The sequence below is a fragment of the Chroicocephalus ridibundus genome, chromosome 1 (assembly GCF_963924245.1).
Source record: "Chroicocephalus ridibundus chromosome 1, bChrRid1.1, whole genome shotgun sequence".
NCBI classification, from domain to species: Eukaryota; Metazoa; Chordata; class Aves; order Charadriiformes; family Laridae; genus Chroicocephalus; species Chroicocephalus ridibundus.
The window spans coordinates 16,321,751-17,407,536 of NC_086284.1; the positions used below are offsets into that span (position 1 = coordinate 16,321,751).

General features: G+C 38.3%; 3 protein-coding genes across 9 annotated transcripts; 2 read left to right on the forward strand and 1 right to left on the reverse strand.

Moving 5' to 3' along the window:
• The first annotated feature begins 8,723 nt into the window (after window positions 1-8,723).
• CNTN5 (contactin 5) lies at window positions 8,724-672,846 on the forward strand. 6 transcript variants are annotated; one of them, XM_063329769.1, is made up of 26 exons: window positions 9,115-9,129; window positions 9,243-9,340; window positions 211,823-211,962; window positions 310,545-310,674; window positions 414,273-414,488; window positions 428,770-428,893; window positions 434,109-434,284; window positions 476,727-476,822; window positions 496,981-497,184; window positions 512,457-512,559; window positions 529,490-529,671; window positions 537,663-537,799; window positions 539,744-539,873; window positions 542,038-542,188; window positions 600,765-600,892; window positions 601,596-601,771; window positions 615,393-615,513; window positions 629,718-629,876; window positions 630,301-630,450; window positions 641,226-641,296; window positions 644,775-645,009; window positions 656,327-656,436; window positions 664,748-664,934; window positions 665,412-665,524; window positions 666,930-667,098; window positions 669,285-672,845. In XM_063329769.1, the coding sequence occupies exons 4-26, from the start codon at window positions 310,617-310,619 to the stop codon at window positions 669,386-669,388; spliced, it is 3,300 nt and encodes a 1,099-aa protein (XP_063185839.1). In that variant the 5' UTR covers window positions 9,115-9,129; window positions 9,243-9,340; window positions 211,823-211,962; window positions 310,545-310,616; the 3' UTR covers window positions 669,389-672,845. The 6 variants fall into 6 exon arrangements, with proteins under 6 accessions (XP_063185874.1, XP_063185882.1, XP_063185856.1 ...); XM_063329777.1 differs by lacking the exons at window positions 9,115-9,129; window positions 9,243-9,340 and adding an exon at window positions 9,353-9,506; XM_063329804.1 differs by lacking the exon at window positions 629,718-629,876 and having other exon boundaries at window positions 8,724-9,340; window positions 669,285-672,846.
• Window positions 672,847-773,440: 100,594 nt separating this feature from the next.
• Window positions 773,441-944,517, forward strand: ARHGAP42 (Rho GTPase activating protein 42). 2 transcript variants are annotated; one of them, XR_010070381.1, is made up of 24 exons: window positions 773,441-774,012; window positions 814,739-814,834; window positions 834,009-834,070; window positions 863,580-863,651; window positions 883,838-883,939; window positions 888,393-888,503; window positions 895,879-895,983; window positions 899,838-899,967; window positions 904,126-904,226; window positions 906,370-906,479; window positions 909,218-909,296; window positions 910,317-910,356; window positions 911,582-911,644; window positions 913,166-913,240; window positions 913,938-914,022; window positions 915,262-915,320; window positions 916,055-916,160; window positions 920,930-921,089; window positions 923,781-923,925; window positions 926,788-927,168; window positions 928,961-928,980; window positions 929,130-929,286; window positions 934,745-934,807; window positions 938,504-938,580. XR_010070381.1 is itself a non-coding variant. In XM_063329837.1 (24 exons), exons 1-24 carry the CDS (start codon window positions 773,859-773,861, stop codon window positions 938,900-938,902), a joined length of 2,625 nt encoding a protein of 874 aa, XP_063185907.1. In that variant the 5' UTR covers window positions 773,441-773,858; the 3' UTR covers window positions 938,903-944,517. The 2 variants fall into 2 exon arrangements, 1 of the variants encoding a protein (XP_063185907.1); XM_063329837.1 differs by lacking the exon at window positions 928,961-928,980 and adding an exon at window positions 938,814-944,517 and having other exon boundaries at window positions 938,504-938,583.
• A 14,808-nt stretch (window positions 944,518-959,325) lies between these two features.
• Window positions 959,326-1,001,563, reverse strand: PGR (progesterone receptor). Its single transcript, XM_063329851.1, has 8 exons — window positions 1,000,168-1,001,563; window positions 998,727-998,878; window positions 985,052-985,168; window positions 976,192-976,494; window positions 974,679-974,823; window positions 971,477-971,607; window positions 963,575-963,732; window positions 959,326-961,358 (listed from the first exon to the last, which is right to left on the reverse strand). The coding sequence occupies exons 1-8, from the start codon at window positions 1,001,307-1,001,309 to the stop codon at window positions 961,203-961,205; spliced, it is 2,304 nt and encodes a 767-aa protein (XP_063185921.1). The 5' UTR covers window positions 1,001,310-1,001,563; the 3' UTR covers window positions 959,326-961,202.
• Window positions 1,001,564-1,085,786: the final 84,223 nt, after the last annotated feature.

The window sequence follows — 1,085,786 nt, forward strand, 5'->3', positions numbered from 1 at the left end:
TTAACACTTTGAAAGGAAAACAGACAGATGTTTAATATTCACTTTCATTACTAATAACATAGCTGATAATTTAATACAAAAAGATTTTATTATAGATGGAGCTGGTAGTGTCTTTGGTGTTATTCTCGCTTGATACTTCTCATTAGAGGATTCTGATTGAAGCCACTTTTAACTTTGCCAAATTTTTACATTTGGATTGGTATTTTATCCACTGGACGTCTGTCAGACAGATGATTTATTTTAATTTTTTTACGAATGTTTCAACAAAAATTATTCTGACATTTCTGAACAAAAGCTAAAGAAAAAATACTCTTTCATTGATGTTAAGGTATAACAAATTCAGCCGTTACTTTAAGAACACCTTACAACAGGAGCTGGACCTTTTAGCAGAATTTGTTTTTAAGCCAGAGGTGTGTCTCATACCATCCCAGTGATAAAACTGCATTTTTCCATGCTGTAAACCGCTGAAAAAAGTCTCTCCATAGCAGGTTGGAAAATCCTAAAGGTTTGACACATACATTCCTCACAGTTTCTGCCTTCCAACTTGGAGCTTTGATTTGCCTGAGCAAGTTTGACACCTGGAGAGTGACTGAGCATGATCCAGACCACATTTACGAAGACCAAGGAAGACTCTTCCTGAATTTCCATTTCAGTTAATATGGCCCACAGGATGTGACCTTGTGAACTAACAGATTATCTTCCTAGAGCTTGAAAGTATTTCTTTGTTGGGGCTTAAGTAACATGGAAGTTTGGGATATATGAAAAAAAAGCATCAAGACACCTGAGGCAAGGACCAAAACTGGGTGGCAAGAGACAACTGTTGAGCGAAGGAGCAGACTGGGACAAGGAGTGCAGGAAGGCTGAAGATGGGGAAGACATGGTAATTAATAAGTGAGGAAGTTGAGTCTGGGAAGAGTAACATAAGGAACACAGGAATCAGAACTGTGAAAGTTACAGGAGTCATAAATTGAGCCCAAAAGACAAGAAGACTGTGGACGAACATAAATGAGGAAACAAGGCAGGAAAGGTAAAAATGAAAACTAGGACTTGTAGTGGAAATTCAGAAGAATTGCAGAGACAGAGAGGACCCAACTGTGTAACATCATAACTTAAACATTTGCAGTAAGAGTCAGATTGCAATGCCTACGACATTGCCTACAAAAACTCGAGGGAAGGGATTAAGTTCACACCCCAAAACAGGGCCTGGAGGAGAACCCACCACCGAAGACACAGTGGTGTATAAATTTAATGGAATCAGGCCTTGCTCGTGTATGGTTTTATGCCTCTTGTTATCTGTTACTGCTTTTGTGTTAGGAGAGTTTGTGAAGCAGATTTGAAAAACTAATACACTTGCTTGAATGCCTTTATGATTCTATATGATGTGATTTCTGGTTTTTTGTGCATGTGGTGGGTTTTTTTCTTTTTAAAGGTGGAAGCTACACTTTGAAACATGGGTTAAAATGACATAGTCGCAATGTCAAAACGTTAAAAAGTAATCATTGCCATAAAAGTCTCCTACCCTACTTCAGTCTCCTCACCCATTTTTTCTCTGAAGTTGAATTTTTCTGTAGGCACATGAGAAATCCATGTTTGGGCACATGAACATCAGAAAAGAGCCACCAGGAATTTCTGTTTCTGACTTTCTGGCAAGCACATTTGTGTTCAGGAAATTGTCTTGCGGCACGTAACCCTTGAAGTTCCCTTGAAATAGATCAATTGACTTTAGTAGCATGTGTAAGCATATTGTGGTAGCTGTGATCACAACACTAGTAAGGCATCATCCGCATTAAAACCCAATAGTTTTGATTGTTGCAGATGGTACCAAGACATTAACAAAGTAGAGTATGTTCCTTGGTATTGGTTATTGGTGCAGCTGTTAAGTTAATGAAGTCAGTATATATTCAGTTTTAATTGTAGACACATTTTATTTGAGCTTTCATAGAACAGCTGTGAAATAAGTTCTATAATTAATGTTCTGTGGGTTACACTGAAATCTATGTACATATCTTATAAATTATATGGTATAGCCTCAGTTCAATTTATTTAGTTTTTGGGTCTCGAGATGAAAGATCATCAGATAATTGTGCTTCCTTCAGAAAACATTTAAAGGTTTCAAAGTCATCTTCATTTGTGCTTTCACTTGCCAAGTCACCATCAATAAAATTTATTATTAGATTAAATCGATTTATTTTATTAAATTAATGCCATCTTTACATACCTAGATTTATCAAGTGCTCAGCATGTTAATACTAGAATCAAGGAGGCTGTTCCAGCTGTACTTGAAGAAAAAACCTCATTCTAGCTTTCTTTTGTATTATTTTTGTATAGGGTGCTTGAAATTTGCCATTCCTAGGAAACTGTCATATAAAGGATAAAACATCAAAGGGAGAAGTCAAATGTTGAATCTAATCCCCCTAGGCAGGCAGGCAGGTAAACTAGGGAATTTCGATTTGTGCTATTTTAATTGCAGCTACTACAAACTCCCTCAGTTTCAGACGCTCCCAGTCAAATGCTTTCTTCTATGGGGTGACATGATGGTCAGGAACTCAACAATTGTCAACGCTTCTGGGAGACTGAGATTAACGGAACGATCTAAGAATAAACAGACTTTTCTCAGACTCAAGGAAGTGATTTATAGATATAGTCTTTCTTCCTCCATTTTTCTTCCTCCCTTTCATAATGGTGTTTGGAAAAAGGGCTATTCGGTTTGCCTGCTTTTTGTTTTCAAATGAGAGTTCACTAATTCAATTATACACATGTCACCAAATAAAGACTTTCTAATAGTGTCACTTAGGTTTCTTGAGGATAACTTTACACAGCTTTATGTATGCATTACATTATTTATTGTATTGTCTTGTACATTGTCTTATGTTCCAGAATTACCCTTTTTCTTTGTGTAACCCTGAAATGCTCAAGTGACTATTCCAGAAGGCAAGGGTGTCCAAAAACTACAGGAACTTTGTCTTCCTAATACTTCCTTCACAAAGTCTTCTGGAAAAAAAGATAATGGCATATACTGTGGATTACATAAAATGCTTACGTCATAAATTCCCGACTGTTATTTTCCTCAACAGGAAAATCACCTAGGCTCATTATTTAGAAGTAATGAAAAGCTTAATTCACTGCTACTGTAGTTACAGGTGTATTATACTCTTAAGAAGAGTTTTAGTGACAAGAATGCTTCCCACACCAAGCCTCCAGTTTTAGTGTATTTCTGTTGAGGGTGAGGGGAGAAAAAAAAAAAAGAAAGCGTTTGTAACTACAGATTCAGGGCCATGGGAATGCTGCTCCTCATTTGCTTCGTTAATAGGTAGACACAGGGAAATATTTTTTTCTTTTGCAGCATCCTCCATCTTTGGGAGGCACAATGATATCTTCAAATATTTTACAAAGTAGACTGTAATGGTCTGGTGTGTAAGGGCAGAATTATGAGTACCATTGTTAGATACTTAAACAAAATAGCGTGTTTTTTTTTTCTTAAGTACCAAGAAAAATCAGAGGAATCTGGAATTGTTCAACATCTTTGAAAAAATGAGGCCAGTTATATTTAGGTATTGAAATATCAGTTAAGAACCTAAATTCAGTATCTACCTCTGTCTGCATTCAAATGTCATGGACTCTGACCATTCTGTAATTGAGCGGAGGACAGTCTTTTCATCCTTCCTGCTCTTGCCTTTTTTGATATGTGGATCAGGAAGATTCTGGGCTTTACCTTTGTTAGCACCCAGTTTTCTTTGCTGCCAGAACATTCAGGTATAATTAAAGGTTGTTTAAAGTTCTGTGGTGCTCACAGAACCTCTCATTTCCCTTTTTGTTTTTCTCTACTTTGAGGATTATGACTCACCACATCCCCAAACTAGTTCTCTATCTGAACAGCTCATGTTACCATGGGATGGCTGCAGTGGTAAACACATCTATCCTTTCTCCACTCTTTACCTGTTTGTGCGTTTTGCTCCCATGTGCAGCAGAAGCTTTGCTCCATGTTTTAAAATCAGTCTCCAGGGGCTGCTAGATCCTTCCTGTCCATACGGTGAAGATCAAGCTGGAAGAAATGAGGAAAATTATGGTTTTGCTTTTCCCAGCATACTAACTAGTACAGTTGTATCACAGCATCAAAAGCAATGCCTTGTATCTCATAACAGATGTTCCAGGAATGTCTCTCAGAAGGTTAGGAAAGCCAGGAGAGAATATGAATCTGCAAATCCCTTCTGATCTTTATTCTGCCTCTGAAACTACAAAACTATATTGCATTTGCACAAAACACACACAGAAAAGTAAGAGGAACCCTTTCTGATGGTCATTTTATCCTGCTTCTGTCAGTAGCCATGAGACTGATTTTTAAGAACCTGTTCCTCTGGCTTCCCCTGGACTAGTTCCTCACAAAGCCAGCAACACTCATTGGGGAATCAGTGTATAAATGGGTTTGGTATAAGACTAAGGTATTCACATCTGTAGCTTCCCTATGGCTCTCGCAGCGGCTGTGTTTATTCTGGAGAGACAAGGGAACTCCCAGCCTCTCCCCTTCTGTTAATAACGGAATGCTACAGCATTGCTAGTTGGCTCTTTGATGACCATTATTTTGGTAGTAACATACTGCCTATACCTGGATATATCAAAATGTGTAGTAGCCAGCCAATTTTCTCCTCAACCAGGCAGCAGTGGAAGTTTACGCTGGGGTTTTCCACCAAGGAACAGACTGGCCTCACCATCCTTAAGATGCCCGAACACCTGCAGTACAGCTCTGCCATCCTCTCTTACTTAGACCATGGCTCAGTGAAACAATACATTCAGTTTACAGGTTTCTCTTGCAGAATCAAAAAGACCATAGTGGCTTGATATAAGGTTGTGATACAGAACATGCTTCATTCTGCTGCTTCAAAACTTTTTCAAACAGCTTAACTTTCTCCCAGTCTTTATGTTGGACCAGCTGTCATCCGTCTGCACTTCTGAAAATGTAGGAGGCTCAAGTCCCCAGAGGTTGGTCTTTTTTTTGGTTCATTTTATGCAGCAACTTCTTCCCATTGCTAACATCTCCAGTTTGTTAATTATCTGCTATAACTGAAAGCTTGCATGGTAGGCTCTGAATCTTCTGCTGTTTGCCAAAGGCCTGAAGAATTATGTGTCACATTTACACATAATTCTGCTTATCACCCTACAAAATTTTCTTTTAACTCTAATTATGCAGCCACGAGGAACTGAATGAGTCTATCCAGATGTTCTAGGGAAGGACAAAATATAGCAGTTGCCACTAAAATGATACAGTTATGTACTAGAATGGGGCCAATGCATACCTTCCAAAAACTAGGATTTGTCAAATACTGTCCTCCAGTTCTTGAAGGAACGTCTCATTATAAATGGGGAGGGGAAGAGGGAGAGAAGCTCTCATACTACTCTAAAGCTACACCCCCAGTGCTGTTGCAAACACAGATGTGGGGGAGAAATTTGTGCAGCCCAGAAAGCCAACTGCATCCTGGGCTGCATCAAAAGAAGCGTGGCCAGCAGGTCAAGGGAGGTGATTCTGCCCCTCTGCTCTGCTCTGGTGAGACCCCACCTGGAGTACTGCGTCCAGCTCTGGAGTCCTCAGCACAAGAAGGACATGGACCTGTTGTAATGGGTCCGGCAGAGGGCCACGAAGATGACCAGAGTGCTGGAGCGCCTCTGCTATGAGGACAGGCTGAGAGAGTTGGGGTTGTTCATCCTGGAGAAGAGAAGGCTCCAGGGAGACCTTATAGCGGCTTTCCAGAACCTAAGGGGGACCTACAGGAAAGATGGGGAGGGACTCTTGATCAGGGATCATAATGATAGGGAGAGGGGTAACGGTTTCAAACTGAAAGAGGGGAGATTTAGATGAGATATTAGGAAGAAATTCTTTACTGTGAGGGTGGTGAGACACTGGAACAGGTTGCCCAGGGAAGTTGTAGATGCCCCGTCCCTGGAAGTGTTCAAGACCAGGCTGGATGGGGCGTTGAGCAGCCTGGTCTGGCGGGAGGTGTCCCTGCCCAGGGCAGGGGGGTAGGAACTAGATGATCTTTAAGGTCCCTTCCAACCCAAACCATTCTACGATTCTATGATAATTATTTTCTTCAAAATTTACTCCCTATCTTTTACTGATATTCTGCAACTGGTTAAGAAAGAACAGTGAAATATCCAAATAATAATGGTATTGCTCAGACAGCTCTCCATGTGGCAAAGAAAAAGAATACATTATGCTCTGCTTAAAAGAAGAAGAGGGACTGAATGAAAAGGGAAGATGTGCAAAACAAATAAGAGGAGAGCTCAGAAACAACTCAGACTCTGCAGATGTGCTGCATCTGTTTGCTTGCCCACTGGGGACACTGAGATAGAGAGATTAAGGCATTTATACGGAGATGGTTAGACAACTAGATCAGATAAGCAAAATGCAGCTAAGTTGACTTAAAGTCTATAGCAACGATAATACTGTAACAAAGGGGTGAATATAATTCACTGTCCATAAATTAAACATTGAACATAATGCCATAAACCAGCTCCTGATCTTATAGCGATGGAGTAAACCCAGAACTGACCTTGCAAAGGATACCCACAATCAAACGAAATTTTAACCTGTTTAAAAGCTGCATGCCACTTCTATTTCAAAGAAAGATAAAACTGGTACTCATACATATACAGCCCATTCCTAATTATATTAACAGAAAAGGTAAACATATGTCCTTGTAGAAATATTGCTGATGTGAAGCTAGAAAGAAGGCAGCAAACATAAAAAGTTGCAAATCAAAATAAATGCGTACCTTAACAGGAACTCTAAGTAAAAGTGAGCTAAAAGCAAAAATAATGTCGCCCAATGGGTATGGCATGTCTGCCTTGTAGTAGTCCTTAAAAATAATCCTGATCTGTAAACTTCACAAGGGAAGATGAAGGCCATAAAGGCCAGCCTCTATGACTTTAAAAAAAATCTCAATTTCTTTTAATTCCATCTCTACATGTAAAAACAAGTAACCAATGAAAGTCACCTCTTCACAAGTAATTCCTCAGTATTGTCATAAAAAATTATGTATGTATGTAAAAAAATACATTTATTAGCAAACATGCTTCTGGCTTTAACATTCACTTTGGAAATACTGAGAAATGGAGTCTCCTAAGTTATTCATAAGACCAGAATTAATGCAGTCACTATTCCTGGCTTCTGATTAAATGCTGTCTTGTAACCTAGTAACACTGGAAATAATGACCAGATGATAATTTTCTCAAATTGAGTCAATGAAGAGAAGGTCTGATATGTCACGTTGCACCATTACTTCCCCAACAGAAATACGCCTAGAGATCCTTCCATGGTTGTGGAGACCATCTTCTTCTGTGTTTGTATGGGACCCTGTACGCAGACAAAGTCCATTTCTAAGGATGGCTTCATTCTCCCTCTTTCACTGTGATAGTTAAGACAGTGATAGATGGTCATAAAGAAACAGTAATTTGCAATTTTAGAATAATGAAAAAAGGAATTGAGAGTGAGGGGGTTTTCTTCAACTCATCCTCACAGATATTAGTGGACAGAATTCATTCAACGTGATGTTAAGCTGTAAATCCTCTGACAGAATTCCATATAGTATACAAGACCACAAAAGTGTATAAAACTGTCTCACTCATCACTGATAACTTATCTTGCTAGAGGCTTCAATACAAAAGACAAGCAAAAGACACCAAGAAAAACCCCCATATTCTTATTGCCAAGATTTAAGACAAGAGTTGTGTAAGAACCCCCAGCAATTCCAAAATGAAACAATTCCTCTTCCCTGTGAATCTAAAACAAATAAAGGACCATTTCTAAAAATTAATCAGAAAATACCTGGGATAGGAAAATAAATAACTAAATAAAAAGCCAAATTAGTAAAGAAAAATGCACACACACACATATTTGTACACCACACAGGTTCAGAAAGCATAAACCATTGAAATGGAGTCACTTGAAGCAGAGAAAAATCTCGTGGAATAGACAGTAGACAACAGTTACTCAGTTAATGCGTAAGTTAAAAAAAAAAAAAAGACATAATTACTTGCGGAAGGAAAAAAAAAGGCAAAAAATAATAAAGAAAGGAAAGAAAAGTATAGAAGGACAGAGAAGCATTAAATGTTAAAGCAGAAAGTTGTCATTGCCACGAGAAAAAAAAAAGAAAAGAAGGATTAAAATCCGGCTGTCTCCCGCGGGTAGCCATTAGCGGCGCCGGGCGGGAGCGCGCACCGCGTCTCGGGATGCGCACGGAGGGGCCGAGGCACAGGGAAAAGGCGGACGGGAACGCGCGGCGCCGCCAGCTCCGGCCGCGCTCCGCACCCGCGCGGGGCCGGGCGCGCAGCGGCCGCGGGGGCGGTGCTGGGGGCGGGGGGCGGCTGCGCGGCCCGCGCGGTGCCGGCGCAGGGGCGGAACGGGGCGGGAAGCGGTGTCGTGTGTTGGAGCGGAGGGATGGCGGGGAAGGGACGAGGGAGGGATGGAGCTGCCGGCGCCGGGGGGGGTTGTTTTCCAGTCAACAGCCGCTGCGGTATAAAGGCGGAGGTTGCGCGGGTGCGGAGCAGGCAGCAGAGGCGGTTCTGCAGGGCGCGGAGGGATGGGAGGGTCGGTCATCACCGCTGGAGGCGAATAAAATGCATTTTAAGGAAAAAAAAAAAATCTAGCTGGAAGGAGGGTGGGAGGGAGAGGATGGGGGCAGAAAGTGGTTTGTGGGGGCAGCGGGTGGCTTGGGTTAGAGGGGAGCGGCACACGAGGGGAGAGCGCTCCTCAGGTCGCCCTTTTGCCTTCACGCTCCAGGGCAGAGGAGTGGGGAAGAGGAGAAAACCGGGGAGGAAGGCGGCGAGGAGGAGGAATGGGGAGGGGGATCCTTGTACGCTTAGGGGTAGGGGAGAGCCGCGGTGTGATGCGGCACACACATCAAAACACACACGCATCAGGCACGCACACCCCACCACATCCAGCCGGGGGCGGGCAGAGCCGCCACCGCCCCCCCGGGAGCGGCCGGGGGAGGTGCCTCGGTCCCCCCCGCCGGGGAGGGGGCACGGCGGGGCCGGGAGGGGCTGGCGGGAGCTGCCGGCGCGGATACCTTCACCTGGGGCTCTTCATCAGTGAGCCAGGCGAGGAGGAGGAGGAGGAGCAGGAGAGGCGGTCGGGTCTGGAGAACTACCGCTGGATGGTTTAAAAAATTAAAAAAAAAAAAAGGGGGAGGAAAAACAAAAAATAAAAAAAAAAAAGCCCCAACTCTGCAATCCTCTGCTCCCCACAGGCTCAGCACCATAAGGGACTGCTATATTTGAGGCTGTCAGGAGGATGGGAGAGAGAGCCTGAGAGTCGGGGCGGGCGAGAGGCGGTGGCACAGCAGCGGTAAGTGTCTTCGCCGTTCCCCCCGCCCAGGCACCGCTTCCCCGGGTCAGGCTGCGGAGTGTGTGCAGGTTATTTGTCGTTAATGTCCATCGCGGCATCTCCGTGAGCGGTCTGCTGTGAAGCCAGCGGTGGTGAGAGAGATCCCGTGTTCGGGCTCCTGCTCCAGGTTTATCTGTTTTGCCTTTTTTGTTGTTGTTGTTGTTGTTGTTTTGAATCCTAACGTTGAAATTGCTGTCATAATTGAGCGGAAAAGTTGAAGCAGAAATTACTGTGATCTGCTGTATATGCTTTCTGTCATTTAACTAGCTAGCAAACTACTGCAGTGAATGAGTTGTGAAGGGAGGTGTGGGGCTTTTAGAACAAATACGTACTCCAGAGAAAGAATGCCTATTTTAATAAGCCAATTTTTTATGCTTTGGGAGAGCTACCGTGCTAATGCTTGAGGGTGAAACAAAATAACCTAGCGTATTGAGTTTATAGTGATGCACTAAAAGTTGTGTTTGTTATGAAGTTCAGAATGGTACTTGGCTTTGGGATAAACAATTATCTCCTGAATTAGAAAAGTACGGTGCCTGGACTGTTCTCCTTTGCTGACAGGCAGAGGAGATGGAATTACATAAAGATGCACTGATTTTTCCTCTCTGATATGAGGACAGTGGATAAGACTATGTGGAATGTCTATGAGCTGGCAAGAAGATGAACTGAGAGTTATATCTGTAACACTGAGCATGAAACCGTGTTTTTAAGATTTTTATCTCAGAGGAAAAATCGGCATTCATTACTGTATCTGTACTTCTTCAGATGTTTAGTTTCATTCCTGTTGAGCACAGAAACTTCATAAAACAGAAGTTACACAAGATGGTGTGATGTGACTGCTCAGGATTAAAGTATTCTACGTGTTGCAATATTTCAGAAATTTAACATAACATTTTTGCAAAGTTTGTTCATTTTTTTAATTTAAAAATTTATACTTTCCTTGAATGACACATTTTCAGTGATGTTTTTTAATGAAGAACCTGATGCCAAATTTTTCTAAGGAGTTACAGCATTCCCCTAGTCTTCAGTGAGCTTTGGATCAGACCTTAAAGTTTGAAACTACAAATAAATTACATGCTCACTGTTAGCCAAAAACTAAGGGGGATTCCTGATAATTAAAATTTGGATGACATTTTCCAATTAATAAAAGCGCAATTAATTATTGCTGAGTTATATTAGAACTCCTTCAGCGGTACTTTATGGCAATCAATATTAACGCAAAATCAGTTCATCGTGATTAATATTATTACAGGGGATATCAAAAGAATTAGCAATAATTGGGCCATTACTTTAAAGTGCTATAAAAATATCTATTAGAATTTGTAAAAATAGATTTTCATAAATTGCCTTTAATTACTCTAGCATTTATCTGCAAAGTTTCAAATAAAAAAACTCCAACAAACAAAAACCCAAACCCTTTTTAAGTGTCTGTCTTGTTGGGAGGGAAGACACTTGTTTACTAGCATGAGGTGTACTAAAAGGAAGACAGAAAACTGGGATGTGAACTATAGTAAGTAACTGAGGAATATTTCATGTACAGTGGCCCTCTGTGGCAATATACTTTTAACTATGTGAATGATTAAGAGATGTGGTTAAGAAGACGAAGTCCTGGAAGACAAAAAATATATAAAAGAAGGAGGATGAAGTGTGACATGTTCTTGAAGGTGATCACAGCTAAATAGTTTTAAAAGTGGACTATTCAACATGCAGTTCTTCTGTTTCATACACTTAGAAAGCAAATGCCCATGGAAAAAGTCAGAACTAGCAGAGCGTGACATAGAAGTGTGAAGATAGCTACAGATGGTCTGGAGACTAAGAGTGCAGATTTTAGGTTTGTTGGTCAATATGAAGCTGAAGGTCATGCGTTGAATTCTAGGTTAAACTGTCAGGGGAAGGGATCTTAATTTCATTTTATAATGAGGGCAGATGTACCAAGAATGAAAACAGAAAATACAAAAACTCTGTGTGGCTGAATTAAAGCTGAGAACTTGGAAGAACGCAGCTTTGAAAACAGATCATGAGGAAAAATATCCTAGCAGCTAAGATAAAAGGTATGATTAAAAACTCTGCTGTTAGGAAATAATAAATGGCAACTTTAAGAAATGCGTAACTTAAAGGACTGTCAGCACAGATTCAATACAGGAAGGTCGTGACTGGCAAATTTGCTTGAGTCCCCTGAATAAGTTGCTGACATGGTAAACTATTGGGGAATCAGTGGTATGATTTATGGGGGTTTCAGAAAATGTCCGGTTCTGTGCTCCACAAAATATTGATTTGGAAAGTAAATTTTGGAAGGAGTGCTGGAATGAATTCAAACCTGACTTCGAGATAGGGACCAGAGGGTGTCAGTAAAGGTAAAGAGCTCTGGATGAAAGGAGGAGGTTAAAAGTATGATGCTTTACGCGACAGGCTGAGATCCAGTTTTCTTTCTTGCTTGTTATGAAGCTGACATGTTAAAAAAAATAACTCTGATTTCCTAGCAATGCAGAAAAAAAATCTGTTCCACTGAACAGATTCAGCACACTGAAAGTTTTCTGATTAGATTAATGATAGGAATATTTATTTTAAGTAATTAATGCAAGTCTTTACTAAAAGCATCGGATACCCCATGTTAAGGATACAAATGCCCAGGGGCTGGCATTGGGCCAGTTGAGGTGATTGGCTCAGTGGCATTGAAAAAAAATTGGTTCTTCTGAATGATTTTGTCTTTCTGCATGTAGCCTGCAACACAGATTTTTAGTTCCTCGGAATTCACTGCGTAGTTTGCCACTGTTGGTCTGCTCCCTCCATATGCTCCTGCGAATCGCTTCTGCGCTGCACTTTCTCTCCGTTGCAGAACCATCTCAATCATTTGAACACTTTCTCGAACTCTAAAATACTAAACTGAAACCCGCCGCAGTTTATACTGCATTCTTAATTCCCGAGAATCAGTGTCAAATGGATATTTGCCTGCTAATACTATATTGATAGGTGTTTCACAAAACTTATTTTCCTCCTTCTGTGCATAGCTTCTCTGATGCTTTTTTCAGGGTCTGTTACACCCTGTATTACTAACTTCTTAGCACTTTACAAGGGAAAAATACTCTCTCGTGAGGTGATGGAGTCCCTACAGAGTTTTATCATCTGAGCAATTCTGATCAATAAGACTACATTAGGGGCCGGTGCCTTTTAAAAGAATTAAGAAATTGTTAAAACTTGTTAAGATAAATACCTTGCGATCTTACTTAAATTTAGGATTTCAAAGCCTCATACTGTGTGTACATGTACATATAGCTGTGTTTATACACACGCATATACTATATATTAGAGTAATGATTCTGCGTCTTTACAAGCTGGAATGGAAGCAACAATAACATTTTCTGGTTAGTGGAAGGAAATGTAATCTGTTTGTTTTTATAATTAATTTCTTGGCTGATTTATGAAAATATCCCGAAGTGTATGAATCATAAGGAAATGTGGTCTTTGCTTATGTGCTGCTTTCTAGAAGGAAGTTCAGGGTGATTTCTCACTGTACTTCATAAAGACCACAAATCAAGCTTTAAGTGTTGCAAGTGGATGTATAACAAGGGAATATGATGTCAGATTCTGTATGCTGTGAATGCAACAAAACATTAGAATTACCATCCATGGTAACCAGCTGATGTTCTTGATCACACATGCCCATACTTACTCTGCGGAGGCATCCATTCAGACTAGCTCTTAAGCTTACAGAGCCATGAGGTTATGTCAGAATGACAGAGTAATTCGTGCTGTCATGTAGTAGTTACTAACACCATAGTTCACCTCTTTACATCTCCTTCGGGACCAAACTTACATGTCAGTCTTGGGAAAAATTGATAAATCTTCTCCGTTCCCATACCTAGAAATAGAAAATGCATCAAACTCTTTCCATCCATCAGAAACCTCTTTTGGGAGTTTCCTTTTTCAGTTTGCTCTTAAAAGTTTTATTGTAAATGGTGTTAAAATACGATGATATCTTTGGAGAACCTTCTGCTGCTGTAACTAAAAGCAGACAAACATTGAAGGTAGTTCATCGCAGTTACCGAGAGGGGTTAAGGATGACAGCTTTCCATTCAACATACAGGAGTGTGGCTTCAGTCTCCTTGAGAGTGAGAAATGCTCAGTTGTCAATAGCCAGAAGTTCAAGATTTACTATATATCCAATGGGACTTCTAGCCTGCAAATCATTTTGATCAAGACTAAATGTACGACTTTGTAATTGGTGTAGACATAGTATCACCTCAGTCTTTTTGGTGTCTTCCCTTACCAAATAGCATCGCTTTGCAAGAATTCACAAACCCCATTTTATTTTTATTGGTTTTATAGTCTTCATTAAGTATGTGAGGAACATTGCCCCGTGGCTGTAACATTCCTGCTATAGGTTGTAACGAACCTGCTGTACGTTGTAACGAACCTGCTGTAGCAGTGCATTCAACCAAGAGCAGTAGCTACACAGATGGGCAGGTAAATGAAAAAGACTTTGTGGTCATGGTATTATTTTGAGAAGACATTCAGGCACTAAACTTGGAAAGTTGTAGTTCTTGCTTAGCCATAAAAAGACATAGCCAGAAGATGTGTTTGTTGCAATAATCACCCGCAAAATGTGCTCTCAAAACTAAGTAGAAATTGGCAAGGAGCTAAACAGAAATTTACTTTTGGAAAAAATGATTAATTATTACCTGTTTAAGTACACAGGCGTTATCTTTTCTGAAAGATGACCAGTTACCCCCATTAGCTTACTCCACAGGCTTTCATATGCTGTCTACTCTCAGTTATTTGCGGGTCTCCACATAGACCTGGAGCGTAATGAACAAAACCGCATGAAAATGAGTAAACAAAGTCACAGTGTATATTTCACCTTTTCTTCTGAGATGGTTCTCACAGAGAACATCTTAGAAAAGTTAAGTATTATAGTCACTCAAATAAGTGATTCTGGACACCCTGGAACACTTTTGTGACGTTCAGCACCGTTGGTCTGGCAGAGTCGTATTACCGTGTTCGTATTGTTCGTAGTGTTCGTATTACTGTGATGTAACCAGGGTTATTCATTTATCTTTATATTTATTCTTGTGATGGCTTGGACAGGGGACAGGATGGACAGATTCTGAAAAGGATGGAATGGAAAATACTGAAAATTTCATGAGCTGCCTTGTTCCTGTATAGGAATTTCAGTATGCCTAGCATGCAAAAACGTGGTTGTATTCCAAACAAGCATCTGAAGTTCTGGACGTAGAGGCAAATTAAAATTCCATTCCATTTGTTTTTCTGTGCTTAGCAATTTCTTTTCCACAAGCATTCACTGCCTGGAATGTTATCGTTATACAGCCCACTTTCTGAACCAAATTAATGATCCTAAACTTAGTATCTAAAGTTGCACATATACACTTTCAAAGATGAAAAAAATATCAAATATAGTTCTGTACCTACTATTTAAGTTGCTTTGATGCACAGTTCACCAATTCTATATATAAATTGTAGATTTTTCTATTATGGCATAATATGTAGGTACACCTGGGAAGACCTTATTGCAGCCTTTCAGTATTTAAAGGGGGCTTATAAGAAAGATGGGGACAGATTTTTAGCAGGGCTTGTTGCGAGGGGTTATGGTTTGAGAGTAAGAGGGTAGATTTAGACTAGATATAAGGAAGAATTTTTTTATGCTGAGGGTGATGAAACACTGGAACAGGTTGCCCAGAGAGGTGGTAGATGCCCCATCCCTGGAAACATTCAAGGTCGGGTTGGACCTTGCTCATAGCCACCTGATCTAGTTGAAGATGTCCCTGCTCATTGCAGGGGGGTTGGACTAGGTGACCTTTAAAGGCCCCTTCCACCGCAAACTGTTCTATGATTCTATGATCTTTTTATATGTATTTGCAAAAATGCAGATGCCACTTTAAAATGAAGTTGCCCCAACTGTCTAATCCACATCACAAGTCCGTACTAAATAGTATTTAGATTAGAACTATGATTGTCATAGGAGATTTGTTTTTTTATTAGAAAGTCCTTTTGACTCCAGTATAAACCTTATCATTATTATCATCATCGTCGCAACTAGGCACTATAATCATAAATCAAGTTTCCATTGTACTAGGAGCTGTAAGCACAAAATGGTGCTTGAATCAAAGAACGTATGGCTTAACTCAAGAGCTCTTCCCTTTTTGCTGTTATTTGTGACCTTTGAAAAGCTTACATCTAAGGGAAGACATCTGTGTTTCACAGCCATGCTACCATGATCATGTACGGATTTCTTCAAGATCACCTCCCACACCAGAACAAAACCCAAGATATGATCTGCAATGCTATGACGTGTAATGAGCACACATACATGTTGTAAAATGTCTTGCAAATTTGTTTGAAGACTGTACCAGCAGTCCACAATTACTTCTGAAATGTGTACATTTTAGATCTCTTTTCTAAATTCGTTCTTCAGCTATCCAAAATCTCACGCAGGTCAAATCTTATTAAAAACAAGTATATGGACTTTCACATGAGATTCTACAAGAAGATAAGTTCTCCTTATAAAAACTTTGGTTTTGTCAATACAAAAATAATGAGTGAAAGAAACCAAATAATCTACTCATTCCTGTGCCATGGCCTTAGTCTTTGCATTTTGACTTCTGCAGATCTGAGGTGAAACAAGTTCTTGATTTCTCAGTCTCAGGCTATGGAAGATACTCAAAATGTTCTTACTCCACTGTAACATATGCAATGTCATGTATTATTGCTTACATAAAACTGAGCTCAGGGAATCTGGGAATAAAGCCATGACTTCTCTGATGCCATAGCATCTCTTTGATGTGTGTGTGCACAGCTTCTCAGCTCAAAACCAGTTTTGTAGTGTTTCCTCTGTCTGGACTTTGCGGATGCAGGCTGGACATTGAAATAGCTTTAGGCTGAGAAAGACTGACTGTTACATGGTTTTGAGAAGAGGCATAATTGAAAACATAGAACAGATCAGATAACGAGGGAGGATAATTTATTAAGAGGACCATCAGCACACAAAGAGATAATTTAGAAAACATGATATATAGCTGAAATGTCTGCAGTCTTGTTTTCCCCCTTGCATATCACAACTGACTGATTGCTAACACCTAAGTATTTATTTGCCTTATCAATCACTTTGTGCCTGAGTCATTCGCTGATGGGCATAATCCTGAGTTTGTGACTTCACAAGGCATCTCTGGAGGAAATTTGAATGTCATCAGCAACGAATTGAGACATTACTGAAGGCATCAGGTAGGAGGAGGATGTTTGCACAGGGGGCATATTAATCAACAACAGGAGAAAATATGCAGCATCAAAGTAGCATAATTCGGTTGAATTTGGATTAAATTCATGCATATTTTCTGAAAAGCAAAAGCAAGACAGACTGGTTGATCAAGCCCTGCAAAAAGCAAAGCCCTTTTCTAGAAAATAAATAAGAAAGATTGAGCAAGTTAAGAAGCATTAAATGTATGGGAGTACTAAAGATTATACCCTTAAAAGGTCATTTACCACCAGAAGTTACTTGTTCAAAATTTCTGTTATGTCTGTACGTTTTCAGTAAATATCCGTAAGTTACTATCAAGATTTCTTTTCTGTCAAGCTTTGCAAAATAGTTCTTTTGAAAGAGCATGACTTCAGTTGTAAAGGCAATTAATAAAGAAATGTAAAGGAATTTGCTGAGGATTTCTTTCAAAGCTTACAAAAATATCTTGACGCATTGAAACAATGTGTGCATGATTATATAGGATTATAGGATCTGTAAACAAGAATCAAGTATGAGAGAAAAAGAGACGTATCATAGTCTTTGGTTATTTTGCTTCAACAGAAAATGATGACACGACTTCATATGTGATGTTCCATATCAAATAAAAGCTGGCACGTAAGAGTATTATCAGTTGAACAATTTTAGTATTTACTGAAAATATTGTCTATTTCGGCAACTCTGTGCTAGTTTCATGTGTTATCTAAGATTTCAGAAAAGACGCAGGCTGCTTCGTGGAGACTGGTTTAAATTTCAAAGCATGTGGATTATGAGAAACCTCCCCAAAAAATGGAGGTTTGTAATGGACACGCTTGCCTTTTGCAACCTACAGGAGTGTAACTCGGCAGCTTAGGGGATCCCACGTATTTCTCTAAAAACTACCTGTAGGTGGTATAATAAGATCTGGAATACTTTGTCAGTGGAAGAAACAGACTGTAAACAGCTATATGCAAGGCAGTCATTTTGGACTTTTTGTTATTATTTCTGGTTTTAGTATAGTATTGTGATGAGGTAACAGAACAAAGCAAAAGCAAAGGTTTACCTTTTATTGGGCCTAATCTTGTTCTTTGAAGTGGCAGAGAAAAACTCCGTCTGTTAATTTGAAAATAAAAACTAAACCAAACAAAACTAACTTCCAGGACCAAGCACACTGGGTATAGAGTTATTTTACTTCTTTATGCCATACAACAGATTTTAAGACACCTCCAAGACATAGGAAGAAATCCTTTTTCCTTGTTTTAGAAAACAGCCCAACGGTTCAGTCAATAGAAACTTTTGCAGACTATGCACAGAAGGTCCTATCACAGGAAGTTTTTGTTGCTCTCTATTAATTTTTATTTTGAATTTATTAGTTACAAGTGTATAAACATAGGATTGGATTTTGTGACTTCAGTTATAATTTTTTTCTCTCTAATGCAGTCTATTTTATTGCCATTTTCCTTTGATTTCCTCATCACCTGAGATTTTCCCACATGTTGGCTGGCATGAAATTAGTTTTCTTAATTTGTATGCTTGATTTGCCTTTTCTGTAATTTGGATTTTATTGCCAATGTCAGACAAAGAAGAAGGAGATGAGGGAAGTATTGAGAACACAACCCTTCATCACTCCCATTGCCATGTATAAAGGCAGCAAATAAATGTATTTTGTTAATGCAGTAAAGTCAGAGTCCTTGTGGCTTGAGAGACATTAAAGAGACTCTCTAGCATTCCAAGGACTGCCAAATTAGGTGATGCTGAGGGAAAAGAAAGAAAAAAGAAATAAGAAAAAAGCACTTCCACATAAAATTCACACCGCATTTAACAACCTTAAGAGAAAAACACTTATCCAAAGCTGAAAGCACAGGTCACTACAGCTTGAGTTGAAGAGCCAGGCTTTCCACTGAGAGGCTGTAAACATGGGCTGGGTAGTACAGAACTGTGGGGACTGTGCAGGGATGAATCCCCCTTTCTCTGCTCCATACTAAGTGAGGGGAAGAAGGGGAGAGTCCACATAAATTATTCCTCTTCTGTGTCCCGGCCCTGCGCCTGCAAATGGGCAATCCCTCTTGGGAATACGGAGGGTCACACAACACGCGCACAGAGCACTGGTCTGGCTTATTGAGGTTTTTTGATATACTGGGTAGAGGCTGTCACCTGAGCACCACTGGGAATCAGAGGTGTCGTACCTACCATCCTGTCAAGTTAGATTTCTCCTAAAAATACCTTAGTGATCCTTATGACATGTTCTGGGTATAGAGTAGTTCTTTTACAGGCATATTTCTTCTTACCCAAAGCATGCATTTAAAGAGTATGTCCTTAAATATAAAGAAAGGGGGCACTTGGAAGTCCGTCGGCCACTAGCAACTGCTGTTTTCTTTAACAGTTTATTCATATCTTTTATGCTTCTTCCAGTTCTCTTTCCTCATCGCTGCGACATGGGCATACCCTCACATTTTCCCTTGTCGCAGTTGTGATCGGGCTTTTGTGGCTAATCCTTACTCAAAAGGACTCAAAACCACCCCGAGCCAAATTCCGTGCTGGCGTAAGCAAGTGCTGCAACATTAAATTCGGGGGAGTCCTGCCTGCTCGTGTTAGGGTGGCTCCCCCGCCTTGAATTTACCTGCAGCCCTCAGCCCGTGCTGCCCTGTGAACCATATTTTGCCACTGACAGTGATTGAGGAATTCTGGGCTGGATTTTAAATCTGCGACCAAATGTATTCTGGCTTTGCTCGCAGCAAGCAGAGCTGCACAAAAATTACCCATTTTTGTTCTGTAAGTGTCCATCTGCAGCAATGATGATTTTCTGCCTAAATATTTTATTCTTCTGTGAATGTGCAAAAATGTGGATTTTTATATATATTTTTTTTTCCCCCTGCCAGTTCTGCTGACAAGCACAACTTTTTCATACAGCTCTATAATTAGGCTCCAGAGTCCTGTGGAGACACACAGCAGAGTGGTAGGCTTTATATTCTGCAACACTCAAAAGTTGCAGTTCACAGGCATGTGCGCTTACATCTATCCCATCTCTTTGCAGGCTGTAACTCGTCTTTTCCATTCCCTTTGGATCTGTCCCCCTGTGTCTAACAAAAATGAGAATTTTGAGTGTTTCTGGTCCTAAACTGCAAATCAGCACTCAACCACTGCGTGAGACTTTTTGACAGAATGGAACAGACTTTCAGGTCATCATTGAAGATCCCAGCTCAGGACTCTTGCGTTGCTTCAGGTTGTGCAATGAAACTATCGAACTTTCTATCAAAATATGTAACTCTCAGGTTTTTTTGCTCCGTTCCTTTCAGCATGAATGTGAATTTTTGTTGTGATTTCCATCACTGTGCACTGTTCCTGATCACAAAGTCCATTGATGACTATTTATATAATATTCCTACAGCAAATATAAATCTAGTTGTAAAGAAATAGACCACTGGTAGAACTTGTATGTGGATTATGATATATTGCTATTGCATGACCTGTGGGGAAACCTTCCATTTTCCTTTAAAATAACCTCCAAACTAACCTGTTTTGAAGCTTGCTATTTTAGAGACCATGCGTCTTTTCTACTTGAGTCCACAGATAACCTCAAACAACAGTAAATTAGTAAGAATAGTTGTACCTCCTAAAGACGGTTAACATCTGAGGTTTCAGGACTAGTAAACGTCTGTCCAAACCATCTGGAAATATAGACTGATATGATTTGTTTAGCTTTGTATTAGCACAATTTGGGGAAAAAGGTTTTCATGTTATCGTACGGCTAATGAGAGTTACGGCTTATTCTTTGGCAGTTACCAGCAGAGAGGAACATTTCCTATCCTTAGCTCATTTTTAGAGGCTTAATTAATAATGTAGACAGTTGAGTCTGCCTGCTTGGACTAAAATAATTAGCAGAGAGTAAACAAACACTCCACATTTCACTTTATGAATGGTGTGGTGCCACTTTAAATATTTAATGTTTTGATTGGAGTGACCAATCAATTCTTGCAGGGTGCCAGGTTACAGCTACAGTCCGGGCAGTGAAGCTGAGTGGTGAGCAAAGGTGGGCTCCCATAACTGCTGCCCACCCCCAAGGGTGGCAGGAGATGGAAGAAGACCTAAAAATAATGTTAAAAAGGAGGGTAGGAAAATGTAGAAGCTGTCGGAAAAGAAAAGGTAAAAAAAAAACAGTCAGGAGAGGGAGCTGATAGAAAGCAGTTTAATGCAGCTCAATGACTAACTGATTAGTTAGATCTCCATACAAGGTCCTATAGGAGGCAAGCGTCTCATTCACATTTAAATCTCAGGTGCTGACTTGTTCTCATCCCTTTGTATATTCAGGGCAAGAAAAACTAAAAGACATCCCTCTTAGTCAAATGTACTGGCTTTTTCTCATAAATATTGATGGTCTGGGGAAGAGAAAACGCCCTGCCCACAGAGCAGACAAAGCTTATGTGTTGAGTGTGCTGAAAACCAGCAGTGACTGCAGTTTTGACTTCAGGAAATGTGTATGCAATGTTCTGAGAAATTCCATACACAATCTTAAACTGAACATACGCTTAAACAACCGTAACTGCAATTTAGTTAAACTTAGGTGAGGTCCTGGACAAGTACCTTTAAGAAGGGAATGATAACTACACCTGATCTTTACTTCATGGCATGGAATAGTACTTTTGGAATTACAGCCATTTTATATTTCTATCCAAAATATTCAAAAACCATACTCCTTAACCTTAAAAATCTCTTCACTTCTATAGTCTATGTCTTGTAAACCCAAATACTTCTTTTCTATCAGTTTTTTTCTTTCTTACTTTCAAAATCTCAAAAACATTGACTATCTGATAAATACACCATAAGCTAATTTTAAACAAGCTGTTTGATTTAGTCAAATGTAGTTCACATTCAACAGCATAAAATATTCAGAAAATCAAGTTCCTATTTATATTTTTTTTTGCTGGAGACTAGCTGAGAGCACAGCCAGTGCCGAGTGAAGCCGGTGAATAATATTATTTTCTGGGTGGTGCACCACTCCGAAAGACGTCCAGAAGGTTCACTCACTGTGCCCACTTCGGTGAATTGGCTCTATTACTGCAGCCCACGATGAGGCTCCTGAGCTGTAACTCAGGGTGGTTTTCCCCTCCAACTCTTCTATTAATCATGATTTTACTTAGGAGAGAGCCTTGCTTGATTTTCATATTTCATACTGAATTTGCAGGGTTGACAGAAAACCCACAAAAATATCTGCTAACCTGTTGTGCTTGGTACGAGAGCCACGGCGCAATGATTAATACAGAAGCCCACCATGCCATTTGTGTGTGGTTGTTTTTTAGGGAAAAGCTCAAGCTTCGGTTGTGTTTTTCAGTAGAGCCTGCTGCCTTCAGCATTTTAAAGACCGTGCTGCAAGTCTTTTGCCATTTGAGTTGGAGAAGTTTCCTGGAAGTGTGCTCTTCAGCAACCGGGGGCTTTGTCTGGGCAGGGATACAGACTCTGGCGTGTGGGAAACAGGCTCCATCTCGTCCTCGTGCTGGGGTGGGAGGCTTTTCACCTGTCAGTGACACACCAGTATGACAGCACTGAAACAGTAGAGGTGTGTGGCACTGTCACTATTTTTTTTTTCGTCTTTTGGAAACAATCAACCAAACACCACAATCATCTGGGAAAAATGGAGAGTTATTAGGAGCTTCCATATGAAGTGATTTGATTTATTTTCTTTTTTTATAATAATCTTTGATGAAATTATTTGGATGCTTATTTGTTAGTGAAAATCCAAAGACTGATGTGAAAAAAATAAACATTTTATTTTGTTCAAGTATTTTATTTCTTTCCCATTGTTTTTCTTCTCTAAATTAAAAATAATTCTGTTGTATACGTTGAAAATAATGTTCCATTCCCAACTGGGATTTTATTACTGATTGGCACAAAACTGAAAATCTATTTTTAATGCAGTTCATCTATTTCACTACCAGTGGTTCTGAGCAACCAGGCACCTCATTTTCACAGTATGTCCATTCTCCCCTCTGTGAAAACTAGTGCAAGCATAAGGGAAGGGGTCAGTTGCCTTTTCATCTGCTCTTCATGGCTTTTTCTGTGACACAGAAACCTCTAAAACTGGCAGCAAAAAGCAGTTTGAACAGATCACTTTGTTGCCAAGGTAATAAAATCCATGAGCTTTCAGAATAAGCAGATATCTTGTATGATATTTAATGTTCGTGGCTGACTAAGGAAAAAAGGTGACAGCTTTTCGTAACGGATAAGGTGCCCATCTTTTGGAATAGCAATTCGCAACATTTGGGCAATTTGCAGAGCCTCGACTAGATGAAGTGTGAACCAAGGAGGGGAGAAAATGATCTTTAAGTACCAAAGATGGCCAAACCCAATGCATTTGTATCCCAAACAGTAATTTCAAATGTATGTATGTATGAGTGCACAGGGAAAGCTGATCTGTTTTTGAGAATTGCGGGTAAAATTCAGAAGACTTTGGACTGTGGGTGTCACCTGGGATTCCTGAGAGGTGTCCTACTGTCCTCAGTACGGGAGGCTGCGCAGCGAGGAAGCAGTCAGTTTGCAAGCACTCAGTCTCAGTTGGGATTTTGTTTGTGTTTTTGTAACCTCTGCTACCAGTGTATAAAAATCTGACTTGAACTTTTGATTAATATGTTTTTTACTGCTCCATTAAGCTTGTCTGGTTTACTAGCAGCGTGGGGAAATTCACAAATATAACGGGTTTTTTTTCCACTCTCCAAATACAAATAAACTGGTTTGTGCGGGCATCCTCAAGGATCTGCGTCCTGAAATACATTTATGGAAGTTAACGTTCAGGGGATATTTCTGGGAAAATTGAAGTAAGTCATGTCAGGGCTTATATTGCCAAGGTGCTGACTTTGGGGGGAAAGAATTTATTTTAGTGGACACAAAATATCCCTCCAGGCAGAGGAAAAAGATAGCCCAGGGCTTTGGGCAGAGTCCACCTGCCTTGCTCATGAAACCTCCATGTTTGCAGCCTGTCCACTGTGGGGCTGTGAGTGAGTTTTCCCCTTGGAACCGAAGTTTTATGAGAGGAATTCACAGTACAACAAATAGTGATGATCTTTGTTAACTCTCATCTACCTCGTTTGTCAAGATGATGAATCTGTATACGTTCAAGGTTTTAAAAGATAATGTGGTTTGCTACTGGCTCTAATGGGGATTTTTTTTTTCTTTTTTTCTTTAATAACATGAAATTTTGCTGTTCAGCGTCATTTTATTTTCTTATGCTCATTTTTTGTGTAAACGATGTGTTGCCATTTGGTCACACACACGCTGTTTTGCTGCAGAAGCTGTTCATCAAAGTGGTGACATTTCATTTTAGGACATGTTTGGAAAACAGATCTTGTTGTTGTGGCGCTTTGACTTGGGAAATGCCGTATAGTGTCTGTGAAGGCTCTGTGCAGTCACAGGAGTGGCAGAAGTTTGCTTAAGCTCAAATTTCCAGACACTTTACAATGAAAATTAGCCACTTTCCCTCAACCTTCTCTCGCGCTGAAATGAGGCCTGTGTAATGCAGGCAAAGTTAAAACAAATTAAAGGGAGCACTTCCTCACACAGCGTGAAGCCAGCCTGAGGAGTACGCTCACATAGTTCATAGATTTGATTTTTAAAAGGGCTGGGTAATTTTATGACCAATAATAACATTTTTAGTTATGCATGCTAAGTTAGGTATAATTGGATTTCCTGCTTCACAGCATCAGCTGCGGGGCCACTGCATCACTGCCGGCGCCGGGGAGGGATGGATGTACACACGCACACACACACATGCACACACACACACACACGCACACACGTGTTCGCAGCCGCGCACACCCCTCCTGGACGCAGCAGCGAACTCTTGGCCATATGCGCTGGGGAATATTCTGAATCATTGTGCATAAGCCACTGGCTCTGAATAGTTAAGGCCAACATCTACATGTCAGCGAGAGCTGCGCAGGGTGACTGCGGTAGTTACGATGTGTGTGGAGCGTGTGAAAACTGCGGGCACTTCGTCCGTTTTGCAAATGTCAGCAAGCCTGGGCCCAGCTGCAGGAGGAAGAGAATGTGTCAAAGCATCAGCTCTCAATATTCAAAGGGCTCCAGGGAATAAGAAAAGCTCTGCAAGCCTCAGTCAGTACCAGGGTGCCGGTTGTTGGCCGCAGACGCAGTCACTAAGACGCGATTGCTAGTTTAGTCAACACATCTTTCACCCTCCCGTCATGGGCATTTCGGAAATCAACAGAAATAAAGAATAGGAGACCATAGCATGGTTGCTACTTTTTAAGTATTTCCTTTTACTGAAAGTATAGGTGAAAATTAAAAATTGATTTGAAAATTCAGAGGATAATTACTGCAGAGAAAGTCCAGGCTATGAGTATGATGAAGTAGTGTGCTGGGCCTCTTTTAATTTTACTATTTTTCCTAGCGTGCTGTATGTTATCAACACTGGAATGTGAATCTATGGAAGAATGGACTAATTAATAAGTTTATTAAAGGTACCATATATCACTATCAGCACTTTCAGCTACCAGAACGGGATCCAGAAACCTTTTCTAGCACTTAGATTCACTGTGCAGAGCAGGAGGAGAGCTGGGCATCAGCAAGAAGCCAATTAAAATCTGTATGTTCAGCGTGTAGATGCCTACAGCATGCCAAAGGCAAACAATGATGACAGGGACAAACCCGATATCCCACTGGGAGCACCAGAATTTGACCCGGTCATTCACAATGCGTATCGCTGAACCACTTCTTTAGAGACTTATGTTTTTAAAATAAAAGTATAACACTCATTCTGTTAAAATATATGTTTCATTACTGGAACATCTCTCTGATTAGAGCCATGCCCCAAGTCTGAGTCGTGGGTTCGGTTTCGTGAGGAGCTGGGGGGGATGAAAATGCGGAGGTACGTTGGCGTGGCATGGTTAGTGCTCCCTGATTGTGCAGAAGGGAATTAGATGCTCGCTGCTGGACGGAGACAGAGCACATGCCAGAGGATACTTCATTGCTGCTAATAATTGTATCACTGAGAAGGAGTCCTCAGTTCTGCTGCCAGGACCACATCTGCTAAACAGAAAATAATGAAACAGCCAGCAGTGGATCCGAGCACTCCATCCTGAACCTTAAGTCTCTACGGTCCCACCCTGTTTGCGTCAGTTTATCTGCAATTCCTGCTCCGTTCGCTTTAGGACTAATAAGGAAAGATGTGGGAAACGGCAGTTCTGTCCTCTAACAAATTAGCCTCTTGCAGATCACCTCGTCCCTTGCCAGCCTGCCTACGCTCTGTTGTAAACTGTGATTGTCATAACTGGAAAACTACAGCTAGGAGCATCCCCTTTTAGTGACAGTCTATCCCCCTTACACAGTGGGAATTTGTTCAGAATTCCACGATAAACGCAAACTACACCAGGAGGTTCAGATTGATAAAGTATACATTATCTTGCTTAAAAATATTAAAGCAAATAATGATTTGGATCATGCAGGTGATGTTTAAATAATCTGAAGAGTTGTAGACAAGAAGAAGGCAGAAGTATAATTATAGAAGAGCCAAAGAGAATTTTACGTTGATGAAAAGCAACACTGATAGACTTGACTTCAAGAATTATTTGACTATACATGATGAAACTATTAAAAGTATGTTAAATGGAAAGAAGTAGGTCAGCCTATTTTATAGCAAGAGAATACCAAGGGAATCCAGAGAGAAGAGGAAAAAGAAGAAAAAAAAAAAAAGAAAAAAGGATCTGTATCATTTTCTCTGGCCAAGTTTCTGACTAGTCACGTTGAGAGTATTGGGGGGTCACAGGAAAAGCTCTCCCATGTTCTGTGAATGAGTAAGGCAAAATTGGTCACTGTGTATTTTTCCTCAAAGAGTACAAATCACCTCAAAGAGCACGGGGAGAAGACAAATATAGCCAGAGCTCCCTGCTGCCTGAATACTAGCTTTTTAACCTGGCTGGCCAAGCTGGTGAGGTAATTTTGGCCCCCTTCATTGGGATGCAGCGATTTATCTGTTCCCAAGTTGCCACCTCTGGGTAGCTACGAAAAGACCAACAGGAAAAAAAAAACATTAGCAGAGGTGAAAGGGAAATCTTCCTCCATTTCTCCACAAATCTGAAATAGAAAAACTACATTCTTACCCTTGAGCATTCTTACCCTTTTATATATAAAAGGCTGCACTTTAAATAGTCACTGGTGATCTAAAACTAAAAATTCTTATGTCAAGACAGTCTGGTTTGGGTTTTAAGTAAATTTTTAACATAGAATTTTGAAGGAAACAAAAATTTAAAAATAAGCTTTAAAATTTTATCTTTTTAGGATATAAATCAAATTACAACTTTTTCTGAAAAAAAAATAATCCTTTTTTTATTCCCAACATTTGGTACCAACAACTATTTTTCAGTCACTATTCCTTATGATTTCTCATAGAAATAGTGAAGAACTGGGCAATGGGAGATGGCTGAAGAGGAAGGGGGTTTAACAAAGAAGCCCAGAGCTTTGTGTGGCCCTAAAAATGTAATCCTCTTTACTGTATGAAAAACAATGTCTGTAGGATAATCTGGAGAAAATGACATGAGTAGTGGGTCTTTTCCAACATTTATAGAAGATTTAATTTATACAGGGATGTTAAATGTGTTTGTTTTGTAGGATTCAGCATCTGAAAGCATGTTGAGGAGAAACATCACCATACTCAAAAGCCCAAACAGAGTGGAAAATATGATAGGAGAATCACTGTGAGAAGACAAAAAGATTAGAGGACTCTTTTTTTTTTTTACAACACAAGTACAGGGGAAGTGTATATGGTATTTCAGACTACACAGTGCTTAATTCTGTTGAATTCTGGTTTTCTGAGTAATCCAGGACTCTGTATTTGTTGTAGAAAATTTGGCTTCCAAATTCAGGGCTCAGTTTTCCCTAATTAACACTGAGTGCCAAAGATAAAGCAAAGCACCTGGAATCATACAGCAAACTGACGCAGATTCAAACAAGCCCATGAGCTTTCATTTTATTTTAATTTCTGGAAATAGATGATTTAAATAGGAAGGATAGGAGCGAAAAAAAGCATAACATGGAGAAGGCGACAGAGTAGTCTAATTACATTATGTTTCTTCAGTTCTAGATATATTCCAGTTCATTCCATCCAGTCTTCTCATCTGTGAACGATATCAACAGGGAAGTGGGTTGTATGTGTTTGTACTGGATGTCATCGTAGCAATACTGTTTTCTGTGTGCCTCTGGTCCAGAAGGTGATGGCCAATGTGTTATGGGAAGGTTCTGCAGCCCATCACAAGGGAAGGAGGAACTGTGTTGGTTTTGGAGGCTTTCCTGAATGTATGTTTTCCTCCCTTGCTTGCTTTGTTGCTGTAGCATTCTAAAGCAAAGGTCATTCCAAGTAAAAAATATAAGTTTGTTCTTTGTGTGTGGAAAGCACAATTAAATTACTGATGCTTTAAAAGATTGGGTTTAGATCCTGTTAAGCAGATTTTTATTTGTATTGATGAATTCATTTGACATCTGTTTACTACCTAAAATATTGCTGCTATCATCTAATGACCAGACATTCTGGCTCCATTCACCAGAAGTGTCATTCAATAGCTGCTCTTTAGCACTAAATGTTGCATTACACACAATGATGCAGTATTATGAATTTAATATATTTTAATTAATTTTCTAATGTCAAGATTGAGCACTGTGAAGCGGGTGTTCTAGTAGGAGTTAAACAGTGCATTATCTACAAAGCAATTGGACTAAAACAGTTAAAAATGTGGGTGTCTGAAAGCTTTAAAATTCATGTAGAGATATTATCCTCTGCCCAGCCATTTCTATTGAATATGAATGCATGCAGATCTTCATTTCCACACACACAAGAATGTTTCAGGAGAAGATGAGCCTTCCTTAGGTTTTTCCATTTAATTTGCAAACACTCTACTTTAGCACTCTCTCTGCCATTGCTGAATGCTGAAAAAATATACTGTAAGTCAATGGAAACACTGTCAGAAGTTAAACCAGCATAAAACCCATGTCTTGCTGGATGCTGCCTTATTTTTATGAGGTGCTGGGTACATTCACTGTGCACCGATTGCACAGTAACTGAATTGGGCTGTAAATAAAACTTCCAGTTTTGGATTAAGGAGAAAGATGATCAACAGGAGTAACAGCAATAAATGACTCCTTAAAGATGAGGTACGCTCACTGAGTAATACTAGTTGATGTGAACCTGCTCTGGCAGAGGGGTTGGACTAGATGATCTCCAGAGGTCCCTTCCAACCCCTGTCTTTCTGTGATTCTGTGTGATTTGGGTGCTCTAGTCTGTCTTTGCAGCAGTGTGAACGTTCCCCTTGGACTTTTGCTCAGAAATAACTGACACTATCTTTCATGGAAGAAGGAGAGAAAATTATCTGAGCCCTACTCTTGAATCAAGGTTGAAGGCCGCCTTCTATAATCTGCATGTGCGTAGTGAAATGTTGGGGTGGGGGGGAAGGAGGAACTTGGACAGGGAAGGAAAGTGGGTGGTGATACTCTTTAATAAAGATGCTGTCACAGAGCTGTGGGCAAAGGCAAGAGGCCTGAGGAGTGACAAAAGGCTTCTTTGCATACGCTCTTGTGTTAGGTAGGTGGTTTCTAAGCTGTAGATTCAGCATGGAGATCATCACCCAAGTCTCCAGGTAGTCCATGGGACATGGCACCGTTATTGTCATGAGGAAAGGAGGGCAAACAAGGTCGTAATATCCATTTGTTATAAATCATATGGTAACTTTAAGGTAAATTATATAAATTGTAGGAGGAATTGAGAGGCGTGTATTTTTTAATTGATTTGACTTGGTATTCCATTATGAAACAAAATGAAAATTCTGGAAGATGTAAGGATATTTGGTGAGAATGTGTTCCAAAAAACAAATTCAGATACCAAATATAGTGGGCTGGCTTTCAGAAAGGCTAAGCTCCCAGCGGCTCCCTTTGTCTTCTTTCAGTGGCAGATTGATGTCTTTCTGCTTTATGTTTAGGATTAGCTGATACAGCATAAAAGAATACATTTCTGAAAATCTTCCTTAAATTATTACGTCTTTAATACAGTATTCAGCTTAACCTACAGCATGAGAGGGGCTGCTGTGTCCCAGCATGTGTCCTTCATTTAAATTTTATTTCTAAAAGTACAGACAGAAAGATACTGAAGGAAAGCTAATGGTCAGTTAAGCTGGCAAGGATCTGGGAAATACTTAAACAAATGTAGGCAATTACTGTGTCAGTTTTGATATTTCACCACAAGACCTATAATAATTTGCAAAGGAATGCAGTCCATTCTAGATGTTTTATGCTCATCTACTTTTTTCCTGTTGGTGTTTCCCTTCAACACTTTATATACACATGGTAAACCACAGCATCTGTAGGTACTTCATAGCCATCTCCATCAGCCAACCTGCAGAAAGACCTCATACTTTGTGTTAATTATTAAACAATTAATAAAGAGTGGAATTTATACTTGGAGAGCAGATCTGTGGAAAGTGTTTGCACAGGTCTCTTCAGACTCTTTATCCTGATTTCTAAGGAGGTTTTGCTGACAAAAAAGAAAAAGACATGCTTTGCTCTAAAGTCACAATAATTAAACCCTTTTCAGTAATTCTGTGGCCATTCCTTTTATCCTCAAACAGAGGATTTTTTTTAATCGCAGATGAATTTGTTAATTTTCCAGTGTTACAGTGGAAATGTTGAGGCAGGGAAAGAAGGAACACGCTATGCAGGCCAAGGAGAGATGGAGTGTGGAGAGCCTGTGAGCCTTAGCCTCACTGCCTGTGAGACAGATAGGATAGTTATCCATCTTTAACATCCCCAGTGACTACAGCTGGAAGAAAGTCAGACTCATGTCTGCATTACTGAGCCCGAGCTGGTGATGTTCAAATGCAGGTAGAGTCGCATTGCGTGGTGCAAAGCCTAGTGAGAAGCTGGACACCAATGGGCTTGATCCACAGCTCACTGCACTCGGTGGAAACACTCCCAGTGAGTTCATTAGGCTTTAATTCAAGATATTAATGCTGAACGTTGGCTTGTGCTACATTGTGAACGTTGGCACTAACGCTGCTTTCTATTCATGAATTCATGTCAAGTGTTGCCTTGTTTGTCGAGGCAGTGCAGTGTTTTGTGTACAGATCTGTTTGCTCAAAAGCAGCACAGAAGTGTTTGATGAAAGAAGAGAATGCTCTTGTTAAAGGTGGTAAACCTTTTTCAATATGTTGTGTGCTATATTTGTTTGGAAATTTTATTACATGGACTTCTGTGTTGACTCTAAAGGGCTGAATTCACTATTTGAAAAATGACCCGTTCAAAAGAAAATATATGTCTTTTTCTTTTTTTTTTCTTTTCTGTCCTATCCTATTTGATTTTGTATTTTACATTTTCGAGTGAATACTTCAACACTGTAAATCTTCCTAACTGAAATTGCGTGTGTTCTGAGATGTTTGCAGAGAAGGTACCCCCATAAGCAAACAAAAAGCAAATTAAAGATTTCACATCTTATTAAATGAAGTGAAATATTTTTACTTTAAAAAGATTTTCTTTAGGCTTCATTAGTGACTAACCAGGGATTTGTTACTTAAATGTAAAAAAAAAACTTAAGGAAAAGAAAACGTCACCCTTAAGTCTTCAAATAACAGCTCTTGATCCCCAATTTACTTGTCATATACAATAGAAGTAAATCAGCATTGTATTAAAATTTTAGATTTAGATTTTTAAAAGGTGTATTTAGGAAGAAGTTCCATACAAATTTGAATAAGTGTGTGGATACATATATATGCACATAGTGTTTTAATATACATACAAAAACATTTTATTTTTATTTTTTCTTACAATGGCAGGCTCATGAATGAGGTAGGAATGAGGTGGCGTATCTTTAATTTAGAAGCATAATAAAATCATGCATGTAAAATAATTTTCAGAACAACTCTCTTCAAGTCTTTCATTTTGCACAAAGGGTTTTAGAGTCAATGACCAGCTCTTATGATGTCAAATTGTTTATACTGGTTCATAGACTGAATGGAAAATGACCTAAACTGCAGCAAGGACCAGATGCTGAGATGAGTTCTGCATATTTAACTTCTGTTGAAGTCAAATGTATTTAGCTAGACACACTGAATTTCAGAATCATGACTACGGGTCTGATATTTGGCCAAAACCCTAATTTAATATCTGAGACAACATCCTGATTAAGTCTTCCACTAATGTGATTCCTCGATTCAGAATTTCGTATTGATGTTTAATCTAGCATAGTGTTGGCCACTGGACTTTATTTGTGCAACTTTAGAACATCTCTTATTTCTTCAAAGGCTTCAATAAATCACAATTTCAATTGTATTTTCTCTGACTTTGAACTAAAAAATAAGTTCTTGTCGGTTGAAAACATTTTGCGTCACAGTAAGGATTTGAGCATTCTGTTATTATTTTGCTTTGTTAACTTTTAAAGCAGTAAGCATAGCATTTCTCAAACAGTAATGTTAAAGCTTTGAAGTCTTTTATTAGATCAACTTCTTTCGTAAAAGAGGGAGCATGAAGTTGCTCATGCTTGGAAACATCTTTTCCTTTGTTACATAATAATCTATTTTCAATACTTCCATAATGTACCAGTGGCTTTTTAGTTACTGAGAGCTTTAAGACTGCAGTATAATCTGCCTTTCAAAATGTGACTTTATATAGCACATTCATTATTTGCCTTTAAGAAGAGGAAAAGAGATGATCACATAACTTACACCAAAAATATAAAATGATCATAGTTAGAAATATTCAACAAAAATAATCTTAATAGATAAATATTTCTGGGAGTTCAGCAGTACGGAATGCTGGAAGAGAGAAATATATGTACTCTTAGGAATTAATTAATTCATTTCTTTTTCATGATAAAACACTGAGTTCTGAAGTCTAACCTAATTTAAATTGGGAATAGTAATTCAGAGAAGCAATTAAGGAAATCCATATGAAAATACGTATACACTCTGGAAAAAGCCTCCTAACAATATTAAAACCTTTCTTGTTCTTCCATTGCAAACTGCAGCAAAGCTCAACTCCGCTGACTTTGACTAAGGACCTGAATACTGTAAAGGTGAACACTACCAAGAATTTTGGGAAAGAATGACAGTTTTGCAATTCACAGCCCTTCACTTATGTTGCTCTTTCAGCATTGTAACCATACACACATGGATTAAATGCCCAGGATTGTACGATCATGTCTTGGTATATGAGGCACTAGGGCTGCGAGCAGCTAATGGGATGCACTTATCCCAGAGGGGGAAAAGGATTCTGGGGCCGGAGTTGGCAGGGCTTGTTGATAGGGCTTTAAACTAGATTTGAAGAGGGAAGAGGTCAATAATTTCATGCTTGCCTGTGACAAACAGTGGGGCAGCACATCAGGGGCAGAGGGATGGAGTCCTAGTAAGGGCTCTCAACTTGTTGCCCCAAGGCAAGCTGGAGATGAGGCACTGGGACACCCCAAGGGAATCAAGGGGGATTCGCGCAAGAGGGTGACACGGCCAGCCCAGCTGAAGTGCCTCTACGCGAATGCACGCAGCTTGGGCAATAAAAAGGATGAGTTAAGGGGCACTGTGCTGCTGGAAAGCCATGACATAGTGGCTATTACTGAAACTTGGTGGGATGATTCCCATGACTGGGATGTAGGAAGGACAGACAGGGTAGGAGGGGAGGAGTTGTTGCCCTCTACATCAGTGACCAGCTAGAATCAGTGGAGCTCCACATGGGGAAGGATGATGAGCTGGTTGAGAGTGCATGGGTTAAGATTAAAGGGAAGACAGGGGAAGGCGATGTTACAGTAGGGGTCTGCTACAGGCCACCTCACCAGCAGAGCCAAGCAGATGAGGCCCTCCATAGGCAGATAGAAGTGGCTTCGTGTTCACAGGCCCTGGTCTTCGTGGGGGATTTCAGCCACCCTGACATCTGCTGGAAGGACAACACAGCAAGGCACTAGCAATCCAGGATGTTCCTGGAATGCATTGATGAGAACTTCCTCCTCTAAATGGTAGAGGAACCAACAAGAAAAGGTGCTATGCTGGACCTCGTTCTCACCAACAGGGAAGGGCTGGTGACCAGCATGAGGCTCAGGGATAACCTTGGCTGCAGTGACCACGAAGTGATAGAATTTAAGATCCTCAGGGCAACTAGGAGGAGGTATTCCAAACTTACAACCCTGGACTTCAGGCACGCAGACTTTGATCTCTTCAGGGATCTGCTGGCCAAAGAGCTGTGGGACAAAGCTCTAGAGGGAAGGGGGTCCCAGGACAACTGGTCAGTATTCAAGGATCACCTTCTCCGTGTCCAGGGGCAAAGTATACCAACAAAGAGGAAGGCAGGAAAGAATGCTAGGAGACCTGCCTGGATGAACAAGAAGCTCCTGGACACACTGTCACACAAAAAGAAACTTTATAAGGAGTGGAAGAAAGGACAGCTGGAATGGGGGGCATATAAGGAAGCTGTCCGAGCAGCAAGAGACCTGGTGAGAAAAGCTAAAGCTCAGTTAGAATTAAATCTAGCCAAGGAGATCAAGGGAAACAGCAAAAATTTCTATAGGTATATTAATGGTAAGAAGAAGACTAGGGAGGGTGTGGACCGCCTCAGAAAGGAAACAGGAGAACTGGTGACAAGCGATATGGAGAAGGCCGAGATTCTCAACGACTTCTTTTCCTCAGTCTTCACTGGCAAGGGCTCCAGCCACACTCCCGAAGTCACAGAAGATAATGGCAGGGGTTGGAAAGAGCTGCCCATTGTGAGTGAAGATCAGGTTTGTGACCATCTGATGAACCTGAAAGTGAAAAAGTCCATGCGACCCGATGGGATACACCCACGGGTACTGAAGGAACTGGCGGATGAGATTGCTAAAGCGCACTCTATTATATTCCAAAAGTCAGGTCAGTGTGGTGAGGTCCCCTCTGACTGGAAAAGGGGAAACATAATCCCTATTTTCAAAAAGGCAAAGAAGGATGAACCAGGGAACTATAGGCCAGTCAGTCTCACCTCTGTGCCTGGTAAGATTATGGAGCAGATCCTCCCGGAGGCACCGCTGAGGCAGAAGAATAACGAAGAGGTGATTGGGTACAATCAACATGGCTTCACCAAGGGCAAATCATGCCTGACAAACCTGGTGGCCTTCTCTGAGAAGGTCACAACATCAATAGGCAAGGGGAGAGCAACTGATGTCATTTACCTGGACCTGAGCAAAGCCTTTGACACTGTCCCACATGACATCCTGGTCTCCAAGCTGATAAAATATGGCTTTGATGGACTGACAATTCAGTGGATAAAGAACTGGCTTGATGGCCACACCCAAAGAGTGGCTGTCAATGGGTCCATGTCCAAGTGAAGGCCAGTGACAAGTGGAGTCCCTCAAGGATCAGTACTGGGACCGGTCTTGTTTAACATCTTCGTCAGGGACATGGACAGTGGCGTAGAGTGCACCCTCAGCAAGTTTGCTGACAATACCAAGCTACGTGGGGCAGCTGACATGCTGGAGGGAAGGGATGCCATCCAGAGGGACCTTGACAGGCTGGAGGGGTGGGCCCATGCCAACCTCATGAAGTTCAACTAGTGCAAGTTCCTCCATCTGCGTCGGGGCAATCCCAAGCACCGATATAGGCTGGGCAGTGACTGGCTTGAGAGCAGCCCTGAAGAAAAGGGCTTGGGGGTGCTGGTGGATGAGAGGCTCAACATGAGCCGTCAGTGTGCACTAGCAGCCCAGAAAGCCAACCATGTCCTGGGCTGCATCATGAGAAGCATGGCCAGCAGGTCAAGGGAGGTGATTCTCCCCCTCCACTCCGCTCTGGTGAGACCCCACCTGGAGTACTGCGTCCAATTCTGGAGCCCCTACTACAAGAGAGATATGGATGTGCTGGAACATGTCCAGAGAAGGGCCACGAGGATGATCAGAGGGCTGGAGCACCTCTCCTAGGATGATAGGCTGAGAGAGTTGGGGTTGTTCAGCCTGGAGAAAAGAAGGCTCCGAGGAGACCTTCTAGTGGCCTACCAGTATCTTAAGGGGGACCTACAAGAAAGCTGGTGAGGGACGTTTTAGGATGTCGGGTAATGGTAGGACTAGAGGGAATGGATTAAAATTAGAGATGGGTCGATTCAGACTGGACTTTAGGAAGAAGTTTTTCACCATGAGGGTGGTGAGACATTGGAACAGGTTGCCCAGAGAGGTGGTGGAAGCCCCATCCCTGGAAGTTTTTAAGGCCAGGCTGGATGGGGCTCTGAGCAACCTGATCTAGTGGGAGGTGTCCCTGCCCATGGCAGGGGGGTTGGAACTAGAAGATCTTTAAGGTCCCTTCCAACCTAACAATTCTATGATTCTATGATTCTAAATGAATATTATTAGTTGTTCAGTGTTGTAGTTACCCTTTAAAAGCTCTAATACCTCATCCTATGTCCTAGCTGTAGTATTTACATATTTTTAATCATTGCAAATGATGATAAAACAACAAAGCAGATAACATTTTAGGGGAGTCTCTTCTTTGCCCATATTAATTTTTGTCCTTTAAAGTACTATCTGTGTATCTACTTGGCAACTATAGCCATCTTCAGCTGAGAATTCTATTTTAAATTCCTAGCTCAATGTCTCTAAACAGACCTTGTTATCCCTCTGCCCTTAAATCTGAGACAGCACAGACAGCGCTACAAGCGGGAAAAAACACCAGGTAGATGGTAGTTCCCTTTCCTCTGCTGGTAGGTTATTTGCATTGCCTGTTCGGCTTACAACTAACCTGGTAATACCAGATCATAACTTTTCTGAAGGATAAAGATACTCAAATTTTTAATATACTAAGAAGTAAAAATGATTAAACATATGTTCAAGGATAGTTATTGAGTGCTATTTTGGAGACCAGGCAACATCATTCTGATCTTCCCTTAAATGCTGAAGGCAGTGCTGAACAAATGGTGTAAATGAAACTACTATGGGCCATGAAGATGATCAGAGGGCTGGAGCACCTCTCCTATGGAGACAGGCTGAGAGAGTTGGGGTTGTTCAGCCTGGAGAAGAGAAGACTCCGGGGAGACCTTATAGCGGCCTTCCAGTGTCTGAAGGGGGCCTACAGGAAAGATGGGGAGGGACTCTTCATCAGGGAGTGTAGCGATAGGACCAGGGGTAACAGTTTTAAACTGAAAGAGGGGAGATTTAGATTAGATATTAGGAAGAAATTCTCTACTGTGAGGGTGGTGAGACACTGGCCCAGGTTGCCCAGAGAAGTTGTGGATGCCCCATCCCTGGAAGTGTTCAAGGCCAGGCTGGGTGAGGCTTTGAGCAGCCTGGTCTAGTGGGAGGTTCCCTGGCCATGGCAGTGGGGTAGGAACTAGATGGTCTTTAAAGTCCCTTTTAACCTGAACCATTCTACGATTCTGGTGAATGAAATCCACGTTATATTAAAAATTAGACTGTTGGTACTTAAAGCTCCTTCCCTCAGTTTCTCCTGATTTACTTTTTTTTCTAACCAGTTTCAGATGACAAATATATTCTTTAAAAGTCTTTTAAATGACATGGTGATAAGTGTCTTTCCTGGTTTAGGTACTCTCAACATTTCCTTATATCTTGAAGATACATGCTTTATTGTAATTGCTTACTTTGTGTCCTGTGCATGGAAAGACTGTGAATCTCAGAAATAAAGTACTATGTAATGAATTAGCTCCGGTGATAACTACCCTTTTTATTATACAGCAGAGTAAACCGTCATTAATTTAAAACATGTAAATTGGAAATCTGAGAACCGTATCACTAGCTGTAGTGGGATGTATTCCTACGGAGCGTGATTACTTCCATAATTCTTGAATATATAAGAATTGCTGCGAAGCAGAACAGTCAGACATTCCCAATAAGAGGCATCAACTGCCACCTCATTAAAGGAAGAAAGAGAATCTGTGGACATGGGAAGAATCTACAAGTCATCCCATTTCTAAATTAAAACCGAAAATAGTTTGAGGATAATGAGAATAAAGGTTTGGAAGCTTATTACTTCCTATGAAGAAATAGCACACTCGGCATACGTTTGAAATGGTTGAAATATTATGACAAACCCCTGTAAAGCTTGAAACCAGTTACAGTTGACCTCTGAAAATTGGACATGCTTTTAATTGAAGGTATTTTTTAAGAAAGGAAAAAAAAACTCACAAAAAATGAAACCTGATTCAGTATGTAATAGAACTATACATGCAGTGAAAGTAATTATGCATTTAAAGAGATATAATTCCATTTTGCAGTTTTTAGGTTTATTCCAGAGCTTATGCTTTGATTATCAGTAGCTGTCAGGGGGTGTTTATGACATTAGATGCTAATTGGCTGAACACAGAGACTTTCAAGGAGCACAACTCCAAAATCTCCTTTATTAAACTGAATCTTTAGAGCAGTTGACCACTGTCGGGGCTCTGAGCTGCCCGTTGGAGACCTCCAGGGTGCGGCTCTCACTCAACTGCCTTACATAGGAATTTTAGGATCCTGATTTATGAAGTCAGGATTGTGCAATGGGAAAGAAACATTTATTTTTTTGGATACCAGGATATCTTACTTAGTCAGTCTGGGTATGATTACTGTACGAGTAAGACAAAGCAAAGCAAATGGAATTATATAGCCGATGTACTGTGTAGAGAAAGTCACTTTTGTTAAGTTTTACTGCAGATTTTGCATATCCTGAAAAAAGAGAATGCCATTTGGTTAGACATATCCTGCGTTAGGCAAGCTCTTTGACCAGTCAGTTTTGCTAATGTAAAGTGATAGCTTGGATTTGCACACTGAAGGCTGTAGCATCATTCTTGGATGAGCTGTGTTGCCTCCCCTGGTTTTTCCCTTACTTCATTCTAATTCCAGACCCTTTAGTATGCAGTGCAGTACATTCATTTAAATTCAGTATTTGGTAATGGCTAGACTATAACAGAGGTTCAGTGAGGCTCATTATCAGAGGCTGTAGGATGCACACAGTCTCCCCTGCCAACTCCTTACCTTTCCAGTCCCAGGTCCTGAGCGGGGGCTGTCCTGAAGATCTGTCCATCCCTGCTCATTGTTAAGGCCTGAGCAATTCCTGCCCTAAAGCTCTCTCCTTTCAAATTTACTGCCAGGGTCTGAGTGTTTTTTTGCCCTAGGGCTCTATTCTTTCAGACTGATCATCAGGGTTTGAATGAATGTTGCCTCTGGGTTGTCTCTTTTCAGTTTCAATTTCAGAGTTGGAACTCTTGCTGCCCTCAGATTTTCACCTTTCAGGTTCAGTATTAGGGTTTAAAGACCCACTGGCTTTAAAAGACTTTCCATTTTGGTATTTTCTTGTGTCATGCATCAGTTAGACTGCATTGCTCTCATTGATGATGACTTTCTTTTTACATTTCTCAGTATTCACTGAGTTGGTTTGTTCAGGATTTTTTTATTGTTTCCACTTCTACTCTCATTCTGTGTTGCAAAGTGGCAAGAATCCTCACTAATTTTTTATTTATTAATTTCTTGAAATCATTTGCAAGCTGCTGTTGTATTTGAACGTGAGAACTGTAATGGATAGAGAGTATGCTTTCCCTTTTGTGAAGAAGTGCAAGTGCTTTCTTTAAACATTTTAGAATGCTACATCGAACTTCATAGGATTTGTCCATGTCTCTATGCAATGATACCTTCTAGTGCTTACTGGAGTCTTCAGTTCCAAGTGACAAGCCTTCATTACTGAACCTTCCATGACAGTATTACATTTAAAGGTGCCTCTGAATTGCCAAAGGTTGATAGCCTGCGTGCCAATGTTTGGGATGTCGCCTTTATAATTTACATACACTTCCATACAGCACTGCTCACTTCTCTCATATGTTGCTTTCAGTGTGCTTGACTGGGTTAACCCTAGAGATTTTCCAGAAAAACAGTTCATTTCAGCTCCTTGTCCTACAAAATTTCATGCATGCTGTACTTCTGTCGAGGACAAACTATATTCTGCTCCATTGGGGCAGGAAGAAGCTGAGGTAAGATTACATGTGACTGCTTCACACAGAATCACAGAGCAACTGAACAGGGAAGGCGTCTCTGGAGATCACCTGGTCCAGCTCCCTGCTCAGAGCAGGGTCACCTACAGCAGGTTGCCCAGGCCGCGTCCAGTCGGGTTTTGGATATCTCCAAGGATGAAGACTCCACATCCCCTCTGGGGAACCTGTTTCAGTGTTAGACCACCATCACAGTAAAAAAGGTGCTTTTTTAGGTTTAAATGGAATCTGTTGTATTGCACTTTGTGCCCATTGCTTCTCATCCTTTCACTGGGCTTTATAGTATATTTTTTGATGTTCAAAACACAGATACTTCAGTCCATTGCATCTACTGTGTTCCCTTGCAACATGCAGAGAAAGTACAAAGGATATACTGTGCTAAAGCCTTTCCTTGTTAGAGATGCACAAGCTCGATATTAAACCAGATCAAAACACTGTCTCAGAGATGGACTAGTGTAAAAGTGAATATGGACACATGCAATCTTTTCAGGAGGAGGATATTTTTGTTTTCTCCCAGAAGTAATTTATATGTCTGAATCCTTGAAGTTCAAAATGTAAAGATAGTTGTCTTTGTTCCCCTCAACAAAGAGACGCTATTTAGACCCTTGAATACAGGTACATCTCATCAGAGGTTATTTAGCTCAGGCCCTATATGTCAGAACTATCAACCATAGTTACAAGAAGCCCAGTGAACGAGCTACATGAGTTTCAGTGGGACAAAGGCCTCTATGGGGCAGATTTGCCAAGTTAGTGAGGATGTTAATAGGATCCTAAACTGATTTGTAGAAATATTCACTTATTACCTGCATAACTTTGTTTCTTCAGGCTGAGGTTCAGTAGCTGGAAAGACTGCACAGGGCCAGGACAGGAGAATCAGGATGCAGAGCACGGTCCAGAGCATGAGTCTTGATTATTATTCAATATGGGTACATCTGTATTGTGTGGGCCAAACACATATGGCCTTTTGGACTGTTTCTCCTAAGTTTTTTAAACTCCAGTGGTAGCTTCCTACAGGAAACAAACTCTAGTGTGTCCTTCATTTTTTTTTCCATCCCCCTCTACACCCGTTTGACAAAGCAAAAACCCAAACTCTTTAAACCTAATACTACATTGACATCTATCCTACAATAACAAAAAGGTTGTTTCTTATGGGTTTAACACCACTCGAAACAGCCCCTTGGTGCATTAAAGATTAATTGGAGTCTGTTGCTTTGATTTCCCTTTGTTGCAATCACTTTGTCATACTTCTGTTGAAGTAAGGAGGAGCCAGGCTTTTAACTTCCTTATCTGTTTAAAAAAAAATAAATAAATCTAGCCCTGCATTTACAAATTTTACAGTTGATACTTTAGAAGGGCCATGGGATGTGGGCATTTAGGAATGTGAGAGTTTTGACAAATCAGCAGTTACCAGACAGTAAGTAGTCATTATACATCGTGTGTTCCACGGTAGGTTTCCATGGAAATATGGTTGGTATTGCCCATCAAAAGCTCAGTCGCATTGCTCTTTTATTAAGGTAAGCTACGTCACATTACATCACATATTCTGTGGGATGCTGTAGGACAAGGAAAGGCACGCGAAAAGTAGCACTGAGTAGCTGAGATGTAGTTATTTGTTACCTTACAGTAATCTGTTAAAGTCTCTTTTCATTGTTGAAAATGGAATTTAGATTCCTAACCATGTGTGTGTGGAAGGAAATATATCCCAAGGTCTTGTTTATCCTCACTTTCAACAGAAGTGAATGGTGCAAGACCATGGAAAAAAAACCCAATGTTGAAGTATTCCTAAAATAAATAAATAAATAAGTTTGTTTACTGACATATAAAGCATGTAATGTGATGTGATTTTCCTGATTGAGTACACAGCAAAATGCAACAGTCATTTTTTCCCAAAATACGTTCTGTGAGAAATCTTGTGCAACAAGGTCACATGAATCACTTCCAAGTTAAAATAAGACTTCTCTTTTGAGCAATCCTTAATCCCTTTTAAAAGAACAGATAGTATGCCTTCAGCAGCATAATGGCAATGGTATATGAAAAGGTAAACGTGGAAAGATTTTGTTGATTTGTTTCATAGGTAAGCTAATTTTACAAAAGGTGTTTGAAAAAGGAGTACATCTGAAATGCTAATGGGTATTTGAAAGTTTTATTTTTCGTGTTCGGGATCTGGGATTTAAGAATTCAATGCACTCAACCTTTATTAATTTTTTTTCCATACCAGGATATTTTTTAGGCTTATGCATGTCAGACTAGGTTCTGTTTTTCCAGGCCACTCTTTAATTATATTCTTTGAAAGTATCTAAGTGACTGGTGCCTCCTGGCTTTGACTTTTCATCAAAACCTCAGACCGTTGTCTGCATTTGTGGTGTTTTCTGTTTCTCAGATAGTTCTGTCCTAATGATCTCTATTCTGTATTTTAGCCAACCTTTTGTATGCAAGCTCCTTTCAACTGACATATTTTATTTTTAGTCCACGCTAATAAAAAATACTACTTTGAAATCATGTCTTGGACTCATGGTAAATTTTAAGCATCTGATATGGATTATCGTTGAACCTCTGTTTGTCTATTACAGAAGAGATAACAATGGGCCGAGTTACTCTGATATAGAATACTGCTGTTTACACCCAAGATTAGATTTGATTTTACAGTGTTAGGACACCAGGTTGCTTTTAAAATTATTTTAAGTTTCTGGCTCAAGATAAATACTTCTTTGTTACAATGCAACTGTCTCATTCTATGGACAGGTCTTTATCTGATGAAAACCAACAAAGCTCTACTGAAGACAGTTAAAATAAATTTTGCTGAAAATTAGTCAACAAAATTATCCATGTCTGTATTTAATGAATAAGAAAGAGTAGCTAGGTAAAGGCACTACTGAAGAAATTTATAATTTAATACACAGAAAATTCAATTAATCGAATAAAAGAAAAACAAATTAAAAACTCACTCATGTTAAAGTCCCTTACTACTGCTAAATACACAGTTAAAATTCATGCATATGACTGCAGAGATATAAAATTACTTTGTGTGGAACTAACACACACAGATTTTCACCTGTCAGATTCATTTATGGTATGTAATTATTATTTATTTATTTTTATACTAGGAACTGCAACAGTAATACAATCTTTAATATTTTATTGCTGTTTAGATATGGCACACTTAAGAGTACCCTGTGATTGGGTTGGATTCAATGTTGTGGAGAAATAAGATGATAGTAGAACTTCAATTATGCTTTTAATGTACTGTTGCTGCAGTAGGAATTCTGCAAAATAATTGTTTTCTTGGTGGATAAACTTACAAAGGTGACAATCAAAGCCAGTCAATAGCAACAATGTACTCTTTTGTAATCTATTATTTACTGTTACTTTATACTTCTGAAAAATTATCCTTTTGATGCTTTTTATCATTTAGTTTCATTCCTACAATAAAGTTGAACAAACTTGAAAATGCTGCCTTTGTAGACTTCTTTGAATTATACCGGTAAGTTCATCCATTCGGTGATGAATTACAAAGTCTGAGAATCTTTGTCACACATCTCAGGGGGAAATATTTGTAAGTATTGTCTAGCACCAATCCAAGCTAAGAGTGAAATTCTGTGTTTGGCTGGTCAACACAAAACCAGTATAATTAATTGTTCCAGTGGGCATAAATAATGAGAGTAAAATTGAAATAAGAAGCTATAAGGCAGGTAATATGAAGATCATTAATTTGTAATAGGTGGAAAGATCTTGGAGGAGAGACACTAGTAGAGTTTCTAACAGAATCGCAAAAGACTGATATAATGAAATAATCATTTTACCTGTAGTTTTGTCTAATGTTTCAGAAATAATAGCCCCAGGAGCAACAATACGGATTGCATTTAGGACACAATAGAAAGGGACATCTTTTACCTTGATTAGTATTCTGTTGGTAATTCAGAATTTGAACCAGATAGCATAGATTCTTCTAAATGCAATGTCATGGTTATTTCAGAATCAATTAACTGATGCCATATATGAATCAACAATGATGGTTTAAACCACCATTACTGCATTTGAATGTATTCTAGTAACTCAAATTTTTCACTGATAGTTTTAATCTCTTAAAACACAATGGCTGATTCAGGCTTGAATAGGTAAGTAACAGAGTCCTAGAACTCTAAAGAGTAAGTTTAAAATCTCATATTAGCTCAGTCTAAAGCTCATCCACCCTGTCCACATTGTGGGGGCTCACACTGTGGCTTGAATGTCAAGTAAGGCAATAGGCATGGTTAGTGCAGAAAAGGTGGGGCAAGAGCCATCATCAGTGTGATGTTGAGTCAGGCAGTAAAAAAAGGAAAATAATCTTAAACCATCTCAGTACCATTTGTCTTATGCTACCCCAAGGCCTCAAGTTCTGAGAGGTGTAACAGTTTACTTTTGGATGTTGCCCCTTCTTTCGATTAATTAGAGAAGAAAACTAAGGAACATGCTTAGACTGGAAGCTTTTAGATGGGTACAACTATGAAAGATCATTCCAACCCCCCTAAAGCAGGGTGGTTGGAACTATATGATCTTTAAGGTCCCTTCCAACCCAAACCATTCTATGATTCTGTAAATCACACTCAAGCATTGACCCAGGACAGGCACATGACATCTGGCATCTTCAGGAAAACACCAGCAGCCTCAGGAGGAGTGGTGATGGTCCCTCAGGCCAATGTTATCATAGAGTAGTAGTCCTTTCTAGTTACACACTCCTTTTCTGCTTTGGAACTTCATGTTGAATATGAAGGTGTAGTTATGGCTACCTTTCTTTCCACTGGGGTCTGTTTGATGGAGAAAGTAAAGTCCATCCTCCCCTATACCAGAGTCAAGGAATTGTTTGGTCATCTGCTACTGGTGCATCTATATCACATCTTACAATCGCAGACCTTCATTAGACTCAAAAGCAACAGGAAACATCGTGTTTGGCCAGTTCAGAGTTCACACAGGGGCAGGAGACAGAGGGGGGACAATGGAGGAAATTATTCTGATAAGGTATGTGTTACAATTCTGTTGTGGTGAAGTAAGAATTTGTGTGTTACTACTAGGTAATTGGTGTTCATTGCTTTTGAAGCGAGGTATGATGCAACTGATAAAGGAAAGATGCTTATGCTTATGCTTATGCTTATAGCATGACTGTGACTGACCCAGACCACTTTAGTGACTTTGAGCCCAAACAGAGGCATGGCTAGCCAAAGCAGTACAGATATAGCTGGATATTCCATCTGTGCCTCAGAAAGATGAAATCTTTTCTTTTTTCTTTCTTTCTTTTCAGGAATGCCATATAATTTCACCTCATTTCATTCTTCTCAAACAGCTCAGGCTTTACACTATTGTAAATGATAATAGAACATGATCTATTGTAGTCAGAAACAGGATCATTGGTTTACTTCTGCACCACCTCTAGGCACAAAAAGCTATTTTATTTTTCACAGAAGCAATCTTTCTTAAGGAATAGGTACTGGAACAAAGCATAGACCCTCCTCTAGCAAAGGGAGCTGGAGCTAAAATGAGTAGATCTTGGTTACACCTGGCACAAACACTGAGATCTGGGAGTGAACACCTGCATAGGATTAAGCAATACAAGCAAAACCTAAATACATTATTTACTCAATACTGTATAAGTAAAACTAATGGTAAAGAAAACTGAGGGAAAGACAAGTCCTGAATTAAAAGGTCATTTAATTTTGTCCATTTATTGGAAAAGATCAAGGTATAAAGCTCAACTGATAAACACATGGACTCAAAACTGGTTGGTCTACTTTGTTTCAAAGTGACATTGATTTCTCCCCATAGCACTTCTGTTTTGTCTAACACTTCTAAGAAAGACATAAACTGTGTATTTTTGTCTTTTTACAAAGACCAAACACATTCCTTGCTATATGAATATCAAACATTTCTATTACATAGTACTATATCTAGAGAAAAAAAAAATCTAATGAAATAAGACGTACAATGTGGATGTCTTCATCTAATCTAGTCACCTTAAACCTCCCTTATATGTATTTCTAAAGCATCATCAGTCTTACCTTAAGTTAGATACTGAAACCAAATTAGATTAATTGTGTCCTAAAAGTGACTGGTTTTTTCTGTTCTCTATAAAGGGAGCCTAGGGTGACCTGCGTAGATATAGATGAATAAGCTTAGATGTATGCAGTTATGTGAGATGAATGTCCACGTTACTTGTGTGAAGTGCTTGTTAAAAGATTTTTAGATATAAATACTCATTGATGTAATTAGAATGACTCTATTGACCAGAATAAATCAAAGCTGTTGGTTATACAAATTGAGAAGGAAGGGACGCTAAGATTTTTCACCAAACAACCCAGAAATTTTCACAATCCTGAGATGACCACAGGCAAATAAACTCAAAGAAATGGGTAGCGTGACACATTTTTGCCATATAGTCGTCTTAAACAGAAATTGGAATGATTGGGAAGTGCAAGCATGGATATTAAGATTAGGAATGAACTTGCATTGAGCTAAACTCCTGACTAGACCATTCCCTTTAAGACCTCAGCAGGAGCCTTTGGTAGGGGAGGCAAGGATTTCCATTGTGTCCTTCCTAATCCACCACTAACTTGAGTTGATTCTCTCATTTGTGTGCTGAATGTACACAGCTGTCCTCAGAGGGCAGACTTGCAACACTGCATCTTAAATACCCCAGGCATCCTTCTCTCCTTCTTTTCCAAAAATGTCTAAAACTTCCTTGCCCTGTGATGCCTTCATCATCTGCAAAATAGACCATTCTTTTTGTCTTTTAAATCCTTCTACCATAGCAGTTTACATTATAATGCTTTTGGGAGAAGAGCTTTGCTGTAAATTAATCTCGCTCCACTGTAACTTATCCTTTGAGTTGATGGTCCCTATAAAATTAAAACCTGCATTGAACTAGGAAAAAATAATTCTTATCCTCTGAAAATGTTGAGGATTAAAGAGACCATTTGAGTCCCAACCTGAAATGATTAGTCATAACAAAAGACATGAAGAAAAATAAAACAGGAGTTAAATGATCAGAATTACAATATATTTCATTTTTTATTTTTATTCAACTTGAATAGCAAGTACTATAGCTTAATCTTTTAGAATGTGCTTTACTAAACATGACTTTTGAACCAAAAAAACATTCTGAAACAAGAAAACTCTTAATACTCAGTAAAATCACAACAGGCTTCTTAGACAGTTAGGTTTTTTAAAATTCATTTTTCAAGGCAATTTATTAACCCTCATCACAAAGGGGTTTTTTCATAATTAATAAGTATTTTTCAGGAAAAAAATAATGAAATTAAATTTTTGATTCCAAGGGTAATAAAATAGTTGACCATAGTAGGATCATCTGGGACTTGTATATTGCTGTATATTGGTATTAATGTTAGAATGGCATAATGACCTTTTGATATATCATCCTGCCTATCTAACTATGAAGTCTCAGCCAAAAATTCCTTTTCTATATCTTTCTTCATGCTCTTTTATCTGTGAAAGTGACAGAAGCGCTACTTTTCTTCTCTTACTCTAGTCAAACTTTTTCTTTATGAAAAACACTTCCATATTCTTCTACACCATCACAGGCCGCTTACCACTGAAAAATATGATTCTTGGTAATGTCATGCTGAAATGTGAACACCCCAAAAACTATCTGCTTTGACTAGATATCCCCTCAGGTATTTAAAGTTAACTTCTGACAGTTCTGGGTTATGAATTATTCACATTCTGAATAGCATCTCCAGTAACACATCAATAAACCGACGAGATTTGTTTTATGTTTCCCCTAAACTTTCTTGAAAATCCTTCCTTCTTTATGGCAATTGAGCCATCTCTGAAATACATATATGTATATAGCTGCATATTTTTGTTACTTACATTTATGCATATATATCTAAAATAAAAAAAAATAATAATTAAAGTTTTGGTTGTCTTTGCTGGCTGGTGCAGTCTTGGAGAAAGATATTTGTACAACATGCTTGAGTTAATGTGCATGTTTAAAAATATTAATATGCATTCTTTACAGACTAGGAAAAAAAAAAAAGATTTAACTACCCATCTCCCATGATACAAATTTTCAGTGAATGATCAGAACCTTTTCACTAACTGTTAATAAAACAGGAAGGAAAATATATACTAAATTATCATGTGGACTATTAAAGTCTTAATAAATCAGGCAGCACAACAACAACAACCAAAGATTAAGATCTGCCATGAGGAAAACGGATACTGCCAATTATTTTTCATTTGACACAACCAAGCTTGTTAATATTTTATATACCTGCTGTATATAGACCTAAAACATTTCTTCACGCCAAACCTGTGTGGTTTAGATACCACAAGAAATTGGGCAAATGCTCATCTCAATGTAACGGATGCACCTCATGGCTATTCCTAAAATCCCAGAGTTGTGGGAATTCAGCCAATTCAGTGCTCCGTCAATTGCTGATAGATATTCTGGCATCACTATGCCTTATCTCACCATGCTCAATTCTGTTGTTTGGCTCTGAGAAATATGTATTTCAGCAGTAACTGATTCGGCAAGCAGAGAGAAGTATAGAAAGATTTTTGTAAGATTTTTATATCCTCAGAGCCTAGCGTTACATATGCAGAAGAGCTGATGGTTTTTCTTCTGCTAGGATCTAAGCTTAACACACCTTTTCTATAAGCTGTGCAGCCCTTTCACTATTCCTGTGTATATGCTGAGAGACACGGAACATGGCCATAGCTTTAACTTCTTTGCAAATCATTGCTGAGCTTTCTCTGTGTGGATTGTATCTGACCCAGAGGTGGAAGATGAGGCTACAAAAGCATTTTCATTCAAATCAAGAGTGCACATTTGAACTGAATGTCCTTATCATCCTCTCTAACTCCGCTTTGTTTCACACCCCAGAGCAGGCTTGGAGAACGTGAACTGGGTTCCTCTTGGATGAACTAAATTTGTGCTCCAGGAGCACACCTAATGCAGTGTAACAGCTGGTAGGCATTCATGAATATGGATTTTCTCCCATATGTAACCTAATTTGTAGGCGGCTTTTAAAATTTCTCTCAAACAGTGACTGGGGATTTGTGATTTGTAATGCAGAGGGCAATGCAAAAGCGGTACCATGACTAGTAAGGTATGCTGCTGCTACCTACTAGTTCACCTTCGTTTTCTAAGCCAATGTATTTGTCTTCCCTAAGAAGGGAAAAAGCTCCAAGAATTGCTTAAAATAAGCATCCTCTTGGCCAGTTAATTTTAAGCGACTCATTTAAGCCACTCGTGTTTTCCTTGGGTCCTTATCCTTCCTCATATGCTTATGCTTTTCTCCCGTATGCCTGTAATCTCACTTATTAATATCTTAAGAGCACATCACTTTGTTCAAGAGCAACACAATGTGTCACTTTGTCAAATCCTTTACATTTTTTTTTACATTTGAAAGAATCACAGAAGTCTTGCTGTGAACTCAGTCATATAATGAGTTTTCTGGAAGCTGTACCAAGATTGGTGGTGGTTGGAATTTTAATTTCATGGGAAAATGTGACATTTTGATACGAGATAAAGTTCTTCATCAAAAATGAAAGGCAGATTTTTCCAAAATGTCTTTAAAATATGTAACTTAAGAATTTTTTGTGTTTCAGTAAAGTCAAGTATTCTGGTTTAGTATCAGAGCACATTCTGGTATTTATGTAATCTGTATAATATTGTATATATACAATCACCAAAAAAGTAATACATTGCTGTAGAGGTTGAAATGCAGCAAACCAATAAAAATGAAATTTAACTGTTAGCATACCACCGTTGTTCAGTATTTTAAGAATAAATCAATAAAGCTTAAATGTTTCTTTTTAACTTTTGCCCAGATTAAAAATTTATTGAAATCAACGTTATTCAATTTCATTTTTAACAAAAATTTGTCATTTGGAGACAAAGCTGTTGCACCAAGAATTTTTCAACCATCTGTGTTTGAAAGCAAAACTAACAACATTGAGGAAGTTTTTCTAATTTATGACATAAATTTGAATTAATTCATTTACCGCTGAATGGTTCTAACATTTATACCATAACCGTGGAAATCCTACAGGGTCTGTTACCTTAACTGTTTCTTGGTGCTATAGAATGCATCAGTAATAACTTTGTACATTATTATGAAATGACAACGACATATCCACTGAGTAGGTGAATACAAAAAAGACACAAAAGAGCAGAGTTTCCTCATCCCTGACAAAAAAGGACAAATTTAGCTGTAATATCATAATTACAGCTAGTTGATAGTAACACAAATACCTCACAAATGAAAACAAAGATCTGTTCCACGTACACAGATGCAGTGCAACCAGCTGTGCATTTTAGAAGCTCAGGAAGTCTTTTATCCTCTAACACAGTTCTTTACCCTTATAAACCTTTGTCTTTTGTGTATTTTGTAGTAGTATTTTCTCTGCGTTCTCAGGAGAAAGTAACCTCTTTTATGTATTTTCCTCTATTCCACAGATCCAATAAAACTTTTTTACAGATGTTGCAAGTAAGAATTGAGTGCTGCCTAGGCAGTTACAGAGCTCCTTCTAATTTACTTTTGTTTCACACTCAGGAGACCTGAGCATGAGTGTCAGTAGTTTTTATCATGTGAAACCTAGAGATAGGATTTTATTTGGCTTAGAGTATCTGTGCTGTGCCTAAAGGTATATATTAACATTTTTAGAGAGACCAAGATGGAGACTTCGCTCCAGCTTGCGTAGTTCGAAGCCACATATTTTAACTTAGCAAAGGGCATGGAATTATAATAGAAAGTTGCATGACATGATGTGTTGTGAACATGATCCATAGCCCATTGAAGCTAGCAGCAGCCTTGTAATTGATTTCATTGGAAACTGGAACTTGTCTTATCAGTGCAGGAGAATTGGGCAAGCATTTAGATAGCAATGCTGATACATTTGATGCCAAGGTGTTTTCATGTTAATGAAAATATGGTGTTGGTGCCATATCTGCAAGTATTTTTGTAAGTATCATTTTTGTAAGTATTTATAAAAAAGACTGTGATCCTGAAATGTCCAAACCTTCTATTTGTGTTGCCAGTCTGAAGAAATAAGTTTCAGTCACCTTGCATAAATTCCTGGATTTGATGGAATTTACGCAGTAGCCTTTTCTGAGCATCTTGACCTCTACAACAAGTGGATTTTCATTGCATAGACTACTTTCCCTTTTTTTGGTTTAAAGGAGAAAATCCATTTCTAATACACCTTACCTTTGGTATCAGATGGTATCAATGTTGGTAGATTCAGTAGCCATAGGACGAATATTCCCTACGTTAGACTAGTATTATGTGTACGTGCAATCACAACATATCAGATGTTCCAGAATACTGGAAGATCAGAAGTAGATTAGTACTAAACAGAGTTGTCTGACAGACAAAGAAGTAGAAGTTGCAGTGCCTACACCAAGAGGTCTCTGGAGTCAAACCCTGCCACTGAAGGCCAAGAAAATGAACTTCTCCTGAGCTGGAGCTCAGGAGAGCAGTCCTTGAGCTCGATGGAGAGGAGGAGGTGGTACAAAGCTTCACCCCACCTGGATTTATCATAGAATCATAGAATAGTTTGGGTTGGAAGAGGCCTTCACAGGTCATCTAGTCCAACAGCCTGCATAGAGCAGGGATATCCTTCAGCTAGAACAGGTTTCTCAGAGCCCCATCCAACCTGACCTTGAATGTTTCCAGGGATGGCGCATATGCCACCTCTATGGGCAACCTGGGCCAGTGTTTCACCACCCTCATTGTAAAAAAATTCTTCCTTAAGTCTTGTCTGAATCTACCCTTTTTTGGTTTAAAACCATTACCCCTTGTCCTGTCACAACAAAAAAGGGTTGTCCCCATCTTTCCTCTAGGCTCCCTTTAAATACTGAAAGGCCTCAATAAGGTCTCCTCAGAGCCTTCTCTTCTCCAGTCTGAACAATCCCAACTCTCTCAGCCTGTCCTCATAGGAGAGGTGTTCCAGCCCCCTGATCATTTTTGTGGCCCTCCTCTGGACCCCTTCCAACTGGTCCACATCTTTCCTGTGCCGAATGTTCCAGAGCTGGACACAGTACTCCAGGCGGGGTCTCATGAGAGCGGAGTAGAAGGGGAGAATCACCGCCCTCGACCTGCTGGCCACACTTCTTTTGATGCAGCCCAGGATACGGTTGGCCTTCTGGGCTGCCAGCGCACATTCCTGGTTCATGTCCAGCTTTTCATCCAGCAGTATCCCCAAGTCCTTCTTGGCAGGGCTGCCCTCAATCCCTTCATCCCCCAGCCTGTATTGATACCAGGACTTGCCCTGAACCAGGTCCAGGACCCTGCAGTGGGCCTTGTTGAACCTCAAGAGTTTCACATGGGCCCCCTTATTGAGCTTGTCCAGGTCCCTCTGGATGGCATGCTGTCCCTCAGGTGTGTCAACCCCTCCACTCAGCTTGGTGTCATCTGCAAAGTTCCTGAGGGTGCACTCGATCCCACTGTCTATGTCATTGATGAAGATATTAAACTGTACTGGTCCCAGTATGGATCCCTGAGGGATACCACTTGTCGTAAGTCTCCATCTGGACGTTGAGCCATGGACCACTACCCTCTGGATGTTACCATCCAACCAGTTCCTCATCCACCAAACACTCCACCCATGAAATCCATCTCTCTTCAATTTAGAAATTAGGATGTTTTGGGGGACAGTGTCAAAGGCTTTACAGAAGTCCAGATAGACAATATCCGTAGCTCTTCCCTTGTCCACTGATGCAGTCGCTCTACCATAGAAGGCCACAAGGTTGGTCAGGCAGGTCTTGCCCTTGATGAAGCCATGCTGGCTGTCTCGAATCACCTCCCTGTCCTCCATGCGCCTTAGCATAGCTTCAAGGAGGATCTGTTCCACGATCTGCCCAGGGCACAGAGGTGAGGCTGACAGGTTGGTAGTTCCCAGGGTCCTCCTTTCTACCCTTTCTCAAAATGGGTGCAATGTTTCCCTTTTTCTAGTCACTGGGCACTTCACCTGACTGCCATGGCTTATCAAATATCATGGAGAGTGACTTGGCAACTACATCAGCCAATTTCCTCATGATTCTGGGATGCATCTCATTAGGTTCCATAGGCTTCTGTATATTCAGGTTCCTCAAGTGGTCATGAACCTGACCTTCTCTTACAGTGGGAGGGGACTTTGCTCTCCCAGTCCCTGCCTTGTGGTCCCTCCACTTGAGAGGTGTGGGAAGAGAGGCTGCCAGTGAAGACTGAGGCAAATTTCATGATTTCATGGTTTTCATGATTTCATGATTTCATAGTATCTATCACTGCTGCATTAAGAATATTTTAAATAATTCAGAAACCGAACATGGTTTGGCTTTCCTCTCCATTACTTCCTCCTGATGGCCACAAAACCAGACTATATTGTATGCTTATGCTGGAGGAAAGTGCCGGGTCCTTCATTTTGGTCACAACAACCCCGGGCAACGCTACAGGCTTGGGGAAGAGTGGCTCGAAAGCTGCCCGGCAGAAAAGGACCTGGGGGTGCTGGTGGACGGCCAGCTTAACATGAGCCAGCAGTGTGCCCAGGTGGCCAAGAGGGCCAATGGCATCCTGGCTTGTATCAGGAATAGCGTGGCCAGCAGGAGCAGGGAGGTCATCGTGCCTCTGTACTCGGCACTGGTGAGGCCTCACCTCGAGTACTGTGTTCAGTTTTGGGCCCGTCACTACAGGAAAGGCATTGAAGTGCTGGAGCGTGTCCAGAGGAGAGCCACCAAGCTGGTGAGGGGTCTGGAGAACAAGTCCTATGAGGAGAGGCTGAGGGAGCTGGGCATGTTTAGTTTGGAGAAGAGGAGGCTGAGGGGAGACCTCATTGCCCTCTACAACTACCTGAAAGGAAACTGTAGAGAGGCAGGGGTTGGCCTCTTCTCCCAAGGGAATAACGACAGGACCAGAGGAAATGGTATGAAGCTGCGGCAAGGGAGATTTAGATTAGATATTAGGAAGAATTACTTTACTGAAAGAGTGGTCAGGCACTGGAACAGCCTGCCCAGGGAGGTGGTGGAGTCACCATCCCTGGAGGTATTTAAGAAACGTGTAGACATGGCTCTTCAGGGCATGCTCTAGTGCCCAAGATTGTTGTTTGTGGTGGGGTGTTGTGTGTGGAGTTGTGGGTGTGGAGTTTAGTAGGTGGGTGTTGGTGTGGTTTTTTTGTTTGTTTTGTTTTGTTTTTTGGGTTTTTTTTTTTTTTTTTTTTTTTTGTGGTTGAACTCGATGATCTCAGAGGTCCCTTCCAACCACTAAGATTCTGTGATTCTGTGATTCTGTGAAAAGAGGTGGGATAAGAGAAAAGTAAATAGACAGGAAACAGCACTGAATTCTTATGCCATTAACTATAAATAACCAATGACCAAATTACAAGTGGAAAAAATATGTTGCTACCTACATATATTATTTTTTTTATGCTTTCCTAATATTAATGAGTGGACTCATATATTTTTGCTATTCCTATTGAATGGAAAAAAACCCATGCTATCCTTTCAAAAAAGTAAATCCCTCCACTGTTAATAATGTTCTCCAGCCCTTCAGTGTTTTTTAGGAAGTGTAACACTTCAGAATTAACTGTGAAACAGCAAACATAGTAATGTAACTGAAGGGAATCCTAGTTCAATTAATGAAAACAGCAGAGACTGCTATAATAAAGAGGATTTCTCAAGTTCCATCTACTTGCTTCCCCTTACGTTTTCTGACAAAATCACTGCACAGACCTGAGGACATTCACCTAAATAAATGTTGCTTTTCTCCTTGATAAATAAGACAAAAATGTCATCAAGAAAAGGTGCTGGGTTTTGAAGGAGTTTTATTATTATTATGAGGTGGAAGGCATAGTCTTGTAAGGCAATGGGCATCTCTGGAAAGGAAGTAATTTAAAAAAGCATTCAGTGAAATCAGATGTTGGTGATGTGGCACAGTTTCTCTGTACATTCTCATATATTTTTTTTTTTAAGAAGTAATTATAGGATCATAGGATAATTAAGGCTGAAAGGGACCTCAGGGTGTATCTATTCCAACTTCCATGTAGGTACACATGTATCTTTCAGGTTCATCATTGTCACCACCGTCATCAGCAGTTCCCATGTATCTGTTGGCTCCCTCTGATACACCCTAAGAGCATATATAGCCAGCATCACTTGAATATATTTTGGCCTTGGAGTACAGTATCACTTGTGGTTTGATATGCTACACTGAGGAGGAAAGCATTTGAACATTTGGTTCATATCTGGAATTGGTGAAAAAACAGAACTTGACTGTGAATTGCAATAAGCTGGTCTGTTATTCTTCTAGTTTGTCAAAATAAAACCAACCTCAAAAAATAAAAACCATTTATGAGGGACTAAATAGTTTGACACAACTTGAATTAGCTATTAGAAATCTCTACTAATAAGAGCTTCTTCTCTTAGAGCTATAGGACAGGTAGGAAATGTATAAGATTAGGTAAAAATTCAAGATATATTCTAAAAAAACAGTGTGCTTTATATGAGACCATTTACAGATAGTCCAGTGATTATTATACTTCTCCTTGATCAGGGGTATCTATCACAAAGGAAAGGAGATGTTCTTAACCAAATGCAAGTACTTTTTGAATCCTTGCCCTTTAGCAAAAAATGTTACCAGTTAAAATTTGTCAGATGTTACAGTTCTCTCCATTTTCTCTCATTCCCCGGTGAACACAATTCCCTTCGCCATGTAAAATTATGTTGCTGTCATGGAGTATGTCAACTTTAACCTTTATTACACATTTTCAGTTATAAGTTTTCATGAATGGAATTGAAAACAAAAGAGGGAGAAATCTCTGAGCAAGTGCGGTAAAAGCCTAGTTATTAAATCGCTCCTTCTCATTCTCATGAAGTCTTTCTCTATTATATTTTTCTCTTTCCTTATTACACTCTATATCTATATTCTTCAATGGTATTTTCCAGCAGACAAGTTTTTATTTCTAAAATTTCAGCTTGCACTAAAGGAATTTTAAACATGATTTTTTTTCTTTTTTTTTTTTTCTTTTCTCATGCGTGTATCTTCATGGTCATGATCTGGAATATTAAAGCTGTGTAACTGCAGGCTCTAGCACTACTGGCATTTATTATGAATTTTCAGCAAGGAACTAGAGATGAAACTATTGTACAATGGCACTTCTTATGTGGCAGTCCTTTTGACATATGTCTTACAACCACAGGTAAGTGCCTGTAAAATGTAATTCAGACAGAACTACATGCATTTGGCACATTTATGACTATAAATCTTAGATCTGCCTACACTTCCCTGGATTAAAAACGCTTTTAGCAACTGCAATGAATGAAAATTCTTATTTTTTATAAATTTTATCACAGACAACTAATTATCACTTATGGCTGTTGACAGTATACCCAAGTCTGAATCTTCCTTGAACTGCAGTTGTTTATTAGAATAGTTTTATTGATAGAGAAATGCAGCTATTTCTGAAAGCAGACAAATTTTTACCTATATGAGCTTTAATGGTAAAAAAGCATTTTTAAAGGAACTCAATCTGTATTACATTTTTGTTTCCTTTTTCAGATTACTTAAACTTTGAACTATTTGGTCTTAAATTAGTTACCTCCCTGTTTTCCTGAAAATATAAAGTTGCTCTGTTTGTGGTTATGTTAAAGAACTGGAATGGGAGTAAGATGTCACAGTGAATCACCGAACTTTCTTGTAACTCCAGAAAATCTGCCCTCTATTTCTGCCCTTTGCCGTGTATGAAAATAATTCCAGGATTCTGTCTTGATCTCCAGTATATCAGGGAAGGCCATTGTGTAATATCAGTGAAATCATTCTGCAGCAGATGACAGCATCAATCTAATTTAGAAATAATTTTAAAGTGGGAATGACAATAAAAAGTGCACGGAAGAATGTGGGTATGCTAAGTAATGCACAATGGTGCTAGAAGGGAAGGAATTTCTACCTCGTTAAAAAAACAAAAAAACAAAAAAAAACACCAAAAAACACTCATAGAACCTAATAGCTGGAAAATGAAACTTAACCAATAGAAATAAGAAATAAGGCACACCTTGTTTGTGTACTGTGTTTTTTTTAAAGCTACTGCTGCTACTATAAAACAAATTGTGCTGATGACCCATTGTCTACACTATAGCCATTCTGGGGAGTTTTACTTTAGACTAGATGTAATGCAGTCCTGCGAACTGAGCACCAGCTAGTGGCTGCAGTGCCTCAGGTGCACCCCTAGAGTTTATCTCCTAATTTAGTTTCATTTAAAAAATCTAGTTCGTGTACTCTGAGGCCACTATGCAATGCAAACCGAATCTGGATAAATTAGAACGATCAAGAGATTTACTTCAAAATTGCATTCTGATCCATGCTAGGATGCTAAAGTAGGTGCAGTCCAAGTTTCACATAGTCTCCAAAGCATTTGACCAAATTTGCAAGTTTTGGGTGTTAGAGAAAAATGTGATAGATGGAGTAAAAGTAACCAAGTAGCATGGGTACCTATCATTCTAAGCCTCGTCACCCGTAGAGAAAGTATCTGCTTGATACAAATATCTTCGGGTAAAGTTCTGTGTAAAGCAAAAGGTCAGGTGATGCTATAATTGCTTTCTGGCTCTGAAACCTGAAAATATCACTCACATGAATAGTTCCTTTGAGAACAATCAGACTACTCAGATGGGGAAAGCTGCTGCCACGATGAAGTGTTTGCAGGATCAAGACATAGATAATAATTGAAAGAATAATGTCTTCACTGTAGCCATACATGTTTAAAACATTGTTCATCGTCACTGCCATTATAATATCTATACAGGGAATTGTCAGAACAACTTGTAAGCTTCATTTGAATTATCATTTGGTGAATTGTTTAATAAAAGCAGACTAATACGAAAATATTTTAAAAATCTGCAGAAATTAAGTAATTCTATAATCTCTTCCACTTTAATTGAGATATCCCTATAAGACTGATGTACACAAGTGTGGAATGTGTTTAAAATTCCACTTTGATATTTCTACTACTTTTTAGGAGTTCTGTTTTCATATAAAAAGTAGGTATGCAATGAGCTTCAGGAATGTAATTATATTGACAGCATACTATTGACACATAAAATGCAGAGGTGGAAGAGGAGGATACTAGAACAGGTTGGAAGGGTAGTTGTGACCAGCAGATAACTAACTGGTCAGAAATATGAATAAATTTTCATTTTCACAGTCTGAAGGAGGTAGCTAGAAGGTGTTGAATAGAATAGAATAGAAATAGAATAGAATAGAATAGAATAGAATAGAATAGAATAGAATAGAATAGAATAGAATAGAATAGAATAGAATAGAATAGAACAGAACAGAACAGAACAGAATAGGAGTAGTTCATTTGGAAGGGACCTACAACGATCAACTAGTCCAACTGTTTACAGGACCAAAACCAAGAGAACTATAAATGATAAGGACTAAGGACAGATAATTTTTGGACAGAAAAAAAAAATCCAAATCATAGAAATATTACAAGGCTTGGATGCAAAGTACACATCTGTATAATTTGAAATACTAGGAGGAAGTCGTACAATGGCAGTTCCTTGGTTTAGCTGTAGAGATGTTAGTAATAATCTTACAAAGGTGTGCAAAGGAGTAGAGATTGATTCGGTATTATCTTCCTGGTCTTCAGCTAAATGCAGTAGAACAAACTAAAGATTTAAAATGTCACTGGCAAAAATAATAGCAGGCTTCAGACCAGCTGTGACAGATGTAACTACGAAGAGGTTTTGCAGAGAGTGCAATGTGAGACTGGCTGGAGCACAAATGTCAAAAATCTGAAGATTAGGAGATATTGTTGGAGTTGAAATGGGATTTACAGAAAGTGAGAAGATGAGGTGGGCCTGCAGGGAGGGAGGACAGGAGCAGGATCCTGCTGTGCTGTTGTGCAAAGAGAAATGGTCAGGGGAACACATCAAACCGGATGAAGGAGGAGGTCAGGAAGAGGAAGGAAGAGCAGATGATCATATTAAAGCTGAGGAAAGACAAGCATATACTTGGCAATGTCAAAAGAAGCACAGAGATCAAAAAATTGTGTTGAACAATGAATTATCCATGTGTGGTCAAATGTTAGTCTGTATGTCAGTCAGAGAATCTGAGTAAAGGAGCTGAGTGAGGTGTGTATAAGCAATGCTTTTATTTATCTAAATCCTCCAGGCACTAAATACAGGCTTTTTTTTCCTAAATCTTCCTCGTCTCTTGCCCATAAAGCTCCTTATATAATTTTGGCTTGTTTAAAGCTTGCTTGTAGAAGACACTTCTATTCAGTGTTCTAGCTTTGCATCTGGAGCTGTGCAATATGGAAAGTGGGTGAGTTTCTTGCAGACTTAGCTAGGAGAGTGAGAGCAGAAAATCAAGCCAAAATTTCAGGGGCTGGAGCACTTGCCCTGTGAGGAGGGGCTGGGCGAGCTGGGTTTGTTCAGCCTGGAGCAGACGCCTCAGGAGAGACATAACAGCACCCGCCAGTGACTAAGCAGGTGTCATTGGTCATCACGGAGGTGAAGCTGAGCTTTTCTCAGCTCTGCAGAGCAGGAGGATGAGAGATAATGGACATAAATAGAAGTTTGAGATGCATACTGAACCTATAAGGAACCTATAAGGAGAACCTTTTCCCCACGGGGTCAGTTGGTCAGCGGCACAGGTTGCCTGGAGAGGTTGTGCAGTCTCTGTTCTTGCAGGTTTTTTCAAAACCCAACTGGACGAAGGCCAGAACAACCTGGTCAGATCTCATGGGAGGCCCTGCACTGACCAAGGGGTTGGACTGGAGATCTTCTGAAGAACCTTTGGACCTGAATGATCTTAGATGATTAGTCTGTGATTTAGGAAAAACACACTCATGTTACTCCCAGTAACCAAGCAGGTGCTTGAAAAAACCCTTTCTCTGCCTCAATGTGAGCTGAATCATGCTTATTACCTGCTTATTTTATTAGGCAATTTCAAGACACCTTGTAATTCTACAATGTACTAAATGATCCCTTCTTTGTTTGTTTCTTTTGCTTTTTTTTTTGCGTGAAATCATATAGTTGTTTCCAACCCAAACCTTGGGTGTATGTTTGTGAGCACTATAAATATGATGATAAAACTAGTAAATATGGAGTCATTAAAAATGACCTAATATCTTCTGAGAATAAGACATTAATGTAACTCTAAGATATATAAAGATTTGGCTTATTTTTTTTTAAATTTACATAATTTGCTAAAAGAAACTGCATAAATTTAAATTAACTTTCAGTGCTTTTACTGCAAATTAATTTGTTTCTACAGATAATACCTGCTAGGTTAGTTGAATGTATCAGACTGTGAAACGAAGAATGTGATAAAAAGCATCTTGATATAAATTAAAATGCATTGGTTTTGAAAAATAACTGTGTTTGGATAAAAGCTACTGGAATTAGCAAAAATGTGCTGCTTTGAATAAAAATCTATTCATTTCCATGCAAATATGTTGCTTATCATACAGATGGTCTGATTTCAGTGGCAGGGACATGTATTCAGTTAAGGTATATAAAGTGTCTATTTCAGGCAAAAATTATCCCAAAATATTTAAAAAAAATAATACTAAATATTTTTTTAGTAAAAAGTTAGGAAAAATGTTTAAATCTTCCAAATTCTATTACTGTAGTTGATTGAAATTCTACAATTAAATACTATTCTGTTGGAAAATACGGATTATGAGAAATGAAAACATTTTGTGCAAATCTATCACTTTAACTGAAAATTCAAAATGAAAAAATAATTTCACTCATTACAACATTCTTGTTCATTTTCATTTCTGGCTCATTTGTATGCACTTTTCATGTTGTGCTGGCATAAAAAAAAGAATTCAAAATATACTGAGTGTTTCTTTTAGTAGTTACAAAATACCTATAAAATAGCAATTGAATGAATGGAATAAATAGGAACAATGAAGTCAAAATAGAAGTTTCAGTTCCTTAAAATAGAATTGATTGATTTGACATATATTCTGAATTCTTGTCATATTAAATGAAGATTAACTTCTCTAAAGACTGTGTATTTGAACAAGTATAAATTGTTAGAGCATCGAACAAGATGGATTGATGGCGTTCCCAGAACAGATGATTCATGACAATTGGTGAACTCCAAATCCTATAGACCAGATAGCTTTATTTTTCTTCTCATTTTATGGTAATACAAAGAAGTTCTCTGGGGATATCTGATGTCTAACATCAGATGGGAAAAGACCAGATATACTCTACCTCCTAGGAGGCAATTCTCGGGGAATCTGGAGTATGGGAAGAAACAAAACCTATTTTGGATTATGGGGACGTGGTTACTGTTTAATGTAATACCCAGGTTGCTTTAAAATATTCTAAAAATAGTCCCATTCCACCTGCTGCTGCAAAATGAAAGGTAGAAATGTTTCCTCCTTATTAGATGTTCTTCATGGATTCTGAGGATGGATTAAGGCCGTGATATATAAAATGTACAGATAATTTCAAAAATTTCACTACTTATAAGGCACAGAATGAAAGAAGATTCAGAGCATTGCTTTGCAAAGTATTACTGGTGGTATAGAAAACATGTAAAAATGGAAACAAGAAGTAGCATTTTGATTGCTCCAAACTCACGGTATTGTATTCAGTGGCCAGCCCAGCCCAAACCATGACATAACCCAGCCAGTCTGTATTTCTCAAGCAGAAAATGGAAGCAGGATGTAATGCAGTTGTTGGAGTGGTGAGATGTATCCTGCAGCATCACTAAATTAGATTGGAACACTCAATTTTGAGGGTGATGGCATGTGATAAGTTGTAGAGGAAAAGTGGGCAATGCAGTATGGAAATATTAAGGCTGGTGCTTCCAGGGATGTTGACTCTACCACAGTCGGTTGAATCAAGCTCATAGGATACACCAGCCTTCCTGCAAATGATTCTGGATATTGATTTGTGACTGCATTTCTGAAATTTCAAATGTACTAATATCATAGAATCATTGAATAGAATCAAACAACACTTTAGAAGAGACTTTTGGAGATTATCTCATCCAAACCCAAATCAAAGCTCAGATGTCTCCACATTATGCTGTCAGAAAACTTGTTCCTCCTCACCTTTTATCAGGGCATTAAATCTACTCTGTAAAAGCAGAGTTGCAAAGAGAGGAAGGGTCTCTCCTCCTGTCACCAAACTTGCAAGCATCTGGTTTTCCCCTTCCTGGCATTCTGCATCCTCCACTTGTTCAGGTGCAGCTTCTGTCTGCCCCTCCTTCCACACGATGTGGGTTCAGGTTCTGACAAAGGACCTGTTGATCGCATGTCGATTCTTCATGGTGCGCAGTCTGCTCATCTCCTCCTACAGCTCCTTCAGCTGGTGACTCAGTGTTTCCACCAGAGCAGATCTCCCACGGGTGAGGCTGCTTTTTCCCCAGCCCCAGGGAGTTGCACCAGGCATTGGGGATTTGGAGGATGTGTGAGCAGCCATCATTCAAACTGGGTCTGCAAAGTTGCCCTTGGTGTGTCACTGCTAGTGTTGCACCAACTGTGACATTCACATGCAATCTCTGGGCATTTTACCTTCCCTTCTGCTCCAACAGTCGGTCCCACGTTGCCATCCCTGTTCCCTGCATTCTCTGGTTGCTGTTGCTCCATGTAATAGGGTGAACAGTCAAAGGTGAAAATACTGAAATGCAGTCAGAAAATATTGTTAGTCAGAAGAAAAGAATTTGTCCAAGGAACCATGGAGAAGCAACGCGTCAGTCCTACAAAAGTAGGAGCTGCTGCTGTTGCCATTCCAGTCAGTGACAGAGCTACAGCCACTGAGGGCACTGCCACCTAAACAACTTTAAATTAAAAGGTTTGAAAAGCTGACAAATCACTAGAGGCAATAATTAAGTCTGTAAGGAGATCTCCTAAGTAAACCCAGGCTAGTGCCAGAAATACCAAATTCCTATTTTCATTCATGTATGTCTGTATATATAGATATACGTCTATATTTATAACTGTAGGTTGCACCAGAGATCAAGTGATTCGACTAACACACACTTTCTTGAACTAATTTAACTACCTAAATCTCACATTGGGCATCTTTCCCTGAAGCTCTTTGGTAAAATGTGAGCATGGCTCCAAGCCCATAAGCATTTCCAAATATGGAAACATCCAAAATTACTACATGCAATAAATTATGAACTCCATGTAAACCTTGTAAACTCCTTGTAAAAAAAAAAAAAAAAATATGAAAGAGAGAGGGAGGACTTTCGTATTTTGACGGTTCCTGCAAACTGTGAATGTGAGCATTCAAGAATATCTAAACAGGTGTTAAGATCAGCATTTTTCTCATTTCTTTGATGCTGGGGTTCTTTTTTCCAGCTTCTGCTTTTAAAAAAAAATAAAAAAAATCTAACATAAGCTATTGGTTTGTGTTTGATTCGTAACTCATTTTGAAGTTTCCGGTCTCTCCTTAGGGTAATGTTTCTGCTTACTAAATTTAACGCTTGTTCTTCTCAAGAGACATGGTACTTCTACTTTTTTTTAACTCTCATCCTCAACACTAAACTCTGACATACAGAAGTTGACTTTTGTTTTTCCATATTTTTTTTTCAGGATTTGTGTCGTTGTTTGCACACAAACCAAATAATTATTTTGTTAATTAGATCTTCATCAGTAACAGTACATTCACAGACATTTTTCTTTTCTCGGATCTTACAGATGCGTATTTTTCCGTTGGACTTTTCCAGAAAGTAGTTGCAATGCTGTGTACTGTGCTCTGCTCTTACCTGCTGATGTTGGTGTCCCATTTTTTGTAGATCTAAGTGAAAGTAGGAAGAAAAAAAAAGGCAAGATATTTTTTTCTTTGCTGCTTTACATAAAGAAGGTTATCCACTAACCTCAAAGGTAAAAAATACCTTCTAATCACATACAATCAACATTGTTAAGTGGAGCATAGAATAATCTTAAGGAAATTTTTAATGGGAATTTGACAGTGGATTTTATTATCTACCCCTCAAAGAAGATCTGCACTGTTGTCTCTCTTACTACAATTTTAAGGAATACCTATCAGTTTTGAGTAAAGGAACAGAAAAATGCTTGGAGTGGTATCTTCAGATACAGAGCTATTACCTCTTCTAAATGACTAGATGTGAAGAAGTGGTCTACAGCACAAGACAGGAGTAGAAACCCTAGGAGGAAGCCTCTTCCCTTAAAATGCAAGACAAAAGACATGCATTTTTTAAAGGAACTCTTGAACCCCTGCAGTAATGGGAAAAAATGTAAAAAAGGAAATGCCAACTTTGGTTTAAATTAAAAGAATGTCACAGATGAGTTTGAATGTTTTTGAAAACAGGCTTAAAACAGAGTATTAACTGCAAATATCTGAACAGAATTGCAGTAAGATGTGGATAGAACAGGGTGTTTCTAATACTAGAGCGGGTAAAATGAAACTCCAAACAATGTGTCTAAGATTCAGCATGTTTCTTTAAATATCTTTACATTTACTGCTCTTTCCTCAGTCTCAGTATCACAACATTCTATTAGTCAAGTCACAGTGGGATCTTGCTTTTCCATTTTCTTTTTTCTTTTTTTTTTTTTTTTTTTTTTTTAATTTGAGATTTAACTTTCCTGGCCCCAGAAGCTTCTACCATGCTAAAAAGCATTGACAACAGAAGTACTGAATGTTTTCCTGATGAAGGGTTTCACTCAGAAGATTTGAGGGCTCTGACGCATGATTTCTAACAGGGACTGCACCACCTCGCTCTGGGTCCAGGTTTCTTTTGATTTCAAAAACATGATAACATCGCCACAATGTCTTCCAGATGAGAGAGAGCTCCCACTCCTTCAAACTTCAGGTTTTTGGGGCAGATTCCCTTCTTCAGATGATGAACTCTAGTGACATCCCTACTCCCCACACACTATTCCCACTCAGGATTTTGTGTAGCTGCTGTTATGTGATTTTGTCCATTGTTGTTTGGACAAATGATTGGATGGCAAACAACATTGCCAAATGCAAAAAAGCGCTTTTTTTAGCTTCATTACATCAATTCTGCTCAGGTTGTTTTTTCCTTCCTTCCTTCCTTCCTTCCTTCCTTCCTTCCTTCCTTCCTTCCTTCCTTCCTTCCTTCCTTCCTTCCTTCCTTCCTTCCTTCCTTCCTTCCTTCCTTCCTTCCTTCCTTCCTTCCTTCCTTCCTTCCTTCCTTCCTCCCTTCCTCCCTCCCTTCCTCCCTTCCTCCCTTCCTCCCTTCCTCCCTCCCTTCCTCCCTTCCTCCCTTCCTCCCTTCCTCCCTTCCTCCCTTCCTCCCTTCCTTCCTTCCTTCCTTCCTTCCTTCCTTCCTTCCTTCCTTCCTTCCTTCCTTCCTTCCTTCCTTCCTTCCTTCCTTCCTTCCTTCCTTCCTTCCTTCCTTCCTTTCCTTCCTTTCCTTCCTTCCTTCTCTTCTGGTCTTCTGCTTCCCAAGGTGGGAAGAAAAAACTACATGTCTGAAAGCTCTTTATGAGGAGCGAGCTTTTCTTCTGTTTTCACAGGGCCAAACATGGTTTGTAGCAATGCACAAGCTCCAGCAGAAGCTCTGAAATTCATATTTCCTCTCCCGGACTCCATCATTTTAGCTCCTATCTGGTTTACCTCCAGTACCATTCCCTCTCAGACAATGCGAGCTGCTGCTTCTCTTTTACTGTGCTGAAGGTGAGCTGTTGGTTTTGCTTTAAGTCTTTTAGGAGAACCATGTAACACTGAACAACTCCTTTGAAACCCTGGGTTACAAACATGGAAACACAGCAATCTATTAAATGGTCATTAGAAATAAAGCTTACTGAACTTTCAGCTTGACCCAGATCTTGGCAGAGAGCAGAAGAGCATCCCGTCGGTGAACTCAGTGGTGCTATGGCGATACAGGCCAGCTGAAGATGCTTACTGTGGCTTTCTGTGCTCATTACTCAGTGAGTGATCATTTTGAAGAGCCCAAACACTAAATCAGTCATGTTTTTAATAGGTCAGCTCAAAAACAGTTTTCTCTCAGAAAGAAAATTAGCTTGCTAATACACCAAATTTGCTACTTTTCTTTTTCTCTGTAAAGATCCCTTCCCATGAAATTTCCCTACAATTAAGTCACAACCACAATAAAAATGATGATAATTTGTAAATTAGAACTTTACTATCTTGTAAATGCTAAAACAGATGCTGATAGTCTTAAATGAAATTTCAGAAAAGCTAATCCAAACTCATAGATGCAGTCTTTCCCTGGACTCCTATAAACTGCTAACACCTTGCATCATGTCCCCCGATAGCACTGAGTAAATAATTTCAAATACTTCCCCAATAAAGTAGGATTTGAACTGCTTCTCTGTTGTTAAAATAAAAAAATAAACATATCCTTTTCATTCAAACACTGCGTCGGTGCTGCAGTCACTCTTTAAGAAGTCTGGCTTTGTTTGGGAAGATTCTGATATTGTCTCATTACTGTCTGATCCTTTATCATGGCACTGAACATTCCTAAAAGATTGTGAAGAGGGAGGGAGGGGAATGTTACCCTTTCTGATTCAGTTCCTTTCCACAGCTCTAGAAGATAGTCAGTGTTGGCCAAGTTTGCCTTTTAAGGCTTTCTCTGTAAAATAGTCCCACAAGGCAGGGACTGGGAGAGCAAAGTCCCCTCCCACTGTAAGAGAAGGTCAGGTTCATGACCACTTGAGGAACCTGAATATACAGAAGCCTATGGGACCTAATGAGATGCATCCCAGAATCATGAGGAAATTGGCTGATGTAGTTGCCAAGTCACTCTCCATGATATTTGATAAGCCATGGCAGTCAGGTGAAGTGCCCAGTGACTAGAAAAAGGGAAACATTGCACCCATTTTGAAAAAGGGTAGAAAGGAGGACCCTGGGAACTACCAACCTGTCAGCCTCACCTCTGTGCCCTGGGCAGATCGTGGAACAGATCCTCCTTGAAGCTATGCTAAGGCGCATGGAGGACAGGGAAGTGATTCGAGACAGCCAGCATGGCTTCACCAAGGGCAAGACCTTCCTGACGAACCTTGTGGCCTTCTATGATAGAGCGACTGCATCAGTGGACAAGGGAAGAGCTACGGATATTGTCTATCTGGACTTCTGTAAAGCCTTTGACACTGTCCCCCAAAACATCCTAATTTCTAAATTGAAGAGAGATGGATTTCATGGGTGGAGTGTTTGGTGGATGAGGAACTGGTTGGATGGTAACATCCAGAGGGTAGTGGTCCATGGCTCAACGTCCAGATGGAGACTTACGACAAGTGGTATCCCTCAGGGATCCATACTGGGACCAGTACAGTTTAATATCTTCATCAATGACACAGACAGTGGGATTGAGTGCACCCTCAGGAACTTTGCAGATGACACCAAGCTGAGTGGAGGGGTTGACACACCTGAGGGACAGCATGCCATCCAGAGGGACCTGGACAAGCTCAATAAGGGGGCCCATGTGAAACTCTTGAGGTTCAACAAGGCCCACTGCAGGGTCCTGGACCTGGTTCAGGGCAAGTCCTGGTATCAATACAGGCTGGGGGATGAAGGGATTGAGGGCAGCCCTGCCAAGAAGGACTTGGGGATACTGCTGGATGAAAAGCTGGACATGAACCAGGAATGTGCGCTGGCAGCCCAGAAGGCCAACCGTATCCTGGGCTGCATCAAAAGAAGTGTGGCCAGCAGGTCGAGGGCGGTGATTCTCCCCTTCTACTCCGCTCTCATGAGACCCCGCCTGGAGTACTGTGTCCAGCTCTGGAACATTCGGCACAGGAAAGATGTGGACCAGTTGGAAGGGGTCCAGAGGAGGGCCACAAAAATGATCAGGGGGCTGGAACACCTCTCCTATGAGGACAGGCTGAGAGAGTTGGGATTGTTCAGACTGGAGAAGAGAAGGCTCTGAGGAGACCTTATTGCGGCCTTTCAGTACTTAAAGAGCACTTATAAGAAAGAATAGGACAAAATTTAAGCAGGGCCTGTTGCAATAAGACAAGGGGTAATATTTTTAAACTAAAAGAGGGTAGATTCAGATGAGACATAAGGAAGAATTTTTTTACAATGAGGGTGGTGAAACACTGGCCCAGGTTGCCTGTAGAGGTGGTAGATGTGCCATCCCTGGAAACCCATCAAGGTCAGGTTGGATGGGGCTCTGAGAAACCTGATCTAGCTAAAGATGTCCCTGCTCGTTGCAGAGGGGTTGGACTAGATGACCTGTACAGGTCCTTTTCAACCCAAACTATTCTATGATTCTATGGTTTCAGTCTTGTATTTTAGGGGAAAAATGACCCTATTTGTGCTGCTGCATATCAGCTGGTTCTCATGGTCATCCTGCATAAGAAAAGTATTACGCAATTCCCAAACTGTAACAGAATCATAATAGCAGTCATATTTTTATGCTGAATTAAAAATCTTTAACTCACATTGCTGCAATCAAGCTTCAGTCAAACCACATACTGGGCATGATGCAGGTTCCCTTTTCCCTTGTCTGTGCTTGACTGCTAATTTGAAATTTCTAATTGCATTCTTGCTTCCTGTCAGACTGGCAGCTACATAACATGTAGGAGGAAAGCTATATGGGAAGGCTAATTATGAACTAAGACAGTCAGGAGGGAGAGAGAGAGCAGGATTATTTTATTTTTTAATCAATATTATATTTTCAGTTGCACCACCCCCAGTAGATTGTGTCTTAATGAGATTCAGTCCTAATCAATGCACATCTAGCCAAATTAAAGGTCAGATTCTGCCTGTCTAGGGCATGTAAATCATGGGAAAGTCTTTGAGATGCCTTCTCTTCCTTTCCTCCTTTTCCATAGAACAGCAAAGGCCAGAAAGAGCATAAATTCCTTTACCAGAAGAGAGGAGGTTTGCTTTTTTCTTAATTTCTTGCAATGCGTATCATTCAAAGGGGTAGAAAGAATGGCTCCGTGTTCCCTGTTCTGATTTTACTATGGTTTGCTGACTACCATTTTATTCTTTTCTAAGGAACTATTTCATATGTTTCTGCCCTTAGCCATGTTCCATGCATTGATCTTCCAACACGATTCAACACTACTCACACTGCCCTCATATTTTCGTATGTGTTTGCACAACCTCCAATTCTGCCCCAGGGCATAAAACATATATTTAGCATCATGCTATAGAAGCAGTGTTTTTTGTGGGTCACAACTCAGCCTTTACTGTTTCTCAGACACTATGAAAACATACACATACAAAAAACACTTACATCAACAGGCCCCAGGAATGCCGTATGTGGGAGCAGAGTTTCCCCAGGTCAAGTTCTATGCCTTGTAGATAGACCATCTGTTCTAGTGATATAATCCTTAAGAGAATAATACACATATTTTCCTTGCAAACTGGATTAATCAAAGAGAGAATCTAATGAAACCTTACTTTAAGATCTATATTAACCATGACATAGTAGTATTTTATGATTTTTTTTTTCCATTTTAAGATTTTAGGAATTTTGAGTTTAAAAGCATTGAAAAAATAAATTACTAGTATATAGTATATTTCTGGATTTGAAATCTCTTGCTTTGTCTGGTTACTTCTCCTGATTTGTCATTGTACACCATCACCTGGTTGTGTCAGGTTCATCATACTAGAAACCTGCACGATTGGTCCGGATGGTTATAATGAGGTTAGAACCAGAGGTGGAGACATGGATTTACAAGTCATGAGATGGAGGAGTTTAAGAGCTCTCCCAGGCTAAGAATTTGTGTAGAGAAAGTGATCAGCAGCAAGAGAGGTTTATAGCAAAAAATAAATGATAACAGGTACAAGAAGGCGAAAGCAGAACAGCAGGTGCCAGAAATCACAGCTAAGCAGGCAAGTGACAGAACAAAGGAACGAGCCACAATTGCACACAAAGTAGCCAAGAATAATCCATGCAAAGGACTCATATGTGCTGCTAAGGGACACTAATCAGTCTCTCTGATCAATATTACACAGTTTCTGTTGGCTCTCTCCGCATCTTAGTTTCTCAGGTCAGCAGGAGTTTGAATAAGAACAGGTGGTCCACTGCAGAGTCCCATAACTGAACCTGTGCCTAAAAAAAGGAGAATATTTTCATTACTGACATATGTTATATAAATTCAATAATCTTTCCCAGTTCCTTTTTGAGTCAGTAGTAATTGATATCAATAAGGGTATTTGGGATCCCAAGGCAACAAGCTAAACCTAAAACAATATAAATCAGTTTGCTGATCTTGGTCACTCAGAAAGAGGCTCCTTAAACACTTAATATCAGAACAGAATTAACCTAAATGAGCTGAAGAAAAAAAACAATATTTCCCCTCAGAATATTAAAAGATAAGTAGACAATGGAAAATAATTCTACTACTATCAGTAAAAAGTAAGAACAGCGTTGATGTGGATTTTCTTGAACTTTTACTAATGACACGGCTATTGGCTACTGCTGAAGAGAGCGTGTTGGACTTGCTTACTAAAATTTTGACTAAAGTTAAGACCAAGTTCACGTCTTGCTCAGGAAATCCTGGAAATGTCATAGCACATTAGCTGTGTGTAGTGCACATAGTTCCAAGCGCGGGCTTCTATTTTTGTCTCCTGCATTTAACACCTCCATTTGTTCACACTTTACTTAGCTTCATTGCCATCCTCTCATCTCCTGAGAACATTCAGCATCACAGTTTCAGTGGGACTACAGGGATCAAGCAAGCCACAGAAATGAAAGGATGCTACTCCCCAGCCCCGTTTGCTTGATTCTCAGTTGTCCCTGGTTTCACCAGCCGGATAGCCATCTGCCCAGACAGGAGTTAATTTACTGGGATCTAAAAGTAGAAAAGTAACCATCATTATTTCAGAGTTCTATTTAGAAACTGCAACTACAATGATAAGGGAGCGTTACTCCAAACTGGGCAGTGTTACAGATCTCTTCTTCCGAGCAGATGGGCTGCAAAACAGCAAACTTTGCATGGACCAGCTGCAGGCTTTCATAACGAATACAAGCTGCTGATAGCAGTCTAGACAGGCACAACAGCTAGAAAACACATTTCCATAACATAATAGCCTGTTGTAGAAATGAAGCTTGCTCCTTGGCATTCCTACTAAAATTTATGTTCTTATTAATAGAGCTACATTGTTATATACTTGCATATACTCCTCTGCCAGCCATTGCCAGTTAACACAAAATAGATGTAAAATGCTACCAAAGTAACTACCTAGGAATCAAATATCACAAAGGGATTACTTTTTTGATTGTTTGTTTACCAAAAGGAAGCTGCAGTTTTCTCAAAATCAAATTGTAATGAGGAAAAAAGTCTGAGAAAAATCCAAATGTCATCTGCTGATCAGTTAAACCCAAGAACATTTCGTGTTTTTTAACCGGTGCAAAGAATTTAGCTTTGGAACATCAAAAAATTTAAGACTGAATTTTCTTATCAGTGCTTATGAAAACTGTGAGTCACTTGCAGTTTTGGGGTGTTTTCAGAATATTTTTTTGTTGTTTTCTTTTATCCCATATGGCCAGCAGAAATTCTGTGTCTCTCAGCAGCATGCTGTAGATCTCTCTCAGATAGGAATGCAACTTCAATACAATTTCATGAGAAATACAACTCTGGATGTGTTAGAGAAGATGAAAAGTAAGGATACCAGAAACATCGGTAGAGACATTTCTCTTAACAGTGTGACACTCAAATGTAGCTTAATATTAGAGCTGATTTTAAATGAAACCTAGCAGAACAAATCATTTATTTATTTAGATTCAGAGACCTATGAAATGATTGAAAGTATCTTAGTGAAATGCTTTACTACGTCTGGAGAAAATTTATTCAGAATTATAATTTCTAGAAAAAACAATTAAAATTTTAGAATTTTGCAGGGAGTTGGGATGAAAACTAACCTTGAAGTTTTGTAGTCTCTGAATTTCACTGCATTATTGCTGTATCAACCAGACTTAGCAGGTCTTTTTTCACCCTCTGCAAATCTCTCATCATGTATAACTTATAACTAAAGGGAGAACTTACAAGGAGTTTGTAGCTCTCTTACAAGTGATTTTCTATTCAGAGGAAAAGTCAACAGAGATAACTCCTGTCCTGAATATTCTCCAGATCTTCCAGTGCAGAAAAGACATGTCATAGCTGAAAGAAATCCTGCTGTGGGTTAATTGCTGTGTAGGAACGTGGTTCCTATTTCTTCCACTTCTAGATCTATTCAGGTAGTATCTTAACTCCTGGTTTGTACTTTTTTTTGGTGACTTTTCAGTTGAGTTAATTATTTAAGAAATGCAGAATAACTGATTCATAAATTCCAAATACTCCATGTTTCTCACATGTAGAAACTTCTCTCGCAGCTGCTCATGCCTTTGACTTTATGCCGTGTGTTGGCTTTGACTTATGGCTCCAAGTCATGCAGAGATTTTGATGGGCATGGCATGAGGTCAGGCATTTTGGCCTGCACTCCGCAACACCTCGACCCATGTGCTCTGTGCCCTCTCATCTCTAAGAGAGTGACCAAAGTGATCTAGACCAAAATGAACTTGTATTCATAGAATCATAGAATCATAGAATCATTTAGGTTGGAAAAGACCCTTGGGATCATCAAGTCCAACCATCAACTCCACTCTACAAAGTTCTCCCTTACACCATATCCCCTAACACCACATCTAAACGAGTCTTAAACGCATCCAGGGATGGTGACTCCACCACCTCCCTGGGCAGCCTATTCCAGTGTTTAACCATTCTTTCTGTGAAGAATTTTTTCCTAATGTCCAGCCTAAACCTACCCTGTTGCAGCTTGAAGCCATTCCCTCTTGTTCTATCACTAATTACCTGTGAGAAGAGACCAGCACCAACCTCTTTACAATGTCCTTTCAAGCAGTTGTAGAGAGCGATGAGGTCTCCCCTCAGCCTCCTCTTCCTCAAACTAAACAGTCCCAGCTCCTTCAATCGCTCCTCATAAGATTTATTCTCCAGGCCCTTCACCAGCTCCGTTGCCCTCCTCTGCACTCGCTCCAGCACCTCGATATCTCTCTCATATTGAGGTGCCCAGAACTGGACACAATACTCAAGGTGCGGCCTCACCAGTGCTGAGTACAGGGGGACAATCACTTCCCTCCTTCTGCTGGTCACACTATTTCTAACACAAGCCAGGATGCCATTGGCTTTCTTGGCCACCTGGGCACACTGCTGGCTCATGGTCAGCTGCTTGTCAATTAGAATGCCCAGGTCCTTTTTGTATTGTCCAGCTTTGCTTTAATCTAACATGATATCTGTGAGTACTAAACATGGCACTCACCAATACAACTGACCTCTGGTCCAAAGGCTATGAAATGAATGAAAAGTCCAAGGCTTTGAATCAAAACGTTAGCACCTGGTTTTAAACTTCAGAGAATTAGCCATTAATTTTAAGAGATAAGAGTTGAAAAATGCCTGTATATATATTTAGTGATAATATATTTTTGTAATAATGAGCCAGTAGGTTTAGCTTTTTGTCACAGTTTTCAGTCAGGTTTCAGCCAGTTGTCTTAGGATATTCAGTATTAAAGAATACATAATATATTTTTGTCCATTAAATCAAAAACAGGAAATGATAAGCAAAAAACATTCCTGAAGTAGTAACGTCACTAGAGTCTAGATTTCCTCCAGGTCCTATGATACTGAGATTTAGGATATTTATAAAGTGGATTATACAAAAATATTCAAACTTTCTCTCCAGATATCTTTTCACACTAGAAGAGAGAAAAGTCTGATGAGAAAAATATAGTGCGAAAAACTTTTTTAATAATGACAGATGAGAAGATTATTGTTGGGCAATCAAAAAAACTTTGCAATTTTGTAAAAAAGAGGATAAAGAAATGTGACCAAAGCCTCCTCAAATGGCATTAAAAACAAACAAAAAGCCCCTATCACAAAGCAAAAACTCATAAGTAATTCAGTCCTTTGTTCTCCTTTGTTCAGGAAGTCATAGCTCCAAACAATTTTGCTTTTAACATTTTTTTTTCTTGAGTCTTCTTTTTATTTTTGTGCATATAATATTGAACAGATATGTAACTAAATCCATGGCTGACACAGGGAAAAGAAAAAAGAAAGTATCATGATTAATAGAAATAAGAAGAGAAAAGTTCTAGTCTCTTCGAAAGGAAATTAACTGCTACAAAGATCACACAGCTTTACGTGTATATAACATGATAGTGTCCTATTAATATAAATTGAGATTACTTGAGCTTTCTTCACTTTTTTCACTAATCTAAAAATGATTCACTGTATGAACTCCACATTATTTTTATTGAGATTTCCTGTAGCGCAGCAAGCATAGTCATTTGGTACTTCCTAGTTACGTAACCAGGGATGAAGAGTTAATTAGAATATAAGCACTTACCATCGTTCAGATTTGTATAAGCAAATCTAATAACTCATGTTGTTAAATATGCTTCTGCAATGTTCTTGAGCATCAGTCACAGAGAGAGAAAGGAGGGGAATATTACTCATTTAAATTTTTAAGAATGAATATAAATAATGCAATGGGAAGATTCCAGATGGGAACCATCACATGTTCTCTGCCTCTTCCCTCTCTCTTCTGTATGTTTTTTGCATACCTAAAATGAGGAAACTGTCACAAAGAGGAAGTTTCTTACTTGTTTGGAAGCTTGTTGAAGTCAATGGAGAGACTCCACTGGGCCCCAGTACTTACGTGCTATGAGACTGATTTCTGACTTGCAGGAGTTTGCATCAATGTACCTGTGAGGAAGGAAAAAAGATTATAAAAGAAAGGAGAATGAAAACCTGAACTGTGAATTTCCTACCCCCAACGTGGAACTTTCAAAGCATGAATTGAACTTTATCATTCTCTCAGTTGGATATCCTATGATACTGTAGTCCTTTTCCCATTTTAGATGAAACAACTTAGTGAAAGAAGACAGCAGCAGGATTCAGGGGAAATATGGCTTTTTCCTATTCTTGTTTGAGCTTCTGTGCTAAAAACACAGGAATAACCACAGCTGGCTCTCCAGGAAGGGCTTAAATGCCTTTGTTTCAAGGCATTCTGTATTTAAGTATCCCATAGTTGCCTTGCAATTATCAAAGCATGGAAAAATGCCCGGGAGTTATGTGACAAACACAGTTAACCTGCCTGAAGTGAATTATTCCTGAAACTCAGTGTAATAATAAATGCTTTTTCAGTTGCTTTGTTTCCTAACAGATGTTGTTGTTTGAATTGTGTGTTTGACTCTACTTACTTTAATTAGGCGTAACCCTCCATCTGAGTCCCCCAGGTCAGTGTTTTATATCGAACATTTTTTCTGTCATATTGTTGGTTTTCAGCCACTGATGTACCACAGTCAGTTTATTCACATGCAATGCTTATTTGCCATAAGCCAGCAATTCAGTTTCATTAACAGACCTTACCCCTGACAAACTAACAGCTGTGGCACTCCTAGTCCTCAAAGCACCTGTGACTGGGTTTCTACACGCCTGGAAATGATTGTACATGTTTTTCCTTTTTAGCACTATAAATACAGATCTGGCTGCCTGTGAGAGTAGTAGCACTGGCTCATGCATGAATTCACTTGTTTGAAGGACAAATGCACCGTTCTAGGAATGCTTTTTCTTGGAAATACGGTTAAGCTACTATACATAACCACATATCTTATCTTTCCACTCTGAAAGAGTGCCTGGAAAATTACACCTAAATCAGCTTTACTACCTTACAAACAAAAAAATACATTGATATGCACTGTTTCCCGATGGATTGCGTGTGAGATCATTACAGAAGTGTTTGTGACAGAGTGATAGTAGAGTAAATCAGAGGATATGAGTCAAGCTGTTATGAGAATAGAAAGAGGTGTCTCAACATCCTGGTCTTTTAGGGGTAGTCTAAAGACTAGGTGACTACTTGAAAAGCCAGTAAGTAGAATGGTGTGGAGCAGGGAGGGACATACCTGTGATTCAGGGAGTGAAGAATATTAGCACAAGAAAGACTATTGTCTGAGAAAATATGAAAGAAAGGAGAAATAAGAAAAGAGTTTCTGGAAGTTACCTAAGAAAGAAGGAATTTGGTATTTTTTGCTTGATTTGCATTTAACTGACAAATAAAGGTTTTAGATGAGACAATATAGGTGACTTAAAATGTGTCTTTTGATGTAGCAAATGACATTAGTGGGTTTACCGAAACAATAAAACCTAGTCTTGCACCCGGAGAGGATGTGGAGAGCTCAATAACTACTGGACTGAAGCTATTCCAGGGTCAGTGGATACTAGTCTGTGATATATCTTAGTTAATAACTTCGTAGTTCTGGTGCCTGTGTGATGTTTAGTACAGGAAAGAAAAGTCAATATCCTTCACCAGCAATGATGTGAGTCATACTCTTTATTGGAGGAGTCAGTGCTGTGTGGGAGTGGGACCTAAATGAATGTTTATATGTGGAAAAACAATTTTGTTCTTCAAACCTGAAATATGTGCTCTTTCAGAAACCAGTTATAGGTGGCATTTTAAAGTATTTTTGTTTTCTATACAAACCCTCTATGAAACAACATTTATGTGTCAGAGATCATCAAATGGTACCATTTCATTGCAAACTTTTTTTTTTCTTAACCATAAAAGCAAAGGCCTTTTAGATCAAAGCTTTTAAGAGACACTGTGACAGATAATAGAGAACAGTCTTTCTCCCTAATGTTCTATATTTAATGACACTTACTGTACAACTTCCTAGAAAACTGAGATTTCTGGAGAAAACTGATTAACTTTATCTTGATTAGATCAGCTTCTAAAGTTATAAAGTCAATGTTATAAAGTTCATGTAAAATATGTAAACAAAATGAAGTATGCTGACTAAATGATCACCCTCCTCATTACATATTTGTCCTCCACAAATATCCAAATCCTATATATCAAGCTGTCTGCCACACCTAAGCACAGCTAGAATAACTACTTTTGGAAACAATAAATTAAGGATCACTACATGTTACGTAAAACCTTGCTAATTTTACCTTTGTTTTACTATTCACACGAGGGGGGGTTGTTCTCTTTTACAAGAGAAAAGAAAACTTCCAAAATCTTTACCTAGGTAGTGGAAGAGTTGTAATTACTGTAGTTCGCAGCTTCTCAGGTTACTTTTGGCTAAGAAGAGAGCGTTGTTTGTTTAAAGCTTGAATGAAAAGCTAGTTCTTGAAGCAGATATACTGCTTGTATACAAAGTATGGATGACTAAAATAAGACTCTTGAAAAAAGGGATTGTTCTCTTCTGTTCTGTCTAGAACAGAAAAAAGATCTGTTTTAGAGCTGGTCCATATACGGAATGAATTATAGATGAAGCTTAGGAAGACTCTGCATAAAAAATTTCCCCTCCATTGAGAAGCCAACATTCAGCTTATGATGAAAAAATAAGAGAATAGGGTTTTTGTTCAGTTTAGAGAAGTCTAAGAAAAGGTGGTGAGATTACTGTCTTCAACCTCCTAATGGTGGCTTATAGAAATGACAGAAGCTCTTCTCATAGATACAGCAAAAGGGCAAGAGACAATAGGTGCACATTACAACAAAGAAATTCTGATTAGATGTAAAGAAAAATACTGTTCATAGTGTGGGTGGTTGAGAAATGCAACGTTTCTTAGAAAAGTTGCAGAATCTCTGTCATTGGAGACTCTCGGCACTCAAGTGGTTGTAACACTGAGAAACCTGCTCAAACTTTGAGGGTGGCCCTTCTCTGAGTGAAAGGGTTGTATTGGGTGATGTCTGGAGGTCCTTCTCAACCAAAATGATTGTATGAATCTAAATTATTAGGTCTGGAGTATCAGAGAGAACTTTCACCAGATTGTTAGTCCTCTCACTGCTAGAGAGGATTTACTGTTATTATCTGATTCAGCCAACAAGCCACACCTGATTCTTCACTCTTGCAACCCAGTGTGCAGGACTCCAGACTCTTAGTACCCAGGACAACCTGTGCTTAGGCTACCTTTTGTCCATGCAAGGAACCTGACTGTGAACCAGGAACTGAGGAAACTGCTATCATAGTCAAATCAGTGCTTCCAGCTACGATTATCTCCATGATCTTAAAGGTCTCTTCCAACCTAGAAGATTCCATGATTCTATGATTCTGGCATCTTTGACCACGGCTCCTGACATCTGCCCTTGGAGTGTTCTGCTGGCCATGTCTCATCTGCTGTGTGGCCACGGGCTGGGGCATTGGAGAGCCACTGGGCAGAAGCTTTATGTGCCACTGTTATTTACTGCACCAGTGCCATGCCATAACTCTGCCTCCGCCAGAGAGCACTGCCCATGTAAGCAGTGATTGTCCTGTTTCCAGAAGTCATCAAAGATCACTTCTCCCTCTTTTTTGCACAGACAATCCCTCTCCTTCACTTCTTCACTGAATTCATACTCACGCAGCCCCTCTCCTCTGCTAAGTTCTTCTGGTTATTTTCTAAAAAATATCTTTTTCTGCTTTGGTTAATAAACTGAAGCATAGTAACAGCCTAATATCATTAACCTTGCCTTACATACTGCATTTTCAATAAGGATTCTTTATCCAGCAAGCACCAAAATAAAATCCTTTCTTTCTTTTACTTTTCCGCATGGGTTTCTGTCAGATGTGATTGCTCAGGACTAGCAAAAGGTGGAAAACACACATGATGAGAATGGTAATTTTGTGAGATAACACTAACTTTTTTGGGTGTTGAATTCTCCAAGAGAAAAAAAATAAAACAACAACAACTTCTTGAAATGAGAACATGATATATAATATATACAATTTTTAGGCAGAAACTACTTTCTGACTTCCAGAGAGACTGCATCTAAAAAACGTGAAGGCATCCTGTATCCCGGAAAATTCCACAACAACTTGGCATTAGACACTGGAATTTGTTTTGCAGTATAGATATAACTGTATCTATCCAGCCCTGTTTGGCATTCTGCTACTGCACTTGTTAAGTAATAGACACGCACAAGAACTCTGTCTTGGCATTTTAGAGCTCACCATAGAGTTAGTCTTAATTGTTCATGAGATTTATTCTGTCCTTGCAAACCTAATTTTCCCTGGCACCTTCTGGAGTTAGCACAAAGAAAAGTGCCTATTCTGACATCCTCTGGAGGAGCTTCTCTCTCTGCTGATTACAGTAAGAGCTTGAGGAGATTATCCAGCCTTGGCTAAACTTAGCCTTTACAAACACTCGCCGCCATTTATATTCACAAATTAAATTATTCACAGACATCCCTTTAAAAAAATGCCAACACATTTTATAACCTCTTGTGACACTGAACTACACAGACTCTGCTAAGCATAAGGAGTTGGCCCATAGTGGTTAGCACAGAATTTGCTTATGCATGAACTTGAAGTTCTTTGCAAATAGTGGGCATGGTCTGGACTGGATTAAAGAAATGTTTAGTTAGAAGATGTCCAGCAAGTGGCATCAGGTCCTTGACTGGGACTGTGAAGGTCAAGTTCAATTCTCTGTCCCAGGCTTTCTGTGAAAGAGTGGTGAGACACCAAATATAAAGTTAGTTATATACTGTTCAAGTCTTGTAGTACTGAACTACGTAGGCCCCTAAGACTTATTTTCTTTGATGGCTCAGATACTTAGAAGCTTAGTTCTCATTAAATCTTTTTTTTTTTTTAATACAGTTTAGAGTGTTCTGTATAATTTTGGGGCTAAAGGTACTGCTTCTTAAATATCAAAACAGTAAAATTATCTGATAAAACCCTGAGAAGCTTATGCTAGTCCACTTAGTCATAGTTTGAGGAATTTCCTGTTTCTGCTGATTAACACTGACTTACAGTGCTAAGGATGGCAGCCTGAATTAGGACAAACACGCTAGGAAAAAAGAAAACTCTCCGAGTTTATTAGCAAGAAATATTTGTCTGTTCAGTTCTGTACACAAACATTCACAGCCTTGAAAACTTGTTATGGCTCCTGTGGGGAATGCTGTTTGCAGAGTTACGTTTGTCTCTGGCCCATTGAGATGGAACTGACCTTACTTGTGCGATTAATAAAACAAGAGAGAAAACAAATATAAGGAAAGGTAGGGAGGATCAGAGGCAATAAACAGGAAAAACAAGTAGAAAGCAATAGAAGAGCTGGGGAAGAAGAAATGCCCAAGTTTTGGGAGTGGGGTATCCTTCTCCATTTCCTAGGCCATCACATTTTCCTATAAAAACATTCGACCAACAGTGCACACCTAAATTTTTCATGAATTTGTAACTATTTTATGCTGAGAGCACACAGGGAGAAATTCAAACGCCGCATAATGGCAAATCAGATAAAAACAACCACCTTCCAGTGAGGTTTCTCCTTTACTGTTAGAACTGCTGTACACATGTAACTGCGGGCAATAAAATGTCAAGAATGAGAGAGAAACTTGAAAGATCCTTGATTCAATTGGGAAAAAAGGTTTTTTTTAAGAAAGACAATGTTTTGCACTGTTATAGATCCTAATTATGAACAAACCGGACTTTGACTGAAAGCCGAGACTTTCATCTCCTGTTTGCAGAAGGCATGAGACTACATTTGTTTTGAGAGATAATGAGTTTGACACAGAAAGCTCAGCCTGGCTACCTTTGAGCTTGGCAGCATATGGTCTAAAACTCCACTAATGATGTGAAAGCTTGAACTTCCCTCTTTGTGAAAGTCTGTGTTCCACCCTTGGAAGAGGCTTGCTCATCTAGCCATCCATGAACACCATTCAGTACTGTTGCATGTTTTATGTCATTAACAGAGAATCAGTAAATTGGATTTTGAATAAAAGACAGCTACTAGTTTATTGCTGGTGTAGGAGAGATGTAAGCGTTCAAGTATATATAGGCTTTTTGGCCTCACAAATCACTCTTTATTTGCTATTCTTCCTCACATATGAACTTCATATTCTTCCTTACATTCCTACTTAAATATCAAAGACAAATGTGGTGAATTATGGACTCCAAAAAAAATAAACAAGTTCTGAATCTTAATCATTTCAATGGAAGAAGGACTATTACAGTCAAGGATAAAAATCACAATTCTTTTCTTTTGTTATTTCAAGTTAGCACTGCAATAATTATTTTTTAACGTTGCAACAGCAATTCATGAGGAAAGCCATGGGCTTATTCTATGCCATGGCTAGGGTATTAAATAATCTTCTAGAGTAACACAACTGATTTGAATGGAAACATACCAGAAAAAAGAATTAAAAATTGGCATAGTTTATTTTATAGTCTCTTTCAGTCCTTTAGAGCCTGCACAGGGACTTTCTGTGAGCTAAACTCTAATCTCCATGAGAGTCTCCTGGGTTTCCAACATATGGTAGCAATGTGACTCTGTCAAGTCAGTTTAGCCAAATCAAAAAATTTAAGATTGCCTCATTATGTAGCTAGAAAGGATTTAATAGTGATTGATTTCTGTCATAGTGGAATAATTAACCTTACCACTTACCATATGTAGTTATTCATTAAGAGTATCTCACACCAATTGCCAGAAATTATTAAGCTAAACCTCATGATACTTGTAAAGAAAGAATAATTATCCCCACTTTGCAGGTGGAGAAGCTGATTACATACATACACAAATATCTACACATGCTCACAAATACATTATCTACATGACAGTATAGATGCAGTTGTACATAAAGACAGAAGCGTACATTTTCCTGATTGATTATCTAATATTTGATATTAGACCCATGCTTAAGTGTATAGCTTAATTTTCTGAGGTGGTGAAAATCTTTTATGTCACAATCCAATGAATATGGAGATAAAGCTTAAATACAAATCAGGAGCAAATTACATCAGAGCAACTTCAGAAATTCAAGTTTGCTTTTGAAAGCGTGCGGTGTGTAAAAAAAGCACAAGAAAGTTTAACAGAACTAACTCTGAATCAAATATTAGACCTCTTTATATGAATGTTGTAGTTGTGAGTGTTAGTTTCTATATGTTAGAGATGTAAAGTAAGGGACTTTTTGATTATACATAGATTGCAATGAGAGTTTGACACTGCTTACCTGAATTCTGTCACCTTTATATTGATTTTTATTTATTTTAATTCATTAAAATATGAAATATTTTAGTTCATTAAAGGAAACTCACTGGTAGCTAATTTAACATCTGTTAATTCATACAGGTATGCAGTGATGTATTACATTGCCAGTAGAAGGCAGAGAAGTGGTGGTGTTCATGGCGCGGCTGTGCTGCCCACTACCACTCTGTGCTCTCCGGGACCTGCTGGGGAGAGGGAGAACAACCACACACCAACCCAGAAAATCCATGCCTAGCTTAATAATAATGAGCATTCCTCATCCAGGTTGCTAAACCTTTAAAAAGCCTTTGTGTTTGAAACTTAGGTAAGCTTAACATGGCAGAGTTGCCACACACTCAGCCCTACTCTCCTAGTTTATATAGCTATAACCAGGAGACAGACAGTGAATGAAACTTAACCCGGTCTTCACTGGCTGTACATATTAATCAGCTTTTAACATGGCAATGTTATTTTGGATCTGAGCATTTGAGGGGATACTTTGGTAAACTGAAGCAACAGATAAACGAAGAATAACTGGGGAAGTGTGGCTCAGGGAAACCACGCAGATGAGACATCTTTCTAGCAACAAAGAAGAGCGTTGGATGATCTTTTCAATATTTTTCAATATTTTTCTTCTTTGCAATATTTTTCTTCTCCCAGTAAATCTGTTTATTCTCTCATCCGATTATTTAGATTGGACAGGTACAGTCTACAAAATGTGCCCCGTTGTGGCGAGGTACATGTTGCATCTCTTTATTTACTTTAAAAATGCTTCAATCATTAGGAGGGCTTGAAAGCCAAAGGCAAGGAACTTGTGGAGAAAAATATGTCTTGAGAATATACCCTTTAGGGGACGGTCTACCTGGTTTAACATTTTAATGATGTAGTGTATCAAATAGGCTAGAAACCTGACTCAGTCTCAGCGCTTAAGCATTTGTTCAGGTTCTGTTTGAAATAGTGCATTATAGTGTGAAAGCAAAATGCTATGAAGGTTGTAGACCATAAAACTAGTGATGTAAAGAAACGAAAACGGTCAAATATGGCCATTCTTGCTTTTGCTGAGTAAATAGGAGCTTACTTGTCCTGCTGGGATTATGTGCAGAGTGCAGTTTCTTTGTAAATAGGTGTGAGAAACAGCTGTATTGTGAGTGAAAAAATGCCCTGAATGTTTCTGTGGAAACTGAATTGTGCTTGTCCTGTCCAATCATTTCTTATAGGCTACAAAGCAAATGTTGAAAAGGACCCTTGTTTTATTTGTGGGCATTTTGGCACAAGCCACTGTAATATCTGATGAATAACACGTACATTACAATCACTGATTTCCTTCTCCATAAGGTAATTAACAGTACCATTAAGAAGCAAGCTGTCTGCTGTGTCTTCAAGGTACTGAAAGTCAGAGCAGTGCCACACGGTCTCCTCCGTGGTATCACACTCCCTTGTAAGACCTTGCTTCGTTTAGTGAGCCACTCCTACCTTAGCAAAGGGATGGTTGTGAGCAGGTGAGGACATGAACCTGTTCCACCGTCACAGCTGGGTCTGGATCTGCAGTGATGCTCCAAGTGTGCCAACCTGGGCTCTCCAGCAGTAAGCATTGGACTGTCAACGTTAGGTTCAGGAGATGGGCTTCAGCTCACCTGAGCCTGGAAAGGAGATCGAGTTCATGTTTGGATTCAGGCTTGACTCAGTACTTATTTTATCAATACCTGTTTGTTCCCATCCTAAAACATTAGCTCTTTCTCTGCTCTTGCGATAAAGTCAGTGTTACCCTGGTGATTTCAGAGAGAAAGAGCAAAGCCATCAGAGGAGAGAAATGGTTTCATTAATTGAGTCTGCTACCTCCTAGTCCTTGTGTCAATATGAATTCAGTGTTTTGCCAAGATTTTCTAAGGAGATTAATGGTTTTGGCTGCCTAATTTAAGAAGCCTTTAAAGCCTCTTGAACTTTAGGAAGTGGAAGTTATGTTCCATTAAAGTGCTGCAGGCTGGCTAGAAAAAAGCCAAAGCTCCGAGACGCATCCACCCAAATATGCACATATATTCTTGTACGTGCTCTTTTCTTTGCTATAGTTGTGCATTTGTCAGAGTATGAGCTTGATGCTTCCTTTCTTCCCTTTGCTAAAACTGACAGAATTGCTAGAGAAATGTATATCCATCACAGCTGTAGCTTTTTTCATTGAATGTAACTATCTTCATTTTTATCCTGTAACTAAAATATTCAGGAACCACTGCCCATGGTAAAACTGATGAATGAATAATCCAACTGCAGGATTTGATTTGGGAAACAAAAAATGCTGCAGTTCATACATAATTTCACAGCCCTGGAAATTTGTACATTTTTTTCAGAAGTTTTCCTCTATGAACGTGTTCCAAGCTGAGAAAAAAATGTACAATCCCGGAATTCAACTTTGAGGTTTTTACTTGTTCTGAGAGCTTTATCCTGACTATAAAGGTTTGTGACCATTTTTGTTGTTTTGGTTTTTTTTTCCCCAAAAAGATTTATGAAGAAATTAAGGTGTTTTAATTAAAAGCTGATATAAGAAATTTTGTATTCATAATTGCTTTCCAAAGGACTAAATACATTTTGTGCTAGATGTTTATATGTGTAAGTTTTCATGATGTATTCTGATAAGACTGAAAAATAAGTTCTGCACAATCATTTATCCTTATAATTAGAATTTTTATTAGCACTGTACTAGCTGCAAACAGATCAGTAAGTCTTCAAAATAATTCAAAATTAGAATTTAAGTTCTGTATTAAGTTGTTTGTAGAGAAAAGTCTACCACTATTTTGGGTCAAGTATTTTTAATGAAAATAATCTTAGTTTACAATATCTGCTATTTTATTCTCATAAATAAGTATAATAGGGAAATTATTGTATTTTGACTCTGTGAACACTTTACGTTTAATTCTAGGTTTGTGTTAAGTCAAATTTATTGTGACAGAACTATTTATGTGCTGTTATCTAAGCACATAAATAAGTGCTTGCAGTCAAAGGTCTCTGTAAATCAGTTAGATAAATATATTAATTAGTTAGAAGACAGTCCAAAAGAGAGCAAAATCAATGACATATGGAAGCTAACAAAGTATCAGCTTTCCGCTGTGTGACTGACTATGCAAGTTGAAGTATTTCTCATTCGCTACTTGAGGTTGGAGATGAGCACTGTCTTTCTGTTAACATGCGTGCGTAAAAACTTTAAATGCCTGCATAGCTATAGAACACAAAGTCTAAAGCATATGAATCCTGTAAAATCAAAATGCATTTTAAAATATACTCATATTTTTCCACATACTCTCTCAGTTCTTATTATCACTATCTGAATTTGGAGTTGCCATTGTGATAACATGCCAGTCACGGGGTTCAATAGACTGACATAAAATGGAAACATGACTACGTCTAGAAGTCAGTATTTAAGCTTAGTTCTGTGAATATTGTGAAGTTTAGGGCAGCTAGATGCAAGTTTATTCTAATAATATTATTCTTCTAAGCTTGATTAACTTCTGTGGAGCTAAAGTACCATGCTTTCTGCTTTGGTGTCTCCACTGGGGAAGAGAATGATGGTCCTTTGCCTCTGCCGAAGCAAGGATCCAGCTTTTGTCTCTCAGTGGCTTAGACATACCTTGGCTTCTGGTTCTAAGACTTTCCTATGGAGTCAGAGAAGTGGTGAGGTGGCCCCTGTGGATGGATGCTTGGGCAGTGTCTGTTTATGTTGTATTGCTTTAATGTGCTAAAATGGAAGTTTTTATTTTTTTATATATATATATATTTATGTATACGTGTATGTATGATTATGGACTAATAGACTTAGTGACTTCTGCTAAAAAGTGATTGATTGTAGGATCAATGTATATGTTTGCAGAGAAACGTATAAATTACAAAAATATGTTAGATTATTAGAATAATTTTGACTAAATACTTTCTTCAATGATACCACACTGGGACCTTGCCCTAAGTGACTCAGAAACCAAGAAAATTATTGTGCAAGAATTACCCATTAATTTGTAATTGCTTTTCATGCTTTCAGACAGTGCTTTGTAGTATAATTCTCATATGGGCCATTTCAGCATACTCTTAATTTTAAGCATGAGCTCAAATCCAGTTATCAGTGGACTGTTTTGCTGAAGACAGCTAGATTTAAAAATTAAACATGTGCCTGAGTACTTCATGGATGAATTCTGTAATCTCAGGAGACACAAACCTCCCAAGAATTCAATTAAATGTCAATTAAACTTTGCTGAAAACTCAAACCTGTGTAAGCACCTGAGGATCTGGACATACAAAGAGTTGAACAAGACCTACCCAATCTGTTTTCCTCAGTGTTCAGCATAGATTTGCTGTCAAAACTGTGAAAACAAGTCTTGCTATTTAGATCCCTGTTCAGTAAGATTTTTTTCTTATGCCTTGCACACCAAATCTAAAAGTTGCTTTTTTTTTTTTTTTAACCTCAAACTATTATTAAACAGGAACAACAGTATAAGTGCCCTGGATACAAAAGCTGAAAGTAAGATTCAAAATGTCTATTAACAGGGTGGGGATACATAAGGTGCACCTATTTTCCTCAAAGGCAAAAGGAAATGACCTGAATCCTGAGCTCGGTACGGATGCCACATGTAGCTGGGACAAAGGGAAAAAGGAATGATTCTGGTTTCAGGTGTGTGGGCTGAAGCAATATCTTCCACATTATGCTACTGCCTGTATCTAATCTGCATCTGTTGTGTCCTCCTCAGTCCACACCAATCACAATTGCTACAGCTTCGCAGGCAACCACAAAGCAGTCCAATAATTCCACGTGGATTACTGTTGAATATTTTATGTACTATCACATGCAAAGTGTCTTTGTTCAAGATCTTTCTGTTGCCAATTGAACTCTTCCGCTCCACACATCTGGCTGGGCTGTGTGAATGGATGCACGGCTCCATGAGGTACTTGTCACAAGCAGAGTTTGCTGTGAAAATGTTTTCTTAGGATGAAACTTTTGGTAAGAATGAGTAGGCTTCAGTGCAGCTTTTGAGAAGAAGATGGATGTCCACAACAGACATGAAAGGAAATAGCAGACCATGGGAGAACAGTGTCTTTAACTTGGTTCTTCCACACCATAAATATGTACTTAATTGTTACTTAACACGTTTAACTATTGTTAGTTAACTATTGTAGACAGCAAATTATCCATGAGCCAGCAGTGTGCCCTTGTCGCCAAGAAGGCAAATGGCATCCTGGGTTGCATAGGAAAGACTGTGGCCAGTAGGTTGAGGGAGGTCATTCTCCCCCTCTACTCTGCACTGGTGAGGCCACAACTGGAGTACTGTGTCCAGTTTTGGGCTCCCCAGTTCAAGAGGGACAGGGAACTACTGGAGCGAGTCCAGCGAAGGGCAACCAAGATGATTATGGGACTGGAGCACCTCCCTTATGAGGAAAGGCTGAAAGAGCTGGGACTCTTTAGCCTGGAGAAGAGAAGGTTGAGGGGGGACCTGATTAATGTTTACAAGTACCTAAAGGGTGGGTTTAAGGAGGATGGAGCCAGACTCTTTTCAATGGTTCCCAGCGACAGGACAAGGGGCAATGGGCACAAGCTAGAACATAGGAAGTTCCGTTCAAATACACGGAAAAACTTCTTTACAGTGAGGGTGACAGAGCACTGGAACAGGCTGCCCAGGGAGGTGGTGGAGTCCCCTACTCTGGAGATTTTCAAGACCCGTCTGGATGCAGCCCTGAGGGATGTGCTTTAGGCAATCCTGCTCTAGCAGGGGAGTTGGACTAGATGATCTCTAGAGGTCCCTTCCAACTCTGAAGATTCCGTGATTCCGTGATTCCGTGATTTCTTATTTGGAGGCTTAGAAGATGTGAGGGGTTAAACTTGGCCCCTCTGTATCTAAAGAGGAGTTAATCATGAAGCTTTGATTATTTCTAATTTTCTCTCCCTCTCTCTCACCCTCAAAATCTCTTCCCCACCCAACCGCTCAGATTAATTTTGAGAAAGTGCCAAAAAAATTTCAGTGAAGCAGTGAAAACATTTTGGACATTTCATAAAATAGGAAAAATATTTCCTATTCCTTCTTTGCAATTCTGCAAGATTGTTTCCTCTTGTGAGTCCTGCCAAGCTTCCTTGTCTCTGGCTCCCCTAGCATAAAGTAATGATCAAAAAAGTGTTTTTTTTTTTCATAGGGGAGATGTAATGATAGACAAGGTAACTTGAGATTGCATGGCTGTAGTATAAGTATAATAAGATTTAGGAAGCAAATATTTATTCAGAGCTCAGTGCATGGTTTGGGTGGCGTATGGTATGTGAGGTAAAGGTCACACAGTGAGTGATGAGCGTAAGAGGATATACAGAAAAAGTGAACAGCTGGTCATTCCCTACATCCTATCCACCCCATCTGTTGAATGAAGCAAGGTCTTGTGGAAAAAGGGGAAAAAAAAAACCAAACAACTACCCCAGCATGCTTTTGAACAGATGCAAAAATACACTTTGTTTGTTCTAAAAAATTTGCCTTTGCAACATAATAAACATGGCGTTTTCTGCGATGACTGTCTTAGTTGTAATATCGATGTTTTCTCTGCCTTTTGAACACTATTCATCCACCCCAATGGTCAAATCTCCTTCTAAGGAAGTTAATGCTTTGCCCACTGCAGTCAAAAGGAGAGGTCTATAATGAGTGGGTCCTACAGACAGAAGCTCCTTGGTCCCGGCACTCCCTCCTCTTGCTCTGCCCACATTGTCAGCTCCTGGCAGTCATAGCACAAAACTTTGGTCATAATATGAACTCGCTTTTCAACAGTCTCTGTGATTATCTGCTACTTTTGTCCCAGGTGCAAAATCTGGCTGAAAAGGTAGTGATGCACAAGAAAGGACAAAGTTTAAATAGTTCGCAACCCAGCTGGAGAGAAACGCATCAGCCAAGAGAACCCATTTCTGTAGCCTAAGGGCCAGATTTCAGGATTCACATATTAGGCATCTTGGAACTCAACAAAAAGATTGCACAGATCTCTTGTAGCTACAAAGGTTTTTTTCTTAGCACTCTCTGAAATTACTGTAGCTTTAGCCTCGATCCCCACAGCAATTAACACATTAGCTCATTTTGACCGTTTTTAGTTGGTTGTTTTTTTAGAGTCTTTGAAGCAGTCTCAGCAGACAAAACCCTGATTGACAGGTGGTTACACCTTTATGAGAATGTTATAATTTGGCTTTCTGTCTCTGCAGGTTTAGCCCCTTTGTCATTCTTAGCTCCGTGCACATCTGTTTTTTTCACTTTTCCAGCTTTCATGCTCTGCGGAGTTGGTGGCTCTGTCTAGATCATCCTTTTGATCATATGCCTCACAGAGCCAATAGACATACATTTCCACTGGTGATTCACTCTGTGCATGTCTGATTTCATGCATTTTATAGTTATTTTATTCAGAAGACTGCAGTGATGATTGCCATGTTAATGTTCTCATCCAGATAGTAATACAGCAGGTGACTACTGGTAATTAATCATCAAAACCTTTATTCTTTTTATAACACAGGAGCTTTTTAACACTGTGCAAGAGTCATAACCTGCAAAGCTCACAAGCGTTGGGAGAATCTGACAGAAATAACTAAGTTTTTACAGAAAATGGTGTCAAATGTTGAAACTGATCTTAAGAATTTATAGGATTCGAGTGTGTGTGCAGGTATGCTCATGCTAATTGCAGTAAAGCCATTTCTTCCTATCACAAGTTTTATAGATGTAATTGCCATTAAAATATATAGAAAATGTCATATAATATCCCCCAATGTAACAGTGGTGTGTTACTTTTGATAACCCTCACTCTCCCTTGCAGATAAATTACAGTCTTTAGCTGTATAAATACATATTTTCGACTGGAAGAACTGTGTACAAGCATCCATTTTTCTCATCTGTATCTTTAAAGGCCATTAATGCCCATTCGACCAACCTTACATAGCACTTAATAAGAATATTAATGACACACAACTGACAGTAATGTCAAGCAGTAAATGTTTGGACATTAGCTAATATTTTCCATTACACACTGTATGATTAACTTACTATGACTGCAGTTAGAAGTATGAGCAGAATAATGTCATATTTACAAATTTATTTTGAACTTTAAGTAGTACAAAACATAACTAAGATGGCATTGTTCTCTGAGTGAAATGATTATGACTGTATATTATAGTCAATAGAAACAGCTGGAACAGCCTTTTAGTGTGTCTTCCGATTATTGTATTGGTCGATTAACATTGGCAAAGGAGTCTGAAAGTCTACAGCATCTAAGGAGTTTCCAGAGAATCCAGTGTTAGAAAAGGTGCAGGGTAGCCACTTGACATATCTATTTGTTTGTGTACTAAAGAAAAAAATGTCTTTCTGGAATACTGCAGAAATATTTTCCTGGTTTTAGTGGTGTTGGATATTTTCCTGGTAAAACAACAAGAGGTTTCAGTCTTTGAAAACCAACCAACCAACCAAAAAGTATTGTAATTGCTAGAAGAACATGTTTGTGGCTGATTTTATAGCACTCGTATGCTGCTGTTCAAATAAGTATTGATATGTTCTTGCAAGCCATTTCTATCGTCATTTGAAACATATTATTTGGAATACATAATTTATTTCTTTTTTGACTGAAGTAGATGGGCTTTTTGTTTATTTGCATTTCTGTGCTATATTAGGAAAGATAAGTAAGTTACCATACGAAATACATAATATTGCCTTTGTCCCAGTTCTCACAGATTTTGCAGGACTGTTTTTGGTTACTCTTAGGATTGGAAAATTGTGGGCATAAAAAGTGTTCATGGGAAAATGTCTTGCTCCCTTGCTTAGGGAGCACATTTCTCAGTTTGCCTTGGAGAGGACTGTAATCAGAAAGAAACCCTCCATTTCTAGATTTTTGGACAAAGATTGATGGTATGAAGGTTTGATCCTAACAGGTGCTGAGCGTCTTGTGGTTTGGATAGGGTTGGCAGCCCAGCTTTTAAAACTATTACTTTGTCTTTGTGGGCGTGATGGTGGGGTTGTTTGTTTTGCTTTGCTTTGGTTTTAAGGATAAGCAGCTTCATTTGATCTTTCTGTGTGAATATTTCCGTGGGGAATTTCTACCGGGAAACCTGGTAGGAGTATGTAAGTACCAAAGATCACAGGTAGGCAGCTGGTGAGTTTTTTAAAACTGCCAAAGCATCTAAATATATTGGAAAGTCCCACTATGATGCCTGTCTACATTGTAAACCACTTACATACTCTTAAAGCTAATCTTTAGCCTCCACGTGTGAGATTAATCTCACCTAACTTGAAACATTCTTCCTTAATATGGATGTATTTGTCTGAGCTAGGCAGCATGGTGACTTTTTATAGTCAGGGAAGAAACACAGCCACTTGTTGGACATGATTCATCTCATCATGGCTTAGAAATCTAAAACAGCTCAGGTGAATTGAACCCTAAAAATGCCTATTTGTCTCCACTCTCTATAGAAGGATTCTAGGGTGATAGTCTGCGATATCCCCAGCTATATTACTGACCTATGAAGTCAGATAGCTAAATATCTGAACTAACTTTGTGTAAGAGTTTTGGATCAATTTCTTAGAGTCAAAATAGCATAAGCAAGTTATGTCCAAACCTACTGTCAAAATTCAGGTGTGAATGTCTCCCACCCTGTGCCTGGAGTTCTCTGGATGGAAAATGAGTTGACTCATTCCAGACTGCAATGAGAGCGTGGGGCAGGACATAGGGTAAAGGTACATATAGAGTCATGGGTTACAACGTGAATTCAAGGTAGTGTGGATCACTTTTGTGCTTCAGTCCTAATCAGTGAACTAGATACCATAACTTACTGCCTATTGTCAGGGGTAGTATGGAAATCAGGCGGTCTGATTCATGTGCTACAGAAAGAAGGACTTATACTTAAGGAGTCAGAGTAAGTCCCCAGGAGTCTGTTGGCATTATGTAGAATTGCACCCTGAACATAACTGTGTTTTTTATGATGTTTTCACTATATAGCTTGGAAAAGTAAGAATTCAGATTTCTAGTGGTCTTTTTTTCTGACCTCTATATCTGATAACCCTTTGCTGAAACAGTGAAAAGGTGGCTTTTAATGCATGAGATGCTGAATTCTTTCCCCTGCTCTGCTTTGTAAGGAATGATACTTTATTTGCCAATTACCTTAGGCATCAATCTGGGATTGTGATGAGTCTTTTCACATTCTTATTTTCTCAAAGACAGTTTTGTAAATAAAATTAGACAACATCAGTAGCTAACTGATAGAAAGATGATGATCTTCAATGCTTTGTGTAAAGTAGAACAGAAGATTTGTTTGAAAGAACAAAATGTGTTGTGTTTTTTTTTTCTTTTCCAGATAGCGTAGTTATTTTTGTATATTTTTATTGAGTGTTGTGAAATCATCTGCTGACCTCTTTGCCAAAAAGACTAGTGATGAGTTTGTCAGTCCCATTAGATATCCTGATCTTGGGCCATTTAGTACTAATGCAGTTGTCAGGAAGAATCTGTTACAAGCTCTGACGTTGTTCCAAAGTGCTCCTCTGGCTAAAGAAGCAAAAATAGAGATGGTTACCAAAAGAATGAGGGGGAGGAAGTAGAAAGCAGAAGAGGATAATGTGTATCCAAAAGCACAGAAAAATAAGTGAGATCTCAGAGCTGCAGAAATCTACTCTGTACCAATGCCTTAAGACATCACCTTAAGACAAATTCCAAGCACAAGCATTTGACTCTGCCTATTATTTCCCCTGAACACAGGCTGTGTGCTCTGTGTTTGAAAGCATTAAAGGCAAGATTCAAATTTGCAGAAAAGTGGCCTTGCAATTTAAGGGTGATTAATGGCATAAAAAGAAAAGCCTTGTTATTTCTCATCCCTTCAGCCCTTCCGAACTGCTGACATCTTTTTACAAAGCTTTCTGAAAGCTTTTACTTTCAGCTCACTACTTACCTACTGTCTACAGACCATGCCATTTCTTACACCCACAGCGCAAAGAACTATTGCTTGGGTTACTATCCTTGAAGATTGCACCTCAAATCTCCTTCATAATTAGCTCTGTTTAAAGCAGAGATTTTGCTGAGCCACCTATCTTCCAGTAGTGCTACCTGATCAGCAGCATGGTGGCAGGAGCAACACCAGTTCCTACTCTTTGCTAGGATGTCTTCTAGCATGAAGCGACCAGTTTACAGTATTAAAACAGTTAGAAGACCTCAGTCTATGACAACGCATGAACAAGCTGCATTATTGTCTTATTTCAAATATGCCTTCTTAGCTGTTTCCTCTATTTAAAGGAATCTTGCTCGGATCTACAGTGATCTGGAGATTCTGGCCAAATTTCTTATTTTCTACCTTATCTTTACTCCTTCTAGTCTTTCTGGGTCCATCAATACTTTTACCTCAACACCCTGATCTTTTATGACTTTCATGACATTGCCCTCCCTGGTTTTCCTTTTTTTCCTTCCGGAGAGGACATTTTTATGTCTCCCAGGTTATTGATCTTTCCTCTAAAATCTACTCTGCTATCTCTGTTTTCCACATAGAGTATTTTCATTCCTTTATTGCTACATTCTCAATTTTAGTTTTTTCCTTTGTTTCTTTCTGATCTCCTGTTGTCCAAACTGTGATAACATTCTGCTATTTCTTTTTCTCTTGATATCTTTCTATTCACAACTATTTTAGTTGTCTAAGCTCAAATCAGGTCAAGATTTGATTTCTGCAATCTCAATCTTGCAAACTCTCACAATTTCATGACAAGTCTTGTGCTATTTAATGTTTTACTTAAAGCTTCAGTTCCTGAAGGCAACTGAGAACAAGAAACTCTAAGCTTTTATCAAAATTCCTAAAAGCTTAGCCTTCAGGATTACACAAAAACCTGAAAACACAATGGAGCATATTAAGGACTCAGACACAAAAAGGCAAATAAAAACCCAGGCTGTCCCTCTTTTAACATTTTACCCCTATTTCCATTACCAAGCAAACTAGCCTCACCTTTGAAAAAATAGGAGAATTCCTTTCTCAGCAATATTTCTACATCAAAGTTAGAGATATACTTACCTGTGAAAAAAACCCAGAAAATAAAAAAAGTTTGCACTGATATGAGGAACCCTTTGCAACCAATATCACTATACAAATAAACCACGACAATAAAATGAAGTTTTTTTCATATGGATCAGAGAACATAGTGAATATGAAACAGCATAGTGTAAAATCAAAGTAAGATTATTCTTCTTAAATGAGGATGAGCATCTTCATCACACAGGGTAATTTTACTGAAGTGTGTGAAGCTGCTCAGCAAGACACCTCTAGCTCCATGTAGCAACTTGGGAAAAATAAGTCGACATTTCCAGGCAGGAGAGAAGTTAATGGCATTTCTGCAGATTTTTAAGAGCTTTGTGAACTGGAATCCGTTTGTGTCTTTAACTTTATTGATTCTACAAACTTGTGAACACTGATACATGTTTTCTTCTGCCAGTAGATGGTGATATTTATATTAACTATTTAAGTAAACTGGAAAATATATGCAATTATTTATTTTGACATACATTCCTTATATCTCAGATATATTTTAACAATGTGAGCTGATTTCAAGTACTTTGGGAGTTTATATTAAGTGTAATGTATTGTACAAACATATAATTACGTAACTGGCTTTGACATCATTGTGCCCCCTTTATTGCTCACATCATCATAGAATCACAGAACGGTTTAGGTTAGAAGGGACCTTAAAGATCATCTAGTTCCAACCCCCCTGCCATGGGCAGGGACACCTCCCACTAGACCAGGTCTCTCAAAGCCCCATCCAGCCTGGCCTTGAACACTTCCAGGGATGGGGCATCCACAGCTGCTCTGGGCAACCTGTTCCTGTGTTTTACCACCCGGACACTAAAGAATTTCTAATCCTAATATCTAATCTACATGTATCCTCTTCCAGTTTAAAACCATTACCTTCAGTTAGTGAGGCGTTTTGAGCCAGTAGCATTTAGCTAGTTTATATGTTTGGATTGGCTGAATATTCCTCAGGCCTATGTGTGAAACTGAAAGAAGAGAACAGAATTTTGAGAGATTACACAGAAAACCCTACCAGGGTTAGGGATACACAGTCAGTTGCAAATGGAAGCTAACCTCTCTTGTGTTCAGTAGAGTTAGTCAAATTTTCTTTCATGCAACTATGCCTGTCTGTTTACTGCTAATGAGGCTCTTTAAGCATTTTTAAAAGAATTGCAGTTGGAGTTCAAGGATGATTTATAGTATGTTACTGTATCTTTTAAATTAAATTGCCCTTTGTCAACCTTAGCAGTGTCCAAAGACGAACTATACATAGTTTTTGCTTCAATATTTGCAAGCCCATCATGGAGTATTTCAAAACTTATGACTGCAAATTTGTTTTCTCTATTAATTACACCAGGAAGATCGTATTGGAAGGTGGTATATTTGATAACGTGACAAACTTTTTAATATGCTAACACTCCCGTCCCCACCATGTATAAGCCCTCATTTAATAAGATATTTTAGCACATACCTAAATTTTAGCATGTATGTCTCACTGACTTCAGTGGAATTGCCCACATGATAACATTTTAGCACAGTTTGATACTATAAGTTACCAATGATCCATAACTCCTACCAGCTTCATATTAACTCAAGTTAACAGTTAGCTCAGTAACTCAGGAGACTCAGGAACTCTACAGCTGGAGCCATAAGAAAAAAAATAGGATAAGCCATGAAATATCAGGTGCTTGCAAGCAAATGCTTGCTTGGTTGAGTTTATTGTTAGAGGAAGCAGTAAACTGTCTGTAGAAAGGGTGAGGAAACAAAATACTGATGTGTCCAATTAGCCAGGAGGGGAACATTGATACGGAAAGGAGGTAAGATGGTCATGGGAAAAAGATTTGGAAGAAAAGCAGGGGCTTTTTTTTACATTTGTGCAGGGAAATTTGCTCAATATGCCTCACAGATTTTTGTAGTTTCTTTTTAAAAGAGCAATAAGAAGAACTTGTAAGATCTGTGAACAACCGGGAACTTTGGGTGATGTGCACGAGGGCAAAACTATCTTAGATTTTCCCTGCAGGCACATGAAGGAAATATACCTCAGGATAATCCAGACTCGAGTCATTAGCAAAGCTGGTGAGACAAAGGGGACCTCAAGATCCTGGGAAGTCCTAGCAGCTGTTTCAGTTGTTTTGAATCACAGTTTTAAATGCAGAAAGAAAAGTTCTGAGCAAAAGAGAGTGAGTTGATGGTCAACTGAAGAGGGTTTATTCGACTCAGTAAATCATCCCAAGAATTTAAACTCGAAAAACATACAATCATCCTAGCTTGGTTTGGAAGGAAGCTGGACAAATAAAACAATCTGAACTCAGCAGGTTAGTGAGTTAGTGAAATAAGGAGGCTGAAGATAAAGGTGAAATACACTAAGCAAAGATTTCAAATCCTAAGGCCTATTGTATGTTGTTTATTTTTAAAAGTTTTATTTTTAGTTATTCAATAATTCTAAATTTGAGGAAAAACTGTGAGATACTTTATAATGTTTATTAAAATCAAAGAGTTCTAATAAAATGAATCTTTACTGAGACCTATGAGGTGGCTCTGATTCTCTTACAGTGGTTGCTGGCTCATTGATTAGTGAGGTTTTGCTGAACACAATAATGGGCACAATAATACTGATTAAGAATTAAATGTGTGGTATATCATCTGCACTTAACAATTGTGGTTATTCATATTCAGCGATGAGATAGTGATTTTACATTAAAGGATAAATGAAGAGAGTAAGTGAAGTAAAACAGATTGAATCTCAGTAATTGAGGTGATAATTGATTTATTTGGAGACCAGTGATGACTAAGAAGGAAAGCTTCAAATAACTAGCTGAATCTTGATTTCTTATGTAGGCCCAGTGAAGGACTGCTGTTTAGATTCACCAATTTATTGACTAGGACAAGAATGAATTTCTTACAGTTAGAAAGGTTAAAAGGAAGAAGAAGGCAGAGAATTTCATAAAGAGAAGGATTTATTTCTTTGTATTTTGTAGGAAGCTTCTTGTAAGTTTTACATCATAAATACTCTTGGCTTTTTCAGTATCAGTAATATCGAGCGATAGGTCATAAAGAACCACTTTCTCTGTGAGGACAATTGGAGAAAAAGAAGTGTAGTCATCAGAAAACTCTTAGAGACTTTTCTTTTTAGCATAAGTTTGTAATAGATGCAAAGTATTAAAATGATATATCCCTTTTTTGTGTCTACAATGTTATGTATACTCACATAGCACTGAGATGTACTAATGGAGGTCAGGATCCTGTTCTATCAGAATATTCACAGTGAATTAATATTACTCCATGCCCTGGAGGACTTAAATTCCAATTAGGTAAGATAAATACTAATGAGAATGCAAAGTAATAAGGCATCTCTTTAAAGTCTCTGAGTAATTTTGCCCATGACTCGCTGGCATTTCTTTGGAGAGGCTCTAGCTCTCTAGCCTCCCACTTAGATTTGTTGCTTACTATGTGATCATGTAACTGTATTTTTCACAAACTGTTTTTATTTACAATTACATTACAATGTCATAATGCAGAACCTTTCACCATTGTGTTAAAAGCAGTACCTGGCTGTCATTGTTTAAAAATGAACCTGAGCAAAGTGGAAGATGTATCAATTCTATGTTTGAATTCCTTCCTCTGGCTTGGAAGTCTCTGCTTTATTTCTTCTTGCATTAAAGATGCCTGTATGAAAAGATGTAGAGATGTCTTCCTGGTTCACCCTTTTCCCGTTCCTAATGAGGATTTCTGACCACTGGCATTAGTAATAGTAATATTTATTTTTCATTCTAGATGAAATATTTATGAGACTTTGCATTATAGACACAGGAAAACTCTATGTAAGGTTATGTTAATTTTAGCTGTATAATTTATGCAAAATAAACGTATAAAATAATTTTACAGGTATAGCTTCCCAACTATCAATGTCAGTGTAAACAAAATTCTGAGCTTCATATTGATAAATATAATCTACATAATTTGTCTTTCTCAGTGTGAAAATGTCCAAGTAATACTTTATATGATAACCTATACCTTTTGAAAAACACACTTACATTTCAGAAAATACAGGCTGAAATAAATCATGAAAAAAATGGTATTTGAATTATTTTCAAATTTGTGTTTCTATGTTTTATTCTTATATAATATGGGACAGTGAGCAGGCCTGACTGCTTACGTGTTTTGCAGTAATTTCTGAGACCAATCAATGTTGGTATTACCTCGTGCGGGATGATGTGACCATACATGTCAAATGGTAGTTTTGATGGATAAATTGTCCAGGACAAAGAAAAGTGGGAGGGGAATATTACCATCCCATTTCACAGAAAAACAAAACGAAACAAAACAAAATCTTAAAATAGAATTAATCTCTTACCTCTTTATACCTATAATGTAGGTGCACATATCACAGTTGGCTCTGTTGGCTATTTTCATTCTTTATAGAAAGAAACCGACTGTAGGCATGATTCAGACCCCCATATTTAACATTCTACATTAGGATGAGATGCAATGCTTATCACAGAATCATAGAATCACAGGGTTGGAAGGGACCTCTGGAGATCCCGCCTCAGCCGTCTTTTTTCCAGACTGAAAAGACGCAAATCCCAAATTAAAAGCGTATATTCACCTCTATTAACTGTAGTCCAAGACTAAGGGAAGGGTTTCTACATCTGGTGAGATGAAATCCACCATTATCTTAGGTCATATCTTGTCTGAGGTCATATGCCAAAACCGGCAGATGGGAAAACTGAACACCGATGTCTTTTGATTTACATACATACAGCTCTAAGAGCTCACCGGCAGATCTTGTTGACTATAGCTGCCTTTTGTATCTCCTGGTCCTGCAGAGGGTAAAGGGTCCTGGAAGAGACTGGTTGCATCTTGTAGTAAAGGATGCCTTGAAGAGAAGTACAATAAGGTGAATGATTTACATACACAGTGTGTCAATTGCTAGGTCTAAGTACCCAGACAAAGGGTTCTCATAAATGGTTTCCTCAAAACACTGATTACAGTCTATTTTTCCTTATGTTATGTATAGGTTTCTCTGTGATGATAATCGCTATGTTGATTTTGACCACTACTGTATATTAAATGGTAACTTTATCATCATAAGCTTTTTATGATCCACATCTAAGTCACATAGATTATAAAAAGTAAAGCATATAAAAATATTTCTAAAAAACATTAAAACATTTTACAAATATCCAGACTTAACCCAGCATAATCACATTTTTCATCCAACAATGTAAATACATTCTGGCTTTCCAGGTCTGTTTCTGTGACTCAGTATTTCTCTTCCTGAAAAGGAATGTGTGTGTGAATATATATGTATCTACAGTCTTACATGTATAGTGAAAAAGTACAGTACTAAGATGGATACACAGATATTGATAAGAGATGGACCAATTAAAGGATCACCAGAGATCATTAAACAAGATAAAGACATTGGTATAATTTCAATTTATATTTTGAAATTCAGAATATTTATGGTAATAGTAAAAATGTTTTGAATGCTACTTAATTTCAGATTTCTTGCTGATTTCATATCTGAAAAGTCAAATAAAGTAAAAAGTGCTGTTCTGTCAGTGTTTCCTGACGAATAACCAGACAGAAGTATTTGATAAAACCTCACCTGCTTTCATTTTATGTTGATTTTTTTAAAAGAAAGCTGTACATGTGAAATCTGAGTAAGTCCTTTAAATTATTGACCATAGCAATTTGTCTGAATGTTCAGAGTTTACACTAATACATTTACCAGATAATGACAGGAGTGATATTTATCAGCTAAGCACAAAAATTATTATCTCAGATTAGTTCAGAAGGGCAGTACACTTAGTGATAGTGATATTTACTTAGCAAGCCTTAAAAAGATACTGCTTTATTCTTCACCATCTATGTTGCAGGACTTCTTGGCAGTGACATGTACAGTGCACATACTAGTACATTTCCTTTTGATATGATTATGTGCTAAAATTGCTTATCAAATTATTAAAATATTTCAATGATTATACAAAACCAGATATCGCTGAATCTACGTGTCCTTCAAATATGACTTAGATTCTAGTGCTAAAACTAATGCAACTAATTTCCTGTGCAATTTTTCATCACAGACCCATTAAAAATGAAGTGGTTTCATTACATAATGATGGAAAATGTCAGGAAATACAAATAGGATTCTGATGGATACGGCAAATGCAAGACGCATAGAAATGCGATGAAGTGAGTAGCACAAGATAAATATCGTTTTGAAATAAGTCTGAACTAGAAAAGTGTTTTCATCATAATAATTGGAACAACAGAATGACTGTGTCCTGGTTTCAGCTCGGAAAGGGTTAATTTTCTTTCTAGTGATTTTTGTGAAAGGAATTTCAATAATACCTATCGTTTTTTGTTGTTGCTAAGTGATGTTTACACTATTCAAGGACTTCTTTCAGCTTCCCACAGAAGCATAGATAGAACAATTGAATGGCGAATGAAATATTCCATGCCATAGACGTCATGCTCGCTGTATAAATGGGGGTTAGCTGGGGGGCAGGAATCCACAATCACTGCTCGGGATGGTGACAATTCACTGGGCAGAGAGACCCGTGTCACTATTTTTATTGTTATTATTATTGTTATTTTCCCTTTTCTGTTTTTGTTTCTATTAAACTGTCTCTGTCTCAACTCACGAGGGTTTCTTTCTCCCTTTCCACTCCTTTTTTTCCCCCTCTTATCCCCACCTTTCTTGGTGAGGGGGAAAGGTGGGGGTGAGCGAGGAGCTGCCTGGTTCTAGTTGTCAGCTGGGGTTAAACCATGACAGAGCATCAGTATGGACACCAGCACTCTGTATTCAATCACACTACCTCCTTTGCCGCAAGAAATTCTTTACTTAGTATGTTAAGCTCTACAGCTGTATAGTTTAGGTTTGAATACTGATGCTGTAGCCTGCAGAGGATGTGGCACTGTTCAGAGGCACCATGATTCTTCCCTCTCCACAGCACTTGCAAGCAAAGGTCTTGGAGTTTTCACCCTGTTGCTTCAGGCGTGGGAGAAGAGAACAAGAGGCAGTTTAAAATATTCTAATGGCAATACCCATAATATCTGTCGCCAACCTTTTTGATATCTGTAATACAGGAAAATATCACGAGCATGACAACAGCATGACCAAGTAACCAAGGTCAGACCTTGAAGGTGAAGCGTGTAATAGGGATGCGTACCCTTTGGGCTAGGGTCGCTGGAGGACACTATTAATAGTCACTAGAGGTCAGTGTGAGCACACAGAATTTTCCAGGTCCAACAATTTCTCCTGGAGATGGCTGTGGTACCCACAAAAGTCGCAGGCGTAGAAGCACTGCTCCTTCCGTACAGAGTTCCTGTAAAAACTCCCCACTGTGAAAGGGATGGGGGCATCAAATTTTTGATTTAGATCCTATGAGAAAACGAGAATCCACTAGAACTTTTTAGGGTTTTTTCTGCTCTTTGTACGGCTTCACTATGTACTTTCTTTCTTCATCCTCAGCATTTTATTCAGACCCCTTTCCTGATGCAGTTCTTTCCTTCAGCAATTTTTCTGTCTTTTCTCTGTCTTAGAGCAAGTAGAGAGGTCTCCTAATTACATTTCATCTCCTTCACTCCTTTTTTGTAAGTCTAGCTTCACAGCAGTTTCTTATTCGTAATTGAAGTTCACATAAATGTTTGTTATTATTTATTTATTAGTTCATTTCAAGTCCTGGGCTAAGATTCATACTTGTTTTACAAACTCCTTCATTTGTTCATTGTTATAGACTTAAGATGAATCAAGTCGAGGAGCAGAAAAACTGTCCTGAGATTTGTAGGAGTTTAGTGGGGGTATTGGTTGTTTTGTTTGGGGGGGAGGAGAGTTGTTGATGATGATGAGAGTTTTTGAGAGCTTTATTCAGTAGGAAGCTGTTTTCCAGTAGAAAATGGTGTACAGGGATGGCAACTATGAGCTGTAGAGTCCAATCCCAGGTTTGCTATCGACCAATTCTACTACCTCAGGCAGGCTTTTAACCTTTCTGATCTTCACCTCTTCTACCTTTAAGATGTCAATATCAATCCCTACCTTGGAGAAGTGCTACTGAGATCTCCAGAGAAAAATATCTAAAGTAGTATAGTAGTTTGAAAATATTCACTTAACAAAGCTATGTTCAACTAACCTTGCATACAGATTTTCATTTTTAGTTCAATAAGTGAAAGCAAAGATCAGGAGAGATTATTAAACATCATAGTTTACGCATACACACATGTATTTATACACAAATTTTGTAAGCATCATGTTACATTTTTGCTATATTTAGTCTTTCAGCCAGGGGATTATTGAATTATCCTACTCAATAGTTCCAGTGGTACTGACTTCCAGATGTCATACATTTTCCTGTCCCAATGTCAGTATTCATTATAGTTGTAGCATTTAAATACTGATTTGTGTGTATGTGTAAATATTCTTAATGAAAAAATAAGGAATAAGTATAGTTGAAATAGAAAGAATTCATATGATATTATTAATTTCGTAAAATGCTATCTCAAATGATATCCTGTCTCATTGCCATGAGATAAAGGCTCATAGCTAATATTCATTCAAATATTCAAAGTATTTTCTGGTATATTTCATAAATGAACGTAAGAGGAAAAAAAATCTATGAAATTTATGGAAGAAAACATAAAAATCCCTATAACACACCAGTAAAAAAAAAAGGCAGATGTCAACATTGTGTTTCAGTTATTGTGACTGCAGGTAATAAACCAGAAGTGAAAGAGCAACTTGAACACTGGGTATAAAGGCATTTAGGCAGCCCCTTTCCTTGATACTGGAGCATATTTTGAAGTATCTCAACAATGTCATGCATGTTTTGAAAATTAAGACGATTGTACCAGAAAAATGAACACTAACAAGGCAGGACAGTAGGACTAGAGTAAGACAGACTAGTCTTGTAGAAGAAGTCAGTTTGTGGGTGAGTGAGAGGCTACCCTGGAGAGAAACCAGAGAAAACGGCTGCACGATTGGAAGGTGTAAGGGTGCCAATAGCAACACTGATATAAATCCCCAGCATCAAGAACATGCAAAAGTAAGGAAGTAAGAACGGTCACATTCATTCATTTAAAAGCTGAAGCAAACACATTCGTGATATCATAGGATTATGAAAAGAGGTACTTAAAAATAAGTAAAAAATACCTCAAACATGGTTATTACCCACTGTTTTATAACTATAAAGGAAAAAAGAGAATGTTCATTCACTTAACATAGTCTGTCTATTCAAGGAAAATAAACAGGCATAAGGATTGTCATCTTCAGAATAATAGAAGCAGGACTGTAAAGGTTTTTTGGATATATATTAGGGCAGCATTCAGTTAGTTTTTCTGATTAAGCCACAAATGCAGAATCTTGTAGTATGCAGGTAGCATTGTCTACACTGAGCATGTGATGTGGTTTGGCGTAACTTCGGAGTCAAAATCCTGGACATTAGTACTGTTTGCTTTTTCCACTATTACAGACAAACCAGATAAAATATACTTCCATTTCTGAAACAGAGGAGCACTACTGATGAAAGAAATGTGCAAATCCAACTTCTGATATTGTTTTATATGGTGAAACTCTCTAAGGAATATTTACTTGTCTAGTAGTTTTATTATTTAATAGGCTTGTCATATTTAGTCTTCCCCAAGTGGCAATTTTTTGTATGGAAATATAAACTGGAATTGTAATACTCTCCTTTTTTCATAGACCTCTCAGCAAAAATCAATATTGCTATTTCCCCTTTTTATTCCTGACAACCAAGGCAGTATTAAAATTCCTACACTAACTTTTTATTGTACTCTGGATTACTCAGCTCATTTTGGTAGCGGAAGCGCTCTTCAGTGGTTTAATGTCTGTAGATTACCTAAATTCATTCTCAATACTGGTAATATTTAACATATTTCATACTTCAATTTCAGTCAAATAGGCAGTACTTATTTATCACTAGAAAGGTATATGCCATTGCACGGGAACAGAATTATAGAAAATTTGTAATAAAGAAAAAATATCAGACTGAAGCTAAACAAGGTGTTACTGATCTGATCTTTAGAGACGTCTTTTCACAGTAGACTTTCCTTACTGTCTTTTTTTTTCCTAAAGGCTGAGGGAGTGGTGTGGGATTGCTGGTTATTTGTTTGTTTGGGAGTGGTTCTTTAAGTGTTTATTGTTTCTTTGTATTTTGCTCATAAATAAACTTTTGTGCTGTTTTGTTAATTTGAGGTTAGGTCCTTGATGATCAAATCCAAATTTTCATGTGTCAGGACCCATCTGAGATATTTCAGATGTCATCTGAACAATTTCCGTAGGTCCGCAGTGCTGGTTTCTGTAACAGCTATGCAGGACTGGAATTTTGCTAGCAAAAAACAGCAGGTGTAATTTGCAAAGTCAGCTTTGGACTTTAGAATATCTACACAGCAGAAACTAAGGTCTTCTGCTCACACAGTGACAAATTTTTTTTTTTGATAAATCTCCATGAAGCTGTACATAAAGGCCTCAAGGTACTGAGGGAGTTATCTAGGAAGGCAGAGCTGTATTGTAGATTTTGAATATTTGACATTTTAGTTGAATTAAAGTATTTTCATTAAATTTACTTTTCTTATTTTGATGCAGTATTATAACTAGTTGTATCCATTATTTATCCTGCAGTGTGTTGCTTTAACCCTTGATTCATCAAAGTATTGAAGTATATGCATAAGTATGATTGACTATGATTTATTTCTCTAATTGGCTCCTTCAATTCACTGTGCCCGTATAGAACATTTTCTCCAAACTTTGCTGTTGCAAACGTTAATGAGAAATGGAGGGTCTATGACATTACTTACTGTATGAAAGAGTTTAGATTTTAGATAACTCAGTTTTCAGAATAGCATATTTTTCTCTTTGATCTGGCTGATGAGGATCAATACTTTTTACTAATCTTCACTGTCATCTATTTATTTTTTCCTTGTGCACACAGTTTATCAAGCAAATACTGAATACTGAGCATCCTCTAAATCATCCTTCCCAATAAAGCATCCGAGCTTGGTTTACTTTGTTAAACCCAGTAGCTCCTTTACATCATGCTAATAAAAAATTTTGGAACAATTGTTGAATGGCACAAGGTTTTGCTAAATAGCCATGTTCTATTCATACTGGGATTTATGGAAACTTTCTTTAAAGTCTGTACTTGACATGTGGTAGTAGGTTAGATTAAGCTTGGCTCTGTGTCGGTGTGGGAATTCTTATGTCTCTGTTTGAACCCCCCAAAACATCCAGGGCCAGGAATCTGAGAACTGGGACACCTGTGCAAGGTTGCTCAAGGCTAGAGTAATAAAACACAATTTAGAGCCAACTTTTTGCATTCAAAAAACTCTGCTGTTAGCTAGTCCCTGAGTTGTCCAAGACTGGCACTTCTGTCTGCCTGTCACCTCTATCAGTGAGGTCCCCAGGTTCCTCTATTGTGGCTCATGCCCACAGCCACAAAAACTCTGTCTCCATAAAGCTGGTAGCTTCTCTATATTAAATATTAGCCCTTCCCTATTCCTGATGAGACCTCACTTTGGAGATGTGAGTTTCTGAAGGAAAGGGGAATAGGTGTATTTTCCTCATTCCTTTAACCACGATTATATCCTCGCTAGAGTTCATTGAAATTCAAATCCCTACCCTCGTCTGAACCCCAAGCTCCCTGATTTGAATCCAGACTCCCATGATAGTCCTTTAGTTACTGTCAGGTATTCTGACAGTGCCTCAAAGCTGCTGAATTTGATCTATTTACGTAAAATGTTAAGTCAATGGTGGCATCGTCTTCTCGGAAATTTGGTTTCAGTACATGATCAGTGAATGTCATTCTCTCCTTAACCGTTCATGCTGACTTCCTTGATTTTTTTTGTGAATACCTCTCTCGGCTCCTAATTCTTATAAAATCCTCTACAAGGATGTTTGGCATGTAGGGCTGGAATATAACTTCTTCCAAATCAACAGGACATGAGTTTACTCTCACTTCAGTCTCACCATGTCTTAGTTCTACAACGGAATTAACACTATTCTTTCAGAGATATATTAGAGATTATGAGGTGCTCAGATACTACAGTGGTGAAGCCATGTAAGTTTCTGAATTAGATAGCAAGTCCTTTGTCCAATTTGCAATATATACAATTCAAGCAACTGCTTAAAATTAAGGCTGAATTGTACACACAGCTGTTAAACATCACACTGGTTCCACCATTTAGTTCTTGCTTTGGAAGAATGTTTAGTATGCACCTAAATTTAAGTCTTAATCATTTAGATTAAATCTCTTTGGTGTTTAGGCACATTCTTGACTTCTTTACTGAATAGAGACTTAAAATTGAACAACAAATAAGCTAAGTATACCCAGCAGAATCATCGGACTGTTGTTCCATAAGACTGGAAAGCTGACTTTGGCATGAAGACCTGTTTGCTTAATTAAATCTCTTAATAAGTAGACCTCCTTTATGACTTTTACATAACTAACAAGCTTAAGTGCTGCAGATTATTTTTCTTCTATATTATTGAGTAATTAACATTTAATTCTAATCAAATCCCATAATTTCCTGTTATGGTTAGCACAGAGACCCAGTTCCAGGATGCTCAGAGCAAGCTGTCTTGCTTTGCTAAACAGGTACCGCAGAGCAGTAATGCTGCCCCAGAGGACTTCTCTGTGTATTCAATTAAAACACAAAGTTGCTGCCTAATTTGCACAAGTAGATATGTTTCATATTGAATAAATGGGTTTTGGTTGGATTAGTACCTATTTCAACACTTGTATGTGTTGAAGGACTAATGCAGAAGGAAATGCAGAAGGACTAAATGGAGCTGGGGTTGTAATTCCTCTCTCTCCCCCTTCTCAATTTAAAGTGGAGACAAAATGTAATGTGTGTACATAGCAATAACTAAATCTGGCATAGAATATTACACACACACCCAAATAAGCAGAAGGTCTGTTTCTTTTTCATCTGGGGTCTTTCATGTTAAAAACACAGACAACTTTTTTAAAATCTAAATTTCTACAGCTATTGCTGTATAAAATATAACATAGACAGATACTTCCATTTTCACTGAAAGCAACACCTACTCTTCTGTTTAACTGATAAAGTGATTAACTGGACCCTAATTGATGTTTAAGAGTATTTATATTGACTCAGCAGGAATTGGACAGGATATTGTTCATCTTTCAGCTGTTGTGCAGAACTGATGGTACTATGATATCTCTGATATCCTGATAAGGATTTTGTAAGCTTGGATAAAAATAAACTAGTCAATCATTCAGTGACATGTAGATAGGGACGCTTGGAAAGGTCTAGGGCTGGGATGCCTGGAAGCTCTTGGTCTGCAGAACTGGAGGAAGTCCTCCCACCAAGTGTGAGACCAAAATATTGTAAGCCTCAACCTAGTCTTCATGACATATGAATATGTGTCTGTGCCAGTGGGAATGTCCCAGGGCTGCTGTGGTTGCACTTCCAGAGCAGCTGGCCCTAGAGCATATTGCATTTCTTGCCATGTAGAGGTAAACTTCAAAACTACCAGAAACAGAGGTTCAAAATAGATCTGAGTTCTTATTACCACAGCGGGAAACCCAGGTGCTCTGGTCTTGGACATTCCAGCTTCATAGGGAGAATTTCTGGCAGGAGCCACAGGGATTTGTGTCTGGGGACAGCCATCAGGGCAGGGCTGTTGGAAAGCCTTGCCCCAGTGATTTCGGAGCTGCAGTTAATGGTTAAAGAATCGACACTTCAGTCGATGGCATAGCACAGCTGTGCTCTCTGCAGGCCATATTTTCCTTTTGGAAACGTTATCCTCTGCTGTTTTTTGTTAGTGAGACTGGACACAAGAGAAAGGTTGAGATACATGCCCATCCGCCCCGTTAGCCACTCGTGCTGCCTGTCGCAGCAGCCTTACAGTGCAGCAGAGCTCCCAGCTTGGATACGGCTGCTTCCGCCCCAGCAACGTCTGTATACAACAGTGCTGATGATACTCTAGCAGAACTCGTTAGCAAATACTTAATTAGAGTCCTCTTCTTTGCCTAACCGTCCTATGTTTCTCTCTCTTTTTCTCTTTTTTTCCTGACATTACCTCATCTGTTTTCTGAACAGTTGTTCTTCATATCTTTTTTATTTCCATTGCAAATTCTTTGCGACGGGCATTAGTCATTCAGCATGTTTTGTAAAGTGATGTGTACACTTACACTTCTCTCCAAGCAAAAAGCAGTAAAAGCAACATCTTGAAAGATTTACTGAACAAGGCAATAACATAAGAACATTTTCTTCAAAGAGGATAAAATAGTTAACAGCAAAATTCTCATTTAATCTTCCTAGATCGTGGGATAATTCCCATAACTGTGAGATTATTGACACCACTGTGTATATTGTTGTTTTAATTGTTTGCTAATTAGCAGTTCATGGAGCAAACCAAATTGCTGCTTGTCATGCTGCACTGTGGCATGGCTTTGGCTCCCCCTGTCTCCTACACCCCATCTGTTCCCCCCCCCGCCATTAGCTGTGAGGAGGGGCTGTGCTTGCTCGAGGACTCAGATGAGAAAGCAGCTTTTCCCCAGAAGAAATCTGACCCAACCATTCTGGACATTTAAAGCATAATAGAAGAAGGTGGGTTTTTTTTGGTCTTCCCTAAAATAATATTGCACTAAAAAAAAAAAAAAATCAATGAAAAACCCTCTGCTCCCTATCTTCAAAGCTTCAGACCAGAGAAATGAGCAACAAAGTAACATGGGGGGGTGGGAGAAAAAAAAAGCAGATGAAAACATCTGAATAATAGGTTTCAAAGTAACAAACTAGTTTTCTTTGCTGTTTCTATTGCCATGAAGCCGTACGCACATGAGCAAAGGTAAAAATACCAAAATGCAAGCAGCAGCAACTTCTCTGAATAAACATGAAAGATCACTGACATGAAACAGGTCCCTGCTCCCATTTCATGTCATCTGACTCATTGTTTGAAACGCAAGCATTTTATTTTGAGCTCACAGGTCCAATTATTATCCTCCAAAATCATACAAAAATCTGGCATAAATGGTGTGCATTGTGTCTTACGCCTGACCTGAAGTCTCATTTTATTTCAAAGCTGTAAATAGCGCGGCCTGTCAGACCTGGAGGCATGAGTTGCAGTCTTCAAAATTGTTTTAAAAATTCTCCCCGTTACCTGCTCTGAAAGTAATGGGAATTTTGTGTCCTGTTCTTCACTGTGGTTTGGAAGTTCTAGACTTGAACTAATTCAACAAAGGGTATGTGTGGTGGCTTGACACTGGCTGACTCCAAGTGCCCATCAAGGTGCTCTGTCACACCACCCCCTGCCCCCCAAAGCAGGACAGGAGAGAGAAAATACAATGAAAGGCTGGTGGGTCGAGACAAGGTCAAGGAAAGATCGTTCACTTATTAGCGTCATGGGCAAAACAGACTTGTTTAATCAGTTTATTACCAACCAAATCATTGGTAAGATTATGAGAAATAAAACCAAATCTTAAAACACCTTCCCCCCTCCCCTCCCTTCTTCCCACATCCAACTTCACTCCCAATTTCTCTACCCCCTGAGCAGCACAGGGGACAGGGAATGGGGGTTGTGGTCAGTTCATCACGCACTGTCTCTGACACTCCTTCCTGCTCACACTCTTCCCCTGCTCCAGCATGGGGTCCCTCCCGTGGGAAACAGTTGTCCACAAACATCTCCAACGTGAGCCCTTCCGATGGGCTACAGTTCTTCATGAACTGCTCCAGCGTGGGTCCCTTCCACAAGGTGCAGGCCTTCAGGAACAGACTGCTCCAGTGTGGGTCCCCCGCACTTTCTTTTTCTTACATATTGCTTTACATCTTGGTTGTGCTTGGCAGAAGAAAAGGTAGTCAGTGTCTTTTAACTAATCGATGATTTTTTATTTTTTACTTTCCCCAAGTATCCATATTAAAAATAGTTGTTGTTGTTGTTTGTTGTTGTTGTTATTATTATTATTATAAAGGTTAATGCCACAGCATTTGTTAAAAGCAAAAAGAGCATGAAATCAGAAACACTGGTGTCTGATTCCTTTATAGATATGGCAGCAATTTGTGATGTTTGTCCCTCTGTAACTGTGCTGCTTTCTGCTCTTTGTAAGCCTTGGGATAACAAAAACTGAGCACATCTCCACTTAATCAGTTAAATAGAAACTGGGTATAGGAATGCTTTTTCCAGCACCTTGAATTCTGCAGACTTACCTAGCTAGCCACGACAAGTTGTGTTCCTCAAATGAATTGACTTTCAGAGTTATTTCAAGGAAACAGAACATAGCAACGTTAGCAATTCTCTTTTTACAACTGCATTATAATTCAGCACTGTGAGTTGCACATTTATTTCTGTCTGCTACCTATGTCAGGCAGAACTTTAGGCTTATGATCACACCTGCATACATGCAGATGTTAAACACCTTTAAAATGATACCTCGTACAGATGCACTTTTAAGATCATATTTCGTATTGCGGTAATTTTTCTAGATCCCGCTATGAGATTCAGTTATCAGACAAATACACAAATCACAATGTCCAACTACAGCTTCTGAAAATACTTCCTAGTTAATTTTTTCACACCTTTCAGTTTGATTCTTATATCTTTCAGGAGCAGCAATGTTCAGATTCTGGCCATACACTTGCACCCGTCGTGGCTACCGGCAGCACCGTAGCTGTTATTTCTCCTTAATATTGCAAAGCTGTTATCTTGTCATTTCTCGTGATGAAACTGTATAATATGTGTTATATAATAACTTCATAAAATGTGTTAAAAATACCTAATTCAAGTCAATGGCCTTTTCGTTAGCCTGACGTGAGTCTTCTGTTTTGTGAGGGGTCGTAGAGAAAGAGCTGCAGAGAGAGACAGGGTCACCTCTCGCCTGTGTACAGTGAGCACTCAAGGAGAGGCATTGCTCTTCTGAGCCACGGCAGCCTCCGGCGAGGCTCATCTCTACAAGGACAGGGAGCAAAATGTCTCAGGAAGGTAACGAAGGTAATTCCGTTCGTCTCTCTGGGCTCCTGGAGATGGAATAAAACAGGGTGAACTCTTCAAAAAGTCCACTAGATGTAGAATACAATTATTGCATTGTTATGCTGAAATATTAACAGAAACGTTGTTAAGCTGCTTAATAGTGAACGTTCACAGTCCTCCATTATCTCACTATTATTCCGTCAAGTTACACCACGGGATCAAAACAAACGCTTGGTGACAGGTATGAAACAGTGCAGCTGACACATATCAGAAGGAGGAGTTTAGCATTTTGTTGTGCTGTTAACGCTGGGGGATTCACATTTTGCATGAAATAAAATACACTTTAAGGTCCTCCAGAGACAGTCAAGTGGCTGTGACATGATCACTTCTAAATTCAAGCTGCTGACTGACAAATGCATAACTTGGGAATATTTGTTCTTTTTGTTAGGGGGCAGAGGTTTGTTTTGTTTTGGATTATTATTTTTTTCAGAATGCCTGCAGTTTACCAGGAAACTGAAAATAGATTAGCAGACACCGCACTTAAAAGATATTTTAGCATGCTCTGAGTGCCAGCACGGACGTTCAGCACTTACCGGAGCTGGTGCTTAGGTATTCTACTTTCATCTCCGGTCGTGCCTAACTAAATGTCTTGACAATAGTTGCTCCCTATCTCCCGCAGCATTTGCCTTACGCCGCTTTCCCATATTCAGAATCAGGTTTTATATTTCACTTTTGCTACAGAGAGAGCGCCGTTCTTCCCGAGACATTATCTCTTCCTAGCCAAAGACAGAGCAAAGGCATCCACATTGTTCCTCGTATATATATTCATTGTTTGTAACAATGTCTTCCACAGGATACCGCAATATTATCTCAACTATTCAGTAGGAATTGAAAGAATGGATAGCCCACGATTACACTCATTTCTCTCAGATAAATCTCAGTTGTGACAATACTGTCAATAATGAGAGGCATTTTTTTCCCTGCAGGTTCAAATGAGTAGATCTTTTCCTCTTCCCCGTTCAACATATGTGCTAAACCAGTCAGCAATATTATAAGATGCTACAGGCTTAAATGCTTGCCATATGCTGATGGTGCACAGCTGTATGTATTGTTGCATCAGGAAACAGAAAACACTGCCAACCAGATTCCCATTGCCTGTAAAAATAAAGCATCAGCCAAATATCAGTGACTTAAACTTCAGGAGGAGGTAGATAAGGATAAAACGAATAGGAAATTTCTGCAAAGTTTTCATGGTCTCATGGCCCTCAAAGGCATGCATACTTTGCATCAGGTAACAACTAGACATATATTAGTAGTTGGAGGAAAGATGACATTTGATCACTTCTACCTCATGGGAAACACTAAGTTTAGACATGATATATAAAGAAATACTTAGCACTGCTTCTCCACATTTTTGACCACTTAACTCTTTTGCTGAGGTAGGGAGGAAGTGGGAAGTAAGATAAAATGTTCCTTTGATTGGAGATTTTCTAGTCTCCTTCTAGTTTGACCCCTAACAGGGAAAAACGGCAATCAAACGCCTCCCTTTGGTGTTTTACTCCCACCAGAGTACTGATGCTTGACCACAGAAAGTGGTGCCCAAATTAGTATCAATAGAGATATAGGCTGGCCTGTGTAAAAATGAGCCACAACACTTTAAAAAATGAACAAAAATTTTAATCTTCTACTGATTTTATATCTATCAAAGATACTCAGATCCTCTACAGACAGAAGTAGCAAAAGACCTAAACTCTGCTTATGATAGGTTGGCAGAACTACACAAGCACTTTGCACTAAAAGCCTGTTTACAGTGCTGAGAACTGGGTATGGATTTATTTGAACAGAAATCCAACAAAGGTTCTACACCATTTCCCTCAGAGTACACAGATGTCTTACTCACATTAACCTTTTTATGTGAGTAGACAAACACGCTTCATGAAACTCAAATAAGACCTTTACATTTATGAGAGAATTTAATTCTAACCATTTACCACGGATTAAGGATCAGATTAAGAATGTATTACTAACAGTATCCAGCTGGAAGGATGTAAGTGCAAAACTGGGTCATATCAACAGCTTTGGCCAACGATTATGTAGATAAATGCAATAATCTAAACAGAATATCAGTGTGTAGATATTTCCCTAAATGCTACATTTGGAATGTTTTTAATATTGTTGCCTATTTAATCAACTGTTGTAGCCACTGTACTAACCGCCTGTCCCAAACACATGCTGGATATCTGGTGCTTGGATTACAGGATCTTTATAGGGTCCAGATTTTACTAGTCTGGAAATACAATGCCTAGATAAAGGCTTTATTAGCAGCTAAAAACTAGAATCTTGCTGAGTTTTCCTTGCTTTCCAAAGTTTGTGGTATGTAGGTCTTCGGAGGAGTGTATGTACTGCAAAATGAAATGACAGTTCTAGTTAGATTTGACTATGTTGTTGCTCATAGGAAAAAATAGTCTTGACAAAAGCAATGTCTTTGCCCCATATAATCTACTGTGTAACTAAAGTGTTTTGAATTAACTTGGAATTGAACATATTCCTCAAAGATATTTTTCCTTGTTGATGACAAGTTTCTGATTGAAGATCAGCTTCTTCTGAATACTAAGAGATATGGAATAGAAGTCAGTCTTATTTCAAAGCAAAGTTGGTGACTGAGTAGAAGACTTCTGTCCAGAATACAGAAATATATTATAGTTGTCTTTACCAGAGGCCTGAGCTCCAAGTAGTCAGGAAATGCAAAATAATATATTGATTTCATAAAATAAATTCAACTGACAAATATAATAAATTAGTCACACTATCAAATTAAAATGTCCAAGCAATATGTCAATCTGTTTAATCCATTGATAATGTCGCCGTTATCTGGAATTATTTTAAAATTGTAATAGCAATGATGATCTTCATCGAATCAGCAGAACATAGTAGAAGGAAAGATAATGGGCAATACCATAGGAAATGAAATATTGTTTAATACTGAATAGTTTCCTTTCACAACTCAGTTTTTAAGACCAGTCCTTAGAAATTTACTGTACATGCTAATAATGCAGTCATTCAGAGCATCATTTAAAATGGTCTTTTCCATGTTTGTCTTCCAGAATTCATTGTTAAGAGTGTATGTACACCTTAAACAGAATCTAAAGTGTTTACTGACTGCACAAAGGAAGATAATGAATCAAAATCAATTCTTGCATTTGAATTACAGTCAATTGTGAAGATTATTTAGGAAATAAAAAGTAAAAAGAAATGTCATAATGAGTTATTCAAGGATTTTAAATGCTCCATCAAGAGCTCTAGGTTTTTTACCATAAATCAGAAGATAAATTCCATTGCAAATGAAGAAAGAATCACTCATTTTTTTGAAAGAGCAAAAGTAGAGTGTGGCAGAATAAAGAATCCCTTCAGTGATGATTATATAGTCATTGAATCCAGTTTGCTCATTGAGCTCACCACTGCATCCTTTTCTTTAAGCTTTCCTGACCCTCTCCCAGTTCTACGCGGGAAGACTTCCTCACTTTTTTACAAAATGGCTAAGTGTTTGCGTTTTAGACTCCTTGACTTTTTTCTTCATAAAAGGTCCCAACTGCCTGGCTATGTTTTCAGTGCCGTATGGAACAGCCCCCAGCACATTTACAGCCCTCACCTGTGCTGGACGTGGGGACGTATGAGAACTGTTTCTGGGATGGCCCTGTATGATTAGCAGAGGGAATATAGTTATGATTAGCAGGTGGAATATAGAATGTTCCCAAAGATCAAATGTATTTTCTTTTTTGTGGTTTTGTCATTGCAGAGCAGGGAAAAGCAAAGTCCTACCTTGAAGGCATCTGAAGCTACTCATTGGCGTGTTAGGATACTGTGAGGCATAAGATCAAGTGGGTTTAGTAGCAAGAGTTCAGACTGGCTAGAAGACCAAATGTGGCCAGCTTGAGACTCAGGGCATCCCTAAATAGTGCCATTTTCAATGCAATGATATGAACAGTGTGGACATAACTTGTACATCTGGCTTCGATATGTAAGTGGACTTAAAATCAAATAAATTCTAGTTCTACCAAAAAGGAAATAAGACAGCCAGGAAGATTGTACAAAAACTCTGTAATTAACTATCTTGATAATTTCCTTTCTTTGGCAATGCACAACAGAATCTTAATCACTTTGATATTGTTGTCTTGTCTTCCTCTTCCCTTTTTAAGGGGAACTAAATTCTTCTGAAATCCATCCAGCTCATACAATTACTAGCATTTGGGGTCTCTGAGAATCTGGAAGGAGTAAGATTATCTGATTCTCTGACCAGACATAAACATATACATCAGATCTATTCACTGAAGGTTTAACATCTATGCCTAAGCTAATAATTGTTTGCTCCCCTGATGGTCACTTATAAGAAATAAGCATTTGTAGATCACAATTCGTTTTAGTCTAGAATAAGACAAATTATGTCCAAAAGTTATTTCACTCTCTCAACTATAAGGGAAGCCCGGGTGAGTAGCTATGGTGTAGACATCTAACCTGGGTATGACTAGAATAAGCTGATATAAATGTGTCCCAAAGCAATTGAAACAGACAATACCTCAGTACCTAATGTTTGTAGGAACTCTAACACCTTTCACAATTACATCTGCTGATTAAAAATGTGAATGGAAACCATGGGGAGGGAGAAATAGCTGAACAGGGAGAAAAATGTGGGGTTTTAGAAATGTCTGGGAGTCAGAAATGACTACCCTGAATAAATCAGGAGAGAAAGTGATAGAGGAAATTAGTTAGAGGTCACGCCGGAGAAGTGGTAACATTGTACCCCAGACAATTGACTAGTCATTTACAGCACTCATTCATCATTTCTATTTAATCACAGCACCTGAAGCATAAAAGTAAATGTCAAAGCAAACTTTAAAACTGACTTAAATGCAGATGGCTGCATGACCTGTCCCACCACGCAGACTGTGAGGCCAGTTAGCACAGACATAAGTTTAATAGATCAATTGATTTAAATGTCTCTATTTAACATAATTCATTGAAGATAACAAGGAAACACGAAAATTCCATATTTTTCATTTTACCTAACAAAATCCTTGCTATCACTGATTTCTATGCAGTGTAACATGAGATACATTCAGGTTAATGAGAGAAATATATTCCATAAAAGATAGGACAGAAGCTTTTCTGTATGCCATTGTTTATTTTTGATTGATGGGGTATTCAAGACAGTAGCCTTCATTTCACTTAGTTTCTGTGCAGCTGCTGACATTCATAGGTGGGTACTTACTGAAACAGTTCTGTTGTTCATCGTTATCACGTTTGTTATATTAAAAGTAATTGCAAATGCAAAGATAGGAATGGGAGGCAGAAGGGATAATTAAGCTCCAAACGCGGAAGCAGCCGTACCAGGGATTGGCATGCAGCAAGTGGAAAAGTTGTCTATATGATTCAGGGCAGTCTGCCAGACTTGTAGGTTATCCCTTAATCAACTCCAGACTTTTGAGGTTCACGAATTCATATTCAAAACTAAATAGGGTTTGGCAATGATATGTTGTTTGTTGAAATGTTGTGCCATGTTGGAATCGGCTCATGAAATAGCTTGTTAACCAGTATACTGGAGTAACAAATACGGAATTAAAAAATGTTCCATAGTCTACATCAATCATAGGGTAACATTTCTGAAAGAGCTGGCCTGCAAACAAATTTTAATAACTTTAGTCTAGAATACAGCCAGAAAGTCCAAACATGAAAAAAAATAGCTTTCCAGAGACCGAACATGAAGCAATCAGACAACGAAACTTAGGGTCATACTCATAACTCCTGGTATTAAGTGAAATCCGATGGCTTAAGTATTCAAGTCTGTCAAACTTATTAAAAAGAGAAAAATACATAAAAAGCCCTTCCAAATGACTGAATTATAAAATTATATTATATATATTGGAACAGGAAAGTAAGATATTCAAAGCCAGTCAAATTAGAAATGGAGAACGTAATTACCCACTGCATTACCCTTGGTGGGAAGTCTTAGGGGTTCCTGTTCGCTCACGATGGTTACGCTTACTCACCTTCTCCCAAGCAGCCATGTTGCCAACTAGAGATGTTTTGTATACATGAACCCTAAATGAATCCAGGATTCATAAACCCGCTCCCATCCTGCCCCCCAGAAAAGGTGGAGAACAGAAAGCGAATCAGGAGCAGGAATTTCTTTAGATGTTTCCAGTGCCCCAAAGCTTATAGTATAGCTACGTGTTCTGAGATTACTGAGTCAGTCCTAATGAACCCTCTAGCCATTCTGCTGGAAATGGCTTCCTTACCCAAAATCCCACCTTTTTAATGGCAACATGAGTCAAACAGTATGCTGTCATCAGATATGTGCTTATACTGAGGTCAAAGGTAGTTGTGGCCTACCTGCTGGCCGTGATCTCATCTTTGCTGGAAAAGTTCACACCTCAGACATGAGTGTAGTCTATCACATGACCAAAACTGTAGTAGCTATCGTGGTTATAAATCACCATTTATTTAGATTTGCATTCCAAAAATGTTTATGATTGCAATATTTATTTTGTCTGCAGTTCCTTGATTGCCCCAAATCAAGGGATGCCTTGTGCATCCCTTTTAATATTGCTTTCACTAAAACACTCTGTAACTGACATAACATGGTCCTTGTTTTCAAAATTATCTTTTTCAGAATGATATTTAGCACACAGGAGATACATAGTGTATTCACATATATTTTAAATAAATCTCCATTTAATCTTTTGATGTCATGAGTTCACTATCAAGTCCAAAAATATAGTGTCAGTCCAAATTTCTCATATCAGTGACATAAAGACTTTGACCACTAAGCTTGTTCATTAATAAATTATGGAGGCCCTTGCTGACACTTAAACTGTCCTTAAAGTAGTTCATTAATAATTCATGGCAGAAATTAATGTTTTAGCTATATGTATTACTTCTGTAATCTATCGCTAAGATCTTTTCAAATTAGGGAAAAGAAAGACTACAAGCTGAATGAATTAATTTACTCCAATTATTGGCAGCTCATAGTATAGTGAAGTGAATATAGTGAACAAATACCTAAACCCTGCATGTTAGTACTTTTCCTTTTTTAACCGAATTACATGTTTTTGAAGGAATTGTGATTCCCTTTAATTCTAAGATAACAGTGCTGGATGGCATTTTTTTTCAACAGGGCAATTCAACTCATGGTAGATCTTCTGCCACTTGGGAGAAGCTCTAAGGAGCTTCTATGTCTATAAGGAGATTCTTTTTTTAAAAGAGTAGTGTCTTTTAGCTAGTGTCTTTTAGCTTATCTCATAGAGGATATTAAAAGAAATAAAGAAAAAATGGCTTTTTCATACACTATATTAAAAAAATACAGTAAGTTTTTTTTTTTCTCTGCTTAATTCACAAGCATTTATAAAGGTTTTGTCACCATAATTTCCAATATTGTTACACATGCTTAACTCTCCCTGAGTTGTGGACAAAGTTGCCCCGAGTGAGATATGGTAACCAGGACAACACGAAAGCAGCCCTCAGTAGGGTTGGTAGTTTTTCTTATTGTTGAGAAAATGTCTTTAGCTAACATCTTTCTTTTTTCAGAGTGCTTTGCATTTAAATAATTATTTATATATGTCAAAAAGTGATAGCTGGTTCCTCTCCTCATAAATAAAAAGCAATCTAAAGGAAACTAAGCTATATTGCTTTCCTTTCAGCTAGTTACTTTCATCTACCCCAGAATAACTATGACATTTAGAATATGTGGAGACTCTAAAGAAGAATTTTGGGTGTTTATTTATTTAAGAAGAAAAGCTATAATGAATTTCACATTGCATTTGTTCAGTATGCTGGTTTGGATGCTCACAGCTTTGCCTTCTGGCCTTGAAATATGTGATCTTCTGAGTTTCCTCTTCATCCTCTGTCTCCAGGGGCTAGGGAGAGAACAGATTGCCTATAATGATATTATTGTGCTCTTTCAACTTTATTTTAATACAGCCAAACACATCCCTCACATCTTCAGGAAAGAGTTTTCTGAGTTTGTTTACTTATTTTTTTTTAAACAGATGCAAAATTCACTGTCTTCTATTTCTTATATCTTCTTCCTTCCAAAATAATGGAAAACATTCTCATCTACAGTTTAAGGATATAGCAAAGGATGAATGAGTATTTGGTAGTCACATTTGCTTGTTTGCTGTATTTTGTTAAAAATGCCCAGAGTATAGAATTTTGTCTTTGTCTGCACTGTTTAGTTTAAAAATCACCTACTAAGATCATCTGATTTATATCATCGAGTCATCTCACTATTTAAGACTTCTAAGGAGTTTTAATTTCCTTAGACGCCATAAAGATGTATTAGTGTGAAATGTAATGGCGTTGTAAACACTGGGTCAACTTAAATGATTCTCTGTGTTCTTAAAGTCTTGGTCATCCTCGCAATCTGATCTAGTTAAAGATGTCCCTGCTTACTGCAGGGGGGTTGGACTAGATGACCTTTAAAGGTCCCTTCCAACCCAACACATTCTATCATTTTATGATCAATTGTTCCTTTTGGAGGAGAAGGAGCAAAATTAAATGCATAGGTACTTGAAATGGTTTCTAGAAGACTTTATTAAAAAAAATCTGAGTTGCTGATAACAGAAAATAAAATATCTAACTGTTAAAGCTTTTGCAGAAGACTCAGTTTTGCAAAACAGAGAAAGTCCAGGAGTACTTGTTACTTTTTTTTTTTTTTTTTTAATATGTATGTGTGTGCACAGTGTTCATTATATCCTATTTTATATTCAGATCTATCAGTTTATATAGGCACCAGGAAGTTTATGGGCTTTAGATGTCTTCTTGTCTTCTTCACCAGACACCCATGGATCAGAGAAGCCAGTGGGTGAACTTTGCGGTGTTGAACATGTAGGATTGGTGCAGATCCGGAGGCCAGACCAGGCCTCTAAAAATCTCATCCCACGTCCCTGGCTCTGAAAGAATATGGGATATACACTTCCAGATCAAACTATGGGCAGCCATGCATCCATTCAGGAGGAGCATTTATGCTTCACAGCATGTGTTCTCTTTTTAGCCTAAGAAAAGATGATTGTATTTCCCTTGCTGTGAATATGATGGCAGTAAGAGTCGCACTGGCCAGCAGCATACCCTGTGTGTGTGTGTGTATTCAGGACTTAGTATATGGAGATCTTGGTCTACAGCTTCTAGGAAATATGAATCATTCTTAAGTATTTCTTGGTGTAATAACAATACTTTAGTTATTAGCTACATGTAACGAAGCCATTAGCAAATAGGAAAAAAACCAAAAATTCTCTTTTGTGTTTCAAATAATGAGAACAATTTTCCTATTATGATTTCCTGACCTGGCAAAAATGGTAGCAATGGATTCAGCATTAATGAGGATTGAAAAAAAAATGCATTTTTAATATAAGCCAATAAAAATAATCTATTTTAAAAGTTCTCTTTTTTTTTAAATAACATCTAGTGCTCTTTTACTAGAATAAGTCAGTGACAGAACTTTCAAGCACTGTTAGTGACTAACAAAATTCGGTAAGAATGTTGTCCCTGGTTGCAATATAGTTTTTGAAAGATGCATCATGTTTACATACAATTAATGTTTGCATGACTCTGCTGGAATATCAGTGTAAAAGCAATTTTGGGTCATTTCACAATAACCTGAGAAACCATATGGTCTAAATATTTTCTGGCTTTGTTTCTTTTCCCCACTTCAGTCTGTCTGGCTGTAGGTTGAAGAAGAAAGAAAGAAAGAAATCACTGGATATGTTACACTGATTTTTCTTTTAAGGAGTTCGATATTGTGGGGGTTTTTTAAATTTGTTCACTGAATTAAAAGTCAATTAAAATGAGATTATTAAAATGCAGTTATGTATGTGTGTAGTAAACATTCAGCTTAGTAGGATACAATTTTACTTTGCAAAAATTATTGAAGAAAACATCTGCTCTTAGCACTTGTTGTATTAGCACATATGGTATTAATACTTCGTATCAAGTAAGTTACTTTTAAAACCAATGTTAGTCACAGCATCGCACTTTATATCATGTATTCAAAAAATTCATGCTCTGGAAAGAAAATTCCCTTGATGCTACGAAATCTGAAAAGGGGCAGTTTTGCTTATTGGCTCTTCCATACACAGACATACACTGTAGAATTTAGTTAAAGGCAATATTACAGTGCATCTGTTTCAAGCAGATGTATGGTTTTTACCATCAGCACAAAAAAGCAAACACCAACATAAATGACCATATCCATATGCTCCTGACACTTATTTTTGTCACCCGTGTAACATAAATTATATTTAGCTAACTTAGCATATTTTAAAAACAAACGGGTTTCTGTTCATGTATCTTAGTGTTATTTTTTGTTTCATCTCCCACTAATGGGAGTTCATTGATCTCAAGTGGCCACAGAATTGGAAAAATATAGTAAGCTTTTAAAAATGGTGCATTCTTGCAGAAAGTTGCATTTCTGTGTTTATTTTAGAAGGCTTGGTTTGCAGGATACCAGATACTGTCTGATCTTGCATTCACAGCCCGGCCAGTCTGCCCGCTCACTATGAGTCCTGTCTGTAGTAATGAGTTTGATCAGACTGTAAATTAGATTTCTACAGTTTTATGCTGATTAAATTATTCCCTTGTGTGGGATTCATGATTTAGTAAAACAAGGATTGTGGAAAATATGACAATAATTTCTGCTATCAGTAACATTTCCAAAGTACCAATTGCATCAAAAAATAACAGCAGAAGTTGCTGTTAGCAATATTTCCCCCATTCTCTGTCTCTGTTTTGCTTCATTTGTTTTTTGGGTATTGTCATAGAGTCTATTTCTGTAGGGATTTGTACGTATGTTGGTTTAAGAGTATGAACACGAGAATAGCTTGCCTAACAAGGTCGCAGGATCCCCATTGCTGGAGGTTTTTAAGAACAATTTAGTTAAACTAATGATGGAAAGCATACAAATACAGTTTATTCTGCTGTGAAATAAACAATTTTTTCAGCTACCTGCCAGCCCTCTTTTTCTCTGGTCCTGTGATTCTATGATTTGTAGATTATTCGTGGAAACAAAGTTGTGGGCACATGGCAAATGCCTGCAGTCCTCATAAACTTCATCATCCAGGGCCTGACTCTTCCTCCCTTTGCTCAAGTGCAAAGGAGATTCCATGGCTTCCCTGGCTCACTGCTTTCAGCATTTAACTATGTGTATAATTATACATGTTTTCCTAATATCAAACCTAATCTTCTCTGTTAAGCTCATTTATTCCTGTCCTGTCCCCACAGAATAGGGAAAATAATTGCCCTCCGATGAAGGCCTCTTTATAGTAGCATAACACAAAATACTAAAATATAATGACTAACAGAGTCCACCTGATGCCCTTAGAGATCCTGCCAGTGAATCTTTGCTGGCAGCAAAAGTCAGGTAAGGTAGGAGTCTGAGAATTTCATGTATCTGGAGAAGTACTGCTGATATTATCAGAGGCTGATACTACTGTAGTGATTGCTTTGAATGGAATTAGTTATCTTTGAGGGTTTTGGGTTTTTTTTTCAATTTTTTTTTTCTCCCACTGAAGTCATACTGATAATTTCTAGGTATGTATCTTATCTATAGATATATCAGAAATATATGCAAAAAATAGGCAAAATATATTTAATATATTGTCCCATCCCTGGAGGTGTTCAAGGCCAGGCTGGATGGGGCTCTGAGCAGCCTGGTCTGGCGGGAGGTGTCCCTGCCCATGGCAGGGGGGTTGGAACTAGATGATCTTTAAGGTCCGTTCCAGCTCTAACCATTCTATGACTCTATAAATAATTTCCAGCTTCCTAAAATGTACCTGTTTATTGTTATCATGTCTTTATGTATATTGGTGGTCTTAATCAAATAGGAAAGGAATGCATATTTTCAACATATATTCACATCTTTAAAATCTCTAAAGTGATTTTGTAAGATGTATGTAAGAGTCCTATTCAAGTGTCACTGTAGAATTTTGTCCCATATACCATTTGTTAATCTTTGCTGAAAATTTTCTTACAACATTTGCTCACCCCAAGTAAAATGGAGAATTCTTTTCCATTATCCGTTTCTTGACAGTATTTTATAAGTTGGAAGACTGTCTTTATGTCTCCTTGAGCCTTTCCTCTAAAAAAATTAATCCGTTTCTTCAAGCTTTTCTGCTAGACACATTTTCTAAGTCTTGTTTTAACCTGCTTGTTTTTCTCTGTCCATCTTTCCATTTTTTACATATATATTAAAGTGTGGTGTCCCCACAATCTAAAGTAGTCCTAAATCTGGGGCCTCACAAGAGTCAACTAGAATTTGCATTATAATCTCTCTGCCTTATTATATAAGCAATTTCTGTTAAAACTCACCAAATTGAGTTGCTCTTTTTCTGTAACTGTGGGGCATTACTGACTCATATTCAATTTATGATCCATCACAACTCCCACATCCTTTTGTATATCACTGCTAACCAGTTATTCTTCACTTTGTGCATTTTTTCTCCTTTCCAGCAGCGGTACTTTGCATTTTTCTTTATTTAATTTTGTCTTCTTGTTTTTGAGCCATTTCTTCAATTTATCAAAATCATGTTGAAATTCTATCCAGTCCTATAGAGTGCTTATGAGCTGTTATAGCTCATATAATCTACAAATGCTTTTAGCGTACTTTAATCGTTGTAGTCAATATGTGGGTTTTTTTTTTTTTAAAGGTGCCTAGAACAGACAGCTAATATGCTTTTTCAATAAAACAGGGATAATAATTCTTTGAAAACAGCAGCCTTTGAAGGCAAGTAATTTTTATAAGTCTCAAAAAGGGACTGGCACTGAATAAAAGAATATCTGCTGTTTTCAAAACTCTCTTTAAAAGTTTCTGGAGGAATTTACAATGTCATATTTCCAGGATTCAGCTGATTTCTAGTTATATCAGCTCAGGATAAGAGCTATAATGTTATATCATCCAGTATCAAAGTCAGAAGTTTTTTCAGTTTGTAGAGCATTTAGTACTCCGTGCTGTTGAAGAAAGGGTATTAAGCTTGATGACTCTTCTGTCAGATCCTGTACTGCAAAATCTAAATTCCTATCCACAGTGAGAAAACGGAGCACCTCTGACTGAGGGCACAACCTGAAAAAGATGGCAATGTAGTGCTATAGGATTATAGAGACCTAGCCGTGTACAAATCCTGCTCGATATCAAGTAAGTTTTTAGAGAATGTTGTGGGTTTTTTTGAGAGAAGGGTTATTTTGCTTGTAAATGGAGCAGAGCTGATGAGCGTATCATCAAGGGACAAGGGTGGAATACTGAGATGCTTTTTGCTGGAGTCAGTTTTCAGAGAAGAACTGGTCCTCAAAGCTTTTAGAGATTTTGCTATTGCAGAATCTAGATGGTTTTGGAAGGCAAAAAATAAAACATGCCGACAGTACTTTAATGCATGTGCACATTGCAATAGTGTCAAGAGAAGTCATGTCGCGGAGGGAGAGAAAGTCTCAAAAATGCAGGCAACACAACCACTCAAATTAATTCCTGCAGGGCATTGATGTAACTGGGAATTCAAGAAGAAGCTCTTCCCTTTCTCTTCTCCAGCAAATTTTCAATTTTTCAATGGCTAGTTTGCTCCTTTTGACCTCATTTAAGCTGTTAGAGGTAAAAGCTGTCCCAACCTCCCTGGCCTCATGGAAGGCACATCAAACAGCAGAAAGAGAAATTTGTTTTCAAGCTGCAGAAACGTTCTGCTAAACTCTAATGAACAAATCACCTCTACCACTGTGTTTCATTTGCTTTTTTTTTTGGTTTTCATTTTTTTTGTGGAAGAAAGATGAGGGAAGGGTGGAAATTAATTCCTTTTCAGCCCTTTGCCCCTTGAATAGGAGCCCTGTTGGCAAAATTGGAACTGGTGTCCTCAATTCTGTAGATGGCAGAAACATTTGGTCTAGGAAGCATAGACTTTTCTAAGGAAGCTAAAATATGACTCCTCTGTAAATAAAAAGAAACAGTGCCGAAGAGATCTCTTTTTCTTTGTTGATTTACTTTAGTTTTGTTTGAGACCACCCAGTTTACGCATCAAGCTGCTGCCATATTTTCGTTAGGAACCAGAAATTACTAACAATATAGTCAGTTAAGGAAAAATGTGGATATAACTTCCCAATGTTTCAAACTAACAAAATGCTGTGTGATGATGCTAGTTAGGTCACCAGTCCTGAGTTAATAATTCCTGAGGATACTCGAGGTATATTATCTGGGACTTAGTGTTTCACAACATAGTCGTGCAATTTCTGTATTGGAGCTGGCTCATGGCCACCACGAGATGCAAGCAGAGCAAAGGTGCCTTAGTACAGACATACTGTAACTCATTCCAGGTTGGGCAGTGAAATAATCTTCTTTTCTTAAAATTTTCTCATCACTATAACCATCATGCTACTGAAGTTTTCTGCACTATTGTTTTGCATAAGATGAGGAATAGTGACGCGGCAGTACCTGAGATGAATGACACTCCATTGGCAAAAGTAACCTGTAAAAGTTATCTATAAATAGATAGTCACAAGCAGTCTGTGTAAAGTGATCTTGGAAGAAGTGACAAAATCAGTGTAACAGAAACTATCTGTACACATACTTCACAGTCATCCATGGCAATAACTGCATGCATTGTACATGCTCTCCAGCAAATTTGTCCAGAATGGGCATACATTGAAGATTAAGATGTGTATTGAAGATTAAGATGTATATTGAAGACTGAATGAGAGAAAAGTATTTTGTACACTTTTTCTTTGCTTCTCAATTAAGTAACACATTTAATTGTGTTAATTAAGTAACAAATTTTAAAATATTTGTCATGCGCATTTTTTTTTAAATCCCAGTAGGGATCAAGAACCTAAAAAAGCGCATCTATTTTTTCCCTCAAAGTTCCAATATTTCCCTCACATACTGTGCATTATGCATGTATGTCTGTGATTCTGTTGCCCTCAGGCTTGAAATCTGTAGTTAAATTATTATTATTTTTTCACTTAAAAGAAATTGCCTAAAACATTTTGGATCTTCAGAAGTGTTTGAGATTTTGCATATAGGTAAATTATGCTCAAATTCTTATAAATGTTTTTCATATTCTTTCCACTCTCCTTATTGCACATTCTTCCATCCTTGCTATTTTTAATCCACTCACTGTAGTAAGCTCATGCACATTTGGTGAGCCTGGCACTCTGATGGGAAGCATACTTAGACCTCCATTTAATCAGTTAAAGAACTGGCCACCCTGGTGTGTGCAATAATCTGTCCCAGGGCATGCATGTAGTTCAAATTGTCCTGAAAATCCTCGCTAAAATAGGCACGGTTCAGTTCTGGCCAGGTGATTTTTTTGTCAATATCAAGACATTGTAGTGTAGTACATTTCCCTTGTTACAGTATTAAAAAAGCCAAGTGATTGCAGTGAATGTGACAAGACACAACAGTAGTGGCCTCATTTATTACAAAAGGGTTGTCCTACATGAATCAGTCTACGTTCATTAGTGCATTGTAGTAAAGATAATGTGTACCAATTCTCAAAGGATGAGCCTTATATTAATTTCTTCCATGGATTTAAGACAAAAAAAACGTTGAAAACTTTTAGAGTGTGGTAAACATAGGACTGTTTTCCCATTGGAAATATTTATATTCTCTCCCAGTGTAAAAGAGTATTTATTATTATTGGAGTCATGTCAATAAATGGTTATAGTAATGATGTTGGCAAAATAAGTAACATTCCATTTCTTTTTTTTTTTCCCTTCCCTACAGTTCTATGCATACAATCATAAATCACTCAGTTGATATATTGTTGAATCTCATTGAAATAAGTGGCTACCACTGTAGAATGTTTCAAAATTGAAAATATATGAGAGTAAACTATTACAAGGAAGAAGGCATGGAAGAAGACAGCATGCTCTGAACGAAAACTAGGTCTTTGGAATTTAATCAATTCTACTCTGATTTTATCATTTCATCACGTCTCTTATTCTGTGTTGGACATGAGCACATGAGATCCCTCAAAATAGGCTGGCTCATTTTCTTTGTGCCTGCAAGCAAGGCTAATATTGAAGAATTTAATTTAAGGTAAGGAGGAGTTTACTCTTGGTAAAGCTGTAGTCAAAAAATCATCAAAGCCATTATTATGAATAAAGAATGGGATAGAGAGTAATGGAGGAATGGAGATAAAAATGAGGAAGAGCGGACTGTCTTTCACCAAAACCAGTTTGCCTTAGAAGAGAAGAGTGGACATGATATTAGTGTATTATGGACTGAAACAGAAAGATGAGAGTGTTTATTTTCCTGTCTCATTACATATGAACATGACAATACATTCATTTAAACTACAGTGTTCAGAGTCACTGAAGGTCACCTGGTAAATTGGTGGGCTTTTTAATCATTTGTGAAACATCATTGAGTATCACTGAGACCAAAATGTGAAGATGATTCAAAAAAGAAGTGAGTAATTTTATAAATATAAAAGTATCTAACAGAATTGTCGTAATTATTGCAACTTTGGAAGGTATATTAAGTTTTGTATTTCAAGGTTTAAGGCAATCTAACAGATCGAGAAGATACCCACTGAGGAACAGACTATTACAGTCTGATTATTTCTCTTACGCTCCTTCCTGCAGCTAATGTCACATATTAGATATGTGAATTTGCCAAATTGTGAATCTGGAGATTTGTTTTCCTGTGAAACTAATGATAAAATTTGCACTTTTCTGTTTGCTCATCTGAGAACCTCACAAAGCTTTGGAACATGGAGCATTCCTGAGTGTTACTGAATGCACTTAAGCTACAGAGTGAATCTGAACCTATCTATAATAAAATTATTACCTGTTAAGGCTTCAATTTGTGCACGTAAAAAGAGAAAATTAGAACCCAAGTATTGAGTGGATTAAAGTAAACTTTCTAAACCACAGTAATGAATGAATTGCCTTTCCCATTGCATCCATCTTGTCAGTCCCCTTAAGTAAAGCAAAAGGCCTGTGTCGTGTTCTGTAGACAAGTGATTGGTGGCATACGCAGATCTTGTGCATCTAGCACAATGGTGTTTGACTTAATTTGCTTCAGAATATAAAGCCTGCTTCAATTTTCAATGCATCACATTAGGATATTTGAAGAATGTTCAGCGGGTTTTGTTTAATTGGGTATTCCCTTATTTTAAACTAAGAATTTGAAAATTACTGATCCAACAGTTGTGTTTGCAGCTAGGTAGATGACTGACATACAGTTGTGTATTTAATTGTATTATTTAGTGTATTTTAAGATTCATTTCTTTGAATGGAATACTTTTTATTATCACTTTGCTTTTAAATTGTGCATCAGATTTTGCTTAAATTCGCCATGACCTAAGCATTATACATTCTGATTCAATCACAGCTTGAAGGTGCTGAGAAGTTTCTTTTTTCTTTCAAAGGACTTGAAGGGCAAATGCAGCAAAGTAATGTCGCTCAGGCATGAAAAAGTTTTTTCTGATTACTAAAGCTCCACCTCAGTGTCTTGTAAGAGAGAGCTCATGGCTGACCAGGCAGCCCCGTATTGTTTCTATCATGTAAGAGATCAGAATTTGGATTTGGCATTCATTTTCTTCAGTGAATATTGAGAGGGAATTATTTTTGATTCCTTAAGGTTGAAGTTGCTTTTTAGCGGCTTATTAAACCAGTGCTTGAAATTCCAGTAATATGAAATTCAGGGAGGAATACTAATCTTTCCAGAGGTACAGGTGGTGTATTGAAATGATACTCAAATGAAAGAGCCCAGAGGTGAAAGGAAAGCAGAAACCAGGAATTTATCTCATCTCATCTTAGACATGTGCAGTGTAGACATCAGTGTCTGAGACAAGCAGGTGTTGCTAATCAGATTCCCTTTATAGTCAAGGGAGAGAATCAGCTGCTTTTATAGATGGATGCATTTGATGGAATTTGGATGTCTTCTTTGGGATGATATAATTTCCACCTAAGAAGTGTCTTTTTCTCTTCCTTGACTACAAAGGGATACAAAAATGTCTAGCTTAGCTGCAGACATGAAGATGCCTATGTTTGGTTAAATAAATGACGCTTTGAAACACTGCAAACAATGGCAAGAACAAATCACTTTGCAGGTATATTCATGATTTTTTTTTTAAATAACAGCCCAATGCTGTTGGAAACACACAATGACAATGTTAAGTTACATCTGTAAATTGTAATTAAAAACAAAAATCAGGAGAGCTTATTTCTGTAAAGCACTGCTTTGCTTTTAAAGAAGAAAAATTCAAAAAAAGAAATTACTAGTTAACACTTATTAATTTGCTGCTATGCAGTCTTTTATGGACTGCTTTTAAAAATGCCCACAGATCAAAGGGGCTGCTTGCATTCGTCAGCACAACAACGTTCTGATGTGTAAAAGGAAGGAACAGCTCAGATGAGCCACAAAGAACAAATGAGCAGTGTTATCAAAAGCTTGTCAGCAGTGGGCAAACCTGAAGGAGCTAGTTTGCAGCCTGAAAAAAAAGCAGCACAAATCTTTCAAAGCAGTTAGAGAAGAAGCTGTGAAATTCCATCCAGGCTTATATATGTATAATCATAAAGTGACTTTCATGAACATTAATAACAGTAATAAGTAATTCAACCAATGTAATAATAATTATATTTATATACTTTTTTTTTAAAAAAATTACAATATTATTATCTGATCTGTATTACCTGTGTTATCACAGTTCTTATCATGATGGTCTTTCTTGTGCAAGAGCTCATTGCCTTCAGTCAGCCTCGTTGCGTTTCTCTGTATTCCTCTCTTTCTTCTGTAAGAAGAGGGTCTTAAGGCAGCTTCAGGTAGCGTAACCAAATGAGTCTGCAGCATTGATTCATATGGAGGGATTAGCATATGCTCCAGATTGCTCATTATCTCACTTATTTTCTAAACATCTTATTTAGGTATCTGTTATTATTAATAATTTTTATAATTTGCAAGGACATATGCCTTTTCTAAAATGATGCTCAGGTCAATTTCTTCAGTTTTATTTTGCCTACTTCCCAATTTTGTGGAGATGTGAAATCTTTACCAGTCTTCCCAAAATCTAAGTAATGCTGTCTCATTGCAAAATTTTGCTTCTTAGCTCTCTTTTAAGGTAATATACATAAGATTAATTAATATACTCTTCCTGAGACTTTAAGATGTGTACTGTTGACCTTTATTGTAGGGAAAAATGGTTGTTCAATCACAGACTTTGACGTTTTGCTCCTAGACAGCCTTTAATCCGTGACAATACTGCCCTATCTCCCAAGCTTAATTAGCTCATTTAGGACTCTCTCAGGAAAGATCTTGACAAAGACCTCTTGAAAGTGTTTCTTCTCTGTTCTTCACTTTCCCCTACACACAAAGAAATGTAGCACTGAAATAAGACACTGTAACAATGAAGGAAATAGAATAAATGTGTCAAATTCAAGGTTAACCACATAGTCAGAAGGTATCACCATTGCCTTGGAGTTTCCAGCTTTGGAGACTGAATTTCTTATGTTGATTGTTTTTACTCCTGATTGATAGTATTTTTTCCTTTTAAGGTTGCAACTACATCCAAGTAGATATCAATTGCTATGAAAAACTTTGGCACTAGAATATAAAACTGTGGTGAAATCAATGCACTTTATGTACCAAAGTGGGATTATTATTTTTTTTGTCAATTTTAGTTTCAAAAAATAATATCGGAGAATTCAGACTTGTTGAGATAGCCTGGTTTCAATATTTTTCAATAAAGTGGTTTACATTTTGTTTTTCTTCATAATACATGTTGATGAACATGTACCTATATCAGTATATATAAAACCAGAATTCTGTTTGATCAGAATAATGTTTTAGAACTTTCTTTCGGAAAGACATTTTGAAATAAGGAGGATTCTTTCTAGTTGAAATATAGCAAGGCTTTGAAATCATGAATTCTTCTCCAAAGAGGATTGCTGTATTTTGCAGTGCTCTAAAGCAGCATAAAGTTCTTTTTTGTTAGCTGACTGACTTGAAAATATCCTAAAATCTGTTTACTGGGAAAGATGCACAAGAAAACCTTACTGGTGGTGCCATATGGAATAATTACAGTGACAGCCCTCAAAGGGGTAAAGCACTAGGATCTGTTTTGTACAATCAGAGCAGTAAATTAATACCCCAAGGATTAACTCGCCAAAGTCTGAAGTAATCAGTAGCGCAATAATTGTATCGTAGACACTGAATTTTACCCAGCTAAGCTGTCACTGTCCTTCTGCCGTACTGGATTGCTAATGGGAACGCTATCTGCTAAGGAGGAGCTGGGACAGGTCTAGCACTTGACCGTATTCCAAGTGACCACGTTAACACAGGTAACTGATCATGATATCAGCATAGTGTCTCGTATTTATTTATGGTTTTGTACCAGTCTGGTGGATATGTTGATGAAAAGCCTCACAAGCCTGTGAGTGCTTAATAATAGGTAATGACAAAATGAGCCTCTTTGTCACATAATAGTTTTCCATATAAACACTGGCATTTTTTAGCTATTCGTTCAGTGTTTCATGGTGATTTCAGGCCATGTTTTCAGTGAGTCTGAGGAAAGTAACATGACTTTGATCACCCTGTATATGTTAACACTTTGAAATAAAGCATGGTGGCATATGGCTACGTAAATCCTCACTTTTGCAGTGAGCAACATGTGTTGAAACACATTTAAACAAGGACAATGTTCTGCGTTGCTAAATTCATGACTAAAAATAAGTTTGGTTTAGTGACTGTGGCTAGTTCTTTTACATTTTTATTTTTAATAGTGGGAACAATCTTTTTAAAGTTGTAGAATGATCTTAATTACAGTGGAGAATGTTTTTTGATAGCTTTTTGAAATTTAGTATGCTGTATAAAGATTTCTGCTTTAACACGATATTTGACTGCAATTTTTAAAAGACTGAGTATCAGAGGCTATTTTAGTATGAAACTGAACTTTCTGTATGCCAACAGAAATTCGCAGAATATATGGGATGTATAAAAAACTGGCAGAGCTGGAGAGCCAGTACTTTTCAAATGATTCAGATGATTCACTTCCTTCAAGTACTAAATGCACATTCTTGTGCTGTGTACTGAAGTGGTTACAATAAACACTGTATTTACTTTTGCATTAACTAAGCTTTGCTGTTTTGAAATAGAGCTATTTTTGCCTATAGAGACCTTAATTTTGGTAATATGTTAAGTGCAGTGAGATGAATACAGACACTCTATCTGCTTTGTGATAAAGCTAAATTAATACCCAAAGGATTAACCTTCAGCATGGAGTGTGCTGATTATTATTTTAGAAATTACTATTAAATACTGCCTAAAACATGGTTCCACCAAACAGGTTGCTGAGGGGGTGGGGGAGAAAAACACTTCCAGTCCAACATGAATAAAATACTGATTCAAACTCAGCATCTTTTTACCTCTGTCATATTTGCTTTAACAATTTCAATGAAGTCCTGGGGTATTTTTGGTTGCTTGTTTGTTATTTTTATCCTCATTTTCTGAAAGGACTTAGTTGCTATCCCATAACTTTTATATTCTTCTTCATCAGTGCTATGTTAACAAAAGCAGAACTCAAAATTTTGTGCCAACTGTACACCAACAAAGTGCCATTCTGAAAAAGCATTCTTCTACCATAAAGAATTATGGTGTTTCAAAATGATCCTTAGTTCACTTAAGTTCTTTCTTCTTTGTGAGTTGTTATAGGAGGTTTTGGCTTCTGCTGTGGTTAGCAGCCCACTGAAGTCAATGAGATGACATTGGGTCAGCTCCCCTGGTATGTTTAAGCAAGAAAGGACTGTTGGATTTGAGTAGTTTTCCCTGTGAACACACGACATGCTACCTGAAGATGGTTAATAAATCGCTAAGGCCTCATTATTTGTAAAAAGTTTTGAGCAAATCACGTAAGAACCACATGAACTGTGCTGCAGGTAGTTCTAGAAAGGTTTTTCTGATCCAACTTTGAGAAGCAGTGGTCTAAAATGCACACACAATGTGTTTTTAGTGACAGATGAGTAACTGAGTATATAAAAAATAGGAAAAAAAATCCAAACACCTCTAAACTTACAGAGAATATATGACAATCATATGCCTTCAATTGTACTGCTTATCTCGTAAAGCAAAAATAATTAAATGTTGCGTTCTCATTATTTAATAAAGGGAATATTGCTAGATATTTCATTCATTAGTGAAAAAGGTAAAGAGTACTTTATTTCAGCCAAGGACTATTTTTATGGAGGGCCTGTATGCCGATTTGGAACACCTGTTTGAAGTTCTGTTTTATATGTTCTAAACATATCAAATATTTCACTTCCAGGTGAATATATGATAAATTCAGGAAGTAATTAAACTGTATTTCCACAAAGAAGTTATTCAAAATACTTTGCCTATTAAACTGAATTATACTTCAGAACACTAAGAAACGCAATCTGGTAGTTATAAAACTTTGTCATACTAATGTATGTTTGCATTAGGCTTGTGGTCTCAAATAAGTCTGATGTCATTTCAGCCTCTTACTTTGGCTTAACACTTTTCCCATCATAAAAAAAAATCTAGCTGTATTTTAAACCTATTGTGTACTTTGACAATCAGCCTAAATTTAATATAGTATATCTTTTGGGTTGGTATGTACATTTTATTTATTTGTATGGAATTATATTTTTTATCTTATATAGCCAAATCCAGCACTCTCTTTGAGCTATAGTTCCTGTTCTTTGAACATTTTTGAACTCCAGAAGAAGCATATATCCACTTCTTGATTAAAATCTTCTACAATGAAAGGGTACTTTCACAATTTGGATATGTTTTCTGTATCTATTTCAGTATTTGACATGATAAAGGCCAGGCTGGACGGGGCTTTGAGCAACCTGGTCTAGTGGGAGGTGTCCCTGCCCATGGCAGGGTGGTTGGAACTAGATGATCTTTAAGGTCCCTTCTGACCTGAACCATTCTGTGATTCTATGATGCTATGATTCTATATTATTACCATTTTTCTCTCTCTTTTCAGAATATTTTAATTTTTACTAAGAGGTATTGTGGAATCGCTGTGGTCAGAGAAATTTGGTTTTAATGCTGTAAAACCCATAAATTCTACTTGCTCACATGGCAAACAAACATTATTTTTACTTAATATCTTAAAATCACGACTTTGACACTTCTGGCAGAGAACCTGGTGCCCGGCCCCTCCAGGGACTGACAGACTGTGTGTGGAGCTGCTGGTGGCACCGCTCTTTGCACTGTCTCTGGCTGTACAAAGTGACTACGCATGCACTAACGAGATAAGTTTGCACCAACTCTCTGTGGAAGTAATTTAAAAATGTATCTCAAAGACAGTATATGCAGAAGACTTTGCACATGTTCAAAGCAAAGTATGTGATTGCGTTCCTTACTGGCTCAATTCCAGAATGCCTTATGAAGTGCAGGCAAATTATGAGAATTAAAAATAGAAAGGAAATTACTTAATGAGGCTCACAATGCTTTACACATACGTAGTGGGTTTTTTTCAAAAGTGCAGAATTAAAGTAGGGATTATCTTTCTTTTTTCCCTTTTCTCCTGAGAACAATTTAAAAAGGGTAAAAAAATCCACATATTGTACTAGATCTTCAGAATTATTTTTTATATCTCGGTGATAGGATAAATATCATTTAACAGTACCTAAAAATTTGATAAAAACTTTATGTTACTTTTACTGTGCAGTAAATTTTCTACGTAACACATGTAAACTGTTTGCAAGCATGATCACAGTACCTTGGAGCTAAATTAATTTATACAATATGCATCCTCCTTTCTCATGTACACTAGCTTTATAGCCGAATGTCTTCTACTCCATTTTTCCAAGTGTACTGTGCCATGTAGGTGAAAACTGTCCAAATGCAAGTAGGGACACTTTAACGACAACGGAGCAAATCATGAAACCCCATATTTCTCCCCAACCCTTCAGCTAACCGGAAATGCCGTTAGCTCAGTGCGTTCTATACCATTTATATAAACATTCTCTAAAGTGGTCCAGGATTCTTGGTAATCACTGTCATAAGTGAGCATGTAGACCTTCCCACAGAAAAACGTAACCCACAAACACAGAGGATTTGCAGGGGTGGTGATGGAGAGACAGACAGGGAACTGATTTTCTGCTTTCACTACTGTAAATATAATTTCCTTTTCCGTTTGTTTTTAAAGTTACCTCAACTGATGCATATCCATATTTACATGACAAATTTTTTTTAACTGACACCCATCTCAGTTTGAGTTTATGAAAAAAAGTAACCTTCATTGAAAAGAAAAAAATACGAGAATAAGAAATATTATCACAGATATAGGCCACTTTTGAAACAGGATGAAAAGACAGGGATGAAAATACAGTGGAGGGTTAAAACCAATAAGATGTCTATCTTACATAGCCTTGCCTAGCTTTATAGTTGCACTGGTACACACAAAATCACTAAAAATCAGTAATATTCCAAAAGAAAGTAGGCAAGAAAACAATGACACATAATATTGTTTCAGTCTGCTGCATCTTACAAGTTTTTTCCTGTGTATTACCTTGAAACTACATTAAGGTTGAAAACTGCAGTGCTCAAGCATTAGGAAGTTGAGCACAAAGGATCCTATGTGCAAAAAATAACACTTTATCATGTAATTAATGACTACCATAATGCTTAGTAAAAAGGGATCCTATAAATCTCTTGCATAAAAATAGCATTCAAGAAATATTCTTCATACATTTCCTCTCTCTGTAATTAGGAACTTAAATCTCCCTATATATACACACACCTACTGCTGGCTGGCTGTTACAGTGCACTGAAAACCCCAGAACCTTACAGTTCAAATGAACAGAGGAGCTTGTAACGAAGAAAAATTGAAGACAGATAAAACACTAACGCTATATTTTCTCCTTAGACATGGAACAGGTGGAGTGGTCTCTGGAGAAGCTGGCTAATTATCAAGACCTGAACAAGAGAAGTTAGAGGTTGGAATTATGCCAAAGGAAAAAAAAAACAACAAACAACAACAACCAAAAAACCCAGAATTTCCTACTTGAAAGATTTTAGATTTAATTTCTTATGAGGTTAAAGGACAAACACACCATACTGAAATGATCTGTGGCACCTATTGAGAAGTTACACACTTCTACAAAGTGTAAATGAATTATAACCTATACATTTGGCTTTCAGCTGTAAGATGCTGAGAGCTTTTAAAGCAATTCTGAAAGTTTTTTGGAAGAATCATGTCATTTGAAGTAATTAGGGCGCCTAACAACTGTGGCTGAGGTAATATTTTTTTTGCCCTGCCAGTTATGAGGGAAGCATGGACAACGCAATGGATAAAAATAAAAGTACTTCAGCACTGCAGTCATAGGAATGGCTAGAGTATACTGTAGATACACTTGAGCTTGCTCTGAAGGGACCATTTCAGGTATGATGGCCACCCCCCAAGGCTGCAAGTACTGGAGCCTAAGCTATAAAACCTGCTTTGCTCTGTCACTTCAGCTCTGCCATACCCCAGTGCAACGCAAAAGGAGAGGCTGATGCCGAATCCGCACGCGCTCGGGAGGCTCACAGCCATCAACGTCCTCCTCTTAGCGCTCATTCCTCTCCTGGACCTGGCATCCCCATAGTGCTGAGCTTTGCTGAGCTGAATTCTGTGGGACACACACACTTTCCCAGAAATTAGAACACGGGAATTTTGAATGTTTTCTAGGTGTTTCCGTGCAGCTATTTCCAAATGATTGAGCAGGTCTGTCTGTACTTACTTGGTTTTCAAAAACTCAGCTAGATAGCTTCTCTTTAATATTGCCAGGACACAAATGATCTGATCATGATCTCTACAGTATTAAAATAGGCAAGTGATGTTTTTTGATTTTTATTTTTTCCTAATTTCCCATAAAACCACAATGCGGTTGGGTGGGGTTTTTTATGTTATATGGAAAGGAAAATATTTTACAGAGATCATTCTTAGTAAAATTTCTAGTTTGTCTAAAAGAAAATTCAAATCTTCTCAAATGATAGAAGTATATGGAAGACCTAAAGAGACTGAAAAACACTTTCGCATAAAAAAAGTCTAAAATGTGTGCAGTAGCATAATGACTACCTTCAGAGAAAATGGTCCTGGTGTCACTAATCACTGCTTTTGCTATTTTTCTGTGTGAGGTTGGACAACAGGGAAATATTCCAAAACTGCCTTCTATTCTTGCGATTATCTTTGTATTGCACACACTGTATCAGTATCTCAATAGCCAATCTATTATAGTTCTCGCAGCAAAAGAAAAATTTAAAATTTCTACAGCCAGTAAACAAAAGCAAAGAGGATGAGCTCACCAAAACCTCTTTTGAGGTTTCCGATAAAATATCCCCAGTGTAGCAGGATGCTTTACAATCAGCGTTTTTCAGGTTATCTGTATTTTGAAGCTACTGTAACAGAATACTCTACAGCTCTTGTGGAATATCTGAAATACCGTGTATAATGTTCCCCGCCTTTACAGCAGACTGTACATGCCTTTAAAAGCTAATGTCAGGGGCTATGCTTCAGAATGTCTATTATTATCTCACTTTGTCAATATAAGCTATTAATCTTAATAAAAAATGCTTTCTTAGAAAATAAACAGTACACGATACTTCTCTCGCTGGTGCAACTCCGCTTATTGCCACAATCTTTCCTGATTCGCACAAATGTAACTTAGAAAAGAATTACACCCTGTAGTAAATAAAGGGAAGGTGAAGGACAGCTCTGATCCCTGGAGCAGCACATTGAAGTTTGGGAATGTAAAGGTAGGAAAGAACTGCCGGAAGAACAGCAGCAGTTTTACCTTACAAATGAATGTATAATCTACATGAAATATGAAGCTGAAACTAATTTGCAGATGGCAGTCTGGTGCATAAAGCCTGAAAGCTGCAAACAAAATTTACTACCTGGCTAGCACTAGTAATAGTACAGGCTACACTAAAACTTTATGATATTCTTTTAAAGCTGAATAAAGTCATTTTACATTCTGCTTATTGACTAGCTATTTCTATCAGTACAATGGTGAGTAGTTTGAAGGAGAAAAGTGTAGGTGAATCAATAATTCATGGCTCTGAATGATAGAACTAATATAGCAACCTCCTGAAATGTCAGCATGCAATGTGAAGCCTATTAGTAAAAGGTCCTCTTCTTCACAGAGAAGTTAAATAATTATTACTGAGAACAACAGAGTACAAATCTAAACATTTAGAGACAGTCAAGAATTCTTGAAAGGCTTTTCTCTTGGTACATCTTAGATAAATTCATGTTTACAATGCAGTAAATGTTAATCTTTACTCCAGACAATGAGGGGGTGAGCTGTGAATTGTGATGTCCCAAAATGATGTCACTTACTGTGTTGTCATATGGAAACCAAGGACAGCTGCTGATATGGATTCCCGATTTCCACTTGCGTTGTTAACTAGGACTCAGCAGACTTGGCTTTGATCTCATACTTTCTACTTACCTGTGCCCAGGCATGACAAAGCAAAGTCAGTGCTCATGCCCATATGCTAGATGTAGTTTTAAAGAGCACATTTAATTGTGAGAGGATCATAAACCAGAATATTTATATACATAATGTATATATTTTCATTACAGCTAGAGAAACTATATAATAGAATTTAGATTTTTGCAGGTTAAAGATGAACGTAAACTAGCAATTGACTATAACTCTATGAAACAATAGTAATGGCCACATGCAGGGCCAATAGAAATAGACTTGCAAAGTGGACAACAGCAATCATGTAGCAGTGGAAGAAACGCCAAATAGGCGTCTCATCAAGGTCTCTCCATTCATATTCTCTCTGGAGTGTTCATGTTACCAGTCATGGGATAGGGACATATTTCTTCAGGAGAAAAATTAATCATCTACTTTATGCTGTACCCTTAAAGTGTTGAGGTGTAAGTGGACTATCTTGTTTCTTCTGTTTGGTTTGCATTTATATCGAGCAAACAAGGCATCAGGAGCCTTTGCTGTGTTGTTCCTGATATACATTTGTTGCAGCAGATCAACATAACGCCAATACCAATTCAAGTGAAGAAAAATGCAAATCACACTAAATGCTTAAATTTCTTACAAATAAGTTTAAATAGCAAACAGAATGTAATGTGCAACAGCTTCATATTCAAAAAGGTCAGATTCCCTGGTATGTTCAGGCTGATGAATCCATATGTGAGGTTTATGGCTGCTTCGAGTCACCAAAGCAGCACTTTGCAGCTCCAACACCTCCGTCTCCCTGCTCTGCTGCATGGGAAGTGCTGCTTATTGCACTCTTTTACTGCTTGCATCTAATCATAAGCATTTTTTTTCCCATGTAGCTTACAAATCCATTTTGATCACACCTGCTTTTAGCATATTGAATATCTTCAGATACACAATTATTCCAGGCTGAGTTTGACTGAATGTAGTTCCTAAGTTTCCTGAAAAAGTTTAATTATTTTTTTAAATCCTGATTTTCATAGCTTTTCAGCTTAGAATCTGTTTTCTTGGAGGGTTTTTTTTGGGTTTTTTTGCTTTTTTTTTTTTTTTTAAACAAATGCAGCTACACTACCTTTGTGAAATGGCCTTATCTTGTCTTCTAAATGCTATGGTAACCAATATAAAACATCTGGATCAGAAGCAATGGGGTGAAATTCTGCAGATACACAGCATAAGAGTGTCAGGAGCACTTCCTAATAGCTGCTTAAGTGGTAGGAACACAAAAATTATGTAGGCAGAGTAAGATACTTGATGTTACTTGAAGCGCAGCAATAGTTCTTTAAATTGCTATCCATTAACTCCCTGCAAAGTCTAAATCATAATTTAATTGATTTCTCATAAAGTACTAAAAATATTACTGTGTGCACCAAATGTCAGTTTTGTGAATTGGAGAACTCCAAGTAAATGGAAAATAAACAAGCATCAACTGAAAAAAAATGTTACATAATTTAAAATACAGTTATTGGTTAAGTTTTCAGAATAACTTTTTGCTCCTGAATTTTTGCTCAGAATAATTTTTTGCTCATGCAACACTCTGCAAATCCATCTGGATATATTCGGAGAATATGGATACTTGTCCGCTCCTGTTGAACATATACTGCAGCATCATGTATAATACATGGGCATTAAGTTGCTGAGTACTAGTTGTCATGGGCCAACAACATTGTCTCAGGAGGATGCTCAGTACCAATGCATGGGAACCAGGGCATGAGTATGTAGCCTCACACTAATGTTTCACTAACATAGATATATTCCTTGTGGCTACTTCCGTGCCACGCTGAGGAGTGAAAGTGTCACTGTAAATACAGCCACTAGCTGAAAGATGGACAGATAAGCAACACTCCCAGCTCTAATAATGTTTTTGCTAGGACTGGGAGTTTATGACTCTGTCTCACTCAGCCTGATGCTGTGGACTTGACCAAAGACCTCAAAGACCACTCTTAGAAAACTGAGTAAACAGGAAGGGAATATACAGAATGTGTAATATCTAAAGATTTCCAGGACTTTCGCTCATCTCAGCCCTGAATATCACCAAAAGTGTACTGGAGAGTAGACTCATCCTCCCAATGGCTTCCAAAGGCTGATGGGCTTTCTGAACTCTCTGTGAAGAGTCAGACTCAGGTTCAGAAAGCCATGAAAGGCCTACTTGTGAGTCTTCCAACTTGATTTTGACAGTGACAATGTTGTCTTACACAATTAAAGACAGAAATTACATTAACATTTTGAGAACTTGAATACATTTTTTGATAGGATTATGTAATATATAATATTATGTCATATAAACATCTCTAAACCTGCAAGATCTCAGATACTTGAGATGCATCATTAAGAATCATAGAATCATAGGTTAGTTAGAGTTGGAATAGACCTTAAAGGTTATCTAGTTCCAAACCCCCTGCCATGGCAAGGGACTCCTTCCACTAGACCAGGTTGCTCAAAGACCCGTCCAACCTGGCCTTGAAACCTCCAAGGATGGGGCATACGCAACTTCTCTGGGCAGCCTGTTCCAGTGTCTCATCACCCTCACACTAAAGAATTTCTTCCTAATACCTAATTGAAATCCCCCCTTTTTCAGTTTAAAACCATTACTCCTCATCCTATCACTACACTCACTGATAAAGAGTCCCTCTCCACCTTTTCTGTTAGGCCCCCTTTAAGTACTGGAAGGCCGCTATAAGGTCTCCCTGGAGCCCTCTCTTCTCCAGGCTGAACAACCCCAAATCTCTCAGCCTGTCTTCAGAGGAGAGGTGCTCCAGCTCCATCATCTTCATGGCCCTCCTCTGGACATGCTCCAACAGGTCCATGTCCTTCTTATGTTGGGGACCCCAGAGCTGGACGCAGTACTCCAGGTGGGGTCTCATGAGAGCAGAGAGGAGGGGCAGAATCGCCTCCCTTGACATGCTGGTCGCGCTTCTTTTGATGTAGCCCAGGATGCGGTTGACTTTCTGGGCTGCGAGCGCACGTTGTTGGCTCATGTTGAGTTTCTCATCAACAAACACCCCCAAGTCCTTGCCCTCAAGCCGTTCTCCGCCCAACCTCTATTTGTGCCTGGGATTGCCATGACCCAGGTGCAGGACCCTGCACTTGGCCTGGCTGAACTTCATGAGGTTCGCATGGGTCCACCTCTTGAGCCTGTCCAGGTCCCTCTGGATGATATCCTTTCCCTCCAGCGTGTCAACCGCGCCACACAGCTTGGTGTCGTTGGCAAACTTGCTGAGGGTGCACTCAATCCCACTGTCCGTGTCGCTGACAAAGATATTACACACCACCGGTCCCAACACTGACCCCTGAGGAACTCCACACATCACTGGTTGACACTTGGACATCGAGCCATTGACTGCACCCCTTGAGTGCAGTCTCAAGAGATTTATCTCACCTAATTTTAGACATTGAGAGTGTAGAAATATGAGTTCATCTTGACTTTTTTTTGGAGAGCTGAAGAAAATGAGTGAGAGTAGCAGTTCCAGGAGGCAAGTCACCTAACTTATTTTAGACTTAGAAATAAGGACAAAATGTATCACTAGAGGTATATAAACTAAAGAAATATAAATCCCAGCAATGATATCAAGCATTTTGATTGTACTTTACCTATATTGTGGTGATTATAAATATTCTCTTTCTGAAACAAAGAAATGAAGGGAAGGGAAGGGAAGGGAAGGGAAGGGAAGGGAAGGGAAGGGAATGGAAGGGAAGGGAAGGGAAGGGAAGGGAAGGGAAGGGAAGGGAAGGGAAGGGAAGGGAAGGGAAGGGAAGGGAAGGGAAGGGAAGGGAAGGGAAGGGAAGGGAAGGGAAGGGAAGGGAAGGGAAAGAGATTTTAAATTTTTTTTTTTTTTTATTGTACCACTTCTATGTTTATTCGAGTAGTTTTACTACTGACTTGACCAGTATTAATTCTGAAATTAATCTTGAGTTTCACTGAAAATCTCCAGAAGGTAGAAAATTTTATATTTTTCCAAAATTTCCTTAATGTGTTTAGAATTTTATCTGGTACAATAAAAATTATTCTAATTTCTGATCAGAAAATTTGAATATTGCATTTGGTTTACTTTGACATAAAATGAGGCCAAGTGTATATCTAAGTCGAAGACTTACACTTCACTGCATCATACAGTTCATGGAACTGAAGTTTTTAATACATGACAGGAGACAATAATTCTTAGTAAACTAACAGTTATGATGGCAATATTTTTATTATTTTTTTTCCTGCCCAAGGTTTGAGTCTTATCATATTTGGCTTCCTTATGATCTTTGAATTTGGCTGTTTTACTTGTATTTCTATTGTGTTATTAAGGCTTTTGTAGTCTTGGTTTTGGCAAAACTTGATTAAATCGATTGTAGATAAAGAATGAGTCAAACCCCAATCTAAGACTTCAAAGTTAAACAGTTGATGAGTGTTCCTCCAATGCAATGAATTATAAATTCTTCTGATTTCTAAACAGAATTTATTCTAATTCATAAACAGAAACTATAATTAACACTAGTATTGCCTTGGGTAAAGAACTCTGCAACAAACTAATGATCTTGTTTTTGCTGAACACTGGCCTAACTTCCAAAATGAAAATATCACCACAAGGAAACTTCCAGATTAATTTTTTTTTGTTGGAGTAGATTTTCCCAAAAGTGGTTGCAAATCAAAATGTTTTGTGGCATACAGAATTAAGTAATTTATGGTTTTACATGGGAATACCTCTTATACGCAGTTAGTTATTATCTGATTCACAAAAAAGGATAATCAATATGGTTCTAATGCTTTAGTGTATCTGTTATTATTCAGACTACAGTATGGGACCAACAGATATTTTGCTTATGAGGCAAAACCAGGGTTTTATTTTGTTTTAAGTAAGAGATAGCAATATCTATTATGTATTATTATCCACCAGTGCCACAAATCATTGTAAACAATGTAGCGCCAACAAGAAACCTGGGGAATTTAAGACAGTTGCAGCTGCAAATGTGTCTTTTTTGGTGTTATTTTTCCTTCACTGTTATTTATTTATGTATTTTAAGTTTACATTACAGAAAAGCAACAGAAGAACAAAGTTTGTTTTTCTCTTTGTCCTGGAGTATATGCATTCAAGTAACAATTGCATACACTAATACATTTACATTACCTTAACAACACAGGCAGTGCCCAATTATAAGAACAATTCATATTTCACACAAAACCAATGAAAACATGAGCCAGGATTAATTTGTCAGTAATTTTTTAAGACCTTGGTAGGTTACTGACAATAGGAGAGCATTTAAAACAGTAATATAGACTGTTCTTTCTGAAACTGTAACTACAGATATTCATTCTTTGAGCTGAAATAATATGGAAAAGAAATCTTTTTTTCTTTGACAAAACCAACAATAATTAAAATATTAGTCTTAAGAATTTTATCACTAACGGCAGTGTCCTGGTTTGAGGTAAAATAGAACCAACTTTCTGTTCAGTAATTTTATTTCTTATCTAGGCCTCTTCTAACTCTCTGAAATTAACAGCATGTTGTGTCTAAAACGGTTCGTTCAGAGTGATAAGACAGTTTGTGCCAAGGAATGGCATGCACAGAGGCTCTTGCGTATACTTATTGCTATAACAACCAAGGTCAGCTAATTTTGTTATTTGCCTGCTGGAGGATCAGAAGCGGATGGGCATAGAGGGGTCCCACCTGCGGGGAGGCGCGGACAGGACAGGTAACCAAAAATTGACCAACAGGGTATTCCATCCCATCTGCCCCATGCTCAGTGTAAAAGCTGAGGGATCAAAAGGTCAGCTCTCTCTTCCTTCAATGGCTGACATCCGAGGAGGACCCTCTCTGTTCATCTGCCTTTGATCCCAATCTGTGTGTGCCTGACTCCAACTCTGCAACCCGGTTCCCACCCATCACTGAGTCCAGCCTGGGACTTCCCCAGTGCCTGCCGGTGACATCATCCTGGGAGCTTAGTACGGTTTTGTATATACTGTATCTATGTCATTATTTTCCTTTTTATATTATTATTAATATTTCATTAAAGTAGTTTAGTTTCTTCTAAACTTGTAATTCTCTTTATCTCTCCTCCTGCTCCCTGTGCACAAGAGGCTGGGGGGCAGCATCTGCCACCGGCCATTGGCCGATTTGGCCAAAACCACGACAGGCAGCTATGAATATTTATTCATAGATATACACATTATATTTATATGGCACCTCTAAATTTAGTAGAAGCCTGCATTAAACACAATAAAGGTGCATATAGGGTCTTATCTTTTTATTGTTGTTGTTTTCACTGAGCAGATATTTCACAGAGCAACAGCAGACAGCAGTCTTCATAATAAGAAAACAGTCTGACTAAGATAGCAAGGAGAATTTTAGAATGACAGTATTTAATTACCTGAATTTAATCTTGCTCTAAAGATGTCACACAAGATTTTAAGACCTAGGAACTTTAAGCAATGGTGTGTTTTTGTTACCTGGATGTTTTAATAAGTCTTAAATAAGACTTTAATAAGTCTTGTTAAAGCAAGCTTTATCCACTGAGGAGTTACATAAAAGGAACTAGTGTCATGGCTCTGTATATTTTTAACAAAAGTAAAATCTATTTGTTTCACAGTATTACAGAAATGATATATCATAATAGGAAACTTACCTTCCTTTTGCTCTTTAGTGTCTTTTTCTCCATAAAGTCTTTACTAAAGTGAGCCTTTAAATTCTAAATTTGTCTCTATGAGATACAAGACGTGAGGTCCTCTCAATATGTTGAGTTGATATGGTCTAACATCGTTTGCCAAATTTGTACTGCAAAAAAGCCATTCTGTGGCTCCATACAGTGAGATCTGCCAGCTACAATGATCAAGGTTAAGTATAAAAGATGTGTTGCAGTCTAGATAACAGAACTGTACCTTAAGCTTACTTCAGAAAGTTAATTAGTTGTGACCAAAAGGTTGCATATAAATGCCTCAGATGCAGGATGGGTATTTGTTGTATTAATCCACACTAGTCACCCCTGGGAACTTGTCCTGAGAGGAATCACAGAGAACAGCTATTGCTTTTGTTTTTATAGCTATAGTTAGATCTGTAGTATGAACCCTGATTTAACCAGAATGAGACAACACTGATCTAAGCTAGTAGCGGGCTTTAGAAGTAATGAAAGTCATTTAAATATATTAGAAACTCTTTGATTCAAAATCATATCCCTGTTTGAAATTTGGCAACGTGACCTCTTTTCAGCAGTACCAGTAGTAATCAGGAGTAAGCAGTATCAGGAGCGCAACAGAGTCCAGAAAGTGAAGGTAACCTCACGTGCTCAGGCACTGTGAATTTTCCACACTGTACGCTGTGAACAGCACTCAGCTTTGGCGTTACCAAGTTCAGCTGATTTTGTTTTATACGTATACATAGTAACTTTTCCCACCAATTCAAATATTAGTAAAAAAAATAACAAAAAACTTCTAAATAATTGATATGTTTTAATTTAATAATTGGTGATGTGGCTGATAAAACTGTGAATTATGATCCTGTCTAATCTCAAAAAATACAGCATGTAATGCTTATTATCCAGTTAATAAATCTCATTTTAGTAACTATGATTATACTAAAATTATTAGGTCTTAAGTTTGCTTTCTCTATCTCTCCTTTTAGCTATTCCAAAAAGGGTGTGGGAGAGGCCTGTGTAAATCCAAACAGCACAACTGGCAAATCCGGTACGTAACATGTGCCACAGCCCAGTTTGTGACTTTAAGGTAGTGCTGAGTGAGAATCCAGTGAGTAAAGTTGTCTTTGAACTCACCCTGAGCCAGTCTTGCAGAGTACTGTTTTCATACTCAGTACTGGGGCAAACAGAGACCGGTTCTAAACTGCATCCATCACTGGTGTCCCCAGGTTACACAGAAGGATTGCAAGGAATCGAGCTTTAGTAAGAAATCCGCGTGACATTATCCACCCACTTTCTTTCAGAAGCGCCACCACCGTTAACAGCAAGGAGTATGTGTGATGTCACTGGAGCTTATGACATGCTTTGTGACATCAGAGAGATACACAGAAATAATCTCGCTTGTACTTCATACAGGCACTATCCACTAGTAAGGCATGACAAAATAAGTGTATTGTGTGGAGCACTAGACCATCTATTTTTCCTTGCATCAGAGCGGCACTGTCTTTTTCCTTAACAAGTACGTATTTCAGTGCCTTGTACAATATCTCAGTTAGAAATAGCAGGTAACTGAAAGATTCTCCTTTCATTTAAAGAAGCTGATGCTTTGGCTGATAGGCACAGTCAAAACTACGTTTTTTCTATCAGTCACTGAGTCATGCAAATATGAAGAAATAAAGACAGGACTTTCTTTCAAATGTTATTCTTGCCTCTAATAGGCAATATATAGTCTCTACTTACCCTGAAGTGCTATCGAATGGGGAAGAAATGCTTACCAGAGTGGAAATAGATCCACGACAGAGGTTTATCCAAACTCAACCTTTCCACCACTTACCTCTATCATCATTTCAAAATCATAGCATAGTTAATAACCTGCACAGTAAGTCTTTTTATTAATAACATAATGTAGGATTCATCTTAACAAATGGAGTCATCTACATTGCTGATGTCCAACAAAGAGAAGTAATGTGTTCATGTACTCAAGCAAGTCTGACCATATTATTTTAGATGTTATTCAAGGAGATAATAGAACAGTTTCCTTCCTTATATCTAGTTTGAGTCTAACCTCTCTTAGTTTAAAACCATCACCTAATGACTTTTACATTTTTAAGAGATACATTTTACTTGATTAGGGGTACTTTGCATTGTCTTCTTACTTCTGAAGGGTCAGCAGGCAGAAAATAGCTTATTGAATGGAAACAAATAAATACATTTTTCAGAAAAGGGGAATAGGTTTTTTTTTTCCAAAGAAAATTATGTAATCTTGTGCTTCTAGTATAACATTCCTATTACACGGGGAAACTAATGTAATAGCACTTTAAAAAAAAAAAATGAAAGAGGAGGGATTCTATTTAGAAAATAATATTTCTAAAAGAAGAAATTTTTGCTGACTGGACTGAAATTCTCCATACAAAGTAATACTGAATGATCCCCCATTTCCTATTTCAGTGCCTATAATCAGTTTTATTCTCTATCTGCAAAATGGTTCTTCAGGCAGACACTTCTATTTTTTTTAATGAACACCTCAATGCTTAAAAATATGTTGGTAACATTTGGTAACATTTTTCTAAGTGAAATTTTATAGGTTGGGTTTTAGTGTTATTTTTTTGTTTGTTTGTTTGGGTTTTGTGTGTTTGTTTTTTAATTTTCTGAACAGAAGAAAATGCTCGATTAACCACACTTTGAGGAAAGGTTCCAACCCTGGCAGTATGTAGAAGTAGACAGTCAGATGAGTCTAATCTTGTTTCAAATTCAGAATTTTAGGAAGCTACAAGGATACTTTATTCTTCAAACACAGGCTCAATCTCTCCTCCTCCCTTTTTTATTAGTTTTAATTGATTTTTTTCTGGACTACTGGGAAAACTCCAGTCTCTAGTAATTAAAAAGCTATTACAAACAAAAAAAACCCAAAAGCCTTGCTTAGCATTTTTTCCAGGCTCATAATTTTACTATGTAATAGCTACCAATGTTGCAAAATTAAAATGAAGGGAATTTGTTAATGATGCATTCAACAGCAGTACTTTAAGCACAAAATTTATTTGTCCTGTATCCTGGTTGTTCTGGAATTCAGAAGAGAAGAGTGAAAGTCCTTGAGTATAGAGGAGTAAGAGAAATAAGTATTTTTTTTTAAACTTACATTTTTTTAACACAACTTACGTGTTTTTTCAAATTTATTTCCTAAGTATACATGGCTTCCTAACCTCCACTGATGCACTGACTGTATCTAGAAGCCTGTGATTTTTAAAGGGGTCTTTGCTTTACCCACTATCAAAGGAACTGGGGCTATTTCCAGAAATATAAATGGCTGACAGACACTATTTGCTGAGGTTGCACAGGATTCTTCTTACTCAGAACACAGTAACTGAGGAATAACTGTCCCTGGAACTGTTTGAGCTTTGTAAAGTTAAGAATGTGAGAGGGATAGAAGGAACCCAGCCATACTTAGGCAGAGACAAGGATTTGTTGCACATTAAATTATTAAGTCTTTTATTGTGCTTGTTTGTCCATTCACAGAAATAATAAATTGTCCATGATGTTTGCTTAGACTGCAGCTGTAAACTGCTTCTTTTCTGTTTCTTAGAGGAACTGAAGGATATCTGTATGTCCTAAGTGAAAACTGAACTTATTTAACACTAGGCAAAATCACAAGTGTTTGTTCGATTATTGATTTTTTTTTACAATTTCAGAAAAGAATTTAAAAATAACTGTGTCAGTGATAATAAAAATATCAAGCAATGCAATTTAAGGAAAAAAAACCCCCACCTCTTCTCATTTGCGTGACATAATACATTGATTGTAGAATTTTACCCCTGTATAAACTGGGGGCATATATTTAAAGGCAGACACCACTTTGTGGATTTTTTTCCTTTCGGACTGTAGGACTTGAATTTTCTGGCTAATAGAGACAAAAATATTTTCTCATATGTGGAAGTACTGATACTGTAAAACTAGGAAAAGCAGTATTACTTGGAAATATTGGCATATATACTTGCTTATAAATTAATCAATGAACACTTTACCTAACACAATTCTAATACAATGGTTGTTTCCTGCTTCTTGGAAATCAGGCAATCAGAAGGAGAGTCACAAGGCATACCAAACATGAACTTGTCCGTTGCTCTTAACTTGATCTTGTACGTGCTGAAGGTGAAGGAAATCAAATTAAAGTTGATGTAGCACTTCAGCAGTGTTTTGCTGTAAACCATGGTGATCTCAGCACATACACAGAACAATGTTTGCAGAAGAAGGTAATATTTTTATTACATCAGCCAGTCTAGTTTGAAACAATTAAAGAGAACTTCCGGCACGGGTGGTCTTCCTCAGGTCTGAAATAAAAGCAGAAGTTTCCAAAACTAAACACTAGTTGGAAACGTTTTCCCATAGTTTAGCCAGATATTAAGCACCTTAATACACAGTGCCAGATATGCAGTGCTTAGATTTCTCTGATATGTTTAGTGTTAACCACTTGAGCAGAAAATTCACAGCCTTTCTCTCAGTATAGTTTATGGCTAGTCTAGCAGTTAAACTATGAACAAATAACCGACAATAACGAGTTTCGAGAGTATGGATTTACTGGGTGGAGTACAGAGAAAAGCCTGAGTTTTCATATTCCTTATTTCTTTCCTCCACATGAATACATCCAAAGACTTCTGCTTTTCAGCAGAGACTTAGCTGTGAGCACTGTCTGAATTTGTGCGAAATGTCTGGGTTTGGACTTTGGACTGAGATTCACCCTGCTCAGCTATCAGCTTTAAGCTATTGACAGAGATCCTTAAGTTAGACGTGCAGTTCCCTTGGATTCTATAACAGTTAATAGGAGAAATTTCCAGTTCTGCCTCCCTAACTAAATTGCCTCTAGAAGGATGCAACTGAAGTAAAAGAAATGATGCACATTTTTGAAAGATTATCTGAAGAAAATTCATGCACTACTTTCAGTGACAACAGCAGGTCTTTTCACTGGAGAAAGAATAGGTTATTTTAATTTAAATCAGAGCTGTACCAAGGACTGATTTTCACCATCAGGGGACTGACTGCAGGAACCAACAGAAAACATGTCAAAAGATGGAAAATGGACACTGATAGTGTATGGAATCAGATTTTTGTATCTACATTTTTAATAACAATTTCTAAATAATTAATTCACATAAATTAGAAGGATGTTGTCACATAAATATATAAATATTGGTAAGATGTTTGCCCTACCAGAATTTACTATTGCTACCACCTATATGGATTCGATAAAGCAAGGAAACAAAGAATGGTAATTGATTATGCTGATACTTAATTCATCAAGAACCTTTTAAGCTTTGAACTCAACAGAGAGAATAAAGGTTATATCACACTTAGGTGAAAAAAAAAAAAACACCACAATAAAAAAGTGACAGGAAGCTCTACCAAAAGAAATTATTGTTTATTCTGTTTATTGCCTTCAAATCCAGACATAGTAAGAGAAACTCAGTTGCATTCCCACATGCTAGGCAAGACAAAAGCACTTTAGGGTACACAAGAACTGGGTATGAGTCAATTATGAATATTAAGACAAACAGAAGAAGTAAAGAGAAATCTAAATTTAAATTTAAGGGGAAAAGCATATGAATGTCATAGCACCAGAAAGATGAGAAAGGTAAGCAGATAAAAATGTAAAGTACTTTCCTGGGGAGAGGAGATAAAGGGTACACACTTGAAATGGAGATGAGCTATATAACACAGCTAAATTTAGGATATATGAGCAGCTGTTTAAGGACAGGTAAGTTCTGCTGCAGGAATAATAAACTGCCTATATATAAACGTATGATATTCAGCAAAAACCCTATATAAATAAATGAGTCATTCACAGAAAGAAAAATGCAAAGATATGGGCTTAAATGAAAACTACTTTGACAACTAAATCTGGGATATTCACATTAAAGGGTAAGAAGGAAATGTATTTTTGAAGATGAACTACAAGAAAAAAGTATTTAACAGAAAAAAACCCCAACCTAACAGCAGGCTTAAATCTTGTCAGTCGTCATCAAAAATGTTTATAGACTCTAATTTTACGTGTCCTCTTGCATTTATGACACATCAGCAATTAGCTGCATATGTTTGCCTTGTATTGTAGCTGCACATGTAACATAAATTCACTGCAGGGAGCAGGAATTCAGCTGTACTTCTACTATTTATTATTCAATAAATACCGTTCCATCACCAGGAACAGAGCAGATGTTAATATCTGCCTATGGTTTAACAAATTATAGCTGCTTACAAAACCCAGATCTTATTCTTACCAAACTTTAATGGCATTTAGATTCAGCGTTGTATTTTAATACTCCCTGTGACAAGTGTCAGCGTCTCATACATGAATAAACATAGCCACAGATATGTGGATTCCAAACCTGCTAACACGTATCATTTGTTAAAAAACTATCAACCCTTAACATTCAAAGAAAAAGCACTCAGAGCTGCACGTGAGACAACTATCAAAATGTATTTGTGAAATTAAGAGTGAAGAGACATTATAGACTGAGGGTATAGCTCTGCAGGATAAATAGCTCTATGAACGTTATGTAGGAGGTCGTCTTGCCACAGATGGCAATTGGACTATGAAATGACGGAACTTTTAAAAAAACATTGAGATGTCCTGAGTGGTATTAATGGAAGTTTAACTATCCAAGCAAAGAGTGGAAAATATAAAGGAGAGGAAATAAGACTGAGGTTATGTTTGCGGATGCGGCACACAATTGATTTTTAACTGAATATGTGCATCAACTGAAAGGGAAGGAAATAATAATGGCTCTGGCATTAAGTAATACAGTCAAAGACGTACACTTAAATAACCTTCTACTGCAAATGGAGGAAGACAGAGTAATTCAGAGAGACCATTTTTTCCTGAATTTTGTAATTTGAAAGGTAAGAAAATTATCACAGTTTTAGAAAAAAAAGGAGAAAATTCATTATTTGTATGTGTAGGTGTCAAGGGTCAGCAGAGACAAAGGGGAGGGAGGGAGGGAGGAAAATTAGCGCCACTTAGCCCAAAATGTCTTTTTTGCAAAAAATCTGCAGAGTACAAAACTTTCTTAAAAGCAATGATCCTCTAGTGTGCTGGGGAAATTATGGATTTGTGGGGACAAGAATACTCTTTTTTAAAGACTAGAGATTAGCAGTTCAGCCTTTGAAGGTCTCCAAGTTTGTCATTGTCTTCCTAAGTTAGCAAGAAAGAGAGTTCCCTCCCTGCCAGCAACTTAGTTGCAGAGGGCATATTCTTGCTTTTTGAGTGGGGGGATGAACACCAGCCACTGCAGCAGTTTACAGTGAGTGATTTATTTGTTTGTTCGCTGTCTAGTACGTGCTATTTTGTTAGGAGAGGGTGGGCTCTGGAGAGGAAGGCAGCCTGCTATCAGGGTCAAATGAAACCCAGCTGAAGCAGGCAGGGATTGCTCCTTCCCTGAAGGCATTTAGAAATTCGTAAAGTCACTTGGGGGATTTCTCAAGTGCAGGAAGAAGAAAAGAGCACAGTGAAGGTGCAAAGCAAGCACAGAGAGACTGCATAGGCAGCCACAGGGTAACCCTGGAGAAGACCAGGGGACAGACGTGCACTGAGGTCTTAGTGAGGACAGAATAAAAAAAACTTGTCCTAGGGATCTAGATGAGTACAGTGGGGAGATTTGCTCACACACCTTTTTTTTATTGTTATGTCACCATGGAGATCTCATTTTTTCTATTCAGAAACTTTGTACTCCAGCTGTGTCACCACTGTTCAATGGTAACATGTGGGCAGATTCACCTCTACACTTTTTCCAACCGAAGTTCCCATTGCAAAGCTCAAAATGGCATTTTAGGATAAGATTCTAAGAAGTACGAACTAACATATGAACTGAACTACTGAGGTTGCCTTTATTTATATCCCACGTGTCTGACAAGGTATTTTACTTGTGTGCATACATCCAAATGCTTCAAAATATTATTTGTCTATAATATATAAACCAAAAGTCTGTAAGGAGAAGCTGACCATCAATGAGTCAGAAGCTCACAGTCCCATGTTGCTCTGCCCATAATTCCTGATTCTACAGGAAGTTCTGTTCCTGTTCCAAAACTCTGCTCTACCTGCACATGGCAGGTTGTCTTATTTGTTGAAGATGAACTCCCAGTTGCAATGGACTGCCCCAACAGTTGACCAAAACAGTTTTCTGAGCTTTCACCATATAAATAGCCTGGACTCACACCTCTTAATGTGAGACTGTAAATGGTTCTGAGAAGACTGCAGAACCATCTTGGTATTGGATCCAGAAAGGATTTATTTTTTTTACCTTCACAGAAAGATATTATCCGTCTTCTCTCTTATCCATTGGAACAATTGCACCATGTAGTTTATGTATTAAGTCACGGATAATCAAATCAGGTGTGACTAGGTCCAAATTATTTCTTAAAGTCTCGAGGACCAAAGTGCAGCTTAGATGGCCTGTGACATCTACACAGATATATGTTTTCCTATAGCACTAGAACACCTGACAGCAAAGACTGGATGAAAGAAGTCCGAACACAGTCATATAGCTAGGTATAAATTTAGTCCAGTCCAAACTAATTGAAAAGCTCACAAGGACTAAGTTTTCAATGCAGACATAGAGTTTAAGGCTGCGACTTCTGAAAAAATAAGAAGTGCAATGGGATATTTAAGATTTTGACAATTAAGTCTAAAACAAAAAATCCACAGGCTTGTGTAACTATTTGAGACACTGTATCTTATCCATTTCTGCTATAGCATTTGCTTAGTTACTTAAACTTCTGTAGATATTATACTGTAGATATCTAAGAATCTGTCAAGTTAACTATTCTGCATATATTTCTTTCAAAGCTCATTCACAAATATCTCAGGTCTTAAGTTCCTTGATGGATGCAGTATTTCTTACAAGGCGTTAATGTAAAGGTCTTTGGTAAGTGTTATATGTCTGTCTCCTACTGGCATAATTAAGTTCACTATCTGATACAGGACCACCATCATTTTTACTTAGAAGTAGCAGAAGAGGAGGGGGCATTGATACCGTTTACTTTTTGCTTAAAGTCCAAAGATAAAATCTCTAAACTACAAAGCAGGAGACCTGAGACTTCAGGCTTCTCTTAACCGAAATGGTAAAATAGCTTCTGGAAGCATACCACTCCTAGGCTTAGGCACCTGCTTCATCTTTTCTTCAATCTAAACCACTGTATGAGAGCTACCAGGAGGACAAAAGGAGGACAAACATCTGGAAACTTGACTCCCTAGCTAAGTGGTTAAGGCAGCCATCTAGCAGACAGCAGACCAGAACATTGGTCTCAACATCAACTCTATTTTTTACCCAGTAATCTAATATAAAATGCACAAACAGTCCATGGAAATGATGCCAGACCTCGGGCTGACTCCTATCAGATGCAAACTCTAATGGAGTCAAGAACCAAAAGCAGACAGAGAGCTCATATGGTTTTTGTTGTTCCATTCTCATGTGTTTCTCCGTCTTTTTAAAGAGACACACAAACGACAGAGAAAACCATGACAGAAGGCAACACTGACAATAGCTATGCAGTGTGTACTAGCAGCCCAGAAAGCCAATCATATCCTGGGCTGCATCAGGAGAAGCGTGGCCAGCAGGTCGAGGGAGGTGATTCTGCCCCTCTACTCCACTCTCATGAGACGCCACCTGGAGTACTGTGTCCAATTCTGGAGCCCCTACTACAAGAGAGATATGGATGTGCTGGAATACGTCCAGAGAAGGGCCATGAGGATGATCAGAGGGCTGGAGCACCTCTCCTATGAGGACAGACTGAGAGAGTTGGGGTTGTTCAGCCTTGAGAAAAGAAGGCTCCGAGGAGACCTTATAGTGGCCTATCAGTATAAGGGGGCCTACAAGAAAGCTGGTGAGGGACTTTTTAGGATGTCGGGTAATGGTAAGACTAGAGGGAATGGATTAAAACTAGTGATGGGTTGATTCAGACTGGACGTTAGGAAGAGGTTCTTCACCATGAGGGTGGTGAGACATTGGAACAGGTTGCCCAGAGAGGTGGTGGAAGCCCCATCCCTGGAAGTGTTCAAGGCCAGGCTGGATGGGGCTTTGAGCAGCCTGGTCTAGTGGGAGGTGTCCCTGCCCATGGCAGGGGGGTTGGAACTAGATGTTCTTTAAGGTTCCTTCCAACTCTAACAATTTTACGATTGTATGATTCTATGATATAATAAAAGGAGTCTGTACAGTCTGCACTGTTGTCATCAAAATTTCACAGAAAATGTGTAACTAATCATTTGTTTTGAATAAGACATTCTGCTCATTTGTGTTTACTGCCTACATAGTTAATATGTCTTTCTTAGAGCTAAGACTCATACGGCTGCAGTCTAAGGTCCCAGCTCGCTCATATCAGTTTAAAAAGGATTATTGTCAAGAGCAAGGCAAGAGTATTTTGGCCTTTGTACTGTAGACATGTTAACTGTATGCAAGTAACATGAAGAGATGTCTGTTGGTGAGGTCTTGAGAGGGGACCTGCCTGTACTGGCAAAATGGCTATTTTTCAAACTTCTTCCTTCAATTTGGAAAAGCCTTGTTTACAAGTAATGAAAGTTGTGGCATTGGTGGAAGATGACAATAAATAAATAAACTGTGTCATGCTATGGGTGTAAATTACAACTAAATTCCTCTTACTTAAGCAGCTCGTATTTAAAATGGAAAGAGAGTTTGACTATACTGTAAAACACAGCTGTCTATTGGCGTTGGCCAATTTTAGGATTTTTGAGGGATGATTTTTCCAAGATGGCTACTTAGGAGTAAAAAAAATACACTGGGGTATACTAGATAATCTGTGCTCCATTATTTGGGCAGAGGGAGGCTGAGATAGCCCTGTGAAAGGAAAAATGTTCATAATGGAATATGAGAAGATATTCAAACATGTCAGTATATCACTGCCATCAAGGATTAGCAAAACAAAAATCCAAATTCATTCCATGCAAACCCATGCTCTTTAGATTAATATTTGGCCTTGGAAAGCGGAGTGACTGTGTTCATCTGGCATCGCACATTATTCACATGTCAGGCAATAAACCCTGCAAGGATTGATATTGGATGTCCTCTTCATCAATGGTATAGCTAAACGGTAATCCAGATAAAGTCATGGTGGACGACTTGGAGTTACTGAACGTTATTGAGCAGAGGATGAGCTTTACGGCTCCATTCAATTCTTCTTCCTGTAACTATGTTAATTCTACCAACATTCCTTATCCCTTAATCCTATCCCTCTACTTCTGCACTCTTATGTTCTTTATGTTCACATTTCCTTTATTTATTTATATCCCTGGCCCCTTGTTCCAGGCTCCTATCTGACCTTATGCTCCCCCAACATCTCTACATAAAAAGTGAGCCCATTAATATATGCTTTCCACAATCTTGTCCCAGCCAGACCAATTCCCACGGTTTGGCCCTCGTTTTTATGGTAAAATCCTTAACATGCACTTAGATATATTTGACAGAAGGGTATTTATTACAGAATCTTCCCATAGGTATATTTCTGTTAGCTTCCTTATACCAGTAAGTATCTATACAATTGGGATTGGGGCAATTGTGCTGCTTTAAAGCAACACAACTTTCCATTTCGTGATGAACATAATGGTGATGAAGTCTAATGCTTTGCGATGCTATGAAAACTTTAGTATTGACCACAGTTACTTCAGTCCACGCATCTGTCTACAGGCTTTGTATGCCTTTATGCAATTGTTACTGCAATGTGTGCAAGAAGCAAATGGCTTTTAGCACCTTGCTCTAGGCCTTGATTAAGCAGATTGTCTATCTCAGCACTTTCTTTCTTTCTTTCCTTCTTCCCCTTCTACGCTACAATTTGTCCACCTGTTTTTAATCACACAGAGACAACGTCACTACAGTTCTTCAGTGGTCTGTGGAAAGACCCTTACTGCCACATGCCCTGTGACATGCCTACCACATCCTCTCTCTTCTCTTGCTTTCTTTTTCTTCTTCGGGAGCAATTTCAACAGGGTAGGAACTCTGACAGATCTCTACTTCCACTTCTAACCTGCAAGTTTTGCTGTTCTCATTCAGGGACGTAGGTTAACTCATCCCCTGGGCCAGATCTAGGCTGCTACTTGGCCAGCTCCGCTATGTAGTCAGGTTGCACGGGTAGAACTTGGCTGAATGAGCAGAACAAAATGATTAGGTTTGGCACCCCAGGAATTGTAATTTCAGCTTCTGCCTTTCACTGCAGCACTAAAGATTCAGCCCAGCTCCCATGATAGTCAAGCTAACATAAATTGCAGCTATTATGGAATTCAAGCTAGCATTTTGGGGTGTGTTCAGGAACCAGATTAAGGGCACTCTCGAGCAAAACTTTTAGCTGAAACTGCAGAGAAGACAGACTTTTAAAAAGAACAAGTAGATGGTAGACAGAAAAGAAGTTACAAGCAAATAAGGAGAAATGTTCACAGTTAACCACACCTTAATCATACAAAGATGCTGGGACATTTATTGAACTGTAAGTAATGACTGTGCCTTCAAAGTGACTTCTATGTGTCGTCATAAAATTAAATATCTGATTTTACATGGATATTTCAAATATCTTAGCTGAGATGTCTAAATCCAGTGTCCATAAGAGATATTGAAATAAATGAAGAGTGTTTAAATTTAAGCAGCCTTGAGGAATTTATTCCTGTCTTCTATACTGTGGCATGTAAGAATGTTGAGAGTTAATTAACTAAAAAACAGAGCAGTGCCTGACAGGTTTTGGAGTGTTAAACTAAGTCTGAATGGTGTTCAAGGTCATTAGCTGTAATGGGGTCATCAACCCAATACCCTTTGCAGAACTTGTTTTCTGTTTAGCAACTGTGCTTTACGTTGAGTCTGTGCTGATCACCAATGTATGAGTAATAACCAATTTATTTGTTTCACTAAATGTGCCTTTCATAACGGCAATAATAGAGTCCAGACAAGCCCTTTTCAAAGGATTAATTTTCTCTTTAACTCAGGTGTCTAAAATCTTTCTGCCATTTTCTTGATACTTCACGCTGCACGGCCCCAATACAAGGTTGTTGCTTGAAAATGCGCTACTTAATGTTTCGTTATGCTATTCAGAGGGCCAAGTAACCACAGTGGAACTTGGAATAAGCAGGATTACTATTATTGACTTAAGTTAAAGAGGTTTTTTTTCCACTCTGGCTAGAAAGGCTTTATTTTTCTCCTTCGGGTCTGGGGAGAGGAAACAATATGGAACTAGTAGAGCAGAAGTAACAGATGCCATTAATCGCACAGAAGGGTTTCTGTTCCTCAGGAAATAGCTGTCGCTGGTTCTTCCCAGAGTTCTTACTCCACTGGTATCTATTATTTTAAACCTATCCTGTGAAATAGTCTCCAACATTAAACTGCCTAATGTGAATATTTGTGGCTCTTTTCTGCCCTTGATTGTTTCTACACAATGCAAAGCACATTCTCAGCAGGAATCCCACTGGGGCATGGTGTATTGTACATATAATTGCTGAATATTGCAGCTGCCCTACAGCCATTGGTACCTTTTCTAAATACTCACTACTATCCAGTCAAGAATATTTGCCTCATAGACAGGTTTGTCTATGGGGAAAGAATTATCATCAAGTGAAATAAAGAAGAGCATAGGTGAAATGTCTATGTAAGCAGTAATGTATTGGCACAAAATAATTATTTATTCAAATGAAGCAAAACTTAATATTATTAATCCAGTAATTTTTATCCTCACAGGGACTGAGTTAGAGGAGTTTTTCTTCCAGCCAAAAAGCTATAGATTCATTTTTGTCTGATATTACTGAAAATTTCTGTTCATGTCAAAGAACGCATTTATGGAACATTCATGTTACAAGTTGAAATGTGTACACAATAACTCTTTTCTCATTGAGGCATGTAATTAAACCTGTTTATAGATCTATATCTACTGCATTTCCTACAGACTTTATTGTAGAAATTCCTTTCTTAAAGGACTGAAGGGGGAAAAAAAAAAGCCATGCAGTAGACTTGGAGTATCCTATGTCTTTAGAGATGAAGGGTAAAAAGACACATTCAATACAAGTTGTACAGGCACAGTCTAGATGTGCAAACCAGTATAATTTACAAGAAAATGCCAAATAAATTCAGAAAATTGTTATCTATTACAAGCTCTGAACCCATCATCCTAAATCACTATTTTCTAACTGCATTAACCCAATTTGAACTATCCCCCACAGCTTGCTTATAATTTCAATTAAATTCTAATTTGAAAAACTTTAGTGTAGTTTGAACCCTTTAGCCCAGGAGAGCCAAACCAACATCTGCAGCCCTGCAACTCACCATAGAAACCCAACTGCAGATCTTGCAGATTTCTCTATGAAATATAATCAGTCATTACTCAATTCAAAATTAACATTAGCATTTCATAAATATGAAGCTGGGGTTTTTTAAATTTAGGGACCTAGCACAACAGTTAAGCATGTAGATTAAAAAAACCATATTGTTTTCCCGTGGCTCAAGGCATCCCTCATTACCACTAACGCAAATACCCAGAAGTTCTGAATCTAGGCTGCTTTCACAAAGGCATTACACTTTGAACATTGAGGCTACAAAATGTTTCAGCCAGAAGTAAAATAAACAAATAAAATCAGATCAGTTTGCTAAATGATCAGATGTTAGCATACTAACTTGCCTGGGGCATATACGTAATCATCCAATTAAAAGAACATCATGATGCAATCTAGTAAGCTATCAAACTCAATGCTAATGATGGGGAAAATCATATGTCATACGGTATCTGAGAAAAAGGGGAAACTTAAGATTTGTTCTGTGTGAAATTAGTGCTTGAACAGGGAGAAATGGGGTGAGCAGATTATGTTCTAGCTGATGTTGGAGGAGAAAAAAATAGAGGTGGTTTGTGTTTTTTCATGTTAGATACTGTTATTTTAATTTGAATATGGTATGCTGCAATAGTCTTTTCCTAGTGAAGATCTGTAGGCAACCTTGCTAACCCCAGCAATGATAACCTATAAACTGATTTAAAAGACATGCTGATACAGATTCCTTCCCGTTATCAGTCACTTACGATACAAAATTCTACTGTTCATCAGGAAGCACTGACAAATACACCAAGTGTTTAATACAGAAAGCCAAAAAAACAGTCTTCAAGTCCTCAAAAAGTAACCTTAAAAAGGGTATAAGTGGTTCACCAGCTAAATGTCATGTAACACTTAAATCATGTACTTTTTCCAATGTCTAAAAGATTCAAGCCATCAACTGTGCTGTAGCAGCACTCTGTGGTCTTAATCTGAAAGTACTTGGGTTGATTCTACAGTCTCCCTTCTCAAAGAGAAAACTGATGTTTTCTTCAGTCCTGTTAAATATGCTTATTGTTCTAGAAGCTTTATAGATATCTATCAAAATTATTAAATCATGACAAAAGAATTGATAAACTTGAGAACAGAACTCAGAGATAGAAATGAGAGGTGACCTGCTCTAGACACTGCCATCATCAAGTCCAAATAGGCTTTTTTACTAAGAATGCTTCTTCGTTTCTAGGTCTACACTTCAAAAATATCTGCATGTGGCAAGGCTGTGCACCAATCTCTATTGGGCTGGCTTAGACAGAAAAAGCACATATCATAGAATCATAAAACAGTTTGGGCTGGAAGGGACCTTAAAGATCATCTTGTTACAACCCCCTGCCATGACCAGGGACGCCACCCACTAGACCAAGTTCTTCAAAGCCCCATCCAACCTGGCCTTGAACTCTTCCAGGGATGGGGCAACACAAATTCTCTCGGCAACTTGTTCCAGTGTCTCACCACTCTCAGAGTAAAAAAAACTATTCCTAATATCTAATCTAAATCTCCCTTCTTTCAGTTTAAAACCATTACCCCTCATCCTATCACTACACTCACTGATAAAGAGTCCCTCCTCACCTTTTCTGTAGGCCCCTTTTAGGTTCTAGAAGGCTGCAACAAAGTCTTGCTGGAGCCTTCTCTTCTCCAGGCTGAACAACCCCAACTCCCACAGCCTCGCTTCAGAGGAGAGGTGCTCCAGCCCTCTCATCATCTTCACGGCTCTCCTCTGGACCTGTTCCCACAAGTCCATGTCCTTCTTATGTTGTGGACCCCAGAGCTGGATGCATTACCCCACATGGGGTCTCATGAGAGAGGAGCAGAGGGGTAGAATCATCTCCCTTGACCTGCTGGCCACACTTCTTTTGATGCAGCCCAGGATGTGGTTGGCTTTCTGGGCTGTGAACACACATTGCCAGGTCATGTTGAGCTTCTCATCAACCAACACCCCCAAGCCCTTCTCAGCAGAGCTGCTCTCAATCCATTCTCCACCCAGCATGTATTTGTGTTTGGGATTGCCCTGACTCATGTGCAGGACCTTGCACTTGGCCCTGTTGAACATGAGAGTCAAACACGCCCACCTCTCAAGCCTGTCCAGGTCCTTCTGCAAGGCATCCCTTCCCTCCAGCATGTTGACTCCACCACACAGCTTGGTGTCGCTGGCAAACTTGCTGAGGGTGCACTCAATCCCACTGTCCATGTCACTGACAAAGATGTTAAACAGCACCAGTCCCAATACCAACCCCTGAGGAACTCCAGCAGGTTATATGCAGTATGTCATTTCTGCAAAGGCCTTTATTCCCTTGCATCACTGCCTGATAGTCCCAGGTTGCATGATAGGAAATCCAATCTTCAGAATTCCCCAGTTCTCTGTCATACGTGAGGAGAGAAATTCCTTGGCCCATATTACCCTTTTAAAGTTTGTTATATCATCCATGTCATAATATGACAGCATGTTTACCATCTCCCTTGCTAGCTCTGTCTATTATGGCTGACAACATAGTTAAATGTGAGCTATTGGCATGGAAGTAGCAGTCAAATAAAAGCATGAAATCTCAATCGTCTAATTAGTAAAATAAACTATGACTGCTCCAGAATAAGTGCAACATGATGTTAATTAAATGCAATGTCACAGAGCATTTGCTAGCCAAACAGGGCTTTTTGCTTGCAAAGTTCTTTGTAGAACAGGTGTTATTAAACAGATGCAAGAATAAAAAAAAAAAATTGTGCTCACCTCTACTGATGCTGTCCTTACAGCGTCCCTGACCCTTTTAAAGAATAACTACAATTGGTGGACTTGATTTTGTTGTTTGTTCTCCTCCTCCTTTTCAAAGGAAGAGTCTGGAAGGAAAAATACTCTGAAAACTAGAACCCAGAATTGCCCATACAACTGTGTTATGGCCCTTTAACATGAGCCTAAAACTGGATATTGCGGCTGTTACTGGAGAGGGAGGTAGCAAAAGATGAGGATTCTCTTACAAACTTTATATACTAGGAAACCAAAGAAATTTCCTTTTGTGTGATACTGATATCTTACTGATATCTTTGAGGGAAAAAGCAAACGTTTATTCAACTGTTACACAACATCATAAGACTTTCAAAATACTTGAAGTACAAATTACTGCAGGAAGGAAGACATTTTCTCTAATGTTAAAGGAATAGAAAAATGTTGGAAAAAAGGTTGTTAATTATGTGAAAATAGCTACAGTTCTGAAATATTTTGTCCTGAGATAACACTCAAAGACAACCTTTACCTTTCCTATAAAGCAAAAATATGAAAAGCGTATTTGGCGAGATGATCAAAACAGGAATTTTTTTTATAAAATTCAAATATTTACTTCTTCATTCAGTTTCAAATTCTTGAAAATTATATTTTCAAGACAATTTCCTTAAAAAGAAAAGTCAAAAAATGTGGAAAGCAGTTTCTTCAATATTTTTTGAGCACTTTATTGCAGTTTTGTTGGAATGGAGTTGTTTTTATACAACATTTGAGATTAAATAATTCAGGATTTCAGTTAAAAAAATATTATCTTCTCTAGCATGAGCTATATGCTACATGTTCATCAATGCTTTCTTTCGGTCTTTAGTCTTTGGTCCTTTCCTTATCTAGAAAATAGGCTAGAAAATGGAGAGACACAGGAGAAGACTCAGGCTGCTATTAGAACAGACATTGTGTTGTGTTTGTGCACTCGTGGGAAAATTAATAAAGGTACTAAAAAGCAGTTCAGTTCTCCATAAATCCGAAATGCCACATTTTACAAAACAGCTTATGATCTGTTTACAGCAAATCATTCATAAAATCCAAAAATCTTTCAAAAGGTGACAAAGAAGCTGCTACCTTGCTGTCAGCACAAAGGTACTGTAGACAGGAAAAAGTGCTTCATTGTGGCTATTATCCACTGCTTGGAGAAGCAACTGGCAAGTTATCAATTCAAAACTAGATCAGAGTTTGATCAGAATTTGACTAAATCTGCTTAGGGCATGACAGATCATTCCTTCTGGAAATTTATTACAAACTTCTTTATGTAATGACGTCTTCTGGGTTTAAAGCCCGTGCCATGGCCATTATGATTAGTTACAAAGTATTTAAGTCTTCATAAGAAAGTCGGTAGCTCAATGGGGTCTATGTAGGAGTTCATGAACATTTTGCAGAGTATGGCCCCTTATATCATTGTGATTTAGTAGCAGTTTAAACTTCTCCACCAATTAGAAGTAGGTAACATGAGCTTTACTCTTAAATCCCATGCAGACAGCTACAGAAAGGCATAGAGAAGCTTAGTATTTGCAAATTCAATGAAAACCTGTATCAAAACTGCTGAGGTACAAAAGAAACTTTTATTTTCATAGCCATAGCAAAAAATCAGGAGTGAACTACTTTTGAAAGGGAGTTTCGTAAATTTAGCATTACCATACAACATAAATACTGTACCCCATTCCATTGGTGTTACGATGCTATAACTTTGTGAACAGAGGTGAGGCAAGCATAAAGCCTATTTTTACAGGTTTGGTTGTTTTGTTCTGGTTTTGTTTGTTTGTTTGTTTGTTTTCTTCATATTTTTCCAGATCATAGAATCATAGAATCATAGAATCTTCATGGTTGGAAAGGACCTTTGAGATCATCGAGTCCAACCATACACACACAAAAAAAAAACCCCTACAATCTCTGCCACTAGAGCATGCCCTGAGGTGCCACATCTAGACATTTCTTAAACACCTCTAGGGATGGTGACTCAACCACCTCCCTAGGCAGGCTGTTCCAGTGCCTGACCACTCTGTCAGTAAAGTAATTCTTCCTAATATCCAATCTAAACCTCCCCTGCTACAACTTCAGACTATTTCCTCTGGTCCTGTCATTATTCACCTGGGAGAAGAGGCCAACACCCACCTCTCTCCAACCTCCTTTCAGGTAACTGTAGAGGGCAATGAGGTCTCCCCTCAGCATCCTCTTCTCCAAGCTAAACATGCCCAGCTCCCTCATGATTATTTGATGGTTTTTGTTTGATGACTATTTGTTGATTTTAAAGTACAGAAGGATTATACCTTGGCCATAAATACCAGCATAATTTGAACAACTACCCACAGCTGTTGCAGTCACTTAAAGATGTTTAAAAAATGTCATTTCTTTGCAGGAATTTTCAACATTTCAGAATTTGTAGATGCTGTAAAGCAGATTAAAAAGTGAAAGTTTCAACTCGCTAGAAAATAGAAATTAAAAATTATGTTTGTAACATTTTTGTTTCAGTTTAGATCATTTGCATATATGAAATAGTATATTGTATATAGTGACATATAAAATTTTAAATATAATATGCACATATATATATGGGGGTTTTATCCAACCAACAAATTAATGTCGTGATTTTGAAAAAATCCATTTAGAAGCAGAAAAAACTCTTAGGCTGGAAAACACTGAACTAGATCTTGAGGATTGTAATTTCCATCACACTTTGAGGAAAAAATAAAATATACTTTAAGTCAAAAAGGATCTTATTTTTTCCTAGTGTGCCCAGAATATTAAGAATAACCAGCTAATCTTTGAAAACTATTACTGTCAAAAGAAAACTTGCTACCAAGCCACAAGTTGGAGATACTTAATGACATAAGAGATGCTGTAGGTGAAGGACATGTGGACTGAACCACTGAGCAATTAAGAAGAATATTTAACCAGAGGAAACTGCTAATCACTTAGTATGCTATTTAGTTTGCACAAAAAGGGCATATTTTAGAACAAGGATGCTGAAGATGATTTTTACTAAATCATTTATTTTAATAGCTGTTTAGCAGGAAGGTATATAGATCTACCAATGTTAGCATTGTTTTAGCCACTAGCAACAAGATGATAATATTGAAAGTTAATTTGGGACTCTGGCTCTATTATTTGCTACTCTAATTACTTGCCTTAGTGAGCAAAGCAGCCTGAAGAAAATAAACTTGAATAGCACCACATCAGGAGACTGAAATGATAGAAGCTGCAGGCTAAGTGATCTGAGGTGTTGCCATTTGCAGAAAGACTTTGTATTCTAGGTCCTTTGCTTAAAGTGTATTTTCTCTTCTGAAGATTTTTTTATACCAAAGTGTTGTTTGATTTCATGACATCATTTTCAATAATTTCCTAGGAATTAATCTTCTTTTTTCATCCCCTTGGCCTCCCTTCTCACCCAGTGATTCAGATTTGAGGAGGTAATAAGAAAAAAGGAAAATTCCCTTTGAAAATATCACTTGAAATGCTTTAATAACTCCTTTGCCTCAGAGTGAATATTGAGTTGTGCTGCTGATAGGCAGGGGGAAGGGTTGCACCAATTAAATGGAACCCATTGTTATTCCACAGTGTCTCATTTTTGTGCAGTGATCTTCTAAAGAAATAGGCAAAGAGAGTCTGTTTAGTACTAATGATAGTTTCTGAGGAAATGGAAGGATGCCCTTTTACATACTGTGTCACTGTAATATAAAAGATCATGCAGAGCATTCAATTTTGTGCTAATTCAAAATAGAAATACATATTGTAATAGATGGGACCAGTATATATCTGGGGTTTTATTTTGATGGATAACATGATATAAAGTAAAATGTTAATGTATCTGCAGTTTAATTTATGATTTGCTCCTAAAACCAATATACACACCAAATAAAAAGTAGCCTTTACATTCTCCTTCTCTTCCTATGCCTAGCTTAAACTATAGAATGGAATTTAATTAAAGCCCCTACTTACTTCAATAAGAGAAGCCTTGTCAGTTTAATTGATTCTTGGTCAAAGTAATATTGATTGGATAAAAGCAAATCCATTTCTTTCCCAACAATTAAAACATTTAAATAGGTTCTGTCTCTCTTTTGATGAAAGGACATGAAACCGCTGGCAGCTGTCCCTATGGCTGATGTTGATCATTAGCAAATGAGTTAATGTACATTTATATTAGTACCCATCTTGTTTTATTATAATATTCTACTACATTAAGGTCTCTAATGTCCATCTATTAAAATGTAGAGAGTCATATAAAAAGTCCTTACTATATTCTGGTGTAAAAACTGTTTCAAATAAGTGGGTTTTATTTCTGGATCTGAGCCTGTACTGAGTGCTTTTAGTTCTCACAGTGCATATCAAAGTCTGTTAAGGGTGTTGAGCACTTCAGAGTTACTGCTTACTTAAACAGTTCAAAAATTATTTAAATATCATCTTTCAGAAATCAGATCTAATTCAATTGCAGATGACTGTTTTAGCAGTTCTTAAGGCCAAAAATCTTTTCCCCAAACCTTCCACACAGTGTATCCCAAAGAAACTTGGATGGAAATTTCTACCTTTACCTTATCACTTCTTTTTGAGGTCTAGTATGTCTTTCTAAGACTTCAGCAAACACTAAGACTTCTAAGAAGTCACTTTGCTTAGCAGAATAAGATCAGAAGTGAATACTGTTACACCTAGGGTCCATGTAAGTCTGTATGCTCCTTCCAACAGTAGACAATAAATGTTCAGAAGTGCAGTTTAAGAAACAGCATGATACTTCCCACTGCAGTATTTTCTCAGTGGTCTCTGATGTGGTCCTCCTTTGGCTGCAAGAGTACAAACTGCACTGGCTCCAGGGGAGTCTGTGCTGCGGTGCCTGAAGTGCCTCCTCCCCATCCTTCACCAAACTGGTGTCTTCAGGGTTTTTTCTCTCACATTTTCTCATTCCTCTCTCGCAGCTGCTGTGCAGGCTTTTTTACTCTTTCTTAAATATGTTATCACAGATGCACTACCAGCATTGTTGATGGGCTCAGCTTTAGCCAGTGGTGGGTCCATTGGAGAGAGCTAGAACCAGCTTCATCTGACATTAGTGCACCTCCTGGTGTCTTCTCACAGAGGCCATCCCTGAAGCCCTTCCTCTACCGAAACATTGCCATGTAAACCCAATACAGACAAATAAATAACTCCTTTAATTTTCTAAAATCTACATGTATTTGCAAAAACATTTCAAGGTAGCGGCACAGGGAGAGGAATGCCACTGAAGTACAACTAGTTCTAGCGCTGACTGCTTTTGGATGTGTAAACAAGTAGAAGGACTTCTAAAGAAGAACAAATCTGAGAGAAAGGGTACAGAAGCTCTGTAAATTTTGAGCCTTGCTGGCAGTAGGTTCAGCCCTGAGACTGGAAGCTCCGCCAGACTGGAGTTCTCTTTTTTGCTATCAGTTATGTATCCTTTAATTTGCTTCTAGGTCTGTCTGTAATGAAGTTAGTTTTTAAAACTATTACATGCAGATAATGGAATAAGAAAATATTGTAATAAGAAATAAAAAGGATTTATTATATCTTTGTAATTTCAATAAATGCATTCTTGTAGTTGAGAACTTGTGACATATTGTTTACCTGCTGAAATACACTGCAGTCTGTGTATTAGGGACTGCTGGAGAAAATGCGTCTTTTTCACGCAGATTCTATTACAGGAAAAACCATAACTGAACAGTTCTGTTTTCATGGCATTGCTTTCTTATGTCTATGTTTATCCTCCTTCAGGTATGGGCAATCTCAAAAATGTGACTGGGGATGGCCGTAGATGCGTGTAATGAAATTTTTAGAAACGATCATCACATTGGCAACCCCATAGAAACTTATTCTATTATTTAGTTTAGTTTAGTTTAGTTTTTTTAGTTTTTTATTTAATTTCATATTATTTTAGGATGCTGAGGAGCAACTAAAGTAGCTGATCTTATTTATAGTCATCTATCTATGATTCTATGATCTCTGATTGTTAGACTGTTGATATCTGATTGTGTAGTCATTTATTCTATGATTCTATGATAACTGATTGTTAGTACATAATAGCATAATCATAGAAACATAGAATCATAGAATCATAAAATCATAGAATAGATTGGATTGGAAGGGACCTTTAAAGGCCATCTAGTCCAACCCCCCTGCAGTGAGCAAGGACATCTTCAACTAGATCAGGTTGCCAAGAGCCTCGTCCAACCAGACCTTGAATGTTTCCAGGGATGGGGCATCTACCACCTCTGTGGGCAACCTGTGACAGTATTTCACCACCCTTATTGTAAAACATTTCTTCCTTATATCTCGTTTAAATCTACTCCCTTTTAGTTTGAAACCATTACCCCTTCTCCTATTGCAACAGGCCCTGCTAAAAATTTTGTCCTACTCTTTCTTAGAGGCCCCCTTTACAGGTTTTACATAAAATAATGCTGCAAGCTATGGGAGAAAGCATGGGCTTATATTTTAAGTTTACTGTGTATGGTCTAGTTACAATTGTCAGGAATATAAAATATGTATTATACTTTGATAAAAGGAATCAGCCACATTTTTCAACATTAACACTGGTGTGTTAAACTTCTAGGCTTTTAAAAATGGAAACCTCAGTTACTGTAGTAAATTATTTGTTCTCTCTATGCAGTTACCTCATCTCATTTGCCTGATTGGCATTGACCTCATATCCCTATTTGGAATTCTAGGAAAATGAAAGCTCAAGTGTGATGATTTTATTTGCTTTTTCTGATTTTCACAATATTCAAGATTATTATAGAAATTAAAAATAAAATTTTTAGCTCTAATTTTGTTCATGCTGTAAAAGTTCTTTTTAGTCCTTGTGTTGGTAAGAACTGCAGCATTTCAAATATTCCACAAAATACTGTACTGCAGTCAGTCAGCTGGGATCTTTCTCAATAGAAGAGATGAAGTTGCCAAAAGCTTGGATAAGAAGGACTTTCATTTTCCACGGTCCTACTGAGAAGTACACAAGAAGGTAGTTGTGTGAAACTATTTTTTCTTAGAATAATTTCATTAATCCCTCCTAAATATTCATGACTTTTCTATATTTTAGCTAGCATTTATGTAAATAAATGGAAGTTAAACAGGCCAAATAAATACTACATAGTAAGATTTCCTAAATATTCCTGATGTCTCCTAATTGAATCTTTGCCTCCTTTTTTTTTTTTTTGTTTCTCTCAGTATTATCAGTGTGTAGTTATTTTATTTTTACATGCAGGTATGCCCAGGTCCAGTAGAGAGCAATAAAAAGCCACTGTTCTCTGATAGGCGAGACGAGAACATGCTAATAAGCATGATGGGAGACAGCTTCATGATTCTTCCCTACAAATGAACCTGCTAATACTTCCCCATGTGCTTAGCAGTATCTCTGTCTGCTTTTTTTCTTCCAGGTGTGGGCTGGCAGGGCAGGAGTCCAGTCAGCAGGTTGCATTACTGTATATAGTCTTATAGTCTTATAATTGCCATTTAACTAAGGGTTTAATAAGGTTAGAATTTGTCTAACATACTCACTGAAATTTGTGGCACTATTTTTTTTAGAAGCACTCAACAGGGGAAAAAAAACGATAAAAAGCAGTAATTATCCGTGAGTTAGATCTCCCCTTGCTGCTTTGCCTGCAAATCATGCTTCTCTTCAAACCCCATAAAACCATTCTTCTCCATCCCAGGACTCCTGCCGTAGTCAGCAGTATGGCCTGACTTCAAGGGAGCTCCTTCAAACATAGCAAGCCTTTCCCAGCCTTTAACTATTTGAAGATCCTTTTATTTTTTTCGCTAGTACTGGATAGCTTCATACTGCCAGAACTTCTAGTCCCGATATATACCAAACGTTCTACAGAAACAATCATTTTGCCAATGAAAAGTATCTTTTTTGTCCTCCACACCAGGTCTTCTCTCCCCATCCCTAGGCCGGCAGTGAAGTCTCCACAGGAGAAACGTGCTTATCTCCTATGTCACCATGCAAATGGGGCAATTTTCATGAAGAGATACAGGCAGGATCATGCTGGCAGTATTATCAGTGGGAGCAGCAGAACTCTGCAGTTGTCCTAAGTAGGATTTTGTGGGCACAATGAAGACTTCAGTCCAAATAGCTGGACTGTTAACAGCACTGACAGTATCAATGGATATTTAAATCACGGGAAAGCAACCTTTTTTTCTTTCTTTCCATGTCACTGCTCTCCTGGGAGTTAATTTCTTATTTCCTGTGCAGTGTGAGGGGGCTGGTGTGTATGTCTGTCTCCTGGGAGCATCTGTCCACCCATCTGCGTGTGTCTGCGGCTGATACTGCTTTGTGGGAACTCCGGGCACACAGCAGCGCGTGGTGATGTGAGAGGAGGTGGCAGGCTGCATTTCCTCGGTTTTTGTTAGTGTCAGATTAAAGACAAGGATAAAAGGTTACAGCGTGTTCTTTCTTTTCTTACCTTTTAAAAGTGTATTAACCTTCTTATGGAGGAAATAAAAGCTTAGCTGTACCATTACAGTCTGACCTGCCCTTTTAAAATTAGACCTGCTGACACTTCCCAAAAAAATATCTAAAAGTGCTCTATCTACTCAGTTTGGGCTATATAGTATGTATCTGATTATAGACACCTTCCTCAAAGGAAGGACTAGTTGAAGATTTAATTTATCTGTCCTCTTTATTCTTTATTTTCTTTTTCTGTTGACATCAATTGGACCTCAGGCTTACCTGGCTTCTGATGTGCCCAGGTCCAGGACTGGGTTTGGTTAACAATCAAGATAGCTAAACTGTGACTCCCAACTGTGCGTTATGGGTTTACCCTGTGTTATAAATAATGCAAATCTAGAGCATGACTGACCATACAGATCTGTCTACCGTCAGTTGATACATCCAGGCTACTCAGATATCTGCTGCAGATATCTGTGGGGCTGGCAGATCTGATGCAGGGAATTGCACCTGAATGCCTGCTGGGAGAGGTGTCCAGAGGCCTGGTGGGTTTCACTAGAGGGTCTCAGATGAAAGCAGGTGCCTAAGTGTGAGCAGCAGAAACATTCCCGAGGCAACAAAGTCAGTGCTTTTCTGATGCCTAAGCACTTGCTTGAGCAGTGCTGGCACCTGTTTGCAGAGGAGCTAAATCACTCTCAAGGCTGTGCTGGCTGGTATTAGGCACGCAGACATCTACTGTATGTGCAGATACCTACTTATAGGCACCTAAAGCTAGGCCTGAATTCCACCACCGAAGATGCAGAAAGGAACATGTGTCAGCACAGTGGAGATGTTTCAGACGCTGTAAGAAATCTCAAATAGCTGCAGATAATTCTGATTACTGAATTTAAGCTGAAACGATCAAGGGTGGGAACACTGCATGTAGGTGCTGTCTCACAGCGGGATTCATCTAGGTAGTGGCAGCACAGTGCAATGACACCCCTCTTTCTCTGAGGGACAATCAACTGAGGGAGCCTCCTGATGGTTGTGTCTTCACTCCCACAGATGCTTATGGTCCACAGAACAACCAGGGTCCAATTCTGGTCTTGAGCTCCTTAGCAAAATTCAGTGATGCAAACCTTGGTCTAAAGATGCATCTTCAGAGTTTTACTGAGTGATTTATGTATGGCAATTCATAACAGATAAATCAAACAGGATTTTGACCTTAAATTGAACTGTAAATTGAAGCAGAAATAGCTGAACTGTCAAAACAAATTCCAGTATGAGCACACTTGTCTTCATATAGAGCAACTGATATAGTCTACCTGGAATTGTGCAAAGCATTTGACAATGTCTCGCATGAATTCCTTGTCTCTAAATTGGAGAGACATGGATTTAACAGATGGACAACTCAGTGGATAATGAATTGGCTGGATGGTCACACTCAAAGAGTTGTAGTCAATGGCTCAATGTCCAACTGGCAAGCAGCGATGAGTGGCACTCCTCAGAGGTTAGGACTGGGACTGGTATGTTTAACATCTTTGTCAGCGGCAGGGACAGTGGGTTTGAATGCACCTTCAGCAAGTTTGCCAACGACACCAAGCTGTATGGTATGGTCAACATGCTGGAGGGAAGGGATGCCATGCAGAAAGACCTGGACAGGCTTGAGAGGTGGGCCAGTGCAAACCTCATGAAATTCGAGAAGGCCAAGTGCAAAGTCCTAGACATGGGTCCCAGCAATCCCAAACACAAATACATGCTGGGTGGAGAATGGATTGAGAGCAGCTCTGCTGAGAAGGGCTTGGGGGTGTTGGTTGATGAGAAGCTCAACATGACCTGGCAATGTGTGTTCACAGCCCAGAACGCCAACCACATCCTGGGCTGCATCAAAAGAAGTGTGGCCAGCAGGTCAAGGGAGATGATTCTACCCCTCTGCTCCTCTCTCATGAGACCCCACGTGGGGCAATGCATCCAGCTCTGGGGTCCCCAACATAAGAAGGACATGGACCTGTTGGAGTGAGTCCAGAGGAGGGCCGTGAAGATGATGAGAGGGCTGGAGCACCTCTCCTATGAGGACAGGCTGAGAGAGTTGGGGTTGTTCAGCCTGGAGAAGAGAATGCTCCAGGGAGACCTTATAGCGGCCTTCCAGTAATTAAAGGGGGCCTAACAGAAAAGGTGAGGAGGGACTATTTATGAGGCAGTATAGCAATATGACAAAGCGGAACTTTTAAACTGAAAGACGGTAGATTTCAATTAGATATTAGGAAGAAATTCTTTACTGTGAAGGTGATAAGACACTGGAACAGGTTGCCCAGGGAAGTTGTGGATGCCCCATCCCTGGAGGTGTTCAAGGCCAGGCAGGATGGGGCTTTGAGCAACCTGGTCTAGTGGGAGGTGTCCCTGCCCATGGCAGTGGTGTTGGAACTAGATGATCTTTAAGGTCCCTTCCAGCCCAAACCATTCTATGATTCTGTGATACTAGATATGAAATTTGGAAGATATGGCCTGAGAAATGATGCAGTCATTGTTGATGCATCACATTACAGAACGTCATAAGTCAGTGAAGGATTATTTTCTAAATCTTTCTGTCACAGTGGTTTCAAGAATCCAGACCTTTGTCCTTTTAAAAGAGTATTTTTTAAAATTCTCAGTGGCTTTCAGTCATTTCTTGCTGCTCTAAATCTGACAGTCATTCCTAAATACACATTTCAATATAGCCAACCATAGCCAACCATTTCTCTCGCACACTCCTGATTACTCCTGTTTACATTTTCCCATGTTTCTGGCACCTTGTCTCACAGTGATTAGGGTGGCTGAAGCTGGCAGTAGTCATTTTTGCCATGGGCATCCCTGATTCCTGCCATCACCTAGCATCTGCTCAGTGGTATCTTGCTCCTCAATGTCTTAATCTCTAGCTCCATTTATCCTTGGGGTAAACATCTTCTCCAAGAAGGTGTCTTTGTCTGCTCTGTTCATATCAGACAAGTGAATGCTTTTAGTAACTATGATTTGATCTGACACATACAGCCACATCCAACTGTTGTTCTGTGCCGCAGGCAGCAGCGCATTTCTTATTCAAGTGTGCTAATTCACTGTGGTGGTCTATACGATTTCTTTATTGAAGACATTTTGATAATGTCATTATAAATTGTGTGTGTCTAATGAGTTGCATTTAGGGAAATTGCTATATTAAAATAATCATTTTTAACCGAAAATACTTGCTTGCTGTCTGCACTTTTTAAAGGGAAAACAGGTCAGTGATGCTTTGGCTGGACTCTACTGTGTTTTCTAATTTAGTGGGTATTGCTGAGGTTTCGTATCGGATATGAAATTATGCCAATCCAGTGAAGCGACTAGAGTTACACCAGTTCATTCTAACTGAGTATACAGACCTGGCTTCTGATTGCAGAATAAGTGTAACTGGGCCTTATGTTGTAAGGCAGTAATTTTTTTTAAAAAATGTATTTTGCCCTTACAAACTTGTAATAGGGAACAGACTAGACAGTAAAAGAGAAAACAAAAATCTTCAGCAGCACTGTGTTTCTTCTGCTTTCACAAAACTGAGATGAGAATTGACACTGAGGTTTGTTAGAACAAGAAATGTAGCTCATTAAAACAAAGCTGTGGTAGTTTCACAGCTATACCTTAATGATAATGATTGAGGCGATTGCAAGCACTTTTGGCTTTGGGGACCAGATTCAGATGATTACAATGATGTGCACGGTTTGAAATCCTAAATAGACTAGAATAAAATACTGATCTGAAAAATAAAATTAAAAAAACCCCTCCCAAACAAAGAAAATTTGAACACCAATTTTTGTAGCCTAAAGCGATTTTCTGCAGAAACCATTGAGACCCATACAGCCCTGAATCCTGACTGATGTAAGTAGAAATTATAGGTCAAAACTGACCTGTGCATCTAGAAGAGAACCTCTCACAAGGGCAATTTGTTTTATTCTTACATAGGCTTCAATTTCTGACAAGATTCTTCTTGAAACTGTGCAAATGCATTCTCTTGTGAAACTTGGCTATGATGCCTTGGGAATAAAAGCTTGGCCCCTGGATGATGTTTGGTATTAAAAAATAAAATAAATATATATATAAAAGGAAAACTTGCCAAGTGTAAGCCTTTATTTTGTAAAAAAAAAAAAAAAAAAGGAAAGAAAATAGTTTATAATTATTTTTTTCCTTTTCAAAACCTAATATCTACATACATCTCCTGCAGTCAGTCCGTGACAGTTCCTTCTCCTCACGCTTTTCCCCTGCTCCTCCATGGGCTGCAGTTCCCTCAGGGAATCCCCACTTGCTCTGGTGTGGGGCTCTCCACAGGCTGCAGTGAGGGCATCTGCTCCACCGCTGCAGGGCAACCTCCTCTCCTCCATCTTCACTGACCTGCCATCTGCAGGATTGTTTCACACACCCCTCCTGCCTTTGTGTCGGTTTTGCCCTTTTTTACTTATGCTTTCCCAGCTGCACCCCGGTTGTGGCTGAGGGGCTCAGCTGTGTCCTGTGGTGGGTCTTTTGGAGCCGGCTGAAACCAGCTTGAACCGGCTGTGTCCAGCACCCCCGCAGCCTCTCCTCACAGAGGAGCCCCCCCTGCGCTGCCAGCACCTTGGCACAAACGCACTTAAATCCAGTGAAAAAAAAGACAAAATTCAAATCAGTCTGGAGAGGGCAAGACGGAAGCGAGACAGAATAACGGACTTCAAGTACAGGTTAGAGGGACGTTTGTCTGGGAGGGTTCCGGTTTGGTTGCGTAGGCCCTGGGGCGGTGGGACAACCCTGTTCCCCGTGTGGGTTGTGGTGCTGCACCAGGTGTTGGTTTTGAACCTGAAATTCACAACTTATGAAAGCATGATGTATATTAGCCTAATTTCTACAAAGTTATGTGAGTTTTGTGGCTCTTCAGGTGAGTTGTGAAATACATATTTTATGGTAAGAAGTATAAACCCCAAGTCTGAACACATCTATTTTTTTAATTTATTATTTTAGTTTCGATGAATGTAATAAACTAGAAGGAAAATAACTTTGAAACAGTGCATTTTATACTGCCAACTGGTAATCGATTCACCTTAGCAAAGAATATTTTTTTCCTGATTTATTTAAGAGGCTAGTGACCTTATCCAATTGCCTGCCATTTTCTTTATGAGAGAGTTTTGAGATTATGCTTTAGACGTATTCTTTTTAACTTTTGTCAATGCAGTGACCATCTGCATGGTCATCTGGACATCATCACTGTATAAGGCAGTCAAAGGGTAAATTAAATATATTGGGTTTTTTATTTCATTCTGGGCAAGATCTCACAGAGCAGACTTCATGTTATTTATTCAGGAGTCTTATTTTGACAGGATTTGCTGTCAGAAGTACTGTCTCATGAGGCTTGTTGTAGAACTGAATGACAGAAATGTAACAGCATTATATCCTCCCATTGTTCTGACCTATATCACTTCTCTTTTTCCAAGAATGCTCCCAGGTTCAGTAGGAAATAGTGGATACACCATGTGATACAGCAAATTCAAACTGTGTCAAATTGAAACAGTTATAGGAGTTAATGTTTAGTTATAACATAAAAGCCACCTTTTCCCTTTCATTCAAGATATGATCTAACTCTGTCTAGAATTAAAAAGTATTTGAAATTGCTTTTTTTCTATCCATCTTTCCATCCCTATCTATCTATTTATGAGGTTTTAATGCATTTTCATTCAGTTTTCAGTTTTGTTTTTCCCTACTGTAACAAAATATATGGCAAGCCCTACCCAAAATCAGCATCCTATTGGTTATAGCTATCATGTGCATCCATAGCAATAATGATTACTTGCTCAAATATTAGCTAAGGAGACTAAACAAAGAAGAGAAATAAGGTATTTGTTTTCACTTTTCATCATTTTAATAAACAGGACTACTGAAAAATGGAGATGCTTACCCAATCTATCACTGTACTCTAAAGCAAAACCATAAACTTTCAATTCTGGGACACTATACAAAATCATGAACTTTTAGTAGCTAGTCAATATCTCACTCACAATCTGAATTTTTCTTTCTGATTTGCATCTCTTCACTAGATACCTAGTGGACACTAAAAGGACATGTGAGCATCCTTAAAATTCAGATCTAATCCAAGGCATTTTCCCTAAGTAAGCTAAACAACATACTTCCTTGTGGTTTTGTTTACTTACTTTATTGTTAATGTAACTGGTAAAACGGATTATTTTAATTTTGAATTTCTCAACCTATTTTGAGTGATAGCACAGACATTAAGTCTGCATATGATGCTTAACTTCTACATTAAAATCTATGCAATGAAGTACACTACTTGAAAATAGAACCAAACCCAGGAGAGACTTGTCAGCTTTCTCACCATGGTGGGAGGAGTTTTCTTTCTTGAATGAGACTATTTTTCTTGAATGGTGAAACTACTGATTTAACACTTTTTCTGTTTTTTTTCTCACTGTTGCTGTTGCTTGTAGAAATGGAAAAAGATCACAAAAGAAAATCCAGCCTTTCACTGTAGTATTCCAGTACACTAAAATAGTTTGAAAACCCACACATCTGCCTTAACTGTCTCTAAATAATGTTCTGCTTGATTTTGTCTGCTTTGCCTACTCCTACTGTGTGAGAAGAAGGCAAGATGCATTCTCTAGTGTTTATTTCCATAAATATCATGCAGGTGCCTGTGTTACAGCAGAGCAGATATTCTAAACCAGAAATAAATACTTACATACCATAATTCCCAGAGTTATAAACAAACCTTCATGTGTGGAACACAGATAATAGTCACCTATTGTGATATATTTTTTCTTAGACTTTTCTTAGGCTTCGGAAAAATAAATAATAACAGTGAGACACACACGGGCTTTCAATTCTTACCTTCATATATAAATATTTTTTGGTACAATTTTTTTCCCCTTTTGTTTGTAGGTAGGACCACTGGTTCTGTCTTTCCCTGGATACTTTCCCTGCCCTCACGTGTCAAAGTTTCAGAGACACAAAGCGTTTAGACTCACTATATTAATCTTATATAAAATATTAACTCTGGAATAATCAATACTTTGCACACAGTCTAGTTCAGCTCTTACTGTAACACCCTCAGGTTTATTTTTTCCATATAAACTCGTTCAGTATATCAGCCATCTCTCTCCCATAACCAGGGATGTTCTAATGATATGAGTCTAAACTGTGTTTACCATCTACATTTCAATTTCCTGAAAATTTTCCTTTTTTTAAAAAATCTTCAGAAACCCAATGCTCTCCAGCTTGAGAGAGCATCTTCTATAGCTGCTTCTATAACTCACTCAGGGAACTGAAGTCACCCGAAGTCCATCACTGTTTCATTTCCATAGTTTCCACGTTTGTTTCCTCTGGACCTCTACCTGATATCTCAGCAGTTGCGCCACAGAGATCTGGCTAGCTCTCCTGTTACAGTCTGTCACTACAGTCTGTCTTCTTTTTCTTATGTGTCTATTGGTGTTGAAACAACAATGAATAATCTGAGTCCAAAATTGCAAAAAAATGCAAGCTAACATTTACAGCAATCAATTTCTGTGATCAGTGGCAAAAAGTTGCATCACACATTCATACTCTTTGATTCATCAGTGCTGATAATCGAACAGTGTTCATAGTTTGACCTGTCTGGAGACCAAGCCCTGGGAGTTTCAAAAGGATTTCTAGTGAGGCGCCTTGGTTTTAGTTCCGTTTTCCCCAGAGCCTTCCCAAATTGCCAGGTTCTTTATATCTTCTGCAGATTAATAACATAGACTCATAATGTTCTGTGTTTAAAAAGGGCAATTATAAAAAGAGAATTCTTTGCATATGAAGTGGTGAAGGTCAGCTTTACAGTGCTTACTAATTTGTTAATTAAATCATAAGGTGTGTGTTTAGAATGTCTGATCTCTACAATAGAATAACTAAATACATATAGGTCATGCAGATAGGTAGCTAGATAGAGATCAGTGTATTTCAGGCTAGATAAGAAAATGGTTTGAGCTTAAAAATACTTAAAATTTCTGTTTCTGTCTGTGATTACTTTAGGATGAGGTTAGCAAGACATTGCCAAGCTTCACAGGCTAGATTCATCAGTTTGAAATTACATACCTTTTTTTTACAGCCTGTTATATAGCTACAGGCTAGAACACCTTTTAAATCATACATAGGCTTTTCAATTAATTGGGAAGAAAAAAAATGCAGTGCACTGAAGAGTTTTAGAGATACTTGAGGTAACATCTTATTTTATTCTATTCCCAGCTGAAGTTTAGAAAGAAGTCGCTATTTACAAATAGGACTGATTCAAAATCTGCAAAAACAACAGAGTATCGCTGCAAAGATGTTTATGTATTATTTTTACATGTGTCTATGCAGCAGAACTTTATATGAATATCTTCCTTCCCAGAGGAAAAAGAGAGACAAGATCACCTCCATGGTAGCTAGTAACACCCACCCTGGAGTCTGCAATACATAAACGATAGAAAAACAACACTGTGAAGACTAGGGACATTGTCGCCTACTGGTAAATGCTCTGGCAAAAATAATCTAAAAACACAGCTTGGGCCTACAGAATTATGTTGTTGATTCCTTATTCTTTCCTCTGCATCTCTGTTCCCCTTACTCCATAGGAACAACAGGTTCTGGAAAGCTTCTGTAGGCATAGAAAATTCTTGATTGTTCAGTTAACAGTGCCGTATTTGCAGACAGTAAGGGGTCAATCTCAATATTGAGGCACAGGCTAGTACAAGCTGTCATTGTATATAGCTCTGATAGCTACCTCATTGAAGAAATGTTTCTAGTGGTCAAAATTAGTCAAAGATTTTCCTTGGCAAGGAATTAGTAAGGAGAATGCTTCATCTTGAGGGGTTCAAGTGGATTGTGCACTAAGCCCTAAATGGTGATAGTCCATAATCTCTCCTTATGAGTAGGATCTAAGAGTAGGTCAAGAAGGAAGAAGTTCATCAGTGTTTGAGAAGAGCATTTTTACTATACCAAGGGTGTCTGATAACAGACAGGGTACCTGAATTACTAGTTGATATCATTTTTCAAATTATTTTTATTAAAATAGGCACTTGGAAACAGTGGGCAATGATCTGTAGCATCTCTTATGGAGAGAGATTTTCCTTCACTCAAAGAATCAATGTATGCACACTTTCTTCAGTCTTGTCCTCAGAAGTAAGAGACTGAATAGGCAGTCCCTTGAACCCCTGCAAGGAGTACTCTCTCATAATTGCTTTTCTGTCCTTTTCTTATTTTCATATTTGTATTATTCACTATTGTTAATGTTTTGTTGGTGCTTAACCAGCCTCTATTTCTTTTTCTTGATATAAGCAAATGAATGTTCAGTGAATGCACAGGAGTCATTATAGAAAAAAATTGATTTAAAAAGTCCACCCAAACCCTTCTACTTGATTTTAGACGCACTTTAAGAATTGGTATATATTCTGCAGTCATTCTCTAGGCATTGACCCTTGGATTATTATTTTCTTGAATTATTGAACTGAAAATGACTACATGCTGATGTCTTTGTTACATTTGTTTTTTTTAATTCTTTCTTTACCATAGGGATATTTCAAGTGCCTGTTACAGTATATGGCATACCTTCATTATTATCCTTTTTCTGAAAGAATTTATTTGGCATTCTACTCCACGGAGCACAGTTTCTTTTCTTGTATTAGTAGTATTTTTGTTGCTCCTCTGTTAATTTCCTTCTTAAATTTTGACATTAAGCATCTATTTGAAGAATATAAATTAGCCAGGTGTCGATTCATCAAGTCAGAAGACAAAAATAAGAATTTCCACAAGATGAATTGTAGAAGGTCCGGAGAAGGTACACTTTCTGGAGGTGGCTAACATGTTGATCATAGTATGACTAGATTTCAAGTTACATTGTGTATATACCATTCTTTTCTTATAAATACTCTATTAAGATATAAAAAAAAATAATCAAGCGTAATTTCTAATTTGTTAATAAAAGCATGGTGGTTGGAAACTGTACTTTTCTAATTGAAATCACAGATGAAGTATGACTGTTGATTTAAAAGTTTAATGCAGAGTCATGCAGAAGTGTGCAAGGCTGAAAAGCTGAAGTATCTTTTTAAGGACACAACTTGAAGACATGGTATAGAATCCAGTAAATGATTACTTTTCTTTCGTGATTTCAACATTTCAAAAGCTGGCAAATAACTGAAAACAGAACAGAAACTATAACAAATAATGGAATGTATTGATTAAATTACATGGGGCTGTCCAGTGTTCAGCCTGACATCTCTGAATCCTTCACAAATATTTTTATTTGAAAACCAATACTGCCATAATCCAGCTCATTTTAGTCAAAGAAAAGTCTTTAACACACTTCAGTCTGCAGTGATTAGGCTGCATATCTACTGATAAAGTCATGGTAGCTATCAGTTTTCTATGACAAGCAGTGAAAGGGGATATAAAAGAAGACTGCAATAGTGTAGATCAATTCAAAGGAAATGTTCGGTGTAGCAGAATCAGCCTGAACATGTTCTAAACAGAAGTTGACAAATTGGTCCTCAACTTCATACTCAAGTAGAGTCTGGTTTATTCTCCCACATTCTTATGCAGTCTTCCCAACCGTAGTATCTTACATCTTCCAGTGGTACGAAAATCCATATGACTGATTGCTCTTATCTCTACTTTAGTTCTTTCCTTCCATCCTTGGTGATATTATAGTGCTGAACTTCTTACATGTGTGAACGTCTGTGCTGTTATTGTCTGTTGTTATTACAGTCTAATAAAAGAGAAAGCAAAGTTGGTGTTCTTATGTGCTAATATACAAGGAAGCAAAGTTGGAAAAACGAGATATCTTTTATAAAGACAGACATGTCAACATAAGTAGTGACTTAGAACAAGAAATAAATGCATTGCTTTCAGAGAACAAGAGACTAAAAAGCAGATTTAGAACACTGCAGTGGGTAAATGCTTGGCATTTAAAGATGGAAGTAAGTGAAATAAAAATTATGGATAAGATAATACACTAGATGAACTTTAAGGTTTTGCCCAATCTTGTGTACCAGAAAACAGACAAGGTTCCGGAAGAAATCTCAGAAGTTCAGTTTTAACTATGTTCAGGTAAACTGGCCTGGGGCATGCTGAGAGGAGATATTCCTCCTCTCAAAACTTTCATTATGATGGCTCTATCTTCTACATATCTTCCCCATATACATAACAAACTTATTAAAAAATTAGTTTCCATTAAGTAACTGAAACTTTGGCTCTTTTTAACATCTCCTTCCCATTTAGCAGATAAAAGTAGAGTATGTAATAATTGTAGAAGATCTATGTTTGAAATATGTACTTTTTAACTAATAAATGGAGTAAATTTCTGAACCTTTAATTCTGGACTTACGGAAGTATATGTCAGTGCTTCAAAGTGCTGTGGTCATACCTGAGGTAACAGACTTAAGCATTTCTTTCATTTTTACATCTTCATGTTAAAATTACATCTTTGAAGATATAATTTTGTGAATGGCTAGCATGTAATAATGCCTCCTAATTGCAATTCTGGATGAAAATTAATAAATTTCTGAATCTTTATATGACTGTAATGTTAAGGAACTGTGCTAAAATAAAGAAATTGAACAAAGCTCGTCAATGTACATGCTACATGTGTAGAACCCTTGGCCGGGTCTTCAGATGGGTTAAATCAGAAAAACATTATTAAACTCATTGGTGGTCAGCTAACTAATGCCAGTTTATGGCATTCATTCACTTGAACTTGCCAAAAATGCTCAAAGATTTAATATTCATGATATATGGCTTCTGGTCTAATTTTGAAGTGCATCTCAGTCTCTCATCAGTCATTATCAATCACAATATGTCATTCTATTCCTGGTTAGAAGTCAAAACTTGAATTTCATGAAAAACGATGAGGTTTTGTCATTCCTTTTCTTCTGCATGAATACAAACCATTGGTTTTTGGTTTGTTTTTTTTTTTCCAAACTGAATAAAAAAATCACTTATTGCTGCCTGGACTTACAGTCAACACCATAAATGATGGCAATCCGCGTTCACCTAATTAGTTTAGTATCTTAACCTCAAATCTATTGACTCTTCTGAAGCAGGAATCTCTGTCTTTCATGAAAATACAACAATGTGCCACTATAAAGCACACACGCAGTAAGTTAAAATCTCAGTTAATATCAAAGCTAACCTTTAAACAAAATGATTTTATATATGTAGAAAACTTACTTTTATCAGCAATCTTTATTTTAAAGATATCAGGTCAAGATATCTGTTTTTACACTTTACTTTTTTTACACTTTATTCTTGTTACTTAAAATGGGCTTTTTGTCCGTGGCTGCCTAAGAGTTTCAAAGATGTAAACACGCAAAAAACTGAATAAAAATAGAGAGGAAAGGACTTGGCATATCTAGGAGGTTTCATAATTGTGTTCTGCCCTATTTCAATTCAGTTTAATTGAACTGAATTGAATTTAAATATGCTTAAGCACAAGTAGGGCTGTTTATTTCAGTGTAATTTTTCATACTGTTAAGTATATGGTTCTCTTGTATTTGCACACAGTTGAACAAAATCCCTTTTGTAGTTGTTGATGAATGGAAGTGCACACAAAAACTGTATCCTTATTTGGAAAATGATTATGACATACTTTGTCTATTTAGATGTTGTAGTTTACATTATTCGTTGTTCTTAGTGAAAAAAAAATATTCAGAACCAAGTAATATAGTAAATCAAGTAATAAAAATAACAACAAACTAATACCAAAAGGCATTCACAAATCAAGTGAAACATAGATTAACATTTTGTGTATGTGTATACGTAACATGCCTTGTATTATGTAACCCTAAGATCAAAAGCCACGAGAAGTCCAAAATTTTATGACTTCTGCAGCTGCTCTTCTGAGGTGTGGAAATGTCAGTCCCTTTTTAAGACGAAGAGAAACAAACTAATGAAAAGTCCTTTCAGAGGTATTCATCGAGCAATGTTGAACAGTTAATTGCTGCTGATATTTTACTAAGAGTTAGAAGCTTAATTTTGAAAAGTTTTATTCCTTAGTATAAACTTCCTGTTATAACTTATCATTCTTTCAGGGAACCCCCTCCAATTTCATTTTGAACTGACAATTTTTTTGCATTGGATAATACCCTATCCATATAACTCTTATTTATTTAAGTCATGGAGATGTGGGTTAATTAAAAAAAATTTGGCATAGGAATGACTTCATGAGTAATGGATGACAGCTTGGCTGGAAGATCAGAGCAGGCATAAGCTAGGTGGAAGTACTAGAGAGAAATGTAGGCAAACTGAGAAGCATAAGCCTTAATGCAAATAAATTCCTACCAGAAAAAGAATAACTGTGACTATTGCCTCCTTTTCAGTTATATATACTTCAATAAACTACATTTTTAATGAAATGGAGTGCAAAGATGCACTTTAATAGCTGCAGAAACAGGCAAAATAATTATGAAAAACTATGTAACATTGCACCGAGTTTGTGATTTGAAAAAGCAAGACAACAAACAACCAAAACATTACTCTCTCATCTATAAAAGTGTAAACCAGCATAGAAAAGGTAACCTGTAAGAGAAGACAAGAGGCTGGTATAGAGGAGAGCCCCTTTGGCAGTGTTTCTGAAGTGGGTTTCCATTACAGCAGGACTTCTATGATGGAGGGTTAAGTTAATTGTATTCCACTAATGAAATAATTACTTTTCATCTTTGGACTTTTTTTGTCACTCATAAATTTTATTAATATGTATGCTAATCTTCCAGTGTTTTGATCTATGTATTTTTGAATGTATGATGTCAGATACTTTCATGGCTCTGAGTATTTTCATGAAATCTAGGTAACACACTGTCCTGGTTTCAGTTGGGAAAGAGTTAATTTTTTTTCTGGTGATTGCTGTGAAAGGAATGTCAGTAATACCTGTTGTTGTTTGTTGTTGCTAAGTGACATTTACACTATTCAAGGACTTTTCTCAGATTCACATAGAAGACCAAACAGAGTGGTGGAATGGCCAATGGAATATTCCATGCCATAGGCGTCATGCTTGCTATATAAATGGGAGTTAGCTGGGAGGTGGGAAACCACGGTCACTGCTTGGGATGGTGCCAATTCACCAGGCAGTGAGAGTCACCGGTGTAATTATTTTTATTGATATTATTATTTTTTTCCTTTTCTGTTATTGTTTCTATTAAACTGTCTATCTCAACCCACAAGATTTTTTTTTTCCTCACTTTCCCCTCCTTTTTTTCCCCTCTTCCCCCCACCATTCTTTGCGGAGAAAAAGAGGGGGTGACTGAGTGGCTGCATGGTTCTAGTTGCCAGCTGGGGTTAAACCACAACACACACAGACTCTGGATATCCTCTGATAGGGTACTGGCTGGAAAAAAGGAAAAACCTCTTTTATCCCAGATTTCAAATGCAGAGGAGTATGTGGAATGTACTCACAGCAGTGTTTGAAAGGTTTTTCCTTTTAGTTATTTTGTTGATGTTGTTGCACAAATTTATCCCTAAGAAGATAGTAGACATTTATTGGTAGAAACAGGAATCTCCATTTTTCATTTCCAATGTAGGTAAAGGTAACGCTCTGAAAGGATTCATGAGTATAACACTGCCAAAAAAAAAAAAAAAAAAAAAAAAGGAAAAAAAAATAAACCCAACAAAAACCCCACAAAACCCACAGAAGTTCACAACTGCTTTTCTTCATACTTAGGAATATTGTTTTTCTATCCAGATCATTATAATCAGGAGATTTGTGGCTTCCTTTTACAGTCCTCCTACCAATACTAAAGCTACTTTCTCCTTTATCAGTCAGGACTGTTCTCTCCTCATAGACTTATTTGCTTTTTTTTCTTATTTATTCGTATTATATGAAATGCTTTCTTTGAATCTGTTCATCAAACCATGTATTTCATCATGTGTGAAATTCTTATCATGTGTGAACTTTCTACATCAGTTAGAGATGATAACAAAAAATCTACTGAAATTTATTTCATTTAACTTTTCCATCTCCTTTCTAGCTGTCTTTGACCACTTTCAACTACGTTGCTTACATTACTGTTGTGAATTGCGTCTATGATCCATCTTTATTTGGATTCAAAAGCTGGATAAGTTCTATGATTTTATATACAGAACAACAAAACTATTTGAAAGGGTTGAGCTCTATTATGGTTTTGCATGTATTTATGTTTATGTAGTGAAATGAAAAAAGCTTTTATGCAATCTTTTCACACATATGGAAAAAGAATATTAACATAACCATTCAAAATAGGAAAATTATATGGCTTTTTATGGGTAATGTATATAATATATAATCATATTCTACACATAACTTTAAAATGTAAAAATGAAAGGCAGGAGATGGACAGACGGGAAAGACAGGAATGGATATACAAAGAAATAATGACAGAATGTGGCTTAGCATAGTAGGTAATCCTTATATTCCTTTTTTGTGCTGTCGTATGGGTGGGAAATTGCACTCCAGTATTTACTTCAGTGAACAGTATGTTTCCATTTGAAAAGTAATGATTTAAAAAATAAAAAGTCAGTTGATTTTGGAGTGTGGTTCTTGGACTGCTTGAGAAACACAAATCTTGATTATTGGAAGTGCCAATGAAAGCCTTATAGTGAAACAAATGATAAAAACCACATTCCCACTAAAGATTATACAGCAAAGTAACAAAAGCCTGGGGGGAAAAAAAAAGGCAAGTGACACTGCTTCAGGTATTTTTTGCTGAACATCTTTTCCTGGCCCAAGGAGTGAGTTCAACAGCTGTTTGTTTCCATGATCTTGGTAGTAATTTTCTGACTAGTTGGATGAAAGTGCTTGAAGCAATTGGCTTCAATCAGCTGAACAAATCACTTCTGATAGCCACAGTCAGCTTGGAGTCTCTTAATCAAAGTCTACCATCAATTTTGCCTCATTATATGTAGCACACAGAAATGTGGTTGCTGATTTGGGCTAATTCTAAAATGCCTGGTTTGTAAACATGAAACCGTTCCAGAGAGTACTGTTTGGTTATGAATAATTCAGTACACCAAGGTTTAGCCTGCACATTATCTAGACAATAGAATTTTATAACTCCTAATAGTCAGTAGTCATTTGTAGAGATGAACAGCATTTTTTTTTTTTTCTGGAGAAACTTACTTGGGCTCAAATTCTCAAGCTGTTTAAATAAGATTATCAATTTCAATATGCACAGAGTCAGGTTAAAAGCCAGCAACAACAAACCAAAAAGCATTTAAGCAAACTGTAATGAAAGCATACTTATTCATCTATATTCTGTAATCAATAATTCTTTATTCTGCCATACAACAGTGCTTTATTATATTTTTCTCCAAGGTGAGTTTAATTCAAACTCTTGAAAGTGCAAAAGATATGAGATATAGCCCTTATGCCATATATGTCAGAGTGAATCAGGAACCAGAAGCCACATTTTTCCAAACAAGTCTGAACTAAAATACTGTGTTCCACAGTGTAACTGCTTGTATAAGCACTATGGATGATAAGACCAAAAGGAGTTTCCTAGCTCAACAGCTGTAGTCCCTAGACACTGCACACTGTGTAATAGTCTCTTTGCTATCTTAGTTTTTGCTGCCTTGAAATAAAAAGAAAGAAATGCTGAAAAGCTACCCTTAGTCTAGAATGTAGTGTCTAAACTGTGGAGTTCAACTAGTAAACTTGATGCTGGCATAACTAATGCTGTGTCCATATAACCAATCCCTAAGAATATCAACTCAGATCAGGAGTGAAATGGAATTCCAAAAAAAAAGTAGCTATTCTTTGAGCAGCAGAATTAATGAAGTCTATTTTCCCACAGATTTGAGTCCTGTAGAAACTTAGACACATCCATCAAGGCCCTAACTGAGGCCGACAACTCTTCTTGCTGCTGAAACATTTGTAACTTCGTTGCTCCCCTTGGATTATTTGAAGCCCAGTCAAGAAAAAGCTCGCACTCCACATTTCCTCCATAGGGTCTCTCATTAGGTTCACTGACAAAGCCTCTCTCCTCTTTTCATCTAAGGAATTCTGATTTTGACAAAATTTGTGAATTCTTAGTAACATCGAGATTTCTACTTACCTTTTTTATTTCCTAGATATTGATCATGGGATGGGGGGAGAGGTAACACGCATATGAATTTGAATTAAATAGAGCCACTCACAGAAACACATACACAGACTCATGAACTATGGTCATCTTTTAGTAACAAAACCGTGCTAAGAGACTCACCCCAGGACATGTGATGTTCACAGTTAAAGATAGTTTATGACTTTTTATAAGTCATCAGAAGAATAGTCTGTGGTCACCTGAAATTTACACTGAAAATCCTCTGCAGTATTTCCTTCTGTGTGAATCTGAGTATTTGAAATTAAATTCTGAATATTTTAGATGGTATTTAGGCTCAGATTGTTTCAGCTACTCATTTTATCAATTTTAAAGCATAGATACAGTCCTAGAGCTCATCTTCTGATGACAGCAAAAATGATGAAAATCAAAGATGTTTTGATGTAGATGCATATTTATTACACTGCTTTAATTTCACTTAGACCTGTGAACCCAAATTTCATTGTATTTTTTTCACCTGATTCCAGATTTTGCACTTTGTAAATCCTTGTTTTTTACATTCATAGAATTCCATCTCAAAATCTTCCACACAGGTAAAGGTGGATATTTGAATGATTAGAAGAAGCAGATTTAATCTTTTTGTCTTTTGATACTTCTGCTTAAAACACCAGTATGGCTATGTAAGTAAATGAGCCAAATGATTATGGGTAATTAACTGGTCGGATATCTACAAGTAATTGTTCAGTACTCATAAGCATTTTGTGCAAGATTATACTATCATTAAACCACGTTTATAGTGTATTAAAAGTCTTAGTGCAATTTAGCCAAGTACATTTTTCTACATTTCCTAGAGTCATGCTTTCATGGAGGCAAAATAATGAATACCAAAAGACTCTTTAATTTAGCTAAGAAAGGTGTAATGAGAGCTAGTATCTGGCATTTAAATCCAGAGTAATTCTAGTCAGAAATATGGTATAACACCTTAATAATTGATCAGATATTGGGAGTGATAGATTCTTCACCTCTTGAAGGAAAGTCTTGCTTCATAACAATTTATGCTATTGCATTCACTGCAAGAGTAACTGGGTTAAATTACAATGCCAGTGTTATAGAAGAGGTCAGACTTCATAATTTAATGGTCCTTACTGGTTTTAAGATGAAACCTTCTGTAACACTTGGATCATTTAAAAGGTTTTGAACTGCAAAGTAATACAATGGAAGAATGTCTGTGAATGTAATTAATAAGAACTACCCATTTAATGTATTAATATAAGAACTTTCCATTATTATCTGTGTTTTGCTTAGATATTTTCTTCATCAGTGATTGCTCTGCACAGGGGATACTTATCTTCTTTGTTATATATTTTTGGCTCCTACAAGTGTTTCAGTTTCATTTCAGTTAGAATCATAATACTGGGGGCTGTGGAAACACACTGCCTCAGTCTGTGATTAATGCAACATGCTAATTAGGATTTTTTTTTTCAGTTTGGGCTCTAGGACTGTCAAATCTCTCACTTTGATCTTCACTAAATTCACTTCAAAAGCCTTCTAAAAGTTACGTTAAAACATTTTTAACTTATCAGAAATTTTTTTTTTCAGTAATGGCATTAATCCTAGTCAAAATCTCTTTATGCAGTTTACAAATTTCAGAAATATGTCACTTGGAAAAAATGAAATAATGACCATTTCATTATAATCTAAGTTGTGAGGCCCCAGAATGGTTAACCCTCAATGGGTGCACTGAGTTTTTATAGAATATATTAACCAGCAAAACTCAAATGTTTCACCTCTGCATAAATTCACACAACATCAAATCTAAAAAAAAACCTGAAAGCAAGCTATGCAAATTTTTTATTCCTTTCTCTTCATGGCAAGGATTAAGGATACATGCCCAGGCTTTTTTACTCCTGGGCTCTTATAGTTTTGACTTACAAGTTGTCTCTTAGTATTGTAGAGAAGTGCATTATTGTGCAGTGTGCACATCAGTATAAAACAAGGTCAGTATGTACTGCTTCACTAACATGCTAGGATTTCTGGATGATATTCAGCTGGTGACTTGAATGGGGCACAGGAGGACTTAGATGTAAACAGAAAATTGATTCTAAATAAAAAATACATTCTCCAGGTTAGTTTCTTAACACAATCTGAGAGAAATGGCAATCATAAACAAAGGATGCAAAGGATAGAAATGAGATCTGACAGTTCAGAGATGTATTAGGGATAAAGCAAAGATTACTATTTCAATCTTTTTTGTTTGTTTGTTTATGCTATCCTTATACTTATTCACTTTTTATATCTACATTTTTTATATTGTATGGGTGGTTACAGTGTGAGTGATAATAAAAAAATTAGTGAAAATCTATATCATTATTACTTAGATCAATGGTGAAGCTACACCATTCATATTACTTATAGAAAGGATTGCAGAAAATACCTTAATTCACTCTTGACTTTGCTATGCTGACAGGAAGTTTTAACAATTGTGATATTACCAGTCTGAGTTGCAACTAAACACACCCAAAACCAATCATAGATCAGTAAGATCTTTGACTAATAGTCTCACCGCATTTCAATAATGTTTCATCTTCAAGATCTGTCTGCTTTATGATGAATCCTGTTCTCTTACCACAGGATATGAAATTGAATGTGTGTGGTTTGTGTGTGCATAGTCTTCAAAGAAGTGAACGTAATCAGAACAAGTAATCTGTAATTAACTAAAGATTGTAGTGAAAGAATCTAGTTTTATGGAATGAGTGAATAGTTCCCTTTTAGGTTAATTGTTTTAATAATATGATCAGCAGTTCTAACAGAATACATTCCCAAAACATAGAAGTGCTGTTTTGCTTTAGCAAATATACGGTGACTGAGTATGGTGGGCTTATGCTGAGAATGACAGTGCCTTTTATTGGTAAGCTTTTGCCATCTGTTCTAATGATTTATTCATACTAAGGAAAAGGCAGGTGAAGCTAACAGAATGGAGATAAATAGTGATGGATATGTGCTGAATTGGACTGTGATTGTGCAAATGGGTTCAATGTTAACGCTAATGTTCAGGCAATTGCTATCATTCAAATGACATCTTCACATGCTATTTTATGGTCTTGAGGTGCAAAATATTGAAGATATAATGCAGAAGATCTATTTTTAGGCAAGTAATGATTTCCACTCTGTCTTCAGATATTCATCTCTTATTATGGATAATATTATAAAAATATTTATGTATATTTTGGCCTTTCATACATGGCAAATTTTAGGGACAAATTCTGATGAAAGATCTCTGCATCAAAGATTCCTGAAGCTGCGAAGATTTCACAATAGGTTTGCCTCATTTCTAAGTCTGTATTATAGAGTCATTTTCCTATGGATTACTGGCTTAGATAGAGCTTTGGTCTCGCCCTGTATGGCTGTTCCTTTATGGAACTAAAAGTCCAAAAATCAAGAGCCTGAAATTTTTACATGAAATTCAGTGTAACCAACATCCTGAATTTTATTTGATTATGTACTGGCTTGATCTGGGATAGAGTTAATTTTCTTTATAGCAGCTCATACGGTGCTATGTTTCGGATTTGTGACCAAAACAATGTTGATAACACAGGGATGTTTTAGTTATTGCTGAGCAGTGCTTACACAGTGCAAAGGCCTTTTCTCCTTCTCCAACTGCCCTGCCAGCAAGTAGGCTGGGGGTGCACAAGGAGTTGGGAGGGGACACAGCCAGGACAGCTGACCCCAACTGACCAAAAGGATAGCCCATACCATATGATGTTGTGCTCAGCAATAAAAGCTGGAAGAAGATGAAGGAAGGAGGCAACATTCGGAGTTAGGGTGTTTGTCTTCTCAAGAAACCATTATGTGTGATAGAACCCTGCTTTCCTGGAAATATCTGAACATCTGCCTGCTGATGGGAAATAGTGAGCGAATTCCTTATTTTGCTTTGCTTGTGTGCACAGCTTTTACAGCTTTTATCTAGTAAACTGTCTTATCTCAGACCACAAGTTTTCTCACTTTTATCCTTCTGATTCTCTCCACCGTCTGACTGGGATAGGAGCAAGCGAGTGTCTGTGTGGGGCTTATCTGCCTACTGAGGTTAAACCATAACAGATTACAATTCTATGCTCCAGTAAAAGGAGAGACCACCATATCATTAATTAAAATACTGTGCTAGTCTTTTGTGTCCTTTTAAAGGAACAATGGTAAAATATTTATTGGATGCAAAGGAGCGTGTAAAGGATCATGACAGGTGGAAAAATGATGGAGATGAGTGTCATTGTATACATGTAACAAAGGTTACAAGATAAGAATAACAAAAACAGACATGCAAAAACCAGTAGTCCATCAGTAATCATACATATTGAGACTTAAAAACTTTCAGTACTGTTTTGTTATCTTCATTTATAACATGCAATTCTTCCTGGAGAAGAGAAGGCTGAGAAGGGGTCTTATCAATGCTCATAAATATCTAAAAGGCAGGTGTAAAGAGGATGGGGCTAGACTCTCCTCAGTCATGCCCGGTGACGGGACAATGGGCAACGGGCACAAACTGGAACACAGGAATTTCCATCTCAACATGACGAAAAACTCCTTTACTGTGAGGGTACCAGAGCCCTGGCACAGGCTGCCCAGAGAGGTTGTGGAATCTCTTTCTCTGGAGACATTCAAAACCCGCCTGGACGCGTTCCTGTGCAACATGCTCTGGGTGACCCTGTTCTGGCAGGGGGGCTGGAGTAGATGGTCTCTGAAGGTCCCTTCCAATCCCTACGATTCTGTGATGTAATAATTCATATGTATTTCTGAGGTAAGGAAGTCAAAACAGAGGTTTACATGTTACCTATACTTTTTCATAGGTGACAAGCTATTAAAATATGCAGGTTTGTTTAAAAGCTCTAGGAATCAGGCTATATTTTAAAATAGTTTTTGTAAGCTCATGCTTTTTGCTTAACACCTGTGGGAGCTTAAATTATGCGCTAACACAGATGACAAATGGTGTCCTTTTAAATTGTGTTAAGTCTTTGGTGGTCCCATGAGTTTTGGATTCAGAGTTCTTTATATAGGTGTGACATGAGGTAGAAATCAGCTCTATGCCTTCAGAAGAAAAATTATGTGTTTAGCAAATATGTTGCAATCAAAACCTTGATACAGGTGAAAATGGAACACTCCTTATATATGCAGATAAGAATTTATTGTTAATCTGTCTAAAATTTTAACAATCTAATACAGAAACAGGTATTATTATTTCTTCACTTGCAATGATAAACACTTGTAATTAATAGTATAGTTAAGGCTGATACACAGAAACTTCCCAGTACCTATCCTCTTTCTCTGGTACAATGTTCACTCTTCCAGTTTTCTCTGCATCCAAATTTTGACAGCTTCAGTCTTCCTCAAAAGGGAGCTTATAACAGCTCATCAGCATCTGGAGTTTCCATCTAAAGGAGCATGACACTGATAAGAAAAAAATTCCTACACAGTCTTGATTCCACTTCAATGTTTTTTTTATATGCTCTTGCAACATAGATTGCTTGGTGCGATCTCCCTTCATTTATTTCTATCTTAAGTTTGGCTGTTTTCAGCCATTACCTACTGAAGGCTTCCCCAGCACCGATTAACATCAACGAAATCATGTTTCCCTGGGCTAATGCTTGTTATTCATTCACTACATGAGTTTGTTATAGCTTTATGGTATGTGATCTTCACAATTAAAGAAATTGGACAATAGTAACCTGACTGCTGGAAAACTGTTGTCATAGCTAAAACAAGGTAAAATCACCTCAGCCAAAACCAAAGATAGACAGCTCCAGACTGCCAGCTCAATACAAAATCTGTGGGCTTTTATTGGTTGCAAAGAAATGGTATTTAATGGGATACAGATGGCTTTGCTAAAAAATAATCGACCATTTTGAAGACTAATTAGTACCCGTTACAAAAGTAATGGTGATTAAAACTATATTAGCTTTCTCTGGGATTTTCTGATGTTGATCCTCACCTATTAATATTAAACAGTGTTTCAGAATATGTTTATTAGCACATAATAGCTGATATATTTGTAAAATATCTTCTGGGTTTCTTCTTGGTGTCTGCAGCATTCAGAATGTCATGTTCAAATTCACTAAAATAAATAAGCATTGAATTTCTTAGGTTTTTTGATTGATTGACCTGCAGCTGTAGCATAGCTATCTATATTGTTTTACACCTCTTCCCAGGAAAATGTAAATTCCTCAAAGAAACAGCATCTTTAACTTCCCAGTAGGTACTGACTATTCCATATTGGAAAATATTTAATGCTTGGACAAACTTCTTCCCTAATATTTAATGTGCATTTTTCTTTTCTTAATTTCATCTCTTCCTCCTAGTTTTAGATTCTCCCATAACTTACTAACCAAATTACTCCTGAACTTTTACGACCCTTGAGGTTTTTTTGATTATTATTACTTCTGCCCTATACATTAGTTGTAATGTAGCCACAGTATTTAAATCACATGACTTCTCATTAACCTGCCACATTCTGTAAGTAATAAATGAGAGATGATATGCTATGAAAGAAAAATCAACATTCAAGCATTTCCAAATGTTTTCTCTCTAGACTTGTTCCTTGGTCTTTAATAATTTTTTATTCTTGTTAACTCCTGCTTTGTCTCTTCTTTCTTGATGCTGAAATGACATCTGCATTTCTGACTGAAAATCCATGTCTAACTTGTTCTTTGTTGTAACTAACAGAATGATGTAACGGCAGAGAGGTTAACTTGTTGGGTAAAGAGAGAACTGGGTTAGAGAAGAAAGGTGAGAGCTGATGGGAAAAGTCAGATGCACCTGACTCCCAAAGTTAGGTATCATCTGGAAAACAGACACCTGACTAACAGAGAAGAAATGGTGACTAGCATCCAAGCAGCAAGATTTTACCACTTACCTTGAAAATATGTGGGATGATGGGAATTAAAAAGAGGGAAGCTAGCTTTGGTATTAAACTGCAGACAGAAAAAAAGTCTGTCAAGCAAGATCAGAACATAATCTGCATGTTCCTATTCATGTTGTCTAACAGAAAACAGGTAAAAGAGGGTCAGAGTAGCATTTTGTCCCCTGCGGTTTTTTTCCTTGTCCCAGAATTCATACAGTTGGTGGCGAGAAGTAGCAGGAAGTCATTCCGTACTTGGTGGGAATATTGATAATGGGGTTTTTTTAGCCAGGGTTGATCTCCAGTTTGCAGAGTGTCTGCACTGTCAGTGTCCAAGTGATCAAAACAGAGCCTGGGATGAGAATCCAAGGGCTGCAGCAGGGGAGGGTGAAGGGGAGTGCAGTGCTGTTTAGGCCAGCACTGCTATTGAGTAAGTATTTCATCAAACAGCTTCCTTACTGGATTGGATAACGCTAAGTATAATGAAGGCCTGATTGCTGTTTCGCCCTCCAGGTACATGAGGCAATAAGAATACATCTTAAAAGAGTAATAGACATAGAAGGCAGAGAGAGGTAAATGAAGACCTTGAATTGACAGTTGCATGTAGCAAAGCAAGAAGTAAACTCCACTAGAAGATAATTGATTCATCAGGGACCTTTAAGTGTCAGATTCAGTAGCTGGCTGGAAAATGCTGCTTTTTTCAGGTGCAACTGAAAGGAGCACGGTAAAAAACATATTCTTATAATTTGTCCTTTCATTAGGCGAAAGCGTTTTTTTTCAATAAGATTAAGCTATGTTGAACCAGGTATCCCAGTGGTATCTCAATTCTATGTGGTTAAATTAAACACAAATTGCTGTTTATAACGCATAGGAGTCTGAGTTCCAGTAAATTAATATGGCTTATTAAACAAAGGAAATGCTAGAATAATCTAAGCAGTCATCAGCCATACAGCTGTATTCCCATACCTTGTCAGCATAATAAAAAAGTGGCATAATAAAAAATAGACAAGCCTAAACTAACTAACTAAAGCATGGCATTGAAAGTGTATTGAGGCTGCTTCTAAACATAAACTGTTGGCAAGAGCGTGAGCAATGCAAGAGTAAAGTCTCCCTGTGAGCGTGTTCCAGCATTGGTCCCAGTCCACACCCTAGTGACTAGAGCTTTGGAGGGCTTGCAGGAACTTTCTCCTGCTGATTGCAGTCTGCGTGTAGGGACTGACAGGACTATATGACAAGACTTCCTCTGCCTCTCTGGGCCTTAACTTCTGCTGCTCTCAGTACTTTGGTTTCTGCGTGAGATGAGGGGACATGCACGTCCTTAGAGGTTTGCTGCTTTTCTAAGGGGATGGAGAATAGATTCAGTAGGTGGGAACCAGCAACACTACATTTCCATCCACAAGGCCACTGATAGGAATATGTGGACAGGAATCTGTCTGTCAGTTTAAAACAAGAGAAAACTTGGTTGCACAAAATCTGTTTCTGAGATGGAAGGGTTTTGTCTCCTGGAAAAAAAATTTGGGAAAACTCTGGGCTTTTTCCTCTGCTCCTGTCCTCTCTCTTTTGGTGCAGAATGTGACACATTTTTCATGTGTCACAGCAGGCCTTCAGCAAATATAATTATTTTCCATTATTTTATAGCACAGTTTATGCTTCTATTTTCAATTATTACAATTGCTAAATTAAAGTATTATACTTATTAATCATTTAAAAATATTAGCAAAGTATTTCCAAGCTTTAAAAAAGTTCCATTTGTCGTAATATAAGGGAAATGAAACTGGAGCAAAACATCTGTGAAAATAACAGTGATACACTAAATTGCAGGTTTTTTCCTGTTTCCTTCAGTGAGCTAAAGAGGATCCTATTTAACTACTCACTGCTGATGTTAACTAATTCCTCTTAAATTATTATCATAAACACCCTAAAGAATAAATTACAAATAAAAATAGATCCTAAGAGGCCTTTATGTTTTCTTTGAAGTGCTCTCTGACCCCTGGGAAAATTTCTTTCCAAGCACTTTTCTAAGCACTAAGGGTAAATGAAGAGCTCAGACCTTCCCAGGCTCTGTAAAACCTTTCGTTATTTACAAAAGATTAAAAAATGACAGTTTAAATTTTCCAGTGAGTAGGAGTAAATGACAGGGGTTTATTTGTTTAAAACTACAGCATTGGAATGATACCTGACATTTTCAATTTGAGGAGGAGGCATTGCAAGAAACAGAACACCAAAAGGGTTACTGAGAAAATTACATTACATTGGGATAAAAATGTGGGAGAGAACCACCTTCACATCAAAAAGCCCTTCATGTAGTCTTAGAAAAACTAGTGGTTTTGCCCAGGTTGGCAAAATGAGGCATACTCTTTTAAGGGAATGTAAAAATCCTTCGCTTGAATCAGTTTCAGCAATTTGAATTCTTTCAAACATGAATCCAATTTAGTCTGCCTGAAGGTTCTTCCATGCAACCACCACACCTCCCAAATGCATGCTTTGGAAGCTCCGTAACAGATTTTAGTACACTATTGAGGGTAATCATGTTTTTGTGTTATTCTTCTGCCTTTACCAAAATCAATGTAAGAAGCTTCTGTTTGTTGGCCAACAGCTGTAACATCATTATTAAATTCTCTGCAGTACCCTATTTGAATCAATAAGGGGCCAAGAGGTCTTGACAAGCTGTATTTTTTCTAATATTGATCTTGATGACCAAGCTGGTGCCCTTGAGTCTAACCATTGATTCTAAGAGACAGAACTATCAAGTTGGAGGCCAACTTTGTGCTATTAAACACATCAGAGTTTGTAATTAAAGAAAATGTCACACTGTCATATTTTTCATTACAAGCAAAAGGAGTGTTTTCATATATATTAAAAATAAAATGAAGTGCACGGATATACTGGAGATATGTGCACTAAATTTAATTACTGTTTTTATAGACTGCATTCAAACTCAAATGAGGGTCACTAACATTCCATTGTATATGGAAGCTGATGTCCTTCTGTTTTTACCGAATTCAAAAATTTAAGAAAGTATTTTTATGAATTGATTTTTTTGGTTGCGTTCCCTGACCCCACTTGTGATTAATTTTGGAGAATCTCAATCACAATACATTTTTAAACAAACACAATTTCAGCTGGCCTGTGCTTGATCAGTCAAGGACCAGTAATTGTTGAGATACCCCTATTCAGTTCAGTATGATGTAACATGAATTAAAACATGCAAATGATGGTCAGAGCTGTTGACCAAAGCATGCATATCTGAAAGAGCCGAAGAATGAGTTACCTGAAACTTGAGAACGATTTTTCCTCACATATCTTGGAATGCTGCAGCACTTGTTCCCTAAACATTCCAATATGAATGGCTGGGTGCAAAGATGTCTACTGACTTTTAGGAAGCCCTTAGCTGCATGCAGTTTAAGGTATAATTTAAAATAGCATAATTTTTAAAAGAACTATATTAATATCTTGTAGAAATCTGATGTATAGTCAGGTTAAAGACAGAAACAGATTTCAAGTCATAGTGACATACCCTCCTGATTTTTTGATTGTGTATGTTATGGGATTAGGTTATGAATTACGATTTGTGTATTATATACTCTAAGAAAACCAGTAAAAGGCAGCTGTTGACTTAGCAAACTAGTTGCTCAAAGTAAGGGAGAAAACACTTACAAATAGGGAAAAGATCCACAGGGATGTTTAGCACAGAGTCATATGAAAAATTAGGTTTGAAGGGATATCACCTATGCCAATCCCCTGTTCAAACAAGGGCTAACTTCAGCCTCTCAAAGCCGTTTAGCTCCCATTTTGGAATTAACAGAAATCACCAGGTATTAATCTAATAGCTCTTGCAGTCTGAAGAGGCTAGATACAAGCATCAAATGCAAGTTTTGCACTTTCTATTTCAATACTCTAGCTAAAGATGGCAGGTCCATAGATGTCGGGCCTGTCTTGACTTGCCCAAGGTCACACAGGGACTCCTTGACAGAACAGGAAATTTAAGATGTAATTCATATCGCAAAAGCTTTGATTTCCACAACTCATCATTTGCATTTCAAATTTCAGCTTTACTTGGCTTAGCTTTCTTAGGAATTGCACTGAAATATCTTCATTTCAGAATTTAGTAGAAAGCTTTTGTTTAAAATATTTAAGTCCCATTTTCATTACACTGCTTTGCAATATCATTTTTCACTTTATAAAAATATCCTCAAGCTTTTCCTTAACAGCGTTTTTGTCTGAAAACACATATTGCAGTGGAATTCTATGTTATTTCTGAAAATATGAAAAGGAATTAAAATTCCTTAGGAATTAGTTGATTAGCTGACTTCACAGAAACTTCTACAGTATGTTCATTTTATTAGGCAATGAATATTGGTTCATAGTCTTACAAGACATACACAGAAAGAGGGGGAGAGGATAGGTGTATGAATAAATAGATAGATGTCTATATTAAACAGTTTGCAAGAAATACACCTGTTTTGCTGTAGAGAAATGCTGCTACGGAAGTGCACTGGGCCTATATTTTAGTTTTAAACACTGTTACTTTCTACTTTTACTTGCATTTTCTTTGTCTTTGCAAATTCCTTTGACCTAAAAACTGGTGCATTTACTGTCATAGGCAACGTTTTACAAAGTTTCAAAAAAATTAAAGAAAATAAGTATTATGAGTTATTAATATTTCACCTAATTGAAAAACTGAGCTTAGTTAATGTTACTACAATTTCTTGAAACTCAGAAGTTATTTTCTACTTAAGTTTTATGTTTTCCATGGACTTAAACCTCAAAATTTATATTGCAGATAACTGTCAGCATATATACATTGAGTCTGCTCTAATTAAGTGCATTTCCCTTTAGGGACTAAAACTGATCATACAACCAGTTTCCTCATTGGAGCTCAAAGGTGAAAACCTGTCAGGATATAATGCTGTCACTATCTTTCAATGTATATTTATTTCTAAAACCTCCCATAGAAATAATAAAGTCTGTTTTGACTAACTGGAAAATGAATTTTTGAAGACTTACCGTTTTTTTTGGAAGTGTTTTGAGACTGAGTTGGAAAACCATGAAGCACGTATTACAAACCACCCTTCAACTCAGTTAATGTCAGAAAAGAGGACTTCAGTGTTTGCCTTGTTTGGCTGTGATTGAAGGGTCAGGATTTGAGATATTTTAATTTCTTTTTCTTTCCTTATGACTTTCAAAAACAGCTGAAGAAATAAATGTATAAGAAGTACCAAAGTGAATGCAATGTTAAGATTACATATCTAAATCTAAAGATATTTTATTCAAAATGTATAGTCATATCAAATTTAATCTCACATTCTTAGTATTCTGCCATTAATTATGAAAACTATTACTTAAAAATCAAATAATCTCAGGACATTCTGAAAAAGAAGAAAAAAACAGATAATGGATATATGGTGCAAGAAAGAATTTTATGTCACTATATGTATGTTAACATCTCTCCCGACAATGAATCTAAGGAGCGAGAAGTGCTATGAATACAGAGAATTTCAAATGGTAATTGATGGAGTGAAAGATGATCAATACATGTGACAAGGCAAAACAAGCCTGCTTTCACATTACAACTGTCTTGGCCAAAACAACATACATGCTTCAAATCTGGTAGTTTTTCAGTTAGATCCACAGTACTTATTCAATGCTGAATATGGATGATACCCAAATTCCAGTTAGTTCTATTTATACAAGTACAGTAAGTAGAGAAAAAAGCAATTCTTCACACATTACAAAGGTCACCGTAATCTTATTATAGATTTATGGGGGTAATTTTGAGCAAATCATGTTTTCATGCAAGTTTTAGCGCTACTTTGTGTTATATTCCATCCAAAACCAGTCCTTACACTGCTTCAACTCCAGTCTAATGAAAAGATCTTAATTAAGGCAGGGTTAATAGAAGAGAGTAGTACAAAATTTATATTGCTTTTAAAGGATACCAAAATCAATTCTGCTTTAAGAATGTATTTGAAATTCTTAACTGCTTCCAATTGACTTAATATGTGTGTATTAAATTGTTGTTATTTGCTAAAATCCATATCAAAAATGTTTTCTTAAGACAAGGAAAAGGTCATCTCTGTGTGAACACAGGATCATTCATTGACTCAGACCACAGCTATTGCTAGCTACGTAGTAACCTTTGTGGTACTATGGCTTATGTGCTGGTTGTTGCAATAATGAAAGTTCATATAAAACTGTATTTTTTGTTTGTGATAATAAATAGCATGTTTATTTAAATAATAGTTATTTTAGAAAAATACTCATTAATACAAAAAGTCATGGTTAGATAGAAAAATTTGTTTAGATGAAATGTGTTCTCAAGAACAGGTTCATTTTTCTAGTGGTTAATGGTTATAGCTTTTTCCTTTTTTTTAATATTACTAATTTTAAGTTGAGAAAAAAATACAGGAGTATTTTTAGTTTTGTACCTGCATGAGCACACAACTAAACAAACTTCTATCTGCTCACTTTTTAACTGATATTTTGTGCTGTCAACATAAATTCAAATTCTTTTAATTTTTCACAACAAACTGCTTCTTCAGCTATATAGGAGAAAAAGACGTGTGTGCTCACCCTATGCAACAAGGGATCAATATCTTTAAAAAAGTTCAGGACAAGTATGCATATAAGGAACAGTAATTTGCTAAGGTGGCTTCTGACAATTTTGTCTAAGGGCAGGTGCATTCCAGTTTTCCATGCTGAAAGTAATAAGCTGCAGATATTTATATTACTTACATAAATGTATTAATTGTTGCATCCTGAAGAGTGCTTTCATACAATTATAAGTCTTTTCTTTCTATAGCATTTTCTTCAGTGTTCTCATGGTAAACTTAACAAGAAAACTCCCAAAGTCCAATAATCAAATACATTAAATATTAGATTCCCCATCCCACCCTTGAGCATATTCAAATCCAAATCTAACTTATTTCTCCAATATCCTTCCTTATCAAAGTCAAAATCAAAATTTGGAAAATTTTGCATTTGTGTGTCCAGAGTAAGAGGATGACATTTTAAAAAGCCAGTGAGTCTGTCATTCAAAAAGGAGAAACTGGTTAAAGAGGCAATTCCTTTCAAGAGGGATGCAGCTTGAATTTTAAGCAGATGACCTGCTGCTTCTGCTTCACAGTTCTTACAGTGAATCTATGTAGGTTTCATTTCTGTCTGCTAATGTGACTCAACTTGTTGTACATAAAAGTGTTATAAATATTGATGATAATTGTTAAGCATGATATAGTGTTACATGTTAGCAACTCAGCTACTCGGGAGATAATTCTCTTCCTTAGGAAATGTCAATCAATCATGAGAGGTCCTCTGTTGAGGAGAAAAGAGGGAAAGGGTAAAATGGGAGGGGAAACAGAAAAACAAAGGGAAGAGGATGAGATGGAAAAAGGAACACATCAGCATTTTGATTCAAAGCACTAGTGCAGTTTTGATATAAATACCCTGACCATCCTTCTTCTCTGTGTCTATATTTGGTTTACAGTGTGTTCTGATGTACACAAAACAGGTTTCTTTTTAAGGACATAAAATGGGAAATTCCACTCCAGGAGTGCAGCAAAGGCTCTCCAGCCCCTGATGGGACACGAGGACCAACAGACAGTCCTTTGGAGGGCTTCAAACCACATGCATGGGTAGGAATGTTCAGTACAGACTAGCTTACCCCATAGTAAACCTCATGTGCCGCATGTGGCTACTCGTATTCATGTAGGGAACTCAACTATCTCTTTGATACACTGATCTTGTACTGCTGTGCTGGACTGGTCCCTAATGTAAATTGCTCCTTACTTTGCCTTTTTTAACCGTAGGGAAGCCTAAAAAAACATATTGGGCTAACTGATTGTACTGGTTTTAGGTTGGGATAGAGTTAATTTTCCTCATACTAGCTGGTATAGTGCCATGTTTTGGATTTGTGATGAAAACACTGTTGATAACGCAGGGATGTTTTAGTTATTGCCAAACAGTGCTTACACTGTGTCAAGGCCTTTTCTCCTTCTCCGACTGCCCTGACAGTGAGTAGCCTGGGGTGCACAAGGAGTTGGGAGGCAACACAGCTGGGGCAGCTGACCTCAACTCACTAAAGGGATATCCCATACCACATGACATTGTGCTTAGCAGTAAAAGCTGGGGGAAGAATGAGAATGGGTGAGATATTCAGAGCTATGATGTTTGTCTTCCCAAGTAACCGTTGGTGACACGCTGCCTTCCTGGAAATTGCTGCACATCTCACTACCAATAGGAAGTAGCAAATGAATTCCTTATCTTGCTTTGCTTGCGTGCACAGCTTTTACTTTGCCTGTTAAACTGTCTTTATCTCAGCCCACGAGTTTCCTCACTTTTACGCTTCCAATTCTCTCTCCCATCCCACTGGGAAGGGAGTGAGGGAGCAGCTGGGTGGAGCCTCACTGCCTACTGGGGTTAAACCATGACACTGGTGTTCTTAAGGATAGGTGTATGGATAGCCTGTTATAGACTACAGTGCAAAACTCAACAGTTTAATCTCATTTTCTTTTTTTTGCCTTGTAACACAGGTATTGGTTCAGGTATTGGTACTGAAAGAAAGACTTTGCTATTAGTTTTGGTTTAGTGAATGTAGAGATTTGGAGAAAATAATGACGCGCGGACTAAATAATCACAGACTCACAGAATGGTTGATGTTGCAGGTACCTCTGGGGCACCTAGACCTTGTTGCACAGGACCCTGTACAAATGGCTTTTGAATACCTGCAAGGTGGAAGATTCCACATCCTCCTGGGGTAATTTGTTCCAGTGCTCAGTCATCTTTACAGTAAAATGTGTTTTGTGAAGTTCAGAGGGAACGCCCTGTGTTTCTCCATGCACTAGTAACATGATGACTTTTTCAATAATGTATCAAAGCAAGTCTGAATATTCAAGAGTGTTCCAGCTCTAATAAGAAGAGCACTATTGGCTTGTAAACCACTGAGAGATTTAAAAAAATTAAAAAGGATAAATCATGAAAAGCACACAGAGGTGCTGGCGTATGCTTAGCTGAGCCAGGCAGCTTCATCTGAATCTATAAAGAATTCTTTCCAGACGTAGCCGTATTCCCCCCGCCCCATTTTACTTTAGCCTCTATCAGAGGTGAACTTCCAAAGTTGATGGAGAGAAGCAAGAGAAGTGGGGCAGAAAGGAGGATACTCAGAACATCAGTTCAATGAGGAGAAAGAAAGATCTAATGGCCTCTCTGGGACAAATGGTTGTACTAGCTCCAACCTAACTGGGATTTGAAGCACAGGGCGATATGGGAAGGGGAGCAAAAGGACAACTGTGGCACTTAATGGTTTTAGGATGATGGAGCAGGCTTCAGTTGTTAGCCCAGTTAGCTGGGCTCCCATTAAGGAGACAATGAAAGGAATGTCTGGGTGCAGACATTCACATGTGTTGCAATAACGTTTTTAATACAAATGAATGTCTTTGGTACTGGTCCTTTGATAGTTCTAAACCTGGGATCTGGTCCAAACCTGCATACTTTGTCTATCACAATTTCAACATGGCTTTAACTAAACTGGTATTTTTAGAAAGGAATTTTACTATGTTAAAAGCATTCAAAGCACATATTTTCCCCCTGAAGAACCACTTCATAAGCAAAGAAATGTACTCTGCTGATCTTCCTTAAATTCTTATATGACTAGCCCTAACATGTATCTCTGACTTTTATCTTATTTACTCCACCTATATTTAATTTACACAGAGCCGTGATGTCTATGCGTCAGTTCTCAGTGTAACTTACTCTTACCATGGCTTGAGTAGAAAATGCTCTGAATAACATAGCAAACCACAGTGGCCAGTATTTAGCAGCTGAGCCCTCTTCACTCTGCAGTTGTCTTGATACTACTCCTCAGTACCTTTGCCTGGATTAGAGAGCAGTTAGTTACCTTTTGCCTTTACTGTTTTTTAGTTACAGGCACTGTGTATTGTCTGATCTTTACTCCTGCATTACCTATTCTCTTGTAGTGACTTATTAAGTAATGCTATTTTCCTTGCAGCTCTAATAGACCACTCTTCTGTAATTGAAGGAACTCCGCTATCTGAGAAGCAGCATGTTTCCAAAGTGAAGTACAGCGAGAGGCAGAAAACTTAATTTCTTTTACTGTTTAGACAGTGACTCACTGTTTGACTTTGTGCAAATCACTTAGGAGGTCCAAATTTACAAGCATCTGCACAAAATTTGGGTGTCTTCATTTTGTTACCTACCACAGAGTTTTGTTCCGAAAGGCGCTCCAACACAGGGAACAACAGTTAAAGGCAGCGAGAGCTGCAGGGGTTTGACGTATTCAAAAATCAGGATAGTATTAAAGTGTTTCAAAGTCAACATCTTAAAACCCCAGGTGATTTCAAGCATTTTTTTAATGTTGCCTTGAAAAATACTGTCCCTTGATTTCCCTATTTGCAAATAGAAAATGATAGCCTTCCCAATGTCTGTTCATTGGAAGTGTTTATAAAACTTTTTAGGATTCCTTGTGTCATAGAATGAGACGTTTACTCAGCCTTATTAGTATTATGAAGTTGCACATATTGGAAACATTATGAACAAGACGGGATGGAAATAACTCAGCTGAAACTTCGACTCAGTTTGCTAGACTGTGGCTATTCGCCAGGACTTCTGATAAACAAGATTCAGTCAGTCTTCACTGCACGCTGATCCACATTATTGGGTACCTTATGAGTCAAAACAAAAAATGAATTAGTCATAATCCTGTCTTTCCTCCTAGAAAGTGAGCATACATCTGTGAAAAATCATCTGTGGTTACAAAGGTGAAAGAAAGCACGCCGTTAATTAGACTCGAAAATAAGTACTTTGCCACAATTAAAAAGTATCCGAGCAAACAGATGTAACAGAAGTCGAACTCAGAATTCTGAGTTCATCATGAGATGATTACTTGTATTGGCAACCAGCAGTGACAGTGTGCTGGTTTCCAAAAGGTATTATTTTACTGACAGCGACAGCAGCAGCAGTGCCAGCAGAAACATCATCTCTGGTAGAAAGGTGCAGCAACATGTCCCTGTGTGTCAACACAAAGATCCAGCTGGAGTGGAGTTTGATCACAGCTTTGGCCAATGAACTTGCTCACAATTTCCTTCTCCCATCAATGTACCTATGTTTTACTGCATTGGAGCAAGCCCACTTGCATGACAGGGCACTTAGGGGAGATTACACTATGACAAGACAATATGCACGAAAAAAATATGAGACTAAACTCAGTAGCAAAGTGTTACAACATAAAGGGTTACCCAGCCTGTGAGTGTATAGAGATTGCTACTGTTGGTTTGTAGGATTCTGTTATATGCATGGAGATGGAGGCTTTTGTCCTCTAAATTTCTCTAATTTATTACATATAATCACAAATACCATACAAATCACCACTAGCAAGAATGCTACCAAAATAATCACAACTAGCAACCCCAAAAGTGGGCCCAAAGCAGGGCCCAACAAGGTAACAGAGTCTCACTTCAAAAATGATCCATGTCACAGAGTCTGGAGTCTGCTGGGCATCCCCAATGAAAGGCCAAATCTCATAGAAAGTTTGTGTGGAATTCAACTGGTTTAGGAAAGTAAAAGTATATACAGCATAGGACGTTCTCAGAGAGAGAGGCTCCATTTTGGATAAAAATTAAAGCCTTTTTATATCATAGATCCAAAAGAGGGCGTAGGATACCACCACTTTGACCAGCCAGTAGATGCTGTTAATGTCTATTCTTCACTTGCAACAGCCAGTAGGTTATTTCTGTTCTTTCAGCCCAACTTTGTTTTCACAGACTGTTTCCACTTTTTCAGACAGAAGGTTGCCATTACAGTTTCTTGGGTTTTGCGCTTACTGATGGTATCTCAGGATGTCACCTGTTTCTAGGTTCCCCACCTGTTCTTCAAAGAGGCCAGCTGCACTTTTCAGGGATGTTTCTGGTCCCCAAGGGCTAAATCCCAGGCTCACAGCTCCCAGACTGGCAGGCATTTTCTTTTGTTAGTAATTTCCCCCTTTCTAATCAGGCTACGTTTTTGGCTGCTCACATCACAAAGTTATAGTATTAGTTATGATTTAGAGTAAAATCCCAAACTAAAGCACACAGCACTGTATTACTCACCTTTTACAGGCTTCTCTGCTGATGTTAGAGAACCAGGAAACAGAAGCTAAATATTACACCTACAAACATTTGCCCACTGGGCAAATAATCATCTTTTGGAGCTGAGTGCGTGTCCTCAAAGTTTCATGTGTAAGACTAGGAATTATCTCCTGCTGTAGAATTTTGCTCTGTCAAAATCTACATCTAAGTAATTCTTCCATTACTGAACTCTACGGTTTAATGCTCATTATAACCTTCATCTTTAATAGCTTTGGCTCCTGGTGACCTTGCCAGTTCATTTCTCCATGTTTTCCTTTCTGGAAAATGGACATTTACTTCCATTATGAAAAAATCTTGATACACTGCAGACAACACAAGTGCTAGGTGTTACAGATATTACAGTCACCATTATTATTGTTATAATGCAGGGAGGGAAGAAGGACTATTCTGGGATCGTGCCTACTGTTTCTGAAGCTTGCGGAAGGAAGGTGAATGTAAATAGTCAGTACAGAAGTACTTGTGAATATCAAGACATACTTTAATTTTAAAGATGGACCTGTTGCTATATATTTAAAGACTTGAGTAACACTCTCCACCAGTCTCTGCCAGACTAAAATGTATTAAGAATTATTTTAAGTTATTGAGCTCCAGAGAGTATGCATATATTTGAAAGAAATTCTTATATTCACAGACTTTGTAAAAATTTTCCTGTAGGTCGAGTCTATTAACTACAGTCTGTTAAAAGGCTTGGGCTGAAATGTGACAACCTATGTAACGACTAGTACACGTGATAACGAGCTTGAGGAGCCATTTCTTACCTTTAAGATGTCCTGGTATACCTACCCTCTGCATCTCTTTTCATATTCTCTTTTCATCTGTGAAAACTGTACAGTATGAGAAATAGATTGAAGCAGGAAAGCAGAAGAAAAAGATGCTGAATGGAAAACATTGCATTAAGAATCCAAAAGCAGTTGTGAAACACACATAGTGGAAATACTCAGGTTTTTTATAGCGAGCATATTCTTCAGTGCAACCTACAGTACAAAGCCTCCCAGAGGACATTTAGGAAAACAATTGTCTTTGATTTTAATGGAAACTATGTTTACTGAGGATGGTGCTGTCTGCCTTGAAGTCACCAGGTAGCCTGGTTGCACAGCAGGAACCTCTTGCCTGTAGTATAGACACAGATAGCGAGACCCGCTTCAACTGTCTAAAGATGCCTGAGGTTTCCTCCAGTTCAATGCAGGAGGCATTACATTTCTGAGAAGCTTCTTTCTTCTATACAGCTGAGTTTGCCCCTACACGTTTTCGAATCAGCTAGGAACTGTGGGCCCATTTGACATAATAGGAAAGAGGCTAAACAAAGTGGGAGGAAGATCTGATTTACCCACTTCAAGAAGAAAAGTGGAATTACTGAATAGGCAGGTGAGCTAAAAGGTAACTATTTTTCTGAACCATGCTGCATCAGAAGCAGTAGATTTGTTTAATAAGTGCAGAAGGGCAAGTCAATTGCCAGGATATTTTAAGGAAACATGAAGGATATTGAGCTTCTACACAGAATGAAACTTTAAAAGGGCTAACTTCCCTGTGAGAGGTCAAAAGTGGGAGAAAGATCTATACATCTCTCAAGCTATTTTTTCTAAATACAGGAGGTCTCAATCAAAGATCTCCCCAAATATCTCTCCTCTCTATTTCCCTCTCCTATCTTGCCCTTCCACAATATTTAATAACTTTATCACTGCTTCCCCTTTCTAACATATAAAAATTCACTGATTCTTAAATGGTCATTAATGAGAATGTAATCTGTCTTGTCTGAAGTTCACTGGGAGACTGCACAGCCCTACAGCGTGAGCTATTCTTCACAGCCTTCCTGCATAGCCTTTCTGTGGATACTGATTTTACACCTCTCTCCTACTCTAATTTCCTGTTCACTCAATAGTATAGCATCTATTAGTCACAGAAAGTTGGAAAGTATAAGACTGCAGCTGGAGTACTCTGAGGCTTGCAAATAACCAGAGAAAGGTTTTAGACCTTTGGGTGTAATGGGCTGTAAAAGTAAAAGCTGTGATTTATTGTTTCTTCCAGTTACTGAAACCTAATGGCTAGCCCACCTTCTATGGAGTTCAGTCATCTGCAGATGTTTCTATCTAATAAAAAGGTTGAATAAATTGTGGTTCTTTTCCTTTTAATGCATCATACTTTCATGTTATTGTGCAACCTTTTTTGCACAATTATGTTTTTTGACATTCGGTTCAAAGCTGAAAATAATACGGATTTATTTTTATTTTAAAAACAAAACAAGTTTTAAAAAATGAAATCTATGACTATCAGTAGTAAAAAACCCAGATTAATTATTCCTGTTACTTCATTCAAATCAGTCTAAAAATAAAAAATATTAATAAATAGGCATATGGATATGTATGAACACACATGAATAGCTTATGTTAAACACATGCTCAAATAGATCATGGAGATATACCTCTGTAACTTAGTCAAGAGAAAGAAAATCAAGGAAACAGAAAAGTAAAGTGCAAATCATACCTAGGGTAAGTGATTGGGCATTATTTCAACAGAGAATTTCTCTCTTAGTTTCTAATTTCCACTACAAAAAAAACAACCCAACAATATACATATACATATATACATATATATACACACAAAACACCACAGAATGGCACAATTCTTAAGGGCAATGTCTTCCTTTCCCAGGTATGGCTGTACACTCTACAGGCAAATGATTGATCATCTTAATAACATCTAGGAATTAGTTTCAAAAGGTGATGTGAGGAAGTGGAATTTTTATGCTCAAGATATTTTTATGGCTGAAAAAGAAACACATCTTATATGTAAATTTAGTAATTTATTGTAAGTATAGTTTAAATCCTAACTGTCTACTTGAAGAATTCTTATTAGTTCAGCTCTTATTATTGTGGAAAAAAAAAGAAAGATATCAAAAATAAAGAAAATTATACTATTGTAGAAGAAGTTGAAATTTCCATACACACACTCCTGATATTTACCACTTTTATGATGTTACCGTTTGATTTTCCAACACCTTCTGGATCCAAAGGTTGGCTTCAGTCTGGGACGAGGGTACAACTAGTTGTCAGCACCCTGCGTCCTTCACTGGGACTCATGTAGATGATTTATTCCTCCTCATCTAACATTCACATTTTTATGTGTTTGCCAATATGCTCACAACTTGCTATTTTTTCGCTGGTTTTCAAGTGCATGCTTCATCTGGACTTACTATTTATGGCACACTTTACGTATGTTAGATACATGTTGTTTGTTCTCTCTGTTGCCTGCAAAACTGATTTTGCCAGGTCTGCACCTCCTTAGCTGGCCATTTGTGGGTTGTTTATAGCCATTGGGTCTCCATCCTCAGCCTGTGTCCTTTCTCTTGTCCTTGTGTGCCTGCCCCTCTCTACACTGCATCCTGCATCCCCACTTTCAACGTCTCTTTTGTCATACCATGGCTATATTCCCCTATGCTATGTTGTTATGTTACAGTCATAAATATTAGATCATACACAGAATAAATACTTGTTACCACTACCTATATGAAAATTGTACCATAGAAGGATAAGCATAAGCAAAATTAAAGGGACATAGTTAACTTGGTCATTTCGAAAATTGCTGTTACAGCTCTACCAGCTAAAACAAAGTTTAGCTAGGTAAAACAAGTTCAGGCAAAGTAAACCTGACAAGCCCTAGTCTACAGGCCTTGCAAAGTTAGTACAAAGATCATGGCCTGTTTATAGCAGTGGTAATATCTTATTCACTAGGCTACAGAATCCATTCCATTCAGAGAAGTATCTCGTGCCGTTTCTACCTTTTAGGTAAATGAGATGCTTCATGGCTGAGGTCTGCAATATCCGGGTGCTGACTGGAGAATGTAATATTTTAGTCAAAAGAAATAAATAGTGGTTGCGTGGAAGTGCTTCTGCTGGAGGTGGGAGCTGAAGTTTTTCCTCTCACAGATGGGTAATGGTTCACCCATTTGAGGATGTGTCTCTAAATGGTTGCTAACAAACAGGTGCTTAGAAGACGGGAGGAAGGGATGACATTCCTTACTAGAGGTGCCAAAGGTGTGCCATGAAATAGAATTTTGAAAGTTTATTAGATCATGAATTTTTACCACTCAGTGATTTGGGTAAACAACTAGACCAGAAGAAGAGTGTATTTGCAGGCTTACCGACATGGATATTTACTTACATCAATAATTATCATTAGTGATTATAAAAATACAAATATTGTAAAGGAAAGAGAAGTGAGATCTAATTCTCTCTCTTCCAATATGGTGGCTTCATTACTGGTTTTCTGTAATCTTTCTCTTCATAATCTTTATAAAATGTCATTTTTTTCTGCAAGGTGAGGCAGCTCTAACAGAAGGGTGACCAGTTTGCCTTCCTCTACCTCACAAATCTAAATGGTTACTGAACTGCAGATGCAGCTTTGAATCATTCAAGCAGTACAGGATGGAGCTGTAATATCACTTAGGTAAATTCTTATCCACTAGGCTGGTCTACAAAAAGTTAATGAGAACAACATCAGAATTTCTCCCTTGTACTGATTTTTTACGTTGTGTTGGAATACGCAATCTAAATCAAAACTACTGTCCAGTCCCTGAATTTGAGGCCTTTCTAAAGGCAAGGTCTAGGTAAATTTTTCAATTCAACCTTCAAGGCCAATACAGTGAGGCAAGACTGTTCATAATTCTCAAGTGCATTAGCCATGAAATTGGTAGTTAGTTCTACCACAGTGCCTTTGGTAGAACTTTGGACATCTAGTATATTTCCTGGCAATGACATAGACAGGTATGACTAGGACAGTTAATTGGCTTTTATTTATTTGTTTATTTTTTATTAGGCACTAAATTACTTAATAGATGTAGTTCCCAGGTGCTGACTGATTCCCAGGAAAATATCTTAAGTATAGAATAATTTGGAACAGTAAGACATTCTTGTGACTCCTTTAATCAAGATAAAGTATTGCCAAAGCCAAGGGAAGAAGCATCTGAGAACATAACTCATGTTGGGTACAGGAAAAACTGGGAAAAAGCAAAGCTTTAAGATGATGTAACTGTGTTTACTGTTCAGTTAATAAAGACTTCTGCAGAAAAAAGTCTGGTTTTCAGCCTTCATGTGAAAGTTAATTAATCCAAAAGCTCACATAGCATCACGTCAGTGGTGGTTTTTTGTTTGGTTGGGTTTTTTGTTTTTTGTTTTTCTAATTGAGGTGGCAAACAATTTTTACAAATTTACTGAAAGTGTTGTGGTTTCTTTGTTGTTGCCAATTTAACTTAATGATTGGATACCCCGGTAGAAGAGACTGATTCAAACAATGATTATTTTAAGGAAGTCTTATGCTGTATTTTTTAAGATGAAAAGCAAAATGGCAATGCATGCCTCTAGCATAATTTAAAATGAGCAATTTGAAAATGAAGTAATCAACGAAGTTGTAATTGCATGTTATCTGGAAAAGACCACTTTAAAAAAAATAATAATATGAGAAAGTATCTTTAGAGAAGCACTCATGAGGTGGTTTAAATTCAAACAACAGAAATTATTTTATATTCCTTCTGTTATAGATGAAGATACGTAAACATAATAGGCTAACAGTGTAAATTTGTAACTTTTCCATTCTTCTCAGTACTATCCTTTCTTTATAGGGTAGCTGATAAAAAAGAACTCTTCATTCCTGTTTCTTTTTTGTTGTTGTAAGAAATACCATTTTTTCCCCTAACAGCAGAAAACAAAGTACTTCTGAATCCTGCATCCATTCTGAAACAAGAAAGGTATCTTAGATTCAATTCATACAGCCAACCAACATTGCCATGTAGTGCAACATCCAAGAAATGAAACATGAGAGTCAAATGAACAGATCTCCGCAAACAAGGTTTGTGGGATCTAAGGCTTCAAATACAGCTCTACAAATACATATAACTTCTTTTTCTTTTTCTGTTCCACAGATTATCAAAAAGGAGTCCCAATACATTTTGATACAGTTCCACTCCTGAACATCATCAGTTTTCACTCGTCCAAGAACTATTCTGTGGACATCAGTTCTGTTTTGAAGGACAACTTCTGTACAGCCAATAGGAGAGTTGAGGTAGTGGATACTTAAACTAAACTGCTTTTGTTATGAGCTTTATTGCTTGCATTTATCAGTTTATAAAATTAAAATCAAACACAAAAGTGCTCACCAGCAGTTTAACCTGAATAAGCTTACAAATAGAACATAGATCAGAAAAAAGAAATCAGTTTTCCGGATAATATTATTATTTTTCTCACCATGGGTTTGTAGAAGGTTCTGCCTTGAAAGCGTTTACCACTCCTTGTAAATGTTTTTAAATAGTCACTGCAGTATACTCTTCACCTGGGTGCACTTTTTAAAAATAATTTTCGTCTCATATTTAATATCATCTGATTAGTTCTGGAAAACTCTGTAGACAAGTTTTAAAGACAAAGTCTGTATTGCACTTCTAGCCTCCCAGGTATTTCAATGTGTCTTGGCCTAGTTCAAGAATATGGTGGGTTCGTTACAGGAGTCTGAAATCACAGGCAAGTTCTCATGAAGGTAACCTAAAGGTCAAGGATAATGCACCCTTTTATGCAGCTAGAGTTTGTTCACAACTAATATCAAGTGGTTTGTGTAACTCAGTGCATGTTTATTAGAATATTCAAATAAATACAAATCTGTTTTAATAAAGCAGGTGAATGTCAAAAGTTCTATGCTCATTAAGAGCCTATTGTGATACAAACCAGTGTGATATAGCAGCTGTAGGTATGAGTCATTTCAATCTGATATTCATTATCCAGATGAACGATGGATATTCACTTTAAATTTATCATGAGTACAGCCACAGATGGAAATAAGATGGAGTAAATGTCTGTGGTTATCTGTTAACTGGTGTGCTTCATCATTTAATAGCTGAATGACTTATGATCATGTAGTTCATTTCAGAACACCTCTAATTAATTTTTGAGTTGAGTCTTTATTCTCAACCTCAAACTATGGTTTATTAATAGGTCAACATAAAGAGCTTGCTGAAGTGTAATGTGTGGCTGTGCAAACATATTTGGAAGCACATAGTTCATTGTTGGATGTCGGATGTTTTACCTGCCTACTCAACTAATTGAGAATCATATCAGAAAACTAGAAAGCCATTGTAATGAGTGAGACAGACAGTGACCTCCAAACAGACATAACTGAGTTAGAGCTGATGAACTTGATATCAGTAGATTCACAGTGTCGTTTTAAATATAACACAATTTAATTCATTTTCCTGCCCCTGACGATGTATTGCAACCACTAAAAGCATAGGAAAGATTGGCAGGTGAATTTTAACTTGTTTTCTCTGTGCAAGCATTATTAGAGTAGCAGATTTATTAAAGGATATTCTTTATATAAAAAAGTATTTTGGCTCTGAGCACATGCAAAGTGGGCATTCTGGCATCTAAGAAGCGTCTTTAATGTCCTTGAGGAGCAAGAGGAGGAGAGAATAGGGAAAAGTTTTTTCCCAAGCTATAAATGAAAAATCACTCTCTCTTCTCTTTCTTGCCAAAGAACAGCAAAGATACATTTAAGACTTAGTTTTGTTTGAAAATTTAACTTTCTACAGATTTCTGTTTCTCAAAATAATAACTATTTATAGGCTGAATAATTGTGTATACTGTGTCAGAATTCTGTTAGTCTGTAGGCTGGAGGCTTTTGATAGTCCAATTTTGACAAATATGCCATGATTATTTATGCAGATATTCTTTCTACATAAATCTATAATCTCAGGTGACAGAACTAACTTCTGGCCTGCCAGCCTTTGTGCACAATGTTAACTTCATCCTCTTGCAATAGATCAGAAATGAGTGTTGTTTCTGTTTCTTAAATCCATGTGGTTTGTTCCTAATAAATGTTAAAGTGTTCACTTACAGGAATTCCTATGTAAAAAAATAACATAAATTGCCAGTTATCACTGGTAAATAAAACACAAATCATGCTGTGTTTTATTCCACTTCTATAAAGAAGGAAGATGATTTGGCACAATTTTATACCTAAGCAGGAGCTTCTTATTTACTGAGGAAGAGTATGCCCTCAAAACAATATCTTTGGTACTCCATGCCCTCAACCTCTCAGTAAGTATACAGTGTGAAATAAAACAGATTTAGGGAAAACACTCAGCTCCCCTGACTATAGTCTCTTGAATTTTTTCTCAGCTCTGAGATCCAGGAATACGTCATCCCTCCTTTCCCAAAATGCAGATGATCTCCATTCTTTTGCCTAAGGTTTCGCTAATTCCCCTGTTTCTGTTCTTTCATTTCCGTGGACTTACCTTCTGTTGGATTTCCCAGGAATAAGGCTTATGTACACAACTGTTAAATCAGAATAGTTGGTGCATGTCATCTTCATTTTAAGTTAATCATTCAGATAAATGTAGAACAGCAGCGGCAAAGTTTACATAAACAAAAGAAATTTCTCTGATGCACATTTTTGAATACGTTATGTCAGTCTTTTTATACTACCTGTCTTTACCATGTGGACCTTGGCATAGTGATTACATTTAATAGATCTTTTTAGAACTGCTCTTTCTTTCAAATTTTGCTGGAAAAATTGCACCAGTTAGGAAAAACAGTTGCTAAAAAGGGCTATATAGGGGGTTTGTATATTGTTATTTTAGATGATCTGAAATTCTGACAGTTGTAACAGTGATGGACAGGAACAAAAGTAGCAGTGATTTTCAAAAATACAGCTCTACATTGTCTTCCAAATGTGAAGACTTCAATAGATTAACATACTGAGAGATTGGAAGGATCTGACACAAATTAGTCATTTTCTGTATCTGTGGAATTTAACAATCCTTAAATGGCTCATGCTGGATTAAAGAAAAACAGAAAAATGACCTTTATCTTTGTCACCACTGCAAATCATGTTGTTCCACTGTTCTAGTGATGCGTAGAGGTGGAAATAACGGAGATGAGTACAATAGACTTTTCCATACACTGAGTTTTCCAGGTCATTTAATTCTCTCTAGTGTCTTCAAAACCTTTCCAACAGAGCTAATGATAACAGATTGCCACATTATCCTGTTCGTGGTGACCTGTTTGGGTAGCTGCCAGAAATTCTACTCACTCAAAACTATGGGTGAAAAAAAGTGTTTACTGAATTATCTTCTAATGGTTATTATAATGTATTCAGGGCAAATACAATAATATATTGTACTATTGAGTACTTCATGTGGTAAGTAATGATTAGATTATTTTGAAAATTGATACTTTAGATCTGGGTTGCTGCTCTGCTGCAGCTGGTTTTGAATTTTCCTTGCAGACTCTGGCCTTCTGCCAGTTCACGTTTCATGGGGATAGCTCCCCCAATCTAACAAGGTTGTTTTTTCAGCATATAGCCAGCTAAAGCAATCCACACTAACTCTATTCTTGCTAAAAGAGAAATAGCTGTGACTCTGAAGGTGATGAATGTAGCCTTTTCCTGGGAATTGTGATTACTTTTGGGGTGCATGAGCTTAGAAAAGTGGAAAGTAGAAAGTCTCACCACCTGTATATATAGTGGCATTCAGTTTCAAACATTGATCGGTTTAGATTTTACCCTAATTTTTTGTATCTCTAGTTTTAACATAATTTTCTGAGAACCAGGAAGCTTGAAATCATATACATCGTGTGATTTTTGCCATGAAAATATGAGCCTGTGTTTAATTAATTAGTTTAAATAAATAAATGTATAGAAATCTGCCCATTGTCTACTTGAATATTCAGTGTTTCTCCATTCCAATCAGAACAAAATAATTTTGTAAAAGAGATTCTTCCTGGGAGTTTTGCTTTTGATATCCTTTGCTCTTGTGTGTTACTTCTATTTAATTTTGAAGAGCTAGAGGGATCTAAAATTTTAAATGTTTACTGGTTATTCAAACTGATATCTAATCTTGGGTGTTAGAAAAAGATTTGAACTGCAGTCTTTTTTTTTTCAAACTACATTTAAGTTCTAGAAATGCTAGATACAACATACTTGTTCCATATCATTGCAAATTTCAGGTAAGGGTATTACCAAAGGTTACTTACTACACCAGTGAATCAGTTAGGCTGTTCATGTATGTCTTTGTTTTCTAACTTAGGACTGATATTCAAGCTTGTGTTGAGCATGTAAGTCACCTACATAGTTCTCCCTTCATTATAGATTATAGAACTAGAAATACTCGAGGTGGAAAAAACCATCAAATCTATTTGAGGTATAAATGCTCTAATCAGAAAAGATTTTTTTTGGAGTCTGTCTCACGCATAAAGGGCTCAAATTTCAGCATTACATGAAGAGTTTTGCCTGCTGGATGTAAAGTGTGGCAGTTCAGCGGCTGCTTTCCTAGCTGTTGAACCATCTCACGTGACTAAAAACTTCCTTCTCAAGGTGGGGAGAACAACATAGGCTGGGGAATCATAAGAGTTATCACAGGTAGTAAGGTTAATTGCATCACACTAATTTTAAAACAAAGGTTTAAAAGGTTTTGGACTTGTATGCCTGATATCTTATTGCCAATAGGCATGCTTATATTCTGAGAAAATTTGTCTTTTCAAGGCCTGAAGTGGCTATAGTGATTCCCCTCTTTCCTACCTATGCGTTTGCAATAGAAATAACCAGAATATCAGAGAGTTTAGACTTTGAACCCATTTACTTTAAGACTTCAATTTTATGTTATACCAAATTGCTTAATTTTAATTTTGTGATGAACTCTTCTATTTTGCTGCTGCATAGGTTTGCAAAGGTTAAAATGCTATAAAATTAAGACTTGATGTTAATATAAAATTTTTTGAAAGTCTTCAGATTAATGTCTGAATTCCTATTAGACTATAGTCCTGAAGTATTCAAATATTAGTATCGTTTTTATTAATACTGAGTACATAACTTGATGGATTAAATTGTGATATATATGTTTACAGTTCACTACAGACTGATGAGAATCTAATGTGTAACATATTAATAGTGGTTCACTGCCTTCTGTTATAGCAGAATGAGGAAACAAGGAATACTACTTTAGGTAATTGCATGTATTCAGATTTCAGATCTGCTATAAATTTCTCTCCTTACGAGAAGCCATTTTGTATATATCTCAATGTGATCGAAAGAAGAAACAATTTTATCCTAACATAGGTTACTTAGGCTCAGTCTGACATTACAATGAAGCCTAATCAATGACAGATCACTGCAAAACCTGTGGTTCAGTTCTCTCCTTGCAACACTCCCTCCCTTGTAGCAGATCTACAGGTTGTATCGCCAATGCATAATTGTGGAAAAGTTTTGGTTTGGTTTGTTTTTATTTTGTTTTGTGCCTAAACCAGCGTAGTAGATGCAAGGGAAATTTCAAGGCAGAAAGAATTCCACTTTCTGTGGCAGCTTGCTATCAGATTGGCTTTGCTATCGCACTAAGCCACAAAGCATGCTTTAATTTTAGAAGCATGGAAGATCCCTGCACTGGTATAACATCAGAAATCCCAATGTGAACTGCATGCAGAGCCACTGCACTGCAGATGCCTCTTGCCACTGCTGAATGATCAGCTGCTTTTGCAGAACTAAGTGGGGTAGAGCCTCACCCCCCACTTCTTGTCTGATTTTGCAGAGGCACCGTGCTCTTCAGGAAAGCAGCAATGGGTCAAGCCTGTCAAGCCAGTAAGGTCCAAGCAGGCTCCAGTGTTTGTTAAAAACACTTCTAAAATTTTCATAAAGACCAAATATACCTACTTTCCATATAGCGAATATGAAAGCCCAGTCTCTTAACTTCTCTATGGCATGTCCAGCTGTGCCTGTTGTATCACTGTTTCTCAGCAGCCAGGCTGAGATTACCCACAAGGCAGCCACTCATTCATGATAGAGTTAGATGCAGGCAGATGGATGTCGGGGAAGACACTGCACAGCCATCCGTCCTTTCCTAAGTAATGAGCAGGACAAAGTTTTATACTGTTAGCTGTATGTATTTCGTGAGTAGTGAATGCAAATGTTCAAAGCGACAAGCATCTGAATCTTGAAGACAGACAACTGACCATGTCTTTTCAGGTATTGTGTAACTATTACCATTTTATATGGGATTCAGATATTTGGGAGATAGTCAGCTGTAGAAATCCCTGACCTAGCAGTAATTTTGGAAGATGCCCGTATTTTTCGTGATTTTTTTTTCAGCACAGAAAACTGAGGGGCTGCAATTGATAATAAAAAGCCATTGATAGACCTTAAGTCTCATGTAGGTTTTTCATTATACAGTTTATACAGTCACAACATTTCAGAATAACTCACTTTATATAAGCATGTGTGTATCTGTTTTTGTATTACATTGATATACATTTCAAGTTTTCAGAAGTACTTGTAAAACATATGTTTATAATTTTTGTGTTATTTTATCACCCTAGACTTGGAAATAAAAAAAAAGCTAAAATGCCATAAAGATGCTTATACCATGCTGCTTTTTACATAACTAGAAGGAGAGATAAAGAGGCTGTCAACACACTTTGATATTGTCTCAGGTTTTCAAACCTGAATCCATGTTCATACCTCAAGTCTTGCAAATATCCATATGACTTAAAATGTGTATTGTTTGCATAACATATGGGGTTTTTTAGAAGGGTTCTAGGCTACAAATAGCAAAATAAAACACTTCAAAAGATTACTTTTCTAGGCTGTGAAATAGAGAAGAGGCCTTGGCAAATGAGACGTATTTCTGAGTTTTGCAGTGCTTTTAAGGAAATAGTATAGAATCCATAGCCTCACAAAAACCATAAAAACATTACATAGTATAACAGAGACTCTCTGAAAATAAGCATTAAACATCCCTAATATGCAGCGCAACTCCTTTATCAGCAGTTTCGGGGAAACAATAATTATTTCTGCTTTGACAGGATGAGAAGAACCAAAGCTCAGTATTACTTGTTGTCATTATACTAATTATTGGTATTTATTTGTTACAGTAGGAGTATTTTTCCTATCTGAAGTCCTCAGAATGAAAGCTAGTTTCATCCTTTTAATAACATATGGAGTGTGGTTTCTAAAGAAGTTTTGTAATTAATTCTTTCAAATTCATGTGAACGTTGTTATTGTCTTAATCTAATATTTGTTACTGATAGAAATGAGCTGCAAAATATTTAATGATATTTTGCATGTACTCTCTTATCAAGTTTTTCATTGCCACCTGATATAAGCAATTTTAGAAGTCAACAGTCTTGTTAGTTAATGTTAATGAATCTGGCAGTCACACATAATTGGCTCTTACCTTGGTTTTCATTTCTTTTTATGGGATTGTTTTTTGAAAGTATAGGCTTCAGATTTATTGATTCTGCAACTGTAAAATCACTTTCTGTAACTGATGTTTGCCTGGATTTTCTATCACATGAAATAAACTAGATAACTGCCAAATCTGGTAAAATTAAGTAGCTCCGTATAAAAAGCAAAGTTCATAAAATCATAGTGTTCAGATGGAGAAAGAACCTTGGGCTGTCTCCAGTCTGGTTTCTTGTTCATGGCAGGTCAGCTTTGCGGTCAGACCAGGCTGCTTAGGTCTTCATCCAGTTGGGTCTTGAAATCATCCAAGGACAGAGACACCCTCTCCCAGGTTGTGCTACTGCCTGACTGTCCTTATGGTGACAAAGCTTCTTATATTCAGGCTGAAACTCTCTCATTTCAATTTACACCTCTTGACTCTCATCTTCCCAACTTGCACTGCTCTGAAGAGCCTGGCTCTGTCTCCTCAATCACCTCCCCATAGGCTCTGGGGGTTGCTGTTACGTTCCCCCAAATCCGTCTCTGCTCCAGGCTGAACAAGCCCAGATCCCTCAGCCTCACCTCATGGGGCACGTACTCCAGCTCCACCATCTTGGTGGCCTCCCGTGTACTCCCTCCACTTGGTCGATGTCTGTCTTGTACTGAGTGGCCCAAAACCAGATGTGTTATTCTAGATCTGGAAATTCTCAGCGAAGTGGGAAATAAGACATTCTTTATCCTTATAAGACAAGATTCAGAAACATGACCGATCTGGCACTTTTTCCTGATTTGAGACCAACTTTAATTTACAGTAGCATGAATCAGACTCTTGCTGATATACCAAAGCAGAATTTGGCCTTCAGACACATGGATCCAAAGGGATGCGAAATTTCTTTAAAAAGAGGATCTTATGTAACTCCTCTTAAAAATTCCTGAATTCAGAAACATCAGAAGGAGATAAGAGATAAGGTCAGAACCACAACGATCGAAATTGATTCTGTAGGGGAATTCTCTTGATGAGGACAATAATCCCTGTACAGGAACTGTGGAAATACAAAAGCTATTCTCTGTCATTCAGGGAGTCAGCAACATGTTTCCATAGGCTTCTGCAGGTTAAAGTCCTAGCTAGGATATGTGGTTATATGAAGATCAGCTTGCTATATCCCATAAGTAATATTGCTCACTGGAAATCCAGAGCTATATTTGAGGAGGAACTCAAGAGATTGTAAGTAATATAGTAAAGTAGCACTATGCTTTTCTCACTACAGTGTAGTTACAAGCCATGATCTTTCACTTTATCTCTTCTGTTTGATAATCAATTGACCTAACTATTGCAGTTCAATAATGTATCTGATAAAATGCTTAGGAAGAATCTTAAGGATTTTACAGGCTAACTATATGATTATTTGTATACACAGAACCTTTGATCCAAACTGTTGGAATAAAAGGAAAGGTAGAACAACAAGCAATATAGCTGAAAAATCTCAATTGCTAATTTTCATATTATGAAAGACCTTGAAAGTAGAAAATTTATAAAACAAACAACTAAAAACCTAGTTCAAATTTCACTGTAGTTAATGGCAAGGCTTCCAGTAGTGCTAAGGGTTGCATAAGTCCATAAAATTTATAGAAATTTGAAGAACAACATACAGTCTCTCTGAGAAGTAGAATCCTATAAAAATTCTATATATGTCTTCTTTTCAAATACAAAACATCTATTGATACTACAAGGAATTTGGAGTGATCATATTAACTTTCACTAAGAAAGCCCAGATTAGTTCAAACTTAGTAGTGTAGGAACTGAGTAGGGATAGGGATACATGGAAAGCCAGAAAATGTGAGGTAGCGTGGAACTAGAAGGTGCAGTATATCCCTTGTGTTTCTGTGTCAAATAGACTATATTAAAAAAGAAAACAACAAAGAAAAAAACAAAAAACAACCAACTAACCCAACGAAAACAAAAGAAAGAAACCAACAAACCAACCAACCAACCAAAAGTCATTAAAACTCTACAGTGTTGGTAGCTGTTAGGGAATTTTTATGGTATCCCTCAAGGTGAATTAAACACATGTTTATGCTTAAATATTTAAAAAAAAAAAAAAGTGAACAATGCACTGAGCAGAGTCCTACTACTATACACAGTTCTACATGGATTCTGCAAAGATGCGTCATAAGCAGATTCTTTATATACCCTTGTGCCAGCAGTAGTCCTGAGAGCAGTTGCATGGGGCACCTCAGGCCAGCCATGGGTCCATCCCCCAGCGCAGCTCTACTGCCAAAAGGAGGTTCTTGAGCTTGGGCACCTGAGCGCTCACATTCCAGGATGGCTACAAGGCAATGCTGAGGCCGTTTCCTATCTCATCACCAAGGGAAACTTCTCTCCCTAGCAAGGAGTCCTTCTGTCTCTGGCATTCCTGTTTCCAGCCAATTTAACCCATTCTTTTAGTTGGGCCTTCTTGCCCTCCATGCCAGATCATTCCTGAGTCACAAATTACCACTGCTGAGCAGTTACAATTAGAAATTCCCCTTCATAGCTAAAATACATTTTAGGATTTGGGAGTGGAGTAGGAAAGGGTGGCAGAAAACCCTCAGAAGAGGATCTGATTAAAGCAATATCAGTTGCTAAGTGAACATTTCATTCTCTGAAGACAAATCCAACAGAGCTTGTAGAATGACTGACAACATCATGTCAGTAGGGAAACAAATGACCCACTATAAACACTAAGCGAAGATAAAGTGAAAAAAGGTGGACAGCTGTGCCAGTCAAATAATCTCCCAAACCATTTAGCAAATAGAAGGCATGCCACACATTGCAACCTTTTAACTCAGTAGAATGGTGTGAGAACCAGAGCACAAAAATAAATAGGAACAGGACAATCAAAAATATTCATAAAATTGCATCAACTTAAAAAAAACCCCTAGTGAGACAGATGTAGCTGGAAAACTCCAAGGGGCCAACATTGTCTGCTCCTGTTTTTAACGGTCAAATAAAATCCATAGCTTAGATGGCGCTGATGTAACTATTGACTAAAAAACCATCTAGGTGATACAGGAAACATAAGGGATTGTGTGAGAATCAGATTGGAATATTAGGAACTAGGTTTGAATTTCCACTTCTACCTTTGCTTTTTCTATGGAATATATAATTGAGCATCAGAAGAATTAAGAGATTTTTAAACATTGGTTTTATTACTTATTCTTATTTTCCCTTTCATAGAAAAGAAAATTAACATATATCATTATCGTACTGAGTTTCTACCAAGTCATCAGCAGTATTAAAACTCAAATACGTAGATCATAATTTGTACAAGAGACTTGTTTGTGAACATACCAAAAGAGTAATAATTCAACTGGGGATGAAGAATGACTCAATTTTAAAGCCAAATGCTTTTCTATAATATTTTTATGCTTGTATGAAATCTATCAATATAATTTCTTTTTTTCTTTATGGATTTTCATGGTAAAAACAAATAAAATCTTAATAATTCTTAAGACCTCAGTATAAGTAACTATGAAATGGCTGTACTTGAAAATGTGGTAATTGTCATACATAAGTAATCAGTCATGTTGCTAAATTTAAAAATAATTTGGCTGATGAAGAAGAAATGTGTGTTTTTCTTGCATTGTGCATTCATTTTCCATAACGAATTAGTGCCCACATAAATTCAGTCTTCCAGACAAATGAATGTTCAGTTAAACGAGAATCTGGAACTTGCACATGAAAATAAATGCAACTGTACTGATCTTAGCAACTGAATGAACAGATGCATATGCAGTAGTGTCTACTTAGCCAGTAACATATACATTGTAAGTTGTATGTGGTTAAAATACGCTTCTTACAAATGTGCATTTTTCAACTCCAGTTGTACAAGGTTAGAAATGCATTAATGATTTAGAGAGCATGGTTTCTTTATTTTTCTTTAACTTTGCTTATACAAAACTTGTCATTTGTGAAACAGCCTGTCCCTGATCCTAGTTTTTAAAAAGATAAACTAAAAAAAGAAGTCACTCTTCTACCATGCGCTATAGTGCAGGCCTAAGGCACATTGGTTTTGAGCCTCATTGCTGTGTCGCTGTTTGTAATCAGTGGAAAGGAATAAAAGAACATAATTCTGTTCAACCAACATCTAAATCATCCTCAGGGTGTCTGTCAATAAAAGGAACCTGGGATGCCTAGTCAGGATAAATTGCCCAGTATTACATGTTGAACTTAATTTGGCAACACTCTGCAGTGTCATGTTAAAGAAGTCATCTTGTTAAGGTTTTGTGGAATGGGATATGCAGAGAATGTATAACAGGATTTTAAATCGAACTCTGTAAACCTTAATAAATATAACCTGTGTTTAGTGTGAAACAGTATTCTTCAGAGTATGTGCTGGTTTTATTGTGCATTCAACCTGTATCATATAACTTTTTTATTATGAAGTGCTGAGGAAATTACATCCTCATGGTTAGCAAAACAGAGCTTCACAGTTCTTATTATAAGAGCAGTTTCTTATCATTTGGCTTTTCTTCAAAAAGCAGTTACTCCCATCTGACGTACCTCAGTCAAGTGGCCTAATCTGAGTCTTGTTTATCTGTTAGAGCCTTCACCTACTTTAAGGGACTATACCTATATGGTCAAGACTAGTCACCTTCTGACCCGTCCATACTATATATATCTACTAATACATAATTATATTTGCCACTTCTGTTGCAATATCCTGATTTCAACACCCTTCATTCTCTTACCACAATTCAGTCCACTATTGAAAGCTTCCGCTTAACATTTGGGTATGAAGTGTGTTCCCCTCGTATGGCTCCTGCATATTCTTTCTCTATCATATGTTTAGAGCTTGTTTGAAGACATGTTCTTTGAGCATGAAGTCTATCTATAAAAATGTTGGACAAAAAAACTGCTCAACTCCTGATGGTTTAAATAAAATCTGGTTCCAAGTGGTTTATTGATTTATTAATGACACATAATTAATCAGCAATCAATGAACGGTATATTCAGGATCAATATCAATAATACTGAAGATAAACCACAATGCTAGAAATGTATAAAATTGTAATAAACCCCTTTGAATTTCTAAACAGCCTTTTATAACTAACCCCTAGAAGTGTGAATTGCACAGACCTGCACAGTTGCCTGCGTGCTCCGGCTTTGCCTGCACCCATATCAGCCCGCCCGCTGGTGAGACAGCCCACATGGGTGCACACCGGAGGTGTGAGTCCTCTGTTGCATCCTGCACCACCAGTGCCCTGACTGCACGCCCCCAGTGGTGAGGATGCTCTGCCAGCACCAGGCAGAGATCGCAATGATAGTGAGGCGACTCTGACATTCTCAAACTGACATGGTCTTCTTGTACTTCTTTTCAAGCTCACTTCCTTGTTTCCAAAATCTCTTGGTAATCCCCTGCTTACTGTTCAGTCTAGTGGTCAGTGGCATCTTCCACTCTAGGGTTGTCAGTGTTTGGGCAAACAGGCTCTTGGACTGTGCTGGGTGATCCACTCACATGGCATGCAGTCCCATTACCACTCTCCCAGCTTCTGTTACCTATGGCAAGGGGAGCATGTGGGCACCCCGCATGGGAGGAATCCCACTTGCCTGTTACTGTCTTCTGCTGCTTCTGTACCAGACTTCTGTTTCTACCCTGCAAGGGAGAGAAGAGCCTAGAAAGTCACGGGGCTGCAGAGTTCAGGCAGCTTTGTTGGAGGTCTCTGAATCTGCTGAAAACAAGCGTGCAGGAAATCCTAACACCATAGTCAAGAAATAAGCAAAAGTTCATATTGATTTGGGTGCTACAGGATCTCTTACAGCCACACAGCTTAAAAGTCTGTTCTGTAAGTGTTTTGACTTAAAGTCAGTGTTAAGCATCTATGTGTATATATGCGCTGGTTTAAGAGCAAAGTAGGCTGCTGGGGACGATGCTGCTTACATAAGATAGAGAATTCATTATAGTGTATTTACCATGTGATAACTAATTTGCATTTGTTTATTTTTCCTCTAATTTCCATGTTCTTTATGCAATTCAACTAGAGTGATTACCAATATTTGAATAAAAGGCAGATTTACTGCATCTTGTGAAACAAATCATTCCTTTAAGTCATTGTGCTAATCAAATATATTTACTCCGAAATGGAATTGGTATTTAATGTCATTTGTGCTTTGAGATGTGAGAAAGCATTTTATTTATTTTTTTATTTCTTTGCCTGCAATTTATTTTTCTGTCAAATACTGAAACATGCCATACATTGTAAAAGTAATTGGATGTGGCTCAAGAATAGAGTAATAAATATCTAGCCAATGTTTTCTTTTGAAGAACAAAAAAAATCCTGAACTTGATTTAGTACACTCTTTCTTTAGTAAGTGTGGATAGCGTGTTTGACAAGAGATTTGGACCCAACAAGAAATCAAATACAGTTGATTAAACAGCTACCTATGCACATTTTAAATTTAAATCCTTATTTTTTCAAAGGGGGATTTTACAGAATCACAGAATGGTAGGTTTGGAAGGGACCTCTGGAGATCATCTAGTTTTAAATTCATTTAAAAGAAAAAACACCATATAATAGGCAGATGGTCAAATCTAGTGGATTTACTAAATTGAAACAGAAAGTTTATACATTTACCCATCTTTCAGTTAGTGGAATTTATTTTTTTTCTTTTAAAAAAACAAAAGTTTTTTAGCAGTTACAGATTTACAGCACCTTTAAAACAGTGCAGCTGACTTTAGAATACCCCTGTGTGACTAGTGTCAAGCTTCTTATGTCTCAAATTGCCTTTTAAAAATGAATAAAACATTAATTAAGGTTCATCATAATTCTGTTTTGAACTATAAACTAAAATTGTAATAGGTTAATGTCACTAAGAGCAATGAAGAGCAAGTAATGTGTCCAGAGTTTTCTATATTATCAGAATTATGTGAAAGCTTTTAATTCCACAGCATTTGGAAAAGCAAATGTTTATAATCTTTATTTAGTTCTAACAGTGTTCTCTTTAGAAACTTCAGAGTCTACTTGGATATGTGCAAGGTATCTTCACTTCATCTCACTGTGGCCTAAATTCTGTTTTAGAGTAAACATCAGAGTAAAACAGTGGCAATTCTGTGGAAATGATTGCCAAGTAACCTTTGTAAAACAACATTAGATCTTTATTTGGTGTCACTTAAATTTCAGCAGGAAATGAAATTCTCATGAGGAAAAGAGAACTTGCATTCCATACTCCTAATTTCTCTTGGTTTCTGAAAGATTTTTTTGTATGATTTCTTACACTACCCCTTGATCTGTAAAGAAATTGTTCACAAGTTTGCTTTGAAGATTTCTTTGAAAAAAATTACACTTGCATTTTATTTAAAAAAATGATCCAATTCTTACTATAGAATGAATTCAAAAAGGCAATTTATTATTGTGTCCTTAGAAGCTATGAGGATTCCTTGTAATGCTAATCTCTTAGTGAAGTTTTACACTGAGCTTTGGAAAGATCTTGCCAAATGGAAATGATCATTGCCTTCAGAATTTTTATGGAATTAACTATGTCATATTTAACAGAGCAGAAGTTTTATGTATGAAGCCCGTAAAAGTTCAGGCACCTAAAGTATGTTTGGGCACAGTTGAGGAAAGAAGGCTCAGTTCACCTTCCCACTGAACTTCCACTTCATCGTGGCGCTAATTTCACTTAGGTTTCTTAGTTAATATTTCAGTTTTTTCTCTAGTATTCTAATGTTAGACGAACACACTACTGCTGCTTTGCCTCTCCACTTCTCTGTACCTCAAAACCCACTCATGACTTGGGTGTTTTAAATTCCAGAAGACAAATGTGGATCAATAACAAGATTTATGTCATGATGAAATGCAATGATGCCTCCTCCAGGACCCTAACGCTAGGGGTAAAATTTGACGTTTCCACAGGCTAGATGAAGAACAAAGTTCTCTTTACCATGATTGCATTAGCTAAAATAACTCTTAAAGATCCTTTCTTTTGGCCAGAGACTGACTGAGGTGTGGCTTTCTCCTCCTTATGTGACACATAAAAGGATGTGGCTTCAGAGCTTTGATGCTATGAAATGTCTGCATAAGAGTCATGTATTTAAGTTACACTGATTATTGTTTTAGATCAGAAAACAAAATACATGCCTGAGTTCACGAGAGAGGTTATTTGTCAGGAATAGTTCCTCCAGTCCCTTTACCTTCCCAGAGTAATCCATACCCTCTTTTCACTTCCTAGAATGTTCTGTACCTTGATTTATCATTCATTTTAGAGGAGTTTCAAAGGTAGAATTTACCAGGTATCAATTTATGAAGGTGGAAAAGGGAATTCACTGTCCTACATTAGTTCTAGTTGATAGGTTTCCATTTCCTGTAATACAATCAGTGCTGACCGGCTTTGTAACCCCTGCAACAAGACATTGTCTACGCTGGAATTCATGGCCATTATTTTGGATAAGAAGTAAAATTGATAGGTATTTCTTGGTATTTGTCTCCACAGATGAGGTAGAGAGGTAATATGCATCTCTTCTGGGAGTCTTCTTTTTAACAAAACTAATTAAAAAATCATTGTCCTTTTATTTAAGAAGTTCTAGTATTTAGTGCCTTATGGGCATTTGATAAAAGTTTAAAAATGAAAGAAGTCTATTTAATATAGCTTTTCAGTTGGTTAGCAGTGGTAGAATAGAAGTGCTTTGGAGAGCTTTAGATTTTAATTAAGGTGATAATTGTGTTTATTTTTAAAATGAGATATCGTGTAACTCAGTTAAGTTGCTTGTTTGGAAAGATTAGAAAAATCAATATGCTGCATTTACACTTACAAACCAGAATCGGTTTTTGCACTCTCATAGTATTTTCACTGCTATTTGCACCAAGAAAACACATTTGTGGTGCCTGAGGTGTCATTTGTTCATAACTGCTACAGTTTGTATGAGTTTCAGCAAACATTTCCCTTTATGCATCAGGTACGTGTGACATGGGTAGGCAGATCTGTGTTTGAGGGAACTTCCTTCTTCTTCCTACCTTCCTCATTTTTTGTTTTTATTATTCCTTTATTTATTATTTAAAATATGAAATTCAAGGTTATCTTCATACTGTACCATCCCCTCATTTCAAAGCCACAGAAGTTTCAGAGCATGTCCCCGAGGTACCTCCAGAGGGTGACACAAAGCAGCCTTTTATTTTCAATGACTATGTGAGGAATGAAATCTCATTTAGGTACTGCATGTGCCTTATGAATATTCCTGATTTTGCTTAGATCTGGAGATATCTTCATCTGGAGAAACGTTAGAGAGTGAAGTTCATAGAGCTTCCTGGTGGTGTGTATTGTCACTTTGTCACTGCTATAAATTATGAAAATCTTTGAGAAATAACATTCCTTGTAATTGTTTCTAGTTCATTTGGAACATCTGTCTTGAACTTTTTGAGTACTAGGTAGTTGTTTTTTTCTTGAAGATTAGAGGTGTTTTTTTCTGACAAACTGTTTTAAAAATCCAGCTAAGGCCAGACAGTAAACTTGCACAGGCTACTTGGAAAATTCCACTCTACAAAAATGCCTCTGATTCTTTACTGGACACTGGTTTTGTAGCATTTAACCTCTATAATAAGGATAAAACCTAAGATAACTACAGAAGCAAATATTCTGCTGCATATATTTTAATTGATAAATAGATGTCTACATTGGGTCCCCTGCAGCTATCAACAATACTTGCTTTACTGAAGCTGTCAACTGGACAGCTTCAAAGCACCAGAATACCAACAGTAGGCATGAGCGGCTGCAGTGAATTTCAAAAGAAGAGATTCACAGCAGGAGTCTATTGATAGCTGGTACCTCAACCCACTCCCTACTGCCCTAGAGGTGACTGTTCGACAAGGACACCCTTTTGCACTGCAGATTCACATGTGCACTGGGAGGGTGGATTCACCTTGAAACCTTGCCAAAGGAATCGTTTGTGAAACTAATGTAATAAAACTGCAGAATACTAATTTAAAAAAAAAAAAAAAGACCCTGGGATTGTATGCTTTTGTCCCCCACATACAAATTAGCAGTAGTAACCAATCTGTGGTTCCACGGTGACTGCATATTATATTATAAGCATCTTGTAGGCTGTGATATCTATCTTGTAAGTGAGGTATATATGATAAGCCAGACACCACAGAGTATTTTTTATATATACATATGCGTGTATATGTATGTGTGTTTATATATATATGTATATATATATAAATCCAGGTATTTCTTTTATATATCTATATATTAAAATGGAACTTGTTGAATGCCATACCCATAGAGATCATCATCCATGTAACACAATACATTGAGTGCATTTTAGTTTTATTTTCTTTTTGGAGCAGGAATATTTAGATGGAAAGTAGAATAGTAATTCATAGAGACTGTCTCTTAAAAATGTGATCCTTCAATAAGCATTTGATTTTGTCCCACTTTTATTTTTCTTTCAAGGTTATGCTTTCCTAACCTTTTGGGACAGGTTTTCCCAAGGGCAGTTTTCTATTAGAAGGAGCATACATAGCTAAAAAGAGACTAAGAATAGTCTTAGCTCAAGAAGAAGAAAAACCAATTCTTAGTTCAGAGCAAGGTATTAGAAGCAATATAGTATATCATGCTGTCCTTGAGAAAAGTTTCTTCCTTGAGGTTAAAGAAAGCAAAATATTATGGACCATAGGTAACTCAGTAATGTTTCATACCTGTGGTAAGTTCATTAATAACTTGGAGACCCTGTAATAATTTTATAACTGGACTTCTAAATCAAGACATTGAAATTACCAAAAACACCTATTGGACAATTAACTCAAGTGCTCTGAAGTTCTTGCTGTTGTCATTATCTTGACAGCTGTAAATAATTCCTAATAAGATGTAAAATAAACTTCTAGCTTATGCTCATACAATCTCAAGTATTTTCTGTTACTTGCAGGAAATTAATAAGAGACACTATGTTAACTAGAACTAATGAGGGGGATTTATTTATCTCTTCTCCTGATTTATGCTAATATGAGCGCGTCTGTGGTTTGAATTAGTCTGCCTAATGCTGTTTTGGCCAGGATTAGAATTTCTCAAAGGCTTTGCATTCTCACATGGTTACCACTTCCGTTCAGCTATTTCCCCGTTGGTAGTTTTAGCCTGGATGTTAACACTAATTGCAGAACACTAAATAGTTCGTTTTAATCTTTAATAAGTTTACATCTTTTCAAATTGATTCTTGGAGTGTGAAATCTCTGTTGTCATTGCAGTTTAACGTCTTAGCATCTCAGAATAGGAATATGAAATGAAGCTTTTCCATTGTTTTAGAAGATGATTCAGCAACTATTGATATCAGAAAGCATAATGCCCTTTTCTTGACTTTAAACACAATTAACGCTCATAATTATAAATTCCCTTTATTGGTGTCTATCAGTGCTGACACTGACTGATCTTGGCAAACACCAAGAGTAGACAAAGTCCAATGTTGTTTTGTAAATGTCAATGTATGACATCACCACGGGGAGTTGGCATCTTTCTGTACTGACAGAACGGAGGCTGTAATTAGAAATGAATGACAAGGTGCTTTTCATCTTTGATGAGACAAGATTTTTGTGTCAAAATATCTCACCGCAGGAACAATTTTTCTCTAAGCATTTCTTGTCCTGAACGCATTTTGCATAATAATGGGGGTGGGGGGCAAAATTATTGCACAGTGTTGCTAAGTGACAAAATAGCAGATGTTCTGCATTTGCAGATAACAAATGTTTGAATGCTATCATATTGTGATATTGACAGATACCATTCAGAGGAAGTCTTAATATATTCACTATTTGAAAAAAATATAAGGAAAATCAAGGTTGTTAAAATTTTTGAGGCCTTATGTAGGGAGCATTTTAAAATTACCTGACAAAAGTAAATCATCTAGTTCAGAAATGTGTTTTAAGGATTTAATCACATGATACAAAACCACTTCAGGAAGATAAATGACCTTTGTTACGTTTTCTTGATCTTTCGAAGAGCAGAACACCTACCTGGTCAGTCAGTGGAAGTGGTATCAAATGCCATATGAATTTAGAATATCTAATAATTGGTCTAGTGAATGAATTTACAGTGCTTATATTACAAATAGTATTTAAACAAATGGCTGCATTTGTGTTATTTTAAATTAAATATGATCTTTGAAGCATTATAGAAACACTGCAGAATAGCATAAGATGTTTTCAGAGAAGTACGTAACTTCCAGAATGGCATAATATGAAATTATTACATGTAGGAAAATAAACTTAACTTTGATAGACAATCAATGCCCTAATTTTTTATTAAGTCCCGTAGATTTTCAAGAGAACTTTGTCAGTTTGGCAAAGCTTAGAGAACACTTTTGCTTTTCACAGCAAATATATCTGTTGAGAATAGGCTTTCAGGTTTGTAGTGTGTTTCTTCTGCCATTTACTTAAAATTTGCAATTAGATGAATGCACAGACAGTAGGTTCCTTTTCTAGTCCTGTCCTCTCTACCTCAATTCTTCACAAATCCTAAAAATATGAAAACAAACGCCAGTTCAAGATACAATGTCTGTGCAATTACATTAAGCTTTCCTTGTACTGAGAAGTTTCCAAATTTCTCTCAAATTCACTCTTCAAAAAGTAAATATTGAAAAGGTATGCACAAAGCAACTCAAGGGGTGCTTGCAAATACTTAGGTCTGGTTACAATGCAAGACTGTGTATGTGTGCAAATAAACATATAATTTACTAGATCTATAGAAGTGGGAATAAATGGTTGGTTCCTCCTTCCCCCTTGACATTTCTTTAGTGTGGTACCAGTGGGATTTTTGGCATTGTCTTGAATGAAAAAGAGTGAAGCTGCAGTTTCTGGAACCCTTTTCTAGATGATTGTTACTTACTTGCTTTTTTTGGCTAGACTCTGAGCTTCATTCTCCTTTAATTTGAAAAGGCAAAAATTTCAGAGAAATCCATGGAAGTTATTGGAACTACATCGATATACAGATGATAAAAATGTAGTTTGAAATTAGGGTATCTATCTTCTGTGTAGATCTTTGCTGAAGAGACACAATTTAATTCTCATTTATTTGATAATTCTCTTTCACTTACGGAATTTGAATAAACACTCTTTAATATGTGTTTATAAAGCATAAATACATTAATGCAATGTTTAGAATTCTAATATGCTTTTCAAAATTTTTATTACCTTGATACACAAATGAAGTTATGATCTATAGTGTTAAAATCTGAATCAACATTAAAAAATCACATAAATTATTTTAAAAACTGCATGTTAAGTACTCATCTGAAATGAACAGCTAGCCAAATTAATTGTCATCGCTTGAAAAAATATTTGAACTTGTTTTGCCTGTGCAAGCAATATCTGCCTGGAAGCCACAGGGAAGTTGATGATCAGCCGTTATCACCATTCTACCCACTTTAACAGATGGTGCAAATGACCAAATTAAAGATAGAGAAGGGTGTGCAAAAAAAGAGAGAAAATCATGTGAAAATGAAGGGGAGGCCACTTCGTAGCATGGAGTCTCTCTGCCTCAGTTACCAGATGGAGAGAGAGGAAAGAAACTGGCTCTGTACGCTCCCCTTCCTTCTCCTTTATAATGCTTGCCAAAAACTTTACAAAGTTCATTGTCACTACCCCATCCTCCTTCCCTCTACTGTACTTTTAGGTGTTTTTAGAAGTGCTAAAAGTCTGACAGTTTGCTTTAGGCTCAAGAAGAATTATTTTTTTTCCTTGTTGGGCCAAAACTGGCAGAGGCCTGGAGGAATTAATTTTTAGAATTTTTTTCATCTTTCTCAGACCATCAAGTAGGCAAAATTAATTTGAGAAGGAGTCGAACAATGGATTCTAATGTTCAGGAGTTTACAGGAGTTTTTAACTTATTTGAAATTAGTGCTGGCCTTCCTATGTATAAGAAAAGATAAACAGACATATGTTATGTCTTATAGAATTGACACCTTGCAGCCCTTGCATTAGATGTACTGGGAAACAATTTAAAAACTGTGGTACACCTTTTCAAATCATCCTGATGTCTGTTTTATTGCCTATGTTAAAGGAAAACTGGAGAAGATTTCTCTGTATCTGTATTTGCATAGATCTCCTTGGCAAAAATGGTGCTGAAAAACAACCTAAGTTTCAGCTTCTCTAGAATTCTTGCTGGCTTCTTTGTAAACTTGCATGAATTATTTTGTATTTAGAGCATATATAAGTTGAAAACAACACTCATTTCCCCAGAAACAAAGCACAGACATTTGCATTTCATATTTGTATCAATGAATGACTTGTGCTTGTGCAAGATCATAAACAGAAGTTTTGTGTTTTAATGCTTCTATCTCTGAGCTACTACTTGGTCCTGACAGGGTAGTTTGGTACATTGATTTTTTTAATTTTTTTTTTTCCCCCAAAATTAGAACTTCAGGGTTTAGTCCCAAAGGCAAATAAAAAATGTCCATTGTAGATAATGCCAGACTGTTCCAAACAATACACACTCTGTAGGGCTGAATCGGCTCAGACTATAAGGTTGATAAGGCAGGAGAGCAGCATGGCTGAGAAAGAACGTTTTCGTCAAACTGAAACACAAGAGGAAAATGCATATGCAGCGGAAGCAGGGACATGCATCCTGAGAATAATATAGGGATACTGCCCAGGAGTGTAGGGATAGGACAGCTGGACCTAAATTGAGGGAAGTGAAGAATAGTAAGAAGGGCATCTAAAATTATGATAGTCAGGAAAGGAAGACAAAATAAATTGTACCCTCTGATAAATGAGACAGGGTATCTGGTGACAACTGATATGGAGAAGGCTGAGTACTTCACTGGTTTTTTTTCCGTCTCAGCAATTGCTCTTCCATCTCTGTCAAGTCCTTGAATCTTGAGGCAGGGTATGGGGTAATGAAGTCCCTCCCTCATAGGAGAAGATCAAGTTCTAGACCGTCTGAGGAATCTGAACATACACAAGTCCATGGGACCCAATGAGATGCACCCCAGGGTCCTGAAAGAACTGGCTGATACAGTTGCCAAGCCAATCTCTATCGTATTTGAAAAGTCCTGGCAGTCAGAGGAAGCCCCCAGCCACAGGAAAAAGGGAAACATCATGTCCATTTTTTAAAAGCATAAAAAGCAGGACCCTGGGAACTCCTGACCTGTCAGCCTCACCTCTGTGCCTGGGAAGGTCACAGAACAGATCCTCCAGGAAGACATGTTAACACATACGGGTGACAATGAGGTGATTAGAGACAGCCAACAAAGGCCTTCTACGATGGAGTGACTGCATTGGTGGATAAGAGAAGAGAAACTGATGCCATCTAGCTTGACTTCTGTAAGACCTTTGACGTGGTCCCCCACAACATCCTTGTAGCTACATTGGAGAGATGTGGGTTTGATATGGATAGGGAATTGGCTAGATGGCCGTGTCCACAGAGTTACAGTCAATGGCTCAATGTCCAAGTGGAGATCAGTGACAAATGATGTCCCTTAGGGATCCATATTGAGACTGATACTGTTTAATATCTTTATTAATGACATGGACTGTGGGATTAATTACACCCTCAGCAAGTTTGCAGATGACACCAAGTTGAGTGGTGCAGTCATTTCTGTGTAATTCTGAAACACAGGCATTTAGTGTATTTCTTAAAAAATCATTATTTATTTTCATTATTTATGGAGTCTTATCTATTCCTACCTATTCTGTACCAGTCCTATCTATTCCTGCCTGTTCTATACCAAGCAAATCTTTAACAAACTAGGAATTACTAGTTTTCATAAGGCCTTGACTCTGGAGTCCTCATTCAGAATATTTTCACTCTTCCAGGCTGCCCGTGAATTTATCCTTACAGTGGTTTTCTGAGGTGACGTTATATTATCCCCAGTTCACTGGGAAACTTGGTCACAAATGATAGGCAGCATCTGCAAAAGTGCTGACCTTACCCAAAAAGCTAAGAGACTGATTTTTTTTCCAGTTTTCTTAGCACTTTCACAGAACTTTAATTCAGAGTAGAGCTCCCACTGATTTCAGTTTCGACTGTCAACACTTAGGACCCCTGAAAATTGAACTGCAGGTGTCTGAAACATATAATCCTGTCTATTTCCAGTACATGGTACCTAAATTGAGGTAGGAATCCTGTGGGAAATACTACGTGATCATGTAACTAAAAACTGTATCAGAATGGCTACATATGCCAGGGTGATTTCAGGTTACATTTAGTCTGGCACGTTCTAACTTTTCATTTTTTTCTTTACAGCGTGCCATACGGGTGATGCATTCTTGTTTGATTGCGGGGGGAGTGAGGGTGACACAGGGCTGGGGAGGGCAGGAGGGTGTTGGTTTTAATTAGTTGGAGATTTTGGGTTTGGGTTTTTTTTTTGACAGTGGCTTCCTGTTATCTGTTAATTTCCTGTTAATCTTCATCTTCAGACTGGAATTTTCAATAGTACTTTACCAAGGGATGTGTGTAAGTGATAGAAACAGGAAAGCAGTCATTTGTTTTGTGCTTACCTCTAGGGAAGCTTTGTAGTTTGCTTTGGTTTTCAGGAAGTTTTGACAGGCCACGAGATGTTTTTTTTTCCTCTTTCTGCTGCTCGTGTTTGCCCCTTTACTTCATCCTCTGTTTTTTTCTCTTTTTCCCGTTCTTTCCATATTTCAGAAAGTTGTTGCTTCTTTTCGGTCTTATTGACTACAGAAAAATACAGTGGTCTTCCTTATTTATTTTATTGTAAGTACCATTATGGTGCTTAGCCCTAGGAGAAGCATTTGGAGAAAAGAATCTTGCTTTCTCCACAAAGTCAAGATTCAATATGAGTAGTTGATATAGACTGCATTAATTGAAACATGCTGAGTCTCCAGAGTGTTTAGTTGCTGAGACCTAACAGATCTGACCATGTGTGGACTGACATTGCAGAGATTTATAAAAGGAGAAGTTTATAGAAGTTTTCAGAAGAGCGAGCAAGGAGCACCTATGGCATCTGGACAAAACCCTTATAAAAATGAAGTCACAAATATATGAGATAGATGTGCTAGTATTTCTCATTTTTATGATTGTAACAGCTTGGGTTTTAGCACAAGGAGAACAGTCATTTATTTTAATTTCAGCAATAATGTGTCATAAATTACTTATGATAACTGTCAGAAAAACAACAAATAGACATAGCAACATCACAAACATGTAAAATTGTGGCCTGAATGGTCAAACACTCTGAGAAACTGCAATAAAGGAATGTTTATTCAAAGTAATCAGTCACTTTAATAGTAAGTGGCACATGAGCCACCTATACTGTAATTCCAGTTATTGTATGAGGAAATATTTTTTTCTGAAAATAATTTTATTTGTTATAAAAATAAGGGTGGATTTTTTTTTCCATGCAAAAATGACATTTAGGAAATCTGTGGTGCTTGCTTTTTGTCTTTCAATGACTCAGTCAATAAAGATGTCAAATTTAATTTACTTCATCCTTCATGTGCCATCTGGGGTTAGCAGAGTTCAGTCAACAAAAATGGGAGAGCTGGGAAAGGTGAAGGTTATTCCACGATATCAAATAAATAGAAAAGCAGTTACACTTCAAAGACATGATGTAAAACCCTTACAGCATTCTTTTTTTATTTTGATGAATTCCGAGAGAGAGAGAGGGATTGCGCTGATACTTCATTAGAATTGGCCTGAAGTAGTTGAGAAATTGATGGTCATCTCAGTTATAAAAGATAGCTCTGGCAGAGATATTTTGTGCACTTCGGAGGAGTACGTATTTGAGGTTTATATTGTGGGATGCAGAGCCAAAGAGCCCTACATTGATTGCCTTGGACTACCATTCTGCTATAAGACAACAGAAGTCAAATGTTTTGAATAAACTGAATTGGCATTGATATTAAACTTCATTTAAATTGTAATGCATTACAAAATAAGCAACATTGGTGCTAAGATGATGGTGGCTTGATGACTTGGAAGTGAAGGTATGGCTGGACATTATAGAGCCTTGAAGAGGTCTGGATATGCTGTCAAGGAAATATTGGGAAGAGAAGGAGTATTTGTTTTGCTATGTTCTCTGCCTGATCATTAATAGAGGTACTCAGTGTATTTCAGCAAGTACTGATTCACCATTGCATGCATGAATTCAAAGCCTGTTATTTTCTCCTGATTCAAAAAATACCAAGGGAACCATTTGCAGAGTTTGGCTGAATTGAGGGCCAGGAAAAATCATTAGATTCTCTAGACTTCATTTAAGTTTCACTTTGATACTCCTATATGGAAGCCAGTATCTAGTTGGGGTAAAATATTTTTGTCCATGTACGTGTTCCAGAGATGGAACAAAAGAAAGGTACAACATTACCCAACCATCATGCTGCTCCTTAATATCTGGCAACATTTAGCTTTAAAGAGAAAAAAAATAATTTATTTTGAAGGTAATATATTATTTTTTCACAGATAAAATAAAATAAATTAATACCTTTCTGATTTACGTCATGAATAACTCTGGTTTTAAGGGGGGAAAAAAAGCCATAAAAAATATTTTTTCCTGAATTAGAACCTCAGGATTTAATCCCAAAAGCAAACATGTAAAAAAGTAAAGATTTTAAATATTTTTGTAGTTAATTATGTGGAGTACAATAAATGTTAAAGTGCTTATAATTCTTAGCTTCAGTGTACCTCAGAATTTTCAAATGAGATATGAAACAACATTCTTTTTTTTTTCCCCCCAATCTAAAGTATCCACATCCATAATTCCAAAACAGTGATACTGGCCTTGAATTCTTCTCATCTAACATAAGGCCATGAAGTGCAATATTCCACCACATTTCATTGGCTTGTTGTTCCTTTTTTTTATGCGGAAATATGTGCATTCACGTCACTGGGCCAATGATCTCAATTGGCTAAGTGAAAATGTAATATAAATACAGGTAATTGCAAAGGAATTACTTTACAGCTTTATGAACAATTTTACCGATTTTGTGAAGAAGAAAATACAGCTTTCCAGATATCATCCTGCAGTGCAGATATGAATAGATAAAAAAATTATGATGAGTGTGACTCAGGGGATGGTATCAACAAAATACATTGGCCCTTAAAGGATTATGAAAGTAAAAATCAAGCCAACAAATTTCAGCCTACTGAGAAGGTTTCTGTAGCTTTCACTTAAGACATATTCAAAACTAGTCTTGAACTTTTCTATACAATTATGAAAATAATTTATTAGTCTAAGTGCCAATTTAATGTCTCCTTTAAGGAATGCAATATACAGTGTTAAAGTGAGACAGTATTCTTAAGTAACACCAGAGGAACTATTGCAATTACCTAGTCTGATCTCTCTAAATCAGGCAATAGACTTTGTAAAATCTCTGTAACTACAGCAAATATTGGAGGACAAAAAAATCAAGTTTTAAAACAAAACACATTTGTTGACAAAGATGCTGCAAATGCTTGTGGTAAAGTTGATCCAGTGCTTAATCTCTTAGAGTATTAAAAGTGTATTTATTTCAGCCTAGGAATTTCCAGCTTTAATTTTTTGACATCATGCTGTTAATATATAAAAGTCTATTGTCTATTCTGTATTCTAAAGGTAGTTCATTCCTGGACAGGCCACCTTTAACGTTTCCATTAGTATAAGGACTTGAATTTTTCACTAGAAGGCATAATTTCCACACTTTTAAATCAATAACAGTGCTTCTCTGAACTCCTTGACATTCTCTGTGAATTTTAAACAGTGTATTCGAGTAGGAGTTGTGTAAGAGAACGGGCATACATACACAATATTTATTCTTTTACCCACCAGAGCTTTTTTAAATTATCATTATTTCACATGTGATATTGGCTTTTAGTGATTTGATTTTGAAGTTATTGAGAGTCTTTCATTCTAGAAGTATGGCCCATGTTCTTGGTACTTAGCAACGCAATTTTGCCTTTAGTGACATTGAAAAGCAAACTCCAGGGAGTTGAGGGATGGGGGTGTTGCTTTTATTTCTGATTCATCAGGTAATCCAGGATTACTGGTCTGATTATTGTGTCATTTACAAATCTTATTTGTTAGGACTAGATGTTTTTTAGGGTCATTTTTAGATTATATGAAATAGTTATTAGGCACGACTAGGTATCTGGGACCCCAGTAGACAACCACCCTAGTAACAGACAATTCTTTTTACTCACATTATCAACTAATCAGTGTTTCATTGATTTCAGTGTTCAGGACACTTTGCATTTTGAATAAGAAATGAGAACAATTTAATTTGAATAGTGCTATCAAAAGAAATGCCTTTTTAAAATCTAAGCATACTATATCAGCACTATTGTTTTTATCAGCCAAATTTATAACCACATAAAAAAAGAAAGATCCTTCCAAGATACCTAAGATCTAAGCTAAGATCTACTTTCCATAAATCCATGCTGATTAGGATTAATTGCCTTCCTTTAATTATTAAGTACACTATCAGCCCTTTTGTATAATTCATGCCAGTTAACACGGCCTTGTCCTTCTTTATTAATTGAGTCCTACCTGTTATTTTTCAACAGAATAGTATGCAGTTGATGGATCGGTAATTACTTGGTTAATCCAGATGAAACTTTTTATTTTTATTGCCACAGCATGAACTTTCTTCCATGGCCCTGGTCTTTCTAGTGTTTCAAGGCTTGAAACAGGACATCATCAGACCTTGGCCAACTCTTTTATAACTGCACATCATGATTACTTTTGTTTATCAGTCTCCTTACTTTATAATTGCTATGGCAAATATTTCTTCATACTCTAAAAAAGGCGAATTTTTCATCTAGCTTCTGTGAACAAAATTCAATTATTTTAAATCTTTCAAATGTTTCTGAGCTCTCTGATATCACAATTACTTTATGAAATTTGTATGCCTGAACAAACTATACAGAGTCTCTCCATAGATAACTTCTGCTGTTTGAAATGTCTTTTAATGGCTCCCTCCTAGGATTTTCTCTTACTATTATGTCAGTTGTAACTGGGAATGTACTTTTGATTTTTCCTCTAGCCAAGAGTAACATTATTCTCTGGTATCTTGGTAACTAACATCATGTTTAACCTTGATTAAGATATAAATGTTGGAAAATTTATTGCAAAATGTACATGTAAAAATTTCCGTTTCATTAGATGGAAATATTTTAATTCCTGATTCCTGTCAGTTGATTTTTCACTTTTTTTTGCCAGCCTGGGTATGTCTACATATTGCCCTTACATCTTAATGTTATTCATACAAATAGTACCCTGTACTCAGGTTGCCAATTCAGAAATAATAATCCATTTATAAGATTCTGAAAGGAGCAGCAGTCAGCCTGGTGTCATCATACATGACTTCACAGGTGTAGATGACTGTTGAGTGTCACAGGAGAGTCTGCAGAAATCAAATTAATAATACACAAAGTAACGGCAATGCTCCCACTCTACTTCTTGCTGAGTGATACATAAACAAGACACTAGAAAGGTCCCACTCAAAAAATTGTAACATATTTACACCATCCTCCTGTGAAAATAGAATCTGAAAGGTAAAAATTTTACATGAAGCTTTTGGAGTGGGTGTATCCTTATTCTCTCACCAGTGCTATGACACTTTATGGAATATTTTTTTATGAAAAATCTTCTTTTAAAAATGTTTCAGACTCTGCTGTCAAAGGGGATAAATTTTAGTTTCTGGATCTGCTCTTCAACAAGACTGACAGGCAGTTTGGGAGGAGATGTGCCTCTCCCTCTACTTATTTCCTGAGTTCCTCTCAAACAGAAACATCTGCAGTAGCATCTTTTTGGCAGATCACTTCCAAAGCCAGCAGAAAGCATTCCATGGGATGTCTTCCAAAAGGGAAACAGTTCATATGGAAGCACACCTAAACTACTGCGCTTGCAGGTCACCAGTTCAGTCTAATAGGTTTAAAATGCACTGAGCATTTTTTGATTTCTTTTCTTAAGGTGTTTCTTAAAACATTTATTCAAGTGTTGCAATATAAAATCATTAAAGAGTACACATTCTTGAGACTATGATGTTTCTCGGCAGTATGAATTAATTAGATCATTAGTCCATTTTTAAAACTGATGGAATTGCACACCAAAACCTGTCAAATTTCATTTGAGTTAGATAGTGCAGTGTGTCATGGCTAATATGTTTAAGAAGTAACCTTTCCATCCTGTTATTGTCATGTCAGACTATCCGGCCTGGACTGGAATTGGTAACGGTGACCCTTTAAAAGAGCATGTAACACTACTAATGCCAAAGTGACAGTCCGTGCACCAATGGCAATGAAATAAATATAGGAAGTTATAGTTTCCCAAACTAGGTAATCACTGAATGGGGGGCTTTCTTAAAGAAAAAAAGAGTGCTTCAAGAGCACTGTGTTTAAAGTCGTACACTTGTGAAACAGTAATTTCTTCAAATATTAATTTTATTCTCTCTAACTGCTCAAATATTTAATTCAGGTTGTTTTAAAACACTAATTTTACTCAGGCAGGCTTCTTCAGAGGATTTCTTGGCAACAAGGATGTGTCTCCAGGAGTGATAGGTATGATTCTGGAGACCTGTGAGACCTGCATAAATACCACAGTTCCCGGTTGCTGTCCCTGATCCTTTATCATATATGTTAATTCCTTACATGAAAAAGTGAAACGTTTAAATTCATTCTTCAGGGAACAGTATTAAAAGAACAAGGGAGAACTTGGCTTTATCCTGCCAAGTTAACGGGATATTGCTAGATAATAGGATTTTCTAGTCATTCTTTCTATTCCCATGGCTGAAAAAAAAATCTACGTATATTAAACTGAGACAGTCTGTCCTCCTTCTTACTCTCAAAAAGGTGGAGGATATTTTTCTGACATCGTTAGATTTATTAAAATATCTGTTTCGGGAGAGGTACACCGTCTTTGAAGTGAATAGGTAATGATTAAATACAAATATCCTACTTATTTCTTGGAAAACTCCAAATGCACCTGGAGATATTACTACTTTGTAAACAATCCTACCAAAGTAAACTTCAGATGTAAAGCAAGTAAGAGTTGTGACGATGGCTTCATAGGTGATACCAAGCAAAATGTTCAGAATTTCTTGCAAAGCGTTGTTAAAATACAGGCCTACACATCAAACTCTGTTTTACAGTTAAGACAGGGTTACTTTTATAACTTGTATCCTTTAAGCTGACAAAATTAGGGTGGTCAGCATCTATGCTGTGGCTGAAGCCCTTTGCTGCACAGTGTGCTACATGGGTGATCTGCACCAGAGGGCTGAATTTGTTCTGTCTGAGTTTAGAGCCAGGATACAGTGAAACATGTCCTTCTGCCTCTCCATACCAACTTTAGTTTGAATTATAATATGCTCTGGAAGCTTATACTTTTGCAGCATTTTGTGGAGAGTTAGAGAGTAGCAAAGGGTTAATGATCTGACAGCTGTGCATCTCTCTCAGTAGGCAAGTATTTCAAGTGTGTTCAACTATTTTGGAAGGCTGATAATGAAAGAAAGAGGTTTACCGAGTGCGAGTAAGGAAGGCTGCATTAGTAGACTCTCACAGCACTGAGGATACCTCTTCAAATCTTTTCTTTGTTGAGACCACCTTGACCTAGATGTTCACGGGAAATCCAGGAAATGGAAGCTGAGTTTAGCTCCTCGAACATAGACAACACTTGGATTGCTAAACACCACAGCATCCCTGAAGTTAGGGGTGAGGTATTTAGGGACAAATCTGGCATTAAGGCATCCATTTATGTAGACATGAAAGGCTTATGAAGTGCTTTAGTGTCATAACCTTGTATTTAAGTGGAAAAAGAGAAAAAGTATCCCATAATAGTGTGGTTTTTGTTATGTTTTGGGTTGGTTTCTTTCCTGCGGAATATTGGATTATTCTATCATTTGGACATAAAATGGAATGATATTAGCTGAAGAGGTGGTAACGATTGCAAGACATGGCAATAAATGCTTGTGTGCTGCCTGTGTTTGGAGAATGGCTGGGAAACAGGAGGAAACTAAAGGCCATTTTGCTGATTTTCTAGCTTCAAACTTGTGATGAGCAAGACACAACCTTAAATACCATCACTAAATACTAATATTTAAACATGATTTTGTCAACAACATTCTCTTTACACTTCAGCATTATCTGTCACTTCCCTCTTTTTGTTCTGCTGGGTTTAGGCCAGCCTGCCTTAATTTACCTTTAAGTATGAGGATAGCATTTGCTTTTAAACAAGGAGGCTTAAATCACAGAAATGTAGGAGTGAAAAGGATAACACAAGATCACTTCAAATTCCAGTCAGCAGGCTGGAAGTTAAATTCAGAAGGCCTACAGAAAAATTAATGATCAATTTATTCATAAATAGTAATGGACCAAATACAATACAAAGAATATGGGAGATAAAGAGCACCTTCTATGCGTTAGCAGAAAATTCGTTAGGTATGTGTAGAGACTAAGTTAGGTATTGCCTCAGCAAAAGTGATGAGAGTGATCTCAACAAATCTGACCTAAGATGCTCATGGAAACATTTCACTTTAATTTTCGGTTTTGTTGCCTGAGTGGTGGAGTCGACATCAGCAGGAGTTTACCAGCTATGCATTGGTGAGAATGTCCAAGAAAATAAGCTGAGAAAAGTAGTGTTTCAAGATCTTGCCAGTCTCAAGTCTTAAGCTCTAATTATTAGTTTTTATCCTCATCAGTCTTTCTTAACTTGAAGTTTATGGCCATATAGTTTGCCTGTTGCCTGGTGTGATAATATTCCTCAACGATGATTAAAAAAAAATAGCTGTGCACATCCATGACTGCTTCTTTGGTTAAATTCTAGCTTCTCTTTCCTTTTATAGGAAGCAACCGTAACTGTTTCTGTGGAGCACTTGCAAATATCTACAGAAAAATGTCTCTGTGACAGTCATACAAGACATAATATAATCACTTGCTTGTGAAAAAGATCAATATGTTGTCAAAACGTTTGTGATCAATTATGTTTTTAAAGAAAAATACCCTTTCAGCTAAAAGAGATTATCAAAAAAAGGAAAAAAAAGCTCCTTTTGCTTGAACATTTTGCTAAGTGTTCTAGCATTTTGGCTAGCTCTATTGCTGATACAGATTAAATAATATTTCCAAAGACACACAGCAGGTCTTTGTATATTTTAAATAGTCAGATACCACTGGATAATCATCCTATAAGAAGCTAGGTAAATTTGGCATACCTACTCTGGAATTTCCTTAAACTTTAATACTTATTTTCTGCCTATAGTCATAAAAAATTGTTTAATTTTGTGTCCAATTCAGTAGCAACTTTCTCTAATCCTTTAAAAAAAAAAAGCTCATGAAATCTAAAGTACTTCAGAAGGATAAATTTAGTAATAATATTCATTAAACATGGACATCCTTCATTCAATTAAATTAATTTTTCCTGGGAAACATCTGAAATATTAGAAACAGGACATGCCTAAAAAGAAGTTTGTAGAAGTGCGGTGTTCCTCAATGATGTTAAAATGCAAGAAAATAAAATCACAAGCTACTTTTTGTTCCTAGGAGTTTAAACAGATCATGATTAGAAACTGAAAAAACTTTTTGCCACTCATGACACAGGGATTCATTTAAAAATTCCTTAATGATTTCTCAATTAATAAAATCACATTTATAAGAACAGTGCCGTTCCTTAATCTAGCCCAACAGACTGGTTACTTTTGAAATCAAACTACAGTTTAATTTCAGAAATAGTTGTTATAATGCTGCTTAACCCTAGTGAGTCAAATTCAATTGATTAATTTCAAAAGGGCTCTGAACAAAGCTGTCACTAGATAATGTAGCAGGTTAGGAAAAACCTGCAGGCAGTTATGGCAGTGAAATAGGAAAATTGTGAGAAAAGGCAAGTAGGATGTTTTTCACTTAGTTGCAATCATTTTTACAAAATAAGAATCCTTATAATTATAAATATTTCATAATAAAAAAATTATTACAATGCTGTATTTAATTTGTGTCGGGGTATATTTTGAACACTGCAGAAGTCTCAGAAAGGTGGATTTTATTTTGGTTCAGAGTTACATTTGGTTAAGTATTTGATGGTTAACCAAACTGTTTAAAACTGTAGAATTAGTGAATATTTTGCAACTAGTATCTTATGAGAGTTGTTTTGTTCCACTACCAGATACAGAGTTCACACAAAGAGACTGTGTTACATTGATTTTTTCACAGTATCTCAACATTCTCTGTGTTTGCAAACTATTGAAGGAGAAAAAAAAGAATAAAATACTCAGGGGCCTTAAAAAGCTAAGTTGGTTTTTCTCCTGCATGTCGTCTTTACTTGTAAGCACTGCTTTACAATGTGTAATGGAAATAGTATGTTTTCGATTAATAATTTCAATTGCATAATTATTTCTCTATGTAGCTTAATGTCTAAGTGGAAGATTCAGGAATATTTTTAGTCTGTTAGAAAGCACTGGTGTCAATGAATATCTAACAAAAAAAGCTGAAAAGCTGAAAATGTGTAAAATTATCTAAAACCTCATTTTCAATACTTTTAAGAGATTTTTTTTTTAAATTTCCAATTTTAACATCTCATTAATTAATTTTATTATTTTTTAATTACTTAATTTGGTTCTAATTTTTAGTTCTGTGAAAACTAAGTAAATAGTAAATGATACTTTGAGGTGACTTTGGTTTTGTTGTGAATTTCTATTTTACTTTATTTTATTTGGATTTCTTTAATTTGGATATATTTATCTGGACCTAGGAACAGAGGCGTTTTATTTGTTTGCTTGCTTGTTTGTTTGTTTTCCGCAAAAATCTCATGAATGCTTAAAGAAAATTATTTTTAAGTTGATTTAGTTGTTAGGCATCAGATTCCCTAGAATGAATGTCCCCCATCTATGAACACCCAAAGATCTCAATTATTTAAAGAAACTTAATGAAAGCTAGAAAGAAATAAAATCATCTTATTGTAGTTAAACAATGAGGTACATTTGACTGTGTAAATAATTGATAACTTTCCGTAGATTCCTTTCACTGAATTTGTAATCTAGTGCCACGGAATAAATAACAACCCCGAAACAACTTCAGAAAGTACATCCTGCAGATTAGAGCAACTTCTGGATAGGTTTCCTTCTCAGAATTATGTGCCTTGTAACAGCATCAAATAGGTTTCCTTGTCTATTATTCCTCCCATTTTTCCTCTTGATTTTGATTGCCTTTCCTCTTTTCCACCTCTACAATTGCTACTGAAACCTAAGATTTTCTCTCTGCATCAAATTCTATTTAAGAATACAGGCGATTTCTCTCTTGTTTCACTTACAGATGACGTCTCTAGTAAAATTCAGTACCATCAAAGTGTAGACTGGTGATGCCTCAGAGTGAAATAGTTCAGACATCACATTTATATAGGCATTTTAATTTCTGAAATATTCAAAGATGATAATGACCACAAACCTGCCCATAGTGCTCTGTGCCTTTGGGCTAAAATATTCCAACAAGGTCTCTTTAGAGCTGTCCTTGAAAACCCTCAAAGATTTTGTCTAGTGAGGAATGATGAGGCATAACTCCTCAAGGGCATGTCACTAAAAGAGCTGGAGACACCCATACTCCTCAGGCTTCGCTTGTTGTTCAGAATGACTCAACTTTAATGTTAGTAAAAGAAGTAAGGAGTTTGCCTTATAGAACTTGAAATCAAGTGTTCTGATTCTGTTGTTTGTTTTTTTTATTATATTATGAGCTTTTTGTACTGATGATGAAAAATTATCTTTGCATAGAAAATCAGAATTCTGTGTCATGTTGAAAACTGAGGCTTTTTTTTTTTTTTGCATCATCCTTAGGGATAACACTTTTTGCATTCTGCTCGAAAACATTGTAAAATCATTAAACTCTGAATCTATGTGCTTTACTGTGCAATACAAACAACATCAATAACAACATTGTGGCCTATGGAAACCCTGACATTTTTCTAAAATGTGACATATGGACCTGCCAGAAAAAGGAAAGTGACATTTTCATAATTGTTGGGTTCTATTATTTGCTTCGTAGTGGCCTTGTGGAGATTAACCCTCCTACATCAGATAGAGAAAGATAGGGTCTCTACTTTGAGAGGCCTTAATACAGGAAAATGGTACAATAAATTAGGGCAGTAGATAACTGGAGAGGCATCAGCAGCTAAAGGCCAGGCTGCAGAGGGAAGTTCAACTATTCTCTATAGGCATGTTCTTTAATACTTAGGTTTTTTTGTTATTTCTACTGGTGAGGCAGTAGCAGTAGCAGTCATGGACCAGGACTCCACTATACCATGTACCTTACAGCTGAAGGAAAAGGAGAAACTTACATTGTTTTTCTTCTTTATAGTTAGTAAACCAACACAATAAGAGAGGGGGGAAAGCAAGGAAAGATTGATAATATCCATTGGTGTGATGAACAAAGGACTCAATGTATCAGTAACAAAACATTTTCATGGACAAGAAAGCCTAAAACAGAGTGTATTTCTCTCATGTTTCAATATATACAGTGATTTTGAAGAGTAGCTCATTGAAATTGAAAATAATCCAGAAAGTAAGGTCACAATCCTGCACAGTCAGACTCTTGTTTTGAGGCTACTAAATGGCAGTTGTCATAATACTTTAATACCTTAATTAAGGTGTTTATCTCTTTGAAAAAAATATAAGGATATGTAGATGGTAAAAGTATGTGGACACCTGAAACGTAAGAACGTCTGGACTGCAATGATACCTGATTAATGGCAATTCAACTTAAAAAACAGGAATAAGAGTCAGAAGTAATAAGTTAAACATCTAGATACAGAAACTTAAATGATTAGGAGGTAATAGAAACAACACCAAAGTCCAAGAGCTTGCAGGACACTGAAAGAATCAGTGGAGCATAGCCGTGGAGAGATTCTGTCAGAGCTTCATAACTCTGGGAGGAAAGAAGATCATCGTGGGTCTCGTAAGTAAGAACAAACTTACTACGGGATATTTGAGAGGTTTCTAGGATTGTATAAATCGTGTTATGGGAAGTTTTAAGGGGATTGTGGGAATACATGAAACCTATACGATGTCTAAGGAAAGGGCTGAAGGTAGGAAAAGGGGGGATCAAAGTGAATGGGGAGGAACAGGTTTGGAAAACAGAGAGGAGGCAGGTAAAAGTGGCCAGTACACTGTAAGCACACTGCTGGTCCATCTGTCCGAGCCAGGAGAAATCCTTTGGGTCTTGAAGTCCTCCACATTTGGACTTAAATGCCACTTAAATGAAGAGAGTCCTTTCTTTTCTGTGTCATCCCAACGTGTTCCTATTTATGATAAGCAGGCTTAGTGCAGATAGAGGGTGTTTGTTTTCTTCTCTTTGTTTTCTCTCTGGTGGAAAGAAACCCAGTCTCATGTTTCTCTTCCCAAATGTGATTGAAGGGTAGGAACCACAAACAAACTTCATTATAGTGTGGAAATGTAGAATACATATGATAATATGTAGAAAGACAAAATTAATCTTGAGTCTTGACAGCATTCTTTAGAGAGTTTCAACAGGAGATAAGGTTTATGCATTTTGTCGTTTGTCTGTGAGGACATTCTTTCTCTTCCATCCTAGTAATAGCAGAACTCATTAGTCAACTCCAGAGAATTTTGAAAAAATATTCAATGTTGATGTTCATCAAAATCTCATGAAAAAACTAAGCAAAGAAAAAAAAAACACCGCCAAATTCTTTACTGGGAGAAATGTAGGTAGAATGGATTTTCCATATTCTGTTCAATATATCTGGTGAGCAAACCACTACTTACAGTGATAGACTGAGCACACAATATGCTTTCTCTCAACCTGCACTGATACTGTAGGGATGCTGCGAGAAGCTGATGATGCTATATTTGTGGGTGCATGGTTTTGAGGACAAAGATCTGCAGATAAATAGGCTTTATTCAATTTTCTTCCTGTAGAACAAATTTAATTTTTTAGAAATTTAATTTCCTGGTCGTTTTTTGTTTTTGTTTTTTTTTTTTTTTTTTTCCAGAATATTTAAATGTGCTTTTCATAAGTAGTCTTTTGGATAGTGCTATTTAATGATTTTTTCATAATTGCTTTCAATACAGAAAATGTTTATCCATTTTTTCTGTGTTGTTATGGTTACAGATGACATTCTTTAAATCACTTGGTATACATGAAATAGGTGTGAAATAGGTATTTTTTAAGTTTGCACACAATTCTGCAGTTACATAAGTCTTTTTAATGGTGTCTGGTGGAATAATTAATTCATTTACCACATCAAGTAAGCAAGTGTTTGGAGAGAGAAGCTATTATCTTTATTCTGAATACAGTTTCTGTGTATGCGGATTCAAATGTGATGTGGATTTTTTGTTCATTTTTAAATGTTTGTCAGTAGGAAAAAAAATGTCACTACAGTATTTGTAGAACTTTCCCTAAATAATGTTATCTGTACACAGAAATTAAGTAATGATTTAGGAGAAAGTCTACTTTAGGATGTTGAAATATACACAATGATGGATCAGAATTTTTGGTATGGCAGTTCTGTACTTACCCCTGATTTCTACTGACTTCTCCATGAAGAAATTCAAAATAAAAGGTGTTTATAAAAGCTTTATGATGGGAGATGACATTCATGCATGTGTCTTAGAGGCATTATATATATTTTTTCTTTATCTTATTGTAAAATATGAGAATTATCATGCCCTGATGCTGCGTTTTCTGAGGCTGAATGTCTCTCAGTGTGGGTCACCCTGTGCTCAGGGCATGCTGAGGTTTCTAATATAGTAACCCAGCTGTCTCTGCCGCTGACATCTAGCGTAGCCTATACCCATACTTTTGGTGACTGCCGTTGCTACACTAAGGTTATGTGGCGGGGATGAGTTTTGGGATCACTAAATATTTATGAATTCTCGTTGCTAGAGACAATATCCAACAGATGGATACTGGAAAGCACACTTGGGTGTTGTAAGGGGGAGTGGAAATGAGCTTGCCAGGCCACAGCCTGGGTGGGTCCATCGATGTGGGTCCATCGAGAGCTTTGCAGCTAACGCCAGGCTTCACTATTTTTCCTAGCTAGCTTCAGAGCAGAGGAAAACAGATTAGTGTAAACCATGATCGCTATAAACCAGTGAATTATGTCTGGTCGTCAAACTCTGACTCCCGCCTTCCATTTAGCACTCACTGTCTGTATTAGCCTCATCAGAGTTAAGCTGAGAGAAACTGAATTTGAAGATTAATCTCCTGCTACTGATGGTCTCCCTAGCAAGAAATTAGTATATTTCTAAGAAGTGTGCTTTTTGTACTGTACTCCTCCATAATTTGATAAAGGCCATCAATTTCTAATGCAGGAAATAAGGCTATAAAAATATGTTGGTTGGTCTTTTGTTGTTTTTTTGTTGTTGCTGTTTTTGTTTTGTTTGTTTTTTTTCAAAAAGCTGCCTGAAATCCCCTCTCTGGGTAACAATCAGCAAAGTTCTCATTACTGGGAACTTTAAAATGTGTGCTGATCTGCAAAACAGAGCATGAGTGATGTGGGCATTACTTATGTAATTGGTTTTGTGCATACTACAATCACATACTGGCTTTAAAATATACCCCCTTGGTGTGTTCATTATATCCATATCTCATCCACTTCTGCAACAGATATTTGCAGTCATTCATCACTGTTTATTATTAGGAAAGCAATGAATATGGAGCAGCATCATGTATTTTAACAATCTCGCATTACAGCCCCAAAAGAACATAGGTGTTAATATACAAAGCATGGTAGAAAGTTCACATTTCTTTTATTAACTTCTACACATTCAACAGAGCTGACCTGCTGTCATGTTTTCCTCTTTTTTTTTTTTTCCCTTTCCATTTATCTCTGCTTAGTTACTAGAGATTAGAAATGAAACCAGGACTCTTAAAAGGGCAATTTGGTCTTTGTCTGCTGATAGTGTGATTTATTATTAATTTTTGCTTCTTTTTATATTAATGTGTTCTCATTTTAAATTATTTATGAGCTTTTAGGATTTCTAAATGTATGTCTTTTAAAATATTCTACATTTTCTATAGTTCTTTAAAGAAATATTTAATTGTATAAACCTTTAAAGGTGCGGATAAATCTCTTGTAAGGCACATACAGTGTGAGTGGTAACTCCATAATTTAAAGCTGTATATCACAGCATGCCATAAAATTTTCTTATCAGCAGTTCTTGGCCATATAAAATTGATATGTTTGGTGCTACCAGGTAATGTACTCTTTCCTGTAAGTCACCTTATTCTGATTTACCCTTAAGTTGGTCTCTGGACTTATTAATAAACTTCTTGGTGAATCAAAAGCAGTTCATCCATAACCATAATTAGTAGAGGATGACCATGACTAATTCAGTTGTTTAGATTACCCAAGACACCTCGATTACTGTTCTGCAGCAACAAACTGAATATTCAACTTTGTGAGTCAATGCAGTACTGGATGCAGTAGCAGATATATCCAGAGGCCCAGGGCGCAATTTGTCTGTTTGCTACAAATTGATAACCTCTTACTGCACTATTTCTCAAAGGGGTTATTGCTGCAGCAGCTATTCTTATTACTCTTCTGATTGCAAACTAGCTTGCCTCAGTGCTTAAGCACGATAAGGAAAGAGGAGCTCCTCACTGGCAAACTGGAAGAGCTTAGTAGAGATTTGAATAAAAAGGCTATGGGTTATAACATCCTCCTAGAAGGGATGTTGGGGCTGGGGATTGATATTCCCAGGCGCATTGTCATGCCAAAAAAGCTAATTACACTCATGTCAGTGTCTTTGTAAAGAACCAGTAATGAATCTTATATCCCATTTAGGTATTTGTTTCCACTATATTCATCAATGTAGACATGCAAGAGTCCGTGGAGAAGGTACCTCACATGAGAGCATTTGTGCTGCAGGTGTAATCGCTGTGCATAGTCCAACTCATAGCAGGCTGCAGTCATGAAGCACCTTTTCACCTCCCTCGCAGACAGACACTGTTGTCTCCTTCCCATCAGATTTAATAATAATTTATTCACAGGTGAGTAAGTTCAACCAGCAGATTGTTTGGAAAAAACTTCTCTACCCAACCCAAAATAAAGGATTCTCTTCAGTTTACCTTAGGTTTCACTTAGATAGGATGTCAGGAAGGGAGAGGGAAGAAACAGTTATATTGCCCTATCAGCCAAAGGCCTGAGTTCTGCTGCATTATGTATACTGTAAAAAGTTACCCTGAATCACTCAAAGAGAAAGAGATAGGAGAAGGTTATACCATCTTTGAGTCAAGGAATGGGTAATTTGTCTGTCACATATAAGAACTGGACCAGATTGGTCCAAGAAGCAATTTGCATTTTTAAAGAAGTGAGAGAAAGTTTATTTTGATTCAGATGGATGGTCAGACTATTACTGCGATGAAAGAGAAGTAAACTCATTTTAGAAAATCAGATTAAATGTATCTAGACTCACTGGAGGGCTCCAAAATAGAAATTAATTCTAAAACCAAGTCTTTCTGACCAAGCCTAGGTTTTCTTTCAGGGATAATACCTGGGGTACAAGGCACGTAGGAAAATAAAATCCACAGATGCCAGAGAAGTCCACATCACACCTGCTACATAAAGGGATTTTTGTTTTAATCATAGTTCAAGTACATTAAATGGCACTTCCTTCCCTTTTTTTTGTCACTGTGTCAACTACTTTTTGATGTTTTTGAATAATTTCTTTTATTTGCATATTTCTTTAACCTAGCTTGAGATAAAAATGATCTTAATATAACCCAACAATAACATGTTTCTCACTGAAGAGCAAGGCAAATCCAGAAACCTGACCACTTGTCATCCTGAAGTGTCTGGTTCCCCCATGTTCTCTGAAATACCTAGGAGAGTATAGACTGGGGAATTTTCGGGCACAAAAATTGTATGACCCTGGTGAGGAGCTTTTGTTATATGTGTCAAGACCAAAGAGAAAAGCGTCTACCAGGAGGCCGTCTGGCATCTTAGTTAAGATACAGAAAAACATGCCTGAATTCTTAGGATCTTTATATAGTGTATCTCAATATCTAGAAGCAGTTGACTGTAATTAAATGAGAAACTGACAATCTTTTAAAACTTTATGGGATGAAAGTTATTTAGCAACTTGCAAAAGCTAGGTTTAGCCACAGTAATTATGAATCTAAAGATGACTTGTATAGAAGTCGTACAAGTATCAGCAGTTCTCCTGGAAGAAGAAAAGTTCTGTGTTTTATCCATATCTGATGCACACAAACTTAATAAAGCACTGGTCAATAGGGATCCCAAACTCTACAGTACATTTCTGCTATTCTCTTCATGGAAAAAGAAAAGTTATTTTATGTATGAACTGACATCGATCATTGAGAATTTCAAGATAGACAGCTCTAAGTAGTGATAAAAAAGAAGTCAAGCCAAACTAGGACTTGTATGTTTAGTCAGTGGTGAAATAGGCTTAGGGAAGTGAACTTTGATTGTACTTTAAACTTTCTGTAACATACAAAGAACGAAAAAAGAAAGCAGAAAAACATGTGTTGCAAGAGCAAAGCCAGTTGAACTGAACAGCTATTGTTTGGAGACTGGAAATTAAGCTGTGTCTTTTACTTTGGAAAGTAAAAAGAAGAATTTTTAAATAGGCAAGGCAAATACCTGCCCCGTTCCGTTGTCAGCTTTTTTATTTTCCTTCTTCACACTTAACTCCCTTCTCCTCTCCCTTCCCCTCTCATATTTCAGTGAACTACAGAGAGAAGATGGAGATGATGGTGAAAAGTTGACGATGCTGAGAAAAGTATTTACTTATTTAGGACTACACTTCAAAAGAGAGAGTGTTTTGTGATACACTTTTGAGATAATAAGAATGCAAATGGTTTTGGAGACTTTAGTGTCCCAGAAGAACTTTATAGAAAAAAAAAGGTAAATTTAAGGTTAGTAAGCCGATAGGACTAGATAGCATACTTCCAAGAATGAAGGGATGTAAGAATACAATAGAAAATTCCCTATTTCTAAATTAAATATGCCATGTATCTGCCTAATTAACACTACGCTGTATGACCTTACTGCTGACATTTATGACAATTTATTAGCATTAGAATGGTAAGTTTTACATATTTTGCCTGCATTAAAATGCAACATTTACAAGATGTAGCCTATGCAGAAAAATAACCTCTAATAAAATGTAACAACATGTTTGTTGGCTGGTTGTGCATTAGAATTCCTTATAGTTCATCAGTGAGTAAAAAGCATTCTTATTCAGCCTTCTATGCCTTACGCCTGGTCCCTTTTAATTCAGGGCAAACATCAGCGCTCAGGGGGACCAGTTTTACCTACTGCAATTCTGAAGCATCTGATCACTTCCAGACTACTTACAGAAGTATATACAAATCTACTGAAATTTGAACTTTTATGTTAGAAATCCTATTTCTCAATCATATAACTCTGCCTAAGGAAGGCAGAATTTTAGCACGTGGAGTGATTACAGGGATTAGAGTCCTTACCTTAGAATTTCCAGAAAAGGCTCAGCATTCAAAAAGTACCTTTTAAGTCTGAGGACTTACAAGTCCTCATCAATCTGAGAAGAAGTAGGTTGTCAGCCTCTTTTAAAAATAGGACGTTGTTGTAAATATTGAAGTACAAATTTTCCACAATAACTTTCTCCTCTAGAATTAAACATTTTCCCATCTACTGTTGAAGGTAAATAGGTTGAGTAAACTTATTTTTTTGCTGAGCCTTACCATTTTTTCTTTTACTAGTGTTTATTGTCCCTATACTTTTGTCCCTACAGCAGAGTTGTGGCAAGCTTGGGCTGAATTATCCATGCTTTTGGCTCTGTCTGTGAATTATATAAAATACATCTGTATAGAGCTTCAATCCCTTTTCCTGGTTTTATGTCATGTTCACTCCTGAGCAGATGGTTTCATGCTGAGAGTTGTCACATATGTGCTAAAGTAACTTACAATTGACTGTTGCTCCTGCCTTAGAATGCGTGTTGAGTGAAATGGGAAAAGTAGTTGTCCTGCAAACAAATCAACTTTTTATCATAAATTTGACATGCATCACAAATTAATGGAGGCAATTGCTATAGTAATAATGTAATCCCTGGAAGAACTGCAGCTGTCTATTCAGGTGCATTCAATCTCTCCTTGATGGGAATAATTACCTTCCATCCTCACTGGATAATTGCCTTTTGATTGAGGTCATCAGAGCAATCAAGTCTGTGAGAGGCAGAAATCATTGCTAGGGTGAAAAAAGAAGGGGGAGGAGGGTAGAGACCAGAACAGATCTTGCAGAAGGGAGAATTAATAAAGAGAATTTGTATGTATTTTACTGCTTCTTTGTTTGTAGTGATATTTCAAATGATGTGATTATGTGAAATTAGATGGCTGTTAAATATGCTAAAGCTCACGTCTATTATTTTTTCCCCCAAAAGAAGGGTGTTATTGTGTCAATCCTCAAACAGAGCATTTCTAATGGCATGCTTTGAAAATAGTTTCCCTTATGAATGTCTGCATCAGTTTGGAGCTCTGTTTCTTTTTTATTTATTTATTTTCTTTCTTTTCCTTCCCCTATGTCTATTAGTTGTTTAAACCAATGAATTTAGTAGCTTGGATTTTTGCCCTGGGTCTTTAGATCCTAGTGTTGGTCAGTATTGGAAATTGCTTTCACCTAGTTAATGATTGGACATTGGTACAACATAAAATGCCATTTATTAGTCTAGTATACATCTTTCTAGTTCTGTCAATCAGACGTTGTCTGAAAGGAAGGCAACAATTGTCTAGCCTGTTAGCATTGTATCCCTTGGTTGTACTGAAAAGGAATGTTTTGCTTTTGTTTTACAAACCATGAGGAAAGATCAGAAGATACTCATATGCAATATTTTTTCTTCCTTTTATAACAATATTGAAGCAGGCAGGGGAGCACCCTGTTGCTTTAAAATATTTTGAAATTTTTCATAATGGTTACAAATATTTATGATTTCTGTACATAACAAGAACTAAATTTTGTTAATGGAGAAAAGTCGGCAGGGTGATTCATGTTAATTGGTTATGGAGAAGAAACTGTTGCATTATGTGGTGTATGAAGTGTATGCGTTTTAAAGGATAACCTTTTTATTAGTTTTTCAGTAAATCATGAAACACAAACGAGAGACTCACATTCTGTGTAACATGATGTCTTTATTTCTGACTGCTGTAGAGGGAAACACAATTTCTGGCTGTGCTGTTATTTCCCTCATATATTTAACAGGAAGTGTGTCCTGCAGACAGTAAATGCCTTCCATTCTTTGGAAAGTAAGTCTCTGGATATTTCAGCCGTCATGCAGAATCAACTCAGATAATCCATGCTCAGGCTGGTAAACTTACTTTTGCTGTTCAGTGAAAGTTCAGAGGGTAAGGTTTTTTGTGCATAAGTAAGTGTGTTATATTATATTTTAAATTGTAAATAAAACTAAGTAATTAGTAATAAGGATGAACTTATAGTAAATATGGAAACAATTCAGGGAAGTGGAAAGTTTTTCTTATGTTGCTTCAGTATAACACTTCATGATAATTTTTCATGAGTCTGTTTTGGAGACATACTATGAAGCTTCAGATGACAAATACAGTGCTCTTGAACTGGCATTGAATTAACATAAGCAGGTAATTTACCATTTTCAGTGCCTTCTCAAAAATATTTGGCTATCAGAATCTGCTTTTGGGAGAGTCATGAAGAAAAACTTGTGCAGCAGTATTTCCTTTTGTTTTTAAAAATGCGCATATATAAAATGGATACCTTAAAACTGGAAGCACACAATACTTCAAATACTGTAATGAGTGCCTATTTATTTGATGTATTAAGCTGCTCTGTGATTTGTAGTAATTCTATGACACAACTTTTTCTCTTCTAATAGGAAAATTTATGACTGAGATATTTCTATTATTTTTCCTAAAGAGCTGATATAAAATTTATAGTCTAAATCTGCAATCTAACGTGTTAGAACGTGTGCATTTTGTTACAGAAGAGGTTAACAAAGGCTGTCTTAGTACTCATCTGAAAATAGAGCTAAAAGGAACATCACAGAAATGCATTGCTTTGTAGATAATCCTGCTGTATGAAACTAGAATACATATTTTCATTTGCTAATCCTATTTACAGGAGATAAAGCCCCATGCTTCAGAGCACTGCCAACCATGAACTGCTTGCTGTTTGGCACAATAATATACTGCTGCCCAGGCAAGTGAAGCATTGTGTCTTGCTCCTTTAAGTAACCCAGTTAAATTGGCTCTGCCTACCACACCTGGGATCGTGAGACGCTTCATACTTTTGGGGTAAACACAGAATAATGATGGTGAGCAATTTCCAAGGTACTGCCTAGACTACTCAGAAAGACAGATGTGAATGAGAGAAAGGCTGTGTAGAAGAAGCAAGGTCTGAGTTTGTTCTGAGATAGACAGAGCGAGACTGCTGGAGAAGCTATTGGATTCGACAGAAAAACACAGAAGAGATCATGGTGAGTGACAGTGGGAAGAAAAAATGTTTGGAAGTTAATGGTGTGGAAATGCGGTAGGTTCACCAAAGCTCTGCATGTAACTGAAAGGAAATTGTTGCTGGTAAACACTAACTGTGGCTGAATGCACAGGACGCACAGTTGGCTGCTGTAAGAGGTTTCTTCCTGCTCCTTCAAGGCAGTTAGTGTTAGTCACTTTTCATTCAAGTGGATGAACCACTATTGTAAGACCATTGCAGTGTGTACATGTCTCTGTCATTTACAAGTGGAAAACATAAAGGTTTTAGAAAAATAAAAGGAGAAATGGGTACTTGTAGGTGCTTCCATGAGACAGAAGCAAATTTTCTTTATTAGCCTCCTAAGGAAGAAATTACTCCATGCCTGACTCCTATTTTTTACTTTGTCTTCAATAGCTGCCTGAGCTTAATTTGTTTGTCTCTATTGGCATCTCTTGTTGCTGTTAAATTTTCTTCCTTTAAATTAAACAGTGATCTCTCTGGAACAGGGATGTGCGTGCCTGAATAGTGCCCACTGCAACCGAGGTCATGTTTCTGTGGGAGTTCTGCTGGAGTATTAATTATAGGCCGTACAGTTTTTGAGAAGACTTTGACTTAAGGGCCTTAGTATATTGGCAATATGTCTGTAAATTGTACTCCTATTTTTTCTTTTCGATTATTAAGAACTTAGGCTCGAAATGATATGTGTAGAGATGCATTTTTCTTAACCAGTAGAAGTGCAGCTTCAATCATGAGATGAAAATGGGTATGTGAAAACAGTGTTGTCAGCACTAATTCATGGAAAGAGATTGAAAACTTAAGACGTGAAACTGCCTTACCTCTTAATCCTTCACAGGCTGAGGTGAATTACTTGTAGTCAGAGTGGCAGAAAATGTTGCGGTCCTTTCTCTTGAGTGCAGATAGAAAGTGAATTAAATGACTGAGGACAGTGCCATGAGCAATTGAGCTGTACTGATGTTTTATTAGGTAAAAAGGTTAACGCTGGACATCTTATTCTCAGTCCTGACTGCTTGCTAATATAAGATGGTTGGCCATAGCTGACAGCAATAAAATCTCAGAAATATGGAAAGAAATGTAAATGACAGAGAATTCTTATTTTCAAAGTGCTGAGCTTTATGAACTTATAAATATTTAATAAATCTAGGTCAAATACAAATTTGCTTTTGTCTTTAGACTCTGTGTTCTAGAGGTCAGCCATCTAAAACAAAGAATGAGATAGGTAGATGCAAATTACTCTGGGTTTAGGACAGAATGCTGGATATGTTCAATGTACTTCTTTGTAAATCAGTGTTTCCTAGTTTTGTTTGAAATACTACATAATCGTGACACTTACTGTTATCTTGATAAAATCATTGAACTTTTGAATACTTTCCGCCTTTTTCTGTGCAAATATTTAACTTCAGTAAAAGCCTGAAATATGTTCTTTCTGTTCTCATTTGGAATATGTAGTAAAAATGGATATGAACAGCAGAGAACATAGGCGTGCTGAAAATAACTCAGTTAATGAGAAGCGTAAAAGGATTCATTATGTATTTGCATAAAATAGGATACATGCCAGAGTGCATACTGGAAAAACTTTGAAATATTCTTTTTAATTGAACATAAAAGGAATCAGGGAATGATATTTTTAAAAGACCAGTCTAGTTCTATTAAACAGAATGAATTATCCCATTCACTTTTTCTGTTAAGAATTATATTGGGACAGAACTGGTTAAGTTTTCTCATCAGTAACTTATTGCAAGGATAAGATGCTGAAAGAAGCCGGTGGCTTCTGTGCTTCTGCCTCTGAGACTGAAAAGATGGAGGTGGGGTGGGAAGGGCATTTGGAGCAAATGCTGCTCTGACAGAGGAATTCTACTGTTATCTCCTTGGAGTCCAGCGTGGCCAGAGAAGTTCTCCCGTGCACATAAATCTACACGTGGGAACAATTTTCTACTTTGCACGTGCCTGAACAGAGCCGTTGATTAACTACATGCTTATGTATAGTGCAGCTTATTAAGCCATATTCTGCCATATGGGCCAAAATTTGGAGACTCTACTGTTCATGATATATAATGGTGTTAGGAAGTATATTTCATTTCAGCATCAAATTCCACAGGTCAGGACTTTTCTCACCAAAAATAGTTGTCAATTAAAAAAAATTATGTTGTTGAACTTCTTCGTTAGAGTTCTCTTCTGTCTTTTACCAGGCACGTAGCAACAGAACCTGAGTGGTACAACTGGAGTGGTAAAAGCGTGAAAGAAAGAAATCTACGATACTTCCTAGGATAACATTTGGGAAAACAAAGTTGTACTAGCTCTCACCAATCCCAGTTGTATGTAAACCTTTGAACTCTGAAGGAGACAGTTTTTAATTCTTTAAAAGGATGTTGTTTAATATAGTTTGGTTTGGGAGGTATTTTTAGAAACTATGAACCCTCTAGGACTCTAATTCAGCTTCCCATTGAGATACAAATCTCCAAGTAGGTGATGTCTGTTAACCTTACACATAGCTGAAGCAGTGCTGACCCGGAGTCTGATGGGTGGACGCATGATCTGAGTTTGTACAAAACTAGGTATGGAGATGAAGTTCAACATCCAGCCGAAGCTTTTGGGGAGTACAAAATGATCAAGAGTCTGCTTCATTTTAATGCCTCCTGCACTAATGTAACTTCTGAATTCTCCTCAATACACTACAGTATTCCCGTGCAGTGATTTTCCTCCAGCATCGTAGACCATAATGCAATGGTCAGCATCAGATGAAAAAACACTTTTTTCCATGGTAAATCTGAAAAGGCAGTAGCAGTATTTAATCTACTTAGGGCCTGTAGTAGTGAACCCTTCTGTTAAGCTAACAAACTCCCTTAATTGAGACAGCTCTTGCAGAGCTTGTCTTATCCAAAACCTTAGACAATTCCCTCTGTCAATCTCTATTACCTCCCACTTTGTTTAGCTTGCAGAGATGCCAACTATCTTTCCTGAAAGTCTGAAGCCTTGCTAGAAATTTAGAAACCAGGGAAAAAACATTGTGTAACCATGCTGAAAAACAGGTGCACACTTAAAAAACAAACTTATTGTCTTGTTTGTTACTCCAGAAGGCTCTTTCCTCCAGTAGTATTTCATGAACACAGAGTATAGTAATATTCAAGATCTCCATGATGCAACAGTAACATGATTTCTTACTAACAGTAATCTTAGTCTTGGTCAGTTTTTTAACTTGTGTGACAGTGTTATGGCACATTATATTACTATGAGTAGTATCAAAGGCTGTTGGGGGATAAAAGCTAATTACTAGAACTTCAAGTTAGTTGGGTTTATTTTGTCTCAGACTTGCGTTTGCCTGTAATAGAAGTCTTTATTCTTTGAGTCAATAACTGTAAAGAACTTTTCTTCTTTAGTAACTTAAAAAAAAAAATTCCTAAATGCAGTATTTGGCAAAATCTAACAATCCAATAAATGATTTCACGTTCCTTCAAGGCCAAACACTTCCTTAGCTTCACTTTATAGCAGTGGTTCGGGATGTTCTTGGAGTGAGCAAAAGACCAAGGATGTTGGATCATGAAAATATTCCTCTCTACATTGACCAAAGTGCATGCCAAGGGTTGGGACAAAGCAGATGATAGATATTTTTCCCTAAATTCTTTAGCCACCGATCGCTTTTGGCTCAGAAACCACATTTATCTCATTGAATTCTTATGAATTCTTCTTTAGATTTTAACACGGTGTAAGTAAATCTTAATAGACAGATGAGAGAACTGAACAAGAAATACTGAATAGCTTTCTTGAGGATAAATTAAGTATTTCAATTTAAAACTGTGTGAGAAATTTTGAAATTTCCTGTCTCTTAATCCAAGTTTAGACAACTTAAAACCATTTGTTCTCTTAGATAGAAGACAAAGGAACAGAAATATGTACATAATATCCCTGATAATCTTGCAGCCTCACAGCTACAGCTACAAATCAGCTTAAATGTTGGGTAATTACTTCTTATGATTATTTAACTTATTAAACAGCAATTCAGATTGAGGCTGAAACAGTACATAATGTACCAGGAATGAAAATGAACCTACTTAAGATGAGAAATGATCTATGACAATCGATACAGAATGGCTGCAATAGGAATGGTCTTGGAATAGTGCAGAAAACCAGACTGCCTTAGGATCATGCCAGATCTAAGGGGTTTGTTCTATACGGAGACTTTTTGCAATATGGAACTGAATTAGCTAAACAGTGCCTCTGTTGAATTAACATGAAGTCTCCGTTCAACCATTTTAAGTGTCTTGATGAGTTTTCTGATGATGCGGAGAGCTTTAACTTGTCAACACAACTTTTCCTCTTTAGAATGATAGAAATTATAGGTGTGGCAGACAAATACATTGCTTATTCTTTCAGTCCTTGCTACTAGAGCAGAAATTTTCCCTGCTGTATGTTTTTTGGATAATTTGGAAGCTGCTTTAGTCATTTTAGCTTTAAATATCTCTATTCGATTACAAATTGACAAGTTGTTAATTCAGGGTGGTGTTCTTCATGACAAGGGACTCTTTTCCCCCATTGCATAGGCCTGGGATACCCCACCCAAAAATAAATTAACACCTGAGGAATACAACCTGAAGTTTTCCTAACTAAAACCACACGAAAAATATGTGGAAAGAGAACTAGATACTAATATTACAACTAAAACTGCAGACTAATCTTCTTAATACAAATAATTTAACTATCATTATTAGCCATAAAACTCAACTTGGAACATACTGTTTAATTTTCTTTTTTTCAATGTAGAAACTTTCTCCCAAACTGCAGGCAACCTGCATTAAATTAATGTATCAAGTGCTTGTGAAATCTGAGAATGCTGTATTCTGAAAATACAGTGGAATTATTCTTAAAACTTTTTGATGTTCTCATGGAAAATAGTGGAGCGTATTTTTTAATTGCTCTTCCTCAGAAGTGTATTAATTTCTGTGAGTTATCTTTCTAGCTGCCCTCTGAGATGCCCTGTAAAATGGCACTCCCTGAACTACAGTTTTTGCCTGGATTAGTAAGGAGTAGTCAATATATATTCTGCAGCTTATATTGAAAATTATGTTGAAATTGTGTGGTACTGCAGACTAACTCAGAATATTTGTTTTCTGGGCTTATAGGAGGAAAACTTGATTTTTCTGAAATATTAATATTGTTTATTAACCTGGTTGTCTTTGGTCATGCTTTTTTTGTTTTGTTTTTATTCATGTAACACCACAGCTTTCAGGTTATTATGCTTTCTAAAGAGATAAAAGTTACTGAAGTTTTATTTTATATGAAAAGCATGTATTTCTGCATCTAAATAATTGAAGTGTTTTGGTTTGGGTTTTTTAGGGCTTGATCCCTTATTTCACTAATGTAAATCTCGTGCTCAATGAATCATACATTACTGGCTTTATTTTTTTCCTGCACTTTCATAATTTTTAATCTTTAACCTGAACTTTAGAGTATCTGGATTTCAACAGACTCCTGAAGCAATTTCCTTTGCATGCTTTATATTAAAAATTGTGTTTTTACCTATACAGCACATTAATCTAAAGCTTTGGAGGATTTTTAATATTTTGGGACTTTTATGATTTTTAGACTGTATTTTTTAAAAAATAGATTGTTTATAGTAAGACTGACAGGCTCCTAAAAGTATTCCTAAGTGTTTCATTGTTAATGTTTTAGAACCATTTCCTTTGATTGCTGTTTTTAGTTTAAAGGTATATCATAATTAAAGTTACAAATATGGGGAAAAGTTCAAGATGTAATTATTTAATTTGGTTTGAAATGTATTGTTCAATTACCACTGAGAATTCTTATGTTTGTAGTTGCTAACTACAAACCATGTGTTATCCGGGATTTTATGTGGAACTGCTTTTTGCTTGTTTATGCTTATATCTTTATTTCAGTAATTGCAGCACTTTGAGCCAACGTACTGCTGCAAAATAATATTTCCATGATTTATACTTACAGTGAGGAATACTTTTACAACTTTCTAAGAAACTATATTGGTTTTGCTCTCTGCTGTCTGATCTCCCTATTTCTGGCAAAGTTTGACTTGCAACAGATGAGGAGGTACGTCACTTAGCATCCATATGTCTGTCTTATTTTAAAGTCAGAAGTGAGCATTCTGTACTAATCTGTTCATTGCAAATAGAAAAAATTACTGACTGTCTTCTGAGCCAGCCAATTCCTTGAGCACAATAAATCTAAAGAGTACACAACATAGTAAATGCAGTATTTAATGAGGACTCGACTAGCCTTATCTTATATTTTCATAGTGAGAAGATTCTTTAAAGAATTAATTTCAATAATAAGATTTATTTGTCTAATGTCTTGCTCCTGAGATGATCACAGAATCATTCACTGTGACCTTTAGTCTATTTAAAGTCTTTCATATAAATATCCTTTATTTTTATTAATATCTGTTCTGAAGCCTTAGTCCTCTGAAGCAAGTAGTTGGAAATTTGAGTTACATAACGCAAAATCTGAATATTGGATATTCATAGACTAAGTTGAGTCAGAGATGACTTTTTTTTTTTGTCTACGGAGTACAAAAGTTGAACTTGTTTCAATGCTCTGATTTTTGAAACAGGATCTCTGCTGGTTTAAAACCCACAAACTACTATAACTTGAAGTGAAAGGCAAAACCTTTGTATTAATGCTCGTAAAGTCAGATAGATCTGCAACACATTTTACACACAGTAGAAGCCCTCATGAACTGTTTATGCTCTAGCTTTTGTGACTGATCGTCAAAAGTCCAGTTGTGCTTTGAATATCAGTGACAATTTTGTTTGACTAAATCAGATAGACTTTGAAGTTCCTAATATTATCTAATTTCAGGAAAGAGAGAACACTCAAGGGAATTAGTAGAAAGAAGAGAATGGTCTTATAAATTTTGAACTCAGTTCTTGGAAATCTAAGAGGAAATTATCTGTTTTAGTTAGTAGTACAGTGAGTGCCTGTGGGCTACCTATTTGACATGGCTGAGAAAGAGATCAGTATGATTTTATGTATTAAGCAAAATATTTTCAGTAGCAATGGTGAAATGTTAATGCAGTGTTGTCACATACTGTTAAAACTTTGTGTGGAATACTAGGTAGGAGTGAGCGTTTATGTTCAGGAAAGGAATAGGTACAAAGAGCACTTACCAGAGGAAGAAATACTTAACAGGGACTCAAACAAAAAAATAACATTTAAAAAAAAAGGATACATGCTGTAAAATGGCACAAGAAATGCAGCAGTCCTTACCCATTAAGGAATGGCAAGTCTTTCCAATAAGAATAGTGTGAGCAAAAGATTGTATTTGAGAACTGGGTCTGTCAAGTGCAGGAAAGTGATACTACAATGTACTTCTCTGTAATATTGGGGGACTTGACTAGAATTCCTTTTCACTCTCATGCATCACGCTCTCTACTCCTAAGATATTATTAATTCAGTGAAAATGGAAATTAAATTGAAATGGCTTTCTTAAGAACTATTTAAGGAACAGCTAGGTAATAAGGCAGTTCTAACGAGAAGAAAAATCTTCTAAGAAAAGGTACCCGCTAAAAGCTTTAAACAAACTGATACAGACAAATTCAGAAAGCACAAATACACCTAACCTTATGACTTTTGAACTGTGGTATTTGTTGTATATATATGTTTAAAATAAAAAATGTTTGTATTTAATCTTAAATATCAATATTAAAAATGCATTTTAAATACTACAGTTCTCTTTGGGGATTAAGCCTAAAGAGAAAAGAAGATTATTATATTAACAAATTACTTCCTTAGGCATAGAATTGTTGGAATTTATTCTATCTGAAACCTTTTCTGTCATGTTTCTAAGCATGGGTTTCAAGAGACTTAGAATGACACATTTAATTTAACATTGTGATAAAGATCGTCTCTCAAAACTGCAGCCAGTTGCTATCCTTAAAACTGACCGTATCAACTCTGCTTGTAATCCTGCCCTTTTGTAAAAGGGTAGTTTCAAGATAATACCATATAATTATGGTGTTCTAGTATTATCAATAACTATTCTTCTAGTTGCAGTAATTTTGACATAATGTGTTAGTCTCGTTTCTTATCAAAGCAGAAACATTCAGTGAAGGGTTACTGTTTTGAAAAGGAAGATTTATAAGGTATTCGATTATCTGGTAACCTCAGATAAAAACATATGTGCAAAAAGTTAGGGACCAAATTTGGCTTTTGCATTTGACTTCAGTACAGCCAGGATTTCATCTGGGGCTTCCGTTCTAAGATTTCTTTGGCAAAATTGTGCAGCCTACATATTTCTCTGCAAAGATGATAAAAGAAGAAATGAATTATGCTTTTCATTTTATGAGGAAAAAAAATTCTAGAAATTATAACTAACTTGCACTATGACCAAGTTAATAGAAAAGAAACAAATGCTTATGGAATCCATGGAAATCGTTTTAGCCTCAGAATCACATCAATATTAGGGAAAATTACATGATGAACGCTTAAGTCGATGAATCATGGAAATGGTTATCAATCTTAAATTATTGAAAACATTGTGCATAAAGACATATACAGGGATCTGTTTTGCATTTCAGGAGTGGTGCCAGAATAGGCAGTACCTATATGCAGGCAATGTTTTCCATGGGAAATACCTTTTGTGAAAGTAACAGGTAATAATTTCCCAGCCTCCAAAGAGACTTTTGTTTTCTTTTCTCAGATGTACTAACACATTGGTCTGTATCTTGGTCATCCAGAAAACAGTGTACATTCTTTGCCATATTTTCTAAGTAGATTAAAAAATTATTTCTCTTTCTCCTCCTTATCAGTGCCGGACACCCCTTTAATACAGAATGCTTTGGGTTTTGATACACATCCTCTAGTGAATCTTGCTAGGCTGATGTGACACATCTATCTCCAGCTGTCCTGCTTTTTTCCTAGTAAAGTTTACTGCCCCTGTGGAGGAGATGATGAAAAGAAAACACGTTCTGGCATTTTCAGTTTGCTTTCTGATGCATTAATTTAAACTGCTGATGAAAAGATGGGGTTTGTGTGGTTTTGCTAGACCAGGACATGTAAGTTCTCTCTTACAGGGCTGAAAGTTTCTGGCATTAGGCAGGACATTCACATTGGGGCAGGAATATGCTAAACTGCCCTTAAAAGAGGACATTCGGCAGAGCTCTTTGATTTTGCCCTACATCCTTTCCTATACATTTGCGTAGGTTCTGTGTGTCAGCTAAGCGTGTCAGGCTCTGATGGTACTTCTACCATTGACATAGAACTTCATGGTCCAAGTAATACATTAGGCATAATCCTCATTCCTCCTAAGTCATTTTCCCCTCCTACTAAGCTATTTTAAGCTTTGGTCTATTTACTTATTAGATTTTCAATTTCAGAAGTGCCAAAAATGACATAATAATGAAAAAGCGATTGCATGAAATCATGAGAAATTACAAAATTTTTGTGCCCACTTCCAACTATGTGGAATCTGCACACTTATTTTATTGGATTCCACAGTTCATTTGAAGTGATGATGCATGTCATTGATAGTCCTCTAATTTCCCACAAGCCTCTAAGAAAACGCTAAGTCAGCAGCATTTTTGCTTAGAATATGCCTTTCAAATTCCAGCTATAAGGCTAAAGTATTCTGAGGAGCAGATGCCATTTCTATTTATTTTGTATGAATTATTTTGTTGCAGTTGCTGGCCATTTGCAGATTTTTTATAACACTATTTGAGTCGAGTACGGTGAGACTATCTTCATGTTGATCAAGGTGCTGAGATTGGAAAGTGATAACATTTCTAAGTGTCCTATCACTGCATCTCGCTATAAGAGAAAACCTTCCGTTGTCAGAAGTAATAGCTTTTTACTATGTCATCAATGTGAGGATACATAGTAATTCAGTATTTTATTTTTTTTCTGGTAGTCTGTTTTGATTTTTAAGTAAGAGATGTTCAAAGCTAGGAAAAAATACTATTAGCATAATATTTGGGAGTAAATCTCTTTCTTGGTGAACTCTACATGTTAGAAAGATAAAACAGGTCATATCCAAATAAGACTTTTACTTTTTATTGAGAATACCATTTGACAAATCATTAAGTACTAGTAATAGCACTTAATATAAACCCCCAAAATAAGGATAAATTTATAATAGTCATCAAACTAGTTTTACAAGTCTTAAACGAAGCCGTCTGTGAAATATTATGCTCACAATGCATTGATCTGTACTTTGTTTAAGTAGTGTAAGCTTAGAACAACTGAAGTTTGAAGGCTTGCCATGACTTTTAGTTAATACTAATACTAATATACCAATTTTCTCACGCACACACAATTATAGTTTTAATAGTTACAGTCTCTGGTTCATACATGGTGTTTGACCCGTCAGAAAGAACTGCTGCGTCTCTCTTTCATGCATTTAACTGTAGTATTGGCTAAAAACTTACAGAATAGAAGTTAAATGTAGAGAAGTAGGCCTCCAATTATAATAAGAATATAAAGTAAATTTTATCAAATCTTACATATGCCAAGAGAGAAGACATTTTAAGTTATTTGAAAGAATTTAAGAACAGACTTTGTTATCATGTCATACTTTTTATGATTTATGGACTGCTCTTGTCCAGAAAAAATAATGATATTAAAATTGTCTACTGCAATGTGAGAGTTTGCTTGCTGTTGTTTACAACTAAGATTAGTGTCCAAGAGTCAAGAGGCTTCACCTGCGTTCTCAGTTACCGGAGACGACTGATTCCTTAATATTGGCTTTTTTCTCAGGGAGTTTATGCAATGTGGTTGCACAGATTTTGTAGTGGAAAAACTCGGCCTTGAATGTTCTTGTGTACACTTATAAGAGAGGGTTGTTTGGTTTTGGTTGTTTTGGGTTTTTTTTAATGAAATGCAGATTTTTCGAATGGATTGAAAAAGTTGATTAAAAATTCCAAGAACTTTGTTAGTCTACCAATAGGATAAGGTGGACACTGGTAAAATTGTTACATGGAAATGGCATCCAAATTAGGCAAAGGCATGTCATAAAATATCACCATCAGTTATGGTTAGTAAATCATGACCATAGGCAGAACAGATGACTTGACAGTTCATTAGGAAAGACAGGAGTCAGAAGGCAAGATGCTGTAATAACCAAAATACTTGATGTTCTAGACAACTGGTCTTAATATACCAAGGAGGACAGAGGAAAAGCAGAGTTTACTGAAATTAATTTCTATCCATCACGCTTGTAAAAGTTACTACTACAAAAGAATCATTTATTACAAAGCTAGCTATTTGAAAACTTGGAGTTATTGGACTTATATTTTTGTGGAGGGGAATAGCAGTCTGTATTCATACTACTAGCACTCGGGAGTCCTAAAGACAACTAATAGTGTAAGAAGTCAGAAAAATAAGATAATTTCATTCTGAGGCGGAAAGTGGAGCGTAAAGCAAAACACATAGATTGGTGGAGGCAGACAGCCATTCCTAGGAGGAGGAATGGATAAGTCCTTTTGGCTCCATGGCAACGTAACTGTTCTCATGTTTTCAGTAGTAATCATTGTTTAAGAAGTTTCAGGACCATTCTGAAAAAAAAAAAAAAAAGACAGAATAGACGTCTATTTGTCAGGCATTTGTCCTAAGTATGAGCAACAACGTGAGATAAGGCAACAAACATTAGTGTCTGCTTGTTAAAATTGCAAGCAACAGATTGTACTGTGGATCAGGAGTGGATATTTTTTCAGTGGTGAGACATGATGCATGGAATGAATGACAGTTGTTTGTTTTCTGTAATAAACTAGAGGAAGACACATAAAGGAAAAAAAGAAATGTAACCTCAAGCTTGAAAAGGAAAAGGCAATTTAATTGCAATAATAATACCTATTCCTTTCCAAAAAATAATAGATAGCGTAGGGATAGTAATACCTAGTAATTTCCAGAAAATAAGCTTCAAGTACTTTTTGAGACACTTGCTGCACACAGAGCAGATGTTTTTCTTGATTTTGCCAAATGACATTCAGGTCTGTTTCTTTAATTTAGGAATTGACATTCCATATGAGTAAGTGACATATGCTTTAAAGCAGACATTATCTTGCAGTTTTAATCACTGAATCTCATCTGCTTTTGTCACCTCAAAATTAGATTATGGAAATAGGTTTTATCTAAAACTCTGTTTTAAATCAATACACAAACAGCAGCTGACATAGATATTCTGCTTATTATTAAGCATTCTAACCTTCTGGTAACACCAAACACAGAAAACCAAGTAGAGAACTTGTGATCTTTCTGTGGAACTTCAAGATGAATACTGTGAAGCCCATTATTTTTTGGGGAGGGCTTCTCGGTACATTGGGCCATGCCTTTCACATTTTTGTACTGGACGCTCTAAAGCTGTAACCTAGTCAGCATAAATCTGACTCATATTTTAAACGTGAGCTTGAGGGAATCATGACATTTAGGACAATTTCTGAATTTTTTTTAGGTAAATAATTCCTTCTGATTTGAGTGCATATTCTCTTGTTGTCACCTTGGGTTTCACTGAGAATAGCTAGTCTTGCATTCAGTGCATACTGCAAGCTTTATGTTAGTTAACAGAGTCATGCAAATGGAAGGATTAGGAAAAGAGTATCACCGGACATTGTAGTCAAGCTATTTTAATAGAAAGACTCTTCCAGTGATATCAGCTGAAGCCTCTATCATCCTTTGAAAGAAAAGGACTAGCTCCTGCTGTGTGCTGTCCTTAGACTGACCACAGGGTGCATCTTCACTTTAGTGGAAAATTTCCTTTTTTATTAATACTTGTTCTAGTTATTTTATAATTGCATCAAGGGCAAGATGTTTGATCTTTAAAGAAGGTTAATAAGATTTTTTTTTTTTTTTTTACAAAATATATGTGGATGACATTTTAATGTCCTTTAGTAGCATTCAGATCTCTGACCAAGCAGTTTCATTCATCAAGTTTTGATAGGTGTCTATCTTAGTAATGTTTCCCAAAACAGAAGAAATATTCTCAATCAACACTCTCATCTTTGTGGCTTTACTCTGATGCAGGGTCTCCCTGTTTTTTCCTGACAGCCTGAATAAAATACATGAAACTCCAAGAGTGACCTAGCAGTCCTTTTCTTCAGTCCTCCAGGACTGTCATTCCTGGTACTTGCCAGACCAGTCTGTGTGAAATTTAATGGAAAAATGAACACCTCCTGATTCTAACAAGACATAAACTGAAAACTCATTACTAGCACTGAGAAGAGATGCAAGGAATTGAAATTATTCAGGAACTATTTGTTTTAATATTACTAGCAGTGTTTATTACCAACAGATTTGATAACAAGCATTGTCTCCTGGGAGGTCTCCTCCCCTCATTGCCAGTCACTGTGATTCCCATTGACTGCTACTGCTCGCTGGGGGGGTTCCTAAAATTCTCAGCCTTCGTAATTAATCAAATCAAATTATCATCTTAGAAGAACTTGCTAATGAAATACTGTCAGTGACAATATTGGCTTTGGATATGCAAAAGTACATGATGAACCTTCTAGTGAAGCATCTACAAACAGTTTTGGCAGCTTCTTGATGAGTAAACAAATGACAGCGGATGCCTGTGTAAGTGGAATTTTCCATAAAGTATAACTCCGATACATCTAAGAAAGCAAACATTTTTGTGATAATGAACATGGTATATTTATTAGTGCCATTTGGAGACTGAAGTTGAAAAATAGTAAGGGAAATGTTTATAGGCTTGATATGTCTGGATATTAGCTGACTATAAACACAGCATAGCTGTGAAGAAGCCTTTTTAGGTAATAGGATAGGAGTTGGTATTTTAGTACAATAGATGGTATTGTACTAATTGTACTCTTGCCCTGAGGCAAGAGTTAGCGGAATATGGCTGCGAAAGACTAAAGGGTAGAGGAAAAAATGTAGAAAGAAAGGGGAACTGGAAATAACAGAGAAGGCTGAAGGAAAAACAGGCAGGGACTGGGAAAAGCAAGATATTGGTGCATGGGAGGGACTGCTCTGAACTGTAGCAATAAATTCTCTTATCTCACTGCGTTATGGCACCATGTAGCTGTCTAGCTTCTGCTCTCCTATGGCCAAGTTGAGCCTTCGTTCCTTCACCAGGATTTTTCGCACGCTTGCAGATGGAGTTGGAGTGATAAGGCTCTTGGCTGGATTTGGCTGTCATGCAGAGCACTCCTTCCTGTATCACTATGCAACTACAGCACTTGGCCGTTGCTACATCATCCAGTGCACAAATTTATTCTTCTCTTCAGGGATTAAATTTACCATGAGAAGGGATGCTTGTAAGGTAGCATTCCAGATTGGAGGGCAGGGAAGAGCCATAGGTTTTAAACAATGACTGTTGAAGGACAGATTTCCAGAGAAAAGAGGTTTATCACCTTTGTGAGCTAGCAAAAGCAGAGTAAAGCTCTGAGGACAGAAATAAGCATGTTAGCAAATACAAAATCCCACAGAAGGAGTAAGAATCCTTTTTATACACGAGGCTCAACTTTTCCTTCTGCTGACTTCTTAGTACGGGCCACACAGCCTTCTGTCTCTACAAAGGCAGAACATAGTGATTCAATTCAAGGAAGCCAGGGCAAAAGGGAAAACTAAGATCAGTAGGTCACGGGATAGATCCTTTGAGAATGACTGAGCCTTGTATGAGGCTGAAGCAGACAGGAAAAACAAGACTTGGGGGCAAAAAAATCAAAGCAGTAAATGAGACTGAGTAGCAAACTAGTACCAATCCTGCTAAAATGAAACTATCTCTGCTTTCCTAAGATAATGAATGAGCTAAAAATGTTATCACATCTAAAACTTGGTTTATTAGGGTATCATGAAACTTTTTCTGGTTTAAAGCCATTTAGTAGAGTTTATAGTATAGAGAAAAAGTAATTGCATTTCTTCACAAAAAAAAAAAAAAAAAAACAAAGCAAAGAAAAAAGCCCCCTCTCTCTGTCCAAAGATATTCCAATATCCAATTATTCAAAGCACAAAAATTTTGTCTGTTGGACTAAATTTGAATACAGACTCACATGATTTATTTTTTAGAAAAAGTAATACAACAAAATCTCACTGAATTTTCTCATATCACCTATAATTTTCTTTCCAAAAGGAAATTGCTAAATAAATTAAATTGGCCTTAAATAACTATTCAGAAACATACTTTTAAGAAAGCAGCACTGAAATAGTTTGCATTTTCGTGGTAGTACAATGTGAGATTCATGTCCTACCATATCAAATGTTAGATAGAATGCATATAACATAACTGTTTTCTGTAAGGAATGCTAGAAAAAAGAACTCTGTTTACATCTTTACATAACCTTTTGTGACAAGGTGTAAATATATAAAAAAGAATATTATAGAAATATCTGAAATTGATATTGGTAAATTCATAAAAACAAGTTTATCCTTAGAAAAGTCTATTTTAGCTGTATAATCTGGGAGAGGAGAGAAAAAGCAGAATGAGGGGTAGTGTAAGAACAGACTGCCTGCTGTAGTGCTGATGTGAGGCTTACAGGATTTAAACAACAATTTAGGTGCTTAAATTCAAGAGAAGCTCAGAAAGCTTACTTGAAATGAAAAGGCATCACATATTGGACTTTGCTGCTCCTTTAGCATTTACCTTTCAGTTTCTGTCTATAGAAAATGATCTAAGAAATAATTATTGTGGCCTAAAAAGTGGTAAAAAAACCTGGTTGCTATGTATGCATCAAATATTCCGAAGCTCATGACCACAGTCCAGTTCAAAACAGCCTTTGAGACCATAGTGACATCTGCTAAATATGTGGTCTTTTTTTGTTTGTTTTTAAGCAACTGCCTTTTAATTGTTTGGGTTGGTTTTTTTCTAAGCAACTTTCTTTTAACAGCTGTCTGTCATTGCAGATCAGAACTGGTCATTACTCTGATAGCATCTTGATATGCTCCCCTTCTGCCATTAAACACAGAGATAAACAGGGGCTTCTCTCTCCTGTTACATCTTTTGGCAGTGAGGAGACTTCATTCCCCGTTTTTGCACTGCAGATTGCTGGAATATTTTTGTCTTAAACATCTATTGAGTTCAACACAGAAGCAATTCATAGACCAAGAATTGGAATGCAGGCTTGCCAATGATGGAAGAGATCAAATTCTCTTATTTTCTCTTTCTGTCCAGTCTGATAATTCTATATTTCAAAACTGGCTTCAGCATGAGGAATGAGAAACGTGTGCTATTTTGTATTCTGGCATTTTAGGAACTGGCAACTGCAAAGCATGGCATTGAGTTTTCAAAGTTGAACTGAGGTAGGAAAGAATAACCCATATCCCCTGCTGGTGTTTTAACAATAAACGTAAAATCCGCATACCTCCGCACCTTGATGTTCCTAAACAAAGTGAATTTTTGGGCGGGGGGTGGAGGGGGTTCTACTTAGGATTCTTTCATCAGGAAAGTATTCAGCATCCTACATTTGCATGGACAGAGGCATAATTTTGAGTGACCGTGCTTAAATTTCAGAACAAAATGAGAATTCAGAGATACTTCTCTGATCGATAATTCCTTTTGGTTAGCTCTGGGTGACTGTGCTTTGAATGGTCCTGGTACTGTGCCGTCTACAGGATCCTGACCTTCTGTGAAACCTTGACATGCAGGAGTACCCTATCTCAACAGGATATCTGAAGAAGACATTTTGAATAGCAGCTGCTCTTTGCTGGACTAATCCAGATAGACAATGGAATAATTCTATCCCTTAAATATAAATTTATAAATTGATAGTAATGGAAAAATGGCATATGTCCTTCAAACTGAACTATTTATTTGCTGCTTGGATGCTCTTTAAATATGCCAAAGGGCAGCCCCTCTGGCTTCCTAAGTACTTTCCTAAAAGAATGACTTGATTCAGGGTTCTTAAAGATTATGTTGAAACCCATTTTACTCAAATCTTCCCTAAATTAGTTTGCCTCAGATAGTCATGAATATAAACATAAGAAGATAAATGTCTTATACGTAAATGCAGAAAGTTGTAATTTTCAAATATCTTTTTAAAAGCAGTGGAGTCAGATGACATTCTGAAATATCATTTTCATGATATTTAGCTTGCATATTATACTCCGTCAACAATAATAATAAACAGTCAGTTTATTAACTCAAGACTTTTGTCTACAACTTTTAAATTATTTGTTACTTAATATATTCCTCTTTAGTTGTCATTTACCTATTCCATAGGTATTTATTTCCTTTACTTTTGCCTCATTTATTTCAAGAGGTTGATGCTGCCTTGGAGTAGAATGATAATCAGACTGTATCGCTTTGTTGTTCCCTGAAGTAGGGATACATGGATATCATAAATAATGCAGTGACTGCAGCACTACAGTAGGAAACAATAAGAATACCAACAAAGTCATGGTGAAAGTAGGGACTGAATTTGACAATATTACGGAGGTGGCAGTAGGCATAATTTCCAAAAAAGGTAGAGATAGAAGAAAAATGAACTGTATTTGGAATTCTTGCTTTGGAAGAAAATAAATATGGTTGAGAAGCATAGTGGTAAGAGCAGAAAGAACAAATACATCCTGTTGTTTGGTTTTTTTTCCCCTAAAGGAAGATATTTGATCACATCTCAGTTTAGAGAACATATTTTTCCCAAGGAAAGAGAGCCACACTTTTTAAGGAAAAGGGAGGCAATGTTTAGTGATACAGTTAGGCATGGATATAGGCACAACCAGTGAGGGAACTAGCAGTTAATTGACAAATCTGCTATGAATGAATTGGATGATAACTTCAATAGATGAGATGTATAAAGCTTACAATGAGCTGACCTCAAGGATAGTTTTCTTTCTGTCATAAAAGGGCAGATGGAGAGATGTCATTACTCTGCTAATAGTTCTGCAGTTCCAGTGCCTTCAGTTGGGAAATTAAGATTGCAAATGGATGTGGGACTGAAGCTGACCATATTGTTAAGTCTATAGAAAACTCCTGTAACATTTGATATAATTTTATAACTTTTGAGCCTTTGAGATGTGAATGACAGAGCTCTGAAGAAAGACAGAGACAGTAAAAGAAACCAGTGAATGTGAATGGATCTTGAGGGTTGTTTTATACCTAATCAGGATAGAATTCAATGGAAAAAAAGTTATCTTAAGCATGATTTCCAACCTGACTGCATAATCCATTTGGGACATGCACACAAAATTGAAGTGCACGCTCATATAATAAAGATGTTAACTGTCAAGGAAGGGTTCTAAGAGCAGATGACAACTTTGTAGACTTGTAGACTTTTTGGTGCAATAGCTATACTTCAAGTAAATGCACAGACAGACAAAAGAAGTCAGGTCTGACTTCTGTGTGAAAATCAGGTCCTGGTAATCTAGAGCTAGAGTTGCTGAAAATTTTGCAGATAGTAAGCAGACGAAGCAGGTATTATGACAAAGTCATACCAGTGTATTTTGTTGGCATTTGGGATTGATTTATTGTAGTGAAGTAAATACTCATCATTCTCCTGAGGGTAAATTTGGCTCATTGTGGCCTCAAGCACATCACTTGAAGTAGGGAATGGATCACTTTAGAGTGACAGCTAACAAGTTTATTTTCTCCTCCACGTAGCCACTATGCTGTAACACTTTTTAAGCTTCACACATGCATTGTTATTTTAAAGTACATGCCTCCTACATGTAAAGACTATTTCAGCTACATTAACAAAGTGTGTTTGCAAGCTAAAGCTGACTGCAAAAAGTAAGCTAAAACTCTGTATCACTTTTGGGGGGGGATTAGCCTGAAAACATGAGCTGTCTCTAGATGCCTATTTCGAATATAGACACAAGATGTGGGGGAGTTTGGGTGTTTTGGTTGTTTTGGGGTTTTTTTTGATAAAATTAATTTTAGCCTGAAATGTCATGCCAGAAATACTGGTGATTCATGTTTGTGAACTAATGCTTTTTTTTTTCTCTCATGTTTTTTTTTTGGCACATCAGAAGACTAGCACAAATTTCTTTTGTTCTAGACAGCTACACTTCCTGCACACTAAAACAACTGGATTTTGTGGTAATGAAATCTTTATATTTTAAAATCGAAATATAGGAGTTGCCATTCATACTAGGGACGTCCACAGCATAGAATAACCATAGCTAGAAAAGTACATATAGAAAGGATCAGCTAATGCTACAGGAACATGCTCTTAAGAACACTTACTCCAGAGATCAGTAGAGGTAACTAATTAATTTTCTTTAATTTTGAATATCCTCCTACTTCTTCTCATGCATTTTGTTCTCAGTTCTGTTTTTCACCTGTGCCATGTTCAAGTTAAATGTATTTTAGAGATTCTTCTTAGTCATCTCATCTGGAGTTTAGAAACATTAGTACTGTTTGTTGTTTGCAAAAGACCATCATTACTTTGATTGTTCACACCAGGTTTTGGACCACTCTTTCCATACCCTGCTCTTAAGCCCTCCTTAAGCCTTCATTCTTCATCAATGCTTGGATGGATTGATTGATTGATTTATTAAAGCAATCATCATTTGTAGGGAAAGCACTGGTTTAACAGAGGAGCTTTTTTTTTTCTCCCCCCTCAGGATCCGTCCTTATTTTCGTATACACTTAATTTGCTGGTGTGGTGGGTTGGCCTTACCTGGCCACCCGGTGTCCATCAAGCCACTCTATCACTCCCCTTCCTCAACAATATGGGGGGGAGAAAATAAAATGAAAAGCTCATGGGTTGAGATAAGGACAGGGAGATCACTCACCAATTACCATCATGGGCAAGACAGGCTTTACTTGGGGGAAATTAATTTAATTTATTGCTAATTAATAAGAGAGTAGGAGAATGAGAAATAAGAATAAATATAAACCCACCTTCCTCCTATCCCTTCCTTCTTCTCGGGCTCAACTTTGCTCCCAATTCTTCTATCTCCTCCTCCCCCAAGTGGCACAGGGGCATGGGGAATGGGGGTTGTGGTCAGTTCATCACACATTGTCTCTGCTCCTCCTTCCTCCTCATGTTTTTTCCCTGCTGCAGCATGGAGTCCCACCCATGGGAGACTGTTCTCAATGAACTTCTCCAATGTGGGTCCTTCCCAAGGGCTGTAGCTCTTCACAAACTGTTCCAGCAGGGGTTCTTTCCATGGGGTGCAGTCATTCAGGAGCAGACTGCTCCAGTGTGGGTCCCCCATGGGGTCACAGGTTCCTTCCAGAAAACCTGCTCCAGCATGGGCTCCTTTCCGCAGGGCCACAGGTCCTGCCAGGAGCCTGCTCCAGTGCAGGCTCTCCATGGGGTCACAGCTTCCTTCAGAGGACAGCCACCTGCTCCAGTGTGGGGTCATCCATAGACTGCAGGTAGATATCTGGTCCACTGTGGACCTCCATGGGCTGCAGGGGGAAAACTTGTGTCCCTGTGGTCTTCACCATGGGCTGCCAGGGAACATCTGCTCCAAAACCTGGAGCACTTCCTCTTCGTCCTTCTTCGCTGACCTTGCTGTCTGCAGAATTGTTTCACATATTCTCACCACTCTCTCCCAGATGTTGTTGCACAGCATTTTTTACCCTTTCTTAAATATGTTATCACAGGGGCACCACCAGTGACACTGATGGGCTTGGCTTTGGCCAGAGGCGGGTCCATCTTGTGGAACCTGCTCTGTTCAACACAGAGACAGCATCTGGCATCTTCTTACAAAAGCCACCCCTGCAGCAGCCCCCACTACCAAAACCTTGCCATGTAAACCAAATACAGGTAACATTCTTAAATGTAGGTACCTGTCACTTTGAATATCGCTGCTTAGCCCACATTGCTACCGTTTTAAGAACTGCGGTATGTTGCGTGACTATTATTTTAAGCAGCAATCCACCAAGTTCACATCAGCTAAATTCAAAGACTTTTAGTCCCAATCCATAGCACAAGACTTTCTGTAGTCTCATGAGTACGAAGTCCCCATGCTTATGGAAGCGCATATGCCACAGTGGTTCATGTCAGCAAAGGATCAGAATGTCCCCCTTTTAACACACCCTTTGGTAAATCCTTGCTAGGATAAACACATTCCCCAAAGTTAGAGACTATTAATTACTTTCAGTTTATCTGCTGTAGTTATTTAATATTTATTTACTTTCATATTCCTTTTTTTTTTTCGTAATTGAAGAAGCAAGACTTGTGTACCCTCTGGGTTTTACAGTTAGATCTGGTTTCTGTAGCATGGCATGTAGCACACTAGAGGAATTGCAAAAACTTAATTTACAGTAAAAAACTGCTGAGGACTTGATAAATAAAATATAAACAGGAATAGGATGAACAATACTGTAGATCTAATTCATTTTATTGATTTTGTTTTGGTATTGATTTTGTCTTATGTTTCCTCCTCTTCTGAGACTCTGCCTCCACAAATAAACTTTTCTTTGTGACATGTGCTTATATTGATAGCATAATACGGTGTGCAGTATGAAAAAAGTTTGTGATGAAAGTGACAACCTTTAACATCTGGATACAGAGACAGTTATGTGGTACTGCCTATCTAAGGAGGGACTTCAGGGTTATTTCATGTAATATAGCATGTCTGTCAGATACACTAGAAGAGAAAATTATTCACAGTTTTCACATTTCCACTTCTGTGTTTAGGATCTGGAGGTAGTGACTCAGGGAACTAAGATGACAATTTCCAGAACTATTTTTCCTAGCTGTGATGTGTTTCATAAAGATATTGCAGAGTTTTGTACACGTTTCTCCCACAGCTCTAGTGAAGTAACAACTTTTGAAATGAAAACTTTGAATGCAATAAACTAGACCAATACAATACAATAAATACTATACCAGTACAATAACCTGCAGAGCTGTGAGCTCATTCATAAGTTTCCTACGTAATAATATAAACTCCCCAAGCAAGCCACACTGTTTTATGTGGCTAGCTATACTACCAGTAAAACAAATTCCTACACTGATATTAACTTGTGTGATCTGTAATCCCACTTGTAATATACCTATGGGTACATTTAGATAAACATAAACTCATGAATTGACTCTAGCATAGAAGCCATAAGTTCATGCTACTCTTTTGCTTGGCATGCATAGAGTGAATTCCTGTCCATCATCACCTGCCTGTGTAGTCATATTTCACGTAGAAGAAGCGATGCTCTGTTATTTAACAGGTCTCTACCCAAGACACGATTCCTTAGTTTATGCATCTAGCACAGATCTCAAGGAAGTTTTTAGACAATGGACACTTTTAGTTTAACATGGTAATAATATGTTAGATGTGTTAGGTTTAATAAAAATAATCACATTTTGAACTACATTGCGAAAAAAGTAATTTCACTACTAAGCACTACAAAGCATATCTTTGTTATCAAGTGCTATAATTTTATTTTCTTTTATTCTAATAATATTTATATTTGTATTTATCTGAAAGCAACGTAATGTGTTTTCCCATTCTTGCAGGAATTTAATATCTGAGAGGCATCTTAGATTATGTTTTAAAGAAAAGCCTGTGCTACCAGAAGATGACAATTTACCAACATTAGTAGCTCTAACCAGGTTTTCTTACCCTGCAACAAAAGGAAGATACATTTTTGACTTTTAGTTATAACTGTATTTTAAAATGTTTATTACAAAGTTCTCTTATCCGATTCTGTAAAATACATCTTTCTGAGGTATTCATGGTCTAACAGACAGAAATTACTCAAGTATTGCATTATATGTAATACTGAATAATGCTTTGTTCTATTCTTGTTTGAAGAATGCCTGCTAGGTAATTTGAAGATTTTGTTCATATGCATAGTATAAAACTTTTGTGTTCCGTGAACCAAACTTTCTCTTAGTATGCACTTCTACCCTGAAAATCCTGTAGTAACAGACCCAAATTTCTTAATTAACAGTTATTTGATTCTTAGTTCTAACATTCTTTCTTGGGTAACTAGTAGAACAGGGTATGTTATTGTGGTTGTAAAAGAATGTACATATTTCCTAATGTTCTCTCTTATAATGCTGATCTCCTATGTTTGTGGCTCAAAGAAATCCTGAATCTTCTTTAAGGAGAATGTATACCTTATTTCCTAAAGTTGTCGTTTCTTTTTAAGGAAAGATTTATTCTCTGCAGCAAGTGTTACACAACAGTAAGGCAATGGAATTAATTTTAAGTATTTAAATAACCACCTGGCAGGTAGGTGGGCAGTTCTTTTTTGACAGGTACTTGATTTCAGAAACTGTCAAGTTTGATGTCACCTTTGTAGTTCTAACAGTAATTTCCCATTCCCACAAAGCAAGAATACAAATCCTAAAGCAATGCATATAACATGCATTTTGTATTGTACTTTATTTCTTTCAGGCAGTTATTAAATAGATACAGCCTAATACTTCTTTCAGGTAACTGAAAATGTTAATCTTGATTTTCTTTCAGGTGCTTATTATGAAAATTGCTGTGGGTGATTGTTCTGTATTAGTAATCAAATGTTTTGATGAGGTTGACTATCAGCCGATCTTTTATGAAAGGAAATCACTTCAATTTTTGGGAAGGTTCTTTGTGAAAAAAAAAAAAAAAGTTCTTTCATTGAATTCTGTTCCTTCATCTCTAAATCCACATTGGGTTCCTTCCATAAACAATTTTTGATTAGTAGGAAAATTTTCAAAGCACTGTTAACTTCTTGGAAAACCTAAAGATATTTAAGGGCCAAAGACATGCTTAAAAAAGCAGTGATATGCATACATTAGTGTACTTTTAAATTTAGCACTGTCAACTTTCATTTCAGCTTGTAAGAAGAAAACTGAAGTCCGCAGGAGACGGATGTGAAAAATAAACAGTTCTTTTATCTTTAGAGATGAAGGCAATAGTAGCATAGTATTAACTCTTCTAAGGCTTGGTTAATTATTCTCTGTTCTTGGAAATGTTTCAATGGTTTACTCTTTAGCTCTACTATTACAAGGGCTTGATATATATGGCATCAGCTCATTTTCCATGGCAGTTAATTCCATGAGTTCAGTACCTACAACTGACTTATTGGAAGAGGCAGAAAACATATAGATTAACCCAAGCAAGTAAAGGAACTTCCTTCCTTTTTGGCATTTCTGTTGCACCAGATTGTAAAGCAACTGAAGATTAAATATTTTTAGCTCTTAAGCGTAGCCATTTGCATAAAACATCTAGTTATTATGGTGTATACTTTCAATTGTTTACCCTTGTGCTTAATGGAAAGAAGAAAATGCTTCAATATTAACTAACATTCTTCATAACTTGAGTCCTAGGATCTAATACCACGAAGTCACTTAGATAAACATTAGGTTGCAGAAGAGGCCGATGGTTTAGTGCTTGAAACAAAAGTTTATGGATGCGCAGAGGTTGCGGTGAGCTGTTTTACACAGTTGTATTGCTCAAAATTAGTATTGCTTTTGCTTGGTGACAAGTAAGAAAAACTTGAAAAAAGTTGTGTTTTTTGAAGGGGCTAATGTTTATGTACTTGTCCATGCTAAATTCAGGGATTTGGAGATCTGCAAGCCATAGAAAAATCCAGACTCAAGACTATAAAAAGTTGAGAATCAAACCTTTCATAGGTTTTGATGTGGAAGTCTAACATGTAAAATGACTCCTCAGACAAGACAACTTTTACTGTTTTCACTATATAGTAGCTTTTGAAAAGGATAATCTAGTTTTTCCGTCCACAATTTTGCATCTAACAGGCAGTCACACAAGTGCCTGATTGACAGAGCAATCTCAAATGTTACTCACTCATCCCTGTAAAGTGTTGATGCCAGACATGTATCTGACTCCTTAAGGCCGTTGCGAAAATTCCTACCCAACATTGATAAAGAAATGGAGCAGTCCAGCAATGAGTAACTGAAAATGGTTCAGTAAAACTACTTTAGTAACTATATAAACAACATATTAGGAGGTGAAAAGTTTGGGGGTTTTATGGTCTCTAGCTTAAAAGCATCAGCCAGCTGAGATGAATGTGTGTGTGCCTCTGTGTGTGCGTCTGTAAAAACTACATTTTCAGTTTTGACTGTAAAATGTTGGTTTTAGTGATTTCCTGCAGTAGCAAGTTTCACTTTGATAGATTATTCAATACTGACTTGGGAAGAAATATCAAGCATCATATATGATTATACCCTCAATTCCTCTTAAGAGACAAAAAAGGTTAGTGTTAAAATTGGCAGTGTAGTATAACTATCTAAGATTTTTTTCCATGTACAAGATAAAGAGACAAGATTTGGGAACTGGATATTGATAGAAGTTGGGGGGTTTCATTACATACATGCTTAAAAAGAGATTCACAGCTCCAGAAACAGGAGGGAAAGCACCTATGAGTTTCTGTAGGTGTTTTTTTACCAACTTTTACCCCAGTACCTTTCTCCCTCCCAAAATCATAAACTGCAAGATAGGTTTTGTGCATTGTACCTATCACAAGGTAAAGTTATTCTCTGGAAGCAATTAATGTTTGGACTGATGCCCGTCAGAAGGAATGTTGTTCTCCGTCCCCTGCCATGTAGAAGAAACACATTTGTGCTCCCACTTTGTAAGGCTGCCTATTACCCATGTGCAACTCAGAAAAACTTCTCAATACAGCAGTGCCAGTTTAATTTAGGCATTGTTCTTATCAATGCTTTTGCAGATGCTGTAGGCAATAAGCCATGTGAGTCACTTGCAGAATTTTCCAAATGACTTTCCATGTCTCAGTGAAGAGAGTGAAAGCATTCCTCATGGCACCTCCAAAGCCCTTTGCTGAGACAAGTACAGTTTGTTTTTAAAACAGACCTACAATGTTACTATTTATAAAACTCAAAAAAGTTCTGGAGGACTCAGAGTAATTTGCTTCCTACCACAGTCTGATGGGTGAATAGTAAAATCAGATCCAATCTTTACTGCTTAGATACGGAAATTTCCAATCTGTGACAACGGACAGTTTCAAGGAAAAGCAATGAACAGAACTGGATCTCTCTGCGTGTTGCTGTTTGGATTTTACTGTGTAAGAGCCTGAGGAAAGAACCATGAGGAAATCCTCACCATTTCCTGCTCACTGGAATTTCCTTGCATTAGCTATTTCCATGCCTTTTTGCTGTAACAGCTTTCAGTTACCTATGAGCAATCCTTCAGACAAGGAGGGTGTCACAACTTGATATTAGTGCTGGCCTCCGTTCTTCTGCCCTGTCTTACCTCCAGCCTTCTCTGAGCTACTGCAGAAGGGCAGCTGAGAACTGGTAACTCCATAAACTGTAGAGGGAACCGAAACCACGTGAAGAAGTCTGTCACGTCTGTTTTTTGACTTTTGATTGATCTAACCAATTCCATTGGGAGGTCTCATTTTGGACAGCAAATTACAAGTAAAGAATGCAATTTCATGCAGTTTGAGGAAAGTTAGTACAATGCTGGGTCTCATTTTAGATGTGGATCAATTTTGTGTGTCTGTGAAAGTCTTACACTCTAGACAGAAGGGGAGTATTCTGAACACCACATAAAGATCTGCGTACTTCTCTGATACATGCAGAAAAATTGAAAGGTAGAAAAAAGGAGACCATGCAGCAAAAAAAAAAGACTAGTGTAACCAAAGAGGAACAGTTTGAAGTAATTGTTTGAATCGTTAGAAATTATTATAGCAATTTAAAGGTATGTTTACAGCTAGACACTGTCATACAAGCCCTAAAATATTACTAAGGCAAAAAGAGTTATCAGCAGTACCACAGTGTTCGGACTGGATGGCTGCTTTGACCTAGGGGTATTTACTCAAGATCAAACCTCGTTATAAAGTTATTGCTGTAACATTACGCCACTACCAGCGTTTGAGTTTGCTAGTCTGTGTCACTGGATCACAGTGCAGATACAAAATCATTGGGAGGCTCTACAACCATCCGTGAGAGAAGTAATTCAAGGTTTAAAATAACAAGACTAAAGTAATAATTTCTTTGAATATAATTAGTTTATTCATTAATTTGTTGTGACTTTTTCCTACGTCATTTAGAAAGCACCATAGAAATCTTTCTTTATAGAAAGATAAGGTCTTAATTTGTAAGCAGCATTGCTTTAAGCTTTTAAAGTTGCATTAGACAAAAGATATGAAAATCAGACTCTGTGACATTTAGGTCTTTTATATTTTGACTTTTGACTTTCGACTTTCCAGTTTCTTTATTTTTCCATTATACCTTTGTCTGATCTTTCTGCATATATAAGAAATGTCAAGAACAACAGGTTTTTTCCTAGACTCTTCATGATTTGAAATCTCCTCTTCTTTTGAAACCCAAAATGGAAGATATTTATACCTAGAGATGTATTAGTTCAGGTTTTTTAATCCCTTAAAGTAGAACACATAGTTCTAGAACTGGGCAAATACCTTATTCTATTTAAAGTGAATGTACATTTTTCTTTTTCCAAATAGTTCAAGAGAGGAGAGGACCTGATGACTGTATAATGAAAGGCAAGACCTACCTGATTTTCAAGTTCAAGAATAGCATCTAGAGTTCTAGAAGATTAAAAGAGAATGAAAGAAGCATCAGCTATCTTTTTAGACAATATTACTAGCCACATATTAAACTGAGAATTCAGGAGATTATACTGGAACTCTGAGACCATGTATAGAACAAAATAAAGAAAAAAAAATGCCATTTATTTGCAGCCTGTCTGGTTGTTCAAAAGAGTTAAATAATGATCAAGGTGTCTCTTCAAATTAAATTCAGTACTCTAAAAGCAATACTAAACTTTCAGTGATATCTTTTAATATTTCCTCCCTTTATTCCTCTCAGAGTCAAAGCATGTTATAGTTTAATCTCAATGTCTGCACAAAGGGTTACTATGTGCAGCTCACCCATCAGTGAGTTTCCAATGGAAAAAGTAATCAATGTGTTGAAAAGCAGTAGTATAATTTTTTCACCCATAACTTCCAAGGATTCAAATACTTCTGTGTGATTGTATTTCCATTACTCTGCAGAGCTGTTTTTTCTGCTATCACAATCACTCTGTAGATGTCTTCTGAAAAATACAAGTGTAATGCTGCTACGTATCAGAATACATCTTCCACTTGAAAACCTGATACATCATTCTTGGCAAGAAAAAAGAAAAAGGAAAGCATGAAGATTGTAATTATATTTCATTTCAGCTTTCCCCCAACACATACAAAATGCTTCAGAAGATTTTTAAGGTCTGTATGGAGCAAAACACATGTAAAATCTCAGCCAGTATCACAGATCTTCCCCAAATACATTTGTGTCTCTCTTAAAAAAAAACCAAAATAAAACATATAAATAAATAAATCAATCAGTAAAAATCAGTATAAGGTGATATTTAGGAACTTACAAGTTCCAGAGACAATAGCTGATGACTTTTTTATTATAGAGACACTAAAGCCAATTATACAGATTCTTATTATTTACGGCTTCAAATAATGCTGATGACAATTCTGTGGAAGGCCAAGCATATAGTTAAACTACAGCTGGGACTGCTACCATGAGTGCCCAGCACTGGCGTTTAGAGACACAGCTACTCAGCATCAAGCTGTCACTGATTCATCCGGAGTCTTTCAAATTCCACTTTCAAAGGCTGAATTCACTCAGACTTTTCTAGGCTCAGAGTTTGACTCCACAGTTCTATTTATTCAGTGCAGTTACAGCAAGTGATGGATGGCACACAGTGGGATCTCACCTTGTAGCAATTTGAGTCTGTGGTCTCAGATTTTGTTTAATCTTTATACTCTTTGCATCCTATAATCCTTACAGGCATATGTCCTATGTTTTCTTATTAAGTGGCATCCCTTATTGTGCATTATAAATTAGGTGATCAAGTTACTCTTTTGCTAAATGCACATGCAAGCTCTAATCATGGACTGCAATCCATTTAGGGCATGTTGCAGTGCCATGTTTGAAAAATTGCTACTCTACATGCATATAATACAGGACTTCTGTAGTCATTGGTCAATCTTTTGATATAGTACCAGGATCTTCATTATTGTTCTAACATGAAGTTCTTGTTAATCGCATTCTACACCTTTCTGTGATTCCATTTGCTTGCATGGCTACAGCACTTAAATTTCATTTTTGCAGGGCTGTGGAGCATCGCCTGTGCCTATAGTTGAGATAATCTTGAATGACATAAAACTTATGATTCAGACAATTCATTTTATTGCTTGAAATGTGTTTGATACCAGTCTAGCTGAAATTTTAAATTCTCTCCTTTTTCAGGGAAGAATATGACTTTTGTGCAACATAAAAGCAGCGTGAAGGAACATAAATGAAATGTCTTCATATAATTAGCTTCATATCAAAAAGTTACTATAATTTTAGTAACCAATTAAAATAAAACCAAAATCTGATTAGATGGAGTTTACCTAACAGCAACAAAATATTTCATTTGACTCCAAACTCTTTTTTAAAATTAGTATTAGTTTGCAAATAAATTCAAAAGGCTAACTTTAGCTCTCTGTTCAACTGATCTTTTTAGCTGACAATCAATCCAAAAGGAAGTTCTGCACTGTCAAGCTGTCCTTTGGCAGCCCTCATTCTTAACATTTGCTGCTGACAATTGTTGGCAAGGAGTATTTATATGGGGAATATGAAATAAATATTTCTTTTTCTTGTCATTTAACTCTCAGCAACAACAAAATAACTATTTGGCACTCCGTCTGAGGATTTCCACATCTCAAATAATATTCATAATGAAACCCATAGCCCTTGCAAAGCATGCATAGGTCACATATATTGGAGAATTGAACACGTGTTGTTGACAAGAAAAAAGAATGAACTAATAAATGAGGAAAGTTTCATTATTACCAAACACATACCTTCATGCTTGTCAGAAACTCCAGTTCATAATCTGTTCTGCTGCTTCTACTATCTCATCTTGTTTTTCCAGGAAACATGTTATTCTAACATGATTCTGTTTTACAATATTTAGAAATGGGACAAAATAGACAATGGCATTTTGTTAGAAAAGATTTAATCTTGTCAATTGACATCCTAACAATACAGGTGACACAAATGCTGATTATTAAATGTTAGACATATAGATACTTTATTGTGAATGTAGTAAAATGTAATAATACATGAATCAACGGAAGATGAATAAAGCCCCATAGTTTTATAATAACAATTGTATTAGTGTCAATAACCTCCAACATTGACATTCTGAAATGTTTTAATTGTTTGAAGTGTTTTCAAACTTTCAGTAACTGATTTTCTTTCGAGAGAGAGAGAAAACTCTTTAGAGAACTAATTTTCTTCAAGGAAAAGTAATATGAAAAGACCATTGACCTAAATGTAAAACTATTTATCCCTTCTCCTGGTGACTATTAACTGTAGCAGACTATTCAATGTCCTTTGCTTTTGGGGTATGCAGTACAAGCTTTCACAAAAAACATCCAGCTTCTTGATTATTTTTTTTTTGTTTTATTTTTCAGTCCATTGTTTTGCTAGTTATCAGTAATATATCCATGTCAGCTGTATCCATAAAAAAGTGTTTTCACAAGTGTCTTTTTAAGTCCCTCATATTCTATCATAAAAAGGCAGTTCTGGCAATACATTTTCTGAGATTGGAGAAAACTGTACTGCTCCAAGTATTGCAGCTCTTCTTTTTCCATGATCATAATCTGGGTATTTCCTATTGCTGGTGGCAGTTCCATTGGTACGTTGCTTGACTCCTCACCAGCTCAAACATAACTCTACTAGAAAAATCCTATTTGCACTGTCATTAAAATAAACTCTCTATCTCTTTAATCATAGAATCATAGAATGGGTTGGGTTGGAAGCAACGTGAAAGATCATCTAGTTCCAACCCCCCTGCCATGGGCAAGGACACCTCCCGCTAGACCAGGCTGCTCAAAGCCCCATCCAACCTGGCTTTGAAAACTTCCAGGGATGGGGCATCCACAACTTCTCTGGGCAACCTGTTCCAGTGTCTCACCACCCTCACACTAAAGAATTTCTTCCTGATATCTCATCTAAATCTCCCTTCTTTCAGTTCAAAACCATTAGCCCTCATCTTACCATTACACTCACTGATAAAGAGTCCCTCCCCATCTCTCCTGTAGTCCCCCTTTAAGTACTGGAAGGCCGCTATAAGGTCTCCTCGGAGCCTTCTCTTCTCCAGGCTGAAAAACCCCAGCCCTCTCAGCCTCTCTTCAGAGGAGAGGTGCTCCAGCCCTCTCGCCATCTTCATGGCCCTCCTCTGGACCTGCTCCAACAGGTCCATGTCCTTCTTATGTTGGGAACCCCAGAGCTGGAACACAGCACCCAGGTGGAGTCTCATGAGAGTGGAGTAGAGGAGCAGAATCACTTCCCTCAACCTGCTGGCCATGATGCAGCCCAGGACACGGTTGGCTTTCTGGGCTGTGAGCGCACATTGCCAGGTCATGTTGAGCTTCTCATCCACCAACACCCTCAAGGCCTTCTCCTCAGGGCTGCTCTCAATCCATTCTCCACCCAGCCTGTATTTGTGCTTGGGATTGCTATGACCCATGTGCAAGACCTTGCACTTAGCCTTGTTGAACTTCATGAGGTTTGCACAGGCCCACCTCTCAAGCCTGTCAAGGTCCCTCTCGATGGCATCCCTTCCCTCCAGCGTGTTGAATGCACCACACAGCTTGGTGTCATTGGCAAACTTGCTGAGGGTGCACTCAATCCCACTGATTGAAGTCACTGATAAAGATATTAAACAGCACCAGTCCCAATACTGACCCCACCTGATCCAATAGGAATGCCACTCGTCACTGCTCTACACTTGGACGTTGAGCCATTGACCACAACTCATAGAGTGCAGCCATCCAGCCAATTCCTTATCCATTGAGTGGTCCACCTGTCAATTCCATGTCTCTCCAATTTAGAGACAAAGATTTCATGTGCGACAGTGTCAAATGCTTTGCCCAAGTCCAGGTAGATGACGTCAGTTGCTCTTCCCTTATCCACCAATGCTCTAATATTGTCATAGAAGGCCACCAGATTTGTCAGGCATGACTCTCCCTTGGTGAAGCCATGTTGGTTGTCTCCAATCACCTCCTTATTTTCCATCTGCCAGAGGTGAGATGGATTAGCCTGTAGTTCCCTGGGTCTTCCTTTTTTCCCTTTTTAAAAATGGGGGTAATGTTTCTGCTTGTCCAGTCAGTGGGAACTATACTGGATTGCCTTGACTTCTCAAATATGGTGGATAGTGTCTGTCTTAGCAACTTGATCTGCTAGTTCGGGACCAGCAGATGAATCTCATCAGGTGCCATGGATTTGTGCACCTTCATGTTCCTCAGATGGTTTTGAACCTGATCTCCTGCAGTGGGCAGTTCCTCATTCTACCAGTCTCTGCCTTTGCCTTCTGTGACTTGGGCACTGTGACTGGAGCACTTGCTGTCAAAAAAGTCATTGAGTACCTCAGCCTTCTTCAAATAACGGGTGACCAGTACTCACTTTTCCTTACAGAGAAGGCCCACATTTTCGCTAGTCTTCCTTTTATCAGCGACATACCTAGAGAAGCCTTTCTTGTTGCCCTTGACATCCCTGGCCAGATTTTATTCTATCAGGGCTTTAGCTTTCCTAATCTCATCCCTGGCTGCTCAGACAATTTCTCTGTATTCCTCCCATGCTACCTGTCCTTGCTTCCACCCTCTGTAGGCTTTCTTTTTGGTCTTTTTGAGTTTGTCCAGGAGCTCCTTGTTCATCCATGCAGGCCTCCTGGGTATTTTTGCTTGACTTCCTCTTTGTTGGGATGCATCGCTCCTGAGCTTGGAGGAGGTGATCCTTGACTATTAACCAGCTTTCTTGGGCCCCTCTTCCCTGTAGGGCTTTGTCCCATGGTACTCTACAAAGCAGATCCCTCAAGAGGCCAAAGTCTGCTCTCCCAAAGTCCGCGGTAGTGAGTTTGCTGTGCACCCTCCTTGCTGCCCTAAGGGTATTGAACTCCGCTATTTCGTGGTCACTGTAGCCAAGGCTGCCCTTGAGTTTCACGTTCCCCACCAGTCCCTCCTGGTTGGTGAGAACAATGTCCAGCATGGCACCTCTCCTCGTTCATTCCTCTGTCACTTGGAGAAGGAAGGTATTGTCAACTTTGCAGGGTGCACAGATTCTCCTGTCTGCAGAACATTGTCCTGTAAATTCATTTTTACTAAAGCTTTAGTACATGCACTTATTTCCTTAAAAATACTTTTTAAGCTTTTAATTTAATAAATTTTAATAAATTTACTCTCCATTTTAAGATACCAGAAGATTCATGTACTTGAATTCTACCATTCAAATCTGTATACAATTATGACAATATTAAGTGACTAAATCTTTCTTGATTGATCAAAAAAGTTCATTAAAATGCACTATGAACTTTTTACACCTTTTTTTGTTATGATCATTATTTTTGAATGACACTTTCATGCCTATAACTTTGCTTGTTTGGGATAGAATGTTCAAATTGATTATAAAAATGAAAGACTATCTCCTATAAAGCACCGATAAATTTTTTACATTTTCTTAGGGAGGGAAAAGAAATTTGTCTCAGTTCTCTTGCATCTCTCTGCAGATAAATGTTAGTACATGAAATGTTAATCCATCTGTTCCTACTTCCTTGAAGAGCTACTTCATTTTTGTAAAGTTATAAAGATGGCTGTTTAGTTCCTTCTCTTAATAATCAGCGGGATGAAGGCAATTAAATTCCTCCAGAAAGCCCTACTATAATGGCTTATTTTTCTCAATCTGAGATGTTGACTGATCTGGTTTCCCACCTCCTCTGTTGTTCATTCACAGATCAAATATCAGCTAATGGCAAGGGCCTAATACAAATTGGAGGTAGTCATAATTTGTCGTATATTTTATTCTTATTTATTTAATAGGCCTGTTGAATAGACCTTCAGTTAAGTAACACAATGAGTTTTGGAATGTCACATGCATTAACACAGTCATAACTGCAAAAATAAGGAATTTTGCTTTCCATTTGGAAAGTTTGCCATTTAAGACAACTTTGCCAGACACATTTCCCAATATATTGCTAATTATGCCAGTCAGGTCCATTTACGTAGGTGCTCAGGGTGTGTTCTCACAACTGGATTGTAAAATCCAGAATATTGATGCCATAGTGCAGTAAATTTGAGGTAAAGCCCCCCACACAGAGGATTTTCTCAAGTTAAAATCCAGTCCTCCTCTGGGATTGTGTGAACCAAAGAGAATCATCTGCGGTTCTGCTAAAGGTAGTTAATGTGGCAACATCAGAAGATTTCCCCGGGTACATGCACAACTCTTGCCGGCTGTGGGTGATGGAGCCCTGCAGTGGAAAGTGTGTAGGAGAAATATCTATTCAGAGACAATATTGTGTATGTACAGCAGTTATGAAAACTCGTGTTGTCTGTGACTCAATGGTGGTGGACAGAATAGCTCAAGGTTCAGCATGTTTGGTTTTGTTTCCTTCCAGAAGCTGTGTTTGCAATTGGTCTCCTCTTGCTTTTTAGTGACAAAAGGCCATATAAAACTTTAGGCAAAAATAACATTTAAAGGTGCTTTATTTTCTTTTAGTAGCCTTTTCAGATTCTCTTCATTTTTCTCATGCTTTTCTGATTTAATGTGATTCTCATATCTCTGTAGTTTTAATAATTTATTGCTGAAGGATTAGCAGAGTGGCGTGGATTACAAAATCTGTCTTTAACACTCCATGGCTGCTCTCAATTAGGAAAAAAAAAATGGTAATGTACTAATAAGAACAGAAGATAAGACAACATGATTTCATTTTAATGGCTCATTTATTTTTGTTTCTCTTTAGCTGTTCATGTTGAAGTACGTGGTTTATGAAATGATTTTCAAAGTAGGAGCTTGTGATGCTGTCATTAGTACCAGGTATCACTTTTTCTAAGAATTAAGAAAGAGCTTATTATAGGTAGTGTAGAAAAGGAAGTGCCCAGGTTAGACTTGCTTCTGGTTAAGAATGAGGAGATCTGGGCAGAGCAGCCAGAAAACCAGAAGGGCTTATTGCTTGTCTATAACACTCCCTGTTGGGAGCAAAAATAAAGCTGGAGTATTTGATAAAGTGGAGACAATCTCAAGGTTTGTAGGAAAGAAGTGGGAAAGTTAGAAACCCACCTAAGGAATAACATATTCTAGAAAATAATAATAATAATATTTTTTTTAAAAAAGGATGGAATGTTTTAAAGCAAGAGTTTGTTTTGGCAAATGCAAAGAAAACTTAATAGAAAAGATGTTGTTCAGACATGGTGGTGGGAGCAGGTAGTTAAAATAGTTAAGAAAAAATTAGTTTCTGTCTCTCACATACTTTTAAACATGTTCTAAGGGCAGTTTTACATCATTTTGTGTTAATGAAGGGAATCAATACAATATGTACTTCAAGATTATTATGACACTTAATTAATGAATAAGTAAATTATCTGATGTGCAACAAAAAAGCAGAAGGTTTTGGAGCTGGCACCCAGTAAAATATTTCATCTCTCCTGCCATTTGTTTTTTTTTGATTGCTTTTTTTTTTTTTCCTCTACCACACAGGAGTCTTTGTATGATTTTTACTGGAACTTACTTGGATTTTTTAGTGAAGTTATTTAGATTTTTTTTTTTTTAACCCTTCTTTATAACATGTCCAGTAATTTTGTTGTCACTCTTCAGAAGGATGAATATATAAAGCCTAAAGGCTAACAGAGAAATAAATAATTAGAAGTTCTAAGTAGTTACAGTCCCTTCATGTTTTATGATAGGAAGAGCAATCCCAGTTCAGCTTCTGGCAAGACTAAACACCATGAAACATTAAAGGTTAATTGTGTGAGTTTCAGTGCTAGCATTCAAAACTCCGATGATCATCGCACTGATCAGTAAACCCGACCATGATGTGGTCAAGTGGCCACATAGTCACCAATTACATTTAGACTATATATTTATTTGATTTCACTGATTATTAAAGCTGCTTTGTACATTTCACTGAGTTAATTGAATTGATTTTTAAAACCAGTTAGGTTGAACTAGTTTATACTGCTTAGTGGACATTATTAAATGGGCAACTTTAACTTGAATTATGTTAGAAGAATTTCTCTCAGCAAGATACCAAGCTAAACTAACATTTTATTTTAAGGGAAGAAATATATATTTGCACACAGAAGTTTGTACCAGCTGAAGAAGAAATCATTCTAAGACTTTTCCTTTGTTTGTGTAAGTTCAATTTCTCTATCTGCATGTCACTTAATTTGGTATTAAACAGATCTTTTTATAGTCCACCGATATTTTCAGTTACTCCAATAACAAGAAATTGTGGCCTCAGGAAAATCTGTGTTTTAATATCTATCTTTCTTGTTAAAATTGAAAAATAAGACCAGAAGCATCGACGTATTTCATAGAAAGATCTCTACCTTGCAAATGAGCTAGAAAATAATAGTGTTTGAATCTTAACAATAACAGGTTTACAGCTGTCATGGGGTATACCCAGAGAGTGATAAACTTGTCCAGTGACTTTCTGTGGACTGTCTTTTGTGATCAGAATTGCTCCTGAAGGAGAGAAACGAATGATATTGTCTCTTTCATTCATTCTGTCTCACTAATTTTTAAAAAGGCTAAACATGTAGACAGAGGAGTTTACTTAGCTGAAGGTTGTGACTGCCCAGATGAACCTCTATTAAAGGTACATAACATTCAAAGTCAAGTAATTGTGTTTTAAGCGCCTTCTTTTATAGTCACATATTTCTTGTTTTCTTGTTTCTTACGGTTGTGTTTTCATACTAAAGCCTTCCTGAATTACCTACTGTTTACTTTGTAATTCTGTATGCAAAGCACTGATGTACAGCTAAGTACTCAAATGCATCATTTATCTCTAAGCTTGTCTTAATCTTTCCAATATTTTAAGTTTACATACCAATGTGACAAGTTTGTCTGTAAAAACGTAAATGTATGAGTAGCTTGACACGTGGAAAAAGAAATATTTTTACTTGCCTTCTAATTTTGGAAAAAAAAAAAAAAAACCAAACCACAACAGTTTTGCTATTTTTACTTTTTAAGGTAAAAATGCTAAAAGTAAAAAACCAAAATTTTTAAAGATCATATTAGGTGGACATCTGGACATTAAACTGAATTGTTTAGGTTTGATAAAAGTCTTGCCAAGTTAAATTTGTCAGTGTATAAGAAAATAAGGTAAGGTTTAAATGAATGTATATGTGTACCTACGTAAGTGTACATACAATACATGTACATCCGTGTGTACATGTGTGTACAAATGTTCACTGCTGTAACTAACTTAGAGAGGCTCTGAAGCATTTTCTTTAATCTTACAACTTGCTCAGACCCAGCCAACAGGTGCTGTTGTGACTGGACATAGTGATGCACGTGGCAGCCAGAAACCTGGGCCCAATGGCCGTTGTGTTAGGAAAGCTGAAGGGATCAATGGTGGTGAAGGGTGGAAGAAGCATGGTGTTTTATCTTCAAGAGGAGAAGGGGCATGTGGGGCAATGTAATGAACATTGCAACGCCTATAGGAAAGAGAGCCTGGTGTTAAAAATAGTGGTCTGTGGATTTTCTTAATTTATTCTCACCTGATTTTAAACTACTATATAAACCAGCCTGTAAAAACTGGCGCATCAGGCACTTGTAATTACTGTGACACTATATTGTATATCCGAAATAATGTGTTTACATTTCCTGTTGCATTCCCGAAAGAACTACACCTTATGACTCTATGAACAATGAAATCATCTCCTTTTGTTTGGTGGACAAAGGTTAAAAAAGGGTGTTATTGTTTTATAAATCCTGTTCAAAATGAAAATTGATTTTGTCAGCTTGGAAGCTGTTGTTGCCAATGGCTGTTTGGAGTTGCTGTTCATGGGCAGTAGCCAAGGGAAACTGGCTGAAGCAACAGCAGGAAATGGTGCGCTGGAGAGAATTTTCAGTCCTGCCCTTGATCATCTGAGAGAGAGACTCTGATAAAAATACCCACAGAAAGGAGGTGTGACTGGTTTATTTTTATTTTTTCATTTCTTTCTGTCTTTTTAGGATTGTATTTCTTTCTAAAGACTCTTGAAGATGATGGGGAGTGATAAAAATCAAGTATTCACGAGGGAGAAAATGATTTTTCTAAATTTTATGGGTTTTTTTTGTGAAAGGAAAAAAAGCAGAGACACTAAACAGTGAGGCAACTCATACTCCATTAACTTCCTAGTATATTATATGCAAATAGGCAAGGGCAAAGACTGGCCTGTAGAGGCCAATGAGAAAGGACAGTTGGGGGTAAGACATGCTACAGCAGTGTATATAGGAATGGGAGACACAGCAGATTTATTTTTGGATTTGTAGCTATCTGGTAATATTTAATCTGCTTGTGCTATGAAAGCAGAAGTTATCTGGGGGCAGAATGCCATGATCTGTCTTTAATTGTTCGCCTCGGTCAGCGATGGTGACATACAATTTACATTGTAAAAGAACAGCTGAGGAAAATCAGTAAATCAAAATAAAAAAGAATGAAAGTAAACCAGCTAATTAAAATCTGAAGATTGCAAATAAGAAAAGGTAACATTGGTTCTCTTCTGGTTTTTAGATTACTTTTACTGCATAATCTCTCCCCTTCACTAAATTCATATCATAGAGCTGTTTTATTTTCGTTATTTCCTGCCTCTTCTGCAACACCAAAAATATTGGATGATTCTCCTTAAAACTGTGGCACATTTGCTACATTTAGTAAATCCTCAAACCATCAGGAGGAGGGTGAGATTCCTTGCCTCTGTCCCCAGTATGACAGAATAATCAGACTAAATTTTGTTAACACAAAGTGGATGGATGTGAAGGAATGTCCATCATCCGCCTTCTCAGGGAAGCTGAGAAACCAGGCTCTACATTTCTCATCAGCTACTGCCTCCTCTTACTCTATCAGCCATTACTCAGCTCCCCCCTTACCCCAATTTATTTGAGAACAAATAATATACTGAGGAAATTAATTATTTTATTAAATTATGTAATAGTATCCTAATTTAATTCCTCACAACGTCAGTGTTCTATGTCTTTTCTGAAGGTCATGACTTTTCTATGGTTCAGGAAACATTATCCACCCTGTGGCTTACGAGAATAAGCTCAAAACAAATGACAATATCCACTTTCAGCTGTAATATTTGTATTAACCAATTTTCTTTTTTTATGTCTGCATAACCATTATAAGCACTTTGAATGAGTGTAGCCTAATTTAGTTTCTTAATGTCTGCTTCCTTAGTGAATAAATTGTCAGAAGAGATCCGCACATGTAAGTGTGAACTTGAAACTGAAATTCTTTTCAATTGTACTTCCACGAGCTAAATTTTCTGAAATACTAACAAGATGTAAATGGACGTATGGTAAAACTGGTGGTAATATATTCAAATTAGAGGTTTTCTTTCCCCTGTATGCATTATGAAGTCATCTTTACTGAAAATTTTAAATAGTGATATAAATAAGGTGTTACCCACCCATTTGGTTTGAACTCTCACGTGTTTTTTCAGCTTTGGATCTTCCTTAGATGGGAGATTATCTGTTATTATATACTTTCAGTGCTGAAGTGAAGGATCTACAATTAGAAACTTTCTCTTTCAATTTACTGGAATTAGGCCAAGCTAACACGCCTGCTTTCCTGTATAATTAAACTATGAAGGATTATATTTCTAATGTCCCTTTGTCCTTGTTAAAGTCTGGTTCAATTTATAAAATCAGTTTAATTTAAAAACAGATTAATTTATTTAATTATCTTCTTTCATTATTTAATTTATTTATTACTTAAATTAATATAAAGGTTTGGCCCTTTAGTAGGTAACCTTTTGGGGCCAAGGAGTCCCATAAATACGAATAGAAAAACTGCAAGTAATGCACTACTCGCACATAAAAACAATGTTCAAAGCACAGACAATACCTGCCTCTCCATTTTCAGTAGTAATTTATATAATAATACTTAATGACATCCTCATTCTTTTAGTTTTCAGAATTTTTGAATATTCCAACATAACATGGAAAATAGAAAGAAAAGAAATTAATATGCCAGGGTTTCTTTTCTCTTTCCAGTTGCTGGATATTTTTATGGTGGGACCTGTTACAATACTAAATTGTGCAAATAGATCGTGTTAATTTTTATGGAAAAACTAATATAACTAGAATTTAAGGGAACACTCAGGATAAGAATAGAATGCGAATGCATAACATCACATTTAACAAAAGGCATTACCAGACTGTTTCTAAGAGCTTATTTTACATAACCCTGTGTCTTCTTGGCATCTTCTCTCCCTCTGCTGCTTTGCATGAAACCTCTAGCGAAGAGCAGGAAGGTGACAAGGCGTCCTGAGACAGCATTCATTTTCAGATAGAAGTGTCACTCTGTCTATTAGCCATCCTGGTATTCTTGTTTGGCAGCAGGGGTTAGAAATTGAATTGTAAAACACTTACGATTCCAACTAATTATCAGGAAGGGAAGAGAAGCACATTCAGTTCCTACCTCAATTCCACCTTGGTTCCCTTATAACCACTAATCGGGACTGTGCTGGGGGCTTTCTGTCTCTTGGAAGGGAATTGCTAAACTTTTAATAAAAGCAGGCATCATTACACATATCTTCCAGAAGCACAAAAAATCATCTTAAGTAGGTGCAGTGACGGGCCTGATACTTCTCTCCCTGTCAAACAAGTGACTGAAAACTCTGTCCTGATACAGCCTTCTCTGGGTAATTAATAGGATTTGCCAGCACCTGTCCAGCATGTACCAGAACATCCAGTAGCCCCAGGCTTGTATTTAACTGGCTGATTTTTGCCTGATGCACTAGCAGAATTTCAGTACACTAACAGCAAAAGGTACATAGTACCTTCACTGGGTTTCATTGCATTTTGCTGAATTGTTGTTCTTAGTTTGTATTTTATAGACAACATGAATTTGCCAAAGTGAAGGATCTTACACAGCAAAGAAAATGCTGAAAACTTTAAGCTGTGTATGGTTTGTGTTCTTGCTTCTAAATTCTAAATTCTCTGCCTTTGTGAATGGCAATAGAGGAAAGAAATTAAAAAGAAATTGTCCTCTGTCATTGAACACAACCTACAACCAGTTGGAACTCACAAGCTAAAGAAAAATGACAACTTGTTGCAAGAGAAGTTCTGATAGATATGAAAAGAACTGGGGGACATCAATGAAAATAAGCTCTGTCAACACAGTCAATGACATCGCTCTCTGGAAACCAGTAAGAAGGATTTTCTCTCCCCAGAAAACTTCTAAGAAACTATTCTAGTTTTTCAGAAACTATTATTTCAGAAACTATAAGAAATTATTTCAGAAACTATTTCAGAAATAAAAACCAATGAATGAGGAAAAAATCAGGAGATATCCTTCCAGTTCTCCTGGCAGAACTGTGACAAATTCTTGGTATAATTAGGAAAATGTGGGTACTCTGTAGGGAGTGCTAAAGCTGTTGATATTCATGACAGTAAACTCCATTTTAGGATGCCAACAATGCAAAAATGGTACTAAAACCACTTCAGCCACTTGACACAGAATGGTCAAAAAAGGTAGGGAAAAAAATGGGAAATAACTTAGTCTTTGCAGACTTTTGTGCAGGTCAGATAGCGCCAGTTTATGCAAAATTAACCTTATGCTGAATTAGGTGTGATAATAGCTGGATAATGGCTGGATAATTCCACAGAAATATGCTCCTATTTGGTCTTGATTGTATTTGTGTATGAATATTGAATAGTGCAGAGACCCATTGTTAGTTAACGTTGTACTCCACAGCTGGAATCTCTGGGCCCGATTCTGAGCTAGTGTACATTTCACAGCTTAATTCACGGCCGCTGTATTATGACAGGGACAAGGAATTGTCCTAACTTTTTTTTTTTTTTTTTTTTTTTTTTTACATGTAATGGGAACATTCAAGTTGATGCTTAAACCAGTATCCTGGCTAAATTCCACTTGCATGTGTACCAAAACAGCCTCTGCACTTTCAAGTTATGACATTCTTAATTTCTGACCCTAAATCTGTCTGTTCCGTCAGGTAAAGAGGAATTGTAGCTGCTTCTTGAAAATACTACATTCCAGTGCTTTACTCTGAAGTACCTTAAAGGAAGGGCTGCCAACTTACACAGAAATCTCTGCAAGAAATGAATCTTCAATCAATAGAAGTCTTTCAGCCACTATTAGGAAGCATTCTTGTGCAACATAAAATTAAATTATCTTTCAAAGAATAAACAAATGGGAAAGCGTCAGCATCGCCAGCTACTAAGAGTTACGCTATGTAGGATTGATCTAAACTCAGAAATGACAGGGTGTCTGGATAGCGTGTATGGATGAAATTTATAGTAGATCATTTATTTGAATCTATAAAGGAACCTGAAAAGTTCTTGTTGTGAGCTACTGTGATTCTAAACATTTACTGGAATTTTTCTTTAAACATCGTGAGAAAAATCTCCATAGAAAATAGTGAAGGCAGTGGTAATATGGAGAGGACTATTCAAAAGAGGCAGCCAGGATGTCTGCCCTCCTGCTTTATCACTAATGCTGCAGAAGGTTTTACATTATGGTATCCTGGGCTTCAAATTAAATGTCAAATTCAATTTGCCACTGAAAACATGAAGTGTGTGACTGCCCTTAGAGGGGTAACCTGACAGCACAATTTCGTAATTGGTGTCTGCCCTAATACTGAGTTAAAATACAGGAAGAGGTGTTATTTGACTGCAGTTATATCTTACTCTAAAAATAAACAAACCACCCCCAGCTAGGCTAAAGCACATTTAGTTGAAATTTTAGCCCTTAGTAAAGTTCACTGTCTTTATTTAAAATCTTTGGAAAAATAATGTTAAATACACTATGATAACAGATACAAACCTCCCTGATGGGATCATGCCACCGGTTATGTCTTTATGCCTCTGACATTTAGCTCATAATAAAATGAGATTTGTGAAAGAAAATGAAGAGGTACTTATTCCATTTACAGTACTTTTCTTTTTTTTCTTTCTATTCAGACAAGCTTGTGTTTTAATAATGAGATTTCTAATCCACTTTAATATCCTATCATTATATCTTAGCAAACTATCTGCCATATAAGTAACAATAATGAGGTATGTTTAAAGATAAAAATGCATCCTTAAGCATCTAGACATTTTTAGTACTGGTTGTAATTAGAAACTTAAGAAACGTGCAATTAAATATGCTCATAAAAAAAACCAGATACATCTCTGCAGCACCAGTCAATTTGTTGCATCCTTAATTTTCTTCAGTATGGCAGTTTCAAAATGTATTGCAGTGTTTCAAAATAGCTAAGAACAAAACCCCCCAAATTATTAGCATTTAAACCACCATAACTGTTTCAGAACGACTGAGTGTTTTAAGTATCTTCTCCAAATTAGTTTTGTTTTTACAGACGCATTTTCAAACTCTACATCTCTATCTACAGCTCTAACAGCTAAATTCCAAAGATAATGGGTTATTTTTAGTGTATATTGAATAAATTCTTTGCTATCCTGAGATGTGAAAACTATTAATTGTAATGAGATAGTCTAGTCCAACCATTTAAATAAATAATATTTTATTCCTTTTTTCTTATTCATCTCAATAGTTTGAGATTGAATTAGGTATATATTTTTAAAATACACTCAGTGTTAAGACTTGTTTCCAAAAGTGTCTAAAGTGACTTGTGACTCTTAAGCTTAGCAAACTTTTATTCTATCTTGAATTTAAGATACAATCCTTTTGACCTGTTTCATTTTTTTTTTGTGGAGAATCCTCTCATCTGAATATATAAGCAATTAAACCTTTGTGCTTATGCAAAATCCTTGTAAAATGGTGATGTACCCTTGTGATGGGGTCTGTGTACAAGGATCACCTCAACTTGGTGCTTTATTGTTTCTCAAATAATGGTATAAAAATTACAGAAAGACACCTGATATTTGAAAAGCAGAACAGTGTTTTGTTTAGAACAGGCTGCAGAGGGAAGTGGTTGAGTCACCGTCCCTGGAGGTATTTCAAAGGCGTGTAGATGTGGCGCTTAGGGACATTGTTTAGGGACCTCCCGAATGAGATGTCAAGACAAGTTTTCTATATGTACTGTCGTTTTTCTAATTTGTGGTTTGGCATTGAGGCGGACTTGGAGCATACACACACTGACGGATTGTTGCCAGAAACATCCTCCTCGTCTCACTACATGTAGCCTACATCCTTTCTGTATGAACATCCTTCTCGTGGGCTGACAGCATCATGTAGGGCTCATATGTTGAAGGTAAGCAGGGTACTGAGGATCTTTTCTTTAAAGCACTTTTGGGAGCCTGCCCTGCACCTGGTTTATAAAGTGAATAGGATCTCATGTCTTAGACACAGAAAATTTATTGATCCTTTTCATGTGTAATATTGAACATCCTGGTGGAGAATATACCCTGTTATCCCAGAGCTGATTTCTCTGGAAGTGAGCACAAGAATCAATTGAATTTACAGGTCCACAGAGAGACTGTGGCCACTACTTCAGAGCATGATATACACACAATCTGCAGGGTCTCATATCCTTGTAAAGAGCTGAGTGGCGATGCTGGTTTGTGTTATTAAAATGCGTAATATCCTTAGTCTGGCAGTTGAATTAACCGGAAGTCTTAAGCTATGCTTATGCATGCTGGCTGATATAATACCAGATGCAAGAGTCAGTCAAGGATATTTACGTAACTGCAGTCATCTTCCCTCTTGACACTAGTTGGCTGTTGCAGAAGAGAGGTCAAGATGAGCTGCTTGCTCCTCTTGTACATCAGAGGTAGATCTACCGAGTACAGCTGAGACACACAACAGCAGCAGTGTCGTGCTGGTCCTGTCGTCCTTAATCCCCCTGCTTGGCAGAGAAAAGACAATTTCCAGATGTGATTACTCTGGCACATCTTGCAGTCTCTCAGAGGAACTTGGAAATAAATAAATGGGCCTGAAAAGAGGAACATAAGAACCTTTTTTCCTGAAATATTTTGTTGCAAATAAATCAAGTCTCACACAAATAATGCAGGTTGAAGGCAAGTTATTAATACCACCCACAATTCTATAGCTGTTGCTCCCTGAACTTCTCAAGTTCTCTGAGGGCATCTGTAGGACTTAATAAAAGTGCTTGAATATATTTCCTGAATAATTAAAGCAAAATACTGAGCCGTGTCCATCATAGACGAGTGATTTTATTGCGAGACCACTGGGATAGAAGTTAAATGACCAGTTCAATTTTTCAGGTCTTGTGGAAACTTTCATACAGGCATGAACAAACAAGTAAAGATTGCTATCACTCGGTTTTATCCATCTGAAAGTTAATTGAATAATTTAGTGTAGCTGTCTAGGCTTCTGCTGCAATTAGGTTTCCACCACAGTTAGCAAAAAGAATAAGGTTGTTCATGTCACTCCAAAATAGCTGTCAAAAATGGTTTGAATTAATTTTCCTTCACGTTGTCTATTTCTCTTCACTTACTAACAAGAGAGCTTATATACCTAATTTCCAAAGTGTCAAATTATACATAATTTTCCTCTTTATATTTCCTACTACTTACATGTGATTAATATTGACACTACTACGAAAAAATTTGAGGAGAGTGTCATAAAAGCTTGTGGGACTTTAAGAAGTAAGGGTTCATAAAGTTCATACAAGAAATCAGAGAGCTTAACTGTCGTAGTTGTGAGCAAATCCATGTTACTTGCAGTACTGAGAAACTGAAAAATCAGGCTGATGAGGTCGTTCCACGTTGCAGAGTGCTCATTCACGTACCCAAGCAAGAGCAGCAAGGCTTTTTAAACTGCTTCATCACCAGCAGCTGCTTGTTCTCTGAAATGTGAGCTGAATTTTAGAAACTGTCAGTCTGTTTGACAAATGGATGTGGGGAAAAAAAACCCCTAGTTAATTCCACTGCTTTCCTTCTTAGAAGGCCTTATCCAAGAGGTATTTATTCACCAGAGAACATGTCCATGCCTTATTGTGGGAGCAGCATGTTGAAGCTGCCTCAGTGCCTGGGAGTAGCACAGGAGTCCATGGTTGCACCCCTCCAAAGTACCCTGCACCTAAAGGTATATCCTGAATCACTTGATTTGCCTGAGCAGTACTCTATTTTTTTCATGCTATATTCACGTGAATGTAGCCAAATAGCAGCACCTCACTATTGCTCGTTTAGAAAAGCTGAGAACTATTTCTGCCACCTTCTGCCATCCTTTGAGCAAGCTGATGACATTTTTTGTCTGATTTGCAGTAAGAATCCCAAAAAAGGATCTAGCTCCTCTAGCAACTAACATGAAATAATTCAGCACTAAACCTGCTGCCCTGGTCAAATGATTTTGTTAATCTCTGTTATACTTATTTATGATTGATTTGGTAAAAAAAGTAATATTAAACACAATGAAAATGCAGTCAATTGGATGAAATGTTATCATTTCCTCACTTTCATCACCAGCTTTATATGCCTGTGTTGGAAAAGGAGACATTCTGTCTCTCACATTTCAAAAACTCTTTTTAAAATATATATGTGTAAATATATTCAAATGCTATAAAATAATCAATGTTTAATACAGTATTAATTTCTTATTTTATGGGTACTGTACAGAGTTTTCAAAACAGGCTTAGTTCATCTCAATAATTTGGATCGTCTTGGACCCATAGATATGAGGGACAGAATGCACCCTCGGCAAGTTTGCTGATGACACAAAACTGGGAGGAGTGGATGACACACCAGAAGGCTGTGCTGCCGTTCGGTGAGCCCTGGACAGCCTGGAGAGTTGGCCGGAGAGGAACCTAATGAAGTTCAACAAAGGCAACCTCCTGCATCTAGGGAGGAATAACCCCATGCACCAGTACAGGTTAGGGGTTGACCTGCTGCAAAGCAGATCTGCAGAAAGCCAATGGTCTCCCGGGGTGCATTAAAAAGATCATGGCCAGCAGGCCGAGGGAGGTCATCCTCCCCCTCTACTCTGCCCTGGTGAGGCCACATCTGGAGTACTGTGTCAGTTCTGGACTGCCCGGTTCAAGAAAGACAGGGAACTACTGGAAAGAGTCCAACAGAGGCTTACAGAGATGATCCAAGGACTGGAGCACCTCTCTTATGAGGAAAGGCTGAGAGACCTGGGTGTGTTTAGCCTGGAGAAGAGAAGACTGGGAGGGATCTCATCAATGCTTATGAATATCTGAAGGGCGGGTGTCAAAAGGATGGGTCCAGACTCTTCTCAATTGTGCCCAGTGACAGGACAAGGGGCAACAGGCACAAACTGGAACACAGGAAATTCCATCTCAACGTGAGGAAGAACTCCTTTACTGTGAGGGTACCAGAGCACTGGAACAGGCTGCCCAGAGAGGTGGTGGAGTCTCCTTCTCTGGAGATACTCAAAACCTGCCTGGATGCATTCCTGTCCAATCTGTTGTAGGTGATCAAGCTTTGGCAGGGGGGTTGGACTCGATGATCTCAGAGGTCCCTTCCAACCACTAAGATTCTGTGATTCTGTGATTTGCAATCGGATGGTTTTTTTGTTTTTCAGAGCAGTAGTTCAGATGGTCATTCAACAATATAGAAATTGTGATTGATCAACATTTGAAAAATAGCCAGTTTGCTTCTTTTGTACAGTAGCATTCTATGCTTCTTCCTAGAACTTGACTGGTATCTTCGAAAGCTATATTAACATCATGAATAAAAAAACCTTATAAAATATTAATTTAGATATTGAAAGTCCTGGTTGCTTGCCAGGAGGAACCTGACAAGGAAAGGTTCCACTGCAGAATAAACTTTTAATATTGTTAGCGATAAATTAAGTGTTCATAAAACAACTCAGAAATTGTTTTATGAAACTGCTAAAACTTGTGCTTTATTAAATTTTCTTTACAATAGGTTGAACTATTATTAAACCTTGAAAAGAAATGATCTTCCCTTGAGGTGATAATCAATCCTACAAGACGCCTTGCTGTTTACATTGGCTTAATATCATTTCACTTTCATTTGTCCTATAACAAATTCCACTGACATTTCATTGTAAAAGTGTCTATGGTATGACTTTTATCAAATATTAACTTAATATGTTTTTATTAAATTTAAACCATTTTGTAAATAGTATTGTCAAAAAGATTTTGGACTGAGCAAATTAATTCTTTATTGAAAGCAAGCAGGAACATGAATTCAATAGAGGTTATTTATATTCTGTATAACCAGTGTCTGTCATAATCATGGTCTAGTAGTTAACTTTATATGTAAATATATCATCAGGGAACTCTCAACAGACAAGTTCTTTTTAAAATTTTCCAGCTAAGCTATCTCCTCTGTTCATGATGAACTTTGTAACATCTGAGCCTTTGCTTTTCCAAAGCCTCTAATTCTCCACGGACTGAGTGTTACCAGGCCTGATACTCATGGGAAGAAGGGAGATGGGCTGAACTGCTGACTGTGGCAATTCTTACAAGCCCTGATTGAAGTAAAGGTTATGTGGGGAGGGACAGAGACTTCGGTGTTGATTAGAAGGCTTTATTTCAGTGCTTTAAACCGTGGATCTTCACTTAGACCTCCATCCTTTTCCAAGATTATAACAGGCTTTTTATAGAAGGCCCAGTCAGTGATACTTAGCTTGTTGCGTTTATTGATTTCATAGGTTTGCCACCTTGAGGAATCTTACTAGCAGTCTACTTGCACCTTAGGCCAACATGCTCCACTTACTAAATGTGAAGAAAGATATTTCATAAAAATACTATATAAAACCAAGTGAGTATATCTGTTCTTTGTAGGATATGCTTTTCTTTCAGTTCAGACATGTGAGTGACAATAGCTTAATTTCTTACTCTCTTCAGTTCCTGCTCTTCCAAGTCCATGTAGAACATCAGAATTGCTTGTCACTGGTGTTATTTCTCCATTATCTGTGAGCGTCTTCCCTTTTCTTAAGGAAAGGGAAATGAAATAGTTGGACTTGCCAGTAACTTGAGCTTTCCTCTAATATATATTAAAATAGGAAGAAGAAATATTACACGGGAAACCTTTTTTTGCGACAAGTCACATCCTTTCCTCTGAGCAGTAAAGTCACTGTAGAGACAAAGACTTGTGTTACACTGCTTTGAGACAGGATGTGGATTTAAGTAATCATCCCTTTCATGTTGGTACAGATAAATATGCATATGATGGAAAGGGGAATTGAGGTAGTGATAATGGAAGAAAGCACTTTGATATCAGTATCACAGCATCTATGCTAAAAGCTTCACTTCTTAACTATTTGAATTAAAAAAAGAAGAAATCTTTGCAGTTGTATATAAATTTATCCTAAGTGCCAGAAAACAAACATTATTGACAGTAGGTGCTAGTATTACTAAAAAGACCACAGTTTGACTGAATCTAGTTCAAGCATTTTGCACATAAGTGTTGACAACATTGCATAAGTACTCGTGCTCCAAGTATTCACAAATTCTTTTGGGAATCAGAACCACGAGACCCTTTCATTATATCCACCCTTTCATTACTAGCCAAAACAATTCATTAAAACACACTGAATAGGGAATGTTTTAATAAATTGTCTACAATTAGCACACGGAATTAAAACAAATTGCAAAGCAATTTGGCAGAAATTCTGGGGAAAACAAAGAAGAATGGGTAGTACCATGCGGAAATTGAAAACTGCATCTGCTGATTCTTTGTGCAAAACAAGAAGTTCAATTTTTTTAGATAAATTACTTGCTGCACATTATATACATCAAATTTATTTTAGATCTCTGATTTTTACAAATTGCTGTCAGGGAAAATTCATATCCTCCATGTGAAAAAAAAAAGCTCACTGAATTTGCATATTTTTTGAAGAAATCAGAATGAAAACAGGACAAGAAAAAAAATCAACAAATGTAGACATTCCATCCTTACTTGGAAAAACTAGACTGTAGAGCTTTGTCAAATCATGCTATTATGTAAAAGAAATCTATAGAACGTAGTATATGCTGGACAACTTCATTTTCTTTTCTTGCACTGAATTACCAATGAATCCATCAAACTGTTCCAAACAAGCCAGTTGGATTTTTGTGAGGCACAAATTTATATTTGGTGGGGAAAAAAAAAAAAAAGATACTGCTCAGCTGACATCATTTTAAAGTCCTTTTAAGCAGCATCTTCAACTGTATTCTTTTGCAATAGTAAGTGGCTGTATATTCTGTTCTATAGTCTTAGGATTAAAATGTAAATGCTGTTTTAAAAGATTCCTCATTCTAGGATGAAGGTAGTCAGGACTTGAAAGCAAATTCAGAAAATTAGCAAGATTTTCAAACCATGGACAACTGAATACTGTTTGCGTATGTGCCCTTAAGCTACTTTAAGAATAAGCCACTTTTAAGAACGAAAACTTTCTTACAAGATTTAAGAGAATATTCATTAACTGTTTTTAAAGGAGTAACACTTTTTTTTTTTTTTTTTAAGAAAGAAGATGGTCTTCTTAATGGTTTTAGTTCAGCTTTGGCCTTTTTGTTATAAGCATGAAGAAATTCTTCAGTCACACAAGAGTCTCTATGAGTGAGAGCCTTGTCATCCAAAATATCAGATAGGAGCCATTGATAGTAAAGTCGGGAGTTCATCCCCTCATTAAAGCTAGATCAGAAATTAGACTATATGCCTATATTTTTTAACTATAGCATTTTCATGCTCTTGCCTATATTATTTCACAGAAAGTACCTTTGTGATTATCCCGCATGCCACCCACGTGGTAGCCCCATACATGCCGCGTCATTGTATTTGTCAGACTGTAAGAACTGTACTCCTCAATTCTTAGGTGTACGTGTATCTGCCATGTTGCTATGCATTCCATTTGTCCATATAGCCAGTAAGTGTTGCCAGGTACCCCTGAAGAAACAAATATAAAAAAAAGTAAAGATGTGAGATCATGTAATTGTGGTAATAATCAAGATTTCTAGGTATATTTTTAAAACAATATACAGTGACATATTTTCCCCTTGCTTGTTTTGCTAGCGATTCTCCTACTGAGATAAACCAACTTATCTATACAACAAATATCCTAATAGAAAGGTCAGTGTCCAGCATTCATGACTTAATTCAGAGCATCTCCCTGTCATTGCACTTTGCTTTTACATTTTAATATGCCTGTGTAACAGGACTGAGGTTTGTTTTACGCTGATAGGGTCAGGTTATGTAGGTCACAGTTAATAGTTGTCACTTTAAAGTTGTTACAGCTATTTAGCTATAGGCTCCTTATCTCGAAGAAGTTATCATAACTCTGTTGTCTTTAATGAAACTCTCATTAAAAATATATCCTTTTCACAGAGAGCTTAAAATCATTGTGTTTTAAGGATGCAAAGAGCAATAAGTTAATCTTTTATTACGGTGTTCCCGTTGCTTTTTTTCAGTCATTCCTCATTCTGTTTCTGGTCTACCAATCACAACATTTAATATTATTTTCTAATGGTCTGATCCAATAATCGGACACAATGATTTGCACAATAATACCTAATGATAATAATAACAACAACAACAATCTCACACTTTAATGCTGGAAACATTGGTACATTATTCCCTATTTATGCAACAGAGAAATCACCAAGTTAACTAATTTCTGCGTTGCACCATTATAAAAGCAGCTCAAGAGAAGTGAAAAAAGAAAGAAGAAAGAGGGATAAAGTTGAGGGAGGGGGGAAGCTGAGCTCTACCCTTTTTAATAGATATGGCCATAAGGGAAAAAATTAAATATTAATGAAAATACTTATTTCCCAAAGGCCTGGGCAGCAAAGAATGCTGAACGAGATAATTCACTAACCAAAGGAACACAGTGACTGAAAAGCAGATTATCACTGAAGTGAAAATCAAAGGCAGCTGACATTAATAATTAATTGAGGAGGTTTCCTGTGGAGGTTTAGATGAGTTACAGGCACTATGTGTAAAGTCACTTGACTACCAGATTGTTATGTTCTCTTTCAGAAACGCTTGTATTAAGGTGTACACCCGGTATTAAGTTTGCCTGGTCTGAGTTACTTGGAAAGAAATGCAGTCCTAATTGGAATTTTTATCCGTGCCGAAAGCTGGACGTGCTGTGCTGTAAAAATGAAAACTGAAAAGTTACACCTTTATATTGTTGCACGAATCTAAACCAGCACCTAAACAGATCCTGTCATCTTGTGCTCACTGTGTGTGTCTCTATATGTGCATATATATATGTCTGTCCCCATATATGAGGGAAAGACTGTCAAAGTAGTTTACAAATGGCGATGCTCAGAGAGCAGTTGAAATTGTATAATCCAGCAGGGACCACTATGAAATACTTTTTTTTGGCAAACGTGTAGAGTTTTGCCTCTGCTCGCTTATTGTGAATGTTGTAACATACAGGATAGGTCTCCCAAAACAGCAACTGTGGCATGTAAATAAGGTGATTATAATTTGAAGGAGTCATCTCGAAAGGGTTTTGATAGGGGAACAAAGCCAAATTCTCCTTTGTCTCATTGTTCTGCCGTGTGGGATTGCTTTTGTAGTTGTGGATCACAACCTATAGGGGTTAAAGTTTCCTTAGGCTCCAAGAAGAGGATCTCAATGGCTTCCCGAAGAGATATGACTAATTAAGTGTAGGAAATGAACTTTAGCTTTGCACCTTAATTTTTTTCCAGTCAAAGACCAGAAGTACACTCATGTCCATACATCACCACCTGAAACATCTCATATTTTGGACTGAGTTTTCAGTCATTTGAACACCAAATCTCTAAGTTTTGATGTGTTGATGTTATGGATATTATCAAAGCAATAGCTAAGGACAGAGAGATCAAAGATGTATTGCACCAAGGTGTATGTGGAAATCATGGGACAGATAGGAAACAAAAACCTGAGGAGTGGTAGAGGAAGGTAAGTATGAAAAATCTGTTCTGTATAAATGGTGGTTGTTTCAAACGTGTTGGTAGATTCATTGCACAATGAATAAATTGCAAGACATGGGAATCTATTTCAACTCAATTTGCAAGTAATAAAGATGCCTGCATTTCCTAGAGCAAATTATTATTTTTGGGGTGGCTTTTTAAAATGCTTTATACCAAGTATCAACACATTGCTTTCAGGAAAAGAAGACCACATGCCAAGCTGTATGCTTTGAACAGGTTTTCTGTGAAAGACCTGTCTAAGTTTGGCTTTTTGGGAATTCAAAGCTTCAGTACACACACAGCTTTGGGGTAATGTCCATATATCCAAAGCGCTGCCACAGACATTTCAGCTATTAACACAGGTAACTACTGGAACAAGATCCGTCTGAGTATCTGTCAGGCTACCTGCCCCTGTGCATACAGAGTTCTTTGGAACTAGACTTTTAATTGCATTAGGACCAGCTTTGTCTTTTGAATTGTCTGTCATATTATTGCAAGATATTTGTAATTTTCTTAACAGAGATTTGTCTTTGTCTCGCTAGGCTAAGCTTTAATGAAGAAACGTCAACGTTGCTAACAACTGCACAAAGAGGGACTGAAGACCTTTGCGACCAATGATGTGGTTGTCATGGAAACTGTTTCTGTTTCTGTCACTCACTGGCTGTCTTTCAGGTAAATCAAAACAAAACCGAGAAAACTGCTTATTGTTTCAAGGCTATGAACTACAAACAGAAATAGGAAGATGTAAAAGCATTCCAGAGAAGATCAACAGTATTATTAAAAATATTTGTCTAAGTGGTGAAATTGTAAAAAGTTATATTGAGAGATTTACAAGCGCTGTCCATCTGCCTTAAATTTGCACATAAATCTGAATAACGTTTAAAAGCAAGGACAGCTACATATCTTATTTGAAATGGCAATGACAACTTTATTATTAAAAAAAAATAAAAAATTGGAAAATTATTAATTAGCATAGTGCTTACCTAAAGACTAAATGCTGAAGAATGTTTCACTTTGGGATCATGTTCTGGTTTTGGAAACTAGTTATTAGGTTGTTTTGGTTTTTCTTCATTCTTTGTATGTTTTATTGATCATTACGATTTTTGTCTGTGTAGTAAGTGTATTTCTTTTGCAGGTTTTTCTCTTGGCATTAGCTTAGTTGTCTTTACCTTTGCAAGTAGTCAAATGAGTTAATCAATAATCATTTAGGCTTCTCACATGAGAATTTTTGTAATTTGATAGCTTATTGTCTCTACTTGATCTTTTTTGCCTGCCCCTTTTTCTTAATGCTGCCCCTTATACTACTTCTCAACTAAACTACTCTTTTCTCAGATTATTCCCAAACTTATTGGTTTTGTGTCATCACAAGATGAAATTTAGTAAAAATCAATGAAATGAGGGATTTTAATTTGTTATAATACTTTGATATTGGACATAGGAATTTAATAATGGAAAATGCCCGTGAATATCAGTGTATATGCTTTGGATGCGTACATGAAACACTAATTTAATCTGGTTTTCCTCATGTAGCTTCCTTATCATATATTACCTAAGTCCATCACTTTTGGACAGGGAATATCTTTCTCTTTTGTCTTGTATTGTCAGGCACATTATCAGTCTCGGTAACATTTGTATTTTGGTGATTCTAGTAGTAGTGTCTTACAACCACCATTAATGTAATTTTAATATTTTTAAGTTGAAAATTATACTTTTATTGTTACAATTTCCAAGAACGTTGATGCAAAATTTTGAAGCATTTCAGAAATTCAAATCTAGAATTTATTCATAAGAATTGTATCTTCAAGCTTGCAGATTTTAACAGTTAGAAGTCAACATCTGGCAGAAGGTATTACACAGTAAAATTAACGTACCTGAGCCTGCAGTTGGTTTCACATAGCTAAAATCTCCTTATCTGCAACTGCTGTTAAACAGAATACTTGTAAATAGTAGGGTTTGCTCCAAATAGAATTATTTAGCTCTGTACAACACGATAACGTGTTGCAAAATTTGTGAGAAACAGAATTGCCATATGCTGGCAATTCTATATACTGAAATTTCATATACAGGAATGAGATTCAGCTGTTTATCACAGCCATTGTTTAAGTACGTTTATTAAACCAACATCTTGCAAAGGCATTAGAGCATTAGCAGTCACTAATTCCAATATAGCCTTGAAATACATAACTACTTTGGAATTTAAACTGAAAGTCAGTATTTACACAAGTATTTTATTTAAATAACAGAATACCCTGAAAACTCTTCCCAGTCATTCCGCACCATGTTTAAAATTAAGTGACTATTCCTCTCATCTGTTGATGTATTACTTATATCTGATGGTTTCTAAAGCACTCCTCTTTTTACATTTCATTTTGATTTGGGATTCTTTAGGATTCTTAAAGATTTATTCCATATTACTGGAGCAGATTTAGACTCCTATAAGAAATAATTTTTAACCGCAGTAGTTGTTTTCACATGCTGTTGAATATAGTGTGATAACACATATATTTTTCCCATACACAAAGATAATTTTGTAATGATTTAATTAATAATAATCATTCATTAGAAAATGTGATGCTGTAAGAGCTGAAATTAAGCAAAGATAAAATTGGGTTCAAAGTTATTTTAATTAGATTGTCAGCATAACTGATAAATTACTGTCTCCATACATTTCACATTTGATTATATCATTCTGCATTTGCAGCTGCCTTTATATTTTCAGCATGCCTATATATTCCAGCACTCGCTAGAACATGTTTACAGCTGCAAATAGTTCCTACAGCTGATGCAATTCAAGGTGGCCTAGAAGTTAGATGCCTGAATGCGCTGTTCTTAACGATAGAGCAATAGATATTGATGCTCCTTCAGTAAGATAAAGTTCATTCAATTCCTGTTGTTTTGGGCTTTGTTAAAATTCAGTACTTATCCATTAAATCATCAGATGATGGGATCACTCTTAGCAGCAGCCAGTGTTTGGAAGAGAGTACCACATTGTTGTATTGATTTTGCAGTGGGGAGGGAAATCATCCAAGAAGAGAATAGATGACCTCTGTAGTGTGTGTCAACTCTATTTTTATATTATTTTTATCTCAAAGCTGACCCTGTTATTTTGGGGTTTGCTTATACGTGAATGTATGCAAGTGTGCTTAAGCTAAGCGGAAAATAATTTTTGGATGGAGAAAAGTATATTGTTTTCTGAATACAAGACTGAGGACTGAATTACGTCTTTTACTTAGATTTAAGTATTTCAGTGTAAGCAAAAAGTAGTCTGGGACTACAGCTTACAGTTACACACTTACATTCTCAGAAACTTTACATTTCTGACGTTATGAAAATTAGCAGATGCAAAGAAGGTCTCAAGACTGATAATATGTTGCTTCTTTTCTTATGGTGTATTATCGCCCTTCAAATCAAACTGGAGTTTAAGAAGAATTAAGCTGTCATTTTAGACCTAGAGTCTTCCTCACTTCTTAACTGGCAGTTGGAAAAAATACTTATTTTGGAGTTTTTTGGTTTTTTTTTCTTCTTCCTGTGAGGCTTTCCTGTAGGGAAAGACCTCAAGCTGTAAGGGAACAGGTTACCAAGAAGGAACAATTAATCTGATGTTCAGAGGAGCTTTTCACATTCGATTTGGTTACAATAATATCTGAAGTGAGTTCAGAGGTGGCCACCTTAAATTAAAATCAAGTTCATCAGAATTTAATCTGTTGATAATTTTTAACTTTCATGAGCTTATATATACAAATACAGTTACAAATTATAGGTCCAAGGCATTTTAACAGGTGTAATTGTGATTTTTCGACGAAAATACATAGAATGTTACAGTATATGGCATCAGCAATTTTGTCTTGTGGATGATTTGGTCACCTGTGTGTTCCTCGTACGTAATCATGACGTTATGATTTGGATGGCGCCATCCTATGTACAGTGGGACTGGGGGTATGTTCCTGGGGTTTTACTGTCCTGGTTCCCCATAATCACTTTGCAGTCTGCTTTTATGTGTATAGTAAAGGCTGTTTATTTTTGGTTCACACTAGTAAAGGTACAGAGAACCTTTTCTTTGTCTGGAGTTGCTAAGGTTTCCTTGCACTGATTTCTCAGAGAAGCTGGAACTGAATATTGCTGAAAGGCTTTGTTTTAAAACAGCACACCCTAACATTGAAAGAGACAAACAGGTATGTCTCTTTGTGTTTTGGACGAGGAGAAATATTTTTTAAACCGAACAAAACCACATCAGATTATTAGCTCATGGTTAATAGAAAAAGTAAGACTGTGGCTCCTATTTGCAAATGTAAGGCACTTGACAAAAGCCAGCTTGAGAGTAGGGCTCCTGTCATTCTTTTCGATAATTATTGCTTCCTGTGACAAGACTTTTAAAAGTTTAAATGTATGCTAAAGATTACATAATAGAGTGAATGACATTTATAGAGTTCTGGTTCTGTTTTAATCTAACCTATATCCCTTATGCCTTTTTGTTCCCCTGCCCATTTATCTACTTCTTCTGTGTTATTACCTGCTGCATGTTAATCGGGTCAAAGCAAGACTCATTTTCTCTGTAAGGCTTTATAATTCATGACATCGATAAAATTATGGGTATAATGAAAGTAGCAAGGCTTTGCAAGATGGGGGGAGTACATCTGAGACACAGTGGTCACTGCTCATAGTGCCAAGTGGATAAACTCTTGTCCTTAAACCTAATCTCTATGTACTGTTCATTTATTTTTCACATAAAACATTCTCACTACCAAGCAAAGACTCCCTAAATAGTGAATTTTTCTCTGTATCCCTCAGTATGGTGCTCAAAATTAAAACCAGCATGACTTTCTATGAACAGTTGCTTGCTAGAATATGATATGAATGGACACTTAGAAAAAATGCTCTGAAGTAAGAAAGCATATGTGGAACAAACACAGTGTCCTGTCCATTTTTGACCTACAGCTGGCAGCGATCTGAGGTGCTTCTTGTCTTTTATTATGTCCATCCCACTCCATCTGGCTACTTGGAGGCTTTTAGGAATTTTCTTTATCATCTGTGCTTATCAGCTTCCAAAATGCATCTCAAACCTGCTAAATATGTGACTTTCAGAATTCCATCAGCCACTGCCAGGATTAAAATTCATAGCCTAAGGTTCATAAACTCATTAACCAAACCGTATAAAATATGCATACCACTCTGACTGCCAGGACTATTTCTTGTTTTTATTTCTTCTCCTTTTAGACAATGTCCTTCCTATATCAGAGCAGGCAGTATGTGAAAGTTTGCAGCTGTGCCAAATGAATGATGAACACATGAATGACCGGTGTTCAGCATTGATAAGCCTATACAATTAACCACCTCTCCCCTACCCCCCAGCCCCTGCACTGACACTATAGCAAATACCATGTAACTTTGTCACCTTTGATAGCTGAGCGTAAAAGCTGGAGACAGAGCTCTAGATAAGGACTGGTGCCTGGGGACTTTCACCTTCTCAGTCTTCCAGGTGAAATGGAAAAGTCAGAACACGCTTAACCCTTCTACTGCCCATCCTGAAATACTGCGCTTGCAGGCAGCGCAACACAAGAGAAGAACAATTTGTCACACTGCTGAAATCCAAGGGAGACTGCTACCCACATTCTCATTCCTGGATTCAGTGCTTAATTGAGTTGGGGAGGAAAGCACTTACCTGCTGAATGTTGCACTTTGTATAATTCTCCATTCAAAAAGAGAATGGAAAGGTAAACATTATTTACTGCTGCCAGAATCCTGAAGTGTGTTTAATGTTAAGCAATCAATCAGGAGCGTTAAAAATGGGAAAAGTTGTGGTCATGAAAAGTGGCACTTTGAGTATGTACATAAGAAAATATTTTTATGAGAAACCCTCTGCTTGTTTGCATGTGTGGGGTTTTTTTCTGTGTTTACAAATTTCTGGAATAAATTATTTAGATTTTATACCTAATTGGGGCTATGTAATGATACGCTGACTTGCTGAGATGTGGTGATTCAACTTGCAGGATACCAAACGTTAGGCAACCATGAGGTGCCTTTCTTTTATCATGGAAGTAATTGATGTGCTAGGCCTTTTCAGGGCTAAGACCATAGTAAATGTGAGCAATAATTAGAATCAGAACAAAAACATTATAATGTATACAAGAGTTAAACTAATGATTGATATTTCATGACATAAGAGTAGTAACACATCTGGTAATATCACTGGCATACTAGAACATATTTTGATTACCTACCTAACTATACTTACTCAGTTTAATACGCTTCGGTTGTTCATTAAAAAGTTCCTACTTCCTAATAAGCTCTTATCAAAAAGTACCAGTAGCAAACTGGTACTCATATTAGTTCCAGTTTAGAATTGGGATGACAAACCTTCTTTCTCCAGAAAAAAATTATGATACCTGCTGAAAAATAGATTCCAGTCATTCTGTTGTCACCATCAATCTGGAGAACCCTTAACCTTCACATCTGTCCTCATTTTTGTGTTTCCCCTTCGTTGGTGGATAAGTCTTAATGTGACAGACTCTTTAGAGTGAGCCTATTGCAATCTGCTGCTTTTAAAACATTTTCTGTTACATTAGATATGATACTAAATCACATGGTTTTTGCTGATAGAATTTTACAAAAATACGAAGCAATGTTTTTGTGTTAAGATAGTGATTTTACCTTTCTGTCTGGCAATTTACTCAGAAATATGTATTGATTTCAAGATTACACAATAGGATAATGGCTCTACTACTTCGCTTCATATTTTTAAAATGATATTGGAGATGACATGCTGTAGGGATTCAGTCCTGACATTGTACTCCTGGTGTCTCATCTGGACCTGGAGTCAAAATGTCAATCAGTATTACCAGTTTATAATGGTTTAGATTAAACTTTGCTCATCTCTCTCCATCTTTGTGTTTAAAATAGTAAAGACTAAATCTCTTAACTTCAAAACTCCATCATTTGAAGCGAAGGATGCTCAATGTCTATAGCACTGTTATAACCTAGCATTTATATCAGAGTACAATAAGAGTGAGTCATTGTGTTTTGCTTGATGTTTTGCCTGATTTTTGATTTTTTTTTTTCTTAGAGATTTCAGACTGCCTGTTTACTTTTATGGGCTAATAGAAAGATAATGGGCTAGTAGGAAAATAATTGTAATAAAACCACAAAAGCATCTTTGTAAAGTCCTGCTAGTAGGGAGAACTCTGCTGCTAAGAAGCTGTCACAAAGAGCCAGGCAAAACAGCAACCATGCAGGCAGATTCATCTCATTTAACTTGAATGTTTGCGTTAGAGAATAATTGCCCTCCTTCCCTAAATAGTTAATGGACAGAGACAGCGCTTGTAAAAGGTAGCTAAGCCCATCTGAATCTGAATTACTTTCTGGAATTCCGCACTAAAGCAGACTAATTGCTAACATTAAGGCTATGAAATTAGACCTTTTTCAAATTTTTGCGTGATTAAAGAACATAGAGAGAAAGAATATTTCTGGACATATATTAAATACTCATAACAATGGTAGATATGGAAGAAAAACACAACTTTTGTCCTAAGGTAGCGTATGCAAAACTATCTCAACATAGCAGTGAAAGCTTTGAGGAAAAATGAACAGTTTTGAGTGTTGGGTCAGTGAGAAGTGTCCAGACTGTGGGTAGACTATGAATACTGCTTCATCAGGTTGTCTCCTTCTCCTGGCTGTGGGACGGCTCAGCATAGTCAGGCATGTGTTACGGAAAATGCTCCTGCCGTGGGGTGCCAGGAAGAGATAACTGACCCCCAAGCAGCTTCCTGACTTTGAATGTCTTAAGCAGTAACAGCAGGTGGTGAATTGCATTATTTGCTCCTGAGCATATTCAGGAACTTTGTCTTTACACCCAGCACCTCCAGTTAGGTACCATTTGCGGCAAGGCAATACATCTCTAACCTGTCACTAAAAGAGGCTCACACAGTTAATATTTAATAAAGCACTTTGGTTACTAGGACAGTCAATCTGTTCTATTTGATAAATGTTGCTTTTCTTTACCCCAAAGTAACATTAAAATTTGTAGCCACTGTAAACAAGGTCATAGAGTCTGCGTAGATACTAACTTAGCATAATCGCTAGAACGAACCACCAAGCACACCTCTCCGCTAGCATGGAAAATGTTTACCTTCAGCCAAAAGTTCAGCTGAAGAGGACCGTGGAGGACAGCCTTCCAGCTCTATGCAGCACAGTGGAAGATGGCATCTGCCAACTCAAGGCAGCACTCAGGATCCACTGGTTTAATTCATAAAGCCTGTTTCCTACTGCCAGCCAGCAAGATGTTCAAAGTAGCTCTGAGTACTTTCCCCAGATATTCCATCTCTTACTTTTCTAACAGGGTGGGTGACACTTCACCAGAAGTCCTCATCCCCAGGAACCTCTGCTGCTTTCATCCGTACTAACGGCAATCCAGCAGCTGTGCAACACTGCAACAGTGCTAAGGGGTTTTTGTAGGAATATTTGTAATAGGCTTGCTAGAAAAAGTAATTCATTCTATGAAGTGACTATCATTTTTCCAAAGTGTGTTTCTAGATGGCCACTTCTCATGATCAGAAATAATAAAAACAATAACACTGTGTCTCAACAAGAAACTGAGTCTGTTTTCCCATTCTTCTAGTGCCAGCCATGTACAAGGAACGGTTAGCTCATAATGCAGAATAATTTCCAGTTTCAGTGAAGCACTAACAGAATAACAAATACATAATAAAATAAGTCATTAACTTCATTTCAAAAAGTCATTAGAGGCTAGAACAATGTTTCTTAAGCATTGGCCTGGGCTTTTCTAATAGGAATGCAATAAAAAGGCAGTGAAATCTTTGAAATGATGACAAATTCAGCTTTGAAATTAGATACAGTTTGCTAGTAATGAGGTTAAAACAATATTGGAACAGCTCTACTAGGAAAGCTGGCGAATATGACAATGCTTCAAGTCAGAAAGCAAAATTAAATATCTTTAAAAATTAAATGTTTTATCAAGTTTCTAATAGAAATTCTATAAAGGATGTGAGTGAATGTGTGCGTGTGCCTGCATGTGCCTGTGTTGGAATAGCTTAATACTGGGTTGCCTTCTAAATAATTTTGGATTGCATTAATCCTTATGTTCTTCTCCCCCCACCTTCCCCAGCCTTTTTCCCTTGCAAGTTCATTGAGAGCACAGCAAGCTCTCTGTTGCTCTCTGACACTGCTCTGGTCAGAAGTTTCTCAATGTGATATCAAATTATCAGGCTAGACATATTCATCAGTCTTCCTGTCTTTACTGTCATACAACCAGATGAGCAAGGTGGAAGAACAACCAGATTGTTGGTTCACGAACAGCTCCTATTTCAAGCAATAGTACCTAGTGTTTTTAACCCTAAGAAATGCCAAGCTCAAACCTCATAGAATTTAATTTACAGGTTGCCTCCTACCTATAGAAATAGAATATAGGAGTATGAAAAACCTTCTTTCTTCTAATTGGTGAGAATTTGCCCTAAATGGCTGAGAAAATATTACACTGTACATCAAGACCATAGAAAAAACCAAACCAAACCAAAAACAACTGTAAGAGGGTTTTATGTATTTATTTCTCATTGCCCAATTCCAACATTAGGTAGCAAGCATATTATTGGAAGAATTCCCTGTGTCCTTGGGACTTCCAGACTTTACTTTTCTTTGATTAAACTTTCCAGGCAGGACTCTTCAGGTGGTATACTGAAAAACGTGTATGGGGATCTCTTCAGTTTTTACATGGTATGGTCAAATATATTTGGCAACAAGAAGAGATTGAACTGACAAACCACAGACCACATGTTTGGGTTAAATGAAAGCTCCCTGCTCATTCAAATGCAAAAGATTGTTTTAGCAAACGAAATCACAAAAACTATATGGGGGAAACCAAATGGCTACCATGGACTGAATAAATTTAAATAATAAAAGATGGAAGTATTTGTTTAACTTCTGGGGAAAAAAATCAGAATGATCCAAGGAACTAAACTTATTTCTGTACTGGAATGAAAAGTCACATACTTATTAAGGTTATAAACTTTCTGCAATGATACGAATTTTCTCCCACAGCTTAAGTCCATAGCTTCTCTACATGTGATAATTAACTGCATTAGGGGTAGTGATGAGATAACCTGCCTCCTTGCAAATATTCTCCTCTGCTCCCTAGGTGGTAACTATTTTTTTCTTGCAGATTTGCCCATCTGAGTAGTGGCAGTAGGTTAAACTCTGAGCGATCCTACCCAATATGAAGTTAATGTTAGTTGCCTACATGACACCTGAAGAAGTCTTCACATGCTAAAAAAACTACTGGGGTTTTCTTTCTCCGTTTATCAGTTGATCATGGCCTTACTACCATTTGCAAACACTCCTTTTTGGAGCCACCCCGAAAAAGTAGGCATGAACCCCTGTGTTGAGAACCTGGTTTGTATTTGCAAAAATTAATAAGTTACATAAGAACAAAATCTGCCACTTTCTCGACATTGGAGGCAAGCTGGCTGATGTGGAGAGGTCACATAGCTTATCAAATAATGAATAAATACACTTCATATGTATATGAACACCTGAACACAGGTAGCTATGAGTGAACTTCTTGCTGTTCCAAACTTAAAAGTGCACTTGTGAACTCTATAGCTGCCTTTGTTGAAATTGCTGCTAGCGGTTTGGTGAGAGCAATTTCTTAACTGCAGTGTAACTAAATCTCTACCCTAAACTGAATGAAAATAAAGTGTGAAAAATAAATATCTCATCTGTCAAAGGGTATGAAATGTGCATATATTGTTCAGTGCTAAGACTGTGGGAGGCAGAGTTTATTGAGCTCCGTGCAGCACCGTGACTGGTAACTGTTTTGCTCAGTGGACTGCTTTGATAGGTAGGTTTTTCCTTATTAAGTGCAGTAGTGTGAAAATGCTGATTATACTGAGGAACATATCCTGCGATTTTGGCTTTTATTCAGCATGGCTAGCTGTGCTATGTACTGAGGCCACTTTCTGTAGTGATTTTTGTTTACTTCATTGGATTTATTAACCTTAATGTTGGGTATTCAAGTAGAAAGGCTTTATCTAATAATTTGGTAAATACTCCACCAGAGTTGGCTTTGGTCAGGATTTTTGTGTGGTTGTGTGTGTTGGGGGAGTGAGGGGATTGCGTAGTTTTTAAAATTTTTTTGACTTAGCATCGCTACAACTGATGCCGCTCATGAGCTCAGTGGTTAAATAGTTCATGTACTGATGGTGTCCAGTGGGGCGTGAGCCCTGTGGCCTCTGCTTCTAGTGTTTGCCCTTAATACGGTGTGCAACTGTGAAAAGGAGTGTTTTAGTCAGGGCACTACAGGTAGTGTCAATTTAGCTCAGCACAAAGCTGTAGGTGGTTTTCTATGGCTCACCACAGAGCCATTAACACTATCATCTTTGCTCAGCACAGAACTGCAAGTGATAGTATTTAAACTCCCTATAACACTGTGAATGATAGCGTTCTCATCTTGTCCAGGAAGAAATGTGAAGACAGGCATTCTGACTAAGCCTGTGATTTAAGCGAGCCAGATAAGGAAAGAATATAGTCTCATCATCTGCAAGAGGATGCGGCATCACTGAAATTTAGCATTGATTTTTTAAAGTGATTAAAAAAGGACAATGAATCACAGAGTCAGCAGATTTCAGAAGAAAAAATACGAGTATATTCATAAATAACTCCTGACATGAGCACCAGTGTAACTTAGCAGTTCCGAATCCCTCTCTGGAGATGCTGCTTTTCTCTTAGTCCTGTGGAAACTGCTCTTAAATGAGGTGTTTGAGCTAGATGACTAAAGCAAGTGGTGTGAATATTGTTCTCTAACTCTCCAAATGGCGTTCACTTGCCATTGAAGCACTAACCTGCTCAAAAAGCTGAGAGTGGAAAACCTCTCACAAAGGATTTTAGAATACAAAATACACAATAAAAAGTAGAAAGAAAAATGCTGAAATATCTAATATCTAATATCTAAAACATGCTGAAATGTTATAAATCTGCTTACATCACAGATGGGCAGAAGGAGAGAAGGGAAGTGATTACATCTGCAGGTACATAAACCCAGCCCAATGGTGTGTACCTGTGCTCTGATTTGGTGACTTTACTCACCTGGGACTATAGGAAACATTACATTTGTGTAGAGTTTACATTTGTGCCCTTAGTTTGCTTTCTGTAATAAAGTAGAATAATTACATTTTATCTAATATAATTACTGTCCAAAGTAGTATATTTTGCTGTTTGTAGTATATTTATTCTTCACTGTATACTTGTTGTTTGGTGATCATTTTGGATAGCATCCGTGTTTTCCATTTGCTGGACAGTGCTTAATACTTCTTAGTCACTAATCTGCTGGTTTGGATTTATCACTCTAATACATTTAACACTCGTAATAGAGGTTAAAGAAATGATAGTTAAGTCCACGAGCGTGACAATTAAGCTAAACTGAAGATAGTAAAACCCATCATTTTAACAATGATTCATCAAATCCCCTCACTTCAGCAGAAGCTTGGAAAACTTAAAAAAAAAATCAATAAAACTGGTATTAAGAATGAAAAGGTATATAGAGAATAAAAAGCTAGTTTCTCGTAATTTTTCCTTTTGTATCTGTAGTAGGCTTGTATGGCATTTACAAATCAGTAATTCTGATTATTTTACGTAATCTGGAAGACACTTTTCAATTAGCAGTGCTGTTATTCAATAAAATATTTGAACGCTGCAGAATTTTAGAAAATATTGATTTCACTCTAATTTGTGACTTGCAGAAACACCACACAAACCACTGTGGATGTAGTATAATAATATCTCTATTTAGCATACCAAGAATTTAAAAACTCGACCAGTGAACTCAGTTGTAAATTGACAATCCAGTAAAGCTTCCCCAAAGAGAATGGTGAAAATGGTCTGCCTCATTCATGAAAAATGAATTTTATAGCATCTGAGTGCCTTAGAACTATAGAAAAAAAAACCCCAAACCCTTGACGTGCAGAAATACCAAAAGTTAACCAAATACTTTTACTTATCCTTTAGCTATTATTCATTTCATGTGAAATAAATGACCTAGAAGCAACTGTCTTGGCCATTAATGGTGCCAGTACATTTTTTCTTGATTAGTCCCTTTTGCTCTTTGTATTTCAAAACTTCACTGTGCTGTTTGAATTTCAAAATGTCACTTGTTTTTTAAACTCTGTGGGAAGATGTCAGTTACTGATAATCTGAAAGATAAAATAATTTCTGTTATGTGTGAAATCAGATATTTAGATATACAAGAACATTTTTCTAAATGTTATAGTATTCCCTCTTGGACATCCTAAATATATATGAGAATTAATTCTTCAATTGAGTTGCAATAATTTGTTAGAGAGTATGAGATACAGTCTGTGAATATGTAAACTTTATCAACAAGTAGCGATGGACTTAAATAATGACCAAATTAGGGAACTCATACAGGAATGCCCACAGTGAAATGAACAAGAAACTGCACCTGATTTTTCCTTAAGTTACTTTCATCATTTATTTGGGCATTGCTTAACTCATTGGGTGAAATCTAAAATCTGATTTAGTTTGTCTAACATTTGGTATAGTTTGTCTACGTCTAGTTTAGCTTGTCCAACAGAAAAGAGTGCAAGACAAACAAAAACATCTAAAAGCTGACCAGTTTGTACCTCTAGGATTCTATTGCATTCTTGAGTTTTAAGGTTGTGTCATCGTTAAATATTTAAGAACTGTTCAATTGTATCTTTAAGGATGTCGAAAGAAATGGCAAATACTTGATTTGGAAAATTATCCTACATGTGCTCCATTGCAGTTCAGAATTTCCTCTGTTAGAGTAGATTTAGGACTGTAAAAAAGGTACTTCTGTGAACAAATGAAAAAAAGAAAAGAAATTTCCTCTAAAACTCTCTCTCAGTCTTCTGTCTTCTGTTCGTCATAGTCTTAAATAATTGCTGTAACTTGTACTGTAGTCTCTGGTCATTAAGGCTATAAATTTGCATGTCTCCCAACTTGCACAGACGTTTACTGCGTACTGTAGTGCAATGTGACGGTATAGCGGACGTACCACACTATCTTTTGTTAGCAGCATTTTTAAGGTTTCCGGAGTTTTGTTGTACCTGTCACAACCTCAGTTCTCCAGACAGGGAAAAAAATCCACAGAGTTTAACACCGGATAAAATAATTGGAAGTAATGATAGCATTTTTGCCATAACTTCTATTGCTCCTCTCATTTATTACAACTGCTTGAATTTTTAAAATATCTCCTATACCAATAAGAGAGGATAAGTTCCTTTAAAATAATAATAAATAAAAAAAATCTAAGAAAAATTAAATAGGCAATCTAAAGCAAAAATTTAGCCTTCTACTTGTGTGTGATATATGAAAAAAAATATTTGTTCATTTCAATAGCCTTTCAAAGTAACCCACAAGGTCTTTTTTACTTTTAGGTTTCTTCTGGTCAGCTGTTCTTATATTTGATGATAAGGTTTTAAAATGCCTGGGATAAGAATTTTTATAACAAGCAAAATACTTTAACATGATTAAATGAAATATTTTCTGACTTAAGAAAGTTATGATTAAAAATATTTCTAATTCTTAGCAATACTTTGAAAAGGAAATTATTGAGTTCCAATAAAATAGTTTCCACCTTGATAAAGTATATTTTCTCATAGAGTTCTGTAATTAACTTTTCTTAATTATCCTGATTTTTACATTATTCATGTCAGTGAAAAAGTTCATTTTTAAATACCAATTAATCTTCCAACTAGAAAGAAGGCATATGCCTTCCTACAAAGGCTTCTGATTTTCGACCTGAGTCTTGCTGGAAAATTTTTATTATATCTGTTCTTGTGGACTGTTGAATAAATTTCTCCTTTCCTTCTTTTTCTTACACACATCCATCAGTTTTCCTTCTACAACAGCTGGTTTGGGAGAAGCCCCATATTATTTCATTCAGCAGTGTCGGCAGTGCTGCAGAATATTCTAAAAAGCTCTTAATTCCTACAATATTTGGAGGTATCAAATAGAGATATTATTCATCTGTGTAAAATATATAAAGATGTAAGTAATTTATCAGACTGACTCAAGGGAGGTAAGTCTTACTAAAGACAGAATTAATCATAGTGTTTGTGGTATTTTCTTGATGTTTAAGAAATGAGAAATTGTAAAATAAAAAAGCTAGTTCTAGTCCCAGCATGCTATTAATGAGGGGTTTGTGGCATGAAATAAAAGTAAAGGATTAAAAATAGATCTATGTCCTGTTCCTAAATCCACAAAGAATTTTAATGTATCTGCAGAGAAATTCATCAAAACTGCCTTCCAGGGCTCTGATCACAATATTCTCATAATTCATTTTGAAGTAAATTTGTCTAGCATTTGCTTAATTTATCTAAGAGTAACCAACACACAAAAAATTAGTGCCAAAAGTAGCAACTGATGAATTCATTTCCAGTTGGGAGCCTTGAAACTCGTCTTTGCTCTGGTTATGAAAGCATATCTGCAGCACGTTACGTTGCCTGCACAGGGTGCTACAACACTGTAAAAGGATTCTCATGTCTTTAAGAGTCTGTATTGTGGGAACTGGTTGGAAAAGTTCTTGCAGTTGAACCCAGAAAACGTGTTTTATTCCTGGCAGAGATGTTTTTGTTAGTGTGGAAGTTGTTTTGTTCTCGTGTCTGGTGAGACATGACCACAGCTAGCAGTGATACCAGTAGCAGTTTTCCTGCATGCCAAGTTTAAGTTGCAAATGGATAAATATCTACCTTTGCTTTTAAGCTTTTGTTAGGAATTCCAGGAATCAGACACTTAGACATGACTAATACTCAAGGCCATACGCTAGCTAAGATAAACAAGCCCCTATGTTCTTCATGTAATAATATAGCAAGATTGTAAGTCAAATTTTAGATTAACAACATATTATTACGCCAGCAGGCAAAGATTTCTGTTAATCAGTTCGCAATTAGTCCCTCTTATTTCTAATCTCAGAGTATTAGATATTGATGGAATTAATAGATTAGCAGCTTCACCTTAATGGTGTCAAACAGGCCAAAATGCAAATCGGGATTGCTTTTAATGGGATTTATTGATTTATGTGCATATGCTATTTAATCAGGTTTGTGCTTGACCTACACAATTGCTTTATATTTTGGCATATAAGAAAATGCAGGCATCCCCTTGTCATATTAGGAAATAATTTGTTGTTTAAGAAAATTTCTCCATCATGCCACTTTTAAGATTTGCCAGTAGAGCTGGTTTTGCATGTCCTTCACATGCTACACCCCATTCTCCCAGCAGCAAGTCTATATTCCTTTCATTCTTGCTTCAAACTGAAGTTAGAAAAAAAATTCAGGGACGGTGTTGAATTATTATGTACTGAGAAGAGTCAGAAAATGAGACATTGTGCTACTTAGAGATATCACAGAATCACAGAAACTTCAGAGTTGGAAGGGACCTCTAGAGATCATCTAGTCCATCTCCCCTGCTAGAGCAGGATTGCCCAGAGCACATCCCTCAGGGCTGCATCCAGGAGGGTCTTGAAAATCTCCAGAGAAGGGGACTCCACACCCTCCCTGGGCAGCCTGTTCCAGTGCTCTCTCACCCTCACCGTAAAGAAGTTTTTCCGTGTATTTGAACGGAACTTCCTATGTTCTAGCTTGCGCCCGTTGCCCCTCGTCCTGTCACTGGGAACCAATGAAAAGAGTCTGGCACCATCCTCCTTCAACCCACCCTTTAGACACTTGTATATGATGTTGGTATAACCTATTTAAGACATCTCCATGAGCTTCTTAGGAAATGTTAAAACATCACAATAATGTGAGATCAAAAATTCAGAAACGGGTTTATCTGGACTTTTAAAACAAGCTAGAGAATTTTGACCTGTGGCTCCTGCAAGTGCAAAACGTGTTAGTCACATCAACTATTCTAATCTCTCTATTCCCTCAACCAGGCCCAAAAGAGCATCCCTGTAATTCACAACCAGTGAATATTTTCCTCTTAGATGATGTAGAAACAAGAGCATCTTTGTACCGGTATGTACTACCAAGTATTCTCTGATCTTCATTTTGCAGGAATATGAATTTCAGGTATCCCTCTTGCCCCTTAAAAAGAAAGCAAAGGAAAAAAGAAAGGAAAAGCCAAACAATTGTTAAATAATACTGGTCCTTCAAGGGAGTCTGCATCAGACCTTGGTTGAGCTGAGTAGCCTGGTGAAAATGGCTCGCTCTCTTTCTCTTCGTGATGGAGTGAGTTGAGTCTCATAAGTCAGGCATGTCAGTTACAGTGTTCTTTTTTTGCAAGATTAAATCAAATCCATCTATCTTATACAAATGCATTAGTGCAGATTTCTGTAAGATCATTCATCCTCATGATAGATCTGTGCCCAATCACTGCTCAAATCTAATTTCTGTTGCCTTTTCCTGAGCTTTTTAAAACTCTGGCTATTTTACTTTTTTTCATCCCACAATGGCAAGTGAGATTTAGCAAGTAAGCCTGACAGCAGTACGTTCACAACGGCAGAAGGGTTTGGTTTTTTCTGTTAATTTTGTTGGATCATACATTCCTAACAGTTAAAACAAAATTTACAACACCCTGCTGTCTTAACACTAAACTCGCTTGCAATGAATTTGCTTTAACAAAATTAAAGCCATAGAGTATGACTGAAGAGTAAGTCCTTTGGTACTTGCCTGAATCCATAACAGATACAAGTGTAAAAATCCAAACACATCATGTGGAAATGTAGATTTTTCAAAACACTAAGGAAAGGTTTAGAATAGCTTCCATCTACAGTTAATCACCCATCTACAAAATTCTAATTATCTCATCTGTGGAAATATAGAGGTTTAATCTGTGGAAGTTGTTTTGCAGATACCTTGTAAAACTGTATCTCTTCTGTGTTTAACTGTAGACTACCAAACAAAATCGATCTATCTTCCAAACACAAGCCGTATTCAGAAATGATCCTGAGGTCTGTAGCATTTGTTTTCATTTGCTTTCTAATTAAGTTGAATAACAATTAGTTTTTTGAGTTTTTTAATTTTTAAAAGCATTATTTTATCTAAAAAAAGGATATAGTTCTGCTAAAATATTTGTTGACTTATAGAACTGGTACACATACATTTGCTTTGCATATCATCCTTCTATTTAAGAGCTTTGGGAATAAGTGGACATCTTTTTGCTACCTATACTAGGCATCCAATTCAAGCACATTAAATTAGGAGTTTATCCTCTGTGTATCATCAACAAAGGCAAAAATAACACTCCTGAGAGATTATTTTAGGATCCAGGCTAAAAGCCTAATTGGTGGCTATTTTGACTAATTGTTTCCAAGCTGTGTTACTAATCTACAAGGTAACCATAATTTGAGCTCACATTTAGGGTCTCTCAGTCTACATAAAATGAGACATTTGGAAACAGTTTTCAAAATCAGACAATTCTTAGTTATGAAATACGAACTTTCTCATGTGAGGGAGTTGTTAAAACCCTGAAAGCACTAAGTTTTCCCACCTATTCCTATAAGAGAATCTCATAATACTTATATAAGTATAACTTTTTGTACTGGGAAATGCCTAGCACTGCATATTTAGTGCACTGATACTTCTATTTCATTTCACTGTCAAGGCTTAGATAAATAGTATTCTCCTCAGCTGTCATTTATTTACCAGACAAAACAATGGGAATATTTCACTTGTTTCATTTGTAATTTCAGAAAAAAAGAAATCAGAATAGAATTAATTCAGCATATCTCTGTCAAACAGAATTTAGATAATGGTTAACAAAAGTATAAGTAGTAATAACATGTTGAATAGACAATTGTTTAAGATTATTTCTCCATTTCTTCTCTTGGTACTTTTTTTTTTTCCAGATAATGTAGCCATCTTGCCTTATTCAAGAGTAATGACAGCATTTACAGTGTTTCAGGAGATAAGGCAATAACATCATCACAATTTTCTGCATACAAAATTTTCATGGGACCGTTTGGATAGATCAAGCATGCAATTCACTATTCTTTGAGAAGTCATCAAATCAAATCATCTACCAGTGTATTATAAGGGACACTGCCACTTTCACTCTTACTTCACAGTTACTAAGAATATTTAGGGAAAGCGGAAGTACAGGATGTTAGTAGATGTACAGTTTCCAACTGGTGTTTCACCTTCTTTCCCAGGTTTATCTCTTCTTGTCGTTCAGTTAATTTTTGCATTCCTTTTCACATCATCTCTATAAGTGCGAACTCTCAGAGTAAGCAGCATAATTGTGTGACAATGACAGGCTAAGCAAAAGCTGTTAAATGGGTTATATTTATGGGAGTGGAGTCCTTCAACCAGATTTTAGGAATTTACTGAAGTGCTTAAAAGCAAGAGCACAGTCTTCCTTGACGCCCTATATTATCAAAAAAAGGAAAAGAAGGCACCTCAGGAAGGTTCTTCAACCAAGATTAAGATGATGAAATTATCCTGTGGCAATCCGTCTCTCTGTGCATACTGTTTAGTCATGTAAATAAGAAAAGTGAGTTAGAAAAATTAAGCGAGATGGGTTTATTCCAGGCATTAGCCTATAGGTCCAGTATTTCTAATGCAGAAGAGACTAACAGCAGGTGAAGAAGTACCGGAATCCAGATTGAGATTATTACTGATGGAATTTATTTTTTTATATAACTATAATTTTAGAAGTGTAATTCCTCAAACACAGAATTACTCAAAACCAGAAACTGAATGCCTTCGTCATCTCAGTTTTTACTAGTAAGACTGGCCTTCAGAAATTCGAGGACCCAGAGATAAGAGGGAAAGTCAGAAGCAAGGAAGCTGTACCTTTAGTGGAATGAGATCACGTTAGAGAATACTTAAGCAAACTGCTTAATTTAGGTGAGAGAATAACTGAGCAAACTGGACACACATAAGTCCATGGGAAGCAATAGAATGCACCCACAAGCACTAAGGGAGCTGGCTGCTGTCATTGTGAGGACACTTTTGATTATATTTGAATAATCAAGGTGACTGGGAGAGGTGACTGGGGTCTCGAGGAAAGGAAATGTCACTCCCATCTTCATAAAGGGCAAGAAGGACACAGGGGACTACAGGCCAGTCAGTATCACCTCGATCCCTGAGTAGGGGATAGAACAACTGATCCTGGAAACCATTTCCAGGTACATGAAGGACATAAAGGCGATCGGGAGTAGTCAGCATGGATTCACCAAAGGGAATTCATTCTTGAACAACCTGATAACCTCCAATGATGAATCTTATGAACCTTCTACTGGCTTGGTAGATGAGGGTAAAGCAGTGAGTATTGTTTACCTTGACTTCAGTGAGGCTTTCTACACTGTCCCCGTAAGATCCTCCTAGGCAAGCTGTGGATGTATGGGCTGGAGGAGCAGACAATGAGATGGATTGAAAACTGGATGAATGGACGTGCCCAGAGAGTGGTGATCAGCAACACAAGGTCTAGTTGGAGCCCAGTAACTAGCGGTGTGCCCCAGGAGTCAAGACTGGTTCCAGTCCTGTTTTACATCTTCACTAATGGTTTAGATGATGGGATAGAGTGTACCCTTAGCAAGTTTGCTGTTGTCACAAGACCACGAGGAGTGGCTGAGAGGGTCATGCTGCCATCTAGTCCTGAACAGGCTGGAGAAATGGGCTGACAGGACCCTCATGAAGTTCAACAAGGAGAAGTACAAAGTCTTGTACACGGGGAGGAACAACACTATGCACCAACATGTGCTGGGGGCCACCTACCTGGAAACCAGCTTGTCAGAAAAGGACCTCAGGGTACTGGTGGACACCAGGTTGCATATAAGCCAGTAAGGGGCCCTTGCTGCAAAGAATGACAATGGTCTCCCAGACTTCACTAAGAAAAGCATTGCCAGCACTGGTGAGACCACACCTGGAGTGCTGTGTCCAGTTCTGGACTCCTAAGTATAAGAGAGACATGGACATACTGAAGGGATTCCAATGAAGGGCCATGAAGTGGAGTATCTCTCCTATGATGAAAGGCTGAAAGAGCTAGGATCGTCCAGCATGGAGAGAGAAGGCTCAAGGTGATCTTATAAATGTCTATAAATACCTGAAGGGAGGGAGGGTGCAAAGAGGATGGACCGAGGCTCTTTTTAGTGGTGCCTAATGACAGGAGAATAGGCAAGGTGTAGAAATTAAAACACAACAGGTTCCTTCTAAACATCAGGAAACACTTTTTTACTTTAGGGGTGACTGAGCAGTGGCACAGGTTGCCCAGAGAGGCTGTGGAGTCTCCTTCCTTGGAGATATTCAAAAGCTGTCTGGACATGATCATGGGCAACTAGCTCTAGGTGGCCCTATGGTGTGGGGCTTGAACCAAATGACCTCTGGAAGTCCCTTCCAATGTCAACCATTCTGTGAATTAGTCAATCAGTACTGAAGCAGGTTAAGACAGTCAAAGGCTTCAAACAATCAATGTAGGCGCCAATGAGTTTGCCAAGTAGCAGCAATCATATGCCAAAGTTCTTTTCCTTAACAGAAGGATACGTGCAATATGGTTTAATGCAGGATAGAATTCTATGGTTTAATCTTCCTTATGCCTCTGTGGATCTTAATTTCTTTCTCTGGGCCTTTCTCTGCTCTTAGAGAAGTCAGCAGATGTTGGACATTAAGTTTTCTAAGTTATAGAGGCATTACTTCTGCCAACCAAAATGAGAAAACCTTTTTTCTTTTTGTTAGTTGACCTTTACATATGTGATAGATTAAGTGTAGCAACTTGTTACCATTTCCGTCTCTCTTTCTCACTTCTTCTCTCTTGTCTTCTTTTTTCATACGTTTTCTTACCAACTCATTATTAGACAAAACATACTTCCTGATACTGCTGTGTTACCCATTACACTAGTCTACCCATTTGACTTGCTGGCTTCAATACTTGTAAAATACCTTGTACTGGCATTAAAGTAGAATACTAAAAAGCTTAGTAATTTTACAGACTAAGGCTTTGTGGTTATGTATTTTCTAATGTATGCAGCGGTTATTTTTCCCTGTCTTGCTTTGGGGTCTCCAGGTGCTTAGCTTGAGAACGCAGAAAGAAACGTTGTATGAATTTAGAAGTACTATTATGCGGAGTGCATTAACACGTTTTCAACAGTTTGCTGTTGTGAAACAAAAATTCTTTGGAGATTTGTTGGCACTAAATACAACAGCAGAAATATCACCAGCAGCATGTTCTTTACATTCCCAGTGGAACCCAGAGGAACCCTGGCTGCTTTCCTTCCTCATTTACATTTATTTTCTACTTGCTCAGCAGAATTCAGAAAGAAGAAAAAAAATTCAAATTACACAGGTATCTACATTGTTCTTGGACTTTTTCTGAAGAGATGGTGAAAATGCGTGTTGATACTTAGGACCATTTTTAGCAAGAGGAACAGGAAGGGAAATAAATGCTGTATGTATAGATTAACAATATTACTCTAGAATACAAATATTTATAATTTGGCCATTTTTTCTGCAGACTATTAAAAATAGTACATTTCTGTTTCTTTTTCTTTTAGGTATACTTTTCATTAATCATTTTTAGCTAGAATTTCTACGTGTATATGTGTGTATTTGTGTGCACATGATTGTTTTCTTGGTAGTCTGGTGGTATATTTTGTGTCTACTTATTCTATGGATGTATTCTAATTTTAGGAAGTTTCAAACAAAAATATTTTATCTCCATGTTTCACAGACATTCAAGAATTTCACACACATGTAAATAAAAATGGAGCCGTCTCCCTTGTAATGGACCCATTGTACCTTCAGCAAGACAGCTTTGGCAGCACAAATGGTGTCACAGTTATCAGAAGTTACATAGACTTACATGGCTGATTTACTGTGATGTTTTATTTCACATCCTCTGTAATGCCATGATCATCCATCAAAAAGAGATAGAAGTATCAATATTATGACATTGTTATACAGTGCCATAACACCTTGATGTAATGATCTCTTACTGCAGAAGAAATACAGATGATTTGGCCTTTAATGAATACATTATTACTAACCGTAAGGACATCTTGGATTTTTAATTCAGCTCCTCTCTACTTGATAATTCCTGGTTGTCCTTTAAAAAAGACCCCACAACAGTACATTTAAAAGCTTTCTCTGACGGTGCTTATACAAAAATAATAATATATTCTGGACTGTAGTCAGGTGATGGACTGTAATGCCCTCAGTAGACTATAAAAGTTCTGCTAAAATGAATGTGGTTGATGGTGCAAATAATTTTTTTTCTCAGGAACCTAGATAAATAAATAATAAGTTTGCTTTGAGTTCCACTTCTGCTGTCAGCGTTCTTTTCTCTTACAGTATACTAAAAGCTACATAAAGCACTATCATAACTGCTATATCAGTGCTGTACTGATTGATAGTAAATATTCAAAGGTTTCCTGTATTTTGACACAATAGCAGAAGACCATGTGATGTTTCGTCTTACAGACCCTGGCGTTTTCTAGATCTATTGCTAAAGGAATTTCCTCAAGAAATTTCCCACTGTAAATCTTTGAGAAGTCTGGCTTCATCTTCTCAGATCAGGTAGTTGTAGGTAACGATAAGGTTTCCTTTTCAGCTTCTCTTCTCCAGGCTGAGCAGCCCCAGCGCGCTGAGCCTCTCCTCATCAGAGAGATGCTCCAGTCTCTTCATCATCTTCATCATCTTCATAGCCCTTCTCTGGACTTTCTTCTGTCTGTCCATGTCTCTCTTGTACTGGGGAGCCCAGCACAGGACACAACACTCCAGACGTGTCTCACCAGTGCTGAGCAAAGGAGCTGCCGGATCACCTCCCTGCTAGCAATGGTCTGCCTGATGCAGACCAGGAGGTTGTTGATGTTCTTTGTCATGAGGGCACACTGCTGACTCATCGTCAACTTGTCTACCACCAGGACTTGAAGGTCCTTTTCAGCCTAGTTGCTTTCCAACCAGTTGACCTCAGCCTGTCCTGGTGCCCGGGCTCATGCCAGATGCAAAACTATATGACATAAGTAACATAGAAGCCTCTGTGTGTCACATACAGATGTGCAAACACATAGATGTCATCTCCCTTGCACAAGTGTATTCAAATTTGTTTGCGGTCTGTAAATGATGTTGCTTTGTGAGTACTGTATAACATTTTAATTAGAAAGTCCTGCAACAGCAAAAGAGAATTAGAGGCTCAGAGGGGTATTCTTGCACTTGCTTGTAACTTCTTTTTTTCACTGAAAGTCATATGAGATTATCGACCTAAATTAGTTTGAAAATGTGATTTTTTTCAGGTCATTTCGATGTTTTTGGACTTATTTAGTAAAAATGAAGCTCCTGGTTTTCCTTCTTCAAGCAGTGTTCATAACAGACAATATTACTGCTTTCTCCTATTTTTATACTCGCCATTATTTTTCCTGTGCTTCAAACTATTTTCCTGTTCTGATGCTTTGGTTCCTATTTCAAAGTGGTCCTGCTACATGTTTCTGTCAAGTTCGTCAATTCCAATTTGCCAAAGGGGCATTGTTATGTTATTGATTTCTCTAACATAGCACCTTGCTATATTCCCCTAAAATCATAACACTTGTTCATCAAACTTCACCTTGAATTTGTGATAAGATTAGCCATATCTGGATCCATACTTGGATTTTATATGCCTCTTAACAGGGTCCTTTTCAGCTCTGAGTTTTGTATAGTGCTAAGCACACTGTCACCATCTGAAAAGAATTAGGACAACACACAAGTATGCTCATCTCTACCTCCTTAATGAGCCAAGGCCTGCTGAGGATAATAGTTTTTCACAATTTGTGACCAATGTTCAAGCATGGCCTAGCTTTAAATTAGTCACAGAGCCATACTTGTTCACACAAGAAGATCGCCATACTCTTTAGCATAAAGTGGACTTTAAGCAGCTGCTCAAGCCTTAAATATTAGTAGGGTCGCAATGTACCAGCAGACATAAATGTATGGCTACTTTTCAGCCCCTTTCTGCCTTGTGTAGGTGTCAGTTGTTGTGCTATCTCAAGATATAAGGTTAGTGTAATGTTTGTTAATTAATGCCTTTATTCATAATTTACATTAAGCTGTTTGTAGGTGCGAAGAGCTGTAACACGAGTGTAATGGTTGAGGAAAAACTAAAAAAAAAGGAACGGAACTTTGGCTGAAATGGGTTACAAAAGTATTGTATAAGATTATTTCAAGGTTCCATTTTGATATAGGCTAACCTAGTAGAACTGATTTTACTCTGTTATATTTATTTGATTTTTAGAATAACTCAAAATACTGTTTTGCATTTACAGGGTAGGGTGACTGACATTCTGAAAATCTGTTTCTGTTCTTGGCTAATGCACATTAGCTCATTTTTTATGACATGATTTTCATTGGTTTTGTGTTTATTATTAATTTCAAATCTAGCTAATCCCCAATGAAAATAAGTAGAGCTCATGGGAACAATATTGACATTTTATATAGAGGACTGGGTACTTGACTTTGCTGTTGCAGTTCGGAAGGAGATATTATTTGACCAATTTAGAGCAGCACAGATCTGGGGTTATTAAATGCAACGGTAGTTTTGGTGAACATCATTATAGTGCTTCGGGCATCAAAATCACTCTTGCTCGGGAGTTATGGTAGCTCAGTGAAATAAAAATATTTCAGTCTACTGTCTTTAAAATTTCATCAAATGAAAGGAAAATGTTGAGTATTTGTTAGACAGTGGCTGATAGAATATCTAATTATCGTACATAATTTTGTCTTTTATGACTTAATTGGTCAATTTCAGATGTTATTACCATATACATGACCTATTAATGTACTTCCTTTTTTAGACGATTACACTGTTTTTTTTTTTTAATTTTAATTTATCACTTGAACCATTAACATGTATAAGTCCCCATGATGCAGGGCATAAATTAGATCATGATGTAAAGTTCCTTTCCTTTGGGGCTTGCTGTTACTTAATATTTAATATTTAATGCTATTGTGTTGGACTTGGCACCTGAGTCATTTCCTGTGTTACTGTACATTTCCTTTTCTGCAGGAATACCCTTGAGGTGTTGTAATTTGCAGGCAGTGGGACTTTCTATCAAGGTTTGACCAGCCTCTTAATTATTTACCATGTCAAAGATTCTCTAATGTTTTTATTGCCCCCTCGTGGGCCATTTACTAAAAGGCAATTTGCTGTTTTTAAGATAAATTAGCATTATTTTGGCTTGTTCCAGTACACAGGAAAAGAACGGTAAATGGGCTTTTTTCAGGTCAACAGAGATCATGTTAAATTCTGCTGCCCTTATTTTTCACATTCTTAAAAGATCTATTTTTGGCCTTGTTAATAACAACAAACATCTTGACATTTTAATACTGCAGTTGCCTTTTTCTAAGCAACTAGGCATCAACAGGGCATTGCTTCCCTTTCCTGACCCCCCCTGAAAAATGTAGTACGAATCCTGTGAGTGTACCCATGGGGAGATTTTAATACGAAGGACAAATTTTGGTTGCCTTGGATTAGGCCTCAGCAAGTAATGCTGCTCTCTAGAGCGTTTTCTTCTTGCCCCTGACTTGAGAGAAAAACTCTAGTTTTTATATTTCTGAAGTGTGTCAAAAGGTTGAAGTCAGGTGGGTTGAATCTGGATGGTAGAATCAGACTTGAGAGCACAGCAAGGTTGATTCCAGAACGTCCATTTGGAAAATTGTCTTTGCATGAACAAATCAAAAAACTAGTGTCTCTGTTGGTTTTGCTTCCCTTTACTGCCCCCAAAATTAGCCACTTGAAAATCAACTGGATTCTTATAAAACAAGGCTAGGCTATTCCATAGTCTTGTGCTTCTTACCTCATATGAAAATAATAATGCATTTCATCTACAAATAGGGCTGGTAGATAGTTTACTTCTTCAGTCAGTTATTTCCACTATACTCATGTTTCATTGTTACTGTTTGCAGTATGTGCTAATACGTGTCTGTGTTTATGTATTCAGATTAACTTTTTTTCTTGGATGAAGCATATTATGTAAAATATTTCTCATAAACTACTTGTATGCAAGTAGCTTTGTCTGTCATACACAATGATTAATTCCTTACTCTACTTCACATGCCACTTTGCAGTTTATGGAATAACTTTGATAATGTCTAGATATTAGTATAAATTTACATTTATATAGTGCATTTCACGATGGAGGGTCCTAAATGTGCTTAGAGACTCAGCATGCCTGTCTCAAAAGTACCCAGAGGTAACTTAATTCACTGCTGAAATGTAGCAGCCCTTCATGTGTACATTGAATTTCAGTATCTATCTAAGTATTTCTAATGCTCCTATCATCAGATTACAGCATCTTCCACAAATAAGAAGAGTGGAATTCTACTTCCTATCATAGTCTTAGCTCATTTAACAAGCTAGTTTAACCTTACTCACTAATCTGTTTTGTGACAAAACATCGTAAAAAGAAAAGAGTATGGAATCAGATCCTGCCTGGTCAGGTTTCTCTTGTTCTCTAGGCAGCAATTTCCATAGATGTTAATAGATAACAGCCTCCTACCAGAAGGTAGACTAAAGTCCTATAGTCTATATGTAAATTCCAGTATGGACAAATAGCAATTGCAACAGTACAGCATTGATATTGCTACTTAAAACTGCTTTGGGGGGATTTAGCTAGAAAATAAATTCACACAAGCCATTTTATTTGTTTGTTTGTTTGTTTCAGGAAGCTAACCATATTATCTGTATTTGTATGAAAAGTGACAATTCTCTCCTTAGCTTCAGTCCTGAAAGTAATGTAAACAGAGAGAGGAATTCCATTGAATTAAAACTATTGGTAACATAGATATATATATGCAATACAGTATTTGAAAGGAAGTCTCTCTATATATCTTCGTCTCTTTAAGAATTTAAAACTCTCATGAGTTTCATCTTTTCAGTGCGTGCTGATGCGCAAACCAGCAAAATACATCCCTGCAACTGTCCTAGTCACTCTGGATGCCCATTTTCCCTTTTTAATGTATTTATATAATCAGTATTTTAATTCTTATCCATGTCATGATTACTGTGGCTTTTCACTTCCAAAAATCAAGAGTCATTGTATAACACAAAGAGACCTGAGAACTACATGGTTTTCAATTGAATATTTCACCGTTTTCTTTTCCTCAGTGTTTTGGGAACACTTTAATACAACAGATGTACATCCTTCTGTCTTGGTTCTGTCTCTGGATCTGTTGTTCCTTTCTTTTAGCTGTACAACCTTCATTTCGGTTGCATTCATTTCCAAACATCAAGCTATTATTAAAATGCTATCAGTTTGGAAGACATCGGCAGACGATCAGAATGTCTAGAAAGACTGGGTGGGAGAAAGCGAATATGACCAAGAAAGAGTAATGGGAAGCTTTAGATGCAGCTGCCATGCCTGAGCTGTAATTTGCAATGCTAGAGGTTAGCACACGAAGAGGTGGTATATTACATTACAGAAGTACCTTCCAGCCTAGGAGCAATACACTACAAAAAGAAATTATTAAGACAACTCTTAGGTATATACTGGGTACCACAGTCAGACCTCTGTGAGGGACTTGTACACACAGGGACTGCCAATTTCACACTCAGCTTCTAAACACTGAGAGGCAAAAAAAAACATGCCAGACTTTACAGAGCTTAAAATTGGTATGAGCAAGGAGACAATAAGGCACTAATTGTAAGGAAAAGCTAGTGAGGTTTTTTTCCTCAGTTGGGATTTTGAATATGTGGCAATGATGATAAGGGCATGATTATTCCTGATGGAGGTGTTGTTTAAAGGGTGTTTATAATTAGACAGAGATTTTTCCAGTATTTTGTGCTGTCCAATTTGTTCGTTTTGATGGAAGAATCAATAGTGCTAGCCACAATAATTGGGAAAATTAGTAGCAGCTAATATAATACAATATGCATGTCCTCCTTGATATAACTGTATTTAGGCATGGCCTTGGCAGAGTGGCAGCACATAAGCAGAGGCTGGAGACTCTGCAAACTGACAGCTGTTCAGATTTTGATCATTCTTCAGTTTCAAATGTATTCAGTGTTGCTGTGAAAACAGATGAGGAGGCAGGGAAGCTCTACAAATAACAATGTCCCTGATAAGGATAAGTATCTCCCTGCTAATTGAAGGAATACGTGCATAACTTCTGCGAGTGCCAGTTTTGCCGTTTCTCTCAAGCTGTTACTTAGGGGCTTGAAGATTTCACTTAACTGCAGTCATTTGTAATGAAGCTTTAGAAGTACAAAAGCTATAGATGGAAAAATATCTCAAATGAAAACCCAAAACAAGTTTTTTCTTTTTTGCGTGTTTTGTTTTGTTTTACAGAAAGAACTTTTGTTTTACTAGAGAATGTGAAAAGGGAGAAATATCCTTAAGAAAAGATGAAGAATTTCAATTAAAAATTATTTTTGTTTTCTTTTCTACTTGTTTCTACTTTTAGAAAATGAATAAATGTTGTGGTGATACTGAAGCAGGGAGGCATTTGTCTATGTTGGCAATCCCAGGTGTGGGAGAAAACAAACACACAAACACACCTAATCCATTAATCATCCCACAGCACAAAAGAAAGAGAGGAAGATCTATGAAGATCTTGCCATGTTATTCTTGTGATATAAATGAGCTTTTCTGGACCCCTATACCTCAACATTTATAAATTCACATTGTGACCACTGTTTTGTTCCCAGCCCATCTAATCAGCAAATGACTTTTTACTTCCCGATGGCCAATGTAAAATGAATAAATGTTTTGTCCTAAGTACAGCTTTTACTATGTTTCAAAAAATATTAAGGTCTTAGTTTTTGTTATAAAGCTGTATCAAAGAACAGGCAATTTACTGGTTTCACGTTCAGAGTTGTCCTGGCATTGTAAGAATGTAAGAATTAAAGACATATTCTTATAACTTTTGGCCTGTTCTCTCTTAAAGAAAAAGAAGATACCGACACAATATTTGGAATTAGATGGCATGTTTTCATGGTGTATTGCACTATGAAAGTTCATTACTGGAATCACTGCAAAGGTTATGTAGTTCAATAATGTTTATTTAAAAAGTCCTGGAAGCTGCAATCTGCACTGGGACTGGTCTAGAAAAGTCCTCAGAATCAAAGGCAAATTCCTGATGGGTAACCTCCCTCTCAGCTGTATTTCTAATCATTAACTGGGAATTAAATGGTGTGTGGAATCATAGAAATGATAACAGGTACATGACATGATTCTTCTGAGGACCAGGTTTTGGAAAAGAAATACATTATAGAATATAACGTTTGTATACTTATAAATATATCTTGAAGTAACAGAACACTTAATGCTACCTAGCTAATGGTATTATCAATTTACCACAATCTTTTAGCATCAAAACTAATACTTTTATATTTATCCTCAGTTGCCATTACTTCTATAACCATTTAGGTGACATATACCTCTACTCTTCACTTTTTGCAAAGGTCTAAGTTGTCCAGCGCATAAGGAATGAATGAAGGAAAAGCCTGTCCTTGGAAGCAGAGGGAATTCTCAGTTCCTTCTATCCATCAACACTGTTTAGACTTGCAAATAACGTTAAGAAAAATTACTGCCTAGATTTGTGGCCAGGCTGGCATATGTGTAAAAGTTAGGAAGGAAAATAAGTCAGCTGAGATGTCAGTCAGAAGCTGTTTAAGCTGTAATGATAAAGAGGATGAAAGAGTCTGTTCTTATTTTAATTAACGCTAAGGGGACAGAAGGCAAAATTCACATTAACAGTCTGAGTAATCCTGAACATTCATTGTTTTCTGGCAGTCTTAGTCAGCAGCCTATTTGAATCAGTCAGTCTTAGAAAATTGTATTATGATATATTGGTTTGATCACTTTCCTAAATCTGTTTGGAACACAGCCATCATTTAGTAAACTGCATAACAAAAACATCTAAAGTGCTTCATGAAAAAAAAAGAAGAATGAGTAGATAAAATACACCAAAATTGTAAATTACATATGTATATACCAGTAAGGAACATAAAGTCATGCTTGAGTGATCAAATGTGATTTTCCTTCGTTGATATTTAAAACAAGTCCCACAAGTGCCATATATTCTTTAATCCATCTTTGAATAGAAAGCAGTTTTTATCATAGTAAACAGAATGTACCTGGAAAACTTATGTTGAGACACCTTGACAGCCGTGCTAACAAATTGTGCTAAAACATCATAAACAAGCAAATCGTAAAACTGCACTTCTTCCCTTATGTAGCAGTCATCTGATATCTTAAAGGGTTAAAAATAACAGATGAAAAGTTTGCAGAGCAAGTCCAAGTCACTTGCACAGTTAATTTGTTTTTGCTGAGTCCATTTTTCAGTATTGATTTTTCGGCAATACATTGCAAGGAGCTGGAATTTTTGCAGCTAAAAGCAGTTGCTTTGTGTTTTTTTTTTATTATTCCAGTGTGGACACTGCATATATTCATACAATTGAAATTTGTGAGGTTTTTTTAAAACAGAGGAAGGAATGTGAAGTACTTCAGGATTCATTTCATAATGGTTTGTGGGTACGTAATATAAAAAAATAACCCTTGAAATCCCAGGTCCGTCTTTGGCTAAACTTCTGAATACTTAGACTCTGGGTGCATACACTTTCTGTTAGATGTTCCCCTAGTGCCTAAGTTTGTGCCAGGACATGTGCACTCAACGATCCATATTGTGAAACGGAGCAGCAAAATAACTCGCTCACATCACAGCCCCATAAGGACTCCCCCGTGGCGTATTCCCTTGCCTGGGGAGCCTGAGCTGGAACAGTTCAGGCCTCGGGTCCCAGATAGACACAGTGCCAGCCTGACATGAAGCAGGAAAATTAAAGCTGCAGTAATTAAAATTCTTATAAGATAGACTAGAACTGGACTTTTCCCTGGTCTTCTCCTTCCCTAGGGCGATCCCCAGTGACTACGCAAGGAAGTCTTTCCCTGTCCTTCCTGGGATAAAGGAATATCCCATGGCAGTTGGAGCATCTTCAGCAGCAGAGATTGAGATAGGTTCATCCTGAATGTTTTTGCCACACTGTTTAGAACAGCCCTGTCAGAGTGATAGGACTTCTTGTGCCCTCAAAGTACGAGAAGGAGTGTGAATCTTTCCTAATGAATAAAAGACAGGAATCTGTTCTTGCTCATTGTCCCATTTCACAAGGGAGGGCTGGTTCGGCACTGCTCTGCAGAGAGGGCAGTTTATGGCTCCATCCCGAGCCAGAGCCAGGTACCTATATCCAGATGCACCAGTGAATATCTTACCCTGAGAATAAGGGCCTATTCCTCTGTCTGGAATTCCTTATTTCTTATGTTAAAGGGTTTTGCACTCTGTCAGCTGGCTTTTATAGCTCCGTTTTTTAGACAAGTATCTCCCCGTTCTGTTCATGAAGTTCAGGGCATCAGCTTAAAAGCTAGTTTCCTTGTAGTTTGTACAGAAATTTCTGGAAAATCTTTAGTGCCATTTAATCTAAATAAAGGATTACAACTACATTTTATTATTCTATCACGCTTGACAGCACAAAAGCCTATTCCAAAGAGATTAAGGCTTCCTTCTTAGCAACCAGGTTTATTGGGAGAGGAAATGACAATTTCAGTTCATAAACAATTACAAGGTTTTGCGCTGAAAAATATAGCTCAGAATGAAAATTAAATTTAAAATGTGCAAGCCAGAGAATAACAAAATAGCAAGTGAAGCACTGTTAAAGAATTGAATGATCTGTGGAACACAAATATAGTACGTTTGATTTCAAGTTTCACAGAAGTTGGCAAGTAACCTACTCAGTAGTATTCATTCTGGAATATCTCCATCTCGTGCCCCATCATAATCAGGTTTAGCCTAAATATAAAACTTTAATCATGAGAAACTCTGGGATATCAACCCTAAGATATTTATCCTGTAGCCTAGCAGCTCTGACGCTTCTCTGAAGATGAGGTACTTTTGCTCACAATCTTTCTCTAAACAAAATGAATCAGAGAACTGACACCAGGTCTTCCCTGTCTACATACCCTGCGTGTAGCAAGGACCACGTCTCTTTCTGTTTCATCTCAGAGAAAAAAAAAAAAAAAAAAAAAGAAAAAAAAAAAGAAAAAAAAGTCTATTTGAAACTCCTTCCCAGGAGTATGTTTTTCAAAACTGCTACGTTGCTGTGCAACATTTTGGTTCTGTTTTGTTGATGAGTTTAGTCAACTGGTATAACAAAAGCCTAACCAATGAAAGTCACAACGGGTACCAATGACTATCAGTAGCAGGTGCACGGGGCCAACATAGAGCCTCTTACAGCTTCAAGCTTTTGAGTATATTAAGAATTCTTTGGGAATAAATGCTGCCCATCTGTTACAACAGTGAGGGCAACAGTGTGAGAGGTGCTGTGTCGCAGGCTTGACACAGTGTTTTCAGCACCATCCTGAGTGGGGTTTTCCCCCAGAAGAAAATTAACTGGAAACCTGTAAACTGTCTGTGTTAATTCTTAACATTAACTGTATTGATGATGATGGCAAATAACCGTAACATTCATCAGTTGAGACAGGCAAATTGCATTCAGCAGTGTTTTCAAAAGACATGCCTAAATTGTAAAGCATTAGTCAAACTGTCCAGCACTGATTCAAACAGCATCTGCTGCTGGCATTTAACATTATCAAGTTAAGAGAAACATCGTGGTGATGCAGAAGAAGAAAACACTAAAATTTGCCCACCTCTCAGACTTAATATCTTATCGCTTCGGAGCATCATTTCATACAAATGTTCTGCCAAAAAAAAAAAAATCAGATTTGGGCGGGGGGGGAAGCAACTAGAAAAGCATAGAATTAACTTTTGTCTTACAATTCTGAAAGGTAAACCAGAATTGTCAGGAGCTGATGACAATTATAAAGCAAGTGGGGAGAAAGGATGTACTAAGTTGCTTCCCATAGTTCAGCCTGGGCGTGCTTATCAAAATGCCACTCTTCAGGATGCCAGTAACATATCGTCTATCAGCAAAAAATGTGCAAACAAATATACTGCCATTTTTTTGAATGAAGCATTTCCAAACACAGGTGAGCACTACGTTATAGATATATCTTAAGTTGTTTCTCTGTGGATCCTTGTTCAGGTGGAATTTAATACTGTTTGTGTGCTGAGAACAAGGAAAAGATTATGCAGTAGATGGATGAGCATATTTCAAATTGCTACCCTCTTGTTTTCTCTCACCAGGATGAGATGCATGAATGAATATTTAGTAGAAAAGAAAAGCAAAATGATAGGAACACACTTTTTTTGCATAGGTCCGCAGTATTTCTGTCTATAATAGTCCCTTTGTTCTGTGCAGTGGGTTGAGACCATTCTTCCTGTGGTTACATAAGTAAAACAGCTAGATTCGATAAACACTGTTCTACTTTGAAAAATATAAACTCTGTATAGAAAATAGATTGCATAGTTCATTATTTTTCGTTCTGTCCTCAAAAAGATTTTTGATGTTAATATTTGGCAAGCTTTTTCCTAGCATCAGGTTTAAGATTTTCAACCCTTTAATATTCAAAGAACTATGTTACAGGAAGAAACAAAAAGATTTATATAATCTATATCTATGACTCACTGTAGGGTTTCTTGCTGAGAATGATCTAGTAAGACTGCAGGGATGAAGCACAACACATGTTATACTTTGGTTTCCACTGACTGATTAGAATACTGTTTTCACCCGCTGCACAAATGGCCATTTATTATTATTATAAAAACATGAACCATATTTATTTTTGAGGTAGAACATGTTGCAATACATGAATCTCTGTAGTGGACGTTCTCTACAAGTCAGAATTATTTTCCACATCCTATCTGTTGTGGTACTGTTACTGTGATTACATATAATGATTATAAATGTTCCCTTTGATATGTTGCTTCACTTGAGGGGACACCTTCTGAACATTCGGTACATGACTATAGGTAAATGTTAAATGGACTATAGAGAGGATTGAGCCCTTTTGGCCTCCTGCAGGCTCTGGAGGTTTCATGCATAAGCTCTATAAATGTCAGGAGCAAAGGAAACTCTCTTCAATACATCAGAAATGCTGAAATGCTTCACACCACCAGCATAAATTTGGCTTCTTTTGGCATTTACTGTATTAGCATCATTTAGATAGTCTTGCACTTGTCCTTGTTTTTTATGATTTTTTTTAGGACTGTTAAAGATTTAATAAAAATTCCAAGATATGTCTCGATTATGGTTTGGACTACCAAAAGAAGGCAAGAGGAGTACCTTGCTGTCATGGTTTCTTTTGTCAGGATACACTTTTGTAAGTCCATGGCACGCTTTCCCAAATCAGTAAGGCCCTAGATACAGACTCTTTATCTCATGGCCAGACTCCTCAGGATGCCCAGATCTTCCAATGAGCAATAGTAGTGCACGCCAGGGGTGCCAGGTTGCTCTGGCTGCTAGTCTGCAAGGCACGGCAAGTATAGGGAGACCAAATTCAAGCTGTTACAGAAAGTATGCCGTGGCCTATCTTTCACACAGGCAACTCCTCCGTGACTGTCATTTGCAGAGCTACTGCAGATACTGCTAGACTTGGATCCTCAAGGCATACATAGCGTTATTGTCAGTTTTCCTAGCTGAGGTATAAGGCCCTGGAAGGGACAGGGATACCCTGGATGCTAAGGCCTAGCCATGTTGGTGGTATTTACATACAGTGGCTTTCTACACCACAGGATGAAGTTCTATGAGCTTTCCAAGTGATAGCTGCCTCATGAAGAAGAATAAAACCAGATAGCCTTTCCATACTGACTTGCTGAGAACTTTAAATCAGGTCATGGCATTATTACCTTTTTAATCAATCTGCCAGAGGGTCTGTGAACCAAAGGTGAGAGGATTACTCATATCATAATGAAGGGAGGGAGAAGAAAGTGAGTAGTAAATCAAATTGATTAACATATGAATATTTATTAATGCAAGAAATGTAAACAGCAGCATCTTGTATTATGATGATGATCACATATACAATTAAGTTGGCATAACAGAAATTTTGTGAGGTCACACGACTGGAACAGCCACAGAAACAGTACTCCTTGCCTAGGAAGCATTGACTAGTGAAAAAGGAGGCATGGCACAGTTTATGAGCGATGTAAGCACTTTCTTTGAGTTACCTGAGAAATTGTGCCTGCTAAAGTCTGCGTGTGATAATAAAATGGGAGAAGAACATGGATACTGTGACTGAGGTTGCTGCTAAATGAGAATGATCACATGGATAAGGATATTTTTGTGAGCAATTAGTGGACTTCCCCAAAGCAGAGGTCTTAGATGCAGTGAAAGATTTAAACTACCTGGCCAAGCATGCAGAAGAACACACAGCAGAATCCAGATTGACACGCAAGTGTTGGAATATGTTGGTCATATTTTTGAAAAAAAAAAAAAGAGTTAAGGGGCAAAATAAATGGAGGGAAGGTATATCTAGTTTTGCCTATAACCTGATGTTTTTCTCTGACTAAGTGGATCTGTCTGAAAAAATGGAATTGTCATGGAACTTAGATAAACATAAAGAAAGAAAATTCACAGAGTTTAATAGAGGAGACAGAGACATCAGGTGAATAAACAGTTGAGAGAAGTCTATGTGTACCTTAATGCATCTACTTTAAAAAGTTTGGACTTTAAGATGAACTTTTCACAAGTGCCTTAATGCCTTTACTAATGTCACAAAGGGAGTCAGGCTGCTGTAATTTCTCTGAGCAAGTCTGACTCAGACAGTTGATGTGCTCTTCCTCCAAATAATGAAGAAAGGTGACATTGGCTGCTCAAAACCAGAGTCAGTCCATTTGCAAATGGCCAGCTGAGAGGCACCTTGTGTTAGGTTTAATGCCATCAGTTACAGCCTGTACAAGAAAACCCACAGCAAATTATTTTATTTAAATTACAAATTTTCTTAGCACAAATATTTTGTGGCTATTCCAAGTATTTTGAAAAGGATGATTATAGTTTCTATGGCTACAACTGTGAACAACTGCAAGAAACTGGGGAATGCGATCCTTAATAACACAAAATTTTCAGGCAAAACATATTTCTTAAACATTCAATATGAGCAGTTTTCTAGAAATGAAGTGAAAATTTATCACCATTTAAAAGTGGTGATATCCTAGCATCCTAACAGTTTTCAGATTGTGGAAGGGCAGGAAAAGGCCAAATCACAAACCTGGAACCCACGTCTGATTTTACCAAACTTGTGAGAAAAAGTATTGTTCATATTATGTAAGAGATTACTTTAATGATGGTTTTAGCTGCAGCACAGCCTGCAAAATGTGACTAATTATCTCCATAGCGCTAAGAAACTCATTTCCCAAAGGAATAGTGACAATAAAACTTTGTCCTTCTAGTACTTTGCATTTGTGAGTCTAGAAAAGATTTATAAAATTCACTAATTAAGCCTCACAAACCTCAAGAGAACAAGTAAAGCAATAGTTTACTAATTTTTATGGATGCCGCACACCCAACTAATGTGACTTGCCAAAGGTCACACAAAGTCAGAGGCAGAGCTAGAAAGAGATCAAAAGACATCCTTCTTTCCTAAAGGCCGATGGCATAGGAATGACCAGCAAACAACGCTTTTCTGCCACAGTTCAGATCGCTGCATGCCTGCATCCATTAAAATGTCATTGAACAGTCTCTTGCTGTAGTTTCCATCCTCATTTTTTGCTCTGATTTGTATATTAAAATGGAAACAGTAACTTTCTGTGTATCAGGTATAATGAATTATCCTTTTGTAGGGCAGTTAGAATGAGTTTGAAAGCCTTTTGTAAGGCAGTTAGAATGAGTTTGAAATTTTTCAAATATTTGTTTAGTGTGTATTTGTAGTGTTGTGAGAGAATGTGTAGCTTATTAACCATATGGAGGAAATAAAGAAAGGCTCTGAAAAGGGAAATTTGTGAACTTAAAATGCGTACTATACTAAGACTTTTTTAGTTAACAGACATGTATAATACTGTAGTAAATGCTTCACATCCCATTCCTACAATCAGAGAAATTTATGTTTTAATATAGCTGCTGGAACAATTTGGGGCATCTGTCTGTGTATCACTGAAGAATGCTGGTTAACTCCTAAAATCACTATATTACTGAATGCCTCAAGGAGTATTAAGTCTATCACAAACTGACAAATTCTCTAACAGAAATCAATCTGCTTGTCTAGATGAAGCGGCAGAACAAACAGCATCAGCTGTTAACCTGACAGATTGGACTGTGGCCAAACAACAGTTAAGCTAAGAAGGCAATATGAACTGGGAAAAACTTTTCGGGTGAAAAAAAGAGAGAGGTCTGGTGTGGAGAATCCCTCAGAAAAAAGCATGGTTTTCAAGTTGCTGGTTCTCAGTTATACCTGTATTATTTTATATATATATATATATATATATATAATTTCACCAGCATTCACTGAGATAGAGTGTCGTGGATGAAAAACATAGAATCATAGAATGTATTGGGTTGGAAGGGACCTCTGAAGGTCATCTAGTCCAACCCCCCTGCAGTAAGCAGGGACATCTTCAACTAGATCAGGTTGCTCAGAGCCTCATCCAGCCTGGCCTTGAACGTCTCCAGGGATGGGGCCTCCACCACCTCCCTGGGCAACCTGTTCCAGTGTTGCACCACCTCATTGTAAAGAACTTCTTCCTAAGTTCTTAGTAGTCTAACCTAAACCTACCCTGCTCTAGTTTAAAGCCATTACCCCTTGTCCTGTCGCTACATGCCCTTGCAAGCAGCCCCTCCCCAGACACGGTTATGATTTAGCAGCTATTCAAATTTTATTAATGACGTAAGGCAGGTGGAGAGGTTTAATTTTAGCAGCACTTAATCACTAACTGGTTTAGGGGTTTACAAAGTGAGTGAACAAAATAATTGAATGGCGACTTAGTTACAGATTCGAAGATGGCAAGGATCATACTAACTTACTAGAAGGTATCCCAAATCAATACGCATATATATGAGTAAAGGTACAACTCACAGATTAATACATATATATGTATATATCTAAGCAAAGCATGTAAGTGTGCGTGCACATGCACACATGCAGGTCTCCAACTGGGGATTTCTTAATAGCAGGCAATGCTAGCCAGCTGAAAGGTGTCGCTTTTGGGTCCTACAAATGCACGGATGGACAGAAGAGCATCCACATCCATAAAGCTAACGTGTATCTCACAATATGTAGGTGGAGAGGTGGATGAGAGGGAGAGACTAGCCTATAGTTAAAATTTCCCTTTCTCAGATTTAGGGTGAATATTCCGCATGCATCGGCATTCCTCAGTGGGTGATAGTTGAGGCTTGAGAAGGGTCTTCTCCTGCCCTGGCCTGGGAGGTATCTCAACTCAGGGGAGTTACTGGCCACAGCCCACTGCAAGCTAGAAGAGCTCAAAGGGTCTTTACTAGAATTGCTACTTACAGGATACGAGACAACTGATTTTTATCAGGTATTTTTCCACTCCGGCCCAACTTGGACAATAGCTGCACAACCCCAGAGTTTGCTAGATCTTGGGGTCCTGGTTTTCCCCACTCTGTGGCCACAATCCACCACAATATGGTGTCAGGAGTGATTGATTATAGTTATTATCTTCAAACGGTAGGAGCCGTAGGGACTAGGCACACTACTGTGTTCTGGTCTGTTGCCCTCTACCTTTTCTTTCATGTTAGACCATTATGTTATGTTCTGGTCCATTGTGTTGTTCTGTGGCCCAGGTTAGCAGGGAGATCATGCCAAGTATCAAGTGGCCTGAAGGAGGCAGGAGGTAGGGGTTGCACCACCACATACAGAAAAAGTAGCAAAGAAAAGCAATGGAAAGGTTCTGTTTGCTAAGGTGAGGTTCATCTTAACAGAATTGCCATTTAAGAAAAAAACAAACTTCATTGTAGGAGTGAGAGAAGTATACGTTGATTCGAAAGAAAAGGCACGTGCATCAGAATACCCTGAAATTCCAAGGAATGGTCTGACCTACACCCCCCAAATTCTGAAGACTGTAAGAAGTAGTTGAGGGAAAAATACAGATATATACAGACGGCTTTATTGTTTTTTCTGGATGCCCATCTTTTACTAAAGAAGGAATAAGTTATTTTCTGTATTCTATAAAGCTAAATGTCCGTTTTGCATGAATGAACTTAAAACTTGTGTACCCACCGCACTGAAACTGTGGGAACCTGGTATTTTTTTATCACAGAGATTAAAAAAAAATAAAATACCAGGTATTATCAGATTTTTTCTGCGATAACTGATGCAACCTACTCAGGCAAAGAAAAATGTGAGACATAATAGGCTGCAGATCCTATTCCAGGGAAGTGGTCTCAAAAATTATTTCTAAAATGTCAAATAAAAGTGTGTCAGAGGTCAAGTCCAGGCTGGGAGGACAAATGCCAGCAAAAGACCATTTAGCCAAAGTGAAAAATGTTTAGGTCTCGCTCTTCCACTGTCAGATTTGCTTAGAGAGAGTTGGGTTCCCCAAAAGAGAGGTAGGGTATGAAGTTAAAACTTACGCACCCTGACCGTTGAAAGTGTGGGTAGTTAAGCAGTTTGTATAATCTAGAATGATCAAACTCATTCTTTAATCCCTTTTTTTTGGGACTACTGATATACCCAAAACCAGCCACTTGAAAAGCACTCAGAGCGCTTCGTCAAACCTGTGGCAACTGCCCCAAGAGTTTTGCAGGAATTTGCAGCAAATAGATGTTAAGAAAAAAATAAAATAAAATAATAATAAAAAAAATCTGCACTGTGCATTTTTCAATGACTGCTTTTAAGAACGGGCCACACTTCTCAGCTTTTTCTCGCATTAAAAAAGCACTAAATCACAAGACCATCTCAGCTGAAGTCAAGAGTTACTCATCTCAAGCATTATAGAAACAGGATCCTAAATTAGATATTGACCTTTTAGCCTGATATTGAGAAGACAGATTATTTAGTGATAGGAGGAAAATGAAAGCAATTTCCTAGTCTCAGTCCCTCATTCCTCTTTATACGTGAATATGCTCTCATACAAAGAAAGGCAAACCAAAATTCTGTAAAGTAGCTGCAAAGTAATTAATCTTAGAGTGAAAGGATGAAAACATGAAGTACTATCAGTAAATTACTTTGATCTAAGTAGGTTAGACATTTCCAAATCTGAAATGTTAACTCAAAGAAAGAGAAGGCAAATAGTCAGCCACTGTCTGTTGACATCACCCCATTTCTGTGTTCCAGCAAGATTATTTTGACAATTGTGCATAAACCAGTCATAAATTATGAATATCTGGGACTGTTTATAAAGTTTAGTGTAGGGATTATTTTTTTTTTTGTAGTTAGATTTAAATCTTTGGTAAGATATCAAAATATAAGCGATGAACTATTGTGTTATATACAGCAAGCCTCTTGATTTCTGGAGTCAAGGAGGTTTTATAATAATTTATGTAGCCTGCTGTTCTAAGGCCTTCATTTGCCTTCTAAATCACAGATGCACATTACCATTATCTTGTAACATCAGCTCCTTCTTTGCATGTGTTAGTGATTTGCATGTCCTCTAGATGATAGAACAGATACACCTGCATGCTGAAGGCCTGAATTAAATAATTAGTCAAGGCTTATGTCAGGCTACCTTGGGCCCCAATGCAGCATTTGATTGTAAGCACCTTGTTCTTCAGTTGCTTCTGCGCTTCTGTTGCCTGAGTTATTCTGCCTCTTTCAGCAGAACACCTTCCCTGGAGGGAAGCAGTCATGTGCAGTTTGGTAGGTCACCATCAAGTTGGAGAGCAGTCATAAATACCTTTAGAGAAATGAGTATTTATTCAATAACAGAGGCTTCTTCAGGAAATGGACTTATCCTGGGGACTTAAATTCATTTACAAACTCTGATATTCCATTACATGCGGTTGTAGCCTAGTGCTTCATTTGTGTGGGATAATATGTGTTAAGTATACAAGGACACTGAATTCTGGTGAATCTTTGTAGTTAACCATCTACATTCCTAAAGGAGACTTCAGAGGAAATATTAAGAAGAAGTAGGATGCCTACACAAGGATGCATGCCTCTCTCTATTGCCTACAAAGGAAACCAAGAGTAATGAGAGAAGACATGTTAAATCTAGAATTACATCTGTGATAGGATTGTGAATAATGCCTGGGAACCCATCCAGATGTTTTGAGTCCAAGTCAAGTGCTGGTCCATAAAATCACCTTTATTAGCTTTGCCATACTAGTCCCACTCTTTGTAGAAAAGGAAGTGTTTATGTGTATTCCTAAATTTCCTGTCAAGAAAACGTTAATCCGCTAACTCTAATCTCTGCATACTTTTCTCTTGTTATTTATACTGATCATTCCTGCTTAAAAATGTGTAATTGATTATACAGCAGCTTATGTTTTCAGCTTTTGTTGAATAAAAAAAATGGCGACAGAAGAACTGACAGGGAAAGTTAAGTTGCTCTCTTTTTGTTGCTTTTTTTTTGGTTTTCTTTTTTAATTATTATTTGATCAGCTTCAGAAATGATGTTTTCTGCGATGCAAAAATGCTGTATTCATTTGAACTACAGTTACAGTTATCTTCTCCCATTGCCCTTTCCCACAGTTTTATTTTTCCAAGCAAAAGCTTGGCCATCGCACAGGATCATAGAATCACAGAACCATAGAATGATTTATGTTGGAAGGGACCTTAAAGATCATCTAGTTCCAACCACCCTGCCATTGGCAGGGACATCTCCCACTAGATCAGGTTGCTCAAAGCCCCATCCAAGCTGACCATGAATGGGGCATCCACAACTTCTCTGGCCAACCTGTGCCAGAGAACATGTGTGCATGAAATCTCACTCATTTTACAGCTCAGTGGTAGCTGAGGAGTACCCATCCTCTTTCCTTTCTTGCTCCTCCTCCAATCTTCTCAGTTGTGGTGTGGTGCTGGGAAGCACAGGGTGTCAGCTTACCGTTTTGAGACCTGGACCCTCTGCAGGGTCATTCCTATGGGTTCAGCAGTGACTCCACACTAGTTGTGCTATCGATCCTTCTGGATCCAGAGTACGTGTATGCCTAGCTAAGGTTGCATGCTGACATATACGCTAAAACCAGGAAATTGAAGTAATTCTAAAGCTGGAATTAACTTTTGAACATTAACTTAATTAGGGGGTGTGAATTCAGGACTGATGATTTGACTTGTGTGTAGCTGTTACTCGGGCAGATACAACAGTACCAACATACACAGCAAAATATCTGTATAATGCATAATATGAAAAGGCAGTAATACAGCAAGATCCCATGTAACGCTAGAAATTCCTGTTTAAAAGAAAGGTTACAACTTATTGAAAGAAAGAAATTCCTTGCAGAAGACGACAAATTCAAAACCAGTAAATCTTTAAGTTGTAGTTCTCCCAGAATATTATTTTTAAGGTGTAAACAAGAATAATTTGATTGAATGTTTATTACTTATGCAGAAAACGTACTGAACTAAATTGAAAAATTATCCCATTATGTTTTCAAATCCAATGGAATTAAGTAAATAAACAGAATAAAGGGTTTCATTAATCTTTCCTTAGTTACCAGAAAGAGGTTGATTAAATAGTGTGATTGCTGCGGTTCCACACGTTCCACGCAGTGTGCACATGTCTGTGATAGCGCATATATATGTGTACATAAACACAGAGAAAGCTGTATATATTAAACCAAGGGAAAGCCATTGGCCAGCAAATGATAAAGAATTATAAATGTTGCAATGCTTAGCTTTACCTTTATTACGAAGTAGAATACAGTTTAAGTCGTTTGGCGTGTTTGGAAGGTACAGTGCCCTTGACAAAAGGTTATTTAAAAAGCCACTTGCAAGATGCCTCACCCCTGAGTTAGCACAGCTGTGATGATGTCCCTACCATCATTGTATGCCATACAAAGAAGAGCCGATGACATGCAGTGCAAAGCTGTCTGCCCTGAAAGACGGTTCTTGGAAATTTACTCCATGCAGTTTGACATATCTCACCAAATTTAACATGGAATATGTATGTCTCTTTTATATGAGTCACGTGCAAGAGTTTCCGGCTGCTAACACGCAGTGTTCCATGCAAAATGCAAGGCAGAGAGACCTAAATTAACTGCTCACACATGAACTTTTAGTCAGAACTGAATGTAGTGATTTCCATAGGATTTCTGATTTCTGTTCGAGAATAGATGATGTGATATGTCCTTGTGTCTCTCCCTGGGTTTTATAGAGAAGTACATGTAGTATTGAACTGTTAATTCATGGTCCCATGGACATGAGGAATTCCTGATCCAGAAAAGCTTCATCCAGCTAACAGGAAAGAAGCTAGACTTCGATTTGCTTATGAGGAATACTTTTTGGAGCAGGTAGTAAGAGTATATTAAATGTATACATTTATCCTATGACAAAATATAATAATCATGAGTAAATATGAGACTTCTCACAGTTGCATGCTTGTTCTATCAATCACAGTTTATTGCAAGAAACATTAATGCAAAGGAACATCTGTTGGATGGCGGGCAGGCTGTCTGCGCTGTCATCTGCAGCACATCAAGCTGACGTGTCCCAGGATTTCTAGAGAGGTTTGCATATTTCGGTCCTGCACCAGCAGTTTAGAAAAAAGGGGTACAAACGAACATTTTCGGGATATTTTGATATAATGATAACCAAAATCTTTACATAATTGAGCTAATTTCAGACATTGAGGTTTTACACACACATAAAATAGCATGGTTCAAGAACTGTGCCTAAGGCAATCATTCCAGATGACAAATATCGTGTGAACACGTTGAGCTATAACAGGGCATTCTAAGACACGTTTCTTATTGGCCGCATAGAGAAAAAGGAAGCACTGAAAAATGTGAAAACTTGAAGACTTTAGATTTGGCTCTGTCTTGCAATGTATTTCAAACAGGTCAATGAAAGAGCCAAAACACTCTGAAATATTAAATAAGAGCTTTTGCTAACAGAATTCAACTTTGTTGTGGAAAACATATATCTTTCTTCACGAAGTGAAGAAGACGATATCTTACTTCTTCAGTGGCTCAGTATGCAACTGAGCTTCAGCTCTGGATAGCTGTTTTTACTTTGATGAATATGAAAAACTAATGCTATTTTTTCATTTAATGTATATTTGTACTTCCAAATATAGCACAAGTTGTTAAGCCATAAATAGTCATCCACTGCTCACCATATATTTCGCACGAGGAAGTGATAGTCTTTCTTGGGTACCTCTATTTGTTTTAACTTATTTTGATGTCTGTAGGATTTATAATCTGGATCTTGCAGCTGGGTAAGTATTTTTAATAGTCTAAAATTAGATCAAAGCAAGCTGATTTGTTTGTCGTACTAACACTTTATACGTAGGATTTCCATGAATTACCAAAGTGCATATTACAGCTACTTAAACTGCTCTCCAGGGTTTCAAGCATTGCTTTCAAGTGTGGGAGGGATTCCGAAAATATTTTATACATCAAAATTCCCCTGAAATACACTCAGCCATCCCCATTTCATTACTTTATCTTTATAGACGTGAATGACACAAACATATTGCATTTGCTCGTGTAGGCTCTCAACAAGCCCTCAAAGATATGGTTAATTTTTATTCGGTGTTGTTCCAAATAATAAGGAAAGAACTCCTGCTATGAATACAACGTAAATAAATAGTCCCAACCGTCGGACACGAGCAGCTCTCTCGTGTTTGCTGGTATAACCTCTGGATTCTTTTCTCCTTGCCATGCCTGAAAGAATGCTGTAGGGCCAGTTTTATATCCTCATTTCTGCTGAAATCCTGGTTCCTTATGGAACATATGCTGATGATAACACACAGACATGATGCTTTTACTAAACCTGTAGCCTTTCTGGATGCCTCGTCTGCAGGAGAATAGAAAAATGGTTTTCTAATAATTTTGTCTTATGACCGTCATAAAAAGAGCACGTAGCGTTGTGGTAATTTATGATAGTACATCTGCTGAGCTACAGGAGCTTGGAAAATCTATTCTGCTAATGGTGTCCTAAACTAAAATTATTATGCATTCATTAAGTTGCAATAAATAGAAGAAGAGCTAATGCATTAAAGTTAATAGGGCTGCTGGAGATATTTACAGTGAATAACGGTATGCACAGCACTCAGATAGATATGAATCTCACTGGGAAATCCATTTTAGTATAAAGATTGTAAAAAGTGGAGAGTAAGAATGCAATGGATTGGTGTTCATGGCAGGCCCCTGAAAAATGTGTCACTTGACAATGAACTCAGTCTGGGTGTATCCATTACTTCTTAGAGCTATTTCTAGATATATAATTACAGTATATAATTATGGTACATATTCCTCTTATTCTTCAGGTAGTGCTATTTCTATCACTTTTGAAAAATCTAGCTAAATACAGTGTGTCTAATGTCAAAAAAAATGTTTTTGTGACATGGACAAAATTAGACCTAAAATGAAAGTGGTTAAGGATGTCCATAGTTTTTTAACAAAGCTTTAGACTGTAATTCCTGTAAGTAATTAACTGAAAATGGTAATAAAAACAAACTCCCAAATGATGTGTCATTAGGACTATTACATGCTTTTTAGATTCTCTTTCATATGTAGTATTGAATGAGCATTTAACACTTAACTTTCTCATCAGTCTAAACTAGAATTAATTGACAGCAGCATTTTTTCAGTTGTTTTGCAGGAAGTGATCACTAAGGACATATAGCTCGTTAATTAATATTTGCATATATATCTTCTTTGTCTAGCCAGTTCTCTATATTAAGAAATCTCTGCTTATATATATATATATATATATATCAGCTTTGGTTTTGTAAGTCGTTCTTCCTCTATCTCTGTCTATTATTAACATTTCCATTATATTTTCAGTATAAAACAATTTTTCATTAATGAAGGATGCACCTTTTCTCCATCTTTTCCACTCTTAAGCTTGATGCCTCTGTAATTTACAGTACTATATGTTTTCCTGAACTTTGTCCAAAAGAACTCAAAGTTCGGGATTTAAGACAAGCATTCTCTTCTCATTTTCAAGGTTGAAGTAGGCCGGGTAATAAGTCTAAAGGCTGAGAATACTGCCTGTGCCGAAGAAAGTTGATATGCAAGGGAAATAAAATCGAAAATAACAGTAAGACAAAAAAACTTGAAGACACTAGGCAAGATTAGATACTAGATAAAACAGGTGAATTCGTACACATATGGAAAATTAATAGTATGGATGCAGTTACATTCTCCAGCTATATTCAGACTCTAGCGTTTGCCTAAGAAGAATCACACATCTTTGTGGCAGATCTTCCTTCTGTGCCTCCACAATCAGCGTACCTGTGATGTACAATTGCGTTACAAAAGACTCTATAAAATGTCATACAATGAGGACTTAGAGTTTGTGTTTCCTTTTGGTAGTAGTACATTGTTCCCTTTAAAATTATTATTATTACATGAAAGCAGAGATCATTTTAAACATATTGTACTACACCACCAAGAAAGAATTGCTCATAGCAGTGTGGGTTGTTCATGTTCACACTGCACAGAGATATTGCCCATCTGAGTAGCCACTGGAATTTCTTAAATACAAGTTATCATGAACAATGCATCTGTTACCAAAACAGAATTTTTTAGCCAGGACCCCCTGTCACGTGCTAATCACATTACTCGAAGCACCTTACTGATATCCCACTACAGCATTCCATCTATGAAAATCTAGTGTGGCACTCCAAATCTGGAAAGCAAAAGGAAACACAACTTGTATGTAAAATCAGGAATGTATTGTTAACGTAACTGAAATTTGAACAATCTAATAAAAAAAAAATAATATTAGTCCAGGTCTCTGGGTTATGCAAAAGAGAGAAACAAAAAGTGCAGTAAAGAATGTTGTTGTGCATAAGGTCTCCATAGCGACACAGTGGAATTGGTTACAGAACCGTTCCTACCCCATTTACCCCATTCTCTGCTGTTGCGCTCAGTCGTCCCCGGCCCCTCCGAGTCCTACAGTTCCTGATGTCAGTAGGAGTGGTGTGTTACAGCCAGTCACCCGTGTCTTGCCCAGGAGTTTGATGCAGATAGTCTTGTTTCTCCAGCTCTAAGGTTCGCTGGAGACTAATCTTTCTTTCGATGTTTTCTACCCTGCTTCTAGACCTTGCTCTTTGCTGATCTTCAGCTGCAGGTTACCTCGACATTTTTAAATATCTAGATCCGGTGGCTTAAATATATGCTCTAGAGCAGGTTGCTCAGAGCCCCGTCCAACCTGACCTGGAATGTTTCCAGGGATGAGGCATCCACAACTCCTCTGGGCAACCTGTGCCAGTGTCTCACCACACTCATTGTAAAAAATTTCTTCCGTGTACCTAGTCTGAATCTACCCCCTTTTAGTTTAAAACCATTAGCCCTTGTTCTACCTGGGCCACTCTGTCATATTGCTGATGTTTTGTTGCCCTGGACTTTCAGTACTTTTACCAGCTTTGCTCCTAAAAGTTGAAGGCCACTTTCCCCCCCACTTTCCCCCCGCAACTTCCCCCTTTGATTTAGGTGTCTCTGTATTTTGCAACTGAAGCAGTGTGCTTTAGCCCTTATGACTTTTATGTGTGTAATTTCTCATGTTATCACCTACATCTATAACAGATTCTTTGCAACACATAAATTTCCAATATCCTGATAAAATCCACAGATTCATTAAAACTGAGAATGAAGAAATGGTTGCATTACAGATAATAGCAGTGTACATTGCATGACGCTCAAAACATCAACAGAAAGTACTGCAGTAACTTATAAACCCTATTTATAATTACATCACAGGAGAATCACCATGCTTTGTCGATGAACGCACATACTTTTCAGAAACTCATTTATTCAGAGAATAATGAAAATTACTTTTTGGTTGAACCTTGTTCTTTCCCTTTTTTTTTCTCCTTACTAAAAAACCAAACCCAAAACCAAAACACAAAAAAAAAACACCTTTTTTTTGAGTGTTAAAATTATCCATAGAAAACAGACATATTTAATGAAAAGTACTACCATCATGAAGCCATTTAAACAGGTTGCTCTCAAGCAGCCCAGGCAAACAATTATCTCCCAAATTATCTCATTTATAATAAGTAGGATACCTCTTAACCGTGCGTTAGTCTTTCTTTAAATGGAGTTAACGTAGCCTATTTAACAAGCATATAAAGTAGACTTAATATTATAACACAGATCAATCACTTTAACACTTTAGTTCTCTATGAAGCTCCTCTCTTTGAGGAAGTAGAAACATATCCATAGAAATCCCCAAATCTGTTCCTTGAATGGAGGCTTGCAGTTTTCCTCTCTCGTATCACCTTGTGGCACCTCTAAAGTTCATCATTTGTGGAGTCCCGAAAATTTCCTTCTCTTGAGGGAAAGTTAGTTGTCTTTCTTTTCTTCTTAGGTCCCAGACAGATTTATGAATTTTTTTTGTGAAGCTGGACTGAGATCTGCTGACTGTAAAGGCACTCATGGCTCCCTGTTGTGCACATCCCTGAGAACATCGTTAGCCCAGCATGTGCAAAATCTCCCTGTCCTTTCTGTTGCACTATAGTCCATCGGGTCATTAATCCTAAATTTTAGATGGGCAATACCCAGCAGAATGAAATGGCTTCATCGCAGCAGTATACGCGTCTCCCTTCAGCAGGAGTCAGCACCAAGAGGGTACTGCTGTATTTAGCGGGCGTTGCTGGACCGGAGCCGCAGCTGACTGAGCTGATGGTTGCAGGACTGCAGCACACCTGGCACATCTGAACCAAAAGTTCCTCCCACCTTTTTTTTTTTCCCTCTATGTTCCATTGCTAATAATTAAATATATATGTTTTCATTAAAAATTGTGATGCTTCTGACAGAGTACAGTGACAGGTGCTTTGATTACTGAAATTATAACCTATATCAGTAACCAGCAGGAAATCAAACTCTGGTGAAGTGACCTGTATATTTTTCTTCCACTTTTAAATTTAATTTAGCTTCCTTATTAAAGTTGCATTAGCCAGAGACCAAGTATTGTATGTGCAATAACTTTGATTTTTGTCTTTTGTAGATTTGTTTCACAAATTTAACATAGGCACATGAGTTTAATCTATCTCATTTTTAAGTCTTGCCTGTTCCAGTTGTGTGCAGAACATCCTTGTTAATCTATTACTCTCTCTGTTTTTCATCCAAAGCTGCATTGAATCTACGTAGCATTTTTTATTAATCTTTAAATTTTCACTGGTATGGAAGACCACACTTCCTTTCCTCCCTTATTATTTTTTGCTATAAGAAGCACCTGAAGCAAGCATTACAAATTCATTGAATCCTCAGGAGCCAGGCGTATTTCAAATGAAATACCTGCAGTGTCATAATTTTCTATCGCTTGTTACTTTTAATTCATATCTTTTCCCCTCTTTTGACCTAATCCAGAAAGTTCCAAAATTTCCATGGTTTCGAGGAAATTTCAGCCCATGGACACACAGGTGTGACAAAGCAGCAGCAGTTTTGGAAGAAGCTGTGTGCGCATGTGCGCCTACGTGTGTGCATCTGCTGTAAATACGGAGAATAAACAGAAGCTGGGGGTCTTAAATGGTAAAGTTACAAGCTTAACTTGTAACTTTATTAGCATGACACAGACTTGTGATAATTCTTATGGCAGTAATATTGATACAGATTTATTTTTTTATTTTTTTAAGTGGAGACGTGAAGAGAGAAAAGAGAGGAAGCGTTGCCCCACATGTGCAGGGTGCATGTTGATGTACTCAGGTTTAAAAAGTGCACTGGAAAATATATCTGTTGAAAGAGTCTATTAATAATAAAATCGATGTAAGCAAATGTTTAGTCATATTGGAATTTTATTAGAGATACCTACCAGGAAGCTTAAAGAGGGGTTTTTATGACTAGTTAGTAGGGCTGTTAGAAGCAAGAGAATTAGTGGCAACGGGGAACATCTGATGGGAAACCTGTGTTATAGAAATTAAATTCATTTAAACCTGTGAAATCTTTACAGCAACTTCCTGAATGTTGTTGTGAAGAAAGCAGTCAGAGAGAAAGTGCTCCTAAGACTTTGTAATCATAGAGAGAAATTTGGGGAGAGCATGAGGGTAGAAGGCAGATTGGGTAAGGTGATCAGGAATTGGATAAGTTCATGATTATTATGGAAAAAAGGAGGAAGAACAACAAAGTAATGACACTGAATTTCACTATGGCGTCCTTCAATAAATCCAGATCTTATCATAAGAAAGTCTGAAGGTCTAAAGTAGTGAAGCAAATCCACAAAACCAGAATTATTCTTCTGAAGAGAAATAATAGAATGTGCAGGAAAAACCAACTTGCTAGTCCGTGAGCGTTTCTTCATTGATCTCAAACACAAAAAGAAAGTGTGCCAAATGTGGAATAGTACATTAGGATAAGTATAAAAATGAATATGTGTGCGGAATCAGTAAGAATATAGCATAAAATCAGAAACAACTAGCAAGGAATAGCAAATGTAACACAAAGTAATTCTGTAAGTATATAAGCATTAAAAGAAGGAACAATGAAAATTGTAGTCTACGATTCAGCAAACGGAAAAGGCCACAACAGATTGGTCAGTAAAAACTTAAATATTTAATATTTTTTAACATTCAAATGAAAAAAGAGAGCTTTCAGGACACAGCAAGTAACTAACACTAGTGACAAAAAGATAAAAATAACAGGGAATAAGTGAAAGAAATAAGGAAAAAAACAGGTTAGGAAGTACCTGAAAAGTAACAAGAAGATTGCAGTATGTCAAGAAAAAACATAATCAAATCAATTAAAGAAGTTCCGCAATCTGAAAATAATCTGAGGTTGGGAGTGGGAATAATCAGAGTGGGAAGCAACATGTACACTTGCCTCAAATTTACTCATCCCTAGGCACCCATTTATGGCCACTGTTGGAGGTACCGGGTTAAATGTCCTGTCCCCGTGTGGCCATTCCTGTAGTAAAGTAGATGCACCTGTAGGTGCAGGAGTCCTTCAGAGCAGACTAGAAGGATCAAAAGCCAAACAGAGTTAACTGCTGTCATACATGCGGACGCAGATAGACCCTACTCTGCTATGTGTGAACACTGACACCGTTGGCTAGGTGGGAACTAAACCTTTGCTTCCAAGGTAAGGGCTCAGCCCAGAGTATGACGACAAGCTCAGCCGAAAAGGGATCCGAAAACCACAATAGCAAAAACAAACAAGCAAGCAGGCATATAGAGAATGGTAGAAAGATTGCTTGTTTGGATTGCTTATTCTAAAGCAGATAAAACTTTAAGAAGGAAGGATATAGCAGTTGGGTTTGGCTGGCTTTTCTTTGTAAGTAAATAAAAGGTAATTGCAAAGAAGAAATCAAATAAAATGTCAACTGAGAACAACATAAGAAATAGGAGGAATAAATTGCAACAGAAGAGATTTAGGATAGACATTAAAGAAAATTTTTTAATTTGATATGGATACTTAAACATTGGAAAAATTGCTGTGGGACACTGTAGAATATATATTGTTGCAAAACACTGTCAGGAATAGTTAGATGCAGTTGATCTTGCTGCATGGGGGGGCACACCAGCCTCGATGGATCATAGAGGTCCCTTCTAGCCTTTTTTTTTTCTGATTTTCTAACTGTTTTCCTTTGATGTAACTCCGTACCTTGTTAACAATGTAAAGGGGGCTGTACAAAAATTGTTGCACCTGTATTGTATAAAGAAGTATGACATATGCATGCTGACAAGCCCTTACCGCAGAAATGATATACAGGTAGTATCAGTTCATTTTATGTAATTCTCTGACAAGAAAAGACACAAGCAACAAACTACTTAGATCAAATGAAGTTATGATACAATCTACTACTATTTCTATATGTGCCAGCACTCACAGAGATCTAACCCTGACAAATTGTGCATTTATTCTTTACATAGCTGTCTAAATAACATCTGAAGAGTGGTAACTATTTTATAGGTTCAGTTTACTTATTGCTAATAAAAGTTGCTAGAAACAGGGCTGTTCTCAAAAAATCTTTAAGAATGATTCCACTCCACATGTGGTATATTTTAATATTATTTGATATGGATTTATTGTTTTGCTAGAATATGTACAGAGACACAAAAAAGTGCTTTAAAAAGTGTTTAGTAGAAATGTTATTCTTCTGTTATTAATAATGCAGTTAGGGTTCTAACTTTTATGTCTTCTGAGGGGAAAAAACACTACTCTCTAATGACTTGCTGAAGAAGAAAACAGAATTATGTGATTTCTCAAACACTCTATGTAGTTAATTCTCAAGTCCAAAAATCAATCAAATCTAAAGGGATGGGTGAAATGGATGCGATTTTTCACCTTTGCTAAATGAAAGAGAAAGTAATTATGTTCTCCTTTAGTGGTATTTTTAAGCATACCATAAAAATCAAATGGTCTAGCAGAAGCAGAAAGCTTCTCCATACAAGATGAAGTCAAAACAAACACTTTCTAGCAATAAAACAAAAGAGAGTTAATAAAGAGCAAGTCTTACTTATTCTTCCCCTTTCATTATTAATAGAATAAATAACTTCTTCCTTTTCTGATTTCACAGTTTATTGTTCAGAAACAAGATGTACTATATTTAATGCATGTTGTAATTCATCTTCATCATGTAATTAAGCATTTGGCTCTATAAATTAAATTGTAATTACACATAAAAGAAGGCATAACTTAGGTGTAGTTGCATTATGAACTGTGTCTACCTTATTCATAGTTACTTTCGAAGTACGATAAAGAATGCCTAGGATATCAAAATAAAGATATCTCAAAACATTCAATAAATGACGCACTGTTTTCCCAAAGCGTATTAAAACATGAAATCTTAGAATCATATAATCATAGAATCATTTAGGTTGGAAAAGACCCTCGGGATCATCGAGTCCAACCATCAACTCCACTCTACAAAGTTCTCCCTTACACCATATCCCCTAACACCACATCTAAACGAGTCTTAAACACATTCAGGGATGGTGACTCCACCACCTCCCTGGGCAGCCTATTCCAGTGTCTGACCACTCTTCCTGTGAAGAGTTTTTTCCTAATGTCCAGCCTAAACCTACCCTGCTGCAGCTTGAAGCCATTCCCTCTTGTTCTATCGCTAATTACCTGTGAGAAGAGACCAGCACCAACCTCTCTACAATGTCCTTTCAAGCAGTTGTAGAGAGTGATGAGGTCTCCCCTCAGCCTCCTCTTCCTCAAACTAAGTCCCAGCTCCTTCAATCGTTCCTCATAAGATTTATTCTCCAGGCCCTTCACCAGCTTCGTTGCCCTCCTCTGCACTTGCTCCAGCACCTCGATATCTCTCTCATATTGAGGTGCCCAGAACTGGACACAATACTCAAGGTGTGGCCTCACCAGTGCTGAGTACAGGGGGACAATCACCTCCCTCCTTCTGCTGGTCACACTATTGCTAATACAAGCCAGGATGCCATTGGCCCTCTTGGCCACCTGGGCACACTGCTGGCTCATGTTCAGCCGCTTGTCAATGAGAACCCCCAGGTCCTTTTCTGCCAGGCAGCTCTCCAGCCACAGTGCCCCAAGCCTGTAGCACTGCATGGGGTTGTTGTGGCCCAAGTGCAGGACCCGGCACTTGGCCTTGTTGAAGGTCATACCATTAGCATTGGCCCATCGGTCCAATCTATCCAAGTCTCTCTGTAGAACCTCCCTATCCTCATGTAGATCAACACTCCCGCTTAGCTTTGTGTCATCTGCAAACTTGCTGATGATACACTCTATGTCCTTATCAAGGTCATCAATAAAGATATTAAACAGAAATGGTCCCAACACCGAGCCCTGAGGGACACCACTTGTGACCGGCCGCCAGCTGGATTTAACTCCATTGACCACCACTCTTTGGGACCGCCCATCCAGCCAGTGCTTGATTCAGCAGATCATAAATATCATCTTTATTTTAGTTACATGTATGTTCTTGTGAGCATATGCTTTTTTATAGGGTATAGTTGAAAGGGGTTTTTTTCCTGTCATTAAACATCACTTTTATCCTAAAGAAAAGAGAGACTCAAACTTGTATGCTTACACAACTTTAAAAGGAATGGATGGGAGAAAAAGTTTGATTTAGACATAAAAGGGAAACAAACTGGACACTTTGCTGCTGTTTCATCATTATTTTTACATTATTTTATGCAAAGTTCTCATGTCAGCAATATCAAAAGTCATAACTGGAAAGACACCCCTACCATACTCCCAAGGATGTTACTTCATGGGCAACACATCACCTTCATTATTCAAATCACATGGTGCTTGTATTTGCATAGGCTTATTTTTACTTTGTAAACCGGTTCTACATTCAGATAATTTCAAAGATAGTGGTTTTGTTATATACATCACTAAGAGCACAAGATTTAGATTTGAGATACATGGAAAAATACAAATAAGCAAAAAACTCATGGGAAAGCTGTCATACTTCAGAATATTTTTGAATTTCCTTTGAAAATTTGTGCAGATATCTGCATCTGTTTTATCTCCATGGAAAGAAGAAATCTCAAAAAACATTACTAAGGGAAAAAAGTATTTTATTATTAACTGTTAAGAAGTTCGTTCTTATGGAAGATGTCTGGCATCTTTTCTCACATAGTAAACACTGGAGACCCACCTAGGAACTTCTGGGGAATTTCTAATGTTTCTTTAGATCAATGTCTGTATTCATGGAAAATAAGATTCTAAACTAGGCTACCCAGAACATATTATTTATACACATTTCTATATATGTAAATTGATTTCTGGTTTGAGTCAGAGTATAAAACGCTGAGTATTATATAATGATGTTCTACAGACTTTCTAGAAATAATACAGGAAATATAAATGGAAGTGAAGGATAATTCATTTAGTCTTGCAAACCTAAAGCCTATGTTAACATTGGTCGGATATTTGAGTAATACTTTGAAGGGGTGAAATACAAATCAAATTATTTTTCTCTGTTTAAATGTAGTAATGTGCATAGAATGCTTGTGAACTGTAAAATCTGTTTCATTGACTGAAGTTTTATGGCACAGTAATATTACAGCCTACATTTTTCTTATTTCTCACATAAAATTTTCAAACTTGACTGATTTTTCAAAGCAGCCAGCAAAACTTCACTGAAAGTCAAAGGCATTTTACGTATCTGCATATGATTTGTTGAAGGGTGATCTATTTGGTTTTAATTTTAAATATCCAGCTTTAAAGAATTGTGGTGATCCATGAAAAGAAAAAAAAATATATTAATTATCTTAAGTTACTGAGCTGCTGCAGAGAATCCTGTCCTTTAATGTAAAGCAAAGATGTATTTGACAAAATTACTTTGTGTGGTCTTTTTAATAGAAGCCAAAAACAAACACTTGTATAGAATGTTGGAATCTACCTCATCAGTACAGCAGCTGTTACTTTAATTAAAGGATTCATACTCATGCTGTGACTTTCTTCAAGTAATAGTAAGACCTTCACAGAATCAGAGAAGAGTCAAGTTGTAAGGGACCTCTGGAGGTTGTCTGGTCCTACTCCCCTGCTACTGCAGGGCCATCTAGAGCTCATTGCCCAGACAGCTTTTGAATATCTCCAAGGATGGAGACTCCACAATGTCTCTGAGCAACCTGTGTCAGTGCTCAGTCACCCTCACAGAAAAAAGTGTTTCCTGATGTTCATAAGGAACCTCCTGTGTTTCAGTTTGCACCCATTGCTTCTGGTCCTGTCACTGGGCACCACTAAAATGAGTTTCACTCTGTCCTCTTTGCACCCTTCGTCCCTTCAGGTATTTATAGACATTGATGGGATCCCCCCTGAGTCTTCTCTTCTCCAGGCTGAACAGTCCCAGCTCTCTCTGCCTGTCATCACAGGAGATGCTCCAGATGCTTCATCATCATGTGGCATCTACAGGACAACGAAGCAATCAGGCCCAGTCAGCATGGGTTTATGAAAGGCAGGTCCTGCTTGACAAACCTGATCTTCTATGACAAGGTGACCCACTTAGTGGATGAGGGAAAGGCTGTGGATTTTGTCTACCTAGACTTTAGTAAAGCCTTTGACACCGTTTCCCACAGCATTCTCCTGGAGAAACTGGCCACCTGGATGGGTATACTCACTGCTGGGTTAAAAACTGGTTAGAGGGCCAGGCCCAAAGAGTTGTGGTGAATGGAATTAAATCCAGGACTAGGGAAGTGATCGTACCCCTGTAATCAGCACTGGTGAGGCCCCACCTCAAATATTGTGTTCAGTTTTGGGCTCCTCACTACAAGACATTGAGGTGTTTGAGTGCATCCAGAGAAGGGCAACGAAGCTGGTGAAGGGTCTAGAGCAGAAGTCTTATGAGGAGCACCGGAGGGAGCTGAGTTTGTTTAGCCTGCAGAAAAGGAGGCTCAGGGGGGACCTTATCGTTCTCTACAATTAACTGAAAGGAGGTTGTAGTGAGGTGGGTGTCAGTCTCTTTTCCCAAGTAACAAGTCGTAGGACAAAAGGAAATGGCCTCAAGTTTCACCATGGAAGGTTTAAATTGGATATTAGGAAAAATTTCTTCACAAAAATGGTTTTCAAGCATTGGAACAGGCTGCCCAGGGAAGTGGTTGAGTCATCGTCTCTGGAGGTACTTAAATGACATGTAGATGTGGTGGATAGGGATGTGGTTTAGTGGTGGACTTGGCAGTGCTAGGTTTACGGTTGGACTTGGTGATCTTAAAGGTGTTTTCCAACCTAAATGATTCTATGGTTCTGTTATCTTTGTGGCACTTTGAAGAACGCTCTGTGGTATGTTCATGTCTCTCTTACTGGAAAGCCCAGAACTGGACACCGCACTCCAGCTGTGGCCTCACCAGTGCTGAGGAGAGGGAAAGGATTACCTCCTTAGACCTGCCGGCAATAGTTTGCCTAATGCAGTCCAAGATACCACTGGCTTTCTCTGTGGTAAAGGCCCTTTGCTGGCATATGTTCAACCTGGTGTCCAGCAGGACCCCCAGGTCCTTTTCTTACAACCTGCTTTCCAGCTAGGTGGCCCCCAGCATATAGCTAATGGTACCTTAATTTAAAGTCTTCATTTCTCAGGTCTTCTGAGAATTCAGTAAGAACATGCAGATAGATATTAAAACTCAATCCTAGAGTAAACACATGTATACAGAATACTTGTCTGTCAAAGATGAAACACATCAATGTTTTCTGTAATGGGATTTAACATAGGGCAGAAAGAAGTTTTTCACTATGGTAGTAGTACTAAAGTTTGTACCCTGATTCTACTGTACACAGTTTTTTTCTCAATTGCATCAAAAAGCAAAGATAATATCAATTTATAATAGATTGTCAAGCTTCTTTTTGTCTGAACAGTGTAACTTCTTGTACATCACACAAATTAGTAAATGTTTTTTCTGGAAAATATATGGCAGTATCAGAATCCCTGAAGGACTTGGAGTTGGACTTGATGATCCCTATGAGTCCCTTCCAACTTGAGATGTTCTATGATTCTATGACTTAATATATTGTGAACATTAAAAACTTAGCAAAACTGGCATAGTCTCGTCCCGTTTGAATGGGATGCCCTTCTGCACTATGTGTTGGTGTACGACTGTCTCTGGGTATTTCAGGATTCTGCTTTTTCCTCCTGGTGGCCAGTCATAAGCTGGAAATCAAATGACAAGGTCTGAAATTTGATCATTCTCCTTCATCCTTTCCCCACTGTTATCTGTGGCTATCGCTTCTTCTGTTTTGCTTATATTAGTTTATTTAGTGTCCTAAAGCACTCAAGTGAGGAGAAAGTACCCTGAAGACCTTCAGGAGACATAGCTTGAGGAAGGCAAAAACAATAAAGAGGTACTGGAGCCTGTGCCGTAGCACTGAATATTAGACTGTCACACTGTAGAGGATTGCTAAATCCAAGGTTGATATGATGTGGTTGGTCAGCTGAAGTAAAAGTGAGTTCAGTGTCCGTTGACTTTGCATGTTACTGCTGTAGTGTTTCCTTGGGACATGTACATACATACACACATTCTTCTTATTCTGAAGAACCTTTAGTAGCAAAGTTATTAACTGATGTTCACATTACTAAAAGCTGAGTATTTTTACGTATAAGGTATGACATGTACGAGTAGGGGCAAAGTATTCCAATGGATAATTTAAGGTAAACCATACCTGTCAAAGTAAACGAACAAAGTATAATTCACAATGCCTTATTCTGGCATTTCTTATTGTGTGTGTTTACTTCATCTCTAATTCAGAAGAGTGACTAATCTGTACAAGGCTTGCTGAGATTTGAGAGCATGAGCAAAAAATTTGTTAGATGACTCCAAAAGTTACTAATTTTGCAGCTAGCAGCCCATGTACTGATTAGAAGAATTAAGGGCGCGGAAAGGAAATCTACATTTTTACTGAATGATTTGAAGTGTTTTGTTCAGGACTTTGGTCCTCTGAACTTATTGCCAAGTATAACAACGAATTTTCTCTGAAAGCACTCTCCATGTTTGGTACTCGTGTGGCTTTAAAAGTAAAATTGTAGTATCTGAATACCCTTCAGTATCTCTGTCAACTGCTAATGAGTTCACAGACAGGAAAAGTGAGGCAAGGAGTGAGTAGGTAAATTATCCAAATTACTGATAGCCTGTAGAAAAAGGCATTGAACACAGGCTGAACTGGTTTCTGCAAGTACCGCCCTGTACGTTTTGCATCTGTATTACAAATTGGTGTTTTCAGTAGCGCAATGGGTTAGAACATACATTCATTATGAAAAAATAATGTTACTGGATTAAAACTAGGGTTTTTTTTAAAGATTTTACTTAAAGTTTTCCTGATAGTGTCATTATGAAGTTATTTAATCCTTCAAGCTGGTATCTCGTGTAGTTCTGATGTCGATGCAATTTCAAAATACACTGTAAACTAAAAAGAAAATTAACATTTAAAACCAGTACTCTCCTGAACGAGTATCACCATGCTTAGACAAAAAGTAAATTTCATATCATCAATTTAAAATAATGATGATGGCAGACATTTTAAATCTCATTTCTTATGTCTTTTGCTCTGAACTACATGAGCTTTTTTTTGTTCTTGGTGGTCTATTTTTCCTGCTTACAAAATATCCAGGTATTTTACTTTGATGATCTGTTCACTGGGCTCACTGACTTAAGCAGTCTCCATTCTGACTCTCCTGTCACAGTAGAATTTGTGATTTATCTGTTTTTGTATCCATAAAGATACAGCCTTAACTAAGTGGTCTCTTGCATAATCAGACCGGCTTGGAGTTCACTAAATGTAATCTTCAGCTGTGTATCTCAATTAATCTTGCAGACTGTGGCTAATCACATCCCCACCAGGCAGGCTCACATATCTCACCAAGCTGGATTATTAAAATCCATATTTCACGTTAACAGCCATGTGTGTGAGATTAGTTTCTAAGTAGTAATGCATCTGCCATAAATACCTCATATCTGGTACCTTCTGAAATACTGCTGCTGTCAAAGATGAAAAAGCATGATGTGCATTCAAAACTAGTTTACATTTCTTTTTTATGGGCAAGTGATTTTTTCTTGGGTCCTTTTCTTTGTTCTGATATACCTGAAAATCTATAGAGCACAGAATGTAATGAAGACAGGACTTGGTAAATGATACATTCTGGAAGGATTGATAGAAGAATATGATTATATTAAATTTATTCATTTTTTTATCATTTCAAGTAAAAGCTTAAGTGAGAAAACCTGCATTAATTTAGGTTCATACCATTAGTCATACATTAAGGGCTAAATTCCATTTTACAGTGGAACTTTTCAATCTGGAGTAACTCCAGTAAGCTCAGTTGGCCTAGAAATTGCCTTAGCATTGTCATTTTACTAATTACATCCTAGGATAAAACACTTTCCATCCGATCAGTAGCTGATTAGCAGAAGATCCAGACACTGAATCTCGGAGTTTCAAGTCTCTCAAGTCTGTTAAAGCAACGGATGCTACACTTCATACCCCATACTTTTAAAAGGCAGAATTTCTGTTTAACTCCCTGAAGCCCTCAATACAATTGCTGCACTAATGCCTGGGATTTGCAATAAAGACCAAGCAGATTTTTCTCTCAGAACCTCACTTAAAAGACGTCTTTGGTTTAACGGGCCATCCGAAGAGTTAAAAGTGTACAGCTGCAAGAAAATAGGCTTTGCACAGAATTGCTAAATGTGATGGTGCTTTACCTAAAGGAAGTACAAGAAATTAGCATGTTTATTATTTTCCTAATGCGTTGCTCCTTAATCTAACTCCTCCTTCCCACGGGAGTGCGTCAAGGTCTATCTGCATTCAGACAAGCGGCGTTTGTCTCAGAGCCGTCTGGTGGAGGCAGCTCCGGCTGACGAGTGGGATTGATGGGCACAGTCCCTGCCCTTTCACAACTTTCCAGGCTTTCTGTCGGGTGAATGCCTGAAAAGCTCCTGTTTGGCGCTCACTGGTTCTTGACAGATAAAACTGCTGTTCTGCTGATTTACCGCCTGATTGCTCAATCCTTTCTAATGAGCAAAACCTGTGTTTTAGAGCAGCTACATTTCAGTGGCATCTTCGTTGACCTTTGAGTGTTGGCGTGTGCTTCTTGGAATTTCGATGCTTGAAGGTGGTGGGGAGGCAGTGGAGAAGGAGGGAGGTTAGATGCTCTGTGCGTAATCTGGAGTTTTGTTAAGGACCACGTGGCGAATTCATAACTTTACATAAAAAACGTAGGCTGTCTAAATAGACTCTTCAAACCATCATATTTATGCACAATTTTCCTTTAAAAATCTTTCTCTTATTCAAATGTGTATGTAGACTGACAGAAAATGTAGTCAGAATGCTTATGCTTTCAGAGCTTCCAATTGTCCTTCAGGTCTATCATTTACTCAATAATTATGTTAAAATAAATTTGTTTTAAGAGTTTCAAATTATAGGGATAAGAGTGAGATTATTGCAAGAGAGCAGAAAAATAAATGTGTGTTTAAAAATTTAGTACCAGTTGATGATTGTGCATATATTCAGCAGCGTAATTTCAAGGGTACAGTTTAAATATACAGAAATGATGGACATAAAGAAAAATCTGCTGGGAAATGACACTTGCTTATGCATTACATATGCCCTAGTCAAATAAAGCATCTGATTGTGCCATATATTGCCAATGTGACTGATACAATTTTCAAGTTGTATTTCGTAATGTGTGCTCCCTGGTACATTGAACTCTGTATAACAGTAGTGGTCCATTTTAAAATTTTCCTAAACACTATTTTATTTCTACATTACAAGTCCATCACAATCTGAGGCAGTTGTTCAGATTTATTGTTGCTTATCTTTTGCAAACCTTCACATGAAATATATCCCATTATCAGTCACAAATTGCTGCTAATGTTTCAAAGTATATCACAGAAAGAGGCGAAATGCATCAAGACAAATCAGGCACCATACAGCTGGGTAACTGCTGAACGCCCTCCAGAGACACACAAACGAGAATAAGAAATATGCTCCAAGTCCTGAGGTCAAATGCTTTACCTAAGAAGTACATTAATCCCCTAGAGAAGTGCTGCTTTGAGCCTTTAATTTCTCTCAGGCAATAGAAATAAGGAAGACAAAAAACAGCAAAAGCCATCCAACCCTATGCATTCACTGACATAAAATACAGGAGGGGGTAAAATATTGTGTTTGTTTGTCAATAATATAGCAGTGCCCAGGAGCCCGTTGTGCTGGGCATTTTAAAAATTCAGAACACATAACTCCTGCAAGGAATTTATCACCCAAAAATCCGTAGCCAGCAGAAGAGCAGACCAACTGCCTGATCTAATAGAGAATGATAACTACACAGGGTCTTCAGATCTGGTCATAGGTAAGTGAAACCACAACTTTGTAATTTTTATAGCAATTACTATGAAATACAGGTTTCATATCCCTCCCAGCCAGCTAGCCAGCCTTCCCCATTTATCCATACTATATCCATCAAATTATTATTCGATTACTTTTTTTGTATTTAAAAACTGGAATATTCCATGGTGATGTTAAGAGCTGTCAGGTCTCTGATCAGTGTTCGATTTCAGGCTTAATAGATCACAGCAAAGTAACTGACCACCTCCAACTAGTTAGGTGCATGTGGTCATATCTGCATAAAGAGCTAGACTGATATTGTGACTAAACACGTTCTTAATTTAACTGTCTTTAATGTCAGTGTTTAATTGCACATAAAGGTGATTTTGTTTTGTTGCTTAATATCTTTTGGCTGCTTGGTTACTGAGAGCTGACCATGGAAATCCTTCCTCTGGTTTGACATCACTCTACCTTGCAGAGCATGTTAAATGATGTTACTAATATCAAATCAGTGTTAAACACTGTTGGAAGCAGGGAAAGAAAAAACAAACCCTGTTTTAAAGTTTTAAATTTTGAAAGTTTTAATTATTAAAGGTCTTTTCATACATTGACTGCCTTAATTTGCATAAAAAATTTGAAGACTTCTAGCAATTGTTTCAATTTATTGCATCCGTTTTCTTCAAATCATATGTAAGGAAGCTTAACCAAACTAAGCAAACTGCAGAACAATTAGAATTCTAAATATATACTATTTAATTGTCAAGCAAGCGGAGTCACACATAAGAGGCGAAACTGTTGCCTGTGGAAAATCTTTGCAATGAAAGGCATCAATTCAAAGGCTATTTCTTCAGCAGCAAAATGTTTTTACCCACAGTATCTTCCTAATGCCTTATAAACCACTTTCAGGTAACAGTTTTACCTTGGACTTCCCACATACAGATCATCTGGCTTTAGCTGAAGACAGAGGAAAGAGGATTTGGTGTACTACTGGATCCTGAAGGTTCGCAACAAGCAAGCAGAAAGAACTGTAGGTTTAGACACCGAAACCACCTATAGCATGCTCAGAAACTACCGCTCAGATCGGTACGGAAAAATAGCCTGTAGACTGTCCATCATCAAGGAGCTTGCTGAGAGAATAAAGGAGTGCTAAATTTTGCTCTTAAACTGTTAATTTCTATGAAGAACATTATGTGAATGTAAGGAAACACAAATAATTTCAGAGTTCCTTGAATAAGTGAAAAACTGAGGTACACGACAAAATCTTTGTATTTAACCAGGTATTGGAAAGAATCTACACTCCTGCAATTCCATATTATTGCTGTTGCCATGAAGCTCTCTTGTATTGTCCCCCCTGCCTGAGGAATTCTCATTTAATTAGCTAGAGAAGATTTGATCAGAAAACCTGAGGGAACCAGTTCCGAGTACAATATGGCCCTCATGTTTAGACTGTGCTGCCAAATGGGAGGATCACTTCCCGGACTTGAATCCAAATCAGAAAGCTGGGGAATTTGAAACTATACATCATATTCACAGGTAGCTTTGGTTTCTCTTCAGCCCTAAAATACTGCCTGCCCGAAAGTTTTTATTAAAGCATGCCACTAGGTCTGTTTTGTTTCTTTATGTCACCACAAAATAAAAGGCAATGCAGTATTTTCTCTAACCATGTCATCTGTTGCCCTTTCCATGTCAGCCTGCTCACCACTAACGCAGTTCAAAAGCTGAGTCTACAAAACACACACCTGCATCATCCTTGCTGTTGATCTGCTGTGCCAGTTGTTCTCCTGTCCTGGGAATAAAATATCCAGTGCTCTGTTGTTTTAATAAAAGCTGAGGAGACAAAGCCTGCACCTGTATTTTTGTTCACTCCACCTGCTTGTCCTGGCACTCTGCTGTCTTTTCTCCCTGCAGTAGCAAAACCCACGTGGCCACCATTAGTGCAAGTGCTGTCTGCTACATATAACTTTAAATGCTACGCTTTGGTTGAGGAGAAAAAACTGAATAATCAAAGGCAGTGGATCCCAGACAGCTGCTTTTACAAGTTATTGTTGTATCATAAAAAATTTTGTACTTGATCCTACTCTTTCAGATCATGAAAGGATTAACTACTGATCTCATGAGGGTCAACTTTGGACATGCCAGCAGAAATAACAGACTATATTTAAAAAAAAAAAAAAGATTTGGAAAAAACCCCCCAAATTTAAAAATCCCTGTACAATGCAGAATAATTATTTTCTCCCACACCCTCAATCAATTTGATGATTTGAAAAAAAGGTTGGAATAACCGCTTAAGGAATGTCCCTGTGTAATTTCATCAGTGGCTGATGCTGCAAACAATAGAGAGTTAAATATCATCACAGAATCACAGAATCGTTCGGGCTGGGAGGGATCTCAGGGGGTCTCCAGTCCAACCTCCTGCCCACAGCAGGGTCAGCTGTATGGACAAACCAGGTTACTCAAGACATTTTATTCAGTCAGGTCTTGGCAACCCCCAAGGACAGAGACTGCACAGCGTTTTGGGGCAACCTTTGTCACTGCTGGACCTTCCTAGTTGGGAAAAAGTTTCTCTCTCTATCCGGTCTGAAATCCTGTCTTACCAGTTTATGTCCACTGTCTCTCGCCCCACCATCCCCCGTGCCCCGTCCCCCTCCCCAGCAGCACTGTGAAAAGCCCATCTCCATCTCCTCAAAGACCTCCCACAGGCACTGGGGGCTGCTGTTAAGTCCCCCCAAAGCTGACTCTGCTCCAGGCGGAACAAGCCCATCTCCCCCAGCCTCTCCTCACTGGGAAGTGCTCCAGCCCCCACCATCTCAGTGGCCTCCCCTTTTATCCCTCCAGTTGGTCACTGCCTTTCTTGTACTGGAGGGTCCAAAACTGGACACAGTATCTAGAGGAGTTCTTACAAGTGGCAAGCGGAGGGGGGAAAATCACTTCTCTGGGTCTCCTGGCTCTGCCCCTGTTCCTACAGCTCATGGTGCTTTTGGGCTCTTTACTGCCAGGGCACAGTGTGGGCTCCTGGTTACCCCAGGGCTGTTATTGCAGAGTTGCTCCCCAGTCAGTAGTTCTGCAGCACCAGCTTTTGTAACCAAAGTTAACACAAAACCTGACTATTTTTCATCTTCGCTTTGAAGAGGTAAAGGCAAACAAGTTCAAATAATAGATTAATAGGACAGTCCTAATTAAAAAAGGCAAAAAATGCAATCCATTTTTGTAACAACTGTGATAAAAGAAATATGTGATCTTGCTGTTTCTGAAGCAGCTCTAACCTCGGACCATTCTTCTAACGCTATTAAGCTTAAATGTTCGTCTTGCAATTATACACGCTAACAGAACAAGAGAGCCTGCAGACACAGAACTACGGGGCTGAATTTAATACGTGGTTGTTAAGGCACGTAAAAGTGTGTCTGCATTCAGCCCATGATGACCTAAATGTGTTGCACAGATGTGCAGGAATAACGAATTAAATTCAGCAAGTTTTATTAGAGCTGTATGCATGGAGATGTCATCCATTTCCATGCCACCCCATGCCATCCTTGCTGCACTCGAGCTTCACAGGCTTCTATCGTTCCTGCTAAGTGAAACAAATTCAGCATCTTTTCTGTCTCTGTTACCATTGCCACTCAGAGCAATATTGTTCTCTAAATTGGTCTTTGAATTTTGCACATTTGAAAAATAAGCCACTCTAGAAAGGTACGTCAGTAGGGTACAGGTGACCTGTGGTTCAGTGGAACCTCTCAGGACAATAAAACCTTCTCTGTGTCTAAGTGTACAACAGGTGTGTTGTCAAAGGCTATACTTAGGAGAGATTGCAGTCTTCACTTAACTAAAGGAGAGCTGCTGTCTTCACTGACAGCATTATATATTTTAGAAATAGATTCACTTGTTTTTCTGGCATATTGGGTTTTTTACGGTACTTTTTTTTTTTCCAGACAGATTGCTAAAAATCGTTGATCATGCAGTACTGTGATCCTCTTGTGTTAGGGGGTGTCACAAGTGGTCGTGGCAGCTCTGGCAGCTCTGTATCCCAGGGCGATTTCCCCTGCCTGGGGCTGGAGCGCGGGCTGGTGCACCCGGGGACCCGGGGGTCTCCGTCCCAGGCCAATGGACACGGCTGCTGCTTCCCCCTTTGCAGGTTCAACCAGTAGCAAGGCTGAACGTGTGTCACAGAGACACACACACAAAGACAGAGGACACACAGAGGATGCTGAGGCGACTGGTTACACAGGCTGCTGTGCAGAAGGCACCGCCTTGAACTGCAGCCTCGTGCGGCACCACCAGGACTCGCAGGAGATGTAAGCACAAGCAGCCAAGCACCCTTCCTCCTCTTCAGCTGGTCAGGATTGAAGTTCACTGGTGAAAGCACACGTTAGATTCACAAGCGCACACACTTTTGCAGATCCCCAAGTACTAACGTGGCCCTTCTGCCTGTCCAGTACCTCTGCCTGTACCCTGAGCCCTCTCACCTGCCACAATGGGAGGGTGGGTATGCTCCTCACCTGCTCGTCCAGCTTGGGGCTTGCTACTAAACAAGTCCTCATGTTCCCCTTGTTTACCCCTTCCTATCGGGTACAACCTCTAGGTGACCCCCTCCAAAGCTGGAGCTGGAGCTTCTTAGTGGCCCGTCAGTTATTGACTGGAGACTTTGGTCTTTGGCACCATCTCTGTCATCCTGCGTCTGTCAGGTTTCTGTCTCCAACTGCTCCTGTTCGTTGCTTCTCCCTTTACATATTATCCCCTTCTGTATTGCAAAGGTCCTTGATTGGATGAGCTTAAAGAAACAGATGTTCTCAACTTACATGTACCTTTACATTCTGTATTTTGCTACGAACATTAAATACCTTATTTGGCTTTATGTATATTACATATACATGTAGAGTAGTATGAAGTAACATAGCTTATGTATTTGGTACTGATGAAGAAATAAGATCTGCTGCATGCTTCAAGGAACTATGAAAGTGTTATACTATGGACATTTCTGAACCCCTGAAGACCATCTTTAAATATTTTTCTATTTAGATTTTTCTTGGTCTTTCAAGACCTGTCAAAATGATGTAGTAGTATATTAGTCTTGCTGTTCCATTAGCTTTAATGAAATTCACATTACACACTAAGCTCTCCTTTTGTTTTTAAAAAGAACACAAAGTTTACCAAGAGTATTTTAACAAGTTATCCCGACACTATTTTTAAATTTTTCTCTTGTTATATGCATTATGTCAGTTCTTACGGGTTTATGTTACCATCCTAATGCTATATTCTCTGGAAATATCAAAAAAGTGAGAACGTATTTTTCTCCATAATGGTATGGTCTCATGGATACTAACAAAGTATTTTTGAATCTGAGATATCATCTATGTCGGGCAGAGATATCCATGCAGACGTGCTCAGTCATGGTAGGCAAAAGGACTAAGAGGTGGGTCCATGGTTAGTGGTGGTTCTCCCTTATCAACAGTGCTGCCAGTCATGTCAGAAAATAATGTTTTGGAGGGGTTTCAGATCAGTGGAGGGGTTTCATATCAGTGGTAATTACAGAATAATTATGATTATTACCGTGGTAGTCTGAGGGTATGAGAAGAACAAAGATTTGGGGAGGAGAGGATATTTTTTAATTTTCTGTAAGATTTTTTACAATGCAGCTTTTGTGGATCAGTGACAATGATCATGGAGGTGGTGGCTGAGGTTCTGTAGTGGAAATTGTTTTGTTCTGGAATTGAAGCCCAAATGGCCCTCTAACAGTCTTAGGCTAGTGAATCTGGAGCATACAGTTTCTCTTCTTAAAAATGAAGATAGTTTAGTTTGGGGAGGGGGGGGAAGGCACTTTAAGAATAGAATTCATCCGCTTTGGTGGGAGATTAATTATGCTCTTCTCCTGGGATATGTTTATTTTTCTTCACTTACTATAAAACGTTTCTGAATGACTTGCATATTGTAGGCACCTGCATCTGCTTGTGTGAATCCCATCCTATTACTTTTTTACTATAGGAGTGATGTGATGTCAGTTCAAGTGTTTTTAATATTACAGGGGATGCACTGTTTATCATGAAATGTAGTTTTCTGAATTCCACACTTATCTATAATTCCCACATTGCAGGTAGCATTTACAGTTCCCTCAAAAGTAAACACAGATATGATGATGCATTTGAGGGTAGAATTTTGATCAAAGAAAATGGCAATGCGAAACAGTTTGTCACTTCCCCTTTTGGAGTTCTTTAATGGATTTAAAATTACAATAGCTAATTAGCTATTAGATTTTTCAGTTGATCAGCTAATTTTAGCTATCTGCTTTCTGACCATGACTGTAAAAAAGCCTTATGGCATAACCATGTTTCAGTGACTTTTTTTTCTTCCTCCTTGAAATTTTCTGAAATTTGAGAATTTTGTACATTTCTCTGGTATTTGTATAAGTTGGACAAGATTTACCAGTAGCAGATCTGCCATAATGTCATACGAAACCCCAAATCCGTCCACTGTGCATTGTATGATAGCACATTTCTGATCTGGAAAAATCATATTTCTGTTCAAACTGTGGTGTGACAGGAAGTTACACTGTCACAGTAACAGGGCCTGTAACAAAAGGCTAAGTCTGTATTTTGATTTCTGAGTGCTACTCCTATCATTTCATTTATACATATGTATGCAAAACTGTTAACAGATTTTACAAATAACAATACTTGAATTGGGTATTTCAGTTACCCATTCAGTTCATCATAGCTACTAGCGAAAGTAAATGAATTAAGCTGTAGGGTACTGGGGGTTTTCACCCCATTTGGTGTTTCTAAAAGCTTTCTGAACTGGTAATTGTCTAGAGTTTATTGTTATTTGAAGGTGATTAATTTGAAGGTGAAATCTGGGACACACTTACATAAATGGGAGGAAGGCTAAAATGAAAAGGAAGAGTATTTTCAGCCTACACTAGGAGAAAAAATTACTTTTAGAAAAGTGGCAATGTGCCAGCTTCACTGATAATGGTTGGTAATTAACTTCAACAGCAGGCTGCACACCTGCTTCAGGATGTCTAAGGGTGTAAATCATTATACGCTGAACTCCCAGGATTTTAATTTTAATTTTCCTATTTGGACCCCCAAACTCAGCACCACAGGGACAGATGGTTGAGCATGACTACAGTTTACCGGAGTGGAGTTCTACAGTTTCTTTGTGAGGGGAAGACATCCCGCTGTGGGACGAGGCCAGACTCCTCCCATAGGTCATAAGTTATTCTAATGCCTATAATAATTGTGCTGATCAGGTCTCAAAAGCTGATGCAATGGAAGTAAGCATACTTCCACAACAAACGCCACTGTAACTCTGATATCTACAGAATATGCACAGTGGGTCAAAAACAGCGTTAAAAAACCCCCACCTGTGATACAGATGGTACTCTTAACACCTCATTTAGTGCGGTCTGTCAGTTTACTGTAAAGATTTGTGAAGCTAAAAATGGAGAAATAGATATTTAAGAACTGCTGTATGTATGGTTGAAATCAAAAGATGGAATTTCACTCAGTGTTTAAACTGGTCTCAGCAGAGCCCAAACGAGACTAAGCCACATTGGTCTGTTTGTGGTATTTGGTACGACGATTAAGCATGCATTTACTCTCAATGTGGAAGACGCATTTTATTTGTTTTTCCTTGGAGACTAATGGAGGTTAACACATTTTCTTGTGAAAAATTTGAAGATTACCCCAGTATTACAAATGATGAAGCTGAAGCAGGGACTAATGTATTTTCCTGTCTCTAGAATTAGCCATAAAAATGAGTCATCATTTCAGTATTCAGTGCTGATCATAGAGAGCATTTAAACACTTTTTTACAGAAACTATTGGTGCTGAAAATTGGAAAAAAATGACAGGAAAATTTCTACAAGGCAAAGCTAGGACACCAAAGACAATGTTTTTATAGTAAGAGTGGGTAATTCTCAAAAAAAAGTGCAATACCACTCTGAAGCTTATTGCACTTTCTTCTTTTCAGTTTCTCCAGTGAGGTTACAGTTTTTATAATGTTTCTTTTCCATACTCAGATGGTTTAGTAATACTGAGATAGCATCTTTGCCCCCCCAAAAAGGAAAACTACAGAAGGAAGGCTTTAATGTAGTGTGACTAATCTTAGAAACCTTGAAACAAGTTTTGTTTCTTACTGGTAAATCTGTGTTATTTCATGCTTGGTTGTTGGATCGGTATTGGTTTTGCTCCTTTCTCAAGCCTTTCATTCAATAGCAACTAAAAGTATGGATATTTGGCACTAGCAGTGGCCTCTGGTCTCCTTGGGGTTCCTGGATATTCACATCATCGAATACATAATAGAGAAGTGCATGAATATTTCAAATACCATTTATGCTGCTTCATCTCTAAAATTAGGCTAGTAAGGTTTATCCATCTTCCCAAATGTCTGGAGTTTGAGGAAAAAAAGGTGCGGTATTTTTGGAGTTAAGCCTCTCCTTTTTTATCAAGCAGTCCAGGTTACTGTGTCTTTGTAAATCAGAAATGTTATTTCATGCATAAAGTTAAGAGACTGCAGCACATAGTGATGTTAATTTAATATGACATAGATACTTGAATTATTCAATAAAATACTTCATTATTCAATAAAAAATGATATTGAAAAATTGAAGGCCAGCTATAAGGGTAATTTCAAAGAATCAACACCTTCTATACGCATATACTTAAAATTGCTAACTTTAAATATAGACGGATATTTGTTGATTGGAAAAAAATTTAGATAGTAAGTTATTGATGCCCATACATACTGGTAATAGGCATATGAATAAATATTTAATCATAGTTGTAGTCATTGTAATATTTGAAATAATTAGGATGTGTAACATTTAAAATAATTAGGAAGACATTAGCCTGTTAAAAAATGCTTTCCCATGGCAAGTCTACTTTTGAAAAAATAAATGAATTTCAGACAAAAAACCTTGAAAAAAATTACATGCCTTTAAAGTGTAATTGCTGTTGTTACTTTCTCTAAAATAAAAAAGTTCCTGCTTTTGTTTTGTAATTGGCAGTAGTTGAAAAAAATGCATGAAGTAATAAAGTTGGGTCTTTTATACTGTATGAGCTTAGGTTTAATAGGTTTAATGACATTCTTATTTCCCTTGACCAGTTTCTTTGATTAGCACTAAAAATCCAGATAGCTTGGTTACTCGCAAAGAGATCTTCTGAAGCTCACGGGAGTTGGGGGTGATGCACTTTCTAAACTGCATTCCTCCAGAAATCACTACGCTATCCATCACTGAATCACACCTCAGAGCAGCAAACACTCTTATTCTACACAGTTAGAGATTTAATTAAATATTCTAGGCTTTTAGAGACAGTTTTTCCCTAATATTGCATAACTCATAAGTAAAAGTAAGCAGGGAGCTTCTTATAAAACACTGAATTCCTGAGAACGGTCATGGATCTCTAGGTTCCAATCATAGTAAAATAATAGGGAACAATAACTATTTTATAAATGCATCTGCACAGCCCCAGCGTACATAGTTTGCATAATATATAATACAAGAACACTCAAACTTTTCAGTGCAAATATAATGATAATGACTTCTGTCGTTACTTCAAAACACTCTTTTGTTTTTTAAAATGTGACAAGATTCAATACATAATACTTGAGCTTAGCAAAACCTTAACTTATTAGCTAAATGAAATACTGAAGTGTCATCCTGGATTCCTTGAACACTCTGCTCTAAGTAGTCTTGAAAAACTCATTCTTCTTACACTATTAGTTTCACCTGTCCTTCACACAGGGAAGATGTATTCAACTTGAAATTATTACTTCTCTACTGTATAAAATGTGCAGTGTAAACACTCACATAGACTTGAGGTCTGCATTTGAGCAACGAGGATGACAATGCCCTCCTCCTTTCCTCTACCCACCACAATCTAATACAGCCGTCACAGAAAGAAAGGAGATTCATGGCACCTTTCTTTCTGAAACTGAAGTCTATAAGAAATTTTCCCCACACGTCGGAGGTTCAGGGAACTTGTGAATACAAGCAGGGACGATTTGTGTGTTTTCACAGGTGCGACATCTGTGCTATTGATGTCTTCTTTCCCTTCGTTCTGAAGTTCTTTTGTCTTCTGCAGGGTGCCTTCATTCAGTTGTCCCATACAAGAGTCATTTACACCTTTTTAAGGGGAGATGTACTCCTTTTTACACATTTCCATGGAGGCTCGTGTTATATTAGAAGTTACCTTTACTCCTGCAGATGGATCAGTAATCCTCATTTTCTGAAGTCCAAGTGGTATAACATCACAAAAATCCTTTCTACTCCTCTGTTCTTTCCACAGATCATCCCATATTGAGGTATGAACCTTACATTGTATTAACAAGTTCCTTCCAAGACAAGGATCATGTTTTAACAAATATATTTGCAATTAGCTTTTTCCCAGAAAAACAAACAAACAAACAAACAAAAAACCAGAAAAAAAACCAAAACGACTGTCATATCAGTGTGATTAAGTGGATATCACTTTGTTAGACACATGGAGCAGCTCTTCTTCAGCAGGTTGATTAGAGAGGTCAACTCTGGAAATTTACATTGAAAATTTGCTGTATTTCTGGCATAATTTTACAGAATGGAGCTCTTGCTATATAAAGAGAGTGGAAAGGCAAGACAGACCTTGTGTTTGTATTGTTTTATTTAAATAGCTGTAAGGTTAAAGCTTTTACTTCCAATTGTTCATTTTACCTTAAAAAATATTGTACTGTAGCTCCTGTGTTATGTAAGTGGTAGGTAATACAAACATATCAAGCGTATGATTGGATGATAAGATCTCCTGAGACCTCTCTTTGATCTTTATTCTGTCTTGTTTCTGTAATTTATAGTAGGCAATTTAATAAAGATGCCTAAATTTCTATGCATTATTACTGAGCGTATGACCTTCACAAGAATGTATCATTTCTCATTTTATCTGCTTGCTGTCAATTTTGAAATTGTTCAATTTATGCAAATTGTTTCGTACTTGGATTATTCAGACTGCCTAATGCTAAGCTTTTCACTCGCCTCATAGATATCATGACAAAGTAATACAAAAACTTTCAGGGAGGTATGTAGCGGAAAGAATCTCTTTAAAGCAGATTTTAAAAAATAAAAAAAAAAACACAACAGCTTTAGCAAGTTCATAATCATAGTCTTTTTTCCTTCTTTTTTGAAAATATAGTTACATCTTCTAGAGTGAGGTGCTGTGAAAATCCAGTGTCCCCTGCTGGAAGTAAAATGGTGCGTGACTTTAAAGCATGGCACCCTAAGAAACAAAGCAAAGAAATCATTCGGTCATAATTTCTTATTAGTTGGTGATTCATCATTTTAACTCATTCCATAATAACACATTTGCCAATGGACTGATTTCTGCCAGGTTGGACAGAGAAAGAGAAGCCTCAAATACCTCCAAGCTCTGTGACATGAGATGTCCGGGCAGAACTTCAAGAAGGGCTGCAAACAAGTACCGACAGAGAGAAAGGTGTTGGGATCTGAGGTCACACTTACGAGAGAGTAAAAGACACACCTGCACAAACAGACACTCGGAGTTTATGTGACAGAACCAATCCAACATAAGATACAAATCTATAAGGAATGAGGATGAATTAGTTCTTCTCATAAAGCTACTTATTTTCTCTCTGTGCTTTTGTCGCATCTTTTGTCAGATAATACAATCAGTACATGAGAAGGAATCATATCAATTTCTGTTTGTCACAGAATCACAGAATCACAGAAACTTCAGAGTTGGAAGGGACCTCTAGAGATCATCTAGTCCAACTCCCCTGCCAAAGCAGGATTGCCCAGAGCACATTACTCAGGACTGCATCCAGGCGGGTCTTGAAAGTCTCCAGAGAAGGGGACTCCACAACCTCCCTGGGCAGCCTGTTCCAGTGCTCTGATAGTGCTCTGTCCATTAGGTTGTTATTAAATATGTTCTTAATGAGAAAAAGAACTTTGTGTGATGAAAACCTAACAGTGTAATTTCCAAAAGGTGGAGATTTACAAGCTGCAGTAACACTTTTGCTGTGCCCTTCTGGTGAATAGTTAAGTGTTTGACTGTCTCTAGCCTAGAAATTTGTCCCTAGGAAAATTCAAAATGTTACATGCTGAATAGTTCGGAAAGCAGAACTCTAGCTCCATGCAGCACTGTCAAACTTATAAAATCATCTGTTTCTGAATCTAGCCAGAGAAAAGAAACATGGACGCATGAATCATCTGATCAGTCCCAGCTGAAGTATCTCACTGAACTTTCCAGCCCCTAAGATCTAATGTAAACAATAGCCTTCTCTTAATTGTATCCATAAAAGACAAAACCTGAAAAATAAACATAAGGAAATCAATATTTGCTTGCAAAGGTTTTCGGACCCAAAAAGAGAAGTTGCATTGCTCAACTAAACTCTTCGCTGAGCACTAACTACAAATGGTGTACGGTTGTTGTGGTTTGGGCTGGGCTGGCCCCTAAACGAATGACAGATACAGTCCTTCCTTTAATAGTCAGGAATTTCTGACAGGTCTACTGTTTTCAGTGAAATCTGATTATAAAACACTTACTCGCAATGACCTCAGTGTATGTTTATATGAAAAAGATCTAAAAGTTTATAAAATCTGTTTTAAAACAATATATTCTAAATTAAGATAAAATAATAAAAAAAAATAGAAGCTTGAAAAAATGAAAACATAGTCTCATTCTAATTACTAGTCTGCTTTTAATACATATAATATGGCAGATTGTTAATGCCCTTTACAGCACATCAGAGTTCGGACAAAAAAAATCTCAACCTTTTTTTCTTTTAGCCCCATGCACTTTAGGACTTTATTTCTTCTGCTGGTGACATCCTATATTACTTATCTGATCTTCAAATGGCTTTTTTCTGATCTCACTAAATTGAGTTTTAGTAATTTGACTTTGCAGCTCTGTGGAAAGAGAACTGGGAGTGCTGGTGGACAACAGGATGACCATGAGCCACCAATGTGCCCTCGTGGCCAAAAGGGCCAATGGCACCCTGGGGTGCATCAAGAAGAGTGTGGCCAGCAGGTGGAGGGAGGTCATCCTCCCCCTCTACTCTGCCTTGGTGAGGCCACATCTGGAGTACTCTGTCCAGTTCTGGGCTCCCCAGTTCAAGAAAGACAGGGAACTGCTGGAGAGGGTGCAGCAGAGAGCTACCAAGATGATTAGGGGACTGGAACATTTCTCTTATGAGGAAAGGCTGAGGGACTTGGGTCTTTTTAGTCTGGAAAAAATACAGCTGAGGGGGGATCTTATCAACACTTATAAATATTTAAAGGATGGGTCTCAGGAGGATGGGGCCACACTCTTTTCAGTGGTGCCCAGGGACAGGACAAGAGGTAATGGGCACAAACTTGAACATAGGAAGTTGCATCTCAACATGAGGAGGAACTTCCTTGAGGGTGGCAGAGCACTGGAACAGGCTGCCCAGAGAGGTGGTGGATCCTCCTTCTCTGGAGACATTCCAAACCCACCTGGACATGATCCTGTGCAACCTGCTGTGGCAGGGGGTTTGGGCTAGATGATCTCCAGCGGTCCCTTCCAACCGCTGTCATTCTGTGATTCTGCAATTCTGTGACTTAGGATATATTTCTATACCTACCTATAATATTAGATGTTAAATATGACTTCAAGTGCAAACAGATTTCACGAAGACCAGTCCAACTTCCTCCATCTTGTAAACCCAGTGCAGCCATAGTGACCCATGAAGAACCCACAAATATATGTAATATTTCACATTTATGAAATATTTATTTTACAGATTCTAAGTCAAAAAGTACAGTAAGCTGAACACAAGCTAGTCACACATTAAGAAGTCATTACAGGAGTCATTGAAGAATAACACATCTTTCTTTGCAATACTTTATATTTTTGCACCTTTGTCTGCACAAAATATCAGAATTTTCCTTGGAAGAGAAACAGAGCTCTGCAGTGTTGAATATCTAGTCTGCTTGCGTACAATTTATCAAGAGTTTGTTAAACAGAAGTAGTATGGTGCGTGTTTATTGGCATCCAAAGTGTAGTTGCCAGTTGACCTTGGATATTAGTAAGATTTATTTATGTAATCCTCTGACTAAACCTCTTTTGATATCTTCAGCGTAAACACACAGGCAAAGATCCTAAAGAATCATTATTTTGTTTTGTAGATTGAGGCAGAAATACGTCGAGAGACTTACCCAGTGTCACAAAAAGACATCAGTGTTAGACTTGAGGGTGGGTTTCACATAGTCTCTATACCAAAATTTATCTGGTTTTGCATTTTTATTCACTGTAAAACGTATGAAAACTTTTTCACGTAAAACAGAACTGCAATCAAAATGCAGGTGCTCAAAATGTTTTCTCGGTAGATTCCTGGCAGATTTATTTTTCTTTTTAAAACAACCACTGACCAGTTTTAAACTGGCAGTTAACAAACTGGCTATCACCTGATGAACAGCTGTAATAATTTTATAATCATCGTATTTTAAACTTCCATATCTCTCTACTTGCCTGTCTAGCCCAAATATTCTTTTTGGCATAATCAAGTGCTCTGAAAGTAGTTATAAGAAATTATTTTTTTATGGAAAATTTCTTCTCTGAAATGCCAGCCTTTTGTAAATTTACATGAGGAATTTTCCTTTGGGGATGAAAAGCCAGTCTCTGGGAGGTTGCCCACTTCTGTGCAATGTTTCCAATACAGAAGACTATGCGTAGGCAAAGAACCAATACATCTTCTTCTTCCTGCCCTAACATTTTGACATTAGTCCTGGTTTATGCTGCTCAGCTGTCATCAGATTCCACTTCAGAAACAATCTCCGTTCGGCACTTTTGAAACAAGATTTCTCATTGCATTTGTCAGAAATATTGTAGGATCTTCTAATACGAAGGATACTGTTATAAAAGAGAAATAATTTCTAACATGGAGACAGACCACCTGAATCATGACCTGAAAACCAAGCATGACATAAACCCACTGATAAACTATATTGCAAGCTGGCACACAGAGCCAGGAGTTATCTTCCCTCCTTCTCTTCCTCCTTCAGGAAGAATTACAACACGGAAATGCACATTTTAATAGAAGAGCTGGTTCAGATGAACTAACGTTCAGCCTGGTTCACTGCGTTTGGCTTTGCCTTAGTTTATATCATGATAGTGAATCAACCGAGAGCCATTACTGCTGGAAGCATCATACTCCCTCATCAGAGAGGTTAGGACGAACAGGCTGAGGGCAGTGTATCATTTTGTGTCCAGAAAAAAACACAAATCACCGCATGAGCACAACTTCTGAGACACAGAAACAGAACGGGTAAGAGAGAACCCATGCTGGTATATTAGACTGTACTAGACCAGGTTTTTGTGACATTCTGGGTTCTTTCAGAAACTTTCTGTATGCACATTATGTGGACACTTACAAATTAGTCAAAATTAGAAAGAATAATATAGACTTTCCAGCCTCCAGAAAGAGGAGATTTGTTTGATGATGATGGCCTGTTTGTCTCTGTGTGGGAGAAGTGTATGGAGGAGGTGTCTGTCTGTGTCTGTGTGTGTGAGATCCTTCACCTGGAAAAAAAAATAGTGGCAAAAAAGGAGGCTTCTGTGTTTTAAAAGTGGTTGAGTCTGTGATAAACTTTTCCTGTTGCTTCATTTTTCATTGATCTTGCTGTTGTAAAAATTCAATATCCGTAAGACTCATGAAGTTTCTAGCTTAATGAGTAGGGCGACATGAGAAAACAAAAAAAATCTTTGCCTGTGTAAATCAGCAGAGTTTGGGCATTTCTGGGGAGTTTGTGGAGCCTGCAGCCCATTAGCTGGAGTGGGGAATGTGAACGGCTGACCAGTCAGTCATGACAGGAGCAGAAGGAAACTAAGAGGAAGATGGAGGCAAAGGAAATGCATGTTTTTCTTGTTCTAGTTTGCCTCTCAGCGTTCTCTCTGGGGATGCTGTTCTCTGCTGTTGACTGTTGTCTCTCTCCATAGAGCATATCCTTTTGCTGTACCAAATGCGGTGCCTAACCAAAGTCAAGGTATTAGCCAGTCCTTCAAATTCCTGCCTGTAGCATTGTCTTCGGTTAATGCTGCCCTGTCTTCTGTGCTATGAACATACGCAGGAATAACAACTTGTACATAGATAAGAACTCTGTAAATACACTCTGAAATCCTCACTGAGTCAAAAATATATATTAAAAACCCCAAATCCAGACAATCTTTCTACTTCAAAATCTTGTTCAGACCATTATTATCTTGTCATCTGCTGTTTCAGGGAGGCAGCAGCTGCACCATACTTTTTCTAAAAGTATGAGCAATCCTAATTTCACCAGCTATTGCAGAAATGGAAAAAAAGACTGGTTTGGGCTCTTTGACAGTGAACGGATTAGTATGTGGGCCTTTCTGCATTGGGCACAATCACAAAATCATAGCAAACTCCAAATTGGAAATGATAGCAGATATGTCCTGCTTTCTCACAATTATGTAAATACATATAATAGTTTTAAATTAGTGCACTATGCATTCTTCCAATATTTTTTTCAATTAAAAATGTTTTTGAAATGTGAATATGAAAAAAATCTCTAAGGGAAGTTTGTGTTATCAAAGAAAATGTTTATAAAAAAACCCCTCTTGTCTGCACAACATTCTTATTTGAGAACAATAAATTAAAAAAAAAAAAAACACCACAAAATTTTTGTTCTAAAGTGATGTATAAAAAATGATTTAATATTATCTGTATACAGGTACATTGGAACATTTTCCAGTAGTGGATGGTCACTTTAGTTTACTAGATATATCCAAAATGAGGATTGCTTGATGAGAGATGAGACTGTAGAAATATGTAGAAGTTGAAGAGTGAGATGAAAACAATGAAAACTTTTGAGTATGTTTTGGGTTTGTTTTGTATGATGTTCAGGAGCTCAAGGAGGACTCATTCAATGAAGATTTTTGGTGGAAATTATATGGGAATCAGGCCAGAGTATGATCAAGACTTTCCTTGGTCTTAAAATTTATAAAATGTATACAATATTAAATCACACATATATTTTGATGATGTATGGGATGCAGGGGTGTCTGCAAATGTGTAAACAGCAGTGGCATGCCATGTCCTACAAGCCTTTAGAAATCTCATTTACAGCTTTAATCTTGGTTATTATTTTCAAAATGTTGAATATAATACAGAATTAGCCACAGATATCTCTCACAAGGCCCTCACCAGCAGGCAGTACAGGTGTGGTCTTCATCAGCCTGTCCAGCTGCAAACACAGGATTTGCAATGTAAAATTTACCAGGAGAAGGAATTACATGTTAACAACACATTATTATAGAATCATAGAATAGAATCATAGAATTGCTGAGGTTGGAAGGGACCTTTAAGATCATCAAGTCCAACCTTTAACTTACCCTGACAAAAGCCACTTCTAAACCATGTCCCTAAGTGCCCCATCTACCCTTTTTTTAAATACCTCCAGGGATGGTGAATCCACCACCTCCCTGGGCAGCCCATTCCAATGTTTAATAACCCTTTCAGTGAAAAAATGTTTCCTAATATCCAATCTAAACCTCCCCTGACGTAACTTGAACCCGTTTCCTCTCGTCCTATCACTTGTCACCAGGGAGAAGAGGTCAGCCCCCATCTCTCTATAACCTCCTTTCAGGTAGTTGTAGAGGGTGACAAGGTCTTCCCTCAGCCTCCTCTTCTCCAGGCTAAACAACCCCAGCTCCCTCAGTCGTTCTTCATAAGGTTTGTCCTCCAGACCCCTCACCAGCTTTGTAGCCCTTCTCTGGACACGCTCCAACACCTCAATGTCCCTCTTGTAGCGAGGGGCCCAAAACTGAATGCAGTACTCGAGGTGGGGCCTCACCAGTGCCGAGTACAGGGGGATGATCACTTCCCTAGTCCGGCTCACCACACTATTCCTGATACAGGCTAGGATGCTGTTGGCCTTCTTGGCCACCTGGGCACACTGCTGACTCATATTCAACCAGCTGTCCACCAACACCCCCAGGTCCTTTTCTGTCGAGCTGCTTTCAAGCCACTCTGCCCCAGTCCTGTAGCGCTGCATGGGGTTGTTGTGACCCAAGTGCAGGACCCGGCACTTGGCCTTGTTGAACCTCATACCATTGGTCTCAGCCCATCGGTCCAGCCTGTCCAGATCCCTCTGCAGAGCCAACCTACCCTCAAGCAGATCAACACGCCCGCCCAGCTTAGTGTCATCTGCGAACTTACTGAGGGTGCATTTGATCCCTTCATCCAGATCATTGATAAAGATATTAAAGAGAACCGGCCCCAGCACCGAGCCCTGGGGGACACCACTTGTGACTGGACACCAACTGGATTTAACTCCATTTACCACCACTCTCTGGGCACGGCCATCCAGCCAGTTTTTTACCCAGCGAAGAGTACACCTGTCCAGGCCATGAGCAGCCAGTTTCTCCAGGAGAATGCTGTGGGAAACAGTGTCAAAAGCTTTGCAAAAATCCAAGTAGATAACATCCACAGCTTTTCCCTCATCCACTAAGTGGGTCACCTTATCACAGAAGGATATTAGGTTTGATAGGCATGACCTGCCCTTCAGAAACCCATGCTGACTGGGCCTGATCACCCTGTTCTCCCGCATGTGCCGTGTAATGGCACTGAGGAGGATCTGTTCCGTGACCTTCCCAGGCACCGAGGTCAGACTGACTGGCCTGTAGTTCCCCGGATCCTCCTTCCGGCCTTGGGGACAGCCTGCTCCTGCGCCTTTAAGACTTCCTTCTTGAAAATCATCCAGGCTTCCTGGGCTCCTTTGCCCTGGAGGACTGCCTCCCAGGGGACTTTGTCAACCAGGCTCCTGAAAAGCCCAAAGTCCGCCCTCCAGAAGTCCAAGGTAGCAGTTCTGCTGACCCCTCTCCTTGCTTCTCGCAGAATTGAAAACTCTATCATTTCATGGTCACTGTTCCCAAGACAGCCTCCAACCTTCACATCCCCCACAAGACCTTCCCTATTTACAAACAACAGATCCAGCAGGGCACCTTCCCTAGTTGGCTCTCTCACTAGCTGTGTCAGGAAGTTATCCCCAGCACATTCCAGGAACCTTCTAGACTGTTCCCTCCCTGCTGTACTGTATTCCCAGCAGATGTCCGGCAAATTGAAGTCCCCCGCGAGGACAAGAGCTCGCGATCTTGAGACTTCTCCCAGCCGTTTATAGAATATTTCATCTGCCTCCTCATCCTGATTGGGCGGTCTATAACAGACTCCTACTACGATATCTGCCTTGTTAGCCCTGCCCCTGATTCTTACCCATAAACACTCAGTCTCATTATCACCATCATTAAGTTCAAAGCATTCATAACACTCCTTAACATACAGGGCCACACCCCCGCCTCTCCTTGCTTGCCTATCCTTCCTGAAGAGCCTATAGGCATCCTATAGACATTATACATAGAACCACTGTACTTCCACAAGGCCTATTATCCCAGATCTATTTTCTTGGTTAATTTAGATATGCTATCTTCTGTCTCTGTGTATTTGTACTGTACTTTTTACTGTGGTACCCACAAAAGAAGGGAAATAAAACACTGGCGTTTGAAGAGTCAGCTCAATTTTCTATTCACTCTTTCAATTATTTTCCTTTATGTCTGCTTCTTATAAATAGACATCAGTCTTTCCAAGTAATTTTACAGATCTTCTGTGAGTAGGAAAAAAAGTAATTTGCAGAGTTTTTGCCTGGTGTTTCAGTGGATGTTCCTCATTGAGTAATTATATAGGCAGACTGGAGTGTATGGTCTAGGCTCGAGCTAAACTTGGGGTATAGGTCTTTCTAATGTAACTTACTAATAACAATACTGCTAAAACAGAGAAAAAGTTTACTAAATTAAATAATTGAAAATTTTTAAAAGCTAGGAGAAATATGTTTTCCCTTGGTGTAAATAAATGCTGTTGAGTGCAATGGATTACTATCTATTTATACTGTTAAAAATTCAACCTATCATCCATTTATTATTTAATGTAGTTCCTTATGATTTGTACCTATAAAATAATGAGCCCTCTAGGATATTCTTTTCTACTAACTTTAAACATGAGTGTTTCTTTAAAATGAAGCATATTACCAAATCTGATTCTGGGCCAGCTCTGGAGTGCCTAGTATACAATTGGAGTTAAGAGGAGCAATTTGTTATAATGCAAATTCATCTGCTGTCAGAAAGACCATTTCAGTGTAGGAGGATCCGTAGTAGGGCAGAAAAGGACGATGTGTCTGGAAGACCTCTGCGACAGACACAAAGATGCTGGAAGATCACGAGGCACTAAGCTGAATGAAGATTGCTTCCCTTTGCACAGCAAAGGGTAGACTCACCCCAAAGAGCTGTAGCAGGGATTGCGCAGGGACAGCCAGGCTTTGTGTCCCTGACTTTAAAGAGGATTTTCATTTGCATCAGCAAACACTATTACTTGGCCTTCTAATTATACAGCCTATTTTCCGTTTACACATTGGGATTACTGCTTGCTAGTGAAAGGTCAATTTCTGTCCTATTGAAACGAAACCCATTTGGAAAAAGTGGATGTATTTAATTGTTTCAATAGTATCATGACATCTAATATTTTATCAAACAACTGACACATTAAAACCTAAAAACTGTTATGCATCCAAGAAAAGAAAAGTAGTTTTTATTAATTCTGTGTGACAGCAAGCTTTTATAATTGCACTAGCGAAACAGGCCTGCCATGCAATAGGTCTCCCAGAAAGTCCTTTCTGTGTGGTTTGTCCACTTATGACAGTTAAAATAGCCTGCAATGACTTCAGTACTATTTGTTTGACTTTATACTGCAGAAGTGAATGAGTCATAAGGTGCCTCTGGTTCTGATTTTGGAAACTAAGAGAAAGAAATTACTTCCTTTCTTTTTTCCAAGGGTTGTAAAAGTCTTGTTCTCAAAAATACACAAACATACTCTTTATTTTACTTCTTTTTTTTGGTTTGAGGTCAATTGTATGTATTGGTTATTTTCAAACTCATTCAAAATCATTGGAGACTAAAGTGCAACTGTGATGTGAAAATGATGTTATGTGGGCATATGGAATAATAAGATGTTTTTAATTGGGAAATAAACATTCGTTGAGACACAACAAGAAAAAGTGGGAAAAAAAAAAGTCATGAACTGTAGATTTTGCAATTACTACAGGACTGGAAAAGGGTGGTTTGGTGGTTGCATTTGTTTAGCAATTAGATGCTATTATGATCCCTGTTGTAACATGCTCTTACATTGTCATTATCTCACAAACCCATATATTTAAGATATTTACATATGTGTATAAGATCAAAATTCAGAAAGATATAGTCAGTAGTATTCTTTATGAGATGAATATTTGCTTATTTACATTATATTTTCATTTATTTATGCTGCTTAAATAAAATACCTTTAATACCTAAATAGCATTTTCAAAATGTTCCTTTAAGAAAGCATGTTTCAAATGCCTTCTGCTTATCTTTACGGCTGAGAAAAATTTCCGGTCCTTGGTGGCTGCTTTTGGTCCTTGGTGGCTGGAGATTCCTCTGTGCCCTGCAGTGAACCGTATCAACCCCTGAGAGTCAGAAACACGCTGGCGTGAATCAGCCCCTTCCAGAGCAGTGCCTTAACCCAGCAGCCTATTACACGAGCTTCAGACAGGAAAAAATTACTAAATTCAGAAAGCTCTGAAGAGGTTCAGGGGTTCACAGCATGTACACGTCAGTCCCACAGGGTGGAATTCTTTTCTCCAAAGGGAAGGTACAGTTTGGGTAAACACTAGGTTAGTACTCAGTGGGTGTGCCACGGGATTTTTATGTTAACATGTACGGTAGTTGTTTGAGAGATGATTATTTTCATCTTAAATTATGTATCTGAGTGGAATAATTAGAGGTCCTCATTTTATAAAGAATAGAATTAGGCATTTCTTAGACATTTTAATATTAAGATGTGGACATGCACTGCCTGACTGTGTCTATGAAAAAATAATCTAAGAACAAAACTAAGTGGCAAGTCCACCCTGCTAATATTCAGTAACTTAGTGTTTAAAATGCATATCGAGGACATGTCGCTTAGATTCAGTTTATGCTTTTACAGAGCCTGATCCTAGATCTTCCCAAACACGAAAGAATTTTCTAAACGCCAGGGTTGTTTACAAGTGGACTGTCAGTAGTCTTGATGTTCCCATTACCTCTTACACCTCTGTAAATAACAAAATACAAACTGGATCAAGGCCTTTTAACCAGTGACTTTTACAGCGCAAGGAAATGCTCTCACTATTGGCTTCAAGAATCAGCCTTTCTTTTATGCTTAGTAAATATTTATCTGAAAAAATGAAAAGAACAGGGGCCTGAATACGTGTCTCCCACACCCTATGTGAATGCCACATATAGCTGTGCTTCTGGGTATTCTAGGATGCTTTTCACTCTCTGATTATATCAATATTTAACAAGTTATTTCAGTGAAATATCTGTCCAAATTGATATATTCTTGCAATTTTTTTTTGCTTTTATAAATAGATATTTTCCAATAGAACAATATTTTTAAAGAAAACAAACAAAAAAAGCAGTAAAAACAGGTGAACTTTTAGTGGAAATCCGAGTTATATGATGGAAAAAGGATTTTTCTGTTATATCTTTTCTTAGGAACATTTTCTATAGAAACGTTGACCTCAGTTTTTTATGAACAGCTCCTTACATGATGACAGCCTTACCTGCTACAATTCATACCCTGAAAGGGGAAGTTTTAAGATTTGTTTACTTCAAACTATTTTTTTTTTTTATTTTATCTTTCCAAGCTTGAACCTTTATTGCCACAGCAAGTTCTTAACATTCTCTTTACAGCACCTAAAACCTGACTTGCAGGAACAGTACAGAGGAAATGAAAAACCATGTCCTGTGATCTATTGGGCTGTTACTCTTCATGAACATTGGTACTGCTGACAAACACATAAAGTACTAAACCACGCCCAATCTGGATTACTATGGATAGAACCAAAGAGCTACGGCATAATTGTAGAAGACAATCTCTGATTGCATTTCAACAGTAAAAAAAATACATACCTCTTTTCCTATAGCTATGGAAAACGGAGCTAGAATAAACTGGCTCTAGCAGTGTAAGCATTTTAGTTATGCTGTCCTTTAAGCAGAAAGTTTTTCTCATACCCCATGCAAGCTTGGAGAGCTATCAACTGGTATTAATGAACTCAAAAGCTTGTTATTTCAGAGCAATTAATGATACCTTCAAGTAACTTCTGCTAAAAATGGGATGGGTTTCTATAGAATCCCTTCATGTCATTCTGGCCCTCAGTTTTTGTCCAGGATCAGTGTGGTCTCTAGAAGACACTAGTATATAGTATACTAGTATATATGTGAAAATCTCCAGTAAATTTAGCACTGATTATTGGTTCTTCTGGAAGTCTGAGACAGTCAGTAATGTCACGTGTGATTTGTCTTTGGGATCTGCCCATCTGATCAGAAATCCTTGGATCTTCTTTGACCATCTCCTGCTTCTAGGATCATGGAATGGTGTGGGTTGGGAGGGACCTTTAAAGATCATCTAGTTCCAACTTCCCTGCCACAGGGTTTCACAGATAGTGATTAGGTGTGGAGAAAGGAGACAGCTGGGCCAGAAGTGAAGAGATGAACAGAGTTTTATTCTATAGACTCTACAGAAGTAAGTTCCCAGAGATAGTAAAGGTCATCATTGGTCATTTGTCTTCTCGATCAACTCAGTAGCCACGTGGCGGCCATACTCACAGCTGTCTCAGTGTAACTGTATAAATAACCTGGTGCAGAAATCTTTGCAAAGAGGATTACCTAAGAAAGTGATGGAAAAACCTACTACAAACATAGCAGAGTACATAAATAAGAGACTTTTCTTTTCCTCTGCAATCTCTATACTGAAGATTTGATGTTGTCTTCTAAACAGAGAGAGATTTCTGTTTTGAGACCTTTGAACATTTACTCAGCCCATAGGTAAATTTCACAATTGTCACCATCGCTCTGTGTATTCAGATTTCAAAATTTTGCAAACTCTCCTAGAGTAAGGTTTTCACTCAAAGGTCAACCAATGTTTTAAATGACTGAGCACAAGGGAGTTGGTGCTATTTTTTTAGTCTGAACCATCTCTTTTTAGAGGTTAAAGTAATAGCAGCAGCTGATATTTGTTTTTGCTGTGTTAGTAAGCGCTCATCAATAACGTAACGTGCAGTTCTGATTCTAAAAAAACCCAGGTGTTTTGGCCAAGTACCATGCAGTTACCTGCTGGTGTAGAGTTTTGATCTTTTTTAGAATTCTTCATCTCACCTTTATTTTTGGTCTGGGTGCAATCTCGTCTAATTAACCTCTACTAGCTCCAGGAATATTATGCTGGTGACTGTATTTTTTTCCTGATTCTGTTGTTACCAGTGATAGCAAAATTACAAATGGAACCAGACAGATTTTAATTCTTATTGCTACTATCAGCAATATACTGTGATTCTTTTAACTTCTCTGGTTTCACTATATCAGACTTTCTGATTGTCTTTGCATCTTCAATACTCTCTCCTGCTTTACCTCATTGCCAGGAATAAAGTGATTGTGAAGAGCAGAGGGAAGAGACACAACTGACTCACTTTCATTTTCTTCTTAAGTCTATATATCTTCTATAACCTGAAATTTGACAGTTTCTCTCCTGTGTTTATTTATTCTCTTTCTTTTCCTCGTTCCAATGCTGTTTGGTGTCAGTCATCTATGGGGGATGTATGTGGATGGAAAACAATAATGTAATACTGGAGTTTAAAATTCCACAGTTTCTGCAGAGGATTTGCCTTCAAATGTGGTTCCACTGGCTAATAATGAACATAAATTTAAAAAACTAACTTTTAAAAGTTGAATTTTCAAACCTCAGGGCTTAGTCAGAGTCAAGAACAATTTTCAAATTCAGAGGGCCTTCTTGCTTATTCCTTTGAAGAAATAATGGAGATTGCAAAAATTGGGTAAATGTAAATCTAAGTAAACAGCACATGAAATAGATGAGCCTGCTTGATTTTGCTGCCCACAACGTCAGCCTACGAAGTTTATTTTCACTAACTTTATGCTTCCCAGAAGCTCACTGCCAGAAGACAAAGAACGGAGAAATCCAGCATTGGTTGTTCTCAAAAGACTTTTGAAAGAAACAGCCCTTTCCTGCTGTCGCTTGCTATAGCTTTCAGAAACTCGATTTGTATTCCATACTGACAGCTAAAAGCAGAAGCATAGAAACATCTGATCCACACAGATCCCATGCAGCAGCAAGGATCAGAGCCCCCTCCTCCTTTGAGAGAGCCTGTTGGTGCTAAATTGGAAGAAGGGAGACAAAAAAGTTCAGCCTTGGGAACGATGAGAGGGCCACATGCTCTAAAATACTTTTAGAGCCATTTCTCTGCTCAAGTTCACTCCCTCTGGAGGAGATTATAAAAAGTAAACAAATGAATAATAAAATTTCAATGTTTTTGTTGTTCATCCTCATGGAAGGCAGTAGGGAGATAATCCTTAGGACATAACTCTGTTCATTTATGCGGAAGGGATGTGAAATTAATACAAGAGAGACATGGCCAAAAATATGCTCTAATCCTTCCAGATGTGCCTTTATGGCATTTCCCTGTAGGATAGAAGACCCAGCAGCTCAAATAGAGTTTAAGGATCAAATATTAAAATAGTAACTGTCAAAAATGTAAACTTCCTTCAGACAAGAGTAAAATTTCTAAAGTGTGCCTAGGGAGGCTCTGTATGCCTGATGCAAGCCAAATTAGTCATTTAAAACATTGCTTGACCTTTGAGTTAAAGCCTAGTTCTAGAAGAGTCTGCAAAATTTTGAAATCTGAATACACAGAGGAATGGTGACAAGTCTGAAATTTATCTGTGGGCTGTGTAAATGTTCAAAGGTCTCAAAGCAGAAACCTCTGTCTGTACAGAAGACAACATAAATTCTCAACTACATACACACAAGAAATACATAGTAGAAACGTAGACTTTTCTTGCTACAATTAGGAGGCCAAAGTGTCAGAATGGTGCCCTATGTGACCAGTGTGCACAGTACAGTGGAGTTTCCATCATCACAGATCTGTGGACAGTCTGAAGGCAAATAAAATAGAATTACATGAAGTTGACTTTCTTGACTAATGAAGTCCACAAATCCAACCTGCTGTGGAGACAAATAGAGATGGGCACTGACATAAAAAGATTTTGGTATGTGATTGCAAAGTTGAATTTCCCATATGTTTCATTAGTAGATATCGTAGCCTTTTTCCCTCAAGCTATTTTCCATCAAAACTGAGTAGAAATATTTTGGATCTGGAAGCCATGTGCCTTGAAGTGCATCCCAAAATACGTCCTACCTACTGGTGACTGATAGGTCTTGTCTGAGTCTGTGCTGCACTGGCTGAAACCTCCCAGAATAACAGTTCTATGGACTTTATTGTTTCAAAGTAAGGGAAATTTCAGGTAAGCAAAGATATTTTCTCTATTATCATGATTGACATTCATTGTCATTTAGTAATGCAAAACCATAGATGGGAACATAAAACCCACGGAATGCAAATTCCCTTGAAATGACAGGCTTATTGATTCAATATCTTTTCTTTATAGAGAGTTTTTTGAAATGAAAGCTATAACCTCAGGCTTCGAAACAGTCACACTAACTGTGTTTACAGTTATGCTAGATACCAACTAGATGACTTAGAATAAATCTTTCTGTTCTGTGCTATTCATACTTAAAAATTTACTTTTATGACAGTACTAAATTACATTGTAGCAAGAAGAACTATTATAAATTCTCCTGGAAAGGTATCTACATTTTAGACAGCCTTGATTGATTCAAAAATCTTCCTTACTTAAATATTCCTACTGTGTTGCATGTCTATAAAATGGCAACTACTTTTTTGAAATGGAGATCAGCAATAAAGCCAAAACAATTCAAGACATGACAAGTCTTTTCTTATTGTTGCCCATGTGTACTCCCCTAAGTGCTTGGCAAACTAACGCGACTTTGAAATGTAATAGATGTTTCTGATTGACTTAGAAAAGTCCTTTGTGGTGACTTCTAAAATCAGTTGTGCTGATTTTTCTCTGCTGTATTTTACGTTTTCTTTTCTCATTATCGATGTACATATGGGGACTAAGTTTTCCTGTCATGGTGTTTCAGTGCCGGTTCCAACTGTAATCCCATTACATCTGTTACGGTGCCAATGCTTGCAGATTATTTGTTTCCCACATAGATGGCTCTAATGCATTTATATGTTTTATTAGAATCCTGTGTGCGAATTTATAATAACTTTGCTTGCTGGTATAATTTTCTCTTTAGACTTGTTGCTGCTGGTAATAAGAAAACACACTTTAGGTCTATCTTTATAATTACCATATCATGTATTTCTTCTTGTTAATTCCTGATAGGTATTCTTCCCGATGACTTTATGAACAGATTAGGCAAAGCACTTGGGATAATTTCTTTGGGCCTGTAATAAGTCATTGACTAGTCTACAGAAGGTGTCTGACTGCCCACTGCTGGATGGGATGTTGTTACATGGCATTTTGTTGAGTTGCATTATGATATTAATTGTCAAATCATTTTGACTGTGAGTCTTTATTTGAGACTTCATACCTCCATCCTCCCTCAAACACCCCGATAAACTTGTCAGGTCTATTTGTAATGCTGATATTTTTTAGATGTATGCGTAATATGTAAAGTAGTTGTAATCTGAAAACTTTTTTGTGTAATTTATTTAATATTTGCCTTCTCACCTGTTAACTATTTATTCTCGGTCACTGGAAATCTATACAATGCCTTGTCCAGTTTGCTCAAAGAGGCTAACCTCTATACTGCCATTATATATATATATTTCATAACAATAATAATGATAAATTACCATAAACACATAAGGCACATATATGCTATTGACATTTATGACACATATAAAATGGATCTTTCAGTTTTCTGAAAGTTATTGGAAAGGCAAAATGATTATAAATAGCCTGAGGCTGATCTAAGTCCAACTTCTAAACCTGATTGAGGTATGTACGTGCCACTGACTTCCACTGAGAATAAAGATAATATTCCCAAAGGCTACATTTAGGAAGTCTAGCCTCCCTAGGCCCCTCTATAGTGAATGGAGAAACTCTTCTGAAAAAGAAATCAAAAAAACCATTGGTTGGGCTATTACTCTCAGATGCTTTCCAGGGAAATACACTGCACTTACATGAGCTGTAATGATATGTGGAATGTAAGACCATCATCTGGTCTGTCCTTAAAACACTAGCACAAGAGGCAGGAAAGTTTTAGGATTAAGTTTTAGTATCTATTTGAATGTTCTGACTGAATTCTCAGAAGGCCCGAGGTTAAAATACCATTACCCTACATGCTGTGGGGTGCCCAGCTGGAAATCAGCCTTGCAGAAAAGGACTTGGGGGTCCTGGTGGACACCAGGTTGAACATGAGCCAGCAATGGGCCCTTACCACAAAGAATGCCAATGGTATCCTGGGCTGCGCTAGGCAAAACATTGCCAGCATGTCAGAGATTGTCCTTCCCCTCTCCTCAGCACTGGTGAGGCCATGCTTGGAGTACTGTGTCCAGTGCTGGGCTCTCCAGTGCAAAAGAGATGTGGACATACTGGAGAGAAGGGCCTATGAAGGACAACAAAGATGATGAAGGGACTGGAGCATATCTCCTATGAGAAAAGGCTGAGAGAGCAGGGACTGTTCAGCCTGGAGAAGAGAAGGCTTAGGGGGATCTTATCTGTAAATACCTGGAAGGAGGGTGCAAAGAGGATGGAGCCAGTGATAAGGCCAGTGGCAATGGGCACAAACTGAAACATGGGAGGTTCTCTCTGAACATCAGGAAACACTTTTTTACTCTGAGGGTCACCAAGGGCAGGTTTCCCAGAGTCTCCCTCCTTGGAGATATTGAAAAGCCGTTCTGATATGGTCCTGAGCAACTGGGTCTAGGTGACCATCTAGGACAGATGACCTCCTAGCGGCCTCGACCATTCTGTGGTTTTGTGATTCTGTGATAAAAGGGGCAGTTGGTACAGATGAGCTCCTGGTTGGTACACTCATCTTGCCATGCCCTGCACCTGCTTGTCTCATTCTCTATTGCCTTCCCATTAAACCCTATTCCAAACTCATTTCCTAGATGTGGGGAACATCTGTTTAAAGTGAGACCCTGTGTGCTTAATATTTTTTGAAAATGGGACTAAATCCTGGGCATCTATATTCCTTTAAAAATCTTATCAACTATTTTAAAGTGTTAGTTTGAGTTTATAGTAAATTTGCTGCTCGTTCTTACCTGTAGTAATTAATCAAACTTGAAAGTTATCTCTCTGCATGCAAACAGAAACATAAATATTGCCTCAATATTTCATCTTGTCACAACTTAAAAGTCCTTTGTTTCACCTTTATATGACATCATTTTGCAAAAGTTAGGTCTTTTCAGACTAACCTCTACAGGCATTTGATGGAAGGACTGTTCAGGACTGGTTTGCTGAAGTTCTAAGTGAGATAAACTTTGATAATTTGATTTTTTTCCTCAAATCCATAAAATATATTGCTGAACTTGAAAATTAAGATCATCATATTTCTAAAGTTTAGTAAACCACTAGGTAGCTCCTTATTGAACTGCACTTCTTGCTTTGTCTGGGTAACAAAACAGTTGTGTTAGGGAATTATCTCAGTACTCCTATTATTATTTTTAAATAATTTGCACTTTGTTGTGCGACCTCTCTTTTTTCCATTACAAAAGACAGTATGAACAGCTCAAGTCCGTGTCCTTCAAGGAGCTGTTATTCTGTCTCAATGGCTGCATCCTTTTGATGGCTTTCCTTTGAATTTGCAAATATTTCATTGAGGGTGCCAGGCTCACCACTAGAGTAGGCTTATAGTTGTCAATGCACACAAGCAGACACCAGATCCTATGGTTAAAAAACCCACTATGAACACAGAGGAGAAGAATTAAGAATCACCTGAAAAGACTATGAAATATTAAGGGTCTAATACAACAGAGTTATTTCCAATTTAGGAAAATGGTGTGCAGATGTGTTTTTGTTATGGATTTACCCTATGCGAATACAAATCCCTGCACGGTGCACTTTAATTTATTTCACTGCAAAGACGAAGAATTCTGGATATTTTGAAAGGTTTGTGTATTCATCTCTATTAGTACATCTGAGACAAAGAAAAGAAGAGACAAGCTTCGGCATGTACCTTTTCATGGAACTGCTGTTTCCGTGCAGGAGGACAGTGAAATGATGTCCATCATAACAAGGTGTGTGGGTTTTTTTAATTTGCTTTATTATTTTTGAAAACACTTCAGAAGTAACATAAAATCTTCCCCCCCTTAACATCCTGTAGACCTATGTGCCACTTTAAATACTCAAAACTGCTTAGGAAGTGCTTTGCCGGTGTATTTGTCCAGAGCACAAGAATGAATTTCACTCTGTGTGTGTAAGGATTGTTTAATTGCTAGCAGTAGCTGTTTACACTGAGAATACATCCAGTGATTAATTCATAGGATTCCTAAGGAAAGACTAAGCCACACAAAGGCCTCAAAGATGCAAGCCAAGGTGGAGAGTGCACTGTAAAATATTTAGCCAACCCTAAAGCAAACCACACGGAACTAGAGAAGGACCCAAGGGCAGGGAAGAATACACTGGCTGCCTCAAAGATAAATAAATGCTTTGAACCAGGAGACAGATATTTTGAAGGGGATGACAGACTGTCTGCTGCCACTGCGCTTATAAACACAAATTGTGATAATATGTAAGAATGTGTATCACAGGGAACAGAAAAACTTATATTATCCTAAGTGACCTTTAATTAACTGCAATTTAAAGAAAGCTTTACTTTAGCTGTGAATCATAAATGTCTCTGTGCTAATCAAAAGCTGGTCCACAAATTTCTATGTCAAAGTAAAATCGATCCTTCTCAAAAACTAAATGTTAATTGACAAAATTTTACTGGATTCCTTTATTATTTTAATTAAGCACTGTGAGAATTTCTTGCTCTTTTACTCATTGCATTGAATGTTAATTTGATCTTTTTTTACTTGCACAACTTGCACACTGTGGACATTCCCTTATAATAAAAGGAAATTTTGTAGAATTCTTTAAACAAGTCATACACTGTACATCTGTTACCTCTGCAAACTAATCTTAATTTGTAGATTACATAAACCTGTCAAATTCTAGTTTTTCAGTCTTATTATTACATGATCTCTTCTCAGAAAGCTATATTTGTCTTTCATTACTTCAGGAAACTCTTATGACTTTATTGTTCATGGTACTTCCATTCTTTGATGAAAAATGCCACAGATTCTTTCATCCGAGGATGAAAAGACGTCTACACTTGTTTCAATGTATAAAAAGTAATAATACGCTCTTAAGATTATTTCCAGTAGCTTCTCTTAAATAATTTCTGTTAACTTTCAGTTTCTTATGTCCACGTAGGTTTGAGGACAGGGAAGCTGTTTGAACAGTGAGGTGTGCCTATGCCTCCATGAAAGCTCTGCCTGGTGATGCGAGCCTGAAGCAGTAGCCTCCTTTCTTTTCAAGTGAACACAGTTTTCTCTCATATACATATACTCTGATAACCTTTTTTGTTTTCAATATTTTGTTAGTAAATCTGCATTTTAATAGTAGAGATCATAGACTGAATCGTGCTTCTGTTTATAACATATAAAACACAGGAGTCGTAGGCTTGGACCCAGCTCCCCCATCCTCCCCTCCAGCCTGACAGTACTCCTCATGGGCGGCCTGAATCCACCATGCCACAGCCCCATGTCATCTCCCTGTATCAGTGGCTGTCCCTGCCCTGGCTTTGTGTCCCTTAAAATATCACCATGCCATCCCACAGCAACTAAACCACTCCTCAGCAGGTCCCTGCTGAGCCCAGGTCTCAGCAGGGTTTGAGGCACACCTCGTGGGAATGGAAGCTGCTGTCAGGGCCCTGAGGGCTCTGCTAGCCTTAAGTGACCCTGCTCGACCTCCCCAGGGCTTCCCCCAACCCTGCCCGGGGTCCAGGGCCCCATTTCAGCCCAGTCACTGCCCCAGTGACACCATGGGACACCAGTCTGGAGTCAGTCCTGCTTCTGCTGGGGCATGAGCCTGCATAAATAAACCAAAGGAGGAGTCTGATGAGCACATGAGAAAATACAAAACAATAAGAACTCTCACACCAGCTATCCAGCTGGCATCACCAAAAAAGCAAGTTTTCAGGTGTAGTTTTGGGGGAATATGACAAGACAGCAATAAAGATGTTTATGGGAAGCTAATTCCTTGTTTGAAGGATGTAGGAGAAAGCACAAATGTGGCTTTTGAAAGAAATATCTGGTAGTTTTAAGGCAGTATCAGAGCTTGTGTTTGAGCCGCAACAGACAGACTGGTATTTTCAAGTTAGTTCAGGATGCATTTCAAAACCTTTCTGAAAAGTGAGCAACACCCTAGATTATGTTTTTCTGGCCAAGTAGCTATTTGATCTCTTAAATAACTGTGGTTTTACAAATGTAAACACATTTCCATTGCCAAGAAAATCAGCAGGCAGTTCCCTTCGCACAGTTTATTAAGATTCTGACTGCTTCAGTTTTCATGATGGTATTAATAATTTAATCAAGCGTTTTGTATTAACAATGTCAATTACAAATTTCTCCTTTGCTGTGGATTGATCTATTATTGTCCATCTAACATTGATATGCATATCATTGTAGGAAGGAAAGGCTGTAAATAAGGATTTCTATCCATCTAATTACTTTAATTGATTTGTACTGAAATAGTTGACCTTTGGTACTTGGTTCTCCCTTCACATTCAGAATTGACAGCTCACTCTGATGATCATCAGCCACAGGGAAAATAAGTTAAGATTTCAATTAAAAGCATGCAGTGTAGGCTAATCTATGGATCTCACATTAGTAACGGTCCATACTTTCCTGCTAGAGAATACATGTCACGTTTGAGCTGCAAAGTATTGTATGAGAAGTACCTGAAGAATTAGGACAATGAAGTATATCTAAACATTGACAAACAAAACCCACTTAGGAGTCTTAGGGCAATTCTTCATATGTGCCTATAAATTACAGCTAGTGCTACTCAAGCACTACTCCTTCAGGCCAAAGATCACAAGATATGTAGAAGCAGCTAATTTCTACATTCTCCATTTTGGGTGGCGTGAGAGTAGTGATGCACTCAGCTACCTACACTGTCTGGTCTAAGTGTTATTTTTCAGACAAAGCTAGCCTAAAACTCCTTTTTATTAGATAAACAAGCAGAAAAATTCCACACATTGGTAAAGTGTCAGACACATTTCTGGTCTTAAAGAGTGCACAAAACAGTAGTAGTAAATACTGAGCTAGATGGAATATGCTATATTGAAAAGTTTTGTTGATAGTATTTGGAGTTAAGTTTTCCTTCAATAAGTTCATGAGAAGAGTTTTCAAAGAAGAGTTTTATATTTTTTATATCTGAAAAGCAGTTTTCATTACATGACTCCAGTGAATTTTAAAAAGGTGCAAAGCACTTACTGAACATAATCACTGTGTTTGAAGCCTATGCTATGGCAGAAACATACCCTAACTAGTTACAATCTGTATATTATATTAGCATGTTTTGAAAGAGAAAATATTAAGTGTTTTGGTAGAAAAAATATGACAATAATCTCAAAGCACTTTTCTCAGTTTAAAACTACTTTACTTTGGATGAACATTCTTCCATAATTGGAATATATTATTACTTTTATTATTTTTGTTACTGCAGTTGTAAGCATTCTGTAGCTGAAAGTGTTTTATTTTAAAGTATATTTTGCTTGATCTGGTGGATGTTGTATGTTGGATGCAAAGTGGGAATAATTGGGCGTATATTGAGTCATCTATTTGCTGCATTATGAGTATGAAGTGGAAGTAAGATGGAAAATAGATTGTTTTTTCAGTAGGAGGGGAAACAATGACTAACTCTACAAAAGAATCTTTATATTATTCAAAATAATTCCTCATAAAAATTCATGATATTTAAATTAGCTCTAACAGTATAATATTCCAAAGATGCTGATTCATTTGCTAATAGCCGCTGGAAATATTCTTCACTATCTTTCAGTCAATGTGTTAAGTCTTCAAAACACTTTCCCTTTGTTAGTTTAAAGGAAAATGAAATATATCCCTAATTATTTTTATTTTTTTCCATACCTGTCCATAGTATTCTATGTTCTCAAATTTGCTGCCTTGCGTGACCAGATTTCTAAGAGAAAAGCAAATTCTACAAAGTGAGAGCCTATTTTGGATTTTCAGATTAAATTATTGTGTACCTTCCTTGAACACTGGACTACTGAAAGGTTCAACAGAACGATTTTTGGATTGAATGCTACTTATTTTGGCCAAAATCCTGGCAAAAATACTTTGTTTTCCCAAAGGAAAGACCATCTTAAATAGATGAATTTTCACCTTTTCCCGTATTATAAAATATGTGGTGAAAAAGGTTGATGGAGACCACCAGGATATTTTCCTTGAGAACTTCCAGCTTCTAAATAAATCATTCCCCACTGCTGCTTTGGAAAACAGTTTAAATATCTTGATCTTCACTCCTATGCAGAGCAACTGGACATTTGAGCAGAAAAGACACATATGAAGATTGACTGATGTGTGATGAGAGGACTAAGACAATGGACTGCTGACCAAGTTGAAATGTTCACACCTCAGCTACTCACCTTACTTTCCTTTTAAAGTCAATGGCAAAAAGTAGCCATTTCCTGAGCACGTCCATCACTTCACATGCCATGTTTGTCTTCCTCTTCACTACCTGTAAAGTGAACCCAACCTCACTAGCTCACACTTAGACATCCAGATTCCAGATGTTTAAAATGAGGTTCCTGGTGAAGGTTTCAATCATTTGGTTTCGTTTGGTTTGGTTTTGATGATTGTCTGTATATGTTGTTGCATTGTCTGTTGTTTTGAATAATAATTGGGATATAATAGCATCTTTAAAATTAAATCTCTGACATGTAAACTAAACCACGCACAGTAGGAATTGTGCAGAGGAGGATCAGATGCACTAACCTCTTCTCAAGAAAATCTGCTGGCTTCCACTTTATTTTGTTCTGGGTTTTGTTTTTTTTTTGTTATAGCTAATGGCATTTCATCAGGAAAACATAATTTATTGACATTTTGCTGTGTTTTAGTAGTAATCCTCGTTCTCATAAGGAGATGCCCTTGATGGGCACCTTATCAACACAGGTTCCTGCTATTCTTGCATCTCTCTCTCAGGTTATAGCCAAGGTATATATCATCAAGCAGTCTAAAAGGAAACCAACGTGCATGCACAGAACAAGACAGAAAATATATTTCTGCTTAAAAATTGAGGAACAGTAATACAGTCAAGTTTGCAGAATGAAGGCACATATTTTCATAAGCTTGTAAGACTGAACACTTCCACTGAAACAATGTAATTAAAAGTTACAATGAAAAAAATGGGTTAGCATTCTTAGTGACATTTGATTAAACATGCTAGCTAGCAAAAATATACAAATGAAGGTCACATTTGCAAGTATTATAAGATAGACTACATTTTAATTAGATAGTTGAGAAATGTCAATGAGTTAGTAACTGACCAGGAGTCACCAAAAAAAAAAACAAAAAAGGAACGAAGGAAAACAAAACATCACCCCAAGAGTCAGAATCCTTTACTCTCCCTAGATTTCAAACACTACAAAGACAGTTTTCAAAGAAGTTTTGAGGATGGATTCAGTGAATTTGCTTTGTCATTTTTCTCTGTTCTAAGAAAGAATGTAATTTGGTCAAATTACATAGTACCATTGTTGGAGCTATGTTGACATAGGTTGTGCCTTTTGAAACAAATCTGTCAGATAAAATAGAACAGGATATTATTTGTACCCATGGACTGTGCCTAAGGAACATGTATAAGCGTGTGCCAGCTGTGGGAAAAGATCCCCTTTCTCTCTGAGTCAGCTTAGTTATCCCACAGCATGCATGAAACTAAGTCAAAATTAACCTGACACAGCTGTTACAACTTATAAGAGAAAACTTCTTTCAGATGATCTTGAAATTCATATTGCTGCTTTTTCTAAAAGAAAAAGCCCTCAGTAATCAGTAGAAGACAGTTCCTCTACTACCTGTGGCACTGTTTTTCCTCATTGTGTTGAATCTGACCAAAGACACGCTGAACAGCAGCATGTGCTGGAAATAATAAAAGATGCATGAATAATTTAATGACTTGACACAGATTCATTAAAAAGTTACCAAAACTAATTCAAATCATAGTTTGCTGTTGGAAATCACATTTAGGAAAATGGGCACTTGAAATAAAAAAATATAGTCTATCTTAAAACTGTCATACTGTTGTTAATATGACTATAAATCTGGTAGTTCTAGTGCAAAGAACTATGAAGGCTAATCCAAGCCACTGATTTTATTTTGCCTGGTTTCTAGTTGCTTAATAACTTCACCATTTGGGCCTATATATTTCTCATCTGAGTCTGCTTGCATCTGAAAAACCTTTGGATGCTTCAACCCAAATACTTAAGTTATTTCTAAGAATGTTGTTAGGGAAAATATAATTTAATTGCAAAGCTCAAGTGCAGCAAAGTTTTGAGAGCTACCCGTAGGTCTTTGATGGCATTTCTCAAGGATTTTAAGGGTAGACTGATAATGCTAAAGAACACATTCAAGAGTAACATCTACTCTCCAGAAGTTTAACTATGTACTTAAATAATGAAAAACAAATTTATTCTCCCAAGTCTCAGCAGTCTAATCTAAACCAAATTAAAGGAATAATTTTATTGTAAATAGTACTCCAATAAAAACAGATTCTAATTAAGCCACTGCAACTAGGCAATTCAGAAATCTAAATCTCTGGAGGCGAATTCAGATTAGGAAGTGGGTTTTGTTTTCAGGTAAGCATGATTTCTGCTCTAGTTGTCAGTAGTGATCACAGGCTACAGGCTTTCAGTAAATAAAACAAGAAATATTTGCTTATGTATAATTTATTAACCATTTCCAGTTATGTCTTACAAGAGAAGCTTTACTCAGATACAGCATCCGCAGGAGCATGACAAAGCAACCTGAGTCAGGGTGAAATTTCACATTGATCACTAATCCCAGCCAAACTAAACAATTATAGCATGAAAGGTCAGAAACCAGTTTGCGTAATACTGCCATTACTGTGGGACCTTTTCACCGCGTAGACTGACTTTTGTATCCTTTCCTCTCTTTCTTCCCATGGTACTTTATATTCATGCCATCTGAGATCACGTTGATTCTTCTGTTCTTTCAAACCCTGGATTTACCACTGTGGAACAAGTGTTCCCCATTCAACTAGATAACAAAGAATTTTAAAATATTTTTTTTCTTTTTAAGTAGGAAAAGAATTAGAGTCTTCTTGACTTGATGAGGCAGCACAGAAAAAGTTCATTTCACCAAGCTTCTTACACATACTATTTCAGCAAAAGAAGTTGTCAAAACTATTTCAGGGCTGTTGAATCCTATTTACTGGAGTAGCTTATTGTGTTATGCATGCAAAGAAACAGGAGAGTTGCGGCCTAACAATGAGAAATATTGCGTTAGCAAAAACTGGACTTTGATTCAAACTTCTGCAGAAAGGGAGGCTGCATACCACTGGAGACTTCAGTATGGCTTCTATTTACTTTTGTTTAGCAAGGTGAAATGTCGGCAAAACTTAGTCAGCCTGTGTGAGTCTCGCTATTGTACTTTCTCCTTTGACCAGTCCCGCTTACCGCTTAGCCCTCCACGTCTGTCTGGCTCCTGCACCTCCTTAAAACCCCTTCCCTCCAGATGCATTCCTCTGCCTGGAAGCTGTTCCAGGCACTCACCCTAATGACAGAAATCCTGTCCCAAGCTAATTAGGTCAGGAGTACTTGTTAGCTCAAGCTTACTAGAAACTGTAGTGTGCCTCATCTCATAAGCTGGCATGCCCTTCCAATTAAAAAGACTAAAAAGAAAAAGTATTGCATAGTACAATTTTGAAAGGATTAATGGTTGTTTTGCTCTCCCATGTGTGTATAATCTGCAATTCAGCCTGGTGGCAAATGAATTAAGTGTAATGGAGGATACAATTTTTGACGTGTTTGTTTATAACTTTATATATGCCTACTACTTTTTGTTTCTCTTGCGTGCCTGGGCAGGAGGGAGGAAGGCTGCTCATTTGTCTTAACTTGTTTGCTGGGTGATAGATCTGGCAGAACAGTGTAGAAGGATGTTTCTCTCCTGTGAGCAAGACCATCTGAGAGACTTCTATGGAAGCAGGTGGAGATGGCAGAGAATGAGACGCAGGAAGGAGGAGAACTAAGTGGCAGATTCACTAGAGGGGCAGGGGCCTGGCGGCAATGTGTTCTCAGTGTGTCATCAAACTGAAAAAATCACTATTGAAAACAAAAGGAAGAATTGTAAAGTTGTATGTTCACGTAGAAACCTGCAGAGTTGTGTGCTTGCTCCACCCACTTTCCAAGATGGCAGGGAAATAGGAACATAGAAGCTATATTAAATGATCTATCTAAGAATCAGGATTATTAGTGTTAGTATTTAATTTCTGGTTGCTAATCTCCGTTTCTTTGCAAAAGAAGCAATATACAGCTCAGACTCCCTAACTTGCACAGGAAGCCTTTCTGTCTACCCATGAAGGAAGACTGTTTCATAGTTTTCCCAATGAAATGACAGAAGAAAAATTATTTGAATCTTCTCAAGCTGGAATAGCTGATATACTAAGGAACACGATCTAAGGAGCTATCTTCTGTTGTCAACAGCGTAGTTTAAAAGGTCTTCAGACATTAGAGTTTTACTACTGACATATGTATGGTATATAGTACATTTAACAGCCTAATAACACATTATTTCAGTCACACAAAATAAGTATAATTTGCTGAAAAAGTACTGACATGAAGGTTTCCCAAATCCATGTCCTTTGCCATAGGGCAAATTGCATAGAGCTAAAGTAACATGCTGGAAATAGAAAAGTGCCTGTATCTGCAGAAAATACTCAAGGAACAGTACATTCATTATAGATGTGGTTGTAATCATGTTTGCTTTGGAAATCTTATTAAGGTTTATTTTGCTGTGTTGTAAAGTTTGGACCAAAGGCAGGTCTGCATTTTTTTTTTATTGTGAAGTAGAATTCCTTCCAGTGTGTATTTCTTCTGTGTCTGTGTGCACAGGAGAGGAATGTCTTCCCAACAGCAACCACCACTGTTTCCACTATTTTATTTTTTTTAAAGCTGTAGAAATTGATCCTGTAAACCAGAATACTTATCACTGTTAGAATTATATAATAGTTCAGTTATGTATAAAAATATACACAGGAATAGTTATGTGACACCACACTTTTTAATTTAGCATTTTCTTTCTGCTTCCTTGTCCATCTCACATAGACTACAGATCATCTATTCACCTTGGGTTAGAAGCAGAAGTACATAGAGATGTGGCGTCTTTTCAAAGCACGAGTCCTCTGCATGGTGCCTTGCATCCTTGTTACCAGCTACAATCTGGCCACGTCCCAGCTCCATGTGAGAAAAACAGGCCTGCGTCCCAATCTGCCCATTTACAGATTTCCTGCAGCATTTCCAGGGAGGGCATCAGCACCCCTGGGGATATCAGAGGATCTGAGCTGTAAGGATCTGAGGAGCTCCACAGTGTCCAATGCCCACTTGCAGTACAGCTAATTAGCTGTCCTGCCACCAGAACTGCTACGTTCACCACCCAGCATTTCCATCCTCTGATGTAGAATGTGTTAGAGAGAATTTTGTCCCTTTCCTTTGTGTCCATACTCCCCAGGGAACATCGTCCTTCTCTGCTCACAAGCAAGACGTCAGTTCTGCATTAAAGATTTAATATGATAAGTTTAAACACGGACATTTCCACTGCAGCTCACTTATCTGAAATAATTTATGGTTGTAAGGCCAAAAATATTTTTGTTCATAAGACAAATTAACAATTAGTGAGAATAAAATAAGTCAAAAATACAAAAATTTCTTCAAGAAACTTCTTCAAGAACCTTAAGATTCTGACCTCAGGGAAAACAAAATGAAAATAAGTTATTTTAATGAGGATAGATTTTAATACGAAATTTTAAAGATTTATTATTTTTTTAATATTCCTCTGGAAATGGAAAGATTTTACTTTACTTTCTCCATATGGCAAAATTTTACTTTAAAAGAACTACAATACATAAATATTGCAAACTGTTGAAGAAATGTATTGAAAGACAATCAAAGATATTTTTTGTGAAATCACACTTGTATTCCAATGATAATGTTTTAAGAGGTATTATAAAATGTATTTTCATACAACATTGTAATTTATCATGATGATGTTCCACTTTCCCTCTCTTTGTGGGCCAGGAAAGTTTTTATGTATATGATATACAAAACATTATGATGCACATTATAAAGTAGGTTTGGGAGAACAGGATGAAAAAAAATTTAAGGTAGAGTTCTCCTTTTTGTGCCTTTCCCATCTGATTGCCAAAACTTGTATTTAAACCCAGATTTCGAATGTGAGATACGACATCATAAAATAATCTGGGTATTTAAAGTTTGCATAGATGAAAAAGGTAATTTTTAAATACCTGTTTTTGCCAAATTACAGCTTCTTCCAAAAGGTAGAAGAGGTGTGTTTTTAATATCTGATCTGAAACTATAAATACTGTATTGAAATGACATTTTCCTAAACCTGAAAGATTCTACATGTTCACTGTCACTCAAAATAGAGATTTCTCTAATTTTAAACCATTTTAAACATAAAATAGTCCAGACTATATTTATGCTTAGAATATTTTTCCAAAAGCTCTCCAGCTAGGCCATGATCTAATATTTTAAAGAGATTTTATTTCGGTTGAGTGTGCTGCTCTTCAAAGCTTTTGAACACTTTTTCCTTGTTCATATTATGCCGATGTGAAGAATGTCCCATTTATCAATATTTATCTTCAATGAAGATGACAGAAAAATTATCTTTTTTTTCTGCCAGCCACTTCCACTGTCCCTAAAAAAATCAGTTCCTTCATAGGTTATGCAGCCTGACTGCCTTTGCTCATCTATATCAATGAATTTTTAAATGTTCTTCTCGCCTCCTTAAGACTGTTGCATGTTAAGGATTCTTCATTTCAATAGTTGTGCTTGCTTTGTTCCTGCAGCTCCTGAGTGATATTTTTAATCTATTATAATAAAATAGTTTATTTATTTCTCTTATGTTTGCCATTATACGGAGACCAAAAACTTGGGCACTATTCTTTATTTGTAGACACTGAAATTTCAAGTACAGGCAGAAAAGGAAGAAAAGGGGAAGTTGAAGAGACAGAAAAGGAGGTGACACTGGCATGTGCATATTTTTGGGAGAGATATTTGTGCATATGTGGTCTCTTGGGCATTTTAGCTACCCCACTTGATTTGCAGAGTGCTGTTGAAATGAGGAGCATATTTAGCTTCAACCAATGTTTCTGCACTGCATACACAAAGTAATGTAAGGCTGTGAACAGACACTTTTCTAATCTTACTTAGGGTCATTGAAATAGAATTAAAAATATTGAAAATAAGTAAAAAATTTAACAAACACCTGATTTTTATATTGTGCTGAAACTGCAGGGGAATTTTCTGTCTTAGAGCTGTATGCTGCTACCCAGTTCTGTCTAGAAGCCGAGTCCCTTATGGAGTTTGGGGTGTCTCTGACACTCCTTTTACAGATAAAACTTTTCTACTGCATAACTAAATATTCTTTGGAAGAGTGATACATTTTAGCTTTATTCAGTGTTCACTCCTTGGTTTTTTTCCAGAATATTCAGAAGCTGTTCCTGGTCTCCCCACTTCATATGCTGCTATCCTAAGAATCAAATCGGGTAGTTCATCTTTAACCTCATTTAATTCAAAGAACAGACCACGATTAAGCAGTCCTTCACTAGGAAGTGTACCTTCACCAGGCTGGAGAGGAGCTGCACATTATCACTCCCCAACAAACCCCTACCACTTTTCAGAGGCCTTCAAACATGACGGTAAGTCTGTCTTCCCTCTCTGAATTTTTGAAAGATGTTTCAAAAGCAGGACATTTTTATCAGCTTACTTCAGTGTTTCTCAGACATAATTTTGAATTTTATTAAACTTCTCAAAGCAGAAATGGGCCTCTTTCCCTTTAGATTCTTCAGATTAGCCTTAAAGACACCAGTTAAAACATTCTTTCTTAAATATTCCTATGCAGAATACTTTTATACAGTTTTTGCCATGTGAAAATAGTAAACTGGTAGTTTGAAATTTCATTACAGCACAATTTCATCTACTCAGCTGGTATCTGTATATTTGAAAAGCAAAGCTGTAAAATGTCAGTCCCTCTTTTATACATATTTTTCTCTCTGGAATTTTTCTGATTTAATAATGACTGATAGTAATGTAAATTAAACATGAATAGTAAATCTTATAAAACTACTTTTTCTCTAAATTACCCACTCTGCATAGTCAACTCTGTCACGCATGCATGCATGGATAGACATATCCATGTGATGTGGTGTCATTTAACTTTAAATGCAATAATTCATAGTAACAATACGCATTGTTTCATATTTGGTTACATTTAAAGGAGCCACATTTCTGATACCATTTCTTTAGTGATAATATTTATCTGAATCAATGTTCCAAGAAAAGTAGAAATTTAAACAGAAAGAAAAGAAGGAAGGAAGGAGAGGGAGGAAGGAAGAGGTTAGAGGATATTTAAACATAGTAGCGTAAGGAAGTAACAGAGGAAAGAATCGTGATTAATACCTCACAGTTCAACAACATTCATGCAGTATGGCTGTCATTACAGGATTACTGCTTCTCTCGGTAACGTCTTTTCCTTTTATTCCCCTAGAAAGTACTTTGCATGTATTGAAAGCTAATGGGGTATGCATGTGTTTTTGTGAACAGAAATGGCTTATATACAAGCATAAATATGTTCCATTAATTAAGGTTGATCTAGAACACCACACCAACAATTTGAATCACGCAAGCAGATAAATTCTGTTTGATGACATTTCTGGAACTGGGGCAGGTTTCTACATTTGTCCTTCCTCTGCAACAGTCTTTGTAAGCAGTGACTACACCAAACTCATTTATTGCCCATGCAGCAGACAGTGATAACTCCTCCCAGACAACCTGATATGTTCAGGTGAAAATCAAAGTTCAGGATTAGAACTAGAGTGTATTATCCTTGTCTACAACGGGATGAATGTCTAGAGACAGCATGATCTTGTCTCTGAGACATCTAGGGGCCACATTCCAACTCCGTGGTCGAGCCGCTTCTATTTTGCAGCAGGAAGTGAAGATCCACTGACTGGAGACACAATTTTAAAAGGGCCATAAATGATAAGCCTCAATGAATAGAGTACATGACTCAAAAGGGAGAGACTTCAGTTCTTTCTTCCAAGGACTGCATGAAACAGTCCTAGGAGAGTTACTCCACCACTTACCGGTCTTTGTACATCCAGCTGTGCAGACAGTTGTACAAACAGATAAACCTGAGGCACCTGAGTAAGATTTTTAAAGCCCTTGCTTATCTGAAGCACCTGCATGGCACAAGCACAGCTATGAAACGGGACTTAGAAAAGCCCAGCATACTGCTGGCGTGGCAGGGTTGAGGAGTCTGTGGCAGGAGACTGGGTAGGATATTCTGCATCATCCAAGAGGGCAAGAACACGTCTACTGTGGCAGCTGAATACAACTTGTTTTCTAAACCTCTGTCAGTTCTGTTAATAAGTTTATGTTTGAGATATCTTTGACATTTAGCAACCAGAAATAACTATCATCTCAATCATCTGTCATTCCATCCACTTAAATTAGTAAGTTTATCATTTTAATTTGAACTCAAGGCTTTTTTCAGAGGTCTTGAAGGTAAGATATTTTAGTTATCTTCCTACAACAGGTATGTGATAAGTGATAGAGTTAAATGATCGTATTTATTAGCCGGGGCCTCCTAAATGAGGAAATGCTACAGCAGCCTGTGCTCATGTGTGGTCATGAGCGACCACTGCTACAAGTGAGAGGACACTTCACAAGAGAGGGGGAAATATATTTTATGTTATTATGATTAGTAACTTGCATAATTCAAATATCCAATATATGGCATACACTCAGGAGCCAGGCTTGCCATAAGAAAAAACAAAATTCTTTTATTATCTGTCTAAGTATACAGGTTCTCAAGCGACTTCTTAATGTATTTCCCAGGAGGCACGCTCAGAGGCCTGACATGACTTCTAATAAAGGTCCTCTTATACTGACTTTATGCCATTTAATTTGCACTGTTTAGTTCAACATGTGTTTCCTGATATTTCAAATTAAAAGAACTATGCTGTAGCTCACTGCTGAATTTAAACTATATGGAATTTCTTAGCGTAAACATGCAGTTAAGGCAATACAGTCCTCTTCAAGCTATGTATCAATGTGTAAAGTCATGACTAAAGAATGTGCATAGAAAGTGTGAATTATTCATTAAATACTCTCGAAGAATCATAAAGCTGCAAACTCTTATACTTTCTTACCGTTCCAAAACCTTCTGGAAACGCTGCAGTAAATGAAATTGAACTTAACCTTGAATAAAGACTCTTTTTATCCTTCCATCTTTAGTTTGATATCTTTCAGAAGAAAATAAAGAGCAGGGTCTAGTTCATGACTGGAAGTGTTTGAATCAATGAACCTCAAGATGTGCAAGATCTGAATCTAATTATTGTTCAGGGAGGATTCCTGACTTCACACCAACTGCTAGATTCAGCATTTACAAGTCTGAATTAAAGACACAAACTACTAAAAAATTTTTAATTTCTTAAACATATTGGGCAATATTGATTAATGTGGCATGCAATTTAGATAGTATAAACTAAGTTTAAAACAGATATGGTTTTTTTCAGGTCACAGAACAGAGAAAGTATTTTCAAGCCACAGAAAAATACTTGTCCTATCTTGCCCAATAAGCAAATAAACATATCTGCTTCAGAAGAGGTAAATCTAAAAATATGAGAAAATAATTTTATCTCCTTTGCAGTGTAAACTCAATCATGAGTGTACTTTACACCGTTCCAGCATGCAGCATACTGGAATCAATGTAGATACCTCAGGGCATGTGTATCTGCCTGAACTTGCCTGTCAAAAGGAAAGTCTCCTCCAATTCTCTTGACTTTTAAGTTAACTGAAACATAGTTTTAAGATTAAATGTATTTTATAAATGCATGTGTGTATAAATATATATACATACATATGTATGTCTGCTTCTATATATGCAAAATAATTATTGTAAGTTGCAGCCACCTTTCTTATTGTTAGAACCTGTTACACATAGATTTAATATATTTTGGTGTGATGAACTAGTGGGCTTTTTCTATTTCATTATATTAAAATAAATTTTATATTTTGACAGATTATAGGGATATTAAAATGAATAGTCATTCTTTATTTCTTAGGTGTTAAGTGAAAGTCTATATTATAGAATCTACTTGTAAAATCAATATTAGCACTGAAGTTAATATGTTTTTTTCAGTGTTTAAGCTGAAAAAAAGAGGGTTTATAGCTTTTAGTTGAAGAAAGCAATGTGTTTTCTCTGAAAGCAGGGTGATTATTTATACATCTAAAATATTTTCTGAATATACCAAACCGGTTAAACTGTTTGTTTCCATGGTAACAAAGGTTAATCAGAAGATGCTTTAGAGTCATCACCTCAAACGCATACAAGCAGCACAAACTGAAAACAAATGAGGAAAGGAAATTCAAAAGCAAGTTCGATAATGAGTAGTGCTAAAACCTGATCCACCTTTACCAAAAAGTGTCTTTCATTTTGTAGGACCAATTCGATATGAAATATCTTTGTTTTATTTTAATAAAGTCTGATGATACGCACACTTCAGCAACACATATAACTCCTGCATCTTTCTTAAAGTGTCCTGAACATATTAATACCCAGGACTGACAGGTCATTGGGATATGGTTTGGCCCATGATATGTCAAGTAGATACTTTTCTGGGTGGGATCTGAATACAGAATCCAATGTATATTTTAGGATGGAAGATCTGTTAGTGACCTCTCTCTTTAGGCTGCTTTAGAAGTTCTATCATTTTACACCCTCTTATATGTTTTCTTTAGAAAATCCTTCCATCTCCACATGGGTTCAACTGGCCTTTGAAAAATTGACAAAAAAAAAAAAGTATAGAAATAAGAAAACGTTTATTTCCCGGTCTTGTAAAAACTTTTTGTTTTTAAATTTTGCTGAGATACTCTGCTTTCAAAGGAGAATTGCCTCACCCTTTTTCCAACTGCCACTTGTAAAAATTCTGTCAGTGTGTCACAATAACAGCTGAAAATAAATGGTTTGCCTGAAGATCTCTCTAGTCCACCTTCAGAGGGAGTAGCAAATCTATCCACCAGTATTATCTGTAGCAAAAAAAAGTGGTCCTAAAAGGACATGAACAGATTAAATGGAGAAGGCCTGAAGGACGGGATACCATCCAGAGGGACCTGGACAACCATGAGAGGCGGGTCTGTGTGAACCTCATGAGCTTCAGCAAGGCAAACTACAGGGTCCTGATCCTGGGTTGGGCCAACCCCTGGTATCAATGCGGGCTGGGGAACAGAGATTGAGAGCAGTCCAGCAGTCCTGCTGAGAAGGACCTGGAGGTACTGGTGGATGAAAAGCTGAGCATGAGCTGACAATGTGTGTTTGCAGCCCAGAAAGCCAACTGTATCCTGGGCTGCATAAAAAGAAGCCTGGACAATAGGTCAAGGGAGGTGATTCTGCCCCTCTACTCTGTTCTGGTGAGACTCCACCTGGAGTACTTTGTACAGCTCTGGAGCCCACAGCACAGGAAAGACACGGACCTGTTGGAACAGCACCAGAGGAGGCCACAAAAATTATGAGAGGGCAGCAGCACCTCTTCTATGAGAAATGCTGAGATAGTTGGAGTTGTTCAGCCTGGAGGAGACTCCCGGGAGACCTTATAGCAGCCTTCCAGCACTTCAAAGGGGCTTATAAGAAAGACGGGGACAAAGTTTTTAGCAGGGCCTGTTGCAAAAGAACAAAGGCTAGTGGTTTTAAACTAAAAGAGGTCTGATTCAGACTAGATATAAGGAAGACATTTTTTACCCTGAGCGTGGTGAAACACCTGAACAGGTTGCCCAGAGAGGTGGTAGATGTGCCATTCCTAGAAACATTCAAGGTCAGGTTGGACGGGGCTCTGAGCAACCTGATCTAATTGAAGATGTCCCTGCTTATTGCAGGGGGGTTGGACTAAATGACCTTTAAAGGTCCCTTCCAACGCAAACTATTCCATGATTCCGTGAACACCTCCTTCGCCCATGTTTATACGCTGCCTGAGCATTTCCCCTTGGATACCTTGTCTGCTGGGTGAAAAATACCAGAGTGAAAAGAGCTGTGTTTCCTCCCACCAGTAGCTCAGACTGAGAAGAGGGCACCAAGAAGCCTAGCTTGAATGGTATGGTAACATTGCAGACAGTGGTCAAACTACACTAACGATATTTGATGCAAGTGACCAGTGCAGTGTAGAATTTGCTACCCCTTCTGCAGACAATTATATTTTAAAAATATTATTTAAGAAAACATTTAAAAGAACATTATTTCTTTTATTCTTTAAAAGTACAGCACACAGAATTATCAGATGCTAAAAATAATATTGCCAATGTAGCTTTGATGCTGGTCTTTGAACACGGTTATGTTTCCTTCCTGCCCACCTGTGTGTTCCTAGGGTTCCAGGAATTCATTCTTTTTCATGGTGTATTTATTGACCTGGAATTATATCAAGGATGGCAGCAAGAAAGCTGAGTGTTGAGGAATGACACTCTTTCAGTTACTGCAGAATTGACAGTTCAGGAAACTTTATTCTCATCTGCAGTTTGTTCTCATGGTGTTTGCAATGCTCAGCAAGATGAACATCTGATTTTTTTCATCAGTAATTGGGGGAGAGAATTAAAGTGTCTCTGTATGTAAGAGAGAGAAACCACATTTTGGCTAATGTCTGCAGTCCAGGATACACAGGTTCCAGTTTCTATTCCCTTGAGGATTTAAATACTTGTTACTAAGAAGTCATATAGTCTGGTATTGTGTAAGTGCAAATGTGTTGTAAGGAGAACCTTGGAATTCAAAAAATACTCGAGTGCTACTTCCAAGAATATTCAAGAATTTAAAAAGAGGGATTTTATTAATATTTGGAATGTTTTCCGTATCCACACCTTTCTGGAAAATACCACTTCATATAGTAAATCCTAAGGAGAGTGCTTAGTGCTTTTAATTGCCTAGATTGAAAATGGCAACTTAAAATTTGTAAAGGGGCCACAAACTAGCTTTGTTGCAATGCATACCTGTAATCTGAAAAGATATATGCCACTATAATAAATCACCAGTCTCATAGCACTTAAATAAGATACAGAAAACTGGTTGTTTTAATACAAGCCTGTGTGAGGAATAGAAATATTTCCCTTGAGAAATTAAAATAGTAAATTGAAATATACATATACTTAATATTTGTGTTAAATATTGATCTCTTGTTATGTTCTTGCTTAAGTTAGAAAATAAAAATAAGGTATGGAGTTCAAATCCTCCCATGCAAACTCACACGGGACTGTCCTGTTTAAGAGCATGTTAGTTAAAATACGAGAGCAAACAAACCTGATGCTTTTAGATCCCTGAATGGATCAGAAAACATACATGTGTACAAAAATGTGTGTGTATATATATATATGTATCACTCATATATATGCACACATACAAAGATATATAAATTAAATATAATAAAGAAATAAGTACAATAAGGAAAATGTCGAGGAGGTTTCCCCCAAAAGACCACACAAAGCAGCAGAACCAGCCAATGGTTCAAGAATCAGAAAATTTTATTCCAAGGTCATTTTCAGACGGAGAGAGGGTGGGTGGTGCGGGGCTGCCCTTGTCCATAGCTGTGGGGAGCCTCCAGTCGCCTGTGGGACCATGGCATGGTCCAGACTGGGGCTGTATGTCGTTCCTTGTCAATAGCTTTGTAAACCTGGAGGAATCTCTCGCTGAGTAGCTGCGGAGGGAGGGGACAGGAGTGCGCCATGATCTGGTCCTGTCCCTGTCTGGGCCTGTGGCTACAAAAGGCAGGATAACAAAAAAGGGGGTAGCCACTCTGGCTCACCATGGGCAGCGCTTGCCCAGGGCTCTGCCAGCCTCAGGCCAAGGCTGTCAGTCCCGCATCTTTGTCATCCCTCCTCCTTTGCCAGGAGACACCCATCCCATGGTGGTATGGGCCACCATGAGCCTGCTAGCCACAGTGACAGTGTCACTGCATCACTAGGTTGGCACCATGATTTGGTGTCATTTTTGACTCCTTAACTTTGTGTCAGTGTCAGAGAGGATAGCGAATCTCTCTTTGTGTGGTTGAGGATGGGAGTGAGCCATGGTCTGGTCCTGTCCCTGTCTGGGTCTGCAGCTGCAAAAGGCAAGATAACAAACAAAGGGGCAACCACCCTCACTGTTACCCTTACCCAGGGTAACCCTTACCCAGGGTACCCTTACCCAGGGCTCTGCCAGACTCTTGATGCCTTAACTTAGTGTCGGTATCCTTGTAGAAGGCAGCAAATCTCTGTCTGGGTGGCTGAGGACGGGAATGCGCCATGGACTGATCCTGTCTTTGTGTGAGCTTGTGGCTGCAAAAGGCAGAATAAGAAGCAAAGGGGCAATCACCATCACTGACCATGGGCAACCCCTGCCCAGGGCTCTGCCAGGCTCTTGATGCCTTAACTTAGTCTCAGTGTCCTTGTAGAAGGCAGCAAATCTCTGTCTGTGTGGTTGAGAACAGGAGTGCGCCATGGTCTGGTCCTGTCCCTGTCTGGGTCTGTGGCTGCAAAAGACAACAAACAAAGGAGCCACCACCCTCACTGACCATGTGCAACCCCTGCCCAGGGCTCTGCCAGGCTCTTGATGCCTTAACTTAGTCTCAGTGTCCTTGTAGAAGGCAGCAAATCTCCATCTGTGTGGCCGAGGACAGGGGTGTGCCATGGTCTGGTCCTGTCCCTGTACAAGCCTCCTTCTCTGGAAGACAAAGGAGGAGCAGCCACCATCTGTCGCGCCACAGGCAACCCCTTCTTCCCTGCCCGGGCCCAGCAGCCCTGCCCTCCCCTCCCTGCCCTCCTCCTGCCTCTCGCCTCAGCCCTCGCTCACCCGCCTGCTCGCCTCCACTCTGGGCCGGCACCGCGCAGCCCTTTCTGTGCCTGTCCTGAGCATCCTGTCACCAACCCCGTCACATGGCAACCACCAGCGTTCTGCTCTCTCTGATACGGTCACCATGTCACCAGGTGTTCCAGAGCTGGTGGAAGTCCGAGCTCTTGGCTGCCTGGGGAAGAAGGGGTGTCAGGGTGTCACTCTTCAGCCTTATTTAAATGCAGTGGGATGGAGAAACCCCATAACTCAGGCCCATGGGGGAAACAGCCAACATGGAGAGCCCGCTGTCACTCCTGTCTGTGTGGGGACAGCCTGGGGCTGTGGTCACCTCACGGCCCCTCACCATCCTGTCCCACCCCACCTCCCCTGGGTCTCCTCCTTGCTGTCAGGGCCGGGGCAGAGCGAGGTGAAGCTCAGCATGAGGGTGCAGACAGACAAATGTGGTGTCTGAACACTGGGGAGTAATTCAGGTGTTTAACATACACTGACGTAGTGCCACTTGGGCTGTCTTACAGCCTAATATCCTATGGATACACATGAAACTGGCAGGTGCGACCTGCATCACAGCTGGCAGCACAGAGCAGGGTTCGGGTGTCTGGAAACAGGCTCCGCAGTGTCGCTTCAGGGGCTGTGAGGAGCCTCACCTGAGCTAGAGCTGCTACACCGGGACAGGGCAAGGCTGGTGTGAAGGTGGCACCGTGCTGGTCTGCTCTGCCTCAGAGTGTCAGACACCCCACCACCTCCCAGTGGCACTGGGTATTTATTGGTTAGAAACTGAATGCCCTGTACAGATTAATTCATGTGCTTGAGGTTGGGTCTCCAGGGCACTTCATACACCCTGGGGTGTCTGTCCTGATCCCAGGAGGCCACTTCAGAGACCTCCCATAGATCCCGTGTCGCACATGGCAACTCTATGGCCAGGAGGAGTTGGGGGCGGAGGAGGGGAGTTGAGCCTGGAAAAAGGCGGTGAAGGCATTGCTTTAATTTTTGTCTTTGTTTCTCACTACCCAAGTCTATTTTAACTGGAAATAAGTTTTCCGAAGTTGTACCTGTTTTGCCCATGACAGTAACTTGCAGGGGATCTCCCTTTCTTAATCTTGAGCCAGGAGCTTTTTCATCCTTTGTTCTCCCTTGGGGAAATGAGTGAGCAGCTGGTGGGCACCTGGCAGCCGCCCAAGGTTAACCTGCCCCAGTGTGTAATGTCCTGCAGTAAAGCTGTTTGGATTGTATGTACTGTAGATATAGGGGGTGGGGGTGGTGGTCATTTTCGCCTATGAACTCTTCGGCTATATCGTTCTCAAATGGTTAGTGTTTCTAATCCTGTAAAAATTTGAACACATATATAAACCTGGTTGCTTACATAGAATAGTTCATATGTATAAAGTCGGATTTTATAATCAGGCACTTTTTTTCTCTTTTTCCTTGGCAATCATCCATATCTACTGTTATCTAAAAGTATAACTCTCACCTTGGTTACTCTTGAGATTAGCATAAGGTATCAGAAGAACATACTGCTACAACTGTTCATGATCAAAATGTGGCAAGAACCAGAGATTAATTTTTCAAGGAAGACTCTCATCAGAAAGAGCAGACTGATGTAGTTGATTAGACCTGGGACTAAACCCCAGAGTTTATTAATCCTAATATTGGCTTTCTTGAGATAATTGAGCAGTCCTCCAGTCTAGTTTGTAAAAGGGCACATGAAGAATCCTTGTAAATATTAATCAATGTTCAGTTATGCTGTACACTGAAGAAATTGTCTATAGGTTTTTGATGGTATTTAATAAGTGATGCAATACTCCTAAAAGAGATTTTAAGAAATTCCCATTTGTAATCAGGCGAAATTCACGTGGTCACCCACTTCAGACTGGAAATTTCAAGCACAATGATGTTAAGGTCTCCTAAGCATTTGCTGCTGTTATTTTTGTAGTTACAGCTTGGAATTCCCAAGTCAAGTAATGCACCAATGGTTTGGCAATGAAACCAAAGTTATTGAAAAGGGAACTCTTAACCCATGTCTACTTTTCAACCGTTGAACCTCATTGCCACCTACTTAAAATCTCACATCACTAAAACCAGGGATAGGTGAGATTCACTTATTCCTGAGAAGGCTGATTAGATCCCATACTGATCATTAGATGTATGTTTTCTCCAAGCACTTCAGATTTTAGTCTGCACATTATTCTGTCAGGGGGCACGTCTGCCTCAGAATCAATAAGGGCAGCAGAAAGGGTGAAGAAGACACAATGTTATCCAAGAATCAAAATTAAACAGTTTTGACAAATTGAAAATTGTGAAGCAGTATGGTGATTATGGAATTTCCAGGAGAAATTTGAAGTCATTTACCTGAATCTTGAATATCAACAATTCAGTTACCATGGAACTGAATGATTTAAATTATAAATTAAGATTATGGTTCTTTAAGTTACTTCTTTGATACGAAAATGTTGAGAACTGTTAATAAGTAATTGTTACTTAAAATAACAGCTGATAGGTTGGTAAAATGGTAAAAGGCAGACAGAATTCTATTTAACATTTTCCTGAAAATCAAACTTTTATCCTGCAATGTTAGAAATCTCTGTATTATGAGTGCCATGCGCATACACTTCTTTTTTTTTTTTAAGTTTGTTCTAGGAAAATTGATTAATTATGCACATTTAGTGTGGATATTCACATTCCTCAGTTTCCAAGATTTCAGGCTGTGGAGTCACCATTTGGTCCAATTCACTCCTCAGCCCTGGCTCCATGATTGACTACTCTTGCAGACATGCGGCCTCACACTATGGCTCTCTGCGTGCCTCGCAACCTGGCTTTACCTCCATTGTCTGGATTAGGGGAAGGGAAATGAGGTCTGCATCCCTGACTCTCACCCCACGTGAAACACCAACATTAGCAGAGTGTGCACTGCCTCCTGGGAAATATTCTCAAGTCCTATAGTTTCAATATAGCTTTGAACTCTCTGCATAGAAAAGAGGAGACAGTAAGCCTCCAGTGGTGTTCCAGTCAATTTTGGAAGAGTCTGTACTTCCCATTACCTCTAACGGGATGGTAAGTGCTAGCTAAACTATGTGCCCATCATTGATATTGACAACTATTGAAGCCTTCACAAGGCTTCATTTAATTTGAGCTTTTAGTAGCATTATGTATAAGAAAATTAATTTTTTTCTCTCTAATTGTAAGCCAGCCTGTGTTTTAATTTGAAAAAAATAGTTTAAAAATATTTTTTGATATATTTAAATTAGATATTTACATCTGGAGTGTGTTTCCTTCATTGCTTTTGAAATAAAGAGAGAAGGCGTAGAACACTTAAGATTTTCAATTTCAAGTCTGTCACTGGAGTTTAAATGAAGACAGTATCATTAGGTGGTCTGTTACGATTTCTTGCATATCACATATGACACCTCACTGTATTTTATTTAATCACCCCTTTATTAAGCCTAATAATTTATAAAAATACAGTCTTGTCTTTTCAACAAGTGCTTTGATGTCTTCAGAATAGACCTTTTTCTTCAATTATCCTGTTGCAGTCAAGATGATCTAACTAAGAATTCATTTAGTCACTTTAGCTACAAACTGATGAACATTATCATTCATTATTATGTTGTTTCTGAGTCTCCAAATAATCTCTGCCGGTACTCCACACTCCATCTGAAATGCAGATAAGCAGCTGTCTACATTTTTGTATCTTTTAGGAAGATGACTTGCATGCACTGAACATTCTCTGTTACCTTTGTCTTCACTGCAAGCAGAAGTAAAACCTGTTCTCATTCCACATAGCACAAGCATCCATTTAGCTACTACCATTAAGAATGACAACCTCCACATAAAGAGTTCAGACTATATTTCTAAAAGGAAAGTGCACCACAGCATTTCAGTATTACTGTTGCAAATAGTACAGGTAGAAAGAACACCTGTACTGCTAGTGACACCAGCACCTACCTACCATTGCATCTTTTTCTTTTCGTTCCAGCAATTCTAGACTGTGACATATTTTAACTACAGAGTCACTCCCAGGGAGAAGATAAAATCATTAATCATCATGAATATACACCCTATCCACACACCTACTAATCTGCATGGAATAACGCCTAAACCTAAACCCTTGGTTTCATTCTTCAATTCTTTGTTTTGGTAGACTCTCGCCTGATGAGAGCTCTGATTATTTACGCCTACATTCATTAGTATTTTCTCCTGTGCAAAAGGTTACCAAATTATAGGAAAAAAATCCATACAAAGTTTTCGTACTCACATTTTCCTTTCTTAAAAGAGGTTTTGCCCCTGTGGCAGCCTCGGTTGTCATGCTCAAAACTTAGCACTGGAGTTATTTGAACTTCAATAATATAAGCATATATTAGAAATCGCTCATTGTGGTTGGGTTTTTTTTTTTTAAATAATGTAGATATCTGTCCCAGAAAATATATTTCTGCAATACCTGCAGCTGAAGTAACGTACCTAAACACAGATGTAGTGTAAATATGCAGAACAGCAATCCACACTCCTTTACCCAGTCCTACAAAAAGGGCTAATAAACTTGGAAATGATGCAAAACAGAAACTACTAATTGCTGCTGCTCTTATTTGTTGTCTTTACAAATTGACAGCATAATTATTTGAATCTGTTTCAGTAGAAGCATACGTACCTGAAAATAATGCTATTTTCAAAATCTGCATTTCAATAGCGGTGTAAAAAGACAAAAAACTAAGTGTGTTATAAGTGTACCGTCACTAAAAAGGAAGCTTGAATAGCAGGATAGGTTCTCATGTGGTCTTTTCACTGCATTATAATAATAGAACTGAGAAACCCAAAACGTCACAGAATTTAAGGACATGGAAATTTGCATCTCAGAAGGAGCATACTATGACTTATGTCTCCCATGTTTCTCATCCTTTCTTCAGACTCCAAGACTTTCTTCTTGTACCAAGACTTGTAGTCCTGTGCACCTTCTCCTGTCCACTCAAACTTTCTGAAACTGTTAGCAGTGTGAAAAAGGTCACAGTTCACAAAACTGTGAACCCATAATATGAGGTTGAAGTTGTGGGGCCTTAGTAGAACAATGCAGCAAATAATTTTTATTAGTCAATGGCCCGAACCCAAAGTCTTCAGGTGCACCTTTCTTACTTCAAGCTGGTATTGATAGGATAAATATATCAGGAGGTTATAAACTGCTTAAGGTGTCATGCTGTCCTCAGTAACAGTTGAAGGACTTTTATGACGTGAACATGTGAAACCATAAAACTGACAGAGAAAACCCTGCTCCCATATGTTTCATTGCAAGCAGTAGGACAAAGTAACTATCTCCCCTCAACCAAATTTTTAGGCTAGTGCTCTAAATCTTAAGAGCATTATGGGACTAAATCATTCATGAGATTGGAGCAAGTCTAAGTTGATTAAAATTCCACAGTCTTCCAGCACACAGTGAGCATTTTAGTTATTCAGACCTACATGATCAGGAACCTTTTACTTTTCTGAAGGTTACACTTCCCTCTTCATAATATGAATGAATTGGAATCGTAGCTGTATTCTGTGGGTCTATCCGGCTTTCCTTGTTCAGAAATGTGAATTCATATGAAGATATAGATACATGCCAAAATTAGAGAAGACAGCGCAGGAAAACGAAATGTCAGATTTTGTTATATATTGTTTAATAGCAGCCACCAGTTGCTGCCATTAATTTTACAAGTGATTTTTCTTAGCAACACCTTGACATAAAGGGGAAAACTGTATCTTAGTTCTTGATGAGATAAGCTGCTGCAAGCAGCAGGAAAATTTTTGTTTTCCCTTATCTATAAACAGAGTTAACTCTTCTTGCTGGCTTAATTCTCTTGATTTGCTCATTAGACTGCAGGTCAAAATATGTCTGATGAGAAAGCCATTTTAAGGCATGATGAACACTTAAATCATACTATATATTTTACTGTTAACTTAGTAATATTTCTTCCCTATCTTTTTTGTTTTCTTTTAACTATTGCCTTTTAATATAACATCTGGAGTAATGTGATATGAACCTCTGGAAAACAAACATAATTTTGCATACTTTAGTCTCACTTTATAAAAGCTGTAATACACTTACATTTATTCAGAATCCCTAAACTATACCGCTTCTATTTCCACAGAAAGTGTTGATTATGGGCCGGTGTTTGTACAAGAGCCAGATGATGTGATTTTTCCAACTGATTCTGAGGAGAAGAAAGTATCTCTGAATTGTCAAGCTCATGGAAATCCTACTCCCACATACAGGTACCTGTTTCAGAAATAATTCTTTTAATTTTCAGAATATTAGCCTCTGCAATCCCACTCTGAGAGTCAGTGTGCTTCGTAGAACAACATAACAGAAACAGTTCCATGACAGAAATGGCTTTTCTGATTGAATGCTTTTTCTGATTCTGAATAAGCAAGAAAGATAAGCGGTAGTGGTATACTACGCTTCACGTAAGGCAAAGCAATCTGTGAAGTTTCAAATTGTGTTTTCTGTGCATCGTACCTACCCATGTGGAGGGACTCCTTTCGTCCAGTTTTTTGACTTCTGTCTGTAACAGCTGACAAGATCAAAAACTCGGATTAATTTTTTTCTAAACATCTATAAAGCTATGAAATACTACCCCATTTTATAGGAAAAGCAGTAAAGAACAGGTACACTAAATGACACGACTATGCAATGCAGGGTACCGTGGCTGAGCCAAATGTGGTGTCTTTTCACTCACAAGTCCACCATTTTATTCCTTTGCAACCATTGTCTGTTGCCTGTTTTCCCATACAGACTATTATGCCACAGTTTTCTACTATATAGACCTGCTATGACACACCTGTGAGTCTGAGTTCAGGTTATTAATGGTGCCCACTTACAGGTGTGAACAGCATGTTGCAGCCACCTTATCCATTTGCTGTATCTGACTCTACTCATAATTTGTACAAATTACAAGTGATGTAGTGGGAACACATGGTTGATTTTTTTTTCCTTATACACCCTTTATCTTTTCTCATAGAATCATTCTTCACTTAAAATGGGAACATAAGGACCCTTACCGTTGTTTTGTCATAGGTGACAATCATCTATTCCGCATTTTATTTTTCACGTATGATACTTATTTGACTTGTGGATTCTTTAGCATTCTGGATGAATTCTCCTTAGATGCATTTGAGTCACAAAACTTGCAATTCTATGTCTGGAAGAAATTCAGAGGCAGTCCCATTTTAGATATCCCCATCACAGCAGCACTGAATCTGCCTCTTTGTAACAGATGTCAGTTGTTAAATGGATCTGATGCGTGGCACAACCTCCCCAAACAGCACAGGCATGACTGAAACACGTAACATGGGACTAGGAATGAGCGGCCAGAACTTCTTCAGACTTGAACTGCGTGAACTCCTCACCATGTGGGATGAAAGCTATGTTTCATTCTTCCTTATTGACATTCCTTGTGTAATTTCAATTACATATTTGTGGCTTTCTTGATTAAAAATATGTATATTAGTCTCACACACTGTTAAAGTGCTATCAGTCCATTAAACATAGCATGTGACCCTGTGGAAAAGTCACAGATTCCTAAAAAAGATGGGGACCCTATACTCAGCCCTCCCATACAACCTCATTGTTCTTGTGGAGATCTTCTCTTTGGAGAACCTATGTCATTTCCTTTCTTTCTTGGTCCAACTTTTTTTTTGGCATTTTCCCATTGGAATGCAATCAACAAATACAGACCTGCAGCATATCTTAAAGGGTGGCTAGAAAGAGGACAGAGGTCCTCTCTTCACAAGGAGCCACATGGAGAAGGCAAGGGGCAATAGACAGAAGAGAAGTTTCATACAAGAGAGATTTCATCTTAATGTAAGAAATAAATTTTTTACTCTGAGAACAATCATTCACTGGAATAACCTCCTCAGGGACATGACAGGGTCCCCATCACTGGAGGTTTTCAAGGTGCAATTGAACGAGATGCTAGATAATCTGATCTAGGCTCCTTTTCCCATGAAAGATTGGACAACGTGATCATAAGGTCCCTTCCAATCTGGGCTGTTTTATGATTTTGTTATATCCATTCCTTCAGCTGCGAGAGATTAATTGGTGTCAGCAGCCTCATAGACAGACTTTCCTAACTGCTGTTCATGCAAGGAGAGCTTTGGCCTTAATGGCCTTATTTTAACAGCAGTTTCTGTTGCTGCCACTTGTCTGTACAGCATATGCAATACACACTGCCATTCAGGGAAAGGGAAAAGAGACATAAATTACTTGGTGAGGGGTATACTGTTCTCCAGGGCAGGTTCAGAGGGAATTTAGCCTCAAAAAAGGCTATAGATAAGCAAAGGTTTGTTGTATTTCACAGCCCAACCTTTGGCATATGAAATAGTGAGGAGAAGGGTTATTTCCATATCACCAAAGACCATGTCCTATTATCTACGAGCATTGGACAATAGACATCTCTGTTTCCATGGGCTGTGAGGCCCATGCTGCTAAGAATTATTTTCAGACAAAAGCAAAGCATGGTACAACTTTTCTTTTCTTTTCTTTTTCTTTTCTTTTTTTTTTTTTTAAAGCTACATTAAAAGAACATTTAAAAGCATTCAGAAATTCCAAAACCAAGTTGTCTCTGACAGTTTAATTCATTTCCTCAGTCTGTATAACTTATGAAACAGTGTTCATAACCTGTTTAAAAATTCTTTTTTTTTTTGCTAGGACATTACTTCATTTTAGCAGAATGGAAAATGCTCACATCATGTTAGATTTTCTTCATCCTTGCAAAGAGCTTTTTTTCCCTTGCTCAAGCTCTACCCCGAAACAACAATTTTTAATTTCTTGAGTTTCAGTCATTTGAGGTATCTAGATGCATTGACTTAGGGAATAACTCCCTAAGATCAAAAGATTCCATTTGCTCAGCATTTCTGTGAATCATACTTTAGTATCACAAGTCAGGTCCTGCACAATGAAGAACGCAACTGAGACACCTTCGATGTGGAATACAGACATTCACAAGCTTCCTGGGGGATCTCACACGTCACCAGTGTTACTGAGAAAAAACAGGTGCAGAATTCCCTGATATGCTGCTTCATTACACTACTTTCACTGCTTTTGCAACACTAAATTTCCTGTTTTACTTAGGACACATATAAGCTGGTTAGAATTTTTTGTCAGCATCATTTCCTGATAGAAAAGGCAGTTGAAAAAAAAAAATTACTCTCTGTCTGCTTAAGCCAAATTAGACTATTTTGCAATGTTATCTGTCACTTGACTTCAAGAAAAAAATTAGCTGATTTTCCCTATCAGCTCGTTACCTTTTAAGTATTATATTTGGGTTTCTGTCCTCCCAGATCAGTCAGGGTACCTAGAAGAAAACACGTCACACAATTCAGTGTGGCCTTTCCTCTACTGTGTTTGGATTATGTGAGGGGAATACAATCATTCAGGATGGACCCCAAGATATATAGGCAGGCAGCCATCGAGGTCCAAAATTTTGGGGTAGCATTACAAAAACATGGTTTTGCATTGAATTTAACTGAAAATGAAACTAAGTAAAGCAAGCTAATTAAAGCAAACTGAATTTTGTGTCCAATGCCATTTATAAATGCCAAAACATGAATTTTTGATTTTTTCCTTGTCTAAATGTCTCATCATTACTGGATCAATTAATTTTGCCTTTTCATTTCATATAAATATATTTTTATATATATAAAAGTTAACTTTCGTTATGATTTCATTAATAAATTGTTCAAGATTAGAAGTTCCTCTTCTTTTTAGCTCTGCTGTGTATGAATCTCTCTAAAAATGCAGTGAATCCTAGACATTTCCCTAATATCTTTTGCAATATAAAGATATTGTCAACAGTGTTTAATTTCTTACATTAAATGAAGCAGGGATCCTCTGCAATCAAAAATCCTATCATGAAAAGAAAGGGGCAAATAATAGTTTCACATTTCATCTTAATTCTGGCAATTCTGATTTTTGGATTAAGAAGAACCCGGAGCTATTTCATCTGAATTCTGCTGTCTGTACCTCATTCACCGTGAATAGTGACAAGTCGGGGTGTACTGATGATCCTTTTGCTTTATTAAAATTGCCTCTGGAGTCTTGATGTTGCCAAGTTCTTCCAGTCTTTGCTGAACGCTGGCAAAGCTTGGAAGTGTTTGGCAGTTTCCTAAGGCGACTTTGAAACTGCAGAATGACTGTGAACTAGCAATGAAGTTAATATCTGTGCATCGTAATAGCTGTGCCATACCTCTTTACACTGCTTATCTCTTCTTTGTATATCAGAAGCACTCTTTTAACAGTTTCATGTTCTATACAGTTTGACACAAAAGCAAATCAAAAAAGTCTTCTTATGTGGATTATTATTATTTATTTGAGATATTGCACCCCCCCAGAGGTTATTCCAGAGTGCTGGAGTCTATTAATCTACCACACAAAGTATTTTCTCTTGCAGCCAGTGGACTATTGAAGGGTTTGTTGTTTCAGCCTTTGGAGATGAATGAGAGTGAGGCTTTTTGGCAGACAATATCTGGGGGTGAGGGGGGAACCCAACCCCAAAAGCCATTCATACAGCAAAAAAATTATGAGACTCTCAGGTTAGCTCTGAACCCTCAGAAAAAGAACTGTTCATTCGGGAGTTATTAAATCCTTTGGCTCAGGTGTGATACTTTCTGATATGTTTCCTACAGCCTGGCTTTTCCCACCTTGTCTTCACTCCCATCCCTGTCTTTACTGTTCAGGCTACTCATTTCACTCCCAAACACCTCCCAAACTTAGCATTCCCACTTCTGACTCCTCATTTAAGCTTAGTTTCCATTTACCTGGTAGCTGCCAGGCATTACCCTTGACCAGTCGCCACCTAATTCCAGTCTCTCCTGTCCCAGTCTTCTCTGAATTCTGTGTATCCTGGTCCAGCTGATATTGTTTTGTGTTTGTCCATTGACAACATCCTTTCTTTCATAATGGCCTATGTACATAAATCTGCCTCCCTGCTCTTCACAGGTCTTATTTTTCTGTATTTAAATCAGGTTTCTCTGTTTCATGGGTCGAGAAAAGCAAATGCTGAAAGAATGGAAAAGAAAGGTTCCTGACTCGTGCAGTACAGACTCAGCTCTGCTAAATCCCTAAACTCATCTCGGCCTAAGGCTTTTATGATAGAACATGAATTGAAAATTTGATTATTATAAGCATGTTAAATGTCATATTGTTGACATGAAGGATAGAAGCCTTTGGTGGGAAAAAAAGAAAAAGAGATTACCAATTTGATTCAGCATAGGCAAACAACACGCTTTCTCTTCAGAGGCTGAAGATCTGTTTTTACTTGTGGGTTTTTTTTTTCAGAAAAACTTAGCTTTTGTCAGGCACGCAATGTACAATGTCTTCATCCAAAGCTTTGCCAAAATAACAGGTTACTGCACAGGCTATCTTTAAGTGGCTGTCATAACAGCTGGGGCTACATAAAAAGCTCACGTCCTTTCTTTCTATTTTCCTAAGATGGCTTCGAAATGGAACTGAAATCGACATTGAAAGTGATTATCGCTTCAGTTTAATAGAAGGAAGTTTGATCATCAACAACCCCAGTGAAATGAAGGATTCGGGACAGTATCAGTGTTTAACCACCAACGTGTTTGGCAGTATATTAAGCAGAGAAGCTGTTCTTCAGTTTGCATGTGAGTAACAATTTTTTTAACATGGATAAATGAGATCATTACATTGCTTGATAAGGCTTTAATGGTAATTTGAGTGCATTACACAAAAGTTACACTGTCTACTGACTTTGTTGGGCTAGGATCTCAAAATTAGAAATAAAATGCTTTGTGGGAAGGAGTGGTTTTCTCTGGACTTTTTACTGTTAAAATAGAATCAACTATCAGGGAAAATAACTCTAGTATATGATCCCAAATGCTATCCTTTATTGATGTACTTGGATAGTCCACAACGATATGTTTCACTTATTGCTAGTTTCCTGAAACATACATCATTTTGCCACAGTATCTGAGCAGAAGAGAAAGAAAACTTAGGAACAGAGTTAGATAAACTGCCTATATATCTGCAGGATAGTCTGTACCTGTAACTAAGTGTGTGTGAACATAGTTTTCTATGTATATATGTATATAAATATACATGGTTTATGTCTATGTTTATGCATACATATCTTGCCTACATTCATACATTATGAGACTGACATTATATTTTTTTTGTAGTTGTTAATGGAAACTGAAAATGTCACAGCTTTTGAACTCGTTCACTACAATATACTTTCCAGAAGCTATCAACGATTCATGATCACGAGTAAATGCTCTGGTCTATCTATAGCATGCTCTTTTTCAAACATACTATCAGGAAAAATGGGTCCAGAATTTCAGATATTCTACCTCCCACCCTGACTTCCCTTCGGCACTTTACAGGAAGGCAACCAACACCATTTTAGTACTTTATCTAGGTAAATAGAGGGCTTTTTAAGAGGCAGGGATGCAAAAAGAACTCCATCGTTAATTTCTCAGATCCTGCTGAAAATAGGACATTACCATAAAAAATGAGGCCCATCTTCATATAGCCACAACTGGAAAACAGTGGGGTTAAGGACAAGCTGCCCACCTGCATGTCTACTAACACATAGGGTGACATGGAGAACTCAGCAGAGATAGTGTGGGCTCTGAGATACTCCTTTACTCCACCCCTCCCTGGTAAAGCCAGACCTCTCAAATCTATAGCTTTAGTCTTATCTGCTGCAGATCCTGTCAAGGTTTTTTGTTAGCGAGATCCTGGCACTATCCACCTACTTCTGAGCTTGGAGGAATACTGGCATTTGTCAAAGTTTCTTCATCTCAGGTCAGTATGGTTGAAACTCTGAACATCGCAACAGTGGTCTTATCACAGTATTATTGGACCTCAATCTTAAATGTAGCTCTGAGAAAATTCTGCCACATTTTGTCTTTCAGACAAGAAAACTATTATAAAGCAAATCACATGGTTAGAGAACCTGACGACTGGTAAATATAGATAGTTCCAGGCCTCTGAACCTCGGGCTTCTGTTCCCATTTCAGGAGCGTGGCTAACAGGTGGCCATTTGACCTCCAGCTGAAAAAAATTATGGAGAACATGAGAGCTGGAGCTCAAACAACAGAAGGCCTATGGGTTTCGGTAGCTACATCCAAGGTTCATTCAGGACCCCATGTACTTCTAGTTACAATATTTTCTCTTCCAATAAAACAAATTTAGATAAGATTGTAAAAGCAAATAAAATAATAAGAAAGAAAAGGTTTCGTTTGGTGAGTTTATTTTTATTGGATTTTTAAATTATTATTAGCTTGCACACCTGCTTTACTACAATGGCTTGAATATGATTTCTATTCATTAAAGTATTAGGAATTGTAATGAAAATTTCTCAGGTAAGGTTAATGGAGGAAAGCTAGCTGGAAGAGCTGAGGTGTAGCAAACAATGCTGCAGAACTTGCAAGAGAGAGGAGGCTGTTATAAACACATAGAAATCTTTAAAAAAGGATAGAGAGTCATAAATGGTTGCAGTTCTTTTAGAATTACGTGTGCAACCCCTTCACAAGAGTAATTTCAAGTTCAATGTGTATTTATTTGGAGCATGACACTGTCTCTTCTGCTCTTGATTTAATACTTCTTCAAATCCCTGATCTTAAACAGCTGACATGTTCCTGTTGAAATATTTGCATCATACAGAAACTCACAGTATAAATTGGTGTCACCATACTGTAAATTCATAGCAACCTAACAGAAGCTTATATCACAGAAATGGTTTAGTAAGTCAGGTCCAAAGTAAATTTAAAATAAAGATTTTCTTTGTCATTTTAGCTTTAAAATATCTAAGACACTGTCTCGAATTTGACCAGAAAGTTCAGATAAAATTTCTTAAGGCAAAGAATGGAATACTTTCATCCTAATATCTTGGGTGTTATAAACTTTACACTGGTTCCCTAAGTGCTAATACTCTATTTCCTTTAGGAAACTTAAATGTGCTTTTCAGGTGCTTAAAGGGAATATCCATACTTTACAGCATGAAGGATGGTTTTATTATTTAAAACATAGTATTTTGGAGACCTCTTACTTCCTATCTAGAAAAACTGCTGTAGTGTAATCACAGTCTTTCTGAAATAAATTAGGAAATTTTCCATATTAAGATATTTTAACGAATTAATATATAACATTTCATTTATTAATAACTTTTTTTCTTGCATTTACATCCATTAATTACCTGAAAACAACCTTGGGTGATGTAGTATACAATTAAATGGTCTTTAGATCACACTATGTTCATTCAGTAATTAGCATTGAGCTCTAAAGGATTATATAGATTGGACTAGACAAAGACTAGCTTACATTACCCTCAAATAAATGTAAGAATTTTAAAAATGTTGTGTTGTGATGAAACACTGTAAGATAAAATTTCTGTATAATTGAAGTAGGACATTTTATAGTATTGCTTGTTAACAACAGGCTTGCATGTCTCCAGTTATTTTCAGTAAGACAGAAAGTAAAGCATTGAAAAAGATTTTTGTAAGGAAAGGTCCTAACCTTAAAGTAATTGAAGTAATTGGTGCCCTGCAATTTTACTGGGCTGTAATGTCTTGAAGGGTAATTTATAATCCCAAGGATAAACCAAGGCATTTCTGATTATGAGATACAGAACTACACATAACGGCATTCAGTTTCCCTTTTTTTCACTGAAAGCCATGGATTCCAGAAGCTTAGAAACTTACCACTTTCACAGATAAAATTTAAAAATTAAGTTCAAAGATTTGCTTGAGTGCACGGTTTGTACTGCTGTGGAGAATAGTTACGTCTTCGCAGCTTGAAAATTTTTCTTCTAATTAAAGAGAAAAATGGCATACAGCTCAAAAGGAAACAGTAGGGACCATTAAACAAGGCCTTTGACACTGATTTACAGGAAAAAGCATGTGCTGTAACGTGCCTATGCAAAAATGTCACAAAACTTGAAAAAGGAGAGCATGTTTATTGCGTTGGCTCTTGGTTTTCTCACAAATGCATGGCCAAAAGCACAGTTGCTATGGTTATTATCGTGTAGTTCGGTATTGGTCATGCATTACAAATATAAATGTTTATGTTCTATGTCATTTGCATATGTGTGCATAATTAAAATAGGACTTTGAAATCCTTTTACAATGTCTTTGGATTTGAAAGAGAAAGAGGTATAAAATCAACATTATTTTATATGTGTTTAGAGATATAACATATAAAATAGCCTCCTGTATCACTGGTTATTTTTATGGAGCAAAGTAGAAAGACCAGTTATATGCCTTTAAAGGTCTGCTCGAAATTTTAAACTATCATAGCAAATATTAAAGAAGATTTAAACACAGAAAAAATTCTCTTTTTTCTTTTTCTGCTCTTTGCATTTCCCATGATTTCTTATGCCCAAGGTCATGCTGTTTTATGCTATTCCAAGAAATTAAGCAAAAAAAAAAAAAAAAAAGGAGGTAAAACCCCATGCTGCAACGGAAATTAAGGAAAAATATATTTTTCAATAAAGGCAAATGTTTCCCAGGAATTTCTTTTGTCTTCAACAGAATTTTATGCAGAAAAATTGTGGGTTAAATAGCCCAAAGATAACATTGAGAAACTGTCAGGCAAATCAGAATTCTTGATCACAAAAATCGTATAAAGTCACATTTCAGAAGTTTGCTCATAGCTGTTAAAAAGATAAAAAGCAAAGAGTTTGCTACAGCTTCAAATGTTATTTATCCTTCACAATCACAAGGAATACTTCATATATGAAGTATATTGTTTTCTTAACAAGATTCTAATCAGCTCACTAAAATGTAAGAGGACTAGAAGAATAATTACTGAATTCCTTTAGCCCATCTTAATGTTAATGAATTTTGTAGTTTTGGTGTGGATGGCTCTATGGAAGGGTCATTCAAATCCCAAACACATCTTTAAAGATACTGCAGTCAATGTAAATAGAAAAGGGAAAGGCAGTTATTCTAGCTTAATTTTTTACTGCTTTTTTTTAAAAAAGTGTATCTATGAAGGCAAGACCATCACCCAAATGAAGCAACTATAGCAAACTTATAGCTGCTGCAAGCAGAAACCCAACTTTGTTGAACACCTAGTAATTTTAAATAAGTTCATAAGTATTTTGAGGATATGGAACTTAATAACAAAGTGTAAAAGTTTTATGAAGTATTTTACGCACTGAGCACAGATACATCGTTAGATGGTTTTAGTTTGGTCTCTTATCTCCTTTTATTTCTGTTGTTAGAAATTTGTGTAACCTAAAGGGAGGATTTAAAAATTAAACTTTAATATTAATTTCTCATTACTGGCTACTTTAGGCATCTGTACGTAAGCTAAGAAAGAGTAAGTGACTTAAACCTGATGGGAAACTGAAAACAATAAAGAGATTCCAAACTGACTAAATCTACTCGCCTTACTGTACAACAGCTGCAAATTTTTGTGCTGGGTTCCACAGCCTTTCTTTGGAACAGTGTGCTACAACTTGGGCTACAATAGTGGATGTATTTTTTGCTTACCTTTGCCACATGTACAATCTCTCTATTCCATTAGGTCACAGAACAAAATTGCTTTTCTCTATCTATGGATTATTCAACCTTTCACAAGCCTAGGATCTGCGTGATATTTACAGCCTGGGCTGTAAAAAGTAAAGAAGTGACAGGGGGAAATAACTTCTCACTTGTCATTTATGGAACTTCTCACTGCAATTTTATTAATCTGATTGTCACTGGCTTCTTTGTATCATTTTCCTTTTTTATTTTTTTATTAAATCTCCTATCTCATTTAATCTACAGGGAAGGGTATTGATTAGATACAGTTTAAATGTCCTTTTCCAATTGATGAGCTACCGTGACTGTCCAGTGATGTACAGAATAAGAAGTCAGCCATGATGCAGACATATAAATCAATACTCTTCTGGGGAGACAGCCTGTACACTGCCCATTCCACCACAGCACACTTCTGACAGCCTGTTAGCAAGTTCACTGACTAAGAAATGAACTTAAAAATCTCTGTTTTCTTTCTTGCCATCATGCTTCTTGGACATCTTGTTGAGTTTACTCCATAATTTCCTAATATTGATTTGTAAAGAGTTGATTTAACCCACTAGACATGAGAAAAACCTTGATTTCTCATTTGAATTCCAGAATATGGAATGTTTGATCACATTACACTATCAACATTTTCATATCAACATACAAAGCTGAACGGTATTAAATACTAGGAAAGAAAGATGAGAACAAGCTGAAGTGGAAAAAGAAATCAGAATGCAACGAGTCAGGCTTTCATTTGTAAAAACGTCACTGATCATCCTGTAATACAGCCTAAGTTGGGCATTGTTTTGTTCTGAAACCATCACAGCAATGTGAAGAATGTTTCTATGTTGGTTAAGAATAGCTGGAGCAACAATAGTAATTTGCACCACAAAAATTTTGAATTTTTTTCTGCATGATTTCAAATTGCTTGTTTTAGGAAATACATGCTTAAGATACACCTGCAAACCAGGTGTACGTGACAGAAAAAGTTAATTGTATATAGGACTGGTTGCATTTTATTCATAAATAGTTTATTAATTGAAGAATATAATTCAGTGAACCTAAGACTATAAGAATTTTTGTCACACTCCATAAAGAGTTTCAGCTAAATGAAGACTGAGGAAATTGTGTTATCTTACTGAAGGGATCTAACTTCTTGTTCGGATGTGGAAATTATCGTGCCTTATTTATTTGTGCGAGGTGGGACAATTTCACAAGGAAAGATTGAGAGATCTTTCATGCAAAGTGAGATTTCATGGCTAAGGTCTTCAGGTAGGACTCAGATCAACTGCCTGGGCCACAGTTTCCCACGTAAATGTTCAAAACACTTGCAGATATCTACTTTACAGTTCTGTAAATCTAGCCCTTTCTTTTGTTAAGAGAAACAGAAAGAATTTTAAGTGCCAAGATATTTATTTTTTTCATATAAAATTGGTGAAAAAATGAAGTTTTGAGACAAATTAGAACTTTTTGTTTAATTTCAACTTTGGAAAAACAAGTTATTTGAATTTTAGCTGTAGTGATACTTACTTTGTCGTTTATAGAAACATTCAGCTTATACCACTAAGTTAGATGGTGCAAGATGTGAAGAACTTTGGCCCTGGTCTAAAAAATTTAATCTTAAAAAATTTGCGTAATCTTTTTGAAGTAGAAGGGATGATGTATGTGCTTAAAATTAACCACATGCTTAAACTCTTTGTTGTTGTTAAACATGACAATTTCTAAAGCAAGAGTTGAAACAGTCTGTATGGATTTGTTACCACAGTGTCATCATGACATGTACATAATAGGTTTAATTAAGCCTTCTGCCTTTCATTTCTTGATCCTTTCTTTCTTGAAGTGAATAAATAGCTTAGAATAATAAACTTCATGCCTTAAAAATAGCAGAACTGATTACAATTCCTTTTATCCAGCACTTCTCAAAGTTTTCCCGTTGGAAAAGGCAGATCTGGGTTCATCATTGTGACTATGGTGAATAGTTGATGAAAATCTGCCTTTGACCTTGCTTCACATGGGTGACTCTTTCATCCAAGTCCAAAAGCAAGTCTGGAGAAATAAATGTAATCAGCACTTGAGAGGTCACCTAAAACTGTGAAGACAGTTAATGCTAAAAAAGCACTAACAAAGCTACTCAAATTTTGATCTAGTCTGTGGCCATCCTTCTTTAATTCTCAGTCTGCATCTTGATGTTTCAGTTATAAAATATTGTAAAATACTGTAGGGTCACACTCAGGAACATGAGAAGACCATACTTACCAGCACTGTGTTCCAGAGACATTCCATAAGGCAGAAATATTAGACTTTCATTGTTCTCCTGAAAGAAGGTGGTTATTCTATGCGTGTCCTTACAAACAACTAACTCATTCTTTACTTCATTTGATTTTTGTGTCATGAAATCATACAATACCTCAGCCTGAGAGGGGCATTTTGACAAAGCAGAGAGCCAAAACTCAGGAAACTCTAATGCAGCAACCCAGAAGCATTTCTTCTTTGGCATGATAGCATTAGAATGAAGGCAGCTTGAAAAGTTGAGGTCAGATCCCTAATTAGGGATTATATATCAATACAGTGCAAAGTTGATTCTCATTATAATAAGTTACTAGCTTCAGAAAAGGGTATCAATTCTGGATGTACTCCATTGAGCAACATTTATTATCTCATTGCATTTGAATTGCACATAGGCATATCTTCAACCTCATTGATCCTCATATCCATCAAACGCCAAAAAAGTTATGATTATTTCAAAGTATTTGAATGCAAATGAGATTTATTAATCTTGTCAAGTTCATTTATTGCTACGTAAGTTTTGATGCCAAAAAAGTATTCTGAGGTTTAAGTTCTGCTCAGTCTTTAACTCTGAAAATGTACTTTGAAAATACGTTTTATATTTTGTGTTCTGTGGAAGCATTAATAGAAATCAGTCATGTAGGGAGACACAGTCTGAAATGTAATTACAGCAGTCATTTAAAGATGCATAGTACATCCACTGACTTCTCATTTTAGCATTGTGCATCTCTCTGCGGGATGGGAAGGCTGGTGTTTAACCTGCCTATAACCTACTTACCTATCTTTCACAATCTAATCTATCATGCTAATGAACCATTAGTCTTGGCATTTAAATATAGATGACAATAATTAAGAGTAGCATTACTAAATAGGAGCAATTTTAAAAGGCTGAAGGAGAATTCTGTGCCAAGACCAGACAACACTTTTTAAATTTCCTTTGCAAGTTCTAACTCAGATTGACTTTTGGCAATTATCATGTCATCTCTATACTTTCAGTCTTCCAGGTGTTGCAGATTGCGGTGAGCAGTACTCTACCTTCTTTCAAATTAAAGGTGTAGTTTTACTTGAAATGTCTTGTGTGGTATTTATAGTGGTGCCATGGCATTCCTGCGCTCACCATGTTCCCTCCATTATCCTGACACAACTGTATTGTGGCTTTCCTGAGAATGAGATCAGGCTCCTGATCGCGTTGAGAAATAAACTTGTCTGACATAAACGCAGGTGCACAAGTACTTGTGATAGTACAAGGGAGGGAGCAGCACAGGGCTGGGAGGGAAGAAGAGACAAGTGGACAGGGCATTTAAGCTGACCTACTCAGGAACACCACTGAATATAAATAGAAGCAGTGGAGTCACTTTTGATAATACTTTTGTAACTCGGGGGAAAAATTCTAGGTAAGAGTTGAATTCTAGCGGAGTTAAAAACACTGCAAAGGAGGTGTTAAATTTAAGAGAAGCCTTCAATGAATGAAGGATATTGATCATCAAAGAAAACAACATCTGGAAGGTTGTGAAACATATGGATAAAGTGAGAATTAGCAGAAGTCAAGCTGAGTCAGACTGACAGAGGAAATAAAAAGAAATACAGATAAGCTTTTTAGCTAGCTTAATAAAAATTAACAGAAAAAGATGATGAGATAGAATTAAAGTCAATCTACATATGACTCCAAGTTCAATGGTTGCCTTTCTTTGGTTTTCTATATAGACGGTATAGCTTATACAGCTCATTCCATACGAAGCTTGAGATACCAGAAACAGATATGCATTCACTTTGGGGATGGGAGAAGACAAGAATGGTAATAGAACTTCAGAACAGTTCCAGAGCCAGTTTTCCCTTTGCTCTTCTTGATGTTTTCACTAGTGTTAAGAGCAGAATGATAAAGTTAAATTGCCTAATGCTACAAAGACGGAAAGTAATGTCAACAGAGAAGTTGTGTTCTCAACTGTAATAATTATACATTTTATTTGTAAAGTTGTGTGCTCAAAGTCAATGCCATTTTGTGTAATTATTTTGAGGATAAAATCAAAACAAGCTCCAAGAATAATTTCTCACCCTTGACAATGATAACATTAAAAGCATCCTCTGATGACCACCATGTGAAGATAACGTCACGTCCCCAAATATGACAAGTCTTAAATTCAGTGAGATTGGGTAGATGTGTTGCATCTGCACTCCAGGACCCAGAAGCTCATAATTTCTTCTGTACTGGTTTTAAAAGTCGGATGTCAGAAGTTGGTTTCATAGAACACGGTACATATATAAAAAGGAGCAAATCCTCTCTATAAAACATATTGTAACCTATCTCCATATACAAACACACACACACATGGAGCTAAGCAATAAAAAAACCCAAAACAAACCCTTTAATTAGGTTTCAGCCCAATATCTCACCTAGCATGGAATTATATAAAAATGCCCTCAGGATTCCATAAATATGTTAATTCTGAACCCACCCACCTACCCACTCCATACACCACACTAATTAAAAGACAATGCGTTAAGTCAGAAACTTTTATACTTAGTTATAGAATGTGCATCTAACTACACATTAAATATTACTCTGAATTTGACAAGGTCAAACATCCGAGCTATAGGATGAGGGATTTATCTTTGTTTATGCAATCTGAATTTTGCCTTGCATGCAGGAGTCCTACAATATAGATTTGTCACACAATCAAGGTGGTTTTTTTTCACATTAGACCCCCTAGACTCCTTCAGGTCACAGAAAAATTACTGCACACTTACTAAAGAGTGTTCTATTTTCTATTGTTCAGTGCACAGCCCCTGACCTTCATTAATTCAGACTATTCAAAACCTACTCTGAAGACAAAATTAATTTCCTAAGAAGCTTTTTATGATGCTCATCATTACAGCATCCAAGTGCTTCATGAGCATTAATACATTTATTTTTCCAATGTCCCTGTGAAGTGAGTGGTTATTAATATCTCTTTTTTATAAATGGAAAACTAAGACATGAGAGATTAATGTAAAATATCCAATAATTTGGGGAGCTGTACATGAGCTCATGAGAAGCTGCTTTTGCCAAGTGCTTAGCAGAGCCAGAACTGATCACTTTCCTATTCATCACTCCGGCCAATCTTCTTCTCAGCCTTTGTATCAGTCATATCTCAATCCTGCATCTGGTTTCTGTTCTCTCTCTTACTATCGATTAGGCCACTGATCCCATTTGTCATTTCCTTAGTTACTGAAAGCATCTATTTGACTAAAAAGGATAGTAACATGTTTCTAGCTCTCCTTTTGTGCTCATATTATTTCATTGCCTGCAGTTCCTCTTTCTCATATTTCCAACTTCCAGGTTCCTAAGCTCAGTTTCCTTCCTTGTCCTTCATCAATACCTTCTATAGTGTGCTTTTTCCATCCACCACCTTCTGCACCCTTAAGAGAGTAAATGAACATTTAGTTATTTTTTAACTAAAACTGGGAGTAACTGAAACAGGATCTTCTAATGGAAAGTTTTGGCCCATTTAATCACAGTAGTTACTACCTGTTGTGTTTATAATAATGGATAGTTTTCTTGACCGTACAAATATCCACTGGCAGAATGGATTTTTTTAATTAGAAAAATTCTATATACCTTCAGGCTAAATCACTTCAATTGCTACTCCATTAGCTCTCATAGGCAAAGTGGGTCAAAGCTTTGAATGGCAAACTGTTACAGTATGTTGAGTAGGAAGTTCTGCTGATAATTCAGTAGCTGGTGCTTTCTCTTTTAAATTATTAAATCATTACTGCAGAACACACTATAATGAAACAGGTGCTCCTTGGATAAATTTCTGCCTGGAAAGGCATTTCTGCTTAAATACTTGCCATTTATCAACATTTTCTTTACTGTGAGGTCTCAACCATCTCCCTCACTCCTCATTAATATAACAACAATTAACTGTGACCTTTGTTTTGATTGGTGACTGCAAGATTTTGAGATTTTAAGACCGCCTTTATTCAGTCACATCCCACTGAATTCCACTGCCACCTTACCGCGCTACTCTGTTCTCCGTTTCCTGTCCTTGTATACTGTGTTCCTTTACAGCTTAGAAATGAAAGGTTATTGATCCATCTAAACTGGAGCATAGAAAATATAGAAAATTTTAATTTATGATCGTCACTAGCCATGACAAACTGCAAATATGGATAAGACCTCCTTTAAGATTTTCTTTGTTTTGCTGCTGGTTGTATAAGGTCTGGTAATGTGTACCTAATGTGATATTGGGAAATGGCACCTCTTTTAATTTTTAATTAACTCTTAAAACTCTTGTCAATTCATTAAAATCATATCTGCTAAAAAAAGTGGAAGCATCATAGATAAAATCTCTCAGCGAATGTAAAAGTTGAACAGGAATATTGGTAAGAAAGTCATAGCTAACTGAACGAAAGACACCAAGTATTCTCAATTCAGGATTGCCTTCTGGCAATCTCATCAAAGGAGGCAGTTCTTTAAGTACTTTATCCTGAAGAACACAATCACCAGCAGTTCATTCCAAGTCACTGTAATTGCATTCAGGATAAAGATCTTTGCTGCATATTTTGGTTAAAGTTCCCTGAAATGTACAGAGTTGTGTACTATGTGAACGAAAGATTTTTAAAAACTGTGACACTGGTTCCACAGGATATTGAAGCACTTCATTTTTTTTAATAAAAATTTTATGTTTTTTATTATTGCTTTCACAACAAACTTCCAAAACAATATGTTTTGGAGTCAACGAAATATGGTGTTTTAATTTTGTCAAATAGTTTTATATCCCCTGGTTAAGAAAATCTTATTATAGTGAAGTGAAATAATTTTTACCACATCATTTTGAGTACCTCAAGTTTAGCTTTGTAGTATACTAAAAATATCATATGCAATTTATATGTGTATGTAATAGGTACTTAGAAATGGTAAAACTTGACTCAGCATTGCCAAAAGAAAAAGCCTAAATGACTATTTTTATGCATAAGACTGTTCTTACAAAATATTTCTGTACTGATAAATTTACAAAATTACAAAACACTTACAATACTGACACTCTATAATGATCTGACTATTTTTTTTCTGAAAGCTGTGTCACTTTGAAGTCTTTACCATTCCATTATAGTTATTCAATTGCTGGAGTTATAAGAAAATAATCTGATGAGGAAGGTAAGGCCACAGATGAAGTTGTAGTGCATCTGCCGCTTTTGCAGCGCTATTTTGTCTAAACTCCTTCCCTTTCTTCTATCCCAAGCTCTTCCATACAGCTTCTCCTTAAACTACTTGATCCACAGCCAAGAAACCCTCCTTGTTCAGTGTAGCTACCTGGTGACAAGGGCATGCACGTTCTGCCTAGTCACCCAGACCTAAAGTGAGACTTACTTGCAGCCCAGAAGCTTAACTTCATTTGCTGTTATTTCATATACGTTCCTAAATGTGTGACTATAGTATGTATAAATATTTTTCCCCGGGAAAACATTTATATAAAAGAGGGTAGAATAAAAGAGACTAGAAACAGAAGAGACAATGGAAAAACTATCCAGACCTAAAAATCTGTGAATTCTCTGACTGTTTCATATGGACTTTGTATCAGACCAATGGAGTGAAAAGAAACATGCTTTATAAGGACCTTTGAAGAGAGATAGTAAACTAGCATATAAAATAATTCGCACATTATTTGGGAGCAAACTCAACCAAGTGTTTTTAAGTGACATAGATCTAAAGCATGTATAAATTTATTCAAACTTGAAGGAAAGGGAATGAAATTCAAATGTTTACTTTCATAGAATCACAGGTACCTTATCTGATTTAAAGAAAATATTTACTGAAATAAGTTTAAATAAAAGAAAACCTGGGAGTGGGATTCAATGGTCTTTATGGGTACCTTCCAATTCGAGTCACTGGGTTAAAAACTGGCTGGATGGCTGTGCCCAGAGAGTTGTGATTAATGGGGTGAAATCCTCTTGGCGGCCGGTCACCAGTGGTGTCCCTCAGGGCTCAGTTTTGGGGACAGTTTTGTTTAATATCTTTATTGATGATCTGGATGAGGGATTGAGTGCACCCTCAGTAAGTTTGCAGATGACACCAAACTAGGTGGGAGTGTTGATCTGCTTGAGGGTAGGAAGGCTCTACAGAGGGACCTGGACAGGCTGGAGGGATGGGCCAAGGCCAACTGTATGAAGTTTAATAAGGCCAAGTGCCAGGTCCTGCATTTTGGTCACAACAACCCCAAGCAGCGCTACAGGCTTGGGGCTGAGTGGCTGGAAAGCTGCCCAGCAGAAAAGGACCTGGGGGTGCTGGTGGACGGCCAGCTTAACATGAGCCAGCAGTGTGCCCAGGTGGCCAAGAAGGCCAACAGCATTCTGGCTTGTATGCGGAATAACGTGGCCAGCAGGAGCAGGGAAGTGATCGTGCCTCTGTACTCGGCACTGGTGAGGCCTCACCTCAAGTACTGTGTTCAGTTCTGGGCCCCTCTGTACAAGAGGGACATTGAGGTGCTGGAGCGTGTCCAGAGGAGAGCTACCAGGCTGGTGAGGGGTCTGGAGACCAGGTCATCTGAGGAGAGGCTGAGGGAGCTGGGCATGTTTAGCTTGGAGAAGAGGAGGCTGAGGGGAGACCTCATTGCCCTCTACAACTACCTGAAAGGAGTTGGAGAGAGGTGGGTGTTGGCCTCTTCTCCCAAGCAAATAATGACAGGACCAGAGGAAATGGTCTGAAGTTGTGGCAGGGGAGGTTTAGATTAGATATTAGGAAGAATTACTTTACTGACAGAGTGGTCAGGCACTGGAACAGCCTGCCCAGGGAGGTGGTTGAGTCACCATCTCTGGAGGTATTTAAGAAATGTCTAGATTTGGCACTTCAGGGTATGCTCTAGTGGCTGAGATAGTAGGGTTGTTTTTCTGTGTGTGTGTATGGTTGGAGTCGATGATTTCAAAGGTCCCTTCCAACCATGAAGATTCTATGATTCTATGATTCTATGACATGATGTAACAAGAATAATGAAAATTGCGTATTTTAATGACTTGCGTATTTTAATGATGGGCAGGGACACCTCCCACTAGACCAGGTTGCTCAAAGCCCCATCCAGCCTGGCCGTGAATGCTTCCAGGGATGGGGCAGCCACAACTTCTCAGGGCAACCTGTTCCAGTGTCTCACCACCCTCACAGTAAAGAATTCCTTCCAAATATCTAATCTACATCTACCCTCTTACAGTTTAAAAACATTACCCCTGGTCCTATCGCTACACTCCCTCATACAGAGTCCCTCCACATCTTTCCTGTAGGCCCCCTATCATTCATTTTCAAAGCAGTCATACATTATCTTATAAAGCAGCACAGTTTGTGTAAGGAAATTACATTGTATACAGAAAAAGATGGAGAGACCCCTGTCAGAGAGATTATTTTTTGGAGAGTGCTCGTGTTTTTCTAGGTAATACCTTTAGACACAAACCAGTGCCTAATATTGCTCATCTCATTTTTTTAGGAGACATTCTATTGAAAATAATAACAAAGCCTCACATCAGTTGTTTTCTACATCCAATGAATTGTTCGCATCCCTATCTAATAAACTTGCTTTGCAGTCCTTTCGCTTCCTACAAAAACGCTTGGAGATCAGTAAAATACATAATGGTTTCTATTTTTAAATAGCCAAGCTTTCCAGATCACTTACGAAGAATTCTTGTCTTCAGACTTTATTAATTTAGAGCCTAGCACTCCGTGACAGTGTAGTGTAATGAAGGCAGTGTTCAGCAGTCTACTTCAGTTAGTCAGGGCTGCCAACTTGTATTCCTTTTTTTTATTTTAATATTATTGAGTATCCTGAAATATGATGGGTTTTCTAGTACGTTGTATATATGTTCTTGTTTATTCTTATCTCTGTTAATGAAAAACAGTCAAGGCAAGTGAATCAGTCACTGATGTAAAAAAACAAAACCCAACCCATTCTAAAAGCAAAAAAAAACCGTTTGTGATTAAGCAGCTGAAAAATCTGTAAATGATGTCTGCTGTATAGCTCCATGCTTTCACTATTAATGGTCTTAAAATGCTTTCACCCACTTTAGGAGATACTGTTTCCAGATTGTAATTATGATTGATATCTTTTAAGCAAAGACTAATGATACGTCTGTTGTTGCTATGAAAATGCATGCAAACTAGGTCAGTGCTGCAATATGCTGGAAGATAAGTCTTCATTTTGTAAATGTTTTAGATTCCAGAGGATTCTGCTCCTGGTTTTGCTCAAATCTACCTTAATACTGAGATGAAATATTTATACTGGAGTTAGTTCAATCAGGCGGTCATTTTGTTTGACAAATTGGGTCACCTTTTGGGGAATTAACAGTTTATGAGATGCAGACTCATGTGAGGTTTTGGTATACTGCTCTTTGTGAGCACCATGATATTGGCACATATGGGCCAATGCTATAACGATGTGGCAAAGTAGCTGGAAAGCACATTCTTATGCATCAGTGCATCATAGTAGTATTTGGTCTTTGATCCTAAACTGAAAAAAAAAAAAATTCTGTAGAACTCGAGAAAGGGAAAACGGATATCACAGAAAATGTTTTCCATCAGTAACTTGGCTTTTCCGAAAAGCTTTTTCAAATACCGTCTCCCTCAGGTTACCTGTACTTCCATATTTTCTTAATTTGATTTTTTTTTCATTTAAGTCTTTTGCTGACACAAATTACCGGGAATCCTCTAGTAAAAATAAATAAATAGGCAGACATTTAAACACAGGTAATTTGTATATTAAAGATTTTTCACCCTCTTCAGTGATAATAGTTATTGTCTCTGTGTGAAGGAGAGAGCTGAAACCAGTGACACGGATTTTCAAGATGGAAGCCAACAATCAGGCAACATCTTGAGACTTGATTCCCAAACTAAATCATTAGTGAACACCCCACATCTCCATGTGATCTGTGTTATCACATCTATGGGACATGCAATCTGGAATTTGCATCCATGGGTTGTTTTGCCATTAGAAGGGTCTTAATCACTGACACTGTTATAAATTATCCGAGGTGCACCAGTTTGTGAACAAACACTCAGCCTGGGAAAGATTTACGTCATATTATACCTGAAATCATGTTTGTGGTAATTACAAAAATGGTATTTTTTACAGACATAGCCTACAAATAAAGTACCTACAGGGTACTTTCACTGTTTGTACCTCCCTGATAGCACAAATTACCAGAAGTAGAAATACCTTTCCTGCATTAGGCATAGGCATTTTGAAAAAGGGCTATAATAAAAGGTTTACAAGTTTCAGTGTTTGAATTATAATGTCTGCAAAGACGATGTTTCTGCTTCAACTCTTTAAATTACTGCTTGAAATGGGAATGCATTTAGGCACTTAAGGTTTGATTTATAAAATGGCTATTTACCTTTATGCAGGTTCTTTGCATAGTTTACTTGGTAAAAGTAGAACACTTAGTTTGCATAAATTTTATTTTTCTTTTACTTTTTCATGGAAACTTGTGGGTGCTACTTCATCATTCTCATCTCAAGAATGCACATTAAGACATAAAGGGTTGAAGGTGTGAAAGAACTGTTGTAATCTCAGACTCAATAAGTAGATAGCAATATATTTTATTTAAAGAAAAATGGTGGAAACATTTTACAATAAACTGCAGAAGATAGAGTTGCCTGGAGGAATGTCAGACTGGCAAAAACCCTGGTTCCTCTTTGAAACAGTGTGTTTGGTCTGGTCTGGCACGTCCAGGAAATTCACTCTGATCTCATTGCTAGATGATTTTTCTCTTCTCTATGAGAACAAAACACAGACAGGGAAGTCTCCTCCTCTTCAAGCTGGTAGAGATAGAAGTTCACTAGTGCAGGCACACACATGACATTCTCCAGGTTCACAAGCACGCTTACGTGTTCAGATCCCTTAAGCACCAGCACGGCCTCTCTGTCCCCCAACCACCCCTGCCCAGATCCCAGGCTCCCTTACCCACTTCATGGGTCCCCTGCTAGCTATCTGGTCCAGCTTGGTGCTCGCTGTCAAACATGCAGCCCTCACATGCTCCTCCCTCGGGCACTGCACTTTCGCACATCTCCATGGGCAAACCAGGATGGACCCCCTGCCCGCCTGTCACCCCAGTACAGACCCAATTAGTCCAGCTTGAATTTTGCTAGTGAATAGACATGCACACACACCCCCCACCAGGTTTGGGGAAGATACAGACACTTCCCCCCTCAGCAGCCAGGGACACCAGGCTGTGACCCGTAGTCCCACTGCAGCAGCTGGCACAGAGCCCCTCACTCACCTCACTTGCCCTGGTCTTCCCAGTAGTAGCTGGTTTTGGGAACACACACCATTGCCGCCCCAGTGGCTGGAGGTTGAAAACCCCGCTGGCTCCAGTAGCTGGAACCAATTTTCACTCACACACAGAGGCGTCACCAGTAGCTGGCACTGAGTCCTTCCAGCACATATATGCATGAAAAAGAGAGTGAGATTATGAAGAGTTAATAAAAAGTTTGATAATAGACTATAAGAAGATAGGAGAGACTGTAGTGACCAGGCACAGGGCTCAGCCAGACATGGGTATTGACCAACCCCATTTTGGGTGTGACCGACCCCTTTTATACCCTTTTCTGTCTACTTCCCCATGGTTTCTCCCTGTTGCCCATGGGTTTGTACAGCTCTACCCATTCCCGCACTCCTCTCTGTCTGGGTCCCCATGGTTTACAGTCTTTTCAGTTGCAAAGTCTAGCTTGATCTTCCTGGAAGTGATGCCTGTGGTTTCTTGATAGCCCATCAAGTAGTGTAGTTGGTGATGTTTGTTTCCTGTCATTGGCTCCACATTTTTTTGGCCAGGTCTGTGTCTCTGTATATGTTGTTTACAGTTTCCCCATTTTCCTTTAGTTTCCCAGATGACAGGGTCCCCCACCAGATAACCTTGCTGGAATAAACGTTCTCACAATCTCACTTGCCTTCATCAACTAGTGTGACTGACCAGGTTTGGTTCTGATCGCTGCCCCGGATGTTTTGTTTATGGCTTACTCCTTTTCTTATTATCCCTTTTTGCATTGGAAAAGGTCCATGACCAGATACCCTTAAAGGAGCAGACACTCTCCTTCCAGATAGAATCATACCCTTACAAATATGACTAGAGTGAAGAAATTGCATCATTTCTTCACCACATTATGATTCCTTCCCACCTCTTCTATCACTCTTTCCATTCATATTCAGAAGCACCAGAAAACATTAAAGGAAGCTTGAGGCAAAAATGTTTCTAATAACCCCAATTAATAACAAAAGCACTGTTCTTATATACTTTTCAGCTGTTAATTCTTTCAAGCAATGTCAGTTCATACTACAATTTTCCCCAAGTATTAAATAAATATAGCAGTATCGGGAGCATTACAGTAACACTAGGCAGTCTCTTAATGTATTTTGCAATAATTTTCCTTTCATCCTGAACTGCTATGGGTTGTTGTCATAACCATCATGAGGAAGAAAGCTCTGCTAGTCATAAGGAGTGTGAACCCTCATTCCATTTGCAGGAATTTGCACAACTTAATGTTTCCTGGGCTTGTACCAGTGGATATTTTTTCCCCTGATGTTGAGCTCCATATCTCACAAACTCTTTCTTAACAGAACACAAGCAGATGATAATTCACCTCTCTCTAGTAACCATAGCACATGTATCATTTTGTTCTCTTCCCTGCAGATCCTCGGAGTCTGAACTCAGTTTTTTCAGCCTACCTGTAACAGATATTTGTGCAATGGTGTAACACCACTTTTTCAGCTCTGCTATAATTTATTAGATAGCCTGAAATTGTTGGTTTTACTGCCTTACTTTTCTACATCATCTTGTATGCGCGTAGGTCTGGATCTCAAAGTGAGAGCTCAGATTAGTGTGAATAGTCTCCCTGTTGACACTGTTGCTAATCAGCTAATTAAATGTCACAAAAGCCATATATATGCATACGTGTGCATTTAAAATACAATCATATGCTTTATATTTATCTAGCTGATAAATATGAATATAAATAGACATAATCACATACGTGTGTATATATATACACGCATATATGTATAGATTTAAAACTTCTGAGTCAATCATTATTCCCATACTTTTCTACTTAATCCCACTCTATATAGCACTGGTTTATTTGCCATCTCTTTGTCCTATTGACTCTCTCTGCTGTGTCCATTGGACCCTGTTTGCCCAAGCTTTTATAAAGCAGCTGCTGAGCGAGATAATAGGGGCAGGTTCCAAGGCTGAGACACACATCAAGATTTTTTGGTAGAAGACAGTGTAATGTGAGGGACATTTGAACCACAGAATGTGCAGTCTTGTAACAGTCATTGCCTGCTATTAACCTCCAAATTTGCTTTTGTGAAATTAAATCTTAAATGATTTTTTCTCTTCAAGATATTCACAAGCAAAACTAGTAAGAAATTGTTTGCAATTGCATCTTGAGGTTACTCTGAACTTCCAAGAGACTGGTTCCTCCTACACATATTTAATCACAAACTTCTTCACTGTCAGAAAATGAATCCTTGTCTCTTCTAGAATCTAGACTTAAGAACAGATATAAAATGTTGAATTTAGGTGACTGCGTCCTGATGGGTTCAGCTAGATATGTTAAAAAGCTGCAATTCTTAGGAAGATTTTAATGAGAATAGTATTAAAAATGTCTCAAGAGTGTCAGTGGATGGAAGGTCTTCTTTCTGTTCCTGTGAGAGCAATATCAAGAAAAATCCCCTTATTCCTGCTACGCAGCAATCTGCTCACTCTGTGTCTGTCACCACAACTGCTTTTCTTAAGTCTGCTGGAAAACTATTGAGATTACCAAGGAACTGTACTGACACATAGCGTCTGCCACCTTCCATGAAGCTAACAGATATCCTGTGACCAGAACAAGATCTTCCTATGGAGTTCAGTTGCTCACATAGAGCTCCTTTGCATTTAAAAAAAAAAAAAAAAAAAAAGTTAACGAGAAAAAATTGATTGTAAGTTTTCAGCAGCAGTTTATTTTCTTTTATCTAGCTGTAGGATTTCTCATCTGAGACTTATTAGGGTCAGGGTTTTTGAGCTCCTTTGCCTAATAGGATGCAAGAGATCTTGTATTACCAGCAATCATTCACTTTAAGATGTGCTATAAGGTTTCCTCAGGTGATGTTCTTTGTTGCTCCTTCGTGGCTCACATTACCCTATGGATCAGCCCAGAGTAGCAGTGTGCCTCTTGTTGGCCATGGCATATCTCCTCTAAGGGAATGACTATTTTGAGTTATTCCAGGCTCCATTTTGTTGGAGGTCTTAATCAAAAATCATTATTCTTTTCCTACTGAAAGTATAAAGATTCCTGATCATCCTCTTCACCCTGTCACTTCTGGGACCTATCCTATCTCTCTGTTCTACCTTCTGCAGCCTGCAAGTTAAAAAGGACGTTGATGAATGGAAGAAGATTTGGAGGATTGAGTAGAAAACAAGAATTTGTTCTAAAAAATTTAATTTATTTTACTTAGCTCTGTAAAGGAAGGCTACTGATGCACTGATACATAGGCAATAAAAACACAATCACAGTGGCCTCTGCAGTCTAGCAGGTGAAGCAGTAAGAAAATTCAGCATTTAAAATTTAAAGCTAAGATTTTTTATTGGCAATAAGCTGCAACTTCACAGGAAATAAAAATAAACACTGGAAGAACTTGGCTAGGAAAGAGGTGCGAATCTTTTTTTTTTTGTTGCTTTGTTTTGTTTTGTTTTGCTTTGTTTTTCCTGGAAGAGTTGTCTATCTTAAATAGCAGTTAATTTAGAGAAATACTATAGTTCATGTTACATGGGAGCTACAGTAGATGATTGCAGTGGTGATTTCTGTATTTATCACTTCTTAATGTATCTAGAGATGTTTTAAAATTGCATTCTATATTTTTGAGTCTCTTGCATTTTCTGTTTGGAGCTACATGGCAGTTATTCACTTGCCAAATACTAGCTGAAGACAGTAAAGGTAAAACTTTCACAAATGGTACTTCATTAGGAGCGCTCATGACAACTTGATTTATTGGTATACCTTAGGGTATGTAGTCTGATTAGCTGCTTGAGTTTGACGTACCATCTTTTTACTCATGGGATCTCTGAAATTTACTTTCACACATTTTCTCTTCTCCAGTCAACTACATACGAGATACCTGATTTATTCTCAGTGACAATCATTGTACTAAGCTTGTCATGTCTAACCATATAAAACAAATTCAGACATTTAGACATGAAGTAAGCGGCTGTTAATGTAACCAAAATTACGAGTAACATATTTTTATTTTCCCTATATTTAAGTCCTAAATTATCTGGCCCCAAGAAGCAGTTTGCTAACTCTACTCTTCTGGCAGGGAGGTTCCTTGGAGAGATTCAAAACTTGATCAGACAGGGTAGCCTAATCAAAACTGGTCCTGCCTTTAGAAGAGGGTTGTAATGATCTCCAAATGTCCCTTCCAACCTAAATTACTCTAGGACACGTTTATGGAGGAGAAAGGAGAAGTTTCTTGGCCAAAGTCAAACTCCAGTTCCAACAACCAGAATTCGAATTAATTTGTTATGGATAGTAGGCTGGATACCCGTGACTCAAATTTGGCCATCCACACTTACTGTACTCCAAACAGAAAAACAATGCAAAAATCTGGCTGCAGCATAAGCTATCATTTTTCTCTTCTATGAGGATGAAATAATAGAAGATGGAAATGGCTCGAGCTCCCTCAGATAATTGTACACACACATACAGTGGTCAAGCCAGGGAAAAATCTGTGTATAATTCCTCTTCCTGAGATGGATGGAAGATCCTGGTTGGTGGTATATTATTTCTGTAAGTAGGCTATGAAGGTATGGAAGGTGCTGCCACGTGCAAAGGGAAGCTGGAGCCATGCCTGTGTACGAAGTAAAGGTCTTCTGCATTTCCCACTTCCAAGGCGGGTCGAAACCTGGAGCTGCTGTGTCTCACAGATGCATACCGTGCAGAGCAGTAGCTCCTTGGCTGTTTTCCTCTCTAGTGCTAATGCTGATTGCATACCTTTACATACCTATATAATTTAAACACTGGTTTTGGTGAGAGAGTATTATTTCACAAAATGACTTATGATCTTCTTGTGAGCATACTGCTACCCAATGGAAAACGCAGAACTGATCTCTGCCAGGATGCCCATAAAAAACCTTTTCAGCCCCCTGCACAAAACCTGTGTATCTTGTAGGCATATTTGTTCCTGTACATTACATGCTGTAAAGAGTAAGGTTAGCTTTACGTGTGTCTAAGAACAGCAGCTGACTCTGGACAGACTTCAGATACTGGTGATCAGCTAAGTTCCTTCACAGTAACTTGTCTGGCTGGCACTCGGATCTGAAACCCAGAAGGTATTTTTTGGTGAATTATTATTCTCTGAAAATATTTTTGCCCTTAGAAGCTCTTGCTGCTTTTCAGTAATACCGATACTGACACAAAAATAAAGTCACAAAGTGATAAATAAGATATCATTCAGTTCTCACCTGAGTATTTAATTGTTAAATTTACCCTTTCTGATGATCTGTGAAGTCAATGGAATAATATAAGGGATTAATTAGAATTCTTTCATTTACAGTTTCAAGAGATTAGTAATTGCAGTTTATTTTCTTTATCACCTGTACTTTTCATTACCTACATTTTTGTCTATCTTCTATGCTGTGCTTTACACAGCATTAGGCTATTGGAAAATATTACATCCCGTGTTGACCTTCTGTGCCTCTGGGCTTTTCCTATTTAGATAACAAAGGCACAAGGAAACTGATCTGCATGGGGGTTATAGTTGCATAACTCCATTTATTTTAGTGACACAAAGCATACGAGAGAATCAAGTCAAAGAGGGCTGGTACATAAAGGACAATGTAATTACCTATTGAACTGTCAGAATCTTTTTAGAAAGATAGTCCATGTGGAGGGCTTCTGTCGTTCTGGTATTACTGTACCTGGGGCTTTTAATTTCTTGGTACTAATTCAGTAGAAAGAGTTGAATGCCCAGAAAGGATTTAGGAAAAAACATGGCAACAAAATAAATGGACTACTCAAAGCATGATTTCTGAGGAGATAATATTGACAAAATCTTTGCTGATGTAAATGAGAGAAAAATCCAGCCTTACAAAGATGAACAGTGTCTTCCTGCCTCTAACAGGAACGACACCATGACTATACTGGATAATTTGTCTGATAAAAATGAAACTTGTCACCAGAGTGCATTGAATGTCACAACTGTCCCCTGAGCTCCTTATATTTGTCAACATTAAAAGGTGCCCATTTACTCAAGTTGTACAGGCTCATGCTTTTAGCACTAAGAAATTCTGATGGGCTCTGTCATGGTACCTAAATTGCAGCCTATTATAAATACTGAGGCAAGCAGGTACTTCTATTTCAACTATTTTAATAATAATTTCAAGAGTATTTTAAAGATTCTTTAAGTAATTACAGCAGTAATCAGGTAAAGTTTAAGAGATGAAAAAAAGGACTCAGAAACTTAGCAGAAACAGTCCCTACTGATGAGACCCATTTATTCCATGAGACAACGAATTGATACTGTGTCCAGTTTCTGACTCACCAGTAGAGAAAAAAACATTGATAGACTAGAGGGAGTTCAGGGGAGATCAAGCAAGGTGGTAGGGGCTGGAGCACTTGCCCTTGAGGAGGAGCTGGGGCAGCAGGATTTGTTCAACCTGGAGCGGAGATGGCTTTCTGGGACAGCACCTGCCCAGTGCCTACAGGGAAGTTATCATGAAGATGGATCCAGGCTCTTCAAAGAGGTGACTGGCAGGAGGAAAAGAGAAAATGAGCACAAACTGGAGCGAGACATATGAGGAAAAACTTCTTTTTTCCCTGTGAGAACATGTAGGCAAGTAGCACCGGTTCCTCAGAGAGGTTGAGCAGTTTCTGTCCATGGGGGTTTTCAAGACCCAGCTGGATGAAGCTCCAATCAACCTGGTCTGACCCTGTGGATGACCTTGCTTAAACAGGAGATTGGACCAGCGACCTCCTGAAGTTCCGTCCACACTGAATTGACCTATGATCACATGATTTCTCTTATTTCCAGCGTCTGCATGTCCCTCCATCTGTAAATAACTTTCACTCTGCTATTGCAATAAGCACCACGTCTATGTTGTTGCAGTCAAGTGAAATTTACTTCAGGGTAGGGCTGTGAAGTGCAGTATTTTCAGTTTATTCAGAAGACAAGCAAAGACAGGTATTTCCATGTTCTGAGAGACAGGACTGGCGGAAGCCCTTTGACACCAATTTGGATTACACAGAGAAACTAGAAGAAAAACATTACCTATTTGTATGTATTTAAATATGGAAAATTCATTTAAGGATTACTTAAGTCCTTCACTGTAGGAAGAACATAAAATAGAACATTAAACATATAGCTTTAGATTTCTGATCTTATTACTAAGAGGGTTTTTCTGTTAGTTTAGAAATTTCAGCAACTGATATTTGGTTAGGGGAAAAAGTCAAAATAAAGCATGAGAACAGTAAGGGATTCCCCCTCCCCCCCAGTACTGTGAGTTTGTTGATATGACAGAGCATCTAAAAGACAAGCTGTCTCTTTAGATTCACAGAATTTGGCTGAATGTATGGTTAATGGGCAGAAGACATAAAGTATCCTCAAGAAATATCAGCTTTAGTTTTAAAATAGTGGTTTTACATGTGCCCTGAAAAAATGAAGGACAGATTTATAAGCTTATATGATGCAAGTGGAAAGAAACCACTACAAACTGGGACTTGTGTCATCTAGTTGTGTGGCGCTGTGGCATTTGAAGGTCAAATTGCAATGAACGTTCTGGCTCTATCAGCCAGAATTCCTTGTAGGAGGACAAATGATGAAAACAGGACTGCCACTCCATCCACGGATCTGGCACAAATGCTCTGCTTACCGGTAGAAATACTGTAGGGCACCCAGGCACAAATGAGACGCAGTCCAATTCCTCCTGATCTTCCCCTTCTAAATCTTCATGTCTGCCATCTAGGGAGAGCATGTTCTCCCCTGCTTGGCACCTGGCCATCACTGCTACGTACCATCTGGATGATAAGATTCAGGTCTATCTCCTCCTGCATATGCAATCCTTCACTTACGAAAGAACAGATTAATGCCACAGACATGGTTTGGGGGGTAGAAGAACATACAGGGTGACTTAATAAATAGTCTTTATCTATTGTATTTGTTCTTTCATAAGTTACTTATGTTAAGACTTGCAAAGGAATCACAAATGTCCCCCTGTAGATACTGTTTCTGTGATTCAACCAGTAAGAACAGGCATATCTTGTGTAAAAATCACACATTTTACAGAAAGTGTGGGTAAATTTCTTTAAGATATAATATGGAGAAAACTGAAATTATTTTAATCCACAGTAGCTAAACTGCATTTCAAATTTGCATTTGTATGCTAACCATAAGGTTGTGAGTTGCACCTACAGAGGATGTCCTGCTCTTCCTTCTGGAGAGAAGAGGAATGTCCTACATTGTTCCGCCAGTTTTTGCTGTTATTAGCTATACTTGAAACCTTTCTCTCAGTTCTGAAGACATACTAAGCTTGACCTTCCACATCTAGCTAAGCAATTTGAGGCCAGATACAGGCTAGAATTCATCTGTAGAAAACTTATATTTTTAAGACTTTTGTGAAAGCTTGCTAGAATCAGCTGCCAGATGAAAATATTCATATTGCATAACCAAATGAGAAAGAACTTAGGTTCAGAATTGTTCTGAATGGCAACTCCTGAAAGGTTATTTGGCTCTGTGCTTTCTGAATGACAAGCCATCATTCCATAATAAAGGTGCATGCCGACCACTTTCACACTGCGAGTGTACTAGAGCTCTTCTCAGAATACTTGCAAAAACTGCATGCATTTTCTCATTGTTGCTATAACTGACTAGTGTAGACTCTCAGTGCAAAACAACCTTGGAATACATTCTCAAATACATACATATGTATATCCTTGAACACATCGCTTATTTGCTTTTTTCTTATTTACACACGAAGATAAAAAACAAAGACACAGTAAGGTCTGCGAACCTTCACTGAGACTTTTCATACCTGACATACATTAAGGTGGAGGCTTAGGATGAGGCTAGCTGAGCAATTGAGTCTCTATTGAGACTCACCTTTAATCAAAATATATTTGAACATTTAAAGACTTTCTTCTTTTCTTCCCCCCTCCTCCCCCCAATATTGTTAAATATAAAGTTAATGATTCTGAAGATTACATTTCCCATTATAGAAAAAAAAGGCAGGACAACAGCTATTTTACCAAACAGCTATTGAGCAGTCTGCTGGAGGCAAACGGAATTTGCATTCCCTTCATAGCTGATGTATCGGACATGCCTTCTCTACGGGCACCGTGCCACGAGCATTTATGCCAGCTCTCCTGAAAGGCAGTGTCCATAAGATCTAACAAGACTGACCAGTCATTGTCTCTGCTACAAAACGCTTCAGGAAAGGTTCACAAGTCTTCTGTAGAATTTCTCTGCAGTAATATAAGATGACAAAATGACACTTAAGAAAAACTGCAGAGAAAATAAATCTGGAATTTTGCTTATTTTCCCAATGATCCCAGTACCCCAGTAACAACCATTAATTTAACTAGAAAACAATGTATCTAACTCAAGGCTGGGATAAACAAGGGTAACATCAAACTGAAGAACAAAAAAATAATTTTTTGGCATAAAAGGGTGTAGTTTTATTTTCAATGAACCAGTTCTGTTTGCTCGGCTGATGAACTTTAACCTTATTTATGTTGTACTAAGATAACCATTTTCACACTAACTTTTTGAAATAACTGATTTCTGTTCTCTGATGAGACGTGACTGTATTACATTATTTTCCATTGTCACATTATTTTATATTGCATCTAATTCCTTTGCCTTTGACCTCTTGAATCTGCAATTATAGATGTTTAGGCTTTTTTCTATAATAGTTATTTCCAGACTTCAGAGATGTCTCTCAGAGGTTCTTACAGACTGCCTTGCACCTTCAGCCTCAAGCATTTAATTCAAATCTTTTTAAAAGCAATAGGCTTCTATTGACCAGCTACATATTTCTGTAACACCTCTTCATGACCCACTGAGGATTCCAGGACTGTTTGTCAGAAGTCACTGTTTTACTGCTTTACTTGCCAAATGTGTAAGTATTTGTTCAACTATTTGGATTTTCTTTATCATATTGATTATGTCATAGTCCCATTCACCTATTATTTTAAAGGAGGACAAGTGCAGACAGGGGAGCAAAACCATTCCAGACCAGCAATAAAAGTGTCTTTAAAGGTGTAGAGGTTTGATGCTGTCTAACAAGACATTGGGAACATAAACAATATTGCAGTGCAACCTCATGTATTAAATAATAAGACAGTTGGGTTAAGTGATGAAACACAAATGAGATCCTTTCACATGCAATAGATTTCACATTATTTCTTTATGTTAGGTATGTATATTAAGAGCTGCTATTTGTATAGTTTGATTATAGACACTAAAATATATGAACGTATTTAAATATTCTAGGATAGGCCAAGATATATCCAAAAAATTACCGATAGAATTGCAGTTCAATAGAGTGTGACTATGAAGAAATATTTTGAGAGTTTAGGACTTGCTTGTTTCTTCCATCACTCTCACTTGTTGTACATTAGGAATTAGTGTTGCAAGAAAACAGTATCGATCCTCCCTCCACTTTTAATGAGGAAGTTTTTCTTGCCTTTGTACATATATCCCATCATATGTATCTGTTAAGTACCTTTCAGCTCTGACTTAACGAAGAAGCACTCAAATACCTTGGAAGTGTTTAAATAATGGTGTCATTTAAAAGGAAGAATTTAAGAGGCAGAAATACTCAAGCTGCATTTGTGAAGCTGAGAAGTAGGTTTACACGATAGCTATAGTCTTTTGTGTTGTCTCTACTTAAAATCAATACCTACCCAAAGGCACTGCTTCTCTGACATTACAGGTGTTTCTAGAGAGGGAAATAGTTTCCTACATTCTTTATAAAGTGAATGCAGTAAAGTAGATGCATAACAAAGACACTTCCATTGCTTCCTTGTTATTTTGAAAGCCTTTTGCTTCCACTGAAATTACAAACAATAAATATGAAATGCTAGCTGCTTTTACGCATGCTGGATTCAGTCTGCTAGTCATCTGAAGCTGGACATTTAATGCAGCATTATGGTGCTGGCATTTCTGCCACCCTCTTTCTCCAATAAGTGTCTTCCCAAGATGCAGGAGATTATATCGTTTAAGGATCACTCAGGCTCAGCAGACTGCTGTGGAGGTTTTCATGCATACGTACATTAATCACCAAACAGGAAGGCAAAAGGTGGAGTTCACCGCATTGTAAAGTTCTTTTAAAAGTCAATGTAAAATTCTTTAATACATATAACTTCTGGATTTTCTATACTGCAGAACAATATGAAACATATTAGGTGTAAAATTAAATGTGTATGTCCAAGTTGATTTAAATCTAAAGCTATCCTCTTTGTCCTTCAGGAAGAGCATCTTCATCCCACAACAAGATTAGTCTATGAGGTTAATGGCTGAATTTGCCTTAATCTGGAAATTTTTTGGAAAAGTACTACACTCGTATCCTAATCTCCTGCGCACCTTTTAAAAAATTAGTTAGTTCACTGCTGTATTGATAAGAGTAAAAAACTGTTGCTTCACCTTTTACTAATGAAAGGCCAACACAGTTAAGGGATTTTTTACTTGCCTTTTGTTACTTTTCTTCCATATATCAGAGGAATCCTTTGTCATCTTCTACTCAGTTTTATCAGAGCATTATAGACAAAATAATGATATTAAGAAAACAATCTGAAGATCAAGGAAATAATAAAGTGTTTCTAAATTCACTGTTTTCATTCCCCTTTAATGTCAGATATCTACACTATAGGCAGCTGCAACTGATCTAATTGTTTATATTCCCTACTTAATCTATTGCACTACTAGGATGCAATTCATTCGTGTCAATTTGACATCTAAAATAGGTCAAATGAATCAGGCCTTTGAAGTGTCTATTTCTTGCATTGTCTTTAAAGGAAGATTAGGATGACTGGCTCAGACGTAGCTATCAGACAACTGAACCCCACACAATAAAATTTAGCACTCACAAATATTGCTTTTGTGGTGACACGTTAGAAGGAAAGAACTCATCTATATTCCAAGCAAAAAAAAAATATTCCCAAATAATAGGGATAAGAATTGAAAATCCTGTTCTATTACATTCAAAATCATTGGCACAAAAATCAATTAAAAAAGGCCTTCTCAGCATTAACGTGATACTGTTACCTTAAAGTATAGTCACACATGAATCTCGTCGATGACTAGTCACCACTACTTAGTCACACTACCATTCATTTTCGGTTTGCTTGCATTTGATTCATGTTTGGTAGGCCATAGACATTTATGATATGACTTTATCTAAATCAGCTAGTGTAAATAATCTAAAATTTTTACTTGGAACGAGCTTAATCACAGTTAATTTCAACCTACAATCCATGCTTGTATTGTTAACTGGAAACATGTAATATTTAGTATTAATTGACTTGGATAAAATGAATGTATGCTACCACTGTAGTTGTTCTTGTCAATAATTTGCAGTTACACTGATAAAAATCCCATTTCATCTCCTTAGCATGTGAAACATATAAAATGGGTTGAAATTAATTAAACAAAATGGTTTATTTTAAATTACATTGATAGCATGGATGCAATTCTCCTCAGGTATTTAGGTACCGTCTCCTTAAACGTCAGTCCTTCAAATGAGATTTGTTTAATCATTATTAAAGTGATAACACTGCAGTAATCTTGTATCATTTTCCTATTCTTTCCCACACATCATTGAAAAGGAGTCATTATTTTTTCTTCTTTTCTTTTCTAAGAGTATCTCTTGTTTTGCTCTTATTTTTTGTGTAAACAATTTATGCATGAAATCTGTGTTAAAAATTGCATTCCAATGTATACAAACATTTATGCACATATTTAAATCAGTTGACTACATGCACTGAGTTCAAGGGGGCCATTTCTAGGAGTGATTTTAAACAATCACATAATGTTTATCTGTAGGATAAATCTCAGTAGGAGATTGACTCAGAAGCTCAGGTATTTTCTTTTAAGAAAACGAAATGATGGAAAAGTCTTTTTCCTTTTCTCACCTTTACCTTCATCAGAATATTTTTTCTTAGGCTTAGGCATTTAAGATATTTTCTGTAATGCAAATTTATCTCATAACTTTTCTCTAAAGCCTTTCGGATTTGTCAACTTCTTTTTAGAAGTATGGTATCAGAACAACATATCAAACTTACGTGACAGAGACATTTTCAAAGGACCTGATTTTCAGATAGCAAAAACTCATCCCTTTTTGGTAAAAACAACTGTAACTCTCAGTGGAGTAGTGTAAAACAAACCAATTTTATAATACATGTAAAGTTAACCATCTGGAACCCAACAGGTATGAATAAGATGTTCCTCCTGAAATATTGCAGATTCACATATCCAGAGTTTCGCCTATTATTTTTGGTTAGTAAGGTTCTTTGGCCGTGTGACGTCCTTTGTAAATTAGTACCTTATACGCAGGAACAATCCTTTCGGCACGTCTGAGGTTACTGATCTGCCTGTTCTAAGCCATTCAGTGATCATCTGGCAGTATTGCTGCAGAAACTGTTGTTCTGTATGTATTTAATCTGTAGCTTTTTTTCTGACTTTCCCTTTGATATTCATTAACATCCAAATCATTCTTTACATCATTTCATAATATTGAAATCTGACCAACCAACTTCAGAGTCTTCATGTCACAGTCTGTAATTATTTGGTCCACTTCAGTAGAAAATCCAGACATCACCACTTTTGTTCCTTCATACAGCATGTTCACTACAGAAACTTGGATTCTTTCCTTGCTGGTAAAAACATATTATGTATTTAGCCTGATCTACCAAATGCTCACCATGAGTTTGAAACGGCTAGACTTCTTTTTAATATTTTTCCTCTACGTCCTCTTTTATGCCTGACTTTCTCTGAATAACTGTTGCAAATGCTTTATGGTACAAATGCTTTATCCTACAAGGCTGGTCCCTAACAGGTCTAATTCCTCTGACAGGTGTTATCCTATTACACGGAGAATTCATGTATTCAGAGCTCAAAACTTCTCCAGCCTGATACTTATTTTTTTAACTTCTCTTTGGTTGATTTTGCCCACATACTCAATACCTGTATCACGGAGCCCAGTGCTTTCTTGTGGCAAAACGTTGTCTAAATACAGGCCTGTGATTATGGTCAATCGTGGCTTTAAGGCTTACAAAGTGCTGAGCAATTCACTAGTAGTAATCTAGGAGGAAGTATCGTTCTTTGGTAGGACACCCAGACACATGTGAGCAAGTTCAGTTGACTTAAATGTAAATATCTGCCTTTCAGGGTGTTTTGGTTTTTTTTTAAAGCATTGTATACTACTATGGTTAGGTATGGCTGCAGGCTTAGATAGCGTGGTCTAACATCTATAGAACCATAGAATCATCTAGGTTGGAAGAGACCTTTAAGGTCATCGAATCCAACCGTCAACTTGATTCTCTCTTGTAAGTCATATGGTCAGCAGTCCATATGAGAAGAGAAGCTGTCTTGCTATTCTTACCTGCTGCGTTATTAATACTACCAATTACCCCTAACTTCCAAAGCAACAGCTTTCACAGCTTTGATTATGCTTAGTTGCAGTATCAGAAGTCTGTGCCACTGTTACAGCTGGGACATACTCGGTGGTAATTTGCTTTGCCCTAGGAAGGTCAGTTAAAAAGAGAAGCGATTATTAGATTGCTTAAAGAAATCAATCCGTATTGTGGAGCATCTAACTGACTTAGTTCAGGAAACATATTTTACTTTTATTTCTATTGATCAGTGAGCAGTAATATATAATTGTGACAAATAAATAAGGATTTTAAGTGATCAGATGAACTACTGTGGGATTGCTGCCTGATGTACATTCCTAAAACAAAGACTGTGATTCCTACTTTGTGCAACCTTGTGTCTTACGGTTTGTTATATAGATACCTTAGGTAGGATACCATTTTGATAAGTAGCATAACAGTCTTGAGAAAAAAGGGAGAGAGAAAAAGAAAAGAGAGGAAAGGAGAGGTGAGGCGAAGAGAGGAGAGGCGACGAGAGGCGAGGAGAGGAGAGGTGAGGCGAGGCGAGGTGAGGCAGGGAGAGGAGAGGAGATACTGGATGCTGAACAAGCTCTCTGACATTAGCTTGTGGCAGAATTGGAAAATAAGTGGCATAGAAGAATAGCGTTAGAATGCAAAAAGAGAGGTGGGAGAAGTAAATGCCCTTCAGAGAGCGTATGAAATAGCTTTAGCCAAGATCTCATGAAATTATGAAACCTTCTACAAAGGTTTAAGTTTACTGATATGACAAATAAATAAATTGTGTGCCATTCATTGGCCACACATGAGATCATTAAATGAATGGTCAAACCACCTTCACAGACCTTTTAATTGATGTGTTCTAGCTTACAGATTGAAAAGGTTAAAGTACATAGACAGTAATTTATAGTAGCTCAGCTGACTGGTGACAATTTATTTATCTTTGATGACTGTTACTTGTTCAATTACATGCTCATATCCTAAATTGTGATTTGCAGTGACTCGTATCACCTTGATATAAAACAGAATAACGTGTTCCAATACAAACTGCCTTATCAAAAATATTACCTGGGATCATATGTAACAACCAGCTGCTACCTAGGAAACACTCCGTGTTTGTAAGGCCTTCATTTCCAGTTGAGCTATTCAACTAAGACCAAGGTCTTCCAGATTTACTCCTTGGATGTGTCCAAGCACTTAGTTATCTTGTCACAATTGACTTGTAGGTCATACTGGGCACCACAACTCTTAGAGAAGAGCAAATAAATAATTTCTCGGAGATTATGACCTTCCTCTTTTCTTTATGACAGACCAGAAGTGAAGTATGGAGGCATTTATACACATTAGTCTAGTGAAAAGTCAGCACTGTGAAATGACTTGTCTAGAGTGGAGTCAGAATTGGATATGTCATACCTCGGTGTCTGCAAGTCTCCAGCTGTTACTGGAGTCTGGACAGTCATGCCATTCTCCAAGCCTTAGATCTGAACAGCAGTTCTCAGATACTATATTGGTCCTAGTTCATGCACATATAACTTGCAATTCTGAAACAAAACCTCCATTTACACAAAATACAATTTAGTCAGGAAAAAAAAAAAACCAAACAAAAAACAACAACCAAAACATTATCAAACATCTCTACATTGTTTTCTTCAGAACAGGAACCCTGGTAGGGCAGGCTTTTATTTTCTACAGAGTCCTTGTCTGTGTCACCTTTCCTGGATTTATCCAACTAAATAAAAATATCCACAAAGTTAAAAAAGGCTGTGCCTGAATTTGTAAATCTACATCCTCTTTGTAGTTAGTAAAGAGAAATAATCAATTCTTGGGTAGGATTAATCTCATTTCAAATTAGAGCTCTGAACTAGGTCAGATGAAACAAGTTATGGAAATACGGTGGTATTCTGTCAGCGTAGTATAAAAGAAGCAAGATAGCCTTGAATGCAAAAACTGTGAGAGTTGTAAAGATTTAATTTAGGTGAGCTCAACACCATCTCTTCTGAACCTGGGGAAGCTTACTTCCTTTACCACCTTTCCCTGATGAAAAAATTTTAGTTTCTTAAATGTTTTATACCCTTTCTTCTGATCAATTCCGGCTTTGGCAAAGCAAGATTTGGAACTTAAGAGATGTAGGAGAAAGGATCCTTGAGGCCAAAGGTTTGCAACAATGTCTTGTACATATGGAAGTGAAGCATTAAATATATATAAGCAATGTTTTACTCTCTAATATGAATTAGATCAATGAAATACAGAATATCTTATCCTTAATGACTTGTTCACACAGACTGGTCATAAAAGCTTTTTTTTCTGTGTTACTAACACTGTTACAGATCAGCCTCCTATGAACCACAACACATATATAGTGATTTTCCAATAAACTATAGCAAGGAGATTAGTCACTGTCAATTCTATATGATCTCATAAGATAAGAAACTGTACTGTGCTAGTTATTCCGTGTTTAATCATGCAAAATTCTAACTGGCATTGCTATCTTTAGTCCCTAATTAAAGCAAGGAAAAGTCACATCTAGTTGAAGAAAGTTACAAAAATGAAATGGTGTTTGCAATATATCCTTGAATGTTTGGAATTAATTTGATTGAAAAAAGTGACTAAAAGAGCAAAAAAGAAAAAGGGAAGAAGCACTCATAAGTACAAAGGAAAAAAGTTAAAATGTAGAATTATCAATATCGTGTATATAGAATTTATACAGGTTAGTAAACCACTCAGTGCCAGGAAGGCATATTAAAAAGGATGCAAACAGAAATGTATGTTTCTCAAGATGCAGATAACATTATGTAACAAAGTGTGTTTACAAAAAAATACTTTGCATATATTACTCAAGTGAAAATCTGTTTGCTCAGGACATCTGGAAATAGTACCATTTATTGATCCACTTTATTTTGGTGACTTAATGTTGGCAACTGTATTTGAAAATCTTTCCTTTCATTTGTTACTTAAGGTTGTTTGTTTATTTGTTTGGTTTTAGCTGTTGCTCCTAAATGACGGATCATGAATAGAATGAAAGAATGAAAAAGTCTTAACTATAATATTTGCATTTGGTTCTGTGTTTTGCCGTTATATTTCAGTATGCAGATACGAGAGTCAGCTGAGAAGCATGCTGAAATAATTCTTGGGAGAATAGATGAAACCTGACAGACACAGAAAGATTGCAGTTAATTAATCATGATCATCAACAACTGTAACCACAAACATCCCAGATATTGTGCAATTAATATGGCAAGTTGAATCATATAGCAGCTCTATAACATTCAACAGAATCTTGTTATTTTATTCTGCATGTAAATATTTCTTCTTCTAATTCACTTTGATCCAGCACTTCAGGATTTATGTGTGCAGAAATCCTACTGAAGTTCAGGGAGATTTTGGTATCTACAAATTCCCTTTCTTCTTCAAGGCTCTGGGAAGAATTAAGCTTTATTGATGACACTGATGCTATTCATTGATGCTATTGAAACTAGGTGTAACCAAATAAAAAATTCTTCAAAGCTCCCAATATACATAAGACTCCTGGGGTAACCTGCCATGAACGATTAGATTATATAAAAAATGATTAGCTGGTGAAGAGAAAACTGTGGAAGAAGAACATCAATTTATATTTTATATAAAATCTATGTAGGATGACAGGTAGTGAATATTTTAATTGAAAAGTAGTATAGTAGTATTCCCTTTTAAAAAGTATGGCACAGTAAATAGAGGCAAATTCTATTTTTCCCTGTTATAAAAATTTCTAATTTTCTAATTAATAATAATTAATTACTTATAAATAATAATCTAGTTTGTGGAAGAAATGGAAAAGGAAAAAATACTGTACTATATTTTATACAAGAATCAATAAATCATTTTAGGAAATAGTTCTATATATTTCTTATCTTCACCAGAATAGCTAATTATTACTATAATAAAGTATATTATGGTAGCATGTATTAGCCACATTTATGGATTCATGACTTCTTTGTGACAGGAAATGTAGAAAATACAAAAAGATGTTCCCTGCTTACCAGATAAAACAGCTAGACATAGACAGCTAGATAAAGATGTAAAATAAACAGGATAATACTACAGAATACAGTGGACCAGGTATTTTTGAATTGTTATAATATATAAAAATTGTATATATAGAAATATGTTATTAAAGACTGAAAAAACAATGTTCCTTTAGTTAACTACTCTGCATTTCTTAGTGAAGATTTAGTTCAGGGCTAATGAATCAATATTGGATACATTTAGTTCATGTTGACTGCATGGTAAAAAGAAGATTCTTTTCTTTTTCACAAGAACATGCTCAAGGACCACCATTGTTCAAAGATCCCGCAATGACTTCTTTTTTTTGCCTGAGAAAAAAACTTCTTGTAGCATCTGAGAAAGTTTCTGGAAGATGGTGGTATGAGAAAATACAGTATCTTGTATCTTCTTCTCTTCATCTTTTACATTTTCAGACAGGAATCTTTAAGCTTTCTCCTGTGCCTCTCATCATCTTTTGTTGTCACTCCCTGAAAACATCTGTAAATATCTATAACCACCCCCCTTCCTTTAAACTCTTCAATGGCTCTGCAGGTGTACGGAGACACAGGGTGGCCGGTGTACAAGCTTAAAACACACCATTGCTTCTCTGCGCTCTCGCTTTCTGTTGTGTCTCATTATATGATTGCATAGTAACTTCTTTGAGGAAAAAAAAATGACCTTTTTCAGGTCATGTCAGACTGATGATCCATGAAGGAGTCAAAAGCTTTCTGGTAATAAACAATAACAGCAGCAATGATAATAAGCGTGATACATTCTGACGTATTTGAATCTTGCCCTTATTTTGTCACCTAAAAGTCATATGGTAATGTGATTTTTAAAAGTTCAAGATGTATGCTTGTCCCATTAACCACAGTGAGATGATGTTTCTGTCATGGCAGAAATCTTTTTATGTGAGCTTCCTTTCACACCTTTTCTAGTTAACGTCTTCAGTATTGAAAGTTACTCTTAGGTCCAATGAGTGACTCGAATAACAGGGCTCCACCTATTTAATCTGGTATTCCCAGAAAACAGGTGTTTGTCAATACAAAAGGATCTATTAATTTATTTCGACATCTTGATATTCTGTCAGTATGGTATTTAATTCATCCAATTTAAAAGTCCCCTGTACAATCACATGTCTCACTTCTTTTTAATACCTACTTTTCATTCTTGTGTACCCTGTGTTTATGGGCTATTAAACACAACATTTATATTTCCCATTGTTTCAAGTGTACAGTCAAGCCACATTTTTGATGTAGGTGATAATGGAATTTTGAAAAACATATTTTAAATGTAATTCTTTTCCCTGTAAATCTTACCTTTTTTAAAGAGCTACAATTCCAGCTCAAGGTCTATTTCTTAGTTATGTCATTCAAATACAAGGAGAGGAAGGCTATCCTCTCTGTAGTGACAATGCAATGAATAAGTTTGTCCTTGGTCTGACAGAAGAATTTTACCTTGTGTAGAGCTATTTTTACCCTATTAGAAAGAATATCACCTGCTTTATATTTCTCTTTAGATATCTTCAGCATGTGTCTTTAAATGTTTTAATACATATCATATGATGTCCATTTTAAACTCCATAATAAATTTGCACTTAAAATAGTTTAAACTCGTAGAATTGGACTGGCAGAAGATGTTCCTCTGCACCAATCTAATTTCTCCTTTAAAAGTTAATTAACTGGTTTAAGTCACTGATAATGAACTACAGAGCCTTCCACAGCTTCCATGCTAGGTCACCAAGCAGTAATTGCCTAAAATAAAAACAAGATCTGTTATTCATTTTTAATTTGATTCTAATTTCATGGCAATCATCAGTGGACCACCGTCTGGGTCACAAAAACCTGCCCCTTCGCTGTTGCCCCCATCAGCTGCAGCCAACTGATGAACACAGGGAATGAGTGTTCCCTCCTATGCATGCCTAAAAAGCAAACTACAGTGAAGGCAAATTGGAAGGTTACTAAGTGGTAAAAACTGCTCTAACTTTTGTAGAAGTCTTTCTACCAATGGCAGAATATTTCCCCCTTTATTTAGTTGTTTATTACAGCTAGTCCTGCAAAGCTTTTCTGTTGTTTTGACTGCCTTGAGATTTTTCTCATTTATTTTCCATTACTCCTTTCACCTTCTGCAGAAGTCTGTTGAGTCGTATTTAAACTGATAGTCTTGTGGTGGTGAGTGTCATTCTTCCACAGCCTATATCAGTAGGCACATATGTGTGCTGAGAGAAACCCATGCTTCAGCTGCTTCCAGAAGAACGGGGACAGCCGCTGCAGAGACAGACATACTACCTGGCAGCTGCTTTGGATCAGAGATCGGAATGTTTCCCAGGTTTATAACTTCTGTGAAAGATCGAATACTACACCGAGCTAATTATACCTGAAGTACAAGCAGGACATCCAGAAAGCATTGCAGCAAACCCATTGGATTTAATGTCTTGCATCTTCACTAGCTCTGGAATTTCTCGACAGTTTCCTTTTCGTAGTGGAGAACGCTTCTGTGTCACAGGTTGTTCTCTAGTGACACTGTATAATATTTGTTGAATTGAGTATTTTTTTCGCAATAAAGACAATTGTGGTGCTCCTGCCGCACACACTCCATCCTAAATGCTCTTTGCATGTTTTGCATACAATTGCTAATGCTATAGCTACATTAGAAATGGTGTCTGACACCTAACTAGCCATTTTCAAAGTGGTCAAGGCTGTGCCTCATGTTAAAGAGTATGAAAGTCATGTAGCTAAAACCCCAGGAACTGCTTTGAAAATAATATAATAGGTGTTATCATCTTTGCCGCTAGCACTGAGATAAGAGTAAATAAATCTAATCTTTCAGGGCAGAAGATGAACGCCTGTGGAGCACAAAAAGGCATTTTCTTATCAATCAACCATGTGCATCGTAATAATATGAAGGATAGACTCGTTCTGTGCGGGGCTGTCTGACATGTCACACGTTACAAGTTTATACTGCAGCAAGAATACTGAGCCGATGGCCAGCATTGCTGTGTGAGAGGTTACGGTACCCACCTCTAAAGCTGTATTCTGTCCAACCTTTCTTTCAATATCTATTATTTTAGAATTTTTAAAGTAAAATGATAGTGTTTTGAATACTTTTTTACTAGCTGTCTTTCTTCCTTTTTTTTTTTTCAATGTGGCTAGACATGAAATGGCTGAGATTTACAGGAAATTAATTACATGTCCCTTTCATTTGATTCTTCCATATTGGACTTATTATTTTATTGTGGGGGAACTGCAGGCATGATCCTTCACCTTTCCTTCCTTTTAAGCTTTCTTACATTTGTTTGTTTTACAGCTAAATCCCTGCTTTTGTACCTGTTAATCCTTTTTTTCACTGTCTGCTAACATGAAATGCAATTCAGAACCAACAGATAGCCAAAAAGAGCTGAAATTCAAAGCCCTGTTACCTCCCTTCTTTAGTTTGAAATTAATTGGTTTGAACAAATAGAAACTTGAGTCACACAGATTACTTTTATTTTTAAATAAAAGAAGATCTTTGTTTTTCATTTCGAGAAAAAAAGGAATATTTGTCCCTGACAGTGCACATACAAAGCAGAAAATGGGAAAAAAATCCTGAGGTCACTATAGCTAATCAGAAAATAGCATTTATTCACCTGAGGGGAAAAAAAAAAAAAGCAAAAACTATAAAACTTCTACTTCAGCCTATAGAGGTTACAATTTAGATGTCACAAATTTCCCTTCTTTTGTGTTGACAGGCTTCCAGGTTGTTCATCATGGATAGTAAATGTTTAATGTAGAGGATGAAAACATATAGCCCTAGGAGATGCAGGATTCTGCGTTAAAATTAAAATATTTTATCCTCCAGGAGAGATATGTAAATTATAACTTTTTTCAAGAAAATAAAAAATATTTTCCAAAATTAAAGACTTTTAATAAATAGTTTAATAGTTCAGACTGAGTTCGGAATTTAAATCAAAAGGCTGGAGTTCTTAATATTTTTTAAAATAAAAATATTTCTGAAAATTCTGATTAAGTATTTCCAGGCTTACAAGAAATTGCAGAAACAGTCTGTGAAAACAAATCTCAGAGACTTTTTTCAGAAGTAGAAAAGATTGCTTCCTTGTCCTGCTCTCTGTGCAAATTGCAGGCTCTCTCCTTACACCGCTATGAATTTTTGCTAGTTTCACTTACATTTTCATTGCACAATACTTTAATTCATTCAGCTATGTGATTCCCCGATCCAAATGCTTTTAATTTTTATTTTTTTTTAAATCTCCTTTTATAGCGTATATAGCAAATTTGCAGCATGGGTTTCAGGTAGTCAGTAGTATTAGAACTGTTTTTCTGATGTCTGCAACATAAGTTCTTGTTTTTCTCCAAATGCTGGGGAAGGAGGTACTGCTACGATAATATCTCTTCCTACACACAGAGAAATGGCCTTTGTATTTCTCACAGAGCAGCTATTCTGGTTTCTGAGCATCTTCCCAAAACAGGTTGAAGCCATGGCACATCAGTGTAAGTTCGGTCCACATTTTAAATTCACTGAGGTTGGTTTGTGCATACAGTCTGGAGCTTTGAAGGCATTTGGGGAGTAAATCAAACTGAATGTTTTAGGACACCTATACAGAGAAGATTAATCATATTTTCTTGAGAAGGAAGGCTACAAGAACAATTTTATGGTAATTTAGTGTCATTCTTGCCTGAAAAATTGACCTTGAAAAAAGTCTTTAAGGACACACAGTGTTTTCACAAGGACTCAGCAATAATGCATTAAAAAAGATTATTGTATTCCTAAAATGTGCATTAAAATTAAAGCTAAACATTGGTTTCTTAATAGGCTGCAGACATTATTGTTTGATAGATCAGTTTCCTTTTAGAAAAATACAGGACTCAATGCAAACATACGTAAAGGCCCAAAGTCACATGCAATTGGCATCCTTAACTTCATTGCAAGCTGCTCTCCCATCCAAAACAACTGTTTATGCAAGGATACACCAGCCCACTACTTTCTAGACATAAACTAATAATAATTACATTTCCACAGAATATACTATCAGGTAACATTCATTAGGTGGCACTTTTAAGTGAAATTACATCAGATTATATTATAACCCATGGTGTGCTTATTTTAAAATGCAATATAATATTTCATTAACTATTGCCTAGCAAAATTTTGCATAATTTGGGAATGTTGCCCTATTATTTTTTAAAATTCTACTGAAGCCCATCCACCTTTTCTCTGTTCAAACAAGATATCTGCTGTTGAAATCAGAGCACTGATTTATTTTGGCCAAAGACAGCACAAATTTAGATACACTTAAATTTTAGGATTCTGCCTATGCTCAAAACATCTTTTAGAAATGTGAAAAAGCATTTGGAAAGATTATAGGTCTCTTTCTACTTAAAAAAGGGTACCTAATCCCCATTATGAAATCTATCAAAGATCAACTCATATTTTAAAAATCATTGAACTTCAGTTTCATGCACTACTAAGCATGGAGCAAGATGTGGAGTTTCAGCATCTGACAGGGAACTGTCAACTGAGTGCAGTTAAGAAAGTAATTTCTTCTCAACCTGTTCAAACTGTTTGGTGCTGTCTGGATCATACCAGCACCTTCACCTTGGTCTGGATGCAGAAATGAAGAGGTATGGCTATAGGTCGCTGAATGTCACTGAGAGATGCTCCAACTGGCCCCATCTATTCATATTTTGGATCCTCATTTAACGCCCACTGAAGCTTCTGGTCCTTTTCTAAGATATCTTTGGGTACTCTTATTGCAGCTCTCTTTGCCTTGATCCACATCAGAGAGAAATGTCTCTAGAAAACCCCTGAGTGAATAGAGTCTTAAAATGGTCATTGCTGAGGAATGGATGAAGGCACCAGTCAAATGGCAAAACTGAGCTGTCATATCCCTTCTGCTACAGATACGCACGCTAGAGCATAGCTATCCACCTCAAAGGTGAACCAGGTCCAGTGTTCCCTGCGGTAAATGGGCCAATTGGATCTCCTGGTTGAGAGGCTTTAAATAAACACAATGAAGAGCTCATAGGAGTGCCCTACAGCCCCATTAAAAAGTTTTTGTACAAAGAGTGAAATGTTTGTTATTCCCCTGCTAGAGGGGAACCTTTGGAGGGAAAATATATTTACTCACAGCTGAATTGTATTTCTAACACTGTAGAAGTCAGAAGGAATGTATTTTAAAAAAGAGTAAATGTGCTATAGACCAGATTTGATTTTAGAACCAATGCAGCTGATTTTCCCATCTCATCACAACGTGTCATATACTTTCCATGTGACATTAGCAACATCATCAGCCTGGATGTTAGCCAAGGTGTTTTCTCCACTGTTATTTCTTTTCCTCACTGCGTATGAATCACTTCTACTGGTGAAAAAAACCAAACAGGATATGGCAAAAAGAAAAAAAAGCACTATTAAATATTTCTGTAAATGGTGGATATATATCATCTACTGCTTTGCTTTTGATACTTACTGTATCCAAATGCACTAAAGAGAGTAATAAAGTGGTAATGCAACATGGAATTTTTTGTAATCGAAATAGATTTATTTTTAAAGGCCCTCCAATTATAGATTAAGGTATGAAAACAGGAACTGTCAGCTTTACAAGAGGAAATAAAATGTAAGTCACAGTAGCCACACAATTTAAAATCTTTGGTTTGTAACTGAAACACTCTGTTCTTTTGATAGATCTGGGGAATTTTAGCGGTCGGACGAGAAGTGCTGTCTCTGTACGTGAAGGTCAAGGAGTTGTTCTGATGTGCTCCCCTCCGCTTCATTCACCAGGTACAGTAGGCTGCAGCTTGTATGCATGCTGGTCCTTTATAGTTGCTCATTATTGGACGTTCGGTATTTTAGATACAACGTGTATTTGGTTGTAGAACTTCAAAAATGAAATATCCACCATTCTGCTGACAGTTTTGGGAGCACCAAAGGAGTAATTAAAGCTTGTATGCTGCAAATGCCACTGACTAACAGCAGAATTTCTGTTACAAGATTGTCTTATTCCCAGTATAAAACTTGAATGTAACAACAATAGTCTCTGTGCCACCAGTGGTGAATATGCTGCCTTGAGGTCACAGAAGATTTCTTTTAGAGTTTAAAAGCTTTCAGAAATTGTTCCAAATGTCAGTGTCAAGACACTGCTGTTGAATACAAATTGTCTTTTGTTTTCAGTAGTACAGCCGTGATTTTGGTTGCTTCTTCTCGCTGTATAGCTTAGTTTCCAGTACAACTGCACCATTGCTGGAAATCAGAAATATCATAAGTCCCATGAAATGCCTCTGGATTCCCAAAAGAAAATGTAGAGAGGTTACATTTTTGTTTTTCAAATTGGCACTCCAGCAATGTCTGCAGATAGCTAAGTACGTCTTTATATTTACATATCACATAACACCTGGAGACACAATGCTAGAGAGAATACCATGTTTTTCAATAGATGCAGTATATCCTTTTCCTCTTAAGGAAATGTGGTCTGCACTGAGGGGATTTTTTCTTCCTCCAAATTTGAGCCCTGGAAAAAAATCACGTTGTAGACAGAAGAGTTACAGAACAGAAAATCTCCTCTGAGTTTCTGTTAGAGAAATGTGTTCAGTTTCTATTTATTCTGGAATGACTGTTATTACTGCATGACAATTATCAATGCAATTAACACTTTTTATCTTCTGGCCACCTCTCTGCTTTTCTCTCTTCTGACTGCGTTCCCTTGTTGTGATTGCTTTTATAGTTCATTTCTGAGTTTGACGCTACAATCTCTATGTGATGGAATTGATTACATGATGTTAAGGCTTGATTATGATAAGTAAACTGAGAGGGAAAAGACGTAGGCAGAAAAAGTGAGAGGCAGTTTAAACACCACAGCTGAATTTGATTTCCCCAAACAAACTGAGAGTGTAAGGATAGATGGGCATCAATAGCAAAGTAGTCATACGCCTTGTAACAGCTGACATTCCATAAAATGCACCTTATATGTCATCAGGCTGTTTATAATTTTTTCCCTAAAGTTACACTCTTACACTTATATTTAGGCAGATTCCAATGCAATGTTCTACTATAACATGCACATTGCCTTTGATGATGAAAACCTGGTATCTTTCATTTTCATCAGTGGGACAGCAAAACCCCTGCAGGGGAAACTACTGTGCTCAAAGACAGTATTCAGTTGATTTAGTTTATATTGTTTGAGCACTGGCAAGCTATGCCAGCAGGAAAATTACTTCTAGAAAAATATTTTGAATCCTTGTTGGCATAATTTTGTCACCATAGCTATGCCAAGAAAGGTTCTGCAGTGTAGAGGAGTAATCACTGAAAGCTGAAAAATTGCATTGATATGCAGATGTAAACACAACCTCATGGGAATGGGAAGGGGACTTGGCCTTCCTTTTGTTTGTCATGTAATGCAGAATCACATGCAGTTTCCCTCCAGCTTCCTACTTGCAAAATACTGAGGGGATTAAGTCCTTGTGGTCCTGCAATGGGACTGCAAGTGGTAATACAGCGGCTGGAGTCTCCCAGGAAAGAGAAAATCTACCTCCATGTGCCTTCCAAAAAATTCCGCACCTGGTGATGTTTTAACAATAAATCATCCCATGAAGATGTGGCAATAAGGTACAAGATATTAATGAAAGATGACTGCTAGATCAGAGTCAGTTTGTGAACAATTGTTTTGGACAGAAGCAGAACTTAACAGGGGAAGTGTGTAAATCCAATTCTGAAATTAAGCAGTGAATATGAAACTTCTCCAGTTACAAAACTGTTTTGCAGAGCAGAGGAACTTCAAGGTTTTGTGTGCAGGAACATCTAGAATCCATTTTTAAATTATTTTTGAAAGCATTGAGTTTCTGGATACTCCATTTTATTTTCTGTGTCTGATTGGCATGGATGGTATTGCCTTCTAAATAGTTCTAAGAAATGTTGACCCTTAAAATCACCTGGGAGACAAAATTTCAAGTGAGCACTAAGCTATTGTAGTGGATATACCAAAGCTAAAGACTATTTAAAGCATGTTTGAAATGTGTGAACATCTAACATTAACAAGACCATGAGTTATGGAGGTGTTTTTGATGACAGAGAATCTTTTGTGGATGAACACCGCAAGCTCTGTTATATTGATTTATTCACATTGATCAGCACCTTTACAAATAATTTTCACTTACTTATCCCAGGAGATAAACCCATAATATAATATAAAACCTAATCATTCTCCACAACCTCGTAAGCAATTCGTCCTTCAACAGAATCCCATTCCTCAATCTCTAAAGTCAATAACTACTTATAAACTAGCATAAGAATTTCAGGATTGAGCCTTCTTATAAAATCACAATATCATTGTGGGAAAAGAAAGATGACTTAGTGAAAGAACACTATGTGAAAAGATATTTAGGCTTATTAACATGTTTTCAAATGGAAGATAAAGTAAATATTTTTGATTGAATAATACCTGCATTCCATTCTTACAGACCACAATTCTAGAAAAATCTGAAAGTCTTTACAAAACACCACTGACTGAAAAAATACTACACTAATTTATTTTGACAAGAATTTAATCATAAAACAGATTTCATGTGTATACAGAGTGGATTTCTGTTTATTAATGCTGTGATACATTATCAAGAGGTAATGCAATAAACAAACAAACAAACACAAACTTGTGATATATATAGATTATTCATGTAGATTTTCATTAGAATGTTGTCCAAATATTTTACAGTGGACATAAGGCACACAAAAAAAGAAAAAGCACACCTGAAATATATTCAGAATATTTGCAGTGCAGATTCAGATGAGAGAATTATTGCTTGGTTGTAATAAATGAGTTTGTTAAGTTATTGTCATCTTTGCCGAGAAATACCTGTGCAGAAAAATGAGGGAGTTTTTTGGGAAAATACATTCAACAAAAAGGATTTGGGGCAAATTCCTTAGGACAAACAGCCACTAGCAGATTCTCACCTCCTGCTTTTCCTAGACCATCACTCCAGAACAATGCTGCATCTGACTTCATTGGGAGTCCTGTATCATTTTAATGTGTCTACTCCAGAAGTTTTTCCACTAATACTTTTTCTTGTTGCAAATCCTTAAGTTGTCCCTTGTGAAATATATGAATTGCAGATAATTTGATCATCCATAAGCATAAAATTTTATCCTTTTTTTTTTTCTTCCATGAACATAACATTTGATTTTTCCTCACCCCCCATTAGTTTTTTCTCCAAGGTGGGTTTCCTAGACATTTAACTCTTAGGTTAAGCAAGAGGTTCATTAATTACCAAATGCTTAAATAACAAGCTTTTTTTGATATCTCCATTTTAAAAGGCCTCTACTGCTTTTTTCCTGTAAACAGGATTATGGCTTTTCATTGTCGTATTCTAAAGGATGTAAATATAGGGTTTTATTCAGTCATTTAATCATCTTAATTACAAGGTTTACCATAGTGAAATTAAAAATGAATGGAAGATTTCATCCAGATTTACATGTTTCCCTCAGAATTAATACTTTCAGCTGAGCTTTTTAAGGCTTTTATTCCAAGCTTTCAGTATGAGCTTAATAGAGAACGCCGATTCCCATTGTTAGAAAGAGAACAGCGCTGATGCACGCAGGGGAAGGCAGATGCCTGCTCCCTCCCGCCTCAAAGGCACGCTGCCTTCTGGAGGGAGCACTGCTGTGTAACCTTTCCACAGCACGTAACATCTGTACAGATGTTAATCTATAACTTTTTTTATCTCTTTCTAAAGGACAAAGCTGTTCTTACGCAGTTTGGAAACTGTGTTGTAGGCTGCATCTTTTCTGCCTCCCCTTTGGTATTATAAAACCGTAGTTTTCATGAGATATGCATCACCAAAGTTGATTAATGTCAGTGCTATGGGGATCACAGTCCTTCCCATGCATCTTTTGGATGTCTGGACAGTAGTGCGTTGCTAGACCAGCAAGCTGCTAAAACAAAACTCTTTCTGCCAAGGTCCAAGAGGTTGTCCTGTTCTTCTAGTTCCTACACAACTGTCCTAGTTCTCTATTAGTTGGAGAAAATCACACCAAATAATGTTTTTTTAAGTTCTTCGGAGCTCCTGTTTATGTGTACTTTGTAAATACACAGAAAACTACTTTAGAAGGAAACACACACCAATCATTTCTCACTGCTCAGGGTCTGCAAAATGAATCTGAAAGCTGTGTTTGCATTAAAACCGCAGCTTTGGACTGCAGCTCTGCTACAAGTAGGAAACCAAGTCCGACTGAAGTGCAGTAGCTCTCTAGTCGGAACTCCTCTGGTTGGGCGCATGCTGCACAAATTATACATAGAAATAATGAGGCAGGCTCTAAACGACCTCATTCAGGTACAGAATTATTAGGAGTAGACTTCTCCAGGCAAATTAGCTATGATAACAAGATCGTTATATTTGGGCTGGACTGCCCTCAGTATGCTCATTAGCTTGTTTACAGGCAATTGGCTCTGGTATCGGCATGCAGGACACAGCAAATTCCGTTTTGAAGGCATCCATGCGCCCTCCGACTCTTCATTTACTAAGCTGGCTTTTGTGAATGTAGTTCACAGATGTCTAACTTTATGTGTATGAAGGTCACAAGGTTATCTTAAGGCTCTGGATTCAGTCCCTGGTTCCAAGCATCTAACAGTGGTATTTCAGTGCACAATGTTAGAGAACGTCCATATTTATATGGATCTACCCATTACCAGTCTCTTCAAATTCATAGGAAGACTGCATGAACTTAGATCTCTGAATCTCCATCTCTCTCTAGACGTGACTGGATGCTGACCTGTCACTACGGGTGAGATTTCTTCCTGATGATGATTTGTGATATTAATATAGTTGTGTGTGTGTTAAACAGTAAAGTAACATCCAGTTTTTTTCTGTTATGTATTTTTTCAAATCTAAATTTTCAAATCAATGTCAGCATAGAAATCTATGTAATTTGCTTCCAGGAGAGACCAATGTGTGGGTGAAAGTCACATTTCTCCTCTCACCTTGAGAACAAGGCAGACTGTTTCCTGGATCCTATCAAAGCGCTGGCCACTTACAGTATTCCCAAAACAATAGCTGGACAGGCCATGCCTCCAAACGTGACTCTCCCTTAAGTTAAGCAGAACTTACTCATCAGTCAGTACCTTCTGTTAGTAGTCTGTAGACGTGAATATGTGTGCAACTGGTGACGGCAAATAGAAAATTTCACATTCACTGAACATACCTATCATCTCCTTCTAACTGCTAGGCTTGCTGGGAAGGCAGAAATGTCTAATACCCTGATGCTTCTCTTTCTACTGGTAAAAGTGATATTTAGAGGAACATTGAAGTTTGGGGTTGGTTTTCCATTTTTGGTTTTGGTTTTGTTTCTTTAAGACTCATTAATGTTTTAATGAAAGCCAAATATGTGTACTTAATGAACAGCTGACCTGTAGTAAGGGGATCTATATGAAGACATACAGGGCAGTTATCTTAATTCTGTTTTGTTTCTCTCATAATTGCATGACATTGTTCATTCTTCACCCATTTTAATTCACTATGGGAGTATGATGCTGAGTAACAGAAACAGGCCACTGAAGTAATGGCATTAGACAATGATAGCTAACTGTACAGGGCAGAAAAGTTTCTTTAATAAACCCTTAATATGTCATATATAGAAGACAAAATGACACAACTTTTCTATCACTTCTTTGCATGCCCATAACATATAAATGATCTTAATGTACATATCAGAAGTTTTAAAAATACTGTGTTGAGAGCCACATGTGTCAACTGTGTGAGCTAGCTATGATGAGTAGAAGGGTTCCTGCACTTCCCTCTTAGGCATTACTGTGTTTTTCCATTTATTTGACTTTAACTGAATGCTAATGAAGCTTGAACTGTGCTTTTCAATAATGGGAGAAAAAAAAATATATTAGAAGACAGGTTCACAGTCCTTTATGCTCTGTGTCCCTGTCCTAATTCTGGGTTCATTCCATAGGGTCTTCTCATCTCTTCATCTACCTTTTTCCCTGGAAGAATCATAAGGATATTTCCCTCTTGCATCCACTACTTTATCACTTTTACTAGACTGCTTTTGAAACTTTCTTGTCTAGTAATGCTAATTCCCATGTGTGTTATCATTAAAGTGAATGTCCATGGCCCCTGACATGGCTCAATATAGGAATCTGTATTCTTTATCTGTGCAACTGATTGATGACTACGCCTGTAGTTTTCATTACGGAACAAACAAATACAATTAACTTCTGTCTTTTTTTTTTTTTTTTTTCTTCTATGGTCTTTTCATTACTCAATACATGACCAGTAATTTTGCTGCTGACTTCCCTGGAGCACTTTATAGGGTTTTACTTCCTCAATCTTGTTGAAGGCATGCATTTGAGGATATGAAATTTAAGAGTTTGGGAATGATAGAATTTTCTGTAGGGTAGCATTGTAACAAGCTATGTTTGCCAATGAGGAGTTACTCCCAGTCTGTTGGCAATGTGTTGTTATTAGATTTTAATTACATTTTAATGATCTGCATGTGCCCCAAATTCTAGGCAATGTCTGTATAGTAGGCATATGGATAAATAATTATCGATTTAAACTTTCTTACGTAGAAGTCTAGATTTTCTCTATTTTTTTTTAATAAGTTGAAAAGTAATAAATGGACGGAAATTCATTACTGGTCCAACTGTGGTAAATTCTCCCAAGGAACTTGTAATTTGGTATTTTTTTAAAAGCCTTTTGCAAATGTTATCACTACTGATAAATCATTCCCACTCCCTTAGAACTCCAGTAATTCTTTCAAAAAATAAACTCAGCTATACTAGGAACTGAAAGTTTGATGTCCCTAGACCCACTGGATCACTCACTGGAGCTGTTCTTCCCCTCAGGGACCATGAAAATGTAGTGAGAGAAAGCTGGTTGACCTTGGCCAATTAAGCCAGTGCACAACGTTGGATGAAGGGGCAGCCCTGACAGGTCTCTGCTTAAGGGACGTGTGCTGTAGTTTCACAGCCACACTATTGTCAACAAATATTACCCCAGCTGCCAGTTCAGGAGAATCAAAGTGTGAGAAGATACCGAGGGAAGAGAGAAGAGGCAAGGGAGATTAATTAAATTTTAAAAATGCATTGAGTATGTTGGCCTTCTGGCTCGTGCTCTACTGCCTTTCAGGCAATAGCCGTACGTGGCTATTTGTCTACAGCTTGACAAATGGGACAATAATGATGAAAAGTTTCTGTAGTGGACAAGCTCCTCTTCCCTAGAGACAAGATACTACCCTGTTACTGAGATGCTCCAACAAATTATAGATGTAACTATCAGGAACTCCTCAGTCTAGTGATTAACCAAGACAGCATTGTTCTGCTGGGTTTAACAGAAATGTATGTTCATGGTATCACAACCACAGTTCTGCAACTAGTATTGTAAAGGTACCAGTTAAATTAGGAAATGGTGTTGCAAAAACTTTTTCTGTGGCACGGGTTATATAATTTGTAAAATATCAGGAGACCGACATCAGTAGATTTAAGACTGGAATAATGTACAGCAGGTACAGTCACAGAGGTAGGCTCTTGCAGAACTGACCCTCTCATAATAACCTTCCTATTACAATCCATTTGCTATTTAGTTCAGATGTTTTACTAAGCTGGTGGCTGAAACAATACCATTTTACAAACACATCAGATGATAGTTAAATGTCAGAAAGCCCATTTTGTTTAAGACAGAAAATTCCTAATTAATCCCAATTACCTCTCCACTTCATGCCACAGAAAAAAATAGAGTGAGAGTGCACGTTAATCAATGTAACTAAAAAGAAGCCAGGAATACAACGCTGATCAGCCAGATGAAAAAAAGAGGAAACATAAGAAGGAGGAAGAGATAAGAAGTTATTAACTCCTAAGGGTCTCGAGTCTAGCTTTTTCTCTCGATTACCATTGTGTGGAAATCTTAAAGGATTAAATAACAGGATGAAAACAGTGGAGTTTTCCGAAAATGCACCTCTTCCCAGACTAGGCATGATTAACTGAATTCAGCTGTGATTCTGGCAGAGATGACTACTGAAAATGTTAGAAGGTCAGTCTTGACTGAGAAGGAGAAAGCTTTGGACTGAACTGATCTGACTTCTATTACATGCCATTAACACGTTTCCCTATATAATAAAGTCAGTTATTCTTTATTTTGTAAGTACTAGATGAACTTACAACCATTTGAGGTGATATAATGCTTAATGAGATACAAATATTCATATAGCCTCATTTAATCAGTTCAGGAAGATTGTTCCAAATAAATGAAGCAGTATGAAAACAATTCTAGTTGGATATCTAGTTTTAATTTTTCTCTTTCAAAGGGGAAATTAGAAATTGTTTACAATTATATATTTGGGTGTATTTATGTTCTTTTCCTACCCAATACAATTGTAACCTGTATGAAGATAGTTATAACTTAGTTATAGTTATGAAGATAGTTATAACTTAACTTTAAATAAGTTAAAGGCAATTGGATTTTTCAAGAAGAAAATTATTGAATATATATAAGCATAATATCATAGAGTTCAGACAAACATCTGAATGATTACAGCCAAATTCAAACCCCTGTACAGCACCACATGTGCATCCTTTATCTTCTGACAGCAAAAGATGTTTTCCAGAGCAATAACAGTGGAAAAGTAACTTCTTTTTGATCACAATGCAATCTTTTTAACAATGTAATAATTAATACCACACTTAATTCTGATATTTTGATTGCCCACTTCTATTTCCTGTGTTCTCATGCTATGTTCCAATATTGTTAAAATCATTGCTGATGACTTCATTAGCCAGCTAATACAATTCCTGTTGTGTTGATGCTATTACCCTAGAGTGGAGAATCTGTAACTGGAAAATTTCACTTCATTTATTCATTTATTGAAGCATTCATTTTCATGGTATTTTCCTCTTTCAATAATTAAGAAAGTCTTCCATTGGAGACTGCAAGGATAAAAATTCAGGAAGAGGAAGGCAGAATGGAAAGAAGGATACAGGTAATACTGGTGAAGAGTTTGTCTCGGTGTGGCTTTTTCTTCAGAACCACAAGGTCCTTTAGGAGTTTAGCAAACTACCATGTAGTTTCAATCCTGAAGAGCCCATTTTCAGCTCTGTCAAATGAAAGGTGGAGGGAAGGAGGACTACCCATTTTACAGAGGATAACAGAGGATGATCTAGAAAGAAAATTTCAAGAAAACAATAAAATTGCACTGATTTACAGTCCAGATTATGTGACTTTGCAACATCATGCTTCATACCTGAAAGGAAAAAGGCTTTGAAAAACCTAATTATTATGACGTTTATTCTATAGAAAAAAAAATCAGGGAGAGTTGAACAAATAACTTCTTTTTTCCTTGTGATATGTATATATAATATATACCTGATGTGTCATATTGACTGCTATTGCTACATGGTTGAGGACCAGAGATTATAATCATGGGACACTGCCCTAGGCTGAAAGTAAGACAACAGAAGGCTATGTATTATCTCTAAATAACAATTATATGACAAGTAGAAGATGGATGGAAGCAGTTCACTAGGTTTCCAGTAGTGCAGAACAATGTACACAGGGACTCAATAGTGTATTGTCTATATGTAGAAACAGGTAAGAGTTACAGTCTCTACACTGTTAGATTTTAAATGATTGATTGTTACTGAGGTTATTTGTAGTGATTTATTTGTACAACATGGTTGAACAGCATTATCAGCATTCTAGGGCAGTTTGCTAATGTGACGTGTATCTTTCTCTTCATCTGCACTTTGAGTTATTTTTTAATTAAGGTGAAAAAATCATCTGTCACTGTCATTCTTAATACTTAAAAATTGTCTTTTGGGGACTATAAATTTGGTTTTATACTGTTCTCTGAAGCCTATGTTCACATGTTCCATTGCGTTCACAAAGATGTAGTGGAAGATCCATTCCTTGGTACATTTAAGCCTAGAAAATACACCAAGAAGGAGCTGAGCACTAGATCTTGAGCATCTGGGGGATTATATGATTTATACTCCTGATTTTTTTTTAACATTTGAAAATCAAATACAGAGGGAGAATGCAGGGTAGCTACCCATCTCTGATGTTCATCTACACAGCTCCTAAGGATTCATTGACTATAACTGGTTTTTTTTGGTGTGTTTTGACATTTCTTGTAGAAAGCTGGCAAGGAGAGGAAAGAATACTGGAAATTGAAAGAATTATGTATTAGTGGAGATTTCACTTTGACTATGGCCTGATTCATGACTTCTGGGAAGTCACTTCATTCCATCTTCTTTAGCTTTACCATGTAAAAGTGATGATAACGGTAATGCCCTTGGTTAGAGATCTTAGGATAGGAGCAAAGGAGCAGGCCCAAGGAAAATCCATCAACCATATTGTGCCATGGACATGGTGGAATTCACCAAACACTGACCTGCATGTAGACTGAGCCAAAGCCTTCAGATTTATATTAAAACAAGGAGAGAGGCAGTGGAGTTTATCTTAAGTTCAATATGTGCAGCCATACAAAGGAAACTCTACGCCCTGTACTCAGTTTTTGCCAACACAATTCCCATGATAACTGCGTGTAGAGTGGTGAAGGCTGTTAAAAAACATTGTGTTTTGAAGTATAAACTAGAAATGCAGTAGCCTTTTATTTCCATTTCCATATCCAGAAGCCTGAAGTGAAATCTTGTTAAATAGATCTTTCTGCTACTATTAATCCTTTCTGGCACTAGGAATCAAGGTGAATGGGGGATAAAGTGACAAATTTAACTTGCTTTCTTTCTTGGAAGTACAAAAAGCCAAACTGAAACATACAATAAACTCCTTGAGTGACTGATACTCTGATAACTGGAGTACTAGTGAATATTTTCAGCCAAATTACAGAATTTGCTTAACAGAATTTCTGTTGCTAAATGATGAGTAGAGGAAGGCTAGGAATGCAGAGTTTTTGCATCTCTCAGCTGAAGAAGAAATAATGTCACTCTTGCACTTAATGGCGATATTCCACAAATTTGGATGATCATCATCCTATTACTTCACGTTATTTTTTTGTTTTGATGGATGTCCTTATTATGCCTTCGAAATACATTAATCCATTGGTATTGTTGCAGTAGTCATAAACTGAAATGTCCATGTAAGGCAGCACCCCACTTCGGTACAGGATTCTGGGGTTCACTGCAGGTAACACTGCTCTGGAGTATGACTTTTCATTGTGCTCACCCCTGCAGCATGCTTAAGTAAGAAGAAGCAGACCATGCTGGAGTAACTGTAACTATCACACTAGTGCCATTAAAATGTAGAGAAATTCAAGTATCACAGAATGATCAGAGAAAAAGAGAGATGTAAAGTGTGAAAGAGAAAAAAAGGAAAAAAAATAATACTTTAAATTCCTTTTAACATTTTGCCAGAGAAAATAATTTTCACATATAGATATTCTACACAGTGATATTTTTTTCCTGAGCATTAAACAATATCCTCACTATTTTCCAATGCCACACTTTTCATATGAGTACAATAGTTAGTTAGTCATTACCATAGAATTCTTGTTCATTCAAATTATTAAGAAATAATCCAAATTATTAAGAAATAATAAACTTGTGTTACTGTACATTCAGCATATTTTCATCATAAAAAAACATTCTAATAATAATAAGCTATCCAGAGTGTACCAGTGACTTTTCCTGCACATTTGTCACTGCTAGGTTTCATATCTCCTGTAGATCAGTGATTACAACTGCAGAGGTTTGGTTTTGGCTGTTAAAATGTTCAGCAGTAGAGGACAAAGAATTCCAGAACTGATCATTTTGATCATGCTTTTAAGTGAGTTTTTAGTCCTTTCAAAGCACACTAAGTTACTTTTAAGGTTATTCCAGTTCTTTTTAATTAGGGTGTGCTTCTAGAGACTATGCTGTCTTTATCGATAAAAAGAACAATAAGAATATAATGAGTTAGTTTGACTAGATTTATTTTCTTCCAATATTGTTAATCATATCTCACTTTTTAAATTGGATATTAATCAAGTCTTCTATTAGTCAATGAATTATTTTGTCTAAGTTGAAGCTGATGAACTTATAATGATGTGAGTTTTCCTGATTACCCTTTCTAATGCTGGAACAAAATTATCTCTAATTCTTGTCTTTGGAAATTGCTAACCACAGAATCATAGAATCATTTAGGTTCGAAAAGAACCTTAAGATCACCAAGTCTAACTGTTAACCTAACACTAACAAGTCCACCACCAAATCATGTCCCTAAGCATGATGTCTACATGTCTTTTAAAGACATTCAGGGATGGTGACTCAACTACTTCCCTGGGCAGCCTGCTCCAATTCTTGACAACCCTTTCCATGAAGAAATTTTTTCTGATATCCAATCTAAACCTCCCGTGGTGCAACTTGAGGCCATTTCCTCTTGTCCTATCACTTGTTGCTTGGAAGAAGAGACTGACCCCCACCTCTACACCCTCCTTTCAGGAGGTCTCCCCTCAGCTTCCTCATAAGGCTTGTTTCAATAGTTCTATAAAGTCAGTAGTGTTGATTAAAAAAGCTGCAAAGTTAAAGCTTAAATTCTGAATTAAATTCTCTGGTATTACTTATTTAGACTGTTTAACTTTATATTGCTTTTTACCATCCACTTTTTTTCTGCTTTTCATGGAAAATAGCATTATATGGTGACATCTGCATTACCTGGTGTGTTATAAAACATAGAACATCAATTTATATGGAGCATTTGTGAATGACTCCAAGCTGCAAGAGATTACAGTCACTGCAGAACACAGAATGAGAATCCAAAAGGATCAGTGCATTGGAGAAACGGTTTGCAATGAGTAACACAAAATTCAGCAAAATGCAGATTACTAACAAAAACATCAAATTTATAGATAGAATAAAGGGAGACAAGTGATTAACATCATTCTTCCTCTGAAAAATACTGCTATTACAGAAAATGGAATACTTAGTAAATGGAAAATTGCATACTTCAATTCTAGGACATGCTACAAAGGCTGCTACCAATAGAGTATGTGAGACTATTCTTGCAATTATCAATAGTGTTAATGTCTCAGATAGAATACTATGTCCATCTCTTTGGGTCCTATATTATAAGATGTAGAAAATCAGTAGAGATGACAACAATAAAACCAAGTAGATGGTTCAAAAGCATGACTTTTCTAAGGAAAAGTTGAAGAGATTTGGTTGATCTAGCCTCAAGAACAGAAGGCTGATACAGATGAGGATAATGATCTTCCATTGTAACCATAAAAGTTTAATATCAATCATTAATAAAGTGTTTTCAATACTTTCCATATGGTAAGTTGCCTAAGTAATAAACAGTATTGCAAAAAATAGGAAATATACACAAATATTGAGGAAAACTATCTCGTTATTAACTGAGCAATGAAATAAGATTATTTTGAAGATCTAAATTTAGAAAATTAACCCACTGGACATTTTTAAAGACTGGGCTGATAATATCTGATCTTGCCTGAGGGAAAAAGAAGACCCTGAAGGATATGCGTTCTTGAGTTCATTTTAGTCACAGTATTTTGATTATTTCTGGAACAGATTTTTTTTTTTTAATATGAAAATCATGCCAGTGACGGTCAAATACACATAATAATCTACTGTCCTTTCCCAGTAGCCATATTTATGTTGTATGCTATATGGTCTCTTTAAAGAGTGTATGTATGAGAAAGAGATTTCATCTGTCTTTACATGTTTCAATGCCTGGCCACATTTCATACATGTCAAACGTACAAATGAGACTATATTGGCTGGGTACACTAGTGATGACAGTATAATATTTGTATGCTCCAGTACAAAATCAGTCTTGACAGTACACTTACCTTTTCTACCATATTTTTAGTTATTAGCTGTGTGAATGATTATAAGAAAGAAAATATTTGAAAATTTATCACTATAATTAAATCTGAACAAAGACAAATATGTGATTGGTAGAACTGTGTTTCAGGTAAGTGAGCAGTAGATACAGAGCCCCCAGAGCAGAAAAGAAGCAATTTCATTGCTAGCTGATAAATTGACAATATCTGTTTGCTCTATGTGGGTGCATTACAATGCAACAAATAAATTACCTTCATTAAATATTTTCTTGGAGGATTAATGAGCACTGATAATAAGCCACAGAAGCACAAAGAGATGCACCAAAATTATTTATCTGTTTGTGGTGGGAGGCTGCAGGAACAACCCATTGTTATCATTCATCTTAGCTAAAAAGAAGCCTTCCCCCTTCTGAATGTGAAGTGTTCTCCATCATTAGAGAGTGCTGCGTATTGCCCCCTTATTATGTGGCTCGTACACAGAATATCCAAACAGCAAGTGTGATGAAAAAGGTTAAAACTGGGCTTGAGAAAAAATAATGTTTTGTATTTTCAGCAGATGAGGTTCAGGCATATATTTTTCCTGATACTTTGTTTTGTTTAAATTAAATATTTCTGAATGGTAAAGCAAAACCATCAGACAAATGTCATGGTTTATAGCTATGAATAGTAAAATCAGCTTGTAATCTTGAGTGCACTTTTTGCTGCTTTTTTTATCAATTAAAAAGAGAGAAGCAGCAACTTCTTCGGAGTTGCTAAAAATCCCAGATTATCTCAGATTTTGGCTACCACCAGGCATCAGTACCATTTATTCATCAAGTACTGCCATCTTGTGGAATTTGAGTAATCAGAGGAAATCCTAAACAGAGGAAGAGAAATATATTTGCCAACGGGATACTGGAGGAGATGGAGTATTATACCTCCCACCACTGCATCACAGAAAAAAAGACACAACACAGACTTATTTCTTGTACAAACACCGTAACTCCACAGAAGTGCAATTATAGGGTGTGTGTTTGCATGCTTTGCCCTTGAAGATGCAATATTTAACCATTGTATGGACTGTACATTTAGGTTTTAGGTGTCCTTCAAGGAGTTTGTATGGCGATTTTCTTGTTACGTCTTCACTTGCCACCTGAAATACCACTTACCTGACAGGACTGATGAAAAGGGCTGTCCAGAAACTGCATATGAAAAGGATAAACCAAGCAATTTCTCAGGAGAAAAGCCTTGAAGCAAATCTGGGAAGCATTCAGGCACTAACAACCACAGCAGTGAATGTGTGGTGCTATCTGAATGCCTCCAGCACAGCTCTTCTCACAATACTTAAGGGGTTATTTCCTACCAACCCACAATGACAGAAAGACTTTGCGTTACCATAGTACTGACATTTTCTGCATCAGAATATCTCCAAAAGCACAACACAGCACTAACAAAAATGCTGATATGTCAGTGTTCCAGCTTCCTCCATTATGGGAAGTACATCACGTTGTGACAGTTTAGGAATTAGTGTTGTGAAAAGGAGAAAATAGATCTACAAAAATCATTTAAGAAATTATAGTAAACAAAATTTCACACCGTAAATTCCTTTTGGCAGGAGATAGATGCTCTCTTCTCACTACTTTATCACTAAGTGACCCGGTTTTTCACCTACATAGCCCACTAAAAAGTGCTTAATAAAACACAGAAGCAATTTGGACATTTGGAAGGCTTTCCAAATACAAGTTTTGCAGTTACCAAAATGATTTAAATCATTTTCACTCCAAGACTTTGCACATAATAGAACTTACGGGCAGAAAACTCCTCCAGCCCGAGCCACGGGAGAATGCAAATTTACAACTGCCTCTATAATTCATGATTTCTTTGAATTACTCTCTGTTTCTGTTTGTGTTGATAAATAGCATCTACGTAAAAGTCTCTTTTGTGTTGGCAATCAACTGTAATGTCCAGGAAGGACTCTGCATCATCTTTTTGGTTTGGTGTCACGTTAAAAATAAAACAGATGAGTGTAAAAATAAAAAATAAGCTCTGCATATATTCCACAAAAATACTCCAAATTTCTCTATACTGCAATATTCACAGTTTCCTATTTTCACTTAAACTTTTTTCCCTATTGAAAGCAAAATGAGTACAGCATGGAGAAACCATTTACTCAGTCTTTGTCAAAAGGGGATGAATTCAGAAGGTTCATATCTAGAGTAATTACTTCCTGATTTTACAGTTATAGCTTTGTTTATTTAGATTTTGGTAGCACTGACTCTTAGCTTCAAAACCTCTTGAAGCTCATCGTTATTTACTTGTCAGGCTTGAGATGCAACTCTGGAGTTTAGTCTCCTATTAAAAAGTTAATACAATGACAGTTGTGTTTTGTGCTTAGCCAAATGACACTTGTAAAATCTTTTAACCTAAACCGTTGTAGGAAAATACAGGCTTGAAGTTCACTAACAAGTGCAGTGAGCAGTGTACAAATAGGCCCAGTGTCAACTGGGCCTATTGTTCCTAGGGTTCTTGTTCTGAAATTCAAAAAGTTCACTCAGCACTTTACTATTTTGTAAGAGTGGGATTTCAGTTAACATTTAAACTCATGTAGTTTACATGTGCTCCTGTGCTGAACAGCTGTGGGACTTGTGGCATGTAAATATACATTCACTGTTGTTTTCGAATATTTTACTGTGCGTGTACTATAGATGACAGACTTGTCTATAGATAGACAGCAATGTTTTAAATCTTGATTGTCCATCATTCTGTCATTATTAGTTATTATTATATGTCATTGTAATCATTTGGGTATTCTTCTATGCATGATACTGCCAGAAGAAAAAAACAAAACAAAACAAAATCCCAGGTTTTTGTACTTGGACAGCGTTTATTAGCAATTCTGTGATTTAAGAACCCTAAATTTTAATTTTCCTGGCATACAAACTGGGAATACTAGCAGCCCCAGTATATGAGCACCAATGCACGTTTCGTCCTCTACCATGGCTGCAAATTTAGAAGTGTGACACATTTGTACAATGGATCAACGTCAAGGTGCACCCATTTTCCCATAATTGCAGTCATTCTCTTAACATCCTTTTGTAAAATTACTTCTGCAAGATCATCCATCTATTTTTGTCAGCTAAAAACTGTTGGGTCCCCAGATCCCAAGCCAGCTGTGGTTGTTTCTGACTGTTCTGCATAGCATGTATTGGAAATTGCAGGGTTCCCTGAGATATTTCCACTGAAGCCTATGGATTCTGTATGGACATAGCCCTCAAAATTATATTTAAGATATATATTGAACTCATTAAGCAGGTCTAATAGCAAAGAAACTTCAAAGAGTGTGTAGGGGCTTTTCACCTGCAAAGAAGGTTAAGAATTCCAGATCAATTCCAGATCTGAGCATTCAGATGCAAAGTCTTCAGGTATTTTAAAGTGTTTTGGTTATTAGTTTCTCCCAGGGTTTTGCTTTTTAGAAATTAAAAAAAGGAGTAATTCCTTCAATGATCAAGAAGTAACTATTAGCACTTTTGCCTGTACTTTGGAGTTTGGGATCCTGGCTAGATGCTGTAGGAATGCACAAATAAAAACATTGACTGCAGCTTAATAGCATAAATTATTTGAGTTTCAGATGTGGCAGAAGTTCTGTTACTTTTTTTTCTCAGTACCCTATCCTAGTACGCATTCATCCATCACTCAATTTTTATCAGCAAAAATCATTTAGAAGGTGATAAAATGACAACATAACCCCCCACACCCTAAATACAGCACCAGCAAAGACTAAGTATTCCATTTCCTTAAAGGCACAAAAAATTATTGCCTGAAATCCATCTCTTAGGAGTAGTCCTAATTAATAAAATGAATAATTAACTGTGTGTGTTTTTAGGGCACAAATGGAGAAATTCTATTCTACATGAACTGCCAATGAACCCACAATGACGACTACTTTACATTTGGGTTGAACTACTTTTAAGCCGGTGCAATTAGTGAGACTGATTGCTTTCCATTTGAGTTGGTAACAGGTGTCTTCAATTAAAGGCTATGCATTTTCCTTGAACTTGCATGTTCGTCATCATCGCTTTGTAGAATTTTATGCTGCCATGAATCATTTCTGCCAGATAAGACATCATAGCAAAATGTGGCAATGAAATTTTCAGAGAAAAATATTTTGGACTAATTAGTATTTTGTCTGAAACATAACAGAAGAGGGAAGAAATTCTGAGCACTCAGAGAGCTCTCCATGAGCCCTGAATTCCTCAGGGTCTTGTGTAACCACTCAGAATTACAATTGGATCTGAAAAAGGTTTTAAGCAAAAAGTCACTGTGTGCAGCTTAATTCCCCGTTTTGGAGAAGTTTTCTTCTACTGTCAGGTAAATATTTTTAGTCCTTTAACATAACATTTTTGTACCAATACCATAAATTTTTCATGGGGAAAATTTTCATCTGACTTCAAAACTAGACTGAAGTTCTTCAAAATTGATCTAGAACATCCTGCATCTCTACATCACCGCTCGCACTCTTGGCTTATAGTGGTTGAACAGAGAGTCATCGTGCTTTTCTATTCCTTTCTGACCACCGTGTCAGGAAACAATAAAATGTAAGGATAGAACAGGCAGATCAGTTGGAATTTCTAATGCTTTTTATACTGTTAAGAGTCAAACCGCACAGCTGGCTATGGCATATATTTAACTAGGATGTTAATGTGTTGCACAGTTCTTTCTCATACAATGAAGAGCTATATCAGTTCCTCTGTCATCATTAGCAGAAAAGCGCAGAAAAAAATTAAATTTTGAGGTGTTTCCACTCACCTCTTTGACCCTTTCAAATTCCAACTTGCTTTATATCAAGAAAACATTTTGACGGTAGTGGGGATACAAGTATGAGAGAGCCAGAGTGACTTATATGCAATTACTGTCTTCATATCGCTGCTGAAGCTGGGAGTAGTCACCTAAGAAATTTGAATGTAAAAGCTTGGAACTTGCTATACCAAAGGAGCAGTTTGCAGCTTGGAGCATTAGTAGGGACTTTATATACTGGAGCTTGCTTTGGCTTTTCTGATTTTGGAGTCAGTTCTTTAAAGACTATCACGGGGAGAGATTACAAAAGAAATTGTCTTACAGCTAATGTGCCAGTTTAAAAAGTGGAGAGTGTTTTTTTTAACTGTGAAGACAAAATGAAACAGTGGAAGACAAGACTGAAAGGAGAACAACATGTAAAAAAGCATACATAAGGTTAAGGCTTTAAAGTCTAAATTGATGGAATTCCACATGAATAATTCCCTGCAAGGAATTCCCTGCTAAATCAGAATCTCATTAACTTTACTGATACTTCTAATACCGATACATTAATGCATCTAAGTTTTTAATAAATCATGATATAATCTCATACAGAATAATAGGAAATAATAGTATAAAGGGAAAACTATATACTTTTCAGGTGAACAGAATGATTCATGGGATAAAAATAAGAACCAAGGCACTGCCTTTAATTACCATTTTTAAAAATTACTTTGATGAGTCAGATTATGAGGCAAAGCAGTTGATAACTTTGGTTTAAGGAATTATTCATTGGTTGTGGGGATTTAAGCTGCAAATAGCAAGGGTTTCTGTGATTCTTCAGTGAAGTAGATGTAGAAGAAGATAGAAGTGTAGGCAGTAATAGGTACCTACTGCAAGGTAGGTTGAACAGTTACTAGAATCTGATGATTTTAAAGAAAGATGTTTGGAATAAAAACTGTTTATACACACAATTGCAAAAGTCATCCCTAGCTCTATGGGAAGCATCTTGATACATTTCATTGCAAATTTGAACAAGCAGAGAAAAGAATGCTTTGTATATTACATTTGGCTTGACCTGAAAGATTAGAAAAGGGAATTGTCTAATATTTTATGGGTGTTTTCTGTGTCTGAAGAATAATTTAATTATTTTTCCTGAACTATATCTTCCCAGGGAATTTGTGGACTCAACACTTATGCTATTTTCAAAATTCCAAGGAGACAAAAAAATTCTTCTCTTCAGTTCTAAAACAGACAAATAAAAAGTTTAAAAAGCCTTTAGCTTTTGGTTTTTATAGATTATTTAAATAAATCTAATGAACATTTATTGAGTGTATCCATTAACATGACACAGTATTGTGTCCATAATTACTTTCTCTTATTTTTTTCTGTGTTCTTTTAGAGATCATCTATAGCTGGGTATTTAATGAATTCCCATCTTTCGTGGCAGAAGATAGCAGACGCTTCATCTCTCAGGAGACAGGCAATCTCTACATCTCCAAGGTGCAAACATCTGATGTTGGCAGCTATATATGCCTGGTAAAAAACACAGTGACGAATGCCAGAGTTTTGAGTCCTCCTACACCTCTGACACTGAGAAACGACGGTAAGAAAAGCATTATTTCTGGGTACCACATGGAAGCAAAAATACTAAGCCAAATATGCTCTAGTTAATTTAAGAACCATGATTTTATTGTTTTTCTATATATGCATGCATTTACTGCAGCAATCAGCAAAGGAAAGGTGTTCAAGGAGACAGTTTCTTTTGAAACTTCTAACAGTTGTGAGAATATTTAGGCCTCCAAAGGCTGAGGTGCAATCTGACGCCTCCTGATGCATTTTGTTTAGAACAGTTACTCCTTCTTGCTCTTCTGGTGCTCTGTCACTGACAGAGAGAAGCAAATCTCCTTTCTCGGTAGTGTCTGTTTCTTTAGGGCTCAGCTCAGTTGCCTCAACCCAGGTGGCCACTGCCACACTGCGATACTCTCAGGCATCTGAGACATCCGCAGGGAACTGGCAAATATCACATAGGGCATATATACCAACGGCAGGATGCCAGGAGATATGGAGATTCATGCATCTCAAATGACACAAACCACACATGGAGAGACAACTGAACTGAGTTCTTATGGCTTAAAACTTTACCTGTTGCTGTACTAAAAACCTGTTACACTTCCAGGCTCCAATTCAATGCACTGATTAAGTACCACCAAGAACACCGCAATAGCTTTGATTACAATGATAGTTAGTTATCCAGGCAGTTTTGAATTTCATCAAGGCGTTACACTGCAGTGTTTTTTTCTCTAAATAAGTACCTAAATCTTATTATTAAAAAGTGGCTTAGGATATTTTCGCTAAAGATCAAAAGAAAACACTTCCCAATAATATGTCTTATGGAGCGGTATGACATTTCAATATAAATTATATGTAACTCGGATTCTGTTAGAATATCTGCCAATAGAGGCAACTGTGTTATTTGCTCTTTTGCAAGCAAAAAGATTAATATTTATTACATTATAACCGCATTTGGTTTTGTTTTCTGTCAAAATAATATTATTTTTAAGAAGAATCATTAATGATTCCATAAGTGCCTATATTTTCCTTTTTCCAAGATGTTCCACAATTAATGATGCTTTCTAGTTCTTCAGAAAGACTTTTCAGCAATTCAGCATGTGTGAATCCATACTTACATAAATCAGAGAGAAAGGGAGAGAGAGAGAGACTCTGAGGATTTTGTTTTGCTTATGGCTTTTTCTAGAACAAGGACTAGTCCTGTGATGTAGAGGCATTACAAAAGCTGGACTTGAACACAGATGACTTAGTTTAACATAGTAAATAAAAAACGTGTTCACAGATTAGAAAGGAATGAAGTTAATGTTTATTCATTGTAATAAGTTAAAATTTCTGTCTGCACAGCATACGGCCTCTGGAGCAAAAAGCTGCATATTTTACTGTATAAGTTCCTATTTGATTTGCCGGTTTAGTACTTATGTTAATCATTGAGTTTCAGGTGTTTAGTTTTACTGAACTAACATAGTAGACCTGATCTTTTCAATATCAACCTTTAAAAATTAAAAACCCCAAACACTGACTGTCTTTTTAATCAGTTTGAACTCTGACAAAAACAGATAGAATTTTATTGCCATATTCATTATTCATATCTTGCGCTACTGTTTCTTTATGACATTTCTTCATGCTTTTATTGGGTTCCAGTTTTGTGCAGAAATCCAACAGATTAGTTATCCATATCATACTAACAGTAGTACACGGGCACACAATATAAGAAACAGAGAGAGTAAATAAGGATGAATGCAGCAGTCTGCGTCACTGAGATAAGAAACAAAATCTGCGAAGGAAAATTCTGAAGAGTTTCTTAAATGTCAAGTGGATGGTATGTACCAGCCTCAAGCAAATTTGGGTTTCATGGCTGGCTGTCATACAACTGTGATAATCCAACCTTCTGAACTGTGCTGGAGTATTGGGGAGACATTTGCACATAGATGAACTGCTCCTCAACAATTTCCCGATTCATTTTTTCACATGCATTAATTTCTACCAGGCTTCCATGCCTTAGTTTTCATCTGTTGGGATTTCTGAAAAGCCCCCTTCTTGTAATGGAGTTCTTTAGTATTTTCCAGTATATTGCTTGCCTTCCTGTATGACTGAGCAAGTTTCTCGGTGAAGAGACCCAGAGACTTTCTTTTTTCAGAGACTTTCTATTTAACTTTGCAGTCTCCGTAAACCTCCCTTGAAAAAATATTCAGGAAAATTCAGGTTGTTAAATCATATTTATTATTTAGAATATCTGCCTTGTTCTACCTCCTTCACAGAATGCAGTAATATGCACCTTTTAAAAACTATCTGGCACCACAATTAAAATATTCCATTAATAGTACTGTACTTTTTCTTTTTGATAGAAATTGATTTAGGTTATATTGCCTTGTCAAAAGAAAAATATTAAAGAGAGATGACTGAATTTTAAAAATATGTATACCTTATACTTCAAAATATAGGATAGTATAGCCGCTGAAAAGAGGTGCTCATTAGAGGTAAAGAAACTTAAAGTAATTTGTGGAGAAAGAAACAGCTGAGGATGGACTCTAATAAGGAAGTGAGAAATGGCATTAAAACAAATATCCAACTACCTGAAAATCTACTTGACCCTATGTCACTGAGTTCTGTTGTATGATTTTGAATTTGGCATATTAAGCTTTTTGATTATAAAATGAATTGAGTTGCATTCAACTTTTCAAATATTCACTTCAGTTTAAAAATCATACAGCTGTCTGAGTTCTAATGGTTGGCATCACAACTGAGGTTACGCTACGCAGTCAGCACATTTGTCAGAAACCACAGGAAGAGTTTGTGGTTTTAAACAGCTTCTACAAATGGCACTATATAAATAAAACAATTCATATAGTCTGTATTCGCTGCATCATTAACTCAAAAATATTCTACTTGATATTATTGTTTTCGGATTTTCATATATAAACAGTACCCGTACCAAGGGGACTGGACAATTTGTGACAAAAAACACTCCTGTGACAACATTGGTCTCTATTTATCTGTGAGGAAGAAATGGAATAATATTAAGGCTTTCTGTCAAACTCTGCAGGGATGTAGAAACTTCCTGGGCTCTTATTAATCTTTTATTTCTTTCATTATGTGTCTCAAAGGGGAACTTAGCTCCTTGATATGAAGCAAATTAAATAAAAACATCAAGAAATCCTTCAATGGATTCTGAATAAAATGAATACCTCATTTGTTCAGATGTCCTTGACAATCAGTCATTTCATACAATTCAATTTCACTTCAAGATGGGTTATAAAAACACTCTAAAATTCTATCTGAGGAGATAAAAAGTTTTAGCAAGAAAAAAAATATGCATCATTTCATTAACTGTCTTTATAATGCATTAGAAACTTTGAGGCATTATTTAATAACTGTTTACAAATAATAAACACGGTTGTTAAAATGGATCTTTGCAGGCTTGGATGCTGATTGGGAGCAGTAAATTATCTTGACTAATAAAAACAACAGAAAGACTCTTCAAATTTAGGAAATAGAAACCTAGGGAGTATAAAACATTTGATGCTTGATACCATAAGGCAGTTATTTCAAGTTCACACATTTTCATTCCAGTTTTTTCTTCCTTTTTTATCTTTTCTATCTCTCTTGAAAAGATGTTAACTTTAACATTATTACTGTACAGGAGACAATTTAGTAATTCTTCATTTTATCTCTGTGTAGATACTACCTAGTGCTATGGTAATTCTTTATAGTTATGGTAAAAGATATGATATGGTAATATCATAAACTCAATATGGTAAAAGATACTACCTGCTATGGTAAAATTTAAAAAAAAAAACCCAGAGAACCTGTACAATTTCAGACATCGGAGGACATTTTCTACTATGTTCCATTAGCGCAAATTAGTTTATACCTCAACGGAGGTTGGTGTGTCTGACCAGACATATTCTCATGTAACTGAATGCAGACCTTGACCACCTCTTTTTCTTTTCCGTGTCATCATAGTTCTGTGAACTGAGTCTTGTCTGTCCTAATTCTATGTGATTAATAGTCTCACATAACAATAGAACATAGAGTTATCAAGGTATTAAGGATATTAATTTCTACTTTTCCATGACGGAACATGTTATGCATATGCTTATTCAGGTTGAACTCTGGGATATGTTGTATGAAAATCACTGAGACATCCAAAGATAACTTTCCCAGCGTTAAGAAAAGTTTGGAAGAAGTAATAATAATTTACCCAATGGTAGAAATTAAGCAATAAAAAGGGCCAGTATAAAATAGTACGATAATAAATAATAAATAATACAAAATCAATAGTTGCACAATTCAACAAGGCCAAGTGCAAGGTCATAGGAAATAGATTATTTCCATCCCTTAACAAAGCTGATAGTTGTAAATTAACTTAAAATTAGCATTAAAAACATTTGCTTAAAGATTAACCCTAATGTTTATCATAGAATCACAGAATCATAGAAGGGTTTAGGTTGGAAGGGACCTTAAAGATCAATTAGTTCCAGCTCACCTGCCATGGGCAGGGACACCTCCCACTGGACCAGGTTACTCAAAGCCCCATCCAACCTGGTCTTGAACACTTCCAGAGATGGGGTCTCCACAAGTTCCCTGGGCAACCGGTTCCAGTGCTTCATCACCCTCATAGTGAAAAATTTCTTCCTAATATCTAATCTAAATCTCCCCTCTTTCAGTTTAAAGCCATTGCCCTGCATCCTAACACTACAGTCCCTGATAAAGAGTCCCTCCTCATCTTTCCTGGAGGCCCCATTTAGGTATTGAAAGGCCACTACAAGGTCTCCCTGGAGCCTTCTCTTCTCCAGGCTGAACAACCACAACTCTCCCAACGTGTCTTCAGAGGAGAAGTGCTCCAGCCCTCTGATCATCTTTGTGACCCTCCTCTGGACTTGCTCCAACAGGTCCATGTCCTTCTTGTGTTGGGAGCCCCAGAGCTGGATGTAGTACTGCAACTAGGGTCTCACAAGAGTAGAGGGACAGAGTCACCTCCCTCAACCTGCTGACAACGCTTCTTTTGATGCAGCCCAGGATGCAGTTGGCTTTCTGGGCTGCGAGTGCATGTTGCCGACTGATGTTGAGCTTCTCATACACCAAGACCCCAAAGTCCATCTCCTCAGAGCTGCTCTCAAGCCATTCTCTGCCCAGCCTGTATTTGTGCTTGCGCTTGCCATGACCCACATGCACGACCTTGCACTTGGCCTTGTTGAACTTCATGAGGTTGGCATGGTCTGTTGGTTTTGACCATATAAAAGGGTTGAACTGAAGGGAGTATTTCAGGAGGAAAACTGGGAAAGGTTTGGAAAAGATTAAGTTCCAGCATTCAATGTGGAACAAGAACTCACACTGTGAAACAGTTTGCTTTGAGTTTAGTTTACTTTGACCTCTGTTAAGATAACTTCGTTCAAGGAATTTTAAATGCTAAGTTTCCCCACTAGTTTGTAGAAACACTCTCTGCTGGAAATTAAGTTGTTGCTTTTTTTAATTAGCTTTTTTAAATTAAAGATTCTAGACATGTATCATCTTGCACATCTTCTGCACTCATGTTTTCTTGTTTTGCTTCTTATGATTTATTACACAAAGGAAAGACTTAACTTATCCATACACAGAGTATACAAAGCATAAAATAAATGAACTGCAGAAAAAATGTTCTTCTAAATTCAACTCAGGATAAGGAATGATGTTGCCTCAAACTGTAGCTATTAAGATTTCACACATAAGTTTGTTGGTAATATTTTAATTAGCAGTGACTAAATTAAAATTTCTGCAAATTGATAATGAAAATAACCTTTATGGTTGTGAATGGTTTTAGATTATTAAGAATGTTCATACCTAATGTTATGTATGTTACTGTCTCAAGATCTTTGATACAAATTCACATGTGACTGCTCACTTTGCTATCGTGGGGTATGGCATAATGTTCAAATAAGAACAACTTGTCAGTTTGAGGTTCTTATCAACATAGTGAAATAATTTGATTGTGAACAGCAGGAATTTTGCTTGAGGTTAGGAATACAATAAGTTTATAACAAGGATGATTTGTTGCTATTGGGTCTAAAACAATAGCTGTTGCTAACGGAGAAGAAATGTTAGGTTAGTTTGATATTTCTTATTGAGGAAATAATAGGTACTTGTATTTACATGGCTATATGAGGGCTCTCAACTGAAAAACATTTCCCATTTAGGAAGCTCTTTCCAGTTAATTAGGTAACAACGAATATCACGGCAACACTACTTTGTATCCTAATTGATCAGAATCAAATGAAAAATTCCTCTCTGGACGCTGCAACAATTTCGACACTTTTGGTACCTAACTGGAAAGCAGATATCTTGTTTTCCTCCTGTAAAAGAACAGGGCAGGTTGCAAGAAAAATGGAGATTAAGGTCATATTTGAAGTACAAACAATTATGTCATTTACTATAGAAGAAATTAGGTTCTTTGAGACCAGTGAACACGCCATCAGTAAGATAATTAGAAACCCTGTGAAAACTAGATCCTCCTCCTAATCATTTAAATTATAGAATATTTTCCAGGTTTCTGAATAACTTTTGTGAGCCTAACCTGGATGAACAGCAGGCAATTTGAAAGGATGAACAATAAACATTGGCAGTGATGCCTAAAAGAAATCTGCCACAGATTTCTCATGCCAAGTTCAGCACAATCTCCTCTTCTGTTAGAAAAAACACGGAACAAAAACACAATGATAGATCTTTTGGCTTTTTGATTCATATTCTTAGACCTGTCAAGCAAGACAGCATGTTGTCTAGTGTAGTGGAGTCCTGATTTTTCTTGATGCGTATGGCTGCTCAGAAAAATTACCTAAACACACAGTCAGCAAAAATGTTCAGGTTATCGTGTTTCCATACAACTATATGTGCACAAATCCTCATACTGGAATGTTGTGTACAAGCCATTCAGGTGCCCTCACTCATCTCTGAATGTCCAAAGGATGTTTCATTCAGTGCCAAAATTACATATATGTGAGAAATTGGATGGATTGAAGTCTAGGTTATGACTCTCTAAAGACTTGTCTATGTAATAGAGAGAGGCAGCAGTCTTGGTCATAGTTACTGCTTGACGTTTTCAGAGACAGGTAAACAGAGATCTCTGCAGCCCAAACTGTGGACTAGAAATTTTGGCCTCTCATTTGAAGAACTAGAGAGAATACCACAGCTCCCCTCATTGCTTATTCTGAGTTTACCTCATTGCTTTTGTGTCCTTAGGGTTTGGTCCCAGTTCCTTTTACTTCTGTCATAACACACCCACTTACAACTGAAAATAAAGTGCTTCCAGTTGTATTTGCTGTTTAAGAGAGGAAGAAAGCTCTTGTGTAGGTATGACATACATACATGATATATATTAGTTATAAACAACTAATTTCTAAAATATTCCAAGATAGGAATCCTACTTCTAGAAAGGGCTTTCCATGCAGAGTTAAGAGAGTAATTGCTGGACTAGTGAAATGGAGTATAATATAAAGATGGATTTTAAAGGGGGAAGAGGAAAGTTTTGTTTAACCTTTAGTTAAACATTTCGTTTTGGTTACATGTTACCTTCTTCTAAATTTATACCTCCATAATTAGAAATACATGAACATATTATCCCCTAGCTGTAAACTAAAGAAGAGTTTTTTCCCTTCTTGTGTTGTATTCATTAAGATATTTTTTCCCAGAAACTGAATTACTAAATTTTCTTTGGTATTAAGATAGATTCTAATAAAAACTTCTTTCCATGCAGTAATATGCGATAGGATTTGCTCTCTGAGTCACATATGAAAACATTGTTGGCACCTCAGTGTTAAATGCATTGCAGAATGAAATTTCACATGAGAGTTTTTAGGGCTTCTCAAAGAATAAAATTGTAGCTCAAAATTTGGCTAAGAGATCTCTAAGTGGAAGGAATATTGTGGACAGTTATCGTAAAACAATCATTCCCAGAGTAAATTTTTAGAGGCTTACAGCAGGTACTGGTCCCTCCATTTAGAATACGTTTAACGACAGGTGAGTCAATACATTCTTCCCAATGCATTGACAATTTCTGCTGCAGTCAGGATGAAATATGTGTATCAACATTATATTTTAATTAATTTGGTTTGTGCTGTGAATTTACTGTCATTGTAAATATGTGTATTTAGGGCTTTCTCTTCTAAATAAATATTTGGGGATGTTTAGTGGTGCAGGTCTTCAGGAAAAATGCTAAATATTCATTTGTCACAAAAAGACCCACATGACAGACAACCCTAGTTTGCATCATGGATTATTCGTAGAAGAAATTATACATGAACATTCCTGCCATAGTTTCTTAGTCAAAATTTTCTTGAGTTTGGACACATATTCACACAATAGATCATCATTACAATGTGGTAGGAAACTCAATTTCTGATCTGTAAAATTATTAGAAAATTCTTGCGCAGCAGGACAAGTTCATCACTCCTCAGGAGATTTCCCAGAGACTGAGAGGAACATCCAAACCAATAAGAATCCTTAATAATTCTGTGATTAGAGCACTATCCAGGCTGTAAAACAACTGGATTAACATTCCTACACCATCTGATTAACATCAGGGACTTCACCCAAAGCTCTCAGGCAAACACTCTTAATCACTGAACTATGGGGGTTGTATCTTTTGCTAATAAAATAATGGCAAGTATAAATCTGTGCCTAATCTTTCTCCTGAGTATAGGAAATCTTTGGCTTTCATTTTCTCCCTAGTACTCTGATGACGTCTAGCCAGAAATCTTATATTCAACCTGTTCCGATCAAAATTAGTTTCTAAAGTAAGTTAAAGAGCTATTGCTTAAACAGTTTGAAACAAAACCAAATCATTTTACCTGGAAGGGTTTAAGGAGCTATCATGGAAGCTTATCTTCTGGGAGATTCAAGAGAGTAGTTAATATCTGGAGAAGACTAATGGAACAGAAGCATTAGTGTCTACACAGTTGGAGGAAGATGATGTGTCAAGATTTCTCAGCAGTCTGATTTTTTTTTTTCCCCATGAAGACAAAAAGTGTTCTTGTGTGGATACAGTCATAGATTCACAATTTTTCTACCCTTAATTTTGGGGTTGTAAAAGTCATGGAGTGACAGGCTAAATTAAGAAGTAGATCAGTCCTTTTCAAATGACTGATATCCTGCCTGTAGGACTGAAAGGACTGACAATCAGAAACTGATCTCGCTACTTTATTCAATTTTACATTTCCATTGAGTGGCCCACAGGGGATAATGTAAACAGTTTTAGCTGTAGTAATATCTGTAAATGTTTGAAATTCTATTACATTTATTCCTGTGGTACGTGAGCACCTCACCATCACAATTTATCACATTATTGTGATTTAGTGAATTGTGCTATCTGTTTTTTGATGGAAAGCTAAAATGCAGACAACAGTGTAGCTGAGGGTTCATAGGACACTTTGGGTAGAGGAGCTTTGAACTCAAGTCAAAGATTTGCAGCCAAGTCAGAGGAACAACTTGTTAAATGAAACCATTTATTAAAATTAAACCTGGTTTTATGAAGACTTTTTCTTACCTGAGTTGGAGAATATGTAATAATTTCTCTGTGATAATTGCATTGTTGTAACAAAATCTGTGAAGGAAAGAATAGGGAAATCATCTCCTCTGTAAATACTGAGCTCCATTTCCACCTGTGTGACTAACAAGCCATTAACTAAAAAAAAGTCAAGCTGTACTTAGTCCTGGAATATTGTTAGTCATTTGAATCAGCGCTTTTTCAGTATTCAGAGGTATAACAGAAGGCTTATTAGTGTTTCATCTAATTTCATCTTCACTTGGCCAGGGATGACCCTGGCTGGACAGAAATGTGGAGAGCTGTACTTGGCCCTGGTGAGGCCTCACCTCGAGTACTGTGTTCAGTTCTGGGCCCCTCTGTACAAGAGGGACATTGAAGTGCTGGAGCGTGTCCAGCGGAGAGCTACCAGGCTGGTGAGGGGTCTGGAGACCAGGTCATGTGAGGAGAGGCTGAGGGAGCTGGGCATGTTTAGCTTGGAGAAGAGGAGGCTGAGGGGAGACCTCATTGCCCTCTACAGCTCCCTGAAAGGAGGCTGGAGAGAGGTGGGTGTTGGCCTCTTCTCCCAGGTGAATAATGACAGGACCAGAGGAAATGGTCTGAAGTTGTGGCAGGGGAGGTTTAGATTAGATATTAGGAAGAATTACTTTACTGACAGAGTGGTCAGGCACTGGAACAGCCTGCCCAGGGAGGTGGCTGAGTCACCATCCCTAGAGGTATTTAAGAAATGTCTAGATGTGGCACTTCAGGGCATGCTCTAGTGGCAGAGATTGTAGGTTGTTTGGTTGGACTCGATGATCTTAAGGGTCCTTTCCAACCATGAAGATTCTACGATTCTATGAAAGGGCAAAGACCCGGAGACTGGGAAAAGTAAGGTGGGATGACTTGTTTCAGAATAAAGCCCGGGGGTAAGATTTACTTAAACAAACAGGAAAGTTTGGCTTTTAACTCCCTTTTTAATCGTAGACAAATTTTCAAGATCTGGTGAGTTAGATTTATTTTGAAGTGATGCATTTCATCCTGATCACAAATTCAGCACTTTCATACTCATATCTGAACTCAGCTGAAAGGCACAGCTTGTGAAGTAGGGAGTGTAGTAAACTAACTAATTAGCCTAAGGAAGACTGAATCATGGGGGTCTCTCTGGGAAGGTAAAAGATTGTCCAAAGGGAGGTATTTTCATGGAAAGGCAGAGCACGGGAGCATTGAGAGTGGCTTCCCATTCCTCCATAGTGTTCAGACGATATGAGCTCTGTGATTTGTTAGCTGTTTGAAAATCCTATATCATGTTTTTATTCGGTGACGATCAATTTTATTTATTGTTATATTTCATGTTTGATAACTGGAAATAAAAAATGACTGAGAGAATTTTTTATGGTCTTAACCAAACCTCTGAAAGGGACTCATGTATATAAGTCTAAGAGAGATTGATTCTAATGCACATAACTCAAGGCCTCAATGTTTCTTCAAAGTTCAGGTTCCTTTTAGCACCTGATACAAATGAACAAAAATCTTGATGAAAATAAAGATGGTGGTTGTATTACCATTACTGATTCATAGTGACCAAAACAGAAATTGGGAAAGATGAAGAGCCTGGAGGTACAACAGCCATAGCAAAGCAATTAGAGTGTAAAGTGGGAAGGTAAGGCCTTGATAATTCCCTTGATGACTATGCAACTGTAACGGCCTCCTTGGTCTCAAAGATCATAAATAATAAGAATGAAAAATATCCCTTTGCAATAATAGACTTCTGTTTCCTAATTTTCATAGGGACACCAAGCAATTGCTCAGTAATTTTTCTACATCTTTCTGCCAGTTGCTGCAGGCATGTCGCTTGCTGCTAACCCAGAAGAACAGGATGTAGTAGAAAGCGCTAGTATGTCCGTGTTTTGTTAGGAATATGAAATGATGGCCTGACTCGCAAAGGGCATTCAATACTTGTACAGATTGCTCCTACTTAAGAGAGTTAAAATAAGTTAAAAACATAAGATCTGAAAGATAATATTGTCCCTCAGATATGTTCAAATGTGCTGTATAATTTGAAAGGCAAGAATAATTTAATTCTTTTTTAAGTTGCATTTTTTCAGGGCTAAAAAGGCAACAGATTCATAGCATATGACAATACAACACAATGATTTTCAGGAACAAAGTTTTACACAAACTCAAAAAAAACCTTTTTGTAAATCGATTGAATCACAAAATCTGTCAGTGAGTATGCGCAGTCAACGGATGACAGAGATTTAAAAGGAGCACCACAGGGATATAAAGTTGCCTCATAAAACCTAAATGAATTATTTTCAGTAGTGTTTACTTCAAGGGAACTTAGGGAGGTTCCCCTATCAAGACTAAAGTTCTTATAATTGAAGTTTCAATATAAGACATTTTAGAAGAAATACTGACATAATAATACTAACAAATTCCTAAGGCCAAACTCATATGCAGGAGGAAGCAGGATGTACTGTTTTCCTTCGGCAGGCCTCAGGGCTAGAAGTAGTGTTGGTAGAAAAGCTGCTTTTTTAAAAAATGGACTCCTAGGAATACCTGAGGCACTACAGACCAGTAAGTCTGACTTCTGTGTCAAGAGATCTGATAGAAAATACATAGAAAAGTACAATTAGTAGAACTTTATTTATCACATTACCATACAGTAATCTTACCATGCAGTCATATTCCATGAACAGAGCTTTTAAAGAGGGAAGTCATTCATTGATGAGAAGCTGAACATGAGCTGGCAATATGTGCTCGCAGCCCTGAAAGCCAACCGCATCCTGGGCTGCATCAAAAGAAGCATGGCCAGCAGGTTGAGGCAGATGATTCTGCTCCTCTGCTCTGCTCTGGTGAGACCCCACCTGGAATACTGTGTCCACCTCTGGGGTCCCCAACATAAGAAGCACATGGACCTGTTGGAGCAGGTCCAGAGGAGGGCCATGAAGATGATCAGGGGGCTGGAGCACCTCTTCTCTGAAGACAGGCTGAGAGAGTTGGTGTTGTTCAGCCTGGAGAAGAGAAGGCTCTGGGAAGACCATATAGCCCCTTCCAGTACTTCCACCCAGATTAGGGTGCCACTGTGGATGAACACCAACTCAAGTGAAAAAAGTCAAATAGCATTACATCGTGAGGAAAGCAATAAGGAATAAACCAAAAGAAAAATACAAAAGAAACTCAAGCAAAAAAAAAAATGCGGTAGAAAGATCTACAGCTCCAGTATTGCTGTGCTGTTCTCGTCTTCCCATATCAAAACGTTCAAATGGAATTTGAAATGGTGTAACATGGGCACTAGGAATGATCACAAGTTTATTAAAGATTCACCGTAAGGAAGGATTAATAGTCTGAGATTTTTCAGTCTCTGAAGGACATAGCTAAAAGCGATATGACAGATATCTTACAAAATCATGAATGACTCAACTAAGATGAATCAGAAACTGGTATTCATAATCACAAAAAAAAGTGCCAGAAAACAGTAAAAGAAGTCACAAGGAATGTTATTAAATTATGAAATTTATTTACGCTGCAAGCCAGTGGGAATATATTTTTATTACAGATTAGGCTAGGAATTATTTCAGTCTAGGCTAGGGAAAATTTTAGTTGACTACAATTTGGTTGATGCTCTGACTTTATTTTAATACCCAGGACACAAATATTAATTTACCTTTTTCCACAACAAAACCCAACCTTTTAGGCATTAATGACAGAACTGGTTGAGAATTTACCTTTTCATATAAGGGGCAGTATTTCTCCACAAGTTCAGAAAACAACGTCAAAACATTTATTTAGTCATGTTTTTGATGAAAAATGGATCACTATTGCTAGTACATGTAGTACTTGCATGATTATGTTTTTTTAAAAAGAAATCTACTGCTACTTATTTATGGATTATTTATGGAATTACATTCTTTGAATTAAAACCATTTTGTGCTTTCTACTTCTGTTATTTGATTCACATATCAGATGCATTTAGATTTTCTAACTAAACTTAAGCCCCTAAAGACATGTTTAAATGCATATATGCTTAGACTTCATCCCAAAACAAATGCACAGGAGCCTGTGGGGCAACAGCAGGAAGAGAGCACAGCCCCACTGGAAACTCCTGAGTCCCACGAGAAACATTTCACGGGCTAGAAGTATATGTTTTACCATTTCATCCTTTTATACTTTTTTTTGCTCTAATAGATTGTGAGTTGTTTTTCTGTCTATCTCTGCCAGCTGGTCTTCTCTCAGCTGCAAATCTCATATTTCTCTACTTCCATGTTCCTCCTTATGCTCTTTTCTTTTCTCTTTCTTGCATAAAATATTTATTTTCTCTCCTTTCTTTTCCTCTCTTCTTCCTATTTGTTTGCTCTAGAATTCTTTGGAGACTCTTGACTGATTTTTATAGATTTAGACTAGACTTGTCTTGTTGATACTGTGTCCACAAGTCAGATTTTATTCAGTTTCCATCACCTAAAAATCTGAACAAGTCTTACTTTGTTTAATATAGCTTTTAGTTTGAGTATCGCTTACCCCAGCAGCCCATCTTCTGTCTAACTGAACACAGCTTTATAGTCACATTCTTCTCCTGCGATGCCGACTATGACATTTCCTCTAAGTCACATCAAATACAAACCTCTCACCTCACCTTATAAAACCTGTCTCCCTTCCCTGCTTGTTTCTAATTTCCTAAATTCTTGTCATTCTCCAAAGCCGTCAGTCACTCCACAGAAAATTCCAGAAAACTCTATTGATTTCAATGTTTATATTTTGCACATTCCTGAATGTTTTTCTAGTTGTATCTTGCAGTACTAAGCACATTACCCTGATAAAATTAATTGTCTCACAAATTAAAAGGGCCACTGGAAATGAAATAACCGACATGTGTCTCCATATCTGTGTTTGTATCTGCATACACAAATGCTCTTGCATAATTTGAGTTTTTCTTGCTAAGCTTAGAATCATAGAATCACAGAAACGTTTTGGTTGAAAGAGACCTTTAAGACCTTCAAGTCCAACCATTAACCTGGCACTGTCGAGTTACCACTAAACCATGTCCCTCAGCACCACATCTACACGTCTTTTAAATACCCTGAGGGATGGTGTTCCAATGCTCGCCAACACTTTCAGTGTAAAAATTTTTCCTAATATCCAATCTAAACCTCCCCTGGCACAACTTGAGGCTGTTTCCTCTTGTCCTATCACCTGTTACCTGGGAGAAGAGACCAACCCCCAGCTCTCTACACCCTCCTTTCAAGTAGTTGTAGAGAGCGATAAGGTCTCCCCTCAGCCTCCTTTTCTCCAGGCTGAACAACCCCAGCTCCCTCAGACCCTCCTCATAAGACTTGTTCTCCAGACCCCTCACCAGCTTCGTTGCCCTTCTCTGGACACAATCCAGCATCTTAATGTGTTTCCTGTAGTGAGGGGCCCAAAACTGAACACACTACTTGAGGTCGAATACAGCATGATATGTTGATTTATTTGTCATAATTGTCACTGCACTGGTAAAGAAAGCTTTGGTGTATGAAAATTCTCGCCCTTCTATAATTGATTGCCTGCTTTAATCTTTCAAAATGTAAATATTAACCCATGTTTGAGAAAATAGGCGGTTTTTCTTAAGCTCACTGTTGTACTGCTGTTAATCCTGAAGAGCATTTTAGAATATGCAGTGGACCTGAGCAAAGCACATCAGATCAAAGTTATCTCCACCAATTACTAGCTTTACTCCTGGGCAGGTTCGAAAAACGAGACGCAGAGCTTTTCTGTGATAATCTCAACAAATGGAAAACTGATGATATTTCATATTTTAAACATTCCTTATTTTCCAGGTGTGATGGGGGAATACGAACCAAAAATTGAAGTCCATTTTCCTTACACAGTTACAGCTGCAAGAGGAACTACTGTTAAGATGGAGTGTTTTGCACTTGGCAAGTAAGTACAGATTCTTTCATAATTAGACATCACTGTTTATTAAGATGTGACGTACCTAATTTGTTATTTCGTTATTTTACGGGATTTTGTTTTCACAGACAGTTCTTACTGCATGCTCAAAGTAACCAATTGACTAAGTAGCCAATTATGAATTGCCCAGCCATTTCTGTGGACAGTAATTCATTCAAGATAAAAGACTCTTTGTCAAGAAGAAAAGTAACATTCTTGTAAACAGAAAAAGGAAAGTTTATTACCAGACACACATTTACTCACTGTGATGATAAATCAGTAAATTAGATTTTATTCTGCCAGAACATCATAGTTGGAGAATAAACACGATAAGCAGGTTTTTTTCCCCAGATGTTAGTTTAAAGATGAAGCTAAGAGCACAATGTTTTAAACATGTCCTAACACACTTTGTGGCAGTGCCAGGGGTCTAGTTTCTACCTGACCTAATAATTAGTGTGACCAAAGTGCTAGAGAACGGGTGTTTAGTCTGTATTATTATCCACAGCAAGAGTTTTTTTCATATGTTTATTGATAAATTAGTTTAGGGAGAGAAAGATTTTAGAAATACGTCTTCGCTATTTCATACAAATTAAACAAGAAATGAAATTACTTCTATATACTATTCAGATCATAGAACATAGGATGAAATTGATAACAGTTCAATTCTTTTGTGGCAGTTACTATTATTATTGTTGCCAAGAATAAGGGTGTCAAGGGTAGTATACAGTCTGACAGAACTAAGAAGCAATTCTAGGGATTCAAAGAAATTATTCTTTCTTCTGTACATGTATGTAGCTAAAAACTGGTGTTCCATCAGTGATGTTTCACTAGAGACTAATAAACCAATACAAAGGGTCAGTTTTTTTCGAAAATACCCCATCAAATTCTTTGTTGGGGGGGGGGGGTGGTGTTGAAAGAAATCTCACTGTATTGAATTCCTTTCAGTTCCTTTTGATAGTAGTGTTCTTTTTGGTCTTTTTCAACCCACCGAAGTCATGCTGCTCAATATCATATATCCTGCTTGGTTGTTTAGTTCACAGCACATACAGGTTCCTTGCAGCCTGGCTTTGATTAAGAAACTGAAAGTATTTGTAACTCCTGTGGAGGAACTTCAGAAATCAGTTTGGTTGAGGGGTACCGTATCCTCCACACCAATTCTTCTTACATATTTACCTAAGTAGGTGCAAAGCATAAGAGGAAAGGAGTTTTAAAGCAATAATTTATTTTCCTGAGGATCACCACTCCAGCTTGCTCGGCAGGTCTGGTTTTCCAGAACAACCTTTCAAAGCCTGTCTCTACTACCTGAGAGGCCTTTTTAAATGTTTTTATAGTCATTTTGGCCTTCGTGTGTCACTGGTCACTGGATTTTTTTGTTCAGATTTTTCTCTTAGCAGTTCCTATTTACTGGCTGGATAAGAAAGGTCTTAAATTTGTTTCCCTTCTTGTCTGTTTTTCCTGGTTGACCAATATCCACATACTCTCATTGAGCAGATCAACAGAAAGTATTCACAAATAATTACAGAGGAATTCTGACAAAGTATTTTAATTGTATCTATTTAGGCCCAGTGAAGTTGAAGGAGAGGCAGGACACAACCAAACCAGTCCAAATGAAATGTGGACTATGAGCTATGAGAGGGCTATGACACTGGCTAATGTGACATTGGACAGCAAGAGCGGCTTTTGTAAATTCATTCCCCACTTAAATGTAGGCAGTAGTTTAGAAAGCAAAGATGAGGGGAGGACTTCTATAGGGTAAAAGACAAGTTCTTATGTTTTATAAAATAAAGATAAGGAAAGAGCTACATGAGAGAGGACAGAAAAGCAATAAATGGAGAGATTCTCAGAAATGCTGAAGTGTATGAGGAAAAGAGCTGTTCTGTAGAGGGTGGTGGCTCCAGTCTCTTTCCTGTCATCAACACTGACCAATCTTCTGCCAGGTCAGTAGTTGGCAATGGGGCCCTTTTACTCTTGGCTATGGCTGAAGCAGTAACCAACACGTTAGTTTCTGTTGTCCTCATTTTGCTGGAATTAAATTGCAGTTCCTGACAGATTACAAGTCAACTGTCACTTTCCAGTGGAGGTATGCCACATGTTGTCCTTCACAACCATCACTGACAGGCAAGAAACGCGGCTACTGATACCTTCCATCCTCAGCACCTTGGGATTTAGTAAACCCTCTCAAACACTGTCAGTCACTATTCAAACAACCACATAAGGAAGGCGAGGGTTGACAGGAACGGCTTCAATTAGCTTATTTCCACATTCGTACTTGGCATTAACCTTTAATAAAGGAAAAAAAAACAAAAACACCTGAACCATCAAGGAATGTAAGGTTATCTAATAAGTTGACCCCATTTGCTGCTATTATAATGGGCAGCTATTTTTACCATGCACATTCCTTATCTTCTTTTTGCAGCCATTAATGCACAATCAAATCAGCTGAGTTGAAATTGCTTTCAACCTGATACGGTAATAATTACATGAATGACATTTCAGGCCTCGTTTGAAACCTGGAGGCTGAGGTGTGAGGTAGAAACGGATCACGTTTCCTATTCATTTTCATCATTTTCATTTTTTGTCCTCATCTCTTATTCCCTATAGCTTGTAAGAATCTTTTCTTGTTACACTGCCACGGGTCCTCGTTACCAAACTGAATCAGCAACTAATTTGTTCCTTCTTTATTTAGCATTTTGAGATTTGAATTCTTATTGTAAATAACACAGAAGTTATTCCAGTCTCAAAGCCAATGTGCTCCTGTTTTTCTCATAGTTTAATTTAGCTGTCTGAAAGACTCGCTCTTCTCTCTCTTCTGTAACTGTGAGAATGACAGACGTTCTGGTGAGATTTCCTGAAGTAGGCATTTGGCAAATATTCCAGAAAGAGCCTAGTCTTTAGTTACAGATTAATGATTTATTAATAGTGTTTATTTAGAAATGCCAGTCACTATGGCTGTAGGAATTAAATAAATTGGAGCTCTGCAGCTTTTGTCTCCAAACTAAAATCAAATGTCTTAATTGCCTGACAGACAGAAATTCTCTGAGAAGGATTTTATTCTGATCCAAGCAATATGTAGCCAGTGCAGTTGTAAGTGAAAATATTATGTTACTGATGTCACTTATAAATAGACTTCGTTGTTGCTAAATAACTCCAAGTAATACAGGAGTAAAATACCTCAAAATTATGTTATGTTTATTAGATAATACTGCTTATAATGAGCATCATTCATTGTCGAAGAAATCACTGCATATATCCATGATTTACTGCTGAGGTATAACGGGAGGGATGACAGACAGAGGAGTCAAAATTTGCTGCATTATATATCAGAGTGTGTATTTTGCAATTAGTGATGTATGGTGATTTGTGATGGATATTTATGCTGGCCCACGTTTGTTGAAATGTTATTTTATAGCCATATTCACTGATACATCCACACAACAGCTTGTGTTTGGATTATGTCTATGTTTCATATACCTCTGTATATACAGCATACAGATACAGTTTCTGCCACCCATTTATGTCATTTTTATTAGGAACACTTAAATTTTTGTTTGTTTCCTAACAAGACAGAGGATCTTTTTCTTTTTTTTAAAAGAATAATAAAAATACCCACTGGCATTTACAAAGTATTAATATGTTCTATTTTTTAAAATTTTCATAGGAACAGAACTCCATTTTTTAAATTTATATAAATGCTAAATCCTGATTAAGATTTACATTAAACATAGTTAAAATAATGATAATTAAAAAGGAAAAAATTTCTTTTAAAACTTACTGAATGGAAGAATTCAAAACACCTACATTAAAAATCTAAATCTAACCAGCAGTATTTTAATATTTGCTTTTAAGTAACACAACTTTCACCGCTTGTCTCTTCTGTTATTTAAAAAGACAAGGTGATTTTTTGGTAAAACGAATAAATGAGCTTATTGGTAATGAGGTGGTTGTTTGTAGTCCAGATAATCCTGGTTTTCTAACAAATCCATCATTCCAATGTCAGAACTGAAGTTTATTATGTAAATTGGGAAGACAGATCATGACGTAGTTCTGTGGGTACGTTCTGGTGAAGAAGCCATCGTTTTCCCAGCTGACACGCCTGCACACATCACAGCATTCCTGGCTTTTCCTGCTGTCAGGCACTGCCTTCTGTGACAGCAGGTTGCCATTTTCGTTTTGTCTCAAATATTACTGACTTTTTTTCCAAGAACATCTGGAGGCAACTGGTTAATTCTTTCATTTCTTTTTTGATGTACTTTTTTAAAAGGAAGAATTGTAATGTCTTCATTTTTCTCCCCATTAAAAGGATATGAAACTAATGGTGCTGTTAGGCAAAAGGACTTTAAGTTCTGTCCCCATCATGTGCCATATTAATTAGTGAAGCACTTCCAGTGATGGCCATCTGAGTGTTCCTTAACACTTCCTGACTCTGCAGTATAGTTATCTTATCAGTTATTTTAATACTATTATTTTAACACTATTATTTTAACATGGGACTTAAAAGCAGGCATAGATGGAAATATATGGCTTTTAAAAGCCTCAAAATGAATAAGTTTTCATAGTTCGAGCAATGATCCAAGCTCGCATGAAAAGCTGTAGGTTACAACCCTCCTCAATGAGCACAGATCCTTGCCCTCAAAGTAAAGCAAGAAAAAGGAAATGTCAGAAAATTATCACTCTTTTTCCTTTTTTCTCCTTTTTTTTTCTTCTGGTATATAACTCTAGATTTACTTTTTTTTCCCGTTTCAAATAATTCTTCTACAGCCACTCTTTCACACAGATTTTTTAATGTAAAATTGTGTATAATACACTCACCTTACTTGACCGTCACACTTCAGCCTTTTTCTCACTGCATTTTTGGTCATGCGTCACAACATACAAAAGCTTCTATATTATTCTCCATATAAACTTCATAATTCATTGTTTTTTTGTCTCCGTCCAGAAAAAAAAATAAATATAGATTTTGTATTATGATAGTGCCAACAGACAATTTTGAGTGAGTTATCACATTTTATTTCTCATTAGAACAAATTAGAGGATGTGGGGCTATTGCTGTACCTGTAGGTTACCAAAGTTTTCAATCTTTGCCTTTAAAATGGGATCCCCAGGCTATGTAGACTGCCAAGAGGATTGTTTTGCTAAAAAAAAAAATACTTTTATACATCCTTTTTTTTTCATAATAGTTATTTTTTAACCACATAGATCAACACATAAAGATCAAAAGAATCAATAGAGAACAGTGCTGACAGACAATTTTTCTTACAAGCCATAAGCTTACTTTTCTGTATTTTTGAGAGACTGTTTTATGCTTGGGCTATTTCTATATGATAGTAACATCTACACAGTTTATCAATATTCTTTCTAAATGCTACCTTACTTCACTTTAGTAATGTCAAAACCATGGTTTTTATTGTGAAATATTCTTAGTTAAAGGTAAGAATAAAATAGATATATTGACTTCCTTTTATTACTGAATTATGATCAGACTGTTGTGATAGGAGTCTTGTTCATGCTGTTATATTTAATATTGCTTTAATATTTCTATTGTAAACTTTGTTTTGAAGAGATTTATAACTCAGTCATAAACTTTCATCCCATTCAATATGGCTTGCAAAAACTCAGCTGATAGTCCATTTTTAAATCTTGCTTTCTAAATGAAATAAAATAAGATAAAAAGAAGGTGAAGTTACATATATTTAAGTCATACAAATGCATGAAATTTAGTGACTTGTAATCTAGGAAATGTTCTAAAATGTTCTCTTGAAACAATGAACTCTGAATCAATTCTGGTTAATAAGTATCTCAAAGTTTTAAATCCATGGAATATAGGATTTTATTTTCTCTGCTTGACCTGATTTCTTTTAACAGACTTTTCTAATCCTCCTTCAAATTTTTATTAAAACTCCTATTATTTATTTTATGTCACGATCAATATTTTCATTGCAGAGTATGTACATGTAGAGAGAGCTTACTGGAGATTTTTCAATATGCAGAAGTAAAAGCAAAAGGTGTTTGGATAAGTTAATATGATACATAAGCAAAGATCAGGGTGGTGATACAAAAAATCTTTATGATCCAGTGAAGGGCATTTGGCTGTAACTGTGGAGAATTGCATGAACTATCTGAAGAAATTATTTTTGCTGGTGTTGCTCATTAAGACAATGGCATAGGATAATGGCTGTAAAGAAGGCTTTTCTAGATATTGCAGAACTTTTGGGAGATGTAAGTCCACATTAAAAGGATGTTTCTGTAAAGACTGGTCAGCGTTCAGCAAACAATATAGTGAGGAAGAGAGTAATTTCACAGAAGAAGGAAGGTTAAAGGCACTCAAGAAGTGCATCTTTGGCCAAAGGTTTTATAGTATCTGGTTCCTTTCTTTTCCTCCTCTGAACTTCAGCTGTATGTGGTTTTTGCCAGCAACACAAAATTGACAAATAATCCCACAATGAGTCACAGATCCAGGTCGCACAGTTCTCTAACACATGCAGTTATCCATATGGTCCCTCAACACAGGAGAACAGAAGTTTCCAGCATTGCACCATACTGTTTCTTAACTGCAAAGGACAAAACTTAACCCTCTCTGGTCTTCAGATTTGTAAAGTATGTTTTTTTCCTTTCAGTCCACCAGTTAAAACTATGCCCTAAGTCTTCCATATCTTTCTCCCTGACTTTTGTTGTTTTATTGGCTGATCTTAGCAAATCCAATATTACCTATTTTAGACTGGTCCAGAATGTTTCAGAACTGGTATTTGTGTTTTGGCTGTAGACAGCAAGATTCTTCCTGACTTCAGACTTGGCAGGAGGCATCTCCCGCTATAAATCGTCAGGAGAAGCAAACAAGTCCTTCCCATAACCCGACCCCTCCCCACTAATCCAGTGTCAAAAAAGATATCATGAGGATTTCTATTCTGAGATCAGATTCTTTTCTGACATAAATCTCCTTAATACAAATCCATGAATCCACCTCTCACTCCAACCCTGGTGTTATGCTAAAGAGTAGCAGACCGAATGCACTGATCACAGTTTAAAACAAATTTAAAGTTAACCTCTGTTAACTGCACTACACCACATCCCAGGGGCATCGAGATGAGTGAGGGTCAAGGTGGCAAGCAGCAGCTGAGTATTAGTGGGTATAAAGACGGGAATATAACATGAGTGTAAAATGATACTAACATCCATCACATAAAAGAGGCTTCACTGTTTTTAGGGCCAAGTATGACAGTTCTGTTGGCCGTTTCTTTGGGATATGTCAGCAGATCTTTACAGTGTGGTGGCAGTCAAGAGATGTAGCTCAGAAGTGTTGTCTGAAGTGGGATGGCCATTCAGCCCCAGCAGCTGCTCCTTTCTAGGTATTGTCTTTTGGAAATTATTAAGTCACCTTGTGCTTTTCCATGAACATAAATCAGTTCTTGCCTCTTCCCACCTCTGTATGGTGACATACAGAAACACCTTTGGTTTTACAGGCAACGTGATTCTATACTAAGGACTTTCAGAGCACATTAACAGCTCTCATTTCCACCGAATCCTGTGACACTAACACATATGTTGCTATCCCCAGCATGGGAACAGCTGGTCAAAACAAAGTATGAAGGTACATGATGAATCACTGCATCAATAAATGAAGGTTGGAGGGTTGAGGAATTCTTACCAAGTTTAATATAGAAATTTCAGGCAAAGAGAAAGCTAATTTTCACTTATGTTTTACGTGTATTATGGTACTCACAATTTAATGACATGCCAAGATCCTTGGCTTGCGTTAAATGGAGCAAATCATTCTAGATACTATACATCCAATTCCTTGTTGGATGTAAGGATTCAAATATTCAGTATTTTTCCTACATATAGGAGAATTACTAGGAGAATGAGGAGTGCTAGCATCTGGGCATCATTGACTATTAAGCAAATTCACAGTGTAGATGTCCACAGGTAGTAATTTTCCTTCACCCTCAAAACCAGTACTTATCTACAGGTCACAGACGCATAAAATGGCTGTTTTCTCTTTTTAAAACAGGAAAACCATGGCATAGCGTATTAAATTACAAAGATATGTCCAAAATCAAACTGCAGGATAGAGACAAAAAATAGCATAGAAATGTATGTTTCTAAGTCCCATATGACAAAAAACCATGTTCCTCTGTGCCCCTTCACACCAATTCTCACTTCAAGGAAAAGATTTTGTTAATTTTATCAGATACCAAACCTAGAAGCTGTGGAAGCTGCTCTTAAAGTTTGCCAGTAACAAAACAAACCCAAGAGGGAAATGAACACTCTCAGTAGAAGAGCATTTGTCAATGTTATAAGTAGGGATGTCCTTTCCCCTGGAAATAAACTTGTGATAAGATGAAGGAACCTTTTTAAACATGAACATGGCATCTTCAAGCTCAGTTTGTTTCTGTGAGACAGGAATAGATCCAGGATTTTTTTTTCCTTTGATAGCACATATTGTTTATGTCAAATAAATCTTTCTAAAACTTTCATCAATCTAAAGTTCATTTTTAGCTCATACTGAATAAGAATTTATGTCATAAGGTGCTAGACCAGGATTGGATTTTGTTCCTATTTTTAAGGCTGGATTGATTTCTGCCTCCCTTTAAGTGGACTTGTTCTTGCATAGACTTTATAATGCTGTTACAAATATTTCGATCATTCATAGCAGTGTAATAAAGATTCTTTGGTAAATTACAAGTAGCACTCCCGGACCTCATTCTGCCTTACTCTGACTAAATGCTTCATACTTACATCTAAAAATTTACAGTTAATTGCTTTTACCATATGGCATAGGGAAAGTGGGAAAAAAAACCACCAAACTGCAAGTCCCCGTCAGTAGAACGTCATTCTCGAAGAAGCAATATTACCAATCCCTTCCCTTTCTCTCTCACAACCATCAAAGAAAACTTGTAAATACTGCTAAAAACTCTGTTCAGTAATTTACACGGCTTTGCTTTAAGTTTAAAGATGTAGGAGCCTTTTTTTGCATGCCAAACTTACTATCCAGAAGCACATATGTAGGCTTTATCTCTGTGTCAGAGGTTGAGAGGACCAGAAGGAAACAAATTCTGGCAATTGTCAATAGTAGGTTCTCAGAGTTAGCATTGGGGTTTTTCTCTTCAGGACTTCCCACAAATTAATGCATATAATACTGTGTGGTACAAGAGCCTGGAATCCAGCACTTCCAAAATCATCACACTCACTGTCTTCAAACTCTGTGGCTGATCAGCAGGTTCAAAGCCATCTCGCACACCCCGGTCACACTGGATTTACATGTGGTGCTCATTTGCATCATGACTGGCAGTAGACTTGTTTCTGGAAGTCCTGGACTCATCGTAACTAGTCCTCTGGAGTTGATCTGTACACGTACATTGGCCACATCTGTACAGCAAGGTTAAGAAATCCTAGATTAATGTGCCAGCTACAGAAATTCTGCCTGGACAAAGTTTGGAATAGAGAAAAATTACATGAGAGAAAGTCCAGTTATAAAATGGCTTTACACAGGGCAAGTAAACATAGTGGCACCGTAGTACTGCAGCCCTGAGAATCCATACCCATACCCACTGAAAACATGTCACCTCTTCAGGAAAATCTTCTGCATTGTGGATCCTTCATGTACTATCCCCCATACTAACAAAGGAGATGTCATGTATGTCTTTTGCTTTTCAAGCTGCTTCAGATTCTCTTCTCAACAGCCTTGATCAAGTCACAGGCTGGTGACAATTTACCTGTTGTTATGTCTTAATACTTTTCAGAACAATGTCCACTTCCTCCAGCGTGCCCCCAGCCAGCAAGCTGAGGTAGAGCGTGATACAGAGATGCACAAAAAAGGGTCACTGGATGGCTGAGGAAAAAACAGGGCTTACTTCTGTCCTTATTTAACAGTTGTAGTAGCTCAACACCTTCTCTATCCCACAGTATAGCATTTGCTATGCTATAATGACAAAAAAATAATAGGGAATTATGCAATGTGGCCAACACTGAATCCACAGGTGTTCAGCTCTTTTCTGTTAAATTTTTCACCACCTAGCTGTGCTGTTGTGATTGCATTAAGAGTAAATACCACTATCTAACTTTCAAATGGAGAAAAAAAATGTTATGGAATGGTTTTGCCACTTTACTCACTACTTGTGAAACCAATATCTTGCTTATTGTGGATCTTTTTTTTTTTCTTGTGAATCAGATGACTCTTGTGTTCATGATTAACTTGAATTGGAGAATTTGGAAAAATCTTTTAAATTACCACAAGTGCCAGCTGCGTTCTCTAACTTCAGCTATCAGTTAAGGTTCAAGTTTGAGCTAATAGTTTAAGCTCTGATCAATCAGTGGAGCAAAGCCTCTGGAGTATAATTCACTATGAAAAATGAATCATTATAGACAATGAATCATTATCTGTAGCACTTTTTTGGATGTTAGAGATGCCCTAACATTTTAGGACTTAAAGTGTGAAGAAAATGACATGAAGCCAGATGTGCAGCCAAGCGAGCACACTGTCCTTGCTCCGTGCCATAAAGAACAAGCCAGCAGTGGTGGGAAAGCACATCCGCATTAGTGTATGACACCGATACGTGCATCAGACCTTTTTAGTATGGTCATAGATGTGTGTTGATGTGACTTGCAGACCTGGACTTGTTCCTGCATACAGGCTTCAAACTTATCATCATTTTCTTCTATTCCATTTCTATTCTTAAGTCACCATTACTCACAGCTGCTATATTTCACGAGTACTATCTTTTAATAATCAAATGAAAGGAAAATTTATTATCTTGTCTCCTAAATCTTTGCATGTGATCAGAACAGATTTATATGGGATGTTCTAAAGGTAGAATCACGGTAGTGGTTGATGGGCATTTCTGGAAAGTATCTGATGGAAAGAATTTCATAATACTCCTCAGCATTTTAATCCTACATAATTATCCTGTAATAATTAGAAGATATTTAGCACAGTTGCAAGGCTGGAGGGCATAAGGAGAAAGGTTTTTTTCTGGTCTCAAATGCAGGGGCAGAGGTTTTCGAGATATATTATGATGTGAACTGGTGGGTTTGAAGGCACAGCTCACAACAGTGATGCATGGTAAAGAGAAATAGTGTGGAGAGGAACTGAAACTACAGTAGAAGGTAAAATATTTCAAAAGAGCACATCAATTTGCACAAACCAAAAACAGAAAAAGTAACCGATGCATTCTTATTTAAGATATTGCTGAAAAACTAGGAGCTCAGATCCATGGAAAAGGTATTTTAAAATTCAGACATAACTTTCATTTCCACATCATCCCTTTTCTGAAATAAACATATGCTTTATAAATCCAATTAAATTCTTTTTCAGATTAAATTGCCAAAGAAAAAAAAAACGCATAAAATTGCTTCCAATATTTTTTTCAAAAGATTTTTATTTCCCAGAATCACAGAATGACAGGGGTTGGAAGGGACCTTCGGAGATCATCTAGTCCAACCCCCCTGCCAAAGCTGGAACACCTAGAGCAGGTTGGACAGGAACACATCCAGGCAGGTTTTGAATATCTCCAGAGACGGACACTCCACCACCTCTCTGGGCAGCCTGTTCCAGTGCTCTGCCACCCTCAAAGTAAAGAAGTTTTTCCTCATGTTAAGATGGAATTTCCTGTGCTCCAGTTTGCGCCCGTTGCCCTTGTCCTGTCACTGGGCACAACTGAGAAGAGTCTGGTCCCTTCCTCTTGACACCCACCCTTTAGCTATTAATAAGCATTGATGAGATCCCCTCCCAGTCTTTTCTTCTTCAGGCTATACAGACTCAGATGTCTCAGCCTTTCCTCGTAAGAGAGGTGCTCCAGTCCTTTGATAATCTTTGTAGCCCTTCACTGGACTCTGTCCAGCAGTTCCCTGTCCTTCTTGAACCAGGGAGCCCAGAACTGGACACAGTACTCCAGATGCACCCTCGCCAGGGCAGAGTAGAGGGGGAGGATGACCTCCCTCGGCCTGTGGGCCACGCTCTTTTTAATGCACCCCAAGAAACCACTGGCCGTTTTGGCCACAAGGGCACATTGCTGCCTCATGGCCAACTTGTTGCCCACCAGGACTCCCAGATCCCTCTCCGCAGAGCTGCTTTTCAGCAGGTCAACCCCTAACCTGTACCTGTGCATGGGGTTATTCCTCTCTAGGCGCAGGATCCTACACTTGCACTTGTTGAACTTCATTAGGTTCCTCTCTGCCCAACACTCTACCCTATCCAGATCTCTCTGAATGGCAGCACAGCCTTCTGGTGTGTCAACCACTCCTCCCAGTTTTGTGTCATCAGAAAACTTGATGAGGTTACACTCTGTCTACTCACCCAGGCTGTTGATGAATATGTTGAACAAGACTGACCCCTGGGGAACACTGCTAGTTACAGGTCTCCAACTGGACTCTGTGCCCCTGATCACAACACTTTGAGCTCTTCCATTCAGCCAGTTCTCAATCCACCTTACCGTCCACTCATCTAACCCACACTTCCTAAGCTTCCCTATGAGGATGTTATAGGACACTATGAGAAAAGCCTTGCTGAAGTCGAGGTAGACAATGTCCACTGCTCTCCCCTCATGCACCAGACATAGAAGGCTATCCAATTGGTGAAGCATGATTTCCCCTTGGTGAATCCATGTTGACCACTCCCAATAACGTTCTCTTCCTTTACATGCTTAGAGATGACATTCAGGATGAGCTGTTCCACCACCTTACCAGGGATGGAGGTGAGGCTGACTGGCCTGTAGTTTCCTGTGTCCTTCTTGCTCTTTTTGAAGACTGGTGTGACAGTAGCTTTCCTCCAGTCCTCAGGTACCTCTCCTGTTCTCCATGACCTTTCAAAGATGATGGAGAGCAGCTTTGCAATAACATCTGCCAGCTCCTTCAGCACTTATGGGTGCATCCTGTCAGGGCCCATGGATTTGTGGGTGTCAAGTTTGCCTAAATGATCTCTAACCCAATCCTCCTTGGTCATGGAGAGTATTCCTTACTCCAAGCTCTGTCTCTTACCTCCAGGGTCTGGGATTCCTGAGGGCTGGCCTTAGCAGTAAAGACTGATGCAAAGAAGGCATTCAGTAACTCCACCTTGTCTGCATCCCCCATCATCAGGGTACCTACCTCATTCAGCAGTGGGGCCCACATTTTCCCTAGTCTTTCTTTAACTTCTGATGTACTTGAAGAAGCCTTTCTTATTGCCCTTGGCATCCCTTGCCAGGTTTAATTCCAAGTGGGCCTTAGTTTTCCTCGTTGCATCCCTGCGTACTCTGACGTTTCTATACTTCTCCCAAATGGCCAGTCCCTTTTCCCACATTCTGTAAACTTCCTGCTTCCAATGAAACTTGTGAAGAATTCCCAACAAATTCAACAGCACTTGTCCCAAATAATATACTGCTGAATAATGACTCTTATAATCTCTTCTAGATGTAATGTAAAAATATAACGCGTATTTTCTTCAAATTCAAAGTGGACAAACCCACAGTTATGTCTATCACAGTCACCAATGACCTCTTAGAACTTTTATTTCAGCTCAGATGAATGAGAGATTTAATGATGGTGTTTTTGAAGTCAAATAGGATTTTTTTCTTGGTAGTGCTAGGATTTACCAGTAGTATTCAACAGATTTTTTACAAAAATGAGGAGAAATCTTATCTTTGAACTCAATTTAAACTTGAGTGAAGGTACTCATAAGAGTTGAATGTGAACAGGGTTATGATAAACAAGGAAACCATATTCCTATAAATGTCTGCTGAGACCACAATAAAAATTTATTGTAACGATTATAAGATTTAACAATTATGCATATTACATTAAACTCATATTAATGCTAGAGATAGTTCTGCTGTTGCTCTATTTTTTAAAAAGCTGTGGATCATTTGAAAAGACGAACATCATGTGCATATGTTACTTAGCTTTTATGGTGGATTTTATGAGTTTTCTAGAACAGTCACACAATTCTATTCTTTCACATCCTTACTCAAATGTATTTCTTTCTTTCATTTCATTCTCACGCAAGTCACAGAGGAGACATAGGTAGAGATATATTTTTATTTCAGATGTAAAATTCATACCTCACTTGTAAGTTATGCAAGGAAAATAAGGAAAATAAGAAGCTTCATTAAACAGAACTACAAGTTGTCTGTGAATAGTGATTTGCGGTTTGGGAGTGCTTTCCTTTGAAATCATTAAATCTACACAGATAAAGTAATTTTATCTCCTTGATAAACTCCATTTACTACCTCACACTGATGAAGAAAAAATTGAACTTTTTAAAATGTTTCCTAATGATTCAGAGAACAAGTTTCCTCTGTATTTGCCATGCTATACACTTTTACTTTCTGTAGCATACATGAAAGCAAATTTCAAAAAAAAAAAGTTAAACACAATTTAAAGGACATTTTCTAAATACCTGAATTTCAGAATAATCTCATAGCAGCTAAATGGGACAGCTTTCCCAGTTTATAATGTCTTCATTGTTTCTCAGAAATAAACACTATGAAAAAAATCCAGTTATCTATCAGTTCTATTCAGCAGAACAAGTTTTCTTCCATGACAATAGAGCAAAAGCATTTTGTCATTGATTTTACTGGAAGTAGGGCTGAAGGGCAAATAAGCAATAATGGGCAACAAGAATGGAACCCTTATGGTGCCAAATAAAATGTACCTGCACACGTATCTCATTCGTAAAACAGCAGTTGCTGAGTAGTATTGCATTGTAACAGCATAAGTATTCCTACTGTGCACCTGGGTTGTGATCAATAATAATTAATGAAACACTTGCCTGGCCATGGTGGCTGTTTTGCAGCCAGCAATAGTGACAATATTATATTCCATAAAGAAAGAGGACAAGCATATAAGGATCTTACACTTAAAGCTGAACCCAAAACCAGAAAGTTACAAAATCTCCAGAAAGTCACTCAGTAAGGAATATAAATATCCTATTTACTCTTTGTATTTAGAATTTAACAAGTTGAAGGGCTTGTGTCAGATAAGAATGGGAAGGTTTTTTTATTTTCTAATTGAACAGTATGTAAAATAACTTTTAATAGGAAGCAAACCATTTAAATTAGGCCCATACAAGCTGCACAGAAGAGTCCTCAAATCAAACCGACAGGACACCAAAATTTGAAATCAGTCATCAAGAAGGCGATGAGCAAGCTATAAAGCTTCCATCATGATACAGGCGGGAAAAAAAAACAGAGCTCATATGGTCCACACCCATCATATGATTCACAACCATCTATAAAAAGAAAAAGATATACATAATTGGAGTGCTGACGAAAGAGATGAGTCTCTTTTGTTTACTAAGGAAAAAAAGGTGATCAGATTTCCATACATGTATTTCTTCCATGGGGGACAGTGATAAAGGACCATTTTGCAACAATAGAGAGGTATTATAGAGACTATGTCTCAGAGAAGAATCCACACTCAAAATAAAGTATCGTTCGTCAGGTTAAGTAATCAGTTCAGCAAAGTGATAAGAGAAACAATGATTGTCTCTTGATGATATATTGAAATAAATAGCGGATACCATTCCATATAGGGCTATATGCTGGCTTTGTGAAGGTAATGAAATTCAGTGATTTGTGACATTCAGCAGATAAGATTAGAGAAACCTTCTGACCTCCAAATACAAGTCTGGGAATTTTCTGAATCTAAATGAAGTACTAGAATTTGGAGCATCTTGTCTGGAAGTTTGAGTACAGCTGCAGTAACAGCCTGATTTTAACTGGTTGAAGAATAGACAGAGATTTACCCATGGGTGATTGCAATGTCTGTATTTGTTGTGTCTCAAATTGGACACTCAAATACTGAGGGAAAGGTGTGTTTTTTTAGTGCAACTTCAAATATTTACAGCATGTAGAAGTTAGCAATGATGGCAGAAATTAATAGAAGCTTTGAATTTGAATCTATGCTATGAAGTACTTTTCCCCATCTAAACTGCCACGAGATCCAACCGTGTTTATATCTAAGCTTAGACTTGAAAGCGATTCAAATAATTACAATATATTTTTTGAAAATGTATCAGCATATAACAGTTACATTTTCTTTTTTGATATCCTCCAAGCTTCTTTTGGAATACCTGAAGCAGTCTAGTTTTCAGCCCACAAACATTTTATAACTAGAGGTCTTTTTTTTTCTTTTTTTTTTCCTTTTCTTCCCCCTTAAGTATCCATTGCCATATTTAGGCAAATGTATGTCTGTACCAAAAAGCCCAATGGGTGCACAATGACTGATGAGTGTTTGGCCAAAAAAGAAAATGGAATAAGTGCAAACACTTTCTAATCCATTTCTTCCCCCAGAATGAATGTAAATAGCACATTTTCCACATAGACCTGTGCGGAATAGCAAGCTACAGTGAAAAGCTCTTCTACTCCAGCAAGCAAGCATGCGATGCTGTGAGTCAGAAGCAGTAATGCCATTAATACATATTTCTTACACATTCACTTTTGCAACTTAAAGAATATTTCAACAGAAAAGGCCTCCAAAACTTTGGTCAACATATCTATGCAAGACACAGTGGTACTGAAACCCCCCACTTGGATGAATGTATCACTTACTGATCTCCTGAACTGCAGTTTCATTGCAGGAACATTGGGAAGTGTTGGAATTCGTTTAATTTATCCAGGCTTTGAAGTTGTTATTTTCTTTTACCTATTGAGTGAAAGTGTTCAGGAGTAAAGCACAGAGGGCTAAAGAAGATCTAGAGAGAGTATTTCAAGTGATTTACTTGATCTCGATAAAAACTTGGCCTCCCTTGTGGATGAAAGAGACACATTCGATGTAACAAACCATTTATTAAGGATTCCCTACAGCAAGTGTAGTATATCAAGCATTATATGAACCTTCATTGTGGTTATATTTTATTGCTACTTAGATTATTAAGTGTTTAAACTACCAGATAACAGAATCTATATTCTTAACAGTGGAAGAGTGCTAACAGCAATTTTACTAAATATTTCAGCCCTGTTCCAACAATCTCTTGGAGGAAAGTTAATGGTCATAACCCAAGTAAAGCCCGCCTGAGAAAATCCCAAGCTGTGCTTGAAATACCTAATGTGCAACTAGAGGACGCAGGGATGTACGAATGTAAGGCTGAAAACTCTCGTGGAAGAAATGTCTTCAGAGGACAACTACAAGTGTACAGTAAGTGTAACTGCACACAGTATTATCCAGCGATGCTTTGTCCACACTTAAGGCTTTAACTACATACAAAGGATGCTCAGGTCCAGTAGAAATGAGATATCTTTCTTCTGAAATACAATTAGTATTGAATTAAGCTATATATTTTTATTTCTTAGTAATGCATTAAAAGTCTGAAATAGAAATAAAGTTGACTCCCTCAAAGAACTGGTTTAAATACAATTTCAAGTTTGATGTTTGTGGGTTTGAGGGGGGAGGTTTAAAGGGTATCACTATAATTTTAAAAGTCTGGTTTTTTTCTCCTGATATGATATATAGCAATGACGTGTAAACTAGGCATGATGTATCTATCAGAAAACAGTATTAGAAATATCTTAGGATTTTTATCATGGTTTTATTAACGTTTCACCCTTGGTGTGCCTGGGTGCTTAGTTTTGTCAAATTCATTGTACAGGAATCAGAGCTGGAGAAGGGGTTCTGTTTTTGTAAAAAAATCTTAATCTAGGTATGCACAATTTCTGAAGGTTCTGATTTTCAGGAAGTGCTGCAAAATTTCTTTCAAGGATTGGTCTACCTAAAAGTTTTTTGAGAGGACATAAAAAAGTTGAATCATGCATCCCATTGGAAAGAAAAAACACAACCTGAAATTAAAAATATTTAGTAAAAGTAATGAATTTTATATATTGTTGCTGCATCCTAGAGGTTAGAAACAAAAGCTTACATAAGGCATGCCCTGAATATTTACCAGTCAAAGTTTTCCTTATATGGAATGTGTGTTTGAGTCCTATCTACCGCTTATCAATTAAAGCTACATCACTTGCTGTCATTCCATGAACCCTACAACCTTAAATACTTAGCAGGAAAGGTCTGCTTCAGGAGATCATGCAACAAATCTTTCAGACTGAATTCTTTCCTGTCTTTAAATATCGCAGTCAGTGGAATTCCAACTGCTACAGTTTAGACAGGTCCTCAGGCTAATAGATACCTTTAAGAAGGAGTCTCTCCTGTTAATCAATTTTATTTTTCTGTCCTTGATTTCAGCCTATGGCTCCTAGTGCTTTCTCCCCATTACTAACTATACACAGTTCTCTGTCTTTGTTACACACTTTCATCAAATAACTGTAGCCTGGCATCATATATTTAGTTTATTTTCCACATATGTCAATATTTCCACGTCCGTAATCAATTTTCCTGTCTCCTCTAGCTTTCCAATGTCTTTATCTTAGCTCCCTTGTTTTTAGTGGGTATCAGCATATCTCTGGATGATGCCTCTCTCCTTACTTTTCATTCTCATCCATTTAGAGCCAAGGGCAATTCTTCGTCTTCGGTGGGGGTTTTTTTTGGCATATGCTGGAAAAAGTATGTGATGGTAAAGGTGGCAGTTTGCACCTTTTGGTTTGGACATGCCAATCCTACTGCACTTGCAGCAAAGGTTTTCTAAAATAAAGACAGAAAAGCTGGTGGAGGGTCTGGAGAATAAGTCTTATGAGGAGCAGCTGAGGGAGCTGGGGTTGTTCAGCCTGGAGAAAAGGAGGCTGAGGGGAGACCTTCTCGCTCTCTACAACTACCTAAAAGGAGAGTGTAGAGAGCTGGGTGTTGGTCTCTTCTCCCAGGTAACAGACGATAGGACAAGAGGAAATGGCCTCAAGTTGCGCCAGGGGAGGTTTAGATTGGATATTAGGAAAAATTTTTACCCTGAAAGGGTTGTCAAGCATTGGAACAGGTTGCCCAGGGAAATGGTTGAGTCACCATCCCTGGAGGTATTTAAAAGATGTGTAGATGCGGTGCTGAGGGACATGGTTTAGTGGTGGCCTTGGCAGTGCTAGGTTAATGGTTGGACTCAATGATCTTAAAGGTCTTTTCCAACCTAAACAATTATATGATTCTGATTATAAGGCTTTTACCGAAAATAGCAGTCAAGCCCAGGAACTACTCAAAGCATCCTATTTTGCCAATACGCTACGATATTTCTCCAGTATTACAAATTCTTACTGTCAATTACTTCCATGAAAGTATAGCAGCCCCTGGGGTCCAGGAGCGTTTAGCAGCATGCCTGGTCTTTTTCAACAACATTTCTTAAAATGTGTGAAATTCAAAAAAAATTCATTTGAGTTATAAAGTGTACCCCAGCTCATACACTTACTGGCTGTTTCCTAGAGCTGTGAAACTACCAGTTGCCAAAGCACCTTATAAACAAGTTACAATTACCTCTGCCTTCATCTTTCAGAGTTAAAGTAATCTAAAAGGTGCTCTACAAGAGAGAAACTAAGATGCTGGAAAATGAAATTATTTCCTCAAGAGCATCCTGCATACCTGTGGCATAAAATCACAGAAATATGATGTAGTGTTCCACACAACTCTGCCTTTCTCATTAGCCTGAACACATTTTTGTTCTGAGCAGAAATCAAAATGGTACTTAAACCTAGGAGTCCATAAAAACATTTTCTACATCGGTTTTATTCTACTTTGTCCAAATAGAAATACGAAGTTTTAGTTATCCACCATTCTCAAAATTAAATTTTTTTACAGTCACTGGCTTTATGGGTAGTGCACAATTTATGCTATTTGGCATAAAAAAAAATATTTTGCGATAATATTAGAGCAACTTCTTTAACATCACAGAAAGGAGGTCTGCTTCAGATATTGTCTCATTCCTCTGATTAACAGATATGTGAGACTAGTATAATATTAAGTTTCTCTTAAGTCTATGATTATACTATCTTGCAGATAAGTCGAAACCATACCTGAATCAGAGTTTCACCTATCTGCATTAGCAGAGAGTGAGGTCAGAGTAGGTAACAGAGAGCTTCCAGGTGGAGGAGACTGGCAGTGACCTCCAGTACAGCAGAACAAGACGCACAAGCTGTTACCAGCTCCCAACCAGTGCCTTTTCTTGGCCTCAAGATTAAATAGTCCCCAGTGAGCCTGTCACAGCCTTCAGTGCCCCTGAAGACAGCATTAGTGCCTCATTGACCTACAAACCTTCACAGCCCTTTCCAAAGGCGTAAAAGGGCTTGGGTGAGAAGCTTTTTAGCAGCGCAAAGTTTAATCAAATGTTACTTTACAAAATTCTCAGTTTCCTTTGCTGACAGCTGATACGGCAGGATTTGGAGGCATTACTTGAAAGAGCATTTGCTGCTGTACCTCTTATTCATAACAACAGTCAACATGAATTATTTACCTTTAAGTTCATTGTCTTTTCACTGACAACTTATTCCTCCAGGAGACAGTAATTATTTTGGCTCAGAAATTCAGATGTAGACCATCATTCCTTACCAGGGGTTTCTTGTAAAATTTCAGAGCAGGCTGTAGGACCAGCTGTGTCATACTGCAGTCTCACAATTTGCATATTTGTAGAAACTCGTTTGATGTCTGTTTGAATTTTCTTCATTTTGTCAGTTGCATCTGATTTGGGTCACCACAGAGTATTTTGGGGGACACCCAGTCTGCCTGTCTGGTCACATTTAATCACAAACTAGTGATTTTTTGTTTCTTACCTGGTGCTCCAATCCAATGACTGTCTGATGCAGCTGATGCTTCAGATGTCATTCAGAAAGTGGTATTTTGGATGCTGACAATTTCAGATTGTTATAGTCTCATTAAAAATAATAATTTTTTCATAATGCAAGACATCCTCATATGCAGTGCAACCTATTTTGAGGTGTGTGATTTTTTGCCATATGCTCATCCTGTAAGTTTCCATGAAATTTTATTCAAGCCCAAAGTGATTAATAGAAGAGAGCACAAAATTAAAATTAGGATGGAGAAATTCCTAGAATGACACAACAGAATCATAGAATAGCTTGGGTTGGAAGGGAACTTTAAAAGTGATCTAGTCCAACAATGAGCAGGGACATCTTCAACTAGATCAGGTTGCTCAGAGCCCCGTCCAACCTGACCTGGAATGTTTCCAGGAATGGGGCATCTACCACCTCTCTGGGCAACTTGTTCCACGGTTTCACCACCCTCATTGTAAAAAGATTCTGCCTCATCTAGTCTAAATCTCCCCTCTTTTAGTTTAAAACCATTACCCCTTGTCCTATCACAACAGACCCTACCTATCTTTCTTATAAGACCCCTTTAAGTACTGAAAGGCCACAATAAGGTCTCCTCAGAGCTTTTTCTTCTCCAGGCTGAACAACCCCAACTCTCTCAGCCTGTCCTCATAGGAGAGGTGCTCCATCCCTCTGATCTTTTCTGTGGCCCTGCTCTGGACCCGCTCCAACAGGTCCATGTCTTTGCTGTGCTGAGGACCAATAACCTTTTGTTATCAGAATTCCTCCACAAATCCTGACTAGAAGCATTTTCACAATGGTAACAGCTGGTTTGTGTAATTCCTGCTCCCCTCTTACTCTAAACCTCTTGGGTTCCCTTCTGTGTTACCTGCTCACTAGTCTTAGTTCAGTAGAGGATCGTGGTGTGAACAAGACCACAAAAACATTTTTTTGGCCATTTTTCTTTTGGCTGGATCAGTTCCCTGATCCTGCTTGCAGCAGTGCCCATGAGCAGCACTGCTGCCACAGCAGGAAGGGAGGTTTGCCGTAACACCTGAGTGGAACAAGCAGCTGAGGGCAGGAACATTGTGTAACATAGTGTACTGAACCATCCTGATTTTAAATAACTTCCTTATAAAAACCGTAAGGAAGAAAATCCATTGCTGCTACTACAGGTTAGCCCCAGACACATATAGTAAAACAGGCCAGAGAGGAAGAGGTTTTGGTGGTCAGAATTGCAGCTTTGTTTGAAATTTGCTATCTTACCTTTCTCACTGTGATAGCTACCTATTCTTCCCCTACTGTATACTTCCCAATTGACCTCTTGTCCAGAAAATTAATTTTTTTTCACCCCAAGCTCTGTTCTCATTCACATTTTAGAACACTATCCAAAGTTATTTGTCTATGCAAAATTTTTTCCTTAATTTCCTTTCAGTAAAAAAGTTGCTTAATAATTTTAGAAACTAGGCTGAGTTTTCTGCATCTGAATTTTGTTTTGCACAGAGGATATAAAAACTTGCCTGCAAGCTTGAAGATTTATTGCTAATTTCTGTTTGTAAAATATTTTGACATCCTCAAATAAACAGCTGCAGAAATACAGCATAAAATAAATCAAAGATTGGATGGTGATTTTAAAATCTCAGGGGCACTGTATAAAGCTATGGCACGGTATCCATAAAGACTACTGAATAATAAAACATATTCTTACATTCACCCAAAACTCGTCACTGGACAGACAAAAACCGGGCAAACACCTATTTTTGCCCGAAGATGAATTTTACATTTATAGAAAGAAAAAAGAACCTGTTACTTTTGAAATATGTTTAAATGCTTCTTAGAATTTATATCTTCTACTTAAGATTATGTGCAATTATGGAATGAAGTTTTCTTTGCCTGCATGTATATCATGGTGATGTTAACACATTTTTGTTAAAGAAAAGAAAATAATACATTGGGTCAGATGTTGTCAGAGGTTGTACATCCAGTTAAACATTTAACTTTTAAAATTATCTACAAGGTTTATGAACAAGTGTTACGATACTATGGAGAGTCACGCTCGCTAATGAGCAGAGAGGGAATCCTCTGTGGCAAAGTAAGGAGCACACAGAGAGAGGAAAGGAAGCCAAAAGTTAATGAAAATATTTCTCTCAGTCGTGTTCTATTTAGCTCTGTTCCTGCTACATCTACCTGTTGCTTTCCTACCTTGTTCTCAAAGGGTTGGGAATCGGAGTCATTGCTTTGGCTGATGGCAAATTCAATAGCTTGAAAATAATGAATCCAAAGGCCATTTAGGCTATGAGGAGAAAATTTAGGGTAGAAATAATACCCCAACTAGTAAAAAAAAGCTGTTAGTACCAATAATCATACCCCTGTGATCCACAAGTTTGTGGTCACAGAGGAAAACTCGTGCCAAGACTGTGCTGTGAGGACAGCGATAGAGGGCAGGGAACGGCAGCTGTGCACTGGGGAGAACACCTCCGCAGCCAGGCTCGGGGAGACGGTTTTATTTCAGTGTGAGCAGGGGCACACTCTAATCCTGAACGCCCTGATTCATGATGAGACCAAATTCAGCACAGAAAAATTAGACTAGATATGCTTTGGGTCATATAGTAAAAATTTCAGAAAAACAAAATAATAAAAAGAATGAAATATAAATAGGAACAGTTTAGCGCCTCTTTGAAACGGCATGACTTTACGGCACCACTGGCTAACTTATGAATTTTTAGTTACACATTTAACTGTCATAACTTCGAAAATCATATTAGCATACTCATTTTCAAAGGAAACAATTGCTTCTCAGCATGCTTCCTTTGTGCATGCCGAAACACACAAACAGAAAACGGCAGCAGCAACTATACAACGCAATCGAATCATATTCTTAGGACAATTAGCAGACGACAAGTAAGCAGAGACTCCTGCAAACTGCTTCCGAGGATTTCATGGGATCCTTTGATATAAGTTAAGAATCAAGTGATTCAGCACAGCGGAGCACACATGGAGCGTGTTGTGCATTGCCTTGACAGTAATAAGAAGAATAAAGGAGCAGATGTTTTTGGTCTTGAGTTTGGGAGTGAGGCTGGGTCAATCTTATCTCTGTTTTCCTCTACTGAAAGAGAAATGAGTGATTCTTTTTCAGGTACATTTCCAGCTTCTGACAACTGTCTGGTCAGGGATTCTGAAGCAGACTATTCTCTGCTTAGGAATGATGGACACCTCATTCACTTTCTTTATCATCCATGCACAAGATGTAAGCTAGAAGCAGTTAGTCACCTGTCATGCCTTTTCATATCTTCTCACGTCTTTGATTGGTGACCTGTCAAATGCCAGCTAGATTCAAAGATTTATTTTTAAACTCAGTTCCCCATGTTTAAGTGCGTTATCAATTATCCGACGTTTGAAGCAGAGGCTTTGTTGTGACAGATCTGGACTTCTATTCATACCAAGCAGAAGAATTTTACATTCCTTTAACAATGAAGGCCTTCTAGCTACTTATTCTCTACTATTCAAAGAAAAAAAAACCAACAAACCAACAATCCAACACTTAATATCATTAAGTTACTAATTTAATCTATCATCCTCTTTCCTGTACCAATTGATACGGCTACAGTATGAAAACCCAAAAACTGGCTTTTAACCATACTTTTTTTATTTCTGCATATGAATGCTCAGTTCCTCACTGAGTCTTACAAAGTTTTCCAAATTATAAGATCCTACATATAGCTGTCTCATCCACTGCTGCACTAAAGATCTACTTCTCTGCAAAAAAAAAAAAATTCCCTGCTTTTTAACAGATTATTACATTAAATTTAAGTACTAATGATCACATGTACACCTAACAACTGTTTACCTTTAAAAAAACCCACTGTCTTAACATTGTCTTACTGTGTAATTTATGTTCCTGATGAATACTGGAAATCTCGCGGGTTCTGGGCTTAAAAGCATTAAAAGCATTTTCTCCCTTGAAATCTGAATTAAAGCCAAGACACTTTAATAAAAATATGTGCAAATACCTTACCAAATGCCCCAGTCATCCCTATCTGAGTATATAATTTCCTAGTAAACTGAGAAAACTACATGAAACAAAGTCTATGATGATTGACTTCATTACCAAAATTTGAATAGCTTAGATCGTAAAATGTTACTAAATACTGTGTTGAGTACCAAGCAAATCCTCTCAAATTCAATAATAATGAATGCATTAATATATAGTACTGTAATTTAACCCTTTAGACTTTATTAAATCAGGCAGATTTCTATTTTTGGTCATTATACTGCTCACTGCCTGGTGCCATTACAACATTTCCTCGAAAGTTATGGAGTTTTGTTAATTTTATTACTTTCTTAGTTTTGGTTGTTTGTTTAAATCTGCTTCTTTCTGAGAGTAAGCTAAACTTCATAAAGGCTGCAATTTAAGCTCTTTAATTGGTTAGATCTTTGCATATCAGCTAGAGACTTACCAGTTTATATGCTTTGTATATAGCATGGTATTTTTTTTTGCAGCCTACCCACATTGGGTGGAGAAACTTAATGATACTCAATTAGACAGTGGAGATCAGCTCCGATGGGAATGTAAAGCCACTGGAAAGCCAAGGCCCACATATCGTTGGCTGAAAAATGGAGTTCCTCTCTGGCCACAGGTACATTAGATGAGAAGTCACCAGTATGTTGCATGTTTCTCCTTTCATTCAGATAAAGTCAGTTAAAGAAAGTACTGAAAAACACTTCAGAAATGCTGTTTTCTGTCTTAGTTTCTTAAGTGTTGTTATACAGACAGGGTTTCTACGCAGATCCCCTCTGAACCATCTCAAGCAATGTAAAATGGCATTCAAGACTAATTCTCTGTAGTTCAGAAATATTTGGGAGATGGGACCTTCTGAGCTGTGTCTGCAACAGTGTCTGCCATTGTACTATAATGTATATCTAAACAATCTCCAGTAGGCTTTTTTTGGTCTTTAGATATTGTTATTATGCTATTTGTATCTATTTTTTTCTGTGTAAAAAGATAGTAATTACTCAGAGAAGTGTTGCATCAGATTCCTTCATATTTCCCCTGATGTTATGTTATTTACTACATTTTGTTTGTACGTAATCATACTCTTCAAAACACCAGCAGGGTAATGTAAGAGGCACAATGACTATTATATTTTCATCAGTTTTCAACTCCATTAATTCTCTACAAGTAACAGAACTCACCATCAAGACCATTAAATTGCTTCATGTAAGACTCCTAGAATGTAAAGTCCTTAACTGCAGTCAACAGATATAGTTTAGAATTCGATCTAGATAAAATTCTCTTCCTTTAAAAATACCACTCATGGCATGGCCGGCCTTTTATTTCACTTTGTTCTGTTTCTTTCACTGAATCATCAACACATCAGCCCACATCATGTGGGTTTTGCCTAGCACCTTTCCATTTTATAGTCTCAAATTATTTAGAGTAAAGAGAAGTTTTGTGAATTTATTTCATGCATTTTTCCAGATTAAAATAAAGCTGTTCAATTCTGGGAGAAAATGTCTCCATTTGTAAATGAATTCATAGAATGGATTTATGAATATAAAAGATGTAATGTCTTTCTTTTCAGTGAATGTCGCTTCTATCTGTGAACATCATCCAATTATGCAAACAATGAGAAAGGAAACATAAACACAGTTTACTTTTGAAGCTGTGAGGCATTGAAAATAAGGTTATATCCCTTTACTTTATCCATTTCTGCCTTTTTAGATGGAGCTATTAGTCCTGAAATTGAAGCAATTTAAATATCTGTATGGTTTTGTTTTCTGATTTTCCAAACCATTAGTTGCACCAAGCTCTGAAATTTAAAATTAAATTTCAGTTTAAACTAGGGCCTTAAAACAGAGAGAACTTTTTTTCACAGTTTTCTCTGCATTCCCAAACACTGTATTCTTTATTAATTTTTAATTAAACCCTCAAATGTAGTAATGAAACTTAGCGATGTATTATAGCAGTTCAAATTATTCATTTTACAGCTCCATGAAGTACACATTTCCATAAACAGCTATTAATGCCCCTTCTCTTCCAGCTGTGGTAATTATTTTCTACTAGTGGACCTTTCAAATAAGAAATTTGCACTAATGAGGAAGGCGACTAGACCCTTTCACTCTTACTCATGCAAGCAATCTTTTATATCTACTTTTATGAAAATAGTACCATGACTGAAATCAAACATTTGCTAGAGATGTGAAGACCATCAGATACGTTACATCCACAACCTCTTGCCTCATTAAAGTTCACAGGATGAACTGCTTTGAAAAAATCATATAATGGTAATAGCCGACAAACAAGCAAGCAGACAAAAGCAAGCCTTAGAGACAGTGAACTTGCACTGAAAAATATTTACCTTTAAGTATTTTTGGAGTTTTTTCTGCCCTCCCCCATCCTCTTTATTCTTGTCACCCCTTATATAACAAGAAAAAAGTAAGCTCAAGGAAATTTGTTGCTCAGTTTTATTTTAGCTTGATAATGTCTTTTGTCCCTTTGCCTTAAACTAATAGCATAGCAAATTTCCAGTGCCTGTTTGCTTGTATAGAACTTTTTTTTTTTTTTTTTTATTCCGTTACAGAGCAGAATTGAGATGGTTAATGGTGTTCTCATGATCCACGGTGTGAATCTCTCAGATGCTGGAATGTATCAGTGCTTAGCAGAAAATAAGTATGGCACTATTTATGCCAGCGCCGAGCTGAAGATTTTAGGTGAGTATTATCAAAAAAGAACAGACTGTTCCTTTTTTTCCCCTTTGATAATTACATTTGTTCTTGGTCTGTTATGATAAGGAACGGCTTCTGCCACTCCAAACTTAGCAGAGCAGATAAAAGTAGGTTCTTTTTTCGTCTTGTTATTTATGTGTGAGCGGGTCCTTTGTTGCCCAAGAGAGCACAGGTCCTTCTGTTAACTGAAAATTTTCTTTCATAAATTACTGACTAGGTTATATTTTGTGACTATTTCTCAAATAAGGCTATTTCAGTTCAAATATATGGAAAAATATTTTTTACTCTTTTAAAAATAAGTGCAGGAGAAGAAACTTAGACAAGTAAATATATTTCAGTCTCTGCTACAATTAAACTGTTATTTCTACCACGGCCATTATTCAAAGGTAATTAAGGATGATCATAGTTTTAAAGGTGTAAAAATTTCCTATGAAGTCGTCAGAACTCATTGAATACTGGAAATTACATACTTGAGCTAATATCATCCCATAGTAAAGCAAATACACGACATAGTGTTACATGGAAACATAATAAAAAATTCCTTATTCAAAAGCTGAAGTGGGGAATTAATGAAGAAAAGCTTGAAGCATGTCTTTCCAACACTCTAGTTTTCCTTAAAGCAAGCTGTGGTAACACACAACGGGCCAATAGTGGTAAGAGGACTTCCACGGGGTTAAGTGAGACAGACTTGATCTTTATTAGAGTATGATATAGCTGGAAGACAGGTGTCTGTCAAAGTAATTCAATGGCCATATAAGAGATTAGAGGTCTGTGCACTGCTCAAATCTTGCAAATTTTGAAACCTGCACCTGGGAGTCATTCTTGTAAACTCCCAGTCGAATGAATAATAAAGCTGAAGTTACCGAAATAATAGACTGCATTTGAGCTAAGATTTGGTTCTTCTGAAGAATAACCTATCTAGTACATTTCTAGTATTTCATAGCTGGCCAACATTAGAATTTCACTGATAACTCTTCAAAATATTTCTGTCTAGCCATAAATTAGACCCCGCAGTCAGTGATTACTCTCTTTCCATCACTTTCCTTTGTCATTTGTGATTCAGTCAGCAAAGAGTTCCCTGTTGATTACAGCATTCTCTTGCTCTGTTTTTTATATCTATTATAAAATAGCTATACCTATTATATCAGATAGTCGTACACTTTCTTTTATGTCCTCTAATATTGGAAATGGCCATTATATGTTGCTCCAATAAAATCAGCCTTTCATTTTGTCACTTGTGAAATTGTACCCCTGTTAAATTTTTACCATAATGTTGCATTAAAGAAGCAGTTGTGTTTAATTTTCTGGATTATTAAAGGGAAAAGCAGAGAATAAATTGTCCATATAAATAGCTCTGGTATGAAAATTACCCAAAATAATGGTAGGAAATTCCTACATATTTGAGGCAATGGAGTGTAATATGTTCCTATATGTGTAGCGGATATAGTTGCGGGGGGGGCTTTGGCTTTGCAAAACTAGTTTAAGAAAAAAACAAACAAATGAGATTATTTCAGAACAACTGTCCTTTCTTGATATGAAATTACAGTAACTAGTGTCATTTTGTTACATTTATTACCTTAGCTGATATAGCCAATGGGAATTCTTCAAAAGTGAGATACTAAGAATGAGACTGGTTTAAGTATCTTCTAATAAGAAGTTCCCAGTTTTCAGTTCCCAGTATTCAGACAAATATTAAAAGGGAAAGCAATAAAATTTCTCTACCAGTAATACTTTTTGTAAGAATCAACTCTAGAGAGAGTATTTTGGATAGTTGTTGAATTTAAACTTCTTTTAATTTTGAACTAGTTACTTCTAACAAGTTACCTATGAAATCCAAAAATTTTGGAGAAGTGGAGCTAAATGAACTGTAGTATTTAATTTCTAAAGCTATCAGATCTCACAAGCAATCTTACTTTAATATGTTGATGTGAAGGACATCTCACTAATTCGTAACTGAATTAAGTTATAGACCTGCCATCTAGTCTTGTCTGCTGATTTCAAGTATTTTGTACAATTCCATCTAATCTGTTGCGTAATAATTTTCAAGCCAAAAAATGGGTATTCTATCCCCCAAACAAATCTATTACGCTAATCTTCTATTAGAAGCTGTGATTGTTCTCTACAGAGTTAACGTACTTCTTTCTAACAGCTTCAGCTCCCATTTTCCCACTAAATCAAAGGAGGAAAACAATAATTGTTACCAAGGGCCAAGAAGTTGTCATTGAGTGCAAGCCGCAAGCCTCTCCAAAGCCAACTATCACTTGGAAGAAAGGAGACAAAGCGTTAAGGGAGAGTAAGAGGTCAGAAGCCTGTTCGGTAAACTAAATATTGTGTTTGCATGTTTGATTTTGTGACATGATATGAAAATACAGCAAATGACGAGAACATGTATATGTTAGCATGGGTACGGCATAATTATTTTGTCAAGCTGATTTTTCTGACAGTGGTGACTTTATTGTCACCATAATATTGAAATGAAAAGTCTTTAAATTGTTCAGAGATGCTGGCAGATGAAAAGAAGTTATTATTTTGGTTTTTTCTCTGTTTTCTGTTACTCATTTCAAAAATGCTTCAATTTGACTGTAGAGATACTACAAATGTAGTGTATGAGGGTATTAAAAGCATAGAGGCTGAAGTAGCCAGGACCACATAAAATATCAAATACGCTTATTCATTTGAAATAATTTAAATAAGGTAGATTTGCAGCTTTATCACAACGGAAGTCTGTCTAAGAATAGCTTTAAAATGATTCAGAGCAGAAAAATACTATTCCATTATAGGATTTAATTATACAAGTAATTTCTGTACTCAGCAGCACATCTGTTTAACAGAATATGTTTGATTAAATAAGTTCCGTCCAGCTCTTTACGTTAAACATAGTTTAAGCACTACGGGTTAAATGCCAGCTGTAATTGCACTTTACAAGACTGCATATCTGTACACTAGAATAGTTTTGCCACGCTGCACATGGGCTTTAAGAACACAGAGCAATCTTATCTTCTTTCTCGTAATATATGTGAATGAACCACTTAAACGGACTTGTATGGCATTAGTCAGAAAGATAAAAGCAGGGCCTTTTTGTTCATTTGTGCAATACTGATCAAAGCAGTAGAGCGCATCTGTCCTCGTTAGCTGCGAAAGCCATTTCATTCAGGTGAATTTTATTTCCACCTCATGCCGTTTGTTTTGTTCTGAGAAGGAAAAATGGGTAACTTTTCACGCCATATTGGCTCTTTGGGGGGGTTAGAGTGAAACAGTATTATATATAACATTTTACTAACAGGTATGAGTTGTATTGTACATATTGACAAGATATGACAGAATGATATTACAAAGATGCTGATAATATCAAATATTCTGCAACTGATGCCTCTATGCTGTAGCTACTCAGTTAGCTGTTGTCACTACATGACCTTTTCCTCTCATCTCCACAAAACCCACAATGGTTTCTCTGATCATCACATGTAAATCACATTTTAATGCAAGACCAGTAAAGCATTTTGGTAATTACTTGATGTCTGTCCAAACATAGCCTAACTCTGAAGTTAAATCCCAAAAAAATAAGATATGGAGCTACATTTTTAGTATTTGCAGCTTTTGATATTTGATTACTTTGACAGAGGCTGGAATGGGAAATGATGAAACATGTAAGATAAAAAGATGGTTGAACTATTTAAAATATTTGAAAGGCTCGGGTTATGTTCAACTTAATTTTTAGTCATCTGTTCAGGGAGAATCTTATGTCATTCAGAGCAGTTCCCCCACATCTTCTGTTTACAGGGGGTTGAGGGGAATGTCGGTTTCAACGGAACTCAGTTCTCTCTATATATACAGTAAGCTTTAAACAACAACAATAAAGTCTGTGTGAAGAGGAGATGAGGAAGACTATTGTGATTTTGGGAAAGAAAATGTAAATCCGTGGAGGTATTATGTGTGCTCCTATGTTTTGGGCACTCTAGAAAGGAGCCTTTGGAAGAACACTGTGTAAAACATTTTAAAAAAGGAATAATCTGACAGAATTTGATGAGCACATCTATATACTTTAAAAGCACATCTGCGTACTTAAAAAACAACTGCATAACTTTCTTCATAGACTTCTGATAAAAATCATCTTTTTATCAGAAGCAAATCAACAAAAACACTTAGGAACTGTCATGTAATGCATCTGCATAGAATGTTAAACCACCAAAGATTTAAAAAAAAAAAACCAAAATGTTCTAATTAAATAATGAGAAAGGGCAAGGATAGAACAGCAGAATGTTTTTTTTTCTTTTCTGCAACAGCTTAATCCTCTTCTGCACAGTGCTTGTACAAAGTGCATGTTGTGTTTCATCATTACCAAGTCTGCCAGCCCAGAAAAGGAATTTGCTCCGTTTAGTCACATCTGTTAGAAAAGTCTCAATACAAAAGAGACCTTCCCCTCTATGGAGAATAAGAAATTCCACTTGACTAGTGGGTCTGCTATCATCTGGTCTACCTCTTCCTTTTGCCTGTTGCCTCCTTAGGTTTCCTCCATACCAACGAAAAGCTGGTTGATGGGAATACCTCAAGTGACATTTCTGTTTGTAACTGAGCAGAAGGCTGAGCTCGTTCTCATGGGACTCGTGGCTGGGTGCAGTTCTCGCTGCAGTCAGACCTTGACTCTAGCTCCTGGAATGTAGTGCAGCCTGAAAGCCTCAAGTGTTTCAGATTCATTCAAAAGGCTAAAGTCACCCACTTGGCAACGTAACTGTGGAAACAGTCTTTATGAGCTCCATCTCTTGGTTTGTTTTCACCTTTGAAAAAGTATCCAACTCAAGGTCTTCATATTCACAGTCTGTCTATGCTAGGTTTGCTCTCCCTGGTGAGCAATTGTCATTTTGAGCAGTCACATAATTTGATTCCACTCGGAAAGCATCTGTATATTATAACAGCTCTTTTGAACTGGCTTCTCAATGAGTGGCAAGTCTATAAGATAGTGCGAAAGAGCAGAATATTCACAACTATTTGCTGACAAAAAATATCATTCTAAGTGTTACAATCTCATAAATGTTTTAAAATTGGTAAAATTACTCCTATAGAAACATAATTATTTAATAAAGATTCCAAAGTATTCACAATTCTTTCTATTAACCAGATGTTAATGGAGATCAAGACCTGCAGCAAAAGCCACATCTTAATTAAATAAAATACATAGTACTGGAGGTCTACTGTGCAGAAGATTAAAACTTCCAAAGAACAAGATATAGTCTGTGAAACTTGCTGATACAGGACATTTAATGATCACTATAAGCATTTGAAAGGAACTACATGTAGAAATCTCTTTCATAGAGCATTATCTCAGTGAGTTGTTAATACATTCAAACAAAGATAAGTTCACCAGCATTTTCACCTAAAAGTTAAGGGTGGGGGGGTGTGGGGAAAAAGCTATAGTTATACTTCTATTTTGGAATTAGAGCACACCTGACCACAACAGCATTAGGAGTTGTGTAGGTAGAGAAACACGTTTAAGCTGCCTATTTTCATTAGTCATCTCACAATAATTAAAATTGTTAACTATCTTTACTAACCACTTGTCTCTGGACTCTATTGTCTCATAGGCTGACAGCTGATTGTGTGTCATTTATGGCAGCCTGTGCCATAGTACATAATAGCCTGTGCCAGAGTACATAACTTATACTCTGGTTATTGATTTGAGCATTGAGTTTTTTAGTCCATAAGAATTTTGTGAAGAACTTTTGAAACTTTTAGTTCATAAGTAGTTTTGTTTTCATAGAAAAGGGGATTCTATTGAGATCCAAGTCTGAAGAAATAAGTTTATGCTTTGATTTTTAATAAAATGTTTGGTTGGAACTTTGATTTAGGTCCTCAATAGGAAGAAATGGGCCTTTGGGCAAGAGTAGAATGATCAACAACCATTTTTATGAAGCTTCTGGAATATTCCAATCAGATACTCCCTAATCTGTAATCAAACCTCATTTGATATTTTAGCATCAGCTTCTAAACAAGACCCAGACCCAGACTATTCAGATGAGAAAGCCAGTTAGGAGCCTGTTTCTAATTAAACATTTTTTTTAAACTTATGCAGCAAGCTAAAAGAAGGCGACAAAAGTGATATTTAATAGTATTATTTTATGTAGACAGTAAACTTTATAATACACAGTAGAATAGACTGGAATCTGCTGTCAGTTACATCAATATAAATCATTAGTAATGCTAATAAAGTCAATGATTAAATTCTGGACAAGCATTTTTTATAAATTCATTCAGTTCCTGTGTTCAGGCTTCTGTAAATTGTAGGTATTTTCTAATGATTTACTACTGCACAAAATTTCGTGAGATATTACCCCATGAGCTGTAATCTGTTTCAGCACTTTCTTAAAGTCACCTACCTTTCTTGTCTAGATTGCCCAGTAGTAGCGACTAAGACGATGTTTAAACAGATGTGCTTGAAGTCATAGGTAATAAAAAGCATTATAAGTCTTTGTTTATCTGTTTTTGTTCTTTCTCCTACATCTAAAATATTCCTCTCATTAAACTTACATTGAATTTTCACTTTAGCGCACTATTTCCATTACATATCCATTAATTATAGTTAAAAAACATTCAAAAGCACTCTAGCAATGCAAAGAGTCCCTATTTCTTCCTCTCCATTTAGAACACCAAGAAACAAAAAGAAAAGCACAATTTAACCAACAAACTTTGGTTATGGAGGAAGCAGGATTTTTATAGTGCCAGTTTTGCGGTGTTTCATTTTGCTTTTGTCCCTTTTCCTTTTGAAGCTTCTCAAATATTAATGCCTATTTTATCAATGTTTCTTGTATATCTCAATTTGTGTGCAGATTAATATTTAATCTAAAAAAAAAAAATCTGAATACAAGGGTGTTTAAACATATATGTATGCATTGGTAATATAGTTCTGCGTTTATTGGCTGCTCCCTTTCCATATGGCACAGTCTAAGCTTTCCCCTTCACATGACAGAACAAGCTTTGCAGAAAAACATTAACAGTCTCTGAAGGTCAGATGAACAACAGATCACCATGAGCAGAACAACAGTGCCAGTCTCTCTGTGGCCGTTGTGCAATTGCTCATATTCATCTACCTAGGTCCAAGGTTAACTTTGCCTGAGGACCTAAATATATTAAACATTTCTGTGAGGAAAATAAATGGTAACAATACTCCACCTGCCACTTCAATTCAGCCACTTTTTCTGTGGAACAATTACTTTCCTGCATTCTGTCTCTGTTTGAAGGAGTTCTGGAAATAAAGTGAAGAAAACTTTCAGCAGGTTAAGCGGCAGAGGGAATTTTGGATAGTTTGAATGCAATTACCTGTCCTGGGTTTGGCTGGGACACAAACTTCAACATCTCTATTCCTGCAGGTGTTTTTTTATAGACTGCAAGTGGGTAAAAAAATGTTATTCCATTTTTTTCCGAATGATACGAAGGAATCAGAGAACAGCTGAAAATGGCAGGGACCTGGGGATGTCACCTGTTCCAACCCCCCTGATCAGAGCAGAGTTAGCTAGAAGAGATTGCTCAAGCTCATGTCCATTCAGGTTTTGAGTATCTCCAAGGACAGAGAGACCACAGCCTATGTGGCAAATTTCTTCCTATTCCAGTTAATCACCCCTACATTGAAACAGAAAGATATTCTTATGTTTAAATGGAACTGATGTTTAAATTGAATTGCCTGCATTTCAGTTCGTGCCCATTGCCTCTTTTCTTGTCACTGGGCACCACTGAGAAAAGTCTAGCTCTGTCTATGTATTCCTTCCCATCAGGACGTGTATCAGTTGACCAGCGTGTTGATCAGCTGGAAGGCTCTGATGTATAATAAATATGGCCGTATCGTGAATTAATATCAATGCATCTTCCATGACACATGAAATTCTCCATTCAGATCTGCCCCAAACCTGCTTTGGCCAACAAATTCATAAAATGGAGATGTCACTTGCTCATACAAAACCTGTCCATTATGTATTGCTGTGTAGCAAAGTTATTGTCTGCTTGATATGTTCTTCATTTACTGTGTGCCTCACAGCCTGAGGTCATCGGGACTGATTTGCAGCCACAGAGCAGACAGTAGAAGCTGTACATTAAACAACAAAGTACTGGATATTAATAGCAAGTGCTGTGGTGGTCAATTAGTGGATACTGAAAATGGGGAGACATGAATACTTGTGAAGATATCAGACATTAAAAACTTGGAGAAATACTAATAAAGAAATTCCATCTTCATAGTCATGTGGATATAAAACTTCAAGACACAGATTCATAGAATCATAGAATGGTTTGGGTTGAAAGGGACCTTAAAGATCATCTAGTTCCAACCCCCTGCCATAGGCAGGGACATCTCCCACTAGACCAGGTTACTCAAAGCCCCATCCAACCTGGTCTTGAACACTTCCAGGGATGAGGCACCAGCAACTCCTATGAGCAACCTGTTCCGGTGTCTCACCACCCTCATTGTGAAAAATTTCTTCCTAATATCTAATCTAAATCTCCCCTCTTTCAGTTTTAAATGTTTACCCATCATCCTATCACTACAGTCCTTGATAAAGAGTCCCTCCTCATCTTTCCTGGAGGCCCCCTTTAGGTATTGAAAGGCCACTATAAGGTCTCCCTGGAGCCTTCTCTTCTCCAGGATGAACAACCACAACTCTCACAACGTGTCTTCAGAGGAGAGGTGCTCCAGCTCTCTGATCATCTTTGTGACCCTCCTCTGGACTTGCTCCAACAGGTCCATGTCCTTCTTGTGTTGGGGGCCCCAGAGCTGAATGCAGTACTCCAGGTGGGGTCTCACCAGAGCAGAGTAGAGGGACAGAATCACCTCCCTCAACCTGCTGACAACGCTTCTTTTGATGCAGCCCAGGATGCAGTTGGCTTTCTGGACTGTAAGCGCATGTTGCCGACTGATGTTCAGCTTCTCATCCACCAACAGCCCCAAGTCCTTCTCCACAGGGCTGCTCTCAATCCATTCTCCACCCAGCCTGTATTTGTGCTTGGGATTGCCCTGACCCAGGTGCAGGACCCTGCACTTGGCTTTGTTGAACTTCATGAAGTTCGCACAGGCCCACCTCTCAAGCCTGTCCAGGTCCCTCTGGATGGCACTCCATCTCTACAGCGTGTCAACTGCTCCACGTAGCTTGGTGTTATCAGCAGATTTACTGAGGGTCTACTCAATCCCCTTATGCATGTTGCCCACAAAGATATTAAGTTCCAGTACTGACCCCTGAGGAACACCACTCGTCACTAGTCAGCCCTTGGACATCGAGCCATTGACCGCAGGTCTTTGAGTGCGGCCATCCAGACAATTCCTTATCTGCCAAGTGGTCCATCTGTCAAATCGATATCTCTCCAATTTAGAGACAAGGATGTCATGCAGCACTGTGTCAAATGCTTTGCACAAGTCCAGGTAGATTGTATTAGTTGCATTGACCTATCAAGAACATGAAAACACTAAACAGTTCCCATTAAGTGAGAATCATTATCTATAGGTACTAAATGAAGAATAAATCCACTGGAGAGTACAAAGTGTTCAAGCTGTGTATAACATAATACACGATGGAGTGAATTGAAATTGAGGCTGCTGAAATCTTGCCTTTACCTAAGTATGCACCATTTTGTGTTCTTTCAGTTATGTTTCTCTAACATTCAGCAGCTGTGAAAGAAGTCAGAGGAAAGAAAGAGAAGAAAGAGATCTCATATGGCGACATTGAATTCCAAATACTAATACAGGATTGCTATAGTGTTGCTAGACAGAGACACAAGGAAGCCTGAGACTATTGCCTTTTACCCACCTTCAGGTTAATGCTGAAATCTTTGAACTACAGAAGTAGTTGGCCTGCATGCCTAGACATTTAATCTGTCATACTTTGCTATACAATTAGTGGAAACATGTAGAGCACTTAAATCTAAAAATATCATCATTCAAAAACTTAGAAATGGTCATGTTTTTATATTCTTCTGATCTCTCAGGCTCCTTCATTTTCAGTTTTGACAGGTTCTTATTACAGTTCTACTCTTCACTTTACTATATTTAAGGATCTGTCAGTGTTTCCATTGTAAGTTCCTATTTTAATGGCTTTATAGCTCAATTGCTATGAAGAAAATCTAAGGAGAAAAGAAAAAAAAGGATGTTTCAGAGCAGAAACAAGAAAAAAAATTGAGTTTGCAGAAGAAATTTCTATTCAATTTTATAAAGTGCTTTGGTTAGTACAAGTTGTGTTATGTTTTTAAATATGAACATGCTTTTGTGTGTAACAGAGGTATATATTATACGCTTTCTTCATAATCACGGTGGTATCTTTCCAAAGGAAGTTCAATTCCATATAACTGTGCCATGTGACATTTGTTTAAGCTGAAAACCGTGCACTGTGAAGGCAAAAAAAGAATATATGTATGTAAAATGGCTGGAAAATTACTCTGAACTGTAATTTTCAGTTTGAGTATTGGTCCCCAAGTTGCACCAGGCTCAACCTGGCACAAGGTTTTCCGCATCTCTGTCATCCGCCACACAGACAGCACAACAGCTCAGTCTACTACCCTTCCACTTTTTGGTGAAAACACAACAATTTTTTTTTTCCTGGCAATAAAGAAGGATCTTCAGAATTAATTCAACTATAGGACCAGATTATTAAGCGGTTGGAAGACTTTAGTTTGTGTCCCCAGTTGAATATCCGAAGAAAATGGCCACTCATGAGTTTCAATTAGTTTAAAAAATATAATTTCCCACAGGCTACCAAATGAATTCTGTGGTTATATTCAAGGAAATTGTGGTCTACAAGATCCTAAATGACGTATCTGAACTGAAACATCCCTGTCTTTCTTCCCAGGAATTGTATTCAGGACAATACTTTCTATTATTTCTCCTTACTACAGTACTTCATACACTGTTATACAGCTCTTTAGGCGCTCGCTGACTCTTTTCAAGGATATAATGCTTGATTCTAATACAGAAGTGTATGTTTAGGTAACAGTGCATTGAAGAACACATTATTTTAGAAAAGCATTCTCTTCTTCACTCATTGGGTTGATGTTTGAAGTATTCCACCAATTTTCACTTGAAATGGGATTTAATTGTGTAAAAACAGATATACAGTTCCCTACAATAACCTCCCTGGCCTCCAGCTGCTTTGTCAGCAGAGTGCAAGTCTCTGTAGTATCCGTCAAGCACACGTGGATGCTTTGGACCTCTTCAGACACCTACAGACTAGACACCAATACTTAAGGAGCTGAGTCCCACCCTGTATGACCTTGCTTTTTGGTATTTCCATACAACTGCATTTCTTTAATTTTTTTCTCAGTTACTGAAATATAAGTACCCCATATATATATATCACACAGCCCTGCTGAAAAGAAAAAGCTGAAGAGCTCAACATTTTTAAGTTGCTAACAACCACAAGACATTTGATCTGCTGTATATGCCTTGAATATCTGCTTACACAACTCAAGTAATTATCAGTTGAGCAAACAGTTAATGAATTCTAAGTATGATTCATCTCTCTGCTGTTGTTATAAACGGCTGCTTGTTTGTGCACCACACAGGCAGAATATGACAAGTCATCAGTCGCCTAAAGGTTTTTCTTTGCTTAAGGCTCTTCAGACTATGACTTTCAGCATAATTTGTCCTTAATAGAACTTCATCTAAAATTCTTGGGAAGTTAAACACTTAACTTCGTGCCACCAGCTGATCCCCAGATTCCCAAGTGGCACTTTAATGATCAAAAAGCAGTGAAGAGAGAAAATGCTGAGGACATTAAGAAAGAGAAACTTCAGGACTGAAAGTCTTATCTTCCTGAGAGAGTTCCACAAGTCACTTCTTTTCAATTTTTACATAAATCATGGTCTAATTTAGCTGTGGCAGGCTCATAATGGGAATTAGAGATCTGGTTATAAAGTAGAAAAGGGAAACAATGATAACCTTCACTAAATAGTAAAAACAAATGGGAAGATCATCCCTTCACAAAAAAGGATCTTTGTTCAAAAGCAGCACTGTTTGACTAATTGATCGTGTTACACAACATGAGTTTTGACAACACAATGATTTTGACCACGCTCCTAAACAACTCCTACTCTTTAATCACGTTCTTGTACAGAGAACATGATTAAAGAAACAGTCCAGTACCCATCATGCATGAAATGTTTCTTGCTTTGTGGAACTCAGGCAAGATGTTTGCTTTTCTGTACCTATGGGTGCAGTCAGGTCTGGTTTCAGTGACAAAGTTAAATTGCTGGAATTTCCTTCCCTCATCTCAGTCCTCTTGCTTTACAATGAAAAGATTTAGGGATCTGATTCAGGTGAAAAATAGCCCCTTTATTTCACCTGGGCTGTTTTTGTGCTAGATCATTTCCCTTGTCAGTCGGTCGCACAGATGCAGACATGCGTGTGCCAGAGCAGCCCAGGAAGAATCCTTCTGGAGTGCCTGGCCATGGACCAAGACAGGTGCTCGCAGCAGAGGAGTGTGACAGCACACAAAGCAAATCTCATATTTTCCTGCCTATATGTGCTATACACCACTTAGGGCAGATGATTTACCTACACGAGCAAATTAAAAGCTGCCTTGTAATGTTGCTGGGATGGCACTGGGATGCAGTCAGCTATGTTATTAAGCAGTTAGACCCTGGGTGGATTTTAGCCTGCATCACAAGTAGTCCTTAGGCATCTCAGTTGTTTGTGCATGCCAAAAACCATTCCTGCTAGGCTGTCTGCATGCTGCCACCATGTTTTAAAGGCCAGCAGCATTTAATAGGATGGAAATAGTTCTGTGATAGCTGGGTTCAATGTATGGAAGGAGTACGCCGATTGATTTTCCTGATAGAGAAATAATCACTGTTTAAGTTGCGCAGCACATGAGAGTCTTACCTCAGCCGGAATCTCTGGGCATTATCACTGAATTAGTCACACTGAAACAGTGACAAGATAAACAATAATTATTGTTGCTCAGTGACATGTTGCTATATAGCAATAAAATGTTTAAAATCTGTAGGCACCAAGTCTGTTTTTAAATTAGGAAAAACGGAATGTTAAAGAAGGAATTCCCAAGGCATTTTGGGAAATTTGTGAAATGAACCCAGATTGTTTGAATTGAGAAATCTTGTCAGATTCCAAAATACGAGCATATTCTTCCAGTATACCTTTTAATTTATAGCACCAAAAAGGTCAAAACTAAACCTTGTGAAATTCAACAAGGGCAAGTGTAGGGTGCTGCACCTGGGGAGGAACAACCCCATGCACCAGTCCAGGTTGGGGGCTGACCTGCTGGAGAGCAGCTCTGTGGAAAGAGACCTGGGAGTCCTGGTGGACAACAGGATGACCATGAGCCAGCAATGTGCCCCTGTCTCCAAGAAGGCCAATGGCATCCTGGGGTGCATCAAGAAGAGTGTGGCCAGCAGGTGGAGGGAGGTCATCCTCCCCCTCTACTCTGCCTTGGTGAGGCCACATCTGTAGTACCGTGTCCAGTTCTGGGCTCCCTGGTTCAAGAAGGACAGGGAACTGCTGGAGAGGGTGCAGCAGAGAGCTACCAAGATGATTAGGGGACTCGAACATCTCTCTTATAAAGAAAAGCTAAGGGACTTGGGTCTGTTCAGTCTGGAAAAAAGACGGCTGAGGGGGGATCTTATCAACACTTATAAATACTTAAAGAGTGGGTGTCAGGAGGATGGGGCCAGGCTCTTTTCAGTGGTGCCCGGGGACAGGACAAGAAGTAATGGGCACAAACTTGAACATAGGAAGTTCCACCTAAACATGAAGAGGAACTCCTTCTGAAGGATCCTCCTTCTCTGGAGACATTCAGAACCCACCTGGACGCGTTCTGTGCAACCTGCTCTAGGTGACCCTGCTCTGGCAGGGGGTTGGACTAGATGATCTCCAGAGGTCCCTTCCAACCCCTATCATTCTGTGATTCTGCAATATTTTGTTAGTTTTACTATTCAGCATCCATGATCTGTGTGGAGATTACAAAGATCTTCTACACATGGGCTGCTAAAATTAATTTTGTGCTAGAAAGCTACCTTCCCAGGGAATATTCTTCCATATCTGTCATAAAACTAAATTAGTTAAGGTGGCTTTTTAACAGATATTCACCTATTGCATCATTTAGGGATCTTTGTAGCTGTATTATGGAATTTATTAAATTTGAAAATTTAAAGGGAATTTGTGATGCATTTGGCATTTTCTCTCACATTATATTATGATATTCCCCAGTTTGTCAATCTTGAAAATTCATGGACTGTCAGTATTTGTATGCTAATTGCTCCTAGAGAAGAAGAATAGATCTATGCATATTTTTTTTAAAAGTTAGATATGCTTTGCAAAAAATTAAATTGTATGCTAAAAATTAAACAAGTGATTTGATATCTAGAAAAAAAGTATGGTTGAAACTGGCTTTCTAATGGGATTTGTAACAAAAAAAAAGAATTACATTAGTCTAGAAAAGAACAAGCTATAATTAATCCACATAGTCATTATAAAAAAATAATGACTCTGTCGGGATCAATGATTTTCAGGCCTTTGTCTAACTTTAAGAACAGATTTCAATACATAAACAACCATAAACTTACTATCCAATTAGCAGTCTCAATGGCATATTTCTAAGCAATATATGGTAATGAAACTGTATCTTAACCAGCAAAAAAGACACTTTAGGTCAGAACAAGGGATATCTGTGATGTTTACACGTTTGCATATTTTCAAGTAGAACATCAGTCTTTGCAGTTGTCAAGGTTAAGATTTGCTTCACTGTGAAAAAAATAGACAACGTATTTCCTCATGAAAATTGTATACCAATTTATCTATAAGGGAAGCCAAGTTATTCCTTTATTTAAGTAATATGGCAATTAGTGTCACAAATCAGTATCATGCTATTACTGATTATGAGTTACATTCCTTCTCTTTAACACTATCAACCTAAAATTCTCCTTTGGGTAAGGGGTTAATTTAAAAGAACTTTAAATTAAATGTTTCTCCTTAAGAAATGATAGAGAGGAGGGAAGAATTTCAAAATATTTATGAAAAACAACATGAATGATCCATCAACGCTTGTAAATTGTAAGCTCATTTACCACTGTGAAAGAAACTATTCCTAATATGATCTAGTTGTGCGTAACACCAATTTTGCTATGGCAAATTACTAGCGTCAGTGAAAATCAGATTACTCTGATGTTAGTGACTTCCATAGAAGCAGATTTTCTACATACGTATCTGAGATTCCTGTATTTCTCATTTTCTTTTCAGTGGCTGTATACAGCTTACAGCAAACAAATGAAAGTCATAGGGAAAAGAATCATGAGTGTAATGCTCACAGGAATGTTAAAAATATACTGAGACTTCTGTTTAGTAGACCAACCTCAAAAAAAGAGAAAACATCCTAGTAAGAGCAGACACGGAGGTATTTGATATTTGGTAAGACTTTTAACGAGCATTCCTCAAACTTGCCCTTCCCTTTCCTCTTTCCTCTTGCTAAAATCTTTTTAAAAATTATTTCTGTAATTTCTTTTTTAAAACTATAGCAAGCAATAGCTTCCAAGTTAATTAATATGCCATTTCTATCAGATTATTAACAAATAGTTAGTAAAACAAGCACCAACATTAGTATCTGTAGCACTTCGCTGGACCTAATATAATACTGTGTGGTTTTTCTTCCCCTGCAGCCGTAGCCTGTTGTCTCTGTACACAGTCACTAATATGCTTTTTGTATTATGCTCATTGGCTCATTGCCTATGTTCACAGCAGACATAATCAGCCTAAAGCTGGGAAATGCATAATTTAAATTTTACCACAGTGTCATTAAATTAACTGTGCTAAAGCCATTGAAACATCTTTAAAGGATTAAAAATTTACAACTTCTAGTTAAAAACTCAGGAAGACCTATGAGAAAAGTGTGTTATTGTCGTATGTGTGACTTAAGGTCACCATGCATAAAATCCCCTCATTATATACTCTAATATTATTGAAAAGTGATGGTATGGTAATGTACCAAAATAATAAGGTGATATGGCCTGATAGAAGTATGATTATGTCGGAACCAGAAAATGCACTTTCTGAACCTGCTGTTTAATTTGTTTCCATAAAACTTTCAGTTTTACAAAGTTCTCAAACCATAAAGCAGAAAGACATTTTGCTTCCCCTTTTTTGTTATTTTTGTAGGGACAACTTTTTTCAACATTCTCAGATCTATGCATTACTGATTCTTTGGCAAGAACAACTGCCACCATTCAAACGAATCTCTCCTAGACTTTTGACATTTTAGTGACTGTTTATTAGTCTCATATTTTTATCATTGTATTTTTGCAATTTCATACTATCTTCCCTTTCCTCTTCAAAATTTTCTCTACAGTTCAATGTGTACAGCAGCTCCATAACCCCAAGAACATCCTCTGGTGTAGTTCATTTGTCACTAGCAGGCCAAGTGACATATACTTAGTGGTAATATATATTTGTTTTTTTAAAGAAACCCTTTCACCCACGGAACATTAACTCTCTATGGTTTTGAGATTAGAACTGAAAAGGTTTTCTGTAGCTTGGCTGGAAAGTTATCATAATCCAAAAAATAATGAGTCTTTCCTCAAAGCTTCTTGTCTAGTAAAAATCAAGAGACAGCTCTTCTCCCCACCAAAAAATGCAAAAATAGGTTCCAGCCTAGAAAAAGCAACAAAAAAAAATATCTACAAATAATCTCAGCCTATCTTGATAACTCCTTATCTCTCTATCTACAGAAATGAACATCCAAAAATTTCTTTGACTCATTGCCAGCTTCTATTTTCCTGATGTAGTAATACACAACTTTGAAACACCTTTTCTTTTCTACTCTTTTTTATCAAGATTTTTTTGAAGTTTCCTTTCTACATCTCTCGTACCTCTTTGTTGTGAATGGTTTCTTATATCCTTTACTAACAATACCAAATCCAAGTCTTTCATAGTCATCAGTTCAAAGCAAAATATGTATCCATGAGGAGTTGCTCAGTAAAGAGTTATTATAAACAAAATATACCTTTTTTTTAATTATTTGTCTTTTCTTTATTTTCCTTCTGTTCCTCCTTTTTTGTATTGCTCTGTTACATTGCAGTGCTCCTGGAAAGCATGACTATTACAGAATAACTGAGATTGGATAGGATTTCTAGAAACCATCTAGTCCAACCCTCTGCAGGACTAACTGTATCAGGTTTCTCAGGACTTTATGCAGTCCTGTCTTAATTACCTCTGTGGGTGGAGATTCTACAACTTCTCTGGTCAACTTGTTCCAGTATTTGGACACCTTCATGGTATATTTTTTTTCCTATATTTAGTCAAATGTTCTAATTTATGTCTGTTACTTCTTATTCTATGCATCTTCAAGTCCAGCTCTGTCTTCTTGATATTTTCCAATAAGTAGATATAAACAGAAGAAATTATCTACCCTTAGCCTTCCTTTCTCCAGGCTGAAACAAGAAACATTTCCCAGTCTCTACTGATACACTCTATTCATGTGCTTCCACACCATGACCATCTCTATAGCTCTCTTCTGGACTCACTGTAGTATGTCAATGTCCTTCTTGTACTCAGTGCCCCAGAGAGAATCCAGAAGACAGAGTGCCAAATAGAGGAGAAGAGTTGCCTCTCATTCTGCCAGCTGCATTTTTACTAATACAGCTCAGAAGGTGGTTGACCTTCTTTACTGCAAGGACACTTTGCTGACTCACGTTGCTTGGCATCAACCAGGACCCCAAGTCCTTCTCTGCAGGTCTGCTTTTATCTAATCGTGCTGAGTCTGCATTTGTGCAGAGAGCTATTCTTTACAGATTTAGAACTTTACTAGAGATCCTGACATTTGTCTCAGCCCATTCCTCCACCTGTTGAAGTCCATCTGAATAACAAGCCTACTCTACAGCACACTCATCCCCCTCTCAATTTGGTATCATCCATGAACTTGCTGAATGCACTCCTTGCCATTGTACAGGCCATTTATAAGACTGGTAAACAGCTGTGGCCCCTCTCTGGTTCCATGAGGGATGCCAGCTTGTAGCCAGCAACCAGCTGAATTTTATGTCACTAATTACGGACTTTTGAAACAGACAGTGCAACCGATTAATTCACCAAACGCACCCAAAAAAAGACCTTAGTGATAGATTGCCCACCTTTTCCTCTTTATGCAAATGCTTGTTGCAGGGTCAGCTAGCTCTGATGCCTTCTCTGATGAGTCTTCCTCCTCCTCACCTGCTCCTAGGGCACTATGCCTGTCCTGAAGTTGCAGGTCTACAGGTGTAAAGGATCTACAGGGGAAGATCTAGGAAGGCTGCTGTTGCCTTTCCAGTTTCCCCCATCTTGAGAGTTTCCATCTACTGTTCCTTTGAGTATATTTTCTAGCTGAGTTATTCCTTGTTTCACATAGCTTGGGCTTCTGTCTCTTCAAGATCTCTGAGAAAACCCTGTCACTCTCCCGTCTGTCCTCCCTGATGTCTCTCAGTCTGCATGCGCTGCTGCACTAACAACTGCCAGATCTCTGTTGGTGGCACTCCAGCCTGACAGTTACACGCCTCCCCCTCAAGCACCAGCTGAAGAAATGCTCAGGTCACTTCTTAAGAGCAGGCAGCTGGGGACAGAAAGCACATACTGACCCTACTACAAAAAAGCCAACAGAAGCCTTCTGTTAGCTGACAGAAGGAAAAGTCCCCAGAAGACAACCCTCACCAGCAGTGGCAAAACACCAGAAGATGCCAGAAAGAGCTCTCAAAAGAAGGTGGAACCTGTAGCAATGACAGCTAGCTCCTGCTTGCTGTGCTTTGGGAACTGTGTTTGGTCTATAGCTGATTTTTTCATTGTCTGTTTGTATTTTTTTCATCTGGGATGGGAATATACTCTCAACTTACTTTTTTCTCAGTACTTTCCTGACCACTTCATTTCATGTCATATTTCTAAAGAAAAGTTAAAAGAAAAAAAAAATCACCTTTTATAATTACTCTGCTTTATAAATCCAAGCTAAACTAAGACTTTGCAATTCTTTCATCAGGGAAGAGAGGAAAGAAATCGCTTTACTGTAAAGTGAGCAATGTCTCAGTGCTGGAGAGGGTTTACCACCTGCGGTAAATGTTTGGCCTGAAGCTAGAATCTGCATCAGGCAGTGTATGGACTTGGACCAAGGTTTGTGCAGAGTAGTGGCTGCTCCACAGCAGCCTGATGGAAGAGCCAAACAAGATTGTGGGACATGAAGACACAAACCCCTGCACTGCAACAGCCGTGGCATCACCCTGGATTTCTCTCTTTGTATGTGGTATAATAATCAGTGACTCACTTGTGGTTGAGGCGTGGGTCCAGTTGTTCTTTTCCATCCCAAAATTTTCCTTTCTGCATAAAGTTTACCTTTTGATGAATAGCACTTTTGGATTTTAGAGGCCTTGAACTGAAGAAAACAGGTCATTTCTTTGAAGGACTCTGTTTTCTCTGCAGCACAAACCCTACTGTGGTGGTTTTAATGATCCAAATAATAAACATAATTTAGATGTTAAAAATCTTCTTTTAGAATCTCTAATGGATAAACTCTTATTTTCTTTACAAATAGGACACAGCCTACGTTCTCATAGAAAAGTAAAACAAAGTGCCAAAGCCATGTGTTTGTAAGCTGCTAACAGGTATTGAAAATAGCATGCTATTTAACAGACATTTACAGAATCTTTTACAACTCAGAAACTGAAATCTCTTATATAATATATATCAAATAAATAAAGCTAAAAGAACTATTAACATTAATATACCTTTAATTTACCTTAGACCTTAAGTGGATTCAGGAGAAATTACACTAAACCGTTCAGACTTTATGACTGGCATCTCTGTAGCTGCAGACAAATCTTTCTCAGCCTATCTCCTCATTCTAGCATTTCTCCTCATTCTGATTTCGTGCATCAGTAAGCTCTGAACAATCCGTGTCTCCAAGCACACCAGGCACTAATTTTGCTCTGACAACTTGTAATGGGAATTATAGTACTTATTACATTTTTTTTTCTAGGTAAAAACTAGGGGAGTAAAAGACCCTCTGTGTTTACATTGCCTGGGTTATATGACAACAGAGATGCTGTTTTTCACTGTGGGTTCTTGGTTTTAATGGCAGTAATCCATAAATGGCACCATTTACTTTATCTCTGTACTGAATATCCTTCAGATGAAAAGTAGTATTTGTGGGGACTTAAAATTCCTAGTACTTCAAGTATATCAGTATATCAGTTCAAGTTTTTATCACCATATTCCCCTTAGTGGCAATTCATTTTGTCTTGCATCAGTTCTTCAACACTCCCTCCCTTTCGCATGCAAGGCACACAGTATTATTGTAGTTGCATTGTTGTGTTTCGTTTGGGGTTTTCATTCTGTGCCCCATTTCAGGATCAAGGGCAATACAATAATTCTTTGTTGTCCACTGAATACCCACTCAGGAATATCGTACATCCTCTTTGATATTCCATTAATACACAGTGGTTTCTAAACTCTAATGTCAGCTTAAAAGACTCGTGCAATCCAGACTGTTGAATTTAAGCACATGTGCTTTTTTCCTTTAAGACATGATTCCTGCTTGATGTTTGACTTCTGCATTATGGTTCAATTGCACTTTCATGTGAAACTCAGATAAAAGCATATACCATAAAGTAGAATCTGTATTTTTTATTGAAGAGAATCCCTTGTGTCTAACACAAACTCCTATAAAAAGAAACTCTTGCAACTACAGCAGTAAATGAATCCTTATTTATTAAAATTAATTTATTCCTTAGCAAGGGGTTTCCTGTTCTGTTGAATGCACTTTGCCCTATAGTATTAATGAAAAAATTGTCACTGCCTAAACATAATGTTGAAACAAACTAATTCAGACACTTCCAACAGGACCCCAGGGTGTAGAGACCTGTATAATAAAACTGATCATGCATAGGTCAGATAATAAAACTGGGAACACTGTTTATTTGCAGATCATATCCTCAATTTTTAACTTTTAATTTTGTAATTAGGCTGTTTTAATTTAACCCCTATCTGCCTGTTTCTTTTTGCTTGTGAGCGTGTGTTGATTTTTATGTGGGTTTTTTTAAATGTAGATAACTTCATTTCAGGAATGGAGTATCAATTTAGGAAATAAGACGTAAAGTAAAATCAAAAAAAGGCTTCTATGAAGTCATTGGAATGATATTCACACATGGATATTATTGTGGCCCTTTTTTTAATGACAGTTATGTGGCATTTTCTGTACTATCATGCACAGAGCTTTGTGAACACATAAAAAGCACAGTGCCTATATTCAAGTCTTGAACTTGTGGCACCATATTCTCACCCTGTCACCGTTTGGTCTCAAAATGCTTGACTGGACAAATGGCCTAGCAATAGGTAGCTCTGTCTTGCTGGTTGGTAGCTCCTCGCCAGGTCACTGCAGAGAGGAAGTCCTGTTCTCCTTTTCAGTTCATCAGTTTTGTAAATACACAAAAAAAGACGTTTCTATTTACCCTGATATATCATCTGATTTTATTTTCAGAGGACAAGTCTTCCATTGCTTTTTTTTCCTGGACAACACGTCTCTCTTCAGAGCCAGGCATGTTCCTTAGTAGTACATATGGTTAACTTCTCAGTCATGTGAGGTCAGCTGAAAAAAGCCAAAGGATAACTTTGGCTATTATCTCCTATACTCAGAGGGCTCTTTTATTCAGAGTAACACTTGGTTTTATAATTTGATTCATTCTATTTAACATGAATTTAAGGGCATCAGTGGGAAAGTACTGTAGTTTGGAGACTTAATTTTGTCTTCCTTTTCAAATGACCCAGACAACTGTTCTTTCTCCAGTCTCTAATTCCCTATGCAATACATCATTTGGCTTTCAGTGTGTAGCAAAACGTAGTTTACCTTTCTCTATATTCCCTTTTCCCTCCCTTATCCCTCTACGATAATTTTTAAACTGTTTATTTACCCAGCTTAGTTCTGGAGCCCTTTCCCACAAGTAAGTTTTTCCCTTTGCTTGAGATACAATTTCCTTATAATTTTTGCACTTTTGACTTAATGAAAATCATTTTTCTCTACATTCAGGTTCTTTGTCCAGTGAGTAACTTCCCAAGGTTTTTTCAGTAATCAATTCACTGAGCCACTGCCGTTGCTCCCAGGTCCTGTATGCAGAATGATCAAGACAGTGAGAAAAAAAAGTTGAAAAAAAGAGTCATTTGTGCATCATGTTCAGGAATAACTACGTTAACCATGATTAGTAGTTACTATTCTATCCACACTATAGTCTCCAACTGTGATGTGATTTTAGGATGCATTTACTTGTTTGCTAGTATTTTGAAGTTGTCTGCTGAAAACCAAATCTCGTTCTTCCTGCAACTGTTTCAGGCTTACAGACTTCCTTACTTTATCAAACTGAAAGAAATGAGCCCTGAGAAGTTTGTTGTTTTTAAATATCATGTCTAATATTTTCAGTACTTAAGCATTATCAGAACGTAACCATTGACAAATTTGGATGGGGCTTCCCAATAGTTCTTAAAGTACCATTCTGCACTGTGTCGTCAGACCTTATTACAGCAAGGAGGCTGCAGACAGACAGACTGCCCCGTCAGCCCCATCTGGGAAGTGCTTGCGTGAGAGAATGGCTGGAGGGTAGACTGGAGAAGGATTTGAAGGAAAGGATACTCTGGGCACAGATAATTAGGTTAAAATACTACTTAACTTCTATTTGGAAGCCAAAAGAAAATCAAGCAGATACTTTCCTAAGGTGCAGGAAAGTATCAAAACTGTATAATTAATTGTGCCTCAAAAGCATCTGAAAAAGGAAATATTTGACAACAAAAATGCTATCACCTATTGAACTGGTTCAGCCTTCTCTGTAGTACAGAATTAACAGTTTAATTACAGAAGCAACTGAATCTTTTCACTGGTAATATTGCAGACGGCACAGTATGCATTCACGTTTCCACAATACAAAAAATGGAGGAAAAGGTAAAAGAATGTTGAGATTGATTAAGAATAGCTCATCCAACGAAAGAAGTGGCCCTTCAGTGAACACAAAGTGAAGGAAAATGTACTGTGCTTTAAAGCTCTTGATTCTGGGCTTCAGAAGCGGTTTCCTTTCTCCTTAAATGTTGAGGACAGGAACTTCTTTATTGTAGATTGTGGCTTATTGTTCTTTAGTACGGTGTTGAAACTGCGCCAGGAAAAAAGAAACACCTGCCACACTTTTAATGCACATTCTGGAAGCTCAGAAATGTCTCTGCAGCTGCTATCTTTCTTATGGCAGGGTGATTGAAAAAATGAGTATCGATGCCCCAGGTTCTTAACAGCACTCCGTGGAGCTCTGCAGTAGATTGCTCTGCGTCATTATTATCCATGTACTGTTAAGTTGGATTTTGCACTTAGTAAGTGGAGGATTTTGATCAATAGGAAGGATTCTACACGAGGGACTCCGTGGATAGGCATTAAACTTACTGAAGCAACTAAAAGTCTCAAGGAGTCTTGACAAATTACAAGCTGCTGCTCTTGTCACATTCTTAGCAGTAAACTGACCGTGAGCAAAGAACTGCCATCGGAAAAGGCCAAAACAAGATACAGGCACCTTTTTCATTTTATAGGATATACCAGTTTCCCATTAAAAGATTCATAGGCTAAGCCCAAAACATGATGAAGGAGCTGAAATGTCTGACTGAGTATTTTCCAAGCTGATTATTTTTAGCATTTAAAACTATCCCAAGGGATTTCATTCCCAGGTCTATAGACAGAAAAAATGTTATATTTCAATGAATACAAATTATTCAGAGTCATGAGAGAAAGATCAAAGAAGGTAAAAAACTGAATTCAAGTAAAATCAGAGGATCATGAATGTTGAACAGCCACCTTGCTTGTCATTTCATGGGTTCCCTAGGTTTTACCCAAAAGGTATCGGACCATAACCTGACTCATCTATATATGGCCCTTTAACTTCATCTACTAACATCTGAATTGAGATCAGCAATTTCATAAAAGGCTATTTCATAATCCAGACAAAGACAGAAAATTGAATGGAAGGGAAAGAAACAAATAAAATTGCATTTGTACTTTCCCAAGAAAATTTTTTGTTATAACTATTCAGCTGCCAAAGATGTGCAAATAGCACACTTGATATGAATGTTGTCTTTGCATCCATTGTGCTAGGCACTGCTCAAGCATATGCCGTTTCCAAATGAAGATGCAAGTTGCTACAACGAATGATGCTTGTGTAAGCAGGTTCCATTCTTTGTGGAAGAAACGCAACTCATTATTTAAATTCCAGAAGTCAAGATGAAAAGCGCATGTTTTCTGTGTAGAAAAGTTGTCATTGGCAGTTTGTCCCAGGACACGTTGCTTGTCATGAGACACAAACACAGCTTAATAAAATACTTTGAAGTATTATTGGTGGTATTAGTGAGACTGATATTCAATATGACACATGAAAACAATAGAAATATTTTCTCTGACATGCTGAAGCTCTCGTCGGATCCTCTTTAAATGCAAAATACTGTCCATAAAAGAGTGTAGGATTTGATATGTGCTTTTTCAGTGAGATAATGTAACTGCATTTCTTGGTTAAACGTATAATCCAGAAAATGTGTATCTTAATCTAATTTGTAAACCTTCATCTAGACTCTAATTTTCTACTGCAGGAGAAAAATTACTTCTGCTTGTTTATAAATAGCAGCTTGAAAAACTGGGCACTTAATTAAACGTCTACTGACTGATCTGATCACCATGGTATATCTTCATAGTTTGTGATTTATAGACAGGCAAAGGGTCATGGGAGCCATTTACCACATTGATGGTGATATATGAGAACAGTCATTTTAGTCTGCAACATTTTATTAAAAATCTTCAGGCGCAGGCTGTAACTACGATGCAGGTTTATTATCTATCTGCCTCCATGTGTGTTGCCTCTAAAAAACAATAAGAAGCTTTGATTTGGTGGATGAGATCTGAGGCCAAATTATGCCCTGAGAAACAGGTGGTGTGTGAATGGGAGCTGTGTGAAACAAGCTAGCAGAAAAACGAGGCTGTAACTCAGACTGTGTGGTTCCCAGGACTGAGTCATATAATGTTTCCTCTTTCAAACCAGAAACCTAGAAGCAGATGAAACTCACAGACGTTTTACAGTACACAAACCCTGACATTGGACAGAGTCACGTTCCCGGTCACCAGGTTACTGGTATTTTGTGTCTCCACTAAACTGATTCAGTGAGACTGTCTACTAGCTGGCTGTTTATAATGTCGAGTTGTTAGTCTTCCCTTCCTCATCTCTTTTACAGATTCCTCATGTTCCGTCATTCCCTTGTTTTACAAGTGTATGCATTTTTAGCTAAGTTACTTGAAAAGGCAGTTCAAAAGCTGGTCTCTTGATTGGTAGCACGGGTAACTAAAGAAGTTCATTGCTAATAGCTTCATGAGTAGACTTAACCGCTTTCGGTAGCTCTCTTTTTACCATGCTTTCTTCTCACCCTTCTCCGCTTCAAGATAATATGGGTAACTAAATTTACTGACGCTTCTGTCAGGCAGAAGGGACTGCATGTGTATTGTATCACACAGGAAAAGCCAGAGGGAGTTTACAGTCCTGTACCATCCCTGCATGCAATTCAGAAACACATTGAGTTTCCACACTGTGTTTTTAGATGTTTTCATGAGCGTTGGGGGTGTTGCAGCTAGTGCCGCCTCATTTTCCTTCACTCCACTAAATTGAGGGGAGACCTCATCGCTCTCTACAACTGCTTGAAAGGACATCATAGAGAGGTTGGTGCTGGTCTCTTCTCACAGGTAATTAACGATAGAACAAGAGGGAATGGCTTCAAGCTGCAGCAGGGTAGGTTTAGGCTGGACATTAGGAAAAAACTCTTCACAGGAAGAGTGGTCAGACACTGGAATAGGCTGCCCAGGGAGGTGGTGGAGTCGCCATCCCTGGATGTGTTTAAGACTCATTTAGATGTGGTGTTAGGGGATATGGTGTAAGGGAAACTTTGTAGAGTGGAGTTGATGGTAGGACTTGATGATCCCAAGGGTCTTTTCCAACCTAAATGATTCTATGATTCTATGATTCCAATGACTTTTTCTCTCACCTTCTCCTCCTGTGCACAACACAAATTTCCCTCCTCTGCTCTCCATCAAATTCTTGTTGTTTTTCTCCATTTCAATTTCTAGTATATGTCCCTTTTGCACTCATAAACACTAATAATTAAAATACCACATTTCACCGAATATCAAAAGATATAAAAAAAAGCAATAGCTTTATTGGTAGAACACCCATCTGAGTAATGTACAATGAAGACTAACATACAGCACAGTTGTTTTAATCAACATTTCTAGGCACAGGATATATATATATATATACACACACACACTTTTATACATATTATATGCTGGTTTATATATATATACTTTTTCCCATTTCTACTACTAAAGATCAGAACTGAAAGTCTACGAAAACTGGATGTGCACTGGATGCATTTGGATATCCACTGTCAGTCCAGCTTTTCATTCAGACGCTTTGTGGGCCTATCATGAAGATTTGAGTGTCTTCATGTGTTTTACGCAGCTATGCAGCAGCAGTAGCTTCTTGATTGCATCCCCCTCAGTCTCTGCCCAGGCTGCAGGAGAGCGTCCTTGGACATATCGATCAGGAATCTCATGAGCTTAATGGTCATCACGGCTCCTGCAGGTGTGATTTGTCAGGACAGGAACTGCCATGTCTCTGACTATCGTGTTGCATCACACTTCATTTTGGGCCAAACAGGTTTTACTTTCCTTTTCTCAGCAGAGAGTTAGGATTTGAGTCACATCAGGCTTTAGCAACCAAGAAGATGGGTTCTTTTTCCAAGCCAGTCATCTGGTCTTTCTGTAAGCAGTAAAGCAAGAGTTGGTCAGAGTGCTGCACTCAGCCCAAAATGCCCATCCAAGACTAACGATGTGAATTGTGCCCTGATAAGCTTATTTCTGTCTGCTCACTGCAGGGACAGAGAACCAGACACGTAGTTCAGACAAGACCCAACACTTGTAAGTAACTGAGATAAGACAAATCCCATCTTCAAGACTTCATCACAAATATAGTTTTCTGTGAGAATAAATCCGCATAGTCTTGGGGACAGATTGAAGATCTTTCTATTTGAAGATCTTTCCAAATTGTAGTGACTTTCCTGCCCCAGTTATTCAAGTAGACTTCCACTTTCATGGCTGCAAGCTTACAGAAGCAGATTTATTCACTTCCAAATACTATGTTCTTCATCCCACTGTATTTACATCAGAGTGTATACACTTGTCTGGAGTTCTGCTTTTCCTTTCTTTTTCTCTTCCATCTTCCTGGAATTTTATCTGCTCTTCTTTTATCTTTTTTTTAGTTACAGTTTAAGTTTTAATTTAGCTTCAGAGAAAGGAAGAAGCAAGACTCTGATGTGTTGGATGTTCAGACAGGTCTTTGAACCACTGGAAACTGATATATTTCACCAATGTTTTTAGTTTGGAAATTCTCCCATTAAAGTGAAAACAACAGTGCTGTGACTTCTGTCATGTGCATTGCACCTTCATTCTCCTTGGAATTTTGTGGATATAGAAGCTGACTTTGTCCAATCCGTTTCCAAAGACGTAGAAAAACACATAGTTTTTGTTGTTGGGCTTGTGTGGTTTTGTAGGGATTTTTACAGGACAGAAATTTTTCTGACCTTTGAACTGCCTGATTTATGATTTCACAAATTAATGATTTTTAATGACAAAGAAGAATAATATTGAAAAATGTTCATACATATTTTCATAGCATCAGTTTTATATATACAGTTTCTAACATTTAGGATCCTTAAATATTTGTTCATATATAATTTTTTTCTAGGTACTTGCAAGTATAAATCAATATTTATTTACCGGCACTGAAGCTTCTCTCTGTGCAATACAGAATTCAGGTTATTTTAATGTCTGTTAGCTGTATTATCTCTAATCTTAAACACAGGAAGTATAAACACCGGATACAACAAAGTCATTTGATATAAATCCCTTTCTTAAAAATGAAGCACACTTTAATATAGCTTGAAAACTGACCTTCGAACAGATTTTAGAATGAAAACTCTGCCAGTGTACAAATTTCTTTATGACATTTTTTTATGGTATTTTTCAAAATTTCACTCCAAACAAAATACTTTTTATTTTTACTTTCTTTTCTGCTTTTCTCCACTCATGGCAGATAGCTAATGCCTGATTTATAGCAATTTATTTTAATTAATTCTGGACACCTGCAACCTGTAATTGATTTGGCACTGATATAAATTTTCTGACTCCAATCCAGCCATTACACCACTTTCAGTCATATTCAACTTCTGCTTTGGATATGGAGACATGCAGAATTAATGGATTTTGTTGTTGTTGTTGTTGTTGTTTTAGCTTCTTTTTGTTTATATTCCCTTCCTTCTGTTAATGCTAAGAACTGCATATAACCACAAGATAAAATTGCGCTAAAAATTTGCATAGCCATTATCCTAGTTAAGTGGGGATTGAATATCTAAGTACTGAAACAGAGGGTAAATATGTTTATTTAAGAGTTCAGAATACCTTTATTCTAATTTGGAGATTGTTTTTCTTCATAGGTCCTGAGCCAAGTTAATCAACAAACAATCATAGGCTGATGGACTTTAAAGAAAAAATGTCTTTCAGCTTATAATATCTTTGATTTTAATTGGCATTTGTTAAAATAAGAACATTTTGGTGGCACTGCTACCTTCTTCCAATTATGTTCAAGTTCCCTCCTATGTTACCTGATTCAGGCTCAATATGTTTAATTTCCTCAACTTTCTAATTAGAATAGAAGTATTTCTAAGATGTTGAGCTGCACAGTACTGATCTTGAGTGTTGAAAAAGAGCAATGTGACCCCCCTTTGGAGTAATGAGGATAAGGTCTCTGTAAGATCAGTGACTTCAACGATTACACATCGCAGAAATCATCTGGTACCTCTGTCAACCACATTCAGGAAAATGACCAAAAAATATAGAACTAATTAGAAGTGCCACAAAACTGTCTTCTGAGGACCTTAACCCTTAAACTACAGACAGTCTCCTCTTATATGGTATATATACGAAGCAAAACAGTCATTAGCATTAAAAACTTTAAGAAATAAGAAATACTCATCCACGTGTACTGCAACATGAAATAGCTGTAATAAATGTATGTTGATCACATAAAATGTTTTCTTTATGCTCTGGGGCAAATACCAGGCTATTTATCATGCGCTACATATTATTTATATATGTACTATATATATACTATACCATATATATTTATAAACTATATCATATTTATATAGTAACTATGTGTAACAAATATTCATATTGATTTATACATATTTTATTTTTTATATATACATAAGTTATTCATCTAATAATTGGCTTTTATTTCTTGATACTATAATTGAGGTGATGCATTTTTGGTATATACCATCAAGATTTTTTTTCTTTTTTTTTTTCGCTTTTCTCTTTTTTCTTTTTTTCTTTTTTTTTTTTTTTTTCTCCTGTGTAGGTGAATGAGCAATACACAGCAGATACAGAATAACTACCTACATATTTCAGTCAACAGGCAATCCCATGCCCCTTTACTTGTCTTCATGGTTTATTTTGCACTGATCGTAAAGAATAGCTCTTAAACTGAAACAAAAGAGAAGGTTAATAAAATAGGTATACACTAGATTAGGCATTGCTGAAATGCCCTGTGCCAGTCAGAATGCATTTTCCAATGGCAAGAGTCACTGACATTGTTTGATAATCTCATAAGGGAGGAGGTATGTACCTTTTTACTACTTTCAGGGATTCTGACACAGAAAGCCAACCTAAATTTAGGAACAGAACTCCAGCAGAGGAGAGATGTCAACTCACTGTGTTTCCATGTCTCTAGTGCAAATTTATACCAGGATGTGTGGCAGAAAATTCCTATTTTCCTAACTATAAGACAAATCTGTTTCTAATTATTTTTTTTAAACTGTTGCAGAAAAAAAAAATAATATCTGAGCAGATACTGGAATACTAAAGAGATGGAGAGCTTTGTTCTGATAGCTCACTGATTGTGTCATTGGCCTTAACTTGTGAGTTAATATGCTGAGATTGTTCCTGCCTGATTTTATCTATGTTCAAAGCTATAATAGGAACTGTAAAGGCAGTAAATAGAAATGGGTGACATTAGCCCCAAATCTGTCCACTTATTTAATTTCTAAAAAGCACACAATCTTCTTCTGTAGCTTGTGGACTCAGGACAGTTATGAATTATTATAACGAGCTTACAGGAAAACAAGATTGGGCATTCTAATTAGCAGCATTCTTGAGGCACTAATCCTTAAATTTTCTGCTTCTTATATTGTTGACAAACCACTGGCATTGCCTTCCAAGTACAATTTTGTTATGGTTAGAAGTTGATGCTTTTTTTTCCTGTTTATTTTTCCCTGTATTTTCTATCCTGGAAATAACATGACCAAAGTTTCTCGTTTGTCCTCTGACCCGTTTGTAAAAGGCCACTGAACAGCATGTTCCAGAGCAGCATGCGTGTGCCCCTTCAGCACATTTCTCAGGGCAAGTGAGCATGCTAAGTCTTAAGTTTTGACCGGATGGTCTTCTCATGGTTCATTATCTCCCCTGGTGCCTTTGACTGACGGGGGATTTCCCTTGTGTGGCGAACCTGTAGGCAGTTCTTACTCTTACAAACATGGAGAAAGCTGCACTAATCTTCATGCATTTGATGCTTCACTTCAGCTTGTACTGAGAGAAACCAAGTATGTCTGTGAACTTTGCCTCTTCCTTTCTTACAGTGTACAGATATCTTAATAATCTCTGCCAAAAAAAGTGTAAAGAAAACACTTTGCTCCTGAATGGCACAGTTCTGTGACAGAGGAGATGGAGTGCTCAGTGTCATCTCAACCCATCATGGTCTGTCATGTATGACCAGGAGAAAATTTTACATTTGTGAATAAGTACTTGTATTGTCACAAATGGCATGGATGCAAATACACATAAAGGCAATTGCGTCAATAGTTTTCCATGCTTGCAAAGATGTGAAAGTATGCATCGACTGCTTTAAAGGGACACTGATGTGAATTAAGTTTTTTAAAAAAGATATCATAGAATCATAGCGTACCAGGTTGGAAGGGACCTCAAGGAACCTCTGGTCCAACCGTTCTTGGCAAAAGCACAGTCTAGACAAGATGGGCCGGCACCGTGTCCAGCTGAATCTTAAAAGTGTACAATGTTGGGGAATCCACCACTTCCCTGGGGACATTATTCCAATGGCTGATTGTTCTCATTGTGAAAAATTAGAAAAGGTATATATAGCACATGATGGATACTACCAGACAATGGATGTGATAACTGGAAAAGACGACATGTGTACCATGAAAACTATCAATTTCTCAATAGTTCCTTCTTGAACACAACAGAAATGCTGTCAACTGTTTTTTGTCAATGTAATCCTTCTTTCCAAGTAAATATAGTACTTTTTAAAGGTAGGGTTTTTTTCTTTCAGTGTTAGTAACTTCAATAACATATATTAACTTCTCATTGGCTTGGATTGTCAACAAGGTTTGGGTCTTTTGTTTTTATCCATTTTACTCATAAACTGTTAAAGTCCCTTTGAAAGACAAAGAAAACATATTTAACAAGGCCACATTCAGACAAATAGCTTTCTAGTACTACATCTCCTGCCTACACACATTTTTGTTTCAGTCAGAAAGTAAACAGCTGATTCCCCTGAGATGTGAATAAAATATGTTCCATGAATTTCTTCACTGTGAAGGTGTTGAGGCACTGGAACAGGTTGCCCAGAGCAGCTGTGGATGACCCATCCCTGGAAGTGTTCAAGGCCAGGCTGGATGGGGCTTTGAGCAACCTGGTCTAGTGGGAGGTGTCCCTGCCCGTAACAGGGGGGTTGGAACTAGATGATCTTTAAGGTCCCTTCCAATCCAAACTGTTCCATGATTCTATGATTCTATGAAAACCTGAATGTGTCTTGCCTTTCCTTTAAACATTGTGTATGTTCTCCCTACCTAAACATAAGAACCTTCCACAGTGTCTGTACGAAAAAGGAGTATTAACCATCTATCAGTCAGAAAACCTGCAAATGCTTTATCATGTAATATCAGACATTAATGTCCGTGTCCAGGCCTGGTATACATACAGCTCCAATGTCTCTAGTTACCTGACTCCAAACTAGGGAAGGCTGAGGTTAGCCTTCTGATTTGTTGTTGTTGAAGTTGTTGTAGTGAAATGGCTGTGTCAGTTATCAAATAAGATTTTTTTTTTGTATTTTTTTATTAGATGTATTTGGTTTTTTTCTAAAAAAACACAAATATTAGATAGATCGAATTAGCATATTCAGCAAATATTAGCAAACTCTACTTTTATGAAAGAAGGCAAAACATGCTGACATCAAGTCTAGTTACTGTGTTAAGCATTGTGTTGTGATTTACTGCAAAGAGAAATAGAACAAAGAGTTTTTATCATCTCAGTCCAGATATGCTTTTCTGGTAACTCGAACAAATCTTGATGTGCTCTTCTTTGTAATATATCAAAGGAGCTATTTACTACACAGGTAGATAGCAACTATCAGGTCCAAGGAATTGTAATTTCTGATACCTCAGGACAGGTTCTACAATGGCTCGATGCATCCTTTATCGTAAATCCAGTGGCAATAGGCAGACAAGAGGGATCTTCCACATTCATGGAAACATGAAAGAAGCAACTTGTCTTTACACATGCTTCACATCACTTCCAGGGGATGGTCCATTTCACACGAGAAGCTATGTAGTTGGAATGATGTCCCAGTAACAGTCACTGGTCTTAAGTTTCTTCTGCCGTGAAGTGTGTTGCTGGATGTGGTGAAACATCTAACGGCCGCCAAGCATATGCTCCTTTCTCAATGCTAGTGAGAAGAGCCAAAAAGAACACAATAACTGAATATTTCTTAGTTTTATAGAGGTTAGAACTGTAATGGGCAGCTAGATATTCTAGTCTGAATTGCTTTACACCTCAGATCCTCTTAATTCCCTGCCAAACACCATATTTGACTATAGCATGTCTTCTTTTAGAAAGGAACTTAGATTTAATGCAAATACATAAAAAGATGAGGAACTGGCTCTTCCCTTGGTAGTTTCTGGAATTTTCTTCCAGCAACTAATCTCTCTGACGTTTGAAATGCATTCTTCTAATTTTAATTTGTTTGTCTGTATCTTCCTGCTATTTGCACTTTTAATCCCTTTACCTCCTAGCTTAAGAAGCCCTTTGGGACCTAGCATTCACTTGGCCCCAAAAGATTCATGAAATAAATCTTTTTAAATAACAATGCAGATGGAACTCTAAGTTTTTCAATATATAATGCTTTTCCTAGCTCTTGATTCACTTGAAATTTTTTTCTGAATTCTTTCCAAAATTATTTTTTCTTTTGCAATATAATGTAGAAACATAAAATTTATGCAGTACTCCAGCGTCATTCTCGTAAGTGTGATCTGTCAAAGTAAAATGACCACTCTCTCCTCATAAATACCCTGAGTCCAAAAAGAGTTAGTGAAATTCAGAAGTAAGTAAAGAATTAACCGTTATTTTGGAGGAGGTCTGCATTCTGCAGCAGCAGAATCGGACTTGCTTTGTTCAAAACTGGGAAATACTTGCACTTCCAACGTCTCTAGCAAACTCCTAGCTGCTCTTTAAGGGCTGTAACGTAGTGCCACAGATGTCTGCTGCCCAAATGACAATGGAGGGACAAGTGAAGTGGTACCCTGTCATGTGATGTAGGAGAGAACACCACATACTGGTGAGTGATATTAACAGATTCGGGCTAAACTGTCCATTCAAAATTATTTCATTGTCCTATTTTATGTTTCTTAAATAATCATGACATCTTAGGAAAAAAAAAGAGACAAATGTACATACACCCCTAAAAACTATAGAGCATACTTTCAAATTTTGTACCGTGTTCATATGTCGCTGTGTTTCTCTTACCCCTTGTCAAATAGGGATGGAGTAAAATACCAGTAAAATACATTAGCCGTGCTCAGGCTCTCTACTGAGTGATGGATCTCCAGTATCAATCAGAGGTAGCAGGGAAATTTCCCCACTCAGGCTCTAAAACACAACAGATGCTGCTCTGCCAGTTTTCATTATGCTAAAGTAGTGTGGCAACAAGATTGCTTCTGTTTTGATGTTATCAGTTTTCTTAGGAATAATAACCATTTCAGATTTCTCTTTCACTGTAGCCGTATAGCACTCCTCAACAGCCAGCGCCTCTGCTGTTCTTACATTTAACAGAAAAACAAACTCAGGAAAACAGCCTAGATGAAAATTTTAAGTGATTTAAGGACATTAAGAACTATCCTGTGAGTTGATAATAAATTACTATTTACAAAACATTCAATAGCAGGGGCTTGATTGAAAAGCAAGCAATTCTTAAGACTTTTATCTAATGTCCTCAGCTGTGCAGTGTTAATGAAGGTTTGCAATTACCATGAATTTTAACTAATACTCAGCTTTATTTGTAATTGTTTTGTTTACAAAATGCATGCATTAATCACACTAATATTATATTTTATCACTTTCAAAATTACCTGACGGCAGTTGACGAGCTCAAGATAGAACAGCTTGTTTCTGTCTTTTTGAAATGAATTATGAGAGGTGATAAAATGAAAATAAAAATTCTTATTAATTTATTCTTCTGAAGAGAGTTCATAACAGATTTTGGCATTAGATATTTTCTCAGACCCATCTTGTCTCAGTATTTTATGACTATAATTGAAATTATAGTTCTATAAACCCTTTATTTAAATGTTCCTGAAAGGAAGTTTTAGGCAATGAGCAATCAATCAGACGTGTTATAAAAAGTGAAATCTTGGACCTAAGTATATTAAGGGTGATTAAGCCACTGATTTTTGTGACTAGACAGGGTCATATTCTATGACAAAATGTATACTAATAATTCCAATATATACTAATAAATCTGTTATAATGATAGATATTGAGATTTTTATAAGCTTATTTCTAATTGCAACTCTTTTCTTGCATCTCTCCTTGCATAATTATATAAGTGCTGATTACTTTTGACAGAATTGTTACTGTTTAGATCGATAGCCCTCTGACATGGTGCAGATAAGAAGTCAGTGTAGTACCCTACAAATCCACAGAACTGTAGGCATGTGAAAAGGAGGGCAAGATCAGGCAGGGCCTCCTAAGTTTCTTCTACTTTGAGCCCTTCCATGCAAAGCTTTTTGGATGCAAAAGTTACTTACATGCAAAGTAAATTGCAAAGCAAATTACTTTCAAAAGTGTTTGAGCGTGCCAAAGTGGCATTTATTTTCAGAACTGTAGCGACTGATGCAGAACCCACTGACAGCGCGCGACAATGTGTGACACTGATTTTGCCGTATAGTGCAAGAGCTTGGTGTCACGGGGGCAGACTGAGCTCAGGCTGCCTGCGTGGGCATGGTGGGCATCAGCTTGGCACTGAGACTAGATAAAGAATTAGCCTAAGAAAGAACCGAGGTTTCAAAGCATTCCCTGGTTCTTCACTCCCAATTAAGCTGATACAGCCAGTGAGGCTAACGAACAGTGATACTGGCAGAAGTGGAAGATACTACCTAGTGCTGCTATCTCCAGTCTTAACTGGTTTTTGTTTCCCTTGATCTTACTTGGTTGGACATGCCAAAGTCTATAATCGAGTTCCATTTGAATATGATTGCATTAATCCTTTTACAAGGTTTGCCCCTTTGAACCTCTGTGAGCAGATACATTAATTTTGATAAAGCAGAAGTGGATCCACTAGACACATAGCATGGACTATAAAGGAGTTAAAGCTTCTTTTCCCATAACGTATATTACTTTTTACCAGAAGGTATTTAACCAAAAGCGCTGTTCAATTCTCTTCTTTGTAGACTGGAAGGGAGACGGTAGTCAAATGTTGCACGATCTTTGTCAATTAGTGCGAATGTGGAAGAGCTGGAGTTGAGTGGCAGTTTCAGACAGCAAGACAGCACTGAAGCATGCTGCTTTTAAGTCCTCTCAATTCTTTACTTTGGATCAAAGACAAATTCCACTGCAGTCATCTGAGCCTTGGGAGTAGCTGATATCCTTACTAAATGAAGTACATACGCCTTTCCGAAGGTCCGACTCCGTGCACTTGTCATTCTTCTGATTTTATTCGTCAGGCAATCGCTGTGTTTCTGAAGCATGACAAACAGCAGCAAAATCCACTCCACGTCCTTGATAATGGAGTGGGAAAACAGAGAAACCTTGAAAAATGCTGCTTTTAGCTGTCAGTCATTTTTAGCAATTTAACAATATAGTGACTAGATAAAACTAACTAAATATGTTTCTTTTTAAAGTCCTTGCCGAGAAATAAGGAATATTTCCAGCCTTTAAAGCAAAAAGTAGATTTTGCCACTGTTTTATTTTACTTTTATTTTTATTTTTACTATTGTATACATCTTGGATGAAAATTAATCCTTTCCCTCAGTGAATTATAGAACTACTCTTAATATTTTATGTTGAAGGAGGAATCAAATTCATAAATAATAAATCTAAACCTTCTAGGTGGAATACACAGCAATATAATGAGCTTCTACAAAAAATCACAGATTTAATGCAATAATGCAGTGTTTTAATGTCAGCTATACTCATTTGCTACTACTGAATGAGAATAAATTTCCAGTTATTAATGTATGCATTCAAATGAAGATAATTACTATATTCTTCACTGATTTTTGCTACATCACTTAACAAGAATGTGAATCTTAGAGATTAAAAAACGAACCAATGTACTGCAGACAGTGGGGTCAAAATGAACAATGCATGATGAAAGATTTTGTTTCATTTCATACAATCCATTAGGTTATATTTGAAAGCCTAAGTCATAACCACAGTTAAATGAAACAAGGGGAGCAATTAGATAAGCAAATAAAAAATGATCTCAGAATAAAATTTTGGTGTTAAAGCATAAAGGAACCAAGCTCAGTAGAAGGATCTCAAAAGAAGGTTTGTATAGAACTGAAAAATAGATGCTAGCCAGCACACTCAGGCTGAGAGTTTGAGAAGACCTGAAACATTCACGTCCTGCGTTTAACAGGGGCAAACAAAACAAAAGCAAGGGTTCATCCACGTAACAGACAGATGAACCTGTGTTCTGCCTGTGGTCCAGACCTTTCAAAAACTGTATCATGGTCCTGAAGATCATAATGGCCGTATAGGTTTTGTGCCTCACTGATACGCATATAAGTGGCTATAAGAATTTAAGCAACCAAGCTCAAGGAAACAATGTCAAAAGCCTAGACTGTTTGAGCTAGAGAAATTTCATTAGGCCCCTCTGAGTGTGGGTAGAATTTATTTGGAGATACTCTTTCAAAACTGACCCACACCAAAGATGTAGAAATCAACACGAAGTTGAGTCTGTTACAAAATATATCAGGTGTTGACAGTCGTGAACAACTTTTTTGCATCTAGAACAAAATTTCACCAGCTAAGAATGCTAGAATTGAGGCTACAGTGTTAATATCTATTATTTCTTCTGTCCCTTGACTTCCAGGGAAGACTGCGGAGTTGACCAACTCTTTTCTTTTCCTAGAGTCTCATGGCTATAGAGGTGTCAGAAATATGAGTACCATTAGGGTCAAGCAGGATTAGAACCAAAAAATTTGCTTTTTGGATGAGTTTACAAACCTAATTGTTAAAAAGGCTCCTTCAATTTTGTGCCTAACCTCAAAGAAAAAAGTCCCTAATATTTTGGCTCCTGAATTTTCGTATGTATTTAGAAGTTCTAGTATTTTGCTGAATATGAAAAGTAATAACATAAACTTGAGTTGTGTGCCAAGGCTTTGACAACTTTCTAATAAAATTCCCTGGCGAGTATTTTTTATTAGCTATCTGTGGCTCACTGTACTTCTGTAGGGTCTTTCAGTTGCCGACCAAAACTGTCTCCACTGATTTGATAGGGTTGGATTTATTGCTGTGTAAGCCAAAGCATCAGTCTGAGAAACTAAGGTACAAAGCTTTGGGTTTGGTGGTGGTTTTTTTTTTTTTTCCCATTCTCTCTCCTACCCTTTGTGATATGAAGTGAGGTGTTAATTGGATTCTTAATGGATTGCCATAAAATATTGACTAAAAAAATTGTTGAGGGGGTAGTATGGGAAGCCTAGCTGTCTAACTCTGTCATTTCAAAAAATCAGGATTGAAGTTGGGCATATATTTGCGGCATATATTTGCAACATCTAAATTGGAGCCAGCTCTTTAGACAATTCAGCTCTCACCTTTCTTCCTTAAAATCCTGGATGATCTACTCACTTTCTTCACAGGGACAGTACTATGTTGTAGCAAAGTTAAAACCGCAGGCAGACTTCTGCAATGGCTTTGACTTAAAAGATGCTGGATAAAAATACTTGACTGAATTAAATAAGAAGGGACTCATGAAGTCATTAAACATTTAGCTCAGTCTATCATATTTCATTTCAGCTGTCCAGTTGGCTGACTACTGTTAGGATGTAGATTTTCTCTGCTGGAAGTGTCCTACCAACAATGAATGTGCACTAAACTGCCATTCAAGACAGGATTAAGGGAACTATAAGTACAACACCTGGTTAACGTCCGTCTCTTTGATTTGTTATCAAAAACACTGAATGATTTGATTTCTCTTTCCTCCAAAAGGTAGTTTTATAAAAAATATACCCATGCACACAAATGTGTCTAGATAAACAGATATAAATTAATTTACTGGCAATATAATTTTTAAGATTCCTGGGGACTCAACATTCTTTTTCTAATTCTGATTGTGTGTACAAAAGTGGAGTCAAAATATTTCGGGGCAAGCTGTTCAGCTGTGTTCAGAATGCAATCTGGTGCAGTTACCTTTCATGATGAAAATGCAGGTCATAACCATGCCCATTGTCATCTGTGGTAAATTATGGTACTTCCATTCCAGATATTCTCATTGTAGAGCTTATTACAATAGACTATCACAGAAACTAAGGTTTTAACAAGATTCATGAAGGATTAGACATTTAATGGAATAAAAATATCTGAATAGTAAGAACATATTATATTTATTAACTTTCAAAAGAGTTTTGGGGCTTAATCTCTAATGTGGATTTTAGAAAAAGGCTATGATAGATTTCTTTATTTTTTTTCTAAAGCACTTATCGAACACTACCATTAGAGATGAATTATTGCTCTAGACAGGCCTGTGGTCTTATCTACTAGTTTCTGTCTTCTTAAAGCAATGGGGTCAGCAGCATTGTCCTGTGTGTGCTGAGCCCCTCTACTTCAACCTTTTTGACTGGAACAACAAGGAACTATTTACAGTCAAATAGCATTGACCTTCTTGTGATTTTATCTGTTGTTCATCAAGGACTTAGACATGTTAGAAAAGAAGTAATTTTTCCCTTGTCAACTGTGCTGCAAGGTACATGAGTAGTAAGGGTATCATAGTCCCATTGTTATTACTGATAGTGCCAAATTGTGTGGATTATTTAGGTTTTTCTGTGAGAGTGTTCAATTATTTCATAAAACCATTTTTTTTTCAAAATTCGTTCCTTAAATAAATATTGTCCACATTTAATCCTAGCCCAAATATAGGTGGTATTTTTTTAAATAAGGTAGTCAGAAACTACTTTTTATTTTATTTTAGTTTAGTTTAGTTTAGTTTAGTTTAGTTTAGTTATTTTGGTTTATTTTGGTTTATTATTAGGTTATATTCTATGTATACAGCTCAAAAGTAGCTTCAAAATTTTACAGACTGAGATTCTGATGCGTTTCTCTGGAGCCTAAGGCTATGCTCTTTTTCATGTTTTGTTGATTTTTCATTGGGAAAAGGCTCCATAAACTCAGTGGAACTCACCAAAAGAAAGTATTTCCCCCAAGTCTCAAGTCAAGAAACGAAGTTTTTCCCAGCTTGTTTTTGCACAGCATGCAATGTTTCTAGCAACATTGTTTAATGATAGCTCTGGCAAAGTTAACAGACTTCTGTACTATGTGAAAAGATACTGTGAAAAGAAAAAGATCTGTTTTATTCAGTCTTTTCTTTGTTGGGGGTGGCAAGAGACAGAAAGTCCAAGCCAGGGTTTTAGAACAGAAAAAAAAAAATTTTTTTTTTTAGGAGAGGATTCACAGCTAGATAGTGCAACGTTCATACAAACAGCACTGGCTGCCGAGGGAGGTAATAACACTGTGTTTTCTCTTTATCGTGTTTAGTATAAGAAGTCACAGAAAGTTTCAAGACATGCCAGCACTGAGGCAGTCTTATTAGTTGCATGAATGATACCAAGTTTGGACAGCTGTTCTCAAACTTCTCACAGAGGTGCCCAGTCTTTTTTCCCTTCTTCATATTTACAGGTACACACAGTCCAGTAGAAATGCCAGTCTGATCATCTGTCTGTCTGGCTATCTGTGAACAGTCTTTGGCTTGCTCCAAAATTCTTCATTTTAGCCCACCGCTCCTTCCTGAACTTCACGCTATCCATTTCTTTCCCTTTTGAAACGTTTTTCAGACTGCCCTTTATGTTTAAGAAGCCAGTACCCATGAATTCAGAGGAAGAGTTGCACACACGCACACAGACCCCCGGCAGTCTAACACGAAATAAGTTTCAAAAGGGGAAGAAGGAGGCAAACAAGAAGGCAGTTGGTAAAAAACCCACAAATTTAACCAAGGCTTGTCTCCTTCACCTTCAGGATGTACTCTACTACAGATATACTCCCAGCAGTGTCCTGCTGCTGTGTTAGGATATCGAAACACAAAGCTGCACTCAAACCTGGCTAAGATGAACTTGATTACTTTCTTTTTCGTATTAAAGTTTAAGAATACTAGTGCTATTTTTAAGGGAGTGGTTTTCAAACGATACTTCATCACCATCTTGCACTGGTGTGCAAGCTTTTGACAGGTCGCTCCTGTTTAGTACAGAAGAAATCACACTTGGACTTTGGGTTTTAGATTTCTTCTATCACATTTTTTATTAATGGAGACAAGTAAAATGCAAAAGGTAAACTAATAGAAATAACTTTTAAAACAAAAAATGAAGTATCATAGGATTGTTACGGTATTTGCTGTTCCATGAGTGTAACCATTACCTGCTGGTTCAAGGGATTTTTGGGCCACCAGTCTTTTGCATGATAGCACAGGGCAGAGTTACGTTCCCTTGAATTTAGGTGGCAGCAAAGGAAAAGGAAGCTGTCGCTGGCTGTGCATAATATTCTTATGCTTTCTCTGGGTCCCTGCCACCTGTGTGGTTTTGGAAAAGCACAGACAACCTGAGATCCGAAAACTTCAAAAAGAGGTAAATCATTGAAAGCTGATGAAGGACCAAAGGCAGCCTTAGACCTCCAAGTATGGCTGTTACTGGCATTGCCCAATCTTGTCTAAATCTAGCCACACCCAGGGCAGTTTATATTTGGTGACAAATGTATGGAAATCTGCACTTAAAAATATTTTTTTTTCCTTTTTTCTTTTTTCCTTTTCATTTTACTTTTCCTTTAACTTTTTTTTTTTCTTTTTATTTATGTGGCTGTACAACAGCTATTTGAAAAAATACAGCCAACTCCAACAGGATGGGATTTAACTTTATATATCAGGAGGATTTTAAGTTACTACGCAAATTTGTACCATACATGTTCTAATTCCTAAGACTCCAGAAAAAATAATAACATAGGCGATCTTGTCTATTTTATAGGCGTAAATAAATAATCACATACCGAGCTTTGAGTCTTGGTTTTTGATAATGAATGATAACAGAATTTTCATTAATTGTCAATTTTGAGAGATATTCTCTTTTTTAAGAGCTCTGTGATAAATACATGCCTAGGTTCAGAAATTACAGAAACTGAGGAAGAGGAAGAGAACAATTCACATTTGCTAATGAATGTTTTGTAAAGATCCGATCTAGAAGCAATGAGTACCTTTTCCTGATGTTTCTGCACCTTTCCCTTTCACGACATGTTGTTATTAGCTTCAACCTTTTGGGTTCATGATCATTTGTTTGGGTTTAGTTCAATTATGTCTAACATAATGGCATTTCATCCACTTTGTTGGATTTATTCCTTAATGTGCTATAAGATTTAGTCCTTTGTTCATTTCTGCAAGTGATTTATTTGATTTCAGTGTGTGACTTATCTGTCACCATTATCTGTGCAGTTACAAATACACTGTTATGTACCATAGATTTCTCTGTTACCGAGTTAACTTTATAGAAATGATTTATACAGTTTACTCAGCTGGATCGGGCAAAATCATCTACACGCCACTATTGGGAATATGAATTAGGTCACTTAGTCTTTGAATATTACTTCACTTTTATTTATTCAAAATAATAAATGAAGCTGACACTTCTATTTTCATGTTTGAGCATAACTTCATCAGTTTCTTACAGTGGAATTTTTTTAATTCTTATGCAATAGTACAGCTCTTGTTCATCTGTACACTGAAGACATTGGAATTATGGAGACAACTTTTTCTTTTCCTCTTGTTTTGAGCTTGAACTAGACAGCTACTTTGGAATCAAAATACTTCAGTGCTTTATCGAGATAAAATATAAATTTAATAAATGTAGAAATTTATTTCTATGATCACGCCTCATATATGTCCATTAATCACAAATATGCAAAACCAGAAATGACAGTAATCCCCAACTCTATCTTCCTTCTCTTCCTTATAATAAAGTGCACAAGATTTTGTTTGTTTAAATGAGAAAATAGATGGGTTTGTGTGTTAGCTAGAATACATTAATTAAAGGAAAATTAAGAAAAAACAATATATTTTTAAAAAATAGTTATGAAAGTATTGTGGGATAGTCTTAGTTATTGCATGACTGAATTCTTAATCCAGAGTTGCTGCACAATTAAGGCCTAAGGATAGAAATAAGGCAAGTGAAAGAAAAAGGACTATCTTTTGTTAGCCAAAGAATACAGTTGAAAATCAAATAAAGTTTTGATATTACTTTCTAAAACTACAGCAATCTACTGTGAGAGTTTTGTCTTTTTAGTCTTCCAAATTCATGAGTCTCTGCACATTGATCAGCTGTTGATTTTTTTCAGATTAATAGTTATTTTAAGAAGCCTTGGTTAAATAGAACCAGGTGCTGCCATATGTACCACATAATGTGTTACAAAAAGTATTTGAGCTACATTCACAGGATTCTCTATTTGGTAGAAAGACAGTAAAGGACATCAAGATTGTAATGTTTTTCCGTCAGAAGTTTTTCCAGGGCAGATGCGCAAAGTTCAAGCTCTAATACCAAAACTATTAAATAGAAGCAGGATGCCATGCATGTGGTCTGGCTGAACTGCAGATATAATAACAGTTTTGACAGAATGGGTAGAGTTAGAGGGGAAATATTTTACATTTCCTCCTAAAAGTAATGTTAAGGAATTCTCTTAGATATAAATTAAAAAAAGAAATACTATGGGGACTGGAAGTAGAGCTTTCTGCAATGTCAAAAGTAATCAAGTGTCTATGGCAACAACCCAGAACTAGATTTTTATATTCATTAACAGGGTGATTGCCCAGTTCCAGAAAGAGCCACAGAGCAGTCTGTAGCACTCAGGTAAATAATGTGTTACCACTGTGCTACCCACTGTGCTCCACTCTGACTGCATCTTCATTGTACATATTGCAGACATTTTGCATATCAAGCTCTTTTATAATAGAACTATAATATTGAACTTGTTGTTGTAATGGTGAAAAAGTGATGTTACACCTGTGTTTTAATTGTCAGTGTTTTACCAGTTTGAAACTGAAAAATATCTCTGTCAAAGACAAGTAGACAAAAGAAAAATTGGAAGCAGTTATTACATTCATTAATTAAGATAGTTCAGCTGTTGCTGAGAAGACTTCCCTCTTCATCTTACATCAAATATGAAAGCATGCATTAGGGGAAAATTCTATTAGTATGTTAAAATTAAATAATTTTCCTTTTATGTTAAGATAAAGATTTTAAATAATAGATATATACATCCAAATTCCTGTGCTGTGATACATGAGTAATTTCAATCCCTACATGCACTGAGTTCAAACCTATTCTTTTAAGACTAGAAGGTCTGTCAAATACACAGGAAAGTGATAGAGCCTACCCTGTGTCCTACGCTGGTGACATTTTTTTGCTTTGCAGAAACTCCTCTTATGGCTGTGACTCATAAGAATGTAAATCCACTTTTAGATTGCTTGTTCTGAAACCAAACATGCTGAAACTATGTAAGAAAACACTGAAGCCAGCACAAAAGCAATCTGCTGATTCAGAATTGCTTAAAAAAAATAACTAAAGTCTTAGTAAACTTTGTGTGAATTAAGTAGTCTGCCCTCCCATGACATTGGAAAGCCAATAAAAATGTAACACTGTCATAAACTCTTAATATTGAATTTTGGCTAATTGGATGGAAATGACCATGACCACTCTTCCTCTGGCTCAAATTTATGGTGGACAATGATCCAGAGTGATTGTGGAATGACAGAGTAAGATCCAGTGACACTAGGAATTATAAACTGTTGTTTCATCTATTAAAAAGAATGCACAGTTCATCCATAAATTCCAGAGCTGAAAATAGGAAATTTGGATTAAATATATTCCTGCTTTACAAGACTTTTTTAGCAATCCACCTTGTTTCCATTTTAAGCAGATCTGTTTTCAAGTGCAGTTATCTATGTCTTAGCTGTCTTCGATCAGGCGTATGAACCTTTAAATTGAATTTCTGCATTTGTGAATTTCATTTTAACACTTTCCTATTAATTAAATCAATCAAAATGGAATTTTATGGCTAGTGTCCCAACATGAAGACCAAGAAGTATTCTAACAACATACTGTAAAATGCAAGTCATTATTTAATTGCCAAGATTCTCATTGTTTAGACATGGTAATTAATTCATTTTGCATTTGCAAAGATGAAAATGGTAATTCTATAATAAAGTAATTAGAGAGAGGAGTATCGCCTTGAATGAAACAAGACTTAATCTGTAAATCTCAATGAACACAGGCTTAATCTAAATTGAATCCTTTTAAATTTCTAATATTTGATATTTTATGATGAAGATGGTGATTTTTGCCCAACAGTTGACCTTTTGCACATGGAAATAATATTCCAATGGCATTTCAACATTTCTGTTCGGGTGGCAATGAATTATTTAAAGAAATTTCCATACATAGGGATATTGATTTTTAAAATAAGTTATAAAGGGAAGGAGGTAAGGCTTGGTATTATTTATTTGGAAGTCGATTTTGTGACTTGCTACAAAGCTTGGCCATATAAGCCCTTTCAAATTAATTTTTAAAGTCCCTATCGTTGATCACAAACTTTATTCTTTTCCATTCATGCCATTCTCATAGTAAGTACTTTGACTGAAGGTCTAAACTGTACTTTAGGTCTTAAAGTGTTCCAGAACATAGATTTTTTACATTTTTTATATGTCTAGTGATGTAGAAAGTTGGATATTTAAACCAGTTTTTGACATATTCAGTTTGAAATATGCTCAAAATTTTTTTCAAAACCCATGTAATTCTGGAAATTTGATGGGAAAAAATAATGCCTTCTATCATATTTGAACCTTCCACAACCGTGGCTAATTCTATGGAGTTAGTTACCAGAATATTATCTCTAGGATACCTGAATGTCATCTACACCTCTAGTTATCTAGTACTAGAATATTATCCTAGAATATTGCCTAATTTTCTGTCATGAAAATCATCAGAGACATGGAAAGGAAACCAATACATTTTATATTTTAAACACACATTTGTACCACCACAGCTAAGAATATGGTGCAAGGACAGTGTTGCATCCAAGAATTTCTTGTTGGTGTATATTTTTTTCATGATAATGAAAGAGAAAGTATCGGGCTACTGAATTCTGATTGGGTTTGAAATTCAGGCAGAGCATCAGCCAAAAATTTCCTTCATAATGTACCTACCCCAAAAGGTGAATGTGGAAATGAATGTATCCAGTGGTCTGTTAGGCTTCTGTGCTGCCTACAGCCTGATTAGATTTCTATGGTCAAAGCAGAAGAAAAGGATTTGTGATTAATGTGTGTTCCAGGACAGACCAGCCTTCTAGTAAGTATTCTTGGAGTTAGATGATTTCACCTTTAAAGGGAAAAAATAGAATTAGATTAAAGCCAACCTAAAAAAGAAGAGAAAGTAAAAAAATTGAGTTATCACACAACTGTAAGAATTAAAGCATATCTGAGCCTGACCAAGACTCAAACACTGTATCTTCAATCTGTCAGATGTGAAACCAGATCAGAAAAATGTCTAATGGGATTAAGCCTATATCTTGATTCTAAACCCCTTGCTTTCTCGTGAACTTTGGGCTTTGAGTTCATAATGATGTATAATATAAACAAAATGAATATTCTCATTTTGAGATGAAAACAATTGTAGAAGATGTAATATTAGCTTGCAGCTATAAGGTTCCTTTATAGTCAAAGTGAACACGAATCTTTCGTCTCACCCTTTGGTTTTTATTTTTTTTTATGATAGCATTGCCTAAGGGCTCTAGTGTGAAGTACTTTGATAATTTCAACACTACTTGGCCATTTATACTCTTCTTAGTTTACAACCTGATTGTGACTTTTGAATCACAGTGCCCAAATTTTAGAGTAGTTCAGAAAAAGAGCAGGAATTACTCCTGAGGAAGCACAGGCTGCAAAAGAAACTCTGTCAGCTTCTCCATTCCAAATTGTCCTTCCCCACTCTTTTCTAATATCTGCTATCCTCCCTATGCAAAACTCATGAAAATGTGTGGTCCTTGCATGAAACTGCTTAGAAAGTAATAAGAAAGTTTTCTTGTGCTTTCACTGTTATTTGCATATCTTTGCAAGGATGGCAATAATCTCCCTTTTAATGAATTCCTTTGTTTAATAGTCATCAAGCCTAGAGGTAAGATGTGCTTAGTGATTTAGGCTATCTTTTCTTTGTTGATTAAATAAATACCAAATGTGGAGAGACAAATTATTAATACAACTGATTCCAGCCTGACCAAGAAAAGCATTTAGATGCAAATCCCAATTAGGTAGAAACAGTAGGCTGTGAAAGAGCAGTCAACAGACCATGGTTCATAAATGATTCAGAGGTCCCAAACTCTTCACACAGGTATAGTGATCACTAATGTCCCCTTTGCAAGGATAATTACTCCAAATCCATACTTATTTCATGTTTGGCAGTAGGGCCAACTGATTAACAAACTGATTTATCTACTGCTTGTGTCACTGCTGAACAACTGAAGAGGCTGTCTGTCCATTTGTTTTGCTACAGACTACAGGCATAGAACTTATCTTCCCTGCTTGGATTACAAAAGTAGCTACACTCAAATTGCTAAGCATTGATTCTACATTTGTTGTGTCTCCTTTTGTACGAGACAAAACCCATGTCCCTTTACACTGTCATTAAATTAAGTCTGTTTTCTTCTTCTCCACTAACAGTTCCTATGTTCATATAATCGTAGAATGGTTTGAGTCAGAAGGGACCTTAAAAATTCATGTAGTCCAACCCTCCTGCAATAAGTAGGAACATAATCCAACCATTGTTTACGGCTGGACTCAATGATCTTAAAGGTTTTTTCCGACCTAAATGATTCTATGATTCTACCTTCAACTAGATCAGGTTCCTCAGAGCCTCATCCAACCTGACCTTGAATGTTTTCAGGGATGGGGCATCTACCACCTCTCTGGGCAACCTGGGCCAGTGTTTCACCACCCTCACTGTAAAAAATTTCTTCCTTATATCCAATCTGAATCTACCCTCTTTTAGTTAAAAAACATTCTCCCTTGTCCTTTCAGTACAGGCACTATTAAAAAGTCATACCCCATCGTTCATATAAGCCTCCTTTCAATAATGAAAGGCTGCTTTTGAGAGTATGAGGGATAGCTGCGAAAGATCAGTGGTAGAGGACTCTAAAAGGTTACCGACTTATAAAAAGATGCTGAATTGAGCTAATTTGCTTTAGCTCAAATATCTCCCAATTCATACTAACATTTTTTATTTGATTAGGAATGTCATTAGAGTCAATATTTGAAGTTATAAATCAAAATACCTCCACAATAAAGATAGGCCCAGGGGTTGGAGTGCTTAATAAATTACCATAAATAAAAGTCCACATGTGATCTTGGAACCTGTCAAGTAGCACCTTGAATATTCAGATATTTTTGGGTATCACAGTCCCCCCCCTTTTTTTTTTCAGGTTCTAAACTGCACCCCAGTCTTAAAGGACACTTTTCCTGATCCTTGTAGCAAAGACTCCATCTTACTGTTTTCCCTTCCACAGCCCTGCTGCTAAATGGCAGCTTAGGTTTCCACTTTCAATAAAAGCAGTAAATAAAATCATCTTATAAAAAAGGTCTTTGATTTTGCTGATTGTCCCTGGAAGAAGCTATGAAATCTTGGTTTAAAAGAAAGGTCATTTGCTTTTTACATTCTTCTACTTTTGTGCTTATAAATAATGCTATAATAATATCCAAGCAACTATATGAAGAGCATGGCAAAGGTTGAAAGTTCAAACACTCAAAAATTGGGGAAAAAATGAATGATGAGGTTACAAGTGTAATCTCAGTTCAGCAGGAATAAACATAAGTGTGACAGGAGCATGAGTCATCCAGAGTTTTGAGAATTTGTCTGCAACTTTTCATCAAAGTGAGCACCCCTAAAGCACCAAAAATCTTTGAACCACAGGGGCTATGTTTTCTTAGAAAAGGAACATTTTTTAAATGAAGCAAACTTGGCGACAGAAAAGTGAAGTTATAAATGGATTATCCCCATCCACTGTGTCCTTGGAAGGCTCATCCTTCCCTTCAGATTTGCTCTTAGTTCAGCAAACTTTCATCAGGTTTCAAGAAACTCTGTATGTAGCCCTCTCTGTATCCCTAGGAAAAATATTTTTCTTTTCATCGCCTCTGATCCCTGACTGTATCTGTTCCCAGACCTCAGAAGGGAGGGAAAGAGAGATACTGACATGGTGAAGTACAAAATGACAGGCAAAACTGATGCCATCTGTCACTACCTGCTTTAAGGACACATTCACACTACTGGCTTTAGGTACTTAGCTTAGCCTTCCCAGGTCCCTGGGAAATAGTAACCTGGACTAATAGGTTCAGAATGTACAAATAAAGTCATTAAAGAGAGCTCAAAGTACTTTTGAATGGCCATAAAAAATATTTCTGTGTGCAAAAATGAGAAGTGGCTGTATAGTGAGCAAAGCGGTCTCTGTTGATTCAGTACTTCTCTCTGCTATGGTCAGAAGGGAGCTTGCCACAGTCGTATAAACTTATAAAATGGGTTTTTCTGATTAGTCTATCTGTCTAATTATATGACACAACTCCATGTGTGGCAGTGGGTTATCCCCGGTGACACAGTAACTTTTTCATCCATATTTTCTATACTCTATGTTCCTAGCTCCATGCCAATGTCATTGATAATGCACTTTGTAGGTAAGGTTAGGGAAGAAGAGAGGTGGGGCCACAGTTGAGATGACCATAGCATGCTGTTTTGTGCAGGAAAAGAGATTAGGGAAGAAAGATTGAGCAGAAAAAAAAGGTTGAAGAAAGCCACTAGAATTTAGGAAAACAGGGAAGATTATGTCACTGAAGAAGTATCATGTTCTTGTTCCAGTGCTGGTGAGAGAAGATGCATATTTATTAAGGCTGTAGATATGAAGAGAGACAGGAAGTCTTGGAGTTCTGTGCCACATGAGTGCCCCAGTGCTGCTTTGACTCTCTCAAATAGCAAGCAGGAGACAGTTATTGGGATTAGTTTTCCATTACAATTACAGCAGCAGAGACCTTGGAATGATTGTGCAACTGCTGTGCCTCCAGTCTGTAGGTGTAACACAGCTGATGCCACGCAACCATTCACTCCTGCCTCTAGACCAATATGAGGTCCTCGCCAATGCCTGCTGTCGGTTGTTGCTGTGGCACTGCAACCATGACAGTCTGTATCTTGAAATTAGCAACCCACAACTGATCATCTGTACCATCTAGGAGTATGTGGTCTCACCAGTGGGGTGTACCGATGTGTACCCAGACTTACCATGATAAATAAATATAAGTTCAGGAGCACTATATCCCATCCATCAGGGAGCTTGTGGCTGGCAGTGGCAAGAGCAATGCAAGAACAAGACAAATCCTTCAACTGATGTGGGCATCCAGCATCAGGACATTCTCCCCAAGTGCTTCTCACTGGTTCTTGCTGGCTCCCTAGTCCTCTTCAGAATGCGTGACTATCACAACTTGCCATCATTGCACAAGCAATACAGACATTGAGAGAGAGGAGGTAGAGGTTGTGCATGGGTGGTTTATGCATGAAGCGAAATGGGCTGAGCCTGAGGGCACCCTATTTTTCACAGAGTGTTCCTCTCAAAGAGGTCTATGACCACCTCATTGTGTATGATGGGGCACCCCAGTCTAATACAAGAACCATCTTTGAGAGCAGCCTGGCTGAGTAGCACAGATACAGTCGCTGAATTTTTTGCCTTGTGTCATTATTATTGTCTCTTATGCTCTGTTGCACATAACTTATGTCACCGGGGTAATTCCATCTGTTCTCTTTCATGCACAGTGATACAGCTGTAGATGGATATGTCAGTTTTAAAGAGAAGCACTTCCTACTGAACTGTTATTACAACTTGTAATCAAAATCGTTTGAGTTGTGACTAAAGTGGAGGGTGTTCCAAAGTAAACTAAAGCTTTTAAGGTTCAAACAACTCTAATCAATAGATTGTTTTTCAGTAAAAACTTTGTACCCTTTTCACCCTTAGTATTAGTGGCAATACATTTCTCTGGAGGGAACACACACGGGTTTTTTTAAATGCCTTTTCCCAGATAAAAGACTGTATTTCACCTTGTGACACTAGAAAAAAATAAATCTTGTTTTACCTAGTTTTCCAGCCATAGTACCAGATTCTCTTCCAGAATGCAAAATGAACTGAACTGACATGAAAACTGATGTAAATAAGATCCCACTCCATTGTGGTCAAAATCCCATTTGTGCTGAGCCAATGCTTTTAAACTGCAGCTCCACTGAGCTGATTATCTCTCCTTCCTGCAAGATGTCTGCATCCACAGGTCAGGCTGGTTCTTTCACAAAATGTAAGAAAGCTAATGTAGTCAGCTTTACAGTTTTGTTAGGTGTATTTTTCTAACCCCTCATGAAAATTTAAACGTTGGAAGACTCTTGTCAGTATGTTCATTAACCCATGGGTTTACTATCAAAAGAGAAACATAACTAGAGAGAACTGTCAATGCTAAGAAACAAAGTAGTATTCTAGAAAAGCGGTCTTCCTGTGATAATTTTGTATGTGTTGCAGAAACAGTACAGCCTTTAGTCTGCACTGCTACTGATAATGGAGGTTTCTGAATCCTTGGCTTGCCACCAATAGCTTAATAAACAACCACATGTTCACAGGAGGTACTGACTTTTAAGCCCACCAATCATCAAGGATGCAGTCAGGAAGTGTGTCGGTTGTAACCAATGTAGAAATCTATAGCTAATGTCACTCTCTACAGCTACCTCAAAGGACGTCGTAGCGAGGTGGGGGTTGGTCTCTTCTCCCAAGTAACAGGCGATAGGACAAGAGGAAACAGCCTCAAGTTGCTCCAGTGGAGGTTTAGACTGGATATTCGGAAAAAATTTTACACTGAAAGGGTTATTAAGCATTGGAACAGGCTGCCCAGGGAAGTGGTTGAGTCACCATCCCTGGAGGTGTTTAAAAGACATAGTGCTTAGAGATATGTTTTACTGATGGTTTTAGTGAGACGTAGGTTGATGGTTGGACTAGATGATCTGAAAGGTCCCTTCCAACCTAGTCAATTCTATGATTCTATGTTTCTATATCACAGAGCTAGACTAAGGCAGCATCATGGGCCTAGAGAGGGAAAGTTGCTTTTCAGGTGTGCACACTCCTTTCTCACATTTTTTGTGAAGTCTCTTCTATCATCCAGATTGGTCAATTATTCTCACCTACCCAACTCTTCTATTTACATGAAAGCAGTAACAGTATCTCTAACAAAATAATTTTTCAGGGAGGTGGGAAAGATTAAATTTCATTGCTGTGTTACATGGAAATGCTGCTTGCAGTTAATATTCTAGTAGTGTTGCTATAGAACATGAATCAACGTTGGAAAGCAGGTTCCGTCTGACTGGACGTTATTACAGAGCTTACAATAATAATGCTTTAGCTAGATGACTGCTGCCCTGAGCATGTAAAAACTTCCATGTAAACATCTAATTAACAGTCTTAAATTTACAAGAATCTCATTTCAATGAAATTAAAGTTTCTGCTGTTCATATTATACTGATGATGTTAAGGTTAACACTTCAAGCGTAGCATAGTTTTGCTGGTTTGAGCTGTGTCTTCATCTACGATAAACCAAAATAGATCCACGTAGTTGTTGAAATTATGTCATTTTACACTGGCTAAAGAACTGCCCCCTTGAGCACCTGGTCTATTTGAATTTTACCTCTTTCATATCAAGTCTGCCTTCGAGTACTTATGTTGCTTTTCTAGCTAACAAGTGAAACATGGAAATATCTTAAAGTAACTAAAGTTTTCGCATGCGTTTTTCTTTTCCTGAGGGAATTATGAAGTCCTACAAGCACTTTGTTATTTCTAAAAGCTTCTGAGGAAAATATAATAAGTTAATAATTCATTGCTGTCACTTAGGAACATGGAAAAAATTATTGTGATAAAAGTCCTTTCCTTGAAAAGCGGGAACCTTTTCTAAGGAACAGAATATTTCTGAAATTGAAATAGTGTATAAAAAAGAGGAAATAAATTTAATTATTAATATAATAAAATATTAAGATATATTTTAATTTTAAAAGCAGCAAGAGTACAATATGGATTGTAAAAAATATAAAATAATATTTTCATCATTTTAGAGTAATTTCAGCATGTTTGGAGATATATAAACCAAACATATTTTATAAAAGCTTTTAAAAGATCTCTTGGGCTACAATGCAGAGCAGAAAAGACCTTAAATGGCATTTCCTGCCCTCTGGGACACTACCCTGAGATATCTTCTGAGGAATTCTTCGAGTTTTTCTTCTTTACACAAGAACAAACACATTTTGGGGCAAAATATTTGAGCAGAATGGCAAGGTGCCAATTAGCAAAGCGGTGCTAAATTTTCACAATGTACCAACTAATCTCTCTTGCCTGCGTGTACCAGTGAAAATATAGAATAATTTAAAACTCTTCTTGTTTGTTTAATTTCTGTAGGTAATGGATTACTGATTTGAACCTCTGCTCCATTTACAGTTAGGGTCTGATTGGGTATAATACCTTAGCAGATGTTTAAATTTTAGAACCTTTATATCATCATTGTCATAAATATTATTAACAGAGTCTTTAAAGCAAACTATATGCTTAAGTACTGGTCTGAATAAAGTCATTAGTACGAAGCACCGTTAAAACCAACGACCAGCCTACTTGTACAAAGAAAAAAATGCTCCAAGAGACCATGTTAATTCTGACATATCGGTAATTTCTAGCCTTTACTGCTCAGCAACACTGCAGAAATCATACTTTAGTGTCAGCCACTTGAAATTATATTTACTTAAGTGGACACCATTTGCACCAGCAAGAGCTGTGTATTTTCATGCACAAATGTCACTGAGCAGCAAAACAGCAAGGACAAAATGAGAAACCCAGTTGTGGCTCCTTTGAAAAAAACTGCCCTAAGACAGTTTGCATAGATTAGCTTAAATAGAGCTGGAAGTAGTCTGCAGTACATTAATGATAATTCTCAGCATATTCCAGTGACCCAAGATATCACACAGAGGAATTGCACCATTATAAATGTTTGAAAATCTGAAATGAAGAAAATCCAAATAATTTTGTGTTTTGCCAAGGGACTGGGCTAAACACAGTCTTGTTTCTAATTAGGTCAACAATATTTAAATAAAAAGACTCTATCTAGGGTGATGATATAAAAAATGTATATAAAGTAGATGGCATTCTGCTTACATAAGTGGTTTTACTACAGCAATAACTCATATCCATTTTCTGTGAGAGTTAGAGGCTTGTACATCTATTATGAAGGAGCAAGAGAAAGCAAGGGGAAATGACAGAGCCCACAGCAATTCAAGGAGAAATAAAGGTTTCAACTATTTACAAATACTTGTTCCGATTCCTTGTAATCTACGTTAAAGGATACTGACAGATCCCCTTCCCAACCTAACGTGAAATGACAGATTGCTCAGATCAGAACACTGTGAGGGGCCACAGGCTAAATGAGTCAGTGCAGCTTCTCTCCATTTGCATCTCTAAAGTTCTTATTTCCAACATGCACACAAACCAATTTCATACTCCTGGTTTTAGACCCCGATGAGAAATGCAGGGTGAAAATTTCTTACCACTTCAATAACTTACATTTTTCTTTTACCCAGTTACTAGGTGATGAAGTTTGCAAAGGTTTTAACTAACTGTAATGCTTACGGGGGTTGGACTAGGTGATCTCCAGAGGTCCCTTCCAACCCTATGATTCTATGATTCTATGATTCTTGATTGCTCTGATTATTTTTCTAAAGTCCTCGAAAAATGGACTTTTGTATGAAAGATAAAGTAAAAATACAATTAAACCAAAAAAAAGAATTGAAAGCAGAGAAAGGTAAAAGTGTTTATAGCATAATCAAACTACTCATAGCTAATTCTTCCTTCACACCAAAAATGACCACACAATTGACTTCTATTTTTTCTTACTCTGACATTGTTATTTAAAAAATATAAAGCTCCAGATGTGAGCTGTCTGGCATTTCTTTCTGTTAAGATCCAGACACCGTGTTCACTGTCTTTGCTGCAAGTCCTCAGTAAAATCCTGAAGGATGTGTAGCAGCTGTAACCTGTAACTTTTGCTGCCTCAACTGCTCAGCTCCTTCAGCATCCAAACTCCAGGGTCCGTTCCAGAATTTTTAAGCCATTTCTAGCCACAGCACCGAGACATCTCTTTGTGAGAATCCACTATGAATGATGCAACAGAATGAAAATTAGAGCTTCCTCTCTCATTATCTTAATCTTGATGGAAGTCTTCGCTCACTGATTTTACATGTGATAGGAAGAACAAATGCACATCCTGGCCCTGGTGGGTCAAGGTAAAGCTGTCCCTGGTGATAAAGAGAGACGAGAATTTCCACCGTCTAAACCAGTGTGTCCTCTACTGGCTGTAGATAACATCCGAGAACTTCCATGGTGGGTGGTACCAGATACTAATGAATTACTATTTTGTCTGTAAGACAGCGGAGCAGTGGCAGTAGCCAGACTACTAATACGTTTCATTTATCCTTAAGAACTAACCAGAGGGAAAATAATCACAACAATATGGCAGGCAGAATTGATCTCCCTTTTTAATACCAAGACAACGATGACTGTTTTTCCTACTTCTTTATCCTTCCCCTCAAAATAGGCCAAAGATTACAGTCACTCTCACAAGTTTTCTGTGCATAAAACAGCAGGAAGGAAATAGCTTGCTACTTTTTAATCAGAATACTGTAAAATAAAGGATACTTCTTTAAAATCCTCCCAAACTCCCCATGTGAGCAACTCCTAAGTATCATATTCTATTCAGTCCTCTTCTCAAAATCACATGAAGCCTAAAGGAGTCTGAATTTTGTCATTCACAGTTATGAAGACCCTCCACCCTGTTCATCTCCATTAGCGCTTTTCCTTATCTCTCTGTCAACACTGATTAAGAGAAGGCATTTCTGACTGCCAGATAGAGGACTTCCAAACACCATCTATACGCAAAGATCCAACATTTCCTATGAGCCTAATTCCCATCTGTCAGCTACTCAGCAGACACTTGGTCTCAGAGAACACCTTTCTGTTCAAATCACCATCCCATATGCAAACAGTATGAACTTTCATCCTTCCGGATAAAACGGCATGTTCTTTATCAGGGATCTTACTCTCTCTGGTACATACTTTATTGGTAAAAGAGGAATAAAATTGATTAAATGATTGATCTGTGTGTGATAATATATTTTTGTTTAAACAGATATACTAAGAATGTTTCCATTCTTAAGTGTTACTGCTGAACAATAGCTTTGAATACATTGCAAATATTTTTACAGTGAAAATAATCACTTGGAAATATAGTCTGAAAACTATAATTACTGAGTATTTCGCAGCCTTCCCATGTCAATCTAAGTCCAATCCTGAAGCCTTCTCAATCATTAGCAAAATTGACATTATAGAAACATTGCTAACATGTATTATATGTATTTCCAAACTTGCTGATATTCTAGAAAAGAAAACAACAGGCATTGCAAACTGGGCTTCCAACAGCTGCAATATTTCAGATAAAGTAATAGCGGAAAAATATAATATGCACAGATATCAGATACACTTTTAAATTCACATTCAATTTCAATTTAACTCTCTTCATTATTAATTTGTTGGGGTTTTTAGCTTCATGGGTACACAGTATGCAGTGAAACTTGTGCTCAATTGATTTCAGAGAGACCAGTTGTTCAAGTTCAAAGACCAGCTTCACACTTGGTGCTCACCACCACCATCATTAGAGGACATTATATTCCTTAACTCTTTAGACTGTTTCTGACTTTACACTGTAAGCTTGAGTCAGCTACCCCCAGACAAACTCCTGCTGCCCTTTGAAAGTCCCTACACTGTCATTCTGGCTCCAGAAAGACACACTTACACCTGCTGTAAACCTCTGTAAGTCCTCTCATATGTTGTGTAACATTTGTTAGACCTGTGCAGGTGGATACCTTACGGCTATTTCTATATGAGCAGGTAGTATGGATCAATAAGAGCAGGAAAAAGCTGACACTGTCCACACTGCCTAATTCTGAGTTTCTCTTTGGAACAGTCCTAGTCCCATTCCACTGGGACATCGACTGGATGTACATTTGTACCTAAAAAGCAATGCACTACTCAATTGAGTGCATCCCTCACAGTTTAGTATAGGCTGAAGTTCATGTGCTTGGATTGCTTTATTTTACAAAGCAAAGCCACAGCAAGTGGGGACAATGGGGAAATTAATTTCCAAGTCATGCTCTTGATGTGAACAGCAGCTAGGACTTTGTCCCTCAAATGACATCATGTCATAACAGGCACTTAGGTCTGGGGAACTAAATCAAGATTAGAGGGTGAAATTCAGTTCCAGGTTGAGATATCTGAGTGTAGATACCTACAATGTGAATTAGACATCTAAATATTTTTACTATTAATAGAAGCTCCACTGACTCTACTGAGAAGATACATAAATTAACATGTAATATAGAAACTCACCTCACATGCAGATATTTTAGCTTTCATTTTACTAACAGCTTCTAGAATGAAAGGTTTTCTTTCCTCCCTGGTCATCCTGATGACCCTCCTGTTACCAGCTTGATTAGAATTAATCTTTCTGATTGTATCTTTTTGATCTGATGATCAAATTGTACTATATTCCATATTATATCTCCTCAGCACTTTATGTATTAATACTTCCACAATGCACGTTGGTATCTGATATATTCTAGGGTTGCATTTGCCTTTGCTGCACAGTAATGTTAGTTCAGAGACACATTCACTGCTTTTCTATGAGTCTGGTGCTCAGGGTCATCAAAGCCCTCATGTTTGCTGATCTTCTGTGTCAATGAACTGTTTATTTCATCAAATTTCTAGAATCCTTCTTTTTGAAAAGTAAGATAATAGTTCAAAGAATCCTTTCTCTTCCAAAAAAACTATTTCTCTTCTGTTCAACAAGTTTCTTAACCATCTTAAATTTCTGTATTAAATCTGTTTAAGCAGTCGTGAATTTCATCATGCAAAAAATTGTTGAAACCTGTGGAAGGTCAAATCTGCATTTATTTTCTCTAGAAAATGTTTCTTATTAAATATTATGACAATTTAGTCTCAGTCAGTGTACTTCAGTTAAATCATATTGAATTTTACCTCATGTCCATTTGCTGTTGTAAGTTGGTTATTTTTTCCTAATAATTCCTGCTAAAATCCTTTGTTGCTGTTGATCTTAAGTCAACATGCTTATTGATTCTGAGACATCAATGCTCACCTCTTTTTCTCCGTGTTATTAGACAGATGAAAACATTTTTCTACATAGACGATAAGCTCATGTGCCAATTTTTCAGGTCCTTGACTGCACAACATCTATCTCCTTTATATGATTACAATGAGTTTTTCTTATATTTACATAAAATAATTTCTAAACTATCACCTTGATGCCTCATCCATTCTTCCTCTATCCATTTACCTATTATCATCATCTTTCCCTCAGTTTTTAATAAGTTAATATTTTAGAGGGTTTTTCCCCGAATTATCCTTAACTCTACCTTGACCCCATTTCTTTTCTTTTTGCTTCCCTTTTATTTATGAAACTAAAAAACCTTTTGCTATGGTATTTTCTTATTAAAATATGTAGACATACTACGCAGGTGGTCTCTCCATGACTGAGAGATATTGGCAGGGAGGGAGGAGAAGTCTATGTTCCCGCTGTGTGCAGCAAGTGTTATGTGAATAAATAAAGCATTTCAGTTTCCATCATAACCAGCCTCTGGCTTTTTTCCCAAACACAAAAAAAGGGAGAACAGATGAACGCTAGGCATTTTAAGGAAACTATCATTTTCTGAGCCAAATAATTCACCAGCAAATGTGCTTGCAATCCCTTTGATTGAGCGATTATTCTTTTCCTCGTGGATAGCAAGAGCTTTTAGCTAAATAGAAATGTAGCTGATAACATGTATAAGATTCATTAGATAATCTTCAATATGCAGCTAACTTTCTTTTCCTCCGAGCTCAGAATGAAAAACAGTTTTATATGAGGACTTACACTGCGTATAAGCCTTTATAATTTGTAAACACTGTAGGAGTGTCCTTTCATTTTTCTGATGCTGACAGTATATTGATGAAAACTGTTACTGTTCTGCAAAGGTTATTGTCATACTAATGATACGATGTCCTCAGAGCATTGATCACAGAGCATCTTGATAAGAGAACAAAACTTACACCAAGAGGAAAGGAAGGAAACTTACGTCCCTGTCAGTTCCTAAAGCAGATTGTTTCTTCAAAGATGTGACATACCATAACAAGATTTCAGGCCTTCTAATTTGTTCAAAAAAAACCAAAACCTCAAAACTCTAATACAGAGGCAATTTTTTAATATAATTAAATTTTCTATAAAATTACCTTTAGACAAATGATGCGATTCAAATACTTATACATATTTGTTTAGAGCAAGATGGGAGATGCATCATCAGATTTCACTGGGAATTTGAGAGTTGACATGTCCTTCCTCTGCCCCATTCACTTTTGAAGCTATTATTTTCTTCTGTCTCTCCGTTAAAGGCAGTGAGTGGTTTCACATCTGAAGTGAATGGGAGTACATTTTTCACTGGAATGAAATTCAGTTTTCTCCACCGGAATGTTTATAAACCTCAGATAATAAAACACCATTTTTCACAAACGGTCAGAGAAGAGTCAGGAAAAAAAAAAAAAAAAAGATATGCAGTCTCAGATTAGTGATTTAGTCTGAGCACATTATTGAATCTTAAGCCTTTAGTGAATCACTCCTAGTTTAAAACAAAGGTAACTCAGCTTTGCATGCTAACACACCCAGCCTAGAAAGGGAGTTCTTTCCTTTTTTTGTCTGCTGAGCAGCCCAACGTGACCTGTTAATCAGGATGATCAAAGTGCCTTACTCCTGGTTAAATACTTCTCAAGAGTAAACCACAACATTGTACCCTCTATGATTTCTGATCATGGCCTCAACAGGGGACTCCCAGCAGGAGTGCTAGTCACTATATTAACAGAGAGAAAGTCCTCTCTGGAGAGGTATATCTAAAAGTCCAACCATTGCTGGGGAAGAGTCACCCACTTAGCCTGATTCTTTCTCTGATACACGGAGAGGTCTTGTCTTACTTTCAAAATACAGGACAAGAAAGCACTCTGTCATCTCCTCCTCTACTTCTATGTGATACCTGAAAGCACTTGCTGAGGATTATCTGCTTTCACTGTCCGTGCCTGCTGGAGGGCTCCCAATCCACACCTCCCGTGCCCTTTGAGAGAGCCATAACCACTACCCAACCTGGGAAAGGATATACAACCTCTGCAACCGGGGCTTGGCTTAAACACCACGTAAGAGTTGCCATGCTCCATTTAGGCTTATAGTTTTTCTGTGTCAGGAAAGGAGCAATGATCATTTACTGCTCTTCCAGGGCCACAGTTTTAACGTATAATAAATTCAGGGGATTTGTCATTTTAGAACAGCAAAAATGTGTTAATTTTCACCTCTATGTAGCTTCATAGACTTCATGATTAATACTGTGTAAACAAAGCCAAAATTTGAAATTCCTAAATGTAAACTGTTGAGCATTTCTCGTGAGTATGCTTCAGTGGGGTTAATTACCTAGAGAGGTAACGTATCTGCAATCATACAAGACACAAAGAAAAAAATAAAAACTGAGCCACAAAAAAGCAGAGATTATTTAAGTCCCTATGCTACACTGTGTAGTTATGCCATAAATCATATTTTGACCAGATACAATTAATTTTATGGTTTTTTTTCTAGTCCTCTTTTACATTTTACTTACCATTCTTCTCAGATTTTATTTTTAAGGTCATTTTTTTCTAAATGGAATGGCCTGTGCTTGATATTGAAATGTGATTTGACAATACCGTAGCAGTGAAACTTTAAAGACAAATTGTGAAGAATTACCTTTTTTACTTTTTACAAAAGGTTCATTAAAATTCACCACCGATAAGTGTCAAAGGATACTAATCCACTGATGCCGCCCTGAAACTTTTTGAACTAAGGAAGGAGAAGGAATAAAATGGGTTTATTACAACCGTTTTGAAACAGAAGAGAATTCAATTATCATCTTCATCATCCCTTGCTACAGAGGCAGCAGTCCTTAATCCTATTTATTAGCTCTAAAATATATCATCATGGAATTTGGCTGTTAGGATGGGAGATATATTTATACATTTATGTATTTATCACTTTCAGGATAACTATTCTTCCACATGGGAGCCTGCGAATCTTGAATGCTTCCAAGTCTGATGAAGGACGGTACTTATGCCAAGGTGTAAATGTATTTGGATCTGCAGAAATCATTGCATCAGTATCTGTTAAAGGTATGAAAAAATACTTTGATGATAATGATGATTTCTCTTTACTAGTATTTAATTATTACTTAGAATCCCCTGACAACCATACACCAGCATTATACAGGCAGAATAAAAAAGCATTTCCAATAAGCTGGGGGGCTAACCTCCATCTGGTCAAACATTGTATTCCTGTATCAGGTTGCATACTCCAGCTGTTGTATTGTAGACATACATCAGAAGGCTTTGTATATATATTAAATCTCTCTGATTATAAATAATTCTATAAGTAAAATCTCCCAAGCTGACACACAGAGAAGGAAGCGGGGGGGGGGAGGGCATCAATGCAGAAGAATGGAAATTTGTGACAGCAGGGACCAGCAGGAGGAAGAGACTTCCCCCAAAGCTTGAGGTGCCCTTGCAGAACTACTTCACCACTCTAGAGTGAAGTGGAAAGACCCATTACATCAGGAATCAATCTCAATCTCAGAAATCCTATAGATCATTGTTTAGGATCCTGCCTTATTGCTTCCATGAAACCGGCAGTACCTTCTGTTCACCACTGCCATGTTTTAGTGTGCATTATGAATGTTTCAATATTTGACATTATGTATTTGAAACAAACAGTAAATGTAAGCTCTGAGTAGACTGAGCAGAACTCAATCATATTATTTTGGCCTTGCTGTATAACTAGACTTCCATCTAAATATTTTTAATCCTTCCATATTTCAAGAACCTACAAGAATAGAGCTGACTCCCAAGAAGATAGAGTTAACGGTTGGAGAAAGTGTTGTCCTCAGTTGCAAAGCCCTTCATGACAGCACACTAGATGTCACTTTCTATTGGACACTCAATGGGCAGCCAATTGACTTTGAAAAAGAAGGTGGACACTTTGAAAGCATCAAGGCAGTAAGTGACCATGCGTTTGTCACCTGTGTGCTGTGAACTGACAGAAATTTGCATGCTTTTACATGTCTCCCATTTACCAAATTCTGACTAAATTGACAGATAACTGGTTTCAGTAATGTTGGAAAGAAATGATAGCTAGAGGAGGTCCAAACTGCAGGTCACTAGAATTACTTCAAGTAGTTTTAATCATGAAGATATTAAGTGTACACTTATACATACTATTATTGGTGAGGCATCTGATGAACTTTGTGAGGGAACAGAAAGTAGTTTGAATCAAATCCTCCTCACATTCTTCTGCTGATTTTAACATAGAAAGGATGATGCTATATGCATTGATGTCTGTCTCGCAGATAACATGACTGTTGGAATGTCCTTACCTCCCGATGTTTTTACTTGCCTAGCATATATTTTAATATCTGAATAGCAAGGAGTATATTTTCAAACTCCCCTGCCTGAGGTAGGTTCTAGCTGTGCAACCCTTATTTAAGTCAATAAGAATCATATGGAAAAAACATGCATACCAATTTCAAATATTACCTCTTGATTCAAAAACAATTTAATATGATTAAACGGTATGATGAAGTAATTCCAACCTGTTCCATGTAAAATGGTTTGAACTTCTCTTAGTAGAAAGAAATCTCTTATTATGAACAAGTTTGGAAATAGAATCTACAGTCATTTAACTCAATCTTCCCACTAATGAAATGTAAATCAAATGTCCATGCTATGTTAACAGAGAAAAATGGAGCTCACAAAGGTCAGGAAATTTTAAAAGTTAATGTATCTAATTTGACTACAATGTATCGAAGTTAACTTTGCATTAAAAATCTTGTCAGCTACAATCAATTTATTCTTCTGCTTGCCTCTGTGGAAGTCATACTATATTCACTTCAGGCTGTTTGGTTTGTTTTTGGTTTTTTTTTTAGTTTGGTTTTACTTCAATAAACTTTTTAATTGAAAAACATTAGTAAGATATATACAAGGTGTGAAAGTTCTTAGCATACTTATCTTCGTTTGAGGAAGTTCAATACTCAAAATCCAGCACTAAATATATAGGAAGTAAAACTACAATTCTTTTTTTTTTTTTTTACTTAGAGGTTAAAACATTCTTTTATTCAAGAAAACATCCTATGATTACAATTTAACTTCAAGTCATTTCCAAAAATTTAAAATCTAAAATGTGTTACATGGTTCCTTCAGTGTGTTTCAGCATCTTCTGTGATGAAGGGAATTTTTAACTGCTGGGAAGAATCCTCAGGCTAGAAAATTTCTGACAGCTTTTCTCCTATCAAAGTAAATCTGGTTTATGAAAATAGGATTTTGTAGATCTTTCAACAAGAATTCTTCATTAATTTCATTTGTACCAGTAAAAGCCTTCAAAGTGATAGAAGTAAGGCTCATTCAAATTGAGAACCTGGTAGATGACATACTGGGACTATTTTCAGGCAAATATTCATGCAAAACTCACTGAAATTAATGTTTCCTTTAATTGTCCTGACATGGCTAAAATTTTGCCAAAACCCGGTAGATTTAACCAGCTATTTTGATATAAGTTTGTGACTTCATCCTCATTGTGTTGCTAAAGAGTCACTGCTACTTTACAAAGTGAAAATAGTATTAATCACTCATAATAGAGTCAATGCTGTATCCGTTTTACAAACAGCAAACTTCAGCAGTTCAGAAAATAAAATCAGTCTGAAAAGAAGGCATTGCATATATTGTAAAATATTACAAAATTAGATCCTACTTTGTCACTATTAAACCAGGGTTGAAATAGTGAAATATTATGCAACTCTAAAGAAATACCAAAATGAAGCATCAAACCCTGATATTTTTAGACTGTACTAGCTTCATTTGCCTCTACAAGATTGCTTACACAAGAGATGGTCAGGCCATGCTTCATTTACTTGCATTCCTAACTCATTTAACTTGCAAGATATTTCTTTTATGGTTTTCACTCTAAAGACAAAATGGAAGAGGCTTGGATCAACTGGAAGAGGAGTGAAAATACCTATTAACACATTACAGGCGGGATGGGCAGGGAAACACTCCATTTCAGAACAGAGATACCAAAACCTGACCCTGTTAGGACAATCGTCACTGAAATTTTCTGAATGATGTTGGAAACATAATATGACACATCCTTCTCCCTCTTTGAAAGTAGTGGTTAAAATAAATGTAGATCTCCCTTCACCAAAAGGCATATCTTGATTTTTGCATTGTCCCAAAATGAAGATGAATATCAGTTGAGAGATGCAAAACTCGAAAATAACGATTGCGCTAATACAGCGATTTTTCTGTGCTTTGACACAAAAACTCTATAATTCCCATAACTACTCATTTGTGGGATGTTGTCAATTGTGTTTCAATATCGTTTCTGTTAACCACATAAGCATGTGAAATTAATCACAAGGATGAAAATGTATTTCTCTACTCTGTTAAAACCTAAAGGATGACTAGGGGAAAGCAAGATGAAATAATACTCTCCTGTTTCTCCTATCACGTAAGCTCCTTTCACCTATCCGGTTTCAAAGGAGTGATACACAATGTGATAAAGACACAGGTTTAAGAATGCAGAAGAAAGGAACTTGAAGAAACCTTGAAATCTGATAGAGTTCTATCTATATCCCTTATTTTGCATTTCTGAATGAAATATTTTTTTAAAAATTGCATGAGTTGATCATGAACAAAATACTTTTTAGTGCAGTACATTTAAGAAAAATAATATCCTTTGCGTGTATGAAGTTACAGAACTATAAATCCATTTTGTTCTGTGCACACAGATACTTTATCTGATAAAAAAACGTACACTTTTCTGGCTTTTGTTTATTTGTTTGAAAGCCTGAGAAACTGAACATTATTTGAATGGGTTTTGTTAATTGCAAAACCATTGTCAACCTCTCACCACTGATTGCATTTCTCCTACTTTCAGGAGACCCAGGTGTTAAGTATGGTGAACATTCTGATGCGATGTTATAAAATCTATCACCAAAGTAATATTTATTTGGGCTGTAGATAAATTTCAACTTGCTAAAATTACATGCTCCCTAGCAATTGCAATTAAAAGGAAAATTAAAAGTTTCTCTTAATAACATATATTGCTTTTCTCATTTTAAATTATATCTGTAGCTTTAGTACCAAAAAAAATAGTGTTCTCATTTTTCATACTAAGAACTAATTTTTATACAAATTGAAGGTGGTTTATGCCGTTATTATTAGCACCTATAGCAATTTAGGTATTTCAGGGACTTGCTTGGCAAGAAGATAAGTGTGGTAAGGGAATCAAGCTGAACAAAGCTGTGCATTAAAGGTATATTAAGGAATAGAGACCAAACTCCTCTGTCATGACAGCTGCAGACTGCGCTCTAGGAGAGGAAAACATCCCAAATATTGTTTATGCTGACTCCACAGTACACTTGGTAGCAGAACAATAAGGCAAAGGGTTACAAATAGCCAGAATCCTTTGGCATTATTTAAGTCTTTGTCTACCAAAAGATTCAATAACATTTTAGGGTCTGTGAGGAGTAATCTGTGTAATTAATAGAACCAATTTTGCATGGAAGTCTGAATTGCCAAGATTTCCTTCTAGCAACACCAGTGAGCTCTTGAGCATAGAAAACATAGGTGTTCTTGTTTTTAGTAGGGTAACTTTGTTCTTCCGTACTCTGTGCCAAATCCAGCAGTCCTGTTCAAAATTCTATTCAGATTTTTCCAAGATCTCCACTGACCTTAACTTTGACCTGGAGGTATCCCTTTTCTAGCTAAAGATGTCAGATTTTGCGGGTAGATTTTCATCCAGCTATCATCATTCCAACTCTGTGTTTGAAAGCTGATACTGTTTTTATAGCAGCCAAGCAAAGTGATTTATTGTGGTTACCCACAAACTAGTAAGGAGCAGCATTGCTCTTAGCGTCCCTCACCTTGACCTGCATGAGTACCTTTCAGACTCAGGAAAGTGATTTAGTCTCAATATCTTCTTGGTCTTTGATCTTAACTGAAACCGCCACCATGGGAAGCAATAAGCACAACTTGTCATGTTATATTTTACAGTGGTCATTTGTTCACATGGAAGTGAATTGAAAACTACTTCTAAAAGGCCAGTAGATACAGACTGGACAATACATTAACTACTGTCTAGCACTGGAGACTTCAATCTGATAACTTAGAACCCGTAAGAGAGCATAAATTTGTACCTTTCCTTACATTTTCAAGTCCCTTGTTAGTTTGTTGTAGTACTTTAATCATATTTAAGAAGTTAAGGTTAACATTTCCTAAGCATTTTCTAAATAGGCAGCACTAAGTTCTACACTACATGGAATCAATTAAAACAGCGGGCTGTTAATAATAATGTCTTTCCTCTTTATTGGACATAAAACCAAACAAGGCTAATTAAATAGGGGGTTTATTTAACACAATCCCTCCTCCCCACGCTGAGGAAAACAGCAATAGTTGTCAAAAGTCTTGTAGAAGGTACGTGCTCTGCGCACAGAGAATTTCTGTTCAGGGTAATACTGCTATATCAACCTCATTGCTATCAATTTGTTTCACTGTTTGTTGCATTACTTTCCTGCTGATGGAAGAGGCTGAACAGAGCCATTACTGTCAACTCAAATCTCCAGATATTTCAGCCCTATGCTCATTACCAGGTTTTGCACGTTTGTCACGCTACAGTAGTTAAACACTTGAGTGATCAGAAGCAGTTTCAAAATTAAAAAAAAATATCTTGTCTTTTGGTAACACAAATTTCTTGTAAACTACGGAGGGTACAAAATGGAATAAGTATTTCTCGTCAAAAAACCTTTTAAATTTGTGTTTTATGACTGGTAACTGCAACCCAAAATCTGAACACAATGAAGACCATGGTCTAATAATGCCCTTTACCATGTGTTACTTCCAAGATAAAAACAGTCCCAGTCCACTAACTGAATTTATAGACGTACCTGCATGCTACGTTAGAATGGGACACTCTGACCATTTCCTAGAGTGAAGCAAGCACACAAACTGGTGTGCCCAAGTGCTTGTGGCTTTGGAGATGAATAGAGAGTAAGGGGGAGAGATGATAAGTAACGTCTCCTCTATTTAATTTTACTTTGGAGACAGGAGATAACAGAGCATTTTGGAAAATGCGATTCTCTTAACATTCCTGAATACCAATTTCTATAAAAAGAATTTGTAATAAAAAAGTCATGAAATACAGTCACATAATTTTTATGGTTTATTCTGTTAAGGTATTTTGTATTTCCCCTGTTTACAAGAAAGATTCTAAAGAGAAAAATCCTGGGGTAAATAAAGGATATTTCATGACAGTCCGCAGTCCGTTCTTTCCCTTGTTTACTTGGCACTAATGGATCATTTAACTGCGTGTTAATCTGGGTTATAACAGCGCGTCCGATTGTTTGAACACCTGATCAATATCAGCCTTACTAACACTAAGGCCTTCCATTTGCAGCGCTGATGTTTTTCCCTTCCAGCTCTGCATCCTTTCTCCCCAGCTCTTATGGCAGTGTTTTCCAGAGCCTACCTGGCAGAATTTCTCCCTTGCAGTTTTTACTGTGCTCATCTCTTGGTTTTGTTGCCATGGCCTTGCACTGGCAAACCCCAATCGTGTCGCCCTTTTCACAAACCCCAATCGCCCCCTTTCTTTGTCTCTTCTTTTGTAAACCAAACCACAGTGTGCAGTGAAGTAGATAATAGGCATGTAAATACCTAATGAGTATTATCCAACAATATACGTGCTCAGAAGCTTAACAATCAATCACTGCGTAACAATTGCTCTTAATTAACATATTCCAATCAACATTAACATATAGGAAGTTTGACTAGGTGCCAAAGAAAAGGTTACAAAACTAGGAGAAAAATAGGCAAAAAATAATTCTCATCATCTTCCTCATCACCAGCTACTGCACTGGAGAGAGCCTCAAGAGGAGAATACTCTTTCTGTCTGGCCACCAGGAAGAGTTTTCCGTTTTCCTTTTCTCTCTCCCTCTCCTCATTGCCTTTTTTATTTCTCACCTAGGAAGCTGTTTTTGCTAGAGTTGATGCGTGCCATCATCTATAGACCCTTCTAATAAATCTCTGTTCACCTATGGCTGTCACAACATTCTTCCTGCAGCGCACAAATGAAATCCAAGTCACGTGTCTGCTCTTTATTCTTCCTGTTTTGATGTCTTCTCAAAATGCCACATTTGTCCCAGCTGGGTTTTGCTTTCATTTCTGTCATCTTCATCCATCACTACCGCCACCCTTCCACTCAAATTTTATATGTAGCTCCATGCTCTTCTTTTCCCGCTTTATACATCTTTAAACAGAAGCACAGGTGCCCCATATTACTTGGTCTTTTTTTCCTTTTTTCTCCTGGTAATAACAACTCAGATACAGAACACAAATCTAGCAACATGAGTAAAATGGGCCTCTCTGTCCTGAAGCTTGCCATTTCATGCCCCATCTTTTTTTCTCATTCCTTCCCATTTTCAATACTTTTTCTACGTTTTCTTTAATCCCTAGATTTCTCAAAACTACCCCAGTACACGACACACTGCCTGACATCTGATACTCATTTAACTTCATCTCTTCCTCTGCCTTCTCTCAGTAAAATGAATCAAACTCATTTGCAGCAATTCAAGCTGCACTTAAAAGTCCTCCCTACCCTCTCCAAATACATCAGTGCTCTCTGACATCCACTCCCAACCACCACTGCTCACCCAAAGCAACTGTTTTTATTATTCTTGCTTTATCTATGAAAACTGCTCAAAAATACTGCCACTGGAAGGGCACCTCCACTGGATAATTCTGAAAACCTGAAAACCCTGAAACCCATATTTTTTTACTTCTTATAGATGAGGAAAATGCAGCTTGTGTATTATCAGGTATCCCTCAGTCAACCTGCATCAAACTGGGTACTACTATACTACAATTATTATACTACCACATACCATTAATCACAACAAAACCAGTAAAGATAATTTCATTGTCTTTGTTCAAAAAAGTGCTTATATGATTAAAAGACAGAATTCAGAATATAATTTTCCTTTATCACTATATCAACAGAGAAATCTGCTGCTTTTTAACAGATTAAATATTTGCAATTTGTAAGCATCATGAGCAGTAAACGGGCAAGTGGTTGATGTGTTCAAACCTGAGAATTTGCATGAAATTGCACTTAAATTGTCCTAAATGTGTTATGAACAGAAGTTGGCTTGAAGCCAACTATCCATCATAATGCACATATAAATTGCCAGCATACTTTAAAAGAACTTTATTGTAGTGCTATTTCGCACTTACTGTTAATGGCACAAAACTAACATTGCCATGAGGTTATTCTGTAAGATCATTAATTTGATTCAGATAAAGAGATAAAAATAAACCAAAAATAAACTCCACTGCTAATCAAAAATGTCAAACAATCAAGATTCAACTGTGAAGTCATTTTTCAATTTACTCATACTGAATTTCATTAATAAAGGCTATTTTGCTAAATCAAATTATATATGAGTCAGGAATTCACCTAACTTGTGTGTTATCTGTAAAAACATCCATATATTTTCAATAATCATTTAAGCTGAATAAGATAGCATTAACAATCTAGGTCAGTCTTCTTCAGGATCAAATCTCAGTCCCATTTAATTATAGACCATTGTTTTACTGTTCTCAGTTTATACAGAATATGACCTTACAAAATGTTTAGGTACTTTTAGAGATTTTTGTACCTCCCAAGCATTCTCTTCTCTATAGAAAGCACTTTGCAGGAAAGCATCTTCACTTCTCACTGTCAAGAGATTTAGATGACAGCCAGCAAGCCTCAGTAAACCCCTGTAGTCATAGTAAAGAAATGACTTAAACACGCCTTAGGCTTTCATCATGAAAGTTTTCCTGCAACGGCAGTCGGTGTTCGCCCACTCTTTTTTCCCATTGATTTAAGCTTCCATTGAATCTTATCATTTATAATAGTCTCACTACTCTTTTTAGACATATTCTTCCCAAGCAGAGGGACAATTTTCACTGCATGTTGTCCAGGTAGAGTTCCCAACCTGAATCTTTGGTACAATAATAGGCAGACTTTCTAGACTCCAGGCCTTTGCAGTGCAGAAGCTGAGAGCTGCGAGTCGCCACATCATCTCTATTGACTACCCAGTATTTTAAACTTCCTTGCCTTTCTGTCCCTTTTCCCAAGATAAATCAGCTACGTTCACAGAACTGCAGCTGGAGTGAGGAAGGGAAGTACAATGATCAACGTGGAAAATGAGCAGCACTAGAAACAGATTAAATGAAAGCTAGGATTGATATAGTGACGGGACAAAGATTTAAGGTTCCTAGGTTTCATATATATTTTCCGCATATGATTCTGTAGTTTGAACATACGTGATAAACTGTGTAATAATCAAACCAACGTTTAATTCTTCCACGGAAGAGGTAGGGGGAAGTAAACAAGAGACTGACTAGATGTTAAAAAAGCGCTCTTTGGTGTAACTATGAGCTCCATTTCAAATGCAGGCAGATTATAGATTGTTCTTGTGCAAAGCCTTCAGAAGAAAAGGTTGGATACCGAGAGAACCACCTCGGCTCAGAGATAAAAACTCAGCAAATGAATGGACAGATTAACAGGGAGGTTTCCTAGCAACTGGCTCAAGGAAACTCACTCTCACAGGAAGAATAAATGTAATTCTCTTCACTTGAAGAACCATATGTAAAAGTTACTTTACTGCAAAGCAACCCACAACCTCTTGGGATTTATGAAATGGAAAGGAAAAAATTCCACACACAACTTCCTCTCTGTGAGGATGTGGGATGGCTGAAGAAGCATTCATTCACCAACAGTAAGGTCTCTGCAAGTTAGCTTTCTTTTTTTTTTTCCCTCTGCAAATCCCCAGCATTAGGGTAATGGGCGCAAAAGACAAATCCAACACAGTGATTCTCGCGGGGTGAAGCATGCATATTACATGCTCCTTGGAGCCTTTTTGAGTTTGGGGAAGTATCTCCACACCAAAAGCAAATGCTATATATAGGTGGCACTGATTCTTTCGAAAAACTACTTCAAGCAATACCTTACAGGTAAAGCTAATTAGATATATTGCAGACACAGTTATGACCTCAGATAACACGCCAGGCTGGAGCAGAGAGGACGATGGATTGACACAGCACTCAGCACTCAGCTGCCCAGAACCTGATGAATGGGATACTCAGGAGCATAATATGAATTATACAATAATTTGTTGTCCTAGAGAGAACTATTAGTCATGACAGATAGCATCAACAGCTTTATTATTATTTATTCGGTGCTTAATGAAGACCAGGAGTGTGTTCAGTGTTACAGTAGGTCTGTAGCTGATGCTGGCCTTGAAGGTTACATTTACTTTTCCTTAAAATCATTAGAAGTTGGCTTTTAAACCAAGTCCAAGTTATATTCCACACAGTAGAAGTTTGTACTGAACAAATATAAATACTTTTGATACTTGGCTAAATGGCTAATATATAATATTCAGAACACCAAGGAATACAGATTTTTCTAATAAAGTGCTACTTTGACATAGTGCGTTTATAACAAAATATGCTGTGTCACAGAAGAGCATAAAATTACTGGAATAAAAAGCAGCTTTTAAAAATGTACCCTTAATAAAGCTGAAATTTAGATGTAGACAAATAAATTTGAATACCACTAATTTCAGCATTTAATAATAGTGGGAGCATATGGTTGCTGATACACCAGGCTGTTCTAACTCACTTTAGTCCAGATGAGAGATCTTTCTATGCTGTTTGCATCTACATCACCCAGTTTTTGTCTTCCCCAAAGGGGAGGGTATGTCTCTACTTTTGCTGAAGTATTATGTATTTTTCCACTGAGAGCAGACTAAAAGCACAAGACAAAGTTTCTGACCTTAGATACTTTTGCTAATGGAGTCTCTGCTGCATTCCCACTTAGCAGTTTTTTTAAACTGGATGTAATCACTGACATTTAAGCAGCAGCTGCAATGACATGGTGCGGAGATTTTCTTAAGATTTGGAAGGCCAGCACATCAGTTTAACCCGCCCCCCCCCCCCCCGCCCCGACCCTGTTATGGCCTTGAACCTCTCATTACAGGATAAATTGACCAACAAAATAATCATTCTTACAAGACTTGGAAGAGTCTGTAAAATTCATAAAGACCACTTTATAAATACCACTGAACAGCAAATAATATGGTAGTTTTTAGAGGTCCTGTTCAAACATAGCTCCTACCCATCTAAATGGAAGCTAAAATGTCTCATTATTTCCCATGATCAAGAATCTGATGTCTGAGCATATATCCATCTGTATGAAACACAGTGAGTTTAATTTCTTTCCGCTCACACATCCTAAGCCATGCTGGCTGCACATCCTGTTATGCTGTAATAAATGTGTTTCATGGGGATCTATGGTACTGCACTGCTCTCCACTTACAGCAATGATTCTTCCAATTGCTGCTTGTCTGCCCAGTTACACAGGTGTGCAGACGAAATACGTGTATTTTTCCTGATAAGAATATTAGGATTCACACAGTCGTGAACCCTCTGGAAGTTAGAGTGACAGACAAGATTTTTAACAGCTCCTGAGCAATCAAACCAGGCAGTTGTATCCATTATGCTTTTCCTGCCACTTAACAACAAAACACACATTAAATGTAAATTACCCTCAAGAGAGGACAAATGTGGACTGATTCTGGCCTTATCCTTCTAATAGCTAAGGCTCTGTACCAGAATCACTAATCATCTTGAGCAACCCGTGTTTCAATGGCTGGTAAATGCTGCTGTGCAGACAACATAAAAAAATTGCACCCCGAAGTTGACTCCTGATAGGAGTGTGTGCTCTTCCTTTGCATTTAGAGCTGCAGAGTACTCAGATATTCTTTTCCACTGCTGTGATTTCTGATGTGCCAGAGCAAGAATACAGGAATTGCATTATGGCCTGACTGGTTTGAGTATATTCCCTCCAGCAACAGCATTAATGAGACCACTTCAAAAGGCAAAACACTGCCATTGTGTTCACACTCTTAGATCTACAGCGTTATTAAGCTACAGGTCATGCCCATATTCACTTTGGTCTCAGTAGCAACCTTGATGTCCCGCCTCTCTTTTCCTTCTTTGCATGTGAATATGCTTCGGTAAAGATTTCGCCTTAGTGCTACATGGAATATTAGGACAAGTTCAGTTCCAAAAATGCAAATGAAGAGAAGATTGGCTGAAGAAGGTGTGCCAAGATGTGCTGAAAAGGAATTCTGCCTAGAAAGAAAAAAAAAAAACTAAATTATAGAAGATTGGATCTTGGAACCAATCCTATTTCATCTTGTCTTTAATGACCTTGGCATAAGAGATAAAAGTATGCAAATGACAATTGTATGGTACAAAATTGGATATATTACCAATAGAGCAGATGATGAAAATAACACATGGGAACAGACAAGAAATGTAATACAAAGCACAAGGTCATGCATATTTGGACGACTGGTTATAAGGTGGAAGCTCATGATTTGCAAATGATCGAGAAGGATAAAGATCTGAGTGCAACTACCTGAGCATAGAATGAGCATGTGCCAAAAAAAAGGGGAAATATGAATCTAGGTGGAATCAGTGACGTATTTCCAGCCCAGCAAGAGAAGTATCAACATGTACACCCATAGTAAGGCTTTATTTTAATGCAGGATGCAATTCTAGTCATTCAGGATCAAAATGACTCGAATTAGAACTACTGCACAGGCATATTATGACAAAGGAAGCATCATTCAAGGAAAAACTGCCAATCTTTGCTTGGTTAGCAAAGTAAATAAAATCTGAGAAAGGAAATGCCAACACTCAACAAATGTGTCTGAAAGTGAAACACCGAGGAGGTGCATATAAACACTTGTATATAACATCCAGTAACATGTATTAATTATATTATATTATATTATATTATATTATATTATATTATATTATATTATATTATATTATATTATATTACATTACATTACATTACATTACATTATCTATATAGAAATCAATTATTAATAGCATAATATACAATATGTGATAGATGGTAAATATAATGTAATATAATGAATATATAATATGCTATATACCATGTATTAAAACACTACATTATCTCATATTATATTATTGTATAAAATGTATTATACATTATATATTTTTAACATATAGTATTATATAAAGTCAGTGAATAATGAGTTTAAATACAGTGAATAGTGGAATAGTATAATAGTTATTTATATAATAAACAGATATATATTATAAATTCTATATTACTGTTCATGTAATTATTAGTTATGAATTGTATATTATAGATTGTGTATGTGTAATAATTATGTATTATATATCACATAATTACATAATTATATCATTATATAAATATATATGATAATTAAATATCAATTATATAAATATATAATTGTCTCAAAAATATTAATTATATGTAATTTATAATATAATGTTATACAAACTTGACATTAATGTTGAAAAAAACAACATTAGGTTCACATATCACACAAAGGAGCAATGACAAGGACGTTTAGAAATATTTGCAGGACATTTTGTCTATCTTCGGTTGGTATGTTAAAATTATTTCCATTTGATTCTTGAGAGAAAAGTAATGCTTTGAAAGAAACAAAAATAATTATGGTAATTTACTAAAACTATTGATGCTTATACTAAATCAAAAAGCTGCAAACATTTTTAGGACACGGAATTAAGAAAGTAAACTACAGTTGCTACACAGGGTGACTTTTGCTCACACTTACCTGTTCTTTCCCTAAGTAGCAACAATATTAAATTAACAATATCTATGGACTGGGGCTCACTAAATCTGATGGAGCAACATTTATTGACTCCAGTAAGTTTTAGATACAAGAATGATTTTGTATGTGCAAAATCTAATATTATTGCTTGAATTTATTAAATAATACAGTTTCTTAGCAAAAGTCATTTATCCTCCAAAAGGTTGTTCTATTTTCAAATTTTCTCTTTTTTCCTCATAATTTTGGGACATTGTAATTACTCTTGGCTAGAATACTAAAAATTTGAACTGGTTCTATGTATATACTCACCCAGGTATTGTATATTTTAGATTTAAACATATACAGTTTTCGAGAGCAAAACCAAGAATCTGTTCATATTTCCTCAATCATATTCTGTATTAATTTCCCCTATGTCAATAAAAATCAACCAACATTATCTTTTAAGTTATCTAAATTTCATTACAATAGAGAGACATACTCCAAATGTCACCGCATTGAAGGGGAGAGGAAAAGTCTTCATTTCTTCATTTCTAAGAGGACTTTTTTAATGCCAAGGATTGCATCGAAAATATTTCTGTTCATCTCTTTAATGAATTTCTTTGTGCTAGTTTGAAATAATTTTCTTTGAGCATGCAAATATGCACAGTGTGCTTTAAGCAGAGTCAAAGTTATTAAAAACCTGAAATCCTCTTCTTTAATCCCTATTAATAATTGTATAAATGCAGTGTTCTGATAATCCTCAAAAGAGGGTATTAGGGCACATAAACGTTGTAAGAAGAAAGCTGCAATCATGAGTTTCTCACACTGTACGAAACACCCTTGTGAACTACCTTCAACACAGATTTACTGGCTTTTAAAGCGGCACTTCATCCCTGTTTCAGCAAGCGTCCTCTGCAGATTTGATGATCAGGAACATCCTCCTGATGCACGCCGGGAGATACGGCTGCAGGGTCCAGACCGCAGCCGACACCGTGTCAGATGAGACGGAGCTGCTCGTTAGGGGTGAGTATGCCCGTGGTGCCACCTGGAAACACAATCACCAGAAACTATTGTACCAGGGAACTTAAATATGTGGGCTTCAGGGACACCTGTGCTAGGCATTATTCTTCAGATTTTATACTATTGAAAACATTTGTGGTTAACCTACTGTCTCTGAAAGCAGTTTCACCATAAACTCACATGCACACCTGGCAATGAGAAACAAAAGACAGTTGGTTAATGGATGTAGAGTCTTAAGAGAGGTAATAGCACAAAAGGTATACTAGATTAGTTAAAATGTAGACAATTAGCATCCTGTGTAAGGTAGGTGAGTTCTGTGCTTTTTTATGTGGTGCTTAACATTTCATCTTATGGTCAAGCCATTCTCTTGGGTTTAAAGGTTTAGGAATATTCATTTACTTCTAAGAGAATGCAGAGCTTTATAAAATGATAGGTATGAACAATGAACCAAACCCCCCAGATATGACAGTGATTCAGGTTTTTTCCAAAAAGTTTTTCACCACCAAATTTTGACTTCATCTTTAGACGCAGCCCTGTATTCCATTGAGGCACTTTACCTGTCACTTAACGTTCCTGGTTGTGCGCAGGAACACAGAGTCAGCGTCCTGCAGGTTCCCAGATCATACCTAGGACACCACCTAGTTCGCAATAGAGCAGGGTGATAGCTCTATATGTGCATTCCGTTAAGCAGAGTATTTCTGCATTCTGCGCTACGTGTGTGTGTGTGTGTGTGTACACACTCAGGTGTGTTCGGTGCCTGATGGGACTCAAGGATTTGCAGTCCATTTACTGGCATTGCAACTGGTGGGTCCCACAGTATCAAGATAGATGGATCCCTGCTAGGTAGCACAGCTGGGCAGCCTTACTGTGGATTATACATTTTTTGAAAGAATAAATCAAGGTAGATATTTTATTAACATTTGAAAAACTCCAGATAAAGGAAAAAAAAATATTTAGAGATTATAATCTTTCAAAAATACTTATTCTACGACATTCCACCACTTCTTTAGATTTGATATGTTCATACCCATGACTTTTAGGAAAAATAAATGCTTTAAATCATAAAGAATGTTTCTGGCTGACTGCAGGGCTTTTCACGTTTTGATGAAAGTAGCTGTTAAATATTTCCATAAAGCCACTTTGAGGACCATCAGATTTCTATGAGCTATGGCACCATTGGGATGGTGGTATTCAGTTGCCTCAACACAGACATATGATGCCATTTTAGCTGCCTTATGAAATCTAATTCATCCTTGTGGGTTACCAAGACCTTATGCGTTACCTTTACCTCTCAGATGGGAGCTGGAGGCTCTATGGGTAGGCAAGGCAATCTCAACTTTAATGCCATTGAACTTATTAGTGACAAAAATCTCTCAGCTTGCCATTATCTAGGACACTGCAGACTGGCTACAAATTTTTTTAAGAATACCAGTTATATAAATGAGTTTATTGAATTTGATGTAGAAAATAATGCTTCCCTGAGGAAGAGGTTTGAGATGAAAAAAAAAAAGGAAGGATGTTGTAAGCAGTATCAGAATGTATGTATGTGGGTGTCTCATTGCCATACCACCTTGCTGATGAAATGAAAACTATGACTGCTTTATAATGGAATGTAAATTCAAATATACTTTGCTTACAATGTTCTCCTTTTCTTTTTTCTATGATTGGATAATTATAGGATACAGTAAGAAATGTTTGTATCGCTTTCACAAGACGCTTTATGCCGTGTGACTGCTTTTGTCCTGATGTATAATTCAGTTTTCATGAAATTACAGGATATGGTTGGTCTGCTGAAGTAGTTAATTTCTTTAAGATATCTGTAAAACTTATGCAAATGAGGGCAATAAGATCCTACGGTGTCAGTATTGCTTTCATCAAAAATGTAGTATGGTTTTGTATTGCAGAAAATGTTTAAAGCATATTCAGTGCAAAGTTGCTAATGATTTCTCTTTATAGATTTCAGCATTTCAAAAACCGAAAATGTTTAGGAGCATCTAATCTATTTCTCCATATACTGTTACAGGCATTTCATTTTCATTTCAGTATCTCTGATTCTTTTTTCTCCACTTACCTCAGCTTATAGAGTGCATTCGGTGGTCTGCAATTTGACACTCTCTGGTGATCCCAAATTGCAGCACCTCTCAAACTTCTTTAGGTCTAGCTTTTGGAGATACTGGACACTGCTTAGGAGAAGAGACCAGCGGCAACAGATGGTTCAATAAATATTTCAGTAAACTCTGAAGAATTCCACCTGACAGAGGAAGTCATCATCTGTGAAGAAAAATTATTGCTACTATGCAGTAAAGTCTGAAATCCAAAGCTATATTATTCTTTATTTCCAGTATAGTTTCTAGGTAAAATAATTTAATTTTATGGATATTACAAAACATCTTTGTGTTTTAAATGTTACAGCCCATGGCCAAACTGAGATAGCAGAAGCTTTGTTATGAGCTCTTAGAAGTACCGATATAAGCAAAGTTCCAGCACATCTTTGTTCTGACCTTACTCTCTCTCCTTTCTCTCTGCAGAAAATGCCAGTATTGAATGCTGATAATATCATACCAGCGTACAATAGCAATTCAACCATTAGTTATATTGTAAGGCTCATCTAGTATTCTTAATATATCATTGGAATTTTTACTCAAAAAATCATTCTGCTTACACCATTTCTACAGGAAATAAATTGGAAATACTGAATATATTAAATTAAAATCACCTACTTTTCCCTCCTTTAGATATTCATGAATATCAGAATTATTGTTATTAGCAAATTGACTAAATTTATACTGAATTATGTATTCAACTGGTGCACTATTTTTAAGTCAAAGGACAGTTTTCTAAAACTTTATTGCAAGTGGCTTGGAAGATAACTATGCCTTGCTGCAGCCTCTTCAGATGGAGGAAAGTGAAACAAACTCTTTGCAGACTCCTATTGCCCATAGCTAACATGCTGATCTTCAACAGACAGACATTCACCACTGCATTTTCAGGCAATTGCAATGTCTCATTATCATTTATTGTGGAGTATCCATAAACCATATTTATCTTTTTTGAAACCATTCTTGCTAATTGTTCTATTGGAAGATCCCTTCAATATATACCAAGGAACTAACTGTGTCACTATTTTTGCCCTTGTTCTTCTTTGCTCTGCATTATACAGTAGAAGTTAAAAACAAAAAATATCACCAATGAAAGACAATCCGAAGAACAAAGAACTAATAGTGCCAAGTAAATCTCAATTCTTTTGAGTCTAATTACTTACAAGAAGGTAATTAATCGTGCAAGATGGTTTCTGAATTTACTATAGACACACGTGTGTGTGTGTCTGTGTGTGAACAGCAGAACAGCAAAACAAATTAAGACAGCCGCAAGTTTCTATTCTGTAACCATCTACAAGGGGTTATGATATTTTTTTTAAGTCATTTTCAAACCATTTTCAAATTCACTCTCTCCCACTTCTTGATTTTAGGTAAGTTGCAGTGAAATACATGTCTAATGTTATTTCCATTATGATTTTATCTAGTTAATCTCTTTCAGGAGCACTTCAAAACTACATGTAAACAGATATTCTGAATCACGTTTGGACAAAACCAAGATTCGAGTCCCGTCAGCACTTACTACTAAAACCAAAACTTAAATACTTTTCTAAGTGCTTTGAAAATGTGATTAAATTACATATATTAAAGTAAGAAACAGCTTTTTAGTAGTCCCTAGTAATTTATCTGCTCCTTAAATACTGTTTTTCCAGCTCGAGTTATTTATTTTTCCCTATCTGGTTGATTTTTCAAATGCTACAAATAATGCGGATTTCATCCGGAAGAGAGGTTCTGCTGGCAGCTGGACCTGCCAGGCAGTACTTCAGCTTTCCAGCTTAAGTGTCTTGCATTCCAACCTTGGAATGGGTTGCGAATGAGAAGTATTTCAGTAGTCTCATGCCAGTCAACAGTGACCTTCAGAGGTCTGCTGTCCTGACGTACCTGACATCATCTGTTATATTATCTGTTATATTATCTGTTATCTCAGGAGCAATTGAAGGAGCTGGGACTGTTTAGTTTGAGGAAGAGGAGGCTGAGGGGAGACCTCATCACTCTCTACAACTACTTGAAAGGACATTGTAGAGAGGTTGGTGCTGGTCTCTTCTCACAGGTAATTAGCGATAGAACAAGAGGGAATGGGTTCAAGCTGCAACAGGGCAGGTTTAGGCTGGACATTAGGAAAAAATTCTTCACAGGAAGAGTGGTCAGACACTGGAATAGGCTGCCCAGGGAGGTGGTGGAGTCGCCATCCGTGAATGTGTTTAAGACTCGTTTAGATGTGGTGTTAAGGCATATGGTGTAAGGGAGAACTTTGTAGAGTGGAGTTGATGGTAGGACTCGATGATCCCAAGGGTCTTTTCCAACCTAAATGATTCTATGATTCTCTGATTTGCGTAGGCTACTACCTAACTTGTAAAAGCATTTCCTCTCCAAAATATGGTTCTACAAAATTATCTGCAATTCATCATCACAAGATTTTCTTATTATTAGGTATTTAAAAAAATAAGTCTTGGTCTTTTTTTCATCCATTCAAGATCCATCATCCCCTCTAGATAGACATCCTGACTCCGTGGAAGTCCCCAGAGAGGTCCTTTATTCTCTGAATATGGGGAGGATGAGAGAGAGGATTCAGTTCAAAGGCCAGAACTGATTTAAGGCAGAAGTGGTGATGACAACCACTTACAGCTTAGCTCAGTAGCTGCAATGCTCATCTACAAAGTAGGACATCTCTTTTTAGCTGTCTCAGACCCAGCCTCAAAGTCACATTTGTCTCTCCTCAAGCACATGCTATATACCTGCAGGCAGTAGATTCAGTGGGATCGAGACTTGTTCAACCCCCTTTCTGAGGCAGAGTAGCCAGGAGCACAGAATACAGGAGACAAACAAATGAGAACCTGACTGTGTAGGGCACAATTTAGGGTATCTCCAGCAACCCAAATATTTGCTTCTTTCATTAAGTTGACTACTGCCCCAAAAAAAGAAGATAGTCCTTAGGGGAACCATTGTCAACAGTTTAAGCCAATACACTGAAGTGTGTATTGGGAAAGGGAAAAGCTAAATAACAGACATTTCATCCTCTGCTCTGGATTTGCCCTGCAGCAGGACAATGAAGCATGTAGTGGTAAAGCCTTAAATATTGCTGCAAGATTTTCTGGAAGACAGTCATCAGAGCCTGTAGCAGCGGAAGGCGGCATATAGGGCAGGCTGATACAGCTCAAGGACATTCAGAAGAGAAAACAGCTTTTCACATAGGGTGGTAACCATTCTGGCACCAGGCCCGCATAGATGTGCTACTTCAGAGGAATCCCATAACAGGAATTATGTATGTCTGATGGCCAAAGGAATAGTTTTAGTGGAGTGAATGAATACAACAAAAATCACAGCTATGGACTTACATTCCTGACACCCAAGTCATTGCCTGATTTCACTTCATTTATGCCTTGCGTTGTTTATTCACCCAAGGAAAATATGTGCAGAATAGCTGTTTGCCATGCAAACAAGGGTGTTTACAAGAGAATATAGATATTCACTACATAATCAACAAATGTTTGCCCCAGCACATGAAGTGATCAGCCATTTAAGAAACAGAAGTGATTTATGATTTTTATGAATGTCAATCCCAGTCTTGACATCTGTCCAAGAATAGTTTTCCCGTGTCACGTGCTTTGTCTGCCTGCCAGCCTTTATTTATCCACCCAGATCTTCAACTTTCAGTGAATATTAAGTAGCAGAGAAGCAGAATAGCAGAACATTTCAGCTTGGCTGGTTTTCCATCCATCATTGGCACACCAGTAGTTGAGCTGTCTCGATACTGATTTTTCACAAAGAAGTGATTACCAAAGCAGAAGGCTCTTATACAGGATAAATATGCATGTCATGTTCTGACACTAATGATATCATCACAAACATGGTTACCAAACACCCAGGTACCAGCCAGGGGACTTGCATCTCACAGATGTCTCAGGTGATCTTGTAGCCAGCAATGTGTCAGGTTTCCTCAAGATGATGCCTGCTTGGTAAGTTAATTTGGTTTTGTAGCCTGTCTTCCAAAAAAGGCTTATTATATTCTTATTTCCCTATTATGCGGTAGAAATTTGAAGCAATCTGTGCATTCATGTTTTCATTACAAAGGATATCTTCATGATCCTGTGCTTCCACTGTGTTTCACTGTAGAGACATTTAAAACACCAAATACTTCTGTCATAAAAAAGGTTGACACCATGAAGGGGCTAACCTTTGTTACCTTAGGTTGGTCCAATCAGCTACATTAAAAAAGGTCAACAGTGTTTTTCACTTTATGTGTATTTAATTCATCAGCCCAAAATCTGTTACTCATAGACAGGGAGGTTTTGAAGAACACCCTCAGAACTCAGAGCTAAGAGTGGAAGGCTACTTCTTACATTCACTTTTTGCAAAAAGTATCCTTTTGCTCTTGAAACACACAATTTCTAACAATTTCATTTGAAGTGTTGCTTTTCCATAGGCTGCAATAGGGAAAAGCTTGAGTAAAAAATCTCCTAATAAAACCAGTTATTTTATATTCCTTACTCTTTCTTCTGCAAGTTTGGAGGGCTGGCTTAGAAAAGCATCTGTACAGTTCAGCAAAGATACTGGGAGCTGGGAACATCACACTGGAGTCTAACATGCTTTCAAAAAGGTCAACGTGAGGCTCTCTATAGTCTGTTAAAAGTAGAGATCCCTTTCACCTGCACTGAGGTGAGTACACTCTCGGAGCAGCGCAGTTTCTCAGAACACTAGGGAGTTTCTTGCAGATTAGAGGATCACTGCAAAATTTACCATGATATTATTATCTGATGTGGATGGGGACAGTGCTTCAAATACTTAGAATTGAGTGATTTTTCCTATATAAACCTCTATATTCTTAGTGTTGCTAGTGACACCACAAACACCAATATAGGTTATTTTAAGGATTATCCCTTTCTTACATCACGTTTCTTTGTAGGATCATCACGACTGAGTTAGGAATACAAGGTTGTGAAGTTAAAGGATTTTTTTAGGTCTGTGAAAGCTGCAGTGCCTAATCAACAGTACCAAGCCTCCAGTATTTAAATAGTTATTTAACAAAAGAAATATTTTTATCATAAAAAAGTTCAGTAACTTTAAGTTGTCAAATAAATTCCATCACTTAAGCCCTATTTGTAAATTATTCTTGCAAAGCTGGTTTACGATACATTATACCCAAGAGTGTAAGTACCATTGATTGCAAACTACTCAGACAGGTACTGGATGCTGCATTACACACTGCCTTACAACAACAGTCCATGGAGCGGCCAGCTCATCTCCAAATTACCAGACTTTCTTTCAGATTGCTCCACTTACTTGTTCTAGATACAGTGCAGCCCGATCTCTGGTTTCGCAAAGAAGTAAAGGTTACTAGTCCCCAAATGACTCATTCAATGTTTGACTTTTCTGCAATGTTTGACTTTCACCTGACTTTCACCTTGACTTTGACCTGTAGCAAAGGTTGACACTACAAGGTAACTGAGTCTCAGAGAGCATAGCAAAGAAAAAGACCATTAGCTCTTTGCAAGAGAACTGCAGTAAAGCAGTAGCCAGGCACGTTTGCTCAGTTTTTTTAATTTGAGGTGCTAACAAACAAAGAGACCTCTTCTGTAACAAAAAGAGGTCAAATAAATGAAATGCGGAGAAATTATTTCTTTGTGTTTCCTTGTTCCTGCCAATAATCACGTAAAAGTTTGTTTCAGCACATGTAGCAATTTTAATATTTTATATATTTATATTAAAATATTTTATATATGACATCTATATTATAAAATATGTTTTAGGAGAAACTAAAAGATAAAAAATTCGTTGGTCTCAGTTCTGTTACAAATAGATCTGTGCTCTCTAAGCATTAATACAGTTAACATTCTTTCCGGTCCTATCTCATTGGTCTGTACTTAAGGATTTTAGTGGATTTAGATGCCAGATATTTTCTGGGTGGTTTAATAATAGCTTGCTCATTTTTGTTTGCTTTTATTATCCTTTTCACTGTTACCACTGAAAATGCGTTTTCTGTTGTTATGGATGTCAATAGATATTGTACTTTTCTAGTCCAGTCTTATTCTCTGTCTGAATGCTGTACACCCTTGGAAACTTCTGAGCATATAAAAAACTAACTAAAATCCTTTGAACTATATAAATATTAGTACAATGTTCATGGCAGGAAGATTCCTTCAAAATAAAATGAAAATCAGCTTTCTTCTACAATGTATAACACGTATTGTAAGACTGTGCACTGAACCAAATGCACTGTGGCACTGTGAATGCCTACTGTAAGGAAAGTGATCTTTAGGATCAAACAGCTACCTGGATGCTGTAAGGTCTTGAAATGGAGCAGAGAGCAATCCTGTAGTATGAAGGGATGAAAGCCTTTATGACTACAAACTGTGGTTTAAGAGTACACATTTTGTGGTCTAAAAATAAAAAAGAGGTTAAAGCTATTCATCTTGTAGACTGGCAAAACTACCAATCTAAGCAAGAAATCCATTCTCATGATATATTTTTGGAGAAGTAATGTTTCCTCTGAACTCCACTGACCTGGAGCAAATATAACGCAGGAACTGCTGGTTAGGTTGACCACACTGCTCCTTTCAGTTGTGATATTGCCAATAAAACTTAAAGACAAGCACTTGGGTTTAAAGGCCATCAGACACAACATTATTAAATGGAACGTAAACAAGGTCAGCAGATTCTTGCTGGCCCTTGAAATTACATTTGAGCTGTAGCAAAGGCCAGGAAGATGCCCTAAGCACAAACCCCATTAATTGGACTCACAGAATATGTCCATAATAGTAAACTGCTCCCTGAGGCCAATGGGTGCAGCAGAGTTCCCATCCACACAGCTACATTCCCAGTCCCGTCCCCTCTCAAAACAGGATGGGCACGGCAAACAGCCTGCTGGGATCTGCCCCAGCCCATGGTAATCTATTAATTGTGCCAAGGCATTGGCTGAGAAAGTTATAATTGCACAGGGCTGAAATTACAATAGGGACTGGCTGACAACATAACAGCGCCCAGGATCAGTGCTAGAGTTCAGATCTGTGCTTTGGCCATTTTCAGTATATTAATATAGCCTAAACATTTACGATATTGGAAGATAGTATAGTATCTGTACTGTATCTGTACTGTACTGTATCTGTACAGTATCTGTATCTGTAGTGGAGCATCAGCCCTTTAACCCACAGACTCCAGACAGAAGCACTTCAAGCAATCTGATCTTGTAACAGAACCTTTGTTATAATATCTTCAATGGAGTGAAAGTGAAAGAGATTTAAAGAGATTTAAAAAGTGGGTTTCTTTAAAGTTTAAAGAAGACCCTTTGTTCTAAGAAACTTAACTCATATCTATAACTTCAGTCAAAAAAAGTGCCTAGAAACAAGTGCAAAATGCAAATCAGATGTGGTGATGTTCAAGAACTCAGTGCCTAAAAGAGACCCGTGCAGTTCTGGGAGTGCTGGTGCCCACACTGTGATTGGAGAGAGTGAAGGAGGCAGCATGGACCAGAACTGGGACAGCTGACAAGGGGCACGCTACAGTTCTAAAGGTAGTCAGTAGGACACACCAATGAATGAGGCCAATGTCAGTTTCTTACGCTATTTGGGACCTGCTAGTTATGCTATCAACAATGCAATTCATAGGCTACTGGTACTTTTCTTTCTAAGGTGAAATTTCAGTTCATGTTCCCTGCGCTGTCCGTACATTTTGCGTCAAGTCACAACTGCCACAACACAAAGATCCAACTCAGAGGCTCGGGGCAGAAGTCTGGCATCTGAGCTCACAATGCTTAGCAGCTCTCAAGGTGTTCTTGCCCAGATCCTCTATTTTTCAGTTTGTTCAAGGCAGAGAAGTCATCAGGGCAAAAGAGCACAAAATGACATATGTACGACCAAAGGCCTTCTCAGCCAACACACCAGGGATTTCTCCTGACACTCGTCTGTGGAATGAGTCAAGACTATTCAGGTTGAAACATTAATGTAACATTAAACATCTTCTCTTTCTTACTTTCCCACCCTGAGTCTAACCCTCTTTGCTCTGCCACTGGTTGGGTATAACCTCTCCATCTGCCCAGGGCCCTTATGTAGCTACCTTACAGAAACCACTTAGGCACACACGCACATGGAGGGAATGGAGATATGGGTGTATCCACTAAAGCCATGGTGTCTATTGCCTTTACTATACGTCGAACTTTCTCTCCATCCTCTTGTTCCCCACCACGTGCAAACACTTCATCTACCATAAGTGGGCACACAAAAAGGGATTTATGCTACAAGAAAAGTCAAACTCCTGTTTTCTCAAGCACATTTTTCACCATTCTGTAGTTACTGCCTCTTTCTTTTCCTCTTTTTCTTGACCTCTTATCTTCCTGATGACAAGCCAGTACACTTTGCCATTCAGAAAGCAAAATCTTCAGGTCAAGAAATCTGAGTTCATGAACTGCTACACATCAGGCTTCTTCGTTGTTTGGTAAAAGTAAGAATTATCCTGGTCAGGCAGCAGTGGAGTGAATCAGTGCACATTCTGGGATTCACAGGAAAGGGCACTGCCTCTCTGAGTCACTATGGCTATTATTGGTAATAGTCTTTCAAGAACTCTCACATTAACATTGTACCATGGCAAGTAATCTAAGGGACCTCTCAGGATGATCATTCCAACAATAAAAAGACACATAAAACAAGTTTGCCAAAATGCACTCATGCATGTCCTGAAATGAAGTATCAATCTATGGAATTCCTCTGAAAGAAGATAACAGACTAATATCCTTGACACTGGGATTCTAGTGCTCCTAGAGCAGCATAAGAGCTTATTGCAGCCCCAAATGTCTTCTCTGTGAAGGTCGACTGCACTGTAGTGCATTTATGACCAGTCATTTTCTGTGTAGTTTCCAGAGAAGCATTTGAGCAGACCGCGCATTTTTCCCTCAATTGGCTTTTCTGAACTAAAAAATTGTTTTAGAGATCCTGAACAATAACACAGCCCTTGGGAGAAAAGCTTCTCTGCATTAGCCATCCGGCTGACACCATGAATGATTACATCCAAGCGTAAAATTTAATGAGATTTCTACAAAAATGAGTGACATCTGCATAGCACTCAGGTCCTGGCTAACTGTCATACATTTGTCATCACTGAGGCTTTTGTCCTTTATTAATCCGCTTTCAAGAATGCCTGCTGTTGGAAATGGAAATGCTTTTTAGCAGTCATCCTGCAAACTGTGCAAGAGCACACATCTCAGAAAGCATAATGACACATTGTCATGACTAGGAATGCATTTAAAAGGTTTAAAAAACATGAGAGAACTCCAACAACAAAATATATTGAGAATTTAGCAGGAGACATCTGCATAAATATATTTTACATATTTTTATATAAGCAAGACGCTTGTTCTTTTGCCTATAATACAGTGGCTAGAAACTCTTTAACAATATTCGGTGTGCATGAGAGAAATATTGTCATAGAGGAAAAGTACTAAAATATTTCCCTTTAATTTTGTTTGTGCTTGGGAGCACGATATAATTCTGGGCCTAGGGCTGCAACCCAGTAAAAGCATATGACTGTATCAAGATCCCAGCTTTCCTTTAAACTTTCCCTCATGGCTACAAATAAAAATTTCACTAGTATTTTCCTGCATTAACAGATAGCCTGAAACAATAGATGATGGAGATTGAAGATCAACCTATTTTATTAAATTAGCCCCGGGACCTGCTATTCTGAGACGGAGGCCTGACCTGGTGCTTCCCATTGCAGAACTGTAAACGCTTGTCAGGAAGGCAGGGGTGCAGAGGACACATCTTTATGCCATGTTTTCTCCCAGGAAGAAAAGCCAGACCTTTCAACTGCAAATGGAGGTGGGACTCGAGAAGACCAGGAGTCACAAGGTGTCCAAGGAGGGGCACCATCCTATCCCAGCACTGTTTGTGACTCAGTGAAGGGCACTGACAGCAGCCAAGCCAAGGCCGCTGGGCAGGCAGAGACACCCGGCACTGGAGCTGCTCACCACCCGTGGAAGTGGAAAACCTTGTTCTTCCTATAGCCCAGAACTGTACACTGGGCTCCTGCAAAAAGGACTGCAGTGCACTGGGGAGACAATCTTGTTCCATCATACATCTATAATACTAAGCTTTGATTAATTCCTTCCATTGTTTGAAGGGAAGGAATTGAATCCCCTGAATTCCAAACATTCATTTGTCTATTTTTGTTGCTCTTATTTCTAAATGCCATATATTTTCAACATTTTAATGTCAATTAGTTGCTTGTAGATCGTTGCCAAGCAAACGGAATCGACTGAATAGTGTAATTTGCTTTCTCATTTAAAGGATTCAATGTCGTCTCCATTCTGAAGCTATTGAGCCCAACTATTATGAAACTCTGATCATACTGTTGTCATAGATCATGTAAACATGCTTTTGTTGAAGGCATATCAGAGGAACTATAAAGCTGTTTGCAGCTGCAAATGACAAAAAGTCCCAGCAATTAAAAATATTTTAGTTAATGGGGGTTTTTAGCCTTTCATATTCAGATAAGTTTGTTTCTACTCATGGACTGAGGATTCTAGCCAGCAGAAGATTTGATTGCATGAAGTAGCACTAAAAAAAAAAATAATAATAATGCTGAGCTCAGTAATACAGAAATCCTGACTACAGCTGCCACTTCAAATGGAGACACCAGACCCAAGTGTTTGCCACCCTGATCCGCAGGTGCTGAGCTCTGACAGTTCAGCAAGTGGGACCTCACTTCTCACCACAGCTCACGGGCATGGACGTTCCCAAGGGATCTGCTCCGCTACATCTCATGATACATGCAAACAGCATTGGAATCCCAAAACACTGTAGCAGCAATTGGTTTCTGTTAATGAAGTTGTTTCCATCATCACACTTCCTGCAGTTTCATTTCTGGAGAAATTGTCCAGCAGTGCATTTCTGATTTCACAATCATCAAACTGTGTAGGAGCAGAAGCAAAACTTCATCCTTCAACAACAGGAGGATGGAAAAGAATCAGGAGGGTCTTGGATGCCAAGAAAATCCAGATTCGTCATACATAATTATAGCTATTAATAATGTTAATATTTTCCTGAAGTATGAAGTCCTGTAATTCAGGATTTATTTCAGTTTTTAAGTATAAGAACCACAAGAGAGATGTTTATTTTGCGTTTATCTGTGACAGACATGCACATTTCCCCCTAAACATCTTGTTACAACAACTGTGGAAGAGGATCCTGAACCAGGAGGACCTCCAATTTAGTTTGGCAAGTGCAAATGGATAATGTTTTCAAACCCCAGTAATATCAATATCAGGAAGAATTAAAGAAGAAAACTGGGTGTGGGAGTGGGACATTATAGCCACATTTTTCTTCACAAAGTCATGTTTGCTAGCAGAGACGTCACCTATTGGATCCGTCACATGGCCCATACAAATGGTGACAAGCATATTCTCATTTGGTGCAGCTAAATGGAATAAATAATCCTGTCATTTCTCCAGTGAGAAGTTGTTGTGGTTTTGTTGGTTGTTTTTAATTGGACCATAATAATTATCAGCCTTCAAAATATTTGGGTTTGGGTTTTGTTCTGTTTTTAATATCTTTCAATCAAACAGTCAATGGACTTCCAGCAGGATAGTAATCCAAGCAGATTCCCTGAGTGAGTGAATGTGAGAAAAAGGATGAATGCTGTATTCTTGATTCAGTGATTAGTAATATTATTGTTCTTCAAGAATAACATCCACCTGTGCTTCATTTTGATCACTATTTGTCTTTCCTGCTGACAAGCCTCACACAAAGAGATGTGATTGCAATGCTTCAGTCTAGCCTGGATGCTTCTTAAAGTGGCTCTTTTTTTCCTTTAATTTTAGGTTCAGAACAATTATAATGGAGGAATTTTTTTTCTTAATCTGTTTCTATTTTTAGTTCTTCTGCTGTCACTCTGACAAGTTAATTGGAACTCACCCACACAGCATTTAAAGAGTAGAAACAATCACAATTTACCAGCAGAAATCATGGAAATGAGGTATCTCCGTGATGTAGTAGCGTGCATTTTAACCCTTGTATTTCATGGCTATTGCACTCCACCAGTTCCCTACAGAATGCATCTCCTCTATTATTGCTGCTCATCCACGATGATGGTGTGGTCTGTTTGATTATTCCACTTTATTTCTAGGTCCTCCTGGTCCCCCAGGGGTTGTAATAGTGGAGGAAATTACAGACACCACAGCAACACTCTCCTGGAGTCCTGGGGCAGACAATCACAGCCCTATCTCCCTCTACAACCTTCAAGCACGCAGTCCATTTTCTCTTGGCTGGCAGACCGTAAAAACAGGTGAGAAAAATTTTCAAACAGCACAAGTAGACTGTTCAAAACTCCTGCTCATCACAATAATAACCACCGGGAACTTCAGGAACAGATAGTCTTAAGAGAACAATGATAAATTAAAAGTACTGATTTTTTTTTCTTTTTTTCATTCCTTTCACGTTACTTAGCAACAGCTCTGACAGGACACCACAAAGACACCTGCCATGATGCACCTGTGAATAAGCAGAAAGCTCCCCGCTATATCCTTCAATCTGTGTCTTTTCAGGAGTACCACAGTGCCAAAAACCTAGCTGTGATTTCTGACATATTAGATCCTTGATGTCTATCATTTCTACTGGCCATATTGTATCACAAAGTCCACTTGCCATTGAGACACTGCATGTGAGCTTCAGATCTCTGAGTGACCTACACATTTCTTTACTGTCTGCAGTTCCAGATGTGATAAGTGGCGACATGGAGTCTGCTATGGCTGTTGAGCTGAACCCTTGGGTGGAGTATGAATTCAGAGTTGTAGCAACCAACAAAATTGGCACTGGAGACCCAAGCGCACCATCACGAATGATCAGAACCAACGAAGCAGGTAAGAGGATAAAAAGGTTAGTTTTCCAAGACTACCAGAAACAAGAGCTATTTTAGTATAATAATAAAACTATTCTCTTCTCCCTGGTACACATCTGTGTGTTCAGTAATCACTGTTTCAGGTGATATTCTTTGTAATGGGGAACCAGTTCGTTTTAATTACAGGAATATTGTTTAATTTATAGAAATTTCAAATAAATCCATTCCCTGCTGTCTTACTCCCTACATGTTGCCTTACTCTTCATCTTACTCTTAAGCCATTGCTGCCTGCCTTCTGGTAGGCTTCCCCGGCTCTTCAATTGCAGGCTGCTTCTCGGTCTCTTCACATAGCCGCTCCCAAGCAGCCTCTCTCCCCTTATTTTTCATAACTTCTCTCCTTGAAGATGCGCAGAGTTTTTTTCAGCAAGGTAGGGAAGCCATGGGAAGCTGCTTAATTTGAAATACCTTGGGCTTTAAAGTGTTTCTTTGTCATCCACACTCTACCATGAACTGTTAGTGCATTTAAAGAAACTTCATTATATTTCTGACCGGGATGGTGCTGTGGGAGCCCAGGAAAAATGTTTTATATCCTATTTGGGTCTCTTGAAAATTGCAGTGGTCTCAGAAAGTTTGGAGTCATTGACAATAACTTGGGCAGAATGAAGGGAGATAAAGACGGATTGGGAATCTGAGAAAAGTCCCTAGGCATCTTAGAGAGACACGTTTTAAGAGGTAGAAAGTGATAGAGATAGGGTTTGAAAAAGCCTCCGAAGAAAACTGCATCTCAGGACACTTTCAAATTATTCTTTATTCTTCTTTGTTATTTAGGAGGCTTAGAGAGTTTTGATTTTGTTTTGATGTTTCTTCAGCTGAATAATTTGTAAGTAGATTATTAATCATAGAACAGTGCCGAATTCAAAGATTCCACTTGAATTTGAAAGTATAACTGAGTTTTTAGTTGTAAATATTACGGACGAATACAGACATTGTGTTGCACTCTGTCTTCTCATTAAGGGAGATTATAAGAATTATAAGTGGCAATGCCAAAATGTGTCCTTGTGTCTCATTCCGAAATAAAATTCTTATCTTTTAAGATATGTTAATCTTGTGCCTCAGCTCTCCATAGGCCACCAGTCCGCGCATATGTCACCCATAAACCTTCACAGCAGAATGTTCAGGCTGATTTTCTTAGACAGAACCACAGAATCATCTGAATAATTAAGGCTGGAGGGTATCTCAGGAGGTTTCTAGTCCAGCCTCCTGCTCAAAGCTGGGTAAACTGATTTCAGAGCAGGTTGCTCAGGGCTTTGTCCAGTTGAGTCTTTGAATCCTCCAAGGAGGGAGATTGCACATCCTCTCTGGCCAACCTGTGCCAGCAGTTAACTAATCTCATTGTGGTTTTTCTTTCAATATATCCAGCCAGAACTCCCCCTATTTCAGCTTATGACCACTGTCTCTGCCCTCCCACCCTGCACCACTATAAAGAGCCCATCTCTGTCTTCACAATGACCTCCCCATAGGCACTGGGGGCTGCCGTTAGATCTCCCAAAGCCACCTCTGCTCCAGGCTGAACAAGCCCAGCTCCCCCAACCTCTCCTCACAAGGCAAGTACTCCAGCATCACCATCCCAGTGGTCTCCCCTGACCTCGCCCTAGTTGATCTATGTCTTTCTCATTGTGGCACCCAAAATCGGATGCACTATTTCAAATGAAGTCTAACAAACCTATCTTGGGTTGTAATAAGACATATTTATTTTTTTCTGCTTTAAATAACTGTGTAGTTTCTAGCTGATATTAAATTTCACTGTGCAATCACAGAACTGCACTGAAGTGATTTGATTCCCATTCATGCATGTGGAAACTTTTCCAACTCTCCCCCATCTTCTGCAAGCTCCCCACAGTGTGAAACTCGATAACTTTATAGCAGAAGCTTCAAATGCTACATACTTTGTTCCATTAAGAATAAGAGGAAAGGAAAATGAAATGAAAAACACTAGCTGCTTTCATCTCAAATGATTTTCAAAAAAACATTATTACACCACCATTATTCTTTCCTTGATTTTGTACCATATTTCATCGGCAGTGAAAATTCTGCTGGACCCAAATGTTTGAACAACTTCTCTATTTATTCAAGTGGTACATATCAAAGCAGACAAAAACATTCTGGATAAGGTTTATCCTGTAACTGGTTCCACCCCTGGGATTATGTACTTTCAGTTTTATGAATACTTTCCCTATTTTTGAAAGGATGGTTCGGGATTTTAATCTACCAGATGTATTAAAGCTGTGAATGAATGTTTTTCTCACAAAATGAAGTTTGAAAATGTTAGATTTCTTCTAGCTGTCTTGTTTTTCAGGTTGCTTCTTCTTCTTTCCCAATGTTTATCAAACAAAGGCTGTATTTACTAAAACATATTCCTACAACTCTAGTGAAAGCCTTTGTCATGCGCATCCATTTTCAATATTCCTTTGGATAATCATTGCAACTTTACCTGTGTAAAAATGAATTGATAAATCATAATAATGATCAGTAAAACAGAATAATTTGGGGACAGATGCAGCATGCAGTGTGCGGTATATTTTCTCCCTGTGACAGGTGTTTATTTCTGAGTAATACTCCACTATTGCTGCCATCAGAAGAAACAGAGTCTTTAACTCAAGTAGCAATGACAGAGTCTTTAACTCAAGTAGCAATGACCTGTACTCCAGTACATGGGGCTTCCCCTGATGAACAGAGCTGTAGCTGATAATAATGCAGGTCTTCTTGAATAATAAATCAGTAACATATTAGTTTAAACAAGAAAAAGGCCACACTAGGTCTTTACTTGCATTTTCAGCTTTCCAGTTAGGAATACCTTTTTGCTACCAGAGTTACAGCTGCACAAATGTCATGTAAGAAGGGAGTGTTTTGTAGCACAACATTGAAATCCAGACAGGTGCCAGTAAAACAACTTAACAGCCTTCAGAGAAATTGAAGCGGAATTTACTTGGTGTGCCTGCCTAACATGGCATGGTACGGCAGAAGTCTATTGTCATCACCTCAATTTCAAAAGACCTTTCTTTAAGAAAAAGTTTGGTTTCTGTTTCAGTTGTGAATAGTTTTGTTGGGTTTTTTTAATAAAAAAGATAGATGCAGTCTCATTTTTTTAATTTATAGAGGGAGCAAGAAGACAGGAGTTTCAATAAGTTATAACTTCCCAATTGTTAGAATCTGCAGAGTTGTAAAGTTGGAACAACACCACAATGGACTCTGCTTTAAACAAAAAAATAATCAAACAAAAAGAAACTGTTACACATATAATTCTTTGCAAAATAGCATGCTGCTTATAATTTTTATGGCACTCTTGAAATGCCACGGGCTTCATGATCTGCTTCACTCAGGCAGACACTTTTTCCAGGTCTTCAGATATTCCCGAAGTCCAGAGCCTGTTTAGCTCTTTCAGTGGTTGTGTGAAGTATCACCCTTGGTACAGTTTTCAGATGCCAAAGTCAAAGAGATAGGAAAGCTAGTAATAGTTTTCATCGGGTTTCATATATGGTTTTCCAAATCAGGACATTAATATCTGTCTTAGTGTATTACCCACTGATCTATTATTTTTCAGAATCTCTCTATTACTAACTTTTTTATCTGAAAGCTTCAAGGGAAAATCTCTATTAACATGGGCTGCAGTTCTAATATCACAGATCTCAATTCTTAAGTCATGTATGTAAAAGACATTATATTTCAGAAAGAACACAGCATCGGCCTCTCTACTTATGACCCAGGCAGAGTAACCTGGCTCTTTGCTGTGGTGTTGGATGTGCCCCACAAGTGCAAACAGGGGGGGCTGCCCCTGCACTGGGTAGAACTCCAGAAATGCTGGTCTCCCAGCAGAGAAAGTGACTTGGCTCATGCTCAGGTGAGAGTTGAGATCCACAAGGCTGAATGAGAGCTGTGTAGACAACCCACAGAGGCAGCAAATGTGTGATTCTGCTTCCATTATTTTATACTTAAATGGAAATCAGCATCCTTAATTTAATGGCACAAGCTAATTTGACTGGAGACTAAAGTCTTTTTCTCTCTCCCCACACCTCACTTATTTTATCACTTCTTCCCCAAGATAGTAACAACGTTTTATATTAGTCCATTATCTAAAAATACCCATGGAAGCAATACTTGGGATGGTGTAAGAAAATCAACAGAATAATAAACAGGTTTCCACTTGCTTTACTTTTCTAATTAAACCCTAATCTTGTTAGTTAGTTCATATTTAGTTAACATGATTGCTTTTCATAGCTACTTTCATCGGAATGGATAACACCGCAATTTTCTGGCACATCTAACCTGTAGCCAGCTGCTGCATTTCTGTCAGTTCTAGCCTTGATACATATTTTACAGGTCCACAAGGTGAAAAGAGCCAATAACATGAATTTAAACATGTCTGGCATTCCACTAAGGCAGTCGGGCATTTGAAGCCTGGGGCCAAAGCATCAATTACATTATCTATTCATGGGGAAACATGGGGAGAGAGAAATTGAGTAGAATCAAAGTTTAACCTGCTAATCATGCATGCAGTCTTGATTTTATGAAGTAACATTGTAATGCACTCTGTTAGTAGCAGATTGTACACAGGCTTTATTTTTAATAAGTCCTTATTTTCTATTAAGTCACCATTATTCTCAGCGAGAATTTCTTCATAGCATAAGAAAAAGTGCCTTTGTCCCAGGAAAAAGTCACCTGGTTCACACTGCCCCTGTCTGGAGCGGGGAGGGGTTTATTCTTGGTGGTAGTGTTTTATGTGTTTGTGACCTGTATAAAAGAAGTTTCAGCTTTTCCCATTAGCATAACTACTTTTGCTCTAGACAGAAATTAATAATCTGCTGTATCCATGACATTTGGAGATGATTACCTGGGCCTTTGTAGAAAACATGCTTTTCCATAGGGAAAAAAAAAGAGAGAAGAGAAAGTAGATGTTAATCATTGTATGCATGGGTATATTTAGAACAAATAGGCTACTAACACATAGTATTGCAGGCTCAAACTAATATGCAGTATATATGGATATATTGACAAAGAATCCACATGTTTGTGCTACTAAAATACCTAACAGGAAAGTTAAGGAACTGGTTCCCCGGCACATATGCCACAGCATTTGAGATTTCAGTCCTATACGTGGTGATCAGGAAGCTATCAAGACTGAGTCCTGCAGCCATGCATGAATTCTATGTCCCACTAAATTACAAATATTAAAAATGCAGAGGAAATGAGAACAACAGAAACGCAGATCCTGAGACCAGTTGGGGTATCCTTGTTTTCCAACAGTTTAAAAGAGTGCATCACCCGCTTCTGGAGATGCTGGCACATTTTACATTTCATTCCTGAACAGATGAGATGGGAAATATTTTCCTGGGAGGGTGAGAACTTGAGGCCTGGCCTTTCACACAGTAGAAAGGATTCTCACTTAACGTCCCTCTGTTTCCCAGATGTCTACTGCAGGAGATAGACAGATAGATAGATAGATAGATAGATAGATAGATAGATAGATAGATAGATAGACGGACAGATGGATAGATCCATCAATCAATATCAAGGAAGCCAACTGAGAAGAAAAAACTGCCAAATGTGTTCTTGCTTTGGTCCTCACATTAGGAAGTTCTGTTGAGCTAGCAACAAATTCTTCTCTCCCCACCCATACATTTTCCACAGCTAAGAAGAGTTGTTTTTCAAACTATATCTGTATCTTAAAAGATATGAAAAAAAAAGGAAAAAAAAATAACTGCGACTGTACCTGCAGCAAACATTTTCTTAAGGACTAAAGTCAAGTTTAATAATTCATCTCCCCAAAAAGTGTAGCAATATCAACATTTTGTTTCATTTTACTTTATTTGACAAGATGTTTCAGAATTTATACAAAAAATACCCATGTGGAAAATAGCTTCGTGAATACAGGATTTAAGCAGAGTAAGAAAGACCTTGTGATTAAAGTATACAATTGGGATTTGGGAAATCTGGACTCAGCTGCTTATCAGAAACGTCTCTGTAAATTTAGGCAGCTCACATTAGTATTTCTTACTCTAAAACCAGGTGGTTAGTAAGGCTCTGGCTTCTCTTTGTCTTCCCTCTATCTCACCTATTCAGATTGCAAAATTGAAGGATAGGGACTAAATCTAACTACGTGTTCCTACAGCAATACCATAACCAATTATAATCTTGGCTGCTAAATACTTTTGTTCTGCACAAAAATTGAGACACACTACAAAATTAAGAATCTGTCATTTCTCTTTGTAATAAACAAAACAGTATTGAAAAAAGCCACTTGACATTTCCTTGGGAAAAAAAAGACAAAACAGAAACACTTTAAAATTATTAATTATTAATTCAATAACATTTTCTTTTAATTTCTTTACAAGATTGGAATGCTAAAAAGAGGATGAACTGTTTTTCAAGTTTTTCCATGTTTCCATGACATTATACTTTCCTTTCTATAAGGGAAGGAATCTAGAGCTAAGGCAGTTTAAAAGATCTTTTCAGTTCACTCACTGAAGTAAAAATGGGGAGGATGAAACTGATTTTAAACAAAACATAGATTTTCTTGATTTTCTTTAGCAAAATAGAAGTAAAATAATACTTTTGAATAAAAATTTAAAATCTTTGTCTACTCAAAATACTCAATTTTTTTCTTTCCAGTTTTAATTTTTCTACTTTAAAATAATATTGAAGCAAAATTCAAATAATATCTCTTTTTAAAATAGAAATGGCTATGTTTCATTTTTTAACAATGTCAAAATGAAATATGTAATAATTTTCAATATTTGCCCAAAAGTGAGCAAAATATTGAAATATTTTTGATTACTCAAAATCTCTGAATGGGCTCATCTTTACAGTCTACCAGAAACCACAGTTTTCATTAAAAAAAAAAAAAAAAAAAAAAAAAAAAACAGAAAATCCATCAGCCATGCAACATGAAAAGAGAGGAATTTTCAAAACTCTCAACCAAAAACCTAATTTAAGTACCCTAAAGGACAGAGTAATTTTCAAAATATTGGACACAGTGGAACTCTGGAAGGAAAGCTAACATCTAAATGTTTGTGGTTTCATAGCTATGGTATTACCTACCACTTCCAAAAGCTTCCCCAAACTTTACATTTAAATACAGATTTAAAACATATTGGTGTCATTGTCAGCACTTTTCAACGCTTTATAACCCCAAAGCCCTCAGCAATATCAGTTCTGTGCATACATTTTGTCCTAAACAAAAAACACGGCTTTTCATGTATATTTAGCTTGCAGTGGTAAGATACATATGAATTATTAAACAATGAGCTGTGGCTTCATATATAAACTTTACCTTTCCATATCATCTTCTCTTCATATATATTTTAAGCATACCGTCAAGGGCGACATAATTGCCGAGGGCGATATTCTTCATGCCAGCTCTTAGAGAAAACGTTAAAGGTTTTTTTGTTTGGATTAGGGGAGATAAATTTTAATAGTGTTTAATTTCACTTTCATTTTGAGCATATCACAATACTTCCATGAAAATGGAAAACAATAAGAAACAAATCCTGCTGTTTCTGTTCAAATCAAATTCCTGGCAAAGTCATTTCAAGATTTCTGTTTGCTTGTCTTAAGTGGAGGTTTCAACATCAACGTGTGCCAACATACACCCATTATTTACTGTGACCCATATCTCGTCACCATGTCTTTCAAAACATGTTTTTTCTTACTATTTGATGTTCACATTACCAGAACGACAGAGACCTGGCTTTTAACTCCCAACCTTACCAGTGGCTGAAGAAACAAAAGAAAATAAAAGTTGACCTGATCCCAAAGAGCTGACAGTCTAAGAATAAACCAGGAGACAAGTGCTAATAGGTAGCTGGCAAAGAGGCTAATGAGAAAGCTTTGATCAGAACTACAGAACATACAGTCAAGCTTAGTCACATTTTATGATCCTAAGGACAAGTGTTAAGCCACGGAGTGATTCGTTTTCCAGTAGGTGTCCTTCTCTCATCTTGTTAAATGAGACTTATTAACCCAGCAAAGAGCTTTTTGCTACTAGTTGGAGTGTATTTATTCAGAAGATACAATACTGAATTTCTCAGCTTTGGTAAACACTAAAGAAAAGAGGTCCTAATGGATCCTGTGTCTGGGAGACAAGTTTAGTCATCATATTTGCAAATTTGGTGCAAATGCATCTCCGTGAATGTCACTGCCAAGAATTAACAACTTAAAGATTGGGAAGTCACTAATTGCATGGCAATAAACTTAGGCTATGAGTGAGTAAATTCAGATATAACACTGATATAAAGGTGATGCTGCCAAAAGGGTTGCTAAAATATAACCTCGGTGCCTGGCAAAAAGTATTTTCTTTTAATAGTTTACTTCACTTAACAGTTACTCATTTCGAAATGTCCCCTTCTAACTGTGTATGCTCTACTTTGCTGCAGTGCAAAGGAAATTCATTCCTTTGACACATTTATTCTTTTAATGGTTATTCATTTGAGAGAGTTTCGCTGTGTGAATGCACATTTTAGCTTGGTGCAAAAGGAATTCATTGTGTTGACAGTTTTATTCTTTTAATGTTTATTCATTTAAATTGGGCTTCAGTCTGCAAAGCTGTTAACAAGAAAACTCTAGAAAGAGGACACCGCTGGTTAAATAAGTCCATCATGTTGGATGCTTCAAAGAAGCACAGCGTACTTGCATCAGTAACATGGCACGTACATAAAAATTTAATTTATCTTTATATATTTATATACATATATATATAACCAAAAAAAAATATCTTAGAAAGGCAAGAGAAAAACAGGTGCTAAACAAGGTTTAAATACAGTCCATTAGAGGTAGCATCACAATTTTTGCATGTTAATTAACTGGCAGATGATTCTTCATCTTTTCACCGTAGAACATTCATCCCAGTGTTACGCACTGTTTTTATTCTTATTTTAACTAGAGGGCAATTCCTCACCATTCAGTATTGTATAATCCTGTTTCTGAAAGGAAAATTTGAGTAACTTTTCGCTATGTACAGATTAGCTCTTAGTTTAAACTAGTTCATATCTCCAGTCAGTAGAGTCTACACAATCCTCCCCATTGTTTAGATAGTTATCTTTGGATGGGATGAACCACCCCAAAGCTCTGCATTTGCTCGAGAAGGTGCCTGGACTACAAGTTCAGCCTGGATACCTGGTTTCCCACTAGCTGAAGTTAAACTGCAAAGCAATTCAATCACCTGCTCCTACAGAAGTCAAGAGCTTTCAGCAGAGAGTAACTACAAAAGATATCATTTAGCCTGTGTGTAAGGGGAAGGAAGGAAGGAAGGAAGGAAGGAAGGAAGGAAGGAAGGAAGGAAGGAAGGAAGGAAGGAAGGAAGGAAGGAAGGAAGGAAGGAAGGAAGGAAGGAAGGAAGGAAGGAAGGAAGGAAGGAAGGAAGGAAGGAAGGAAGGAAGGAAGGAAGGAAGGAAGGAAGGAGAGAAAAAGTCAAAGGCATGATGAACCCAGTTATATTGGAAAGAGATGCTTCATACATTAGAAATCTCCCATTTCAGTCTGCTGAGAACCACAGATGACAGGGCTCTTGCCTCTTTTGCAACAGCGTAAATCAGAAGCAATTGATAAGCTTTATGGGTCTGCATCATTTATGAGAAAAAGCAGAATTGGGCTTGTGTTCTTTAAAGGGGAGTTCAGAGTTCAGAAAGACACTACACAAATGAATTATGAAATTTTATGTGAACTTCCAGGATCTAGTAAAAACTGCACTTTCATTGAACTTAAGCTGTTAACGATCAACATGGGAAATAGAAAGGATTGTGTACATTTATTTAAATGTATTTTTCTTTTTAGAGTTCAAAGGCACAGTGCTACTCAATAAATAAGCTAAACAGCATGCAATAAGGCCTTAACAGTTAATGCCTCACAGTAGATTTCTACCAATGACCAATGTACTGCTGAAAGGAAAAAAAGAGGAAGCTTATAGCTTAGGACATATTTAATCAAATAAAGAAAGCAAGCATTACCTCACGGTAAATAAGACATTTGTCATTTTAGGAGCTTCATTAGAGGCACTAAGTAAGATAATAAAAATTGTACAGTTCCAAGGGAACAATTGAAATTTCTGAAGTTTTACAAAATGTCATAACTTATTCACACTGATGATAGTTACAATTTCTTTTAAAGAATTTCATCAGCTCCTTATATGTGCTTTTAAAGCCAAAATGATAGTCTCCATTTTTAAAGAACTGAGGGTAGTACTGCTTCCATCATTTTGCAAGAAATGATGAGGGGTATTTAAGGATGGTTACTTCAAAATTTCTGAAAATTGGCTCCCTGGTAAAGCATACAAGAATGGGTTTGCAAGTATTAAACCATCTAAATCATGAATGACCTGGGAAATAGTACAGGGATATTATTTATGTCCCAAGATTCTACCTGAAGTCTAAAAGACGCTAGGTTCCCTGGCATTTGAGTTGTCTATTCAAAAAATACAAATGTTAACAAGATAATTCCTGTTTTATTTCTTAGATGATCTGTACATTGAAATTTTGACTAATCTTCAGAAGACATAGCGCTTAAGCAGCTTTTTATTCCAATATTATTTTTCTTCTCAGCTTATGCTTTGTTTGAGTTTACCAGCTTGACTGTGGAATTCTCCAAAATTAAACTTGAGCATATTTTCTTTACCACAGAGTGCTATGTTTGTTATTTCTGTTCTCATTTAACAGCCTCATATCTTCTGCAGCAACTTATTACTATGGGGAAAACTTCAATAACTTGGACATTCTGTTTTGCTTTTTTTTTTTTCCTTTTTGCTCACAGTTCCAAAGACACCTCCAGCTAATGTAAGTGGCAGAAGTGGAAGGCGACATGAATTAGTAATAGCATGGGAGGTAAGGGACTTTTCTGATTAAAGGTTTTGTTTCATGTTTACTTCTTTGAGGGCAAAGTAAAGAATACTGTAGTGGGGTTTCCTTACAGCAAATCTTGGCAAGACATGAACACAAAATACTGTTCTATAAATATGTTCTAAAGTTTTAAAGTAATGTACATTATCATGTGGTTTGAGTAGAGGGCATTATGGTGAATATAACCGACCTTGCAGCAGCTCCAAAGTTGTGCTAATTCATCAGTCTTTTCTTCATGATCTACTGCTTGGGTTAATTTGACTTTTCTGGATCTTGCGTAAACTCTACACCAGATGAAACAATAGCTAAGGTAAGAGAAGAAAAGCCTTGTAATTTTTTTAAACTTAAATTAAGAAAGAATTATTTTTTTAAGTATTTCATAAAAAATATAAAACTGAATACCTGATTTTATTTTGTGAAGATATTTGTGATGCAACACAGATGTATGACCATGCCAGTGGGCAACTGAAGGAGTGGGAGTTGCTTTCTATGCTAAACATAAATAACACAGTAGAACAGAAATTTTTCTTGAGAACTTTTCAGAACTTCTAGATTTATGATGAAGACTTTCAGATTCAGAAAATATATATATATATATATATGAAACTAAGGAAAATCCCATCAAAAAAAGACATGGGGTTTTAATGAAAAAGTTTTGCCTAGCCAACAAGAGAGATTCAGATGGTAAGAGACACACAGAATTCTGACTAACTGCTTAAAAATTTAGGACATCTGAAGAGGCTGTCTTCTGGTGGCACGTCTGCCTTCTCCAACACAAGCTACCTGAGACAGCTGAAACGGCTGATTTCGGTTTCCTTTATAGTCTATAACTATGAACAGCAGCATCTCTTCTATTGGGAGAGAATTTGCTGAATCAGACAAAAACATCAGGTGGCTGGAACTGTATCTGATGTAAACTGGCCCAATCCCAGTCCCTAATGTCATATATTAGTATGTAGTACTCATATTAAGTGTGTTTATAGTGTTCCCCATATGACTGGAGTAGGGGACACTGGAGTGTGTTATACCTCCCTCTCTGTCAAGGGTGGAAGTTTTCTTCCAAAAGAAACCAGAGACCCATGGGTGTCCCATCCTGCAGTACGCGTACTACAGACAGTTTTGAATTAGGAATTGCCGTAACATAACTTTCAGTATACATTGACTTTTTTTTCCACAAAAGACAGCTGATGCTTCTTCATTTACAGCTAAGGAGTGCAAATTGCCATTAAGGCAGAAGGTGTCGATCCTTCCCCCTTGTTTATGATTTGCTTGTTGTTTCCATCAATATCTAGTGTTGTTCTTCCTACTGTTGTTGAGGTATTGTTTCACATACATCTTAAACTGCATAAAGTCATTAATCAAGTTAAGATCACAAAAAAACATGGTATTTCATCCGTGTTGAACATAAATTGTGGAGTGGGCATATTTACATTTTTTGATAGTTTGAAAGATTGCTGCCATTTCTAATTATAGTCACTGTCTCTCTTCAAGAAATGGTAAAATATAGAGCATAACACAGAAAAATATGCCATTAAAAGTAAGTGTCGAAATTTCTGCTAAAGAAGTAATCCTAGTGCATTGGATAACACTCCAACAGCTCACTACAGATTACTGTACTGTCTGGTTTAGCCACTGCACTTCCATAAGGCTTAACCACAATTTAAGTCAGCACAGCTCCAGCGCAGTCAATCTTTGCTTTTGCAGGATCCAAAAAAGTCTTATTGGACTTAGACAGGCAAAAGAAATTCAACAAAGTACTTTGAGTATGAGGAGCTACTGAAATGTTATATGGGTATCTGGGAGCTCAGGAAAAGATTAACACACCTAGGTTCCTGAATTATACTCAGAACGTCCAAACAAAATTTTATTCCCACAACTTTAATTCACAGGCATTTAATACACAGGCATGTGTATTTAGCATTTGCAGTGAAATCCAAGGGTTCTGGTACTGCTCTTGTATTTCTGGCTTTTTTTATAGCAACTGCCTACTGCCAAGTCTGTAAGAGATGCAAGGCTCCTCCCGTCCAATTCAAACCACTAGATTGCGAAGTCTGTCTTTTTTTTGCCTCCTCTGCCTTCGGAGTCATGTTTTGTTTTTTTTTCTTGGATGCTCAGTGCACAGCACACAGAAAGATGGGTAGAAAATGGTCTCTGCAAGTGAGGTGCCTGGTGATGAAACACTCACTTGCAATGCGGAGGGGAGGGGATTCAGTGTCCCCGGTGCCCCTGCTCTGATTCATGCATTCTTTAGCTGCAGATCTAAGATGGGCCCTTAAAGAGAGGGAGTTCCAGTACCTAAAGGGGGTCTACAGGAAGGATGGGGAGGGACTCTTTATCAGGGAGTGTTATGATAGGACACGGGCTAACGGCCTCAAGTTGAGAGAGGGTAGATTTAGATTGGATATCAGGAAAAAATTCTTTACTGTAAGGGGGGTGAGACACTGGGAGAGGCTGCCCAGGGAAGTTGTGGATGCCCTGGAAGTGTTCAAGGCCAGGCTGGATGGGGCTTTGAGCAACCTGGTCTAGTGGGAGGTGTCCCTGCCCATGGAAGGGGGGTTGGAACTAGGTGATAACTTTAAGGTCCCTTCCAACCCGAACCATTCTGTGATTCTGTCAGTTTAGACACCCTTTTTTCAGCATTTCCCATAGGCCTAATATGCTGACAGCTGTTAAACATAACCTAATTCCTCAACTAGCCCATTGACTTTATAAGAAATGTAGGCAGTATATTAGCATGAAAAATTCCATTCCTTGAGCTGGACATGTAAGATTTAGCTTTTTTCAGTGCTCACCCTCTCAACAGATAAATCCCTTTGCTGACTGGCTGCTCATGGCAGATCTGTCCCAATTTAAGTGCTTAATTTCACAGATCCTCTAAGAAGAGAAAAGCAAATGAGATATTTTTTTTTTTCACCAAGGCTCAGTTTGAGAGTTAGGACAACTACATTTATTACATTATATCCCAAGTCTCAAACTGAACCCTAGATTTAAATCCCTAAGACTTGACACCTCGTTTGGATATAGAAATTAAACAGGCTGGCACCAAAAACTCAAGAGAGTGCCACTGTAGTAAATGTCACTCACAGCATGATTTAGGAGCCCTTAACAATATGTTGCTCTGTATTTTTAACAAGGCCACTGGAAGGGGCTATTCCACTACCAGACTGATGGTTAAAGCATTAACCACAAAGTGGGAGATAAAGAAGAAAAAAGTCTTTCTGAGCCCAAGAGTTTACTCAGTCCTAGGACAGTGACCTAACTAGGGTGATTAGGTGAAGAAACTCTCTTACAAGATTCCTCTTCAGAAGGAGGAATGTGTTCCCAGGCATGAAAAGTAAAATCCTATAATGCGACTGTAAGGGATGACCCTCACACAAGCAGACAGATTATGGTCAGCCACTGAGTAACTGCTTTCTAAATTAGTAAAACTATGTCTGATCATTATGCAAACTTTATTTTTTAGCCAGTGTCAGAAGAGTTTCAGAATGGAGAGGGATTTGGATATATTGTAGCCTTCAGACCCAATGGAACACGTGGATGGAAAGAAAAAATGGTAACATCTTCAGATGCTTCCAAGTTCATCTACAGAGATGAAAGTGTGCCACCTCTGACTCCTTTTGAGGTGAAAGTTGGTGTTTACAACAACAAAGGAGATGGTCCCTTCAGCCCTATTGTGGTCATCTGCTCAGCTGAAGGAGGTCAGTTCAACATAAAGTTAACTTGTATATTAGGAACTATATCATGCTACTTTTATATGATGTGCCCTATTATACCATGCTTTTTCAATCTTAAATTTCAAAATTCTTTGCAGAAGTGCTAAGTAACACCAAACGTGGTTTGCAGAGAAGGAGGTGAACTAACTTGCCAAGGTTACTGAGAAAGAAAGTGACAAACTTTGTCACATTAGCCCTAACCAACAAAATCTCTTTTAATAAAGGCACATTCCTAACATGAACTCTGTAATCTTAACTTTGAGATGGGCTTCTCTAACAACGAGCAAACAAAGGATGTTATTTTCTAATGCTTCTGAGGTTCATGATACTTTTTTTGATGAGCTAATCAAACATCTCAAAGACTAAATAAATCCATTTATGAATGTTCATTTCCTGCTTAATGGGTACTAGTAGTGCACAGAATGCAATTTTATTCTTTTTTTTTTCTATTATTTTCTCTCTTTTTTAGTTCATTAGTACGAAATTTCTGAATTTACATTGATGTCCAAATATTCAATGTGATTTATGTTCCCCAACAGTGGACACTTTTAAGGTTCAGCTGGACAGGGTGCTGGCCCATCTTGCCTAGACCATGCTTTTGCCAAGAAAGGTTGGACCAGATGATCCTTGGGGTCCCTTCCAGTCTGGTATTCTATGATTCTAAGATTCTGTGCATAGTTCAACAGAACAAGTGGAAAATATTTCTGGAAAATTATGATATCAACTTGATATAACTCTCAACAGTATTTTTGTGGAAAAAGCAAGCAAGCAAACAAACAAACAAAAAACCTAATTTGTACTAGTAAAATAAGTTATTCTGTATTGACAGGAGCCAGTGTCTGAAAATTTCCATACACACAAAAGGAAAATAAATGCTATCCACAGGAACATTTTGAGCAGCTCCATTATTGGAAGTCATATACTTCAGTTCTTCTTTACTATACTATATACCTTATGAAGTTCAACAAGGGCAAGTGTAGGGTGCTGCACCTGGGGAGGAACAACCCCATGCACCAGTACAGGTTGGGTGCTGACCTGCTGGAGAGCAGCTCTGTGGAAAGAGACCTGGGAGTCCTGGTGGACAACAGGATGACCATGAGCCAGCAATGTGCCCTTGTGGCCAAGAAGGCCAATGGCATCCTGGGGTGCATCAAGAGGAGCGTGGCCAGCAGGTCAAGGGAGGTCATCCTCCCCCTCTACTCTGCCTTGGTGAGGCCGCACCTGGAGTACTGTGTCCAGTTCTGGGCTCCCCGGTTCAAGAGGGACAGGGAACTGCTGGAAAGGGTGCAGCAGAGGGCTACAAAGATGATTAGGGGACTGGAACACCTCTCTTATGAGGAAAGGCTGAGGGATTTGGGTCTCTTCAGTCTGGAAAAAAGACGTCTGAGGGGTGACCTTATCAACGCTTATAAATACTTAAAGGGTGGGTGTCAGGAGGATGGGGCCAGGCTCTTTTCAGTGGTGCCCGGGGACAGGACAAGAGGCAATGGGCACAAACTGGAACATAGGAAGTTCCACCTAAACATGAGGAGGAACTTCTTTACCCTGAGGGTGGCAGAGCACTGGAACAGGCTGCCCAGAGAGGTGGTGGAGTCTCCATCTCTGGAGACATTCAAAACCCACCTGGACGTGTTCCTGTGTAACCTGCTCTAGGTGACCCTGCTCTGGCAGGGGGGTTGGACTAGATGATCTCCAGAGGTCCCTTCCAACCCTATGATTCTATGACTCTATGACTCTATGACTCTATATTTGAGTTATGCCACTGTCGGAAAATAAAATAAGTACAGTCCTAGTACAAGTAGGAGGTATTTCATACTGTTTCTACAGAAATGTAGTATAAAGATAATGGTATTTCATGTGAAGCTGGAAAACGTTAAATGTTATTCCATGTTAGCCCACTATAAACATGTAATTTTGGAGCCATGATGTAACAGAGATTACCTACTGCTATTCTCTCACAGTAATTAAAGAGGTTAGAAATGGTCTTTTTGCTAAAAGCAGTTCCAGTAATTTGTTTGTGTTCCACTGTTTGGATGAGCATTACCAAGTATTCATATTATTATAAAACCAATTACATTTTTAAATGTAAAATCTTTCCAGTACAACTTAGACATTTTTACAGTTGACTTGGCTGTTCCTCAGTGGAAAATGATACTGTGAGACCGATGGTGATGTTTTTATTCTTTAACAATTTCATACTCTAATCAGAAAGTTCAATAAAAATAGAGTTTTGCAAGGGAAGGGAGACAAAAACTTAATGGATTTTTTTTTTAATAGAAAAAGCTATTTTAACAAAAGCTGAATGATAAATTGTAATAAGTAGTCCTTTGCTTGTTAATTGAACAGGAAATGGAATAATCAGTAATATATAAATCAATTTTTCTAACATTTCTTTTAAAATATGAACTTTACAAACGATCTGAATAGAATTATTAAAATTAACTTTATGCTCCCAGAGACTATCTCTAGAAACCAACTTTTCTGATTATAATTCAGTTACTTGAAAGTACCTACCCATCATAGCTTTGCTAATTCAGTCTCTGTAAGTTTCTGTACATCAGACTTTCATTTGGTAAGAGGAATTCTATGGCGATAAATACTTTATAAGACCTATATTTGAGGAAAAAATATGGGGTGCAGTGACAATACAGTGCAAAATTAAATTAATTTATAAAAAGCTTTTCTCCAGAATAACCTTAGGTGATATACTGGAAATTTAAAGGAGCAACGAAATAGTTTATTACAGCTAAGTTCTGGGCAGATGGAGACTGAGGACAGCAGACATTTCAACTTGCTATGAAAAAAATGGGGAACTGGTTGTGAGAGAGACATGGACTTTCGCACTTCAGGAGCTACACAACAGAAGGCGCATTTTCTCAAGGATTTCAATTGACAGGATATTAAATTAAGATTGGCAGTACGATGTATTATAGTCCTATGGCTGATCCAGCAAACCTTTAGCTTACTTGATTTTCACCACACACTCAAATCACTGCTCTGCAAACATCTAGAATAAAGGCCTAGGATAAAATTATTAAAAGCTAAGGAAACTTTATGTTGCATATTAAAAGGTTACCTACATCTACAGATGGATCTAAAATTGTTTGCTGGCATTAAAAAAAAAAAAATGTCTAAGGAAGTCTAAATCCTTGTGCCTCTGCTAAGCACATGGGAAAAAAACCCAAAGAGTTTGCATAGGACAGGTTCTGGACAAGGAAGAAATTTCTCATTTATTAAGAATGAATGCATCTCTCTTTTCTGGGTGACTGTGACTGTGTATTATGTGCTCTCTGATCTGCATTGGAACCTCATGTGTGATGGCTGTGAGTTGTGCCCAGGCAAGCAGCTTCGCAGGTGGCATTGAGTAAGATGTTCTCCTCTGTGAACACAGCTGACTGACCTATGACTGCATAAAGTGTCTGTGAATGAGCCAAAAGGCTTAAAAAACTGCCTTCCAGTGGGTAAAGAATCTCAACAAACACAAGCACTTTTTCATAAGTACCTGGAGGGGCTAATCTTTTTATCTCAATCTCCAAGTCAGATATTTAAAAGATAACATGACACCAACGGTTACAGCGGGATCAATGATGCTGATAACCCAAAGTTAGGGTTATCAGGGGTGTGGGGGGGAGGAAGGGGGAAACGCCTGACTGGTTATAGATGTTTTAAGACATTTCTTCTCCTTCATTGGCCTTTTGACTTAATAGGAAACATCTCCAACATACAGCTCATGGGAGAGACTGTCCAGGAGTTAAAGATGCAGATGAATGTAATGGAGGAATGGAGAAGCAGATAAAAAAGGTTGTACAAAACTAGCAGGATAACCCAGGAAGGAAAAAAGCAAATGTGACCCTCTGGAAAAGATGGATTAATGCATTAGAAAAGTTTGAAGGAGGATTCTTTCCTGGAGACCTTAGAAAAGGAAGCAAACAATCACGGAGAGAAGAAGAAAAAGAGAGGTCAGATGTTTCAGTGAAGTAAAAGAGATGATGAGAGCCAGGGACCAGTTCTGAAAAGGGAATGAGGATGACACAGAAAAGATGCAGGATGGAAAAAAAGATGCTCAATTATCTTCAATAAGAAGGCAGAACATAGGGACACAATAGACATGTTCCAGCACCAGGGAAAGACAAGCCTGAACCTTTCATAAAGAAACCCTTTAATAAAAGAAGGAGACACCAGAGCACACACAGAGCTCAGCAAGTTAGGCTGCCTACCAGAAGAAAGGTCGCGATGTGCAGGCCTGAAGCTGAAAAGGCGCATGAACAGAGTGGGGAGAAATCTTCTGACTGAGTTTTCTGCCAGGAAAATAGCAGTAGCAGATTCATGCTAGAGCATACTGAAACAAAGCACCAAACTTTGGTGCAGGCACAGATGGGTTTGATCCACAGAGAACAGAAATTGTAAAGGCACAAGATATTGAAAATAAAACAGTGAACAAAAGCAGTGTTAAGCACTGTTTATTTTAAAATTTATATGTTCTTTGGAGATTTTTCTTGGTGAGTACATTCCACTTAAATACTGAGGGGCTAAGAATGCCAAGACTACTAATACAAGCTTTCAGTATCAGGGAAATCATATGCAATCTCTATGCATGGCTTGAATTCAATGGAAGAGGAAAATTGGGAAAATCAGAAATATAGCAATGGATGGAAATACGATAGCGTAAAGGCGTGATCACAAGAAGATGGAAAAGGCTGTACTAGTAAGAGTGATGGCCAGGTAGGCTTGCTTTAGCAAGTGTGACTAGACAGAGTATGAGCCACAGAGGAAAGACAAAACAAAAGTAAAAATGGTTGGATATCATAACATGCTGATGATGTGCTAACATATCAGGGAATACAAAACCAGTACAAAACAGAATATCCTTGGGTTTCATGTAATTTCAGAAAAGGGAAATTAAAGAAACTGAGAGTCAAGCTAGAGGTCAGTTGCTGATGGCCCTGATAAATTTGGATGCTGAGAAAGACCTTTCTAATTTTAGGTGAATATTGCAGGACACTGTTATTTATGAGAGAATTTAGCTGCTCAGAGCATTTTGGAATACAACTAATGACCTTGTGTTCCGGCTGTGATAATTAGCAGATTCTTTATCCGGTATAACTGAATAACTGAAAAGAAATAATACTACTATAGTCTTGTTTTGATGAACAATTAAGACACTACAGAAAAGCTGATCATAACAAGTAACAGCGGAAGAAGTCATCATTAAATAGCACGAAATTGTTTAATAAGACAGAATTAACAGTTGAGACTAGAAATGGAAATGGTTTGGAATGTCTCTGAGGCAAAGGTGTAAAAGATACCTGAAGTTAATACTGCAAGAAATGGTACATTTCTAAGACAGTACATTAATTCTGAGGACCTAGAGATGTAACCACTAAAAGATGTTCAGAATAACTAAAAAGCATACATAATAAAATCCAAATAATGCAAATGATAAGAATAACCAAGTAGTGCCAAAAATTTAGGTGAAAAAAGATATTTTTTTAAAGTTAGGAAAGTATATAAAGCATGAAAAATATCAAGCAAATAAGGTATTGATACTAAAGATAATCAAAGAATGGACCGACAATAGTGAAATACTTTTTCATTTATTTTGAGTAAATAAGATGATACAGACAGGATAACTAATAAGAATGTGAAAGTCTGCAAATTTTTACATCTGTAGTGAAACCGTCTCGTATTGTCGAGTGCTCAGAAATTCAACCCTTTCCAATTTAAACAATTCAGAATTTGCTGTTCAAATGTACTGCAAATAAAATTCATGACTGCCATGGATGGTGAGAGCTAGTCCCCTTTATATGCTCAAGGACCTGGGGCAAGATCTTTTCCATCCCAAAATAATGTAAAGAAATAACAGTTGACAAAAATACACCTCCTGGGAATGATCCCTGGCCAGGCACCAGCATATTCCCAGGCATATTTTGGGGCAGCACTAATTGGCCAGAGTCAATACTTCACCACAGATCGTGCTATTTCATGCTACGGACAACTGTATGTCCATGCTCAGGCTGGTGCCTTGTCTCCCTGTCCCTGTTTAGTTTACAAGTGTAGACACAGCCTATCAGCACAAGAATAAATACAAGTTAGAATAAATGTAGTATAGCAATAGGCGAAAATATAAAAGGAAAAAGAAATAAGCTTCTGTGAGAAAGAGGGAATCTAACTGATTTCAAGATGAGTTAGCTCTTTTATAAAGCTCATTTGTTTTGTTTTTTTAATGCTTGCCACAATGGGAGATACAGAACTAGTTCTGTTAGTTTCAGTATCCACCTTCTCCTTCAGGCACCTGTTGAAATTATCTTCACAAAAATTGAAAGTTCTATAATTTTGATAAACAATGTAGTGAATACTACTAAAAACTTCTAGATGTAAAAAAGAGAGCCCTAAGCAGTATGAGGTAAAGCCTGGAGACTCTCAGTTTTGCTGTTTAAAACCTCCTGAGGGACCCCAGATGCACTTCTCTAATACACACAAGATGTAATGATACTGCACAGAGCTTTCGTTCTTGCTTTCTATGGATTTGTACTAATTCCTTTAGCCAATGGAGAACCAAAGCTGTCAGTTATGTGAAAGGCAAAGGGCCATGCAACAGCCTTTGCAATTTTGTTCCTTCATAACTTTAAGAAGTTTTGCATCAGGCCAGCTAGTGGATGATGTGATATTAAACAAGACACTGCAAAGAGAAGGATTGTTCTAGTTAGGCCCATCTCCCCTTGTTTTTCACCCTGAGCCCTTGTTTAAACAAACAAACAAATTACCCTTTCCTTTTCATTTAGAGGAAATAATATGCAGTTACACGCTTTTAAATACAGCCTCCATGTCTTTAATTAAAATCTTACATTCATGAAATCCTGTGGTTCATTTCGTAGCTGAAGTAGAGCTACTTGGGGTTTAGGTGAACCTGAAAATTAATAAATCAGCATATTACCTGTAAAGCTGTAAACTACAGTGGATTATTTCCTGTTTCTGCCAGTTGATCCATCTGGATTAGATCCTGTTAAAGTTCAGCTAGAGCTGTCTCCACTGATGTTTTAAAGAATGAAATCACAACCCTGACATGTAAGAGTTTATTAAGCATTTATTGGATTAATGCCACTAGCCCCCATGGGAAGTCAGGTGTGCAATCAATGTAGCAGGCACATCCCCTCCTCACGTGCTGAGGATAATGCTTGCTGCCATGTCACTTGGTGGAAATTAACCATTTATATTCTTGAAGACGGCAACGCTCCTCTGAACTTTCAATCTAACAAAGCCTGAATTTTATCAGTCCACTTATCCAACTTTTACTTGTGTGCCAAGGTGAGCGAGCCCCATGTAGGTAACATGCTGGCAAAGCCTTCATGGAATACGGCAGCTCCTTATTCCCATGTGACACTCCACCGTGTAGTAAATCTGAGTTATTCCGTGGAGAAGGGGGAGATGCAGGAGGATGTATGCTGTGAGCAAGCGTGAAGGAGAGCAGCGTTATAGGAGCAAGCTTCAGAAGCTCTACCTGATAGGCAAATACACTAAATAAAAGAGGTCCAGGGCAGAGGTCAGCTCTGCTGGCCTGGTTGCTGCTTTGCTGCTAGCTCATTTCCTCACCCTTCTAATTTTTCTCTGTTTTAAAGTCCTCTGCTAAGACATTGGTCGGAGAGAAGGTGAAAATAGAAAGAACTTGAGGAAAGGTGAGAAGCCCCAGGGCCTGTCCAGGGCTTCATCATCTCATCAGTCATCTCATTTTTGGTGTTTTGGAAGTCAGACATCTTTTCACTTTCTAGCACAAGATTCCAGAGAAAGTCTTATCCTGTGGCAGCCGTGCCACCATAGATCTGGTGGAGTCCCCAAACCAGGGACACACATCAAACAGGCTGAGAGGTGGAGCCAAGTATAATGTCTCATGGCTTTTCTCAGGAATGGAAACAGTGTACTGGAAATGCCCTGATTTGGAAGATACTCCCTGTAGCTATTTCCCACAAGGGAGTAAATGTTACCACTTTACCTACAGGTTGACACAAGAGGGATGACTCCTCATGATTTTTCTTCTGATAGATCTCTTTGGTGATTTTTTTTCCACAGACGGGAATTATCCCAGTCATGGCTCCTGGCTGAAGTCCCAAAATATCAACTATGTGCAGCTGCCTGAAGTCATAATGCAATTACCCAGGCTGAGGTTCTTACCTTCAAATGAGAGCTCAGATTTTGAATTAGGCAACTGGGGAAAAGTCCTTTCTGGAGTCAAAATGAGAAGTGAACGGATATTAAGTGATTGTATGAGGAGTCCTGACTGAGGCTCTGTTCCACACAAGAGTTAAAACAACAAAAACATGAACAGATCCTTGGATGCTTTTTAAGTTAGATCATGTGGAAATCTTTACGGAATAATATTTCAGAAAAACAAATCAGTTTATGGTCATAAATAGGGATAACACAATGAGGGCTAGTATCTAACTCTTCTTTCTCTTGCCAGTATCAAAATTAAGGATTCATTTGACGATTGAACACCAGATCAATGCAATTAGTGTAACTCCTTGTCCTGCTTTATTGCAGCCAAACACCTACAGATTGAACATGTTTCCTTAAAGTGTGATTGCAGCAAATGGAAAGACAATGTTTTGTGGATATTGCACACAGCCTTTTGAGAACTTGCCATGCTGCATCTTTAATTCAATCAGGGAATATTAAAGGGATCATTAAAGACGTTGGCCCCCTTTTTTTTTTTTCAATCAGTATGACCTCAGGCAGACACCAACAGGTTTAGCATAATGCCATGATATTAAGAAAAGGATATGATTATAACATCAGGGACCATTACAGAAAAACCTAATGAACCTGTCAAACTTATCATTAGTTTTAGACACACAGAATAAAGCATGACATTGGAGCGAAGCACAGACTGTATTATAACACCAGAAATTATATGGTCCTCATCTTATCTGAATTAATTAAAAATGTTGTTTAGTCTCCATAAACTTTCAGACAGTCATAATATACCTTATTCCTAAATATATAATTTCTGTTCTTTTGCTCAACACTTATATTCTCAATGTCTAACATCAGTGAAACTGCAGTGAATAATTTCTGGATATGTAAGAAATGCACTTTCTTCACATTAAAAAAAATTCAAAGTATTTCTACTCCATTTGTTGAAAACGATTTTTAAAAATATCAGAAAATATTCTGTGCTTCTATTCGGAACAATACATAAACCACCCCTAGCGAATGCTATGAAGAGGAAATGATTTCTGCATTTATAGAAAGTGTAAAGGCTGCCAACCAACATTTTGTGTACATCTCAAATTATTTATCCCACTGCAATCTTTTCTGACAACAAGGTAATTGCTTCAATAATACAAAAACTAGAAAATAGCTTTTGCCACACAAATCTTAGTAGTACATAAAATAGAAAGCAGGGAGGAACTATTGAACAGAAAATCATGTTATGAGGAATATATTTCTTCATAGCGCAATTTTTTTGGTATTGAATTCAGAAGATCGTTTCACTTACTCCTGGAGATACTTTTTTTGTTCTTTGTTACCTGAAAAGTTCCATATATATTTTATACTTATTAGTAACACTCATTGTTGGCGAACACCATTTTGCATCACATCAGAAATGCTTCTTTTCTTCAGAAGTAAATAAAAAAGGAGATCAAAAAGAGCTTCAAACATTAAAAATCTGACATCAAAAAGGAAGAAAAATTCATACAAGCCATGTCAGAGAAGAAGTGTAGGGCAGAAGTGCCAAAATAATGCCTGCAATATGATCAGAGAAAGGAGCGCAGCTAATGACTCAAGACTCATATTAGGCATCTTACTACGGCAGTTTGATCACTGAGAAAAATGTATCATTTTAACTCAGGCTTTTCCATAAGGAAACTCCTTTTCTGTAACCCAGTTAAATGAGCCTCCGAAAAAACATTTTTTAGAAAGCTCTTTGATGTGCCTCACTATAACATAAAAGCCAGGACCTCTGCCTGCCCTTCAAGAGCAGATCAACACATTAGAAATGTAATGAGGAACATTAGGCCAAGGAAGAAATCGCAGGCTCTGCGGCTGCGGGGGAATGTGAATTCACCTTTTCGCTGAGCAAGTGAACTGCACCAGAATGGTGGAGAAATGCCGCTACTGTGTGCTCCGCTGTCTGCGTTCGAGCCTTGTCCCCATAGTTTGTCTTAAACAAATTTTCAGTAATATTTAGGTAATAGAGCAAAAGATCTGAAAGATTTCCTTAGCTCATGTCTCAGTTTGACATGTGCCTGGTTTTGGACACTTCACTCCCAATGCACTACCTGGTGATATAAGTTGGTGGTACGCTCAACGGCCTGTCGTGGCAGATGTATGTTTATCCAATTCCCAACCACCAGAAGTCGGACCTCTGTAAAGTGTTCAGTGATATGAAAGTGCAAAGCAAAACGTGCCTGTGTCAACACTGTCGAGCAGGTGTGATGAGTAAAGCATCCTGCATCCCTAAGCCCCCCATGTGCCCCCTGGCCATACCCCGGCAGCACTGAAGGACACCCGCCCTGGTTGGAGGGCAGGGAGGGTCCTCTGCTCCAAATAATCAGGAGGTCAGGACTGCAGAGTGTCCTATGAATAGCGTGGAGATACGAACATGGACATAGGGACAATGGTAGCAACAAAGGTAGTCAGAGGGACAAACCCTAGGCCTTCATGCCTTCTTTAGAAAAGTGTTCATCCCAGGCCTAAAACAGTAAATGCTTCACAGCAGAGGGAAGATGGCATGCCCCAAACACTGCTGTCTGTGACTTCAAGGACATAAAAACATAGTCCTAAAAATTCCTTTTACGTAGCATTTCACTACAGCATTACAGTGGGCATCACTTCTTACTCGCTATCATGCCGGAGCAGGACTGACCGAGCACCCAGCAAGGGTGTTCATCCCAGCAAGCTCATCCCGAGCTGACAGAACGGCACTAAAAAGCCAGGATGGGAATGAATGTTCCATTTACTGCTGGAGTTAGGCTGATGAAGGCGTATGAAAGGGGTGTGTGGAAGCAGGGGGGCATTTAAAAGTATTAAAGATTTTTTTTTTTAAATCAGACAAGAGATTCTGTCACAGTTTGCTGCACCTGTTATCGGTGATGAGATATTGATGTAGCATGACACAAATAAAGAAATACAACAATAAAAATCTCTTCATCTTGTTCAGTTTTTCATGTTCCCCGTAATGTCATACTTTCTCGTGAGTATTAAGGTAGAACAAAGGAAGTAAATGACAGTTTCAGATGGAGTGTTTTTGATAAATACAAGTTGTTACAGTGGAGGTTTATTGTTTCAATTTTTCTTAATACAGAACCGACTGCTGCTCCCATCGATGTCAAAGCTACGAGTTTGTCTGTATCAGAGATTCTTGTTGCATGGAAACATATTAAAGAAAGTCTAGGAAGACCACAGGGATTTGAGGTATGAACACAGAATATCATAACGAGAAGTCTTGTTGCTTTTGCTAGCGTTGCATTCTGTTAACATGTGCAGTAGTGAAACTTCAGTAGAAATTATGCTTATTTTAGCATACATATGACTAGCTGTAGAACAATGGTCACAGCTGTAGCACTGGCACATCTTTTATTTATTTGTGCTTGAAAACTCTTCAACACCAGTTCTTATAACATCTCTTTGACACTTCAAAAATAGCTGAAAGAACTGCAAGTGACCTAGCATGGCTCTCTCGGAGGCTAGGTAAGATTAGGTATTGACTGTTTCCAGCTCTAAGTGACCAGTTCAAACTTGTTATTTACCGAGAGCAATCAACACAGAGGAAGGAAAGAGCCTCTGCCGTCCACGTGCTCTCGTCCTGCGGTGGCCGGGGGACATCTGCTGGGCAGACGGCAAAAAGGTCGGATGCCAGGATGAAAAGCAGCAGCCACACTGTCCACAAATAAATCTCTGCTTAGAGATAGCCCTTACTGATTTGGGAAAGAGAACCGGCCCTGGCAATGGACCTTCTCGCGCTTTTGGATCCAGTTGTAGCTTTGGATCCAGTTTACAATCCAAACCTCTAGGAACAGGTCACACCTAGAACTAAACCTGTCCTTTGGGGCCAACATGACCCATCCTGACCTTGTGGTTCCGGCTATGCTGCTCCTCATGAAATAGCTCAGACAGATAGACACAATTTACTGATTTTCGGGTACCTGCTTTTGTCCTTTGGAGAGTGCTGACTCCTGATTCTCTACAGTAACAATGAAAAGAGGGTAAACGTGTAGATCTGCAGCAGATACCAATGATATGGATGTCTAAAAGTATCTTGTGACCTACTCGCACAGAGTGTCTCCCTGGAAGCATGTCCGGACAAGACCTGGGGGGTGGTCACCATCACTGATGGCCTTAGGAAGGAAGTTTAGGTGCCCAGGCAGCACCAGAGCCACCACACTCTCCAGCACAGCCTCAGGCTGGATGGCCTTGACCTGGGACAGCATGTTTACCCCACAGTCACGTAGTATTTTTTTACCTGATTTGCTGTAGCTTCTTGATACTTAGACAGTCCCATATTGCTCTCCAGCACAGTCCAAGCAGGCTGTGACCATGATGTGTCCCCTCAGGCCTTCCATTTGTCCAGGTCTCTTTCCCATATATGCCTCCATGCTGAACTCTGCAAACTCTCTTGAACTTTATCCCCACTTCTTCCTTACATTAAACATGTTTTAACCTCTTTGCACGTGGCTTGCTTCATGCAGCAAAAATGATACCTAACTGTTTTACCTTTAAAACTGCTATATGTGAGGAGAACAAAACCGTATTTGATAGAGATGATATTCACCTTGCAAATGCTATCTCTTTCCACGTTGAAGTGTTCCACTCGCTCTTAACCTGTGTCTTCAATTTCCAGGCCAGTCTTTTATTCTCTGAAATAACTTACTCACTGCACCCTGTATTTTTCTCTTCAGAAAGATGGCTGTTTTGTTACACCCTCTCAGATATCTTGATGTCTTTTAAATTACACCTATTATTTTTACTTTTATTCTCATTTCATCAATCGCATTGATTCTCAAAATGTTCTATTAACTTTGGTTTATGTATTTTTAAAATAAAAAATAGATTTTCTTTCTAAAAGTGAAAATTATGTCTCTAGAAACTTATTCATTCATAACTTCATGTATTTTGCATTTACCTGCTTATCGCATAACACTTCCCTTAGCTCTACAGATGTGTGCCAGTGATAGGTGGCTGTTACAGGTAGGACAGTGGGCTCTTTTCATATTAGACATGGTCTTCCTGTCTCGGAAAGTGTTTAGACCCTCACAGTTCAGCATATTCTGACCCCAGCTCTAACACTCACCTGCTCTATTTCTCTCATGAACTTCTTAGGAATGAATTTGGAAATTCTTATTGATACAGCAGAGGTTATTAATGTTGAACCTTATTAATAATTTGGCACCTCACTGTGCTGTACACCAATTTTAGGATTCTAGCGTGAAGATTACAGAGTAAATATTTCAGGCCAGTTGACAGAAGAAAGAAATGAAATATAAAATTCCTTCACTGCTCCTTTCTACCTCATCCCATGAGGGAATTAGAGGAGCCTTCTGAGGTACTACTTTTATCTGGGGAGAGGATGATGCTTTTTTTCTATGGACATACACACCCTTCCCTTTTTCCTCTTTGTTTGTTTAGCCAGAATTTCTCTGCCCGCTTTCTGACAGACGAATCTTTCAGGGAGTATTTCGTTCTTTTCTGTCCTTATTCCCAGGAAGCATTGTGATCAGAGCAACCCTTACTCAATAAACAGAAGGCTAAATGCTGCTCTCCTGACTGATTCAGCAGGACAGAACCCAATCCGGTTCTGACTGGACAGTATTGCTACATCTTTTCAGTTCCATTTTGGGGAATTATTTCATGGAAATGACTTCTAGGATCAGCATAGTGCATCAGTGCATTGCAGTATTGACTTAGAAACACTAAATCGACACTATCAATCAGCCCAATTTTGCTAACATACTGATAGTTTCTCTTTAAAGCATCCCCTCAGTGTAAAAAGGAAGGACTCTGTGCAGCAAGACACTGGGGCTAAACTCCCCCCCAAAAAAAACCAAAAATATGGAGCAGCTTTATACCTTCCCTATGATTCACTTTCTTCAGCTTTTGTGAAAATTATTTTAATTTAAAAACTGATTTTGAAAGTTTTATCGTGTCTATTACAGTGCAGAACATAGCCTGTAGTACTCCCTTAATCCACAAATAGCAAATAGCTAATGTACAGAAATCCAGTGACTTTGATAAAAAGATGAATAATTTATCTTTTTTTTCAACAATTTTTTCCTAATGTAGAATTATTCTAGACCACAAGTAAAATGTTGCCTTCGATTCAAATTGAATGTAAAATAATCTGACTAGCCACTCTGTTTTCATGTCGCAATTTGTATTCTGCCTGTGGTCACCACAGCAGTGACAACCACCTATGTGCTCTTCACATTTCCTGGCCTTTTAGCAGCATCATTATTAAAGGAGGAGCTATGTTTTTTTTTATGTTTGGGGTCTAACCAACCAAAAGTGACAGAATATTTACTACAGATGGACAAGTTTGCAGTGACCCGCTTTCACTCCGGCCCTGTTTGCACTTTGTGCTAAGGAGTAATGAAAGCCAAAGTAACCTGTCCAATTTCACATTGTCATCCGTGAAAGGCAGTGTTAACCGTTATGTCACATGAGTTTTATGCAAGGTTTGCTGTACTCATTTGCATCTTCCAAAGCACATATTATTCCTGACTTCGGTGCAGATTTGTCAGCTGTCCGCCCGACCTTACTAAATATATGTCAGCTCCACTCTGATAAAGTAGAAGTAGCTTGAAAACTTTGTCAGAATGGTAGAAAAATATAGTGTACGGTTCATACTTATTGTTTAGAATCCATAACCTGAAGGTTATAAAGCCTATTTCAGCCCTAGGCAGTATTTTCTTTGTCACTCACTACTGGTAGGGAGGGAAAGGGAAAGAATTACTTGCCAGAAGAGCAGATATCTTTTTTTTTTCTTTTCCAGAAAACCAAGGCTAATACTAAAGTATAGATCACAAAGCTCATGTCTTTTGCACTGGAATTCCCCCAGGGGATAGGAGCTTAACTAACCTAATTAAAAAATCAACTTGCAACAAAAAAAAAGTATAAAAAATAGAAAATCTTGAATGCCATTTTCAGAGAGGATTACTTGACATAATAACTTGTTGATGTAATATTCTGTCTTTTCAAAGAGAAATATTCAAGAGTTTTGCTGTTTCTTGGGTGTACTTTATCTGTTTTTATGGTGGAACAGAAAATTACATCTACAAGGTACTGGAATGTCTTTGGGATTTTTTTTAAATTTAGTGAAGTATACCTTGAAGTAATTTAGAAAGAATATATGGATGTTTCTACCAGAGGCTGGTAAAGCAAGACAGAAAAAAAGAGGAATTGGTGTTTCACCAGCGTGAATACCAATTTACCAGACTTCACTTTTGGAATGGATGCATTTTTCCAAACACAAAATGAGCAATTGGATAGTTTTATGTATGAGTCAATTTTGCCTACAAAGTTATTCAAAAGGTAATTCAACGCCCTCTAAAGTCCTGAAGACTGCAAGCAGGATTTTATAGCACAGTAGTACCACTGGTTTTCAAGTCCTTAAGGTATAGATCGCGCTCGAGATCTGTCATGAAGGCTTCAAGAGAGCCATACCCTTTGAAATGTCTGTATCATGAATAGCTTGTTACAAGTCTACTAGCTTTCTATCACCCAAAATCAGAAACCTAGATAATTATTGATTTTTCATAAGAAAATATGACTAGATATTTTTTGATAGTCCTCAAGGTTAAGGTAAAATACCAGTTTTCGTCCCATGTGTGTGCAGGACTATGTGGGAGAAGAGAATACCTGAGAAAAGAGGAGGAGGGTATAAGACACTCCAGAGAAGACCCCAGAACCCAGGAGTCCTGAACAGTGTTTTCTTTCTTCTTTTGAGTCAGCAATTGTTTTGGTGAGAGGGAAGAAACTGAGGTTGATTGACCTTTTTGCAGAAACCTCTCATCTTGTTCTGAAGGACAGTCACTCCAATATCTTGAGATGATACAAAAAGCAGCAGCAGAAGATACAAAAAGCAGCAGCAGAAGATACAAAAAGCGCATCTTCTCCTGGCCTGAGTGCTTGGTTCTACTGTTGCAGTTGTGCCAGCACTAGCATTTGCATGAAGGTGGTGTGTCAGTTCAAGGAGCTGATTTGGTTTCTGGTAATGATAATTAAAACAGTTTTAATGAAATCTGAATCATTTTTTTAGGGCTAGCAGCAGTTCTCTCAGCTCTCCGCTCCCTATCCCCTGGCACTTTCTGTACTCTGATATCTCTTCAAGTTCATTTGCAGTTATGTCAGTACTTTGATGTTGGTAAAGACTCAATCAGAGAGCGCAGGAAAGTTTCTGTGTTTGTCCACTTTGATTCATCCTACCTAATTTAGGCTCTTACTTGAAATGTCGAATTTGTTGCTTTAATTCTCTGTGGTCAACAGAAAGAGTATCCAGACAGTAACTCTGACTCTACTGAACTTAGAGAAGAGGGCCTGCAACTGGATTACACGGATTTATACCAAAGTGCTACTATGCATACCCTAGAAACCAATTTGGTAAAAGGAATAATATTATTTAAGATACCTTTTAACATGAGACTTCAAGGAAGTAGTCTGTAAGTATCAGAGGTAGAAAAATTTTAGATGGAAACGTCTTTTTAATGTGATGGTTTACTTTTAACAACTGCTTAACCCACAGTCAGGACAAAGCAGCTTGTATGCTCCTGCATTTCCTCTATTCAGTTGTTTAAATACCATTACTGCTTTCTCTCCAGCTCAAAGAGACGGGTCTCTGGGGATCAGATGAAAAAGAACAGAAAATCCAGCAAAAAATTAAAACCTCACAAACAATAATGCATTAAACAGATGAAATGTCCCCCCACCACCACCACCTTTTTCTTTCATTTTTAAAATATAGGCTACCTTTTTGGGTGATTTATGCTTCATGCTATATCAAAATTCAAAGTTATCATTAATGAAAACCTACTCTTAAGTGTGGTAAATCCCTTCTGAGTAGTATAAATTAAGCTAACAGAAAATAGTAAAAAAAAACCAAAACACACATATAAGGTAAATAAACCAACCCTATATTTTAAGAAATATGTCCAGCACTTTTAAACATCAGCAGTATCTTCATTTCAGTTCAACTGGATATGTTCCTCCATCATCAACCTCAGTCAACAATCATTGGAGGTTTTTTTTTTATAACCATTTTTTCCTTTAGCTCATTTGGCCATCAACACATGGATGTGTGCATTAAGAAAGAAAGAGAAATGTGTTTTTTGAGATCAAAGTCCAAACTCACCTGGCAAAACTTTGAGGGGAATTTTAAAAGCAGAGACCAAACACTTAAGGGCTTTGAAGTACAGGGGAAACTGAAATAGAAGCACTGCCAAATTGCGTTTCATGCTTTTGCTGCTTAATACAGTATATTCATTCCCAGAAGAATTTCCCTTTGCCAAAGGAGGACACTTTTGTCGTGTGGTGCAGGGAACATGTCATAGTTATTTTTGCAGACTTAACATTTGCAAAATATAATTAGTATCCAAACTGATAATGCCATATAAGCAGTGCTGGAGAGCATTTCCAAACACTTGAAAAATACCAAAAGGGCTGAGTTATGCTCCTAGCTTTCTTTCACACTCATCAGGTTTTAATATCTATATAGTCTGAACACCAATATTTGGAAAAACAAGTTTTCACAACTTCTTTATATTAAAAAAAAGGTTTCAGTGCAAAAGCTGCGGCTCGCTACTGTCTTGTACATTGCATTCACGTGAGACTTGGTGTGCCCCGTGAGTAAACTACTACAATGAGAGCTACCGAGCTACTTATGATTTTGCTCCTGGTTTTCTAGAAGCAGGATTTCAATACTTCAGTTGCATTTCCAATCCTGCTTCTGTCCACCTGTGTAAGCTTAGGCAAGTCGCTTTTCCTTCCTGACCATTTCCCTGTTGGATCCTCGTCAGACTTCACTAACTGGATGATAGGGTCTCCAGGACATGTGCTGCCTCTCGCTACATGTTTGTACAGTGCTTAATACCGTGTGGCCCTCATCACTCTAGTGATGCAAGGATGCATTGCAAGTACAATGAAAGGAATCTGACCGCCCAAGACATAATAAGCATTGGAGATTCAATTCTAATGTGTGAATAAATGGGTGTTGATTCTTTTTTATTTCCAAGAAAGATGTGACTAGGTGTTACTTTGGATACCAACAGAGTTGGTCAAGCACTCAGCTAGCAAAAATACCTCAGTGCATCACACTTGTTTCAATAACAAGAGGTGACTACAGCTACATTTTCTATCTGAGCTGTAATTAACCTAAGAATTAAAGCAATAGCATTTTAACATGAGATAATGCAGGCGATAATGCAGGCACACAAAAAAGATATTCACAAGAATTTTACAACTCAAAAAGTAGATTTTGAGTTGGCACAAACTTGATCAAAAGTTAACTGAAGTGAAGACATGACCTTAAATGTGTATTTTTGCAGCCAGGTCTTTCTAGATTTTTTTTTTCTTTTGGTTAAATGGCAGTCCTAGTGCAATTATAAAAGGTCAGCATTGTACTCATTGGTCTTATTTTCCTATGAACCCCTTGGTTTTTTTGGTTCACCATTTTCTGGGATACATGCACAAGAGTGCTGTATTGTCCATGACCTTTTTCTCAGAGGAAAAGTTGTCCAGATATAATATGAATAACTTATTATGAAATAACCAACTTCGCAGAAAAGGTCAAAATGTGGAATAAATGCAAGCATGTCTCAGCATGAATAACGGTAAGCTGAATATAAGTCTTTGAGTGGCACATTAGTGACATCTCCTGTTAGGGAAAATAGGGCCCCATGAGAATTACCTTACTTGTGTAGGTCACCTAGATACATTAAGAAGAGACAGTACTGCTTTTTCCCTGTTATGGCCTGCATATACTTGGTCCCTGAGGAAAGAAACTAGTCAAATTCCTAGCTCAGCTCTATAACCTCTTTGAGATTATGACAAACTCAGTACAGATACCAGAAATATAGACTAAGAACCACAAAGATCATTTAGGGGTTTTATGTCTGAAAAGGAAGGGCATAAACATACTATCAAAATTGCTTTTACCAGAAACCTGTTTATATCCAAGACCTAAAACTGAATCCACTTCCTTCTTTTTCTTCAGATAAGATTTTTCACATGAATGAAAGATTTTCTTCAGTGTTCTGTCATTTTCTATTCATGACAATAAGAAATCTTGTGGCTCTGAGTTGCACAGGGCCAGGAAGGGAATATTGCTCACAACACTTCTAAACAGATGGGGTCAGAGCTTTCCAGGGTGAAGGTAGATTTTCTGGTGACCTACCAGAGGATGAGCTCTCCTTGAATTCTCTGAAATACTTTTGACTTCCTGCCGATGTTTGTCCTCTGCTCTTCCATCTTATAGTTACATCTGCTCGTGCTAGTACACAGCAATTCAACGTGCTTCAGGCAATACCATGATATTCCAAGTCTCGCCATTTTGGAGAAGTTTGTATTGCTTGGCTCTGACCTTAGACGGCAAATCCCACGTGTTTAAAAGGGCTTGATGGTCAGACAAAAGGCAGAAATGCCAGAGGACCCTCCCTAGGATAAGAAGTATGAGCATCTGGAAGCATGAGCTTCCCAGATGTCTATATTAATCCTTCATTTGGTCTCTTGTTGGTAGGTTGGTTACTGGAAGGATATGGAGCAGGAAGAAGCAGCAGAAAAGGTCAAAACTGAAGGAAATGAATCATCCATCCTCCTGACAGGATTAGAAGGAAACACATTATATCACCTAACGGTGAGGGCATACAACGCTGCAGGGTATGGACCACCTAGCACTGCTGTGCGTGCAGCAACCAAGAAGTCCCGTAAGTGATCTTAGTACCTTTGCTCAAAGGGAGAAGTCAGGGAGCAACCTCTGCCTTCTTGCGTTTTCCTTTAAGAGGAGTGTATAATAATCAGGAATCGTGTATAGTTTTGATTCATGGCTTTGCTTTGATATTTAGACATGAATTCATATGACTTTGCATTCATAACAAAGGTTATCTTCCTAGAAACCAAAGCATTTTTGACAAAGAAGGGACAGAAAAGAATTCAAACTCGTAATCTCTGTGGAGTTCATGGGGTGGGTTGGGTAAATACACCACGATCTATTAAATGACTATTCTGGTGGGAAAAAAAAACATCTTTTAGAATTTCAGCTAGATTTGGGACCCTGCTAACACAACGAGTTGTAAACTCGTTTAAAAGATTCATTTTTAAAAGATTGAAATACTTTTCTTTTGATTTTAAGGAAACTCCCTATAAACTATATTTATGTATGTGTTGTTATTTTTTCTCCTCAGCTCCCAGCCAAGCACCAAGCAATATTATGTGGATACAGGATGGCTCTCATGTGTCTCTTGGGTGGGAGCCGGTCAGACCTCTAGCTAATGAATCCGACGTAATGGGATACAAGGTCAGTGCTTCCCCTTCCTTGCTCACCTTTCTTTCTTCCAAATGAGTACTCCTCTTCCCTGTTGGCTTTTTTCCCCTTTCTTGTTTTTTCTGTGGAAGTAAAGTATGTTATACAGACTGTCTGCAATCAGTTCTCACTATGAAAAGCAATAAATAAAATTGAAAAGAGCAAAATGTCCCAACATTTTCTGTGTTGTGATTTTCAACGACTGATTACAAACCGAGTAAGCTCTATCTGAGGGATCGGTTCATCATATCTGACTCAGAAGTGGCTCTTAACAAGACCAGCCTGCAATGAAATTCCTACTAATACGATAATTTAACTGTGTTTGCAATAGGATTTACAGAAATGCAGAAGAATGAGGTATCTTAAAATGACATTAAAATTAATATTTTTATGAAGCAGAAACACAAATACTTCAGTTTGTTTTGTGATCATGTTGGTCATGTTCAACAATCAGTGATGACAACATCTGGCATTTAAAGTTTTGAAGTTTTAAGGAGTAAAATCCAGATTAACTTTTACATGACAAATCATAAAAAGCAGTGGAATTCACTGCAACGTTTTAAATCAAAGCAGAATTATTTCGCTGTTTTTACAGAGGTGTGGTTGGGAGGTTTTTTTGAAGCATATATACAATCATTTCTATAGACTACAATCTGATATTCCCTCTGATACATCAGGAAATATCATCAAGAAATGACAAAATGTTTCAAATAAACCAGAAATTGCTCTAACCTTTATCAGAATAGCTGAGATTCTGAGAAAGTTCAGTCGACTACTTTGCTTTTTTACACCTCTCCGACCTTTTCAATTTTGTCTGGGGACAGAAACTTACGCGGAAGTACCAAAAAGGCAGCTATGTACTCCCTTGCTTTCCTCCCACGCGCCATAAGCTTGTACTGAGTTTCACAGGAGATGCAGGGACAGATCTGAGTTATTCTCAGTTGATTTAGCCAGCTAAGGTAAATACACTAAGGACATTATTTAGGCCATTTTCTTTATGTTTGGGTTTTCTTTACATTTACAGTTGGGTTCTTGAGACAAAAATGAATTTGAGGATAAGAATTTGAATCAAATAGAACCCCAAATGCATTTTGGAGAATGTTTGCAGAAGAAAATTGTGTAACACCTCATGCTGGAGCAGGCAAATGCTTTATCTTCACTCTAGATCGTAATCAACGTCCTTTCACATTCATTAATTGCTAATATACTTTGCTATTATTGTTTTGAAGCCATTGGGGGGAGGAGAGAGTAAAAGCAGATGACTGTTCAAATGTAATGTCAAGAAAGCCTTAAAGAAAGCAAGAACAGTTAACATTCCAGTGACTGCATTACCTACACAAAATGTCTGGTATGTAACTTGAACGACCACTATGACTACTATCTACTTTATTGACCACAGGTGTTATTTAGGCAAGAAGGCCAGAGCAACAGTCAAGTTATAGAAACACAGAAAACCTCTGCGGTGGTGCTTCTTCCTGATGTTGGTGTCTACATCATTGAGGTGTGTGCAGTCAGCGAAGGAGGGGATGGGACTGCTAGTCCACAGATCAGAGTTCCATCTTTTTCAGGTAAGGTTACACTTATATTTGGAAGAGTGGCAATTATAGCAGTGCTCATTAACCCTATTATCCTCTACCTGAAAAAAATGTTCTCACAATTCTCTAGCTATTAGATAAAATCATTAACCAGAGTCTTCAGTTCTGGTTAGTTCTTCTTCAGTTCTATTTGAGATGTTCAAGAGTATCTGAGGCATCCCTGTGGGGCTGATGAACAAAACCGAGGATTTACAGGAAACCTCTCCCTTTCTTGAATAACATCTGGAAACCTAATTGATATCCACACATGCACTAGCTGTCTCAAATAGCACTATCATCAGCTGAGATGTAATCCGTACAGACCTACAGTGGAGCCTAGACAGCCTGATCTTCTGAAATTAAATATTCAGACATAGGCACACAAGGACATCTGAGATGTCCTGAGGTATCCCAGACATTTGCACAGAGCTGGCAGATGTTATGTGGGACTTAGAGGATACGCACATCATTCTGGACCACCAGCCAGTGGTGTATGATCCAACACAGCTACAACGACATGCATTTAGGTAGCTGAACCCTGTGTATGTGCCTGCTTTAGAACAAGCTGAATTTTTCTGTAGGTTCCATTGACTCCTTTGGGTAGATATTTGTCAGATTATTAACGTATTAATATATTATCATGAAGTAAATTATGATGTCTAGCTTCTATTTCCTCAGTTACTCTAATATGTTGAAAAAATTTAAATTATCAATATTACACAGGTAAGAAAGGGATGGAACCATTTGTGGCAAGAACAACCAGAAAATAACATTCACTTTTGCCTAAACACTATAATGCATCTAAATTCTAATTTTCTGCTAACACTTTAAAATTCTATTAAACATTGCTTTTTAGTCCTTAAGGAGTACTGTCCGAAAGGTGTGAGCCTGGAACTTGAATCTAGACCTAAATTTCATCTCTGCTCTAGTCACGAACTACAGTGCTATCATCAGAATACTGAAGACACCAACCCCTACTCCGTGGAATATTTGTTTCATGTATCTTTTCAGCCTGAACTTTAGGGACAAAATCTTTCATTCCTTCTAACCTGCTATTTTTGATTAAATTACACACATTTGATCAGTTACACTTAGGACTACTGTGGTCCAAAGAAGCACAGTCTGGTTCCTTTCCCGTCCTGTGATCTGTTGCCACTGCCAGCCCACAGCGTATTTCCCCTTAGCATGGCTTTTTAAGGGACTGCTGTGACCTAACACCATCACTGGGCTATTGGGCAAAAGACCACTTCTTCCTCCAGACAGACATCAAGATCAAAGGCTAGCTTTCATTCCTTGTTTCCAGAAGAATATTTGTGATTGTGACTCAGGGCATATTCTGGAGCCTAATTCTTTTTGAGGATTAAGTCTCCTGGTTTCAGCTGGGATACACTTAATTTTCTTTCTAGCGGCTGCTATGTTTCAAATTTGGTATGAAAGGAATATCAATATCGCATATTGTTTTAGTTGTTGCTAGCTGATATTTATAGTATTCAAGGACTTTTTTTCAGCTTCCCATAGAAGCTGAGAAGGAACATAGGCAGAACAATGGAATAGCCAATGGAATATTTCATACTGTAGACATCATGCTCAGTATATACATGGGGGTTGGCTGGGGGACAGGAATTCGCAATCACTGCTCAGGATGGTGCGAATTCACTGATTTACCAAGTGTTGCTAGAGACTTTTGTCATTATTATTATTATTTTTATTATTGATATTTTCCTTGTCTGATATTGTTCATTAAGCTGTCTTTATCTCAACCCACGAGGGTATTTTTCCCTTCCCTTTCCCTTCCTTTCTCCCTCTTCTCCCTGCCCTTCTGGGGGAGAAGGGGGAGAACTGTGCGAGCAGCTGTGTGGTTCTAGCTGCCAGCTAGGGTTAAACCATGCCATTAAGGCATAAAACCACATACCCTTTTGGAATTTCCTATTCATTTGCAGACTGAATATGAGGATTCAGCATATGAGTTTCTGTAGATATCATCATAAAATCCCCTGCTTCCTCGTGTCTGTATAGGGACCCTATTTTGTGATTGCAGTTCTCACAAGGTAATACACTGCCTGAAAGTTAGGTTTTTGCTGAGCATAATAGAATACAAGTTTTGGGTAAAATCTAGTACCTAAATATACTGGGAACTGTTTGTATCATTTGTTCCTTAATTACTTTGCTTTTCATTTCAGGAGGGAAAGTAACAAGTGCTCAATCCACCTTACATGTGTTGTCCACTTCCTCGTCCTCTGTAACATTGCTTTTGGCACTGGTGGTTCCTTCAACTTCATGGTGAAGACTGCAGACTTTGTCGTTGTTGTCATTCGTTTGCTTTAGCTTGATGACACCAAGGGATGGAGTTTTATGTCCATGGACAACTGGAAACCCAAGCTAATTCTTAAAGACCCATAGAAATGCCTGTGGTGCACTTAGAGGAGGGTTGGAGACACGGTCAATAATTCATCAGGTTTTTTTCTCTTCATTTTTTGTAAATGTCCTCTGGGGAGGGGACGCTTCTTGGCCCAAAAATATGCAGATTGTATGTAATAAACTTTTGTAAGGAAAGGTAATTTTTGTCAAACGTACTTTACTTTTTTAATATGTTCGATTTTGGTGACCCCAGTCATGTACCATTGGGTGTTTAAACAGTGGTGTCTAGTACCGTACCTCTGGTTTGAAAAAAAAAAAATCTTTTTTAAATATAGAGCAAAGTTTGATACAGCTTTGTCAAATACTCTTCTTGCATCCCCTATGGCTGGCTGTTCCAACTGCAAAGACAGAAAAATATAGTTTAAATACACAGCCCACTGCAAAAGTATAGAGAATTTGTTGTGAAAATATGTGAAAATGTATGAATATGTATTTAATTAGCAAAAAGATTTGTCAATACTAGACAGCACCCTCAGAAAGTGGCAAAATGGAGCAGAACAGAAGCCATTTATTTTATTGCAAGGTAAACAGAAAATGATTAAACACAAACTTAAAAGGAAACAAGTTTTTTTTCATCAAATACCACATGATTTAATGTCAAATTAATCAAATGTATATTTTAAATAGCAAACAAAAAATTAATTCCTATTGCATATGACAATTAAAAATCCACTGGGCATTTAAATATGATATACATTAGGCTGCTAAGTGTACAAACAAAGCAATGCAAGGAGATAAACCTACTTTTTCCAACCACTTCTCACTTGTAACTTTCTTTTTTCCCCTGGGTCCTTTTTTTAGTAACATTCTGTGCTTTAGTATTTGGTAATCAATTTGAAGTGTATAAGAAAGCATATTATGGAAAGAATATTAACATTTTTTGGAATGTAATAATTCACATATATACAGACTCCAGTAGGATGTACTTTGGAGAATGTTATGTCTGAAAAAAAATACTTGGATAAGTGCTACTGAGCATCATTCCAGTTATTTAGCTATTTGGCTCTATTTCTATAGCTCACTAGAGTTAGGGACTGTGTGCTATCAGTTTTAATCCCTACTTTTTCTGTACCGAACAATTTTTCATGCAATGGACAATTTTGACAATTTTACTACATTGGAAGGCCTTTCCACGTATTGGCACCTGAATCAAAATGATCCTCAGTGTATATGGTGTGTGTGTTCGTACAATTATGGTGTGCACGGTGTTATGAGGGAAGGTGTTTTACTACCATGGGTCTAGCGATTGCATCTAGGATGAACGTTGCCTTGCCTGGGAAAAATCAAGTCAAAAGAATTTAACAGGCAAGTCCTAATAGCATAGTTCTTCTAGCTGTCCAACCCTCTAAAAGTTTTGATGGAAATTTGTTTTGGTTGATGGGTTCTGGGTCTCAAATGGTATTATTTTGCCAGCTCACTAGCAAAACAATACTTGGCATTTAGTTAGTACACTCTATGCCCTTTCTTAGCAGCTTTAAAATAGTAGCCAAGAAAACACAACGCACATCAAGTGCTTGGTAGGTAAGAAGCTGACTGATGACTAAATTATTTTTTGTTTTGAATATTTTTTTTGTAAATTTTTTCAGAGATGGTTCAACTCAGATCTTTATTACCCACTAATATTTTAAATAATTTTCTAAAAAAATAGGTTTTAAATCAACTTAGTCACCATGTTGCTAGGAAAACAAAGGCAGGATAGCTAGCTGAACACAGACAGAAGGAGACTTTCTATGTCTGTGCTTCTGGAAAAGCCTTTGAGATCAAAGAAAGGAAGGTGGAATGTACCTTGCTGATAGAGCAAACTCCTAGAAAATAACTACCTGCTGTCCTTTGTAAAACAGCATTGCTACTGTGCAGAGAACTTGCATTGTTTTTCAAAAGGTTAAAATAAACAAGAATAAAGTGGTGAACCAAAAAGCAAAATGGCTATTTTATAAATTAGTTAAGCGTAATTTCCTCTATTTTTTATACGGTTGCTTGCCAGTGCAGTTTATTTCAGAGTATTCAAAAAGGCTACAGTCACTGCTGGTGGCGTTTTGGTCAAATAGCTTTCTGAATACAATAAATGGCTATGCTTTATAAAAAGAATGAAAGTCTGATAAGGAGATAGAGCTGCATCTAGTTATATCTCAATCTCTAGTGTCAAGATACAGATAGAAATACTGAACATACCATCAGGTAACGTAGTTGTATTGCAGGGACAAAAAGGGGTATGTTTTATATTCAACATGAACAGACTATGTATTTTGCATCTTAAATATATTAATAAACATGTTTTAAATGTTTAAGTACCTATGTATTACCTATTTGTTACTTTGTAGAAGATGTTTCCTTATCATGACATACTATTTTTTAGTTGCAATGGAGAGCTCTTTCCTTTTTCATGTAAAAGATTGTAATAGTGCAGTCTAGCGTCACTGAGGAGACTGTATTTTTGTATAATGCCACAAGACCTGTTTAGAAAAAAATAACCAGAAAGAAACTTTGTTTTGCAGACCAAAAGAAAGATACTGTCATGGCCCATATCAAAATGTTAGATATATTGTATACAATCTGTATATACGCTATATATAATGGTATATACGATGTGGAAGACACAGTAATATAATAGTTCCTGTGTACTGTTCTTGTAACATTAGATCTTTTTAATAAATAATTCTCTTTTTATTGACTTTTATCTTATCTCCTGTCAGCTCCTGAATTGTATTCATAGAGGACAGGGTGACGCAAACATTGAGGATTCCAACAGCAACAACTTTTAATTACATGACTTTCAAGAAGAAAATGATGAATCTGCAATAGTGAATATGGACGATGCAGCCATTAAAATAAAATAATTTTTTGACATCTTTCTAATTTCACATATATGTTTGTTTCCCTGGGTAGATATTACTTTCATAATGAAATAACTAAAAGGTACAAGAAGGCTGGAACTCTCAACATGGAACTATTCCTAACAAAAATTGCAAAATAAGTCTGCACATGAGCTCCAGAGGTAAAAGGTCTCTGCATTTAACAAAAAAAAATTCATGAAAAGAAATGCTTTTTAAGGAAGCCACTGAGGGCAATCCTCTATATAATGAAGTATTATATAGTTTCTGGGACCTCTCTGGCAGGTATAACATTCTTTCTGGTATCACTACTACCCCATGGCTGTGCAGACACAAAAGCACAGCGTGCCCATTTCATGTTCAATGGAAAAGTTTAGTTGTTTTGCCTTATACTTGAAATACTTTGTGTGAGAAATCAAAACAAAAAAGCTTTCAAAAATATACATACCCTTTTTGAGGGAAAAAATGTAATAATGGATGATCCAATTACAGGAAATATTTTTCTTTTTCATAGTTTTATTTGTGTTTTTAATAATCTCCAATCACTTCTTTATGAAATGCATATTTATAGGGGTAAATGACTTTGCAACGCAGTACGAAGTCAAAAAGTCCATTCTGGAAATAAAAATAGATTGCCACAGTCACCATTTGTACTGGGACTTCAATTACAAAATGGGTATGGCTTAAGTAGCGTATTATATCAGGACTTCCATTAAATTGGTTATGAATGTCACAGAAAGCTGTAATGACCTGTTTTTGCTGACATGGAGAACTGTGCATATTGAAAATCTATATCCTATCAGAACTTCTTCCAAACTGCAACCCACTCCTGCCCTTTTATGGCCATCATCCCAGTGCCTCTGAAGACGAAAGACATTTTCCTTCTTAATTACTTCCTATGCTTTCGAGCAAAGCAATATCAGGGACAAGAGAAAATGAAGAGCATTTTATTACAATAGGTTATTTGGCTTTAGGCGATTACAAACAGCCTCCCTAAGCGTGCCTACAGACAGCCTGCTTCCAAAAATTCAGGCCCAGAGTTTGCTCTAAGACTTTTCTCTCAATTCCAGTAAAGACAGATCTGAGCACTGACTTTGCCTTTATTGTAGTACATCTTTTTAGTACTTTAAACAAGATAATGACAGTGTATATGTATCAAAGACATGCAAGCCTAGAAGAAAAATCTATGGAAAATTATACCCTAGCAATTTCAATATCCACATGACTTATTAAAGTGGTCAGCTGCGTAAGCAAGCTGGCACAAGTGTTTAGATGCGCAGCTCTTCTTCCTTCCTGTGCTACTTTTCTGCTGTCAGACTAGTAACTAAGCACCCCAGCTTGTATAAGAAACCTACCTGGTCATCAGAAGAAACCGATAAAGAAATCTGTGATGCGTCTTGTTTCATTTTTTACTATGATGAAATAGATATATCTGGCTAGACAAAAATACCCTCCTTTTTGGTATGTTGGGCTGGATTTTTCACTTTTAAGTTCAAACTCATCAATTCTAAAAGAATATAGAATAAAAACATGAGAGTCTTCCTGAAAGATAGTTATCAAGATGAATAGCAAAAGCTGGCGCTATGCATGTTAATCACAAATAAATGTATTCAGCATATTTTGATTTTCATACAGAAAATAGATGGGAAAATGCATCAATTTCCTTTCAGTAACAGAAAACATGTGAATAAAAAGACACTGAAAGTATCTGAAACATATCTGGGTCAAAGCTTTAGCAAGTACAATTTTACTCCAAGCTGCATTGCTCTAATGCCTGGCTGAGCAAGCATTTCCATTTTGTAATGACACCATCTCTTATCTTGTACAAAAGGGACTTTTTAAGACAGGATAGTAAAACAGGGTAGCCCTTCTGATTTTCCTTTAAAACTTCACCATGCGGAGAGACTGGCTGATTTAGAAAAGAAGCCTTATCCAGCTTCTTAGTTTTGTATAACTCAGCGCTTTATTTTTGAGTAATATATGCATCCAAATCTATCATTATTTTGGGGAGTCATTCTAGGTGGTGAAAACATTTTATATGCATGTTTGTTCAAATGAAAAAGTCTCAAATGTGCTTTAGGTGAAAAAATGAATGAATGAATGAATGAATGAATGAATGAATGAATGACCACTCTGCTGTGGCCATTAATTTATAAGACATGGGCTGCCAGATGATCAGCCGAGCTGATGCGTAAGCCTAGTATTAGTTCTTTCCTAACATGGAGAAGACTCAAATGCAAATTGTTGATGCTTTCTGGTTATACTACATTTATTTTAAGTTCTATTAGGAAAAAAGAGATAATCCAGGGTACAATGAGTCTCTCTCGTGCCCCTTTTACAGAGATAGAAAAAAAATAGCCCTTCACTCCACCCTACAGTCCCTGGGCAGCCCCCTCCTCCTCCCCCTGCCCTGTCCTGCCACAAAGTGTAAAACGGTACGCGTGCGTATGGAGTCAGGGGAGAGGAGAGACAAAAGGAGGAGGAAATCCACAGGCACAGTTCCCCATGAGGGTGACCTGGAGCTCCCTCAGCTTCTTGACCTAGCAGCGTTTGCATTCCAAGAAGCCATCCGAAAGAGTAAGCCTTTTCCCTTCCAAACATACAGGAGAGGAAGCATTTTTCCCCATCTGAGAATGATTGCACTAGCTTACCCAAAAAAAACTAAGCTAGGTTTCCGCTGTGTTGGGTTGCTCACTGTCAGTGCTTTCTGACTTTCTCAGAGGAATAGAAGATGATCCCACAGCTTTTGAATGTGAAGCGAAAGGAATTTCATCACTACAATTTTCTCATAAAAAAGGTATTTGAGTACCCAGAGTACCCACAAAAGAAAATATAAGTCTTTAATGCTCTTCACCAACGCTTTGGCCATTAAATGCAGAAGATAAAGCTGGCAGGTTGCTGACTGAATGTATTATTGCAGCATGAGAAACAGGCTTGCAGTGGCAAAAATTTCATCATATTTCTAGATCATAAATGGCTTGAATATTGCTGGATCTCGGCAAGTTTGCTTTGCAGAATGGCTGAGTCTTTCCTTTTGGATCATTTTTTATTAGACCCAAACATTTCTTGAAAGTTTTTGATTTACTAAGAGCTACGACACTGAAAGTCCTTCAGCATAAGAGATCTGCAGCACCTTAAACCTTGGTGTGACAGCATATTGCCAAACGTGCTCAGTTTGCTCAAGACATAGCTACTCCCACAACTCTTACCTTCACCAAGAAAATATTTACCTTCATGAGCTATGGTGAGGTTGTGAGGCATTTCTGTTCTTAAATGGCTGCTGAACTCTTTCTTACTTCTAGTCAAAGAGTACAGCTGTTAAGATAGCGTAAGTATCTAAAAAAGGTGAGAAAAATATGGGGGGAAAAGCCCCAAAAGCCAGTAGGTCTTGTACAGACCAGCAAAAAAGCCAAACACAATATGGAACTATGTGACCCACATAACCCTCTCCATATAGATGAAGGGGGAGGGGAGAGGTGGGGGGGTCTGTTCCCCTGCACTCCCACCTTAATTCATTGAGTTTCAATAGAACAGGATCTGTAGTGCCATAACAACTTTTCACAAGGCTCTTGGCAAGATGTTACAGAGGAGGAATGCCAGCCAGGGAAAGGGAGCAATAAGCTTTCTGTTTGTTTTGTGGTTGATGTTGCCAGTTTTACCGAGCTCAGAAGTAAGTTGAGAGACATCTGGTTATCTTGTATCTCCTTTGGACACCTAAATCTCAAAATGATGATGAAACTAAGCCCTTTCAGGTAATTAAATGTCAGGTAATGTTGAAGCACTCCAAAATGACTGCACAAAACAAAGTGAGGGAGGAAAAAGGCACCAAGAATGTTTCAATGACAGTAAACGTGAGGTGAAGAAGATCTAAACTGTGCTTGCCTCATGCTGAGTGTGGAACTGACAGGTGAAACTCAGGAAAGGGGACTTGGAACAATCTCAAAGGGAGTCAGAAACTCATGGCTTACCTAGCAGCTGCTGGAATTCAGTACAAGTTGTGTGTCATCAGGAAGGTTATTGAGAGCAAGATGAAACATTTTTCTGCAAGACAAAACTTTAGTTTTATCTCAGTACTGGTACGGCATGCACTTGAGGTGTCCACAGCTCAAAAAGGAAGAGAAAGATGACTAAAGTGATCTAGGGTATCATCTAGAACATCTGGTGTCCGGGGAGAGGCTAAAGGGACTAAGACTTCTCAGTTTGGAGAAAAGTGGGCAAAGGATAAGAAGCTATCACACCACAACTGTCTCTCCCATTGTTCTCTCCTGTGCAATGGACAAAGCACTAAAAAGGTCTGTGAAAGACTGACTCTCGAACCTCCTCCTCCTCCTCCTGTTTGGAAACTGTGGAACCCAAGTGCTTTAAATTCAAAGTTAAAGATCCTACTATTGACTACTCACACAAAAAGCTACAGGATTTCAGAATATCCCCTATTCTCAGGGCCAGAGCAATCAAATCTACTCCCAGACACATGATACAAATCAGAAAGAAAAGGCATTTGAAAGCTGTGAAGTCATCAGCTGGATCTTCAAATCATTTGTGGTAACAGACGAAAAAACACGTCTGTCTCCGTTTTACAAAGGGACACTCACAGACATACATGGGAAACTTGTGAATGTACCCAGGATAATGAAACCGCCCCTCCCACATGGACATAAAATGTAAGACCTGAAACTGGATCTCCAGAATCAAAGTCCAGTGTTTCCAACACTGATTACCTTTAAATCCTTATTGTTATTGTTTTAATTATTACTGCTTAGGATGTAACCTTGTGGTAGTGCTTGCAGGCCACATTTGTCACCTGCTAATAACTAATCAACTAAAGACTGTAAAAGAACGAACACAAAACTCTAAGATCTTCCTGTCCCTGTATCGTCTCTTAAGCCAGACACAGAGTTTTAGGTAAGACAGCAGAGCAAAAGCAAGTATCTGTTCTTACTCTTTTATGAGTAACAACATCACATTTATTGCCAGACCATCAGAGAATGGGGAAAATGAAAATGCAACATTTTTACTTTCTCTTTTATGCTGAATACTCTAAGTGGAATGACTTTGGTATAATGTCGAAGAGATGCCTGATTGATGAAGCCTATAATTTTAAAACTAAGTTTTCTGCTTCTGAGTACACACATACTCACTAATTAACTTGAACAGCAGTTTATAAGGCCAGTTTTGACTCTGCCTATTTAATGAGCAAAATCCAATCAACCACCCTGTTAGCGTAAATGGAAAATACATGTCTGCAAGAATGATAAATAACTGATTGCCACAGCGATTAGCATAACGTGCCTCCAAGGAAGCTATTTGGCATTCAGCTCTCAGTAGCACTTTTTAAGGATTGATACGAGTCTTGGTGTGCATTGCATTGGACTTTCGGCTTGTTTAAATAGGAAGACATCTTTCTACATCTGATGACTGACATTTTCATTTTAAACCTTTACATTTCTGTTTATAAGAAAATGAATCATATTTTTCAAACTGTTGTGGCTGTTTTCACATAAAACATATGTTTGGCTCATTCCATTAAAAAAGCCCAAATTTATTTTTAGTGGTCCCAGATGCTCCAAGCGTTATAGCTGAGCTAAACTAGCCTCAGTAAAGCTGTTGCTGACTCACAGTTAAGCAACCCAGTGACTTTGGAGGCTGTATGCTCTACTCTGGAAGTTTTTAGAGCCATTGTATAATTCAACTTTCTGGACTGTAGAGACATCCAGACATTAAATACATCAAATGATACCCTGGATTAAAAAAAAAGGGATGATATTTAGAATATACTTTAGGTAATTTGAAATGCTACTAACAGAGCACAGAACATCTACATCTACAGCACCTAAATATACAAACAAATTGTCAATTCAAGGAACCCAGATAGAAAACTGGGATCTTGCTGATCACAAATATGGTGGAAACAAAAGTGAGAAATGAATGCAGGAAAGCACATTTGAAAAATGGGCAACTCAGCTACTCTTTTTAGTTCCTCAGCTTCAGTTCCAGTTAGGACTGTGCTTTAGTATATTCGTCTATATTTTTAACAGATGAGCTTCTTCAATATCAGATAAAATCCCCTTCAGACACAAAATAAATCTGGGAGGCTTCCCAGGAGGCGGCCATGCCTGTCACAGGTTTGACTGAACCGTGGGCAAAGCTCCTCCTGGACTGCAGGATCTTGGGTCATCACCATCTCAGTCTGGGTCAATAGAGCTGCATTGATTGTATTTTCCATCTTGCATCTGTATGGATTCATTTCAACCCAAAAGAGTGGAATTGCAAATAAATTCTATTTTAATTCTGCAAGTTAATATGAAAAACTTGAATTGACTGACTAGGAAAAACAAGCTACTCATATATTCAACTTACCTTATAAATTTAAAGGAGGCACAGCTTCCGGAGAGGCACAGCGAAGACCAGAAGGGAGGGAAATTATCTTTCAAGCTAGTGTAGATGCAGAAGGGCTTGAACTGTTCCCTGAGCTCCTAAGGACAAGCACTGAGCTATCATTCCCAGGAAGCACCCTATACAAATAAAAATTTTGCATTCGCTGTTTTCAAAAACTGGGCTATCTTCACAGCAGCACCTAAATATAAAAACAAATTGTCAATTCAAGGAACCCAGATAGAAAACTGGGATCTTGCTGATCACAAATATGGTGGAAACAAAAGTGAGAAATGAACGCAGGAAACCATAATAAAAGAAACTTTAAAAAAAAAAAATTCTTCCAAAGCACCTGATTTTACATCTCAGAAACTGCATAATACTAGCTGGAAAAAAAAAATCCAGCAAAGAACAAATTCACTTAAATTTCTTATTTCTCTGGTGAATTTGAAATATCTCTTGGCCATTCTTCCATTATTAAATATTAATGGAAGACACACAGTATTCCTACATGATCCTGCCCGCCATTTCTCCTGCTGTTGTTGCCTGGGAATCTCACTCTAAACTGCTGATAATAGGAAGAAGATGCCAATAAAAGGTTCCCTCTGTTCATGGCCTCTTCCGTGCCTGAAAGGTGAAGCTTTCTTCACCCATCAGTAATTCTGAATTGACTGAAGATAAAACCCTGATCTTCATTCTGACCCTCAATAACAGCATTAACCTGAGCAACTGCTGAGGAGCAGCGGCTTCCATTTGAGCTGTATAGCTCCTGCATAGCTTTGCATGACCTGCTTTGGGAGCAAAAATGCCCACCCCACCCTAAAGTATACTGTGGAGGTGGGCTTCAAAGGCTTGTGAATATTGAACCTGTTTTGAAGGGTTCAGTTTTCATAACTGAGGATCTTAGAAGGTTTTACCTTCATCACAACCCTGGAAAATAGCTTCAGATATGTTGCTTGAACAGCAGCTTCCCTGACTGTCCACTGAATATCTCAGAATGGTCCATGTGCAACCTAAATATATTCGTGATTACATTATGTAGACATGCAAAAGAGATGTGCTGCATTACTCCTCACTTAGCCAATGTTCGTAAGTGTGTCCAAAACAGTGAAAAGCCACCACTGAATAAAAAAAACAAAAAAACAAAAAACAAACAAACAAACAAACCAACAAAAAAACTCTCCATATATGCAGAAAGGCATTCATTACATTTGAAATGTTAGTATATTTTAAAAAGCTGAAGCTACAAAAAATTTGGGCCAGGTTTAAGTTTAAAACTGATTCTACAATTTTACCCATTCACCTAAATGATACTTTTTGACTTTAACGCTTGTAAGGAACTCATCAAAATCAGAGATGGAAAAGAGTTAATTGTACCTGAAGAGTGGAAGAATCCACTAGTGAGATAGTTACCTTAAAGGGAAAAGTCAGTATACCAAGGTCTAACCCATGAAAAAGACTACATACCAGAACATTTCTTCTGAAAATGGAATCAGTTAGTCATAAAACGGTCTTCCCAAGTGGCCTTCCCATGCCAGTAAACTTTTGAAATTATACTAAAAAAATAAATAAACTGTATTGCAACATCACATAAAGCTGACAATCTGATGACCATATAGATATGTATAAAACCCAACAGACTGAAAAGAGAATAAAAGCAAAGCAAAGAATAAAAATTTGTAACGTCCAAAGTTTGAAGAAATATAATTTCCCACTGCAAAAAAAGAAGACCACTTCTCTTCAGGCTTTACAAAAAAATTCTATGCAGTTTTCTGAATAATTTGGCATGTTTCAGGTCTAACACATTTTCCAAAGCTAGTTACAGAATAGAGTCTAAAATACTTGCGGCCTCTATTGTCCTTAGCTTATATGAACCTGTAGCTTTTACAGCACTCCCCGACTGAAACATTAAGCTGAAATCATTTCTTTGCTCCAATGCTCAGTAATAGTGCCAGCATATCTCGCACCTTCAGACTGATGCTTCTCCCTGGTACCCAAGTTCAAACTGGGCGTATTTGCCATTGTATTTTTCAGTTAAGGTCTGGACGCATTCTAGCAAAAAAGAGTTTTCCATTCGGTTACGCAGTGTCTGTATTTCAGCCCAAGGGTTCCCCCGTATATTACAGCAGGAAGGAAGTAGGAGTTTAAAACTTCTTTTTCTGTGATATAGCAGTTTTATATCCAATTCACATTCATCATAAGGCACACATACAGGCGTGTGCACGTGCCTGATGTACCTAAATAAATATCAGTTGACATCGTCATTAGTGTTTCTTATATCTCCTTGAATTCCTTTAAAACAGCATTGCTTAATGCATGATATTACAGTGCCTAATTAAGCAAGAAGTGACTAGGATAGAAGGTGACCTTTTCCAAGTGATTTCCATACATAACATGCTGCATGAAATGTGAAACTCCGGCTCTTGAATGAAACCTATCAAAAAGAAAGACTGTTCTCTTTTATGCTACCATTCTAGAGTGCTATGTAAACGACTAGGATCTTTAAGGCAAAATCATAGCGTGTGACATTTCATTTTCATAACCTTTTCATTCCATGAAAGTATGTTTTTAATGGTATAATCCTTGTGAAATATTAATGATTTTGCTGAATGTGACAAAATTTATAAGGTAATATACTCAGCATCATTTATAAGAATACCTATTATAAGTGCATTCCAGGTATAGAGAGACAATTCTACTGGAAAGGTGAAATATTCAAAAAGATATGTAAAATAAGCTGTGATTTGTGTATCACTGCATTGTGTTATTAACTTGAAAAATAGTTATACTTCAAAGGAAATGTCAGTGAGCTCTGTAAGGTTTTCAACTAAGGCCCAATTCTAAGTAACAATGAACCCATTTTAGGCAGAGATGATTTTTCACACAGAAGAAAATTTTAAATTAACTGTCGTATACTTAGAGCATCTTTCACACTGACCTTGCAAAGATCCTAAGTATATATCCTATAATTGGGTGCAAAGACTTCTGATGCATAGGTAACAGCAAACAGGTTTCTAGCGTATAAAATCTATTCAAGAGGAAATTTTCTGGGTTTACATATATGGGTAAAGTTAATTCCCATTAAAAAAAAAAAAGATTCCTCTTCTTTCCTAATTATTCTCTACTGCTTTTTTTTTTTATTGCTGGGGTGTTTAAGAGAGGGAAGTGAGTTACCTGTGGTGATGAGAAAAATATGATTCTGCTTAAAGCAGAATCCTGGAAATTCAACACACAGAGATTTATTTTCTGGACTTTTTTTTACCCTTCCACCTCTCCTTTCAGCATGTACCTTTCTGTAATATCAAATTCTGGTGGCACATGGAGAAGGTATAGAGTGGAATGTAGAAATTATATTTACTGTATAAGACACATGAGATTGTAAATTTATGAAAGATTATGAGAAATTAATGCTGGGATGTCTTCGGTTTGTATAGCTCTCTATTTGTAAATAAGTATCACAGGAAGAACTTATTCTTCCCCTTGAGTGAAGTGACGAGCTCAACGTTGAGAGAGTCACATGAGCTTACCTTCAGCTATTTCCCTATAAAACAGAGTTTTATAGTAATATACCCCACAAAAACACACACAGGGGCAGAGGATGGGGGAAGGAAATATTTCCAGGTAGTCACAGCAGAATGTAGAACCATTCCTCCAGAATTCTGTCGTGAAAAAGGGGGAAAAAAATAACATCTTATCCAGGAACTAGCTAAAAGTGATTGTAGCATAGTCTGCATAAAATACAGCTATTACACCTTGTAAGACTCTAAGATATCAGGTTCGCTATCTATTCTTAGGAACCCCAGAGACAATATTGACCGATTAAATAATGGTCTACTTGAAAATATATACAGTTTTCTGTGTATCACTTTTGCAAAACAGGAAGTATTTATTTGTAATGCTGTTTGAGAGTTTTAGATTAAAAGTATAATGTACATTTATTCATTCCAGTAAGTACTGCTGAGTTGTTAATATTTACCTCAGAACTTGATGCTCATTAGATCTTGATGCTCATTAGATGCCTTGAAATGAGTCATGCCAGTGTCATGCTGTTTAATTTAGATGTGCAATCAGACATTTTTTCAATTTTTAATTCCATAGCTTTATGCTTATTCAAATCTTTTATTTCATTTCTGCTGCAATTACTTTTCTTTTCAAGTTAAAAATATTTTAGTTCATTTTAGTACAAAGACAAGGTTTTTTTCAAAAACATAACTCTTTAAAACTTACAGTTAAGTCAATTCACAGCTCAAAGTAAACTAGATTCAATAATGATCCTATTTTAAAGTTAAATTGCATTCCAGACACCTGATATAATGAAACGGAAAGATGTATTATAGTCCTTAAGAAAATTATTGGCAAAACATAGCTATTTTAGACCCAGGCAAGATGAGAGTAGTGACTGAGTGTTCGCTTGGGTTAGCAGAAGGATCTGTGAATGCCAACAACTCAATTAAAATGATTGGTTTTTTCAGGGCATGGAAAGACAACAGAGGACAAATGAAAAGACTAACAGATGACCCGTTCATTCAACTTAAAATCTCTATAAATTGCAAGAGAACGTTAAGATCATTCTGTTCTTTCACATCAAAGTTACGCTAATGTGGAAAAGAAGCTTGCTCTGTTTCAATTATAATACCAGCTGCAGGTTGCTAAGACCTTTGTGGTCAGTGCTCTTTTTCCAAGAGGTGGCTCCTATTATGTGGTAGAATAGCTTCCTGCATAATTAAACTCTGCCTCGGGAAGATGACTTCCACTCTCTCCTATCAGGTATTTCACAATTGTAAAATAAGTGCTTGGACGTTTTTTTGTGGTTTGGCTTTGGAGCTATGGCACAGTGATATCAGGGAATATAGACTTTATCGTGGGATGCTTCGCCAGAAAGTAGGATCCTGCTATTTGCCCCAGTATGGATTGTGACCGGACTTAGAGACCTTCTGGAAACTTGTATTGATTCTACTGATTTTCCTCAAACACACATTCTGATTCTTGTATTTCCACCCCTTGCTTGTGAACTTTCTCATCTTTAGGAAGTGAACAAATTCAAATCCTGAGGAGGTCTAATTTTTTCCCTTCTCATCCTCCAGGCAGAGCAGGCTGGCATTTGCTAAAAAAGTCCCTCTGCATAAAATGTACTATCCATGACACATTTTTACAGGGGAATTAAGCTATTGCTGGATGACTCTCAACACTAATAGCTCAGACAGGAAGAATTAAGTCCTGCTGTTAGGCCCTGACAATAATTAACAATCAATTAAATCAAGTATATGTGATAGCAGGAACTGAAACTGATATCCCAGATAATCCAAGCATTTCAACCTACAGTCATTCCTGCATCCTGGCAATTAGGTCACCTCTCTTTGACATAGCAAATTTTTGGTATAGCCACTATATGAAGAGCCTGTCCTCACAGTAACTTGCGTCTGAACAAGGATGAGGTAAAGATTGGTTGTATTCTCATCGGCACTTTAGTAGGTTAAGTACAAGGGGACCTGAGAGTAAATGCAATTTGTGGTAGATAAACCAGGCAAGAACATAAAAAGATTCAGTGCTTGGAAGCTGAAGTTAAACAAAATCAGATTGTGAATGAGATATACATTTCTCACAGCAAGAATAGACACTAGGAAAATTGCTGTCTCATGGACTCTCCACAAGAGAGAAGCAGCTTGCTTAGAAGCCTACCAGTAAGTACTCAGGTACAGCCAGAAGTGGAGGTTTCTACTCAGGAAATTCTAGATCAAATATTATGGCTTGTTCTTCTCAGAAAGTTAAGATTAAGTGGCTGTGGTATTCTCATCTATTATGACAATCTGTGCAAGCTGAGAAAGGTTGCAAGAACACCATCTCCACGTGCAGAGCTCTGAGGTGAGAGAGAAGCCCAGCAGATCTCACCACAAACCTCCCCCACCAGCAGGAACAGCAGAGCTGTACTGCACTAGGCTGAGCTTTTGAAAATACAGCTTCAACAATTTCAGCATTTAAGACTAATTTTAAATGTTTTCCTATGTTATTTTGCCTTCTAAACACAGTAGAAGTCTTCTAGTTTTTATAAACAGTATGTTCTAACTACGTGGGGAAAATTCCCAGAATACTGAAGTGTATGGTACGTCCAAGGTTCACTATTTAAGGAATGAAAAAGAGGTTTCTCACTAATTAGAACAGCAGGGAATAATAAAAAACTTATCTCAGGGCAGAAGGTAAGAGAAAAATAGCCAGGCATTTTACTCTTCAGAAAGGTTTGCTGAAGCATTTCAAGCCATTTCAGTGCTAACAGGTCTCATTTCCCTGATGTAATTAGTAAAGGAAACAGCAATTACCTGCGGGTTCATTAAATAAATCAGCGCTGTTACTCATTGTGAAGTTAATGATCAGTAGTGCAGATGATTGTTATGGACACAGTTAGTACAGTTGTTGGTATTCAGCAGCAACACTTTACTAAAGAGAGCATTACTGTGTTTTTAAATTTTGTCATTCAAATAGATGAATATTTTCTGCTTTTTCATTTAATAACTGAAAATTATTCTAACTGGAAGTGAGTTTTCCAGCCTAATTAAGATAAAGCTTTTTCAGAGTACAAAAAATTAACTGTCTTATGTCTGTGTCTATAAAACAGCTTTTGCTTACATTCATGCCGTGTAACTCAGACCCACCAGTAGCATAATGCTCGTAGTTATTGTTGTGAAACTCCCAGCTTGATATCACTTAAGGAAATCTGGACCCACCAGAGTATTAGCTTTTCTTTGCCAGAGAGAGCCTCTCCCGCAGCAATTTCCACTCTAAGCCGTCTGGGAGCCACTGTCTCATCCTGGTCCTGGCTTTGTAATATTCCACCTAGACTGCAATAAAGCAACGTACAGAGGCATGAAACCCTCAGCCCTTTGGAGAACACATCTGAACTGTTCTTCCACTTCTGTACTAGGTTGCCCCAGTATCTCAGCTTCACTTTAATGCTTTTGGTCTTTATTTTCAAGATGATTGATCACCTGGGTCCACTGTGTGCGTATATATATTTATATTTAAAAATTCATACAAAGCTTCTGAGGAAAAATAGTAGTGAACAGCTGTATTTCTCAGGAGGGAGGAAAAAAACAAACACAAAAAAAAAAAAAACCAAACCCAAAACAACAAGCTCAAACTTTCTACCATAAAAGCAGAACTCATTCCTCATGACAGACATCCTCTGAGAATTTTCTGAGATAGGGACTGAAATTCTACAAGAACTAGAGCATGGGTGTCTTCATCATCTCTGTTCTAATTGCACATTCCTCACCTGCCTTCACTAAAATAAACTTAGAGCGGCTTGGTATACACTGATTTTTACCACTGTAAAGTATCAGCAAACCATATTTTTTCCTCTTATTTTCTTTCCAGGAAATGTGACATACTGATGTATAATAACATTAGTCTTACAGCACAGTAGTACTGCTGTTGCCTTTTCAGCAGTCTTTCAGCCATCCAAGAAAGATTCCCCAAGAAGTTCCATCTGTGATGTCTTTCAAGCATTTTGCAGCTCACCTATTTTGTAAAAAATTTTTAATATTCAAAATTAATTAGTGGCAGTTCTTTCATTGCAAGATGATGTTTTGATCATTTTTTCCCTCCAGTCAGAATTTACCAGGATTTTTTGGCAAAGGACAAACTTTGCCAACCCTTGCCTTGGACACGTTTAACTAGAACACAGCAACAGACGGACTTTGTCTTGCCCTTCCAGGAGGCAGAAAGCCAAGCAATATCCAGCTGACCAGAACTCTAGGAGTTAGAGGAAACCTCTTCGCTAAACTGATCTGTTTAATAATTATTTGTTTTTATTACACAAGTGTCAAAGAACAACAAAAAACAAGGTTTTATTTTACAAGGCCTTTGTGCGAACAATAGAGTAAGATTCAATACATGCCCAAAGAGCTTGGAAATCAAATAAAAGTTCACAGTCCCAAGCACCACGCTTCAAAAGTTGGAGGCATTCTCTTTTGGAGCCGGCCTCCAAGTAATGTAAGTATCATTTTCACGTAAATTAATAGAAAGTGAAGAAAGAGAATGAATGAAGTGAGCATGTAAGTGTAATATAAACAGTTATCTCTAAAGTGAATGGCTTCAGGTATAAGGAGCTGTTTAAAAAACAAACATAAGTCACAAATAAATAGGAGAAAAATTTAAATTGGCTTTCAGAATTTTTCTCAGTATACTTAGCTGCAGAGTCAGGACATCCCAATCCAAGTAAACAAATTACACTGCACATCAAAATAATAACGCATCAATTTAAAACCCACCCTTTATTCAGCAGAAGCCCATTTACTAGATTTATGAAAAGGAATATTTCACAAACCCCAGACATTCAACAAATATTATTTACTCTATTTATTCCCACTGCATTTTAAGGTTATTCAGCTGGCAGTTGCTAAGGGAACAGCCTTCATTTATTTCAAGTGTTATCAGAACTTGAATACCGCTCTGCAAGAGATAAATCTGCCAAAAAGTAACATTAGATCTGAAGAAATGAGAAAAATATATATGTATGTGTGAGCATACACAAGCTCAGAGGTGAGAGGTAGGTGGCATTAGCTCAAATGAGTTTAAACAGCTTGAGTTTTGTTTAACTACCAAATTTTCTAATCTGTCTCTTACAGAACATGTTTGAGAATATTCTCAAAGAGTTCTCAACCTTTTCTATAAATATCATCAACTGTCACATGTTAGGCCATTGCTAGGGAATACAGGTTCGCTTTATCAAAGAAAGTATTTCAACTGGACAAGTTTTGCAAATCAGCAGGTGACAATGACGTGGAACACATTCAAAAGGCAGCCTAGGCTAACATGAAAGCTAAGCTCTTGAAGGATGACCTTGCCAGCCATACATCAGTGGGACAGAGAGTCAAACCTCCTACATGTCCCATTGTTGTTAAGCAAAAAAGTTATGCCTCAAGACTGAAAACACATTTTAAAGCATGTTCAGACAATGTCCTTTTCTTTCTGCTCCTAGCAGGCTGGAAGCCTGCTAGGCTGGAAGTAAATTAGAAGACTTGAAATCTCTTCTCTGGATCCTTCACATTTTTTCCTTGGGACCTGGCATCCCAACAGGCGGTGAGGAAGGCCCCGCAAAGTAGCTCCTATAAACACTTGTTCTGATGAGTGAACTAGGTAAAAGCATGGTTCCTAATGGCTCACAGAAAACACTGCAAAGGAGAATTTCCCTTTTGAAAAAACAGCTGCCTGCATCTGCCAGGGAGAAGAAGAACCCAGACAAGCCATGTGGTTAAACTAAACCCAACAGGGCGAGTGTTAGGACTATTCCACGGTGCGCTGGTGTCTTCTTGTCATTTTATTTCAGGAAAGAGTTGTCACAAGCAAAGATGACATCCATTGCTCTTCTCCTGCAGCATGCAGCATATAAAAATGCACTGAAGCTGATACAAACCAGCCTGTACTCATTTGCTCTCCAAATCCCTCTGTCCTCTCCCAAGCTCTGCAAAGAGCAATTGTGCAGCAGGCCCAAGATAGCCCAGTAGCTAAATCGTGTTGACATACCTAAATGTAAGCTGTGTTCTTAGAAAGATTTCCTTACGCTAAAGTACACAAAGCTACGAGATTTCTTTCAGACCATGGGTCAAATCCTGAGATCTTTCCTCACACTCTGCAGGTTCCCCATTTCTGCTAACACTACACCAAAGTCCTGTGCAGGTTTCCTGGGACAAGAGTTTGTGTCCATTATTACTTGTCTTTCTGGAAAAATATAAGGATGGAAATTTTGGGATGCAAAATGGACTCCTGAAAAGTACACACCAGGAAAAATCTCCTGTCAGGAACAATCTTGTTCTACTCATTTGGGACTTCAATTTATTTTTCTTATAAAAACAAAATTAAATTGCTGCTCTTAAAGTCTTTTCATCATCTTTCAGTGCAATTAGTAATGCCCACTTTTAATGGACATGAAAGTCTAAAGAAAAAAAAGTTTGCACATCTGTCAGAGCAGACTACTACAGAACTGACAGAAGGGAAAATGGAGCATCGCTACACTGTGCTTTGCTTGCACTGTGCAGAAGACTCCATGGGACTTCAGAAAATACTTCCAATTTCACTGAAAGGTAGGAATGCCACAGCTAGTCCTCAGCTGATGTATTGGAAATGGGTTTACTTAAGTTTTATAAATCCTGACAAGAATTTGAAGACCACACATAACATATCAGGAGGAGCATTATGCAGGTATCTTCATATTTGCACTTTACTTTGAAATATTTCTATGAAAGTAGGTTGGAGTGAGGAAAACAATGCAAAAAAACCCTCACTAAGATATCTCAAAAAGCACAATATGGGGAATAATCTATGTATGCATAAATATATCAAGTTTAAGGATGGGGGAAAAAAGAATTTCATGAAGTCTGGCATATGTAAACCAGATCAGCCTGAAGCAATTTGCCTGACATTGTGGCAATTTACACTGTTTTGTACAAGACTATTACATTATTCATTAAATAGCAGCATTAAATTAACAACTTGAAGCATCATGGGACCTTTGTGTGCACACGGAATTACTGCATTAGTGACAGCAGAATAAAAGTCTTGAATTCTCTGTGTTTAAATCGAGCTACCTCCTCGCCTTTTATAATTGTGATTTATTGAATGATCACCTGTGCACAGAGGTGTTGCTTGTGTTGCCTTCCGTGCTTCATTAGGAAACCCTCTATAGGCAAGACAGGTTTTATTATCGCTGACAAGGAACGTGATAGCACACAGATTGCTAGATAAATTCTAGAGTGTCACAGGCACAGAAGATGCTGTACACTTGAACTGCACCATCGAGAGAGCTGGGAGGGGTTGTCCTACAGGCAGCTGCCCCATTACACCGTGTACCTTGTCTTTAAGTTAAGACTGGCCAGCCCACGGCCTGCTAATGCGACAGTGGAAGAGAGCTGCATTTTGTTCAACTCTATCAGTCACTTCTATTGCTGAAGTTTCTAGGAACAGTGACAGGGCCACAAACCCAATGATACAAACCAGTTTTAGGTGCCTTATATACTCGGCACAAGATCGGGATGGGAGAACGGCACAAACATGAGGACAGTCACAAAGACTTGAGCATAGCAAAAAGTGACCATTGTGCCTACTGTACTGGTTTGGCCTGGGAGAGAGTTAATTTTCTTCATAGCAAGTCATATAGTGATATGTTTTGGCTTTGTACTGAAAACTGTTGACAACACAGGAATGTTTTAGTTACTGTGGCACTTGTTTAGTTACTGCTTGACACTTACACAGTGTCAAAGCCTCTTCTGCTTCTCACGCTGCCCTGCCAGTGAGCAGGGTGGGGGTGCACAAGAAGTTAGAGACCAAGACAACAAAGGGAGCCTTGTGGTTGTTGTCTATTACAGGCTGCCCAATCAAGGGGAACCTATTAACGAAACCTTCTTACTCCAGCTACAGGAGGCATTGCACTCACCAGCTCTTGTCCTGCTGGGAAACATCAACCACCCCAACTTCTGCTGGAATAGTAGAGCACAATGAGCTGTAGGCAATCCAGAAGACTCCTGGAATGCTTTGACGATAATTTCTTAAGCCAGGTAATAGTCCCACCAGAGGAGAGGCAATATTGGACCTCTTGTTCACCAACACAAGTGAGCTAATCAATGACATCAAGATAGGAGGCAGCCTGGGCTGCGGTTATCGTGCACCGGTGGAGTTCACAGTCCTGAGGGATGTGGGTCGAGCAAACAGTAAAGTCAGGACCCTGCATTTTAGGAAAGCAAACTTCCAGCCCTTCAAGGAGTTAGTCAATAGGACTCCCTGGGAAACTGTCCTCAGGGACAAGGGAACAGAACAGAGCTGGCAGATCTTTAAGGACACTTTCCACAGAGTGCAAGAGCTCCTGATCCCCAGGTGTAAGAAATCAGGAAAGGAGGGCAATAGAGAGGCATGGCTGGGTCAAGAGCTGCTGGTCAAACTAAAGGGCAAGAAGGAAATGCACATGCAGAAGGAGCAGGGACAGGTATCCTGGGAAGTGTTTAGGGACGCTGGCTGGTTGTGTAGGATGGGGTCAGGAAGGCCAAAGCACAGCTGGAGCTGAATTTGGCAAGGGATGCAAAGAATAATAAGGGCTTCTACAGGTAGGTCAGCCAGAAAAGGAAGGTCAAAGAAAGCATAGCCTCCAATGAGCAAGACTTGCAAACTGGTAACAACAGACGAGGGGAAGGCTGAGGTACTCAGCAAATTTTTGCCTCAGTCTTCGCTAACAACCCCTCTCCCCACACCTCTGAAGTAGACAGACCGCAAGATAGGGACTGGGGGAGCAAAGACCCTTCCACTGTACAAGATCAAGTTCGTGACCATCTGACAAACTTGAACATACAGAAGCCTATGGGACCTGATGAGATGCATTCCAGAGTCCTGAGGGAATTCGCTGATGTAGTTGCCAAGTCACTCTCCATGATATTCAAAAAGCCATGGCAGTCAGGTGAAGTCCTTGATGACGGGAAAAAGGGAAACATTGCACCCATGTTTAAAAAGGGTAGAAAGGAGGAACCTGGGAACTACCGTGCTGTCAGCTTCACCTCTGTGCCTGGGAAGATCATGGAACAGATCCTCCTAGAAGCTATGCATAGGCACATAGGCACATAGAATCATAGAATCTTCATGGTTGGAAAGGACCTTTGAGATCATTGAGTCCAACCATACACACACCAAAAAAAAAAAAAAAAAAAAAAATCCCACAAACAAACAACCAAACAACCTACAATCTCTGCCACTAGAGCATGCCCTGAAGCACCACATCTAGATGTTTCTTAAATACCTCTAGGGATGGTGACTCAACCACCTCCCTGGGCAGGCTGTTTCAGTGCCTGACCACTCTTTCAGTAAAGTAATTCTTCCTAATATCTAATCTAAACCTCCCCTGCCGCAACTTCAGACCATTTCCTCTGGTCCTGTCATTATTCACCTGGGAGAAGAGGCCAACACCCACCTCTCTCCAGCCTCCTTTCAGGTAGTTGTAGAGGGCAATGAGGTCTCCCCTCAGCCTCCTCTTCTCCAAGCTAAACATGCCCAGCTCCCTCAGCCTCTCCTCAGATGACCTGGTCTCCAGACCCCTCACCAGCCTGGTAGCTCTCCTCTGGACACGCTCCAGCACGTCAATGTCCCTCTTGTACAGAGGGGCCCAGAACTGAACACAGGACTCGAGGTGAGGCCTCACCAGTGCCGAGTACAGAGGCACGATCGCTTCCCTGCTCCTGCTGGCCACGCTATTCCTGATACAAGCCAGAATGCTGTTGGCCTTCTTGGTCACCTGGGCCCACTGCTGGCTCATGTTAAGCTGGCCGTCCACCAGCACCCCCAAGTCTTTTTCTGCTGGGCAGCTTTCCAGCCACTCTTCCCCAAGCCTGTAGCGCTGCTTGGGGTTGTTGTGACCAAAATGCAGGACCTGGCACTTGACCTTCTTAAACCTCATACAGTTGGCCTTGGCCCATCGATCCAGCCTGTCCAGGTCCCTCTGTAGACCCTTCCTACCCTCAAGCAGATCAACACTCCCACCTAGTTTGGTGTCATCTGCAAACTTACTGAGGGTGCACTCAATCCCTCATCCAGATCATTGATAAAGATATTAAACAAAACTGGCCCCAAAACTGAGCCCTGAGGGACACCACTGGTGACCGGCCGCCAAGAGGATTTCACCCCATTAATCACAACTCTCTGGGCACGGCCATCCAGCCAGTTTTTAACCCAGCCAAGAGTACGCTTGTCTATGCCGTGATTCGCCAGCTTCTCCAGGAGAATGCTGTGGGGAACGGTGTCAAAGGCCTTCCCAAAGTCCAGATAGACCATGTCCACAGCCTTCCCCGTGTCCAGAAGGTGGGTCACATGGTCATAGAAAGAGATCAGGTTGGTTAAGCAGGACCTCCCTTTCCTAAACCCATGCTGGCTGGCCCTGATCCCTTGGCTGCCCTGCATTTGCCATGAGAGCTCACTCAAGATGATCCTCTCCATGATTTTTTCTGGTATCGAGGTCAGGCTGACAGGCCTGTAGTTCCCTGGATCCTCCTTCTGACCCTTCTTGTAGATGGGCATCACATTAGCCACCCTCCAGTCATCTGGTACCTTCCCCGTACATGGAGGACACGAAGGGGATTCCAGACAGCCAGCATGGCTTCAACAAGGGCAAGTGCTGCCTGACCAACCTCGTGGCCTTCTGTGATGGAGTGGCTACATGAGCAGGCAAGGGAAGAGCTATGGATGTCATCTATCTGGACTTGTGTAAGGCCTTTTGACACGGTCCCCCACAACATTCTTCTCTCTAGATTGGAGAGAGATGGATTTGATGGGTGGACTGTTCAGTGGATGAGGAATTGGTCGGATGGTCGCTCGCACCCTTTGAGTCTTACACTGGGTGCCAAAAATGTCTGTTGTGGTTCAACCCCAGCCAGTAGCTAGGACCATGCAGCCCCTCGCTCACTCCCCCTGTTGGGACTGGGGAGAAAATCAGAAAAGGGAAAGTGAGAAACCTCATGGGATGAGATAAAGACAGTTTAATAAATAAAGCAAAAGCCACACACGCAAGCAAAGCAAAACAAGGAAATCATTCACCACTTCCCGTTGGCAGGCAGGTTTTCAGCCATCTCCAGGAAAGCAGGGCTCCATCACGCGTAATGGTGACTTGGGAAGACAAGCACCGTCATTCTTCTTCTCCCAGGTTTATATAATGAGCATGATATCATATGGCATCCAATATTTCTTTGGTCAGTTGGGGTCAGCTGTCCCAGCTGTGTCTCCTCACAACTTTTTGTATACGCCCAGCCTGTCTCTTGGCACTATGAGGAGTTGAAAAGGTCTTGACTGCTTAGCAACAACTAAAAACATTAGTGCGCTATCATTTCATCCCAATTTTCATCCCAAATCCAAAACATAGCCCTATACCAGCTGCTAGTAAAAGTCAACTCTATCCCAGCTGAAACCATGACACTAGCATAATGTTCTCTTTTCTTTCCAATCTTAAACTTTTATAGTCTTACTGAATATTGTCAAACAGCTGCAGAATGTTGTGCCAGAGGCTTTAATTTTAGTGGAGTTGAAACCACGTACCATAAGTCACTTTTAAGGCATGACATTTTTAACGAATCCTGTGAACCCTATTAGTGACACTGCATGCTCTAAACTGATACCTGTTGACATAATTTCTTGCATTTATACCAATAAAATGCAATTCTTCTTTTAGTGTAGTGTCCTTACAGCCGATGAGAGATTAGATATATTGCTTCTACTTACAGACTACAGATATATAAAAATAATAATTTCAAAATATGAAAATATCACAGACAAATACTAACAAAGAGGTATTCAATGTTTAATTATTGATAATTAAAAATGTTAAATATTTGATCATTTTAAACAACCATTGAAATGTCCCTATTATGGAAGCATTATTGCCTCTACCTTTAAATATGAAAAATTCTAGCAAAGTTTATTCAAGAAAGAATAGAGATAAAATCTGTCTATGTAATTGAATTTATGCACTCATCATCATAGGAAATCTGTTTCCTTACAAAACGATAGCAACAAAAAAGTCCCTAGTGTTAAGGTTAGAAAGGTCACCAAGCAGTTATTAACCAAGTGGTCTCTGCCCTAGACAATTAATTTAAAATTTATGTAAAGCTGTTATATGACTATCTGGAAGATAGTCACATATATTTAGATAATGGTGAGGTATCATTTTGCTTAATGTTTCTTTATCTGTGCCTAACTGTAACAAAATAGTTGCCTGTCACCACGTATCAAATAAAATTCCATAGTAATAGTATAACTGAGAGATTTGCATTGCTTTGCCTGATGCCATTTTTCCATTACATTATCCTTCCTGTCTAAACTACAGTCAAGTGCTATTACTCACCTCAAACTAAAAAGTCTGCAATCTTACGTTTTGCCCAATGGACACCCCAGCTGTGGCTTTCCGTAGGAAGTTCAGCAAAGAAAGTTGAGTCTGTAGAATAAAAATTTAAAGGAAGAATTGGAAAATCCCAATATACTATAACTCTGTTTCACAGCATTAAGACATTGCTTGGGAAATACATTGTTCTTGCCCTCGACAATAATCGGTGGACTATTTGTGCTGAAATTTTTCTGTACACTGTAAGAGGCCTTGGTGTCAGAAATTAATTATATCTACTGTCCACGCAGACAATCATCTTCAATCACCCATACAAGACAAATATGTCCCCTGCAGTGGAAAAGAGTGAACAAACTAGGAAGCAAAAAAAAAAAAAAATTACATATATAGACTAACTCTTTCTCACAGGAGCCAGAATTAAAGACTTATGATGTCAAATATGGTCATAAAAGTGCACGACACACCTGTATTTTACAGTCTTGATGTTTCTAATGCCAATGAGATGCAATCCATGGACAGCACATCTGTAAAAAGACAAGTTAGTAGCATTCATATGCTTTGCTGTATTATGTGTTATTCTTGTAAAAACATTTGCAGTGTATAATTTAATCCAGTGGTTTTCTAGTTCCATTTAAATTGCTCAGATTAATAGAATTTTGCTTAATCCAGAGCTTTCATGACACAACTGTTTAAAAATGTAAAATATTTTAAAAACATGAAAATATGATTTACAAGAATTTATGATATAGTAAAAGCTGTTGAGAGTCACTCTTATAGGTATGTGTGTGTTCCCAAGATTCCTCTTTTCATCCATACAAATAAAAAACAGCAAATCAAAAAATCCATTCACAAAGTTAATTCTCTGCTACTTAAAAATTATAAACTCAGCAAATGAATGGCATTAAAATAGAATTAAAATTGAAGTTTTGTATCATTTCCAGAGCTAATATAGAAAGTGGAGATTTCCTTACTAATCAAATTAACTTCTGTGTTAAGCTCTCTGACATGACTTCCATCTTGCTCCTTTTGTATTGATGTTCTTTGAGAGGTGGATCTTTGTCCACTATTAAAAAGACTGAAAATACCAATTCCAGTTTATCAGACAGATGAATAAGCATCTGATCCCAATGTCTGCTTGGCTAGACCCAATGGCAGTTCTATTTTTCACACTCTGGATTCTATTTGCAACACTGCAGTTTAAGTAATTCATATCAAAATTGTTTTACTGTTATTGTTAGAATTGACATTTCACTTGCTCTGAGGCTTCCTTTGGGATGAGAGTCTTATTCTGTTTCATAGTATCAAAGCAGAGATAAAGGCATATCTTCAGATACAGACCATCTATATCTCATGCATAATATGTGCGCTATAACCCATTGAAATTCACCACTGGCATGAGAACCTAGACCTCCTTATTTAGGAGTTTAAGGGTATATCTACATTAGCATTTTAATCTGGATTGGGAGTGCACTTCTGAAGTGAATCTCCTGGTCATGCTAATTCAATGCTTTCCAGTTCTCACCATGGAGGAGTCTCAAAGCTCACAAATTAAACTCCCTTCAGATATAACTGCATCAGAATTTGCACTCCAGGACTGACCCAAATATGCTCCCTGCACTAACATATATAAAGGCCACACTAGAAGTAGTCCAAAGTAAAAAACCCTATTTTTCTACAAACTAATCTTTGCCCTGTGAGCTCATCCAGCAGAATTAACTTCCCCTTTGCCTGCTTTTTCATCAGGCTTCCAGGACGCTCACTCCTGGTTATAGGGCTATCTCAGGAGGCATAGAGAACTCTGATTTACTACATCCCATTGAATTAGAGTCAGATTCTTCTCTGTTCGGGGTGAACCCAAGCCCTTCCCTTTTCCAAGCAGGCACGCTCAGTGTCCCTTGGTGTCATTTTCAGCTACTGCATGAACACTCTTCAGGTTTTGGGGGGTTTCAGGTAGACTCTAAGATTGTTCTCACAATTTCAGAGGAAGGACTAGATCTGGTCCACAGTGCAATGACCTGAAAAACAGTCAATATAGAAATACGCTAAAATGCATCGTGTTTTGTTTGCAAAGGCTGCAGTAGCAATAGTTGGTCCATGCCGTAGGAGTGCTAGCTGCTGTTTTGAAGAGGTATTTAAGCTGATATGTAAGGGGAAATAGGGAAAACAGATATGTCACTAGGCTGTTATTGTACTCATAATTAAAAAGAGAAGATCTAATTGCCACACATATGAACAACATATACAATTACCTATAATCACCTTTCAATTAATCTTTGCAACAGCAGGAACATAGATCTAAAATTCATCTGGTTTTGTGTTATTCTAATAATCCTCTGCTGTATTTTCCTGTTTTCTGTGATAATATTTTGTTGTTTAATTTCATAGAAAACAACATGAAGCCAACTGCTGTCAGTGTAAAGAGCATTAAACATTCAGCTTCATTATTGTGCTTTGTGATGATACATTTCCAAATCCCATATAATAGCTCCATGGAAATCGTGCCTTATCAGATGTAGCAAATACCACAGGGACTAGAGCTGATGAGTACAAAGATACTGAGAGAGAGAAAAGAAACCAAGCCCCTCTGGTGAATGGAAACAGATGAAACACGAGCCGAAACAGTAAGTCCTAAAATAAAGTCAAAAGGGCACTCAGAAGCGTCCGGGGAGACTAGCTAGCACACAGGACTGTCAAATGAAAGACACTGACTTAGCAGGCTCTGGAAGAAAGTATCAAAAAAAGCCTCTGCCATATAGGCACTCATACAATCTACAGCCTTATACGGCTGAAACACCAAAGAATTGAGACAGATCAGCTAGACAAAGATAAATATGTAACAGTGAAAAGAGACTCTTATATATACACACACAATAAAGAGCAAAAAGCTATTGTGTCATATTTAAAGCCAGGATGTCCTTATTATACATTGATGTTTGTGAAGTCCTGATGTGTGTCCTTTGAAAGTGTGATCCCCATGGGTTACCACCATCTTACAGATAAGTTGACTTTTTAATTCTAATATTTAAACCTGTCATTTTGAACTGAAGGTGTAGGTTCAGTTCTAATTAATAACTATCACATGAATGTTTCAGCTATTCATGGGTAAAATGATTGAATCTTTAACCTTAGTTTTACGTCACAGATTTAATCAGTTGTTGTTCAGATGTCCAAGGCCATTATATGCAGCAATGTTTTTTTAATATGATTTTCTAACACAGCATTTACATATCATTACCCATTCAGCAACACAAAACACCACACACATGGTAAAAAAAATAAAATAAAATAAAGGGCAAGGATAGGAGAGGTGGAAAGTGGAACAAAAGTCTCTCTCACACTTTTAACAGAGTATCCAATGTAATTATTCTCAAAGCAGAAATTAAAAATTACCAGTCAACCACACTGTACCCAAAACTGCATGGAAATCTCAGGCCCAGAAAAAGCAAATATGGGGAAACATTTAAGAGAAATTCTGGTTTATACAATATATTCATAGAATATACTCACAGAATGGTTAGAGTTGTAAGGGACCTTAAGGATCACTTAGTTCCAACCACCTGCCATGGACGGGGACACCTCCCACTAGACCAGGTTACTCAAAGCCCCATCCAACCTGGCCTTGAACACTTCCAGGGATGGGGCATCTACAACTTCTCTGGGCAACCTGTGCCAGTGTCTCACCACCCTCACAGTGAAGAATTTCTTCCTAATATCTAATCTAAATCTCCCCTCTTTCAGTTTAAAACTGTTACCCCTTGTCCTGTCACTACAGTCTTTGATAAAGAGTCCCTCCCCATCTTTCCTGGAGGCTCCCTTTCAGTACTGGAAGGGGCTATATGGTCTTCCCAGAGCCTTTTCTTCTCCAGGCTGAACAACACCAACTATCTCAGCCTGTCTTCAGAGGAGAGGTGCTCCAGCCCTCGATCATCTTTGTGGCCCTCCTCTGGACTCGCTCCAACAGGTCCATGTCCTTCTTATGCTGGGGACTCCAGAGCTGGACGCAGTACTCCAGGCGGGGTCTCATGAGAGCAGAGCAGAGGGGCAGAATCACCTCCCGTGACCTGCTGGCCACGCTTCTTTTGATGCAGCCCAGGATACAGTTGGCCTTCTGGGCTGCAAGCGCACATTGCCTGCTCATGTTGAGCTTCTCATCAACCAACACCCCCAAGCCCTTCTCCTCAGGACTGTTCTCAATCCATTCTCTGCCCAGATTGTATTTGTGCTTGGGATTGCCCCAACGCAAGTGCAGGACCTTGTTGAACTTCACGAGGTTTACACAGCTCCACCTCTCAAGCCTGTCCAGGTTCCTCTGGATGGCATCCCTTCCCTCCAGTGTGTTGACGGCACCACACATTGTACTACACAGAATTGTAAGTACACGAACTCCTATCTGTCTTTATCTCCACTAGGGGCAAAATACAGACTTGAGCAGAGACTAAATGATACACTCATGATTCTATGTATAATTGTAGCATATTGTCATAGCTTCTGCTAGAGCCTGGAAAGAGGTATAACACAGAGAAACTTTAGACTCATCACATTTATGCTCAGCTCCCCATGTTGTGCAAGCGTAGAACTGCAATCTGTTCTTGCTTCGGAAAATTTTCAGTAAATGTGGTAGATAAAATGATCATACATCCATTTTTTTTTCTATTTTTTTTAGACACCTGGAAAAAACGAGTTAACTCATCAGTCCAGGTTTGGGTTCATCTACTAATGGTAATTCCAGCATGTGCTGTCTGCCCTAGACACTCAAGTTGTCAGAGAAGGCTACCAGGGATTTTATCCTTTCCCTGTCTCTCATGTTATTTGGATCAAAACCAAGCAATTTCTTGTTTACTTTTAACATCAGACAGAGGCCTGATTTTTGGTTATATTATCAGGGCAAACCTAAGGGCAGCATGCATAACACTACACTGCAAGTGAGATACTTAGCAACACCATTCCAGAGAAAATCCTTTAAAAAATTATCTTAACGAGGACTCAGTGTGACAGGTTCTCTAATGAATGGCTACCACATCCTGGGTGAGTGTCACAGGCAGGGTGGAGCTCGCTGGAGAATAACCCCAAAACAGCTCGTTAAGGTTAACTATTTTCCTGTTTCTTTTAGATTTGAGTTTCTTACTGTATTGTTCTGCATTCTCTTCTGGAAAGCGTTGTATGCTCAGTGTCCTAGAACAATATAAACTATTACAGATACAATAATGATGCAATAATGAAAAATATTTTTTTTAGAAAGGACAGGCACGTACATGTGTAGCTGTGGGACATTAATGGGAGACATAAATGGAAGAGACAACAATGTCACTGTGAAGAGGGAAAGAGGTAATTGAACCTAAAGGAGACTAGAGAAGAAACATTGATTTGGTTATACAAAGGAATTACTGTGGTTGTATAAGGACATCAGCTAAGCTGGAAACTTACAGGGCATTAGCCACTGACTTAGAATTACTCACATGAGCTCTGTTGCCTCATACTAGCTGCCAGAAAGTTTGTGCATAAATGAAAGGGACTTATGTTACCATAGGTCATATGGTTCTACGTGATAAAACCACGTACAATAGGAGTCAACATCTACTAGCTGTACTTAGTCAACAGCTTATCTTACAGTAGCTTGTTTATGTAGCCAGAATTTCAGATGTTGCAGTCTATTTTAATTATTAGTGCCAGAAAAAAATGCACACACCTGGCAGGTTAGAAAGCCCACAATAACATGAGCATTCATCTCAAATAGGCATTCACAGATTGATTTGAATCACCAGTGAAGACGAATACAGAATTCGTTCATCTGAGTACCTCTTCTCTTCCTGCCTTTCCCCATGCATAAGCATATAGGCACTGCAGTGTTTGAGAAACAAATAAACCAAAACAAACAAACAAACAAACAAACCCAAAAAGTAAAGCCCACCAACAAATATAGTGATAATATCGTCCCAATACAATTTTATTCCTTTTGCTTATAATGTATATACATCCCTTATGCACACTTTCTGAATATTCCTCCCCCACTTGACATTTGTGCACTTGTGAAATGGATCAAGGTTTCACTTGATGATTTATTATTATCGTTAGAAAATTAAATAAAAATATATATTTCCACAACTTGTAAATTGTCATTTGATGACACTTTATATCAGGAGAGCAATTTCCTACTTCTCACTCATAACGAGGCAATCACTTTCACAAACTGAACAGTGGATCTATAAAATCACCTTCTATGTTTCACAGTGTTTGCACTAAGTAAATAGCAGTTAAAATTATGGACAGAGAAATAAATTTGGACAAGTCAGACTCCAGGAAAATGGCAAATAGCCATTAAAGACACTAGCAATCATAAAAAAAAAATCATAAAATAAAATGCCAAAGGTTAATGGAGATTAAAAATTGGGAGCTTTATCATAAAAAGATTTATGACTTGATTCTCATCTTCTGTATCTTAGTTTCTCATCTGATGAAATAGTACGAAAGTAAATGCTGTGTATTGGGTTTATGGTAGCAGGGAGCTGGAAGGGGTGGCCTCTGTGAGAAGACACCAGGGGCTACCCCCATCTCAGAGAGAGCTAATTCCAGTTGGCTCCAAGACCAAGGTACCACTGCCCAAAGTGATGCTGGTGGTGCCTCTGTGATAATTTATTTAAGAAAGGGTAAAAAGCACTGTGCAGCAGCTATGAGAGAGGAATGAGAAAATGCGAGAGAAACAACTCTGCAGACACCAAGGTCAGAGAAGAAGGAGGGGGAGGAGGTGGTCCAGGCGCTGGAGCAGAGATCCCCCTGCAGTCAGTGGAGGAGACCATGGTTGTTCACCTGCAGACCAAGGGGGTTAACAGTGCAGCAGAGGGAGAAGGAGCAGCAGAGAGAAAGTCTTATGTACTGACTGCAACCTTCATTCCCCTTCCCCCTGCGGCACTCGAGGGGAGGAGGCAGAAAAGTCGGGAGTGAAGTTGAGCCTGGGAAGAAGTAGGTGGGTGGAGAAAGGTGCTTTTGGTTTTGTTTGATTTCTCACTATCTTACTCTGTTATTAATTGACAATAAATTAAATTAATTTCCCAAAAGTCAAGTGTTTCCATGACTGTAACTGGTAAGTGATCTCCCTGGCCTTGAGCCCTGAGAGCTTTTCCGTCATATTTTCTCCCCCAGTGCTGTTGAGAAGAGTGAGTGACAGAGCAGCTTGGTGGGCACCTAGTGGGCAGCCAAGGTCTACCCACCATGGTGCTTTTACACCAGTAAAAAAATGGTGCAAGTGGGGAAAAAAAATTGCCTTTTTCAGTGAAAATCAAACACTTACTTAAGTGTTTGTTAGATATAGTTAGATATATAGAGAGATATAAAGTTAAATATAGCTCAGGTTTCTAACATAAATATTCTATGATTAGAACTCCAGAGTTTTACAAGTTCTAAAACTGCTAACAAGGCACATGCTCCAAAGCACCTTAGGATCACTGAGGCTGAATATTTTTCCTCAGTTTTCTTACATGTTCTTGATGAGGACACAGAAACAGACTCTCGCTCTGAACAATCTCTAGAGGAGCCTGTACAGAAAGACTTTGTTCCAAAGTTAAATATATACAGCTAAACACATAAAGGAGGCACTGTGAATCCATCTGTGTTATTGGAGTGACTCAGCTCTGCAGAAGAGGCAGACTCATTACATCCCAAGCAGAACTGCATGGGGGGAGTGGAGTTCTGCAGCTTCAGGACCAGAATATTGCCAGGGAGAGAGAGAGGATGATTTTATTTTTTTTCCCATCAAGTGAAGCAAATTCACTGATGAAGATGAGAATTTTCATCATTTTCCCCCAAAGACTACTAGCCTCATGGCTAATAAGAGCCTCATTTATTGCTTCTGGAAGGAAAGCGCTGAACCACAATTTTTCTACATTGTGAGTGACTGCAATAGCCACTGAGCGCTGACTTCCACAGTAGATGGGAATAACCGATGACAGCACCAAAAAAGCTGTTTAAAACCAGAATAAGGAAGGGGAAGGTTGTCATACCCTTGCCCTCAACTTTTTTTTTATTAAGTTTGGTTAGACCAGACTCCATCCCATCTAACACAGTTCTCTTAATCTCTTCTGCAAGTCACTTTAAACCTCATTTTTCCTATTAATAGGATCATAGCCTTATAAATTCATAGACTCATGGACTCAAAGAATCATAGAATCATAGAATAGTTTGCGTTGGAAGGGACCTTTAAAGGTCATCTAGTGCAACACCCTGCAATGAGCAGGGACATCTTCAACTAGATCAGGTTGCTCAGAGCCCCGTCCAACCTGACCTTGAATGTTTCCAGGGATCGGGCATCTACCACATCTCTGGGTAACCTGTGCTAGTGTTTCACCACCCCCATGATAAAAAATTTCTTCCTTATATCTAATCTGAATTCCTTGGTCCTATCGCAACAAGCCACGCTAAAAAGTTTGTCCACATCTTTCTTATAAGCCCCCTTTAAGTACTGAAAGGCTGCAATAAGGTGTGCTCGCAGCTTTCTCTTCTCCAGGTTGAACAACCCCAACTCCCTCAGCCTGACCTCATAGGAGAGATGTTCCAGCTCTCTGATCATTTTTGTGGTCCTCCTCTGTGGACCTACTCAAACAGGTCCATGTCTTTCCTGTGCTGAGGGCTCCAGAGCTGGACACAGTACTCCAGGTGGGGTCTCACCAGAGCAGAGTAGAGGGGCAGAATCACCTCCCTCGACCTGCTGGCCATGCTTCTTTTGATGCAGCCCAGGACACAGCTGGCTTTCTGAGCTGTGAGCACACATTGTCAGCTCATGTCCAGCTTTTCATCCAGCAGTACCCCCAAGTCCTTCTCAGCAGGGCTGCTCTCAATCCCGTCATCCCCCAGCCTGTACTCATACAAGCCCAGATGCAGGACATTCCACTTGGCCTTGTTGAACATCATGAGGCTCACACAGGCCCATTTCTCAAGTTTGTCCAGGTCCCTCTGAATGACATCCTGTCCCTCAGACGTGTCAGCAGCACCACTCAGCTTGGTGTTGTCTGCAAACTTGCTGAGGGTGCACTCAACCCACTGTCTATGTCATGGATGAAGATATTGAACAGTACTGGTCCCAATACAGAACCCTGACAGACACCACTTGTCACCGATCTCCATCTGAACATTGAGCCATTGACCACTACCATCTGGATGCAACTATCCAATCAATTCCTCATCCATTGAACAGTCCACCCATCAAATCCATATGTCTCCAAACTATCAAGAGAGGGATGTTGTGGGGGACCATGTCAAAGGCCTTACACAAGTCCAGATAGGAGACACCCGTAGCTCTTCCCTTGTCTGCTCACGTATCCACTCCATCACAGAAGGCCACGAGGCTGGTCAGGCAGGACTTGCCCTTGATGAAGCCGTGCTGGCTGTCTGGAATCTCCTCCCTGTCCTCCATGTGCCTATGCATAGCTTCTAGGAGGATCTGTTCCGTGATCTTCCCAGGCACAGAGGTGAGGCTGACAGGGCAGTAGTTCCCAGGTTCCTCCTTTCTACCCTTTTTAAACATGGGTGCAATGTTTCCCTTTTTCCAGTCACGAGGCACTTCACCTGACTGCCATGGCTTTTTGAATATCATGGAGAGCGGCTTGGCAACTACATCAGCCAATTCCCTCAGGACTCTGCGATGCATCTCGTCACGTCCCACAGAATTCTGTATGTTCAGTTCATCAGGTGGTCACGAAACTGATCTTCCCTTACAGTGGGAGGGTCTTTGCTCCCCCAGTCCCTGCCTTGCAGTTGATCCACTCGAGGTGTGGGAAGAGAGGTTGCCACTTGTCTATTTTCTATAGAAAGCCCATTTACACATTTTAAGCTGGTGCTGTCTGCTGATAGTGACATACCTCTGAATGAAGAACTGAAAAGATGAAGTCCTTTGAAATATAGATCTTGGGAAGCTGTCAGTACGACTGATGCCCTAATTCCAACCATGGAAGCATTGTAGCTTTGCTAATACTCACCTGCTTACGTTTGTGAGGTCCTGCTCACGTCTGGTCATCTTAGAATACTTCCCTAATCAACCTTTCTTCTCTCCTTACCCTTATGCTTGTATTTATGTCTTTGTATTTCTTATATGTTTGATGAAAAATAATTGGTATGCATTTAAAGTTGTTCTGACCTGAAACAGCTGATGGGCATTTAAAAAATAGACAGAAATATATCACATTCACAACATACCACATTCACACTGTATGAAGATTTCTTAGGGCTACTTTCAAACAAGAAGGAAGATTTTCTGAGTAAAACCAGGGGAAGCCAGTGAGGGATAAGCACTTCACACCCACTGTGTTCCTCTGAACATATTTTGAGGATTTTCCATGAAGCTAAATTCAGCCTTGATGAAAATGCCTGGAGCTCTGCCTACTTTAGTCTGTTAACACTAAGGTGAATTTGTTTCAGTGTTTTGAAGACTAAACAAACAAAAATCAGCAACTTCATGTTTAAAATAATACTGTAATTTTTAGACAGCAACCCATTGTAGGTGCAGCAAACCTCTATTGCCTCAGGGGCGGAAGAGATTACATTTCAGGGAAGAATGCTATTTCTTCAAACTTGTTTGCAAAAGAGGAAAAACTGATCTCTGGTAGCCTCCACAGGCACTGGAGCCGCCAAGCTCCTTTCCTCCTGACACATAAAAGGAACAGCCTCTCCATCTCCACCCCACTGAACAGTCTGAACATTGTAACAGATTTTTCCGTGAGACCTCCATCCACACTTCACAAAGATATGCAAGTACAAATAAAACCTTTGATGTGCCACTTCCAGATATATATCCAGGCAGGCATCTCAGCCTCAGTGATATACATTTGCATCAACTGCAAAAATCTTTTGCAGAAGAAAAATCACTGCCAGAAAAGCATCATCCTCCAGAAGAAACTATTTTCCAAGAGCCACAGAGACAAATACAGGGGGAATCAGCCCATAGATTTCAAAATAAAATGCATACTCAGTTCTCATAACTCTGACATCCTCACAGATATGCAGACTGGGCTTTGCAAGGAATTGTCACCATCTGTGTGGGCATTACCCAACTACCTAGCTTTGCAAAAGTCACAACTCAAGAGGAAAATTTTGATTCTTTCCCTGTTGAATCAGGATATAATGAAATGATGAGGCAAGGTCGTTGTTTTCTGTGGAGAGCTAGTTGCTTTCTGTTAAGTTCTAGGGAGTGCTGAGTCTTTTCTGTGATGCTGTGAGAGGCACAGGTGCTCACAAAGGAATGTGCACGCTGGCAGGCCCTGCATTTTTTATTGGGGTAGAGGGAGAAATGTAAGCATAGAAGGAATAATGAAGTATGCCTTGCAGCTATGCACACTGTATCTCCTGTACAAAATTCTCCTGCTGTTGGAATTAAAAAGTGAGAAAGTAATAATATTTTCTCTTCCTGACCATGATAAAATCTTTGTATACCAGAGAACAACCTTTAGGCCGAAGGCTTCCCTCACAGGCTTTTCCAGATTAAATGAAAGCACATGATATGAAAATGTGGTCAGGGTTCACATTAGTTTCACATTTGCAAACAATCAGGGTTTACTAGGATTCCAGTTACTACTAGGTCGATTCACTGCATTCCTGAGACGTCTAAGTATTTGGGTACAACTTGTAAGACTCCACAAACCACACTGAGTCATCTGCCACATGATAGAAAACATCCCAGAATAAGAAAACCATATTAATGTGGTATTTTCCACAATAACTTTTTATTAAAATACAAATATCACAGCATAAGTTTACTGCAATTACAACTTGTTACTTCAGAAAGAAATTCCTTAGCAGTCATTGGATTGTAGCTAAACTTGCGACTTTCAATAGCAGAGCGGTCAAAACTTCAATATACATTGAATGAAAGCTTTAATACATATTGAATATAAATTAATTTATACTTTTGCATTCCCTGGAACACAAGCTATACTTCCATTAAAAAAATAATCACACACCTCAAACTTGAACAATCCAACAATATCAACACATACTCTTCTACTATAAAAATCTGAAGTTTTCATGGAAAGACCTATAAAGAATACATGTCATTTTTTTTAATTCCTCTCTGTCTACTAAAGTTAAAAAGAAAGGTTAAGTCACATAAATGCAAGAATGAGACATAGGAGTTGCTATTCCTCAATTTTTAAGTATAAATGGCTCCAAAGTAACAATAATTAAGCAACACTTGAAGAACTGTGCACATGGTACTAGGCTTCCTTGCTTACGAATCAAAAATACAAAGATTTAAACAAAAAGTTTTGTTCACAAATAATACTGAAAATTAAGCTTTCTTCATTCTTAATAGACAGTTAACCACAACAAATGAGAATTAGAGACCTGGAAAATCACAGGCATGGAGACCATATGGATAAGGAGACCCCAGAATTAACTTTGCCTTATAATGTCTTGCCGTACAAAGAGCCACTTTGCTGCTGAATGACAAGTCTTTGTATTTTTAACTCGCAGGCTGTAGATGTGAAATAGGTGATAACATTTCCTTTACATTAAAAAATGATGGCATGGTGTAAGAAACTACATTGTGAAAAAGATATGAAAAATATATAGCTTTCAGGCAGCAGGGTTACACTACATTACAGTGTACTACTACATATGACATGCTTAAGTGTATCAACGGCTCTTCAGATCTGTTTGTGTGTTAATCATGTTTGTAAAGTTAACTTTGTGTTTCCAACAGAAGTTCATTTTCCTAATCCAGAGCCTTTTGAAGGAACTGAGGCCCACCCAACAGGTTTGGTGCTATGAGATAGCCAATAGGTCAATCCAGACATTCAAAGATTTCTGCAATATATGAGAGAAAATCAATAATGTTGATCCGCAGGTCATGTAAACATCAGCTGCACCACCATACAATCATAGAATGATAGAATGGTTAGAGTTGTAAGGGACCTTAAAAGTCATCTAGTTCCAACCCCCCTGCCATGGGCAGGGACATCTTCCACTAGACCTGGTTGCTCAAAGACCCATCCAGCCTGTCTTTGAACACCTACAGGGACGGGGCATCCATAAGTTCTCTAGGCAACCCGTTCCAGTGCCTCACCACCCTCACAGTAAAGAACTTATTGGTAAGGAGTAATCTAAATCTATCCTCTTTCAGTTTAAAACCATTGCCTCTCATCCTATGGCTACATTCCCTCATAAAGAGTCCCTTTACATCTCTCCTATGCGCCCCCTTCAGGTACTGGAAGGCCGCTATAAGGTCTCACCAGAGTCTTCTCTTCTCCACGCTGACCAACCCCAACTCCCTCAGCCTGTCCTTATCGGAGAGGTGCTTCAGCCCTCTGGTCTTCTTTGTTGCCCTCGGCTAGACTTGCTCCAATAGGTCCGTGTCCTTCCTATGTTTGGGGGCCCCAGCGCTGGATGCAGCACTCCAGGTGGGGTCTCACCAGAGCGGAGTAGAGGTGAAGGGCAGAATCACCTCCCTTGACCTGCTGGCCATGCTTCTTTTGATGCAGCCCAGGATATGGTTGGCTTTCTGGGCTGTGAGCGCACATTGGCGACTCATGTTGAGCTTCTCATCCACCAACACCCACAAGTCTCTCTCCTCAAGACTGCCCTCAATCCGTTCTCCACCCAGTCTGTATTTGTGTTTGGGATTGGCCTGACCCACGTGCAGGAGCTTCCACTTGGCTTTGTTGAACTTCATGAGGTTCACACAGGCCCACCTCTCAAGCCTGTCCAGGTCCCTCTGGATGGCATCCCTTCCCTCCAGCGTGTCAACCACTCCACACAGCTTGGTGTCATTGGCAAACTTGCTGAGAGTGCACTCAGTCCCACTGTCCATGTCTCCAAGAAAGATGTTAAACAGCATTGGTCCCTATACTGACCCCTGAGGAACGCCACTCATCACTGCTCTCCACTTGGACATCGAGCCAAACCAAGCAAATTTCACTATGTGGCTACATATTATGATAGCTCAGATAGATTTCTCTGTATAGCAAGAGGGGGGTTTGTCCAAATCCTGTCAATGTGGTTAAATCATCTTTCTGAACAATCTTCTTATTCTAAGTAAACCAGCCTGATAATTAGGAATGACATCAGTTGTCTCCCTGTGAATCTAGCTTCAAACAAGGACGCAAAAGCAAGCATACTATAAGTGCTTGATGTACATCTGCCTATGAGCCCACATCTGCCAGCCTGTAATCTGTGGTAGTTTGGCCTGTCAGACAACACTTTCAGAAATTTAGTTCATTTTATATTTCAATACTTGAAAGTTATGGATCGATCATACTGTAAAAAAATTAAGAGTATCCAGAATGTACTTGGAAAGAGATTCAAAGATAATTTGTCTATGCTTGATTTTGGAGGCACTGAAGACTAGCAAAAGAAAATTAATACATCTATCTTAGTTTCATTGCCCAGAAATAAGAGGGTGTAGTAAGTCATTATTTGCAATGTTTTTAAAGTTCACTGTAAGCGTAGCTATATTACTCCATGAAATCTAAGATATCATTAGCTTTTCCACTATCCTATAAATAATTGTTTTACTCTGAGCCTAATTGTCAAACTAGGGTGGTTCAATTACAGTGCTTAGTAGACCTTAAATGCTCATACTGGAAACGTTAATATTTTAGCATCCCAAACACAAAACTGCTCCTGGAGTACCAAATTTATGCCTGCTACATCTCCACTGAAGTCAATGTATGAGACGGCTTCCTGCCAGGAACCCTACAAAACTGCTTCACAGATAAATTAGGCCTTAATGGTTCGTGGTCACTGACCGTGTCACTTACACTTTTGCACAAAACCAAACTGATGTTGATTTTCTCACAGCATTTGAGGCAAGGATCTCATGCTCTGACTGGCAAACTCCAGCAGACTTCAGCAGGTGGAGCTGGTTTGTGTTCAGATACTAAGACTGTGAACTGGAAGAGCTGAATCCATTCAGTTTGCTGCCCTTCTCTGTTGATAGTCTCCTCTGTCAGAAAAGGAAGCTGGACAACTGTAGTTGTAACATCAAATCACCACACCTATATCTGTTCAATTATCAGAGATCAGAGATTGCACTACTGCCTTGAAAAAATGTTTGAACAGTTGCTGAGACACAGTTGTCACAATGTTCATATAAGCAATATCTGTGAGTTTATACAGAATTAAGACTACTCCTTAATAAATTATTCCCTGGTTTTGCATTGAGGCAGCAGTTCTTTCTTTCATAGCTCACTTTTTCTATCCATTGGATGTGTAAGAAGTCATTGGTTTTTCTTTTATACAGGTGTATCACAGTGAACAAAAACAGCTGCTTAGTCTGGGAACTGCAGACCTTTTGCCAGACCTCCATTCCTGCTGATAACAGAGAATGGCATGGGTTGCGGTGAAAGGATTAGAAACAGCACACTCTTTGGACCTCTGAGGAAGACTGCCCGACCTCTTACTCAGCCTGTTGCAGAATGCTAAAAAAGCTCTGACTCGCGATGAAATAGGAGATCTGAAGGAAAGTCTGATGAACAATTCCTACCAGATAGGGGAGCTACAAAACAGGCTGCAAAGCAGAGAAGAGATATTGTTGAGCAAGGAGGCAAAGACCAGAGGCTATTTTAAATAGTACGTGAGTAGGGGTGCTTGAGTTGCCATAGTTCAACGGCAACTATGTGGGAACATATGGGAACATACTGAGTTGCAAAGATGAGAGTATGGAACCTTGAGAATTCCAGGGAGAGATCTTGGATAGTGCTTTCACAGTCAAATTTATCCATAGTTCCTTACTTGTTGGACTGCATAATATGCAACATGCATACACTGAGCAGAAAGAGGAAGCCTGTTGTCTCTTAGCACAGCACAGAAGGAATAGTACACAGTAGTAAAAGAATTATTTAATTGTTCCTGGGAAATCAGCTACGTGTAAGAAAACAGAATAAAAATGTCATTAGGAATCAAGTGGTGATGAGGCTGTGAACTGTCTTTTAAGTCAACAAGGCCACTTACCAGACAGCAGCTTACTAAAATAATGTTGCCATTTGGCCCAAAGAACTGCAGCAGATATTTTGCTTAAATAAAAAAAATTCAAACTATGCTTTTCTTCAGAAGGTCATGTGAGTGCATATTAGAATTCCACTGAAGTGACTAGAACAGTTCTATACATTATCAGATTTACCTTATGGATATATTACACACTTTGGGTCATTTCATTGTTCACAGTCTTCTTATGAGTTGTAATGGAGGAAAACTAATTAATATCCCAAAATTGCAAAATGCAAAATTGCTCTTAGAAAGATAGCCAGCTGTCTTTCAGAGCAGCAAAGCTGTTCAGGCCTATTCCAGTGCTACGCCATTGTTTCGCTCAACAGTCTGTTCCAGAAAAGGTAACCACGACTAAGTGACGTAACGAGGACCAGGCCAGTGGGACCAGGCCCAGGGTGGTAACCAGCAGCAGGGCAAGGGATCAGTACAATTTGTAGGATATGGATCTCTGTTTATCTGGTTTTACATGTTTGTTCTATATGATTCAAAGCAGTCTAGAAGTACTACTGAACACAAACTTCATGTCTATTTTCTGTTATAAGCATTATTATTATTATGATGTCATCTTTCATCTAACAAAAGTGAAGCATAGATACATATAATAATTTTAAACTGACACACATATGCATATTTAGGCATCATTTAAGTAGCTGAATTTGTGAGCAACAAACACATCTCAAAGTCAGCCTTTTATTTAGCTGTCTACACCCAAGAATTTGGACCAAAAGTGACTTAACTAAGGTCATCTAGAAACTTCACAGTAGAGCAAAGAGTAAGCCCATGCTTTCAAGCGCTGACCTTTAAGATAATCTAGTCTGCTGCAGCCCACAGGTAAATATCCAGGTCTCACAGATGAAGTCACTGTATAGTCAGCTTTCCACGCACACAGGGAAATATGCATTTGCATTGTAGACACTTGCCTTTTTCTGCTTCTTTGTATTTACACATAGAAGAGGTGAACATAATAATTTGTTGTTTCCTTTATTTATGGCCCTCAAGAACAGCCAAAGTCCAAAGCTACCATGCTCATGCCCTATCAATCTTGTTGAAAGGTACAGAGTGTGTTGTAGATTTAAGAAAGCAATGATGCAGCATATTGACTGATTTGAGGCTCAGTGTCTCAAGAGACTTACACCAGTCCTTTGGAAAGTAAAGATGGATGACTAACAGAAATGAGAAGACAGGTTGAACAACCTCCTGCCAGTTCACTGATTAGAAAGAGATAATTAAAGTGGTTTTTGCCATAGATTTGGCCTTGTAGGAATCAGCAGACCAAGTACTGAATTGATCTCAAATCAATGGAGGAAAAAGGCATTGTGAAGGATGGGGAAACAATTTGAAATGGACCTTCTGTGATAGACTGACAAAAATAAGATAGTATCAATAGTTTAGAGGACAGCCAGGACTGGTCAAAACTGCAGCTCATGCTCAACAAATTCTAGGCTACAAATGAATTGTTTCAGCTGGTTTATGTAAGTAATCTCATTTACAGCATGACATTATTTTCATCAGAGTCTGTTCTTTTCTGTTAAATTCAGTGCAATTTTACACTTTGGGTTTTTGATGTGTTGTGGTTTAACCCCAGCCAGCAGCTAGGACCATGCAGCTGCTCGCTCACTCCCCACCGTTGGGACTGGGAGAGAGAAAGTAAAAGTGAGAAAACTCAGGGGATGAGATAAAGATGGTTTAATAAATAAAGCAAAAGGCATGCACTCAAGCAAAGCAAAACAAGGAATTCATTCACCACTTCCCATTGGCAGGGAGGTGTTCAGCCTTATCCAGGAAGGCAGGGCTCCATCATGTGCAACGTGTCCCCTCTCCTTCTTCTTCTCCCAGGTTCATATACTGAGCATGATGTCATATGGTATGGAATACCCCTTTGGTCAGTCGGGGTCAGCTGTCCCAGCTGTGTTTCCTCACAACTTTTTGTGCACCCTCAGCCTGTTCATTGGCAGGGTGGTGTGAGGAGCAGAGAAGGCCTTGACTGCTTAGCAACAACCAAAAACATTTGTGCACTATTAACAGCATTCTTCATGCCAAATACAAAACATAGCACTATACCAGCTGCTAGCAAGAAAGGTAACTCCATCCCAGCTGAAACCATTACATCATGGTTGTATCTTTTCTTCCTTTTTTCTTAGCAACATCTTCCTATCCAGTATCACATCTTCTGTCACAGCAATAGAAGTAATTTAATTCTGCTTCTGAAACCTAATTCTGTTTTGTCACAATCAGTATTCTTCTTTCCTCTTGCAGAATTTTGAAGATACTCAAACCTTAACACAGGTTCTGTGTCTCCAACGCCTAGAATACAACATGAATCTTTAACCCTGCCTTGCATCAAACAAATTGCTTCCTTTGGCTTATGACAGAAATCTCGCCTGTTTAATTGTTGTATCATATTCAAAGAGATAGTCATATCTTGCCTGTGGTGGGTTAAACTTGGCTAAGAGCCAAACACCCACCCAGCTGCTCACTCACTCCCCCTCCTCAAAGGACAGGGGAACAAAATGGGACAAAAAAGCTCAGGGATCAAGATAAAGACAGGGAGATTGCTTACCTGTTACTGACACAAAAAGAAGAGACTCAACTTGGGGAAAAATAATGTAATTTATTACCCATTGAAATAGATTTGGATAGTGAGAAACAAAGATTAAATTAAAACAATACCTTCCCCCCCACCTTTTTCCCCGTCTCAAATGCGCTGCTTCAATTCTGACTCCTCAACCGCCACCTACACCATTAACCGGTGTGACCATGGTCTCCACCATGGGCTGCAGAGGAACATCTGCTCTGGCATCTGGAGCACCTCCTCCCCCTCTTCTTTCACTGACCCTGGTGTCTGCACATGTGTTTCTCTCTCATATTTTTGCACCCCTCACACCACCATGCAGGGTTTTTAATTTTCTTAAATAAACATTTTAGTTGAAGAGTGTAAGCCAAGATTTCCTGTGCCTCAGCTTAAAATCCTGAATATATATATAGATTAATATAGTTAAATCCCCTTCACTGGCTTAGTAAACTGCCTGCTGAGATACTATGCCCTCTCCTTTCTGTTTATTCTTTAAAATAACATTTATGCATTTTCCTACTCTGCCCTCCTAATCTCTCAATTCTCATTACTTAGAAAAATTAACGAAGGCATAAGTAAGAGCTAGAACAATATTTATTTGTTCCCAAAATACCACAATATTTATTTAAAGACATAGCAAGCAACTGAAGAATATTCATATTTTTCTTTGGTTACAAAACACTATCAAACAATATTATCATCTATAAAGATGAAATTTTAAAACCCTTTCTGTAAGAAAGCATACACATCTGAAAGTTGTGTTCCTCGACACACCAAACTTTGTGCTGCCATATTGTAGACACTGAAAGCCATAGAGATAATTTTCTAGACTCCCCTTACAGTCAATGGAGAGAAAAAAAGAAAAGGAGAGTATGGTCTCCTGCTACAGTAGAGGAATAAAATTAGACAGGTCTCTTTAAAGGTCCTTATTTCCTTCTTTTTGAATATAGTGTCTGGACAACTAGTTTGGATACAGATGTTTAGACTTTAGATGTCTAAATATTTGTGTTGAGCTTAGTGATATGAACCCCACCCGGTGACTCTTCCTCCAAAAACAATACCTCAGCTTCAGACTTCACTAACCATTTGTTAAAATTATAACTCAAGCGAAAGATAATAATATTTCCTCTGCAAGGAAACGAATGAATGATTTGTGATTAAATAGCAAAAAAAAGAAGTTAAAGGTGAAAGGGAGGTGAAGATCTGATGTTTGACATTCAGATAAAATCAGAGCATCGGTAATGTATAGTGTAGCTTCCTAATGGAAGCTAATTCATGTTAGTAGATCTTTGCCCTTAGTATAAGGGTTACTACAGCTGAAATAAATGTGTCATGCTATCGCTCAGTCCCTTAAAATTAGGCTGGTTCCTCAGGTCATGTATGAGTGATGAATTCGTAACACTGAACTTGAGTATTACCAGTTTCAAGAAATGCTTTTTGCTGTTCATAGGTAAATCAAGTGTAACACACTTTCAGATTCTCAAATAATTTTAAGTCACTTAGGAATATTTATCATGAATCTTCCACCAAACATATGATAGAATAACTTATAATGTTACAAACAGTATCTGAATGTGACCTATTCAAACAACATGCCTTTCAGCAAAGGGAAATCGCTTTTTATGTCAAAGGAAAGTCTGTCTGTTCTGTCCTTTGTATAGTGATATTCAGGGTAGTAACATGCAAATACTCTTAGAATGGAACTGGCTGCTATAAGTTAAACTAAAACTATTTTCTTATCAGTTTTAGCACTAGAAAAGTAGGATAGGAGACAGTAAACATTAAATCATCCGTATGATCAAAGTTCCAGCTATTTTTTCCTCCAAAGAGCTTTCTTTCAAGTGGAGTTACAACAATTCACTATATAAGCAAAATTTTTGTGTAAATTTGTCCTCTGTATTTCTAAAACAGCCTTTAAAATTATACTTTCACATAATTTAGCAGTAAAAGTGTACTTTCTGCAGGAATACTGTAACTATGAATATCACAAACAAAAGGCCACACCTCAAGCACCAACACTCAGGTGTTTGAAAGCTTGCATAAAATTAAATTGTAATGAATTCATAATTCAAGTTTACAATAAACTGATACAAAATGGATAAAAAAGCTATAATTTTTTGAACTCTCAAATTCATATTTTTAGTATATTTAGTAACTTTCACTGTAAATGCAAATAGCTAAAAAAAGGAAAAAGCCCTGCAACGGCTGACTACCTACAGAGATCATCCAAAGAAGCTTGTTTCTTCCGTGGAGTATTTCAGTGCCTGAATTCTGTCATCGATCTGTCACCATGATGGGTTGGGAGCTGCTGTCCAAAGGCAGCCGTGCACTCAGGCACGTCCCATTAAAGTCGCTAACATACCGTGCATCCTCTGACTCTATACAAGCACACATGCCCGTACAACCAGCGCCTACCCATTTATCTGGCTCTCGTTATTGCTACACCTAAGTATGTAACAGTCTTTCATGTATCTGTGTTCGCTTTATGAGCTCAGACAGTACTAACTACCTCATTTTTCAGATAAGGAACAGGCAGACATACACAATAGTAGAGCTCGATTCAAAACTTGTAACTTACTGGATCCTACCTAGTTCAGAGCAGCTTTCACAGGTATCTTTTTGTTTGGTGTTTGGCTTCACGTTGACATAAAGATGGAGATGCTGTGAGAAGAATCAGGGTGACTGCAAGCAAGAAACACTCCTGTTATGACTCCTGTTATGACATGGTTTATAAACATCGTGCAGGTCATTAAATGGCAAAAAAGACTCATATATTTAGGGCATAACGTATAAATAATTTCAGTAAAAGAACGAAGCACAATTTTATGTTTAAAATGATACTGGAGAGGATGTTAGGTTATATATTTAGAAAAATATCACATTACAAGCAGAGGAGTGATATGTTATGGTATTAATAGGTCTTTTTCGTTTCCAGGTGTCTCGTTTACTACCCAATTTTGCTGTCAGTGTCTCAGTTCTTTTCTTTTTTTTTTCCCCAGATTCCTGTCTCTCTCTTTTATATGACTGTTTCTTAGTACTTCAGTTACTTCTTTCCTCCCCCACCATTCAATTTGATCATAAGACCACTGCAGTGTAGCTGTATTCCCCCCTTCTAAACCTGGCTTATAAAAAATGTTTCTGTGCTTGTAATAAATGAAAAGCAAATATTACTGACTTTCAAACAAGTGTCACAGGCACAAAAGACAAGAACAAGCAAACTTTTCAGATCCTATTAACAGCTTGCAAAGAATATCAGAGAATTCCAGTGTGGACACATCCTGTGTTGAAAGGAGGAGAAAACCAAAACAGTTGCTCTGATGCAAATCAAAGGTACAGAGTACTGAGAAATAAAAAAATAATAATGGGAAGTTGTCAGTGTGAGTTTCTAGCTCTCTGATAAATTGTGTTCAATGTATAGTTTTATACCAAATGATAAAATATTGAAAGGAATAAACAACTTAGTGTAAAGTGGAAAGACTGTGCTGCTAAGCTTTACTGAAATCACATCTGAGCTTCGTTCTTTTGTAATAAAAATAGCTACAGCTACAGCTTCAGTCCCTGCATCTGAGAAGCATAATGGCACAGTTAATAAAGTCAAAAGGAAAATTAATTAGAATACTGGTGGCAGTAGTGTCAGCATCAATATATGATTCAAAAGGTTATCTTGACAATTGTACAACAGCAAAGATGATTATTTGTCCATACTAGACAAACAAGACTTTTTTCAGAACTACTCTAACATTTATGCTTAACTCCATCTACGTCCCCCCAAAAAAGATACCTAAGAACCCATTTAGCTTTGTTTATATCTGTTAAATTCATAAAATTAAGGAACAAAGGAAAATGCAAAATAGCCTAACCACTACTGGATTTCTTGCATCAAACCCAGAGTTTTCACCTAAACTCAAGCTTTTGTTTTAGAAAGATACCCAATATTGATCTGAAGATTAGAAGTGGCAGAGCACTCCCTCATCCCTAGGTGTTTCAATGATTAATCATCCGTACTCATTTCAAGTCAGGATTTGTCCGTACCTAGCTTCCAGCTGAGGGATTTTGTTACACTTCTAGTTTACAGATTAAAGAGACTACCACTGACAGAAATCTTTTTTTTCCCCTATATATTTATTTATAGGCTATCAAGACACATTTTAACATTTTCTTCAACAACTTAAAGAGGCAAAGGTATAATTTAATGTTAATCAGGTGCTTAAACACTTTTTTTAACAACAATGCTTTCCTAGGACAACTGCTGAATTTTGTAAAAAAAGTATAAACAGTGAATCAATCATTATGAACACAATTCTCCACACCAACTATTGCATTATAAACGTGGAAAGAGGAGCTTAGCACCTGTCAGATACATAATCATAGGTTTCCCTGGGAAATACGCTCTTAACTGTTGTAATAGACAATCCTTTTTTTTTTCCCCTCAAGGTAATTTGAAAGGGAATCCTTAATATTTTCAGGGAAATCAGGAAGGAGAAGGAAGAAGTCGTTCCAGAACAGGGTGTAGAAAATGTGGTTTTTCAGGAAGAGCAAAAGTTTTGAGGTTAATTTATATGTAGTGATTACAATCTATACCATAGTTAAGAAACCTAACAGTAGTATGGCTGCTTATTCTGAGACCTGTACGCACATTCCAGGTGAACACAGCTTCCTCCCCAGAAGAACTTAAAAAGTACAAAGCATGGTATATAAAATAGGCTTAACATTTTATCTACATCTAGCAAAGACTATCAACTCCTGACTGACCAGGCCCCTCAAGGAGGCCATGAGGCACTGCCTGACCTTTTAGCAGCGTTACAGCAGAAGGCATCCATCATCTGTACGTTACAAAGAACCGCATCAGGGAAGTAAGACAGCGAGCTATGGCCTGAGCGAGGAAAAGATATTTTGCTGGTTTTCATATACAGAATTGTACTGGTTTGGGCTGGGATGAAATTAATTTTCGTTATAGCAACTTGTATGGTGATATGTTTTGGATTTGTGCTGAAAATGTTGATGGCACAGCACTGTTCTGGTTATTGCTGAGCAGGACTTAAACAGCGTCAAGGTCTTTTCTGCTCCTCACACCACCCCACCAGTCAGAAGGCTGGGGGTGAACAAGGAGCAGGGACAGGACACAACCAGGACAGCTGACCCCAACTGACCAAAAGGATGTCCCATACCATATGACACACTTAAAAGCTAGGGAAGAAAAAGGAAGGGGGGGCATTTGGGTGATGGTATTTTTCTTCGCACATAACTGTTACGCATGATAGAGCCTTGCTGTCCTGGAGATGGCTGAACACCTGCCTGCCAATGGGAAGTGGTGAATGAATTCCTTGCTTCGCTTTCCTTGTGTGCGTGGCTTTTACTTTACCTTTTAAACTGTCTTTATCTCATCCCACGAGTTTCTCAGTTTTGCCCTTCTGGTTTTCTCCCCCATCCCACCGGGGCAGTGTGAGCGAGTTGCCGTGTGGGGGTCAGCTGCCTGCTGGGGTTAAACCACGTTATGCCTTATTGGGGTTTTTTAGGAATACCTAAGCAAAAGTATTCACAATGCTATATGCTTTCATTAATATTAAAGAAATATTGAGGTCTATTTTGGGGTCAGAATACAGTACTGCATTCCTGTTCTCTCCTGTCTAACAAAGGCTGCTGTTACTCTTTATCTGGTATTACGGAAAACAGAGAATACTGAAACGTGACATATATTTCCATTGGATTGAAATCCCAGTGTATTCTTGATTAGAACTATTAGTAAAGTGTTATAATATATAAGCATATATGTTTTAAAAATCTCATTTAAAGTATTATTTATAATTCTGTTTCACTATTTTAGTCAAAAAGGAGAAGCTGAGGATAAAATGGCTACTATAGACACAGTTAGAAGCAGCTTACTGAGTCACAACTTTTGAATAAAAAAAGGCGATGAAATCCATCTGGGCACTTCCTGCTAAATGTAATCTGCTAACACTCTAGCTTCCACTGACCTTATTCATGGACACAAAGTCCAGAAAGGTGGTGGTGAGAAGTTCTCTCTTGAAAAGAAAGAGAACTGCAGGTTCTGAATTTTTCGCTTTATACCTCAGGGATATGAAAACACATTTCAGCTTGAAGTGACTATGTAACATTTGTATAGAGTGTTTGAGGTTGAACTTGATGTAAAAAATTCATGCATGTTCTTGAGGGTAAAAAATGAAGCCTTAAGATTTATTAAATGATTTACGGATGTAAGAAAGATGCGTAGACCTTCAGAAAGTGCAGAAGCAGTAGCAGAATTAAAGAAACGATCCATCTAACCCAGTATCCTAACTCAAGCCCGTAACAGTATTGCTAATTTCACAGAAAAATCTAGAACAAAATTTTCTTTATTAAACAATTACTGAATTTTTGAGAAAACTATCCATTGCAGAACTTACTTTCTCTAAACCAGGTATACTTAAGAAGTGGTACACGTATTAAGGGTAACAAATACTTTAGTTCATTGTGGTAGAGAGCAGTGACTTTCTGCTGCTACTGCCACTAATTTACCAGTTAAGTTTAGCGCTGAATGCTCTACTCAGTTTGTTAGCAGACTCTTTGCTGTTCTTATCTATTTTTGCCAATAAATTCTTAAATCTTACTTTCATTTCCCAGTCACCAAAATGTTATGAGGGAAAAGTTATAAATTAAAAAAAAAAAAAAAAAGTCTTTCAAATTTGTTCCTTTCATGTGGATTTGTTCCCTTCATGTGGATTTGTTTCCTTCATTTCTTCTATTTATTTGAAAATAGAGTTTAACAGACTGATCATGACTACATGCATCGGCTTTCAAAATGTCCATCAAAAATACAGCAAAAAACTTGCACAACCAACAACATAAAAGCAAGAATGATATACAAATGGCACAATTTCTTTACTTAAGTGTTTGTTTAGGCACTCAAGATAGGAGAAATTTCATGCATTTGAATCATATATTTCATCATTCAAATATAGAATGGACAGGCTGGTTACTGGGAACACTAACATCAGCAAGGACAAAGGCACGGTTCTCTGAATTTTACCGCTTTTACCCATCCTACCATCCTTTGTCTATCTTGTCACCTCCTGGAGACATCCTAAGTGTTGGATGCACAAAAGAACTTCCCATAATTTGTCCTACTATTCCCTGAAACCCACTATATTCTTGCTTTCATGCTGTTCCAGCCCTTAATAACACAACCCATTTTACTGTTTGCTCCACACGCCCAAACATCATTGAGACCCAATGGCTAAGAAGATTGCCTTGTCATTTTTAACCTGAGCTAAGCCTATGTTAGCCTAGAAGATATCTGATTACGCAAGTGTCATGCAGAAGAGCAATTTGATAGCCCATCTGTGTAGATGGTTAATTGCACCTACACAGAATGTGTTAGAGTGTTGATACAATACCGTTATTATCCTGGTATACCGTCTATTATTGGGAAGCTGAGTGTGCAATCAAGAACACAGCATGCTAAACATATATTTATTCTAACTGTGAGTCACAATGCAGAAAGAAAGCAAATACCAACAACAACAAAAAGCAATTCACAAGATGCATGTAAACCCTGGAGCTTATCTTTCCAAAAGGAAGTTATTTCTTATTTCTGTTTTAATAGGAAGATATGCTACCCTACTATATGCTAATAAAAATTTTATATATTGGATTTGGTTAGAAAAAGGGCATTTGTATGGCTTTCATTGTAACTTAGGTACTTTTTTTAAATGAAAATTTTAATAGCTTTGCCCCAGTGGGGCAATGCAGTCTACTGAAAATAGCTTTAGTGATAATGCATAGAATCTAAAGATTTTTCTGAAAACCAGTAGGAGGTAATGCAGTCTGCCTGACCTAGGTATTTCTCTCTATTTGGCACCTACTTCTAGACCAAGTTCAACATCTACTGCTTTCATTAGTGAAAAGCCTCAGCCCCGGTTGCAGGCAGCGGCAGTAGCATTCCTGCCACAAAAGCAGTCTAACTGTTGAGACTGTGCAGTGGAAACAATGATATTACAGGCTTGGGGCAGTGTGGATGGAGAGCTGCCTGGCAGAAAAGGACCTGGGGGTTCTCATTGACAAGCGGCTGAACATGAGCCAGCAGTGTGCCCAGGTGGCCAAGAGGGCCAATGGCATCCTGGCTTGTATTAGCAATAGTGTGACCAGCAGAAGGAGGGAGGTGACTGTCCCCCTGTACTCAGCACTGGTGAGGCCACACCTTGAGTATTGTGTCCAGTTCTGGGCACCTCAATAGGGGAGAGATATCGAGGTGCTGGAGCGAGTGCAGAGGAGGGCAATGAAGCTGGTGAAGGGCCTGGAGAATAAATCTTATGAGGAGCGATTGAAGGAGCTGGGACTGTTCAGTTTGAGGAAGAGGAGGCTGAAGGGAGACCTCATCACTCTCTGCAACTGCTTGAAAGGCCATTGTAGGGAGGTTGGTGCTGGTCTCTTCTCACAGGTAATTAGTGATAGAACAAGAGGGAATGGGTTCAAGCTGCAGCAGGGTAGGTTTAGGCTGGACATTAGGAAAAAACTCTTCACAGGAAGAGTGGTCAGACACTGGAATAGGCTGCCCAGGGAGGTGGTGGAGTCACCATCCCTGGATGTGTTTAAGACTCGTTTAGATGTGGTGTTAAGAGATATAGTGTAAAGGAGAACTTTGTAGAGTGGAGTTGATGGTTGGACTCGATGATGCCAAGGGTCTTTTCCAACATAAATGATTCTACGATTCTACATACATGAATAACAATCAGTAGATAAACAACAGGCCACTGAGCAGGACTTCCTTTGCCATCAAAGGACTAATGAAGGTCCACGCAAGACACCCGTAGCATTGCAGGCATGGAAACATCTAGTTACAAGTTCATTAGAATGTATGACATTAATTGAAAATACAGATCATGTTGGAATTTGAAGGTACTTAGCATATGGGTAATCAGCCCTTAAAAGCAAGCAATAAAGATGTGGCAGAAGATAATAACCAAGACAAAAATGCTAAACAGATAGATTAGCTATCTTGGATTTGGAGTGTTTTAGTCTGGGCTACTAAGCAGGTAGCCCCACAATATGGCAGCACTAGTACAACAGTCTTACATTAACTACTTGCCATCTACATCCAATAAAGGGACATGCATTACAAAGCTAATCTTGAATTCCATGTTAAAGTTCAATGAGGACATTTTAACTTTGGAGCAATCAATATAATATTGAACAGTAGGTAAACTATTCCAGGGCCAACCCTGGAATAAATAGGTTTAAGTGCCAATTTCCACACATTTCTCGCTTTTTTCAGTGCAGCAGCAGAGTTCAAGGCTTCTGCTCTTCAAAGGAGAAATTGGAGAAATATATCCATGCTACCATCTGAATATAAAGACATGACATCAAGAAAGATGATGAAACACCAGCAAAATTTCACAAAGGTGTATAACTACTGTGGCTGATCTGGTAGCCAGAAGTTCAGTGAGTTGCTTATTGTACACCAGCTTTTTCCTACCACCCCACCCCCCGCTAGCATCTAACATATAGCCTGACAAGCCTGTAAATTGTTATATGGAATGGGAAAACTGGGAGCCTTTTTTCTACACAGAGATCCAGGCACTGATTTTTTTATTTAGCTATTATCTAACAGAACGGAATTCTCAACCTCCCTGGAATAAATTTGTCTATATCAAAATCTGTGGAATGCCATGCAGACATAGTATTTAAGTTATAGAATGCTCTACATGATTGTGTCCAAACATATTTAGTATGGGTTGTTATGTGATAAATTGAGAAAGGTTCTCTTAAAATTAACTCCTAGGAAAATAATTTGTGTATTGATAACCTCAGCATTGTTTTCTTTATCAGCTCTACATGAGCACTCTTTATGCAGAACAGTTTTTGAATTATGGAATAGAACAGTCAACGTCTACCTCAATGCTGGGTAAGTTATTTCTAAGAAAACCCTCATATTATGATTCCTGTATATTTTTAGAGCTTTAAGACTTAATAATGTCATCTCACATTTGAGTACAGTGCTTATCTTGGATGTTGAGTTATGAAATGCCGATGTGTAATGCATAATCAAGGTCTTCCAAGTGAATAATGTGACAATGGCCCATGAATATAATTAACCTGCTTGAAAAAGGCAGAGAAATTAGGATTAGGCATATATAAAACATAACTCCAGTCATTTAGTCACAGATTTTACAGAGAAGATGAGTATTTTAAAACAACACTTTAATCTTGACGTTGACAGTAGATAAAATTAAGCAGGTGATTCATTTTTACCTCATACATGGTACTGTTATAGCATCTATAAAATGTATGCACTCTTGAACTGCTATATAAATCCAATCTCATTCTTATGGTTTACACATAGTAAGACTTGTTTCAGATTTTTACAACTACCTTCAGATAAGAGAACTGTTGTCGCAGCACCTGTGATATACATTTCACAGTCTATTCATGGCATTCCATATTCAACAATATCTGAGTAGATTCTATTCTTTTGCATATAAAAGTCATCACCGGCATTGATTACTCTACCCTTTATTTCCTCTAGTGTAGGACTATCACTCTTTTGAAGTACAGCCTAATAATTATATTCCAGGAGTTGAGGCATGCACACTCAATGCAATTTATATGATGTTTCTTCTACACGGAGCCTGAGTAATACAAGAAAATAAGAAGAGCATGGAAAAATACCTGTGCTACTCTCCAACAAAAGTAGAAGGCACAAATTTTTTAATGTTCTCAAAACCACATTTGTAAATGTTAGAACGGCTAACAACCTTTATTTAAAAATCAGGATATGCCACAATTAATGTTATTATTAGCATTCCTAATTCAGCCAATTTATGTACATGCATTATTTTGGCACAGGCTTCCATACAGCACTTTTTTTCTCCCAACCTTTATCAGTGATTACTTAATGAATTGTTCCTGAATAATTTGTGTATACATACTACCTTGCTATATTACTGTAGATGATTCAAGCCTTGCTCTGAAAAAAAATTATTTATTGTCAAATGCTTTTACAGTTCATGGGGTACTACACAAAGTTCTTTACTAATAAAACTACATTTTCATAATGTCATTTGAGGAGGGTAAAAGGGAATTATCCTATTCTATAAATGGAGAAATTGGGCACAGACCATTGAAGAAGGCCCTACTTTGGGAACTTTACCACATGCCTTATCTATTAGCAAAAAACATATTAGACTGAGTTTAATATGCTCAAGGAACTGCTGCCTGCTTTCAGGTACGACAGTTTTTTCAAATAATCCTACAGTACTCTAGCTGGGCAGCCAGAAAATAAAGAATGCAAGTAGAGGAAGAAGTGGATGAAGTAACCTTTAACCTCATGTAGAAAAGACTGTGGAAATAGCAGGAATCAGATGTAGATCTTTAGGACGGCATCCCAGAATCTTGTCAGTGATGATGTGTACCCTCATAAACAAAACAGGGTCTGGGACTGATCTCTGACCCTGCCAGTGGCACAACCTGGCTACATCACATTTGACTCCAGGTCTCCTCTGAACCCCTTGTGAAGTCCCTGTGACCAGAAGACATTATTTTAATTGTTGGGGGGTTGGCAGGAAGGTGTCAATTCAAAACTGATGTTACATGAAGGTTGTGTGACAACTGATCAAATTAATGTTTCTGTAAGATAAAAGTGAGGCTATGTATTAAGGAGCATGGCATGAAGAAGCAAGACAATCTAGGAACATACAACCGGATGGGATAGTACTGGAGGATTACAAAGAGTAGATAATAAATCTGGATCAGTCATGTCCATGCTTCCCACCAGGAGTGGTCCATAGCACACATTATTTCAATGACTAGGCACTCTATCAGTATCAGACATTTTATCTACACTGCTCAGGTTAAGAGACAAGTCCCCATGACCAGGTGGCATCAGCGAGTTTACGCTCGCAATAAGAAACCTGTTCCACTGTTCCATCAATCTCCTAGAGATTTTTTTCTTCCCTGAAGTTCATTCTGAACTTCTCAAACCACAATTCAGAGCCATTTCAGTTGGTCACATCATCAGGCACAACCAAGAAAGTTTTTCTCTGTCATCCTTGTCGCTGCACTTCCAATAGTGTTAGGCAGATAATTAGATTGCTTTTGAGCCTCCTTTTCCCCACAGTAAAGGGTCACAGATCCTGCACCCTCTTTGCATCAAAGTTGCTCTAAGCACAAGCCATCTTGATAGCCATCTGCTAAATCTCTCCAGTTTCTTCACATCCCTTTTGAACCATGAGCCCAGAACTGTACAAGGCATTGGGGATAACATTTTTCAATCCACTGAACTTGTCTTTTTCTAATGTAGCCCAGTAAATTTGCATTATTTGCAAGGAGTGCACCGTGCATGGATCTGTTCCAGTTTGCGTCTACACTTTGAACTAGTCCCATCTTAAGCAGAACTGTCTTGGAGAGTGCTAGCCTGTGCTAGTCCGAGTAGTTTAAAACAGTTAACTGACGATTTGATCTCACCTGGGAGATACTCCAGAGAAAGGATATTTATCAAAATGAATGGTTCCTCATTGACACAGGAAAAATAAAGTTTATAAGAACTTCGTTCTTATTTACATTCCTAAAGAACAGAGTTATTTTTAGTAATATCTAGCTGCTCCTGTTATTTTCAAGGAAGGGTGTTCAGTAGGCATTTATTTACTTCTAGCCACAGTTTACTTACTTCTACTCCCAACTGGATTTGTTCTGAGCATTTTTTAATTCCTGAGACATTCACAAGTCTGTTACTCTACTTGCTACCCCTTTTGAAAAGTTTGGTGTAAGTATTGAGATGAAATCACTTATTTCAGAATTTTATATCCTACTGTTTAATATTGTTTAAAATACAACCTCAAAATCACTGCTAATTAAACAATTCCCACTGACATCTCATTCTTCAGTATTCTTCTCTGATGTTTGGCTGAGTGTTTATTACCACTATATGAATGCAAAAGGTTGTTATTTTGAAAGTTTAAAGTAGAATAGAAAAGACCCAGTTTTTCCTCTTTATTATCTTCACTGTGTTAAAAAAGGCTTTTTGTCTTTGTACCATCCCAGAATATAAGGAAAAAAATATCCTTTTCGATTAAAACTTACTCTCACACTGTGCTTAATAGAACAATATATCTATTTGCTTCTAGTACCCTGAATACATTTTTATGTGTTGTGCTGTTATGCATGAAAAATGCTATAACTTCAAACCAGAAAACAGTATACTTACCTCACCGGGCTTTATGTTATATAATTGATCCAAACACAAAAGCACTGGGTTTTTTTCCACAGAAATAGACAAATGATTTAACTTTTTAATTAAACTTTAAAGCTTTTAATTAAATGCCTAAATTGCAAAGAACTATTTCAGTTTAAACTGTCTTTAGATTGCTGGGTATGTATTTTCCTATTGCATCTCGTCTGACCTGGAAAGTAAAAAAGAGCAATAAATCACATTCTCACTTCTTAATTGGTACCATTAACACTTCTTTAATTATCCAGGCAGACAACCACTGATGGTACAAATGCTGCAGGTAAAACAGAAACTGATGCTTTTAAAACCAGTTCTGTCACTAATGTATTTCAAATGCTTTTAAAGTACCCACCAGCTGAATACCTTCATTTCCTTGTTTCCCATGCTATTGTTGCACTATGCTTCCAATGCATTTCCAAGTGAAGCAACCTGGCCCAGTGGATAAAGTACAACTTTAATGAATTCTGTAGTTTCTTTTCATCTGACATTAATCTGAGGTGGCCTTGAGGACACAGCTTTCATTCCTTACACGCTGGACACTTCCGTACCTTCTATATACAGATGATAAACTCTTTGATACCTGGAGCCTTTCCATGTCTGTGCCCAGAACTTCATGTTTGTGACTCTGACAAGGGATTCAGTACACCGCTGCTGTGCCAGAAATAAGAAAATAATGATAATTACACCAACATCTAGATCTCTTCAGTGGGTTTCGTTTGTGTGGAGAGAGAGAACATGACTGTTATTAGTCAACACAGTGGCATGGACAACCACACCTAACTGTAGAAATGAAATATATCAAAATCAAATATCAAATATATCCACACAATTTTTCTCTTTTTAAACTTAACTATGAAGGACACTACCTTTCCAGGGAATATCCTTTTCATTTTTATATCTTATAACTTTGCTCTGTGCACTAATGCTGTAGACGAACGGAGCTCTGTTACAAGTGCTTTATATTGCTTAAGCACTAGCCGTGGTGTCAGATGTCTGTCCCCCAGATATGCATTTGGTGGATGGTGGTAGGATGGGGAGGCGAGAGCAGGGCTGATCCGTGAAGGAGAGCAACCCAGGAGCTGAGGCTCAGAGCTGTGCTCTCACTGACCAGGACACAGACCGGCAAGACCTGAGCAGGGACACGTGGTGATAATAAGAGGTTTCTTCACCAATGTAGTGCACTTCTGACATGATCAAGCACTAAATGTGGTCCAGGGCTCAGCTGGAAAGCCCAGTCAGAAAAAGCAGCGGACTGGGCCACACAGAGACCAAGAGACAAGGCTGTGACATGTGTCCAAGGTCCATGCAGACAGAATCCCTGTGCCACAGGCCTAAGGTCTGTGCAGGACACTGGGCTGCTTACAGCACCCATCCAAGGCCTTCCCCCGAAGACCAGCGACTGTCTCTGCGGAAATACAATACGTCCCCACTACATCCTCACTTTACAATTCGTTAAATGCATCCCATTCCTTCCAAAGGGTACCTGTCATAAATTCCTGCTGCAGACGATGCCCAAGGAAAAGAAGGACATCAGGAAAAACAAGGAATATATTTTAATTCTCTTCTGATTTGCCAAAGGTGAGGCAATGTTGACTGGGCATGCTCCATCTCAGCTACCATAGGTAGATTTAAGCAAAGACTGTAAAATCTGTATCTAGCAGAAGCCTCTTCAGCACTGGATGCCTGAATCAATCATTCAGGTTCCCCTTCTATTTTAAGCAATGATCTCGACCTTTCAATGAAGTGATAAATATGACAATCCTTTAGAAATATAAAACATAGTAAGAATAGAGACAAGCTAATGCACACAATTTCAATTGGTTTGTTTTCTTTATGAGAAAAAAAGTATAGCTATAAAGTTAAAAGGAATTTGGTCAACTTTTTTTTATGCACAGCACCTGGTACAACGTAAACTTTTCTTGCTTCAAGTACATCCTTGAGAAAGATGCCAGAATGTGTTACTTGTCAGATTAAGATCTGACAGATCCATCCTGGCCTTGAACACTTCCAGGGATGGGACACTGACAACTTCCTTGGCCAACCTGTTCCAGTGCCTCACCACCCTTACAGTAAAGAATTTCTTCCTGATATCCAATCTAAATCTACCTTCTTTCAGTTTGAGGCCGTTACCCCATGTCCTGTCCTTACGCTCCCTGATAAAGAGTCCCTGCCCATCCTTCCTGTAGGTCCCCTTCAGGTACTGGAAGGCCACTATAAGGTCTCCTCGGAGCCTTCTCTTCTCCAGGCTGAACAACGCCAACTCTCTCAGCCTGTCCTCATAGCATAGGTGCTCCAGCCCTCTGATCAGGGCTCTATTATTACTCTTTCCATATTTAAATACAATATCCACTTGTACTTCTCTTGATATATACAATTAAGTCTTCCCAATAGTTACACACGTTAGACGCTGCATGTGAAGGTTTTATGAAGTAATGTTCAGCTAGCTATTTCAGCAAGTAATATATTTAATATCATGCACAAGATAATTAGGACACCCAAGTACTAATGGATTAAAATGGTAAACAGGCTAAGTCAACACCACTCAGAATGTGTATACCTTATTCATGGTGCATTTTCTAGCACTGCTAATACACAGTCAAATTAATCATGTCAGTAGATGCTCCTAGATCAGAAGTGATTAACCCATCTAATTGCTGCATATTGCAAAGTTTTTCAGGAAAGATATCATTTATTATAAAATAGATGGAGGGTTCTCTGCCCCACAAGGTTTTCTTCTTTTATTTCTTTTTGCTTGTGTGCACATGCAAATGCTACATGCTTAGTATTTTTGAGTCATATTTCTTCTTAAAAATTGTTAAATCAGTAGTTTTTCTTTCCATTCATACGATCAGGTCACAAAACTAAAATAACAAACAGGAAGACGAGTGAAATGGGTATTTTTCAAAATAACTTAAACCAACAGAAACCATTAAAAGTTTATTGTAAAATAAATAAAATGCTAAAACTAGCTATCCACTTTTTTATTAACTTACCTACTTTGAAGTGCTTTTATAAGTGCTCTCCTTATTGATTTATTTGTCCCCAAGAAGAGTGCAATAAAACTACCTGGCTGGTCTGAATATTTTATCACCACAAAATATAAACCTATGTATCTCACAAGGACTCAGGCTTTTAAAATGTTGACATTTTTATTTCTGTTTCACCACTGGGGTTGCCTAATCTGAGACATGAACAAGCAAAATGGAAAATACTTGAGAAACAGGGTGTCTATAAATGCTGGTGGCCAAGAGGAAAAAGCCTTTATTGAACTCCCATTTTACATTATTTTCAAACTGTTAGGGTATGATTTTGCTTCCACTCAAAGATAAAAATTTGGTAAATCCAATGAAATTAATGAATTTAAGATGTACATTTCCACTTTAGGCCTCTTATTCCTGGACTTCAATCCAGGTTCCCAATGCAATGTGTGGAATTAGAGAAGCAGGATTGTTAAAGGAAGGATTGTTAACTCTATGCTAGACCAGATGATAGATACATGAGCTTGCAGGCATGTACATCTTGTTATATAAATTTGAATAACTGGTATGTTAAAGAGAGTCCTGTCCCAGGTTAGTGTGCTTAGCATATAGATCCAGCAGGCAAAATGGGACATTAAGGTGGGACAACATCTTTTCATCGTTCTCCTTTGAAAAATAAGCAACAGAAAGAAAAATCACATTGTTTATACTCTCTTGCCTTTGTAAAAAAGGACAAAATGTTCCATGCTGTATTTCATTTTGATTACCCAAAACATCTCTGTTAATCTTTCTTCGTCTGCATTTCATTTAAACATACTCATCTTTGTTTTCCTCCCAGTTTCTCAAGAAATGCATAAATATGACATCATTAGGGACTACAAGAGGTGCAACTTACATCAGAATGGAAGTTAAAGTCTTTATAACTCACTGTATTTGACAAGTTATTTGTTTTTTTAATCCTTCTTAACTATGCTGCTTGAGAAATATTAACTAGAAAGAGTATCCAAATATTCAGTTTAGTCCACAGTGAAAAAGTATTGTAGAATTATTAACAGCCACTTGATTACAAAACTGTGTCAGAAGATGGATCCTCTCTGCAGCACAGTTTGGGAAGAATTTGTTTAACCATTTTCCAGGCCTTCAGTATGAAAATTAGTACGGAATAGTAGGTAACTTTAAAACATTCACTATAAACAAACTACTAAGTAACACAACCTTTTTATTTTTCCAAACCCAGAAAATACAAGACGTGTGGTATCTGAAGTACTTATTTGTACAGAATGTCTTCAGTTTTCTTGCCTTTCAACCTTCCCTTGTTAAATGAGATAATCACCTCAGATGACACTGGGAAGAGAAATGCCGGAGTTGGTGTGTTGGTTCAGGTGATTCGATGACCATGGTCAGCCACACTTCTTCTTAGCTGCGTTACAAAAAAGCAATGGGACTTGTAACGCTCGTCATTCAACTAGTCGCATATGAGGGCTATCAGATATAGATTGGCATTCAGTCCCCCCAGTTGCTTTGTAATACAGTAGAAAACCAGAACCATTACTTATTTTTGCATTTTTTTTTCAGTGTAGTAGGAATTCCAGAAAGAGGGCTAAAAAATGAAGTTACAGAACTATAACAAGGTACCCCTTAAAAACAATGCACACCAACCAACCTACTCTTCTTGGAATGCCTTGCTGATTGGAATGCCAGGGCTCCAAAAAGCTTTTTATTAAGGTGTAACAAACTGTGAAAGTAGATTTATGGAAGAGCAACCGTAACTGCAACAATATAATGCTGCTGCTAAAAGAATTGGATTAATGTAATTCAAAATCACTGTAATAAGCACATGTCAATGGCCAGGAGCAGAAAAAAAGCAATTTAAGAATAAAAACAGGGTCATAAAATATTCAAGGGAAGCCAGAGGATTAGCACTCAAAGCAAGTAGCATTAATTATGACTTCTAAAGCAGAAAAATTTGCTGATAGACCAAACGTCAATTAACAGCAATTGCTCTGAGCCAGGTTTTAAACACACTACATGAAAATAGTAATTATACAATGTTATACAGTAAGAGATGACACAAAGTTGAGATCAAAGGTTAATTCTACAACTGCCTACAAACTTGGACTGACAAAATTCCCAAGAACATTAAGGTCAGCAATGAGGAACTTTTGTCAAGACAGATAAATACAAAGAGAAGGAAATTGGACACACATTTTCAAAATCAAAATAGTAAAGCACTAATGAAATTGTGGCTTGCATCAGGCTTACAGTTGGAAGATCATTCTTCCCACATGTTCACCCCCAAAATAATCAGGAGTCTCAAGAAAAGCAGTAATGCTCTAGACGCTCGAAGGAAACAAATCTGCCCCTCAGAACATCTGGAGGTGACGTTAATTTATGTGCAGTATGATTAAAAATCTACCTCAAGAAAAGTAGGTTCTCCACTAGAATAAAAAGCTGATCTAAAGCAAAAACAATTTCCAAAGAAACTAAAGCATAATTCAGAGAACTACAGCATTTGCATTCAAAGAAATCACCATTAACACGATATGGATTATTTTCTGCATGACATTATCATAGATTACAACAATTTTAATAGTGTTCCCAACAAGAAGATCTAAAATTTGCCTAAAAAAGAGATAAGAGAAGACAGAAACTTGTCAAGCTTTTTTTTTTCTCTTTTTAACTTAATTTTGAGAAATAATAGGGAAATGAAAAAGATACAAATCCAATGTGATATGAGGATTCAACAATAAACAAGTTTAAGTCACAGCTCAAAAAATCTTTTCACCAAGACCTTGAAAAGCTTTCCTCAACTCAGATAAAAAAGAATAAAGAGAGCAGCAACTGAAGAACGCTTAACAAGTCTTGGAAAGACCACAGGCAGAAGAAGAGCTGAAAATCATAGATTAATTGCACCAACATGACACCAGAATACCAAACATAATACAAACAAAGTGACAGCATAGTTGCAAACCTAACACAAAGGATATTTGCAGGTGAAAACATGGTCACTGCATATGTAAGTATGACAGAAGCCCGCTTAAAAACAAAGCATACTGACATTTTATCTTATTGAAATAAAAAAAGAGGCCAGGTTGAAGCTGTGGGAGCTGAAGTAGCAGGCAGTGTTCCTACCCAGAAGACCATAAACTTAACAAACATCAGTCCTAAGCACAATTACCAAAGAATGAAGCAAATAGCAAAAAGCTCTTATCATAATCTTACTAGATTTTGAAAAATGCATGCCATTGCCTTCATTGTAATACATTGCAGAATGCACTGAAATATAATAATATGCCAATAAATAATTAGCATCATTAAGACTTTAGATCTTACACCCAGTTAAGATCATACACTCAAACGAAGCCCAGGCTTAAGCAAATGGTTCAACATAATGTCAAGTGGTGTCAAGAACACATCTTCCCTGCTTGACATTGCCACTTACTTCATTTTAAGAAACATGCTACTTAGACACAACAGCAGCATTGTGTTACTCCACAGGAGGAGCACAGAAGATGTAATTGTGGCTAATAAAACAACTGTTGGAAGTAAGAACTTAACCAACATTCAAGCAAGGAACAAAAATAGCAGACCATCCCAAAACAAAAGCAGAACGTGAAAGTCTAATGAGGACTTCTTCAAATCAAAACTCAACATAACCTTAGAAGACAAGGAACATGAGACTTTGCCTGTTTTGGTTACAAAAAGCAAGCACTTCAACAAAGAAATTATGTTAAATATCCAATATGGAATCTTAATAACAGTTTCACTTAATAAAAATCAAATAACTACTACTTCTAGTAGTTAAAAACCTCTAATTTTTATCACACAAATAGATCAGAAATGTTAAATTATTCCTTTCTACTTACACACCTGAACAGGATTTATATAACCTAATAAATGATTCCAAAATGCAAAAAATAGCCAGGCAAAATTATATTTGGATATTTTCCTCATGAAATTTCTCACACAGCCAGTTTTGCTTGTGATACTTTTGACAGAAATATGTTTTTTTGTTCTGCATAAAGTATTTAAAATTCCAGATAGAAAGATGTCAAAGTTTACAACAGGTTTTTAATGTAATATATGTATCTATATTACATAGATATGTAAAATTCTTGTTGGTTTATATTGTAGGCAGTATGTAATATTCACATCAAGCTTTACAAAATATTACATTGGAGACCAAGAGTGTCTCCTGAAGCTGCCAGCTGCTTACAGGGTATACAAGACCAAAGTTTCCCCTTTTATCTCCTCCTTGGACACCGAAATAAGGAAGATAACTTGTTCTGGAGGGTAACTCTATGACTAATATGCTTCAGTCCTGTACAATTGAGAAGGAAGCATGGACACAGAAGGCTCTGTTTATTTCCTTTCTCTTCTGTATCTATTAAAAACCCAAGCTCTGTCATTGTGTGAACAGCTCTTTGATTTCCAAATAGCTTGTGAACTCCACAGAAAGCTTAAACATATACTCCTGAAGTAATAGGTAACATGGAAAGAGATCCATTCACTATAACTTGGAGGTTTAAATCTCAACTAGTCTCTGCAGGTTCCTTCTGTAGGCCACAGAAAGAAACAGCCACTTCCACAGGGTGATTCACAACATATTATAAGACACCTCTCCCTGGTGTCCATAGACCAGATGAAGTGTTCTCTGGAGGTGCCCATTAGTTTCCACTGACTGCAAAAGCAACTAGGGTGACAAGCTCAGATTTAAGCATCATCTTTCACATATTTAAAGCTGCCTGAGGTGAATCTCTCCAGTTCTAGCATTGGAACTGTCTAAACATTATGATTAAACCTGGCTGGATTAATGTGTTTTTGATGCTGTCTCTCAACACAAATACAGAAATTCAGATGAAGTCCAATTGAAGATGAATAATTTTTTCTTCTAAATGTAAGCGGAAAAAAACCCACCAAACCTTCAGATTTTACATATTTAAAGTCTAAATATACTGTAACCTTGTGCTTTTTTTCATTCTTTTATTCTATGTTTGATCTTGAACATGTGGTCAATTCCTTTTCCCATAAAGCCAAGCACAAGCATAGGAGACAACTATATTCTAATATATTATGTTCTTTTTAGGTGTTTAGCCTGTTTTCAATCACATTTTAGTCTCATGTATGCTAGAAAATATTAAGTGAAATCACTAGTATCAATTATGAAAGGTTTACTATTCCTGTGTTCTACCCAAGACAAAGCTCTATAAGGCACACAGTTTCATTTGGGTGTGTTTTCACGCACTGTAGTGCAGCCTCATTACAATACAGTTTAGCAATTTGCTCTGGGGAGAAAATGAAGAACTATCCAGTCCCCTATTCAGTATATAGAGCTTTTAGAAAGATTATTTTTTATTGATCGGTGCTTAAATAGATTATTAAAAGCACTACAGAACTTAAAAGGAAAAACAATTATTTTCTTATGAGCTATATAAAGAATGAAGGGAAGAGAAAAGAAATAAATGTTCACTGTGTCCAGGTAAAGTACAGAGAAGTGTTTGGACTAGTTACCAGTGGTCTTCTTGTTCTTATCGTTGGGTGTGCAGCACAGTACAGAACTCTATGCGGAATACATAACAAGCTAATGTAATTTTTACTTGCAGTGAGTAGTGTGGAAAACAGCAACCCATTAGTGTCCCCCCCACACCTCCTGCTTCTGCATGAGTGAAATGACAGAGAGAACATGATAAGAATTATTGCTATACAATAAAAAAGAACTTGTGCATACAAGAAATTTTAGATGAGAGTTCACAGAACAGAATTAAGGGGGAACCTCACAGTACTAGAAGGCCTGGTGAGACAGGGTCTCTTATCGCAAGATAAACTGTGGTTTTAGACAGATAGATATACACGCTGGTATGCGTTATTAGAGAAGAAACAACTAATGAAATGTACTTTGCATAATTAAATTGCATCTTCACAGTGTTCAGCCCACACTCTTAAGTGGGAAGTGTTCATTGCACTGCTACTTTTGCATTCTACTCCTTATTTCCTAAATATTCCATTAAGTCTCATTCACTTCATTTTAGTTGCTTTCTTTGCCTGGCTCTTTCTCTTTTGCTTTTCAAATGTAAAATAAAGTAACTGCATTCACATCACGGGAGTTATACCAAAGTTGGTCATACATGATGGGTTTTACCAGCTCTGTGACACCAATTTATTAGCAGTCTTTAACTTTACAAATAACCTTGAATTTGAATTAATGATTTAAGAACACTTACGGTTTATTTACCTAACAAATTGCTTGTGGACTTAACAAGGAATTCAGGCAGCCTCCCTAGGGTTTCCCACTTGGAACCTAATTTATCCTATTATCCCTGAAATGGAGGAAAATATAAAAGCCTCTTGAAGTTAAAGTTCCGAGGCATCAACACACCCTTAGTAATTTTTAAAATATAACTTGCTTCTTAAAATGTCATTACAGAGTGGTGCAGTGGTCCCGACTGCTCACCCATTGTACATGGCATGACCAGCACAGACCTCAGGCCTGTGCTGCACAAATTTTGGCTGCAGGATAAACACAGTCAGTTGACTTTAACAGAGGAGCCCGCAGGCAGCTCCCACTCGGTACCGGCAATTACACCACCTGCCTGGCTTTGCTTTTATCTAACAGTGCAGCAAGAAGTTCTCAAGTGAACATCCCTCCTGTTTAACAGTAGAAATGATGAATAGAGTTGTTTCCTTGTAAGAAAACGAGAACCAAAAGGGGAGAATCTCTTCTATGGATGCTCCACCACTTGCGCTTTCAAGCATCTAAAGGGACATAAGATTAACTATATTATTCTCTTCTTGTAGTGTTAACTGTAATAAATAGCTTTTTAAATGATAGCTTACAGAGTCTGAGTGCTTTCTTACTGGGACCCTAATGCACCAGTAAGCACCTCCAGGTACAAAACAAGGCATTTTCCATTGTTTATCTTGACTTGAAGATATACTTCCTCATTTCCGTGAAAAATATTTCGCTGATGCAAAGGTTAGAAATTAATACCGATGCCTCATTATCGAATTAAATGTCCATTGTGAAACTTCACCTTGAACTAAATGAAAATTGCATTAAATTGAGGAGATCAGTATTTATTTCAACAAGAAAATTGAACACATTTTTTTTTGTCTATAACTGAAGAGCTAAATAAAGAAGCATGCAACAGCAAGACTTAGAACCCACAGAAACGTGGATGACATATATGTACCTCCTAGAATGCCGGGTTTAATCCTAAATTTATTTAGATTTATGCACTGAAATACACATATTCAAAATTAATCTTTACTTTGGAGGAAAATAGCATAAAACAAGTGTTTAGGTAAAGGGCAAAGTACATTCTTCCTGAACTTGGTGACATGCAAGTCCTTGAGAAGTGAAGGCCTCTAAACCTACATCCATAAAGTTGAAATTTATATTCATAACATTGAAGAATTGCATTTTCCCTCTTCAAAGGACTTGATTAGCATAAATTAGTCCCCAGATCACTGCAGTAAATTATAGAGGGAAAAATTATTGCTCCCCAGTTTTACAGGGAGCAAGGGAGGAGCAGCAAGACCACAGAAAAAAGTTTCTATTGTCAATTTTATTTTGAAAGTCTTCAGTATAATTTTGATTGGTGAGATCTTTGAGGTGTTGGTAAACTAAAATTCAGGGACAAGGCAAGCGGTGCACAGAAATGCTTCTAAATTTAGTTTTGGTAGAGGCAGTGTGTCCTTTTAGTAATCTCCTGTAGAGGAATGGATAATCTGGAGATCTATTTTGGTTTTCTTTTGCCTGTTTGCACAGTGTGTAGAGTATCCCTTAGAAGAAGAAAGAACGAAAACTTGCCATTAGTTTTACAATCAAAGCAAGGGATATGTTTTTGAGGGAAGAACACCTTTGTAACCCAAAGATTATGAAAGGGGGAGTGAGATAACTGAAACTTGTTGTGAAACAACTGAAATGTGTTCATTTTATCATTTTAAAACCTCCTGCTGTCTCTCTTTTCTAATCTACTAAAACTTCTAGCTGAGGCTGAGTGGACTTTCAGTGCAAAGAACCATGCAGAGGAAAGCAGAGAAAAGTTCATCTTTTCTGTTAAAATGAGGAATACAATTGTAACTCGTTGCTTATACTGGCTCAGTGCCCAGCATGATTAATGATGCTTTCAAACTGGTTTTAGAGGAGCACTTAAACTTGCCCTTATGAATCTCGTGTCTGTCAGTTTTCCAGTGCTTTGCCTGTTTATTTGACTGCCCTGTTGCTCAGAGCAAAACAGCAGGCTAGGACTGAGGAATTTTCAATTTATAAAGTTATATGCTGTTAGATGAAAAAATTTCTGCCAAAACTCAGAGGAGAAGGGAAAAACGTGAACCTTCAACTAGGAAATTAGTGTCAGTGGTGCTAAAATAGGTTTATTTGGTATGTGATTATTAGCTGCATTGATCAATATGTCTATGGGCTGACAGTGAAACTTCCTTTCTTGCTTTCCTCATGTACAGGAAGCAGAGACAGCAGAAGGGCAGGTCAATTAGGAATGAAGTCAGTGCATCGGCTTACATTTCTGCCTGAATTGGTCCAAACTTCTAAAAAACAGATTGTGGTACTTAGTTTCATTGAAGTTCTTCTGTAACTGATGTAGTGTACAGTATTGACAGTCCCTACAATACTTACCATTTGAACTTAGGCAAAATTATTTTAAATTATTAATTCTGCATACTAAGAGGAGGCAGACAAAAGCATACCATGGCTTTTAATTTATTTATTTTAAAAGATAATTTGCCCTCTACTTAGAAGGACATTATCACCAGGGAAACTCTGGATGAGTAAGCAATCAATTTCCATGTCTATCCATCTCTCCCACAATACTGAGCACTGATTAACAGCTAGATCCCCCAGAGCGCAAGCCATTCTTTGTGTAAGCTGTTTTAGTCTCAGTATACTGAAAATGCTGCCAAATCTGTTTGAAATGCACAAATTTGATTTTAAATTAAGAAGCAAGCTTGTTCTTGGTCTGTATTTCCATGACTCTTAATCACCATAATAGCAACTTTCCTACCAGTTCTTTCAATTATATAGCACGGAGACCTGATACATTCTTAATTATTTCAAAGATTGAGACGCAGATCTTCAATACAGCATGCTATGCAACAGGTATATTTCGGTCATAGGAAGAAAAAAATAAAACAAAAAAGTCATTGCAATTATAGTTCTCCATAAAAACTTCCTGATTTCAGTTTGGTCAAATCATTTTCTAGTAGGAAAATCAAAATATTTTATTGATTGCAACTTTGTATAATTCACAAAATACAATAATTTCAAATGGAAAACCAAAACATTCTTGTGCCGTAAGGTTTTTACCAGACACCTCCACTCTTTTTCTTTTTACAAAATATCTCAAAATTTTCACTTCTTACTAAAAATTTTAATGTTTGTAAGACCCAGGTACATTGTTAAAAGAAAAAAAAATACACCTGAAAATCTTCAACTACTTTAGCTGCAATACAAGTACTATTCCACAATGACATCACTCATATTGAACAACTTAAGTGTGCTCCCTAAACTATCAAAGCAGATGATATATATGCTGGCAGAGAAAATTTATCACTTATTAACAGCTAATTAGCAAATAGCTAATCCCTAATAGTCAATCCCTTCATTTGCTCCAGTTCTACTGGGATTTATCTCAAGTTTTTACACTGAAAAAAAAAAATAATCTTACTTCACTTTTTTATTTTATGTGCTGAAGTTTTTGGAAGCAATAACTGCTGTTTCTGGAGGAAAAAAAAAACAAAGAGAGAGAGAGAGAGATGCTCCTCTCCACTAATCTTTAGATTTATGGCAGATATTCCAGGCACCAAAGAGACGACAATATCAACACTGGTGTCACCAAACACTGAGGAAGAGACTGGAACTAGAGAGAATTTTACGCCTGCATTAAGCCCAGACTTTTCTTAGCAAGCTGATAAATAAAAATTCGGCCATAAATCACGAAAACAACCAAAATCTTGACTTAATCACAAAAACACCAACAAAGAAGTCAATTTTGAAGAGGACAAACTCAGTACTGATAAAAGACCTGAAAAAAAGTCAGAGAACTTTCAAATGTAAGGTCTTTCCTTAGGCATAAGAACTGAGAGGAAGAGTGCAGAAACAAACAAACAAAAAGCACAACAACATATCAAAGTATTGATCACTTGTACTTTCAGTGAAAGGACTGTATGAATTTCTCCCTAAACGTCTTGCTTTCAGAGGAAAGTGTTAATTTTCTTTGCAACATGAAGGATCTTGAAAAAAAAGCACTATTTCTGAAAATGAGAACTTTGCAAGATAAGTCCCAGAATACATTGTCTAAACGAGGCGATGTGCATAAATTCACTACCAGCTGCACAGCTTATAAATCAAGCTGAAAATTAGATGTCTAGGTCTCCAAACTTGCAAAAGACAGATACAATGGAAGAACCATCTATTACTTTTAGGCTTCCACTGGAGAACAGATATCCAAGATGAAAAAAAACAAAACACCACCACAAACTTTTTATTAAATGTGCCACTTAAGGATGAGGCAGGATTCCAACGTATAAAGCAAAAGTATACCGATTATAGTTAAAAAAAAATAAATAAATTAGCTGCCAGAAAAAAAACCAAAATAAATTAGCTGCCAGTAATAGATGAAATCCATTCAAGGGGGAAAAAAAGGGATTTCCCTTTCCAGAAGCAAACATTACTTCTGAAATAATAAGGAGGATTTCCTAACTTTACAATCCTTGCTTTTTAAAGCTCAAATATGCTAATAAAGTGGTTGAAAATATTAACAGATCTTTTTTAAAAAGGACAGGCATTTGCAAAACAAGTCCATGTGGCAGACACTAATATGAGAGCTTTCACTTAAAACCAACCCATACGCAGAGAGTTAAAAAGGACGACAGCTACAGGCTGGACTTTCCCTGTACTGCACAAGAGGCTGTTGCCATCACAGGGATTTTATGTGTCAGAGTAAGGCACGTCTCCACAGTAAAATATCTTCCAATGACCTATCAGCAGTGCAGTATTTTAGCAAAATCTGTTATTGAAGCACAGAAGAGGTCCCAAAGTCATCTAAATAGGGGGAAAGGGTGTACAAGCATAGAATAATTCCTCTGTCGGTTTCCCTGGATTGGTCCTGCTGCAGCAAGTTGTGGTCGTGAGGATGAAGGGAGAATCTCCCTCTATTCCCCACAGCAAACCTACTCCTCCACGACATCAGTTTTCTGGAATGGGCTCATTATTCACCTTCATTAAAATGCTAGTTACCAAACGTAGAATTTATCTGATTAACTCGGGCTGTAAACAGTCTTGAATAAATATAAAAAAGATAAAAACAATATGAGCTACCATTCTGTGATTCTACTGCTTAGAGTTACATTTCAGGAATAAGGAGTCCCCAGCCAACGACAGTATTGTTGAGAAAACTTAGAAATCACACTATAGAAGTAATGCAAGTTCCCAGAGGTTGTTATTGCACTCCCGGCATGATCTAAGACTAATGATAAACAGGGAAACTGATGAAGTAAGACAGTGAGGTGGACTGAAAACTGGCTGAACTGCTGGACCCACAGGGTTGTGATCAGCAGGGTGAAGTCCAGCTGGAAGCCGATCACTAGTGGTGTGCCCCAGGGGTCAATACTGGGGTCAATACTGTCTGACATCTTCATCAGTGACCTGGATGATGAGACAGAATGCAGCCTCCGCACATTTGCAGATGATATAAACCCGGGAGGAGTGATTGATGGACCAGATGGGTGTGCTGCCATTCAGAGGGACCACAAAAAACAACAGAAACGTGCAGAAAGGAACAGCACTGAAGTGCAACACAGGGAAATGCCAAGTTCTCCCCTGGGGAGGAATAACCCCAGGCACCAGCTGGAAAGCAGCTTGGAAGAAAAGGACCTCTGGGTCCTGCGGATGCCAAGTTGACCATGAGCCAGCAAAGTGCCCTTGTGGCAAAGGCACCAACAGCCTCCTGGGCTGCATTACAAAGAACAATGCAGCAGGTTGAGGGAGGTGATCCTTCCCTGCTGCTCAGCAGGAGACACGCATCTGGAGTGCTGTGTCCAGTGCTGCGTTCCCCAGTACACGAGAGACATGGACATACTGGACAGAGTCCAGCAAAGGGCCGCAAAGGTGATTAAGGGCCTGGAGCACCTGTCATATGAGAAGAGGCTGAGAGAGCTGGGACTGTTCAGCCTGGAGAAGAGAAGGCTCAAGGGAATCTTATAAGTGTGTATAAATACCTGATTGGGGGAGAGTAAAGAAGACAGACTCACTGTTCCCGATGGTGTTCTATGACAGTCTGTAATTATGTGGTGCTACGATAAAGGCATAATCGTGTCAGATTTGTTGTCACAAAGGACAATTCTTGTTCATTTTAAAAAGTCACAAGTGGTGGAAATTAGTTTCTTTGCTTTTTGTCTTGTGACAGAAGCAAAGAAGCTATTTGTTCTATTAAATAAACTGTATAACAATGACAGCACAAATGTCAGCTTAATCTCTCTCAGCAAAGCATTAGTGACTAAGAAAGAACAGAATAGCGGTGTGTCATGTACAGGACATGTTTCCATCAGGTTCATTATTGGAATCACTGTTGTAAAATATCCTCCCATAAGAGAAGTGGTGTCGTGCTACATTGAGAATTTTCTTGTTTTTCATACATTAAAGTGAATAAATTTCAGGATATATTTCATAAAAAGAAGATCAACATACATTGTCTGCTGTAGGGTTTCCTAATTTTCCATATTTATACATGTATTGCTGACTTACAGCTATGCAAAACCCAGAAAATTTCCCAAAACATTATTAACATATCAGTTATTTTTTATGCATTAAAATAGGACATTTAGTAACAGGAGAAAGACTTTGTACTCCATTTTCTATGGCTTCTAAACAGCTTCTGCCTAAATGGCAAAACAAGCACTCTTCAAAGACAGAAACAAAAAAACACCCACATTAATAAAAACCTCAGATACAGCATTGACCCCTACACCAAAGATTTCTGTAGCCCTAGTTAAGGAAAGATCCAAAACATTCACCATTTCAAGTAAAAACAGAAATTTAACTCAACATGGAAAAAAATATGTATATGAAAAGAGATATGAGAAAACTAATTTTACCACCATTAATGTAGGAGGCAAAGTAGTAAAATCAATTATTTTCAGCTAGAAAAACAATTGTTCTCAGTCTTATCGTTATTTATGTGACACATATGCTTCTGACAGTGAAAATAGGAAATATTATCTTCATTAGAAATAGTATTTTGGAGGGTAAAATAGTAGCACTTTTTTAAAACAACAGACATTGAAGAATAATGATTATACATGTCTTTATAAACATTTAGAAGGAATTTCAGTATTCCACTTCCTTTTGAGAAGATGCAAGATGTACTGGGTTTATGGTAAGGTTTTGGTAGTGGGGCGGCTTCAGGGGTGGCCTCTGTGAGAAGATACCAGGAGCTGCCCACCTGCCCAACAGTGCCAATTCCAGCCAGCTCCAAGATGGATCCACTGCTGGCCAAAGCTGAGCGCATCAGCGATACTGGTGGTGCCTCGGTGACAACATATTTAAGAATGGATAAAAAAACACTGCACAACAGCTAGAATAGAGAGAATACGTGAAAAAAACAGCCCTGCAGACACTGAAGTCAGTGAAGAAGGAGGGGGAGGATGTGCTCCAGGCACCAGAGCAGAGATTCCCCTGCAGCCCATGGAGAAGACCATGGTGACGCAGGTTGTCCCCCTGCAGCTCACAGAGGTCCACAGTGGAGCAGATATCCACCCAGCAGCCCATCAAGGACCCCACAGCTGAGCAGGTGGAAATGCCCTGAAGGAAGCTGCAGCCCATGGAGAGCCCACACCAGAACAGGTTCCTGGCAGGAGCTGCAGCCTGTGGAGAGAAGCCCATGCATGAGCAGGTTTTCTGGCAGGACCTGTGGCCCATGGAGGACCCACACTGGAGCAGTTCTTGAAGAAGTGCAGTCCATGCAAAGGACCCATGTTGGAGAAGTTAATGAAGGACTATATCCCATGGAATGGACCCTGTGCTGGAGAGGGGAAGAGTGTGAGGAGGGAGGAGCAGCAGAGATGAAGTGTTATGGACTGACCGCAATGCCCACTCCCCATCCCCCTGCTCCACTCAGGGGGCAAGAGGTGGAAGAATCTGAAATGGAGTGAAGTTGAAGCTGGGAAGAAGGAAAGGGCAAGGGCAAGATGGTTTTAGCTTTGTCTGTTTCTCACTACCCTACTTTGTTTTTAATTGTCGATAAATTAATGTAATTCTCCCCAAATTGAGTCTGTTTTGCCTGTGATGATAATTGGTGAGTGATCTCCCTATCTTTATCCTGACCCATAAGCTTTTCTATCTCTTATTTGTCCCCTGTCCTGTTGAGGAAGGATAGATAGTGATAGAGCCGCTTGGTGGACACCTGATATCTAGTCAAGGTCAACCCACCACACAAGGTATAAAATTTCCACGTCTTTTACCTATTCAGCTAGATGATGATATTAGATCTGGTGACTAAAGCAGGGGCGAGCAGCAAAGCAAAGGGTTTGCATTTTTATTCAGAGTTTTGGAAGATGAACAAAAGATCTCCTGGCAGCCACTGTGATTTTACTGCAAGTATCACAAAATCAGATGTTTTCTAAATCACCAAGCTGAAAAGTACATTCTTTATTCAGACTGGCTATAGGGTTTATTTTTTAATTATTACCGAGAAGAGAACTGAATTCACTATCTTCCTGTCAAAATGTCAAATATTACCTCTCAGTCTTTTCATGTGGCAGGACTTCTCAGTATAAGTTTGCTAGTTCTTATTTTCTTGTCAGAAGAAAAATACGGTCTTTATGAGGCATCTGGTAGGCTGATGGGCTACTATAAAAAATTCTAACAGGAGACAAAACAAAAAATCTTAAGCATTTAGAAACCGTTCCTGTCACATAAATTTGACACGTACATTTGCATCTCTATTCCCTGCAGGTTGTTCTGTTTCCAGCTACAAAATACCACTCAGCACTTCAGGCACAGAAGGCAGCGGAAAGAGGAACCAGAGACAGCAACATCTTCATTGCCTTACAAGCATGCCACTGCCCAAAATAACCTGGACGGCTGATAGAGCCAGTCAATAAGTGAAGAGACAGCTTTACAAAATTAAATGACACCCACTCTGTACAGAGGGTATAGGTAAGTTCCTCCTTCTCCTTTTTTCTCTCCATTTTGATCAACCAGGAAGACCAGGAATGAGAGCTGCATGACAAAACATAGATATGCAGGAAGGACATTTGGGGAGGCAAGGAAGCGTAGGGAATAGTATGATAGGGTGGAACGAAAAAGGACATTGACACAGAGACAGAACATGAGGAAAAATTCTTGCAATAGCTTTTAAAACAAAAAGATTTAACCATTAAGGTTTTGTAATTGAGATGTAAAGTTCGCCCTTGAGGATACTTAATCCCTTGAATGGCAAAATTCCCATAGTTGTGATGGTATGATAGGCCATTCAGCAATGCACACAGACAGCTTTTGCTGAGAAAAGGACTGGACATGTTGTTTAGGGCATTATTTTCCAATGCTTGTCAAAAAAAGACTGTCAACTGTTCAAACATTGAGAAGACAAAAAGCAGGCTACTCTCAGCAGCTACACCATCAGATAAAATAATCCTGCTGACCAGAGGCAAAACCAAAACTTTGAAACTCTCCCTATTAGATTAAAAAGGGAAATATACGTGCACCTCTGTTCTTATTGCACACATCCAGCAAGAACTATGCCTAGCATGTATGGTTTACAACATGGTGATCATGTATTTTGTGAAATCTCAGTGCTCTAAGACAGCTTCCTTGAATTACTAGAGATACTTTTTCTCTTTTAATATGTAATTATTATCGTTTAACTTTTTTTTTCCCCCAAAAAAAAATAAAGACATGGGTCTGTAAATTAAAATAGACTAATTCAGCTCAGAACCACAACAACAAGGAAATGCACTAGAAGATTTTATCTGCAAATTTTTTTTAGAGACAAGTACAACGAGGAGAGCTAAGGCAGCTAAAAGTGCAAACATTCTGAAATGAATAAACCCTTGATGTTACACAGGTAGTAAGTAGAGTAATGGACCTGTGGCATGAGACCTGGCAACATAATGGAGTTGGGCAAGCTTTTAAGAAGTGGAGTTATGCTGTCTGAAAACTTGTGAAGATTCAGAAAACAATGTAACAGAATGGGAATATTTGTTCCGCGGGAGTAGAAAGACCACTTTCCTGATAGCATTCAAGCAGTCTCTTGACATGTATAAAGTTACAGAATGGTGGCATAGACAACGAAAACATATCTTGAAAGCACAGCTTACTGAGGCAGTATGCAGGAGAGCATATATGGCCTCTTATTCTTTATAAATGGGTAAGCTGAGTCACAGTGGTATTTGGGGCAGATTTTAGCAGATGATGTACAATGCCAAGGAGCCAGAAGAAGCTGAAAGATGCAGGCGCCAATTTAAGGAACTCTGAGTCTCACCAGCATTTAGCTGTTGAGAGATATTTCATTTCCCTCCTTGCCTGCTTTCTAAAAATAATTATTTTTCTTTTATTGTTCTAACATGAAGTTGCCTATCATAGCAAACACAAGATATTAAATCCTATTGTGTAACATCATGGATTAGACAAACACATTTTTTAGAACAGATTTCAAAACTTAGGAAAAGGCAAGTGCCTTGGTCAAGAAAGACCTGCTACTTCCACAAAAGACCTAGCATATCAGCAGGTCTGGCCTGCTTAATGAGCATAACTTAGGCTGTACTCTTGGTTCAGTTGTGCTGCTATTTTTCAATTAAGCTCCAGCACTTATTGTGATTATTTTTATGTGAAATAGCTCGAAATTTTTACATGACAGTATCAAGATACATTGCACAATTGGAAGTTATACTAACAAAGTGTAATAATTCACTAAAATAAATTTTAACGCAGTTTAGTTAAAATGCCTTTACTACTAATCAGTATTCACCTAGACAAAAAAGAGTTTCTGACCCTGATACGTGTGAGAAGTCAGGAGTTAGAATTCTAACAGTAGGTTATGTTACTGCATGTATGCACAGAGAAAACATGCATGTAATACATATATCATTTCTAGCATATTTCCTATTAATCATGAAGAATTAATAGCTCCAAAACATAGATTATCTATTTTCATGTACTCAAATGCCAAAGTCTTGGTTGCTTTTTTCCTATGAGAAAACTCTTTATTTAGACTCCAGAAGGAGGAAAAAAAAATGTGTTCTGAGTAAATATACAGTAGCCCAGGACTTGTATCTGAAAAGATTTGAGATAAGTTACTTGATCTTGAAGGATGACAGTACAAATACCAGTATTTCTTGTAGAATGTTGTTAAGCAGTTGAAGCTGATTTCACACACCAACTTACACGGATCTACCAAAAATAAGTTCCGTGTTTGATTAATACATTGAGGAAATATAAAGCAATAACAAGTGGAGGCTTGTGTCCAATACTAACGGCACTGGACAAGGTTATCACAAAAAGTGATCAATGACAAGCAGACAGTATTAGCATCATAAGGACTTACAGTCAACAAAAATCTTTTAACAGCCATCTACTCAAAGATTATATCCTGAGAGGGATAACTCCAAATCTACTTTTTTTCTGTAAGTCCGGATTCTTTCTGATCTGTTCCAGGCAACATTTCGATGATGACTGGAAAAAATACCAGCGTCTGGTTCTGATGAATACGAAAGTAGTGCAACTACTATTGGCCTAAGGAACAACAGAGTAACACAGTCTTTAAGCACATTATAAAGCAAGATATTTAAACAGATCAGCATGTTACGCTGCTAAAAATCTCTAGCCCTTATTTGTTTATAGACATATGTTTTACTTGTGTTAACAATAATCAAACATTAAAGGAAGAATCTTAATGAGTTCTGTGATGCAAATGATGCATAGGTAATAGTAAGATTTCTGGAAAGGGGTGGAACATGTGCCTAAAGATTAGAGAACTTCCTTTATTATCTTGTAAATACGTCCTAACGAGGGGCATCCAAAGGTATCCAGACTGTACAAGAAGCTGGAACAGCTACAGGTACATGACAGGCCGCGTGGGCCTGTCTTGGGCACACTGAGGGGCCGGAGTGAGCGTCCTGTTCCCCCAGGTCCACGGTGCCAGTCACAGCTGGAACACAGGGGCAAGGACCTGCTATACCCAGACTGCTTAAATACATTTTAGATTTTATTTCACTAAATGGTGTGGTTCTTGTGGCTAACCCACTGGAAATTCACCCAAGGTGGTTCTCTATTTGGTCTCCAGACCACTGTTTCCATCATTGCTCAAGTTGCCCTCTGAGAAGGAAGATTTTTATGGACAATAAATGGAAAAATGTTCCTAAGTGCTATACAGTTGATGGTCTTGGCTAGAGAATGATATTAAAGATGCACTATTCCTCTAGATGGAGTTGGACTTTACTTCTCCTTGTGCTTTTCAGATTTTGGGAGATTTGGTAAAAAGCCTTGCTTTGATAACTGCTATTGGAGAAGACAGACAACCATTGCAAGCGAGAGGTTAAAACATTAATACATTAATACACAAATGTCTAGAATATATTAAGTAATTTTTTACTAGTACTGTCATATAAATATACCGACAATCCTCTTTTCCTGGAACAATAATGGCATCTTGTGGATAGTAAATTAATTTTTATCTGTGAATAATTTAAGAGAGAAATCTAGACTATAGTCAGTATCTATTCATAAGATTTAAGAAATACAAGCAACAAAAAATTTAGGCGTGGCACACATCATTCAAGATTAAATTTTTACTTGCTTTCATTTTACTTACACACAGTTCTAAAATCAACCTAAAGGGTAATATGGTTTAGGAGACAGTATAACAGTATTATCTCACAGATAATTAAAGTATCTTTTAATCATAAATCATCCATATATTCATATTTATGCAAGGCAGACAAAATTAATAATTCAAATGCCCACATTTTAAGATTTTGGAAGGATCTTTTGTGAAAGTTTAAAAAAACAGTCTTGAATTCTCCGTCTTTGAGAGTCAAAGCAAGTAAAATAGGATACAGCAGTATAACCGTTGCTGCAAACAGCATGTCCGGTAGTTCTCTCTCTGTATCCACACAAGCCACTGTGAAGATGGAGTTCCATAGTTAAAAGAAATACTTTGACTGACTGAAAAGACCCAGAATACTGGTATTTTCACTTGTTCCCTCTGTTTTTCTCCTCCCATTTTCTCCCTCCACATATACAATAATTAGTCATCATTGCTGCCATATATATCTGACAATGCATAGGTCTTTCTTTACTAAAGACTTAAGTGGCCCCTCAGTCATTTTTTCACCACGTTACTATTCCTCTCTTCTCAACTTCACAAAGGAGTATTTCAGCACTCCTGAAGTTCTAGCCCTATCGATTCCTTCAAATTGAACCATGAGGGAAGTACATATTCTTCCAAGAAAATATGAAGTGTGGTAGCCAATCAATAGCTTCAGATCCTGAAAGCTCTGAGATTCAGACAGGGCCAGTGTTTACACCTGAGTACAGAAATTTGTGCTACTAGTTGTCCACAGTAACAGAACTATAACTTAAGTCTCTTATGTTCCAGTGTTTATAGATGTTGTCAAATTTAAACAACATCATTTATCCCTCCAAAAATGCCCATAACCACACAGCAACCATATTAGGAGCATACAATCAAGTGCATGAGACTGTAATAAATCACTAGAATTGGTATGCTGGAAATGAGACTTAACTGGCAGAAAACTTAATGCAAGAATGGAATACTACCCAATACAGCTATCTATCATTTCTTAGATCCATAATTTTCACCATGTAATTAAGGGGCCTAAAAGATGAATATCATTGTGTCAAAATAAACAAAGAAAAAAAAAACAAAACACCGAGATTTATTTGACACTGCCAGTGAGAAGTTGAACCTAAATTGATGTTCAAAGACCAGTTATAGTTCTACAGACATCAGTGAGGCTTACAAATCTGACATACAAAAAAAATCAGATGAAGTAATCACAGACACTTCCATGAACCATAAATGTATATTTTTTGCATAAAATGCAATATTTTAAAAATCTGAGGATATTACAAGTTTGTCAGGTATCAGTATTGCGGAACACTATCTATGCATTCCCAGAGCCTATGGTTGCTGGTACGAACAACAGAAATGGGAAATTTTCAAATATGCTGTTCATCTGTTAAATTTTTTTGAATAAATTTTTCTGAATAAATTTTTCTTGTCTTAAAAGAAGCATGATCTTACTCTAATGGTAAGAATTGCCAAACAACCTTCAGCCTGTGCCAATATTCTCTTTAACAAGGAAAGTTATAACCTTGTTCTGACTATCTATAAGTCTATCATGGAAAAGATTCATGTATATATGTGTTCATATATTTTAAACAGAAGGGCTTTGATAAAATAAAAGCTGTAATATTTTACAGTTCAAATATATCAATCGCTTTCCATGTTTAAGACTTTAAAAAAGTTCAGGAAGATTTTAATGATGATGTCTTTTCACACTACTAAGCAGTATACCGTCACTGTACACATACTCCAGAACCACACTGAGCTGTTTCTCGTGCATTAACATCTTTTACTCTCAGGGCCCATTATTCCATCAGCACAATACAAAGCAATTTAGATCTCCCACTTCTACTTACACATTATAATCAGATTGGGTAAGGGAAGGCAACTCTGACAGATCAAGGAATGCCAGTGGTGAAACTCTTTACTCTCCCCTAGCTACAATTTTATGTTACACATTTGGCTTCTCCTTGCTCGATGATTTTAGAATATCAATACGTTAGAACTTGTGATTTTTTTCCCAGCACACCTATTAGCTTCAGTAAAATAATGCTGTTTGTGTCCCGGAGTGGGGAAAAAGAGATGACGTCAACCAAAAGCATTTTAGTTCCAGTACCAGAAAATATATTTTTTCTTTAGAAACATCTTTAAGTCTCACTAGCACTAGTTAATTTTTTCCCTTTTAATTTTTTCCATATTACACAGTCATAAAATTTAAATAACTTTAATAAGGAATTCCTTCAAGATCCAGAAACTGTGCTGGATGATGTAACTCACATTATCACTTGGGTTTTTCCAACTTTAAACCCTTTTGCTTTGCTGCCTGCCTGCTGACTGTGACCAGTAGAGGGCATTTTAGGACTGAGTTATGTGAATACAAAATGAAAAGACAAGTATTTCTATCAACCACAAACAGTAGTTCACTCACGTTGGAGGAGTATATATTTGAGAAGCTTAATAAATATTTGAGTATAAATTGTAGTGTTTTCAACATAAACATCAGATCCATAGCATTTAAGTAAAATGTCATATGCGACATTTATTTTATTAAGAGCTATGTTTTCAAACTTATTTATTTCAAACTTGCATACACTGAAGTACTTCAAAAATGATGCTTAGATGGTTAAATGCATAGGGACATTAAAACTTTATGTAGAATACACTTACAAAGCAGGGGGGAAATCTGCACAGAAGTCAATGGCTGAAAGATTTCATTTTAGCAAGCAAAATGCTTATTTCAGCAATATTAACCATTTAATGATATGTTCTTTACTTAAATAGTGAGATTATTTATATATCAGGTTAAAACTAGTTTTACATATTGGCTGATTAAAACCACATCATAAGTTCATATTTTCTTAAATTATACAGTTCTTCAGTAAAACCTTGTGCATTTCACATGTAGTTCTTCAAAATCACCTGAAAGTCTGAATTGAATAAATATGCTAATGTTTAATTCCCCAATTCCTACAAGTTAGCATAAACAGGAACAAGTGCTAAAAGTACAGCCTTACTGGCTGCTTTTAAAAGGTGTACACCCAAATCTGTTTGCCTAACTATATGCTCAATTACACCAGCTGGGCTTTTCAAAGGTAGGTATTCAATGAGGTGCCTTGGTTTCAGTTTATAGTTCGCTAATGGTGCTTGTGCAACTTTATACAGTTGGTTTGGAGTCTCCAGCTACAGACTTATCACCCACAACTGTGCCCTAATTAACTATTTCCTCATGTTACAGAGTTTTAGTTTGCAAGTGTGAATGACAGAGCTTTCCACTAGCTCAGACTGAGAACAGAGGAGAGACTTCACTAGTGAAGTGATATATGTGCTCTCAGTGCACAAGGATGTTGCCTACTAGGCTCTGAGACAAGATTTAACCATGGAAGAAGGTATTCATCGTATCCCTTCTTTAGCCACCTTACAAGAAGGAGAAATTTTAACACGACCTACTTGTCTGTGGCTGTCATGTTCCACTGCGTGACAAGCCACCCTGCCAGAAACACATATTCAGGTTCCTTCACAATTTAAGCAACGGTACTAAACACGAATTCCCACATGCAAAGTATTCTTTTGGGGAAGAACAGAAATCAAGTTGCAAACCTTCCTAACTTCAATAAAACTGTTGGCAGATGTGCAACACCCCTCCAGGGAGATAAAAGTTTCTGCGACCATAACAACTGCATGCTGGACACAGTCCTTGGTTGCACTGCTGGCAATTTGATGAGGTGAAAGCAGCTATATAAAAAGAAGAAAAAATTGTGACCTTGCTGAGTTTTCTACAGAAAAGTGCAGTTTTCCAAACTACATATTTCCATACAGTTTACCACCAAGAACCTGAAAAACCTGTTCTCATGTAAATCTGTCATAAAATAATACTACTTTTGGCAAGGCACACTCCTGGGGGAAATTCCCAGTCAACCGAGGAGAGTGATACTGATCTAATGAAAAGAAAACTAACATAATGACAGAGAAAAAAAAATAGAAAAAAGTCAAATGGCTACTCAAAGGTCCACATGCCTGACTTTGTGGGAGAGGTGAAAAGAGGGGAAAAAAACACCCCCAAAAAAATATCAATCAGGCTTTTCTCCCAGCATGATCTGACTAAATGAGGAACCTGCTTAAGGTCACCTCCAAACTCCATCTAAGCATTTGCCAACATTTTCAAAGCCATACCTACACTGTGCCCTCAAATCACCAACACAGGAAACTCAATATGGATTTTCAGTCACTTCAAGCGACAAGAGATCATGAAGTTCAAAGCGGTGGATGAAATACTGGTTTTCTGGAGTTAAACCCCAGAAAAGTGATTGTGGCGGGAGAAAGACCTCTCAGGTGTAAGGTCACTCCACAACTAACACAGCTTAACTCCTGGCTGCCGGTGACGAGGGACTGTCCCACTCTCCTGCCCACACTGGCTGTGCTTCTTCACATCAGGTTTGGTGACTGCGATGCCAGAGAGGGAGTGCAGCCACTCCTCACTGGCAGGCAGCAGAAAGAAAAGGCTGTCCCATGGGGAAGGATAAGCAGGAACCAAGGGTGACCATACTACAGGCAGTGCCATCACGAACTAGGGCATACTCCTCATGCATCTGTACAGCAGGCCCAGACACAGCATGGTCCATGCAGATAGCCCAGTCAGAAGCAGCGGACACTCCACCAGAGTGGAGACAATACTAAAAGATAGGTCTGAAATCCATCTCAAAGACAATCAATGTAGGTCTGACTCCATCCAGGAGACACGGCCACAACCTACAACACAGCTCAGAGAAGAACTTGCTGCCCAGGCATAAGCTTAAAAGGAGCTCCTAGACCAATGGGCAGCAACTGTGGATGAAGGTCCCAGGTGAGGCTGGTCAGGGCAGTTAAAGCATATTAGTTCTCTCAAGGCACTGACATTTGTATCATGGAAAAATATAGTACTAAAAAGCAAAATCACTAGGAGCACTTGCAACTATAAGGACAAGTTACTTGTCTCTAGTCTCTTCAGTGTACGCACCATGTACACACTTCTGATTTATAAATTAAAATATCATAGAATCATAGAATTGTTGAGGTTGGAAGGGACCTTTAAGATCATCAAGTCCAACCTTTAACCTACCCTGACAAAAACCACTTCTAAACCATATCCCTAAGTGCCCCATCTACCCTTTTTTTAAACACCTCCAGGGATGGTGAATCCACCACCTCCCTGGGCAGCCTATTCCAATGTTTAATAACCCTTTCAGTGAAAAAATGTCTCCTAATATCCAATCTAAACCTCCCCTGACGTAACTTGAACCCATTTCCTCTTGTCCTATCACTTGTCACCAGGGAGAAGAGGTCAGCCCCCATCTCTCTACAACCTCCTTTTCAGGTAGTTGTAGAGGGTGACAAGGTCTCCCCTCAGCCTCCTCTTCTCCAGGCTAAACAACCCCAGCTCCCTCAGTCGTTCTTCATAAGGTTTGTCCTCCAGACCCCTCACCAGCTTTGTAGCCCTTCTCTGGACACGCTCCAACACCTCAATGTCCCTCTTGTAGCGAGGGGCCCAAAACTGAACGCAGTACTCGAGGTGGGGCCTCACCAGTGCCGAGTACAGGGGGATGATCACTTCCCTAGTCCGGCTCACCACACTATCCCTGATACAGGCTAGGATGCTGTTGGCCTTCTTGGCCACCTGGGCACACTGCTGACTCATATTCAAGTGGCTGTCCCCCAACACCCCCAGGTCCTTTTCTGCTGGGCAGCTTTCGAGCCACTCCGCCCCAATCCTGTAGCGCTGCATGGTCCTGACCCAAGTGCAGGACCCGGCACTTGGCCTTGTTGAACCTCATACCATTGGTCTCAGCCCATCGGTCCAGCCTGTCCAGATCCCTCTGCAGAAAGAATTGATTAAAGAATCATTTAAAGAATGAAATGGATGAACTTGTCCTAGCCTCCTATTGCTGAAAACAGTAGCTAATATCGATACCCTGACTCCCTCCCACTCATTTTAGGCAATGATACATTCAGGAAATAATGGCAATATAAACTGATTTATGTCCTCTTATCTGCTGGCAGATCTTGCCAACTGGAGTTCTGCACTGGCGTCTCACGTCAGTGGTTGGAAAATATGATGAGTCATTTACAGCTGTTCTTTACCCCGTGGTTAGTAAAAGAGTAACAGATGCCTGCCTTGTTAAACCTGAAGAATATGAGACTGCTTGAGAGGACCTGAGTAATTGCCATAAAGGCAGGAGTTCAACCACTCCAGGCAGAGGATTTTATGGAATAAAGCTCTTCTGGGAGGGTACATGTGTGTGTCTGTCTGTGTTTGTGCTGAGAGGAGGAGTTCTAATCTGAGAAGGGAACAAACAACATGTGACTGGACTACAGTTAAGATTTTTGGATATAAGTAAAATTTTTGAGGAAGACAGGCTAAAGGTAGAATAATAGAGGGCTTTGAAAATTCATAGGCAGGCTAACAGGTTTACATTGCATTTTACTGGTTCTTAACTTTCAGTCAAACAACTTCAGGAAGGAGACTAGGAACCATGAATCTCTGAGAAAAAAAAAAAAATCAGTCAAAGACAATTTCCAGAGGGATGAAAAAGGAAGTATAAAGAGTTCAAAGTCTGTTATGGACACAACTTTAACTTCAGCCTCAAGGGACTTTGCTCTTGAAATGGCAGCCACTGTTCTAAGCTGGATGTCTAATTCACTCCATGGAATAGATAGGGTACGTATAGGTTTTTGAAAGGCATTCACGGCAATCAGTATGTTTGGTATAGCAGTTACTAAGCTAGGGATAGATAACGGGAATTTGATCAAAGATCCATTTTCTCATTGTTTCTCCTCCAGCATCTTCCCATAGAGAGGGAGAAGGACTGAAAATAAAGCAAGCAGGCACTTTGTGTCCCTGCTGGAGATTGGCACCTCTCTAGCTCCTAAGCCTTCAACCACCGCACAGGCATCAGCAGGGTTGTAATTCTCTTTTCAAGCTGTGGGGCCAGAGAGGTGCTGAGGTCACTGAGTCCTACCAAATCACCTGATGCATCTTAGGATGCAATTCAGTTGTTAATATTGTTGTTGTAAATGCTTTAATACCAGGATGCACCAGTTCTACCAGCAGACATCTGTCTTCCTCAGCAATTTAGATCCTCACAAGTGCCTAGTCCTGGACAGAGATTTTATCAAAACCTGGGTGCACAGGAATACAGGAAAAGGACAGGTATGTACCCACAAAACATGTCCTCAGGGAAATCAGACCATCACTTCCTGCTAAAAATCCAGCACAGCCTCCAGCTGGATGATACCAACTCCTTCACCTACATCTGGATGGAGAAGATCAACCTACTGTCATTTAGATCACATCTGCATTTTGTTCCAAATGTCTCATAGCTCACACCTCTACCACACCAGCCTTCTTCACTAACCGCCTACTGGTGCCTGTGGTCCTCTTGGCAGTCAGGGTCAGCCTCCTGGCTTTGTAATTACAGACTGTTGGAGGCCTTGGGCTTTATATCAGCCTTCAGAGTGCTTTGGTGTGGGAGGGGAGGTATGTCTTCCCATCAGCTCAAAGGTCAGGGGATGTAAGGAAGGTGGACACCACACTCGTGCTTTGAGGAGGATGGGAAGCAGCCACTAGGGATACATGGCAAGAATAATTGGAGCTGGAGGTCTTAGATTCAGCAAGGCACATACCTCCCCAACTCTGCCGGGAGTGTTCGGAGATGTAGGATGAACTCTGGACCTTGGAGGGCTGTCAGGGCACCTCTGTACAGTTGTGCATCCAAATCCTGTCGGAGCTGGACTGCAGAAGATACTTAATTTCAATGTAAAATGTATCTAATAAAACAAAACAAAACATAATTCAAGGGGAAAATTTAAAATCACCCAAGATGCCAAATAACTCTGTGGAAAAGTTGTGTACCCTAAAGGGCGCATTCGGATGAATCAATGAGATTCCATCTCTCAGGAATGAATAATAAAGGTTTCTTACCATGAGGCTCATAATTCTAACACTTTCAGCAGAGAATACAGTCGCCATCTACTTCAAGAGGAAATTCAAACCATTTATTTTGATCCACCAACATTTCCCTCTACCGTGCCAAGGAGGGAGAGGAGCAGAGCAAATGAGGAATCTACACTCCTTGTTTGTTGTGGGGAAATAAATACACAAACTAGAAATAAAAACTGGAAAGTCTGAAGATATTACAGTAATAGAGGCCATAAAAAACAAGCTAAAAAGTCTCGTATTACTTAAGTGAGTCAGACTTCTTGGCAGCCTCCCATGTAAGTGGTGAGGCCCAAGACTGTTTACCTCATAAGACAGTGAGCAGATAAGACTGCGTAAGTGATGATTAAAGATAAGAAGCCCGACATGAGGTGGCAGTAAGGGACAGTCAAAAGCAGCCAGTCTTAGTGTAATGAAAATGTAAGGCAGATAGCCCAGGCAGACACTGAGTACACAGAGGTTCAAGGACTGAGTGTCACCGAACTGGCAGCGGCGCTTCAGGTCTGTTCAAATACACGGAACTCTAGTGAGACTCTGTTTCTCCGTGTGTAGGAATACTTCTTTATATTAAACATAGCATTGGGATACCAAAGAAAACAGAAAATGTTAAACATGTAAACCAAAAGCAGCAAAATCGTGCCAGCACAGCAGCAATTTTATATACAATTACTGCAGCATATTACAGGTTTGGTAGCTGAATCAGCAGAGCTTTCAGAATGGAAACCCATGAAATGTAAATCTGCGTAAAGCTTATTTGCTATCCCACATCGCTTATTTTTTAGAGCTACAAAAAATCTGTTAGTGAAGACATCTGAAAGACATGCTGTTAGACATAGCATTTTGTTTTATGGTGTGCTTTAATTTTATGGTTCTAACTTCTTGGTTTTCCATGGTAAAGATCAGAAGAGCAGTACACTATGAAAACTTCTTTCTTTGTTGTGGTGGCCCCTTTTCCCCGAATCATCTGATATTTTTCAGAAAATGGGAAAAACATGTATTTTTCTGGTAGGTGGTGTGCACATGGAAAAATCACATTGTTTTTTAACATCCCAAGAAAGTGTGACATTCACCATATTCATGTGGCTCTTGTTGTAGGTAATATTACAAAAACATTTACAAATGTCCATAAAAAACCCTACAAATACTGTAATTCCTTGTTATAAAGACCAGAGAACACTTACTAACAGAGAGGAAAATTTTCTTCTTGGTGTAAACTATTACTTGTTCATTAACTTTCTCTGAATAAGACAGAGAAGATATAATCAAATTAATTAACATGAAACAGCAATGTTTTTTAATATAAAATTAAAATTAAATCAATTAGAAACTGGAGATTCCAGCCTGAAATAAATTTTAAAAACCCCAACAAAACACCAGAAAAACAAAAAACAAGCCTGAATTTACCTATAGCTAAGCAGCTTTAGGTGTTATGGGTTTGCATTCATACCAAAAGAAATAACATATCATTGCAGCTGATATATGTAAGGCTCAAACGAACAAGGTTCCTTATTAAAGCAGTAGAAGCAATCATGCTCCTAGTTTATCTTGCCCAAGGGTCATCCTTTATATTTCCTTCAGTCAAAAAATAATTATTTTCTTTCCAGTTAGTGTGAACTGTTGTCTGTATTCACCTGATACATTTTTCTACTGGTGATCACTGGTTTGATACACGCTGGCCAAGATGATTCACTTTCAGAACTAACTATCTCCTTTAATTTAAGGAAGTGAGAAAATGCCAACAGCTGTTAAGAAAGGGATTACCTGAAAGACTGAATCCAATTTAACAGAATTGTTTTTCCCCCCTGAATTTCACAGATAACTGTCAAAATAGCAGCGGCACTAAAACTAGTTTCAGGCACAGCAATTCTTTATAGTTATGCCTGATTGTTATGGCAAAGGAAGAAGCAAACTCCCAAGAGTTATAAAAATCACATGATTCTTCAAGAGCAGCTTACAGTTTTCACTAAAGCATTATTTTTTACATAACAGAAGCCAAAACCAGCTTGACTTTACTTTTCCGTGTAATCTATCCTTTTTTCAACATAGTATATACTTGTCATCTTTTCCATGTTTTTTTTAAAACCAAAAAAAAGCAGTACAGTGTCTGACCTAAATCACATGGGCTTAGGATGCATGAAATGAATTAAAAATATTAAAACTTTAAAGACATTTTAAGTAAGCTTTTTTAAAACTGCCTGAAAAATTAGGGCAAATGATTGTGTGTGTTTTCACTATAATGAAAGAAGAGCTCACTATCCTAGCTTAATTTCCAGAAATCGCAAGTAGGAAGATAAAAATTGAGGTATTTGACATTTTAGGAAACCTAATCTAAAAGTTTAGATGCTCCTTAATGCAGGAAGCACCTATGTTTTACCAGTATAGTTCCATATGGCCCTAAACTAGAAGACACCCAACCCAGTATTTTGATGTACAAGTCCTATAATGCAGTCTTCAAAACTCTTGCCTAAAATAGTGCTTAAATTTCTTTCGGTAAAATTTTCTGTGGATCTCTGGTTTGATTTCAGCACATACCCAGACTATCAACTGGCGTGGCAAAGCAAGCCTATAGTTGTTTCTGTACTAACCCTTACGGAAATAATCAGTCGTGTTTTTTAACAACACAGATCGATGGTTCAGCTAAACTAATGCATTAGAATAGCCCAACTTCATTTCATTTCCCCCCATTTTCTGGCACTGTTGACAGTTTTGTAGGGTTACTTATGTGATAAGTGTGCCTTCCCTGGGGTCAGATGGCGAGGGCAAAGAAAAGGGCAAAATCACACAGCTGTGGGCAGGGAAGAGCACAGAAGTGCCCTTTTCCATAGCCCTGGCTGCAGTTCAGCTTAGATGCCACATTGACTACACTTGGGTATTGCGCTGTAGACTTGCCTAACATACACAGACCAAATCATGTGCTGTACCAACACAGTAAAACTAATCTTTTCATTAAAAAAAATAAGAAAAGACTAATTTCTTTTTGCATTTCTTAGGCAATGTCAGTTCAAACTGACAGAGTATTTTCTGAAAAGTAAGGGCATCCAGAATTCTGAGCCCTCCTCAACTCAAAAGGGCATTAAAATTTTAACCCTCTCTCTCTCTTGAGGAGCAGTCCCTAATGCAGCTCTCCCGTCTTCCTGCAGCTGTGTTACAACCCCACAGCACACACAAACACTGTTCCCGACATCCCGCACAAGGGCATTTGATTTTGACCTGCACTCCATCCTGTTCCGTACACTGCTTTCAGGGACGCTGCAGCATTTTTTTCTTGTCTTGACCATGTGATGCATGAAGCATCCTGAAAAGCAGCCTGTAAACTTCATATAGGATGAATACTTTAATCGTTCAGTTGCTCCTTCAAAGTCTGAGGTTTTTTCTTCAGTATGAAAGCTTTAGAAAACTGCTTTGGTGACATTTGTGTCCATTTACTCTTCAGAATTTTTATAGAAAATTTTAACCCAGAACACAAGTAGGCATTTCTGAATTTTAACTGCTAGTTGCAGTTTGAATCAGCACAAAACTTATCCTTCATGGGATGAACACTAGCATGATTAAACCCATTCCAGGAGAATGAGTTGTTTTGTAAACACATGATAAAGCAGATGAGTTAGATCCAGGGTTGTTTACTCGCATTGTTGCAGCGCTTACAACCATTCTCTTGTAATAAGAATCCTACACACATTCACAACAAGGAGACAATCCTTGACTGAAACAGTTTATAGCTAATGTTAAATTGGAGAAATGAGAATAAAGAGATTATAGGCAAGTGACATAAACAGATATGGAAACAGAAGTCTATGTTGTTTAGTTTGCCTCAGGAGAGCCGAAGATCTACGCCAAAGTAAAAGCAGATACCGTCATTCCAAATATTTCAGATGTGAATTAAACCACTGTTAAGGCACAAATCCACAAAAAAATATCTATCAAAGCTAAAGATCCAGTTGTGAAATCAAATTAATAGTAGAGGCATCAGTGATATACAAAGAAGTGGGATGAGAAAGGTAATAGCTAGAAAGCAAGAGATCTGCAGGTGTGTAAAGATACTGCCAACTCAGCATTCTGCTCCCCCACATTTAAGGCCTCCAATCCAGAGAGTGAATCCTAACAAAACCTATGACACAACAGAGATCACACCTCAGGCGAAGATGTTTAAGTATAATGAAAACAGCTGTTTGTAGGAGGGGAGGAAAAAATTCCAACATGAGGTAACTTACCTTTAAATGAGTTTCCTGTTAAATAGGCAGATGATGTGACCTACTTCTGCCTACAAAGTTCATAGAATGTGTTGGGTTGGAAGGGACCCTTAAAGGTCACCTAGTTCAATCCCCCTGCAGTGAGCAGGGACATCTTCAACTCAATCAGGTTGCTCAGAGCCTCATCGAGCCTGGTCTTGAATGTCTCCAGGGATGGGGCCTCCACCACCTCTCTGGGCAACCTGTTCCAGTGTCTCACCACCCTCATTGTAAAGAACTTCTTCCTAATGTTTAGTCTAAATCTACCCTGCTCTAGTTTAAAACCTCTGCTCCTCGTCCTATCGCTACATGCCCTTGCAAACAGCCCCTCCCCAGCTTTCTTATAGGCCCCCTTCAGGTACTGGAAGGCCGCTATGAGGTCTCCCTGGAGCCTTCTCTTCTCCAGGTCATCAAACCCAACTCTCAAGTGCCCAATCAACATTTTATGTTCCACATCATACAGTACCAGAGACCGAGTCCAGGGCATCTCCTTACTGCTAGAACCCCCAGACAGGCTTTCCCTTGGGACTAAGCGAGATAGACAGCCTGTTGGCAGAAGCACTGCAGATTGGCACATTTCCTCTTGATTTTTGCATGAGAAATACTGTTCCTTTGGCATATGTCCATCTCTGGTTCTGTTTGGACTCTGTCCTGTCCTTTGCCTCAGCAATCTGAAGCCATAACGCTACCCTATCTTTTGAGAAGACCTAAATTATGTGGTTGGAAGATTCTGCTACTGCCTGGAAGATGTTGTTTCATCATGGGCATTACTGTTTCACTCAGACCTCAAACTGGTTCTCCACGTTTCTGTTATCACAATACTGTATGATTATGGTTCTTTTCATTTGCTTTATGCAATCATGTTTTTCATAACATAGAACCTGTTCTCCATTAAAATGGAATTATATCAGTTTATTTCAGCAGATGAGTGAGAATTATACAATTTATCCCTAATACTAATCTCTTAACACAGAATCATGCTCACATAATCACTACCTTCACTGAACTGCCCATCAGAACAAGAGAAAATCATGATCAAGGAGCTGTAGCTCCAAACCTGAACTCAAAAGATGAGAGTTAACTCCATTCTCTGTCATAGGCTTCCAGTAAGACCTTGAACAAGTCATTTAAGTCACTTGCTCCAGATCTCTTTCAGAAAGGTACCTTACTTTCTCACAGCAGCGATGAGGCAAAGCTGTGCCTGTGTAGGCAGACTACCATCTACACTCACTCTGCTTTTTTCCTAATATCCCACATGACAGATATTATCAAAGCACAGCAGTCTGGCTTTCGAAATAGAGTCTCTAAAGCTGTACGATCCTTATAAGAGACTTTTGAACTTATTACACAGTAGCTTCTAAGAGATTTCCAGACATGAGCGGAGGATAAAAGAGCCATTAAAAATATTTGTGTTGTGTAAGTCAGACACACTAGTAATTACACTACAAGCTTGCAAGCGTACAGAATAAAAAAATAAATTATTAAAAGTATTAAAAACTTTACTGCTAGATACATGCACAATAAGAAAGAGTTCAGTTATATATATGATTGTAGCTTTATAATTTCCCAACCTTTTAAATATATAGATAATGGTAATGCTTCAAATGTTTTTTTGAAAAGACAGATATAATTTGCTATTGTGAAACTCCCTGGCTGCATGAAATCCTACCACTCTTCTCATGAGCCACGAACACAACTCAAAACTCAGCAGGATTTCTTCCAAATCAGTGTTCCCACTCCTTTGCATCAGATTGAGATGCAGAAACCGAGTCATAAAAACTGAACCACATTTTTCTTCAAGCGCAATGAATGAGAACTTTCTTTGAAGTGGCAAGGATGTAGGAAGAGGAAACATACTCGTTTGTTCTAGATACATAAGGTTAAACGCTTACTTTCAGAAATCAGTGGAAACCTCTCTGTGCCACAGCAACCAACCACCCTGACAGTTTCAAGCCACAGAAAATTCTTCATCTGCAGCAACTTAAGTACGTGGATAAAAGAGTTTGAGGTATTTTCTCAGCAGAAACTTAAATGAAAGACAAGACCTAAGTAACAGATGTTCAACAAAGCTGAAATGATTAGATTCAAAGCCCACTGAACAGTTGGAACTTCCCTTGATTTCAACAGGCTTTCAATTAGGCCTAATTAAGCTTAACCTTTGAAAAGATAGATAAAAATGTGAATGGCCAAGAACTCATAGCCTTGCAACCCAAATGTTAGGACTTCAATTATGTTTTTGGTTCTTAGTGAAACTGATAAAGTCCCCATGGCTAGGAGCTATCAGTAGGAGAGAAAATGAGACAATTCAGAGAGATGATGTAATCTAAGATATCATACCCTGAAAAAACAGGTCCTAGTCGGAACCTTGAGAGATTTTCTACTTTAGACACAGCTGACATTACTTAAGGATAAGGATGGGTTAGACAGTTTTCTGTGAAAAAATGCAAGTGCTCTATTATTTACAGTTTTTAAGAATAAACGAGACTGTTCCAATATTTAAGTACCCTTATCACTAGCCATTTTTTCTAGTCTAACCTCTCATGCTGTAATTTAAATCACTTACCTTTTGTCTAACTAAACCGAACGTGTAAAATAGATACTCCCTCCCCTTTGAAATAGTCTTGTATCACCCCTCAGTGTTCTCTCTGTATAAAACCCACTCTACCTTCCTTCAACATTTCCTCTTGTTTCCTAGATCTTTGACCATTATCACTATTCCCTGCCTGTCTCTTTCCACCAACTCCATATCCTTCTTGAAACACCATACCTGAGAAGCGGACAAGGCCCAGACCTTTCTGTTATAACGGAAATGACACAAAATGTGCCTTTTTGCAATGATATAACTGATAATTCAAGTTCAGCTCATGAATCTGCTATTAACCTCAAGATTTACGTAAACCTTCTATTTAAACAGTTGCTCCTTATCCTGTATTTGCACATAAATGTAGAATATTTCCGTTACATTTATTGAATAAATAACTTTTTCCAGGTCTTTTTTTTTCAGGCCACTTCTTCATTGGAACTACAGACCACTTCTCAGTACACGTGCAGAACTTTGCACCTTAGTGTCACCTACAAATTTAATAGAAATATTTTTTGTTTAAGAGGGTACTAAAAAAGTTGATTATTTTTGTAAATTGGATGATAAATCTGTTAAGTCCTTTGAATATATAAAGGACAAATTTTATTTTACAGAGTAGTCTTTTCCTTCATAGCAATATTTCTTTTAGATATGGTTCTTAATCCTTGGAAAGAATTAAAAATTATCTTTAGGGGGTGATCATTAAAGGACAAATGTTATTCTAATTAAACAAACATTGCAAAAGTAGTTGAATAGGGCAAGAGTCTTCAGGAAACAGGTTTCAGCAAACAGGGAGATGGTAAGTAAAGTCATTTTCTGAAAGAATTTGAAGAAGAAAAGAGTACAGGTAGGATTACTGAAAGATTATTTTGTAAACCAAACTATTCCAGAGCAAAAGACAGATAGTAGGAGTAGCAGAGACCATTACGGCTGCATTGAGAGCTCTTCAATAACTTGAAACAGTGAAGAATGAATCATACCAAACGGAAAGCCAGGATGAACATAAGAGACGAAGGACACATTGATAAAAGCTAAGATGTGAGGGGAAGTAATGTGGCATAAAGAGTTATATGAAAAATTTTTAGAAGTAAGATGTAACAGAAAGACAAAGGGAACAGTGAAGACATTATTGAGAAACAAAAGATGCTGAGAACCTGAAAATACCTAGAAGATGGAATACTAAACCACTGGCATAGGCTTGGCAAGCATGGAAAATATTCAGCCTCATTAGTTTCCTCTTTCAACAGAGTAAGCGGCCTAGTAAATAAAAAGATGCAATAAGCTTTTACATTAGCATAATTTTTAAATTTTGGCCTGCACTGGCATCCTAATGGAGAAGGCTAATGAGTCTTAGCACCAGAAGCATAAACAAGCAGTTGGAAAAACTGATTTTCAAACTCACTTTCAAACAACTAGTTTTCAGTAGCTCCCTGTCATGCTGGGAGAACATTGCACAACTCCAAAGAGATCTTTCCAAATTCCAATTTTCATTTATCAAAACCACTCATGATTAAATAGAAAATACTGTTGGTGAAAGGATCAGAATTTAAAATTCTTTTGACAAATCAGTAAGATAACTAGTTTCATCTTACTGGGTTTGGACCAAACAGAAGAACAAAATAATGTGCAATTGTGAGAAAATAAAATACAGAATACAGAAAATAAAGAATGACAAATACTTAGCTAGATGGCGCGGACAGAAATGGGCTAGGGTTACAATGGTTTACACAGTGATGTCCTCGCAAAGAGCCGTCTCCTTTTAGGATGTAATAATGGGAATGATAACTAATTCTACAAAGTCAGCTTTGGTGAGTCCTCACAGGAAGTTCTATGTCAAGTTTAGGAACTGCATGTCTAGCAAGAAACTAGAGAGAAGTCTGATTATTTTTTTTTAAAGAGCAGGATTTTTTAAAAAGAATAAGAGTTTTTGAAAAAAGAACAAAAGGCTGTGAATTTGTTTGGTCTAGAAAGGAAGATGGAGGAGACATGGTAAAAATGTCAGAAAAAAAGACCATAATCAATTTTTCTTCATGTCCAAGGGAGAAGAAAAGGAAGAAATATGATCGACAGCAAACATTAAAGTTGGAGAAGCTTTTTGGCAGGATAGTGAAACACCAGAAGATATTATCTGAAGAAACTAAGAAAATACTCTTATTGAGAACACTAATAGGCAGTTGAGTTCTTTCTCAGGGATGGCTTAGCTACACTTGATTGAGCCTTAGTGAGGAAATTCATACTGCATGCTCCCTTTGATCCTCTCTAGCCTTAGATTTCTATAATTTTATGTGAAAACATACTGCATTAAAAATGTGGGGAAGAGAAAGAAGGTAGATCATCACGACAGACAAATTACACAATATTCCTTTTCCAATACAAGGAGGAGAGAGCAACAAAATACATAATCTTTATCAACGTCTAATTTAATTTTAGAATACCAGATTATGAGCTCTCTAAGGTAGTTGTCTTCAGCCAGCATCATTTGCATAATTACAACGCTAGACAAGGACCACATCACAAACGACTGTACATCGAGTAGCAACATAGACTAGCAGCAACTTCAATGGCAACTTCATTTCCCATGGCTCTGAGCAACATCAGATAGTTTTGTGGGCCATGGGTACCAGAAGGTTGAAGGCAGATTGAAACAGGTATCTTCTCTCCCTCTTCTCCCAAATATGGGTTTATCATCGAGTAATACTCCATTTTACATTCCTGATATGAAAAAATGAAATCTGGATTGGTTTATATCATAGCAAACTTAATTTCAACACTTCCACACTATTTTCCATTCTGAATCTTTATCAGTTACATGAAGAATTACCCAGGGTGGCTGTAATAGCCTAATTTAATTGTTTTTTAGATGTGTGACTTGTTTATTTTAAATATGCCTGTAATATATTTGACATGACATTTCTGGTTATACACTTTATGAAACTGCTACTAAGAAAAAGCAGTTACAACAAAAAATGTGTAGTTTTTTAAAAAGAAGAAATGCAAAACCAACAGGACTTCAACTCAAACAAAACAAGTTACCCTGTAGATTATAGTACAAGGAAACATAGCTATTCCACTATCTACAGGAGGGCTACCCTGTTGTTCCCTTAATGTAATGAAAACATTATGAATTAAACAAGAAATGAAACACTGATGAGAAGAGGACAGAGTTCAAAGAAAGTGCACATTTCCCTTGTTCACATGAAGATCTATTGTGCATTCATAGATGGAGCCATGAAAAATAGACTTCACTTACTATTTGATTTGGTTTTATACTAAAACAAGAAGCACTTTCCTACTTTTTGGCAGTAAACACTTCGATATCTTGGAAATTATAATGTAACTTACATATTTCAGAGGAAGAAGGGAAAAACCCACGTCAGCAGTGATCAATTATACAGTAAATGGAAAAAAAATGCTAAAAACAGCCAGAACAAGAATATGGTGGCTAAAATATTCTTGGGGAATTTAATGTTGCATTATATATCTTTTATGCATTTTGAGGTTTACTGAAATAGTTATCCCTAATTTATTCTAGTACGATCATTTTGCTGTAAATCCTCAAGGGGACACTGCTATTCTGCAATAGGTATTTTAGTAAACTTCCAAGTGTAGACAAGTTTATGGAAGTAACTTACTTCTGGCCCATTAATCTGTCTCAGTTTCCATACCTGTAAGAAGAAAATGCGTTTCACTGCATGTATTTTGCTCTGAAGCTGACCCTAGACACCCAGAGTCATAGCCTGTGTCTTTCACCCTACGGCTGCTACTCAACGGCTTTCACAGAAATTGCTTGACTAGTTTTTAGAGCAGAATGGGACTAGAACACATCCTTGTAGGCTTTAATCACTAGGCACAGAAATTATTCTGCCCTTATGTGCCATAAAGAATACCTTTTCCTGGATTCAAGCAGAACTCATAAACTCAAAACTACGTAGCCCTGTCAAGACCTAGGCACTTCTGTGCATGCACAAAAGCAGAGCTTTAGGTAATGAGGGGAGTTTTTTGATTTAGTTTCTGGTTTATCTACCTCCATAAACACATATTTAGATTAATGAAAAAATACTTAAAGATTTACTTCAAAATGGCATTTGTTAGGTACTTTCTCAATCTTGAACTGCGGTACTTTCCAAGTAAACTTTTCTGTAATTAAAGTTAGTTTTCAGGGGAGAGATTGCTTTTGGTAAACTGGTAGTTCACGTGTCATCCAACATTTCTATCACAGTGTTTAACTTGGCCAAGTCCAGATTTATCTTTCGGAACTCAATCCAGCCTTTTACTTGGCAAAATGCTTTCACTACTTTATGACTGCCAAGAGGCTTGTAAGACTTGCCCTTTGGATGGGCATTTCAGTCGTGTCCTGTCCGCACGGGGAAGTATTTATTAGCAATGGGCCTACCTTGCCTGTTGTTACTGGAGTCAGCTTGTTTCTCACACTCAGTCCACCCTAGCAGATCTCGATGCTCCCAAAAAAAACCTAGATGACACTGTATCATAAAAAGACTTCCTTATCTTTTTTCCACCAGTTATCTGCTGAGCCAGTCTAAACACAAGTTACGTGCTAGAGAGTACTGAACGCTGAGGACTTCAGTATTCCAGTGAATGGCAACTAATGTGATACATCAAGGAGCTCTTGGCCCTTACTGATTTTTATGTCGTATCTTACTGACAGACATAGCAAGGATAAACTGTTTTTTCACAGGGTTAAACGGGATACAAGGTTACAATTACTACTTCAAATTTACAAATAGTGAGGTATTAAGATGAGTCAGAAATTAATAAAGACCTTTCCTTTAAAGATCTTACATACCTGCAAATCATACTATGAAATTACTAGCTGGAGAAAATGATGCCATCTCACTGCCCTGTATTTGTAGATCTGGTTCTGCTCCTGAAAAACAAGAAGCATAGCAAAGACTTTATGCGTGATCCTCTACCAGTTGCTGTCCTGATGTCTGTTACCACTATACAGTATGGTTGCAATTGCTATCTAGGGACATGTGATAAAGAAGACAGCAGAGGTGTTTGCCCATTTTCCCTCTCTTGCTAAGCTTTCTGTGGCATCCTTACTATCGTGATCTTCCAAAGTGGCTAAGCTTCCTTCAGGAATCTTCTGTTATTCCTGTCTCTCAACATGTATACAGTCAGCAGTAACCAGAGAAATCCACTTTGACCCGAACATTGTGTAAAGAGCTGAATACACCCTGCCTTTTAGCTCATCTAGCACCATAGAATCACCCAGTTCTTATCTGGTGCAAACTTGCCACCAGTGGACTAAGGGCAGGACCAAAATTTGGTTACATCTGCCTATAGCCTGTTCTTCCATGTTCAGGGTGATACAAGTGACAAAGCTAGTAAGGATGGCATCCACTTATGGAACCAGATTCTGGATGTGAAAGAATAATTTTGGATAACAGGGTTTCTTGCTTTTCACCTTGATTATGATTTTGAGAGTCCCATTGCTTGCTTACTTAATGCAACAAACTACAGCAAATAAAGTATCTAAATTACTTAAGGATAATACAGAGAAGAGGCTACAACAGAATCTCAGCAAAGAATACGTGAATCGAATTTCAGTTAAGATGTTACATCTACTACCTCTCAGACTCTTTGCTTCCAGGGGGTAAACTAAAGCATGAGGGTACTTCCCTATAGTATACAGACACAGAGAGTGATCCAAAGACTTTTCATGCTGAGTGGAGCTCCCCAAAGCTGTCAAGAAGAAATATGAGCAAGGCATTGTCTGAAGTTGCACCCTTCTAGAGGTGGACACTGTGAATCAAGCCTGCAGGAAACTAACATCTAGCTTTCCACTTTGTAGGCAAACACTTTAGCTACTAAGATATATAAATGAAAGTAGCAGTCCTCATTACCTTGCTGTGATTTTTAAGCTGCCACATTTACTGCTTCATATAGAATGCTGAGTAGCCTTCCTCTGCCAGTCACTTGTACTGTATCGATCCCATCCGAGATTTGGGAGCTGCTTGTCTAAATGTCTGTAACTCACAAGGTTTTAGACACCTACTTCTTCAAGTAAATGCTATTTTGAGCATACCAGGAGGCAGAACCACAGCCAGTTAGGGAATATTCAGATTCAACAGAGACATACCCAGGAGGCTTAAGCAAACACAGCGTAAGAGCGACTACACATGATTTTTAATTTCAGCTTTGAACTTCACTGTTTGAAGCTTCTCCAAACCACCTGGAGCCAGCTCATGTATTAAAAAGACTACAGTTTTTTTTTCAAGAAATATTATTGATCTGTAATTATTGATTACAATCAGAAACTCTGATAGAAATGCATGTGTGAGTAGACCTTTGTGCGCAGAGACCAATATCTCAGGATAACATGATCCGTACATACTAAATTACATGGTTTGGCTTCTAAACTATGATTTTGGCTAGCTACTCTCCTCCTCTGACAATGTTAACTTGCAGTAAAAAAACCCAAAACAACAAAACAAAGAGAACCCATTGGCAGCTATATCATTTAACGATCAGTTAACAACACGGAGATTGTATTCCAGAGACAGCAGTATCACTTTCAGTTTATACGCACAAAGAATTATGAAACTCAGACTTACTTCCCTGGTTCATTTTTATTTATTTTCAATTTTTTTTTCAATTTGTCACTGCTAGCCAATATAAACTTAGCATCTAGAATCTTAATTTAATAAGGAGAAACTGAAAACTTTTAATAACATTTATCCTAGCAAGTTACTGGGAATCTTGACAATTCCCATGAAGAAACCAATGGGAAACTTGGATAAAACAAGATCTTTAGAGAAACTAAAATGAATTCAAATACCCTGTAAATAATTGCTTGAGTGGGGTTTTCTGTGCTATTTTTTCTGTGCTATATAGGTACAAAGCTAATCTTGTACCATTGAGCAGTTCAAGTGGACTTACAAGCATCAGTGTCTTTGCATTCTTTTTGCCTATAATCCCCCACTCTCTCAAGGGAAAGCAGAAGTTTTCAGACGACAGAGCAATGCCACGCAGCTCTATAACTAATTTTCCCATAATTGTGTACATTGTGGCAGCAGAGATAACATGGAAGTTGGCAGAGTCTCTCTTCTAAAATATTTCCCTCTAGATAAGAGACACTCATGGTCCTTGCCTGCATTAACTGCTAAATTAACAGCATCTAATGGAGCTAGGAAGAGCCACAACATTGGGGACTGCACGTGTACCATTTCCTCACTGTACTAGTCAGGGGAGGTACACTGCAGTAAGCAGAACCAATACACACCTCTCTCTCCTTTCCTCTTCCCAGGAAAACCTAGCTAATAGGACTATGATAAGAATATGCCCCAGCTATCCTCTAGAGTCAGAGTAGGGCCATTGATTGGAAATTATAGCTCCGTGTTTACACTTCAGAGGAAAAGAAATCTACAATAATTGATCTGACCTCATTAGCATGTAAGATTTTAGGATAAGCTTAGAATAACAAACGTAGAAGTGGATGAAACAGGACAAAGCTCCCTAGGGTTCAGAGAAAAAAGTATCTCACTTTTCATTCATCTCTTCACAGCTTGTGATAACGTCAGGCTAACTCATTTACTACAGTCTTCTACTTAAGGGACTGGTGCTTCTACCTACTTAGGTGTCGAAATGAGTTGTCATTTAGTGTAGTTCACTCTCTTCTAGCACACTGTTAGTTTTCAAAGAACATGCCTTTTGTTACTCTAGGCTTCTCCCCAGTTTCTACCATCTTTTGAAGTCCTGAAACCTAGTGTTTCTACTAGTGGTCTGTACTAGACTGTTCTTAGTGAAAGAAAAACAAACAAGCAAACAAACAAACAAATAAAAAGGATAAGTATGGTTATTTCCTGCTCACTATAAAGCCCAGACCTTTTACACTTCACAATATACCTTCAAACACCTTGTTTGCTTTAGAAAGCACCAAATTACAGGGTTACACCTAACTCCAACACAAAACACATACTAAGACTTAACTTTTTATCAACATTTTTCTGCTAGTTAACCGCTCTGCAGGTATGCCAAATCACTCATTTACCAGGCTCTCCTCCAGATGCAGCCATAAACGCTCATTAAGCTCACAGGTTAACTATAAACCTTTTTTCTACCAGTGGAAAATAATGCAGGGTTGGGTGCATATCTGATCACATATTGCTTTATGAAACAACTATCATTCCTAACAAATCTATTTCCTTAAAACTAAAAGCTTCTTCTAATAAAAGGGAATGGCAGTACAGGTGAACTGTAGGTTTTTTACATGGTATTTTATGTATGCTGGGAAATTCTCAGTTCAGCTAAGAAACATGGATTATTCTGAGAAACATACGGAACCAGTTAAATGGATAATGGTAAGTTACTCGGAAGGAGGATGTCAGGCTGGAGGGAAGTTCTTAGTAAATATTGCTGAGTCCACTATTAGTATTGGGCTCATTAATATTTCCATTCATGATCCTAATACCAAAAGCAGCAATGTGGTTATGGAACTTCTGAAGATGAGAACATTATATAGTAAGAAATGAGTCATCTCGAAAACCAGAATAATTGCTCTGAACTAAAATGCTAAGTACGTGGTTTGGGGACTAACGAATATTTCTGCTCTAACTTTGGAATCCGCTGGTTGAAAACAGAGGAAAAGAAAGATCTAAGGGACTTAGTGAAGCCATAGAAATAATTTGGTCATGAAACAGACATATAAAATCTTCATCAAAGGTGTTTCTAGTGCAGTAGCACAGTCATTAACCTGGCTGAACAAGGTCTTGTGTATAATTTCAGTAAACCATGATGAAGTAAGATGAAATCAAACTTAAAGAGATCTAGACAAGAACTACAAGAATGAGGAAGGAAATTAATATTTTATGACACAAAGCTTTTATTTATTTAGCTGTTGTATGGAAAGCTTAGAGACAGCACTATTGTATTCTAGAACTACATCAAAGAATAAACATGGCAGAAGACAAAGAATCTCTTCAGCTACAGATAACACTGAAAGAAGAACAAGTGTGCCTAAAATGACTCTATGAATATACGTAGGCTGAAAATTAGGGTTTTAATAATCAGAAAAATTCTATTTGGAACATCCTTCCAGTAGCTCAACTGGATTTTAAATGAGGTTTATTAATTTACAAGTGAGATTACATGCTACTGCCTGAAAAAGCAATGAAATAAATTCATTAACTAGTCCTTTCCAGTCTTACTCTTTCTATTATTAGAAAAACAATTTGTCTCAGGCAACATGTTGATGAGCAGAGCTTTGTGATCACTGTGAATTAAAAGAGTCTTCAATGGGTCTATTAATATCAGCATTGACAGCCAGTTCAGAGATTGTCCTGTGGGCAGGAAGTCTCAGCCTTGTAAAATCAGATAATTACTACTTTTTTCACTTTAACAAATTCTGCAGGTCATATGGTTAGAAATTACAGCCTCTTTTCTGCATTTCTGCATGCAGAAAAACCTGTGATGAACATGGAGAGTTCTGATGAACGGTTAAGAACTGTAAAGAGCACACGTTGCGTCAAGGAACTACAACACGCAACAGCTTTGAGCCTTCCCCCATTTTGGTGTTAAACTGTGTAAATATGGAGACCATAAATGATCTGGTACCAGAAGGGCATGCACAGCTAGCACAGAAGCATCACTGTCTTCTTGAAAGCTATTTTTGGCAAGCCGTGGGCTGTCCTGAAGTACAATCATTTTTATGGCCAGTTCTTTCCAATGGATTTATTACTGATTTGAAGGTGTGTTTACAGACAGCTCTCCTCAAACCCAGTACGTTTGTATACATATTTGCACACTGACATGGTATGTCTGGCAAAACCACTCCAGATAAACACACGAGAATCATCCAAAATATTTCTGTTTACTGAGATAAACCCACTCACATACTTGGAAAAACACAACTTTGCTGTATAACAGAGCTTGAGGTTTCTTGATGCTCCTCTCTGGGATGGATTCATCTCAGCTGTATCCCCTCATAGCAACCAAGTGCCATGGCAGAACATCTTTTTTCCTATCTTTTTTCATCTCGTTTGCCTCTGCCTCCCTCTCTCCTCCTCCTTTATGCTTCCCTGCTCTCTCCTCTCATGATACACCTCCATCGGAGCGGTGCCCTGACAGCGGCCCGCGCAGGCAGGACTGCACTGGGGTGTCGTGGCAGATCCTCGGGGAGGCCGAGCAGGCCCGGCCTGCCTCAGGGCCCAGCACCGGCCGCTCCCCTCGCTGTGTGGGGGAGAAGCCCATCTGGCAGCTCCCTCCTCACAGCAAAGGCGGGCTGCTCTCCCCCACACCAGCCTCTGACATGAGCGGATCTCTCCTCCAAGCGCACTGTTTTAAATACCCCTAAAAGCCCCCCTACCCCTGAGGTGGATCCTCCTTCCCTGCTTTCCTCCGGGCCTAGGTGAAGGAGGAGGCGAGCCCTCGCAGGGCTCTGCGGGCTCTCCGCCGCTCTCCGCCTCACCCCGAGCCGGGCCAGGCCAGGCCGCAGCGGGCCCGCCCGCGCCGCCGCTGGAGGGCAGAGAGCGGAGGGGGCGGCGGCGACCGAGGGGCGGGCACTGCCGGGGCCGCATCCCCGGCGTGTGAGCATGCCGCGGCGGGAGGAGGGCTTCCTCGGCCGGGCCGGGGGAGGTTCAGACCGAAGTTAGGGCCGGGGAGAGAGGAAGAGGGATCGCTGCCGGAAGCGGCGGAGCGGCGGCGCTGGGAGCCCGCGGTGCCCCGCGGGCAGCATGTAGCTGGGTGACAGCGACAGGAGCGCGCCGCCGCCGAGGGCCGCCGGCTTCGCCCGCTGAGGGGGCCGGGGCAGCGGGTCGGGAGCCTCGCCGGGGAGGCGGAGGCAGCCGCGGCTCGCCTCGCCTCGCCTCACCTCTCCCCCGCTTATCCCTCTGCCCTTGGTGCCGTCTCCCGGCGCGGCACTCCCTCAGCCGCCCGCCCCGCCGCCGCCGGCCGGGGGGCCGCGGCCGCTGCCGCTGCCATGGGGCTGCCCACGCTGGAGTTCAGCGACTCCTACTTGGACAGCCCGGATTTCAGGGAGCGCCTGAAGTGTCACGAGATCGAGCTGGAGAGGACGAACAAGTTCATCAAGGAGCTGATCAAGGACGGCAGCCTCCTCATCGGGGCCCTGCGGAGTGAGTCGGGCGGCGGAGCCGGGGGCGGCGGGCAGGGGAAGGGGCTCCTTTTGTTTGAATGGGCGGCGGGCGCGGGCTCCCCTGCCGGCCGCCGCTGAGAAGCGCCTCGGAAACTTTCTCACCCCCGCTCCCTCCCCGCCGCTCGGCCTCGCCTCGCCTGCGGCGGGGTTGGGTGGGTTTCCCAGGAGAGCGGGGGCGGTGCGGGGCCCAGCCCCGGCCCGCGGGCCCGGCCGCGCCCTCCCCGCGGGGGCGCTGCCGCTGCCGGGGGGAGCGGGCCGGGGCCGGGGGGTCCCGGCTGGGGGCGGGGGCGGGGGAAGAGCCCAGCTTCGGGGCTGGAAGCCGCGGTGCAGATCGCTGTGCGGACCAGGCGCATAGTGCTGCCAGTGGTCTGTCTGGTTCTGGGACCTTGGCTGCTAATTAGGGGTCTTTAGGTAATGGAAGTGTCCGTAATAAGTGGGCAAAGCAAGACACTGCAGTGAATTTATACGAGGAGAGTTTACATTTACCCTTCCCCTTGTCCTTATGTAGTACTCATGTATTTTGGAAGAGTATGAAAGCAGCGATAAAGATGAAGAGCTCGGCGCATTTAAAGCGGGCGAGCCGGGCACTGACAGCTGCTGGGGCATGAGAGCGGCCCTGGCGCTGTGAAGAGCGTGAAGGGAAAAGGGGGAATTGCCATGAGCGTTGCTAGACTCGGCTTGTCCTCCTCTCCCGTAACACCTCACCACCTACATCTTGTCTTTAAGTCACTCTGGAGCTTTCTCTCCTGTTGCCCAGAGCTTTCCTTCAGGTAGAGCAGAGAAGTGACCTACAGCTTCTCGTGCTGCAACATGAGATGTTCAAGGAAAAGAGTCGCTTTAATCCTTAAAAATATCTGCCACATTGGCACAGTATACTAGTTTTGTAGGGTGAAAGGTAGCAGTATTGCTCTTTATGTGGACAGTGAACAGGTGTTTACTATGAGCTCCTGAACCCATAGGAAACCAAACTGCTGCTAACCCGCAATCTAAACCCAAAGTTTGCCTCTTTACCTGGGACAGGAGGTCAAACTGTGAATATTTTGTTTGGCCAGCAGTAGGATTGAATGTTAATTGTTATGTGTTCGTGCGTCAATATAGTTTATTTACAGCATTGCATTTACATTAAGCAGCTGCTGTCTTTTTGAGACTTTTTTCATGTAAGTGCACATATTTCTGGACATGTCTATTTTTGTGAGTAGCTGGATACAAATCTAGCATCTTATGCGAATTTGTATTAAATTCAATAAATTCCTGTATCCATGCCCACAGAATGTGAGATGATAGAATACATAGAAAATGTGCGTGTGTGTGTATAGATACATATATATAGATATATATATAGCTAAAAACTCAGTGGTACATTTTTCTTTGTGGAGCAAAAAAGTTTGGGTTTTAGTTGTACTTTGGGTCTTTCTCTTTGTTAAAACAGTGTCTCCATAAAGCAGGAAATCTGAGCTTGTTTTAAGTAGTAAAAATGTAAGTTTAATAAAAACTGGTCCTATAAGATGGTGTGCGCCAATAGTGCACAAATACCCACATGGGTACTTTTTTGACCTGGGCTGGCAGTGGAAATTGACTGCTTTTTGGTCCAGATCAAATATGAACAAGTACAACTTTCTTCTTAAGTTGTCAAAGACAAACTGCTGCGTAGAAGGAATATCGTTCTTGAGAAGTAGTTTAGACCTTGATTCTGAAGAGACTAATCCCATTATTTCTGTGAGTCCTTGCTAGATTTAGCCCCTGTAGCTACATGTTTAACAATTCTCTCTCTATTCAAGGAGAAGCAATATTTCTCTCAAGTAACAACTACGTAACTTGCAAGTTCTCCTGATTTTTAGTTCAAATGTTATTGTGTTTGACACAATGCTTATTGTATTCTATGTGCAACTTTAAAATGCCGTGTGCTATAGTGTCTTTTAGCTTTTGGAAAATAAGGTCTGCTCTGGTGTAGTAAGAAATACTTCTTCTTTTACTCATTTAAAATCCACTTACTTTTGTGACGATGCCTTCCACAGAATATTGCCTCAGTCTCTGTGTTAGGACAACCAGGGAAATGTCTGTATTTTTCTCAACAAAATAGAAATCCTGTCTTTATACTGTACAGACTCTGGTGTAGATGCTGCAAAGACAGTGTTCGTCTTATGGCAAGTACCACTATTGTATGTTTCCTAGAGTAGAGAACTTTTGACTCATTATAGCACACTAGCTACTCCTACTCAGCTTTAAAATCAGTGGAGTGTGAAATACTTGTGCAAGGCCGTTTTGTTTTTGTGTTTTTTTTTTTTTAATTGTCTTTGAAAACCTAATCAAACAGTGAAGTAGTTGATTTCAGTGATGAACTCTTTTGATTTGGTCTTTGACTATTTAATAACCTAAAAGCCCCGGAGAACAACAGGCATTATTTACTATGTTTTATCTCTTTAGGTGATCTAGAATTTTTCATTTTCATACCATTTTGGAATATCAGTTCTGTTGGGGGAAAAATCCAGACTGTGCTGCAGAGCTTCAGTGAAAATGAGTTTTGGAACATTTCCTTCCTGACCATGTTTAGAGAAGAGACAGTGAGGCTGATTTAATGTAGTCAGAAAATATTGTAATCTTCTAAAGTTCCCTAAATACAAGTTATTATATGAAACTACAATATTTACACATTTTTTCCAATGGAATTAAACTTCTATATTAAAAAAGTTACAAAATATTAATTTGTGCACAATCCAGTATCTAAGAAGTTACTGTAAAAATGCAATGTTTATAAATACCTGATAAAAGACTCCGCATAAATTGAAGGCAGAACAAATATGCTTAATGTAGTATGCAAACACTTTTCATTTTAATTGTTGGAGTCGTCCCAAGATAAGGTCAGACTTTATTTTAATGTGGTTTTGCTACGTTCATTTTGAAGAATGCTGCTTTCCAAAGTAGTATGTAGACCTGTAATACTTTGCTCCATGAAGCAGCAGTTGCCTATTATGAATGCGAGAGCTAATAATGCTAGGATTGATATCAAATACTCAGCAGCCTTTTCCTAGTGTTTTTTGCACTTCTTCCTTCTCTTTCTAAATATGTAAGACTCTGGGAGTACCCTAGAAGAGCACAGATTATATGATCCCATTTAGTTAGGTGTTAGCATTACATTTATATGGCCACTGTGCCTCCTTCAGCCTTGTCCTACAATTAGTATTTGCAGTGAGAGACTACATTTTCTTGTTGAAATCAACTGAGGTACTAAATACATTACCATCTCTTGAAAGGCTTAGTTTATGCATATAATAGATGTTCCTATCACGTTAAACAGTTATTTTTCAACAGAGATTTAACTCTGTGTGTAGGCACAATTAAGTGGGACCATATAGTGTTCTTTGGTGCACCTGGAGGAGGGTTTCTTTGCTGTTAACTTATGAATTAGGAGGAAAAAAAAAACCTTTTTTTAAAAAAATCTTTTGGTAGAACTGGCTGTCTTGGTTATTAGGTAACTGTTGATTTAATAACTTCTTCAGGCACCTAATTTAATAGATCTCTCAGATGCATGTTTAAAGTGCATATGCTTAAATACTTCATGAAGTCAGGGTCAGCTGTAGCTGGACTCCTGAAGCAGAATTGAAATTTTTTCCTTCTCATTGATTCCAACTTGTTTTCAGTTAAAACATCAACTCTATTTTTCCTGTACTTTTTGCCAGTGGTGTACTTCGTAGTTTCTTTGTAGCTGCCTTTTGAAAAAACAACATATTCAAGGACATTTTCATATAGGTTATATAGGAAATTTCATTATAGAAGTACTTTTATGCTTTTAATTTCCATAATAGGCCTACTGTTCTTCCAAAGTTAATGAATATTGTATTAAATAATCCAAAAAAAATAACATGCATCTTTTGCAGGTGATCTCATGGCTTATTGCTGTGCAGAAGCCTTCAGTTTTTCTCTCTAATTTTTGAGGCCGTCTCTCTCCATCTTAAGTCCTATTTTAGCAACAAGTTCATGTATTTGAAGATGAGAACTACGTAAGTTTTGGTTTAAATGGTTGAAAGTTCAGTGGCTTTGCAGCTGTTTTAAGTAATGCTATACCTTTTAAAGTGTTTTAATATGGTGCAAACTAATGCAGAGCTGTGGTGTAATAGAAATATGATTTAGCAGATATCTTTAGGAATTTATAGTTTAGTAGCAATCATTAGTTGTATTATTTTACTACTTAACACATGAAGAAACAGAAACAGGCGTAAGATGGAAATACCATCTTTTGTGGTGGAGTGTGAGGGGATGTTTTTTACCAGGGTTTTGTAGAAATTCTATACAGAAAAGACTGTTTTGAAACTGTTCTGACACAGTTTTCAGGGATGATTTTCTTCTCTCGTAAACCTAATTATAAAAATACAGTGATGAACCTGGCTATATATATGGAAATTTTGGGGGTTAGCTGGCTGGAAAAAAAATTAGGACAAAATTACAGTATAAGAACCTATGATCTTGTTATCTCTCTTGGGATTTTTTTTTTCATGTTAAAAACCCCCCTTTGTATCTTTCCAGAGAGATGCATTTTCCCAGATATCTTGGCCTCACATATTTTCATGAGATTGTATCTTTACAATGTCTTTTCCAGATTCTAACTGGAGCAGGAGTGAGTTCATTGAATAATAACCGCTGAAGTTTGGTAGCAGTAATTTTCTTTTATTAATGTAGATTATAAGTAAAAAAACTGGTTCTTCGTATTCCCTATGTGATACTATGATGGCGAATGTGGAATGATAGAAGTGTAGCTTCCTAGTGAGAATTTCAGAAATAATTCATATTGCCCTTGAAAACTTGCTTTTAGTTGTTTTAGTAATATAATACAAAAATGCATGACTTGCGTCTCATGTTAGGGTTAGGTGGGAGGCAGGGCATTACAACAGGTTATGTTTCTTAGTCTCTGCATACATGATTCCCCTACCAATTAAAGAAAAAGTTTCCCACTAAATGGAAGCTGAAACCTAGTAATTGTCATTAATGTTTTGAAGTCATTTGCTCCCTTGCTGTTCTGTTACTTCTGATAAGCATTTGTACTGTCCTGCTCAGCTTCTGCTGAGTTATCTATGGATTATGGATGTAATTTTCAAGACCAATTCCAAAAGTGTTCATCCTTTTATGTAAAGATGCTAACGATAAGCGGGTTCTTGGCCAGAGAAGGAGCTTACTTGCTTCCTCTACTGTTTAAAGCAGCTGCAGTCTGTATCATACTGTCTGTAGTCAAATATATATGGAGAACACAAATACTAGTACATAGTGAACTGTTACAGAGGGCAGTATTTTCTATCTGTCACATGGTGTTTCATTTTGAACCAAGAATCCCTGCAAGTGAATTCCCATACTGTCAATAATGACTGTTAATAAAGTCCTTGAATGACTCAACATGGGTGTTCTTGTGCCTTGATATTGAAACTCTAAGGTATTCCTTAGAGAAATTTTGTAATTGGTTGGTGTCAGTTACCAAAGGAGTGGGTTTGAGTTTCAAATGCCATATGAAATGATGTCTCTAATTTAAGAAAATGTTGTGCAATTTTTTAAATTATGATTTTCAAACTTTTAAACTGATTACTGAAAAGATCAAATTTAATCTATTTTTTAGTGGGCCAGTTGGCTTGTTGTCTACTACATACTTCATCTGCTATGAAGAAGATAAATGAACTCTATTAATAAGAGACCAGCTGCTTCATGAATATTGTCTTTACTACAATGGAAAATATGATGCTGTGGTCACTGAACTTGTACAGATCTCTTGGGTTTTCGTGGGCAGAAGTGCTACAGCAACTTGCAGTTTCCTGTAATAGTAAATAACTTTGTATTCATCCTCTGTGAAAAACAGAGAGGACAATACAGTCCTTTCTATTGAATGATATGTAAAGCAGTGCTATGTCTTTGCCTTTCTCTTTTTTCCTATAGTCTCAAAACTGTAATTATAAATAAATTTGAAATATAGGAGAATTGGGTATTTAAGCATATCATGGATTTCCTTTGTTAAATTCAGTCTCCTGCTAGTGTTACATCATGTAATCCCTACTTGTCAAACTCCATTTTAAAACCAGTTTTTATCCTTACTGTTTCTCCTAGAAGGCCGTTGTAGAACCTTGTTACTCTGAGGGTTGAGTAACTCATTAAAAATAAATTTAATCTGGAAATTCAAACTTGTTTATGCTCGTTTTCCTTTCACTCAACATTTCTGCAGTGTTGTTTACTTGGATTTGCTTGGGGAGTAATCACATCTTTTTACTAGGCTGAACAAGCTGTTCTCGTCCTCTCTCTTAAGAGTTTCTCTGATTTCTTAGTTATTTTAGTAGCTCTTTTCTAAGCCTTTTTGAATTAACTTTTAAATGTTCAGGAGATTAGAAGTAGAAGTAGGAGAAACAAGTAGTATAATAATGTTCACAGGTTTGATCTTTGCTCATCGTATTCTGTGAGAACATCAGTCACTAAATTAAATCAATGTTTATGGTCGTCTTTTGATTATGCGGTGCTATGGATTCCTCAAGTGTATCATGAAAGGCGAAAAAGTCTCAGGATCTTATAAGCAGTAGCAATGAAGTAAATATTAAGCTGAAGAAAAATAGCTTGACCTTCCATATTAATAGGAGACTGAAGTACTGTTGGGCAGTAATCTAACCTCCCATTGGCACCCTGTGAAGTGCAAATAACTTTCATTAGAAAGATAATGTATTTCACAGCATGTTATGAACACTGGGCTATGTTACAGTATAGTTTTTCAGATCAGTTGGAAGTTATAAACTTAAATTGCTTCCCTGTCCTGAATTATGCAAACTTGTGTTTCACAGGGCACCAAAAGCTTAAACAACATGTTGTTGTTGCACTGGTGTTTTGCTTAGTATAATTCAGGCATGGGAAAATGGTATGGAAATTCTGCACGTCTTCAGAAGTCTTATCTTCTTTTAGCTTAATATTCAAAGCAGGATACAAGGTGCTGCAATGCCTGGGTCATATAGTTGGTTCTACTGCTGATGTTACTTGATATTTTGCAGGTTGCTTAAAAAAGAGAGGTTTGCATGTCAGATGTGCATTGTAGTTCCTGTTTGCAAAGGTACTCTTCTGTTCACTGGAAGATACTACGTAAAAGAAAGTAGGTATCACCAATAGGATTATTTTTCTTCTGTAAACAGGCTTTAAGTCAAGTAAACATCATGAAAAATCAGGTAACAATAAGAAGAATCATTGTGATTTGATCCTTTAGACATATAAGGACAAATAAGTGTCTTATTTTAATTATTGTTTGCCTTTTATGCTTTAGGAAAATCTTTCTTCCTTTGGTTTCCTGCAGGTGAAGACAGCTCAAAATTATTTTTTCTCCCCCACACCTTGCTGGTTTTTTTTCTTTTTTCTCCCTTTCCCTCTTTTTCATAGATGAGAGTCCAGTGTTCTGTGTCAGTAATGCCTCCCTGCTCTACGGTAGCAGCCACCCACTCCCAAAGTCAGGGTGGAAATCATAGAATCATAGAATAGTTTGGGTTGGAAGGGACTTTTAAAGATCATCTAGTCCAACCTCCACCTGCAGTGAGCAGGGACATCTTCAACTAGATCAGAGCCCTGTCTGAAATGTTAAGGCAGATTGGTCTCAAAATCAGTCCCTGAATAATATCGAACAATGACATTCCTCTTTTTGGGTGTTTGCAGCAAAGCCTAGTTGTTTCTTATCTATGTAGCTTCTGTGTAAGTTCTCATCTTCTCCACCTTAACTATTATTGTAACTTGGTATCATGTGCTTTAGTGGTGACTAGTGGTTTTGTTTTTTTAAAGAATAAATAAATCTTTCACTCTGTGTAAGAGGTATGCACTGATCTGATGCAGTTTACCTTTGATAAATCTGTGTTGCCTTTTACTCTTATGTTCTATCAGTTTCTAAGCTTTTGATTTTTCTTTCCTTCAAACAGTGTTCTAAATGATTACTTGATTTTTCAGGTAAACCTAATGGAACGTTCTTGTTGGATTACTATCTTTGTTTCTTAAATGTAGGCATATATTTGCTATGTTATGAGAGCTGACTCCTTGTTTCAATCAATTTAAAAATCTTGGGTACGAAATCTTGTGTTTTCCTGTGTTCGAGTTCTGGTGTTAAATCGGATCTGTCCTAACCACTGTTTGAGTTTATGGAGCTCTTTCTTTTTCTTATTTGTGTGATAGTGTAATAATTTTGCCTTTTTAATGTACTCATTCATATTAATTTCTCCTGATGTTTTCACACTGGTGGCATTTTCAAAATGGAGGTTGAATATTAACTTTAGTTGGGATCATACTTTAATCTTTAGGCTGTGTCTGCTTCTGTGTCATCTTTATTGTACATTGGCCTCCTGTCTCTGTGTTCCCTTTTGGCTTTTATAGATTAACAAGCTGTTTCTCCTTACTTTCTAAATTCTGCCTTGGTTTGTCTTTGACTGCACACAATGATAGTTTTCGAAGTATTAATGTGTTTGTGAAAATATCCTGAATTAGGCTGAAACTACCTGGCATCTGGTGAGAGTGCATAGACTTTGCCTGCAGCTTGTCTAAATTCAGGTTCCCTTGCGATCTTGCCTTTCTGAAATGTGGAACTCTTATTATAATCTTATTTCTTTTATTCTTCTGTTTAATTTTAAACTGAATGAATGTATGATTACTTAAGTTATTTTCATTGGACAGGTTTTTTATCAAGTTACACATTCATGAAACTTATCACAGTCTAGGCCAGTCCCTTACTAAACAAACCCATGTAGGAGGGAAGGCTCACAGTGAATTGGGATGTGAATTTGCTTTTTTTCCCCCCTCTACTTCAGAACTGTGGTCACAGGTGTTGTCTACTGGATGTCACACTAATTGTGCATTAAGTTTTGAATTCTTATATCCTCTATTCTAGCACCTCCATCTCTGCCCTCGCCTGTGAAGAGTGGTTCAGCCGTCCAGTTGTTCTCCCCAAATTTCTCACCAAAGGTTACTAGAGAGCATGTCTGAAGCTGTTTTGCTGTGTAGTTTTAAGCCATCTCTACTGTTAAACAAACAAACAGAAAACTTTCAGAGCCTGCCCCTTCCTCTTTTTCCCACTCTCAGACCTTGTTTCCACCCCTTTTTGTCCTGTAAGCGGTATAAGCATTGCTGTTTGCTCAGCTGCGTGCCCTGCCGGATCAGGGAACTAAACTGCTAATATTTGCTGAATAATTTTTCATGTGTCTCAGTTTCCTGATTTGGTTCATTATGCAGCTGTGGAAGTGCTCATTCTCTCAGAGTGCAGGGAAACCTGGGAAAAGAAACGATTGTGGAAGTTGGTGGGTAGGGGGAAGGATAGGGAGAGGACATTAAATTATTGTTTGATGGCAGTGGCAGCTTAATTGCACATGAGACTGTAGCCAAAGTTAATGTCCGCGTTTCCAGTGACAGTTAAGTCACATTTGTCTTGTCTTCTGTAATAATCTTATTCTTTGGGGACTGAAGAGGTGTGACTTCTGAGCTGTGCTCTTGTGGTGAGTTGACCTTGGCTGGCTGCCAGGTGCCCACCCAGCTGCTCTCTCACTGCTCCTCCTGAGCAGGACAGGGGGAGAAAATAAGATGAAAGACATGTGAGTTGAGATAAAGACAGGGAAATCACTTACCAATTACCATCGTGGGCAAAAGAGACTAGACTTGGGGAAGTTAATTTAATTTATTACCAATTAATAACACAGTAGAATATTGAGAACTAAAACCACCTTACCCCCACCTCTCCCTTCTTGCCAGATTCAGCTTCACTCCTAACCTAACTGTTCTACCTCCTCCCCCTGAGGAGTGTAGTCTTCATTTTTCTTCCCCGAGTCTTCACCATCGGCCCTGTTTCACTGCCATCAAAAAAGAACACACATTCTTGGTAAAACAAGCAATACATAGGGTAGAGTTTCATAGTAAAGACATTTTCTTTTTGAGTGAACTAAGTTTTTTGATTGATAATTGGAAGTGCACAAGAAGGGATAACTGGCTGAATTGACAGACAGAGTTGGGGTTGTTCAGCCTGGAGATGAGAAGGCTCTGGGGAGACCATATAGCGGCCTTCCAGTACCTAAAGGGGACCTACAGGAAAGCTGGAGAGGGACTTTTTACAAGGGCATGTAGTGATAGGACAAGGGGTAATAGCTTCAAACTGGAAGAGGGCAAATTTAGATTAGATATTAGGAAGAAATTTTTTCAGTATGAGGGTGGTGAGGCACTGGCCCCGGTTGCCCAGAGAAGCTGTGGATGCCCCATCCCTGGAGGTGTTCAAGGCCAGGCTGGATGGGGCTTTGAGCAGCCTGGTCTAGTGGGAGGTGTCCCTGCCCATGGCAGGGGGGTTGGAACTAGGTAATCTTTAGGGTCCCTTCCAACCTAAACCATTCTATGATTTTAACATTTTTTTCTTCTGTAATAGCTTGATTCATTTCCAGACGTGGCCAAATTCAGTGCTTCTCAGTTCTTAAAAGCTGTGATTCTTAAAAGTGCAAGTCATATTTAAATGAAGAACAGACAGATTCACGATGTTGTGGTGGTACGTGTTGCTATTCAAAAGCCTTCCTAGAGTACTGGTGTAATCAAGGCCTCAGGAACATTGCAGATGCACTACTCAGAAAGTTTACATTTCACTTTATGTCCATTCCTTGCATCTTCTTATCATCTTGTGTCCTACCTTATTTGCCTTTAACTTTTTGCTTACAAATAAGGAGGAAGAGAGAGGCAGGACCCAAGAACTCTGCTTCCTTGGGATGTACTATTTGTATAACCTGTTACTGTAAAGGCATGAATATTGTAGAGGGGTGTTACTTTCTCTCTAAGGCTAAAATTACTTAAATTGCAGGAAGCATGCAGGTAGAACTTGCTGCTTTGAAGAAGATTGCTTCAAGCCTAAGGTTATCTAGTAAAAAAAATGGTTCCCTCTTGAACCTTTCCATGTTTAACACTACCACTGCCATTAAAGCAAGCTTTATAGTGACATTTAAAGAAAAAAATGAAATATGCTTCCATGTGCCTCTTGTGAATGCAGTTAGCCTACATACCGGGAAGCTGGAGGACTATGGAGCTTGCCTTCTGGGAAACCTTTAAGTAAGACTCAGCTTTACTATAGGAGAGGTAAAATCCCCTTATTCTGGGGAAAAGCAGAAATTGTGAGAACATTTGAGTGACTGCTGCAGCTAAACCCAGCATGCATGTATAAAAATATATGCCTTCATTCATACAGTATTGTCATGCCTTGATTCATAAAGTATTTTACGTTCTAATATAAGCTGTACTAACTTGCACAATTCTGTAAAGAGTCTGTTTTAGCGTAGACAAAGGAAAATGATTGAATGGTTCCTTAATAAAAATTATAGTTAGCTTATAATAAAGACTTCAGTTTGCTCTGTGTATCCGGAGATGCTTTCGTGAATCTTGTCCGGTGGTATGTGTCTTTCACATAAAAGGCTCATTAATAGTTGTCAGTCAGCACCTTCAAGAGTTGGGGATTGGCATTTCGCAGTATTTTATAGGTTGGATTCTCCATCTGAGTTGAGCTTGAGGAGCCAGGCAGTGGAGACCAGCAGAGGTCCGATAGGTCAAAACAGACCTAAGGAAAAGAATCGCTACCTTCCATTGGTAACAGATCCAGTTAAACAGGACTTGCTTTAAGCCACAACAAAGTATGTGGGGTTAAAATAATCTTTGGGAATATTAATTTTTGATTAAGCACGTGCACATATTTTCTTTCTGAGATGTAATATGGCTCGTACTACTTTTTTCTTTTCTTCCCCCCCCCCCCGCCCTCCCAGTTTCAGCATACTATTGTCCAAACCTGCTGGTAAAACTAGGAAAAAGTCGTGCAGTTTTGTAGCCAACATGAATGCCTGAAGAGATGGTTTTTGACTCATAAATCTCCATCGAGGAATTGCTAACTGGGTATATTGTACAAATTAGGATATGTTACCTTAATTTCATAAATTTGTTGATGTAATTCAGTACAACTGAAGTAGCAAGGAAGTAAATGCACGACAGGTTCTCAACGTAGTTTCTCCTTGATAACTGCCAGTGCTTTGCTCTAGTTTTGCGAGGGAATTCTCTTGATGCTGCTTTTTGTTTTTAAAAAGCATGGTGAGACTTCTGTGTTGGAAAACTTGCTTTTTGCTTTTCAGAGTTGAAAATAAAATTGTTAGAATCACAGCAAATGTCACTCTTTGTTGTCCTTGCATAATATGTTTGGGGACATTTTCAACAAGTCAAGAAATAGCAAATGTGGCATGCCTGCAGGCCAGTTAACACTGATTATGAAAAGCAGTTGGTTGTTGGAGAAGGAAGATGAGTATATTTAAAAAGCTGAACATGGGCTTGCAGACTGACAGTTGCCAGAAATGTATGATCTCTGCAAGTATAAGTTGAAGGGGTTTATGGATATTGGCTCTGTTTGTTGCATTCATGGGTGTTGGGTCTGGTCCTGCAGCTTGTTTTCAGGACAATGCTGAAAAATTGGGAAGAGTCAGAGAAGACCCTTTGAACATATGAAGAGCATATGAAAATGGTCAAGCTCCTTGGAAACCACAAACACCATAAAGCCTATGTTTTTTGCAATTGCTTAATCCGAAGAGAAACTTAAAGATTTATTTATATCACAGAAAAGAGTCTTGATGGAAAGTTTCTCTATTTAACAGACAAAGGCATATGAAGATCCAAGTGTTGGCAGAAGCTATACAAATTAAGATTAGAAATGTGTAACTGTAAAGTTAGTAAGATATTTCCTTAAGACTCTGATGGACTTTCCATTGCTGGAAACTCTTATATTATTTGGATTTTTTTTTTCCCCAGATGTTGTCCCATTCACTTATACCTGTTGGACTTGAAGTATTAAGTCCTCAAGCTCCTGTTCAGTGGCAGCTGGGCTTGCTGATCACGTTGATTCCTTCTTGCCTTAGAAAGAAATGTTTTCAGTCTACTTTCAAGTTGTCAAGTTTACGTTAACTTGAATGCACGTGTGTATGTAGAACTTTGAAGTCTGGGAAGAATATATCCTTAAGACATTTTATAGTTTAATGTTTGTCATGTTTTAAAATGCTTTCAAGTGAGGCCTCAGGTGGTTCCTTCTGGTACTCTCCTTACTTCAGTGTCATCACTGTGATTTGAAATGGACGTGTTGTGCTGTAATAACTGTCGGGGTGGGGGGTGCTGTTGGTATGTGGTTTTGGTGGGTTTGGTTGTGGGAGTTTTTTTGGTTTGGTTTTGGTGGTGGGTGTTTTTCATCTTGTCCCCTTCTTAGTCTTGAATACTGGATCGAATGGTTTATTTTAGTGTTTATACATGCGTGTGCAAATATGCATTGGAACAAAACCAAACAGTTGAAGATGGTAATACTACCTTTATTTCCACACATACAGACACTAAATAAATATGTTCCATTCAAGTTGCTATGCAGCAGGTATGTAAAGATAGCAAAACTAACATTTTTTTGAAAGATCCTTAATGTTAGTGAAAGTGAGCTTTGTTAGTCTTTTGAGGTATAGATTGTCTGAAGTACTTCAGACATCTTAAAATTCTCATAGTTCTTGTATATCTGTTGTTTTGTCATCTACTACCGTGACTAGTTTAATCGAAAAATAGACGGATACATTGATTTAAAAACACAGGAGTGTGTCTCCAAGCAAATTCTTGTAGGCATAAATGTGAGGCTTGGCAGTAGACTTAATGAAGTTTTCTCACAAGTACAGTCTGTATGGTTGGCTTTTTGCAGTTTAGAGCTGCTGCATCTTCATGCTGTTTGCGAGCCTAAGGTCAAATGAGAAATCCAAAATATTTCATTTTATGAAGAGGGGTGTAGGCACAGCAGTACATTTCCTGTTTACATAGCTACATCTTTGTATGCTGAGAGATTTCCTGATACGCTCATGCAGGATTTTTGAGTTTGCGCTTTAAGCTGTAACTTTTGTTGCTTAGCTTATTGAAAATGCCATCATCTGCACCCAAGCCACTGTGATGCAACTCATCTTCCTCTGGAGAAGGGAACTGAGATGATGTTCATCTAAGTCCTAGCGCCTTTTGTTTATCCCTAGATTGCAGGCTGTGTTTAACTCCTGTATGTTAAGGAGTGTTATGAATGCTTTGAACTTAATGATGGTGATAATGAGACTGAGTGTTTATGGGTAAGAATCAGGGGCAGGGCTAACAAGGCAGATATCGTAGTAGGAGTCTGTTATAGACCGCCCAATCAGGATGAGGAGGCAGATGAAAATATTGAAATATTCTATAAACGGCTGGGAGAAGTCTCAAGATCGCGAGCTCTTGTCCTCGTGGGGGACTTCAATTTGCCGGACATCTGCTGGGAATACAATACAGCAGGGAGGGAACAGTCTAGAAGGTTCCTGGAATGTGCTGGGGATAACTTCCTGACACAGCTAGTGAGAGAGCCAACTAGGGAAGGTGCCCTGCTGGATCTGTTGTTTGTAAATAGGGAAGGTCTTGTGGGGGATGTGAAGGTTGGAGGCTGTCTTGGGAACAGTGACCATGAAATGATAGAGTTTTCAATTCTGCGAGAAGCAAGGAGAGGGGTCAGCAGAACTGCTACCTTGGACTTCCGGAGGGCGGACTTAGGGCTTTTCAGGAGCCTGGTTGACAAAGTCCCCTGGGAGGCAGTCCTCCAGGGCAAAGGAGCCCAGGAAGCCTGGATGATTTTCAAGAAGGAAGTCTTAAAGGCGCAGGAGCAGGCTGTCCCCATGTGCCAGAAGACAAGCCGTTGGGGAAAAAGGCCGGCGTGGCTAAACAGGGAGCTAGTGTTGCAATTTAGGGAAAAAAAGAGGCTCTATGGCCTCTGGAAGGAAGGGCAGGCCACTCAAGAGGACTACAAAGAGGTAGTGAAGCTATGTAGGGAAAAAATCAGGAGGGCCAAAGCCCAGCTGGAGCTAAACTTGGCTTCTGTTGTCAAGGACAACAAAAAAAGCTTCTATAAATATATTAGCAATAGGAAGAGGACTAAGGATTATCTCTGTCCTCTAGTAGATAGGGCCGGCAACATAGTGACCAAGGATGAGGAAAAGGCTGAGGTACTTAATGAAGTCTTTGCCTCAGTCTTCAGCAGTAGGACCAGTTGTTCCCTGAGCACCCAGACCCCTGAACTAGAAGACAGGGATGGGGAGCAGAATGAAGCCCCTCTAATCCAAAGGGAAATGGTGAGGGACCTGCTTCAGCACCTGGAGGTGCACAAATCTATGGGGCCGGATGGGATCCACCCAAGGGTATTGAAAGAGCTGGCGGAGGTGCTCGCCAGGCCACTTGGTATCATTTATGAGCAGTCCTGGACAACCGGGGAGGTCCCAGCTGACTGGAGGTTAGCAAATGTGACACCCATCCACAAGAAGGGCCGGAAGGAGGATCCGGGGAACTACAGGCCAGTCAGTCTGACCTCGGTGCCTGGGAAGGTCACGGAACAGATCCTCCTCAGTGCCATTACACGGCACATGCAGGAGAACAGGGTGATCAGGCCCAGTCAGCATGGGTTTGTGAAGGGCAGGTCATGCCTATCAAACCTAATATCCTTCTGTGATAAGGTGACCCACTTAGTGGATGAGGGAAAAGCTGTGGATGTTATCTACTTGGATTTTTGCAAAGCTTTTGACACTGTTTCCCACAGCATTCTCCTGGAGAAACTGGCTGCTCATGGCCTGGACAGGTGTACTCTTCGCTGGGTAAAAAACTGGCTGGATGGCCGTGCCCAGAGAGTGGTGGTAAATGGAGTTAAATCCAGTTGGTGTCCGGTCACAAGTGGTGTCCCCCAGGGCTTGGTGCTGGGGCCGGTTCTCTTTAATATCTTTATCAATGATCTGGATGAAGGGATCGAATGCACCCTCAGTAAGTTCGCAGATGACACTAAGCTGGGCGGGCGTGTTGATCTGCTTGAGGGTAGGTTGGCTCTGCAGAGGGATCTGGACAGGCTGGACCGATGGGCTGAGACCAGTGGTATGAGGTTCAACAAGGCCAAGTGCCGGGTCCTGCACTTGGGTCACAAGAACCCCATGCAGCGCTACAGGATTGGGGCAGAGTGGCTTGAAAGCAGCTCGACAGAAAAGGACTTGGGAGTGTTGGTTGACAGCCGGCTGAATATGAGCCAGCAGTGTGCCCAGGTGGCCAAGAAGGCCAACAGCATCCTAGCCTGTATCAGGAATAGTGTGGTGAGCCGGACTAGGGAAGTGATCATCCCCCTGTACTCGGCACTGGTGAGGCCCCACCTCGAGTACTGCGTTCAGTTTTGGGCCCCTCGCTACAAGAGGGACATTGAGGTGTTGGAGCATGTCCAGAGAAGGGCTACAAAGCTGGTGAGGGGTCTGGAGGACAAACCTTATGAAGAACGACTGAGGGAGCTGGCGTTGTTTAGCCTGGAGAAGAGGAGGCTGAGGGGAGACCTTGTCACCCTCTACAACTACCTGAAAAGGAGGTTGTGGAGAGATGGGGGCTGACCTCTTCTCCCTGGTGACAAGTGATAGGACAAGAGGAAATGGGTTCAAGTTACATCAGGGGAGGTTTAGATTGGATATTAGGAGACATTTTTTCACTGAAAGGGTTATTAAACATTGGAATAGGCTGCCCAGGGAGGTGGTGGATTCACCATCCCTGGAGGTGTTTAAAAAAAGGGTAGATGGGGCACTGAGGGACATGGTTTAGAAGTGGCTCTTGTCAGGGTAGGCTAAAGGTTGGACTTGATGATCTTAAAGGTCCCTTCCAACCTCAACAATTCTATGATTCTATGATTCTATGATTTGTTTAGCATTTTTTTGTTCAGGTTTCATTGGGAAGTGAAAAAATACAAGTTCTGTAACAGGTGCTGTTTGTTTCCTGTTTCTTTTTCCCCCTGTATGCCACAAGACAAATTGATCTCTGGTCTAAGTAAATTTAACCCAGAAATTTACAGGATCCACTCACTTCTTTTGGTTCCATACAAACTTCTGATTTTTATATTCTGGTACAGAATTGATAACTGTATATAATTCTAATTTTTCTGTTTAATGCCTTCTCTGTGAAGTTGAAATACAGCAGGTTAAAAATGTGTTTATTCTTATTTTATTTATATTGCCACAGTACAGCAATGATGTAATTCTTTGTTGTGTTGATTCAGTTCTTTCACTCTTGTGTCTTAATGCAACATATCCCACATCTCCCTGGGAGTGGTAATCATCTGAAATTTACAAAAATAACATAGCAAATCACATCTTTTTTTTCCATCAGCTTGCTGACAGTTTCCAAATAATTTGTCGGTAAAATATGCATTATGCTAACTGTTGCAATTCCTGTTGTCGTTGGCACACCAGAGCCTCTTTGATTTGTCTTCTGTGAGAAGCTACAGTTTTCAATGCACCTTGAGACCTTAAGAGTATTTTACAATAAAAACCTCACTTTCATGCCTATTTTTATCACTTGTCTTAAGGAGCTGTTATGAAGCACCGAGTACCGCGTTGCTGGATTAAGCATCAATCTCGCAATATTTTCTTGAACATTTAATGTACCCAAAGGAATTTCATGGTATTTTGACTACCACTTCTCTTGTCCCTTTGTAAATTAAAGTGGCACTTAACCAATGATATATTCTTATAAATGGAATGAAGTAAAAGACAGCAGCGTTACTCTTATTAGTGAACACTTGTGGTTGGGGGGAGATGTTTTAGTGGTTTGATGGGGGTTTTTTTGGTTTTGTTTGTTGTTTTTTTTTTTAAACACATTAAGTGATTGAAGTCTCGATTATTTTTTTTTCTTTTTTTTAGTGTGTCATGTCCCCCCCCGCCCCCGGCTTTGTAGGGTATGCAAATAGGGACAGGGACTATGAGGTTCTGTACCAGTGGGAGTTGGAGTTTCTGCGGATCAAATCCCACGTCTGGATTCTTGGCAGATATAAAAATTAGACCAGTTGAATGGCCAGTTCTCGTCTCAGTTATCCTACAGTGAAATAAGGCATATGGTTTTGTGGGATTTATTTTCTTTAAATTCTGCCCATCTCTGTCTGTAGAGACAGTAATATCGTATGCCCTGTCTTTTGCTGTATATATGCAGGCGTTGAGTAATTTAAGCAGCAATTAAGTATTACAGGGAATTTCATTTCCCTCTCAGTTTCTATGTATGGCTTTAGTTTAAAATAAAGAAACATTATTATCCATAAATGTGTTAAATACCATTTTTTAAAAGGTATTTGAATTTGATTTGGGTACTACTGAAAAACGCGTATTTTAGTGTAGGAAGGGGATCTTAAAACAGATTATTAGTACTTTTAATAAAACAGCATAGGAGTTCAGCATTTTTTTCTGAAGCTAAATAGATTATTCAGATAATACTTAGTGCAGTAAAACTTGTCATACTGCTGTATGTCATACTGACCAGTAGAAATTGTGTCATGCTGCTTCCATAGAGTCATAGAATGGTTTAGGTTGGAAGGGACCATAAAGATCATCTAGTTCCAGCCCCCCTGCCATGGGCAGGGACACCTCCCATTAGACCAGGTTGCTCAAAGCCCCATCCAACCTGGCCTTGAACACTTCCAGGGATGGGGCATCCACAACTTCCCTGAGCAACCTGTTCCAGTGTCTCACCACCCTCACAGTAAAGAATTTCTTCCTGATATCCAATTTAAATCTACCCTCTTTCAGTTTGAAACCGTTACCCTTGGTCCTATCATTACGTTCCCTGATTAAGAGTCCCTGCCCATCCTTCCTGTAGGCCCCCTTTAGGTACTGGAAGGAGGCTATAAGGTTTCCCTGGAGCCTTTTCTTCTCCAGGCTGAACAACCCCAACTCTCTCAGCCTGTTCTCATAGCAGAGGTGCCCCAGCCCTCTGTTCATCTTCGTGGCCCTCCACTGGACCTGTTACAACAGGTCCATGTCCTTCTTGTGCTGAGGGCTCCAGAGCTGGACGCAGTACTCCAGGTGGGGTCTCACCAGAGCAGAGTAGAGGGGCCGAATCACCTCCCTCGACCTGCTGACCACGCTTCTTTTGATGCAGCCCAGGACACGATTGGCTTTCTGGGCTGCAAGTGCGCACTGCCTGCTCATGTTGAGCTTCTCATCCACCAGCACCCCCAAGTCCTCCTCAGGGCTGCCCTCAAGCCATTCTCCACCTGGCCTGTATTTGTGCCTGTTTTGTTAAACTGCATTAAAAGTATGTTGTCTCTTTAAATAGGAAGTCTGATACTCCATTAACTCCTTATTCATTACAATGTAAGCATTGTATTTGTGCCTCTCTGAGAAATTTAGGAGGGATTTATAGTGTTTTTACTATATGAGAGATCTAGAGCTACTATGGGGAATTTGGTCTCTACAAAAGCTGATTTCTGTTTCAAAAAGGATGTCAAGCATATGGAAATTTGCTTCTTTCTTTGTTTAAAGAAACAACTAAGAAATGTTAAAGTGATAAGACACAACAGCTTTTCCACTTTTGCAAAACCTGATTGTTTCCCCCTGGAACAAATTAATGCAGTCAGTAATTAAGTCCTATTATTACTGAAATACAAGTTTCAGATTTTGTGAGGCTACTACTTTAGAGCTGCATCAGCATCTCAGCAGAGCCGTACATTGTGCCTTCAGACCTACAGAATAAAACTGACCAGTCAGTGACTCCATGCAAAAGTACTTAGCTTCTAAAACAGGTCAGATGAGAAGAATCTCTAAATTGAGGTAGCCTCCTGCTAAAGTTTCCCCAAGTGTCCTCAGATAGCCTTTTTTCAGAAATGGGTTTGTCTAACCTGGGTTTGAACCCAGGTGTCCTGTTAGGCTCCACAACAGCGTGTGACAGGAGTTTGATGAAAGTTCTTCCTTTGTTGTATCCCTGCTGCTTGGTTATTTTATCTGATGATGGCAATTTTTGTCCTATGAGAAATAGTTAACTGTTGCCTGTCTACATTGTCTATCCTATTCGTGTGAGTTTGGATATTTTTTTTTAAAGACCTTTTTTTTCTTTATTCTTCCTTGCAGGTTTTGTTCCCCTGCTACTCTGTAAAGTTCTAGTCTATTTAGTTTCTGCTTTTTAAATAATCAAATCTGTCCTCTGTTTGTCAACCTTCTTTGTGCTTTCTTCATGGTAAATGTGCCCTTCCTGAGATTGATTGCAAGAAACTTCATGGAATATTCAAGGTGCGAATGCATCAAATAATGATATTTTCTGCTTTGTGCTTTCTTTCTCTAATAAGCCTTAGTATTTTTGACTGTTACTGATCATTAAGTTGACATTGTCTACAGTAATTCCAAGATCTTTCCAGAGTATTAAAGCTAATGTAAATTCCATCACTATGTGGATGTAATCGAGATTATTTTTTCCCATGTGCATTAGTGTGTGCTTTCTAAATGTCATTTTCCTCTATCTTCTTACCTCGCTGACATTTAAGGTTGTGACATCCTGCTGCTGCTTTTAAAGAAAGGAAAAAATGAAGGTTAATTATAAACATCTACATCAGCAGCAAAATATGTTACTTGGTGTTAACACCCTTTTTTCCCAATCTGATCTCCAGATTTTTTGATGTCTCTGATAAATAGTAAGGATCCTTTGAGATCCATAAAGGAATTATTTGGCAGGAAAGAGTAATGTCAACAACGATAATACAGAAAATCTGCTAAAGTTTGATCCCATTATGAGAAGCTGCAACTGTGTCAAGTACTTATTTCTGTCTTTGTGCACTGGAAGTTGTGAAACCAGTTTGGTAGGTCTATCCTGGGAGATTCCAGATCATTGAATATTTCACTGGCTTAAAGCCCATGTCCTCTTGTGTTTCTTTCGAGATGAATACTCTCACGCAGCTGGAATATGGACTTTGCTGAGTTCAGTACTTAGCAGAACTGAAGTTTTAAGAGAAAGATCTTCTGCTACCCTCCTGACAGCTCTACTACTGCCCTACCTGGATCCTTAAATTAAAAGATTTGTTTGGACTGTAAAACATTAAGGGGATTATGTATGTTGCTAATGAAATTTTCAGGAGTGTGGAGGAACAAGAGCTAAAAGGTCTTGAATTTTCACTGGAATGTGATTTTTCAGAAATATGTATCTCTTCATTCAAAAAGTGAGTGAAGGAGCAAGCACTCCTTGGTAGTCCTTTTGTTTGTTTGTTTTTGGTTTTTTTATGTCCATGTCAGGGAATAGTCTTCATTAATGTCTTAGTCATTTGACTGGTTCTGATATTGTGGGGTTGTGTTTTTTTGTTTTTGTCAACAAATAGAAACACTTCTTGGCAGTACCAGTTCCAATTTATGAAGTATTTTAGAGGAAGTTGTGTGGGATCAATGATGATGATTTGATCTTTTTGGAGCTGTTGTTAGCCATCTCTTTTGCTGAGTGTGAGAGCTCTAGGCAGCCACTGTTCTCTTGGTACTATGGGTCAAAATGCTATATTGAAACAAATACTTAACCCTAAAAACTGGTTTCAAGGCCCTTGGCTTTTCAACTCTTTTTCCTCCATTACACCCTCCCTAGAAAAATAGTAACCGATAGACAGAATACATCTTCCCCCCAGTAGCTTAATAAAGCTTGAGGGTGTCTTGGTAGTGATCTGCAAATATTGAAAAGGTAATATGAAGGGAAAAGTTATTTTGGAGTTGTTAGTCTGTGGTGTCTGAGGGATCTTCCTGTTTACAATTCACAAATCTGCTAATTTTTTAATGAAACTGAATGCAGCAGACGGGGGAGTCTACTCTCTGTAAGTTATGCATTCAAATGAGGGCAATAAAAATGGTTACTGTGAATAGCTGTTGTCCAAGCAGGCAGGTTATTGGAAAGTAAGATGACCGTAGCATAGAAAACTAATTTTGTCCCCTTTTTTTGTTGGAGAAATTTTGGACTAACGCGGTGTTTCCCAGAAGTCACAGAGCAACTCAGTGTTAGTGCTAATATTTGAAAACAAATAAGAATTTGCAAAGGTCGTGTGAGGGGGGTTCAAGAAGAAAGAAGTCTTTAGGATTTATAAACTAATCAGAAAATGTCTACTGGGTTCAGTCTTCAGGGTTCCAGACAAAGGGAAGAAGGAAAAACCATCTCGGATACCAGAGGTTGCCCAAACCCTGACAGTTGAGGAAATACTATCATGACAGTGCAGTGTGTACCGCTAGTAAACATCCATATTTTTTCCGTGCTTTCACCAAAAGATTAGACTATTCTTTCCCTCTCTTCCTGCTTCAGAATTCATTCTTGGTAATTCCATACTTCAAAAAATATGCCAGACTTTCTCCATACTCTTGAGAGCGAACACCCAGGAGAAGGTGATGAATGATATCTAGTAAAATATTACCCCGTTGTGGCCTTTAGGTGTACCAACAGGAATTTTTTTGAAGATTTCAGAATCTTATACTAGTAGAGACTTAACAGCTCTACTCTTGTGTTTACCTTTTAAAAGCTAAAATTCCATAGTAAGAACAGTGATTGTAGAACATGGTGAAAACATGTTCTGCAAAGGATGAAAGTATTTAGCAAAGTTACATTTCAACATAAACGCAAAATTATATTATAAAATTGTTCTGTCACTTGTGCATACGGATTCCTGCAGTGCTTAATTAAATGATCAAATGCTGTTTTTTAAAGGCCAGGTAATAAATAAATTTTCTGTCTATTACTTTTTAATGCAGACTATATACTGTGTCTCTAGTATCTCTGAGTTTGTTACAGCAATCTTCGTTCTACGCGTTATTTCCAGTTAATGCTAGGTCTATCATTCTGTTACTGTACAGTTATTGAAAGAAAAAAATTGTGTCTTGTCAGATTAGCTTTTGTTTACCTTGAATGTTGGCTGTGTTGCATAGCCTTCTGCATTTAATTTTAAAATAACTTGTGTCAGTGTTGAGTTTTATCAAGAAGTCTTCTACCAGGCCCTGCTGCAGTCACGTAGACGATGGTGATAAGGAAACATTCAAGTATCTGTGCTGTTTTATATTATTGCAGTAGATGGACTCTTATTTTTCTTGCAATAATCATTTACATATACACTTGAAAGTTACCAGAGCTTCAACCTATAAATTTTAAGCCAAAATTCTCTCAAGCCGTTTTGCTTTGCTTCTCTGTGGGGAGCTGATGAAAAACAGAATCTGACTATTATTCACACCGAGAAATGTGTTCTGTTTTTTCATTCAGTAGCAGAAAAACATCAATTTAAAAATCACTTTGTTAGGTATATTTTGGGAAGCTATATACCAACTAGTAAAGTTAGCAGCAACATAATCTCTAAGCCACTGGAAAATTCAGTTCAAGACAACTTCTTAAACTGAAAACTTTACTAAATTTTGCTGCTAAGGTAAACCTTTTGAGGGTTATTAATGGATTTTGTTTTTCTTTAAGGGAAGTTTCATTTTTCATGTTAGAAATAGGAAGAGGAAAAAAAAAAAGGCAACCTGAGTGTCATTACCGAGAAATTAGCACTTTAAGTCACAGTTTTTGTTTGACTTAGTTGGTGTTCTTTTTCTGTGTATGTATCTTGGTGGCCTCCAAAACCAACAGGAAAATAATGCTCAATGAGGCTATTTATGTCAAAACTTCATATTAGTTCTCTCATCTGTATTATTTATGATTACTGCTTCCCACGCTAATTTTGAGCAGTCTTTACCCAGTTTATAATTAATATTCCCCAGTGATCTTTTTTTTTAATTTTTTCATCCAACCATTGTGAAAATTGACAGCAGAACACACAAGATTAATTTATATATTTAGCTTGAGGGTATGATACTAAAGTTTAAACTTACTAGCTTTTTGGCTGCTAAGTAACGAGCGTGACCAGCTTGCACTGAGGTAGCTCTGATTGTATCAGTGCTCTGGGCTTTCCTCTGTGCTGAGTGGATCCTAGGAGTATTCTTTTGTATTGAAAGCTGCTTGTAAAAGGATTTACCAAAGGTGCTTGTGTTCCTGAATAATTGGCTTGATAAGAGATGTTATGATACATTGTATGTTTAGGGAGCCAGAGAATCACAGTCCTTAATAAGTGAGCTATTAAAACAGTCAGCAGGAGTCATTATGTCACTTCTTGACAATGTGGAGGTTGGAAGTCCTTAATTCAGAAACAATTAGCAAAACAGAATTGACTCCTTTGTAGAAACTGTGTATTGCCCTGCATGTTAGACCCAGATACCCATAAAACCATCTGCTTATTGCATGTTTTAATTTTAAATAAAATATTTTTTTTAAAAAGCCAAAAAACAAAACCCAAACCTATTTAGTGCTATGTTTTTCTCCTCTTGCAGCCGATATTTTAATGTGCTCTGTTTGCTTATGTCAAGGAAGCTAACATGAATGTTTTGGGAAGAAGCCGTTTAACTTGGCTACTTGTGCAGTCTCTTGGGTAATTCAAAGATCATAGGCTCTTCATTGATTCATATTTACTTACGTGTTCAACTGGAGATGAAACAGGATTACAGTCAATACACATTGGGCTCTGAAAGGACCATCCGTTGCAGATAAGCATTTTACATGCTCATGAAAAGGAAAAATACTGCATTTGGAAAGTGATGTCCAAAATCCAGACTACCGTGTTTATGCTCTGTCAGTTTGGTTCATAATGCTTCTTGTAAACAACGAATGTTGCCTAGACTAACTGAAACTTTTTTTCCCTACAGAGAATTCCAGTTCTGTTTTAAAAAGAATTGATGATTTCAGAATTACATCCAGTTACAGAACTTCTTTGGTTTTAATCTTGCTAAGATTTCCCCTGTTTTTATGAAAAGTGTAACTTCATGGAAACGTTCCCACTTGTATTAAATGGAGCATAGAGAAGCCAACACGTTAAGTGCTGCTGGGCTTCTGAAATGGAATCTACAACTCTTTTAAGCCGCTTTTCATTGAGAAAAGGGAGAGGAGGATGTGCTTGAATGGAAATCCATCCAGCCAACAAACTGAGCCATGCAAAGCTTATGGCATGCTGGAGGGAAAATGATGTCATGGTGATGTCAGGGATATTCTGCAGTCACTCTTTGGGTCAAAATACAGTTCTAGGGTTAAACACCAAATTTTTCTTCGTGAATACCTTGATAACAAGTAACTGGTTCAGGCTCAGAGTATTTTTTTTTGGTTCATCCTTCCAATGAATTATTGATTTGACTTATTATCGACTTGACTTATTATTGACTTTTCCACTGTGTATGGAAACAAGATGGGTGGCTATTTTCCAAAAGCATTGTTATCAGCTATTACAGTGTCATTTTTTATCTTTCAAGAAGGAATTTTTCCCATTTGTCTTGGAGAAAACCTGTCGGGCCTTCCTTTAGAACTTCTATGCAAAGAAAGCAGCTCTCTATTTTCTGTCTCTTCAATATTTCCCTGAATATTGATTCTTGAGGTTGAGCTGTGACGAGGTTAGATTGAAGTCTTAGTGGCAATTAATCTTATTTAGTGGGAATTAACATGATTTTGTGAAAGAGAAATAAAATTCTGCAGCATCTGAGAACTAATGGAAACATTTTTTATACACACACCCCCCCCCCCCCGATATTAAAGCTATTCAAATGTAAACTGTTCCGATTAAGAAACATCAGACTTTAATTGTGTAAACCTTAGTTGTTCTGTCCTGGTTTTGTTCCAGTCCTCTTTTGTCTTTTAAAGATGCTTGAACTAAAGTTTAACAAGTGACTGTTAAGTAAGTAAGCATGTTTGTTTGTCTGTGGCTTGTTCCCCGTTTTTTCTGGAGACTGACTTGAAACAGATACAGAGCACTAACTGCTGCAGCTGGAGTAACTGGGCATTCTGTAGGAGCTGCATTAAATGGATCAAAACAAGGTTGTGGGGCTTTTTTCGTTGTTTTGTTTTTTTTTTTTTTTTCCTGTTTTAATTAGGGTTTTCTTCTCTCCTTTTAATATAAAACTTTATTTCTTAAAACTATGCCCCCTTGGAAGACAAAAGTTGCAGCTTTTGTGGGGACAGGGAAGTGTGAGGAGCTGCATTCTTTCCAGCTCTGGTTAGCATCTCCTGGTCTGAAGAAATGGCATCTGGAATAATGGGCATGGAGCAGGGACCCACGAGGTCTGCCTAATCACCAGTTCAGTGTGTGGCCTTAGGCAGTCTTGCTTTCAGCATCTCCATCTCTCAGTTAGGGTAATGGTGCTGCAAATGACACAGACATACCCTTTTTTTACTGTCTTTCTAGACTGAGAAAAAATTATCTCAGCCTAGACTAGGCTGAGATAATTCTGTGTTCATTACAGGACACGGATGGTATGCAGTAAGCAATAGTGGGAGGAGAAGAGGAGAGAGCAATACTGAACTCTGAGGAAAAAACAAGTATTGAGTAGTTGTCCGCATAGTTACCACCCTCATGCTAAGAACTAAGTTAGGAAAAGTTTTGAAGGAAGAGGGTAAGGATAACGCATGTGTGCAAACACAGAGTGTGAAAGGAGTAAAGCCGTATAATCAGTCTTCACTTAAGTCATTTGGGCTTGGTAGCCCAAATCAACTTTTTCAGCTATTTATTTATTAATGCAGTTAATTTTACTGTTAAAAGTTATGCTTGGCATAGCTCATAGCACAAATCACTTAGCAATTCCTTGATGGAAGAATTACAGCCCTGTAATACGACTAAAGGCACAGTGGTCCACTTCCTCTGGCTCTGGAGCAGTTAAAGATGATACAGCCCCCAGCTACCCATCATTGCTTATCCCCTGGAGAACATCTCCTATGGTTCAGCCAGCAAGATAGAACATCTTCATAATCCTTAATTTTGCAGCGCTGACTCAGCTCCTCCTCCTTGGTGGTCCTCTGTTGCTAAAATAGGTGACCCTCATCTAGGTGCAAACTAGGTGCTAAAATAGATGGCTAAAGAATGCCTACCCATGATGGTGTACTGGCTCATGCGTGAGAGTGATAACCTCCTACTAGCAGATGGTGGTGATCAGCTAACGATGCCTTGAGTCATTCAAGCTATTGTAAAACTTCCAGATCTTCCTACAAAGAGCATAAGAAGGACTGCGCCGGGTCAGCCCTGAGGATTATCTGGTGTTACATCCTGTCTCTAGATATGAGTAAGTGCTATGCTGCGAGTTGTGTTTTTTCTCTCACGCACAGCACTGACTGCCCAGGGTAGAGAATAAGAGCAGGCAGAATGTAGTGATACTTCTGCCTCCGGTGGTTTGGGGTTTGAAGATTTCCTGAGCAAGGGGTTATGCCTTTAATAGCTCTCAGTGGATTTTTCTTCTGTGAACTTGTCTAGTCCTTTCTTGAACCCACATAAATTTTTAATATCCACAGCATCCGGTGGCTTGGAGCTTCATGATTTAAGTACGCATTTTACAAAAAAAGCATCTTCTTTCTTTGTTTTGAGCTTGCGTCTTGCTGTGTTAGATAGCCTTTCATCTTCACTTTGGAAGAGACAGCCACCATTTCTGTACTGCCTGTGATTTTGTAGAACTCCTGTGTCTCCCCAGTTGTCTTTTCCGGGCTGCTGGCTGTGAGTGTGTTTAAAGAAACAAGATATTCTTACCATTATTTCCCTTAGCCTCATTTCCCTGTACCTTTCGCAGGTACTTTGGGATGGTGTCAAGGAGTAAGACAAAATCTGTACGTAATATTTAAATGCAGGTGTCTCATGGAATGGCATTAATGATAATTCTGTTTCTGTTCCTTTTTTTCCCCAATTTCAAAGAATTACTAATATTTAATTTGTTTCTTGACCGGACCCAAGTGTAGAGTAATGAAACAACCTAGTTATTATTTATCTGTTTTAATGACAAGGTCTCATTCACGAGTGATAATAGTTAGTTCAGAACTCATTACACATGCTGTAATATAAACACTACTAGTACTAATGGATGGTAGGATTATTAATTAAAGGATATCACTCTGCCAGGAAGATAACAAGAGGATGTTGTCATATGTTCCTAAATCTTTTCGTGACAGGAAAGTAGACCAAAATTCCAGAGAATTAAAAGTTGAAAAAAACAGTAAATGAAATATGTAGAAGCCTAGCTGGTCCTTCTTGCAAGTTATTTCACTTACGAAAAACCAGGCAGACTTCAGCAGAGGACAAGATCATTAAAGCTCCTTATTTTTCTCTGAGAAGTTAATTAAATAAAAGAGTCCAATGAAATGAATGTCAGGGGAGTTTCTCTCTTTCCTGTAAAATGCAAAGAGCTTGTTCTTTGAAATAGTTTTGTACCTAGAGAGAAATTTAATATGATTACTTCTTTTTACAGGGTTTATTTCTTGCCCACTTTAGCTGAATGCAATAAAACTGGAAAGTATGTAAGGTACAAAAACTATTTCATAACTGTTAAGGAAATAGTCACATGCAAATTGGAGTTAACTCCAAACTCCTTGGGAACACCTGATTCACAAGCTGTACAAACAGGAGCTCACCTGGTGAAACAGATTTGTAGTTGTGCATGTCAGTATTTAATGAAGAATATTTTGTTTGGCTGATTCCCCCCCTCCAGTTACCAGTTATGAACATGTAGGTGTTTTGGTAACAGTGTAGGATACTGCAAGTGATTGAATTAAACCTCTCAAAAATGTATCTTGAAGGCTTTTAAGTGCTTTCATGGCTTTCATATCTGCATTTTCTGAATTCTTTTCATATTTTGAAGGTAGAAGAGGGTTTAACTAGCATATTAAGATAGTTTGCTATATAAAACTGATGTGTTTGGTATCCACTTTCCCCAAGTCGTGAGAAGTAGCTATGTAGTGAATCTGCTCTGGAGTGGACTATCTGAGTACGAAAAACTCCTTTAGGCCAAATTTGGTAAAGACATTTAGTGCCATTTAACTTCCCTGGACAAAATCCTGCTTGATTTGAGGTCTCAGTTCCGTCCTCTGTCTGGAAGCACGTATCTGACCCTCTAAACAAATGTTACTTACATCTGTTTGTGTGTGTGTCTGTGTTAGGGAAGAAAAACGCCACAACCCTGTTATGTGCAATACTGTAGTTCATGTGACTGTGATATTAGTTGTCTGATCAAAGGAATCCAATCAAGCGTCGTATTCCTGAGCTCTAAGAGCCTGAAAGAATTTCATATAGAAAGTGTTTCATTTCCTTTAAAGCAAAGTGTTAGGTTTTTTTTTTTTAATGAGCTAAATATACACATTTTAATTTTTTTTTCCCCTCTCCTTCTCTTTCTGTTCTTACAAAACATTTTACTTTGTTGCCCAAGTGCAGAAAACTTTGCCAGGAAGAAGGGTGAGCGAAGCTTCTGTTTCCCATGACCCTCAACTCTAATGTTGTTCCAAGAGCTCACTACTTACAAATGCCTTGATAACTGCTTTCATTCCTTTCATCCCTCCCCCGCCGGCCAGCACAGGCCAATGTGACCCATCCTCCTTCCAGCAGCTCTCTTCGCAGAACAGGGGAATCTACTTAATGTAAAAATCATGGCACATAAAAGCATTTAAAGATATATTGCAGAAATTTTTACTGCTGAAGGCCTGCGTGATAAGTGCTGCAGTGATTTATTCTTGCTTTTCCTAGAAGCAGTTTCTTAATATCTCCCCATTCATACCAGAACTGACTAACCTTATTTTTTATTTTTTCCCCTGGATATACATTTGGGTAAGGATAGTAGTAGAGAAATTATGCCTCATTTTACACGTACGTGTATGCAGCACAGAACCAACAGAACTAATCTTGCCCAAATAGTCAGAACTGTGGCTCATTAGGAATGTGTTACAACGTAGGCCTTAATTATATTGTGAAATTATATTATCATATATTGCTTTGTTTCACTGTGGGTAAATTGGCATATGAATTTTTAAAATTTCTGTGGATGCATTGTAAGGCTAAGAAAACCAGAGAAAACTGTATTTTAAAATACTACTAAAAACTGTCTAATGCACCCATACCCTACGTTTCACTAGAAATGTGGGAATTCCCATGTTTTTTCTGGCAATTCCTTGGTTGCCAGACAGGAAGTCACTCTCTGCTTTTTCAGCCTCTGGCAGCATCTGCTCTTACTTTCTGTGTCCTTTTTTTGTGGTGCTTCTCTGCCTGCGCACTGCTCACCGTCTCTGGGATGTGCCAGGGGGAGTGAGAAATGACACAGCAAGCCTGATAAACTGTGTTTCAATGAAAGAGACTGGGGGGGGCAAGACTGGGCTGTGGCCCCAGCTCTCTGGAAAAGGCCAACACTGTTCTGGGAAATAAACATCCACGGGGTGGGGGAAGAATGTGGAAGATCATAAAAGAGCATTTAAAATCCCCGGAAGGAGCAAGAGAAAGTATGTTGAGGGTCAAAGCGAAATTGCAGGGAAGGAAGTTTAGGAACCTAGGATGGATAACGGAGTGGTAGAAAGCTATGCAGAAGTTACTGTAAAATGATATAGAAGAAGATATGAAAAGCTAACAAAAAAAGAAGATAAAAAAGTGTAGGGAAAAATGTTGACATATTCTAGCCTTTTCCAGTCCTTTAGGATTTCTGTATAATCTTATGCTAAGACTGCTGCTTTATTTTTTTTGTCACTCAAATGAGTGTTGAAACAAACCTGAAACTAATTGTGTTTGAAAAGGGGAGGGGAACCAGCATGTATGTGGTGTTTGGTGTTGGCCAAGCGGTTCCACGTGGCTGTGTGTCCTTGAATTCGATACCTTGGTGTGCTATCCACATTAGTACTACAGACATCTGAAAGATGTTGTACACTTACATCTGAGATTTTAGACCAGCCTTGAGTTACACCAACTTGAGACGTTGCACAAGGCTCTCACCAGTAATTAATATTAATATTAATGTTAATATCCATTTGTAGTGTGAGGATTAGTGGATGATGAAGACTATGTGGACAAAGGATTCATCACGTGGCTCAGCCACAACATCTTGTGTGCCACCATGACCTGGACTCTTTTGATTTACAGAGTAAGTTGGAGACCAGCAAACTGCATCTCTCTGGAAAGTGTAGCAAAACGTTGTGAAAGGCAGTAGGCTTAGGAAAAGAATGGTACACAGCCCTCAACTGAAGTAAGCTACTTGAACGTCAGATAAATCTTTAAACAAGAAGAAGGGTAAGGAGGGATTATTTACTGTATGTTAAATCAGATATAATCTTAGCTGCTTCTCAGGTGTGTTTCATGTGCTTTACTAAATGGTTCAAAAGTTAGACTAAAGAGTTGAGATCTCCCTGATTCATAACTATGGAATAGTTTTATCAACAGAAGGGAAAATATCGGAAGAGCGTGGGTGAGTGAGTTCTGAGTTCCCATTATTTGAGAGTGACAAAAAGCAGGGAAATGTGCTTGTTTTCAAAGATCTATTTTTCTCTATCAGAGAAGAAATATTGAAATATCCCAGTATTGGAAATATTTGGAATCCTTACTGTGGATCTTGGCCAAAAAGCTTACTGAATGAAAATTGGTTGAGTGTAATTTAGAAAAATATAATAACATGATAGAAATAGTTCTAAGTTATACCCTACAGCCAATCTTTATAATTTTAAAAGAGAAATGAAACAAAATGTTTTCTGAAACTTTTAGCCATATTTATGGAAAATATTAAAAAAAAATACGCAATTGGTAGCAAAGGAAAATTTTCTGTTCTGCTTTTAACCATGTGATTAGTCATTTGTAAAGGTTTTACTGTTGCATTAATTTTGTGAATATGGTTTGATGATTGGAAGGAATAGACCCTAGTATTTCCCTGCATAGTCAGTTTGGGTTTTAATCAAATGCAATAGTATTGTGGAACAGTCTTATAAACTAAAATATTGAGAAAGAAGGGATTTTGTAGCAACGAGGTAATGAGAAGTAAAATACAGGAATGTGTGAGTATCGAAGCAGAATAAAATTACACCACTTAATATGGAAAAGAGCTGTGAAATTGCGTATGTGCCTTAACTTTAGAGAAGCAGATGTACAGTACAAACTCTGTGTTGTCCTCCATATTGATGGTTATAGGGCACACATTTTTAGTTGCATTTTTATTCTTTCATGTATTTAAAACTATGCAAAGTCAAAACAAGTTAGTCATGTTACAGACTTTACAGTCTTTGCATACTAAATTAAAGTTCACTTCTTTCTGTTCTTCTAATTATGTGACTAAGGTTAGGTCAACATCTAGAGTCAAAGTCAGTTGGGGTAAGGAGATGAATAGCCAAAAGAGAGACGGGATATTTGTCTTTCAGCGATATAACGTTATTTGGTTCAACAGTTACGTTTCTGGGGAGTTTTAGTATGATTTTATCAAGCAAGCATGCAAACGTGGCCTAAAATTCCCCCTCTCATTAAACATCAGTGTTCTGTTCTTGGGGTGTCGTCTTCAAGAATGTTTTGGATTTAGTCCTTACTGATAGGGAAATGCTAAGAATATCCGAAGTACTGTACAAGTTTCTAACATAAGGAAGTTCAGACTTAAAAATGTTGGTATGAATAGCTATGAAGTTTGTGGAAGATACAGGCTTTTCGATAGCTCTTGCATCACAGTGTTAAGAAAGCGGGGATTTTGTTGCATTTGATCAAGGGGATTTCTCAGTGCTTACTAGAATGAGAAAATAAATTGTGCACTTTTCTCATGGAAATATTAATGAGTAAGAAAATGACACTGAAAAATTTCAAACTGCTATAGTGCTTTATTTAACCCCAGAGGAATGCAGCAATGCATGGTCTACATGTTGACATATTCTGCTGATGTCCTTTCCCTGGAGACTATGAGAAAGAAATTAGCTTCCCTGGAATTAAGAGCACGACATTGAGCCTAAGGTGGAAAAGTAATGTGGGATTGTTGGGGTAGGGGGTTGTTTATTTTAGTTGCTTATTATTGTTCCATGAATAGCAAGTTGGCTAGAATATACACCAATGAAGCTAGCAAATAGAAGGCATAAAGAGTCCATTGATAGCAACAATGAAAGACTGTGTCAATACCGAGCAATGGCCCTTGTGCTGCAAAATCTTTGGCACTGGATTCTGGATTCCCTTGTGGTCTTTTCTTGTGGCTTCTTTAGAAGACATTATGGCAAGTGGCCAGCATTAGCTCCATCTGCCCCTGCAGATAGCCTCTCCACTCTGCCAGCTTGCCCTGTGTTTTGCCAAATTAAATTCTTCTGCAGAAATTTGCAAAAATGTGATCAGTCATAAAAGTTCTTTTTTTTTTTCTTTTTTTCATTTTTTTTTCCTTTTTTTTTCCTATAACAATCAGAAAAGTTAATTTGATCCACAAATTAATTCATCTGGGACATAAAGAATAACAATTGTGTGTGTATGTAAATAATTTCATCAAATAGACTTCTAAAAATAGACGTGCCATGGACAATATTCCATGCAATGGTATAGGCTATGAACTACGTGTGGTATTGAAAACCGCTTGAAACTGAAGGTGGCAGAAAGTGTATGAGCTGACTGTACAGATTTTTGTGTGTATTTAAAAGGTATGTCAACATGCGTTTTAAATTGCTTTCTAACTATAGGTGATATGGGTGCGCCCTTGTGTTATGGTGGTGATGTTTTATCAAGCTGGGCTTACCTGTTCTGGTAGCGAAACCCAGAATTCTTTTCATGTCAGGTTGAGGGAATTAATTGCAATAGTGAGATATGTGCCAACATCCCCACGCTCAGCGTTGCTGCTTTGGGCTAATTTGTAAGTCCTTTATGGGTGCCCTTGTTTGTGCTGACCTGCTATCATGTACATCATGAAATTGGAAGGTTTTCTGTATGTGGCAGTTACCTACAGCCATTGATTTTCATTTATTTTTGATTTTAAAGCAGTAGTGAGTGATCAAGAGTGGAAAGAGGCGAAAATTGTGAAGAAAATGCATTTTGGTGCTGTCTTCTGAATTAAGACCAACAGCTGTGAAGCTGGGATTTTTAATGAGAAAGCCCTTAAGGCAGAAAGAAATTTGAAATATAGTTGTGATAAAGGCAGTCTTGTATGATCGCGTCTTTTAACTGCTTAATCATTCATACTGCTAAAATATAACGATACTGCCAGCTGCTGTGTTTACAGTCTATGATGTGGAAAAAGATGTCCCACTGTGACATGTTCTAGTTACAATCAAATTGACTGTAGCAAACACAGAAGCTGTTGAAGTTTAGTGCGTCTCAGTGGGGTGTTCTTGTTCCTCCAGCTTATTTCTGGCTGTTGATATAACTTGCCTCTGTGAAGCTCATTCTCATATAAAATAACAAAACCAGGGCTGTTCCCGGTTCATCTTCACAGTAAAGAAGCATGTCATGAAGTATTTAAGGAGACGCATATTTCACGAGTATTTTTCTGGATAAAATAATGTTTTGCGGATTTGTATTTGTAATACCAAAAGCCCTTTTTTCATTTGTATGAATTTTTAAATGTTTCCTTGCTTCTGTCATTTGGTGCAGTAAGAATGCTGCAAAATATGCTCGTAGCTGCTGTTTCACAGTAGTAATGTCTCTGTTATAAATCTACTTTTTCAAGTGTTTAAATAACTTAGCCAGAAAAATTGTTTACAGGATGAGAGTTACTTATGAAATAAATCAAGAAAATAAATTTATTTGTAAAGCAATTAAAGTAACAACACCCCACAACAGTGACATGTTTTCAGATACTGAGGAGTAAAAGTCAATGAGCTAGATAAATCGTTCTCTGCATTGTAGCATGGTGTTTTGTCAAGTACTCTGGCAATATTGTTCAGTTTCTGTTGTGTTTTATTGACGTATTATGGCTCCTTAATGCTTGGATTTTAATAAACATATGTGTCAGTGCATGACCAAATGAGATCGGTCATCAAGCGTGGCACCGCAATGCATCTGGTCATATCTGTTAGAGGAATCAAACTGCCCAAAGTTTGGAAACAGCAAAGGTGACTGTACGTGGTCTCCTTTCCAGTCTTCAACCATCCTGAAATTCAGCTGACTGCGGAATTGCCTCTAATATCCTGCCAGCTCAGCCATCACCCCTTTGCTTCTCCTGCCTTTGAAGCCATACGGTAATAACTAGCTCTGTGTCAGATCACCAGATATGTTGCTGTTGCTGTTTTAGCCAAAGCGTCTGTTGTTTGAAGTTCTGTTTACTGCATTCCAGCTGGCGCTCAGGGCTTCATTTAGGCATGTTTAATCTTCTCACTGGGTTTCAACTGCTGTTTTTCTTTATTAACCCAGTGAATGATACCAACCTTTTCCAGGATGATTGACATCAGTCAGGAAGAGTGTTCGTTATTGGAACTCCATTTGCTAATGAAGTCATCTTTGCAAGTAAACAAGTGGAAAGAGTTTGACTTTGATGTATTTGCTGAGAACAGTTTCTTGCAGGCTGTTACTAGGGGAGGGATATGGGTCCTTCGCAAGTGCATAAAGTTTCTGCTTTTGGAGCTTGTTTGGCTGTTGAAAGCTTGGGCTTTCTTCTGTTCTTCTAGATGTCAGACTGGCAAAAACAAACAACAGCCTTCCCACCCTAACCAAAAAAATTCTTTGTGCTTACCAACTTGTAGAAATCTTATCGAGTTTCCTTATCTGTAGAACTTGATCCTTGCTGGGAAGGGCTGTGCCAAAACTAATAGACTCGTTCTTTCGTCATTCAGGTAATAGCATCCAGTGTTTCATCACTTTATTGCAATATATTGTTCTTTCCACCTCCTCAAGGCTCTATATAAGAATCTGTTTTATGATATGTTTAACAAATCTAGGACAAGAAAGTTGAAGAACAATTCTAGTAATACAGAGGGACTGCATCATAGTTTTATCATCCTGTATGCAACATGTAAGGCCCTATCTGAAGCCTAAAATAAGTTAATATATTACAGTTCAAATTAAATCCTCCTTTTTGGCAATTTGAAACAAAGTGAATCTTAAATAAACCTGGCTTCTAGGCTAGTGCAGAGGTTTTTTTCTATATTTTTACTCAGTAAACATTTATTAGACAGATTGATCAAAAATCTAAAACTTCAGGAAGAAGTACAAGAGAGTAATGCATTTCCCAAATCCTGTGTGACTTTCCTGAATGGATGATGACTTTTATTACTCTTTCATTAGCATTATGATACGGATGGCTGGTATTATATGTATCCATATTCAATACCAGTGTTCCATTTCTTTCTTGTGGATAAGCTGCCATTATCCTTTTATTGTTTCTGGTCACATTGTAGTACACTTCTTTTACAGCACTTCCTCTGTCAGAGCTCCACCAAATAAAGCCACCCTCTTGCTGGCCAGTTAACTTGCTTCAACTCTTACTAAAACAGGCAATTCTGTCTCAGTTATCTCCTTCTACTGACTGTAAGTAGTATGTAGATGGCTACTTCTGACTATATGCCTCACTGCAAAGTTGAACTGAATCTTCCTTTGGAACTGGGGAAAACAAGAAACAAAGGTACAGGTGAGTATTGTCAGAAAATAAATGTTAACAGAGTTGCTGGTTAGAAATTCATCCTTCTGGCAACTGAGGGATAGCAGGGTGGGTTTTCACTCTTTCATAGAATCTTCATGGTTGGAAAGGACCCTTAAGATAATCGAGTCCAACCAAACAACCCACAATCTCTGCCACTAGAGCATGCCCTGAAGTGCCAAATCTAGACATTTCTTAAATACCTCCAGAGATGGTGATTCAACCACCTCCCTGGGCAGGCTGTTCCAGTGCCTGACCACTCTGTCAGTAAAGTAATTCTTCCTAATATCTAATCTAAACCTCCCCTGCCACAACTTCAGACCATTTCCTCAGGTCCTGTCATTATTCACCTGGGAGAAGAGGCCAACACCCACCTCTCTCCAGCCTCCTTTCAGGTAGTTGTAGAGGGCAATGAGGTCTCCCCTCAGCCTCCTCTTCTCCAGGCTAAACATGCCCAGCTCTCTCAGCCTCTCCTCAGATGACCTGGTCTCCAGACCCCTCACCAGCCTGGTAGCTCTCCTCTGGACACGCTCCAGCACTTCCATGTCCCTCTTGTACAGAGGGGCCCAGAACTGAACACAGTACTCGAGGTGAGGCCTCACCAGTGCCCAGTACAGAGGCACGATCGCTTCCCTGCTCCTGCTGGCCACGCTATTCCTGATACAAGCCAGAATGCTGTTGGCCTTCTTGGCCATCTGGGCACACTGCTGGCTCATGCTAAGCTCGCCGGCCACCAGCACCCCCAGGTCCTTTTCTGCTGGGCAGCTTTCCAGCCACTCTTCCCCAAGCCTGTAGCGCTGCTTGGGGCTGTTGTGACCGAAATGCAGGACCCAGCACTTGGCCTTATTAAACCTCATACAGTCGGCCTTGGCCCATCCCTCCAGCCTGTCCAGGTCCCTCTGTAGAGCCTCCCTACCCTCAAGCAGATGAACACTCCCACCTAGCTTGGTGTCATCTGCAAACTTACTGAGGGTGCACTCAATCCCCTCATCCAGATCATTGATAAAGATATTAAACAAAACTGGCCCCAAAACTGAGCCCTGAGGGACACCACTGGTGACCGGCCGCCAAGAGGATTTCACCCCATTAATCACAACTCTCTGGGCACGGCCATCCAGCCAGTTTTTAACCCAGCGAAGAGTACGCTTGTCTATGCCATGATTCGCCAGCTTCTCCAGGAGAATGTTGTGGGGGATGGTGTCAAAGGCCTTACCAAAGTCCAGATAGACAACGTCCCCAGCCTTCCCCGCATCCAGAAGGTGGGTCACATGGTCATAGAAAGACCCTGGCACCCACAGAGATTTCAGTGCCTACAGAAGAGCAGGGGCAACAACATCTATGTTACCATTGAGACTTATGAGTGGCCATCCTTCCCTGGATAATAGACGTGGACTGTCAGTCAATAAAGCTGATAAGGTTGTTATAGCAACTTTGAAGATCAGTTGACTCGCTCCAAGAAGAATTTCTGTCCTGGGCTGAGTGAAATATCCTAGTTTATGTGGACCCCATGAATAGGGACATGACTATCAAGATGTATATATAAACAGCTGAGTAAGAGCAACTCTTGAAATGCCACAAAGCTTGCAGATGATAAAAAGGTGATTTGTTTGGTATGATGATTTACCTTCCTATGTCTAGAAAGAGCAGGATGTATCGAGGTATCTCAGTGACATTAAGACTTGGAACATACAGTGATAAATGACATCTTGTAAAGCTGGACAAGGTCTCTGCTCCGTCTCTCTATTCTTTTCGTTTTTGTCCAGACAAGATTAAGATGGTAGAGGTATCATTTGCCTCTTCTTGATTGAAGAGGCAGTTGCTCTTTAATCCGATTTAATTCAGTTTTGAATCTTTGTATCTCTTAAAGGAGGCCTGCTTATTGCACAGATGGTCCTTCCTGTGACCACGTGAATTTTGTAATTAAGTGAAGTGATGATGCTCCTAAAAATGAAGTTGATAAATATATCTAATTGCATCACTTGGTCCAATGTTGGTGGTTCAACTGCCATGTTGAGCTTTGAGTTCTTACAGAGTAACTCCTATTACAGCCTCTACGAAGCTGTCTGAGTAAGCTGGAATTTTCTGTAGGATAATATTTTTTGTATTTTCAGGTAAAATTAACTTTGTACAGAACCTGTAGATTAGTGTCACAGGAAACACTTGATCTTTGAACTTTATTTTATTCCTTGCCACACTGAAGAGCTTTAACCTTAATATGGTGTCTTTTAATACTTTCAAGCTATTAGAGTAGGCCTCATGTAGAGGCAGAAATCTCCAAGTGGTGCCATTCTGGATGATTTTATCAAGTTATCTAGTGAGCTCTGTAATTCTTACTATGTTCTTAATACCCACTATTTCCCAGTTAGGTTAAATATGCCTCTTGTCAGGTTCCAAATGTATGAGCGTTAGCACTGATGTGCTGACACAGCGAAAGACAGTTTGGCATCTGTGTATGACTAATCCAGGATATAAAATGGAGACTCCACCTTGGATATTTTTATCATTTGTTTTCCTTTCCCTTGACATTTGTTCCACTGAGCCTTGCACGTGGGGAAGAGTGATAGGGGAAGAGTCCATGCTCCCTCATTTCCTTTCACGTTCACAGAGGTGCTGGTCATTGTGGGCAGCTATTAGATTGTCCAGAGGAAATAACTCTGCATTCCTGTTTGCAGTATAGAATCTTTTTCATTCAATCACCTTAAGGCCATATTATTCCTTTTGGCATCAGTTGGTATGAAGAAATTTTATAGAAGGGTTTAGGACTCAGTGTAGTAACTTGGTGCAAGAGCCAACAATAAAACTGTGTTTCTTCCCTTTAAACTCAAAGCATTCTGCTGCAAACAAATCAAAGTTTCGGTCTTTCTAGGAACTGTAGAACAATCAGGTACTTCGATATGAAAGATGCTGTGTTTGCATAAAATGGAATGCTTTAGCTTATAATGATCTATTTTATTTTCATCTATACAAACAGTAGGAAACACTTTGGGTTTAGCATCTAATTTGTTAATACATTTAATAATGTAATCTTCATGTACAGCACAGTAGGAAATGTTCAGTAAGGATGCAGTAATTCTGGGGAGCATTCTTCCCTGTTTTCCATGCTTTTTATCAAAAAGATACAGAATTTGTTTACCCAGTTCTTTACACTGGGTAACTTTACACTTTATCAGATAAGCATATGGAATTCATTACTAATACAAGAAAAAAATCTGTTCATGTCTCTATTGTCTAAAGGCTACTGGTTCTCTTGGTGGACTGGTGTACTCTATAGTTGCATGTGAGAATACAAAAACAGCCGGCACTTAGTAAATGCAGGGGAAGGACAAAATCCTAGTAGGGATTCTGTTGTTTGATAGTGGTTACCTTTAATTTAAAAAAATTAAATAATTCTGTCATCTTACTGTGTGGATTCTTATTTGGAGGTGTTTAAAAAGATTTTCAACCATAATTTCATTTAGGATAGTGAAATGGTTCTTACTGGAGATTGTTGAAATTTAAATGACAATTTTTTCTTTTTTGTGTGTGTGTCTGTGTGTGTGTCTTGATTTAGGACATTAGACCAATTTGTGCATTTATATATGCTAGGTTTTATTCATGACAGGAAAAAGGCTAGCCTTCAAATTTTGTGTCCAGCATTGAATAAACGAGTATTTATGGCTTTACAATAACAGAGGGTTAAAGAAATCAGAGAATCCCAAAATGGCTGAGGTTGGAAGGGACCTCTGGTGGTCATCTGGTCCACCTAGAGCCAGTTGCCCAGGACCATGTCCAGATGGCTTTTGAACATCCCCAAGGATAGAGACAGATACATGATGCTTTTGAAACAGAATTTATAACTTGGCTTTTGTTCACAACTTATCCTTACCATGACTTTTGATTAGATTTAGCAGGTACCAGAATCTTAATTGTCAATTTTCCTAGCTTCAAAATAGATACCATAGATACGTCCTCTAGGACATAGAGAATTGTTGCTGGTTTTCTGGGCTCATCTGGACTGGTAGCATTTTTAAGTCTTGACCGAGTTCATCCATTATCACATTCATCTCCGCATTTGCCATTAGTATACTAAAAAAAGAAAAGAACGGATTAATGTGGTTACATTGATACTATGTATTTATGTTTTAGGTTTGGTTTGGTTTTTTTGTTGGTTTGTTTTGGTTTTTTTTGGAGTGTGTACAATTCTAATGAAGCTTTATGCTATGAAGTTTGGATTGCTTTGATCTTTCTTTGGTCCAAAGGTCCACTCTGCCTAATTCAGTGAAACTAGTGCTTATGATCTATGGACAACCCAGTTCTTCAGTTGTCAACATAATACGTATATTAATGTTTGAAATCTAGCATCAGCGTATTTCCTAGGTTTCTGGGATATCTCACGTTCTTTGATTTTGAAATGGTGATTTTTGAATGAGGTTACTCTCCAAAAAAGATACTAGAAAGAAAAATTTATAGACAGAAAAAATGTTTCATGCAGAAATGCCTGAAACCTTGCTCCAGTGAAGTTGTTGTGGAGTGATTCTGATTTTCTTTTTTTTTTTTCTTGAATTCTAGATTTATCTATGGCAGTGCAAAAATTTTCACAGTCTTTGCAAGATTTCCAGTTTGAGTGTATTGGAGATGCTGAAACTGATGATGAAATTAATATTGGTAAGTACATTATGTGCTCTGCTTGCAGTAACATTTTATATTGTTTCTTATATATTTAATATGATACCACAAATATAGTGGGAAATTCACAGTTGTTTTTTTTTAATGGAGCATGTAACAAAAATAGAAAAATTTCAATAAGTGGAAAACATGCAAGACTAAAAATACATGGCAAAAAATGGTGTCTTCGTGATATAGCTTGGTTTGTTGTAGAGGAATTCAGCATTACTTTGTCAACTGAGTCAACTGCGAATCTTCTAAATTCTGTTGCTATTTTTAATTTGCAGACAGTTTTCGTTGGGATAAGAAAAGGTATACAAGTTTCCTATGAAGTAACATAGGTCTGCAAAAAAACACTTAAGTGCCTAGTAAGACACAGGAAGGGTCTAAAACCAGGAATATGTTCTTTACAACTTCTGCATTCCTAAGTATATAGTTGTCTGAACTTTTGCCAGTTAAATTTACTAGCTGCGTAATGTTCTGCCTCTGCGCACGCCCAGAACTTGGTCATTCACAGAACTGAACAGTTTAGCTTGTCTTGAACATAAGCCTCTTTAATATCATCAAAATACTCTTCCCTTAGCAGATTAATCCCGGAAATGTTTCCAGGAAATTCAGCCATTCTTTACTGCAAGGCACTGCTGCGGTTCCAGTGATGCTTTTGGGAAGTAGCGCAGCATCTGGAGTGTTCTAGCTCCTATTGGTGAGAAATTTGGGATTATGATCCACCTTTGGAATGGCTGAATTCAGTATCATGAGTCTTACACACCACGTGGCCTCCCCCATGTCTCTTCCAAAACATCTGAGAGGAAGGAAGATGGTTGTTAAAGAGTAGTTGCTTCTAAAAATAAATGGTTTGGCAGTACAAAAGGGAACGTAGGACTTGTTAGTATTTTTTTTAAAAGATCTGTGTAATGCAGAGAGGAAACTCAGATTTAGGCTTTTGCAGGCGTATCTCTTATTATAACCTATTTTCAAATCTCATCTCCCCTCAATAATAGTTCCGTTTTCCTGAGTTACTAATTATTGGACAAAAGGTCTGACCTGCTTGCTTTCACTAGGAAGGTTTGCTTCATCCTCACCCTTCAACATTGTGATAGTTGGGAGACTGTCACCAAAGATAGCTGGTATTTGGTCACTGTCTTCCGCTAACCTTTGGCAGAGGGGCAGGAGGGGAGGTTTAATTTTACTGACACATAGAAGTGGGAGAGTGAAACCACTGAGCTGCTTCTACTCAGATGAAAATCTACATACATTCTTGAGGTGTATCAAGCTTAGAAAGAGACAGAAAAATTAATCATGTGTATGCGCTCTTTGGCATTCTACATATTACGGCATTCTACATATTATTTTGTGGCTGCTAAAGTTAACTTGTACATATTTTATGAATTTAAACTAAACCTACAGTATCTCAGTTATATGTCTTTAGATAGGTCAATAACTTTTAAAAAGACATAAGGTTTAGCATTTAAAATGAAGTGAGTGAGGACAAAGAACTTTCATTTTACTTGTAACCTGAATGTAGGAAAGAAAAGACATTTTATTGTTTGGACATTAAACAGGCGTTTAAAACTATTTAGGAAAAAAACAGAGTTCATGAAGCTTGACAGCTGATTTATTTCACTTGGAGCTTCAAAGAAGGGATTTCTAGCTTCTAAAGCACCCATTGCCTGATGGATTGTCATGTACATCAAAGAAGGTTATAAGAGTAAAAGGTAAACTGACAGGAATCAAATTCAAGTCTTACAGCGCTTGAATGATACTGTGTGCTTTTATAGGGTAAGGCTCAATTTTTGATCTCCGTAGAGCAGTGACCTAGAATTTATCCATATCTTTAACATGCCCCAACAAGCTAGATGTTTGCTTATCATCAAAGACAGCTTTGTATAGATGAATCCTGCTCTCTGTGCCTCCTTCTGCCTTCACCTCTTTTTTTTTAAGAATATCTATGACTGTGCAGGCCACTGGGAAGTTTTACTTCAGTCTGCAGCGATACTCTTGATGAGTCTTGTACAAAATCACCATATACGCAGGGGCTTCATACAGGGACTACATTCTGAAGATTTAAAAATATGTTTCTATTTCAAGTTTAGCATTGGAAATCCACCCTAATCCACCTTAGCGTTGGAAATTCACCCTCTAAATAAGGCTTCTTCTGTCAGGATTCGATTATTGCTGTTAAAAAAAAGAAGGAAAAAAAAAAAAAAGTAAAAGTAAGTTTTAACTTTTTTCAAAATGGAAATATAAGTGATTTTTTTCTTTTTCCTTTTTTTTTTTTATTTTTTACCAATGATAAGTATTTGGAACTGAGGTGATAGCTCCATGAAGTGGGTTTTTTTGAGGCTATACTAGAATTGAAGGTCTGCGGGCAGTAACTAAGCACAATTTTTTTTTTTCCTTTTTTTGCCAACCTGAGCTCTAATAACAAGATTCAATTTTATTTGAATTTCCTGTAACCTATGCCTTTTAGAGGCTCTCTTTATACAACTCATCTATTCCAATAAGCCCGTTACACAAAATACATGAGGAGTTTTAATTAAGCTCCATGACACACTCAAGTATAAACAGAATTATGATGTTGTTCTTCATATTTATTTTAATTCATCTATTATTTAATCCAGTGATTTGCTTCATTTTCCTTGTTTTCTTGTAGTTCCTATCTTTGATTTCTAATTTTTATGATTTCTTACTTTCTAATTATATATGTTTGATTCTTCCATAGAAGTGTTGTTCTTTGACAAAAGCTCTACATGTCTCTGTGGCTGTATAATGCATTTTAGGTGATGTTTCCATGTTGTTGCAGGTTACCCAGATTTATCTATGTAGCCACTTTCAGATATAACATGCCCAGTTTATGAGTCAGACATTTGTGCATGGGCTGTAAGCTCTTCCCCTGACTTTCTTGAATAAGCAGGCTGGCTTGTTCCTTAAATCATCTACAACAATTTTTTTTTAAACTGGGAACATCAAAGGATTCCTGCTACAAAAAACTTTTTCAGATATTTGCCAGCAAATTGGTTTTGGGAAACAGTGCTCCCCAGCTTTACTAACTTTTCTCATTAAAAAATAAACAACTATCAACAATTGACAGTGTTGTCTCTCCCTCTATTTTGAAATGCATGTGGCAGCATGTGACCTGCAGCACTGCGAGGGCCATAATATTTGATAGGGCCATACTAATTGCTAGTTGAACATGGATATTAGCCCCAGTTGCATGTGATTCAGCCAAGCTGTTATTTTTTTGTGCAATTAAAGAGTTATGCAGAAAGGGGCATCTTTAAAGCAAAAGGCCTTGAGGCCCCACCTCGAGCACTGTGTCCAGTTTTGGGCCCCTCACCACAAAAAAGACCCTGAGGTGCTGGAGCGGGTCCAGAGAAAGGCAACGAAGCTGGTGAGGGGTCTGGAGAACAAGTCTTAAGAGGAGGGTCTGAGGGAGCTGGGGTTGTTCAGCCTGGAGAAAAGGAGGCTGAGGGGAGACCTTCTCGCTCTCTACAGCTACCTGAAAGGAGGGGGTAGAGAGGTAGGGGTCTGTCTCTTCTCCCAAGTAACAGGCGATAGGACAGGAGGAAATGGCCTCAAGTTGCACCAGGGAAGGTTTAGACTGGATATTAGGAAAAATTTTTACCCTGAAAGGGTTATCAAGCATTGGAACAGGCTGCCCAGGGAAGTGGTTGAGTCATCATCCCTGGAGGTATTTAAAAGACGGGTAGACACAGTGCTTAGAGATATGGTTTAGTGACGGTTTTTGTCAAGAGTTAGGCTGATGGTTGGACTAGATGATCTGAAAACTCCCTTCCAACCTAGGTAATTCTATGATTCTATAACTAACACAATGAATCACAGTGAATTATTAATACTAAAAAGGCATAGTAGCGAAGGTTTGATGTAATTTACCCTTACTCTAAGGAGAGGGTGTGGCTTCCCCCATCTTAACTGACAACTGTGCTTTCCTCATTCTGAAACAGCCAAAACGTGACAACACTTCGCCATTCACTTTTAGATATATCACCCTTTGCACTCTCAGCCCCCTTTGCAATTAATATTTTGCACAAAGATTGAATAGTTTGACAGTGAATGAATGTAAAGGAGGTCAGTCATTGTCATGCCCAGTGAGAGTTTTGTGCAAAATAAATACATTATTTTTACATATTTCAAACCTCTTACGTCGTTGTAAGAGATGGGGGATAACATAGAATATTACACGATGGGATAGGTGCAAAAACTATTTTTTTTTTAATGAACAAGTGTATTTTTCCTCAGTATACGCTGTGCAGGCAAAAATTTTGAATTAAGATGGTTTTTCCAGCTCCTCCTTTCCTCGTATTATCCAGTTTGTGCCACCTGATTCCTTCCCCAGGAATCTCCCTGGTTTTATCCTCTTTTCTTCTGTTTGTGTTACCTGGATCGTGGCTGATACAGATGAAAATAATAAATATTATTATTTAACTCAGTGGAATTCTGTCTTGTTTCTTTAACAAGTTCTTGCCGATTTTGTATTATGGCTAATTATAAATCAGTGAGATTTAATGTCAGCAGTGTAAGACCATGCTTTTCAGAATTAAAAGAAACCAAGACAAATAAATACATTCTGATATTCTGGCATTCTGCTTTAGTATCTGGTTTTCATTAGTGTGTGATGTTTAGGAAAAAGCACTGAAAGGCATGTGTATTTCTGTCGCTGCTGGGTTTGAATTTTTATTCCCTGAAGAGAATTATATTATGGCAGATGTTTCAGGTAGCATCAGATGCTTGATTTAGGGTTATGATGATCTATAAAATCATTATTAATTGAGTCACAAGGAATAGGTCAGAAGTTCTAAAATGTGGTATCTTTTCCTTGTGGGAACTGAATTCTCCTCTTGTTGCTAGAACTTGTGGCTCATGTGATCTTTGCTGACTCACACCTCAAGTCATTATTAAAATTGCTAGCAACTAACCATCTACACAACTGTTAACTCGTACCAGGCAATTCTGTTGTATACAGCAGTTAGTTTCAAGTTTAGTTAGTTTCAACTTTGAAAAATCAACTAAAATGTACTGTGGAGAAAGAACTTCAAAAAAAAAAACAAACCCAAACACAAAACTTTAACAGTAGTTGTTTGTTACAGTCCACTATTATGTTCTTAAGACTCTCTTGTTTGAGTTGATTAACGATGCCAGAAGCTCAGTTCTCTTTTTTGGCTTGTACTGGGCATCCACATGTGCAATGCTTTTGAGTTAACAGCTGCTCTGGCCTCTTGGAGAGCCTGTTAGAGGACAAGCATCCTGTCATTCAAAGCAGCAAATAGATATATTTTGGGAAATTTGTGTATAAAACTACACAAATAAGAGAAAAGATCAGAAAGTTTCCTTCCCCCCATCTCTTACAACAATGTAAAACCTTAATTGGCATGAAAAGGTGCCAGATTCCATTTATTTAATGGTACAAACTGTGCATACAATGCTGTATTAAAATGGGGGGGGGGAAAAGAAAAAAGGTAATTTATGGGAGCTCTATGCCTGCCTAAAGTGTGTGGAGGCAAATCCTGACAAATCAGTCCTTGGACATTGCAGTCTCCAAGCTAGGAGACTCTCTTTTGGAGCCACTCAGAGGCTAATCAGGAACCTTAGGAATCACAATTTCAATCCACTGTATCTCTGTTGTTTGTGGTGTGCAATGGCTTCTTGAATTTGCCTGGCTGTTTCAGAATTACTTATTAAATGCCATTGAGCCACCTACGGTCTGAATCACTTGGATATCTTACAGGTCATCTCTTCAATCACTTGAGGTTAGCTTTGGTGTTCGAAGAAAGTTCTTTTTAGGATTAATGTTATACCTACTTTGCATTGAATTCCCATTCGTAACCAGGTTTCTGAATGGAATTACCAAATACCAAATAAGTCTAAAATTAATTCCAGCTGCTTAGGTCTACTATTGCCTTATCCAAACCAAGGAACAAGGAGGATCTTGCCACCACCTTGAAGGCAGAGTTCAAGGGGTGGATATTTTCACCATAGGCATCATCCCAATAACTTTATTACTGCTTGAGTTTGTTGACCTTGTGGAACATATTAGAGACAAGTGTATTTACAAAAGGTGGTTTTTTTAGATGGGTGGAGAAGGGTTGAGTCTGGAATTAGCATAGAAAGCTATTTGTGACTGAGGGTGAATTTGCATAGGAAGATTGTATGCTGTTTTTCCACAGTAATTACCTGCCTAGATTTGCCAGCTCTTTTTCCTCCAGTTGGAGGAATGAATTTTAAGATTAACTTTTTAGGTGACCTTCAAAGCAACTTTGCATAAGCTACTTGTAAGATCTGAATCACAGGACAGAGTTCTTTGCTACTCCTATCAGACTATTTTTATCTACAAAAGTTAAACAGTAACAAATTATGGGAGGAATTCAGCACAATCAGGGTGTGAAATGCTGAAGTATTTGTTTAAAATCTATTAAATTTGTTCCTACCATTATCTTTTTTTATCCCTGTTGCTTATTTAAACAAATGCCACCTGTTTCCGGAATGCTATTGTTTCTTGATTCCAAGAAATGAGTGATTTTTATGCTAGTGTTAGGATCCCATAGAGGCTTCAAAACAGCATCTGCATCAGAAAGAGAAGGTTTCAAACATTCTGTTGGTCCAGTGCAGAGCTCTTGTCCTTGCTGTGGAAGGTCAAATGAGGCTGACAAAATGGGAAATAAAATAATGTTGCAGTGGCCATTATCTGTGCAGGAGGAAAAAGTAAAATAAGATCAACAGCACAGGCCTTGTTTTTTTCTTCTTCTCCAAGGTACATATCAGAAGGTTGTTAGGAGAATCTGCATGCTCCATTCCCTGTTACCCTAAGATGCATATTCAAATGAAGAAAATTAGATTGGAGTGGCAGGTGCAGTTACTGATCTTCCTGTTTGTCCTACCCTCCTGTGACAAGGGTAGCTGGATGTGAGGTAGGGGTTCTCTTGAGTGACTGCGGTTTACACCCTGGTGTGCTAAAGGAGTCTAAAATATGTGCTAGGATTTTTAATATCTTGGACTGCAAACTGTGGTATCTCAGACTGCCACTTGCCTTGGAGCTCATGCTGTTTACAGAAAGAAGTTGAGGCAGGCGATGGACAGCAGTAGCTTTGGTTGTCCTGCTGCATTCTGCTAAGGAGATTTAATGAGTCAACTTTTGATCTGAACAGCTGAGTAGACAAGTAGACAAGCCTATGCCACTCAGGGATCAAGATGAAGTCTCTGTTGTGTCCATCGTTACGTTTGATCTTCTGGACTCTTGTAGGTGCATTCTACTTTCTTGCCCTCATTCCATGCCTTCAACATACCTCTTCTCCCTTCCTTCATCACTTAGCTTTGTTGTTTCTAGAGTTGGGCATCCCAGTGGAAGTATGAATGCCTGTGGGGAAGTAGTCTGAGGACTAGAGAATTACCTTTCAGAGTTGGTTTGAAAATAACCAGTATGTACTGCTGCTGCATATAATACACCTGTAGTAAACAGGCATAAAACTTCAGAGTTGTCAAGTTAGTATATCTCTTGAGCAATAGGCACTAGTTTTCATACAAAGGTAGTGGTTTGATTACCTTAACTTTGAGATACTCATCTTCAGGTCTGAGCAAATAAGGTGAAGGATTTATACTTTCTGAAATAAAAATCCTTAGTAGAGTTTAGAGTTTTAAGCACAGGAAGTCCTTGATCCCTTTTGTAGGCCTAAATTCAACAAAGCAATTATGGCAAACCTAACATTTGTTGAAGTATTTGGTGATATTTTTCCTAATTAAAATGTTTCACCATTCGAGTAATAAATGCACTAAACTTTACAAATCGGAAAAAAAGTATTAATGATTCTTAGCTGCATTGTGAATATATTGCTTTTCCATTTAGTTCCCCTCTTTCAGCACCCACAAAGAGCCACACACAAATAAAGTTTGTACAGCTGGAAAGGCAGAATTATCAGGTTTTTTCCTTTCATTTAAAGTATGGATGTGCCCCTGAAGAATTGGGCCTCTGGCATGTAGTCATAATTATTTCTATCTCCTTTGTTTATGAAATGCTAGGATTGAATATTACTTTAGCAGCTTAATATGTTGTATGTTGCCCAGTGGTTATTTCCCACATTGTCTTGTTATTCAGCTGTTAAAAAAATTTGAGTACGAAGTAGCAATTGTATTTATAGTCAATTTATAGTGGGATTGGCGGGGGAGACACAAAGGAAGGCAAGAGAGGATTGAAAAAATTTCTGATTTAACCAGAATGTACCTTTGGTCTTATCTATTTCTGAATATTCCATAGTTTTTAAAGCTGTTCTTCCTCTGACAGCCTGTGGATATCAGTCAACTCAGGAGAAGTCAGATCTTTGCAAGTGAAAAATTAATGGTTAATTTAGTTAAGGTAAGGATTAATTGGATTAAATGGACTTTTACAGTATAGGAAGTTATGCTGTTAGTTTCACTGGGGGCCAATCCAAGCTGCTAGGGTTTCAAAGTAGGTCTCCGGAAGCACTTTAAGATCACTTCATACCTGTTGAACAGAAGATAACGTATTGTTCCTCACACCCCACTAGAGCTATGCAGCTACAGAGCTCAGCCCCAGGACTGCCACGCATGTGGCTCTATCAGGTGGAAACAGAAACTGTTTTCTTTTTGGCAAAGATGATTTTAAACCATATTTTGTAGTGGCATAGAGATGCAGTATTTCTTAGTGACTGCTTCTCTAAAACCATTATCTTATTATTCTGTGAGAACGCAGTGAAAATAGATTTGTTGTGGCTAGTCCCAAAAGCCTCCACTCCTTCACAGAAGTGTACAAGGAAGCGGAAAGAAAAAAAAAAAAAGTGATTTATTAATTTGTGGAAGGGTTTTGATATAGTGCTCTGTGAGAGCAAGTGACTGCCTGGGACAATGTGGGAGATCCAGTCATTCCCATGTTCGTAACAAAATGGAAGAAATTGCTTAGATGATTTAAAATGTTTCTGCAGTTTCTTCAGGATGCCACATTTTGGGAGAGGTGCTATAGGCTAAAAGAGTCTTGATTGGGCTTTTTCTACCACAGCTCTTCTAGTGTTGTATTGTTGTGTTGAAGAATTCATGCTGCAGAAGACAGATATATTTCCAAATGGAATGATATATTTTCAAAATATTTGCTGCTTTTATAATCAGAGTAGAACACTAACACAGGGTAGATGTATTGCAGCTGTTTTTTTAATGAAGTGTGATGGTGGTATTTGAGTAATTGTTTGGTGTGAGGTTGTTTTTGTTTTTGCTAACATACTGTGGGATAGACATTATAAACTTTAAAAGTCTTTTAGGACTCTAGGAAACGTTTTACCCTTGTTTTATCCATCTATAATTTTCTACTTGTATTTGCTTTGTGAGGTTCTGTATGAGTAGGACATGGCAATTTACTGATATTAAGTCAAGTAATTGGATTTATTTAAATTGGGTAACGTTGCATGTCTTAAGGTTATCTCTTCAAGTATTGTGTTTGACAAGTGCTGACAGTGGATGTGGAAATTCTAGATAACCTGACTTTCCTGCAAGTCTTCTTAGTTTGTATATAAACATGTATAGCTTTTTTTTGTGGACTTTGTTGAAATGGAGTGGAGTGGAAAGTGTAAATATCTTGGTTCAAATAATTGTTTGAACTTTTGAACAAGGCTTATATTTGTTTTTTTTTTTAACATTGTGACACAACAACTACTTATTATAGCAAAGAATGCTTGAGTACGATACTGTTTATGACTGGAGTTAGGTAGTTACGCTGACAAAGGTTTGTTTCAATAAAATTCTGTAACGGGGAAAGGATTTTTACATCTAATGGTGGCCCAACATTTTATGCTTTACATATGTTTTGGAAAAAACCCTTCGTAAAATACCTTGCTATATTTGCTCATTAAGTTTTGCAGGATGAAAATACTTTTGAGTTAAAATTCCAGTTGCCTAATAGGGTATGTACATGTTATACTGTACTGGCAAACACATCTCGCAAAGCTTTGGGCTTTGATTAAGCTTAGATCTTGATTTGTTGCCTTATATGGTTCACGAATTAGTCTGCGCTTTGAGGCACACGTGTATCGTGCTCAGACAGGAGGTTCCATTGTTACTGGGGAACTTGCTGGCCTCTTCTGCTGGTTTGTCTTGCCTTTATAGTGTGACAACACCCAGAAGACCGGTCAGGGGAGATGCTTGTGCATGGTATACGGTCAGCAATGGAAGGGCATTTCAACATCTGTTCCCTAAAAAACATGTGGGGATTGAATGCCATAAACCAGGGGAGGTCAAGTGGGGAGACTATCACTGAATCTGTGATAGTTTCACTTTGGTTTTGTCTTCATGAGGAATTTGGACCACTTGTTACCTTAGCCATCTCTCTGCAAAGAGCCAATATGCTCCAAATTATGATGTAGAGGACAAAATACCACCACATTTACTGTGAGTTTACAGCGTTTAAACTCAACTGAAATAGAGAAAAGCCTTGGGTTTTGTTTATTTAACTTTAGTTACATGGCTTTCAGTAGCTGTGCTCTGATAAAGTTATCTGCTTACCAGTACATAGCAGGAGATGTGATCATACTTAGAGAATAATATGTAGTCCTTGAAGCATAAATTTGGGCATAAAAGTCTTAATTTTGTCATTTTTCTTCTTTCTTCATTTGTGTAATTTCTTTGCAGAAGTGTTAAACTGGGTGTTTTTCATCTCTGTGTCTCTTTGTCTCTTATCATGTTTTTCCTTCCTGATGTATAATGGGTCTGTTTGGAAAATTTGGATTTATTTCTGTAAGGTAGCACACTTATTTTCAAGAATTGATAAAATTTGGCAAAATACCTTTCCTCACAGTTCAAGGTGAGAATTGCCAAAGGAAACAAAATTACCACTGTAGGTTGTGCTCTGTGGGAGGATCTAACTCTTACAGCAATAGTTACTATTTATTTTTCTTATGGGCATGTCTATGTTGAGTCAGGTTAAACCGTCCTTGAAATAGAATGTAATTTTTTTCTCTTTTTTTCTTTTTCTTTTATTTTTTTGGTTAATCAGAATTGAAAGTTTGAAGTCTGGATTAGGTAGAAATTGCTTCAAAATCTGAAAGATCGTGGTACTAATTCATAAAAAAACCACTGGATTAAGCCCTTGCAGAGTTTATTTACCAGATAAATTATTGAGCCGATAGTAAGAATGTTCATTTATGGAGTCTGAAATTGCTTCACTTTACTCTAAGTATGTCTTGATTCTGTCACAGGAGCAGTACAGACCAGACAGAGTTGCCTCTACCTTTGTGTACCTTTCTGTGATGGAATTCTTCAAGGAAATTTGTGGTTATTTGGGCTGTGAATTTAAACCACTGTCTGCTGGCAGAATTTTCTGTCAATTTGAGAGTGTCTGTTGGGGTATTTCCATGTAATTTTAAAATTTGTACACTTGAATTTTGCTTCCGCCTGTGTCTTTTACTGTCAGACGTATATTTCATTGTATAGCAAGGTACAAATAGCCTTTTTCTCCTGTTCTTTTGGAGGTTGTGGTAAATGTAAACACAGACTAAAGGAATGCATGAGGTCTTTATTACAGATCCATAAAATCTGATACCCAGGTTAGGGAAGTAAGAGAAACCAAACGGAGGATAAGGCAGCTCATCCAATATTCATTTCCCAAATTTGAACGAGACTGAATGCCAGTCAGCATTGGTTATGAAATATTTATAAATTGCACAAATGATTCTTTATTTCAGTTTGCAGACGAAGGTGGTGATCCTGCAGCTTGTTCCCTTTGGGCTAAACTGTAATTCCATTTAAAGCTGTAGATAATTGTACACTTTTAATGTATTATAGGCTAAATTCAGTAGAAAAAAAGGAAGAAAAAGAATTGCTAACAAATCAATCCAGATTGTGACAGTGGTAAAGGAAATCTGTGTTGTGTAAGATAAGGTTATATTAAATTCATAGCCAGCTTATTGAAAGATAAAGAAAATGGGAAGCTTTGGGAGCCTTATTTCAAGACAGTCCTCCTTTGGATTTACATTTTGGCATGTTGAAAACTTGCCACAGTGGTGACATTTTGAGGCATCCAGTTTAGTTACCTTCAGATATACACTATGGATCCTGCGTGGCTTTTATGACATCCACCGTTCTTGTTAGGTAGAAAGTGCTGAGAAAGCAGATTATTATCTCTCTATTTCAGATACTTGTGGTGGCCTGTCAGTGTTAATCTGAAATTTGTGATTTTTCTGTCTGATCAGGAAACCATCTGTTGCTCCTCTTGTCCTACTTTTTTTTTTTTTTTTTCTTCTCTGTCTGGTGTACTTTTTCAATATGGCTTCAAGTCACAGAAGGCAGGATGGAAATTTTATTTGATGTTGTGGCTTTTTGAAAAACTGCTTGAAATAGCATTTGTGGCTGCAACTAATGCTAGTCATTAAAAGCTCTGGAAATACATCTGTGAATTAGTAACTATTTTAATAATATTTACTTTCATTTTAGAATTGGAAAAGAAAGTCTCTTTTCCCAGCCCTCCCAGCACTCATGGATCTTACATTTATTCTGCTTTGTCACTGAAGTCTAGTAAGCAAGTGTTAATCCTTAGGAAATTTCCTTATGGGTCCACGTTGAATTCTGATTCGGTAATGTATTACTGGGGAAAACTCCCTTGGAGGTGTTAGTTGAAGTTCACGCTCAAGCACAAATTCAGAGCCTGCTATAGCACGTCTGTGCTAGACATGACGAGTTCTGGAGAGAGGATGCACTTGACTGACCTTTCTGCCGAAGTGACGGGAGCAATGTACAGCACAGTCCTAGCATTTCCCCAGTCAGATCTGGAGGAAAGAAGGAAATCTTTGACAGGCTTGAACATTTTTGCCTCTTATACCGCAGGCTGTCGTAAGAATAAATGACATATTTCTGTACATATATTTTTTCCATGCTGGCATTCATATAGCTGAAGATAATGGTGATACCTGTTTAGTATACCATGAAATGTTGTTTAGTGTACTTCAGAGTGTTTAAAAATTCCCTACGCATTGTTTAAGACTGTATGTCTAAGTTAAACCAACATCCCATTTCCCAGAAAAGAATGTTTATTTTTATTCTGTCTTCCACAGTAACTTTCCATTCTATCTCACCTTGAACGTTACCTTCCAAACTTGGCTTTATGTCTTTGAATTCAGTATTGGCCATGTAAAACTACTTCTAGGTTTCAAACATGTTGCTTTCTTTTTCTCATTAAATATAGCTGGCATATTACACGCACATTGTGTGTAGCACTTAGCAATGCATTGCATTGAGTCTGAGAGAGAGATAACTGGTGGAACCATGACTGCCCTCCCGGAGACAGAAACAGGAACCGCCACCAGAAAAAAGCAAAGATCAGGGGGTAATAGTTTTACACTAAAAGAGGGAAGATTTAGACTAGATCTGAGGCAGAAATTTTTTTACAATGAGGGTGGTGAAACACTGGCACGGGTTGCCCATATTGGTGGTAGATGCCCCATCCCTGGAAACATTCAGGGTCAGTTTGGACAGGGCTTTGAGCAGCCTGATCTAGTTGAAGACATTGGACATTGGGGTTGGACAAGACGACCTTTAAAGGTCCCTTCCAACCCAAACTGTTCTATGATTCTGTGGTTGCTAACACTATTAAGCTGATTATTGATACAACAATTCAATAATGTCCATAGCATGTTGTTTTAAAGTGGTATGTTCTCTACGCAAGTATGTAACAAAAACTTCATTAAGTTTATTAAATACATTTTTTTTTCCTATGAACCACGGGGTGGATTTTAATGCAGTAAAACAGAATTCTAGTTAATAAATGAGGTGTATCTTTAATAATGCGTTTTACAGATTCAGATAAATAATTTTTTATCCTTTTACGTTTCTTCCTCATTCACTTAGTCCGACACTAAGCTTTAGTTCTGTTTTGATTATGCAAGTGTGGGTGTTTGTGGAGCTGTATCGTATGTTTGAAATGATAAGGATAAAAACCCAAATGAAGCACATGCATCTTCTCGAACACTGTACTGTTAGTTTGCTTCCTTATGATGCAATGTAATTAAAGGACTTTTCATTTAAAAATAAAGAGGGTTGGTAGTTTTGTTTTGGTTTGGTTTTTTTGTTTGTTTTTTCTTTTTTTTTATATAAAGCAATGGGAGCTATTTCTCCCGAACAAGGGAAATTTTGCAGCAAATTATTGCTGGGTTGGGAACACTCCAGAGAAAACAGCTGGCGACCTGTTTTAATTGTGATGAATAACACCACAAGTGTACAGTTGGGTACATATACAATTGTTTTTACTTGTTGGGCGTTACGTTTCACAGGCATCATTTTCATCATGATGCCAAGTGTCCTTACAAGGATCTTACAAGTCCTTTGAATAGCCCTTAAATAAAGCGCAGACTGTAAAACTATTTGGATTTTGTAAGCTAGTTATTTGCTAATGACTTAGAATAAAGTATTAAGGCAGAACTTTATTTTGTTTAAAATGGCCCACCAATAACAACAATGCTTTTTGAAAGTAATTAAAAATACCTTTGTATTTAATATAAGTTAGGTTACATATTGTACTTCATATTATTGGTATGTTTTTAGAATTTAGTTCTTATCAGCACATTCCCGTGAGATTTCCTCTTGTAAAATACTTGACCCTTCTTTCCCCACCCCCTTTAGCGTTTACAAAGTTCACTTTAACTCTACTGTGTCTATTCTGATTAAAAAGAGGGGCAGGGGGGAAATAAAAACGTTTCAGCGTTAGTAAGAAAAGGTTGTGAGGCCTGCGTGTAGTTCCTGGGCTTCCTGACAGACAGCAGTGGGCCACAGCTGACACAAATGGTTCCGATTCTTAAATCTTCTGGTTTTTAACTATGCAAAAGCACCTCAGATTCTTATTGCTGAAATATTTGTTTGTTTCCTGTTGAGAGCTGGGAGTCCAGAATGAGGTGGGTGTTACCCTGTGCCTCGGGTTTGTGCTGAAACCCTGAGAGGGGGCTGGGTTGTGGAGGGGAGCCATGCCCAGCCCTGACGCCCCACAGGGAGCCCTCATACCCCCATGGGTGCCCTGACGCCCCACAGGAGCTCTGCCCTGTGTATCCCTCCATCTGCCCGGCCTGGTCCCCAAGTGAGGAGGAGCTGTCACCTCTCTGCAACCAGAGGGGAGCTGTGGGACAAGAGGGAAGGAAGAAGGGAATAGTATATGGTGGGGAAAGAGGAGCGAGGGCTGTCTTGCCTTCCCTTTACCACCTCGCGCTGCAGCTTCCAGCACAGGTGAAGTTCTCTGGGGACAGGCCCTGGCTTTTGACGAGGTCAGGCTGAGTGGGGATGTATGGGAAGAAGGGCTGTAATAACATGAAAAACTCAGTACTGCAGTACTCATTGGTATTGTAGGAGAGCTGGCAGTGGTAAAGCCTTTTTCGATGTTATGTGGTGCCATTGCAAGGGCAGAAGAACCAGTGGGGTCAACAGAGACATCGATGTTGCTGACCTCTGTTTTGTGTACTGGGCGTGCATCCTTCATTACGGCCTGAATCACACAATGAGCTGCTTGTTCTCCCCGTGCATCTCCTGAGCTGGGAAAGGATGCTGCATGGCTTCGTGGGCATTGACGGGCGCATAAAGGATGGATGTGGATGTTGGGCAGCAAACAGTGGAGGTGCAGTCAGTGCTGATGTGAAGGTGTCTGCAACGAAGGTGTCTCTGGGGTCAGGAGAATGGTTTGTCTAAGTGCAGCTGAAGAGAGTAGGTTCTGTGCTCTTCTCAGTCTTTAGCTGAGGCACTGTATCGGGGACATATCAGTGCCTTTATATTAGTGTTAAACATTGAGGAAAACCTTGATTTGCACACTTACAGAACATACTTTTAGTTTTTTCTCTCTGTCCTGGATTTATTTAAATCCTAAGCAAAAGTTTGACTTTGAAACTGAAAAACCCTTTGGTTCCGCCTTGAAATTAGGAAGAAGAATCGAAAGCTTTTCGTACTGTTTTGGGTTTTGGTTTTTTTTTTTCCTCCTCACAGTTTCCATTCCTCCTTCTGCCCAGTTTCTGCTTCCTGCTGTTCTTCCTTTACTATCATTTTACTCCTAAAACTCTGAATATTGCCTGACCAGACTGTATTGCTTTTACCTGCCTGTCCCCCACCCATTCTATGTGTTTTAGATAAAGTCCTGCCTATACCTTGGGTCTCGGAACTTGGCTGCTGAAAGGTGTAACATGTTAACTTTCTCAATGCAGATGATGGAAAAAAAAAATAAAATTCATGAGCCTTTGTTGTAGTAAGGATGATTTTAATGATGTGATCAGAAACTTAAGTGAAGAGTACCATAAGGCTTGATGTGGGTAGGGAAAACTTAAATTTCAGTAGGTTTTGGATCTGCTGTCCTCACAAAGATATAGTGCTTCATATGCTCGTTTCTCTTTGAAATACTTACGTCGTTGTGAGTGACTCGACAGTAAAAAAGCAAAAAAAGGAGAAGGAATGGAGTTTTAACATGTGATTGCAGTAACACATCATCATGCGGTTAAAAATGACCAATTATTTCACTGAAATAATCTGGAAACAATTTCTCTTGCTGGCTTTACTAGAAAGTCAGCTGTTTTTCTGAAGTGCATCCTAATTCCCTGAATAGGTAATAAAATTCAAGCAATATGTTTATCTAGTTTATTTGAAAAGATTAATTTTTTTAATGGTGGGTAGAGACTCTGCCACATGTGCAAGGAATGAACTGGCTCTGTCCTGTTTTCTACAGACAAGAATCGTTTCTTGTTAAATTTGGGGCGATATCAGTGTGAAAATAAGAAGTAGTTTGGCCATGTGTGTTTGGCTCACCATTTATTTCGTTTTTAGGGTTTCATAATGGGTACAGAGGTATTCTTGAATGTAACACTCAACAGATTTCTTATCAGGTAACTTACCAGTCAGTTCATTGTCTCTTTCTTTACCTGGTTTTGACAGCTGGGATATTATGAGCTGACTCTAAGAGACTGAGTTAATTCAGTGGATAGCAAACTTAAGTTCTTGATTTCAAGATGTAACTCTGATAAAGGCTGAGCTGGAAAGTAACTGAAAGTCAGTGACTGAAAGGCTCAGCTGGTAAGGCTGAGTCGAGGAGTTCAGAAGTTTGTGCAGGAGGCCTAGAATTTCTTTTCCCTAAGAGATGGAAAAATTTACTGGTGTTTGTGTTCTCAGGGGAAAATATTAAAGGAAAAGGCTTGAGACCCAACTGGACATTTAACTTAACTGGACATTTAACTTACCAAGTGTATTTGGACTAAACAAAGAGCTCATGAGTAATAAGAGGGGGAAAAAGGGTTTGTAAGCAAAGAATGACTTAGAGGTGAAGATATGCAGGTATAGCATTGCAGTTGCAAAAAATAAACTATACAAGGTCTTGCAGAGAAATTGGAACAAACAGTGAAGTTTTCTTCAGCTGTAAAAATTAAAAGTGAGCAAGAAGAATGCAAGGGTGACCTCTGCAATATCCAGATGGGGTAAAGGATAAAAATGAATTGGATATGGTCCAAAAACTAAGTAGCAATTTGTGAATGCTGACAAGTTAGGGCAAGCTAGATGTTGGTTCCCTCTTAGAAGATAGTGGGACATAGCAGATCCTCTAGAAAATGGACTTATTTCCTTAAATCTTTCAGGGAAGTTGAGAGAGGATGAAGCCATATTATCGCAGAGTGACACATTTTGCAAAAATACTTAAGATGGAAGAATAGCTAAGAGGACAAGAATACCCTCAGCAGTGTATGTTGCTTGACTGTGAAGACTTTTTGAAGCCTTTTCTTTTGAGAAATTCTACAAGTTTTGTTTCCTTGTTTTTTTCTCTTTAAAAGATTATTTAGATTGCCTCAAGTTTGTTGTGAGAAGCTGTAGGATTTATGAATCTGCATCATGAGATCAGAACTTTAAACCATGAAATTTAGCATCCTGTCATTGGCAGCAATTACTGCTGCATCAGGAGAAAGTAAAAAGAGCTACTTAGTTCTCTTCACATGATTCTTCTTTGGCATTTTTGTCTGTGGAACTGTGATGCTGAATTCTGAACAACCCATATGCCCTTGAGAAAGTAATACAAATGGAAAGATAGATTTTTCTAGAGAGATTTGCACCACTTGCTTACGTGAGAATAAAGCCTTAAGAGTTTTTTGAATGTTTTTCTATTTCATGCTCTCTTTTATGGGTTAATACTTTTATTATTTTTCTGTTGACATCCGCTATAGCCCTTTGACTTATATTTGAAGGCAGTTTTGAGCAAAGACAGTTGTTGCAAGTACTGTGAGACAGTTGTAATAGAATTCAAATCAATCATCTGCTCTCACCACCTGAGAGTTTGTCCTTGCAAAACATAAAGCCAAAGAGCTGCTAAACCTAGATGTTTGGCATAAGTAACACATTTCTTCTAAAATGCTGACTTTCACATTTTTACCTGAATGTTTTTCATAGGTCTTGAATATATTCGTTGCTGCACTTTATTAGGAGAAACTCAAGATTTTTCTTCACAATTTCTTTCTAATCCTCATGTGCTAAAGTAAATTTTGTGGCTGATTGCAGAATTCTTTGTTTTGAGACTCATATTTGCACATTTCAGGAAAATCAGTTTGCCGTGTTCCATTTAAAAATTTATTTTTTTAGATATATGTGACTCTTAAGACTCAGGTTCTTTTCCTTTGTTTTTTACAAAAAAAAGACAGCTGAGGGGGGGGTCTTATCAACATTTAAAATACTTAAAGGGTGGGTGTCAGGAGGATGGGGCCAGGATCTTTTCAGTGGTGCCCGGGGACAGGACAAGAGGTAATGGGCACAAACTTGAACATAGGAAGTTCCTTCTCAACATGAGGAGGAACTTCTTTACTGTGAGGGTGGCAGAGCCCTGGCACAGGCTGCCCAGAGAGGTGGTGGAGTCTCTGTCTCTGGAGACATTCCAAACCCACCTGGGCGCATTCCTGTGCAACCTGCTCTAGGTGACCCTGCTCTGGCAGGGGGTTGGACTAGATGATCTCCAGAGGTCCCTTCCAACCCTATGATTCTATGATGCATGGTCGTGACCTGCTGCTCGCTCCCATCTGTGCATCATTTAATGATTACTGATTTCAGTGAAGAACATAAGAACAATATCCTATCACTACAACTTAAATCCAGATAGTGGACTCGTCTGATCTTAAAATGTAATCAGGTCTTAAATTGTAAATCAGGACATTGTTTTTCTTTGTTTTCTTTTCAGCCCAATCACTGAAAGAGTTTGCTCGGCTTCTGATTGCTGTTGAAGAGGAAAGGAGACGACTGGTAAGTCTGCTGGCAGTAATATGTTGCATTGGGCCTCTTTTTGCACAAAATAAGTACTTTTTTCCTATTCCTCCTTTGTGTAGTAGATGTTAAGTATTTCATAAGAATCACCCGATTCTGCAAAGGCAGAAACATGCTAGCACAGGCTGCAGCAATTTTTAATGGAGTGTTCAGCCAAATACTTTTGCATCGATTTAAAAACTGCTTTTTCATAATTTCCTCCCTCCCCGCTCCCCACCCCAAAATAACCTCTGAATGCTGCTGTACCTTTCCTTTCTCCCATCATGTCCTATCAGTTAAAAGGCACAGCAATAAACTGTAAACAAAGAGCATATAGAGGAAATGTGTATCAGTATTTATATGTATTGAAATGCTTTTAGAGTATTGTCCAGTGCATGTGTGCTAGTAGTCCAAGAATATGATAAGTGGTAGGAAGAAAAACCAAATTCATCACCTCTGAGAAACTCTTGCAGAGTACATCAGCTTTGTCAGATTGTCCTTTGTTATGATATTCTTGTTCCCTTTGTTTCCATACTGGTGAATCTACAGTATGCTTTCATTTATATTTCTATTCAGATGTAGCTTTGTTAAAGAAGTTTTAAGTATATTCTTGTACAAGCATTTTTTACAAAATTCCACATAAGCAATGAAACTACTTTTTTTCCTCTTCCTTGGAAGTCAATTATGAGTAAAGAAGTGAGGTAAGGATTAACCTCAGGAGGGGGATTTTTAAGTATTGTGAAAGTTCAACTAGCTCAAATACATCCGATAACTGTGTCTGTCTTTGTTTTCCTTCTTCTTATGAGTACATAAGGAGGTGAGGAAAAGGATTTTCTGACTCAGATTGGAGCAAACTCATTAATCCAGGAAGAGGAATACAGAAAGTTCTCTTGTTCCTAGGAGTAAATAACCATAGAATTTGTCTCCTGCTATTTCTGTTTACATAAATATTTTAAAGTGGCAAAATAATAAACATTTATATGGTACAGTTGCATAGTTAATATAATCTAAACCTATAAAAGTGCAAAATCTTTGCTTCATGCAAAGTATTTTTTCCTGGGTGACTGTTCAGTACTTACCACCTTTGAAGACATTTACCAGAACACTTACTAATTACTTAGTTAATGTTTCAAATGAATACCTTTCCAAGTTAAAGGTTATTGTGAGCTAACTATTTTAAAAAGGAAAAGCAATAAATAGGTGAAGGTTTTATTTTTCAGACTGGTTAGTCTTTCATAATATGTATATGTCATTTCCCTTTATTTTATCCTTGTTTCTTTTTTTTTCCTTAGAGGAGTCACTTCCTTTTTCACTTTTAGAAGTTTCTGGCCTCTCTATGGTTTATAATTTAATCTTTCCATGTAATGTTTTACTTTGTGTCTTGTAGGAATGCCATTAAAGTAAAGGATTAATTTTATTAAGTGAAAAAAGACCAGTCAGACAGAAAGATACTTTTTGTTCTATTTCAGTATGGCTTCAGTAGGAATGCATGGATTGTATAGCTGAGCTGTTGGATCCCACTGCAGGGTCGGATATCTGTGAGATTTCAGTCTCACAGAAAAATACTTTACAAATGGCTATAAGTTTAGTAGAATGTGATCGTCAAATCATTGTCAACAAAGTTGCAAAAGTATGTCTTCATGTGTGGAGAAGCTGCTCTTGATGGGAAATCATTTGCATCCAGCTTTTCGCTGAGTTTGAGTCTTTTTGTTCTTCAAACTGAGTGCTCATGCTGAGAGTATTGACACACAGTTATCACGGCAGTGATATTTGAATAAGAAAATTCAACAAACGTAGAATTTCTCTGTTTTTAAAAAGTTTGATCTGCCTGTTGATGGACTGTATTTAATTATTCTTGGAATTAAACTTCTTAAAATATTTGTTCCTGGTAGAGACAAATGCAAAAATGAGTCCGTACGGCTTGAAATAATACATATAGGATAAACCAGTCCCAACTACATCTCTGCATAGTTACTCTGCCTGTGCTATTCTTTAGGGATAAATTTTACAAATGAAAAAGAGAGTTTCGTTGTCATTTTTTCTGGTTTCTGAGTTTATGTCCAGTGCCGTACTGTGGTGACATTTATATGGTAGAGACGCTTTCCATTGCGTGTTGGGCTGCATTTCTTACTGCTCTGGCCCTAGGTCACAAAGTTCTAAATGCCCTGTAAAAGTAGACAAAGTGTTGTTGCTGTACGACTTCATACAGTCATACAAATCAGAGATCCTGCTATGATGCAGTGTACTGACTTAAATTGTGTCTGATTTTATTTAGAAGCAAAAGACAGGCTCTCTGGACATTTTCCCCCTGAAACCCACTAATTTGCAGCTTTTCATACTACAATGAATGTATTCATTGTATCTGATGATATACGTCTTTGTTGTAAGCTCTTAGAAGCATAAAAACAAACAAAAAAGCAATGCAGAAAGTATCATCTATGTCAGATGCTTTATTTTATTTTATTTTTTTTTTTATTCTCCATTTCTCTGACTGCAGTTTTATGCATGACATCATAGAATCCAGAGGTCCCTGTGAGGACCAGTGTGCCATGCTAGACGGTCAACAGAGCACTAGTAATAAGAGTTTTCTGCTTGACAAACTTGTGATTTAACTGTGAAATCTTCAAAACATTTTTTGCCTGTTTCTGAGGAAGTATGGAGCATTATGCATACCCTTTGATTCCTCTGCTGGAATCAGCCAATTTGCAGATTAGTGATAATTTTAGAAAAAAATTCTCATATGACTGGAAAGCTCAAGACAGGGCATGCAGGTCTTTAAGAATTTGATTTCTTTACTTCTGCATAAAAAGTTTCTTCTTTTTGACATTTTGTAGAAGGCTTGGAGAGAAGCACCTAGTCAGTGTTGAGACTATTTATGGATACACTTCATCATACCATTTACAACTTCTTTTTAATTCTTGAAGTGTGTGAGAGTAAAAGACAGTATTGTATCAGCGAATGCTGGATGTATGGGAATACAGAATGACAGATGTTGATTTTACTTACCAGCTATGATCTTGTTTCCCCACCTTGAATTTTATATTATTAATTTATGAGCATGCATATGCGTGCGTGAATCAGATTTTGAATGTGGAAAGTATATATTCATATCACCAATTTATTTCTCATCTGATGCCTATTAATTTCTTTGTAAGTGAAATTATTTTTTTGTTTTGGTGAACACAGAGTGTTGGAGTGCTTGTCCACTGAATGTATAGTTTCCAGTAGTCAAGGGAATAGCTTGAGAAGTGCTTAGCAAGTCTTCTGTCCTTCTTGCATAAAAACCCAAAAGTTTTCTTTAGAAGAAGCTAATGAAACAAGATATTATGAACAGTGATACTGGGAAAAACACTGAAGTGTAAGGTTAAATAAAACTGTGTATCACATAAATAAATACTCTGTTGTGTAAAGCTTTGCAGCCATTATTATTGGCAGCAGTAATAATGTGGTGATTATTATAAGTCAGTTTCTTTTATCCTTCTCTTTTATTTCCTGATGCCAAAAAATTGACTAGTAGTCTTAGAAAAAACAGAGGTCATCCGCCAAACATTTCCCCTTTGAAAGCAAATAAACGAAAAAGTAACTCATAAGCTATGTTTTTTATGATACAGTGCCTTATGTTTGATATCTGTCATTTCATGGTGGTGTTAATTTAATGATGCTGTTGGTAAATGGTGCATTAAAAAAAAAAAAACCAGACAGCTCTGACTCTTGGGTTTTACAACAGGATAAAAAGTCAGATTCATCCCCACTGCCTTTCCAGTGACTTCAACAACAAGCCGCCAGGGAATGTAATATAATGACCTCTATTTCCCAGTGATTATTAGGGAACAATAGAGATGTTTTAATTTCATTTCATGTGAATATTTGGATCTTTATCAAGGGAACTTACTTAAAATAATTTCCTTCCGCTCTTGCTGAATGTACATTGTTTCTTTTTAATAAATGTTACAATTTTTTATTTTAGAGATTCATGCATTATTTATGTTTCCTATTCATTTGATCTTGTTAGTAAACTTTATAACTAACAGAAATGTAGTGGGAGTGATATAAAACACTAATTCCTTTTCCTTTCATAGGATTATGCTGTGTTGACACAAGAATAGATTAATTTGTTCGTGCTACTGAGTCGTCTTCCTTGAGATCCCCTATCAATTTGAAGCATCAAATGTGTTCACTTGAGTGTTATGTTATCTTGAATGCAGCTCCCTGATTATTTCGGAAAGTTTACTAAATCCCAAACTGAAATAGGCCTCTTAACTATTCCTTGCTATTTACCCAAGTTTTTATGGGTCGCTGGAGCTTTTCTCTCTGGCATCGTGAGTCTGTGAGATGTGTATGGTTACTTTGAATTCCTGACCGCTATTAAATACTTCAGGGGATAGTACAAAAATTCTGAAGTGGATAGTTGTGTACTATGCTTGATGAATATTTTTCTTTCTAATGTCTCTCTCTTTGTATCTCATAATCTTCATGCTTTAGAGAGTACCTCATTGTTGTGGACTTTTTTTTGTATTAACTAGATGTTCTCATTGTGGTTCTGTATTTGCCCTCACACAAGGGGTCCGATGCTATCTTCTTCCAGGGAAAGCATCAAAATACTCAGTTTCAAAAGCTGCACTTGAAGAAAAATAAATGAACTATTAAAACCAGCTATCCATGGAATGGTACATAAAATCAGATACTGAAGGACACAGCATGTTGTTGAGCAGAATTAACCTTTTCCCTATGATGTGAAGTGGGTTACAGATTCCATCAGAAGAATAAGCAGACTCCTAGCCACAGGTGCTGCTTATTACTGAGTTTATAAAGGGGAGAAATCATAAAAATCACATATACTAGCACCCCAAGACTGCGGAGCATAAACCTGGCGTTTTGTCAAAAAATAGTGTATGATGGTGTTTTGATATACTTGGTAACTGCTTTCAGTGCTCTTCATTTCTCATACCAGTTTTGGTGTTTAAATTCATCTCTTTGGTAGGAACCTGCCTGCAAGGAAACTGTCTGAAAGCATATTTTACTACGAATGAAGGAACACTACCACAAATAATAGGGTTTCTTCTCTTTGCAATTAGGACTGTTTTTTTGTTTTGTGTTTGTTTGTTTGTTTGTTTATTTGTGTTGCTCCGCTCCCACATTTTTTGCTGTTTTATATTGATTATAAAGCACCTCAAAGGTGGTTTTTGGGGTTTTGGTTTTTTTCCTTACACTTAAGATGGCCTGTACCTGTCCCCTTGAGCAATTAAGGTAGCATGTACTATGCTGTTAACCTAACTTCTTTGGAAAGTCTTTCTGAATTTGTGCATCAGACTAGTAATTTGGAAATACCAATTTCCTAAGTAACTGAGCATTTTATTGAACATGGACCAGTAAATCAGCACAACATTATTTTATTTTGTTACAAAGTAAAATTTTTGCATTTATTTATTATTTTCTTCCCCTTTTCTGCCTCCTACCACAGATGTAGTAGGCTACATATTGGATATTAATTGCAGAAGAAATCTATCTCTGGCAAATGGAATTCTGCAAGATAGGAAAATAATTATTTGGATGGTTTGGTTCTTTTTCTTTTTTTTCTTCCTTGCTGATACAGTTGTCAGTCTTACTTCCTATGAACTAACCAGAACATTTCAAGTCTTACTTAAAATATAACTAAACATTTCTGTCACTATAACCCTGCTTGCTACCCAGTTCCCCCATTGGCTTTTATAAAAGACTCTTCTGCTCCACTTCCTGACCTGAGCCATTTGCAAATACTGTGAGAAATGAGTTAAAAAGACAAAAGAAAAAAACACCCCATCCTTTGTTCTCCTGTTATTGAGTACATCATTAGGGAATCTATTCTGTATGCAATATGTATTCTGTATCAGTGCTAAATCTCTATGTCTCCACCAGCATATTTTTTGCATGCCTGGAAGTGGACAGGAAAGGTCTGCAGAGTAGGGCAATGCATCAGCAGATTACGTCCTTGCCTTCTAGGCGAGGGAAGCTGGGATCTAAAGGACCAGTTTGGGGAAACATCTGCTTCTAAGAGTTCAAAAGGGTAGTTGCTTTGCTAGAAGAAAAACGAATCTGCAACATTTAAGGACAACCATGCCTCAGAGTGCAGAGATTGGTCGTTGCTGCTTTATCCCTTTTTTCTGTAAATTGCTTCTGGAAGTCTTTGGATAAGCCATAGGTACTTCTTAGTGTTGGAGAGCTTAGTAGAGTATCTTCAGCCTCACTGTCTTCCTGCTTCCTTTACATCCTCCTGGAATATGTCTCAGATCCCAAACTGTGAGAAGAGTAAGTTTTGTCTATACGGGTGAAATTTTCCTGACCTGTTGTTCCATGTATGCTGTGGTCATCTATGTTTTTCCACTCTATCCTCACATTGTAGAGTCTGTGGAGAGAACTGGGAACTTTTCAGATATTGTCAACCGTAAGCAGATGCTTGAAAAGTAATTTACATACAGTGTGTGCATATGTTTCTCTTCGGGACATGTGTGAATTTTGACCTTCTAGATCATTAATTTGGGTGAATCTTCCAATTTTTGTGGAATATGCTAATTTGTTCTATTTATTTTGGCTTATAGAATAATTTTTGCTTATGGTTTTCATTTGTCTCTTCTGGAGAAAAATATGGTTTGTAATTACCATACATAATATAGTATGAATTCTCATTTTTAGAATATGTAATACTGTTTTGTTGAGGCTTTTGCCTGTTATTGGTGGAAATTATTGCAGAAGAGAGAGGATGTAGACAGCAGCAGTGTTTGGTTTTCTTCTGTGTTTTAGCTCTTGAATGGTTGAAGTAACTGTGCTACAGAAAATTTTAATTAATTCAGAACCAGCTTTCTGCTCCAAATCTGAGTCAGCTTTGTGTCCTGACTACTGTCAACATAAAAATTGGGAGGTAACTCAAGTGGAGTTCAGTGATACCTAGAAGAATGTTTTTGTATTCATATTAATTGCAAATTTGTAGAGTATTTCTTAGACCATTAAAGAAAATGTCCAGTCTTCCCTTTTGTGTTGGTGTGACTGTAGTGAAGATAATTAGAGAAGTGGTCCAGCTGGAAAAATAATTCCTTTGGCCCTGACTTTCTATAAGCCCCATCCTCTCACTTCAGTGGATGCAAGGAACATGATGACTTTCTGGGCCAGAATTACTATCAAGAAGATAGTAATTTCTTTGATATAACTGCTATCAGTAAGATACGAGAACTATACCTTCACTTGCCTACAGATATTAACTGTGACCGCTATAACTGATGAATGAACTCAAGAAGTGATAGACATACTTCTCTCATGCAGGTCTGCAACGTGATCCTTTGATGTGTTCTTGTTGAGGGAGACCTCGCAGTGCAGCTTCCCCCCTCGCTGTGTCTTGGTTTAGGAGGAATCCTGTTTGCTATCTTTCTCTGCACCAGTCAAGTACAAAAATATACGTGTTCAGCCAATGTTTCTTAGCATTTGTGCTCAATTAAAAAAAAAATAAATACGGAATAATAAAAGTAAACAGCCCACGTTATGTTATCATTAATGTAGTTTAATATCTAACATCTGTATGTATGCATGGACATTTCTGAACTTTCCCCAAATAAAAAACACATACTAGGCCAGACAATTTGGAGATAAAATTATTGGTGCTCTTAATACAGAGCATTATCTGGCTCTTCCAGATGACACTGCATCAGCTTCCATAATTTTCTCAAAGATTAATGTCTGGGAATGCATATGGAGATCTTAGTGTTACTTTTCAGTTTTACAGTGGGTATATTCCTAATTTGTTTAAAGTATAGTTCTAATTTCTCTAATAATTTTCATTCTTTAAAATCATTTGTTCCATGATTTTTGTGGAAATTAAGAGAAAAACTGCAGTCTTCCTGTGACGTTTCATTCTGGTAATGTTTAAAAGATCAAACTGATCTCACTAGAAACTGATTGCATCCATGTTACTACCCACCTGTTGACATCTGGGATGGAAAATACAGGTCCCTGTTTTCTTTAACTTTGCAGAAAGTACTTCTGGAATCATTCTTCTATGACAGAGTAATGCCATTAATACAGATTTTGCTCAGAGTTTTATGATGATGAAGTCCACAGAGAACCTACTGTTCCTGTTTCGCACTGTGCTTCTTAGCAGTTTCTCTTTTCTTTTTTCTTTTTCCTTTGAAAATGTGAATTGTTACCTATTGATATGAATGGCCACAGTGTAGAACCGTAGCAAAGCCTTTTGCAGCCTGTCCTGTTCAGCATGGTCCTAGATCATTCCATTGCCTGATGAACCTGCCAGTTGAGGAAGAAAGCAATCTGACTATTTTTAGATGTAGTCTTTGCTGTTTTCCAAGATAGTTGTCAGAGAGTTGAGTTGCGACATAGTTATTTCCCTGTAGTAAACGTTTTTTGCCAGAGGTGTGAAAGTGTAGATCTGTCACGTTGATCTCTGCTGTTTTGTGTTGGCTGTTCAGCTGGCATCAAACAGGGAGCGCTTGCCTGTCTTGATGGGGCCGAGAGACTGTGAATAGGATCTGGGATGACTGTGCAAGAGGAGCAGAAGGGGGAGCGGAGATAAGGGGCTTCATTAGCTCTGGTCCTTGTTTACAATACTTCTTAACATTCACGTACCTATAACACCTTATACAAACAGTATACAAAGCCTTACTGAGAAGGCTTTGGTAATTAGTGTCCTTATAGTATTTGCTCTTCAGTTTTCTGCAAAGAATGGAAATGAAGAAAATCCATTTATTTTTAAAATACAATGTGCGTTGCAGGAGCGCTACACTGTAGGTTAATGCAATTGATTCAGTTAACTATTACAGTTTCTCCTGCTTTTTATATTTGGGGTGCTTGTATTTGCATTTACCTCCCTATCGATATCTGACTAGGAAGGTGCCAGGATGATTGCTCCTTATTATTGTATAAAATCATTGCAGGGAGTCTTTAAACTTTGGTCTACAAAGCATTTTGTTAAAAAATTGAACAGCTTGCTGTAAACAGTCCCATGATTTTTACAGCGTCCTGGTGAGCTGGCTTCATGCCTTAGTAGCGTTTTTTGCAGTTCTTAATTGACTGATCAGCAGACACTGCAGTAAGAATAGGAAGTGATTATTGAAAACCAGCCAGTAAAACAGTAACTCATGGCCAAATTTCTGAAAATTTCTGGTTTACTTTGCAGCATTTTTCAGTTAGGAGAGAACATTCACAAAATGGTATTGCTTGCCATTCCCAATTTTCGTCAAGAGACAGGCAGATGAAATTTTCCCTTTTACAAAAGCGCAAAATGAAGGGTTAGTTGGAAAGCTGCTTGCTACTTCTCATTTTATAGATCTAATTTTTTCTCAATTTCATATACTCGTTTCATATTCCCTGTGTTTCAATGCATGTGATCTCGCATTACAGGACAGCAACTTCCCAAAGTGTTTCGAGAGGCATTCACTGAATAGCGTGGCTGGAATGAGTTTATTTTAATGACATTTTAGTCTTCACAGAAAGGCAAGTTGTTGCTATTTCAGCTTGGAGACGCTTTGGCTTTCAACACAGTCGCTAACCGAGTGTCTTCTCAGATGACTGTTGACAGAGAAAAGAGAAAGATGTTTGCACTTCTAAATGAATATTTTAAAGGTACCGGAGTTTTCATGGATCAGCCAACCTTACAGCCATAACGTTTTATGCATTTATTTTGTGACTGCAGAGGGAGGGAATGGAGTTGCTCGTAGCAGAGGGTACGTGCTGTACCCATTGCTAGCCTCTAATAATGTCAGAACATGCTGTTATCTGACAGTCTACCCCTTATTTTTTTTAATGGATTCTGAATTTATCTGTACTTCTCCCAGTAGTATAAGAAAAGGTACTTCATTCCTATGAACAGCATATTTTTGAATTTTTCTTCATTTAGTCTGATCTACAGAATAGTTTGAAACCCCTGTATTTCTTGTTCTTATTCAGCATCCTGGGAAATGGGATTTAAAATGGATAACGTCAGCACTTTGTGTACCAAAGGGTATGTAAAAACAAAGATGCCTTTATTTAAAACAAACAAACACCAACAAACAAACAAAGAAAAAACCTGAAAAAACCCAAAGCAAACCACACCTTTTCACAAGCAAGCAAGTAAATTATGTTTTTTAAAGTCAAGGCAGCTTGATATTCTCCCTCGGGGAACTTGCATAATCTGCATGTGCCCATAGCTGTGTTACACACAAAGATATTTTATTTGAAGTGTTCTCATTAGGATGTTGTCCTAAGGTTTGCAGAACACTTAGATTGTTTTTTTTATTCCTTTCAAATGTCTGTAGAAGCTCATATTACTATTACTTTGACAAACTTTCTCTAAATGCCTCTCCCCGAGCAAGTGCTTTTACTTTGAACTGAGACTGAAACTGTCCTGCCTGGTTTTTTGGCAACAGTGCCAGTTTATTGTGTACCCACTTCAGAAGACTGACCTGGCTAAAAAGCAAAACAAAACAAACAAAACTTGTTACTGGTTATTTTTCAACCATGTTGCCACAGACTGTGTTGGCATCACAACAACAGAGGGCAAAGGAAGGAGTCAGAGAGCATGAAACAGCAATGCAAGATCAGCGAATTCTGATTAAGCTAGCACAACCGCCAAAATAAACGCCTGCAAATCTAGCGCTCGGTGCAATGTTTGTTGCAGCCCTGCTGTTACAACTGGTTGTGGTCAAGGACAGAGGTTATTTTCCTAGTGGTAAAAGAAAATTATAGCAGAAATCTGGAAGCCATGTCACACGGTCCTGCGGAAAGGTTTGAATGATAGGGCCAGGGAGTCTGGTAGCCTTAAAGATTAATATATTATGAGAGCTGCTTCTTTGGATACCTGTCCTTCAGTAGAAGTCTCCCTTTAAAGACAAAGCATGCTAGACCTTTCTCTTCCCCCTAAGCTGGCTCTTACACTAGTTGGTATCTTTTTACAAGCTAAATGAGAGCTTTCTAAATTGATTTATGTTGTTAGTCATATTTGCATGAGAGCAGAAAAAAAGACTAAGAAACCTGTATCTGATACTACTTCTGGCCCTGTTGCTCTAAATGTTTTGTCATGACACGTGTCACCTCGTGTCCTTCATCCCTTTCTTAATTTTGTGTGCTGTTTCCAACACGCTCATTTTGAACTTTCTCCACTGACAATTGGCAGAACCTTCTAAATTATAATTATTCATCATTTGAGTTTTAAACAACCTTTGAACATCTTACCGTGTCAGCTGTCAGTAAAGCTTCATACGTATGTGGCTATAAAATTGTATTTCATGGCATGAAATCAATTAAATTTTTCTGTAACTTCATATATTGTATTTTCATATTAGTTTATTTATCGTTCTATCTGTTTTTTAAATGAACATCATGACCATTTCCTGTGTTTGGTATCCCAAACAGCTACAGTGCACATTTCTAATTTACTCTTTAAATTTCTGTTGGGATGCCAGAGCACTGTACACACAGCGAGTTAATGCTGTCAATAACGTGGACATATTGAAATATTTTTCTACGGATCCTGCACCTATAAAAGTTCATTTATCTCTGAATGGGTCAAATCAATGGTTAACCTGCATCTCTTCAGAAAACATCTTAGATGTTCATACACGTGCTTTTGTTTCCTGAAAGGATACATACTTCGAATCTTGGAGTTAACAGTTCCTGGGCATGGTACCATTACAAACAGCTCAGCTGACTTTGGCTTCATGCCTGGACATGTTCATTCATGAAATAGTTGTTAAAACAAAATACAACTTCCAATTACATTCATCTCTTAGAATTACTAGTTTCCTCAGCACCAGCCTTTTCCTTTTTTTAATTAATTTTTTCTTTTTTTTGAACAATGATTTTGGCGGAGGTCAGTCTTGGTGGTGGAGAGATAGTGAATAGTACTGCCATGGCTCTTGTATCAAGAACTAGACCCAGCACCGAAGCAAAGCATTTAACTACCAGACTGCCTTTCTCAGTGTTTTATTTGACAACAGCTGCGCAGTATAATGCAAAGTGATTCCTAATAGTGATAGTAGAGGTTAGTATCTATTAACCCCATTTTTGCAGTTACCAGAATTGACCCGTGGAGACCTGCAATGTCTGTGAAGATGAAAATTCACTTTCTTACTGGAAGGTAGCACAGATTGGTCACAAGTAGTGACTTCAGGGACAGCTGGACCAACAGCACAACCCTGGCTGTGTAATCAGTTCTCAGCCTCACTACGAGCAGCAGGCAGTATTACATGGCTGCTAATAAACTGCTGCCTGCTTAGTCGCTTAGTTCCAATAGCCACCACTTAGCCACTGATAAAACATTTTTACCTCACACAGAAATGATCGCGTGGGCTGCCAAAGAAGTGAGTAGGTAGATCGGTAGTTAGGACCACTTACGGTCTGAACTGTTCACCTTGCCTGTAAAGCTATCACTTTTAATTTGAAATAGGGCTCAATGAATGGGAGTTGCAAAATAAATAAGAAGGCAAAGGGGGAAAAACAATGTGGTGGTTGATGAGTCCATAGACCCACGTAGCTTTGCTTTGTGCTCAGTTGTGTATGAGCCTTTCTTTGTCACCTTGTAAAGTTTGTTACCTCACCATGTTTGGGAGTCAATCTGTAGACTGATAGAATAGTTTGGGTTGGAAGGGACCTTTAAAGGTCATCTAGTCCAACCCCCCTGCAATGAGCCGGGACACCTTCAACTAGATGGAGTAACCAGCACAGATTTCACATAAAGCACTTTGGATATTTATTCAGACCATTTCTAAAGACGGAAGCCACTTCTGACATCTGAGCTCTGGAGTGTCTGTGGATTGGCATGTGTTTACCCAATATACATTCAGGTGCACCCATTTTTCATTTTCAGCAGCACTATTAGTAACTTTCTATGTGATCCTGGTGAGGACTTCCATTAAGGGAGACCTGCTAGTAATTAATGGGCCTGCAATCAGATATTTGTTTCCAAGGTGTCTGTTCCCAAAATGACAAACCAAGAAAAATACTTGTTATGATAATGACTATCATCAAATGGAACAGAGTTTCCAGATTTATTGTTTTTTTAATAATTAAAGGATACAGTTGTTATTGTCTTTAACGTGGTAGCAAAAGTTACATTTGCAACCAAGCTGAAGATAGAAGAAAATTTCAGCAAAGATTAATCTAGTGCAGTATCCTAAAAATGGCAAAAGCTGTTACTGGACCATTAATCCTGGGAATATGGTGTCTCTTCAAAGCTGTGAAAATGTGATTACACTACCTACTGTAATTTGGAAGGTCCGATTTCCAAATCGGCTTATAAAACTGATGGGGTTAGTAGCACCTAAAATATAATACTGTTTTCCCTACCATAATTATTAAATAGGTTTTCTGGGTCTACATATACTAGTAATGAAGTTTTGATGGTTGGTAATATTTATATTCAAATGACAGTCATGACAAATATCTGCGCATTTACATGGCCTGTAACTTACACAAACTATTAGTAGTACGTCAAGAGTATTTTTGTAGTTGTAAGTAGTTCATACATTGTTTACAAGCCTTTTTCGTGTTCTGATAAGCGAAACAAATCACAGTAGCAGAAATGTATTAATACTTTAATGTTGGCAGCAGTTTAAAAGCAGAAAACATCTTTCTACATTTTGACTCAGGTTTATAACAAGCTGACATTTTTTTATATGTATATTAAAAAAATATGCAGTGTATTTATTTTTCTAGATTAAATCCTACTGTAAACATTGACAGAGTTTGAATAATTGTTCAAAAGATTGTAGATGCCTAAGCATATGTATCGATAATGTATGCATACCTTTATCTGCTTCTGTGTTTGTGTGTTTATTCTGATACTATTACTTTGGCATTTTCAGAACCTGTAAAAAGCAATGAGCTGATGAAGGAATGACCTCAGGATCTGATACAGTGTTTTTTCACATGGTATCGTTTGCATCTTTTCTGCATGACTACCTGAAAAAAGGGAATTTTAACTTCTCCATTTGTATGTTATTAGCAGAACTTTTGTTCCTTTGTGTGGGAAATGTGTATGCTGCTTACATCATCTAGCTAAGAAGGAATCATCTGACAGGAAGAAATTGGGAGAGAATTTAGGCTGAATGTCAGGAAAACTTCCTCAGGATGAGCTACATTGTGGAATACTTTGCCAAGGAAAATAGAAGTGTCTAAGGCACTAACTGACACTGAGCCAAGTGTTGGAAAACGTAATGTAGAAACAGAGTAAGTGTTTTGTATTACTCAGTGACCATGCATCCTTCTTAGCCTGAACCATGGTTAATCAGGTTGGTGTTAAGTATTGTTTAGTAACTTATTTCAAAGATGCCCATCATGACAATGGGCTAAGAATATTGTGTATTTCTCAAGAAGACTTCCACTCTCTCTTTTTCAAGAAATGGGGAAAAGGGGAAACAGTCACAAGTTGGACAACCTGTAATGAATATCTGCTTTTCCAGTTGATTTTAAGAGTAACTTCATTAGCCATGAGATTTTCCCCAAGACCGTTTTGTATGAGGCTCTGAATAGATTCATTTTAGTATTTAGGAGCCTAAATTTTTATGGAGAGTTCTGTAGCTGGCTGGTTTTTGTTTGTCGGGTTTTTTTTTGGTTTTTTTTTTTTAAAGAAAATAAACGAAGGGAACCACTAAGTCAAATATAACCATTTCTGGCAATTTGAAAAATTTAAAATAAAATTGCAGCTCTAGTAAACATTTCTGCCAACATATTTTTATCCTTCACTGTTAAACTTTCATTTTGGGTTTTTTGTTTGTTTCAGTTAAAATTTTTGGATGTTAGTTTTTATTTTGTACTTGGAAGTTGCTGGTGACATTCAGGCACTCTTTTAGAAGTCTGTCACTAAAAACCAGCTTGTCTATCTGCCTTAATGTCTCCAGCTTCTGCTTAGGAAGAAGGCACCCACATTCTGGCTCTCTGTTTTTTTGAGGAAAGCGTATTTAAAGTCAGTTTCAGGAATTCTGACAGATAAAGCTTTTTAAAATAAATGCTGTGGTGAGTTTGAGAGCTCAACATCCCTTAAGGGATAATGTGTGCTAATTAAAAAACATTGTTTTTACTTTTTCTAGTAAGTCAGAAAGTTCTTCCTTTGCTTGGTTAAGTGTTTATTTATTCTTTTATTGATTTCCAACTTTCCCTTTACATTGTAACAGACCTCACAAGGAGGCCTCTTCGGGATGCATTCACTCCACTCTGGAGAAGTTTTGTTGACATCTGCAGAGTGAGGGGAAGAGGCCTGGCTGCAAAATTTACGGATCAGGATTTGGAAAAGCAAAGAGACAAAGTAATAAACATACGGAGCTGATTTGGGATGGCTCTTAAGTAGGTCTAACAGACAGAGTGAAAGTGTCTGGGAAGGTTTTAAAATAGGGACTTTGTAAAGTAAATCTTGTTGCGTATTTGCTAAGATTTATCTTAATCAGATAATTGCTGTAACTGTTGATGCGTTGAATTTTTTAAAAAGTAATGGAAAAAAGCCACATAAACTCTCTACCACAAGAGAGATTCCTTCGCTTCTTAAATTGAAGATTCCCCCCCGCTCCCCTTCCCCAGCACAAGAAGGTTTGGTTTTGTTGTGTTTACTTCTTCTTCTTGGCAAAAAAAAAATTACTTGTGATAAATGTTTAAGAAGTGAAAGATAGTTGTAACATAGTGAATTACCTACATTTACCAAAGTACTTGGTAGAATAATTTACCATTAATAAAGTTGTGAAGCATAGGTATACTTGAATTCTGGTTCTATTTTTTCTTAATTAGTTCTGTGCTCCAATTATGCCGTTTCCTGTGTTTATGTAGCCATTTCCCCCTTGATAATATGTAATGTAAACATTCAAGCTGAGGATTTTTTTTTTGTTTGTTTGGAAAGCCATAAAGGGAGGGAAAACCAGAAAAGTTTTCTTCTGCTGCCTATCTGCAATGACATTCTCAAGTTCTCTTTTGCTTTCATTACGATTTGAACTCTCAGCCTAGTCAAGAGACATGCACTGTTTGTATTAATGGCAGTGATAAAAAGATAAATATCCAAACTTGTAAGTACACAACTGAACTGTTTTTCCTTCATTGTGGTTGTGCTTGAGATTACTTTATCTTTTACAGTTTTCACTGAGTTACAATCCATGAAATATACGCCATGAAAAGAATGGCATCTCTTACCAGATGATTAGCTACCTACCATGAGCATATCCATTGCTGATTTATGTCTGTTTGCTAAAGAAAAAAGAGACAAAAAGCAAACTGGGTTTTTTTGGTTTGGTTTGGTTTTGTGGGAATCTTTTTTTCTTTAACATCAGGTAGTTCTTTTTCCTCATGTGATATAAATAGTGCCTAGATAGCGTTGATGGAATACACACAGCAAAGGATTTCTCTAGTTACAAGCGTCCAAAGTGCTGTGTTGAAGTTGTTGTCTTCTGTCATTCACCTCTGGGTACAGGGTTGGTACTTTTGAAGAACACAATTTGTTCAGAGGCAGAAACCGGTAATTTTGGTGAAAACCAGTAGGAGGAAAAGGGTGTAGCTGTTTTAGTTATGAAGCATACCAGCTTCAGTCATCTTTGTAATTCTTCATATATCAGAAACAGTTAAGTGCATTCTTTAACACTTTATGAAATGGTCCCATCTGTGTGGAAAGTAATTCTGCTGACACAACTAAGCAGCAAGAGTAGGAGACAGGAGAGACTAAGAGAGAGGGGTAGAAGGGAGTTTTCCAGCTCACGTTGTAAGTGACAGTAGCTACAAAATCCCCACTGAGCTCTTGTCCGCTGAAGGGAAAGCAGGAATATGGGACTCGGAGGACTCAGAAGTTCTTTGAAATGTGTCCTTGTGCAATGGAGGAGTAGGTGGCATGCATGGTCTTTTTATGTGAAAGGATTTTTCGTGGAAGAACATCACTAGCATATTCTGAAAAGACATGAATGAAGGCACAGGAGACACAAAAATGTGAGTCTCAGATGTGTGCAGCAAACTTGTCCCAATATATTATCCTCTAGTGGGTATTTACAGTCAATTACGATGTGTAAGTCAGTTGTGTTTTTCCCCTTTCCATTTTAACTTACTGGCCATTAGCTTCTGTTAATCTATTTAATACTCCTGTAGGATTAAGGTGTGAATATTTTTCACATAAATTAAAAATATTGGGAGGGGGGAAACCGTATAATGTACAGTGCTTTCTACATTTGAATTTTACTTTACAATGACCAGTGCCTGTAGCGTGCAGGTGTTCTTACGCAACCAGGCTCTTCGCAGTGTCCACTCACGGCTCCTGCTCTGTGGGGGAAGTCTGTGGGCATAAGCGTGCCCAGCACTGCAGAGTCCTTCACTGCCTGTCTGGGAAAATGTGTTCAGTAGTAGTTAACACTTTGTTACAGTAAAGTAGTCTATTTAACACCCCACATCAAGAAAGTAAGTGAAGAAGAACCAGTTCATGCTATTTGGTTTTTCATTTCTGAGCACACTGAAGACGAGACACTCCAATGCTTCGTAGGACTTTTATTATTATTCTTGTACCTAATACAGGAATTTTCTTAAACGTGTTCATGTAAGAGTTTTCTACTGGATCAACGCATCTTAGAGTCTGACCATGAATGTATTTTACCTTCCTGTTGGCCAAGAACTGCTTTCAAACCTTCTCTTCCCTTCTGTGAGTTACATGTAACAGTATTGGAGTTCCTCCTTCCCATTAATCAGAGACAGATGTAAACATCTTGCCCTTCAGATTCCTGTCGTTAACTCTTTGTAGCTGAGCTGAAGGAGTGATCACGAGTCCCTCTGTACGCACTCCTCATGCACGCGTTGTTATAATTTCATCATGAGTCCTAGGTTCAGTATTACTTTTTAATGTCAGGGATCTTGAGTTCTGCTTTTGGCCTTTAGCACGCAACAGCAGCTACATTAGTTGCAAGAAGGGCGGTCCATGGTGGATGAACCCTCTGGCTGTTGAAGATTACCGACTCACGGAGACAGGTTTGTAGATTGTCCTATATGTTTAAAACTCTATTTTTAGAGCTTCGCAGTAACGGAAATTTCATAAAATGGATCTAGGTGCCCTATTATAGGTACAACTTCGTCCTGAGAACCTGAATTAAAGATGGCTTAATAAAGGTAGTGTTACAGGAACTTAGTTTACAATTCTGTTGATCTATAAGTTGCTTGAAGTAGGTATGACATGCTTGGTTTTCAGATGAGTTCAGTGGTGCTATCAGTAGTAAAACATAAATATTTTATGCTACCACTAGGGTAGTAGGCCTCTGGATACCAGCAGCGAGATTTATGAGGAACCCTGAATAACTCTTAGATACTTTCCTGTCTGTATCCACTACACTCAGGAATCACCAATGCCTTAGGTTTTGCTCTGAGGCTAACAAGGAGCAGGTAAAAAAGGTTTGGGCATTAATACTCTGCAAAATTCTATCAGCCTTCTCATGGCATCTCCCAGAGCCTATTACAGAGCCTAGATAGGAGCTGAGAAGGTCCGAATGGCCACTGCGAGCTCCACAACTGTAAAGAAGGCTGATATCCTGAGCTTTTGTATCAGTACGTGGATGCTACAAGTTTATTCTGCTGCTGCTGTATAAGACCACGGGAGCAGCAGGTGACACGTGACACAGGAGGATGGACAGGCTGGGACTGGCTTAACGCAGCCACTGTTAGTAGTTCAGGAAGGTGCTTTTCCTTGCATGTACTTCAGCAATGCAAAGTTCAAGCAGCACTTCCGCCCTCCAAACTTTTATTGCTAATGAGGGCCCTTTATTCAAATCTGTTTCTTGGCAAGGCGCACTGTGAGAGGAATGAAGTCGATTTTGTTAAAAGTTACTGTGGGAGGGCAGTAACAGCATTGTTAAAACCCATGTTTGGGCAATTCCCTTGATACCATTCTTTGCATCCTAATTTCCTCATGAAGCCTAATTAACAACATGCCAGTGTTTACATCTTTATTCAGTACTTGTAATACTTGGGATAGTGTTTGACATTTGGAATAGAGGCTTGACAGACAAGAAGAGTTGTGCAATTTTTTAATTATTATTTTATTCAGGCTACCAAGGAGGAAGGGGAGAAACAAATGAAGATATAAGGAAGAAGTTAAATTTGAAAATGAATTATTTTCATGTGATACTAATTTTGGAATTTTTTCCCCTACCACTTCAACTACATTATAAAGCATAACTTATCTGAATTTTTTTGGGCCCCTTTTGTACACAGATGTTTCTTCTGGGGAGTAGCTAATGTTTCAACAAACACAGGACTCCTTTGCCAGTTCGTACGCTGTGAGTGGGAGAGGAAGTTACGTGCTCACTCTGTGACATTTTCAAGTCTAAGATTTGATTTCCTTCAGTTTAACACATATAACTACTGTGTGTTTATTAACAGTCATAAAACCAGACAAGCCCGTCAGTAATTCAGCTGGATTTTTTTGTCTTGATACCAATCTCTGGCATTCAGTTTCTTAAGACTATTATATATTACTAGTACAATCTCATTTTTATTTCTTAGAATACTTATCAACTGCTGGTTTTCATTTCTCCATTTCCTCATTTATCTTGTAAAATGTATTGTGTTGCCTTTCTTGAAGGCTATTTTCATTTGTATTTGGATTATTTGTAGGTGATAATAGCTAAAAGTGTACATTTTGTTATGTAATCTTTTATTTTAAAAGATGTTTTAAGTGTAAATTTTTGGTATAGTAGTTTTATAAAAGAGTAAATATATTTTAAAAGTCTGTAGTAAAAACTTAAGTACATTTTTAAAGGTTAGCATCACATGGTTTTCCTTTTGTACTCTTGAGTTTATAAAATACTATTGAATATGTTGGTAGCAGGAAAAGATACGATTTGACCTTATTTGGGTAAAATATTTGGGGTATTCAACCTACCTCTTCATTCAACTATCAAAAAAGAAAATTAAATCTAGCAGTCTTTTGAGATTTGCAGAACAATAAACAATTATGAGAAAATAAGAATATCTGACTTTATACATATATGTGTACATATATGATGGAACTTGACTGTTTTCAGTAATCCATTTTCTTAGGGCTTTGGTTTGTGCATCTTGAAGATGTAAAATAGAATTAACACAAAGGTGTTTGTAGCAATTTTACTTCAGCAGTTCGCAATGCTTAAGAGGTATGTAATATTCCTCCAGGAAGAAGTCTGCTTTCTCTACGCAGACGGCATTCTATTATATGGTGTAAATAATTTTTAAGGCTGTCCATAAAACCTATTAGACATCTCATTGCCACTACGTGTTGTCAGAAGCAGTTTTTTCACTGGGTATGTGGCAGATTTGTAGCCTCTGACTTTACTGCTAGTTGGAGTGACTGATAATATGTATGTGCTGTGCTTTCCAACCCAGCAGGACAGTTTGAGCATCAGCTATTAAAATGTCTTTAACGGTAAATTTGGTTTGTCAGACCACACCATTTAGTCAAAGGTGATTATAATAAATGCGATTTCTATTCCACATAGGAACAGTGGGAATTGAGTAGCATCTTCTTGGTGCTGTTTAAAGTTGTGCTTGAAGTATTAGTGATTTGACAATGCCCAAGAAGCTTGTGTTTATGACCAAAACAGATTAGCGTACAAACATTTAAACTTAACTACTGTAAAATAACAACAATTCTGGGAGTTTAAACGTAACGATATTTTCTCTTTAAATATTTATAAGGCAACAAAGACGTTTTAAGCTTACTGCAAATTCTCAAATGTGGAATTTAAAACAGATGGAATGAATATTTAGCTTTTCCCTCCAGAGACATCACAGGCAATGAATGCATTGAGTGAACAAGATAGTTAAAGGGAAATAGCATTCAAAAGAAGTATTAAATGAACGTGTAGATAATATACTATCTAGATATGCCAAACACCGTTTTTCCATCTTTAAAAACTTTTAATATATGGAAATTTTGTGGCTAACTTTAGTCTTTTTTGCCTGCAATGATAAGTTCAGCCAGAAATAATCTGCCTCATTATGCAAAACAAGCACTGTTGAGATGCATGTGAAACTGCCTGCCGTAACTTCGTGGTACAATTATTCTCATCTAACTGCCTTTTTTTCCTTCCCTATGTGTCTTGTCGTTCACTGAGCAATGTCTAAAATCAACGTCCAGTCTTGCAGTCATTAAGTATTATCTGTTATGGTTGTGGTTCACGAAGAGATGAACAAGTCATTAAGAAAAATAATCATAAGATGTTTGAAGTCATTTATAAGACTGTTACTTCCTGTATAGTTCTGTTAAATATTTGTTCTGTTGGGAACTTGTCCTGAACTTCTGTAAGACCTTGCCATTAGGTAACATAATGATGTTCAGATGTTTCTGGAGCAGCGTTAAGTGAATAGGGTCAGGTGGTGGGAGCTTCTGATTTCTGAAGATCTGTTTTTCTGTTGGTTTCCGTGCTCGGCTTCAGTGGGCTCCCTGGAGGAGCCCTGTCTCTGTTAGACACCAGTTACCTGCCATGTTCCAGAGTCAACCGATGAATTTGGGGTCTTAATACCCATTAATGACAGAAAGCATGAGTAGTAGAGGTAGCTTGCTGCCACGGGACTCTGTGATGTATGGCAGAATGCTTATTTCTGAGACTGAATGAAGTCCCATCTTAAAGAGACGTGATATGCAGTGGCAAGTTTTGGATTTCGGCAGGCAAAATAGCCTAGATCAGATGAGCAGTTTTGAATGTACCTGTTTCAGCACTGCACACGTATATCAGTTGGTGATATCTGTCATAACTGTGCTAGAAATTAATTAAATAAAAGGAAATCAAGAGGTATAAAAATATTATTTCATTTTGTGCCTAAGAACAAGCCGTATTCCATATTACCAAATATAATAAAATTTAACTGACATGTTCCTTCATTAGCCCCAAGCAAGTAATTTGTTACACTGTTTCATTGGTTGTATTACTTTGGTAATTTATTCTTCATCACCAGGAGTATGAATGCATTTGTAGTTCAGCTGTTCGGTTACATATTAGGAGTGCCGTATACCTTTGTGAGTGTAACGTTAGACTGCAAAGTTAACTGGACAGTAGCCTTAAGTGAATAATGTCACGTCTAGAATGTTTATGCTGTCTCTGTTGAATCTAGCTGCTTTCTGCTGAATGAGAAGTGACTCTTCTGCCCAGTCCCAGATTTCTTTGAATTATCCCCTAAAACTTTAAATGGGTTTGTAATATCCCTGAGCAAGAGCAGACGTCAGGCCCAGTGGCCCAGGCATTCTTTTGCTTTCTTTTGAAAACATCTAAATAATGTATTTAGGCTTTATACATCTACTCAGAATTACCTTTGTGGAAGCAAAATAGCAAACTTGAGTTTGATTATGGAGAACGTGGCAATTTCATGATGTGATGCTTCTTGACTGAAGGGTATCCAAATGGATCACAGGAATTGTGTGCTTATTTCTACCTCAACGGGAAGGGAAGCTCATGTGCTGTATCAAGTGGATATCTAATATTGAGTGACTGAGTTAATTGCCTCGTAAGTTCTTCAGACTCTTTGTACTGGTATTGTTACTGAGATGATAATGTCCTCTGTCAGATCTTGCTGTCGGCACTGCATGGTCTGGTTCATTAGGGGACACCTGAAGTTCCCAGATTTCGTAGGGGAGCTGTTATTTGAAATCAAAACCACTCTTTTTTCTTTCTCTAGTCTCTTAATGCCAGTCCTTAGAGTTCGTATTTCTCTCTTGTTACTTGGCCCCAAAGAAGGTTAACCCGTGTTAGTACAGAGTGGTCTCAAAGGTCCAGGATCTTCTGGGAAGAAGAAAGGAGCTTCTGCTCCACAGTCGTTGCACACACAGAGGATATTGGTGCCTCCTTTCCTTCAAAGAGAATCAAGTTACTGTTTTTATGAAAGGTCGTACTGGACCTTGGGATCTTTGAGTGCTGAAGTACCATAAATGTTGTAGTTTGCCATAGAGATGGAGATACCACAAAGAAGGCAAGATGTTTGGGAGTGGGTGGGCTGTATTTGATAGGTACTTGCTATGTGGTACCCTCATCTGAGAGAACAGAGGTCATCTTCACCTCGTTTAGGAGCATGTGGAAACAGCCCGGAAAACATAGCCCTCAACTTCATGACTGTTGGGTGTAAAAGGAAATGAAATGTCGTTTATATAAACACTTTATTAATGATTTATGTACTGATGTAATGAAAATATTTGAAGCTTAATTCTTTTTGATTACACGCTGTGCTTAATAGGATAGTGTATAGTTTAAAAAAAGGCAAAAAAAGAAGATAGTATGATGGAGGATTTCTAAAATGACATGTACTCACTCATTCCTGCCAATGAGCTCACAAAATGTACTGATTGTAAACTGTAACGTTTTCTTCCTTGCCTAATACTTGGGAGGAACAAAGGAAACTACCAAATGGGAGAGAGTGCCCAAGAGGACCTCCAGGTATTTGATATTTTCCCCAGCTTATGAGACAAGGCCCCATCTGGTTAGTGATCACAAAGATAGTCACAGTACTGTCTGCAAGGTTTGCTTGTTTTTATACTGTGCTTAGCAATGAGTGGGGCTGTTTCTTCTTTGATTCTATTTATTTATTTTTATTTCTTTTTCCCCTTCAAGTGCAGTCCTGGGAGTAATCCTTAAATTGGCTTCCCTCAGCGAGGCCCTTGGCTTTTCTTTGTTCCATCAGCACAAAAAATGGTACAAGGACAGTCCTCGTGGTCATCGTGCCTTCAAGAATGATGAAATGTTTCTTTTCCTTCTCCACTTGAGAATGCCATTTCTTCGTGTTAGTACTAGTCTCAGTTACAGTTGGTGTGATACTCTCTACCTAATTTGCCCTGTAGCTTGCCTGTACTGGAGACTGGTGCAGGAAAAAGCAGAGCTAAAATTAACACCACATTGGTAGGCTATTAATTCTGTGAAGGGTCTTACTCTGTCTGCAAGAGGAGACCGGTGTTTTTCACAAAAATAAGTGAAAAAACTATGAAAAATGTGCGGGGTCTCTGCATTAAAGAGCAGTATCGTTACCTTCATGTGTGTGGAAGATGCGCTGTCTTGCAATATGCACAATAATATAAATTTCTGCAATAGCTTGCTTTAACTTGAAGGCTTTAACAGAACTGAACCTCTGATTTGAAAAATAGCTTTTAGATCTTTATTTTCCTTTCTCCTTCAGTCACTGGTCCAACAGCACGCGCCTCAGAATTTTTTTTTCGTTTCTTTCCTTTTAAATTCCTGCAGTGTCACCGTGGTTAAGCATCAGGTCACAGGAAGGGCAGCAGGTCAGACTGAATGCTTGGCTAATTGTTGTGGGATTTGAATATATCAGGGGAATAAACTATAGAGTTGGAGGTCTCCTGCTTGCAGGGAATTCAGAGAGTCCTGAAGGAGGAGAGCTGCATGGGCGGAGGGGAAGAATGAAGGCTGTCTGAGCGCAGGAGTGGCGAGCCAGTGCCTCCAGCAAAGGAGCCCTGCATGGGCGGAGGTGAAGCAAAACAGACAGTGGAAGTGGAGTTAGGTGTTAGGATCACTCTCTCCTACAGTCCCCACCTTAAGTTTTTCTGTACCAGAAAGGTTCAAGCTTTGTAGGAGAATCTGGTTTTGGTCAGGATATGGGATTGTCAAAATTCCATTAGAAGTATACTAAACTGTCTCAGATCTTAAGGTCTCACCAACAGTCTACTTCTCAAGATCAAATTTAGTTCTCCATAAATGAGGTTGTGTGCTTTCTAGTAACTTGCCTCTGTCTCGGCGTCACTCCAAGAACTGGGTATACCACCAGTTCCTTTTCAGATTAACCTAAAAGGTTATCACTTCCCAGATGAAGGGGAAGTTCAGGATCTCCTCCTGGTTCATGCAGAAGTGATACAGCATCTGTACTTGTCTCTAACTTTGTCAATTTTTCATAGCCTGGAAATAGAAAGAGGCATTGATGGGAGCAGAACAGGAGTTAATATCCAAGCATTAGAGTACTATAGAATCATTAGAGGACACAGACATAAAAAGACAGACCATTCTTTCTGTAGGTCTTTTGTCTCTGAAATATGGATGCTTCCAACAAAACTCCTATCTTACTTCATCTCCGAAAATCAGTATTTCTGGAATAGTAAATACTTCCGAACGTGGAAAAAAACCAGGACAGAATCTGATGGCAAATACTTGGAAAGATAAAGCTTTCAAATCTAGTTTATCCACTCACCTATAAATAGATGTTCTGGGGGAAAACTGTATCAGGAAGCCTTTATTTACCAAGACTCCTACCAAGTAATTACAACGTCAAGATACACAAAAACTGAAATTAATCGCAATGTTAAGTTTTAAATATTGTGTGTATATACCATACTTTTTTCTGTGTATATATACACCTCATATCAATGTGTACTTTTTAGAATAAAAATGTTTAGGTTTAAAAAGTTGATGGTAGAATCTGAGGCAGGAATGTTTGTGAAAACTGACTTTATCCAAAGATGGACGATTTTTCTTCTGCTTGCTCAGTAATCAGTAGAAAAGAAAAACTTCTTCATGAGACCTAACATCTGAAGTTAGATTCCTCCTCTAGGTTGTTCTTCAGTGGAGTGTTTTTTCATCCAATGTTTCATGAGGAGCTATAAGGAGACTGGCCTTTTCTGTGCTACCGGCAGCCTTTGTGTATATTCTCCTGTGACATTTTTTGACTATTTCAAGAAATAGTAATTTCAGGTATGACACTAAAGTAATTTATTTTTAATAATAAGCTATGTGATGTAGAAAATTAAAAAATAATGTTCACTTGAAAAAACCGAGCAGAAAATAATTTCTTCAGCCATATATAACTACTCCCAGCCTTGATTGGCATGTGACTTGTAAGCATCCCCTTGTGTCAGTGTATTAAGACCACTTGAGACAGCACTACATTTTTGCTAAGAAGCTGAATGTTGCATTACACATTGTACATGAAAGTGTCCAACCTATGGTATTACTAGTCTGTCGTTAACTTGATCTACAGTGGTGCAAAACAGAGAATGACCTCATAAGTTGTCAAAGCTGGCTTAGAAAAAGTGTGTTCAATTTTTTTAAATGTTTCTTTTTCAAATATTTTTTACAAATTCAGTGTGATTTTGGTGGTAGTTTTTATTTATTTTTTTTTATCAGTAATGCTAAATAGAGAGAGTTATACATACCAAACCTAAAAAGCTGATTTAAGTTTTTTAGTTTAGAAAAATCTGTAGTTTACTTATTTACTATAGCTCTCTCAATTGTCCAAGTAATATGTTCCTGTTATGTCTGCCTAATACTTGTCTGACATCTTAGTTAAAAAAAGACTGATAAACTGACTCTAAGTTAAAACTACATAATTCCTTTCGCCAAACAAGAGAAACAATCACATCATTTGATTGACTGACACATATTAGCCATGCTGGGAGCTGGAACTGTGTAGCGTTCAATAACCAGTGGATCAAGAAAGTATAACTTCTCTAAAGGTGTGACTAATCTGAATAAGCTTTTAAGGGTAAGATCTGTATTTTAAACACCCCGTGAATTTCTGAGGTTGCTATTTACAGAAACTGTTACAGTCTTTTTGACATTGTTTGCCTGTTCCAAGTGTCTGTGATTTCAACGTAGCCCAATAACTGAGTAGGAGAGGGATAATCATCTTGGCAGCAAGAAAGTTACTCTATTAGGACCACACAGTGAACAACTCAGAGTACTAAAGCAATCAGATTTCTATAGAAATGGTTGTGGGAGGATTAAATTCCTACTTTGTGTGTGTGTATGACAATTTGTAACCCTTAACAAGGAAACTGAGTGCAAAGTAATTGCAGTGATAGGAATAGACAATGAAACAAAATTAATAAATGCATATCTAAGGCAAAAATTCTTCTTTCTCTGTATCTTCAAGTTTCCAAAAGCTGGGTACAACCTGGTGAAAATCAACGGGTCTTTTCACAGCGGAGCATTCTGCATCTTGTAATACCGTCTGTTGAAATGCATCTGTTGGGATTCTCTCTGGTACTTTGCTGGCGTGTTCTCCCTTCCCACAGCCAAAGCCCATTACTTACTTGCCTAGCTCCTAATTTTGCTGGGAGGTGAATTGCCACATCAGGGCTCTTGTCAGTAAAAGCTTTCAGCCCAGGGATGAACTTGCAGCATGTTCTGTTGATGTGGCTCATCCACTCTCTTCAGAGGCGCAGACCCTGTCTAGATGAAGTGCGTGACACCTTTTAATTAGCCTTGCGATACCCAGTGTCCATTCCTAGTTGCATGTGTAACTGTGGGAGTGAATAACATTGCGCTTCAGCCCAGCAAAGCCACTTACTTCCCAGATGACTCCTCTCAGTGCCGTGTGCTTCCTGCGAATATGTTCTTCCACAGTGTTTGAAGCAGGATTCTTTTTTCCCCAAGATATTTCCTTTGCTTTGCAGCAGCATTGGGTGAGACCAGTAGTAGTTGTGTTTCAGTCACTTTAAGGCTGTCAAGAGGGCAGTACATGAAATGAGGTTTCCTGGTGTGGCGTGGAAGCTGCCTGAACGTGATAGCATTGAGTGAAGGGAAGAGCCGTGTTCAGCTCCACGTGGAGTTAGTTCGACTGGCAATGACTAGCAACAGGACTAGCAGCGATTACTGCTATTAGTAACTACTTCAATAATATGAATGTCTCTTTTAATTTAACTGTGAGGTATTTAATATATCGTTGCTGTATGTAGAAATGAATCTAAAGGGCAGAGGGATAACTTACTTTTGTACATGAAAAAGAAAGAAAAGATAACTCCACACTTCTGTACCAGTGACTCCAGCAAGCCTTTCTGATTTCTGTAGTGCCAAAAGCCATGTGCATGCTCTGTAAGCTATCAAAACTTCCAGCTGCTGCTTCCAGGTGTATGCACTGCAATTCTGACTGGTTGTGGGCAAGCCGTTTAACAGTTTTGCACCCCTGTTAATTTTAATCTGCCTTACTTAGTGATCCTTGGGATAGAGGTTATCTTTTGTTAAGTGTATGCACTTTACCATATATAAAGTGTTGAATCTCAGTTGGATTGCTAGACATTGCCTAAAAATGTATATATATTTGGGAAACGTCCACTTAGAGAATAATGTAGCTTTTTAGTCTGTTCCAGTCGAACTGATGGAAGATGTTGAATGCAGCAAATTCAGTGAAAACACTCCTCCCCATCCTCTGTGCCTGACTTTTATTTTCAAATGTAGTACATTTTGATCACTGCATCATCGAGTATGCCAAGTATTGCCTTTGCTATCTTGGACTTTGTTACATCAGGATGTCAAAGAGAGCCTCAACTTTTCCTGAAACTTTGCCCTATTGAGAGATGTGGTGGTTCTGTGGTCTTTCGAATTGTAATGTTAGGTTTAGGAGGAAAGAAAATGTGTTTGTGTTTCAATGGATTTATTCTATGCGTTTATTATTACAGCCTTTTGGGAAGTATTTGTGCTCAACTGACAATGTAACTTATCAATTATTGTTATGGAAGAGTCACAAGAGCTGTATTCATTCGCATTTGGCTTAGGTACATGTTAGCTTTGCCCAGACCTCCGGATCTGCCATAAGTCCAAATGTGGAATGTGATGAGTATGGTAAAGACTGGACTGGTAAGAAGAAAAAAGCTATTCATGCAGAAAACATAAAATTTTGCCTGTAGTTAGTGTAACAGAATAACACATGATGTGTTTTATTATGCTTTATTTCTGATGTGTTGGAAATTTTTAGTTTCTTCTGATTTTTCTGCAGTAAGTCAATTTAGTTGGTTATTTTGCCTGTCCCTAAAAGGCACATGGTGAAATCCTGCTGCCTTTTCTGGTGAGTGACACGATGGCATGGCTGGTGTTTGTATTCTGCTGCATGTGTGTTTCCATCCCAAATGACTAGGGACCACTTCGGGTGGTCACTGCTGGGAATGGTCTTCAGAGAGGGGTTCCCAGGACTGGATTTACGCTAAATAAACAGAGGCCATGAGGGGAAAACTGTGATTCATTAGGAACCCTGGTTTAAGTTAAAGTGATAAAAATAGCTGCAGGACATCTTAAATTAGTTTAAAAACTGGAAAAGTTAAGGAATCCAATTTAGAGTATTTTGTAAATTGTCCACTTTTCTTTTTAGAGTTCTCTGCCTTACTCTCCTCTGTTCAGTATAATTAGGTATATAATCCAAAGAGATAGCCGAAAAGATTCAGCTGTCAAGGATTTGGATTCTTTAAACACAGGCTTTTTTAGGCAGTGCTGTCAGTACTATGTTTGTCTTCTCTGTTCTGCCAAAACATGTTCCTGGAAGTTTTCGGTTTCTATTCTGGTTTTAGGCAAGATGCAAGAAATGGAAGTAAAATACCAGAAAACCCTTCTATATATTGCAGATAAATTTACTACATCATTCATTACAATTGCTTTAGTTATTCATGGAAATGTTCCATAATAGACTAGTGAACATGTGTGTTGTATGTTTTATGTAAAGAAGACATAATTATTTGACACCTACCCGTATGCTCTAACCAGAATGTTACGGATGTGAATTTTTCAGTCTTGTACATTGGCAGAGTTACAATGACTCCACTTTCTGCAAATACTCTGTATTAAAAAGATATGCTTTATGTTTAACTTTGCAGATCCAGAATGCTAATGATGTGCTAATAGCACCGCTGGAGAAGTTTCGTAAAGAGCAAATAGGAGCAGCAAAAGTAAGTGGCTGTGGAAACAGTTCTTTTCCATTTCATGTTTATTTCAGTTTATCAGAGTGTTTTGAAGGCTGGACTGAAAACAACTATTTTGTATTCAAACATACTTGATGCCATCCTCATTAAAGTGTTAGTAAATTATACTGAATTTGCTTCAGAGAAGGAGATGATTTAGAAATGGAGTTAACAGACTATTATATGCATACGGTACAGCTTTTGCTACTGTTGCACATTCTTACCATCTGGAGTTGTGTTCATCTTCTGATGGCTGCATTTACGTTAAGTTGCATCTTGGGTTAACCCAGGATCACACAGAGGGTTCAAAGAGCTGCGATGGGTGCATTGGCCTCAAGTGACTATTGCATGCAGACCAAAAGAAGTCGGTGTGCTTTAGGCATACTCTCTTTCCGTCTCTGCTTCCCCTCTCCACTTTACACGACTGATGCTGATGCAGTGCGGTGATTCATATTCATTTTGCCAGGGTATTCATCTTCATATTGCCCAGAGATTTTCCTGTGGTGGAAGTGCTGCAGTTGGTGATTTGTCAGTTCTTTGGTGTTAAGTTTTACATCTGTGTGAGAGAAACAGTGCAGGTTGTCTGTACCAGGGTTCAGTAGTCAACCCAGGAAATCAGATATATTGGGGAAAAAGATGTCGGAACAAACTGTTAATCTAGAAGAGCTATTTTCAGTCTGATTCTGGAGTCTTAAGTGGTTATCAGTGACTGCTTTAATCACCATCTCAGAGAGATGCATAAAGGCTGCAGTAGTCAATTAGAGGTATGGTTAGTAACAGTTCCTTCAGTCTACATAAATACACTAGTTCTGAAGCATTTTGCATCTTGTATTAGCGCTCATAAAACTTTCTGGGAAATTTTCCATTTGTAAGGTTAAATGGCTACAAAAAAAAATACCTCTCTCTGATGTCGTAGCTGAGGTTGTACTTGTGCTGTGCTCAAACGGCCTCAGAAGAACAGAGCTATTGGAAAGAGAGACCGAAGGTTTATGCTTTTTGTACTGCTATTGTGAATGTGCAGCAAACAGATGAGACTGCTTCCGCACAGGAACTAAGTAAATGTTTGAGAAAGATTTTTACTGTGAACTTGAGGTCAGATTTCTCTGAAATGGATGTTCTTTACCCTCTTACTTGATATGTTTTTGTGTACAACTGCATTCTTCTCTTGTCCCACCCCTATGCTGCTGTGAGATGCAGGGCTGGGAGTTTATTTACCATGTTGCGCAAATCAGAATTTAATCCCAGTACAAAATTATTTTTAGTTTTCAGTAGGTTTTAGTTGTGTTGTTCAGTTCTTTGTGTTACCATTTCATTTCATATTCCTATAGCTTAAGGGATATCATTCTTCTCTGCAGAGAGCCCTGTTTGAAAGCCTCACCTGCCATACTATTGACTGTCCTGGTACATCAGAGAGACGATCCACAGGCGGTTCACAGGGCTCTCTGCAGAATTGTGTAAGACATTCATGTCTCCTTTGAATATATCACTCATAAGATGTCAACACATATTTAATGATCTAATTGAGAATGACTACTTTGTTTTTTGAATCAGCAAGTATTAAACATTAAAGGCAGGGCACTAGAGGACAGGTTGAGCCCTCTCTGTTCGGTGTATCGGAATGGCTGGTTTCTTTTCCATATCCCTTCCAGATGAAATATGGGCATTTGCCCATCTTATGTAATTTGTGGAAACAGTGATTGTTTTGACTTGTCTGCAGTCACACAACAGTGTACCGAATGAGTTCAGGAGAGAGCCTGGCTCAGCTAACTCTTATTCCAGTGTCCTATGCACTTTATTATGCAGCGCTATGTGTGTTTTGGGCAGTCCAGGTTTGACACATTGATACCAGATAGAGAGCTCTCCCAGCTCATTGTTTTATAAAATGTCAAATAAACTCATCTTTTCTTGCACTGCTCATGGAGTTCAACTGTCAAGCTCAAAAATGAGAGATTCAGACTGCCTGCATAACCCAGATTGCAATACAAACATTCACCTCTGAATTGATTTTTATCAGCAGAAGCAATTACCGTTGGCCTTTAACTGAACGGAATCAACACAAAGAAGTGAGAGATTAATTACATTTAATACTGTTTTTCTAGTAATTACAAAATAGAAGCGTGTGATCTAGGAATAATGAGACCAGTATGAAATAGAGTAGAAATTTGGTCTTTCTGAAACTCATTGTTAGTAAAATGGAGAAACGTGGTCAGATCTTTTACCTCCACTTCTCTTCACTGGGATCAATCGTTGAACATTTGCGAACTCTTATAAATACAGGATGAGTTGAGCTTGCTAGTTATTTATCTGCAGTTAATCAAGGTTGGAAGAGAGATTTGGCTCTTTGAACTCCTCTGAGGTCATCTGAACTGGCAGCCAAACAGAAAACATAGATGCTTTCTTGTTGCTTGGATTTCAGCAGCAAGTTTCACGGGACACTGAGAACATCACTTTCTATTTGAGGTCTTCTCTAAACACGTCAGCTGTATGGACGATGTATCAACTGTTACTTTTTGCTCTGAAATATCAGGTTTGAGCTGGTTTTGCCCCTAGTATTAATTTGCAACAGTGTGTAGAATTGTATTCGTATCAAACCCAAACTTGCTCCTGTTTCTTGATCATCTCTCTCCCACCAAGAAAACCCCAAACATTTCTGTGTATGTGTTCCTCTGCAAAGACAGACTGAGATGATGCAGACTCCACAGGATAGCTGATAGTTATGTCATATTATATATTTCTAGAGCTGTGAATTTACAATTAATTGCCATCATAACGTCATATGGACCAACATTTTTAGAGATTATGTATAGAAGCACGAGGTTAATTGTTATGCCTTTTGCATTGGCAGTTTTGGCAGTAACTAAAGATGCAGGCAGCTGGGCTTTGTGATCAGCCTTATGTTGTGAGAGCGTATTTTGTAAGCAGTGGTGAGTGTTGGATTCTCTCTCTTCTAATTGAACTTTGAAATTATTTATTTTAGTGCCCCGTTAAGCTGTGTTTCCAAATTTTTTGGAGGAAAAAAATAATTAGATAGTTGTGTTACCAATATACACAATAGGAAATTATATTAGGCACTACTGTCAAATTTTGATGAGGGGAAGATAATGAGAGAGCATGCTTAAAAGTGCTTACTGGGCTTTTTTCTTTCTTTTTGAAAACACCAGATAAAATTCATCTGGAGGTAAAAGCAAGCAATCCCCCACCCCCACCCCACCACACAGATGCAGAAAATAGAAAAAAAAGGAGAAAATGTTATAAATTAATGACAGTTTTCACTATGACAATCACCATTTTATTTTAATAAAAAGTAACTTCACCAGATTTTTACTACCACGATTAACTATGTAGGACTATCTTATTGTTGTGTTTAATATAGAGAGTGAGAATATATTATTCTTCAAAGTTATTTCAAGTTTAGGCAAAAAATATGATCACAGAAATCAAAGGGAATATGGCGGATAAAATATGTCCTGTTCATGTTACAAAGCTATATTTCAAATACAAGGACAGCATAAACCCAGAGGGCAAAGTTCAAGTGTTTTTGGAACGTCGCAAGAATAACATAGAAGACCAGTTGTTCACAAGCACTTCAAAAACCTGAAGGTACCCAACAAATTTGGGACACATTCCCCATAAAACATGAGTGTTTGTAATCAAACCAGCAATACACAAATCCACATCACTTGCTCTTCTCAATTTATACTACTCGCTCTTCTGTTTTTATTGCACATATTTCAGTTCTTCCTTTTCTGTACACACTCAGTTTAAATAAAGCTGAGCTCTCTCCAGAGACTCCACGAACCCAGCTTTGCACTGGATAGCCTGTTGATTTACTCCATCTGAGTTTAAAAAAATGACCCCTGCAATTATTGTAGAAACGCGAGCAAACGCCGGGTGAGGTAACTGGGAAAGGATTTCAGGCACGAAGCATTTTGCCTTATTTGGTAAATGTGGTTTGCAACTCCCCAGCTGGTAACTTTGGTGAGATCATTGTGTGATGTGTTATGTACAATAAGGCCAAACTTTCATGTTTCTTTTTATCCATTGAGTACAGTATTTAGCAATACTTGTTCCAATGTTCGTTGACCTTTAGTGCAACTTAAATCAGATCAAAGACAACAGAAGCAATTTTGGCTTTAAAACTTAAAAGGAGAGGGTTTTTTTCCTCCTTACAATTCCATCTGTTTGTTTCATAAAATTATTTATTTTTGCCACGAGGATTATTTTTTATTATTATTTAATTTTGTTCATTCATTCATTCGAAGCTGTGAATTCCTTTCTACTTGGGAAACAAATCCATGTTCGCTGCTGGGATTAATTTTCCTGCATCTATGTTCACATCTATACTCACATGAGGTAGGCATGCAGGACCTGGCACACTCTCTCCGCGTTTCACTTGGGTCGTCTGGAAGTTGAGGAGCGTAACACAAACACCACCACCACCCCCTCCCCCGCCCATTTTTTTAAAGTCTGTCAAAAAGTTGTCAAAGCAGAGTTTTAGATAGTTATCTAAGATCAGTTAGAAATGCCAGAATGGCCATTTTGTGAACTGCTTTCCTCAGTATCTAATCAAATTATAGCACTACTTGTCAGTCCAAATATTCCTTTAACTGAGAAAAATGAATGACCTTGCTCTGGTAGGTACAGTGGAAGGTATTTCATTATAAGCAGCATCTGTTGCTCAAGGTTTGGTACTTGTGTCCACTAGTTTTGGGATATTTTAATGTCAGTCTGAACCATAGAGGGGAGGAGGCTGGGGGAAGGAAGCAGAAATAGAGGCTGGGCCAGAATAATTGATGGCCAAATGTTTTGAGTTAAAATGCAACAGTTTCCCAAAAATGGTTACTACCAGAGTTACCTGAATATCTTTTTTGATAAGATATCTTATTCTGTAGGCAAAGAAATGCAGGAGATCAAACTATTCCTATTTCAGCAAGGCCTTTAAAGCACTCTGCATAAGACATTATAATTTAGTTTGGATGGGGGTTAGTGTAAGAAACCCAATCTGTGTAAGGAACTGGTTAATGGGGAAAGGGCAGTGAGTTGTGTTTATGGGAGAGATTGCCTGGTTAGAGAGAATTTCCTAATTAGAAGATCCCAAGGGGCAATTTGGGACTGGTCTGTTGTTTTATTTTCAGTAATAACCAGGTAAAAAAAAAAATTCTGTTGGTGCTGCCACATTTTGAGATTGCCGGATGTTGGGGTGTTGCCAAGACAGAGGAGGACAACCAGAGGATTGGGCAGAAAGCGTAAGCTGAAATGACTGAGCAGGAGGAACTGAGGCTACTCAATGGTCATGACACAGCTGCAAACCAAATATTTGCTTTACTGATAAAAAGCTCCAGTGGCAATCTCTTTAAGATATTAGAGGCTTTTAGGGATCTACCTCTGATAGATGGAGAAGTACAAATTGTCTTTAGGTTTTCTTTTACTTACATAAATTCTCAGGTTTTGGATTAAGCTTGTGAACTGTGAAGAGGTTGTGAACTGTGAAGAGGTTGTGAACTGCATTTATAAATACATTTAATCCAAAGTGTCTAGGTGGTCCTAGATCATTTTTATCTAGAAGTAATTCAGAATATGTTGCCTAATCTGGTATCTTAGTTAAACTAGTACTGACAGATGCAAGAACTGAGAAATTAGGAAGCTAAATTTAAAAAAAAAGAAAAAGATTTTTATAATGGTAAATCTTGTTTGTGACAGTTGTAAGAAAAGTTGAAAATTTGGAAACTTCTTCAGATTAAATATGGTTAAAATAGTTTGTTAATTCATCTTGATTTTTCGCTATTTCCCTCTGGAATTTTGTGTCTGTGTATAGAGTCGTCTGTGAATTGTCCCAGATCCTAAATTTTGGAGTAGCTGGACTGTTGCTTTATCAGCTGCAGCCGTCTACTTTTCCCTTTGTAGTTTGCATTTAATTAAAATATATAGTATAAAAATAATTTCAAAAGTAGATCAAATTTATCTTCAATTTAAAAATAGAGATATTGAAATAAATTTATGGAAATAGGAAGCTGTGAAAGACCTGCATCAATTTGGTAGTTGCTATTAAAATCATTTTTTTTTAAAGTAGAAAGTAATTGTAGTGGTATGACTAAACAGTGCTTCTTGTACACTTCTGTATATGAAAATATTTGGGAAGTTTCAAAAATAGCGGTGAAGAGCCCAGCGTGCACACATTTTGTCTTTTCCGGCAGTCTGATTTTCTTCTGGGGAAAGCCAGACCATTCAGCTGGGAGGTATCTCCAGCTGAGCACCTGGACCCCGAGGTTTTTTTGAAGCGACTGATCTACTTGGGACACTGCTTGTCGTTCTGCAAATGCAGCAAAATTATTTTCTCATGGCAGTTTACTTCAGTTCAATAACTGTTCCCTTCAAAATTGAGAAACTTTTAGGAAGTTAACAGGAAAAAAAAATCCTAAAAGCTTGTTTCACTTCTAGTTTATTCCTTTAAATAACAAGCGCAAAACCTCAAATCTCATAACTAAAAAATTATGGAAACAGTGATGTAAAAACTGTTGGTTCAATCCATTAACTGCAGGTGCTTGTTAGTAGACCAGTTAATATTATGTGCAAAGTCTGTTTTAATAAATTATGTTAAATTCTTTCTGTTAAAAGCTAATATGATTAACTGGCTGACTGACTAAAACCAGTTTCCGAAGCTGTGTTTTTTCTGCATATTAATAAAAATCTAATTTGCATCCAAAAGAAAACAGATATAAATTAAGGGTAAATAAATTAGTCCTCTATAGTAAAGAGGAAATGTAATTTACTGTGTTCTGCCATAACATTTAAGAATTAAGGCTAAGAATAAATGCGTTAATCAGTGGAATTGCTTAAGGTAGTATGCAGTGTATTTTTGTTGGAAAAACCCCCCACATTTATTTTTAAAAAATATATGGTTAGAAAAACAAAAAATAAAAACTTAGGTAGAAAGTATCGTACTTTCAATTGGAAAATAATAAAAGAACATAAAAATGCAAGAAAGCATGCACATTTTCTAATTAAATTACGGCTTTTTTCTTGCGAATTTAAATCAGCACACTGTAATCTGTGTCACAGGAAGGAGTCAGGAGGGTTGCATCCTGACCCCGCACAGCTGCTTGAATCCTGCTGCACTCCTGAGCCGTGATTAAAAGCATGAGCAAGGACATTCGCCTCCAAACTCAACTTCCAGTTCCCAGGGGAACTGAACCCCTTACTGAGTGCTTTGTGGCACTGAGGATTTGGCAAATATTCTCAATTATTTATTTTTAAAAAAAACCCAAACTTTTCTCAGTAGGCTACAGTAGCTCTGCTCATCTATTATCTTGGCTACAACGTGGAGAGGATTATGTTCTGCACCTGAAAAAGAGATCCCAAGGTTGTTGATAAGACTCTTCAAGAATCTGGAGGAGGATTTAAGAGAAATACAGGAAGTGGCCAATTGCCAACTCGGCGGAAGCAGAGTTTAGAGCTCTACGCCCTGGACAAGGTCTCGGCCTTCATTCAGCTAGTTCAAGGCAGGCTACTCTCCTGCCCTCAAATAAGACTCCATCCTGAATTTTGGCATCCCTTATGAAACCAATTTCATCATGTTTTCAGAAAGGCAGCAGCATTCTCTTACCCCACAGGGCTTACTTCGGAGTTGTGCTCGTGGGTGTTGCATAGTACCACAGCTGTACCAAACACTTAACTCGTGAGGGTTTTTACATGTGTATAAATTAATCTGTTAATCTTACATTGGGGTTTTCTTCAGCAGTCCTGGGGAAAATGAAGGTCTCTTTCTCCATTGCTGCCTTTTCTTCTGCACTCTATTTAAGATAACAGCATAAAAATAGATCTGTTATGTTTGGGCATTACTCAGATGAGTGTATGGGTCTTTATTCCACACCTATGGCGGAGTTGCATTTTCCATTCTAAATAGAAAATAATTTGATTGGGACACTTGGCTGTATCGCCACTGGTTTCCCTTCATCCAGTATCTTGTTCTGTCTATGCAACAGGTTCTGCAGGGGCCTGGGAATATACAAACTTGCACTTTCTTACCATTGTATCAATTTTGCTTTTAGCAAAGCAAGTATAAAATAGCTCAATTCCAAAGCGTAGTGGGTGATAGTAGCTGGAATGTATCACTTCTGTACTGTAACAAAAGATCAGCATCGTTATTTGAAACTTTAATTTTAGATAGCAGAGTACCAAGAGCTCCATTTTTCTGACGAATGAGCCAGCTTCATCATTTTAGGATCTTTCAGGCTACAGTAGCCACCACAGAACTGTTTGTTCCTGTGGAGCTTGCCAAGAAGGGCTGGTCTCAGGTGGTTGTTTTGATGAGAAGATCATCCCTGTCCAAGAAGTAAACGTGAGAGTACTGGTTGAGCTTAACAACGCCACTGGGGAGGCATGGCTCTTCACCCCAAAGCGATAGTTTGTGTTCCTTTATCAGTGTTGTTAGAGGGACTCTGAAAATAGATGCTTTCAAAACAAAACAAAATCACTTCTGACATTAACCCCGGACTGTTTCCTTTTTTTTTTCCTATCTGTAAACAGCACAGCTTCCAGTTGTGTGTATTAATCTAAAAACTTTCTCATAACATGCTTCAAGTTCTTCCTCAGGTCAGCATTGCGGTCTCATTGCGATGACGTGGAAGGTGGCATGGGACTGTGAGCTGTGCTGAACGTGCTGCTGGCACGCTGAAATCAGGGATGTTGGCTCATTGGTTGGCATAGATAGGACAGAGATTTCCAAAGAGTGTTTTTTAAAAGAAATTACTATTTAAGAAAGAGGTATTTTTAACTTCTGCTTTTAAAATAAAGCAGTGAGTATGTGACGTTATAAGCCAGTCTATCAATCAGAATTGCTTTATTTGAATGACATTATGTTCTTTAGAGCTTTTTTGCATTTTCTTTGCTTAAGTGCCCAAAGGAAAGAAGAGAGTTGCCAACTGTGCAGATGAAATGACCTCCTCATATACATTTTGGTTTACTGGCGCACAGGGACATTACTGAAATACACTTAATTTGTTAGGGAATCTAGCACAGGAAAGGGGGCGTGGAGAACCTGGAATGGCAGTGTGCCTCCGTGGGGAGGAGAGAAAGCCAGTGGTGATGGGAGGGACACAGGTGAGGGGAGCAGCAACCTCAGGTGTGGGATGCCAGCAAGGTGGCTGCTCGGGGAATGGGTGCTGGCCATGAAAGGAGATGGAGGAACAGACAAAGAGGAGCAGCGATGGCAGGAAAGGGGCAGTGGTGGAGACCAACGGAAGCTGTTGACTAGTGCAGTACAGTTTTAAAAGCTGGATGTTCTTTTCATAGTTGAGAAGTTCACCACTCTGGCTGTTACGGTGAAAGTGAGCCTTACCGCCAGGTGCAAAGATCATGCTACAAAGCTGTTGTGCCTGTAGCAGCCCCACGCTGTGCTTACACTCAAAGTAGCCAGATACTGTATCTTTAGTATTTCTGTGCATTGTAGAACCAAGTCTATCTTCTCTGTCCTTAGTATGAGAACTAGGGAATCAAGAAAAAGAAACCTTTCCTCACTGTTGGCGCAGCACTGGATACCAGGTTGGTATGACTGCTGAACTTGAAAGGCCAACTTCTAGCTGTCTAACCGTGGGTGAAGCTGAGAGATTTGTCCCTGTTTGTGACAGGTGCTGACGTGGAAGATTAGGCAAAAATTGGAGCTGCCTGTTCCCCATTCATCGGAACTGAACTGCATACGGAAATGAAGCAGAAACAATAAAAGGCATAGTTTGTTTTGTTGGTGTGTTTGTAAATGAGCTTTATGAAGTTCTATAAGCTTGTACTAAAACTAGATCATGAGAAAATACAACTACTTTCTACTCATGTAGAGAAGGTCTCCTCTCCGGTCTGATTTTGTAGGCATTAATGTTAACAGGTTTCCAGAGTTAGTGTTGCCAGCTCAGTGACTTCAGCATTTTTAATATTCTAAATCACATGTGTTACTGCTGATTGACTTTATTTTTGAAGACTAATATGCCCCAAATATGAGTTGGCTTCTTTCCTTTTATCATGTAAACGATGATTTAGGATTGCGTTGTCTTCTGTTGTCATTTCCTTTCTATTCAGCATATATAGCTATATTGACTTCTAACAAATATCTCCATTGCTAATGACATGAGCAATTTATTCCATATGACAGAGTTAGTTCAAGCTTCTTTCTGAATTCCTAAAGAGCAGGGGAACTTTATTTTTTAAATCATTTAAAGTCAGAAGGTTTTGTACAGGAGTCCCTCTTGCTGTTCTGATAAAATATTTTCAACTTCGGAAAACTATCCTAAACCTGCTTCAGAGAAGAGTTTAAAAAGTCAGTTTCTGCTGTTCTAGGGATATTCTTCATATTATTTAAGCAGTAACATGCTAATATCCTAAGTAAGATATTCCAGCAAAAATACTTCATATTTAGGAGACAGTAAAAACAATAAAACTAGATTACGTGTGTAGACTTACCAGTCCTGCTGTTTGGGCAAGGATTTAACAGATTCCCAGACATCTAGCAGCTACTCCTGGAATCGGCAAATGCCAAATAAACTTGAGACAACTCTGCAGCTGAATAACAGGGAGTCTCATGTGTCCTGCTTTGCGACCTGCCAGTATTGGCAGGTTTATGTGTCTTTTCATAACAGTGCTGGGAACTTTTAATATTTTTTTCCATTTCGAGAGAATTTTTTGGAGAGAAACAAGTGACATCCTACAAACACATTTGTTCATTTAATAGTAACTGCTTCTCAGCTTGAACAGAATTTTAGATCTCATAGAAATAGTAGAATTTATCTGCTGTTTTTTAGGCTCCACTGTTAAGTACCTTCTGTCTGGACACAACTGATGGAATTTCATAGGGAAGTATTAGGAAATGGCTGTAGGATTCTCCTCTTCCAGGAAACACTTCGGAAAGTACCTGATATTTGGATCTGTCAAGGCATTACAGAGGGAAAAGAAAATTTTCTTCAGAAGTTTATGAACCTGAAAGTAAATTATCTCTTGCAGGGTTATTCAGTATTTTACACAAATGTGAATTCCATCCTAAACTTAAATTAGTTTTGGGTTGTTTAAAGTATGATTTAGTTTTATGCATAGCTTACCTGATTTTAATTGAGGTTATTTTTTAAACTGCCAGTTTTTACTATCTGTCTTCATAGCTTTAATGCTGCTGAACACTCTTGTATTACCAGTTTATTGCCACGTTGTACTTCATAGTTGCAATCTGTTCTTTTTATTATAATTATTTGTGCCTTATACCATGCTCTTTTCTGGATATTGATGGTTTGCATATGGTTGTTCTTTTTTAGTAAAGAATTGATTTAAAGATTTATAGTTGTTTGGACATTTAATTTTCTTCATGATGCATTCAGCTTCAATTTGGAAGTGTTTTCACGAGCAGTTGTGTGTAACATAAGTCATAATTTATAACTATATGAACCTTATCTTACACTGAGCAGCAATTTTTTTTTTTATACGCTATGATATAACTTTGTTCTACTTTATATTAATTGCTAACAATACATAAACAATACCCTTTAACCTCCTAGCTTTCTCACAGATTTGGAGAAACTATAGCCTCATGATATGTTAAATTCTGATTGGGAAGAGGAGGAGGAGGGAAGGAGTTTTTACTCTTTCCACTTTTCCATTTGGAAAATTTCTTTTGGCTTTATCTTGAACTGTGTGCATTCATATAACAAATCAAAATCTCTATCAAAAAGAAAATCCCCCATTCAGATATCTATCAGAATGCAGTCTGTGGTCTCAGATGCCTATGATAATTACAATTTTATTAAAACCAAACAAAAACTACAACCCCCCCAGCGCACCAACCACCTCCATGAGAATTCTAAGCAAAACTTCAGGCATAATAAAATGGAAGGTGAATTTATTTCTTTTCTCCTCAGAATAGAACTTCTGAGACTCTGAGATCTCGCATTTTCCAGGAAATCCATAGGATCTGAGCTCAAATCAGTCTTTCCAAGACTAAGTTTAGTTTATTTTCTAGACTACAGTTCTACTTTTCTTTGTCCCACTACTTAGTAAGAGATGATCCCTCAAATTTACAACGCCAAACAAAATTCCAATAACTTTGTAAAACTACATTTTGAATTTTTGTTTGAAAGGTAATGAAAAAGGTGGCTTTGAAAAAAATAGTTGAAGTCTAAAATTCCAGCAATGAACCATCTCCAGTGTGTTATATCGGCATTTTTTGCAGTTGTCGTGAAAGAGAAAGAAAGGGAATGTGACTTTATTGATCTCAGTGGAGTTCACCATTGCCTTCAGTTTCTTCCACTGGCAAATGTGTCTGACTTAATCTATATTCGAGTCTTACTATTGCATTTCTGAGCCAGTTTCTACAGTTTCTGCATTTCAGCTTGAGTTTGTGAGAAAAATACGTACTAATTTTGGGTGGGGGAAAAAAAGAAATCGTCACAGCCATGTTTCGCAATGTTCGCTTGTTTCCTAATTAAGTAAGGGATTCTCATTGAAATTTTTTCTCCCAATAGTTTCTTTGCAATGTTTTCTATTTTCATTTCCTTTCTTGATCCTTTTAAAATCACCTCTTACAAAACATGTTTATTTTATGGTTGTGCAAGGATATTGTTATTGAAAATTAATCTGAACTAAATGCGTGGAGTTTCTTTGTTTTAAAGACTAGCGTGTTAAAGTTTAAATATGAATTCTGGGACAAACAAAGAGTAAAAATATTTTATCTCGGCACAGATGTAAGATTTAGCTAAGATATGCTAATAGATAAGTATACACCAAAAGTCATTGCAACTAGAAAAAATGGAAAGAAATGAGAAGGATGCCAAAGGCTCTTTTTGAGAAATAAAGAGGAATAGTTTGTATAATACTTCTGAAGATACATACAACAGTTTTGACATAAAATACTGCACACAAAGTAAGGGGAGACTTAGACCATTAAAAAAATGTCTGATTTCTTGGTGTTCCTACTGGAAGAGAGAAGCCAGCTTTAAAATTTAATAACTCTTTCTGCTTTACGTCCAAAAAATACAACTTGTGATTAAAATTTGCAGGAATCATGCCAGTGATTTGTTGCATGCATGCATATGATTAGTTACAGCATGGAATCAAAATCTTTCTGAACAAGGGAAAAAAAATCTGACTCAATCGAGTCACCCTTTTAATAATTGATGTCTGATCTTTTCGCAGCCATAGATATCTGTAAAACAAGAGGGATAAGAGAACATCTTTTGAGTTACACTTCCAACTGGCCCGTCTATAATTAGTGGTATCTTGAACAAAATTTATTTCTGAAAAGGTTATTTTCTCTTTTTGGAGTTTGTCTTGTCAGTGTTGGAATAAAACTGCAGAGTAAAATTCAGCAGAGAGAACAAAACTAGGAATTAATCATGGATCTGGTATTATGTGACTTGATTCTGTCAAGACGGTACTGGAAGTTAGTAAGCCTCCATTACATGGTATAAACTGAGTGTTTGGTTAAGGGCTTTCTTAATGGGGTTGTTAGAAATTTGAAGCATTTAAATCTATAAATATTTTTGAGCTGATTTAAGGCTTAGTGATGTGATGCACCTTAGAACAGTTAAACACATAGAGAGAGACATTTACAGTGCTTAGAGTCTGCAGAACTTGATCTGTGCAAAAGGTATTGCTATTGCTGACATACATCAGTGTATAATACATCAAGGATTAGTATTTTGTAATTTCTCTTTTTCTGTGTTTAGGGGTTTTTTTTATTTTTATTTTATTATTTTTTAATTTAATTTATTTAATTATCTCACATGGGTTTTTTTATATGTTCTAGCTGATATTTTGACAGAAATGATCGATAAGTTTCCAGGGCAAAGAGAAAAGATGAGGATTACTTGCAGAAAGGATGTGCAAAGAAGAAAGGTAGCTGGAGGCTGAAGGGAATAAGAGCCGTAGTGCAGAGGTCAGGAATAGCATCATCCTAATGGCCACGTACCTTATGCTTTGTGTCATGTCTGGTGCTGGCTGTTCTGGTAAAACAGTACAGCACGAGCTTTCTTATCCAGCCACATCTCTTTTCTCCTTGGGGTTTGATCCAATGTGGAATCTAGAGGCAGAAGCAATCCTCTGTCTCCTGAACTTTGAGGAGATAGTTTCACATGGAAACTTTCTTTATAAACCTCCTGGCATGTGGAAAAGCAGGACTCAGTCTCACGGGCACAGATTGCTGGGACCAGGGTTCAGGTGATTAATTTGGGCAGCAGCTGTGTATAAGAGACTGTTTTGAGGGTTGCAGAAGAAAAGGCTAAAGCTGGAATGAGGTAAGTCTGTGACTCCACTTGGGATGCGCCTGTGTGCTGTGAGTCACTGGCTGAGTGTGCGAGGTGAGAGTTATCTTGGCATAAGCTGAAGTGTTTCTTCTCTTCCAGAAAATGAATCACCTGCTTCGGAGTGTATCTTTTTTTAATTAATTTTTATGAAGTAAACAGTTTTCAGAGACATTCAAATATGTGGTTTTTACTGGCATGGCAGCGGATGTTTCAAGCGAAGGAAACTCACCCACCTGTTGGGGCCAGTATTTTTTAAACTTTTCCCATAAACGTGTCTGAATGATCAGTACAGTGCCAGAAACGCTGTCCTGCTGGCACTGCAGCTTTATTCCCAGAAATATCACTGAGTAAAGACACCAATGCAGGCAAAACTGCCAAGTGATCTTCATTCTCAGTCTACGTCTGTTTACTGTCCTTCCTTTGTCCGCTTCTAGCTTTGAAGGGAGAAATTTTGTTGTGTTAAAATCTGAAGAAAAAAAAAAAAAAAAAAAAAAGGAAGACGTTAATAAGATGTGCTGTCCCTAGAGACACTGCGCGTGGGCTAGAAGTTGTCCTGACACAAAAAGAAACTTTATAAGGAGTGGAAGAAAGGACAGCTGGAATGGGGAGCATATAAGGAAGCTGTCCGAGCAGCAAGAGACCTGGTGAGAAAAGCTAAAGCTCAGTTAGAATTAAATCTAGCCAAGGAGATCAAGGGAAACCGCAAAAATTTCTATAGGTACATTAATGGTAAAAAGACGACTAGGGAGGGTGTGGGCCCCCTCAGAAGGAAAACAGGGGAGCTGGTGACAAGTGATATGGAGAAGGACGAGGTTCTCAACAACTTCTTTTCTTCAGTCTTCACTGGCAAGGGCTCCAGCCACACTCCCGGAGTCACAGAAGACAATGGAGGGTTTGGACAGAACTGCCCATCGTAAGTGAAGATCAGGTTCGTGACCATCTGATGAACCTGAAAGTGAACAAGTCCATGCGACCCGATGGGATACACCCACGGGTACTGAAGGAACTGGCGGATGAGATTGCTAAAGCGCACTCTATTATATTCCAAAAGTCATGGCAGTCTGGTGAGGTCCCCTCTGACTGGAAAAGGGGAAACATAATCCCCATTTTCAAAAAGGCAAAGAAGGATGAACCAGGGAACTATAGGCCAGTCAGTCTCACCTCTGTGCCTGGTAAGATTATGGAGCAGATTCTCCCAGAGGCACCGCTGAGGCAGAAGAATAATGAAGAGGTGATTGGGTACAATTAACACGGCTTCACCAAGGGCATATAGTGCCTGACAAACCTGGTGGCCTTCTATGAGAAGGTCACAACATCAATAGACAAGGGGAGAGCAACTGATGTCATTTACCTGGACCTGAGCAAAGCCTTTGACACTGTCCCGCATGACATCCTGGTCTCCAAGCTGATAAAATATGGCTTTGATGGACTGACAATTCAGTGGATAAAGAACTGGCTTGATGGCCACACCCAAAGAGTGCCTGTCAATGGGTCCGTGTCCAAGTGGAGGCCAGTGACAAGTGGAGTCCCTCAAGGATCAGTACTGGGACCGGTCTTGTTTAACATCTTCGTCAGCGACGTGGACAGTGGCATAGAGTGCACCCTCAGCAAGTTTGCAGACGACACCAAGCTGCGTGGGGCAGCTGACACACTGGAGGGAAGGGATGCCATCCAGAGGGACCTTGACAGGCTGGAGAGGTGGGCCCATGCCAACCTCATGAAGTTCAACAAGACTAAGTGCAAGGTCCTCCATCTGGGTCGGGGCAATCCCAAGCACCGATATAGTCTGGGCAGTGACTGGCTTGAGAGCAGCCCTGAAGAAAAGGGCTTGGGGGTGCTGGTGGATGAGAGGCTCAACATGAGCCGTCAGTGTGCACTTGCAGCCCAGAAAGCCAATTGTATCCTGGGCTGCATCAGGAGAAGCGTGGCCAGCAGGTCGAGGGAGGTGATTCTGCCCCTCTACTCCACTCTCGTGAGACCCCACCTGGAGTACTGCGTCCAATTGTGGAGCCCCTACTACAAGAGAGATATGGACATGCTGGAATACGTCCAGAGAAGGGCCACGAGGATGATCAGAGGGCTGGAGCACCTCTCCTATGAGAACAGACTGAGAGAGTTGGGGTTGTTCAGCCTGGAGAAAAAAAGGCTCTGAGGAGACCTTATAGTGGCCTACCAGTATCTGAAGGGGGCCTACAAGAAAGCTGGTGAGGGACTTTTTAGGATGTCGGGTAATGGTAGGACTAGAGGGAATAGATTAAAACTAGAGATGGGTCGATTCAGACTAGATGTTAGGAAGAAGTTTTTCACCATGAGGGTGGTGAGACAGTGCACAGGTTGCCCAGAGAGGTGGTGGAAGCCCCATCCCTGGAAGTTTTTAAGGCCAGGCTGGAGGGGGCTCTGAGCAACCTGATCTAGTGGGAGATGTCCCTGCCCACAGCAGGGGGTTTGGAACTAGGTGAACTTTAAGGTCTCTTCCAACCCTAACAATTCTATGATTAAGCTTCGAATTGTTAGTTTTCTCTTTAACTTAACTGGTGTAAAAATTGTGAGGGCAGTGGTTGAACTGGTCAGTGTTACAGCAGAGAGGTAGAGTCTGGGAGGGGGCTGGCAGAAGACCAAGAGCGCCTTCAAGTTCTGTGTGTCCTCATGGATGGTGCCACAGAGATCTTCCTGAAGCTTCACATGAGATACAAGATGCCTTGCAACCACAATTAGTTTACTTGAAGTATTTTTTTTCCTTGTTCTTCAGGGACTTGTATCTGTTTAGATGTGATCATTTACTTTCTGTGTTTTCCTTTTTACATATAAAAAGAATAGACAGTGTGATTTGTAATTCAAGGGTTTTGTTGTAGGTGTTAGCACAAAATAAAAGCGTCTGTATTTGGTGCATTGGGAACCGCATTAGATGTATGAATCAATCCATCTCGGCATTGACGTGCATTTGATGTGCTGTATGATAGAAGAGGAGCTACTTCGGACGGCCAAGTCCTATTTTCACACCTTTCTTTGACCCTCACTTAGAGTTCAGGCTCTTCTTCAGCTCTTGTTAGTAAAGGTTACGTTAATATTAATGTGAGTTCAGGTGCCTGACCAGACTTCAGATTATCCATTACCTGTATATCAGCTTGATTCTGAAACAAATTGTTCACGAGGTGCAAGGAATACCTGCTGCTCGTATCATAAATCTATTAGGGAAGGCATTGGTGCTGGGCTGGGTAATTCCCAGTCTGACAGAGGTAATCCTGCAGGAGCCTTGCTTGTGGCTCCATGTCTCATTCCTTAGGTCCAGCCTCCGAGGCAGCAAAGGCAAGCACAACGTCAAGCCCAGACGTGCAGCAAAAGTCACCTGCGCCCAGGCTTCATTGTCAAAGGCAATTTATATTCTGAAGTAGGTGGTCTCCTGATCAGGATATCCACCACTGAACTCCAGCACCTTGTCACCAAAGGCTTCAGTATTGTGATCAGGCAGACTCCTGTCCCAACTTTGTGACATGGAAAAAAAATTTAAAAGTAATTTTTTTTGCATTTCTCATTACATCAGTTGGGTTTGCCCTTGACTTGGGGATTTCCTCAAGATGGTGACTTTGCCACCTGTGTCACTTGGATTTTAAAATAATCCAGTTCATTTTTTTAGTCCAGCGCCTTAACATCATTGTCTCAGAAGATAAGACAGTATGGAACTAACTGCACCTTTTATTCAAAAGGAGTCTGTTGTGTGTGATCAACAGAACCAAAGTTCTGTTTGTGACCAAAGGAGATGTTGAGATACTCAAGTTGCTCTTGCTTGATCATAAAGACCTGGCACTTGAGTATTTCCCAGTAAAACTGTGGCTGTGGAACCAACCTGTGATTTCAGTCCCACAAAAGTTGATTTCTTGGCTAATGGGTCATTTGTCGAGTCCTGCCTTCTCTCATTCTTTTAAGAATGTGTTTGTGAAAGATTTTGGAAGATAATCCATATAGCTTTTTTCCCTTGGTAGGCAAAATACAACCCTTTTTTTTTTTTCTTTTTTTCATTTTTGCCTTTTTTCCCTCATATCTGCATAGCTGCAATTAATTATAGAAGGTATTGAATTTTTTTCTGTATTGTTAATTAATATTTTGTTGGGTCAAGTGCCTTCTTTTCCTTGTCTTTTGAAGATATTTTTACTGTGAGGTAATGAGGACATTAAATTGTGCATGTTTTTCATACTAAATATATTTGAACTTTTTGCAGGATAGAAAATATATGATGTATTTTATAATCTTAGTATAATTACCATTGTGAACTTTAGTCACTGGAGCTAATCAGTAAGTAGTTTGTTGTTACAGCTGGTTGATAAGTTTTCATTCATGGCATTAAATTCTTCCTTCTAGTTCTTATTTCTCTGACTGGCCTGACTTTCCCGTGATATGACAAAGGAAAACAGGGTGGTGCCACAATGCAGGCTAGTTATTTGGTTTTGTATGTAACGATTTCTAGGGAAAAAAGGGTCAGGAAAATAGTTACTACAGTTCTGAAGATGACCTGATGTTACTGCATTATGTCCAGTAATTAGTTTTTCCACCATTAATAACTTTTGCACATGTGTAAGTAGGACTGGTCATCTTGAGTTTTCTATGTTTTCTCAAAATATTCAACTTGTTAATCATTAGAAAGAATCATAGAATCATAGAATCTTCATGGTTGGAAAGGGCCTTTGAGATCATCAAGTCCAACCAAACAACCTACAGTCTCTGCCACTAGAGCATGCCCTGAAGTGCCAAATCTAGACGTTTCTTAAACACCTCTAGGGATGGTGACTCAACCACCTCCCTGGGCAGGCTGTTCCAGTGCCTGACCACTCTGTCAGTAAAGTAATTCTTCCTAATATCCAATCTAAACCTCCCCTGCCGCAACTTCAGACCATTTCCTCTGGTCCTGTCATTATTCACCTGGGAGAAGAGGCCAACACCCACCTCATTAGGACTTACCTAAGATTGTAAAAGTCATTGGCAGAGTGTTGCTCTTAATCAGAGGATATATAATTTTGTAATTAAAAATTGTATTTTTATAATTAATAGTACTCTGATGGGATATTTACTTTAATTCCTTCTCCTATCATCTCCTGAAATTTGGTACTTCTTGAAAGATGGAAAAGCTTTTGAGAAAGCTTTTTCTTAAATTTCGGATTTAAATTTCAGAATAGCTGATTTAAAAAAAATTGAAGTATAAATTCTAAATTACATTACAGAAAATAATATGTTTCTTAATTTGCTCGTAGGAATGGCTTTCTTTTCTATTATCATCTATTAAAGTAGTCTTACAGTAGAAATGTGAGAATTGTCTGCACATGATGGGAAAAACTTAAAGAGTGGGAAAGGAAAAAGGCATAATAACTCTTTTAAATGAGACAGGCTTAAATATTCAGACACATCAAAATATTATTGGAAACAGACTTTTGGACCAATTTCCTTTTGCAACCACGTATATGTTTTTCCATCATCCTCATATTTTAAGAGTGTGGGTGGAAAATAAGCATATTAGTCTTAAATGCAACGGACAGGCCTATAGCATCATCAGATCTGTTATACTGGCCTGCCTCTTCCACAGTGTTCTTGTTCAGCAAAGACGGTCTGACAAGTAGGTACATCTTGAATCTTGGGGAACATTATTTTGCATTAAAGGTACCACCTACATAAAACTTCATGTACATTTATTATGGGGAACTATGTGGGTTTATTATTTCTGGGAAAAATCCTGCTTAATATTGCATTTAATAATTGAATCAGTCCCGCTAGCATGTTCAGGCCAATTCAGAATTAAACCCTAAAAACACTGGAACCAACAAAAATGGCTTTAGAACCAGACATATTTTGGTACCTATTCTTTCTTTTAAGTTAGCTGTGATAGTCAACTACTTTACTTGGCACTGTTTTGTTTTTCAGGATGGGAAGAAGAAGTTTGACAAAGAAAGTGAAAAATATTATTCCATCCTAGAGAAGCACTTAAATTTATCAGCAAAGAAGAAAGAATCTCATTTGCAAGATGTAAGCACTTAACACACTCTTACTCAGTTTCACATTTGCATAGAGATCACGATAACAATCTGGTTCCTTCAAGACATGCTTTATTTTGTTAATGTGAAATTGTGTGATTTCTTGGAGTCACGCTTGTTGTGAATATAAATTCTTGAGTGCGATTAATATGACCCTAATAGGATTTAAATATTTTAACAAGGCAATGTTCTGTATGTCCAACATTGTGTACTTCGCGTACAGCTAATGTTTATTGGTTGCAACAACAGAATTATATTACTGCAATAAAAATGTGACTTTTATAAGGTATATTTGGAATATTTGAAAGTCAAATAATTAATTGCTTTTTTTGCTATTTAATTTATTACTCTATGAAATTATGCTTCTGCTTCACGTAAATTTTAATCTGGGAGAATGAACTGAGATCACCCTATTGATGCTTTTCTATGCTTCATTTTTCCTCTTTTTCACCTTATTCTGAGATTGCAGCATCATGCCCTGAAGTTACTTCAGCTTTGAAGAGCCTGTGTGGCTACTTCTTTTCTGTTAAAAAAAACAAACCATGAAGACTTCTACTCTAACAGGAGGATTCCGGGGCTTTTCAGTATGTTGGTAGAAATAATTGTGATTTGTCTTTGAGGCAAATTACAGTAAAACCAGCAATTTGGTATCAATGACACTTTGGGATTTGTGCCAAAAGTAGTTAAAAATTATTTTGATGGGATTACTCTTGTCATGGTGGCTCTTAAATCTTGGGAATTAGTTTGCAGATGGAGTTTTCACAGAAGATGTGACCATCACTCAGTCACAAATTGTAGGATTTTTTTTTCATGTTTACCAATAATACTGTAATTTGAATTAAATGAGGCTTAGCAATTCAAAATTTCTAATGATGTTTGTAGTCCTGAATTGCCATTGCTGTCTATATAATAATCAGTCTAGATAAGACATTAGTTATGTAGGACTGGTTAATTGTTCCACTTTTATGTCAAAGTTTTATACGTACAGCTTTCATTTTGCATAAATATCGTGTGTATTGACGAAGAAGCAGTTCTGTTAAGGACTAAGCACCAGCTGAGAAAAAAAAATTAATTTCTTATCAAAACGTGGAAAAGTGAACTTAAGCACCAATTTACTTTAGAATAGAAATAAACTAAAATAAAATAAATAAACAAAATAAAATACTCTTGAGACATGACAGTAATTACAGTCTAAAAACGGCAACTGAAGTGAAGAGTAACAACTGTGAATCTAATAAACTGTGGTAGAATAACAAAGGATTTGGCTCAAGTGTATAAACTAATGGAAAACCAGAATAAATTTTTCCACTGTGTCCTTAAGTGACATCTCTGGGTTTAAAAATCTTGTAACTGAGGCTGAGGTTTTTTGCTTTTCTGGATGCCCCACTTGTAAAGCATCTAGGGCATAATTTGTCGTTTCTGTCTTCCCTGGTTTTACGCAGCTATAGGTGTGCTGACTCAGCAGCATAGAGCCACCATATGTAGAAAGTCCAATAGCAAATTGGTACCAAAAACGTTAACTGTGGAGACTTTTTGGCCTGTATCTGTATCATAAATAAAATGAGGCCAAGCATCAATTCCTGGCCTGAAATCGGAGTGATAGCTGTTGACTTACATCCAGAGTGATTCAGGTGAGCCCTGTTTATAGCCCGTATGTCCAGGATGGAGTTCACTGGACCAGGGCGCGAGCAGAGAACCGAGTGATGGGGGTGGCTGGGCCTTTAGTGCTCAGTGCACGTGAAGGGAAGTCCTTGCCTCAAGCTGACATCAGGCATTTAATGACCACTGTTTCTTTGAATTGTTGAGGGTTCTTGGTACCTCGTCACGTTACGTGGGTTAGAGAGTACCGGGATGAGCAAGGAGTAGTTCTTGTACTGTATTGGGCTATTTGACATATCTCACTTGAGTCCAATAGAGAGCACCTTAATTAGGCATCTGAAGTTCGATGGTCTGAACGTATTCCATAGAGAGTGGTTTGCATATATTCATCTAATTGAAATGTGTTGGATATTTTAAGAGCCTGCAAGACTGCTTATGCAGTTTACATAGATGATCAGACTTTTCTTCCTTTACCATCAAAAAGAAACTTCATAATATGGTCTTTTCAGTGCCTGCAGAAGTCCACAGTAGAGCAGAAAATGGTCAGAATTGAGTGATGTGAAAAAGTTAATAAACTTCTGATTTATTTCTCGGAAGTCTGTACCAGAATCAGGCATAAATATAGAGCAAAGGCTTCAGTCTCCAAGCTTATGTGAAGCTCTGGTATACACTGTAGTGATATCCTACATCAATGAAAATATTACTCATTATAACGATTTTTATTTTTTATATTTTTTTATATATATACTTTTTATATATATATTATATTTTTTATATTTTTATTTTTTACATGCAGTTTGAAGTCATAGAAAAACCTGTGAAAATCCTTTGAAACTTTAAAATCACTTTCAAAATGGTTCTTAGAAATATGAATCCTTGGTGTTCACACAAATTCATAAGCTTCATATGTCTTCTACAGAAGATACATTTTGGAAATTACGATTTAGTCCCTGTACAGTAGTGGTGATTATGGCCTTAATTTAGGAACCCATCCGTATTTAAGATGGCACTTGGTTGTCCTAAGTATCATTACAACTCCAGTCTCCTTAAATGCTGTTCAGAATAGAGATGGATTTAATTAGGTGTTTAAATACTTTTTCTGAGTCAAAGCCTGAAAGAGCTCATCTCTAAAACTAGATTCTATTATTTGCTTACAATTAATTGTGAGAGCTGAGGTCTTTCTCGAGTGCTTATTGATGGCACTTGAGTGAGCAAGGGTGTGCTGGATCATGTGCCAGCGTGGTGGCACCTGGTTCTGTTCAGCTGTGTAGCATTGCCTTTGTGATAGATTTTTTGTGAAATAAAACTATTAAGAGAGTATCAAAGAAAACAGTAGCCAAACACACTATATGAAGGGCAGAGTTAATTCTGTGGTAAAGCACTTGATTATTGGAATTTTGAGTGCTTGATTTCTGCTTCATAATATTAGTTTGTGTACTTAATTTCATTATCAGTTTTTTATAGGTATGGGAGGAAAACGCTAGTGCTGAATCATTTGAAACCTATCACTGGGGCCCGTGCTTTGAAGTGGTGTTAGAGCACTGTGCTAGAGAAGTGGATCAATACTGTTAAGAGTCTGTGCAGCCAAAGCACGATAGTAGCATGTCCTTAATTAAAAAAGCAATGTTAATTATATATGGTGCTATTGACGACCAAGTTCTGCCTGAAGGAAAACACTGATTTTTTGCATTTGTACTGTTAAAAGTACTAAACCTGTTTTACGATGTGTTTGCTGTCAAGGGAAGACAACATCTAGCTTTTCCAATTGTCCCATATTCATTATTTTTAATGCCAGAATTGAACTAGATAATATACAGAAGCAGACTGCTATATATTAACATGCCAGTTAATATGCCAACATCAAAAATAGCTGAACTGGTCTTACTCATGTTGTCGATACTTGATAAAATTTCTTTTTGACCTAAGACCAAAACCTAACTAATGCAGCCCAAAAGGGATTTGCTTGAGAAAATGGTTTGTTTCAAAGAAGGATGAATTAAAATAGAATCTGTGTCTCTTCTTTAAGCATTATCCACAAACTACACTGCTTGTCTGCTAGGCCCCACTCCCATGGCTTGTTTAAATTGAGGATAAAAGCCTATTACTCTTTATCAGCTGATAAGAGTTAATTCTTCAGCTGTTTAGGCAGAAGACACTCTTTTGGTACTGGATCTTCATGTCGGGTGGTATTATTCAGGCACTTCTGACAAGTATTGCCTTGTAGTTCTGGCATTTGAGAATTAAAATGCGAAAAATAATTGATTTATGAGGTTAAGGACTTAAATATGTTTATATTGCAAGAGCATGTGACTCATACTATGAAAAATAAGTTGCAAGATGTCATTGTTAAAGACAGTCTATTTAAGAAAGAAAATACCTTCTTGGGAAGATATTTGAAGCTGAGAAATAGATATGATTGCAGTGCATGTGATACTCAAATATTTCAATAGAAATAATTATCTTTTTGTCCCTCCGGAATTCCTATCCTACTCGCTTCTATTTCTTTCTCTAAACTTGCCATACACGAGGGACAGCGTTCCTGCTGCCACTTTTCTTTGTTTCCTTCCAGGCTCGCCTGAACACTGAAATATTAAAGTGCAAAAAAGAAGATGAAACCAAAAAAGAGTGTGGGGGAGAAAGGCATGAGGCTAAAATGTGTAATGTTAACTTCTTAAACTTGCATTTAGCTTTTTTAAGTAGGTATTCTAATTTTCATGAAGAAAACTGAACTCCATGAAGCTTGTAAAGTAATCTTACGGAAGATCTATTTGTTAATGACGGAATCCGGTGTTAAAGCAAACATGATGAGTAAATTAATGTTGTCTATATTTCATTTTGTCTTTTAGGCAGATACACAGATTGACAGAGAACATCAAAACTTTTATGAAGCATCATTAGAATATGTTTTTAAAATTCAAGAAGTACAAGAGAAAAAGAAATTTGAATTTGTAGAACCTGTAAGTTTTATATTTTATGTTCTTTAAAATGCATGCATTGGAAGCTGAAAAATGAATTTAAAATGTCTAATTTTTGCTCCCTTTTTAAATTGTGATTGCAGGTTGTTTGTATATAGACAGACATTAAGATTTTGGCTGGGCACTTTCCATGTTTGTTAAAGGATTATGCAAGAGTTTCATATCTACTGTGAAGTGAAATGCCTGATGACTTGGAGTGTGCATAACATTTTAATGGGACATGTAATGTTGTGTCTCTGCAACACATAATGGATGTTTCCTAATGCCAGGGTTTCATGTCTGAAATTTTGAGACAGATTTTGGATTTAAATATGCCATGTAGGCAGTGTATACTTATGTTTTTCCAAGTTATACGTGAAATAAAGTGAAAAAACAGGTTTTCTGTAGGATAGGTAAGTTTTATTTTTTTGTTGGCGGAGTCATTTGTCTTTAGTTTACTTTGCATGTAAAAGAAAGCATATGTTGACATACCATAAACGAGGAAAATAGAAACTGTGTTTCGAAGTCCATATTTAGATCTGGGATTTTCTCCTGCTCTGTGTTTCCGCCCCCCACCCCTAACTATCTTCTGGATCAGGCAGTACCAAAAGCTGTTTCAATGTTATGTTCTAGCATCTTTCTGTGGCACATTAGTAGTATTACTCCTGTTCATGTCATACAGGAATAGCTTGCCACTTGTCTTATTCACTGTAGCCCTTGACAGAAAACTTCTAATGTCATCTGTCCCTTGACACTGAGCACACTCAGCACAGCAGAGCATCAGCTGTGGAAAAGGAACATGACAAGTATGACTTTTTCTCTCTCCACACCATCTTCCAGCTTCCCTGTAACTAACTGAAGCAGCACTCTTGACTGTGAAACAGGTTGAATTACATCTCTAACACCCAGTGTCACCAAGAAGAGCTTCTCAGATGCCTCCTTTCCGTGAGATGAGAATGTATTGTATAGTGAATGTTTGACATTGATGCAAACTAATGAACCTGGATTCAGCAAGCAGTACTTACAGAAATCCTATCTTTATGGCATGCAGCTGCCAAATCTTAGAGACTAAAACTTCGCTCGGATTCCTAAATAAGAACATTTTTCTACCTGTCACAGATTAATCCAGAGTGTCTCTCTCTGTCTACTTCTGCAAAACTCTCACATCCTGGAAAAATCTAGCAGTTGTGACCTAGCTCTGACCCTGGGGTAGGAGACTTTATGCTTCTTCAATGTAATAAAAACTTTCCATATTGAGAAGACTGTACATTGGGAAATATTATTGTGCAATTGCATATAGTTAAAATAGGTCATCTTTTATCCTATGTGCTAGACAGAGAGGAAAAATAAATTTGATTTTATATATTTTAGCTGGAGATACTGAGCTTTATCCTTTTGACCAGGAGCTGTCCCCACACTATATCAGCCATCACAGCAGCAGCTGTAAATTACCAAAATGAAAGAGCAGTTAATCAATTCATCAGTGCTGCTACTGAGCAAGCAAGCAGGGGAGGTTACTGGTAAACTCAGTCTGGTGGACCTGGGTATTTTTGTCACCAGGTGTACACATCCAATAGGCAAAATTTACTTTTGAGTGCATCGGTTGCCACCCTGTGTCAGATCGGTAGGCATTTTAGCCCGCTGTGCTGTTTGTTGCACACAGGTCATTACCTGATGTTCCAGAGGAAGGTATGGCAGATACTCTGGTGACTGGGTAATGATGGCCCTTGCAGGCAGTGCCTTCTGGCTCCAGGTGTGAATTTTTTCTAATCAATCTGAATAGAAATGGAGCTTAAATTATAACATCAGTTATAAAATTTTGAACCTTCAAAATTCTTAATTTTTTGTTTCTAGTCTGTTGCATACAACCTGCTGGAATAAAAGCATTTACTAAAACCCATAAGGCAAAGTACACCAATTAAATGATAATATACATTAGAAATACCATGAGACAAAGGAAAAAAAAAAAGTCTTCAAAAGAGGCTTTCTAAAAATGCATAGTTTATGTGAATGAGGTTGGAAGTAAGAAAGCTGCAGAGGGACTTTTAGGATGAGGGGTAATGGCTTCAAACTGGAAGAGGATTTAGATTAGATACTAGGAAGAAATTTTTCAGTATGAGAGTGGTGAGACGCTGGAACAGGTTGCCCAGAGAAGCTGTGGATGCCCCATCCCTAGAAGTGTTTAAGGCCAGGTTGGACGGGGCTTTGAGCGACTAGGTCTAGCGGGGGGTCTCCCTGCCCATGGCAGGGGGGTTGGAACAGGATGATGTTCGAGGTCCCTTCCAACCTAAACCATTCTATGAGCACGTGCTCCTAGATGCAAATAGATGAGGACAAAGCCTGCCACTGTAAAATCACATATCAAAAGAGCTGCCATATTATTCATTTTCCTCTGTGTGCTCTATGGATGTTCAGATGCTAGCAGGTGCCTGGTGGTGTGTCTGTATAGACCCTCAGGAGCACTGCTGGTTGTTGGGCATTCTAGTGCGTGTGCTGCTTCTGTCTCTGATTTATCAGCTCAGTGTCATGTCTCCATATAACTCTCAGTCTGACCTGTTACTAATAGACTTTTTGAAGGAGAGTTTAACAAAATAAAAGAAAGGCTGTTGTGATGCCTGTGTACAAGAAGGATAAGTTCATGACATGGGAATAGAACTTGAAAAGCAAATGATCTGCTGGAGCTCTTTCTAAGATCTTCAGTTTGTCTGTGCCAAAAGATAAGGATGGTCTGGGAAGCAGAGTGGGAGAAGTAGCGTATCAGAAATTTCCGGGTGGGTTGCACTGTCCTGGACAGTGGAAGTTGGTAAGAGTGGAGTATGTTCCTTCCTGGAGGAGACTGGGGAGAGATTTTAAGGTACAAAATGCTAATGATTCATACTCTGAACAGAGGATTATAGCATTTAGAGTGGACACTTGCAGCTTCTCCTCAGGCCCTGGATTTCTCTGCAGTTCTCTGCATCTTGTTTCAAAGAGTGGCTAATGTGTACTAGTGTGAGTAACTGACAGCTGCCTGTTTGCGATCCTCCTAGACTTGATTTTTTTCCAAGGAAAAAACCCAACAAAAACTAAAGCTTTTCATCCAGATCGTGAATTTAAGCTTTTTCTCAAGAACAAATTAGTGTTAAAATTTACATCAAGTTAAACAACAAAGCAAAGTAAGTGACTATAATCTCTCATCCTAGCTTTGCCCTTGTGGACCCCGAGAAGCTGGTCCAAACCAACACAGCTTTCTGAGGATGTTACGCATGTTAAGAGAAACACAAATGCCTTTCTAGAGCTCCACTTTGTCCCTTGGCCTGTAGAAATCAGGGCACAGAGTTCATAAGCAGTAAGCTATCTGAAATGTGAGGGGTGGGCCATTAGATATCACAAAAGCCCAGAAGTGTTTATTTGAAAAGAAAAATTACAACCAACAAACCCTGCCTGTAATTGCATGCAACTCCATGAGACTTCACTGTGGACGTTAAACTCAGTTTCCCCTTTCTTGTATTTTCTACATTATTGACTACATCCACTTTAATCTGATGAATAAGTGCTATCTCCTTATAAACAAAATGAAACCATGGAGACAGGGACTTACGGCTGATGTGCGTCAGGCCAAAGGTTAAATTCCTCCCCTATCCAAAACCTAAGTACAGTCTTCTTCCTGTGAGAATGAAATGACCAGGCAGTCTTGAGGTCACCAGTTCTACATAAAAATAAATAAAGTCTCAAAAAATAGTTGGATTTTGTTTCAGGTTCTGTGTTGAAATCCTCCTGGTGCTGGGGTAGCGAGTAGCATTGTATTACGGAGTTCAGACCTCGCTTTTTATTGGTGTGACTGATTAGATACTCAGATTGAGGTGACTATAAGGCATTTGTTGAAATGAAAAATTGTTGGTATGAACACATCCCACATTGTATGTGATGTTTGTTGAAACAAATCACCTCCTCACATGTGAAACCCACCTCAAAATACATTCTGAAAATATTTTTTGAAAGAAAAAAGGGCTATTTTTATTTTCTTTCTTCTTTAATATAAATCTCTTTAAAATTATAAGCCTGCCTTTAGCAGCAGTTTCACTTGTAACACCAGCAACAAGAAAACCCCACTGTGACCATAAGCCTAGGGCAAAAGTCCTTGGCTTTTAGATCTCCTGCATGCAACGCTATGGCTGTACCTGTCCTGATGGAAATGGTTATGAAGATGCCTCAACAGCAGAGGCCCATTGGGTACAGGGCGTTTTCTTCCATCACCAGCGACACGTGCATAGAAGCAAATGCCATCCTCAGTGTCAGTTGTTTCAACACAAAACTTGAATAAGCTGGTCTAGGACTTGCATAAAATCAGCATATTTTTACTTTTATTTTATTCCTATTTTTCTATGTGCTCAGAGAGTATTTGATCAAGAGAACCTCAAGGCCAGATCCTCTGCAATGCACAACTGGCAGAATACCTGAGGAGTACTTTAACAAAAATGCATTCAGATTTCTCTCAGGGTTTTTCTTTTGCTCCTATTTTTTTGCTTTCTGATAAATTCAGCTTTGCTGCCATCTTGTGTTAAATATTTTCCTCTTCAGTATTTCTCCGTGTACTCCGTAAAAGCATTTTGGATGGTGGAAAATGGTTTTCTTCAAGTATTGAAGCTGAAACTTAAACAGTTTATAGTACATTCTCCTGAAATGCCCTTTAAACAGATCTTTAAAATTCAGGCATAAGCTGAGACACTAAAACTTTCTCCCACTGTTTTTTTTTATCGCAGTTTTGGTGTGCTCTGACATTCTGGTCTGGCTGCAGTTTTGCTGAGTGCTCATATTACTCCTGCAGTGAAAGGGGTTGGTTTAGCAGCAGGCTCCTACTTACAGGTTAAGATACTGCACGTCCTTTTGAGTTAACCAAGTCAGAGTAAGCAGGAGTAGTTACGCTGCTGTATCTGAAGGAGCTGTAGTGGGGGATGCTGATAAGTGACTGGATCTAGATTGTGGGCACAGGCTTTGCCCAGCTGGAGCCAGTTAGTTATAATTTGCTTACTTTTTTTATACTTTATTTATAAAAAAGGAAGATTTGTTTTCTATCTTTTATGTAATTCTCTCTAGAATTACATTATAAACCTTAAAATTATAGAATTCTTTATATCTGTCTATATAATTGGAGCTTTTTAAGATAAATTGCTGTATTTGGACCTTCCTCAGGACCACTTGAATAACCAGTCAGAGACTTTCAGGGCCAGGTCCTTAGCTGAGATAATGATTTCAGCTGGGCAGATGATCATGTAAAGCTGAGACAATTTACACAAGCTGTGGAGCCTTTCACTTGACCGTGTTGCCTTCACGGTTTGGTGGTGGGATGCGGTTCAGGAATTCGCACTCATTGTAGAGGCCCCACAAAAAGTGGCTTTTATACACAAGGATCTTCTCAGTTCTTCAGGCTCCGTTACCGACTTACTGGGCAGCTATGGCTTTCACCACCTCTGCCTGAGGCCAGGGTTTCATCTGATCCTGCAATACCAGTGAAAACCAAGGGCAAAGCCCTTCTCCCAGTCATGCCTTCACGCTTCTCTTTGTGCTGGCACTGATGGTCTGTTAACCTCGAACTGCTTTAACTTACTAACGTAGCAAAACAGCAGGCTTCCTGAGGCAGAGATGCTCACTGAAGGGCTGAGAGATGCCAGAGCTGGCACAAGGATGTGCAGGATTACAGACAAAGCTGAATGGGGAAAGGGAGGAGGAACGGGAAGGGGAGAGCAAGATTTCAGTCTGGTAGCAGCAAGTCATCGTGCTAGCTCCTCTGCCCAGAGAGCTGCGTCCTTGATCTCTCATCTGTCAAGCTGTGGAAGTTTGAAAGTTAAAGGGTGTGGAATATCTTGTGATGCTGGAATGGATGGGGCTCTAAAATTGCAAAATATTATTTTAGCTATTCCCCTGAAATATAGGTGTTACCTTAGTACAGCAGTCTCTTAGCAAGCAATAGGAAAGAGGGAGGCAGAACAATTTAACTACATTTCTTCAAGTAGGGCTGAGTGTAAATTTAAAGAAAATATAAACACAGTAAAAGCTACATTTTTAAGCTGTTTCACTTACAATAATCTACGGTACTGGTAACAAAAGAAAAGTGCATTAAATATGAACGATGGCATTTCTGTTGCCTGAATATAGGCTACTTCAATAGTCGATGGAGAGAGATAAATGTTTCCATTGGATCATTCATCCCATCCTGAGAGAGAAGTCTGAAAAAGGAAAAAGAATTATGCTCTGGAATAACTGTGGGGTTTTTATTGAGTTAGAAGGCAGCCTGGACAGCCAGTTACTTGGTCTAGATGATTAGTTTTTCAATGGCTGTAATATACTAAGATAAATCTGACTTGTTGTTACAGCTTTTGTTATTGTACGTCCAAGTTAATACCTCTTTTTTCTTTCTGTAGTTTTCTTTACTTGGTTGTGTGCAAGCTAAATTATATATAAAAAGAAAATATTCCATAATAAAAAATTAAATGCTTGTTATTTATTAGCAGGTAAGAAGACTTACAGCAATGTCAAAACATTTTTTAAATTTAGAACAGAATAAGTTAGAAAGCTTTTAAAACTAACAGGTGGTAGAAACGCATTAATTCACCAGCTAAAATAAGCGTTCAGAAAATCTAGTTGCACTTTTTAGTACTTAAACGTTGTTTTAATGTGAACTTTAAAAAGAATTTTCAACTGGATACATACAGGCTTCAGTTGTGCTGTTGGAGGCAGTCACAGACATACCAGATAGAGTTTGCATTTTTTTCAGAGCAGGAAGAAATAGTCTGGATTTCTTGTGTTGCACTAAGCTGTCCAAAACATACTTTCAAGAGTTTCATTTGTGGAAAATAGGTCATAGCCCAAGCAATTACTGGGAAGAAAGTGAAAAAAGTATTTTGAAGAAAAAAAATCTTGAACTTTGAAAGCATGAAGTTGGAAAATGCACAGCGTCAAAGACTCCAGCTGAAGCACTGGACAAAATGACTAGGAATGAATTAAATTATTATGGAAATGACAGCTTCATGACGCAAAAGCCTGTTTAATACCTCTCATTCTTAAGGTCTGACCATGGATTGCTTGCTCAGCAAAGCTTTACTATTACTAGTAATGAAACCTTACAGTGTTCCAGTAGCTAAGACACAGAATGTTTTTTGCTGATGTTTTGCCATATTTTGCTGCTAAACACTAATAGAAAGTCAGATGTCCTTATTTATTGCTTTCTTATATTCACCTGAATAGAAAAAACATGTAGCAGTTGCTAAGAACTATTTTTTCACTATCATGGGCAATACCTATTCCTTATACATTAGTGTATGTTTTGTTATATTTGTGTTATGTACCGTTAAATGCGTGCATTAAAAAAATATAGTGCTTCTCAATTTTACCTTTTCAGCTTTTGGCCTTTCTTCAAGGATTATTTACATTTTACCATGAAGGATATGAACTGGCTCAGGAGTTTGCACCATACAAGCAGCAGCTGCAGTTCAATTTGCAGAACGTAAGGATGATTTGTATTTGCACCATTTTCTCTGCTAATTTAATTTCAGGATATTAAAGTAGACTTGTAGCACTTTATTGGAACTTTAACTCTCACAATGTTTTAATAAGCAGAAATCAAATTAATATATGAGTAGGAAAAAGTTATTTTTGGTAACATTAATGCAATGAAGATTCCTGGCAACATATAACTTTGGAAAAAATAATCTTCAGATAGTTAATTTGTGATTTCCAGGGTAAAATTTTGGGAGCAAGAACCGGAAAAGCAGGGCAGCAGCCAAGTTTTTATTAGAAAAGACAGTAGTCCAAATAGGCTTAAACACGTGTAAATCCTTTCTTGAGAGTGGGTCCTATCTTCTGGAGTAAGCAGAAGTCCCAAAAGTGCTCCAACTGGTATACAACGATGCAGTTTGTTTCTTTAAGATACAGATTGCCACAGAAAGCTTGTCCTGCTGTCGTCTAGCACATGTGGGAAGCCATTCTCTGGCTGTACTCTGGATTCACTTTGTCGGCATTGGAGAACTGGCGGGCCCTTCCTCCATGGCGAGAAGCTCTCATGAGCACCAAGTTTCATCAGAAGAAAGGATCTGTTATTTGTGTCGAGAATTACTTTCAACTGAGCAGGCAGATATTTTGCTGTATATTGGTCTGAATTTGGTAGTAAGTGCCATACAAGATAACTATGCTCAAAAATTCCACATATATATATATATAAAAATAAATATATATGTATATAAAAAATTATATATACATATTCCAGAAATAACAAAAATGCATTTAATCAACATACATCTCCACTCATCAGAACTGCTGTATTCACGTCTATATTATTTCACTGTGTAATTCAGATGTTACACTTCTAAGGACATACAAGTAAGTAGCTACAAAACATCTTTACACCCAATTTGCATTAGAACCACTATCATTTGCTTTTAAAGTAGGAAGTGAAGTTCAACAGATTTATATTGGGCCAGCCCTGCATTTTTCATGATGAGTAACTTCAAAGTGAAAAACAAATTAAAAAAAAAGGGCAGGAATTCTATCATTTACTTCAAATGCTGTATTTTTGGGGTGACTCCATTTCTTTTCCATTTCATTCTTTCAAGAAAAGATACTCGCCCAAGAGAAATTTTTGTAGCTCCACTAGAGTCAAAGAAGCTATGATAGTTCAGAAGATCTTGCATCAACTTTTGTGGATAGTGCCTTGGCCACTGAACTTAGGGAATATGAAACAGGTCTGGGAGTACAAAAGCACCTTACTGTGCTCAACTGCTATTCCCTGTGGTTACTGGAAAATAAAACGCTGACATTTTCCCTGTAGCATCTTGCTGTTAGAGAGACATATGTTGGCTCAAAGTTGGGAGACAGCATTGGCTTAGCACTCTTAATGTAGATCTGCACTCTTAGGAGTACTGCACTCTTCCAGGTTTTGCTGCAATTAAACACGTGCAGCAGACCTCCGTAGCCCCCTCCCCTTTTACGTCTGTTGTTCACGTGTGGGTGTGGATCCCATTTAAAACAATGCTTGGGGAAATAAGGCAGAACCTCCTACATGATTAACCTTTTCCTTTTAGATTGAAATACAAATGTTCTCTGTCTGTAGAGCATCTCAGCCCCTTGCCCTTTCAAATTATGTATTTGCTCCATTCGGTTTGCTACTAAGACTCTTCCAGATAAAGGCACAAGGGGTCAGTGTTGTTCAACAGCACAGTTTCAGTGAAAGGGTGAAAAATGTGCCTCAGTCCAGAGATTTATTTACTTTAATATGGCAAGTTCTGAGAGGAGCATGAACCCACAGCACAGACCAAAACTGGCATTGTAAGTCAGAATACATTAATATCTTCTATGCGCTTATCTATACAAAGAGACTTAGTAAACATTTTTTTCAATTTTAATGTTAATTAAGAAATAGTTACACTTAATCTCTTCTTAAATAATATATAAGTACAACTTGAAGTTGTAAATAGGCTACAGAGGTAGAGGGAGATATCAAGTTAGGCAGAAGGAACAATGTATTATGATAATATTTTTTATTATATTTACGCATTAGAGAAACATATACGTGAAGATATACTGGGATACAGTACATCATTCACTGCTGTTACTCAGAAGTTTGAATTCTGGCTCCAGATACAGATTCACAGCTTCCTTTTTCTATCGACTGACTTGTCACTCAGAGCATCACCCAACCTCAGGTTGAAATGAAATAGTTTATGTAAGGAAAGACAAACTGAGGACAGCGTTCAGGGAAAATTGTGTTCAGCCTGTTTGTTGTAGCGGTCAAATGTACTCCTCTCCATTGCATTGCTTGGAGAACAACTGATCTGAACTACCATTTCTGTTCTTAAAATTGTCCTACAGGTTAGAGCAGGAGCAGTAACAACCACAGGGATAACAGAATAGTGGCAGATGGGCAGCTCTTAACAGGTCACCATATCCTAACATGACCTGTTGTCACTCTCACTGTTTCAGCTAGCCAGTGGCATACTTTTTATGTCCATTTGGCTTTAATTATCTATAATTTGATTCAAAGTCCTGACTCCTTAAAAGTAATAATTAAAAACTTAATAGACAGAGATAAGCTCCCTCTTGAAGGTCTCAAAATGACCACTGTTAAGTGTGGTCTGAACTGATACTCCACCCTGAGGATATCTTCTGAAAAGTTCAGAGAAGAATTTTACCTCCCTCTTTAATAATGATGTTTGTCTTCAAGAAGAAGATTTAACATGTGTGTTATTATGCTACTCTGCCACTCCATGAGTGGCCCACAAAAAGGGAAAAGTATTCACCGATGTATAAAGTCTTGAGAGTCTCTTTCCGACTAGAGTCCATAAGACTTTGCAGAAACATTACAAAAATTTTTATTCTTTTCTATCACCCGTAGAAACAAAGTGTTCAACATCTGCTATATGAGTAGCAACCTCTCAAACCTCTGGCACTTCATAATAATTCTCCTCTACTACACAGCGTTAGGTGTGTGGAGGGAAACCCTGTTCTCACTGAATTCAATAGGAAAAAATGTCCATTTACATGCATATAGATATTAGCAAATATGAATAACCCACCTCAGTACCTAACTGTTTGCTTGGCTAGATGCCTGGTTACACATGTGATATTTAGGACAGATACAGTATTTCCATGCTTTTGGCACAGTTCTGCCACATGTGACCTGTTTCTTACCTAGCATATTTATATTATACTTAACTGTGGTGTTTGCATAGTTCCATTAAAAATGTTCATGACATGGCCAATAACCTGACTATTCTGAGTATCACCAGCTGTGGTATTACTGCAGATATGGAGACATAGTGCATTTGCCTCTTCCACGTGTGGAGAGGCCGCAGCTGTCTAGAAACATCAGCCTGGTGTTAACCCAAACTAGTGTTTTCTGCCCTGTGCTTCGAGCGGTTCAGTGGGATTTACTGCTTCAGGTTTGGGGCTATGCTATCAGCAACTTCTGGTTTAGCCTGGCCTCTGTCTATGTATCCTACAGTACACAGAGAGAAAGCCTGCATCTGTCCGCAAAATACTGTGTAAGCATACCTGAAGGTATGCAGTTACCTCCTTTCTGAGGTTAGTGACCTGCAGAAAGAGGAACATTACTGTTTTCAACTATTTTTCCTTTACGCTTGTGTGCTTAAGTTGAATTCTTCATTACTATGTTATTCCTAGGCTTCTAGAGCAATGAATTATTCTTTATTGCTTTTTTTTTTTCCTTTTGCGTCTCTGGCAAATGCTTCTGTTGGTCTCCAGAACAGTCTCCTTGGCATTATTAGTAATTATTTCTTCATTGTTGTTTTAGTAGTTGCGTGAGGTAATGTGGGTTTTTTGTTTGTTTCTTTTTCCGGGTATTAGACCCGGAATAACTTTGAAAGCACTAGGCAGGAAGTGGAGAGACTCATGCAGAGAATGAAATCAGCCAACCAGGATTACAGACCACCAAGTCAATGGACAATGGAAGGCTATCTCTATGTGCAGGAGAAACGTGAGTAAAACAGATGGATCTTTTAATTTGATTTGAAAGGCACAGCAATGAAGGCAAGGATGAGAAAATCGTTTAGTTAGTAGGACAACACAACGGCTCTGTGTTTGAATGTCTGCAGACTTCTGCCATGGTTGCTTTCCAAATGACTGAGAGGTTCAAAAAGAAAATAAGTGTTTGACTTTTCAAGAAACATTCAGGGTAGCTGAGATGGAATGATGATGAAAACACTTGTAAGCAACTCAACTCCTGCCCCCCCGGGTGCTTGTGGGTAGGTCCCTGCTGTTGGCACCCCAGTGGCTGACTGGTAGCAAGCTCTGCTCTGGCTGGCTGCCCTGCGCCTTGCTGCAGAAGCTGCAAGCCACCACTCTGCTTTGGCTCTACCTGCCAAACTCTGCTGTCTTCTGTACTTTCTCTGCCTGAACTGGGCCCATAGTTCACCCAGCAGAAGCAACTTCCACCTTGTACTAGGGGTCTCCACTGATCCAGCCACCTTAAGAGTAAATGAACATGCACATAATGGAAATCAAAGGTGTTAGAAGAAGAAAAGTCATCTAAATACAGTCTGGCAGCTTCAAAATAGCTGCAAATCTATACCTATGTTCTATTCACTTCATGAGAATGAAGTGACAAACTAAATAAAGGAATAGAACTAAAGTTGTCTTAAGTGCCTGAAACTACTTGGAAGAGCCTAGCTATACATCATGTTATGAATGAAAACAGAAGCAGGAAATATGTGAAAAGCCAAATGAGAGAATTCAAAATTACACATCACCTGAAGTATCAGCTGCTACCATTTTATACTCTAACCAGTATAGAAAACCAAGTCAAACTAGCTGTGTTAGGCAAAACCCTCAGTAAAATATGTTTCGTTGCTTGGGGTAACCAGATTTATATATTTATTTATTATTTTTTTCTGCTTGCTGACACTGGAAAAATATATAGCAGTGTTTTGAGATAGTGTGTTCATGCTTATGCAAGTTTGACATTTATGCAAAAATTATTAAATGCAACTTTGCAGCTGATTTTTCAATCTAAAAATAAATAGAAGGCATCTGGATATAGAATTCCAGTGTCAGACTTGACCTCAGTTTTGAGCATATCTTCTTCACTGTTCCCTTTTTTGATGATAACTGTAGAGACTACGTGGAATTGTTGATAATTGATTTTCCAAATAACATTATGAAATTAAGCTTTATTCCATATGTGAGCTAAAAGAAAGAAACCTCAATGCTTATCATAGTTACCCTCAGCCACTTTTACCCTCAGTAGAACTGAAACTTTTAAGAAGACCCTCTATGTTTTAGTTGTGTAATAATGATAAAAGAAACCTGTGTTAAGTGGAAATTACACTGAGTCCTGCTAATGGGGGAGGGAGAAAAGCAGTGAAGCACTGGGCACATGCTGTGCTTCATTAAATAGAGAAAGGCCAACTTGACATCCTCTTACCGAAAAGAAATTTGTTCATTAGTTTATTTTGGAGTGAGAGTAACAGGGTCCGTAATCCGTGTCAGTGGGGAAGGTACTAGTTGTATGTTTCCTTGTTGTGCACTTTTACTTTATTACAACCATCATCCCATAAGTTCTTGTCAAATTATGGGCAACTGGGTTAAATATTTCCTATTCTTGAGAATAAATCCTGTATATATTTGTTAGTGCTCTGCATGGTGGCAAGTATGTTTTTTTTGAAAAAAATGACCATAAATTATTTTCATTCAGATGGACAGTCATAAGTAACAGACTTAAAATTGCAGTGTAGGTGTCTGGCTACAACTTTTTAATGAAAAACAGCAGGTGACTTCTAGACTCATCTAAAACAGCTTTGAGAGTGCTCATCCTTCTTATATATGCTTAAACAGTTAATGAAATGCCATCAGAGGAAAAAAATTATTTAGAATAATTGTAGATTTTGTTTTGCCAAGTGAAAATAAGTTAAAATATAGGAACAGAACAGCTAACTTCTGAGGGTGGGTGGGTAGTTGACTTTTCATGACATTACTTTCCTGCAAAACACAGGCAATGGGAGAATTTTCTCCAAGTCAGCATCACAGACTGTGTAAATTTCCACCTCTACATTTCTGGATTGCCAGACATCTGACTTACACAACTGATGCAATCTCTTGTATATCCACCACCTTTGTGGAAGGCTACATTTAGAGGGCAAAGCCATTGTATTTATAGCAAAACTGCTAGGTTTGTTTTTAACACCTTCCATTTTTATTGAACTGTTTACAGTTTTTTAAAGAAACAAACATAAATCCCTTAAAACAGTTTATTTTTTTTTGACTCAGAGCTCTTGCATTTTAAAAAGAATTAAAAGGTCCAGATATACTGTACTTTGAAAAAAATCAGTATAATCTTTTTCCTGTGAGTAACTACCATTGAAATGAATTGGGAAATTACATGTGGGTTGGAAGTATCATCTAGTCCTTTGCTATTCTGAATTTACATAGATACATATATGTATGTATTTTGTTTTGGCACCTACATTTGAGATGGTTCTGCAGAGAGGGGCCATGTTTGAATGCCAGGCCCTGAAGCATAATGCTGTCCAAGAGGAGGGAAATGCTTTTCCTTCTTGGTACCTCTTCACACTGCCATTGTGTTTGGTCTCTGCAGCTGAGTACCCAGGAGCTGTGTCAATGCTAGTACAATAAATGGGGCTGTCCTCTGCCACTGAGACAAGCTTGCACAGAATATCCCACCCTCTGTGCAGAATTTCCTATCCTCAAAAGTCAAGAAGCTTTGTCCAAGTTACCTGTTGACTATGTGTTACCTGGTGACCTTGAACGCCGCCAGCACTATTCATCAACCAGTGCAATTATAGCCATTATGTTCTGGCCCGAGGGGGAGCAGTCACACTGCAAAAACCCGAATTATCCTGTCCTCTGCCATGCACCACGCCTCCAGATACATCTGTAAGAATCTGGGAGCTTATTTTGTCTCTGTGCTACAGTAAACATCTTTTTTTTTCCAGGAAATTGTGGGAGATCTTAGCTGTACTTCTAGGATGTGGAGGGAAATGGTGGGAGGATTTACTCCATGTCCTCACAGCAAAGAACACGTTATAAATGCCTGTATCTAAGCTAGGTTAGCGGATGAAGTTTAAAATACCATTGGGCTAAGCTCAGGAGGGTTTTGGGTTTAAATTCACTAAAGATTCACAGCAGTGCCTAGGCAAAGCTCTGGATAATCCAGGAGTGAAAACGTCTTCTGTATCAGAGATCCTATACTTTGCGGTAGGGTTAAGTAGTAGTGTGGTGCGACCTCTCCAAGATAAGGCGTACATCCACGTACTTGGGGATTGCTGTAAGGCTACCTAAATTGAAGACTAGTGAACCCCTAAGTACATTATACTTTGGTACTGTGAGTGTGTGCAATTCTTAGTTTGTGGAGACGGTCAGTTGTGTGCCAGCTGTTACAGCTGCCTCTTCCCCCGCAGGACCCCTTCTAAGGCATAAAAGGACAATGTTTCTTGCTGGTGGCGCCACCTCTGCCACCCAGCATTTTATCCTTTGTCTCTAAACCACTATTGGTTTAGAGTGCATTGTTCCTTTCCTTTCTTTCCTTTCACGTAATGAAATCACCCATCAGAGTTCAAATACATAAGATTAAATGTACCTCTGAGCCAATGCCATTTTACCCGCTCCCTTAAGGTAAGAGGTAGAAAATAGCCTTGCTATGATACCTCCAAATGCATTTGTTACTTTTGACAAGAACTCTGAAAGTAAGGAGAAATGCACTCTGAATTTATGACTTTGTGCAATTTTCTGGATCAAATACCAGACTTCAAAGTTTTTCTCAGAGAAGGGATGTAATACTGAATTCTTGAGCTTCACTTGGGTTCATAAAATCTCCACCTGTATTTCCTAGGCAGAAAAATCCTCAGGATCTTGCGTGTCTCCTGTCTGTTTCCCCTAGTAAAATGCTGTTACCCATCCAGTCACCAAAGAAGACCGGTCTGTTGGAACTTTGGGTACCGTTATTGAGCTACAAGATTTTGAAAATTACACCTGAACAACGTGTTAAAATTTAAAAATTAGGGGAATTTTTGGTTTTGGAGGCTGCATGTGGGTGCTTTTCTCTACTCTATCTAGTTCCAACTAAAATAGTGATAAAATGCCAAATAATTACTTTTAATACTATCTCTTTTTAATCTAGGACCTCTTGGATTTACATGGGTAAAACATTACTGCACTTACGATAAAGGAACAAAAACGTTCACTATGAGTATAGCTGAAACAAAATCTGGTGGAAAAGTGGTGAGTTGCACATACATGAATACCTACATGAACTGTATATTCCATCTTTTATATTAAGCATTCTGTAAAAAGAAAAATTGTTGTAAATAAAGCATAAGACTATTTTTGTACATGAGGCAATGCATGTCATATAGCATAGATAAATTAAATATTTAAATAAAAATATTTCTTTTAAAATGTATATAAACTACACATTAAATAACTTCTCTAATGTGGTGGTTCCAAATGCATAGGTAATCAATCCCATTTGCACAGAATCATAGAATGGATGAGGTTTGGAAGGGAGCTCTGGAGATCATCTAGTTTAATCTCAGCACAGGGTCGGCAGAGCAGGTTAGCAAGGTCTCTATGCAGTTGGATTTTAGATATCTCCAAGGATGGAGACCCCGCAGTCTCTGTGGGCAACCTGTTTCAGCGTTTGACCACCGTAAAAAATATTTTCCTTAAGTTCAAATGGAATTACCTGTATTTCAGTTTGTGCCCATTACCCCTTGCCCTTTCACTGGCACCATTGAGAGGAATCTGACTCAGTCTTCTTTACTCCTTCCCATCAGACATTTATAGATGAATCACTGATATGGTCCCCCTTCTCCAGGCTGAACAGTCTCAGCTCTCTCAGCCTCTCCTCACATGACAGATGCTCCAAGTCCTTAATAACCTTGGTAGCCCCTATCTGGACTTGCTTTAGTATGTCACTGTGCCTCTTGTGTGGGGAAGCCCAGCACTGGACCCAGCACTCCAGATGTGTCTCACCGGTGCTGAACAGAAAGTGAGGATCACCTCCCGGATCACCTCCCTTGGCCTGCTGGTAGTGCTCTGCCTGATGCAGCCCAGGAGGCTGTTGGCCATCTTTGCTGCAAGGGCACATTGCTGGCTTATGGTCAACTTGTTGCCCACCAAGATCTGCAGGTCCTTTTCTGCCAAGCTGCTTTCCATCCTGTCAGCCCCAGCTTGTCCTGGTGCCTGGGGTTATTCCTATTCATGCTAAAAAGTGCTGGCTCCAGTATTGACCCCTTGGGCATACCACTAGTGACTGGCTGCAGCTGAACTTCTGCTGTGAGCTCAGCAGTTCAGCCAGTTCTCAGTCTACCTCAACATCTATTTATCTAGCCTGTATTTCACCACTTTTTCTATGAGGATGTAGTAGGAAACATCCTATTGTGGTAGGGAGTAGTGTCGAAAGCCTGGCTAAAGTTGAGATAAACAGTGTTCTTTGTTCTTCCATCATCCACTGAGCCATCCATCACATTGTAGAGGGCTATCAAGTTGATCCTGCATGATTTCCCGTTCATTAAATCCATGCTGACTACTTCCAGTCCCCTCTCTATTCTTAATGTGTTTGGAAATGCTTTCCGGGAATATTCACTTCATCACCTTCCCAGGGATCAAGGTGATGCAGACTGGCCTGTAGTTCCCCATAGGATGAGAGCAAATGGCCTCAAGTTGCACCAGGGGAGATTTGGATTGGCTATGAGGAAAAATTTCTGCTCCAAAAGACTTCTCAAGCGTTGGAACAGGCTGCCCAGGGAAGTGGCTGAATCACAAGCCCTGGAGGTATTTAGAAGATAGGTAGACATGGTGCTTAGGGACATGGTTTAGTGGTGGACTTGGCAGTGCTAGGTTTACGGTTGGACTCAATCTTAGTCTTTTCCAACCTAAATGATTCCATATCCTTCTCCTTGCTCTTCTTGAGGACAGGAGTGACATTTGCTTTCTCCCATTCCTCAGACAGTCCCGTGATTGTGTCAGCCTTTCCAACATTATAGTGGCCTCACAGTGATGGTGGCCAGAACTAGGAGTTAGTCCGCTTTATTCTTTAGAATTCATCTACATGCGAGTGTTGATAGAATTATATGATATTTATTCTAGCGTATAACATATAATCATATATGCAGATGTTTGTGAAGTTTCGAATTTAAGGAGGTTTCTGAAATATAAAGATTAAATAATAAATATGTGACAGAAAGGTATTAACTGTAGTCTTATTTTATATAGAGAGAAATTATTGTATATGTTCCTAAATAATTTTAATCCCCATCATAAGACATGTTCTTTTATCTGTTCATACAGTTAAATGTAAAATGTCAAGCCAAGGTATATCAGCATACTGCCTGTGCTGATTTTGTTTTGTTTTGTTTTACAGAATGGCCTTGTCACAAGCGCACCAGAAATATTCAAGCTAAAATCTTGCATCAGGAGAAAGACAGATTCAATTGACAAACGTTTCTGTTTCGATATTGAAGTATTTGAGAGGTTTGCATTTTTTTTCATTGTGTTAACAAATTGAAAATAGTTAAAAATAAAAGCACTTGCAACCAATATATAAGAATTACTCTGTAATAGGAACGTATATTTCTCAATACACTTGTATCCAGACAAACGAGGCTTTCAAGGCTTAGTACTTATTTGTTCAAACCTGTTTTTCTAACAAAATTCACTGCTTTGCATATGTGTTGTCTTAACTACATTCTGTTTGCATGCAGATACAAGGTGGATTCTCACAGAACCTGTAGCACAACTGACTACCCTCTTTTAGGAACAGATCATAAATATTTTTATAAATACTTATTAATAATAATATTCTGTACCTGTCTCTATTTCTTTCAGAAATGTATGATAGCATATCATTTTTAAAAAATTACTTCTACAATTTTTTTCCACTTATTCCTGTATATTATAATTTTATAAGATAGATGAAAACAGCTTTTCTGTATTTGAAGTATATGTATGCAGTATTTTGTAAAAGTATTTTTTCAAGGCTGGGAAGAAAGAGAAATATTGAATTAATTTTTTTCTTAAAATATCATAAATAGACTGACTTATGTAGTTGTTCTCTTAAGAAATATTTTATAACTTTTACTGTCATTTTAAATTCCATTCAGAATACTGTATTTGAATGATAATTTTGAGGCTACTTTGGCACTTTTGAGTATAATACATTATTTTTCTAAAATAGACTTCTGAGTGAGTTCCGGTTTAAGAAATAGAAATTTGAGATGAACAAATGTTGAGCCTAATTGGTCTCTTGAAAGCTTCTAAGCTTCAGTTGGCATGTTGAGTTTGAAATCGGTAGTTGTTTCTTTCTGTGTAGAATTGCATTTATTAGCCACACGCGTGGCAGTAGCATTGTAACAGATTCACAAGTGAGTCTTGTCCCTTCTCTCTCCCTTACTCTACTGGAACGTCCACAGTTCAACACCACTGCACAGAACAATTAGTTCCATCTGCAGTTCTTCAAGTTCTCGTCAAAGAGATAGTTATAGGCACTTTTTATGTATTATTTATTCCTTTTGGACATTTTGATTGATTACAAATGTGCGTGGCCTATAAGTTAAAGGCATTCTGGAAACTTAGACAGAAGATTGAAAGGGGAGTAGAATACAAAGTTACGTGGTCATTATTGTACGGATCTAACTTTCTCAGGCTGATAGAAAGTTCACTTTTCCAATTGATTTGGTATTCAGCAGGGAAGTAGTAAATTTTTGTACAAGTCAGCAGAGGAGATAATAGACAACAAATCAGTTTCTATTTCTCAAAATGTTTTTGAGAGAAAAATTCCTAGGTAAGAATCTTTGGGGATATAGCAAGATGGAATGTTAAAACAGAAATAGACTTAAAGAAAATAGAAAAACAATTATACATCTTGGCTTGGATTGACTATATCTTTTTACACTTGTGATAGTAGATAGCAAATAAAATACTCAGCTTGGCATTTTTAAGTGTAAGGGCAGGGCTTGCTCCACCTTGAACGGTTTGAAGATGAATACCTAGTAAAAGCTATAGCATTTGTGAACCTACCATAGAAAAATCACAGTTTTGGACAATCTGCTGCAAGTTTTGAGCAGAGATACCCTACACTGGTGTGGGAGCAGGACTTTTTAAAATGGACTGTCCTACGTGCATTCTGTGCTGGAAAATCAGTGAATTACTTTCAAAGCATTTCTTAAAGAACTAATTTGCCTGTGAACACAAATAGAGACTAATTCCTTGTATTTACACATCTGTTCATATAATTATTTCCAGGACAAAGAACAAAACTGCTTTCTCTTCTTTTTTTTTGGTTCCTGTGACTCTTTTTCTGTGCAGCGTCAAAGCTTCATCAACAGAGAGGATATGCCACTTTTTTAACTTCTGTCATCATGGTTAGAGCACAGCCAGCAGAAAGAACTGGGTTTTTTTGAATCACCTCAAATAGAAAATTCCTCCACCATGACAGTACACAGCTCAATTGGCTTTACAGCTCCATACTTCAGATACTATCACAAAGTGCACTTTTTAGGCAACCACTTTAGGGCACAGTTCTTTTGACCAACTTTGGAGATCTGTTTTGGGATATGATGACTTAGGAAGAATTACTTTACTGAAAGAGTGGTCAGGCACTGGAGCAGCCTGCCCAGGGAGGTGGTGGAGTCACCATCCCTAGAGGTACTTAAGAAACATCTAGATGTGGTGCTTCAGGGCATGGTCTAGTGACAGAGATTGTAGGTTGTTTGGTTGGACTTGATGATCTCAAAGGTCCTTTCCAACCATGAAGATTCTGTGATTCTATGACTTTTAGATTAAAAGTACCTACTTCTCTTCGTTTGCTATCAAAGGAATGTAGATAACCAGCTCAGGCATAGATGTATGTAGTGAAATTGAGCTGATGTAAGTTTTTCACCCTAAGCATCTCGCCACTGAAAAATAATGGCTTGTGTTGGATCCCGTTTGCAGGTGTATAACCCATCTTGCAATGCGGAGGTGTCTAATACCTACTAGAGGGTTGTAGCACTTAGGACGCGCCATCTAAAATTACCCTTTGCAGTACTGAACTTTTGAAAAACAGACCTGTTTTTTTAAGTCTAGCTCAAAGTTATTGTATTGTTTCTGAAGCCATCAATTTTCTTTTACTTCTCTCTATCTTCATGTCAATACGCATTTGGATTCTGACTTTCAGTACTGTTTCAGGAAAATAAATTAGTAACTTCAGCGTGCGCGTATGTTTTTGACAGACCTGGAATCATCACGCTGCAAGCCTTTTCGGAATCCAACCGAAAACTTTGGCTCGAAGCTATGGATGGAAAGGAACCAGTAAGGATATTTTTTTCATTTTCTTTTCTTTCTACAGTTTTGTGGCACACATATTAAAGAAAGAAGCTAGTATGCATTGCAGCCACTCTGTTGCAGTACAGACAAATACAGTTCTGTTCTTTGTGAGACATTATCACAAACACACAGTGAAGATAGGTACAAAGTAGAAAAGCAGAACTAGTAGTGAATTTAAGCCTTTATTTCTATATTATTATTTTATGTTAGGATATTTAATGTTTAAGTAATATGATAGCATATTGACTAATAGGATTCATGGTTCAGATAACATTTGTGAAGTAGTAGTTTCTGCAGTGGTAGAGACAAACCATCTTTTAAGGCAGCATCGTGGGGTAAACAATTAGTACCATCTTGAAAGGCACTGCAGAGGGCATAAAAATGTGTTGAAAGCTACTAAGAGACAGGCTTGTCTGAGATTTCTTCCCACTATTAATCTGTTCTTAAAATAGTCACTGAATGAGGGTGATGCCAGACCTGTATCCAAGCAGAAAAAAATAGTTGATTGGTTTTATGAAATGGAGTGTTTTTACAAGCGTCTGCCTTGATTGAAACAGTACAGAAATTATATCAGTAGTTTTACTGAAATTTAACCCATTTGAAGTGTGCAAATCTGACTTCCAACACATTTTAGGTGCCTCAAAATTTAACACTATGAAATCCCTAGTCAATCTAGAATCTCAAGGCCGGCCTGAATAGGTTTCTGTGACACATCCCACTGTCCCTCTGCCTTCTCTCTCAGAGGATCAGTTGTTTAAAGCTGCAACACAACCAACACAGCGGGTTGTTGCCCTCTCCGCCTGTTCAGATCCTTGCTCAGGGCTGTTCACCTGGGCAAGTGCTGTGGGGGTAAACGTCAAGACAAGGTGAAAGGCAAGGCTGGCTTTCCCCCAGCAGCAAGCTAATACCCAGCATGTTGCAGCTAGCTTAACAACTCCCAACAAACCTGGCAATAAAGAATTTAAAGCACAAACATTGACATGCTGCACCTTTTTTTTTTTACAGATCTACACACTGCCAGCCATTATTAGCAAGAAGGAAGAAAGTAAGCTCTCTATTTATGTAGAGTTACCAAATATTGCTAGATTTCTGTAATGTCCTGGTTCCTAGATATGTGTGGACATGAGAGAGAGATTAATTGTTTTCCATTTTCTTTCTATTGCTATGAAATTACTGTTTGTTGGATTACATGATTGGGTTACACGAAAGCACGTCCTAAACTATGTAAACTGTGAGAAAGCCTTCAACTTCTGTATTACTATCAAACATAAATTGGAAGAAAATTTGATTGGCTCCAAAGCTACAATATATTTAAGAAATCTGTAAAAAGTTTCTATCAGGAGTTCAGTATACCTAAATGTAAGTACATGCCAGTGTGTTGAAATAATATGCCTGTGTGGATCACATCTTTTTGATTTTAGGTGTATATGCACCTATTACACTGAGTAATAAAATGAGTATATTTAAAGATACTATGAGATTTAGGCATATAATTGTATTAACGTTATATTAACACATATAAGTTATTAACATAATATATTAACACAAATATGTAAAAATAATTTAAATATATTTGTGGTTGTATGTTTCTCAGAGAGAGAGATGTGTCAGATATGGACGTACATCTTCATAGGAGGTATATTTGAGACTCCAGAAATCTAAAATTTAAGCCCTACCTCTGTTTTTTATGTGATGGTGCTTATTTTAATGGTGTCAAATACGCTGCTTTAAGATCTTCTTTATTTAGGTAGTTAGAGCAGTGAGCACTGAAGTAGAAAAATTAATGAGAAGTACATTCACTTGAAATAAGTTCACTAATTAAAGTCAATAACAAAGCTTGTTTTCCTGTGTTACCATTTTATGAGTGGTTATATGCATGTGCAGTGAACAAAGAATGTTGTTGTATTAAAACCAAGGAGTATATTCTGTTCATAATGTAGGTCCTGAACTCTTAGAAGCGTTTTCTTCAGCAGAGGAAAGGGAGTACAGGAATCTACTTTTAAAGCAACAAGCTTTCAGCTGTGCGCATAGAGAGGCTACTGATTTCTGAGAAAGCCAGCAGAATATTCCGCTCCTAATGATACACTAATGATCAACAAGTTGGGGTTTGAGTGCTAAGGATCTATCTACAAGAATACTGTTACAGAATAAGTGTCACAATCTCCTGGGTAGAAGTGTATCAGTCCTTGACTAATGTATGTATGTTGCTGTATGGAGATTTTGTGTATTGTTAAGTTAGAAAAGAATTACCTTTTTTCTTCTTTTTATAGTGTTCTTAAATGAAGCAGGTTTCAACTTTGTGAGGAAATGTATTCATGCTGTGGAAACAAGAGGTGTGTATTAAATCACAAATTACATATTAGATTATTATGAGTATTTTTGCTTAAATATTACTTTGATTAATTCCGCCTGTTTTGCAACTCTGAAATGTACTGCCTGCTTTACAACACACTTTGGAGTGTGTGTGTCATTTGGTTTGTACTTCTCACATTTTATCTGTGTGCTTTACACTTAAAACTGTTGCCACAAGTTCTGACAATAGTTTCAACATATCAATTAAGTGGGTTTTTTAAACATTTTCTGTAATTTCAAGTTGTTTAGACAGCTTAATACACAGTTGCACACATCTTTAGTCTTTAATTTGTGTGCACCAAATTGTGTTTTCTCATGTTAAAAATGGTGTGTGTTTCTGGTGTGAAACCTGTTTAAATGTTTAGAGATTCATTTTTGGTGGTGGCAATGTACAAAAAGAAAATAATAATCACTCTACTGATGAGTTGATATCTTGCAACTCACAGCAAGTTTTTAATTATCCCTTTTCACATGAAGAGGTCTGGCTGTATTGTCTTCCATAAAAAGAAGGAACCTTTTCCTGTCCGTGCACTGTACTGTCAGTGTGCAACTCTCTTCTGATGCAAAAGTCTGTGGTCTCTCTGTGCAACATTGAGCCCAACATGAATTCAGTTTCTCAGGTAACAACGTTATGTAGCTTTTGAATCACTGCTGACCCACACCGGTTCTTCTGGGGAAAAAAAAAAAAAAAAAAGGGTTTCAAAACAAAACACCTAGGTTATCTAAGTGAGATCAGATTTTGGAAGGTTGTTTCCAAAGGAAAAGTAGACAATGGTAAGACTTGAAATGGGGAAAAGGGAAGACTTTTAAATCCTGCTAATTTTAAAAGGCAGTTAAAAACAATAAAATTATCATCACTGGAATACTGCAATACTGTGTTGTGAATGTCATACTTTAAAGATTATTTGTTATTAGTATCTGTGCTATCAAAAAAAAAAAATAAAAATCCCAACAGTTGAAACTTACCGGTAAATTGGGACTTGATTGTCTCTATTTTGCATGGGCATTCTCAATGTCAGTTTTGCAACAGTATACAGTATATGTTTTTATTTTGGGTACAATCATTTCTCCTAAAAGTGTCAATCAAATCTTAATCAGAAGGGATGACGGTCAAAGCAAATATAGACGCATAGTGATTCCACTGAAGTCTAAGTAAGATAAACTTGTTGAGGTGTAATATGTTTCAAGACTGCTTTTGGGTCTTATTTTTTGCTTTTCCCAGCCATCTCCTTGTTGTTTACTAATATGGGTGATTTCTATGCAAAAGGGTTCTGTTAATGTAAAATTATGATTAGTGTATAGTGTGGTGTGGATTCAGTGGAATGCATTTGTCAATATCCCAGAAGAGAATTCAGTAGAGTAAAGCAGTACTGGAGAATGTAATAGTACAATTTTCCATAAATACATTTAGATGTTTTGAAAACATACACCAAGGATGCATCAGCGTATATTGGAATAACCTTATTTTCATTATTTTCGTTGTGCTTGTTTTCCCAATGTAGGTATTACAATCCTGGGGCTGTACAGAATAGGTGGGGTAAACTCCAAGGTGCAAAAGCTGATGAATACCATATTTTGTAAGTATCCAAAGTGAACCTTTGTCAGTGTGCAGTGTGTGCCCTGTGGTCCCTTTTGCCTTAACTGCTGTGCTTAGAAGAGTGTGTTATGATATTTACAATTTTGTATGTGCAGTTACTGCCACTAAATTGAATTTGCAGTCTTAAAGTAAGTGATCCATCTAACTAGTTTCTTATGTGCATTAGCATTCAATTTCTGCATGTAATGATTGATACACATGGGCAAATTATTGATAAAATGCATTTCTTCTTTTAGCTACAAAGTTCTCTTTATTGGTATCTATTTGGTGTATGTCAGAAGTGTTCCAAAGCTCAGTTCTCTAACAGAGCATAACTCAATTTAATAGGCCGTTGGTCTGCTCTTTCACTTTTCTTGCTAATTTGGCTCTCTGATGCCTGTGTTTGAATGTCTAAGCCAAATACGTTAGTAATTCTCTGTTGGCTTGGGCGGGCTTATTTTACACTTCAATACAGTGTATATAGTTGATGTTTACATGTACTAAATATGAGTGTTAAATTCATTTTTATTGGTACTTTGGCAGAGATTAAAAGATTCAAATTGATCAGATTGGTAGTTAATCCGGCTAATAAGTAGTCACATCAGATGAATGACTAATCTGTTAGCCTCTGTTTTGCTGCTTTTCTATTTAGTGTTTTAGTCAAACTATAACACAATCATAATTCAAATTTCTACTAGCCCCTAAATCTCCTCCTGATATGGATATTGATATGGAACTTTGGGACAATAAAACAATAACAAGCGGACTAAAAAACTACCTCAGGTAAGTATGACGCCACACAAATCTCAGTATTCCTTTTCTGGCCCACTAATCTTTTGTGTATTAATATCATATTACATTTCTTATCTCCATTAGCATGGTAATAATTGAGTATATTATTACCCTGCCTAATATCCCTGTGATTATATGTAATAATAAATCAAAAATTTGTCATGCACTTTCTGCCTTATTAAGATAGTTATGCCTTATATAGCCCTAAATTCAGCAGAATTTAATTAATTACTTGTTTTTATTTAAAAAAAATATGTGTTTGCCACAAAGCATGTTGTACTCAGTCTTTTCTTTTCCAAATCCCTTAATCGGTGTACCACGAGGTTTCATGGCATCATTGTTGGAGCAGAATAAAAATCTCCGCAAAAGCATAGGTTTTTATCCTATGCTGTCGATGCCTTCACCAACACAATATCTCTCCCACACTACCATTTTCTCTTAAAATTTTTGCTAATAGGAGACAGAACTATCAAGAATTATGGTACTTCTGAGATAACCCTTTTTTGGGTCTCAATCTATAACATTCAAAAGAAGCACAATAAAAAGCATCAAATCTGGATGGTGGATGTTCTGTGTCTTCCAGAAATATAGATTTCCTAAACCAGTCACCTAACAAAGGGCAGCATCAGAAATCCCTATTCACTTTGGAAAATTATAGGATTTGTGGCAGAATGCTCAAGTAGACTTTATTGAAAAGACTGTCTTTGCTTGAAGAAATTTGTGATACATCTTCAAAAGCACAAATCACTGTAGATACTGTATTTGTGAAATTAGAACATGAGCTATCAGTACCTGTGTGTTTGTGTCTATAATGCAATTCAGAGTCTGACTGTCAGATTCTTCTCGGATCTCTCAGATCAGAATTTCGGTCCCCAATTTCATCATGGTTTTGCCTTTCTTGGGAAAAGATTGCTTCTGCAGCCCACTGTACGGTGTTCTCAGCTGTAATTATTACTGTTCTACAGTATGGAAGCCAGAAAACAGTCAGTGCCAGTTGTATTTCCCTTATTAACTTACATGGTGACGCCAGATTCAACTCAAAGAGCTTTTCAGACCATGTACATGATTGACTTGTATACTACTTGCAATCAGTCATCACTGAATTGGGTTTCCTACAATAGACATTATGCAGATCTTGAGAGCTCACATAATCACGCCTATAAAACTTACAAAGACTTTTGAGTAATGCATTTTTTTAAATTTGATTTTTAATAATTTTTTTACAACCAGGTGTCTTTCAGAACCACTGATGACTTTCAAGCTGCACAAAGATTTCATTGTTGCTGTTAGTAAGTAAAGTAATACATATCCTTTCACGAAAGTAATATTGTTTCTAATCCTTGATCTCCTCAGTTACTATCCTGATTTTTCTCCTTGGTCTATTATTCAGTGATCCAGCCATGGATCCGAGTTCTTCCATGGCACTGTATGTGACAGCACAGTGCCACGTGAAAGCCCCAAAACAGAGAAGTGACACTAGCTGAAGCTGTTCAGTGGTTTGTTCTGATCTTTTTAGAGGTTCTGTGTGACTGCCTTCTGCATGAAATTTTGAACCTTGATTTATATGTTTGTTTGTTTGTTTTATATGGGCTGATAATTCTGTTATACTAATTAGATACAGAGATAGTAAGGTTCTTTTTCAAATTACTCCAGTTTAGAATTTGCAGTTATTTCCCCATTTCCTCTTGCCTTGATAACAATAGACGACACTCAAGAATTTTAGATATTTTAAATATCAAGAGGTAAAATCTTGGATTTCACTGCAGTGGCACATCGGGTCAATATTGCCACAAATTTCGTTCGTTCCAGTATTGGTGGTAACTGCTTTTGGCGAGTTACTTGAAATACAGATTTCAGAATGTTGTAATAAATATAATCAAATTGTCCTCATCATTTTAAAGGTTAATTGTGTTTGGCTCCTTGTAATGCATGTGTGTATTAGTGTACAGGCATTATTGCCATTTGTAGTCGCATTTTAGCACACATTCCAATTTATCAACAATATTTGTTTTCTGTTTAATAGAATCAGATGATCAGAACTACAGAGTTGAGGCAGTGCATGCGCTTGTGCATAAATTACCAGAGAAGAACAGAGAGATGCTGGACATCCTTATTAAGCACCTGGTCAAGTAATTATTTTTGATTTTTCTCTTTGGTATTATTGTAAGATGTGATTATTTCTGCTTTAAATTTGTCAGTGTTGCTTATTCCACTCTCTGTATTGAAACAATACCACTTGAAATTATGTTTAATTTCTAAAATGCTCTTATCAATGTAGCTGAGGAATACTCACCATAGAAACAAAAAATAACACCATAAAGAGTCACTAAGATGACCAACTGTGTTTATAAAATAAACCCACTCAATGTTTTCATTCACATTGCTACTTACTACAGGAGCTGGCACTAATTAAATTTAAGAAACATCTAAAACTATGCTAAGGTTTATAGAAAATGCTGGTTTGAATCTGACTTGAGGTCCCACACTGTTTCGGAAATGGAGAGTAAACTAATGTGGTAATACTTGTCCTTCACGTTTGATCTTATTTTTCTTTCTAACAGCTCTGAGGTGTAGTATCATTCGAAAACACTAATTTGAAGTATTATTATTTATGTCTATATAAATGTCCAAGCCCACTTCTGAATCTCCCTTGTTTCATCAGCTTCTCTGAGTATTAATTAAATGTCAGATGGAAAAGATTTTGCATTTATTTGAACTGCAGATGACCTTTTGTCTTCACTGAATTACACTTAGCACGTGCTGTGAGACAAAAAAGACAAGTTTTTAATCTCTTATGTCTCTCTATATCACTAGCTATGATTACATACCGTTATTACATTATAATTTATCCTGTTTCTGCATCAAACGTTATTCATCTAAGTTTTACTAAATCTTTGGTTGGGTGTCACTGATATTTGCTAAATACTTTTTGATTTAGGATATCAATAAAAATACTTCCTGATTTAGCATCCTGTATTCTTTTTAGTACATTTATCAATGATCTGGGAATGTGAATACTGAAACAGCAGTTGTCCAGATAAGGCCCACATGACTGAGATATATAGAAGACATAAAGAGAGGAGTCCATATTGTTTCCATTCCATTTATTATGTCCCAGCTATTTTGCCTTTTTGATCACAGCTTGAGCCACAGCCTGCAGTAAGCTGTCTACACTGGAGCCTAATACAGTTTTACTTCCTCTTATAGATGTGAGAACTTTGAAAATTTCTTTGATAGGAAATTATTTAGCCCTAATAAATTATTGTTAGTGCTGTATGTCATTAGCCCCTGGAGAGCTAACGCGATATGGAGCTGTGCTTCCATTGCAAAAACTGATTAGGCAGACCTTGCATCTCGTTAGACGTGGGGTAACCCAGAGAACCAGGTGAAAGCAAGTTTCATAAGTTTCCTTACTCGGAGAGTTGTCTGATTAGCTAAAAAAACATACTGTCTACTGCTTCGTAACCCCCTAAAAAGTTAAAACATTTGATGAGAGAGTAATGATTTCATAAAAGTTGCTTGGATGGAAGCCCCAAAATTAGAAATATATATACATAGGAACTGACTTATTTCTAGGCAGAAATAGTTATAGGCAAGGATTTCTTTCTTGATCTCTTTTCCTGACCTCTTTATTCTCAGTATGACCTCAGACGCATTTCCAAAGAAAAGCATGCCTGCAGTATTCCCTTCTTGAATTGTTCTCTTTAACTCTTGCCTGTCATATCTTGGATGCAATTCTCATTTCTGATAAACTTCACTTTATGGTTTTATACTGAAAACTTCCAGTTCTTTTCTTTCCAACGTTCAGTTCACCCCTTCTGATTTCTCATATGATTTGCCAGGTGTTGTTTACTGTAGCAATTCTAATGAGACTGAATTAAAAATTAGTCTCTTGAGTGTATTAGTTATCTTCCTTCCTCATCTTTTTCCTACTACTGTGTGGAGATTTTTCAAGTAGCAAATGGCAGACAAAGTACCTAATTTTATGTAAATGGAAAACTATGAAAAAAAATCAGCCTCTTGCTTCTTCACGTTTTTCTTTAAAATCCAATTTCAAAATGTGCATCCTTTCCCTGTATTTCTTTTAGCTGTTCAGTTCCTTTATGTATGCTTTTGTGCCAAGGTGAAAATACTATCAATATCTTTAACTATGGGTTATAAAATAAGGATAATATTCTTTTTTCTTGGGTGAGGTCTTAAGGTCTTTATATCTCTGCCTACCTTGACTTTTTTGTTACTGTGCAAATTTAAACGTGATCTAGATGTTGTGGGATGTAGAACATACTAAAAACAAACAAACAAACAAACCAGCAAATCCTGAAAAGCACCCTGCAGAGAGGTGATACCGTGTGAGTATATACTCAGTCAACAGCTAGGCAAACACGGGAAGTTTGGTGGTTTTTTCTGATAGGTAACTAATTTATTCTTTTTTTAACCTTCCTAGTCAAATTACCTGTCAACTTTAAAGATAAATCATTCTTTGGTATGATATAATAACAGCATACTTTCCTAAGATAGATAGTCAGGAGACTGCAGTCTGTCAGTATCAAAAATTTACTGGTGTTATATCAAAGAAAGAGATTTAGGGGAGAAAACAACTGCACCTTAATGAATGCTTTACAGCTGCCTGAAATGCATGATTACCTTGGCCTGTATTCAGTAGCCCAGCAACAGTAGGACTGGTACAGGGGAAACTTGGTTATCAAAATGCTCCATTTACAGGCCTGGGTTTTTTCTCTTGTGGAAGAAATTGAGCCTTTGAAGTGCTTTATAGAAAGTCCTTTCTGGTTACAATGTTATTAAATTCACCATTCCCTTTATTAACAAAGCTACCAAATTTGTAACGAAGGAAACCCAAACACAGGACAAACACTACTTTCTGTCTCATGCTACAAGACTATAGTGTTTGTCTAAGGGAGCTTAACAGTTACTGTGCAGCACAAAGCAGAGTAACATTGCAAAGGGTTGGGGGTTTTTTAAGGTTTTTCTAACAAACATAGAGATGGGTAATTCGAAATTACATTGTCATTAAAATGCTAGTGGACTTCCCAAACACCCCTTAGTCACCTAAACCAAACCTGAGATCTGTTACGGAGAAAATTAGATTAAGGTAATTAGCTAAAAATGTGCTTTAACAAAGTAGTAATTTTCATGATACGGCTTTCAAATAACCATCTCTGCCATTGTGTCTGTCTGAAGTAAAATTCTGGAAAGTTTTTTTGGCATAACTTAATGAAGCAACATAGGAAACATGTAAGAAGGTAGGCATTTAATTTCCTGCAGTTTATAATCATGTTGTGTCCGATACAACCCCCTTTCCTGTGTTTCTCCTGCTTCTTGATGTAAGCGGGGTGCTGAAACATTCCTGTTCTAAATATGAGGGCACTAGTACTTCATTATAGAAGTAATTGTCCAGTCTATCTCAGCTCTCTACCAAGATAACTCTACTATTCTGTGTATCATTAGTGCCTACTCAACAGCGAGACTGAGAGAAAGGGTAATGTGTGAGTCCAGACATGGGTTTCATCCTGATCTTAAAAAAATACCCCGGTCGCCTTGGGGAAAAAATCATATTCTTTTTGTCACTGCCTTTTTTAATCTTTCTAAGGGGATAGTATTTGTGTTATTTGCTACGAAACCCTGACATCAGATAGATCATTTTGGTAATGTTTGTATAGCATTTTAAGAACAAATCAAGGTATCTGAGAATATTATTGGAAGGAAAACGTAGCAGATGTCTCCATAAACTTGATTAACGAAGGCTGTCAGAGAAAACCAGAAGATAAGTTTGCTCCTACCTGCTAGTCTTGTAGTAAATTATAGATTTTACTGTTTCTTAATTTTAAAAGGTACAAAGGTTATTTTTATTATATAGAAAATGGCTAAAAAGGCTCAGCTTGACAATGATAGCAGATAGGAGTGAGAAGGAAAAGGAAACTGAACAAGTGCCTTGTAACTGATTCTATTTGGTAGCAGATTCAGTAAAATTAAGCATTAAGGCAATTATAAAATCTTTACTTGGCATGATATTTCTCAGACATGAGGCAATAGGGCAGCTGTGACTGGAGAATCACTGGCAGTTATTTCAAAGGATTTATGATCATGTGTTTTTTATTTGGCAAATCTTATTCATAAGGAGAGAAAAGGAGCATTGAGGATTAGTGATCGATGGTTTTCATTTTACTATGTGATGAATTAGTGGAAAAGCTAAGTTTCTAAATTCTACATTAAGAAGAAAAATGACAGAAAAGGTACAGTAAGCAACAATAGAATATACAGAAGTAAAAGGTTAATATAGTTTAAAGCCAGAAGATGTCATTGTGATCACCTAGTGTTATTTATACCACAGAAACAATGATTTCATTGACCCTATTGTCAACCTCCTATGTTTTCAACGCATTGAGATCCTATTGCAATGTAAGTGTTTTCAGTAACTGCCTTTCCTTTACATGAACGCTAAGGTATATGGTTGAGCTCTGTTATATCATAGTATTTTCAGTCAATCAAACATCAAGTATTTGAGTTCCTGTATAATCACTGGGGAGAGACAGGTACCTACCTGAAGACTCCTAAACTTCAGATGGTCTGGATCTCTCCATGGAGACCTTCAAAGCTAGTTGCTTTTCCCTGTCAGTTATGTCAGGAACTTAAATACTTACTCTAGGAAGATATAGTCATTACCTATTAAGTTATTGCAGGGTGGGAGCCTTAATGGAAATACAGTAGTTGTACTACACGGCATTTTGACTCTAGTAAAAGTGAAAGTTTAAAACATGTTTTTAAAGTGGAGGCATGAACTTGGGATCTTGTTAAAGAAATAGTCTTACCGGGTTTTTGCCTGTTGGAATTGTAGTTTAGGACAACTATTTAATTGCATATTGTTTGTGTTCATTTAAAGGGTATCATTACACAGTCAGCAAAATCTAATGACTGTATCCAACCTTGGTGTTATCTTTGGACCAACTCTGATGAGAGCCCAAGAAGAAACCGTGGCTGCTATGATGAACATTAAGTTTCAGAATATCGTCGTTGAAATTCTGATAGAGCATTATGAAAAGGTAGAAAGACATTATCTGACTGTTTTGTGATAAAGTGGAACTAAGATCTCGTTTTCATTACCATCCTTAAGTTCTGAAGAATAAGAGAACTAGCATTTGTAGAAGGTCATTTATAGAAAGAATACCTTCTTCACATCCCATGCTATGGATCTGTATTCCTAGCAAGTCTTTTGTGGCTGTGCAAGGTACAGATCCAAGGCATAACCTCATATGTTTTGAAGGAGTTGCTCTGAATCCTCTGTTGCTTTCTGAAGATTGCTGTGTCCTTCTTATATATAGAAACAGAATGAGAAGGTCACAACTTTGCTCACAGCTCCTCCATCTCTCTCATGCTAGCAGTGTATGAAGGTTCGCTCTGGGTGGAACATGGTCATGGTCAGTCTTTCTGACCATGGCTGTCCTTTGGGGATGTGCCAGCTGCACAGTGGAGAAGTAGTCCCACCTAATGTCATGAAACACCAGCCACCCTTCAGTTCCTCTTTATGAGCAACATCAATGTGGATCCCCAACACAATCCCCCGTTTCTGCACGCTGTATCATTTTTCATGTGTGTAGTTACTAGATCAAAAGTAAAAAAGCAAAAAAGAAAAAATAATGTATCTTAGATGTAGGTTTTATTCCTAGTTACAAGTTTTAAGCCCATTATGTCTTTGTGATTTAAAAGTTCTTGAATACTCTGGAACATACAGACTTCTCTAGCTACTTTTTTTGCTTTGAAGAAAGGCATGTCTGTGACTGCCTAGTTTATTTTGTTTTCCCCAAAGAGACCAGTGACAGCAAAGGTCCATTTCAAACTCTTTCCTGGAAGATTGAGTGAGACCTGTTTCAGGGCTTGAGAAGGAAAGTTCGTGAAATCTTAAGTACTTAACTTTCAGTCACTAGCATTGCAGGTATCAACATCACTGAAAAGCCTCCTCAGATTTTAGTTTATTTTAAACTATTTGATTTCAGAACTCATCAGAACAGTCAAGACTTCCTTTACTTGGTCATCAAAAGAAATTTTATTTTGGGGGTCTTTTGTTGATAGATATGACCTTCTCTGACGACTAGGAAAACAAAGTGAAAAAAGTTTGGGTTTTTTCCATTTCACGTTACTTAGCTAAGGGACAGTTCCCAGTCAATAAAAGGATCTCCTGCACTGGTTGGTCAGTAAGTACTGACAGTACTGCTTGGTATTATCAGTTATATTTCATGGGGACTCCTCAAACTCGGTATGATACTGATAGCCTCCTTGCCTGTAACTCCAAAACATGTGTATTACATGTTTCCAACACTGAATTTCCCTTCCAAAAAATTACAAGCTCATTGAATACAAAGACCATGGCTGCACAACTAAAATCACCCTTGCTCTATTTCTCTGTCTACAGACATAATTTTGTATTGATGTGCTACTCACTAATGCCTAATACAGTATTAATATACTTCAAGACCATCTCAACGTGTCCATTAAAGTATTTGCTACCAGAAAAGTATATTTGCTTTCTTCCACTTGTCTGAGTGGCATGGAGCTATCTTTTCATTGCTTGCTTCATCCTCTTCTGGGAGTGCCTATTGGTAGGGTATTCAGAAATCCTTGCAGAGATCTGTTTTGGCATCGCGTGGTATTTAACCTACGACACTTGTTCCTCTCTACACTATGGAGATTGGACACTTCTAATTCCTTCAGTAGCTTAACTGAATAGGCATTCTTTGTCTGTAAAACCTCTTCTCCATTCCACAGAACTAATTCCACCTCCTTCCACAGAATGCCATAAGAGATACTCAGTAGAGTTTACAGGCTATGCTAGGAGGAATAGGTGAGAGAGGACATCTGGAAGAAACACACGCAAATCTTTTGGTTGTATTTCTTGCTTTGCTCATCCTCCAAGGCAATTATCATTTTTACTAGAAGTATCCAAAAGGGTTCTTAGGTTCTTTCAAGACCTGTACTGCTCGTGTCTTGGATATTGCAGAACAGGTGATACAGATGAAAGTCAAGCAAATTACAGGACTTTCTGTATTGTCCTTGCTGGGAAGCGTGCCATGCTTATCAGCAAAGAGTTCTTCAAAACCTCATGTGTACCTGTGTCAGATCGCAGTAGTCAGATACAGAAAAAATTTTAGTTTTTTCTGCAGTAATGAAGTGCAAAATTGACCAGTGGTAAAAGTTGTATGTAAAAGAGAAAAATCAGGAAATGCTCTGAACATAAAGATGTTCCTCATCAAACTTGACGTATTTGTCAAAATAAAATGGTTTTCTGAAATAGAAACTGGTTTGTAATAAATTATGACTAAAACAAATTTATGTTATATACAAAATCTTTCATAGAAACACAGAGAAAAAAATCAATCTTTTCATAATATTTTAAAAAAATTATTATTTCTTGGGCAGGAGTTAGTTGTAAGCACATATTGTAAGTTTCACAATGTAGACACCAAGCACTTCTTAACAAGCACTTAGAAAATAGAACTATTTTTATAGAAGAAATATTTTGGTATAATTAGTATAAATTTTATGTGCAGCTCAGTATTGTAGTTCTTAGATTGTAAAATGAGATGAGAGCAAAGCTTATATTCTGTGAATTTACTCTTGTAATGCATTACAGCATTAATTTCAGGTGTAGTGGTGAGGAAAACAAATGGAAGTGTAAGAGTACCTCTATTGTTTACGTCATTTATTTTCCCTTCTTTTTCTTTTTTTTAATCATGCAGATATTTCACACTGCACCAGATCCCAATATTCCTCTTCCCCAACCTCAGTCCCGATCAGGTTCAAGAAGAACACGAGCAATTTGTCTCTCCACAGGTTCACGTAAACCCAAAGGAAGATATACACCATGTCTAGCAGATCCTGACAGTAAGTTTGTCCTTGTTGACTCATTATCTTCCTTCTTAATGTCTTGTCTTTTAACTTTCCTGGATAATATCCATTAAGTATTGTATTCCAATAATTGCAAGCATAACAGTTGGGGGTTGGTCAGCTTTTTAACCTCTGTGAGTCACAGCCGCACTGTTGAATGACTGCATTCCTTGCTCCTCTCATATGAGAAAGGATGTTTGGTTTTAGGCAAGTCTTGTATTGCGTATAGTGTTCAAAAATCATTTAGAGTAGACTCTATATTCTTATCTAAAGGTAGGCTACTTTGGAACTCAAAAGTTCATTACATGAAATTGATCTCGTTTGATTTTAAGATGATTGTTAAGGTTGGGAAACTGTAAATAGAATCTTTCCTCTCCTCCTGTAATAAATGTAATTCAGTCAAGGTCAGGAGATCAAAACCATTCCTTGGCTTTCTTCACATGCATGAAACTGTGGTCATTGGTTCAAAGTCAGCCACTGCCTAGGTTGCCAAAACCACTGAAACTTTGTTAGTTTTTCTGGAATAGAAACAAACTCTAATATTTTGTGGAGAAACAGTGTATTTATCATATGGCTTACTGTTCAACAGCGGGGAGTTATGTTTATAATTAAGCACTGCTTAGAATGCTTATTCATTTTCATGTAGATGTGACTATTATAAAGTCTCACTTCATTCGTTTTCATCTAGTGGGCTGTCACTTTTTTAGATACTGGCTGTACCAGTAAGAAGTATTGAAACTTCAGCAAAGATTAAGTTGTTGACAGTTCCACTACTGCAACAGACTTTCAAAAGAATTTCTGTGTCCCTTGGTTCCTCAAGGAGGTTGCCATGAAACTGGTACAATAAGTTAATCCACAGTTAAGGTATATCTGCTCTTGAGGATCTGTAGTAATTCTAAAGTCTGTAATGTTAGGAAATGTATCCTCAGTATACTCTTGCACAGGTGCTGCGTTTTCCGTGTTTGTGGTACATGATTCCAGCCAGTGAGAGTTTAAATACTAAATTAGAGCAATAGCTGTCTGCACATCGACTGTCAGTGTGAATGGCAGGGGAGCCCAAGTAAGAAGTTACAGAGGAACCGTCAGTTACATTCACCAGAGGACAAACTGGGCAAGTTTCAAATGGTTTTCACTGTGTAAATGCAATGAATGAATGCCAGCATAAAAAAAAGGGTCATTTCTGCACAGGCGTTTTGCAGAATGTATGCAAGCTCCCGCTTCTTCCTTCAGACACGTCTTGTGCTGGCAGCTTGATTGGAACCAGGTCTGACCCAAGAGCTCTCCACTCGTGCTTTGCTTGCTACCTCAAGCTCAACACTTGCTTACACAAGTTCCCGTTAAGATCTCGCTTGTGCCTGGAAGGCCAAGGCAGAAGCAGAGTTATTCTCCTTGCCAGATACCTCTAGGTGTGGCTGGAGACAGGCAAGAGAGAGCCTTGGCATCTGGCAGTAGCAATTTCTGAAGTACTAGGTGGTTTTAAGTCATCATTTAAATGAAGCACGAACGCTTAACTATATTGCAAGAAATTAAGGAATTCTGTATGGCATGACAAAATGAGATATAGGTTTCAGCTGGTAGGGAATGTTAGAAAATTATAGAAAATGCATCTGAAAAATTTAGGCTTCAGCCAGTCTTGCGATTTTCAAGGGACTAATGGTCTGTAAAGGAGCAAGATGGGGGACAGTTTAATCTGAAATACCAGAATTCTGGCCAGAAGTGGACAGAATATTTTACAGTACTGTACCAATGGCACTGCTGTTGTCAGATCGGCTCACTGTGCAAGGCACTGGTATTTGTGACCTTATCTGTAGTATTGTGTGTGGTTATGGTCACTTGTTCCCAAGGATATTGAAACATTTGGAGGCAAAAGCAGCTATATCATATTGATATCTTATAACTACTGTGTGGTTGAAGAATATGTATGCCCTGCTTCTTGTGAAATTTGTGAATTACATCTCCTGTCTTTTGGGAAAAAATCCTACCGGAAACCAATGTATGACTTACTAGACTGAATCCAGTCTTCAAAATAATTCAGTCCTCACTGTCCTATAGGCCAGTCCTTCCTCAGTTCTGATGAGCGTTCCTACCTTTATATCATCAGCAAATTTCTTTAGGATATTCCTGCTTTTTGTTGCAAAAGATTATTGGAAACAAAATCAGTACAAAGATTTTTGTGTAGGTTGGTAAATTTCTCTAATATCAGTCTAATTAAAGAAATTTGTCAAATGTTCATCATTTAGGTTGCAAATAAAGGAATGAGTTGTTTTCCTTCTGCAGGATAGATATTTCATGAAAAGTATGATGACTCAGAAAACAGGATATCTATAGCTAGACTTATGGACTAGTGTTACAGAGACCGCAGAGATCCTCAGCAGCTTGGTAACCAAAGTAAAATTTAATTCTTGCGCCTGCTGGCAATAAAGCCATGCATTTAAGAACATAAGTGTGACAAGCACCACAACATTTGCCTTATCATGGAAATCCAGCAAGATACTCACCACAAAGATACTGTAACATCATAACTGTTGAATTTTCAAGGATTATTTGTGTTGCAGGCAGTTATTTTAAAATGCAGACTTCTGTGTGAAATAGTTTAGCCTGTAGCTCATTACGTTCATCAGCTCTAAAAAAATAGCCACAAAAGGCAGCTGCTTCAGGTTAAAGGTAGGAATGTGTGTGAAACTCAGAGTAACTAAGTAGATATTTTGTGTTAATAATCATTGCCTCTGAAACCTCATATTAATGATTTTGATGACAAGTAAGGTACAAGCAGATAAAGGTGGCATGAGAGTAATGCACGTGATTAGAAAAAAATAATGTTTTTTTCTCTCTTTCTCCCCTCTCCTCATTCCTCCCTAGGTGACTCGTACAGCAGTAGCCCAGACAGCACTCCCATGGGCAGCATTGAATCTCTCTCTTCTCACTCCTCCGAGCAGAACAGCACCACCAAGTGCGCGCCCTCGCAGCCCAGGGAGAAGTCAGGAGGGATTCCATGGATTGCCTCTCCGCCTTCTTCTAATGGCCAGAAGAGTTCAGGTCTCTGGACTACAAGTCCAGAATCCTCATCAAAGGAGGATGCAACCAAAACAGATGTCGAGTCAGACTGCCAAAGTGTAGCTTCTGTCACTGGACCAGAGAACGCCTCTCCACCAACAGACCTGACCAAAAAGAGTTCTTACAGTCTGTCTGGGCTGAAAAGGTCTTCAGCATCTTCCCTTAGATCAATTCCATCAGCTGAAGGTAATTTCCAAGGTTGTTTAAAGACATCAGTGTTTACTGTGACACATAGAAAACAAGAGCTGCATCTGAAAGCTAATGATATTCACGAATCTTTTGTGTTTATTTTCTTAATTTTTGTGGTATGTTCTTTCAGTCTTCAAACTGCTTCTGACATAGTCCCATTGTTTATTAACTGTAAAGTTCACACAGCTTAAAAGCTAGAAGTGTTTCTCAGAATTTAGAGTACTCTCTATCCTGCTCTGCCTTATGGTATAAGAAGAGTTGGTAACTATGGTTTATCACTGTATCAAAGGAATGAATCCTTGAAACATGACTGATATTGATGAAAGCTAGCATTTAAATTAAAAAAGCACCAGGCTTAACATGTTTAGTAAATAGCAGTTTTGTCACTCCTTGTCGATTATGTATAGTTATGTTTTTTACCATCTATGCTTTTAGTTGAGATAGGACTGGACAGATGGGATAAAAAGGTAATCCCTGGCATGAAACTTATGTCCGATACCCTGCTGATGGAATAGCTGCTTCATTCTGCCCTACGTGCATGGTTTGATATCCACTACTGCAAGTAGATTAGCTTGAACACAAGATTATGGCTGAATGGTCCTGTACATGGACATGATGTGCAAGAACAGACACAAGTTTGCAAACCCAACTTTAGAAATCCAATTTCAGTGCACAAGTTAGGACACCAGTCTTTCTGTTCAGTCAGAGAAGGACGCCGCTTCGAAGAACACCTTCTGAGCACCTAAGTTGAGCCTATATCCCAAATAAGCCTGTAGACAAGGCTCCTTCCGAGGCAGAGAAGCTTCGTAATTTAGACATTTCTGCTAAATGCTAAGTTAGCTGAAATGCCTGTGAACCCCTGCTGTGTCTGTGATTACATGAGGTGATATTGCACTATATTGACAGCTATGTGGAAATGACTTCAGAAGAAACACCTTCTGAGCTGTCAATAGTATAAGTAATACAAGTACGCGTAGGGTAAGTATGTGGTTGTGTGCAAAGTCCTAAAAGTTTAAGAAAGTTCTCTCCCCTCTGCCCCCCATGGAGTGTGCGAGCTTTTTCCTAAGACTTACAGATATGAAGTAGTGTTATATTAAAAGTATTAATAATTTAGCATAATAATAATTAACAATAATTTACAATATAGAATAATACCATAGAATTAACATATTAATAATATAGGTATTGGTTTCCTATTTTGGGATCTCTTTGTATTATGACAGCTTTTAGAGCATTATTAAGCATTTGTTCTTCTTGGGAATAAAGAAACACAGGAGCAGATGCAGTTATTGTCTTGCAGAATATATATGTAAACAGGGCAGCAGTCCACAGACAGATCAGCTTAAAGGATACATGTGGTCATGCCTTGTATTCATTAAGAGAACTTTTTTTGTGTGCAGTACAATCTGTACAGCTATAGATTTGTTTTATCAAGTTACAGTAGCAATTGTTTTAGGCAACTCGTATCATTAATTTCTAAGTATTTTTCCTAAACTTCATGCACTGGATACTGAAATATTAATTCTTACAAATTAACGTGGTCTGATTTCATAGTGGACGCTGCTTTGAGCAGGAATTTGGACTAGATGACTTCCTGAGATGCCTTGCAACACAAATTTTTTCTACAATTCTACGCAGTGTGCTACTTTATAAATGTTTTTATTGTCACTTTTTAGTGAACATACTGTCTAGCCGTTTCAGTACAATGTAATTTTTTAGCCTTCACAATTTTAATGTCATTTTTTCATTCTTACTGTTGGTCCTTTTCTCCTGGCTTTCTGCCTGAAAGACTGTTTCTTCTCTGCCTTAGTAAGTACTTTCTCTACCTATTTTACTTCTTTTTTTAGAAAAAACAAACAAAAAAAATCCAACAACAAAAACTTTGCATGTTAAACACTTGTTGTGAAACAACTTCAAATTAGCTTTAATATTCCCTATAATTTGGTTGTTTTCTTTAGGTAACAAAAGCTGCAGTGGATCTATACAGAGCTTATCTTCAACAGATACCAAAGATACACCAAAGCCTCCACCAAACCCTGATTTGCCTCCCAAAATGTGCAGGAGATTAAGATTAGATACTGCATCAAGTAATGGCTATCAAAGACCAGGATCTGTGTAAGTCATCAAGGCCCTTTGGAGATTTGTGTTATGGTATTGCCTACTATAAAGTCATCCCAGAGAGCTACATAAGTAGTTGAAAAAGCATCCATGAATACTTGATTTGAATATTTCTGTATTTGTGAATTACTTATCTAGCTTCATTAAAATTATAAACAAAGGAGACACGGCACAAAGTCTGTTGAAGTCGGTTGAAAGACTCCCATTGACTTCATTAGATTACAGATAAGGTCTATAATGAATAAATCTATCTTTGGAAAGTGATCGTATTATTATCTCTGCTTCTTCTGGAATTTAATGTTTCAAGGAGCATAAATGCCACTTACTGTCCATGCTGTAACGTCAGGAAGATCATCAGATCTTATTGTGTAAGACCAAAATTGGAGAAAGGAAAAAAAAACCACAAACTTGTGCTCTGAAATGTCTTTGGTTGCTGCCTGTTAAATAGTTGATATCTTTGTTTTTTCCTAACAGTTGATTGATGGGGTTTTTTTTGGGGGGAGGGTAGAAAGGAGGATAGTTCTAAGCAGTAGAGATTATAATTTAGCTCATTGAGATTTGGGTTAGCAATGTTTCTCAGTGCTTTTAGCACAAATTTAAGAGTCAGAAGATCATTGCTGTAATTGTGACTTTGCCTCAGGATATCTCAGTCCCTGTGAACAAGTAAGTCTCTACTGGGGAAGGGAATCGCGGCAAAAAAGGCCGGGAAAGGGGCTCGTTTTTGAGGCTTTTCCAGCCTGGAAAAGCGGCCAGCCAGAGCCAGTGCCCAGCGCTTCCCAGGGTGGTAACAGCTGAGGAGGAGCGGGGTGGAACCAGCACCCCACACACAAAAGCAGCCCTTCGGGAGCGCAGCGACCAGGTCGCTGGGCACCGACCAAACCAGCAGCGAGCGGGCGTTCCCTGGGTGTCACCCACGGAACCGCCCGGGAGCACCAGAGAGGGGTGCACATCGGTGAGGCAACACTAGCGGTGGACATGGTCTCCACCAGGTCTGTAGCCAAAGCCAGAAGGAATAAAGCGACACGAACGGACGTGATGAAGAGACGTGCAGCCGTCCAGGCGACGGGCTGCATGGAATGTCTGTCGCTCTGGCAGGAGGACAGCAAAGACGGTACCTGTGTGCGCTGCGACCAGGTAAATGATCTGCTCAGCCTGGTGGCTGCGCTTAAGGAGGAAGTGGAAAGACTGAGGAGCATTCAGGAGTGTGAAAGGGACATTGATTGGTGGAGCCACAGCCTGCCATTCTTGGGGAAAAAGCAGCAGGAGGAGGCTCCACGAGAGAGAGGATCCCCTGCCCTCTTGTCACCAGGCAGAAGGAGGGGAGCTGGGAGAGGATGGGGGGGAATGGAAGCAGGTACCTGCTCGCGGCAGCAGGAGAGCCCCCTCCAGACCCCCCATCCCCCCCCAGGTGCCCGTACCGAACAGATACGGGCCTCTGGAGGTAGATGGGGAGGGAACTAAGGATGCTGATAAAGCCCCATCCAGGGAGTCGCCGAAGCAGCCAGCTCCACGCGTTAAGGCTGCTGCTGTGAAGAGCAGGAGGAGGGCAATAGTCACAGGGGGTTCCATTCTGAGGGGAACTGAGGGTCCCATATGCAGGCCGGACCCTTCCCACAGGGAGGTCTGTTCCCTCCCTGGGGCCCGTGTTAAGGATACAGCCAGGAAGCTTCCTGGCCTGATACGGCCCTCGGATTATTACCCTCTTTTGATCTTACAGGCAGACAGTGAGGAGCTGGAGAGTAGAAGTCTGAGGGCAATGAATAAAGATTTCAGGGCCTTGGGACGGCTTGTCAAGGGTTCGGGAGCACAAATTGTGTTCCCCTCTGCCCTTCCAGCTTTGGGGACTGAGGAATGGGTAAACAAGAAAATTGGACGGATCAACACCTGGCTCCAAAACTGGTGCTACGAGCAGGGTTTTGGGTTCACTGATCATAGTTTGATCTACAGGACACCGGGCCTGCTCACTAAGAATGGGAAAACCCTATCCCAAAAGGGGAAGAGGGTATTAGGCCAAGAGTTAGCAAGGCTCATGGACAGGGCTTTAAACTACTATCGAAGGGGGAAGGGGATAAAACCAGGCCCACTAGTAATGAGCCTAGGGATAAAGGGCCAAGGATGGGGGTGAAATCGGTAGCCCAGCTCAAGTGCGTCTACACGAATGCACGTAGCGTGGGCAACAAACGGGATGAGCTGGAAGCCATTGTGCAGCAGGACAGCTATGATGTAGTTGCCATCACGGAAACGTGGTGGGATGACTGTCACGACTGGAATGCTGTGATGAAAGGCTATCAGCTCTTCAGAAGGGATAGGCAAGGGAGGAGAGGCGGGAGTGTGGCTCTGTGCATTCGGGAATGTTTCGATTGTATAGAGGTAGATTCCAGTGATGATAAAGTCGAGTGTTTATGGGTAAGGTTGAAGGGGAAGGGAAATAAGGGAGATGTTGTGCTGGGAGTATGCTACAGGCCGCCTGGTCAGGATGAGGAGACAGATGAGGTATTCTATAAGCAGCTGGCTGAAGTCTTGCAATCGCCAGCCCTTGTTCTGGTTGGGGACTTCAACCTGTTGGGTATCTGCTGGAAATACAACACATCAGAGAGCAGGCAGGCTAGGAGGTTCCTTGAGTGCATGGAAGATAACTTCCTGACACAACTGGTAGGGGAGCCTACCAGGGGAAGTGCCTTGCTAGATCTACTGCTCACAAACAGAGAAGGACTAGTGGGAGATGTGGTGGTCAGAGGTCGTCTTGGGTTTAGTGATCATGAAATGGTCAAGTTTTCAATTCGTAGTGATGTAGGGAGGGGGGTTAGCAAAACCTCCACCTTGGACTTCCAGAGGGCAGACTTTGACTTGTTCAGGATGCTGGTTGAGAGAGTCTCTTGGGAGACAGTACTGAAGGGCAAAGGGGTCCAGGAAGGCTGGACGCTCTTCAGGAAGGAAATCTTAAAGGCCCGGGAGCAGGCTGTCCCCAAGTGTCGCAAGTCTAAAGGGCGGGGAAAATGGCCAGTCTGGATGAATAACGAACTTCTGATGGGACTTAGGAATAAAAGGAGGGTTTACCACCTTTGGAAGAAGGGACAGGCCACTCAGGAGGAGTACAGAGATCTTGTTAGGTTATACAGAGAGAAAATTAGGGAGGCAGAAGCCCAGCTGGATCTCAACTTGGCCACTAACATTAAGGACAACAAAAAAAGCTTTTATAAATACATCAACAAAAAGAAAGCCAGGGAGAATCTCCATCCCTTACTGGACGCAGGGGGGAAAGTTGCAACCAATGATGAGGAGAAGGCTTAGATACTTAATGCCTTCTTTGCCTCTGTCTTCAATAGTCAGACCAGCTATCCCCAGGGTGCTCAGCCTCCTGAGCTGGAAGATAAGGATGGAGAGCAGAACAACCCACCCATAATCCATGAGGAAGTAGTCAATGATCTGCTTCTGCACCTAGACGCACATAAGTCTATGGGGCCGGATGGGATTCACCCAAGAGTACTCGGGGAGCTGGTGGGAGAGCTCACCAAGCCTCTCTCCATCATTTATCAACAATCCTGGTCAACAGGGCAGGTGCCAGGTGACTGGAGGGTGGCTAATGTGACGCCCATCTACAAGAAGGAGGATCTGGGGAACTACAGGCCTGTCAGCCTGACCTTGGTACCAGGAAAGATCGTGGAGAGGATCATCTTGAGTGAGCTCTCATGGCAAGTGCAGGGCTGCCAAGGGATCAGGGCCAGCCAGCATGGGTTTAAGAAAGGGAGGCCCTGCTTAACCAACCTGATCTCTTTCTATGACCATGTGACCCACCTTCTGGATGCGGGGAAGGCTGGGGACGTTGTCTGTCTGGACTTTGGGAAGGCCTTTGACACCGTTCCCCACAGCATTCTCCTGGAGAAGCTGGCGAATCACGGCATAGACAAGCGTACTCTTGGCTGGGTTAAAAACTGGCTGGATGGCCGTGCCCAGAGAGTTGTGATTAATGGGGTGAAATCCTCTTGGCGGCCGGTCACCAGTGGTGTCCCTCAGGGCTCAGTTTTGGGGCCAGTTTTGTTTAATATCTTTATCAATGATCTGGATGAGGGGATTGAGTGCACCCTCAGTAAGTTTGCAGATGACACCAAGCTAGGTGTGAGTGTTGATCTGCTTGAGGGTAGGGAGGCTCTACTGAGGGACCTGGACAGGCTGGAGGGATGGGCCAAGGCCAACTGTATGAGGTTTAAGAAGGCCAAGTGCCGGGTCCTGCATTTTGGTCACAACAACCCCAAGCAGCGCTACAGGCTTGGGGAAGAGTGGCTGGAAAGCTGCCTGGCAGAAAAGGACCTGGGGGTGCTGGTGGACGGCCAGCTTAACATGAGCCAGCAGTGTGCCCAGGTGGCCAAGGAGGCCAACAGCATTCTGGCTTGTATCAGGAATAGTGTGGCCAGCAGGAGCAGGGAAGTGATCGTGCCTCTGTACTCGGCACTGGTGAGGCCTCACCTCGAGTACTGTGTTCAGTTCTGGGCCCCTCTGTACAAGAGGGACATGGAAGTGCTGGAGCGTGTCCAGAGGAGAGCTACCAGGCTGGTGAGGGGTCTGGAGACCAGGTCATCTGAGGAGAGGCTGAGGGAGCTGGGCATGTTTAGCTTGGAGAAGAGGAGGCTGAGGCGAGACCTCACTGCCCTCTACAACTACCTGAAAGGAGGTTGGAGAGAGGTGGGTGTTGGCCTCTTCTCCCAGGTGAATAATGACAGGACCAGAGGAAATGGTCTGAAGTTGTGGCAGGGGAGGTTTAGATTAGATATTAGGAAGAATTACTTTACTGACAGAGTGGTCAGGCACTGGAACAGCCTGCCCAGGGAGGTGGTTGAGTCACCATCCCTAGAGGTATTTAAGAAATGTCTAGATTTGGCACTTCAGGGCATGCTCTAGTGGCAGAGATTGTGGATTGTTTGGTTGGACTCGATGATCTTAAGGGTCCTTTCCAACCATGAAGATTCTGTGATTCTGTGTGATTTCCAGATCTGCAGAGCACCAGGAAGTTCTCCAGATACTGCAGGACTCCATTCAGCCTCTCCACTTTTCAAACTGGAAGGGATCACTGTAATCATTTCACAGACAGTTGTGTCTTAAACAGAGAATCCTGCCCAGCTCAGAGTTCCAGCATGATAGTGACAGGCTGGCAGTAAAAGCATTTCCAATATATCTATCGGCCATTCATGAAGAGAATTTTAAGTATAGGGTGTTGAGATTTCTCCTGCTGACTCAGCAAGGCACTAGAGCATGTGGAAGTCAGGCCCCAGTTGGGTTACGTTCTTTAGAATTCTGCTGAATGGGGGCTTAAATTTAGCTTTTGAATTCTGTTTCTCTAAGTGAATAATTAAAGTAATTTTTTTAAATGTGTCCATATCTTTAGATGATTAAAAATGAAGTTAGTCTGTGTGTTTTATTAATGAGCAGAGTATAAAGCAAGGTGCTGCTTTATTTTCAGAGTGGCCGCAAGAGCCCAGTTGTTTGAAAGTGCTGGTTCACTTAAACAAGTTTCTTCAGGACGGTAAGTGCTTTGTAGTATTTAAAAATTTCTAAAATCCTTTCTGTTTTGTTGGCTTCAAAGATTGAAATAGAAGCGTTGGAGCTTTGTTCTGTGTCTTTTGAACAGCATCATGTGTCATGCAAAATTTTTGCATGGTTTATTAAACTCGTCCTTGCTCCAGAAGTAAACTAAATCTGACGGAGAGTACCAGCCTATCTGGCTGTTCCATCACCTGGGGGAACTGCAGTGAGAGATGCTCAGGTTAGGGATCTGCTTAAGGACACGGCTACAAGAATAAATTAACAGGATTTAAATTAGGCTGAGGGTGCTGTACTTATTCCATAGAGCTGTTTGTATATACATGCTTTCAGCAGGGTAGCAAACGTGCTAGTTTATCATAATGTGCTCATGTAGGCAAGTTCTGAATAACAGCTGCTTTAGAAAGTTCAGGTTTAACATGATCAGGATTCCTGTCTTTCCCATCACACCTTCCATGCCTCAGTATCTGTCTGGAGAAACTGTTCCCCTTTCTTCTTGGTAGTGTGCAGCAGGATTTATTTACATTTTCTTTACAATTGCCTGCATTTATGTAGTGGATTTGATTCATTCTTATAGTAAGTTAGAATGTTCTGGTAAATGTTTGTCTAGGAAGCTGTATCTTCCATACGTTACTAACCGGCCTACATTTAATAGGCTAAGGCAAATAGTCAAATAAATGGATGTGGGAAAAAGTCTGTCTCTCTTTTCACTGTCCCTGTGTTTCAAGTTCTCTGAGAGAGAACGTATCTTTTTGTCCATCACTTTACACACTGATACCAAGAACGGTCAATCAAGCTTCCAAGAATTGTCAAGCTTACTGGAACTGTCAAGCAATAGGAAAAAAACCCAACACATTAATCCATGAATCTAAAATAGCACAGCTGTAAATGCAGATGCCAGATAAACTGCTGAGATGTGCAGCAGTGGAATATGGCTGTCTTCTCTGGCAGATCTAGCAGGGGCGAGAAGGAGAAAGCTGACCTGCAAAAGGCCCACTGGTTTTGTTCGAGAGAAGCAGCTTACATGAATCAAGGCTGATCTTGTTTTGTGTAGTACATGAACTGTAAGGTGACCAAAAAAGAGGGTGGCAGGGGAGAAAGGGAGATGAAAACAGCAGGGCATTAATTTAAAGAAGAAAAGTATAAATGGAGACTGGAATGTTCTTAAGCCAGTGCACTAAGCTGAGAGTGATGGCTGCTTCGCCAGTCCTGCATCATTTCACCTCCACCACTGTTCCTTCTCTTATTTTGTAATGCTCCCGTCTTGTAAACTCTCCCCTGTTGTTCCCTGGGAGCCTGTGCCACATGTATCTGTATATCAAAAGCAGGTAAGAAGCAAAAACCTGTCAAAGGAAAAAGGTAGCAGTTTGATAATGGATATGGAGAGCAGATTACAAAGCCAAAAACGCTGAAAGGCTTAATAGCTGCTGTACTTCAGCCTTCCTAAGAAAGCAGAAGAGCAACAGTAACAAGGATGATGGAAAACGAGAAGAGAGCAGGCAAAAGGAGGAAGAAATAAGAAGTAGCTTAGCTGTTGTTATAGTGCTGCTCAAGTCGGAGTAAGATTTTGCAATTCAGCGCCAGCTTTTATTTACCTCTCATGCATGTTATGAACATGAAGGCTAATTTAAAACTTCAGGATAATCTTTTTTTTCTCTGAACTATCTGGAAATCATGGTAATTACATCATGATCCACCCAGTAGAAAGGCCTTCTGAGTTCATAACTCTACCATCTCATGAATATATGCAGGACAGAGTGTAAGACAGCTAAACTATTTTTAAGCTCTCTGGTTTGATACCAGAAATACTCAAGTCAAGATGGTGTTGAACTCTGTGCAGGGGTAACTTACCCTGCTAAAAATAACTAGTTTTGAAATTTTAAGCTATTGCTTACCTATGCATTATGGTATCTAAGCAGCTTCATTCTTACTTGAAGTGTCTGTTGCCTGTTTTGGTCATTTGTACAGCAAACGGATCAAAAGTACATATATGGTTTTGCAGTGTCACATTGTCATCTGTATTTGAGCAGATAATTTTTACTCAATGCTTTACCACCACAGTGGCCTGGTCTTACTTAATTCCTTCTTCCCATTAATCTTTGCAACTCTGCTTTCTGACTTTGTATGATGCAATATCTCTAATACAAGTATGTCTGTCCCTTTTTTTTTAATGCTGGAGCATTATTTCACCTGGCTGTTTTCTCTCTTGTATACATGAGTACATAACGCTATAGTACAGATTTGTTTTAGTCAGTAAGAGAATGAGAGGCCACAGTACATGTTTTAGGATTGGACAGGGAAGACCAAAATGTTGTGCCCTGTGCAACCTGTGCTCTCTTTTTCCAATTCCAGAATTACTTGGACTTCTCGCTCTTCCCATTCTTTCCCTCCTGACTTCAAGTTTATTAATCATCCATATCTCAGACTGTAGTATTAAGCTACTGAGACCATTCCCTATTGCTACTCTATTCTGCACTTGAAAGAGGCAAAGGAGTTTTCCTACTGCTTTCACAAGATTTGCAGTTACCCAACAGTTTTAGTAAGGCCTGTGGTCTCTTTATTGCAGCATCTATAAAAAAGATGCACCAACACGTAATCCCTGACTCTGTTTTCTTGACTTTGATTTAGAGGTACGCAGATGGTCAGTCAGTTTCTCACATAAAGTGAGAAACTGCATCATAAAAAGAAGGATTTTCATTAGAAAAGAATACCTAGAAAAATGGGAAGGAGGAGCTGGTGAGAGCAAACAGCTCTGGGTTGGCAGCAAGATCTCTGGGTGCTGGGCTGGGGCTTTAGTAGGAGTAGGCTGACAGTATGAAGCCCTGTAGACCCATGCTCCCCTCCCTGCCATATGACTAAATATCCTTTCCAAGTCATTCTTATGTTTTTATTTCCATGCTATATTTTGCATTTCCTTGAACACCTGGAGTGCCCTGCCCAGCCCAGACCCGTGTTTTCTACTCAGTTGAGCTTGGCTGTGAGTCTGCCATCTCCAGGAGTCTATAAACCTTTCTTCCTCCTGTAGGATAATTTTAACTGCTGAGTCACCTGAGAGAGGTTCATGTGTTTTCCCTCATTCATTCCTCTTCTGGCTTCTGTCTTTGTCTTGCTAGGCTGAAAACTCATTAGGGCAAGAGCAGAATTTTAAAGCTTATTTATAACTTTTAAAATAATAATAAGTAATAATAGTTGTTGTTATTGTTGTAGTTATTATCATCATCATCATTATTAAAAAGGCCTGAGGTGGTGTTGACTGCTCGTAGTCAGGCAAAATAGTTTATGATCTGATGAGTACTGACCCTTTGACTGCTAGAATAAGTTTACCGTTATGTGCTCAAAACAAATGTAGGAAAAAGTAGGGAAAGGGAAAACGCATTTTTTCTCATCTGGAGTCTATCCAGTAAAGTCATGGAAAGAAGGAGCTTCTAGGAAATGTGGGTACCATTTTCTGAAATTGTTTTTGTTGCATTAAAGAACATGAATCACACTCTTCTCAGATTATTAGCATCACCTTAAGAGAACCATAATAGATGATGGTGATGTTATCACGTGCTTTTTAACAAACAGCCTTGTTTGTGGGGAGGAGAGCATTAACACTGCAAGTGAGAATGTCCATTTTCATAATCGCACACAAAAAAATTACCCAAGAAACTGAAAGCATTTTTTTTTTTTCTTTCAGACAAGCAAAAGCCATGTATTCCTGTAAGGCTGAGCATAGTCATGAGCTGTCTTTCCCACAGGGGGCAATATTTTCCAATGGTAAGATATGTTTTTACATTCTCTTTTTACATAAAAAAATATAAAAAACTGAATTATATCCACGAGATAACAGAGTGTAATTCCATTTTCAACTCTGAGTTTTTGTCCTGATTTTTCAATTGCTCTTGAATAAATACTGGCTAAATAAATATACGAACCATATATAGGATCTTTTAACAGTGTTAATTTATTGTAAATATGTTTTATTTGTCTGGCTGGTTTTTTTGCAGTGTATCCATCAGTGGAACCAGGCTGGTTAAAAGCAACTTATGAAGGCAAAACAGGACTCGTTCCTGAGAATTATGTTGTCTTCCTCTAGCAATCTTTAGTGGACAGCAATATCTTCATGGTATCCATGGTAACAAATAATAAGCACTATGATTTTTATCTGACACAGATATGGGATCAGCCCGTTAGCTGAGTGGTAGATTTCCTTCAGATACTGCAGCTGCAGGTTACACAGCTCCCTATCAACGGAACAGAATGTAATGAAACAGTTAACAGTTTCTGTACTGAAGACGGTACTCTGTTTAAATAACTTCCATTGTTTGCAAAAGGTTGTTCTGTTCTTCTTTTATGGGTAAGGAACACTAGAGCAATAAAATAAAAAAAGTTGCCATTTAGCTGCAGACCTTCAGGTTCTAGGAAGTGTGAAATTTAGAGGCAATGCGCTCTACGACATTTCTTGCAATCTGTAGTTTTTAATATGAAAAATTGTATTTTTTTTCATAATGTAAGTGCTTCTATTGTGATCTGAATTCTCCCTTAGAAAACTTGATTCTAAAATTAGTCCTAATCATTTCAAATAAGAAATGAGTTTTCCATAAATCAGAAGTTTGAACTTCTGTTATTCATTGAGATTACAATATGTTTTAGAATGTATACAACTGATAATGAAATCAGTTTATACACTGCCTGAGCAGTAAGTGTTCATTCAAAATGTGATATGTTTAATGAATGTTTCATTCAAATGCTTCTTAGATTTCCTTTCTATATCATAGATAATATTAACAACTTATTATTTTTATGATACCCGTCATCGAGACAATGTTCTCAGTGTATTTCAGAGCAACATCTGTAGAAAACAGGGAGATGCTGAATCTGGAGTGACTGGTAGTAATGTGAAGTGAGCAGTGAAAAACAGCAGTATGTTATGAAACCTGAGATAAATTGTAACCAAGTCCTTTTCCAACTTTTTCCATTGCCAATAAGACAAATGGCCTGTGAAGTAGCTAATTTTATAAGCTATGAATGCTGAAAGCTCCATGTAGCAATAAAAGTATTTAGTATTATTTCTCCTGACTTCTGCTAAACTGTTTCATAAAGATTTCTCCCCTTCTACAGAATAAAAACGGCTTACTTTTCGAAAGTTCGTAAAGACCCATCGATTGCTCCTGGTAGGACTGAAAAAAAGAAACAAACTCAAAAAAACCCTGAAACCGCAAGCAGCTTTCTAAATCTTAGCATCTTTCTTGCACACCTTGAGGGAAAACATGCACTGCTTGCTTGGCTACTTACCATGCCCCACTGCAAAACAAGATATTTAAGCTCTATATTAGTAATTCATCAGCATTAGTGCTACAGAAGGAATTCACCGTTTCATAGACCTATCAAGGCTTAGTTCTTTCTTCAGTAACAGAAATCAATATATGTATTTTCTGTTGATTTCTAAGTTGGATACTGCTTCTAGAAAGTTTAAGGAAGGAATTCTGTTAGGATGAAAAACATCAGTAATCTTTGAATTGCTTCTTTTTTCTTTCCATAGCCTTTTTCTTGTTTAAATTAGAAAATAAGATTTATTGCGAACATGAAGAAGCACATCAGAACCTTCTTTACTTGTACGCATGCTTTCTGCAGAGCAATTCTGTGTTGGAATTCAGGCTGGTGGCAAAATCCTTCTTGCTAATTAAAGTACCGAATGGTGATCAGGGAAGGAGAGAGGGAAGGGGGAGTCTGGGTAAGGCTGACTGGAGGCAGTTGAAGACTGGCCCCTTGAATTAGTGACTGGGATCTGGGTTCTTTCTTCTCCCTATACAATTTCATTTAAGTCCTAAATAATGTTACACTTCGCCTTAAGACCAGACTGTGCTCAGCACATTGTGATGAAGGGCTGTTCCAGACGTTGTCACAGGCAGTGGATGCAGACACGTATGTGCTCATCTAATTTGCCCAGTGCAGATGGGAAAGGAAGTGAGGGTCTTTTCTCATCAGATTGGGCCTTTCTTATTTTTAAGGCAAGCCAAGATTTCTTAGTGTAAGCTACGTCTGAAACTGCCATTGCCCTGAGAAGATCAACATGGTTTTCGTTGTGGTTCTGTTGTATTTTGCAATCCAAAAATTGCAGAATGTCAGAAAGCTTACCTCTGGTGACCTTCTCAGGAGTACTGCTGCAGGCAAAAAGGAGCAGAAAGGGAGGCAGGGCTTTGAGCAGAGGCTGGAAGCCCCGCACACAGATCCTGCAGCTGCAGGTTACTGTGCAGTGAGCTGGGGAAAAAAACACTTCTTCCATCTATTGCACTGGGGTCAGTGGCAAATGAACCTTTGCTGAACATCCTTTAATGACCTGTTATACCTCTCACAGAATCACAGAATGGTAGATGGTTGGAGGGGACCTCTGGAGATCATCTAGTCCAACCCCCCTGCCAGAGCAGGGTCACCCAGAGCAGGTTGCACAGGAACGCGTCCAGGTGGGTTTGGAATGTCTCCAGAGACAGAGACTCCACCACCTCTCTGGGCAGCCTGTGCCAGGGCTCTGCCACCCTCAAAGTAAAGAAGTTCCTCCTCATGTTTAGGTGGAACTTCCTATGCTCAAGTTTGTGCCCATTACCTCTTGTCCTGTCGCTGGGCACCACTGAAAAGAGCCTGGCCCCATCCTCCTGACACCCACCCTTTCAGTATTTATAAGCATTGATAAGATCCTTCCTTGGTCATCTTTTTTCCAGACTGAAGAGACCCAAATCCCTCAGCCTTTCTTCATAGGAGAGATGTTCCAGTCCCCTAATCATTCCTCTCAGGAGGAATGTAATTGTGAAATTCTTGAGAAACAGTGAAATAGAAAATGCTTGCTCTTACTTTCTTTGCTTGATTCAAAAAGAAGGGGGAAAAGCTGACCTTGGGTAGTATTACAGCCTGTGTATACGTCTGGGTATTCTCCAATATTACCTTTTGAAACCTGCCGATCTTAGTGCAAGCTAGAGGACTCCAAGGTGCTAAGTTCATTAAAAATTTTGTAAAAATGCAAAGTTCAGTTGCAGATTAAGTAAGCGAAGTCTGTAAGTGCTGAGGGAAAGGCTCTAGAAAGACCTGGAGGAATCCCTGTGGAGGAGAGGTGTTCTGTCTGTTCCCATGCCTTCATCTCGCATTAGACACAAAAATGAATTGCAGAAGACAACTTCATAAGAAACTGGATCCCATTCTTTCTGCTGCTCTCAAAACAAATTGGTATTTTCCTCTGTAGGACTCTGCACTTCTTCAGACCCTTCTTCTGAACCAGCCATGAGGATCACAGAAATAATTTTAGAGTAGCTTGGCTTTAAAATGGCATTTCCATCTGAAAAAGGTTATGCCCATTCTTAATTACAGTAAACCACCCGCTCTCAATGGGATGAGTAGGGTTTTTCATTTTTTGAAATATTTTATGTTTTTTCTGTTCTCCTCCTCTGTGGTACGTAATGAGCACTTTCTGTACAATCTCACTGCTGGGTTGTGGATGCCCCAGCTCTTCCCTGACTTTGCAGGGGGGAGTTTATCTCTACGAGAAGCTGCACAATGGACTGGCAAGTGAAGTAGGTGTTCAAAGACACCACAAATGGGGGAGAGAGCAGCACCAAAGCTTGTCTAATGATGATACTCTCAGGCCTGACCAAAAATTCCGTCTGATAATTGGAAAGGATCAGAAATCCATATAACATTTAAATGAAGATATAATATCTTGATAGTGCCTTTCCAGAAAATCAGGCAAGCTGACTAAATTAGTTCACAATATTGATTTCCTGTTTTTTACGAAAGTCAGATTCACTCTATAAGCGAAGGTTGTGCAATTTTTTTAAATTATGTAAGCCTTCCTAAAAGGATGCAGCAGGTTTTTTCCAAATATCGCTGTAGAACACAAGGTAGATGACACATTGTAATTGCTGTTTGTCTTGTGGAAATAATGTCTGAACCCACAATTTATGTAATTACCCATGTTTTTTCTTTGTTAAACTTTTTGATACATGTTGCAGCACAGCATGAATCAAATTAATAGTGTGAAGGACTGATATATTGTATGATAAATATGTAAAGTATATTAATATTTTATATTCACACTTTTTATTAATGATGATAAAGATGAAAAAATATTTTTGGTGTAATTCCTATGAGTTCAGTATTAAAATGTCCTTGCCATTTTATGGCATTTAGAGTTCTATGTAACAAAACTCTTAAATTAAACCATAGCTATCACTCATGTCCCTAACTAATCTATAAAGTCCACTGTTCAATTATTTCTGAAAAAAAATGATGCACAGATTTGCTGACCAGCGCTATTCTATGATAGTAATAATAACTTATTTTCCTTTTATATGTTTTCTGGTGCTAATCTCTATTCTTTGTCTGTAATTGGATCGAATTGTAATGTGCCTTTAGGAAAGACATGTTAGGAGAGGAAAAGTTGCAAAATTCAGCAGTTCAGAACAATAATTACAACAAAGAAAAAGCATTGTATGGCAGTAGTTGGATTTTTTCCTTACATGTCTCCACTGGTCTATTTTCTACTTAATAAGATTGCATCAGATGAAATAATGAAACTAAAAAGCGTATTGCTCTTCAAAGTTCTTTTCCTAAGGCAGCAGTTTGTGCAATGTTGGGTTGAGCAGCAAGAAGAGAAATCCCAGTAGGGAAGCACATCCTCCGGACTGGGGTGGATCTTCGCCACTGATGGAAACTCGCAAAGCTCTAGCGAAGTCAAAGACAGACCTTTGGCAATTTATAGTGAGGGTTTGCTGGGCAGAAGCCCCTAGAAAGTAAGCAGAGTATTCTGGTGATGGGGTAACATATGATACGGCTTGGCATTATCCTTTCTTTCAGCAGAGTGCCCTGTATGGATTGTTCCATTACCGGAGATCAAGCTGTGGGCAAAGTTCAGTCTTGTTCCCTGTGGTCAGAGAGCACTGACAGCGGCTGCTGCCGCGGCCCTTCCAGTTACTGCTCCTGCAAAAGTCAGGCTGTTGGTGGGGCTGTTTCAGCACAAGTTGGGAGGTCTCTTGTCTTGGAGAAGATCTGGCATGTGCTGTGGGAGTTTGCTTTGTTTTGTTTTCATAAGGTGCTTGGTATCCAAACAGCTACTAATCCGATGTTGTAATTCAGTCACTGAAGATCATAGCGTTGTTTTTCTTGTCCTGTATGTGGCAGTATTTAATAAGGCATTGGATTATCCTGGTGGTTTTTTTTTTTAAGTATGGGGAATGGTGCTTCAGCCGTTGGATGTCTCAGCTGAAAGCTGTTCTGCATCTGAGCTTTTTGCAAATGTTTTATCGGGAATTATCATTAAAGTTCTGGCACTAAAGACAGCACCGTGATCTCAGCACTACAAGAGTTTCTGTTATAGCAAAGGGCAAAGCAGCTGAACAGGGCACATGGATAGTTTCAATTTTCAATCATATTTATGACGATTTTGGAGGTATTAGAGTTTATAGGGGTTACTTTAGATACTATATGGTATTTTCATAGGAAGGTATATACAATCAATAACTATATATATTTAATAAAGTCCTACTAAATTATCTTATTGAACTCTCTGTTTATTTTGTAGTGTGGTTTCAATAATTATCTGCACTCTGTATATATCTACATGTAAATAACTGGCATGACATGCATAAGCTGACTTGCAGACATAATTCTATGTTGTACTTTACACTGTATTTCAAAAATTTGAAAAAACGTTTTTCAAAATAAAAAGCCTTTCTACACAAACTGGTTTCTTTATTATTTTTAAATTTGGGCTCTGGTGCTGCCTTTTCTTTTTTCCAAGTAATAACAGTTTTGTGCGACTTCCATCCATGCTTGCATTTTTCAACAAAGTTTCACCCGTGAGGATGCTTTGCGTAGAGGACATTGCTCCTAACGTTGGGCAATGGGCATGTGTATGAACACTTGACAATAGCATGTCACCTGCTGGCCTGGTCACGTGGAAGACTCCAAAGATGTGGCATTTGAGGAAAAGAAAATGACAATTTTGCACGTTAGGTAACAAGGAGCACAACCCTGCTGTATCAAAACATCGTTGATGAGGTCTTTGCCTCTGAAATTAGCAGGTGGGCAGCTTGGGGGGGGGGTTGGTGACCCGCTTCCAACAACGCTGCCTGTGAGGGAGGTAGTGTGAGTGGGGTGGTTTCTGCAAGTTTCCTTGTGTCCCTTTCCTGGCATTTCTCCAAGGCTTTTTATCTCAGGGACCTGCAGCTTTTCTAGCCCTCAGGAAGGAGTTCTTTCCATTGCCAACTGTGCCCAAGGCAAGGGGACCTGCGAGGTGGCCTGCCTTGCCTTTCTCCTGAAGGGACTCCAGAAACCCAGGAGGCTTTTATAACCCTGAAACAGTCAGGCCTCATTACGATATTAACTGAAAATAACTATGTTTTTTAAACAAGGAAGATGAAACCAGCCAGCTGATAAACTTTCCCTGCTCGCTGTGTGGTGAGGCTCGGATAGTGCAGAAAACTGTGCATCAGACCCAGGGAAGATGCGTCCTGCTGCCTGCCCTGGGCTGCTGCTGCCTCCTGCCCTGGGCTGCTGCTGCCTCCTGCTGGCCACCTCTCCTGCCAGCGAGCCCCGGGCTTGCCCGAGCGTCCCTGGGCTGCCTGCCTCACCCAGGGCACGTCTGCCTCTCGCCCGGCCGCTGCCCCTGCCACTGCAGGTCTGAAACTGAAAGCAAAATATAGATACCGTGGCCAGAAATAAAACTGAGTCCAGTGGAAAAGCAAAACAGCACGGAGCAGGTGGAGAAATGCTCTTTCCCTTGGCATTGCTTTCCAACAGCTACTCCTAAGTGAAACTTCCACTTGACAGCTCTCCCCCCTTGGAGATTTTAGAGATACGGAGTCTGCTTCCAGGGATCAAAAAGTCACCTGCAGCCTGTGGTCACCAGAGATGACCTGCGCCTTGCAGGCCCAGCATCCCGCGCTGTAGGGACGAGGGAGAAGGAAAGGCTCCCCTTGGAGGGACCGAGGGACGCAGTTGGGCTGGCGCGGACGCTTTGGGCTGTATTAGCTCTGCCGCCAAAGCCGGGGGGTCTGCAGCGAGGGGGCTCAGAGCTGAGCTGTAACTGTCTGCCCTTAGTTAAAGCTTTCTGAACACCCCAAGGTGGGGTGTTACAATTACGATCTAAACTGTCATCCAGAGGAAACATCTGGGACTGACCCTGTTGCCACTCATTCCCTGGCTCGCTCCCCACCACCACGGGGACTTTTGAAAGAAGGTAAATCCAAGGGCAGCAGCGCAGGTGAGTGGGGGCACCAGGAGATGCCTGACTTGCCCCACCGCTCTCTTGTGCGCAGCAGGTTGGGAGGAGTAGACCCCTCAGCCTGCGCCTGATCCCACGTTGGCCGGCACTTGGGGCTGGATTCACCTCTGCGGAACACAAAAGCACACATGGGAAGGGCTGCCATGGGTGCTCAGCTCCGCGTAGTGGGTTGGCGTGAGGGGAAATGAAGAATATTCGCATCTTGATAGCTCACCAAAAATGATAGCTCATCACAGGTTTTATGTTAAAAAATCTGAAATAAAATGGTTGTTTTTTCTATTAGAGCTTTCTGCCCTTTCCCCTGGTGGTGTAGGCTCCTTGGCTTTCGGATCCTCTGGTCTGCAGGAGTGAACACAGACAAGTTGGGGATCTCAACTAAGCCCTAAAATAGATCTTAACACCCATTTTCCCAGTGTCTATAGGGCCATTTTACTTGGCATCATGGAATAACTAAGATTTTTCTCTGTTTCTGTGAAACAGATGTTCTGACCAGCTGTATTTTAACATTTCAGTGAGCATTTAAATGTAAGAAGACATAAATTCCTGTTAATCCTGTATTACCACTGAATTGGCAGCTGCCAGGGGATGAGGCACTACCTGTGTTTCTTACCAGAAAGGGCGAAGAGGAGCTTTAGCCTGGAGCTTTAGCCTGGAGAAGAGGAGGCTGAGGGGAGACCTTATCACCCTTTACAACTACCTGAAAGGAGGTTGTAGAGAGATGGGGGCTGACCTCTTCTCCCTGGTGACAAGTGATAGGACGAGGGGAAACGGGTTCAAGTTATGTCAGGGGAGGTTTAGATTAGATATTAGGAGACATTTTTTCACTGAAAGGGTTATTAAACCTTGGAATAGGCTGCCCAGGGAGGTGGTGGATTCACCATCCCTGGAGGTGTTTAAAAAAAGGGTAGATGGGGCACTTAGGGACATGGTTTAGAAGTGGCTTTTGTCAGGGTAGGCTAAAGGTTGGACTCGATGATCTTAAAGGTCCCTTCCAACCTGAACAATTCTATGATTCTATGATTCTATGATTCATTATTTGGTTGCAGTGAGGCCCTTTACAGCGCATGATTCTCGTCTGTTGGGAAAAGTGGATCTCCTGAGCATAGAATCATAGAATGTGTTGAGCTGGAAGAGACCTTTAAAGGTCACCTAGTCCAACCCCTGGTCTGAAGGCTTTATTGCTATAACGTGGCCGTAGAGCCGTTGCCTTGTGGAATAGTTACGGTATAAAACAGGTGCCGGAGCAAGCCGGGGTGGTGGGAGCCCCTGCAGTGCTCGGCCACAGGGAAGCAGGACGCGATCTGGGGTGTGCAGCCACGCTGGCCATGCCCCCCGGAGCTATGGTCCCCTGTGTTCGTAAAGAGGAGAAATTTCAGTGACCCCAGGAAATGGCATGGGCGTAGACCGAGCAGGGGGCAAAGTCAGTTCACGTCCCTCTTGGATAGGTTTTCTCATGAACTGGGCATGATTCCTTCCTTCAAAGCCCACCTGCCTTCTAACACTATGCTTATTACATATAGCAAATAAAGCATTTGCACTTTTGTCTTTTATACCTTTATTTCACATTTATAAAGCTTTTCCTGTGTAACTTGGATTAATGGCTGATACAGAAAGAAAGTATTGTAAGATATTCTTGGCTTCTTTTGCAACGGTTGGCTGCCTTTCTATTGTATTTATGGCAACAAGCTCAAAAGCTGGACTAGCCGAGAGCAAGCGCCTTTGCCAAAGATCACGGTGTGCTTTTTTAATGTAAACATGCAGGGATTCTTGGGAACATTGAGTGACCTCCACAGCCGGTACAGAAAGGAGTCTTAATTCACTTGAAAGTACTTTGGTAATTGGAATACATCTTTCTGCCAGTATATTTGAGGAGCCGATTAGTTAGACTTAGCACGGGTGTATTTCATTTAAAATTACTGTTAATGGCTCTCGGGTGCCCTTAGAAGGGATTGGAGTCCCGTCTGAATGAAAAACATCAGCTATTTATTGTTGTTGATGGTCATTTCTTTTGTCTTCTGAGAAAAAAAAAAGCCACATTCAAAGGGAAACACGTGGCTTACCTGGATTGCGGGTGTCTTCAAAACGAGCTTTGCAATGGTGTGCTGCGCGCCGTGACGGCCACGTGCTCCATCCCCAGCAGCAGGCGGGGGGTGAGGAGGGGTGGTGGGCTCAGCCCTTGGCGGGCTCAGGGACAGGAGCCACGGGCTCCAACCGAGCTCGTCTGGCAGCTCCATAGTCCAGACGTGACCACAAGCTCATGGCATTGCCAGGGAGACATCAGCGTAGTCCATAAACAGGTGAGGTGGTAGCTGCGCGGTGGGAAGCCCCATGAGAAACCTTCCAGAGGACAATTCACAAACCCGGGCGGAAGAAAGATAAGAAACCTGAGCTCGATCAATCTATTTAGTGTTCCTCCAAACAAATTAACTGGCGTACAGGATACAACTGGTTCCTAGAATGGAACAAATGCTGTTTGCAACGACCTCACAAGAAGATAACAAAGATTAGGGTTTCAGCGTGCCTGAGCTGAGAAGCTGAGCATGAAGCGCTGGAAATGGAGGCTGTGAAAGCAGTGACGATTGTGAGTCCTGAATTGCCACAAAATGAGTGGGATGCCTATCGTCAGGGATAATCCTTCTCAAAAAAATCCTGCATCTGGGGGCTCTGGTGGCACCCTCCATGGACATCTGAAGGAAGCAGGCAGGCAGCAGAAGACCTCAGAGAGATTTAGGTGCGAACCAATTGTGCTGGGCAGCGGTGATGCAAATACATCCTTTCATAAAACCACAGCTTCAACAGCCATTTTAAGTTTGTTATTTCCAACAGCTGTTGCTGTTGGTTGAGGGATGCTTATGTTTGGGCTTGAAAAATACTGTTTCTTTTCCGTAACGATGGCAAATTGTGCCTGCCTTGGATGGAGAAAATGGTCATTCTGCACAGTGTCCTGCCTGCTCCGTTACAGGCTCAGTATCAGGCACCATCTCCCCAGACCCTCCCTTGAGAAATTTGCAGTGAATGCCGTAGGAGTGTCTGACCCAGCTTCCAGCTGTGATTTCTAACACCGTTTTGTTTTGGAATGGCTCCTTCTCTCCGCCCTCCCTGTCCCCTTTGTAGCTCAGACGACACAAAACAAACGAGCACAATTAATTTTATCTTCGGAGCAACGCAGAACCAAGATGTACAAAGTTCAGGTTCTGCCACTGCTGAAGCCCTTCCTTAATTTTTTTTTTCCTCATCTTTGTGTAAATGATCCCTTGAAACATTTCCTGCCTAAATGAACTGGGAAGCCACATGTCCAAGTATCTGTAAGTGCACCATCTTGAGAAACTCAGGTGAATCATAGAATCATACAATGTGTTGGGTTGGAAGGGACCTCTAAAGGTCACTTAGCCCAACCCCCCTGCAGAAAGCAGGGACATCTGCAACTAGATCAGGTTGCTCAGAGCCTCATCCAGCCTGTCCTTGAATGTCTCCAGGGATGGGGCCTCCACCACCTCTCTGAGCAACCTGTGCCAGTGTCTCACCGCCTCATTTGTAAAGAACTTCTTCCTAATGTCTAATCTGAACCTACCCTGCTCTAGTTTAAAACCATTGCCCCTCGTCCTGTCGCTACATGCCCTTGCAGACAGCCCCTCCCCAGCTTTCTTATAGGCCCCCTTCAGGTACTGAAGGCTGCTATAAGGTCTCCCTGGAGCCTTCTCTTCTCCAGGCTGAACAACCCCAACTCTCTCAGCCTGTCTTCAGAGGAGAGGTGCTCCAGCACTTTGGTCATCTTCGTGGCCCTCCTCTGGACCCACTCCAACAGGTCCCTGTCCTCCTTGTGCTGAGGTGAAGGTTGTTGTGTTTTCCTTAGCTAGTGCAATTAGCTTTGCTGGATAGTTTTCAACCAGAGAAAAAATCAAGAAAGGGTGGTGTTCCTTTACCATGATGTTATTTGTGTGAATCTCATGAACAGCTCATCTCCTCAGGGCAGCAGGAACAAACACAGCTCTTCGCTTTTCACCATTTCCAAGACATTCGTTGGGGTCAGCCGATCCCCGTCGGCTGCATCACGTTTGAGTACAACAGCGGTGACCAGCACCCATGGCAGCAAAGGGGTGAGGTAGGACAGAGGAGCTCCTCGTAGCGCCGCCGCAGCCTTGGCTCGGCTCGGTGCCTCCTCCAGCGCCACAGCAGCTTTGTTATTGACACACACAAAAGGAAATGATGGTTTCATCTGAATTATTGCGTGGCAGGATCCTCGACACCACTTCCTTCTTTCACTTAGATAACGCAAAATAGCAGGGCGGTCTTCCCTGTGAGAGCGGATGATTATTGCATGAGCTCGTTAGTATGTGTCGTGGTTTTGGCCGGATTGGCCGATCAGAACGACAGATGGCCCTTCCCCCTCTCTCCTCAGAGACGAGAGGAAGAGATAAGGAGATTTACGAGTTTAGAAAAAGAACTAAACTACTTTAATGAAAATAATAATAAATAAGAAAATAGTAAATAATAATAGAATAATAAAAATTAAAGAAAAAAGTATACAATATATACAAAACTGTATCCAGTCCCAGGATGACGATCGCATCACCAGCAGACACAGGGAAAGTCCCAGACTGGCGTCAGCGACGGACAGGAGCTGAATTCTGGAACTAGCGTCAGGAATGCTCGGATTGGGATCAAAGGCAGACGAACAGACAGGGTCCTCCTCAGACATCGGCCATTGAAGAAAAAACGAGCCAGAGCCCCCCTTGCCCCTTTGATCCCTCAGCTTTTATACTGAGCGTTATGCAGATGGGATGGAACACCCTGTTGGTCAGTTTGGGGTCACCTGTCCCGTCTGCTCCTCCCTGCAGGTGGGACCCCTCTACGCTTCTCTGCTTCCGACCCTCTAACGGGGCGAAGTTATATATATATAACAGGTTGTTATAGCAATAAGTCTAAGCAAGAGCCTCTGTGCATACCGTTCCTTGGTATAATCAGGTCTTATCACTCTGAGAGCGAACAGTGTCTGAACAATATGCTGTTAATTTCAGAGTTTCGTCAGTTAGAAGAGGCCCAGCTAAAAAGTAAAATTACAAATCAGAAAATTGGTTCTGTTTTACCTCAAACCAGGACAGCACGTTTAAGGGAAAGTTCACCCGTGCTGTGCAGAGATGCGTCAGTCTCCGTAGCATCTGTATTGTTACAGACTCTGAGACGTCACAGCGAAAAACCATCTTGTTTAGGCAGGCTGTTATTAGCTAAAGCTTAAAGCAAAGGCTTCTACCCCAAAGGGCTTAAACATCTCATTTCAAATAACGAGTAACATTATTTTATTCTTCATACCCTTCCATTACCGTGTCTATTAAAAAAAACAAAACCCAAACCCATTTTTGAGCAACAGCGATATGCATTTAGACTGAATATATGAAGTCATTCCACTCAATCCAGAGGAACATCATTGTATAAATAAATAACTGGGGACTAAATAAAGGTACCAGTGCCGGTGTCTCAGGTATCCTGAATGGATATTTAAGCAGGAGCAGAGTCTTAAACTTTGACACCTTGTAGTTCTTCAGCATTTCCAAAACTGCTTGTTTTCTTCTGTGTGCTACCTGGTCATAGGACTTCCACTTTAAAGAAATCTGCGTGTGTTTTTGGATTGACTAAATGCTTTCCGCTAACGTTTAATACTGCATGGGAAGTTTTAAAACTGAACTGATCTGGAAAAAAATCATCTAATCTAATCTAGTAAATCCCAGCCCTGTCAGAGCGTTCGAGATGCGCACATGCAGTACTGACAGCGGCCAAGAGACCAATTCCCAGGCACGAGGACAACTCGGAAATGAAACTGAAACACCACTGGGTTCTGTGGAAATAATGTGGAAAAGTCTCGTCATTGTTGGCGTGGTTAACGCTTCCCTGAGAGCGCGCTGCCCGTCACTAACGTTACAGGGCATCCTTAGCAAGGGGTGACGCTCACGCCACCGGCCCAGACCTGAATTACCAGCACTCCCTTAGGGCGAGGGGGGGGAGTGTTGGTCTCTCGGGTGGAAGGAGACCACGCCACCCGCCCAGCCCTTCTGCTGCCGCCCCCCACCCCGCCGGGTGCCAGTCCTGCTCCTCGCCCGACACACGCCACGTCACGGGGCAGTGGGGGGGGAAGCGGGCCGTGTCACGGATGAGGAAAGGATCACCTGGGTGCTGGAGCCAGTCCCTCAAAAGCCAGAGGTGACGTTCCCTCGGTGCCACTGAGGAAAGCCTGCGCCAGGCCAAGCCAATGACCCCTCCGTGCACTGCTCCCCCGTGACGGGCCTGCAGCATCCTGCAGCATCCTGCCCCACGCCGCCCAGCCACATCCGGCAGCGTCTGCTTTCGGCAGCGGAGAACTCCAGTCCTCGGTACGGACACTGCAGTGAGCTCACGGACAGCCTCTGGACAGCCTGGGGACAATGTCCTCTCAAAACCTGTCTATATAAATATACATAAACAAATCATCACCCAGTGTGGGGTTGCTGTGCTAGTCGTATCTATACTCCGATGTATTTTTCCCAACAGAGAGAGGCTGCAGATGCCACGGCCTCTGCGCCCACAGCAGCACCTGCGGCCAGTGCCGCTGGGCAGCCTCCTACCGCAGTGCAGGTCGTACTTTTTAATAAATTCTTCCTTTGTTTGTATTTACGCCGGAAGATAAGGAATGTAACTTATTTTTCTGGTTTTATACACTAGCATTTTGACAGAACCTTCCACATCAGTAAAAAAAAAAAAAAAGACGATTGTCTCCCATTCTTTGAGCCTTGTGGAGAGTTTGAATTGCAAACAAAATGGAGAATACTGCGCCCCTCCCCGTATAGGTTTCAATTCAGTAAATAAGCCGTGTGTGTGTGTGTGTCGTCTCCAACCGGCAGCTGCCAAAGTAATCAAACCGAGATTACCCCCCGGCAGCCGCTCCGAAGGGCTGACTGGGAGCACAAGGGGCTCCAGCAGCCCTGTACTGGCGGCTGCGGATCCAGCTCCGGTTACAGCCCGGTGCCGTTGTGTAGCTTTACTTTCCATCTGGTGGTAACCGAGGACTTTTAAACACTTCTCATGCTACTGCAAAGTAAGCACATCTCCAATTTATTGGACATGACACAATGTAGCTCGACAACGGCTTTACAAAAATACTTGAAAGCTATTATTTCAGATCTACAAATATATAGATGCAAGTTCCTCTTCACAGGAAAATACAGAAATCTTATACAAGTCTCTTTTTAAAAAAAAATAAAAACAATAGTAACAAACCGTAAATTATGCCCATTGTGATCTTGAACGTTAAATACAGAGGAATACTAACATCAGCCCAAATATGTCTCAAAGTTAAGGATTCTTTGGCTTTCAACAGATTTTTCCATCGAGGATTACAAAGCCTCTACAAAGTGCTCATGTATTACACATCCAAGTTATCCTTGGGGAAGAAAGTGTGTTGAGGGCAGGGGAGGGAGGGGAGAATAAACATTTTACAAATATGGGAACGGGGATGTAAATTTTCTGTGAAATTCAGAAACTGCAAGAGATCATGTACTGCAAGAGGCCCCCGCATGGTTTTAACCCTTAGGCTGTGCTTTTCTCTAGCACATCGGTTTTCTTAAAATTGATGGCTGTCCTCTTAGAATCACAGAGTCATAGAACAGTCTGGGTTGGAAGGGACCTTTCAGATCATCAAGTCCAACCATCAACATAACACTGACAAAACCATCACTAACCACGTCCCTCAGCACCGCGTCCATCCGCCTGTTAAATACCTCCAGGGATGGCGATTCCACCACTTCCCAGGGAGCCTGTTCCAATGTTTGATAATTTTCAGTCAAGAGGTTTTTCTAATATCCCCCTGGCATACTTTAAATGAAAATCTTCCTAAGGTAGTATTTTCAGAGATTCAGAGGTTTGTTGGTTCTTTTTAATGTCAGATGTGTATAACCTTGCTTTGTGAGCAGGTAAAGAGACACACGACCTGTATTATGAAGCTTGAGAAAGGAGAGGGGTTTCTGCCTCCCAGTGAAATGTGCTGTAGCCATCACTACAAACTGCACGCAACAGCACGCTCGGTGCCAAAGCTTTTGTGTAAAATTCTTGTAAGAAGTGAAGGGGCCAGTGCACAATGTGACTATATTGCTAGCTGAGCTTTGGGATACAAAACTTCCAATTACACTTTTAAGTGAAGAGCCTCGTCATCCTTGGCTGGCCAACCCTTCATGTGAGGTGATGACAGTCCCAAGAGATGATATTCTCATCCGTTGTGCGTAATGCCGCCACGACAGACCCCAACCCACGGCCAGCACACCCCGACTCCCGACGCATTTCAACTTCAACTTCATCAGGTTCTGCTGTCACATTTCTTCCATTTAACAGCGTATCATTTCTAACAAGGGTGTTGTACTTTGTCCATAGAAGAATATGCTTATGGGGAACAGCAGAATCCACATTTTGCTGTTTGTTACGAATGTTGCCAGGATCTGGGAAAATGGTGGGGAACATATTCATTGCTCTACTGAAGTCTTTGTCACTATTTTGAAAGGGTAGTACCACGTTTCAGATACAACTTCTCCAAATATTTCTAACAAAAGGAAGGCTCCTCCTTGTAACAGACTGACACCCACTAGTCTGACATTGCAGCTCCTTCACGGAACGTTTAAGTTGCAATCCTAACTTTTTCTGAGCTACTGGTGAAAACTCATTCCACTCAGAGTGCTTCTGATTCACGATGATGCATAAGGTGAATTATGATGATATTTTTATAAAGGCATTTGTACAAAGGACATATGCCAAGCTGTCCTCACACCCGCAGGATGGCCCGCGCTGGAGGCAGGGGTGCTGCTGTAACACCATCCCCGGGTGCTTCCCAGCTCCGTGTGCTGCCTGTTCCTCAGCTGTCAGAAAAAGCGCGTGGAACACTGCTGTTTGTAGTGATGGCTTTAACTTTACATTTAGATACATTTGGTAATAGCTGCAATCAACTGCCTTTTAAATACATGTGTCCAGTTTGGGGAACTCACAAAGTTGATGGATTTATGGTTTTCAAAGATTATGTAAGACTCCTTGGAGCTTCTTTTTTTTTGGAAAGAAATTAGATAGATATCCTATTAAATTTTAGTAAACAATCAGCCTTATTCTGGCAGTATAAAATATAATCGTACACTCCTTGGAAACAAAACTGACTTTTAAAACTGCATAGTGATTGCAGATTGCTGGGTGTTTCTTTCTCTTTTTACGTGAAAGCATTCGCACACCTTTCTGAATGCCATCTGTGCGTCTGTTTGGTGCTTTCCTTATTCGCGTTCCATATGGCCACAATGGACCTGACGGAAAAAAAAAATCAGTTTTTTTGAACAGCACTATGATGAGAAGATTGTTCTCAACTGGAGGTTTTGCAGGTTAGAGTCTCAGACTGGACATAAATCAACAATACAGGGTACGAAGAGTAAAAGCATTATTCTATTTTTATCTAGTATATGAAAAATAGGCATATGGGAAAACTGTACATCCAAGATGGAACAAGGAATGTTCATAAAAGTCTCACCTCTGTAACACAAAGGTCTCTGTACTGCTCTGCCCAGTTAGTTCTGATGGCAAAGATTTATGTTATCTCCAATAGGTGTTTTTCACCCAATGCAACCTCTTGTTTGAAAGTACGCAGTTGTGGAGTTCACTGATGCAGAGCTCTGTAAATTATAATTTCTTTTTCCTCAAGAGAGCAAGAAGAGATTTTAGCACTAAACTGGCTGGGCGGATATTTAAATGGAGCTGTGGGAAAATGCAATAGAGTGAGACTATTTAAACGACAGTGTGAGAACTTCCTCGCTGATATGCCTGAACGCTAAACTGGTGGAACTATTGTACCTGCAGAGGTGAAAGGGTAATTTAGTTTTCGTGGTCAGAAAAACAAGATCTATGACTTGTGATGGTATTTTTACAATGAGCACACCTCACACTGGTGAGAAACCGAAATGCTGCCAGTTTTAAATGATAAACTAGAATTAAATGAAAGTTCACCACTCCTCGATATCCTTTATATTCTGTAAATACCTTTCACAGAGCACTCGGGACCCAAGCCAGGAAAAAAATGCCTAAATGTGAACAAAAAAAAATACATCAAGGGAACAGCACTGCTCACGTACTTGACGTTATGCAATTGCTGCGCTAGTTCCAACAGCACTACAGGATTATTTTCTGAGCATTATTTTCTCTTTAGGGTAAACAGCCAGCTAAATCTTAACTTAGTTATTATTATCCATGCAGTCACCTTTTACTGCGTGTTTCTGTCCAAGCATCTGAAAGGCTACAGTACCATTCCACATGCAAATAAGGTCAATCCAATAAATTAATAGCATTAATTGGAAAAAAAAAAAAAAAGCAACTCATAAATTTTTAGATAAAAACCATCTAAAATATGACTTTTTTTTCCTTTTCATCTTCCAAGGGGGAATAGAAAACTACATTAAAAACAAACCCTCTGTTCAAGTCAGGTCACCATGACACAAAGCAGCACAAACCAATAAATCCAGCAATGCTGTCAGTCTGGCCCGGCAGCGCGCACACAGGCTTTGGAGCCACGGAAAGTTGGGAGGGCTTTGGATATTGGCTCCGTGGCTGCAGGCTGACTTATCGGAAGGGAAGAAAGGTCAGCGTGCCACAAACGGCACGGCAGGCAAGGAACGTGTACTTGGAATTGCTGCTGCATGCATGGAGCGCAGCCCCGTCCGCTCCTGCTCTGGGGATGAACTCACCGTACCTGTGTGCAGGCAGGAGAGTAGGGGAAGGAAGGGTCCCCACAGATGCTACTGCTCACGCTACCGACACGCCATTGATAACAGAGATAAAGATTTGGTTTTAGCTGGGAACACAGGAAAGCAGCTGACCTTCCCAATAAAGACAATTGAGAAAAAAAGAAGAGGAAAAAGGATAAGAAGAAGAAGAAGGAAAAGAAGAAAAAAAAAAGAAAAAAAAAAAGAAAAATGAAAAAGGAAAAGAAAAAGAAAAAGAAAAAAGAAAGAAAAGAAAAAGAAGAAAAAGAAGAAAAAGAAGAAAAAAGAAGAAAAAGAAAAAAGAAAAAGAAAAAGAAAAAGAAAAAGAAAAAGAAAAAGAGAAAAAGAAAAAGAAAAAGAAAAAGAAAAAGAAAAAGAAAAAGAAAAAGAAAAAGAAAAAGAAAAAGAAAAAGAAAAAGAAAAAGAAAAAGAAAAAGAAAAAGAAAAAGAAGAAAAAGAAAAATATAAAGACCAAAAAAACCCTCAAGGTATTAATGAAGTATTGACCAGTCAGAAAACACAAACTGAACTCTCAGCTTCTCTCCTGCAGATATAACACAAGAAAACCGAACCGCAGTACAGCTGAAGGCAGAAATACCCAAGCTTCAGTTTATCTTGCACACATACCAGCCAGACTGTTCCAAAGGGCCACGAAATCAACTGAAAGTTTTTGTGGCTACATTTGCCTCCATCAGGGACTAGGTGTTAACGAAGCCACATTCCCCTCTCCCTAAAGGCTGGCCCAAGCTGCTGATCCAGCTGAGACCTTTGAAGACGTGAGCCAAGTGTATTTCCTACTTCCCTGAGCCCAGCCGGTACAAGGGAGAAGCAGGCGGCCGGGAGGGCGCAGGGCAGCCTCTCGGGGATGGAGGTCTCTGCTCCGCACTGCGGTGTCACAGCTCTCCAGGCACGGCCGGGCTGCCGCTGCCTGGCACTTCACCTTTCAAACACTCTTAAAAACTATAAAGGCGATGCCTCTACAAAGCTGAACAACAACAGCAGAGCTCAAAGGAACCAGCTGGCTTCATGGTTTTGTTTGTCTGCCTCACTGAAGTCCTCGCAGAAGGCAACGCTGAAGACCTCGTGTCTAAAATACCTAAACTGTACAGAATGGGAGAGGCTTAGCGTCAGGCATAGCTCCGTTATTTAGAGGAAAACTTCTAGTGATAGCTCAGACAAAAAGTTATGTCTGCAATCTGCAGTAGATGGCAAACTTTCTAATTAGTACAACACAGGTCTCATTCCTTTAAAATGTAATCACCGTAAATGTCAGAAAACAAAAAAGTCCGTCTGCCAAAACCTCTTATTTCTAGTATGCAAAATGCAACATAAGAAGATCCAGCATTGTTACGCCTTGTTCAGTATATTACAAAGCACTACAAGATGTTTTATTTAGACCTATTTATAAAGCTCGGGTCAAAAAATACCTTAATCTTTAAACAAATATTAATGCAGAGAAATACAGACAACTAAAAAGCCTCGTGGCTCTAAAAAACTCAAAGAAAAAATGAGTTTGCTGATGGTTCTCTGGATATTGCCGCAGTGTTGAAAATCACAGTACGTGAGATTTTGATAGGGAAGGAAACAACCTTGTGTTTTGGTCACTGTTTGTGGTGTCTGTGCAGCCCAGAGCAAATGCTGGCATCAACATGGAGACTAAAGGCAATTTTATAAACGGGGCTCAAGGCTGGAAGCTCTCAAATTAACACAGTTTTTTCTAACTTCAGACAATCAAGTGATGGATACAGGACTTTCCGATTCATATAGCAGCCACATTTAGCCAAACTTGTTCTGTCTTATGTAGTGCATTCCCCACGACCAGCTACAGAATCACAGAACGGTCGGGGTTGGAAGGGACCTCTGGAGATCATCGAGTCCAACCCCCTGCCAGAGCAGGGTCACCCAGGGCAGGTTGCACAGGAAGGGCATGAAGTTCTGGGAAATTTTTCTGCGAGTTGGCAAGCTTTAATACATACAATTTGAAAATGTTTTTAACCTTTGTTATCTATTCCCAAAAAACATTTATTCTTCCTTTTTGATTACACCTTTGGGACAAATATAGAGCATTTCAGACTAATGTGCCGTATTTATGGGACATGGTGACACGGCAGCCACTTGGAACAAATTTTAGGGATTGAGTAAAAGGCAGCTGTAGGCTGATCTGGGGCATTCCTGAGGCAAGCATACTGCCTGCTCCCTTTTCCAATTTCAGAATTAGGGTGTCAAGGAATAATTTTTAGTGTGGGAAGTTTCTGTTAACAGTTTAATCTAAACAGTAACATAGACAGTCTGTTTATTCAATCGTAAATCACGTGGCAATGCTTAAATTCCCAAAGAATGCATGAAAATATTGTTGTTACACAAAAGTGGAATGGTTGAAATGGATTTTTTTACTAAGCTCCACAATTACTAAATGCGAGTACAAAGAAAAATAAAGAAAACAGAACTTCAATATGTAGAAATAAAGAATTTTGTGTTATTTATTAAAACATAATCGCTTTAAGGATCACAGTTAAAAGTCAGATTGCATTGAATATGAAAGAAATTGCTTGTGTCCGGGCGGTTAGAAATGACGGACCTAGACAACTAACACAAAAGTCTGCTTATACCATTTTATCCGGGGCCACATCTTTGCACCAACTCAAGGGTTTTGTACAACTATGTGGGAATCTCAAAAATGTTTTTATCCCCAATCGTAATGTAGTTTCTTCTTGATTGGCTTTAGGAAACTGTAAATGGTAAGGGTACTTTTAGATCTAACTTTAATTGTTAGTTGTCCACTTTTTTTTTTCAAGACTCAGGATGTAATTTTTATGAACAAGTAACGCCATTTATAGTTTTAATGAGGGGCACCCTGACTTATGGTCCACTGAACTTATGGCCAGTGAGCCTTTGTTCACCCGACAAGGAATGAGACCAAGTTACACGCCATCCGCAGTATGCCATCCCATGACGGATGCATCCAGCATGTAACAGGGAAGAGCAAAAGCGGATGGCCAGCAAGGACACAAGTAAGACTCACCATTTCCTACGTCGTTAGAGAATTTGATTACCATTCGTAGTTACAGGCAATTTTTTTTGTATTTTAATAGACTCGTAAATTCTTCGTGGGCTTTATCTGTTTCTTTGTTGTTTGAATATATCAACAATTTACTGCCTTAAATGCATGAGTTGCTTCATGTCTGTATCAAAGGAACAAACACCACCACATTATAATTTTTCAAATATTTCATTTCCATGGGAAAACATTACACTCTTCTTGGATGTATAAAGCTAATTTAGTCCAATTCCTCTTTTACAATTACCCCAATTATAATGGCATGCCTTTAAAATATAAAATATGCAGCTCCACTAAATAGTACTGAAATGTCTGCTGTGTATCAAAATGTTTGTAGTCATATTTTCCATTCATTTTTGAATTTGATCTCACTACAATTTGATGTTAATGGCTGTTTAAGTATTCAGCATTGGAATTCGAAACATTAAGATTATGAAGAGTTGTAGTCAGTGAAAACATCTCTATTTAAAGCTTCTGAAATACAGAATTTTAAAGTGGATGAATTTACGATTACAGCTAAGTGATTTAGCTTTAGTAAGTGCTGAACTTTCAAGGAAAATAACACGCACCAAAGCTAAGGGGGGTTGCATACATGTTATTTCTGGTGTAATATACACTGAAATTTTCCACAGCTTTCCGGTTTTTGAAGGAGAGCTGCAGTGAATGGTGCAGTACAGTTCAGTACGCTGAACGCAGAGTTTCAATGCAGGACGAGCACAGACAAGAATACGGATGTATATTTTGTGTCTAGCACTTCGGTCACTCACGAAGGTATTTGCAGTGATGTCTACTGAATCCTGGACAGCTGAATTTAAAAGGATCTTTCTGTGAGGCACATTAGTTAATAAAAAGTGAAATATCCGTGAGAAAATGTGGGCAATATTTATTTTAATTCCTCCAAAATCTTGCATTACGCACATGCCCACACGTACCCATACTACTAAAGTAAAAAGTTTAAACCATGTCATACCAGAAATTTGAGAGAGTGTAATATGTAAGAAAAATGTATAAGATAACTGTTCTTAGAAATCCAAAAACTCTACTCATTGTCATTCTTATGCGTGTCTAAAAAGCAACCTAGCCAAGTTTACAAAACATTTCTTATGACTGTTGTGATTTTTGCAGTTAAGGAATCAGGAACTCACAATATGTACATCAAGCTTAAATGGCTTGTGTATGTTACAAGTATAAAGCAGTAGGCAGAGTAAGTATGACAAATATACCAAAGTCCTGACATTGCAAAATCTTGACCAAAATAAACAAAACAAAACAAAACAAATGACCCAGAAATCATCTCTATGATAAGAGAAAAGACATTTCACTTTTTGTGAAAGAGAAGAGGTTTCACCATCCCTGCCAGAATCTTGGGTAGCTGGGCAGCAATCACCTCCGACATCATCTCGGGGAATTCAACGCTCAGTGCGCGGGACTGGAGAAAGGTGTTCAGACAGAAGAGATGGAGCTGTTTGACTAGCTGGATTTAATAAAATACAAACAGGATAAATCAGGCTAACAGTAATGCAGCCAGACAAACATGCTGTCGGTCACTTGTCTCACACATCCATCAGCTGACATCATTATATACCTTCCTCTGTCATTCCCTGAACGAATAATATGAGTACTTGTCATTCCCTATTTCAATATCATCCCACGGCAAAAAGTCATAAATATAGCTAAATGGTATGTCATAGAAAACCAGTGCCTCTCTATTAGTATAAAGGGTTATCATCCTCACTCATGGCATGCACCATGAACAATGGCAATTACTAAACAAGTATTCAATCTTTCATTTTATCCTCATGTTCAACACGTGTCTCCATGCCTTGTTTACTCCGTGCTATTCAAACAGTGCTCCAAGGGACAGCATTTACTATTTCCCTGTGAGTTTTTCCATAGTTCTGATTATGATCATATCTGGGTACGCCACAAACATTAAACTCCATAGGTCCCAGTCCCTTGAAAGCAACGGCTCAATATATTTAACTATTTCACCTCTTCTGTCTTCTCTGGGAAGCTCCAATTTTATAGAAATTTTTCTTTAACACTTGTGACCTTTATGTTATCAAATATCATACCATTTCTGCTACTCTAGGTTTTAACAACACACAGGCTCCCCAGCGTGATTGTCTTTTCCTTGTATGTCCCATCACTTTATCAGCCTGAGCTGAAACAGGGTCGTGAACAAACATAGTCTACGAACCAAACACTACCCTAACCATCACTTTGCTGGGTATTTTGCAGCAAGCCTCGCTCACTCACTTACACTAAGGCTATTTTACTGTAAGTATCTGAAATGAAGAGATTGACTCTGCGGCCCAGTAGTCAAAAGAGTTTTCCTCTGGATGCTGTGACACTCGGATTGCAAATTACTGCTAGAAGTAAGGGGGGATGACCTTTCATCCCAAGGAAGACTGATCCAAACAGGTTCCTTGAGCACAGGGCTGCGTGAGTAGTGTCCTGGTCAGGACTTGTCTTTGCAAGTAAAAGGTGACTGACTGAACTCCAGGGAAGGGTTTAGCACTGACAGTCCCAAGTGACGACTGCAGTCTGACTACCAGTAAATACTTAAAAGTTAAGCTCCATACCCTCCCTTCAGACTTTTCTATCGTCTGCCTTCACCTGTAGGGATGCTCTTCGTACTTGTCTCGTTCTCCTTTTGCTGGTATCTGAGATGATGTAATAGCTAAATGGTGAGTGTGAGTTCTGTGCATGGCAGAAGCTGATGGAGAGGTTTGTGCAGTGGATCAAAAGACTCAGACCACCTGCCGAACCACAGAATTATCAATATTGTTACCTCTCTTAACTCCCATAAATGGGATCCTCAAAGGGGTTTTTTCCCCCATCTGAAGGGGGAATTAGTGACAATGAAAGGTTTTCATTAATTTATTCATGAACAATTAAAATAAAATGCAGATTTGCTGAGTTCAGAAGAATACAAACACACAAAGACCCTACGCCTCCCTGAACTCCCTGCGAGCTCCTCACAACCAGCACTGAACTCAAAAGCACTCTTCTGAAACTACCTCAGTGCCCCTTCCCCAGCGCTTGCTAAAGCCATCAGGTATGGCCCTCTACCTCTGCTTTTTGCCGCTCTTGCAGAGATACCCAAGCCATTGCAAATTAATATTTGCGTGGGCAAAAGTTTATACGAAATGTCATTCCTCACTTTTAATGGATGCTAAGCCAATAGGAAACACGCTGGATTCTCAGAGATGTGGAAAGGATTCAGCTGCATTTTTTAAGACACTTGTGAATCTCTGTGGTATCACCACTAAAGTTCTCAAAGATTACTCAGTTCCTGAATCTATACGGATACTGAAAAAATGGCATAGAATATACACATAAAAGTAGTTGAATTAAGGTTGCAAACCCAATCCTGGTTATCTTTCTCTAATTCTTAGCATCTTGAATTGCCTATTCTTTGCATTATTTAAATATTTTCATGAACATGTATACACACGCACACACACATACACGCCACCTCCTACCAAAGGCCATAACTGTCCTAGTTATGTTACAGAAACAATGCAACAAAATGGAAGCATTCAAACGCACACACTACAGGAAAAATATAGGGTTTTTTCTTTTGTTGTTTAGAAATGTTGACTAGCCACTTTCCATAAAATTACTTTTAAGCAATACTAGTTCCTTCTAACATAAAAAGCAAAACACACTAACAAGTGAACTTACATCATGCATGGAATCCATCAGTTTTGTAAGCTGATAGAAACGTTGCGAGTTGGCCACAACCCCTTTCTGGTGCAATCCAATTGCCTTCACCAGTTCTCTAATGTAACTTGTTCTCATCTCATCAAATTGGCTTTGACTTCTTAGACCTTCCAAGGGAACTAAAAAGAAAGGAACACTTGCGTTGCAATTTATTCTGAAGGCAATGAAAGAAATTTAAAGTACAGGAACAATTTACAGTATTTCACGCTGTGCAGTGCAATTCATTACTATACACCAGGTATCTCTTCCTGTTCAACAGTTACTCCAGAAACAGTGATAAAATTAGTTAAAAGGATATACCAGGAACAAACAGTCAATTGCGCTAATTGCTGATGTCTAGAAATAGTCTTAAGCTCAGCTACACCTGTCTTCTGAAAAGAAGATGGCCAAAAGAACCACTCCTGTCCTTGAGGAAAAATGTTACAGACTGGCACATGTTTACACCTCTGAGGACCACAGCAGACTTATGTTAGAGAGATCGAGCTGGAGTGCTTCAAAATAGAGCCAAGGAATACAACAAGTGGAAGAAGGGACTGACCCCTTGGGAGGATTACAAGAATGCTGCCAGAGCATGCAGGGATGAAACTCTTTCTCTGTGGAAAAGAGACCTGGGAGTCCTGGTGGACAACAGGATGACCATGAGCCAGCAATGTGCCCTTGTGGCCAAGAAGGCCAATGGCATCCTGGGGTGCATCAAGAGGAGCGTGGCCAGCAGGTCAAGGGAGGTCATCCTCCCCCTCTACTCTGCCTTGGTGAGGCCACATCTGGAGTACTGGGTCCAGTTCTGGGCTCCCCGGTTCAAGAGGGACAGGGAACTGCTGGAAAGGGTGCAGCGGAGGGCTACGAGGATGATTAGGGGACTGGAACACCTCTCTTATGAGGAAAGGCTGAGGGATTTGGGTCTCTTCAGTCTGGAAAAAAGACGTCTGAGGGGTGACCTTATCAACGCTTATAAATACTTAAAGGGTGGGTGTCAGGACGATGGGGCAAGGCTCTTTTCAGTGGTGCCCGGGGACAGGACAAGAGGCAATGGGCACAAACTGGAACATAGGAAGTTCCACCTAAACATGAGGAGGAACTTCTTTACCCTGAGGGTGGCAGAGCACTGGAACAGGCTGCCCAGAGAGGTGGTGGAGTCTCCATCTCTGGAGACATTCAAAACCCACCTGGACGTGTTCCTGTGTAACCTGCTCTAGGTGACCCTGCTCTGGCAGGGGGGTTGGACTAGATGATCTCCAGAGGTCCCTTCCAACCCTATGATTCTATGACTCTATGACTCTATGACTCTATGAAACAAGGAAAGCCAAGGCCGCCCTGGAATTAAACCTGGCCAGGGATGTCAAGCTCAACAGGAAGGGCTTCTACAAGTATATTGGAAGCAAAAGGAAGACCAGAGAAGTTGTGGGCCCACTGTTGAATGAAACAGGAGCCATGGTGATGGAGGATGCAGAGAAGGCGGAGTTACTGAATGCCTTCTTTGCTTCGGTCTTTACTGCTCGGCCCAACCCTCAGGCGTCCCAGGCATTGGGGGAAGTAACAGGGAAAGAAGACGACTTCCCTTGGGTTGAGGAGGATTGAGTGAGGGATCAATTAGATCAATTAGATATTCACAAGTCCATGGGCCCCAATGGGATGCACCTGAGAGTGCTGAGGGAGCTGGCGGAAGTCATTGCTGGGCCGCTCTCCATCATCTTTGAAAGGTCCTGGAGAACAGGCGAGGTGCCTGAGGACTGGAGGAAAGCCAATGTCACTCCAGTCTTCAAAAGGGGCAAGAAGGAGGAGCCGGGGAACTATAGGCTGGTCAGCCTCACCTTCATCCCTGGAAAGATGATGGAACAGCTTGTTCTGGGCGTCATCTCAAGGCATGTGGAGGAAAAGAAAGCTATCAGAAGTACTCAACATGGATTCACCAAGGGGAAATCATGTCTGACTAATCTTATAGCCTTCTATGAATGCATGACTGGATGGATAGATGAGGGGAGGGCAGTAGATGTGGTCTACCTTGACTGAAGCAAGGCTTTCAACATGGTCTCCCACAGCATCCTCATAGGGAAGCTTAGGAAGAGTGGGCCTGATGAATGGACAGTAAGGTGGATAGATAACTGGTTGAAAGACAGAGCTCAGAGGGTTGTGATTAGGGGCACAGAGTCTAGTTGGAGGTCAGTGATGAGTGATGTTCCCCAGGGGTCAATACTGGGTCCGGTCCTCTTCAATATATTCATCAATGACCTGGATGAGGGGATAGAGTGCACCCTCAGCACGTTTGCTGATGACACAAAGCTGGAGGGAGTGGCTGACAGACCGGAAGGCTGTGCCACCATACAGAGAGACCTGGACAGGCTGGAGATCTGGGCAAAGAGGAACCTTATGAAATTCAATACGGGCAAGTGTAGGGTGCTGCACCTGGGGAGGAACAACCCCATGCACCAGCACAGGTTGGGTGCTGACCTGCTGGAGAGCAGCTCTGTGGAAAGAGACCTGGGAGTCCTGGTGGACAACAGGATCACCGTGAGCCAGCAATGTGCCCTCGTGGCCAAAAAGGCCAATGGCATCCTGGGTTGCATCAAGAAGAGTGTGGCCAGCAGGTGGAGGGAGGTCATCCTCCCCCTCTACTCTGCCTTGGTGAGGCCACATCTGGAGTACTGGGTCCAGTTCTGGGCTCCCTGGTTCAAGAAGGACAGGGAACTGCTGGAGAGGGTGCAGCAGAGAGCTACCAAGATGATGAGGGGACTGGAACACCTCTCTTATGAAGAAAGACGGAGGGATTTGGGTCTGTTCAGTCTGGATAAAAGACGGCTGAGGGGGGATCTTATCAACATTTATAAATACTGAAAGGGTGGGTGTCAGAAGGATGGGGCCAGGCTCTTTTCAGTGGTGCCCAGGGACAGGACAAGGGGTAATGGGCACAAACTTGTGCATAGGAAGTTCCACCTAAACATGAGGAGGAACTTCTTTACCCTGAGGGTGGCAGAGCACTGGCACAGGCTGCCCAGAGAGGTGGTGGATCCTCCTTCTCTGGAGACATTCAAAACCCACCTGGACGCATTCCTGTGCAACCTGCTCTAGGCAACCTTGCTCTGGCAGGGGGTTGGACTAGATGATCTCCAGAGGTCCCCTTCCAACCCTATGATTCTATGATTCTATGAATGAACTAACAACTCTTAAGTAGCGTAGGCAGCACAGCATCCAGGGCATGGGCCTCCTGTTTGGACCTCTTTCACTTAACAGAATAGATGCACTATCAGAGTCTTAAATCTGAACAGCTTTTAGAGAAATTAGAAAGGAGGAGCAAATGGTTGAAGTCCCTCTTCTCTGAGCGGTCAGCCATGAGGACAAAACGAGGACATAGAGAGCAGATTGAGAAATGAACCTATTAGTGACTGCTAGTGATAAGACCGTATTTGATCACTGATGATAAGTGTTGGTAGCATTGTAAGGAAACAGGCAGAAGCTCTAGACTCTACTTTCCTTGATGGCAGAGCGTAATACACAAGTCTGAAAATTCATGTTGTCAAAGGCAACTAAGAAACAAAAAACTTGAAGAAATGAAACTTGAAAAAATATTCCCATCTGGCAATCAAATCTGAATACTTCTTTGACTAAAATAATCCTACATTAAAGTATGGTCTTGTTTCAAACATACTGCTTTTGAAAGAGCTGTTAAATTCCTTCCCCTTTCCTTTCTCTCTTGCCAATGACATTTCACACTGCAATGTCATATTTAACATTTCATATTCTGACGAGAAGCATGAGGGGAAGGAATCACCTCACCAAACTTTAGACATTTTACAGTGTAGATACCTCTATCTGGGCTAGTTACCACAGCTTGCTGTAATTTTAGTGGGAAAAATCACGCGTGTCTTGGGCACAAGGCATGTTCACTGTCCTAGAAGTAGCTTTAGAAAGAGATTAATTATGCCATAGAGATGCTTATTTTTCTCCATGGACTCTAAAAGAATGCCATGGGGACTAGCTCACATAGTTAAATAAATCACATGCTAGTTATCTAGGTAGCTAGTACATCTTCAATCTGGTATCAGATAGTAACTAGTATCGGGACACAACAGATTTCATTTGCATCTCTTTAAAGTGACATTGATTTATTTAACACCTTAACACCTAACTTCCAGGTGATTTGTCACTTTCTGGAATTAAAACATAAATACAGGTGTGTGCTGACTCTCTGTACAATGCACTGTATTGTTAGATACCTAAGGATGGAATTCTTAGAACAGAAGCCACCTAAAAAGCAGACAGCTGCTCCGGGGCTGGAGCTAGACCCATTCCCTGAAAGGGAATTAGGCAGCAATCACTGCCCTGAGAGAAGCACTGGATCCGCTGGGAAATCATAAACCCTCTTCTGAAGTCAGTTGCCTAAGTCATGTCTGGTAAGAGGGGAGGAGACACTTCAAGCAAACAGATGAAAATTAAGTGTCCCTCACCTCCAGCTCAGAGAGTGGTAACAAAGCAGAAGTTCAGATCTCTACTCGAGTTAAGCACAAGTCTCTTATTTTGCGGGAGACTGCCCAAGAGGGGAAATGATCCGCTTTGCCAAGGATGTCTCTTGCTCTGTGTCTCCTCAGACAAAGGAACGTCTGGGGGAAGGAGTGAGACACACATACAGAAAACAGCAAGTTTACTTTTTTTTTTTTTTAATAGAAAAAGACAGGTGTCTAAGCACTGAGATGGCTACGGAATCATAGAATCATAGAATCACAGGGTTGGATGGGACCTCTGGAGATCATCTAGTCTAACCCCCCTGCCAGAGCAGGGTCATCTTAGAGCAGGTTGCACAAAGTCGGGGTCTGACTCCTAAGTAAAACAGAATTAAAAAAAAAATAAAAAAATAGAAAAGATAAATCGTGACTGCTTCCACAGAATGTACGTTTATAACACTGTATCTAATCATAGTCCAGCCTTTAGGGATGCCATGTTAGATTCCATTTGGCAGCTGATGCAGATGAAACGCTGGACGAGGTGGACCTTTGGTTTGAGTCAGTACAGCCTCTCAAGTCAGGACAGACAAAGGAGGTATCTGAAAGTGCGCCTGTCATGTCTGCATGGAGGGTCCGGATGGAAGGGAAGAGTTCTGTTTTGTGGAAAATGCAATGTGCTTAGGAGTAATACAGGGAGGAATACCCAAGGTGGGGAAAAGCCGTCATGCAAAAAGAATAGCTTAATTTTCAAAGCCTGGATGGTCTGGGTACATCTAACAGCAGAACTATGAAATCTTTTTCATACAAAGTGACATTCTGATGGAATTTAGGGTTAGGTAGACACTTTGACTTGCATCTCTAGAACAGCAGTTTTCCCTTGTGAATTAAGTTAAAAGATCTCTTCCAGCAATGCATGGCCTGTTTCCCAGAATTCTGCAAAAGCAGTCACATTCCCGTCTAATCACAAAAAGTCCCACTAAGCTATTTATTTGAGTGAAGAATTACAATGTCTTACTTGCACAAATGCAATTTAAACACAGGTAGCTCAAACGCTCCTTGCCCCTGAACACATGTGAAGAATGCGGATGCTTTTACTCAGTGGCAAGAATCCAGCCAAAATCTTATGCAACAAGATTTTGCAATTCCTCTAAATCAAAAGCCTGAACTGTTAGAGCTAAAACTGAATTTGCTATATACTTATTTCTCTCTTTTTTGGCATAGCCCTACTTTCCTAAATCATGGTCTTTCTGAACTATTCATAGCATTAGTTCCTAGGTGTATGTGGCCTCTGCAAGAAGGAGCCCTTCTTGGGGCACTACTACAACAGCGCATATTACATATAGTAAATAAGGACCTGTAAAATGGAAACAATTGCAGAAAATAAAAATGTTGGTCCACTTTTTGCAAAGACTAATTCTGCTTTCAAGACAGCTTTAAAACTGTCCCAAGTACACTATAAAGAAAACGTCTAAGCCGCAGCAAACTCAATGGAAAAACTGTAAAGTCACAAATAATCTTAAAACTTACGCTGTGTTTTCCATTCAGAATTGGAAATGTATCAAGAGTGACACTGAGTTATGTTTAATACCAATTACTGTTTCTTCAAAATTATACAAAAAGTAAAAAACAGTTCATCTAAATAATAAATCAAACAGAAGACAGAATGCGAGACCACAAGTTCAGACTTGATTTACTGTTGGTATATGAAAGCTTGAAATGGCTATACTTTCACATTTGAAGAGGATTACGATGAATACCACGACTAAAATAAAAGTAGTCTTAAAGAACACTTTATAGCAACAATGATGTTATATGGCTTATTGAAAACGGTTTTGTGGAATTATGTTTATACAGTACCAAACGTTTACTAAATGTCTCAGCAACAACCGTTAGGTGTGTTCCTTTTCCCAAAGATCTGACAAATTGTTTTTTCCTATAAGACAATAAGCGCAGGAGAGAACAAAAAGCAAAACTCATCAGCGCAGGCAGCAATACTTTTTTTTAAAAAAAAACCAAACTAGTTTCTTGCATATATATAAACATATAATCTTTAAAATTAGCTTCTGAGAGCAATATAGTTGATAAAGAATGGTAGCTTGATGAGTACTGTTAAACTGATGCACTTGTAAATGAGAGGGATTGGGCCATTGCAATATTTTTTTGAATTTGATTTGAACTTTGTGGGACACAAATGGAGAGCTGGAATATCACAAATATATCTAAATTCCGCTGACATTTGAAACTTCCCTCTAAGGTTCAGATAGACAAGGGAGTTCATTCTGTGATGAAAATCAGAGTTATACCAGAGAGGGATTTTCGTCCACATCACTCCTATTGCTTTAGCAGAATGCATGGTATTTAGCTATTATTTTACTAATGTTTATGTTCATATGAGCTAAATTTAATCTTTACTGCTTATGCTCTGCTGAGATCAAGTTCTTTTTAAGCGTGAGCTTATGCAAATACCAGCCAAGTACAGCTTAAGAGGGAATAAATTTTAGTTCTTTATCTTTTACTGAAACGTTGCACAACCAACAGGCAGGTTATGCAGGATTTGCACATCTCTCCTCCGACTCCGTACGTGTGTAGAGAACCAAACTTCAACACTCGTCCAATTATATTTCTCGGAGGTGCTTACTCTCATTTCTAGTAGCACCTGTACCATTTTAAATCTTTCTGTTTGTGGATTTGTAACTAACAATTATGGCCTCAGCAGATGTACATTTCGGTATTTTAGAAAAGGTTTTGGAAGGTAACTTCATCAACTACCACTTGTCCCATTTAAAGTGGAATGCAGCTGTATGCTGGATTCTGTAAAAGATGGGTACCATTAAAAGTGATCACAGATTTTTTTTCTAGAGAAACAAACTAAAGAAAAACATCTCCATTTGTCTGTATCTGTGCTAAACTTGACCTATTTATAACTATAAAATGTTGAATAAATGTCACTATTGTTTGCCGTGTCCACCTCCCTAATTCTTTTGAGTCAACATGCTTTAAGTTCTTGGCCAAGATAAAGCCCTTAATACTGACAATTTATTGTCAGTATATACGATATTTTCATATATTTCTAATGCTTGTAAGGTTGGGGTTTTGTATTGGTGTAGAGTCATTTAAGATGAAGAGCTTCCAGGCAGAAATACCGCAAACTTGATTTGAAAAGGTGTAATACAGTATGGCTATATATCAAAAGGGATCCAACATTTCCCCAGTGCCTTTATACAGAATAAAACCAACAATGAATCACAAATTGTTTGTTCCTTATAAACACTAGAAAAAATATTTTTAGATCTTGGAATACTATCATGCCTCCTAAATAAGTTTCCATGTGTTAAGCCAGATAGATAGCTTAGCAACTGTCAAGTTAAACAACATGGTTTAAAACTCTTTTACTAGTGCTATGTCACAAAGAAATAAAAGAACCTACTTGTATTGAGAAGTAACAGTGCTTTCATACATAGGAACTCTTCTTGGCTAACTTGAAGTCTGACAAATTCCTGTGGGAGCTGCCACATGGATAGACACAGGGAATAGAACGATGATTCTTTCATCCTCTGTCTTACACCCAGAAAAGGTAAAAAAAACAAAACAAAACATGAAAATAAAGAAAAGGAACGGGTCCAGTACTAATTGCTTGAAGGAAGTGTCTTGTGAGCAGTTTAATTACCACATTGCAGAAACTGAAGAAAGAGGTTATGCACATAAACAATTTTCTGACTTTTTTGTACCTACACTAGTTTTTTAATCATAATGAATGTGCTGTTATTTTGGATGTTTAATCTGTTACTGCTGCCCAGAAAAAAAACTTGGGGACTATCAAAGCTCAATGCTAACCACCAAAATGGTGTTTTATTAATTAAAAACACCATAACAACTAATGTGAAGTACTTTGTTTTTCTGTTAGAGGCTGATGGATTTTTAAATTCTCTGAAAAGATTTCAAAGCATAAAATTAAGATAAACCTGAAAGTTTATAGAAAACTTTTCTTAGGTTTTGCAAAAATGTCTGCATCAAAATACTTTGCTGAAAGTCTAACATTGTACTTCTAACAGCAATAATACAATTCTGTAGCAGTTTATGCCATTAAAGAAACAATTGAAAATGTTACATGTAAATCTATACAAAAAGTATTTAAGCAAACTTAGACATTAATACAGCCCTATCTAAACTCCTGCAGAAGTAAATAGGACGAATCACACAAGGAAATACATAAAACTGTTTAGTGCTGGTTTTTGCAGCACTTTAATCTTACTTTTCTCTTTGAGATTTTGGTATACTGAGTAGATTTTATTGCATTTATTGGGAAAGCAGTTCTCAACTAAAATCACTGCAACAAGAGCATTTTAAAGTTTGTAAACTAAACTGAGTTCACTGTACATTAACCTGAAGCGTCAGTAACATGGGCTAATCTTACAAAGCTGCATCCCAATCCAGATAAATTAGGTACAACAACAAGAAGATTAAATTTTGCCCGTCCCCCTTACGAAGTTCAGATCAGCGTTCCAACCTGACTGCAGTATAAACTGTAAAGCATACTGTAACTCTGAAGTATAAGTAACAGTAAATCCTTGTAGGGTTTTAATACCAATTCATGAAATCATCATCACATTAACACTTCTGGCTTTATTAGTCTGAAATTGATGCTACCAAACAAGTCATTCGCAAGGAGCACTACACTCAGTTCGCTAAATGACAGATTGGCTGTGAAACAATCTTTGGATTGTGGTTTCATGGACATTTTGAAACAACTCAACTGTGTGTTGCCCCTGCAGAAGGCATTTCCATTATCTCGCTCCACCTCTACGTGTGCACTCCTGCTATTTTGGCATCAGTGCCTGCATGTCCACGTGGTGAGTCAGATCAGGGATCACCTCCATCTGCTAATCAATGTCCTAATTCATGGTTTTTTCTGGGGTGTTTCTCAAGCATACCATTTCCTTATCTGTTTGACAGTGCAGCCAGACAGCGTTCGATGCAGCTTAAGTGAGATTGTGGGGATGCATGACCAGGGCCAGGAGGCAGGTGGAGTTGACTTTTTTGGCTGTGTTCAGCGCTTGCCTTAGCTTACAGTGATCATGAAAGCACAATCTTAGACATCATTGCAGAAAAGAAGGAAGTTGCTTACGTTTTACTGATCTAAAAGCAACTTATTTCCCAATAAACAATTGCAGCTATGATTCAGTGTGACGGTTACATTTCATGTTTATAATGTTTCTAATATGACCCTGATGAGATGTTCTACAACCAAGAGAAGGGTATGTTGTCAGTCCGCCTCTCTCTCAATGTAGATGGTCTTGAGCTGCAAACAAACTGTCTCTGAGGGATTATAATCACTGTTCATAAATCTCAACCCTATTCTTGAAGAAAACCTTCTTCACAAGGTGGCAGCAGTGGTCCACATACAGGGTAATACCCCAAGACATGACATTACTGCCTAAAGCCATCTCTGTGTTTCTTCTGAATGTTACCAAGAGATATATCACAGGCTATGCTGGGACAGAATACAGTCAGAAATTCTCTCAATCTCATCCTTTCAAAGTATTTAAATTTGTACAGCATAATTAATACACATGGGAGAGGAAAGAATTCGTTACTCTGTAACCTCACAGTGATTTACAGTCATCTGGAAGAGAAAAGGTCAGGAGCTACAAGGCCAGCTCCACAGATTTCTATAGAGAACTTCGCCGGCAAGAACCTGCATGTCTATAGATTTTAAATTCAGGTGCCTAGATCTTCTGCAAATCCACCTCTTAATCCTTAAACAGACATGTCTTACAAGAAAACCTGTTTAACTTTCATCTCACTTCTCAGTAGTTAAGCTTTTGAAAAAAAAATAAGAAAAATGTATTAAGGAAAAATAAATATGGAGATTAAATTATGTTTTACTGTTCCTGGACACTTCCCATGTATTATTCACATGTATCTGAAATTACATCTCTGATAATATTAATTTGCAGAGCTGAAAAGTTGACAAAGGCTGACATGAAGATTATCTGAATTCACCATCAGAGTGAAGGAAAATCTAAGCCAACACTCTTCTCCTCCAACCAGAAAAGAGCAGCCTCACATATTTTACACTTGATATTAAAATTCGTTCTTGTTAAATTATTACAATCTTCTAACAAGAAATGTACTTTAGAAGAGCAGAGTTTTATCAGAAAGTGTCAAAACTGAGTATTTTAAACTATATACAAACTATTTGCAAAAAAGCCCCAACAACAACGACCAAAGAAAATCCTACTTAGTTTCAGTTACTAAACAAACATTAACTCACTTCTTACTCAGATCAATTCAGGTAAATCTTCTGATGGCATATTCTTTTTTTATTATTATATATAAACACATATATATTATATAAATATAAATTACAATTACATATATAATTATATATAATTACAAAATACTATTTGAACTCCTTTCATTTGGCCACATCAACAGAATATTTGGGATTCCCATAAAACCCTTCCCAAAGTTACTGAACTTTAATATGATCAGAGGACTTTCCTCTGCTGCTAATTTTGAAACAGAACAAGTAATGAATGAAATCTTGCCTCAATGAAGTCCCATTCTCATTGACACAAGTAAGTTCAAAATGTCATTCATATTATGCAACAGCAGAGTCTACTTACTCATTTAGAATCAGATCTGGTGCAAAATATAGCATTTGACCACTGACATGTTTGTATGATCTCCATCCCATTGCAAAAACCATTAGACTCATCCAGGAATACTGGATGAGGGTTATCTGATCATCAATATGTAAATTCCGAAATCCTGGAAATGAAATTAAAAGTTAAAATACTTCATAATTCTCATTTAGACAAGGGTTGAGTAAGTGTTCTGAAATTACAACTTTGAGCTATAAAACTGTGAACACCTAGAAAGAGAAGTGCTTTTGGCAACGTAGCTCTCAGCAGTTTGTGAAATTTGTATAACTGTCTGTCTCACTTTGACAGTTAACCTCTTGTCTTTTTGTTCTGATCCAGTATTTTGAAATGATCAAACCAGAATTAACTTTAGCAGTCAGAAGTGACTATTTCATCAAATAGGAATGCATCTCATTGTCCTTTGGTAAAAATATGAAAGTTTGTAACATGATCACTTTAAACAACTCTTATTTCATACAGATAGCTTGGACTTCAGCGTTCTTAACAAGAGATACAATAAACATCCATATATTAGTATCTTTCTTGCATTTAACTAAAGAGTATTCAGTTGTGTGTTTGCCTTTGATAACTTTTGCTCTTTGATAACTTTAAAGATTGCTATGAAGTATCTGAGTCAATCTAACAGCTTCCTGCCACTGAAAGCAGTGGTCCTCTTCTTCATTACCTGCTCCTGTTACCTCCTCCTTCAAGCAAGCTCTGGCACTCATGCCACCCATCAATGAACTGGTTCAGCTCATGATGCCATCAGAAAGCTACAGAGGGTTAAAAAAAAGGTTTGTTTTCTTCCCACTTAATGAGATGAATCAGTTCAACCAAGCCGTCTGAGAAGTACAAGCTGCAATGGGGAAAAGCAGGGATAGGGACTAGCCTTTCCTGCAGCAGTGAAGTGTCAAATTGAGCTTACATTAAACCATATTTCCAGGTTTTCTGGTCAATATGTTGATTTTGATCCACCCCAGGATCAGGCCCCTATGACCATACAGCGCATGTACATACGTACACTGGATTTTTTTTCTCTTCATACATTCAGTTACTTCTCATTACCAGTCTATTTGCAAGCTGCTTAGTCCTAACCGGTACTATTTTTTTCTGTTGCTTTCAAAAATTTGTTTTAATAAGAATAAGAATAAAGAATATGCAGAAATATAAGTATTTTTTTTCAAATCAAAAGAATGAATAATAGAGTAGGAGGGGTTAGGGTGGAAAGGCTGCTATAACAATCACGTACAGGAACTCTCTGGGCTTCTGTTGTTTTTTGGAGTGAGTCTAGATATGCAGATACATTCCTTTAAGAGTGCCCTCCTATTAAAACGTCTTTGATTGACGCGTATGTTATCTGATGAAGTGGAAGGTTAATAATTTTAGAATTTGTTAAGAATTAATTAACAGGCAGAGAATAGTATTATCTTTTGACTGCTCATCCTATGACATATTTGCTTAACTAGAATTCAGTACATGTAAGAAGTGCTATTACCTGGTAGCAATTTAGACCACTTGACTACACAAAGAAGTTGCCTCTCACAAAGATGATTTAGACTCGTCAGCAAGGAACTTGGTGTTTCGGGTTTTGTATTGTCATAACCAGCATAGACGACTTCTGGCTCAATGCCTCGCAGAACACTTATCATTGGGGGAACAAACTGTATTTCTTGATTTGGAGAAAAGGACAGCCTTTGGGTTAGGGATTGGCTTTCATCTTGAAGAGTTGCTGGCTGCTGGAGCGCGACATCTAATGTTCTCACTACCTTAATTTTGTTAAACTTTTTAAATTTTCGACCTGAAAAAGAAAATTGTTGATCTGTTAAAAAGAATTAACCAGAAACGTTCACATTTTCCAGTAGTGCTGGATTACACTTTTAATCTACACAAGGAAAGTAGAACTGTTTTCTGAATATTTTTTTCTATTTTTGACTGTTTATATAATTAAGAAATAATCATGGAAAATTCTTAAGAGTTTCTCCCTCTGTATCCTCCTCTCTTCACTAAGAGATGAATGGCACCCACCCATTTAAATTATTGCCATGAATTCTAGGTTACAGTAACCTCATAAAGTGTTTACTGGTTCAGTTCCCACTGTTCTATCATATGCCGACAGCTGAGCCAGCTGGCTCTACAATCCAGTTTCTACTCAATGTTAATTAAGGATACTTCTTCTTTCTTCTCCCTAATATTCAAAACCAAAAATGCTAGTAACTAATTACTACACTGAGAAATTCCTTTCCTCCAGTTCCATAAAGGCATTTCAGCTCTCACGGATGAATTCTCTTTTAATGATCTGTAATGTAATATTTTCCTCCTGTTTACCAGAAAGAAAATAGAATTCAGGGGATGAGTGAAGAGCCAACAAATACTGTAGAACCACATGTCAACACTTACAAAACTCTTCACTTTATAGAGAATAATTTCTCTTTCTCAGTATTTGCAATTCTTATTTCCCTACCACAGTCCTTTGAAGAACACTAACTAAAAAAAAATAACAGTCGAACTGCCTTCCCAAAATAAGCATGGATACTACATCTGGTATGGCAAACATACGGAGCTCTAGACAGCAACTCTTCAAATTTCTTTCATGGAGACAGTCTAGAGGTGCACCATACAGACACAGAAAATCAAGCCCTCAAAGGCTGAAAGACAACATCATCCTCAGTAACATCCTACCATATTACATAGTTCACTAAAAAGGTAAATCCATGTAGAGGTGGCTGCACGGAACACACGCACTATGAATAGAACCTCAAAGGTGATGAAAACCCTGTTGGATCATTAAATTCCTCAGTTTTGCCAAACGAGTTTTGCTTAGTGAAAAAAGGGTGTCATAACAAGTAAAAAATGCAATAAAGATACTGGTATTTATGGTCCAATTTAGATCACAGTGGGACAGTAAGAGAGATGCAATGTAACTGCAAACAAAGGGTAAATCATGCTGCCAACAAAGAAAAATAAAAAATTTACATGCTTCAACCGTAAAGAAAACAATAAGGAGAAGGTTCTGCTCCAAGAAAATGCAGAAATCACATAAATATTTTTACTTGTTGAGATGTTGCATGCTTTAACAATAATAGAAAAAGAGATCCACCAAATTTCACTGGATGAAAATAAAACCTGTGCCTATCAAATTGCTGAACCACTGAGAAACTGCATCATAAAATGGCAATATGCAAAAACAACTCTACTAAAAACATGAGCCAGCAGTGTGCCCAGGTGGCCAAGAGGGCCAATGCCATCCTGGCTTGTATTAGAAATAGTGTGACCAGCAGAAGGAGGGAGGTGATTGTCCCCCTGTACTCAGCACTGGTGAGGCCACACCTTGAGTATTGTGTCCAGTTCTGGGCACCTCAATATGAGAGAGATATCGAGGTGCTGGAGCGAGTGCAGAGGAGGGCAACAGAGCTGGTGAAGGGCATGGACAATAAATCTTATGAGGAGCGATTGAAGGAGCTGGGACTGTTTAGTTTGAGGAAGAGGAGGCTGAGGGGAGACGTCATCACTCTCTACAACTGCTTGAAAGGAGGCTGGAGAGAGGTTGGTGCTGGTCTCTTCTCACACGTAATTAGTGATAGAACAAGAGGGAATGGGTTCAAGCTGCAGCAGGGTAGGTTTAGGCTGGACATTGGGACAAAATTCTTCACAGGAAGAGTGGTCAGACACTGGAATAGGCTGCCCAGGGAGGTGGTGGAGTCACCATCCCTGGATGTGTTTAAGACTCGTTTAGATGTGGTGTTAGGGGATATGGTGTAAGGGAGAACTTTGTAAAGTGGAGTTGATGGTTGGACTCGATGATCCCAAGGGTCTTTTCCAACCTAAATGATTCTATGATTCTAAAAGGCGAAAAGTAATAAAGCATAGCATTATACATCTATTTTGTTGAATTAAAGTCCAGTTTATAACACGCATATCAAATTGTTTTTTGAAAAATGTTACTTTTATTTACAAGTGAAAGATTAGACAAGGGAACTTATCACATCCTAAAGGAAGGAGACAAAGACTTCTCCATCTCTTACTGCCTTCTTTTTTAGTTAAAAGTAGTGCCGTGCTGTCAGAATGCACCAAAGAGGCCCTCGGACACTGGGGCAGGGAAGCACACCCCATCTTCAGCACATGCTCTGAATCCTTTCTCATCTGTTTATAGAATGAATCGAGAGATGCTGACGGACTCAGACTCACCTATTACTTTCCTCCTTGGAAAGTCCCTGTTTTCCAATCTACACACTAAGCCAGAAAGGTTTGACAAAAATGGCCTTACTTAGGAACGCACCTATTCCACTTTCTTCAGGTGCTCCTTTATCACGGAAAATAGCAAGTTTTATGAAAATCCAGTGTCTCCATTTTGGAAGACCTAGGATGCACACTTTAGAGAATTAAATTGTCCTTTTCAAAACATTCATTAATACACAGGTAGTATAACTTCAAGCAAACATGGAAGGATTTCTAATGTTATTTCTAAATATTTTTTACAGAACAAATTCTGTTACTTTAATTAATTATTCTTGATGTACACTGGCATAACTGGAGGCAGAATCAATCCCCTTGTTTGAGAGGCAGACGGGATTGAGCAGATGAACACAATCTAAAAAGCCAGTATCTGCTTTTCAAAAAAAAAAAAACAAAAAAATTTGTTTTATCCCATCATAAATATTCATGTTTATAAATTTCACATACAAAAAAGTAAGCTGTATACAAAAGTGCAAAACTTCATTTTAAATTTAAAAAGTATTTAAAATCCAAAGGGAGTATACTAAACAAAATTTCAAGAAACGCACTTTATTGATAGTATAAATATGAGTGATGGGCTCTTCATAACACTCATTATCCAATGAAGTCAGGAGTCATACTCCCACGAACTTAACTGTGAGTTTAATTAGCTTAGTATCAAGTGCCCCAACAATCTTATGCTCATTTTATCACTTGTGGTAAACATACAAATATTTCTAATTAGTGACTCCTTAGTAAAGAACAAAACACAAACTTACACTTTATGTTACAGCTGAACTAAAAAAAACCACCCCAAAAGAATAGACAATACATTATGACTAGAAACCCAGGGCCAATTTCTATCATAACAAAGCTATACATAGTCCTAAACATGCTGGGAACTTCCCACTAACTATTGTTTAGGCATGAAGGAAAACAGAAGGAACAATGCATTTGATAGTTCATAAATAACGATTTCGGGTATTTTCTGAAATAATGGCTTCAGATACTTTTACAGTTCAGAGAACAAGTAAAGAAAGAAACCAAACAGATTGCTTATCACATGGAAATGTTAGTAGTTAATAAGTACCCATGTTTCCAAGTGATTAAATGTATCAGAATTAATGTCACATTGGCTTGCAGAATTGCTTATGTGTTTATTTCTAATTATGTTGCTTAACAGCCACCAGTAAAGCAACTCCACTTGTTAGCTATCTACTGGAGAGGTGACTACCAATAACTCACAGTAAACTTTCCCATCTATGACCATGTCAAATTAATGCAAACTCTTAAGGACATATGGAAAACAACAGAGATGTGACAATAGCTTAGATTTTCAATTGCTGCTTAAAAAAAAAAATCCAGATAATTTCCTGCTGTAAGATAAACAAATGTCTCCACTTAGTCCTATAATGTGTAAAGAATACTAATCTGCTTTGGCAACTATTCATCTTAATAATAAAAAACCTGTCTGCGCATATTAGACGGCACACCTTTTCCTCGTAACATTTTCATTAATTTGTTTTAAGATAGCCAACCGCTCAGGCAGTTTCTTAGTACTCACAGTTCCCTTACCTTCGATTACATAAATAGCATATGTATAGTGTTTGTGTACTACATGTACCTAGAAAACATAAAGAAATTTAAAAAAATAAAATCTACCTAATCTCATCATCAAATATATTACAATTTTCTCCTAAATACAGAATTCTGTATTTTAATCCACAGAACCATACTGCCAATCAGACGTTACTGATAGTAGACATTTCATATTAAAATGGCCAGGTTTCTAGTAAAAGTCTAACATCTCACTATCCTTCTCCATATCCTGTAATCAGGTGAAAAATGTCAATGATTTATTATTCTTGACAGAACACTGTGGCTCTGACTTTAAGGTCACTATGCTCTTACTTTTTGTGCAGGAGAACAAGCTGTGTACACCTTAGGAGGGCGTATACAAAATAAAGGAACAAAGCAGCAAAGCAGAAGTAATACATCTTGATTTTAATAAACCCTTTGATGCTACCTCAGAAAACATTACCTGGAAAATTAAGTCAAATTTGTCTCCATGTAATCATTGCAATGTGGACTGTAAACTGACTTAAAACAATGAAGAAAATGATAATTTAGCAACACAGCAGAACAAGGAATCTGTAAGAGTCAGTCTGGGAAAATGAGATTCACTGATAGGAAATAAAAAAGCCGGGTATTTGTTTATTCCAGGACCTGACACAACTGCCTGCTGTCCTATTAGGTAGTTGATTAGAAAGGGGAGAGATTAACCTCTACAGTTATGACACAATAAAACTCAAAGACAACTAACACTCCTGCACAGAATGATAACTAAGGAATTAGGAAATATATGTTTTCATTGATACTTTCTATGTAAATATTAAGAAAGAAGAAACAGTCCGTATAGTGAAATCAGTTACTGAAGCTATTTGTTGCTTTCCTATAATTTACTTAAAACTGACTACAATTTATTTTAAAGCAATTCAGGGTCATTTAACTGCTTTGAAATTAGGGTCGAAAAATGGAACCGTTGTCACTGTAACGTAATATTATTCTTTATCTATATGGTTGCCGCTCCGTAACATTCAGTGGAAGATAAGTGTACTTCTCCCAGCAGTGAGTTTAATTTAATTACTGTAATAAGAATCTTTAGAATGTTATAGTTAACATCCTGTAAAATCTTAGTCTTTCTCACCTTGATTAAGCAATATTGGAGGTCTGTGTTTAGTAACTGAAGGCTAGCATTAAGAAACTACGTAGCAGGAGTAAAAGAACAAAAGTATATCTGCATAAGTTCAGAACAGCAGAAACCAGAAAATGCACAAAACCAATTTTAAAATATAATAGGCTGTAAACATGGGAAAAGATTTAAAGTATTGACGATTCTGATTTGTTAAAAATATTCAAGGATGTTTCTAAGTACGTAATTTGTTTCATGAATTGGAAATTTGCTTATGGACACTTATGTCCTGGGGAAAATTATCCAAGCTCAGTAGTATCCCATATATGAACCATAGTGTGTTATCGGGACGGCAAGTCACGGGTAGGAAATATTGCTCGTGTGATACAATAAAGGAAGTATAAGAAATGGCAGAAGAGCAAAAGTGACAAAGATGACAGTAACAGTAAAAGAGCATTATGGTTAAACAGTCTATCTTGAGTCTTTTTGTTGTTTTGGATTTTAAATCCTCATTTACAAATAATATAGTCTCACTCTAGTTTTCCTCTTTTTTTTTGGCCTACATTTGTCTTTTCTTCCCCTTTCAGTATTAAGCGCTCCATTTCAATCTGCGTAGAATAATTAGCTTCCTAATCCCCCCAGAACTGTCAACATCACTAAGAGCACCTGAAATACTACACTCAACCTGATGCAGCTAAAAAACACCCAGCTATGCCACAGTCCTGCCTCCATTTGATAAGTCCTTTTTCCCATTGCTTTAATGGTTTCTTCTTCTTCCTATTTGCTACCAGGTCAATTCTTTCCAGAAGATGGGGTAGGTGAGGATATCAGGGCAGAGATCTGATGAGATTTCATGCCCCTCTGAGAACTAGAGGAACATCCTCCTCAAAAAATGGAAGGCAGCTTTGATGAGGTATATTTAGAAAAGGGCTAAACACCACAACAAAATGGCTAGACAGAACAACCTAGCTTTAAATACAAATCTGTTTAGTACTAGCTGAAAATAAAGGTGATCCAAAGAGAAAGAGCAAGTTTTTACTCTCTTCATACATGACGGTAAAGAACTAAGAGTCAGAGCATCTTTATCCTCAGGTTTTGGTTTCAAGTATGAGGACGTAACATCCTCTACGAAGACACGCTGTTGAGGACATACCATCTCATAAATATTGCCAGCAAAAACGTCCGACTTTTTACCTACACCTAGAGCAAAATGTATAAATTAAAAAACACCAGGAAAACTAGTATCCCTAAATGTATGCAAAATGTAGAATGATATCAAGCCTCCTGGCTACTTCTATATAGAATTACTGTGCGAAACAATGCTGAAGCAAAAGTATTGGCTGATGCTAGAAAGTCATCACCCACTCTTCTGCTTGTTGAAACAGTGCTGCTTGTGACGTTAAAATACTTGGGGTTTAGTTATTGGCGTCATCTGGGCTATCATACATGAAAATTCAGGTTAGATCATCATCAAACTCTTGGCTGTGCACAACTCACAGACGGGAATGAAGTTTTATCTGTATTAATTTACACCAGTTAGAATCATGGCATGGGGTGGGTTGGAAGGGACCTTTAAAGATCATCTAGTCCACCCCTCTGCCACAGGCAGGGACATCTTTCACAGATCAAGTTGGTAAAACCTTACAGGACAACCTTACAAGTTGTCCCAAACTTTACAAGACAGACATTATATCTGTCTCTTCCTCCTTTCCTGAGGCTCCATTCTTACCACACATTTTCCACAGCCCACTCTGGACCCCTGCCTCCTTCGCTTTCTCCCCTTCCAGACCCTGAGGACTTTTCTGTCACCTGGGCAAACAATCCTTCAGGTTCAGGGTGAAAAGTCTGCCTTTATAGTAATATTGTTTCTCTAATGCACTCCTATCCCAGCTCTAAATCACCGCTTCTCTCTGAGAAGGATCCAAAGGCCAAGTTCTCTTGCTTTCGTCCCTTTTGCCCCAGTCCAGTGCCACCAACATGCTTGTCAGCTCCATTTATTTACTGAGAGGCGGTGCAGGAAGGATGAGAGACAGTAACACCACTTAGATTGATGGCTCTCGTTCCTCTATCTCCAGTGCTGCGGGGTGAGAGGGATGCAGTTTGGAGAAGACGACTCACCAGAAACGCAGCACTGAAGGTCTAGGGAGGCTCAGGGGTACAAGACAGAACATGGTCCATACCGCAGCACCGCCTCTCCTTCCTCTCATCCCACCGGCTGTTCCCTGGAGCTGCAGCACTGTCGCTTACGGAAGATGAAGTACCAAGAGCCAGCCAGCACTCCTCACTGGTTGGGAACTACTGATTTGTATCAGTATGAAAGGTAAGAATGACACAATGGCCACGTGTGCAGAATACTCCAACTCCATACAGTATTACCGGAGCTGAAAGCCTACAGCTGTGCAATCAAAATGTCAGTCTGACAACTACACACACGTTGTAACTTATGAATGAGCACTGAATGGCAAGATAATGAAATTACGCACAGTATATAATGCCAGTTCTTACTAAAAATGCCAGTTCTTCCTGAAAAATAATACATAAAATGCAGAGAGGCAGATGTTTGATTCACAAAACCAAATTATTTTAGAAAGAAAGAAAGAAATCAGGTTTTTCTCCTTCCTTTTTTTTTTAAATTCCCTTTGAGAACACATTCTTTCTATCATCTTCATACAGCCATTTTCTTACAGTCTTAGCCATGTATATTTCAAGCTTTGTGCTGATCCAAAACTTTGTATACCTAAAGTTCTCACGAAAAATATGAAAAAAATACAGGAAAAATATGTATCACTCCTGTATATTAGCAAGGCAAAACTTGCTATAACTCTACCTGATCCTATACCATTTTCTCCCTGCAGGCTTTCAAAGGCATAGTGCTCCATTTTGATTAATTTTGCATAAAGAATGCAAATCTGTTACGGCGAGAACTAATATAAAGATGGAAATTCCCAGCATCTAGTATGCCAAGTCTGTAGTGTTGCTGCAATGACTGCCTGGCCCTCTTCTGTGGAACGGAAGGATATAATTTTGTTGACATGTACTCGAAGCAATGATGAAGAGCGCATCACAAAACAGAAGGGGATAGTACTGATTCCTGATTTTAGTGTCAATCTCAATTTGCTTCTTCATTTTTTACCTAAATCAAACTTTCTGATCAAAATTATTAATAAATACACACAAAAGACACAATTCCTGCCCTTGCAAGAAAATGAGTATATGGGTACGCAGTAGCAGAGACAGATTCCTACAGGAAGGTATTTTTGTTTCAGGATTTATAGACTCAATAAAGAAAAATTATGAGCAATTTTAAAACGTCAGGTCATTCTTCAAAAAATAACATTTTAATGTGGTTCTTTCCTTTACAGTGTCAAAGTAATGCTGTTTGAACTCGACAGATTGAAGGTAGTGTCCTTGACTGCCTATTTTTCTGACTCAGACTTGAAAAGCAGCTCACCTCCCAGGACCATACCGGCTTGACAGCACTTCCTCAAGCGACACGCAGGACAGTTCTTCCTACGGATTTTATCGACTATGCAGTCATTTCTTCCAGCACATAAATAGTTGTGCTGCCCTGTAGGCAAGAGAAAAACAGGGTTAATGCTATGGTTTTTAACATGACAAAATTAGTTGTGTATAAATTTCAAAAATAACAGAGGATTCAAAAATGTATACTTGAACCATTAAAATTTGACCCCTTCATTTTATGCTAACTTTCAAATAACCATGTGTTACTATTTAAATATAGTAATTTATTTGGCCTGTTGAAGAGTGAAACTCACCATTTACAAAATTCCAAAATAACTAGCAGACAGTATGAACTGCTTAAATTATTGTACTATCAATCATATCATCCTCTATTCATTTCTGTATTTTAGTTTCTTAGCAGTACCTAACGTGAAAGCATGAAAACAACAAAAAAAGAGTATTATTCTGAGAGCAACAAAATGGATCAAAAAAGCATGGACAAAGTGCAGAAGTACCAATATCATTGATACTTCCTTCATGGAATACTGTGGATGCGGACCTCCAAATGTAACAGTCATCAACACCAAACCTTTTAAATTTTCACCAATTTCTAGATCAGTATCACTCTGAGGTAGCCATCTGATACAGCAAACAAATCTGAGGTGATTATTCTACTCAGATGCTGTATTCAGCTGTCTTTATAACCCTATTCTGTCCTATCTTTGCGCATCGTAAAATGAGCAACTGTCCACCAATAACTTTTCTCCGCAGAAGAAAGACAAACTGAAAATGAATCCTCAGATGAAAATGCAAGAGAAAGAAAAACATTCTATTCCAGCAAAAGAAAAGAGCTAGTGCTAAACCATGTGAAACAATGTATTTGTTTCTGTGCTAACATTTTTTTAGATAATTAATTTACTTCTTACGCATACCTTTAAGAACGACTTGTTTAGTTTTAGTGAAAGAAACCCAATTGCCTGAAATTCATTTTGATAACAGTTTCTTTTTTTTAGAAAACAACAAGTAAATAAAAACAGTTGCCTTACACATTGCCTGGCATCTAAAAAGAATTTAGTAATGCAGTAAATCAGAAGAAATTCTCATTTGCTTTCCGCCATTAATTCTAATCCTGGATTCCTTCTTACAAGAAACATTACCAAAAGTAACCAAACTAATAAAAACCTGTCTCGCTTTTGGCAGTAGACCAGGAAGCAAAACACGTCTTCCTTGGAATTATTTGCAGTTCCTCCTCGTCTTGCTTTGCTTTTATTAGCTACAAAAGCATTCAGTCTTTTGATAAGCAACAACAGTTTTAAGACTCTGTTAGTTTAACTAAAATCTATGAAGCATCAGATTGTCTCTGCACTGTGGCATTCTGATGCTTTAATGTAGTCAATTTACAAAGGAACACTTAAGCATAGGTCAAGTTTGTTTGTGGGTGTCTTTGTTTTGTGGGTTTTCTTTGGTCCCCTGAAAGGTATCTCCTTTGGACCTGTTTTCTAGGGAGTCCTTTGAGCCTACACAACATAGTCTGAGTCCATATAACCCATGTCCGCTGCAAGGCCAAAAAACGGACCACGCATTTCCAGTATGGCAGTAAATAGTCAAAGCAGCTGACAATGCTATAGGCATTCCAGTTGTACTTTTTACCCCTATAATGACACAGAAGAATACTGATCTACCAAAGCCAATGCCATATCGTGAAATATTACTCTTCAAGCACTCCGAGAACACCGTTTATATGTCCTAGAATTACTTCAGTATTGAGAATTCTTTCTTGATATGAGTATGCAATTTGTCTAAGCAACACCCAAGTGCATGCTCGAACTGCTAAAGGAGGCTAAGGACTTTGAGTAGATGTAGTAATGACAACACTGTTCCTGCAGGAATAGGAAATTATCTAGAAAAACAGAAGTTAATAGCTTGATTTATATTGATACCCATTTTAATAGCGTATATTATTTATATAGTAGTATTTTAAAATTATGCATCTAAGATTAAGCATTACAAATCAAGGGTGCAATACATTGTAAAATTTTAAATTTACAGTTACATATTTAAGTTTAGCTACAGCTCTTAAAAACCTCTTCATAATTTATGGGTTATCAGTAGATCCAACTTCCACTTCAATTGAAAATGAATGAATGAATTCATCATCTCATAACAACTCACAAACTGCTTATTCTAAATCCAAGATTGAACAAAATTTTTCACACTGCAAAACAAATTGTAAATAAATCACTATTATGAAAACTACTCTTCTACGTGCATATGTTCTAGAGTTTAAGATTAGAAAGGATTAAATAATCTCTCTGTCCAGCACATACCATGGAAGAAATGAAGTCTGTTACTGGAATTCAGGCATATTAAGAATTTGCTTTGATCTTCAAAAAGTGAATACTCTTCAATTCCTATTTATTTCATAAATTGTATTTAAAAATCTAATAATGACCAATCTTTATTATGTCTTCACCTGGTTTATTTCTTCCATAAAGCCTCCATGACGCTAGCATTAGAAAAAAGAAACAAGAAACAGCCAAAACCCTGCCAACCCTACCCTCCCATGAGATTATGGTGATAAAATCTTAGGCGCTTCTTGTTTCTTACTGTCAACCACTTCTTTGTTCTCAAGACTATAAAAAATACACGAGTCATATCCTGAGCTTGAATTACACCTTCATGTGAGTTTCCCACTCCACTTGCCTCCATTCAATCTCTCCCCAACACCTCCTGTCCTGAAGTGTATTTCACTCATTCTGATTCAGCTGCAACTTATCTGGAAAACACATAAGGTTCAACAATATAGAATTTTTCATAGTCTCATTTGTCAGGGATTTTTTTCATTGTCTCAATCATCTGATTGGATCTCGTATCTATAGATAAATGTGAGTCAATGTTCTCATCTGAAATCGCTTCCATCATTGTGCAGAGCTGGGTTCTGAGAAACTACTACTTGCATGACATTAATATTTAAGTGGCGGCAACCATCTGAAGGACAGATTGTGTAAGAAATGGAAAACATGCCAGATATTTGGTTAATTTCAAAATTATGGGCCAATACTGACATAAAGGTGTTTGGAATGTTTTCATGGAATGCTAAAACATTTATTTGAAAATACATGTGCTGTATCTCAGTCTTTAGGATCACCTATAGTTTAACTAATTAGGTCACTATGTGAGCATTGCAGTTATATTAAATGCATGTACTAATAAAGCATCCAAAGACACCTGTCAAGATAAAATTCCTGTTCAATTGGTATCTTGTCATTCAGTATCTTTTATATGACTACTGTCATTATAAGCAGGAAAAAAACCAGAAAATACAGGACAGTAGTCTAATCACTAGAGCACAGGTCACAAGGTAAAGATTGGTATTTGTGTTTCTTACAAAAATATGAATCTGGCAACTTTCTGGCAACTGCCACTTTCTCGGAGGTCTTCACTCAATGTTACGTCTCCTATACATGTTTACTATTCACATCTTTTTGAAAGAGCATGTAGTAGCTCTCTCTCAATATATCAATGTATCAGCTTGTGACCTAGATTTGATTGAGAATATCGAGAAAATACAGATGAGACAATTTCATCTGTTACTCATATGTTCCAGATTCTTGTAGCATAGCATTTTTCTTAACCTCCATCAAAGTCCATTTGTGGACTAGGTGGAATTCCTAATGCAAACAGACAAATGCAGTTTTAAGTACTGTAATGACTATTGCTATACTGGCAGGTTTATAACAGAAAGTGGCCAAAATGCCAAGGGTCCACACACAAATACGATCACAGGTTTTCCTATCAGTAAACCTGCACAGATAGTATGCCAGCACTGAGAAATTTTAATCCGAATACTTCTGGAAGTAGCATGCACGGTGTCTTTAAAAACTACGTATTAACTTAGCTCCCTGACATGCTGCAAGTCACTTAAAATCACTTGAGTAAACTAATGAGTTGCAGAGATTTTGCAGACGTGCATAATATGGACAACATAAGGCTTTATTTGCACCAGGGGTATCAGATGCAAGCACTCAGTTATTTGTGTAAGTGCATCTGCGCTGAACTGCTGCCACCCAGCACAAAAGCAAAGCGCTTGTTTGCAAACTCTCAGTTCCTCCTCTCTGCAAATAAAACTACTTTTTCAAATCTTTTTTCTTCTCTCCCGTATGTGATTCTGCTTCCCTGTATCATTCTGAACTGTCGAAGCTTTCTTATAAAATCACCCTATCCCTTCCCTACCACTGGAGGACTGTTCTTTGCAAAACATATCACAGTGTTTTATTTAGCCTAGTTTTAGATTTCTGTATAAAACTGCAGATATCTACTGCATCTCTTTGTAAATTATTTTATCGCCAAATGTCTCCCAATGTCGACTTTTTGCTTCCTGAGAGCTAGCGTCCACATTTTGCTCAATAATTTGCTACCAATACATTTTACCCTCTTATAATATTTTTCAAAAGTACCAATTAAATCAATAGGTTTAAAAACTCAAAGGAATTACTCTTTTTAACATAACTAAATTTGGAACTCCTTGTCAGGGGTTCCTGTGGAGGCCGATAAGAAATATAGTTTCCAAACAAACAAAATGGAAAACAGGTTCACCTGTATACCTATACTAAACATAATGATGCAGATGCAGCTTTTTGAGTAAAACTTTGCCTTCTGGAAGGTAAGACAATATACCAGGGTAAGGATTACTCTGTACTTGCTCTGACAGTCAGGTTTTCCATAACTAGGCAAACAGTCTAGCCTAATTCATCATCAGAAATGGGAAACACAGCTAACGTGACCTACGCTCTGATCTAAATCAACCACTTCTCTATTTACATGGTTCAACCCACAGCAAACGTGGGCTGAATTTGCCTCTCGCTATGTGGGTTTATGAGCTTCGGTCTTGAAGAGCTAAGAATCTATACTACATAGTTTGGAATACTGAAAATACACCCTTCATGTCCTGGTATGCCATTACAGCCCATTACAATCTCCAAGATTCCACACACCTCAAATAATTTTTTTAAATTATTTAATAGCAATTTCATTTTTGTGCTAACATTTTCTCTAAAAATAAAAACAGGTCTCTGAAGTGAGACTTAAGACTCTAAGCACTTAACAAAAAACCACATCCACCACTGACCTTACCATGCATAATCTTTTTATAAAAAGGCCAGCAGTTAGTAGGGGACTCACTTTCCATTTCCCTCTTTGCCCATTGAAATAAAATTCTCATTTCCCAACTCTTAAGTGGGTGTCCTTACTATTACCTTGTAGTCTATACTGGTATAAAGACCTGCTGCTGATGCAAATCTGCTTCACAGCAACGAATTTCAGATTCAATGGACCAAAGAGGGCAAAGAATGGATAGTAGAGTAACTTGTGAATGTGCTCCATCCTGGAATCTTCTTCTAGCTCAAATAATGTGGAACTCCTTTCTTCATAATAATACAGCTCAAAGTGAAAAAAATAATGATTGCATTGCAAGTCATTCAACAGCGTGGCAATCAGGGCTGCAAGGAGGGAAGGGTGTGTTTGACTCCCATCAGGCACTGGAGATGATGAACATAGCTCTCATATCCTGAGGGATTGCCTTACCTTGTCTACGGACTCAGTCATGGCGTTTGTGATTATAATAGGTACTAGTAATTCCTTCATCTTTGTGAAGCTAGTCTTTAATTCCTTTGATTTAACTACTTGTGATGAAAAAAAGGGTTAAGTAAAAACATTTTGTTCAAATAGAATGTAAAACCATAAAATGTTCATTCCTAAGGGAAACCCAGCATTTTTTTATAGTGTACTTTTGCTTTGGAAAACAGATTTACAAGTAATTTTTGAAGTAATCCTACTGACAACAAACTTTTGGTATTCTTCCACTCCATTGTCTGTTGTTTTTAAGCATGTAATCATACAGTCCTCTATCAGGTATTTTTTTTAAGTGTACCAAACAAGATCGGTTTCTCTAGAAGGGAAGCAGCATTTTCGAACCACTATATATCTTACACTGCTTTCTTTCTCTTCAACAAACCACTCCCAATGTTTGCAACATCCTTGGCTGACTCTTTCCTTCTCTTGTATCCTGATCTCAAAATTTTCCTGCCTTTTGCTGTGAATCCTGCAACATCATTGTCTTTTTCCTTCCAAAATCACTTCTCTGGACAGCAACCTGAGCACATTGTTTTTATGATATCTACAAAACAGAACAATTAAATGTAGCTATCCTGTTTTCATTTATTTCCAGGCAGAGATAAAAGTTACAAACCTGGTTTTTAACCTTTAATTTCCCTGTCTGTTCCATCATTTCCAACAAGAAAAAAAAACAAAAACAAAACAGCAGAAAAACAAAATGAAGCAAAATTAAGTCCTATTTCACAGAAGCTATCATGAACTGCAAAATCAATTTCATATTCATTTTCAGTTGGTTTGCTTAGATTGTTTACCACAGCAACATCTTGAAAGGCATAAAGTCTTTGAGTCTAAATACAGGAACTGACAACAGTAAAAACTTCCCACAGCTAATACCTTTTAGAAGGAGACGTTGGCTTCTACAAGCCAATGTTACCAGTTAACACTGTGTCATAAGTGCTCCTTGATCACCATTTTTAAGTAATTCACTACGTCGGTGGTATAAATACGTGAAATGATGTAACTGTCACCCTTTTTGTCAGTAAGGGGTCTATTTCTTATAAATACAGAAAACGGGATTTGAACACAAAACGTACTTAAAAAGCACTCCAACTATTTCAGAGGTATCCATCATTGAAGCACCATTTGTTCTTCTTAACCCTGAGTATTGTATTCTTCTACCAACATAAGAAGCATTATATTTGTATTTCAGTCATTCCATCATTCTGATTTTAGCGAAAGTATTACTGCACACTGCCATGGTTAAGTTTTTTCATGTGTATTTTCCTCTTACTCTTTGACCTGTCCTACTACTGAACCAGTGGCACGGGGTCACTCACTCTAAGAGTAATGAAAGTAGAAAAAACAGAAACATTAGTAGCAGGAAAAGGTAATGTGTGAAAAAACATATATTGCTGCCTGTTGAGTGAAACACCCCATGGACAGCAAACTGCGAAAAAACCATAAAGAGGGTATTCATTTCACAAACTAGATTCTAAAGTGTGAACATCCAGCAAAACAAGTAATGTACACTCCCTTCTTGGGCATGAGAGAAAAACAAGCACTTTAGGGTGCAGTTTATCTGGAGTAGATGTCTTAATTTTGGTTCTTTAATAGCCTACTGCACATTTAAAGTAATTGGCTGAAACGTGGATGCCCACATTGTAAATGCCTACAGCTTGGTGCAACAAATCCCACACAAAATATTGTCTTTGAGGCTAAGGGAAGGAAAGACGGTATCATAACAATTGGCCAAGAATAGGGTAATACTCTCCTGGATCTCAATGCCTGCATGTAACTCTCTCTACGTTTTAACTACAAAAGATTCCAGGTTGTTGAAACATGCTTAGACGTTAATTGATATTAAGCACCAGCCACTTGTGAAAATGCTGGAATCGTGACTACGTATAACCAGGAAACCTCCAAAGTGCAGACGTATCACTAAACGTAATGGCAGACTGCGACACACGAATGACCATTTGTTAAATCTTTCCACCTGGGAGTTTCTAAAGAACCACCTCCTGCTAGTACACCACCAGTTCTGTGGAACAGATACACAGCCTAAGGAGACTGACACCATCAAACCTAAATCTATTTTCAGCAGATAGCAATTTGACTACAAATACTTACATTTTAGATACTCATGTTATAGAAGTATTTTAATACTTTAAAAAAGTATTATTTACCTATAATAGTATAGGTATTAATTTTATATATAATCATTTATATAATACATTAAAATAATTAATATGAAATAAGTATTTTATATACTTATTACATCTCTTCTCTATACTACAGAAATGTATTGGCTACCTTGGTGATATGGGTGGGATTCATACCACCAGAGGCAGTGTGCATCCTCACCTGACGCTCCTTTATTATCAGTGCTGAGAAACAGTTACTGTTAGAGGACTGTTATTTTCACCCCATGAAGATACCTAATATAAGTCAATGAGTTACTTCCTAGCATTTCCTGTTTCTCTCCATTCATTAAAAGTAAGCGAACTTCAGGCGAGCAGCTCGGGTTACTCCCATTGTGCACATCTCAAGTTAGAACAGAGGAGCACCCAGCAACGCTGAGCAGTCAGTCGCTGCTGCTCTTTAAAGCCTGTGGTTTTACACCACCGGAAAGAGTTTCTATTCCACCTGAAAAGATGTTTAACGTAGTATTCCATACTGTTTCTAAAATACTACATAAGTTAAGCCAAAAATTTTAGTAATTCACATTTCTGCAGCTGATTATGTTCTAAGGCACGTCTATCAGGAAACCGATAAGTCGTCACCACGAGAGCAGAAGGAAGCCCAGCATTAGCACAATGGCCAAAGTACCAGCACGAATGCAATCAGCTCCCTCAGCTGTTGTGCCTCATGTGAATCAATTAATCAAATTAATGTTTGTCAAATGGCTGAACAACAAATACCTCTGAAGTCAGAAGTATGATGTAGATATACAATTATGTATCAGTACAGGTTTTCTTCTTTCCCTTCTCAAGATGCAAATTCTTCGTTCTCACAAAAGCTGACATTTCCCACTTGAATTTTAGGACCTTCGATGAAGTAAGTAACTTTGTACATTTGAATTTGGAAATACACTTAGCTTACTGTACGTTAACACATTTGGGTCATGTTCAAAATAAAAGAGCTTTAATAATATTAAATGTTATATTAAGTGAAAAGCATTTTCATCTCTCAACTCTGCATATGTATGCTTTGTGTGTTTGTATGTTTTCTACTTCACAAAACTTTCATTACTATTGAGCTTACAGTACACGCTGTACCAAAAGCTGATCCCAGATTTCCAGCTTGGAAAGTTGGATTAAAAATTGGAAATCCCTGCAGAATTAGGAGAAAAAGGAACTTTTTAAATCTCCTTCATCAATTGCACAGCCAAAAGGGTCACTATAGTACTGCATTTCACTCTGTTTTCAAAGAGGATTTTCTATTAGTGGTTGGCATTTTTATAAATATTTGGCATGCTGTGCCATTTTACATTCTGAAGCTATGAAAAAGCACAACTGTTTAGTCCAGCCATTTTCCTTTCACATAGTATTTCACTACTTACACAGTGAATCACACTGTCATCACAAAACTGCCGATACATAACATGAGTCAGATAAACTTTATCAGAAGGTTTGGCTGAAGTCATGGTCACCCTTCTTACTGTGTAGGCATAGCACGTCTTTACCTCCTCCGCAAGAAACTCTCCGTAATCAGACAGTGAAAACTCTTGTGGAAACCCTACTTCTGTCAGGTCGAGTTTGCCAAATTCAGGTCTCAGAGAGAAGAAAAGTTCACACTTTGTCAGCTACGTGTTAGCTACTATACAATACGGCTGTGCTTGTTCCCTGGTGCTATTATCTGTCCAGCGCTGCTACCCTGAGCTTGAAGCACGTATTAAAACTAGACAAACCTGCTATATAATCATTGGATCAATTTTGTAATGGGGTCCCAGGTATTTAAACAAACCACGAGTTACTTTCTGACCCATCTGCTGTAATATCACGTACTTATGTTGGCGTCAAACTCTTGACGTTTGGGCAGGTACTTTTCATAGGATGTCAAAAATATCAACAAAGTCTAAAGCAAGGCAAATGCTTTATATAAATATAGAATGCAAATTAGACATGGGAATTTATATAGGAAACACATCACCTGAAATTTTTTTTCAGAATTTAGGTAATTTTAATTTTTCATTAGTAAAATGACTGCAAAGGAGACACTTTGAACAGAAAGGCAAGAATGCAGGGCAGCGAGAACCCACGCGTTAGCAAGAGTGTAACTCCAGAATCCCCAAACTCTACATACCGGGTTCCTGTTCAGGACAAAAATTTTACCATGGCGTTACACAAGCATTTTGACCGTGGTTGCCCTGCATGGCTGCACATGAAGGTATCTTTATAAGACATCATACATGACCATTTGACAATTTAGTGCTAAAAAACTAAGAGTTCATTTCTTAATCTTCTTTCTCCTAAAGCCTCATTAGAAATACTATACCTAATTTTTGTTACTGTGAACATACATACTGTTAGCATTTAAAAAATGCTGATCATCAACAGCAAATTACTTTGCAAATATAGTGATTCTACATACTAGAAAGTATTTAAAATATAATTTCTGAAATTGTTTTGATTGGTAACTCCAAACTGCCCATCACTCTCAGCTCATGACAGGAGCAGCACTACCCCGTCAGCATACTGAATCCAATTTTGGCTTTTCAAATTTCTTAACTGAACATAAATCACAGTAACTTTATTTATTTCATTGCACCCAAAGGAGATCTTTAAGGCATTTTTAAAAAGCCTTGTATTTTGTTTGCACAATAAGTGAATCAAAGGACCAGTAAATCAGTTCTTTGTAAGGGACAAACAGAAAATGCACAATCTCTAAATGCAAATAAATGTTCCTTAAAAAAAAATAATCAGTATTTTCATCCCATTTTCTCCTCCCCACTTCCAGCACTAACTTTTTCCATATATACTATAATAGACTTCCCCCCCAAAACAGCCTTGCATCTTTTATTAACCTGCTTCAGGATTACGCTTACAGTAAAATATGCTTATTGTACCAACAGCATCTTTTTCTTCATGTATACAGGCACATAGGGGGAGCCAAGAACCCAAAAGACAGAAAATATCTACCAAATCATACATATTTAAGAATTCATTGCCAAAAAACATTCTAAAATAATTTAATTCTAACTATACACTTTCATGCTAGTGATCCGCACACAGTTCTGACCCCCCGTTAAGCTGTGTGTGTATCTGCTATTTATATTCAAATGTATGATTAAATTATGCTTAGTATAGAAACATTTCTAGGTTTGTTTCTGGCTTTGTTTCAAAAAGATTGGAGATGAAAAATGGAGTCTTCTGGATAACGTAACAGTCCATTTTATCCCAAAGGAAGCATTTAACCAATACAGTATTTTCCACACAATAGGGGAGAGTAAAATAAATGGGGTGTGTATAGGAAAATTTTTGTGAAAAAATTACATAGACTATTAGAATTGAAACAGCCAACACATCTGAGATTACAGAAATAATTAAAATAGAAAATAGACATTTTCCAACAAATTTAATGCCGCTATATTACGTACCTTGTTATCCACACACTTGAAAACCTTATAACACATGAGAAAGATCTCAAAATACAGAAAATCCAAGTAGCAAAAGCCATCTATTTCCAATTTTGTTTTAATTTCTCATGGTGATCAGTACTTTATGGAAAGTATATGAAAAGTAGAGTTTTGACCGTGAATTTGCACTCACAAAGTTCAACATCTTACTTACATGAATTATTATTTAAAAAAAAACAAAACACATCTGTAGAAGTATTAAAAATTTGAAAAGGTAAATAATGCATTCCCACTCAAAGAAACGATGGGCGGGAGGCATTTTACATAAGAAAAATGTCTCAAATTTACATAATTGCTACTGTGAACTTTTAAAAACTATTTTCTATTGCATTTACAATAAAAATATTCTGTTTCTTCTTACAGAAGAGTAATTTGTCACCTTTATTTCTGATAAGCAATAAACAAAAAAGTACTTTAAGTCTAAATGATATCAAGTATGTATCCATAAATGGGATTATTTCAATTCTAGTAATTACACCTTATGCTTCCATTAAAATAAGAAGTCCATCTCTTTAAGGAACTCTCTGTAGACTTGCACTTTCTACACAAAACCAAGTAACTGGACTTGTTCATCTTGCTCATGCCCACACTGCTCATGCCTGTCATTCTTCCCCATAAAACTCAATAATCTCAATTTTTTCTTATTATAGCCAGGTAGTCTGAGGTAGTTTTCCATTCTTTGAATATTCTTACCAAAAAACCCAAACACACTTCCTCACCATACTCTCAGTCTATGGAATTATTTACAAAATGGAAAGTATGAAGTTGCTATGTCAAACATAAACTTTTGTTTGTGCAATTGTGTTGACCTCTTATTTCTCTGTATAACTGTATTCTTAATCTGTAAAATTCTGCAAATATGGTCCTTGTAATCACTGAAATCAATCTTAAAATATTCCTACTTCTAATTTACATGCCTTCTTAACATTTATCATGAAAATATTTATGCTGAACAGTAGTAAGATACCTTTTTGAGTAAGTTCACCTACTGCACAAACACAATGGGATACTAGTTTAGGAAGGAGATTAAATTCAAAAGTGATGGAATCAAATTAAAATAAAAAAATTACAATATTACTGTATGGGTGAAAAGTTAATAATAAAACCTGTTTTAAAATATGGCACTCATCAGTTATACTACATTCACTCTTACAACTTCAGCTCCCTCTCTTTTTTTAAAAGTATATGTCTGATTTACAAAAATAACCAAAGCAAAAAATGTGAAGCCAAACCAAGAGACCAGTTAACACAGTCAGTGAAACTTAAATGTATTCCTCCAAGTGACTTAAGAGACAAGTGTTTTCCTTGCAACGTAACACGTATGTTTCTAATGACCTTCTCATTAATTCCATCCAATGTATTAGAGAAAATAAGGCACTAGCTCAAAAGTTCATCTAGCCCACCTAGTCTAGCGTTACCACTTTGCAAGTACCTAGCACGCTAAGGGAAGAACAAGAGCATACATGTGAAGTAGAAAGCCACAGCACACTGAAACAAAAAAATCTAACTAAATTATTTTGCTAGACTTTTAATTTTCCAGTATTTACCTTTTCATATGAAGAGCTATAAACTATGAAGTTGAATGCACTATTTATCACAAGAAAACACACGATGCAATTTTTTATTTTAAGGAATCCTACATATTGTAACAATAATTTTTTAAGCATATGGAGCAGAAATTTGAATATCCCAGTTCTGACAGGATCAGATAAAAACCATAAAAGGAGAAAAAACATAAAATGTAGAAGGATTTGTTTCACCTCTTCACCAGTTGAACTATATAAAGCAATCTGCTCTTGTATTCATATTTAAATCTCAGTGGGTATTTATGGACAAGACATATATTATAATCCAAAAAGAAAAAATAAACATAGGCATTGCTACCGATTTATTAAACCTGCAGCTTGACTTTGTAATTAAATGGCTATTTGGTACAAAAGTCAAATCCGTTTATTATTATTATGACTTGAAATACTTCAGTGAAACTTGAAATACTTCCATAAATCTCAGGAAGCCAAATTCCGCATCTTGCAAGCAAGAAATATTCCACAACTTTGAAAACAAAATGAAGCCAAAATAAATTCTTATCTGCCTGGCATTAGTTCATACCCACAAAATCTTCCTTTGAATAGCATTTACACTTTTCAAAACAAATTGTGTAATACACAAGATTTTTATGGAACTCTACCTACTCAGAAAGACTGATAAAGGGTAAATAGCAGCAAATAATGAAAGTAAAACAAATAATACTAGCAAAATCAATTAAGAAAGAATTTAGTTGGTATTGACTGCAATATTTAAACAGTTGCCAAAACAAAAAACATTACCACAGTGATAATGTTTTTAAACATCAGCAATAAATAGAAGGTATGAAGATGTATTTCAGATAATTAGGAACAATGGCATCATATATTACCTTCCATTGCCCTTTTAAAGAAGACTTTACAACTTCCACAGGTAAGTACTCCATAGTGGCAACCAGAAGCCTCATCACCGCAGATGAGACAAATCTTCTGGGGCAGCGATTCAAAACCGTATTGAGAACTTTGGCTGGTTTCTGTATCTGGCCTTCAAAAGAAAAAATAATTAAGAGAAATGAAAGATCCAGTTTTGCAACTATTAGCTACTTACCTGTATTAATCGAGTGTATGCTAAAAACTTTCTTTTCACATTCATAATCAAGCTACAGAAGGGTAAGAAAAATGAAGTATGACTGCCTTTCTGCTTAAGGGTTTGTCTCTACTAGGGTAAAAGGCACATTTGTAACATCTGCCTAGTCATTAAACAGAAAAGTAGTGGGCAAAAAGCTTAGTAGTATTTTAATACATTTTAACTAAAAAAGGTACAATCCTGGAACGCTGTGTTAAAACGCTCATCTTCCTCAGATCAACAACTCTTGTGAGTAAAGTCATACTGACTGATACGCTATTTTTCCTGTAGACAGAATGGTACAGAGACAGAATCAAATAGAATTAAATTGAATCTCAAAAGCCTCTTTCACAGGGCAAATAACTAAGTTTCATCTCAGCTAGAAAAACCTTTCACATTTGTCGCTTCCCACTCAGCTGCAGCGTTCTCATCAGTAACTAACTATGATGGGCACATTGAGGGGAGTGGAAAGTACTTCCGAATTTCTCTCCAAGAAAAGAGACAGACTAACCTACTTAACCATTATGTTTACAAAATCGGCGATTTCCGTTGAAACTGTAGCACTGTATATACGTGTTTTTGCATACATTTCTAGGCGATGCCCAACATCCTGGCATCATAGTAAGCCATTTCATTCTAACAAATCAATATATGAGCGTTTCACTTTTTATTTTGTGTGTGAAATTAACTGGTTTTTTTCTTTTTTTTTTTTTCTCGAATAGGGGGGAATAGTATTTTGGGGAATATTTGGGTATTTATGGATGTTGTCTCGCCGTGAGTGAGGACAGCCTGGAGAACACTCTGCTCCCGCTCTCCGGAGCCGGTCCCTCGCTCCGACATCGGACGGCGCTGAACCACCGTCGCGATAAAAACCTGACCTCTCCCTGAGCGCTATCGCGACAGAGAGATCTGCGAGGCGCCAGCCACAAAGCTAACACTGTGCTGGTCTCGCACAGCCCCGGCACACGCCGCCCTACACAAAAAAACAACAGAAAATGGCAACGCGGCTGCAGTTACCGTCTAAAAATCTCTAAAGGGGCTTCGCCGAGTGAAACCTCGCCCGTCCTTCCCCCGGCACCTCTCTCGGGGCGCCAGCCCTCACTCCGCACCCCGCGGGGAAGGCGCGGAGCCCTCCCGCGCCGCAGCGCCCGTCCCCTCCGCGGGGACACCCCACCGACGGGCCCGCCGCCCCCCCCCCCCGTCCTTACCGAACGTAGCCGAGGTAGGGCGGGCACAGCTGGGGCAAGCCCTCCTTCAGCACCGCCGCCGGGAAGCCCAGGGGCTGGTGCCCGTTGAGACCCAGGGGCGGGTAGAGGCCCGGCGCCGCGGCCGAGGTGGAGGGCAGGCTGTCGGGCGGCGCTGCCCCAGCCGCCGCCGGCCCGTAGGCCCCGGCCAGGAGGGTGGGCTCCGTCTTGTAGAGGACGCACTCCAGCGAGGGCTCCTGCCCGGCCCGCGGGGGCTGCGGGTTGCCGCCCGGGTACGGGGCGGGGAGGCCGAGACCCTCCTCCTTGATCTTCAGAGCGGGCTGGAAGTCGCCGTAGGCGAAGTGCCCCTCCTTGGCCTCCGCCGGCGGGTAGACGTAGCCCGCCAGGTCCGGGGCGGGGGGCGAGGAACGCGGCCCACCCCCGCCGCTGCCCTCGTACTCCGCCACGTCCAGCAGCTGCCGCGTACGCGAGGCCAGGTAGGCCGAGTTGAGCGGCAGCAGGGGCACATGCAGGTACTCCTGCCCCGCCGCCTCCGGCCGGGCCCCGCCGGCGGGCAGGGCCGCCAGCCCGGGGGATTCGCCCTTGGGGGCCGCGGAGGGTCCCGCCGTTCCGCCCCCCGGCCCCGCCGGCCGCGGTTTAGCGGCGGCGGTCAGGGAGTCGGCGGCCGGCCAGAGCGGGGAGGGCCGCGGCGGGGGCTGCGAGGGGCCGGGAGCCGCCGGGGAGGCTTCGCCCGCCTTCTGCGAGGGGCCGCGGCTCATCGCGGCGTCGGGCGCCTCCGTCGCCTCCGCTCCGAAGAAGGACCAGGGAGCCGCGGCCACGGCGGGGCTGGCATGAGCCGCGGGGGCCAGGAAGGTGTCCAGGACGGTGTCCAGGGAGTCCTTGTCCGAGAGCGAGCCGCTCCCCGGCTGGTACGAGAGGGAGTCCCGGTCCTCCTCCTCCTCCCCCGGCTGCCGCGGCTCTTCCTCCTCCTCTTCCTCCTCCTCCTCGTCGTCGCTGCTCTTGGGGTAGAGCAGCCCGTCCAGGGAGATGTCGATGTCCTCCGCTTCCCTGCCGAAGGGGTCTCGGCCGGGCTGGCCCTGCAGCAGGACCGCCCCGTCTCTGGCAGGCGGAGCCGCCCTGGGCTCCTTGGCCTTCACCTCGGTCATGGTGGCTCGGGGCAGGGCTGGATGCCGGTGAGGCTCCGGCCCGGGGACAGGGTGCAGGCGGCCGGGCGGCTCCTCACATCCTGGACGTGCCTGCTGAGGCGGCGGCGCGGGTCCCGCTCACATGGCGCTGCCTTCGCGGGACACACACACACACACACACACACACACACACACACGTCTCAGCCCCGGACCCCGCCGCCGGGAGGGGGGTGAAGCGGTGCCGGGGGCGGTGCAGGAGCCTGGGCGGGGGTGGGTGGGGAAGGGGGGGAAATGATGGGAGCGTGTGCGGGAGGAGCGGCGGGTGGGAGAGCGGGGTCCCCGCCAGGCTCCGGGCTGGCCGCCGCTCGCTGCCCCCCGGCTCCCCTTTTCCCTCGGCTGCTCCCCGACGTCCCCGCTCGGCCCGGCCGCTGCCTCCACGCCCCCTCGCCTGTCCCTCCCCGCCGCCAGCCCCTACCCTTACCGCGGGGCTGAGCTGCCGCGGCGGGGCACGGGCTGGCCCCTCCCGGACCCCCCGCTCTCCGCTCTGCCTCCGCCGAGCAGCCGGTCCCGGGCACCGCGGCTCCCCCAGCGGCTCTTCCAGCGGCTCCTCCTCTGCTCCGCCTGTCCCGGCCCGTCCCTCCCATCGCTCGCCGTGCCCGCATCCCTCTCCCCCTGCCCTCGCGTACGGTTCCCCGTGACTCAGGTCTGAGCTCTCTGGCCTCTGCCCGCCGCCCGGCGTTCCCCCTGCCTTCCCATCCCTTTCCCCCCATCTCACCCGGCGTTCCCCCTGCCTTCCCATCTCTTTCCCCCCATCTCACCCGGCGTTCCCCCGCCTTCCCATCCCTTTCCCCCCATCTCACCCGGCGTTCCCCCTGCCTTCCCATCCCTTTCCCCCCCATCTCACCCGGCGTTCCCCCTGCCTTCCCATCCCTTTCCCCCCGTCTCTTGTGCAGGTGCCCTGTCCTCACGCTTCGCCATCCCGGGAAGTGGAGCTCTGGGCAGGGCACAGGCAACAGGCAGGTTGGGTGGGTGGCTGTTTTGGAGAGCAGAGGGCAAGACAAGCTTTACTTATTTGCAGTGACAGCACTATAGTTTTCGCCATTCTCTTCAGACGTTCACTGCAATTTTTCAAGATTAAGCTCTGGCCCAATTCCTTTCCCGATGCATTTTCCAGTAGCAAAGAAACCAAGGCATTGTAAAGTGTTTTAAATTACACTCCAGGTGTCCACTACAGCAGAGAAAGCACAGTGGTTTTGCTACAAAATGTTTGGAAAATGGGGCATTCGTTGCTTCTAATATTTTCCTTTAATTACTTTGTCAGGATGAATGAGAGGACATTTAAAATGGACATAATTTGCAGGGGCTGGCTGATCAACCTGCACGTAGCAAGTTACAATCCAGCCCAAGTTAGTTCTGACCAAGAAGCTGTCACCAGCTAATTGTTGTTTGGCATTTTGTACAAAATGCTGGCTTTGTGGCAGAACTCATTCAGCTCAATAAGACAATTGCTAATTGGAAAAAAACCCCAACCCTTAATATAATTTGCATTATATAGCAGTCTCAGAAGAGAAACGTGTGTTGAAAGATAGAAAGAATAAACTAGCGTAGGAGTAGTCCTCATGACTTTGAGTAGAATCAGTGTATTTTTGATTCATAGAGAAATATGTGCTGTTACATGCTTGTTTATCCTCTGTAAGTATAACGTGCTTTTCAGAAAAGACATATTTTCTCAAAAACTCTGATCACCACAGAATTTTTTATTTTACTTTCAAAATATTTTCAGACTGAGAAGGACAGCTTCTTGGTGAAAAAAAAACATAACTTTTTGAAATGATTTCAGTGTTCCGAAAGCTAACATCAGAAATCATACAGGCCAAGTTTATAGAAGCAGTGGCTTCAAATAAACCTTATTCAGTGTGGTGTGTACTTTCTGTGTTATTCTTGGCAAAATACTACGGATGGATAGACTGCTTTCGGAGTCTGCCTTTTATTCCTTTAAGAAGTAGGAGAAAATCTGTAATTTATTTTTTTTTTTAATTATGGTATGGTGATAATAGCTAACATTTTAAAACTCAGATGTCATGTAGGCATCTCTATATATATTCAGGGGGTTGAACAGAATGATACAGATCAAAATGTACTTGTTATGTACAGGGATATTTATTGAACAGCAGTGTCTCATAGCGTTGATATTGCAGAGGAAGGATGTCTTCATAAAACCTATCGGTGGACCTGTTGTTAAAAGAATGCTCTCAAAAGGCTATCCAGGTCTATTATGACATGCCATAAAAACAAATAATTTGCAGTTCTTCGCTGGCTACTGAATTTCTGGTTTTAATGCTTTAATATTTCTCCCTTCTCCCAAGCCTTCCTTTTCTCAGAAGAGACAGAAGTTCATCTCCAGCACTGTTCATCTCCATGCTCATTTTGGTTTTCCCCTGATGTTTTCCTGCTTAGTCAGCTGGTTGTCATGCCTGTTTGTTGCCACTGTCACGCTTTCTCATTTCGACTTCCCCAAATGCACGCAGCATTTATGGCCTGTCTCTTTACAGAAGTGTGCTCCAAAAACTTGCTTCCTTACAGCGACTTGACTCGCTGCTGCTGCTGCTGCAGGACTAGGAGAGGTGAAGAGGCACAGAGGGCAGGATTAGGGCTTCCTGAAAGGAAAGCAGAACCGCGTGGTTTCCACAAGACCAACTCGCTGCTAATGACTTGTCTGCTAAAACTCTACACTAACAAGGCCATGAATTAGTATCTTGGTCCATGCAGACCTTTCTTATAGTGACCACAACATTGTTCTGCACAGGCTCTTTGAGAACAGAGCTCAGGAGTTAAAATAGTGTTTTATTTTTTCACAGTTAATCAATACCTGAGAGTTTTGTACTATCATTGTTTAGGATATCATACAACCAAAATGTGATTCACTTTTTGTAAACAAAGAGGAAGAGATACTATCTGCTTCAAAGAGCTTATGAGCTCATGGTCAAAAAAGTAAAAAAAGCAGCTTGCATAAGGAGAGGCTTAGAGGCTTTTGGTTCTATCATAGAAATAACATTTTTGTAAAAAAAAAAATAAAAATTAGACCTCTATAACTGCATTTTGCAATTCCTACACTACAGAAAAAACCCCATGTTTTCAGCATGTGGTGTAGAGGATAAAAAAATAGCAGTGTCATGCAAATAACAGCACATTCTTGGTAAGTTACAGTTCTTGGAGACATACTTCTGTGGTTGCATCCCTGTTCTGTAAATACTATAAAAAAACAGGGGTCTAAAAAATAGATCCCTAGTTAACATGCTAAATTTCACTTAAATTAGGATACCAGCAGACATTCAACATGCACTTCTCAGAGATCATAATTTTGAAGTAGCAGCTAAGTCATGAAAGCACTTAACACCAGGGATGTGGTCTGATGGTAAATGTTCACATCTGAACTGGGTGATTAGGCTTCTGTAGTCAGGTAAGAGTCATAGATATCCATGGGGACAGTTTGATTCATCTTGCGGAGCTCTTCAGAGACACTTAATGTCTTATTAGAGATATAAAAGGTTTTCTGTGATCTGAAGGACTCTGATTCAAAGCCACAATTTTTTGGCTGTGCAATGTCTAAGATCAATGCCTAAGGTAAGAGATCTGAGTAGAGTCCTAAATCCTTAAAATGCAGTAGCAAATTGCTCTAATGCGATGATAAAAACATTATAGGAATCATAGTTTTGGAAGCTGCACTGTAAGCATACTTTCTTTTCCCCTAAGCAAGAGCGTGCCACAATTTAATTAATCTCTGTGGTCTGTTATTGTGTGTTTTGTTAGTTTAAGATAAACCATCAGATTTAAAAGAAAGATATCAAAATTATTGGCTTACTAAATACAAGGGTGTCATGAAACAAATGTAAATGCAAAAGGGATCTGCAAACAGCAAAGTATGTGGCAAAGTGAGTAAGCAATAGAGCTATAAAAGGAGATGAGGGAAAGGAAGCTGATCACAGCTCACATTACATTATTTCTTGCTCTCAGGTGATAAAGTTGCTACAGGGAAAATATCCATACGGAAGGGGAAGTGGGCTCTGAGACACTTTTATCTTTATAAATTGTCCAAACGGGGGAAATAGATGGGTATTGAGTTATATTCACGAAAGTGATAGCTGCTCTTGGGACAGAAGCCGTATATTTTATTTATTGTTCTTTGTCTGGTTACACTTGAGCTAACGCTCACTGAACTGCACAACATAATGCGCTTGTAGCTGAGAAAATAAGCAGAGGCATGAGAAGTGAGATGCTTTCTGGTTTTATGCTCTACAGAGGATGTCATTGCTTGCTGGACGACATCCTCAAAATCTTTCTCGGGTGTTTTGTCCCGTGGCTTTCAATCACCTCAAGGTGTCAGAGGGCTTGTGCTTGGCTTCCCTGAAGGCCTGGCTAGGAGACCTTTACCCAAGCCCGCCATCTTCTTCACAGTGCCTTTGTTGCTATATTGTCAGGACAAAGAAATAAAGGTTGCTTTCTATAAAATATGGCATTCAATTATCTGTATGTATGAAATACATATTTCATATAAATACGTAAAGTGGCCATATACATACAATTGAGCCCAGTGCTGCTAGGTGGAATGAGAGGACTCCCAGCAGTTTAACATTCATGATAGTCAATATATCGCAGCAAGTCTTGTTTGCTGGCTGGAGAGTAGGAAGTTGCAACCAGTGATGCTAAACAGATGTTAGCGTCCCCTGAAATTCAGAAAGAAGTAGTCAATAATTCTTCAGAAGTATTAAAAAGAATATATTGATTAAATGGTGAGTCCTAAGTAGTCATAGAAAAGAAGATAAAAACTGGATAGGACCTCAGGAAATTTACAAGTAAATTTGGAGATCCAAATTGATGTGAAAATGCTAATAAACATAAAGAAAAAACAAGGGTTGAGACTAACTATGACACTTTTTAAGAGGTCATAAACTGGATGAAGTAGAGCTGACCTTGGAGTTGAGCCACACTGTAAATGGAAGTAGGCAGCATTTTCTTTTACTTCTGTGTAGCCTTTGCTGCCAACTTTAATTTCATAAGAGACATCCTTCCTATGCAAATTAAAATTGTTTTAGCAAGGGTTAATCTTGCGTATTATATTCCCAAGTTTTTCTTCCTGTTTCCACTCACAGTCTAATTTCCCACCAGGGACTTGGTTGTTCCATGAAGTCTCAAAGTTGACTATTCAGCCTTAGAACATTCACAAACTCCTCTGAATTATCAGTTTCTTTTCATAACCTCAGGTCAAAGGCGTATATCCATTTTTATCTAAAATACAGTATTAATCTGTTGTGATTTCAATGTGAATCAATTCCTGATTTTAAAGAATTTAATGATGATGAATCATTCAGTAAGACTTAGAGTCAGCCTTTACCTTCTGGTCTCAAATTTAAGATAACAACGTGTCCTAGAAAGATCAAATAAAAGCTAAATGGAGACTAGTGTTACAACAGGAAGTTTAAATAAGTATCATACTGAGATCTGATGTGTGCTAAGAAGAGCCTATATACACAGCAAGTCTGACAGACTCGATGCGGGGTCCAGAGCCTCCTGTTGTCGATGTAGCCCCATGTTCTCGCAGCAGAAGTTGTATTAATGCAGTTCATCCGTGTACGGAAAGTAGCTTGGTCTGACCTTTAGGTAGGCAGGATGACCAATAAAAAACCCTAATTTTTTAATCTAAGCAGCATTGACCTAGAAGCTGTTAAAGGTGAGCAGACATGGAAAATATTTATGCCATTTTAAAATTTACATGTTCATGTAGAACCTTTCATTTAGGAGACTGAGCAGACTCCCGTCTAATGCAAAGTTTCACAGCAGAGGTATGATATGGTGTAACTTAATACGCGAAGAATGCCTTGAAAGACATATTTGTGCTTCTCTCATTCCCGTATTATATGGCAGACTATTATTTTATTACAAAATTGGATTTTGCAGAATGATAGAACAATTTTTGAGATTTATTCTATTACATTGATTACATAGGTTATGCCATGTCAGGGGGGCATATATGTTTTCAAAAAGTGAAGTTATATTGTGGAAGCTTTGAACAATTTTACTGCTGAACTCTAATTAGGAAATAAAGTTATGAAGGACATAATTAAAGGAAGAACACAAGAACTTTCTGATTAAAAAAAAAAAAAAGAAAAAATGGAAGATTTGGATGTCAGGTGACATCAATGCAAAGCAGCGCCCTGTTTGCTATAAGTAGTATTATGGTTATTGACTTCACATGATTTTTCTAATATTAAATTTTAACAGAGCTTTTGGGTTTGATCCCTCTTTTGTCACCCAACATTAATCTAATTGAAGTCAGTTCATCTACAGAAATGATGTGCCCACCCCTGGGCACCAAGACCACTTAAATTCCGGCTAAGGCTGAATCAGGCAAATGTCGGCACTCAAGTCTTCACAGCGACCAGCCTACTCTGGAGTATAGCCTCACCCTGCCTCTGCTGCTGTTTTGAGACAGAAAGTTTACCATTCCCTGCCCCCTGTTGCACAAATGCTTGTGCAAGAAGCTCACGGCTGGTTAAAGGTACATTGGGTTTCTCTGCTTTCCACATCTGTGGAAAGCTGCGGGGTTTGTCAGGCAGAGGTAGACAGAGCTGAACCCAGAACAACACATAGGACAAGAGGCAAAGAGTAAGTAAAGTTACCCGAAACTCCATAAGAACCAAAACTCTCTGGAAATTTGTTATACAGCAGATGGAGATTTAAGCAATGTTTTACTTTATCTAGCAGTGATGGGACACAGTAAGAAAAGAAACTCAGATTATTTTTTACATGCTTGATATGATGACGTTTAGCCATTTCCAATTAGTTGGCATAGCTAAGCCAACCTCTTGCCTGGGTTTTGCAGATCATGTCTTACAGTGTTCTCTGTCTTTATATTTAATGGATCCAATTTTCTTACTGGATAAAATAATTTTAAATAATAACTTTTCATATATATGGTGGCATTTGAGGAAATTCTGATTTTCTAATTTTAAGACTTTTAGGCAAAACAGTGTTTTACTTCAATTAATATTTCCAGAAATTAAATTTCTTTATTAATAGTTAAACCGTCCTCAATCTTTGTCACTGGGCATATGGTATAAGGGAAATCTGAGGAGGAAGGCAGGAGGCCTGCATTATTGCTGCACAGCAGAGTGAAAGTGTGCTGTTGAAAATAGCTGAGTTATTTGATTAAATTAAAACTGGATTATTATCTCATGGTGTGGCAAGGTAGGGTTTTTCTGTAATTTATAGAGAACAAGACAGATAAGCACATGTGACAATTTGTGTGGTGAAGAATGGAGTCTGTGTGGATTCGCTACGAAGGGTCCATGAGTTATTCAGTTCTACAGCAAAAATGCTAAGATGTGAAGGAAGGTGGCCTGTGAGCCACCTGCTGAAGCCTGTGAAGCTCTGAGTAGAAGGACCTGGGGGTCCTAGTAGACAGCAAATTATCCATGAGCCAGCAGTGTGCCCTTGTCGCCAAGAAGGCCAATGGCATCCTGGGCTGCATAGGAAAGACTGTGGCCAGTAGGTCGAGGGAGGTCATTCTCCCCCTCTACTCTGCACTGGTGAGGCCACAACTGGAGTATTGTGTCCAGTTTTGGGCTCCCCAGTTCAAGAGGGACAGGGAACTACTGGAGCGAGTCCAGCGTAGGGCAACCAAGATGATTATGGGACTGGAGCACCTCCCTTATGAGGAAAGGCTGAAAGAGCTGGGACTCTTTAGCCTGGAGAAGAGAAGGTTGAGGGGGGACCTGATTAATGTTTACAAGTACCTAAAGGGTGGGTTTAAGGAGGACGGAGCCAGGCTCTTCTCAATGGTTCCCAGTGACAGGACAAGGGGCAATGGGCACAAGCTAGAACATAGGAAGTTCCGTTCAAATACACGGAAAAACTTCATTACGGTGAGGGTGAGAGAGCACTGGAACAGGCTGCCCAGGGAGGTGGTGGAGTCCCCTTCTCTGGAGATTTTCAAGACCCGCCTGGATGCAGCCCTGAGGGATGTGCTTTAGGCAATCCTGCTCTAGCAGGGGAGTTGGACTAGATGATCTCTAGAGGTCCCTTCCAACTCTGAAGATTCCGTGATTCTGTGATTCCGTGATGCTAAAAGTCAGCAGACAAAGGTAGATGTCCTTCACCTTTTGAAAGGTACAGTTCTATTCAGACGATGTATGGCAATAAAACCTACTCAAAATATTACCAATTGTTTCTGAATTGGCCAAGCATTAAAGAATCGAAATATTAGACTTTGAGGTTTGCATCAGATACTCGAGTGCTGTAAGTCATCACGGCTGCATTAGATCCAGTGAAAGCATTCAACTTCAAAGCTGTCAAGGCACCAATATTCTTTCACTATCCCAGTTCTAAAGTTCCTTTAAAGCACGTTGTTTAAGGATAGTAAATGCCAGGTCATTGTTTCCCAAGAAGCGTAGAAGACTTTCACATGTGTACCTTTGGGTCTGGATAGTCGTCTTGGCAGAAAACCACTCTCATGGTGTCAGATGAAGCCAGTGTTTCACATTTGACTGATCACAAAGGGCTAACTTATTCCAAATTCTTGGGAAAGGGAACATAACCCCACATTGAGAATGATAAAAAGGCGGTCAAGGAACCCAGAAGTGGAGATCTGTTATACAAACACTAGATTTAAACCTCAGCAGATTTTAATTTATTACTCACTATTCAATAAAAGAGCCAGAGTTAAGCCACAAGCCTGCTGGGCACTGATTTGGACGTGGGATATTGAACAACAGAAAGTGAAGGGGAGATATACCTCTGAGACATGATGGCTGCTCAGCTCCTTAAGTGAATCAGAGCAAATTAGATTTCATCACTGAAATTTAACATTACTACATGCCCTTTATAAATGAAATCAATAGTGAAACTTGTATGGAATATGAAAAATAAGAGGTCATCACTTCAATTAAACGGAATCTTCTAAAGGAGGAGAAGGCTGTCTAAACTGAACTGGTATAAATTCTGGGCTGTTTAACAGATTGAGAAAACATTTTTTATTACAGAGTGAAACCTTCAAGTTACACAAACTATATGTTCACCTGACATGACAATTTGAAGATGAGTCCCTTAACTAGGTGTGGAAAGACATAAAAGTCCTGGTTCCTTGTGCTTTATACTAACTCCAAAGAAGCAAATTTTTTCATGTCGGTAAAGATCACGGACTCTCCAGTCCTTGATTTTGAAAAACTCCATCTAAAAATACTCCTGTGTCAAAAAGCCTAGTTAATTCTGTTATTAGTTGTAGTTGTTGGTGTTGTGTTCATCCCTAGAGGTGTGTCGTTGATCAGAGCCATTGATCAGAGTTCTATGTTAAGTATTAAACAAAACAAAAAGTGTCCTAAAAACCTCTCACAGAAAAAGAGATTCAGTTAATCTCATCTAGCACAAAAGGTAAATTTTAAGATGATGGTGTAGTTTGTTGTAGAAATATTGATACATGCAAGGAAGATATTCTTTTTAATCATGACTCCAGAAGTCTGCTACAGCAGTTAATCACTCTGCCCTAAAATTAATCTCCAGATATGCTGGCTTTAAAATTCCAGCCATAAAGCATCTTTACCGGGATATTGTAGGGTGTGATTTTCTCATGACATCTTCTGCCATCTCATTATTGCCTTAAGCTGATAAATAATAGCTACATTTTCACTTTGAGGGGCAGTGCACTCACAGGGAAATATAACGACAAAAAGAATGAATAGTGTTGTTTACCATAAAATTTAAAAAGAAAAAGATTATCACTGGTCATGGAAAACTGATTAATGAGGTAGGAACTAGGTTATCAGAAGTATCCCCAGAGTGGTGGCAGAGGGTGGCAGGAGGGTCCTCCTTTCTACCCTTTTTAAACATGAGTGCAATCTTTCCCTTTTTCCAGTCACTGGGGACTTCACCTGGGTCAGGGCAATCCCAAGCACAAATATGGGATGGGTGGAGAATGGACTGAAAGCAGCCCTGAGGAAAAGGACTTGGGGATCTTTGTTGATGAGAAGCTCAACATGACCCAGCAATGTGCGTTCCCAGCCCAGAAAGCCAACCAAATCTTTGATGCAGCCAACCACTGCATGAAAAGAAGTGTGGCCAGCAGGTCGAGGGAGGTGATTCGGTCCCTCTACTCCACTCTTGTGAGACCCCACCTGGAGTACGGCATGGAGCTCTGGAGTCCCCAACATAAGAAGGACATGGACATGTTGGAAAAGGTCCAGAGGAGGGTCACAAAGAAGATCAGAGGGCTGGAGCACCTCTCTTCTGAAGACAGACTGAGAGAGTTGGGGTTTTTCAGCCTGGAGAAGAAAAGGCTCTGGGGAGACCTTATAGCAGCCTTCCAGTACTTAAAGGGAGCCTCCAGGAAAGATGGGGAGGGACTCTTTATCAGGGAGTGTACGGACAGGACAAGCGGTAATGGTTTTAAGCTGAAAGAGGGGAGATTTAGATTAGATATTAGGAAGAAATTCTTTACTGTGAGTGTGGTGAGACACTGGAACAGGTTGCTCAGGGAGGTTGTGTCCCATCCCTGGAAGTGTTCAACACCAGGTTGGATGGGGCTTTGAGCAGCCCGGTCTAGTGGGAGGTGTCCCTGCCCATGGCAGGGGGGTTGGAACTAGATGATCTTTAAGGTCCCTTCCAACGCAAACCATTCTATGATTCCATGATTCATCACCACCTGCCACTTGTTCTGAGCTATTGGAAGTCACCAGAAAAAAGTGAAGGACGGTGAATAATTTTAAAATAAAAATCTTGTTAAATTTTGTATAATTTTTATAAATTATATAAATATATCTATGATATAATATATACTTTTATATTAAATTTTATATAAATTATATAAATGTATAAACACCACCCCCCAAAATTATTACTTTGGATTTAAGGAATATGACTACCTTGACTCTACCCGATGATGTCCAAATCGTATCATTCCTCTCTGTGCTTGGAGAAAATTTCCCTCCTAGTCCCAAATCCCAAATTCAGAATATATGAGCAATATATGCCAGTTGGGTATGTTAAAAGCTTCTAGGAAAACAAGGAACACTTAAGGTTAAAAAACGTAAACCAAGCTTTTCTTATTGGACTTCATATCTGTTCTTATATTTGTACATTTTTCTTATCAGGAAGTGGCATCTTTTCCTTTAGTCTTTAACCCTAGATCGTGTATGTTGCATGACCATTCTGTCATGAGTTATATTTGCTCAATCTTTTTAGTGTGTTTGCTTTCTGACCTCGCTCCTTTTTCTGTGGTCTTTCAAAACACAATGCTCAGTCCTGATTTTTAAGTGATGGAAAGCGGTCAACTGTGTATTTGTGTGAATGTGCTCTATCACACCTGACTGAAAATAAAAAGCAAGATGAAGAAGCTAATGTGTGTGATAGGACGGTTATCTGAAAGTTATCTATATTCTGGAAATTTAAGCACTACAATTTCCAGGATCATGTATGATGTTGTTTACAAAAGACTTTAATTGTCATGTGTCTAGTTATATTCACAAGGGGAAAATGAACATGACTAAAGCTACCATGTCTGATCCAAATGAAATCTGAATTGAAGCCACGGTGCTCTGCTTTGGGCATCATGAAGAAATCAAAGCAAAAGCAGTTTTTGAGTAAGTGAAGAATAAATACAAATTCAATCTTAAAACAGAAAATAATACTGACATATTTAGATGCCTCTCATAGACTGATACATTTAACATGCTTTCTATTACTAATGCAGGACTTCGCTCATCAGAAAAGGTTTCTATCTCTGGTATAAACCTCAGTCAGTAAATGTTCCAAAGCGTTAGCGGTCGTTCAAAAGGATATGAAGAATGTTCCATTTCACCAGAACATTAAAAAGCTTTCAAATAGTACAGAATGCAATTACCCAAATAAGAACCAGGTCACAGCACTAGAACTGCTGTCCTGACCCATGCAAAAGCAGCAGCTGTTTTTTTTTTAAATGGTGACTGATATTAAAGATGTGACCTAGTGACTCAGTAGACATGTTCACTGTGCAGGACAGAGCTGGACAGGAGAATCAAAAGTCATTTTTAAGGAGAAAATGAAAAATGTGGGTTAAAGCTTGCAGTTCTTTTTATATATTTATCACTCTCAGGCCCTGTACAATCAAGAATGCAAGAATTATGAGGGCAGGGAGCAAATAATCAAGAGGTAATTTAGTCTATCATAACAGTAAGGAAACGTAGCAAAGAGAACAGACTTAAGTTTTTCCTTGCGTTCCTTTCAGTGTAGTAATGGTCCAGCATAGACCATGATCTGAGTTTTGAATTTGTGACAGTTTGAGGCAATTGCAAAGTGACAATAGTTTTTTCTTAAACCGACCTTGTTATTTTAAAAAGACAAGAAATTAATCTCATTAGAAACTGCACTTTCTCATTGAAAGTGATTGTCTCAAAGCTGATCTGAACAAAACCACCCAGACCTTTGTTGGAGGCCATAGTTTCCTTTTAATTTTAAATCTTTCACAGTGTAAAGCCTTTGTTACAGCTCACCCACTTAGAGATGTGGGAAAGCAGCCTGCTGGTTATGGAAACGTAACTCACAGACCAGTGATGATGTGGCAGGGGTCAAAATACATGTTGAAAAAATACATGTACTGTAATGGAAATCATGTTTCTTCCTTTTTGAGTGACTGTCTGGGTAGATTAACTTTCTTACAGAATGTTTTATTGATCTTACAATATGTTTCTTACACTGTGTTTTACTGATCAGGAGGAAAAAAGAGAAGAAAAAAAAAAAAAGAGGAGATCTGTCCAAACTGGTAGCAGGTCTGGAATCTTTTAGCAAAGCATACTGGAAGCTGGGGACATCGACAGAGCTCCAGGAAACTCCTCCACGAATCACAGAACCAGGAATATTCATTAAGTAAGAAAGATCTATTTGCTGAAATAATAAGTAGAAATATATTATCTTTTTTTTCCTTTTTTTGCCAACGTCCTGAAAAAACTGGAGAATCTTCTAAGCGTCTTTGCTCTCTTCATACAAAAGCATGAATGCCCCATCAGAACTCATATAATTTAATTTCCCCTGGTCTGGCATAAATATTTGATGAAAAAACAGGAAGATTCATTGATCAATTAAAACCAAAACTAATGCTACCTTGTTAAAAAAAATTTGTGAATGGCATTGTCCTCCTGGGAGGTATTATAAGGATGCCCTGTCTTAAGGGTTTGTATTTTGCTGAATCTTTAATTTCAGGATGAATAGAAAATAAAAAGAGCGTATTCTCATGCAGACAGACGAGCAGTCCAACCAGAATCAGATCAAGGTATGCGCATGAAGTGGTCCCCTAACTGACAGGAAAATATGAGGCAGGTCCTGAAAGAAATCTGATCCTGTGAGATGCAGACTTGCGCGGATGGAATAACCCCATACAACACGTCAGCCTGGGGGCTGGCTGTCTGGGAAGGAGCTCTGCAAAAAGGACCTGGGATCCTGCTGGACAACAAACTGAACAGGAGCCAGAAATGTGCCCTTGAAGCAAAGAAGGCCAACATCATCTTGGCCTGTATGAGGATGCAGCCAGCAGGTATAGGGAAATGATTCTTCCCCCTGCCCTGGTGAGATACATCTGGAGTGCTGTGTTCAGTTCTGGACTCCCCAGTACCAGTAAGACACGAACATGCTGTAAAAAGTCCAGTGGAGGCCACCAAACTGGTCAGGTGGCTGGAGCATAGAACATACAAGAAGAAACTGAGCAAATCATGTTTGTCCAGACTGGAAAAGAGAAAGCAAAGGGGAAATCCTGTTGCTGTCTACCGTTACCTGATCAGAGGATATCAAGAAGACAGAGTAATACTCTTCTTGGAGGTGCACAGGCACAGGAAGAGAGGCTACGGACATGAACTAGAACATGGGAAATCCCAGTTAATCTTTTTATTTTTTAAATATCAAAATAGTTTGCTCTGAGAGGCATCTCCATCCTTGGAGGTGTTCAAAACTCAACTGGACAAGTTGAGGGGGCTTGGATTAGGTGACCTCCAGATGTGCCTTCCAACCTAAATTATTCTACTGTTCTGTGGTTCTGTGACTGACCTAGCACCTAACAGGTGGGAATGACTACTAGATACACTTGAATGGAGAAAAATGAAAGCTTGTATTTATGTAAAGAGATTATATTTATCTATAGCATATTTACACAGTTTATATATATGAGCATATAATACATATATTTAGGCTACATATACAGATATATACAATCAGAGAATAGAATCATAGAATGGTTTAGGTTGGAAGGGACCTTAAAGATCATCTAGTCATCACCTATATATTCTAGGATAGGTATAATTGCAGTACATTACAAAAACAATTGCCATATTATCGTTCTTATGGAGAATTTCTTGCTCTTCATTGTGTAAAATGAGTCTAATGCCATCAGATGCCTGTTATTTCACCTGAAGGATTTCTGTGTCGAGTCCACAGATAGAATATAGCATTCAAGTTATCAGATAGAGGGAGGTGGATCAGGCTACGGTGAGAGATTAGCCAAGATACACCTAACCTGTGGGGTCCAGAATAATCTTCCAGGTTCTTTTGTGCACCCTAGAAACATCCAGAGTTCATGTCAGGATGAGACCATATTCCATGACTCAACTTTTTTCTATTGGAAAAAAACAGGAATGTGGGCAGAGAGGGACACAGAGTATGATTCTGAAACCAGGACTGGGAGGCATACCATGGCACACATCCGCCCTGCAGTTTCAATACAGCGCAGGGAACATGAGTACGAGTGCCAGAACTGCTAGGTCTAAATCAGCACTAATAGACTTTTGTGACTAAAGTCATGCCTGGGCTTCCTGGTGATTTTGGGCCTTAAGAAAATTGTGAGAGGATGCAAAATAACCCCATAAACTTTATTTCACTTCAAAGTTTTATTAGGGTGCTTATGCTTGGTTTAATAATGGGGCAGAGTTCTAATGTAGAAATCTATTCCCGATATTTTCACATTAACATTTACTGGTCCAGCCTTATTATTTGTCATTCTGTCTGTTCTGAAGTAGCCTAGTGTGTGTCCTTCGTTGAATCTATACTCGATGATTCTCACCTAGGTATCTCTCCAAAACGTGCCATAGTATCTAGATACGTTTGCAGGTGCTAAATTATAATTTGCTTTTGTGTCTCTGAAGATAGCTGGTGGCCATAGGAGTTTCTGACTGCTCCTTTGATTGTCCCATCCCTGAAAAAGTAAGAAATACTTAGTTCTGCTTTTGATTTTAAAAACATCTCCAAGTAAAAAATTGAATTAGAAATCCATTTTCAACAATATATGTTGTGTAGAGTTTGCTAGAAAAAGCAATATTCTATTTTCCATCCAGAAACAAAATGTAAGGGTAGAGGTATATCTAATAGAGGAACGCAAAGGTGAGGGAGGTTAGAACTCAAGATGTCAAAAGGAAAGAGATCTATCGATGCATAACCAGAAGGATCCCGTTCTTTCTGACATCAAAATGAATGTTGCTCAGTTAAATTCTGCTGGCTCTGTCTGATTATTCAGGTGAAACCCAATGGTGTGGTGTCACTCTATTGTTTAGAATCTGTGAGCCATCCAGATGTTGTAGTTCCTTGTTCTGGGACAATTAGGCCTAATGATAATATTACCGGAGCTGTGTTCTACTGCCTTGTTAATGAGAAAAGGATCACCAACCTTTGACATGGACTGGGAGGAAAGTTGACATCTCTCCCTTTTCCAGAATGGCAAAGCGCTGTGACAGTAAGAAACTAAATTTCTGTAATTAAACTCCTGGAAAGAATTCAGCCACCCAATTAATTAATGACAATTGTGATTGATGAACCTTGGAGTTTGCAGAATTATTTATGAATATAAATAACACAGGCTGTTCTTCATATTAATATTTCATTATTGTTTTACTTTTTAGAAAGTGAGTTTACAAACAAGTAAATGTAAAGGCAATTCCAAGAGAGATCCATTAAGAAGGTCTCTTAAATATTCAATAGTTATTAGACTGAAAAATAGATGATTAGGCAAAGGATTTAATAGTATTGCTAAATAATGAGAAATAGGTTCTCTGACATTGTTAATGATTATTGTGTTTTTCATTTGATTTTTATAACTTACTTCCCAAAGTGAAGAAATATTGTATGCATCTTTTCCTTTTTAATACTTATAATAAAGAGTCTTTTGTGGTTTAACAGGCTGTTTAGTTCACCTTTCCCCTTTTTTGCCAAAGGAAATAGTTGGAATTTTTTTTCTTCTTTTGCTTCCTCTTCATACAAATGACCTGGTTTTGCTGTTGCACACTTCTCGAAGTTAAAATGTGCATTAGAGAACTGAGATTCTTTTAGCTTGAAAGATCCCATGATAGAAGCCACCAGAAAAAAATATTGTTTTCCCGGACTGAGACTGCACATATAGATTAGTAGACATATTACTGAACAGGATGTGTTTTCCCCTTTATAAAATCTTGGGTTCACTGTTAGGACTTAAATACTGACAGTAAAGAAAAGATAAGGGGAGTATTAAGTTTTATGCAAACTGCTTCACTTCAGTTGTGTCCATAAGACAGCTTAGTTCTGAGAACTACTGTCTGTGCCTCAGCTCCTGTGTAGCCAAAAGGATCTTCTATTCCTAGAGATTTGCACAAAATATGCTCTAAAGTAATGTGCCAAATTCTGTCTGCACTTCAAGATTACAGAACGTGCAATATCAGCTAATGCACATTGTATTCCAAAATTCCTCGGTTACATATTCATCTTGTGAATAGTAAGACCTTCCGAAACTTCAAGATGAAATGCTTTTGCAGTCTACTATTTCCTTCATTCTGTTAGCCTGAAAAATAACCTAGTTAGACTGTAGGCAAAAATAATAAAACAAGCAAACTAAATTATGCTCACAGTAGAAGCTGTAAAAGTCATCGGTTCAACAAATGCTAACCGTAGCTGGTTTTGCAGTCTGTCTGCATGTGTGTAATTATGAGAATGTGTAGGTGTTTTTTGAACACGGAGAAGATAAAATGAGCCTGTCAAGTTTTCCAGTTTTGAATCTGAGAAAGGTAGATAGGGAGTTGTTAGAATTATTATAATTTTCCATTTGTACATCTGACCAAATTAAGGATCTGTTGCTTTCAGCATCTTTTCCATAAGTCTCATCTGAGTCATATCCTCTCATCTGATAAATGACACGATGCTGGTTAGTAGGTCTTTAATTACACAGGCTCAAATAGTAAAAAGACTGCTGTGTGTCAAAACAATTATTTGTGTTCTTGCCCTCATCTCTCATTTGTCATAAAAGTAAGATTCAAGCATGCCCAAGACACACTCTTTTTGATCAAAATCGTATGTCCCTGCTTTGTTATTTCTTTTTTTTTTATACTGATTTAAGTTTGTTGTTTGTTGTTGTTGATCTTATGCTTTTACTTTCTTGATTTTTAAATACGTCATTAGTCTTTGCATGTCGTGCATTGTGCTGTGAGCTACAGCTAAAATGCTATACATCCATCCGTCAGATCTAAGGGTGGGATGTTCAGCCCACTCGTTATCCATGGGCAAAGGCAGAGGTGCGATACCAAGCAAATGCAATTCCTTGCCTCCTGTAACAGCCTGGTTCTGCAGGAATACCACCAGTTCCATCAGCATGAGGCCCAAGGTCATAAGCCCTCCCAGGACTTACATGGCCCCACACAGCAATCACAGTTTTGGCAAATGAGTAGAAAAGATGGGAGACTATCAGAGCCAAGGGAGGGAAACTTAGGGTTTCAGGAGAGCAGCCCAGCGGAAAAGGACTTGGGGGTACTGATGGATGAAAAGCTGGACATGAGCCAACAATGTGCTCTTGCAGCCCAGAAGGCCAATTGCATCCTGGGCTGCATCAGAAGAACCGTGGCCAGCAGGTTGAAAGAGGTGATTCTCTCCCTCTACTCCGCTCTCGTGAGACCTCACCAGGAGTACTGTGTTCAGCTCTGGAGCCCTCAGCACAAGAAGGACATAGACCTGTTGGAGTGGGCGCAGAGGAGGGCCACGAAGATGATCAAAGGGCTGGAGCACCTCTCCTCTGAAGACAGACGGAGAGAGTTGGGGTTGTTCAGCCTGGAGAAGAGAAGGGGAGACATTATAGCGACCTTCCAGTACCTGAAGGGGGCCTACAAGAAAGCTGGGGAGGGGCTGTTTGCAAGGGCATGTAGCAATAGGACGAGGGGCAATGGTTTTAAACTAGAGCAGGGTAGGTTCAGATTAGACATTAGGAAGAAGTTCTTTACAATGAAGGTGGTGAGACACTGGAACAGGTTGCCCAGAGAGGTGGTGGAGGCCCCATCCCTGGAGACATTCAAGGCCAGGCTGGATGAGGCTCTGAGCGACCTGATCTATTTAAAGATGTCCCTGCTTACTGCAGGGGGGTTGGACTAGATGACCTTCAGAGGTCCCTTCCAACCCAACACATTCTATGATGACCCCTCTCTCCTGGGTGTCAGTAGTGTTAGCTGGAAAAGCTCTGGCCTGTCTGCTCCTATGTTTTAATCCCTCAGACCACTGCCAGGCCATGTGTGAGTCCACACAGTAATTAATACTGCACTGTAAAAAAAACAGGCTTCATCTAGTTCTCTGGAGTGTAAACAACACACGACCATCTTAGTAAAAATCTAGCATACTCAACAGCACCTAATAACTAACCTTGGGTGTCTTGGCAGCCGCCACTGTCTTGTCTTCAGCACGAGATGGATAGGTTGTGCTATTTTGATTACACCTGCATAAGCCGTAGTGGTACCTCCATAATCATTTACACAGTATGAACATATATACAAAGCATGGGCAGGTGCCCTTGTTCATTCCCACCAACCAGAAAAACAATATGCCCTTGTCTTATTCATATATGAGGCAGAATAAATATTTAAGTAAGGCTAAGTTTATGATTTGGAGAGCTTGGCTATATTTTGTGATTTTGGAGACTGGACTTTTCTGGGGTGCCCTTATTCACCAAAATGTGTGAGGTGCTTTTTAGGTCAAAAGAAGTGATGTGTTTTCAGCTGCTGTATTAGAGCTGCTGTTTTCACTCTTCCTTGATAGCAACTTAGTCTGCCAAACTGTTTCGATCTGATAACACTAACTGGGAGATTGAATAAGACAGCCAGGTAGGAAATGAAGTTATAAATATTTGCAAGGTACATATTTGTGAGTAAGAGCAATGCTGACTGCTTTGAAAGCAGGGTAGGCAATACACATACAATGAAGCATTCTGTTTTCTTAATGGAGCGTTGCACAGATAGAAATCAAATCACCCATCCCCACTTTACTGTTTTTGCACCAATCAGTCCAGATCACTTACATTTTCACTCCATTTTGAGAAGCAGAACAAAACAAAACAATATGATTGCTGTCAACCAGGTCATGCCTTCATCTCTGCGTCTGCCAGAACCTCAGCATCTTTCTGATGTTCTCCTCAGACCCCTGTGATCAAAATATTTAGTAGCATCAGAATTTATTTCTCAAATGGAAGTAGGGCTTTTATCTGGAAGAGTCCCAAAGAGCATACTAAAAGCCCAAACAGCTACAAACGTATTAGGTCCCTGTACTGACTCCATCATCACATACTGATGTGCAACATCCCATACCAGACTGTGTCCATAATTCCCACCCTATCAGCTTATTTATTTATTTATGAGTTGTCCTAATATCCTTATTTGAGCTACTGGAGTGTCTTGTACTTGTTTTCTTCCTAGTGTTGGCCTGAGCAGGGGATCTGATCCTGAGAGGGACCAAATTATCTGTGCTTATAACTGATTAGCCCTCATTTTTGACAAATTTGGCTGCAGGTATCTTTTTGAAATTGAGAAGGGTTTCCTCATATTACTTATTTTCTCACTTCACACAGTGCATTTGTTGTTTTGTGTACTGTTTTCCGGTGGCAAGTAAGTCCTATGCCATCTGCCATCTCCCATGAACAAACAATTGTACTTTATTTATTGTCGCTCATTCTTTGTTTCACTGTTCAGTCTTCCTGTGACCTTAGAAAAAGTTTTTTGTGTCCTCTTTAACTGCTCCAACAAAAATACTGCTCCCATAAAGAACAATAACAAGGAGCACTTTCACATACTAGTTTTCATAAACTGACATTTCACATTTGGAAAATGTGAAAATGTGACTGAATCTTGTAGAAAGCAAAATGGGGACAGAGAGGTTTGCAAGTAGTTTTTTGCCACTAATGGTAGTACTTGCCAAAGAAAAAAAAATCCTGCTATAGGCAAGTTTGTTGTGGTCACTATAATTTTTGCCTCCTGCTACCTTCTTCTGAGTAGGTGAAATTTTTTTTTTTTCCTTTCTTTCTTTCTCTTTCACCTGATCTTCTGGCTGGTGCTTTCCCCCCCAGCCAGCTGTCACTTTGCAAGAGCAATTAGCAGCCCTCCCTGACTGCCTTTGGATTTACTGAATTTTTTCAGGCACTAATAGTGATTTTCAAAACCTCAGGTATTCTGAGTAGGGAATGATAAGGAAAGTATGTGGGAAGAGGAAAGTATTTGAGAAGGTGGATCATAAATCTGGCTGGGCTCTGGATTCTTTTAAAGACAGGGAACGTTCTTTTTTACTTCTTTTTCCAACAGATGAATGAGATAGAAATGGTAGGGACCAAGGTTTATGTTGCCTAATATTGGTAGCTATGCTGCTCAACCCCCCTGCAGCCAGCAGGGACATCTTCAACTAGATCAGGTTGCTCAGAGCCCCATCCATCCTGACCTTGAATGTTTCCAAGGATGGGGCATCTACCACCCCTCTGGGCAACCTGTGCCAGTGTGACCTGTCACCACCCTCATTGAAAATAATTTCTTCCTTCTATCTAGTCAGAACGTATGTGTTATTTTATCAATAATATTAAAAGAAGTGCCACATAAAGGACATCCCTACTGCTGGCTACTGAGATGGATGGCACTGTCTCGTATACACACACTGGAGCAAAGCAAGCTAAGCGTGGCCTGGCTCCTGGCGCCCGCCAGGAATGGAGGAAAAGCTGACAACTGTTACCACATACGCAGCAGAAAAAAAATCAGATGACTTTTTACAGAAACAAACGTTATTCTAAGCTGTCTTTTTCCTGCTTTTTGACATCCTCCTTGTCCACAGATCAACGGTAACAGGCACCTTGCAAAGCGCTAAATATAAAGCCATTGTTTATGCTTGGTGCCATCCAGGTGACACCTTTTGCCCAGCCGATGCTGTCATTTTTCAGAGGGTGAGGGAATTCCAAAACAACACCCGGAGTAAAGATAAATGCAAACTCCACACCGACACTGTCCCCATGGCCAGCAGTACTCTCCTGTCTGCTCAGGAGCCTAAATATAATATTTGGTCTCTATTGCTTGTGTACTTTTCCACTTGGCAGAGGAGTGAACTGAGGCACTGGCCAAGCTGGCTTTGTTTCATTTGTGGGCTTGTTTGTGCACTAACAACATTGATAATGTCAACATGGCTTTAAGAATAGTGTTTGCTAACTTGTTCTGGCTCTGAAACAACAGATTATAAAATACTGTAGCATTTTCATAAATGTGTATTTCCTCATTCAGCGATAGAGCGGGTATACTGCTAACATTTTAAAAAAACAGGGACACTCCTCACTAAACCACGGCAATGGTGAAGAAAACTTGGTTGATTGTCAAAAGTAGACTGGGGATCTATTTAAATCTTTGAATCTATGACTAGGTCATACATTGATTATTTTTTGTGAGCTAGATATACTTACATCACTTTTGTTCACTCATTCCAGAATGCAAAAATTAAAATGCCAGCCCAAAGAAGGCTGCAGGTAGGGGAAATGTATATTTATCAATTGCCAGAGTTTGTGGGAAAGGGTGCTATTGAATTGCAAGAGATAATTAATATTTAATTATTATCTGTGAGAAGTGTCAAGATATAATCAACTTAGGCCTCTATTGATAGCCGCCTTCTTTATGTTTTGACAGGACAAAAACATCTACATACCTACTTTCATTACCTTGACCTTGGCTGTTTATTACATATATAATAACAGTGTAGTAAAACAGTCTGTAGCCAGCAAGGTAGGGACCCATTCTGTCAATTTAAGGACACAGAGCAATAGTGAAATTGACTATCTAATCTTTTTTTCGTTACCAAACTAAAGCAGGACCCAAGGCGGAATTCATAAGACACAAATTTTTGTTGTTGTTGTTCTAAAGTTTTGAGTGTTCTACATTTATGCCATCATATTACGTGCTTTGCTTAACAGCAGTTGTACATGTATGTCACAAAACGTATCAGTTTTGTGAATCAACAGCACAAGTTAAACCAAAGGACAACGTTACTTGCATAAAGCAAAGAAGGTCTTAAGACTGGTCAGTTAAATGCAGATTTCAAGGATGTTCAAAACTGCCAATTCCTTTTCTTTATTCTCTCCAATTAATATCCTAGAGTTTTGGTATAATTTAAAAGTAGAAAAAAAAACAACTAACAAACCAAAAAAAATCGGAGAAAGACATTCCTTAATGTTTTTTTTGGGGGGGGGAAACACCTAGCCAATTTAAAATAGTTAGTTGTTTAAGTGTCACAAACCTATTTAAACTGGACATTCTGAAGCAGAGTCTGATTAACAGAAGCTGTGGGAAATTTTAGGTAAGCATGTATGCTCTGCATGAATTCTTACTAACTAATCTGTATTTGCACAAGCAGGAACGTGTTGAGCTAATGGAAGATAATCTGTCAAATAATTTGATAACTTTACTCCAATTTGTTCATCTAACAGAACTATAGGAATTCTAAAAAACCTTTCAAAAAGGTAACTTTCTAGATGGATAGTAATTTTATGGATACATTGACCTTAACTGAGCAGTCCCTGCTCTATGTAAATTTTCTCATGTGTCTGAGAAAATGAGGTGTTAGGATGTGGCCTTTCTCACACTCAGTATAAGCCAGTGTAAATGAGTCATTTCTGTGGCAGAATCAGTGTTCAGAATGTCTTCTTTCGCACTAATGTAGTTTGTAACCCTCCAACATCCAGTAGCAAGTCTTTGAGCACCATCGCCAATCAGTATTTTAATAAATCAAAACCAAGTGACAGCCTGTAGCCTGTATTTCTGTACAGCCTGAATAAGAGTCCACAAACTCTTCACACAGAAGCGTAGATCACTCCAGTCCTGCTCTAGACTGTTACCAGAAGTAGCCAGTAGAACAGCTGGGACAGTGGTTGGGCAGAGGTGGTGATGGCACCTGTGAGCTGGGTGATCCATGGCCCAGAGGCATCTGAGAGGTGTCCTAGTCTTATAAGAAGGGACCTGTTGGTGGGGACAAGCGTAGTGCAGAGGGGGAAGCGCAATATCTGGACTTTGTTTTCTATTTAACTGACCCTGAGGGAATGCAGCGATCCAGGGGACTGCAAACAGGGCCCTGGCAGATAGCATGGCAGTTCACCTGGCAGGGCATGTGCAGGGGGTCTGGGACACTGCTTGGGCTGCCATTCACTGTTGGACATTGCAGTTTCCTCAGCAGTCAGGGCACTGCTTCTACACCTTCTTGGTCTTCTGAGAACAACTTCGGGGAACTTTGAAGAATTTCTGGGAACTGGGAACTTTGGGGTGTTCAGGGGAGGCCACCAGTATGGTGGGGTTGGAGCACCTGCCCCATGAGGAAACGCTGGGGGAGCTGGGCTGGGTCAGCCTGGAGCAGAGATGGTTTTGGGGACACCTAACAGCAGCCTGACAATACCAAAGAAGAGATTACCAAGAAGACAGAGACAGCCTCTTTACTCAGTGGGGAACAAGAGACAATGTTCTTAATGCAGACAGGAGAGGTACATCTGGGCATAAAGAAAACCTTTCACAATGAGAATAAGTTAAGCACTGGAACGAGTTGCCCAGCGAGGTTGTACACTCTGCATCCTCAAATGTTTTCAAGACCTTACTAGAAAAAGCCCTGGGCAACCTAGTTTAAATACAGTGTTAAACTAGCTTTGAGTGGGATGTTGGACTAGACATTGCCTAAGGCCCTTTCGAACTTGAATGGTTGGTCCTAAAAAGAAGTCTCTTCCGAAATCTCACTGAAGCTGTTGCAATTTTTCATGTATGCGTAGACACAGTCATATTTCAGATGAGCCAGTACCACACCTAGTGTCTTCCAGGCCTGAGATCGTGGGGTGGGAAACAGAGTGGCATTGCAGCTGAAAGTGGCAGTAGGTTCAAAAGGATGAAGCTGACAAAAGATTTATTTGCCATTCAGAACAGGACAATTTCTGACATACAGGTGCTCAAGTAGTATAATAGATGTAACATGGAAAGCTGAATAAAAGTAGACTGAAAAGACAGAACGTAATTAAACTGGCTCAGACCATATCCTATTATCCAGACTGCAGAGGGACGCTTGCAAGCTCAGCCCTGCATCATTTGCAAAGAATTTCTATTTCCCTCTCAAAGAGCTGGAGCTATTGTCACACACGGGATTCTGGACTCAATGAACAGGTAATCTGCTCTCTGAGGCCACTACTGTGTTGCTGAGGCACTGAATGAGGTCTCAGGGACCCAGTGCAATATGCTTAAGCAAACATAAATGATGTTGCTAGACCGTGCCATCCTTGTATCATCTCAGCATGTTTGGATCAATGGCTACTGTTATAGTGAACAGTAAACAACAAAAAATGTTGCAAAATGTACAAATATGCCTCACAGTCACATAAATTGCGTTTGCTGGATTTTATTTTGGTGTAAACTAACACAATCTACTAAGTCTTGAAGTGAGCCCAGTTTGCATTCATGGTTTAGCCTTGGGTTTCCCCATATTATGCCTTGTCCAGCTCTCTCCAAATCTGGCCGCATTTCTAACATCTTTACATCCTCCCTATGACCTCCCCACTTGATGGATACTTCTTTTTCCAGGTCACTTCTCAAAACTAGCTTTTTCCATGATGCCTTTTCACAAACCAAGAAACATTAATACACTTGGAAGAAACTACATGCATTGTTTGAATGTTGTGCCTTTGATCTGTGGACCTTGTGCTTCAGTAGTCTTCTGGGAGCTTAAACATACTAACATGTCGACAGCATTCAGTAAATAATTCAGGTGGAAAGCTTCCAATTAATTATTTTACTCAGTGAATTATCAGCCTTGTATTACAATCACAATGGTTTTGGTTAGGGCAAAACAGACGACGTATTAGTATTAGTAATTTTCTGACATCAGATGATATTATTTTATTCCAGTCTCTAAATGTCATACTTCAACTATGGCCTTGTATTTGTTTAAGCATATATGTGAAGGACTGCACACTATGTGCTTATTGAAGGATTAAGATAGGAAGTTTCTAGAATGCAAAAGGAACCTCTAAGTTTTATGTTGAAGTCCGATTAGAAAGAATATTTACGTTGCTTGTGAAGTTACTCCAACTCATTTTTTACATAAAAGCTATCTTGAAAGAGTGTAAACAAGACATAAAACACTGAACAAAGCAATTTCTGTTTGGTTTTTTTTTTGTTTTGTTTATAGGAGTACACGTAAAATCACCCTTAGATTTCAGGTGGACATTTTCGTTATTAACATGTTTTCTATAAACAGAATTGGTGATAGTGATAAAATTACAGGCTTTTTTTCACTTGTGAAAATGAACAAATAATCTTCATGAAGCATGATTCAAATGCAAATTTCCTAGTACTATGTAATCTGCTGGCACACTATCTTGTACTAAAGAATCCTGCTTGTCTAACCTTGATTTAGTTGTGCTCTGTGCATAAGCAATGACCTCACTTGGGTCATGAATCTCTGAATCAATGGAGCAAAAAGTACCACGTTTGACCTTGCCATTAATGGCAAAGCCTTAGAGAGTGCTGTATTATGGGTGGATTTTTTTTACTGTAACATGTATATTTTCCTGACATAATTAGGCAGCTTTCACTTATAAAAAATAATTAAAACAAATACAAGGGACATTCTAGGTACTGCCCTCTCCCTCCCTATTAACCCAACAAGCCGTCCCTAAAAAATTTCCATTTCATTCAATAAAAGCTAGGATTTATAATATTAGTAATTTTTTGTTGGAGTTTTGATTGCAAAAATGCATGTAATAGGAATTGTATTAAAACCAGAAGACAATGTCCATATAGCGTATACATTGTAGGTAAAATTTGTAGTCTGTTCAGCAGTTCTACTGGAGTGGGACTATATATACTTCTAATTTGACTATAAAATCCAGACAGCTGACAATGAGATACCTTGGAAATATTGCTGCTGCTGTGTTTGTACCTTCAAAAATAAAATTATACTCTAATGTAGAATGTTACTAATACATTGATAGTTTCTTAATAATCACATTCAGATAAAAATTCTCTCTTACCTTTCTTCTGTTAATTAGTAACGAATTATTATTATTATCTTGAAGCTTAGATGTTGAGCACTGCAAGGCAGTGGCTCATTGTGGAGTTACATTATACCAAAGGCAGAGGACCTGAAACAGATTTGAAAATCTTAAATAAAAAATAATAACTAGTAATTAAAAGAAGCCAGTATGTGTCTCTAGTTAAGTACTCAAAAATACTGGAGTTTGAGATCTACATTCTAAAAGATGCTACAATATTCAACTGCCAATGGAGTTGTATGTAATGCAAAAATTTTTTTTAATGAGTGCTTAATGTATTTTTAAATTTAACTTTTTTCCAGTCAGGAACAAAAACTGTCAGATATGCAAAGTGTACATAAATGAAATTACTGAAATGTTGAAGAAAAACCAGCTAACAATTTTATCTTAATGAAAATAGAGAAATTTGACAAAATTAAAATTGGATCATATTGCTTTGTCGTTACATTATAACTAAAATTAAATTTCAAAATAAAACTTTACATGTTTTAAAATAAACAAAATAAACAATAATCAATAAACAACCTGAACAACATTTGTTTCTCTCCAAAATGCTGGGGTTTACTTCAGGCAAATTTTTAATATAAATTGCAGATTAAGTTAACCCAACTGGATGGAATTAAACTTTCCAAAGGAATGCTTTTCCACTGCAGTTTCTTCCATCATTTTTAATGATTAAACCTGATATGATTCAGATGGTCTGAAAATTTCAATGGTTATTTCATTACTTAGGAAAAATTTAAAAACGAGTAGCAGAATTAGAATATTTTTTCTTGCCCTTGAGCTCTGGAGTCCGCAACATAATAAGGACGTGGAGCTGTTGGAGCAGGTTCAGAGGAGGGCCACAATGATCAGAGGGCTGGAGCACCTCTCCTATGGAGACAGGCTGAGAGGGTTGGGGGTGTTCAGCCTGGAGAAGAGAAGGCTCCGTGGAGACCTTATAGCGGCCTTCAGTACCTAAAGGGGGCCTACAGGAGAGATGGGGAGGGACTCTTCATCAGGCAGTGTAGTGATAGGATGAGGGGTAGCGGTTTTAAACTGAAAGAGGGGAGGTTTAGATTAGATATCAGGAATAAATTCTTTACTGTGAGTGTGGTGAGACACTGGAACAGGTTGCCCAGAGAAGCTGTGGATGCCCCATCCCTGGAAGTGTTCAAGGCCAGGTTGGATGAGGCTTTGAGCAGCCTGGTCTAGCGGGGGGTGTCCCTGCCCATGGCAGGGGGGTTGGAACTAGATGATCTTTAAGGTCCCTTCCAACTCTAGCCATTATGCGAGTCTATGATCCTAAAACATGTTTTGGAAGTGCACACATAGATGCAATGGGTTTGGGAAAGACAGTGAAGTACAAACTTCATCCGTTCAGAAATAATAAATTCTTTCAACTGTTTTTGGTGTGTTTTAGTCCAGTTACTAATCCCAGGTCCAGGGGCAGTAGGAATGGAGTAGAGTGTGTGCACATGTTTCTTTCTCTTCCAGAATTTGTTAGTTAATACCAATATGCTGGAGCTCCAGCCATTCACAATTTGATGCTATGGCAATATGTGGAAGCCTAGCAGTAACAGCATACTTACAATCAGAGATAAAATAATCAGAAAATCAGATCTATCAGAATTAGGAAAGTAGAGTATAACATACCAAAAAGTAATGAAAATTTGAAAATTCTCAAGTGAAGATAGTAGGCTTCCACAGTAGTAGCTTCATCACTGACTCAAATTTGGACTATATATATAAATGCTTCCCCAGGTTTCTCTAACATGCAGGGAAACACAAGCATTGCTGTGAAGAGGAACATCATCACATCTGGTGGATGAGTAAGGAGGTAAATGTCAGTGAGCAAGTCCCAGGTCTTGCTGCTGCTAAAGCAGGATCTCATGCCTCCACTGTTCTGGCATGCCAGAAGAAGACCTACTGTCTGTGGAAGATGGTCTGAAGGACTACAGGTTTGATACCCCTTGTGTGGATCATCTTTGTCTATAAACTAGTGTTGGTATAAATGGTTGCCGGTGGTTCTAGGCAAAGATAGGCTCTGTTTACACTGAAAAAACATCCACTCCAGGAAGAGATTTGGCCTCTGGTCAAGAGATGGAAAGTGGTGCTTGTCCAGTTTCCACTGTTTTATTACTGTTCAGTGATAGCTCTACTAGCTCAATGGAGCTGTGTCTGTACTGCATGCCACTTGACCTTCACCACTGGCTTTTCTGTCGCATACCAGGGGGTCTAATAATTCTTCTTTGCTTGTTTTTACAGTTCAAAGTACTTAATAATAAAGTGAGAGTGGTTGCTTGGTATAATCAGACCCCAAGAACAGGTCGTGTGCCTTGGGCTATGGCATGAGAACACACCGAGGTGTCTGATGTGTTTGGATAAGGCTGGAGAACGCTGTAGAGGCAGATAGTGCCAAACCTGGAGCAGTCTGGTCTACACTATTGATAGGGAATAGCTGTCAGAGAGAAGTGTCCCTAAAGCCACCTCTGGATTTTGCACAGGTCAGGAGATCCAGCCCCAGAAGCCAGCATGGGCATTAAGTTATTGGTGCTGCACCTGTAACCGACATCCATCCTGCATCATGCTGTGGTATATTTTGCTTCATTTACCAGAGTCAGATGCAGAGCTGAAAGTAATAGAACAGTGTAGTATTATTGGCTTACATTTACCTGATCACTTCAATTTGTGTTTGTTATTTTGGTTTTGGATGACCCAGCAGCGTGTTTGGGAGCTGTGAGGACATTCAGGATGATGTGACAGTGTCACAGCTGGTAGGAAGACACTGTGTAAGCATGCCGTTTCCCATCAGCATGCAGTTGATAAAAATGAATTCCCCTTCTGAGTGTGAGTGGAGCTGTTTGACAGGACACAGAGAGTGAAACTACGGTTTTTGCACTTCCATTCTGCAGATGGACAAGGTCAGTGTCAAGTGACCCCAAATGGCTACCCAACCGAGCAGCTTCAGAGACCTCTGATTCTTATGCTGAAGTCCCATGCAGAAAGCAGATTTAGAGGCTTTTAATTGCTGAGGGAATTCACAGAAGGGCTCTTTTCCCTCTCGCAAGAGTTTGGTCTGTAGACACAGTCTTCCACAGATATCCCAAACAGCAAAGGTTCTCAGTGCTGGGCATCCCATAGGCTTCCCGTGTGTCATGACTTGAACAATGACTTCTCCTAAATTTTTCTTCCTTGTCACATGGTTCTTTCTAGTACCGTTCGGCCCTGATGATTTTATCAGCTGAAGTAGTTATATGAAAATATTTGGACCAAAAATGGTAACAAAATAGCTCTCTGATTATTTTTCAGGATTTTTAGCCAGAGTGAGATGCCATGTTCTTTTACCTTTGCAGGACTTGGACAACACTCTGTGGTGAGCAGTCCATCTGAGAGAAGGTGCCGTTTCAGAATAACATTTTTGTGCCATGCCAAGAGAATGCATAGTTCTGACCAAATTAAAACCTACCAAGCTGAAAATGTACTGCTGAGAGGCAAGAATCAAGAAAGGTTTTCTTCCTCGCTTATTATTACAGAATATTAGCTGTTACAAAGAGTTCTTTGTAAGCATAATACCCTCAGCCCCTCTCTATTCCATCTTATCACTTTAGAAGAGTGGAAATGAGTAGAATTTTTCTCCAGTAGTTATGGAGAACGGTTCTATTTTGAGCACTTTTTACTGCGTTGTAGAGGTCATGCTGGCATTTCTGAGAGCTACTTCAGACTTCTCAAAAAAATTTTCATTATGTTGTTTTCTGTTGGGAACTATAATTCTTTAAGCTAAAAACAGGCTGACATTAGTGCTCAAAAAAAAAAAACACATGGTCACAAAATTCGTATTCTTATGATAGCTCCCTGAAATATTCCACAGGAGTGCTCCACTGTTATCATCCGAAGTATCGCTTCAAATAAGCTTACTGTCATTCAGCTCAACTTCTGCAAATGTAGCTGTCTTTACTGTAATTTTGTTGTGAAGTTCTTGTTCGGTTTATTGCAATTATCACTAACAATTTGCATTACTAAAACATGTGATTGATAATGGCATGTTTATATTGGGCTCTACATAGTAAATGAACAATTGTGCTGTGTAGACGGAACATTAAATCCACTGGAAACCGTTTCTTTTTGAGATGAGTTCAGAAATGAAACTTCAGAAATTACTAAAAGCATCATTAAAAATTTACAGACAGTCTGGAACCCTAATGTTATTTTCTACAAGAAGACCGAGTCACCTTCTCTCACCTTCAGCCTCTCTTTTTATCTAAAAGAATGTGATAATTCATCTGTGCTGCCAGGTAAGTATAAAGCTAAGGCTTCAGGACTGAACAGAATTGAGCAACACTGTGTAGGTTACACATGCTGGTATATATTTTACTAGGAGGAGAAAACAGGAGCAGAAGACTTTTTCAGGTCATCCAGTGATCACAAGCAGTTGATGATCATAAGCTAATAGGTCATACAATTTAGCACTGTTGATATATACATCAAATTCCTTCTTTGCTTTAGTTATGCTTCTGTTAAAAGGTTTTCCAGCGTCCCACTTACAGCTCCTCCATGTTTATCGAGCAATTTCCAGCAGTGACAGCAAATATACATCAATCCAGGTATAGTTTTATTCTTTATATACTAACTATATTTAAGCTATATTTAAATAGATACCTATAGCATATATTTCTCTTTCAGGAACTTATACAGTATGCTTTTGAATCTATATCAACTTTAATGATCTGCTGTCTCTTCTGACCTAAGTTCCACAGGCCTTCTTGTATAGAGAAGTGTGCTTCTTGTATACTTCTTGTATAAAGAACTACTTCTGTGCATTTTGAACAGGGATCCTTCTAACTTCATTTGATGCACCCGTTATTCCTGTACTGCAAAAAAAAATGACTGGTGAATCTCTGTTCTTTTTCCATGGCAGCCATTGTTTAATAGACATCTATCATATACTTCACTTCTCAGGTCATATTTTTCTCCATTTTAGTTATTCCTTTGATGGACCTGGAGGATCCCCTCACAAAAACAGCTGTGGTAATGGTTATCCAGTCATATTTTCTCTACTGATTATCTTTTTCTGTTGTTAGCCTGACAAAAACTTTGAATGATAAATTCCTGCATTTCAGGTTCCTTTGTGCTTCTAACTAGCTTCTGATAATTTCAGTATTTGCATTTATGTATTCTGATTTATTCTGTTCATAAAAAGAAAGGAAATAATCAATGCTATATATATACACACACACATATATATTTAACCACAGATTAAACCCAGAATAAACAATAAATCAAAATTAAACCAAACCATAAAACTCAAAATCCAAACAAATGTTCTCGTATGCCTATCTCCATTCCAAAATACCAGTTCATCCTTGTGTTCTTTCCCTATGAGCATCAGAAGATATAAGAAATAGTAGCTACTAAGAAGACCAACAAATTCAGAAGTTTTCAAACTCAAATCAACTCCACAGCTATTGCCATGGCAATCCTCATTTTCAAAATTGACATTTAGCTAAACCAGTATAAGGGAGAAAGGGGAAGATCCGTTCCGAGAGGTTTTCTCACCCAAACTCTGCTCTTACATTCAGAAGTGTAATTTCATAGAATCATAAAATTGCCTAGGTTGGAAAGGACCTTTAAGATCATCAAGTCCAACCACCAACCTAACTCTGACAAAAGCCATCACTAAGCCACGTCCCAAAGCACCACGACTACCCTTCTTTTAAATACCTCCAGGGATGGAGATTCCACCACTTCCCTGGGCAGCCTGTTCCAATGCTTGATAACCCTTTAGGTGAAGAAAGTTTTCCTAATATCCAATCTAAACCTACCTGTGGTGCAACTTGAGGCCATCTCTGTCCAAGAGGGACACTGAAGTGCTGGAGCGTGTCCAGAGGAGAGCTACCAGGCTGGTGAGGGGTCTGGAGACCAGGTCATATGAGGAGAGGCTGAGGGAGCTGGGCATGTTTAGCTTGGAGAAGAGGAGGCTGAGGGGAGACCTCATTGCCCTCTACAACTACCAGAAAGGAGGCTGGAGAGAGGTGGGTGCTGGCCTCTTCTCCCAGGTGAATAATGACAGGACCAGAGGAAATGGTCTGACGTTGCGGCAGGGGAAGTTTAGATTAGATATTAGGAAGAATTACTTTAGTGAAAGAGTGGTCAGGCACTGGAACAGCCTGCCCAGGGAGGTGGTTGAGTCACCATCCCTAGAGGTATTTAAGAAACGTCTAGATTTGGCACTTCAGGGCATGCTCTGAAGGGCAGAGATTGTAGGTTGTTGGGTTGGCTTTTTTGTTGGTTTTTTTTTGTATGTGTGTGTATGGTTGGACTCGATGATCTCAAAGGTCCTTTCCAACCATGAAGATTCTCTGATTCTGTGATTTCCTCTTGTCCTATCACCTGTTACTTGGGAGAAGAGACCAACCCCCACCTTGCTACAGCCTCCTTTCAGGTAGTTGTAGAGAGCGAGAAGGTCTCCCCTCAGCCTCCTTTTCTCCAGGCTGAACAACCCCAGCTCCCTCAGACCCTCCTCATAAGACTTGTTCTCCAGACCCCTCACCAGCTTTGTAGCCCTTCTCTGGACCCGCTTCAGCACCTCAATGTCTTTCTTGTAGTGAGGGGCCCAAAACTGGACACAGTGCTCGAGGTGGGGCCTCATCAGTGCCAAGTACAGGGGAACGATCATTTCCCTAGTCCTGCTCACCACAGTGTTTCTGACACAAGCCAGGAAGCCGTTGGCCTTGTTGGCCACCTGGGCACACTGCTGGCTCATATTCAGTCGTCTGTTGACCAACACCCCCAGGTCCTTTTCTGCCAGGCAGCTCTCCAGCCACTCTTCCCCAAGCTTGTAACGCTGCATGGGTTTGTCAGTGTCAGTGAACAGGCTCTCCCTCTTGTGAAGTAGAAGTCAGCATTAAGAATCATTATCAGAGAGTGCTTAAAACTGGAGTGCAACTGAAGGAAAGTTCTATTTCTTATTTGCCCTTTGTTATTTCAGAACTGAATCCAAGTTCTCAAGCAAGTGACCCTGTTGGAAGAGCCAGCAGTTGATGAGCCTGGAGTTGAGTTGCAGGCCCCACATTTTGGGGTCATTTCCTGTCGCTTTTGCAGAGGCTGTATTCTAATTCTGCATTAGATGCGCAACCTTGTATTGCCTGAACTCTAGCCTACTCTGCAGAGGATAAATAAAGAATTTGGAAAATATTGGATGACTGACCATCAGTTTCCACAGGCTCATTTGTACTTCAGATTCACTGTCTGGAGGGTGGGTTTAATATATGGTTGTAAAAGTCACATCCCGGCCCAGGGCTTTCCTTTGGCATTCATACTGCAGCAGAGTTGTTACAGTGAAAATGTCCTCGACCTCTGGGATTTACAGCACACTGAAGCATGCGTTTTAATCTCATTTGATTAGTCTTTTTAGATAATGTCTGTATTCTCCCCTCCTCTTCTTAGAAAGGAGAATTTAGAGTGGTAATTTAAGTACTGCATCTGTGAACTCTGTATTATGGGAAAAAGTAGGCATTGCCAAGAGGCAACGGCAGTGAATCAGAAAATGAATTATGTGGTAAAGAAAAACAATATCACAGAGTTATGCATTTTTGCTTTTTATTTGTGCCTCTTCCAAGAAATTTCCCTTGCCCTGTAAAGCAAATCTTACTCCCATGGCTTTAGGGAAGCAGTGCATACCTCACTGATGGACGACTATAGTTTTCAGTGACAAGGCTGTTACGGACCTGTAATATTGTTATTGCTAATAGATTATGATTAGCAGTGATAGTAACATTATGAGTAACAATTATGAGCAGATGAAACCTATGAAACCACGAAACAGGACCTAAACCAGGATGGACTGTATTACTTATGCCTGTACGTAGGGGCGTTTGGTGTCTGGCCCTGAAGAAAAACTCCGTGTCCAGGGGAAAACTAACTTTGTGTTCAGTGTCAGGAGAAGAGGGAGGTTCCTCAGACAGGCTATACAAAAGACTCGCATACGGAAGTGTCCACTATGGTTGACTTTGCCAGAGGTAAATCCTTCTGACACAAAATACACTAATATGGAAGAAAATCTTGGCTACTTCTCCATGTTGGAATAAACCAATAAAACAGGCACTTGGGATAAAGCGACACTCAGGACAGGATATACAAGGTTAAGTTAATAGGCATAAAAATAAGAAAATGGAGTGACATTACTGTCTTATGTCTGTTTTCAATTTATTTTTTATTTTTCATATTAAGTTTTCTCTAAACATTAGAATTTTATCACAATTCAGCTGTGCTCTGTTAATTTAATCTTCTTGCCATGGTGATGGTGAAAGAATCGTTCTGTCCAAAAGACCATCTACTCAAATTAATAATGATTGGGCAGAAAGAATTAGTATGCGGCTACTTTCCTCTAAATTAACCGTTAAACTAAATTAGGGTTGATTAAATCATCATCTCCTTTTTAGAATGAGTTTGCTTTTAAAACCTGCCAGGATTAACACTTTTAAGAGCAACTGGCAGCTTCTGCAACAACTGATTACATGCAGTGCCTTAAATAATTCTAATATCCAAATAATGAGTAGCTGTTTGGGCAAAGTCTGTTTTGGGTTTGTACAGTATCCAACAAGGAAAGTCGTATTTTATCTCAGATGTTTAGGCATTACTGTAATAAAATGATAGAATATAGTCAATAGTTCAATAGTTAATTTTGCATTATTTTAATATTGAAGTAAGAAAGTACCAAGGTAGCATGCACCAATACTATTTTTCTTGGGGAATGCTGCATAATTATAAAAGTGTACTCACCTACCTTGGTAGCAGTCAGAATCAATGACATAATGCAGGTTTTCTTTTCCTGCAATACAAGCCTACATTTTTAAAGCAGGGTGTATCAAAAGATAACACAGGTGATTTTATTCTCTATACCAGCTTGTTCATTGCACCACTCCATCATCTGTTTGTTCACAAGAAAAAGTGAAACCCAAAGCTGTTTCACACTTTGAAGCTGTGGACTTTCCGGCACCGTACTGATGGTCAGTCAGTTTTTCAGTACGGAACCAGTTTAATTATAACACGTAGTGAATCCCAAAATTACAGATGTTACCATCCTGTTTTGCTTTTAGCTGCCAATGGCAGAGTCCAGCCAGGCTGTTTGTCAGGACTGCAGTATGGTTACGGCTTTATGCAGCAGGCGGATAGTGATCCTTCACTGAATCCTTAATTGGGTAGCCGAGCTATATAAAGTATTGATTGCTGCTCATATGACTTCCAGCATTTTATGTGTGTGCTGTAGGCTGCTGAGGCCTTAGCCAAATTAAATTACTTTCTGCCCAGCTGTCCATATCCTAGTCAGAAATCTGGGGATGTGCCATTCTCTCTTTGTGACAAAAAACTATGAACTAGATCTGAATCTTTTCTGAAACATTCAACTGAATCAAAGAAAACATCACTGACACGTCTCAGCAGTCTGCAGTGGCAGCATTTACTACATCATCCACTGAGAATCATAATCCAGAACCCAAACATTCATCAAAACCATACACTGATCGTGCAGCTGATCTTCTAGATATGAAACCCATATACACTAATGATTATTTTTGTTCTGCATGACAGCCTGTAGCAAAACCACTGAGATGGATGAATGCTTGCTCTTAACAAGTCACTAACACCTTTTTTTTTTTTTTTCTGTGATTTTTAACTGCAGATTATTTGTGTAGAAAATAGAATATGCTTCTGTGATTCCTTGGTGCAGACGCAAACATATGGATGGAGTTTTTTGCCTCAGGTGATTCCTAGATAAAAGTGGATGAGTAGTTTGAATATTAGGACAATCACGGGTCTGGGTAAAAGGAGCATAGAGAGAGTGTGTATATGAGAAAGCTTGAAACTTGCAAAAATATTTTCTTTTTCATTGAAAGTTTAAATAATGTATACTTTGTGCTTCAGGGTTACCGGAGATGTTCAACAACTGTGGACACAAATGGTAGAGTGTATGCGCGGTAGAAAAGATAGGAATCAGCGCTTCTGAAGTCAGGCCTGCCTCGCAGCGGTCTGAGACAGCTCTCCGTGCCGTGCTGCCTGTTTCCTGCCAACCCCAGGACAATGCGGAGGGTTCCATTTAAAATATTTTACATCAGCATCTCTGTTCTTCCCTGGCCTGGATCAAGATAAAGGGAAAATCTGCTGCTTGATTATTCTTTATCGTTCTATACAAGATTAAAGTCTGTCCTCAAAGACATTTTCATTTCTAATTCCAGTTACCGAGATTCTAAGCCTCTCAGCCAAATTTGAGTCAGGACTGGAGACCGAAAACAAGGTCTTTTTTTTTTTACTTAATTAGTCAAGAAGAAATTGCTGACAAACTGATTATGTAATTTTCTATATGAAATGCATTCTGACTTCCCAAAGAATGTTACAATATAACAATACTTTGATGATGATATTTAAATCTATGCATCAGTAAAACTCACTTGCCGAAGGCATATTTTAAGTACAAATCCAACCGAATACCACCACCAATAATCTTACAACATTCAGCTCTAATACCAGACCGACCATTTTTTGTTCGCACAATTAGTGAAAGCAAATAATCCAATCTACAGAGAAAGCCATAGGCCAAAAGTAAGAGAAATTTATGTCTGCCTGTCTGTCTGTTCTGATGTAGAACTGCAGCTTCAGTGGCTGAAAGTTGTTCAGACCATCAGTCTTACAATTTCTCTCCTTAGCTATTTCTCGGGCACTTAATTACAAGTATTCTGGAATTAGATTACAAGCACAAGATGCCTTTTCCTTTTCCTCCCTCCCCATCTCAGGCCCTTATTCATATCTGGGTATTACCAGGGCTATTCCCTTTTAAGAAAATTTTCATCCTTTAAGAGTTTTAAAGTATTTTCAGCCCTGTTTTGTCACCTGCAGCTGGTTTGTGAGATGAGATGACTCTGCCTCACAGCCTGATGAGTGCAAAGAGGTAAACAATTCAGAAGCCCATTTATTTTTTCATACTCTCCTGTCCATCAAAAGACTCTAAGATAAAGTCAGTACAATTGTTCCTGCCATATGTTTTTACAGATTTATTTTAGACGTACAGCCTCTTTTTTCTTTGGTGGCATTTTCCAAGTCCAGAAAATGCAAGATTAGGATGATTCATCAAAAATTTAAAAGTGTTTTTTGAAGGGAATTTCATAGAAATCACTAGTCTTTGCTAAAGGCTGTACAAGGCAGAGAATAAAGACAGATCCTGCCTGAAAGAGCTCAGTTTACAAGTCAGAGTAAAGAATCTCAGAAAACCCTGGAAACTTTGTAATTTTAATTTTATATGTCAACTGTCCAACTGCAATGCCTTAGAAACCGGAAGTGAGGGTGGAGTTACGCCGCAAACATCTGTAAAGATGGAGTTAACCTGTTCAAATATAAATGCTTATAAATATCTAAAGGGCAGGTGTCAAGAGGATGGGGCCAGACTCTTTTCAGCAGTGCCCAGCAACAGGACAAGGGACAACGGACACAAACTGGAACACGGGAAATTCCATCTCAACGTGAGGAAAAACCAGAGCACTGGCACAGGCTGCCCAGAGAGGTGGCGGAGTCTCCTACTCTGGAGACATTCAAAACCCGCCTGGACGCATTCCTGTGCAACCTGCTCTGGGTGACCCTGCTCTGGCCGGGGGGTTGGAGTAGGTGATCTCCAGAGGTCCCTTCCAACCCCGACCATTCTGTGATTCTGTGAAATGCAAATTGTAGGCAACTTTATCTGAGCTGCTGAAACTGTGATCTTGCTGTAGTTGAAGGGGAGTAATAAGCACTTTCAGGGCACAAGTCCTAATCTGAAACAGCACAACTGAATCACCCCCTAAGGTGCCATCTTCTCTTTATTGACTATGGAGGAAGCCTGGGGTGACTGCTCAGGCGTCACTTTTTCCACTGCTGCCATCTGAAGCTAAGTGAGATGAACCCCACTCCAAACTAATAGCTGATCCTTGCAGACAAAGTGTGGGAAGTGCTCTACAAAGGTGAAGAGCGGTGAGGTGGTTTGCCCAACTCATGTAGGACATCAGAGCCAAAGCCTGAAGGAAAACCAAGCTTTGCCAACCTTCTTTTTAGTCCTCTGGTAACTAGCCTACCTAGCAGACTCCACACATCATTTGTTTCTCCTTTCTTGCGAGTGCTGGGAAATACTTCACTTTTTAAGAGGGGTTGGTGATGGATAGTGACTAAAACCATTGAATCAGACCATGGTCATGATGCATTTCTTATTCTCCATATGGCAAGAATCTTGACCTATAGATCCGAAGGCATACTCCTCTTGCTATTTTTCATTTTCAACTTGGATTGTAGAAGAGATTTTACGTGAGTCTAGAAATGTATATCGTCTTAACAGTATTTGGTTATATTTTTCTATACTATTCCATTTGCTTTTTTTTCCCCCTTTAGCTGATGTCCCATGCTTGTCTCGGAATATGCAACTGTCCAGTATAATTTCACCATTAAAAGACTCCCCTTTATGGCTTGCATTGCCTCCCACTGAAGATAATGTAAATATTAATAATGGCTTTGAGAAGAACCTTTACCTGTTTTCTCTTCAGATAATTTGATACTTTATTTTAAATTGTTTGCCTTCAGGTATAAAACTAACTTTATATGCCTGCGGGTTCACTGTTTGAACTAATGTTTGTGTCCAATTGCAATTGGATATATTTAATTTCTTGTACCTGTAAATTGTATTTAACTGAATTATCTTGTGAGCTTTGTTTCCATGAAGGAGCTATATCCTCAATATTCTTTAAAAAACACATCCTAATTTGATCTGTAGCCATCTCCTAATTCCGCACACTAAATAAATCTAAAATATTTGTCTTTGAGTGGAATGTTGAAAATGTACAGTTGGGCAGAAGAACAAACCAGAAAAAAAGTGTGCTTTATAATTTACTACTTTGTAGTTTAAGTCCCAATGAGATATGAATCAGGTCAGCAGTACAGTTTATGTGGAAAATTATTTTTATTACCATTTATGTTGCTTTAAATAAGGAATTCTTCTGAAAAACACTCTATAAGGACCTTAAATTACCTGCCCTAAACCTTTTTATATTAGTTTGCCTGTAAAATACACAGTAGTGGTTTTAACACTGTTATTTTTGATCTTCATCCTTACCATGTATTTGGTAAAATCCCTGCATTTTGCATTTTTTATTGGTTTGTCACTATCCAAAGGTAACTTAACACTTTCAGCCTTACATTCATACTTAGTTCTTTGGGAGAGGGAGAATATGCAGCACAGTTTGGAGGAAGAGCTTGAAGAAAAGGGAAGAAAAGTAAGAATCATAAAATCGTAGAATCATAGAATAGTTTGGGTTGGAGGAGACCTTTAAAGAAAAGGGTCCTCACCTGTTTTTGCAACTCTGTTAAGTACAGGTCCCTGTGCGTACTTCTCAGCTGGGACAGAGAGATCATCCAGGCACCAGCCACTGCAGACAGGCAATGGAAAACTATCATCATCTTTTCCCGCACTCCTTTCTGTGCTTGCCCCACCACGAGCATCACTGGTTGGGCACTTAGACAGTGCACAGGCAGCACAAGCCCGATGGTAAGTCAGGAGTGCTTTTGTGGAGGAAAAAGAAGTTTTCCTCTTATTCTGCTTATTTCTGCGGGCAGGGGCTGTCTGCATGGTGAGGTGGGCTTTGTCCTGGACCACCCGCCCCAAGACATGTGAATCCCTCAGGGCAGCAACTGCAGAAGCCATGCACTGCCTCTTAGAGGTGGAGGTGGTGGGAAAGGGAGAAATCTCCTGGTGGAAGATTCTGGCATTATTTTACTGTCACAGGTGTCACCTATAAAGTGCCATAGAGGCTGGGAGGAAACACGATGATGTCATGGAGCCTTTCATAGGGGGAAAAAAACAGCTGGCAATGCCCAGTTCCACTGCCCGCCAGCTGCCTGCTTTTATAGGCAGCTGCTTATATTCCAGACACCCTAAGCTGTAATTACATGCAAATACTTGCTCATTTCCCATCTACTTACACCATTTTCTGAAGGATATTAGTATAATCCATTTCACTCCTGTCTGTACTAATCATGCTCTGTAAATACAAATGGGAAAATTCAATTTTAGAATGGCAACAGGGCTTTTCATATAGTCCGTCTTTAGAAGGTTATTGCACATCTCGAGTGGTTGATGTCGCACCACAGTCAGCTTCAGAGCTCATAAACCCAGAAGAGTTATGCTGTAATTATCTAAATATGCACCATCCGCAGTTTATTCTCATTTCCCGACACCTCCACACCCGGGCACCGTGGCCGCAGCTGCCTGAGCGTCCTGGGCGACTGGTCCAGGGGGACTTGTGGGTGCCTGGAGACCAGAGGGGAGCCTCGCCTGTGGCGTCCTGCTGCCTAGCAACGGTCACGCTGACCTCCTCAGGTTGCCATGGTGACACCTCCAGCTCGAGTGTCACGGGATAGGGAATCCAAAACAATTTGCTCTTGAGAAATAAAGTTCTGGTAATGCCGACCTCAAGAAACGAGTAATTTTATTGCTGTCATCAAGGAACTATGCTTTTTAGACACAAACCAGCTGACTGAATTTCTTGGTAAGAATTTTTAAAATAAATTCAGATTGAAGGGTATCCCTGCTCTGCTGGGTGTGGCCCATGGCCACAGTCCCTCAGAGATGTCCCTGCCCCAGCGTGGGTCACCAACAGCTGCAGTCTCTCAGGGATGGCCTTGCCTGGCATGGGTCACCCATGACCGCAGTAATGTCCTTGCCCCAGGGTGGTTTACCCATGGCCCCAGTCCCTCAGGAGTGACCCTGCCCCAGCATGGGTCATCCATGGCCAAAGTCCCTCAGGAGTATCCTTGCCCGCTTGGCCTGGAGTGTCCTCAACAGGGTGTCTGCAGCCCTTCATGGCTGCCCATTTCTTTCTGAAGTAAGTGTGAGCAAGGGCACTGTGTACTTCTCTGACTGCCTGAAGTTCAGCATGGGATGGGTTTTGTTTCTGTAGGGTGCAGAACTGGCTAGAGCAGCTCTTGACTGGCAGCCAGTGGATCATTACTTCTCAACCCACATCAAAACTGCAGTTCCTGTCTGCATTTTTTCACCTTTGTGCATTACAAATGCAAGGCTTTGTGTCCCTCCTCACCCCAAGCCTAGCACCAGGCCTTTGCCTTGACCTTGGCTGAGCCTTCTCCAGGTTCCCAGCCATGACAATCTTGAACAAGTTCCCAGTTTCTTCTTGCGGTCCAACCCTTGGTTGTCCCTTTAGCAGACCCACTCCACCTGGAGCCCTAGGATTTGTCAGTGTCCTAACTGTGACCCTAACACTAGTCCAAATCTGACTGTAATCCTAACAAAAGCTGCACAAGGAAAAGGTGGGCTGCAAAAAGTTCTCCCTTGAGAACTGATTTATGGGGGCTGTGGCTGAAGTATTGGTGCTAAGGTTCACCTGTTGTCAAGAATTAGATTTACAGGTATGGTCACAGTAACAGAAGCTTCAAAGGGGCTGAAAAGGAAGGAGGGGTCTACAGCAAGGTCTCAAGAGAAATTTCTTGGTCAAGAGGGCCATGACTAAGGATTAGCAAAGGCCAGGACGTAGGGTGATATTCAGTGTCAGGCTTAGGAGAGATAACACGCCTAGGGCTCCAGTTGGAGTGTTGGTGCAAATGGGGTGCTAAAGAAAGAGCTGGGCTGCTAAAACAATCCCCCCAAAGACTGGGGGCAACAAGGAAACAACAGGGCAATGGCTCAATGGTCTTGGGGTAGGCTTCACCCCAGGTCAAGACCTACAGTTAGGTTAAGGGTTAGGGTTAGGATACAGACAATGCCTCAGGCTCCAGTTGGAGTGGGGCTGCAAAGGTGGCTGTCCAAGGAAGGGGTGGGACACAAAGACAAACCCACACTGCTAACTTTTTCAAGAGGGTCATGACTAAGGGTCTTGGGATATGAATGAGCCAAGGCCAAGATCTTGTGGCCTTGGTTTAGGATTAGTACTATGAGGGAGACAGCATGGATGGCTTCAGCTGGAGTGTTGTTTCAAAGGGGCTCATTAAGAAGGTGACTGCAAAGTCAAATCGTTCATGGGAACTTCTTCAACACTGCCATGGGTGGGCATGTTGAATTAGGTTCTGCTGAGGCCAAGGTCTTAAGGCCAGGGTTAGTTTTAGGATTAAGTGAGAGACAAAGCCTGCGGCTCAAGCTGGAGCGAAGCTTCAAAAGAGTTGCTCAAGGAAGGGGTGGGCAGTGAAGAAAAAAATGTCCTCTTAGAACTTTGTTAAAGCAATGAAGTCAGGGGGTCTTCAGCTAAACCTCAGCCAGACCCAAGCCTGACTTACGGTTACATTTAGGGTTGGAATTAGGAGAAACCCAAATCCTAGATCTCAGTGTGTGGGGGGCCTAGGGCTATAGATTGAGCGGGGCCGGAAAAGGTCTGCCAAAGAAGGCGGCGGACTTCAAAAAGAAATCATTCTTGGGAACTTGACTGAGGGTCTTGGGGTAAGGCTCAGTCACTGACACACCATAGGATTATGTTTAGTCTCAGGGTTTAGGTTAGGCTCAGGGTGTCGGTTAGGGTTATGGTTAGTGCAGAGGTAAAGCCCAGAGCTCCAGTTGGTGCAGGGCTGCAGCAGGGTTTCCAGGGGAAGGGGTGGGCTAAAGACAGAAATCGTTACTGACATCTTGTTCAACCCTATAGTGCTGGGTGCCTTGGGCTAAAGGCACAGCTGAGACCAAGAGGCCTCTGGTCTCAACTGTGCATTACTCCATAACCCACATGATATTGCTTTTGAAAAAGTTCCCAGAATTATTTATTTTTGGTGTTCCTCCCCTCCCTTTGGCAGCCTCACCCTCACTGGAGCCTGAGGCTTTGTCTTTTGCTAACTGTAACCTTAACCATAGGTTTTGTCTTTGGCTGAACCTTAGCCAAAGTTGCCCAACCGTGTCCCTGTTTGAGAAAGTTCCAGGACGGCTGCAATGCTGTGCAGCAGTATTTCTGTTTTCTGAAGACTGTAGTCAGGGTATTCACGGCATTTTTGATGTTGAATATCTCACCATCCTAGTTTATTTTGGCGAGCATAAACGAAGTGTTTCTGAGCACGTTTGTGACCCCTGCATGCCAGTGGTGTAAGGATGCAACTTTTGGTGAATTTTTGCCTAGCACGGTAATAATAAAACACATAGCATTTCCATAGCAGTTGGCAGCTTCACAGAGCCCCATAAAGATAAATCAATTGAAACCTCTTGTGCTAATTTTCCTTTAATGAGATATATTTTAATGATTAATCTGACCAGTACTTTTCTAACTGGGACACTTACTTTGAAGGCTGTGAGTGTAACTCAGCCACCCCTCTCATAACACCAATAGGTCTCTTCAAGGTGGTGCTGCTGCTCTGAGCACCCATTGTGCAAGTGGGCCATAGGTCTGCGGTGGCAGAGAGAGCAGCTGGACCAAGTCTAGGAAGACAGGAAGCAACAGGAAAGGGAGGGAGAAGAATTCCTGGATGAAAGGAGCTTGAGAGCTTGCGGGGGAGAGAGGATCTGTGAGAGTCATGGACTCTAAATTATCTCACTGAGGTCCCAGGCAGTTACATTATCCTCTTGTTTCCTCTTACAGGAAAGTACTGAGTCCAAATATAGTTGTTCCTCATCTAAATTAGGTATTTGTCTTCTTTCTTGAGTAGGAGATAACTTTTTTTAATCATTCAACTACATTCTCTTTTTCTCTTTGTTTTGTTTTGTTTGCTTTGTGGTTGCTTCGAATGTACAATGAAATACTTCTGCGTGTCCGCATGGTTCAGTCATTTGCTTTGCCCTGAAAGCAGATGATCACTTAGCAAAGCAGTGTGCTTCTACTCACACTACTGAGGAAAATGCCTTGCCTCTACCATGTATTGCAGGAAAAGTGCCAGTGAAATAGCTTGAAGAAGCATAGTCAATGGGTAAACATGCGTGCTGAGTTAAAACAGCTTATAAACCAAGACAGGAAGAAGATAGAGAAAACAATAGTGAGAAAAAAAGCGAAGTGACAAATGATCTAAAAGAAATAGGTGCATTCTCTGGGAAAAAAATAGAGAATAGCAGAGAATAACTGTGAAAAGACAGAAGTGGAATAAAAAGGACAGTGACGAGGTAGCAAGGGAGTGGGAGGTGAGGGAAGCAGACAGTTGCCAGAATAATCTAACTACAAAAGACCAAGTCACTATTAAGATATAAGAAGAGAAAGAGCCGTAGGAACAGTAAAGACAGTGCCAGGAAGAAGCTGTTTAAGGGAGAAAAAGCAATCACACAGGACAGATGGGTTGATTATTATACTACCAAACAACTTTCCCTTCACTTGGACATTTGCATCATCATCTTTGATGTATTCGCATCAGAACTGGCTCCAGTTTAACTTTTATGCATATGTCAAAAATACAGTTCTTACTTGGGATTTCTTATGCTAGATTTTTTTATGTCTGTAGAAAAGTTATAAGAGAGATCCTGGCCTGCAACTCTCCAGAACCAATGCTTACAGCAGCCTATTGTTTGTACTTTCCATGTAAGGGATTTTAATGCCCAAGATTACCTCCAGTGCGAAGCTACACTTTATTTCTGAAAAGTCATACATGAAGCAAGGGTGTTCCTCTCAGCCACTAATTTCCTTTTCCATTTAGAATGATAGGTGGAATGAGGAAATATAACACGCTCTGTCTCAAAGGCCATTCCTGAGAAACCACTGTGTAGTCACAGTAAAGCTGACAAGATCAAAGGCTGCCATTTTACATGCCTGTGCACAAAGTCTACAGATTTAAGTAATTAAAAACTGAAATACAATGATAATTCTGACAGCCTCGTCATTTATTGAAGCTGCTAAAAATGAAGGTGCCTGACATAGTCACCAAGTTTAGAAATGTCAATTTTATTCCTGTTGTGTTTATTGCAATATTATCATGTTACTGCTGTGGCATGTGCCTGTGTAAAACTAATTTAAATTGAAGCCATATTCCATACACCAAACTGTGTTTTATGAAGAATACTGCATAGCAAAATAATTGACACGTGTGTATACACCGCATTTTACGGACAGACTACTGACACAGATTATTAATAACTGTCATGTCTTGAACGAAATGATTTCTAGATTGATTTTGTGAATCCCTTCTTTCATAAAATTGATATTTTAATACAACTAAATTCCTGTAGTTAGAATACTTTGTATTTTGATAATCAAAATTCTCCCTTATTTCTTTCTGTTAATCCAAACTCGAGCAGCAACTAAGCCAAATATACATCTTAGGTCCAATGTAAGATCTTAAGTTCCTGTGTGACTGTAGAAATTTTCTGATGAGGTGTACCCACAACTCTAGCTCTGATGACCATACTCTGCAAACCAGTCTTCAAAGTGTGTGTAATGTTTGTCTCCAGTACTTGTACATGGTTTGACACTTTTAGGAAGCAGTTAACTGTTTTCTATTGGCTGCTGAGGACCATTCCAACAGGCTTTGCACGGAAAACTAGAAAGTTAAGTCAAACTGTGCACAGCTCAGTGACGCCATAGCAAGAACGTTTCCAGTACATGAACTGGTTTGCTTGAAGCTGCATCACCAACCTCTGCTGAACCCTGTGGCTTGCAGGATTAGCACACTCCTAGCTCCACGTGGTGGAGGAAAAGGAAAGGAAAGAGGGAATGTGTGTGACTTCCTGAGAATGTGACACTGGGCAGTGAAAGCCTGGGAACAGTCAAGCCACAGAGGAGGCTTGAACTAATCATCTCTTCTGTTGTCTTTATCTGTTTCATTAACGAGCACCAATAAAAATTAAAAAACAAATGTCAGGAAGTGAATGAGTTGGACTTCAACTTAGCATGTGGTCTGTTCATGGAGGTTTGGAGAAGTACTGAGTTATTGTTTCTGGACTTTTCCAAATTCAGCTTTTAAGATGTGAAACTGAACGTAACCTGACATGGATGATGGAACCGCAAGAGCAAGTTTACTGAAAGTTATAAAGCAGCTGCAAATGTTGGCTTCGGTCCTGTGGAAACAACAGAAACCATTCCAGCAACAGATGGTCTAGGGGCTTTCATGTATTCAGGGACCATTAGCGCATACCTGCCCATTTCTGTCTGCAGTGGAAGGATGCCGTGAGGACACAAGAACAATTGTAATGGGTCAAATATACATCCAGCCCTGTATCCTGTCTCTGACAATGGCCAGTGTTATCTCAGAAGACAAGCAGCAAGAGTAGTTCCAGGGGAATGGTCTTTTCTCAGTAACCTCAATTTTGCCTGCTGCAACAATTTGCCTTGAATATTTGCTGTCAGTTCACTCTACCATGGGGTATTCCTGGCAGAACGATAGCTGAAAGGCTCTTTGTGGGCTCCAGAATCTGAGTGATGTCTGACATGGAGAAACACGTGTTCCTCGCTTGAGCCACCTTTCCAGAGCTGTAAAGAAACTGGAGGACTTCTAGGGGATGACAGAGAAGCTGCTGTTTCAGGGGGGAGCCAGAGGCCATGCCATTGTCATTCTTCTCTGTTTGGCAATCTGCACAGACTCCTTGGAAGAGTACCTGAGAGCATTTATGGGATGGAAGGAGTAATAAAAGTTAAAGTGATGGTCTAGGACTAGCAAGAAATCTATTAATGCAATATTTATGGCTACAAAGGAGCTCATGCCTAGCATGGACTTGTTGCCATTCTACTAGGGGCAGAGCAGTGCTGCTGGGGCACAGTCTGCATAATGAAACACCACAGCGTGCAAGGGAAGACAATGTGTTTATTCGTTCTTTGAGAATCTGGCTCTGGTGAATACTGGTGTCCCCTCCACAAGGTGCTTGCCATCCTGCGTGTACTGTGAGTACATACTGAGCGCTGCCAGTGGTGCTGTGACAGATTGAGAGATCCTGCTTAGTGCCAACGATTCACAATGCTTTGCTCAAGATGCATCTGGAAAGCGTCCCAGATTATACATCTGCCCCTTTGCAACTGAAGCAGCAGTTGGAGGCCAGAAGGAACAGAAAACACATTTAGTCTGGGCTGTTCTTTAGGGCAAGGATCGTCTGTCTCTGTGGTTGGAAATCAACTGGAGACCTACGCCAGCCCAGAACAATTCCTAGAGAAATTGCAGGAGATCTGGGTGCCAACAAATTGTGAATGTAATCGGGGTACTGGAAAAAGCAACCATTTGTTATAAATCCGCGTGCTGTACTATCCCTGCGTGGCAGGTAAATTGAAAGTTGCCCAGCTGTGTTCCCAGTGACAGTCTTTGCTACTTGCCTTATCACCGTCTGTCCAAGCTGCAAAATACCACATATTTTCTAAATAAAATAGATCAGTTGGTTCCTCATGCTATCAGAAGTTGTAGACAGTTCTCTTCCGCGAGGTGTGCCTTCTCTTTCCTTGCATGAGGGGGTGGAGATGAGGATACTTTGCAAGTTCTTTGGGACGCAGACCGCTTTTCAGCTGTGGGTTTTCTACAGCATCTGCTGCAACGGAGAGTGGTCTGGGGCACCCTGATACAAAAAATGGTTGCAATGGGAAAGGCAGGGTCTCACCAGAAGTACCTGCAGAATTCACAGCTTTTGTGAGGACAAGCATATGATAAAGCAAAATGGGTCTTTATGCTAACTGCCCTTCTGCACCAGTGGAGATGGTAGTGCTGAACCCACTTGTGATCCCTGGACTGTGTAAATGACCACCTGGGAAAAACCTGTGGATCTTCAGTTGTCATGAAATATTGTAAGTTCTCTGAGAAGCTGAAAAGTTTGTCCACCTTAGCTATCACCCTGGCCAGCTGCCCAGGAGATGTGCAAGGATGGAGATCTTACCAAGCCTCTACATCTGTTCTTGAATTGTACTCAGCTAAGGGTGAGGTGACATAATTTCAGTTCCTCTGACCCTATAAGTGCTACTCTACAAGAAGGAAAATCACAGAATCAGATGTGTAAGCTCCTATTCAGCCAAGCATATAAGGATGAATTGAAGCCCTGTTGACCTTCATGAGAAGTAAGTGTGTGCTTAAGAGCGTTGCTGAACCAAAGATATTGTTATCATGAAGTTGTATTCTACTTTTACACTTTCTAGAGGACACATCCATTGACTTGAATGGAAATATGAGCGTGGGTTGAGTCTACGCTGAAGAGTTTTGTTCACCAGTCTGAAAAATCTAAGTTTGTATGGCTGGTTGATTACAGCCTTGGTAAAACTAAAATTACTAATAATATCATTTATGTTTAATGTTATTAGTATTATTAATTCATTAGATCTGTTGGATAAGTTGTTCCCTCCAATTCTTCCTAAAACCAACAGTTATAAAAATGACAAGCAGGCAGGAGATTAGTGATCGATATTGAATTAGTCTAAGTGACTAAGACTGCAGTTTAATTACAGCCATGAGAAACACCAACATTACATAAGGGAGGATTTGACTGTTGCTGAGTCAGGGCACACGGCTTTCATCTTGACATAGAGTCATTACTCGTTGGCTTTTCAGCACAAAACCATCCTGTGCAGGATTTTTAACAAAAGTCCTCATTAGAACTTGAAACAATGTTGCATTACATTTAAGTAGAAAATGATTAAAACCTTTTTTCATAGTTCAGCTCAAAGCAGGTGAAACACCTGATAAAAAGCCATGTTGCTTCAAGTTCAGCCAGAGATCTGAGCTTGTGGACAGCAGCTGATGAAAGGGAAATGTAGGAATCGCTCAAGTATTCTGCAGTTGGGCAGCTTGCAAGAGCCATGCCTCTTGTGCAGAACAAGCAGGGCAGCAAACCACCTGCAGGGGCTAAGAGTTATTCCATGGAAAGATGTGGTGTAGACATCTCAGCTCCCCCCAGGGTGTTGCTGGTGGACACCCAAGCAGCCGTCGGGATGTGTGCAGCCTCTGCCCGGTGAGGTTCACCACACCGACTGCTGAGACATCTGCCTGGTGTACAGGGCCATCCTTTCTGCTACTCACAAGCCAAACAGGTTGTCCTGCTGGTTCCATGTGATGGCCATTAGTTATGCGTCCTTCTACCTGATATGTCCGTGGAGCAGGGCAAAGATCCTTTGACAGACCGTGGCTCAGCAGCAAAATATTTTAAATGCTGATCAAAGTGCCCTGTGTTTTTAGTTAATACTGACCAATCATCAGGAAAACACACAGTGAATCATCACTAAGAGCCGTTCACAAGTGTGGGAGCCAAGCGGCAGAGGGGGAGATTGGCAAGCGACCTAACATATATGTAAAGCTGGTAATTTGTCATTCGGTAACAACAATCAAACACGGGGTGGGACCAATGGTCAATAGACAAGTTTCTATAAATACAGGGCTATGTTGTCCAGTTATGCTCTACTGGGCACTGTACTGGAGAATCCGGGGCAGCATAGCAGAGTCAGAAAAACTAAAGGGAGCAGCTGCTGCCCCTGTGCTACTGAGAGGGTTTCTAAATTACTGTACTGAGGGTAACACAAATGGTAGCGCGATCCTCACCTTGGAGTCAAGGTGGTGAAAGTCACGCAGAACGAAACAAAAATTATGGACCTATCAAAGGATGAGACTGTGGAAAGCAAAGTGGTTTGTTAATTCAAATGTCCTCACAGTGTCACTGCCACAGTACGAAATTAGGGAGGAGGTTTATTTGTCAGTCCTGTTAGAAAAGGAGCTGAGCAGCTCGCAAACCAGCCTGATACTATCAGCTCTGCATACAGCCCAGCCCAAACTGCTGATTTACAGTAGAATTTAGTTTCTCTTCCTCCTGAGGAATAGTCATATCTCATGTTGAATCCATTGCAAACAGCTGCCGGATAGCAATAACTGCATTTTTTCTTCAAATTTTTGGAGGCTGACAGTTTAACACACTCATCAGCTTGTTAATTCTTCCCTGTCCTGCCTGACCCACACCCTGTGCATCCCCTTTAGAACCTATCAGCTTTAGACAACTTTGCCAATACTTCTGTACCGTCCATCTTATACAAACCTCTTCTGATGCCTTTCAGAGGTTATAAGAAGGTTCTGGTTCTGCTTGAACTGAACTGCTTGGGTGAGGTTCATTTTGCTATCAAAACAGTAAGACATGGGTGTATGCAAGTAGGTGGCTACATATAAGCTAGGTGGCTAAGAGCCCGCAGTAGATGATGGAGATAGAATCAGTCAGTGTAACTTGGAGGCGATTCAGTTTACCCAAAAAGTTTGCCCATTAGGTGTTCCTATAGTAGACACTTTATGGACGGTCAGATAACTGTCCTCTCAAAAGAAAAGAATGAGCAGAGACTTAATCCATTAGCTAGGTGCCACCCTTAGGTTTTGCTGTGCCTGAATACGATCATGACAGAGGCATAAATTTTCCTGTTATGGACCTTTTTCTTCGTTAGGGATTATGTCAAATACAGGTTCACCCTCGGGGGGTTCTTTCAGCCTCAGTTCTGACAGTGGATTCAGTCACAGCATGATCCCCCATTCATGCTGCTCCTCAGATCTTCAGGGTTTGCTACATAAAGTGCTGTTCCTGCCAGATGGGCTCAGCCAATTCAATCTTTAGATGACCCTAGACAAAGACTTTTTTCCTATGTTAATACAAAACTTTACAAGCGCAATGTTTTTTGGGTTTCTTTTTTGGCCATACACAAATGCTTTGCCTGTTTGACAAGTACGTGCTTTAAATTAATCACATCCTTCTGAGTAATAAAAATTTAAAAGCTCTCTCAGCTGCCCTATTATTTCTAGCTCATTCTATTCTATTTTATAAAATACTTGATGGGAGGGAAAGGACTCTTGGCTAATGATTAGACAGGATAGCAAACATGTTTTGGGGGAGCAATAAAGTGTTTGGAGTAGGTGATGCCTAAACATGGTTTACTGGAACTAGGGCACAATGACAAATACTGTACTTTGAGGCTGAGCAGTGGTTATTAATTAGCTATACTTATTTATTTTAAGATATCTCTGGTGTATGAGTATTCCTGGTTTCGTAACTCTTCCCATTCTTTTTCAAGGTAGCTTATTCAGTGAAAATAGCAACATGTGGTGGGGTCAGTACACCCTCATTTATTTTTATATTTTCTCTTAATGTACATTGAATTTAAAAATATTTCTTCTGGCTTCCATTAACTATAAATGTCATGTTGCCCCTTAAAAATATGCCATAAGCCATTTCTTAACCTTCTTACTCAAGTCTGCCTGATACTTGTTCAGTACAACACATAGAAAGGGTTCACTACACACAGTTTACATCCATGAGGGAGTACTGTGTCTTCTACTCTGACTTAGATCACTGTATGTCATTAGGTTTTGTACAAATATTCTTTTGTAAAGACTTAAACAGAGTAAAGTTGCAGTCGCCAGGATGAAGAACTGTGTGCTACTGGCTGACAGTACGAACGCGTAGGGCGCTACTAATCTGGGGCATCTAAACAACAGGTGAGATGTGCCTTGCTCATCACAGATGAAACACAGAGGAAAACAAAAGTACCCTGATATCACAGATCTGAGGAGGGAATTTTCCCACCCCCCAAACCTAACGACTGGTGTAAATTGCCATATTGATGATCAGAGCTTAGAAACATGTTTTTAACAGAGAGTTTAACAAGCATTATCTGACCTCAGGTAGCCTGCACACACACTTGTGTGGACACACGTTGGACACAGAACTTCTTCCAGAATAAGAGTCTTCTGGAAAAATCTGACCTTATTTTAAAGATTAAGTGGTGGCAAATACACCATCCTGGTCTTACTCTGTATTTCTAGGCTGAATTTCCTAACATTAACATCTAGCAACAGCATTTCGTTGCACCTCCATTAATTATGTTGAAAAATCCTATACAATCCATAGGAAAATACTTACAGAGTAAGATCCAAACCATTTCTCAACCTTCTTTTCAAGAAGCCAAATAATATTATATTCTTCAGTCCCTGCATCGGCTTCATGGCCCCCCTCTGAATTCACTCAAGCATGTGGACACAGGCTATATGATCTTCTTCAGTTTGAATAGCTTCTCTACACCTGTTGGAAAGGAAAAGAAGGCAAATTTCCTTTTTCAAACCCAATTTACTGAAAACAAATCATGGATTATAGGCAAAATACACCGCTTATATTTACAAGAAAATTGAGGTATTCATCGAGTTTCTACATGCCCTCAGTTTGGTCTGACATTTTAAGGGGCATTTCCAAACATATACTCTTGTTATCATTTGTGTTATGTATTTCTTGCCTTCCAAATTAAAGTAATATTGGAAAAAATATTTTTACAACTTAAATTCTTTTTTTTCTTTGAGTTTCTTGAGTGACTAATTGGAAGCAGTTTTCTGTTTGTTTTCCAATGTGAATGTATTGCTTTGCTTAGGGAGATAAGAACAAGTGGTTTATCTTACTTCTCTTGTTTGTTTAACAAGTTTAAAAAATAAAAAGTGTACTTACAAAAGCTTCCCCCCTTTGCCTGTTGCAGACGCCTGAGTAAATTAGAAAGTTATAACAATAATCAAGTACATAAATTTACATTATGCCAGGCAGCTATCAGATAGGTGTTTTGCGATGAGTCAGAGTTTAAGACGAAGCTCCGCTGTGTGACCTTTCGCTCGGATTGCTATCTCATCGACAGTTTCACTAACACTACCTACAATGTTTTCCTAAACTTCTGCCTTCCAAAACCAAGTCTTTTAAAACTTGGAGGTATAACCCATGCTCTTGGTTTTCAGACATTTTATCTGACCTCTCACACTGAAAGGCATTTTTTTGCATGGTCACTGTTTAGGTCACTGTTTAGACAGTGGCAAAACAGCGCGCTCTGCTCTCTTGTCTAGTCATTTCCAGCTAACCCCTCCCAGTCTATCACGGCTCTGACAGCTGCCACGCAGATATCTAGTACGATAACAGGATTATTTACTTCCCCTGTGGTTTCTGCTTTCGACATTTGAATCTATCAATATGTGCTGCCGTTGATGTTTCCCGGTGTCTGTGACTTGGTACATATTTACAATGAATTTTCTGGGGGTCAGTCTTATTCTTTCTTTCCCCTGTTCTTATTGAGGATTCCCTCTTGAATCTCTAAAGCTGATGTCTCTTGGGATGTGCCTAAATTCCTGGATTTTGCTGAGTTCAGAAGGCAGCAAGTGCTGAGGCGTGAACATAAGGAAAGAGAATAGCTCCAAGTCGTTATGAAATGAAAAGGCCTGGGCACTGACAGTGATGGCAGTCAGCAAAAAAGCTTATTTAGTGTTTAGGTACAGCAGCCTACATATCCAAATTAGATTAAAGCACAGTCATCTTAAATGTAGCGTAGCTGTGATGTCACTCTACTTTGCCATTTCCCCAGGCAGAGACGATAGACCTGTGTTATCTCAGATTACGATGATGTATCCGAAGTCGCTTTATCTGTGGAGACGCGACTCACTGATTGTCTAATTGATGAGACATCAAAATAAATGCATACATCAGCTAAGGACAAAGTGATTTCAAAGATCGTTGCTGTGCGGAGTTGAACAGAAACAGGACGGTTGTACTCAAACTCAGTGTTGGGTAATCTCAAAGATTTTTCAAGCATCTTAAAGAGATGCTGAAAAACATTACCAAGGTAAATGATGAATGAAAATTTTTTTCTTTGTTGGAGTTTTTCTTTAATGAAAATGAAATTGTGGTACTTACACGTTTTAACTGAAACTGATCTAGAAATAGAAAAAAAAAAATCCAAACAAGTTTCTCCTTCCAAATCTTTACAAGGTTGTTTCGTTATTTTTTTTTAAGTTTTAAATTACTTAAGAGCTTTCAAAGTTAAACATAAAATTCAGAGGTTAGGTATGCCTCTCAGAACTGAATTCCCCACAAACCTTGTGTTACAGATGCAGTTAACTACCTGTGCAGTAGCATCTGCTGAGCAGTCATTTAGAAATTAGATTTAGATCCCCTAAAGGTCATTAGGCTGGCAAATCTGATTGCTACATGAAAAGTAGTGAAAAGACAAAAGTACATGTCAGCAGCCAGGAGCTGATGAGTCAAGACTGACATTAAAGTTTTACTGGAAAAAAAAAGCTGCTGTTCTCTCCAAAAACAAGGCAGCCTTTGCCTGTTCATCCACTTTTGAGGCCAAAACCAGGTGCACAGTGAATTCTCCAGTCTTACCTGGTGAGAAGTCAGGGTGCTGCATACATCTCTGGAAACCATGTTTGTCCAGAAGAAGGGAAACATGAGAATGGAAGCTGTGTGCAATGCCTCACGTAGCAAGAGCGCTCTGGCTACAACCTGGGTTGTGTCATCTCACAAGGCAGGGCTTTCCCGAGTGCAGAGGGATCGTCACAGTATGACACCAAAAGGAGTGTGATGAGCTCACAAATTGGTAAGTGAGGCGTGGGAGGAAGGCTTGAAAGATCTTGCAAAAGGCCTGTGTGGTTGTACTATGTCTTGCATGCGGAGAGAAACACAAGTTCCTCCTGGGAATCAGTCAGCCAGCCCTCGGGAATGAATTCACAACGCAGCATAGTTATGGACTTACCCAGGCACAGTGAAAATGTGGTAACGGTATGTAAGCAATGTACATTTAAAGGATAGCAGGGCTCAAATGAAAAGAGAGTTTTCAAAATTATGTGCTTTTCATAGATCATATGGTTGGAAAGGCAGTGGGAAAAGAGAGCAGGAGTGGGGTTTTATCTCCATGTGCAAACAGGTGGGTTTCTGTCAAAATGCAGACGGTGCACTCTGCTTGTGATACATCGAGGTACTCGACTCCTTGGGTGCCTTGACTTTGCATTTACAACCATCTTTACTTTCATAGTATAGGTGCTGATAGTCGTATAATTAAAAATAACACATTAAACCAATGAATTATACTGGCAGCTCAGTTTTCTGAGACCATATAAATTAATCGCTTTCTCATCATCCTCTGACCTTGCTTCACTAAGTAGGTAGGATGAATCCATTTGACATTTACTCTTTGCCAGCTTTACTTCCTGAACATCCTCTGCAAAGCAGCAGATTAATTCTTCAGGGTTAAAGCATGATGTAGACAACAGCTGTACAAGAGACAAAGAGGGCAAGAAACCCTCTTGCCGCACGCTCTACCATCCATCAAAAAATTAGAGACAAGACCCGGCAAACCTTCTTCCTGACAGCCTTGATCGGATGGGAAAGGGGCTGGCAGCCGATTTTGGTTCTGCCCCTGAAGTATGGCGGCTTAGCCAGTGGGTGCGTTCAGCAGCCCACGGCTGCTTTCCTCCCCGTGCCTGACCTCAGGGTGGGGACGGGGTGGTGAGGGAGGGCAGCGCCTTTGCAGGATTGTGCTCTTATGCCCAGACCATTGCTCAGCGCTTTGCCTAACCTCAGAACAAACGCCGCTCAGATGATCATGACTCAAATACAACTTGAGATAAGTGAAAAAAAAATGACAAAAGAGGATTAATAAAAACCGTTCTAACAGAAATAGCAATTGGATGCCACTTTAAAATAGCTGAGACTCATCATTTTGTCTTTCTGATATTGCCTGGGAGAGGAACTGCAATAGGTAATAAAGTATTAACAATACGGAGGAAAAAAACAACACCCACTCTTGTCTGATGTTTTGCCATGGGGATCTACTGGCTACCAACACAAAGCTTTTCAGGTCACCGTGTTCCATGTTTTCCTTGTGAAACGTACTGTGCGCTTCGGTCACTTGAGTAAATCTGTGTATGCAGTTTCATAATAAATTTTTTATTTTATTGCCTAATAAAAGGGACTTTAAAGACCATGTGGATCTGTAATTGAAGATGCTAGGCTTAAAGAGAGGACAATTTTGCAGAAGCACAAGGGACATGGTATTTGTTATGAGAGTAGAGCTTGCCCACATCAATTTCTGCACAGCAGATGTGGAACAAAGCCATGAAGAGAAATGGCTGGAGGCAGACTCCCGCCAGCCCTGAATCGGTGCTGAAGGAGTAGGAACAAAACCAAGGAAAAGGAGGCTTTCCCAGGTTTTACTCCATGCAAGGTCAGGTTCCCTCCAGCCCCCGGCTCACCAGGGTCACCCTGATGTACCGTACCTGACCCTCTCCTGCGGCATGAACTCTGGTCATGGCTCTCAGCAGCCGTGTCGGGGCAGCACGGGCACATCCTGACCAACAGCAGCCCCGAACGGCTCCTCTCAGCCTCGGCTTTGGCAAACTGAGCCAGGCAGCAGCTCCAGGCTGTGCCCTTTCCGCACCCCGGGGGTGTGCACCGTCACCCTCCGGCCCCAGCAGAGAGAGAAGGGGGGCCTGTGGGAAACCCCCAGCAAGAAAATGATGCCCTGCTACAGGCAAGATGATTTAGGTCTAGGGCTTGAAATGAGACTGTCTCAGAGGTGTGAGGTGCTTGGGCGAGTGACGACGATGCTCTGCACTGTATTCTTATAAAGAACCCGAGTGATGCTCCCTCACGGCGTCTCATCACGCCTCAAGCCTTCCTGCGGAGGGCGGTGGGTTTCTCCACACTTCCCGCTGCGGGGCAGGGCCTTGGCCTGCCCAAGGCAAATGCTTAACAAAGGATATATTTAATCAGGGTCTGAAAGTGTGCGAACTGCAGAATTCATTTGATATGTTATTTAGAAAAATGCATCCAAACCAGCCCATACTGGTTCTCTTCATTCAGATATGTGTTTTAAAAGTTCTGCAATCCAGTTGAGGCTGGTTAAGTACAAAGAGTAATTGGTTGATAAAGAATTCCTCAAGTAATCTTCTGTTACTACAGGAAAGACATTGAGGTGCTGGAGCGGGTGCAGAGAAGGGCAACGAAGCTGGTGAGGGGTCTGGAGAACACGGAGCGGCTGAGGGAGCTGGGGTTGTTCAGCCTGGAGAAAAGGAGGCTGAGGGGAGACCTTCTCGCTCTCTACAACTACCTGAAAGGAGGGGGTGGAGAGGGAGGGGTCGGTCTCTTCTCCCAAGTAACAGGCGATAGGACAAGAGGAAAAGGCCTCAAGTTGCACCAGGGGAGGTTTAGATTGGATATTAGGAAAAATTTCTTCACTGAAAGGGTTATCAAGCATTGGAACAGGCTGCCCAGGGCAGTGGTGGAATTCTCCATTCTGCAGAAATCCCTGGATGTATTTAAAAGATAAGTAAATGTAGTGCTGAGGGACATGGTTTAGCTGTAACTTTGCAGTATTAGGTTGATAGTTGGATTTGATGATCTTAAAGGTCTCTTCCAGCCATAACAACTCTATGATCTAATTCTGTAAATTATAGTACACAGGTTTGTGACTACTTTAAAGAGGAGAGTTAGTGTTATTTCCTTTTCAGAGAATGGTTTGGTTTATAATTTTTTTTTGCCTAATATCACACTGTGCCATCTTGTGTTTAATTAAACAAATATGGTCACATTTACTTTGGGGAGGGGGTAAATTTATGCCTGTGATCATACATAAATAATACATCAAATCATACTTTTTTTACTTTGTATTTCTCCAAAATTTCCTGATCCAGTCCTTCTCTGCAGGAATCCTGACTGATTTACCCTCATGGGCTAAAAGATGACAAGTTACAGTTTCATGGTGACTTAAAAAAATGTGTTGAAAGAGAAAAATTTCAGGTAGGTCTCACTTTGAGTTTTTTATTATTTCAGTCAACAGTTCAAAGGAAATACTGGAAGGGAGAAGACTCTTGTAATCTCCTCTGCATTAAAATCCACTAGCCTGGTAACGTTATCTAAAGTCAAGATGATACAATGCCACAAATACAGGCCCCAATCTGGAAAAGACGGAAATCACATCACAGATTAGAAAATGCTCAAGAACTAACTGAAGCGGAGATTTTTATGGACTGGGCATCAAACAGAAACACAAGATTAAGGAGGACTAAAAGTGAAATTCTTGAAGGAGGTATTTTAGGATCTCTTTACAAGTGTCCTGAATGATTTGTCAAAGTGAAGAAGAATAAATATATGAAGTAGTACCTTGAGGCCAGGAAGAAAATTTACTAGCAGAAAAATACAGAATTGGGCATGAAAAGGTCAAGCACACAAAAATTTGCTGGAAACTGGAAGCACATTGATTAAGGAAGGGCTTTAGAATGTTACACGGTCACGTTTTACTAATTCATTAATGTGCTTTGATGGCATAGAAAGGAAAGGGTATTCTAGAGCACATGAAAAAGTAGAAATTTTCAATATCAGTTGAAATGTGTGTGCCAGTGTACAAGGCACTGCTGTCACCCGCGATGGCAACTGAATCTTCATCATGACTGGAAAGGAGTATGAAGCCAATCTAGGGAATGGAGAGCCTTTTGTAGATCAGAAACTAAAAGGGATTCATTTTGTTAACACAATTAAACAAAGTCTGAGAGAAGATGTTATTGGTTTTATAAATATATTTTTTGGGAAAAAAACAAGCTAAATGGCAGTATTGGCACAATAGGTATAAATTCACCCAAAAGAACCATAGTCTTCAAATTAAAAGAATGTTTCTGATCCTAAGACCAGTGAGGGTGTGGAATAACCTGACATCTGGAGTAGCAGAGACAAAAGAAAATACACACCTAACTATTTTAATGCTATTGTAATAGCTCTCGCCCTCGGTGAGTGAAAGCACCCAATCATCTAGAATGATACACAGCTGCTTCTTCCCAGGACCAGAGCGAGATTTATTATGGAGTGTTTCCACGTTTTTGGACATTATTCATTACTGTCGTTTTCTGACAAACATTAGCATTAGTATTTCTTCTATCCCTTGCACATTTAAAAAATGGACTTAGGTTGTACTCAGCCCTGCCAGCATGTTTTTCTACCTGATATCTTGTTCCCCTTCATAATTTTTAATTTAGAACAATCATGACATTTATTGTGTCATTATATTTTATGGACTGGGTTCTCCTTTTACTTTGCACTTGTCTGAAAAAAGAATCCCCAAACATCTGTTTTGGTGATCCAGTTTACTTCCTAATAAAACAGATTGGCAAAACTGTACAGGTGGGGCAAGTTGGGGGAGCAGAAGGGGGAACAAGCAGCCAGAGACCGGAGCTTCGTATGGTAACATCACCCCGCAGGTGGCATGTTGTAAAACTCGCTGTAGGTACTGGTTGCTTTTTACCGTGAGTTTTCTCTGCTTCTGTGCCAGGGAGATGCATAAAGACAACAAACTGTCTCACCTTCAGCTGCCACTTCACAGCACATCGTAACGCCTGCCCGAGCACCCAGAAAATTAACATAATTCATCTCAAGTCAGAATAACTGTTTCCAACCTGTGCTTGGCGTGAAAGTCACTGCTGCTGTTTCAGGCCCGGTGGAGTCCTTGGGTGAACGCTTGTCTGTATTTACTGACTGCGATAATTGTTTAGGTACAGGTATTACCTCTCTCTCCCAGCCTTGTCTTAAAACGGTCTCTGGGAGCCTTAAGAATGAGAAGACAGCTAAAGAGAGCAGAAATGTACTTATGCGTGACTATGCAAAAAAAAACCCAGACAGGAATCAGCACTTAAATAAATCAGCACTGGCTAAAATATTTCGCTGGTTATCCCACTTGCCTCCCCCACCACCTTCCCTGGCTGGCAGCTGGCAATACTCTAATGGTATTTACTAGGTCCCTGCTGATGCTGCCTGCCATCTACAGCGACGTGGCCACATTCCTCCCTCCGAATGAGAACAATCCCGGCTACAAAGACAATTTTGACCCCATGCATGATGCGTGGGCTGAGACTCTGTAGCCTCACACCAGGTTCTGAAAAATCCCTGTTATGAAGAACTAGAGGGACAGCACCGACCTCATGTATTTAATGTAAGTTGTCCCTAGTGCTGGGTTCACCCCTGCCTTCTTCTCACTCTCCTGTGCTGTGTTTCACACCCGCAGGAGTCTGCAAAACAAACTGGCTCAGTCGCCCACATAAAGTGCTTATTTGTACTGCCAGCTTCAGCATCTCCTGGGGGTTATCTCTTTAAAAATACTCAAGTCATTCAGCCTGAGGCCAACAACTAGTTTAGTCATCCTGTGAAATTATTCTCCAAAACCCAGGAAACTTGAAATGCTGATCGTGAAATAGAGGAGCCCTGAAGACTTTCTGTTCAAGGAATCGCATGTAACAAGAGGCTTTGCCCAGGTGCTGTTAAATGACTTGCCCTCACTGAAACAAGTAATTCGGAGTTGCTTACGTGACTGATTTGCCAACAAACCCACATTATTGTCTTTGCCTAATCAGCCGTGTGACATCGGTGTGGTGAGTTAAATGTGAGGGACCCTGCAAAAATGTAACCCCTTCTATTGAACAAGCCGTGAAACTTTCCGTTTGTTCATCTGTATCTGTGGCATACGCTCTAGCTATAACTTACAGTCAATGACCTGTTTGAAGTGTTAAGCTGTACATCCAGGTAACTTGGCATAGGGAAGGAATCAAGCCACTGAGGCAACACTCCCAGAAGACACCTTGTGTGAAATAGATATTAATCAAAGCAATTCGAGCAGTACCTGGAGGGCAGCAGAATATACTTCATCAAGTGTTGCTCAAACCAATACTGGCCTCTGCACGCTCTCAGCTGTGTACACAAGGGCAGCTCTTGCAGTTTCAGCAGGTAAGGAAATGGCCAGCTGCACACAGAGACAAAGCCAGCGTGCTCTGATAACAAAATTTCCAGAAGATTTCAGTTTGTCAGAGATGTTCTCCTTTTTTTCCCTCCAGAAGTATTTTTTGAAGGCTAAGAAAAATGTTTGAAATCATCACATTATGTCACATGAGACACAAGAGGGAGAACGTGGAAATCAAACTAGATTCGTGGCTCATTGAATGCCACTCACCTTAAACTGCACATGCTCCTCTCATTCTGGTTTTGCTGCCTGACTGTGCCCCTGCCCATCACTGTCAGCCAGAGGATGAACTTTCTGAAGCATCCACAGGGCACCCACTTTGTTCACTTGGTAGTAATTTCAGAGATTATTGCCCCGCAATAATTTATAGAAGTCACATACAAGAAGCTAAGGAGCAACGAATGGTATTTTTACAAGCTAGTTTTAATTGTCACTTTGTGTTTCTGTGGCCTGTTATGCATTTGGCAAGCAAGCATCTACCCTTAAAAATATTTGTATCTTCCACCCACAGAAGGACAGAACGATAAAGTTTATGGACTCCTAAAACTGCTGCACTGAAAGGTGCGAGGAGCCTAAATTATCCTTATTTACACTCAACTTCATCCTTTCGCAGTAGTGTGATGGAGACACGCATTGTTCAATAAAAGCCAACAAGACATGGTTTATCACAGTTTATGACACTGAGATACATGTGACTCATTCAGCTGTGCTCTTTTTTGTCCTTTTGTCCTTTCCTGATTGTTTTCTGCATGGAAATTGTAAAACTACTTATGCTTTTTTACATCCCTAAATTTGATTGTTCCATAAGACTTCAGAACATTTAAATACTTTAACAATTCAATTTACCTTCAGGTGAAGATGTATTTCTGCCTTAGGTGACTAAAGATGTGCCTTATTCTTCTGCTTCTCAATGATCAAGACAGTGGATGAGACCCGTGAGACCCAGCTATTACTTTGTGTGGTCTTCCTTGATAGCCTGAAGAAAATCTGAAAGCACCAGGTGGAAGAAGGGCTGAGTTAACTTGTTGGAGTCTTACTCCCGCTGTAGATTTAAGATTTATAATCTGAAACCTCAGATCTCCACCCACTGGCATGGAGATATGCAAACAGAAGGTGCCTTTTCCAGTAGGCAAGGCTCCTGATGACACCTGTCTTTGAGGAAACATGTGCAGTGGGGGGATTATAGTGGGCCCCGGCCAGCCAGCCTGCAGCGCAGATTGCTTGTCTAGATTTCATCAAGGCCCTGAAAAGTGCTCTGCAAAAGGTGAGGAACAAAACCAGTGCCGCACCGACTTCTAGAGGCTTTTTTAGAATTTTTTCAGGCTCAACCACTGCTCAGCTGCCTGTTGCACTCACGTCAAGAATCAAATCACCCTGTTGGATCTGCGTTTCGTAGATTCAGCTCTGTGAGGTACAATTTATGTCACATTTATATTTATCTAAATATATGCTTAGTCTGCAGCTTAAATTTTTGAATGCTATGTCACTACTCAAAGGAAAAGGGATTGACTCGAAGAAATTATATTGTTTCTGAGCCTAATCCATGCACACCCCCCACTTTTTCATTCATTAAAATCAGCAAAACCCAACAAGTTTTCTCTTAGCATTGTTTTAAGCCTTTCAAATTCCTAACTGAAGTTTGCAGTGATGACAAATGAAACGCTTCACAGTCCACTTTTGAGATTTCAAGTACCCTGCTGCTGTTTTTGTCAGTCTAACTTTCTTCTAAGAGCTTCCTAAGTCTCTTCTCTTGTAGCTGATCTGTATATATTTTTCTCTGATTTCCAGAAACCATGTCAAGCTGACCTAATCAAATATGAAACTGGATTCTTTGCCATAGTTCTCTCTGTTAGGAAGGTGTGCTAGAATTTTCAATAGGTATGGTTTCAACCTCTTTTGCCCTCAAATAAATTATAGTGCTTTTTAACACGTACTCAGTGCCCTGTGCTATCGGGATAGATGGCTATACAATATCTGCCCATTTGTCCACTTTTGTCTCTGTGATTACAGTCACTGAGCTCTTCATGAGCACTGAAGAATGCATTGCTCCTCATAACACCCTGTGGCTTTGAAGTAGGAACTTCATTATGTCTGTGGGGAATTAATGGGCAAGACAGATTAAGGGCTAAACCCTAAAAATAATTGAGGCTTGCAACACTTGAGATGAGCAGCATTTAGGGGCACTGAACCCCGGGTATTCTCATCTCCGGGTCAGTCAGCCCTGCAGAGAATTAGGCGCTCAAGGAACCGATCCTGAGAAACCTCTGAAGCTATCGAAGATTTAATTTCAGAAGGAGAAGGTGGGTCTTCAATGCTTCTGCAGGTTCCCGCTCTGGTGAACATCTACACTTGGTAAAACAAAAATAGTAGAAGTGATTGGCAGGCACTAATCTGAAATACCTGAAAAGTTAGACTATACCTAAGGTATAGGAGGGGGAAACGTGGGTTGAAAACACCCAATTAGACAGAACAGGGATCTAAAACAGGTTTCCTACACACCACACACATGCAAGGTCTACCCTAGCTACAAGAAGACCCATGTTCTTCCCCAGTACTTGCCTAGTTGTTCTACTTAGCAGGATTTTCACGTAAGCATTTCTGAAGGCCGTAGTAGCTCACTGGTTGTTGGATTCTATCAGTGCCTGTAGCACAGTAGCTTTGAACAGTCTTGGATATGTGGGTGCTCAGATACCTAAGGGGTTAGGGGACTAACAAGGGCTTTCTCAGATCATCCATGGCGCTTACCTGGCCTGTGGCCTTTGTTGTAGCAAAAGAGATATCAGATGCCCCTTGTCTACAGGAACTGAACCAAGTCTTCTTAACGTGACCTGCCTTACACGTGAGCACATTTGCATAATTATCTGTGCCAGTAGAAATCATGAAAAGGAGAACACAGTTTTCCTTGAACTTCTGATTATCTTTCTCAGCATTAATTGTAGTGAACCGGTGGAGCCATGCTGCCAGTGGAGTATTTCTTCATTAAAATCTAGGACAGAAAGCTGAGAATAAGTTAATATTGGTACCTCTCTGTAAGTCACCTGTTTCTACATGCTCTCTAGCCTTCAGCTAAAAATAGTTTCCTCTAATCATGAAAGAAGATGGTTTTATAAAAAAACCGTTAATTTTCAGCTCTACCTTTGATACTATGAATTGTGTGAATTGTTTGCAAGTTATTCACGCTGCTTTTGGGGGCATGTTTGCTGGCTTTCAGTAGTCATAACATGCTCCCCAAGTCAAATTATTTTGTATCTATCTGCTCTACGAAAGGATGACTTCCAAAGCTGTCTGTGTTTCAGTAAACACTTCTGAACATATAGTCATTGCCATGACGCATGCTCAAGCTAATGCAGCTACAGACAGTCATTTTCTTTTCAGTTTTCTCCTCCAGGTAAATATATCTGTAGGCTGCTATACCAGAGAGAACCCGTTGATGCTAAGAAATCAGATTAAATTATCTGAAGTAGCACTGAGTAAAATCTAGCATCCAACTGGCCAGGAAGGAGTAACAGCTGTAAGGGCTGAGACTGCAATCAGCAAATAGATTCCTTAATGCCTTGTTAGCCTTTTGCCCCGGAGAAATCTGGCAGTGCACAGGAAGATACTGCGAAACCAATGCCCAGGGACCTTAGGCAGCTAGAGTGATAGTGGGAGGATCACTTGGCTAGTATTTATCCCTAATTCTTATTTTTTTATATAATCCCCTTAAAAATATTTTTTTTTAGCATTTTCAACCATTTAAAAAGTATTGGTATTTAAAGGAAAAATCCTACGTTACATTTTCTACTTGCCTTCTTTCTCAAATGCGTGCATACAGTGGGAGATCATATGATTGTTTCGGGACTCTTAGGTTACTTTGTCTATCGCCTGTACCAAAATATCCTTCTTTAGTAAAGCAGGGATTGCACAATTAACTTTAAAAAGTCATTTTTTGTTGATGACTGCATAACAGAGCATAAGCTAATAAGGCAGCTTGCAAGCTATATTTTTCTTCTAGACAGCCAACTAGTTCTCATTGATGCCAAGAATGTATTGGGGAAACAACCCCAAATCCAAGAGATGTAATTTCACAGCACATCTGAGCTTAGACGTAGGAGAACAACCATAGAAAAAGATGCTTAATTTTGGAATAGTGACCAAAGAGTGGAGGAGAAAAACAGCAAACCAAAAATGTTAAACCGGGTATATGGCAGCACCAGCTGGATGTTCACTATTTTCTGACATTTCACAATGCACAGGGTATTGCTACAGCTACAGCAAGGAATGTTCCCTTTAGATATTGCACACTTTGCAACAGCCCTTTTGCTGAACTGCATTATTGATGAAGCTGGCATAAAAATACAAATGGGAAACGAGCATAGAGTGCGAGTAGGTTCTTTAGGAAAAAGCTCTTACAATATTTGTGAGATCTAGAGAAATATATACCGAAGTTGCTGGTTTTATTTGTTGGTTTGTTGGGTTTTTTTTCTTTCCTTTAATACAGAAAAGTTCTCAGGATGTATGTTTAATAAAACTAACTTCAAACTTAATAATCCATGAAGTTTTCCTTAATCAGACAGCTACCTAAATTTGCGTCCTTAACAGGCTCCGCCTATAAGTTCAGGTTCATACATATCAGTTCTCCAGGAAAAAAGCTACTCAAAAAGAGACCAAAACTGTGTTTGGGATTTCTCTGTCATGTGGCAATGACCTTTTAAACAAGTCAGAAACAGTAAACACTGTATATTCGTTCCATGCATGCTCTGGAAAGGCATTTTTGTTGTTCAGATCTAGGAGGTACATGATGTCACAAGTTAGCATTTCGAGAGCAAATTCCAACAACTCTTATATTCATTTTCTTGCCATGATTATGTCCACCCATGGTAAAGGGCAATGAGGAGTGAAGAGATGATATTTCTGAATCAAAGAGAGCATTTAATACATCTTACCCTCACTCTTATGAGAAAAGGCAGAATCCATCAGGCACTGAGGATACATACAGATCCTTCCATTTTTTTTCACATCAAAACAGAACAGGTCTAATTTAGCCACAGAAACTAATTACAGTTGCACTGCATTGAGATATTCTCCAAGATGAAATACCTCCTAGAAGGATTTTGTCTTGGGAAAGGTACCTTTGTTTCCAAAGAATATAAATGAAATAGTGTGACTGCCAGGAAGACATTCGGGACCAACAAGCGGGTGTCCCAATGAGGAGTGACATGAGAAACATCCGACACGCGGCAAGTAATGGAAGGCTTGTATGGGAAATTTCCTCATGACCCCTCAGTCAGAGGCTGGATAACAGCTAGAGCTCTCATATCTTCTGTAGGACATGTATTTACGTTCACAGTAGCATAACCATCTATATACATGTTATTTCCAACCCCACAGGAATGAAAAGTTTTCAGTCCATGTCACAGGGAAGTTGAATCCTAAGGGTTCCCAAGAGAAGTTTTCTGAAATGAGCCATCACGTGGTGGGACGTGCATGGGGAGGAAGGATTTCCTAAAAGTAATGCAACCAGTGCAAAAAGGGCATAAAATCCAAGGAGCAGAGCATCTGAAAATCGTTACGTAACAGCTGGCACAAGTGATGGTGCCTAAATTGCCAGATCCTCTACATACTTACCTTCAGTTCCTTCTGACTTTGCCAAAAGCAAGTGAAGGATAAGAAAACAGTGATTTTCTGGAAGGAGGTGACAACAGTAGGGCAGGGCCAGGAGACAGCATGGTGGACGGTACCTGGCACAGGTCCTGACACAGAATATGCACAGCACAGCACTTATGCAGTGCTAAAACTTCATCTGATGCCAACTAGAAGACTACGTATAACCTGGAATTTGTTTTAGTTTTTTCTCAAGACTAACTTAAAATGTGCAAGCAAAGTTGTACGTGAAACTTCAGGTTTGTCAATCACCTTTTGAATCCTACAGCAAGTTCCTTCCTTCAGCAGCAAGTTTAATGACTAAATAGGACAGTAAGAGTGGAGCACCCTCAGGACATATGACAGAACCCGAGCAACGCCTCCATCACCTCTCAAGGTGCTCTGGTACAGACACGACATGCTAGCAACTGTCCCAGAAACACGAGGCAGCCAGATACTCTCAAGGAAGCTGCTAAATAAGCATCGATCCTAAAATCTCAGTGCATTTGGATTCATTCGTGTTAGTGAATAGTAAATAAAGTCAATAAATAAAGCACAGTAAAACCAAATCATCTTCTGGTTATAGCCCTCTCAGCAAAACATCACAAAGAATTACACTTTCTTTAGCTGCACGAGTCCAACAGTTTTTTCCAGCTTCTTTGAAGCCATCCAAGGTACGATGTAGAAACACAGACAGATAGTTGCGTCAGCTTTCCCCTTCTGTAAATTACACAGCTTTTACATGAGAATAGACTTTTACGTATATATTAATGACATTTCACTCCCTGATAGTTCTCAGGTGCGTTCCTCAGCAGTAAAGCTTGACAGTACGACCCCTCACATTTCCCAGACAACTCCAGTACTGTACTTTTCCCATTCGTTCCCCCCTCTATAGCTTCACCTGGCATCAGCCACAAACATGTCAGCTGGCTGCTTTGTTTCTAAGAAAGTTAAATTAACTCCTGAAGTCAAAGGTCAGCATCAGGATTCACTGGAAGAATCACTAATCAAGACCCTTAAACTAATAATTTATTAATAGTTAGGACATGTTATAGCCAGAACTTATTACTGGTAATAGTTATGGATAATTTGGACATAAGCTTACAAGCTGAACATTTACCAAAGGGCTTGTCCCTTGCAAACAGGGAGTCGGTTGAAGTCGAATTGCTTGTAATTCATAAAAATAAGTGGAGAAAAAATGTAGACCATGTAGTGCTACAGCTAGCTACACCTAACTAGCAGACACCACCACACAAAACCCACACCAAAAATGACATACAGGTCTTGTGAGGGACCCTGCCCAGCCAACCGACTGAAGCAGAGGGCCAGGGTCTCCATAGCAGTAAAATAGCCAGTTCCATCACAACAAAAGACGAACATCCTGAAAGACTTCTGAGACACTGCTATACATTATAGCTGGAAAAAGGTAATTAAAACAATATAAATCTACTACAGAACATCTGTACTGCCAGGTAACAGAAACAGTGAACTATGAAAACTTTTTCGCCCCCCCCCCCCCCCCAAAATGTGAGGGAATGTTAGGAAAACACGTCCTCACGTCATCAGAATGATTATAAAGATTTCGTCAAGAAATCGGTGCATGATGCTCAGAGAAAGACAAAAAGGTAATTCTCACATAGGTCACGGTCTGCTGCCACATCGGGAATCCTCAAAGGTGGGTCGTAGAGGAGTAAACACCAGATTTGCTTCAAAGATTTTTCCTCAAGAAACACATCAGTGTGCTATATTCAGCTCTTCTTGAGTGATCTCATGCCTTAAATTACCTTTTTATTTTCTGTAGCAATACTTGTATAGTCCGTTCTGCCAGTAAATGATCTGGATTTGTAAAAAGCTAGCCAGGTTAGAGCTGTAACAGCTTAATAGGGCTTCTGGCCTCAATTCAGGGTGCACAGAAGGGCAAAGTGATTCAAAAGTATTGGTAGAGACAAGTATCTTGTGCTAGTTCCCTCCAAGTCAAGTTGAATGAAGGGCACAGAGAAATAGTGTAGAACATGATGGAATAATGGCTCTAAATATAGCTTCAGGGCAAGGCTGGCCTATACTGCAGATTACAAAATGTATTCGAAGGAAGAAAGCAGCTCAGAGAGAACTCCACAGAGACGGCAATGCACACAACAGGCTCTGCAGCCCACTGCAGAGTTAATCACACAAACATGGGACGGTCAGTGGTGCCCATCCTGAAAAATACAGCTGTTACCCTGCAGAAAAGCAATGAGGACCACAGAAGATGAGATGGGAGGATAGTACACACAACATGACAAATATATGCACAGCTCATACAACTTCTGGTGGGGAAAATGTTGTACTGACATTGACACCACCGCTTCCTGTTCATCGTTACTTCATCAGCAAACTGTCTTGTATTCCGTGTTCCCCCAGTGGTGAGAGACAGAGGGTACATTTTTTTATCTGTTTGCTGTACAAGAAAATTATCAGTCCCAGAAACTGCAGGCAGATCAAGAAAGAGAATGTGTGAAGTTAATTGTGAACAGCAGTACTAGGGAAATCTCCAACGATCCTTCTTGGGGCCACCAATACTGCCTGGAAGAAGGCTCAGTGGCAGCTGGATGTGGCTCCCACACTGGTTCTGCATCCCCATCTTCCTCATCACCCAAAGAAGGCAAACACAGAAAGTCGTCTGCACTCCACCAGTAAAGTCGTGGAGACAGCCTTTCCCCTCTTTGCCTAAGCAGCAAATACCCAGTTCAAACATGAGGCTGCATTCGAACCATTGCTGCTCTCATCAAGTGTGAATTTCAAAGATGAACGTAGCAGCTGAAAGAAAAGCAAAGGACTGATCTGGCGACTTTGGGCACCTGGTGAGCTCAGGCAGCTGCTGAAAAAGGATTTATGATAACAATTTGGGATTTAGGCATTGATACATCATCTAAATCCTGCTTTAGTATCTAAGCCTTTTAGGACTTTCTGGTGGGCTAAGAAAGAGACCTGTAGATGAGCAAATTCTTTCAGGAGGGTGGATGGAGCTAGCTCAGTTTGACAAATGAGAAAGGCTCAGTTGGAGGGTGATGATAAAGGTCTGACCCTCCATTTCTACCATCCTGCTGGAAATGTGAATTCAAGATACTTTGTAAAGAGAAGCCTTGGAAGAATTCAAAATCCATGATGCATTCCCACAACAAAGCAGCTGACAGGAGGCTTCTTGTATGAAACACAACAAATTACCAGTGCGGTTACTAACAGTTCCTCAAAAGCAGGCAGTGCGGGAAGTGATGGCTGCTGTAACGGAACCTGAAGAAAATAAACTCTAGTCTTTTTAGTGTTTTTCTTTTTGTTTTGCAAGAGATCCCTAAAATAACTAGAATTAAAACATACGGGGAGGATGAAGGCAAAACCTCTTTTGTTTTTCTTGATTTATATATTCAACAAGAGTCAGACCTTGCTCGAATCAAGGTGGGATTAGTCACACACAAAAAAACCCAAACCAAACCACTTTGCATTTTTGTGGAGGTACTCCATGTACAAATAACTAGATGTCAATGAGATAAGGGGTTCACAATCCAGCCCAGGACCGCAGTTGGTCTGCCCAGGAACCAGTGCGCGTTTCCAACACAGCAAAAAAAGGCAGGGAAACATGAGCTTCAAAGCCAGGGAGAAGTTCTGAAAAACCAGCATACAATACCATGCAAAAACCATTATATAAATGTGTATGAGCTGCTGCTGTCCCTTTACCTTTGCACCAAATATCTTGCCTATCTCAGAGGCCGGAGTAGGAGCGTGGCCAGTGGCGGATCCTCCCTCGGGCGGCCGGAGCACGGTGGTGGCTCGCTCCAGCCTTGTAAGGGAAGAGTGGATTTCCTTGGGCAAGCTGGACGGCAGCGTCATAAGACCTCTCACAAAACCTGATTTATATGCAGCAAGCTCTGAGCCTGACAAAGTGAGGAAGAGCAGGCCTTGGCTGAAGTCAATGGTGTTCTATCAAGGAGGAGCTTTGCCCAGATTCAGGAAGGTCCACAGGCATCAACTCTGCAAAAAAGCAGAACATTCAATTCAAGACAGTCCTTCCCCAGGGCTGGCAGGGACCGCAGAGCCGCTGGACGGCAGGCTAAATGCAAAATCCTGTGGACAAATTAGAGAAATGATCTGGCAAAAACCCCAAGTAGAGTGTAATTCAATTAAAATGTGAGCAGGAATCTACATTTATCTTCAGATTCATGCTGCGAAGCAACAAACTAGGTAGGAGTTTTGCCAAACAAAAGGGATCCAGAGGTTATGGTAAATCAGGAATGAAATGAAAGTCACCTGTGACATGCTCTCAAGGAAAAAAACAGCATAAGCTTGTAAGAGAAAGTCATCCTAGAGGTCTGTTTTGCATTGTCAGGGCCTCAGCTGGACAGCCGCATTTAGTATGGGACATAAAAAATTTCAGAAGAAAAGAATCTTAAGCGAGAAGAGCCTAAAAACCATGATTTTTGAGGAAAAGAATTGGAAGAATTGGTGTTTAGTCTGAAAGAAGTGACTGAAATGACAAGTCTTCAAATGCATGGGAGGCTGTGGCAACGAGGAAGAAAATAATCTGTTCTAACTCGCCGTGCTGGGACGGTACGGCCTGAAAATATGGCAAGAAAACTTCAGGTCACAAAAAGAGAGAAAGAAAAATTTACCTTTATGGACAGCAGAGCATGTGTATGGGTTATGGTTGCCGTGGAGTCCCCAGCAGCTGAGGTTTTGAAAGCAGACTGAGACAAGATATCTACAAAGCTGATCCCATCTCAGCATGAGGGGTGGGCTTCTGAGTCTACATGTTTTTAAAAGACCAGGCTGACTCCTGGCTGCTTTTGTTGAACTGTCAACAGAGATGATACTTTAAAATACTCACGAGTCTTTTTCTGCCAGAAATGCACTATTTTAAGGCAAAGCTGATCAGCCACACAGTACATAACAAACGGGTGGGAGCCTGACCCCATGGGAACAGGTCCTTTAGTAGATTTCAAAGTTTTTTACCTGTCATATTCCCACTGAATTCTTCAGGAAATTGTGGGTGCCCTTACAGATTTCATAAAAAAAAAAAAAAGCTAATTCATCCAGAGAGAAGCAAGAATTGGTAAAGATCCTAGAGGAGGTCTGGAATACGGGAAAACAACATTTCACTTTAAACACTCACGTTCACATCTCCTCCTGTAAAGCCCAAAGGAAATATATGAACAGAAAACAAATTACAGACAGAGAAAACAAACCTCCCTCTTTCTGCCTTATAACTTCTTTGACCAGGACTTGACAAGGGATCGCTGGTGCAGCTGCCAGGGATTCCCTCATCCTAGCCCCAGCAAATAGCTTGGAGCATCAAAATGACAAGAACGGAAAAAAATTTAAGAAGCCCTTTCAGCCAGATGGTTGACTTGTAACAGTGTTGCACTTCATTATTTATTCCTATTTTTGTGGCTGTTGCTTGTGTTATTCCAGCCCTGTAGACTTCCACTTGTGAGAGACACAAGCACACAATAAAACCATCACCGGAGAATTTATAAGAGACAAGATGGGAGTGAAAAACAAGCTATTGCTTCTCTCGCACCGACAAGAAACAAGCACAGAAACATTAAGTCTCTGCAGTTTTCCATGTGGAACCTGGCTAGCGCTGGCTGGCGGGCCGGCAAACTGCGGCATGCAGGGGTCCACGGTGGCGCCTTGGTGTAGAGCTGGTAGTGGCACCAAGGCCTGTGCAGCTGGTGTGAGGTACATCGGTACCTGCACCCGCAGGGGCACAAAGTGTGGCTTTACCCTCTCTAGTTTGGAGGCTACGATTAGCCCAGCTGTGGTAGCCGGCATGGCCTGTGGCGCCCACCCACAGACATGCTCAGGGCACGGGTCCATGCTGGTGTCTGCAGCAGCTCCTCTGCCTTGAAACGTGGGTTTGCTTCAGCTGGATGAGAGCAAAACCCTAAACCTGAGCTGCACCACCAAGAGTCTGCAACGTAGACACGCTCTAACGGGAGGGGGGAGGTGTGTGCCAGGGCTGGAATCAAAGTCAGCTTTCTCTCCTCCGCGTCTTGCGGCGTAATCACAAGAGCATCTCTGCCTTTTTTATTTTTGCCTTTGCCGTCCTATAAAATTATGTGTACTTGAAAGTTATACTGAATGTAGGATGTGCTTGGCAGGCGATTTGAAACACCCTCAAACAGCGTAAGAACTGAAATGTCTTTCCTGCTCAATCTATTTTCTTTGCAAATATTAGCAAATCTGCTTTTTTTTTTTTTTTTTTCTGTTTTGAAAACAAAGTTTTGAAACTGTTTCCGTAAAACCCACCACAGGTACTTTAATCCATAAACACAGTTTTTTACACTGTGTTGGGAGGAGTTGACTCCCTGCATGTTTTTTCCCTAAACGCTGATAACTCTGAGGGTCACTCACAGAATTTCTTTGGGCATGGCAAAATGCTGCCATTGGCATCACTGGGAGAACAACATCTCCAACCAGGGAAAAAAAAAAAAAAAGAGGGATTTATTTTGACTGGAGATTTATTTTTCTCTTGGAATTTGGCTCTGGATTTGTGATTTATAATGATGGATTGGGAAAAAAAAAAAGGTTAGAAAACTTTTTTTTGTGTTTTAACATATATTGTTAGTACATGACTGTGGATGAAGTCTGCAGCAGCGGCAGCCCAGGCTGAGGAGTGCCAGAATCCTGTGAGCCAAATGTCTTGGTGACATTTCAGGTCTAGAAGAGAGAGAGATTTTGCCAAACCTTTTACTCACGGGAACCGGAATTCATAGTTCATTTAGTTCATACTAAAAATGAAAAACGCTGCCTTCCCTTGCCTCTGGATTAACCATGAAGTGAAAATTCTGCTGGTTTGGTATTGACAACCATGGAGGCACATCCAGTGATTTTTAATTGGACCATTATATCCTAATACTCTGAGTGCTGTAGACATTTGATCAAATTAAAAGTGCGTGTTTGTATGTGCATGTCTGCAAGCTGTATATTACTATACAATTTTACATATTTTATATATTGTCTTTATATGAATAGGGATGTAGATATACATAAATACATTACATTGTATAGATACATATATGCAGAGACTATGTATAGGGCACGTTACATATTCACAATATATTGTATATTTATTACGTATGCATGTTTCTAAATATACAAACAATGTGAGGATACAAGAAGGTTAAGAAGGAGGTTTGGAAAAAAGTGGATTTTTCCTATTATGAACTTGGATCTAGTGTAGTTACAAATTTACTTGTAAGAAAGTAAAGTTTCTGACCTTTCCTATACAGAAGCAATAGGAAACGGTGCTGGTCAAGAGGAGAAAAAAGACGTTTTGTTCTGATGAAAAAGAGAGATAAGAAACCTTCACTCTCCCATTTCAGCTTACTTTATCCACGTTCAGGGGAAAAGCAGACTGAGAGCTTCTGGAGCACTGGCAGGTTGTCACTCCAATCCCTCGTTTGTCATTTTGATGTTTTCTGAAGTCAAACTCCAGGAACTTTATGCCTAAGTGCAGTAAATCACCCTGTAATGAGTAATAATAAGTGAATGAAAGTAATGCTATTTTTCAGAAAAATACGCTATATTTTTGCCCTCATACCGAATACACAAGGGCAGCAGGAGCTCTGGGCAGACAGCGCTGGGTGGATTCCCGCGGACATAGATTTCTCTGCTGGGGATCCTGGTTGGAGGTGAGGACGCACAGACCCCTTCCCAGTGCATTCCTACTCCAAAAGGCACTCTTTTTGATGCTAGAAATCAGGCAGCCGTATAAGCGCTAGTGACAGTAGAAGCTGGTGGCAGCACCATACCTGGGGCGAAACTCCAAGTAAGTAGAGCTTACTATTTTGTTTAAAAGTAGGATACCTCTTCTGCCCCGGCAACGAAAGCCTTCTAACACCCGCTTTTTTGCTCATCACAAAGCACTAGCACCAAATACACACCCGTCAGCCCTGTCTTTGGGTCAAGAGAGGCTACAGCTTTGCTGTTTGTAACCGGGGGGGTGTGGTGGTTTAGTGTTTTCTTGCTGAGCACTGGTGGTGTGCAGGACGTACAGCCGTGACACATTCATGCCTTCATCTACCTCGTGTACAAGGTGGTTTGTTTTTTTTGCCAAAACTCAATCAGGCAAACCAGTTTGGTCATTTTCTTGGTGGGAGGACATGTCCTTTAACATATACTGACTCGGAAAGCAGCTGTGCAGACATTTCAGACAGCATTACTGCCTACCGGTCCTCTGCAAAAACCCAGTAAAAAACAAGAACAAATCCCAACCATCACTAGGGAAATGTATTTACTCAGTTCTTCCGAGTCCTCCTCAGATCCCATATAATTTCACAGATCTTGTCTGCAGCTAGATACAAAACCTCTGGGGAATGATAACTCACAAGGTTTGCCAAAAGGCCACCTGCTTGGTTGAAGAATTATCACTACAACTCTGAAAAGTCCCTGCTTCTTTTGAGCCATAGTGTGCAAATTGCAGCACTGGCTTTAATGAAAACTACTTAAGAAAAAAAAAAAAAAGAAAAGTTAAAATGTAGTACAGTAATAAATCACTGTGGTTTTTCCAAGTAGCTAGCAATTTCAGCTTAGCTTCTAGAAGGCATAGAAAACTTGCGGTCAATTTACTGATATCACTCATCAGCTTGTCAAGGCTCAAGAGCAAGGGAAGGAAGCAAATAGGCACAAGGCCGTGTCACCTAATCTCTTTTCTGCAGAATAAAACCCAGCGACTGGAGTAATTCAACCCTCATGACCCTGCCAGGATTGGAGTTGTGCCCAGCCCCAAAAGAAGAAACTAGACATCAGACCGATAAACGTAAGTCACACGGACAGTGAACATGAACGTGAGATTTCATACTTATAAAAGAGGCAATGGGCAGCCAATTAGCAGATGTGGAATTGGAGGGATGAGAAATATAAAAATACAGCCTGTGTTCGCTATTGCAGCATGACCCAAGGAAATATATCCAGCCCAAAATAATGCAGGCGGTTCAAGATGTGACACCGCTGTGTCTTGCTGTGGTGCTTCAAGAAGGTGGGAAAGGTGGACGGAATGCTTTATTTTTTATGGGTAAAAACAAGACAGCCTTCAGACCATTCTGAAATGAGAGCCATTTGGGAGCCAACAAACAGGTCTAACATGCGATAGCTAAAAAAAAAGGGAGCTGAGGGTTACGTATATGTCTCTGCAGGCTCAATCGCTGTACCACCACAGCAGCTGAGAAGTGGGGTGAGGAGGAGCAGCCACCTCGTACGAGCAGAGCTGGCCGGAGAGCTGGCCCCGGTCGGAGCTCCTGCTCTCTCCCGTCCGGGCAGCAGGGATTTGCTGCCTTCCTGGGGCAGAGGCCAGAGTTGCGTCCTGCCCCTCAGCCGGGTTCGAATTCCAGGGCTGCTGGGTCAAATCCCCTGCTCATACGTGTCCGAAGAGGCCATTTACTGCAAGACATCTATCAGAAACCAGAAACCTCTGGCTCCATCCTTCTTGAGTGAGGAAAATACAGAGCAAGCCCCGTGCAAAGCTGCAGCACTGGCTGGCTCTTGGAATTGGGAAATATTTGCATTAGGGAAGAAATAATGAATGAAAATAGAAATCATAGAGTCCTCTCTTCTTTTTACAAAATCTGAATAAATCCAGTACAACTTCAGGAACAACGGCAAGAAGAAATCAAAACATTTCTCATCATTACCTATAACCTATTAAAGCTGATCCATGGCAATGAAAATAGAAAAAAAATCCAACTCATTTGACCTGCTGCTGGAAATCCGGAGTAGGTTCTCTGCTTCCCTCTCTCTTGGCTTCTCCCGCCCAAAACGAGCTCTGTCAGCTATTCCATAACAGCTATTCCAAAATCCACATCAAAGACGGATGAACAGGATTTATTGGGGAAAAAAATGGTGCAAGATAGGAAACAAGAGAAAAAGAATTTGGAGTCATGTTTCTAGAAACAGGCTAACATGAAAATAGCTGAAGTAGATTGAGCGCAACCCATTTCATGCTTGGAGTGTTAGCCTTAGGAGCAACAGCAGGTGTATTTTAAGACAAAAGTTTCCATGTTCAGGGATTTAAAACATTTATATTGAGTTATACTTGAGGTGTGACTTCTTTCCTAGAGCTTCATTTTGATGCTTCTATAGAGAATTGATATAATATCTTTCTAAAGAATTGCTAGACAACTTTCTAGGCAACTTTTTAACTCTGCCAGCATCAGGTTAGAATAATTTTTTTCTGCTACATAAAAACATTACATTCTGCAGTCTCCAGCCTTCCCAAGCAGGGATGGGCCCATGTTTGTTTGCCAGTATCAGTTTGTCTGCTTGGGGCTTTTGCTTGGCTGCTTGTTCCTTGGCTATTTTCCTTGGCTGGGGAAATAAAATAAACAAATACTGGAAAAGTGCTGTGTTTAGATGAGAGGGAAGTGATTAATCATAGATGTAAAAGCCATGTATAAAAATTAATAAACTTCCCAAACTCAACAAGGGAAAGCAAAATTTGGAGATCTCAGAGATTTCTTGCATCCCTTCAATTACTGCAACACAAACCAGAGGCTTTACAAAGTTGGCTGGTCCAGGATCCCAAATAATTGCTTTGGATAAATACAGATGACACTTTCAATCACTGAGGCTTGTATATGCATATAAAGGTATCCATACTATAATCAGAGAGTTAGAGAATTATAGAATAATTTAGTTTTGAAGGAAGATCCAACCCTGATAAACTGTCCCAAGGCTTTATCCAGTCAATTTTTTTCAAAAAAAGATTAAGACTACACAACCTCTGTGAGCCAATGCCAGTGTTTGAGCACACCCAATGGAAAAATACATACTACCTAACCCAGATTTACCTTCTTGCAGCTTGTGTCAGTTGCTCCTCATTCTCCTGGTGTGACTGAGGTGAGTAACTGTGGTCTCGCAAAGTCTGAAACATTTTCCACAGCATTTCTTGTGGCCTTTGAGTGGCTTGACTGGAGCCTCACCTGACAGCCTGCTTTATAGAAAACGTTGTATTTGAATGCCCAAGGTGCCATAAAAACCAAATAAGAACATTTGGGGTGTGTATATGTGTGTGTATGTATACTATATACGTAAATGTAGTATGTAGATATGTATATGTGAGTAGATATGTAATGTCTGTAAATTTTTATATGTAATCATGTAGATGTAGATGTAGATGATGTAGGTGTAGATGTAGATGTAGATGTAGATGTAGATGTAGATGTAGATGTATAAACCAAGCCGTGTTTGTGCGCGAGTGTGAGTGTGTTTCTCGCCGCTGAGCCGGCAGGGCTGGAAGGACCGTGCAGAGTCCGTCCATCACCTGCTCTTTAAGGAAGAACAGGGAATTACTGCCCCGGCGCGGTGGATTGTGCCCTTGCAGGCACCTTCCAAACTGCGGGTCTGCAATTCACTGAACTTTTTCTCACTTTCATCCTTAAAGCTGTGCCACATTGATACAAACAAGAGTTTTGGTTCACTTTGTGCTTGCAGTTTGCCTGAACCTCAAATAATAGGTTTGCTTTTTAATTAGCTCCAACAATGCCATACTTTGCTTTTTATTTAAGAAGTCACACACAAAAAATGTACTGCAAATGAGGATGAACAGTTAAACGCAGACTGTTTAGAGCATTTGTTGGAAGCGCTGTCTGTGCTTGTGATTTCCTGTGGTTTGGTCAGTCACTAACTCTGTGCCTGAGACACCTCAGGGAGTCACTAACTCCAGACACACTGCATTTTCCCATGTTTTTTACTCCTGGGTAGAGAAGTGCTGCCGCAGGTCCATATTGCCCAAAGCACACGCACTGATGTGCTCTGTGCATCATTGCTGCCCTCAGATGGCTGTAATTCTTGCACCTGCAAAACTGATAAGGCCTTATTGTACCTGATTTATAGGATTTTAGGGCAATTTATCTGTCCTGAATGAGCCATATGGAGTCAAACGATGGCATTGTGGGCATTACAACAGTGACCGCGGCCAGGCAAACATCATATTCCTATGTCAGGTCCATGCACACTTCAGCTAGGCACACTCTTGAACCAACTTTGAAGGTATGTGTGGGCTCAGACTCCATGCCTGGCTTTTTCTTAACACCTTCATCCAAATAATCTAAATGGGAGGCAGGGTTTAGCTTGCATTACGGTTTGTCCTCGTGCTTGGCAAGCAGGTTACATGCACACTCCCAGGAAAATAGGGCCCGTGAGTGTAGGAATGGAGAGAGAGATACCAGACCACCAGAGGCCGATGTGTTTGATTTACACTGATGCCCAGCCAGGATCTCCATTGCATCCACTGCTCCTACTGCCTGAGGGTGCAGGTAAAATATGAACCAGGCTATAAGGTTTGAATTTTATCAGGGTGCAACCTGCTGAAGGGGACTTATCTGCATTACAGTTGCTTGCAGCCACTTGTAGCACTAAGTACAACTTCTCCCAGTAGAAACTGGGCTTTTAAGGGCCTGTTTGTAATACTCAAATCCTTTTACACTGTAAACAGGAAGAAATGAGAATGAGGATGGTGGTTCTGATTTCCAGTACTGAGTTTCCTCAGAGAAGTGTTTTTTTCTGGTCTTCCCCCCCTTTTTATGGAAAGATTTCTGGAAAGCTGATGCACTTAATGCAATTAGGCATGGCCTTGATAAATGTACTGCACAAAGATAAGTAGGTTATATTATAATTGTTACTGAATCAATACATCTGTTTCCTAACTGCGCTTGTTAATTCAAACCTCTGGCCGTGGTACAATGAGTTTATATCGGCAGGGCCAAGGCACTCCTGTGGGAAATTATTGTTTTCAAGGTCATTGTTACTTAGGAAAAGAGTAGATGAAGCAACATGGAAATACAGTTGGGAAACAAAATTGTTAAACTATTTGTTTTATTGGAAAAAGAATGAGACTTCACGTATTTACATACCCACTTAAGACATTTACAGGGATGGGCTTAGCAGAAGATAGGGTTTAGGGGGACTCACAGAGACAGTGTTAGCCTTACAAGAGGAAATGTAATTCTCGTAAACAGGGGAACATGTGATATGCTTCCAGGCTACGTCAAATCCTCTCTTTGATCCAGACAGTAATTATATTTATTTTGGATAGCACTGCAAAAAAAGTGTTGTTGTGACTCAATGAAGTTGGTGATGAGCTTCTTTGCCTGTTGTCCACGTGTGGACACCCACTACCATATGTTTTTTGGCAAAGAAGGAATTATGTCTAGTGCACCATACACCTCAGAAGGTGCTAGAAGCTGTCTTTCACTCAGTCAGTCACTACTGCTTCAGTTATACTGGAACTATCCTTGGGTTTTGCTTTGCATTTTTTAGCACTAGAAATTTCCAATTGTTAGTGAACTACGTGATTGGCGATTCCAGCACAGTCCTTGCTGGGCCCTGGGAGCCTACCCACAGCCCTGCAGGGGCTTCATCGTAACCCAGCCCAGGTCGTAATAGTTCCCTCTAGTCCCCTCTTACCCACCAAGTCACCCGACCTGAGAAGCACCTGAGATTGCATTTGAAGACTGGTTTCTCCAGGTTGTTGCTATTAGACTGAATGTACCTTGGATAAACAACTACAGGTTTGTATCACACAGAACAGCACGCATATAGATAATTTTCAGTCCCTTTATAAAGTTAATTTAAATTTTCTGGGTACAGAGGGAGGCAAATTCAGTCTTTGCATATTGCCATTGAAGTCACTGGGATGGATTAATTTAACTTAGGCTGAAGTAGCAGCGCTGCTACAATGTGCCCTGTGAATCCAAACATAATTTACCCGCCAGAAAGTCCAGGCTGTCTTTGCTACAGCCTGTTAAATAAGATGGATATCTACCACCATCTGTCTTCCCCTGGCATGCATCCTGTGGTCTGCGGGTACACAGAGGGCTTTACCTACCGTTGCGTGAGCTGATGTTATTTATCGTGCATGGAAGAAGCTTGGTATGGCAAACCATTGGCCAGCAGCTGCTGACTATGCTACGACAACACTGTAAAATTTATAGACATTGAAAATTATGACTTGAAATACATATATTTCAATCAGAGTGGAATTTCTGCCTTAACCAAGTATGTAAACCAATAAACCTAAAAATAAACGGATAAGCTCAGTAATTTACTTTTCAAAAGGACCGTTAGGATAAGTTTAGCAGAAACAGTTTACTGGAGAGGCATGTGTATGACAACTTTGCAGTAAGCAAGACTGCTTCAAAATTTTTCAAGTCTTCTGCTTGATAAAGTAAGGGAAGAACTGGGATTATTTTTTCCAGAGCTACTGCAGTACACTGACTGCAGTCCTGTGGCTCAGGAACTGTTCTCTGTATAGAATAAACCAAAAGAAATACGTGTATTCGAAGTAATTTCAAGCAAGCCTGACAACAAGAGCATTTATTAAAAATAATTCTAATCCTTTTGAATGATGGATAACTGTCTTCTCTCCTATTGATCTCCTGGGGAAACTCATGAGGACCATGATATGCCATCATCCCATGACATACTGTTGGTGCAGGGAGGTGGGGATACCTCACTGGGATCATCAACACGCGTCCTATCCCCACTGCGCTCTCCTTTAGATTAAGTTTCAGCTGGTGACTAGAAAATTTATGTGCATGAAACATCTTGATGCTTCCTTGATGCAACGATTGAATAATTTGAGGTTGAGTGATCAGCTGCTAGATCCATTCGAACCGCTGGATTTTATAGTTTAAAGACAAGTGTCATAGGGATTAATTTGTAACAGACACAAATAAATTACCTAAAATCTGAGTCTTGCTATGTTGTTTGAAGCTGTGAAACCATCTGCACAGAGGAGCACTCAGTATATTTTTTATGTGCGACAGCCAGCAGTTCCTGTTAGCTCACTACTTCCATGCGACCTCACTGGTGACCCAATAAGGGACTCCCATTTCCTCAAGATCTTGAACTACAAATAGATTGAGCCAAGCCTGGGCCTCCACTCTAAGCCAAGATTTGTCTCTGAAGCACCAATAAAAGTCTGTGTCGAGTGAAGGCCCTGAAGCAGAAGGTGCTGCGCTTGCTTTCAGACATTCACAAGGAGGGTTTTGTGACAGTGGACAGGACTTAACCTGAGCAGTGGAGAGAAAGGTATTTTGAAGGCATGTTTTGCTGGCATATTTTAGACATTAGAAATTGTGCCCTGGAATTTTCTATGTCTTTTCAGATCCTAGATGAATAGTCTAGATTGCTTGCCGAGTTATCTCTGTTGTGAATATCTAAACCAGAAGAGACAAAATCACCAGACACATGGAACATTCATGGGTGGTTGCAGGCAATCTTCAGACAGTAAAAGAACCGTCGGCTCTTTGGGAGTGATTTTCTCTTTATTTCCTCCCACTCTGACACTGAGAAAACTTTCTTGGTCCATCCAGGGCTTGACTTTAACAATCTTGATGGTACTACAGTCAACGGCCTCCTGTAGGGTCAGAGAGAAGTCTCTGCTGAAGAGATGTGGCTGCATCAGGCAGTTCAGTTTCCTCAAAGTGCAAAGCAAAGTGTAAGGGCCGCTTCAGAAGGAAGAAACTCCCAGCATTCTTAAATGATGCTCAGAAATTCAAGCACAAGGTCATTTCTAGGAGCAACATTTTCTTTTGCAAAACATAACCACCGTTCCAGGAGAGATCACAAGTGTCCTACCACGGCCACCTGAAGTAGTCTTGAATCTTTAGCTACCAACATGATTTGGTAGCAACATGATAGTGTACCTTATTTTCTGTTTGACAGAGACTTATTCATGACACGTGTTTTTTTAAACAATTTACTGCATCAGTGATTTCTCTCCATCCAAAAGTGATCACGTTATGAGCCAGCTGCAGAGCCCCAGTTTACCATGAGGAGATGGGGACTGAGTAATTGGGCTACAGACAGGACAGAATCAGTGAGTGTCTTAACCGGAATTTTTAGAACTGCAGTTCTCAAGAACAATCCCATAGCAATGCCTTTTGCTGTGAAGACATTAATCGCATGAAATGCTGTGTTTTTTCTCTATTGAAGTGGATTCCACCATTGAAGTTCTGGTACAGTTAATCAAATTCTTTTCTGGAAGCAAGGAAATACTCCCTTTGAGAAAGAATTGAAGTTTTCTCTTTTATAAATTCCTCAAACTACTTATTAGAGCATGTTTACCTCAGTTAGAATCATTCTCACCTGGCATAAATGAAGAAGTTAAGGAACAGAGAGTTGAACTGGCTTGACAAAGGTCATGGGAAAATAAATTTATTTGTAGAAATCCATTCACTAGCTGAGAGTGTGTAGGTTTTGCCTACAATCAAAAGGTTTTTGGACTCATTATTTTATTTATGCCCTTATTGACAGACTGTGCAAACGTACCAGAATATACTCCTTGTTGTTTATAAAGCACAATGAAGTATCACAGTGGTATAAAAGTGTTTAGACATAAAAGTAAACAAAAATATTGCTATTAATTGAGACTGATTTATCTGCTGAACTGTACTTTGCATACTGTATGATCTGATCTTTTTCAATTACCTTGATTTGAGGGCCATTGATTAAAGGAGCAAAGAGTAAACGTCAAGCAGCTGCATCACAGAATACTGAATAGGTTAAAACAAAACCAGATGCTACTACAGGATTCCCTGGCCTTCTAAGCACATGGAGTTTTAGTTAAAGTTACTCCCCTAACTTCTCTTTTGGTACGAGCTCCCGAAGTACAGAGTATTTTTCCAAACAGATTTTTTAATTTACAAGTTCTATTTTTCACAGGCCAAATTAAAATTTTAGCAGGAACATAAGTGCTTAAAAATAAGAAATATTATTCACACCGGGCATTTTCTAATGAATTAAAAATAGCATTAAGTATTTACATGACAAATGAGCAATTTTCAACATAAGGACAATTTCTACTGTTCTGCAAATGAGTACAGTTGCACATTATGTGGTCTATAATGTATTAATTATAATGTTCATCTACAAATTTCAAGCTTGAGGGAAATCTCTGAGAGGCAAATGCAAGATTTCATTGGACTATACTACATTTTTGGGACACCGCAGTCATGAGAACATGTTCTTAGTAAATTACATGATACAGCTGCTAGAGCTGAAGTACCGCCAAGATCAAACTGTAAACTTTAAAGACATAATATTCAAAATACACGCTCACCACAATGTGCTAAAACACAGGATATGAACTTTCTTTATCATAAGGCTCCTGGTTCATCGACAAGAATTTAGTTGTCACGTGCACAGTTAGTTTTTCTCATGTCTGGGGCAGATGCAGTTAATGGGTATTTTCATTTATGCCTACCCACAGTTACACTAATGAAGGAAGAAAAAATGTAATATTGCTGCAGAGTAAAGAACCACCATACTCATCCATCAGGCCTGGGAGATGGGCTGGATTCTTCTGGAGGCAGGTTAGATCCCACCCCTCTCAATTATGGCCTCATTGGTTCAAACGCTTCCAAGCAGATGAGCATTTGTGATGGTTCACGGCTCTGGAGTGTACCGCAATGCCCATTTCTGCCAAGGCGGAACTTCTCACACGTCGTTATAAACATTGGTAACAGCTACAGTAATTGGAGAGAAATGGTCACTTCTGCTATATGACTCACCTGGGATACTCATCTACCTTAACACAGGTCTCTGACCATTTCTATCCACTGAATATAAAGTCTAGATGAGCTCAGATGCAGAAGTCTTCATGGCTGACATCTAAAATCAGATGAACCTGTGGATATCACTTCTAAAACCAGTAGGATTCATTGGCTTGGCTTAGCTTGGCAGTGCTCCAAAATAGGGTGAAATACAGCAGATTTTAAGCTGGAATATCTGAATCTGTATGTGAAACCTTGTAGCTCTTACTCAGGAGCTGTTACTGTAAATCTTGAGTACCTTAAACTTACATTGCCAGTGAAGTACTACTCCCTAATATCCAGAGTCCTCCATGATGTATAAGGTTTTTTCCCAATAGCTAGGCATGATTTGGTTTCATCCAGAATAGTGAGAGAAACCCTTGGGCAAAGCTTTGTTGATTTGGCGATTTTCTTACTGCATTTTCTTCTGTTCAGAATTTTTTAAGCCCTCCTGTATATTTTAGTGAAATATGTTTGTATGAACAGAGAGGAGAATGTCTAACAGATGACAGATTATACTCACCGTGCCTCATAATTCAAGATTAAGAAATATTAAGGGGAAAAAAAATTATAAAAACCAATATAT

Excerpts from the sequence above, each read along its gene's own strand:
- PGR (XM_063329851.1), bottom strand. The coding sequence starts at position 1,001,309 with ATGACCGAGGTGAAGGCCAAGGAGCCCAGGGCGGCTCCGCCTGCCAGA. Across the intron at positions 985,169-998,726 it reads CTTTAAAAGGGCAATGGAAG|GGCAGCACAACTATTTATGT; the intron begins GTAATATATGAT and ends TCTTGCCTACAG. Across the intron at positions 963,733-971,476 it reads ACTGTTACTTCTCAATACAA|TTCCCTTGGAAGGTCTAAGA; the intron begins GTAGGTTCTTTT and ends CTTTCTTTTTAG.
- CNTN5 (XM_063329786.1), top strand. The coding sequence starts at position 310,617 with ATGATGTGGTTGTCATGGAAACTGTTTCTGTTTCTGTCACTCACTGGC. Across the intron at positions 665,525-666,929 it reads CCGACGTAATGGGATACAAG|GTGTTATTTAGGCAAGAAGG; the intron begins GTCAGTGCTTCC and ends TATTGACCACAG. Across the intron at positions 667,099-669,284 it reads CAGAGTTCCATCTTTTTCAG|GAGGGAAAGTAACAAGTGCT; the intron begins GTAAGGTTACAC and ends TTTTCATTTCAG.
- ARHGAP42 (XM_063329837.1), top strand. The coding sequence starts at position 773,859 with ATGGGGCTGCCCACGCTGGAGTTCAGCGACTCCTACTTGGACAGCCCG. Across the intron at positions 895,984-899,837 it reads TGCAGTTCAATTTGCAGAAC|ACCCGGAATAACTTTGAAAG; the intron begins GTAAGGATGATT and ends TCCGGGTATTAG. Across the intron at positions 927,169-929,129 it reads ATCAATTCCATCAGCTGAAG|GTAACAAAAGCTGCAGTGGA; the intron begins GTAATTTCCAAG and ends TGTTTTCTTTAG.